The 1,098,774-nt window shown below is 55.9% G+C and overlaps 61 protein-coding genes, 2 long non-coding RNA genes, 1 other non-coding gene and 3 pseudogenes across 76 annotated transcripts; 32 read left to right on the plus strand and 35 right to left on the minus strand.

Moving 5' to 3' along the window:
• Positions 1–466: 466 nt before the first annotated feature.
• Positions 467–2,782, minus strand: PIM1 (Pim-1 proto-oncogene, serine/threonine kinase). Its single transcript, XM_088539772.1, has 6 exons — positions 2,608–2,782; positions 2,367–2,473; positions 2,226–2,276; positions 1,767–2,133; positions 887–1,063; positions 467–686 (listed from the first exon to the last, which is right to left on the minus strand). Exons 1-6 carry the CDS (start codon positions 2,690–2,692, stop codon positions 529–531), a joined length of 945 nt encoding a protein of 314 aa, XP_088395898.1. The 5' UTR covers positions 2,693–2,782; the 3' UTR covers positions 467–528.
• A 13,205-nt stretch (positions 2,783–15,987) lies between these two features.
• FGD2 (FYVE, RhoGEF and PH domain containing 2) lies at positions 15,988–22,730 on the minus strand. Its single transcript, XM_088539762.1, has 16 exons — positions 22,672–22,730; positions 21,208–21,538; positions 20,838–20,918; positions 20,231–20,379; positions 19,722–19,878; positions 19,459–19,597; positions 18,907–18,965; positions 18,394–18,537; positions 17,997–18,089; positions 17,621–17,700; positions 17,511–17,541; positions 17,254–17,346; positions 16,975–17,100; positions 16,667–16,810; positions 16,308–16,451; positions 15,988–16,218 (listed from the first exon to the last, which is right to left on the minus strand). Exons 1-16 carry the CDS (start codon positions 22,728–22,730, stop codon positions 15,988–15,990), a joined length of 2,061 nt encoding a protein of 686 aa, XP_088395888.1.
• Positions 22,731–23,374: 644 nt separating this feature from the next.
• Positions 23,375–31,098, plus strand: MTCH1 (mitochondrial carrier 1). The gene is made up of 12 exons (XM_088539773.1): positions 23,375–23,515; positions 24,311–24,395; positions 25,523–25,629; positions 25,945–26,022; positions 26,376–26,433; positions 26,869–26,920; positions 27,367–27,426; positions 29,469–29,562; positions 29,751–29,798; positions 29,998–30,065; positions 30,773–30,848; positions 30,948–31,098. Exons 1-12 carry the CDS (start codon positions 23,375–23,377, stop codon positions 31,014–31,016), a joined length of 936 nt encoding a protein of 311 aa, XP_088395899.1. The 3' UTR covers positions 31,017–31,098.
• A 23,802-nt stretch (positions 31,099–54,900) lies between these two features.
• Positions 54,901–410,737, plus strand: LOC148595876 (uncharacterized). The gene is made up of 3 exons (XR_015914398.1): positions 54,901–55,209; positions 56,529–56,634; positions 410,723–410,737. It is a non-coding gene; the product is annotated as an uncharacterized LOC148595876 (long non-coding RNA).
• PI16 (peptidase inhibitor 16) lies at positions 60,274–67,133 on the minus strand. Its single transcript, XM_088539763.1, has 6 exons — positions 66,971–67,133; positions 65,227–65,445; positions 64,434–64,543; positions 63,559–63,647; positions 60,973–63,144; positions 60,274–60,606 (listed from the first exon to the last, which is right to left on the minus strand). The coding sequence occupies exons 1-6, from the start codon at positions 67,121–67,123 to the stop codon at positions 60,464–60,466; spliced, it is 2,886 nt and encodes a 961-aa protein (XP_088395889.1). The 5' UTR covers positions 67,124–67,133; the 3' UTR covers positions 60,274–60,463.
• CUNH6orf89 (chromosome unknown C6orf89 homolog) lies at positions 73,445–90,832 on the minus strand. Its single transcript, XM_088539774.1, has 8 exons — positions 90,806–90,832; positions 87,705–87,912; positions 86,437–86,602; positions 76,689–76,843; positions 76,380–76,519; positions 74,549–74,675; positions 74,300–74,423; positions 73,445–73,885 (listed from the first exon to the last, which is right to left on the minus strand). Exons 2-8 carry the CDS (start codon positions 87,891–87,893, stop codon positions 73,800–73,802), a joined length of 987 nt encoding a protein of 328 aa, XP_088395900.1. The 5' UTR covers positions 87,894–87,912; positions 90,806–90,832; the 3' UTR covers positions 73,445–73,799.
• On the minus strand, positions 106,135–106,913 carry CDKN1A (cyclin dependent kinase inhibitor 1A). The gene is made up of 2 exons (XM_010210954.2): positions 106,511–106,913; positions 106,135–106,184 (listed from the first exon to the last, which is right to left on the minus strand). The coding sequence occupies exons 1-2, from the start codon at positions 106,908–106,910 to the stop codon at positions 106,135–106,137; spliced, it is 450 nt and encodes a 149-aa protein (XP_010209256.2). The 5' UTR covers positions 106,911–106,913.
• SRSF3 (serine and arginine rich splicing factor 3) lies at positions 113,728–119,767 on the minus strand. Its single transcript, XM_010210955.2, has 6 exons — positions 119,663–119,767; positions 118,613–118,820; positions 117,954–118,088; positions 115,737–115,775; positions 114,863–114,949; positions 113,728–114,602 (listed from the first exon to the last, which is right to left on the minus strand). Exons 2-6 carry the CDS (start codon positions 118,816–118,818, stop codon positions 114,575–114,577), a joined length of 495 nt encoding a protein of 164 aa, XP_010209257.1. The 5' UTR covers positions 118,819–118,820; positions 119,663–119,767; the 3' UTR covers positions 113,728–114,574.
• On the plus strand, positions 126,818–128,139 carry LOC148595877 (uncharacterized; annotated as a pseudogene). The gene is made up of 3 exons (XR_015914397.1): positions 126,818–126,904; positions 127,647–127,859; positions 127,896–128,139. The product of XR_015914397.1 is annotated as an uncharacterized LOC148595877 (transcript).
• STK38 (serine/threonine kinase 38) lies at positions 130,011–141,608 on the plus strand. Of its 2 annotated transcripts, none has more exons than XM_088539775.1 (14): positions 130,011–130,043; positions 131,373–131,505; positions 133,454–133,505; positions 133,652–133,774; positions 134,353–134,436; positions 135,238–135,361; positions 136,036–136,190; positions 137,189–137,291; positions 138,372–138,433; positions 138,787–138,904; positions 139,069–139,192; positions 139,981–140,076; positions 140,324–140,418; positions 141,196–141,608. In XM_088539775.1, the coding sequence occupies exons 2-14, from the start codon at positions 131,375–131,377 to the stop codon at positions 141,324–141,326; spliced, it is 1,398 nt and encodes a 465-aa protein (XP_088395901.1). In that variant the 5' UTR covers positions 130,011–130,043; positions 131,373–131,374; the 3' UTR covers positions 141,327–141,608. The 2 variants fall into 2 exon arrangements, with proteins under 2 accessions (XP_088395901.1, XP_088395902.1); XM_088539776.1 differs by lacking the exon at positions 130,011–130,043 and adding an exon at positions 130,871–130,969.
• Positions 147,375–167,384, minus strand: KCTD20 (potassium channel tetramerization domain containing 20). 4 transcript variants are annotated; one of them, XM_088539779.1, is made up of 9 exons: positions 157,549–157,574; positions 151,189–151,388; positions 150,783–150,817; positions 150,538–150,680; positions 149,593–149,695; positions 148,985–149,105; positions 148,654–148,851; positions 148,218–148,328; positions 147,375–147,673 (listed from the first exon to the last, which is right to left on the minus strand). In XM_088539779.1, exons 1-9 carry the CDS (start codon positions 157,557–157,559, stop codon positions 147,381–147,383), a joined length of 1,215 nt encoding a protein of 404 aa, XP_088395905.1. In that variant the 5' UTR covers positions 157,560–157,574; the 3' UTR covers positions 147,375–147,380. The 4 variants fall into 4 exon arrangements, with proteins under 4 accessions (XP_088395905.1, XP_088395904.1, XP_088395903.1 ...); XM_088539778.1 differs by lacking the exon at positions 157,549–157,574 and adding an exon at positions 167,308–167,384 and having other exon boundaries at positions 150,538–150,817; XM_088539777.1 differs by having other exon boundaries at positions 150,538–150,817.
• ETV7 (ETS variant transcription factor 7) lies at positions 169,285–173,129 on the plus strand. Its single transcript, XM_088539782.1, has 7 exons — positions 169,285–169,482; positions 169,765–169,929; positions 170,446–170,553; positions 171,390–171,602; positions 171,890–172,032; positions 172,238–172,338; positions 173,018–173,129. The coding sequence occupies exons 1-7, from the start codon at positions 169,341–169,343 to the stop codon at positions 173,127–173,129; spliced, it is 984 nt and encodes a 327-aa protein (XP_088395908.1). The 5' UTR covers positions 169,285–169,340.
• On the plus strand, positions 179,978–183,028 carry LOC104566831 (uncharacterized). The gene is made up of 6 exons (XM_088539781.1): positions 179,978–180,773; positions 181,495–181,629; positions 181,987–182,048; positions 182,336–182,599; positions 182,638–182,640; positions 182,984–183,028. Exons 1-6 carry the CDS (start codon positions 179,978–179,980, stop codon positions 183,026–183,028), a joined length of 1,305 nt encoding a protein of 434 aa, XP_088395907.1.
• Positions 189,359–197,097, plus strand: PNPLA1 (patatin like domain 1, omega-hydroxyceramide transacylase). The gene is made up of 8 exons (XM_088539764.1): positions 189,359–189,560; positions 192,706–192,938; positions 194,000–194,065; positions 195,376–195,588; positions 195,926–195,986; positions 196,103–196,243; positions 196,652–196,748; positions 196,983–197,097. The coding sequence occupies exons 1-8, from the start codon at positions 189,359–189,361 to the stop codon at positions 197,095–197,097; spliced, it is 1,128 nt and encodes a 375-aa protein (XP_088395890.1).
• LOC148595878 (omega-hydroxyceramide transacylase-like) lies at positions 199,439–203,976 on the minus strand. Its single transcript, XM_088539815.1, has 8 exons — positions 203,766–203,976; positions 202,892–203,115; positions 202,587–202,652; positions 201,900–202,109; positions 201,757–201,817; positions 201,108–201,308; positions 200,288–200,408; positions 199,439–199,493 (listed from the first exon to the last, which is right to left on the minus strand). Exons 1-8 carry the CDS (start codon positions 203,962–203,964, stop codon positions 199,439–199,441), a joined length of 1,137 nt encoding a protein of 378 aa, XP_088395941.1. The 5' UTR covers positions 203,965–203,976.
• Positions 224,322–226,159, plus strand: LOC104566833 (potassium voltage-gated channel subfamily A member 3). The gene has a single exon (XM_010213639.2). It carries the CDS (start codon positions 224,322–224,324, stop codon positions 225,981–225,983), a length of 1,662 nt encoding a protein of 553 aa, XP_010211941.2. The 3' UTR covers positions 225,984–226,159.
• On the plus strand, positions 237,396–238,975 carry LOC104566824 (potassium voltage-gated channel subfamily A member 2). The gene has a single exon (XM_010213630.2). It carries the CDS (start codon positions 237,459–237,461, stop codon positions 238,956–238,958), a length of 1,500 nt encoding a protein of 499 aa, XP_010211932.1. The 5' UTR covers positions 237,396–237,458; the 3' UTR covers positions 238,959–238,975.
• KCNA10 (potassium voltage-gated channel subfamily A member 10) lies at positions 260,350–261,900 on the plus strand. Its single transcript, XM_010213631.2, has one exon. The coding sequence runs from the start codon at positions 260,350–260,352 to the stop codon at positions 261,898–261,900; it is 1,551 nt and encodes a 516-aa protein (XP_010211933.2).
• On the minus strand, positions 264,777–266,745 carry PROK1 (prokineticin 1). The gene is made up of 3 exons (XM_010213632.1): positions 266,674–266,745; positions 265,699–265,824; positions 264,777–264,896 (listed from the first exon to the last, which is right to left on the minus strand). Exons 1-3 carry the CDS (start codon positions 266,743–266,745, stop codon positions 264,777–264,779), a joined length of 318 nt encoding a protein of 105 aa, XP_010211934.1.
• On the plus strand, positions 268,016–269,285 carry LAMTOR5 (late endosomal/lysosomal adaptor, MAPK and MTOR activator 5). The gene is made up of 4 exons (XM_088539766.1): positions 268,016–268,135; positions 268,230–268,291; positions 268,945–269,062; positions 269,198–269,285. The coding sequence occupies exons 1-4, from the start codon at positions 268,101–268,103 to the stop codon at positions 269,256–269,258; spliced, it is 276 nt and encodes a 91-aa protein (XP_088395892.1). The 5' UTR covers positions 268,016–268,100; the 3' UTR covers positions 269,259–269,285.
• SLC16A4 (solute carrier family 16 member 4) lies at positions 271,521–280,712 on the plus strand. The gene is made up of 8 exons (XM_010213641.2): positions 271,521–271,619; positions 272,369–272,501; positions 272,675–272,818; positions 273,094–273,255; positions 273,744–274,211; positions 275,397–275,608; positions 276,383–276,476; positions 280,509–280,712. The coding sequence occupies exons 2-8, from the start codon at positions 272,384–272,386 to the stop codon at positions 280,661–280,663; spliced, it is 1,353 nt and encodes a 450-aa protein (XP_010211943.2). The 5' UTR covers positions 271,521–271,619; positions 272,369–272,383; the 3' UTR covers positions 280,664–280,712.
• On the minus strand, positions 293,093–297,036 carry RBM15 (RNA binding motif protein 15). Its single transcript, XM_088539783.1, has one exon. It carries the CDS (start codon positions 297,020–297,022, stop codon positions 294,182–294,184), a length of 2,841 nt encoding a protein of 946 aa, XP_088395909.1. The 5' UTR covers positions 297,023–297,036; the 3' UTR covers positions 293,093–294,181.
• On the minus strand, positions 309,270–324,168 carry KCNC4 (potassium voltage-gated channel subfamily C member 4). Its single transcript, XM_088539785.1, has 4 exons — positions 323,397–324,168; positions 319,262–320,198; positions 317,523–317,708; positions 309,270–309,337 (listed from the first exon to the last, which is right to left on the minus strand). The coding sequence occupies exons 1-4, from the start codon at positions 324,048–324,050 to the stop codon at positions 309,276–309,278; spliced, it is 1,839 nt and encodes a 612-aa protein (XP_088395911.1). The 5' UTR covers positions 324,051–324,168; the 3' UTR covers positions 309,270–309,275.
• On the minus strand, positions 330,853–339,039 carry SLC6A17 (solute carrier family 6 member 17). Its single transcript, XM_010213633.2, has 11 exons — positions 338,697–339,039; positions 337,044–337,201; positions 336,773–336,899; positions 335,979–336,160; positions 335,572–335,682; positions 334,792–335,033; positions 334,332–334,524; positions 333,742–333,934; positions 333,385–333,544; positions 332,708–332,870; positions 330,853–331,784 (listed from the first exon to the last, which is right to left on the minus strand). Exons 1-11 carry the CDS (start codon positions 338,980–338,982, stop codon positions 331,416–331,418), a joined length of 2,184 nt encoding a protein of 727 aa, XP_010211935.2. The 5' UTR covers positions 338,983–339,039; the 3' UTR covers positions 330,853–331,415.
• ALX3 (ALX homeobox 3) lies at positions 358,654–361,961 on the plus strand. Its single transcript, XM_088539816.1, has 4 exons — positions 358,654–358,858; positions 360,542–360,786; positions 361,160–361,222; positions 361,680–361,961. The coding sequence occupies exons 1-4, from the start codon at positions 358,654–358,656 to the stop codon at positions 361,959–361,961; spliced, it is 795 nt and encodes a 264-aa protein (XP_088395942.1).
• STRIP1 (striatin interacting protein 1) lies at positions 363,540–372,484 on the minus strand. 2 transcript variants are annotated; one of them, XM_088539787.1, is made up of 21 exons: positions 372,427–372,484; positions 371,727–371,796; positions 371,148–371,222; positions 370,734–370,868; positions 370,213–370,333; positions 369,766–369,834; positions 369,379–369,485; positions 369,089–369,216; positions 368,505–368,687; positions 368,161–368,378; positions 367,877–367,942; positions 367,626–367,689; positions 367,084–367,155; positions 366,753–366,827; positions 366,427–366,524; positions 365,628–365,754; positions 365,442–365,542; positions 365,188–365,254; positions 364,847–364,951; positions 364,547–364,751; positions 363,540–363,791 (listed from the first exon to the last, which is right to left on the minus strand). In XM_088539787.1, the coding sequence occupies exons 1-21, from the start codon at positions 372,475–372,477 to the stop codon at positions 363,544–363,546; spliced, it is 2,385 nt and encodes a 794-aa protein (XP_088395913.1). In that variant the 5' UTR covers positions 372,478–372,484; the 3' UTR covers positions 363,540–363,543. The 2 variants fall into 2 exon arrangements, with proteins under 2 accessions (XP_088395913.1, XP_088395912.1); XM_088539786.1 differs by lacking the exon at positions 372,427–372,484 and adding an exon at positions 372,246–372,383.
• Positions 374,029–392,454, minus strand: AHCYL1 (adenosylhomocysteinase like 1). The gene is made up of 17 exons (XM_088539790.1): positions 392,284–392,454; positions 382,341–382,452; positions 381,648–381,791; positions 380,777–380,877; positions 380,476–380,578; positions 379,747–379,841; positions 379,371–379,477; positions 378,918–379,034; positions 378,704–378,767; positions 377,172–377,260; positions 376,863–376,933; positions 376,325–376,419; positions 376,097–376,195; positions 375,742–375,810; positions 374,878–374,956; positions 374,271–374,391; positions 374,029–374,164 (listed from the first exon to the last, which is right to left on the minus strand). The coding sequence occupies exons 1-17, from the start codon at positions 392,389–392,391 to the stop codon at positions 374,158–374,160; spliced, it is 1,581 nt and encodes a 526-aa protein (XP_088395916.1). The 5' UTR covers positions 392,392–392,454; the 3' UTR covers positions 374,029–374,157.
• On the minus strand, positions 395,329–401,120 carry CSF1 (colony stimulating factor 1). Its single transcript, XM_088539792.1, has 9 exons — positions 401,071–401,120; positions 399,803–399,919; positions 398,600–398,662; positions 398,305–398,484; positions 397,328–397,508; positions 395,974–396,659; positions 395,721–395,776; positions 395,582–395,628; positions 395,329–395,424 (listed from the first exon to the last, which is right to left on the minus strand). The coding sequence occupies exons 1-8, from the start codon at positions 401,089–401,091 to the stop codon at positions 395,583–395,585; spliced, it is 1,350 nt and encodes a 449-aa protein (XP_088395918.1). The 5' UTR covers positions 401,092–401,120; the 3' UTR covers positions 395,329–395,424; position 395,582.
• Positions 410,738–412,850: 2,113 nt separating the features above from the next.
• Positions 412,851–417,580, plus strand: EPS8L3 (EPS8 signaling adaptor L3). Its single transcript, XM_088539829.1, has 18 exons — positions 412,851–412,891; positions 413,006–413,079; positions 413,168–413,229; positions 413,310–413,465; positions 414,063–414,200; positions 414,297–414,373; positions 415,167–415,281; positions 415,353–415,464; positions 415,559–415,623; positions 415,940–416,014; positions 416,094–416,242; positions 416,329–416,408; positions 416,441–416,549; positions 416,658–416,754; positions 416,875–416,997; positions 417,102–417,181; positions 417,328–417,470; positions 417,552–417,580. Exons 1-18 carry the CDS (start codon positions 412,851–412,853, stop codon positions 417,578–417,580), a joined length of 1,725 nt encoding a protein of 574 aa, XP_088395955.1.
• An 861-nt stretch (positions 417,581–418,441) lies between these two features.
• On the minus strand, positions 418,442–420,438 carry LOC148595880 (glutathione S-transferase Mu 5-like). Its single transcript, XM_088539797.1, has 8 exons — positions 420,375–420,438; positions 419,946–420,021; positions 419,470–419,534; positions 419,306–419,387; positions 419,128–419,228; positions 418,901–418,996; positions 418,718–418,828; positions 418,442–418,596 (listed from the first exon to the last, which is right to left on the minus strand). The coding sequence occupies exons 1-8, from the start codon at positions 420,408–420,410 to the stop codon at positions 418,501–418,503; spliced, it is 663 nt and encodes a 220-aa protein (XP_088395923.1). The 5' UTR covers positions 420,411–420,438; the 3' UTR covers positions 418,442–418,500.
• Positions 420,439–421,361: 923 nt separating this feature from the next.
• On the minus strand, positions 421,362–428,053 carry AMPD2 (adenosine monophosphate deaminase 2). Its single transcript, XM_088539831.1, has 18 exons — positions 427,957–428,053; positions 426,073–426,203; positions 425,850–425,980; positions 425,546–425,614; positions 424,953–425,064; positions 424,574–424,760; positions 424,348–424,489; positions 424,056–424,145; positions 423,807–423,936; positions 423,511–423,705; positions 423,213–423,344; positions 422,886–423,049; positions 422,675–422,801; positions 422,400–422,563; positions 422,215–422,335; positions 421,958–422,131; positions 421,637–421,747; positions 421,362–421,562 (listed from the first exon to the last, which is right to left on the minus strand). Exons 1-18 carry the CDS (start codon positions 428,033–428,035, stop codon positions 421,362–421,364), a joined length of 2,460 nt encoding a protein of 819 aa, XP_088395957.1. The 5' UTR covers positions 428,036–428,053.
• Positions 428,054–429,902: 1,849 nt separating this feature from the next.
• GNAT2 (G protein subunit alpha transducin 2) lies at positions 429,903–432,953 on the plus strand. The gene is made up of 8 exons (XM_088539800.1): positions 429,903–430,096; positions 430,871–430,913; positions 431,042–431,183; positions 431,442–431,599; positions 431,683–431,811; positions 432,180–432,309; positions 432,379–432,532; positions 432,755–432,953. The coding sequence occupies exons 1-8, from the start codon at positions 429,979–429,981 to the stop codon at positions 432,943–432,945; spliced, it is 1,065 nt and encodes a 354-aa protein (XP_088395926.1). The 5' UTR covers positions 429,903–429,978; the 3' UTR covers positions 432,946–432,953.
• Positions 432,777–433,783, minus strand: LOC148595881 (uncharacterized). Its single transcript, XR_015914399.1, has 2 exons — positions 433,729–433,783; positions 432,777–432,964 (listed from the first exon to the last, which is right to left on the minus strand). It is a non-coding gene; the product is annotated as an uncharacterized LOC148595881 (long non-coding RNA).
• A 3,221-nt stretch (positions 433,784–437,004) lies between these two features.
• GNAI3 (G protein subunit alpha i3) lies at positions 437,005–459,481 on the minus strand. Its single transcript, XM_088539793.1, has 8 exons — positions 459,229–459,481; positions 446,830–446,872; positions 446,573–446,714; positions 445,524–445,681; positions 440,702–440,830; positions 438,271–438,400; positions 437,903–438,056; positions 437,005–437,207 (listed from the first exon to the last, which is right to left on the minus strand). Exons 1-8 carry the CDS (start codon positions 459,344–459,346, stop codon positions 437,017–437,019), a joined length of 1,065 nt encoding a protein of 354 aa, XP_088395919.1. The 5' UTR covers positions 459,347–459,481; the 3' UTR covers positions 437,005–437,016.
• Positions 459,482–460,163: 682 nt separating this feature from the next.
• On the minus strand, positions 460,164–461,537 carry GPR61 (G protein-coupled receptor 61). Its single transcript, XM_010228472.2, has one exon. It carries the CDS (start codon positions 461,520–461,522, stop codon positions 460,164–460,166), a length of 1,359 nt encoding a protein of 452 aa, XP_010226774.2. The 5' UTR covers positions 461,523–461,537.
• A 5,311-nt stretch (positions 461,538–466,848) lies between these two features.
• AMIGO1 (adhesion molecule with Ig like domain 1) lies at positions 466,849–468,469 on the plus strand. The gene has a single exon (XM_088539791.1). The coding sequence runs from the start codon at positions 466,849–466,851 to the stop codon at positions 468,322–468,324; it is 1,476 nt and encodes a 491-aa protein (XP_088395917.1). The 3' UTR covers positions 468,325–468,469.
• Positions 468,470–470,476: 2,007 nt separating this feature from the next.
• On the minus strand, positions 470,477–476,055 carry ATXN7L2 (ataxin 7 like 2). The gene is made up of 11 exons (XM_088539832.1): positions 475,935–476,055; positions 474,963–475,031; positions 474,766–474,870; positions 474,371–474,533; positions 474,004–474,296; positions 473,026–473,108; positions 472,718–472,931; positions 472,429–472,640; positions 472,188–472,309; positions 471,129–472,011; positions 470,477–470,491 (listed from the first exon to the last, which is right to left on the minus strand). Exons 1-11 carry the CDS (start codon positions 476,053–476,055, stop codon positions 470,477–470,479), a joined length of 2,280 nt encoding a protein of 759 aa, XP_088395958.1.
• Positions 476,056–476,985: 930 nt separating this feature from the next.
• SYPL2 (synaptophysin like 2) lies at positions 476,986–480,226 on the minus strand. The gene is made up of 6 exons (XM_088539796.1): positions 480,131–480,226; positions 479,697–479,768; positions 478,994–479,118; positions 478,217–478,418; positions 477,939–478,130; positions 476,986–477,136 (listed from the first exon to the last, which is right to left on the minus strand). The coding sequence occupies exons 1-6, from the start codon at positions 480,182–480,184 to the stop codon at positions 477,008–477,010; spliced, it is 774 nt and encodes a 257-aa protein (XP_088395922.1). The 5' UTR covers positions 480,185–480,226; the 3' UTR covers positions 476,986–477,007.
• Positions 480,227–481,315: 1,089 nt separating this feature from the next.
• On the plus strand, positions 481,316–491,218 carry PSMA5 (proteasome 20S subunit alpha 5). Its single transcript, XM_088539795.1, has 9 exons — positions 481,316–481,461; positions 481,961–482,027; positions 483,926–484,052; positions 485,209–485,276; positions 485,992–486,099; positions 486,197–486,255; positions 487,178–487,280; positions 488,436–488,522; positions 490,942–491,218. Exons 1-9 carry the CDS (start codon positions 481,433–481,435, stop codon positions 491,017–491,019), a joined length of 726 nt encoding a protein of 241 aa, XP_088395921.1. The 5' UTR covers positions 481,316–481,432; the 3' UTR covers positions 491,020–491,218.
• A 3,081-nt stretch (positions 491,219–494,299) lies between these two features.
• On the plus strand, positions 494,300–503,173 carry SORT1 (sortilin 1). 2 transcript variants are annotated; one of them, XM_088539788.1, is made up of 20 exons: positions 494,300–494,482; positions 496,314–496,373; positions 496,621–496,694; positions 496,876–496,978; positions 497,155–497,319; positions 497,522–497,595; positions 498,091–498,140; positions 498,758–498,888; positions 499,044–499,188; positions 499,751–499,906; positions 500,121–500,227; positions 500,743–500,845; positions 500,996–501,164; positions 501,243–501,433; positions 501,503–501,692; positions 501,811–501,927; positions 502,062–502,174; positions 502,413–502,515; positions 502,889–503,012; positions 503,097–503,173. In XM_088539788.1, the coding sequence occupies exons 1-20, from the start codon at positions 494,300–494,302 to the stop codon at positions 503,109–503,111; spliced, it is 2,373 nt and encodes a 790-aa protein (XP_088395914.1). In that variant the 3' UTR covers positions 503,112–503,173. The 2 variants fall into 2 exon arrangements, with proteins under 2 accessions (XP_088395914.1, XP_088395915.1); XM_088539789.1 differs by having other exon boundaries at positions 494,419–494,482; positions 498,761–498,888.
• Positions 503,174–504,711: 1,538 nt separating this feature from the next.
• CPNE5 (copine 5) lies at positions 504,712–513,640 on the minus strand. The gene is made up of 21 exons (XM_088539799.1): positions 513,526–513,640; positions 512,348–512,388; positions 512,228–512,274; positions 510,837–510,940; positions 510,327–510,366; positions 510,168–510,244; positions 509,757–509,816; positions 509,611–509,674; positions 509,381–509,484; positions 509,028–509,132; positions 508,081–508,122; positions 507,934–508,009; positions 507,502–507,555; positions 507,353–507,414; positions 507,221–507,267; positions 506,944–507,125; positions 506,739–506,866; positions 506,565–506,667; positions 505,558–505,615; positions 505,381–505,454; positions 504,712–504,893 (listed from the first exon to the last, which is right to left on the minus strand). Exons 1-21 carry the CDS (start codon positions 513,606–513,608, stop codon positions 504,714–504,716), a joined length of 1,731 nt encoding a protein of 576 aa, XP_088395925.1. The 5' UTR covers positions 513,609–513,640; the 3' UTR covers positions 504,712–504,713.
• Positions 513,641–515,428: 1,788 nt separating this feature from the next.
• Positions 515,429–516,812, minus strand: PPIL1 (peptidylprolyl isomerase like 1). The gene is made up of 4 exons (XM_088539798.1): positions 516,694–516,812; positions 516,032–516,186; positions 515,882–515,950; positions 515,429–515,666 (listed from the first exon to the last, which is right to left on the minus strand). Exons 1-4 carry the CDS (start codon positions 516,747–516,749, stop codon positions 515,446–515,448), a joined length of 501 nt encoding a protein of 166 aa, XP_088395924.1. The 5' UTR covers positions 516,750–516,812; the 3' UTR covers positions 515,429–515,445.
• Positions 516,813–517,846: 1,034 nt separating this feature from the next.
• PSRC1 (proline and serine rich coiled-coil 1) lies at positions 517,847–519,613 on the plus strand. Its single transcript, XM_088539833.1, is given in 5 exon segments — positions 517,847–517,995; positions 518,459–518,749; positions 518,751–518,781; positions 518,908–519,073; positions 519,495–519,613. Coding segments are annotated over 5 exon segments (756 nt in total).
• Positions 519,614–520,707: 1,094 nt separating this feature from the next.
• On the minus strand, positions 520,708–543,209 carry CELSR2 (cadherin EGF LAG seven-pass G-type receptor 2). Its single transcript, XM_088539835.1, is given in 34 exon segments — positions 520,708–520,751; positions 520,897–521,377; positions 521,983–522,071; positions 522,166–522,275; positions 522,356–522,478; positions 523,177–523,303; positions 523,748–523,824; positions 523,895–524,007; positions 524,713–524,887; positions 525,427–525,627; positions 526,131–526,257; positions 526,768–526,935; positions 527,017–527,242; positions 527,825–527,968; positions 528,044–528,227; positions 528,746–528,955; positions 529,034–529,128; positions 529,888–529,989; positions 530,073–530,256; positions 530,326–530,446; positions 530,526–530,667; positions 531,039–531,213; positions 532,304–532,417; positions 532,493–532,678; positions 533,711–533,877; positions 533,964–534,089; positions 534,566–534,729; positions 534,797–534,954; positions 535,721–535,735; positions 535,738–535,811; positions 535,886–536,001; positions 536,552–536,774; positions 537,809–538,453; positions 540,474–543,209. Coding segments are annotated over 34 exon segments (8,037 nt in total). The 5' UTR covers positions 543,121–543,209; the 3' UTR covers positions 520,708–520,723.
• Positions 543,210–545,944: 2,735 nt separating this feature from the next.
• On the minus strand, positions 545,945–551,524 carry SARS1 (seryl-tRNA synthetase 1). The gene is made up of 11 exons (XM_088539801.1): positions 551,375–551,524; positions 550,193–550,263; positions 549,755–549,835; positions 548,979–549,137; positions 548,419–548,562; positions 548,098–548,253; positions 547,373–547,594; positions 547,172–547,301; positions 546,560–546,717; positions 546,283–546,412; positions 545,945–546,108 (listed from the first exon to the last, which is right to left on the minus strand). The coding sequence occupies exons 1-11, from the start codon at positions 551,508–551,510 to the stop codon at positions 545,951–545,953; spliced, it is 1,545 nt and encodes a 514-aa protein (XP_088395927.1). The 5' UTR covers positions 551,511–551,524; the 3' UTR covers positions 545,945–545,950.
• Positions 551,525–553,322: 1,798 nt separating this feature from the next.
• Positions 553,323–561,299, minus strand: ELAPOR1 (endosome-lysosome associated apoptosis and autophagy regulator 1). Its single transcript, XM_088539802.1, has 22 exons — positions 561,201–561,299; positions 559,528–559,648; positions 559,223–559,415; positions 558,995–559,142; positions 558,283–558,363; positions 558,094–558,199; positions 557,874–558,023; positions 557,715–557,803; positions 557,467–557,644; positions 556,835–556,963; positions 556,657–556,747; positions 556,497–556,584; positions 556,278–556,415; positions 555,955–556,206; positions 555,038–555,211; positions 554,776–554,947; positions 554,580–554,679; positions 554,402–554,503; positions 554,057–554,183; positions 553,797–553,975; positions 553,536–553,701; positions 553,323–553,393 (listed from the first exon to the last, which is right to left on the minus strand). The coding sequence occupies exons 3-22, from the start codon at positions 559,381–559,383 to the stop codon at positions 553,325–553,327; spliced, it is 2,700 nt and encodes an 899-aa protein (XP_088395928.1). The 5' UTR covers positions 559,384–559,415; positions 559,528–559,648; positions 561,201–561,299; the 3' UTR covers positions 553,323–553,324.
• A 3,040-nt stretch (positions 561,300–564,339) lies between these two features.
• Positions 564,340–564,598, minus strand: LOC148595886 (small Cajal body-specific RNA 2). The gene has a single exon (XR_015914400.1).
• A 1,095-nt stretch (positions 564,599–565,693) lies between these two features.
• TMEM167B (transmembrane protein 167B) lies at positions 565,694–566,563 on the minus strand. Its single transcript, XM_088539767.1, has 3 exons — positions 566,390–566,563; positions 565,858–565,989; positions 565,694–565,789 (listed from the first exon to the last, which is right to left on the minus strand). Exons 1-3 carry the CDS (start codon positions 566,397–566,399, stop codon positions 565,707–565,709), a joined length of 225 nt encoding a protein of 74 aa, XP_088395893.1. The 5' UTR covers positions 566,400–566,563; the 3' UTR covers positions 565,694–565,706.
• A 4,935-nt stretch (positions 566,564–571,498) lies between these two features.
• On the plus strand, positions 571,499–574,670 carry INAVA (innate immunity activator). The gene is made up of 8 exons (XM_088539836.1): positions 571,499–571,569; positions 571,711–571,730; positions 571,860–571,984; positions 572,070–572,189; positions 572,278–572,482; positions 572,602–572,791; positions 572,844–573,438; positions 574,552–574,670. Exons 1-8 carry the CDS (start codon positions 571,499–571,501, stop codon positions 574,642–574,644), a joined length of 1,419 nt encoding a protein of 472 aa, XP_088395962.1. The 3' UTR covers positions 574,645–574,670.
• A 942-nt stretch (positions 574,671–575,612) lies between these two features.
• On the plus strand, positions 575,613–578,801 carry SHISA4 (shisa family member 4). The gene is made up of 5 exons (XM_088539837.1): positions 575,613–575,685; positions 576,855–577,026; positions 577,960–578,093; positions 578,497–578,673; positions 578,755–578,801. The coding sequence occupies exons 1-5, from the start codon at positions 575,613–575,615 to the stop codon at positions 578,799–578,801; spliced, it is 603 nt and encodes a 200-aa protein (XP_088395963.1).
• A 1,003-nt stretch (positions 578,802–579,804) lies between these two features.
• LOC148595890 (uncharacterized) lies at positions 579,805–581,654 on the minus strand. Its single transcript, XM_088539838.1, has 2 exons — positions 581,212–581,654; positions 579,805–580,328 (listed from the first exon to the last, which is right to left on the minus strand). The coding sequence occupies exons 1-2, from the start codon at positions 581,636–581,638 to the stop codon at positions 579,805–579,807; spliced, it is 951 nt and encodes a 316-aa protein (XP_088395964.1). The 5' UTR covers positions 581,639–581,654.
• A 2,573-nt stretch (positions 581,655–584,227) lies between these two features.
• On the minus strand, positions 584,228–602,295 carry LMOD1 (leiomodin 1). The gene is made up of 3 exons (XM_010224261.2): positions 601,910–602,295; positions 584,559–586,196; positions 584,228–584,254 (listed from the first exon to the last, which is right to left on the minus strand). Exons 1-3 carry the CDS (start codon positions 602,168–602,170, stop codon positions 584,228–584,230), a joined length of 1,926 nt encoding a protein of 641 aa, XP_010222563.2. The 5' UTR covers positions 602,171–602,295.
• Positions 602,296–606,131: 3,836 nt separating this feature from the next.
• On the plus strand, positions 606,132–612,883 carry TIMM17A (translocase of inner mitochondrial membrane 17A). The gene is made up of 6 exons (XM_088539803.1): positions 606,132–606,208; positions 608,394–608,493; positions 609,107–609,170; positions 610,225–610,353; positions 610,743–610,853; positions 612,572–612,883. Exons 1-6 carry the CDS (start codon positions 606,183–606,185, stop codon positions 612,640–612,642), a joined length of 501 nt encoding a protein of 166 aa, XP_088395929.1. The 5' UTR covers positions 606,132–606,182; the 3' UTR covers positions 612,643–612,883.
• Positions 612,884–614,996: 2,113 nt separating this feature from the next.
• On the minus strand, positions 614,997–619,472 carry ADIPOR1 (adiponectin receptor 1). Its single transcript, XM_088539804.1, has 7 exons — positions 619,328–619,472; positions 618,698–618,817; positions 618,003–618,174; positions 617,454–617,640; positions 616,125–616,312; positions 615,318–615,511; positions 614,997–615,219 (listed from the first exon to the last, which is right to left on the minus strand). Exons 1-7 carry the CDS (start codon positions 619,463–619,465, stop codon positions 615,091–615,093), a joined length of 1,128 nt encoding a protein of 375 aa, XP_088395930.1. The 5' UTR covers positions 619,466–619,472; the 3' UTR covers positions 614,997–615,090.
• A 1,266-nt stretch (positions 619,473–620,738) lies between these two features.
• LOC104576849 (tetraspanin-18-like) lies at positions 620,739–623,222 on the plus strand. The gene is made up of 7 exons (XM_088539805.1): positions 620,739–620,926; positions 621,124–621,318; positions 621,649–621,723; positions 622,029–622,127; positions 622,321–622,500; positions 622,671–622,754; positions 623,175–623,222. Exons 1-7 carry the CDS (start codon positions 620,870–620,872, stop codon positions 623,220–623,222), a joined length of 738 nt encoding a protein of 245 aa, XP_088395931.1. The 5' UTR covers positions 620,739–620,869.
• Positions 623,223–623,725: 503 nt separating this feature from the next.
• UBE2T (ubiquitin conjugating enzyme E2 T) lies at positions 623,726–627,663 on the minus strand. The gene is made up of 6 exons (XM_088539839.1): positions 627,520–627,663; positions 626,937–627,091; positions 626,337–626,442; positions 625,756–625,854; positions 625,259–625,342; positions 623,726–623,927 (listed from the first exon to the last, which is right to left on the minus strand). Exons 1-6 carry the CDS (start codon positions 627,661–627,663, stop codon positions 623,805–623,807), a joined length of 711 nt encoding a protein of 236 aa, XP_088395965.1. The 3' UTR covers positions 623,726–623,804.
• Positions 627,664–628,718: 1,055 nt separating this feature from the next.
• LOC104576850 (cryptochrome-1) lies at positions 628,719–639,511 on the plus strand. Its single transcript, XM_010224255.2, has 11 exons — positions 628,719–628,732; positions 630,677–631,097; positions 631,796–631,912; positions 633,569–633,716; positions 634,327–634,467; positions 635,252–635,422; positions 635,586–635,726; positions 636,271–636,422; positions 637,520–637,617; positions 638,223–638,333; positions 639,369–639,511. Exons 2-11 carry the CDS (start codon positions 630,685–630,687, stop codon positions 639,464–639,466), a joined length of 1,590 nt encoding a protein of 529 aa, XP_010222557.2. The 5' UTR covers positions 628,719–628,732; positions 630,677–630,684; the 3' UTR covers positions 639,467–639,511.
• An 11,200-nt stretch (positions 639,512–650,711) lies between these two features.
• Positions 650,712–661,471, plus strand: LRIF1 (ligand dependent nuclear receptor interacting factor 1). Of its 2 annotated transcripts, none has more exons than XM_088539806.1 (4): positions 650,712–650,805; positions 656,082–657,594; positions 659,013–659,288; positions 660,503–661,471. In XM_088539806.1, exons 1-4 carry the CDS (start codon positions 650,741–650,743, stop codon positions 660,968–660,970), a joined length of 2,322 nt encoding a protein of 773 aa, XP_088395932.1. In that variant the 5' UTR covers positions 650,712–650,740; the 3' UTR covers positions 660,971–661,471. The 2 variants fall into 2 exon arrangements, with proteins under 2 accessions (XP_088395932.1, XP_088395933.1); XM_088539807.1 differs by lacking the exon at positions 650,712–650,805 and adding an exon at positions 650,863–650,976.
• A 10,769-nt stretch (positions 661,472–672,240) lies between these two features.
• DRAM2 (DNA damage regulated autophagy modulator 2) lies at positions 672,241–685,161 on the minus strand. Of its 4 annotated transcripts, none has more exons than XM_088539810.1 (9): positions 685,146–685,161; positions 681,753–681,848; positions 680,343–680,500; positions 679,623–679,690; positions 678,958–679,097; positions 676,732–676,909; positions 673,715–673,797; positions 673,016–673,108; positions 672,241–672,589 (listed from the first exon to the last, which is right to left on the minus strand). In XM_088539810.1, the coding sequence occupies exons 3-9, from the start codon at positions 680,471–680,473 to the stop codon at positions 672,482–672,484; spliced, it is 801 nt and encodes a 266-aa protein (XP_088395936.1). In that variant the 5' UTR covers positions 680,474–680,500; positions 681,753–681,848; positions 685,146–685,161; the 3' UTR covers positions 672,241–672,481. The 4 variants fall into 4 exon arrangements, with proteins under 4 accessions (XP_088395936.1, XP_088395937.1, XP_088395938.1 ...); XM_088539811.1 differs by lacking the exon at positions 685,146–685,161 and adding an exon at positions 684,559–684,574; XM_088539812.1 differs by lacking the exon at positions 685,146–685,161 and having other exon boundaries at positions 681,785–681,848.
• On the plus strand, positions 684,653–711,663 carry CEPT1 (choline/ethanolamine phosphotransferase 1). Of its 2 annotated transcripts, none has more exons than XM_088539809.1 (9): positions 684,653–684,695; positions 686,219–686,620; positions 689,531–689,678; positions 690,705–690,846; positions 697,759–697,843; positions 708,489–708,620; positions 708,939–709,097; positions 709,999–710,124; positions 710,865–711,663. In XM_088539809.1, the coding sequence occupies exons 2-9, from the start codon at positions 686,225–686,227 to the stop codon at positions 710,982–710,984; spliced, it is 1,308 nt and encodes a 435-aa protein (XP_088395935.1). In that variant the 5' UTR covers positions 684,653–684,695; positions 686,219–686,224; the 3' UTR covers positions 710,985–711,663. The 2 variants fall into 2 exon arrangements, with proteins under 2 accessions (XP_088395935.1, XP_088395934.1); XM_088539808.1 differs by lacking the exon at positions 697,759–697,843 and adding an exon at positions 704,397–704,481 and having other exon boundaries at positions 684,659–684,695.
• A 4,571-nt stretch (positions 711,664–716,234) lies between these two features.
• On the minus strand, positions 716,235–723,853 carry DENND2D (DENN domain containing 2D). The gene is made up of 12 exons (XM_088539817.1): positions 723,796–723,853; positions 721,714–721,898; positions 721,055–721,167; positions 720,865–720,934; positions 720,049–720,126; positions 719,798–719,938; positions 717,975–718,123; positions 717,698–717,875; positions 717,479–717,520; positions 717,193–717,283; positions 716,862–717,101; positions 716,235–716,638 (listed from the first exon to the last, which is right to left on the minus strand). The coding sequence occupies exons 1-12, from the start codon at positions 723,851–723,853 to the stop codon at positions 716,577–716,579; spliced, it is 1,407 nt and encodes a 468-aa protein (XP_088395943.1). The 3' UTR covers positions 716,235–716,576.
• A 56,404-nt stretch (positions 723,854–780,257) lies between these two features.
• LOC148595891 (maestro heat-like repeat-containing protein family member 7) lies at positions 780,258–814,664 on the plus strand. Its single transcript, XM_088539818.1, is given in 21 exon segments — positions 780,258–780,406; positions 780,585–780,732; positions 781,057–781,244; positions 781,332–781,469; positions 781,924–782,041; positions 782,430–782,567; positions 782,943–783,119; positions 783,746–783,901; positions 784,206–784,298; positions 784,402–784,479; positions 784,481–784,508; positions 785,087–785,211; positions 805,514–805,682; positions 806,780–807,036; positions 807,787–807,872; positions 808,048–808,081; positions 808,763–808,880; positions 812,753–812,870; positions 813,418–813,517; positions 813,769–813,929; positions 814,589–814,664. Coding segments are annotated over 20 exon segments (2,493 nt in total). The 5' UTR covers positions 780,258–780,406; positions 780,585–780,597.
• Positions 814,665–832,983: 18,319 nt separating this feature from the next.
• On the plus strand, positions 832,984–837,369 carry LOC148595892 (maestro heat-like repeat-containing protein family member 6; annotated as a pseudogene).
• Positions 837,370–889,061: 51,692 nt separating this feature from the next.
• On the plus strand, positions 889,062–893,447 carry LOC148595893 (maestro heat-like repeat-containing protein family member 7). Its single transcript, XM_088539819.1, is given in 12 exon segments — positions 889,062–889,210; positions 889,389–889,536; positions 889,861–890,048; positions 890,136–890,273; positions 890,773–890,923; positions 891,143–891,319; positions 891,946–892,101; positions 892,396–892,497; positions 892,601–892,678; positions 892,680–892,707; positions 892,928–892,984; positions 893,287–893,447. Coding segments are annotated over 11 exon segments (1,371 nt in total). The 5' UTR covers positions 889,062–889,210; positions 889,389–889,401.
• A 46,252-nt stretch (positions 893,448–939,699) lies between these two features.
• Positions 939,700–944,114, plus strand: LOC148595894 (maestro heat-like repeat-containing protein family member 7). Its single transcript, XM_088539821.1, is given in 12 exon segments — positions 939,700–939,848; positions 940,027–940,174; positions 940,499–940,686; positions 940,774–940,911; positions 941,411–941,483; positions 941,781–941,957; positions 942,584–942,739; positions 943,034–943,135; positions 943,268–943,345; positions 943,347–943,374; positions 943,595–943,651; positions 943,954–944,114. Coding segments are annotated over 11 exon segments (1,293 nt in total). The 5' UTR covers positions 939,700–939,848; positions 940,027–940,039.
• A 61,346-nt stretch (positions 944,115–1,005,460) lies between these two features.
• On the plus strand, positions 1,005,461–1,010,472 carry LOC148595895 (maestro heat-like repeat-containing protein family member 7; annotated as a pseudogene).
• Positions 1,010,473–1,062,259: 51,787 nt separating this feature from the next.
• LOC148595896 (maestro heat-like repeat-containing protein family member 7) lies at positions 1,062,260–1,089,437 on the plus strand. The gene is given in 19 exon segments (XM_088539822.1): positions 1,062,260–1,062,408; positions 1,062,587–1,062,734; positions 1,063,059–1,063,246; positions 1,063,334–1,063,471; positions 1,063,926–1,064,043; positions 1,064,432–1,064,569; positions 1,064,945–1,065,121; positions 1,065,748–1,065,903; positions 1,066,208–1,066,300; positions 1,066,404–1,066,481; positions 1,066,483–1,066,510; positions 1,066,731–1,066,787; positions 1,067,090–1,067,214; positions 1,081,753–1,081,921; positions 1,083,019–1,083,275; positions 1,084,026–1,084,111; positions 1,084,288–1,084,321; positions 1,088,291–1,088,408; positions 1,089,424–1,089,437. Coding segments are annotated over 18 exon segments (2,109 nt in total). The 5' UTR covers positions 1,062,260–1,062,408; positions 1,062,587–1,062,599.
• Positions 1,089,438–1,098,774: the final 9,337 nt, after the last annotated feature.

Below are 1,098,774 nucleotides of genomic sequence, written 5' to 3' on the forward strand. Positions count from 1 at the left end.
AAGCAGCAGCGTAGGAAGATTCAAGTATTTCCTCCAGCACGGCCCGGATTGCAACTGAAGGCACTGGGTGACAGCGAAGAAGAGACGCTCGGCCGCGGCGCTCGCCCTCCCCACGTCCCTGGAGCAGTTTTCGCTGGTTGAAGCTTTCCTGGCTGTTAACGTCTCTGATCCTCCCGCAGTCCCGAATTCAGCAGGCCAGGGACACTCGCGCGAGCGCCCACAAAACGTCACCAGCAGTTGACCGGCAAGACATGAAGGGAGGCAGGACCATTCCGCTCGCGCCCGGGACGCCTGGGTTGGCTCGCGGCCACCGGCTCTTGAATGACTGACTCTCCAGTTTGGTCTAGCTCTGGAATGACATGTAGATGCTCCCATGTGACAATCCTCACTCAGTGCTACAGTCACGAAGAAGAAATCTCTTTTGTTTGTTTGTTTTAGTTTGATTGTTTTTCTTTTTTCCTTTTTTTCATTTTTTTTCTTTTTTTTGATTTTTTTTTTTGTTTGTTTTTTTGTTTTTACAGCCAGGAGTTATTTGCTGGACTCCTGGAGCAGACTGTGCAGGTGGATCTCCGCCGTCTGCTGCGGTAGGTGGACACCTTGCATCCAAGAGTGGTTTAAAATGTCTTCGAAAGACGGCCGGTCCGAGGGTCGCAAGGACAGGCACCACCTGATGAGATGCTGGCACTCTGGGAAACAGAAACCAGGGGTCATCCCAGGAGGGCCAACACTCCCGCCTGTCCCGTGTCACCGTCCCCATTATCCCCACGGTGCTCAGGGCTGCTCCCAACACCCAAATCATCCATTACCAGCCAGTGAGAGCTGGACACTTGCAGCGTCATCTACTAATGCATGATATTCCGTAAAACAATAAGTAACGTGTGCCCACCTGGAGAGACCCTGTGCCGGAAGAACACCTGGGCGCGCACGATCTCCTCGTCGTGCTCGAAGGGGATGTCGCCGCACACCATGTCGTAGAGCAGCACCCCCAGGGACCACACGGCCGCCGAGCGCCCGTGGTAGCGGTGGTAGCGGATCCACTCCGGAGGGCTGTACACCCTGGTGCCTGCGAGAAACCAGCGCGACGGGGCTTGTTTTTTGTCCCCGCCGTTAGGGTTGTTCCGACCGCGCTCACCCCATCGACGCCGCCGCGTTTCCTCCCGCGGCGACCCCAGCCCGGGCACGGGGACAGAGCGGGACACCGGGCCCGGTGCCACCCGCCGCCACCACGTGACTCTTGTTTACAAACTTTGGGTTGTAAAAAGGAGCCGCCGGTACCGGCAGGGGGCAGCACCGGCGCGGGGAAGGCCCGGGGGCCCCGACCGTTACATGCAAAACCCGAAAACACCCACGGGCGGGGGGAAAACCCCGCCCCTCCCACGGCAAAAATAATAAAATAAGAGAATCTCGGAACAATCTTTTGAAAAAAGCCCAGGCAAACGCGGGGCAGCCCAAGCCCTTCCGCTGCCTGACGCAAACCGGCCCCGCGCTCGGGTTTTGCAACAACACCCTGGGGGCTGCTTGTTTGTAGGGTTCTCTCTCCCCCCCAAAATAATAATAATAATAAAGCAGCAGCAGGTCGGGTGTCTGGGCTGAGCTGCCGAGCAGGGCCGGGCGCCGGCTCCTGTTTCACAACACGCAGTCCCGTGACAAAACAGAACCCGGGAATAATAATAATAAATAAAACTTTGCGACGCAGCAGGATTCTACCCCCCGCAAAACACCCGCCCAGGTTTGGGGGGTCCCTCCGAGCGTCGGGCCGTGCTCACCATCGAAATCCGTGTACACCGTGTCCTTGAGGAGGGCGCCGGAGCCGAAGTCAATGAGCTTGAGCTCGCCGGTGGCCAGGTCCACGAGGATGTTCTCGTCCTTGATGTCGCGGTGCAGGACGCCGCAGCTGTGGCAGTGCCGCACGGCCTCGAGCACCTGCGCGAAGAGGCCGCGCGCCAGCTCCTCGGGCAGCGCGCCGCGCTCCGTGATGAAGTCGAAGAGGTCCTGCCCGCGCTCGGGCCGCTCCAGCACCAGCACGAAGCTGTCGGGCCGCTCGAACCAGTCGAGGAGGCGGATGACGCCGCGGAAGCCCGAGCCCACCTTCTTCAGGAGCAGGATCTCCATGGGCACGCGGGTGCCGCCGGGCTGCGGGGTGGGGAAAGCGGGATCAGCACCCACGTCCCGGCGTGCCGTGTCCCCAACACAGTGACCCCGAGCCCGGCGGCCCCCAGACTCACCAGCTCGCCCCACTCGGAGATGCGGTCGCGTGCCACGTGCTTGATGGCCACCTGCAAGGCGGAGGGGTGGCGGGATGAGCGCCGCGCCTTCCCGGCCGCCCCGGCCCGGCTTCCCCCGCCCCGGCCCGCTCCCGCACTTACCGGGGCGCTGTCGGAGAGGCGGACGCCCGAGTAGACGGAGCCGAAGCCGCCGCTGCCCAGCAGCGGGCCCACCTGGTAGAGCTTCTCCAGCGGCTCCTTCTCCTTGCCTGCGGGCGAGGCAGCGCCGTGAGCCCGCGGAGCCCCTCCGCGCCGGCCCCGGCCAACCCCGCCGCGCCGCGGTGGCCCCGAACCGAGCGGAGCCGGGCCGAGCCGGGCCGAACCGGAGCGAGGCGGGCCTCACCTGGCTGCAGCTTGGCCGCGTGCAGCTCTCCGCCGGGCGCCGCCGGGCGCAGATGGGCCAGCGAGTTGATCTTGGAGAGCAGCATCCCGGCGCCCGGCTCCGGAGCCGGCACCGCCCGAAGCGGAGCGGGCGCCAGCGGAGCGGCCCCGGCGGGCGGGCGGCCACGCGGGGCCGGGGGAAGGGGCGGAGGAGAGGGGGGGCGCGGAGGCGGGCGGCGCGGCTGCTCGGCGCGCTGCCGGGCTCCCGTGTGGCGCGGCGGCCCCGCGCCGGCCGCGCCACCAGGGGCGGCGCCGGGGAGAGCCGCGGGGCGGCGCCGCGCCGGGCCCCGCCGCGCCGCGCGCCGCCCGCCCCGCCGCGCCGCAGCCAATGGGGAGCCGCGGCGGGCGCGGGCCGCGCGCCGCAGGGGCCGCGCGGGGCCACGACGTGGCGGGAAGGAAAAGGCGCCAAAGCGGGGGCGGGGAGCGCGCATCGCGGCGGGGCGCGGAGCGGGGCGGCCCGGGGACGCGGTGGCCGCCTGGGGACGCGGCTCGCGCGCGGGGACGCGGTCGCCGGGGTTCCCGCTGCGGGGGGGGCGGGGGGGGCATTGTGAGGGCGCGCGGCTTGACGTGACGTGCGGGGCATTGTGTGAGCGCGCGGGGCCCCGGGGGCCGCGGGGGTGACAGGGCGCGTGAGGGTGCTGTGTCCGTGACAGGGTGGGCGTGAGACACGGGGGTAACGTGGGGGTGACAGGTTGTGTGACATGGAGGTACCCTGAGGTGACAGGTTGGGCGGGAGGGGCAGGGGGACCATGTGTGTGAAGGCACCACAGTTGTGACAGGTTGTGTGTGAGATGGGGGTACAGCGTCCTCATCTCACCCCACGAGAGGGATGGGGGTACCCTGTGACAGGTTGTGTGTGAGACGCAGGGGTACCGTATGTGCGATGGGTTGTGCGACACACAGACGCTGAGCGTTTGACGGGCACGCGGTGCTGTGAACGCGTGTGTGATACCTCTGCGGGTTGTGTGTGACCAGCGCACCATCGTACGCCTGTGCGCACGCACTCGGGTGTACCCAGCATCCCTGCAGCTGTGTGCAAGCCATTGAGGGGAGTTCTTCAAAATAAAATAAATAAAAATATTTGCCGGGGAAAAAAAAGAGTTTTAAGGCTGTTTCCTTTAAAAACACCTTCTCCTGACACGGCCTTTGCCTGAAACCGGCCGGTCCGTGGGCGCTGCCGCTTCCCGCCCCACGGCCTCCGCATCCGCAGTGGGGCTGCTCCGCAGGGCGGTGTGAAAATCCCGCCGCCAGGATTTTTATGCGGAGCAGGTCGGGGCAGGAGCGGCAGCTTTCAAAACAAACAGCGCTTGGCAGGTTGCGTCAACCTGAAAGTGAAACCGGCTGCTGGCCACGGCGAGGGAAACAACCATGGCAGCAGCGCGAGGGAAACAACCATGGCACCAGCGCGAGGGAAACAACCATGGCACCAGCGACTGTGAGGGCTCCGGCTGTGCCGGGGACACCGCGTCCCACAATGGGGTGTTCTGCTTGGCCTGCGTGGGGCTCCTTCCCCACCGGCAGACTGTAGTTGGGGATGTTGGGCTTGGAGGTGCCCTACAAGCTGACGCGGAGTCACCGTTTTTATTGGCAGCGGGCGGCAGACGGCAGCGCGAGCGGTTCAGCCAGTTTGGGATCCTGTTCCGTGGCCAGGCGGCTGCTTCCTGCCCCGCTCCCGATCCCAGGGAAACGGCCCCGAGGGTGGCATCGGCACCGGGCACGTGTTCGGCAGCGCCAGCCCTGGCCCCTTTTCCATAACTTCATCTCTCCTTGCGCCGGCTCCGTGGTACCCACAGGCAAAGCAGAGCCTGAACTTTTCCCTTTTCTAGTAAAAGCGGAGATTCCAGCTGGGCGTTCTTGACTCACAGCCTTTCCTTTTAAATTTATTATTATTATTCTCCCCTTTTCCACAGAAGTCGCTGGCTAAAATGCCTTGCTGAGTTCCAGAGATAAGATAAATAATTTACGGGATGTCGGTTTCTGATTACTCACGCTATTAGCATCCAGAGCGAAGAGCTCCAGCCACTGGGAGGGAAACGATTACGGACGAAGCCCATCTGGGCTCCTGTGCCGGCGCGAGCCCGAGGACTTCCCAGCATCCCGCACATTCTTGTGGGATGAATGGCTCAAATTGGATGGGTTTTACTGGAAACGCTGGGGAACGCCAGGCCCTTTTAGTATTTTTTCAAAAAAAACAACCAAAAAAAGCAAGCCGACAACGCGGCTGCTCCGCGTTGAGCACAACTGGTGCTTTCCCGGGTGTTGCGGGAATGCGGATGCTCTGCAGGGGGCTCAAACCCCCTCTTTTTCCCCCAATCCCCACACTTGCTTTCCACATTTTCGTTTTGGGAAAAGACGCGGCAGCTTGTTTCCCTTTTCCTTCTTGTTTTTGTTATTATTATTTGGGGTGATGCAGGCCCGGGGCAGAGGAGGAGGAAGGCAGGCGGATGCCTTTCTCCGGAGTTATTCCCGGGCAGGTCGGAGGCCGCGGGTGTAGGTGAGACAACGCTCCGCGCTGGGGCGAGGTGACTCAGCACCTGGCCCCAAAACTCATTAGCGAATTCCTGGATGATGATGGTGGCGATGGTGGTGATGATGATGATGGTGATGATGATAGGTGCCCATCGGGGCTGCCCTGGAAACGGAGGCTCTTTATTTACAAACAAAACCTGCCTGGGAAGCGTCAGAGTTTTCCTAGGGGCTGCCTTCCACCCTCTCACCTTTTCCAAAGTGCCATCCAGAGCATCCCTCTTCCTCCTCCTCCTCCTCATGCCAACTGAGCTGCTATTCCGAGGCAGCAGCGGTGCCGTCTTGCAACCCGGGATGCTTTGGGGCTAAATCACGGATGTGCAGATGTGGATGTGGCCAAACCCCCTCCGTTCCCCGAACTGGGGGGCTCAAAGACACTTTTTCACCCCAAATCTCCGCCTGCACCTTGGCTTTGCCGGGCCTTAGTGTGCATCCCACATTGAAAATTACCTCAAACCAACCCTGTCTTTCTGCCGACTTGTCTGGAGGAACAACCTCCTTCCCAGCCCATTTCCACATGGATAAAGATTGTGGGTATTTTTGCAGTTTACTTTTTTATTATAATTTACTTTTTATTTCTTTTCCCGGAGGCCTGTGCCTGTGATGGGACGCAATTCCCTGTGCTGACAGGGAATGTATTTTGCGCGGCTGCCTTGGCAGCCCCCCTGATTCCCAGGAATTGAGAGTCACTTGGGAAGCCCCACGCGCCGCTGCCCAACCTCGTACCTGCCCCCGAGAATCCCCCTCTCCAAGGGGACACCCCGCCAAGAGCCTGGAGTGGCTCCCAATCCACCCACATCCCGAATTAGCAACAACGGGAGACGCGAGAAGGACCTTCCTGGGGCGGGGGGCACCCTGGACCCCCCCTTGGCTACATCAGCACCCACTTCCCACCTGCTCCCGCGGGATGCAGGGATTTTTTTAAAAAATATACGGCAGTGCTGAGGGTTTTGGAGGGATTTTGGCGGCGGCGGCGGCGTGCCTAATCCGCGTTGTGAATGGAAGCGCGCGGGGGGCGGCCGGCGGCGAGGGGGAGCCGCGTGCTTGGGATTCCTGCAGCCGGGTGGGCTCCGGCTCCCCAGACTCTCAGGATGTGGGAAATGGAAGATGAAAGGAGCTGCATTTCCAGCCTCTCGGGTTACAGCGGCGAAAGCGGAGCGGGGGAAAAAAAGGGAAAAAAGGAGAGAAAAAAAAGAAAAGGGGGGGGTTAGAGGCCGGGGAAAGGGAAGGGGGGAGATGCTCTGGGGAAACCTGGGTTGGGAAAAGGCCCGGAGCGAGCGGAGCAGGCGAGGGGGCCACGGCGCTCGCGTTTCACATCACGTCAGGGCCCAGGAATTTCCTCCGCTCCAGGGGGGGCCTCGCGCGGGAATGGAGGGAGAGGGGGGTCCAAGCTCGCCTGGAGGCCACGGAGGTGGCCGGGCCCCCCTGGGCTGGAAATCTGCTCTCCCCATCCCAGCACAGGGTCCCCGGGAAAAGCAGCTTCTCCATGGAGGCTGCGCTGAGATGGGGGCAGCAGGAGGGGTGATGCCGGGGCAGCCGCTTCCCTCCCAGGGAGGAAACGCACTTTGCCCCGGACTGGCCCCAGTTTGGCACTGGAAGGCTGGGAATGGCCTTATTCCACCTGGAAAGGCATCGCTCCGAGCTGCGCCCAGCATCCCGCGAGCAAGGAGCCCTTTGCCGGGTGGGATAAGGGAGAGGGCACCCAGCTTCCCGCTTCCCCCATCCCATCCCGGCCCGCAGAGCCCGGCCTCTTCCCAGGTGCATTCCTGGCATTGCTCCGGCTGGGAGCGCGGGAGGCCGCTGACCCCGCGAGCCTGGGAAAGAGCCCGGCAGCACGCGGGAACGCGGCTGCGGATAGTGGGGGCGAGGAGGGCACCCAGAAAATCCCTCCGGGCTTTTCCCGGGGCTTCAGCATCAACGAGGTATCCGGGGTGCCCCATTATCCGGAGCCGCGTGCCATGCGGATAATCGCCCTGCTCCAGCTTTTCCCCCAGATGCAGCTTTCTGGTGCCAAAACAAGCAGTTTTCCCTGTTCCCGAGGTACCGGGCACTCCGGCAGTGTGTGCCCTGGTGGGGTTCTGGATACCCGGCTGCTGGAGAGACCCAGGCCAGGGCTCTACCTGGAAAAACCCCATGGGAAATCCAGCTTTGCACTGATGGGGAGGGAAGGATGCGGCACAGCCTGGCATAGGTACTCGCTGCATCCCTGGAGAGTCACAGGGTTGTGGTTTGGATGCTCACTGCATCCCCAGGAGCCACAGGGATGCAATTCCGATGCTCGGGGCACCCTTGGGAGCCACAGGGATGCAGTTCTGATGCTCGGTGCATCCCCGGGGATCTACAGGGATGCAGTTTGGATGCTTGCTGCATTCCCAGGGAGCCACAGGGATGCAGTTTAGATGCTCACTGCATCCCCGGGAGCCACAGGGATGCAGTTCCGATGCTCGGTGCATCCCCAGGGATCTACAGGGATGCAGTTTGGACGCTTGCTGCATTCCCAGGGAGTCACAGGGATGCAGCCAGTGAAGCTGGGGTGGCTGCTGCTCCTTCACACCAAGACATCCAGGGAATTTCCCATGTTTGTCCCTGCTCTGCCACCACTATCCTGTGCATCCTCAGTCCCATCCCTGCACCTTGGCCCATCCGGAGCTACCCGCACGCTCCCGGCACAGCCGCTCGCCACCTCTGTTGGCCCAGGGAGGAGTCCGGGAGCAGCCGGAGGCAGAGACGGATCCAGCCAGGCTTCCAGGAACCGGGAGCGCCGCGGCCGGCCCGCAGCTGGTGCCCGGGCTGGCAGCGCAGCCCTTCGGCTGCCCCGGACACCTCCCGCCGGGACAGGAGGCACCCGGAGCGGGAGCGCGGAGGGGAGCGGCGCGCGGGGCCGCCGCGTTATCGGCTCCGCGGGCTGCTGCCGGGAAGGGCGGCAGCCGGCCCGGCCGCTCCGGCGCTTCCTTCCTTTCCTGGAAGCCGCGCGCTCCCCGCGCGCCGCTCGCGCCCCGATAACCGGCTGCTTTCGCAACGCGCGGGGCTGGGCCGGACCCGCTTCCGGGCCGGGACCCGCGGCTCCGGCTGCCTCCGGCCCGCTCCGGGCCTCCCTTTCCCTCTCCGCAGCGATGGGAACGCTGCTCCGTGTCGGAGGCGAGAAGAGGGAGCGGGCGGGGGATGCTCTATAGAGCAGTGTGATGAAGTGTGTCAGGTCTCAGCCTGCAATGCCCCCACTGGGGGATCCAGCACAAAGGAGAGACCAAGACCTGCCTAAACCCCTCCTTGAATGCGGGCCCGGGCACCCTGGATCCGAAGGCCCCACAGCCGGTGGGGGAGGGCAGGACGCCTGGGCCCCTCGGCAGGGCAGGGCCGAGGAGGAAGTTTGCGAGGGCAGGTAAACAGGGGCCAGACGGGACCCACCCGGCCGCCTGTTTGCTCGGGGCAGAGCCTTTTCCCGGCTCCGACGTCAGCGGTGACACCGGGACGTCACACCAGGAACGCCGCCGGCTGCTCCGTCACCCACCTGGCTCCGCTCCCGCATCCGGGGCGCACCAGGGCGCTGCTCCGGCTGAGCATCCCCGGGAATCTCAGCCCCAATCCCAGCCACTCGGGAGCCCCCGGCTTCGAGTGCGCGTTTCCCGCTCCGGCAGGGAGAAGCCGTAAATTCCCTGTCTCTAATTGAAAGCCGGTGCTGTGGGTTTGGCTTCGCCCGCCCTCCTCCTCCTCCATTAGATAACGTCTGGCTGGAAAACCACTTTGCAAACTCACGGCATTCCTGCGCGCTGAGCCCGGGGCCGCGCGCTCCCGCGCGCATCCCGGGAAGACAAGCGAGCCGCGCGGGATGCGGCAGCAGGGAAAGTGCTGGAAGCAGGAGCGGCTTCCACTTAGGGGGAATAAAACTAAGGAGACTTTGGCAGCAAGGAAGGGTGGAGAGGGATCCCGGGGCTGCTGAGTAATGGGAAAAGTGCAGGGAAAGGCTCCGGAGCGGCGCACTCCGAGCAGCCTCGGCTCGGCCCGGTGCAAGCGAGCGGCCGTCAGCCAGTTCCTCTTTGCTTTTCTTCGGAAGCGGCGCAAGGAGGAAATGGGTGGCGGGCCGTGTTTCTAGTGAAATCCCTGCGAAATCCGCACGGCTGCTCCGGGAGGTGGTGGGGAAGCCGAGTTCAGGGAGAGTGCAGGGCCGGCGAGGGCTGCCGGGGGATCCTGACCCGCCAGGAATGCCGTGACTCACGGCAAAAGCATCCCGGCCGCCGCCGGCCCCTGGCCCGGCCTCCCTGCTGGGCCGGAGCTTTTTTATCCTGCTTCGGAATCGCAAAGCTGGGTGGCTCTGCAAAAGCCCCCCCCCCAAATCCCGATGCTTCCCTTGCTCCAGGTGTTGCATCCTGGGACACCTTGCGGGAGAAGAGCCCTGGGGAAGACGCGGGGAGGAGGTGGCGACCATCCCCGCGGCATCTGGGCTGGGGGTTGCTGCAGCCGGGGGAGGCCAGACGTGAGCTCAGCCTCTCCGAGCGGGCTGGGACACTCTGACTCACGGGGGGTGACCCGGGTGTCTCCAGCAGGGCCGGGAAAGGATCCCGAGCCCTTCCCGCGCCGGCATCGCCAGGAGAGCCCCGCGCGTCTTTGCCAGTTTTCCGAGTTCCCGGCCGGATACGAGGCTGCTCCAGCTGGAGCAGGGAGAGGACCACGTGGCTGCTCCCTCACTTTGCCCAGGGAAAAGCAGCCCTTGGATAAGCCGGCCCCGTGCCATGTGGCCACTCAGCTTCCCAGCGGGAACAAAGACCCGATGCTCTTGTGACACCTAATGGCAGTCACTGCTGCCATCCTGGCCGCGTGCCCTAGGAAAGCTCAGCTTTCCCGGGATGCACCAGAGCTCCCACACACTGCCTGGGCTCGGATCAGGGCGCGGATGAGGGACAGCCTGGGCAAAGGGAGAGGATGGCCCCAAAAGCGAGGAGCCCAGGAGCAGTTTTCCCTCCCTGTTCCCTAAGGAAATGAAGCCCAGGATGGCGCCAGTGGCCTCCTCCTGGGGTGTCAGCAGTGCCGGCTCCAACCATGGAGAGACTTGGGCTCCATCCGTCCCCTGCCCGGAGCGGGAGCTCGGAGCGGGAGCACAGCCACCACATCGGACCCCAGAGCAGCCCCCGAGCACCTCAGTGTCGCTCTGGCTTCCAAAAAAATCCCACCATGCTGGGGCCCTCCACCTTTCCCAATGCTGCTTCTTGCCCGGCGGCAAAAATCACATCCCAGGACGGCAGCCGGGAAGCGGCTGCTCCTGCCGGTGCCGGGAGAGGCCACGGGCCGGTATCGGCTCCCGCCAGCCCGCGGCGCCGGCCCCGTTATCGGAGTCTCCCGCCGCTCCGGGCGTTATCAGCTCTGCCCAGCCCCTGGGCTGGTCCCGATGTGCCACCCCGGGGTCCCAGCCCATCCCACGGCATTCCTGATGCTCCCGGTGCTACTGCACGGCACAGAGCCGCTCAGCTCCAGCTGGGAAGCCAGGAGCTGCCGGGGGGACCTCAGGGCTCATGGAGCTCCGTGCAGGTGGGAAGAGGGAGCAGCCGGATGGGGATCAGCTAGGGAAGATGAGACCTGTGAGAGCCTTCACTCTGCAGCGGATCCTTCCCAGGAGACCTGCAGGATCCTTCCCTCTGCAGCGGATCCTCCCTGGGAGGAGACCCAGGCTGATACCTGCAGGATGCAGCTCCCTCAAGGATGCTGCCGGGGCTCCGAGATCCGCATTAGGGAGAATTCCTGCTGCTGCCGATGCCCCCGCTGCACCCCCTGCTGGGGCCGGTACCCGCCGGGCGCCGGGGATGCAGCTGCCGCCGGAGCATCCCGGGCGGCTGCGCTGCTCCGGTGCGGAGCGGCCCTGACCTGCTGCCGGCGGCAGAGCTATTTTTAAAAAGCGCCCAGTCAGCAAAACCCGCCTCCGCCACCCGTCCCGCTGCCGCCAGGGACAAATCCCTGGAACAGGGGGCAGGAGCCACGCGAAGCATCTGGAGCTGCAGGGAGGTGACCCCGGGGGTCCTTCCCGATGCCATTCCCGGTGCCTGGAGGCTGCTCGTGGCCCGGGAGCGCTGCTTCCCCCCATCGCCTTCGTGCAAATTAATCCCCATTTCCTGCAGCTTTTACGGTTTCCTCCCTGGCGGCTCCTGCAATGGGAAGGGGGGCGGATAGGGATTGGGTTACGGTGGAGAGCGGCTCCGCATCCCTCGTGGCGGCTCCGCATCCCTCCCCGCGCCCAGCGGGGCTGTCCCCTTCCCGCATGTGCTGGGGGGATCATGGGCACCGCGTGGGCACCGGCAAATCTTCCCAGTGGGAATTACCGAGTGCCTGATTTTGGGGGGATGTGGAGGGAGATTTGGCACCCACCTTGGGACTGGCTGCTGACTCACTAGAGAGGGGTGGACATGGGGTGGGAATGGGAGCATGGAATGGGAATGGGAGTGCGGGGTGGGGGGTGGGCAATGCAATCCCAGCTAATTAAGGTAATTGCAGCTCTGCACCAGCTGCTCCCCAGGAGCGGGAGCTCCAGAGGTTGCGGATGCGGCAGTGGGGCCGGGGGGAGCAGAGCCCCACACGCGGCCATAGGGCTTCCCTGGGCTGCCCCCGCTCCCTAGGATTCAGCTTCCCAGGAAAACGGGCGCGCGGGGCCGCGCGGCACCGGCTCCCGCCCGCCGTGTCCCCGTGTGCCCTGCGCCGCCGGCAGCTCCGGCGGGGAGCGCCGGGATGCGGAGCGGGAGCAGCCCCCCCGCCCAGCGAGCGCCGTCTCCCTCCTCTGCGGCTGCAGCCGGAGCCAAGGGACGGATCCAGCGCAGGGGGTGGATCCGATGCAGAGGGATAAATCTGTGGCAGAGGGACGGATGCGACACGGAGGCATGGATCCGATGCAAAAGGATGGATCTGATGCAAAGGGATGGATCCAATGCAGGGGGATATGTTTGCTGCAGAGCGCAGTACCCAATGTAAAGGGACAGAGCCAATGCAGAGAGAAGGATCCGATGCAGAGGGATGTGACTCAGGAGCATGGCACGTGCCCAGGCATTCGCCACCCGCCTTCCCATGCAGGCAGGGGCTGCTCTCTCCTGCTTCCTCCCATCCCAGGGGAAGGGCCGGGAAGGGCCGGAGTGTCGCAGGGACAGCACGACCTCCCCCCCCAGCTATTTATATCCCGGCCGCGCTCCCGCGCGCTGGCAGCTCCGGGGTTATTTTTATCCGGCTGCCGGGAGCGGTGGCGGGAGGCAGCGAGGGGCCGCGGTGCGAAGTGCCCGGGGGTGCCCGTGTCCCCACCAGTGTCACAGCCCACGGGGGGCCCCGCGGAGGCCGCCGCTGCGTGGGGACGCGGGTGGCACCGTCTGCATCTCGGGCGGCTCCACGCGCCGCTGCCCCCGCTGCGCCCGCGCGGGGTGCAGGGAGCCCGGGCGCTGGGCACCCCCGCGGCCCCACGGCAGCCCAGGGTGGCACCCAAGGGCCGGCTGAGCACCCCAAGGTGCCAATCCCGCAGCCGGGCCGGCCACCGGCTCCCCTGCACCGCCCGTGGGATGGATACATGGATGCAGGCGTGGAGGGACGCAAGGATGGATACATGGATGGGTGCACAGACGGACAGATGGGTGGATGCATGGATGGACGGACGGCTTTTCCCACCGTCGCTATTCCTGGAAAGCCGGTGCCGGCGGGGGGTTATTAGCAGCGCTATTTATAGCAGCCTCATGGCTCCTTCGCGCTCTCCGGTGCGGAAGCGCGATGGGAAATCGCCGCTGGGGCGGGCGGGAGCCTGATGCCGCCCGCGCCGGGTGCCCAGCTGGGGAGGGGGACCCCCCGGCACTGGGTGCTGCCTGCTGCAGAGCTGAGTCACAGCTGGGGCGCTGCTAATTAAATGCATTTCTTAATTAACAAGCTCGCCGGCGAGGCCCGCCAGCCGGGCCGGGCTCTCCATCACCGCCGACACCGGCAGCTGCAGCCGGGTAGGCGCGGGGGGGGGGGCAGCTGCCCGGCCCTGGGTGTGATGAGCTGCGCCGTGCTCGGCTCGGAGCCGCATCGCGCGCTGGTGACGCAGGTTTTCCCGGTGCTTCCTCCCCCTGCTGCTCCTCATCAGCATGCCGGGCGGGATGTGCCCGTGCGGCGCGGGCTCCGCGCGGGATGGACCCCCCAGCCCTTCCCCAGCCGGTTCTGGGGTGCCTGGAGCGCGCGGGGGCTCAGCGGGGGCTCAGCGCGGATGCTCCCGCTTTCCCCGCGTTGGGCAGTCTGGTCATGTCCCCGCCGGGGCCCGCGGTGTCACGTGCTGGCGGTGACTCAGGGCTGCCGCGCGCTGCGGAGATCCCTGCACGGAGGCAGGGAAATAAAATGGAATAACAACATCCTCCCTCCGCCCGAGCATCCAGCACCCCCCGCGCCTCCGGGAAAGCCCTCCGGCTCCGTGTGCACAGACCCTATAGGGCTGGAAACGCCATCCCCTATAGCAGCAGGCAGCGTCTATGACCAGGGAGCAAGGGAGAATGCAGGGAAACAGCCCCTATAGAGGCCAGCCCCCATATAGCTGAGCCCCTATAGAGCCGAGTCCCTATAGAACTGAACCCCTATGGAGCTGAACCCCTATAGAGCTACATGATGTGATGAGGGCCCCCCTATAGAGCCTGACCGTATAGAATAAGAGCCTTGACCCCATGGAGCACAGAGCAAAGACAGGGCGGTGCAGGAGGGGACGCAGAACTGAGCGGGGTCCATGGCTGGGTGCAGGGGGGGCCTTGCACTGCGCAGAGCCTGCAATGGGGGGGGGGCATTGCACCGTGCAGCCCTTGCAATGAGGGGGGGGCATTGCACCGAGCACAGCCTGCAATGAGGGGGGCATTGCACAGTGCAGCCCCTGCAATGGGGGGGGGGGGCATTGCACAGTGCAGCCCTTGCAATAGGATGGGGGGGGGGCATTGCACCGAGCACAGCCTGCAGTGGGGGGGGGGGCATTGCACCGTGCAGCCCTTGCAATAGGATGGGGGGGGGGCCTTGCACTGCGCAGAGCCTGCAATGGGGGGGGGGGGCATTGCACCATGCAGCCCCTGCAATGGGGGGGGGGCATTGCACAGTGCAGCCCCTGCAATGGGGGGGGGGTGCATTGCACAGTGCAGAACCTGCAATAGTATGGGGGGGCATTGCACCATGCAGCCCCTGCAATGGGGGGGGGGGGCATTGCACAGTGCAGCCCCTGCAATGGGGGGGGGGTGCACTGCACTGTGCAGAGCCTGCAATAGGATGGGGGGGCATTGCACCATGCAGCCCCTGCAACGGGGGGGCATTGCGCTGTGCAGAGCCTGCAGCCCCTGCAATGCGGGTGCAAGGGGGACACTGCCCAGACCCCCGGCAGGGTGCAGAGGGGGGCCCTGACCGGCGCCCCCGCACCGCGGTGCCGGGGGGGGGACCCCGCGGGCGCCGCTCCCCCCGCCCCGTCCCCTCCCGCGGCCCCCGGAGCTCCGGGTCCGTCGGGGCCGGCGCTGCCGCCCGCGGCTCCTCGTCCCGCGGGCCCCCCCCGCGCTGCGGTTCCGCCGCCGCCCGCGGGCAGCGCTTACAAGAAGCGGCCCCCGCGCGGGGGGAAAGGACGGCGGCGCGGGGGGATTCCAGTAAATGGCCGCAGGGCCTTCCTCATTCTCGAGAATAGGAAACGGCGCCGCTTCCCCGCGCGGGTTTCGCTTTCCGTGGGGGCGGCGCGGGGCCTGCTGGCCGCGCCGGGGCTGGCGGCGGCGAACGCGGGGAGAAGCTGCTGCCTTATTTCGGCCCCGAGCACGTGCATGTGCAAAAGTGCTGCATTTGCTGCAGTTCGGGTGCAAAACCCTCCTTTTCTTGGAAAAAAAAAAAAAGCCATGGGAGGGGGAGATGCACAAAACGCTGGGGGAGGGAGGTCTCGCAGCGAGTCATCCACAACCCGTCTCCGTCCGCTCCTGCCCCCCACATGCCCCTTCCCTCCAGCCCGGACGTGCCGCAGGACCAGCTGGAAGCAGCGGAGGGTGGAAAGTGCCAGCACTGGGGCAAAAGCTGCTAGAAAGAGCCCCCAGATGCCCCCTGCCCCCGTGCCCTGTCCTGGGGGGAGCAGAGCGAGTTGGGCCCTTCGTGACCGGCGGCTCCGCATCCCGGGGCTCCCGGGGGCCACGAGGGCAGTGGGGGCTGCTCCAGCGCCGGGGGCTGCCCCGGCTGGGCCCCTCGGTGACATCCCGCGTGTCCCCCCCGTGGTGGCTTTGCCAGCGCGCCGGGGCTTCCCCGCCGGTGCTGGTGGCAGGTGACGGTCCCGGGCGGAATGAAGGAGTCCCTGGAGGCACCCGCAGTGTTTGCAGCACCTCGGAGCCAAGGGGGCACAGGCGGGTGGAGGCTGGGGCCATCCCGCACCTGTAATCCTGGATCCCCGGAGCCGCGCGAGGCTGGGAGCAGGGAGCGGGGCTGGTGAAGGGGACCAGAAGGCTGCAGCAAAGCGCTCCCGCACGGAGCCTGGGCGCGGACACGGGGGTTGCAGGTGGGTTTATTGCGGCGGCCGCAGCGCCGTGTCGGGCGCGGCGGGAAGGCTGAGGAGCTGCTGCCCTCGGGCGGCGGAGCGCGGCGGCGCAGCGGGCCAGACCGGCCCCGCGCCCGGCGCTCCCGCACCTCCTCCCGCGGGGACCTCCACGTCTCCGTCCACCTCCCCTGGAGCGACGAACAAGGAGGGAGGACAAGGGGGATACGGGTGGTCCGCATGGCAGCAAATGCGCCTCCAACTCGCCATTTTGCAGCAGGGAAAAGCAAAGCGTGGAGACGGGGGGGATCTGTCCAAAGGCAGCGGGCACAGGAGGGAGGGGAGGTTCACCACGGAGGAGGCTCATTCTGCTTCGTCGAAGGAGTCCGCGTCCTCGTCCCCCTCGGGCTGGGTGATGCCCGCCGCGGAGCGCGCCATGGCCCTCATCCAGCGCCGCTTGAGCTCCTCCGTGTCGGCCGCGAAGGTGAGGAGCTGCTGCGACTGCGCCAGCTGGAACACGTGGCGCGAGGCGCCCTGGGGCACGTCCCGCACCTGGTAGCCCAGCAGCGGGATGGAGGTGTGAGCCCGCACGTCCTGCCGGGACAGCGGAGGCGGTGGGCGAGGGCCGGGCGCCGCGGAGGCCGCGCAGCCCCCGCGCACGGAGCCGCCGCCGCCGCTCGCACCTGCGGGGCCGCGTAGATGTAGAGCACGAGGGGGTCGTCCCGCGGGATCACGAACCAGCCCCGCGTGCCGCCCCTGCTGCTCTTGTCCAGCAGCTGCAGGGAGCTGCACAGCAAACTCCTGCCCGATATCTCTGCGGCTTCTTTCTGCCGAGACACCAGCAAAAAACTCCTCAAATAACCAGGCACAGGGCAAGGCAGAAAAGGCACTGCTCAAAGGGCCGTTTCCCAGGAAATTCCCTACTCCTGGAGTTCCCAGGATTTAGGTGGCAGTTGCAAAAGACTGAAGAGGGACAGAGTGGCTGGGGAGGGCAACTGCACTCAGAGAGAAAGGGCGCGAGGTGGAGAGAGGCAGAACTCACCTCCAGGATGCCCTTGTGCCTCCCCTCGCGGTCCTCGAGCACGTGGCCCGTCAGGAAGACGTAGCACTCCCGGCACACGCGGCTCGGGCGGCCCCGGTCGTACTGCAGCTCGGCCCTGTAGTCGGAGCAGCGCGCGCACACCACCTGCGGCCCCGCACGGACACTGCTGCCACCACGGCTGGGCCACCCCGGGGACAAATCCGTCCCCGCAGGGGCGGAACCCGCGGCCAGAGGTGGCCCTGAGCCCCGGGCAAGGACACAGGGCGCACGCGCCGCGGATGCCGCCGCAGGGGGACGGGGACACTCACGTATCCGCAAGCCCGGCAGTGGTGTCTGCGGCGCGTGAGGGCGGTGAAGGGCTCCTTGCAGCGCATGCACATGGTCACCAGGTTGTCCCGCACCCACTGCGGCGCCCGGCGGCCCAGCTCCTGCAGCTGCAGGCGGCAGCGCTGGTGCCGGGGCCATGCTCGTGCCCGCGCCGGCTCCTCCGCTCTCACCCTGCCTTTCCCCAAGCCTCTCCCATAGCTCCGCAGGGTTGTCTGGCTCGGTGCGGGGGGATGCTGCAGTGGAGCAAGCAGAAGGGCTACCTTCAACGCAAGAGGTTCCATCTCTGCTCCATGCGCAGCAGTCTTGAAGCTCTCGCTGCTGCTCTTCTTCCTGTTGATGGCATCCTGGAAGGCCTGGAGGAAAAAGCCAGGGTGGAGGGATGCAGCAGCACAGGCTGTGGCCATGACAATCCCTAAATGTGAGGACCAGGACGTGTCCTGTGACAGGGGATCAGCCTGGAGCAGGACCCAGGCGCCCAGCTGGGGCAGGCAAAATTCCTCCCAGAACTCAGCCGTACCTTGATCCAGGAGTTCATCTCCTCCCTGGACCTGGGTGCAGAAAAGGAGATAGATGACCTGGTGTCCCCTCCTCCCTCAGGAGCTGCAGGACTGTCACCCTTCCCCTCACCTGGCCTGCAGCTCCAGTGTCCGCTGCTTGCCGGAGACCAGGAAGGTGTGAGGAAACTCCGTGTCGTTCAGCTCCCGGACCTGGGAAAGGGACCAGGGAGAGGATGGGGGAGAGCGGAGCCCACGTCCAGCACACTGGGACCTTCCTCCGTAGCGGGGGACAGGGAGCTCACTTGGACACAGGCCCTGTGTCCCCTCGGACACTGTGTGCACCGGTTGGCACTGTGATCCCACCGGATCAACCGCATCCACGAGGCCACCCCTGGCTCCAGCTCCTCCCTCCCTCCCCAGCAGTCAGAGCCAGAGCTGCTGCCCTTGTGGGGAGCCTCTGGAACGGTGCCCCGGGACACGGGGGACAACGCGAAGGCCTCTCTGACCTTGAGGCCATCCACGTCGATGCGGAGGTGGACCTGGAACTCGGCGCCCACCTGGATCACCTTGGGCACGCAGTAGAGCAGCATGTTGTTGAACTGGGTGGCGGGAGAAGGAGAAGGTCAGGCTGGGCCTGGGGGCTTCCCTGGGATCTGGGGTCCTTCACCCTCTTGGGACTGAGCCAGTTCTTGGAAAGGATTTGACTCCAGAACTTCTGCCTCAGCCCTCTCCCACCCCGCGGAGGCAAAGCCCTCCAGGACAGTGACATCCCTGATGGGCTGCACTGTCCCAGCCACATCCTTCACAGGGTGCCAGCACCGGGGGCTAAACCCTCCCCGCTCCGAGTTCTCCCTCTCCCTATCCGTCCTCCCTGCCCCTTCCCCAGTTCATCCCGGCTCCCACCAGGAACAGGTACTTTTCCGACGTGCTGTTGCGGGAGGAGATTTTTAGGACCGGCCCTTCCTTGATCAGCTCGTTGGAGGGATCCACAATGTCGTCCTCCAGGCCCAGTCTCTGATAGACCTCCCAGAGGTTCTGCAGCCGCTCCTGGGGGGAGGCAAGGGGACACTGGAACGACCTGTTTCTGGGGGGATCTGAGCTCTTTTTGGTCCCCTCACCTCCCCGCAAGGCATTGGAAGACACCGATTGCTCACCAGCATCTTTGGCTGGAGGTGGCAGTGCAAGGATGGAGACGCAGGGGTCAAAGGGGGACAACAGTGGCAGGGGCAGAATGGAGACTCCCAGGAGCAGCTGGAAGCTGGGCTGGGAGGGCCAGTGCGGGGAACAAGAGGCACAAAAGGTGCCAGGGATGTGGCCGCTTCCCCATCACCCCAGACAGGGTGTCACAGCTCAGCCAGAGCCTTGGCCACCATGTCCCCCTCCTGCTGTCCTGGAGCAGCGGGAACGAGCACCCACCATCTCCGCGATAGCCGCGTTCGAGTGCTTGGCCACCATGAAGATCATTTCCAGGGCCTCTGCAACGAGAAGGAAGGATTGTTAAAGGGTGGGAGGAAACCCCAGGTCTCTCCCATCCCGGAGAGCCACATGTTGCTGCTGCTGCTGCCGCCCTCCCCTGGCCACGGCTTGAATGGCCTTGACGGCTGCACAGGCGCCTGCGTCCGGCTGCTCTGCGCGGCACAGAGCAGCGCTGGGGGGACAGACAGGCTGGGCATTTATCACCCCATCCTAACAGGATGGGGCACTGCATCCCCTGGTCGCTGCAGATCCGCCCAAGGATGCTCGGACCATCCTTGTCCCACCACCCTTCCTCACTGACCTCCACACAAAAGGGCGGAATATTCCCTCCCTGTTCGAAAGGACAAGGCTGAGAGGTTTTTTCCAACAGCGCAGGCTGACGGGGGAGAGAACGCGTGTCCTGATGCTCCTGTACAACCTCACGGGCTGTCGCTTCCCCGCTAAACCCACCCCGCTGCTCCCCGCCACGGCAGAGCCGGCTGGAGCCCTTACTCTCCGCGTCGGCCCTGTCCGGGGACGCGGGCGGCAGCTTTCGGACGTAGTCCTTGAGGAGCAGCTCGTAGCGCGGGATCCTCTGCACGGGCTCCAGCATGTGGTGCTGCAGCGTCAGGTTGGCGCAGACCTCCCTCTTCTGGGGACAGACCCCCGGGCAAAGGGAGAATCCCAGGGACCACGTTGGCTCCCGCCTCGCGGATTCCCCAGCGGGAGAAGCCGGGGAGAAGGACTGACGTCCCCGCCTCGCCAATGGGCATCACCTGGATGTCAGCAATGAGCTCCTGGAAGGGGGGCGATTTCTCCGACCAGAGGGTGATGAGCTCCACGGCCTTGTCAAAGTTCTTCACGTACTCGCCGTACATCTTGAGGAACGGCGCAAGCTTCTGGATCACATCCCCGATCCGCGGGTTGCTGCTCCTGCGGGAGGATATTCCTCAGGCAAGCGGGGAAGATGGATAGTGAAGGTTAAAGCAAAGGGGCTGCCTGGGCATGACGGAGGACACAGATTTATCACGGTGACCATGCACCATCCTGCTCTCCAAAAAAGACATGTGTCCAGCACCAAAAGCCTGGGAACTTGCCCGAGTCCCCTGAGGCATCACTCCCTTTTCCAGGAATATCCTCATCTGGGCTGGAGTGTTAAGAAAGCACTTTCCAGCACAAGGATATCTGGAACAAAACAGGCCGAGCTCCTGTCGCAAGACCAAATGCACCACTGCTTGCCCATCCTGGGAAGGAACCCAGTGTCCTGCCCTCGCCTCCAACTCACCAGTCCTCCATGCGCTTCTGCAGCTCGGGCAGGAAGAACTGCGCATGGAACTGGTAGATGGAAGAGATGTTGGAGAAGATCATTTTCACCACCTCCTCTGGGACCGTCTTCCCATTTCTGGCTTCGTTCATCAGCTCCGTATAGAACACCTGGAAGAAAGGAGGGGTGAGCAAGAGAGTCAGGAAGGGGCCCTGTCCCCTCTGGGACCGGCGCATTGCTCAGCGGAGGGGACCGACTCCAGCCAGGATGCAAATCCCAGGTCCCAGGGGAGAAGCAGGAGTAAAATGTAATATGGGTTTTGCTGGGAAGTGGAAAGAAGCGCTCCTTGGGAGCACGGGCCAGGCAAAGGGCAACCCTGGCCCTGAGGACCATGGGTCTAGCACAGCTTCCATCCCTACGGCTTCCCGCTCTCTGAAACCTCCAGGGAAGAGTCCCCGGGCCGCACGCACCCTGAGCTGCGCTCAGGGCTGCTGCAAGGTCCCAGCCTTGGACTAACAAATCCCGAGGCTTCGTGAGCGGGAACCTGCGCTTGGCCCTGCCTGGCTCAGGACAGGCCCAGCCCAAGGGGCGCCCGGGCGGCAGGACGGTCCCCTCCAGGGCCACTCACCTGGTCGAGGAGGTGCAGGCGGCCCACATAAGCCCGTTCCGTCTCCAGCAGCTCCAGAGCAATTTTCTTTTCCTCTGGCTCCTGTGCAGGGAGAAGAGCTCAGTCCTGCGGGCAGCAACAGGAAGAGTCCCCCCCCAGCCCGGGGATATTGTGCACAGCATCCGACCCCGACAGCAGAGTCACACAGGACCATCCCCATCCGCATCTATCTGCTCATGGGGAACCCATCCCGTGGCTCCCGGGAAGCTGCTGCTCCTCCATCTCTGCGCTCCAGCCCTGGCACGGGCACAGCCGCTTCCAGGAGCCAGCAGAGCCCTCAGCTCCGCTCCAGCCCACGCGACTCCCTGCCGGAGCGCGGGCACTGGCCAACCTGGCTCGTGCTGCTTCCACAGCTTAACTTGCCACCTGCATCGAGGCCCGGGTCCTGCTGCCTCCTCCAGCGGCTCTCGCCGATCTTGTGCCGGAGAGAGCGCAGGCATTTGAAGCTGAGCCCCCGCTGCCCCCACTCCGAGGAAGGCTGCGTCTCCTCCTCCTCCTCCTCGCTCTCTCGCTCCGCTTGGGAAGAGCCGCCCATCAGGCAGAGCCGCTGCTCCCGGCTGGCCGAGGGGCCGGGAAGCCCTTGGAGACGGCGGCTCGCGGGGCTGGCGCGGGCGTGCGGAGCAGGGCGATCCCTGTGCGGGCTCCAGGGAAACGTGCGGGCCCTGCCAAGGAAAGGGCTCCGTGTGGGTGGCTTTGCAGAGGGATGGGTTTTCGGTTGCTTTCTCACTTCCCTTTCCTGGCAACAAGAAGGATGACAGAGCGGCGACGGAGGAGAAACCACACAGGGCACAGGCTTGGAGATGCCCGTGGTGGGTCACCTGCCACCCGAGAGCTGGTTCCTGTGGTAAATAACTCCAGGCAGGGCCAGGCCGGGACTGCGGCCATGAGTGCAATGAGGAAAAGAGGAAAAGCAGGACGAAACCAGACCCGAACAGCAAAGCTGCAGCCAGGAGATGTCTCACGTTGCAGACAGCCATTTGAAGGTGGTGACAGGTCCATGCTCGTGTTTTTAAGCACCCACCTGTGAGCACGTGAGTGCTGCCCAGCCACACGCATATCCCCTGTGTGGGGATGCATAATCCTGCATGAGAGAGAGGCTTTATCCATCCCTCCCGGTGCCCCCAGAACCACATTGGTCAGAATCTACCACTGAAACCCAGAAGAGAACTTCTCCCTTTCCATTTGCAGCATGACTTGTGCAGACCTGGGCTCAAACTACTTTCTGTTCCAGAAAGAACTTGCTCCCAGGCTCCCAGCTTCTCCAAAAGCTCCAGCAGCTGCTTTTGTTTCCTCTAAGCAAGGCTCCCATTGCAACAGAGACGCAGCAGCAGCGGAGCACAGGCCCCAACCACCACAAACAACCCCAGCACAGCGATACCTAACACCAAATTTCCACATGGAGCCCAGAGCTGGGGATGAAGCATGGAAGGGAGGAGCAGGCAAAGCCCCCGGAGCAGGAGGAGGGAACTTCCAGAGGGAAGTCACGGGAGCCATCCTTGGAAGTGCTGCAAAGCCCATCCACGCGAGCCCATGCTCGTAGGGCTCCCCGGAGCCGCTCAGCGAGACGCAGCAGGGCAGGAGGCACCATCTCGGTGTCACGGTGACGCCGTGGCGCTGTCGGGGGCACCTGAGCCACGTTGGCACCGAACCCCCAAATCAGCCATGGCCCCTCGAGGTTTTCAGCCTCCACAGCTCCCAGCAGAGGCAGCGGCTGCTCGTGGCGCTCGGCCCTGCGAGGCGTCCGCGCTCCCTCCCCAGGGCCTCCATCTGGGCGGCGTGGGGCGGCCCCCCTCACCTTTGCTCCTCGAACGTGGCCACCAGCTCCGAGACGCTCCTGGGGATCTCTGCCCCCATGCCCTTGTCTCGGAGCAGGCCTGAGGCTGCGGTGATGGCCGCTGCCACCGCTCGCTCCTGCTGCGGGGACCCCACCGGGAGCCGCGATGCCCTCGTGGTGCGAGGACCAGGGCGGCCTGACCGCAACAGCAAAAGGGAAGAGGAAGCGCGGCGGGACGCGAGCGGGAGGGACGCCGAGAAAACAGCGGGAATTCGGGTCGGGGGACCTCGCCGTCGGCCCGGCCTGGCCGTGGGGATGGTGCAGTGGCACCGACCGGGCCGCAGAGCGCCGTGAACTGGTGCCCGTGTCCTGGGCTGGCGACAGGGCCGCGCGGCCCCGGACCCACTGCGCCCTGGGACCACTGCCCATCGCCTGGGGGCGACCCCGCCAGAACCACCCCCGCACCCCGCACAGTGGTACCGCCCGCCCCGCCTCCCCCGCTCCCATCCGGGAATGGTTCAGCCCTGCCCATCACAGAGTGGCCCCGCCCCTCCGTACCGAGGCCCCGCCTCCCTCCCGGCACTGGTCCCGCGCCCCGCCCGTCCCGCGCTGACCCCGCCCCTCTGTGCTAATGCCCCGCCCCCCGCCGCGCTGGCCCCGCCCCCGGCGGCGGCGCGCTGACGCGGGGGCGGTGCCGCGCAGGCGCGGCGCGGCGCGGCGGGCCATGGCGGGCGCGGCGGCGCGGGGCGCGGCGGCGCGCGCGCCCCCTGGCGGCGCCGAGGGCGGCGAGGGGCTGTTCGTGGCGCTGGGCGCGGGGCTCGCCGCCCTCAGCCACCCGCTGCTCTACGTGAAGCTGCTCGTGCAGGTGCCGGCGCGGAGCGGAGCGGGCGGGCCCTACGGGGCACCCTGTGGGGGGGGGGCGTATAGGCGCCCCTTATATAACGGGGTGAGGAGCCCCTACGGAGTAGGGAACCCCTATATAGCTGTGGGAGGGGGACTCTGTATCCGCTATAACCTTTATGGAGGAGATCCCCTATAGAAAGGCTGTATAGGGCCACCCCCTGTACAGCACCGTGGCCACGCTATACATTGAGTACCCCCCAATGCGGCATGGGGAGCCCCTCTATAAGGAGGGGTGAGGACCCCTCTGCAGTTTGGATCCCTATATAAAGTGCGGGGCAGGGGGGAAGCACCCTCCACAGCAAGGCCCTTTCAATAGCAGGGATGGAGACTCCTATGTAAGGGGGACGCTGTATAGAGCGGGTCAGTGGGGACGCCCTCATGTAACAGCAAACACGTCCTGAGTAATTGTCACCACTAACGGGACGAGACCCTCCAAAGGGCAATGTGATCTCCTATGCAATGGGGACCCCTATATAAACAGGACGACCCTTCCCCCCAGATCCAACGGGATGAGGCTGCCCCATGTAATGGTCCCACTTACAACGGGGACGGGGACCCGCTGCGTCCCAAGGACCCTATGAAAGAGAAGGGGAGGGAAGGGACGTCCTGCGCCGTGGGGACTCCCACCTGGTCTTGCGGAGGGTGTAGGAGGCCTCTTGGGGTTCGGGACGAGCCCGGCAGCACGGGGAGGGCACACGGGAGGGCTCGGCACCGCGGCGCTGGCGGCAGGGCCGGGGTGACCGGCTTCCTCCCGAAGGTCGGGCACGAGCCGCTGCCTCCAACGGTCGGAAGAAACGTGCTGGGGAGAAAAGTGCTGTACCTGCCCGGCTTCTTCACGTACGGTGAGCGCTGCCGCCCGCCCGCGCGACGCCGCGGCGCGGGAACGCGGGGACGCGGGGCCGGCAGCTGCGTGCCCGGAGGCCAGGGAGATCCAGGGCGGTTTGGACCCAGCACAGGCCGGTGTGAGCCAAATTTCAGCAGCTCTCCTGCATCTGCGTGCCAGCGACGTCGCTGAAGTCCAGAGGAGACATGAAATGCTACAGGGAATTGAAAAGCCATCATTAATGTGTCTCTTGGTGCAAAGAGGGGAAAAAGAAGGTGCTGGCCCGGGTGCTGGCCCTTCTCTCTGCAGAGCCCTCGAACCTCCACACATCTCCTGGCACCAAGGAGCTGCTGTCCAAGGGTCAGACGCTCCCTCGTGTTGCTGCCCCATGGGAAGCACATTCCTGCCTCGGGCTGAGGTCTGGGGAGCAGCCCGTTCCCGGGGGCAGAGACTGTAACGGGAGGGGGCTCGTGCCGAGGGTGAACCAGCTCTGGGCTCCGTTTGACAGTGCTCTGAGGACAGAGCAGGAGTTTGTGCCGTGTAGGTCTGTTGGTGGAGGGTTTTTACACGTATAAGAGATGATCACAATCCTTTTCTCGCTACAAAACAGTCCTGCAATAACTCGGCTGTCTGCCCTGCTCATTTGTATTGTAGATGGAGCCCTAAAGGGACAGAAATACCAAGAAAAAGGGAAGGTAATATATTTAGAAGGGGAAAAAAATGTATTTTCTCTCTCTGTGGGTGGGGCAGCATGGGAGAGGTGGGCGAACACTGTGTGGCCCTGGGGATCTTTCCCTCTTTCACAGAAGGTTTGGGGAAGGGGACTGTATAATCCTGATCCCAGAACGGGCAGCAACAAGCGGGACATTATCCCTCCCTGCCTTAGTGGAGGTCAAAGCACCTTGTAGCCCTTTCAGGTAGGCAGAACATAATCACAAGACTAGAATTAGCCCCCAGATCTGGAGTCACCCTCCCAGTTTAGACAGATATGATGGATTACTTACTGTATCTTACCTGAAATAGAGCTTCTCTAATAAACCAGTCATGGGGAGCCCGCGGGCAGCTACGGCACCGTGCCGAGCCCCGGTGCGGCTTCGGCCACGCGCCGATTCCGGCCTGACGACAGCCTGGTGTTTTCTTACCCAGCCAGACACATTGTGGAAGTGGATGGGAAAAAAGGCCTGTTCCGTGGTCTTACTCCTCGGCTCGTCTCCAGCACTTTATCCACCATCACCCGGGGGAGCGTGAAGAAGGTAAAGGTCGGCTTCTCTCTCCATAAATCAGCCTGCGGATCGGCCCCTGCTGCTGCAGCCCATCCAGGGAGCCTGCACGCGCTCGCTGCCAGCCACGGCTGCAGGGGAGAGGGGAAAGCTCCGCTTCTCTCCACCACTAACAGCTCTGAGTAGCTCCCCAGGACAGCAGAATGATGCCCGTGTCCCCCAGACTTGCCTTTTGTCCTTTGTAAGCAGTCTCAAGTCCCATCTCACCATTTCCTCCTGTTCTCAGATCCCAGGAGTTTGTGGTTCAGCACCTGTCAGTTTTGTTCTTATGGTTCTTTCCCTGCTCAGGCCTTTCCACTGGAGGACATGGAGCACGTTTCCAACAAGGATGACGTGAAGACTTCCCTTAGGAAAGTGGTGAAAGAGGTGAGCGGTGGCCCACAGCTAGGCACGGGTTGGAAAATGTCGTTTGTTAATATTGCTCGTTAACGAGCGGTGGGGAGAGTTCATGCTGAGGACCTAGAGATCAGGAGAAGATAAAACAGCAAGTTGTGGGTGTGAAATTATTGGAAAGAAACTCTGAGGGTTTCAGACCGTGGCACTTAGTAGCCACTTTGGGATCAGCTGTAAAATATTTCATAGAAATAGTAGTGGGAGGTTTACCCCTAGCAGCAGATTTCAAAAGAGGCCTGGGACAGGTTTCCCTGCATAAAGGGAATGGGATTGAGCTGTGCGGATGGAGCCGTTTCTTAGAGTGTGATTTTTCCTGCCCTTCACAGACCTCTCATGAGATGATGATGCAGTGCGCGTCCCGGGTCGTCTCGCATCCCCTGCACGGTGAGTCCTGCCCTGCTCCAGACCAAGGAGCCCTGGTGCAGGCAGCACACGGCCTCCAAACGCTCTTTACTTGATGCATTTTTTCTCCCTCCCTCTGGAAAATGGCTCCATTTGAACCTGCAGAATGGATGCAGATCCAGAGTGGTCACTTGGAGATCCTAATGGTCAGTGTGGCTGTTAGGAATAACCCAAACGAGCATCGCAGCAATCTCTGAGAGCTCATCCTAGAGATCCTGCTGGGGCTGGGGCCCGCAAATCCTCCCTCCACTTCCAGATCAGGGGAGAGAGACTCCATCTAACAATTTTTGAGATGTGTAGGAGAACTGAGAACAGCTGGAAGTGAGTTGAGGGAAGCTTGGATTTTCCTTCACATCCGTCAGACTAATGAACTTTGGTCACTTTTGGGTTGTTAATGCTGTGTTTCTTTCTTCCTAGTGATCTCTATGCGCTGCATGGTCCAGTTCGTAGGCCGGGAAGTCAAATACAGGTGAATAGGGGCAGCTCGAGGGTTTTGGGTGCACAAAAGCTGGAATGGGGCAGGCCGGAGGCTCCTGGGCGGTGGGGATACAGTGACCCAGGAAGTTTGGGAGACCAAGAAGCAGATCTGAGCCATGGCTAGAGAGTGGGTGACTGCACAGTGAAGGAGGTGGGAAGGCTGGGGTCTGTCTGCGCCCTGGCATGCTGGATCGGCCGTGGCGGAGCAGCCGACATGCCGCACTCGTGGCACCTTCCTCTGCAGCCTCTTCTACCCTCAGCTGCAGGTCGAGCAGCAGCGCAGGGGTTGCTGCAGGTCGGCAGCGTGGCCATCCTGAGGGGGCTGAGGACAGTGCTGCCGCCGCTCTGGGGGGACAGCGTGGGCTGGGGCTGCTGCTGGGGCTGCTTGTGCAGGGCCGGGCCACAACGCCGCTCACAGCGCTGCTGCTCTTTCCACAGCGGCGTGTTCAGCGCCATCGGCAGGATATTGAAGGAAGAAGGGATCCTGGGATTCTTCGTGTACGTGAGTTCTTGCTTAAATACCTGCTCCTGGGGTCAGCAGGTGCTGGTGGCTCTCCCAGTTGCTCTGCAAACACCAAGAGGTTACATTCGGTTCCCTTTTGTGTGCAGTCTTGTTCCTGGGACACTCACATTGCTCTGATAAGCAGAGATTAAATCTGTGCCTTTGGGAGAGCTCCAGCTCTATTGGGCTTGGCCCGAGGGAAGAACCAGATCATATCTTCAGTAGAGCCCGGGGAAACCCCTTTATTTTTTTCCTACTTTTTTTCCTTGGTGCTTCTCTGTGTTTCAGTGTAGGGCATTTCAAGCACTTGTTTGTACACTGGGCACTAAGAGCAAGTGCAATGAGGTCCCTTGTTGAAATTAAAGCCACAGCCCAGATAGGAAACACATTCCTCTTTAGAGCACCTTGTAATTAGCACCTGTAATTAGCAGGTGGTTCATGCTGGCAGCAGCTTTGTCCATGGGTCAGGAGCACCTAGTGTGTGTCTGAACCTGTGCAGAGCTCAAAGTGGCTTCTGCCCAGGTACAAAGCAAGGCAAATTAGTGGCATTGCTAAAGCTGGAGTCTGGCAGATACATTTTTACTTCAAGCCTTCATTAGCACTTCTTGCTTTTTTTTCAAGTTTTGTTAAAAAATGAAGGCACCTGCTGCCTCTGCTCCCAGCAGGTGGGTAACTCATTTTATTACACCAATAATACTAGAGCTAGCTCCCAAATTCCAGGAAGAGCATTTGGGCCAGATGCATTTTGCTCTGGAATCCAAAATGGGAAATCTGGGCCTTGACATGAAGTGTGACTACACTGGGAAGAGGAAAACAGTCACAGGGGGCCTTGCACCCTCTTTCTTTGGGGATAAAGTCCAGAGGTCATGGAGACCTCCTTGGCCAGGTGGCACCAGATCTTCCTTCCTTCCAGGGCTGAGCTCCAGGCCCTGCAGCCCACATCCCCTCCGTTAAACACAAATCCCTCCTCTCCCGTGTCCTGGGGTGGCTGTTCCCCTGGTTGCTGCCCATGGAGCACGTTGCCCCTCACACTCCCCTCTCCTCCATCTGGGCACTGTGCTGGGAAAACGCACGTGAAAAGCCAGCTGCGTTCCCTTCCCCCACATAAAATAAACACCCTTGGTAGCCTAATTAAACTTAATAGTTCACAGGAAAGGCTTTAACACAGCCCAAAATGTCTCAGGGGGCCTCTGAAGTTACACATGCTCTACGACTCCGCTAGGAAATCCCATGGCCGTGGAGGGACTGTGTCTGTAGGACCAAACTGCTCCCTTTCTGCTCTCAGCCCTTCCAGTGCAATCCAAACATATCCACTCCCTGAAAAATCACTGAGGGTCCCTTATTTCTCCTGTCCTTATGATCCATGCACAGCATTATCAGCAGCACACGCTCACGCTGGATGCACGCGTGGCTAGAGATAAATCCCTCCCCTGAAATGCTTTGGAGTTTTGTTCCCTGATGGGCTTATCTCAGTTCCCCTCATATCTACAGCAGCCTCCTGGCTGCCAGCAGGAGAGAAAGGTGATTGCAGGGCTCAGACAGACACTGAAACTGTCCCACACTGCTCAGAAAAGGCTTGTTCCAGTCCTCCAGCATTGGCATTTCTCTTGCTGGGTTGTAGAAGTAGTTGGGTTGGGTCACTGCATCCTGCAGGATTCCTCATCTGCTGCTCTGACTTTTGAGCTTTTAGTGATTTATCATTAAAATCTTCTGTTCTTAGCCCCAGAATTCTTGCCTGGGTCTCCAGACCTGCTCAGGCCTCAACAACAGGCAGTTTAGCCAAGACAGGTGAAACCATCAGGCTGGGTCAAAGCACACAGCAAATGCAGATGGGAACAAACATCTTGGACTTACTTGATGCCAGGGAAGCTCTTTGACATGTTTCATCCCAGATTAAGACCCCTGGAAGCAGCAGCGCAAGGAGATGGTGCTGCCCAGAGCGCTGACCCTCATCAGTAAGAGCTGAAAGCAGAGGCAGTGGGTTGGGACCTTTCTGAACCTCATGTCTTTTTTTATTCCTCCTCTTTTACCATTTTAGTGGCTTAGTCCCTCACATCCTGGGGGACGTCATCTTCCTGTGGTGCTGCAACCTCTTGGCTCACTTCATCAACACGTACGCGGTGGACGATAACGTGAGTTACTCCCTGCTGCAGGGCCCTGATGGGAAGCAGGGGCTGGGCTGACCCCCGGCCCTGGGGCCTCCACGTCGCTGCTCTGCCCCAGGCTGCTCATCCTGGGCTCGGAGGGGTGTCGCACGGTGGCCGTGGCGCTCTGCTCACGGCCACCTCCTCCACAAGCCCTTTGGTTTCTCTCTTTCCAGTTCAGCCAGGCGTCGGTGATCCGGAGCTACACCAAGTTCGTGATGGGGGTACGTAGGCAACGTCCTTTCCACCTCTTCCTGCCCAGCTGCGGTGACAGTCTGGGGAGGAGGCTGTAGCATTTGAAGCCTGGGCTTTTCATCCAAAGCTCGGGATAACTTTGCTAACGTGCAAAAGCTAGAACAGCAGTAACGAGCGCTTCGGCACGATGGACAGCGGAGAGACGCTACCGGGTTTCTTTGCCTGCAGATCGCGGTGAGCATGCTGACGTACCCCTTCCTTCTCGTGGGAGATCTCATGGCAGTGAACAACTGCGGGTACGTTGGTCACGGGGGGATCTAACGTTTTGTGCCTCTCTTCCACCCCCTTGTTGTCCAAATCCTTTGCTAATGATTGTAAAGCTTTCACACAAACGATAAACCATACAGTGCCTTGCAGAGCCAGCTCGCTTCCTGTCCCAGGTTGTTTATAATTTTAGATCAGAGAGTGCAGACAGGGGCAGGATAAAGGCCCAAGTGAAAAGGAATAGGCAGAGTTGTGGTGGCACCATCTGGGCTCAGCTAGACCAGAGGCAGAAGGGATCGGAAGGATTTAGTGACTTGGGAGCAGCACAAGGGAAAGCAGAGCTCCTACTGCACCTGCAAGAGAGCTGGGAGGGAGCTGAGCGAGGCAGGGACGCCTCCCTTGGCCCAGCTTGTTTTCCCAATCCCGCTCCTGTTGCTGCTCGTGTCCACGTTCACGGGCAGCCCCTCGGTGCTGTGTTGCCCTGATGCTCGTCCTCGAGGCGCAGACGCAGCGCGTAGCACTGAGCTCAGCGCGTCCAGGTAGCGCTACTTGTTTGTGCGCTCGGGGGCAATTCGGTTACAGGATCTGTTGCAGTTTACATAACAAAGCAGGCGTTTGGCCTCCGGCCCAGCACAGACACTGTTTCTATGTCCCCACTTACACTTCTCGTTGCTCTTGGGTTACCTCTTGGCCTGGATAAGACGCGGCCGCCGTCTCAGCTCTGTGTCTTTCCGTGCAGGTTGCGCGCCGGCCTCCCGCCCTACGCTCCCGCCTTCACATCCTGGATCCACTGCTGGAGGCACCTCAGGGACCAGGTGAGGGAGCGCAGGGCCACCCCCGGCAGCGCCGCCCTGGTGCAGGGGACAGGTGACCCTTGGGCTGCCTTAACTAACCCGCCCGCTCCTCTTCCTCAGGGCCAGCTGTTCCGCGGCTCCAGCCTGCTCTTCCGCAGGGCGCCCACATCCTGCTTCCCCATCGATTAACTCCCCGGCTCACGGGGAGGAGCAAGGAACTTGGGCTCCTCAAGAAACTCCAAGCTTGTTTTGATATCTACATATTGTTCCTTTCCAGTCCCAAGTCCACAGTGCCAGAACAAGCCGCCTCCTCTCCAGCCAGGCCAGGAGAAACCAGCCTGCAGCAAGCTGGTTTCAGACTCCAGCAGGGCCAAAACCCCTTTCTCGCAGCCAGCGTGGCCGTGATGCGTAGGAGAAGGTAGTTGGCCCTTTGGTTCAGGCTGCTGGAGATACCGGAGCAGCCTGTTCTTGAAGTGGAAAATGCCCAGGTACAAAACAAATCAGCCCCGAAGCATTTGCTGAGACCCAGTGCAGGGACAAAAAAGACTGCTTTGTTCTGCCCATTCTGCCCACGCTGAGAAGAGGCAAAAGATCCAATGTTGTTTTGCTGGGAAAGCCACACTAATACATCTCCCATCATATCCCTTATGGGTACACATTTGTGTGACTGGGAGCTCATTCCGGTGAGAGCAACCCTGGGATCCATATCTAAAGGTTTTGTGAGTACCTGAGGACTGGGGAAACACACCACCTCATCCAGGCACGGAAAGAAAGTGATAACGGAACAGGTAATGGAAATGGCATCCTAAAGAGGCAGATAGATTTTGTCTCCAGGATAGTGTTGGGACTTGGAAGGTGAAGGCAGCACTCGAAGGGATGTGCACTGCACACTGACTGCTCCGGGACAGCCTTTGGCCATAGCCTGGATCAGCAGGATCAGCTGTATTGGAGATGACCAGCAGTGCTCGGTCCTGCTAGGGGCAACCCAGGCGAGCAGGGCCCAAGGGGAGGCCGATGGACAAGGGGCTGTGCAATATTGTGCAGGGTCTCTCCCTGCGGAATGCTAGGAAGCAAGAGGACTCGCCTTGCAGTACGGACACGAGCTCTGTTACTGTCTGGAATGAAGGAATAAACCTGTAGCTGGCCACAGACTTGAGAGGCATCGGGATTAGGGGCTCTTCACACACCAAGGACTTGAAGATGCTCAGACGTGGTTGGGCCTTTGCAGAACAGAGCCCTCCCGCAGCAGCAGGGCAGGATTTATCCTCAGCTCCCCCAGACAACGCTATTTGCACCAGCCTGTGCTGTTACTGCAGCCAGGCAGACTTCCCCCGTTCCAGCTCCCCTCTTGCTCTACGAAGCAGTCTTTTGCATCCAGTTCTGCATGTGCTGCACTTCTGTCACAGGACTCAGGAGGATCTTTTGGGGACCGAGTTCCCGCGTGCTGCTAACACACACTGATGTCCTGGCTCTGGAGCCCCAGGGTATTGCCCAGATCTCTCTCTCCGGGTCCCTGGGTGGCTTCTTGATACCTGCAGGGATTTGAGAGGTAGCTGGGGTCACATCTCATGGCTTCGGGGACCTGCTGTTGCACAGGGGCTTTCCCATGGATGGGCTCGATCTGCCTCTCCAGGCCGAGGTCCGGGGACGCCGATGGGGCCGCGTGTGCTGGAGCAGCAGTCCCAAGCCCAGCTCCCCTCCGCACCGTGCGCTCAGTCCCCTCCTTCCTCCCCCCTCAGCCCCCGGTAGAGCTTACGTTTCAGTCCCATAAGTAAAATAATGCATGGTCCTATTCTGTAACACAAGAGATGATTTCTAAGAGGATTTAACTGTGCTCTGAAATACAGCTATAAAAACTTCTCTTAGGTGTTTCCTTTTTACAGATACTTATTTGTACTGGATAACGGTTTTCCTCGCTCAGGGATGATGTTGGATTAAGCAGCATCCCATTTCTTGCCCAAAGGGCGGGAGCTAAAATGCCTGTTGCAAACCAGGATGCCTGCAGCTCTTGTGCAGCCCAGCCTGGGATTTGCAGCATGGGTTTTGGCTGAGCAAGCGGCACGGGGTGCCCCTGGGCTGAGAGGGGATGTGGCTGCTTGAAACTCCACTAACACCAATTTCACCCTTAAAGGCAGCAAAAAAAACAGTGAAAAGTGGAAAAAAACATATAGGTATTTTATATGTTTGTGAAAACAGCACTCAACAGAGCTGTCCGGGGGGAAGCCATCTGGAAAAGGGGTCGCACGTGGTGGTGGTGGGGCAGGGGACACAGCTCCCAGGCACAGGCCCTGTCCTAGCCCAACACAGGGCACTTGCTTTTTCATGTCATGAGCCAGTTTCTTGCCTCTCAGTAGCCAACAGTGTCTCACAGCACCTGCTCCTGGAGAATCATACTTAAATCCTCAAAATTAGGAGGACTTTCTGCTGCTCACAAACTTCTTAGCCTCCTGGTGTGGCCTGGCAGCAGCCACTGTAGCAAAAGACACTGTTGCTTTTCCTTTAACCATTTCACCTAAATCTGCCCCAAATGCAACTTTTGGTCAATTTCAACATAACTAAACTGGGTTTCAAAGACAGATAAAAAGCACAGGGGAATGCACAACCTCAGTGTTAGCCCAAATCAGGTTGCTACCAGCAGGAGAGTGAAACATTTTCTTACCTTGCCCTGCTTTCTAGCCTAGGCTCTTCTCATTCCTCACCTCAAGGAGGACCTGCCCTGGGGACCACATCTACGTCAGGAACCAACCCAAGCTCTGCCTGGGCTTCTACCTGCTCTTAAATTGCAGCCAGCGGGTGCTGGGGCCTCGTTAGCGGGTGCCCTGCCCGGTGCTCACAGCTGATGGGGACAGGGCTCCGAGCCCGCAATAGGGGCATCCAGGCTGGAATCGAGTTGGTTCAGCTGGGAGAGCGGTGTGGGATGGAGCCAGGCAGCTCCGACCCCCGGCCAGGGCTCCGTCCCTTCACTATCTAGCAAGGAAACAAACCCGTGTTTAAATATTGACTCTCTCCTGTGGGAAAACAGGGCGCAGGTCGCTGCCTCTCCCTGTGTGCGGAGCTTATCGGCCCCGTGCAGCAAGCAGGGACTGCTGGGACTTCGGCTCCGACGGGAGAGGGAAGCTGAGGTGAAGGCAGCCCTTGCTTTCCATGGGAATCTTGGATGTGGCCGCCCGGCTCCCGCGAGGGCTCATGGTCCCGCTCCCGCAATTCCCGGGCGGCTCTTGGGGGGCGCTTTGAGCACCGCGCGGTGCCCGCAGCCCCCATGGCCGGTGGCCCCGTGCGCAGGGAAGGGGCCGCGTGCCATCGTCTCGCCCTCCTTTACCCCCTTCGCCGCCATCCCGCTGAATCCACCCCCGGCCCCGCAGCTCCCTTCTCCGCGGAGCCGGGAGGAGGCCGGCCGGGCAGGTGGCTCCGTGGTGCCGTCGCCCTGGGATCTGCTCGCCGGGAGGAGGGCCTCGCGCCGCCGCTCCCCCGCAGCCGCAGGGCCCCGTTCGGTGGCGGCGCACGAGGAAGCGTCACCGCGGCGCGGCCGCCCTCGATAAGGGTGTTTGCTCCGTTCTGTGCAGGGCCAGAATTGAAAAATAACCCCCATGGGCGTCCGTGCTGCCAGCGGGGAGGCGAAGCCGGACGGAGCTGCTCCCTCCTGCTGGGAATTGCTCGGGACCAGGGCTCAGAGCGGATCCCGGCTCCGCTCTGGTCCCCGCTTCATCGGGGCTCCGTAGTGCCGAGATGGAGGGGAGGGCGCCCAGAGCCGGGGGGAAGCCAGAGCCTCATCCGAGGTGTGAAAGGACGGAGGGGGAGCAACAGGCAGGAAATCCCTGTGGGAAATGAGGGGAAAAAAGCCCCAGACATTGGAGCTGGTTCCTCCCTGGGAGCGTAGCGCAGATGGGGACAGAGGAGGAGGGGGCAGCGCCGGCCACGGCCGCGCTCCAACGTGAGGCCGGCCCAGCCCGGCCTTCGTGCTCCCGCTTGGCTGCAGCCGGGCAGAAGGGCTGCGGCCTGCACCGACGGAGGTGTCGGGACCCGTTCGGAAACCCTTTGGAGCGGGCAGGCTCCCCAGCACGACCACAGGGAGGCTGGAGAGGGCCACGCGGCGCCGAGGGCTTGATGGCGACAGGGCCGTGCGGCCTCCGAGCCCCCCCGGCCGCCGCAGCCTGCAGGGGGAGGAGGGCGACACCGAGAGCTCCCGGGAGCCGCTAAATCATCCTCTCCCGCTCCCGATGCGATTCCTCTCCCTCCTCCACCACCACGGCCGCGGCCGGGCTGGGCACCGCTCGACGCTGCCTCTTGCCTCCGCGGGGGCCTTGATTAAAACCCACCCGTAATGCCGTAATCTCTCCAAATTGAGTTTCTTCCTTAAAAGCCGCCGGAGCGGCTCTTGTCACGCTGCCAAAGGAGGCTGGGAGCGGAGTCACATGCCTCAAAGTTTTACAAGCGGCGCGAGCCGTCTCGGCAGAGCCGCGCCAGCGAGACGGGCACGCCGGCCGCCACGGGGGCGCGCGCCGCCGCCGCCGCCCGTTTCCTTGGGCGTTCGGGCTTCCCGCTTTTCGGCAGGACAAAGACGTCGGGGTGGGTTCGGCGCGTTTTGTTTTCTCTCGAGGGCCGGCGTTGGGGAAGGGGGGCGAAGGAGGCCGGAGGCGGAGAAGGGGGGAAGCCGCCCGCGAGTTTCCCGAGCTGCTGAGACGTCGCCGAGAAACTTGGAGGAGGAAAAGCCGTGGCGGGAGGGAAGGGGTGGCGGGGGGGGCGGGAAAGGGAAAAAAGAGAGAGAGGAAGAAAAAAAATTAAAAAAAATAAAATATGATGACGTCACTCGGAGCAGGGGTGCCTTCCCTGCTGCCTGTCAGCTGCGACTGAAAAGAACCGGGCAATAAAACAACAGCCGCCTCTGTCTCCCTCGTTAAACACGGCACTAATTGGATGTTAATGTCGCCTTGCTCTTCTTGCCGGCCGCCCGCCCGGCCGCCCGCCCGGCCGCCGAGGCTCTCGGCAGCTCCGCGCCGCCCGGGGCCGCGCGCGGCTCCCTCCCTCCGCTCGCGGACCGGAATGATTCAGGCGCCGGGAGGCTCTTAAAAAAAAAAAGGGAGAAAGCCAAGGAGCCGAGGCGAGCGGGCGAGCGCGCCGGGGAGGGCGCGAGGGGCTTGGCGAGCGCCGCGGAGCTCGACGTTTTCCCGGGCATTGTCCTCGCCGCCGCGGGGTTGTTTTTCCATCCGTTCCTTTTTTCTTTTAATTATTATTTTTTTCACTTTCTTCTTTACCCTCCCCATTTCCCGTTGTGTTTGGGTCCAGTGTGCCGGGCCGAAAAAACCCCACACCATTTATTTTTAATTTTATTTTTTGAGAAAAAAAAAACCCAAAACAGAAAGAGCGGTTCAATGACGACAACCCCCCCCAACCTCCTCCCAGCTCCCCCCACAGCGGCCTCGCCGCCCAGCCTGACACCCCCCAGCACGTGGGAAGTGGCGGGTTTAGGGAGCCGGCGCGGGACGTTGCCGCTCGCCCGGGTCACCCGGAACGGGGGGCCGCGGCGGGTGCCACCCGCGCGTCTCCCTCGGCTGCCGTCCCCGCGGGCACTGGGCGCCACGGGGCGCTCCGGGGCGCCGGGGAGGTGAGTGGCGCCGGGGGCGATCGGAGCGGGTGGGCGACGCGGAGGGGAGGGCAGGGAGGCGGAGGTTGACCGGGGTGGTTGCCGGAGCCGGGGGGGGGGAAATCTGGGAGTAAAGTCCTACCTGGGATCGGTGCCAACTTCCTGCAAAGGGTTACAGCCCCGCGGCGCGGAGCCCACCAGAGGCGAGCCCGCTGCTGTCACGCGTCCAAGGGCGAGCGAGGAAGACAGCGGGAGCAGGTACCGCCGATGCCGAGCGGCCTCGTCCGCCCGCGGCCCCCGGGGTGGCTGCGCCGCTTGTTTTGATTTAAAAAAAAAAAAGAGAGAATGAGAGAGAAAACCCCCCTCCGAGGCCCAAGGGAGATTTCTGGCTTTCCCAGCGCCGCCTGGGCACGAGGGGCCCTTTTCCCCTGCGCGTGGGCGCCCCGGGGCGCGCGTGGAGGCTGGGGGGTGCCGGTGGCTGGGCCGGGGGTCCGCTCGGTGGCGGCGGGATTAGCATGCGGGAGACGCGGCTGTCGCTTCGCGTGCCGTCAGCGCCCGCTTTGTTCGGCGCGGCCGCCGCGGCGGTGCCCGCGCGCGCTGCCCGGCGAGGCGGCGCGCAGGCCGCGGGCTCCCGCGCGCGGCTCCCGCGCGCCCACCCTTTGGCTTCCCCCCTGCTCCTTCTCTTCTGGTTACAACAAAAATGCGTTTTTTTGTTGTTTTGCTTTTTTGGCATCTCCCCAGCGGCGTCGCCGTCACCCCCCCTTCCCTTCCCCAATCCGCCGCTACTCCTCTTTTTAACCATCCGCACGACCTGGCTACTCGAGGCCGGATAAAAAGGCCCGAAAAATCTCCACGCGAACCCAAACGAGCCCCCATCCGACCCCCAGGCCGACCTCCCCGCGCCGGCCGTTTCTCCCCACGGCTCCTGGGTTTCTATTTATCCAGTTTTCGTCCTTTATTATTTCCCCCTCGCCACGGCCGCGGGCGCCGGGTGTGTGTCCCCGCTCCCGGTGCGCTCCGGGCAGGACGGAGGGCGCCCGGGGCTTCGTGCGCGTGGCCGAGGGCGCCGGGAGCGCCGGTGCCAGGAGGGAGCCGGGCCGGGGGCAGGCGGGAAAAGCAGCATGAGGAAAAAATAACCCAAACCCTCGGCCTTTTGTTTCACCCGCGCCGATGGAGAGGAAGGTTTTGGCTTGAGGATTTTCTACCCCTTGATTTTTTCCCTTTTTTTTCCGGCGCGTCGCCAGGCTCACAGCAGAGCGGCTGTTGCGTATTTTTATTCCAGGGTTTGGTTTTTTTTTATTTTTATTTTTTTTTGCATTTTTTGTTTCGAAGGCGCCCGGGGCCCGAGGGCGGCGGGTGCCGCGCGGCGCCGAGCGCCGGAATCGCTGCCAAGCTGCCCTTTGTGCCAGCCTCCACGCCGGCCTTGGGTGTCTCGCTGGGATGAAGCCTGGCATCCAGGCACCGCCCATTCCTTGGCGCCGAGCGGAGAAGGAAAAGGGGAGAGCGCGAGCGAGCGAGACAAGGGGGGAGAGGGGGGAAAAAAAAAAAAAAAGCTGTCTCACTCAAACTGGCCTTTCTCGGGAAAAGGATCCTTCCCCGGCGATTGTCCGGATAAGCGGAGCTAAATCCAGCAACCACTCAACAACAAAACCACTCTCTTCCACGGTGCGTCTCTCTTGCTGCCTTGGTACGGAATCAAACCTCGCTCTTAATTTTGGGGGTTTATTTATTTATTTTTTCCGTTTGTTCGGTTGTTTTTTTTTGCCTTTGAATTCGAAATCCCGTTTCATTGCTCAGCTGCTCCGACGCTCCGTCGCGGCTCTCACCTCCCGTGTCCCCGAGTCCCTTTTCCCTCTGAGCCCTCCAGCCCTCAGTGCCAAAGCGGCTGAGCCTGAATCTCGCTCCGCTCCGGCGAGGGATGCGGAGCCGCCGGCCCGGTCCCTCCGCGCCGCCTTTGGAGCAGGAATCGAGGGCGATTCCTCTCCCTGCCCTCCTTGCCCCGAGAGCCGCTGGCACCCGCCGCCGCCGCCGCTTGCTTTCCGCACCGGGCACTGCCGAAGGGTGGGAAAAACAACACAAAAAATATGCCGAATCATGTCGGATTTGCAATTCAACATGGCAGCCGCAGCTAACGTGGTCGGGACGCGTCGTGCCGAGCAGCCCCGCGCCCTCCTTTCCTGCCGTGCCAGGGCAGGGCGGCGCCCGGGAAGGATGGAAAGGGCCGGATGAGCGGGAAGGTGCCCGGCGTGGGTCACGGCAGGAGGATAATTTTCCTGCTTTTTTTCTCGAGGCGGGGTGAGCTGTCCCGGGAGCAACCCGGGAAGCAGGGAGCTCCCGCGGGCCGGCCACGCGCGGCATTAACCGTTTGGACGCCGGCCGGTGGCGCCGCCGCGGGCACGGGGCGCTGCCGGGAAGGAGCCAGGAGGCCGCTCTGCGCGCGCCACAGCGGCCTCGGCCTTGGCAGACCGGCTTATCCGGGCGCTCCCGCACGGAAGCGCCTGGGAGGACCAACAGGGCCGCGGTGCCGTCCCAGGCCTCCCGCCTCATGGCTGGGAGCTCCCGGCCCGCGGGGCGACGGGCGGCCCCGACGCTCCCGGCCGCGGCCCCGGCGCGCGGCTCTGTCCTCCTTCTGTCAAAGCTCATTTAGGCCCTCTGGGGCCGCGACAAAAGCCGCTTGTTTGCAGGGCCGGGCGCTTCGCCCCGCTCGGGCGCCATGCGAGCCGCCCCTCCTCCCGCACCAAACTCTTCCTCCTCCTTCCTCCTCGCCGCTTCTCCCTCCTCCTCCCTGCGCCAAAAAAAAAGAACCCTCTTCCAGGGAGGGACACATGGCCGTAGAGCAAAGCCTTCGAAGGTGGCCGCACAGTGCCCAGGCCGGAATTCGCCGGTGGCGCTTTGGCTCCGCGTCCCGCCGGCTCCCGGAGCGGCTCGGCCGGCTCCTCGGCCCTGCGCGGCCGCCGGGGCCGCTCTCGGCGCCCTCCCCGCGCGCCCCTTCGCCGGGGCCCTGCCGCGCGGCCGCGGGGCAACGGCAGCGTCGCAACGGGCCGGATCAGCAGCGCTGAGCGGGGCGGCGAAGGCAGCCGGGTACCGAACTCCTCACGGGGCGGGTTTGTGCACGTGCAGTATTGGGTTTTGTAGAGCCTTGAGGCTGCTCGGCCTGTTTCGCACTCACCCGCCAGGCCGGGGACGTCGCAGTTCCCGCACGGCTCTGGGATCTGGCCTTTGCCTTGCGCAGGGCACTGCAGGTCGTTTGGAAATTGAAATTCCCATGTCGCCTTTAGCAGGAGCTGCGGCAACCTCAGGATCAAGTCCCAGAGATGCGTGGTGGTGCCAGAGCTGATTTCCACACCGGGTTACAGCCAGATGCTTAATGCTAATGGGAAGGGAGCGCTAATTTTTTTTTGCTAGTCAGTGGAGCTCTCTCCTTGCAGATTAACCACACAAACAGAGCCTAGCGTGGAACGATACGTTTCCCCCTTTGCCGCCAAACTCTGTTGCTCCCCTGGAAAAAGCCGTGGAGGTGGAGCAGGGATTCAAACCCCCACCGAACCCATCGCGTGACTCCCGCGGCCTCCGGATCGGGCCGCTCCTGAGAGGAGAGAGCGCCCGAACTGGAGCGAGACCCTTGTGACGTGTCCCAGGCAGAACATCTGGCAGCCGGGAGGAGCCCGGGCAGCCAAGGGCCGCAGCTGGTTTATTCCGCACAGCTCGCAGCGAGACGGGGCTTGCGCTCCCGGGATGCGGCTCAGCAAAAAGGATCAATTCTCAAAATTGGGAGTTGGATCTTTTTGCCATTTACTGCTCCTGAACATGGAGTTCGCTCTCAGGCTGCTCTGGTGCGAGCTCTGCTTCACCTTAGCATGGAAGAGCCCAAGTTTTTCTGCAAGGCTCGAGCCTTGCTTGGCCATTATAAACCTCTCCAGCAGGGAGAGAAGCCACTGTGTGTTTACAGCTACATTCCCGAGAGCAGGATCAGGCTCCTGGTTTGCCCAGGGTGGCTCTGGGAAATTTCCTTTCCTTAAAAGGGCCAGGTTTGGCCAAAGCAGAGTTTGGATTGTGTTTTCCTTTCCCCCCCACTTTTTTTTTTTTTTTTTTTTGCTTCTTTAACCCAGAGCAAAACTCGGCCTCCCGAAAATTCCCTGATTCACAGCCGCAGAGCGCGCCGGGCTCCCTTTCGGCAGGACCATCCCCGCACTCAGCTCGGCCCCCGCAGTGGCCGCTTGTGGTGGCGAAGGAGAAGGCGAGAGGGAGCCGAGACTGAACTCGGCCTCTGTGGGTCAGTCCTCGGCCCTTCCACTGACCACCAGCTCATTCCCGTGGATTTGGGCACACGTTTAGTGGGATCCACAGAGAAACGCATCCCAGGGAGAGCTGATGCTATCGGCTTCATGCACCAAGGGAAACACTGAGTACGCAGATGCACCCGGGTCTGAATTATCCCCCACACCACCCAAGAGCCGGTCCTTAGAAGAACTGATATTGATTTGCCTTGCTGCAGTTTCCTCGGTCTCACGTGCTTCACGGCTTTACTGCTGGGGAGCTGCTCATGGCTCCTGTTTCTCTTTGCTGTTCCTTGGCAAGGTGCGAGCGGACGGCAGGGTCACCCCGTTTGCACAGCGCACGGTGTTTGGGGGCTCCGTGCTCTGCCGCGATCGCTGCCGGCGCAGAGGGGACGTCTGCGCTCAGCAGGGCAGCCCCGGCCGCGGGCGCCGCGCGGGGGGCGTCTCCTCACCCGTAACACCGGGCCATGAGCCACCTGCTTCCTCGGGCCTCCTCCCCACGTGTGGGGACCTCCCACGGCTTCAGCTAGACTAGGAGATGCTGGGAATACCACCAAAAATCCAGGGAGGGGTTCTCCTTCCCCCGGCTTGGTGCTGTGCACTGGGTCTGCCAAGGGGAATGGCAATTTTAGGGGCTGCACATGGCATCCCAGGGCTGCCTCGGCATTCGGAGCCAGGGATGGCTTGGGAAGAGGCAGGGGATAAGAGCGGGCTAATATTCTTGTGCTGATTTTGGCTGCAGCTCCCTGAGATCAAGAGAAAGGGGCATCCCAGGCACACAGGAAAGAGGGTCCCGAGGAAGCCCTGCTTGGAGCAATGCGCTGGGGTTAGCGGAGCAGGTTGCACTTCTCATGTCGAAGCCCTATCCAAAGGGAGGGCTGGTGCTGCGAACAACGTGGTGAACAGCTGTAACTTCTACAGATTCGCTCCCAGAGGCCCCGTCCACGGGAGCGGAGCTGGTGCAGGGCCCGGGGAGCTGAGCAGGCCCTCGGTGAGCACAGCCGGGGCAGCCGCAGCCCCGTGGCTGGACGGAGCTGGGATGGACGCAGAGGGACACAGATGGAAAGGGCTGCACGGGTTTCTCCTTCCACCAACACCCCAGCCCACCTCCGAGCGGTCAGCCCTGACCCAGCGCGCTGGGGAACTCCCTCTGAGGAGTTAAATCTGCAAAAGCTGCTTCGCTCCCCGGCTAGGGCAGCCGTGCGCTGCTCCACGTGCCCTGGACCTGCCCCCAGACTGGCTGCACCTCTCAGCGGAGGATGCAGAGACCCCCATCACGGCATACGCTGATCCCCAACCCAGCCTTCGCTCCAGGGCTTGCACTGGTTAGACCTGAACACTGCTCCGGGGGCAGTGGCACAGGAGTCCCATAGCGAGCTCCCAAAGGAGGCAAAGCTGGGCCCCTGGAAGCTGGCTGTCCTGGAGCTGACACCAAGATAAGCCCCTGACCTCTTGTTGGACCTAGCCCTGCCTGAGCACTGTGGGAATTCCCATCTGGAGCTCAGCTTTGCAAGCTGGGACCTCCCCTCCTCAGGGGATTAGGCAAGATGCAGTTCCCAAGACAGTAGAAGGGGCTAATGAGCGGAGACAGGATAACGAAGCAGGTAAGGGCTTCCTGTCCTCCAGGGCTCAGGAGGAAATCCTGCAGCTGGTGGATGTGCATGTGATTAGTGTCCATTTCTCCCTGTGTAATCGACCCATCTGTTCATCCTTGCGCATCAGCGGCGCTACCCCAGCGCAGGCGGATGCCTCCCGGGCTCTGTTTCGATCCGCATCTGCAAAGGCCACTCCAAGCAGCTGGAAAACAAGGCTCCCTGGGAGCCGTGGCTGCAGCTTTGCAGCACGCTGATAAGCTCGGCTTTCCGGACACCGGCTGCTCAGCCGAGCGCAATCTCCCTCGGGCAGCTAAAGGTGGGTGACGTTCAACTGTCACCCCAGGCTGGCAAAGTCTTGCTGATCGCGTGGGATCCTGAGCACAGGCTGCACAGCCCTCACGTGGCTGCGGAAGGGCCCGGGCTTTCAGCCCTGCTGCACAGGAGCGCTGGTGATAACCAATAGGTGCCATGTGGAATCTGGAGGATTTGTTCCACCCTTTTCCTTGGTTATCTTGCCCAGCTATGCAAAATGCACCTGATGGTCTTGCGCTGGCTGGCAAACAGCAGGCAGCTTGTTGGCTTGAACTGAAGGCAAAGCAGGAGTTGGCCTGCAGAGGAATCTTTCTTCAGAAAGAGTGGCTCAAGTTTGCATGGTCCTTAAGGGTCTTCGGAAAGGTCAAACCTGGTGCCAGAATAAGGACAAAAATTTAAGTGTTACAATCCCCAATTCTGGTGTCCAGTGTATTCGAATGGTGTGACTTGAAATTATATTGTTGCATTTGGGCATTGGAGCTTCCCGAGCACAGAGCACATCACTACCATGCACAGAGTGCCAAAACATCACAGCTCATCAGAAACTTGAGGTAGGCATCACAAATTAAGCACTTCATTTGCTTTTAAGGGGCACTTGTTGCTTAACTTTATGTGCAACCTGCCTACAGCCCCTCTTATATTACTCCGGACTACTCTCTGGGTCTTAACTCTTGTGATTTTTGTTTGGTTTGGAACATACTGACTTACCACCAAGGAATAAATGAAAAGCAAAAGAAAACAGCAAAACTTGTTTGCATAGGCCCTGCATTGTTCTGTGTTCTGCTGCTACTGAAACAGGAGCAATAAATCCTGCTCGCTGGACAGAGAAGGGTTTTGGGTGGTAGCTATGTGCAAACAAGGTCAGGGAAGATAAACCACCAGAAAAATACTGTTTTTAGGAAATGACAGTTGAGGACAGCCAACCAAGTGATGAGTCAAGGCCAACATGACACCACCAATTAGCAAAATCATATTGATATCATTTCTCCAAGACAGTTTTGCATCAGCGAAGAGGAAAGACGGATGAATCTGTGTTCTGGTCTCTATGGCCAAACTCAGCTGCAACTAGGAGTCCATATGATTGGTGTGTTTGAAGCAGCATTTTGTAAAGGACTCTGACTGTAGAAAATACACCACAATTTCAGAAGGGCTCAGCCAACTGAGTGATGAGAATCAGCATCAGTCTGTTGGTGTCAGAGTGGGAACTGCTGGAGGTGGAAGCATTTGCAAGTCTTGCTTAATGGAGGGGTCCTGCTTTTGGTACAGTTCAATTGATGAAAACTCAGCCTAATCCAATGCACACAGACTCCTAATGTCTAGAAAAAAAAGGATACACGTTTCAGACTAAGTCCTTGTCTGACTAATTACAAGTTTTCAGCTTCTTAGGATCAGGCCTTGGCATTGTAAGAGTGTGATAAACATTGCATCTTCTAACAGCCGAATCTGCAGTTTCAGAGCTTGCAAGATTGGTATGGAGTGAGAATTGGTCTCACCTTAAAAGAGAAGAATCACAAACCCAAACTTGGTGCTCTGGGCAGGCAGGGAACCTCTTCCCTCCCACAACTTCTTTTCCAGCCAGCAGACACAGGATGGTCTGGGGAGAGATTTGCTCTTAAGGGGCAACTTTTGGCACCTTGATGAAGTGCAGGATTGCGATGTTTGCCGTAACCTCGCTCGAGGATGACAAACAGCCTCAACCAGCTCCAACAGTTTCATCTTTGTTAGGACCCTTCAGAACTAGGTAACAGGCCCTGCTGTGAGGTTTGACTTCACTGATAAGTTGCCTCTATAGGCAGAAACAGAAGGTGCTTGAAGCTGCACAAAGTGGCCTTTGGGTGAGCTCAGGACTGACTTTCTGCTTCCTCGGCCCGGAGTGCCCAAACCATATTGTCAAGAAGAAAGTCAACACCTTCAGCCTTCCTGAGAGAACCTGGCAGGGAAGAGTTAGAACAGACTCTGCCCTTTATTATTTTCATTCAAACATGCTGTGGAAATAGTGCAAATAACACAGATGAGTTGAGTTCTTCTCTCTCCTGCTGATGGCAGGGTGTCTTGACTGATGAAAATGGGGAGCCCATCCTTGTTAGAGCCGGTATTAGACTGCAGCCTTTGAGATCTACTGCCTCAAGCAATTCCATTGTTCAAAGCACATGCAGCTAATTAGTACATTAACTAATTAATCTTCTCAGCACTGCAGGTAGGGAGCATCTATCTCCCAAAGGAGGAAACAAAGGCAAAGTGACTTGCTAAGACTGGATGCTCAGCAGTGCCGAATGATTTCTTTCCCCCCCAAATGATTTTGTTCTTGTTGTGGTGACCTTATGTACATGGTCCCCCTGCAGCAGAAATGAAGGGATCCTAAAGTCTCCTGAGGGAGTGCTCAAGCCCACTGGACATGCATGGAGAAGAGAATCCATCCAGACATACTCAGAGAAGGCAGCTGGGCTTGCACCAACACTTGTATCAATGAAGGAGGAAAGCTGATGTCTTTTCTCCCCAGTTATGAGGCAAGTTTTCCTCATCAGTGAATGAACCCAATCCCTTTGCTTCTTCCTCACATTTTCAGCCACTCTCGGCTTCATGAACCTGAAGCAAAACAGCCAGCATGGGTAGAAGAGAACATGTGAGAGATGACAGTGGGACTCTGTACAGGCTCACTGGGACATGAGCAAACCAAAAGGATTAGTCCTGAAGACACTCTAGCAAACTGCCAGAGGCAAAGCTTTGATGCCAGGGGAGCCGGACACTCAAACACATGACAACAAGCAGCTGATTTCCTCTGCTTTCCAACATGGTTGGAAGAGAGAGCTGAAACACAAGGATCTGGCTCTTTCCAAACTCAAGACAGCATCGCAGCCCCTGTCTCAGGACCCCTGATCACAAACAGAAATGGGCAGTCTCGTTCTCCCACCCAGCTCTAATCCAGAGTCAGACAACATTGTTTGCTCTGCCTAACATGAGCCAACAGACAGACCGTTCCAACGCCTTAGCAGCGAGGAGAAGCGTGTGACAGCATGAGCACTCACCCTGGCACCGAACGGTTCTTTTCCTAAGGAAGAGAATCTCCTGGGATTGCATCAAGGATGCGCTTGACCAAGAGCTCTGGCAAGGTCAGAGCAGCAGCACCAGCTGGCCTGTCCTGCAGACCTTTCATGACCACATCTCAATCTGCCCCTAGCAAAACCCGTGGCAGCCTGGGGACAGGAGACCTGCACACTGGAGGCCCACATACCAGCTCCCCCTCTTTCTTTGTCACGCTCCAGCATTTCAATGGCATTCACCCTGCCCTCTCTTAATATAAACCAACATCACGGCTTGTGTCCACAAAACCTGCGTATTCATGACACCTTTCCCTTGTTTATGCAGTCACATACCTTCCCCTCCACGCTAAGAGGCCTCAAAAGTATACATGTGTCTCCTCACTTACTCTTAGATTCCCATCTTTCACCCCTCAAACACACACACACCACCACTACAACCAAGGTCTACTGAATAAGCAAATGGTACTGAGGGATTATCTGCAGTTTTAGCTGGGTTACTAATGTCCTCAGAGATCCCAGCCCATGGAGTGCTTGTCTATAACCCACTCTCTGTCCAGCTCAGGACTCACAAGGAAGATGCTTCCTAGTTGATCCAGAGGCTGTGTTACAGGGAAAGGTAAAACACTGTCCTGTAAACATATAATAGCCTATCTTTATTACTAAGAAGTTTTCACTTAGCTAAAGGATAAAAATAAAGGTTTGCAGTCTGTTAGAGTGCCCATGGGTTTTGCTCGTCTAGAAAAGCATCTGTGCTTGAGCAATTCAAATTGTTTCTCTTTCCTAGCATCATATTGACATGTTGCACATAGCCATTACCCAGTCTCTCTTGGTATAAATTTTCATCCTTATGCTGCAGACTGCTTTAATGTTCCTCCTGAAAGATTTTTGCACAATAAATGCAATATTCTTTCAGTGCAAAGGCTAGGGCTTCCAAGTAAAACTCAACTTGCTAAATACTATTGAACTAGCCAGGAATCGCTCCTTCAAATACTTTCAGAATTTCTACAGTACTCAGCTGACATGAAGAGCAGAAATCTGTCTTTGAAATAGGTGTTGCAGCTGCCCAGCACTTCTCTGAATGAGAAGTTAGGACAGGCAGGCATTGACAGAACTTGTTACAGGTGATGCTTATCTTCAAGGACATTTTAATAATCTGCAATAAGACACATGTGGTGATTTTAGATTACCAACTTTGTTCAAATTAGGCTCTTCATTATATTGTGAGCTCCTCTTCTGAATTGCTGTTCAAGGGGAGTCCTTTCCAGTGACTGGATAAAGCTTATCAGGTCTAACCCCCAAACTGTATCCCATACAAACATGTTATTAAGTAACTTTGAAAACACCCTTCCTTACAGATTCCACCCCCCACGCACAATCTTTAATTGCTTGAAAACTGCGCTAAGTTTTGGCATATGCATTTCCCTTCATCTTAGGCTTGTAACTGGGAACTTTTATCCATCCTAAATCCTGGGAATAGTCCTGATTCTTGCTAATCTATCTTGCCTACAGCAAAGTAGAAAGGCCAGGTAGCATTGTCTCCATATGCTCTTGAAGGTCATCCCACATCACAGTCTAACGCAACACTGTTAGGTGGTTGTCCTAGTCTAACTCATTCTCCTCTGGTTTTAGTCAAGACCTGAGGTAACTTACCTCTAAGGTGGAAAAAGAGTTTCAGTTCTGTAACTTGTTGACTTTTGCACCAACACCACTGACACCTCTGTGTTTTAAAGAGAACAAGGTCCCACCCTGAGCTGGTTTCAGGCCATGCCTCTCCTGTTCCTCAAACCATAGACACGCTGTCTAGACTGGAAGGCGCAATGCCCTACTGTAACAGCAGAAAGAACAGGAAAGCTGTAGGAGCTGGAGAAGTGCTTTGCAGACTGGAGGCAGTTAGCCAGTCAGGGAACCAGCAAGAGGGAACCCTACCACACTACTCCCTCCAGAGTGCCTCAGAACAACCCTTGCTGCTGCTTCCAGCCTTTTGTTCCTCCTGGCCATGCTCAGAAGGATGGGAGACACCTGCACCTGGGGATGTGTGGTAACACACAGCAGCTGCTTGCACTTCCCTGCTGTGCGTCACACTGAAGAGCTGGTAGCTCCAGGCCTATTGGCTATTGAGCAGTTGGACCATGGACAGATCTTAGCCATGCGGTTCTGTTTTTTAGGTAGACTTGTTCTGGGCAAACATACTGTTACCCTTCTCATCTGCAAAGTTTGCTTATGGGGACAGGAAGGCTGGGTTTACACTGCTGCTTTCTTGACAGAGAAGTCGTTCTAGCCTCCATCTGGAGCAGACACTTCGTCCTTTGTCACCATCCGTTCCTCTGTCAGTCCAGGCTTCTTCCAGAGTCCACAGCAGTCACAGGAAGCCTAGGGAAGGGCTCCCACTCAGCCTCAAGGGCCTTCTAAAGAGGTGTGGGGAGTTTTGCTAGGCAGACATGGCTGATGAACGTCAGTTCCTTCAGTGGGAAACCTCATGGTTCTCACGTCCCAGGGCCTTCCAGAGGCTTTGGGCTGAAGATGCCTCCACCAGCTGAGTCGCAGCTAACACGGGGCCTGAAAATGTTACTGGCCATGCAGAACCATGGCATTTTTTCAATGTGTTGCGTGTCGCTGCCGGATGAGGATTGAGGGGACTTGCATGGGAAGGGAGGGGGAGATCTGGGCCTAGCTAAGAAACATTACTAAAATCATTCCTCCCCGAGCTGCCTCACTGCGGGTGCGATTGTGGATCTGCTTTCCAGGCTTTACACTGTCCCTTCTGCCTATGAACCTCTATCCCGAAGGCCTTGTTGCCGGCTCCGGGTTCCTCTCCCCCCTCCCTACACCCTCCCGTGGGTGTTATTTACACCGTTTCCTGTCCAGGGAAGTTCAGGAGTTTGACATTAGCGGGTTGGTTTCCGTTCTCCTGCCCTGTTCTCATTGGGAGCTTTCATGCAGACGGAGCCACGCTTCTCATCGGGCTGCCGATGGCCAGAGCTACAGCCTGCCTTGTGCCAGTGGGCAGGATGGAGGCGCCTGGCCAGGCCCTGGGAAGGAAAAGTAACCCCTTTCAGGCCAGGATTTGCCAGCTCCACCAGCTCTGACAAGCTGGAAAACTCAACCTCGCATCAGTCCCTCTGTGTCCATCGATCCCTCTGGGTCCCGCTGCGGGTCCACACAGGCCGTTCAGCGTGAGGAAGGGAAGAGGTGGACGGGAATCTCCGCAAAGCTTTTTGGTTCCTGTCGAATTTACACCCTCCCCTTTCCCTCCCTCTTCCCCCCCTCCATCCTTCCCACGTGCTCCCTCCTGCTTTGCGTCTCCCCTCCCTTCCCGTCTCCCTCCCATCCCGAAGGGAACAAAATGGCTGCTGCGTGGCCATTTTGTTTTCCGGCAGGAAGGGAGAAGCAAGGACGCTGGGACTTGGCTCTTTTTTGTAGGCTGCAGCCATGTTCGAGCCCAACTCTCCCGTCTCTACGTGGCACCGGCTGTAGCGAAAAAAAAAAAAAAAGGACCTTTTGGACGGAGACCAAAGTCAGAGACAGAGAGTGGGTAGTTTTGGCGAATGTTGAGCACTGAAAATGCCTGGAATTGCCAAACCGAGCTTTTGTATTAGCAGAGTAAGGCTACTCGGTGCATACAGAGTCGTGAGGCTGCACGGTATAGCCGGACGGAAAGGTTTGTTCACTATATTCAATAAAACAGCCCTCCTTTCTTGTGTATTTATAAAGTACCAGAGAGCACTGTTGTCTAATTTGTTTTTGGACGGGCGGATGGTTTTACACATCGGCTTGGTATGATTAGAGCCGGTCATTGCCGGACGGTAGCATTTTAACCTGTTGTGTGTCCTCTTGTTTTTGGTGAATATAATATTTGACCTTTCCATTGATCTGGCAGTGCCTGGATTTCACTGGTGTGATCCGGAGGATTATTTTAAGATTTTTTGTTGTGTTTGTTACCTCTTGCCTTAAAAGTTTTAATGTCGGGAATACAAAATCTTGATTTAAATATTAAAAGAAGTAACTGTTCTGGTTTGCTAAGCACTTGTTTTTTCTTACGTGGATGGAGCTGCATCGTGATAAGTGGCTGTTTACTGCACCACTGTGCAAACCCTGCACATGTTAAGGTGCGATACACAACAGGGATGCCAGGCAAAGTAACGTGCCTTGAAAGTTTTAAGGAACTTGGTGGTGTTTCCATACAATTTTGCACAGAAGCATGGCAAAAATATCCGAACATGCGCCAAATAACAGAGGTTTTTTTTTTTTTTTTTTTTTTTTTTTTTTTTTTTTTTTTTTTTTTTTTAAGTGATTCTGCGTTTCCCTCAGTAACCCGGACGGCTTTTCAGTTAGTAGTCGCAGCTCTTCGTTCACGGACGTTCAGAGGGACAGAGCTCCATCCCAAGGCATGGGGGTACCAGGCTTGGATAAGACGTCAATATTGGGGTGATCACCTTGCCTTTCTTGAGGGATTTTGTCCGGACATGTGGAGAGAAGCTGATACTTCCAGAGAGAAGCTGGGAAGGAGAGCAGAGACAGGGATATTGGTTGCTTTTATAGAAAGGTATTTACCTCCATATCTGCTTGGCTTTCTTACAAAAAGAAAATGTAGGCAATTGCGGTGGGAATGGTGCTCTCAGAGCTGGGACTGCATGAGTGGGCGCTGGGTGGATGGCTCTCCTGGCAAATTAAATATTTAGGTCTGAATATACGTTGGGGCGTCCTGTAGACCTTTGGAGAGCAGTTTCTGAACTGAACAGCCTGAAGGAAAAAACATTAATGGAAATGTTGTATAGAATAATACAGGAAAGGATCTTCCTGTAGGTTTCTTGGTTATCCTATAGAATCGAATAGGAGGCAGTTAAAAATAAACAAAAAAGGCTTTTCTTTTTCTGTTATGGCTCTTGATTTTTAGTACTTTGAAGAAATTATTCTATGAAATGTCTCTTGTGCCTGTTTTAATTTTAAGAAAAAAAATCTTAATCCTAGATTTTTTTTTTCCTGCAGAAATTGCTAACTTTCAATTAGCAATTTTGTGCTAATTGAAAAGATGCATGATTTTTTTTTAAAAAAATTACTTTTGTGGCTATCTTTAATAAGAAATTTATGGAGGTTTAATAAAAGATAAGTAGTGCAATAAGCACGGTGCAAATGCATTCATTGCAATAGCAAAACATATCCATTAATTATGGTCTAGATGTTGATAAACGTATGATTGGACTTGAGGCATCTCTAATAAATTTATCCCTAAACAAAAAAGCTGTTTATTAAAATAGCTATTATTTTTAACTTACCCTTTATAAACCCTTTAAAAACTAAGTCTACTACTATGTTGATACCAAATACTATCTATGTCATGATAACAGTATGGAAGAAAAAAGATAGTGAGACATGGAACTGTCATAAGAATGAACTTTAAATATTTTTATTTCTATTTCCATTTGTATTTTTATGCATTGCAGCGGTACTGGGTGATATCGAGATGGTTTTGGGGCTGTTTGCTGCTTTTTCGGTACCTAGGCTCCGTGCTGCTGGCAGGTAGATTCGTGCTGCTCTGCAAGGTGCTGTATGCGGACACGGGCTCCGACACTGTTTCCACTGAGTTGGGAGCAAATCAAACTATTCGAGGCAGCACCATGACTCGAGGAAATAAATTTGGAAAGGGAACGGAGGGAGCAAAGGGAGTTGTGCAGGAACATGGCATCCCCGCGCCCCAGCAACATTGGGAAGCTATTGAAAACTTTGTCGATTTTGTGGGTTTTTTTGTTCTGTTTTATTTTGTTTTTGGTGTGTTTGCTTTTTATTTTCACACATTAGCAAGGCAGCGAGGTGGGGATGTTAAGTTGATATGGGCTTCCTTACAGGCAGAGCTATGGAAACAAAATGGCTGACGGGCAGCCATTTTGTGCCAGTGCAGGCAGCTGAATTCACGCAGATTTTTGTGTCTGTCGAGGCTGCCCCTGTCCCATTTGAGACGTTACTCCAAGAGGCTGAAAGGGCTTTAAGAGATGCAGGGCCCTGGTTTCCCACTGAGAAGCGCTGCCTGTCCCTGGTGCGTTTGGCACCGACACGCAGGACTGCGACGTTACAAAAGCTGAAAGCGGTGTCTGCTTTTAAAGGAGAGACTTTGTTGTTTTATGAATTCCTCCTCCCTCCTCCTCCTCCTCCTTTTTCTTCCCCCCTCCTCCATTTCATTCAATTCTCCTTATTAAACCAAAGGAGCACCTCAAAGCACCAGAGCTTTTCCAGCTCTTTTCCGAGCCAGGCTTCGTACCTCTCGGTGACATTTTAAAAGCAAAGACTTGACCGTGTTCAAGCATCTTTGTCCATAATGGCTTATAAACTTGGGGGCACCAGGATGGGTTGTGTTCTAGGGGAGTGAGCAGCTGGTCATCATGAGCTACATTGAGCCCTGTTAGCTGAAGAGCAGATAAATGGCACCTGGCCCTCCCCAAAATGAGTATGAGAGCTAGAGTGGAAATAACAAATTTTTGTCAAAGGAAGGATCTTATTGTGGAGATATATATTAGTCTTTTACCTACCTTCTTGCAGTGCCTCTCGGACATTAATGGAGCTTTTTCAGGAAATCATATTTGACTATTCAATATGGATCTGGAAGGGGAAATACTCATGTCACTAGCTTATTAATGTACAGAAAATAATATTTTTCAAAAAGGTCTGGTTCTTAGGAATGAAATATCTAAAAATCTTCAAAAAGTCTGGTCTTAAATGGCTTAGAGGTCAGGGAATGGCACTGGGATGCAGGCTGCTGCTTAACTGCGTCACATTGAGGTTCTTATAAATCTCACGCCTCAGCAGCAATATACTGGAAGAGAAAGCTGCATGTCGGGAAACCAGTGCAGGGCTGGAACACAATTTGTCTTGGTGATTGCCCTGGGTTTTTCCTGAGAATCTTGGCAGATAGAGAGCTTGCACAAATCCTACGGCTGCATCGATCTATGACTAATTCATATGTGTCTTTCTGAAACAACTCCAGCAGGGTTTATACCACTGAGCTGTTATCCAACATGTATGTGATCTTCTGTCTCCTAAGAGCTAAGCTTCTCCTGCAGATCTTAAAATGGAGCAACATTTGTTTTTCTTCTCTCTTGAAAGCAGTTAGGAGAGATGGATATCAGATGGAAACAGATCACTGTTCAACCCTGGTTAGACTGGCCTAGGAAAATCATCCCTGTGGCAATATGACCAGAGGTTGCAGCAGAACTTGCCACATCTGGTTCCTGTGCCACCTTTACCGTGGACATGCTATGGGATCTCTGCCAAATTTGGTTACCTCTCGTTCCTGGGCAAGATGTTTCTGAATCCACCTGTTTGACTTTTTGGATCCTTGCAAGATCTGGGTTGCAGGCCAGGTATTCCCAACACCTGTAACAAGACAAGTATAACTACATCTCCTGCTTTCAGAATAGTATAGAGGAGTAAAAAGAGATTTTTTTTTTCCCACCCCAAGTATAATTGAAGGAATGTTCTTTTATGTAATTTCGCATCCACTGTCTGAAATTGGCCCAAGCTCCTATTTTCTGCAGTGTTATTGAGAATGGTCTTTCAGATGCTGGACTCATACCTTTTACTTATATGCTTAAATTAATACAAACCAGCAGACTTGCAATCAGTAAAGTATCATTCCTCCAGGTCAGTTGTCAGTGGCCTCTTGGGAGAAGATTGCTGTCCTCTGCTATGTGTTTCGCATGTGAGAACAATCGGGCTACTCACCTCACCAGTCCTCTACAAGTGCAGGAAAAAATGGGAAAAATAATATTTCCCATCAGAAGGATGTTTGGATTCAAGGTACTTTAGCCCTATGAATAGGCTGGATACTTATAATGCTGAATGAATCAGGCCTACGAGCCTGACTTTTAAACTTTATTTACACCCTGTTGTGCTAGGAGGAGCCTAGGTCAAATGGCCTTGCACAGTAGGATGTCACTCGTGAAGGCTCCGTTTGTTAAAGGCAGTTAAGAGAATTACCTGAACTGTGTTGATTGCGAGTGAGGACATCCGGACTGCTCTGCAAAGATCTCCTTGAATCCTTGGCCATCCTAAAGCCTCACCTCAAAGATTCCAGCTAAAATAGGTACTCAGCAGTCTCACTCCTTTAAGGTGCTCCCTGATAGCCGTGGAAGCGCAGAGCAGCTTTTGTCCCTTTGGGGACATCTTACCTTGACTTCTGCATCTGCCACCACAAGGCTCAGCAGATGTTCAGAGAGCTGGGAGCCCTCCTGCCTCCAGGAGCTGAGCTCTCATGGAAAGTCCTCCTTTGGGATTCTGCTTTACGGCACATGCAGAGGGTTTAATGTGCCACTGGTGGCTCCTTTTTGGTTATGGCCTTTATTCTTCAAGAAGAATTCTTTCTTAACTGCAAGAAGACCTCACAGGCATCCTTTAAACTACCAAATTAATACCTTGCATCTGTATTTGGGTGTACAGAGAATGAGAAGGTCTCAGAAGGTGAGCCAGGGGCTGGGGGAAGGCAGCCTGGCTCATATCCACACTAGTGTTGCCTGGCTGTGCCATGGCATTAAAGGGACACAAGGCTGCATGTTGCACTCATTTGTTTAGGAAATTAGATCTGCCTTGATGTACTCGCTACCATTACATGTGCAGTCTAAAAGCTTCCTTGTACTCAGTTATTTCTAATCTGTTCAATTCCCTGGAGTGCATAACAGCTAAATTGATGGATTCTCTTATCTGGTCTGGCAGGTTTGTTCTAGATATGCTGTGTATTCAAAGGTGAGGTCAGCCTGGCTGTATGTTACTTGGTGTTACTGCAGTTCCAGCAGGTCCACACTATCTGCACGTATGGCTCAGGGTTTGCAGGGGAGGGCTGGTACTTCTGTAAGCCCTCGGCTACAGAATACATAAAGTTTGCAGCCAGTGTGATTGCTGAAGATAAACTATAGTCCAAGTGGACTCAAAGAAGCTGAAAGAAAGAGAGAGCACTAGGGCAGGGTTTGGTATGGGACTCGCTTTTCCTAACATGAAATCTGATGAATTCTTTGTGCATTTCTCTTCACAGGAGCCTCAGAGTAGCAGATTCCTGGATAAGGATCATCTCCTTGGCCTAGCCTGCCACAGTCCCAAGCTGTCCTTGAGGCTGAGGTAGTAGATTGAATAGTTGTGGAGTCCTATCCTCCCTTTGAGCTAACTATACAATCTACTGTCTTTCCTAAGGAGACAGTCAGGTCGTCGGTCATCATCATCTACTTCAACAAGCATGGAAGCAGGTGGTGAAAGTCATCCTGTCCTTGTTCAAGGTCGGCGATCACCTGAGACCTTTGTACTGCTCTGTGGAGGTGAGGTAGTAGGTTGTATAGTTTGGTGGGAGGGATTTTATCCCATTTCAGGTGATAACTATACAGTCTATTGCCTTCCTTAAAGAGCAGCAAAACCACCTGGGGACTGGCTCAGCCACAGAGCTCCTGAAACATCACTGCTTTGTGAAGAGAATCCCAAACTACAGCATGGAGCTGTTGAACTCAGTGGGTCTTCTCTTACACCATCCAGGATTATGTTCTTCCAGGGATTGCTCCATGCCTCAATCATATGAAAAGGAAACCATCTACTTAAAGAAAATCTGTATCTTCTCTTTAACAGTTGCAAGAAACAGTGAAATGAGCTGGTGCCTCAGCTCCTAGTGCATCAGCTCCTATTTTTCCAGAAGATATGATCAGCTTAGGAAAGGTTTAGATGTGCCATTCTTTTCTGGTCTCCCCGAGTCAGGAGGGTAGTAGAAACTTTGGTACAAAGGGGATAGATCTGAACTTGGGATTTAAGGTTTTTGTACCTAATTATGAAGTTTGGGTCAAGAATCAGATCCAAGAACAAGTCTAGCCTGTGAAATCAAAGCCCTGGAATTTTGCTAGCTCCTTGTTCAGTAAATACATTCCGGTTTTGGACTAGTTCCCAGCTCTCCAAGGGCATGGAATCAGAGGGTGGTTCTTTCTGATCTGATAACCCATGTCAGCCTAACACACAGGCAAACTGTAGCTTGCAGATTAGGGCTCCTAGGCATTTACATGCGACAGAGCCACCAGTTCAGACTGAAGCCCTGTCCTAGAGGACAGTTGAGAAAAAGGCAGGAGCCAAAGGGAATGAGTCCTAATCCTTCTGGGATCTGCCAGATCAGTAGCCCTGACATCTGACAATGGACATACGAAAAGGCAGCACATGTCAGAACTCTGCTACTTAACAAGGGACAAGGAATAGTCCTTTCTTCCCTTCCTTAGAAGCAGATGGGACCATCCGTCTGCCATATTGCAGCCATATTCCAGCAGAAATAGGATCAGAATCAAGAGTAGGTCTGTAATCTGATCAGGGCTGCACCAGCTCTTCAAGAGAGGACATCTTGGGCCATTATCTTTGCCATCTCACTGTCAGGAAAAGATGTGAGATCGGAGGCATCAAAGACAGGGGGCAGGCAGAGGATGCATGTACAGATGAAGTGGGGAGAAGAGCGCTGCAAAAAGAAATTGGAGCGCTCCAATTTCAGCCTAGGGAACACACGAGGAAACATAGAGCTGCCTGCTTGGGGCATGGGACTCCCAGAAGTGAAGCACTTTGAGGCTCCTCTGCTTCTGGAGCTGGGACTGCAGCTATGTGACTCGCATCGGCTGAGCAATAGCTGCGGGGTGGGGATGCTGCAGACTCCAGCAGCTCAGAAATGCACTTATCACCATCAGTCTGACTCTTCAGCACTCCTGGTGCCTTGCACAAAACTACAGCTTGGTCCTCACCTGCATGTTACTATCCTCTAGATTTTTGCTATGGGCTTCAGGACTCCTACCCCCAAATTACTCAGAGGTTACCAAACAGCAGCAAAAAACCTGTGAGCAGGGCGGTACGTACTCAATATTTGAGAAGCATCCCCTGGCGAAGGCTGTGTGTGGCAAATGAAGTCACTTCAGGCCGTGCTTTTCCCCCTTTCCATTGCATCGATGTCAGCGCAGGGACTTTTAAGTGGTGAAATGGGGTGAGCCAGGAGCTAAGAATAAAACATTGCTGGTGATGCTGTCCTGTGAAAACAAAGTTATTCTGACTTCTCTCAGTGCTTTTCCCTTACAAGCGTGGCCGGGGAGCAGGAACCATCCGAGGGGGTGGCTGGTGGTCCTGACGCTGCATGCCGCCTGGAGCATGGAGGGGAAGGAGGACTTCGGAGCAGGATGTGACAAGCGTGGGGAGGTGGGACAGACCGGGTTGGCCAAGCAGCTGAAGCCACCGCAGCAGCGAGGAGGGACAGGGACCTTCTTATCTAGGAGCGTGGCCACCACGGCGCCGCCGCCATCGCCCGGCGGGAGGGAAGATGGCGGCGCGGCGTTACCTCAGCGGCAGCACGGGGGAGCTGCCTCACCGCGTGCTCCCTGCCGGCCGCACAGGGCATGGCCTGAGCTGCCGTCCCCCCGCCAGGCCAAGGAGGGACCGTGGCGGCCGGCCCTGCTGCTCTGAGAAGGAGGGTGCCCTGGGGCCTGGCAACAGGCGGCCATTTCCCTGTTGGTCACCGTGGGGAGCACCGAGTGTCACCGAGTGCTGGGGAGAGGCCAGGAAGGGGGAGGACAGGGAGGGCAGGGGATGGCCCCTACTCACACTAACAAAAGGGGTTGTTTTCCCTATGGTGACCCAGCCTGGGAATGGGGGGTGTGGAATAAAGAAATAGAGCAGCCAAACTGCCCTGGTTGGCATCCCACATCCCCGCCACATTCCCCCGGGCCAGCCCAACTTCATCCCAGCTCCTTCAACCTCCCAGGGGCTGGGGCTGAGCTGGGATTAAGTCCAGGCATGGTTTAACCTCCCCGTGACGGAGCAGGCTGTGTGTCTCCAGACAGAGCCATCCTTCCCTCCGGCTCTTTCCCGGTATGGCTCCTCTTTGCCGTCAGCCAGGGTGCCTCTGTGACCCCGAGGCTCCAAATCAGCACCTCCGCCTGCATCTCATTTTGGTTTCCCCTCCTTTGACCTGCGGGTTCGCTGGATGGGGCGTCCTGATACCAGGACATCCTTCATACCCACCATGAGCCAGACCCAGAAATCACCAGCGGAAATCTGAGCTTGGAAATGCCACAGCCATCCCCCCTTGGGTGTCTTGTGGCCTTCCCTGAACGCCGCAACACCCCGTGACCCACCTTTGCTAAGCAATCCCCCTCTCTAAAAGCCCCAAATTTGGAAGTAAAGCGAACCAACCCAAACCCTCCATATCCAGGAGCATCTCAACTCCTCTTGTCCCAGGGATGCTGAGAGAGAACAGGAAAAGCTATTTGCCTTCTAGTTTCTAATTTTCTGTAATAAGGAACTTATATAAATAGGTCCTTGCACAACTGCCTGACTCCAGATGATGAAGCCCCAAGGAAAATGAAACCGAATGTTCTTATTAGGACCAGGAGCACCCAAACTATGATAAAACGTGCAATGATCACAGGCTTGAAACACCCAGCCTTACCCCTAGCAAGGGCTTGCTTCAGCAAGCAAAAGGTGACGTCTCTGGCTGCACTTTCAGCATCTGTCGTTAGCTCAAGGCTTCATTTTCTTTGTGTCTTTTTTAGCTGAACGCAGCTCAGCAACAGCTCCCCAGTGCTCAGCCTGCGAGTAGACCATGTAGCAACCACAGCACCTGGCCAGGAGGTTATTTTTAATCTGGTTCTTAAACACAGCTGATGCTGCTGATTAAATAACGCGTCGCGCTGCCTGCGAGGCCATGCAGTGAGTCCAGAGGGGCCCGGCGCTCTGCACTGTCCCTCCCACTGCCATCTGCCGGCCACCGCTTAGCAGGGCTTGCAGTGACCATGACCTAAGAAAACCCCGCAGGCAGCTGGCTTCCTGCAAGGGAGCTGGTGCCGCCGGGCTCCGCAGCAAGATTAAAGGGCGAGGGGAAATGCAAACCCTCAAGGCAGCCTTATCAGGCCACGCAGGGGCACAGGGAAGGGGAAAGGCAGAAGCAAAGATCTAATCTCGGTGCTGCTGGTGCTTCCTCACTCCCAGGTGCTCCGCGTTTGCTCCTTGGCAGGCCATTTCCTTGCGTGCAGCCCACCACCAAGGGCAGTTCTTCATCGAGAATGCTGCGTAAACACGATGCCTGGGGGAGGAAGGACACTTGCACTTCTGTTGTTTTTTTTTTTTTTTGGCTGCAAAGATGAAAATGTGCATGCGTGCTCGGGGGCAGGATGAGGCTGGCTGCTGAGCCTCTCTGAACAGGGAATGGGAAGTGCTCCAGCCCTAGTTTCAAGCTTTTTCACTCGGAGCTCTCTTCCTCTTGTTCTCCTTAATAAAATGCCTGGTGACATGTTTCACGCTGCCCTCAGCTGGGAGCTAGGGGAATTTACCCCATGGTGTGCGAAAATTTCCTCCTCCTGGTGCTTTTACACAGATTTTAAAACATACAGTGGCAACTTTACATAACCCCTGGGACTTTGAGACCCTGAGGCATTTGCAAACTTTCAGAAACGTTCAGAAAGGCCCCAGAAGCTGTGTCTTTTAGCAGGTCTACCTAAGCGCATGAGCAGGAGCATCTTACGGGTGCTGTACACAGGCCCCCAGGCCCTGGCTCCCACAGTGACACACTGCACGCCCCACAGCATGGCTTTGCAACAGGATTTATTCAGTGCGTGCCCTGCGGGGTGCACAGAAAACAGCATCCTGGAGGAGGACAGGGCTGCTGGACTTGGGGTCATTTTCCACTTCATCTTCAAGAACCCAAGGGATGCAAGAGTCAGAGGAAGAACCATTCCTCCTGGTCCCTTCCGCAAAACTTGTCACGTATTTAACACACCTTTCTGGATATCTTAAGATGAACAGAGCAGAGACATGGAGAAACAAGACACAAGTGTCCGAGATAACAAAAACTGTCCTGCAACAAGTCCTGGAACCACCATGAACCCCTAACATCATCCACCCGGACCTCTCCAGCTCCAGCTGTTCAAGGGCATGTGATCACATTTTTTTTTTTTTCCTAGACCAGATTCCACCCCATGCTAAATATATGTCAACCAGGATCCATATCGCGCTTCAAATACATTGTACACTTATGTTACACAAAGAGGGAAATCATGCAGAAAAACGCTTTATGAAGGAGCCGGTAGCTCCTTTCTAGTGCTGACAAGGTTTCTGCTATGCCTGCACAGAGATGCACGCACATGCGTAAAATAAAGTCACAACAGCGACTAACTGTGGAACGGCTACATACAGCAGACAAGCGAGGAAGGAACGAGGGTTGTAGAGGTTTGAGGAGGAGAAAGGGGTACATCTTTATAGGACTGGCCATATCAGAAACAGAAAGTAAATAGAAACCTTCTCCTGTGGGAAAATACCCTCCAAAACGTGCCGTCCTTTTGGACAAGAAGGGCAGGAGGGAAACTTCACCAAAATTGAGACAGACAGACACATCAGGAGAAAAAAAAAAAAAAAGCATTTATGTTGGAAGCTCATCCTGATAAAAAAAAAAACAAAAACAAACAACTCCGTCTCACTTGGGTTTCCAAGGTGTTCTGCTTTTCCCATGGAAGCAGTGCGGCAGGGCCCGCCAGCCACACGGGGAGATGGGCTTGTTTATCCCTGGAAACGGACTGGCAACCCAGGCTGGCTGGCCGGGAAGGTGGCAACGTGTCAGTGTCCGCAGTCACCAGCATGACGACAGTCACCCTCCTGCCCTCAATCTCAGGTGGGGAACCTGGTGCTTATAGGGCTGCTGGCCGCCCTTGGCACAACGGGGCTGGAGCGGGTGAGCCGGCGTAAGGAGACCTGGCAGAAAGTGCGGTCCGTGGTGCCTCCCAAGCCTACCAGGGTTGTGGGACAACCACTGCTGAAGAAAGCCTTGGCAAGTGGTGCAGGGACAGCTGAGAAAGACCGTTTAAAGCAGGAGGCCCACCAGGATGACACTGGGCAGGAGGAGGATAGAAAGGCCAAAGGAGGTGCTGGGGGATCCAGCTGAGGGCTGCTCCGTCCTTGTCCGGTCTGAGTTCGTCTCCATCTCTTCAGTGTCCAAGGCACCTGCTGGCAGAAGGGAAAAACATAAATGAAGTTAGGAGGAAAAGCCAGACAAAAGAGAAGCTCATGCAGGTCCATCAGTGACGTACACCAAGACGAACCCAGGTGCAAGGCAGTGGTGCACAGATCCGGAGAAGGCACAACACAGCTGGTGGGTTAGTGGGGCGCAGGCTGGAGACATACTCATGCTTCACAAACGAGACAGGTCCAAACAGCCCCTTTCAGTGTTAGGAGGAGTGAGGAAAAAGGTTGGTGCCACATACAAGAGGATCCAGAGGACCAGTCTGATGCTGGTTCCTCCCAAGCGTGGTCCATGCTGCTTGGGGATCGCTTAACGTGTCCGTGCCAGGACGGGTTCCACAATTACCTTACCTGAGAGGGAGGTCTGGAAAGCGGGGCTCTGCCCCTTTGTTTCTTTGGAAGATGATGTTAAACGCAAGAAGGTGGGTTCTTCGGGGCTGAAGACCACTGACTTTGAGGAAGTTATGAGCTCAGCTTTATTGGAACCTAACTCGATCTCTGAGATAATTTGGCTGTGGGATGGAGATTGACTGGAAAATGAGAAGTCTGGTTTTTCTCTGCCACTCTCTTTCATGCCCTTATTTGTTTCTGGGACTGCTTTGGGGCTGGAGGCTGTGCCCGTTTCTAAGAAGGCCGGATCCTCGGTTGTTACAGGGGTAACAAACTCTGCAGTGTCTGCCTCTGTGTCTGGAGATATTTTATAATCCAGGTCTAATGTGGGGTCAAAAGACAACGTTAGCCCAGCTGCTTCGGTAGGACTGGGTCCTTCTGTTCTGATGAGGGCTGGCCTTGTCGTTGTGGTGGGTTTCTGTTGCGGACTTGTTGTCACTGTCAGGGGTACTGGTGTAGTGCTAAGCTTTGCCCTTGCTGCAGTTGTAGCAGTGGGTTTTGGTTTGGCTGCAGAAGTTGTGGTGGGTGTTGATGTGGTGAGTGTTGGCATGGCCATAGTGATGGTTGCTGGCATGATGGGTTCTGAACTGGCCGTGGTTGTGGTGGGGAGGGACTTTGTGTCTTTTGGCTTGTCTGTAAGTGTGTCTGCTAGTGTGACTGCAGGCTGTGGCTTGGCTGAGGGTGGCGGCGTGGTTGAGGACTCTGGTTTGGCCGGGTTTGTGGGCGATAGCGTAGTTGTGGGTTTTGGCTTGGCTGGGGTTGGTAATGTTGTGGTTGTGGAGGGTGTTGGCGTTGTGGGTGCTGGCTTGGCTGTGGTTGTGCTGGGAAGTGTGGTTGTGGGTTTGGCCTTGGCCGTGGTGGGGAGCGTGGCTGTGGCCTTTGGCTTGGCCGTGGTGGGCACTGGGGTGGTGGTGGGCAGTGGGGTTGGCACTTTTGGTTTGGCCGTGGTTGGTAGCTTGGCTGTGGGCTTTGGCTTGGCTGTAGTGGGTAGGGTGGCTGGGAGTTTGGGCTTGGCCGTGGTTGATAATGTTGTGGTTGTGGGGGGTGCTGGTGTTGTGGGTGTCGGTTTGGCCGTGGTGGGCAGTGTGGTTGTGGGTTTTGGCTTGGCTGTAGTGGGCAGCAGGGTTGTGGTGGGGAGCGTGGTTGTGGGCTTTGGCTTGGCTGTAGTGGGCAGAGGGGTTGGCAGTTTTGGTTTGGCTGTGGTTGGCAGCATGGCTGTGGGTGTTGTCTTGGCCGTGGTTGGTAGTGTGGTTGTGGGTGGTGGCTTAGCTGTGGTAGGCAGAGTGGTTGTAGGTATTGACTTGGCTGTGGTAGGCAGGGTGGTTGTAGGTATTGACTTGGCTGTGGTAGGCAGAGTGGTTGTAGGTGTTGACTTGGCCGTGGTAGGCAGGGTGGTTGTAGGTATTGACTTGGCCGTGGTGGGCAGGGTGGTTGTAGGTATTGACTTGGCTGTGGTAGGCAGAGTGGTTGTAGGTGTTGACTTGGCCGTGGTAGGCAGGGTGTTTGTAGGTATTGACTTGGCCGTGGTGGGCAGGGTGGTTGTGGGTGTTGACTTGGCTGTGGTTGGTAGTGTGGTTGTAGGTGGTGGCTTGGTTGTGGTTGGTAGTGTGGTTGTAGGTATTGGCTTAGCTATGGTGGGCAGGGTGGTGGTGAGTGTTGGCTTGGCCGTGGTGGGTAGTGTGGTTGTAGGTGGTGGCTTGGCCGTGGTGGGTATCAGCTTGGCCGTGGTGGGCAGTGTGGTTGTAGGTGGTGGCTTGGTTGTGGTTGGTAGTGTGGTTGTAGGTATTGGCTTGGCCGTGGTGGGTAGGGTGGTGGTGGGTGTTGACTTGGCCGTGGTGGTGGGTATTGGCTTGGCCGTGGTGGGCAGGGTGGTGGTGGGTATCAGTTTGGCTGTTGTGGGCAGGGTAGTGGTAGGTGGTGGCTTGGCCGTGGTCGTGGGTATTGGCTTGGCCGTGGTGGGCAGGGTGGTGGTGGGTATCAGTTTGGCCGTGGTGGTGGGTATTGGCTTGGCCGTGGTGGGCAGGGTGGTTGTGTTTGGTAGGGTGGTTGTGGGCTGTGGCTTGGCCGTGGCTGTGGTGGATGGGCTTGCCTTTGTTGTCACAGAGGATGTAGTGGTTTCTTCTACAGTGGGTTCTGTAGGTAAGAGATGGAAAGTGCCACGGGTTAGCACTAGTCAGCTGAGCTCCGCTGAATCCCCCCACCACTGAGTGGGGTCCACAAAAATCCTCCACAAGGAGAAGCAGTAGCTGACCCCTCTCTCAGGTCTGTCTGGGATGACTCCCAAGCTAGAGATGTCTCATGGCTCTCACACAACATGCTGCAGAACTCCACAGACCTGTCCCTTAGGGATGGAGCAGTCTCCAGGGCCAACAGTATTTGGCTAGGGGGCTACAAGGTCTTTGTCCTGTGGCAGCTGACCTGTCTCAGGGCTGCCATTGCATGTCCCTGGATCCCAGGACTTTCTGGTGGCTCCTGGTTGGTTCAGATCTTGGACCCAGCCTGAGGGTATCAGTCCCAATAGCTTTTCTAGGGATTCACGCCACTTACCACACAAGGCGTCGACACACAAGGTCCCCTCTGGGCACTGGGAACACGAGGCTCCTTCCTTGTACGGCTTTCGGCCTTTCATGTTACCCCTGGAAGCAGAAAGAGCCAACACAGAGTTGTGAGAGGGAAAACACCCACCCACAGAGAGTGTTGGGTTGGACGGAAACATCCCCACCAGGATGAAACTCAAAGTTAATATAAAGATCAGGTTTTGGTCCCCTGCCGCCTTGACTTCCAACACCATTTGCTCAGTGGCCTGACTCCCCAAGCCCACCGAAATCAGCTCCATGAGCTTCAGCAGAAGGTGAACCAGGTCTTTAACCCAGAAAAGGGCAATCCATGGGCATTTGGGACAGTGATTTGTGTCTCCTTTCTACAGAACCCCCTCAGGAACATCTGCAACGGCAGACTCCTAGGATGGCTTTGGTGAAGTCATCCCTGGGGGATTGCCCTCCTGTAGCACGTGAGCACTCGTCCCTGCTTCAGCCTGTGTCCCTTGGGCATAGCCTGGCCCGCTGGGAACACTCGTCCCAGCCTGCTCCAAGGTGGCTCCTGGCAGGGCTGGAGATAAGCGCTGCCATTTTCTGCCCTCCGTCACTACGGCCCCAGCGTGGGCCGCTCTCTGGAGGGGAGTTCCCTCTCCAGGTCTGTGCCAGGAGTTGAACCGGGATTCAGGAACTGCGATCATGGGCAAGGATCACCAGACAACCCTTCCTTCCTTTGTGACCGGTCTAAAATAACAAAGGTCCCTCTGGGAGTGGGTTTGCTGCTATTTGTGAGCAAAGCCAAACGCTTTTCCTGTTGTGTTACAGGGACATTTTCAGCAAAGAAACCCAGTCAAGATGGCACCAAGCAACGTGAAACAAAGAACTTACGGCGGGTAATAGTTGCAAACAAGCAGGTACATGTCCTCCGTTTCAATCCCGTCGATCTTTGCACAAAACTTCACCCCGCAGCCAACGCGCTGTGTGCTTGCCCAGACCACCTAGGCAAGGGCCAAAGACCAGCGTTAGGTGATGAGCTGCAGGCAGGTGCCCTGTGGGCAAGCTGCTCCATGGCCTTCAAGGCCGCTCTGTCACCACACCAGCATCCCCCTCGTCTCTCTGTGAGCACCCCAGATCCCACATCCTTGTGTGACATTAGCATTCAGGATCCCATTCCTTGCCCTGAACCACATGGCCACCCTGACCTAGGCCTACGGCCTCACCTATCTGGTTGCCACAGCTTTCCTACCGTATCATCCATCCAAGCAAAGCACCATCAACTGCCCTGTGGCCCTGGGAATCTCCACAGGGCCATTCTCACATTTATCATCAACCCTTATGATCACATTAGCATCGTTGTGCTTCCCCACTCCCACCTATGCATCCCCCCCCAAAAAAAAAAACGGAGCTGGGAAGATGCACTCAGACCTTGTCTCTGCCCAAGGGAAGCAGACACCGAGCTCTGCCAAATAAACAAAAAGGGCTGCAAAGACTATTTAGAAAGCTCTGCTCTGAAAGGCTGGTCATAGTTAGAACCATGCTCAGGTTCCCTTGACTTCCTGTGATTCCTACACCAGTGCCCGGCCCTGCTCCCACATCCTTTTGCAAAAGCTCTGGGAAAAATCTGACTCTTCTAGAGCCCTCCTGTTATGACCTGGGCCTTCTGCCCCCAGTAGCCCCGTACCTGGGTGTAGTGGCCACACATCTGCCCGGGAGCACACATGGCAGTTGTCAAGTTGTAGAACTTCTCCTCCCCGTTCCAGTCTTCCACAGCGAATTCCAGGTCCAGAGTCGGGGTCATGGCAAAGAGGTTTTCTCCTCGCCGGCCCCTCTCCTTGTTGTGGTCCCAGATGCACTTCTCTGCATATGCCTGAGCAAAGGCCTCCAGCTCCACGTCCCAGCTCTGAAAGGGGCTGAGCGTCAACGAACCGACAAGGACCCTGCCGAGCTCCGTGGGTCTCTGACATCCCCAAGGACACGTCTGCTTTTCCCTCCCTGGGGTGACAGAAATGGGGACCAACCCCTGGGCCTTCTCACCACGATTCCCCCATTCAGGAGGGAAATTCAATCCCAGACCAATACGTGGGTGTCCCTGAGCACCCTCTGAACATCCCTTGGATGAAGGGAGCTCCTTGGCCAACTGCAGCACAAACCAAACCTCGACCTGCGGACCAGGGCAGGGTGAAGCAGCAGCACGAATCTGCCAGCCTTGTGTAAGGAGCACATATCCCGCTCCCTTTGGCACCAAAAACAGGGCACTCACGTTGCAGGATTTGCCTCATTAAATAAAAAAGTCGCTTTAGGCCGTGTATCCCCCACGGGCTGAGCGATTTCCACAGCAACCAGAGCCATGGCCCAAACAGAAGCCCAGGGTGACCTCAGCCGGGCACGGTGCCACGGCCGCAGGTGAGCGCGGAGGCAGAGGCGAAGCCGGAGCGAGCACACGGCCCCGGGAGGGCGGCAAGGACGGCGTTTTCATGGAAAACCTCTACCAAGAAACTGTCAGGGCTGTTGTACGCTGCACATCTGCCGTGCTGCAGAAAGGCACTTCCACCCTGGGCCGTCGGCGGGTCCGCTGGGCTTAATCAGATCCCACTAAACTCCGACACGGCTCCCGCGGAGCAGAGCATCTCCAAGGGCACCAAAGGTCTAGCCAGGGCAGCACTCACTTGTTCGGGGCTGCCCCCAGCGTAAGGAGCCTGACCCAGGTTTTTGACACATAAACGGTTGCTTTTGCCAAGACGTTGGCCCCAAGCCCTTGTCCTTCGAGCCTGGCATGCCTTGCCCTGGGGAGTTTCCATGGGAAACGCTGCGGAGGGTCCTCGCGGCATTCCCTTTGGCTTTGGAATAAATCACCTGCTAGACTCGCTCTGCCTGAACATTGTCTTTTTTAGTGTTTTTTGCTTTGTTTGTCAGGAAAGCTCCCACCAACCAACTCAGAAACTTGCAGCTCAGTCTCTGCAAGCCATGGGCCGGACAGGGAGGTCTCCTCCAAGGGCGCCGTGACTGAGAGGGCGACGTTCTCCAGCCAGCCCTGATCAACACGAGCTCTCCTCCAAGCACGTTGCAAAAAGGTAATCACGCGAGGGGCAAGAAGAACAGGGCAATGGCATTTTAATCAACTCAAGGGGCCAGGCAAGACAAAGACCAGCCCTGCCTTAGGGCTTCCTTTGGATCCCACTGCAGCGACAAGTGATGCTAGGCCCGTGCCTCAGTTTCCCCCAGCAAAACAGGACAGCCCTCATGGTCAAGGCAAATGCACCAGGGAGAACCAAAGTAACCTGCAAGTCAGGTTCTACTTTGGCATCATCTCCTATAGATAACCATTCACCTGCAAAGGCAAATAAAGTGCACCCCAATCCCTCCTACCACCAAGACAGAGCTTGGGCTAGACCCATGGACATTTCCCTGCAGAAAAAGCCACTCACCATCTTCAGCATATCCATAGCAGGGGGAGAGACCTGGGAGCGGAATTTATTGTGCCCGTCCACAATGATCTTCTTTTCTTCATCGCTGAGGGCCCAGCTGAGCTCCAGCGCCGCAAACAGCAGGAAAACGGGAGAGAGCCCTGAGCTCAGCATCGCGCAGCCACCGCTTCTGCTCTCAGCAGCCCACGGCTCTGGCAGCCGGATTTAAAGCACCTCCCAAAAGCAAGGAACACCCAACAGCTTGAAGACCGGGGAGGAAACGTAGCTCTTTAGGAGAGCGGTCCCGGAGCCACATGGAACACACCCATCGCGCAGAGCAGCCCTGCCGGAGCAGCGGCCGCAGCTCGTGCCAGCGAGGGTCCCCTCCCCGCCACGGAGCCCCCGTCACATCGTTATTCCTGCAGGGACGGCTCCATCCCAGCCCCGTCCGGGGTCTGCTGCTCCAGACCCAAAGGCATTGCTTTAGCCTTCAGTTTTGGGGGTCTCTTTACCTCCTGCCCCTCTTCTCTTAAAGTCATAATAATAATAATCCCTGTGCAACCGGCAAGTGAACGCAGAGCCCTGTTGTGCACAAGGGTCCTCCCTGCGCTGCAGCCTCCACGAGGAGGCAACGAGACGCAGTGGCCGAGCGGTTTGCGGTGCCGTAACTGCCCAGCCGGGAGTCAGAGCCCACCGTGGATCTGCCCCTCCATCCGCGCGTGGGTCACGGCGGGGGGAAAGGCTGCAGGATGCTGTGGCAGCATCCCTGGATCTCCTCCAACCCTGCCAGGACGCGGGGCATCCCCTTCCCTGTGCCCGGAGGAACAGGGAGAGCAGGAGAGGGAGAACAGGACACAGAGCCAGCATTGCCCCAGGAAGGGAGTCGAGGGACACAGGGACCCCGCTTTGGCTCTGGCTGGAATAACCAGCGATGCTGCAGGGCCTGGCCGTGCGCCAGCCCCTCCGGACGCACGGAGGGCTCCGCTTCGGCTCTCCTGAATCGCTCACGGCCCTGACTACCTCGGAGACCGCCCGGCAGAGACCTTCCCGCCCGCGGCTCGGCCTCCCCATCTGCGATTGTGCAACTGCGCCGGCCCCGCTCCAGGAGCTGCCTTTGGGGAGCGGGGCCGTTCCGGAGGATCAGCGGGTGGGCAGCTTCGTTAGCGGAGCCAAGTTAATCACACACTGCCTGCTCCGTCCCCTCCCTGCTCCCCAGGTCCTGCTCCGTGAGCGTTTTCCTTTTGCTTTGGACAAGTTGGTAGCCCTGCTTGCCCCCAAACCTCCTCCTCCGCTAAGCAGCGAGCTCCAGGGTCTGTCGCGCTCGCAGCAGTCCATGGATTTCTGCAAGCAGGGCCCAGTCGGGATGTCCCAAGGGGCCATCGTCGACTCACCTGCTCAAGCCAGCGGGTTCCCATTGATCGCTGAGGTCAGCTGCAGGCCTGGAGTCTGAGTCAGGGCAAACCTGCCTGCAGCACCAGACGTTTCGACAGCTCTGCTGCGTCTCTGGAGACCTGGAGAAACAACTGGCAAACACCAGCGCTGGCTCCAGCGCCTGCACTATGGCCTGGCTGACGCGAGGAGCAAGGCAGCGCTGAGAAACCCCCGGTTCATGCACTGGCGTCTGCAACGGGGCGCAGAGATGGAGCAGCCAGCTCCAAAAAAAAGGGGGGAGCCAGTTTGGCCCCAAGCATCAGAGCCTCCCACCCAGGCTCTGAGGAGCTCAGACAGCACCAAACACTGCAAACAGGGCACACGGGGCCTCTCCGGGAGGGAAACCGGGCCTGGAGGAGCCTCGACGAGGGCACGCGGCCTGCGGGGCGGCGACACGTCCACCCGGGCAGCGTCGGCCGCGGCCAAGGGCAGGAGCAGCCCGCGGGGGAGCAGCTCGGGGCGGCCTCTCAGCTCTCCCACCTGCCCCAACGGCTCCAGAAGAGCCAAGAGCCGAAGCGCCAGGACGAGGCGCAGGGCCCGGCTCCACCCTCGGCATTAGGTAAGTGCACGAGGAATGCGGCGGCCCCGGCGAGAACCAGCGTGGCCAGCGCAGGCCCGGGGAGCCGGGGCCGCTCCGGCGCTAGGGCCGGCCGCTCCGCACCGGGACCCGAGGGGGATCAGAGGGGCAGACGGGGGCTCCGTAACGCCCGAGCGTTGGAGCTGCAGGAGCAGCGGAGCCCCCTCTGCTCCCGACTTGAGGGTCTGCAACGGGGCTTTGCTGGTGTCCGTCAGGCCAACGCACAGCCCTGGTGGCAACACGACCTCTCCTTTCCCTGCCTTTTATGAACTCTGGAAGAACTCACCGTCTTCTACCCTGCGTCAGGGCTTGACTGAAATAAGCTAATTATGAAGGAAGAGACTTATTAGAAAGGAAGGAGGGACAAAAGCAGAGCTGTTGCATCAACTCTGCGCAGGGAAACAGGCTAGAACTGGCAAAACATTTGTTTCTTTTGACATATCCAAACAAAAGGATTCCAACTTTCTCTTAAAAGGATATTGTCACTTAGAAAAAGTGCCCAAGCAAGGGTAAAATAACCCCAATAACACTTTAACAATGAAAAATTAGAAGGAGGGGAAGGGGTGCATTAACACTTCTGTTGAATTGCAAAAAGTAAAAACTTTTTTATTCTTCTTACATACAAATCTCATTTATTTACACACTTTACAGGCTTTTTCAAGTATTTACAAAGTTTGCAATATATTAAATTATGACCATCCATAAAATTCTGCATTAATTGCATATTTACATTCTTTTTTTTTAATCCACCACTGAATTCATAGTGTACAGAACTGAAACGGTCTTTATGCATATATAGCTTTACTTCCCAGCACCCCTGAGCCTTTATAAGATGCCTCCCTTCCCCGTAGACAAAGAGATAACGTTAAAAATAAACCACCGGCCACGTGTTGGGATCTCCAAAGCAAAGACCAGCATCTCCCTTGTTTAACTCAGCAGGACACAATCTCCCCTTTGCAAGATGTAGTTGCCCGAAGAGGAGAATATAGAGGTTTAAATATAAAAAACTCGGCTTCCAGGGAGCGACTGCTCTCCCTGCGCCTGCCCAAACGGCCTCGGCGGGACCGCCCGAGCCCAGACCGGGCCTGGCTGGTTCCGGAGGGGCCGTGGAGCTCCAGGGGAGCCCGGGAGCGGAGCGTCCCGCAGGCCGGGCTCCCAGGAGCCGGGATTCTGCTGGGAGCAGGAGGGATTTAGGTGCTCGCTCACCAGAGATGCCGGCGGGAGCTCCCGGCCCCCAGCTCCTCTCTCGGCGCCTTCTCCCGCTCGGAGCGGGACTTGCTGCAGAAGGACGGCTGGGATTTGCGGCTCAGCAGCAAGAGAACGTAGGGCAAGAGGAGCTAAAGGCCCCAGGCTCCAGGGAAACCCCGTCCTGGAAAGCTCTCCTGGGTGCTGCAATGGGCCACGGGGATCCCAGCAGGGATTTCTGTGTGCAACAGCAGGGAAAAACCAAGAGGAACCGGGAGCTGGGCCCCCGCAGGGAGGCTGATTTCCCAGTACCCAAGTAAGCAATAAATACTCCTTCCTCTGCCTTTCCAGGTACCCTGAGTTCAGGAGTCACCAAGAGCAACAGTCGAGGACCCCCCGCTGTAGACCACGACGCTGCTACCCGAGACAGCCCGTGTTCCCACCCCGAGCGCTTCCGAAACGCTCCTTCCACCTTCTCTGCCCACGGGGCTCCGGGCAGCTCCGATTTCTGAGCTCCATGTGTGACTGCAGAGCAGCTCTGCAGCCCCTGGACGCCAGGGAGCAGGAGCTGCCGCCCAGCTCACCGGCCGGGAGCTCGGGAGCACCCAAGGGATCCCAACAGACAGGACACCTGGATCTGCTGGGCACCTCCTGGAGCTGCCTGGGGTGGGGGATTGTCTGAACAACACGTTTTGGATAAGCACAAGTGCCAGAGTGAAGCTAGAGGCGAGGGAGACAACGTGACGCACACGGTCTGTGACTCATCTGGTCACGTTTTGCCACCGTGATGCCTCGACAGCAGAGTCAACAGTCACATTCCCTCCACTCGGCTCAAACCTCAGCGGATCACCAGGAGCTGACTGGCTCCTGGAAAGAGCAACAGCCTCCTGTAGCCTTTGGAAAGGCTGAGCAAAGCCGAAGCCCCAGATAAAGACCTGCTGGGAGCAGGCGCGGTGGCCAAGGGCTCACTCGCAGCCGTTTGGCTGGGATGTCAAAGCTTCTTTTTGCATTGCAAAGTGCAAATGCAAAGCCCCGCTGCAGTGCAAAAGGCATCTGCACTACTTCTCTAGCAGCTGGAGACAGGAGCTGCTCTGCAGGCTGCAGGTCGGGCTCCGCGCGCGGGCCAAGACCGGCTCTATCGGCAGCAGAACTGCCCTCCTGGCTTAGGTTAGCAGCTAATTCCTTACAGCTTTTGGAAGAGGAAGGGAAAATATATTGGAAGTTTAAAAACAAATGATGTAAACTCCAAAGGGAGCGAGGTTGGGACATATGCAATGTATCGCCTAGACACAGAACTGGAAACTTATGCAGAGACCATAAAGTGCACTTGGAAAGCTGCTCCGCGCACCGGCCAGATTCCCATCGTCCGTGCAGGCGGCTGCAACGCGCCGAGCGCGGAGAAGCCCGAAGGGAGGGCACAGACCTGCCCTGGGCCCTCCCCAGCCCGAACCACCACTGCAAACAGCTCGAATCCTTCTGCTTCCCCCCACAGCAGCCAGGCAGCCCCAGTGACTTCCCTGCGACTCGGCCTGCAGCATTTCACACACGCTGGAGTTGTCTCTGCGGCTGTTTTACAAGTTACATTCAAGGACACTTAGCAGTAACAGCATCACCAACCACCCGCAATCTCCGTATTACCGGGTTCTCCGTGGGCTTCGCCGAGTGCTTTACAGAAACGGACCAGGTACGACCCAGCGAGAGGTGAAGTAACCCTGGCAGCCTTTGGATTCGACTCGAGCAGCCACCAAAGCGTAAACAGCAACAGTCACTAACAGGGGACCTAATCCCACCACCGCCGCGCTCCTGACTTTCCATTAACTAAGATCCCATCCGCACTTTAAGAGCGGGGAAGGGTGGCGTGTGGCTTTGGCATGTGCAGGATTGCATGTAGTGTAAAACATACCCCAAGCACTAACTACACTAACGCAAATCTTATTAATCCAATTCCCTTTAGTACTTTGCTACCAATTCTATGAGCCCTTTCTCTGTTCCGAGAGTGTGAAACTCTCCCCCTTTGGTTCTAGTGGATCTGCTGCGCGTTTGCCCAGTTTCCAGGGCCAAACACGCAGGCTGCCACGGTGCTGGGGTGCTCTCCTTCCTTACCAGGAGAAACACAAGGGTTATGCACAGACACATTTCCCGTGTCAAGGCCGCAGACCAAATTCTTTGGAGCAGGACCCGTCCCCTGTCTTATCTTTGCACAGGAGCCAGACGTGGTCATCCCATTTGGCGGCTTTTGCCAGACTGCACTAAGATTAATAAACACAAAGTTTGCTCCCATTCTTCTGGCCTAGCTCAAAAACACCTCCTCCCCTTCCCTCAAAAACTCCCTGGGCTGGGGAGACATTTTCCCAATCTGTCATTTTACACGGACGTAAAACATTTACAAAGGGAAAGGTTCTTGCTCCTGAGAACGGAATTAACTTGCTTTCAAACCAACCCCCTCCCAGTTCCATATTAACAAGTGTGAGAGTATGTCCTGAAGCCCAGCCCTGGCCTGCGAGCCCAGCCACATCTGTGAGGGATCTTCTGCAGCAGGAACAGACCCAAGGGATCGGACTTGGAAGGGCCGGCGGCGTCCGCAGGCTGCGGGCGCCGACGCGGAGCCTCTCGCAGGGCACGGGGCAGCGCTCGAGCAGCGGCCGCGCGCGAAGGCAGCCTGGAAGGGACTTGGGACAAACAGAGTTTGCTCCGAACACAGAGTTTTGGGGCTGGAAGGAGTCGATGCAAAAAAAAAAAAAAAAAAAAAAAAAAAAAAAAAAAAAAAAGCCAGGGATGGGGAAGCTTCTAGGTGCTGCCATGGGTATCCCATGCAGGGAATGTGGCCAGCACCTCTCACAGCAAGGAATATATGAAAATGGATACGCCGGTGCTTTGGGTGCACAAACAGATGGTGAAACTTGTGAAGAGCTTCTCTGTGCCTGGCTCTGTCTCCATCCAAAACGACTGCACCCTGAGCAGCACCACCAGCAGGACCCGCCTCGGTAGTTTGCACAAAAGGAGATGGGAGGGGGGGAAAAAAAGCAGAGTTTCCATCTGACTCACCTGCAACTGCTGATAGAGCAGCAGGGAAGGGTGAGCACGAGACACGGAGAGGCCTGATCGGCCCCGCGCTGAGAGGAGGCTGCGGGGGGATGTCCGCGGGGAGGCTCGCGCCGGCCGGGAGCGCGGAGCAGAGCCGGGCTCCGCCGGGCGCTCTGCTGAGCCCGCGGCTCCGGACGCAGCGGGGACACGGGGCAGAGCAGGGACACGGCACCTCCTGCCAGGAGCACGGGGGTGTCGCACGGCCCCTGTGCCCCCAGCCCTCCCCAAAGTTCCTGAAGAGCCACAATCCACCAAGGGCACAAGGTGAATCTCATCCTGAGAAATCCCTCTGCTGCTCCTGGAAATAAATCCTTAGCTGCAAACCCAGGGCTTACCTGAGGGGACAGGGAAGGAGACAAGCAGCTCGAACATCTCCCAAAATACATCTGAGGAAAGGCAAAGAATTACCTTAAAGGTCAGGAAAACAGTCGTTTTTGAACACTGTAAACATGCAGGGTGGCAAAGCTGCCTGCCCCGTCGCCCTGGCTCGAGCGCTTTCAAGACGGTGCTTTGGCTGCAAAGCTGAAAGTCTTCTTGTCCTGGAAGCAGCTCGGTTTTCCCTCCTCCTTGTCCTTAGCTAGCAGATCCGTCACAGACGACCGCGGGCTCTGTCCCTTTGGCAGTGAAGCTCATCGTCCAGTAATCCGCGCTGGCAAAACCTTTGGGAGATGCAAGGAGGAGCCCAGGTTAGATGAATCCATCCCCAGGGCCTGCCCACACTCCCCACGGGGTGATAGCTCCACAGGAATTCCTTGAAAAGACACAGCCCTCCATGAAATGCTGCTTTTATAACACCCAGCAGAGCGTTTGTTGTTCCTCACGTTGACGCTACTGCTCCATTTAGCCACTTTACACTCAGCATCTCACAGTAGCAGGTTGATTGTGTTCCAGAAACTCCCGATCCAGAAGGATTGCTCTTCTTTCCCACTGCCAAAGTGCTGAAAGCCACCCCAGCGCGGAGATGTGATGGTGCAGACCACCTTCCTGGCAGTGAGCTACAAGAGATGCAGCTGGAAGCAGCCTCCTTGCTCCAAACGCTCCCGCAGACCCTGCATGTTGCAACAGGTACTCACCGAAATCCCCAGCCTCCAGCTGCACCTCGAAGGTCCTGCAGTGTCCTCTACACTTGTCCAGAGGCACCACGGTCAGCGTGAGCTGTCCGCTCCCCACAGCGAAGAGGCTGTGCAAGCTGTAGCTCTAGGATGAGAGCAGAAGGGAGGATATCAGGCCAGAAACCCCCCTTCCCTGACGCTTCTCTGTGGCAGCTGCCTCAAAAGGGGGGAATCTCACTGCCAGGAGCAGCTGGGGGATGAATTTCTCACCTTATTCCCTAAATCTGGATGGCGGATGAGGAAGCAGCTCTCCAGGGACACCGACTTAGGGAAGGACAGTAGAGAGGAAGCGGGGAAGAATTCCTGCAGAATCCGAGTTTTATTTGGAGACTTGTTCCTTAAAAATGAACAGATTAAAAACAGATCACACTGTGGTTATACTGGTGTTTAAAAGGCAAGATCCTTTCGGAAGGGGGAAATCAGTCCTGTGAGCAAAAACTTCTTCCTTTCTTAACCATGGGCTCCCTCCTTCCTTCTCCTTAGCACCTGCAGCACGACCACATGCACAGGGCACAGGCAGGTCACTATGGATACCTAAACAATTTCTTTCCCTTAGAAACATTCTGAATCATTGATCACGTTCAACAGTCACAACAGTGTGGGGAGGTGGCACCGTGCACAGCAGTAACTGGAACCACATGGCAAGGCGGGGGGAATCCAAATCCCTTTTCTAGGCCAGGGAACAAGACGGGAACAGGCAGGGTGGGGCCTGTTATTTTTACGTTTCTGATGAGTGGCTCTGCATGATTAATCGTTGTGCACCACGATCGCCCAGCGCCGGGCCTGGAAGTCACCCCAAGAACCACCTGGAGCCTGAGCCCAATTCCTGACCCCTTCGCGCCTTTCTCCAGGTCCGGTGCCCCGCGTGACGGAGGTGGCAGCACGCAGGACGCTGCTCCCTCGCTCCTACCCTCCCAGCTCTGTGCCAAGGGTCCCCTTCCTGACTGCTTTACTCGAAAAGCCTTGGCCAACGTGCTGGGCTGCTCCACAGCCTTGGAGAGCTCTGAACTGCTGAAATGTTTGGGCCCCACAGGACAAGAGGGATGTGGAGCTGCTGGAGAGAGTCCAGCGCAGGGCTACGAGGATGATCAGGGGCCTGGAACATCTGCCCTATGAGGAGAGGCTGAGGGAGCTGGGCCTGTTCAGCTGGAGAAGAGAAGGCTGAGAGGGGACCTGAGCAGTGTCTAGAAGTACCTCAAGGGAGGCAGTGAGGAGGATGGGGCCGGCCTCTTTTCACTGGTGGCTACCGACAGAACTAGAGGAAACGGCCACAAACCGAAGCACCAAAAGTTCCACAGGAACTTAAGGAAAAATTCCTTCCCAGTGAGGGTGCCAGAGCACTGGAACAGGCTGCCCAGAGAGGTTGTGGAGTCTCCTTCTCTGGAGATCTTCAAACCCACTTGGACGCAGTCCTGTGCCACGTGCTCTAGGTGACCCTGCGTGTGCAGGGGGGTTGGACTAGATGATCTCTAGAGGTCCCTTCCAACCCTAAGCATTCTATGATTCTATGATTCTATGAAACGTTTTGGACCCTCAGGAAGTTTTAGTGTGTTCCAAGGGGGCCGGGATTACGGGGAACTGGTTTTCCACCATGAGACCAAACTGTGGGGGACTGCAGGAGCCTCCGACCTTCCAGGGATTTGCAGAAGTCAAGGTAAGGCTTCTTAGCCAAAGCTAATGGCAACTGATTGTCATCGAGCACAGGTGATGAACCACCTTGGAAAGGGAAATGATTTGCCACAGGCAATCAGACCACAACCCACACAATCAGCATATGGATTGAAGAGCAGGACCAACCAGTCACAGGGGTATTTTGGTCTTGTAAAGGGAGAAGTATATGAAAGCCCAGTACAAACAACATCATCTTCATGGAGAAGCCTTCCACTTGAACGCAGGCAGCGCCAGGAGGGGGACAGAAATCCGTTTCTTTTTCCTGTCCCTCTAGTTGAAGTGCAACTGCTAAGTTATTCACACAGGCAAATCCTGGGCATTCCTGCAAAAGGGAAGTGTCTGTCTGCTGCGTGCTTTGTCTTTGACTCACCAGGGAAAGAAAAATGGGAAGCTCTGTCTTGGAAGGCAGCTCCACAGCTCAGCTGAATATTCTTCTGTTATAACCTCTGCCAGTCCTGGATCCTGGGACTGAAAATGCTTCAGCTCTTCGTAAGAAAGATACTGTCCTGTCTTAAACAACAAAAGAGAGCAGGATGAAAACGCGGCACCCGGGGCTTTTCCCCTCTCCTATTTCCACCCCGCCACAGAGGATCCAAGAGGGGCAGCTTAGCACACTCCTAACCACAGTTAATTAATAATTAGCTACTGGACTAATCACACAGCCCTACGAATCCGTTACCTTCATTAGAAAAGGCTGAGCCCTCTGGAGCTTCTCTGCTATTTCGCCAAAGTCTGTCACCACGGGGAGGCTCCTCACAGCAGAGCAGCCCGTGCAGTTTGCAGCGGGCACGGAGCTGTTCCGCCCGCATCCCGCTGCCCACCAGTCCTGGCATCCTTGGAGCAAACGAGAGAATCACATTTAATGAGACAAAAACTGAAACGCAAAGGAGACGGACTCTATGATGAAATCGTTATCCCAAACACTAAACAGGAAGGTTTCTCGTAGCTTCCCAGCTATGTTCTTCAAAAATTCCTACGGAGCAAGTGAACCGGGGCAGGAAACTCATCAGAGAACATTTCCAGCACAGGCTGAAGATCTTGGAGATACCATTTCTGGGTGAGAAGTCTGTGCTTTGCGCTGGGCGAAGCCCCAAAGCCCTGTGCATGGTTTGCAACACAGAGGCTGATGGAGAACATGGAATTTCACCAAAACGTGCTGCTGGCAAATTCATTCACTGCGTGTATTTGCTTGGGAGCTAAAATGGGAAGAAACTGCTGTTATCCTGCAGTCAACAGACTGGCCGACACTGAACGCTGCACACGTGCACGTCGCCAAAAAGCAGATTTCCGTGTGAAATAATTCCTTGAGGCCGATATCCGCCCTCCTTTCCCCAAACTAGCAGCTCTCCCAGCACGAGGAGTTAGGTAAACATTAAGAGCATTGAATGAAGGGTCCCCGTGAGGGTGTTGCCGAGTGCCCCACGCACTTCCATGTTAACGGATCCTCAGGAACAACCATCACACCGAGGGGACCCGGCTCTTATTAAACAGCAGCGACAACCCTGGCTCCAAAGCCGTATTTCTGTGAGGGAATTAAACTGGGAAAGGGGCAGGAAAGCCTCCCAAATGCCTGATCTGCTGATCTGGGAGGTGGGTTAGAAAAACCCAGGGCCCAGACCCGGTCGGGACCAGCATGGGTCAGAGCAGCTCATGGCCCTGGGACGGGGCTGCAGTCCCGGGTTTTTCTAACCCACCTCCCGGATCAGCAGATCAGGCATTCCCCTTGGGAAGCGGAGGGGATGGGAAAGGGGAGAAAGAGCAGAAAGGGAAGCCGGGCTGAAAGACAGAGCTGGGAAACAACGGGGCACGGCAAGGAAAATCAACCCTTCGTGCAGCCCTCCCCAAGGGTCCCCATTTCCAGCCTCGCTAACGCTCAGTGCGAGGGTCACTATCCATAAGTGCTGCTTCCTAGGAGGGCACTGGTTTTATTTTTCCTTCTGACATCTGCAGCAGACAGCAGAGGATTAAGGTTCATTGGGAGATAACTGCAAAGCTGCAGTTTAGGATTTATTTTGCTTTCCTCTCTCTCAGTATCTCCAGTCAACTCCCAACTGCTGGATTTCCCACCCTGCTGCTGGGATTTGGACTGAAAAGGATCAGGATGGAACTCCTACTCTTGCTGGAAGATGCATCCACACTGTTTTCAAGGGGCAGAAAAGGCAAAAAACAAAGTGTAAAATTCTAACTGCGAGCACCAGTCCCACTCCCATGAGAAACTGCTCCAAGGAACTTTCCCTCCCTGCTCACAAGAGCAAAAAGAAAATCTTTGTTCTCCCGGCTGTAGAAGGCTTCAGTTTTACAACAACAACAAAAACCTCAACTCACAAAAACCAGCTGGTCAGGGACGGGGAACAAAAGGCTGAAAGATCTCACCAGGGGAAGGGCAGCCGCCGCGAGCGGAGAATAAGGAAACGTAACTCATGGTCTGCCGCGACACCGGCGCGAACACGACTAGGATTTGCTTCCAGAGGAAAACTTAAGCATCATCATCCATGAGGATTAAGCCCCTAAAAACTTCCCCCTCCCTGGGCTCAGGGCTGTAACCCCCCAAAGGGGGTGCTAATCAGCTTGGTACAGAGCTCGGTTCCTCTTTTGAGCTGCTCCGGGATATTTGCATTCTCGATTGCTCGATTCAGGCGGTCGTTTCTTCTCCCCATGAATAACCCAAGGGCGCACGGGCCGATTGCAAATGCTGCAAGAGGGGCTGTGGGGTTTTTTCTTCTTTTATTTTTTGCAATTAATCTTTTAGACTGATTGTTGAGGCTGTTACAGCCTGCGCAGCCGCTCGCGTGTGACTGGCATGACAAGTACGGGCAGGAGCTTCGCCGGGGATGCTCGGCCTTCCCCTTTGGCTCCCTCCGCTCCTTCGGGATTATTCCCTGCCCGGACACCCTGGGGGATTGCTCTGGTTGAGGCTGACACGTACAACTCGCCGGGCACAGCGCAACGACCGCCTCCCCTTTGTGTTTTACTTGCCCACCCTTCCATGAGAAGGTTTGTCCAGCAGAACGTGGGTCCCTGGCTGTCCCCGTAAGCAAGAGCCGTGTTTATCCTGTTATTCTCCAGGACAAGAGCTGTCCCTGTGTCTGGACACGTCCCAGCTACAGCCGAGGCCCTTCCAGCTGCTAACGCAGCGCAGATGAAGAGATAACAACTCGCTCAAAACGCGCCCATGATTAATGCGAGGGGTTTACGAGCCGACTTTCCACGAGGCAGAGAAAATAATTTTCAAGTTACAATCACTCTGCAATGAGCACTCCGCCCTTCTTGGATGTTTTTGCAAAGGATCTCCCAAGTTTTTTGGCCGTCCCTAGGACTAGGAGGGCTGCATGTGCGCGCAGCCCCAGAGATGCTGGGTGGGGATGAACCAAACTGGATGCTGAAGAGATCATTAAAAAGATATGGCCCTGCCTGTGCCAGCTGCAGAGCAGCAATTAAACCCATGGAAACCTGCCCATATATGTGTGTATATGACAGCTACATCACAGGAAAATCTGGTGCGGGGAAAGGGGGGACTCTCCCAGGCCTATTGCCACCGTTACCCACAAAAAATAGAAGCAAGCTGCCCAGAAAGCTGTCAAATGCACCAAACAGCTCCACGACGTGTAAAAGTTGGTTCAAAAGCCCCGATTCCTCTTTCTGAGGTTGCTGTTTCCCAGCCCCAGCACATTACTCGCTAGGGACCAGTCCTAGGAGCAGTGGAGCAGCTCCAGCAAGGCCGGGAGGAATTCAGGGCTCCCGAGAAGGCCTGCTCTGTGCAGTGGGTTCGCACGACTCCATCCCTAGGACACAATTCCCAGGTAACCTCCGGATGGGGAGATGCCACGTTGGCCCCAGAGCCTCCTGGCGCTGCAAAGCGGAGAAGATGCTGCTCCCCACACACAGGGTCTCCCCACGGCTGCACATCCAACGCAGGGAGCTTCCCGAGCGGATCTGAACGGACCTCTTAAAAGAAGGGATCAGTAAGACCTCGGCCTACCTGCCGCCTTGGGCTGTGCTTTCTCCTTGGCAAAAGGGTGGATGTGTGGGCAGGTTGGGATACTTGCTTCCTCCTTCCTTCATTCTTGCAGCAGAAGGTTATCCACGAGCTGTTTCTTATAGTCGACCAAGGGCAGAGCTTTTTAATGACAAGTGAAGCCACCTGTAGGACTCCAAGCAATGAGGAGCCCAGGAAATTCATCCAATTACTACCTGCAACAGTGATCTAGAGCAGGGCTGCGGCTTTTCCTGCATTTGGAAATACCCCAATTCCAGATGCTGGATTTTACAACATTGTTTTCCATTATTTTAAGGACAGGGATTTGCAAGGTCTGGTCCTTAACCCTGAAGTGAGGCTGCAGCTCGTAATGGACCGTTCTTGCTCTGACAGCCAAAGAAGGCCAAGTTTTTCTTGCTCCTGAGGCATCATTAACCACTGGGGCCACTGCAGACTCACAGATACTGGACACCTCAAGAAAATAACCTGCTCCCTGTACAGCTATGCCAATGCAGGGGCTCTGCTATACGCTTGTCAACACCTCCCTACCCCTTATAGAAAGAAAAACCAGTATTTTAATAACTCAAAGCAATCTGCAGATATCAACTGATGATTACAGCCCATGACATGAGTAAATCTCATCATCTCTGGGAAAAGCAACTTTTCCCAAAGCTCCATCTTACTGAAGTTTTTCCAGCGGGCTAAAAGAATTGATCATTTTCCTGTCAAGTCAAAGTCAGATGAAGCCAACGGGTTCCTGAGCATGTGAGAAGGCAATCACGAGATGTGCTTACTAATCACAGCGTGGCAGTCCTGATTAAGGGAGGCATCACAGTGGGATTAACATGCAGGCTACAGAAAGGGTCCTTATTCAGCCCACTGCCCCTCGCCACTTCCTCACGTTGGACATTTCTGCAGCTCGGAGCATCCTGGGCATATTTTGACAAGAAAGCACCTCCCAGTTTACTTGAGAGCATTTTTAGGAAAAGCCATCAAGAAAATAATAACCACCCCCTGCCCAAGAGATCCCAGGTTGTTCTAGGTAAAAGGCAACAGCTCGAAGAAGATCTCATTCATTTCAGTAACGGGTAACGGCTGCTCAGACAACCCAAGGACGATCAGCCAGTCTCTAGCAAAGGACAAAATGGATTTTTGATCCGCCGCGACGCTGCGAAACGAAGCTGCTCAGCCTGGAGGAGCTCACAGGCCACGTGCACAAGGGAGCAGGACACGGGGACAAACTTGCACGTACCAACCAAACCGAAGGTCTCCTCGGAGGTCCCCTGCAGCCCTCGCGGCCGGGGCAATGACACCGTTTCCAACCCTGGTTGTTTCCATGTGCCTGGCAGCAGCCTGAGGCCGCAGGTTCGCCGGGGCTGCGCAGAGGGCTCTGCTTGTCCACCAAACGCCCCCATCTCCACGGCACAAACGCTCTTTGCGAGGGAAAACCCACCGCTTGCTTGTCAAACAAGGAGACAAGAAACCCTGAGGGCTTCACAATATAAAAGCAAAAGGGAGAGCTTAAACATTCTGGATTCCCACAGTTATTTGGGTTAGTTTGCTGTCAGCAAAGCCAAGCAAACAACCCCCTGGCTGAATCAAGGCCAAAATAAAGCAGTATATGAAAACATCCGGCACCACCCTGCGGGGCAGAGTCAGCCCTTTCTTTCCTCCCCATGAATGGGCCGACACTGCCTAAGAGTCAGGTTGTATCACCAAAGGGTCATTCACAAAACGGAGAAACAGGGTCAGCCAAACTGCGGGGACGGGAGGAAACAGGCACCTCCGAACGCTCCGGTCCCACAAACGGCCGCGTGAGGAGGTGCCCGAGAGCACACGAGCCTGAACAGGGCAAGTAAATTGGGCTGAGGAACAGACTGAAGACCTCTGCGAGCGAGGAGGAGGCTGCCCTGAAGGCAGCGAAGGCTTCTGGCCATCAGACCATAGAGCTGGGCAAGAAGAGAGAGGTCAAGACTGGCCTTGCGAGCGCACGGGCCCTTTTTGCCCAGCCCAGGATAATGGGGCACATGTGAGAAGCCAAAGGAAGCTGCCTGCAAAGGGTTCGGAGCAGGAAGATGCCAGAATGTGGCCGGACGCCAACGCGAGCCTCAAGCTGAGCGTGGAGGGGCAGAGGCTGCTGTTTGCTCCAGTGGAGCTGCCACCCATCCCTGCAAACAGCTCTCGATGCACCCGACGGGCCTCGCCATGGGACAGGCCGTTTGCAAGCTCTTGCCTGAAGTCCTGCAGCAAGGGTCGTTTCTCTGCTTTTTAGCCCTTTTGGCCTATGCAAAAGGGAGTCCTTAACACAAGCAGTCTGCCCTAAGCCAGGGTGGCCTCTATGGAATGGCTTTTCCACTGCTGAGCTGTGCACATGCACCTGATTTTGGGGGTGCCAGCTATTGACCCACTTGATTTTAAACCATGCAGGATGTATTTGGTCAGGACAGGACACCCTTATTAGGACCCACACTGGATTTGCCTTTCGGTCATGCCAGGGGTAGCGCACGTTGCACCAAGGAGAACCTGAGCGATCGGGAAGGCAGGGACACAAACCCGCCGCGCTGTCCCGCTTCCGTGGGATCGGGGAGGAGGCAGAGCAGGCTCCACAGAGGACCTCGGGCTCAGGAGCCTGACGGGGGGGCACACATGGAGTTTTCCTCACTATCTCCCCAAATCAGAAATCCAGCCCGGAGAGCCACTCCTGCCAACACCCATCTCCAGCTGAGACACGTCTGGTGGCACCTGAACATGGCCTCGGGAGCCCCCAACGATCCGGACAGGGTGCAAAGGACCCTCCCTGCAGAGGCAGACACGGAGCCGGCCCTGGGCACACGCTGCTGGAAGAGGAACTTTCGCTCTGCTTAGCCAGGATTCTGCTCTGTCTGGGTGGTTGGCAAAGAGCAGTTATCAACCAGTTGCCAACGGGCATCTTGGTTCGTAGTTAGATGTGGGTAAGGCTATTGGGATGTCACAGCACCACGAAGGGAAGAATCACGGATAAATGTGTAGAGTATCCACCATTATAATGTTAAAACTTCCATTAGAAAAGCGAAAAATCTTTTTCACGTGGCCCCTGGTACCACAAGCGCCGGGAGCTCCACTATCCTCACGTTCCTCCCTCTTCAGGGGACACAGAAGCGCTCTTACCTCTACTTTGCAGGTAGAGAGTGACAAAGTAGCGACTTCCCTTTTTGACATGGGCTGATGTGGACAAGGAGATGAATCCAGGGCACGCTGGCTCTGCCTTCCCCTCGGAAGCACAGCGGGAAGTCTCGTGTTGACCCACGTGCCCATGCGGAATTCGCTGTGGTTCCGATAACGGGTCCAGGCCGGCTGAGCCGGCGCATCCCGGGCCGGGATCTCGCGCCGGCTCCGCGCGGTGCCCACGTGCGGAGACGCCGTCTCCCCCGCGCGGCGCTGGCCCTTCTCGAGCGCTGCATAAACACGAGCTCAGGAAGGGCAGATGCAAACCACATTTCCGCACAACTTTTCCCCAAACCGATGGGACCTCGGTTCCCAGTCCTGGGAAAACAGCTGAAGGAGAGGCAAAGGGGCCAAACCCAAGGATCTAAAGGACAGCTTTGAAGAAACAAGGGGTGGAAACACTAGTTTTAATATGGGAATTGATCCGGGGGGAAAAAGCAGGCAGGCAGCAGAAGAGAAAAAGAGGCAGAAAGGAAATTTACTTTGGACGTGATCCTACAAACCTAAGGCAAGAGACATCCCCTCTTTGCACAAACTGCTCTTCACCTCTGCTGGGCCATTAATGGCTCAAAGGTCCTCCCACAGCCCCGGCCACACAGACAACCCTTGTCATCCGCAGCAGGGCTCTTGGGGCAGGAGGAAGGTGAGGAAGAGCAGGACACACGGAGCTGGGAGGAACGGGAAGCGATATCCTGCCCGCGCGCTCCTCCGGGAGCCCGGACACCACCCGAACCCGCCAGCCTCTCCGAGGAGCCGGAGGGCCTCCTTGGTGGGGCAACAGGCTCCAGTCCTGGACACAAACCTGCTCCAAAAGCTCTACGGCCAAAACGGGCTTGGAAGAGGGAGCTCAGCCCCGGCGCCGGGTGCGGAGGACACGGAACGGAGCAGCCGGGGCCCCCGCTCCGCTCCCCGCTCCAGGACCCTCCGCGCGGCTCACGGGAGCCTTCCGGCACAGCAGGATTTGAACGGTGCCCAAGCACACGAAGCTCCGAGCTTCACCTCAGCCCCTCCAAAATTAACCTACCGTGGACTCACATGGAGAAAGGAAGAGGAGTCTGCAGCCCACACCCTGGGCTAGCGGTTCCTTCTGCTCCGTCTCCCTGCATGGGTTTTCTCCTAGACCTGCTCGCGCTCACAGCAAGCACCACGAGGGCAGATGTGACATTAGCCTTTCCCCTCAGGGCACCCCAAGGGGAAAGCAAAGGGCAGAGTGTTGCAGCACGCACGGGAAGCGCCTGGGAGCCCGCCCGGCCCCACACCACGCCGCTTACCTCCCCTCGGCCCTGCTGCAGCTTTTTTCCCCTTTTTTGTTTTTTTTTAGCAGGGTACGTTGGACAAAAAGCACCGAGATGTCACCAGCGCCGCCGGGACAGCCCCGGGGAGCTGCAGCTGCCCGCTGGGAAGGCCGGACACGCGGGATTCCCACAGGAATCCAGCCAAGGTTGAGCCTGGGTGCTGCGCTCTCCCAGGCGAATCCGCGCGGCCCGGCCCGGCTCGAGGCACGAGGGAAGGCAGCCGAGCCCTCCCCAGCACACTTGTTAATTGGGGCATGCTGTAATTTTCACCTAACAACCTAACACGTCGCAAAGGCGGAGGGGGAACAGCCTCAGCCCATCTGCACCACCCTCCCACCCCAGACCTGGCCTTCTGCCCATCCATACTGCTAACCCCTTCGGGAGCTCTCCGGGCACTATGGAGGCACAAGGGATTTTGTGTTTAACACCAACCACATCCTGCCTTGCCAAAAAACCTGGTTTTCCCTTGCTCTCCTCGGATATTTCCCTGTTTTCCCCCCATTGAGCTGTTTTCACATGAGTAGCCCAACGCCTGTTTATCTTCACAGCAAGATGCCCGTGACTTTCTGCCCTGCAACAAGGGCCACCCCTGTCCTAGAAACCTTTGGTGTCCCAAGGAACCTCACTGGACTCTCCCCACCCACAGGGTGGCCCTGTGCAAACACGGTGGCGTTTGAAGGACGCTTCTGCCAGCGCCTCCTGATCAAAATTACATGCACCCAGCACGAGCCTAGGAGCTTCTGTTGGTTTCCATCTCAGCGCAGGAGGAGAGGGCAGTGCCAACCGAAACGCTGCAGACCAGCAGGCTGCCGATGCCAAGTGGGTCTCTGCACCTTGTTTCTTCCTCCCCGTGGGAGATCCTGATTGATAAGGAAGGCGATGAACCACGCGGGGTACCCTGGCCCTTCCATAGGGACTCGGATCCACAAAGTCACACACGTTGGTGGCACAGGGGGACACACACAACCCAGAACCGGGCTGGCATTGCGGGGCGACCGTTTTAGCTCTGGCAGGAAGGTCAGAGCCCGAACACAGAACTGTGGCACAATGAGCCTAACATAAGCTAAACCTAAATATAAACCAGCCAAGGGCACAGACACAGGGGTTTGTTTTTACTGCGAGCCAAGAGACGACCGACACGGTGCCACTTCCCTGCTCCAAATAATTCAGGGCTTTATCGTTGCTGACAGTCTTTGTGTTTTATCACAGAGGCAGAGCCCGTCTTACGCCCATTTGCCAGCCTAAGTCGGTGGAAACGATTAACAAGGAATGGGAAACACTCAAACCTTCCCATTTCTATTATACCATGCTCAGAACATCTATTATCTTCATCTCCCATGACGGGGCCACGTAATTAGGGAACCAGTTATCTAGGTGCCTCACACACACATTACCCTTAACGTTAATTCAACTGCTACAAACACTGTTGCCAAATTTTCCAATATGCCACTTGGCAAAAATTGCTTTTTTTCTTAAACCCCGGTCATGTGTTGACAATTCTACACAAATACCAAGATGTGGTTGACAAACTGTTTCTGCTTGCTTACTCAGAAAAGAAATAAACACAATAAACCCAAAAGTAGCAGTATTTTACCTGCTACTATCTCTACAATAGGGCTCTACTTGAAGGTATCGAGACCTTCACTGAGATTTTTTAGAGAAAGGGCAACTTTGGGGGAAAGAAAAAACACTGAGAAGTTAAGAACAAAGAAAAGAGAACATGCAAGAAGAAAATGATGAAGTTAGAAAATAGACTACAGTCCCAAACAATAGCTGGGAAATTGCTCCTGCTAAAATACAGGATGTTATTTTTAACTATAGTGGTAAGAAAAAAGAAAAACATGGTGTGATGCCAGTAACACATTTGCTAGTTGGTGCCCGGGGAGATGTGCACGGCTGGTATTTAACTCGGTATTTCTAGCTATGTTAGAGCACAGAAATGATTTCCTTACTCTCGAGCATGTACTTCTTGGCAATCGGCAGGGAGAGCAGGCGGATGTGAGCGACGAGGGAGCCCCAGGCGTGGGCCCTGGAGAGCGGCGCGTCGGGCGGCCCCGGGCTGGCCGGCTGCAGCACGACGTACGCGGTGAGCAGGAGCAGCGCCAGCGTGAGCACGGCCTGCGAGGACAGAGGCACGCGGTGAGCGGCGCCGCGCGGCCCATATTCCTATTGGAGCCCTGCCAAAGAGCTGGACACGGGGCCACGAGGAACAGCCACAGCCCGGGCTGGTTCCTCCTGCCTCACCACATAAGAGCTTGGGCTCCCGCCAGACCTCTTGCATGGCGTTTTAGGGGCACCCTGCAGAAATTGCTTCAAAATGCTTTGGCAGAGTTGGCACCAATTCCCTCCTCCATACTAGGCTTTGAATAAGCTTTAAAGGGATGATATGACACATTTTTCCCCCGGTCAAAGTCAAAATGAATCAACGGCAAAAACAAGAAAAGAAGCTCCAAGAAACTGGAAGTTCCAATTTCCAGTTTCCTGATCTCCTTGCCTTGTTACACAGCATTTATAGGATGGGGAACAAGATATCTTGAATTCTTCTCCAAATAGAAACTTTTAATGATTAAGCTACAAAGAATATTACTAAATGATGATTACTAGAACATTACTAAATGATGATATATTATTCACTCTGATGATATATTATTCACTCTATATTTTCACTCTGTAGCAAATATCTCCAAATCACCTAGCAAAAAAGCATCCTTTCACCCATTTGGTAATACTGTGCATAGTATCTTGGGAGTTAATGTTCTCAAACATTTTTCCACCATCAAATTTCACGGCAATAGGTCCATTTTACAGAGTAGAGGCAGAATGAAGACAGGTAGAAGCCTGTGGCAGGATCAGAAGCAGAACTTCGACCTCTCAATTACCCAACCCTGAACTTTAAGACTCTCCTTCCTTCTTCACATTTCTGCTAAAGGTGCTGATGTTGGAAATCTTTCCCTGCAGAATCAATCCAAAGGCCTCATTGTTTAATAACTTAAGGAGTAGGAAGCGTTGACGTGTTGACTTTCAACACACGTATGAAATTCCAAGCCACATTCAGCCTTCCTTCTGTTTGCAAACCAACTCATGGAAGGAAGGAGGTAAGCTGCATTTAATGGCTTTTTGTAAGTACAGTTCAGGAGAATTCATCAAGAAAATGCAAAAGGAAATAAAAGGCTCAGGTGCAAAAGATCTTCAGCCTCTCCCACGGTCCCTGATGTCTTACCTTGTAGAGAAATGCTAAGATAGGGTACCGTGGAGGTCCTCTTTGGGGTTCATTCCTTTCCAAGAGCTGCTTGACGAACTTCTCAATGGCTCTTTCCGACATCCCGCACTGGTGGCCCGTCTGCCGCACCAGCTCGATCGTCTCGGAGAGCTTGTCATAGATGCTGAGTTCGCTGGTCGTAAGCTCCATGGCCGCCGATGAGAAAGCCCTGCAGAGAGACCCAACAACGTCAACAGAAAATCCCACCCGGCCACGCTGCTCCCGCGCGCCCGGCAAGGGGAGCGCAGGAAGGTCCTTCTGCCCGTGAGAGGCTTCTCTGGAGCAAACCTGTCTGCAGCCAAGACACGAGTTAGCCGAGCCCGAAACAGCCTCCGCTGCTTTAGCGTCTCCCAGGGACCAAAAGAAGCCAGAAAATTAACCGATTGAGAGGCTCAGCTCATGTAAACTTCCCCAAAATCACTGAATCTCCAGTTCTTCACTCATTCCTTACAAGCCTGAAGCACGACGTGGTTCCTCACCAAGCGGGAGAGCCAGCAGAGCACAACTGACCCACACGCCGCAGCAAAGCCGAGCGCTCCCGCACTGTAAATTCTAATCACTTCCCTTAACACAGTTTTCTTTTTTTTTTTTTTTTTCCCTGATTAAATCCCCTGTTAACGACAAGAACGGGAGAGAGAAACAAGCAGTATGTGTGGGGCAAAGTTTAAGATTTTACAATATATTTATGTTTACGCAACGAAACGTCCAGGTCAACTGATCATTGGGCAACAGCAACGCGATAGTGCCATGGCCTGGAGGCAAGCCAAGGTCTTAGGGTTGTGTTCCTCCCCAAATCTGCCATCAGGTCACTCACGAACGGGAACGCCATGTGACCACAAATTGCACGGCTAACCAGAGACCAAATGGCACGTGACACATTTCCCACCACGAAATTCCAACAGGGACTCTTGCAAGAACACACCGAGGAGCCAACAACTCAAGGTGCCATCGAAGAACCGCTGTTCCTCTGTCACCGAGGCAGAAGCTGCAATACCCAGAACTGCAGCTGGGCTGAAGAGAAGATAGAAGGAAGGATCCGGAGAAGCTAAAAGCTGGAAAGAAGAGAATGCCATTGCTAGAGGGATGTTTAGCCTTGGCAAAATGCTACCCAGGGCGAGAGAGCACCTGTGAGGTCTTATGTTGCTTCTTTTGTTCCGAGCTCGGAAAACTCTAACCTGGATCAAACTGGAAACATAAAATCCCAAGATGTGTGGCAATTTTCCACAGGACCACTGGCTGCAGCAATCACTCCCTTTTCCCCATCTGCGCTCCAGCGTCAACTCCCTGTTCTGCTCTTGCGCATTTGTCTTTATGGTCACATGGGGAATCAGATCAGGAAAATTATCTGGCTGGAAAATAACCCTTATTTGTTTAGGCAGCAACTGCCAAAGCGTCCGGCTCCAGCAGCTCATGTCAGACGTTACATTAACATTAGTGTCAAATATCTAACTGCAGCCGTAGAAACACCAAAACAGCAAATTGTCAAACTAAAACCCCAAGCCCCCAACGGGAACACGCTGCCCCACACTGCCTGGTTAATTCGTTTCTGGCCCTGCTCTGCCACCGTTCCTGCCACTCGCTGCAGATTTGTCCTGGATCTTGCTGCCTGGGCAGACTCAAGGGCTTGAGGTGCCCAAAAGCAGGTTTGCTCGATATCCCATTGTGGACTGCAGGTTCTCCAAGGCCGGGATCCTTCCTTCCGACCTACAAAGCACCTGGAAGGCCCTTGGCTCTATAAAGCCAGCACGCTGCTTTATTAACTCTTTCATTAAGAAACAGCCTAATTGATAAAACAGGCAACAGCTGGCACATCTGTAGGGTACTAAATGCCTTTTTCTTCTTTTTTTTCCCAGCTTTTATGATTACTCGTCCTGACGCTGCAAGACCACTACAGTAAATGGTCTAAAGGGCGACCTCGCTTCCTCCAGCTCCCAAGGGCCGAAGTTCAAGCCCACGAGCCTCTCCCATAGGGCAGCAGCTTCAGCAAACTCTCCCCGCTCGAGACGCTTTCGGGATCCCTGTGGAAATGCCGTCGGCCGAGGCAGCTTCCCCTTCTCCGAGCGGGAGCTCCAGGGATGCAGCTCCCTTCTCCCCTCCGCGCCGGCTCCTCCGGCGACGGCCCCCGCGAGTCCCGGGCAGGCACCGAAGGAAACGCGGCCGCCCCTCCGCAAACCCAGCAGCCAGCCGTGCCCTCGGCCAGGAAATAAAGCGTTTTCCTAATAAATTGCTTTGAGAACAGACGAGGCCTAAAAAAACCCCACGATCCATCAGTTCCCTCCCTAACAGCACAACACGAAACAACGTGAGGCTGCAGCGGGTGTCAGCAGCGACCGAGTGTCGCCGCTTTTAGGCGGCCCCACGTCAGGAACGGGCTGGTTAGGGCAAACGGCTGCGCTTAGCGCGAATTTAACAGCTCCCGCGGTCCAGGAGGAACCGGAGCACCCGCACGCCTCGGGATGGGCCCCGAGGCTTTGGAAAGGCTGGATATTTAGAGGGAAATGCCGAGAGAGGAGGCGTTTCGCGGAGGGGAGATGCTCCGTGTCCATGCCGGCCGGGCTGTCAGACCTGGGAAAGATCAGTAATAAGTAAAAGGCTCTTTTGGTGCCATCGGCTCGGTGACATGGGGACGGCGGAGGGGGTGGCAGGTCACAGCCGCCGCCCCGTGTCCCCGGCCGGGCCCAGGAACAGGCCCCGCTCGCTGCGAAGCCCCTGGGAAGGGGCCCAGCCCCCGGTCTCGCTCGGATGGTTCCCCGCTGGCCTCAGAGCAGCCCCCAAAAGGGGGTGCCCACCCCCCCAAAAAAAAAAATCGCTATCCCTGGAAAGGGGGGTACTGCCCCCAAACCTGGGCGCCACCGAACCGCGGGGCACCTCCCAAACCGGGTCCCCCCAAGACGGGGTGCGCCCCCCAAAGCTCGGTACCTCCCGAGCCTCGGTGTCCCCCAACAGAGCCCCCCGCCGCCCCCCAAGGCTGCGGGGCCCGCGAGGCGCCGCCGCCTCCGCCCGGGCCCGGCCGCCCCGCGGAGCTCGCGGCTCCCTCCTCCCGCCGCCGCCTCCCGCCTCACCCGGCACCGCCCGGCGGCCGCTCCGCTCCCCCCGCTCCGCTCCGCTCCGCCCGCCGGGGCCGCGGGCCGGGACGCGCCGCCGCTTCCTGCTTCCGGCCCGGCCCTCGGGGCCCGCCCCGGCCCGCGGCTCCCCCGGGCCCTGCGGCCGCCCCGGCGGGGGGAGCCCTGAGACCCCCCCGAGCCCCGAACCGGCCCGCGGCGCCCCGGGAGCCCCCGGCCCGCGCGGGGCTGCGACACCCCGGAGACCCCCGTCCGTCCCCTCCGAGACCCCCCAGGAGCCGCTCGGGGCCGGGACACCCTTGACACCCCCGTCCGTCCCCTCCGAGACCCCCCAGGAGCCGCTCGGGGCCGTGACACCCCTGACACCCCCGTCCGTCCCCTCCCAGACCCCCCCCAGACCGGTGACACCCCTGAGACTCCCCCCGTCCCCACCCAGGGCCACTCAGGGCTGTGACACCCCTGCGACCCCTGCCCATCTCCTCTGAACCCCCCCCAAAGGTTTGTGGCCCCCCTGAGACCCCCCCTCAGGACCCACTTGATCCCCTGACACCCCTAAGACCCCCCTGCCCAAACCTGCTGAGTCCCCCCAAGTCTCCCCCCGACCAGCACCTGCCCTGGCCCAAGACACCCCCGGGCCCCCCCAAGTCCCCTTTTGTCTTCCCCAGTGCCCACCTGAGCCCATGACACCCCCAAACCCCCCCAAAGCCCCCACCTGCCCCCCGAGCACCCGTGGGTGCCCCTCACAGACCCCTGCAAACCACAGGGACCCCCAGGGCCTCCCCCATTCCCACCGCACCCCCAGCACCCCCCTGAGCACCCCAAGACCCGCCAGGAGCAGCCAGGGCCCCCGGGCCCCTCCGCGTGGCCCCGCTCCCCTGCCCCATCGTGTGTTCGTTCTCAGCCCCAACAACTTCCCATGGCGCTGGATTCTGCCCCCTTTACCAAACACTGCGAGAAAAAGGACTTCCCCGGTCAGCCCCGCGTTTCCGGCCTTTTAAATCTCAGCTTGTGAAGTGGGAAAAGAAAATAAAAACAAGGAGGGCTGCAGCTCTTTGCTCACAGCCCGCGTGCCGAGGGAAGGAGGACGGTGCCAGGAGCAGGTGGTTTTCCCTTTGCTTGTCTCAGTTTCCCCACTATGAGCTGATCTCTTCTCCCTTTGCTCCTTATTTTTTCTTTATCCGCAGATAGGAATAAATGACTGTTGCATTGGATGGTGGCACAGAGCTGGGAACCAGCATATCCAGAACTGGTGGTTTGTTAAAATTCCTCGGGATCCCATCCAGCTCCTGTGCTTTAAAGGTGCAAAGGAGCCGAGGGATGGGAAATGCTCAATGGCTTCAGGCTGGGAATGTGGATTTTGCATCGACGTCACTTGGGAAGTTCCCGTGTTTCTCGTCGAGCACCTTTCATAATTAGGAATGGCTTGAAGGGAAGCAACCTGGCATTTATATTTATATATATATATATATAAACAAACACACTTGTGGTACAAATAAATATGCTTTTGCATGTTACTATTAATACCTTAGACCTTGATCTGTCTCCAACTACTCATGCATGTGTTTAAGAACTTGCAAATGAGGAGTCCCTTTGATTTGAAACTGCAAAGAACTGGGATTCCCGGTTATTAAAGGCAGAAAGTGCTTTGAAACTGAGGCAGCAGGTTTCTCAGCATGCTTTTTGGGGTTGTTTTTTTAATTTATTCTATGTTATTTTATTTTTTTGGCATTTCCCTCAGCTTGGCAAAAAATAATAATAATTTCCAAGTTGGCACGGGAGGTTTTTATAAAAGCAAAATTTGTTTTGGCTTTTGTACATGTAGCTTCTGGCGGAATGAAACAGCCGTTTCTTTCATCCTGACAGTCTTTGGAGCCATCTCCTCTCCAAGTCTCCACTTCAGAGCGTCCTTTTCTTTATTTGCAACAGCAATTTTACATAGATGGAAGGAATTGCTGCATTTGCTGCCATCTAATGGGAGAGTTTAGCCTGGGCCACCTCAACCCCATCTTCTCGTGCAGGCAAATGCTCTTGCCGAGCGCTGTAACAGAACCCCAAAATATCCAGAATAAGAGCCGTTTTTGTATACTGTTATTGCAAATGAAACTCTTATTGACTATATTTTTGTAAAACCATCAACAAGACAGGTTTTCCTTCAGCTACTTCACTCTGCTGAATATACATTTAAATAAGAGTGGCAACCAAAAACAATCTGAGCATGGTTATTTTCCAAAATCTGCACGTAGTCACTGTGTTTAGATATATCTGTTGAGCTGCTGGGGGAAGAAGCAATACACTTCCCTCTGTAATATTAAAAAAAGCATAATATATATATATATATTTTTTTTCTCCTTTGTCTGCATGGCTTTCTCTGCAAAGAGACATTTCTCTGCTCTGAGTTGTAAAGAAATAAAAAATAAACTGGGAGCTCAAGATGCAGCTGGGCTCCTTCTCCACCTCGTTCCTTAGCCAGGTTTCAGTGTCCAAATCCAAGTGGTCAAGTTTCCCGACAAGTTTTTCCAAGCGTTTGGGTGCTTTGGGGCTGGGTTTTACTCGAGGCCCATTACATGGGCAGGAGATGGATGACGGGCTGCACGTTCCCGATGGCTCTTGCTCCGAGCAGTGGGAAGCAGCCAAGCTGGACGCGCGGGGAGCAGAGCTGGCACCCGTGGGAAGCAGAGCTGGGGCCCGGGGGCTGTTTTGGCGCTTTTCCAGCTGTTTCAACTCAAAGCGGGCAACCAGCCCACATCAGCAGCAGCCCCATTTCTTCTGCACTGGCTTTGGTTCCTCTTCTACCTTGGTCTTCAGTTGCTCTTCACGGATTTTGAGTAGCCTGGGAGGAGGACAGGCACATCTTGCAGCACACCCTGGCCCTTCACGGCCCGTTAATTTGGAGCTGGGTGAAATTTTGGCTCACCTGATTAAGCTGACCATGGACTCGGAGACGTTGTGGCCCGAGGCAGCACTGCATTCATAAAAGGTGAGCTGGTGCTCCTGGAAGACAAGAAGTCCAACTAGAAACACACATCTCTTGCATTTGGTTAAAATAACTTCATAGACATGGAGGTAAATATCCAAGGAAAGGTCACTGTCAAGCAGAAACCCAAGGACCAGAGGGCCTCACAGATTCAAGGAAGCAAGTAACTGAATAATTACTATTTACAGGAATGTGAGGGATGAAATCCAGCTCTTCTCATAGCTACAACAGCAATATTTAATACTGAGCAAAAGATAGATGCTGCAGACAGCAGCAGATGTGAGACAGTCTGATTAGAGTACTGAATATGGAGATGGTAACGAGGTGTTCCCAGGTCTTTCAAGCTTTGCCGGTAACTAGTTTGCGGGGGGAAAAAAGCATCTAACCTCTCTGTGCTGGTGCCTCCATATGTAAAACAGCTCAGCTGATACCAGTCCAAATCCCAAACTGTTAATATGGATCAGCCCTTGGACAACAAGAGCGGGGGTCAGGATGGTAAGGCGGATTCTGCTGTCCCTTTCCTGGCCACTGATGAACAGGAGATGGGTTAAGGGCTTCTGGCTTTCCTCCAGGTCCTCGGGCGGGTGGGAGCTGGTGGCATCTCGGATCCTTCCAGCTCTCCTTGCTTCATCCGGGTCGTGTTCAGCTAGCAGCAAGGTTGCTTCATCAGGGAAGGCACCTACCTCAGCCAGGCGCTCCCCTTCCGTCGTCGGGACGCGTCTCTCCGCAGCGCAGTCCGTTTTGTTCCCCAGGAGCAGAACGGTGACTCCGTCTTCTGCTCCTTCCTGGGCAGTTAGAGGGGGAAGAAGCAGGGTTGCATCTACATCTTCTCTGCAGCATGGCCAGACACATCTAAACACACTTCGGAGTACCACCAGGAATACCCATGGGCTTGGGGTGATAATGAAACCTTAAATCCTATTAACCTAGCTCAAGAACTTAAGAAAAGTTGGAGTTTTCTTCTTAAATAACCTCTCCTACCTCTTAAATAATAGAGACCCAGCTGAGCTATGCCTGTAGCTGACTCGCTTTGTATTTGACTTTGTGAACATGATCCACCTCTGATTTAAGGGCCCTGAGCAAAGTGACCACCTATTTTGTTCCGGTATTTTTAGTCACTCGCTTGTGCTTTACAGTTTTCAGCTACAGATAGGTCAATAATCACCATAACAATATTAGCAACAGACAATATCTGGAAACATTGCAAAATGGGGAAAAGCATTGGCAGGACCGCAGATTTCCCAGTCCACCCACCTGGATACAGCTCAGCCAGTAGCGCACGTCCGCAAAGGAATATTCCGAGGTGATGTCGTACATCAGCACGATGCCGTCTGCCTTCCGGAAAAACTGCTTGGTGATGCTGTGGTACCTGTGACATTTTAAACCGTCACCAACAGGGAGTAAGAATGTTTCATTCTGCAGAAATGGTAAAATATTGCTTGGGGGAAGGCTCAAAATGGTATTTTCCAGAGTTTGGCAGATGTTTTACTTAGCCATACATTTATGTACTTGAATTCTGAGCTTGAAAATACATCTCTGCAAGCTACCAGAACGTCCCGGTTGCTTCGCCGCGGCGCAGGGCCTTACCTTTCCTGCCCAGCTGAGTCCCACAGGCGGAGAGTGAAGAGTTTGTTGTCCACAATAAGGTTTTTGATCTGGTAATCCAGCCCTAGGACATACGCAACGGGAACATTTGGAATATCCTATAGGGTTGGCCAACCTATAGAATGGCTGTAGCAATCACACAGGGCATGTGTGGCCTGCAGCTGATCCCTCAAGCTTTTAGATCTTCAATGGCCAGATTTTGGCAAGGTGTCAAATCTTAGGCTGAGGAAAAGCAGGTTGGTTAAGAGAAGAGTGGAAAAACAAAACAAAACAAACAAACAAAAAACAGGGCCTTTGGCTACACCGTGCTTAAATCACATCAGCACTAATTCTCTGGAGTGCATGACCTCCAACTCTGGAGGTCCTGGGTTCTCCTAGGTCCATCACGCGCTGGATGTGAGCGGTGCCTTGCATGTAATGGCCACTGGCAGCTTGTGTTGTGCCCCGACTGACAATGAGCAATGGATTTTGGAGAATTTAAATGGATTTGCATCTTGTTTCCAAGAGCGAAGGCTGAGGGAGGAGGCAAGGGAAGTGCCGTGGTTACCCAAGCAAGGACGGGGCGCGCTGGAAAAGAGCAGAAGGAAGCCTACCTATTGTAGCAGCGATGTGCGGGTTGAAGGAGTCGGCGCATAACCGGTACAGGAACGATGTCTTGCCCACGTGGGAGTCCCCGACGAACAGCACGTTGTAGAGGTGGTCTGGGTCGGGAGAGCCTCTTGGAGCCCGTCCTGCCCCATGGACCAACACGGCCCCTGAGTCTTCTGCTCTGGGCTTTGCTTCCTGACTTGCTTCCAGCACGACGTCTTGCTTCCCATCCCCATGACCATTGACCATCCCATGACCAACATCCAGACCATTTCTTTGTTCTTCCAAGAGCTGTGCTGGAGGCTGCACCCCACTGTTGGCTGTGTCCCTCAGCGGGCTGTCTCCAAGTGTCCCCATGGGATTGCTCCCCATGTTGTCCTTGCACTGGACACTTGGCCTAAGGGCAGACACTGGTGCCATCTCCTCTTTTGGAGGCTCAGCAGCTGCCTGCTCCGTTTCCATCACCCACAGCAGCTTCTCCCTTGGCAGCAGCTGCTCGGGAGCAACATCTGGCCTCACCTTATCTGCCCGCGTTGAGACCTGTTCCTGTCCCGAAACGCCTAGCGGTGGCACATCTGGAACGAGAACATCCTCTTGCATGAGTGTTGCCTGCCTTCTCCCCTTGGACACTAAGGGCACCTCTGGGACGGGTGAGGCTGCGCCAGCGCCACTGTCCTGCTCTAGGTGGAAACCCTCCATCCAGCCCCAAAACCGCTCGCCTGCTTCATGGTTCACTCCCTGCTCCATGTCTAGATCATGGGCTCCATCCCGAGGCCTCCCCTCTGCGTCGGTCCCGGTTCCCTGCAGCGTTTCCGCTCCGTGGATGTGGAGCAGGTGCGGAGCGGGGTCGGTGCTCTGCCCCAGCATCCCTTCCTTAGGCTCCTCCAGCTCATCTGCAGCAGCCCTGTCCCCCTGGGTGCCTTCGGCCTTAGCAGGCTCCAGTGGAGACACCTCTAGAACAGCACTTCGTCCCTGGGTTTCTAGCCCATCCAAAGCCCCCCAAGCTTGGGTCAAAAATTCTGGATGCTCCATTTTGGCCTGAAGGTCTTCTGGTTTCTGAGGCCCCTCCTCGTGCGGTGAACACACATCAGCCCCCTCTCCCTGGGTTGTCTCCAGCACCCGACTTTCCTCCGGGATCTGCCGGTCCCCTCCGGCAAACGCTCCCTGCGATGCTCCCAGGTCAAGGGTCTCAGCCCCAGGGGCGGCCTCATCATGGGGCTGAGTCCCTCGAGTTGGGACATCTCCTGTAGGAGCCACATGTGCCTCCAAAGCAACCCTGTGTCCTGGCATCCCTTCCCACGGCCGAGCTGCACGCAGAGCCCCCAGCCCTGCGTCCTCGCCCGGGCTGAGCGCGAGCTCCTCGGCCTCCGCGAGCCCTGTCCCTGCCTCCGGCTCCGGAGGCGCAGCCGGCCCCGCGTCCGCGCCCGAATCTCCCTCCTGGGGTAACGCTGCTTTCTCAGCCTCCCTTGGAGGCCAAGGGGCTTCCCAGGCTGGTTGGCCCTGGGTGAATCCTGCGGCCTCCGGCAAGGCCTGCGCTCCTGCCCCTGCACCCGGGCTTAGCGCGACCTCCTCGGCCTCCGCCAGCCCCTGCGCGCTCGCACCGCCGCTCCGTCCCTCCAAACCCTGCATGTCCCCAGCCTCCTGCACTGCCTGCACGTCTGTCCCCGCTCCCTCCTCCTGCATCCCGCACGGAGCAGTCTCTGGCTCACGCAGAAGCACCCGCTCGCTCTGTCCAAGCGCCCTGCACGTGGCCTCCCCCTGCGGCGCTTCAGCTCCGCAGCCCTCTGCTCCCTGCGGGCTCGCGGGGATGGGGACCCCCTGCGGCCACGGCTCAGCCTCCCCCTCCCCGGCCTTCCCCTCCTCGGCCTCCATTTCCAGGCCCGGAGCAGCCCCGGGGAGCAGCTCACCCGGAGCCGAGCTCCCCGCAGGGGCTGCAGCTGGGGAAGGGCTCGCAGAGCGCACGGCAGCAGCAGCGGCAGCAGTTCCCTCCTGCAGCCCTAATCCGGGTGCATCGACCTCACCTGGAGGTTGCTCACATGGAGCCGGGCTCCCTCCTTGCCGCGTATCCCGAGAGCCGGGCTTGCTTGGGATGGATCCCAGCTCCTCATCCTCCGCGATCCCCTGCACACTCGTGGTGCCGCTCTGTCCCTGCGGGTGCCCTGTGCCTTCGGCCTCCTGTGCTCGCCCGTCTGCCCCAGCTCCTTCCTCCTGCATCGCCACGAGCCGCGGAGCCGGATCCTCCATCCCTCCCTGCGCTGCCTCCTCCTGCTCGGCCTCGTCCCAAGGCTGCGGCGCCGCCCGCGCACTCGGGGCTCCCTCTCCTTGCGCAGCCCCGTCCGGAGGCCGCACGGCCGCCGTGTCGCTCTCCCCCCGCGCCCAAGATGGGGACAGTGCCTCCAGCTCATGGGGCCGCGCGGCCGGGCCAGCACCCTGGGCCTCGGCAGGGGCCGGACTCGGGCTCCCGGCTGCGTCCAGCCCGTGGGCATCCCCGCTCCCTGCCCGCTCTGCTGCCGCCTCCTGCCCTGTGCCCGCGCGGAGCAGCCCTGTCCCTGTCTCCGGCTCCGGAGGCGCAGCCGGCCCCGCGTCAGCGCCCGAATCTCCCTCCTGGGGTAACGCTGCTTTCTCAGCCTCCCCTGGGGGCCGCGGGGCTTCCCAGGCTGGTTGGCCCTGGGTGAATCCTGCGGCCTCCGGCAAGGCCTGCGCTCCTGCCCCTGCACCCGGGCTCAGCGCGACCTCCTCGGCCTCCGCCAGCCCCTGCGCGCTCGCACCGCCGCTCCGTCCCTCCAAACCCTGCATGTCCCCAGCCTCCTGCACTGCCTGCACGTCTGTCCCCGCTCCCTCCTCCTGCATCCCGCATGGATCAGTCTCTGGCTCACGCAGAAGCACCCGCTCGCTCTGTCCAAGCGCCCTGCACGTGGCCTCCCCCTGCGGCGCTTCAGCTCCGCAGCCCTCTGCTCCCTGCGGGCTCATGGGGATGGGGACCCCCTGCGGCCCCGGCTCAGCCTCCCCCTCCTCGGCCTCCCCCTCCTCGGCCTCCCCCTCCTCGGCCTCCCCCTCCTCGGCCTGCGTTTCCAGGCCCGGAGCAGCCCCGGGGAGCAGCTCACCCGGAGCCGAGCTCCCCGCAGGGGCTGCAGCTGGGGAAGGGCTCGCAGATCGCACGGCAGCAGCAGCAGTTCCCTCCTGCAGCCCTAATCCGGGTGCATCGACCTCACCTGGAGGTTGCTCACATGGAGCCGGGCTCCCTCCCTGCTGCATATCCCGAGAGCCGGGCTTGCTCGGGATGGATCCCAGCTCCTCATCCTCTGCGATCCCCTGCACACTCGTGGTGCCGCTCTGCCCCTGTGGGTGCCCTGCGCCTTCGGCCTCCTCTGCTCGCCCGTCTGCCCCGGCTCCTTCCTCCTGCATCGCCACGAGCCGCGGAGCCGGATCCTCCATCCCTCCCTGCGCTGCCTCCGCTTGCTCGGCCTCGTCCCAAGGCTGCGGCGCCGCCCGCGCACTCGGGGCTCCCTCCCCTTGCGCAGTCCCGTCCGGAGGCTGCGCGGCCGCCTCGCCGCTCTCCCCCCGCGCCCAGGATGGGGACAGTGCCTCCAGCTCATGGGGCCGCGCGGCCGGGCCAGCGCCCTGGGCCTCAGCAGGGGCCGGACTCGGGCTCCCGGCTGCGTCCAGCCCGTGGGCATCCCCGCTCCCTGCCCGCTCTGCTGCCGCCTCCTTCCCTGTGCCCGCGCGGAGCAGCCCTGGCGCAGCCGGCCCCGCGTCAGCGCCCGAATCTCCCTCCTGGGGTAACGCTGCTTTCTCAGCCTCCCTTGGAGGCCGCGGGGCTTCCCAGGCTGGTTGGCCCTGGGTGAATCCTGCGGCCTCCGGCAAGGCCTGCGCTCCTGCCCCTGCACCCGGGCTCAGCGCGACCTCCTCGGCCTCCGCCAGCCCCTGCGCGCTCGCACCGCCGCTCCGTCCCTCCAAACCCCGCTCGTCCCCAGCCTCCTGCACTGCCTGCACGTCTGTCCCCGCTCCCTCCTCCTGCATCCCGCATGGATCAGTCTCTGGCTCGCGCGGAAGCACCCGCTCGCCCTGCCCAAGCGCCCTGCACGTGGCCTCCCCCTGCGGCGCTTCAGCTCCGCAGCCCTCTGCTCCCTGAGGACTTGAGGGGATGGGGACCCCCTGTGGCCACAGCTCAGCCTCCCCCTCCTCGGCCTCCCCCTCCTCAGCCTTCCCTTCCCTGGCCTCCGTTTCCAGGCCCGGAGCAGCCCCGGGGAGCAGCTCACCCGGAGCCGAGCTCCCCGCAGGGGCTGCAGCTGGGGAAGGGCTCGCAGAGTGCACGGCAGCAGCAGCAGTTCCCTCCTGCAGCCCTAATCCGGGTGCATCGACCTCACCTGGAGGTTGCTCACATGGAGCCGGGCTCCCTCCCTGCTGCATATCCCGAGAGCCGGGCTCGCTCGGGATGGATCCCAGCTCCTCATCCTCCGCAAGCCCCTGCACACTCGTGGTGCCGCTCTGCCCCTGCGGGTGCCCTGCGCCTTCGGCCTCCTCTGCTGCCTCCACGCTCTCTCCCTGGGCTCCTCGTGAACCTTCCGTCCCCTCCCATCCTGTCTGCTCTGCCTGTCCCTGCCCGAGCGCCATCCTCGGAGCATCCTCCGGGCCCTGTCCCGCTGCCCCAGGGCTCTGGTCCCGCTCTGCACCCGGCTCCGGCGCCGGTCCGGCACACTCGGACGCACCGGCCGCTGCCTCGTCCTGGGCCCCACGTATGGCTGGGGCTGCTCCCGCGTGCGGGGGGTCTCCGTGCGGCGCCTCTCGGCCGTGGGGACGGCACAAGGTGACATCCTCCGGCAGGGCGCGGGGACAGGTCCCCGCTGGGCCGGGCGGCTCCGGCTCTTTGCTCAGCTCCGCTATTGCCTCGTTCATCTCTCGAAGCAAAGAGCTCTGCTCCGAGAACCTCTCTGCTTCCAGCATCTCCGGGAAGGGATCCTCTTCCATGGAGCTCGCTTGGCGCGGGTGGTCTGGAACTGTTATTTCAGCCGCAGTCTTTTCCCAAACCCTGGAAATGGCAGAGCAGCAGTTATAAGGACAACCGCCCGCTGTCCCCAGGTTTGGCACCACATCAGAGCCCCAGTGCGGCCGCTCGCCTCCCTTACACGTGGTGGCCGCTTTTTCGTGGCCGGTCGTCGCTCTGGGATCCGAGCCTGATCCTCATCTCGGAGCGGTGCTTCTCCTGCCCTGGACTCTGCACGAGGGAGAGGAGGGAAGCGTCCCACACGGCGCAGGGGTGATGCCAAAGCCCCGGCACCAGCTTTGGGGACAGCCAGCGCTGCCCCCAACCTCCCCAATCCCCCATGGCACAACGTGAACTGTGACCCTGCTCCCCCAGCACAGGCACCTTCCCCTCGCCGCGGTACCTGCGGTGATGGCAGCATCGCTCCGGGCTGCTCTGCTGCGGATCCGTCCCTGCAAAGATGCAACACGGGCATGAAAGAAAAAGCAAAGCAGGGGCTGGTACCTGACAAGGCCGCGGGCGCTGCCGCTCACCCGGCCGTGGGCGCCGCGCCGGCCCGGGCTGCCCGCAGGCGCCCCTGGGTGTCACGGAGCTGCAGGCGGATCCGCTGCAGCCGCTCCTGCAGCAGCCGGTTGCTCCGCTCCAGGCGCCGCTTCTCGGTGCCGGCGGCGTCGCGCGAGCGGCGCAGGCTGCGGCACCGCGTCTCCAGCTGCCGCGGGGACAGGGGCATCGCGTCAGCCCGAACCGCCCTCTGCGTGGGACGGAGCTCGCAGGACGGGGGGGGACGTTATCCCGGCTCCGGGCCTCACCTCCGCCTGCGCCGACAGCAGCCGCTGCACTTGGCTCTCCTGCGCGTCCAGCGCTCGCCACAGCTCCGTGCCCTGCTGGAGGCTCCGGGCCTCGCTCTGCGGGCACCACCGAGCCCTGAGCGCCGGCCCCGGGCCGAGGAAGGGGCTCATAGGTCTGGGCAGGGATAAGCAGGGGACATGGAGGAGCACGGGGATGAGGAGCATGGGGAGGATTCACGCAGCTTTGGCCCTCTTGGAGCAGGCGATGGATCTGGTGACCTCTTGGAGCCCCCCAGCTCAGCATTAGGGTGGCACCGAGGGTCTGCAGTGATGCTGAACGTATCTATGGGTCCCGGGGACGAGGGGGAAGCAGGAGGCCCCAGTGACGCTGGGGACCTGCGAGGGACCCATGGGGGACCCACCTCTTGCTGCAGCCGCTGCGTCTCCCGGCGCATCTGCTGCTCCAGGGCCTGGCAGAGCTGCTGCACGTCCCTGCTGTGCTCGGCCACGCGCCTGCGGGCGCAGCGGCATCAGCCCCGGCTCCTGCCGTGCCGGGCGCCGCCACAGAGGGAGCCCAGCCCCAAGCAGCGGCTCCGCACGGAGCCTCCCGCCGCGCGCGGAGGTGCTCGGGGCAGCCCGGCTGCTCCCTCGGCCGGTTCCTCTCCAGGACGAGGGCGAGCGGAGGGTCACGTCCCATCGTGCCCGGCCCCGGCCCTGCCCGCGGTCCCAGCTCACTGGTTCAGGAGCGCCTCCAAGGCCTCCCTCTCGCTCTTGGCCTCCTGGATGCGCCGCCTCATGTTGGCCAAGAAGTGCTCCAGGTTGCCCAGCAGCTGGGGCTTGTCCTGCCGCAGCTTCACCCAGAGCTCCCAGAGCTCCCAGCTGCCAGGGGAGAGGCGTTTTGCAGCCAGCAGCCCCCGGAGCATCCCCAAGAGCGGGATCCCAATGGGATGGGATCTTGGAGGACCCTGGGGCAGAAGTGGCTCCGAACCATTCCCATGTTTGCTGCACATACGGCAACCCGGTTCGGGGATCATCCCACCCTCCCGCTGTCCCACCGGATCTCAGCGGATGCTCCTTACTCCTCCAAGCCGTCGTCCGTGCCCAGCTGCTCCATGAAGGCGCTGAAGCGCTCCCGCTCCTCGGACGCGGTCCCGCCGGGGGCCGGGAGCTCTCCCAGGGAGGCCGTTCCCGGCGCGCGGCGCTCGTGGGCCGCCGGCTGCGAGCCCAGGACCTGCCCTGCTGCGGGATGGGATGATCCCGACCCGTGAGCACCAGCCGCCCGGAGCCCGGCGCATCCTGCCCGCTGCAGCACGGGACACTCACGGAGCCCATCCGGGAATTCCTGCTCCATCGAGTGCCCGGTGCCATCGGCACCCAGCCCACCAAGGACGACCTGCAGTTCCTTAACGCTGCCTGGGAAACCCTCCAGCTGCAATTCCTAAGGGCGAGGAAGGTCCTAAGTCCTCCAGTTGCAATTCCTAAGGGATGCCGCGCCCTGGGGACGTCCCTGTCCCTACCTGCAGGTCGGCATGGGGAACCAAGCCCCGGTGCTCCCGCTCGCCCGCCGGGATGAAGTCTGGCACCTTCTGCTCCGCGTCGGGCTCCGGCGGTGGCTCCCGCAGCTGCCGGCGCCGGCTGGATCCCAAGCGCCGGCCCTTGGCGCCCGCCCGCCGCTCGGCCATGGCTCGTCCTGCTGCAGGGGGTCTCCGGTCACGTCCCCTCCACTGCTTTGGTGGCCGTTTGTCACCTCCCACACGGGGAGGCTCTGGGTGCCGGCGCTGCCGCCTCCGTGCTCCCGGCACCCATCCCCTGGGCATCGCGGCGGCAGCCCCAAAAGCAGGGCCAGGAGGGAGCCGAGGGCCCGGAGCAGCAACGGGGGCTCCCTCCCCGTCCCCAGCCCCGCGGTGACAGCGAGGAAGTGGCACCGGCTTCAGGACTTTGGGGCTTTTACAGCGGCCACGTCCCGGGGTGCGCAGGAAACCCCTGAACGAGCCCCAAAACAGCCCCCCTTCCCCCTCGGAGCGCGGCCCCCAGGCTCACCCAAGCCCAAGGGCCAGCTGCACAACAAGGGAAAACTGGGTGCAGAGGGGAGCGTTTGGGGGCAAAACAGGGAAAAAAACAACTTTCCTCTGCCAGTCGCATGCAGCAGCACGGGGGCCGTGGTCAGACCGTGAATTTGCTGCTAACGGTGGAGGAACGGGAACCCAAACGGGGCAGCCCCCGGCCACAAGAGAGGCCCCACAGGGGAGCAAAACGCCTCATCCTCCCCCTTATTTCTCCTTGTTTAGGTGTTATCTGACCTAGTCCTGGATGCAGAAGCGCGAGCCTATCCGGATGGTGACACAGGGCATCACGGAGCCCCAAAGCCACCACTTACCTTCCCAGCTCCGGAGGGACCTGCGGAACGGCTCAGCGGCAGGCCGGGCACGCGCTGAGGAGGAGGAAGCAGAGGAGGGTGCTGAGCCCCGGCCTGCCCCGAGCCGACATCTCTCGCTCTTACTCAAGGCGCTTTCCGCTTGGGGGTTACGTGCAACCGCGTTTCCTGTTTGCTGCTCCGAGGCTCAGGATGGTTAACGCAAGCTCAGAGCATCCCAGCAGAGAGGGAGCAAAGCAGCAAAACCCCCCAGGCTCCAGGACTGGGAAAACCCCCCTCTGCCCTTTCCAAGACACCTGGACCCAACTGCTAAACCGGGCTCAGATGCTGCTTGGAGGGCCCTGCTCGTTAGCACTCCAACCTCCAGGAAGCAGCAGCCAGCCCAGGTGCTGCCACTCCGGGGGTGCAGTTTCAAGCTGGGTCCAGGTGTTTTGGGTTACAACCCCTCATCAAGCAAAGCTGGTGCCTGTTGCACTGCACTGAAACTCCCCTGGGATCTCCCACACCTGAGCCCAGAGCAGCCCTTCATCCAGCCCCTGGAATGGGACCTCAGGAGCCTGCAAAGAAAGTTCAGTGCCAAACTCCCCTTGTCAAGGGAGCTGCACAAGGAGACCCTGCCCTGGTGGCCACAGTAGCCATAGGGCAAACAGGGGCTGCTCAGTCACCCCAGCACCCAGTCACCCTGCACCCTCTGCATCCCTCTAGGGACCCCCATGCTCCGCAGCCCTGCAGGGACCCAGAGCAGGATCCCTTCCCTCCTCCCCACGCTGCCCTTAACCCAGTGACACACATTCCCAGACACAAGCGCAGTGTTTATTCAGAGCTACATTCGCAGACAACAAGATACATCCCCCAACCCCATTAGACTTAACGGCATCTTTATAAATAAACATTTAGTGCTGGGAACGTGCCAGCTTCCCTGGCAGCAAAGTGCATCTCGGTGCAAGGCGGGAACACAGCCCTGTCCCCCGGCCTGGGGGCATCTTGCACCACTTTCCAGAGTCCAAACACAGGAGATGAACCCCAAGCACCAGGATCCATCAGTATCGACCCATCCGCCGTGGCCGGAGCAGACGACCGGCTGAGCATCAGCATTGACCACGGCAGGAGCAGGAGACCACGAGCACCATCCAGCAAGCGGGCAGGAAGGCAAGAAGGGGCTTTACGGGCATCAGCGGGGACTTCAGGGGAGCACAAAGCTCCCTGGGCAGTGGTGGCCCTGACCATAGTGCTGCTTGGAGCTCAGCGCCAGCCGCACTCTGGAGCTCCAGGGTCCTTGCAAGGATGGGACAGGGCAAGGGGGACATGTCCTTGCTGGGGCAAGCCCATGTCTGGTCACCTCATCCCTGCCTTGGCAGGGGTGAGAGCCAGGAGAGCTCAGTGTGAGTCACAGGGGCCTCACTTGGTCACTGCCCTGCAGCCCACGATAGGATCAGTGAGTCACCTGGAGGAAGGGCTGGCCAGGGACCAGCATTTCCTTCCCTCAGAAGTACCGGGGAGAGGAACAACCCACCTTGCGTCACTCCCGAGCAGAGCCACAGCCCCATTCAACGCTCTGCACCAGGGGGTGCTCAAGCTGGGGCCACCAGGATCCAAACCGAGTGGCCAACCCAAAGGCTGGGGACCTTCTCCAGGGACAGAGCGTTCTCCATGCCAACCTCTAGGCAGGACCAGGACTAGAGCTGGGCAGGGAGGTGGCGCCAGGACAGTGCTTGGTCCTGCCAGCACTGGGCAGAGGATGCAGGTCCTCATCTTGGAACAGCCTCTCAGTCCTACTCCAAGGGGCTACAAGCTTCAACACCAGCTACTCCACACACATTGCACACAAGTGAGGGTCTCTGCAGACCCAGGACTACTCATAAATAGGGAACTACGGACTCTACATCGCTTCACATGCAGCTTAATGTTGTCCAAAGCTGAGGAAAGAGCCACAGGAACCATCAGGGCATCACGGCACCAGGAGCTGCAAAGGGTTCCTCATGGCAGCACCCTCAGCTCTCACCAACAGAGCCAAGGTCATGGTTTGGGCTTGTCAGGAATGATTCTCCTCTTGGAGTTGTAGAAATCTGGAGGGCAGAAAAAGCAGGTTGGAAATTGCCTCCAGCCAGTCTGAAGCAGCAGGGCAGGAAGGAGGGGACTCCTCAGGGCAGCCCAAATCCTGGCCAAGGTTTGGGGCAATTGGGCTTCCTGTGGGAGGCACCCACCAGCCATGGGACAGGTTCTTCTGCTAGGAAGACACTTCTCCCCACATCTCTCCATGCCCAGAAGGCATCCAGGGAACCTCCATCCCTCCCTGCCACAGGAGTCAGGGCCACCAGCCATGGTCATGGTGACCATCTCACCCTGGGAGAGGCAAGGGCCAGCACAGGGACACCAAGGCCCCAGCACTCACCCGTGACAGTCGTCTGCCTGCGTTTCAAGCGCTGTGGGGAGCCGGCAGCCCGAGGCTCCGAGTCCTGCAGAGGCGCCTCGGAGCAGATGCCACTGGGACAGTCCTTGGCGGGTACCTTGTGGACCAAGGAGCAGCTCCGGCTCTCGCCGCCGTTGGCCTTGGCCAGGCCGTGCAGCTGCTGTTCAGCAAGGAGGACCCTCTCCCACTTGAAGCGCCCTTCCAAGGGCGTATCCGTCTCAAAGTCGAAGTTCCAGCGGCGCTGGGCTTCTTCCAGCTGCTGCCTCAGCAGGTCCTGGAAGTCGCTTTGGAGCTGCTGGTGGTCCACGGGGCCAAAGAGGTTCCTGCACACCTTGCTGCTGCAGGGCAGCCGCTGGCCAGGCCTGCTCTGGGACAGGGGCATCGCGGTGGCTGTGGGGACAAAAGCAGGACTGGTTACGGGTGTCTCACAAACCTTGAGGGCCACCACAGTTGCCACCGAAGCAAAACAGAGCAGCTGTAGCTGGGCAAAGCTCAGTCCTGCAGCAAAGCAAGCTGAGGGGACAGTACGGCCCGAGACGGTGACATTCAGCATTCCAGGTGGGTCTTGAGCACAACCGAGGTCAGAGCCAGCCCAGGTGCAGCTCAAGAGGACAGGAAGGTGCAGACACCACCCACGCCTGCTCCTCCTGCAGGAGGGCTCTCCACCTCCGGTGTTCTCAGTGCGCTGCCCTCAAGGCAAAACGAGGGGCTTCGGCTTCCCACCTCGGCATGGGCAAGTGCAGCAACAGGGTGTTTTTCTGGCCATTTCTTAATGGCGAGGAGCCCGATGGGGTGACGCGGAAACGCTTTGAGCAAGCAGCAAGAAGGAGCCGCGAGCCCGGCTGCCCTCCCCAGCCGCCCCCCATCACCCTCAGGAAGCCCTTGGGTAACCAGGGACGAGCCCAGAGCCCCCATTCAGCTCTTGACCTTCTCAAATTAGGGATTCCGCCCCCCCATGCCCCTGCTCATACACACTGGGGCATTAATCCCTTAGCTCCAGGCAGCGTCAACCTACTGCACCCAGCCCAAATCCAGCACTGCAGCCCCCTTTGGAGCAGCCACCCCTGGGGAGACCCCAGTCCCACACAAGGCCACCCCTGAGCCCCCATCTGGCCTCAATCTGGGGCAGAACATCTTCAAGTATAAATAGAAACGCAGCCTCCAATCTCGCTCCCGGGTGACCTCAGCACCAGGCAAGTCCCGGCATGTCCGGACAAGCCCCGGCAGGTTGCAGCCGGGACGCGGCTCGACACCCAGCCCAGGCACCCACGGACCCGGCAGCGGCCACCGGACCCCCAGCTCCCACCAGGCCCCACATCCCACCCTGACTCACAGGGCTGGAATCAGTGATGGAGCTGCCAAGCCTGGAAGGACAGGACGGACACAACCCCCTCCCACAGCGTCAGCTCTGTCACCTTTCCCAACACAGGAGCTTCTGCCAGGAGAATCCCAGGCTCAGGGCAAGCAGGTGACACCAGTTGGTGCTTGCATTAAAGAGCTGCCCCCAGCCAGGCTGGAGATCAAGGTGCTGCTGGGGGAGCCAAAAGACACTCGCTAACCCCTCCGGCAGCACCTGCGGGACACCAGGACCTGCCTCTTTACCAGTTCCACCTGTTTGGGGGAGCAGCAGAGGCCAGAGCACCCATGGGAGCTCCCTACGGCACTGCCACCCCCACAGCTGCCTGCCCACAGTGCAGAGACCGCCCCACTCGTGACACTGGTGAGCCCAGGGGGTGCCCGGAAAAAGGGGCCGTTGGGGAGCGCGGATCAGGGCGAGGGGGAGAGCGCCCGTTTCCCCCAACGAGGCGGCCGCCGCCAGCGATGCGCGGAGCCGGGGCGGCCCCGCGGGCGGCGGCGACCTGAGCCCGGCCCCGCAGTGCGCCCCGCTGCCCGCGGGGAGGCGAGCGCAGCCCGGGGACGGCGACACCGACGGCGACAACGACGCGCCCGGGGGGCTCCGCGGCCCGGCCGCCCCCTCCGGCGCGAGCGGCCCCGAGCCCCGGCGCGGCCGCCCCGTCCAGCCCGGGGAGCGCCGGGGCCAGCGGAGCCGCCGCCGCCGCCCTCCCCTCCCCTCCCCGGCGCTGTCGCCGCTGTCCCCCCGCGCCGCCCCCCGGTGTCGCCGGCCCCCGCGGGACCCCCGCCCGGCGCAGGGCGAGGTGGCCGCGCCCGCCGCACTCACCGTCCCAGCTCAGCCCGTCCCGTCGCAGCTGCCGGCCCGGGCGCGTCCGCCCCGTTTTATACCGGCCGGGGCGGGGCCTCCCCGCGCGCTCACCCGGGATTTCCCTCCCGCCCCACCCGGCCCGGCCCCGGGAACCCGCTCGGTGCCGGGGGGGCGCAGGGACCCCCCAGGCCGGGGGTGCAAAGACCCCCCCATGGGGGGATGTTGAGACCCCCCATTAAGGATGTGGGGACCCGTCTTTAGGTGACCCCCTCCCCCGGGGGCGCAGGGATCCATCCTACCCCCCCCCTCAGATCCAGAGCGTCTTCTCTGGACCACGAACCTTTACCCGGAACGAGGGGGGACCCCACGTTCCTCCCGGGAACCCCCCCCTTTCACCCGCAGGGGGTCCCGGTGACAACGCGGAGGATTTCGGTGCAGTCGGGGGTCACCGAACTGACCCAAGGGGCGACTCTCTCTGCCCCTCCCCGGCTCCGAGCCCGGGGATGCTCCGCGCTCGCTCCCATCCCGCAGCCTCCGCTGTGTCCCGGCTGCTGCGACGCCCTCGGCTGCAAAACGACGTCGCTGCCTTTCCTGGCTGGACCAGCAGCTTCGACATCCGCCCGGACAAGTCGAGGATGTGTCTGGGCATGTCCAGACCGGGTTTGATGCTGCCGAGATTGGCTGAAGACACCAGCGGCACCGAAGGTGAAACGCGAACCCAGCAGCAGCAGCAGTTTTTCCCCTCCCATTTGCAGCATCTCTGTCTGCAGCCACTCCGGGACTGCAGATGAAGGAGCTAATCATCTAAATCCCTTAAATGAACCCTTTTTCTTTCTTTCTTTCCTTTTTTTTTTTTTTTTTTTTTTCAATAAAAAGCACCGCAGTGAAGCAAAAGGGAGCGGGAAGGTCAAAAGCAGCAGCTTTTTCCCCAAATGCCCGAGAGCAGCCAGGAGCGAGACCAGGAGCAAGCAAGGCCACATGGAAGAGCCAAGGGGGGAGAGCGGGCGCGACAGGAGGGCACAAACCGGGTGATTTAATGCGGAAGGCGGGTGGGAAATGGGGAAAGCCGAGGGTGACTCACGGCGCCGAGGGCGAGCGGCGCTTCCCGCTGCCCCGCGGCCTCGTCCTGCCGGGGTGTCCCCAAGCCCGGGACGTGGGGCGAGGGAGACGCTGGGGCCACGTACGCAGCGCTGTTAATCACGGCGGCGGCGGGTGAGTCAGTGCCGCACCGGGAAACGTGTCCGGACGCATCCGTGCGGATGCATCCATCCCCCTGATACCGAGCGGATCCCACACGGCACAGCCCAGAGCTGACAGCAGCAGGTTCAGGCCTCGGTGCCTGAGCACAGGGAAGCAAAGATGCAGGAAAGGGGATTTTCCTGTTATTCCACTTGTTTCACTGGTGGAAGCAGGAGTGGTTCAGCCTCCTCCGGGTTTTTCGGGGTGAAGGCAGCAAAAGCAGCCCTGGGATGAGCCGGTTGCACCGAGCTCTTTTGCAAGAGGGTGAACCCAGCTCATCCTACACAGGTTTGACAAGAAGCTCTGCCAGGGAGGAAGCCACCAACATCCAGGCGGCAGAAACCTCTTCAGCAAGATTGAAATCTTGATTTTTTTTTATTATTCTCTCTCCTAACAAGCTTTTTCCCCCTTTTCAGCGGGAACAGCGAGGGCTCCCAGCGCAGCGCGCTCCAGCAAAGGCTAAATGGGCGCAGTGTTCGGCCGAGCGGCGCTCGCAGCCCAGCGAGGGCCCTTTTCCCAGCAGCTCTTTGAAGTGCCCAATTAAGTGATTTTTATCCTAATAGGATTTTCCCAGGAAAGAAAGGCGAGCCTGACAAAACGCGGAATGCTTCATTAACTCTGCCCCTAAAAGCACTCGGATCGCGTTAATCAGCCGCTTCCCGGCCCCGTCCGCTCCAGTTATGCAGGTATTTTGATGAGCCCCCGGTGCAGCGGGATCCTGCCAGGCCCTCGGCTTCCTGGAAAGCTTCCCGGATGCAGGAGCGATGAATCGCCCGCTTCATTCAGCCCCTTGCTCGTTTGCGCTCAATATTGGGGCCGGGTTTTGTCTTTTTATTTATTTTTTAAGGCCCGTTCCCAGTCATTAACGTAATTGCTCCGCTGACTTTCCCGGAGCCATCCGGGCGCGTTTTCTTTTCTCCCTCTTTTCTGGCTGGCACCAAAGAGCCTCATTGTTCGCGGCCGCCGTCGGGGCTGCCGGGAGAACCAGGCGCTCGGTCGCCCACTTTGCGCTTTGCTGCTTCCCCCTGCCTGCCCCATTCCCATCCCAGGATCCCGAGGCGCTGCTGGGCCGGAGCCGAGGGCTGCGGGAAGGTGCTCCCGGCCGGAGCGCGTCGGGCCGCTCTGTGCGCTCGCTGGAAATCCGCTGGGAAGCAGCGCCAGTCGTTAGGAGCTGAGCGGGAGGAGGATGTGACTGATGTTCCCAACCCTGCGCGTTGACATCCCTGGTGACGGAGACCACCGGGATCCATCCCCGGCCACGGAGCTTTGGTCGCTCCAACCTGGAGATTCCCAAGTGCCGACATGGAGCCTTTTCCTTTTGTTTTTTCCTCCCTCGCTAGTTCCTCTGCCTTGCCCACGAGTGTCAGTGTTGCTCCATGGAGATGAAAGACAGGGGATCCAGAGAAACCTGGGATTTGTAGGAGAAGACCGAAGGCAGGGCAAGACCAACTGCAACATGTCCCAAGGGACGTGAGGAGGGAGGTCACCCAGAGCCGCGGGGATTACGGAGACACGCGGATACATCCCTGCTGCGGAGGAGGGCAAGCCGTGCTGGGAATGGGCTGGGAAGCGGCGCTGGGAAGCCCAGGTGTAACTGCACGTCCCCGAGCAGCACGAGCCGAGCACGGGGACCCCGGCGGGCCTGAGCCCTCCCGCCCCAGCCGGGCAACCTCCTCCCCAAAGCTCCTAGTGGCAGCGCAGGAGAAGCCCGTCAATCCGGAGGCACCGGCACCAGGAAACGCTGCGCGGAGCCCGGCAGGGAGAGCTGCGATGGGCAGCACCCTCCGAGCGCGGCCGCTTCCTCCGCGCGCGGCCGCGATAACGCTCCCCGCCACAGCTGGCAGCCGCGATGTCCCGGCGCCCCAAAGCGACACCCAGGGCGACGCGGGGTCCGCCCTGATACGGCCGCTCCACCCCGATACGGGCAGCGCCGGCAGCCCGTGCCGAGCGCCCGCCGGGCCCGGCGCCCCCGCTGCGCCGCCCGGCGCCTCGGCTGCCCACGCAAAGCGTCACCGACCGGTGGCGTCGCCACGGCCAGCGCGCGGCCAGGAGCACGCGAGCGAGCGGGAGGAGCAACGGTGCCAGAACCTGCGGAAAAACCACCCGAGTTGGGCTGCAGACGGCTGGGAGGCCCGAGCAGCAGCACCGCGACAGCCAGCGCGAGCGCTCGTCCCAGCAGCAGCTCTGTGAGCTGCTAGATCAGTAAATAAGAGACGACCGAATCACCTGGAACACGGTGTTCCTTCCCGCTGCGCCGCCCCCTTCGTGACTTGTCCACATCTGATGTTAGAAACAGTCCGGAACAGGGGTCGGCCGGAACGGCAAATCTGCAACCACGACAAGTGCCTAGAGCAGCCCAGGAGAGCAGCCTAGCCGAAACTTTGGAAATTAAACAGAAAACAGGGCAATTACATGTGTTTCTAGAAGTAGGGATGTGTCTTAGCTAGCTGAGGGTGCTGGGATGCTATGTTTAATGGATCTGCTTTACTGAATGATTTTAATAGTTTTCAAGGAAAATTGGCTATTCAAGGGAAAGATTCCTTACTTTTTTCTTTGGCCTTACTTTCTGCTTGACAACAAGCACAGCCAAGTAAGCACCCCATCGATTAAGGCCAACAGAAACATTTCCTCAATTTTAATTTTGAGGAAGCAACCTATAGAAGTCAGAAATCCAAAGCTGAGAAGCACCCCCCGTTCTGCAGCCTTCCTTGCGTGCGAGGATCCTGCCCTTCTTCCGAGCGAGGCGCTGCAGGTTTCTCTCCCTCCTCGGGTGCTTTGAGCTCTTGGAAAGCGGCTGCTCCCGCGAGCTGAATGAGCGAACACGGTGCCAGCGGGAGATGCTCTCACAGGCAAGGAGCTGCAGCCCCTCTGCAGTCAACCCAGGGCAGAACAACATATTAAAACACAGGAGTGCGGCTGTGCGTGGCTCAAAGTGTCATCACAGCCCCTGGCTGCCTGTCATCAGCTAGAAACGTCCCTGCAGGAGCCATGGATGGTTTGAGGGAGCCACGCGTGCCCACGGGGCAGCCCGACCTCTGCCGGGTAGCGAGGAGGGTGCAGAGCCGCTGCCCCGCACCGCTGCACGCTCTGAGGCTGCTTTGCTGCTTCCTGCACCCTCCCTTTAACCAGACACGCTTTTCTGGGAAACTGCTGCACTCAGTTTCTCCTCTCTGGATTATCACACACATGGAGGAAATTAGAAGAGGACTGGTAACAGATTAGGATTCAATCTAAACGCAGCTGATTAAAGCTGTGCTGTAGCTCATCCTTCATTGGATACAAGGGGGAAGAGCAGCAGTGAGGCAGGCAGAGAGCTCTAATTACGCTTAACCACAGCACAACTTTGCGCTGGGGGCTGAATCTTCATGCAAGGCTTCAGCTTACGGACTTAAATGTAACAACCCTACTAGGAAGAAAAGAGGTAGAGAAGCCTTCCAAACTCTTGTTCCTTCTCCAGCAAGCCCTGCTGGGGCTCACAAGCAGACAGGAGTTCAAGCTCCCCTCTCCCAACCTCATCTATGCTCTATTTCTAAAGCTGACAGTTTGTAGTAATAGAAAGAGGTTCTGCCTCTTGCCTAGGTGCCAAGTGGTATTTGACAATCAAATGCAGGTGGTGACCAGCATTTAACACCTGAAACACATGACAGAGTCTAGGTGTTGCAGATGTATGACAGTGAGGATGAGTGTAATTTTACTCCCTCTTGCAGAGGGCATTTAACTTGATGCAAGCTGGACCAGGCTATGCAAGCAAGTGTTCTGCTGTGTATGCTGGCTAGTCAAGTTAAATACTAAACAACAATTTGTAACCAAAACTTTAATCCCAAGGATCTCACAAAAGACATTTTACAAGTGACATGAAAATTCTTGTACAGTAAAGAAATGTTTAATTCATAACTTTTACAATGTACCATTATACATTCAACTCATCCACTCCAGTTGTCAGTTCTGTTGCATATTTGGTCTATTCAGAGGTTCTGGAATAGATGGTTAATCAAGCAATCATCTAGTTAAGACGTAGTCTAGTCACAATAAGTACAAAATTGACCGACTCCAGGGCTAAAAATTTACATTTCACATAATATAAGGTAGCTCTGTTCCAGGTAACGGGAAGTCAGAACTAGAGCTCTGGATAAAAGCACAGCTCAGTCATTCCCTTTACTTGCCGTTGGCTTGACATTCCCGACTCTCTTTCCGAGAACTGCACTATGAAACATCTACTTCTTGTTCTGCATAGACTGAACATTATTTATGGCCATATTCTTGCAATTAACTACTACCTTCATTGCAAACTTCCTTCCAAAAGCTGAACTCCAACAAAAGACACTCCAGAATAGGACCAGAAACATTCTTCTATCTATGCAAGACAAACTGATTACCATTCAACACACAAACAAAAACTATGTATAAGGGTACATTGAAAAGTAATTAATATTACAAATCATATGATCTGCTTAGAACCATATACAGATTCACATCTTTACATTTGTCACCTGTTACAAGATACAAGGAACAAAGCAAGTTCAACAGCTAAAACATTTTAAAAATGCGCCAAGCTTTATGAAGTTTCAAAACAAAACAATGTTCTGTACATACTCCTCCTGTCCTCAGATCTAATGACTTCCTGTACACAGCTCCTTCTGAAAGTCCTATTTCCTCTCATTTGACCTGGAGCGACTGAAGAAGAAAACATGGATTAGTTGCAGAGTGGCAAGAACTGCACATTTCATTTGAAACATCCCAGCCCAATTCAGCACACAACTTAGAAGCAGTTTAAATTACTGCTTTTTAAATGAAAATCGATCATCTACTGCCTCAAATAAAGAGCATCCTAAGACATACTCAAGAGATGCTTTTCCTATTGCAGTTTTCCCACAAGAAACTGAAATTTGTACAGATTTATTCAAAATACTTAATTAGCATGTAGCTAGTCCTACCTGCGAGACCTGGAGAAGGAGCGAGAAGGCTTGTGGTTCCTCTCCCGTGAGAGCGATCTCTCTCTTCTTCTGTCTCTGGAGAGGGACCTATTAAAAATTACAATAAAGATGAATGCAGCATCGGAGCAAAGTGAAGTCACGTAGCTTACAGAACTATCTGAAGAGGTTCCCTTTAGAGAGTTAAAGTTTTAACTATTCGGTCAGAGAAAAAAAAATGGTTTCAGATTATAGTATTAGCCTTTCCTTCAGGTAGGATTAATCAACTTGAGCCATTCAGTACTGCCTAAGTTACACTGTGAACAGTCACCCAGTCCTCTGCAGCAGTAGCTGTTCAGAGTCATAAAGTGGCACTTGTTGCCTCAGCTATGGAAGAAAGGAGCGCACAGAATCCCTTCACTTTTTGGTTTCCTTGCAGGGATGCAGCATCCTACACCATGTGAACGTAAGAATGGCATCTAAATGCCCAAGGCTTCAAAAATCCTCTAAGAACTGCAGTAGCACCTATCATTTCACACTACATGAAAAGATAACACGCTTACTAGCAACTCTGTTTCACATAATGTATACTTAAGGTGCACAGCACCTGCAGGAAAGTAGCTTTTCAGCATGAAAAATTCAGAGAAGCACTGGGGACCCTGGAAAGCTGTGGAACACAAAAGGTATTTGTTTCCATTTTTTGTATTTCCTCATTTGCTTCTGTATTTCAGACAATAACCCTTTAATCTCAAAAAGCTGTGCAAATATATTAAATTCTTGACAAGCGCCGCAACAGAAGCAAACCCGTTTTTCTCCTTTGTTGAGCTGCAACTCCTATCCTCACATCTTTACTACCCCAGAATCAACTTTTGAGAGTGTGGATGAATCTGCTACGTACCTGCTGCGGCTACGCGAAAAGCTTCTCCTTCGTGGTGATCTAGAACCAGAAAGAAAGAAGTGAGGCTTTTTACCAATTCTTGCTGCATTCATGGAGTGAGGCATTTCCCAACTGTCAAACTCACTGTTGGGCCCAGGGAACGTGCCAAGAATAACTGGCATCCATCATCCAGTAAAACGCATGGAAAGATTAGGCAGTAAAACAAAGCTCAGTGTGAACAGCACGTTTCCAACCACGAATCACTTTAACTACGAATGCTTCATAGCAGAGTTGTCCAATGCAACACTTCCATTTCAACTAAATACACTGCCCAGAACACCACACCAAAGTCCCACGAGTGGTTCCAAAAAAAAGGAAAAAGAAAAAAAAATAGCACAGATCAAATGTTTTGGAACCCATGCAAGCCAAAAAGGTCCACAACAAGACATCAGAGATACCAAGTGGAAAAAAGTGAAAATGCGCTCAGTGTAAATATTGATAATGCCATTAAGTGCTACATTAGAACTGCATATTTGTGATTGTCATTCTTAATGCCAAAAAGTGTGTTTAGACTTTCTTTAAGAAAAAAAAAAAAAAGAAAAAAGAAAAAAACAAAAACTTAGCTCGGCCCAGTTCATCCCAAAAAGTAATTGTTTTAAGTTTTGAAAACTGTTAGTAAAACCATTTAAAGGTGATAGGATTTTTTTGGCAAGGAAAAGCTAAGTTTGTTAGAGCTTTATTAAAAATTTAGCTTGGCATCTCACATGCAAATATACTGGTTTTCACGTTGTTTTATTTACAGTGTAAGAGCTTCCATATCACCCTTAAAAGTTTTCTCAAGCAACATATGTACGTTACCACTCAAATTATGCACAGCCAGCCTTTGATTGAGAAAAGTAATTACTTATAAGCCGCTTACTCCTTATTTTAACCAGCAGTAAACTGTATAAGCAGGAAAAACTTACTAGTTTTTGGTTTCAACAAGCTAGAAATGGTGAGGTGAGGCTGCCGGACTGACTGCCAAGAAGAATTTGCTGAAAAGGTTTTGCCAGATGTTGCGTTGTATTTAGTTGGTTGGCGAAGGGGGTGTTGTGGATTTTTCCTGCTTTTTTGTTAGCCGAAGGCTGCTGCTGTAGTTGTTGTGAAGACATTTGGTAAATAAACAGCTGAGCTGATTGGCCGGGAATGTGTGGGCGGTCGAGGTGGCTGCTGCCGATTTGGTTAAGGTTGGAGAGAAGGCTGAGAGAAAACAGCATGCTCGGGAACCAAAGGGCGGTGCAACCTGACGACTGGCCATGCCTGGGTCATGTGAAACGACACCAGCCAAGCTGCATGGGGCGCGCTGGTCACATGACGCTGAAAGGGCTAGTTGACTGGCTAATGCAGACTCAGAGGGTGGTGAGAAGAGACATGATGGTGACTCTGTAACGGGTTCATTTTTATTAATAGATGGACCAAAAAGCATAAAAAAAATGAAAAACAAGCCATCAGTACAACCATCTATTAGCTAACAATTACTCCTACTGTGTTATTTTTTCAACAGCAAAAGGGTAAGCTCGAGACCCTGACTTGTGAGGACTTCACTCACCTGCAACAGGTCAACTCAGTCCTGCAAGAGCCATGCTGCAGTTAACAGCCAGACAACCTAGTCTGGGTCCAAGAATGTGCCAGTTACCAAAAATCCTGCTCTATTTTAGACCTGGGTTTGCAAATCTCAAGCGACAGGATTGTCACGTGATGATTTCATTTAAAATTGATGCTAGAGTTCTTAGGTTTTGGATGGTTAGAGCAACTGTTACTTGATTTATTATTGCAACAGCTGCCTACTTGGAGTATTTAAATTGTGCAAATAAAGAGGAGAAATACTTCTGTATGAAAAAGCTAAGTTGCCGTATGTAATGTTTTGCCATTATGGAATAAAGGAAAGGAACAGCCTAAGTTGAAGTATGGGGAAGAACGGGAAAGTGTGGCTAGAAGATGAGCGGATTTGGGGAGGAAAGAGGATAAATCCAGGACAGAGGGCGCTGACTACCAACTTGCACAGTGACCTAAGGACAAAAGCCAACATTCAACACAACTTATGTTCACCTCCATTTTGGTTTTTTAGCATTTGGCATCTCCAAATTGTGATCAGATAGATGAATGTTATCCATCAACATGCTTTACAAAGCCTGCTTCTATGATGCTAAGTGGTAACAGTGCCAACTGCTCTATGAGGGTACTCTGACCCCAGGGTACCTGCGGCGAGGAGGAGGACTTCTCCTGCGATAGTCATCTCGAGGGCGCCTGCCCCAGGATGGAGGGGGACCACGGTTCCGACTCCGCTTTTCACCATTGGAGAGCTCCACTCTGACTCGACACCCACAGAGGGTTCTGAAAAAGGAAGCGCCCTTCATTAGCTTTCCTCTCAACAACCCTGTTTGCACAAAAGACAACGTTCATAGAGGAATGAACCCCCATGGTGGAGATGAGGGAAATGATCTCCATCATCTTTTTAGCCAAACACACCTTACCTTTCACAGAATTTTAAAAAACAGACCACAGCACGACCAATTAAAGGTCTGGCCAATTCTGAAAGCTCGAACTACTAAAGTGGGCAGGGAAGGAACCTGGAGGAGTTCCACTTATCAGTTCCTGCATCTTTATTGAAACACCATCTTGAGCTGAATTGATATAAATGACACAGCCAACTTCAGAGTTTAAGTCTAAAATGTTCAATTAGCTCTCCCAGTGTTATTCTTGCAGTATAAAGCTCTTAAATCACTGCACAAATAATTCTGCATTAACAGATGCATTATTAAATGTTTGCTTTTGAAGCTGCCCACCTTTAAACACTACCACTAGCTGCACTTTGTTATTTTCATTAAGTGAACCACATCATAAACAGCACATTTTACCTTCCATCTAGTTCTCTCACAGCATCAGCTGCATCGCGTGGATCTTCAAATTCCACAAAGGCAAAGCCAGGAGGATTTCTTGCCACCCAGACGCTGCGCAGTGGTCCATAGTAGCCAAAAGCTCGCTCTAACTCCGTTTTGTTGCCATTGTTGCCAAGGTTACCCACATAAACCTTGCAGTCCAGCGGACAAGAGTCACGATGCATTGCTAAGACAGAAGAAAAACAAAAAAAGAAAATTCCTATTTATTTAACAGACAACGATGGCTTATTCACCTAAGCAGAGAATAATTCAGCTGACTTGCTTTCTGCAAAGCTGCAATAGCAAAATGAACTGGTATTTGGAAAGAGATCCTTCCCTAGAAGTGTTCCTGTGTGCATGTGAGTACCTGAGGGGAGTGCAAGGGATGTTTAAAAATCAGTAAAATAGGATCCCCCCCAAAAAAATGCTGTCTTGTTTCCACTGTTTAATTAAAATTTAATTTAAATGTTACTTCTGAATCAGAACGTCTTGGGGAGATTGATTTCTATTGCCCCCAACTTTGGGGGAAGTTTCTCTGCAGCCCCGGGTTACTTAGGGAGGGGTGGGAGGGGGAAGCGCTGCGCGGGCAAAGGGCTCCATTGTTCCCCGGGCGGCCTTCGGGGGAAGCTGCTGAAAACGGCGCCATCCTCGGCGAGGAGCACGGCGGGAAGGCTCAGGAGGCGCCTCCAGGGCCTCTCCTCGGCGCTGCGTAGGGAACCGCCACCCGCCGGCGCGGGCGGGCGCCACGCCACCCCCGCGGCTCCTCCCGCCCGGCCGCGCCTCGCCTCTCTGGCCACCGCTGCGGGGAAGAGATGGACGACGCGCGGGCTCCTCGGGGCGATCCGCGGCCTGGCCGCCTCTTCTCCGCCCAGCGTAGCGGCGGCCGCCGCCCGCGGCCCGGCTTTACAAAATGGCGGCGGCTCTTTGTTCGCCGTTACCGGGCCGTGCCGCTTCCATTCGCCCTTCCGGGGACCGGGACCGCGGCTGCCGCCTCCCCCCCTCCCCGCTCTCCGAGGTGAAGCTCCTCACCGCTGCTAAGAGGGAGTGCGGGCGAAGGGAGCCCGCGCTAATTTCGCAGCCGGCCCGACCCGCAATGAGACTCCCGCTCCGCTTTTCCTCACTGGACAAAATGGCGGCAAGCGCTGGTCCCTCCCGCTCTTATATACGGGCCGCGCGCTCCCGCGCGAGGGCTCCGGGCAGCGAATGAGAAGGCTCCTTTGCGTCGATTGACAGGGCCTTGGTCCCGCCCCCTCCGCCGGACACGCCCACCCTGTGGCGCGGCCGCGCAGCCCCAAATGGCGCCCGGGCCGTTTGGTCCCCGCCTGCAGTCGCGGCCGTTACCGCTGGGTTGCAGCGGTCTCTGGACTCGCCCTCAGGGGAAAAAAAAGGAAGCGGAAACACCCTCGACAGGTTATTTTCTTAACTTAAAGGAAAAATAAACCTTTTTTCCCCCTTTATTTTTCTGCGTTCAGGTCATGTTATTCAGCTCCTTGCCCTAAGCTCATATGAAAACTCGAGTCACTGATAGTTACTTAACCCCAAGGACAAAACTCAGGGTTACCCAAAAGTTTAGGGTAGATTTCAAGTTTACAAAGGCAAGAAGGGGCGTTTCCACCATCCATGGAGTATTGTGCATATACATATACACACACACATTAATTTTCTCTAGGTTGTGTTTTCTCTAGGTATTAAATAGAGTAAGGTATTTTGGGCACAAATTAGTGTACACTCATTGTGTCTTCCACTCAGGAATTCTGCAAAGGTTCACTCAGCACATCCGAAATACTTGGATTAAGGATGACCAGCCAACATTATTCATTTGATTTTTTCCAAAATCCTTTCACAGCATCCCTCATTAGCTTTAGAAGCATCTTATGAGTAAAATGCTTTTAAGAATCAAAAATATCCACTTGGCAGAGAACCAACAAGAATTTTGAAGTAATCAGTGCTCTAAAACACCTCCAACGTACACAGTTATCTGACAATTATCAGTTTTCATTTAAGGAAATACAATTTTCTGTAGCCTAAAATATCTGGTAGTTAATTTCTGGACACCATAAAAGCAAAGGTGTTAATTGTAACTAACCATTTGACTTCAAATGGTTTCTTTGAGATGGTGATTTCCCATGTTTGCCTCCCTTCCTGACTTTAACCCAACTTTTTCCCAACTCTTCCCAATTATTTTTTTTTCTGCAATGTTTACTAGCATCTTCCTTTTATCACATACTGTACGTTTGAAATGTGTTTTAAATTTTGCAATACTCACCAAGACACTAGTGAGAAAGCAACGCTGACAAACTCATAATCTGTGTCTCATCTTTAGCTTCATGCCAAAGCTACTCGTGACATAGGAATAATTACAGATGACAGACTTGGCAAGAGAGGATTTATTCAAAGACAGGCTCACCTCCTGCAAAGGGAGCAAGGAATTCAGCACTCATTTAGGAGGTACCACCTGCTACAGTCAAGGCACTTCTATATGGCGTTAGGTGCACCATCACCATGCTTTAGAAATCACATGCCCTAAGCAGCACGTCATGCAAAATGCAAACATTTAGCTTTCCCATTTTCAGCTTGCTTTTGGCATTACACGGAGACCAAATGATCATGACAAAAGACAGGTCTGAATTGTGGCAATGACACTTTGGCAGGACAAAAATAAAATAATAACCCCCTCCCCCTGTTCTCACATTTTCAGTCAGTTTTATGATGCCCCTCTTGTCTCCCAAAAGATGATAGCCTGGATCAACTTTGAGTGTCACTATGTGTCACACCTGGACTCGCTTGCGCAATTCTTGCGGATTCAGCCCATTTTCACATCCTGTCAATACACTAATCTTGATGAAAGCTATTTTCTACAGAAGCAATGAAGCATCTGTCTGATCTTTAGATACACTAAAACCAGTCTGCGTGTGCTTATTCCTGCCACAACTGCTCTTCTGTTTACAAGCTACAAACAGCAACTCTGCAGGTCCCTCTGACCTGTCCCCTCAGTTTACAAACGTCTGTATTTCAGCAATACTCCTGTGAAGAGTTTTAGCTGCATCTCAGAGTCTAACGCCCGCTTTCTGCTTCTTTTATATTTGAGGACATTGTTTATAATCCCTGGACCCTGCTGCTGGGAGGCCCATAAACTGGGCGCTCCTCCAGCATAAAGCGTCTCACTGCTTCCTGAGGATCTGGGAAGGAGATCCTAAGTGCTCGGGAAGCCCAGGCAGGATTTCAGGCCACCCCTGAGTAAAAGATGAGCCTTGGACTCATCTGGGGCCAGTTCCTACCCATCCACCTCCTCACCTAGTCCAGCCAAAACCAAGATATGGGCACCAGATGGCGGCATTCCCCTCTTGCAGGGGCAGATCCCAAAGGGTTTTTCATGGAAAGCTGGCCTCACGGCACTGGAAGATATCCTTTTTGTTTTCGCTCAGCTGAGGTTATCAGGAGACTTTTCCAGGCGTTCTGCAACCAGAATCAAGCTGCAAGAGCACAGCGAGGTTCACAGAAACAGCGCAAGGGAGCAGAGACTTTGTTTCAACCTTGCCACAACTTGTTTTGTGAGCAGAAAATATTCCATATTGAGGACTGATTTAGGAAAAGAAAGCACCCTTTCAGATTCAAGGCTGAGCTCCATGGCAGGTGCAACACTTACCCTTGTTACTGTGTTCAGGTAGAGCTCTGAGAGACTTGAGCACGTCTGAAAAAAAGTAAAAGGAGAATTACAATGCCAGGGCTGGCTCGCTGCAGGAGCCCTCCTTAGGAAGGTGCACTAGCTACGGGCTTAAGGGCCAGCATTTAAACCTACCCACACAGGCCAGACGCTAGTTCTGAAGCCTGTACCCCCCTTCCACTCCCAAGGGGATTATTTATGCCTTTTAGGATTGCACAGGATTATACCCCCATACAAGAAAAAAGAAAAGGGCGGAGGGGTGGGGTGTAGAGAACAGCTACATGTCCTCAAATCAAGGGGAAACCTGGAGCCCTCTCTCAGGCAGCTGAGTTTCATCTCCATCTTCACCTCCATTAATGGGTTACCAAGGTGATGCTGCTGTCGTCTCCTCCCTCTGACAGGCACAGGGCTGGCGATGGCCCCAGGGGCACGGAGCCAGCAGGGTGCGGCGGTGCAGAGCCCCCGCGCCCCGGCTGCGCTGCGAGGTGTCACTTCCTTCCAGCCCCCGGGTAGGGAGGCCGGGCAGGGAGAGCAGCAGCCGCTCGGCGCGGGGGGAAGCTATATTTACCATCCGTGTGCGGTCAAACTGCTTCCTCTCCAGGGCGGTGCCCGTCTTTCCACACACCGCGCCGAACCGCTCCGATGCGGCGCAGTCTGTCAGGCGGGAAGCACTGAGGAAGGGGAGAAAAGAGGCAACAAAGTGGATTTTTTTGCATTACAGAAGCACCAAATCTGCCAGGGCACAAACTCCTGCTACTACTGGATGTACTGAAAGGTGCACGGGAAAGGATTCATGAGCTCTATCCATCTCCCTGCAGATACTGTTCTTTAGGCTTGTTTAATTAAGTTTTCAAGTCTCAGGCATGAGGATTCCCCCCACTATCTTCCTAACGAGGCTATTTGCAAATTCTCTTTGCTCTCCCTTGCCTCCTCTCGTTTCTTCTCCCCCCTCGACTAGGCCTCCAGGCTTTCTCTTTCCTTTTTTCTTTCATGCTCTGCAGCAAGGCCTATTCCCTTCCTCCCCCACCTGGCTCCCTGGGGAGAGGGCTGGAAAGCAAAACAAAGGAATCACTCACTGGGAAACCATAATTGGCACAGCCCTCCCCACTCGAAGGCTCCTGCTGGAAAAGGTGACAGCAGAGGCTCTGTGTTGTGTGAAGTCAGGCCCTCAGCCCAGGAAAAGCTGGAGGGTGGAAGTGAAGATCTTTGAAGCCAAGAAACAGAAACTTTGATGGATTGATTAGGCTTTGCAGGAGGCTCTGAAGTCCCCCAGGTCCAATCAGCTGGGTTTTCTGATTGCTTTGTAGGCAAAATGAGATCTTACTCTGCTCTAGCTTGTTAAGGGCTCCTGCGAGGATGTACCTAAGACAGGTGGGCAGCTCACCTGCTACTGTAGTTTGTATGATTTCTCCTTGTACAATTAGCACATTACCATGATCCCTGTCTCCTGCTACACTTGTGCCTCTGCCTCTTGCAAAACATAGTATTATTATTCCAATTGCATAGGAATCTAGAGGGTTACACTGAGTCCAAGCTCCCTTGTTGTCCTTTAGATTAGAGATGTGCAGGAAGAAGTCACATAGTCCAAGTGTCCAATGCCAGTGCTGAGGGATGGTGAAGCCAGGACTGAGCGCTCCTGCGTTCAATAGAGATGATTATTATTAACTGATACGTGTCTGGCTGTGATATAAACATATGAACACATTTGTTATTCTCTTTAAATATATTGCAAACCATGGATACCAGTCCCTGCAAACATTTCTATCCCAAGGCTGGTGTGTGAGCCAAGAATCTTTGGGCCTGATGCTTTTCTCAGAGATGTAACGTTACCTCGGGGTCCTCAGAGGCTTCTCGGAGACATTAGAAAGACACATCCAAGGTTAATTTGGACTTCTGAATCCTCAGTTGGAAAGAAATATCCACTGGAAAGGAGTAGCCAGGGTGATGCACCTTGGCCACTGCAGAATGCTTCAAGTGCCTATATAATGAAGACCTGCCTGTGTGACTAACCTGCCGTGGTATTAGCTCTGGTGGAGATGCTACTAACAGACTTGAAAAGTTCAGGACGAATTAGACCAGATGTTCTGAACATAATTTGTGGCAATACTTATTAGCCCTTGAAGACGCAACTAAGAAACTTTGGTTGCGCAGACACATAATTGAGTGTAACTGCAGACTACCCTGGAAACTAAGATGAGAAACAGTCTTCTATTTTACCACCGTTTAACAAATGTCACTTTTAATTGGTGATAGATTTTGTCCCCTTTAATGAGTGACACTCTCTAACAATTGGGATTCATGCAACAAAATCAAGAACACTTATTTAATTGCTGTGAAATAGCCAGGCTCAAAATATTCTGTTGTGTGAAATAAAATAAAAAGCAATTTGATGTCCATAGAAGCTGCGAGAACAGATGAGATGGCATGAGGACTGCTAACAGGGCCTGGCCCACTTGTCCCAATGTGTTTGCATTCAGGCAAGACTGAGTTTAATAGCATGATATAGCTGTGCCTATGTGAAATTAACTCATAATTTGTTTAAAATTGCTGTAAATTATAACTTCCCTTCAATCCTTCCAGGGATTTTTTTTTTCCTCAGAAATGACAAATACATCCACTTCCACATATGGGAAGTGGTCAGTTTAAACAGAGCAGTGGTTCAGCCTAATGGACCATCCACCTCATTCTACATTCCAGTGAAATTACCCTGGTTACAGATCATAAAGTGGGTATCAAACCTCACACCGCATTAACTCATATGGCTTCAGGTGCGAGTTCAAAGCCTATCAGAATTTGGCTTTTTGCCTGGGCTATTACTTAGCTTTTGATTGTTTAATGAGTTGATAAGTTTTCTCTATCTCTCTCTAGTTTCTAAGATCTGAAACACATATAATTTACTGAACAACCAATGCATTTAAATTTGTACTGAACATTAAAATCCAGTGGGATCTTATTAACAAATTCCTTAGTTTTTCTGCAAGTAACTGCCATGTTTTGCTAATTGAATAATTGGCATTATAGACATCAACAATATTGTTGATTTAGATTCCAGATGTGAACATTTTTGTCCTAAATTGTATGAATCTATGAGAACAGCAAAGGAGATGTGTTTTGCATGCCAGAAACCTTTTTCCTGCTCACCAGTAAAACAGAAGCTTAAAATATACACTTTCCAACATTGTGGGATTTGTGTTAGAATGAAATTTTATCACAAAATAGGAAAGACAGCAAAGGAGTAAGACACTTTCCACAAACTTATCATCTTTTTCATAGTCCCCCATGAATAGAGCATCTTAGAATCCAAGATTTATCGTCATTGGAAGTCAGGAGCTGTCTCATTTCACTGACAAGAGAGGAAAGGTCTTAGTCACAAAATGCTGTAGAGATCATTTCTATTGTTTCTGTGCTTTCTGGGCAGGTATAAAAGAAGGTGAAAGACACTCACTGTCACTGCCCTTGGAGCGTCACTGGAAAACTAGCAAGGAGACACATCCGTGCTCATCAGCACTCCACCGCAGGCTCTAGAAAAGAGTAAGTACATCCCATGTTACTTTTGAATATATCGTATAATTTACCTTTCCATCCAGTCATTATTATTTTAATATCCAAATTTGCATTAATAAATTAAGCTGAGGAGATGTTGAGTGGAGTTGCTTATTATCCCAACCTGCTTCTGCACCAAAATTTATTTCTTCAAGAAATCACTGTTTTTGACATGTGGTAACACATCTTGATTATACTTGATGAACAATTTAGCTGCTGCTATAAAACCATTTAGGTTTTGATATAACAATTAATCCAGATTTTGCTAGTAATTAGAGAGACAGCCTTAAGTCAATCCTAAAAGCAGGGTACAGTCATTAGTGTAAAAAAAAAGGCAGAAATTTCAATGATAGACACGGTCATAAAGAAACAGAAGGGTTGAAAGGATGAGTAGGTATAGGGATACCAATGCCAGGAACAGTTCAGGAACTGAATACAGGTATAACTTAGATGCAAATAATCGTTGCACAATTATATTTTTTAATTGTCACTTCGCTGAGTCACAGATTGCAGATAGTCCAGATTCCAGGGCTGTGTCCACTTTTTAACTTAATCTGCATAGGCCAGTTTTAGCTCTTCTTAACTTTTCTAACACATTTCTAAGGTCAAAATCTTGGTGTTTTTTGGCTATATTTCTGCTAAGTTTTTATCAGGAAGACATCTTAATACTTCCAAATAAAATAATCTCCTGTGCTGGCAAATGGATAATAGAAGGAAGTAAAATATTAACAGGTAATAGTAGAAAAGGAGATCCAGAACTCCCAGGAAAGAAATGTAGCAATTTACTATGAAATATATTCATATTTTACTGCTATATATTAGGAGCTGCAATTATGTTATGAGGTGATGTCTCACAATATGCTCTGCCATTACTAATGCCTATAGGTTGAAATTCATTTTGTCAGGGTAAAAAAAGGATTTTTGGTAATAACAATCACTTCTTGTCCTGTCAAACAGATTTAACAAAGAAGAGAGAAAATGTTCCTGCCCCAGAGACCTCTGCAGATGGTTACTGTTCTGGCAATTCTTCTTTCGTGTTTTGCAACATTACAAGGCACTGAAAAGTAAGCAATATCACTCTTAATCTTGGTTTAACGGACTCTGTTGTCCTTTACTGCCATGAACCCCAGGGCACAGGTGAAGGAAGATTCTGTACATCTGATGCAGCAATGTTTTACATCCTCCTTTATGCAGTGCAGAATCAGGCTGGTTGCATTTTAGATGCAAATATATATATATATATATACATATATATATACACCATGTTCAGTGCATTTCAGCTGATGCTTTTAAAAACACTAGCAAACCATGCAAAGATGCTCAATGCAAATCAAGGAGATGACAGAGATCCTGTGTTTAGGGTCCCATATAGATCCAAATCTGCAGTGTGAGCCTATAGCTGGAGTTAGCTCTATCTAAACTGCCTGAAATCCAGAAATATTTCTATCCTGGAATCAGTCTGCTTTCCCCACTTGATATTTGGCTCAAACGTTTTGACATGTCGTAAGAAAATAAAGATTTGTTTTAATTTCATGGCACCACTGATTTCAATTAAATATCTTTTGACTTACATCTCTGGAAGGAAAGAAGCAAACACAACAATCCCAGAACGTTAAGGTCATGAAAAAGAAAAAAAAAATCTTGCAGTATTTGCAGTTCTGAAAAAAAACACAAATTTGGGTGTAGCCAAACTGCAGTGCTCTAGGAATCTGTGAAAGTCACTATGCCACTCCGTGCTTATATTTGGCTTTATTATTATTATTAAAGGGAATTCAAGGTAATCAAAACTCTTTCTTCCCGTTGCAGTAGGAGAGCAGTGACGGAGCATCAGCTCATGCATGACAAAGGGAGGGAGTTTCAAGGGCTCAAGCGCCTGATGTGGCTCCACAACGCCCTGGGTCGCGTGCACACCGCCAGCAGCAGGGATGTTTCCCTTTCAAATGCCATGTGGGATTCCCAGAGGAGCGGAGATCCCGCACACACTGCCAGCAGCAGGGATGTTTCCCTTTCAAATGCCATGTGGGATTCCCAGAGGAGCGGACACATCGCCAGCAGCAGCAGAGAGGAGGCTCCAAGCCCCGTGAAGCAGCTGCTGGAACTGACGGAAAAAGAACAAGGCCTCCCCCTGTTAAAGAAGCCAGATTTACTGCAGTATATGTAGACCCCAAAGGGAAACTGGAACCCACCACATCTTTTGAGCCTCCTTCAAACTGGGCAGCAAGAGAAACCCTAGTGCCCAGCAACTGGACTTCTCCCCCTAGTTTGACTCTAGCTCAGTCGGTGCGTTGCTTTAGACATGTGACGTTGTGAGGAAAAGCGCTAATGCAAAAGTGAACCGCAAAAGAAAAGTCATGTCCATTTGTTGCATTAACTACCCCTGAAGAGCTGAAGAAAAAGCCCCAGAAGGACCCAAATTCTCTCCCTAGCAGGCAGTCTGAATAGTGTGATTGTGAGATGGGGTGATTTTTCACAGGCCAGAAATACCTCTTTCTATGCCAGGGTCCTCCCTGGCTGTTACTGCTATCTTAAGCCTGTGGCAGCTCTTGCAGTCCAGGCATAGCAGGAAGTTTGGTTCATTACTCTGCATATTCACAGCCTCATTCGCAACCTCATGTTTTGCCTCCTAAAGAAACAGCAGCTCCCAACACAGATGCTGTTTTAGGTCCCTCCTGCCTGACGTTTTCCCACTTCCTGCAGTAACAATAACTTTAATCAGTCTTTAGGCTCTCAGGTTTATTATTTTTCTGCTTTCTAAGCATTTCTGATGATTTAGGAAGTCTTTCATCTCTCAGACTTTCCTCTAGGATGGAGGCAAACATTTGCCAGGCCTGAGAGGTAGAAATTAGCAGCAGATACCCACTAATCCCAGTCACAGACATTCACTGATTCCCCTGATGGAAGAGTGATAAGAATCAGCTTCCAGCCTCAATATTTAAGGTTTTTGTTTTAAGATGTCCTACCTTTTCTTTCCCCTGTGAAACCCCCTTGAAGAGCTCTCACAGCTTACCACATTTTCTAGGTGCAAAACCAACTTCATGAGGCCACTTGGGTTTCCTGAAAGAGAAACAGATGGCGCAAACATTTTGGTTTGCTCTTCACCTTTAATGTCAAACTGACCAGCTCTGCCTTGCAAAGCAAGGACCCGTGTAATTGCAAAATCACCCTGTCAGAAATTAAGTGTCTCTTGTGTTACGGATATAGCAGCATTCCCATCATGTAGGGACTGTATGTGACACAGATTTCTCAATCTCCCCCGCCACTGCTGGACCTCCGTAGCACGTGCAGCGTGTATTTCGCAGCAGCATCTTTTGTACCCAAGATGTCTTGATGTTGTCAACATAATAACGTATAACAGACATATAAGTGGTATTAATAAAAATCTTCACACTGTATTGTAGGTGTGCTTTGTAGCAATAGAAATAACATTAAGATTCCCTTTGTTAACACACAAGCGGAAACCTTTGCAAATTGTAAATGGTATCTGCATTGACTCGTTATTTACTGACCATTGAGACTGGAAAGACTTGAAATTCTCAACCTTTACCTCAGTGCAGACCAGGAGGAGTTAAAAGCTCCACTGAGAGGCCCCTGGGTCATGGCTGTCCTTGTCCCAGGCCAGCTCTCTCCTCACAGTAAGGTGTCAATGCCCTTCCAGAGCCTTCCACGTGGTGCCCACTCAAACTGCAGTGACACTGAGGTGATTTCAGATATTTCTGGGACAGCAGAGCGGGGAAGCACCACAGGGCTGAGAACAAAGCTGTTTTAGATGACGACTTGGCTGAGCTGGGGCGCAAGGCTCAGGCCGAAACGCCCGGAGCCGGGACGGAGGCCGCGCACCCTCCCCTCAGGGGGCACCTGCGCACTGCGCATGCGCGGTAGAGCTTCCCCCCCCCCCCCCCCGCCCAAGCCGGCGGGAGGCGCCGCGCGCATGCGCCGCCCGTGCGGCTGCGCGGAGGGCGGGGTGGCGGCGTGGCCGGGAGGATGGGGGCGCATGCGCGCTGCCGCCGCGCTCCCGCGGGGCGCTTGTCCCGTCCGGGTCGCCGTCGGTGGCGGCGCGGGGGGCGGCGGTGCCGCGGCTCGGGCACCGCTTCGCCGCCCTCCCCCCAGCTCCGCCTCGCTCCGCCGGTACCGGAGTCGGGTTCGGTACCGGGACTTCGCCGGCTCCTCCTGCTCCTCACCCTCCCCCCGCTCCGGGGGGCTCCGGTAAGCCGCCCCCTCGCCCGTTGCCATGGGGACCGGGGGCCGCCCCCGCCTCAGGCCGCCGGTCGCGGGGGGCTGCGGGCCGGTTCCCCCGCCCGGGGCTCGTGTCACGGCCGTCCCCAGAGCGGAGGCACCTGAACGTGCAGGTGGTTCCGTCCCTTTGAGTTCGAGACTTTCTTTTTTTTTCCTCTCCTTTTTTTTTTCTTTTTGGAGGTTCTTTCCAAGCTGCTTCTACTAGACAATTTTCACGCTCTTCCAGGGAAACGAAAGCCAGGGCAGAGTGTTCCTGGGGATGCTGTCTGCTCTGTGTCGCGTGGGGGACAGCACCCTGCGTCTCCCTGTCGTGGCACATAAATAAGATTAAAAAGTACAGCGAGAGGCTGCTTCTCTCATTAAGCTTTTTCTATAAAGAAACCTGTGGGCATATCAAAACAGTTAAGGTTTGTAAAGAAGGGCCTTTTTATCTATAAGGCATCACTTTACAAAAGTAAACAAGGAAAAAATCAATTTTGGCAGAACCTAAATATCGTAGAAAGGGGAAGTTTGTCTAACCTACCTTTGTCTGCAATTTCTAGTAATAGTTACAGCTTTAGCTCTGTTGCTACAGTTACATGGTGACTGGCAAATGTAGGCTAAAATACAACTTTGCATATGATGTCTCTGGATTTGAATGTGTTTTGGAAAGCAGAATTAGGCTCTAAATGTGCCCCAGGGCTGTGCTGCAAGATGGAATTGGCATGCTCTGATATATTAAGAGAATTCAGTGTGTACAGAATGCTTAAAACTAGAGTGCGTTTATTATTTTAAACAATTAAATTTTTTCCTTTTTTTCTTTCTCAGTTACTCCATCATCAGGATAACTTTTAGAATTTTGATAAAATTCACTGTAGAGGAGGCAGCTTGCAACTGATGCTTTTATTTCTATAAAGGTCAAAGGAAGAGGAACTTTTGGATTAGACATTTGCACAATGTTTTTGGACTTAGTCTTTATGGGAGTCTTAGTCTTTCTCTTTAGGGAGAAAATATCGGGAGAAAGGCAAAACATCTGCAGCACTGCCTAAAATTGTGGGTTTTGAGGCATCGTGTTTCTCAAGTTTCCTTCCCTCTTATTTTCAGATCAAAAATATTCAAAACAGGAAGTTTGACTTGTACCTTTGTTTTGTAAGATTTTTTTCTCCGTACTTGCTCGTGGTTTAGACAACTGGACTGTTATCACTTTTCTGCTGATAATACTGAAATTCAGCTTTGGCCTCTGTGATTCAGTGTATCTTAAATGAAAGTTATTTGGCATTTCTAATGTGAGGTGTTGCCTCCCTTTCTCTTTCCTAACAGCCATGGCAATGACAGGCCCGACACCCTGCTCATCCATGAGTAATCACACCAAGGAGCGAGTTACGATGACAAAGGTGACATTAGAGAACTTCTATAGCAATCTCATTGCCCAGCATGAAGAACGGGAGATGAGGTAAAAGCCTTTCTTGCCTCCTTTCTAAATTGCTTAAGACCCCAAAAGAAATCTTCATCGTCTTGGTCCACGTTATTAAAAAAAAAAAAAAAAAAAAAAAGGCGTATTTTAGGCTGGAGCTTTTTGAGTCTTTGCTGAAATAATCTGAAATATTCTTGCAGATGCAAAAGGTGAGATGATGGTCATAAAGTTTTAAAAAGTGCATGTTTGATCATTTGAAACTAGCTTCTGTTGCTTCTTCCCTTTTCATGGCTCTTATGGCATCAGTTTCATTTTGGGTTGTGAACTGTGACAGAGGCAGCTGATAAGGGAAGATTAATCTTCTCAAAGGCAAAGAGCGATTGCTCTGCGGATGTCATTTAATGTCATTTCATGCAAACTTCTTGCCCATGAATTAGCTGAATTTTATCATATCCCTTGAAATATATCAGTCCAAATATAACAAGTGATTTAAGTGAGATGTATTATTTTTGTTTTCTTTGACTGGAACCTTCTAATCTGCTGAATACCCTCAAATTGTAGCACTGGGGCTTGTGATATATTCCCAACTTGCAATGTAGTCTATAATCAGAATTCCTCTGTGTGCAGACTTAGAGCTGGAAAAGCCAACTTGATCCAAGTGGAATGCCCGCTAACTTCAGGAATAGCAGAAATGAAGAGGCAATTTAGAAAAACAAAATCACTTTCTTCAAGTCCTTAAATTAATAATGAGAGAAAAGAGGGGGAAAAATCACTGAATTAATTGCTTTGTCTTTATATAGTTCTTGGTTTGTTACGAGTACTGCTCTCTGATTCTAAAACCTCAATGATAACTTTTGTTGTTGAAGACCAAGATTTTTTTTCTGAAGAACCATAACAGACTTTCATACGTTATATGCTTTTTAACATGTGCAAATTGGACTTTAATAGCAGGGATAAAAGATGCACTGAAATGCTGACAGGAAATACTAAGGGTATTGAGGAGAACTTGAGCATTGCTCAGTCACTCTGAGCTATGTAATGCTGGGGACTGCAGTGACACTCGTTTTCTGGTGCCTGAGCTGCTGTTTTGAGTGTGAAATGTGCTGACTGGGCACTTAAATAGGGCAAATTGATTAAAACACGCTGGATTCTGGAAGCAGTAGCCCACGATCCTGTCTCGTAGTGGCAGCTGCTTGGGAGCACAGGAGACTGGAAGGGGATCTTGCAAAGAATGACTTGCATAAAAAGGAATGATTTGGTATGCTTTTAATGTCCTACCCAAAAAAAAGACAAACACAAACAAAACACCCATTTCTGACAGTTGCCGATGTGGTCAGTGCAGGGTTCCCACAAGGTACTGACATCTTGTTTCCTTTGCTTTTTCTGCCCCTACGTCACCATTTTGTACTGAGGCTTGAAATACCCTTTTAGGGGCAGAAGTAGTCTTTAAGGGAGAGAATGTGTACTGACACGTTCCCTCTTTCCAAGTATTTTGAGCATCTCAAGTATTAGGAAGTAGATTTTTTTTTTTCATTTTGCATATAGTGAGTTCGACATGCAGAGATACTACAAAGAGATGCAGATCCACGAAGGTTTTATAGGGCTTAATTCTCCTGGGAATAAACGAGACTTCAGTGCTTAAATATTTATATGGCTCTGGCTGTAAGTGACTTGCTCGGTTGTCAAAGAGAAAGCCAAGAATTGAACCCAGATCTCCTCAATTTATGTTTCTGTACAACAAAAACATGTATTTTGAAGATACATGAAGATGCCTGAAATTGCAGGCAGGTTTACATTTTTGATATTAGAGAGGACAGAGCTAGAACAGTAAAATTGTAAAGTTAGATTCTTAAAAATCCTTTATTTAACTGATCTCTTACACTTGCTACTTGCAGGCATTACCTCATCTTTTCACAGCAACAAAGCCAGATATGTGCGTGCAAAATATTAAAGATTCAACCTCTTCTAATTTCTGTCTCTGCTTTAGACAAAAGAAGCTAGAACAAATGATGGAAGAAGAAGGCTTAAAAGATGAAGAGGTAATAAGCAAGAAAAATGATTTTAATGGTCAGATAACACAAGAGATATGCTTTAATAAATGGAGATGTAGCATCTTTACTTGGATTGGTGTCATCTGTACAGAACCTAACTGCAGAATTTCCACCTGTTTTTTTGTAAACTCCAGAAGAGAATCAGGAGGTCGGCACATGCACAGAAGGAGACAGAGTTTCTGCGTCTGAAGAGAACAAGGCTGGGTCTGGAAGACTTTGAATCCTTAAAAGTAATAGGCAGAGGAGCATTTGGAGAGGTAAATCCAGAAAAGAGGAGTGTTTCTGAAAGGCACTGATGCTTTTTAAAGACTTAATAGTCTTTACGTAAATCAATCGTATACATAAATCAAACATATGTTGTGCAATACTTGCAGATTGATTTTAATTTAATAGTTGCATCCGTTTTTATGCCTAATCAATGCTGGTTTAAAAACAATGTGCTTTAAATGAACATTAATACTGCTGAGAAGGGCTTAATAGGTAAGTTAAATGCAAGTTGGTCACTGTTTTGAATTCCGGCCTTTTGGGGCCGGAACCATGAGAACTGAAGGGTCACTTCTGTTGGGGTGGCCTTTTCCAGAGAAAGCAGCTTTGGACCATCTAATTTAGCTGAGTGGTTGCTGAATGTGTCATCTGTATTAAAATGAAGTGGTGTCCTAGAATTAACAGAACTTGCATGCTGTTACCATGCACTAAGTCATGCTTGCTTTTAGCAATCTGATAAGCCTGCAAAAAAGAGAAGCCAAGTATCTGTTTTAAGAGCTTAATATTCAAATTTATGAATAGTTGTGGTGCTTAATGGCCTATTTGACTCAATTTTTTGCATATTTTTCAGGTGCGACTTGTCCAGAAGAAAGATACAGGGCATGTTTATGCAATGAAAATATTGCGCAAAGCTGATATGCTTGAAAAGGAGCAGGTGAATAACCCTATTAAGTAGAAACATTACCATCTTTGTTTTAATGACTTTGGCAGGCAATTGTGGTGTGTGGATAGGAGGAACGGGTGCCCCTAGTCCATGTTATCTAGGGAAAAACTTGTGCTAATTTTTTTGTTGATTTTTTTTTCTTATTGAGAAAAGAAAACATAAAAAATCTCCTACAAATTCATAAAGACTGGTGGCTTCTCTTAAGCCTCCTTATATTTTATTTTTAGTTCTCTTTGTCACAAATATAGATGTTTTATGAATATTACTGCATTTTTCATTTATGGAATTGGTACTTGTTTGAAAAATAAGCCACTGTTTCCTCATGCAGGAGCTTTGTGCAAAATAAGTGCCCCGGTGTAAATCTATGCAAGTAGTGTGAAGCTATATTTGAAGGACATATTAACTGCTTAGAAAAGAGCTAGTTCTTTAAAGATCAGGGGAAAAAAACAGGGTATTTCTGTATATAGGATTAACCTGCTTATGTAATCAACCATATGTGTTTCAGAACTCTGTAACTTATATTTCCTATCTCCTGGTTTTTCACATGGTAATTAATCGTGTTTTGGACAAAAGCTGCTTTTCAAAGGTGTTATTGCTATTTTATCAAATATTGAAAATATTTGAGTGGTGTTTTGAACCTCTTGATGTTTTGAAGCTTTCTGCCCTCATGCAGAAATGTTGACTGTTGTATTTTCAATATTTGATGCTTTTCAGGATGAATTACCTAATGAAATGCATTTATCTAGTAAAACTTAGGCTTGTAATTAATGAAGTGCATATGTCTATCTCTAGGTTGGCCATATTCGTGCAGAGCGGGACATCCTAGTGGAAGCAGACAGCTTGTGGGTCGTGAAAATGTTCTATAGTTTCCAGGATAAGCTAAACCTCTATCTTATCATGGAGTTCCTGCCTGGAGGTAATTATCTGGAATCAAAAGGTTGTTTTTCCTTTTGTTCTGTGCAGGCCTAACCTCAGAATTACCAATCTTGTCTTTTGTTACTGGGACTAGAGCACTGCTTGTACTGGACGTTAATCTGTGAAGAAACAAGTGGCCCCTAAAGCTTCCTGCTTGTTGGAGTTGGGGTGCTGAGCTCTGTTTTGGGTTGGACCTGGGTTTCCTGTTTGTCTGCTAGCTGCAGATGGTGGATGCTTTACCTTGATATTCTGCTCGTTATCCTTGCTGTGTGATGGCAACCCACAGAACCATCACCAGCTTTAATTTTCTATCCTTTCACTCTTAGCTGGTTTTTTGGAGCAGCTGTGTAGCCAAAAGTACAGGTTTTAATCTGAGATCCAGTTATGCAGTCAAGAGTAGCTGTCCATAGCTAACTTTTTTGAGGGATGTTTCTGTACAGGTATTTATTTCATCTTTGTGCTATTTAGAACTTTAAGACTACTCAAACCCTTCCCACGTACACTGATTCAAAGCAAAATACTTTTGCTAAGTCACATAAGTGTTGAGCAACTGTATTTTAAAAAAAAGTTTCATGAAGTTCTTAATAGCTTAGTTATTTTCTTTGTAAAATGTCCTCCAAATGAGTGAGACTGGAGCTCGTGTATTAATCTGTATTTACGTTTGCTGGCTTCCAGGTGATATGATGACACTGTTGATGAAGAAGGACACCCTCACAGAGGAGGAGACACAGTTCTACATAGCTGAGACTGTGCTCGCCATCGACTCCATTCACCAGCTGGGTTTTATCCATCGCGACATCAAACCAGACAACCTCCTTTTGGACAGCAAGGTATGTGCTAACCCCTGGGGGTAGTAGTAAATAGGTCTTGTAATTTTTCATACTGACCTTAGCTAGTGCTCAGCACTATGAAATAAGCTAATGCTTCTTACTTAGTTTGCTTCCTCCTGACCCTTGAAGGCATCTCTGCCATATCCCTAGGGAAGAAAAACAAAGTCTGGCCTCTCCACCATCATTGTATTAGTCCCTCCCTCATGCTGAATTTTCTTGTGACAGTTGCTTCAGCTATTTTGGGTTATTTCAGCTGCAGTTAAAACATACAGTTAGTTTCAGTTCTCCCCTGTTGGTCAAGATGTTTCCTTTGGTCTGGCATCTGTCCTGCACATGCTTCCCAACTATGGATGATCCTGAGCAAATGCCAAGGATGTAGCCCACTACATCAATGGGCCTGAAAGTGAACCATTCTCCCCAGAAAAACGACATGTTTTTGAGGACTGATCAGGTTACTCGATTGCTTCTAGATGTTTACTGCAGGTAGTTGCATAAAACTTGACTATTTCATTATCTCCCAATTACTAACTGAGTTTGCTTAAAATTTAGCTTGTTGGAAAGAGCTTGCCAGCAGTAAATCTTTGCATTTTACTGTTAGCCAGCTAATAGTGCAGTTTTTGAATTACTGATTTAGTTCAGTATGTTTACATCTATCTGTAGATAAATTCAGAGTTTGAAAAATGATGTTAATTTTAAATATGGAAGAAAAAAATCCACGGAGTGAGTGTGGCTTTGCATTATGCACTAGGACAGATGCAGTGACTGACGTTAAGGTGATTTTCCTGCTCTCCAGGGATGTCAATACCCAACTCGGGACTACAGCTCCCTCTGGAGTCATTTACCCTCAGCCCTCGGGACAGAGCAGTCTGCAGCTCACGGGCAGAGGCTTCTTGGAAAAGGGCTGCTGGGCTTTTGTGTAGCAGGGAAGAAAGGATTAATAGCTTGATTCTGTGTTATGATAACACCTCACATTACTTTTGGGGCCTTTTTGTTTCTAGGGCCATGTGAAACTATCAGATTTCGGGCTGTGTACTGGACTGAAGAAAGCTCACAGGACAGAGTTCTACAGGAACCTGAACCACAGTCTTCCCAGTGACTTCAGTAAGTCACCTGCCTTCCGGAGCAGTAGCTGTGTGCTTGCTCTTGGGGCCTGAAAATGCTAAACATCGTTTTAGTGTGAGCTCGGAAGGCTGCAGATGGTGTCTAATTATCAGTGTTGTACCTTAAAGTGTAGTTTTTATCTTCTGTAAAATACTTCCTAGAAATAATTTGTTACTTTAATGCAAGCTGCAAATTTCTGAATTCTCAGTGAATTTCAGTTGTGAAGCAGTTATGAGGTAAGGTCATTTATATAAATATAGCTAGAATGAGATATTTGTCTAAATACATGGCTGAACAGGGCAAACTCAGATGGAACATTTCTAAATACAGTCACTTAACTGCTTGGAATCTGCATTTCCTGAAGTTTTTCTGTCAAATTGCTTTTTGCTATAGCTCTCCTTACCACATGTGATAAACTTCAAATAAAAACTGAAGTGTGACTTGGAAGATGCTAGCTGTATTTCATGCATTACTTAAATTAACAAGCGAGATCAGAGCCTCTTTGAACATTCAGATGTTTTCTGAAGGAGAGTAACTTTAATCCTGAAGTGGGTTTTGGCTCCCTAATGGAAGTCTTTATAGCACTTTACTAAAAGTACTCAAAATGTCTGTGTTGCAGTTGAGGGCTGGAAGTTGCTGGGGAGTTCAGGGTATTGACAGAGATGCTCTTTGCATCTCTGTGTCCCTTGCTTGCTCTGAACTGTCAGCTGCCACTTTCTGCTGGAGGGTGGTGATCACTTTGATCTCTGGAGGTGCCCTGTAGGTAAAATGAGCAAGGGCAGCTTTAGTGGCTCATCTCTGCTTAATGGTGCTTGTCTTCTGCGAGGTGAATTAAGGTGTGTTCCACAAATAGCTCCAGCATCTGCCTGATGGCAGCCTTGGCCACGAGGGCCAGTGATGAGCACCTGAGTAACCTCTTCCTGCCACAGCTGAACACAAAGCGGGTAGTTTTATCAAGGACCTGGCTACTCCTTTTTGATGTTGGCAAGGAGATTTTAGGCTGTGCGGTGGGCTGGGAATAAAACTGCCCATGGGGTGACCAGTAGGATGCAGTCACATATATGTTCCAATCTGCTTTAGCTTTCCAGAACATGAATTCCAAGAGAAAAGCAGAAACTTGGAAGAGAAATAGACGTCAGTTGGTAAGTACATCTCACCTGCTGTGAAATACTCTCTGCTCACCTTTTAGCTGAAAGTGCCCACTCTTAACATTTTCAATGTAAAAATGGGTTAGTGGCCCATTCTCACTGCATATAGACAATGATAACTTTGCCTGTTTCTCTGAAAAAACGCCTTCAGACTCCTCACATGAGCATGTTGACTTTGTTTGACAGATCTTGAAGGCTCTAAACAGCCTTGCTAAAGAAACAGAACAGAAAGAAAATGGAGCAGAAAATCTGGAGTCGTCTTCAAAATTACTATTTTTGCAGAAGCTCCCAGTTCATAGCGGTCAGATTTCTTGGAAAAATATATAATTGAAGGAATTTTGTTTCAGGCTTTCTCCACGGTGGGCACCCCGGATTACATTGCTCCTGAAGTCTTCATGCAGACCGGGTACAACAAGCTCTGTGACTGGTGGTCGCTCGGGGTCATCATGTATGAGATGCTAATTGGTAAGACACAGGCAGGAATCGCGTCTTTGCTGGGCTTGGTCTGAAAGCATCCACCCGGGCCTGTTTTCTCAGGTGTGTTCTAACTAATGCACTGTAGGTTTTAGTAATTACAGGAACTATTTTTGCTCTATGAAAGATGGTATCTTTCTCTTTTTTTTCCTCAGGTTACCCACCTTTCTGTTCTGAGACTCCTCAAGAAACATATAAGAAAGTAATGAATTGGAAAGAGACTCTCACATTTCCTCCAGAAGTTCCGATATCTGATAAAGCAAAGGATCTTATTTTAAGGTGCCAGTCATATGGTCTACCAGTTAATACATTACTAACTTCCTTTTCATGCAAACAGTACTAAATGCCTCTCATATCTAGTTTCACACTTAAAAAAGGAGAAAAAAAAAAAGAAAAGATGCTTAAGAGTGCTCCTTAGTTTGTTATTCACATGCATCAACTGCTGAGCTCCCAAATCAGATACCTTTGTGTCTTGGAGTTAATGTAGTGGAGCCCTGACTGAACTGTGCTAAAAGGAGCTCCCCTGTAAGTGCTGCTACTTCTGCAAAATCTGAGTGCTCCTGCTCTTTGGCTTCCCTGCGAGCTTCTCTTGGTGGTGGTGACATCTGTATGGCAGAGCTGGCTTCATAACATAGCACTGACTGTGACGTGGTGTCATTGTATGCACTGGAGCATACAAACACCCCAGTGCATGCTGATTCTTCCTCGCTCTTTTCGGTTTTCTCTTTTTTCCTTTTTTTTTTTTTTCTTTTTTTTTTTCTCCCTCCATGCACCTAGTATTTTTGATCACTAATCTGTTCTCAGGACAAAAATATACATGTCTAGCTTGTTAGGCTTTATGTTTTCCTGTTTTATACTGTTCCCTAAAAGACACATGACCCTGTTGTGAAAAAATATTGTGTCGTAATTGCAGCATGTTGTTGTTTTTGAAGTGGGAGTTCTTAACCTTCTCCACTTATAGGTTGTTAAGAAACTGTAGGCTCATCAGTTCAGAAAGCTGTTCCATTTCTAAATGGAATGCTTTTGTTTTCATTCTTCCTTCATGTTCATTCTTCCTTCCATCCCAGATTTTGCTGTGAATGGGAGCACAGAATTGGTGCATCTGGTGTGGAGGAAATAAAGAGTAACCCGTTCTTTGAAGGGGTTGATTGGGAGCACATCAGGTAAGATGCCTGGCAGAAAGGGCAGCTGCTCGTGGCTGCCGCCTCTTCCAAGGCGCTCGAGCGGCCGGAGCGACCCGGGAGGAGCCCTGGAAGCCGCGTGTGGGCGAGAGGAGCTTGGGCCTCCATCCAGGCTTGCTCAGGGCCAGGACTGTCACTCTCGGAGGCTATTAAGAAAATAAGAACGTGGTTGTATCCTGCTTTCCCCTGTCTTTAAAAATCTTAATGCTGCATCTGCTCTCTTTGGCAGAGAGAGACCTGCTGCAATTTCGATAGAAATTAAAAGCATTGATGACACCTCAAACTTCGATGAATTCCCAGAATCTGATATCCTTAAACCAACAGGTAACTGCTTGGGTTCTGCAGGTAAATGTTCTTTTTCTCCAGTAGAATAATGCATTTTTCCTGGTACCAGGGAATCCTGAGATCTTACTAGTAAGTAGGATCTCACTGTTAATCTTACCAGATCTTACTAAGAAGCAGTAGTAAGTTCAGAGTAAGAGTTAATTACGTTGTGTTTTGAGGTGATACAAAAGTGTAACTTGCTGGTAGGGCTAAACCCTGCACGGCTGCACTTAGAGCAAGTGGATGAGGGGTCGAGCTCGGGACGGTCTGCAGCAGGTAGATGCATAAATGGCCTTAGAAGACTGTTTTGTGCTTAAATCCATGGCACATCCTCTTCAGACTTTCACACGCCTCTTCTTTCCTCTGCTTTATTCAGTGATTGAGCTATTACATGGTCCATACTCTGGTTTAATAATAACTCAGGAGTGCAGCGTTAAGCGCCTGATAACGGCGCTGGCTTTCTTTAGATATATGTGGTAAGAGATAAGGAAACAGTTAGTACTGAGATACTTTCCACGCTGTTAACTGCCCATTTCCGCAGAGCCACTGGTATTTAATTTGTCTGTGTGCACGTGTGAGGCTTCAAATGACACCGGAAAGCTCAGCAGGAGCCATGGGCCTGACCCTGCCAGTGGCACCTCTTGGCACTGCCCGACTTCTTGCTGGCCTCTAACTCCCAGGGGGAGCAGAAGGGGATCACACGTAGTTTGGTGTAAGAATCCCTCGTATCTATATGTGAAAACCTCTTCAAGCCTTCTCTTTTCTTTGTCTTAACAGTTGCCACAAGCAACCACCCAGAGACTGACTATAAGAACAAAGACTGGGTTTTTATCAACTACACCTACAAGCGTTTTGAGGGGCTGACAGCCCGAGGAGCGATCCCATCCTACATGAAAGCAGGGAAGTAATAAGTCTTTACCTGGAACTTCTGCTGAGCCTTGGAATTTCACTTCTCCACTTCGGGTTTCAACCCATAAAATAACTTTTTTTTTTTTTTTTTTTTAAAGAAAACATGAGGGCTATGAACTCTTGGAGAACATTTCAGGAGCTGTTTTTGTTACACACTCTGGTTACTACCAAGAAATTTGTCTTTCTGCACCATTGAAAACTTCCACAAAATGCTTCTGTCCTCTCTGCTGCAAGCACGTTTTGCTGCTTCAGGAGCAGGAGTTTGTTTTCTTTGTAAATTCCTTGCCCGCTTGGCCAGCCCGTCAGGAGGGAGAGCTTTGCTTTGCCCGTGGTATCTGTGTGGACAGTGTTGTGAGTCCTGCATTAAGCGACGTCCTCAGTCTGCCAGTTCTGCCAGCACTGTTTTCCCGGTGACAAAGGACTTTAGTACAGAGGAAATGAAGCAATAATTGAAGTTTGAGGTAGACAACTCTCCAGTAAACTATCTAGCAGAAGGACACAACTTATATTGCCTTAACTTTAGTTTGTAGTACTGTTTTTTATAATGCTACTTGGAAGCCTCTTTTAATAGCGTTTCTCAGCTCTTATCACAATGGCCTCGAGTTGTGGTGCACTTTACTTTTGGTACTAAGACAGCAACCCTCAAGCCATTTAGTATTTTTCTAAATTAAAAAATTGTGTAGCTTTTTTTTTCCCCTCCCTAAGCAGTGATAAGAGGAGCAGGGCTCTCCTGCCACAGATTGCAACAGGTTTTGGTTCCTGCAAGGAAGGAGGTGTGTGCAGACAGTGCAGGTGATGGGCAGGGGCTGGTGGCAGCCCTGGGATTGGGGCAGAGGGAGGGCAGTTCCTTCACCCCGCTGCGGCGGGCGCCTTGGGGACCGCTGGCCTGGGTGGGTTTCGTGCTCCTGCTGCTGCCCTCTCTTGGCCGCAGGGCTCTGCTCATCCCCAGCGGTCGCGGCCGCCTTCGTTTCCACCCCAGCGCGATCCCCGCGTCCTTCCCGCGCGGTCCCGGTGCTGGGGCCGTGTCCGGAGCTCCCTGTGCTCCATGGCTGAAGCAGCCGCCCTGGAGGGCTCTAGGAGACGGTGCTGCCCGCGGTCCCTCTCCGATTAGTGCCCGCTGGCATCCCTAAGAGCCCATTCCCTGCGGAGCAGGGCGCTCTCCAGGAGCGCCCCAACGTGCCTGTCTTTCCCTATGCTCCTTGGCCACGACGGCATTTCGGGACGGAGCCTTTGGCCCCAGCTGAGCTTTGGGTAATTCCCTCCCGGGGCGCGGGCTCCGTTTCGATGCCGCCTTGGCGTTACTCCGAGCTCTTGCTGGCAGCGGCCATCAGCATTCGGGCCTAACGGGGACCAGTCTGGATCTTGCACATGTTGTTTTTTAATTTGCCGGGGTTTCCCAGAGCGCGTTTCAGTATGAACCATCTCCGCTTCCTGTGACCTTTCCATGGTGCTCAACACTAAGTGCAGAACCTTAAACCAGCGTTTCAAAGGGCTACAGTGGCTTTCAGTTATATTTAGTCCTAACTTTCTAAGCTAGCAAGCAAAAGAAAACGGGGGTGTAGTGAAAGTGTTGGGGTTTTTTTTGTTGTTGGTTTTTTTTTTTTTTTTTTTTTAATATAGGTGCTTTTAGGGAATTTCTACCTAGATGTCTTTGGACTTGAGTGCCATCATGAAGGACGGATGTTGGGGGGGTGACAGTTCTGTACGTAGCTGGGGCTGGTGACACATCCTCTCCCCGACCCTCCTTTGTGCTTCCCGCGCGCGGGGTTGGAATTACAGGAATTGCCATAAGCAGTTTAGCCACTAGCTGGATCCGACAAAGCCGGGATGCAGGAACAGCCCTAATCTAGGGACCAGGCACTAGGGGCTGCTCCTAGTAACAAGGGCTACCTGGAGCACTGATTTACAGGATCAGGCTTTTCACTGACTGGTCAATAATATCATCTTTTATTCCCCCTCCCCTTTTGATCCTTTTTTAATTAAGAGCTGATACCTGCTGCTCTATCTCCTCCTCCTGGGGTTTCTTTCAGCCTTTTGAGAGCGTTGCCTTAGAAAAATGGGAAAAAACAAGAGCTGTTAATACCTGAACAATTCTTTCACTTCCTACCAGCTGAGTTACCGCCTTAAAACTTCAACAGCAAAACCCTTGAAAGCTGCTGTGGAGACAGCAGTTCCATTATTAGCCCTTTACTAAAGGGACAGGTGGTTTTTATAAATACCAAAGATGAGAGAAGCTCCAGGATTATTAACTGTGAGAACTTGCTGTGGTTCCCCCTTTTTACTGCCTATTTTCCCCGCATTTTTACTGCCTCTTTTTTAACCTGTCTTCTGGAATCTCAGCTTGTTCCCATTTTCTTCCTATTACCACCTTGTGAGTGGAGGCGAAGCTTCAAAGGCACGAGGAGCAGCTGGGCACCTTCGCTGTGCGAGGCGGTGGCTCCCCTGGGAATGCCGGCTCTCCCCTGGGAATGCCGGCTCTCCCTTGGGAATGCCGGCTCTCCCCTGGGAATGCCGGCCGCCTGCCCTAGGGGCAGCTCTCCTCTCGCTGTTGCCATCCCAGCCCGTTTCCTCTGTCCCCGCGTTGGTCACTGCCAGGGGCCGTGTCCTGCTCCCAGGATCCCGGCTTCACTGCTAACAGAGTCAGGTTCCTCGAGGCCTCCACATTAGCCAAACACTTTCATTAGCTGCAGGGGTGTGTGTATAATTTTAATTATCATCTGCTAAACCAAGGTCAAAATATCTTTTAGCTCCTTTTGAGCTGCAAACACTTGTTTTCTTGCTTTCTCTTTTTTGGTTCCAACGGGGTTTTCCAGGAGCACTTCCAAGCTAAGCTTCCCGTGGATCTGACCCCTCGTTACGCTGCCCCTTCATCTCGACCTCTGTATCAGGCCCAGCACCAACCTGCACTTAAGTGTTTCTTATCACTGTGCTCCAACTCTGCCTTAACATGTGAGTTGGAAAAAAGTGTTCTATGACTATTCACAAGCTGTTACTACATTGCACTGTAAGATTTGGCAGATGTTTTGTGTGATACTGGGGGAGCCTCCTTTTTATGGAACAATCTTTGTATTGTGTTGTGTAAATAAAACTCTTCAGTAAACACAGTTTTGCTAACAGGTCTCAGACTCCATTTCCTAAAGCAGCCCCAGGAAGAGTCCAGCGTTTCTAGCACGACGTAAGTGTCACTCTTGATCCTTTCATGTTTACATTTTTGAAAGGGAGAGTAAGCAGGAAGACATTTCCCTTTCCAAGGCCACTTCATGGTTTTGGCAGCTCCTCTCCACCCTCAGGAATTCCACTTCACCCCCCCTGGGATCAGCACGTTGCTCCCAAACTCTCGCCGCTTTCCCAGGCTTTAGCAGAAGAGCCCTTGGAGCAGAAGAAGCTGGAAGGAAAAGCCCAAGTGGCCAAACCTGCTCCAAAGCTCTTCCTCCACCATCCTCCTAGCAATCCCCCTCCTCCTCCATTCTCCTCATCCCCACCTCAAATAATTTTAAGAGCCAACCAAGCCACAAATAATTTATACTTTAATACAGAAAAGAAACAACACAGCTGCAGGGCTTTGGAAATAACCATAGGTAACACGAGTATATCTAGAAGAACACAAGCTTTGACCCTGTACCTGAATAAGAGATGACCATGAAATAAAAGGGAGAAAAATAAATGCAGATCTATATATACTTAAATTAATTTAGCATTCCAAGGGAAGTTGCTCCCCTAAAAAATAAAATCCTCTTGAAGCAGACGAAGGAGAGAGGCTTTTTTGGAGTGTCAGCAAACCAGTCCCCACAGGGCATGGGGGGCTCTGGGCCCAGCCCAAGGCCCCGTCCCTATTCCCAAGCCCGATTTTCGGCAACGCGTGGGGCTCAGGGAGCTCCCCCTGCCCTTGCTTGGCCTGGGGGAGCAGCTCCTCGCCCAGGATTGGGCCCGGTCAATATTCCATATATCTACCTTCCACTACTATAAAATTAGAAGCTTTCAGCTAACTAAACAACAGAAAGGGGTTGCCCTCTCCATCAGTTCTGGACAGACACTTAAGGACACTTCTCCAGCCTGGAGATGCAACGGGAGAGTTTTCCAAAAGCTGCCGGGAGCACCTGGACTCCTTGGACACTCGGAGGGGCCTTAAGCACTTCTGGAAATCTTCCCGGAGGCACTTAGAAAAAGAAGGAATCTATTTGCTGCACTAGGAAAGAAGCGAGGAACAGGAACACTGCAAGCAGGAACCAAATATATCAGCACAAGTACGCGCCGGCAGAGAGGGCTCTGTTTGCTTTTAAACTGAAGTAGCATTCATGAATCTTTAAGGTAACTTGTGCTCGATATTGTCACATTATTAAATGGAGAAAAACAAATGCTCTTAGCACCAAAACAGTGACCACCTTTACGATTGTTGATCTTACACTTCACAGATGGATCTTTAAAGAACAATAAAATCTGCTTCATGAAGCAACCCTGACAAGAAAGGATTAAATAGTTAGGGGCAGCCCTAACCTGCCGCTATTTTGCTAAGTATGACCAGTAACTCAAAATCTAATTGCTGCAGCTATTAACAGCAGTCACCTGCAGGAGCAGAACTGACCTGAACGCTGGAACTTTGCAGGGGAATCTCTCTCTCTCTCTATCTCTCCCTCCTTTTATGTATTTGTTCTGAAGGCCTCCAAGTTCTCCTTGCAGCATCATGCCTAAGGTGGCACTAACTCTTACTTGGGTATGGAAAAATCTACAGTGCCCTCAGAAATGGCAGCTGGGCCAGGCAGGCCCATTCCAGTTAAGCTGGCAGCCCTGAACACTGTGTCCTATTGGGGCCTGAAGCAATCCATGGGAACGTCCCGCTGGAAGCAGGCCAAGCCGGGCTCCTCCAGAGCTGGGTGAGCTCAACCAGCCTGGGACACTGCACAACTGCGGTGCCAGCCCAAATCCAAGGAGAACAGAGCTCCAGCTCCCAGACTAGAGAATATTCAGAGCATCAATGCGGAGCTGGTCCCAGATACAAGCACTTGCCCTGCTGAAGGCTGCTTTATTACTGATGTTTCTTACCTGCCTGACAGCAAAATGGTCCCAGTCGGTTCCGAGGTGGGAAGACAGCAGCTGCCCTCGGCCCTGCGAGCGGCGCACGTCTGGGACAGGCAGGAGGACTCTGACCAAGGTCGATGGGATCGGGGCTTTACTTGGCTCCTACCCTGCCTATCCACAGAGCTCCTGCCCTGGCTTTTGTCTTAGGAGGAGGATGGAGGAGAAAACTGCAAGTCTTCACCATGCTTGGTCACCTCTACAGAACTTCTTACATCTATTTTCCTACTAAACAATTTCCTTAGTTTGTAAAATACCAACTACAGTCTTTTCTTTTTTTTTCTTTTTTGGCTTTTTCCTTCAGCACAATCGCTTATTTTACCAAACAGAACAGAAACAATATCCCTAAAAAGTGTGATTCCCTCTCAGCACAGAAGCATACACAGGGAAATTCCTGCGATGAGGAACACGCTTCCTCCTAAGCTAGTCCCATCTCTCCCGAGAACAGCAGGACACTTCTCTGGATGCAAAGCCAGGTGGTAGTGTAGGCAGACTCCCTCAGCCCCGATATTTTGCTGTCACAACAGTGCTACATTTCTGCTGGTTGATGAAAGGGTGAAATCTGTCTTGCTTTGACGCTTGCTCCTTTGTAACTGATTATCACAAAAGCAAACCTAAGTGCCTACTGGTAAAAGAAAGCTTTGTCTCGAGAGGCCTGGAATTTCCTCTCTCCTGTCAAAAACAAGGAGCTTCCAAGTATCTCTGCTCTTCTTTTAGAAGCTTAAGAGACTCAGCACCACCAATCTGGAAGCTTTCGCAGCGGAAGCAAACAGCAGCATTTCTTCCTGTTTGAGACGACGTTGCTTTTCATTGCACAGTTAGACTAGGGAGTGTGGCTCTTTATTAACATGCTTGAAATAAGACAACGAAGTAAGAGCACGGACAAGGATAAAGCACCTTGCGGAGTTCGTGTTCCATCACCGGGGACGAAACCACCGAGATGTCTCCGGGTCAAGCAGCCCGGTCTGCCTGAGCCGTCCCTAATCGGGCAGGTCGTTAACGGCCATCTGGGAGAAGGGGGCGTTGAGCCTGTCCAGTTCATCCACCTGGGGCGGGTGATGCATGAGCATCTCGTGCTCCTCGGAAACGTCATCGCCCACCGTGACTAGGTTTGTCAGGGACTTGCTCCTCACGCACTGGAAGTCGACGTGGCGGCTCTTGCCCTCTTCCTTTTCCCACGACATCTGGATGAAGGGCCGCTGCACGTAGTTGTAGATCACCTCCGAGCGCCCCCCCGGCCTCCTCTTCACCTTCTCCTTGCAGGTGGGATATCCTGGGAACACAGACAGGCAGGCAGTTACACTGTGCTCTTCCAGCTTGCACACAGATAACACTCTCAGAAACCTGTCCAGACAGGAGTCGCAGAGAAAGAGACAGGGGAATTTGGTTGACAAATGCTCCTGTTTCTTAATTACCACTGCTGGCTTGGGAAAAACTGTTTTTTTTTCCTTCAGGATGAGGATATAGCCGTCATGTGTGGCCATTATTATCAATGACTGCAAACTGTTGGCTGTTATGTGCGCAAACAATGGCTATAAAAATGAGATCATCTTCCCCAGGACAGAGCACAAGGTTCTCCACGCTCCCTGAGGAAATGCTTGGAGCAGCGGGAATGCGGGAAGCAGATTCCCTTTTTCTATTTCCTTGGTCATAAAGACAGGAGGCTGACAGAGACATCCAGCAGAGGATCAACCTTTACTAGAGATCAAAGAACCCACACTGGAGGCCTCCCTGCACACAAAGTCACAGAAAAGAAGGATTTATCAACTATGGAGTGACTCATTTCAGATTTTCCTTGGCTGAGGAAATGCTCTTACCTTCAATGCCGATGCGAATGTTTTTCAGACCTCGTTCCTTTAATACGGCCTTTGCAACATCGCGATTCTCAATGTACTTGAAGAATCTGTACAGCTTGGAACTGTAAAGGACTTGAGAAATAAAAAGGCTCATTAGAAACTATTAGGAGGGACCTTCTGCCCATTTCTGACATGCACAGCTGTGGGAGTGCCAAAAGAGCTCTCTTTTCCCAGAACTGCTTCAAGGATCCACTCTGAGCACTGATTAGCTCAGGTTCCTTGGCAGGAAGGCACTGATACCTGTTATAGTCTGGACAGAAGGAGACTTGGAAAAAGCTTTCCTGCTCCTTGTCCTTCCCTAATGCCCCTCTATGGGAACGTGCACGGAGGCAGGAGCTGCTGCCCTGGGGCACAGGCAGGGAAAGAGCTCCAGCACCAGCACCAAGAGAGCGCTCACTTTGCGAGTACTCCTCTCCCATGGGAGGTGGATGATCCTCATCCCAGTCCACAGTGTCCTCGTCCGTCAGCACCACGATGTGGCACTCGCGCTCCCCTTTCCTGGCGCTATCCACCATGATCGGCAGGATCAGCTCCTCCAGGTAGCTGTCGAACTGCTTGTGGGCACCGTCGTTGGACAGCTCGTGGAGCAGAGCACCTAGGGAGACAGAAATCACAGGGCAGCCCTTCAGTTCTTCACTTTTTCACATTAAAAACTGCCCTGAATCAGAATCAGAGCACTCGGCACCATCCAGACCTTCTCACCAGAGGTGGTTTCTCTCTGTACTTACTTAGATCTTGACATTTGATTGTGTTGAAGTCAAAGTTGATGCAGAGGTAATCGCACGTGTCTCGGAGGTCTGGGATTGAAATCCCATCAGGGCAATTAATGATCCCTGTTTTGTAATAATCCTGCAAATAGAAAGGACAAGTTTTGGAAATAATATTCAGGAAAGCTTGGACATCAGTCATTTTCAATTAGCTTTTTGTTCCGTTAACCAATATTTGTTAGTTATGATGGAAATAAAGAGCTCTATGAACAGCAGAAATAGCCCTGTTTGTCCAAGAATGGGCCCCTTGGCAGATTCTCTTGGCTCTGATAGAACGTCCAGTTAAAACCTCCCCCATGACGTGGGCTCTCAGAACATCCTATGTGCATTTATATGTAACCATGAGGGCAGGACAGAGCTCAGGAACTATATGATACATGAAAAGTAAAGGCAGCATGAGCAAATATGCAAAATGCTGATTCATACTGAAATCTACTAAAAATGTTGAGCTAAACATGGAACGGTAACAAAAGAGCATGTCCCAGGGGGTACACAGCTGCCTGGGACACAAGTCAGTTCTGCACATGGGACAAGAGGTCTTTTTTCCCCATCTGCAAACATCATCTTACCAGCACGGTCCGGAAGACAGCTGAGCTAATTCCTTCTGCGATTTCATATTCTCCCTTCTCATTTGGTCGGGTGAAATTATATTCCCTTCCTGGTCCAAACATTCTGAACAGATAAAAGTCCATATAAATGCACAGGTAAACATGAAGATACCCACATTAGAAATAGCTGCATGGAGGCTGAACAAACCCCACGATGCCACAGGTAGTAACCTGAAGCCAACACTCCAATCTCTTGGGTAATAAGCAAGCACAAAAGCTGTCTCAACTACAACAGTTGGACTCCAAGACTGTTGCTAAAGCTGCTTCATTCAGCTCAGAGGAGCAGAGCAGGTTCAGAAAACGCCCTGGCAAGAAAAGTGCTTCCCCGGAGGCATCACATGCCTTTTATCACTTGCTTTACACTCTTACTGGGCACAGGTCAGCAGCCCAGCAGAACGCGGCTGCCTTTGGCCAGAGACAGGGTGCTCCCGATGGCAACATGGAAAATTAACGTTTCCCGTTGGCATCAACAGGCTCCGAGGTCCAGCCCGTGGTAGAAGGAATTCAGCGCCTTTGCTCTTGGGATAATATCCACAGCTAACAGGAGGAGGGGAGTGCAGCACTATCATTTGCCCCATTCTAGAAGGGCAGTTATCAGCTGCAAACAGATGTGCTGCTCCCCAACACGGCAAACACTTGGACAGAAGGCAAAAGTAGTCCACATTTAGCTGAAAGTGCACATTGGTTGAAATCCTGGGACCAAAGGGAGAATGTTGCCTAGAAATCTACTGATTTCTCACTATACCCAATCTGATCTTCAAGGCCTTGCAGCCTAGTTCAGAACAAGCCCAGCTGTGCTTAGTTTATGAACATGGACAGGATCCCAATACGAACAATCTCCTCTTAATCCATTTGAATAAACATTCAACAGTCCTGAGCGTCCTGGAAATGGCAGAAATCACTCACCTCCCCAGCATGGTGTCAGGGTGAGCAGTGAAAATCTGTGGGTTCACTGCAAATCGAGTGCCATCTACCACAAGAGTCACTTTCTCCGGAGCCTGTGCTGGTGAACTGATGCCTGCAGGCAAAGTGCTGCCTCCGTGGCGTTCCTGGGTATTAAAATATTCCGGCTGTCTTTTGTTCCCGTCCTGGAAGTGACAGCTGTGTGCGTCTTCAGGAGTGGACAACATGCTCCCGATCTGGGGACTCACCAGGAAAGCAGCATGTCGGCATTCGGGATCCAAACCTAAGGGAAACAGAGCGTGTGGTGACAAAATGTCATTTAACACTAAAACCTTCTAGTGCAATGACAAAACCCAGTCCCACGTCGACAGAGGATGGGGAAATGCTCAACATTTAGGGTAATTTTCGGCTTGAGGCAGCAATGGAATTTTGGATAAAAATCTTCCCCACCTGAATACCTCTTGTTAAAGCAGGATGGAGAGGCCTTCATAGTTTCCACCAACCTGGCAAAGTAGGACATATATATCCTGCATTCCCCACTGCAAGTGTGCCTTTTCCCAGTGCGAGTTGCCTTGGGACACCAATTTTTGCGGAAATCTGGCAGAAAAACTCTGCCTTAATGACTGCGATGAAGTAAACACACATTTTCCTCACCCTCAGACCTCGGAGCCGCAGAGGGGCTGTGACCTCCGAGCGCCACGGTGTTCTCTCCCGCCTCCTGGGCCGCTCCAGTCGTGTTCCGCACGGAGCAGGCGGCGTCGCGGGCCCTCGACCAGCCGGGCCCAGCGGGGCAGTTCACGCTCATGCTGGGCCTCCGCGTCGCGAGGTGGTGGCTGCGCTTCCTAAGGGAAGAGCTGGGGGAGAGAGCACCAGCGCGTTAGTGTTGGCAGAGATTCCCAGCCCACAAAGCCCGAATCCGTGTATCCCCTCCTGCAAGCCAGTAGGAGAGTCAGGAGTATTTTATTCAGTCACTTAATTGCCCTTGAGAGGGGTTTATGATACCCCTACACTAACCTCGTCAAAGACAAAAAAAAAGTTTTTAAGGCAACAAAGGGTCTATTTTACTTATAAGCCTCTGGTTTTTCTTTAAAGTAAGTCTTTAGCTCACATATGTATTCCTTCAAATATCTCCCTGGCAAATGTCCAACATCCAGGTCACTAGAGCCCTTTAAAAATGTTCACGAGACTCTTGATTCCCAGCATTGGCAAAACGACCTTGCCTCAGCCTGAATGTTCATGTTTGCCCAGTTACCAGCTCTTCAGGACCAGGATTTTGGATTTTGGACCAGGAGGTGCTCTGCTTCCAGTAATTTGACTTCCTTTTTTTTATTATTTTTTTTTTATTTATCCCCTTGGTGTCACATAGCCACCAAGGCCAAGATTTCACCCGGACAGTCCTACAATAAATGTTGGTGTCACATCACACTCAGCTCCTGCAGCCGCCCCACGTCCAGCCCACCCTGGTGCAGCCCCACAGACACGCACGATGCTTTGACCAACTCTCTCCAACTCTTTACGCTCCTCTGGGGATGCAGCTGGAGACACCTTTGCTTGGAGACACCTGCAGCGTATTGGCCCCTTCACACCAAGCTCAATTCATCCTCCTTATTCCTATCTTAAGGCTCTTCCCTTTTGCTCTTCTCACCTCACTCAACTCTTTGGCATCTTCTAGCAGCTCTTCTACCCCTTTCCCCTCACAAGAGGCTAAAAAGTCGGATAAAACACGGCATTAAGGAAGCAACTAAAACACAGAGGAAGTGAATTCTCCGCTCCTGATCTTAATGAGCAGCTCTGCTCGGGCTCCATCATTACTGCAAATCAGCACAAGCATTTTGCTCCTAATTAGAGAGCAACAAAGGGGATAACAACCCCTTCATCTTCCCTAAATAAATGCCAGGTCACCAGCGTTATTGCTTGGATGGATTTTTAGAAAATCTGTTGCTTACGTTTCCTGCAATAGTCCCGAGAAGGAGCATTTTTGGCTGCAGCAAAACTACCTGAAAAGCCCCCATACTCTTTTCTATTAATTTTTAAAGGCTCTGGCTGATAAGTCGCTTTTATTCTGATGGGCCGATTTTATTTTATTCAAAATAAAATCCTTTTTTTCAACCAATTTCAAAATTGAGAATTTCAAACCGAGCATGAAAATCCTAGATCCTTGGTAAATCCCTTACCCTGGAGCCTATCCTAAGCACTGCAATCAAACTGCAGTTTTCCAGCCTGTGTCAAACTGTTCATACAACCGATGCCATGGTTTAGAACAGATTATTGCTTACACTGCAATTACGCTGTACTTTTAAAATCCGAAAGTTCCAAAATTTGGCAGTGCACAGAACGCAAAAAAGTTCAACTTTTCTACCTGGAAACAAGCTCCCTGCCAAGGACGAGCAGCAAACACCCAGCTTGGGCACCGACTTCGCTCTGTGAGCTCAGAAGGGCTCCATGGAGCCAGTTTGATAAGGAAACACAAGGATAAAGTTTATTTCCTCGGCGTCTCCGTTTCAAGGGCGCTCCATCACGGCTGGCCTGCCGATAAGTCTGAGTAATTCATCAGCTACAGCTGCACTACGGTATTTTATTTCCCCGACCATCTCTTCCTTTTTCTGCTTAATTTGCTAGATGCATTTTTTTTTTCCTTCTTACACTAAGATCATGGGTGGAAGGGGCCCAAACCCTCAGGGATGGGGCAAGATGCAGAAACCTGCTCCTTGCAACCGCGGCAGTTCTTGGAGGCACCGGGGGGATTCTCCCTCCCTTATTTTCTGGGAAGCCAAATGTTCAGCCTTTTCCTCCCTCTTGGCACATCCAAACCCCCGAGATGTTTTTTGCATTTGCCAAACAGGGGCAAACAAGTCGGCGCACTTTACCCACAGCTGGATGGTACCATAAATTCTGAAAGGAGCCATTTAAGGTGACAAATTGACTGCAACCCCACTGCAACCCCATTTAACGTGACAAATTCACTGCAACCCCATTTAACGTGACAAATTCACTGCAACCTCACGTACAACCCGGCAGGGAACCAGTTTGTCAGACTGCAGAGGGCTGCGCTCCAACCGGAGCAGCTTTCGTCCTGCTCTGCTTTCACGGCCGGGATCAAGGCGGCCACGGCGAGAACGAATCCCTATAAATAATAATTAGCACTATTCGTGCCCAAAGCTTTTTACACGTATGAGGCGCTCGCTGCTCCCGGCAGCGCTGCGGTGAGGGCTTTGATGCTGCAAAGAGGATGCAGGAGGAGGGCTGTAATTTGGGGAGCAGGGGGTGTCACTCCCGCGCGGTCACAGCACGTTCTGCTGTCACCACGATGCCCTTGTGGGCAGCAGGACGCACACGAGCTGGTCGCTGCCTCCTGCGAGGTCTAAGCTGCTGCCACCGATATGAGGAGCCGTGACCGTGAACAGCCTGACCCTTGTGCTACCCATTTCTTATGGAAGAAGGAAGGGTGCTGGAACGCAGAAGGGCTGGGATCATCCTTCCCCACCGCAGAAACCACAGGAGCATCCTGAGGAGACAAATGGCCTCACCCGCCATAAATAGCATGCAGGTGATGGGTGCAGGGAAAAGAAACTTAAATATACTTAGAATAACACTTGGAGCAGAGAGAAAACATCTAGATGAAGGGCAGTTTAAATAGTTAAAAAAAGGGCAGACTTGTTGGCTCCTAACTATTTTACTGCTTGCTCCTTATCCCTAACCCTTGTGATTGAGAGAGCTGTTGCAAAACAGCATCAGCACCCAGGTTTGAACAACTTCATAGGAAAGTGCCAAGGAAACCCCAGAAAGTGGAGCAGTCACGTCGTGTTCAGCACGGAGCCCGTCCCCGTCACATCCGACAGCCCGGGCGCTGCTTCCCTGTCACCCGGCATGACGAGGAGGAAGGCAGAAAGAGTCAAAATAGCAGAAACGAGCGACTGGAGCGCTCGATTTGTGAATGGCAAAGCACCGCGGGCGCGCGGAGCGATGAATCAGGCGCTTCGGAACCTCCCACTCTTACTAAGCCGCAGCGTAACCACGATGACTTAATATAAAACTCCAAACAACTTATTTTTAAGGTGGCAACCCTCCTTTACGTCGACAAAAACATTAGCACGTACAAGTGTTCTCAGAAATGTGAGCAAGCAGGAAACACGCGGCCGGGTGCAGGGTGTGCCTGACCTAATTCTACAGTCAGCACTAGCTCAGGACAAGATGTATTTCTAATAGAATTGCTTTCCAAAACAAGAGTTTAGCCGGGGTTTCACGTCTCCAAACGTATCCTTGGAAGACGCCGAGAGTTTCCTCAGGTCCGAGGGCAGGGGAGCAGCAGGGAGAGCTGCAGGAGACGCGAGAAAAACCCTCCTGTTAGGAACGGAGGCCACAAATACAAACCTTCTGCTTGGGGGGTCTCCTGCAAATACGAGGGGAATTTGCCCAAAACAGCAGGCTGGGATTTGCACCAACATCAGGCTCAGACCTGGGCTCCCTGGCTAGAAGCGAGGGAATTTTGGCCCCGGCTTCTAGCAATGTTTTTCCACTCACGAGCAAGCAGACGGACCCGTGCTCTGAGCATTGCAGCGGCTTCAGGAAAGAGGTTTTTCTCCCACGGCAAATACATTGATTTTCCGCCTACGGTAAGTGAAGTTAAACAGAGGAAAAGCTAAGGGTCTCTCAAAAATATACGGAAAACCCAAATTGGGACAGGTCTGAAGCTAATGTTATTGAAACATCTGCATTGGGGACCACGGCCGTTTTCCAGCCGAATCATCTTCGCTTGCCAACATCCCATTTAAGTGAAGCTTTGGAAAGAAGCGCCGGTATTTTCTCTTTCAAGAGCAAAGCCCTGTTCTGTGAACGCCTTCTCTCACGTGCCTGCACTGTCACCCTGTCTTTGCAATTTGGCCTGCCAATACGTGGCTCCAAGTCTGCAGTGTTTTTCTGCCTCTGGACCCCTAACATAAGGGTTTGCCATCAAACACCATGAAACACAAGCAGGAATTTTCTTTCATGCTCTGACACACAGGTTTTTGGCTCCTGTTTTTAATCTTTTCCCAGCAGCTCCTAGGCAAGTTCTACAGTTTTTAAACATTTTAAGAATCAGGTGGTCTCATTCATTAGCTACTTTTTAAGAAGATTTTTTCCAGTTATCAAGTACAAATCTGGTTCTTCACTCACTGCTTCCCTTAAGCACAAGACGTTTTTGGAGAGATCAGTTTGCTGCTCTTGCAGAAGGTGAGGTGGCATGTGGCAAATGTCACATGAGAGGAGACACCGGGGTCACAAGCCTGCCCTGAGCACCTTCGAGCACGGATTTGAGGAATGGATCCTCAAATTAGGAGACCAGTGGCCCGTGCCACCACCTCTTATAGCCTGTGACCCTGCCCTGCGACAGAGGCTAAATTTGTTAGCAAGTTGCACAGGGAAGGGGGTACGGAGTGGGGAAAACCTCAGCTTTATGGTAAGTGCAATAGGAGACTTGCTGGGTCTCATGTTGGCGCTCAGTGACACCTCTAGATGTGCCCGTCCTGAAAATGCAACAAAGAAATGCATTTATCCAACCTGCAACTGAAAGAAAAACTACCTGGGGCTTTAACACGCTTTTGTCATCCCTGCTAATGATGCTCTGGTTTCATTTGCTGCTACAGACACAAATATGACCAGAACAAAAAGAAAAAAGGGCAATTTAGAGGTTGAACTAGCACAGACACAAAATGGGTTTCCCTTGTTATGAAATGGCTCTATCAATATACAGTGGATTCATTTTCCAGCTGGCTCCAAATTATAGACGGAAAATGAGGGCCAGCAGGACTGATGCAATTGAGGACAGCTTAAAAACCCTGGCAGGAGAATGCAGGGAGGCTGCTGAAGCGCTCGATTGTCTGCTCCTATTCTGTGCATAGGGCTTCACTGTTAGCAAAGCTCCAGGCTCAGCCGTGGACTCGAGTCTTCACAAAAATCCCCTGTTTCCAGGAGCGTAACTCGGAGCTGCTCCGCAGGAGGGTCTGCACGGTTCAATGCTGCACATCTACACCTTGATTGTGGGAACATGGTTTGCCAGATTGAAGGGACAGCGCCTGGTTTACAGGCAGAAAGTTACCACCGTTGCAAACGGTGTCTTGTTTCCAACAGGATTCCTGTTGCCAACCTACAGTCGGCAGGATTCACACAGGCACAAAGCCAGCGGAGATGTATTGATTTTAAGCAGACATTTTCCAAAGTTGGAAGTTACAGCGTGACAGATTGGCGAGAACTGGAATAGATTAAGGATGTTGTTAATAGATTAACAACATCAGTTGTGTCCAACAAACAGCCGTCTCCGAAGGCAGCAAAATTACTGAAGGAGGCAACAGGTTAATGCTTTGCTGGGGCTATTTCCCCCTCTGGAAGGCTCGTAGCACTGATTGAGAGGATGGCCGAGCAACCTGCGAAGGCCCTATGCACTATTAGATAGTAAAGGCAGCTTCACCATGCAGTGTAAATGGAGCTAGCCATGCCAGGTCAGAATATACTCCTCCTTTCTAGCCAGGAGACTGGGACATATGGATCTGACCATGGCAAGGAAGAAGACAAATAGTAAATGGTGAATTGCTAATGTAAACAAGCCCTTTTATCTACTTCTACAGACAGGAAAACGAATGTTTCCCTTCTAATGTACATAACACTGAGCTAAATAAATACAGCTTTAGGGCAGGTGACTTAAAAGCTAGTAGGAAAAAAAATATTTCACCAATGTATAAACACCTTTAGATTTGAGAATGCTATTTCTCAGCTTTCCTTCTTTGGTAATTATCTCTCACTTGGTTTCCAATGCACACCGCTCCCTATGTCTAGGCGATGGAAAGTGAGTGGTTCCATTCTAAGCTATACAAAAGAGCCTCAGACCGACAGTATTCCCAAACAGCCTCAAAAACCCAATCTCAAGCACCTGCAGCAACCAGAATTGCTGAATAGAAAGAAAATGCCCACGTTTCCCACGGTAAATCTGGAGCCACCCCTCTGCCGAGCACCCACGCCGACACGCGGCTCCGTACTCACTGGCGGCTCATATGTTCCCAGCGCTACCAACACCCGTATCCCGAAATCCTGCTGCACCGGGGGGAAGCGCCAAGTCCCGGGAACGCCGCAGAGTTTAAACTGTTTGTGCAGCCCTGGTCACTCCTCCTAACCCCAGGGTCTGATTCACGTTAATATTTCAGTGTAAAAGTCCCGCCTGCTGCTGATTCATGAGAGGTTTGCGTAGAAAAATCTGCACGGGAAGAGCCAGCGTGACTTTCAGCCTCCTATTTTAAGCAAGCACAATCAAAGCGCTCTCCAGATTTCTGGTTCAGCTGCTTTTTCCAGAAGAGCCAATAGAAAAGGTCAAGTTTTATAAATTATTTGTGCTTCACAGCAAATATGCTGCTGCCATTCGTCTGACACCTATCCCATAGGCGGGCGCAAGGGAATTAGTAAATTAGTAAATTTAGAAAACTAAGTTTTCTAAAGCTCCTGCATATGTATTTAACAACATGCACACAAATTCCAGTGTCCTTAAGCCTGGAATCCAGAAGATTAGGGCACAAACATACATTTACAGTAAGTGGGGATAAAAAAGCAGCCCTTTTGATATGTCAGTGCTCCCATAGATCTATTGCTAATAAGCCCAATGGACAAAACCTGAGGCCCCCCGAGCTCTGAGGTCCATGCCCAGCATCGCAGAGGCAGCATCACATTCGGCCTGGGAATGTTACCCGTTAGAGTTCAAACCTTAATTGATTTAATGAATGATTTACATATTCTTTTGCTCTTGATGCTTCTAGGATACCCGCATTGCTCAGAGATGGCTCCACATGCAGTTTCACAGAATAACAGGATTAAATTCTTCCTGCTTAATCTAATGGTAAAAATAAATATATTTTTTAGTGTATATATAATCTGGGTATGCATTAAACTATTTTTCTCCTGATAAAGTGTCTGCGTATACCGGTACAATTTAATACCTGAGCATTATCTAATACCCGATTCCACTAATGAAAGATACATTCAGAGATTTCTTAAACAATCCTACATAAGCAAATCCAGGTGTCAGTAACTTGCTAAGCAACATCAGGGGCCTGGAACATCTGCCCTATGAGGAGAGGCTGAGGGAGCTGGGCCTGTTCAGCTGGAGAAGAGAAGGCTGAGAGGGGACCTGAGCAGTGTCTAGAAGTACCTCAAGGGAGGCAGTGAGGAGGATGGTGCTGGCCTCTTTTCACTGGTGGCCACCGACAGAACTAGAGGAAACGGCCAGAAACTGAAACACCAAAAGTTCCACAGGAACTTAAGGAAAAATTTCTTGACAGTGAGGGTGCCAGAGCACTGGAACAGGCTGCCCAGAGAGGTTGTGGAGTCTCCTTCTCTGGAGATCTTCTAACCCGCTTGGACGCAGCCCTGTGCCACATGCTCTAGGTGACCCTGCGTGTGCAGGGGTTGGACTAGATGACCTCTAGAGGTCCCTTCCAACCTTCAGCATTCTATGATTCTATGCTTGTTCTGTCCATGCACACAACGTCACACAAGCACTCCCTGCTACTCTGGGGAAAAGCTTTTAACAAACCACCCTGTCCACGTCTGCTACCAAGCGCCTGTAAAGCGATTCCTGACTGCACCGGTAGCCTGACGAAAGGGGGAATATAAGGAAAAAGCAGCAGCCTCTAATCCCTAGGTGCACGCTGTCCCACACGGGAGATAGCAGCAGCTGGTCCTTGCAATTCCAACACATTTCAGCACTGCCCTGTTGGCTTTTGGCATCGGGACTTCTCTTTGCAGCTCAGGAGCAGTATATTAAGAACGAGCCTAGGCTGAAACACACAACAGGTTTAGTGAGCGCAATAAGCTGAATAACACTGGAGTGAATATTGCAAATAAAACAATATTTCCTTTCCTCGCTTACTGAGCCTTTAGATCCCTGCTGGAAGTTGCTCAATGTTTCACCCCAACATGAGGCACCTTCTCACTTGGACTCTTATTTTAGAGAGGCTGCGAGCGGCTGCAAACTCCACCTTCCCTCTCTGGAAAGGATCCCAACAAGTAACTGCCAGCTCATTCCCAGCTCATGTGCTACAACTCCAGCTGCCAGTCATTCCTAACCGACTGCATGGCAGCAGCTGAGCAGCCCAGCAACAGAAGGCAGAGTTTTTGAAAGCTGGACGTTGTTGCAGTGTACCCGAGCAAGCTCTGCTCTGCCTGCCCCTCCGCACCACGAGGATGAGGAGGGAGAGCCCCGGCAGCAGCAGCACCAGGGAGCGAGGCAGAGCTCAAGCTTTGCAGCCCAGCAGGAGATGGGGCAGATCTGTAACCAACGTGGAGACGAGGCGGGTGGCAGGGGATACCTGCTGGGTAATGAGCCAACGTTGTCGTATCTCACCGTGAGAGCCAGCGGGATGAGGAGACTGGAGCCCAGTGGGATGAAGCCGGCGGGGCCCAACACGGCCAAGCAGAGACCGCCGGCGCTGGCAAGAAAACGACCGTCCGAGTTCTCTAAATCAAGCAAACAGGTTGTTTAATGCACATTAAGACACAGATGGCAGCAAAAAAAGCAAAATAAACCTAAGGCCTATGTTAAAGAGGGGCAGCAAACTCGTCAAGTAATAATACAGTAATCCCACACCGAAGTAAACACAAGAGTTTTATTTAGCACAATTGCAGCTCTTCAGGAAAGCAAATCTCCATTTATTTTTGGAGAGGCAGGAATTGGGGGCAAAAAATAAAGCCAATCATTAGCACTATGCTGGTGTCAGCAGAGGACTCGATATCTTGTTTTTAAGGGCTGAAAAACATCTTGCTCCACATTTCAAAATAGCTGAAGGCTTCCTATGGTACACTGGCAAGACACCCCTTGCTTTGTTTACACGGCTGGAGCAACATTCTGCACGTCAAGCGTATAAATAACCAGGACTTTCTAAGAATACTGCATTACATTATGGCACTAATATTCTTTCACAAAAATATTTGGCCAGGATCATATGTCGCAACAAAATATACCAGCAACCGTAGCCGTATTTCGTGGAAGTTATTTTCTGTTTTTTTAAAAAAAGGAAAAAATCTAAAAAAAAATATGGGATTGAAAAGGCAGAGGATAACTATTTTCACACCTATAATGGAGTGTTCGTGCAGAGGGAAGGTGCCCATTTGGCCTGCGAGCGGAGGATGTGGAAAGTTCTAAAATTGAAGTGTGTTTCAGAACAGGCCACTCCAGCTGATTTTTATTTTGACACGGGCCAGAATTACAGCCTATTTTGCGTTTATCTCCAAGACAACTGAAAGAAAGGCTAGGATTTGTATTACTGATTAAAGAAACCATCCTCAAAGTTGATCCTTGAGAGGAACATCTTGCTCTGCTGCTCAGTAACCAGGAGGATTCACACATAAATCAGGACATTTCAGTATCAGAGTTTATATTTGATCATAAGCTCCTTAATACGAACATAGATCTTACAGCAGAGGCTACTTATTAAGGGGGACTGTAATTTCTAAAGAAGCTCCAACACTTGTGTTTTGATTCCGTCCAGACGAGGCTGCCAGCCGGGAAGCCACCATCATTAAGTGCCTCTTGATGGGTAAATCCGGAGCGAGGGTCGAAACGCAGCGGGCAGGAAGGCTCCTGCCAGCCCCGGAGGCAGGACACGAGCAGGACCAGGGTGTTGGGATGCTCTTTACCATGGCTGCAGCTTGCAGGGATAAGGAAGGCGTTAAGGCCCAGGGCTGGCAGCGTGGCTGGCCGGAGCTCACAAGGGGTTGTGTTTCCAGTTGTGATTTTGAATTCAACCGTGACGGTCCCTTAATCCAAGACAGGACGGAGCATCTGCAACTTGCACGATGAAGGGCTGGAGGACAGCCCGTTTTCTGCACCGATAACGGTTTCATCGTTCAGAAACACAACAGGCACGCTCCACCGGTGTGAATGTCTCCCATGGTTGTCTGCAACACCTTTACAACAGCCTGAGGACACCTTAGAGCAAAGCGAGCAGACACACTGTAGTCCTGGTACATTCCTGATTGTTCTGGCTAACGACTGTGATGTTCAAAAAACAGCTCTGAGGAGCAGACACTCACCCCATGGTCCTGGTGAAGAATGTTTTGTACTAGCAATGTCAGTCAAGGGGGATACTACTAAAAAACAACACTGCTCAAGAACCCTAGGCTCTTGGCAGCTTTATAATTAATGGGGAAGAGAAATCCAGTTTCCCGACGGATACGTCACCTAGCGGGACTGGTTTCGCTTGAGGATCTCGCGCTGCACGCGGGAAGCCGAGCGCCCCAGCGGCGCCGTCGACTGCTGCTGCTTGAGGCCAACAGCGCGGCCGCGTGCCCGGCACCTCCTCACCGTCACCCACGGTCCCTCCGGGCCGCCCACCGCACCGCGTGGCCCGGTGGCACCGGCTGGGGCTGCTGGCTCCGGCGCGGCGTCCGTTCCGAAGGGCCCGGAGCGGCCGGAGGCGGCGGGGCAGACGTAGGACAGACGTGGCGAGGGCCTCGCCGCAGGCTCGGGAACTGCCCCGTGCTGCGAGGGGGCAATGAGGAGGCTCCTGCCCTACCTGCTGCTCACGAGCGCCCAAGGGATTGGCACAATCGGTGTTTTTGTCCTCTAGCGCAGCAGCAGCATCAGTGCCTTGAATAATACTTAAAAAGGAAGGTTTATGCTGCGGTGTGGCACTGCTTAACCCGGAGATAAGAAGGATTAAGGGTAAAATCTGAGACCTCTCTAGTCCCAAATTACTCCAACATTAGCTAATTCACACCCCAAGTTTCTATGGAGCCTACAGAAACTTTGGAGATTAACAAAAATAGCTGCTTTGCAAGGAAACAGCTCCCCGACATCCCCACATGCTTTCAGCTTTTGAATTGCTTTGTTTTAAGACTAAACCATTTAACAAATGTATTTGAATCACCTAATATGAAGACGACCGAATCATCTTACGATTCTGCACCCGTGCAACCTGGCCTACCTGAAAGGAACAGCATCCATTCATGCTCCTGTGTACTATGCTCTTCAGTCGGTCTCTTAAACAAGGTTACAGCAAATGAGGCAAACAACAGCCAGCAGGAAATTCCCCAAACCCTTGAAGACTCCAACACACACAATAAACCATTTTTATCTTATCTGTATGAAAGGTCTTTGCTATTGTAAACTTGGGCCTCCTGAGCCTGTATCAGTCACTAACACCCCAGGAAGGGCAGTCTTATAAAAAAGGCATTAGGCTACAAGAAGGCTTTCAAATGCCTGCCAAAACATTCCTGTCAATGGATTAGGGAGCTCATTCATAACTATGGACTGCTGCAGGAGATAATGTTCCAGGCTGTAGTAACCTTTGCGCTGGCTCGGGGTTATGTAATACCCCGATTTTTAATCCCCCCTCACGTAGAAGGAGAAGAAATTAGCCAGTTTGCAAAGGTTAAAGCTTCCTTGCGGTTCCCTCCTGCGGTTGTTCCAGTTGTGATGGTCTAGCAGATGACATCAGCTGCACAAACTGGGAGAGACTTGTAAAACTCATCGCTTACGTTTGCAGTCCTGCTGGAAACTGCTATAAAACTACTGCTCTTGCGGGAAGAGAGACTGCTGTGAGCTGCCTTATAGCCTTTCCCCCCGGTCCCCTTCCTTTGTGGACTTTTCATCTTGGTTATAAGAGAAAACTGAGAACTGCACTTGCTTAAAACTACCACTTCTAAAAAGCAACATCAGTGATTATTAAGCAGAGAAAATCTGCTGTAGTTGGGGCACGTCCTTAACCAAGATGGTTAATAGGACAATCTAAAGCGTAACAGGCACCCGCAGATTAACCTCAGGAAATGTGACCAGCTGTTGTCCCAGGAGAGCGGAGCCACTGGGCTGGGATCCAAGACATCCAGCGATGCTTTCTGACCTGGAATTACTTTTCCCATGGAAACCCTTCTTCTATCAGATACGGCCTCGCTGGTTTGCGTGCCTGAGCTGTCAGAGCTACAGAAGCCAAACTCTGCAGGCAAAGAACGTTATCAGACAGCAGCGCAAGCTGGTTTCTAGGTACCATTTCTTACTGCAGCCACGGGTCTGCATTTCCCTGCTCCGAGTATCCGGCACGTGCCTCTGTCCCGCTGCTTTTATGGCTGCCAAGCTGCACTTCCTCCTGAAAATCCTCTGCGCTGATTCCATGGAATAAGTGACGGCAGCTCCGCACGCGCCAAGGACACGGCGCTGCTCTCCGAGGGCTGCTCAGCAATTGCATTCATCTCGCAGTTCTTCCAATTTTGCCACGGAAATTGAATAACTAGTTTCAGCCCCTGTTATTTCAGCACATCAGTTTTGTTCCAATTTCACCTGCCCTTTTTTTGGCTCGTCTATTTTGCTCTCGTGCCCCACACAAGCTCTTATTCCTGGAATAACTTGCTCACTTGTTTTCCAGTCACTCCGACAGTGGGATATTTCTGACCTCTCCCAGTTCAGAGCTCACAACTGGGCCAGAGCTGCTAAGGATATTACTGTATTTGCTCTTTTTGTAGAAAAGAGAGAGAGAAAAAAAACACACACACACAATGGAATGACTGAGCATTCCCATAATCAGTAGGGATCAATGAATTAGTACCACTTTTAGCAGCTGCATGTATCACCCCAGAGGCTTTTTTTGAGGGCAAAAGCCAGAAGAAAGCCATCTCACAGGCATTACAGAAGTTGCTGAATGCTCAGTGACTACAGCCAGTGTCCACTGTCCCTTCTCAGACCTGCAGCCATTGATTTTGCTTCTGAATTTCAGGCCCACCCCGAAACTACAGGGTGAAACTACAGTCCTTTACTACAACCTCTGAAAAGGGAATATGTGGGCTAGAAACCCCCCTACGCAGGCCAGGATCCTGGTCCATCACGAGAGAACAGCTCCTGACCACGAAGGAGAATTTGAACAGGAGAAGGGAGGAGGAAACTGTCAGGAATGTGTCTGATGAAATCAGATACAGGGAAGACAATTCCTAGCATTACTGTTGCTCCCAGCATCTGTAGTTATTTCCTCCTAACAGACTCTCAAAACACACCTGGGTAAAAGCTCATTTCGCCCTGCCTTCGTGGTCCTGCTGCACGCACCCTGGCCCATTTCGGTCAAGAGCCCTGCAAATGACCTGCAGTTCACACAGATGCTGCAAATTCCCCTCATTAGGTGCCATGAGTCCCAAGCAAATTAGGTTGTAATTAAAGACATTTTTTCCCCATTAGCTTTAGGCCTGAGACTACAGAGCACATTTCTAAATTCAGGTGTCTCCTACATGGTGGAAAAAGCAGATGGCTCCGCAGTAGAGATTGGCCATGAGAGTTTGTCGTGTCAGAAAACAGCATTATGGATATTCCCACCGCTGCCCTGCATCCGTGTGCGCTGCAGGTGACCCTCCTATACATCCTCCTATACGTCCTCCTTACATGCAGCAGGGGTTGCCTTCCCTTCCCCCAGAATAAAGCAGCTTTAAATATGCCCTATTTATCCCACTGAGATTCCAATTCCTCTAATCTGAGCTGCCTAGATTATGAGTCTTAGCTTTTCCTGGTGCCTGCACAGGGGAAATAAGCATCCAAAAGCAATTCAGCTCATCAGATGCAAACGGGATCAATTCCAGCTATGGGAGCTGCAATTCAGGGATTTTGCAGAATCAGGAGGCTGCTGAATAGGTAACTCAGAGCAGCTCATCCAAGGCAACAACAGGGAGCTAGGAGACTCCACACAAAAACTCCTATTCCAGGAGCTTCCCAAACTGCTGTCATGAGTTAACTTCTTCATTAGTTAATTAACTGATTTTCCCAACAGCACTGCAACTTCCCAATGCAGTTATTAATACAGCTGCACCACTTGCAATCGCTTTGCCAACAAGGTCACAGCTGTTGTGCAGCACCAAAGTCTTGCATGATATTTACTGCACAGGGTGAAGTGTCACTTACCTCTCCCCATACCCAGATTTTCTACTGACAGGTTTTCAGGCATAGCAGGTGTAATTAGAAGCACTATTTTTAAATGACCTTATACTCTGCCTCCTTTGACTCTGCTGTTATACCCCAAGTTCTCTTGCACCGAGAGCATCAGCTAAAGCTGGAGACTGTTGCTCCTCAGGACCTGTAAGGCCAGGCTGGATTGCCAAGGAAAATGTTGCAGGATCTTGCACAGAAAGTAGGTGGCAAGAAACCTCTGAAGAGGCAAGACTGAACTTGCTAAAGATGTCACACAGGCACAGCCAGAAACTAAAGACAGACTAGATTTATTATAGAATTATAGAAACATTATGGTTGGAAAAGGCCTCTGAGATCATCAAGTCCAACCACAGGCCCTTCAATACCATGCCCTAAACCATGACCATAGGATCAACGCAAATAAGACGTTTTAAAAATAAGCGTAGGGCCACGAAAGGAAGACTATGGCTGGACAAGGATCAGGTAAGGCTAACATTAGTGCACGGAAAAAGCAAAGTGTTTTATATTCATTCATTTTATATGCCACATGTCCTAATTTAATTGCATAGTATGTTTCTTTTAGCAAAATTATGATCAAAGATCATCACTGATTATACTGCAGATGAGATTTTTTTTTGGAGGGCGAGGGCTCAGCATATCACCTTCCATTCAGAACTGTCATAAAACAATTCCAGAGCAAAACCTAACACTTTCCCTGCTCCGATACGTGCAGTCTACAGCAAACAGCCCAGACGTGTTTGCTGAAACTTGCTCCTCAGCACTGCTGAGTGGTGCCTAACCAACAATTTTGGTCCTTTTCTTCCAAGCAGACACTTGTGGCTCAAGCAGGACCATGGGAATCCATGCAACTTCATACACAACAACTACAAAAGAGAAAGTTTCAAAGAAAACGTATCCATGGAGCGACTTCCTACCCAGAAAGGTCATTCTTTTCGAGCTCCAAAGAGAAAACATCCAACGCTAGCAGCGGAACAGTACCGACAGAGATCCAGAACCACATGACACGCTGCAGATAAGGCTGTTTTAAAACACACACCAGTTCAGCGACCTCAGCACACACCTATTTCTTTAGGGCACGACCTACTTCAGCCCATTGATAAATGTTTTAAGATGAGCTGCAATAAGTCTGGGCGGTGCCTTCCACACAGGCCTCCCTGCTAACCAGCCCAGCTGTAATAAAACTGCTCCTTTCAACTTTAAGAGACCTTCAAATGCGGATGTTGTCATAGAAAATAGGTCTAGCCACGCTGGCAAAGGCACCCCAAGCATGAACCCCACAAGGCCGCGCAGGGACACGCGGTGCTGTCATCACCCCCTTCCCGAGCAGCAAAAGGTCCCCAAGGAGCATGGCCAGGGCCCAGCACCCCCGGGAGCTCCTGCCCCTCGCCAAGAGGTCCAGGGAGGAAGGGAAGGGAGGGAGGCCCCGGCCTTGAACCGCCCTCGGTGACAACCAGGAGGCCACAAGGCGGCGGGACGCGGCCGCCCCAAGAGCGGAGCCGCCACGGACACCCCTCAAGGCCGGTGAGGAACAGCGAACCCCCCTCCCCGGCTCCACGTGACCCCCGAGGAAGGAACGGGGCCTCCCGGAGGGCCGAACTCCCCTCAGAGCACTCGGGGCAGCGAGACCTGCCCTCAGCCCGCCCGCGCCCCCAAAATGGCCGCCCGCGCCCCCAAAATGGGGGACAGGGAAGGCCGCAGAGGGCAGGGAAGGCCCCAAGGCCCGCGGAAGGGCCCTGCCAGGCCCCAAACGGCCGCGGAAGGCAGGGAAGGACCCCGAGCCCCCCCCCACCCGGAGCCCGCACCCCGCTACGACCGCCGGGAGCAGCAAAACCAGCCCCGGACCCGCCGCCCACCTGGGAGGCCCCGCGCCGCGTCCCCGGCGACGCCGCCGCTTCCGGCGGGCGGAGGGCGGGGCCCTGACGCCAAGCCCCGCCCCCGCCGCGCCGCCACGCCATTGGCCGCCGCGGCGAGCCAATGAGGAACGGGCTGGGTGTGTGCGTGGGAGGGGGCGAGGCCACGGCGGGGCGGTGGGCGGGGCCACGGCGGGGTGGGCGGGGCAGGAGGCGGGGCGGCACCGCTGGGCACCGCTGGGCACATCTGGACGGGGCCGCGCGCTGCCCTCCGCCCCCGCCCCTCGGGGACACCCCCACGCGCTCCGGGCCCCAACGCGGTCCCCAACGCGGTCCCCAACGCGGTCCCGCTCGGCCACAAGCGCCACGTCCCGCCCCGGGCTGGGGGCACTGCGGCCTCGCAGCGATTTCGGGCGCTCTGCACGGCGGCCGTGGGCAGCGGGGGGACCCGCAGTCGGGGCAGTTACCGGGTCGTCGCCGGCCGTCGTGTCCATTCGGGACAGGCGCTGGAGCCGAGGGAAGGAGCACGGGATGCAGGAGCGGGCGAGGAAGAAGCGCGGGGTTGACAAGGGGACGCGCTGGGGCCGGAGGCTGCCCCGGCCCCGGCCACCTCCCTCCAGAGCCCCGCACGGCGCCCAGCGCTGCCCGGGGCGCTCGAGCCGCCTGTGCCGGCGCCACCGGCCCGTCCGGCCCCGCAGCGGGGCGGGCACGGGGAGCCCGGCCGGTGCCCGGGGCGGCGGCCGCCCCTGCGGAAGGGGGGGACACGGGGGCGGGACGCGATTCCGGCTCCTTTCGATTTCGTTTCCCGGGAGGACCGCGCCGGGGCGGCCGCACGGCCGGGAGCGGCGCCGGCACCGGGGACAGCGCCGAGCGGCGGGGCAGCATCGACCACGGGCTGCGCTGGGCCGGGCACAGTGCCGGGATTGGGATAGCGCCGGGATTGGGATAGTGCTGGGATTGGGATAGTGCCGACAACGGGCGGAGCACCGGGACAGCGCCGAGCACCCGGGATGCAGGTAAGAGCCCCCGACCCGGCTGGAGCGGCGATGCCAGCGCCGCCCCCCGCCCCACGCTTCTTTGGGCCGTTTTGGTCTCCAGCTTCCCCCCTAAACCCTCCAGGGACAACATTTCCTCTTGAGACCGGGGCGTATTTTGTCACAGAAACAAGCGTGGAAGTGGCTAAGCACAGCGGAAAAAATGGTGCAAAGTCGTAAGAGTGATGAGTTCTCCCTTAACCCCTAGAAATCTTTAAGAGCAGGAAAGCCAGCCAGCATCCTAGATTATTTTTACAATGAATCTATTGGTAGCAGAGTCGTGAAGATGGGGGAAAAACATAAAATATCTTTATGCAGAGGGTTAAAGACTAAATACACTACTAATTTCTTTCACTTTTATTTTTCCTGTACCTATTGCTTAGAATGAATCTGAAACGTGGGTAGCGCTGCTATAAAGTGTGCTCAGAGCTTGTGTTCCTCATACGTCGTTAAGCAGCAGATTGCTTCATTAGAGCTAACGAACAACCCAGATCCCGTACCGGCTAACAATGTTTATACCACAAGAAATTGTTCATGCTGGTTCTTCTGATGAAGAAAAACACCCTGAGATTTAGTCTGGGAAAGATTCAGCTTCTTATCTTTATCTTAAAAAAGACTTAGCTATTAGGATAATATCCTGGCTAATAGCTAAGTCGATGCCCTCTAACTTCCCCTGCGCCCTGTGGTTGTCGTTTCCACCCCATTCGGGAAGCTGAGGTGGCGCTTCCAGGAACTGTCACTGCCACTGTCCCCACTGCCATGCGAGGCAGCCGGGGTGGCACTGACTCAGTGCGAGGGGCACCCTGAGTCACCAGCTTCACCTCCAGACGTGGGTTTCCCCTCGTGATTTACTTGCAGTGACCAGCTGGCCTTGAGCTGCTTCAAAGCGCATCAAGGTGCTCCAGGGAACTGGCTAGAGGCCATTTGGACAATGTTGATGGTGGCCGAGGTGTCCCCAAAGCAACCTGAGGAGGAGACCGGAGGGGATGTTTTGCCCTGTTGATGGGTTTGGTCTCTTTTCCCCAGGGCAAAGTGACCGTCGCTTCTTGGAGCCCTGTTGTTGCAGCTTCGTTTGCTCCCCAGGCCCAGGCCAGATGCGCAGCCACCCGCGAGGGGGAAAGCTTCAAGCTGCCGGGAAGGCTGAGTGAGTAGACGAGGAGCAGGTCAGCGCGGCTTGCAGGTGTCCCCACAGGGTGGGACACGGTGGGTGCTGCAGTTGTCTCCTGCCTTGTGACCACTGCCTGCTCTCTAGGTTGGGGACGAGATGGGCCCGTCACCACATCCCGTTTTCTGTCTTTGGGCTAATTTGATCTGTGAAGGTTTAAGAGGGGGCGTTTGGGGATGGAGATGCCAAGTGTCCCGCCCGGCCCCTTGCTGGATTTGAAGATGGAGATCAAGGTGCTTCAGAGGCTGCCCATGGTTTCAGGAATCCCGCCCTCGCTGTGGAGCAAGGAGGATGTGATCCACTGGCTGAGATGGGCCGAGAAAGAATATTCCCTTCGGCGAACGGACGAGAGCAAGTTTGAGATGAACGGGAAAGCCCTGTGCATTCTCACCAAGGACGACTTCAGATACAGAGCTCCCAGCTCAGGTTGGCTGAGGGGAACGGTGTTCCTAAGGACACAGTGAGCCCAGCATGGGCTGTGGGACGCTGAGCGGGGCTGGGTAGGTCCATGCGCTGAGCCCGGCCTAACCAGCTGGATGAGGGAGGCTGGGACAACTCTCTTCTTTCCATAGACCATTGGCATTGTCCCTGCAGCAGCTGCAGTTAATAAACCTGAGTTTCCTTATCTGAAAGTCAGCTGTGGTATTGCCTCATATCAGCTTTTTCCTGGGGAAAAGCTCCAGAGAGTCAGAGCAAGCAAATCAATCCTTCACTGTGTGCTTAGGAGAGGTCTGACTTCCCTGGGGCACAAGATGTGATGGCAAAAGAGAGTTGTCAAGAAAGAAGCAGACGGTGATGGAGAGAACAGGGACTGAAGGGCTTGAATTGCCAGCACAATAATAAAACCCATCACCATTTTTTGTTATTCCAGACGATGTTTCTGCAGTGCCACAGGATGACATAAGCACCTGAACAGACTCCAACGCTTTCCTTCCCCCACAGGCGACGTCTTATACGAACTCCTCCAGTACATCAAAACCCAGAGGAGAGCCCTGGTGTGCAGCCCCCTGCTGAACTCACCCTTCAGGGAGGCCGGGAGCACGGCGGAAGGTAGGACGGAGAGGGCAGCTCTGCGCTCGGCCCCCGCACGCCGCGTAGGTCGGAGGTCTGATGTTCCCCCCTCTGAGCGAGAGGACGTGGAGATCTGGGCTGTTGGGACATGAGGAGCTGTGCTTGAGTGCTCCTCTTGGCTCGGTCATCCCTGCAGAGATGGAAGATGAGGAGGAGTGAGGCGTGAGGTTTGGGTAGGGGAATGAGCGCTAGGGAGGTGGCAGCACCAAGGGGTGGGTTCGGGCCCTTTCTAGATGCTGTTCCTGTCCCCGTAGCAAGGGCTGCGTGTTCGGAGACAGCCGCTCCGTTTGGGCACCTCGTTTAGGGGGTTTGAACCTCCTTCCTCCTGTGGCCCCCGTGCTGCTCGGAGGGCACCCACAGCCCCTGCTCCCGGGCACATCGAGCGGCCAAGGACCGGGGCGGCTGCAGCCCCCCGCGGCTCCCGGTGCCCCTCGGCTCTGCCCGTGCCTGGGCTCCCTTTGCCCTGAGGTGGATTCAGGAGCTCTCCTGGGCCTCTCCGCTGGCACCGGGCAGTGGATGTGGGGTGACAAACTTGTTAAAATTGCCATGGCGCTTTCCAAAGGGATCGATCGCGCGCACATGCTCTGCTCCCCTCCCATTCCCCCTTCCCCTCTCCTCCAGCAGCGCCGCTAACCCACCCCGGGTCTCCTGCAGCTTCCAGCGCTCTTTTCCTCCCGGGGAATCCCAGCGTCTCCCTCTTCCCCCGTCCCGGAGCGCAGCAGCTGTTGCCTGGTGCGAGGCCGGGGCTCGGGGCGACGGCCCAGGGCAGCCAGCGGCGCCGGGCTCTGCTCCTCTGCCCCGGGGTTTTCTTGCAGGGCTGGACTGCGGCGCAGAGGCTGCCCCAGCCGCTCTCTCTTCCCCCCTGCCCAGCTGCTCGAGCCGGGACGCGCCGGCGTCCCCGGGCGTCCCCCGCGGCGCCGAGGAGCCGCTCAACCTCTCGCACCCCGGCGCAGACGGCGGCTGCAGGACGGACGCCCTCTGCTCGCTTCCCACCTCCCCAGCAGCTCCGGCGGACGGGAAGATCGCAGGTGAACAGGAGGCTGCAGCCTGGCTCCTAGGGGCGTTGGGGTTGCATTGACTCTGCCCCCTTTCATTTATTCCCCACTTCAGTGAGTGCGTCTCTGCCTCAGTTTCCCCCCTGAGAAACGCTAGTTGTGCCAGGCAGTTTGAGCTCTGGCAATGAACGTGCTCCCTGGAGCTCCGGGCTCTTCTCCGTATTGCCAGGATGAGAGTCCTGTTGCTGCCCGGCCCTCACGGGGGGTTCGTGGTGGAGCGGGAGCTCCGTGCTGGTTCTCACGGCTCCTTCCGCGCTCAGACTGCAGGTTACTGTGGGACTACGTTTACCAGCTCCTCTCCGACAGCCGCTACGAGCCCTACATCAGGTGGGAAGACAAGGAAGCCAAAGTCTTCCGGATCCTCAATCCCAATGGACTTGCCCAGCTCTGGGGGAACCACAAGGTAAGTTCAGCTGAGACCGAGTTTGTCATTTCCAGGCTTTTGGAAGTCGCTTTTGTGTCCTCTGCTCACAACCTGCTCCGTTTGACACAGGGGCAGCTGCTGCGGAGAGGCCCAGCTGCTGCAGAGACCCAACCCAGGCGTTTATGCTTGGTTTACTGCCCCCAAAAGAAACCCCAACCAACCCTGCCTTTTTTTCTCCTTCCAGAATCGTGTAAACATGACATATGAAAAGATGTCACGAGCCCTCAGACATTACTACAAACTCAACATCATCAAAAAGGAGCCGGGGCAGAAGCTGTTGTTCAGGTAGGATGAAGCAGCGGTGGGCGACTGGCAGCCTCCAGATGTTGGCAGCTGCTTCATCTCGCTGGATCCCTGATGGTCCAGACCAGGGTCCCTGCTGTGTTTTGGGGGTGGAGAACGTGGCTGGTCCCGGTTGGATGGTGCTGTGAGGAACCTGGCACCACCAGCATGCGGGAATCCCACGGCACCTGAGCGCTGAAGTCGGCCCTCAGGTTAAAGCAAAGGGTCTGCGTCGGTTCTGGTTTTGCAAAACCTCCGTGTTTGCTTCTTTCCCTGGAAGTGCAACCCCCCAGCAGGTTTGTACCCGCTCTCTCTCCTCTGCTCTGCATGAGCCAGGCACGTGGGATGCCTGGATGGGCTGCCCCACGCTGCAGGTTGGACATCCACCCCACGCGGAGCTCTTGTGGAGCCGGGCAGGGAATTCCTGTTTGTTCATTGCTTCTCCCACCATTTTCCATGCCGGATTCTTGCCTGGGCGTAGCTAAAGCTTCAAATGCCAGTGCCGGGCTCTGGGCTGAGGTGCGATGCCCTTGACCTCCCTGGGCTCGGTGCCTTCGGGGTGTAGAGCAAGAGCTGGGGTGCTCAGTCCGCGGCCGCAGGCACAGAGCGGCTTGAGCAGTTACAGGCACTTGTGGGGCTGCGTTTGGCCAAGCAGCTCAAACCGTCCGAAAACACCCTGCAGATTTCTGAAGACTCCTGGGGAAATCATCCACGAGAAACCCAGCAAGCTGGAGCAGCTGGAGAATGAGGAGCAGGAGGATTTCCAGGAAGACCCACTGGAAGTCTCACCGTAGGAGCTCTCCGAGGAGGCCACCTGCAGCGCCCACAGATTTGGACTCCGCTGTGAAGGGCCGGAGCCTCCGGCTTTGCTGGCAGAAGGTCCCAGAGCGGCGGCCGCAGATTCCCAAGTCCCGAGCAAAGACTGGGGCAGCTCTGGGGCTTGGTCAGCAAAACTCGCACACCAAAATCACCCTTCAAGCCAGCGAGCGAAGCGAATGGGCGGGTTGGGTTCTGCTTGTTTCTTTTCCCCCCTGAGCAAGGGAATGTGGTTTTTATTTTGCTTTCTTCACCTCGATGCTTGTGTGCAAGGTCCAAACTTGCTGGTCAAGGTGGCTCCATCCTTAAAGCCAAGGTGCCGGGCGGGGGGCTCCGGACACACACGCGGTGCCGATCCGGAGCGGTTGTTCTGGGCTGGGCTGACTCGGGGCCTCGGGCCCGATCACGGCGCAGACTCACCAGGCAGATCCCTGTGGAGCTGCAGGATTGAGGGTGGGAACGAGCTGAAATATCCTCTGCATTGGGCCCGCTCGGAGACGCGCGGCCCTCGGCTGCGGGGAGACCCAGAGCTGCTTTTAACTCCTTTCCCCGACATGGTGCTTTGTGTAATTAGCTCCCTAGATAATAAGCACAAGGCAGTAATGAACATGCTCACGCTCCCCATCAGGGACACCATCATTTGCCCTGGGTGCCAACTTTGGCTCTCGGGCCGCGGGAAGGGGCACGTCTTGACTCGGATCCCCCGGGCGAGCCGGTGAAATCCATGGAGCCGGGCTGCATTTCACAGCACAGGATGATGCAGCACGTGTAATATTTGCCCTCAGCTTCCAAATACCCAAAGCAAAGCTCCCCAGTGAGGCAAAATATAGGGTATTTGGGCAACTCATGGCAACAGCTGGCTTTTAACCTCAGGTATTGTTAGGAAGTGCTGGAAGGAAGATTTTTTTTGTTTGTTTGTTTTTAAACCTGAAAATATCCGTTAATATTTTGGATTACTTTTTGCTGAGGAAATAAAATTCTGCGACTGCACAGCTGAAAATGCCGCTTCTTGCTGGTTGGAAATCTGAAACGGAGCAACCCAAGCCTTCCTCGTTTGCGCCGAGAACGAGCCCTGCACAGAAACTCTCGTGTAACCAGCTCCAAATGAGCAGCCGGGTTCTTGTCCCCGCGCTGGTGCGCCTGGAAACCCGAGCGGGAGGGCGCAGGCTGCTCGGCGGTGTCGGGTGAAGGTGCCCACGCACCTGGTGTTTTATTGCCACGGGGAAAACCGGGCCCACGCAGCCAAAGCGGCGCCGTGTTTCCAGCCTGCTGGGAAACGGGCAGTTGCTGCAGACCTTGGTTTGGCAGCAGCACAGAACTAATCCCGCTGGTTTCCATCCTGGCTCTTGGTGCTACCAAAATAGTTTATACCAATCACCTGGTTGTTCCAAAGAGGGTCATTCCTCCTCTCTTGTCTGTTGTCCTAAGTTCTCACCGTATTTCTTGGCTCAGAAATCGATCTGACTTTTCCAAAAGAGCAAAGTTCCCATTCGCATTGTAAAATCCCCTTTTGTGCTCCAGACGTGCTCCTTTGCCTGCCTTCCAGCACCTGAAGAGCTCAGTGGGTTCCCCGTGGTGGGAGGCGCAGGCCCTCGCTGCAGCTCCAACACCAGCGTGTCCTGGCACAACGCAGCACACGGAGGCTTCTCCAGAAACAGTTTCACTGGGAAGTTTCACTTCCAGAAAATCAGCAGCAAAACCCTTGTGTTTTGCTGATGGCTTTTTCTGGGTGGGAAATGTGTTTTTGGGGGATGGAAAACAGGTCCATATGCATCTATATGGTCCTATATAGGGTTTTTTTTAAGAGGAATATGGGGGTTTTTTTAGGAGCAAAATGTGTTTTTTCCTCCAAGTCAGAGGAAAATGAGGAGGCAGATGTGCTGAAAGGGGGTAAACGAACATAGTGCTCTGCCTTTGAGAGATGCTAGCAAGGAAGGGAGGCCAAAATCTCTGCTAGGAGAGGGGTGGTGGGTGCCAGGACCCACCAAAGCTGCAGCCGGTGCCAGGCCCAGCCTGGAGGTCACAGCAGGAGGGAGCCTGCGCTGCAGGATCCTTCCATGGAAGGTGCCTTTTGTCTTGGAAAAGATGAAAAGGAGATTTTTTGAACTGAGGGGCTGAAATCTAGTCCCATGTAGGCAAGTAGCATAAGGCCTGCCCAGCCACGAGGACCAGCTTTGGAAGGAAAGGAGCCTCATTCCTTGGAAGTTGTCCCCGCTTGGCCCCGTGTCGCTCTTGGGTTACGCACACGTGGCTGCGTTTCACTCGGTTCTCTCCTAACGAGACATCCCACCTGCCTTCTTGACGTGGAAACACGCTCCAAGGCTCCCGAGCGGCCCAAGGCCCAGGAACTGCTCAGGCTGGCAGGGCTTGGGCCATGGCGAAAGCGGCCGGGGGGATCCCGGTGTGTGCGGACGCCACGTGCCGATCCACGTGGGATGCTGTTAGTTCACCTGTTTTTCCAGCAGTGACTAAGGATCATGCTGGACTTAAAGAGCGGGGATTTCCTGTCCCGCTTGGGAAGCTGCCAAATACGTTCAATCCTCACTGCGGCCACGGCTGAGGAGGGAGCCAGGGCGGAGGTTTCTTGGGGCGCAAGAAGCAAAGTTCACTTGTGCAATGATGCTCTGGGCTCTCTCCAGGACCCAGAAAGGGCTCCCAGGACACGTCTCGGTGCCTCCCATCGGCAGTGGGAGCCAGCAAATGGACGCAGCAGCACGGTAAACACGTTGCCTTCCTGGAACCAGGACCCGTCTCTTTCGGTAAACACGAGTAAGCGCCACGGGCACCGGGGCTGGTCGGCGTGGGCGTGCGGCGAGGAAGGGCACAAACAAGTCGGGGACTGAAGTCCAGGGCGGTGGAGCAGGAGCTCCACGTGAGCCTTCTCTGAGATCCACACACTTCATTCCTGAAAGTCTCTCTAGTTGCTTCAGGGGTGCCTGAAGCGGCCTGGCGCTGTCTAGACCAGGGTGTTGCAAACACAGAGGCTCCCACAACACCCACTGGCGCCGCTACCTTGCATCACTCATCCCCTGAGGAAAGTGGGCTGAAATCAAACCTTGGGCTGCAGGAAAAGCGGGTTTGCTCTGGAGGCTGCTGCCCGCAACCCTCTCGGAGGAGACACACTGCAGAAGTGGACCGAGCAGCCCACGGAGGTTGCTGGGCCCCGCAGGTCCCACAACCTTCTGTGCTGTCTACCCAAAGCTTGGCCCGTGGGGGAAACATCAGAGAATCATGATGGTTGGAAAAGACCATCAAGTCCAATCGTAAGAAGTGGCTGCCCCTCAAAACCTGCATCTCGACTCCCATCTGACATTGCAGATCCTTCGGCTTTGGTGTTTCCCATTCACAGAATCACTTAAGTGTTGGCAGGAAGGAACCTTTCGTGCATCTACTTCACCTTCCCACTCAAAACAGGATTGTCACCAACACCACATCAGGCTGGCCAGGGCTCTGTCTTCAAAACCTCCAAGGACAGAGATCTCCACCTCTTTGGGGACTTTCTGAGGCCTGTTCCACCCTTCCACAGAGGAGGTTTTTCCTGATGTCCAACCTCAGCCTCCCACGCCGCAGCCTGTTGGCTGCCTTGTTTTCAAGAAATCTGGGGGATGGTTGACTTCAGGGTTCTGCTCATTTTAGCTCATAGTTCATGCAAGGCTCTTCCTTCCCCTTGTTTTTTCATTTTCTGGAACAAATTCCTGTAAACAAAGCGAGCTTCCCCCTATGCTGTGTCCTTGCATTTTCAGTTCTGCTTTTTCCTTCAAACAGCACTAAACTGAAGATATCAATCTCATATTTCTGTGCCCTCTCCACATGACTTTCTGCCTGCTAGTTTCCTCTTTCCCCCTGTGTTGATGAGAAAAGCAGACAGTTTTGGATTCAGATCTCAAAACCTTTCTCCCCAGCTCTTGCCCCGTGTGGGCATGGGATTTGGGGTTGGCTAAGGTCTTCTGCAAGCATTTTTTTTCTTATGTCTCTCATCCACTGAGCTTGAACATGCCAGAAGGGACCTGAATGAGTATGAAAGACGGGCTCCAGAATCACAGTTTAGGGCAAGATTTATCCAGCAACCCCCTGCTAAGAAGTGGATTTGCTTTGCTTAGCCTGTGGTCAGGCTGTGCCCAGAAAAACACTCTTACGAAGAGAAAAGGCCTGGAAAAGGCCCTAAGACAACAGTGATTCAAAGTGCAACCATGGGAAGCCTTCCGTAAACAGGGATGGGACTTGGGGTCATCCTCGGATCTCCAACACTGACATCTCCAAACTGGAGATGGCCGAGCTATGTCCCAGTGCCACAGTGGACATGCCCTGGTCAAAGCGGCCTTAAGCCAAAGTCCTCTTCGTTATACAGATTGGTGATGCAGAGAGAAAAACGAAATGGGCTGTGAGCCTCCTCACCCTCTGCATGCAGCCCTCTCATGAAGGGGCATTGTCAAATGCTACTTAGCAGCATGGAGCTCCCACCTGAGGGATGAAGTAAATATTTAGCAGCAGTGGATGAGGACACCCAAAAAAAAAAAAAAAACAGAGCTAGGCAGACCCTAATCAATACCAGACACTGATTCATTAATATAGGGTAAGGAGAAGGAGAGTTAATAGGAAATTATGGCCCCAAAGCTTGTACAAATAGACCTAAAGAAAATAAATATGGGCTCATTTGGAAAAGATCATTTTTATCCAGGAAAAGATAATTTTTATCATTTATTATGATCAGCACATCATCCTAGCTGAAAAACACAGGAAACGAAGGGTCGGTTGCGCTGGCGTCTTGCTGTGTTTTCCCAACCCGGGCTGCTGCGGATTGCCCGGCACAGGCCCCGCTGCGGCCTCCTCGTCCCCTCGCTGCCCTGGCAAGGTGCAGTGCCCGGTTTGGCCATGAGATGGCAAGATGGCCGGGAGGAGGGCAGAGAGCGGCCTGCGGCAGCGCCGCACCAGGGTGATGTCCAGCGCAAGAAGCACCACGGATTGACTGGACTCATCTTGAAATGTGCACGCGTTGCCTCTGTCCTCCCTGGCAGTGGTTGGGGTGGTGTTTGAAGCCAGCAATGGGTTTCACGGGTAACGTTCCTGTTAACACTGCGCCCTGGAGCGATTCGTAGAATCATAGAATAGAATCACAGAATGCCTAAGGTTGGAAGGGACCTCTAGAGATCATCTAGTCCAACCCCCCCTGCACACGCAGGGTCACCTAGAGCACGTGGCACAGGACTGCGTCCAAGCGGGTTTTGAAGATCTCCAGAGAAGGAGACTCCACAACCTCTCTGGGCAGCCTGTTCCAGTGCTCTGGCACCCTCACTGTCAAGAAATTGTTCCTTAAGTTCCTATGGAACTTTTGGTGCTTCAGTTTGGGGCCATTTCCTCTAGTTCTGTCAGTGGCCACCAGTGAAAAGAGGCCGGCCCCATCCTCCTCACTGCCTCCCTTGAGGTACTTCTAGACACTGCTCAGGTCCCCTCTCAGCCTTCTCTTCTCCAGCTGAACAGGCCCAGCTCCCTCAGGCCCTGCAGCAGCCTCAGGCCTGGGGTTTCTTGGCGGCTCCTGGGGCCTGTGTGAGGAGACCTGGCTGCAGGATCTCAAGCTCCTTTCCTCGAGGAAGACGTGACTGCTCTGGTTTTCTCCCAGAAACCACCTGACAAAGCCCAGCCATGACAACACACCTGCGGAAAACACGCCAGCTGGCTCAGATAGCTGGTTTCATGGCTTAGATAGCTGGTTTCAAAGGGCAGCCGTGGCACGAGGTGATATGGATGTCTTATGTTGTTTTGTTGCTATTTGTCATAAGGAAATTGTTTTCTCCTCCAGTGAAACTCACGCGCGCTTGACTTCCAGATATGGGTGATGTATCTTCCCGCCACGAGGGAGGAGATGGCGGAGACTCCACACGGAAGCGTCGCTCTCTCATGCCTGAATGGCTGCTAAAAATAGGAGTTACTCACCAAGCAACCGGTCTGGGATATAAAACAGCAGCTCCCAGGTGAGCCTGAGCACTCTCCATTCTTGTGGTTAAGGAGTCCACCTTGACTTATGTCCGGACAGGCAGGATTACAAACGGAAAGGTAAATACAAAAGAGTAGATAAGAATGATGTGTGATCGCTGTGCTGGAATCAATCAAAGCAGAGGGGATTGTTGCTTTGCTGTGATGAAATCTAGTGGAATGATTTATTAATGGCAGTGTCCTGGGTTGTTGGGTGGTTTTGTAGTTGCCTTGGATGGGTACAACGTGCCTTCTTGATCCCAAGAAATCTCTTTGCTGAGGGATCCCGAGGGATCTTCTTGATCCCAAGAAAGACGGCATCGCGGTGGGTTGGGTCCATGTGTGCGCGGCAGCGTCCTGGAGCGGCTGGCGTCGCTCCCGGCCTGCGGAGATTCCTCCCTTGCTCCCACGTCGCTTTCTCCAAGGAAGCTCCTGGTCCTGGCGAGCAGGGGTTGCTTGAACCCATTTCAGCAGCTGTGAGAAACCTGGAGTCCAGCCTTGGCTTGTCTAGAAAGGCTTTGATTTCAAAGCAGACCCTGCATTATCTGCACTAAACCCTTGCAAACCGGCTGGGTCCTGCACAGCCAGGAGGGACCAGCGTTGACCTTCTGGGACCCAATTTTGGGAGGCAACTTGGGGGGGTTTCCTTCTGAGACTTGTCCCCCTGCTCCGTAGTTTCACTCCCTCCATCAGGAGCGTCTATAGCCCAGTTTATAGCATCATAAAACCCTGTGCACATGGTTTAGATAAGGAGGGCTTAGATAACAATTGTAAAAGGGGTTGATCATTTACCAAGGACCGAAACAGTCGTGGACACCAGTGTTTGGGGTGAGTCTGAAACGCGGTTCTTTCCATCATGCCCAACCTGACCGAGCAGCGTGGCGAGGAAAGTGAAAACCCTAGTGAAAATGTTTTCCTCTGCAGGAAGGAACGGGCCATGGATGTGGATATGGCAGCGTGGGACCAGGGGAGGAGCCCATCAGGCAAAATCCTCTCACTGGACAGACAAGGGGCGAAAAAAGTGCTGGAAATCTATGTGAGGCGCTCGCTGAGCTGCTGCGAGAGCTCCCTGGCTGCCAAGAGGAGAGCTCAGGAGAGAGCCGGGGGGAAAAGGGCAGCCAAGCTGCAAAGGTCAAAAAGCGACTTCTGCAATTATGCATGCTCCAAAATCAGCCCGAGGAAAGACCAGGAGGAGGGACCCAACACATCAGATCTGGAAGAGGCTCTGGATAATACGAGCAAAGCGTCAGCTCCGGGGAGCTCCGCGAAAGAGGAGTCGGAGCCCAAGGGGAAGAGCGGCAAACATTCCTCCCAGGGGAAAACCCAGCGCGCCTGGTTCAAAAGTTTCTTGAACTTCCTCTTCAGGAAGAATCCTGATGATCAGAAGGAAAATGCAGGGCAAAAGGCAAAGGAAAAAGATATCAAAGCTCCTCACAGCACCAAATCAGATGTGCCTAGGCGGCCTGGGACAGACGTGAACACCGCCCCGCCGCCGGGCAAACACCCGAGGAAGAGACCCAGCCTCAAGAGGGTCTTCTCGTTCAAGAAGCACGTGGGTGCCGAGGAGGAGCGCGGGGAGACTGCAGCAGGAGCCAAGGCCAGGAGGCCCAACCGCCTCCTGCTGAGGCACATCCAGACACCGGCCTCGCCAGGTGGGAGCCGGCCCCGCGGCCTCGGGGCAACGCAGGCGGCAGCCGAACGTGGCACCACGTTTGGCCAAGATCCTTACCCCTTCCCTTCCCTTAGGAGCACAGCAACAACCAGCTCGTCTTTCCAGGGCTCTGGGGGGGGCTCCCGACTCAACTTGCTGTCCCAGGACAGGGTCACTTTTGCCTCTGTTTAAAGATGGCCCTGGATGAAGCCCAGTTCATTACTCAGACTTGGGAGTGCAGCAATTTACTGCCAGTCAGCTGCTCCCCGTGTGCAGGTTTTGCACCTGCAGCTAATGAGGGACATCACAGTTCAGTTCAAACCTGCATTTGGGATCTAAGGTTAAATCTTAAACTATTAAAGGTCTAAAATAAGTTGCTTTAAATTTGCTGCTGGCTAAGGGAGTGAATGGGGACAGCTGTTGTGACACGGCAGGTGACTTGTGCAACAGGTTACGGTGCAAGTTAATCCATCTGCACCCTTCCCCTGCTGAAAAATCGACGAGATGGCTTTTAGGAAGGTTTGGTCAATTCAGGGCAAGTTGCAGGAGCTCATAACAATTTCGGAAAGCACCTCGGATAGTTCATTAACGGTCTGCACTAATCCAGGGTGAGCAGGCGCAGGAATTTTGCTGGCTGGGCGTTTGCCATGCCCGCCTTTCCCTTTCAAGCAGCGAGGGACTCCCCCAAACCCAATTCTGACCGTGCGTTTGCCTTCCAACAGGTACAGACCAGCCCGACTGCTACTACGCGCAGGTGTCTGAAGAGATAGGGCTGATAGTTCACGGCAGCGAAAGCCACGCGAGCCGCCAGCAGCGTTTCCAGGAGCCGCAGGGCCCGGCCGGCGCCGATGGCGTTGGTGAGTGTTGTCCTCGACAGCTTCACGGCAGCTGCCGGCGCTGCGGGTTCGGCTCCAGGGACGGAGCTGGCACGAGACCCCCGACCCACGTCGGGTCTGTCACTGCGTGTGGCCTTTGGATTCGTTCACTCATTGGGGCTTGATTTTGAGAGGGAGAAACTCAAAGGCTCCTGGCTGAGGAAACCAGGCATTTTTAATAGGCTTAAGTGTATTTCCCAGGGATAGAGGTATATGCATTCCTCTGGGTTTTTAGGGGGCGAAGTTCCATAGGCAGCATTACCTCCTCACAGCATCTTGGTGTGGGGCTTGTGGAAAAGGCTGGAAATAACATCAGAAATGATTCTTCTCTCTGCACAGAGGAAGCCATCAGAAGGATCGTTGCCCTCCTTCAGAGCACAGGAGATGACCTGGATAGGAAGGTAAGAGAAAACTTACTGGCTGCAGAGGTAGAAGTAATTTGGGCCAAATTCTGTATTGCTGTAAAATGATGCAACATCACTGACCTGCACGGGGCAGCAGCAGGCCACGATGCTCCATCCAACCAAGCAAACGGCAGCTTTTAATTCCTTGACTGGGTGGGCTCAGGTCTGTCTGTCTGTCTGCCCTCCCTCAAAAGCAGCCTCAGCAAGGTGTGAAAGCCCTAACACAGCTACGACACAGCGAGTCCTTCACTCCTAACCTGTGTATCCATGTGCTGCTCAAACAGGTGAAGGAAGATGCACGGCTACGGATGTTTTTCAAAGAAATGTCCTACAGCTCCTTCAAGAACTTGGCTGATGCCTACGTCAGCACGGAAATGACAGCCAGCAGGCCCAACATTAACCCCCAGGAAATCCAGTTTGCCTTTGCTGTGCACCTCACTGCCAAGGTGGCCGGCATCTGCAACCAGGCGGTGAACCGGATCATGGGCTTCGGCACGCGCTACCTGGAGGACTCGTTTGCACCCCTGTCCTACGGCAAAATTCTCCAGGTATAGAGGAGCGAGGTGTTCGCAACAGCTGCCAGCAGCAAGTTGGGGCAAGTGGTGTCATTTAAGGATGATCCATGGGCGGGTGATGTCAGTCCAGCCAGGTTATGCTAGAGGGGTTACAAAGCACTGGATCTTAGGAGTGCGCTGGGGCTGGATCTTGTTTTCCTACCTGGAAAAAGGTAGGAAACCTGGTAGGATGGGTTGCCTTGGTCTGTACCCAACAGGCACATGGCCCATGTGTGAACAACAACCAGACTTAGGGAAAATTCCTACGGAACATGTACAGGAGACCATGCTGGGCCAATAGCACCAGTCCCAGTTCAGGCTCCCTGGTGTCACTCACCTGGGGAAGGGACTCATGGGTGTCTTGTTCTGTCTCAACAGGACAGGGACCAGTTCAACACAGAGAACTGCGAGAGCCCAGACTGAAATCGGCTGCTCCGGAACGAGTTTCCCAACCATGGCTGGGGCCCAACGTGGCTGCGAGCCGAAGGATGCAGATTTCCCAATGTGTGGAGCAATCCCTGCGGATTCTGGTCTGAATCCACTGTAATTTGCCACCTGTGGATTTAAAATCCTCTAAGGAAAACAACCGCAAAGACACAGCAGCATGAAATGTTTAAAAAGCTGGGGCAATGAAATAGTCTGCAATTCAAACATATTCTTATTTCTTGGGTCGTCCTATATTTTCATTTTAGCTCTTATCTAACATGTGTTACTTGACACTAGTTGTGTATTTTTTGTTTGTGTATGTCTATTTATATACCTGCTTTTCTATATCTATGTGCAATATAATTTATACAGCTTCTGCCATCAGGCAAAGATGCAGTTCAGGAAAGTCCATAAAAATCATGCCTAAGTGGTGCACAGATGTTCACGTGCTCCTTTCCTGGCTATAAATTCTGTATTAAAAGTGGCACCAATCCGGTTGTCACTGGATTGTCCAGGATGGAGCATCAGGAATTTGAGCTGGAACTACTCTGCCAAAGCAAGTTTTTGTGCCAAAAGATCTGTTGTTGTTTCACAGCTTCTTCTAGTGCATTTCTCAAATATGACAGCTCCTGAGTGCCAGCCAGTCTTGTGTAAAGGAAATGAGAGATGTGTAAAGACATTGTACTTGGAATAAAGTTTGCCTTGCTCCAGCTGTTGTGGGATGCTCCTTTCAAGCCAGATGTAAAGTGGAACAAAGTGAATTTTACAGCAGATACATGGTGTTTTCCTGCCATTTCTTGTCTATTTATGGCCATTTCCTTTCTAGCAGCAGGAGATTTATTGCAAAAGCAGATTGTGCTGACACCAAGCAATGAGTAAAGCTTGTTTCCGAGTAGCCCAGAAGCTGTGCTTGATATAACTCCTCGATGCACTGAGGAGATTTATAGCTGCTGGGGTCTCACCTACTATGTCTAAGAAGATGTGAAATGTCAAAGAGATTAAACCATAATCTCTGGGAACATTCCCAGCTAATCTTTGCCCAAACCCCTAAGCAGGGCCCTGGATTAAGGCTGTGGATCTTGGCTCAGGGCCGTGCTGGGTTGGCCATCGCTGGCTGCAGTGGGAGTCAACAGGAGATTCTCCCTTGGCAGGGTCAGACACAACAAGCGTGGGGGGAAGGAGATGGAATTTGGGGTCCTGCAGCAGGCGAGAGGCTGGTTCATTTAACGATGACTGTGGCCTTGAAACACTTTGCTATGAAAAAACCTGGTCATATCTCAGACAGCCCAGGGGAGCTGAGTGGGGCTGTCACAGGGCTCGATCCGGTCCAGGAGGGTGAAAACCCCCTCGTCCCCCTCCTCCATCCCGCTCGAGTGGTGCCAGCTGTAAGTGCAGCCCAAGAGCAGCGTTTCCTTTGGCCACGGACCAGCCTCATCAGACTTTTATTGCAGGAGAAACTGAAACGGGTCTCGACTGTTTGCAGACCTACGTGACGTTACCCTGTCCCTGTGAAGCTGCAAGAGCCCAGGGAATTTTAAAGAACTGATGCCCAGGGAGATGGTATCGGGCACGAGGCAGGGCCTGGCGGGAGGATCGTGCGATGGCCTTTGCTGCCCAGGTGATTTGCTTTGCATCTGAGATCCTGCGGTCCGGGCTGCGTGACTGCATTTGCATGGAGCAGAAGAGAGTTTTGTTTCCTCCTTGGCTTCCCAGGGGACACTGTCTTCCTGCTGTGCACGGGACACTCCTGACAGGCAAAACAACAGTGAGAAAACCATTAGTCTCTTCCATCCCCCTTCTCCTCCTGTTCCCAATGTCACAGCTCAATGAAATATCCTCCTTTTGTGGCCGCTGGGCCCTTTTCCTTCCCATTCATCATGGGAGCAGTGCCAGCTAAACATGAAGACAAGTGTTCACAGCTCCTTGCAAAACAGCCCTGTGTTCCCAAACCATCGGAGCAGAAATGAGGCCACGGCTGGTCCGTGTGGCCCGGTGCTGCGGGGCGAGGGCCAGAGCAGGGATCCCAGCTAAGAGCACGGGGAACCCCACGGAGCGGGATCCCGGCTCCGAGCACACGGAGCCCCATGGAGCAGGATCCCGGCTCCGAGCACACGGAGCCCCATGGAGCAGGGATCCCAGCTCCGAGCACGCAGAGCCCCATGGATCAGGGATCCCATCTCCGAGCACACGGAGCCCCAAGGAGCAGGGATCCCATCTCCGAGCACGCGGAGCCCCACAGAGTGGGATCCCAGCTCCAAGCATGTGGAACCACCATGGAGCAGGGATCCCAGCTCCCAGCACGTGGAACCCTACGGAGCGGGATCCCAGCTCCGAGCACGCGGAGCCTCACAGAGCGGGATCCCAGCTCTGAGCACGCGGAGCCCCACGGAGCGGGATCCCAGCTCCGAGCACACAGGGGCTCCTCGTGCTGCCTCCTCTCACCGTTCCCGTCTCTGCTCATTAGGGCCTTGGACATCTTGGCCTAATCGCTCAGTTACAAAACCCAGACCCCGGCTGCCTGGTACCACTGAAGAACTGCATGGAAGAAAGCCGAGTTATTAGCCCTGGAGTTTTGATCGGTTTCCAGCTCTCGGTATTACGCTCATCCTTCCCTAAACTCCTCGCCATAATTTCAGACCTCTAAGGCAATTACGTCTCCTTAAAATCCGTGGGATCACGAGCGCTGCCATCTGTGCTGCCGTCCCGCACGAGACGGGCTCTCCCCAGCCACCTGGCGGGTGCTTAACGGGAGCGAGGAGTTTTCTTGGGAGAGCGCCCGAGGGCGCCGCTGGATCCTGCGTCTCCGCAGTCCTTAGCCCTGAATAATCCTGCCCTGCGGAGCGCCGGCTGGGGGGGACAGCTCCAAAAATCCCCCAGGCACTTAACGGAGCGATGGGTTCGGAGCGCTGCGGCGGTAAGAGGATGACGCCAGGGTTTGTCTCACGGGCAGCGTGGCAGCCGGCGGCGAGGTGAGCACAGCACGGGGCATCCTGCCCCAGGCCCGGCTGGGGCGGCACCACAGGGATTTGCAGGATCTCCGGGGAGAAACCCTGCAAAGGGGGAAGGAAGACAGCAAAATCCCCCCGGCCGCAGGGGGAGAACGGCTGGGGCAGGTTGCGGAAAACGTGGGAATGTGGCGGATCTCAGCTGCTGCCTCAACATCGGCAGCCCCCCCGGGCCACTCGTCATTCCCCATCCATCCTCCCTCTGAGCTGCTCGTGTACCTTGCACAGGGATAACTGCTTTGTATGGGCAGGGTAAGGCTCTCCTCCTGCCTCTCCAGTTGGAAAAATCCCATTTAATATGTTGCCTTATAGCAGCGGCAAGGGAAGGAACTATCGGAACACGATGCCCGCAGGAGTGCCCAGGAGAGCATCTCCTGGCACCGCTTCCCCTCCACACAGCTCTGCAAAGTTGGTAGCAACAGGGGTCTCCTGCAGCACCAGCTCTGTTGGCAAACCCAGCTGCCAAGGGGAAAGTTGTCCTGGAGGGAGATGCGCCTTCCTGCAGATCCCATGGGATTCATCCACAGCCTTCCTGAAGCTTGACAGTGGCGCTGGGCTCTCAGTTGAGGCCTGACGAGCGTTGAGCAAAGCAGGAGCTCCCCATACCTTGTATTTGCAGTTCCTGTTTAATTCCCTGAGGGCCTGATGAGCGTAACTACGGCAAGAGTTAATTAACTGACAATGGTGCACATTCTCTTCTAGTGTTCAAAGGCACTTCCAGGGCACTTGGAATCGGTCAGTGAGACCCATGGCAGTTTGGGAGGCCTCATTTTGCTGGCAGGTGTTTGGCAGTGGTGGCCCAAAGTCCTCTGGATGAGCGAGTCTCCTTTCATAGAATCACAGAATGCTGAAGGTTGGAAGGGACCTCTAGAGGTCATCTAGTCCAACCCCCTGCACACACAGGGTCACCTAGAGCACGTGGCACAGGGCTGCGTCCAAGCGGGTTTGCAGATCTCCAGAGAAGGAGACTCCACAACCTCTCTGGGCAGCCTGTTCCAGTGCTCTGCCACCCTCACTGTTAAGAAATTTTTCCTTAAGTTCCTGTGGAACTTTTGGTGCTTCAGTTTGTGGCCATTACCTCTAGTTCTGTCGGTGGCCACCAGTGAAAAGAGGCCGGCCCCATCCTCCTCACTGCCTCCCTTGAGGTACTTCTAGACACTGCTCAGATCCCCTCTCAGCCTTCTCTTCTCCAGGCTGAACAGGTCCAGCTCCCTCAGCCTCTCCTCACAGGGCAGATGTTCCAGGCCCCTGATCATCCTCGTAGCCCTGCGCTGGACTCTCTCCAGCAGCTCCACATCCCTCTTGTCCTGTGGAGCCCAGAACTGGACACAATACTCCAGATGTGCCCTCACCAGGGCTGAGCAGAGGGGCAGAATCACCTTCCTCGACCTGCTGGAGGGAGCACTTCTTAACGCACCCCAGGATCCCATTGGCCTTCTTGGCCACGAGGGCACCCTGCTGCCTCATGGTCACCTTGTTGTCCACCGTGACACCCAGATCTTTCTCCGCAGAGCTGCTCTCCAGAAAGTCGGTCCCCAGCCTGTTCTGGTGACTCTTTCCTAAGAGCTGGAGCAGACGGGGGTGTGAATCACACCAGATCGGGGCTCAGATACCACCGCCCTATGACAACATCTGTAGAACACCCGGTCGGACGGACAGAACAGGGTGAGCAGCGAGAAACTCACCTGACAAGGGAATAATTACAAAAAATCAAGCACTGGAAAGAGGAGAATGAAAAGGGTCGAAGAAATCCGGGAATGCTGCAGGATCTGGTCACATGCAAATGTCCTAATGCCAGGATTTGGTCGTGTCTGTGATAGTCCAGATCATTGTAACCAATTTACGAACTCAACATTTTGCTGCTTTCTGTTCTGTCTTCACGGCAGCGCTCAGGCAAGGGCAGTTTGGGCTATGTGGGGTTACATGTATTTGGCAATATTCACCTGGTGATGCTGGAAGGCTACCAGGGAAGGCACCAGTGAAACTGCAACCAAGAAACACAGCAAGGATGGGGTCTCTGCTCCCACAAACTGCACCTGGGAGTCTCGTTGTGGATTAGCAAAAGCCCAGCAGCTGGTGCCCAGGAATGGCCATAGAGGCCAAGGAAGGTCCTCGTATCCTTACGGACATCTCCAACAAAAGAAGCATTGCAAAGGTTTCATCAGGATGCTGGGACAATCCCTTGCTTTTCTGTAATGGACAAACTGCCACAACAACACAGAGGGGGAATGTTCTCTGATTAAAAATGCCTGTTATTATCTACATGCCCATATTTTATATAAATATGTTATATATATATATATACACACAATCTTGAATGTAATATATATAATATTCACTTACAGTGTGCACACTGTATGTATATGGACATCATAGGAGGCAGAGTATTCCTTACATATTTAATGAATATATACATTTAAAATGGTAGTTTTCACTCTGCACATTGGCAGTGCCATAGAAGATGAAATGAAAGTACAAATCTGTGTTTGTACTCAATTTTTCACAGTTTTCAATGCTCATTCAAATAACGAAGATAGGCTGAAGGCGGTTTCCCTCTGGTTCAATCCAGGACTCGGGGCACACGGTGCTACCCCACGAACCCCCCTGGGGCTTTCGGAAGCATCGTGCTGGGTGGAACAGGAAGGCAAATCCAAGACCTCGGAGGTTTCTTCCAGAGAAGATCTAAAAAGCTGGCGGAGATGTCAAACCTTCCAGCAAGGAGCAAATGTTAAGAAATATTGCCCAGCCTGCAGGCACGCAGGGTGTTCTGTGTAACGCCCTGCGTACACCCCTTGTGTAACACCATCTGGATTTAAGTGTCTTACACAAGCCCTTACTCAGTGCTGAGCTGCTCCTGAGCTGGGATTAAAGGCGAATCCTGTTTAGAAAAACACCCTCATGAAGGAAGCACGAAGCAAAGAGGAAAGTTTGCGGGGATCTTCCAAAGTGTGACAGCACAGCAAGGCAGAAACCATCTCCTGGAGGGCTGCAGGACCTAGGATCGCTTGTTATAAAACGGAGCCTTGGTTTAGCCTGGAGTGAAGACCTGGGGGCAGTCAAGGATTGAGTGCTGTTCTGGTCAGGGGAACATGACTGCTTTTAGCACAGGAGGCAATTGAAATAGCTGGTGAATCTGAACACCGTGGGGATCTGTCACAAAAGGAGGCAGAAAATCCCTCCTCTGTATTCCTGTGTAACCAAATAGAATGAGCCTGGAGAGAAGAGCGGAGACGAGAACTTGAAGTTTGCCTAGAGAAGAAGGACAGAGTGAGACATCAAGCCAGACACAGAAATCTGATCTCTGCAAGCCCAGAGGCTAGAGATGGCTGAAGAGGAGATCAGGGCTTCGGGCACTCCGTTCTCCCTCTCTTTTTCGGGCAGTGGCTTTTTGGTCCTGTACCAGATGGGAGTGCTGCAGTCCCTCCTGGAGCTGGCTCCGGAGCTGCTCCGCTCGGCGTGCAAGGTCTACGGCTCCTCGGCAGGATCCCTCATCGCGGCGGCCGTTGTGTGCGGCATCAACCTCGGTAAGAGAATTATTGCCTTGATTTCTCATTTTTGACTTTCATTTCCAAGTACAAACGCCGGCACTAACGTCTTATAGGGCCAAAGGAGGGAATGGGATGACATGGCTCTAGCCCTCTGCTGAGGATGATCCAAGTTGGCTGATAGGATAAAATATAATAGTGGGATTCTTGGACAGAGAGTGCATTTCCACAAACTCGCTTCTCTCTGCAGTAAAGAACACTGCAAGAACATAGGTCATTTCTACGACCTAATAGGTCATACCTATGTCCTATTTCATCACTCACCTGGGCTTTGGGAGAAGAGATTTGTAACTCTTGAGGTTTTGATCTCTTGGCCTATAGGGCTACTGAATCCATGGCGTAGCCCCTTCCCTTTTGCAGGGCTGGGTTCCACATCTCTGTCCTTGCTGTGGCCCTTTTGTCTTTAATATTGAGTGCTAAAATTGGAATAAGTGTCCTTTACTTTTTTGGCAAGGCTGGAGCTCACCTGCTATAGAGGAGTGAGGTTTTCAAAGGAGCTTTTACAATATTTGAAGCCTCTGCTTCACATATGCTAGGACCATTCCACTGAAACTAAAACCGATTTAAAAATTAGGTAAATATATTTAGACAAAGGGGAGCCCAACTGTCAGAAATCTTTCTGCCCATGTGGGAAAGAACCTCCATGTACATCAGCAAAGATGCCAATACTTTCCTCTCAGATTTCTCATCCTGTTGCAATAGAACAGAAGAGCCAGGGCTGTCAAGCAGTCACCATCAGTGCTGTCACCATCAGTGCTGGAAGGTGAGTCTGCTTTGCTGGAGGAGATAGGGCACCAGAGTTAGTGGAGGCTCTAAGTTGCTCTTGTGCCCAAATCATCTTCCCTCAGCGGGAGAAAAGACCTTTTGGATAGTCATGACCATGAGTTTTTAATATAGAAAAGGCATGTGGCTCCTGCACACAAACTCATCCAACGCCAGTCTGGCAGAATTGGGGCAGGAGGAGGGTAAAAGGCAGGTTTAGCACCTCCAGCCCGTGCAGCAGTTGTCCCCGACGGGCACCCAGTGGGGTGGCTGCGCTCAGGCACTGCTGGCCCCGGCCTGGCACCAAGGAGCACTAAGCTCCCTGACCCAGCTGCCCCGGCAGCCTTGGGGCCCTGATGGCTCTCAGGGAGCCAGGTCACTCCTGAGCACGCAGAAACCCGGGGCAGGCAGGACTGTGACGGGCAGCACAGCCCGCCCAGCCCCAGCAGCACCCGCACGGCCACCAGCAGCTCCCGCTTCCTACCTGGCAGCTCGTCGGCCTCTTCCCAAGTTCCTGCCGTTTCCAGGGCTCAGGGCGAGCAGAAGGATGTGCTGGGCAGGTGTGTTCTTGTGCTGTTGCTAACACCCCTCCTGGGGCATCGCAGGCTCTTTCGGCTTCCCCGGAGACCCTGTGTGAACCTGCCAAGCGTTAATCGTCGTGCCACATGGCCCGAACATCCGCTCAAACACTTATAACCCCTCTTAATACCTGGGTTGCTGCAGTTGCCTTCAGGACACTCCATGTAATCCATCTGTCTGGCCATATTTTTAAAGCCATGTGATGGGACAGCCCGGGCGACCTCTGCTCCTGCAAGGGGACAAGTATCGCTGCTCAGGCGAGCGCCTGTTGAGCTCTGCGCCGCTCCGGCATCCTGCGGAGCCTGCCTGGGGCACACGGATAACTCCGGGCAGGATCAGGGAAACGGAAAACGTTTTTAATGTGCCCATTCAGCCAGCTGAGTCATGGGAATGTGCGACCTGAAGGAGAGAAAGGGCCTCCTCAACAGTGCCCTGCAGCTGCACTCCTGCTTCCACCATGGGGGAGAGCAGTTCTACCTTGAACATAATGAGCAAGGGAAAGGGAGGAGGGAACAGCCAAAACTCTGGCTGAGACTGTCAGACCTTCCCGAACCGCTCCCTGCTCCTGCAGGCAGTGAGCATGGAAAAGGCTGGTGATCAGCGGTGCAGTCTAGTTGGAGGCCTGTAGCTAGCGGGGTCCCCCAGGGGTCAGTCCTTGGTCCAGTCCTGTTCAATTTATCCATCAATGACCTGGATGAAGGCACAGAGTGCTCCCTCAGCAAGTTTGCTGATGATACCAAACTGGGAGGAGTAGCCGATACCCCAGGGGGCTGCGCTGCCATCCAGAGGGACCTGGACAGACTGGACAACTGGGCGGTGAAAAACCTCATGCAATTCAACAAGGCCAAGTGCAAGGTTCTGCACCTGGGGAGGGATAACCCCAGACACCAGTACAGGCTGGGGACCGACCTTCTGGAGAGCAGCTCTGCAGAGAGGGACCTCGTGATGGGGGGACAAGTTGACCGTCGTGATGGGGGCGTCGTGATGGCGGACAAGTTGACCATGAGGCAGCAGGGTGCCCTCGTGGCCAAGAAGGCCAATGGGATCCTGGGGTACATTAAGAAGAGCGTCTCCAGCAGGTCGAGGGAGGGGATCCTGCCCCTCTACTCAGCCCTGGTGAGGCCACATCTGGAGTATTGTGTCCAGTTCTGGGCTCCACAGGACAAGAGGGATGTGGAGCTGCTGGAGAGAGTCCAGCGCAGGGCCACAAGGATGATCAGGGGCCTGGAACATCTGCCCTATGAGGAGAGGCTGAGGGAGCTGGGCCTGTTCAGCTGGAGAAGAGAAGGCTGAGAGGGGACCTGAGCAGTGTCTAGAAGTACCTCAAGGGAGGCAGTGAGGAGGATGGTGCTGGCCTCTTTTCACTGGTGGCTACCGACAGAACTAGAGGAAATGGCCACAAACTGAAGCACCAAAAGTTCCACAGGAACTTAAGGAACAATTTCTTGACAGTGAGGGTGCCAGAGCACTGGAACAGGCTGCCCAGAGAGGTTGTGGAGTCTCCTTCTCTGGAGATCTTCAAAACCCACTTGGACGCAGCCCTGTGCCACGTGCTCTAGGTGACCCTGCGTGTGCAGGGGTTGGACTGGATGATCTCTAGAGGTCCCTTCCAACCTTAAGCATTCTGTGATCCTGTGATTCTATGAAAATGTTCAGCTGCTGTATCAGATCCTACTGCGTCCTGCTGCTGACAGCAAAGGGCTTTAATTTGGGGCAGGGTTAAAATATATCCATTAAGGTAGCATAAATGCTGACTTTTTCTCTCTTTTCTGTTTTACATCAGATGACCTAAAGGAATTTATCTTTGCAAGCAGAAGGAAAATCAGGAATACCATCCTGGGCCCTCTGTCTCCCAAGTGCAGCCTGGTGGAGAATCTCAAGAGCCTTTTGCAGAGGACGCTCCCCGAGAACTCCCACCAAGTGGCTTCGGGGAGGCTGCACATCTCCCTCACGCGGGTGGTGGATGGCCAGAACGTCATGGTCTCCGAGTTCAGCTCCAAGGAGGACCTCATTCAGGTAAAGGGACCTTCCTCGGGGGCCTGTGAGAAGATCTCCTGCTGCTCTTTTGGAGCTGATGACTTGAGCTCATAGTGAGCTCCGCAGGGCTGCAGGGGACGGGAACGCAGAGGGAGATGCTGTTGGGGCCAGAGCATGGCAGGATCCTGCTTTCAGCCTCAGAAATCCCAAGCTGACGTGTTATTGAGCTCTGGCAAGTGCTAGCGGCTCCTTGCAAAGAGCTGGGTTCATGTGAACGTGTCCTCCGAGCCTTCTGCGTGGGGCTCTCCTTGGCCAAGAGCTGGTTGTGCTGCCCATTCCCCCTCTCAGCAGGAATTTCCCTTGTTGCCTCTGCACTTTCCTGGGAGGTCAGTGCTGCATTAGAAGTCTGGGTTGCCAAACCACCAACAGCTGATTAACCTGTGAATTAGCTGCTGGAGGAAGAATCCCAGCGTAAAACCCCAAAGGAGCTCGCCAAGGGAACCAGGGATTTGTTGTCCTGGGGAGATGATAGAGGATGGCAAATCCACGGAGATGCTGAAACTCCACTAGCCGTGCCTGTCCTACGCTCACCCCAGCCATCCCTGTCGCTGGTTACAAAGAGCGACTCCCAGCTCAAGCAACCGGGGAGGAATTGTTGCAAACTGACAAGCAGGATGGTCTGGCCACATAAAAACTCCCAGCAGAGTCAAAGTGTTTTGAGACAGTGTCTTGGTTTTGTCAAAAGCCTTCAAGAATGAAAAATGACCTGAAAGTTTCACCTTCCCAAGGCCAAAGAGCAGCGTTTGGACAGGGAAATACAGATAGAGAACTGTGACATTGCTGGCAGTTATACAGTGAAAATGATGTGCTATGCCCTTACCAAGAGAAGCCTTTTGGCCTTATTAAAATGAGGTGCTTTGGCCTTCCTGAAACTTTTCCTCTTTACACAGCAGTGTGCAGAGCCCAGGCGGTACCTGCAACCAGGTGATTTGTCTCGCCTGAATTTGCATGTCCTGAATGAAACAGCCCTTTGTTCAGAAAAACCTCCCTGGAAACACACACATTTTCTGCAACCCTTCTGTAATCCCGCTCTCTCCCAGGCTATCGTGTGCAGCTGCTTCCTCCCCATCTATTGCGGATTCATCCCTCCGTCCTACCGAGGTGTGGTGAGTGCTCTTTCCAACGCTACCAATGCTCTCAGCGGTGTGTTCTTGGGAATAAACTTGACATTCCCTTGAGTAGAGAGGGAAGGAAATGTCCAGGCATCTTCTTAGGTACCTTGAGGCACATTCTTCATTGCAACCTAAGCTTGCAGTTTTGTCCAACGCCATCTGGAGAGTCGGCTCCTCCTGCTCCGTCCACTGCTGGGCCCGGGTGCCGGGACACGGCGCTCTCCACGCTCGGGACGTGCGATCCGGTTATCCCGGGCAGGGTTTGTCAGCAGTGCGGATGTCTCCATTAGCTCAGGCGCGGACAAATATGATGGGAATACCAAAAGTCTGTGAGAGGAATCCTCCCCCAGGCACATGCACATTCACACGCTGTGAAACACCACGATAAGACAACAAATTGCAGCGAGCTTGCAGCTACCCCTCAGTAGAATACAGGGCTGATGTGTTGCAACCTGCTTGCGTAACAAGGCCTACAAAGCCTTGAGAGCAGTTTTGCAGCTGGTATAAAACAGATATATCTCCCAGATATACCTGTATTGTATATGGCTGCCTGCCCAGATCTGCACCTTAACCCAGACTGCAGAAGATGTTCCCTGAGTCCTGGAACTCTATGACATTACTATGCAAGGCTCTTCTGCTCCTTCATCTCAAGGGCACTTAATGGGATCAGCTGCAGTCTTTGCAACTTCACATCCCATTGAGGTGGGTGGTAAATGGAGATTTCTGTCAGAATCGAACAATTGATATTTTTCTTGCCAAGCCAGTCCTCTATTTTGCAAGAGTTTGCAAGCGAGGTATTAAATGTGGGTCTCCTACTCCTTGAGCTCACAAGAAAAACAGAACGAGACCAAACCTGAGATGGAGGACTTGAAGTTTCTACAACACCATAAATTCAGTGATGTTTGACCAGCTAGCGACTCCTGGAACAATCTCATGAAGTTGTGTGAACAAAAGTTCTATTTTCATGTTAATAACTGCTGTGGATTACAGCACCTTGCTCAGTGTGACAGCTAACCCTTTCCAAGCTGCTGTGCCATCATAGCCTCAGGATATAAGGGCAGAGACTCGGTTCACGGCCCCTCTCTCACTGGGGCTGGGGTCTCTGCAGCTGCTCCTGGCTGAAGACCAGGCCTGGGGCCATGGGCAGGGTGCTGGGAGGAGCTGGGAGATGCAGGGATCAAGGGTGAGAGGTGGGAAGAGACGTTGTTGCAAGTGGGAAGACTGGACATACTGGAATTGGCTCTTGGTGACGCTGTAGCAACCCTCTTCTCCGCACGCCCCCTCCGTCTGCTCTTGTCCCGCAGCGCTACGTGGACGGAGGCTTCACCGGCCTGCAGCCCGTCTCCAGCCTGGAGGAGGCCGTGATCACGGTGTCCCCGTTCACAGGGGAGCTCGATATCTGCCCGCGCGACTGCCCTGCCATCTTCTACTGTTTCCAGATCTTCAACGGCAGCATTCAGATCTCCATAGAAAACCTGTGCCGCATTAGCTACGCGCTCTTTCCACCCAGCTCCGTGGTAAGCCCGTCCCGTCTCCTTCCCGGCTCTGTTTTGGGTAAAGCAAATCAGTGCTGAACCTGCCTACCCAAGGCGTAAGGTTCACAGCTATCCCCACTGCGGATCGACGGGGTTGCAAGGGGAGCAGCCCTGGGGCAGTGCCCACTCCTGTTGCACCTCAGGGCAGACACCGCAGACGGTCTCACAAGCTCCAGAGCTTTGGTAGCACCTTCCACCGCCTGCCCTGGAAGGACTCAGCCCCAGACCCTCCCCAGTGAACCCGCTGCCAGCGCTGCGCTGATCCCGCCAGCGCCCCGACGCAGCGCGCCTTTGCGAGCCCGGCTCTTTCTCCTCGCAGGTCCTGGATGACATGTATTTCCAGGGCTATCAGGACACTGCCCTTTTCCTCTGCAGGAACGGTAAGTTTTCCCCCGAGGCCGCAAAGGCGGCCGAAAGCGCGACCTGCTGCCGGCAGCATCGCCCGGGCGGCCGCGACACCTCCGGGGACGTCAGCGCCTTCCTTTGTGCCTCGCAGACGCCTTCGGCACGAACTATTTCGATGGCAACTTCCGCTTTGCCAGCATGTGCGGGAAGAGCGACGTGCCGCGAGGCGCCGGGACGCCGGGCAGCCCGGGCACGGCGGCAGCGCGGCCGCGGGCACCTCGCTTCCTCCCAGGTGCAGCACTTTGGGCACTGCTCTTGGGCGCCGGGGGTGGCAGGGGCCCCTGAGGGCTGCTCTCGCCTTGGAATGGAGCAGTGTTATATTTAAGATATTATATATTATTTCTAGATCTGCCTCGTGGCAGATCCCTGAGGGCACTGGCTGCTGCTCTCCCTCTCGGAGCCAAAAGGCCATAGGGATGATGAGGCTTTTTATTTCTTAGCAAGGCCACCAGTGCTCTTGGGCAACCACGGGCAGGTGCCGTCCCAGAGAGGCTTTGCAAGGGCGGGACAGGCTGGATCATGGCCTGGCCTCCAGTCTCCATGGGTTGAGTTGCAGTGAGAGCTCCTGGATGAGAGCAATTATTGCATTTCTTGGGCTGTTTCTCACGGCTGATCTTTGTGCCACCACTCACGAGCGCAGGTCTGGCTCAGTGGAGGAAGCAGCAGTTCAGACTGCAGGATCCGCTCTCCAAAATCCTCTTACAACCGTACAAGCTGCCAGCTTTGGTCTGGAAGGGGTAAGAGAGTCTTGGTAATGGGATGGGGCAGAGGAAACCACGGGCTGGGCATCAGCAGTGGAGATCTGGCCAAGTGTGGAGGCAGAGGGCGAGAGGAGCGGGGCTGTGGGGAGACGGCACGAGGTTGGTGAAAGAGAGGGAGGAAGAATATTGCAACGGGCGTTTGCTGTTGGCGCTTGGCTGCGTTTGTCTGCTGGCCATCATGCTCTGCCTGCTTTGACTTTGCTTTTCCAGGCTCCAGCATCTCTGGGGATTGCTGGAAGAGATCAGCTCCCTGGTAAAATGGTTCCAGAAGCTCCTCCGGGACATGGTGCCTGCGTTGCCTAGAAGAGCTGCAGCCAGGGGGTGAGGGCCCGGGCGATTCAAAACAGGGGAGGCTGCAAAGCAGGGGGACATCCAGGGAAACCCCAGGGGATGTCACCAATAAGTCACTGCTGCTGAATTTGGCCAAAAAATCCAAAAGCGGGTACTCCAGTTTAAAGTGTCTAACTTCTCCTGCACTCCCCCTGGATGTTTTGCCATTTAGTGGCAGCTACGAACCAGAACATTTGTTTGTTTGGCTCTATCCTAGCAGAACACATCAGGCACGTCCAAAATCCTAGGGGATTCAGCGCTAAACCTCATAGATTCAGAGCGTTTAACAAGCTGGATGTTCTCAGACCCTGACACCAGCCGGAGCGGCTGCAGCACATGGCTCAGAGCTGCAACGCGGCCGCACCGAGCCCTTATGCTCCAGATCAGCATGGAGTGTAATGTAAAGATACTATAACGCAAGCAGTTATTGCCACATCCGTCCCCAACCAGGACATCAAGCAGCCCTGGGGCTACCTGTCCCCCTTGGCCCAGTGACACCTGCTCCACTGAACTGCTTGTTCCCTTAGGTAACCCTCGCCGATGGGCTCTCCAACGGACGCCACGTGGTTCTGCCATCCCAGGAAGCAGGGGGTGACACCAGAGCTCATTTCACACCGCAGCACGACCACTGTTTTTAGGGAGTTCTTTTGTGGGTTGCTTTTTCACTCGGGGAAATGGGCTGAGGCTGTTGCAAATGCTGCTGCCGCCACCTCCCTGCCCAGGCCTGAGCTGCTTTAACGTGACGGCCGAGGAAGGGCGCGCGGAGCGGGCGCCTCGACCCGCGCACAGCCCAGCCGCCCGTTTCCTCAGCCCCTCCACTCGCCCGTCACCAGCAGCATCCCCCTGCCCTGCTTTAAGGGCAGATTACAGGGCATCCACCCGCCAGCAACTGTCACATTTTAAGTGTTTTCCTCTCCCTCAAAAGCTTCGAGACATTCAGTAAGCGGAGAAGATGAAGGTCTTACAGAGCCTCCTGGGCAGGAACTCATTTCATCATAACCTCAGGGGTCTGATTCTCCTGCCTGCTTGAGCTTGCACTCTTGGACCCCCTCTGACTTTGCAGCAGTGCAAAAGGATGGAGAAACTTTAAAATGAACAACCCCCTGCCCCTTCAAAGCATTAGCCTACACATCTCCCATTAGGAGAGCTGGCATTTCGAAATTATATTAGCTCTCCCCATCTGATTTTCCATAACTCGTTGCTATGAGCATTGTATTATCCAGGCAAACAACTTGTGTTGCTGGTCGGTACGTGAAACGGCCCGGAATCCCTCGTTCCAAACACACGGCGGATGCTGACAGGCTGGCAGTGCCGACTGTGCCCCGTCCATGGCTGCCCTGGGCAGCTGCGGGTCACCCAGCACAGCACTGACCTGGGCAAGCAGCTTGTTTATCAAATGGCACCAAGGGAAACGGCACAGAGGGAAGTTTCATCCAAAGCACCCCGGGGACCACAGGCATGAACGTCACATCACTGAAGGCTGCACTGATGTAAACAGATTCAGACCTATGAACGCTCAGTAAAAGATTGATATAATTATGTTCTGCTGTCTCTGCTTGAAGTCAATGGCCTTGCAATGTGCACCTTTGAGCATGCTGGGAGCAACCAGCGTGGTTATTTGTGTTGGTTCCAACAAAACCTCTTCCTGACTCCCCTTGTGACATCCCAGAGCAGCCCTACTCAAACAGAAACTTTCAATATCCTCGTAAAATAACTGTCTTTTAGGAGCTGGACATCCAAACCCACTAATTTATTTGCAAATCTCCGCCATAAACAGGAGTGAAGCTTGAACTACACAAGCAAGTCTAATCTCCCCCAGGTACAGGGCAGGGTATTTGGTCATGGACAGTTAAGGTAACTTTGAGAACATTTAGCAAAAAACATCCTACAAGGAATGTCTAAAACTGCGCATCCCTACAGAAATGTTGAAAGAGGGCTCCATGCCTTGCCCTTTCTCAGACAGAAATATTTAATAACTCCTAGTATCCAAAAATCAGCTGCTGTGTGCTCTGTTAACCCCCACCTTCTCAAGCAAGGACACCTCACCTTGCTGTTGCCTCTTGTGTGAGCTCAGGACTAGTAGCATAAAGGAGGCTGTGCCAGAGGCAATGGAGAGAGGCAGAGTTTGGCACCTCTTTTGAATCGCCTCATGCAGGAGTTTCACCCTGGAGAGGCCAGCTGGGAAACTCAGCAGCATCAGACTGTCTTCCCCTGAAATGCCTCAGTTAAAGGGTTGATAATCAGAATCACCTGGTGCCCACAGGGATCTGAAGGGGATTCGGAAGGGATTGCAGCCCTGCCTGCACCGGGCACTGGTTGCTGCCCCTGGGTGCTCCTCAGTGTGTCTGCAGGCTGGGCCTCCTGTTGCTCTGTGTCTCTTCAAACCATGAACTGGGGGCAAAAGCAGCAGCTGGGTCAAAACGCTCTTTTGGCCAAGATCAGCAAGTTCCTGAGGGGTATAAAAACATAGTCTGAAATGCTTCTGACAATTTCTGTGTGACAAACCAGACTCAAAAACCTGATCTGGGCTGCAACCCTCTGTCCTGCTGTCTACAGGCTAAGCAGGCTTTAAAATCCTTAAAAACACTGTCTCTAGTCTCCTTCCCTGCTCCAGTGCTACTTGGCCTAATCTGCACTCAGCACAGGGTGGTTGTGAGGAGGGTTTAGACATAACCTGAGCCAGAAGGAGCTTCTCCAAAGCTAGGCCAGACACCAGGCGCTGCAGGAAGGGAGAATCCTGATCCCCTAGGATCAGGGGCGCGCAGCTCATTCCGCATCTGTCCTGGGGGGCAGATGGATAAATAGGCAAATGAGCTCTGGGCCTTGCTCGTGTGCAGGTCCTCCTGCAGCAACAGAATTTTGAAGATAGTCTGAAATGCACAGGAAAATGGGGATGAATTGTGTGCCGGAATTATTTCCTTGCTTATCTGGGGCATTATTTTGCACAGAACTTTGAAAATTTGGAAGGTTTGAATTTAAGTTTGCCTTATTTTGTTTAAAATTGAGTTGGGAAGAGATTGATCTACAGTTCTAATAAGTTGCTCTTAGACTGAAGTATCTATGCAGGGTTGTGCACTGGGACAGCTAAATAGAAATTTTGGCAAAGACTGATCACCTTAAATGACAGACACTGTGCTCCTTCCCTCACCACAATGAAAAGATGCATTGGCAGAACCTGTTAATACCTTGCAAAGACAGTAAATGACTTCTTGATGAGAAATCCAAAATACCCAATGCTCTTTAACACACCCTTGGTGAACTTGCTCAGCTGTCCAGGCATGTCCTGCCTTTCTGGAGGTGCAGGAGCTGCAAAAGCAGAATCAGTGGATATAAGAAACAGAAGGGAACAAATGAATATAAATTTACAAAGGCAAGAGGTCGCAAGACAATGCAGGTTGGGGCTGCAAACATCTCCTGCCATGAAACATCTATTGATACCTTAAGCATAAACCTGCCCTCTACTGGTCTTGGGCCTTTGGTAACAAAAACCAGGAGCGGAGGTTTGCAAAGCAGCTGCGGTGTTTGGATCACCCCTTGCTCACCACCTTGAGCTCTGTGCTCCTCAAGCCCTTTGAGCATCTCTGCAGGGCTAGATGTCCTCCCAGGACCTCAAGGGAATAAGTTGTGTGAAAGATGTGATCTGCTGGGACTCGGTCCACAGCAGGCCTTGGAGGGAAGCAGTTTTAGCAAAGGGGAGCACAAACAGCTAATTTTCCAACAAGACCTTTCTGGCTGGGGCACATCCTAAAATCTGCCCTGCATTTGTGGGGGAGATGTGTAGCCAGCTAGAAGCTCAGGCAGCATTTGTCGTGAGTTTGCTTGTGAGAAGCAGGGGAAAAGAGCTACGTCACCCAAAACAACCATCACCCCAGGGAAGACGCCCTCCCACTCCTGATGTTCTCATCTACTGGGGCCTGCAAAACCAGACAGCCTTTTCTTGCAAAGGGAGCCCAAGGTAAATGCCACTTGAAAACCTCTGAGGTGAAGGAAGGGCTTGTCCTCTACCTCTGTGAGGATGCAGAAGCAGCTGCTGGGCTTCTTCTTTCATCCCATTTGCTGCCCAGACCGCTGGGTTTTCTTTTGCGATGTCCTTGGGGCCTGTGTCTCTGGAGTGCAGCGCCCTTGTTGCTGGCTTCTCTTTGCCTTTCTCCCCATTCTCCAGTAGGAACATAAAATCCTTGGCAAAATAGCTTATACCAAATTCACCTGGGGGAAGAAACTCCAGGTCACACTGGTGGGAATCAGCTACATCTCCAGGAACACGAGCAGAGACGAAGCTCAAGTGGAAAATAAGTGGACTGATACCCACAGTGTCTGGCTGATCTAAGCATCAGTGTGGTGTCTAACACCACACAGGGCACCTGAGCTTATAAAGCTGCTGTTTAGGTCCTGGGGCCTATATTCCCTAGAAAGCTTTACCATGCCCACGGCAGGGGATGAGAAGGGACCTCACATATTCCCCATAGGAATTCCCAGAGGGGAAGCAGTGCACAGGGGGCTTCAGGAGAGGCTATGGAGGATGGGACTTGAGTAATCCTGTCTGTTCCTGGAACACAGGGGGGCCTTTTGTCCAGTATGACCCTCTTAGCACCTCTTACCTTCCCTCAGCAGAGGATCATGCAGACCTACCTGCTCCTCACTTGCAACCACTTACTTAGTCTTTGTAAAAAGGAGTCTGTGTCCATGTAGCCACGGCAATAAAACCAGTCCAGAATCTGCAGGGGAAAGCTCAGGGTCAGGGCAGAGCAGCCTCCTGCAAGGGCCTTGGGACTCAGGGTACCTATAGAAGCAGCTCACTTGACGTGTGGGAGGCACAAAAACACACAAGGCGCGGTAGATGTTGGCTTTTGATATTTGCATGAGAAAACTGGAGACTTGGAGGAAAAGAAAGGCAGTTGGATTTTCTCTGGGACAGATATCGTACTCGCCCGTTAACGGGCACACCGTGATCGTGGCCTCGGTCACGAAGCTGGCCTGCCCCATGGCGAATTCCCCATCGATGTAGCGCTAGGAGAGAAAATGAGGAATGCTGAGTGTTCCCAGAGAGATGAGGGGGGGGTCACACAAGTGGGATGAAGACAGGGTTTCCTCCCCTCTAGCCCTAAATAGGAAGGGTCTGTGGAAATTCCTCCTCCAAAGAACAACCTTGTCCACTGCTCTATGTTCTCCAAAGTCTACACTCACCCGCTCCTCCCATCCAATTAAACAATTAGTATTTAATGAAATGAGAGACAGGTGCAGCAGGAAGTACTCAAGCTGACCCCATGGACAGGTAGATGCTCTTGGGGGTAGGTGAGTCCCATCTTCAGCACGGTCAGGCTGTGGGACACCTGAGTTCAGTTCATCCCCCTGCAGACACCACCAAGCAACTTCGGTGGCGAACACTGAGGTACAAATGTCCTTCTTGCCACCACTGGTGGAAGGACACACAGGGACCCCTTGACCTGACCTAGGACAGGGTCTTCAGACAGGAAGGGTACTCACCACCCCGTGGTACAAAGGAGGGATAAAGCCAAAATACACCGGGATGAAGCAGCTGCAGATCACAGCCTGTGGGTGAGACGGAAAGCAGGAGATGAGCAAAGCACCACGACAGTCTCCTGCCTTTGGAAACGGCAACTCGTTGTCAGAAGACATTGGAAACGGCAGCTCCCTGTTGCAGACTAGACCTCATAAAGCACAGCTAGGTTTTGGGAAGGAGGAATGTAACTTGGAGTCTGGGCAGGCTTCTCCCAGAGCCATGCAGTAAATCACCCCCCTTCCCGCACGGGCACCGAGGCTGCTCGCACCTGAATGATGTCCTCCTTGGAGGCAAACTCCGAAATCACCACGTTTTTCCAGTCAGGCACACGGGTGAGGACAATGTGCAGCCTCCCAGAAGCCAGCTGGTGGGCATTTGTGGGAAGATATTTATTTAAGCAGATCCTTAAGCCATGAAGGGCATTTATTCGAGATGAATAATACAGGCAGTTAGTGTCTTTCACAGTACTGAAGAACGATGGCAGCATCTCATCTAAAGACAAAGCAAAGACAAACGACCATGACAATGTATTATTACTATGTACTTTCCACCTGGCAAAGATGCATTTTACCGTGATGGTAAATATTCATGAAGATCCATTATATTCATTAGTGCTGGAACTCTTACAAGTGGACTTAGATTTTCTAAGGACGTTCAATATTGCATCAACTAGGTATTGGTTTATTTTTCATTTCTCTCCATTCCCCCTACAAAATTCTCTGTATAACATGTCTTCTCGTTTGTTCTGCATCTCAATGTACTTCTGAGCTCAGAGGATATAATTTTCCTTATAATTCATGGTCCTTTCCACATTCAGTATTTTCTTTCCTGTGTTTTAGGAATCTATCAAAACATGAAGTGCCCTGTTAAGCACTTCTGTTTTTGATATTAGGTATATTTTCCCTTGACTTGAATTAACAACATGCAATAATTTATTTTGTAATTGTATCTAGCAGATTTTCTCTGCAGAGTTAATCTATTCGTGTTTTCCAGTCTTGAAGTTAATGAAGTAAAATTCTGAGGAATTAACCACTGAATAAAGAAAAACATTCTAAGTAAAAAAATATCCTTTGCAAATCTGCTGCTTCCAGACATCTGACCTCTCTGGACACACAGAACAAATGGAAATGCAGAACACTTACCTATGTCACACTCACACACTGCCAATGCAGCTATAAATGACCCTGAAGAAACTCCATAGATCTTGGATGCAGATTTCAGTATTTCGGGTGACAGTTCCCCCAAAGCCTTCAGCACTCCAGCTTCATAGATTATCATGAAACCACAGCCCCTGAACAGAATAGAGAAAGGTCTTTTCTCATTTCTGTTTCTCTTCATCATCTCTGCTCACACCAAGCACTTGAGCTGCAGGAACAGGGCTGCCCAGGACAGATTTGGAGGTCTGTCCACAACACTAACACTCAGCAAGAGCTACACTGGGTTTGTTCCCCGCATGCTCCTGTTTCTGGCCTCTTCTATTGCTTCTTCCTCTTTCTGTTGCTGCTTTATACCTGTTTGAAATACATCTGTATGCGAAATATCCAGGAAAAAAAACAACAGGAGTAGGTGCGGTGAGCTGTCTTTTAATGCCTAAAACCGCTTATTAAAATAAACGGTCTACGTTGCAACGTTCCCAAGGTGTTTGCACCTTTGCAAGTTTGCAGCACAGGGAAAAAAAAAAAAACCTATCACCCTGTATACAAGTTTCTTACAAGGTGCTGTTCAAAATTTTATCAGGTCACATCTATCCCTGGGCTACCAAGCCCTATCCTGGGGAGTAAAGTTGCAAAAGGCGAGGGGATTATTAAAGAAACCCCAATCCAGGTTGTTCACTTAGTTTCACAAATTCAGGGTTCAAGTTTGCTTGCAAATGCTGCAAATCTAAAGTCCAGTTAACAATTCCTGGCTTAATTTGCTACCTAAATGGTTGAAGTTTATTGACCTGTTGGTCTGAAAACAGTCTAAAGGGGAAAGAAGCATCTCTGATGTACAGAGTCATCTGTTGATTATCTGTTACAAAAACGTACAGACTTCTTGGTGTTGCAGCCATGTGACACATTGGGAAATTGCTATGTGGAAAAGCAGCACTGAAACCCAGGCAGAAGCAGCTGTCCTGCACAAACAAGGATGCTAACTTCAACAGATGGGGAAAAATTCCCCAAAATGCACAAAAATCTCCCCAAACTCTGCAGGACAAAGGCTTCATAAACCTTCCAGGACGGGCGCTCTGCCTCTCCCTGCGTGTTGATGCAGAGCCAGGGGGGAGTTTTGTAGTCAGGTCTAGTGAGTAACCCTGATGTTCGCATGGCAGCGTGTGCTGGACACTCTAATGCCCAGGACCCCTAAAATCTTGTCCTTTAGCCCACTATTCATGTGGCCCCAATTTCATATGGGAGCAGAACCCATGGCCACCCAGCTCCACCCAAGAAACAGGCCGCTAAGCTCCTTACAAACACGTTGCATGAGCACTGCTGATCCCCCTGCAGAGCCAAAGGGGAAGGCAAGGATGGATGGAGGACTCGGGGAGGAACAAATACGTTAGATGCCAGTGAAGTAAACACAGTGGAAATGAGCTTTAGTCTAACCTTTAGCATAAATAACTCTTAAGGGTTGCACTGAGAAGAGTCAACTCTAGATGCTGCTCTGAGTTATTTATGGGGTGCTCATGGCACGTGGAGTTTGAAAGCCACAGGAGAGCATGCAGGAAGCTTGTGAGATAGAGCAAAACTGAGCCCCAACTCCAGGACAAGGGAGAAAACCCCAAAATATCCCCACTGCTCCTTCAAACTTGCCTTCAAGCCCTCTTCCCCCACATCAACAGCTAGAAATGTGAAATACTGCTGCACATATCAACGTGAAATGCTACTTTCCAAATGCAGCTGGACAATTAGGTTGCTCATACCACAAGCCAAACACCTTAGCCTGGCCTTTCTGGTAATGTGCTTTGCTCTCTGCAATCACATCTCTGCATTATTGAGAAAACCTGTAAACCCACTTGCTTTCACTCCTTACCCAACCCTCATCTCTTCAGCAGGGCTGGCAGTGCAAAAAAAAAAAAACCCCAGCTGACCTCCATGCAAGTGAGCCAGATGGCCCAAGTGGGAATGGAGAAATCCTGCTGGGGAAATGTAGGTTTTTATGGCCCCTCTTTGCCCATAGCAGGAGGGGATGCAGAACTCATGCATCCCTGTGCTTTGTCCTCTGCTTGAAACCTGCTTTTTAATTTTTAACTAAACCAAATGCCCGTGTGCTGCTTGGCACATTGTGTGTCCCTCACCTAGGCCTCCTTGGCCACCTCTTGGTTGGTCACCTCAGCTCTGGAGAGGAAGCCGAGCACAGGGGCAAATCTGCCATCCCGGGCGAGCAGCTGGAAGCAGCCCTTGAATCAAAGGGAAATCAACGCGCATTCAAATGAACTAAAGTGTAGGGCAACGACTGATGAAAGCAGGGTCTGCTATCAAGGGAATTAAAAGGAATCAGGAACCCACCCTACAGCCAACTGAGGTGAAATGTGCATCCCAAAAAGGGTGGAATGAAATGGTGCATCATAAAAATGGCATTTTTCACAATCTTAGGAATTACAGCTACCCCTTTTCAAACACTGCGCCAAGGAGGAGCCATGCTCTGCAGGAGGTATAATAAGGACAGAGCAGAGAACATCATGGGTGCCCAGAAGTTATTTTGGTCCCTCGAGGTGGCATGTTTTAGTGCTGAACTGATCTTAAACCAAAATGTTTCTTTCAAAGATCTTCCACGATGACCAAACTAGACCTCTAGCTGCAGCATTCTGGGAATCGAGCAGCGCTCCTAGCCCACATGTGGTTTCCGATACGCGTGTCATCTCGAGAAAGACACTTTGAGGAATTCATTTCTATTTCTTCGTGTTTCTGACAGACAATGAATCACTTTAGCACTCTGAATCACATGGGCCGGTTGACAGATCTCAAGCACTGCCACACACCTTGACAAACACAGCAGACGTGGCGCGGATGAGCTGGGCTTTACCTAGCCACGAGCTGCAGTTGCTCTTGCTTCCCACATGAACCACTGGATGTGCAAAAACACAGTCGTCTGTCACAGGGGAAAAACAAAAAGACAAATCACATCCTGGATGTTTGCACACTGAGCTATGCATAACAACACCCGCAGACAGCAGGGTCTGGATACTCTTAAGCGCCTGGAGGAAGTTTTTAGCTGATCAGGATGTTTGAGGCTTGAGGTAGAGTCCTAGGAAGGGCTGAGCTCAGCCAAGCTGCACAGACTCACCTCCTGAAACCCCTTTTCAGCAGGCTACACTTGTAGCAACACTAGTTGCTGACCAAAAAATACTACGATGGTTGGAGATCCTTGTCAGTGACTATTTGCAGGACTGGGAGTATTTTGAAGCTGCTGATGTAAAAGTACTTGAAAAATATGTTTCTGAGTGCAAGCTGTTGGGCTGCTGGGGTTTGCCAGAAAAGAAAAGCTCCTGCAAGACTTCCAAAACAGACTGTTTAGGGTCTGTTTTCTCTCTAGATATCATCAAAGATTAGCCCAGGCTGGATTCTCCACTCAGATTTGGGGGAGTTTTGCTCCCTCCAGCCACACGCCTGCCCCTCTTCTATGATACCTGCTTCAGCACATGGCCCAACACAGCCAGGAGATGCTACCTAGGAGCCACAGACGTCTTTAGGGCCACCTAAAAGCTGTGGGGGTTTCTGCTGGAGCAGCTGCAGCTCCTTGTACGAGGCATAAATAAGGCCCTTGGGTTTAGCTCCATTCAGAGGGAAGTTCACTTAAATTCCTGCAAGCTGAGAACAAGACACTCTCCCCAGCTAGTAATATTTTTCACGTTTTTTTCCAAGCCTGAGGCCCAAAGGCACAAGCTCTTGCTTTGGCTTTGCATTTACATCAGAAACACTCCTCCAGTGCCCCCAGGATTCAGCAGCCTGGCCTTTAACCTGTCTGTATCCTGCTCCTCAAGTACAAAGACTGAACTGCATCATCCTGCTGCTTCTGGGAAGAATCAGAAGCCATCTGCAACGCTGCAGGATCCAAAACATTTAGGCATTGTCTGAAGAATTAGGCATTGCCTTCAGCTACATTAAGAGACAAAAGCTAAGGACAGAGGGGAAATCACTGTGGAAATTCCAGCTAATGGGTTTATTTCAGGTTGAAATCTGCTCATGTAAAAGATTAATTTATCTTGGTGAAAATCTATTTACGGCACTTTTTTTTTTTTTGGCCTCCATAAAAGCTTTTTCTTTTTCCTCTTAGCACTCAGTGCCTAAGGTGATTAATCAAGGAGTTTCCCTGGCACCTCCCTGGCCACAGCACCAAGTGCATTGAAATAGAAGCACGAGACGAGGCGCGTCCCGAAGAGCAGTCTGGGCTCGCTCATGCAGGGGGAAACGCTGTCTCCCAGCGTGGCTACGTGTCACACGCAGCCCATGCGCCCTGTCCATGCCAGTGCCACATAACATACAGCTCCGACCTGGAAATGCCAAGTCTTCTCGCAGCAAAGGCTGACGCTGGGCTCGGAACACGCTCCCATCTGCCCGTCCTCCTCCCGCAGGGCCTCGCCGCAGGGCTGTGGCACTGAGCCGCCGGGGTGAGCAGCTTTCGGGGACACAGCACCAACGCTAAGAGCTGCCTGCCAATAACTGCTGACAGGGAGCACCCTCTTGTGGCTCCACAGGGCCTTGGAGCCATCGTGCCTCAACTTCCCTTCCAGGGCCAAGGATAATTCACTCCGCAGACTTCTCAAGCCAGCGCGGTTCCACCGCAGGGCAATTCACAGCCCCCAGGCTTTACCCTTTCCGCCTGTGTCCCCAGGCTGTGGTCTGGACTCCCTCATGTGACTGGATTTAACTCTTCCTACTTTGAACCGCCCCCATCATGGACTTTCTCTGGAGCTCCTAACTCCTACCAATAGCAACAGCAAACCCTGCTCCCCGTTCAGTCAGTGTTAGCCACCTAGTCCTCATCCAGTGAATTAAAAACGCAACCCTAGAGAGCAAGATGGGCGGTTTCCAAGAAAGCAAGTTAATCCCCAAAGATGTGTTTTGCTACTTTCATTGTTTTGATGAAATGTGTTAATCAGAGAAAGTAATCCAAACTGTTCTACTGCAATTAGAGTTTTTGCTTTTGAATAGCAATTACTTAAGTAGCCCAAGTCAATACCTTCAGGTCCATCCCTGACTTGAGGTCACCAGTACCTTGCACTGACAAGTTCCAGCCTTTTGTCACATCAGCCTCCAGAGCAGCCAAAGAGCCAGGTCTAACTTTGAACCAGGCACCTGGGAGCTGCTCCTAAAGCCCAGGCCAGGGCTACAGGGTAAGAAAACATATAGCACAGTCAGAAGAGTTTCGGTTATATCAGAGCTGCCTGTGCCCAGGTGTGAACTCCGTGACATAAAACCTGGCACGGCACCGGTGACAAGTGCCCCTCACTGACACAGGACACTGAGCCCTCCTTTGCCCTCTGTGCTTCAGTCATTAGAGCCACCCAGAGCTGCGAGAGCTACCGGGGAGCCCTCAGGGCCGTGCGGGCTGCCCAGTCTAGCAGGGGGACCGGAGTTTCCCCTCAACAACCTCCCCGGGGGGCCCGGTAGCCCCAGGACGAGCGACGCGGGCTCTGCCCTGCACCAGCCGCTCGCCCTCGCCTCACGCAGCGCGGCAAGCGGCGCTGACGTCACACCGCCAACACACCTCTGTACCTCGTTTTTTTTTTTTCCCCCTTTCCTTTTCCATCCTCAGGCCGTCTCAACCAGCGGAAAAAAATAAAAATATGCCATAGAGAAAATAAATAATAATTAAAAAAAAGAAGAGGAAAGCGCGTTTAACAATTCCTGCGTACGCATGCGCACAGCTGGGCTTGGCCGGGCCCGCCATGATGGAGAAGGGCAAGAGTGAGGGCAGCGAGGCCCCGCCCCCTGGTGCAGTTATAAAAGGCGGGCGGGCGGGCGCGCGCTGCAGTGAGCGTCGTGGGGGCGGTTGGGGAGTGTGGGTGTGAGACGTGGTTAATAACATCTTATTAAAGGGAGTTCCCTTAAACGCTAGGCAGTAATCACTGTGCAGTGAGGTGTAGCTGCTTCTCATGGGGAAACAGCAAAAGCTGTAAGGGAAGATACTTAAGCCAAAAAGGGGCTTTTGGAAGCTGAGTGTCAGCTAATGGTGTCTTCCCCATTCTGGGCATATGGTCACTTCTGCTTGTCTTGTGGTGTGATGCTCCAGGGTGAAAGCGCCAGTGAAGGGGGAAAACACCCTGCATGGGTGTTAGGAACTTCTCTTTCTCTGAGCTGTTCAGCCTGTTCAGTGCTCAGTGTTTGCAGCCTGTTAGGTAGGAGCAGCAGTGAAGATACTTAACAGGAAAGCCTAGAATCGGCTTTTAGAGTCTTTAAGTGCTTTAGGCTTAAATACAACGCTGAGACCTCGGCAAGCAGATGGTCCAACCGCCCTCCCGCCTGGCTTGTTGGAGCTGGTTGGGCTACAGGCGGCCGGGGGGCTGTCTGGGAGCGGCGGTGGCGCCGGCTGGCGCGCGGCTCCGGCTGTGCGGCTCCGGCTGTGCTCCGCCGCGCCGACTGTTGTCTGCAGGGACGCGGCCGGTGTCGCTGCAAGCAGCACCTGGCAAGGGCAGAGCTGAAGCAGTAAAAAGGGGCTCTTGGAAGGACATGGGCGCTGTGCAGTGTTGTTCTGCCGTTGGGGTCGGCGATAAAACGCTGTGTTTTAAGGAGCTGGCCTCTTAGACTGGGGAAAACTACCTGGAGGGGCTCGAATGGGAGCTCGTAGCAGATCTGGGCTGCTTAAAGCTTGGCACTGAACGTGCTCGGGAGCCCGGTGGCCACGAGGTGGCTGCGCTGCACGGGTTTGGTCCTGCGTCATCCTGCCAAGCCAAGTGATGGGGCTGGTAGCGGGCTGGGCAAAGCACCCAGTGTCTGGGAAGGGTAGAGGGGGCTCCAGGGAGTCTTTGGCATCTGCTCTCTGTTATTGTTGTGGCTTGGGTGGGTGACTGGCTCTTCTGGTCCCCAGGGTGGGACTTTCTGGGCCTAGATCTAACTGCCTGCCTCAGTTTCCCCCTTGTAAATGGGAGGAATGTGCAGCCTGTGGGCACAAGAAAGTGGGTTTACAGATTTACAGAGGGGCTAAAGGATCCCCGTGCTGTTCACATGGCAAAAAATGCTTCTTCTGGACAAGAAAACGAGTTGGTGATGAGAGGGCAGCACGGCCGGGTTTCTGGAGGGACACAGCGAGCCAGGAGACCTCCCTTTTTCTGCCTGGCTCTTGGTTTCTACATGAGTCACATCCCTTCTGTCCCTATGTACAGCCAGAGGGAAAGATGGGGAATTTAGGTGTAAATCTGCTCCGTGCAAGTATGGCCCTCCCTGGCGCACGGCTTGGATCGGAGCCCAAGCTCCCTGCTCCTTCTGGCCAGGGACCTCTCGCTCGCTGCAGCGTCGCGTGTTCCTAAACCACCGAATCCTGGGCTCCCACCGTGACAATGCTCGGAAGAGGGTCCTGAAGAGGGGAGGGAAGGTTGTACCCTGCACCGCGCTGGCCTGTGAGCGCAGGGAGTTGTGAGGAGAAAGAGCAGACGCGTGTGCGAGTCCTTGGTCATGGGTGGATGGATCTGCCCTTGGTTCCCCAGAGCCTTGGGGCAGCCCAGGGCTGGGGTGGATCAAAGGAGCTGGAGTTTGGTCACGACCAGCTGTGGAGGAGGGAGATCTTCTGCCTCGGGGCTTTTAAGTGATCAATTAGAGTAATAAACCAGGCTGAGCCCCATGCTGGCTGTCACCGAGCTGGTAGTAATGCTCTTTCTGTGGAGGAGGAGGGTGATGGTCCTTAATGCTTTTCATTCAAGCCCAGGAAATCTCTGCCAGGCTGAATTAGGGCCAGTCACAATCTGTTTGGGTCTCTGCCCTGAAAGCCAGCAGCATGAGCAGAGGGATTTGTAGGAGCTGCAGATGCCGCCGTAGCCCTGGATTTCTGCAGAGCTTCACAAGAGGGCAGAAATCGGCTACAGGAAGCGTGTGCGGCTCTCGGAGCCTGACAAGGACTTTCTGATGGAAAATTCTTGGGGCTGTTTTGCTTTCAAGCAGAAACACATTGCAGATTTGCCGGGAGAGCTGCCGCAAAGTCGCAGCAGGGACTGTGAGCAGCAGAACCATCCCTGCCACGAGCACCGTTGTCGCGGTGTTTGTGCATTTAGCATCAGGTCTTGTCACCTGATGTCACCTGCCCTCAGCCCTCTGGCTCCTGGGGGGTGTACAGGGGTCTGGGTCTGTTCACAAACGGTTATTTATTCCAGATAAAAGTGGGGAAGGGGGAGCGAAGCTGGGGAAGGAGGAGGGCATGAATTCCAGTGTGTGGGAGGCTTGCAGCCCTGGGCGCAAAGGGACAGGGAAGGACTTGGGGACACAGCGTGTCAGAGTGTCCCAAACGGAGGTCACCCAGAGCGGTGATAATCCTGCGTTTTTGCTCTCTGATAACCACCCTCGTAACGATTCCATGGGGAGAAGTGGGGAGAAGACGGCGCTTTGGGACATGCTGCTTTCGCTGGGTCCCGATGGGCCCAGGGCTTCTCGGGGGTTCCTGCCTGTGCGGTGACTTGGGGAAAACCGTGATGACTCAGAGCAGGAGAGCGATGCTTGCCCAAGAGGGTTCCCGAAAGCGAGGGAGCTGCGCGAGGAATTAGTGTTTGCAAAACTGAAACCTTTGCACGTACAGGAAAGCGCCTGTGCTGCCGTAACCTGTGCTCCTCTAGCTCCTGGCGGGGAATCCAGAGCGAATTGCACCCCCATCCAAGAAACCGTGTTGAGGAAACTGAGGCACGGAGCAAGGCAGGGACCTTGGTTCTGCACAACGCGAGAGAGCTGGGAGAGGAGCTCCAGCTCGTCCCTCCTTCCAGGCCTTGCTGCAGTTGTGGTTCCTTCTCCCAAAGCTGGGAGCTACATGAGCTCCTTCCAAAGGGAAGGAGCCCTGGAGAGCTGAAAGCTGCCCCTTTCCCAACAGCCTTGTTGTACCTTTGCCTCGAACTGTTAGACTACAAGTCTCCATAGGGCTGGGATGGGCGTTTGGGGGGGATCTTGCTGCTCTTTCTCCATTTCTGGGGCAGAAAGGAGGACGTAGAGCTGTGCATGTGTGATATTTAAACTCCAAAGTCTCCCTAAAAAACAATGCTGTTTTGATGGAACCTGGCCATTCTGTATGATGCAGGTGGCCCACAAGGAAAAGGCCGAGGAAACGCAGCAGGGAGTGAGCTGGGCTCATCCCGCAAAGCGGAGCCTCAGCTCTTAAGCCCTTGTCTATGAAGTGGGATTTGCCCGGGACGCTCATTCCCCAAGCCAGATCCAGGGCTGGTGACAGCGGGGCCACCAGTTTCCCGTTGTGGTGGCTGTAACCTGGAGCTGGGGCTGGCTCCCAGGTGATGACTTCAGGAAATCAATGCCGGAGTGTTTAGACGACATTAAAGAGCGCTTTCACTTCTGAAGGTTTGCTTTTTTAAAAAAGGTGCTAAAAATAAATCTTCAGTTGTAAAGCAAAATAAAAACACTGCCATCCTTCATTCCGTCTATTCCACAGTAGCTGGCATTCTTTCGACAAAGCTTAAAATAACCGTAAACAAACCCGTGCAAATAAACGGGTGAGTCATGTTTGTTAATGCGCGATTAGGAGTATTGCTCTTGGCTCCGCGCTGCGACGTCGCAGGCTCCCGCTCTCAAACGGAGCAGAGGTTGCTGGCAAGACCGGGGGAAGGAAATTTGGGACCTTTGAGCTCCGGGTTCTTCTGAACAAGGAGGTTTTAAAGCAGCGGCTGCTGTTTGTTTATTTGTTTTTGCAGTCCTTGGCATGGCTGTGGTTCGGGCTGTCAGTACTAATTAGGCTCGCGCCCTGCTTGTCCCATCTGTAAACCTGGGTCTGAGGGTTTAAGAGGGAGGTTCACTCGAGGACTCGTCTCCAGCGCCTGGATGAGCTGTTCCAGGTCCTGCACCGCTCCCTACAGCCGTCCTTATTCTCTCCTTACAGCCGTCCTCTGCGCGGGTTGAGAGAGGAAGAGGATGGTGCCAGCGTTGCTCTTCCAGAAGCTGCTCCCGGCTTCGTTGCATGGGGTCCATCCTCTGCCCCTTGGCCACGGCGGCTCAAGGAGTTTCCCCTCGGGAAGGGTGATTTTTGGGGGTAGCTTGAGCGGCTTTGGGAGCGGAGGGCCAATACGGCCACCCTGATGTGACGGTGGGGCACGGATTGCCCGCCTGGCACGTCCGTCAGCAGCAAAGGGATTCCCTGGGACTGAAGCCATAGGAATATATATTCCATATGGCCTTGGAGCTGGCAGGGATGCGGGTACATTGCGAACCCACTTCCTTGGGAGGAAAAGGAGGCAAAAAGAAGCCCCCCAAGCCCCGAGTGCTGTGGCTGGTGCTGACAGCGTTAGCGTGGGCTCCCCGGCACGGCTCGGCCCGGTGAAGTCGTTAACCGAGAAGAGCATCTCTTATTTCTAAGGAGAGCAGAGCGCTCTCGTGTGAACATCACGCGGGGCCTCCCCCCTTCGCCCTTCGTTTGGGCTCAGCTCAAGCACATTCCTGGGCGCACAGCAGAATGGAGCATCCGCAGCTCCCGCTCGTTATCTCCACTGTCTCCAGGGGCTTAAGGCTTCTCTTTGTGCCCCTGTCCTTGTGCTTTTTTATTGCCAGTGTGCGAAGGGTCAGAGCGCCGGGTTTCGTGCTCATCCCGGCGCCACGGACGGGGTCGGGCATGTGGTGCCGCCCGGAGTTTCTGCAGCAACTGGAAACTGCAGCTTGAAATCCCCTGCCCGGGCTGGCTGTGGGATGCAGTGGCACCAGAGCCAGCGTCAGGGAAGGTCCTGATGCTTTCCAGGACGAGAGAGCTCAGCAGGACCCGCATGTCCCGCATAGGAACGGGGCTGCCTGCCTTCCCCTGCCGCAGGAAACTGGAAAGCAGAACTTTGTTTTCAGCAGAAGCGCCCCAAGACACGGCGGTTCCTCTCTGCCTGGCGCCAGGTTCTGCTTCAGGCCTCAGCCCTTCGGCTGGTGGCGGCTGGCGGAGGCTGCCCGAGCCGTGGGGACTCCCTGCTCGGCTGGGGACTCGCCCGCTCGGGAGGCCGCAGTGGCCTCTCTTGTGCCGCCGCGCGGGGAAGTGGCAGAGGGGGCCGCGCTGCCACCTCCATCCGTGTAAACTCATCCCTGCGTTGCCTTGATGCCAGCAGGGCCGAGCGACTCCTTCCTCCCCTTCCTTCAGCTCCACGAGCAGATGGAGGAATCTGGACGCGGCTCTTCCCGAGGAAGCTTGACCCTCGTCACGGTCCTCTTGCTTCCTTGATGCTGTTTTAGCTGCTTGCCTGGCTCGTGGCTCTGCTGGGCTGCTTATTTTCTCCTTAAAAAGCAGAAATGACTGTTTGCAAGGAGCCCTGAGCCCTTTCCCGCCCGTCGCTCCGCGGACGCGGCGTTCGCTCGTCACCCTGGCTCCTGCCTTGGCTCCCTGGCAGCGCGCAAGGTTATCACATGTGACAACCTTGTCACCCCTCTCATAAATCACACGCCGGGGCGGTATCAGTTGTGCTTAAATTCACCGAAGACAGTAAATGACCCATCTCTCTATTTAAGGCTTTGTTTTTTGGAGACAGAGCAGTCTTGCTGTTAGAAATCCCTCTCTGGGCTGTTTCTGCTCACCTCGATGGGCAGCAGATTCCCCGCTGCCGCCGCGGCCCCGCGGGAGGCTGGCGGGGTGGCCGCGTGCGCGGAGGTGACGCGGCCCCGGGCGGCTCTGATGAGCTTTGGCAGCGCAGCAGAGCAGCTCCCAGCTCCTTCCCCAGCCTTCGCTTTCTGCTTCACGTGGCTTGGGTGGATTCTAACCCAGAAATGACGGTGGTTGGAAGCCTCGGTGACAGCAGGGGGGCGGGGTGGTTGGGGTGACTCTCCGTCCCCGCTCCGTGATGCTCCGGGCTCGGAGCGGCTCCGCTGCGGGGGCTCCTCTGGCTGTTGCAGCCTGGGGCACCGCAGCACCGGCTCTCATGAGGACCGTGATCTGGAGGGCTCAGCTCATTCCCACATCCCACTAATCCCGCTGCCAGTGCTACCCTACAAGAGAGGCAATAGGTGTCCGTCCCTGGGACAGCAGAGCCTGGACTCCAGCCCGATGGAGTCCAAATCCTGCTGCCCAGGATGGAGAAACTCCCTGGAAACCCTCACTGAGCAGCTCCCGCCTCAGACAGACAAAGCAATTACCTGGGTGGCTCTTTGCTGCAGAGACCACCTGGTCCTAGGTGTTTCCGTGGAGCACATTTTCTATAGCTGGGAATAGCGGGTGGCAATTTGGGAACATAAAGGGGCCAGAAGCCACCAGCTCCGACGAGCCTGGATGGGGAGGGTGAGCGATCCCGTGCACTTGTTGCATGGGATCCCATGGGATTATCCTGTCCCGGAGCTGGCTGCGGGGTGGTGAAGGGAACAGCAGAGACGGTGGCTCTGTCCTTGCTGGATCACGGTGACCCGAGAGCGGTGACAAAGTCCTCGGTGTGACAGAGTCACAGCTCCAGCGCCAACCTGCTCGGTGTTGCCCGCGCTCCCCCCGCTGCGCGCGGCCGTTGAGGTAGGAAATAGAGCAGAAGGAATCGCGGGCAGCATGTGGCCCTGCTAAAGATAGCGCTGCCGCCCCGGCCGAGGAGCGCCCGCATCCGCGGCGGCTCCGCGGCCTCCCTTGGGAACGGCCTTCCCGGCGCCCTGGGAAGGTGCCAGGCCCGGAGCTCCCGGCACTTGGCTTCCCTGGACTGGGAACCGTGTGCGCGGAGCACAGGAGCGCGGGCGCTGCGTGGCAGCCTGGCTGCCACCTGCGTCACCGCACTGACGCGCGGCCTGCGATGGGGCCACGTGGCACCGCGATCGGCTCCGAGGCTCCCGAGCGCAGCCCCAAAGTGCTTTGCCGGGGGGAAGAGCTGGGTTTCCCTGGCTCTGCTCGTAACGAGCTGGGGATTGGCACCGTGCGGGGATTCCCTTCCTGCGGGGAAGCCCACGGAGGCTGCCAGGCTTCCGGAGCAGATGTAGGAGCCGAACCCAGGATTCCCGTGGGGCTGTTGGGTGCGTCAACGCGGCGGAGTCCCCATATTGTCCTGGGCTGTTCCGCACCCTGTTTTGCGCTGATGTCTGCAGACTCTGGGCTTGGGGGGAGCCCAGCTGTGGTTTGGGGCTGTAGAAATACCCCACGAAGAGCCACATGGAAGATGCGGGTGACCCCTCCTGCCAGCACTGTCAGCCCCCCTGGCTTTGCTCTCCCTCCTTTGCAGATCCCCGATGCTGCCATCAAGACACTGGGGAGCGAGAGGAAAAGACAGGCGCTGTACCTGGGAAAAAACCTCCCGTCAGGTCACGTTAACGCGGGAGGAGACGTTGCCGCCGGCCTGGAAGGGAAGTGCAGGCTGGGGCTGCCTCTCCGGGACGTTGCGACCGCTCCAGCGGGATTTGCTCTCTTCGGAGAGCACCAGGAACAGGCCTGGCTGCCCCTTTTGCTGGCTGAGAGCTATGGAAAAGGGGCTGCTTAACTCAGACTGAGCCTTAAATTCGCATTTGTACGGAGGGATGGCGCCTGTAGCCTTCGTGCAGCTCCCTCCATCCTCCAGACGCTCCCTCCAGGCTCCCTTGTCCGTCTCCGGATCGTAGTGATTCCCCTCCCCTGCTCCCACCCAGCTCCCTGGAGCTGCTCCGCAGCTCCTTGCCCTGTTTTCCATCTCCATTGGCTCTGGAATACAAACACGCTGCAATAAAACTGCATTTACCAGGGATTAGCACAGCTAATCCCATAAATGTGGTTTTATTCAGTTATCGGAGGCCAGGTGGCATGTAGTGCTCTCCGCTCCGTCCCCTGAGCTGCACGGAAGGCTTTGCAGGTCCCCCCAACAATGAAAAGGCAGGGAGAAGAGCACCTTTTGCTCGTCCTTTTAACACTTTTTTTTTTTTAACCTTTTTGCAGGGTTATTTACAAGTCCTTATTTTGCTAAGCAAAAGAGCAGAAGTCCCAGTTTGGGATCCTAGATCAGCATCCCCCTTTGCTCCTTACTCTTCCCCCTTGAGCAGCAACTTGCAGCTTTTTATAGGAAATCCAAGAGCAAAAATAAACACGGCCACGCTGAGCATGAAGTCACCCTCGCCGGGGCTTTTAACAGCGTCCCGCAGCACCGCGTGCCCCCGCTGCAGCACTGGGCTTCATTGTCCGCTTGTTTTCGCTCCTCACCTAATATCCCGCCCCGAATTCCCGCGGAGGAACAGCGGGAGCGCCGCACAAGGAGCCTTCTCATGCCTGGCACATACCTTTCCCCATCCCGCTGTGGACATTGGCAACGTGGGGGGAAAAGCAAACAGAGCAGCCGAGGTCTGTGCGCCACCAGCCTCTGCTTTTGCCCCCCAGACATCATAAACTCCGTCTTTACAAGCTCTTTTCAGTACCCAGGACCAGCATGGAAGGTCTTTTTATTTATTTCCATGCACATGCAATAATTCGGGTTGCAGACATGTGCGCATTGCTCCTGGGGCTGCAGTTTAGCGGGACGGCCGCCTCCGCCGTCTCCTTCGCACCACGTTCACGCCTGGAAATAGGTCTGGAAATTGGGAAAAAACAACAACTCTCTGCTGGTTGCACCTTAAAATAGAGGCGTGCTGGTGCGTCACCCGCCTGCCATCACGGCCTTGGCCCCCGGGCCTGGCGGCTGCATCGGGAGAGGATCCTGGTGCAGCTCCAGCGGAGAAGCTCCGGAGGGTCCGACCATCCTTGTGCCGCCTCACGGCCACCCCTGTTAGGGGCTGCCTGGTCCTGGGTTTAACCGTGGGGCTCCACTTTTCGGAAGGATTGTCCCTGTATACAAGCCGAGCGTTTTGTCTCCGATGTCCCCACTAAGGACAGTGCTACGAGCGCTGAGGAGGTTGGTCGGATGCAGCTAGTCCTCGTGCAGTGGAAAAGCAGGGCTGGAAGGGGCCGCTGGTGAGGGATCATATCAGCATCCCGTGGCGCAGAGGTGCAAGAGTCATTGCTCTCGGGGAAGAGCATCCTTCAAATTGCAGCTGTGCTTGGGAAGAGGGAATTAAAGCCCCCATATTGTTCTGTTATTGCCACTGCAGCGAGGCTCGCACCCGGTTTTCCGTGCTTTCCTGCTCCCTGGGGAGCATTATTGTAGTAGCAGCACTACTTATAGAGAGGTTTTATTTCCTTTTATTTCCCTTTTCTCCCTGTGTCTTCATGGGCAGCTCAGGCCGAGCCAGGGAGCCTCAATCCCAGGGCTCAGACAAAATGGAAATGCCAGAAACGCCACCGAGAATCCTCAGCTCCTCATCCCAGGCTGTCCATGATGCTCCTGGGGCAGGACCTATCCCGATTTGGGGTTTTGAAAAGAAAAAAATATGGGGACAGGTGAAATTGTGAGCCCCAGGGCAGGTTTTTAAGGCACTGCCGATGCCAGGCGTGTGCCTGCGGGACTGGAGAAATCCCAGAAATCCCAGGCAAGCTGCCTGACTCCCAGATGGCGAGTGTGGGAGAGCTGTTGCAGCTGCGGGTCAGCAGGGCAGGATAAATAGAGCAAAACAGAGATTATTAGGCAAAAGGGAGACAGCAGGGATTAATGCAAGAAGCAGGAAGGGTTTGGGCACTGCCGAGCGTGCTGGGCTTGGGCGATGCACCGAGGCCGAGGGATGGGGGACGTTCCCAAGCTTCAGCATCCAACAAAACTGAGGGCAGCAAATAGACAGTTGAACTGATGGTGAACGGCGTTTGCGCTGGGCCTTGCGGGTGCTAAAGCGGGGTGAGAACCCGACTCCCACGGGTGACCTCAAATTTCCATGCGGGACTGTGGGGTTGGCTCCGAGAGGTGCTGCGTGCCCTGCTGCCATCTCTCCCTCGCTGCTTTGCAGAGATAAAGTTCCCTCCCCGAGCAAAATTGCATCTTTTGTTCATTGCAAATGAATTAATGAAAGAATTAATACAGAGCCGGGCTAAGCTGCCTTTCTGAAGCTCCATTCGTAGGCTCAAGGGCTAAAGGACTTGGCAGCAAAATGCTCCTCCCCATCTCGTGGCCTCTTCGTGCTCCATTTCTGGGTTATTTTGAGCCTGGATCCTAACATTCGTGGCTAGAAGAGCGTCTTTCCCAGTGGCTGGTAGGAAGATAGGGCTCTTTTGGGGAGCAGCTGTAGGATGTAGCTCGGCAAACTCGGCCATGGGATAAAGGCTGAGAAAAATGTAGAGGAAACATTGTGCTGAAGTCAGGTGTCATGTTAAAGATCTCTTTGGACCAGGACAGGAATTTCTGGCAGCTCTTTCCAGGGGCCTTAGCAGACATTTAGAAGAGCTCCTGGCAGCAAGAGGTGGCTGCTAGAAAACCCTCCGAGTTTCCTTCTCAACTCTATTCGAGATTGCCCATGAATTCATTTTAATTTTATAACCCTGTAAGGCCTTTGGAATCCACGTGTTTAATCCCAGTTTGGGCTCCCAGAAGGCATCTGGTGCCGCCTCTCCTCCCATCCATTCATGACAACCCACGGCGGAAAGGAGAATTAATGGCAGAAAAGAGAATTAATCAGGCGGCTGCTAGGGAGGAAAAAAAAAAAAAAAAGCTTTTTATCTCTCTAACAGATGCCGAATTTCTTGCCGCACCCAAGATAGGCTGGAAAACATGATTAGGCTGGAGGGGAGAGGCGTCACCCGTGTCCCCATCCCCTCTTGCCCACATCTCGGGCTGCTCTGCCCAGGAATGGTGACATCCGTGACCTGCTGTAGGGACAGGGAGCGTACGGGATGCGTAGGGTCTTCCATAGTCAGGATCACGATGTCCACGTATGCTGGGCTCTGTCACCTTCAGGGTCCTGCTCTGGGGGAGATGTGTCATCTTGCTGGGGTGGTCGTGGTGCGGAAGAGGTTGGACGGTGCAGCAGGACCTCACGGTTGAGATTAGAGCACAGCTGAGCAAGGCCAGGTCTTCTGGCTGATCCACCTCCAATGGGCTCTGCCATCCCGGTGCCCTCCAGAAACCCTCCGAAACCATCCGACACCCCAACTGCTCATGAGATTTTGGAGGAGAGATGCATCTCTTGCTGTCTCTGCTCAGCATGTGGGCTAAAACGTCGCTTTCAAGCAGAAGACCAAGGTCTCCTGTCCTCGCCAGCGACCCAGAGCTGGGGCTAGTGGGAGAGGGACCCCAACCCAAGACACTGGCAAGAGCATCCAGTCTGTTTTCTGGTGCCTCTCCTCCACCTCATCTTGTGCTTCCCAGGAGAAGAAGGGGGAGAAAGCAGCAACTGCAAAGCAGGATTTGGTTTCGGAGCAAGATTTGCATTCAAAAGCAAAGCGGGAGGGAGCGGCAGACAAAAGGAATAAGGTCAAAGCAAAGAGACTTTCAATCCTGTGCGGGGAGAACTCTGCTTTCTGGAAGGTTTTCTCAAGTTTCCCCGTCCCTTTCTCGCTATCTCCGGGCTGTTAATAATTCAGTGATTTATATTGCAGCCAAACCTGGCGTTTCGGGGGGGTTGAGGTTATTTCTGTTTGCAACGACTTTAGCGGATTAACGAGCACTGCCTTTTGAACCAAAACGAGCCCGTTTGCGGAATTAAAGTTTCATTAACAGTCGCCGCTCCCTGATTTTTTTTTTCATGCATTGGTTTCTAATCAAGTTGCTTAATTTATTTCTTGGGGGGAAGGGAGGGCAGAGGAAAAGGATGGCAAGGCTCTTCCGGCGGAGCGTTTTATTAAGGGTGAGCAGTGAAAGAGAAGCAGGCGGTGAGTCAGCATCCTCTGCCGCCCGCCGAGCTGTTGCTGGGGTGACTGGCGCAGGTGGCAGCGCGGGTGCGTCTCGCTGCTGTCCCCAAGCTGGACCAGGACCTGCTTGTCCTAACACATAAATCCCGGGCACCAACTGGTGTCCTGGAAAGGCAGGGAATGCCGAGGTGCTCCCGTGTGAGCAGCCATCGGTTCGGGTATCCCGGCTCAGCGAGCAGGCTGTGCGGGTGCTGAGCACCGGCTCCGCGCGCTCCCCGCGCAAAACACAACCGTGGATTTGCTGCGTGTCTGCAAGCCCTGGTCCCTCCGGAAAATAACGCCTGGCTCAGGCGAAGGGCAGCAATTTAGCCCTCAGCGCAGGTGCTTTGGTCTCAAAGAACTGCCAAAACCATCGGGGATTGATTTAACCCATGAGAACGGGAGGATGGGGATGCAGTCCTGCTGCTCCCGGGGGAACGGGGATGCTCCATGGCTCTCCAAGAAGCCCTTCCCAGCCCTAGGGGCTCCCCATCACATTAATTGCGTGGATGCTTTTGCCGCGGGTAATGAAAAGGCAGATGTGCGGTTAAAACTGCTCCGCCGATGCAATCTTATCCCTTAATGGCAAAATAACGGCGAGCTGCCGCCGCATGGATATCGCTTTGCCGTCCTTGCAGCGCCCCGGAACACGATCCCCATTAGGGCAAAATTTTCATTAACGATGTTTGGCCAGCTTAATCCCACCCGATAATCACATTTTTTTACGGCATTAAAATAGGTCTAACTCTATCCTGAGCTGTAACCCCTGGACTCCCACAGAGCTGGCCAGGATTTTAGGATGGAGTCGCTGAGCATGATGCATTTCCAGTGCATTAAGATATTCCTGCTGCTGCCTTAGTGCTGAGAGGTTTCCAAGCCCGGGAGATAAAGAACGGATGATTTGTCCCAGATTTATCAATGGAGGCGGCTGCTCATTCAAGGATGAGAGAGGAGAGATTCCCACCCCAGCATCTGCCGGGATGGCGCTCCCGGATGGAGACGGGGGGGTTCCTCACCCGGGGGTGCTGCGGGTCCGGGTGGGAGCTCAGCAAGCCCGGAGGGCTGCTCAGAAAGGGATGTTTTCCTGGGATTCATGTGTGTTCGGGATGTGGTCGGTGGGAGAAAGGATTTAATCCTGCTCCTGTGATTTCTCCCAGGAAAATATCTGGAATAAACCGCTGCGATTATGGAAGCACTGCTGTCTCCAGTGAATATTCCTGGTGTAAAAGCAGCCTTGTGCCCGATGACAGTGGTTTATTGGCAGAATTCCTGGCAGGCAGAAAGAGGAGAGCCGGGCGAGATGCAAGGGAAGCGCAAGAGTTAACAGTGAGCCCGGGCTGAGCTTCCTGCCCTGTCCCAGCCGGGAAGCTGGGAGATGCTCCGGGCTGGAAGGGAGCAGCTTGCTCTCCCTGGGAGCTTGTCCTGGAGATGAATTCCTACAGGAGGGACAGGGCGAGGAGATGAGGATGAGGGTTTGGATGAAACAGGACTCAGTGGATGGGGTTTAGAGCCAAGGATGGAGGTGACAACCAGGGACAGGTACCATGGCAGGGTGTCCCCAGCACCGTCACAGGAGACCATCTTCGAATGGCTGCAATTTTCCTGCTGCTGTGGGAAAAAGCAGGACATTTTCCTGCTGGTCCTGATGTCCAGAAAAAGCACAGGGAATGCTTTCCGAAGCTGGAATGCAACCGTGGGAGCAAGGGCTGTGCCCAGGCTCGATGCCACGGAGGATGCCCACCTTGCTGGCGGGCTCCCTCGTGCCGCCCCGGCATTCCCGCTGCGGAGCCGACTCTCTCGGCAACGTTTAGCGCTTGGCTCCTTTTCCAGCTTTGTGTGTTTTGTGCAGCTTGTTGCTAATTCCAAGGATAAATAAGTTTGATCTTTTCAGCTGTTTCCCTCTCTACCTTCTGGAGGCTGGGCCAGTTAAAAATATCCACCGTAAAAAGCCCAAGCGGGACTCGGATGCACCGGAGCGCTTCCAGCCTCCGGCACAGACAGCGGAAAGGAGCTCCACACTTCCCCAAGCCTCGTGGCTGGGCTTTGTTCCCGATCTGGGAATACCCTAAATTGCGGGAGCCCCACTTTGCCCATGGGATTAAAGGGTTTCGGGAGAGCTCAGGGTGGGTTTGGTGCAGATATCGCTGGGCCAAGCGGCGCCGCTTGCAGTGAGGGAGGCTTTTTCCATAAAAATAATCCTGTTGCATCCGAACGCGACTCTGCGCGAGACCGAATCGAGGGGTCTGTGCGTGCGAGGAGGGGATTAGAAGCCGCTGGCAGGAGCTGTGGAGGCGCCGAGTGCGGCTCAGCCCCCGACGCCTTCGCCCGGGGCCTGGGGCGACCTCGCGCCTCCGGGGCCAGCACCGTGGGGATGCACCCGCTCCGCCTCCATCCCTGTCCGATGCAGTAAAATAAAATAAAATAAAATAAAATAAAATAAAATAAAATAAAATAAAATAAAATAAAATAAAATAAAATAAAATAAAATAAAATAAAGTAAAATAAAGTAAAATAAAATAAAATAAAATAAAATAAAATAAAATAAAATAAAATAAAATAAAATAAAATAAAATAAAATAAAATAAAGATCCCTGAGCCTGCAGCTGAAATGGTGACTGGAAACCCCCCTAATGCGCTGCCCGCTGGATCCAGGGAGGGAGGGGACCCCGGGGGGGACAGGGCGGCTCCGGGCGGGCGGAGGGGCCCGCGGGGCCGGGGCGGCCCGTCCGGGGGCGGCTCCGCCGAGCGAGGCGGCGCTTGGGCTGGGGGCGGATTTTTTGAGCGGAGCCTCCGCTGCTCAGAGCGGCGGCGGGGGGAGCCCGGGCGGCGGCGGCGGCGGCTGCTGCTTCTTCTTCTCCGCGGGCGTCTGCGGGAGGAGGAGGAGGAGGAGGAAGAGCCGCCTCCTCTCCTGTCCTCCCTCCGCTTCTCCCTTCTTTATGGACGAGCGCTTGAGCCTGCTCCGCTCGCCGGGCGCCTCCGCCGCGGGCCGCCCGGCGCGAGGCAGCGGCGGCAGCGGCAGCCCCCGGGCCCGGCGCCGCGGCGAGGAAGCGGCGGCGGAGGAGGAGGAGGAGGAGGAAGGCAGCATGACGGCGGCGGCCGGCGGCGACGCGTCGCCCGACGAGCCGCGGCACCGAGCGCCGGCGCTGCCCGCTGAGCGCGGCGAGCGCGAGTGCTGCGAGCGGGTGGTCATCAACATCTCGGGCTTGCGCTTCGAGACGCAGCTGCAGACGCTGGCGCAGTTCCCCGAGACGCTGCTGGGCGACCCGCGCAAGCGCGGCCGCTACTTCGACCCGCTCCGCAACGAGTACTTCTTCGACCGCAACCGGCCCAGCTTCGACGCCATCCTCTACTACTACCAGTCGGGCGGGCGCATCCGGCGGCCCGTCAACGTCCCCATCGACATCTTCTCTGAGGAGATCCGCTTCTACCAGCTTGGGGAGGTGGCCATGGAGAAGTTTCGGGAGGACGAGGGCTTCATTCGGGAGGAGCAGAGGCCACTCCCCGACAAGGAGTTTCAGCGGCAAGTGTGGCTCCTCTTCGAGTACCCGGAGAGCTCTGGGCCGGCCCGAGGCATCGCCATCGTCTCCGTCCTGGTCATCCTCATCTCTATTGTCATCTTCTGTCTGGAGACCTTGCCTGAGTTCAGAGACGACCATGACTTTGAGGGAACCGGAGGGACCTTTGGGACAGATGGTGGCCCCTTTCCAACCAATGTCCTCACCAATTCCTCCTCCACATCTGCTTCCATGGTATCATCCTTCACCGACCCGTTCTTTGTGGTGGAGACTTTGTGCATCATCTGGTTTTCCTTTGAGCTGCTCGTCCGCTTCTTCACCTGCCCCAGCAAGGCCACCTTCTCCAAGAACATCATGAACATCATTGACATTGTGGCCATCATCCCCTACTTCATCACGCTGGGCACCGAGCTGGCTGAGAGGCAAGGGAATGGCCAGCAAGCCATGTCCTTAGCCATCCTCCGGGTGATCCGCCTGGTGCGGGTCTTCCGCATTTTCAAGCTCTCTCGGCACTCCAAGGGGCTGCAGATCCTGGGGCAGACCCTCAAGGCCAGCATGCGGGAGCTGGGCCTGCTCATCTTCTTCCTCTTCATCGGCGTCATCCTCTTCTCCAGCGCCGTCTACTTTGCCGAAGCCGACGACCCCAGCTCGGGCTTCAGTAGCATCCCCGATGCCTTCTGGTGGGCCGTGGTGACCATGACCACGGTGGGCTACGGGGACATGCACCCCATCACCATCGGCGGCAAGATCGTGGGCTCGCTCTGCGCCATCGCGGGCGTGCTCACCATCGCCCTGCCCGTGCCCGTCATCGTGTCCAACTTCAACTACTTCTACCACCGCGAGACCGAGGGCGAGGAGCAGGCCCAGTACATGCACGTCGGCAGCTGCCAGCACCTCTCGTCCAGCGAGGAGATGAGGAAGGCCCGGAGCAACTCCACCCTGAGCAAGTCGGAGTACCTGGCCATGGAGGAAGGGGGGGTCAACCACAGTGCATTCAAGCAGGCTGCCTTTAAGACGGGCAACTGCACGGCCACAAACAATCCCAACTGCGCGAACATCAAAAAGATCTTTACGGATGTTTAAGAGCAGAGTGAAGCCCCGGAGCAGACGCCCGAGGCTGCAAACCCACGACCATGACAACAACAACAACAAATACTGATGCAAAGTGACTGTGTTCTCGGTGTTGTGTGGACCATGCACCATCGTCGGTCTGTGTGTGCCCTTGGTTTTATACGTCAATTTTTATTTTTATTATTTTTTTAGATTGTTCCTTTCTTAAAAAAAAGAAAAAAGAAAAAAAAGGATTTAAAAAGCTCGTGAAGAAAAGAGGATACGTAAAGGGAACAGCGAGGGAGCTGGTGGCAAAAACCCGCCGCGCGTTGGAACCAGGTGTTTGCTCCGCAATGTGGGTTTTTGCTCGGGTGTCCTCGGAGTTGGGGACATCTTGCTTTGCTTCTGCTTCCCTTCCCCTCCCTCCCGCCCCGTCCCTTCCCTGCCGGCAGCGCGTGGCTCTTTTCCCTGAGCTCACTTGTTGGATTAGGGAGCGCGTGCTGGGTGGGGAGCCCAGCAAAACATGTCGCAGCGGCGCTGCCGGGGGGCGGGAGGAGGAAACCCCCGGGTGATTTTGCAAAGAGGCCGCGCGGCAGCAGCACCGCGTGGCGCCGCGCCGGCACAGGAGCGGCCCCGCGGCAGCATCCGCATCATGAAGGAAATGTCATCTGGCCGCAGACCGAGGGTAATGGGGTCTGGTTTAAAGAGCAAAAGGAAAAAAAACCAAATCCTCGTTTCCTATCCTTAATTCCCTCCCCCTGCAGCCCCGGGGAGTTGTTGAATCCGATGGGGAATTGCTGTCGGGCCGGGGGCCGCAGGAGGCGGTAGCCGGGGTTGCTGCGTGGTGGTGGCGAGTGCTCCGTGCGCACGGAGATCGGAGCATCCTTGCCCAAAGCGCAGAGCATCCGACGGCGCCTGGCAGCGGAAGAGGCCGATGAGGATCGGAGGGATGCAGTTGCCGTGGTGACGCCGGTTTCCTGGGAAACCCCCCCCCTCCATCCCCCAGGTTGTCATGGCATCCTGCTTCCCATCCCCGCTGCCGCTGGCCCTTTCAGACACTTCCCGCTCCCAGCGGACGGGCTCCACCACTCCGGCTGCCGGCACGAGGACGCTCCAGCCGCTGGCTCCCGCGGCACCAGATCCCTGGTCTCCATGTGCCAGGCATCCCAGCTCGCATCCACCAAAACCTCCCGCCGAGCCCACACATGTGCCAGCGCCGAGCCGGGAATTGCCCCCAGCGCCGCCAGCCTCTGGAAAGCAGCCGGAAAACTTCAAGTCTGTAAAGAGCAGGAGCGCAAAGTGTCCCAAATCCCACAGCGGGCAGGTGGGCGGATGGTGCCCGCTCCATCCTTCCTCGTGCGCTGGTGACCTCCGGACGTCTGCCAGGAGCAGGGAGCTTCCCACTGGGCACTTGCCACCTGCTAAGGTACCGCTGGGGGTTTTTGGGGGGGAACATGGTGCTTTGCGCAGTTTTGCACCTGGATGCGCTAAAGCTGCACGAGCCCCTGCAGCTCCTCTGCCCCCTTTGCCTTTCCCATTGTGAACCCAGGATTCCCGGGATGCTGACGGTATTCGACAGCTTTAGTGGCGCTGCCGCCGTTCACACCAGCAGCAGATCCGATCGGATCAGCTGGATCGGGTAGAGGCGCTGGTGCTTGGCCCTCGCCGGAGCTCCCGGGCAGCCTTTTCCAGCGATCTGGGAGGCTTTTTCCCACCAGGTTCCCGGCCTTTGCATCCCTGCTAAGGATCCTTCTCCAAGTCCTGTTGAGGTTTAGCAGCTGGGGAGACCCTCTCCCCCTCCAGAGGATTTACGGAGGTGCAGCCGTATGATTTTCCTGGTGATGGCTCCTGGGCCATGTGGCCACAGAGGCAACAGGTCCCATGGACGGACGGACAGGCAGCCGCCCTGAGGCAGGGTGAGGGGCTCAGCAGGGGCCAAAGCGCTGGGAACGGCAGCGGGAGCCAGAACCGGGGAGCGTGGACAGGGACGTCGGCTCAGCCGGGAACGTCGGCTCAGCCGGGAACGTCGGCTTAACCGCGTAGTTTGGAGCCCTCTTCCTGCCGAGCCATTAAAATCTGTCTCTGGGAGAGCACGCGGCGCCTCTGAGCCCGACCTGCTGCACACAAGGATTTTCTCCCTGTTTTTTCCCTTTTTTTTTTTTTTTTAGCAGAACATCTCTGAGTGTCTTGGGAAATGAAAACCCGGCACATGGGATTTCTCCGTGGGCTGCCCAATCCCATCGGACTGGGCGGTGCAGCCGGCTTAAAGAGAGGCTGCTGCTGCCTTTCCTAGTTTCCTGGTTTTCCAGGATTTAGGGCTTTAGTGACAAGGTCTGTGTGCCTCTTTTTTCCAAGAAGGAGGTTCCTCGGGAATGGCTGCCAGCTGGAATCATATTCTCAGCTTCTGTGGGAAGAAGTGGCAGTGCCCACAGGGCACCTTGTCCCAGAATTCCTGGCTCTGGAATCACTGCCCTGGTGGGATGGGGGACATTTTCCCATGGTTCACGCCAGGTGGGAGCTGATTTCCAGTCTCTGGGAATTCCGGCCGCTCTGGAGCTGTGGGGATGATGGAAGCGAGCGGCCGAGCGCGTGGCTCCACGCCAGCTCCTGAGCCGCTTTCAAGGCTTCTTGGCTGCTGGTTCTTGTCCTCGGCTGCTGCTGGAACGGAGGGAATTTCCTCCGGGAATACAGCTGGGGCCTTTCAGGAGCAGCAATATCTATCTGACTTCTGACTGTTTTCCACTCAATAACCAATGGATTTAGGGAGCTAATAGCATTGAGTGGGTTTGAGGATTTGGGTTTTATTTCCTTTTTTTTTTTTTTCCAGGGCAGCTTCCAGAGCTGACAACGTCCCCAGGCTCCCCCAGAACACTAGAGGCAGCTGGTAGGTTTGGAAACGCTGCTCCAGGCTGACGCTCCGGATGCTCCGGCTTGCGGATGCGTGTCTGTCCGCTCCGCTTGGGCTCTCCTGGTGCCGAACACGCGCGGCCCGGAGGATCCCGCTATGCACGTGGATCCTGGAGGGTATTTTCCCAGCGACTTGCAGAAAAGCGGAGCGCATTCCCGGCCGGGCGGCCGCGTAATCCCCGGCCGCAGCCCAGCCCGAGGAAGCCTAAGCCCTGGCGCGCTCGGAGCGCTCCGGCGGCATTCCCGGTGCTTACGGCTAAGCCAGGGCCGGATGAGCCGCCGGCGAGTGGAGCTAAGCCCAGGGCCAGCTCCTTTTTCCCCAGCTCCTCAGCCAGATCACTACAAGTCTTGGCTTTGATTTCACTGGAGCTTCCCGGCGCTTCCCGGCCTTTGGAGTGTGACTGGCCTCCATTTCCGCCTCCGCACTCCGTTAATTCCCTGCTGCTGCTTAATGCCATGCGGCGGGTCTTAACGAAACCGGCTTGATTGAGATAAAAAAGGGCGAAAAAACGCAACCCTTGGTGCTAATTATTCGGAATTGGATTTGGAACTTGCCATTAATGACAGATTGGCGTTAACGATTTGAGGGTATTTAAAGGACCTTTTTCTATCTTTATCTCTAAGTGGAGCTCATTAGGCGATTTTTAATTAGCAAATTTTCCTGACAGCTTTGGGGAGCATGGAGATTTTTGCGGTTTCAGATGGGGTGGGATCAGCACATGGGATATTCTCCATGGAGCCTGGGAAATCCAGGTGCATCGGCTGCTTCCTGCTCCAGCCGTGCTTTAGCTCTTGTTTCTCTGCCCTCAGGTAACCCAAGGTGCTGCAAACCCAGAGCATTGGCACCCGAAATGCTGCGGAAAAACTGGAGACGACAGCATGGAAATTGTCCTTGGAAATTGTCCTTGGAATTATCCCTGGTCAAGTGACAGAGCCGAGCCAGGAGCAGGGGATGTGGAAACCATTTGGACTCTGTTTCAGGCTCTTTTTTGGAGGGAAAAATGAGGAAAAATAATTGAGGGATGAAGCAAGCACAGAGGAAACGTTAAACAGAGCTGCTGCGAACGCTCCAGGAGTTTCGTTTGGGATTGGGAGGGAAAAGAGGGAAATCGGGTTGCTCTCGCTGCACCCTTGCAAATGCCCCAGGCTGCTCTCGGGACACTGAATCCGTCCCCTTTTCCTGCCTTTTCCCCCTGTGTGTCCTTCCTCAGGAGGGTTTTTTTCTGTACCAAAGGCTGTGATTTCTTTAACCTCAAGACGTGCGGGGAAGCCGGAGCGGGGCCGGAGGGGACAAACCGCTGCCTCCACTAGCAAAGTGCCAAGCGGTTCTGTGTCGAGCCAGCTTTTATTTTATTTTTATTTTTATTTTTATTTTTATTTTTATTTTTATTTTTATTTTTATTTTTATTTTTATTTTTGAAAACGTGGGTCATTGGCTTGCATGCTGAGCTTTCCAAAAGCTCTTGATTCGGGCTGGGGTCCCAAAACAGTGTGAGTGAGGGGGAGACGTTGCTACCTGACCACCTGCTGGTCAGTGCAGAAGTAAATCACTTTTTTTCCCCTTTTCCCAGATATTTCTCCCTTTCTCTTTCTCCTATCCAAGCTTTTTTCACAGCATCTTCCCAGGCCCAAGGCGAATGGATATAACTTGGGCTGGGAGTGGGCACGATGCTCCGATGGGGCTGTGGCATTCCTGTGTCCACCTCCCCCAACACGGATCGCTTTTAACGCCAGAATATGCCCGATTTTGTCTGATTGTGTGAAATTTCTCTCTCTCTTTTTTTTTTTTAACCTAATGCTGAATTTATTTTTTTAATGGTTTTCGTGAGACCTTACGGATGCTATTTCATAAGCCACGTTCAATAAAACGTCGAAACTATCCCTGTTTCCATCATCCCGACGGAGCTGGGGCTCGGGGGTGGGATGGGAGTCGTGAGGAGCCGCGAGCGGCTCCCGCATGGGGGAATTCGGGAGCCGCCGGGATGCTCAGCCGCTTGTTTAACAAATCGCCTGTGTGACCCCTTGGCCGGCGCGGGGCTCCCCACGCACGCGTCCTCTGCCCCTGGCTCTGCTGACTTCTCGTTGCTTTGATTTCTGCTTTTCTCAGTGCTTTGGAGTTCCTCCAAGTGGCGTCCGACAGTCCCCGTTTGTGCAATTTTGACTTTCCCTAAGGAGTCCGCTCGCCAATCCGCCCCGATGCTCCGCACGGTGCTTGCACCATTCCCAGTCCCTCGTGGGCACCCAGGGGTGCAGGTCACCCCGGTGGGTATCCCAGGCTGGATCCTCACCCCCCCAAGACCTCCTTGGCTGCTCTTCCTTCCCCCGTTTCTATCTCAGGGATCACTCAGGTTCCCCGCTTAATAGTGTCCGATTCTCCCTTGCTCATCCATGGCTGATGCCAATGCCAAGAGCTCGCCCGGCGTCCCTGCTGGGTCTCTGCTTTCTCCATGATCCAAGGGTGGAAAAAGGCTTCACCTACTGGTCTTCCAGGCAGGTTCACATGTGAGTCCCCCTCACCTCATTTATACCTCTGCATAAATGAGACCTGAACCCTCTGTCACCCACGGGTGAAGATGCCTAGAGCTGAGCTCATCTGGGGAAGAAAGGTCTTAAATGCTGCAGCAGCCCTCGATGGTTGAGTCCTCCTGAAGAAGAGGCGAGCGGGAGCTCCTGAGCTCCCTTTTAGATCTGCCCAGGACTCCTGCCCCCCTTGGAGGTCTTTCCCGAGGATCCTGAACAGGGGTGCTGAGAGCTGAGGCCATTTGGGATGCTCCTAGGACCACTCTGTGGAAAGGAAGCGCTTTTTTTTTTTTTTGATCTGTGGGGGAAATTAGACAAGGTTTTGGGGGCAAAACCGCTGAGATTGGAGCTTGAAGTGCTGCTCCAAGGCGGATGGGTTGCGTTTTGTGGCCTCGTGGGAAGCCCAGAGGCTCCGAACCGCGAGTGCCGGCTGGGGAGGGGGAGAAGGGGGAAGCCGGGGCTAAAAATAGCCATTTTTATGAAGCAGCGTCTAAAAACCTCCAAAAGAGACGGGGGAGAGGGGGAGGGCTCCCATGGCAACGGGGAAGTCTGGCTCTTCCCAAAAGAGGGGGTGGGAGATGAGGAAATAGTAAATAAGGCAGAGAAGAGCGGGGAGGAGGATGCCGCGGGGGATCGCGGGAGTGAGCAGCGCTCGGGAACCAGGCGGCCCCGCGGCATCGTCCTCCAGCCCTGCTGCCTTGGAAGCCCTTGGGAAGGGGCTCGGCTTGGCCCCATCCTCCCCCGAAAGGCAGCGGGTGAAGGGGGAGTCTCGAGGCTCTCTGTTTTCCGTGGGGCTGGTGATTCCCATGGGAAGCTGCTGCCTGTGTTTCTCCTAGCATCCATTCCTGGTGGTTTCCCACCTCCAGAGCCAGGGGAAAGGGCATCTAAGGTATTGAGAGAAGCCTGGATTTTCTCTACCACTCGGCATCGGTTGCAGGTTGTGCTGCTCCAACAGCCCCGGGTAGGGCAGAAATTGGAATGAGTGGGATAACGGAGTAAACCCTAAAAAAAAAAAAAAAAAAAAAAGAAAAGAAAGAAATTGGAGGGATATTAAAGGACACTGAGCTTCTTTTGGTCCAGGAAGTTGGTCCCAAGATGAAGGATACAGAGGATGGTGGTTTTATCTTGACCCTCAACTGGTCTTGAGCCCTGAGGCCTGATGTGGACCAGGATCGGAAGTTCTGGAGTGAAAAAGAAGAGAGAAGAGCGAAAAAGAGGCGGTTTTTGGGTGCAGGGCCGGGCTGGGATGCTCCAACAGAGGGCAGTGGAAATGCACTGGCTGGTGGATGCACCATCCAGCTCCGTGCGGAGCAGGACCTGACACTGCAGCTTGCACTGATGTGTTTGGCATGATTCAAACCAGCCACAATTCCCAAATGTGCTCTGCAAAGCTGGGCTGTCTCCGGTGTCTTTGCTTGGGTGAGCGCTCCAGAGCATCCCTGTTCCCACCCTGGCATCGGAGCGCTGTCCCAAGCCCTCTAAGGATGCCGGGATACAGCTGGATCCCCTTCATGGGACAGTAGTGAACATGTGGGCTCAGCCGAGACCCTAAATCAAGTCCCATCTCTGAGGCAGGATGGGGGAATTTCTGCATTGGAAAAAACCAGCAGCACGGGGCAGGTCAGCTTGTGGGGGGGATTTTCTTCCACAGCTGAGAGCTATTGATTTCTCAGCCCTCAGATAATTTGGCCTCTTCCTTCCTGCTTGTGCAGGTCAAATTAAGCCTCTCCAAGAGCCTTTTACCCGGCCAGGCTGGAGCGGGTGCTCGCCCCGTGCCCTGCGCTAAAAGGCACCGTGTCCATTAGCTCACCCGGAGCCAGCAGCTATCCAGCATGAAATATTCACAACCTTAGCAGGTTCCCAAGACCTGAAGTTTTGGGGGTTTTTTGCATTTTTGGCTGGGCAAAATGACCTTTATTTTCGATGAACGGCGCCTGGCTGGTGCAACCTCTGCCGCCTCCTCTCCAGGCAAGAAGCAGAGTGGAGGGGAGCATCTTTGGAGGCAAAACAGCACAACAGTCTGGGCCAAGGACAAATTCAGAGCCGAATCCATTTTCTAAATCTACAATAAACATCCATTTAATTATTAAAAGCAACCCAGAGAAACATAGGGAGAATGTATTTCATGTCAGCTTTGCGGATGGGCAATACTTGCTGAGTTTCCTGTTGGTCTTGATGGAGACTGTTGGCTTTGAGGTGACTCCCAAAATGAGGAGGGCAGTGACTCAGGGCTATCTTATCACTGGGAATCGGAAGAGGAGCAATACGGGCTGTTCATGGAATTTTAGGGGCAGTTTCTGGGACTGGGAGCTCTTTCCATGGCCCGAGACCTGGAGAGCCTGGCCACCACTGTTGGCTCTGCTCGTCCTTCCCCAGGCAATCCTGGGCAACCCCCTGGACCACCCTTCACCTCCATGTCTCCCTGTGGAGATGCGCCGACCTCCCTCACAGCAACATCCTGGGATTTTCCAGCAGCATCTGCTATGGACACAGTTCCATGTGTCCATGCCAGGATGTTCCTGGCTGCAGCATCAGCATCACCAACATCTCCGTGCATCTCCTCATCCTGCTCTCTGGAGCCATGAGGACCCGGAGGTCCCACTAGGGACCATGGGAGGACCACGATGCTCATCCCTGTATCCAAAACCACCACAGTGATACTAAAATACACGGAGCTAACAGGAGGGTGCTGTGTCGCAGCTCGCTGGATTCCCTGGAAAACCAGGTTGAATCCCGGCGTGGCAGCAGGCACGTGCCAGCACGCCAAGCACGGGAATAGCTCAGGATCGGGGTAGTAAATCAGCAGCGCGGCGCTCAATTCACAAAAACTCGTCTCGTTTGCGCTAGAGGGTGTTTGGCCCTTTAAAGGGAGATGGTTTCTCTGCATATATGAGAAAAACACGTTTTCTTTTTTCGTTTTTTTTTTTTTTTTTTTTTTTTTTTTTAATCAGAAAAGCAGGGATAACACGCTATAAACTCGGCTTTGCTCGGCCTCTCTCGCTCCCTGCTTCTTGCAGAATTGCAAGCTGTGACCAGCCACTTTCTGCTAAAAACCTTCCCGGGCTCCTTCTGCATTCCCAAATCTGCCGTTCCCCGATCCTGGTGCATCCGGGCTCTGGCCGGTCCTTGTGCGACCAGGAGCTGCACGACAGCATCACAGAGGTGGGGATGCGATTAATTCCCGGAGATTGGAATCTAGGTCTCGCCACGGCGGGGAGGAGGGAGAAGCTCCTATTAATCTTCTGAATATTCATGGCGAGGCCGCCGCGCTCCGTGGTTTTCCCCCTGCCTGGGGTGCCGGGAGCGGGCGCTGCTTGTGCATGCGCCGCATGCCCCGCTGCGGAGCCCGGGGCCGCTCGGTGCCTTCCTCTTCCTCGCCAGGAAGGTGCTTCATCCGTTTGGATGCAAAGGGGAAAAGCAAGCACAAGCGAGTGCAAGTTTGCACCCTGAATCCCGTGGGAAGCCTGCAGGGAGCTTGGGCAAAGCCGGTCTGCGCGCACAAGGAAAAGCCAAGGGTGGGGGGGACGCTCAGCAAACGCTCCTCTTTCCCTCCCGCCAAACCCCAAATTTGCATGATTTAGACCAAAAATACTCCAGCCTGGGGAGGGAAGTCGCTTGTGCTAAGGAGGAGAGGCTGGAGAAAACGCGAGGGGAGGATGTGGAAGGGATGGAGCGCCGGGATGAGCCGCATTGGTGCCAAAGCTGTGGAGCGCCGAGCGCTTGAGCCGGGGCCTCCAGCCGCAGAGGAATCGTCGCCTTCAAAACAAAGAGGGAAAACAGGCTGCTGTTAAACAAACCTCGGGTGTTTCAGCAAGGGAGAAAGAGGGGTTAGGGCAGAAGAAAAACAGTGCATTAAAAAAGTAATAAAACCATATCAAGGTTGGCTGATTTGGGGATGAAATGGGGGCCTTCTGCTCCAGCAGCAGGTAATTTTGATATTTTCATCTATTTTAGCCCACTGCTCACAAGAGGCCTTGTAGGTTGGATCCAGCAGAACTTCTGAGTGAGTCTCCAGGGGGTGGAAAATAGCAGGAAAAGGAGGAAAAACTGGGACAGCTGCTACCACGCTCTGCTGCGGAGCTGGTAGAAAAGGGTTAAGCGCTCGGCGCTTGGATGCTGCAAGCTTGTCAGGGTTGTACTATTTTTTCTAGCGCATAAGGAGAAGGGAGAGGAGGGTCGAGCCGAAAGGGGGAATTGCCGCAAGGAGGAGGATGGGGAGCAGCAGGTGCCTGGGAGCTGCCGACGGGAGCGACCGCGGGGCGTAAATGGCCCGGCCGCAGCCGAAATCTTGGCGGAGAAGCCGCGGCGCGGGGGGGAATTTTCCACCCGTCTCCCCTCCTCGGTTCCGTAATCCTGGCGCAAAGTAGCCAAGCGGAGTTGGAGCGCAAGGAGGGAGGTTAGAGGATTTTTCTCTTTGGAAATGGTGGGGAGGAGGGGGGAACGGGAAAAAAGCGGCTCGGCCGTCGAGCATCCCGGTGTCGTGGGAGGGTGGCGATGTCGCGGACCCCCCGTGCCGCCGTGAGCATCACCGTGACCCGGGGAGGACTTGCCCCCCATGTGCCCCCTGGGATGGGTTATTTTGAGGGAAGGGGGATGACGGAAGGAGGAAGAGGCCAGGGAGGCCGCAGGCGCCGCGATGCTCCGCATCCCTTTGGGGCTCCGGCGGACGGAGCATCCTTCCTCCGGGTACCGCGGAGCATCCCGCGCCCGCGGGGGTTGTGGCGCTTGCCCTGAGCTGCCACCCCCTGGCACCGGCTGCGCCGCCACACGGGCTCCAGACATTTATTTTTTTCCCCCTTTTTTCTTCCCCCCCGCCTGCCGCTAGCGCGCTCTCCCCCTCTTCCCGTGTTGCAGTGCAGGCTTAGCTGGGCATCAGGAAAACAGCTCCCGGGAGGAGGAGGAGGAGAAGGAGGAGAAGGAGAGGGGGGAGGAAGGAGGAAAAAAACCCCAAGGGGCTGCCCAGCAGACCTGGGGGCTCTGCGGATGCTGCCGGCGGCTCCCTACCTTCTCGCTGTTTTTTCCAGGCGATGCCACACCTCCCGAGGACACTGGGGACAGCGGCGTTTTGCTGAGCTTAGCATCTCGGAGGCAGCGGGCGGCCGCTCGCCTGCCCGGACGCGCGCTCCGCGCCAGGGACGCCGGCTCGCGTCTCCCTTCCCCGCGCTCCGTCCTTCTCCAGCCCCACGCAGCCCGAGCTCTGGCTCGCGCCATCCGGGAAGCCGCCCCCCTTCTTTATTTAATTCTTCCCCCCCCTTGTCCTTTGCTGCGATGACTCACCATTATTTTTAACTCGGAAGAGAGAGGAAATTATGGGTGACCAGGTCTCTCCCTAGGAATTTGTCCCCCCGCCCCGGGGTCACATAAGGTGCGGGTCCGAGTGCCACTAAGACTGGCCGGCTGCAGGTAAAGTGACTCGTGCGCCCGGTGCCACCGCGTGTCCCCTCGCCGGGTGGGCTCCGCGGAGCCGGGGCAGCATGTGGCCCCACGGCGCTCCGGCCCGGAGCCGCTTGCCTTTTCCCGAGGCCGGGTGGCCACGTCCTGCGCGCTCGTGCATTAACCCTTAGCTGCATGCGGCTCCCCGCACGCTCCCGGGGTCCAGTGCATTTTCCCTTCCTTTCTCCCTTCCTTCCTCTTCCCTTCCCCTTCCCATTTATTTTTACTGTAGCCAGCAAGAGGCCAGCTGTGCCCATTTGCCAGGTTCCCTGCATTGGTTCGCACTAGATGGAGGCTTCCCCAAGCATCTCCTCTTGCACCCGGCGGGTTTAGATGGGATTTCTGGAGCGCTGTCCTGCAGAAGGCGGATTAACCCCCCCAGAGGCTCATAGGCGTCTAGCGAAGGGGACTACTCTGCTTCCCCCCCAACTTTATTTCATCTTTCTCTTTCTCAGCAGGGGTGATTTTCTTTCCTTTTTTTTTTATTATTATTATTTCCTCTCTTTTTAACCATCCCTTCACCTTTTCATGAGACACCAACCCACCTACGCCGCCATCCTTCCACAGGGCAGCAGCTGTGCCCCGTGTCCCATCCCGCCACCGGGCGCTCGCAAGGGTTTAGCCTAAGGATTTCTCTTAGACCTAAATATGACAGTTGCTACCGGCGATCCTACGGACGAAGCTGCGGCTCTTCCCGGTCATCCGCAGGACACCTATAACCCCGAGACCGACCATGAGTGCTGCGAGCGGGTGGTCATCAACATCTCGGGGCTGCGCTTCGAGACGCAGCTCAAGACGCTGGCCCAGTTTCCAGAGACCTTGCTAGGGGATCCGAAAAAACGAATGAGATATTTCGACCCGCTACGGAATGAGTATTTCTTTGACCGGAACAGACCCAGCTTTGATGCTATTTTGTACTACTACCAGTCCGGTGGGAGGCTGAGGAGACCGGTCAACGTGCCCTTAGACATCTTCTCGGAGGAGATCCGGTTTTATGAACTGGGGGAAGAAGCGATGGAGATGTTCCGGGAGGATGAAGGCTACATCAAAGAAGAGGAGAGACCGTTGCCCGAGAACGAGTTTCAGAGACAAGTGTGGTTGCTCTTCGAGTACCCTGAAAGCTCGGGCCCTGCCAGGATTATAGCTATCGTCTCCGTCATGGTGATTTTAATCTCCATCGTGAGCTTCTGCCTGGAGACGTTGCCCATCTTTCGGGATGAGAATGAAGACATGCATGGCAGCGGGCTGAGCCACCAGCCCTACTCCAACAGCAGCATGGGCTACCAGCAGTCCACCTCTTTCACAGACCCCTTCTTCATCGTGGAGACCCTTTGCATCATTTGGTTCTCCTTCGAGTTCCTGGTGAGGTTTTTCGCCTGCCCCAGCAAGGCTGGGTTTTTCACCAATATCATGAACATTATCGACATTGTCGCCATCATCCCCTACTTCATCACCTTGGGGACGGAGTTGGCCGAGAAGCCGGAGGATGGCCAGCAAGGCCAGCAAGCCATGTCCTTAGCCATCCTCCGAGTGATCCGCTTGGTGCGGGTATTCCGCATCTTCAAGCTCTCGCGGCACTCCAAGGGGCTGCAGATCCTGGGGCAGACCCTCAAGGCCAGTATGCGGGAGCTGGGCCTGCTCATCTTCTTCCTCTTCATCGGCGTCATCCTCTTCTCCAGCGCCGTCTACTTTGCTGAGGCCGATGAGAGCGAGTCCCAGTTCCCCAGCATCCCCGATGCCTTCTGGTGGGCCGTGGTCTCCATGACCACTGTGGGCTACGGAGACATGGTCCCCACGACCATCGGGGGCAAAATAGTGGGATCCTTGTGTGCCATTGCTGGTGTCTTAACGATTGCCTTACCTGTGCCCGTCATCGTGTCCAACTTCAACTACTTCTACCACCGGGAGACAGAGGGAGAGGAGCAGGCTCAATATCTGCAAGTAACCAGCTGCCCAAAGATCCCTTCTTCCCCTGACCTGAAGAAAAGCAGAAGTGCCTCAACCATCAGCAAGTCCGACTACATGGAGATCCAGGAAGGGGTCAACAACAGCAATGAGGATTTCAGGGAGGAGAACCTGAAGACGGCCAACTGCACTCTCGCCAACACAAACTATGTGAACATCACCAAGATGCTAACCGATGTCTAGGTCGCTGGACCCTCGCCCCGTGCCGAGAGCCCAAGTGGACCGACCGCCCATAGCGAGTGCTGCTCCGCGCTGTGGTCGCCACTGTCTTTTCTACGGTGTATTTTTGGTTCTGCATGGGAAGCGATAGCCGTGTAAGTGACTCTTCACCTTTTGATTTCCACGCTGTCACGCACCCGCTTGCTCCGCTCCCCGCGCCAGCCCTGGGGTGGGTTGCAGCGACCCAGGGGCGGTCGGGGCGTTCTGGGACGCCGCGGTGCAGCCGGGGGACCCGCCAGCTCGGCTCGGGTGAGCGCCTGGGCCGGCGTTTCGTAATGGGAAATGCTGCATGCTGCAATAGTGCCCTCCACTGCAGCATGCCAGCGGGAGGCCCGGGGGAGGGCTGAGCCCGACGGCAGAGCATCATTTATTAAGTCTGCACATTCCTGAGGCTAGCGGAGCGAATAAACCCAGCTCTTGCCTTCGCTTCCTTTCCTTAGACACTTCCATCCCCGCTATTTCCAGGATCACCAAAGACATCTCCACTGGCACATTGAAAATGAGTTGGAAAAGAGAAAAAAACCCATCTTTTTATTTTCTATATCTCTATATAAACCTGGAGCAACTATGCTGTGGCCTATACTATATTTATACTGCAGTGAGATTTAACCAGTAATACAGTGCAGCTGCATGGGTAGTTGTTGCATGACTCTGAGTATTTAACAAACACACGAAAATATCTATTTTCTTAGTAGACTCGATGGTTATTCGTGTCTCTAGTGTTTCTAAGCTTCTCCAGCGACTCGAGGGAGATTGGCAGGAGTCACAAAAGTCTCTATTTGGAAAAAAAGCCACCAAACGACCCCAGGCTGGGGCTGACTGCAGTGGCAGAGGCGGCTGGCACAGGGACTTGAGGACAGTGGAAGTCCCCATTGGGGACAAGGGGCCAGATGTGAATTGGGGTGAATTTGGGGGCAGAAAGCCTGGCTAGGGGTGGTGGCAGGGAGGGAGGCGCTGCCGACGCATCAGTTCAGGGATTTGCAGGTGTTTTCCTGTTTAATTGCCGCATGTGTGGTGATATTGCCGATTCAGGACTCAAGGCAGGGTAGTTTGGGCTGGCAAACTCCCAAGCGAGCCTGACCGGTGCCCCAGGAGAGGGTCTGGGTGGTTTTGGGCTCGTCTCCCTGTTAAGAGGCTGCTCACGATGCAAGAAAGCGGCTCTGGGATGACGAGCGGATCGGGGCTTGCTCCTGTGCTCCGTCCTGGAGCAGCCTCATCCTGTCCCAAGGGTTTGGGATGCAAATACCTTGGGGTTGTCCCTATTCCTCGCTGTGTCCCATCGCGGAGAGCCCGGAGCAGATCCCATTTGCTTCCCTTATGCCACTCTGTCTCTCCTCGCATTTTTCCGCCCTGGGGAACAATCCCTTGAAGCAGAGGGATGCAAACTCCTTGGAGGGTCCCAGCCGGGAAGGCATCTCCGGTGAATGATGCCATTTAGCAGCCTGTGGAAACCCTCTGCTTTGGCTGAATTTGGGGCCAGCTGGTCCCATTCCATGCTAGCGGAGCGAGGGCACCGGGAGCGTCCCATCGCGGAGCAGCCGAGTGGGGTGAACCCGACCCTGCTGGCTCTCGAAGAGGAAAACTACTAATAATAACACAACGGTGCTAGCGTATTCAACAGCAATTTGGTTCCAAATGCTGCTTTGGGCCTGATTCATGGCTCGTGCTGATGCGGCTCGGCTCATCCGAGCGGAAGCGCTCCCGGATCCATAACGATGGATTGAGTCAGGGCTGGCTATAATTATGAACCCGGTGGCCACGGTTCGTGCACCGGAGCCCCGGCGTGTGCCCGGTGCTGGGTGCCCTCAGTCCCCGTGCAGTCCCTGGGGATGCAGCAGTGCTCAGCACCCTGCAGGACCCCCATCGTCCCCAGCTGCGTTTCGTTGCGTTAGGAAACCTCTTCTCCCTCTTCACCGCTGCAGCTCTGAAAGGGGGTATCCCCGAAGCCCAAATCACTCGTAATACCTTAAAAAAGTACTATAGAAAAAAATATATATAAAAAGAAAGGAAATCAAAAGAGCAATGCAATTGCAAGCAATAAATCTGTCCTGGAGAACGGTCCCAGGATGGAGCAAAGATTTTGGGTTGGGAAGGGCAAGGCGGCCATTCTGCAGGACAGGGGATGACCCTGTGTTGCATTCCAGGTTTTCCAGCAGGATGGAGGCTCCCATGGTGGCCCCAAGGACTTGCCAAGGTCAGGCAAGGGGACAGTGTGGTCGCGCAGATCGGCTCAGATGGAGCCAACCCACGTGCCGAGCCGGGACCAGTGACCCCAGCTGAAGAGCTGGGCCTGACGGGAGGGTCATGGGGGGCCAAGGCCACAACGGAGCTGTCAGGCCGCAAAAAGCGGAAGGGTCCGGCGCTCTCTCCCGCACGGAGGAACGATTCCCCTATAGCTTTTAATGGGATTTGTGCCTGCAGGTCGGAGCTCGAGTGCTATTTCTAGCTTTGCTTCTGACTCACTGATGTGATCTTGAACCAGTTTTCGGGAGGAGACTGTGATTTTTTTTGTTCTTTCCTCCTTCTGTTTTTTCTTTCCCTTGAGGAATTTGGTCTGAGAGGCTCTGGGCCTCCTTTGGTGGCCATACCCAGTGCCTCAAGCGGCCCTCAGCTTTGCAGGTGAAAAGACAAGATGCAAAGTGGCTCCGACTGGCCAAAATAAGGGATGGCTGGTGGAGACACCATTGGCGTTGGGTTCATCAGGTCTAGGGCCACCTAACCTAGGTATTGGGATTCTTTTTTCTCCTACCTTGGAGATACCCACCTATCTCCATGAATGGTATGGAAAAAATACCTTTCCGGTCCTCCCAGGCACCATGGGACCCATATTTTAAGAGTTTTATCCTTTGCTCCATGGTTTTGGAGAGCTGTGGTTGCAGCACGGGTCCTTTGCTAGCACCCAGCCACATAGCCAAGTGTGCAGGCAACCCATCAGCCCATGATTATCTTCTAAAATAGCTACTAAGGGTGCTCCAGCGAGGCCCAAGCACTGGCTGGACACTCTCAAGTGATCAGGAAAGAAATCATTGGGATGTGGGGTTGTGTTTTAGTGGGAAATTTGGTCTCTGCAACTTGGGTTTTGTGCCCAAGTCCATTGCACTTGAAGGCTGTATGCTCCCGAGACAAGGATCCTGAGACTGGTGCTATGCGCATGTAGCATGTGGGTGGATAAATATGGGCATATTTGTGCATAAATACACAGAAGGAGAGAAAAGACAGAGGAGGAGGAGGTATTTTTGGGAAGGGCCTCACTTAGTGATCAGATAATTCCTGGGTCGGCCGTGAGTCTTTGCTTCCCAATCCTGAGCAGTTGGGTTTTTCACCCCAAAAAAAGGACTTTTGGTCCTTCCTGCAGTGTTCGCCCCTCTCCAGGCCCAGTGAACCAGCCTGGCTGCTACCCACCTCCCTGGGCACAAGCTGCTGTGACATCTGCGGTGACAAATTCCTCCACTGCATTTCTCCCGTGGGCAATATTTGAGCTTCGAGCATTGCGCACCAATGGTCTCGTGCCAAGGTCCGCGCGGGATCCACAAGCTCTTCTGGATTTGTGTGGCTGCTCTGGGTTCGGGGTTAGGGACTTTCTTTTTGCTTTATTTCAATGGGTTTTTTAGTTATTTTCCGTTGCCTATGAGACTGTAATTACCCGTTTGCCCTCGCTCCCTTGTTGCTTGAGCCCACGTTGCCGTCCTCCAATGTCACGCGCTAATCACGGCCGGGCGCTCAAGGGGTACCGGCGGGCTCCAACCTCCTCCGAGCACATCGATGGGAAGAGGAAACCCAAGGATGCCTCCTGATAGCGATGCTGGAGCTGAACCTTTCGTTTCCATGGTTACGGGAGAAATGGGACCAGCGATGGAGAGAGGCCTCGGCACCGTTCGCGGAGGACTCATGGGAATTTAACGTCATTTAACCATGCGTTTGCTAGGCACAAGTTTAGACACCAGCTGTATCCGAATTGCACAGTGTGTATAGACGTTGCTGCTCTTATTGGCAACTCGCGGGGGTCCCCAGGGCTCGCGCGGGCCGGGAGCCCCCCAAGTCAATAAGGCCGAACATTGTATATAGGTATACATAGGTCTGTGTACATACATATTGCAAACAAGCATTTGCTGTCTGGTTTCTCATGAGTGTATATAATTTATTCTTCATAGAGTACCACAATTTTTGTAAATATCCGCACTAATTAAGAGAAAATAAATATGTATATTATTGAGGAGCTGTTCTGTTATCCCTTCTGTGGTGGGTGGGGAAGGGAAAGACAGGGATGCGTTTTTGAAATGTTCTGTGAGAAAAGAGCAGAAGAGATTAAAGGTTGGAAAAATCCCCACGTGCTCCTGTCACCCACTGCCCACCAGGAGCCAGGGATGCTGGATGGAAAAGCAGCCCTCGGGAGCATCGCAGGCACAGGGCACTGAGATGGGGTTTTTTAGGAGCCGGTGATGGCTCTTGGAGGAGGGAACCCAGGCAGGCAGGGACCTTGATCTTCCATGGGGTGCGAATCCCACTCGAGCATCTTGAGCGACGTCTCCCAGTAGGATGCTGAGGCTGAGAACAGTTTTCCATGTGGGTTGTGGGATGTGGGGGTGGATTCCCACAGGCCAAGGCTCCGTCTCCTCTTGCAAGGAGACAGTTGCCTTGCTCCATCCCTGGAGAGCAAATGTGGTTGTGTTTTCCCAGCTGTACTGCCTTCTCCTCTCCCCACAACTGCCACAAGGGACAGAAGAGGGGGCGGGCGGCACTTGCATTTTGGCTTTTTAGCTGATCTCCTGTAAAGGGAGACCAAGATGAGGACTCAAATGCAACCGTTTCATCTTAGATATGCCAGCGACGGGCTCTCCAGTGCCCTGGAAGCGTTGTTGAGCTCGCTGCTGGTTTGCAGAGCTCATATCCAGGTTCACTGAATCCTCAGGCTGGGTTCAAGATGCCAATTCATGCCCGGGTTGCCACAGTGTCTCTTGACATCACACCATGACTTCCCTGTGGCCAGGCCCTCAACGATTGCCAAAAAATTGCTTTCCAACTATTTTTGCCTAATGCAGCCAGCGGAGCAGCATGGAGCCAAACTGCAGCCTGTTCCTTCTGGCCCTCACAGAGCCCTGAGTGAGTCACTGAGATCTCCCAACTGGAGATGGGTTGAAGCCACTTGATGGTGGGAGCTGCTGGAGTTGAGATGACATCTCCAGACTGAAATGTAAAGGCGCCAGTTTGGCTGTATAGTTTAGTTGGGTTTGGGATTAGCTTTTCTCCTCCTATCTTGTCCCATTGGGTTAGTCCCATTGGAGCTGGACAGAGTTTGCAATGACTCGAGAGAGAAGGCTGGACCTGAGCTTTGGGGATATGGGGATTTGCTTTTGCTCCTGCTCCACTGAAGTGGGATTGTGTCACTGTTTTAAGTGGATCCTGTCCCTCAGCAGAGCCCTCCTTGGCTGATCTTCATCCACCCTAGACCCCCAGAGGATTCAGCAGCAAGGGAAGGAGCCCAGGTTAACTCAACCCTATGCTCTAACTGCTCTGCAGCTGTTGTGACCCTCAACAAGTCAGGGTGAAAGCTCTCTGAGATGATGCATTGCATTGGAGGAGGCTGCGACCCTGGCCAGGACTTCTGCAGTCAGCTCTATGTTGACTGTGTAGGGCAGACGCATGGCAAAGGAGGACCATCCCAGGGCTGTGCTGCTGCAGAACAGCACCAGGGTCTCTGGGGCTCTTGGGCTTCTGACGCATGTCAGAAACACTGTGACACCAGGCTGCGAGTCATCCTGGTCTTCCTGCAGGCCGTGCCACCAGGTTGGCTTTGAACGGAAGGGCACAGTGATGCCAAGCCACAACCATGGCCAGCTAACATGCATCCCTACACCATTTCTGCTTTCACAGGATGTTTTCCTACCTCTGAAGAACATTGGCAGTGCTGTGGGGATACCATCACCTCCAGGCAACTGCCCTGCCCAAGAGCAAGAACCCAAGGGTACAACTCAGAAGGTAACACGGAGCATTTGTGCTGGCATGTGTGCACCAGTGGTACCAGCAGTGCGTGCAAGCTGTACCAGATGCTTCTCGAGCATGATTCATCCAACCCATCTTACATCATGGGCAGGAACAACGCAGTTTCTCCACTCATTAGAGGGGGTGTTGAGAGGGATGAGTTCAGACTTTGGGATCCTGCTTGGAGATGTCTCCAGTTGGCAGGAGCCTCCATCCTGCAGCTTCAGGTCCTCAAGAGGAGGAAGATCTTCACCCAACCTGGAGCTGAGCAGTTGACCTCCGTATCAAGGGACACCGGGGATGCCAATATTTCCACGCCTTTCAAGAGAGAGCAAACGGGCCCATCTGCTTGGGTTCAGCTGGGATTTCTGCTAGCAATCTACTATGAGACCTCAGGCAAGTCCTGTCCTGCTCCGTGCCTCAGTTTACCTATCCATAACACAGCTCTAAGTTTAGTCTGGCAAAGCAGCAAACTCCAAACCTTAGATCAATGCTGTGGCAGAGAAAAGGCATGAGCAGGCGGCCGAACCCATGGGGAGATGCTGCGAGCAAGAAGGGGAGGATTCCTTTGGGCTCCGCGACCCGTGGCGGCGGCTCCGAGCCTCTGATCCCAGTCGCGGAGCGGCTGATCCCCGCTGCGCGCAGGCTGCGTGTGCGGAATGACCTACTTTCCTGCACTTTCCTTGCCGGCTGTTGCCTCATGAAGCCCTCCCGGATCTGCTTGGTCTCATAAATTATGGAGTTAAGCACGTCCGGAGGAGGCATGCTGATGCCGGGCTTGCAAAAAGCTCTCCCCAACGGCGTCCGAGCAGGGCTCGAGTCCTTGAAATCCTGCCTGTGCGTGGCAAGAAGGAAAGGATGGGGCTGCCAAGAAAGCACTACCTCTGCTGCGGGTCCTGGAAAGCTCCGGATGCTGAAACCCCATTACAGCCCATTGCCGGCCCCCCAGGGAGCAACGGGGAATTTTTAGCTCTCCTGGCTGCCTATTAGCAAGTGGGTGGCCGGATGCCGAGATCCAGCCTGCGGAAAGGCCATTAAGTGAAACACAAAGAGCTTGAGGGCCAAGGATGCGGAGGAGAAGGATGGATACCCATCAGCGAGTGCCCTGGGAGCCTCCTTCCACGGCAAGGATCCCTCAGCAGCTGCCGCAGGCAAAACAAAATCCAACAGGGTGAAAGTGACCCACGTTTTCAGTGTGGCATCAAAAATGTAGAGCCACCCGGGTATTTAGCCCCTTTGCTCCAGGGATGACACTGATCCAGCTGCCCTTCTCAGCTCAGCTCTGGAATTTGGGTGCCCTAGTGAATCTGGAGTGGTTTATTCTTAAATGCTGGCATGGGAGAAGCGGAGTCTGGGATTGCAGGGGGATTTAGCGAAGCCTCAGGGGCAAGTTTGTCCCCATCCTGCCCATCACAGCAGTGACACCGAGTGCCAGGCGATGGGGGCAGAGATCCAAGCACATCCCACGCCACGCTCCACCGAGAGCAGACAACCCATTTGGAGGCTGCTGCTTTGCAAGATGATTTACAGCGACGTGGGGACCCAGAGCGGCCACACGTCATCGCGTCGGGGTTAGCAGAGCAGCGCCGGGCGGCTCCAGGCATTTGATTTCACTGCTGCCAAGTATCACCTCCCTGGAAGATGGGATGCTCCAAGGTCACGCTGCTCCCTGACTCCGCACGGAGCGCAGCCAGGCGCGCTTCACCCGTGGCTTTCCGCCAGCTGCCGCCGGAGCCGGCAGCATCCTCCCAGCCCGGGAGGCTCCGGCATCGCCTCCGTGCACCTGGGTCCCCGGGCAGGATCGGCCCCCAAGGACATGGTTTCTCCTGGAGGAGGTCGGGGTGGGCAGGGGATGCAGAACAAAATAGGCTCTGCCGGGCACCTGCTCCCTTCCTTGCAAATAAAAATGCCAACAGCGCACGGCATGAAAGCGGAGCCTTCCCGATGCGGCTCAGCTCGTCTTCCCTGTCCTTTTATCCTTGGTTAATTAAAGGCAAATCTCAGCAGAAGGAGTGCGACTCTTCAGACTGGAGCATTAATACCTCGGAAGCGGCCCTGAGCACTCGGAGGCAGCTTTGGAAATCCCGAGCAGAAAGAGGGTTTCTGTCTTGTGGCTCACCCACTTTGGCTCCCAGGATAGCAAACCCGGAGGCGATGGTGGATCCGGCTCCGTGCTCTGACTTTACAAAGGGATCAGCCCAATGGAGCTGCTTGGTTCCCAAGTCATCCCCATGGAGAAGCTAGGAGCTGGACCCGGGCCAAGCGGGTGTCTATAACATCCCAAACATCCCTCCCATCCGGCCTGGGACAAACACTATGGAAAACCCAATGGATGAGCTGGCAGCCTGGCATCCAGAGGGGTCTGCTCCAGGCGTGTCAGCCATGGATGGGAAGCAAACGCACCCGTTAAATGAGCCCCAGTGGCTGGTCCCCAACCTACATGACGAGCAAGAACAGTGCCAGGATTAGCACTTGCATGCCATAAATAACATAAATTGTGGAAAACATGTTTTTGCATATTAAATATACACCACCAGGCTGCTGATGGGGCAGGAACACATGGTCCCCTGGTGAGCCGGGCAGAGACCACCCTTGCTGTTTCTTCTGCAAAGACCTTGCGCTGTCCTCACCCAAGCAAGGAGGGACAAGGAGGTTGTCACTGTGTTGGGGAGCAAAGAGCACCAGAAAGCCACAAGAGGCCTGGCTTAAAAGATCCCATTTCTTGGCATTTGTGGGGAAAAGCGACAGGCAAGGAGGCTCAGGCAGGCTGATGCCTGCTGGCTCCTCTTGTGCATCTTTGTGTGACCTCTCTAGGCATCTCCCATCCGTCTGAGCTCATTTCCCTGGTCCCTTCCAGCAAGGATCTGGGGGCTTTTCAGTCCCTCCTGGCACGTGGAGTCGCATGAGCCACATGGAGGATGTCCTCTGCCTCACCGAGGAGCTGCACAACAGCAGGTCCAACTGGAGGTGCCTCCAGCCGGGAGCCAGATCCTACCTTCACCGACCAGCCCCATGGGGATCCAGCTTCCCCTGCGTGTCTTCTCTCCCCATATCAGCCACAAATATCTCTGTAATTACCCCACTTTTCTGCCCGATGAGGATCATGGACCCCATCCCAGTACTACTCTGGCTTCACCAAGGGTGAGATCTTGGATTCAAGGAGGGTGATGGAAGGAGCTTGGGCTTCCAAACTTATTGGAGTGCGGGAGGCTGTGCTGGGAGACCCCAGCCTTGGTTTAGGCTGCAGATATTTAGTATTTGAGTCACGCAGACTCCTAAATAGGAGGCACAGGATGTTATTTCTAGGGAAATTCCATTTCCTCGCTCTCTTAATGGTGGGCAAAGGCTCAGTCCCAAGCAAGGCAGACATGTCCTCTCCACCTGTCCTGCCCACAAGAGGATTTCTATGGCATTGACAGGGACACGGGACCAACCTGGTGTCCCTGTGTGACAAGCATCCTTCTCAGCACAACCTAGTGATGTTTCCACTCTTCTTTAGCAACTTCCTTCCAAAGAGCATTGGAAGGGATGGCGAGATCGGGAGGGCTGAGAAGCCTCACGTGGTCCTTGTCCCCATCGATTGGGCGCTCCCGCTACGACCTTGCTCCGAAGCTTCTTGCCTTCGCTGTCCTCAGCGGTTCAGCTCATGCTCACGACCGCCCTAATTATCAATAATGGATGAAGAGATCGATTAGTCACTTCCCTCCGACTCCTGGCTCCCCACCGTTGGCTGGTTTAGATGGAAACCTCTCCAAATTCCAGACGGTGCGAGAGTGAACCCCCCTCTCTCGGGATGAGCCACGGTGCTTATGCAGCGGGAAAATAAATTTCTCCTTCGCCTTTCCAGCCCTCCTGGTTTCCAGCCTCCCCTCCCGCCCCCTCCAGATGGGGTAAAGTTTGGGATGATGAACCCCCCAGCACTCCTTTTGCCCATCAGGCCTGGATCTGGGGGCTGGAGGCCAGTCCAACGAGTGGTCGTGGACCCCAGGAGCCTGGTGACACCCAGTGTGGCAGAGGGGACGTGAGTGACCCCAGAGGCTGTGTCACCGAGCAGGTCCAGGCTGGAACAGACAAAGCAGGAATAGGACCATGTACCCCCACCCACGGCAGCCGCCCGCCTCCTATCCCGCTTCCCCAGCTCCGGCTGCCGGGGCGGCTGCTGCGTCTGGATGGGGTAGGTCCCCCCTACCAGACCCCAGAGATGGGCCCTGGCCTGGAATAAGGATTGAGGGCAATTAAACCTCCTCCTCTTCCTGCTCTTCTTCCTCTTCCTCCTTCTCTCCTCCTCTTCCTCCTTGGAACCGCGCAACCATCACCCTCTCCCTAAATTCCTGTTTACCAGGTCAGGGGGGTAATTTCAGCAGGGTTTGGAGGGACAGAGAAGCAAGGAGCAGAGCCCAGGCCCTGCCTTCCTCCTGGCCCCCTTCCCCTGCCCTCGCTCCTTGGGTTTTTCCGCTCTCTTCTCTCCTTTTGGCTGCTCCCACTTCCCGGTGGCTCTTCCCACCAGGAAAGAGCCCAAAGGAAATCCGGAGGGCGACACTGAGGGCTGGCCCTTCCTCTTAATTAAGGGCTATCCCTGCCTCGGGAAAAAACCTCTAATTATTCCCTTGCTCCCAGAGGAGAATTAGTCATTGTTGGCCCCAAAAGGCGATTGCTTGTTTCTTAATTATTATTTTTTATTAGATTTTTTTTCTTTCTCATTCAGAAGCAAGAGGTCGACTTGCATTTCCCTGTCCGCCCACCACCAGGAGGAATTCCTAGTGGGAAGTGCTTTTAATTCCTTTCTCCATGTCTTTCTCAATAAGTCACGGGCTCTGAGCACACCAGGATGCACCTCACAACTGCTATTAGGGATTAATAAAATAAAACCAGGGAAAAATAAGATAAGGAAATACAATATAAAGAAATATAATATGAGGAAATCATTATTTGTCCTTAAACCCAGCTAAAGCAGGCAGCTCCATCCTGCATGGAAGCAGCAGCACATTCTACAGAGCTGGAAATTGCTGCTGACCCTCAATCTCCAAGCCAGAGCCGGGAGAGCACAGGGATGGGGATGGGAACTCCAGGTCTATCCCATGTCCCATGAGCTGCCACTTTGTCCAGCCTGATTTGGGGACATGGAGCAGCCGGGACCACTTTCAGGTGGGTGGGTGCAGGCCAGAGCCCTCAAAATTCCCTGAAAAATCGCAATGCTGGAGCCTGGAGCAGCGCACGGCTCTATGTGTGTGCAGCACCGTCCTCTCCTGGCTGCAGCTGAGGTGTCGCTGCGCGGGGCCCAGGCGTCTGGGCTGCAGCTGCCGGCGAAGCCGAGAGCAGCCCCTGGGCAGCAGCACCGGGACCCCCGCACGGTCCTTCCCACGGCGCGGTGCAGCCGGGGGCTCGCAGGGCGCAGGGAAGCACTTGCAGGCTTAATATATAGAGATATTTAATGTGTTTTATTTGTCTTTAGTCATTTCATTCCCATGGGTTTGGGCTGTCGGGGCTCAGAGGGCCCCGGGGGACTCAGAGGGCAGCAGCCGGGGACTAGGGGCACTCGGGCAGGTTGTCCCCCAGTCTGGTGGGATCTACGGGAACGTCGTGGACAGTCTGGAAACGAGGCATCCTGGCCTCAGCTGCTATATTTCCATCCTCCAGGCAGGGGCACTGTTGGATTTAATTCTTGGAATAGGCAATTTTGAGCTTGGCATAGTCATGGTCCCCTAAATGTCCCCAGAGGGGGCCCAAATGCCCCAGCAAGGTGAATTTAAGACTATTTGTGAATCCCTTTTACTTTCCTGGTTGTTTTTCAGAGCCTCCCTTGGCCACCAAGACCCCAGTGACCACAGAGGGGATGGAGGCTGCTCTGGAGACACCGTCTCAAGATTCTGCAGGGACCCACCATGAACTGAGCCTCCTCATCCTCTTTGCTGATTTTGATTTTGTTTTAGGTATATTTTATATATATATATATATATATATATATATATATATATATATATATATATATATATATAAATTTCAGCTGTCCCTACTGCAGGCTGGACAAGCAACAGCCTCGGAGCGGGTGAAAGGCAACCCGGGGGTGGCTACATCAGTGTCACCGTCCGCCCGGGATGCGGAGCAGAAGCCGCGGCCGAGGTGCCCTGGGGTCCAGAGGGGAGGTTAAGGTTTCGTGTCACCGATACGGAGCGACTTGGTTTCGGTGGCAGCTCCGCAAGGGTCACATCCCCGCAAGAGGAGCCGAGGGCCGCGGTGCCACATGGGGCATCGCGGCCAGGTCAGTGTGGGGACTGGGGCGCTGGGTGACATTATTTCTATCTCCCCCAGGGGATGGAGAGGAGGGGACGGGGCTCAGGTTGCCACATGGAGGGACAGCAGAGCTGGGCCCCGGGAAATCAGAGCAGGGAGGGAAAGCGATCGGGAAAGATTAGAGAGGGGAAATGCAAGGGACACAAGGTCCTGGGGGACACTAGGGCTGTCACCCTGCCCTAAACTCCTTACCTGTTCTGTACAAGTTAGGGATGGGAATTTATGCAGAGGAGAAGCAGGAAACTTTGCAAGAGGGAGATATGCCTGGCAAATCCAGCTCCGGGGATGGCAGCGAGGTGGGGAAACTGCTGCCCCTGTGGGAATAGGAGCCCCGGCAGCTCCGGCGGGGGAAGCAGCGGAGCCCGCTCCGCTCTGTCCCTCGCCCGGCCGGGCAGCGCTCGCGCTCACTCCGATGCAGCTCACGCGTGTGATGAAGTTATTGGGCATCAGGCCACACGCTCAGGCAGAGACCGAGAGCATCGCGCCTTCTCCCCCCACCTCCCTGCACGGGCTTGGATGCAAAATCCAGCCCCTCTGACATGACAAAGCGCGGGAGCTTCCAGGCTCCAGGAGGCAGCATGGAGCATCCGTGGCATCATGGAGCGGGAGCAGCCTGGGGCTGCACTGCCTGGGGACACCCTCATGGTCCCAATGGGCATCTGGCTGCCCAAATCCTGGGAAGCTTCAACTCTGAACCAAAATGAGGGGAGCCAGCAGTGAGCCTGGTGTGGAATTCAGCAAGGTATCCCATAGGGATTCCCTAGGGAAAACCTCCCTTATGCTTGTCCTGCTCTTCCCACCTGCTTTGGGAGATGCTCTCGGGCACCATGAGCCCCTATGTGGGAGCAGGGGCAGGAGCTGGGACCCTATACCTGGAATTGTCCCTTCCTGCCTGTGCCACAGCCTCATCCAGCTTGAAAAGTTGCCCAGAATGGGCAAATCCCCTCAAGGTCCCCCCTAAAAAACTCTAAAATCGAGTAGCAGAAAGACCAGAGCAGGACAGAAAGTGGGGGGAAAAGAGGTGGCGGCAGGAAAGGAGGCAGAAACACGACTCAGCGGTGCGAGCGCATCATTAATTCATTTGCCCATTAGCTATTAATGAGGTGCCTTTTGTCCCGCGCCCGCCGCTGTGACAACTTCAGCCCTTTCTGGTGGCGGCTCCGTGGCCGCCCGTCCCCGCGCTGACACGACGCTCGCTGTGTCGCCTCCGCGGCGCCGCCTCCAGCGCGGAGATCCCCCCCCTTGCCGCAGGGCACCCGTAACCTCTGGGAGATGCCCACGAGGTGGGACCGTGTCTTAGGGCTGCTGGATGGGGCTTGAAGGAGCTGGGAGACCTTTGGGGCTTCCTTGGGTGATAGGGTGACGCAAAGTAGCTGAGATGATGGTTTCACGTAAACTATGGAGCTCTCCTTCCAGCTCCTGCTGGGGATGGTCACAGAGGGACTGAGCATGATGCCTCATGTTGGCCATCTGAAGGTAGTAAGAAGAGGTGGGGAAGACCTGCTCAGCTTGGGCATCACACTCAGGCCTGGGTCTTCCTGCCACCTTCTCGCCCAGATGAAGTGAGACGATGGGCTTGCCCCATCCCACGTGATCCTGGAGGAAGGAACTCGAACCTGATCCCCATATCACAGACTCAGAAGGTTCCATCCAAGGCCGTCCTGTGACTTTGGCTTTTCCACGCTGGTGTCTGTTGCCACCATCCAGCTCATGGAGGAGGCAGCGAGTGGGATGGGACCACAGCCCACACCCAAGCAGGTAAGAGCTGCTCAACTCTTCGGTGTCCTTGAGTCTTACAAGACCTGTCCACTTCTAGACGTTGCTGCTAGGTGGGAATCCCATAACCACATGCTATCATGAAGCCCATGGAGCACTGAGGGAGACAAATCTACTCCCAAGGGATGAAGCTGCCGCTTTAGGGTATCCACTCAGGAGCCACGTGTTGGGGATGGATCTCTCCTGGGGCTGCTTTTGGAGGAATTTGGGGTTATTTTCTGCATGTGTGGCCACCAAATTGGTTAAAGCAGCCCTGCTCGCGGCACGTCTTCCTCGTGTTCCCTTTAAAGCCAAGGACGGCGAGATAAGATAGGGTTTCGCGGGGGTGTAGGATTTCCGAATCTGAGTCTTATCGGAGACAAACCCTTTCTTAATCCGTACCCGCGTGGCAGAGCCGAGCGGACACCGGCCACCGCCGCGTCCACCCACGCCGGCATCTCCTATCGCTTGAGGAGGAGCCGTAATTTAGGCTGATCGCTCCGCGCCACAGGTGAGTGATGGGGATTACTCTAATATCCCAGGCTTATAAAAGCCTGAAAGATTTTAATGACACCACGGGAGTGCAGCTGAGCCAAGAAAACAGGGAAAGGTCCTGCTTTAACCCCTTCATCATCTATAGGACATGGAAGAACCACCTGGCTGAGGCTCTTCCCGTTTGCATCCAGAAATGATGCTCGGATCATGTCTTTATACTAAGGAAATGATGGGATGTTTGGGGGTGATCCCAGGGGAACTGGGCCAAATCCATCCTATTTCCAGGGGACTTGATGCACTTTGCGCTAAGGAGATGCTCCTTGCTCAGCATTGGGTTCGTAGGCGCTGCCCGGCTCATGCGTGTGACGAGTTGCATGGTCTCAGCGTGCCCGTCACCCGCAGCGATGCCTGGGGCACCTTGCGGTAGGCAGGAGCCGCCTGGCAGATGCTGATCCAGCCTTTCCTTGGCAGGGAAAGGTTCCTTCCGCGCCGGGCACAGTTACGGTTATGGTTATCATCCTATTTCAGCTGGAAAAGCCCTGGCTCGGGTAACCTCCGGCAGCATCCTGGACACGTTTGGATTTTTTTTGTCCCTCCCTGACAAAGGGCGCATGGACCGGGAGGGGATTCCCTGGGACATTTTGTTTGCACCGTTGTTGTCGATATGATTGCCAAAACCTGGCATTTTTCCCTCATTGCGGAGAATCTTAAAGCGCAGTTTCTAGTTGCTCACTTTGAAAAATGTTGCTTGGAACTATTTTTAATGCAGGTTTCTGTATGGGCAAAACCTCAGTGGAATATAGCCTGCTTTCTCTAGGGGAATAATTGGGAATAATAGGAATAATAACAATAATAGTATTGATGATTTGCAGATCGAGTGCACTTGCTGGGGGTCTGAGCCTTTCCCTGCATGCATTTAACAGCCTGAAATTATTGGAGACCTGTGGCTTTTGTAAGCAATCTCTGCTGTGAGATGAATCTTTCCGAGAGCAATTCCCAAGGTGGTCCTTAGGCACAGGGTTGAGGTTGATTCCCTAATTTACCCATTCAGACCTGCTCCCGTTGCATGTGCAGAAACCAGGATTTGGAGGCAGTGGGGGGAAAGCACAGCCCAGAGCATCCTTTGGGATGTGGAAAGGCCCCCTGACCCACAAAATGTGCAAATGGGACCGAAAACACATCCTGGGCTGCAGCTTCCCGACGCTCCAGCGGGTGGGAAATTGCCCCTCCACCTGCAGACCTCCAGGAAAGGCAGATTTTCCCATGTCTGAAGGCAAAGTGGGACTTTTCCATCCCGGGCACACAAGCAGCATTGGGCAGGCGGCCGCGGGGTCCCCGCCGGGGGCTCCTGCTTTTCCATCGCCGTCGGAGCAGCCGGCACATTAATCCTCTGAGCCTGTTTGCAGCAGCCAGGCTGCACTGGGCAGATTTCGAGCGGCTCTGCTTGGGGCATCCCCTCGTCCTCCTCATCCGGAGCCCGTTCCCAGGCTCGGGGAGGAGAATGAGGGCACGGAGTCCCACTGGGCTCACGTGGGTACCGGCATCGCCTTTCCGCCGGAGCAGAGCCACCGTCCTCCCTGCGCCGCTCCGGCACCGGGCGAGCCCAGGGCCCTGGCGAGCGGAGCCCAAGGGCACGGGGTACCCAGGGCTCCGGGGTCCCGCGCGCCGCGACGATGGAAGCGGGGGGACCCCGCTCGCCGCAGCGGGATGAGGAGCACGCGCCGGCCGGGTTCGTTGCAGCATCCTTGGGGTCATTTTTTTGCTTGGGAGAGGGGTGGTGGGGATGAAGGGGATGAGCGCAGCTTGTTCTTGGGAAAACAGCGGGATCGGAGCGGGACGGCCCGTGTTGTGTGTGACTCCCGCTGTGGAGGGTCCTGCCTGTGCCTGTCCCAGCTATAATTCCCGAGCTCGCCGGGACGGAGGGGTCGAGGGCACCGTTAAAACCTGCTAAAGAGCCGCTATGTCCATCAGAGGATGATCCTCAGCCCTGGGGGACGCACGAGTTTGGACCCCGGCGCCCCGACCCCAAACTTAGCCGCTTTGCGCTGCCGCGGCTGCGGAAACCGGGACGATGCAGATCGCGGCACGGCCTCATTTCTGCCTTTGCTCTCCGCGCGCCGGTGACCTCCCGCTCGCTTCCCGCGCTGGTTTTGGCTCTGGCCGCAATCTCCTGGGAGGCTCCTGCCCTTGGAGAGGCGCCAGCACAAGAGCAGCCAGATTTTGGGGGTGGACAAGGTCGCTCCTGGGCACTAGGAGTGGGTTGAGGACACGGACCTGGTTCTGCAGAGGGGACAGAGACAGGGACGGGGATGGGGACGAGGATGCTGCTGCTTCTTCCCTGATCCCAAAGCACTTTTGCAAAGAGCAGGAAAGTTGAATCCACGGATTCAGGCTCACGTCTTGTGAGCCAGCTAATCACGGCGCTTGCAAAGCGTCAGAGCTCACCCGAGCGCACGGAGCCCTTTGTGCCCGACGTGTTTTAGCGCCAGCTTAACCCCCTTTTCCTCCCTTTTTCCCCTTGGATCAGCAGCTCCCAACTACGGTGGGGGGGGTCCCACTCTCGGCCCTGCGTTGGCTCCTCCACAAATCTCGTTTGGCACCGTCTGCCTGCGGCTCCCGGCGCGGTGCCCGCCGAGCCCTCTCCTCTCCATTAAATTACTGCCTGCCCCGGTTAATCCCGAGCTGATTAATTTGGGCTCTGTGTCTGGGCCTCCGTCGGGTTTCATCCGCCTTGCGGTGTGTACAGCATGTATCGGGCTTGCCCTTAAGCTGATTTTATATATATATATTTATATATGCTTAAAAACAGGGGGAGGAAGGGTTGGAAATTGCCAGCTTTCACCAGGTCTTCCCTCTGAGCATCCCCGAGGGCTTTGGCACACGGACTGCCTGGTCCTTTTCCCTGGAGCCCAAATTCCTGTCCATCCATCGCTCTGGCGGACTCGGGATGCGGGGATTGGGGAAAAGGCATCATCCTCTGCCCCCTTGCTTGCAGCAGGAGGGATGCAAGTGCCCCCTCACCCAGCTCTCCCGCTTGCTGCCACACCTGCAGCTTGTCCCCCGTCCCCAGCCCTGGCCAGGCTGCAGGGGCCGTGGGTGTGATGAGTGGGTCAGTGCTCAGAACTGCCCTAGGGTAGTTGGGGACCTGCTGTGAAATGTTTCCAAGCCCTGTGTGGCTGTGGGGAGAATTGCACGGATGCAGGATGGAGGTTTAACCAAAGGCAGGAGGGGAAAAAAAATCCAAAAAACTCCACCAAAAAAAGAAAGGAAAAGGAAAAAGGAAAAAGGAAAAGGAAAAGGAAAAGGAAAAGGAAAAGGAAAAGGAAAAGGAAAAGGAAAAGGAAAAGAAAAAGAAAAAGGAAAAGGAAAAGGAAAAGGAAAAGGAAAAGGAAAAGAAAAAGAAAAAGAAAAAGGAAAAGGAAAAGGAAAAGGAAAAGGAAAAGGAAAAGGAAAAGGAAAAGAAAAAGAAAAAGAAAAAGAAAAAGAAAAAGAAAAAGAAAAAGAAAAAGAAAAAGAAAAAGAAAAAGAAAAAGAAAAAGAAAAAGAAAAAAAAGAGCCTGACTTCCCTACAGGATGGGACGGGTTTGAAGGAGCAATTTAGGTCCTGGCCGTCCCACGCACGGCCCCGGGGCTCCTCCGGGACATGGAGGGGGACTCGGTCCTCTCATTACCAACATGGAAAAGGGACGAAGGACAGAACCGAAGCTGGCGCAAGGGGGGGATTCAGGTGACGGATCCCGCCGGAGCAAAGGAGCGTCAGCGCGGAGAACTGTGCCAGCGCCGCCTCCTCCCCAGGGCAGCGCGAGGAGGATGAGGAGGAGGGGGGTGCTGGGATGAAGGCTGCAGCACGCCCTGATTCCCGCCTGCCCCAAAGCATCTGGATGCCTAAAAGCCAAAACGGGCAATGAGGGGACAAGAATAACCCCCATCAAGTGGTAACATTCGGCAGGGCAGCTCAGCCTTAACTTATTTATCTATTAACGGTGCCCATAAGCCCCACGGCACCGGGGCAGCAGCCAAAGGGCGGCCACGTCCCCGCCGCTCCGGCCGCCCTGGACTATGATGTCCCGCTTGGCGGAGCCACCGGGGCCACCAGCGCCGCGGAGCCACTGGCACAGATGGGCCACCTGGCCAGGAGCCCCTGGCTCCCGCGGCCGTGGGCTGCAGTTAGGTCGGTGTCAGCAGGGGATTCTCCTCATTTCCACCCTGTTAGCACCGTTATTAATTAAAAATCGTATTTTTTTAAGGGTTATAACATGCTGCAAATCTTTTAGGGACCCTGGGTTTTTTTCCCTGGGGTGATGCTGGGGCGGAGGCTTCCAACCTCATTAGGGGCTGCCAAATCCCCCTGCTCTCCAGTACAGTGAAGTCGACAGCAGTGACATTAAATGTCATTAAGTGACAGCGGTTGCTTTATTTTGAGTGGGCAAGACTGGATCCCCACTCCCCCCATACACCCCTATATGTGTTTAACATCACTCCTCCTAGCCACACGCTGGCTCCTGCTTGTCCCTTGTGGGAATGGGGGCAAATGTGGCCCCAATTTAAGGAATTTGCTGGCCAGGAAAAAAATGCACACGGGCTCTCGGAATGACCTTTCCTTCTTTCTGCCTCGCTTGAGGCTTTTTTACCCACCTCTCCCTGGCCAGGGATTTCAGCTAAAGGGTATTAGTTAATCAGATTCTGCCAAGCAGATGTTAGGTGATTTAGGAGAGGGGGACGGAAAAAAAATGAGCCGACTTTGTAGCTCAGACCTCGGAGGTGGGAGCAGCTCGGATTTGTCCCGGGCCACCGTTTTACAGCTTTGGGAAGTGCTGCTCCCTTTGCCCTCCATTTCAAACCAGGGGTCCACGGGGTTTTGGAAGGCTGGGATAGCCTAAAAGGGGGACCCTGGATGGTGAAGGTGTATTTTGGGGTGGGAATGTGCTCCTCTGGCTGTTCCTGGTGGCTCCCAAGCCCTCCCGCACCACCACAAGCCTCTTGGCATCGGCGGAGCGCGCGCTCGCGGTCCTCCCCGCGCGGTGCCAGCGCGCGGCATTAGGAGCCAAGCGCCGTTAATGCTGCAAAATGCCCAGCTCATCCCGCAGGGCTCAGCGAGGAGGCGGCTGCACGGGCCGCCTAAGCCGCTCCCGAGCGCGCGGGTCCCTCCACCGCGGGTCCCTCCGCCAGGGAGGGGACAAATGCGGGGGTTTTCTGCAGCTCTCGGATGCTGGCACTGGGTTTCCAAGCCTGGCTTGCCAAGAACACGGAGCAAGGGGGAAAAACAGGCACAAAAAACAGAGCAAGAAGCAACTGCACGGAGATGGAGCCTTAGGGACACCAAAGTTAAGGAATCCAGGGCTTTAAGGAGGGCTGCCTTGGTTTATGGCCCCCAAGGCAGCAAATCATGGGTTTGCTGAGTAAAGAGAAAGGTTGAGCCCTCAGCTGGGTGCCAGCAGCTCTGCAAGGATTTGCCTTCTTCAATGGCAATGAGATGGGGAGGAGAAGGATCTGCAGCCAGACCGGGTGTTCACATCTGCTTCTGCAACAGAGCTGGGCCAAGGGCTCTGCCATTTTGTCCCTACCCAACTACATCTACCTTGTCCCTACCCAGCTGTGTCTGGTTTGTCCCTACCCAACTTGAACAGCAGGACCTGGGCTGGAGGAACGGGAAAGGAAAATTAGAGAGATCCAATTTTGGTTAAACAAGGAGGTTCTGGAGGTCGGCAGGGATTTCAAGAGCCTCTGGAAACTCCGGAAAGTGGAAATGATGAGTGGATATGTCCAAGCAGCGTCACTGCAGCAGGACCAACCCTATCCTATCAGTGTCCGACAGTTCTGCAAAGGGGTTAAGGTGTCCGTGGAGAGCAGCCTCTGCTTTTCCACCCAGACGTGGCCTAAATTGCATCGCTATTCTGGGCAATTCAGGGCAATTTGGCTTTTTTTTTCAGTCCTTCTCTCTGAACTTTGCTGGTGAGGAAAGCAGCCTGTCCTTGACGATTGGTGCTCACATGTAGGAGTGAGCACCCCAGTGTGTCCTGTGTTTTTCGTTCATTTGTGGAAAAATACATCTGCAGGGGAAAGAGGGGGAGAACAGAGATCTTAGAGACCTCCCAAGAAATCAGAGGTCTGAGTTGGCTGGAAAGGTCCCGTTTGCTGGGTAATTCGCCCCAGGGCAGTTCCCCATTAATCACTGGTTTCTCTTTGCATTTCTCCCAAAGCAGAACAGGTCATTGCCCAGTGCCATAACTCGGTCTGGTGCCGAGGCTCTGCTGTGACGTTGCTGAGGTTGAGTAAAGCAGTTGCTGCAAGTTGGGGTGATGGGTGCCCAGCAGAATTTTGGGTGCCGGAGCCTTTTGCATCGGCAATGACACAGGGACCTTCACATCGCCATCCATGAGACACACTTGGAATGACCTGAGACCATTCTAGGAAGGAGACCTAAGAGAGCTCTGGAGGATGTTTAGCACCTCAGCCTTGGCCTACAGCCGTTTTGGTGGGGAAAGGACAGATGGGGCATCCGCATCCATCTCCACCTTCCCCCTTATCCTTGGGTTCTGTAACCACTTTTGGGAAGTTTACTGAAAATAAAGACCTGTGTAAAGCATCCTGAGCTGAAATACAGGCTGGAAGTCTACTGCACTGGCCAGCCAATTAAACCAGCTTTTTTTGTTTGTTTGTTTGTTTGTTTTGTTTTAGTGCTATCTTTTCTGACCTCAGCTCTGCCCTGTTCTTTTCAGCATGCACAATTCATCCCTGTCTCCTTGTCCCTTTGCTTGCAGATCCTCGTAGCGTGGGAAAGACACAAGCTGCTGGGATCCGGCCCGGGGATTTATGCCGCTAATCTGATTAGTGTATGATGGACGTGTCCAGTTGGAAGGAGATGGAGGTGGCACTAGTCAGTTTTGACAACGCGGATCAGATCGTGGAGGACCCCTGTTATTCAAACGACCTCAGTCCTGCCGGGCAGTCGCGGAAAGGCCACGCCAGCTGCGCCAACCTCCTCTCCAACTGGAGGATCCTCATCAACAGCGAGAACGCCAACAATGAGACCATCTTCTCCCGGTTCTCCGCGGAGTTCAGCGAGCACCTGGTGGGGGAGCGGGTGGGCATGGACGAGGGGGATCAGCGCGTCATCATCAACATCGCTGGGCTGAGGTTCGAGACGCGGCTCAAGACGCTCAACCAGTTTCCTGAGACCTTGCTTGGGGACCCCGAGAAGAGGATGCGGTACTTTGACTCCATGAGGAATGAGTATTTTTTTGATAGGAACAGGCCCAGTTTTGATGGGATCCTGTACTATTACCAGTCCGGTGGGAAAATCCGGCGCCCAGCCAATGTCCCTATCGATGTCTTTGCTGATGAAATCACCTTCTACGAGCTGGGTGATGAAGCCATGGACCAGTTCAGGGAGGATGAAGGGTTTATTAAGGACCCTGAGACTCTCCTACCGACCAATGAATTTCATAGGCAATTCTGGCTGCTCTTCGAGTACCCTGAAAGCTCCAGTGCAGCCAGGGGTGTAGCTTTGGTCTCCGTCTTGGTCATCGTCATCTCCATCATCATCTTCTGCATGGAGACCCTGCCAGAGTTCAGGGAAGAAAGAGAGTTTAGGTCCCCCAATGAGTTTGCTAAGAATGCAACAGACACCTTGCTGACCCACAGCACCTTCACGGACCCTTTCTTCGTCATAGAGACTGCCTGCATTATCTGGTTTTCCTTCGAGCTTTTCGTCCGGTTCATTGTGTGCCCCAGCAAGACCGAGTTCTTCAGGAACATCATGAACATCATCGACATTGTGTCCATCATCCCCTACTTTGTGACACTCACTACTGAGCTGATCCAGCAGAGTGAACTCAACGGGCAGCAGAACATGTCCTTAGCCATCCTGCGGATCATCCGCTTGGTGCGGGTCTTCCGCATCTTCAAGCTCTCGCGGCACTCCAAGGGGCTGCAGATCCTGGGGCAGACCCTCAAGGCCAGCATGCGGGAGCTGGGCCTGCTCATCTTCTTCCTCTTCATCGGCGTCATCCTCTTCTCCAGCGCCATCTACTTTGCGGAAGTGGACGAGCCGCAGTCCCATTTCTCCAGCATCCCCGATGGCTTCTGGTGGGCCGTGGTGACGATGACAACCGTGGGCTACGGAGACATGTGCCCGACCACCTTGGGCGGGAAGATCGTGGGGACTCTGTGCGCCATTGCCGGCGTCTTGACCATCGCCCTGCCCGTGCCCGTCATCGTCTCGAACTTCAACTACTTCTACCACCGGGAGACGGAGAACGAGGAGAAGCAGATCCTGCCCGGGGAGGTGGAGCGGATGCTGGCGAGCGTGGGGACGGGAGCCGGCAGCGTGGAGTCGCTCAACAAGACCAACGGCGCCTACCCTCGCGACAAGGCCAAAAAATGACGCTCGTGGCTGCGATGGGACTGGGGGCTTTCGCGTGGGATTTGCCACCTGAGGTATCAAACATCTGCACGCTGATTTTTTTTTTTTTAACCAAACGTGCTGCTTTTTTTTTGGCTTTTTTTTTTTTTTTAGACATTTTCAATCCCTGAATTCCTGTGGTTCTTCAAATAAACACCATCTTTCTTATCTCTCTTCCCTGCCCATCAGTCTGTTTTTTTATTATTTGATGCTCATCTGCTTGACATTTAGCTTCTCTGCTCGTGGCATCAGGGTGGATTTCCCCATGGAAGCAGAGATGCAGATTTCTCCTGCTTCCAGCTGGGGAAAAAAGGCTAAAATGATCTGCCCAGGGCCACTGACCTGCCCTGTGAGGTGAGGATGGGCCCAACTCCCCTCCTTCTGGAAGCCGAGGTTAGGATTTTGCTGGCAGATCTGATTAATCCATTAAATGTTTCCTCTCCACCTGCCCCTCCGGATCTGGAGCTCTGAGCAGTTCCCAGATACGGGACTTATCTGGCTAAATAAATAATAGTAATAAAAAAGACAGAAAATATATATATACCAAAGCGATTTGTGCAGCTGGGCGGGCAGTGCCTCGTGGGGCTAGGACGGGACGGATGAGGACCTGCCACGATGGTCACCATGGCCAGGACACGTGGTCTGATGCCCACAGGGATTTTCTGATGGAAGAGCTGAGCTTTGAATGGGGAAAAGTGATTTATTCCCATCTCTCCGTTCTCGCTCTGCTCCTCTCATGTCAGCACGTTTTGCTCCGAAGGAAACATCTTGTTCCAGCCTCGCTCTTTCCATTGGCTCCTTTTTTTTTTGATGTTTCTGCTTGCATTAAGATCACAGTTTCTCATGCCGCGTCCACACATCTGCCTTTATAGCCCACATCTGTTATGTGCGATGTCTCGTCTCCTCCAGGTTTGACATTCTCATTACTCGACGTGCCAGCACATCTTGTTCATGTTGCCTTGCAATTTCATTCAGGAAGGGGGCTGTGAAAGATGGCTCTTTAATTAATTAATTAATTAATTAATTTCTTCCTGGTCTGATGGAAGGGCTGAGTTGGGATGAGCTGGGATTTGTTTTTTTTTCCCAGCGGCAGAAATCCTGCTGCAAAGATCCCGCGGGAGAGGTTTAGGCTCCGGGATGAGCCCCCTCTCTCCTGCTCGCCTCCGGGTTCCACCATCCTCTTCCTCACGCCATTCCCAGCACCCTGCAGACCTCGTCCTGGGCATGAGGAGTCACAGGAGCCTTTAACCTCCTTCTCACCTTGCTCCAGTGTGGGAGAGATCCCTGCATCCCATCCCACTGAGGCACCCCCAACTCTGAGCCACTCACTGCCCACTACCTTCCTGCCACCTACACACTGATAATTTATTTATCTTTACCCTTTTCCTCCTGTTTCCAGCAACTCTTAAACTTTTTACGTTATTTTCATTTCATTTTTTTTTAATTTCCTTTTTATTCTTAGGACTCCCCGAGCTTCACTCCCCAGCTATCAGCGCTGAAGCACTTTTGGCTTTCGCCCCTTGGGAACTGGTCACGGGCCATGCAGGAGGGATGGGGTTGGGTTCAGCCTGCTTGGTATGGAAAAGCTCTGCAATTCCCCCTGCTCCCTTAGCAAAATAGGGCCTGGAATGAGGGGGACCGGGAGGGATGGAGGGATGGATGGATGGAGGGATGGATGGATAGATGGATGGAAGGATGGATGGATGGATGGATGGATGGATGGATGGATGGATGGATGGACGGATGGATGAAAGACCTGAATCTTATTAACTTGTAAGCTTTATTCTCAAATAAATGAAAATATGCTTCAATGCATGCAGAAAATTCTGTTTATTTGGGCCCAGCTTTTTGTGCTCGTGGCACAAGAGGGCACCAGGGAGGTGACACTCCGGTCTGGACACATCCCTGGCCATAACCCCAACCTGCACACATGTCCCCCCACTGGGATGAACCCTGTGTCCGATTTTATTCTCCTGTCACATGTCCGGTCTCAGAGTGCTAAAAAGGGGGAAAAGAGGAGCAAGAGCCCAAAACACCCCCGAAACAGGTGCTGAGCAAAGGAAGCTGCTGCTCGGTGGGGTTGGGGTTGGGTCGCAGCTTTTGGAGCATTTTCGGCTGGAAAACATCTGTGTGACATGAACTAAAGCAAAAAAAACCCAAACTGCCCCTTTTCCATTTTTTGCAAACCTGGAGGAAAGCCAGAAATAGTTAATAAAACTGAGCCAGCCCCGCTTTGTTCTTCCTCAGAGGAAGAAGGTGACTTAAAACAAACAGAAACCCATAAAGCTGCATTTTTTTCTACACTGTTATGAAAAGAAAGGTGTTTTTTCCTCTAATTGTTCTCCCCTCCGGTTTGGTAGGGGACTCCTTGCTGTTTGCTAGGGACTAAGTGGCAGGTCGGCCTCTATTATATTTTTAATAACCTTTCAAAGCAATCAAACGACTATGACAAAAAGCCCCACTTTTGCTGCATTAAAAATAAATACATAAATAAGCAAAACCAAGCCATGTGTGCAATTCTTTATTGTTTTCACCCAATTCACAACATCTGGCTGAGATAGGGAGAGGAGAAAGGAGGAAGGGGAAAGGTTCAGCCACATCAATGGCACCAATTAAGTGATAATAATTAATAATAATAATTTGTATTAATGCTATCTATTGGGCACTGCAAAACTCTTCCCAGAGGGAGATCTTGGAGGGTGCATTTGGCATGAGTTTGGGGGGGCATTTTGCAAAGATTTGGGGGACTTTTGCAGAGATTTGGAGGAGTTTTGCAAAGTTTGGGGATGTTTTGCGAAGGTTTGGGGTGTTTTGTAAAGGTTTGGGGTGTTTTGCGAAGCTTTTGGGGCCCCGCGTGCCTAGAAGTCGATGTTCTTGAAGTCGAGCGAGCAGCGGTAGCGGCCGTCGCCGAAGCGGGAGCAGGTGAGGTTGGGCGAGCAGGGGCAGCTGTGGTGCTGGCGCTTCCCGAAAAAAGGCACCTGTGGGAGGAGATGCGGAGAGACGGCAGCGTCAGGGCTCCGGTCCCGGAGCTGCAAAAACGAGATTTTTTTTAAAAAAAATTTCTTTTTACATTTTGCAAAGGGGAAAAATGAGCTTTTCCTGCTTGTACCTGCAGCCCTAGGGAGATGGGAGGGACCCAGCAGGGAAATTTTTCTTCTCTGTGCTCGGATGCAACCTAGGGAAATACCCTCACCATAGCACCATAAAACCTTGTGGGAAATCAACTTTTTCCATGAAGAACTTCCCATGGGATGCAGGTGGCCCTGGGCAGCAGGTGCTGCATGGCCAGGGCTGAGCTTAGGTCAGATTTATCCCGGGGAGTTGAAGAAGCAGCAGCTGGAAGGAATTTTCCGCACGTCCCTTTGGGCCAGCAAAGTGTCAGAAGCCACTTAAGCCTGGAAAATTTATCCCTGCTTCTGCACTGGGGAGAGATTTAAGGGAGATGGGGCTGGAATGAGCTCCTGATCCCTCCGAGCAGGATCGATGGCTGCGGCAGCACCGAATTCCTGGAGGAATTGGGAGAATAAATCACCAGTCGAGCTCTGTATCCTGGTGATGGATGGGCCAGCGGAGGGGTCTGGAGCAGGACTCCGGCAGGGAGGGTTTGGAGGCATCTGAAGCTGATGTGCTCCAGATGTCATTGCTATTTGGGAGCATTTGGCGCAATTTTGCCGGCACCGACAAGCACCTGCGCTGGCTCCGTTCGCATTTTCCTGCCGGCTTCAGCCATCCCATCCCAGCTCGCCCCAAGCCGGAGCATCCCGGCAGCTTTCCGGGTACCTTGTGGCTGGAGGGGTGGCACTCGTCGCCCGCGCGGCCCAGCGGGGTGCACATCCGCAGGCCCCGCAGCCAGAGGCTCACGGCGCAGCAGGTCCCGCTCCCGCACTGCGCGTCCCGCTCGCAGGCCTGCGGAGAGCCAGAGCAGCCGCAAAAACCCCTTTTCCAGCCCGTTTGCCTGATTCCACCCCCCCTGCACAACCTAGTGGCTGCGTTCGTTTCCCCCTTCCTTGCACAAAGTGCAGGTCCAGGGATCCCAAAATGCAAAATCCCACCCTGCCAGTTGCCTCCTCTCCAAGGATTTATCCCAATTCCAGAGGGATAAGGACAACACAGGGCTCCAGCTCTCCCATTCCATCTTCCTCCCCCCCCCCGCCTTCCACTCTCCCCCCCACCCAGGGGGTTTCCCTGCTGAATTTTTTCATTTCCCTGGATTTTTCCATTTCCCACTGTGCTGAGAAGCAAAACCTGCAGAAAAAAAAGCATACACTGGAGTAGTATTTGGGAACAACTGGGATTTGTTTAAGGAAGAAAAGTGAAGGAGCGAATAATGAAGTGCAAAAAAAAAAAGCCTCCAAAACCAAAGCCTATAGAAAGCCAGAGCAAACTTTTCCATCTCCTTTTTTCCTGGGATCTCACTGCAAATTTAAGTGGGGGAAGAAGCAGAGGGGTCATTTTCCTTCTTCTTTGCAGACCCTTTGGTTTTTGGCAGCGCTGCTGGGCTTTGCAGCAGGGTCAGCGACGCGGCGTCGGCTTTTCCTAGTGTCACCCCGGGAATTCGGGATGGAAAAGTCGGGAGCAGATAAAACCCCCATGCTCATTGCTAAAAATAGATACAGAAACTAAAAAAAAATATGCTAAAATGGCAGCTTTAAGGTAAAGCAAGAGAAACGAGCGGCGCTTGGAGGGTGGCGCAAGCCCCGGCGTGGCTTTGGGACACCCTGGGGACCGTGTCCCGCTGTCCCGCGCCCGACTTACCCCCGTGATGACGGCGCAGCGCTGCCAGGGCAGCAGCAGCAACAGGCAGACGCCCTGCAGGACCCTGCGCATGGTGCCGGGCCCAGCCGCGTCCCCGGCTCTGCCGAGGCCCATCCCGCCCGTCCTATATAACCCCCCGCGGCACTGCGGGATTTTTCCATGATTTTTCCCCCCCAATCAGCTCGGGGGAAACCGATGAGACCTGAATCTCTAATGGCTGAAAAGAAAAATTAATAAAACACCCCCAAAAACATATAAATAAGAGAGCATCGTCCCGCCCTCACCAATCACCCAGGGTTATTTAAGCGAGCGCAGCTGTGGGCTGCAAGCGCATCTATAGACACATCCATTTCTCCCCGACTGATGCACCTAAGAGGCAAAAAAAATCGTGGTTTTTTTTTGATTATTCAGCCAAAGTAAAATGCACAGGGGAAAAAAATGAGCCTGGAAACTCACGCTGGGAGAGCAAGGAGTGAGGCGGGATCAGTGATGGATACTCTGCCGAAATAGAGGCTGGGTGTTTATTTAGGAGACCAGGGAGGGAATAAAGTATTTTTCAGTGGCAGGAGAGTGTTTATATCCTCATATCATTTGTCGATAGGTCGATTTACGGTTTGAAATAAACTCCCCGCCAATGCTCATGCAGCCCCGGGGGCTTTTGGCCTAGGCGAGATGTCCGCAATGGCGAGGGCCTCTGTGTTTAATTAGTTGGAGGCTTAAAACCAGACAGGCCACCCTGGCCATCAATAAGGGATTAATCTGCCCCGGGGACAAGCTGAGAGGCAGCGAGCGGCACCACGGAGCTGCAGCTTTGGCGGCGCTAAATCCTCCTCCTCCTCTGAGGCTGGGGTCGCTTCTGCAGGGGGGCGGTTTCTGCCTCTGCTTCTGATTGTTGCACCCAAAAAATCAATATTTATTTGGGGAAAAAAAGCACCATTCTGCTGTCCTTCTCTCCATTTTGGTTAATTTTTTTACTTTTGGGGAGGAGGATTTTTTTAAAGAGAGCATTTTAGAAAAGGTGCTCTTTTGTACTTTCTCTTGTTGTACTTGTTCTTGAATTATTGGGTTTTTTTTTTTTTTTTGTATTTTGGGAGGAGCTGTTGTTTTGGGGAGTTCTTAGGGTTTTCCGTGTTTTTTTATTATTATTATTTTTATTTTTTCAGAGGAGGTGTTTGCTAGGCATCTCCTTTCCTCGTGCAAGTGCACGCACGCGCCGGTTTCGCACGGCCGCCCCTCCCGGTGCAGCCCGTGCCCTGCCCGGGGCGCCGCTCCGCGCTTCGGGGTTGACCTGCTCTCCACCGGAGCCCGCCTTCGCGCCGCGAGGCTTTTCGGCCCTGCCGAGCTGCCGTCCGCCTTCGTCACGTGGTCGACGCCGCTGCCAGGAGCGGCGGGGCCGGGCGGAAGCGGCGGGACGCAGGCCTGGCGCCATGGAGGGGAGCCTGGAGCAGCACCTGGAGGACACGTACGGGGGCCGGGAGGGGACACGGGGGCCGGGCGGGACACGGCGGGGACGCGGGGGGCTCCGGGCCGCTCACCCGCCGCCATGTCGCCCGCAGCATGAAGAGCCCGGCCGTCGTGGGCGTCCTGTGCACCGACTCGCAGGGCCTCAACCTGGGCTGTAAGTGGCGCCGCGGGGGGCGGGCGGCGGCGCCTGCGCCCCTGGGGACCCCCGAGCACCCCCCGCCCCTCGCTCTGAGGACGGCGGGCCCTGCGCGCCCTCGGGAGCCCCCGACCCCGCGCGTTTGGGACAGCAGGTCCTGCCCTCCTTAGGGACCCCCTAAGCACCTCCCCATTTGGGGACACTGGGCTCTGCCCTCCTTAGGGACCCCCCTCCCCCCATTTGGGGACACTGGGCCCTGCTCTGCTTAGGGACCCCCCAAGCACTCCCCCATTTGGGGACAGCAGGCCCTGCACCCCTCAGGGACCACCCGAGCACCCCCACTGTGGAGTAGGGGGCTTGGCTGCCCCTCTAGAGTCTCCTCCATGTCGCCCCTTTCCCAGGTTGGGCTCTTTTTTCTCCCTCCCACTTTGGGCGCACCAGGTCCTGCCCCTCCAGCTTGAGCATCCCTGATCTTGTGTCCCACCCCAAGGGGCACCAGTCCCTACTGAACCCCCCCAGTTTGGGGGTCCTGCTGCCCCAGAGCCCCCCAGGTTGGTGCTCCCGGTCCCTCCTGCTCCTCCCAGAGCCCCCTGAGGGGGCAAAGGGGCAGGCAGGAACCTCCGCGGGCCGGGAGGAGCAGGAATCCCGGCTTCCCGCCCGTCCCCCCGCAGGCCGCGGGACCCTCTCGGACGAGCACGCGGGCGTCATCTCCGTGCTGGCGCAGCAGGCGGCCAAGCTCACGACCGACCCCACCGAGACGCCCATCGTGTGCCTGGAGGCCGACAGCGGGTGAGCGACCCGGCCTCGGCGCCCGGGACAGCCGTAAATCCAGAGCGTCTCCCAAGCAGGAGCTGGAGAAGCAGCCGGAAGCCCCTTGGGGCTCTCCCTGCTGCTCCCCGTTGTCACTTTTCTGCTTTGTTCCAGGAACATCATGATCCAGAAGCACGACACCATCACGGTAGCAGTGCACAAGCTGGCATCCTGACGCGGGGGGACCGCCGCAGCGCCCGCCACTCCTACCAAGCTCTTCCTCACTCCGCAACCGCTCTCCTCTGCCGCTGCTCTGCAGAACCTGCTTGTAGCAACCCAATCCAGGCCGAAATCTCTCCCTCTTCCCTGCTCCCGAGCAGCTCGCGGGTTCTGCGGCTCGTGTCCTAGCGCTCGTGCTGCGGGGTGCAACGTGGGGCACTCGCTGAGCTTGAGCACTGCTCAGACAACACGAGGTGTGTGTGTGTGTTTGGCCTTAGTTGTTGGAGAAACCAATAAATGACCTGCAAAAAAACAGGCATTTGCTTCTCTTTGCCATAACAGAAGGGGATGGTTTCCAGGTGACTCTTCCTAGCCCTTCTGCCTTGCATTTCTCTAGACAAACAGATCAGTGAATAAAGAGCTGAATTGAAGAAGGCTACTCCCATGGAGAAGACACACAGACTTTCCTAGGAATTTTTCTCAGGAAATGTTTAGCCTCCTCTGGTTAAACTTCCTACCTGAGAGTTACTCACTTACCCTGTGTCCGACTGAAGTTCGAGCTTAAATTTTGCCCCGACTGCCCCTGCTCCGCATGAACGGGATGTTGCCGACACCTTCCCAAATCCAGGCTGTTTTCTCCTTGCACAACCAGTCCCATGGAAATCCCTTGTCCCTGGCAGTCCTGGTTAGTTAACTCTGCCTGTGTCTCTAAGAGTGAAGCAGAGGCGACCTGCAGCCCTGCTTAGGTCTGAAGCTGTAGGAGGGAAACTTCAGGCTTGAGCAGGAGTTTGAGCTCTAACGAACGGGGCTGGATGAGAGGATGGAACCGTGTTTACAGTGGGGTAAACAAACAGAGCCGTGAGATGTGCCATTAAATTTAACAGGGTTTGTAATACATTCATCTCTAGAAGAAGATCCTGCATCCCATGGGATAGCCCAGCATCACGAGCTGGCAGCTTTATCTGATTCCGTGCTGATCTGGTGACCGGTCAAACAAACAAAAGAGGGAAGAAGCGCAGGGATGGATTTTAGTTGGTGCCTATTTGGAATGGAGGCACCGAGCCAGCTTCCAGCCTTGCGGAAGAGCGGCTGTCCTGGCGCAGCTGGAGAATAAAACCTTTCCAAGGCAGGTCCTCCTGAGTGAGGGAAGGCTGCTTCCTGCTTCCCCAATTCCCTAAGAACCAAGGGGCTCCATAGCACAGCCCAAGCCATCCCGAAAGCTCCGCTCTCCTTCGGATCCGCCGGCAAGCGGAGCTTGGCTCCCGTCCACCGTTGCCACCTACTGCTCTGCTCAATGTCTAGCAGGCGGCCAAGGCTGGAGCCTTGTGGACTTTCCCTGTGGAGCTTCCCGTTTCATCCAGGCAGGACACAGGCTCCTCTGAAGCCTGGCTTTCCTGCCAGCAGACCCAGGGAAGGGGAGGGACTCCCTGGTCCGCAGGCAGGAAAGACGAGCGCTGCCTCCGAGGAGCAGGAAGAGCTTGTCCCCGGAGTCCCGGCATGTTGCGGATTCCGCTTTTTCCATTGGGATAACTCAGCGTTGCAGTTCGCCAGGAAGGAGGAGCCCTGTGTTCCCAGCGCAGCCGGACACAGACGCGGGAGCAGACCTAGGGGCACGGAGGCAGAAAGCCAATTTTGGGAGCAAATGACGAGAGGCCCCTTATTCCCCTTCCCAACCTCCTGCTTTTCGGGCGAGTTTGCACCATGCAGCAACAAGCCGGTAAGGAGAAGTTTCAGGTTCACCAGCCGTCGGGTTGAGGCGCTCGGGGACGTCACTGATAGACGTTTGGGACAGGAGAGAGGACAGAAAGGAGATAAGGAAATAGAGATAGGAAACAAGCCTAAGGGTTCGGAGATAGACACAGATAGATGGTGAAACCAGCCCCCTCCTTGCACAGCCAGCCCAGCTACACGCTCTAGAGAGGCATCAAGCTGCTTGGCCCCAAGAAGCCTTAAATACTCCTACACAGCCAGAATAACTTGGGAAGGATGTGCAAAATTAAATGTTTGTAGCTGGTAACATGCAACAGTACATCTATTTGGGGAAAAAGGTTGGTAGGGGCAACACCCGTCCTCAAAAAGCGTCTCAAGGTTTAATGAGCAATTGCAAAATACCGTTTTCTGCCTTATTAACAGAAAAACTGAGGACCACAAGGCAACATGAAAGCCCCAGCTTGCCTTGATTGCTCTGCAGGTTAATTGGAACAACTCCATCAATGACACAAGGTGCTAACGCGGCCCCGAATTCTCATTTCCAGGAGAAGGGAAAGAGGCAGAGAGCGCGAGGCAGCCGGGAGCGACGCAGGAGAAGGGAGCGGACGACGCGGCAGCGGCTCCGGCCGGCGCGTGGGCATGGGCCGTGGTGCTGCACTTCTTCCTGGTGAGGAGAAGAGCAGCTCCCGAGGCTGGAGAGAACCCCGGGGAGCGGCTCCTCCAGCAAGGGCCTTCCCTGCACACGTGGAGGGGACGATAGCACCTACAAAATTAAGCTATAGCTACAAGGTGGTGGGGGCTTTGCTATAAGGATGGGGTGGAATATCACAGGTTGACCTTGTCCTTGCTTCACTGCAGGCCAAGCAGAGACCAGTTGCTGCCTTCAAGCACAGTCTCAACTGTCCAGCCATACAGAGTTATTTGCTGCCAATTATTAACTCGGTTGCTGTAGGGGAGGCAGGAGATGTTTGGAAATTATTTGAGGACAAGCACTGGCCTTTGCGCTTGGGGCAGGATTAGCCTGGGAAAGCTGCCTTAGCCAAACCCACACACGTGCCCCTCGGTACCGCATCCATCAGAGCACAAAGACCAAACGAAAACAAATTTAGTTTTTACTATACAAAACACATAACGGAGCTAATATGATTCACTCTTTTCCACGGGAAGAGCAAGTGTCGCTTACGTCAGGTTTGTACAGATGGGTCTTCAAGGCTTTTAAGATGAAACTCCAAGTGTGGAGAGCAACTGGGCCACCACGAGCCCTCTGCTGACCTTCTCGTGCCTCATGTTACATGAGCTCACTTGTCCCAGTTTGTCCCTTCCCTAGTGCAAAGAACCGCACACGTCTAAGGGACACACGAGACACCAGCCCACGCGGATCCTGCCCCCCCTTACCTCGCTCCCCTCTGAATTCAGGTGAACGTGCTCCTGATGGGAATGCTCAAAACCTTTGGAATTTTCTTCGTGGTCTTCCAAGAGGAGGTGGGAGGCTCCTCCGAGCAGATCAGCTGGATTGGCTCCATCATGTCCTCTCTGCGCTTCCTGGGAGGTGAGCGGGAATTCGGGAGCCACCTGGATTACCCCAAAGCCCCTTTGCCCCCAGACCTCAATACCAGGTGCAACCCGGTAGCCGCTGGCCTCGAGCTAGCAAAGCATCCCTCATCCAACCGGAGCTGATCCAAACCTAGCTCTGTCCAAGGGCTCTCCTGCTTCCTCCCGCAGCACCCGTGGTCGCCGTCGTGTGCGGGAAGCTGGGCGAGCGGCTCACCTCGGTGGCGGGGGCCGGCCTGGTGGCCGGGGGGTGTCTCATCAGCACACGGGCCACCAGCGTCCCCTTCCTCTGCGTCTCCCTGGGACTCCTCGCCGGTGAGTTGGCTGCTGCTCCCGGGATGGCCAATCGTCCAGAGCACCCTCAGCTCCTTCAATGGAAACCTATGGTAGCACCTAGGGAAGTCCCCCTGCTTCCACCCATGTCCGAGTAGCTCCTCTACAAGGGAACACCATAAACCTCACCCTTGGAGAGGCTAAGAACGGATGTGCATCCGTTCCATCCATCAACCACTGACCATCCCAACTGCTCCACCACGCGGTCCCTTCCCGGGCATCTGGAAGGGATCTCCTCCTTCCCACCCTCGTTGCAGGTATGGGCTTCTCCTGCCTGTACCAGGCGGCTGCCGTGATGATGGCCAAACGCTGCAGGAAGCGCCTGGCTTTATCCAGCGCCATCGCCCGCTCGGGAATGGGGCTGACGTTCCTCCTCGCGCCCTTCACTCAGCTCCTCATCGACTTCTACGGGTGGCAAGGTGAGCCCAGCTCTCTCTTCTCCAAATTGGACAGCATTAAGAGGGCCTCCAAGAATGGATTTTACAAGAACACAGACAGCAGCTCTTTTCTAAAAACTTAGATTAGATGCACCAAGGAACAACTCGGCCTCTTTGGGGCAGTTTGGGGACATGACCTTCATTAATGATTAAATGCTCAACCAGTCATTAAGGTTAAATGGGGCATCAAACAAAAATTCAGAAAGCAAAACAGAAACCAAAAGTCACAACGCTCTTCCCTTTGCTGCACTTGGCTGCAGGCGAGGCGGAAGCCCATCACGTGTAACGGGCCCTTAATGGGTGAAAACAGCACAGAAATTCTCACAGCCCTCAATAAGTGCTGTTTTTGTGTATCCCTATTGCACCAAGGAACCTCCAGCTAGGGAAGGCTCCTGCAAGACCACTTCCACCTTGTTGCTTGCTCTGTGTTTGGTACAAATGCTCTGAAATTACCTTCTCTCTTCACCCAGGGACCCTGCTGATCTTTGGAGGCATCATGTTAAACCTGGTGCCTTCCAGCATGTTACTGCGGCCCGTGAGCTCCCAGCCGCCTCAGACCCTGCCTGCTAAAAACGAGGAGACGAGGAAGGATTCGGAGAGCCGCGTTGGACCCTTGGATGAAGCCACCACCAGGGAGACGCAGCTTCAAAGCACACTGGACGTCCCCGCCGCGGGAGGGCTCAAGGATGTCCCGTCGGGCAACCGCTCGCGGGAAGGAGCCGCCGATGCCCGACGGGGCCACGAGCCGCGGGCTGGCACGGGGAACGCGCCGCCTTGCCTCGACGTCTCCCCGCTGAAGGATCCCGTCTTCTTCATCTTCACGTGGTCCTTCCTGTTCAGCCAGCTCGCCTACTTCGTCCCGACCTTCCACCTGGTGGCCAGGGCCAGGACGCTGGGCATCAGCAGCATGGACGCCTCGTACCTGGTCTCGGTGGCTGGTAGGCAGCAGAGCCCTGGGGAGAGGCCTGTACTCGCGACGGTACCACAGGAGGAGAGCGGCATCCTGCCACCTCTGCCGAGAAACGGTCCTAAACGTGTCCTAGAATAAACCTGCAGAGAGGAGCGAGCTCCCAGCCCCTGCCCACCTTGTGTGTATAGAGCGTTGCCTTCTGTACCCAAAGCCCCTCTCACACGGGGTTGGTTTTTCTCGACCTCGGCTAGCTGATACCCCCTGCCCAGCAGCGCACGCGTCTTCCCACTGCTGTCCCTGCTTGGCCTAAGCCCACAAGCTCCCCAAGTTGCTCAGCATCCAAAACCCGACGGTTTTGGGCTGTAAGCAGAGAGAGAAACACAAGTAAATCATAACACAGAGCCCAAGCCCTTTGAACTGGGCATATTCCCCTCCAAGCAGGGAAGAGACGGAACGCCGGACTCTCCGTCGGCATCACCCCAAAGTCACACAATGCTAAGAAAGTGGCTCCAACCTCAGTCGTTGCAAAATACTTTATTGTACAAAAATAAACGTCACTGTATAATGTTTAGAAATGAGGTAGGTTGTCAAGGAATCTAGAGTGAAACATAGCGACTCGCCTGCAGGCAACACAGGGAATTAAGAGGTAGGAAGGTGGTCAGCAAGGCTCAGTTAATGCTCCTCTGACATTTAGTCTATAAATACATATCCAAAAATGTTAAAAAAAGTCTATCCTTTAAAAATGTTGGGACACTGTCCCTTTTTTGGCTCCTTCATTAAAAAAAAAATCAGAACAGCTGTAGAGCAGATTTCTTCTCAGTATTCTGCTTTCTATCTAGTCTGAAAAAAAGCAACAAACTGATCTTTCCTTTTTTTTTCATGAACAGCCTTTCCTTTCGGAAGTTTATGCTGACAGCACAGCCCTCAATTAAGTTTTTACAGACCACTTTTGTGCACCCACAGGCATTTGGCAATAGCAGGCACCAAGGCAAGAAGGAGAACTAAAAAAAAAAAAAAAAACCCAAGAATTTCACAATGATCTAAAAATGCCTTCCTGTAACTTCTCATCTTTTCAGTCCTTTGTGGTCACATCCTTTATATGCACAGGGCCCAGCACCAGGATGCATTTCCGAACAATGGAATGCAAAAAAAAAAAAACATAAATACATAAAATAGATCATCTGATGCTCCATGGCCCCTGCTTTCCCACCAGGCATCACGGAGATGGTGAGCCAGCTGCTCTCCGGCTGGATCGCCGATCAGAACTGGACCAAGAAGTACCACTACCACGTCACTTACCTCGTGCTCTGCGGCATCACCAACCTGCTCTGTCCCCTGGCCACGACGTTCCCCTTGCTCATGGCCTACGCTGTCACCTTCGCCATCTTCTGCGGTGGCTTCCTGGCTCTGGTGCTGCCTGTGCTGGTGAGTAGGAAATTTCATTACAAGGTTAATGCCCGGCGTGTCCAGCAATACCCCAGGCCCCTTTAATAACACTGTGGTACCCGGGGTGGTTGCTCTGCACTCCAGGCTTCCCAGCTCGAGACATGGCAGACCCCAAAGGTTCCCCCTCAACCCACCTACCGGTATTCCCAGCCCAGACAACGGAAATCCTGGGAGTTTACTGCAGACTTCCAGCAACTCGACTACTTGTTTTCCAAATCCTCCTTTTTGGGAGCCCCCAAATCCTCCTTTCCCCAGCTCACAGGCCAAGCCCAGTCATACAGGAGCCAGAAGGGACCCACTAACCCTGTTCCTTCACCCTCTCAAGCCCTGTTGCTCACAGGGAGGATGGCGACTATCAGGCCACATTGTAGAATAATCCATCACGCAGAATTATCCTGCAAAGCGGGTCAGGCAGACTGCCCTGGTGGGATTTGGATAGGAAAACATCTTCCTTGCAGCTCAGCACGCAGAGTTTAAAATGCCTCCCTCAAAGACTCCGGAGCTGCACCAGTTTCAGGAGGCCCGGGTAGCTGAAAGGCAGAAATCCTTGATTTCTCTCATCTGTGATCCTGAAATCAGCGATTTCAGTAGTGACCTCAAGGAGGCGAGCAGGAGCAAGGCTGCGCCACATCCACGCAGGCAAAGTCCTTTGAAACCCCGAGTTGCCAAAGAGGCAGCTCCTCAGAAACATCTTCTGCGCTTAAACATTAATGTACATTATCCCAGTAATTATCAATTTGCTTTTACAAACAGGTAGACCTAGTTGGTGTAGAAAAACTCCACAGTTACTTGGGATTTTCTGCCTTCTTTGCTGGGATAGCAGCCATCGGGGGACCTCCTCTAACAGGTAATTCTTTCATTACATATCACATTCCCATCACAAACATCATCTCTCCAGCCAGGGAGAACACGTTCTTCGGGTTCACTCTTCTACCCACGTGCATCCAAGGAAGGTTCTTCCATCTAAGTGGGAAAAAATATATATTATATATATATATATACATTTTGGAGAAAGGTATCTCTATAGACAGGAAATACTCATGAATTTGGAGAGCTCAGCTAGCAATATGGCTAGGAGGTGGAAACTCCACTTTTTAGCCACATTTTAACTGGGGTATTATTAATACTGAACTTGATGCAGAGGGGCTGTCAGGAAGGAAGAGAAATCGGGAGGGGAGAAAAGGAGAGGGAGGTAAAGCAAGGACAGTCCTAGCAAGGTTCCCCACCAGGGAAGGGCAGTGAAGCCCACTGAGAAGTCCTGGTAATCTCTTGCTTTGAAGGAGCTTCCTCCACTCAGCCATGAGAGCTCCTGGGTCCAAAGATAAGGAGTATGAAAAGCCTTTTTCAACTCTGCCAGAAAATCAGCTCAGCTTTAAAGTCTGGTGCATTTCAAATGCTCATGAGCAAGTCTCCAGGCTCTGCCTACGAGCAAGAACTTGTGCTGTGCTCCATCCACCTCTTATCCTCTCGCCGACCCTTCAGCCCTACCTCACACCTGGAAACAGTGTCGGCATCTTCAGCTTGCTCTGGGTTTGCACATTAGAAGCAAACAAAAAAAGCTGCAAGGTGAAATAGCGGCGCGAATGATGGCCTGTTGCTCACCTGGTGAATATGTCCCAAACCAAACCAGCAACCCGTTCCACATTTATTGCTTCCTGCCTCTCCCTGGAGCAGCTGCCTCCCACCTGCACGGGCACTCGCTCGAACGCTGCCAAGTGCTGAGCAAATCCCAGCTCCACGCTCGGAAAGCTCGAGCGCCGCTGCGATGCTGCAAGAAAAACTGATATCTCTAATCAATATTTCTCAGCTGGCCAAACTCTGCATGGGGATGCTATTTAGAGCAACAGAAGCATTTAATTGGGAGAGTGCTTTATACTGCCACGGAGATATATAGCCTGCATCAGCTAAGATCTCTTCTGCTGATGCAAGATGCACGTTCACCAGAATGCAATACCTGTACAACCATCTCAGGAAGTCCTCTCACAGAATAATGTACCATACAAAAAGAGCTGAATAATTTAGTTCTCTGTTATCTGTGCATTGCACCTGCTAATGTAGCTATCACTTTCAGCCGTTTCCAACATATTTTTGCTAATTAGAAAAGACTTTCTTTTGCTGAAGATGCCAACCCACAGGCTGGCTGAACATTGCTGGGTTTTGTCAAGTAAGCAGGTTTCCTGTTAAAAGCCTTAGATAGAAGGCACTTGTCTTAATACAGATGGGCTAAATAACTGCCAAATCAGGTCAAGCAGCAAACTCATTTTTCTGGCCTCCCTCACTGATGACAAAATGATTTGCTCTCCAAAAAGAGAGGGGAAAATAGTTTGAGGTGTCACAATCTAGGTCTGTGATGCAAAAGAAATCCTGAAATTTTCTCCTCAAATGCAGCCGTATTAAGTGTGAAAATGGAGTGCGAGTAGAAGCTACCTATATACTCCCCAAGCTTGTCAAAGCACCTGATCCTTGCAGAATACAACACGGGATTTAGTCACCATGTAAGAATTGGAGGGTTTAGTGTCTCTGGCTGCTGCTGGCCTCTCCAGGACTTACCCAAAGCCTTGAATTTAGAAATCCTAGAATTTATAACACCCAAGCACTAGAGTGCAATACATAATGCCAGTCAGAAAGGTTAAAAGCGCTTATTTTGCCTGTTAAAAAAAAAAAAAGTCTGATCAGAATACAGGGAAAAGGTGACTTACCTACAAATCTGCTTAACTAAAAGCCCTTAAGCCAGAAGCAGCTACCCTGGTTGAAGGCTCGAGGTGAAAAGTCTTACAATTCTCTGCTCCCTGCTCCTCTGCCACCGCTGTTGGATGCTTCTGTCCTCCTGGAAAACAAACCCAGAAGGGAATGAGACAGAACAAACATTGTCTGAGCAGGTCACGAAAGTAGATTTTACTTCCAGAAGCAACACAAATGGCAAAGAAAAAGCAATCGTGTAATCCAAGATTATCAAAAAGCTTCCAGCAACCCTAATGACTCCAAGTGGAGAAGTGGGAGAGGAAGAAGTCACTCCAAAGCTGTATTAAGATGAGTTCAAACGCCCTGGCTTAAATTCTGCATGTGTCTCCATGCTAATAGTTCCTATTTGGGACTTGTAGCGGAGAAAACAAACAAATTTTTTAAAAAATAACCCAAAATTGAGAGGTGCCTTGCCACTCCATGATTACAGAGGGCCAGGGCAATTTAAACACACTGACCACGAGCGAGCACAGCGACCGCTCAGACTGCAGCACTTCTGCACCCAGGATTTACCAGCATTGCCCAAGCTGCTGCTTTGCTGGAATTTGCTCACCATTAGCCTCAAATTGAGCTCTCTGCAGCAGGAAGATTTTTCTGCAGTGCCTTTTTTTAAAAATTCTTTTTTTTCCCTTCCTTTTTTTGGGAACAGGAGAGGGGACGACACGGCATGTGCTTTAAGAGGCTGCAGGGTCACACAATGGAAAGGCAATGGTTGTCTATTGATGTATGTTGTCAGCAAGGAAGCAATGCTGGGTTTTTTCAGCACTAAATACAGCTTATAGTGGAAAAAACACAAATCCCTGCAGTGCAGGCTTTTGGACAGCACAATCCCACCTTTGGGAGTGAATTGCTTAGTAAAGTGTAAGGATCCCAAGGCAGAAAAACACCCGTGTTGCCAACTCGCCAGTCCTGGGAGCCCCGGCACGAGATTCCCATTCCTGCAGGAAGCTCCACCTTTGGCAGCAACGTGGCTTTTGGCTCTGTCCCTCTGGCTGGAGGGCACCAGGAGCTCCCACGAGATCCCTGAGAAAAGAGCACACGATGAAGGCGCTGAAGCTGGTTAGCAGCAGGGAAGCAAAGGGGACAGCAAAGCAGCAAGGAAGCTGCTTTCCCTTGCCCACGGAAAGACTTTGCAAGAATCTACAGCAAGGGAACATTTTGGGACGTCTCACTGGGCACATAACCCCAATCCTCCACCGCACGCCGCTTCCTTTCCCGCTCGGAGCCTTGGCCACCGCAGATGACGGCAGGAACAAAGCTCCCACATGGCTAAAAACAGGATCTCCAGGGGCTGCCGCTTGCTTTCCTACCCAGGGCTGGTTCTAAGGCTGCCAAATTGGGGCCGGATCTGCTGCTGGTGCAAATCGTGGCAACCCCCTGGGCTTCCCTGGCTTGATTTCAGTTGATGATTTGAAAGGGTGTTACCTTTTTTACGTGCAACAGCGCTCACCCCTTTGTATATCTTTGTTTCAAACTAAGCAAATGCCCCTATTTAAAGCTGTCAAGATGAAATGTAGCTAAACAAAACACTTGGATATAGGGTCCTCTTAAAAGGTGACCTGTCCCCACGTAGACTCCCAAGTCTTTTACAGAGTTCAGGTTCTTGGTTTAATTAAGTGTTTGCAAGGCTGCCCTTGAGCAAGTTCGTTCCTAGAGCCACGTCTGGGGTCTCTCACGTGGGACAGGCTGCACCAAATGGGGTCAGCTCACAAGCAGGCAGACCAGAGGACCTGGAGGTGGATGCAGACACCAACATGTGCAAGAAATGTCATTAGTCTCATGGGAGCTCCTGCTTCCTGCACTACTCCTGACCCGCTCCTTTAAAGCGGGGAAAAAAAGATGAGTCGAGGATTAAGGGCAATCAGGTCTGTCCAGGAGCCGGCAGCTCCTTTTCCTCCTCTATCCGAGGAAGAGCATCCTTTAGGCTTGCCTGCTGTACCAACAGCAACAGCCTTAATTTTTCATGCACCAGCTGGAAATGCTCCCCAGCGACAGATGCAGCAAGAGGTAAGAGAACCTAAAGAAAACATCTGAGGGTGCTTTAATGAGCACACACATCCTTTCCTTGCCACCCACCTCCAAACTGATGTTCTGTGAGGAAGGCCAACAGCTCTAGTAACAATCTTTTCTTCTCCAGGGTGGCTGTATGACTACACTCAGACATACGTCTGCTCTTTCCTCTTCGCTGGAGCCTGTGCTCTCATCTCACCTATCTCCTTCTTCTTTGAGCCTCTGGCCCAGAAATGGAAGCTAAAAAAGGACAAGCTCAACAGAGCTCCTGTGCTCGGCTGAAGAGATCCTGCTGCAATGGAAATTTTGAAGGGTTCCTGCTGACTTGCAACCACCATCGGAGAGCAGTCACGAGCCCAGACCTTCTGCACCAGGAAATATAAAGCAGTGGCAAAAATTAAAATTTGTAGATTAAAAGTTAGTAGGTCTAGCCTAGTTTTTACCGCGTGTGTGATTAAAGCAGCCTGAGAAATTACGTAGTGTAAAAGTTTATCAAATAGGAATGGACAATGCCCATGACCTAGAAGGACATGGGCTCTGGCCAACTTTTCTCCTGTCCTTCATCCTGCTGTAGCTCAGATTTAAGCTCCACATTGGTCCTGCTCTGTGTTACAGCTCCCCCTTAGCAAGTCACCACCGTCCCCCTGGCTGTCCCAGATGACGAGGGCCACCAAGGCTGAGGGACCTTTCAGGAGGAGGTAGCCAAGATCCCTTACCCAAAACCAGCAAGAGGTTTGAACTTGATATATCCAGCTACAACATCATCCCCGTGGAGGGATGCAAAGAGAGCACAAAAAGGGAGAATTTTTAAGCTTCACAAAAGTCCAGCAAAACCACAAAAACCTGTTTTCAGCGAGGACTCTGCGCAGGGACTGCTCCTTCTCCTCACCATCCTGGGCATGGGATTGTTTGTCACAGCACAGGCCACCTGGAACCAAAAGCAAGCCTAATTAAAGCCAGTACATCAGCATGGCAAAAATAACAATAAAAATGAATTTTTAGTGCTACCCCTGTGTGCAGCCAAGATCCTTTATGGGCATGGGATGGGCAAGATGCAATAGAGCTGCTTCTGCTTGGGTTTTCTGCCCAGGATAGAGATTTTTGCACTATCATCAGCTATTTGAATTTATTATATAAACCTAGGGGCTTCTTCTAGGGGTTATATAAAACTATTGTAGAGTTTCTTTTTATTTTAACCTGGCAACCATTTCAGCCACAGGCCTGTTTTACTTTTTAATGCAAAGAATTGTTTCCCCTATAAAAGCGTTCATTTAAACTATGCAGTGGCTTATTGCAAACACAAAATTAAAACAGTTTATGTTCACTAAAACACTATGCAACATGACACCAGTATTGAGGAGCTAAGGCGTTGCTGCAGGCAGGAAAATGTGCTCTGAGATAACGGGCCAAATTCAGCAGCCCTGCAATGAATCGATTCCAGAGCTGTGCAGGCTTAAACCAGGAAAATAGTCTTGAATTTGCAGGGAATATAAATGCTTCAAAGTGCCTGATTTTTCAGAGCTCTGCTCACAGCTTCCTCCAACTCCTGCAGAAATCTGCAGGCAAAAATGCTTCAGAAATAGCCCTTTTGCTTCCTAACCATGGCATCAGACGCTGCATCGTGTTGTGCTTGTATCATTTAACATTTGCATCCCCAAGAACCTCTCCTGTGGGTTGTTTTCCAAGGAACTGGGGTTGAAGGATTTAAAAAGACTATTTATGAAGCCTTGAACATGGTTGGGAGAGGCACACAGAGCAAATTAAGGCCCGGCAGCAGCAGCTTCTGCTGGGCTAATAGGAGCAATTCTGGCTTTCACACCTTAAGTCTCCCTCGGGTTTTCCACCCTGGAAGCTTCAAATAGCCCCAGATTCTGCATCTCTGTGACGCACCCACGAGCTCAGCAGGGCTTTTAGCTGAGCAACGGTCCAGGGACCAACCTGGGTGGAGAAGAGCCAGCACCCCATGTCCTTAGTCTTGTCCTCACATGACTTATAGCACCTGCCTTCAAACTCCAACCTCTTCCTTCCTCTCCCCCTAAATAAGTCTGTTTTTCACCCAGCGCTGCCTCGATTCCTAAGGATGCATTTTCAGCTCGTGTGCCACCAGGACACAGCTCCCAAAGGGATGCAGCGTGACAGACCTTCTCCCCATCTGCTCCTGCAAACGGGTGCCCCCAAAAGGCTCGGGAGGGTTCAAGGAAGGGAGCGCTCGCTTGAGCTCTCCATCCGGGTACCACCTGCTGCTGCTTCCCTTCTTTTATTTAGGAAAAACGGGTCTCCAAAGCACTTGCATCCTCTGCAAAAGAGCAGCCAGCTCGGGAGCTCCTGTTCCCCACGGCATCTCACCCTGCAGGTGGGCACTGCCAGCTGCCTTCAGCATTTGCTGGTGAAAACATCCTGCAGGGGCCACGGATGTTCCTCGAGCCCTCGGCTGCGCGGCGCTTCCGACGGCCTCTTCTCTCTCCAAAGAACCCGAGGAAACCAATCCCATCATGGCTCTGGGAAAACCCCAGGAGTCCTGCGTGCAATCCTGCTGCGGCGGAGGGCAGCCGAGGCACTTCCAGCTTTTTGCTCCAGATGATCCCTCGGGCTCCAGATCATCTCCATCGGCTCGGAACTCTTTCTCTGTTCTCCCACTTTTGCCTGGGGAGGCAAGCACAGAAAGGACATTTTAGTTTTTCCTTCAACCCCGAAAACCTCAGGCCATCTATTTGCTTGCAAATCGCACCCACACCCCGCACACTGGAGTGGCCAAGGATGGGGAGAACATCCACCCGGAGAAAGGCTTCCCGGATCACGGAATTTGTCCGGCATGAAGTTTCCCAAGAGCCTTTCTGCACAGTAAAGGGCACCGCGTGCCGGCAGGATAAACCCAAGCAGGACACGAGCAGGTCGGCAAGAAATCCAGCTCTAATCTCCCAGCCCGGCTAGCAAATCCCCTTCACGCCTGCTCCCGTGCAGAAAGTGTCCCTGAAGAAAACAAGCAGTAATGGCTCCGTGCCATCTCCAGCACAGAAATAGCTGGAAAAAAAGGGTCACCCTAATTTGTAATAAATAAATATATAGCCTTCGTAAAGCTGACAACAAACTCTGCTCTCTATCTGGGCTCATTCAGTGTAAGGTCCTGCTGCCCCGAGCCCATCACCAGCAAGTTTTGCTATGAAAGTTTTTTATTATTATTATTATTTGCAAGAAGCCTAAAGAAACAGCATCTATCAGGCCTTGTATTCCCTAGCTAGCCTAACCCCTTGGTGCCTCCAGAACAAAAAGCAGCTCTACTTTACTTAGATAAAGAAGTTTTCCTAGTAACAATAGAAAGGGAACTGGCAGCCCGATTCCTGCTTAAATTTAGCACAGGACGAGGAAGAGGAGAACAAAACACGAACTCAGTTTTGTGCTGTGAGAAATTCTAGGAAATGATGCTGCAGTTCGGAACTAATGAGCTCCCGGTGGTTTGTTTTAGGCAGCTGAGGAATGCGTAATTCAAGGCCAATCAACCTGGCTGCACGACAGCTCTTCTTCATCCAAGTTACAGGAGAAAAAAATACATATATATACACATTTGCTTTCCCCCCCCCATAATCTAGTGATTTATTCTAGCGCAGGAAAAAGAATGAGTGCCCAAGACAGCCTAGGAGCTACAGGTCTCGGCCAAGGAGGAGAGGGAACGGATATAAGATGCCTCGCACTTCGCTGTCCCATTCCCAGTCGAAATGGCCTCCATGTGGGATGCCTCCCCACATCCCGTTTGAATCCCGCTCCGTTCCCGCTTCCCAAACCATGCCGGCCCCATGGAAGTTATTTCGAAGGGACCGATTTAGGACGTGGGCACCTGTTGGACCTTAATCCAGCTCGGCATGTTCTGCATCAGTCGGGATAACCACCCGCTAAGACTTTTTTGGCTCTTCCTATAAAAGCTCTGGAAGTCGGTGCAATCAGAGACCACACTAAAGACTCTGCTTCCTAAATCCATAGCTCACACCAGAATTATATGCTATAAAAGCCCAGTTGTCAATGGCTTTTTAGGGCTCTGGCATAGGCTGCGAGCTTCCCTTCCTGCTGCTTTGTCCGTGGAAATCTCGTGGAAACCGGGGAAGTCCCAGGTTAAGCCCATTTCTTGATGTCTTTGTTGCGTTATACACCAAAATCTACAATCACCAATTGCCTCGAGTGATACCAGGTGAATCGCTCCTCTCGCAGTGTGAAGTTCTGCAGGACACTGTGGGCTCTCAGGGGAGAAAGGAAAGTCTCCGTAATTCTGAGAATAGTTTCAAGGAGAATAACGATGCCTTCCCACAGCTCCACGGACACCAGGCTATTTACTTATTAAAGCGGGATGCACAGCACATCCCAGACTAGGTGCTGCATCTAACTACGCTTCAGAGATCCCTGTTTTTACCCTTTCTGGGAAGGGCAGGGCCCGATAAGGCTACGAACACGGTCTTCCAGCGACGGGGAGCAGGGCCGCCCTTCCAGACACCGCGTGCGGGTTTCACTGCTTGCTTGTCCTTATACACACTGATAACGAGAACGCTCTGTGGTTTCTCCTTTCTTTTTTGGTGTTTCTTTCCCACCCTGCCTGGAACACGTCCCATCATTTGGATACGGGTACGGCAAGTCATTACGCTGCAAAGCCCAAACCAAGACTCACTTCTAGGCAGGCAGCCTTCATAAAACGCGACTTTTTTTTGAAAAAAATAGCCTTTAAATCCACCTAACTCTTTTCACTAACATCCATAAGGATTTACCACTCATTCCAATGGGAATAATTAAGATGGGGATGTGTGAAAGTCCTCCCAGAAGATTTAGCTTTAAGACTCAGATTGACAGAGCCCGATCCTCACTCAAAAGGTCCTGATCTGTGGCGACCACAAAGATCAACAGCCCTTGGTCGAGCCCATGAGATGGTTTTCAAAAGAGATGTAATTCGGGGGTCAAGTTTCCATTTCCAAAGTGATTTGGAGATTTTGTGTCCTAAGCCATCGTCGAGCTTTTACAAGCCTTCCCCAACAGGTACAACCCATGTGGGGAGACAGGGCAAGGACCACTGGCTTGGAAGAGCCAAAGGGCGACTTTATGACACTCAAGCGACTAATGCAGCTCTAATAAATCCCTCTCTAATCCCTGGAGCTTTTAGCTGAGCAGTGAAAGGGAGCTAAGGACTAAACAGGCGGGGGAAGGCAAGGCCCACGGATGCGGCGCCTCCAGGCAGGCTCTCCGGAGCCCCATGGGCACCACCATCACCTCAGGCGCAGCTGGAGGCGCCTCCTCACGCGTCGCGGCTGCAGCGCAAGAGTTCGGCCTCCCCCGGTGCTCCGGGGTCGCCGAACTGAGACACCTGGCTCTGCTTCCGCACACCGACCTGCTGATATCGAAGCCAAAGCCCACCCTTGGTCCGGTGGGCAACGCGCAGCAGCAGCCATGGGGGCCTCCTCTTCCAGCAGCCGGCCCTCAGCCGCAACCTTCGCCACAGTTTGCTCAATGACAGGGGTTTTAATAACCAGGAACCCTTTTGTGCCCCAAACGGGGTTCTGAGGCAAACTGCATTCCTGACCCGATAGGCTGGAAGTGCTGGACTTCCATGTGAAAGGAGATACAGATTCACGTAGCTCCCTCGAATCGCAGAGATCACGGGGAAAATGGCCAACTCAGGCCACCCCACCAGGCCCTCTCTAGATTAATTAGTGCTGGCTGCTAAAAGCAGCCCTGAGCTGTCATTGTATCCGAGCACAGGAAATACTGAAGGTAGCTAAAACCACGTCAAAAATCTCTGGACTGATCTGAAGATCAGATTGCGGATCTAGGTATGAAGGTCAAGGCAGGGAAACGAGTGGATGAGACACCCGTCATCCGCAATTAACTCACGGCTCGTCAGCTCATCCGTGGAAGCCGCACATGCAACCCAGCCTAATCCCAGGACAAAACAGCCGAGCTTAAAACCAAAAGCCCAGGGAAAGGAGCAGAGCTCAGCCGGGAGGCAGCAGCCCATTAACCCATGGCAGCCCCATCCTGTCGGCACCCACCCCAGGCTTCTTCAGCCACATTCAGTTAATGCATCGCCGGAGCAAGACACAGAGGTTCGTCAGAGCAGAAGAAACATCTGCCACCTCATGCTTTCTTCCTCCTAAAGACCCCTCAGCTTCATCAGAGCACATGGGAACAGGACCAAACACCAGCAGGTTTCTGCACAGGGCTCCCACTCCAGCTCCTCAGCTCCAAGAACCCATCACACAGTTGATCATCAGCATGTTCAGGGAGAACATGTCCTCAAAGAGCGTTTGCCATGTTAAAGCAAGCTAGTAGCACCGTGAGAGCAAAATCTATTAGCCAATCTATTAATCAAGTGGAATCTGGGCCATCTAATGGATTAAACTCAGCTATAATTCAGCTGTAGCTGGTGAAATGCCCAGCTCCAGAAAATGTGTGAATTCAAAGGACCAGTTCCCCATCCAACCCACTTGCATCACTTTATACTGCCATGCAGTTAATTAAATGGTTCTCTTAATAAATCCATTTTCCCCAGATTGCCTGCCTGAAGTCTCATTAACCAAATTAATACGGTGCGTACAGAGGCAGAGAGCTGTTAACTCTTAAAAGCGACTACCTTTAACAAAACCAGAGCTACAACCAGCGGGTTGAGTGTCCCTCTAACCAGTCCAGAAGGCAGAGGAGAAGACAAAGTACCTTCAGAGAACTCAACATTGCAGAGCAGCCATAGCAGAACCATCCTACACCAAACACATCCCCAAATTACCCACAGGTCACCCCAAAACATCACACAGAGGAGAGTGGAAACAATCTCATTAAATACACAGCAAGTTGAGTCGGAGACGAGGACTTTGTCTAGAAGAGCCACCACTGGCCCATTTGCCATAACACAACAAGTTGAAGCATAACCAAGAGGTGGGAGAGTGTCCAACACGCAGCCAAGGAGCTAACTGGCTTTCTGAAAACAGAAAGTTTTCAGTTGGGTTATACTGACAGGTCGCTCATCTCCTGTTGGCATGGAACGCCCTACGAGCTAAAGAAGAGGTTCAAACACGTTTCTCACTATTGCTACAAGCTTCAAACTTTTGGTAAAACACTTCATGTGATCCCACATCTAGGGGTCATATCTCAATAGTGCATGAAACAGGACATTGCAAAAATACCAATGATTTTAACTAAGAAACACCAACTTCTGGAATTACAGTCTGTCTCAAGAGCTGCCTCAACCCCTTTCCCACCTTCACATAACCAGCAATATCTAACAACGCTCCCATTTGTAACAAACAGCTTCATTTATGCCAACATCTCACAAACATACACAGAGTAGCTTTTGCCTGATCATCCCCTTGGCTTCCTTAGCCACATATACACAAGGTTCAGGTGGTGTTTCAGGTTAAGTTAGTGTTAATTCAAGCAGTTCATGAACTTGGAAAACCCGCTCTTGAGTTTGCCAAGCCCAACGCCGGGAGCTCTCCTTGAGCAGCACCTTCCACAGTGGAAGATGCTCCAAGTGAGCTCCAGGCGTTGGGCTTGGCAAGCTCGTGTTCCCCAAGAGGAACGTGAGCAAACCCAGCAGCTGGTCCAGACACAGAGCCTGGTCCTTCACTCCCATCGCCGGAGAGGATGGAAGCAACACTTTGACCCCACTGAACACATTAGTAAAGCTTAGTAGACACAAGAATCAAAAAAAGAGACAGTTAACAGCAAATCCATCCCCGTCACATTACGATTGAGACCAACCTTTTCGATGCCCTTACCTGGCTGGGGGACGCGCACGGTCGCTCACCCTGGGGACCTTGCCGAGCACACCTGTGGCATCCCAGCAATCGCCAAGCACTTGGCAGGACTTCTTAATCCACAGCAGGACAAGGTACGTGAAGGCAACGAGGGCAAGCTTGCGAATTCGAGGTCAAGCTTGCAAATCCGAGGTAGTCTTCATCCGGGCGGCAGGCAAGCGACTAGTTAATTCTAACGGCCCGGCAAGCGTGACACGAGGGTGACACGAGGGGTGTCTGAAGGCAACGATGCAGCAGCGTCAGCTTCCTCCGAGGTCTCTGCTGTTGTCGGTGTCCCGCAGCCACCACAGAGTTGACTGGAACAGCCTCCAGGAGCCCCCATACGGGATAAGGCAGGAACTAGAGCGCACCATTTTTTCGGGATATCTCCGTTTTTTTTTTTTTTTTTCCTCCTCTTACAATCTGTACTACACCTTGAGGCGGCTGCAAGCAACCATGCAGCCGGACCCGGCACGCGAGCGGGGTGCATGCACATCCGAGGCGTGTGGACCATTCGCTTGACAACCGGTCAAAACAAGGCACGGACACCACAGCAAAGGTTTTAAAATTACCACCGTTAGCTCGCAGGAGCTCTTCTTCCAGGCAGCACTGAACCCAGCGCTGCACGACTGCGGCAAAGCCCCTGGAGATGGAGGAGCGCCTCGCGTACGTCAGGAAAGGCTTTATTAACAGCATTTTAACCACTTTTAAGGACTCATTTCTCTTTTTCTTTTGGCCATGTGGCGCCAAGGTTTACGTGCAAGATTCAAAGCAATCTCAAACGCTTTTTTTTTTTTTTCTTCACAAAATTAAAAACCAAAAAAATCAAAACTAAAGCCAAAGGAGTTGGGTGAACAAAACAAATCGGAAACTTAAAATTCAGGAACTCCAGCTCTTCGAACCAGCGAAGCCCCAGACTTGGCCGCCGTTCCGAGTCGCAGGGAGCCTCCCTGCTTCTTGCATGCCAGCAGCAGCACCGTTTTCCTCGTAAAAGATGAGGAGTAAAAGCAGCACGTGACCCCCTGGACTGCACCGCAACGAGCTAGATCCTCCTGCTTTGGTACAACTCGCTGGTCACCGCGAAAGCGCCGGTTCTCCCCGCTTCTTGCTCGAGACCCGCAACCATGAGAGCAAACACGGCAGCAGCGGGTCCCCCTCCGCGGCAAACACACAGGGGCTCAAACGGTTGTCGTCAATTCACTTCCAGGCAGAAAAACCATTTTCCTCAAAAGAAACAATTTATTTAGAATGAAACAAGATCAGCTCAACTGTGAGCGCATGTTTGAGTGACAGCTACTTTCAAGCTGTGTGAGCCATAAAAAGGGTATTCCTTTACTTTTCCAGCAATCTTGTGTACACAGCACAAAGCAAAGAGGTCATTTTTTTTTTCCACTTAAAACACGGGCATTGGCATCACAATAGCAGATACACAACTTTTTTTTTTTTTTTAAGCTGCCATTTTAGTAAAATGCACAAATACTAAACAGATAAGCTTTCTTCCATCGAGAGGCCCATGTAAAATTCCACACAAGCCACAGGCGCTCTTCCCAAAGGTCCATCAGAGCTTGCAATCCCACGCCGTTGTCCTCCGCAGTCCACCAGCTTTGCTTGCAGGAGGAAAGAAAACGTTATTTCAATACCAATGTCGACAACGGATTTTCCCCTCCCTACGTTACACAGATGAACAGAAAAGAACTACGAGGCCTTTCTGAATATTCTACCTTGGATTTCAAACAGCACCGATAACACCCACGGGCACAAAACCTTGAAATGAAGTCACCTTCTGTGTATAGATGCACAACAAGTAGCATAGGGGTTGCTTTTCGGACCAACGTTAGTCTAGGCTTACAGTACTGGTGATTATTCAACCTTCCTAACGGTTAACGGGACGCATCAAAATAATTAACCGCGAGAAAAGCCAACGGAATTATAAATAATGCGGCTGGCTTTCCTCAAAGAGCATTTCCTGAAGGCAACTTAACAACAGAAATGGGAAGCGTAGTGTCACAAGTTGCTCTTGTTCTGGTTTTGCCTTAACAGCAGACAACTCCGATATTAGAGTTCAAATCGGACACACCTAATGAAATTTATAACTGTTACCATTCAAGTAATATTTCTTCATCCATCATTTCCACATAAACAGAACTGCAATGAAGTTGAATAGTCAATTAACCATCCCCAGAACAACACGGTCTGTTTTAAGCCCAATACAAAAAAATTATTTCATCATCAAGTTGCTATTTCATTGGAACATCTGCCCTTTGCTGCTAACCAGAAGTCATTAGAAAACAGTAACAAAAAAAGGGAGACAAGGGGGAAAGAACCCCAAAAAGCAGACACACAGCAATGATTTCTTCCACTTTCTGTCCAATCCAGCAGACTCACTAGGAGCTCCGCTCTCAACACTGATATTCCGAGCAATTTTTCCCGGTCCTCAGATGATTCGAGCCCGTTTTCACAATTTTGATTCGCTCGGCCTCCCCATTAATACTTAAACACTTTCAGCTCAAGTCACCATCAACCAGATGGTTCCCAAAGCGATTTGGGACATCTGCTCTCTGCCCTCCTTGGAGCAGGGCTGTCCCCCAAGCGGTTTCAACTCTTAAGCACCTTTTTAGGAAAACAGGGAGGAGAGGACCGGTTTGGGAGCCCGACAGGTAACGCCGCTGGCCCTCTGAAAGGCTCGCAAGGATGCGCAGCTGCAACGGAGCAGCCTGAAATTTTGGTAATTTAAGGTAATCTCAGCGCTCGCGCCGCAGCGAGCGGCGCCCCGCACACGAGCCCGGAGCAAACAAAGCCCCTGGCTGGCGGCCAAGGAAGTTGCGCAAAGTTTCCAATTAAAAAACCCCAAACAACCCCCCTAAAAACGTAAACAAAAGCATGAGTCACTTGAGGTTCTTTCCCCCAAAGCATAAAGCACAACAGTGAAATGATTCCGGAAAAGGACATCCTTTTTCCACACTAATTCAGTAAACTTGAACTCATGAAATACAGGAACATCAGCTGCACACGACATTTGAAGAAATAGGGAGCTCTTCCCAGAGCGACATAATGCCAACTAGAACTCGAGAGCTACCGCCTGCTACGTTGGTCTTGCTCTATACACATTAAATAGGGACTTCCACTTGCATTCAGCCCTGGCCAAGATGATTTTGGGGGGACAGTTACTCCAAGGGTGCACATTTCATAGCCTAAGAGAACAAGCACAGCGCCTACACTGTGCTAGACCTGATGGCAGCGCGTGACCAAGTGCCGGCAACTCAAATGGCAAATTAAACCTCGCCTGCCAATTATGTCTGGACATTAAGGACCCTCAAAGGGTGGTAAAATCCCTGCTTACAAAACAGAGCAGCAACCACAAATAAACCAGATTTAAAGAAGCCGGTACTCCGTTGAATAACCAGAAAACCTGGAGTCAAAGGCAGCCTCGCCTGTTCCACACTGCCCTCCCATGCAGCACATTTTAATTCATAAAAGCCAGTGGCAACTGCAACCGCTGCTGCTTTGCAAGGAAGCAACAGCCACGCGCCCACAAGGCGCTTTCCAAAAGTCCCCCTTCCTCCCCAGTTAGTTGTTATAAAACAATTTGCTTTTCAATTTGGATGAGCTATTTTGACCCCAAGTTTTGCGGGTTTAAAAACAAACCAAAACAACAGGCGTCTACTGCGTATCAGCGTAACAAGCACTGCGCTTTGCAGGCCCAAGTGGGGAACACGAATGAAGTTCGTGCTTCTTTTCTGGCTTGGGATAAATTTGAACTCGTGGTGGTTCAGGTTAAAGGGCGCTTTCCTTTACACCTCCACCCTTGCAAGCGACTCTTGTGTCAAAAGCAATGAGAAAACTCACTGTAAATGCACGAAACACTTAAAGTGAGTTAGCAGCAGTGCTGGTTCCGTGCTGACACGCAACAGAGATGCCTGCTGGAATTAAAACAGACATTCTTTGCAATAAGTGGTAAATACACTGGATCTCCTACAGTTTTTTTGCATTATCGGTGCCTTTTCCAAACCTTCTCATTGTTAATAGGAAGACAAACAGCTGAATTCTGCCATGTAAATCTATTACATTCACTTGGAAGAAAAGCAATCCAGAAACCCTGGATTTCACCCCCAAACATTTCAGAGCATTAGATGAGGCTTGCGTGTGTTTGGTCAGAAAAAAAAGGAGCTTTAACACTATCAATGTTGGGAAACATTGACCTATTTTTGCCCCAAAATGGGGTCCGTTTGGACAGGGTCACTCTGAGGAGTGGCTGTGGAGAGGGATATTGCAGATACCTCGTTTCTGCGGCAGCAAATCTAACGCAAGCGCAGTCACACCTGAAAGGTGATCGCTCCGTCTATAAGATACATTCAAGGCATCTCCTCCTTCACACTCTGTTCTGCATTTTGCACTTGATTTTTTTTTTTGCCACGTGAGCTGAGACACAAATTAACCTGTCCCCAGCCCCGCAGCAGTTTTGCAGTGAGATACTGGGAGGTCTGCTGGGTAACACAGCATCTCTTTTACACGGCCCAAGTTTCCAAAAACGCGGCTAAGTGCAAGGTTACATTCTGGCTTTAAGTGCAAGGTTACATTTTAGGGCTTGCAGAGCCTAACTAGATTGAGCCCGGTTTACACTTCGCTTTGGAAGCCCCCGCTCAGGGGTAAAACGGAGCCTGTATCAGCCAAGTGTCCAAGTAATGGGAGAAGAGCACCCATTGAGCAGGGGGAAAAGCACAAGGAAAAACGAACTAAGTTCTTTGGAAAAGGTAAACGGTTTCCTCACGGAGTCATAAAAACAAAAGGTCAAATGGCAGCACTTTGGAGTATTTCTAATACTGCTCCAAGATGCTAAAAACACTTTAGTGCAGGTGGCTATAAAAACCTCATGTAATGCCCATGGTACTGTACCTGAAAAGTCCCTAGCAGACAGCAGTCTCTTGCTATTAACAAAGAGGTAAGACAATAATGAGAACTTTTATGTAATTAAATTATTACAGAATTAAAAGCCATCTCTGGAGAGAAGCACACTTGCTTAGAGTTTGCACCGTGGAAGCAGACCCCACTGTACCTGCAACTCTCTGAAAGAAAAAGGCAGTAAAACCAAAAAACCACAATATAACGAAAGTTATCCTTAAAGCACCTCCTTGTTTCTTGCATACGAGAGTAAGCACAAGACATTCATGGTTTGTAACAAAGTCCTCTGCTCGTTACCCAACACTGTCACGGCTACAAACCCAAAGTGCATATGGGGGATACAACAGAACCAAGAGGAAGAGGAGAAAAACAACTGTTTTTTTTAAAAAAAAACATACTTTCAGTGAGTGCATTTTGGTGGACTGGATGAAATTATGAAATACCCAATAAGAGAATTAACGCTCTCCGGTGGAGCCCAGAGCAGGCGCTGGCCACCCCAAAGAAACCAACCCTGAGCCGGGCAGCCCGGAGGGAAGCGGGGCAGGCGCCGCACGGAGAGGGACCAGGTCCCAGTTCAGCGACCTGAGGAGTGAGGAATTCACAGAATTTCAGCACTCAAAAATGAGTTGACACCAGCCCACTGTTAAGTGTGTGGTTTTCCATTTCAGCTACCAAGTGCTTTAAATCTGGTCTTTTAGGTTTGTAACTCTAGAGAGGACAAGCGATTGAACTTGCTTTTAAATATATATATATATATGAAATGAAAAGAGGACACGGATCAAAACTTAAAAAAAAAGGGGGAGTTTGCTCGTCCCCCTTCCCACCCCCCACCCCAGTTTTTGTTTTTCTTTTGTAACTCAAAGCAGGTCTAACCTCCCCGCTATCCCCACCGAGGAGGGATTCTCAACACATCCTATCCACGCTAATGGCTAATCAACCTTTCTGGCTTCTAATATAGAAAAAAAAGAAATGTAGTAACAGAAAAAAAAAAAAAAGGGCAGGGAAAGTTACCTACAAACAAAGATCTAATTTAAAATATCGACAGGGCTGGCTAAGGCTGTATCCCATAGCACCTGGCACACGCTGGAGGGGCTGCGTGGAGGAGGAAGCAGGGTCGGGTACAGAAAACACGGGGCCCTTAGGACGCCCCGCGCACAATGATCATGACCAGGTAGTCGTCCTCTGATTTGGCCAGCGCCTTGGCCGTGGAGTCCAGGAACTGCTGGGAGAAGTCACAGGGCGGGAAGGCGTGCAGGACCCCGCTGTTCTCCTTGTCTTTGTTGCCCCCCACGGGGAGGCTGATCACGCCGGCCGCCTGCTTTTGCTTTAGGTAGGACACGAGGTTCCTGAGCGGCCTCTGCGTGGAGGTGGTGGCGGCCTCGCTCGCTCCGCACGAGGAGGAGCGGCCGTCGGCCGCGCCGGGCACGGCCAAGAGGACGGCGTAGCCGCTGGGCCCCGCCACCTTGATGCGCCGAGTCACCTCGTCCAGCTTAGGCTGGTCCAGCCGCAGCCGCTGCGTGATCTTGAGCTGGGCGACCTTCCCCCCCGTGGCTCCCTCCACGAGGAGGCTGCTGGCGACGCCGAGGTCGCCCTGCAGCAGGTGCATGTTGGCCGGGAAGTTGCTGTTCTTGAGCAGGAGCATCCCCTGCCAGGCCAAGCAGAGCTTGGGGGCTCCCGCGGGCGCCGCCGCCCCGTCCTGCTGCTGCTGCTGCTGCCTGGGCGGCGGCGCTTTGAGGCGGGAGCCGCCGGCGCCTCCCTCCGCGCCGCGCTCGTCCTTTTTGGCCGGGCTCTTGCCCTCCTGCGCCGCGGCGGCCGCGCGGTGCTTCCGCTCCCTCTCGGCCGAGTTCTTGCGCTCGCGCTTTTCGTTCTGGCCTCGCTCGAGGCTGCCCCGCCGCGACTCCCGGATGGGCGAGGGCCGCTCCAAGAGCAGCAAGCGGGACGAGCGCTCGGGGTCGCTGCCGTAGCGCTCCCGGCCTCCGACCAGCTCCGGGCTGCGGTCCGGGGGGGACGCCGTGGCCAAACAGTGACGCTTGCGGGACGACGAAGAGCGCTCGCTGTCCGGGGAACGGTCCAAGTGGCGGCCGCCGTCCTCCGCCAGCCTCCGTTTCCGAGGCTGATCCCTACTGCTACTGCCCAACTCCCTCTCCCCTCGGTCCCGCTCCAAGGACCAACCATCCCGGCGCCGTTCCAGGCTTTCCAAAGGGTCATAGGCAGCTGCCCGGTTACTCCTATCCCGTACGGGGGGCGGCGGAGGCACCCACTCCGCCTCGGGATAAAGGTCTCTGTCGCGGTCTCTGTAGAGCAACGGTGGCGTCCGGTCCCGCGCGCCCCGCAGAGGATCCGGGGGGGCCCCCCGGTGCGCCCCGAACGCGGCGGCCTCGGCCACCAGCTCGTAATGAGCCGCAGGCGGCAAGGGCAGCGGCTGCAGGTAGGGCTGCTGGTACCGGTGCTCCGTGTCGGCAAAGTCGACGCGGAGGCGGCGGTCGGGGCCGCCCAAGGGAAAGCCCCTCATGTGGGTGCAGGCGGCCTGCGCCGCGTCCAGGCTCTCGTACTGGATGTAGGCCCACGAATCCCCTTTGCGATAATCAATAGTGCGAATGGTGCCAAAACGGTCAAATTCCCTGGCCAGGGCAGCAAGGGGCACCCACGGCCCCAGGCCACCCACCCAGAGGCGGGTGGTTGGAGTGGCTTTCCCGTACCCGATCTTGATGGGGTTGCGCAGAAGCACCTTCCCTGACATGGCCAGCTTGGCCCGGTGCGCCATGTCCAGATTTTCAAACTTAAGAAAACCGTAGGTGCTCGTCTGCCCGCGGCCCGGCCTCTTGATGTCCACCTCGGTGATGACACCAAAGCGGTCGAAAGCCCGCCGCAGATCCGACTCGCTCACGGTAATGTCCAGGTTGCCCAGGAACAGCGTGCGGTTGGCTCGCTGGTCGTCCTCGGGGCTGATCTCCTCCTCGCTGGCTGCTCCGGCGCCCGCTCCTCCTCCTCCGCCGCGGAAGCCCCCGGCGGCTGCCACGCCGGCCACGCGCTCCAGCCCGTAGGCCGGCCGCACTCGCGCTTCGTAGAAGCCCCCGTAGTCCCTGTCGCGCTCCAGCTCGCGGGGCAGAGGCGGCGGAGGCGGCAGGCGGCCCAGGGCGAGCTGCTGCAGCCGGTAATCGCGGTACCCGAGGGCTCCGCCGCCGGCGGGCGACAGCGCCCGCTGCGTGGCCCCGGCCGGCGGGTGCCGCGCGACGGCGGCCGCCGCCACCCCGACGGCGGCCGTGCCGTAGGGCGCCTCCTTGTCGAGCAGCGCCGGCGAACGGCTGCCGCGGCGGCGCCCGCCGCTCCCGCCGCCCACGTAGACGGCCTCGATCTTGAGCGGGCGGTCGTAGAGCACGAGGCGGCCGCGCGCGTGCTTGGCGGCGCGCGCGTCCTCGGCGCGGCGGAAGTTGACGAAGGCGACGCGCTCGTCGCCCGCGCCCGGCGGCAACCGGCTGATCTTGACGCTCACGTCGCCGAAGCGCTTGAACTCGTGGAAGAGCCCGTCCTCCACGGCCTCGTCGCTCAGCACCGAGCCCAGCTCGCTGATCTTCAGCGTCTTGTACTCGCCGCCCGGCTCCGCCGCCGCGGCCGCCGCCGCCCGGGACTCACCCCCGCGGCCGCCGCCGCTCCGCGCCGCCTCGGCCGCTTTGCCGCCGCCGTAGCCGTGGCGGCCGCCCCCGCCGCCCGCCGCCGCCGCCGCCCCGGCCTCGTACTCGCGGCTGCCGGCGCGGGCGGCCTTGTCGGCGTGGGCGGCGCGGCGGCTGCTGTTGCTCTCGCCCGAAGCCGCCGCCGCTGCCGCCTTCCCGCCGCTGCCGTTGGAGCCACCGGAGCCGCTCGCCTTCTTGCCGCTCCGCTCGCCCCGCGCCGCTGCCGCCGAGGAGGAGGCCGCCGCGTCCTCACCGCCGCCGCCGCGTGAGCGCTTCGCTTTCGCGGGCGAGCGCTCCTTGCCCTTCATGGCGGCGGCGCCGCCGGCCCCGCGCCCCGCCGGCCTCGCCGCCTCGCGCCCCCGCCGCGCTCACGCACCCGCCGCCATCTTGGACGCCGCCGCGGCAGCCGGCCCCGCCCCCGCGGCCCCCATTGGCCGGGATGCGCGGGCGCCGCGTCCTCGTTGGCCACCGCGCGGCTGGGCCCCGCCCTCGGCGCGCGCGCGCTCGGCGCGCTGGCGGAAGGCCCGCCCATTCCCCTCCCCGCTGCCCTCTCCCATTGGCCGGTCCCGCTGTCTTTCTCCCGACCGGCGCGGAAAGAAGCGCCCTGCTCGCGCTTGTCCCCGCCCCTTTTCCTTAGTGGATGCTTGAAAGGAGAGAGGCCTTCTGATTGGACAGGCTCGCTTGTCAATCATAGAGATTCGGCCACAGCGGACCGCCACTGCTCATTGGCCACTGGGAGGACTCGCCTCCCGTTTCTGATTGGCTCGCTCGCCTGCCACTCGGAACGGTCCGGGATGTGGCCCCGCCCCGCCGCCTCCCATTGGTCCGCTCGCTCCGACGCGGGTTCCCATCGTCCCCCTCAAATTCTCGCGAGCTGCTTTAACCCTCCCCCTGTCCTCATTGGCCACCGCTAACGTTCCCTCCGCTGCGCTGATTGGCTGAGGCCCACGCCTGTCCCGCAGCAGCGCGCGCTGCTCCCCGAGCCCCAGCCTTCGTGCATGATTGGGCGAGAAAATCCCCGCAGGCATCTGATTGGGTGCAGCCTCCGGCCTCGCCCGATAGGCTAAAGCGGCCGTCGTTCACGCTTGCGCTGAATCTGATTGGTGGCAGCGAGGGAGGGGGCGGTGTCCCGGCAGGGCGGGCCGCGGGGCTGCGGCGGCGCCCTCAGAGCGCGCCGGGCGGCGGCGCGCGGCGGGTGTTGGGTCCGCGCGCTCCGCTCGGGGCGGGACGGCGCCGAGGGCCGGGCCTGGGGTTCCCGGGGCGGAAAGGGCTGCGCAGAGCGGGAGCAGAGCCCGGCGGGCGGCTCCGGTGCTCCCTGCGGTAGCAGTTTCCTCACAGAAACCGTGAGAAAACCTCCCCCGGGAAGATCCCCAGGGCACGTTAATCGCCCCGACGGGCATCCCGGCACATTTTTTAATGGCAGCGCCTTGAAAAAAAAACGCGTTTGCATTCACATTTCACGTTTCACAGAAATTCAGTGTGTTGAACGCTTAGAGCTGCTCCCCATGGTCTGCCACGGCCCGAAGCGCTTCCCTGTTTGTAGGGAAGCAATTCCCTGCAATTCCCCAGCCGATGACTCGCAGTTTAAAGGACACCTTGGGTGAGCGCTGGGACGCAGCATGGACGGGACAGCGCCTTCTCGCTGCCACTTAATCCAATTTCAGCCCTTCTAGGCCTGTGTTGCCTTCCCCTTTAATGGCAGGGAATGATCTCGTGGATTTTTCCGCTGCTGCGGCGTCGTCCGCGGTCGGATGCGGGTCCCTGCTCCAGCAAACAGGTCGCTGGCAGCTTTTGGAGCGGGTTTTGGCAGCTCCGAAGAGCCGTGGCCAGCAGCGCGTTTTGTCAGGCCGCGAGCGATGACGCAGCGCGGGCAGGAATCTCCCCCCGGGCCCAGACTAGAAGGCCCTGTCTGCGTTTATATCTATATGTATAAATAATTAAGGTGCCAGATGGCCCTTGAGCCCACGGCCTAGATATAAGCATCTAATTACATTTGGTACCAAGGGGAGTTGGGCATCCAAGTGCCTTGGAGGGTTTGGGCGGCTCCTGGGCAGTGTTTAGATAGTGCAGAACCAAATAAACCCGCTGTTTATGACCAAAAAAGTAAATAAATAAAAAACCTTTCATGAGCAGTTAAAGGGTTTAAGAGGAACAACAGGTCAACCGGACTGAGGAGGCGAGATGGAGAGGACTCCTTGGCCCCATCGCAGACCTGCTCCGTGGATGGCTGAGCTGGGGCCGTGTCTGGTCTCTGCATTTGGGGGCTCAAAGGAGCCAGACTCCTTCCTGGAGCCACCCTCGTGCCCCAGCTGCCCCTTGGAGACGTCCAGCTCCATCAGCGCCACTTGGACAAGGCCCCAGGAGCCCTCGGGGGCTGCGAGCCGCCCGCGCCGCCGTCTTGCGCTCTGCACCCGTTAGTCACTGCAGGCCAGAGCCAGCATTTGTAAGCAGGAAAATAAATTTTTTTTAAAAAGCTGGAGAGCATCCACCCCGCAGGATGCTGGTGAGGTTTGGCAGCGATCGCCACGCAGCTCCCAGCACCTCGAGGAAAGCGGGAGAGGCGACGGAGCCGGCTGCTCCGCATGGGCGCTGGGGTTCAGCGCCCGCTTGTCCTGCAGGGCTGAGCCCTCCGTGCCCGTCTGGGCACCCGGGGCTCCGTGTGCTCCTGCCTCGCTCCATGCGGATCAGCTCTGCTGGGGCTGCCCGGGCTCCTTCCTCCCTGCTCGGGCTCCGCTCGGCACCGCTCCGATGGCTTTGGGGGATGGCTTGGAGCGGGCCCGCAGCGCGGCGGCGCCTCCACCCCTCGCTCCCGCGAGCCCTCTCCGCAAGCATCAGCGCCCGCATCCCGCGGCGTCGCCGCCTGCATCCTGCAGCATCGCCACCTGCATCCCGCAGCATCGCCACTTGCATCCCGCAGCACTGCCGCCTGCATCCCAAGGCATTGCCACCCGCATCCTGCAGCACTGCCGCCTGCATCCCAAGGCATCACCGCCTGCATCCCAAGGCATTGCCACCTGCATCCCAAGGCATTGCCACCTGCATCCCAAGGCATTGCCGCCCACATCCCGCAGCATCGCCGCCTGCATCCCAAGGCATCACCTCCTGCATCCCAAGGCATTGCCGCCCACATCCTGCAGCATCGCCGCCTGCATCCCAAGGCATCACCGCCTGCATCCCACTCTCCCGGCGGATCCCGAGCACCGCGGAGGGAGCGTCCAAGGCGGCTGGCTCGGCTGCCTCCCTTCACCCTGGGGCTCCCAGGACCTCACCCTTGGCCTGGCTGGGCCACCCCCGGGCCCGGTTCCGTTGCCAGCAGAGGGCAGCGGGAGCCCAGGCGCGGGCCTCATCCAGCCCTTCCACCTGCAGCGGGAGCCCAAGAGCTGGGACCTTCCACCCCGACACAGCCCCTCGTGTCGCCCACGAGCCCTTCTCTCCTTTTCAGCTCTCTTTTTTATTTCTTTTTTTTTTTTCCCCTCTCTCTCAGCTGACCGAGGAGTGCTCGACTTTAATAAGTAATGAAGGAATTTATGGAGCCATTAGCGCGGTAATTGTTCGCTTGCCACCTCGTATTCAGAGATTAATGGGAAGGGAAGAATAACCCCCCAAAGTATGGAGAGGATCAAGGCAGCCTCGGGGATGGAGGATCACGGGGCAGAGCCGCAGCCGGCGCTGGAGGGCAGCGCCCAAAGCAGGGCTGGGGTTTGGGCATTGCCCCTGGAAACCCTCCAGCTCTCCCCACTCTTTCAGCCTCCTGCCCTCCCCAGGGATGCTCCGAGGCCGGCTGCGTTCCCAGCCTCGCTCTGAACCCCCCGGAGAAGCAGCCGGGGCTCTTGGGTGCCTTGAGCGGAGTCCAGGAGATGGGGAGGAATGGGGAGAGCCCCTCAGGCCTGCCCTAACATCGCAGGGACCTTTTTGAGACGAGCAGCACTTGCTCTGCGGGGCAGAACCAGCCGGCAGCGCCAATTCCCAGCACCGAGCAGCAGACACGGGGCCCTTTCCCTGCTCATCCCGGAGGGAGGAAAGCCAGAACGCAGCCGGCACCTGGACACATTGCTCGAATGTTGGATTAGCAGCTGGGAAGGCACGCGGGGCACCTTGGAAAAGCAGCAAAGCGTCAGGAAAGGCCCCCAGGACGCAGAAGTCCCCAGCTGCCTTTCGCCTCCGGGGCGTCTCAGCCCTTCGCGGTGACGCAGTCTGGCCACGGTGGCAGCGAGGGACGTGGCGCCGGGCAGCACGTCCTCGGGGACGTGCATCGCGTCACGTCACGGCATCGTTTCTCCAGCCCTGGAGGTGAGAGCGCCACGTCTCGCACCGCCGCCGCCTGTCACCTTCACAAGGAGAAACGGCCTCGGGCTGCAACGCGTCGCCTCCGCGGCGGGCGAGGAGCCCAGAAGACGCCAGAGACCCCTCTGCTCCGGGGACACTGCTGTGCCCAGCCACCCAAATCTCGTTTCTCTTCCCTGTCACCCGTGCACGGATTCCCATCTCCTCTACACCAGCTCCTTGGTTTTCCCCCCGTGGTGGCTTCCCAGAGCAGGGGGATGTTCTGTGCAAGGCAAAGCGGGGTCCCCAACAAGCCCCACGGCCTCCCCCGAGCCCCGGCTTTGCCGCCGTGGTTCAGTCGCGTCGCTAGAGGGAGGGGAAGGTGGCGATGAAAATAAATCAGAGGAGCCGGGCGGCTGGCGGCTGCGTTCGTCATCTCGAGGAGAGCGGTTCCGAGGCCAGCGGGGCGGGAGGCGATCGATAAACCCCGCGGCTCTGAAACGAGACACTCGCCAACCTTCAGGCAGGGCCCCAAAGTCACGGCCAAGCCCCAGCTTCGCTCCGGGCACCGCTCGGAGCTGCCCCGGCCCTGCGGAAGGGACCTGTGCATCCAAGTCCTGGGCTTGCAGCTCCGGGCGAAGCTTTGCTGCCCAAGGAGACCCCTTGGCACAACGTAACGGGATCCTTGGTGACACGCAGGAGCCGTGAATAATCAGGGGCTTTGGCTGATCCCACAGCTCCCGGGCAGGCCTGGGAGTGGGATGACACGGGCTGCTCTCGGGAGGATCCTTCAGCCTTCCACTGCTCCCAAGAATAAGGGCCTCTTCTTACCCCCAGAGCATCAGGGAATGGGAAACACTGTGGGATCTCCAAGGGAACAGGCTGGATCAGCTGGGGTAGGGGCCGTGGTGCCTCCGGAGCATCCTCAGGGATGCACTGCCCATGGGGCTCCCGGTGTGCAGGAGTTTCACTGCCCTTTCCATCCCCACATAGCCACCCCTTTGTCCCATCCACCAACTTTTTGAGCGCGTTCTTTCCTTTCCATTCCTGGAAAGGGAGAATGGGACCTGTTCCCTTCTATGAGGGCTGCTTTTGGCCCTACCACCTCCTCATCCCACTCTCAACTTCCATGGGATCCCCAGGATTGTCATGGAGAGCAAACCCAGACCCTCCCAGCCCAAGCACAGCCTGGAGCCTCTCCCCCCTACAGAGCTCCTTTCCCCTGTGCTCTTTATCCAAAACCCTTCTGTACATTCAGTGCCTGGAGCTCCCTCAGCCATAGATTATGAATTCTGGCTATATATATATATTTTAAGGGAGGCATGGGGATATTTTTAAATGACCCCTGCAGCTATTTCTGCTTAATTTCCCTCACTTTCCCTCCGTCTCTGCCTGCTCTTCTCCTCCGCGGAGGATGAGAGCTCATTTTCATCACTCCTGTCTGGGAGACGGGGCGGCCGCTTGGATGAAGACAAAAAGCTGCTCCAGAAAGGAACAGCCGCGGCGGGTCGGGAAGAGCAGCAGGGCCCGGAATCCCGCGGCCTCCGGGGCCCAGAGCAGCCGGGGGGAAATTTTCCACTCCATGGCTGGAGCGGCTGCAGGAATTCAAGGTGGGAACCAGGATGGAGCAATTTGGCAGCTCTTAGCCCCTCTGCAAGGGGACCCCAAGCGTTCAGGACAGGTCCAGCTCAGGGCAGCCCCCGGCCCGTTACTTCTGCATCTATCCATCCTCTTCCGCACGTTGCGCGGCCCCGGCATCTCCCGCTTCCTTTTGGGCCAGGCTTTAGTCCTCGCTCTGAAGCCAAGCCCGGTATGTCACACAATCATGGAATCATTATGGTTGGAGAAGATCTTCAAGATGAGTCCAACCATCCCTGCTGCTCTTGCACATCCCTCCCTCTCTCCCTCTTTTAGGAAGCAGAAATCTGTTCCTGGCTTCCCACCTTTCAGGAGGCCTCACGGCCTGGCGTGAAGGAGCCGCAGGGCTATTCTTTACACTGACTTTCTTTACACCAAGGCATTTTGCTTCTTTACATCTCTTTTTCCTTTGCCCCCGTGCCGACACCTGTGGATAATCACACATCCCTGGAGCTAATCAGGCTCTGGGGCCTCCTGGATGCAAGCGGAGCCCGGAGCCTCACCTGGAAGAGGTTATTTCCAAGGCAGCCCTCAGGACATGCACATGTGGGTTTATTGCACCTAAACACTACCAGGAGAGACGCACAAATGAGTGAAAAAGGAAAAAAAAAAAAAAAGAGGAAAATTAAGTCTTTGCTGGAAAATTTACTGAGAACCTGGTTCCTCGAGGTTTAACCCTTTCATCTCCTAACAAGACGACACCCAGAGCTGCAGCAGGTGCCCTTGCAAAGGCTCCTTGGTTCCTCTTGGGAAAAGATCTCATCCGTCTTGGCTGCAATTTGCCCTTCAGGCTCTGCCCCTCGCCCTTTCCGTGTGTCCTTCTCACGGTCCGTTACCCCTCCGGAGCGCTCGGCTCCGTCCCTCCCTCATCCTTCCCCGCAGCGCCTCCCTCATCCCACTGCTCCGATTTGGGGGTTTCTAAGGTCAGGCCCAGGGATTTGGTCCAGGTCCTTTGGGTGCATTTAGCATCAGTGCCAATTTGCAGCAGGAGAGAGGGGGGGAAAAGCCCCTTGCTGCGCCGCGGTTCCTCTCCCACCGTCTTCCTTCCCCAGTTTCTGGGCCCACATGGAATCCATCTCCGTCGGGAGCTCGGTGGCGTCTCCAAAATGCCTCTGCGGGGATGAAGCTGCACCCTGGAGAGCACTGGAATGAGGAGGGGAAGCAGGACAGCGTGGGGAAGCATCGCCCATTGCTGGATGTGTTCAAGCAAAGACCCCCCGCTCCATCTCCATGGATCTCCTTGCGGCAACGACGGGAGCCGGGTCTCAGCTGGGAGCTGGCACCGAGTCCTGCCCGGCCGGCCCACGTCCTGCCCAGGCCCAGACAGCTGCAGGGCGAGGGCGGCTATTTCGGGGGGTTGTCACGGCTATTTCGGGGGGTTGTCACGGCACCGGGGCTGGCGAGGTGACAGACTCGCGCGTTGGTGACGTTGCCATGGGAGACCAGCTGGGGGACAGGAGCCGAGCACGGCCGAGTCCAGCGCGGAGGCTCCATCCAGGGCCCCGGGATGTCCCTGCGGGCGTGTGGAGCACCGGCGTTCCCGGCTGCCTGCAGCCTCCGGAGGAAGCATCCCTGTGCCCGCCTCGGTCCTCGTCAGCAAGGACAAGCAGGCAGGTTTGGGACTGGCTCCAGACCATCCCAGAGAAGAGGGCTCTTCCTTGGGAGACACCCAGCAAACGCAGCGGAAGCCCCAGGCCAAAACAGCTCCCGGCTGTGGGCCCGGATGGACCTTCCTCACCATGGCCACAGAGTTGGTGACACCGAAGTCCCTTCACTCCAGCGAGCCCAAGGTCGGCAGCTCGGGATCTTTGTGCTTGAGCAGGCGGCGGCTGCCCAGAATGGGGCACCAAAGGAAGGTCACGGAGTAGAGAGCAGCTTCCAGCCCTGCTCCGAGGCCGGAGGAGCCAGGAGATCTTCCCAGTGACCTGGACCAGCTCCAGGACGCAGAGGGGAAGCAGCACCTACCTCCCAGGAGCAGCGTTTGCCCCTGAGCGAGAGCCTCTTTGCAGCCCTGCTGCCTTCATCCTCCTTCCCACTCTTCCCTGGCCGCTTCCCCCGGGGAGCCAGGCAGCAGCTGAGATAATTCACCATTTAATGTGGGCAGATGGCTTAATTTAAACAAAATGGGAGAGGAGGGAAGCCAGCCCGGGAGCGTCTCGATGAGTTCAGCCTGTTCTCCTTTCCTTCCCTGCCATCTCTGCCCTGGATAGGGATCCCCACAGCCCCTGGGCATGGCTAGATGCCACCCCAGGGGCTCTATGGATCCTTCCTTCCCTTCCTGCTTCCCGGGGTTCGGAGCTAAGGGAAAAGGCTGGTGCCACGGGAGGAAGGTCCTCTCCAAAGGCTCCGGGAATCTTGTGCTGTGTGTGACTAAATCCCTCCCTCTCCATGTCGCTCTGTGGATGGGGCATCTTCTCACCCCACTAAACTCTTCCCAAAATCCCAGGCCCCATTCAAGGCCATCCCCATTGACTGCATTTCCAGGTTTTCTCCCTTGTCTCCTGGCTATTCCAAAGCCTGTTCAGGCTTCATCCACACAAGTCCCATTTCACGCTGCAATTTCCTACCTGGGAATTAGCCCCGCACAGGGCTAATTGGCCCACAAGGGGATCTCCGGCCTTCTCCGCTTTCTCCCGCTGCTGGATGAGATCCTGCGGCTGCTGCTTCTTTTCCCACTCCGGATGCAGTTGCAGGAAGAAGGGACACAGAGCATCGCAGCCGGAGCACCCGCTCCTTTAGGATCACCCATGGGAATGACAGGCAGAGCAGCAAGGGGCCCCTTGCCATCCATTCCCACCTCCCATCCCAGCATTTTCCGCAAGGAGGGAGCTCTTGTGTTGGGTTCCCCCATCCCGGCTGCCACCAAGAGCAAAGGGGAAACCTGCGTGTCCTCCATCCACTTGCTCATCCCAGGACTTGCCCCTTTTTTAAGCTATTAATGTCACATTGGAGGTGTCCTGTTGAGCCCCGCTTGGTTGGAGCCAGCCCATGGCAGAGGTACCACAGGAAGGAATTTGCTCCCATTATGGCAAGTTTTCCAAAACCCACTACTTGTGGCCCAAAATAGTTTCCTCCCATGAACAGCGAGATGGTGTCAGCTGCTTTTTTTCTTAAAAAAAAAAAGAAAGAAAAAAAAGAAAAGGCATCAAAAAATAGCGCTGGGCTCAAAGGCTCATGGGTCCCCTCAGGCGTCCGAGGGTGGCATCGGCCCCTGGCAAATTCGGGAATGTTCCCAAGATACTGGTGTCCGTATCCCAAAAACATAGGGCTAGGCTGAAGGGTGGCTTGTTTCTCCCTTTTCTTTCCCAGAACAAGGAAAATGGACCATTTTCGGAACGCTGCCTGCCTACAAACAAGCCGGTTCTCATGGAAGTGGTTCTCAACTAGAAAATCCAGCTATTTTGTGTTTTTAGAACAAAAGGGACCTTTTCTCGGGAAGCATTATGTTTGAGCAAAAATTAGACAAAAAAATAAAAAATATACTTCAATAAAAATCATTTTTGTTCAGTACAAGTTCTCGGCTTGGATTTTCCTCCAAGGATACAGGGCTTTAAGCATCCACTCTTATGGAGAAAGGCGTTGGGAGATGAAGAGGTTCAAGCTGAACTGCAGGATCACGTGGATGCTTCTCCCCTCCTTCCTTCCCAGAATGAGGAATGGAAAGGCCCAAAGTCCGCTTGGAAAACCGTTTTGCTCATCCATGGCTGGTTTGAGATTCAGGATAGCCAAGGAACGGGATCCCTATGGGATCCACATGAGGATTCCACAATGGAGCCGACCTGATGCATTTCATTGAGCTCAGCCAACACTGCAAAGGGGAGAAGGTCCCGGTCTATCCCACGGGAAGCAGAGCCAAAGCAGACGGATCCGCTCCCAGCACGGTGGCCTGGACACAGTCCCACCAGAGCCACCATGCTCCAAACCACGGGAATAGACACCAGGAAGGGGCGAACGTCCCTTTTCCCCCATCCGCGGCGGAGCCGGCGTCTCCGGCCGACCCCGGCGCCCTACCTGCGCGCCCGCGTTTTTTCGGAGCGCGCGGGTTGCCCGGGAGCCGCATCTCCATGGAAACGCGCCTTTTTCAGACACTCAATGGAAAACGCTGGCACGGCGAGGCTGGCGCTGGAATACTGATTCCCCCCCGGCGTCTCTAACACCGGCTGCATCTTAATCCCGCTCCGCTACCCGCGAGCTAAAAATACCCGGCGCGCGCTCGCCGCCGGCCGCGAGTAAACAGCTTAAAGCGCCCGGCGCCGCGAGGCCGTGAATCAGCTGGAAAAGGGAAAGGGGAGGGAGGTGACAGCAGGGTCCCCTCCGCTCGTGTCCTAGGATGGACCCGGGTAGGCCGGGCCCGGCTATGGGGATGGGAGCGGCGCCATCCGCGCGCTCCGTGGGTTTCGTGCCGCCTCTCCAACATGTCCTTCTGCCGAGGCCGCGGCGCGTCCGTCCGCCCGTCCCCAGCTGGTGGGGAGGAGCGAGGCGCTCGCTGGCACCCGCTGCCTGGCTTGGCTGGGAATTCTGCTGCGGGACGGAGCCACCTGCTCCGGAGGAGCCTTCGGACGAAGCGGGAGGCGACGGGGTGACCTTGGATGAGCGAGGGGACCTCGTGGCGCCGGTGGCTCCTGCGGCGCCTCGGTGCCATCGCAGCCACCACCGAGTCCTGGACCAGCCTGGACTGGAGCTCGGAGACCCTCCCGGCCACCTCTGGGGACAGGACAACCTGCTGCAGGGACATTTCGGTTCCTCCTTGGCTGCACTGGGAGGACAAGGGACACCATGTGGCATCCGGGACCCCTGGCAGCACCTCCCAGTGCCGAAGGGAGACGGAGATTTGGCTGCTTTCCCAACACATCCGAGAAATAACGCAAGCTCGAGAGAGGGAAAAAAAAGAATAAGGGACATTTGGGGTCACTTTTTGTGGGCTCCGAGAGCTCCCTTGGTGCTTTAATATGATTAAACCCGTTGGCTCTGAATAGTCAGAGAGGGGAAATAAATCCCCATGAGGCTCGCGCGACCCGGCCAAAAATGGGCTGCCAGCTCCAGGCTGGGCTGTCCCCAAGAGCCACCGCGGGCTCGGATCGTTGCGGAGCTTTCGTCACCTCAAACGAGTGGAAATTGGGCAAAACCTGCAGCACCGCCCTTGTCCTCCCTGCCAAAACCTCAGTGCCGCTCCCATAAAATAAGAGCCCAAAGTGTCACCAGAGACGAAGGGGGGGCAGCAGGGGACCCGCGTGCAGAGGGATGTCACTCACTTGCAACGGGGCAAAGCCAGGGGACATTGCCCATCTGTGCGGATGTCACCAGCCTCTGTTGAGCCCCTTGCTGGTGGCTTTGGGGCACATTTAGGAGCCTGGCGCCTCCCTCTGCTCCAGCCCCCTCCCCCGGGCAGTGGCAAAACCCAGGAATTTCCAATTAAAAGTAATAGCAAAGGAAAAGCGGGAAGGGTCTCACCCCTTCCCGGGTTTTTGGGAGGAGGAAGGAGCTGCTCCGCATCCCTTAAGGGAAAGCAGCCGCTGCCAACGGCTCTTTGCAAGGATGAGAACAAGGACCTGGCTAGCAGGTGCCCAGGGAAATGAGGGAGAGGGCCTGGAAACCGGGATGCGCCGGTGCCGCAGAGGGGACCCCTCCTTCCTGCCGCCTCCGTCCCTACACGGGATGATCCCCCCCGGGGACGCGCTCAGTCCTCTGGCCATCGCTTTCTTCCTCCGGCTGAGTTTTGGGACGTGCCACGGATCTCCAGCGGTGGCACGGGATGGAGGAGGCACCTCATTCTGCAGCTCGGGGACCCCGTCAGCTCCATCCCGTGCTGCTTCCTCTCGCCGAACCCTCGCAGGGTTTTGGCCTCTTTGGGAGGGAACGAGGGACATTCAAGAGCTGGTGACCAAACGGGAGGCCGGACAGGAGCTGGCTGGGAACCAGCTCACTGCTGTCATCTTGGCCAGAGCGCCAGCCTGGCCGCACAGCTCGGCAAGAACATCCCCACGGGCGTTCACTCTGAAACCTAATGACGGCACCGCAATAACACTGAGTACTTCATCTCCGAGGGTCGGATTCATTAAGTCTTCAGCAAACGAACATCACGTGGGTGTCAAAACGAATCCCCAGGCAAAGAGCTCGGCCACGGCACCTGGGACGTGGCAGGGGCAGGAGGGCGCAGAGAGCAGGGCCGGAGGCGCAGGCGGGAGCTGACTCCAGCTCGCGGGCGTCTTTATTCGGACTCGAGTACTGCTTGACAGGTCGCGGCATGCGGACAGGACGGGGGCGAGCGGGGGGCTATTGCCTCGATCACGGAGATAGGGAACAGCGCTGGAAAGACCGCGAGCCGGGCGGCTTCGCCCCGACGCCGCTATTGCTTCCCACAGCCCCAGCACAGACCCCCGCCTCCCTGCTCCCGTTCGGAGTCCGGACGGAGCCGCGGGGTCCGGGCGGCTGGTGGGTCTCCGCAGGGAAGGGGTGTCCCGAAGCGAGGGGGGGCAGAGGGGCGAAGCTGGGGGGAGGCAGACGAGGAGCATCCCGGGAGCATCCCCGGAGCATCCCGGCTGCCTGGCCCCGGCACAGAGCATCCCGCAGCCCTCGCCTGGGCATCCCGCCAGGCTCCGGAGAAGGCGGTCGCCGGGCTCCGGAGGCGACCGCCGAGCTCGGGCCAAGGTGAGCGCGGGCTCAGGAGAAGGTGACCACCTCGCCCTGGGGGTAAGCGGAGGACAGGGCGTCCTGGCGGCTCTCTGCGGGGAAAGACACAGGCAGGAAAGAGGCTGTTAGACACCGCTCGCGCCCGCCGGCATCGGGAAAAAGGAGGGAAAAGACAAGACAGGAGCAGGAGGATGGAGCAAGGAGGATGCAGCTGGCTTGGGAGGGGATTTCCATGGGGAAAGCGGCCACCATCACACTCGAGCATCCCGAGTGCCCCCGGCCCGGAGCAGCGGAGGGTCCGGTGCCGCTTCGCATCCCAAAACGTTGCTTGGCCCCTGGCACTTCCCAGACATACGTCCCAACGGCAAGGCCGGCGCGTTAATATCCCGCAGCACTCGCGCACTCCCCCTCCTTCGTTAGCATTGAATTAATTAGCATTGATTGGAGCTGTGAGTCACTGCGCCGCCTCCCCGGCTCTGCCAGGACCCGCTTTTCCCCGCGCCAGGAGGGAGCCGCTCCGCGATGCCCTGGATAAGATGCGGGGCCAACGCTCCCCATCCCCGGGTGCAAGACTTAGGGGGGGAAACCAAAGGGTCCTCAGTTTTCTGGGATGGGGGGACAGATGCTCCCCATGTTGCTTCACACAGCCCCCGGCTTTGCCCCCAGACGGTGATTCGGGCCCCAAAAGCAGCGGCTCGAGCTGCCTTCGATCGATCGCGGGGACGTGTCTCAGCTCTGAGCTCCTGGCGCCCCGCGGGACCCGCTCACAGCCCTGGCAAAATTAGCCCCGCTAAAAATAAATAACAGCAGCAGCTGCACTTCAATCGCTCCGGCTCGGCCGATCGGCTCCACGCGCTCCTTCCTCGGCCTTTTTTTGGGTGCAAAACTGCAGCTCAAGCCAGTAATGCCCTGAAACACAGATGCCCCCCTGAAAGTGCATGGGGCTTGTCCAGCCCCGCTTTCCCCTGGGCAGCACTTGTGCGAGCAGCCCTGCGCACGCCGTGTCCCGCGGTAACGCCGGGGTTTTTGGCTGCTCTGTCTAGTTATGTTTTCTCCTTTGCTCATCGAAGGTTCTTGTTGGAAGACAAGCGGCTCCGGAGGTGCCGACTGCGAAACCTCGGCAAGCCAAAACACTCCCCCGGCTCGGCACCGGCACGCTGGAGCGCGGCCCGCGCTGCGGAGGAGCCGCACGCTCCGCTCCGCTCCGGCGGCTCCCCCGGGATCCACATTTCACCTGGGAAAAACACCTAAAAACAGTGCCGGAGAGGCTGCCATGAAGCTGCAGGGCACCTGTTTTTAAGCTCAGCTCTGTCTCCTTTTGCTTCTGCTTGGTTTATTTATTTTTCTTTTTTTTTTTCTCTAGTCATTAAATGAGCACAGAGGATTTTTCCTGGCAGCGCCAGAAAGGGACTGCTTCTGGGTAGAGCAATTACTCTCTCGACATCTTCACCTCCCGCCTGGCGGCTCCACAGGCCGGGCTGTTCACTCGGCTCCTTCGGGCAGCTCCGGAGAGACGGAGCGGCTGCAGGGATCCCAGTTCCTACCCTGAGCCGGAGCCCACGGTGCTGGAGCGGCTGCAGCTCCGGGAATTGCCCCCGGGACCGAGCTCACTCACCCGCTTGCTTGCCCCGTGCAGCTGCTTTTCCAGGGGCTGAGACCCTACAAGGATCCAGCCGGCATCAAGGCAGCCAGGATGGATAAAAGCCCCTGTGACGCTGTTAGAGCTCCCTGGTCCCTATCAGCTTTCCAGCCTCCTGCAGAGAGAGGAAACATCCCAATCCCTGTGATGGAAAGTCCAGCACTCAGCAGAGACGCTTGTTCCCCAACACCGGAGCATCCCTAGCCCACTGGGAAGCCGGGAGCGAGCTGGCTGCAGTGGCAATCACTGCAGAGCAGGTTTTGTATATATGTATAAACACATACAAATATATATTTTTTCCCATGGTATTTCAGGCCGCAGGCAGAGGCAGCTGCACAGCTATTGATTTATTTGGTTCTTCAAGAATAAATCACCGCACCTTCCTCACTGGTACCTTGTGCCTTCGTTGGAACAGTAGCTCCTCTCCAGCTCCCTAAACATAGATCAGGGGCTGGGAGAAGATTCGGGGGAAGCATCGAATCCGCCTGCTCTATTCTTAGCCTCTTCTCCAGGAATCCAATTTTGGCCACTGCTGGAGATAAGAGACAGGGCTACGTAATCCAGGGAGCTGCAGCAGCTCAGAGCAGGAGACCCCCAGAGAGCCTTGTGCAGGGGCATGAGCCCCCCACCAAAACTACCACAACCCACACAAAATTTCCAAAAAACACCCACAGGTCACAGTTCAGATCCCAGGGAAATCATCCAGGGCGACTTTCCGCAGCGCCCAGAGTCAGGAAGTCTCAGCCGCTGCCTGGTGCTTCCAGTCCAGGAATGGGAAGATGCAGCCAGCCAGGATCCTCAGATACCCAAACACCACAGGAAAAGCAAGGATCCTGGTGGGATGCAACGGTTGGAGCAGAGAAGCATCCTGGTGCTTCCCAGCGCAACTCACAGCCCACCAGGAGAGCAGAAGCACACAGTGCACTAAAGCACTTCACTACAGGAGCGAGAAAAGCACAGCCCTGGGAAGGGATTTCCTTTAAGAACTTGATCTCTTTAGGACTTAGGGGGACTAGGGATGCTTCAGGCCTCCACCTGGAGGCCCAGGCTCCGGCCACTGCCTCAGAGCAAGGACAAACTCCAAGACCAGGACCAGGACCAGGGCAGCAGCCACCAACCAACCTGTTTTGCAGCAGTCAGGGGCTCGGACCCCTCTAAAGAGGCAGGTCTGGGGCACCCAAGCTAGAAACAAGCCTGAAATTGGGGTGAAAATCCAAGGTTTTGATCTTGCTCAGAGTGAGGACGTCCAAGACCTCTTAAGATCTTGATATCTTAAGATCTCACCTTTCTCCACCATCTAATAACAGCCACTCCACGGACCCCAGCGCTGCTTTCCCATCACATCCCTCATCCCAGCCGGGCTCCATTCCACAGGTGCTCCCCCCACCCAACCCAGGCCCCCATCCGACCCCCATGGACATCTCAGGACCTCATTTCAAGGCTGAAAGAGCCTCGACCAGCCCAGGGGCATCCCCAAGGTTGGCAGAGCTGCGGACGCACACAGGGATGGAGCCAGCACAACTTCAGGGCAAAGAAGCACAAAATAGAGGGGAGCTGCTGCGGGACGAGGAAGAGAGGTTTATTCATCTGCCGCCCCTGGAAATTTGAGGCTGTTAAAATAAAGAAAGGCCTAAAATGATGTGAACTGAACCATTTTGGACAAGGTATTGCATCATCAGCCAATGTAGCCTTCTTCACGCTTCCTTCCTTGCCCAAGCGCAAAGGGCCCCCGAGAAGGAGGATTCCCATCATGGAGAGTGGGAGGCACCTGCCATTGCCCCATTTTTGGGAAGATTAAGAAGGTTTCAAGGAAGAGGGCAAAACACCGAGAGGAGATGACTCCCAGGCACCATCCCAGATGCTGGGACAGGAGAAAACACAGATGGTTCGAAGAGACATCACTGGCAAACTGGATGGGGAGAGCGCGGCAGAGGTCAGAGCCGGCCCAGCTCAGGTCTCCTCTCCCGGTGAGGCCAAGGGGCATGGGGATATGGGCACAGGGAGCGGGGATATGGAGACAGGGAGCGAGCCGGGGGAGCGCACGGCGCTCAGAGGGTGCACGGGCGAGCAGGGCCGCTGCAGCGGGCAGGGCGAGCTGTAGCGCGACACGACGGGGGCCAAGGCCACCGTGGATCCGGCCACGCCGTCTATGCTGCTGAGGCTCCGGGATTTTCCATAGCCTTGGTGGAGAAGAGGGACAGAGGTGAGGTTAGAGCGCAGCCGTGTGCCTTCCCGAGGAGACCCTGCAAGCAAAGAAATCCCGGCCGGAGCATCGCGAGGAGCGGACCCCCCCACACACCTGCATTCATCCCCCTAAAAAAAGAATTCAGGAAACCTCTTGCTGGTTTTGCTTGAGGGCATCCGAGCTGCTCCAGGTGCAGCCAACCTCCAGCCATTCCCTGCTCGGGGATCAACTGGAGCCAGCCCAATCCAGGCCTTGGGAGACGGGGAAAATAAATCACTGCAGCCCTCTGGGCTTAGGGTCTCAGCCATCCTGGGGGAAGGCAGAGTTTTGCTCTACAATTCACTGTGCATGAGGAATGAGCCTGGGGAGTTCGTGGACTGAAGCAAACGAGAAGGAAGCAGGATTTGAGCAAATATGTGATTTGTAATGAGTTATTCCCTCAGTGCCGGGTTTCAAGCATGCTGAAGCAGTTAGCTGTTGGTGACACCTTTCTGCATGGAGAGGAGCGGGTCAACATGCTCATTTTTTCCCCACAAGAAATTAAACTAAAGCACAAATACTTGTGTTCCTTATGTGGGAAAGCCCACTTAGACATTGTTCAAGACTGAAATGAAAAGTGCCACCCGAAACAAGTGATCTCCTTGTCAAAATAGTTTTCTCTTTTGGAAAGGAATAGAGTATCTGCATTGAAAACTGGACTTTTTGGTCCAATATTAAAAAAGACAGTAGTCCCATTTAGAGATGCTTTGCGCATCCCACGAGATCTGCTCTCAGCTCCCTGCTCTGCTCCCAAACCCGAGGTGAAGGGCACGCAGCCCTCGCTGCTCTTGCAAGCGCGCCGCAAAGCCGGGAGCCAGCGGGAAGTCGTGGCAGCCTTTCCCACAGCACTGGGAAGGGCCAGCGCGGGCAGGCGAGGAGGGAGAAGGGGACGGGCTCCCCGAAGGCAGAAAAACAACGTGATGGATGTCCCTGAGACGGTGCCGAAACCACCACGGAGCTGGGATATGGGCGCACAGCAAAGGCCCATCTCACTGGATGGACAAGAAGGATACTGAGACATAAGCAAGCCCTGAAAATCTCTAGCGCACTGCCACTTTAAACTCCATTTAATCCATTTCTATACTTATTTCATAAACATTTCCTAAGCACAGCAGCCAACTGGGCAGGCACAGAGGGTTTTCCACCCTCTTTACCCCTCCATGGGGAATCATCTCCTCCAGGAAAGCTTTTCCCAGCCACAAAGCAGAGAAAGGGATGGAGAAGAGTGGGCAGGGCCGGATGCCTAAACCTGCGACCGACTCCAGCAAAGCTTTCTGGCTGCACGTGGCCGAAGCAGGAGCAGAATCAGGCCCCAAAGAGCAATTTCCTTATTCACTTCTTGGCATTAAGTCTTTGCCCTCTTGCAGAGTTCACTTGATAAAAAAAAATGGGGCAGAAAAAGGCAAAAAGCAGCTCACTGGTGCACACAGGAACAAGTTTGGGACAACACATGCCAAGGAGGAGTGAAGGGGCAGAGCTAATTGCCGCTGCTCATTAGCGAGGCTGCACGCTCGCATAGGATGTGGATCAGCACCTCAGCTAAGGTTGCCCAGCCAGGTTTAACCCTTGCCCACCAAGCCCTGGTGCCCGGGCAATGCCGGGTGCCCGTGTGCCCACACGCCAACACTTGTAGCACGTGGCCCCAGGCCCGCTTGCACGTGCTTGCATGCATCGAGTCAGTGGCAGATGGGCTAGTGCAGGCGGCAGATGGGCTAGTGCAGGTGGCAGACGGGCTCACGCGCAGCATCGGGTGCAGGTTGCACGCAGGGCCCTGCGGTCCCGGCCGACCCACGTGCAGCTTTTGTCCCATGCTACTAGCGAGCAGCAGAGGAAAACGAGGCGCACAAGGTGCTGGGCTTTGGAAAGCAAGCCAAAAAGTGCTGCTGAAGAGAGAAATCCTCTTCCCACTATTTAACCCAATTGCCTGTTACTCCCCTTGAAAGGTTGCTCCGCTTCCAGGCGCTCCCGCTCTTCCCAAGCCCTATCACCATCCTGGCGGGCCCCGGCAAGGTGATCCACACTTGCTCCCCATCACTGCAGCAATATCCAAGAACAGGACAGATGCTCAGGTGCCATGGCAGACCCATGCGCTGGGCACCAGCTGGACACATTTCAGGGAATTTTCGAGCAGGACTCCAGGTCTGGAGGGAGGTGACAGGTTGGAAGCGGCCCCCAATGGCAGAGGAGCAAGGCTGGACCACTGCAAGGCACTAGAAGCCACCGGACATGCCACAGGACAGGGTTCACCCTGCAGTCCAGCAAGATCCTCAGGACCATGAGAGCCCCCCTGTCCAGGTCCAAGGGGCTGCAGACAAGGGTAGCTCTTCTCTTGGAGCTGCCCCGAAGAAACTAACCTCTGGAATCGGGCTCAACCCATGGTTGATGCCAAGATCTGCATATTCCAAGCAGCCCCATCTCCCAATTTCCACAGCTTGTACAGACACCAGTACCTGTCCCAGGATCTGACAGATGGCCATCAGCAAATTGGGCTCAGAACCAAGCTCATCTCAATTTGCAGAGCTGCCAACATCCCAGTACCAGAACAAACAGCCTCAGCAGGAGATAAATCAGGAGCTTGGGGAGAGGCTCCTCTGCAGCTCCCCATGGCTTTTGACCAGAGCAGAAGATGCTGCCTTGCCGCTCTGATCAGAGCCTCCTTAACCCCACGGCAAACCTGGACCATGCAAGAGCATCTCAAGACACCAACCTCAACATCCCAAAGCAGGGTCCTGCCTGTCACCAACAGTCTGAGCAGGACACAGCAACAGGGACTTTCTCTTCCCAGTAGGTCTCACCCATCACTTGGGCCCTGTGAAGGCCAGATCTCCCTTCCCCAGGTATAGGAGCTTTTCAGCAAGGTGAGGACAAGCAACCCATACACTCGTCTGTTTTTAACTACATAAAACACCTTTGCAGGAAGTACACTGGTGTCAACCACAAGAGATCACTGAAATATCCTTTCAAATCTGTTGCTGTCACCACGAAAGGGGAGAAAGAAAATATTGGCCTCCTGCAACCAAGCGTTATCTTTAGGGAGCAGGGCTGGATCCTTGTTTGTTTCCGTCACTCTAGTTCCTCTGACTGCAGCTGGCCAAGCTCAAATGCAGCTAAAGAGATGCCCTCTCCTCCCTCCCTTTCATTTTAAGGGCAAAAGGGACAGAGCTGGGCAGGAGGACCAGAGGAAACCCTTCATTTCCCAGGATGATGCCACCAAATTGGTTCTAATAATGTCATAAATACAATTGCCTCCAAATGTCTCCCAGGGGCCATAAGAAAGCCAGGACAGCCTGGGACAAGCTGGGCTGTCTTGCAACCACAGCGGGCTCCTACCTGCAGTATAAAAACTTCCAGGAACAGGGGTTGAACCCAACACCAGGGCCAGATGCTGCAGACCCAAAGGCAAAGCCGTCCTGTTCCAGTCTTGATCATCCCAAGCAACTAAAAAGCCACAGACGCACAGGACCTCTAAAACACCAGTGTCATAAGCTAATGGGCTCTGATCTGTAGCTCAGATGCAATGTGTCATTTTCCTCCTGTCTGCTTCCAACAAGTAGCCAGGGATTACACAGAACCATGGAGGTAGAGACAGGTCAGCTCTTCAACTATATTAACCCCTATAACGCTAGACATACAGGTAGGAAAGAGCTAGAGAACCAAGCTAAGTCCTAAAGCTTAACCCAGCAATCAGATATGCAGCTGGCATATGCAGATGGCTCAAGGTAGACTCTGGATTCATCCTCCCAGGACCCAGCTAGGGGGTATTGGGGACAAACAAGCAGCATTTGGCACACTCATTTCCCAGTAAAGGGCTCAAAGACACCAAAAATGATCACAGGAGAAACAGAAAAGCTCCCCATCTTCTTTCCTCTATTGAAAACCTCTCAGACAACTTCAGTTGCAGCCTCTCCAGAAGAGCTCTGCCCTCCACACTGTCCTGAGATGGCTGCAGGAGGACCGCGGAGAAGAGCTGGAGGAACGCAAGGAGCCAGAGCTCTGGTGAGCAAGGGGACAGGCTTGTCCCCAGGGGCAGCAGCCTGGCCAGCGCAGTGTCACAGCTCCCAGATGGTGGCCACCAGGGGAGGAGAAAACAAGAGGGCGCAGAGCTAGCATGGAGAGACATGGTGGACAGAGATGAAGCCAATGGAGAGGCAGGAAGATATTTAGGAGACTGGAGGTGGGGGAAGCAGAAGACAGCCAGGCAGATGGAGATGAACCATGGCCTCAGATGCAATCAACCCATACCCAGACATTCCAGTCAGACCCTTCACTGAGGTTGACCCCAGCAGAGGGACATGAGAACTAGCAAGGCTTAGAGCATCCTCTCCCCTAGGGCATCAACCTCAGGGCTCCATCCTGATCTTCCCCAGCCCACAGGTTGTCCCTGGCCAGCAGACACTTCCAGCCTCCTTCTTACCTTTCTGGATGCCTCCATCAGCTGTGCAGGAGAAGTCACCCGTAGCCAGCAGGAAGCACGTGGAAGACTTCTTGTTCTTATCCCTGGTGCTGGAGCGCCGCATGGGCCGCTTCTCTTCATCACATGGTGACAGTGGCTGCTCCTCGTCTGACAGCACCACGTTGGCTTCACCATTCTGCTTAGAGTCTGCGAGGAGATGACAGAGACCCATGAGCAGGCAACAACCCACAGGACAAGCTGCTCCCAAGAGTCAGGGGGGCCCAGCAGTGTTTGTTGGGAGCATGGGAGGAAGCAGAGGACCAGGTTGCAGATGGGCCAAAAAACACCCAAAGATCCAGACACTGATCCCAGCCTGGCCACACTAACTTACAGAGCCTGGGGAAGCAGGACCACACCATATTTTAACCCTAGGCAGCAAACAGCAATTCTTCTGGCTAGTGAGGGTCATACACCCTGTGTGGAGCCAGGAGAACAAACAGTCCGTCTTTGAGACCCCCACCCAATGGGTGAGAATTAGCACTCCAAAATTCACACCAGCCGAGGAGATCTCAGCTGCTCACTGTGGTGCTGAAGTGCTAATTTGTGCCATCTGACTCTTGCGACTCATTAGCGGAGAGGACGTTCTGGCAGGTGGGGATGTGGTCCCCTGATCTGAGAGCTCCCGATGCTCCTCACTGAGCATCTGTGTTTATTTGCTGTGAGGCCGGTTTCCATCCTAGACGTGCCCAAAGCACAGTCCCAAGATGTCATCCCTCGTGTTGGCAGCAGGCTGAGCCCGCTCCATCTCCGTGCTGCCAAGTGTGATGGTGCCAACGGGCTTGGCAGCTCATCAACAGGTACCAGCCCACCAGGACCAGGATATTCACCCAGCCAACTCATTTCACCCTGGTCACCCTTAGCCCTTTGAAAGCCACTCAGAAAGCTGCTCAGATGGGTTTGAACCAGGGACCTGGAGGTGCCTTTGGCAGCAAACCCAGCCAAAGAGGGCAAGGCACCTCTGGGCCAAGCCATGATATCACGACAGGGCTCTGCGTTCCCCAGGGGCTCAACCCAAACAACGCTGCCCACCAAAGACCGCCCATGGCTGGATGCTGCAAAGCCAGGGACATGCCCTTTCCAACCACATAAACACCAACCTCATCCTGAGAAGAGAGAAAAAAAAAATAGTCTACCCAGAATTATCAGCTCATTGCAGTGAGGCCAATTAATGAACGCCCAGAGGCTGGTTTTGCTCCTGCCGAAGCACAGGCTTTGGACTAGTGTTGGCCTTGACATGCAGAGATGCTCAGTTTACTAGAAAGCAAAAGTGGAAGTCAGACCACAGAGAGTATCCATGGATTTTACCTATTTTGGTGAAGCCACCCCCGATTTATGGTGGGAGGAGCAAAAGAAAATCTACCCCAAGGGCATTGCCAGGCTCAGATGGGAATCAAACTAATGGTCTTACCTCTGCCAGGGTATGGAAGATGCAGGTTAGGTAGCGATGTCCTAAATTATACCAAGGTGACTTTATCTATGCCATTAAGAGAGCAGAATACGGCCCTCTCCAGGGGCTCTTGATCTGCAGCATCCTGGTCTACCCACACAGCACACAATATCCAGGCACCTGACGTCCCCCGCTCCCTCTGCGCCAAACTCTCAATGGCAGGAGACAGGGCTGAGGGGACACCAAACGCTCCCTTGGGGACTCCCTGAAGTCTTCCCTTCCCTTGGACAACCCCGGGGCGTTGGGGTCTCACCTGCCCGTTTCCGCTCAGCTGCCCCCTCCTCTACTGCCAGGGGACAAGTGTCGCTCTGAGTGCTGTTGCGGGGAGAGTTTTCCTCAGACTTGCAGTAGGTCGGGGAGTCCAGCGGGGCCGGACGGGGGATATGCTTCTTCTTCTTCTTTGGCAGCTTCTGCTTGGCCATGGCCAGCGAATAATACATCCCAAAGTTATTGACTATGACAGGCACGGGCATGGCAATGGTGAGCACCCCGGCCAAGGCGCAGAGAGCCCCCACCACCATGCCCGACCAGGTCTTGGGGTACATGTCGCCATAGCCCAGGGTTGTCATCGTGACCACGGCCCACCAGAACCCAATGGGGATGTTCTTAAAGTGAGTGTGGTCACTCCCGCGCGGGTCAGACGTCTTGGCTCCGATCCGCTCAGCATAGTAGATCATGGTGGCAAAAATCAAGACCCCCAAAGCCAGGAAGATGATGAGGAGCAGGAATTCATTGGTGCTGGCCCGAAGTGTGTGGCCCAGCACCCGGAGGCCCACAAAGTGCCGTGTCAGCTTGAAGATTCGGAGGATCCGGACGAAACGGACCACCCGCAGGAAGCCTAGCACGTCCCGGGCAGCTTTGGAGGATAGGCCGCTAAGACCTACCTCCAGGTAGAAGGGCAAGATGGCCACAAAGTCAATGATATTGAGGAGGTTTTTGATGAAGAGAAGCTTATCTGGACAGCAGATGATGCGAACCAGGAACTCGAGGGTGAACCACAGGACACAGACCCCTTCGATGTAGGTGAGGATGGGCTCCGTCTCCACTTTGTGCGTCAGCAGGATCGTCGTGGTGTTGCCAACCACAAGGGTCTCCGTCACGTTCACATCGATGTTGAAAGCCTCGTGCGTCTCCAGGCAGAAGGTTGTGATCGAGACCAGGATGAAAAATAGCGAGGCAAAAGCAACTACCTGCAAAGGAGAAATTACCTGGGCCATGAGCTGAACTTCCTGGTGGGCATGCAGAGAGATTGACAGAGTGGTCAAACTTTTTTGGGGGGATTGGTTCAATTTTGTGAATGGCCATGATGGCCTCAAGGCAGCCTGAGACATACATCTGGTGTCAATAACATTTGTCACCTCTCTTCTAATCCCCTTCTAGGGGTTGGAGAAATCCTCCTTGGACACAAGTGTGCACAACAAGCTCACAGCACCTGGTGAACTCCCACCCTTCTTCCCCAAGCCCGAGGGTCATGGACAGGGACCCTGGACCCATCCCAGGAGTTAATAGCAAATTTGAGAGTTGGGGATGTTGGCCAGGAGCTTTCTCCAAGCGCTATCATGGGTACTGGGAAGGAACGGGCTCGAGGTGTGATGGAGAGGACCGTGATGGTGAAGGGACACTCGTAACAGCCTCTGCGCAGAGCAAACTGTGGGAATGATACAGAAAAAGCAGCTTTGAGGGGACCTGCCCAAAGAGCTCATCCCTGCACTGACCCCTAAGCCCCCATAGCCGAGCTCTGCAGTGTCCAGGCTCCGGGTTTGCGTATGAGCAAACGAGGAAGGACCGGCAGGACAAGGTGGAAATCAAGGTCTGCATCAGAAGAACCAATTTGGTGCCACCCCCCATCAATCCTGCTCAGGCCTCCTTCCTGGCAGGATGAGCTCATGATGAGTCCATTATCCAGAGCATCTGCTTCCAAGAGCCTCGGAGCAGCAAAGCCCTCCGTGTACTGCCCTTCAGGACCAGGCTGGGCTTCCCGTGAGCAGAGGATGCTGCAGCACCCGCTGCTGCCCAGGGGCCCTGCCTGGTGCCACCGCGAAGCCCCCACGCGCGGCGGGACGTGACCTCTGGGCTCGCGTGGCCAGCGACGCTCCTCGCCCGCCCGGCTTTGCGCGGCAGACACGCACCGCAAGCTGCCTCCAAACTGCAGCCACGGTCCTTGTCTGGAGTGAATCAGCAGCAGAGACGGCCTGAGTCACGCCGGAGGAGAAGCTGGCCCTAGACACCGGCGCTAACGTGCTGGGGGGAGACCCGGGCATCCTGGGAGCATCCCCAAGGGCAAAGCTGCTCCGAGCGCAACACAGACCCGGCACGGAGAGCGTCAGCACCCCTGGGTGTGAAGTCAAGCCTGAATCTTCCTCTCAAAGGAGAAACCTCCACTGAGGAGGGGAAAAATACGTATATATATAGCAAGGAGGATACTGAGGCTGTGACGCTGCTCTCAAGAAGGACCGAAGCTCGCAGGCAACGGAGCAGCCCCGCTCCGTGAACCGCGGAGGCGAGAGCCGAGTCCGCCCCGGGAGCAGAACCAGCCTCTAAAAATAGGAGTCAAATTCACAGCTGGGGTGAAGCCGCCTCCGCCGCCAGCAGCGCTGCTCCCGCTCGGCCGCAGGTCTCACCGTGCAGCTCTGGCCTCTGTCTAGCTCCCAGATGGTTTTTTCCGAAGGTGCCTTCAAATATACACAGCCCTGTGTATACACACGGGGCCTGATGTTTAGAGGGAGCTGCCGTCGGGTGTTTTGCTCTGCGGAGGACGCGCAGGCAGCAAAATATTGCCCTGTAAGGTCAGAGTTTATAGAGGCGGCTGGGAACGCCGTGCCCGCTTCCCGCGCGTGGCACAGACATATTTGGTGATGGCACCGGCTCTGCCGCCAGCTCCACGGGCTGTGCTGACAGCAGGGACATCTGCCAGCGCAGCACCGGTACGGCCCCGAGCCCCAGCAAACAAGTGCTGCAGAACCGGCCCATGATCCGCATGGTCCCGACTTGCGCCCAGCAGCCCACGATGGCCCTTCCCCAAAATATCACGACCTGCCCCATGCCACTATCCTGGAAGTCCTGAAAGAAGTGAGGTCAGGGCCCCAAACATCAGATTGAAAAGGGGGAAACTGAGGAAGTCCAGCTGGGCAGAGCTTGGGACTGAATCCAGAATCCAGCCCGGCTGGGCTATGGATGGGGAACCCAAGTTCCGAGCGGATGCACAGCTCTCGGGACCAAAGCAGACCTTATGCAACATGCAACCTTGGGCCAACCTCAGCGCCCTGAGGAGCACCTTGAATTTGCTGCAGTTTCAGCCGCCTGCAGAGACGGTCATGGGGCCGTGGGTGTCCTGCCCCCGGGCAGTGACGCAGAACTGGTGAAACCAGTGACCGTTCCCGGTGCCACCGAGTGCTCCGGGCAGGCCGGTGTCTCTGCTGGCAGAGGTTGGGTCATCTCCGTGATTTCTAGCTAAGGCTTCCCAGCCTGGGCCTCGGTTTCCCCCCTGCATTGAGCTTAAGCGACTGCATGAACCCGTTGTGGTGCTTTCAAGAGAGCTGCCCAGCACACGGGTAAAGGGGGCTGCAAGTGGGGCTGGAATGGGCCCAGCGGGGGTCATGGCATTGGCCAGCGTGTGCCCACATTGGGCTGCGATACCAAATGCCAGACCCCCAAAAGATGTGCACAGAGGGAGAGCGGGGTGCGCTAGTCACCAACCTGCCCTTGCACACGCTCACGGAGACCGCATGTACCGACCTTGCACCCCCGCGCGCAGAACTTGCAGTGGGGGGACAAAAGCGCTGACACGGGGCACATGGGACAAGCTGCAGGGTCTCGATTGCTTCAGGGTCTGATTTATTTTCCCCTGGGTGCAGGTGCGGAGAGCGGGGGCTGTGATTTGCACCCAGCTCGGAGGGATGCTGCAAGCAAAGGTGCACGTGCCCGCGCTCTGGCCCTGGCCCTGCTGCTGTGAGCCTGTGACATTAAACATCACTCTGGGCACGTAGATCCACAAAAGCTTGCAAGAGGAAACTAAATAATCCAGCCTGTCCTAGAGCGTCCTGAAACACGGCCAGGGCTCAGCCCTGCCAACGCCGCTCCCTGGGGATCGTGTGTCTCCGGCAGCTCGGATGGGCTGGATGAGGCAGGGAGTGGGGTGTGAAGGGGGCGGGTGGTGGCCTTGGACACCAGGGTTGGCCCAGGTCCCTGTGGGGTGCCCGGGCTGGGAGGAGGACGTGAAGGATGAGATGCTTCCCGATAGGATGGGAGATGGCCGATGGGTCCCGCAGCAGGATGGATCTGGGCTGACCCAGCGGGAGAGCCTCCCGCAACCCACGGGGACAAGGAGATGAAGACGCAGCCCAAGAGCAGCCCCTGTCCCACCTCCCCATGAGAGGCCCCTCACTTACCCTCGCCGCCTTGGAGGAATAGGGATCCTCAAAGAGCGCCCACATCTTGGGCTGCCAATTCCGGCAGCAGCCCCCAGCTCCAGCGGCCCCAGCAGCGCCCGGCGGCCTCTCATCCATGCCCAGGCGTTGCAGGGCCGTCTCCCTACCCGCTCCTTCCTCTTCGGCCTCCTCTCCGCCAGCTCCTCCACCGGCCTCGGGGCTCTCAAAGATGTCCAGGGCCTCTTCGGCATCGCGGTGCTGCCGGTAGGTCATCCAGCAACACGGCTCCACGTCGGTCTCGTCGATGCCCCAGTACGTGAGCTCCTCCTCGAAGAGCGGCCCGCAGATGTCGGCCGGGCAGTGCAGCTTGCCCGTGCGGTAGTAGTTGAGCACATAAGAGAAGATGCCAGGGTGGCGGTCGAAGAAGAACTCGTTGCTCTTGCCATCAAAGTCAAAGTTGCTCTGGGCATCAGGGTCGGCGAGCCAGGCGAGGCGGGTGCCCGGCAAAGTCCGTAGGGTGCTTTTGTAGGTCTCATGCCGGGTGCCCCCAACATTGATGGTGATCTTGTCCGAGTCTTCCCCTTTGCCCATCTCTTCCTTCAGGCATGTTTTGGAGGGTGGTTTGTTCCCCGACTTGCGTCCGCGGTAGGAGGAGACGCACACGGAGCTGATCATAGATTTCGGTGGATGGGAGATGCAGGCTACGCGCACCCTTCCTCCGGGCGAGGAGTCGGTGGGAGAAGGGGGCACAGACGGGACTGGGAAGGGGAGACGGGGGGGGCTCAGACTCGGCTCGCGCGGCCTCAGCCAGCCCCGACGCCGGGTGAGGGCCAGCGGGCGGGAGCGGAGCCGGACACGGGTGGCAGCTCGGGGACGGGGACAGGAGGCTGCAACCTCCACCTCCTCCCAAACCTCCTCCCCACCAAAATAAAACCGCCCTAAACGAGGAGCCAGCCCAGCCCTGGCGGGAGCAACAAGTGCGGCCCGCGGGGAGGGGGTTCAGAGCCCCGGGGGATGCGGGCCCGGGCCGGGGGGGGGGTGCTGGTCCCACGGCGGCGGGGGGGGGGGCAGCCCCCCCAGGCCGGATCGTGCTCGTCCCCCCCGCCCGCCCCCCCCGCCCGGTACCTGCAGAGCCGCCGGGCCCGGGCCGGGGCGGGGGGGGGCTGGGGGCTGCCGGGCGCCGCCGCCCGCCCCTCCCGCTCCCGCCGCGCTTCCCGCGCCCGCCCCCCCGGGCCGAGCCCGGCGACGGGAGGGGGAGGAGGGGACGCTGCGACCCCCTCCGCCTCCCCCTCCCGGAGCCCCCCCGCCCCCCGGCAGGGCCCGGCCCTCCCCTCCCGAGCGGGGGGGGCTGCGGCGCCGGGTGCGGGGAGGGGGGGGGGAGCCGTTCGGGCGGCGCCGGGGGCGGGGGGGGGGGGCCTGTTGCGCGCCCCGGCGGCTCCCGGCGGGCTCGGGCGGCGGGGGAGGCAGCGCCGGGCTCGGCGGGGGAAGCGCCGCCGCCGCCCGGGGCTTTTATAGGGCTGCGAAGCGGGCGGCGGGGTTACGGGAGCCGGCGCCGCCCCGCCGGGGGGGGCCGCGGACCCCTCCATCATCATCATCATCATCATCATCATCATCACCCCAGCGCAAGCCCCTCCATCCCCGCATCCCCCCCGAGCATCCATCCCTTCCACCGCCGCCCCAACACCCCCGTGCGAGCCCCCCCCGCCGCCGCTCACCCTCCGGGCGCCCCGGTGCCACGGGAGCTCGCCGGGCTGCGAGCGAGCGAGCGAGCAGAGCGCGCCCCGGCCGCCCCAGCTCCGCTTCGCGCCGGAGGCAACTGCAGCCCGGAGCTGCCTGCGGATCTGAGCCAGCTCTTGGCAGCGGCTCGGGCAGCTCCCAGCCCTCCCTGGCTCGCGATCCCTCCGGCACCCGCAGGTCAGGAGGCACCGGCCCTGGGGGGGGGCACAGCCGCGGTGCGGCCCCCCCCCCCAAAATCACTTTGCCCCCCCCCAGCTCTGTCCCGCTTGGGCAGCCGCGTGTGGCGGGTGCCCCTTCCTCAAGATACCCCCAACCTTGGGGACCTTCCCGCCCCCCATGACCCCCCCCCCCAAACCTCGCTGTCCTCCGGGGGCCGTTACATCTCCCGAGGCTGCCGCAGATCAGACCCGTCCCCCGGGGTGGGGAGGAGGCGAGGAGCCCGGGTGCCCAGAGGGACGGGGCTGTCACCAAGGCGAAGCCCCGAGGGACGCGGTGCTGCCGGCGCTGTTTACTCCTGCCCTGGCCCTGGGCAGGGGGAGCGAGGGAGAAGAGGAGATGCCCGTGGGCATTTTGGGGTCCTAGGAGGGACCCAAGCCCCCCGCAGAGCTGCTTTTTGGGGTGGAGGGAGCTGAGCCGGACCCCAGTTGTATCAGCAGGTCCCTGGTCCAGAGTAAGGGATTGGGATGTCTGACCCCCACCTGCCCCCTTCTTCAGCCCCCTCTGCCTTCACAGAGGGTCCCTGACCCACTGAACCCAAATTTGTCCCCTTCCTGATGCTCCCCCCTCTCCCTCCCCCCCGCAGCCAACAGCTTTGGGGGTGGCCAGGGCAGGAGCCCTAGGAAAGTCATGCTGGAAAAAATCAAGCCTTGCATCAGCAGCTCATCACCAGTAATGCGTGTTTGGCTGGGATGAAGGAATGCCACGACCTGATGCTCGTATTTTATAGGGCGCTTTCCATCCCGAGAGAGCCCTCGCTGCAGCAGGGAGTGGGGAGGACGTGGCCGCCCAGATGACTGGGTTGCATCCAGGCAAGGAAGGGATCTTCTTCGCCACCATCACCCTCCCAAAGCTGCCTGCTCTCTAAATATGCCTTCAGATTTTTAATGTCCGTGCAATGAAAAAAAATAAAAAATAAAAGAGAGAGAGAGAGAAAATAGAAAGCTTGATGAATAAGGGCCTTTGTGGAGTGAGAGGGAGTCATTTCTGCAGAGACCTCCCTTGTCTCTGCTGCAAAGATGAAGGAGGGAGCTCAGGCACCATCCAGGTGAGTGATAAAGCAAGGAGCAGGGCCTGGAGACATCATGGAGGAGCCTTCCCATTTCCAGATGGGAAATCAGCAACTCTTGGATTTGCCACAAGGGCATGGCCCCCTCGGCTCACCTGGTGCCTCTGTCCCCCAGCCGTGACTGGAGGCATCAGTTGCATCCCCAGCCTGGTGCATCCAGACCTGGGAGGGAGCAGCAGAGCCCCAGGCCTGACCTCGAGGAGAGCACAGGGAGGCACCAGGATGGTCTCCATGCATGGAGGGAATGCAGGGGAAGGCGGCCTGTGTCGCAGGAGCCGTGTGGGGCCACACAGTCCTGCTTTGGGGCAGAGATGGCCGAGCCAAGGAGCTCCTCCACCAGGGTCCTGCTAACACCACCCTGTGCAGGATGGACCTCAGAGACCTGCAGCTCCCCATCTTCGCATCCTGCCCTGCTCCCTGCAGGACAGGCCTGTCCCCAGGGGCAGGTGGTGGCACTCAGGGTACTGCAGTGACATCCCCACGGTGCCTCACCGCTCTGTGAGCCGCAGGCAGCTTTCCTAAAGCTGGGGCGAGTTTGGGGGATAAAATGGTTCAGGTCAGCCCAGGATTTGGGTCAAAAGATCCGGGACACAAGGGGGTCGCAGCCCCCTCTCCTCGGTGCCTGGGAGGGGACGTGGCCCGTGTCCCCAGCAGGACCGCGTGTCTCCGGAGGACGCGGTGGCGCTGCCGCTGTGACACAGTGCCACCTTGTGGGACCTGCCACGCCGGCCGCGCGCGGGCCGGGCCACCATCCACCGCGTCGCTGTCGCGATGTCACCGTCGCGATGTCACCGTCGCCATGCGGTGGCGGGTGGAGGGCCAGGCAAGGCCCACCCGGCCCCTAAGTCCCTGTGAGCATCACAGGAGCTGCCACCGTTGCCCCCATCCCCACAGACAGGGATGGACGAGTCCAGGAGCCATGAGCTCTTAGCAGGAGACACCGCATGTCCATATCCAGAGGTGAGGAATGGATGGTCCACAGTTATTTTGGGAGGGGAAGGACATTTTCTTCCCAGCCCTCTCGCCTCCATGGAGCCTTCAGATTGGGTTACGGGCACCCACTTCTGTTCCAGCCGCTTGAATTTTGCATTCTGGCCCATTGCTTTTAGGTTATTTTCCTAGCACCGCCACAACCCCAACCATCTGCTGGGCCGTGCACGGATCCGGTGATGCTGGGAACTGGGGGGCTCTGGTTGTGGAGCTGCTCTCGGGCGTGGGGCCCCCGGAGCTGAAACCCACCCTGGTTTCTCCCTCCTGGTCTTGTGGCCACCATGGGCTTTTCCATGGAATAAGTCTTTGCAATAGCTGCTATCCCAAAGATGCTCCAAAGCCTGGTGCCATTGGGGTTCTTACCCTGGGATTTCCTCCATGCCTGGGAGAGGAGGTGGGAATGATGCAGAGTGCTGCATGGTGGTCAGGGACAAGCAGCATCCCTCCCAGCCACAATCCCATGGCCAGGACACATCTCCACTCCTGGGATCCAGGCCTCTTCCCAAGCCCAGCACTCACGGCCAGGCTGCATCTACCTCTTTCCTTCAGCAGGACAACACCCTTGGGAGATGCCGTACGGATTTGGGGCCCTCAGAAGAGCCACCATCCCCATGGCAGCATTTCAGGAACCTCCAGAAGCCACGCAGGAACTCTGAGCCTTTCGTGCTGGGGGCTGGACTAAGAGATGCCAAAGACCTGGTGCCCCTCTCTGGCAATTGGGTATGGGGGGGGTCTTTCTGGGAAAAAAAGAAGGGGGACGGATGGAGGGACAAGGGAGGGATTAGTGGGAATAGAAAGATAATGAGGGGAATGGACAGACAGATAAATATGCAGGGATAGGAAGAGCCAGGGTTGCTCAAGGGCTCTGGCATCAGATGCAGCCCTGCTGCTCTGAGATGCTCTGGCTTTGGCTTTCTGCACCACCCACACCCCCCCAAGTGAGGAAACAGAGGCAATTTGGTAAGAAGAGACTTTTAATCGGACTCTGTTACAGCTCTAAGGGGGGTCCTACGGAGCAGGATCCCCCTCAGCACGGCCCGCTTGGTAAATACACCGGCTACGAGGATACACGGGACGCGCGACTACGAGCTCTGTGCTTGTACTTGTACAGGAGGGACCAAGGGACATGGGGACGTGCCATAAATCTGGCACCGCCACAGCTCCTCAGTGCTGGCCACTTTTGACCTCTCCTAGTCCAGTCAAGGTGGATCCAGGGATGCCAGCGGCTCCCGGCAGGCAGTGGGATGCAGGCCGGGAATCGGAGAGGGCAGGAGCAGCAGCAGCAATTCCCCCTTCCTCCTGCAATGTCCCGGAGGAAAATCAAAAAGTGCCTGTGCTCAAAACTAGCAGCCTTTCCCTGCGCCTCCGTGAGGAAAAGTAAAATAAGGAATAAAGGGGGCGAGCCGCAGGGATGGTGCAAAGGTGCATCCGCATGGAGCCGACCCAGTGAGCGGGAGAAACAGCCCCAGCACCAGCTCCAAAAGTGACCAAATAGGGTGAAAAGTGAGTCCCAACCCCACACAAACATCCCCAATGCACACACACACGCACAGCCTACGGATGAACACGCTCACATGTTGACAACACACTACCCCCTAAAAACTTACCCCCCTGCACCCCCTGTGCTTAACACCAAGCGAATGCCACAAAGAACTACAGTATTTTCACGGTTAAGAGGGAAAAATGGGGTGTCCCCACCCCTCCTGTCTGCTGGGTGCCAGGACCCTTGGGAACTGGCGAGGGAACGTGGTCACTGCCTGCACCCAAGAAATGGGAAGGAAAAGTCGTGGTCCAAGGGGTGCGAATTGAGCTGTACAGCGTGGAGACAACCGGGAAGCCACGGTGCAGGGGGCTGTGCCATTTAACATCATTTACAGTGACATTTACAGGATAAATATACATCAGAAATAGAGAATCTCTAGGATATTGTCCCATCTCCTCTCTTTGTATACATATATTTTTAATATTATATAAATATAGCTTTTTGATACCTTCTTACTGACTTGGCCCTGCAAGAAGATGGAAGGGAAGCGAACGCCTCCCTAGCTGGTTTGGGAATTGTCACCAGAGAGCCACATCCTTTCCCCCAGGCTTCCAGGGAAGTTGCACCTCCAGAGTGGGCAGGACCGTGGGATTTGGCTACCGGAGGTATCCTCCTCTGTTAACTCCATGGGAGCCGAGGTGGGAATGCGGCCCCTGGGCTTGAGGGCACTGGTCTGACTTAGGGACGTGGGGACACGGGGAAGGTGACATGGGCATAAGGGTTTGGCTCATCCTCTGATTCACTGGCCAGAAGGAGAAGAGGAGGCAGCAAGATGGAGAAATAGGAGAAAAATGGCAAGGAAAGCGCTTGTGCTTCTCTCAAGATGAACCGGGGGGATAATCTTCATATCCCTCTGTAGGGACAGGGGAAGAGAGAAAAAGTATAAGGCTAAAAATAAAGGACCACAAAAAACTCTTTGTGAGGAACCTCCTGCCTCTGGGATGCCAAGAGAAGTCAAGGATATGGTGAGCAGACCAGGTACTTTCTTGGCTGGGAAGCTCCTTTCAGAGTGGGAGGGGTAGGAACACAGAAGAGGAGAGAAGAGACTGTGGGCAAGCACCTGTGACCATGGCCTTCAAATTGGGTGAAATACCATCGCACGCGCTCCAAGGACTGAGGGTAAGGAGCACCCTCGGCATTGGAGACCTTAGCGATGTGCCTAGAAGAAGAGAGGGCAACTCCTCCTCCAGATAACATGGATGGGCACGATGGAGCCCAGCTACTCAACAGAGACCCACCAGCCAGGACCAAGCACTAGCGAGGACATTAGGAGCTGGCGCCAGCCCCAGAGTCATTGGTGCCCAGAAGACATGTTCTACCACTGCTGCAGACCACAGGAGAATCCCTAGCAGAGGCGCAACAGGAGCCAGCGCAGACCTGGCTTGAAGCTGCGAGAGATGAAGATACCTGTCTAGAGACGACTGCTGCCCAGCCCAGCTCGGCTGGCGGCCGTGGAGGAGAGTCAGGGGATGGTTCCCTGAGAGCTAAACTAGGACTGTGGGGGGACCGTATGTCCCACAGCCTCTCTGCTTGTCCCTCCAGGACATCTGAGAGTAGCAAGAGGAAACAATTCACCATACCAGAGGTTTGGATGTAACAGGACATCCCACGTGCCATGAGTAATTCCAAGAGGTTGCTCCAGATCCATGTCACAGTAATTCTGCCTAGATCCTGCACACGCATCCAGAAAAATCACGCTGACTTCTGAGGTCCCTCTGCCACTAGCCAAGGAGGGTGCCAGCCACATCTTCACACAGAGGGGCCATCCTCACATCTCCAAACAACTCTCAGATGCTGCCTCTGTGCTAGTGGTAACGTAGCAGACACCGGGGAGCTACCATCAGCAATCCCACCCATCACAACAACTCAACCAACCCAGCACCGCTCCCTGCCAACTCTGGCCAAAATTTGGGGTTATTAGGGTGTGTCCACAGCTATAAAAAAACTACAGGAAATATAACAGCAACAACAACAACGGTGACAACAAGAGCACCTTTCTGTGCTATGAACTTCAATGGTTACTTGTGCTCGTCGGAGTAAGGCCATGACTTCTCCCAGGTAAAGGGCAACGGCGAGGGAAGAGCTCTGGGATACAGGAGGAAGCACGGTTGGCTTTCCACCTTACTCTGGGTCCTTCTTACAAACACCAGCTGCTCAAAAAGTGAGATTCTTTGCTCCAGCTCTAAGCTGCACGAGAATAACCCTCGGGAAGATACGGCAGCATCTCCTGCTCCTCCTCCTCTCCCTGTAGACAAGCCCCCGAGGGGTCCTGTCCTTCGGCCAGAGGTTGTAGGAAGAGAGTCCTGCCCCTCCTGCAATCCCTTCTTCCCCGTGTCGTCTTGGAAATGACTACTTTTGATTACGGTTCTAAGAGGGGGTTCTTCTTTGTCATTTTCTTTATTAATTAATTTTCCTGTTGCCTGGCCAGCTAGGATCCACTCCCCAGTAACCTTCTCTCCCGGTGGGGGTGGCAGGCAGACGACCGTCACAGTTCAGATTCAGGGGTGCTGGCCAGTAAATACCCGCTCCCGTATCGTCCATTTGGGGCACTGCTCATTTCCATGGGGGAGTTGCTGCCAGGACCCAGGTAGGAACGGTGTGTGGGCATGGGTGAGGGGGTCTCGCTGGGCACTTTGCTCAGGATGAAGCGGGTCTCATCATTATCTTCCAAGTTAGAGATGTCCTTCATCATCCGGCCCTTCTTGTAAGTGACAGAGAGCGCGTTGGAGCCATCCGACACGAGGTGGAACTGGCGGAGGATGAAGACCAGGGGCAGAGGTAGTGACGCCAGGATGATCAGAGAGATGAGAATAGCCATGGCCCAGGTTGGGTAGAAAAGGAACTTTTCTGCAGCCTGGAAGAGAGGGATATTAGTGTAATTAGAGGGGCATTAGTGGTGTTAGTTTCTCCTCTCCACCTCCTTTCATCCACTCTTCCACCCAGGTGGGCAGCAGAGCTTCAGGCCCCTTCTTGCATTTCAGAGCCACTAAAAATGACGACTAGAGCAAAGGTCAGAGCAATGTACACCAGGGACAAGGCCTCCCGAGTGCTACACAACGCCTCCTGCCTCCTTCCAGCCTTCATCTTCACATGAAGCTAACCACAAGTTCAGAACAAGGAAGGGACACGATCCTTCTCGCAGGTATAGTGAAGCTCTGGAGCTCCTCACTGCAGGACACCGACTCCTACATAGCTCTCACTGCTTTGCAGAAGTGCACGTGGGATTTGGTGTCCCAACAGCACATTTGCTTCTGCAAGTATTTCAGTCAGAAGAGGAGGAAGGGAGGGCTATGAAGTGTGGTGTAGTTTTTTTATCGCCTACACTTAGCAAGCTCTGGCTGTCCCTGAACTTCCTACTTTGTGCTAAGTGTGTTTGATATGAAGAAGAAATGGGTGAATCAGATCTTAAGAGATGCTTGGGAAGAAACACAGAAGGTCAGTTTCTGGTCTTCTGGAGAAGCTGGAGACTACTGGAGAAGCGGAGGTCTCTCCAGCAGAACACAGCTCCACTCTGGAGCCCAGCTGTGAGATCCTTCAGCCCCACTCCTCACCTCTCCATGCTCCATTCAGATGTTTCATCAGGTAAGGACTGACCATGTGCAAAACAAATCCCTAGTTAAAACCTTGGCTCATGGTCAGGCTTGGCTTAAGACCTGTGGGTAGTGCGGTCAAACCTGATCCTCGCCCACAGAGGATGAGCGGCCAGAATGTCTCAGAGGATGAGGAGAAGCAACCAGAGCTGGGACAGAGGAGGAAGCTCTTCAGCTCTCAGCTCACCTCCTCTCTGATCCACGCGCTGTAGCCGGGCGGGCTGACCCCCAGCTGGATGATGCTGGCCGTCATGAGCACGGCCATGCAGATGGGCGACACGTACTTCCAGGTGTAGTAGTAGTACTGGTAGGGACGGAAACCCAGCATTTCTGTCAGCTCCTGCATGAACCTGCCAAGAGAAGGAGACGGAGCCATGATGTTCCCCACTCTCAAATGGGAAGTGTCCTCCCAGCAGCCTCAGTTGAGAAAACTGCCTCACGTAGGAAGAAGAGCCCAGTGAGTCCAAGCAAGGATCTCAGTGTTCCTAGTGCCCATAGGACTGGCTGGGAACCACCTTAGAAAATGGCTACCTGAACACCTTGCTCTAGCCAAAGAGAATGGGCACAAGGTGCCCCTTCCAGAATCATCCTGAAAGCCTCAAGCAAAAGGGTCATGGCAAGTAACACAGCATCATAACCAACACGAGATGCCCTCTAGAAAGATTTGCTCCTGGGGCTGGGTAGAAGATCAAGGTGAACTGAGTTATTACGGCTTAATCAGCTACTGCCTCTATAAAGTAGCTGCATCTGGGACATTTACTCCCTCAGAGCTGGCTCCCAGCAGGGAACATACTATGGGAAAGAGCTGAAAGGACAGGTTTTAGTCAGGACAGCACAGATACTCTTGCTGGGCTAATATCTTACTTCTTGGTGCCATAAATCCAGGCTACAGCGATGTTCTCCAGGATCACCACAACAGTGAGCGGCAGGGTAGCCGAGTAATCATCGAACATGGTGACAAAGTAATTCCCAGAGCGCTGCACGAAGATCAGGCCCACCAAGAAGGCAAAGATGCAGCAGCCAACTGCAGAGAGCATAGGGACACGGTCAGCAGCGGATTCCAAGGGGGACCAAGGACTCCATCACACAGTCCATTAGCTGCTTGTTCATGCCTCCAGGGCCAAGTAGACATCCATCATGTCCACACTTTTCTGGAGAGATTTCCCAGGGCTATGGGGACCCTCCAACCTCTCCCCAGGACAAAGCAGGAGAAGACCTCACCTGTGAACACTTCCTTCCGCACCTTGAAGGTGTCTATGATGGGTGTAGTGATGCCTGACATGGTGCCAATCATGCTCCCCAGCCCCAGGTTTATCAGCATCAGGAAGAACATGACGGACCAAAACGGCGAAGCTGGGAAATGAGTCATGGCTTCTGTGAAGGCAATGAAGGCCAATCCAGTTCCTTGCACCGACTGTCCAGCCAGAGAGAGGGCCAAAAAGAGGGGAGAATCACATCAGGGACAGAGCTTGTTATACCATATTCTGTAATCTCATACCTTAGGTTTCTGCCATCATCCTGAATCGTCAGGGGAAGAAAAATACAGCCTGGTACCCTGTCCTGGACACAGACATGACCTCAGATTTCTGCTGGCCTTGCTGTGGGCAAAACTTTTCCCCTATCCCAGCAAGGATCACTGTCCACCAAGGAAGATCATGGCAGCAGGAAACCCTCTTCCCTGGAAGATCTCTAAAAGTATTTTTTTTTCCTGGTCCATGTGCCAGAAACAACTTGAGTTGTTGCTGGATCCTACCAGGAAGGGCCAATGGGTGAAGTGACCTCCTTATCCTACCAGGAAAGCCTCCGAGTACCTTATTGAGCTCATCCTCCAACAGGCAGGGATCCAGTCCCAGTTCTTTGAAGTGCCCCTCCTTCACCGTCATGATCACCCTGTACATCTCATTGTAGTCCTTGGCCGTGAGGTGGGAGAAGTTCACATGGGGTGGGATGAGGTCATGGCTCAGCACATTGGTGTTCAGGTACCCCAAGATCTTCTCAGCGTTCCTAAGGGAGAGCAGCACCTGGTCACCCCGAGAAGTCTCCTTCTCGGGGTGGAGGACATGGCCAGACCAAGAAAGCCCTTTGGACCAGGCAGGCAGGGCCTTTGCTGCACAAATACACCTCAGTCCAGCTGTTCTGGGGTACCGAACAGCATCACCCAGCCTGAGGACATTCCTCCATCACCTCCAGCACATGGACAAGAGCCTCGTGCACTCAGTACAACAGCAGCATCAGATTCCCCCATCCCAGACAGCCAGAAACTGCACCTACTCCACCACGCATTTCTCATTCATGATGTTGGCCTTGAAGCCCAGCACGGCAAATACAACCAGAGTGGCCAGAACAGACGTGAAGAAGTTGATGAAGGACACCAGCGTCGCGTCGAAGTGGCAGTTGTTATCCTGCTTGTTGTAACTGGAAAAGGCGATGACACCTCCAAAACCGAGGCCCAAGGCAAAGAAAACTTGCGTGGCCGCCTCGCGCCATACCTGGGGGTCGAGCATTTTATCCAGCTTGGAGAGAAGAGAGAAGAAGAAGATTAGGCAGCTTGGGAGCTACTGCAGTGTTTGACGTCAAATGTTTCAGCTCACAGGTTTGTCAAACCCCCTAAATCACCCTAAATCCCCAAAATCACATCCCCTAAATCACATCCCTTAAACTATATCCCCTCCCATGAGCCAGAGCCACAGACTGGAGGCCTCCAAGCATCGTTCATCAAGAGATCATAATTAATCCCGTAACAGCTTTGCCAGCTGAGCTGATTCATCTACATCTCTGCTTATTTCATTAATTAGCTGAATAATTAGTGGATGCACCACACCAATGGTGGGCTCTCTGCCACCTAGTGTCTTCCTATGGAGTTGGGGTTAATTCCCTGTTTTTTAGCCCCTGCAGGTAGTTGAGGGCATGCAAGTGGTAGCAGACCTGGTTTGCCTTGGAGCTCATGGCAGCTGCACCTTCTTCCCGGGAAGCAGCCGGCGCAACCAGCCAGAAGGGGAAACTCCTCGGAGCCTGCTGGGCTTGACGGGATAACTGTGGAGAATCCCTTACCTTGGGGGTGAACATGTGCATGATCCCATCCACTGCCCCTCGCAGCAGAAGGCCCCGGACCAGGAAGCAAACGAGCACCACGTAGGGGAAGAGCGAGCTGAAGTACATGACCTAGGGCAGAAAGGACGTTATGTGGCGTCCATCTCACCCATCTCCTCCATGCTCAGCTCCTAACCCTCAACCCAAGGACTACATGGCAGTGGGGACAAGGGGAATGTGGCCCAAAGCTGGTATCCTTCACCATTTGGAGCTGACTTGGCTCTTCCAAGGTGGTTGCTCCCAGGGCCATCGCTGTGAGTGGCAGCTGGGCAGGAGAACATGGACGGGGCAGGCAGCTTCTGTCTTGACTACATGGACAGAGCCCAATGTTGGGGACGGATCCAGACGGGCTTGGCAGCAACACCCACCTTCCCCGAGGATTGGATGCCTTTGATCATAGCCAAGCCAACGAGGCTCCAGGCCACCAGCAGGCACAGGGTCATCTTCCAATTGAGGCCGCCGCTCTCCGAAATGGAGTTAGAGATATCCAAGGTCTCCCGGTACCAGAAATAGGTGGTGGCTGAGCTCCTCTCACATTCGGTCTCCACAACTGCAACCAACCAGAGGCATAAGAGCACGAGGGGTCTTGGGGAGAGTCAAAGACCTGCTGCAGGACCACGAGTCATTTTTAGCAGGAAAAGCAGGAGTTAAGATGGAACGCTATCATCAAGTAATCAAATGAGATGTTAAATATGGATAGAGACATTTGCATTTGCTATAAAACCTCCCGGAGTGTCCCAAGGAGGTGCTCAGACACTGCTGAACACACCGTTAACTACACCAGGGCCTCAGTTGGGCACTAAGGAAGCAGCCAAGCAAGCCTGGTGCAGTCCTGCCCGGCTCTCGCTGCCTCCCTCCCATGGTCCTGCTTGGATCCTGGCATCCTGGAGACCCAAGACCTGGACCCCAAAACGAGCACAATCAGGGAGGCGGCGGTGCCCCAGAAACACTCTTCTTCAAGGGATGGTGTCTAAGGTCTATCAGAAAAAGTGACATTTTATAATACCCAGCTGGTGGAGAACCCCTGTATGATTCCACCCAATAGTCTTGATAGGAGCCACGTCTCCGTGATCCCAGCTACCAGCGTCCCCACAAGCGCCACCCGTGCCAAATTGGGTGGGAATGGCCCGGCCAGAGCCACTGTCCCCAGGGGACCCCTCACCGGCCAGCGTGCCGTTCTTCACGATGGGGCACTCGCTCCAGGGAAGCGGGTACTGGAAGGACTTAAAGAAGTAGAAGATGCTCCAGCCGATGATGACGTTGTAATAGAGCCCCACGAAAAAGCACACCTGGAGGAGAGGAAGGAGGAGGTGACAGGTAGTCACAAGGTAGCAGCACGGTCCCCAAAATACCTCCCACTGGGCAGGGACCGTGGGGGAACCCACGGTCCAAACCGGCCCCAGGCCCATGGAGGCCACCAGGGATGCGCTCACCAGACAGCTGGCGTATCCAATGCCCCCGAGGCGAGGACAGACGTAATTCCAGACACCGATGCTGCCCCGGCGGATCCGCTGCCCCACCGCCAGCTCCAGGAAGAAGAGGGGGAGCCCGATGAGGATGAGCAGCACCAGGTAGGGGACCAGGTAGGCACCTGCCCGGGGCGAGAGGACACGTCACGGAGCCACATCCAGCGCTGCCTGCGTTCACGAGCACGGACGGATGAACGGACAGGATGGACAGAGCCAGCCGGGCTGGTTCATCAGCTCCTGCTCACTCACACCACGAGGGATGGACCCCAAAAAGCACAAGCGTGCTGAGATACACACGGGTTGGTGGGCATGCAAGGAGACACTTCCCTAAGCGTGCATGGACACACGGATCTGGCTGTCTTGGATGCAAGGGCAAACACAAGCCCATCTGGTGACACCGGTACCCACATGCACCCATCTGTTCAAACACCAGGCACCGCCAAGCCACCCGCATGGGGAAACAGGTCCCTGTGGACACCTCAGAGCGAGGAGCTCCGGGAGGTCCAGAACAGGAATCTCACAGCAGGAAAAAATCACTGGAAATAAAAAGCTGCCTCACTACTGCTTAATTGAGGAGGCCGGAGAGAAATTAGCAGCTCGGGAAGCGTGACCAAGTGCCCGTGGAGGATGCGGTGACTCAGGCTGCAGCTGATGAATTACTCGGAGCGGCCACGAGACGGAATCTGGAGCACGCGGCTCCTTTCCAGCCACCTGCGAGGCAATGGGCGCTCCAAAGGGACACGTTGGAGCCCCTCGGCTGGAGCAAGGAGCTCCTTGGCCGGAGCAAGGAGCCCCTTGGCCAGGCAGACGGTTATTAAGTGTTGTGGGCACCTGCAGCTCACGAAGTGCCGCTGCCCAGGGCGCAGCGGGTCCCACGAGCACAGAGACAGGGCCACCGTGGTCCCAATAAGCACCCGCAAAGGGCAGCACCTTGGGGCAGAGCACCGAAGCCACGTGGCTGACGTGCCACCCACACACTCACTGGTGTCACGAGGGCTGTCAGGTCTCAGCCCACCTATAGCAGACCCAGGGCAGCTTCTGGGAGCCAACAGAGGTTGCAGAGGGGAGAAACTGGCCCAGATTGGGCAGCCCTGGAGGTGCCGGTAGCTCTGTGCTGATGCCAGCTCGGGGTGAGCAGTGCTGGGCACTTAGCAGCAGATCCCAACTTCTTGTTCCTCTTCCAGCCCCCCACAAAAATGCCCCATTTCTTCCTCCAGCTGCCCCATATTTCAAGATCCTTGGCTCTACTTGGGGACAGGTGAAAGCAGGAGGTGACAAACTGCTCCGCTGCTGATTCAGGAAAACCTGCTGCTGCTCAGGTGCAAAAGCATCTCCTAAATGCATGAACAGACCCCATGGGACAGATGGACACGAGCTGGCAGGACAGAGGGACTGACAGACCGACTGTGTCACTGGGCTGGTTCCTACCTTGCTCTCTATGCTGGGGGATGCAGCCTGGCAGGGTGACCCCGTTTAATAGGGACCCACATCCATTCCAGTGCCACCAAAACCCCCCCAGCCCCCTGGGTCCGGATCCGAATCACAGCTCCAAATGGCAGGATGGGGCCGTATCCCTCCGTGGCCGGGGCCATATCCATGCCCGGCCCCGTCTCTCACCTCCTCCGTTCTTCTGGCACAGGTAGGGGAAGCGCCACACGTTGCCCAGCCCCACGGAGTAGCCGATCTGTGCCAGGATGTACTGCAGCTTGCTGTTCCACGCCGGCCGGTTTTCCGCCTCCGCCTCGTCCTCCGCATCCTTCTGCTTGTCCCAGCTCTCGGCCGTCACGTTGAGGACGCTGCGCTTGTAGTCCACGGGCTCCTCGTGGGCCAGCAGGTCGGCCACCGACTCGGTGACATGCTCACTGCTGTGCTCCCGCTGCGTCACCTTGCTGTTCTTCGGCATGGGGATGGCTCCGTGCCGCCCCCGGGGACGGCAGGGACGAAGGAGGGTGTCCCGGAGGGAACGGCACCAGCGGCAGCTACGGCTTCACCTCCTCCTCATCAGCAGGACCTGCCCACGGAAGAAGCCAAGGGAGCCATTTTTACCCCAAGGTCCTGAACCCCAAAGCATCCCAGTGTGGCAGGAGCTGGCAAAGATGGAGGAAAAACGGTCACCGGCATTCCCATGTCTTTGGGGACCTTCCTCAGTTTAGGGGAGACACTCAGGGATGCGCCCCATGGGGACCCACTGACGGGACCTTCTCCCAGCCCTAGGAGAGCTCAAAAGCTAAAACCAGGCTCACATGCGCGTGGGTGACAGTGACAAACGCCAGCGCCCGCTCACCTTCCTCGGACATTACCAGCAACGCCTTAAAAGCCTGCAAGGCCGTAATTAAATCCTCCCGGGCACTTTTACAGCAGATAACGTCTGCAGATTGGCCAAGGGCGATGCAAAGCCATCGATTGTCCCTCCGCCCTGGCCGGGGGGAGCCGCGCGGGTCCTGCGGTGGCCCTGGAGACACAGCAGCTTGTCCCCACTGCGGGGCCACTTGTGTCGCTTGCAGTGCCCCAAAGGGACATTCCCAAAGGGCCGCGTTTCCTTCCGTTCTCCCAATTTGGGTGACAGCATCTTGCACCGGGGATGGGGTAGCAGAAGCCCCTGCTCAGCACCGCGTGGCACTCTGGGATTTGCCAGAGCTGTCCCCAGGGCTAATTGAGCCACCTAAACCTCCCAGCAAAGCCCCAGCCCCTGCAAGGACCATTTGCTCGGGCTGAGCGGCACGGAACATCCGCAGGCAGCGCGTCGAGGCCGCGGCTCCGCGTGGGAGCAAAGCGAAGCTGGCAGGAAGGAAATCTCACATTTCCTCATCCTCACCTCGCTGGGGTTTCTTTTTTTTCCTCTCCCACCCCTGAAGAAAGTCCCCCGCTCACCAGGCCCGGTTCCTGTTCCTATTAGAACAGCTATTTTAGGCTGTAGTCTGCATCCGTTGCCAGGCAACCGGGCCGGCTCCACGGACTTTGCTGGATCAGGCTCCTCTGGAGAAGCCATTGGAATCATCCTTCCCGGCCCCATCCAGAAACCTTTCGTTTCCCACCACCGGCCCAAACACATTGATTGCTCCCGGATCGGCAGTGGCTGGAGCATCCTCAGCGCTGGAGGATTGCGAAGGTCCCGATGCAGCAGCCGGGAAATCGCTGGGGTTTCCATCACATTCGGATCGAGCCCTACAGAGGACGAGCGCAGCCACCCAAGCTCCTTGCGAGGGTGACTCAGACCTTCGGGAGGACAAGCCTTCCTCCCTGCGGCAGAGTCCTCCTCGAGGGACATGGTTCTACAGGGAAGCGGAGTGGGGAAAAAGCCACAGAAGGCATTTCCAGCCTTTTTTGTTTGTTTGTTTGTTCGTTTTTATGACTGAAAGCCTATTCAATCAAAAATCCCTCTGCCAAAAATAATAATGACCCCAAGAGAAAGACTAGTCCGATCAGCTTTTCCGGGCTGCCCGGAGACAGCAAACTGTCCCCAACAGATGGGGATTCATCTTGTTTACGTAGCCCCCTATGACCTTAATTTTCTTAAATGCGCATTTTTGTCTCTTTTTCGGGGAAAGATTAGGGACATTTTAGAGCCCTGCAAGGGAGGTGTCCTAGGGCCAGGTAAATCCCCCGAGAGGGCCTCATGCCTGGAGATGCCTCCGGAGATGCCTCTCAACATCCCAACAGAGGTTTTTAGGGGAAATCACCACTGGATCGTCCTTGGGGATGTGTTATCTCCTTTGTCTCCCACTCCCTGGGCATCGCCTTGGGAAGACTCCCCCTCTAAGAGTCCCCAGGGCTGCCTTGGTCACGGGTGGCATTAAGGGAGCTCCAAGCAAGGTGACTGGGTGCCCCAAGCTCTGCCCTCCACAGGGCTTGCAGGCTGAGCCCTGGGCTCCCATTTGTACCAAGGGACAAGCACCCAGTGTCCCATCTTCCCAAGTGCATGGGGAATGGGAGAGGGCCTGGAGCCGCATCCCTGCCCCAGCCCATCCCTGCTTTCCGGGGATAGTGGCTCGGGAGCACTAAAACCAGCTGGAAACGAGTCAGGGCTGGGAGGAGACGCGGCTCTGCAGCCTCCTCTCCCGGACAGGGATCGGCTCCCGCCATCAGTCGCTGCCTTCAGCCCCCAGGTCGGGTCCTGCACGGAGCAGCTCATCCCTGCGCTGGGAGGCCGTGGAGCCAGCGCGGGTGCCCGGGGGAAACCTGAAACGCAGCGAGAAGGGCTGGATCCAAGGTCACCCGGATGCCACACGGGAACATTCCCGCTCTGATCCAGCTCCTGGCCTTCCCGCAGCCTCCTCTTGCTGGAGGAGAGGCCAGCCCGAGCCGCCTCCATTTTAAAGACACTCGGGACTCGGCGCTCCAGATCCCGTCTCCCTCCTCCCTGCTCTGTCCTATTGGGCTCCGCAGGGAAGGTTTTTGCCATCTGGGCTCATTAGGGCCGTTCCCTTTCTTTCCAAATGATCCCTGCTAATTAGCACTGGGCTCTCACCACCCCACAGAGCCAGCGCTTGCTGGTGACTCAGGCGAGCCAGCCGGGATGCTGGCGCACATCCCGGGATGCGTGCATGTCCCGCATCCCACCCCAGCGTGCAGAGGGACACGGACGTGGCCGGTGCAAGCGGGTAGCAGAGCACAGGGGTGCTGGTGGACAACGGGTTTACAAGGAGCCTCCGCACGGGCCTGGAAGCAGCACAGTTGTGTGCAACAGGCAATTCCAAGTGCCCGGAGCTGCATCCTTCCCATGTCAACCTCTAGGCTTGTTCTAGCACCGCCATGCAGGAGTGAGCCGCGCTCTCCGAGGAACCCAATTCGTGCTAATGACACCACCCTGCAATATTAAAACAGCCACTGTTTTCCTCAATGGATCCTGGTGGCGCCTCCAGGCAGGCGGAAAGGGCAATTTTGCAGGCAGGTGCTGCGTGAGCCAGACATAGCAGCTGGATGAGCCCACTGACTCACACAGTTGGGTCCCCTTTTATGTCTCATTTAGTATCACAAAAACACGCATCAGCTGCAGCAGTGTGACACCAGAGCAAACCCAGCCATCATCTGATCCCTCCAGGGCTCTGCGCTATCCGCAGGATCAACGGATCCTGCTCATCTCACCCGCACTGCTCCAGGACGGGCGGCTGAACCCAAACTGGGGACAGGTTTGGGCCAGGAGACAGTGAGTGGGCAGCACCCAACCCCCCCTGCAGACTCTGCCTCCCCCGTGGAGCTTCTCCGTTTGTAAACAAACAAATCCATGCACAACCCAAGGAAAATCCGAGCATCTTTTCCCAAGGCAGCGGTTCAGTGCGGGTTTGCAGAGGGCAGCTGATCTGGGGCTGATGGGGTCCTCGTGACTCCCATCTGACTTGGCCCTGGGGTGACTCTGGGTTCTCGGCACCACGTGAGCCCAAGGAGGCACCGAAGTCGCTCCAGATTTACACCAAGGGCTCTCCTGCCCAAGGATGGGCTCTTCTGCCCATCGATTCCAGCGGAGCTGCCCCAGGTTCTCCTGGAGGACAAACAGATCAGACCCAAATCCTATCTCCCTGCCAGCCAGCTGAATTGTGGACAAATCGCCATCCTGGCCTATTCAGAGCATCTCCAGAGAGACATTTCACAGGAAACTCTGGATCCTCCTGAGAATACCTCTGTTGTTGTGGCTTTTTTTTGCTGTTGTTGTTGTTCCCTACTACACCCAGAAATAGTTACACCAGCTCCTGACAAATTCAAACCTTGGGTACCTCAGACACAAAGCCGGATCCAAGCATCTGAGTGATTTTGCCCCTTAAGGTCCTTTACAAAGAGTTGGGACTGGCTTTCTCAGCTGATTTAAGCCCCAGCTCGCTGGAGCAGTGCAGATCTGCCCCTAAGTAAGATACCAACCCCAGAGTGGGTCCAGAGGAAACATACATCTCCGAGCACATGCAGCAAGGCAATAAAAGCACAGGAGAGAATAAGGAATCCCCACACCAAATACTATGAACAGCATGAAACCAGGAACTCAAAACCCGACCCTTGTTTTTTTTTTTTTTTTTTCCTCAAAAACCAGCCATCTGCATTTAGAAAGTGGCAGGGAAAAAAGATCAATAAAAATATAATAATAATAATAATAAAGCACATAAACCCCCAGCACCTTAGGGGCCAAAATTAAATATTCATTGCAGCCAAGTGCTCTCTTCTCTCCCAATGATATTGTCAAGGTCAACCTGAAAGCTGCATTTCCACCCTCCCCAGGCAGCAGCTTGGAGGGGACGAGCCCCCAGTCACCCTCCAGGGTCACCCTCAGCCTCTGCACAGTGGCCAGAGCCCTTTGCTGTCCCCAAAGCCCCCCCCGAATCCCTCAGTGTCCCCTCTTTGGGCCCACTGTCTCTAGGCTTCAGGTGCCCCGTGCCCAGCCCTGCTCCTCCCTGAGCATCCTCCCTGGAAAAGCAGCAGGATTAGGGGAACGGCGGGGAAGAAGGAGGGATGGAGGAGGCAGGACTTGGTGCCAGGAGCCCCCCAGGAGCACAGGGCTGGGCAGGGGGGAGCAGCCTTACCTCTGTGCTCCGGTTCCAGCGGCGCGAGGGGAGGAAGAACCTGCCGAGCTGCCCAAAAGCGGAGGGGAGAAACGAGCGAATTCGCGGCAGAAACTGACCGGGTTCCCGCCCTGAAACTGACGGGTGCGGGCGGGGGAAGCGGCCGCCGCCGCCGGGGCTCCCCCGGCCCGGTTCCCTCCGCGTTCCCGGCGCCCCCGCCCGCAGCACGGGCCGCTCGCGGCTCCTCCGCAGCCGGCGGCGGTGGCTGCGCCGGGCGGCCAGCTTTCCGCGCCCCCCGCCCCGCGGATGCGCGCTCGGCTCGGCTCGGCTCCGGCTCGGCTCGGCTCGGCTCGGCTCGGCTCGGCCCGGCCCCGCTCCGCTCCCCGCCGGGAGGCAACGCCGCTCGCTTCCCAAAAAAAGATTAAAAAGAAAGAAAAGAAAAGAGAGAGAGAGAGAGAAAAGGGACGCGCAGCCCCTGACGCAGGCTTGAGTCACCGGGGCTGCACGTCAAAGCCGGGGGGTGGCTGTTTCCCCCCGCCAGGTGAAGGGGGGGTTGCCACATCGTGTATTTTTGGCATTGAAAATATAGCGGTGAGTTCTGGCAGGGCAAGTTCAGCCTTGCCACCCTACCCTTGGTGTGGGGAAAGGCAGAGCTTCTTATATGTCCTCAGCCCCGGCACGAAAGTGCAGCCCCCAGAGATGTCCCCCTGGCCACCATGGCACCTCCCCCCCCGGGGAGGGCAGCACTGTGAGGTGGAGGGGCCACACGATGGGTTTTGGTCACCCCTTTCCTCCAAGGATAACTGGGTGCGTTGGAGGTGTCACTTAGTCTCAAATTGTGCCACGAGGAACAAGCTGGGTCAGGATCCGAATTCAGCCTCCCTGCAAACTGAGTGCGAACCTAGAGACATCCCGTTGAAGCCAGGGATGCTCTGGGACCCTAGACCCAAATCTGGACATGTAGGACACCATGTCCCCACATGTGCTGGTTCCCTTCGGTGCCAGAGCTCAGCACAGGCGCAAGCAGGGCTAAGCTCAGGGCACAAGCCAAATCTGGAAAACAAGGAGGAATGGATGGGCACCCATTTGCCCACCCTTAAAGCCAATGGTGAAATTCTGCGTGCAAAAGAGTCCCACTCAGGAGCTTGATTCCCCCCAGCAGGACACAGAGGGAGACAGGACATTCATTAGGATTTCAGGAATTCCATTAGGAGGAAGAAGGAAAATAAGCACACGACCTTCCAGCCAAGCAAACTCCAAATCCAGCTTCTTACCCGGGATTAATTTCTCACAAAGCCATTTAGGCTGCTTTGATGCAGTTACTGCTGTGTGCTCCACAGAAAACCTTGCACACCTGTAGGGACGAGCCCTCCCCTTCGACTCAGCACTGCCTCACCAGCCCTGCCCTCCAAAAGCAGCTAATTGAGTTAATCAAAAAAGCCAGGGGGATGTTATGATTTCCTGGGGCGAGAAGGAGTTTTCCAAGGAGCTAATTGCCGGCTTGATGCCTAGTGGAATTGGTTAAGGTCTCCCAGTCCTGAAGGTTTGAGCTGAGCCCACCCAAAGGTCTCTCCTCTGCTCCGGGTGCTGCTGCCGCCCGTGGTGCTGGTAGCTGTGGCCAGCGCTTGGCATCGTCCATGGCCACCTGAAGCCCCCAAGAAATCACAGCAGGAGCCAAGGTGCATCTGGAGGAGACAGGCCCATGGATGACTCAGACCTCCAGCCCATTTCTTCCTGTCCCCACAGGACAAATTACGCTGTATTTCAGTAGAGCTGCTCCTCTGCCCATCCCATCCCCAAGTCAGATAGGAACAAGGCTGCTCAACCCCCACTTTAAAGGGAAGATGGTGCAGACCCAGCTCCCATTTTCCTACCGCTCCTGGATCTCTGCAGCTGGATCAAAGCTCGGGCGCATCCTCTCTGTGCAGAGGCAGCAACGCTAAAATGGGATCTAGGCTCTACCAGGAACACATGCTCGGGGGCAAATGAAGAGAAAGTCCCATTTGCAGCCACAAAAGCATCACATGAGCCCAGCCAAGGGAAGAAGCTGGTGATGATGCTGGCTACAGCAGAAGATGCCAGAGGGGAAATTCAAGAAACTTGGAGAAATGCAGCTATATCCCAGGAGCTGCCCCAGAGACTCAGCCTCGGCTAGGGAGAAAACAGAGCGCCCTATAGAGCCCTGTACTTTTCCAATGGCGATCCAAGGAGGAGCAGTGTGGATATGAGTAATGTCTCTCGTGGAAGAACAAGGCCCCAGAGCTCAGCAAGGGGCTGGTGCCGGAGACGGACGCGTTTCCATAAGCGCTCGAGCAGCAGCCTATAAATAACCGCCCGCGTTCACCGCTGCTCTCATGTGACCCTGCTCTCCTGCATTTTCGGCTGCCATCTGTCACCATGGCGATGGCATCACGGGGCCACCAGCCCTTCATTCATAGCTACCCGCAGGCAGCCCGCGGGGGAGGCACCCGGAGCCCCGTTTTAAAAGACGGAAGCTGCGGATTCGGGACAGGAAAATTACCGAGGGCAGGTTTAGGCGGGTGCATGTGATGACGCTCCAGCGTCTGGAGAGTGGGATGAGCACGGGCAGACGGCTGCTGGGAGGAGCAAATCCCACCCGCTGCAATCGCCGCAATCGGGAGCACCACGAGGGTCCTGCAATACGTATTTTCCCCCCTTTCCCACCTCCAAATCCCTCCTGGCCTCAGGTTGCGCCTTCCTCCCCACCTGCCTTACTGATTTATTATCTTATTGCTGGTGCAAAGACTCCCCAGCCTCAGTTTCCCCCCAAATAGGGTGCAAAAAGGGCTAGGGGATAAACAGGGCAAGTGCTGGTGTGTTCAGAGGCGCATTTTCCACCTAGGCTGTCAAGCTGACCTATATTCAAGTGACAATAATCTACGGGGATAAGGCCCTCTGCTTTCTAAACGCATATTCGCCTGCAAAGCCCCTTTCTGCCAAGGTTTATTCCAGGCCCGGTACTGCTAACGTGGAGGGAAGGGAAGCCAGGAAAGTGGAGACCAGCTGCCTGTTTTACTCTGGGCTTTCCTGGGGGTCTCAAAAACCCCAGAGAGCAACACGGGGAGCCCATAGCAAGCAGAAGACCGCCCCATTTCACCCGGCGCCGGGTGAATAAAAGTGTCGTTCGCTGCACAATGGCCAGAAAAAAAAAAACTAATGAGTGCCAGGCCGGGAATGGGAATGAGAAGCACGCAGTGCCGCCGGCGGCCGGGCTCCCCGCCGCGGCGCGCGGCGCTTGGAAACCCGCCGGTTCCTGCGCTCTGCTCTTAATTTTCTCCACCAATTCCCGCGGGAATTAGCTGCCGTTGTAGCGTCTCTGGGCCTGCGGTTGTTCCCTTCCCAAACGGCAGAGGAGGAGACAGCCCGGGAGGGATGGCACTCACTTCGGCCACGCTCGATGCCGCACGGTTCCTCCTCCAATGCTCGTCCTAATGGGCCTCTTTTTTCCTGGGGGAGGTGGTTTTCATGACACTCTTTTCTAGAGCAAGGAGAGCCCAACAGGGAAAACCCAGGGGGTCCTGGGTTCTGGTGGGGGATCACCCGGTGCATAAAAATACCCAACAAATCCCCACCCCGAGCGGCTCAGCTGGGAACGATCTTTGGGCACAGAGACAAGTGGGTTTGGGTGGGTGGGTTTTTGTCTGTGTTTTAAGGACAGAGCTGGCCCCAAGGTATGGGAATCCTGCTGGGAAGAGGAGCCTGGCTCTTGTCCCGCTCCTGTCACCAGCCGACGTGCGTCCCCTCCGGAGCCCTGTGCAGCCAGGCACCTCGCTGCGGTTGATACACATGGAGGCATCTTCCCCCTTCCCATCGGCAGCAAGGCGGGATCGGGATGGCTTTTAGGAGTGAGTGGATTTTGGGAGCAGCTCCCAGGGCTGAGCAGGCCTTGCTGTCCCCATCCCTTGGGCTCTTGCCCACTGCATCTTTGCAGGATTTCCATGGAGCATCCCGGTGGGAGATGTTGCTGGCAGCCGTCCAGGGCTCATTTCATACCTGCTCAGTCCTCTGCGATGCCACTTCATCCTGCTCCTCAGCGCCAGGACTGATCCTGCTCTTGGGCCGTATCCCTTCCTCCAGGCTCTGGCACCACCCAATCCTGCTTGGAGGAGGAGGCAGCTCTGAGCTGGAGCAGCACAGGACCAGGGAGCAGGGCTGGATCTGGAGCAGGGATGGATATGCCGGGGTGCTGGACCTTCCTCCTGCTCCACGGAGCGTCAAGCAGGGACTGGCAAAGCAGGCGGCTCCCCTGGAGGGATCTGCCAAGGCCACAGTCTGCTGGAATTTCCCCCCGTCCCATCCCAGCTCATCCTTCCCATGGGATATCTTGCAGGCAGCAATTGTCTGCCTGGCAAACGGGCTCCATCCACGCCTGGAGGTGGCCGCATCCCTGATGCTGTCACCACACGGAGCTGCTGCCAGGACAAGCTGGGCCCAGAAGTCCCTTCGGAGGCACCACAAACCTGGCAGCAGCCCAGATAGTCCAGAGGGAGCCAGAGCCGGAGGTATCAATCCAGAGCAGTGAACGTGCCGGAGCAGAGTCAGGTCCTGTTGGGTGGCAATGGGATTGCAAACGCATCCGGGAACATTTTGGCTCCCTTTGGGTTGCATCACCTGCAAGTGTATCCCGCGGTCAGAGCTGATCTCCATGGTGGGGACCAAAGGGGAATGCCCGGGTGCAAAAGGAGCCTGGACAGTATAGGACTCATCTGAACAGGATGATCCAATGGGATATTTTCACCTCTTCTTGCCTTTCCTCCTTCGTTCCCTGCAATTTACAGCTCTGAAAGCCAGAGCACAAAGCACCTGGAAAGATGTTTCCACAGTGGGAATGGGGAAGATCAGCACAGCCCTGGGGAACAGGGAGCCCCTGGCACCCAGCCTGGCACCCAGCCTCCATCCCTGCCTCAGTGTCCCCGTTTCCCAAGATAAGAATCCTCCTCTCCCGAGCACACAAACCCAGTGGACGGAGCTGTGGGTTTGCTGGGCACCGGGAACATCCAGCGTATGGTCCCAGAGAACCACAGAGGGAGGAAAATGCCAGCAGGGGAATGATGGAGATGACGGGAACAAGGAGGATGCCAGAGTGGGGAGACAAAGACTAAGTGAAAGCAGAAATCGGAGGAGCCAGGAGAGAGGCTGGGAAAAGGGAAAGCTGGGGGTGGTGGCAGGGAGACAGGAGCACCATCTGCTCTGGGGACTTTTCATTCCTCAGGCTTGTTTCAGCGCGGCTCTGATTGCTCCCGCCACCAGCACCCGCTTGGCCCCGGTCCCTGCCAGGCGGGACCCGCAGGGGACATGACCAGCCCTGGCCCGGGCTCTCGCCAGCTCCCAGAGCCTCCTGGAAGGGCTGGGAACACGCACAGGAAAACTCAGCAGCCGTCAGGAGCAGCAGGGGATGCTGCCGAAATCCTGGCGGCCGTGCCAAGACGCTGCTGCGATTCCTCAGGAATGAAGCACGGAGCAGGACGGACAAATCCCAGGGGAAGAGCCAGCACGAGCCGGGCGCCGCAGTGCCGCGTGAGCCCAGCTTTCCTACCGGCAAGGGGAGACAGCACGGAGCATCCCAGAGCATCCAGGTGCCACCTCCCCTAGGAGCCGGGGATCACAGGGGTGTCCTCACTGCCATCCCTCTTGCTGCGGGGCCAATGGCAAAGACTAGGGCTTTTTCCCACCCTGTTCCCAGCAAGGAAGCAGTTTCCCAAAATAACCCACTGGGGAACCAATCCAAGGAACCAGGTACCCTCCCAGGGGCAGGATCCACACTGTGGTCCATGTCCACCACCGTGCTGGTGGTCAAGGCCACTGATCCCTGACTGTGGTGGCTTTTAGAGGTTCCCACTGTCACAGAGGCTTTGGAGAGGCCCTATCACAACACGCAGTCCCCACAGTCCCTTTCATCTGCCTTTTTGGGGGCCAAAAATGCAGGAGAGGAAACCCCAGTAGCTAATTAGTCCCTCATTATGCATGCAAAAAAGCCAGCAGCCCATTGGCCATGCCACCGGTGCACTGCAGCCCCTGCACTCCCATTGGCTCATTGGCCTGGCAGTGATTTACGGGGCTGGGTGGAAGCATCTCTTGGGATGTCCAACACCTCGGCTCTGCCCATGACAATCCGGGATTCATCCCAGAAAACCACCCAGAGCCACAGGGGAGAGCGTCGCCACAGAGCTCCCTTGCTCCCACCTCCCTTAAAACAGGAGTTTAGGGAAAGATGGGTGGGAAAAAGGAAAAAAAAAAGATTTGCCGCAGGGGCAGCCCAACCTCCGATGACAGAGATGGACCCAGGGACAGATCCAGGCCAGATCAGGGTGCGCAGATTGGATGTGCCAGTGGGTGGCTTGGACTTTTGAGACTTTTCTCCTCCAAATTGCACCCACCTTAGGCCAGAGCCACAGGCAGAATATTCCGGGTCCATCCATAGTGCCACGGTGACGGATTATAGGATACTCCCTAGCAGGAGAAGGCAGCTGGCTGGATTGAGGGGGAGCACACAGGGGCGGCGGCAGCTGCTCTTTCCTCGCCCCATCCTTGCAAACAGGATTACTGGGAATTACTTTTCCTTCCTTGGGAAAGGGGGGTGCTCCACAGCTCCGTGGGGCTCGCCGGCTACTCACCCCTGTGATGAGTTTGTGGCGCCTCTGCAGCCACTCGAGCTTCAAGGGGAGCGAGGGGAGGTAGGAGCCAAAGCAGGGCCTGGGGTTGAGAGGCGATCTCATGGATCTGGGAGATTCCTCATCCCGATTCCTGGGATCCTCCACCTAGCTCCATGCGGGCACCATTGATCCAGACAAGGAAGGGCTGGCCCGAATTGCCCACCCTCTCCGCCCCACCCTGTGGTATCCCAGCTGGATTTACCTGCAGGAACCAGGCAAGTCCAGGCATCCCTGGAGACCAGGAGCAAGCTGAGCTCATTGGTCCTGCCAAAACAGTGGAAAAGAGAGGCAAAAATTGCTGCTTTGGGATCCTGCCATGGGAAATGCTGCTGAGCAGCTGCCGGCAGTTTGGGATTGCAACGTGTTAATTGTGTTGAAGGCAATAAATAATTTTCCTGCCCTGACAAGGGAAGGAGGAAGTGCTGGAGAGACGCTCCAGGAGACCGTGGCAGACCCCAGGGGGACACAGGCAGCTTGTTGCTATCAGCTCCCTTGGGAAAGAATTGGGAATCCCTTGGGAATCAAAAGCCCTGGTGCAGAGGGGATGGGGGTGCTGGGGATCGGATCCAGCCCAGCTCAGGGGCACCGGCCTTTTGGGTGGAAACTGCACTTCCTCCATGGGAAAACCCCTAAAGCTCCCCAAATTGGAGGGTAAATGAGCAGAACGCAGCAGTTTTAGGGCTCTCCCTCGTGAGGAGACGTTGCTGCCAAACCAGCGCCCTGCAAAGCCCCGATGACACTAGGTGGGAGCGATGACATCCCCTGGGGACCCGTCGTGTCCCCTCTGGCTCCATCTCATGAGAGTCGCCAGCCCCGGCACTGATGCAACTGGGTTTTTGGCCAACTCCTGACAAAAATAAATAAATAAGTAAAAGCCCACAAAGCATCTGCCTTCCCCAAGTACAGCCCTTTGGCTGGATGCTAATATATTGGGGTGAAAAATGAGGATTTGGGCAGCTTCACAGGCACTGTCCCAGAGCATCCAGTTGGGAACGCCGCCCATCCAGGGCAAAAACGCATTGATTGGCCTGGCCATAATCCATTGGGAAGCAGCTGGTCTGGAGGAATTAACTCCCTCACTGACCAGGAGCCTCTTGACGAAATCAGGTTAGTTTGATCGCTGCGGCGCCTGGCGCGTCGCTCCGAGCTGGTCCAGGAACCGGCTCCATTAAATCAGGGCAATTCCAGGCAGGCATCGGTTGTCCAGCGCTTCCTACAGGGCACTGGAGCCAAGTCAGACACCAGGCCGGGTCAGCCGGCCCTGCAGCGATGCCTGGTTTTCCCTCTGCCCTCCAATGTGGGTGGCTGGGATGGGGCAGCCCTGGAGGTGAATGAATTCCAGCTTGGGAACGGGATGAGGAAGCCTGGAGATGGTTTCTCTCCGCTGTGGCTGGGTCTAGAAGATGCTGCTCGAAGGTGGAACCCATTTGGGTGACGCTGCGGCACTAGGACCGGGGGCATCTCCAAAGGCACACGGGGATGAGGGGAAGCAGCGGGATCTGCTCATTCTCCACCACAGTCCCCAGGGATCCCTGTTCCCAGCACCAGGGCCTCAGGTTTCCATGCCGGAGCATCGGCTTCTTGTCACCAATCCCGCAGGAAATTGGGCCTGATAGGAGCCTCCAGGAGCCAGCGCTGCCTCCGGAGGCTGATGCCTCCGTACCGAAGCCTCCTGCTGGGATAGGTGCAAAGAGAGCGACCGGGAGCACCGGAGCACACACGGATCCATCGTAATTGCTCCATCTCTCCAGCCCAGCTCCAAGCAGGGCTTGTCCCTAAGCCCCCCCAAAACCATTAAAATCCAGGCCAGGGAGGGAGACGAGAGCTTTTTAACTGGTGGAGCCTGCGCGGGGAGGGCTGCTACTGGGATCACCTGGCAATGGCACCGGGATCCTCCCAGCTCTGCCTCCTCCCGATCCACCCATCCATCCATCCCAGAGAGCCTCTCCCTGCTCCGAGCCGTCTGCTCCGCATTTATTAAAGCAATAAACATGGCCTTTGCCTTCAGGTGCTCTGGCACATTCCTGCGCAATCGGGAGAGGCTGGAGCTCCATGAACCTTCATCCAAATCCAGTCGCTCTGCTCCATGCCAGAAGGATGGGGCGGGCAGGTCCCACTGAGTGCCGCTGGCAGCGTTTTTCTTCCAAAAGTTGCTTTTTCCAGCATTTTCTTCTGGCAAATCCCCCCAAGCTGCAGCCCGGAATCTGCCTTCCCCGAAATATTCTCTCTTGTCCGGCAGGTCCCGGGCATCTCTCCAGGCGGATGCGTGGAGAGCGGAATCCTGCCTCCCGCGGCCCCGGCTAAGGAGCGTGACGGAACGGGGTTAATGCCGGGGAGAGCTGCAGCCGGGCGCGGGATATTAAATCTGCTCCCGCCGGAGATCTCGGAGCCCGGGGGGCTCCTTGGGCCACGTGGGACCCATTAGAGCCTGGCGGCATCGCGGGGGAAGCGGGTGCTCTGCTTCCTCCTGGAAACAGAAGAAAACCCAGAGCGGAGGGAAGGATGGCTGGAATACCGGGACAGACGGACGGATAGAGAGGCTATGAGGAAGGAGGGATGGGGAGCAATAGGGACCGGCAGGCACAGCCAAGCAGCCAGGTCAGATCCATCTCCTGGGGAAAAATCCCCATGGAAAGGCACGGAAGTAGCAGCACCCAAAGGATAATAAGGATTCTAGCCTGTTTCTCCTCAAAACGTGTTCTGCTGCTCTCATGGTGCTGCAAGGGAGGAGCATTGTGCTCAGCTCCCGCCATAAGATTCCCCGGATCTGAAACCTCCTAAAGACATTGGAATTGCTCTGATTCGGGGCATTTCCCGGTACTGTCACAAGCTGGGGAAGGGCAGTTCCTGGAGCAGGACAGGGTGATCCCGGCGGATCCTTCCTCACCAGCAGCTCCCAGGGGACTTAATGTGAAAACGCCGCAGGTTATTTGGGGAACGGGGAGGGTAACCCTAAAGCTGGATTTTGATGGGTGAAATCCTGGCATTAACTCACTGCTTTCCCAAAATCCATTCAAACAACCCTGTGAGTGACTGGCATCTCCCATCCAGCAGCCGGGCTATTGCTCCGACTGCTCCATCGACCCTGGGTTCCTCCTATCCACATTGCAGGCTCTGGACCTGCTCCTCAGCAGGGATAAAACTGCTCAATGCTCCTCGACTGAATGTTTTCCTGGGAATGTTTTTTTGACGGGGGAATTACTGAAAAGACACATTTATGTTTCTGCGTGATCAAGGGATCTCTGAGACATGGAGCAGCTCGCGGCTCCTCATAGGGAAATTGGCAGTTGAAAGGTCAAAGCTGTTTCTGCTTCTCCTTGTTGGAGCTGCCTGGGATTAGGAGGAAACCCCTGGGTCAGGAATAGGGGAGGTCACGGTGGGGACAGAGAGCCGGGATCCGGAGATGAGGCCCTGGTGGCAGAAGGTGGGAGGAAACCCCGGGGACAGGCTGGACCCAGGGCCGGACCTGCCCCATGTCCCTCCTCGGGTCACCCGGGATGGAGATGGGGATGTTGGTGCAACCTGGGGCAGCGGGAAGGGGGGCTGGTGGCCACAAAGCCCCTGAGCAACCGGACCCGGCCGGAGCCGGGTAGGGCTGAGGTCTGATGAGCTCGGGGAGCCCCGGGGCCAAGGCCAGGAGCTTCTCTGGGACAAGTGACGCCGCGGCCAAGTCTGGCTGGTGTTGCCTTGTCACCTCCAATGTCCTTATCTGGCCCTGTTGCCTTATCTAATCCTGGTCTCCACTTTCCATTCATCCGTGCACCCATCCATCTATCCTCCATCCCTCCATTCATCCCTGCATCCATGCATCCCTTCCTCCCTCCCTCCATCCCTGCATCCATCCATCCCTCCATCGCGGACCTGAGGAACACGGGGCCACCTCCGCCCGCGCGCTGGGCACCCGGACAGGGGCTGCCAGCGGCCGGTCCCCACGCGCTTGGAAGCAGCCAGAGGAGCAGGAGCGGAACCAGAACCACAGGCCAGGCAAACAAACCCGTGGCCACCAGCAGCCCTGATGGCCCCCATCTGGTTCTCGGGCAGCCCACGCTCCTGCCACGCTGTCGGGCTTCATTCGCTGACAGGTACCGAGACCACTTGCGCAGTCCACAGGCGGGAAACCATGCCGGTCCATCCCTCCATCCATCCCTCCATCCGTCCGTCCCTCCATCCATCCCTCCCTCCATCCATCCATCCGTCCATCCATCCATCCCTCCATCCATGCATCCATCCATCCCTCCCTCCATCCATCCATCCCTCCATCCATCCCTCCATCCGTCTGTCCCTCCATCCATCCATCCCTCCATCCATCCCTCCATCCGTCCATCCCTCCATCCCTCCCTCCATCCATCCATCCCTCCATCCATCCCTCCATCCGTCCATCCCTCCATCCCTCCATCCCTCCCTCCATCCATCCATCCCAGCGGATCCCCCCCAGCAGCAGGGCTCGCCGCCGTCTTTTTCCTTTTTTCCCGAGGGAAACAGGAGCCGCGAGCGCCAGGCTGGGGCCGTGGGGAGGGGGACGGAGCGGCGACAGCGGCGAGAAAAGAGGAGCCCGCGGCCTCCCCCGCGCCGCGCAGAGCCGATTGCTTTCAGGTGCCGGCCGGTTAATAAAATAAATCTGCCCCTGGAGCAAGGAGGAGGTTTTGGAAAAGGGGAATTTTTCCCCCCTTTTTTTCTTTTTTCTCTCATTTTCCTCCCCGAAAGCTAAACGCAAACCAGAAGGTAACGGACAGCAACTTGTTGGCTCCGTTTGGGCTTCACGGTCCTTTTGAGACACAATTGAAGACAGGCGGCTCCAGTTTGGGGTATTTTCCTCCTTTTCCTTTCCCCCATCCCAAATTTCTCCCCAGATTTCAGGATTTGCCCCGTGTGAGCACACGGGGGGAGTTTCTCTGCCTCCCCGGTTCCCGCTGCCTCTCGGGAGAAAACTGCTCCTCTCACGACTATAAATTTTCCACTTACGTTTTAAGGGAAGAAAATGTTTTCCGGTGCTTTTGCAGCACTCCGTCGGGAATGATTACTCCCAGATTTATTGGGATGTTTTTGCAGGGAGCCGGCAGTGCCGGGTGCTCCGGACGCTGCCCGCGGGCTGCACTTGTCGGCCTTGGTCCTGATTTACGGAGCCCCATTTCGTCGGTGCTGGTGGGTACAACTTTCAGCCTCCCCCTGCTTGGCATTTTCCCTTATTTAGCCCCAAATTTGCCCATTCGGCCCCGTTTTACCGACCCCTTCTGCTTTCTAAGCCCCAGACCCCCAGTGTCCATGTACTGCCTCCAGCTCTCCCCTTTCCCCTTCCCAATATATATAAAATTTATATATATTTATATATATATAAATATTATTTATTTACTCTTTGGGTTTTTTAGAGTTTTTTTATCATTATTTTCTTGTTTTATTTGTTTTTTTTTGTTCTTTTATTTTGTGCTTTTTATTTTGCTTTTCTGTTTTGTTATCTTCCTTCTATCTTTCTTCCATTCTCTTTAGTCTACTATCTTTATTTTGCTTTCTTATTTTGTTATTTTTTATTTTGCCTTTTTATCTTTATTTTACTCTTCTTTTTTTTTGCTTTTATTTGGTTATTTTCATTTTATTTGCTTTGTGTTGATTTTTGGAGAGGGTCCTTAATTGTGCAAGGGTTAATTTTTTTTTTAGTTGGTTTGCTTTAGGTCTTTTAGTTTTCAGAGGCTTTTACACTTACTGGAGTTTCTTTTTTTTTCATTGCATTTATCTTGCTTTTTTTTTTTTGTATTTTAGGAGTATTTTTAATTTGTTAAATTTAACTTTTTGGGTTTTTTTTTTTTTTTTTTTTAGATTTTTCCTTGTTTCCCTTTTCTTATTCTTTTTACTCTGGGACACTGGGCAGAGAGGGACCAGGCACCCCATGAATCCCAGCCGGACTCAGTGCCACCAACCCGCCGCAATCCCGGAGCCCGAAGGAAACACGGGAATCCGCGGGCCGATCCCGGGGTTTAAGGCAATTTGCTCCGAGAGCTCCCCCGGGGGCCATCACATCTCAGAAGCACTTCATAAACACTTGCTTTTTTGTTGTTGTTTCCCGCTTTTTTCCCTAAATTCAGCAGCTGCAGAAAACTGCTAGTTTTGACACTGCTCTGGATTGAGCCAAAATAGATTTTTTCCTTCTTTTTTCCACCCCCCAGCCAAGGGAAATGCCACCGCAAACAAAAGCGGCTCCGGGCGCTCGCCCCGCGCTCCGCGCTGCCGGAATGACGAACCGCGCGCTTGCTCCCGGGGCTGGGATTGCACCCGCGTCCCGCTCCGTGCTCCCTCCACGGGCCGTAGCACTTAGGATAAGTTATTCCAACATAAAATTCCTGCTCCAACTTATATATTAGTGCAAGGATGGGGGGGAACGCGCATCCGCGGCGCGATCGGACCGCGAGCTCCGTGAGTTCCCGTCCGCTTGCAGGTACAGAAATGCCCAGGGCTTTTGTGCGTAACCCGATTTACACATGGGAAGTTATCAGAGAATTGCACTGGGGGGCAATAAATGTGTGGGACACAGAAAGGAATTTTTGCACTATTAATTATTATTTATATTGTTAATATTATTATTATAATACGCGGGAGTTGGTTTGTGCTTGTGCTTCCTTAGCGAGCACTAAAAGTGGGATAATTTGGTACTTTCTCAGCTTCATTAAACACCAAATCCAGCTTTTGGCTCAGCAGAACTGATGGATTTTCTGTCTGCTCAGGACGAGTGGCTCTGGCTCCCGCTCTAACACAGAGCAGGGGTACGATCCGCATGGAAAATTCCCGCCTTGGGGAATTAAATAAAGTCATTTTTCCTCGGGGGAAAAAAAAAAATCCCAAGTCCAGGCACTGCCGTTTGATCTGAGTGAAGCAAAGTTGCCGCTCCGTAAAAAATAATCATTGGCAAAGAAGCTAAAACCAGAAAACTTGTCCAAAAACCCAGGGAGGAGCTTGGGGAACAGGCAGGGAGCTGGATGCGGAGGGGAGTCCCCGGGCTGGGAAGGAGCCTCCGGATCCAGCGCTCCTGCTCACTTGCCAGGGATTCTATGGGATGGAGGGTGTTTTGGTGACTTCTGCGCTGGTGACTTGTCCCCAGGCTTGTCCCTTCGGATTCGGGAGCGAGCCAAGCGTGTCCTTGGAGCAGGAGGATCCTGCTTTGTCCTTGGGAGCGTTTCCAAAGCTCGCGGTACCTTTGCAGGTCTCGGTGATGCAGGGAGCTTCCTTCAAGATGCAAATCCTCTTGAAATTAAATAAAATTGAGATGCAAAACCTTGCTCCAAGCCAGGAACAGAACCAGATGCATTCCGTCCTGCAATCGAATCGGACACAGGGAAAAGCTGCTCCTCAAAACCCCTCGGGTTTTTCCTCCACAAGTGGCTCTGGTTTGGGACAAGGGGCCACGAGCAAAAATGCCGGATAGCGACGGGCTCCTGCCTGGGAAGACAGCACATCCCAAAGCATCCTGCACATCCATCACTATGAAAAGCCTTGAAACGCCCATAGGAAAACCAATAAACCTTTATGCTAGTCATGCTGCGTTTAATAACACTTAACGGTTTGTTGTGGACCAGCCGGCATAGAGACCTGGGGTAGCCACAATTCGCACTGTAATTCCCCCCAAAGGTGGGGGAAAAAAGGGAATCCCGGCCCTGCCAGCCATGGGGAAGGGACAGCAAAGGGAAAGGGCTGCTGAGGGGACCTGGCCGGGATTTACGGCGTGCGGAGCCTGTCCGTAAAGGGGCTTTTCCGCAATGCTCCGGCGCGCGCCGCTGCCGTGAGCGCTGGCAGGACGTACGGATTCCATTACGGTTTTATCGCTGGCTCTTCCGAGCGGGATCCTTTTTATTTCCTCTTCGCGCGGTGCCGGGGGTAATAAAACATCTCTGCGTCACCCCGAGGCCAGGCACAAGGTGACATCGTGCTGCTGGGTGCAGATCGAGCTGCATCCCCGTCCTCAGGGTCCCACTCATCCCTGAAACAACCTGCCCAGGCCTCAGCCTTGGCAGGGAAAAAAAAACAAGGGTCTCTCAAAAGAGGATGGAAAAAGGGCAATATCTCCCCTGACTGCTTGCAGTAGTTGGGGATGAAGCTTTAAATCAAGGCAGGGCCCTGGGCACTCCCTGGAGCGCATGGACATGGGAGAGACGGGAGAGGAGGACTGGGATTCCCAGCCTTAAAGGTGGGGGGACTCGTCCTGCCATCCAGGAAAGGGACCCAGGCGTCCGGCCATGGGCCTGGGGGGGGGAAACCGGGATTAGAGGGTTAACAGAGGGGATGGGAGGACACACGTGAGGGGCGGTGAAGGGGGCTAGGGGTGTCGGGGGGGGGTCTTGGCGATCCCTCCCCATCAGCCCCATCCCCCTCCCGCCCGGCGCCGCACAAAATCCGCTCCCCGCCGCCGCCCCGGCCGCTCCGCCGCGCGGGATGGAGGTGCCCGGCCGCCCGGCCGTCCCCCCGCGGCCACCGCGAGCCCCCGGCGGCACCTTCGGGGCCACCCCGCCGGGCCCCCCCCAACACCCGCTGCCGCTCGGCGCCCACGGGCCCCCGCACAGGGCAGAGCCCCCGTACCCGGGACCCCCCCTCACCACCGCCATCAACGGGAAGCCCTTCTGCCCCATCGGGGCTGCAGGTACCGGCGCGAGTGGCCGGGTGGCCTTGGCGGGGGAGCTGCCACCCCCTCCCTGACCCCCTTCCTGCTTCTCTTCCCTCCTTTGGTCTCTCTCTGCCCCCAGTTTTGGGGGCTCTTCACAAAGCGACGTGGGGGCCAGGCCTGCACGGGGAGGGCCCGATCCTGCTTCCCGCAGGGTGACAAAGTCCCCTCGGTGCTCGCGACAGACACGGGACGGCCGGGAGGGACATGGGGGCGCCGGGGCCCCGGCTCCGCCGCCCGCCCCAGAGACACGATCTGTCCCCGATCTGTCCTCGCGGGTCGCAGCCCCAGAGCCTCCCTCTGCCCCCCCTCCCCTCCTCAAGCTGCTCTGTCGCCCTCCCGACACGGCCGCTGTCGCGACACGGCCCGAGCTCCCCGGGAGGCGCCGCTGCCCGAGGCGCTTTTCTTTTCTCCAAAAACAAAGCAAACAAACAAACAACAACAGCAACAAAACGTGGGCTCAGAGGGAAGGAAATGAGGGAAAAATGGGGGAAAAAGAAGAGGGAGAGAGATGGGGGCCGCCGTGCGCCTGCTGTCGCGACCGTTGGGACCGCAGCCGCCTCACCCGGCGATACAAACCTCCCTGTCCCCGTCCCGACAGAGTTCGCCGGTTCCCCCCGAGCCTTTAATCTCCCGCCTCCATTTTTTTTTTTTTTTTTTTTCCTCTCTCTTTTTCAATATTAAAGCTAAACCGGGCGGCGGGAGGCCGGGAGCGGCGGCGCCGGGGCCGCGCTTACCTGGTGCCCGCGCCCGGCGCCGCGGGTTCCGCTCCGCTCCGTTCCACTCCCCCACGGGCCCGGAGCCCCTCCGGGGTCTCCGCTCCCCTCCCGTTTCCCCCCGTGATTGTGCAGCTGCTCCCCAGCTGCTCCCGCCGTCCTCCCTGCAGAACCTTTGAGGGGGTGTCAATTTTGGGGGGTGGGTGGGAATCAGCTCCCTCTTCCCTTTTCCCGTCCGCTTTGTCCCCTTCCTGCCTTCTCCTTCGTTAGGGCCATTTATTTATTTGTCTCCAATGCCGAAAACCCCCGGGTCACTTGGAAATGCACTTGGAAATGCATTTGGTGCCTTAGAAAACAGGAAAGAAAAAAAAAATCTATGAGTTTAGGGGACAAATTTGTGCATCAGGATTTTTCTTTCTTTCTTTCTTTTTCTTTTTTTTTTCACTTTTTGGATTTTTTTCTGGGAGGGGGTGTTGTTTGGCTTTGGTCTTTGATCTGGAATCAGCTCTATTATTTTTGTTAAAGCCTCCCGCCGTCCGGCTGAGCCGTTCGGGAGACAAAGTGAAGAGGAAATAGCAAAGCTGCCGGGACACGGAGCGGGGTCGGTACCGGCAGGGAAAAGGGAGAAATCGCCCCTTGACTCACCCGGAGATACCGTTTTCCCATTAATTCAAAGCAGCTGCCCCTTGGTTGTGCAGAGTAACCCCAAATTGCCTTAATTAGGAAACAACCAAAAACGAAAGGGGGAAGTCTGGAAAAAAACAGGCTGCTTTGGAAGCTGGCGGCCGCCGCGGGGTGCAGAGCCCCGAGCGGGTGTGCGGGACAGCAGGGTCCCCTGGCCACACGGTGACAGGCTGGGAAGGGGGAATTGCCCAAGGAGGCGATTTCCTCCCTTTGCCAGAGCGGGATCGTCTCCGGATCCGAGGGGTTTCTCGCCTTCCTTCAGGCAGCACGAAGGGCTGCAGAGGCGGCTCCCAGGCGGAGCTGGGCTGCCCGCTGGCAGCACCCGCGGGTGCCCCCGGGCCCGCGGCGCTGGCCAAGGCCAAGGCCAAAAAGCGGAGGAACAGGACGACCTTCAGCACCTTCCAGCTCGAGGAGCTGGAGAAGGTTTTCCAGAAGACCCATTACCCGGACGTCTACGCGCGGGAGCAGCTGGCCCTGCGCACCGAGCTCACCGAAGCCAGGGTGCAGGTAGGCGCCGGGAATAGCTGGGATGGGGGATTGGATGGAATTCCCGGCAAATTGGATGTTGCTCGTGGTGGGGACCCCAGGGAGATGCTGCTGGTCCCGTTATCCCCCAGCAACCCCCGGAGGGCACGTGGGGCCGCTGGAGCGAGTGGAGCCTGGGGAGTCCCACGCTGTGTCAGGTTATGTTTCCCCCCCAAAAAAAGAGGGATTTTGCTCCTTTGCTGCTGCAAAAAGCCGGCCGGTCCTCGCGTGCAGGGAAGCCCCACGTTGGATGGGATGCGGAGCAGTGCATCCCGCGCCGCAGCGGGCAGGGATTGGCAGCAGGACCGGCACCGCGTCCCAGCTCACGGCAGTCCCGTCCCATCCCTCCTTCCAGGTCTGGTTCCAGAACCGCCGGGCCAAGTGGCGGAAACGGGAGCGCTACGGCAAAATCCCGGAGGTGAGAAACCCCCCTGCGCGGCTCCGTCACCACGGGACAAAAACCCAGTGGATCGTGGGGGGCGGATTCCAGCAGAACTCAGGGGATGGGAGATTTGGGATGCAGCCACCCATGCGCCACTGGGGAACATGCTGAAAACAGTCGGGGGGGACCTATTCCCCAAAACGGGTCCCCAGGGGTGGCAAGTGCCCCCTCCCAAGGGGGAATCGCAAAAATTATGTGCAAAATTAAGCATAATTTATGTGGAGGGAAAAAAAAATAAAAAGAGGCATTTAAAAGCATTTCCAATAGGATTGTCCTCTCCAGGGCATTAAAGCAAAGCCACAGCATCCTAGAGCTGTGCCCCAGGGATGCCCCCCAGGCATAAGGAATTGCCCCCATTCCCTCCTGCGCTAACCCGGCCTCCCCCCTTGGCTCTGCCGCTTGGTTTCCCCTTTTTCTTTCTTTTTCCCCCCAGCTGCAGCACAACCCGTGGCCCGGCCCCGGCATCCCGGCGGGCGCCGCGGTCCCGGAGAGCATCCCGGCCCCGCGCGCGGCTCCGTACCCCCCCGCGCCCGGCGGCTCCGGCGGCTTCGCGGGCCTCCCCGCCGGCTCTCCCGGTGCCTCCGGCGGCCTCTACCCCCTGCCGGGCCTCCCCCGCTTCCCCGCGGCGCCGGAGCCCGACGCGAAGGCGCCCGGGTTGGTGCCGCTGCGGGCGAGAAGCAGAGAGGCCGGCGGCCTCCTGGGCTGGGCCACGTGAGCCCCCCGCGCGGGGACGAGACCCCCAGGACTCCCCGGAGCCGCCCGTCACCTCCCCTGGATCCATCCCGCTGCGGTGCCTCTTGTCCCCCCTCCTGCTGGGGATGGCGCAGGGGGACCCGGCTGCAGCAGGGGCTGCCAGCGCTGGAGCTCGGGGCTTCAGGACTCCAAAACCAGCATCTTCACCCCAAAAAAAGGACATTGAGGGCCTGGCGGAGAGACGGGATGGAGGGAGCTCTGCGGCCTCGCACGGGGAAGGACTTGAGGCCCTGGGAGCTGTCGGCTTTGGAGATTCCCGGGTCTCACCGGAGCCCAGGAGCATCTCCCGGCCCCCGGGAAGCTCGTGGAGGAGCCGTGTCCTGGATAAAGACACCGAACCCAAAGCTGGTGCCTCTTGGGGTTGTTTTCAGCCGCCCTGTGCCTGGTTCATCCAACCTTCCCAGGCTTTCATCTGGTACAGGAAATCATCACTGGAGGCTGCTCGGAATGAGGAAAAAGCCGAAACAACCCCAAGGGGGGGTCACCCAAAAGGGTGGTTTCATGGAGGTTTGGTGGGGACAAAGGGGTTACGGCCACATCTGGGCTCCGGGGGGTACCGCACACCGCTGGAAAAGCACCCAGGAGGCAACCAGGTTCCCGGGTGGAAAAACCCCCAGCTGGATCCTGCCCCCGGCGCCTCCCAGGGGTGCTGAGCCCACCCCGGGCAGCCCCCCACCCCGCCAGCATTTGTGCTCCGTTTATAAACAATAAACCACGTTTTTAATAAGTTATTTACGGCCGCGCCGGCGCTATAAAAGCAGCGCTGGGCGGGGGTGATGAAGTGCTCGGCCCTCCTCGCACCTCATCTGCGCCCGCGGGGCACCGCAGCGACGGCCGCTTCCCTCTGCCTTCCCCCTCTTCTGCTTTTTTGGACCCATTTTTGGGTCCCCGCAAGCCCCTGTGCAGCTGGAGGCTGCGCCCAAGCTGCTGCTTGGCCTTCCTCCTCCTCCTCCTCCTCATGTGGCAGCCCCAGGACGAGCCGGGGACACGGAGCCCCACGGAGCAGCCCCATAGGAGCAGCCGGGGCGGGGGTCCCGCTTGGATCCAGCCACCCCCCCATCCCCTCGCTGCGCACTCATCCCTTGATTCCTCCCCTGGAAAAGCCACAGGGGAGGCCAGACGCGCTCAGCTCACAGATGGCACGTGGATGTGTGTATGTATATTATATATATATATAAAAATGTACAGCTCGTCCACCCCACGGGGTGGGGGTTGACTGCAGGCCCCGGCCCCCCTCGGCCCCTCACGCAAGGGGGGGCCAAGCCCAGGGGTCCCACCACGGCTCCGCGTTTCCCAGTTCCGCGGACTCCCTGTTCCCGCGTCCCACAGCAGCACCCAAGGGCCCCTCACCCCTGATCTGCCCCCCTCGCCCAGCGCGAGTGGAAAAGGTGGGTTGGAAGAGGCAGGAGGGAGCTGGGACGTGTCCAGCAGCTCCGGCCCCTCCGCTGCGCGGGCACCCTGGGATCGGGATCGAGTCCGGCGCAGCCCGGGAGGAGGCTGAGGGAGAGGAGGCATCGGAGCGGGGCCTCCCGCCGCCTCCGCCGTCACTGCAGCAGCTCCTCCCAGGAGATGGGCCGCGAGAAGACCTCCCTCTCCAGCCACAGGTCGTAGTTGACCTGGAAATCCTCGGGTAGCTCCACGCGCTGGCCCAGCACGCTCTGCAGGCAGTTGTCCACGGGCAGGAAGTCGGGGTTGCCGTGCGCGCGCTCGTAGCGGCGCGCGTTGAAGCGCTCGATGCTGGCGCGCAGGGCGCACTCCTCCGCCTGGAAGTCCCAGGGCCGGGCGTCCAGGTCTGGCCGGAGGGAAAGGGGGGTCACATCATCAAACAGGGTTGAGGGTGGCAAGGAGCTCTAGGGCCATCTAGGCCAACCCCCTTGCTCCAGGAGGGACACCCAGGGCACGGGGGACACCCAGGGCACGGGGTACACCCAGGAGCATCCAGGCTGGTTGAAGATCTCCAGAGAAGGAGCCTCCACAGCCTCCCTGGGCAGCCTGTGCGAGGGCTCTGGCACCCTCCCAGGAAAGAAGTTCTTCCTCACATGGAGAGGGAGCCTCCTGCGCTTCAACTGGTGCCCAGGACCCCCTGTTCTGTCACTGGCCACCATGGAGAAGAGTTTGGCCCCATCCTCCCTGCACTCTCCGCTCAGGTTATTTGTCCATATTGATCAAGTCTCCTCTCAATCTTCTCTTCTCCAGGCTAAACAGGCCCCGCTCGCTCAGTCTGTCCCCATTCGATAGATGCTCCAGTCCCTTCATCATCTTCGTGTCCCTGCGCTAGCCCCTCTCTAGAGGCCCCACGTCCCTCCTGTCCTGGGGAGCCCAGAACTGCCCCCAGTGCTCCAGTGCAGCCTCAGCAGAGCAGAGGGGGCCAGAGGGGAGCTCCTTGGTGGCCCATCAGCCAAATCCATCAGCCCCAACTCCTTTCCCCCTCCGCTGCCACCCCAAATCCACCCCCGGAGCCCAGCCCGGGGAAGCAGTGGCTCCAACGCGTCCCCACGCGGGGCAGGAAGGACAGGAGGACGCCTGGCAGCGGCGCAAAGGACGCACCGTTGCCGTAGGCCCAGTCGTCATTGAGGCGGTGCCGCACTTTCTGGTAGATGGCCGACATGGTCTTCATGTTGCTCTTCCTCCACTGGCGGCCCAGGTACTTGGTCTGCACCTTGAGCAGCTTCAGCACGTAGAGCTGCATCATGGCCTGCTTCACCTTCAGCGCCCGCTTCAGGATGGGCGCCGACTTGAACACGACCAGCATCTGCGGGCAAAGCCACCCCCGGGAGGGGAGCAGGGTGAGGAGGGCGGCACGGGGCCGTCCCGCGCGGCGCTGCCGAGCGAGCGGCGCCGCCTCACCATGGTGCGCGAGTGCTTCCACTTGGTCAGCTTGTTGAGGATGCGCAGGAGGTTTATGCAGGAGAACAGGTTCCTCCAGCAAAACTGGTTGTTATCTCCGGCTTCCTGCAGGGAAAGCAAAGGTTGAAGGAACAGGGAGGGATCGGAGCGGGGAGGCCGTTCCGCTCCGAGGATCCTCGCCCGGCCGAGCTGGTTGTCGGATCGGAGGCACCCGCGGTCCCCACCGAACGCCCAGGAGCTGCCAGGGTGCCAGGGCAGGGTGACGCGGTCCTGTCCCCTCCAAGAAGCCACCCGGCCTGCTGAGCGTGTCCACGGGCCTGGGGGATGAGGAAGCAGCTTACCAGGCTCTCAGCCGTCAGCTCCGGCAGCTCGTGCACCACGCAGTACGGGTAGTCCAGGACGGAAATGCTGCCGAAACGAGGGGGGAAACGTTGCTCCCACCTGGGGTAGGGGTGACGCAGCCCTATCCCGCAGGACAGGGACGCCTGCCTGCGTCCAAGCCATGGCCAGGGAGACCCCATGGAGCGGGGAGCAAAGCAAGCAGGGAGCCCCCACCCCGCACCCAGCTGGGCTCCCCGCGGCCTCCTTCCACTACCTGTTTTTGGCCGTGATGTAGGACATGATGTTCTGGTTGAAGAACTTGAGGATGAGCGGGATGCAGTTGGCGAAGACCAGGTGCTGGGCCATGTACTCGAACTGGGAGCAAAGGCAGGTGAGCGGGGAGCCACCCTGGGGGGTCCCCAGCCCCCTGGCAGGGTGCTGGGACCCCGGCCCTCCTCACCTGGTAAATGTGATTGAGCTTGAAGTGTTTGAGCAGGAGGAGCAGCACGGCGGAAATGGCTTTGACGATGATCTCCTTGTGCCGATTGACATCCACCCCCAGCTTCATGCTCTGCAGCACCGTGGTCCTGAGGGACAGGAAGGGACCCTCAGGCTGGGACACTGTCTGCACCCTGCCAGCCCCGAGGAACACCCCACACACCCTTCCCTTCCACGTCCCTCCTGTCCCTTAATCCCTGTCCCCTTATTTCTTAACAGTGAGGGTGACAGAGCACTGGAACAGGCTGCCCAGAGAGGTTGTGGAGTCTCCTTCTCTGGAGATCTTCAAAACCCGCTTGGATGCAGTCCTGTGCCACGTGCTCTAGGTGACCCTGCGTGTGCAGGGGGGTTGGACTAGATGACCTCTAGAGGTCCCTTCCAACCCTAAGCATTCTATGATTCTATGCATCCCAGGTTACCAACCCAACAGTGGCCACTGGCTGCACTTCACCCCCAAAACACAAGGTCGAGCCCCTCCGTGCAGCACTCAGAGCTGCTCTCCCTGCCCTCGGAAAGCAGCCACTACCAGGGAGCCGCACGGACACTGCTGAACGGTGCCATGAGGTCACCACGATCAGCAAAGGCAAATCCTGCATCCCGTGGAAACCGGGTCCACTGGGAAACAGGGAGGGCAGAGGAGCTTCCCAAGCTGAATGAGGCCAAGCCTGGCGCTGCCCCGTGAGCTTTGCTGCACCCTGCCAGGCTCCAACCCACGCTCTGCTGCGTTACTGCTGCCACCCAGCACCTCCAGGGTCACTCACGGCATCTCCTCCGGCAACACGTCTGCCAGGATGTTGATGGAGTCCGTCTTGGCTTTGGAAGTGGGGGCTGCAGCGAGGAGGATCTTCAACAGAGCAATCTGAGGAGAAGCAAGAGCTGGACCAGGGAATGGGAGAGACCAGGCATGGCCCACCCGGCCAGTCACAGGATAAAGTAACATGCACAAGAATGTACATGTTAGGAGAGAAGACCTGGAGGGCATCACTGGAAAGGGGCAGAGAACAGAGACCCCAGGAGCAGGCACCTCCAGGTGAGCCTGAGGGACAGAGGGAAGGGCCCGGGGGTCCCGCGGAGCTCCCCCGCTCACCATGTACTGCGGCAGGCTCGGCAGCAGGCCCTGGTACAGGATCTCGGCAGGAACTTGCTCCACTTCCTCTTCCCCCTGGCACCAAAGACACGAGACAACCTCACACCAAGAGCACCCCGCAGAGCAGGGCCGGGCCAGCCCCAGGCTCCCCCATCCCACGGCAAAGCCAGGACACTCCCCGTTCCCAGCACAACCCCACTCTGCCCCTGGAGAAACTCCTTTCCCAGGAGCCCAGGACAGCCTCCACCCGCTCCATGCCCAAAGACCTGGCAGATCCGAGCACCCGCAGCTCCCACGCAGGGATCTGTGTCCCCCTTCGCCCCACACTCACCCCCGAGAGCGGGGAGCGCAGATACTCGTCCTCCATGTGCACCTGCACCTCCGCGATCGACGTGTACTTGTGCTGCAGGGAGACAGAGCGGGGCCTCGTGCTCCAGAGCCCCAGCCACCAGCGGTGCCACCACCCCAGTGTCCCCCCGGTGCGTCCTGCAGTGCCCCAGCGTGACAGCAGCCTGCTCTGTCCCACCGGCTCTGCAGAAACCTCTGTCATTCCTGTGCTGCTCTGCCCCACCAGCTCTGCAGAAACCTCTGTCATTCCTGGCCGTTAGACACATCTAACGCTCATGGTCTGACCCCGGCAGACAAGGTGACAACTACTCTTCTCGCCTCTGGACAAGCCCAGGTAAGAAAGGAAAAGCGGACGAGGAAGGGACTCGGCCTGGGAGACCAGGAAAGGGAAGGAAACTCGAGGCCTCTCGCCTCGCGGGGCAGAGAGAAGCCAGGAAAATGAAGCCCTTGCCCTGCCCTGCAAACGGCGCCTCGGGCAGGGGAAGGGGCGCCCGCACGAAGTCCGAGATCAGAGGAATTCCTCACCTGCTTCAGGGTGCGGATGCTCTCATGGATCGGCCTGGGCAAGCCCACCACGGTGTTGGTGTCACTAGAGAGACAGGGAAGAGCCAGGATGGGTGAGGAGCCAACTCCAGCGGCAGATCCAAAACTGCCGCTGAGAGGAGCTGGCAAGTTCAGGGCTTCCGCGGTGGCAATGGGGGGGCCATGACACCTGGCACACGAGTGGCCTCTGCCACGGTCCCCCAAACTGGCAGCCCCTCAAGCTGGCTACCTACCTGCCCAGAGTGTAGCCGATGAACTTGCTGCGGCTGGACTCCAGGAACATCTCGATGTCTTTCTCCCTGCAGGAAAGGGATGCAAGCCGACAACGCTGCATCTTCGGCATGCAGTACCATGCCCATCCCAGCAGAAGAAAAGCCACCAAAGAGGCCACCAGATTGATCCCCCAGCCCCTTGCTGAGCTTCACAGTGATGGGCTATTCAACCTCCGCTGTCTTCCCTGGCCAGTGACTCCAGCTCTCCCCAGAGCCTGGCCCAGGATGCAGCCCCCCGGACTCACCGGACCTTAGGGGCCCAAGGAAGGCCCTTGGGGCAGGCGATGCGGTCGCTGGGGGGGTGCTGGGTGGGGGGTGGCATCACTTCATCACGTTCCAGGGGGAAGGTCTCTCCCTCCAGGCTGTTGTCGTCATCGTTTTCCTCCTCTTCCTCGCGGGAGTCATCGGCTTTGTAAGGGTCCCGCTCATTGAAGGCATCGAGGTTGTCCTGCTTGATCAGGGCCTGGAGAGAGGGAAGGAGCTGGGTAAATTCCCTGGGTAGGAGATGCTCCAAGGTGGCTTGTCCCGGGCCCAGCTGTCCCTTGATCACCGTCACTGTCACTGTCCCCAGCCCCTGCTCCGGCCTCACCTTGTGCTCCCGCCGGCCTCGCTTCTGCTGCTGCTCGATGAGGTCGGAGGCGGACGCCGGCGGGGACGCGGCTCTCATGTTCCGGATCACCTTGATGCTGTCCTCGGGCAGCGGCGGGAGGCCCAGGATCTCCCGCTTCTCCGCCTTCATGCTCTGCAGCTCCTCGAAGCCCCCGAGCGTGCACTGCAGGGGAGCCCACGGGGCCCTGAGGGCGGGAGCCTCCCCGACACGCAGCACCCAGGGCTTCTCCTCCTGCCCTTCCCAAATCCACCAAGAGGCCCAAATCCTCCACAGGGCAGAGCAAGACCTATCCGTCCCCACGCCGTTTTCCTCCCCAAGCAGGACCAAAGGGACAGGAAGGTGCTGGGTAATTGCAGCAGAGGCAGCTGGACCTTCTCCTTTGCACTGAACTGAGCTCAGGACCTCGTTTTGGCTGCACTTTGGAGTCCAGCTCTAGAGACCAACCACCCCTCCATGGGGCAACTACCCAGATTTAAGCCAGCTCGGGGGGACAGAATTTCCTTCCCTTGTCAAAGATAAAACTACCAGACATGTCTCAACACACCCCTCGGCCTCTCACTCACCAGCACAGTCTTCCAGAGCAAGAGCAGCACCTTTTTCATGGGGAAGTGCGGAGCATGGCCGCTGCAGAATTTGGTCACCATCCCAAAAAGCATGACAGAGAAGGGCTCGTTGTTGTACAGCGGCGCTCCTGGATTCGCACAACGACAGCAGGGCTGGTCTCCAGCCTGCACAAAGCCCCTGCCGACAGCCTGGCAGGAACCAACCCGATGCCACCCGCTCCCATTAACCGATGCCCAGATCCAGCCGCCACCGTCTGCTCCTGCCCCCGGGAGCCTCCATCCCGTTATACCCAGCTCCGCGCGGAACGTCTGCCTCGTGGCCTTCCACTCCGCCTTGTCCCCGTCGGCCTCCTGCCGGACCGTCTCCACGATCAGGTACATGATGTTCAGCAGCACTCTGCAAAGAGCGAAAAAACTGGATAATTCCCATGGGACACGAGGCCGTGCGGGCACCCTGTGCTCTGCGGGAAGCCGGGATTTGCCAAGGTCACCGCCTGCTTCCACTCGCCCGCTCACACCAAGGCACCCGGGCTCAGGCTTTGCCACGGGACAGCCTAGGAGGTACAAACTGACCCGCAAGTTAACGCACAGAAGCAGCCCCTGCCCTGCCCCGCTCCCCTGCCTTCGGCTCCATGCCGAGGAGCCGCTGCCGCCTCATCCCGACCCCGTCTCCGTACCTCAGGTCCGTGCTGTCGGCCAGCGAGATGGCAGGTTTCCTCACGGCGCTGCTGCAAGCTGCGCTGTTGCTGCGGAGGGAGAAGAGCCTCAGACATGGGGGCTTTCGAGAGATTTTAAGCCTGCCACGAGCAGCCCGCCCAGCAGCACCAGCCCTCGGGCCAGGCGCTGCTGCAACGAGTCCCAAATTCACAGGGAGGTCGAGGGAGGAGGACCAGACCCGCTAGTGCTTGCTGCCAAACAGCACAGCCAGAAAGAATTTCGGTACAACTTGCATATAACCCTGCATTACAGAGCACTCCCAAACAATGGGAGGCATTCCAGTACCGCAAGGATTAAATTAGAGATAGCCAGGGAGTGAGATCGGGGACAAAGCAGCTGCCACCAGCTGGAAAGTCCCATGCCAAGAGCTCCGGGACCACCTCGGAGTGTCTCTCCCCGGCACTCACTCGATCTCCATGTTGAGCAGCTCCACCAGCGCGTTGAACGTCCCCACTTCCAGCAGCAGGAAGATGTTGTACCTCATCCAGGCCTGCACGTCGGCCTCGGAGCTGCACTCCCCAAAAGTGCCTGTAACAACATCCTTGCTGCATCCCTGCAGGAATCCCCAGGCCCTCCCATGCTGCCAGCAAGAGAGAATGGAAACCACATCCATAAGTTTTAAAACAAGGAAGCAGATGCAGGGGGCAGAACTGCCCCCTTGTGGGTAACAGTCAGGATAGCACATCAAAACTGCCAAATTTAGCATCAGAACTGCCAAATTTAGGATCTCCTATAAAACTTTTGGCTCTCGGTGCTGTTAAAAGCCTCTAACCTGAAAGACCATGAGAGATTCCCTTAAGTCCCAATCACCCCAGGTGATACCAAGGACACACTAAGGAGTTTAGGCATTTTAAACCCATAGTTTCCAACAGGTCGCCAGGATGGAGCAGGGGGAAGGTCACGAAGCAGCGGTAGCGCCACGTGGTACCTTGGGCAACGTAGAGGATGGCGCGGGCCACGCGCAGCCGCTTCTCGCGCGCCGTCACCTCCAGCCCGTCCAGGAGCCGCATGGCGTGAGTGCGATGCTGGTTCTTGTCCAGCTCGGTCCACTTCTTGTCCCGCACTGAAAAGCCAAGGCCACCGGGATGAGGACACGGAGAGCCCCCCTCTGTCATTCAGAAACTCCAAGCATCCAGCGCGAGGGCAAGCAGGGCTGCCCCACGGAACCGGGCGCTCGTGGAGGCTGCGGATGTCACCGGACACGCGTGACGTGGGCACAGGGACAAGCCCTGCCTCGCTCGGGTGCCCGTCCAGCCGGTGAAGAGCTGCCGCTCTCGCACATCCATCCCGGCACATCCCGTCCCTGCCCGGAGCGCGCGGAGGCGCAGGAGGAGCCTCTCACCGTGGATCCTGAAGTCTTCCTCAAAGCACTTGCGGTTGAGCAGGAACTCGGGCCCTTCCGTGTAGCTGTAGAGCTCTGCCAAGGAAGCGCAGAGAAACCGGTTGGGTTTCTCCCGACGCGCTCGCGGATACTGGGACATGGCAGGAAAACCACCGGGAAGAGCCGACGCCGGCCCCCAGGCAGCGCCAGCTGCCATCAACCACCAAAACAGTTGCTTCCACCTTTTCTTTTTCTCCAATTTAGGTGCTTTCATGGCTAAACAATTTCAAGGTGCTGTTTCACACTGCAGCAACGCGCCTGCCGAGTTTGGGATTCACCTTTGCAAGGAAAAGCTGCTGCTTCAAGAACCTGAGGAGCAATGCGGCCAGGCTAACTGCTGCTGCAACCAGGACGAGGGAAACGCAAAATGCCACCCAGCACATGGCAAAAAAATAATTACGTGACATCGCACCCTTTTTAACAAAAATGAGGTGCTTAAAGACATCAGCAAAGCTGCACTGATGTCGATGAAGCCCGTTTAATCACTATCAAGAAAGAAACAGCGGCCGATCAGTTGATCCATTGGGCCAATTTCCTTACCAGAAAGCTCTGCTGCCCATTTATCGGTATCGGCATATTCAAACTCCAGGTCTGGGGACTCCGAATAGCCCTGAAAGCAAAACAAAACCTGGGTTAAATCCCGGATTTCTTGCCGGAATGCAGCAGCCCTCCCGACGGTCCCGATCACGGCAGCGAGGCCCGGGCTCCATCCGCAGTTTCAGGGATCGGCCGTTGCCAAGGCAACCCCTAAGCCACCTCCCGCATCCCGCTCGGGCCTCGCGGCCGCCGCGGCCGCCGCGTCCCCGGGCCGGGGCCCGTTGCGCGGGGTGGGAACGGGGCAGTTTTGTAGGGCCACGGGGCAGCGCGAGCCCCGCACCGGGGAAACGCCGGGAGGAGGCGACTACGGTGCGAGACGAGGGCCCGCGGCAACGGGGACAGCCCCCGGGGACGGGCGCGGGCAGGACCGAGGACCCCGGCCGGAGCGGGCACTGAGCCCTGAGGCCAGTCCCGAGCCGGTACCGGGCCGGGCCCGCGCGCCCCCCGCGCCGCGGCGCTGACCTCGGAGTCCTTGCGCGGCGGCCGGCCCAGGTCGCGGGCCTTGCCCGGCGGCGCCGCCCCGGCCCGCGCCTTGTTGTTGCCCGGGAGCGGCGCCGCGGCCGGGCCCGGTCCCCCCGCGCTGCCGCCGCCCGGCTCCATGTCGGCCGCCCCTGCGCCGCGCCGAGCTCTCGCGAGGACTCACCCCCCCTTCTCGCGGGAGCGGCAGGGAGAGCCGGGGCAGGGCTGCCGCCATGTTGGGAGTGACGGCAGGACCCACCCGCTGCGCCTGGGAGCTCCGCCCCACCGGCCATCTTAGGTGTGGCGCACAGCCCCGCCCCCCCGCCGGCGGCCATGCTGGGAGTGGCGCCGCCCCGCCTCCCGCCGCTGCGTCACGGTGCACGGGGGGCGCCATGTTGGGAGTGGCAGGAAGGGGCAGCATTGTCGCCTCAGGTGGGGGCACCAGACCCCGAAACTGGGGGGCTGGAGAGGCGAAACCCGCGGCCAGAAACCGAGGGGGGCCCCATAGAAGGGCTCAACAGAGGGATTCACCGCCCAAAGCAAGAGGGCGGGGGGCTCAGGGGCCCCAGCACAGGGCGCAAAGGGGCCACGGCAGGAGAGAAGCGGGTGGGGAGGAGGGGAGGCAAAGAAAGCACCTGCAGCACCAGCCAGCTCCGTTTTCCTACGAGTTTAATTAGACTTTACCGATTTATTGCTCATCTGCAAGGATTAATAATATTGCATTCATTAAAAATCATTCATATACAAAATAAACCTCTGCCACCCACGCGCCTCCCCCCCTCTTCACACCTCCCTCCATGGCTTGGTCAGAGGTGGGGGGTCCCGGACACCCCCAGACCCGGCACAGAGGGAGGAGAGCGCGGAGGAGAGCGGGGGCCGGTGGATAAGTGCTTGGGCACAAGGGAGCACGGGGAGGGGGAGCCGCTGGGACACGGCTGGGGACAGCAGTGGCACCTGGGGGACAGGGCTCTGCCTCCAGCTCCAAACCGCATGGAACGCCCCCAAAATAAACCCCGGGAACCCTTAAAAAAAAAAAAAAAAAAAAAGAGCTGGGCGCCTGCAGGGCGGCCCCTCCACTTCCCCTCTGTTCAAACATCTTTTTAAGAACCAAAAAGGAAAAGAGGGTGGGAAAGAAATAAAGAAAGAAAAAAAAATACACAAGAACATTTTTAACTCAATTAAGGTGCAGTTTGGTTAAAAAAAAAAAAGAGAGAGAGATGAGGATAATGCTGGGTAAGTGACCCCCGTCCGAATTAGCACCCTCAAACAGTGAACTACCCCCTCTGCAGCCGGGCCCCGCACGGGGCCACCAGCCGCCAGGCTGGGGACAGTCACCTATTCGCGAGGTGGCCAGCAGGCGCCACTCGGCTCCCAGGCAGCGCCGGGAGCCCTGATCTAGCAGCTAAAACTGGGCTCTTTAAGGCAATTTAGAAGTTGCAGAGAATCCACACAAAGAACGAAACGTAAGGGGAAGGGAGAAGGACATCGCCGTAGCTGCGGGTAGCCCAGCCCAGACGAAATCAGGCTGGAAAGGTCAAAAAAAAAACAATAACAGGAATAACAATAACAAAATAACCATCGTTGCAGGAATGAGTTGCCCTTCGCGAGTCAGGAAAGGGAACCCCCCCTTTGCTGGCAGCGAGGGCTGGGAGCCACCGGCGGCTTCAGCCACGTCCGAGCAGGAAGCGAATCCCAGGTTGTCTGCCAAGGTCAGTCTGGGATGCGATCACAGGGAAGGGGGAAACGGAGGGGGGGAAAAAAAGAAGTGGCCTTAAAATCACACTGATAAAAGAAACGTAAAAACTTTGTTGGTTAAAAACAAGAACAAATAAGAGAAAACAAAGTAAAAGGATCTTTAAAAATAATCTCTCTAAAATTTGCCTTGTGTGGTCTGGTCCTTCATGGACATGGTCCGTCAGTATCTGGAAGAGAAGGGAAGGGCCAGTGAGGCCGCGGGGGCCCAGGGATGGAGCCGGGGTGTCCGGGAACGGAGCTCCCTGCCCTGCGTCGCTGTCCCCGGGCACCGACCTGTAGTAGTTGGGTTTGAAAGGCCCGTTTTTGTTGAGTCCCAGGTATTTCGCTTGATCGTCCGTCAGCTCCGTGAGGTGGGCGTCGAAGGAAGGCAGGTGCAAGCTGGCCACGTACTCGTCTGCAAGGGGGAGAGGAGAGCGGGGCTCGGGGAGCTGCACGCTGCCCCGCGGCCTCTGGGGAGCCGGGGCATTGCATTTGCCCCGTGGCATGAGAAAGGGCCACTGCGACCGCGCATGGGGACAGGGGGCTAAAACAGGGTCTAGCTGCTGTTTAGCACCGTGTTTTCACCCTTGCGTAACCCTGACGCATTGCTCAGCCCACGCCACGGCGCTGAGCAGCGCTGGATACACGCCGAGAGGCACAGGGTTATGTAAGAACCGGGAAATTTCCATGAGAAGGAAAGCCAAGACGCATCAAGGACAACAGACTGAACCACCAGCAGGTGCTTGAAGGATGCTGGTTTCCCCGAACCATCCTCTCCCTGGATGTTTGGTCCAGCCCAGATTTGAATTTCTCCTTATGTCCAAAATTGCTGGCCCCAAGGAGGACGAATCAGTGGAAAAACCCGCTGCTGGGTGCGGAGCAGAGAGTTCCCCTCACTCACCCATCTTCTTGGGCAGCAAGTAGACGTCCTGTTTGTAGCGGCCCTCGGGAGCGTTGTAGAGCTCGATCAGAGCCAGAGCCTGCAGGGACCAAGGGGGACAGACAGCCCGGGGACAGTCAGGGACGGAGCCACAAGGGAAGAGAAGCAGCTCGGATTCTCCTGCTCCTTCAGCAGGAGTAAATCTGCATCTTCCCCCAAGTGCCAGGCACAGAACATCACCCGGTCCCCGTCACTTTGAATAGATTAAGCACAGGGAAAAGCAAATTCCTCCCCATCGGTGCCCCCCCGACTATCCAGAGGCAGCTCCGTGTTGGCAGCCCGGGGGTCTCCTCGGATGTCCGCAGGCCTCGGCTGCCCCGGCAAGGTGCTGTCCACACAGTGGGGACCAAGGGCAATTCGCAGGGTCGAGCTGCACTTACTCATGGTTTTCCTTGGAAAGGCAGAGCCCTGGCAAGCAGCGCAGTTCACAAGGCGGGTCCCACCCAGCCAGGAGGCCATGGACACTCACAAGCTTTTTAACCATTAACCCGCAGCCCCCCCGGTTTGCCCGTTTTGGGGATGGAGCAATTGAGAAAACACAGCCCTGCTCTACAGATGGCAGGAAGTCGACTCCAGGGCATCTCCCTGGCGGCGTACGGCACTGCGGAAACACTCCAAGCTCCCTTCCAGCCAGGACCTTCCAACCAAAGAACCGCATTCCAGACAAGAGGCAGTGGCAAGAGCGTCCCTTGCTCCAGCGGGATCCCCAGCACCCATCCCACAGCACATTCCAAGCTTTTTCCGAACTGTCCCTGCACCCAAGGCTCATGCAAGGCCCCAGAGCACCAGCCCGCCCTGTGCGCCCCGACCCTGCCGTGTCCCAACCTGAGTGGTGGCCGTGATGGAGAGGACAAAAGTGGGAACCGTGGAGCAGCTCAGGTTGAGAAGACGTCCCTAGGAAAAAGCAGGAGAGTTTGCCAAGAGCTCAGCTTGTCCTCGAGGCAGCGACAAACCGAACCAAGTCTCTGTTGGGGCAGCGAGTAACTAGAGCTCAGGGATTCAAGGACCACAAATGTCAAAGCCAGATGCAGACGGCGTTGTGTGGATGTGCACGGCTCCTGGCTCTGAAGGACAAGCCACATGGCACCTCCTTGACCACATGTGGTCACAGTGCTTGCTTTACCCCAGAAAGGAGAAAATCCCACCTTCCCAAAACACCCGGGCACAGGCCCCAACATACCTCAGCCAGCAGCACCACCCTCTTCCCGTCCGGCCAGATGACATGGTCCACTTGCGAGCGGACGCGCTCCCAGGTCAGCTCCGGGGTCCGGAGGCTGGTCTGCGAGAGCAAGGGGAAAAGGCCGAGTTATCCCGGGATGGGAGCCCGGGCGGGCGCCGGGAAGCGCTCGGTGACGTGTTTGAGAGCAGCAGGACGGAGCAGGCGGGCAGCGGCTGCGGGCAGACTCACCACATCGATTTCGGTGTTGGAGTGGCCCATGTTACACACGATACAGCTGTTTTTCATCCGATCCAGGTGTTCTCTGGTCACGACGTTCTTGTTTCCTGCAGGCAGGTTCGGGCACAAGGGAATCCAAGGCAAAGGAAATACAAACCCTTTAATTTCTGCTTCCCTGCTTTTGGTGTGGAGAAGCCCAGCCTGGAGCAACATTGGGTGAATCTCAGCCAGGACAAGAGCCCTCCTGGCTGTCACCACAGTGGGACATGTAAAAAGAGTTCATCTTTGGTTTCATGAATTCACCAGGCCCCAAGAGACCCCAAAACACATTTTCACAATACATATTTGGGAACACTTGGCTATGAAGTCCCCCATCAAGTGCTAGGGAGGGCTACGGTCCAAGAGCAGAGCGCTCGTGTCAAATCAGCAGCACGTGCCAGCAAACTGCCCTCTATTCCCAACGTCTCCCAACGATCCTGCCTCCAGGCACCCACTCGGGAACAACTGCTCCATCACACCCAGCAGGAATGGTCCCACCTCCATGCCATACCTGTGCAGGTGATGACCACGTCCACCTGGCGGATAACTTCGCTCAGCTTCACCACCCGGAATCCATCCATGCTGGTGGAAAAGGGGGACAGAGATGATGAGGAGAACCTATTCCCCAGGCCAGGAGGCACCCTGGTTGCTAAAGCAGCTCTGAACTGCCCACAACAGCAGCCAGACTATCCATGCACACCCCCAGGAACGCCAGATGCAGGTGGAAGGGCTGTGCAAAGGTTCAGGTGTCACACTTGCTCTTACAAATGTTGTAGGGTGCAAAGGAAGAGCTGCTCATGAGCAGGAGGTAACATCTCACCAGGCTTGGAGAGCGCAGATGGGGTCAATCTCCGTGACGTAGACTATCGCTCCCAGGGCTTTCAGAGCGGCACAGCAGCCCTTGCCAACCTGCCAAGACAACGTGACAGCATGAAGCAGCCTGCAGGACACAGCGGGCGTTACAGCAGCCCCACCGTCCTCAAAACACCCTGCGAGATGCTAATCCCAGCCCTCTGCCCCATGCCAGGGACCAGCCTGCAAATCTGGCTCTGGAGTGATTCCACCACCATTTCTGCCTCCAAGACCACCCACCTGGAGCAGTTGGGAAGCTCCCAAAACCCGACACGTTTGCAGCTTGAGCAGGCCCCAGCATCGTGGGAGCCCTTCGGATCTCTCCTTCAAATCTCTGAGACGGGGTTCGAGCCCATCTGGAGGAGCGTGGACTTTTCCCACTCACCTTCAAACCAAAGGGCTCCTTTGGCATTCAGAGCTCTCCTGTGCAGACTGGGGATGGATCGTCTGTCCCTCACTCCCCACATGGGCATGGGGAAGAACAGAGCCCACGTAAGAGCAGCTCTGACTCCAGCCCTCCCCTCTGCTATGAAATGACACTGAAGTATCCCAGCAGAGCCCAGTTCTCCGTGCTCCTAATCCACAGCAACACCTGCTAATCTGCACGCGCACAGGATCAGCCCCATTTTGGGGGCCGTCAAGAAAGCTGCAGAAGAAACATCCCCAGAGACATCCTCATCTATCACCCAGCTCCAAGTTCAGATCGGCTGAAAATAGCTATGCTGGGCAGCCCAGGCCTCCAATCCACATCCGAAAGGGAAATCCAGTGAGAGCGGAAGGGCTACCCCGGTTTGAAGAAATCGGGCAAAACTCAGGGCGAGTCCCCAGACTCCAAATCCCAGCACATCTCGCAGCTAGAGAGTCACACGCCAGCCCCAAAACGCTGGGCGGGAGCCAGCACAGCCTCTCGGTTGAGCAGAGCTGGGCTCCACTGGTGTCTAAATAAATTAGCAAGCACGTTCCCGCCGGGAAGAGCATTCGCAGCTACTGCCAGGGCCATCGCGGCGCGGGAAGATAAACACCCCTGCAGCCGGCACACAGATGGAGGAAGGTGCCAGCTCCCGGCTCCGTGCTCTTCCAGGACGGAATCATTTGCAAGTTCATGCCATTTCCCCCCCAACAGAGCGTTATCCACCAGCGAGCTCCAGCCTGTCCTGCCACCTCCTCTTTTACAAGCTCAGTGACGGCCAGGCTGGCTGCTGAATTCAGTCCAGGGACACCAGATGGGAGCACCCATGGGTACTGATAATTCAGGCCAATGTTCCCAGCAACTGGTGTATTTGCAACCCAGCAAATCCGCAGGCAGGCTGGGAAAGCAGGCGCTTGTTCTCCAGCTTCCCAGGAGGCTTTAGCAAGATTTCCTTGGCAACTGCTCACGAGGTCGGATCTCCTAAAGCAGGGGCGAGTGGCCTTCATGCAGGGACAGGGCAGAGCCCCAGGGGACGGATGGCTCAGGGGTGCTGACCCACAGCTCTGCCAGCTGGAGCTTATGCAACTCACCTCCCCATAACCACAAACCACCACTTGCTTCCCTCCAAACATCACATCCGTGGTCCTCTTCAGGCTGGGGGACAGAGAGACACCTGCGTTGGCATTAGTGAGGCGCACGCGGCTGCCGGCCCCGGGCAGCGAGAGGCCCCGGCACCAGCGCAAAGCAGAGGGGAGCCACATCCCCGCGTGAGTTAAAAGGGATGGGGAGAAGAACCGGACTCACCCGTCCAGGATGGACTCCCGGCAGCAATAGAGGTTGTCAAATTTCTGTTTGGTGACAGAGTCGTTCACGTTCATGGCTGGGACACACAGCTTGCCGGCCTTGGAGAGCTGGTACAGCCTGCGGGAGGACCGAGGCAGGTCACAGAGGTGAGATCAGGGTAACCCACATGCTCCCAGAGCCCTGCAGCCTGAGCAAGACCCAGTTCATCCTTCTGAGAACCTTAACTCAGTCCCATGCACAAACAAAGCCCTCAAAGCCACAAGCTGGCTGAGTTAGTCCTCCTTAATGCTGTCATTAGACACCAAGGCTCTCCAGGGGTGGCCACGCAGGGCACAGTCTCCCAAGCAGAGGGAGATCTGGAGCACAAAGCAGCAATGCAACAGGAGCAACAGCAAGAGGGCTGATTTGTCTCTGTGGAACAGACTCGAGACGCAGCCTTCCCAAACCTCCTACCTGTGCACACCGGTCACGCTTTCCTCCACGATTCCTCGGATCTTCTTGAATACGTTGGGGTATTTCTTATAAACCCAATGTGTCAGGTCCCCGCCGTCATCCAGAATCTAAGGGACAGGCAAGGAAGAGCAAAGGGCTCGCTGAGGATGGAAAGGGGGAAAGAGATGGAGAACATCTCTGGCAGGAGATGCTCCCATGCCATCGGGCCGTGTCGCCTTGGACCGCTGCCTTTAGTAGTGGCTCAGTGGCCTCTGCGATGCCAACAGGAGCCAGGGCAGCGTCCGAGGGCCCCAAGGAGCCAGGCAGTGCCAGCGAGAGGATGAGGAGCCCACGGGTGACTGCTCCATGGAGGAAGAGCTAAAAGAAGGCTCATTACCATGTTGGCCTGCCAGCCATCCACATTAACGCAGCGGTCGATGCACCACCAGAAGTCGTCTTCCGATTCCCCCTTCCAGGCAAACACGGCAACACCTAGAAGGAAAAGCAGGGCATCCTGAGCGTCTGCCAAGCCCGGAAGAGCCAGAGGAGCCCAGCAAAGCGCTGAGCAGAACCTGACGCCCAGCCTTGCACAACGGCTCCTCCTGGTCCTTCCATCACCATTACCAGCAGGAATGTTTCCACAGAAGTCCTGGAAAAGTGCACGGTACCGGGCCAGCCCAGGAAAGCTGCCAAGCAGGGGGCCAACAGGCCATCCAGAAATCCCAGCCCACAGCAGGACCAGGCCTGCTTACCCCTCCCTGAACGTTCAACCCATTCTTGGAAACCTCTGTGGCAGCAGCTCTGGATCTTGGTATCCAGCCTGCTCCTTGCAGCAAAAACAAACAAGAATTATTTCCTCTACCATCTAATTTGCATTTGCCATGACAAAAGTTAAACCTGCAACCAACCCAGACCCTTCTGGAGTTGCAGCACGCACACAAACCCTGCCCTGGGCTGAGCTACTAAGGCTCATTTCAGACCTCATTGCTTCCAGAGCAGCTGCAAAGCACTCCCAAAGGGATCTGCACCTTCTGGAGAGGATTAAAAAGCAGCAAGGACAAGCCTATGGAACCAGGGAAGGGACTTGGGAAGGAGCACCGCTTCCCCGAGGCTCCGTCAAACTCACCAGCCTCTGCCAAGGCAGCTGCCACTTCGTTTTGGGTGGAATAGATGTTGCAGGCAGACCAGCGGCACTGCGCCCCGAGCGCGCACAGCGTCTCGATCAGCACCTGCAACGCAGACGCCAGCGGTCAGCACGGGGCTCCAGGAGCCATCGGCCCCAGAACACGCGGGCGGCAGAGCCTCTCCGAGGGGCTGCTGCAAAACCAGGGAAGCTTCTCTTATTTCACAAGGTTAGGAGGGAGCTTAGAGACTCTGTTCCCTGGGGAAAAGCTGCCCGCTCCTGGCCCAGATGAGCAGCCACTCACCGCAGTCTGTGCTGTAATGTGTGTACAGCCCACGATTTTAGCTCCAGCCAAAGGCTTCTCCCCTTGAGCTCGTTTCCTGAGTGAAATCAGAGCAGACATGTCTGCAAAAGGAACAGAAGGGTTTTAAGGATGGGATTAAAACTGGAGGGACTCCTCTCTGCCAGACCCGCTCCCCTTTCCGGGGACTCACGGGGCACATCCAGCCCCAAGGTTTTTGGCCCACCCCTGGCCCAGCAGGTCTGTCCACTGCAGGATCAAAGTGTCAGCATCGTTCATCACTTTGACAAAGCTCCTGAGGACAAAGCACCCTCGTGACCACGTAAGGAGACAGGTCTGGGGCCCATTTTTGCCCAAAGAAGGCATTTGATGTGTCCCAGCTAACGAAGGTCACCAGCCCTGCAGCAGAATTGCATCAGTGAGAGGCACGCACCTAAAGACGACGGGAACGGTGCTGCCACGGATCGAAAGAGCTGCTCTAAACATGCCTGCAACATCTCCCCCTTCCACAGCTTTGGCACTACGCGGCTAAAAGGAGCCTGAAAGCAAAGTTACCCAACCAGCCTCACTAAAATTGCAACTCAGCTTCCCACAAGCCCCAAGGGAAGGGGTTGAGACCATCGGTTTTAGCGTCTCTGAAGGCGTTGCAAGATCTTTGCCCATTGAGGGTTTCCCCTCCAAACCCCGCAGAACATTAAGCCTTGCTGGCATTAGGAGAATGGATGCAACACATCATTAATGTCTGTTCCCCACAGAATCTGCCAATCCAGGGGTGGAGACGAGGCAGCCGAGGCCGGAGCCTCGCAGGAGTTTCGGGAAATGCCTTGGCTCGACTCCCGCTCTCCGGAGGTCCAGCCCCACACTCCACCCTCACCTTGCTCAGCGATCTCGATCTCCCGGCGCCCAAACTCTGCCTGCTTGATGTTCTTCACGCAGAAATTGCTGCTGCCCTTGGAGTTGGTTTGCTGCTTCTCACGGGGGGACACCTCGTCATCAGAGCTGTCCGTGTAGGAGGCAGCTAAGCCGGAAGAGAGACGCGTGTTATCCCAGGATTTCTGCTGCAAACTTCCTACCACACACGTGGATTTATATCCCGTCTCACTTCCAGGCTTTCATGCACGTACGTGATAATGTCTGAGACTACGGATTTCATAAGGAAAGGCAATGCCCAGAATGAATCTTGCACTCACGTTACCTCTAGAATTACCAAGCTAACTCATACATTGAAGTTTAATTATGAGAGCAAACAAGGCCGATTATCAAACCTTTCTGAAAGGAAGGCAGGTAAATTGAAACCCAACCCAGCCTTGCTTTGCTGGAGCCACTAGGCAGAACTGAAGCAATCCAGTACACTCCTCCTTCCCCCAAAAGTGCTGGAGCAAAGAGATTTTCTTGTGCTGAGGGCAAATTCACTGCTAGGCGAGATCTGCTCCAGGCACAGAGGACGCTGCACAGGGACAGCCCTGCACTAGCCCAAATTTCTGCCAAATCCAGTGCTCAGCACCTGGTGAAAGACGTTTTAGGAGAGGTTTTAGGATGCACAGAGGGAAAGTCGCCTGGCACCTACCAGAGCTGTAGCTGTCGGTGGAAGACTGTGAGATGGAGCGGGACAGGGAGCGACGGCCGGTCTTGGTCGGGAACTTGGTGAATTCCTGCATGTCATCTGCAAACTGGATTTGCTGCAAAGCGCAAATGGAAGCAAACGGTTAAATCAGCAGGTGCTCCTTATGGCACGGCGTCTTTCCAGGCTATTCCGGCCCACAGCTCCCTTCAGGCCACCACCAAACCCAGCAAGAAACAGGGCTGTGGCTACAGGAGCCCCAGAGCGGGTCCTCTCCTCTGCCCGATCATTTCAGAAGGTTACAGCAGATTTCAGAAGGTTACAGCAGATTTGAGATTCAGATTCCTCCCAACATCTGAGATCAAAAAAACAAAAGCACCAAGAAAGCCTTGAAACATCCTCTTTAGGCCACGCTGTCTCCTTGAGCTTCCTGCCAAGGAAATCGCCCCATTTACACAGCACAAAAGCCACGCGACCCTCCAGACAAGCCACGCACAGAGACACCCGAGTTATTCAGAGCACAGTCCAACACACCCAGCACCAACGGCTCCAAATTCATGTTTTTCCCCCCCAAAAAAGTGCAAGAGCAGGCAAGCTGGGGTGGGCCCAGCAGAAACTCTTGCTTCCCTCGTGCTTCTCCAAACACTTCCCCAGGAGCAGGGCATTCCGCAGGGTAAAAAACACAGCGCCTCCTTCCAAAACCAACACAAAAAGCAGAGGGGAAAAAGACCAGAGAGAAGGCAAGAGGGAACATTTCAACAAAAAGCGGTTGACATTGCATTGACTTTCAGTGTCCTCTGCGTTACAGATGTTTCCTTTGTAAGAGAAGCTCTAAATCAGCCGCCACTCCTGCCTCGCTCAGCCAGAGGCAACTCGAGGCTCCGGCACCTACCAGCATCTCTTCATATTCAAGTGCCCTGGGCTGAAAGAAGGAGAAAAAGAGCCCCAAATTCCTCCACTATTGCAGCCATCCCATGTGAAGTAGTCAACGGGAAAAGAGCCGGCCACCCGTGCCCATCATGCCACCATATGGAGACCCTCACCCTGGCAGCTGACCCCAGGGCCCCATGTGGGCCCTTCCCTCTGATCGTGGCCTCACGGGATTTAATTTTGCCATGTAAATGGGATAAAACATCGTTGCAGGGAGCGGAATTGCCAAAGCATCCCCATGGACCCAGGAGACCTCGGGAAGCCCTGGGGACGTGGAGATGATGGAAAGAGAGAAGCCTCGGTGGCCTCGAGGATGGGGTTGCCGCGTCAGGACAATCCCAAAAGCTCCTCGAAAGCTTTCATGTGGGATACAGCCTTCAAGGGGGAAAAGAATGGAATTATTTACTTGAGATGATCCATGAACTTCAAAGCTCGAGCTCAGGATGGCTACGGCACCATCGGGGTTACCTGGATCATAAAACGGAACCAGGACTCCTGGAGAAACCCAGCTGCTGGGTCAACAAACAGTGTTGGGATTCGGCCTCCACCCTCCGTCAACAGAAATGTTTTCCAGAACGGGAAACGGGGACGCGAAGCCCCAGGTTAATCCTAACTCTGAGGAGGACGCGCACGGGATGCTGAGCGCTGGACACGCGGCATCTCCTCCAGAGGCTGGACAGGAGGAAAAGAACCCAGCACCAAGCCCCTAACATCCAGAAAAGCCTAAAAAGCCCCAATCTGCACCCCAAAACAAGCAGCTCACACATCTCCAAGGGAGCGGGGAGCCCCGATCTGCTGGCACCAGCCCCAGCCCGTTACCCAACCCGGGGGAGAAGCCCGTGTTTCTTGGCGGGCGCTGCCTTAGGAAGGATTTCAGCAGCTCCTCCACATCAGATACGGTATCGCCCGGCATCTGCCCCCCGGCGCAGACTTCCCGGCAGATGCCACGTGATCCTGATCCAGATTCGTGCAATTCATCTCTGGGGAAGGAGGGGGACGTTCCCCGGCCCTCTTGGGTTGGTTTGTGCAGGAGGAAACCGCTGGGCGAGCCAGTACCGAGAGATAAGAGCAGCCGACGGGCAGGTCCACGATGACCCGACGCACCCGCTCCCCAAGCAAGGAACGGCCCGGCTGTTCAAGGTCCCCTGCTCGGATCGATCTCCTCCGGACATTCCGAGGAAGCCCTGCGTCACCTGGAATGCTGTCCATAGGTATTTCCAGAGGGGGAAAAAACCTATCAGCAAGAACAGCAATATTTCTAGCCCTGCACTCCAAACCTCTCCCTCTGGCAAGTCCTCAAAGCAGAGGGTGTAAACGCCCTGTAAAGCAGCTCTTGGCTTTAAAACAGCTTAAAGTGTTAGCTGAGGAATTTTCTCCATTTCAGGGAAAGGTTTCCAGGGAAGAGGTGAAGCTAGGAGGAAAGGCAGAGCACCAGGGCTTCGCTGCTCCGATTGCGGGCGCTTTTTCATCCCTGTTGCAGCCAGGACACTGGAGCCAGGGCTCTTTCCCACCGCTTGGATGGCTCCTTGGGGAAAAGCTTGTCCAGGATGCGATGAGGAGGAGCTGGTGGGGACGAAGGGCTGCCGTGGTCCCCCAGCATCCCGACACCTCCTGGGATGCTGGTCCCTCCTGGCAGCATCGGCTGTAGCACCCAGCTGGGCACAATCCCATTTTGGGGAGAAACCGGCAGTTCTGGAAAGGGGGGTCTGAATCCAGCAGGAAGGGAAAGAAAAAAATATTAAAAAAAAGCACTGCTAAAGACACCAAGTGCTCAATTAACCACAGTAATCCCCGCCGTGGCTTTACCAGAGCTCATCCGAACTGGGCAGCTTAGCGAAATCTGCCCTGGCTAAAATTATCCTCAAATGCTGCAAGCGGCTTCCCACGGGCCGGGACGGCCAGGGCCGCTCCGAACGCGGCGGATCAGCGCGGCGGCAGCACCGGGGACCAGGGAGGAGGCGCGAGCCCCGGCCAGCGCCACCTCTCCGCATCCCGGGGAGGGAAAATCCCGTAATCCCTCGGCACGCCACGGGAATTGGGGTCGGCAAAGCCCCAGGAGAAACCGGGCCTGGACGAGCGCGGCCGCCTTCCGGGACGGCCTCCGCGCCGGCTCCGGCGCAGTCGCTCATCAGATCCCAAACGTCGTCCTGCTGGAAACGGCTTTTCCGACCGGGTGGAGACCAATGGGGAAGAACAAGGAAAATATTTTTTCAGCCCAGCACTTGGTCGTCAAGGAGGAAACCCAGCACTGCAGATTTTTCACCCAGGGCTCTTCTTGCCATTGCCACCACGTCACCGGCTACGCTGCGGAGCCGGGTGGGATCCCGGGGCCGAGCAGGCAGCGCCGGGAAGAGGCCTCGGTCTTTCCAACAAGGCATTACACCCCAAAAGAGGTGCAAAACAGCGAGATGGGGACCCCCCTTTTCCGAGCCGTTCCACGGTGAAAACTGGCTGCATGCGGCTCCCAAAGGCTCCACGGAGCCAAGAGGCCACTTGGGCAACCGGCTTGTCCCCGCGTTGGAGGCCGCGGTCCCTGCGTGGGCAGACGGAGCTGGCTGTCCCCAAGGCAGCACCCACGGCAAATAGAGTTTGTTTAACTATTGCAACACAGCAAGGGCAAACAGATGGGTAAGGGCTGGGACTGCCGGCTCTGCCGTCCTGCGGACGCAGAGGGATGAGGAGGGAGCCGGGAAGCGTCGGAAAACCCTGCGGGGTCCGAAGCCGCTGCTGTCACCCAGGGGACACGGAGCAGCCGCCTGGGGAGAAACAACCAAACGAGAGCAGAGCGTGTTCTGGTGGCGACGCCGCAAGAGCTTCCGCGACGCCACATGAAAACCCAAGGACGGAGGGTCCTGGGAGCTTCCTGGTGACCGCAGAGGCCGCAGCAGAGCCCAGGGTTTCTCGGAGCAGCCAGTTCCCTTCGTTGAATCTCCTCTCGTCAAGGAAAACCTTCCAAAGCGCCGGGGCTCCCGGCTGCCCTGCCGCTGGAGCCGCCGTTCCTAGCGTGACCGGGCTCGCCGGAGAATCCCTTTGTGCGATTAACCCGGCGTTCATCCTCTTTACGAGCCTCGCAGAGCCGCTTCCATCGGCTGCTTCTTACCGGCAGCGATTCCTCCTTCGCGGAACGGCCGTTTTCCCAGCATGGCATCCACCTGGGATGACCTCCCAACGTCCCGGGACGTTTAGGTGTTCCTCAGGGACTATTTTGCCTTCACTTATTTCTTTCCCAAAGCAGCCTGTCGCATCCAACGGACGCGGCCGCCGGGCTGAGGTCTCTCCAGGGATAAATCAGCGGGAGGCTTCGCTGCTGCTCCAGGCCGGGAAGCGGAGCAGAGGGACAGGGCTGTTCCCCTGCAGCCACCCAGGGGGGACCCGGGTGTCCCGGGTGGGAGCAAAGAGCCATTCCCGGAGGAGGCTCGGGACAGCCTCCCCCGGCGAGGCCGGGGCTCCGCACCCGGGCACGCGGCTCCTTGGGACAGGGAACGGGGACAGGGTCCGGGCTGTGACATCGTGTACAGGGACAGCGCGGCCGGGAGCTGCCGCCGCGATGCCCAGCGGGCAACCCCAGTGCTGCTTCCATACAAACCTTCGGCTCCAAACCGGGCTTGCTTCCCCCCATCCGGAACGGCCTGCGAGGCCCGGGCTGGGAAACCGTCCTGCCATTCCCACAAGGAAATAAAGAGCGCCAAGGTCCTGGCAAAGCAAAGCAGCCAAGCCCTCATACCAGCCTCCGCTCACAAACGGCTGGTTGGCCAAAGCCATGGAAAAAAAAAACAAGTTTCCGTGCATACGAGACAGGAATTAGGGATTTTTCGGGTGAATCCCGACGCTCAGCCGGAACAAAACGGGCCCATTCCAAAGGTTGAAGGGCTGGAACCAGCCGCCCGGTTTTAGTCATCGTGGGAATCGCTGGAAATGCTGGCGAAGGGAAAAATAAACAGAAGGCCGCATTAAATAAAATAAATGTGATTTTAAGTGGCCGACTGTTAAAAAGTAACCGGGAATAATTACAGCCTTATAAACACCTGGAGGTCGAAGGTGCAGGGAAAGCGCTCCGGCAGGAGATAGCGCGTCTGGTCCTTGGACTCGGGAGACTTCGAGGCACAGGATCGTGCCGTGCTCTCTCCATAGGGATATCGCGTGCGTAAAGGGAGCGGCGAGGGTTGGACAGCCGGAATCCTCAAAAGCAGCGAGCGCCTGGCTCTATCCAGGGCTTGATCCCGACAGTGCCGACCGAGCCGGGCTCCGGCACGGGACCGCAGCGGCACACAATGCAAAAAACAATTAGCTCAGCTTGCTGGGTCAACTAATTAGCTCACGCACATGCCCTGGCCAGCCAGGCTGGGGATATTACGGATATTACGGAGGGTGGATAAGGGGGCTGGAAGCAGGCCAGGCGTTACCCACTTATGCACCAACAAGCACAACTTATTTCAGCTTTGGGAATGACTTTGGGAATGTCTTTGGGAATGCCCAAGGTCAGTGGGGATCAGGCAGATGTTCTTGCTCCAAAACATGCCCAGGTTGGACTTAAGCCTCTCCCCACGGTGCCATGAAAAAAGACGGTGCAATATCCAGGGCTGCGGATATCCTCTCCAATATCAGCCCAGGCTGCTTGGAAGAAGAAAACAGCAGATCTCAGCAAGGAGAAGCTCCAAGGAATCTCCTTTCCCGGCTCCTACCTCCCCTCAAACCACAAAGCCTGGGAGGAACCAGCTGGGATCCTGCAGCCCCCACCTGAATCGCTGCTTCCGAATCCAGTGGTTCCTTGGCCGGGAACGGGAGGCAGCCCAGGGGAAGCGGAGCGCGAGGCCCGAATGACAATGCGGCCTGTTTGAGCAGCGGGAACATCGCGTCCCGGCCACCTAAGTTCTTTGGCTGTCACCAACCTGGAGTAAACAGATTCTGCAGCAGCAACGAGCTCGTTACCAAGGCCACCGTATTGATCCTCGAGTGTAATTAAAATTCACAGCCGCAGGAGCCCAACGCGCCCGGGCAAGCGGGGCGGCCTCCCAAAGGGCCTCAGTAGCCCCTGGTTCCTTGGATCGCGTCCCCAAGGGCAGCCTCAGCCTCCAGGGCTGCTCTAAACCCCCCGAAGGCAGCTCCGGGCTCGGACCATCCACCGACGTCCTGGGGTTCTGCCCTGCCGAGGGGCAACGCGCCGGGGCTGGACGTGCAAACAGGGCCGAGAGCAGAGGGAGATGCTCAAGGTGACCCAAATTACGTGACCGCGACGTTCGGATGCTGCAGAGGGGCTTGGACGGAGGGGGCTCCGGAGCAGCTCACGGAGATGGTCCAAGCTGGCTCTCCTCACCAGGAGGACCCTCTGGCTGCACCCGGATCTCCACTGATCCGATTCCCTGATGAAGGGGGATCTGAGATGCAGAAGCTTCGGCACAAGGTCCTTGGCACACACTGGGCTCTGGCACCGCCACCTCAGACGTCACCCGAGCTGCCCCACGAGCGTGGGTCAGAGTCCCCGGGTAAGCGGGAAACGCCGGGAACGGCGCTCCCGGGGAGCTCCGGACGATGAGGACACGGCCGCGTGCCAGCAGGTCTCCTCAGCGAGTCCCACTCGCTCCAGCACTGGGACAATCCCCTCGCTGTCCCCTTGGAGGAACCTCAACGGGATCACCTGCAAAACTCCCCCATCCCGGCGGTTTTCCAGAGCCAAAAATAATCCCCAACCTCAAAGCACGGCCTTGAGCAGGGAGCAGAGGACTCCAACACCGGCGCAGGCTGGAAAACCAGCACGGTGAAAGCTGCCAGGGCCCCAAAGAAAGCGTTGCTGGAGGCCGGGCCCTGGCACAAGGCAACCCCACATTTTGGGAAAGGTTAAGGAAAACACTGCTCCTCAGCCACCGGCCTGGATCTGGCAGCTTCCATGGGAAGGAGGTTCCCACCAAGAGATCTCAAGGTCACAACTTGATCAGGGCAAGCGGGAGAAGCAGCTCCATTGAGGTGGCACCATCCCAACCAGGCAAGAGCCACTTCCGAAGGCTACAGGGAACAAACAGCCAACTCCTTTCCTAGCTCCAAAGACCAGATATCGGAGCGAAAACCGAGCCTGCCTCCCAGAACTGCAGGATGAGGAGGAGGAGGAGGAGATGTGAACCCCTTTGCTTGGTATTTGGAAGACTGCTCGTTTTCGGTCAGAACCCCTGAGCTCTGCTCTTCCTCCTGGTAAGGAGCAACTTAAAACAGAAATAATTCAGATTCATTTAGCAAAGCAGCTCTAATGAACGGCCTGTCCACCTCCAGCCTCCAGCAGCTACAGAGTAAGTCACCTTGGAATAAAACACCCTCGGGATTCGCATTCGCCACAGGTTAGGGGTACAGGCTTGAGCCGATGCTGTAGCCACAGCGATGCCTTCACCTACTACAGCCTTTCTGCACCCAAAAAGAGACAGATTGAGCCCAGGCTGGGCACAAAGAGCAGGATGATCCCTTAGCAACATCCCAGCAGCAAATTGTGCGGAGGAAAAACTGCAGGGAGATGAGAAGGAGAGGAACCCAAACTAACGTAGAGGATTTGGATAAGGAGGTGACAATCAGCTAAGGAACCCAGCGGGTTTACAAACCCGTTTGAGGGGTGAAATAAAAGAAAAATGGGGGCTCCAGCAGCTCGCACGGAACAAACGTGGACGACTGTGTCCTCCTGACGGAGCTATGGAGGAGACGGGTCTCCCGAGAAAGGGGGCAGGAAGGGACGTGGAAGGAGGCGGCTGCAGCAAGGTCAGAACCCGCAAGCTCCAACTGCAGCAGCGGAGACGATGCTTGGGAGAAAGGGAGCAGGAGCGGGATGCGGACCCCATTCCCAGGGAACGGGGGTCATCCCGGCGGCCGTTCCCTGCAAAGCCGCGGCGCATCCGGCGCTCCGAGCTCGCCGGCAAAGCTCGCGCGTCCTGAGGGCACCGCGAGCCCCTTCCGCGCCCCGGCTCCGCCGCGGGAATGAGCGGATCCGCCTGCGGAGCGGGAGCAGGTCCGGCTGCTGCAGCCAAGGGCAGGACGGGACCAGCACCAGGGCACGGCAGGGACATCACACGCTCACACTGACACGCGATCCCACGGGTGCCACGCGACAAGGGGACGGGCGGCTGGGGTGAAGTGACAGCCGGGGACGTGCAGAGCCCCGCTGGCCTCCAGGCGCAGCGTCACGTCACATCCCGCTCCGCGGGAGTCTAACGGCTCCGCTGACGCCACGGCAGTCGCTTTCCGAATCCAAGGGCACCTCCAGGACGGCCGCGAGACAGAGGAGCGGATGCCCAGACGTGCCGGCGATGGGACACGGGGATGCAGAAGAGCACGGCCTGCCCTTGAGCTCCTCCTCACTGAAACAAACCCGAATTCACCCCTACGAGGGCGAGACGGAAACCTCGGCGCTTCTGCAGCTCCATTCCCCTCGGCTGCTTTGGCTCCGACGTAACCCGGAGTTGAGCACGTTAATCTCTTAATCTCTTACCTCCTGCTGCTTCACTTCACCTTAACCAAGTCAGCGACACGAAGGGAAGCAAACACGTCGCGGATTCCCCCACCGCGGGCTGGTGACGTAGCTGCGGGATCGCTCCAGGCGCCCCCGGTGCGGCAAGGAGCCCCGGACCCTCTTCCAAGGATGCCACTGTGTCCGCCAGCTACATCCGAGGGCTTCTCCAGGGCCAGGCCGGGCTCCGACCCCCAGGGAAGCGCATCCCGCCGTGCCGGCCACGGGCTGCTCGCAGGCACCTCGCGCTGTTGCTGCTGCGTGAGCGGAGGCGCTTTGAAAAGCTCTTCCGCAGGGCACAAAAAGGAGCCCGGGGCTCCAATTCCTGACGCAGACCGCGTCGCCCGAACTCAAGGAGCCAAAAAAACCCCGCCGGGCTGTGCAGACAACAGAGAAAAAAGCGCTTGAATGGTTTCCCTGCGATCCCGCTTCCGAAGATGCACGAAACGCCTCGAGCCGGGGGCCCTGGCCAGCTTATCCCGAGAGAGTCGATCCTGCTCTATTCACCGCAGCCAGCCAGGCAAGGAGGAGAGCGGCCGCCGCGCTTTGTTCTCGCCCCGGGCCGCGTCGCGCGCTCCCTGCTGATGTTATCGGCCTCAAACGCCTCGCGTGGCTCCGGGCACCTTCGGCAGCATCGCGCAGCCAGGCAGGGCTGCGGCAGCCCCGCAGCGTCACGGAGCTGCAGGGACAGCCTCGCTGCAACCTCAGCCCTCACGTTCCCGCGTGCTGGGGAACACACGTCGGCATTCGGAGCTCTTCATCGCGCTCCGATCAGCCGGCAGCATCCGCACGGCTTCGCGCCGGTAGCTCTCCCTGGAAGCTGCTGGCAGCGAAAAGGAAAAGCAAAATAAACGCCCCGAGTCTGCGCCGGGGCTGGCTGGGAAGAGGCAGCTCCCGGCTCCGCATTCCTGCGCTCCTTTGCTCCGGGCTGCGTCCGCAGCGCGGATAAACGCACGCGAGGCGCAGCAAAGCCTGGACGCTGGGGACGGCCCCGCGGGGGCTGCCCGGTCCCTGGTCCGCACGCGCCGCCCGCAGCTCCGGGGGGATTCGGGCGCTCCGAGGTGACCGCGGGGCGGCCCCGGCCGGACGCGCTGCCCCTCGGGGTGACCCCGGGCGGCTCCCGCGCTGCCCCTCGGGGTGACGTCGCCCCGGGGGGTGCCCAGGAGCCCGGAGCCGGCGGCTCTGCCCCCTCCTCCCGGCCCGGTTCGGCCGAGCGGCACCACGGGGCCCACTGAGCCCCCCCCTCGAGCAGCTCCCGCTGCAGCCCCCGGCCCATCCGGGCTGGCTCTGCCCCCGGGGCGGCCCCGCTCCGGCCCCAGCCGGGCCCCACAAGGGACCGGATGGCCCCGCGGGCCCGGCCCAGCCCCGCTCCAGGGGGCCGGGAAGCCCCTTCCCGAACTGGACCGGGCCCCCCGACACACAATTCCCAGGGCAGCTCCTGCAAGAACTGGGGCAGACCCGGTGCTGCCTCCGCCCCCCGAACCAGGACGGAGCCCGGTCCCGATCCACCCCCCGCCCCCGAACCGGGCCGGGCGGTACCTTCTTGGGCGCCTTGGTGACGGTGGCCATGAAGGAGAACTTCTCGGCGTCCTCCATCTCCTTGGCCTGCTTCACCTCGTCGCCGCCGGCCGAGTCCGGTACTGACATGGTGCTGCGGCGGGACGAGGCGGGCCAGGCCCGCGAGTGGCACCGGGGCGCTCGGCTCCCCTCGGCTCCCCTCGGCTCCCCTCGGCTCCCCTCGGCTCCGCTCGGCTCCGCTCGGCCCGGCCCGCGCGGGCGCCGCCGGTTCCGACCCTCTGCGGCGCGGACTGCGGCCGCCGCGCTGGGCGCCAGGGGCGGAGCCACGCGCCGCCGCACGTCACGCGCTGACGTCAGCGCGCAGGGGCCTGGCAAGTGAAGCCGCGCTGCGGCGCCGGGCAGCGGCGCGGCGGCGCCCTCTGGCGGCGGCGCCGGGAGCTCGTTGGGCGGAGCGGGTGGAGGATGAACCCGGGGGAAAAACTGGAAATAAACCGGGAAAAGCGGACGGGAATCAAGGAATGGCGGCAGGCAGAGACCGCCTGCGAGCACGCACGTGCACACAGCGCCAGTGCGTGCAACATTGTGTGTACGAGTGTGCAAGCGCGCCTGGAGCGTGCAGCAGCAGCATGCCCCCGCCGCTTGCATGCGTGCACGGATGATGCATGTAGCAACATGCACACGCACACACCCCTGCGTTGTGGCAGGGGTGGCCTGCACCGCTGTCACCCCCCCAGCACCATGAATGTGCGACCTGCGCCCTTATCCCAGGGTGGGAGAGCACACAGCCTGCAAACACCTGGAGCGGGAATGTGCTCCGAGGGCTAGACTAAGTCCTGCACAGGATCCGGGGCTCAGTGCATCACTACTCTCTTTGCCTATATACATTTCCCCTTATCTATAGTTGCTCCATGTCCTCTGTGCCCTTGCATGTTGCTTTTGGGAGGCTAAGTCTCCCTCGCGGTTGCAAAATGGGGAAAACAGACGGGTTTTTGGTGAAAATGCCGCCGCGGGCGGGTGGTGGGGGAGGACTGCAGATAACATTTTTCAACCCAAATCGCTGTGGCCGCCAAGCAAAACACCCCCAGGCTGGGCCGGTGGCCGGAAACCGACCCCTTCGCGGTGGCACCAAGCGGCTCCCGGCAGCCCAGCCGGGTGGGGGGACAGCGAAGCTGCCAGGGGGGCCGGGACTGGTTGGGCCGCGTTGGCCCCAGGCCCCTTTCTGGGCCACTCTGCCCTGTCAGCGTCTCTGCTTGCAGCAGAGCCGGAGAAGCTTTTCCCAGAGTCGCTCCGGGAACTCGGAACTCTCGGAGCTTCCGAGGAGTTTTTTCCCCGCTGCTGCAGGCAGCCGGAGCAGCACTCGGGTGGCCTGGGGGGTCCACGGCACTGGGGAGGATGGGGCAGCCAGACCCCTGTGGTGCTGGCGAACACCCAGGGGTTTGGGCCCCAAGCTGCCCTCCTGGGCTGTAAAGCAATGCTAATTAGCAGCAGTGTTAACGACCTTCTCCTGCACCCCCCTCCACGGCACAGCTCCTGTGGGTCTGGGCTGCTCCGAGCATGGAGAGGTGTCAGGGGATAAGAAGAGTGTGTGGGGGGGGTTAATTTCAGGGAGGCGAGTGTGCCAGCTGCTGTCATCCCAAGGATGTCCTGCCATCTTTCCGCTCCAGGGTTAACACCTTCTCCAGGTAGCACAAAACGCCGCTCTGTCACCAGCTTCCATTCCTCTGCGCTCTACCAAGGAGCTCAGCAACGCTTGCAACCCACCATCATTCCTCTCCAGAGTTAACACCCACTCCTGATCGCCAGGAAAGCCCCTGTGCTGCCAGCGTTGTCCCCCCTGAGCGAGTGGTGCCAGCACCAGGACAGGCACTGGCCCCTAAGCACCCCCCAACCGCAACCATAAGGACCATGGCCCGGGGCCAGGGATATATATAGGTCCCATTTCCTTGGGAAGAGGAGCTGGGAAAGCCCCCGCTGGGGAGAGGAAGGGCCGGGCTGAGTCAGCGGGCGCCGGAGGCGGCGGGAAACGTTCCTCGAGGAATCCTAGTGTCAGCAACCGCGGCCCCGCACGGGCCGCATCCTGCCCGGAGCCCCCGGAGCCCCCGGGAGCCGCGGCCCGGCAGCGCGAGAGGAAGACGGCGCCGGAAAAAGGGATTTGGCCTCCACTTGCCCAGAGGAAATAGCTCTTCAGCCTCTGCCTTTCCAAGTCGGAGCGGCCCCAGGAAGCGCACGGAGCCACGAGCCACCAAGCACTTGGATCCGAGTGGCTCCTTCCCCCATGTCCCCAGGCCAGGGGACAGGGAGGACAGACCCCCCTGACACACACAAAAAACCAGCTTCCTCTGTTACAAAGTGCTACACATCCACGTTTATTATTAATATTAAATATACAAGCCGCTTTCTATTTATTTTTTTAAATAGACTTTTTTTTAATGACTTTATATAAAATAATTTGACCTCTCCATGTATAAAAGGAAAAAAAAAAAAAAAAAAAAAGAAACCCACAAGGCAGAAACATCCAACACAGGTTGCAGGCAAGGTTTAACCATCCCTAGGGATGCGGGAGGCTGCTGTGCTTGTGATCCTCCCCCACAATCCCCCTTTGGGCAGCCATAAATATGCGTATAAAAATTAATACTACTGCTTTCTTTAAAAAAAAAATGCAAAAAACAACATATTTGGTCCATCCACATAGTTTCCTGCTGTAGAAAAATAATACTTTCAACCCCCCTGAGCAGCAGGGGCCAAACTTCACATTCAGGGGCTGGGGAGGGGGCAATCATTCCCCCCAGAGCATCTCCAATGGGGGTCTTCCCGCACGGAGATCTGGGGAACGCCGGGAATAAGGAGCCAAGGCACCAAGGCGCAGCCTGAGACCAGCTCGGGCGCCCGGGGGATGGACGGACCTACGGACACCGCCGACACGGGGCTTTAAATATTCACAGTGTGCGTGTGCCCCCCTCCGGAATCATTGCGGATGGGGGGACGAGCCGGGCTGGGGGGAGCAGCGTCCGCGCGCGGCGCATCCGGAGCGGCCGCATCCGCCTGTCCTCGCCGCCGGCTCCGCTGTCTGTCCTCGCCCGCCGCGGTCACCGGCTCGGCGGCATCGGGGCCGGCACGGGGCGGCCGGGGGTCCCCGAGCAGCATCGCGGCCCCTCTCGGACCCTGGAGGGGTGGAAATGAGGCGGGGGGGAGGTTAGGATGCGGTTGGAGAAGGTGGCGGGATCTTCCCACAGGTTTTCCCATTGGGAAAATAAGTCTCGGTGATGGGATTCCTGCTACAGTGGGTGCAGGGATTTTGTCCCCGCGTTGGGGTGCTCACCTCATAGCTCCTGCATGTCCAGCTCGGCACAGCCCCCCTGCAGCACCCTGGATGCAAAGCCAGGATGGGGTTAGTAGGGAGAAGGGACGGCAGACAGTGGTGGCGGGGGGATCCCTAAAGCCCCTCCAAGCAAACCCACCTTCGCTCCGGCTCCTCCGGGTCCTGCTCACTCTGCTCCGGCCGCCGCTGCAGGATCTGGTGGGGGAAGAAAGAAGGAAAAGAGGGATGAGCCACAGGGACGGCTCTATCCCCCGTCCAGCCTCCTGCCCTGGGAAAAAACTAATCGAAACTAATCGAAAGCCCCAAGCACGGTGCCACCCCACAGCCCCGAGGGGAAACTGGGCCAGGGGAGCACCCGGGCCGAGGCCGTGGGTGAGGGTCTCGGTCCTCACCCTGCGCTTGTAGAAGAGCAGCCCGCCCACGGCGAGCAGCACGGCCACGGCGCTGGCCACGGCGGTGGCGAGCAGGGGCGCGCGGTGGCTCGCGGCGGCTCGCGGCTCCTTGCGGCGCTGCTCTGCGCTCGGGACAAAGCGGGAGTGAGCGCTGGGGCCGCCGCCGTCGCGCTCCCGCAGGCCGCTCGGGCCCCAGGCTCCGGCGTGACGCTCCGGAGCTCCGGGAGGCTGCGGGATGCGGAGCCGCGGGACGGGCTGCGGCGCCCGCCCCGGGGACAGCCCGGCTCCGCTGGCCTCGCCGGGAGCCTCCTCCGGCGGGAGGACGGAGGCTCCGAGGTGCTCTGGGCGCTCCGGCGCTGCTGTCCCTGCTTGGGGAGCGCTCTGTGCCATCCCCGCGTCCCCGGGCGGTGCGGAGATGTCCCCCGCCACCAGGCCGACCGTGCCGGGAGCATCTGGGAGCGCGTCCGGCACTTGAATGGCAGGACCCGGGGACGCTGGGACCTCGAGCCAGGCACCCAGCTCCTCCTCGGTGCCCGAACCCCCGTCGGTGGCGGTGGCGGGTGGCCAAGCTGGGGCACCGTGAGGGTGGCCAGAAGGCACCAGGGCGCTAGCGGCAGAGAGGGAGGGCTGGGTGGCAGGAGGGAGGGCAGGGGACAGGACATGGCCATCGGGATCTGTCCCCAAACCTGCAAGAAGAGGAGAGAAGAGGTCGCAGCGTGAGCGGCCGCCCAGGGCCACGGAGAGCTGCTGGAGGAGAAAGGGAGCAAGCGGAGAGCGGGGACGGATGCAGGACAAACGGTGCCCAAGCCACTGGCAAGGAGTTATCTGACTTCGGCATCACTGGCGGGAGCCGGGATGTCAAAGGGATGGTGCCTCCAACTCCCCATGGATCCGGCGTGTGGACAGAGCACACGGAAGCGCAGGCAGCGGCACGGGCTCCTCCATGCCCCGCAGTCCAGAGCTCTCCCCATGGAGACTCTCCAGCCTTTTGATCCATGCAGCCCGTTGGGGAACTGAGGTACGGAGAGGCTGGAACCTCGGCCCCAGACATGCAGAAACGGGTGGCAGAGCAAGTCCAGGTGCCTTGGAGAGCAAGCTAAGCCAGATGCCTTCAGATGGGTGCATGGAACGGCCTCCACATTCCCTTCCCAGGCTTATCGCAGCTGGGTTTCCTGCCCCAGCCAGCTGCAGCCCCAATCCGGATTTTCCAAAGGGGTTTTCCAGGATGTTCAGCCCCTTCTCCAGACTGCCAAACCCACATGGAGACACATGGGGACATGCACAGACACAGCCTAGGCGGCCAGCAGCCTCAGGACAGGCAGCCACGCGGACACGGGTCGTGCCAGCCCCTTACCCGGTGCCGAGGCGGTGGGACGCCGGGGTGACGGGCACTGCGTGCGGTACACGTGGCTGCAGTCCTTGGCGAAGGTCTCGCGGCGCTGCAGCAGCACGGCCAGGTCCTCGAAGAAGCGCTTCACCAGCACCAGCATCTCGTAGGGCGACGTGCTGAACTCGGCCAGGCACTTCTGCGAGAGCTGCCGCGGGAGGCAGGCGGCTGTCAGCGGCGCCCACCCCGGCCGCCTTCTGCATGCAACATCTGCACACATCTGCACGCGACCCCTTCTGCATGTAACACCTGCACACGACACCCTGTGCACGCGACCCCTTCTGCATGTAACACCTGCACACATCTGCACGACCCTGTCTGCACGCAGCATCTGCACACATCTGCACGCAACATCTGCACACAACCCTATCTGCACACAGCATCTGCACATGACCCCTTCTGCACACAATATCTGTGCATGCCGCCTTGTGCATGTGGCTCCTTCTGCATGCCATATCTGCACGTGACCCCTTCTGCACGCGGCATCTACACATGACACCTTGTGCATGCCACCTCTTCTGCATGCAACATCTGCACACATCTGAACGCAACACTGCCTACATGCAACATCTGCACAATACATCCATGACTCCTGCACGCCACATCTGCATGTGGCTCCTGCACGCAACTGCTTCTTCGTGCACCATCTGCACGACACCTGCATGCAACCCCTCCTGCATGCAACACCAGCACACATCTGCATGCAACTTGTTCTGCATGCAACACCTGCACATCACAGCTGCATGCAACCCCTGCTGTACACACAATTTGCATGTGACATCTGCATGTGACACCTGCCTGCAAAAGGCATTGCATGCAACATTTGCATGTACAACATCTGCATGCAAGATCCGATCTGCATGTGAAACTTTCTGCATGCAACATATGCCTGTAGCAGCAGTGTTTGTGGGTCCAGAGGGCCCCGGGAAGGCGGCCGCACTCACCTCTCTCTCCTCGTCGTCCTCCTCGCAGATGCAGGGGTCCACATTCTCGTCGATGCGGTCGTACATGCGCTGCACCATTTTCAGCCTCTGGGCATTGGACGAGTTCTCTTTGAACACCGTCCGGCCCAGTAGGTCCCCCAGCACGGGAAAGGCGGCTTTCACATAGCAGATGGAGTCATTCTGCAAAGGCAGAGACAGCAGTGACACCAAAAGGGACATGGGGAGCGATGCACCCCGATGGGGATGTCCCAAAGCCCCCAGAGAACCCCCCGGTGCATGGGAAGGAGCCACTCACCAGTTGCTCTTTATGGATGAAGCTGAAGGAGACCCTGCCTGGGTGCAGCATCTGGGTGTCAGCCTGCAAGGGCACAGCAGGATGTCACCAGCATGTCCCAAACGTGGCGGCTGCCGCTCCGCAGGCCGGTTATCGCCTTCCTCCCACCCCAATGGCCGAGCCCGGGCTTGTCGAGGGCAGAGCCGCTTTCCCAGCCACCGCGCAAGAGGCAAAAGGGTCATGCAAGCCCAGGCAGCGCCGCGGGGCTTTGTGCAACACCGGGCACTGCGGCTGCAACCGCTTCCGAAGGCAGAAGAGGGGGGAAACCCCCTGGAAACGCCTAATCTCCTCTCTTCCCCCCCCAAAAAAAAAACAATCCGCTGTCAGGCCCGGAGCGGCGCTCTGGGGTTGCATCCCAAGGCAGGAGCACTCCGGCTGCCAGGAGCGCAGCAGCTCGGAAACAATCGCTCCATTATCCGTCGAAGCCGCGGCGCGGGCTGGTTCCCCCGCGAACACCCCTGCGCCCGGCGCTGCAATCTCCGGAGGCAAAACCGCAGCTTCTGCGCGGACCTGCGGCGCTCCGATAACTCGCTCCGGTGCAACGGGCGCCCGCGCCGCAGCGCAAAGCGGGGCGCAAAGAGGCCGCGTTCGGGGGAAAACACCTCCAGCAGCGCCTGGCACCGCGGCAGCGAGGCCAGAGCGAGCGCAGCACCCACAGGCCCCGGTGCAAGCGAGCGGCGAGGATGCAAAGCAGCTGCGCTCGACCGGCGATACGTGGGTGGCCGCAAAAGCAAATAAATAATGATAAAATCCCTCTGCATCCTTTAGTTTCGCTTTCTCCTTGCAGCATCAGGACCACGAGCCGGGTTCGCACGCTCTGCAGGAGCCCAAGTGCCAAGTTGCTGGTGGCCCCAGCCCTGCTGGCTCCGGTGGCCCCTGCCTCAGTGGCTCCAGCCACCCCCACTCGCCGCCCGCCCTCCATCCCATTCCCGTTGCCAGCCCAGCTTCCAGGCAAGCAGCTGGACTCAGGAATGCAGCCGGATTCCTCGCCGTTAACCCCTGCGCTGCTGAAGCCGATCGGGTCCCCCCTCCACGCACCCATCCCTACTTGCTGGCGCCCATTGCCCCATTTCTCATGCTCTGGCCACGGTGCTTTCTCTCCCCACCAACATTCCCACGCGGCTCCGAAGGGCCCGGGTGGTCAGCGCACCCATGGGTGCTCACCAGTTCCTGCAGCTGGGCCAGGTGGTTGGGAGTGATGATCTGCTGGCAGTAGCTGTTCTGCTCCGTCTCCGGGATGCCGCAGGAGAGCAGGAGGAGAGCGGCCGAGAGCAGGGACACCTGCAGGGCAGAGCATCCGTGCGCTGCCTGTGATCATCCCATGCCGGAGCAGGGCTTCTCCGGAACGCCGGGACAGTGGGGAATTTTGCCAAGCACAAGCCTGGACATGACTTTTCCAGGGACCAGGGAAACCTTGGCTTTCCTCGTACCAGTCCTCACTTGGACTTCTCCTGTGCCAGTCCTGTCTCTCAGGCTATTTTTCCTTCTTCTCCCCAGTTCCTGGGAGCCATCAGACACATTGAACGCCCCCGGATACTCCCCCTCTCTGCCAGACCCCAGTCTCAGCACACTGTCCCTGTGGGGCTCTTTCCATGCAGCAGTGCTGGCATCGTCCCAAGGCCCTCTGGAGCGCTGAATCCCAGCAGCTTCCCAGCCAAAGGACACGGAGCCAGCGCGCGGGGCAGGGCCCTGGGGCAGGATAACCCCTGAGTCCGGCACCGAGAGAGTGTCTGCGGGCGCTGGGCGGGGGGAATTTCCCTTGGAGGGAGCCCAGGAATTCTCTCTTGTGAAAGAGCAGATGCCGGCCGGGCCCCACGGAGCCGCGGCCACGGCTCGCTGCAGCCTCTCCCGCTGCGCCGGGACCCGTGGACGGACACACGGACGGGGCGGGGGGAACAGGGCGCGGGGCTGACATCCCCCCCGCCCCATGCTGGGTGCCCCATAAGCTGGGTGCTGCACGCTGCATTGGGGGCAGCTCTGCGGGGTGTCCTCCCCATGCAGGGGGCCTGGGTGCACCCCAATACCGGGTGCATCCCTATGCCCACACTTAGGGACCGCCTCCAAATGGGGTGTCCCCCCAGTGCTAGAGGCCTGACCCCCCCCCCAAAACTAGGTGTCCCCATGCGCAATGACTCCTCATGCTCAGGCTTGACCCCCCCCCCAATGCAGGCTGCCCCCCATGGCGGGTGCAGCCTCCCGGGCACAGCACCCCCCGCACTGGGTGCGCCCCCCTCCATGCTCAGGGCTCCCTCCAGCCATGCGGGTGCCTGTCACCCCCCCAGTACCAGCTGCCCCCCCAAATGGGGACCTCCCCTCCCTAACACCAGCTGCCCTCCCCAAAACCGAGTGCCCCCCCGCGCTGGATGCTCGGTACCCCCTCAACAGCGGGGTGGCGGGGGCGGGCCCGGTGCTGTCCCCGGTGCCGGCGGTACCTGGGCTCCGAGGCGGTGCATGGGGGCGGCCGGGGCTGCCGGGGGAGCGGAGCGGGGAGTGGAGCGGGGAGCGGAGCGGGGCCGGGCCGGGCCGGGCTGGAGCCGCCGCCGCCGCCGCGCTGCTCTTTATAGCGGCTGCCGCCCATGTGGTTTATGAGAAAGCGCTGGCGGGCGGCCAGCCCCGCCGCCCGGCCCGGCCCGGCCCCGCTCGGCCCCGCTCGGCTCCCTTCGGCTCCCTTCGGCTCGGCTCCCAGCGGATCGGCACGGTTCGGCTCGGTTCGGTTCCCATAGGATCGGATTGGCTCGGCTCCGATCGGTTCGGCTCCAATCGGATCGGCTCTAACAGGATCGGCTCGGATTGGATCGGCTCCCCTCGGCTCCCATCAGATTAGATTGGCTCGGTTCGGCTCTGATCGAATCGAATCCAGTCGGCTCCAATCGAATCGGCTGAGATTGGGTCAACTCATCTCCAGTCGGCTCCAATCAGATCACATAGGTTGGCTTCAATTGGATCATATTGAGTCTGCTCAGCTCCACACAGATTGGATCCAATTGTCTCGGCTCCAATCAGATCGACTCCGATTGGGTCAGCTCCGATCTGCTCAGCTCCAACCGGACTGGATCCAATCGGCTCAACTCCAATGGGCTCCAGTCAGCTCAGCTCAGATTGGGTCAACTCCAATTGACTCTGATCAGTTTGGCTCGGTTCAGCTCCAATCCACTCATCTCGGATTGGATCAGCTTGGTTTGGCTTGGCTCCCATCGGCTCCATTCGGCTCATCTCAGCTCCAATCAGCTTGATTTGGCTCGGCTTCGGTCAGCTCAGATTGAGTCGGCTCTGACGGCATTGGATCGGCTCAGATCAGCTTGCTTAGACTCAGCTCCAATTGGCTCTGACTGGATGAGATTGGCTTGGATGACACCAGTTTGGCTTGGTTCTGATCAGCTCCGAACAGATTGGATTGGCTTGGATCAGTTTGGTTCGACTCAGCTGCAATCAGCTCTGACTGATGGATTGGGTCAGCACGGGTCAGCACAGCTCCGACTGCACTGGATCAACTCAGATCTGTTTGGTCTGGCTCAGATCCAACGGATCAGCTTGGCTCAGCTCCAGGCAGATCAGATCGGTTCTGCTCAGCTTGGCGCTGCACGGTCCGCTTGGCTCAGCTCGGTTCGGCTCGGATCAGCCTGACTCCGATCGGATTAGCTCGGTGTGGATTTGATTGGATCAGCTCAGCATGGCTCACATCGGAGTGACTTGGATGCACACGGCACAGCTTGGATTGCATTGGTTGGACTGAGTTCAGCTCGGATCGCATCATCTTGGACTGGATTGGACGGGTTCAGTTCAGATCACACTGGCACAGCTTACCTCAACCTGGCTCCACTGGCCTGGGTTTGACTCAACTCGGTTCATCCCGGTTCAATTTGGGATCGAGCAGCCCGGTTCGGATGGGGTTGGCTCAGTTTGGATCTATCAGCATAGCTCAGCGCACTCGAATGGACCGGCACCGCTCAGCTCGGTTGGACTCGGCTCAGCCGGGCTCTCTTTGCAGCTCGTGCACGGCGTGTGCGGAGGCAGCGGCGATGGTGCGAGCGCGCGCTGCCCTGCGCGACCTCGGCGCGTGCTCCATGCGCAGAGGGTTGCGCGTTTGTGCACAAATCAATAAGCGCACGAGCCTGCGCGCCCCGCGCTGCTCCACGATCCCTCCCCTCACCAGCACGTGCCCCGTTCCGCGCGGCCAAAGCGCTGCTCCTGCCAGGAATCAGCCTCCGCGAAGGCCCGCGCTTTGCAATCTGCCGCGGCACAAATGCCCTGGAGCAGCATTCCTGCGGCACGGAGCGTCGGAGCGGAGCCCGTGCACGGGGGCTCGCTTGCCCGGAGCTTGCAGCTCACCCACAAATGCAGGGTGCTCCTGCAGTGGCTGCTTCAGGCACTGGTGGTGCTGGGCAGGGACTCAGATCCCTGGGCCTGGGAGCACCTGAGTGCATCCAGGTGTTCCCAAGCAGATCCACGCGTCACCCACGGCTCTTTGTGCCCAGCTGTGCACGAGCAGATCCGTTCCCACACTCGTGCTCGATGCGCACGCCGGCTCCGAGCACACGGCTGTGCAGGAAGGGATGAATCCACGCACATGCCGGGGCCTGCAGCACTCGCCCCACGCGGGGATCCCCGCTCCAGCGGGTGGGACCAGAACCTCTCAGGGTAACCTGGGGACATGTTGTCACCCGAAGTGGGACAGAAAAGCTACTGGAGCTTGCAACAAGCCGCATTGCCTGCTGCAATGAGCCATGTTGCACGCTGCAATGAGCCATGTTACACCCTGCAACGAGCCATGTTGCACACTGCAACGAGCCATGTTTCACACTGCAATGAACCATGTTGCCTGCTGCAATGAACCATGTTGCCTGCTGGAACGAACCATGTTGCCTGCTGCAACGAGCCATGTTGCATGCTGCAACAAGCCATGATGTACCCTGCAATGAGCCACGTTGCACACTGCAACGAGCCATGTTACACCCTGCAGTGAGCCATGTTGCACACTGCAACGAGCCATGTTGCACACTGCAATGAGCCATGTTGCCTGCTGCAACGAACCATGTTGCCTGCTGCAATGACCCATGTTGCACACTGCAACGAGCCATGTTGCACATTGCAATGAGCCATGTTGCACACTGCAACAAGCCATGTTACACCCTGCAGTGAGCCATGTTGCGCGCTGCACCCAACCACGGCGCTGACTTTTGGGACTTTTCCCATTCGCTTCCCTTCGCTGGGAGGCAACGGGTGGTGAGCGAGGAGGTGCTGGGATGCAATCGGTTTCCTTGCAAAGTGCTTGTCACTCGGACAGGAAAGCGGCGCATGAGCCACCGGGATCCAGAGCAGTTTGCAACCCCCTTCCCGCACACGTGTGCGCTCCGCAGCGGGATGAGCTGGCTCTGAGGTGGCCGTGCTGAGTCACCGTCCCCACACCGGCCCCCGGCCCGCGCTCGCGCCCATCCCCGGCGCGCTCGGCCCCCGCCTGCCTCGAGGTGACCGGAAAAGGGTCAGGGCCGGGAGTCATGGGATGGAGCGTGCCGGGAGCGCGCCGGCTCCGCGCGTCCCTCCTCCAGCCACGAGCTGCCCCAGGCCCTGCATCACCGGGGCCGAAATAGCCGCGTCCTTGGGGGCGGCGCGACGGCGGCTTCCAGCGAGGGAGAATTTGGGAAGGGGAGACTTGCCAGCACGGAGAAAGTTATTCCCAGTGGGAAATTGCCGTAAGCTGCCACTGGCTCCTTCCTGGTGACGCATGGTTAGTGCCGGGGGGGGACAGGCCCTGGCGCTGCTCTCTGCTCCATTTCCAGCCTTTCTCCCCCCACAGCCGTGATTTCCACCGGAGAAAGTGCCGCATGCGGCGGCGGCAGCGCTCGGCCGTGCGCTTGGACGCGCTAAGTCTCCGCGCTCGCTTGGGCCCCGCCAGCCGGGGACGCGGCGGTGACACCGAACACAGAGGCCGTTTGTCCTCCCCGCGGGCGCCCTTGTTTATCCGCAGCCGTTCACGGCAGCGACTGGCCCCGCCGCGGGGACCCGTCCCCCCCTCCGGGCAGGTGTCCTCCCCAGGGACGGACGGACGGATGGACACACAGACGGACGGGCAGAGGCTCCCCCCGTCGCGTAGCGGTGCCACGGAGCCGGTGCCATGGAGCTGACGTTGCCACATTGGGAAAACGCGGCCCCCCAAAGCTCCCGCTGCCGCCACTTGTGTAGTGAGCGCGCCCGGTCTCAGCCCCGCCGCAGAGTTCTCCGGGGGCAGCGGCGGGTGCGGAGAGGCAGCTCGTCCTGCAAACCCTCCTCCTCGGACACTCCGGAGCCGCCCGTGCCGGGAGGCGGTGGGGAATGTGTACCTGTGCCAAGAGCGTTGTATCATCCCGGGAATGGGGAAAAAACAACGTCGGGCCGGGAGCAAACATGGGCTGATGCGTCTTGGCCTCGGCCGCGGGGCCTCCGCCCAGGGCCGGCTGCGGGGACGGGGGACGTGGCTGTCCCCCCAGAGCCGGGGACGGCGGTGCCGGGCCCTGGCACCAGCAGCCGGGTCACGAAGCAGCCACGGGTTCAGGACTGGGGGGTCTGAGATGCCCCCTCCATCCCACTTCCATCCCTCGGGAAGGGGCCGCTGCTCCTGGAGCTGCGGCCGGACACAATTTGCTGCCACAGCCTCCCCCACTCCTTCCCTGGGAGTGTTTGGAATTAAACCTAAACCAGGGGAATTTCGCCCTCTGGATGGCGTATCCGGCGGGTCACCAGGCTTTGTTTCCAAGAGGCTGCAGAGTTTTTCCATGTCTCGCAGCTCAGCTGCTGGGACCAAGCTTCCCGCTGGGATCCCAGATGTGCACCCTATTCCCAGGAACCAACCCTGGGGTTGGCAATCAGCTTCGGATCAGAAGGAAAAGGGCCCAAAGCCAGCAGTCATTCCTAGCACCCACAGCCCTTTTCCCACCCACGTGATGCCTGGGGGTGCTGGCACCCATGGGTGCTCCTTGGGGAGCAGCAGGGTTCCAAAACCTGCACCCAAGTCATTCCCGGCATCAGGATCCCGCCGCATCCGCTGCCGGCCGCGACCCCTTCCCGGGCCCCGGCTCGGCTGGGCTCGGCGCTCGCAGCGGCAGCTCAGCCACATCTGGGGCTGATTTTCCATCCAAAGCCGCACGCGGCTCCGGGCCGGGCGAGCTGCTCCGGGGAAAATCCCTGCGGGAGCGACGCAGGCGGCCGAGCCCAGAGCGCGGGACGCGGCCAGCATGGAGCCGGGCGCTCCGTGACCTCAGCACCACGTGCGCCCGGCAAGGAAGGAGAAACGGAAACGCGGCCGAGTTAAAAATAACCTTTGCCGGGCTTTTCCTCCCGGGGAAAACGGGCACGACCCGCGGATGCTTCACACTTTCCACCCCAGCACGTGGCACCCACTGGTGCCTGGCGTCACCCACTGTCATCACCAGGGCAGTTCCAGCCAAGGAAATAGAAAATAATCATTAAATAATAATATTAATTGTAATAAAACCATTCTCAGGAGTGGGACGCAGCCACGGGAGAGGGTGGTGAGGATGGTGGCAGAGCCACAAGGCCGGGTCTCATCCAGCCAAGCTCCCTGTGGGAACATGGGGTGTTCCATGGCTGCTCCATGGATGCTCCGTGGATGCAGGTGGATCCGCTGCAGCCAGCAGCAGGTTGAGGCAGCGGAGCCAAAACCGCACTCGGCACCTCTGCCCCGTGCCGGAGCCGCCGGCATCTCCCGGCATTGCTCCCGCCCGCTGGCTGTATCCATGGGGAACGGAGCCGTCGACCCGGCGCCGTGTTGGAAGAGGAGCCTGATGGCTGCAGGAAAATAAAAGTGGAAAAAAAAAAATGGGAAAGTCCCTGGAGCGGCCACGCGGAGCTGCTCCCGCTTCCCGCCTGGCCTCATCCCAAAGGGAAAAGGCAGCGGGAGCCACACGCAGGGTGGAAGCTCTTTTCCAGGCGAGCTCTGCGGAGCCCGTGTGCTGCTTGACCTAAATTCCGTCTTTCCATGGCGGGAAAAGCAGCATCTGAGCCCACCATCAGGAACCGGTGCCAACACCGAGCTCCGTCCCTGAAGGCAAATCCGGGCACGGGGGAGAACACGGGGACGGCGGCTGCTCATCCCAACACCCCCAAGTCGGAGAACTGTCCTTGGGGAAAGGGGCGGCGGATGGGAACCCAACACCCTCCTCTTCCTCAGCCCCTCCAGCGCCGGGCAAGCAAAGCGCTGAGCTGGCCGGTGGGGCGGGGGGATGAGCTCAGCCTCCGTGGGCGCCAGCCCGGACGCCTGGGCCCCTCCGCGCTCGGCTCCTGCCCCGGGGCCGGTGGCTGCAGCCCCGGGGTGGCCCCGTGTTCGGTTGGGGAGGGGGGGTCTGGGGAGCGGGAGGGGGGGGCTGCGGCTCTGCCCACCCCCCCGGCCGCCGCTTTGGGGCCGTTTGGCTCCGTTTTGGCGCATTCCAGCGAGGCTTCGCTGCTGAGTCACGCTTGGCCGCGAGGGGACGGAGCAGAAAGGGACCTGCCCACAGCCTCCGTCCCCCGCTGTCCCCCCCGCCGCTGGCTTCGGTGGCCGCCGGGGCCAGCTCCGTGATGGCTCCAGTGGCCAGCGGGGCGGAGGGAACGTCCCCAGGGGCTCCGGGGGGAAAAAGCCACCGCTCGGCATGTTGGAACCGCGGGGAGCGTGGCCACCGGCCACCCGCACGGCCTGGGCCACCCTCGTCCCCAGACCACCCTCGTCCCCAGGCCACCCTCGTCCCCAGGACATCCTTGCCCTGAGCATCCTCTGCTCCAGAGCACCCTCAGCCCAGAGCACCCCCTTCCAATCCCACGAAAAAGCACCCATTGGATACGGGTATTTTGGGGCAAATCCACCGTGTTTTGGGGCTGGCTACTCCCTCACATAGGAGCAGGCAAGCGGCCACCTCCAGGCCTGGTGCTGCCTTTTCCAAGATGGAAACCAACTGCAGTTGGGAAGGAAACAAGAAAGTTTTTGCTTTCCTTGGCTGGAGGGACGAGCGCCGCGGCCCTGGTGCCTTTCCATGCTTCCCGATGTATCCATGAGAGCTCGGAGGCCGCCCGCGCCAGGACTCATCCGCAGCCTGGGATGAGTCAGGAGCTGCAAGGGAAGTGGAAACCACCACTCGGCCACCTGTGCCGGCTCCATCCCAAGGAATCAAAGCTCTCAACAGCCCTCGGGGTAGGAGTGGGAAGAGCTGGGATGGGGAATCCTTCCCCTGCGCGCCAGAGCTGGAACCACTTTTACTTCTTTTCCGCTCTTTTCCATCCCAAAAGGAGGAAGCGGCGCAGGCGCCTCTGTCTCAGCGCCCAAAAAAAGAGGAAAAAAAAATTAAAAAAGAGAAAAGGGAGAAGGGAGTATCCAAGTCTTCAGGGGTTTGGAGACTCCTCTCCCAAGCTTACGCAGAGCGTTTTTGGGATGGCCTTCAGCCCCTCGGAGGTTGGCAGATGGTCCCGGCTGCTCCTGGCCTCCGAGCCTGCTCCTCTCCCAGCATCCGGCAGAAAGTGCAGGAGCTGGGGGGAAAAAAATGGGAGAGAGGCCTGATTTTACTCTGTGGCCAAATTCCCGGAAGTCAAACGATAGGAAAGGTCAAGTACTTTCCATGCAAAGTGTTTCTTGGTGGAATGCTCTTTTTTTTGGCAGAAAAAGATTTGCCTTTCAAGGAAAAACAGCCATTTGTGTCTGTTCAGCTGCTCCATGATCCCAGTGACCCCTGACCATTTCAGTCCAGAAGTGGCACTGGGCGATCCGCTCCCATGAGGTTCCGGCCCCGCTTCCCGCTGGCCTCCGTCTCCCATCCCAAGCTGGGATCTGTGGCCACCTCGATGCGGGAGGGTGTAGGGACATGCTGGAGATCCCATGGGATGGGCAGAAAGGCTGTCGTGAAACCCAGTGGGATCCAGGACTCCCAGGAAAGGCCATAGCAGAAGAATTGGGATTTGCTCCCAAGGGTCCCCATGCTCCCATGCCCCCCTGCCGCTTCCACACCTTGGCGCGGCAGGGGGACCTGCTGTCCCCAAACGGGGCCTTGTGGCATCCGCTGCCACGTGACGGTGACACCCAGCGAGCCACCTCGCGGGGGCCCTTTCACAATTTCCTCCGTCGCTTCTTGGACAAGTGTCACCGGGGGATGCGCCGGAAGCGGGTGACCTCCCCGGCCATCACGCACCGGGCACCGGACACGGTGGCTTTTGGTGGCCCGTGGCTAAGCCCACGTGGGCTTTGACTCAGAGGAGCAAGTCCCCATCGGGCAGGTCCCCCTGGCCCTTTTGGGGAAGCGCGACGTGACGGTGGCCCCAAACAGCTCATGACCACGTGCTGCCATCGGCAGGGACCAGATGCTCCGGGTTGTCCTTATTCATCGCCTTAATCACCGTCCTGGGAAGGGCTCAAGGGAGCAAATGGCCTTTCCTGGGAATGTGCAGGAGCTGCGGCCTCGCGGCGCGGGCGCCTCTGCCCCCACGTGCGTCAGCCACAGGCACCACGTCCCCCCGCGCCACCTCAGCCTGCGTCACCCGCCTGGCTTTCCCCTCGGTGGCTTTGCCGGGATCCTTCATGGAGCGTGAGGAGCTGCCCCGGTTTGCGGGATTTGCATCCTGGGAAGCCACCGGAGAGGCCTGTGCCGCAACCTGCTTGGTGCCATGTCCTCCTTGTCCCTAATTGAACCCATGTGTCCTTGGCGCGGCTGGAAATCCCCCGCCGCCGCTGCCAGGCGGTTTCGGAAGGTTTCCGCAATTTTTTGCCCAGGGATGAAATTCCTCAGCTGGATCCGTCTGCCGCGGTGGGCAAAGGGACGAGCCGGAGCAGCCGGGAGCCAAGCCGGGACAGCAGGACCGCAGTGATGGGGAAGATCCTGAACACCAGCCGCTCTCCTGCTCCGTGCCCAAATGGCCCCACGGATGCAGCGGGCTTGGATGCACCGATGCATCCAGAACACCCAAGTGATGTCACCCAAGGCTCCATGATGCCCTCATGTGGCAGCCGCGTCCCCGCTCCCAGGGCAGGAGGGGGATCAGGGATTGCTTGGGATGGGGACTGCAGGGATGTGGGAAATGGCCCGGGAGTGTCAGGGAGCTCCCCTGAACCCGCCTGGAGCAGCTCCCTGCTTGGGAACAGCGGACCCACTGTCCCCATTCCAGCCGGAGGTGCCAGCGCCCGCAGAGGGTGGCCAGGGGTTATTTCCAGGCATCGCCGCAAGGAACAACATGACCCGCGGGGAATGCGCTGGGCGGGGGGAAGAGGCGGCTCTGCAGTTTCCTGGCCCACAAGGGGTTAATGTGGCCCCGTGGAGGAGACGCGGTGCCACCGTCCCCCCCACAACATGGCAATTAGGCAGCCGGTGCGGGCGAACCACAGGCCACGGCGCTGACGTGGGGGACATGCGGATCCGGGGACATGCGGATCCAAGAACATGGGGATCCGGAGACATGTGGACCCAGGCAAACACCAGCGGTTGGTGCCACTGGCCAGAGCCCAGAGCCACCATGGGGCTGTCCCCGCCGTCCCCTCTGGGGGCACCTGGCCTGGTAAGATGTCACTGGTGCTTCCAGTAACTGCCTTCCCCATTGCACTGATCTCCCCCCCAAAAATAAGGGCCTGGTGCTGCCAGGGCTGAGCATCACCCCAGCTTTGCAAAGTGCACCCGGTGCCAAACCCTCACCCGGAGCACTGGGAAACGCGGCTGAGGATGGGCAAGTTTCCCCTGTCGACCAGCAGCTGCATTTGGGGGATGAATCCTCCTAGTTCGGCTCATTTGGGTGCTGCTGCTTCCTAGGAGCCTCCAGGTTTTGCTCCCGGTCTGTCTTGGAAGCACCTGGATCCTGCCTGCAAACACGGGGCTGTCGGGTCCTGCTTCCCGGGACTGCGGGTTCCAGTCCTGCTGCTGGCGACACTGTCTGTGTCTCCCGCCAAATCAACCGCTGCCTTGAAACAGGGTTCGGGGCTGGGGGAGGAAGAAAAAAAACCTCTAACGCCATTTCTGGCTTTTTGCAAGGCTCTTGGTGGCCCCGGGGACTTCTGCAGAGCTGGGGCAGGGACAGCTCGTTCTGGGCAGCCAGGGCCAGGGGAGGTCTCCTGGGCCAGGCTGCAGAAATGTGGGGTGGGGGGAGGCAAAAAAAAAAAAACATGTTTTTTAATGCCTTTTTCCAAGGTTTGGCAGCTGCAGCGATGCCCAGTGGGGCAACTGGAAGGACTGGGAAGAGGTTGGGAAAGACGAGGGGCAAAACCCGGTGCTGTTAAATGCAGCTGTGAAATGGGGTAAACAGGGCGGGCGGCAGATGGGTGCGAGCGCACCGCACCCTGCGCCGGCTCCGCGAGCGCCCTGGGGGGCGGAAAAACGAGGAAAAACGGCCCGAAAAACTGCAGCGACTTCCGAATTCCTGCGGCCTGACGTCGGCCACCCACCCGCAGCGGGGAAACCGGGGGCCGCCTCCGCCGCGGTGCCGGGGCCGGGGGCTGCTGTGGGTGCTGGGGCCCCACTGCTCGGCCCCATCGGTGGCTGTGGGGACAGGACGGGGGGGTTATTGCCAGGCGCTGGAAACTGCCCCCTCCGGGCCGGTGTCGCGGGGTGGGGAGGAGAAAAACACAGCTCAGCCCCCGAGGTGCCCTCGAAACCGACCCAAACAAACCGCGGCCATGGAATAGGCGCTGAATAAATAACCGGGGGTGGCGCCGGTTCCCCCCCCCGCCCGCCGCCGCGGCGCTGCCGTTAACCCGTTGCTGCCGGGTTAATGAGCGGTCGCCGCCGCGCGGGGTTTATCGCGGCCGCCGCGGGGACTTTGCTGCCGGCAAGGGCCCAGGCGTCCGGGAGCGGTTGGCGCTGGGGGAAATGGGGCGCCAGGGTGTCCCCTGCTGCGGCTCCTGCCATTAAATCCCCTCTAAAGCCACCCCAGCTCTGCAGAAAGCGGGAGGGGGAGGCAAATTTAGGGCTGGAAACAGCCCCCCCTGCACTGTGCAGGGACACTTACAGCCCCCATGTAGCCTCTCCCGAGGACCATAGCGGGCTGCTCCCCTCGCCCGGGTGCCACCCGGCTGTCCCCAGGGCGGTGCCAGCAAGACCCGGGCACGGCGGTGGCGCTGGGGCACAGCTGGGAGGCTGCACAGCTGGGGACGGGGGGGGGGACACAGCTGGGGATGGGGAGGGGGGGACAGGTGGGGACGGGGGACACATCTGGGGACGAAGCGGGGAGAGGTGTCAAGGGAAAGGGAGAGGGTCAGCGGGGGAGGAACGAGCACGGAGAGGAGAGAGGGGTAGAGCTAAAGGGAGAGGGGGAGCACCGCGGGGGGGGGGGCACATCTGGGGAGCCGCACAGCTGGCGGGGAGGGGGCTCCGCGGGGACCTGCTGCCCCCTGGTGGCCACAGACGGGGCTGCAGCGCGACCCCCCGCGTGGGGAAACTGAGGCCCGAAGTCAAACACCCGCCCCCGATTAACACCCTCATGGATCCCCGCTCGCCACGGGGCCATTCCCAGCCCTCCAGGCCGCGCCGGAGCCAGAGGGACGAGGAGGAGGAAGGATAATCCTGCTGGATGCAGCCAGCGCGGGGACAAGGACGGGGACGGGAGCCCACGCGGGGGGTGGGAGGACGCGCCAGGCGCCGCGCGGGGTGGGGACGGCGCCAGCGGGCAAAGAGCAGCCGGGTGCGGTGCCGACGTCAGGGCCCCGGCGTCCTGGGCACTCGCCCGCGGGGACAGCGCAGCAGCAGGGCCCGGCCCCCCGCATCCAGGTGAGCCCAAAAAGGGGCCAGATCTCAGTGGGGGGCAGCTCTTGGCTGGTGTCCCCAATGGGTGACTTGGCGCCAGACAACCCTGGCATGGGGAGGCAGGTGCGGGGGACGAGCTGGGTGGCCCTGGGGAGGTGGCGGGTGCTGACGGGAGACCTGCTGGTAGCAGGGGTGACACCAGGACGTGGGGACTGTCCAGGACCACGTAACCAGAGCGGGGGCTCAGCCCAGGGCCCACCCAGGGGGCCCTTCCGGGTGCCGAAGCGGGCGCAGGCAGCCCCAAAGCAGCCGCCTTCCCACCCAGGAAGCGGTGACGCTGTGTCCGTGTCACCCAGGCGCAAGCGCCAGGTCTAGGGGTGCCCCCCTCGCCCCATAGCCCCCGGGTGTGTGCCCAGCGCACGCCCTCCGCGCCCTGTGGATCCCTGTGCGAGCGGCGGGTGCTCACGTGGACCCCTCCCTGCACCCATGGGTGCAACGTGCCCCCTCCCTGCAGCCGCCCTCGCGCGCCCAGCAGGATGGCAGAGCCCTGGGGCCGCTGGAGCAGCCCCGCGCCCCGGTGAGTACCCGGCGTGGGGGTGAGGAGGCCTCATAGGAGCCCTCTGAGACTCCCCTGGGGCACGGGGAGGGGGGCGCTCACCTCCGCCCGTCCGTCCACCCGTCCATCCCGCAGCAATCCCGGCCGCGCCAGCCCTGAGCTTCCCCGCTCCCACGGCTCCGGCCGGCCCAGTGGGAAAGCCATTTACGGTGAGTCACGGCGGAGCCCCTCACCCTGGCATCCGGCCTGCACCCCCCTCCCCACCGCCAAGCCCTCATTCCTACCCACCCCCTGCAGCCCAGCGCAAGGAATATGCCCAGATCCTGCTGCAGCAGGAGACCTTCCAGCACCACGTGGAGGTAGGAGCCCCGCCGGCCGCCCCAGCGCTCGCGGGTGCCGCGTGCCCCCCAGCACCCATGGGTGCCGCTTGCCCCCCCAGCACCTGCTCACCGTGCGCCTGGAGGGCGACCTGCGCAGCACCCAGGACTGCGTCGCCCGCCTGAAGGCGCTTGAGGCCCAGGGCCGCCTCTGGGGCCAGGGCCTCGTCCTGCAAGTCCAGGAGCAGGCGCTGGTGCTGAGCGACGCCGAGAGCCAGGTGCCCCCCCAGCCCTGCGGAGCCCCCCGCTGATGATGATGATGATGATGATGATGATGATGATGATGATGATGATGCATCCCGGCGGGTGGGGGGGAACCGGGAGGCTGGCACCCCCTTGGAGATGCCACCCACGTTGGTGTTGGCAGCCCCCTACCCCTGGCACCCCCCAAGGCATGGCGACCCCTCAGACTCCCCTAACCCCAGTACCCCCCCACACTGTGGTACCCCCCCCATAGCACCCCCTAACCCCAGCACCCCCCCAGCCCTGCACCCATCCCAGTAACCCCCAAGCCCTTGTAGCCACCACCCCAGACCCCATCTATAGCCCTCATAACCCCCCCAGCACCCTCCATAGCCCCCTTTAACCCTATTCCCCCCCCACCCATGACACCCCTCGAGCACCCCCTTAGCCCCGACACCCTCATAGCACCCCCCATTGCACCCTGACCCCCTCCTTGACCCTGGCACCCCTCCCTTGACCTTATCACCGCCCCATAACCCTGCCGCCCCCCGAGCCGCCCCCCACGCCAGCCCCAGCCGCCCCCGGGCACCCAGGCGAGGCGGGTGGGGGGCTCAGCAGCCCTGCACCCCCAGGAGGAGCTGGAGCGCTTCCCGCTGGGCGCCGTGCGCGAGTGCTCGGCCCCGGCAGACGCGGAGGACGCGCTGCTGGCGCTGCGCGTGCAGGAGCGCGCGGGCCCCGCCGTGCTGCTCTTCCAGTGCCAGGAGCCGGGGGTGAGCGGGATGCGCCGGGAAGGGGGCGGCTTGGGAATGGGGGGAGTGGGGAACCCGCTGGCTGCTCACGGAGCTGCCCCCGCTGCTGCGCGACAGGCAGCGGCGCTCAAGGGCAGCCTGGAGCGGCTGCTGCGACGGAGCCGCGACGAGCAGAGGAGCCAGGACGGCTACAGGTGACGGGGCCGCACCGCGCCCCGGGGCGGGCAGGGACCCCCCAGCCACCGCCAGCCCATCCCGTGGCAGGGAGCCCCTGCCATTCCATGGAGCCCCTGCCACCCCACAGAGGCCCTGCCACCCCACAGAGGCCCTGCCACCCCTCGGAGCCCCTGTCATTCTATGGAGCCCCTGCCACCCCACGGAGCCCCTGCCGCCCCTCGGAGCCCTTGCCGCCCCTCGGAGCCCTGCACCCATAGGCACAGGCACCCTCCATGTCCCTGATCCCCCCATCCCACCCTCTACCTCCTCCTGTCCTTCCTCTATCCCCCCTCACGGGCACAGACCCCCCGCCCCCCCACCCCATCCAGCCTCTCCCTGCCCCCCTCCCGTGGGCGCAGACCCCCTCCCTCCCCGTGCCCGGGCTCAGACCCCCCCCGTCCCCCACCCGTGGGCATCAACCCCCTCCCACCACCTCTAATGCTGCACCCAGACCCCACCCCCGGCACCTCCTCTCCCCCATCCCTCCCAGCCCCCCTCCCTGGGCTGGGATGTGCCCCCCCCGCCCAGCCCCAGGGCACATCCCACCTTCCCGGCCTCAACTCTGGAATGGGCTCAGGAGCGACCTGGAGACGGTGCTGAGCCGCCCCCCGCCGCCCGCGCAGGGCCCCCCCAGCCTCCCCCAGCGCTGGGCAGAGCCCCGGAGCTCTGGGGGCTCCCGGAACAGCGGCCCCCCCGCGGACTACGGTGAGCAGGAGGGCGCTGCCGAGGGGGCGCCCGGACGCCTGGGCCCCGCGGCTCGAGGGGAGGCAGGAGGCTGCGGAGGTGGAGGCCACCACCCAGGGACCCTCTGTGCCCCCCAGGCTCCCCCCCGAGCGTGTGGCTCGACGAGCAGAACCAGCCCGTGTCCGACGGAGAGCGAGACGCCGTGAGTGTCACCACCCACCGTCCCCAGCGTGTCCCCGTGTCCCCCCCGCGCTCACGCTGCCCGTCCCCCAGGACGTCCTCAACCACGTGCTGGGCGACCTGGAGCTCTTCGTGCAGCGGGTGCAGGCGGCCGTGAGCTCGGCCAACACCAAGAGCCTCTGGAAGAAGAAAAAAAAAGGGAAAAGTAAGAGAAAAGGCTCTGCCAAGGAGGGGAGGGGACACAGCACGGCCAGCTGTGACTCCCCTGGTGCCACCTCTCTCTCTCTCCACCCTTCCAGTTTTCCCACCCGAGGCCGATTACAAGGACTTCTTCCAGAAGATTAAATATGCTCTCAACCTTCTGGTAGGTGCAAGGGGGTGTCGATGGGTCCTGGGGGGCTTTTGTCCCTTTGTGTCCCCCCATCCCCTTCTGGAGACCTCATCCTGCATCTCTGCATCCTGGTGGTATCAGCACCCCACCAGCAAGGGAGTGGTACCCAAACCCCTAGGAGCATCCCGGTGGTACCGGCTCCGCAAGGAGCATCCCAGTGGTTCCAGGCTGGCGGGATGGGGATAGCAGGAGGATGGGGCTCTGCAGAGGCCACGAGGCAACACCCTGGGGTGGGGGGTTGTCCTGGGGCACAATCACCCCCCGCCTGCTCCTCGGGCACTTCCCGCAGGGCAAACTCCGCTGGAGCCTGGAGCATCCGAGCAGCACCGAGCTGCTGCCCTCCATCTTCGAGGCCTTGACCTTTGTGAGTTCATTTTGGGAGGTCGCGAGGAGAACAGAGAGCCCTTGGGACCCCTCTTCTCACATCTCCACGTCCCAAGCAGGTTTTGGGCCACTGTCCCCACGGGAACCTGGCGGCCTCGGTACAGAGCCCGCTGCTCATCCCGGCGGCCGTGGAGCTGCTGGAGGAGACGCTGCACAGGCAGCACCACGACACCTGGCAGGGCCTGGGCCCGGCCTGGACCATGACCCGGTAGGCTGGTCGGTAGCTCCGGAAAGGGGAGATGTCTTCTCCCAACAAAAGCCGGGATAAGCGCCCTGCTTTCCCCTCGCCGGCAGGGCCGAGCACCCGGAGGGCCACAGCGTGCCCGCTTATATCCCAGTCTTCTCCGATGGGTGGCTGCCGCCACGGATGCTGCCGCTGGGGACACCCCTGCCTGATGAGCGGGTAAGTGCTGGTGGCATGGGGGGGACGCGCTGTCGCTGTCCCCAGAGCGCTCTGACCACAGGTCCCCCTTGCAGGCACCCGCCACCAGTCACAGGGACAGCCCCATGCAGGGGTAAGTGCCGGTGCCCATGGATGCCCAAGGAAGCTCCAGGAAAGGGCACGTAGGGAGGGACACGGGGACATTCTGGGGAGGGTCTCAGGGCTGTTTTGTGCCCTGCAGCCCCCCCTTCCCCACCCGGGAGCTGGTGCAGGCGCAGGACGAGTTCCAGGGCAGGAACGCGCAGGAGCTGACGGTGCGGAGAGGGGACGTGCTGCAGGTACCATTGCCGAGGGGACAGCGCGCCCGGGACCCCCCTCGCTATGGGAACCCCTGAAGGGAGGGGACAAACAAGGCACTGGGGACACACGGGCGTCCCGAGTGTCACCGCATGCCCTAGGTGCTGGACCAGAGGAAGAAGTGGTGGCTGGTGCAGAACAGCCATGGGGACAAGGGCTACGTCCCCAGCAGCATCCTGGAAGCCCCGGGGTTGGGGCCCAGGGCCCAGGACACCGTGAACCAGGTGGGTTCCCCTCCTTGTGCCACAGGAGGGGACTGGGGGGGTCCAGCAGAGCGGGACCCCCCCACACTGCCCCTGGGGCTCCCTGGACCTTCTCGCTCCCGCAGGGCAGCCCCCCCGTCCTGCACCCCGGCTCCTCGCCGGCGGAGGTGACAGCGTGGCTGCAGGACAAGGGCTTCTCGCGCCTGTACGTTGTCCCCGGCGCCTCCCCCGCGTCCCCTCTCCCCATCCCGCAGAGCTTCAGACACCAGCGGGGGCTGCCCCCGCGCCTGGCCAAGCTCAGGGTCTTACCGGGTGTCTGTCCGGGGGGCCACCCGCGTCCCCCCATCCCAGGACGGTGAAGTGCCTCGGGGTCCTCTCCGGCCACCAGCTGCTGCACATGAGACCCGAGGAGCTGCGGGCTGTGTGTCCCGAGGAGTGGCGCCGCGTCACCTTCAAGCTCGCGGCCGTGAGGACGTCCCTGGAGGTGACGCCAGGCGCCCGCGGCGGCCACCTCCTGGCTTGGGGGACGAGCCCCAGGGCTTCCTGCCCATCGCTTGTTTGTCCTCTCCTTGCAGATCGGTCCAAGGGACTGAAACCGCAGTGACACCTTCCCCCAGCGTCCCCCCGGAACGAGCATCCCAGGCCGCTATCCCGGGCAACACCGGGAACAGCACTGCAGGACTGCGGGGGATCCAAGGGGGAGCAGGGGTCCCTGGTCCTGCTTGACCCCCCCAGGATGGGGCTGAGGCCTCCGGCTCCCAAGGACGGGGTCCCTGGGGCTCCACCGGCCGCCCAGCCTCCCCTCGCAGGCGCCGGGGAGGAGGTGCCGGATGTTCCGGAGGAGATTTGGGATCGCCACGGGGGAGACTTGTTGCTTCATCCCATTTCCAGGCGCCCAGCCAAGCTGGGAATTTTTGTGCAAGTCGCAACGCGAAAATAAATGAAACGGGGAAAGTCTGTGCGTGCTTACGGCAGGGCCACCTCGCTGCCAGCCCCGGTGTCACCTCCAGGTCCCCATCCCCAGCAGCACCCCCAGGGCGCCCACGGCTGGTGGGACATCACGGTCTGTCCCTGGCCTCCCGCTCTGGGCTCTGGCCGGCCACCAAGCCCCCCCGTCCCCGGCTCCTTGGGCTGCTCTGCCTCGTTAGAGAGCAGGAATGCGCTAATGAGAGCGGCCAGAACGGGGAGGGGGCTACAGCCTCCCCCTGCCCTGGGTCACAAGTGCCTGAGTGGAGCTTGGTGCCATCTCCCTCCCCCCCCCCCCAACTAAGGGGGCAACAGGGCACCCTTGGGTGCCAGGGACCCCCCAACTCATCCCCACACTCCCCCCCGCCACGGCCCGAGGCTCTCGGTGAGGGACGGAGGCTGCTGCATCTAAGACACTTTATTACGTTTGGGGGATCTGCTACGAGCAGGAGAGGGTGGCACCTCGCTGCGTCACCCGGTCCCACTACAGCTGGCAGCAGGGGGGACATTGGGGCCAGGCTGAGGCCGTGCCAGCTCGTCTCACCCCACGCTGCGCCCCTACTCCTTCTTGCCGCCCCACTTGGCCATCTTGTTGTTGATGGGCATCTTGGCAAAGCGGCTGGATTTCAAGTAGGCAGCCACCTTCTCCAGGGCCTGGAGGGGGAGAAGGAGAGGACCTGGCACTTGCGGGGCCGGGCCCTTGTGCACGTCCTCGAGCAGGACCCTGCGGGTGTCACCTCGCCCCCGCAGGTGTCACCTCAGCCCCCGTGCTCACCCCGAAGCGCTCCATGAAGTCCTGCAGGTTCTTGAAGGGCTCCAGGCACTTGGGCTCGAAGATGCGGTTCTGGTCGAGCACGTCGAACATGAGGAAGTCCACGAAGGTGAGCTGGGGAGGAGCGAGCGGGTGAGCGGCACCGCGGGTGACCCCCCCTGCGCCACCCCCGGGGTCCGGACCTACCTTGTCCCCCACAAACCACTTGCGGTCCCCCAGGAAGCTGGAGAAGAGCTTCAGCTTCCCTGGCAGCTGCTCCAGGTACCCCGGCTTCAGCTTCTCCTGCAGAAGGAAGGGGGGAAAAGGGTGGATGCCCAACATCCACCCGCTCTCCAGGGGACACTGGCCTCTCTGGATGGGTCCCCAAGTGATCCCGGTGCTACCACCATGATGGGCACCCACAGAGCACTCACAAACTCGGGGTTGTAGCAGACCATGACGAGGCTCATGCGGAAATCCATGACCTGGTTCTCCAGCATGTCCACGCGGACCTTCTCCTCCTCCGTGTCACCACCTGCGGCCCGGGGACACATCAGCGCCCCGTGATGCCCCCGGGACCCCAGCGCCCTCCCGGCAGCCCCGGGCGCTCACACATCTTGTGCTTGCGGGCGATGTAGCGCAGGATGGCGTTGCTCTGCGTCAGCTTGGTCTTGCCGTCGATGAAGTAGGGGAGCTGCAGGGGACAGCGGGGGACACGTGAGGACACCCCCTCCAGGCAGCTCCCCTCCCCTCAAGCCACCCCAGTAGCCACCTACATTGGGGAAGTCCAATCCCAGCTTCTCCTTCTCCTTGATCCATTGGCTCTTGTCATAGTCGGGCGCTGCGAGGAGAGGGACAGAGTGGGGGTGTCACCCCCTGCATCCCCCGCCCAGCCCCACAGCAGGGAAAACTGCCGGGATGAATGGACGGGAGTCGGAGCGGGAGGCGCCACCGGGAAGGGGGCGGGTGTCCCGGTCCAGGGCGCGGGGCAGGTGTCCTGGTCCGGGAGCGGGTGGTCCTGGTCCGGGGGCGCCGGGGGGGGCTGTTCCCGGTCCGGGGGGGGGGGGGGGGGGGTGTTCCCGGTCCGGGGGGGGCTGTTCCCGGTCCGGGGGTGCCGGGGGGGGGGGTGTTCCCGGTCCGGGGGGGGGGGTGTCCCGGCCCGGGGGGGCTGTTCCCGGCCCGGGGGGGCTGTTCCCGGTCCGGGGGGGTGTTCCCGGTCCGGGGGGGTGTTCCCGGTCCGGGCGCCGCTCACCGTCCCCGCAGCTGTACAGCTTGTCCTCGTAGGGTGTCTCCGTGTACTCCAGCAGCAGGCGGATGGCGTGGGCCAGCTGGGGGGGCACGGGTGAGGGGGGGGCGGGTTCTGGACCCCCCCCCCAGCCCTGCGGGGGAAACTGAGGCCCGGGGGCTCAAGGGGGGAGGGGGGGCACCCTTGGGTGCTGGAGGAGCCGCTGGGGGGGGGGAGAGGGGGGTCTTGCACCCGAGGGGGGAGGGGCAGCCTCACAGCGCAGGAACGGGAGGGTCGGGGGCACCCACATCATGGGGGGGGGGGGGGGGGCCCTCCCCCCGGCCCCCCCGGTTCCCCCCCCCCCCGGCGCGCGCGGGGGCCCCAAGGCAGGAGGAGGGGCCGGGGGGGGGGTTCCCGTCCCGCCGCCCCGGCGGTGTCGCCCCCTCCCCCGCTCACGCCGCGGATGTCCCAGTATCCCAGCACGGCGGCCATGGCAGCGCCGCAGCCTCCCGTTCCGTTCCGCTCCGTTCCGTTCCGCTCCCTCCCGGTCCTGGCAGCTCCTCTCCCTCGCGCCTGGGCGGGGCGGCGGCGGGGGCCTCTTAAAGGGGCCGACACGCCGCGGAGAGGCGGGGGAGGGGCTGCGGTTCCCCCCCCCTCAATGCGAGGGGTGGGTCCGCCCTTAGCCCATCCCCCATTCCGCCTGGGGGGGCCGTGTGTCCCCCCAGCCCCCCCCATAGGGCTCCCCCGATCCTGGGGGGCCATGTGCCCCCCCCCCCATTCTGCACGTGCCCAGGGTCCGATGCCCCCAGCCGTATTGCCAGAATTTACTTAAATATCTTTATTTCTCATGCTTTTTTTTTCTTTCGCTTTTTTCCCTTTCTTTCTCATCTTCTTTCTTTTTTCCTTTTCTTTTTTTTTTCTTTTTTCTTTATTATTATTATTTTTGCGTGGGCGCCCTCCCCTTTTCCCCAGGCACCGACCGCGGAGCGGGTGAGGGGGGTTGAGGTGCCGGGGGACGATGCCGGCAGGACCCCAGGGTGCCCCCTCCCACCTTTGGCAGGACACCCGGACCCTCCTCTTCCTCCCTGCTGGCCCTGGTGCTGGTGAGGAGGAAGAGGAAGGGCAGGGGGGACGATGCTCCTCCTCCACCCAGCACCTAACGGCCCCGCCAGTGTCCCCAGGGCCACCAAGCGCCGGGCTCAGCCCCACGTCCCCGCTCGAGGCAGGTGACCGCTGGGCCCCCTGCAAGAAAACCGGCTAAAAAAGAAAAATAACAGGAAAAAAACAACGGAACACCCCGAAAAAAAGCAACAACAGCCCCCACCCACCCACCCACCAACACAACGAAGGCACCAGCACGAGGACACCGGGGACGGCAGCGGGGGGCCGGGGAAGGGAGCGCGACGGCGGTGGCGGCGGGGGGACGCGGGGCACTGCCGGGTGTCACGGGGTGGCCGTGGCCGCGTCCTCCTCCTGGATGGGCTCCAGCTCGGCGCTGCGCAGCGCCTGCGTGAGCAGCGTCAGCTCCTGGCACAGCGTCTCGAAGCGGTAGCTCACGCGGATGTCGGGCACGTTGGTGCGGCGGATGTCGTTGCCCTCCGGGCCCTCCTTGAGGTAGTGGGGACCCAGCCAGTAGCTCTTCACCTGGAGGACAAGCAGGGTTGGGGACACCTTGCCGCGAGGCGCCGGTGGCCCTGGGGACGGCGGCGGGTCGTCACCTTGTGGGAGAAGCCGCTCATGAGGACGCTGTTGCGGGCCAGCTCGCACATGTCGCAGGAGCTCAGCTTCCACACCTGCGTGGCGATGCTGTACTCCTCCATGAGCGGCTCCTGCAGGGACAGCGGTGGCCCTCGTGTCCCCCATCCCGCTCCAGCAGAGCGGCTGGGACCAGCAAGGACCAGCAGCCAACAAGGACCATGGTGAAGCCCTCCCTGGAGAAGCCTGGTGGCCTCCAGCATCTTCATCCCATCCCAGCTCCTTGATGGGACTTCAGAGCCTGCTGAGGGGACCACAGCCAAGCTGTCCCCAGCCACACTCACCTTGGTGAAGTGGAACTGCAGGGGGTCATCGGTGGACAGGGACACCATGAGCCCCCGTGACAGGTATTCGGGCAGCGGGTTGCGGTGGTAGCTGAGGAAGAGGCTGTTGTTGCTGAGCGGGGACATGGCGATGCCGATCTGCGCCAGGTAGTAGAGGTACTGCAGCACGGGGGCCTGGAGGGCACAGCGGGCTCAGCGCGACCCGCGGGGACACCTGGAGCCAAAGGGCCGCGCGGGGCGGCCCCGCGCCCGCTCACCTTGCGCAGCAGCAAGCCGTGCGAGATGTTCTCCGAGACCATGAAGCCCGAGACGAGGTGATGGATGGGCCCGGCCTCGCCGCAGTGCGGCCGCAGCACGAAGGTGTGGAAGCCTCGCTTGCTGCGGGGACGGCGTCAGCGGCGCCCGCGGGACCCCGGCCCCGCCAGCCCCCGGCCCCGCTTACCGGCGCAGGTGGTTGAGCACGGTCATGTTGGCGTACATGTAGTACAGGTAGTAGGAGTAGGGTGGGTTGTCCTCCTCCACCCAGTTGCCCGGCAAGGGGCTGTCCAGGTTGAAGATGTGATGCTCCGGCTTGGACTCGTCGTCTACGCTGTCGAAGCCGTCCACCTGCGGGCCAGGGCTTGGTGGTGGCCACCTCCATGGGGACACCTCCCATCCCCACGCATAGAGGAGCTAGACAAGGGGACCGGTCCCCAAGGCGCAGGACAGGGTGCTCACGTGCTCCAGGAAGAGGTGCAGCTCCGGGTGCTGGGCTGGGTGGATGGTGGCCTCGAAGAGGGGGAGGAAGATGTTCTCCAGCATCTCCTGGAAGTTGGCCAGCTGCCTCTTGGTCCGGTAGACGTCACTGCGAGGGTGACAGCGGTGCCTCAGCGCTGGGCGCCCCGTCACCGCTGCGTCCCCTGCGGGCGGTGGGCGCTGGGGTACTCACAAGAGCCGGGGCACCTGCACCAGCCAGCGCACGTTGTTGGAGTGAACGCGGTGGTTCACGGCCCAGCGGGCCAGCTTGTCCCACTCGTCGCGCGAGCGCCCGTAGATGGACAGCCGCAGCTCGGCATTCTGGTACTTGCTCTCCTCCAGGTCGGACATCACCTCCTGCCGCCCGGGGAAAGGGGTCACCCGTCACCACCGGCCAAGGGTGCCGCGGAGGGACGTCACCCCGCACTGGGTGCTGGCCAACGTGGGCAGTGGAGGGAGGAGAACCAGGAGGGTGTCCGAGCTGGGCAGTAGCGCCCCCAGCGCCTCCTGGGCCGCTCACCTTGATGATGTGGGCAAAGTACTTCCCCGCGACGCGGTTGTCCGTCTTGATGAAGATCTCCCGCAGGATGGACTCGCCAATGGGGTTGTACTTGGCGTTGAACTTGTCGAAGCGGTGGAAGGTGTTGCGGTCCTGGCACGGAGACACAGGCGTGAGCCCACGGCCCCCTGGGGCCACCCTGGGGCCACCCGCCACCCCCTGCCCTGGCACCGGGCCACCCCCGGAGGAGATGCCCCAGCCTGGCTGGGGATGGGCCGGTGTCGCCGTCACCTCCAGGGCTCGGGAGGGGCCCTCGTACCGCGTGGACGTCCAGCGTGTCCACGCTGAGGTCGTAGGCAGTGAGGTTCATGGTCTCGAAGACCTCCTTGAGCGTCTGCTCCTTGCCCTTCTCCACGTGGACGATTTCGTCCAGGTGCTTCTTCATGGCCCGCTTGATGAAGCGCAGGAGATGCTTCTGGTTCATGCAGGACGAGGCGTGGATGTGGGTGTCCACCTGCGCCGGCAAGGGAGACACTCAGCTCTGAACCCGTCCCCTCGTCCCCATCGGCCACCGGCCAGGCCAGGGACCCTCGGGTGCTGCCAGGGCCTGGGTACCTTGCGGATGTTGTAGAAGTCGCGGTGGGGCACCTTCTTCTGGGCCGCCAGCTCCTTCATCTCGTTGAGCAGCACGTGCATCTGGAACTTGGAGCTCAGGTACTGCAGGCGCCGGTAGCAGAAGGATTTGCTGGCGCAAGGCAAGGAGGTCGACGTCAAGTTTGGAGGAGGTTCCAGGGCCACCACATGCCCAACCGTGTGTCCCCGTGGTGGGGAGGTGGGGACACAGACCCCGGTGCTTCTCCTTACATGGGGCCATTAATGATCAAAGCCATGAGGAAGTTCATGTCAGCGATGAACTCCTGCAGGTCGGGGTAGGGCAGGTCCAGCTCTGTGCTCCTGGAGAGGAGGGGACAGGGGTCGGTCACACGTGACTATGGGGCCACCCCAACAAGTAGGGTCCATCCTACATCCTTCCATCCCCCTGGGTCAATGCAGCCCCCTCCGAACCTCCCCAGAGGCAGCTGCCCCCAGGTTTGCAGAAGGTTGGAAGAAGGTAGGAAGGTCGATGGGGGTGCTGAGCCCCGGCAGCTGGACTCACTTGTCGGTGACGTCCTGCTTGGTGTAGACGTGCACCACGCCGTCCACCATCCGGAGGCCGAAGCCCAGGTCGCCGGGCATGGCGCGGGGGTCCCAGGCCTCGTAGGGGTGCTGCTCCGTGAACGGCGGGTGCACGGGGGCATCTACCAGAGCGCCACATGCACCGAGCTGCTCCGGCGCCGCCGCGCGTCCCCCCCAGGGGCCTCCCCCGGGACGGCCCCGCTCACCGGCGGCCACGGGCGTCTCGGGCGGCTCCTCGTAGCCGCGGGGCTCGGGGGGCCTCTCGGAGAGCTCCTGCAGGTAGCGCGCCGTGGTCTGGCAGAAGCTCTGCAGCGAGAGCCCCATGTACTTCTCGCGCACGCACAGCGCCTTCACCACGCTCTTGGCCGCGTCCAGCAGGTCCGTGAAGGGCACCTGGGCAAGGGGAGGAAACGGTTGGGGGTCAGGAACCGCGGCGGGGTGAGGAACCCCAAGGAGGAGCTTCCCAGCGCCGCGTGGCCATGGGGTCCCACCAGGCTTCGTGTTGCGGCGGTCTGGACCCGTCCTTGGTGCCGCTGAGCTAAGGGAAGCTGCGGGGGGACACGGGGACGCACAGGGCGCACTCACCCCGCACTTCTCCTCCCCGGAGATGGAGACCCTCTGGAACTCGCGCTCCAGCAGCGCCTCGCGCTCCTTGGGGACATGGTCCACCAGGTCCTCGCTCTGCTCCTTGTACAGCCTGGGGGGGGACACAGGGGGGTGAGACCGCAGCCCCCGCAGCCCCTCCCACGCCGCCCCCCTGGGGTGTGGGACACCCGGGGGCCACCCCCCCCCCAGCACAACGAAGAGGCGGGAGGGGACAGAGGACAGAACAACTCGTGACACAGACAAGAGGCGGGGGGGGGGTTCAACACCCCCCCGTGCCCCAAGCGCAGACAGGAGGGAGAAGGAGACGCAGCCCTGGGTCCCCTGCCCGCACTGGGGGGGACATGGGACAGCAGGAGGGGGGGCAGTGTGGGGGGGTCCCATCCTCAGCACCCCAAAACCCCCCTGACCTGGGGGGGGGGGGGGTTAACCCCTTTGGTGCCAACGAGCTCGGGGTGGGGGGGGAGGGATGGGGGTGGCGCTTTCAGTGCTGGGTTTTGGGGAGCGGGTGGAGGGGGGCCCCTGCGCCCCCCGCCGGTGTCCCCAGCCGCGGTGGCACCGAGCCGGACACTCACTGTAAGTCGGCGGCACTGTCAATTTTCAGGAAGTCCTGTTTGGCTCTGAGCAAAATGTCGGGCTCGAGTCTGGGGGGGGGATGAGGACGGGGGGGGGGCCAGGGCCGGGGGTTTGGGGGGAGAGAAAACACCCCGTTAATGCCCGAACCAGCACAGAGGCACACAGGACCCCAAAAAACGAGAAAATCAGGCAAAAATAAAATAATAAAAAAAAAGGAGAGAAAACCAAAGGACACCAAGGTGCAACACCCACGAGAGAGGGGACACAGAGCGGGCAGCACCTCGCGCGGGCGCCGGGACTCACTTGACGTCCTGGCTGATCTGGCGCTCGAGGCGCTGCCGCCGCTCCTCGAGCTGCTCGATGGGGCTCTCCTCGGGGAAGGCGTAGGGCGCCGTGCGCATCTCGCTCTCGGCCAGCGAGCGGCAGAACAGCTCCTGCGCGACGAGTTGTGCCCGGCCTCAGCCCGCCGCGGCGCCGCCAGGACGGGCCGGGGCGGGGGCGGACGGCGGCCCGGGGGGTGCCCTACCTCGGCGATCTCCTTGTACTTGCCGTCCATGGAGGTGCGCAGGTCCACGGGGAAGTGCTTGAGGCAGTGGGGGGGCCCCGGCAGCGAACGGGCCGACTGCAGGGGCCGCGAGGCCGGGCCGGGCCGCGGCTCTGCGGGCGCCGCGTCAGCCACCCGGCCCGCGCGGAGCCCCTGGCCGGACACCGAGGGGCGTCCCGGGACACACAGCGGGGATCCGGATTAAGGACCCCCCCACCCGCTTCTCCCTCCCCACATCCTGGTGCATTGACTCATTAATGAGGGGGGTTAACGAGCCCCAGGGCTCAGTGGTGAAGTGGGGGCGGGTCAAGATGCTGGGTCCCCCCACCCAGGCCAAATCCTCTTCTCCAGCCAGGTGCCCCCTGTACATCCATCTTGCTCCCTCCATCTGCCCTGTCCCCCCTGTCCATGCAGCCGCCTGGTCCAATCATCCACCCTGCTCCTTCCCCCCACGTTCCAGCCAGCCAGGGGAGGGACCCCCGCAGTTTGGGCCGGGGCGGGGGCACCCCATAGCACCGGCACAACGCACCCCATAGCACCGGCAAGCCCATATTCCCCCTCCAACCTGCCCCTCCGCCCCCGGCATGTTGCCCCCATCCCAAAACACGGAGCTCAGGGGATGCCGGGAGAGGGGGACGAGCACCCCCAGCTCCTCCCTGCACATGGAGAAGGGAGAAGGGGCACTGGGGACACCTGGGCCTTGGGGGGAGACACCAGCCCCCGTCCCCTCCCCGGCAGGCGCCCGCCGTGGTGCCGGGCGCGGGGGGAGCCGAGCACCGCAGCCCCGGAGGTACCGGGGGGCATCGTCCTCCGTTGGGGTGATGGACACTTGGGGACGGGGCTGCTCCACACGTGCCATTGCCTCCTCCCCATGCCAAGAAGGCGGAACTGGCTCCCCTGGAGGGGGCCCAGGCATCCTGGCGCCTGTCCCCAGCCTCCCACGCGTGGCCAGGGGACACCCCGGGCCGGGTGCACTATGTGGCACCCCCAGCCCCCCCACCTCTGATTTCCTCCCCCGGCACAGACTGGCGGGGGGAATTCAGGGGCAACTGGTGAAACCGGGGCCACACGACTGCTCCCTGGGAGCAGGGGTGGCAGGAACAGGGGACACTCGAGGGGAAACTGACACATGAGGCCACCTTGTCACCCCCCCAGCTGCCACCAGCCCCTCGGTGACCCCCGTCACCTCCAGGGACAGGAACCGGCAGCCTTAATCCCACAGGGTGCTATGGGTGTTGGGTGCCCTGTGACACCCCTGGCCACACAGGCCGCGCATAGGGTGCCCCCTGTGATGTCCTGTCACACCGTGCCACCCACATAACACTGGCCCCCCTGTGCCACGCAGGGCCCGCGTGGCACCCAGTGCCACCACCTGTGACATGCTGTCACGCCGTGCCACCCACGGTGTGCTGGCATCCCCGGCACGCGGGGCACGCGCGGCGCCACCTGTGACACAGTGTCACCCCGTGCCACCCACAGCATGTCGGCACCCCTGGCACGCACGGGTGTCACCCACCATGCGCTGCCCCCCTGTGCCACGCAGGGCTCGCGCGGCACCCGGTGCCAGCGCTGACACGCTGTCACCCCGGCGTGATGGCACCTCGTGCCACCGACCCTGCCGCAGTCCCGGCGACACCCGATGGCCGCGGGGGGGGGGGGTCGGGGACAGAACGGGGTGTGGGGGGAGAGACTGCGGGTCCCGCGGCCGCCCTGCACCTTCCGCCAGCGAGGGAGGAAGCGGAGAGAAGGGCGGGGGGGGCGCCCTGACGCCGCGGGGACGGGCGCGCGCCGCCCGCGCCCGTTACAGCGCAGGGGCCCAGGCGTCCGGGCGGCGGGTCCGGGAAGGGGGCCACGGAGGGGTCTCACCTGCGGGGCCGGGGGCCTGGAGGCTGCCCCGCTTCTTGAAGGGCGCCTTGGAGCGCGGCGGCGGCGCGGCGGAGGCCATCGCGGCGCGGCGGGGCGCGGGGGGGCGGGCGGCGGCCGCCGCGCTCCCGCCCCCGGCCGCTGATTGCAGCGGCGGCCCCGGGGCTGGACCAAAGTCCCCGCGGGGGCCGGCCGGAAGCGGCGCCGAGGAAGAGGATGGGGCGGGAGGAGGATGTGGGTGACGGCGGCGAGGAGGAGGAGGAGGAGGAGGAGGAGGAGGAAGGTTGTCGGGGCAACCGGGCCCTGCTTCAGCGCCCGCCTCTGTTCCCCCCCACCCGCCGCAGCGGAACGGGCTCGGGGCCCCCCTCCCTCCGCACGGGGACCCTTGGGGACCGCAGTGTCCCCAAGATGGGGCCCCAAGAGGGGCGGCGCTGCCTCTTCGCTCTCCCCCCCAAAAATGCAGCATCCCCCCCCGAGACGGGTGTCGGGTCCCCCCGCAGCAGAGGGACCCTCATGTCCCGCCATCCCCCGCTCCCACCCCAGACGCGGCGAGAGGACGCGGGGACACGGGCACGTCCCCGCCGTCCTCCCTGAGGCGCCGGTGTCGCCGCCCTCCCCGTCCGCGCGGCCCCTGCGAACCTGGCCCGGTGGTGGCAGGAGGCGCCGGGGGGGACACGCTGATGTGGCCGCAGGGACCGCGATGCGTCCCCAGCCGCCGCCCGGCCGAGTGGCCCGATCGGGCGCTGCAGGAGGGAGTATTTTTAGGCGGCCTCGGCGCCAGGCGGGGGGGTCCGACACGCGCGGGGGACGCTGCCACTTCTGTGTCCCCCTCCCACTCGCCTGCGTCCCCTCCCCGCGCCTGGGGCCACGGAGCGCGGGAGAGAAGGGGACAAGGGGGGTGACACCTCCCGCGAGACCCGCCCCCAGGGGCCACGCAGGTGGGACCAAGGGCCACCAGACGTGGGGTCGGTGGGGACGAGGGACCCTGATCTGAGTGTCCCCCTTGTGCGCCCCGCCTGTGATGCCGGGGAGTTAATTAGACCCCTTTCGTTAGCGCCAAGTTCATTAGCGGCTCAGAAGGGGCTTTGTCTCTGCCGGGACAGCGGGGACGCAATGTCCCTGGGTGGCCGGTGACAGCGAGACGCCGGGGGGGACAACAGCAGGGGGAGGGGGGGAGGGTGGACAGGGACACGACCAGGTGGGAGATGGGGCAAATAACGGGGGAAATGGTCACAGGCCATAAAATAACCCATCCCGCAGTGGGGTGCAGCAATTTACGTGGCCCAGGGCTGGGACCCTGGGGACACGATGGCTCCTGTGCTGGGCGCAGCGGTGCGAGGTGGTACGGAGCGGAGGGGAGGAGGAGGAGGAGGAGGAGGAGGAGGAGGAGGGGGAGGAGGAAGGCTGAGCTGTCACATGGCCGCAGGAGGGCGAGAGGCGGCAGCCCCGGGGGTGGTCATTAGTCTGCAGCAATTAGGGGCCAGCAAGATGCGCCCTGGGAGGGAGGGAGGCAGCCACACGGGGCACAGCAAGGTCCCCCAATGATGTCCCTAATGTCAGATCCTCCCTGGGTGCCAGCCTGGGATGCGGAGGGGGATCCCAGGTGTGAGGGACCCTCCACGGTACCCCCTAAGGAGCCAATGGGCACCCATGGGTGCCACAGCCCCTTACGTAACCCCTCCGCCGGCCTCGCCCGTGGCTTTTCCGAGCCCTAATCGTTGCCATCTTGGGCTCAGCTAATTGGATTCGCCCCCGGCGTCACGTGGTGGCATAAAGAGCCCCCGAGCCCCCGGACGCCCCAGAAATTGGGTTAGTTGCCCCCAGGCAACGAAGGCAGAAGAGAGCGCGGGGGCAGGTGGCCGGCGCGCGCCCAGAGCAGCCCCTCGGGACCCCCCCCACGGTGTCCAGCACCCACCTCAGCTTTTTGGGGTCCCCTCTGCTGCCCCCCGCCCACCCCGTGAAGAGCTGGAAAAGCCTGGGGACCTAGAGGAGCTCCTCGAGGAGTTGGGCACCGACAGCGAGGCCATGGGCAGCGGGGCCAGTGCCGAGGACAAGGAGATGGCCAAGAGGTCCAAGGAGCTGGAGAAGAAGCTCCAGGAGGATGCGGACAAGGAGGCGAAGACGGTCAAGCTGCTGCTGCTGGGTAAGGGGGCAGCAAGGGGACGGCATGGGGACAGCGGGGGCCCTGCGGTTCCGCTCAGCACCAGGGACCGTCGGGGACACTGAGCGAATGGAGCTGTTGGAGAGAAGCAAGTTGAGTGGACCGGGAGAGGGGATGGGGACATGGGGACCCAGGCACATGGGCACCCAGGGATATGGTGACACAGGGACAGCTCCTCCTGCCCTGCCTGTGCCCTTCCCAAGCCCCTTGCCGGCGCGGCCAGTGGTCCCGCTGGCCACACGAGCTCCCACTAGCTGGTTGCCCAGGTCGTCCCGCTGGACAGACATCCCCAGCGCTCTGGGGACACCGGGCATTCAAGCAGCTGCAAGAGGGGGCACCTGGGGACCACCCGCGGGGATCGATCCCACCTCGAGGCGACCCTGTGGTCACCCTCTGGGGGCATCGGATGGGGACGGCGGTCCCCGTTCCCATCCCGGGGGGAGCGGCAGCGCGGGGGCTTATCCAGGTGACGGCAGGGCCGCGGGATCAAGGCGATTAGCCCCCTAATTCTAAGCGGCTTCCTGCTGCACCCTAAGCCGCTTACGGCGCCCGCGCGAGGGCCACCGGCGCCTGCGGCGGGCGGGAGCCCCCCGGGGATGGGGTCCCGCAGCCCCCCGGGTGCCCCACTGCGAAGCAGAGCCTCCTCTGTGGTGGTGAGCCCGGGGCAAGAGGGATGCAGGGCTTGGAGAGCAGCTCCGGTGACCGCGTGGTGCCCCTCACCGTGGCGTCGGGGCTGAGCTCCGCTCCCTTTCGCAGGAGCCGGAGAGTCGGGCAAGAGCACCATCGTGAAGCAGATGAAGTGAGTAGGAGGCCCCCATCCCGACGGGGGGCTCCCCGGGGGTGCTGGGCGCCCATTTCCCCCCTCCAAAGCCGGGTGCCGGGGGTGGGATGCGCCGCGGGGCTGAGCGCCGCGCTGCCGCCCGCCAGGATCATCCACCAGGACGGCTACACCAAGGAGGAGTGCATGGAGTTCAAGGCCGTCATCTACGGCAACATCCTGCAGTCCATCCTGGCCATCATCCGCGCCATGTCCACGCTGGGCATCGACTACGCCGAGTCGGGGCGAGCGGTCAGTAGTGCCACCCCGCCACAGCGTCCCCATCCCTCCTGTCCCTGAAAAAAACCATCCTGCCCAGGCCCGGGGGGACAAGGAGGCCACCCAGAGGCCATGGGCCACCCGGAGCAGGGCTGGGACCGTGGTGGCCTCGTCCTGCCCCATCTCTTCCGCGGAGAGGAAGCTCCATGGGGGTGGTGGTGGCTTTGGTCCCGAGCCCCGTGCGGGGAGCAGCCCGCGGGTCCCCGGCAGCGGCCGCGCTCTGCCCCGCAGGACGACGGGCGGCAGCTCTTCAACCTGGCCGACTCCATCGAGGAGGGCACGATGCCCCCCGAGCTCGTGGACTGCATCAAGAAGCTGTGGAAGGACGGCGGGGTGCAGGCCTGCTTCGACCGCGCCGCCGAGTACCAGCTCAACGACTCGGCCGCCTAGTGAGTGCGGGCGCCCGTGCGCGGCCGCGCCGACGGCGCCGCGGCCGCCCCATCACGTCTCGCTCCCCTGCTGTTGTCCCCAGCTACCTGAACCAGCTGGACAGGATCACGGCCCCCGACTACCTCCCCAATGAGCAGGACGTGCTGCGGTCCCGCGTGAAGACCACGGGCATCATCGAGACCAAGTTCTCCGTCAAGGACCTCAACTTCAGGTGGGCGCAGTGAGGGACGTGGGCGTCCCAGCTGGCGAGGAAGCCCTGTGTTCCCAGGCACGTGGTGCATGGAAAAGCCTGGCCCATCCTCGCCTCCCTCCTTTGGAGATGGAGGGGTCCAAACCCCAGAGGAGACCCTGTAGGAGCTCCAGGATGGGTCTCCTGCACCAAAAGACCCTCCAGCACGGGGTTAAGCATGAACGTAGCAAAGTCCCGGTGCTGTTCTGGGACCACCAGTCCCCACTGAGGTTGGGGATGATCCCCAACTCTGCCTGCGTGACCCAACCGCAGCCAGGGAGATGGTGGCCCCGTCCCACGTGCGCCGGGGTGGCGGCCGCAGCCACGTCACTGCCCCGTCCCCTCCGCAGGATGTTCGACGTGGGCGGGCAGCGCTCGGAGCGCAAGAAGTGGATCCACTGCTTCGAGGGGGTCACCTGCATCATCTTCTGCGGGGCGCTGAGCGCCTACGACATGGTGCTGGTGGAGGACGACGAAGTGGTAGGTGGCGGGGCCGGGCCCGCGGGGCCGAGGCGGGAGAGCCGCTCCGACGCGTGCGTTTGCTTGCAGAACCGCATGCACGAGTCCCTGCACCTCTTCAACAGCATATGCAACCACAAGTTCTTCGCCGCCACCTCCATCATCCTCTTCCTCAACAAGAAGGACCTTTTTGAGGAGAAGATCAAGAAAGTCCACCTTAGCATCTGCTTCCCCGATTACGACGGTGAGGAGCTTTCTTCCCCCCAATTTTCTCTGCTACGGAGCAGGGGGCTTCAGTAGCTGCCATCCTCAGCTCCCCTCTTCCTCCTAGGAGGAAGATTTCAGAGATTTAATGCGTAAAAGCAAGCGGGGAGAGGGGCTTGGGTCCCCGGGTGGGACAGGCGGCAGCAGGGTGGCCTTCCCAAGCGGAGCATCTTCCCAGCCTGCTCCTTTCTGCCCGCGCCAGGTCCCAACACGTTTGAAGACGCTGGAAACTACATCAAGACCCAGTTCCTGGACCTGAACATGCGGAAAGACGTCAAGGAAATCTACAGCCACATGACCTGTGCCACAGACACGCAGAACGTCAAGTTCGTCTTCGACGCCGTCACGGATGTCATCATCAAAGAGAACCTCAAGGACTGCGGTCTCTTCTGAGCCCCGCGCGGCAGGTACCCTCCGAGTTTTGATTAGAAACAGCTCTTTTAGCCCCAAAACGAACTGGGAGAAGGGGGTGAGGGGGGACAGAGCAGCAGAGCCAGCCCCAGCTCTGCAGTTGGGCTGCCAGGGGCCATCAGAGTCCCCTTGGTGTCACAGGGGGTCCCCGGGCCGTGGCCAGCGGGGCTGGCAGGGCGCTCGCGCGGCCGCTCGCTCCAGCTCCCGGTGGCCATTCCGAAGCAAGCCCAGAAGCCCTTCCCTGCTGGCACCCCTGTGATAACGAGAGGCCGGAGGCCAAACGCCGCAGCCCGCGGGGGCCGCGCGGTGCCAGGCGGGTTGCGGCCGCCGCCGTCCCGGGCTAGCGCAGGGCGCCGAGGCACAGCCACCCGCACGGGTGTACCCGAGGGAACCCATCGCCCCAAGCCCGCGGGGCTTTTACAGGTCTAAGTCTTAGCGGCGCGCGGTGAGGGGGCACCAGGGGATTTCTCTCCCCTCTTGCTTTCAAAGCAGCTCCTGGCTCCGCTGTTTTCCTTCCCAAGGAGCCAAGTGAGCGCCCGCAGGGAGCAGAGAGGAGAAAAACAAATTCCAGGGCAAGGCAGAGGGCGGGCAGCTTGGGAAGGGCAGGTTTCCTCGCGCTGCCGGCCCTCCCCGCAGGCTCCTGCCTGGCTCGGCCTATTCTCGGGCGATGCCGATTCGCAGCCGCGCTGCAATAGCCCTCGCCTCGGCCGCGGTGCCTGCGAGCGTTTAACCACCTCTTCCTTCTTCCTTCCTGCTAGAAGAGACAACCACTTCTATTCAGCATCACCATTCTGCTGAGCAGAACCAAAAGGATTAAGCAAAAAAGAAGAAAAAAAAGAAGTTACTTGGACCCCACTTTTTCTAAGAGCAGCCCCACCAAGCCACAGACTTGCAAGACCGCAATAGGAAGGGGCTGCAGCTGAACTTCCTGCTCTTTCATGGCCCTTTCCTTTTTTTAAAAGAAAAAAGTAGAAAGAAAGAAAACCTTCCGCTCCGCTCGACATCCCAGCGTTTCTAGGAGGGCTCGGGAGGGATTTGCCGCCCCGAGGAGAAGGCCGGCCCTGCTCCAGCAGCCGGGAGAGCGCCGGATCCGTCCCCCTTCCGCATGGAGCCGCTGCCTCTCCCTCCCCAGCTCTTCCCAACGGGGCAGAGCCGGTTCCTCCCGCCGCAGCCAAGCGCCGCCGGACTGAACGGGGAGGCTTTGGGGAGGGGGGATGCAGGCACGAAGCCCCCTTAGATAAGTCAACTCCTGCCAACCAAGCTCATTCCTTCCGGGGAAGATCCCCTCTGATGTAAATAAGTCCCAAAACGTCTCAGGAAAATAAAATCCCTTGGAAAAACAAAAGGTAACAACTGCAGCTCCCTGCAACTGTGCCCCCAAACAGCCTTAAGTAGCTGAGGGACGAGTTCTAGCAGCCACCGCTCTCCATAGGGAGCCCATCTCTCCCGGTGTCCGTGGAGCCGCGCTCGATCCCGTGCTCCGGAGCCCGCGGGGCTTCGGCACCGAGGCGCAGAGCCACCGCCGCAGGCAAAGAGCAGCACGTGCAGTAGGGGCTAGAGAATTTATCACTCCTAGAGAAGAGGAACAGGGTCAGACAAAGAGGAAACGGTTATTTGAAAGATTCTCGTTCTGCTATTTACAGCTGTATTTGCGCTCTACTGCTTGTAAATAAACCCGTACTGTTCCTGTAGACATGAAGTCCTCTATCTTCTCAGTGGTTACTGCAGAGAATCACATACAGCTTCATCTAACTGTAGGAGAAAAAAAGGAAATAAAGAAATATGCATGAGCTGGATGTCTATCATTACTGACCCTTCCATCTCTCTGCAACTGCTTCCAATTCCAGCCCCTTCCTTGTGTCCAAAACCCGGGATCAAGGAATATTTTACATTCTTTGCCCTGGGCTGCATTCCAGAGTCAGCGCCCGCGTGGATCCCCCACCGTGACCACGTGCAGCCGGAGCGGGGCTGCCGGGGGCTTCCGCGCTGCCGGATCCGGAGGGATGCACCGGGGCCAGGCGCTCCAGGCACGGCTTCGGATTCCGCGTCGGAGCCGAAAGCAGCCAAAGCATCATCCCAGCTCTGTGGGAATAACACTGCTGCCTGGAGCTCGGCTCCAACACGTGCTTGGGAAGCACCACATGGATACAGGGATCCATGGTCCGAGTTGTGCACAGGTTTGTTTTGGGGCCACATGGGCTCTTCCATACGTTACTGTGTGGCTGAAGAGCACCGAGGTTTGGCTAAAAGGGAACTGTCACTTAGAGCTTAAGGGAATCTCGGGAAAAGAAATCCAGACTAAATCCGCACTCTTTACCACTACTGAGCGCCGCTGCAACCAGAAATTCTGCAAAGGCGACGGGTGGGTGTTTACAAGACCTAGCAGCATCCCCGAGCTGCATCGTTTTTGCAGGGCTGCATTTCCTCAGCATCTTTGAGGACAGGTTACATTTGCACCCTGCACCAGCAGCCTCGAGCAGTCATTTTTCCATCAAGATGGAAAGATGAAATAAGACTCGAGCTATTAATAAGCAGCAAGCTAAAAAATCTGCCAATAATCCCGGCAATGACTGATGGCTGCTGTTCTCCATCTGTGCCAGCACCATCCGAATCCTTGGGAGCAGCAGAACTGGCTGCACATGCAGTGCCAGCATATGGTAAATTAGCACAAGGGACCTTCCCGAGCCTGTCCCCTTAATGACACCCACTCGCCACCGCGCTGCCTCCCTCCTTTCCTCCAGGCAGAGCCCCCCAAAGAGGGGAATATTTCTGGAAGAGTTAAGAATAAACTAGGGAAAAGGCTAAAAATTGTTTACTCACCATTTTAATACTGCCAACAACTACAACAGATTGAAACTGTACACGTGACAAAGTGGGAAAAGAGTCTCGATGCGATGGTTCAGCAAAGGAATGTACTGACTGGTTATGAACATTACTACAGTAAAAAACAAACAGGGATTTGGCACCACATATACAAAGTAAAGGCATGCTGTCAATACAGTTTAGAAGTCTCTGAACAGAAAAGGCCATGGTAAATGCAGAACGAGGTGCACCCTTTACAAAATTGCCCACTGGTTTAGACCAAAAAGCGCACAGGAATCCAAGTGGCTGAGTTAGTAGCTCTGTAGCAGCACTTATTTTCCATCCAGTTTGCAGCTCCGCGTTTCACCTCTCCAGCCCAGGTACACATTCCCCAAGCAGCTGGTTTTCCACTTACCACGCCAGTATAAATCCCAATTTTGATATCAGCATAAACCATGTTCGCCCCCAACTACAAGCTAGAAAGACCTTTTTTTTTTTTAATCCTTCTACAGAAGCTTCTTGCAGAAGCCCATGGTAGTTGTAGCAGGATGGTAACAAATTACACATCAGAAAAAGCCGAAGCTATCACCATAAGAGCTCTAAGGATCCGTTAAGTAGTTGCAGAAATATTAAATTCTGACCATACCAAGTGTTAAAAACAAAGAGTTCCTTCTAAGAGGAATACTTTCTGCATGATCTGGTCACATGTGCATAGTTAAGTGATTTTTATTTTTGGATTTTTTTGATTTTATTTTTAAAACAAGATTTGTTTGCAAAGAAATAAAATTTAGTAAAGTTATAGTTTTCTTGATGGGAAAAAAAACCCTTAAAAACAGACTAGTGGTGGGCTGTTAACCAAAGAAAGAGAGAAAGCTACATATTGAAGGCCTGGAATCCAGCACCTCAACTTCACAACAGCTGTACACATTCGAGAGCAACGTCATCCAAACGACGCCCGGATGATCTAGTCACACTAACAGTTGTTCCACTTTGATCTAACTTCATCCCATATCAATAAAAAAGGTCCCTAATACAGAAGATTGTGCTAAAGAATGCAACGATTCCGCATGCTGCTTGCGCTTCCCTGCTCCTGTTCATGCTTGCGGCTGTCCCCACGAGGCAGCAGAGTGGGGGTCTCCCAACGCCACGCGTCGAAGCTGGAACGAGAGCGGGGAGCGTTAGCGCGGGCGGGTGGCAGCGCGGCGCGCCGGCTCCGCGCGGCTCCGCTTTACCTCCTTCCCACGGCCCTCCTCAGTAGAGCCCGCATTCCTTCAGGTTGTTCTTGATGATCACGTCCGTGACGGCGTCGAACACGAACTGCACGTTCTTGGTGTCGGTGGCACAGGTGAAGTGTGTGTAGATCTCCTTGGTGTCTTTTCTTCGGTTCAGGTCTTCAAACTGACACTGGATGTATGCAGCCGCTTCCTCGTACGTGTTGGAGCCTGAAAAAGATTAGATCCCTTACTTGGGCCAGCGGCTCACAGCAGAGAGTTTTGACACAGATCTTTTAAGCACATATTAAGCTGCTTGCAACCATCTGCCTTATCCAGCTCCAAACCCAAATCCACCATTAACCCTTTCAGGTAAATCTCAAATCTATTCCCAGCTTCCGGCCTGAACAGTGACCTTGGACAAGTCATCTGCTACGGCAACGCGCCGACTTCTCCCCACTGCAGCCTCCCTGCCCAGAGATGGGAATTAGCATCTTGGAAAACATCTGGGAGATCTAAAAGGGAATGCTGTGTAGTGGGAACATCATATACCAGCAACACTTCAAGCTAGAAGCCTGCAGCTCACATTAGAAGAATTTAGAAAAGAATCTAAAATCAAGTTTAATTAAAGTATGGTCCTGATAAGATGTAGAAAGCAGAGTGATCGCAAATGAAATATCTGTGCTATCCACATTCCAGTCTACAAAGCACAGGAACAAATGCTGTTCTGAACAGCAGACATGCAAAAGCACATCCCTGCTGAGAAATGGCACTATCAGCTAACTGGAGAGCCCCAAAATAAACCAAACTAAAGGAAACGAGGAGGAAGACAAGCTTTTAAGTTATCTTAGATTGCGTAGGCTTTAACTGACTCATTTCTGGTCCTGGCAACACAAAAAAACGCAGTTCCCTCAGTCCAGCCTCACCTGTGTACTCTGGATAGCAGATTGTTAGTGGGCTTTTCTTGATCTTTTCTTCAAACAGGTCCTTCTTGTTCAAGAAGAGAATGATTGACGTGTCTGTAAACCATTTGTTGTTACAGATGCTGTCAAACAGTTTCATGCTCTCATGCATCCGGTTCTAAAAGGCGAAAGGAGAACAGAGATGCATCACTGAGGCTGCTAGGGGAGGGTGGCCTGGGGGGGAAGCACCGGTTTTGCTTTTTATTACAAAAGCCAACAGAGTCAAGTGTCAGTGCTGAGACACAGACCAAGCGGATGGGCTGAAGCGGCTCCCAAGCTCGCTCGTCCCGAGCGCGACGCGGCCGGGCTGCAGCGGCTCCTCGGGCACCTACCATCTCCTCGTCCTCGGCCAGGACGAGGTCGTAATCGCTGAGGGCCACGCAGAAGATGATGGCTGTCACCCCCTCGAAGCAGTGGATCCACTTCTTCCTCTCCGAGCGCTGGCCGCCCACATCGAACATCCTAGGAGAGGCAGAGGAAGCATCTCAGAGGCTTTGGGGACCCCCTCCCCGGCACCACCCTGTGCTCCAGGGCATGGAGAAGCCTCACTCATCAACACACATTTTCAAACAAGCAGGGGGTAGGGGGAGACAGATACACGACTTCCACCAGCAAGGCCAAATGCTCATATTCTCACATCTGACATGTCAGAAGGACTCAGAGTAGATCTTTATATTATTATTTATATATATATATATATATATATTTATTTTTAAGAACAATTCCAACAGGAAGAACTAGAGGTTCACGTGTGTCACTATCCCAAAGACTGCTGATTCCCTGGGGCATTTCTCCTTCGTTCCCAGGCTCCTATTTCCTTAGCAACAATCTATTTGCTTGCCTGGACTCCGAACACCTACTCATCAGCAGCTCTTCCAGGTAATTAAATCTGGGCCTGCCAAGGGATTATCCGGAACACGCTACCTGCACGCTACTGTTAGGATCCAGAGAAGAACTGATGAGGTTAAGCAACAGTTATGTACTAAAAAAGGAAAGCGTAGAGACTTCATAAAGAATTAGAAAACTTGCATTTCTGCCCCCTCTCCCCCAAATTAAAGCAAGTTTCTTGGAGAGTTACAGCTGAAGCATGTGGAGGATCAGCAGTATTCCTGACTACATTCTGATGGGCTGTGACTTGATTTAATTAAGTCGGATACAAGTCAACGTCCAGGAGCTGGGAAAATCATCAACATCAATTTGTTATCAAAGCAGATGGGCAAGAGAGAAACTTCCCAGCGTGGTCACAAGTAATTCAACTTAATATCCCAGGCAAGGGAGCCAGGAGGGCAGCTCAGCTAACTCCAATCTTCTGGTTAAGATAAACCATCCCAACGGACTGCAGCAGGAAAGAGGAAAATCCATGTGAAGTTACAGGCTAGCCACTTCCCTTGTATTATTTGCCATTATCCTCCGCTGTTCGTGCGGAGACATCTGGAAAGAAACAGCATCCTGCACAACTCTGCTCATCCAAATTGGAGTCACAGTGACATTAAGGCTACCTCAACCTGTTCTTAACACCCAAGATTTAACATCGAGGCTTCTGCTCCAGGTAAGACGGCAGCTTCAGGGCTTCGGATGCATCGGTGCTTCCCTGTGTGGGGAAGATCCCTCCTCAACTCCTCCCTCAGCCCCTCCGGGCAGCCTTGGGAAAGGGCAATTCTCTCCTTTGCTAGGAGGGATGTAATCATTTCGCTTGAAATGAAGGGTGAAGAGGGATGAAACAGAGGACACCCGTTACCTCCAGCTCACCCCTCCATTTGTCAGACACGATGCTTTTCAAGCAGCACTGCAGCTGGAAACACTAATCCCAGTACATGAGGATGGAAGAGAAGTTTCCCCCAGACTCACCAGCCACTACAAATAGCCCTTGATGCAAAGCACTTGAGCGTTTTCTGGTTAAGCAATTCACAATTTACACTTCAGAAGCCAAAACGCTACTGTTCTCCCCCAAAAAGCGTGCAAACAGATGAGGTTTGATGAGCAACACTCAGATTTCGCTGAAATGAAACAGAATTTTGCTATGGCAAAATCTGTTTCAAACTATTTTCAAACACAAGCTGGAAATAAGTAAACAAATACTTATTTAAAGGCCTTGAGCAATAAAGGCTTGAAAACATTGCTAGAGGGGAGGATAACTGGCCCGGGACAGGGACACTTTGGTTTCCTGTCTCCACGCCCAGCAAACAGGGCTCCAGGCTCTGCATGGGGAGCGCGCTCGGGATCCGCAGCGAGGGTTTTCCAAGGAGCAGCTCGAGGGGAGCAGAGCTAAACCGCGTGCTAGTAGCTGCTAGATAAGTTAGAGGGAACTCCACAAGTGACACTTAAGGACACTGCCAAGGCCAGGCTTAATCGCCAAACCCTTTAGGACTGGGCTTTGCATGCAGAGAGGGAGGACGGCCAAGTCCCAGGCTCAGCCCAGGGCCTGGGCCACTCCTGCACATCCCAGGGAGGACTTTGTCCTCCACGGCAAAGGAAGGGGTGAAATCCAAAACTCCAAAGCCAGCCAGTGTCCTTTTAGTAGGGTTTGGCTCCTGGAAACAAGCAGGCGAGTACCTGTGTGCGTGATCCCAACACAAAAGCGGCTGGAAAGAACAGAAGAAGGCAAATAAAAGTCAAAGTGGGAGCTGCAGCGAGCGCCGCCGCCACCGAGCGGGTTTAGGGACGGTTCAGACGGGGGGTTTCGCGGCGCAGGGGTGGAACCGGCTGCCCCCAGGCACTGAAGAAACCGCTGCAGCGCCCGGGACAGCGGTGCCCTTCACTCACTTGAAGTAGAGGTCCTTGAAGGTGAAGTGAGTCTCCACGATGCCCGTCGTCTTGACTCTGGTGCGCAGCACATCCTGCTGAGTCGGGATATAGGTCGGCTGGGATATTCTATCCAAGTCATTGAGGTAACTAAACCGAAAGAGACAACACAGGGAGCGCTTTTTTTAGTCCGTGTGCTCGCCATGAATCTTTTATAAACTGCAGAAGAAAGTCACCACGAAATTCATTCACCTTGGCCACGCGGTACGGATCTCAAACAGCCCACACCTGCCCCATTCCAGGGTTTTTTCCTGTCACCTTGTGGCTTTGCTGGGAAGAGCAAAGGGAGCGACGTCTAACAACGGGATAGCACAACAGGGAGGGACTGCGGATGCAGGAGCCCTGCCAAGCCCAGTACGTCTGGGGGCAATCTGAAGTCATCGAGGTCTCTTGCATCGAAGCACAAGGTAATAAACCCACCGTGTTGCTCATGGCGGCCACGGAGACCCCCCAGCTCAGCCCAATGTCCCCTCCGAGGTTGGGCTCACGGCACCAGAGCGCCACACGTCACCCATGAGCGAGCTGTAAATCCTACTCTAACTCCCTTCCGTTAAGGTCTTCTGCTTCCACGGAGCGAGAACGTTCCTTAATCCTAGTGCATTTGGAAGGGACTGCCAGCAAGCACCGGCTCCTCATGCCCAACAGGGTTATTCCCGACCGCTCTGGCCCTGTCGGCACCAGGAATGTTTTAACTCTCCATACTGCAGAGCTGTGAGATTCTGTTGACTCTTCAGGCCAAAGACACCAGCAGATGTTTGAAAAACACAGACCTATTTTCTGAATCCCAGGAGGATCCAAACCCTCCTTCCCATCTCCTGCCTTGCAGAGAGCAGCTTATCTCAAAGAGCCGGTGTTCGCAGGGGGTTTTAGCCTATAGCTCACACTTGGGATCGGTTTTAGTTTCAGTTTGGTAAAGCCTGCATCAGTTCAGAAATATTTCTGCTGAGGAAATAACACACCCAGTTTTTCTTCTCCTATCAGTATTAATTTAGCTAGAGCGACTGGCTGCAAATGTATTTCAGCCACGCACTGCAGCACAACCACCCTAGCAACAAAACACTCTGGAAAAACAAAACCAAGAACACTACAGCCCAGAAAGCAAAGAAATGAGCTCGACCACAGCATTAACGGTGAGCACCAAGGCCTGCTTGTTCAGAAGCTCATGGGGGAGACGGAAGCACTGCCCAAAAACCAAACCCGCGACTTTTAGCGGTTTGCCTTTGCGACAGCCCCGATCGCCTACGTGATGGATGTGGGAGCTGTGAATGATCTCTCTGCAGTTGTCAGCTCTCAGCATCAGGAGCCTGGACTGTGAAACTGTGTAAAACTGCTCAAGTCTTTTTAAGCAGCTACCAAGGAGTGACCAGACCCAGGCAAGCTCCATCAGGTGGATTTTTAAGCGCCCGGCGGACGCTTGCACAGCGAGCGGGGAACAAGGTGCATCAGATGAGGCCGAGCGCCACCCGCAAGGTCCCTTAGCAAGAAAAACACCCTCAGCCAAATTAATTCCAGGAAGATGAGGGATAAATAAATAAGAAATTCTATGAAAAGGACTAAGCAGTTGGTGTACAGGGGTTTTTTGGGTACCCAAAGAGCTACTCGATGCTTCCTCATGCTTTAATGCCACGGTGCAAGACAACCTTGCAAAATTGTTTTACGCCCTAGAAATTACAGTTTGAGCACACACACAAAAAAGTGCTGACAGAAAAGCCTAGCTCATGTTTGCCTTAGTGACCCTCCAAGGTTTTCCAGGACATCCTGAGCCAGGGCTGGCACTGCTTCAGTTCCTCCCTGGGCAAGGATTTGTGGTGCCAGGCGGCTCCGAAAACCATTGGCTTCCAAATACCCTGAGAGGGGACCGATTTCTCCCTGCTCCGCTGAGAAACCCCGACGGCAGCAGCAGGACATCCTGGAGCAGAGCAGGGAACGCAGCTCCCCTCCTCCACGGCCGGCCGCGGTATTTTCCTAACAATTCGCTCCCTTTCCTTTAAATGCTGGGGAAAAAAAAATGCTTTCAAGGCCAGAAACAGCCCAGAGCTCCAAGCGATTTGCACAAAACACTTATTATGAAAGTCCCTGCCAAAAGGGCTGGCACTACAGCCCGAGGGGACAGCAAACAAAAGCCAGGGAGCCAGGACAAGCAGCAGGTTTGGGCATCCAGGTGGGCTCTATTTTCTCCCCCCGAACACGATGCTTTCCAGGAAGATTATCCAAAGAGCACGGGCCAGGCCGGAGCCGCGAGCAGCCACGGGTGGTTCCCACGGAGGTTGATCCGAGTCTTCCTGCAGCAAGAAGCAGAGAGCTGCAGCCCGGGGGAAGCTCCTATCTAAATATTAAGAGATCCGCTTCCTTCCCGGGAGCCTGTGTTCCTCTTTCCCCTCAGGCCTAGCTGGATTTTGGCAGGTGACATTAAGCAAACCTGAAAAGGAGGTATTTGAGCAGCATCTCCAGGAAGAGGGAGCATAGAGCGTCACCTTTGGTCATTTGAATGCTCATTTGGTCCAGGAGAACCTAAAACCTCCAGCTGGGATCTCAAGCTGATGCTACTCAAAGGGGAAAACCCAAGGAAGCACCGGGATCCAAGCGAGAGGGCCAAGCCCTGCAAGCTTTTACTTGAAAGCAGAGAGCAGAAAAAAACCCAAACCTAGATTTCTGTGTGTTGTTTCACCCAGCATCACGAGTGTCAGGGAATCGGGCCAAATCTGCCACGTGGGAGCGAGACGAGACGCGCCAGGAGAGAGAACAGTTTGTCAGGAAGTGCCAGTGCCTGCGATCACCCACGGCACCCGCAGGCCTGCATTAACCCTGCATAAGTAGCAACACCAGCAAGTGAGATAACTTAAGAGCATTATCTACTTACCTACATTTCCAAACATCTTTTTATTTTTGTGCTTTGCAGCTAATAACGTGAGAACCGTGCTAGAGATGAGGGCAGAGGGCCCTTTTCTCAAAGGGCAGTTAAAGAGGGCGAAGCTGCAGCAGTGCAAGGAAAATACGGATGTTTGGGACGTGACACCGCCAGCCGGTGGCACAGCCGGGACGGCAGCGTGAAGCTGGCTGCTTCCTGCTCGCCCGCAAGCACCGGGAACCGGCCACGTTTCTCCACCGGGAAACTCGGTTCCTTGGGAAGCGGGAGGAAGCGCGCGGAGCTCGCAGGACTCGTCATCCCGACGGGCGTCACCACTCGGTCCCCTGAGCTCGGGCAGTGCCAAGGCAGGGCAGGAGGTGGCTCTCGGCCGCCGCGGGGCCGCGCGTGGGTCACAGCGTGGGTCACGGCACCTCCTTTCCGCGCGCCATCGCCCCGCGGTCCCACGCGGAGGGGGAGCAGCGCTCGCTGCCATGCTCGTTTCCCAGCTGAATTCCAGCTGAGAAAAGCAGCAGTTTGGAACGGGGCATAAACCTACGGGATGCCAAGACGGGGCTTTCAGGCCTGTTTGGGAGAGGAGTCGAAAGGAGGCAGGAAGGGGAACAGCCCTAGGAAAATCATGCAAAAAGCTGGCACCGGGAGGAGGCCTGTACAACCGCAGCCTTTCAGCACGGACACGGGAAGCGAGGGAGGAATGGGTGAAAATAAGGCAGGTCGTGGCCAAGAAGAGAGCTGTGCCGTGCCGGTCTGACACCAGCCTGCCACAACGGCTCTCTGCAGCACCTGGGTCTGCTCATATTGGTACCAGTGTTGGGACACAAGGAATAAAGTGTCTGGGATTCGGTATTTGAAAGGCAGCAGGATGGAGCGGGCACCCACTAAACTTATTTCCTCCCTCTCTCCACAGACTGACCCCTTTCTGCCCCATTTCTTCCAGACTGCCTTCCTCCTGGTCCTGACGCTCTCCAAGCTAACCAAGACCAACCCAAGGAGCTTCCTCCATCTCAGGGCTTCCTCCTCTGGCTCCCACCTATCTCATTCCTATATCTGCTTTCTGCCTTCAATCTTTTCCTTGAGGAGCCCTTAATCTTTGCTTCTCCACCACCACCTTTTCCTTAAGTCCATTCTCTCAGTCATTTCCCCTCCTCACACATCTTTTTTCCTTTAAAATCTGAAGTTTCTTCCTTGCACGGTGCAAAGACACCCAAGGGGCTGAGAAAGCCTCCTGCTGTCAACTCAGTTACCTTGATCTCGACTCACGATAGTCTGCCAATCTGCTACAATTTTAGAGAAATTCTTTCTTAATTTCTGGTTAAAAATACTCTCTGTACAGGGAGAACCTGCAGATAAGTGAGCCGTGACACATTTGTGGTTTCTTTATACAGCACTTCCCATAATTTTCCAATTGTTACAGCAGTTGTTACGGCAAAAACTGTGTGAATATTAGTTTGCCACTATTAGGAGATTCCCCCAGTAAAAATTGCAACTCCTGGCAAATTTGGTGTTTTAACTAGACACCGTTTCAGGAGTCCGACTTCCCTCTGTTCTACTCCTTCCTTCCTAGGGATAAACAGAGGCCACGCAGCTTGTCCTCTGCTGTAACGGTTTGTTTTACTGCAAGCAGAGAAACCGTTCTTCCACTAAAAACAGATCTGCCTAGTGACAAAATAAGGAATGTGCTCTTTCCAGGGTGCAGGCAGGAGAAACAGTAAGAGGGACCTTAGTCCGCTGAAGCACAAAGTGATTGAGAACCACATCCTGGTGAAAAAGCAGACTCGTTCTGGGCGAGCACCTTTGTCAGGGAAATACCCGGCTTGTTTCCTGGCGTACGGGGCCTTGGTGAACTCTGGCATGTTTTTATGGTTTCTTAATGTATTTGTTACTGGTTTCTTCCTGCGTTTGTTAACGGTTCCTTACTATGAGGCCGAGTCGTTGAGCTGATATTCCCTGGATCTGCTGAAGCAGGCCTGGACCCCTCCGTCTCTCCACAGGCGCTTAATGACGCCGGCCAGCTCGGCGGTCATGACGCCCTCCTCGGCGCTCCCGGCCAGCACGAAGAGCTGCCGGGCATCGTCCTGCGGGAGCAAGGGGAAAGTCAGGATCCACCGGCGCTTCCACCCCGGCACGGCGGGGCTGAGCCCCAGCACCCGTCCCAGCGGTGCCGGACACCGTTTCCCCAGCACGGCCCAGCGCAGCGGGCAGCGCCGGCACCAGAAATACAAGTTTCAGTAATGTGAAAACGCCCGTGTGACAATTGCTCTGGAACACAGGAGTTTGCACGAAAGCCTATGCTTTATTAGGGATTAATGAAATAACTATAGTGTAAAGAATAGTTTTAAATGGAAAAGCTTTATTACAGCACAGTGTTGTACACTGTGGGAGCAAGGAAAGTTTCCATTTGGAATCAAAATTGGGATTATCACAGGTTTAAAGCTTTGATAAATTGGGCTTTGTTTCAACAACTATCAGCACCAAAGGAGGCAGTGATTTCTTAATAAGGCATTTCCCTATGAGATGGGATAGACTCCGATCAGGCTTTGAGTATTTTAGCCCTAGAGCAGGAGAGATTCTTCCCAGAAATCTTAGTATAGGGCCATATCTTCCTGTAAATTCCCATTCAAGATTTAATTGGTTCAGCTTAAAGATCAGGGCTTTGAATCCCTCCAAGCACTGACGTCAGAGGCCAAGAAAATTACACAAAAACTGAATATTTTGTTAAAAACTCAAAGAGCTTGGACTTAAGTCGTTTTTATTTGGGGGAAAGCAAAGCTGCTAAATGTCTCATCTATAATCTCAGTAAAATAATCCACAGTGTCCTAGTAAAACATTACAGATTAAAGGTCTTCCACTACCACATCTTTCCAGAAAGGTATTTCCACTATGAGGATGACTAACTGAATTTCTAGGATATATTAACATAATTCACAGCACAGGCTTGGAGGAAGGGAAACAAGTGAAATACTTACAGCTCTGGCAACTTCCCCAAAGTCTATCTTTAGCCTTCCCATGGCCCGGATGATCGCAATAATGGACTGGATAGTATTGCTGTAGACAACCACTTTATACTGTTTGCATTCTTCCTCCGAATAGCCGTCCTCGTGAATAATCCTAGAAATAAAAAACCCCCAAGTAGTCATTTCCAAGGGAACGACGAAGGACCCCGCAGATTTCTTATTTTATGTTGCCCAAAAAGGGCAGTTGGGACAGCTGCACTTTCACTTACTTCATCTGCTTCACGATGGTGCTTTTACCAGACTCTCCAGCACCTGAAAAGCACAAAAAAGGCAGGTTAAAAAAAAATAAATGGGACAAGGACTTGTCTACTAGCCTGTATATCACCTCTCAATTCAGCTGCAGCCCAAGGGCCCCTAAAGCTAAGCACATAAACACCATCTGCTTCTAGGTACCATTCCCCAGCTGTGCAAGGTACAAACATTACTCTTAAATGACCAGGGGAAGGCAGGGCCAGCAGAGAGGAGCTCAGGAGCACAAGGACCCTGCTCTGCACCTCCAGGTAAAGCAGTTGAGGACGTTAAGTCTGGCATGGCGACAGCAAAGGGAGAGCCCCTTAACCCACCGTGGGCATTCCCTTAGCGCGGAGCACGATGATTCAAACCAACGTTTCTGATTCTCCGTGGAAAACCAGGCACATTCCCATGAGCTCCTACTCCGGCGTTGTGGTAACGGCACCGGTATCTCCCCGCCGGCAGGGCAGATCTTAAAGAACTGCAGCCAAATTCAACCAAGGTGCCTGTCTAGACTTGAAGCGGCAGCTAAGCAGCCTGTGAATCAGCACCGGGAACATCTGAGACTTGGTTTCCTTCTCCCACCAACACCGGTTCCCAGAGGCAAGTGCTACAACCTGACAACCCCGGGACCTTGGCACACCCGTACACACCCCCCCTGCAACACACAACGCATATTTTAATGGATTAACAGCTTCTGTTCTCTAGCATTTCCCACAACACAAGGGTTGCGTTTCTGGGAAACGGAGGAGACAGAGACGCACGGGTTGAGTTTGGAGATGAGTGCCCGGCCCGGTGAGCACAGGCTGCAGCGCGCGGACACCCCGGAGCCCCTCGGAATGGGGCCAGCCGAGCCCCTGCAGATCAACGGGGCAGCCCTGCCCGTGTGCAGGATGCGAAACTCCGGCCTGGATTTTGCTTCCGAAGCTCGGGGCGCTCACGGGTTTGCCGAGGGCAGCGGTGACGCGCGCGGGCCGCGGGTGGCTCCTTGGGGAGGAGGGACCGCCACGTTACTGGGGCCTCCGCCGAGCGCCCGCGCAGACGCAGGACGTCGATTCCTCGGCTTCACGGAACCGCCAAGAGCTCCCTGCAAACGGGCCTGACCAGGCATCAGCTTGAGGGCTCCGGGGCCCCAAAGGCTCCCTCGAAGCTGCGGGACGGGGTTTCCCAAGGCGCAGGAATGAAGGAAAGCCTGTCTGGATTCCGCAGGGGACACAGGATCCCATTCCCTTCCAACACGAAGGCACCGCACATTCCAGCTGGTAAATCCTGGGATACGCTTTAGTTTATCAAATCAGCAGGGGAAAAAGAGCAGCTTTCTGGAACACAAGCCCTTTCTTCAAGCTGTCACAAATTGCACTGTTGCATGCCAAGTCTTCCCAAATTAATACATTAAAACCATGGAAAAGCTTTCTTTGGGAAGCACAACCTCCCTGAAAGAGTTTCTCAAGCCGCTTGCAAAAGCCCAGGATGACAACACAGCATCCTGGGCACATTCCTGCATCCTTAAACCCGGGAGAGAGCCGACTCCTGGGAAAGAGGCAAACAAGGACTGAAAGCGAAACTACTTCATTAAAAGTATAAATATCAGAATTAATTACCTGTTCTTACTAACTTATGGCATCTGCTACAATATTTCTTAGTAGGACCAATGTTTGGATGACAGGGGCTCAAGCCATCAAAAAGGATGACATTAAAGGAGCCAGAATTGAGGGTTTGGGGGTGGGTTATTCGTTATTCCCACTCGCAGTTGTCAGAGCAGCCTCTCCCTCCTCTGATCGTGCTGGGACCGGATTCGGATTCCTCTTCCTTGGATCCATCTTGGGCAGCAGGACCAGCACGGGGGGTTCAGAGATGGAGCAGGGAGTGCCCTGTGCCTCGGGGTGGGCATCACCCTCGCGTTCTGCGCCAGGATATAAATCCACAAGCAGCGACGCCTTTAGATGCCCATCGTTCAGCTGATGCTTCCAGTTCATTTGTCTCGACAGCCCCCTAAATGACTGTAATTAGTCCAGGCTGCAGCTCAGCAGGTTCCCAGCTTGGCACTGCTCAGGCCAAACCCTTCCCTGCTGCCGAGCCGAACGCTTTGGTTTCTCGACATTTCAATTATTCTCAGGAGTAACTCTGGTCACTTTAATATTTTTCTTCCCTCAAGCCTTAAAATAAAGGCCTTAAAGATACTTCCAGCTCGGCCTCAAACAGAACAGGCCCATAAGCCAGAGCCCATCTTTAAGAGAAGCACCAACGAGGAAGGAGGAGGTAAATTCCAAGCAGGATCCTCCAAACTTCGCCTGGATCTCGGGGAGCACCCACTGGTGACAGTCGCATCCGAACAGCGCGATGCTCCCGGCGGAGGCGGCTCCTAAAGGAAGTTTTATCCAGGTTCCAGCCCCATCTCGGCCTCTGTCCCATGGAGCAGGCAGCTCCTTAAAGAGCCATTTAAACCCCTGACTCCAGCTCCTGCCAGGCTGGCAGCTTCTTAGCAGGGTCTTGGCCAACACCAGGTAACGTCTGGCCCAAATCGCTCAAAAATAAAAGCCTTAATCCCGCTCCGGTCCATCCCCTGAGACGGAGGCGACGTGCTCGTGTACAGCAAAAAGCTTTTGCAGGCTCCGCTCTCGCCGTGCATCTGTTTTGCTCCTCATCTCCCCCATTAGGCCCCAAACCAGGTGCAAAACCATTGCATTTTACTCTTCCTTTCCAAGCGCAGCGCTGACCTCTGCAGACTTCACTCCTGCTCTTTGGCACCTGAGATTTCTCTAAATATTTGCAGCTGCAAGCGCTGGGCAAGCCACTATTTCTCTTTTGCCCCTCCAGGTCACTTGAATAGCTTTAAAGGCTTTGTACAACGAGCCCCATTTCGGGGTCAAATCAACTTGGGAAATGGTGTTCAAACCGCACCCATTCTTCCCTGCCAGGGTCCAGCTCCGGTTATTCTTGATACATGTTTAGAGTTTAAACCTTCAGCCAAGCACCTCCAGTGGGGGGGGAAAAAAAAAAAAAAAAAAGGGAATGTAAATGCCACTGAAGTGCTTTTCCAGCCCACGGAAAGCTGATGCTCAGCATTGGAAATGAACAGGAGCTCGACTGGGTAGTGTTACACCTGACATTGTCAGGGACTCAGCAGGGAAAGCATCGATAAGGAATTAAGAACTGTCAGGAGCTCAAAAATAACAAATAAAATGAAGATAAAAAAACACAAAATAAGACCCTGTATGTTGCAGGGCTCAAAAATATCCAAGGCAGAGCATTATCAGGACATTTTTCCCTGGCAAAACACAGCAAGTCTTTCCTTTCTGCTTGGACTAGGCGGGTCGTGCACAGATCGCGTTTCGTCACGAGAAACCTGGGTTGCCCTAAACAGGGACGTTGTAACTCGGTGGAAAAACTGCTGCTGAAATGCAGCTTCTCCCAAATAAGCAGCAGGGAAGCTGCATTTGCTCAGTTGCTCCAAAGCACCTGCTGTTTCTTGCACCTTCTCTGCAGGGCTTCCCTGCAGCAAGAGCTGGAAACCCCAAGAACTCCCCAGGGCCCTGCAGCGAGCAGTCGCTGCATCTTGATGTGCTCTGCTTGGGAAAAGGGAGAAATAAATAGAGAGGTCAAAGATTGCCCAAATCTTCCCGGAACAGCACCGAAGCTGTTCATTGTTTCAAAGCAACAAGCAATCTTAACTGCTTTTGCTAAAACCAGCTCAAAACTGGATTAATCCGTACTTCAGGTGAGGGTTTTTTCTTCCCAATTAATGGGGAAAAGTCCTGCAGCACGTGAAAGTTTTTAAAGAGCAACCAGGATATTGCTGGAACAAATTCTGAACCAAAACTCAGGAGAGATGCTTGTCATCCTTTAATGCCTATTCCAGGTGCAAGGAAGAGGAAAGTTGAACTGACACGTTCCTCCTTCCCAGCCTCTCGAGGAGGCCGTGCACAGCTTGTAACTGCAGCAACAGCCCCTAGCAGCCTGTATCGGCCTGAGCAGCTCAGCAGGAGTTTGGCAGAAGCTTTGTCAGACCATTCCTGAGCCAGAGCGATGCTGCAGCCTTTGCTGAACTCCAAAACACGCTGGGAGTTGTCGGGGTTTGCAACATCCAACCTCAAGAGGCAGCTCAGGAATAAGGACGCGGGAGCCGGAGGGCCACCGGTGACAACGGCACCGTCCTGCCACACTCCGGTCACCAACACTGCTGAACGTCTGGGCTTCGGTGAGAGGCCGCCTGCAGAATCCAAAGGGATCCTCTCCTCTTTGGCCCCTGTGTTGGGGTGTAACAGCACAACAAAGTTGTCAGGAATCCAGCACTTCACAACACCACGGGGACCACTACGAGCAGCGAGCGTGAGCTATTCCGACACGCAGCAGCCCCAGAGGATGTTATCTCCCTGATAAAGCAGATGTTTCCTTTTGTCAACATTGACTCAGCCTCCCACCCTAGCCCACAAACATGACAACTTCCCTTTACGCACAAACAAGCTCCTAAGACACAATTTTCCAGAGCGCTGCTTGGCTGGCTTGTTTTTGAGTTGAAAAACAGCTCGGGAACACCAAGCACCCTAATGCAGCACTGGCTGCTCTTTTGGAGAGTAACGGAGCCCTCTTTGCTGGGATTGAGGAGATGGATGGTGATTTAATCTGCCTTAAAGAATTAAAGAGCAAGAGAGTTGCCAGAGCTGGCTAAGGATTAGGAAGAGGAGGAAACACTATTGAAATGAGCAACAATGTTATCCCGCGGCCCTCAAAAGTTACGGCTATTGATGGAAAAGTCAAGACGGAGGGGAACTCCTGGGGTCCATGGATTTGCTCTGCAGGACCAACACTGCCGCAGAGGCCAAACGAGAGCTCGAGGGAGACGGTACCTGGAGCCAGCGTCAGCGGAGACGTCACTTGAAGCCGTCGCTGCTCCTAAGGAGGATGAAATAGAAGGATTCGAGGAACACCGTGTTGAAAGGGCAGGTAGGAAAGGTCCCAAGATCCCTGCGACTCAGGCAGGCCAAGCTGGGCTCTTCCTGCTGCCCCACCTGTGGCTGCAACTCACCCAGTTCCTCCTCCTCCATTGCGTTTAGAGGAACGTCCCGCGCGGAAGCGAGGTCGGCCCAGATGCAACAGGGACACGGGGAAAACCTGAAAACGTTTCCAGGGGAAGAAACCAGCACTAACCCCCAGAGGGTAATAATTTACAGCCAGCACTTGGGACCAAAGCAGGAGCTGCACAAAGGGGCCGGGAAGCTGCTCCGGGAGAGCGGCTGCCCCAGGGGGTTTCTCGCCGCGGAGGGAAGCGCCGGGGCCGGCAGCTCTGCCGGGCCAGACAGGCCGAGAGGCTGGGAATTTCCACACGCAGCCTCCACACCCAGTCAGGAGCACTTCGATCTCTGCTCCACGGTGCTTTATCTTCCATAGGAGCCTAATAACAAACTCATATGCAAAGCTGGAGAAAGAGGTAGCTTTAAAGACACCATTCAGCCATCAATCCAGCCGAAAGGATTGTTTGTGCTAGCCAGAAAAATGAATACTTGAACCATAAAACTGCGCGTGACTCGAGCATTAACCTCTCAGTACTTGGACTATGTTTCACGCGTTCCTTTGGTTTGGAGAGGGCTGTTTCTTCCTCTCCAATGCATCTTCATTAGGTCTTTAGCCTCATTTTGCATGAAGGATTTGAACGTCTTAAAGCTGCTAACAAAGATTTTTGACCTGCTGCCTTTAGAATAAATAAATCTTCAAGTACTTGGCACAGAGCTGGCATCTGCACTGGGCAGTGCCAAAGTCAGAGCGCCACCCATCTAGTAAAGAAAAAGAGCCAAGGGGTTTGTGCCAACACCGGGAGCGACCAGGAACCGGTTCAGCATCCGCATTTGAAGGGGGTGTTTTATTGGCACGGAGCGGAATAGCAGCGACAGGCTGGGAAACGCCGAGTTTGAAGCTCCAACTCCAATTCGCACCGGAGTTGGTGGTTAAAACCATCTTGTGACCGTTCTGAACAGGATCTAGCTACACTCGGAAGCGTCACGTCAATCACGACCGAAAACCGGGAAGCACCAGCTCGAGGGAACTCACTGTCGCAAACGAGAACAGCCACGTGCAGATTCTGCTCCCTCCTCAAAAAAACACTAAGGCAAAGCTTGATCTCAACCACCACACACAATTACCCCTTTACAAGCTTGAGGACGACTGTTTGGCAATCCCCGACAGCAGCTGGCGGTGCTCCTCTGTGATCCCTCCTGCACATCATGCTCCATCTCTACATCTACACAACAGCAGTTAAAAAAGGCAATTCCTAAACTGGCTGTTTCAGGTGATGCCACGAGGGTGACAGCATTAAGGAACGCAACAGCCCCAGCTCTAAGGACGCCGCTTTTCACCACTGCTACAATATAATCCCTCAAACAAAGGGAAGTCAAAAGACTCCTTCGCTGCAGCTCAAGCTCCACAGGCAACAGCCGGCGCTCCTGGTGCGCGCCTGTTCTCACAGCTCCTGTACAGCGCGCTGGGGAGCTGTTTAAGCTAATTGCGCCTGTTGTTCAGCTCACAGCGCTCCTGGGCGATGCAGCTCCTGGCAGGTCAAACCAACATCCCTCCCGCTGGCCTCCTGAGAGCCCCTGTCTCACCTCCGGGTTTTTACAGTCGGGCCTGGATTCCACGGAAGCTGGAGGAGCAGCTTGGAGGGCAACACACGTGGCGAATGTGACAGCCACCTCCCCCAGCCTGTTGCGGGTGTCTTCCGAGCGCCACGCTCCGGAGCGGCTCCTGCATCCTCCAAATTCCATACAACAACGATGCTCCAAGTCCAGGCCTCCTCAGGCAGGGATTGTGCAGCTGGATTCTTTCCAAAGGAAGGATTTTTGAGAGAAAGACAAGGTCTGATCTACGCAAGCAAAGCAGCTTTGACATGGGATGGAGGGTGTTTAACCCACCCTCACATTTACTAGCACGGGTTAAAAACCAGACAAGCAAGGGCCAAATGGGAGATTATCAAAGGTCCAGACAAATGGTGAGGCCATGGCAGAAAGAGAAGGACTTGAAGAAGATTTATCAGTTTTCTCTCCTCACTATGAAGGTTTTTTTTTGTGCGACTTGTCTGTTTCTAAAAAACTTAGGTGTCCATTGAATTTGATGCAAGGAGAACAGCCTTGATCTCTTAAAAAAAAAAAAAGACTTATAAAAATAAGGGGCAGAGGAGAAAAGTTTCCCCCGAGGGAAAGCTTCATTCCTTCAAAATAAGGAGCCCTTGGTGGGTAAAACACAAAACTGCGGGAAACCGATTTTCAACGCTACCCAAATCCAAGGATTTGGATTCGGTTTCTCATTTGTTTTTAAAGATAACCTAGTCAGTGGCATGGAAGTAAGGAGAGAAGGTTAAATAAGTCGGACAAGTCACCAAACACCAACTGAGCAAACATGAAATGAGACACATGTATCTGATGTGGCCATTGGGGGTATCGGCGCTGGAACACAAGGTGACAAAAGGCCCCAGGAACAGGGCAGGGGACATCCCAGGAGTCCCCCCACCCGCTTTATAAGGCAGCACTAGCAGAGCAATCAGCACTCGCCACCACAAAGCCCATTCCAAGTCATTAAGAGAGTCATTAGATCAAACATACATGAGGAATAAGAGTTTTACATATTAAAAATAGGAGGAATAGAAAGTGCCTCCCCACCAGCAGCAGCGAGGCTCGTTAGGCAGCTGCTCAAAACTTAAATGAGCTGCAGGGTAATTAGAAAATTCCTCTTCGCAGCACATGCTCCTCTTCCAAGAAAAGTTATTTTGATGTTCTGCCTTTAATGAAACTTGAACGGTGTCCAGAGGGCTCTTGGAGGATAGAATGAAATACCAATTCTCCAGCCGTTCGCTCCATCTGCAGCTTCGTTATATTTCTTCGTTATAGATTGTCTGTCCACGGATGGAGGCAGGAAATCCCACCAAGACGGAGCTTCTTTGAGGCCCGGACGCCTCTGTCCCTCGCCGGGATGGAGGTAGAGATGAGAAGTGCAGGACAAGAAGCCTCCAGGGAGCAGATCCGACCCCTTCAAGCATTTTCCTCTAGAAATCGGGCAGGCTGTTGGGCCATTTTTTTTGCAAAATCCAGATGCCTTGGACATCAAGAGCATCTTTCACAAGCTGAGCTGGAATTCGAGCATTGATTTGATCTCATTAAAAGCATGGATTCGATGCATGCAGTAATTCCCACCGCTTGGCGGTTCCAATCAATTGGGGTATTTATTTTGTCTTAGGAAAGTGTAACTCGGGGCTGACCGCAACCGCTGCGTCCGTGAGAAACCCTTCGCGTGGGCAAGGGTCACGAGGAGACGTCGCCTTCCCCGGAGCTCCAGACACAGCCCGCGGATCGGGAGGGAGAGCAGCTCCCTGCAGGTCCCATGGGCAGATGGAGCACGCGGTGGATCCCGGAGCAAATCTGCTATTTCAGTCCCGGGTATTTTCCCGGTATATATTTTCAGTTTCCTCCAGCTGGGAAGGGGCTGTGGAGCAGCAGGCAGCACTGCAGGACGACGCTAGGACCAAACATGAAGCACGTTCCCTATTTCAGGGCTCTATTTCACCCGTTGAAGAGCATTAAGCAGCTCCACCACTAAAGAGCAGATGGGTCTGACACCCTGATGGTCCTGTGGAGATAACTGTCCAAAGTAAACAGTTGTGCTACCAAAAAACCTACTTCTGTTTGATTGGATAAGCAGAATTTTTACAGTTTCCCCTGATTTGCATCTGCAGGATGCATCTTTCCATGTTTTACCAAAACAGAACCCAGTCTTGCCAGGCAGTGGTACTTGGGAAGGCTTGAGGGATTTGGGGAAGAAAAGAGTGATTCGGAAAGATTCAGGAAAAGCAGAGTTCTCCAGGAGCAGCAGCCTGCAGTCTGCACGGCTGCCTAGGTAGATGCAAGCTCCATTAGAGCAAACTTAAGGTTTAACTTATTTTGCATGAATTAGCAGGAGTGCTTGAACATAATTACACAGAGGATCCAAATCCGGTAAAATTTTAACCGGACGGATAGCGGTGCCTTTTCTGCATGAACAGTTCAATGCTGGATGAGTCCAAACAGCTCCGGCCACGGAAATGCCATTCCGGCCAGGGAAGCGACGCTGCCTGGATTCACACGGGTACAGCCAGGGCTGTCACTCGATGTCACAGCAAGCCCCCCGAGAGGATGAACACGCCAGACAGACACCCTGCGCGCTGCTGGAGAGCAGGGCTGGGAGGAGAGGACACCTCCGCTCAGCAGGAAGAGGCTCTGCGCCCTCCTACGTTGTGCTGGGAAATCCCAGGGGTTTCCAGGCAGGTTGGTGCCTGCGGAGCGGCGTCTTCCCAGAGGCAAAAGCAGAGCAAAGAGGCTGCGTTTAGAGCGAGGACTGCAAAGGGCCTGGGCCACCACAGGGGACCAGGGACCGAGCAGGGCCATCAAACCCAGAGGGCCCCATGACAACAAGCACACGGTGAGTGACAATTATGTAACACAGAAGGGGTTGCTGCGGCCTTGGGCAAGTTGTTATTCAACGTTCAGGTTTCTTTTGTCAAGAAAGAAAAACAAAAAACACAGCAGTTACTTAACAGGCTGCATGGGGAGAGCGAAGCGCTAGGGGGTTATTTGAAACCCTGCAAATACAAACATGATTCCAGGACTGCGGCCCCAACACACGTAACAATCCCAGGGTTACAAGCAAGAGAGACCACCTGAGCACCCGGATAGCCTTCACCATAGAGGAAAAAAAAGGAAAAATTTGAGGAATTTTCCCCTTCCTGAGAAGGGCCTGCAGTGGGATGTATACCCGAAATCCCCTTTTCTTCCTCAGGAAAAAGGAGGATTCTGAATGAGGTGAGGACATACAGTGAAAAGCCTTCAATTCGTTGCTACCTCATCAGGAGCTCCTAACAGCCGGGTCTTAAAACCACCTTTTGTGCAAGCAAAAACTTCCTTAACCTACATAATTCCGTAGAGTGCAAACTAGGCCAGTTACTTCAACGGAGCCAGAGAAGAGCATATGGACTCCTGAAGTCCATACGGAACCAGCGACCCGGTTACACGAACCAGCACATGAACTCTTAACAAGTTGGTGACACGACACAACTTATCCTAGGCATTTTAATACCCTGCTTCAAAGAAAAAGGGCTGAAAACACGGGGGAAAAAAAAAAAAAAAAAAAAAAAAAGTGAACTTTCCCATCAGCTTCTCACTGAAAGGAGCCAAAATCCTACTGCAAATATTTCCTCCCGCAATCCCCTGCGTTGTTCCACCTCCAGATTAACAAGGCTGCGTACGCAGTGAGTACATTTCGGCATGACCCAGTATTCCTCTTAATCGCGGGCAATCATCCGGCTCAGTTTTGAAGCTAGAAAGTCTTGACATTTTAAGTTATTGCACATTATGGCCAAGAACAAACCAGATACGAGAGTCATTTTCCAAATGAGGCAAGATACAGATCGCTGCTTTACGCAGAGAGCAGCGATCCTGACTGCAGTTGTTGCTCATGCCTTTGAAAGCCTCCCTCATGTCTAGGTTAATATGCTTGAAAGTCATTATTGCTTTATCTTTTGCAAATTCCTTCAATTTTACCATTTGCTGATGAGGAGGCCAAGCAGTTTTAGACCCAAAATCTTTGTTGGCTTTTTATGGCCACAAGGAATATCACTCTGTACCTCTCACAAGCAAAAACAAGTTTAAAATTATATATATTCTCCAGATAAGGATCACTTGGAAAGCAGAACTGTTAGTCAACATGTCCCAGTCTGACAGGGAAATTAAATATCATTGTTCCAGTCTCCGTGAACTCAATCTGTCTCCACCTGAAATGGCAAATGTCAAAGTAACAACAACAACAACAAAGACATTAAAAGACAACGACCTACATGACCAGATGGTTCTCCTAAATTTGCACTGCCAGTTCCTTAGCTCACTTGAGGTCAGAGAAACGGAACAGGAATCTGCCCATATCCAGAGCAGTGTTTCCGTGTCCATACCCTGCTCACCACCCAACAAGGGCTTCTCAGCAGGGTGGCTTGTGCGTAGCCCAAATAGGGCAGCCTGTTTGCAATCCTTGCATATTTACCCACGCAGGGAAGCGCAATAAAAAGATAGTTGGCCACTAAAGACCTTATTCCATTCAGACGGCTCTTCCGCTCCTCTCAAAAATGCACAAATGCATTTTGGTTGGAAAAAAAAACCACCAGGGCGCAGAAGTGGCACTTCCTTTCGCAGCTGGTTTGCTGCGCACGCAGAGACCGCCCTGAGGCAGCGACAACGCGCTCAGGTTTTATCTTTCTGGGCTTCTGCAAGCTCGGCAGAACAAGCCCTGCTATGGAAAAGCCAAATTCCAACCTCACTTTTTGTGCTAAGCCAGATGCCCTCACGAGACCTTTATGGTGGCGGCACAAGGCGCAGAGAACCCAGTGCAATCATCACACCCCCCTGCAAAGGACGTTTACATGGGGCAGGTGCCCAGAGAGCCATTTCCAGCCCAAAAAGCCAACTTGCAGATAAAAGGCTTTAATTTTATTACCCCATTCCCAGCAAAGAGCCTGTGCGCCCATACACTGTGTATCCAACCAGCAGCGGGAGGTTTTATAGCCATCTTTGTCACACCAGCGCGGGATGCCCAAAGATGAAAGAAAAGGAGTAATTTCCGCAGGCAGAGCCCGTGGGAAGCGGCACCGTCTCAGCGCTCCCTGCCCTGAGCCCCGGGTCCCTCTCCGCGCTGCCGCACGGCGGAGCCGGCCTCTCCGAACAGCCTCTCCCACTCCGACCTGGCAGCTCCAGGGCCCTTCCCGCAGCTTCCCGAGGTCTCCTGCGGGAATCGCAGCCCAGTCTCTCAATCCTCTGCACTTCTGACATCTTTTGTCACCTCTCTTAACCCGACACCCTCCAAGGAAACCCCTCTGCACCCCCTACCCCCCAACACCCTCCTGCCCCCCCGGACCCCCTCTCCACCCCTTCAGACACTCCCCTCCCCACGACTCGCTCTCCAAAGACCTCTCAGCCTCCCCCGAACCCTCCTCAAGCTCCCCCCGGAGAGCCCTGCCCTCGTGCCACACTCCTCCCCTCTAAAACCCCCTAAACCCTGGGGCTCTGGGACCCCCTGAGCCCTAAGAAGCCCCCATTGCCCTTCCCAGGGGCTTCCTTGCCGGCCACAGGGCCTCCAAACCCCCCCAGCCGGCCCAGCTCCCTGCAAGGCTCCATTGAGCCGCTCAACTCCCCGCCCGCCGCTCGGGAACCCCCGGCCTCCTCTCCCGAGGGCCCTCAGCCCCTTCCAGAGCCCAAACCCTCCTCAGAGGGCGCTAGACTCCCTCGGGCCGCCCCGAACCTCGCCCTGGGAGGCCCCTTGGCGCCCCCAGGGCCCGGATCGCCCCGGCCGAGCCCCGCGGCCCTGGCCCTCCTCACCGAGCAGCAGCAGCTTCACCTCCTTGGCCGCCTTCTCGCCGTCCTCGCGCAGGTTGCGGTCGATCATCTTGCTCCGCTCCACGGCCGCCTTGTCCTCGGCGCTCAGCGTGCAGCCCATGGCGGCGGCGGGAGCGGCGGCCGCCGAGCGCGGCCCACGGGGCGGGAGCGGGGCCGGGGCCGCGCCTCGTCGCTCGCCTCTTCCCTCAGGCCGGGCGGCTCCGTGAGGCGGTTCCGGATATCCGGTGTGGCGACCGTTACCCGCCCGACAACCGCCCCGGGGCGGGGCCGCGCGCGCGGCACGACGGGAAATGTAGTCCGCCCGCCGCCGCGCGGGGCACGCCGGGACTCGTAGTCCGCGCGCGGCATGCGGGGAGTTGGAGGCTGCCCCCACCTCACTTCCGCCTCGGTGCAGCGGTGGGTGACGGGAGTTATAGGGGGGGTAGTCCCTTACTTCCGCCTCGGTGAAGAAGGGCATGACGGGACTTGTAGTCCAATGGACAGAGAAGCGACGCGGGCTGTAGGGCCCCATAGCTGCCCCAGCCCCACAAGCAGCCCCAGCCCCACAAGCAGCCCCAGTGCCAGCCCCATCACATCCCCCAGGCTGCCCCTCTCCATGTCCCCGACTGCCTCCACGAGGGATGTGTGGGCTGTGTGGGGCCACCCCGTCCTGTGTCACTCAGCACAGAGCCACTACTGACCCGCTAAAACCAGTCCCCTGGGTCCTCCAAGCTCCCATCCCCAGGCAGAGGCGGGAATCCCACCCCAAGGCCCAGCACAGCAGCCCGCACCCCCCACAGCTCGGGGGGCAGGTCCACGTGGCCACCACGTCCCCGTCCCCACGTCCCCGTCCCCACGTCCCCATCCCCATCCAGGCCACGCACAACCAGCTCTCCTCTCGCAGCCGTGTTTGCCCCGCGCCCGGCCCGCGCGGGCGCTTACAGCTCCGCTTTGGCCGAGGCGGCCGCGTAACCGCCGCCGCGCCGCGGCTCGGCCGGCTCGGCCGCCTCCTCGGCCACCTGCCCCGGGATGCGGAAGTCCACGGGCGGCTGCTCCCGCTTGGGGCTGCCGAGGCCGGGCCGGGGCTCCGCGGGGCAGCCGGTGCCCTGCAGGAACTGCAGGAAGTTCTCCTCGATGGAGCCCTCGCGGCTCGGCAGCCGCGGCTCGTCCCCCGGCGCCTGCTTGAAGAAGCACGTGAGGAGGCGGCCGAGCTCGCCGCGGATCTGCCGGTTGAGGCAGCCGTAGAAGAAGGGGTTGGAGGTGAAGCACAAGTAGCCCAGCCAAGTGACCACGGTCTCGGCCTGGCGCCCGGCGGGCGCCTGGGGGCTCAGCGCCGCGTACACGTGGAAGGAGAAGTAGGGCAGCCAGCAGAAGAGGAACTGGCCGCCCACGGCGAGCAGGATGGCGGCCGCCTTGCCGCCGGCGCGCTGCGGCGTGCCGCGCGGCGCCCCCGAGCCCGTCACCATGGTGGAGCGGCTGCTGAGCGACTCGGAGCGCCGGCGCGGCGTCTCGAGCCACGTGGGCGGCGGGCCGCGGTGCATGGCGGCCACGCGCGCCACCTTGAACATGCTGCAGTAGACCACGACGATGATGAGGAGGGGCAGGAGGAAGTAGAAGGCGGCGAAGAAGACCACGAAGAACTTGCAGTAGGGCCCGCGGCTCCATTGCAACGAGCAGCCCCGGCCCGCGGGCGCCAGCGGCCGCTCCGGCGAGAGCCAGCCCAGCACGGGCACCAGTGAGGTGGCCACCGCCTTGAGCCAGACGCCCACCAGCACGCAGGCCACCAGCCCCACCGTCATCTTCACCTCGTAGCGCATGGGGTGCACCACGTAGTAGTAGCGCTCCACGTTGATGGTGGAGATGGAGAGGATGCACATGCTGACGAAGCAGACGCTGAGGAACAGGTAGACGCGGCACATGGCCTCGCCGAGCACGGGGCTGTCGAAGACGGCCGAGCCCGAGAGCATCTCCAGCGGCATGAGGGTGAGGGCGGCCAGGAAGTCCACCAGGCACAGGTGGAAGACGAAGACGAACTTGCGCAGCGCCGGCGTCTTCACGATGACGGTCATGACGGCCGCGTTGCCCACGATGGCCGTCAGGTCGATGAGCAGCATGAAGAAGAGCCCCACCGCCCTGGAGGCCGCGTCCTTGGGCTTGCCGTCGCCCGTGCCGTTGGGGGGCATGGGCCCCGGCGAGGGCGGCAGCGCCCGCGTCGCCCTCGAGCCGTTCCAGGCCCAGGGGGCCGACACGGAGGGCTCCATGGTGGCCCCCGCGGCCCGCACCGGCCCGTCGCCCATCGCAGGGCCCGCGCGGCGGCGCCCGCTCGCTCACATCGTCGGCGGCCCCGCGGCACCCGGCCCGGCCCTACGGCCGCCGGCGGTGCCGGGCGCTGCCGCCCATGGCCCGGCTCCCGCAGAGGCCACCGCGCTCAGCGCCCGCCGGGGCTCCGGCCTCATCTGCCGGCTCCCGGGCGCCACGTCGGGCCCGGCACCTGCGGGCAAAGGGGGCGGCCGTCAGAGCCGGGGGGACAGCTCAGACCCGACCCGTGTCCCCCGCCCCTGCATCCCGGTGTCCCCTTCCACCCGCCCCTGAGCCCCCCGCTCATTCCTCACTCCCTTGGAGAACCAGCAGCCCGGACGGGTCAGCCCCCAAACTCTGGTGTTTCCACCCCAAACCCCCCCAGCGCGGGGACTGCCTGGGGCTCTGCTGCGCCCGGGGACATCAGGGTCCCTCCTGGCACCCGGGCGCCCCATCCCGAGCGGGTCCCAGCGCGGGGGCCGGGCACCCCCCGCCCCATCCCCCGGGGGGACCCGCCATGGGGAGGGGGGCGCAGCCCGGAGCGGCCCCCCGGGAGCTCCCCGGGCCGGGGGGGGGACCGGGTGCCCCGCGGCGCCGCCAGGGATCCCTGCCCCCCCCCCAGGCGCCGCCCGCAGGGGCCCGGGGACCCCCCCGGTTTTGGCGGAGCGGCGCGGGGGGGCGGGGGACACACCGGGACCCCCCCCGCCCCCCCCCCGCCTCCGTCTCCCGGGCCCGTTTCCCCGTGCCCCGCGGCAGGCCCGGCGCGGCGGTGAGGGGCGAGCGGCGCCGCCTGCGCCCCGGGGCCGGGGGCTCCGCCACCCCCCCCAACCCCCCCGCCAAAAGCGGCCGCGGGCACCTACCGGGGGCGGCTCCATGCGGGCGGCGGGGCCCGGCGGGCGGCGCGGGGCGCCGGGCGGGGATGCGCGGGGCTGGCGCCGGGGCCGCCGCCCGGAGCCGCCGCCGCAGCGCGGGCCGAGCGGAGCCGGCAGCTCCCGCGCCAGCCGCGCAGCCGGGTCCTAAACGGCTCCCGCCTGGCCCCGGGGGCGAGACCCCCCCCCCGCACCGGCGGCGGGGACGCGCGGTGCCACCGTCCGGACATGCCGGCGGCGGGGCCCAACGGGGAGCTGGGCACGGGGGTGGCACCGCCGCCCTGGGACACGTCTGGGGGTGGCCGGGACTCCCGGGCACCCTCTCTTGGTCACCGCCCTCACCCTGGCGTCAGGCCGCGGGTCCCCCCTTCCCCGGCTGCTCTTTTCTGCCGTGGGGGGTGACATCCCGTCAGCAGGTACCAGGATGGGGACAACACGGAGCGGCTCCCCTTGGGGACAGCAGGGGAGGGGGGGAAGCAGGGCGGGAGCAGGGGGACAACGAGGGAACATCCGGATGCTGTTGGGGACTGAGCCGGGCGCAGGAGGGTACAAGGAGTGGGGAACAGGACGGGACACCCGGTCCTGCACCCGTCCCAGCGCCCCTTGTGCAGCTGGGATGAGGGCCGAGCAGCCCGGGCCTCAGTTTCCCTGGAGCCCAAAGGGTTCCTCACCCCGGGGTGCCCCCCTCCCCGGGCGCGGGGGGCTGCGAGCTTCCCCCCCGCAGTGCCCCGGCGCCGGGCCCAGCTCCGCGCCCGCCGCGCGGCCCTGCCGCAGGCCCCGCGCGTCACGTGCCCCATTGCTAGGTTACCGGCACCCAAAAATAAATCCCTCCAAACGAGATTAGAAACGCGGGGACCTCGCGTGAACCGGAGCCGCCGCTCCGGAGCGGGGAGCAGCTCCCGGCACGGGCGGGCTCGGCTGCCCCGCAGGGACCTCCCACTGCCCCGTGTGGGGCCATCTCCTGCCCCACGCAGGGTCCGGGCACAGGGATGGAGCCGCTGCCGGTCGGGGGGAGCAGCCGGGACTTCCCCATCCCATTAACTGGGGTCTCCCTCACTCGAGCTGGCTGCATCCCCTGATCTGGACTGATCTCCTCTCCCAGGTGCAAATCCCGAGCCGGGTGCATGCCAGAGCCCAGATGCACCCATGAACTGGGTGCGAAACTCTGCCTGGGTGCAAGCTGTAGTGCTGATGCCCCCCCAGAACCCAAATGCCCGTCTGCTAACATGGGTGCAAACCCTGACCTGGGTTGCAAACCCTGACCTGGGTGCAAACCATAACCCCATGCTCCCGTAAACGAGGTGCAAACCTTTACCTGGGTGCAAGCCCCAATCCTGATGCACCCTCCAACCTGGGTGCCCCCCAGACATGGGTGCAGGCTCTGCCCTGGGTGCACATCACCCTGGCCCGTGTCTGTCTTGGTTGGGGAGGAAACGGAGGGAACGGAGCCTCTGGGCACTTTTCCTGCCCTGTCCTGGTGGCAGCACCGACAGCCTCATGGTTTTGCTGCTTCCTGCAACCGGATCATCCGCAACGCAGCAAAGGTGCCGGCAGCACCCATGGGTGCATCCCCAAGCTGGGTGCCGGCTGCTCCCTGTGCAGCTCCTGGCTCCAGCAGGGAAACCTCCCTGGGGCAGGGAAACTGAGGCAGCAGCTCCAGCGACGCAGCTGGGAATATGTGGGGAGGTGGGGACAGGGGTGGCAAGGATGGCAGAACCCAGAGTGCAGGAGCAAAGCTGGAGCAATACGGGGCCATACTGGGCTATATGCTGGGCTATACAGGGCTATACTGGGCTATAGGGGCTATATTGGGTGGGGGGTAGCTGGTGGCTGGCTGGGTGGGTAGGAGGGCTCTGGGGGACAGACAGGCAGACGGTGACAGACAGACGGCTGCGTGGCCAGAAGGGCACCCTGGCACCCATCACCCTGCACCCCAGAAATGTCCCCCCAGCCTCTGGGCACCCCAGCACCCAGCGCAGCCAGAGGGAACATGCAGGGCCAGCACAGCCTGGGGGGCATGGGGGTACCGCAGGGTTGGGGGGAGGCCTGTGGCCCCCTAGCAATAAAACCTGCTTCATCCTGGCGCCTCCGTCTCCTTTTCCTCTAATTTGGGACCCAAAACCCTCGCGCAGAAGCTGCAGCTAAAAATACCGACGCCGAGACCCAGCCAGTTACGTAAGAGCTGACGGGGTGGAGGGGCTGGCGGGCAGCGGCGGCAGCACCCAAGGGTGCCCGGGGCGGGGACCAGGCCACCGTGTCCCCCTGTCCGGCACCCTGGGGTCTACATGTGGCCACCCCCAAGAGCAGGGTGCTGGGGCTGGGCAGGCCCGTGTGTGTGCCCGGCGGGGAGCAGGGCTGCGGGATTTGGGAGCTGATGAGGGATTTGGGCCGGTGCCCTGGGATTTGGGCCGGTGCCATGGAGCTGGGGCTGCAGCTGGATGGGGGGATTAGATTGGGATGGAGCGGGGGCAGGGCATGGGGAAGGGGTAAACTGGAGGGGGGTAATGAGAGATTGGAAGGGGGGTAAATCCTGGGGGGGTAAAGATGGGGGGCGTGGAGCTGGGGGGTGCATGCAGGGGGATGCAGCAGGAGGGGATGCACATGTGGGGGATGCACATGGAGGGTGCACATGGAGGGGTGCACATGGGGGGTGCACATGGAGGTTAGTTGCACTGAGGAGGGGGTTAGTTGCACCCAGGGAGGATGCACGCTGGGGGGGTTGTCCCCATGGCGGTTGCATCCCGTGGGGGAAATGGTGGGGGGGGATGTACCCAGGTGAGGATGCATCGGGGTGTGGGGGGGTGCGCCTGTAGGGAAGGGGTGCACGGGGTGGAAGGAGATACATGGTGGGGGGAGAGGTGCACTGGGGAGAGGATGCACGAGGAGGGGGTTGCACCAGTGGGGATGCACCGGGTGGGGGGAGGATGCACACGAGGATAATTGCCCCAGGAGCAGTGGGGTACCCAGGGGGGAGGAGGATGAAACGAAGAGGGGGATGCACCGCGGAGGGGGGGATGGGGGATGCACCGCGGGGAGGATACAGGAGGGGAGGGGGATGGAACCTGGGGAGGGGGGGAAGGGAGGGGATGCACCGGGGGAGGCGGATGAAATGGGGAGGGGGGGGATGCACCGGGGGGAGGATACAGGAGGGGAGGGGGATGGAACCTGGGGGGGAGGAGGGAGGGGATGCACCGGGGGAGGCGGATGAAATGGGGAGGGGGGGGATGCACCCGGGGGGAGGATACAGGAGGGGAGGGGGATGCACCGGGGGCGGGATGCGGCCCAAGAGGGGTTAAGCGGACGCCTTTCCCATTGGTGGAGCGCGGCGCGGGCGCAGCCAATGAGCGCGCGCCGTGCGCGGGGCCGCGGCGCCGGGGGCCGCCCCGAGCCCGGGGCCCGGGGTCGTTCGGAGCCGTTCGGAGCCGCTCGGAACCTCTCGGAGCCGCTCGGAGCCGCTCGGAGCGGGGCCCGTTCTGGTTCCGCACCGCCTCCCTCCGCCTCGCCGGCACCGCCCGCTGCGCCGGCACCGGGCCCCGGTACCGCCAACGGGAGCGCGCGGCGGGGAGGGGTCGAGCATCCTTCCGCCGCCGCTGGCACCGGCCCCGCTTCCATCTTGCAGCCGGGCGGGGGCGGCGGGAGCCCGGGGAGCCGGAGCCGCCGCCCCCGCAGCGGCCGCGGGAGGGGGCGGGGGGGGGACCTGGCCGCCCGCCCCGGTGCGGAACCGGCAGCGGCCCGGAGGGGGCGGCGGGAAGGGCAGGGCCGCGCGGTGCCGGCCGCGGCAGCCGGGACCCACCGTGACACCGCGAGGGACTGCGGGGAGCAGCCTGCACCACACGGTGACACCGCGGGAGCGGGGCTGCACTGTGCGGTGACACCGCGGGAACCGCACCGTGACACTGCGGGGAGCAGCCTGCATCACACGGTGACACCACGGGAGCGGGCCAAGCTGCACGGTGACACCACGGGAACCTCACTGTGACACTGCGGGGAGCAGCCTGCATCACACGGTGACACCGCGGGAGCGGGGCTGCACTGTGCGGTGACACCGCGGGAACCGCACTGTGACACTGCGGGGAGCAGCCTGCATCACACGGTGACACCGCGGGAACCGCACCGTGACACTGCGAGGACTGGGCTCCGTGGCGACAACACAGGAACCAGGCTGAGCTGTGCGGTGACACTGCGGGAACTGCGCTGTGCACCGCTGTGACACCGCGGGGACCGGACTGCATCCCGCTTGGCAGCGTGGGGACCCCACTGTGACACCGCGGGGACCGGACTGCATCCCGCTTGGCAGCGTGGGGGCCAGGCCGTGCTGGGTGAGCGCCTCCACCCCGTGCGGTGCCACCGCTCCAGCCGGGTCCCCCGCACGGTGCCACCCCAGCACCCCCAGAGGGGCCGCATCCCCCGGCACCGCGGGCACCCGACATGCCGCTGCCAGCCACGTGAAGCCACCATGCGCGGGTGCCGGTGGCCGGCGGCCCTGCTGCCGCCGCTGCTGGTGGCGGTGACGTGGGGCGCGGCGGCGGCCGTGTGCCCGGCGCGCTGCGTGTGCGCCTCCAACATCCTGAGCTGCTCGCAGGCGGTGCTGAGCGGCGTGCCCGCGCCGCTGCCGCGCTTCACCGCCGTCCTCGACCTGAGCCACAACAACGTGAGCCGCCTGCGCGCCGACTGGGCGCCCGGCCGCCTGGCGCACCTGCACTCGCTGCTGCTCAGCCACAACGGCCTCACGTTCGTGTCCACCGAGGCCTTCGCGCACGTGCCCCACCTGCGCCACCTGGACCTGTCCTCGAACCGCCTGCGCGCGCTCGACGAGAACCTCTTCAGCGACCTGGCCGAGCTGGAGGTGCTGCTGCTCTACAACAACGAGATCGCCGCCGTGGACCGCACGGCCTTCGAGAACCTGGCGCGCTTGCGCAAGCTCTACCTGGGCCGCAACCACATCGCCCGCTTCCCGCTCGAGCTGCTGGCCGAGGGCAGCCGCCCGCCGCAGCTGGCGCTGCTCGACCTCTCCGCCAACCGCCTCAAGAGCCTGCCCGCGGGCGAGCTGCTGGCGCTGCCCGCCTGGCTGCGCGACGGCCTCTACGTGCACGGCAACCCGCTCGCCTGCGACTGCGGCCTCTACGAGCTGGTTGCGCGGGGGCACCGGCGGCGGCTCGGCGCCGTGCTCGACTTCCAGGACGAGCTGCGCTGCCTGCTGCCGCCCGCCAAGAGGTCGGTGGCCATCCTGGCGCTGGCGGCCGCCGAGCTGCTCAACTGCAGCGAGGCCAAGGAGGCCGTGCTGGAGGCGCACGTGGGCGACACGGTGACGCTGGCCTGCGACAGCCGCGTGCGGGCCCCGAGCGGCGCCCGCGAGTGGCTCACGCCGGCGGGACGGCGGCTGCCGGATGACGGCGGCGGCAACGGCAGCGCGGCGCTGCTGGCCAACGGGAGCCTGCGGCTGCGGGCGCTGCGCGCCGAGGACGGCGGCACGTACGCGTGCCGCGTGGCGGGCGGCGCGCTCAACGAGACGCTCTACGTGGAGCTGCTGGTGCACAACTCCACGGGCCACGGCGCGCCCGACACGCTCAACACGGCCTACACCACGCTCGTGGGCTGCGTGCTCAGCGTGGTGCTCGTGCTCATCTACCTGTACCTGACGCCGTGCCGCTGCTGCTGCCGCGCCGGCGACAAGGCGCCCGCGCCGCGCGACGACAGCATCAACTCCTCGGTGCTCAGCGCCACCCCCAACCACGACGCCGCGGCGCCCGGCGAGTCCTACCGGCCCCGCTCGGCCTCGTCCGCCGCCGCGCGCGGCCAGAACGGCAAGTTCAAGGGTGGCGGCGGTGGCACAGCCGAGCTGGCGGGCAAGGAGGTGGCCAGGGCGCAGAGGAAGATGTCCGACCCGGATTCGGTCAGCTCGGTGTTTTCCGATACCCCCATCGTGGTGTAGGCGCTGGCGGATGCTCGAGGGGACCGGCGTGTCCCTGCTTCTGGCTGGAGATGGCTGCAGCGAGGGATGTGTCCGGGATGGGGTGTCCGGCTGCGTCCCCGCCGGCTCCGGAGCGGCTCAGCTCGGCTGCTCTCCAGGACGGTCACCTCTGCTCCGCCGCCTGGGAATGGCTGTCAGGAAGCGGCTCCGGAGCCTCCATCCTGCGGGAATGCTGGCGATGCTGGACAGATATGAGTCCAGCAGCTGGGATGCAGCATCCTCGTGTCCGTACTTGGGGTGCTGGGACAGCGCAGAGACACTGCCACAAAGCTCGTGGTGACACCACGGTGGCCAAGCCCCATGGACCCCCCCCCCGGCACCATGGGGAAGGAGGATGGGCCAGACTCTGGAAAAGCCACCAAATTCCAGTGGAGACGGCGGGTACCTGGGCAGGATGGCACCCTGGGAGAGGGGACGCAGCAACCGGTGGCGCCCAGGGCTGGGAGCTGCCTGGTGACACTGGGGGACCGGGCGGCAGCGGGAGCGGGCGCCCTCCCTGCGCTTTTCCCCGGCATGTTTAATGGGCAGCATGAACTCGCCCGGAGCAGCATGCGCCCGGGCGGGAGCCGCGCGGTGCCAGCCGGCCCGGGGACCCGCGGCCACTGTCCCCGTCCCCTCTCGCCCCAGCCATCGGCTGCCTGCGCGTTCCCGAGCCCGGAGACCCGGGCGGGGGTGGCAGCCGGGCTTGGAGCTCCCGGAGCCAGGAGCAGGAGTTCTGGACGGGTCCCGCTGTCCCTGTTCCCCTCTCCCCAGGCCAAGCCGATGTCATCGTCCCCCCACCCCGCACGGGCCGCGTGTCCCCCCGCTTCATCGGTGCAAATAAACCCGGTTAAGGCTCAGTCTGCGCAGCCTGGTGCCGCTCGCGGGGACGGGGATGGCGGGACGGACCCCGCTGTCCCCCCGCGCCTTGTCGTGATGCTGCCGCCCGCATGGGGGCCTCGGCCCCAAGGTGTTCAGGGAGGGGGGTAGGATGGGGCTGGGGACAGAGCTGGGGACAGGGGATGGCTGCTGTCACCCCCCGGTCCTTCCCGGATCTCCCCGCCCCCCCGTAGCCCCTACCCCACTGTCTCCCCCCTCCCGTTCTGCCCCCAACCCGAGGACCTCTGGGGCGGGGCCAGTTGGGCTAGGGGCGGGGCCAGGCCGCGGTGGGCGGGGCCAGGCCGCGGTGGGCGGGGCTGCTCGGTTCCTCCCCGCAGGGGTGACAATGGCCCAGGGCACCCGGTCCTCGCCCGTCCCCGCGGGGCAGCTGGGGACATCCCCGTCCCCTCCTCGGGCCACCCCCTACCCCGCTTGTCACCGCAGGGCACCTGGGACATCCCTGTCCCCTCAAGGCTCCTGGGGACATCCCTGCTCCGTCCTCTGCACCAGCAGCGATCCAGGCCACCTCCCTCCCTGGGGGGCTCCTGGGGACCCGGTGTCCCCTCTTTGGGGACATCCACATCCATGTTCTACTCCACGGTGCCACCCCCTGTCCCATCCCTGCTCTCCCAGAGCCCCCTCATCCCCGCCCCTGTCCCTGCAGGGCACCTGGGGACACTGGGACCATCCGCACCCCCCTCAGGCACCCAAACACCGCAGGGAGGGAGGGGACCGTGACACCCATCCTGCCACCAGCAGGAAGAGTGACAGGGACCAGCCCAGCCGCATGTCCCATCCCACCGGATCCGGGCGCCACCCCGCAGCCCCCCTGCACCTACCTGCACCCAGTCCCCTTCCCCCCGGCAAGGTTCAAAGATTCTTTTTTTTTTTTTTTCATTGTTTTTCCTTTTTTTGTCGTTTATCCTCTTTTTTTTTCTTTTTCCTTTTTTTTATAAAAAGAACCAAACGCAGCACTAATAACTCTTATAAATATCGCGGCCCGGCCCCGCGCGGGCTCTGCCGGCTGCCAGGCCGGGGGCCAGCGGCGCCTCCTCTCCTCTCCCACGTTGAGTTTAGCAGCAACAGAACGGAAAAAAAAAAAAAAAAGGAAGGAAAAAAGAGTCTTGAGGTATTTTACGGAGTTTCGGTCTCGTCGTCCCTCGCTGGCGGCGGGCGGGCGGCTTTGGGTGGCGCTCACGTGTTGAAAAAATACACTAGAAAGGTATCAAAATAGGCAAAGTGGCGGGTCCCGACGTTAATGTGCTTTCGACTGCAAGAGAGGAGAGGGGGAGGTGTGAGGACAGCGCCTTGTTCTGTCCCTGTGTCCCCATGTCCCCTCCCTGGTTCCCTGCCAACCCCAGGGGAACTGGCCTGTAGAAATTCTCATGGTGGCACCTGGATGCCCTGAGTGTGGGTGGAGGTGGCACCCGTGTCCTTGTGGAGGTGGCATGTGTGTCCCTGTGGAGGTGGCACCTGTATCTCCATGGAGGTGTCCTCCATGTCCCTGCAGAAGTGGCACCACATCCCCAAGCAGCTGGCACCCATGTCACCATGGAGGTGACACCCCAGCTCCTGCAGAGCTGGCACCCGCATTTCCGCAGAGATGGCATCCCTGTCCCCATGAAGGTGGCACCCACATCCCTGTGGAGGTGGCAGCTGCATCTCCATGGAGGTGGCACCCATGTCCCCATGGAGGTGGCACCCATGTCACCATGGAGGTGGCAGCTGCATCTCCACAGAGGTGACACTCATGTCCCCATGGAGGTGGCACCGACATCCCTGTGGAGGTGGGAGCTGCATCTCCATGGAGGTGACACCCACATCCTCATGTCCCCATGAAGGTGGCACCCACGTCCCCGTGGAGGTGTCCCCTCCGTCCCCGCGTTGCTGTCCCCCGTGTCCCCTACCTTCAGGGCACTGCGCCTCTCCTCAAAGGCCGGGGGGGCCCCCGGCTTCTTCCTGCGCACGGAGCACCCCGAGGGGGTGGGCGCCGGGGGGGCCCTGCCCTTGGCCGCCCGGCAGTAGGTGGCCGCGTTCTTGCGCTTCTTGGCCTCGGTGGCCGCCATGCAGGTCACCGCCAGCACCTTGGGGCCCTGGAGCGGCGAGGCCGGCTGCGGGGCCTTCATCGGCGCCACGGGAGGAGGAGGAGGAGGGTGGCCAGCAGCTCTGCAGTCCAGCGGGCCGCCCTGTTTCACCTGGGAGCCCGGGGCCACCGAACCGTTGAGGGAGCAGGACGACGAGAATGACGATGAGGACGATGATGAGGACGACAACGAGGATGACGACGACGATGATGACGAGGATGGTGACGAGGAAGGGCATCCCAGCAAGAGCTTCGTCTTGCCGGGCGGGTGGGAGCCCTGGCAGCCGGCGCCTTTGCCCTTGGCCGAGTCCGCCAGGCAGGTCCGTTTGTAGGGGGGGCCGGTGCCCGGCGGCTGCTTCCGCTTGTGGGCGGCCGCGGCCTCCCCGGCGCCCGCCGGCTCCTTGGCTTTGGCCGACTTGCTGGCCTTGCCGGAGGGCAACTTGCTGAAGGAGGGCGAGGGGATGTTGGCCGGCAAGGGGGACGTGATGGCCTGGCTGCCGCCGCCGGGGCCCTCGGGCTGGCTGCAGGCGGCCGCCGCGGGCGGCGAGCCCACCGTGTAGTTGAGGCTGGCGGGAGGCCGGGCCTCGCGGGCGCCTCCTGAGGCCGGGCAGGCGGGCGAGGGCCGCGCGGGCAGCGCGGGGGCGGCCGCGGCGCCGGCGGGGACCGGGCTGGCAGGGAGCTGGGAGTCGGCGGCCGGCGGGATCTTCCTGCGGGATGGGGAGGCACACGGGGTGAGGCGGGACGCGGGGAGGCCGACGCTCGCGTCCCGCTCAGGCGATGCTGTCGCTCAGCTCTCGTCCCCGCGCACCGGGAGGTTTCCCAGCCCGGTCCCGCGGCTTTGCTGAGTGGCCGCTACCCGCCGGGCCGGGCGAAGCCGACTCACCTCCACATGTGAGAGCTGAGGTGCCTCTCGAGCATGGAGCCCAGCGCCGAGCAGAAGCGGTCAAGGCGCCGGTTGAAGACGTAGCAGCCCGGGCTCACCAAGCGGCTCCCAAACGTGCAGAACTGCCGAGCACGGAGGGCCACGGTCAGGGTGGCAGGGACTGGGCGATGCCGGTGCTGCGTCCCCTGCTCCCTGCCCGGCCGGACTGAGGGGACTCGGAGGCGCCGGGTGCCGCACTCACCGCTTGCGGCTGCGGCGGGCGCGAGCCGTACGGGCAGTCGGGCCGCTGCGTGTCCTCGTCCTCGTCGCTCTCGTCGCTCGACGCCCGGCTGCCTCCCTTGGCCGGTGGCAAGGGGTAGAGGCCCGTGGTGCCCTCACCAGAGGCCGCTGGTAGCGGCTCCTCGAAGTCGCTTTCGGAGGAGAGCCGGGACCTAGGCGCAATGGGGAGGGGACGGAGAGTGAAGGCTGCACCGGGGAGGGCGGGGGCCACGCCGGGGCACCCATGGGTGCTCACCTGGCGAGGGGCAGCGTCGCGGCGCGGCACGGGGAGGCGCCGGGCAGGGCGGCGGGCGGCAGCGAGCGGGCGGCCTCCGCGCCGGGGTGCTCGGGCAGGGGCCCCGTGCGCGGCGGGCTCTTCTCCTTGGCGCCCTCGCCCTTGCGCGAGCTCGCCTTGAGCTCGGCCACCAAGACGTCGAAGTCCTTGGCGCGGCCCCGCACCTCGCGCCGCTGGTGCACCGAGTGGATCTGCGGCGGGGCACAGCGGCGCGGCGGGGTCGGAGCGCGCCGGGCGGCAACGCTCCCCGTTTCGGAGCCCGCGCCCTCCTCCCCGCCGCGCTACCTTGCAGGTGAGCGAGCGCGTGCAGATCTTCTGCGTGTCGGGGTTGAGCACGCCGCACTGCCGGTTCAGGTCGCACTCCTTCCCTGCGGGGCAGAGCAAACGCAGCCGGGATGCGCAGGGTGGCCGGGCCCTGCGGCGCGGCGACGGGCGGGTGAACGGGGGCCCCGGGCTCGCCGGGCTCTGTGCCGCCTGCATCCATCCCTGGAAGGAGCTTCCGCGCTGCCGGAGGCTCCCGGCGCCCTCCGCTCGCTTCGGCGGCAGGAGGCTCGGCCTCACCGAGGCCACGGCGGGCCGGGGCCGCCCGGGGGAGGCCAGCGGAGGCCTCTGTCCCCAGGCAGGGACGGAGAGAGGCTTGACGGGATGGGGCTGCCAGGACGGCGTCAAACCAGCCCCAACCCACCCCGGCCAGGGTGCAGGGCAGCCGCAAACCCAGAACAGCCCTCGGAGCGCGAGGCCAAAGGGAAACGTCCACCCGGAGCCGCACGCTCGCCGCCGAATTCCCAGTGCTGCGGTGCCCCCGCTGCGCCTGTCCCTCCTCCTAGCGGGGTCGGGGGGCTGCAAACCCCCTTCACCCCCTCCCCGGGCAACCGCTCCGGCCGGGCGAGACCCCCCCGGTCCCAGCGTCTGCCTAAGTTCTGCTCTGGCGTCGCTCACGGTAGCCTGAGAGGGCCTGCAAGCACCGCCGCATCCGTCCGCATCCCCTTTCTGGGTGGCAACCCTGGCTCACGCTCTTGCTCATGGCGCGGGGGGCTCGCAGCTCCTGAGCCGCCTGCGGGTCTTCGGGCTCTGCAGCCCCGCGGGCGGAGGCCCTAGACCTGCTGGGTGAACGGAGCGGGCGTCAGCGCCGCGGGCCCGGCGCCCGGCGCGGCTGCTCCGCGCGCCGTGTCACACCTGGGAGCTGCCGAGGTGACCTAGCGCGCCGCCCCCCGCCGCCGCCTCCTCCTCCTGCGTCCTCCCCGCGCCCGGAACGGGACTCACGCGCCAGCTTCTTGTGGCACTTGGCGGGCGGCTTGGAGGCGCCCGGCTCCCTCTCGCCGGCGGCGGGAGCGCTCTCCGGCGGCACCGACGCGCCGGCCGCCTTGGCCGCCGCCGGGGGCTCTTTGGGGCCGGGGGTGGCCACGGAGGAGGATGAGGAGGGTTTCCCTGGGGAAAGCTCCTTGGAGCTGCAGGACGTCGGCGCCGGCGACGCTTTGGGGGGCACTTTGACGCCGTGCCCGTCCACCTTGGGAAGGCTGGGAATCTTCTCCAGGTTCACCACGGGCACGAAGAGGCTGCGGAGGGAAGGGGCGAAGCTGAGCGGGTGCCCGGGGGGGCCGGGACCCCCCGCGGCGGCCCCGGTGCTCACCAGAGGTTGTCCTTGTGGGCCTTGTCGGGCAGCGGCTGCGCGCGGCCGCCCGGCGCCTTCTCGCGCGCGGCCTTGCCGGGCGGCCGCCCGTTCACGGCGGGGCCCTTGGCGCTGCCCGGGCCGGCCCGCGCGGGCAGCTGGCTCAGGGGGCCGTGGCGCCGCTCTGCCGGGACAGCGGGAGAGGAGGGAGGGAGGGAGGGAGAGAAGCCCCGTCGGGATCAGCCGAGAACAAGTGCCCCCTGGTTTTCTCCGGGCCGGGAGCCCCCTCCCCGGGATGGCTCCTGCGATATCCGCAGGCTCGCTGGGCATCGCTGCAAACCGGGCTCCGAGCAGCCCCGTCCCCGCGCCGGGACGTCCCCGGTGCCCGCGGTGGTGGCGCGTCACCCCCCGCTCACCGCAGTGTTTCTGGAAGGCTTGAGGCTTCACCACTTGGCTGCAGTGGTTGCAAACCACAAGGTAAAAGTCGTCGTGGGCCGGGCAGTGCCCGAAGATGGACATGTCTGCGAGGGCGAGAAATGCCATTTTCGGCTGCGGTGCCCCGAAACACCAGGGTTTCTCCCCAAAGCAGGGAGCCGGCCTGGCTGGCACTTACCTTCCTTAATCAGGGTCATGGTGTCCAGTTTCTTGCTCCCGGTTTTGCCGCTCTCCTCCAGCTCCGACCCTGCTGGAGACAAAACAGGACGTCAGCGGCGCCTGTTTGCCGGGGTCTCCGGATGAGCCAGGATGAAGGGCAGGGGACCACAACGCCCTTGTGGCCAGGGCTGCTCTGACCCGGCCGGGATACCCTGGAGGTGCCCGTGGGTGGCAGCCCCCACCGCCTGCGGGCACCGCGTCAGGGGACACCGACACGGGGACACCCGTGTGCCCATTTGGCTGGAGCCCACGCCGGGCAGGGGTCCCGGCTGCTCCGAGCTGACCCGCGTCCCAGCCGGCCGTGCCAGCAGCACCCAGTGCCGTGTGTGTGCTGGGCACCCGGTCCCCTCTGGCGGGTCAGGGGTGCCCATAGCCCATCCGGTCGCGCTCTACCGGTTCCCCAGTCCCACCTGGCCAGGTCACACGGGCTGCCAAGCCAGGCGGGATGCCCAGCTCCGTCCGGCCATTCCGGGTGCCTGCACCGCGGCCACGGTGCCGCACGGGTCCCCAGCCCGCCTGGCCCCGCTGTCCCGGAGGGTGCCTGCACCCCCAGGGTGCCGTACTGGCCACCCAGCCCCATCCGGACGAGCCACGCTGGTCACCCAGCCCTATGTGGCTGTGCCCCACTCGTCCCTCGCGCCGCACTGGCTGCCCAGTCCCCGGTGTCCGTTCCGTTCCGGTGCCCGTGTCGCACTTGTCACCCAGCCCCACGTGCCCGGGTCGCCCGGAGCGGCTCCCGGTGCAGCGGCAGCAGCAGCCGCCCCCCCGCTCGGGGCCGCCCGGAGCGCGGACAGCAGCGGGGCGCCCGGTGGGAGCCGCTTCCCGGCGCGGGGCACCCGCTCCCCGGCCCGCCCGCGGTGCCCGCGGGGCGGCGCTAGGAGCGCGGCGGGCGCCGCTCCGCTCCGCGCCCCCGCCCGGCCCCGCCGCTCACCCGGCTCGGCCGGCGGCCCGGCCCGCTCCACCCAGGCGCTCCAGCTCTGCCCCGCGAAGTCGTCGGGGCTCGGCAGGCGCCGCTCCGCCATCGCCGCCGCCGCGCGCCCGCGCGCCGCCATCGCCGCCGCCGCCGCGGGAGCGCGCGCCCCCCGGCCCGCGCCGCCGCCCCCGCCCCCGCGCATGCGCCGCTCGCCGCGGGGCACCATGGGGGATGTAGTCCGTAACACCCCCCCCCGGCGACAGCGCCACTCGGGTCCCCGTCCCCGTCCCCGACCCCTCGGCGCGAAGGAAGCGGCCGCAGGCGCTGTCCGTGCAGCGAGCCCTGGCGCCCGTCTTTATTATCGCCCCCCGGGACCCTATAGCCCCGCCGCCCCTGTAGACCCGCCCCTATAGAGCGGGCGTCCCGGGACCGCCGCTCCCGACAGTCACAGAGAGCCCCGACACGGCGCCAGGCACCTAGGAGTTTTATATAAATATATACGTGTCATCGTCCCATCCCGTCCCCCACCTCCACAGGGCTGATATGCAGGGCTCATACAAGACCCCCTATGTATAGGTGGGCTTGTATCACACCCTATACAGAGATGGACACCGTGGGGTTATATATATCCCCCCCACATACAGACCTATATATAGCTCAGCCTATATAGAGCACGCCAGGTTGTAGCCATCCCTATATAGAGCTGCACAGGAGGGGTCATATATGGTCTTCTATAGAGCTGGCACTCAGGTGTCATATATCCCTATACAAGAACTGGACATGCTGGGGTTATATATATACATACCCGTATATAGAGCTGAGCACCCTGGTGTTATAACATCCCTATACCGAGTTAGAGGTAGGGGTTGTATATGCCCTTGTATAGAGCCGGGGTAACATATAGCCCCTATAGAGCTGCACTCCTGGCGGGTTTCACCCCCCCCCCCATATAAAAGTGGACACCCAGGGTCACATTCACGCCCTATACAGAGCCCCCTGCACCCCCCGGGCTATACGTCCCCCTGTACAGCAGCCATACCCCCCTCCTGCCCCCGATGCAGCTGGGCCGGGGGGGCCCGGCGCGGCGGCAGCTACTGCTTGTCGATGGCGCCCTGCTCGGCGGCGCTGTCGCGGGGCGGCGCGGGCGCGTGCCACGCCGTCTGCTTGAACACGAACCAGCAGTTCCCGGCCCACAGGAGGAAGTTGATGAAGCCGAAGAGCTGCAGGGGCGAGAGCGGAGGCCGACGCTCGAGGGGGGAGGCCCGGGAGGGCGGCAGAGGCAGCGCTGCGGCCGAGAGCCGGGGGAGCGCGCGGGCGCGCACTGCCCTCGTGCGGCTGCAGCCGCACGCTCGTGTGCACGGATGTGTGTGCAGGTCTGCACGCAGGTGTGCACGCGTGTCTGCGGGTGCATGCATGCAAGCGTGTGCATGCGTGGCCATGCATGGGTGTGTGCACGTGTGCACGCACACACGGGTATTTCTGCACTGTGCATGTGAGCGCACACGTATGCACGCACACGCACGTGTCCACATGTATGTACATGTATGCCTGCAAGCATGTGCAGATGTGTATGCCTGTGTATGCGTATGCATGCATAGCCGTGTTAATGCCAATGTGCATGTGTGTGCGTGTCTATGCACGTGTGTGCATGCATGTGACTATCAGCAGCCATGAACATGCATATGCGTGCACGCCTGTGTGCACGTGCATGTGTGTGCCCCCACATTCCTGCCTTTGTGTGGGTGAGCGTGCTTGCATGAACCTGTGTGTGTGCATGCATGTGCACACATGCCTGTGTACATGTACATGCAAATATGTATCTGTGTGCACACACATGCTCGTGTGCTGCATGCCTGTAGGGGCGCGCTCGCATGTATGCATGCATTTGTCTATACGCATACGCATGGTGCATGCACGCGCACGCTCCCCTCTGTGTGCACCCAGGCTTGCTTGTGCATCCATACACACGCATCCGCGCATGGGTCCCCCCGTCCCCAGGCGTCCCCGTGCGGTGTCCCTCACCACGGAGATGTTGGCCAGCCCCATGGCCGGCGTGGCGCCCGCATTGCACACAGCCTCCTGGCCCTGGCACACGCTCATGGCGCCGATGAGGCTGGAGGGCCGCGTGGCCGCCTTGACGTCGCTGAGCCCCTTGCCCCAGGCGGCCGCCGCCACCAGCCAGAAGAAGGCGAAGCAGACGGTCACGCAGAAATCCTGCCGCGGGGACACACGCAGCCGCCGTGAGTCCCCCCCTGTGCCCCGGGCTGGATGTGTCCCCCTGTCCCCGCGTGCCCCCTTACCGCGAAGGGCAGCTTCTTGTTGTCACTGTAGAGGGAATGGAAGCGCAGGTAGAGCACCAGGGCCGCCATGGCGTAGAGGAAGGAGAAGACCCCCAGGGTCACGAAAAACTCGGCGGGTGCCGAAAAGTCCCCGACGAGGTGCAGGGTGCGGCTCTCGGAGGCGCCCTCGCAGTCTGGCATCTCGTAGGGCACCTGGTACAACCTGGGCACGGGGCGGGCACCGGGAGAGCGCGGATCCCGCAGGTGTCCCGAAGGTGCCGGATCCCGCGGGTGTCCCACATGCCCCAGATCCCGTGGGTGTTCCAAACGCACCAGATCCCATGGGCGTCCCACTTGCACAAGATCCCACAGATGTCCCAAATATACCAAATCCTGCAGGTCCTGAATGCAATGGATCCCATTGCTGTCCCACATACTCCAGATCCCACGAGTGTCCTAAATGCTCTGGACCCATGGCAGCCCCGAATGCACCGAATCCCACAAGTGTCCCAAATGTTCTGGATCCCCCAGGTGCACCAAAAGCACCATGTCCCAGGGGTGTCCCGATTGCACGAGATCCCACACGTGCCCTGAATGCACCAGATCCCACATGTGCCCTGAATGCATCAGATCCTGCAGCTGCCCCAATTGCACCAGATGGCACAGGTGTCCCAAACCCAGCGGATCCCGTGGATGCCCCGAACAGCCCCTACCCCATTCCCCACTCCACGTGCTCCAATGCTCCCTCCGGCACCGGCAACACCAGTGTCACCACCGGGGGTCTCGCGGGGCACTCACCTGAAGGGGTAGCCGAACTGCACGGAGATGGCGCTCATGTCCCCACCGTCGCCCGTGCACTTCACCGTGGCGCCCGTCTCGCCGCTGAAGGAGCCGCAGGCCCCGAAGGCGAAGATGGCGAAGAGCTGGGAGGCAGCGGGGCCGCGGCAGGGGCCGGCGCCGCCGCTGAGTCACCTGGCAGCTGGTGGCGGCCGCCGCGCGCCAGCGCCCCGGGGTCCGCGCGGGGGACGCTCTGGGCGGGTGGCCGGGAGCACCCCTGGGCGCCGTTCATCCCGCCAAGCCGCTGACGTCTCCCTCCCGGCACCGCGCTTGGGTTCCCCCCTGCCCCCCGTACGCACCCTGACCCGTCCTGGGACCCCCAGCCGCCCCCCTGGCACCCGCCGGCGGCGCCCCGACGTCACCGTCCCCTCCAGCGCGGCCGCCTGGAGCCACCTGCTCAAGGTCACCAGGGAGGGGGGGAGCTGGGCCCAGGCGTCCGGGCGGCCCCGTGCCCAGTCTTGCCCAGCCCGGGCAGCAGGGGGGGATCATGTCCCCGGGGGCTCTTAGGAGAACCCCACAGGGGTCACAAAAGGGCAGGAGGCCAAAGGAGTCTGGTTTGGCAGAGGGACACACGGTGCCACCCCAGGGTGCTGACGGGGAGCTGCACCCGGGGGTCTGGGTGCCCCGGGGTGGGAGGTGGTAGCGGAGCGGGGGGGACACTTACCCACTCCAGCACCTTGATGAAGCCCAGGGGCTCCAGGAGGCAGCCCCAGCGCATCCCGGCCAGGACGCGCTCCTGCGGGGCACAGACGTGAGCCGGCACCGGAGGGGGGTAACCGGGGAGGGGTGCACACCGGGAGCGGGGGGGGGACACCATGCGGAGAACACCGGACAGGGGAGCACCTGGGGGTGCACCGGGAGGTGGCACCGGGGCTGGCACCAGGGGCTGGCACCACGGGGTGGCACCGTGGGGCGGCCCCGAGGGGTCGCACGGGGGCTGCCCCATGAGTTGCTCCAGCCGGTTGCACCGCGGGGGTCGCGCCGAGGGGAGTGGGGGGCAGCGGGGACTGCAGCGGGGGCTGCCCCGCGAGGAGCCCCGGGACTTGCGGCGGGTGTCCCCGGGGCGGCCCGGGGCGGGGGGGGCACACGGGGCCCTACCTGGAGCCGCGGCGCTTTGTCGCCGGGCGCGGCGGCGGCGCCGGGCTCCGCCATGGCCGCGCGCGGGGCCTCCCGCTGCCTCGCGCCGCTCTCCGAGGCGCCCCGGGCGCGCGGAGCCCCCGCGGCCCGGCCGGGGCCGCCCCCGCCGCCCCGCCCCGGCCCCCGCCCCCGCGCCCGCCCGTCAGCACCGACGGCCGCTCCCCCTGTCGGGGCGGCCCGGCCGGACGCCCGGGCCCCGCGGCCCCGTCTGTCTGTCTGTCCGCGCCGCGGCGCATCCGCGTTGTCCGTCTGCCCGTCCCGTCACGAGCCCAAGTGTCTGCGCATCCTCCTGTCTGTCCGTCCCGCTGTGCAGCCCTCGGCCCGTTCATTCACGGCTCCGTCCATCCGTCCTGCCGTCCAACCCTCCATTCATCCATCCCTCCATCCATCCCTCCATCCATCCCTCCATCCGCCCAATCCATCCATCCATCCACGCATTTCTCGCTCTCTCCACCCTGCTCACCCATCCGTCTGTCTGTCCACCCGCCACCCATGACCCGCCTGTCCCTTAGGCCGCCCGCCACCCCTGTCCTGTTCTCCTCCCCCGTGTCCCCAGGGGGCCCCTCCCCGCAGCGGGAAACAGTGACTCCCGGGGCACCCACCTGGGGGCAGGTGACACCGAGTGGGTGCCGCGAAACGGGTGACACCGAGTGGGGGGTGCTGGAGTGGGTGACACCAAGGGGGTGACACCGCCGTGGGTGACACCGGGACAGGTGGCACCGTCCGGACTGGGGCGGCCTCGTGCCCGGGGCAGGAAGGGGAAGCGGAAGAGCGGGGGTGGGGGGGGGGCAGCACCGCCCGGGGGCGGGGGGGGCACCCCTCCCCCATCGCCCCAGGCCCGCCCCTCCCCCACAGTACCGCGCCCCCCCCGCCCGCGATTGGCTCCGCCCCCACAGCGCACGCCCCGCCTCCCGGATCCCATAGCCCCGCCCCTTGTATTGGTCCCGCCCCCGAGTGCTGGAGGCCCCGCCCCCCCTCGGGGCGCCCCCTCGGGGCGCCTCGGCCAATCCCCGCTAAGCACCGCTCTGGCCCCGCCCCCTAGGCGAGCCGCCGAGCCCGCCCGCCCCTCCGCCCCATTGGCCGCGTCCGCGGGCGTTCCGCCCAATGGCGCGGCGGCGCGGGCGGAAGCGGCCCGGTGGGGCGGGACGGCGCCTGCGCGGCGCGGCGCGCTGGCAGGAAGTGGAGGGCAGCCCGGCGAGGGGACAGCGGCGCTCAGGCCTGCGCCCGCACCCGCCGCCCGCCCGTCCCGCCGCTGCCGCCATCATGTTCCTCACGCGCTCCGAGTACGACCGGTGAGTGCTCGGCGCGGCCCCCGCGCCGCCGCCCCCCCGCCCCGCGCCGCCGCAGCGCGAGGCTGAGTCACCGGCCTGCGCCGGCCGCCGTCTCCATGGCGACTCCCCCCCAACCGCCCCCCGTCGGTGCCCGGTGGGTCCCGGGGCCGCCCCGGGGCCGGGGAGGGGGCGGCGCGCGGGCGAGGCCCGGGCTGCTGGGTCATGGCTGGGCCGCGCGGCCGGGCCCCTCGCGCCCCTTCTCCCCCGTGGCGCGTTCCCTCCATTCCGGGCTCTTTCCGTTCCGCCTCCCCCCCTTTGTCGCTTTTTTTCCCTAAACTTTTCCCCGTTCCGGCCTGTTTTCGGCGGCTCTCCCGCCGCGGGAGGCCGCTTGTCCCGGGGCTGCACCGTGAAGCAGAGGCCGCTGCTTCCCGAGGCCCCTTCCCCCGGGCAGCCCCGGGAAAGCGAACGGCTCCTGGCTCCCCCCGGGCCCCCGCTGACGCCCTCTCCGTTCTCCTCACAGGGGTGTGAACACCTTTTCTCCCGAGGGGAGGCTCTTCCAGGTGGAATACGCCATCGAGGCCATCAAGGTACCGCGAGCGCCACGGGCTGTGCCGGGGGCCACGCTGCCCTCCCAGGGCCCCTCTCGTACAAGAAGCCTCCGCTTGGCCAGGAACACTGAAACAAGGAGCACAAAGCACCTTCCCGAACCAGAAACCCAACACACCAATCGGACGGGGCAGGTTTTGTTAATTTGGGCGCTGGTTTTTGCTCTCGCAGAGCAGGATTTGGCCCGCTCCCGAGGGTAATGCGCAGCGCCGGGCAGAGCTGCCCGCTGGGCCGGGGGCTGTTCTTGAACTTGCTTTTTGGCCGCTTGTGGCCCAGCTCTTGCCCAGCAACAGCTCTGCTTCTTGCAGCTCCATCCCCCTGTTTTATAGCTCCCGAGGAGTTAAACAGCACTACAGCTCAGCACGGGAAAGCAGGAAGAGGTTACCCGTGGCAGCCCACACCAAAACCAACATGATCCAAAAATGCTGCTCTCAGAGATGCTTCTCTTCACTTCCCGAGCTAACGCAGTGCTGCTTTCTGGTCCCTCTGCATTATGAATCTGGAGGCTCCTAGAAAACAGCAGCTTTTCCCTCATTAGTACCCATACGACTTTTTTTTTTTTTTTTTAGCTTGCTGTTATTGTAGCTCGGAGTTGATCACCTTTTGCTCAGGTGAATTTTAAAACCTGCTGCTAAAGGTGAGAGGGAGGGAGTCCTTGAGCAAAGTAACCTGCATCTGCAGAGCTGATGGGCCATTTTGGGGCATTAAGTGTTCAAATAAAATTGTTTTTTGTCCCTGAGGACTTGGGAGTTGATTGGGAGAAAGATCAAACCTGAGGAAAAGGGGTCTACAGGTTTTTAATGCGAGTGATGAGGCAAAAGAACTGGAAAGGGGCCTGTTTGGCCTGGGAGGAGGACTGCAAGCTCGATCTTCCCCGTAGTCATGATGTTCATTGGGGCACTGCTTAAACGCAGAGGCAAAAAACCCAGTGTTTATTATGAGGGTGTGGAGAGCTCCTGCACGGATGATGCCGCCATGCTATTTTTTTAGTCAAATGCTTCTGCAAAAGCAGAAATCTGGGCTCTTCTGGCTCTGCTCTTTTTCCAGATCAGGTGCTAAGGTCACCAGTGCAAACGCTGCAGCTTTTCCGACACTCCGGGTGCACTTCCTAGGGCCTTAGGAGGAGCTTTTATTGCTTTGTGATAGTTTTATTATAAACAGACATCTGAAAGGGCGCGAGGAGCCCTTCATTGCCTTTAGGTGTGTGCTCAGCTGGGTGCTTGAAGGGTGGCAGCCCTTGGGCAACATCTGGAAACCGCCTGTAGCTGCAACCGGCAGCTTCTCCCCTGCTTTTTGGTGCTTTTTCCTGCAGCCTCAGCTCCCTTCTGAAGTAGCGATCGCCACCTGGAAAGAGGCATGTGTGTGTGTGCAAAATACTTACTACACCTGTAAATTCTGCAAATCGGAAGAGCCTTGGAAGAAAAAGAGCTAGATGGAAGAAAAGGGCTAATGCACAAGCAGAGATACAGTCAGCACTGTCTGTTGTGCAACGTCTGACTTCAGAATTTAATTTCTGTCTTGCGAAATGATTATTTTAAATTCATAAAACTTTAATCTGTAAAAACTGGCATCTCTCGGCGGGGAGATTAATAATTAACATCAGCATTGCCGCGTCCTAATGAACTTGGGAAGGATGTGTGGTTTGACCTCTCCGGTTTCCTGCTCCCAGTTCTAACTTTTTTTTTTTTTTTTTAAGCTTGGTTTGCAAAACTCTCTAGCTTTATTACACTCAGCAGGTTTGTGCGGGTGATGTGATGTCGGGGCCTAAGACAACCCCCTACAAGTAACATGGGGTGGTGCCTGACACCTCTGTGCTCGGGGCCGGGGTTGCGGGGCGGTGGTTGTAACTGTGTGGTTGTAACTGTGCGGTTGTTCCTAGCTCGGTTCCACGGCCATCGGGATCCAGACCTCGGAGGGCGTTTGCCTGGCTGTGGAGAAGAGAATCACCTCCCCGCTCATGGAGCCCAGCAGCATCGAGAAAATCGTAGAAATAGATTCCCACATAGGTAAGAAGTGTGATTTTTTTCCAGTAAGTCCCACGAGTTTGGGATATATTTAATGAAATGTGGTGCCCTGAAAGGTTCAGAAACTGTATTTCGGGACAAGCCTTTCCTGTAGGCAGCCCTGCTGAAATAAGAGGGAGTGCTGGACCCTCCCTGTGAGCAGCAGCTTCTGTTCGCTGCTTTTCCAGGCTCCAGGCCAGCGGGACATAGTTCCAGGAGCAGGAAGCAGCAGCTGAACCCCTCCGCCCTCTTGTATGACCTCCCTCCTGAAAGCTTATCCCAAATTTAGATCTGGGAGGACAGGGAATTACTGCAATGTAAAGGCTTGACTCCAGGCCAGCTTCTGCTGCAGCACTAATGTTAGCCTGTACCCCTGTGCCAGGATGGGGCCTGGGAAGGGGCTCGTTACCAAATAGGTCAATTAAAAGAGCAGGAGACCTCCGAAGTCCTCGTGCTGATGGTGTGAGTCACGGAGGCTCGGGAGCTCCTGGAGAACCTGATGGCTCCTGTGGGGTTGGATGCAGCCCTGTCCTTCTCGTGGCAGCCCAAGGGGTCTGCTCGAGGGTACCCAGCTGGCAGCAATAATGCTCCTGCCCGTGTCCCACATCGCATCCAGGTGCAGGAACATCCCCTTGCAGCCCGTGCCCTTTGATTATCCCTGCTCCCTAAACTCGGGCCTAGCCACAAGCGGAGCGCCGCGCGGCTCCGGGCTGCCTCACTCTGTACCTCTGTGCTGGCCTTTCCCAGCCCTCCTCCCACCCCCAGGCTGGGGCAGTGCGTGGTCCTGCCCACAGGACGGGATGGGTAAGTTCCCCTTGGTTGTGATTCTGCCTGAAGCTCTTCCTGGAAGGCTTCAAATGTGTCTCCTTCAGCTGACTGAGATCTGGGACGGACGGGGAGAATTCAGGTCTCTCTGTCCTTCAGCTTTGTGCCCGCGCGAGCGGGTGCGATCGAGGTGCTGACGTGCAGCCTCCTGCTCCTCCGTAAATCCCTTTTGCTCCTGTGCTTCCTAGCAAGCTGCCATCCTTATGGCATTACCATGCACTCCCACTTCCCTTTAGAGCCTTCCTTATTTCCCCGTGGGTTTCGGGAAGTCCAGACAAGGGCAGTGCAAGTGAAGCCAATTAGATGACTGGTGATTTCCCTCTTGGTGTTCCAGGGTGTGCCATGAGTGGCTTAATAGCTGATGCAAAGACTTTAATTGATAAAGCAAGAGTGGAGACTCAGGTAAGACTTGGCATTTCTCTTCTCTAAGCAATAGCACTAAGTCCTAGGGACACCCCAAATATCTGACACAGGAAGAAAAGGAAGCAGTATGGAGTGGGAAGTGTCCTGGGAGCTTCCCTTATGGGGCTTTTACAGAACAAACACCTGGATTCTATTTTTTTTTTCTCTCTTTAGCAGGGAACATTTGGTGGAAGTCTTAGGTCAGGTTCCCCAGTGCTGGCATAGGCTCTTAAGGGTGGCAGTTGTGGCAAAGGGGAAGGATCATGTGTGTCCAACTTAGTTTTGGCAAAAGACTGGGTGATATTTTCATCCCGTTAAAATTATTCTGTTCCTCAGGTACTCAAAGGTCTCGGTACAAATACATGCCTTAAAGACTTTTCCTGTGGGATTTTCCTGCCTCCTGGCACCCTTCCTAGCTCTGGAGAATCGATTCCATCCCTTCAGAAATGGATACTAGGCCATTGGGACAAAGTGCTCTGGCCTTGTTGGTATCCCAAAGCCAGGAGGTCTCAGCTGTTTTTCCATGGCATCTCTGCCCACCTTTCTCATCGCGTTCTGCCCTTCTGCTCCTCTTTTAGTGCTTTTACCTGGTGGTTGAGCCCTGTCAGAAGAGGGGGCTGGAAGTTGTCTTGAAGCATCGTTCTAGGCTGACACTGCCCAGGCGGTGTCAGCCTTGGGGACAGGAGCGATCACTTTGCTGGTTCTTTTCCCACAGAATCACTGGTTCACCTACAACGAAACCATGACCGTGGAGAGCGTGACGCAGGCCGTGTCCAACCTGGCGCTGCAGTTTGGGGAGGAGGATGCGGACCCTGGCGCCATGGTGCGTACGGGGGGTGCCCGGCGCGGTGCCGCCGGCTCTGCCCTGCCCTGCCCTGGCCGCCGCTCCTGCCTGACGTGTTGCCCGGTTTCTGTTGCAGTCTCGTCCCTTTGGTGTCGCGCTGCTTTTTGGAGGCGTTGATGAGAAAGGACCCCAGCTGTAAGTAAGGGGCAAGAGCTTGAAGTGAAACTTCCCAGGAGGTTTTTAGTAACTTGATGGGGGATTTATTGATTTATTTACATAAAACAAGCACTTGGGGGTTATCCCACCATGTACCTGCCGTGGCTGTCAATGCTTTAAGCCCTTCGTGTCGCGTGCAGGTTGCTGCGGGTTGCAGCGGCGTGAGCCCCGACAGCCTGCTCAGGATCACACAGGCTGCCACGTGGCTGGTGAATCCTCCCTGCTTTTGCTTTATGTGGCCCCCTAGGCAGGAGAGAGGAGTCGGAGCTCTGGTTCTCCCTGGTTTATTCTTACCTTTCTGCAGAGGGCTAGCAGAGCCGCTGGTAACATAATATGTGGAGCCTGCTGTAACATTCCTCGGGGAGGCGGTGGAGCGCTTGTAACCTGAACTCGGGGGCTTCAAGCGCTCGGCCTCTCCTGCACATGGAAAGGCCCCGCAGCGCCAGCCCAATAAGGTCTCCCTAGTGCTCTCCCTCCCAAGAATAGCAGTGACAACTCGCTGGGTTTTTAAAAAGAGGGGAAAAGAAGGAAAATTTTCCTGTTAGGAGAATGGAGAGCAACGTCAGGAATATACAGCTCTCCTAGCTTATATGTTTGGGTCTGTAGGTGCCTTTTGATGTCTTGGCCCTTTTCAAATCTTGTTCTCCTCCTCTAAATGCCAGTGGGAGAGAGCTGCTGCGCTGGTCACAGCGGTCCCTTGAGGCCACTGTGTGTAATGAAGGTGGCTACAAGCAGCAAGCAGCTGCTCTGAGCTCTGCTCTGCGCTCACCAAGGAGCCCTTGTTCTTCCCCAGCTTCCAGCTGTGTAGGGAATTCTGTGGGGCCGCTGTGGGTCTTTTGGAAAAGCCCTTGCACGATGGGGATGCGCCTGCTGCTCGTTCACTTGCCCGTGTTCCCGGCAGGTTTCACATGGACCCGTCGGGGACCTTCGTTCAGTGCGATGCCAGGGCGATCGGCTCGGCCTCGGAAGGCGCGCAGAGCTCTCTGCAAGAGGTTTACCATAAGGTAAAAGTGGGAACGGGCTCGACATCCCACGAGGCACAGAGCCCTAGCGATGGGCATCCACTATTCCCTTACCCCAAAATGATCCCTAAGCCTTTTCTTGAGCTTGTTGGGATTGGGTTCGGCCCCTGGCACTTGATCCAGTGATTAGATGTCAGTGTTTAGTTGTTCGGTTGAGGATCTTTATGATAAGGAGGACTAGCAGCAGCTTCCCACTGGGCTGCAGCTGCGGGGACGGTTTCATGGAATATGAGACTGGCGTCTGTGATGCCAGCACCCCCCTCTGGTGGGTGATAATTAAGTCCATGTCAAGAAGTACTCTATAAATAAAAGATCACTATATGGACACGGTCACTTACCATCAGTGCTCAGTATGGATGAAGCCTGGAGCATATGGAGCTACAGCAAGGGGCTTTGGTTCACTGTGCTCAAAGCGAAGCACTTCTGTGCTGCAGGTCGCTGTCCTGTGTGAGAGTCAATAAAAGAACCTTCTTCCTACCACAAGGTGGGGAACTGTCAGTTCTGTGTCATCTGCAGCCAAATACTGCAAGGAAAATCATAATTAATGGTGTTGAGTCTCTAGAAGACTTCCAGCCTAAGACTCAATAACCTAATTTCCTAAGCAGCAGAACTGGCTGAATTCTGCACTCCGTGATTTAATACCTGTCTTCCAGGTGCAGCCTTACTGCCAGCACAGCACGTGCCCCTCTGAGCGCTGCACCACCTTCAGCTCCAGTTCCCCCTCGTGCAGGGGTTTGTGTTATTGCAGCCTGAAGTCTCCTGCCACAAGGAGTCCACCTTATTTGGGGGCTGCTTTATAAACAGTAACTGGTGAGGGGAAATAAACCCTTGCATCCTGGTGCTGGCAGTGGTGTTTGTGTGGTCAAGATTAACGGGTCTTAAGCTTTGTAAAAAGTTGCCCAGAAGCAGAAAGTCACCGTCTTTGCAATTGTCACTGTCTGGCCTGAACAGCGTGCTTTGATCTCTTGTTGATACTGTAGAGAACCTGATAAGCTTTTAAATTTGCTGCCAGCAACAGCTTAAAGGATTTCAGAAGCGTAGGAGAGAGAGCAGCAGCTTCTGGACTCATGGGGTAACACCACAACAAGTGTTTGTGTGAGCACCAACAATGCAGCTAATGAGCCCTTTGTTTCACAGTCAATGACACTGAAAGAAGCCATCAAATCTTCCCTTGTCATCCTGAAGCAAGTTATGGAGGAGAAACTGAACGCAACCAACATCGAGGTAACCGCTTTGTGGCAGCGCATCCGATAGATGGTGGCCCGTGGCATTTGGCTCACGGGTGTCCGCGGTGTGGCTGAGAGAAAAACGGAATTTTTGCTTTGGACCCGCTCCAGGGGCGCACACCTGGGCTAGCCCAGGACTGTCGGCACGAGCAGCTCCCGCTTGGCTCCCTGGATTGGGCCAGAGATCTGTGGGCCAGTGGTTCCTGCTGGCCTTACGTGGACCAGGGTGAACCTGTTTTGCCAGCAGGATTGCTTTTATTATTTCCCCCACTTCTGGCTTTGGCCATTCTTTTTTTCCCCTGGTATTTGTAATAGTAGAAGGAATGAAAATTATACAGCTTCGGGGCTTGCTATATTCAGGCTTGGATCAGCGCCAACAATCTGCTGGGCAGAAGGAGCAGAGAGGTGAAGCCTGGTGGTGCTTCCAGGAATGAACGTGTCCCGCTGAGCTCCTGCTCGCCTCGCCCGGTGTGCAGCTCTCTGGGAGATCCTGGGAATCTCCCGGAGTGCGTAGCTCTACCTGTCCCTTTCAACCTCCATCTGAAGAGTCTAACCCTCCTTTCGAGTGAGTAAAGGTCAGAAACCCTTGCAGATTGTTAGCAATAATGGATGGAAGATGAACAAGCTGGCATGTAGTGTTTGCTTCTATTTCTGGCAGGTTATGAGACGCTAGACCTTTTCAAATCCTGTTATTCTGACTCCCGAGCTGCTGTTCTTTGCCTCTTCTCCCACTCCTTTCCTCTGAGACCAGGCGACCCTTTTCTGGAAGAGTTTAAAAGTCCACACACCCACAAACATCCCTTTTTTAAAATTAAATACTGGGAATCCTCTCTGTGACAAACTGGTCCCATTTGTGGGGAAAGAGGAGCAGCCTGCCGAAAACTCGAGACGCTCTCTCCAAGCGATGCCATCCTGCTGAAATCTGCTGCTGCAGATGTACCCCTGGCACGCACAGCTCGGTTCCCTCTCGGTCAGCTTAAGGTCCCTTCTGGAAGATCTGTAGTACAGTGTGAAGAAATGGAGGCAGAGGAACATGTACAGTATCTTTATGTCATGTCCCTGTTTAAGTGGGCTTAAGTGTGCTTGGCAAAGCTCTTGAATGTATTGAGGAATCGTATCGGGGTTAAGCATGAGAAGAATGTGCTGAGGATTAAAAGGTCTCTATTGACTCAAGTCACCCTACTCGTTGAAAATGTTCTACCTGAAGGAGCTCCTCCTGCTTCCCAGGCTTTAAGAAGTACGTGGAGCTCCAGTTCACACCAGTTGCTTCCCTCTCCTGTGTGGGTCTTTCCGTTTAGCAGCAAAAAGAAGGTTCCTGGGAAAATCATATAACTTGGCAGCAAACTTCAGGAGCCTTAAACAACACTGCAGTCCTAATTAACTTAACAGCTTCTCCGTTAAGCCTGGCTTGTAGGTGAATGGTTGAGTAAAGCCTTGGTGCATGGGGAAAAGGGAAATTCACAGGAGCGAGCAGACCTGGAAGAGCATGTGGGTAACGTCTCCGATATTTGTTTTGGGTGGTTGATGCCACGTGTTAAAGGCCGTCGGGTCCATTTGGACCTGATATCTTGGGCTTAGACTCGTGTGCAGGTGTCGGCAATGGGGATGTGCAGCCTCCAGGCTGGTTCCTGCTGCTCTTGGGGGCTTTTGTGCTGAGAGAGGTGTGAGCTAAGGTCCCACTTACATTCTTGTCCTGCTCTTGTGATTCTTCAAGTACCTCTTGTTCTGGGGCTTGTCCTGTGACACTTTTTGGCCCTCTGTCCTCGCCAAGGGATACCGTGGCGTGCTCTGTCCCCCAGCTCTGCTCTTTTAAGACATCTTCTTTCCAGCCCCTGCCTGTTTGCACAGGGCACCAGGTAGCTGCAAGGTGGTCCACCGTAGGCACAGATTTGCTTATTTGTCAGCATTTGATGACCAAAATGGTCCCAGGCCTTTGTTTTCTACTTGCCTTTAATACCCCCCAGCTAATTCATAATCCCCTTTGGAGCATTTTGCTGCGTCCCTTAGAGCAGGGAGGTGCAACAGGGCTTGTGCCCCTCATTCCTGGGGAAGAAGAGGCCCTTCTGGCTCCTCAGGTGGCACCTCCTGAGAGGGGCAGCGCTCTCCTCCCAAGGACCAAGGGCTGCAGCGAGAGGAGCCCCCTTCCACGCGCCCGCCACGAGCGGCTCCTCGCAGGGTCTCTCTGCAGAAGCAGAGCCCGGTAGCTGTTCCCTGCTGCTATGAGGAGATGGAGTCAATTAAAAGCTATTTCAGTGGCAGCCAGCTATTTTGGGGAATCAAAGAGTGTGTTACAGGGTGGAATGATCTTGCTGGGCTGGCAGATCAGGCGGCCGAGAAGGAACAGCTGCTCCGTGGCCTTCCCCGCGCTGCCGCCTCGCGGACGGGCCGTGTTTAACCCCCGGCTCTTTCTCTTCCAGCTTGCCACGGTGGAGCCGGGGATGAACTTCCACATGTACACGAAAGAGGAGCTCGAAGAGGTCATCAAGGATATTTGAAAAAGGGAGAGACCCCCCACAAGGCTCATTCCGCAATCGAAGTGAACTGACACTCGGTTCCTTCCAGTACCTGTGATTTTATTTCCAGCAGCATCTGTACTTGCTCTTCTTAGAAGGCTCTTAAGGTTTTTTTACAGTTTCTGTACATAACTGATCTCTACAAGAAGAGGAAATGAGAATAAATCATTTTGTTACTCTATCTTGGGTTCCTCATAAAGGAGGTCTGAGCGGGGGAAGTGATCAACTGCGTAGAGCAGAAGCAGGTGAGGACAAACCTGCTCTGGAAATCACTGCAGGGCGAAGCCGCGCGCCGGGGCTCTGGGAATGGCCTGGCCGGCACCGCGGCGCTTGAGAAGCTCCCGCCGGCTGTGCCGGGCAGCGTCTCCCTCTCGTGGAGAACAGGGCTAATATCACATGAGGACGTAGAGCCTTGAGGGGGTGTCTTGAAATAAAGGAGATTTTGAGGTTCGCTCCTACCTGGAGCAAACATGGTGCTTGTGTGTCCTTCTGCATGGGAGCTTGGAACTAGATGCAATGACTATGGGATAGAGCAGTATTCTCTGAGTATGGAATAGCTCTGAGGTTGAGGACAACCCCTTACCTGGTGATAGGGGCAGGTGTCGCTCAATTCTGAGACTATTCTCATTCCAACCTGTGACCTTTTGCTCACATGCTTAACAGGGCTCGTTGCTTTTGTTTCTAGTTACCCCTGCAGGCAGCTTTGCCCTTGAAATAGCACCCGAGTAGTGAAGACTGGTCCTGAGAATAGAGACCTAAGCAGAGAGTGGCCAAGTCCCTTCCTGCAGCAGCCCCATGGGGTCGGTGCAGTTTCATCTTGAACAGAACAACACTTCCATGAAAGGAAGAGATCCTGCGGCGCTGCCGGCAGCGGGGATCGCCTCACAGGCAAGGGATGCTTCCAGCATTACATTTGCCTGAAAAGCCTGACTTTCTCCTCAATTCAGAGGTAGGAATCGACTGCCGGCCTCCAGCATGTGCTTTGCTGTGAAGCCAAACCATTGCAGACCGACACGACCCATCTCAGCCTCTTTGCAGCATGGAAAATTGCCAATCCTGTGCAATTTTTTCCCCCTTTTTTGCTGCTGCTGAACGCTTTCAGAGGCTGGAAGGCAGCTGCATTTTAGACACCACCTCTTTTCTATCCCTCTTCTCTGAGTTTCTGCTGTGAGGGGTTCCCCCTTGTTGGCTAAGACTTCAAACGAAGCAAGCAGGTGCTGCCCGGGGTTTAGCGATATTAGTCAAATGCAGCACCGGTATCTGCAGGTGAGAGAACACACTGAAGTCACTGGTGGACTTTGCCCTTGGGTGAGGCTTCCCAGAAGCCTTCAAACAAGTCCCTCGACTTTCCCTCCGCTTGGTGGCCTCGGAGCTGCCACCCTGGCTCGCTCTCTGCCACCGTCATCCCTCGCCGAGGTGGGAAGCGATGCGGTGAGTAAGCTCCAGGGTGGAGCTCGCCTGCCTGGCGTGTTCGACGTGCCAGAGATGGTATCTGCCCCAGTAAACCCAACCACTGAACGCAGCTTGCTCTGGTAGCAGCTGCTGCGTACGTGGAAGGAATAAGCCCCTTTAAGCACTTTAAACCTTTATGTTAATTCAAAGCTAGGTCACGTTCTCCTGCTTCTCCTTTGGAGACGAAGCTGTGGAGCACCCAGCTGCTCTGCAAGCACTGTCCCATGAAGAAACCTGCTGGGCCCGGAGGTAGGGCCCTTCCTGGGTTTGTTTATGCCCTAGAAAACACAAAAAGCTAATTCTTCCCCACGCGCCGCTCCAGCACAAAACGGGCCTTTCTGTCCTTCCCTAATCACATGGTTCGCTGGTGGCAGCATCACCCAGGGGCCGATTCCTCGGAAAATTGGGGCTTTGTGCTCCTTGTATCTGATCTGTCTTGGCTCTGCTGAGGGAGAGTAAAAAGCTGGAGGTTTTTTGCAGGCGGTCTGAGGGCCAGGGCGGTCCTGAGCGCACAGAGCCCTGTGCATGTGCGACCCGGCCGGGGGCTCGTCGGCCTCCGCTCTCTTTATCTGCTCTGCATCAGTCGAAGGCCACACAAGCAGCTTCTCACAGAGATCTATTTCCTTAAGATTCTCATATATCAAACTTGCAGATTTTCTGTTTTTTTTTTTTTTTTTTTCTGGGCAAAAGGGAAAAAAGAAAGGTAGAAGGCTGACCCAGCAGTCAGAAAAAGCCTCACAGGGTGAGTCCTGAAGAAGTCAGTGATGTCTCCACATGTGTTTTTGTCCATGGACGGGTCCCTTCTGCAGCGTCCTCCTTGCCCTCCACCTCCGGGAATGCAGCTTTCCATGCGGGATCCAAGTCCCCCTCTCCGTGCAAAAGCCACCACCTCGGTGCAGGGCCCCTGGCTGCAGCGGGGCGCTCGCAGCGTGCGGGTCCCCGGGGCGCTGCCGGCGTCACCGCAGCTGCCGCGCGATGCCACGGCCTCTGCGCTGTGGCCGGCCCCGGGAGCCTTATCAGGGCCTCCGGAGCAGCCGATCGGGGAGCGGGAGGAGAGGCTGGTTTTTCTTGTTCCTCCTGCTGCCTCGCTGCCCCAAGCCGCCGCCTCCGCGGCCTGTTTCCTGGAGATAGCCCGGTCCCCAGGGCCCTGCCGCGAGGCGGTTCGGAGCGGCCGGGGCCGCAGCCCCCGGAGGATCCCGGCCTGAAGCCGGGGTGAGGGGCACCCAGGCCCCCCCTGCTTCATTCCCCTCTGGAGCATCCCTGGGGACCTGCCCCTCCTTGCCGGGATATTCCAGAGGGCTGGCAGCGGTGGGGGCTGCTGTCCCCGCCGGGATGGGGCAATGTGGGGGGGCGGGGAGCCCCCCCCCGGACGCCTGGGCCCCTGCCCCCTAACGGCCCCCGCTTTGTAAATGGGAGAGGGGGCGGAGCTTCCCAGCGTGCCCGCCGTCTCGGCCAATCGGAAAATGGCCGCGGCGTCGCCACGCTGTTGCTAGGCAGATTAGGCTGCGGGGCGGGGAGGCGGAGGGAGGGGCGGTCGCGCAAGGGGCGTCGCAGCGAAGCAGCCACTCACGGGCGCCGGAGAGAGGTGGCCCGGTCGTGATGGACAAGCAGAGCAGCCAATCGGAAGGCAGGGGCGGAGGCGGGCGGCCCGCCCGGTTGCCATGGCAGAGAGCGACAGCTGCAGCCACCAACCGCAGCGGCGAGGCGGGGCTCGGGGGCGGGGCCGGGAGCGGCGCCAGCCAATGGCGTGGCGGGGGCGGGCGGCGGCGGCGGGCCCGGCGCGGGGCGGCGGGCGGCGGCCGGAGTCGCCATGGGGCCGCGCGGGGCAGCGCTGGGGCTGGCGCTGGCGCTGGGGCTCGGGCTTGGGCTGGGGCTGCGCCTGGCGCCGCCCCGGCGGCCCCCCCGCGCCCGCGCCCGCCCGGAGGCGGCGGCGGACGAGGCCTGCGGGGGCCTGCGCGGCGTCTCGGCCGCCCTCGGCAACAACACGCACCAGGTGAGCGCGCGGCGCGGGCGGGCGCGTTTCCCTGCGGACACCTCCTGGGACGGACCGGCGGACACCGCCCCCCCCCGGCAGCTTCCGGGACGGACGGACAGACAGACCCCCCCTCCCGACAGCCCCCGGGACGGACAGAGAGACCCCCCCCCTCTCCCGACAGCCCCTGGGCCGGACGGACAGACGGACACGGCCCCCCCCCCCCCTCCGGGTTCTTCTGGGCCAGCCCGAGCTCCCCGTGGCCGCGGGGCTCGGGACGGACGGACGGAGCCGCCGTGCGCAGCGGCGGGCAGGGACAGACGGACCCGCTGCCTCCCGGCCACGGGGCGGACGGACAAACGGCCCCCCTCGCCCCCCAGCAACCACGGAGGGGGCTGGCCGGACAGATCCCCCCCACCGGGATGAGCGGACAGACGGACGCCCCCATCCCGCCCAGTCCCCAGGCAGCCGAGGGACGGATGGACGGACGGACAGACGGACGGGTCGCCGTCCTGCTGCGCGTGCCAGGACGGACGCACCGTCCCCGCTGGGGCAGAGCGGGATGGACCGACGGACCCTCCCTGCTCCTGCCCCTGGACGGACACCCCTGAGGGCAGACGCGGGGGCAGCTGGACAGACAGACGGACGGGCAGAGGCACCCGCAGGAGCAGGGCAGGGACACGCGGACGGACGGGGACCCCGGCACGGCCAGGAGGACGGAGCGGGTTGAGCCCTAACGGAGCCGGCGGGGGCCGGTCCCGCGGCGCTGGCCGTGTCCGTGTGGGACGTGTCCGTCCGTCCGCCCGGCGCAGCCCCCCCGCTCCCGGCATCCCGCCGCTTTATCCGCTCCGCTCCCACAATCTGTCGAGGCGGCAGCTCCTGGCTCACGGATTGGGCTAAAGGAAAAGCTCCCGGCTCCCTCCTTCCCTGCGCAGCTCCGGCCCCGCTTCCCGTGGGATTCCCGCTATCCACCTTGCTCCATCCTGGAGCGTTTCGGTGCTTTGGGAACGGCAGGAGGGAGGAGCAGAGCGCGTTGGCGCGGGATACGCGCAGCCGGGCTGTCCTCCGGCCGGGCTCTCCCGGTTTTCCCCCTGGCCACGGGCAAGGAGGCGGCCAGGAAAACCCTCCCGGGGACGGTGGCTTCGCGGCCGCCCGGATTAAGCCGCTTCCCTGTCCCTAATCTCCGCCGCTCCCGCTCGGCAGGCGGCTCCCAGGAACGCGGCGCCTTTACGTTTCTGCCCTCTCTTTTTCTTTCTTTTCCCTCTTCCCCCCGTTCTCTCCTAATGAGATGCTAATCGGGGCTCTCCGGAGCGGAACGCGGCGCCCGGCCCCTCTCTTGGGCAAGAGCCGCGGCCGCGTTTCCTTCCCCGCCTGGGCCCGCTTCCCTTCCCAGCCCCTGGGCGCTCCGGGGCGCTCCGAGTCGCCCCGCGGCTCCGGGATGGATGCACGGACGGCCCGGACGGTGCCCGAGGCTGCCCGGTTCATCCCGGCTCTCACTCCTCCCCAGCTGCCTCGGAGGAGACGGGATGGGATGAGCGCCCTGAGCTTCCCCCGTGGGGAAATGCCAGCGGGGACGCGGGATTTGGGAGCTTTTTCCACCAGCCAACGAACGCCCAAGTGGGGAAGGGAGGCCGTGACGGGGGTGTCCCCGGGGCAGGAGCTGCTCGGTGGTGCTTTGCCCCGGAGCAGAGGGCGCTGAGTCACTCCAGGCGCTGGCTCCAGGGAATGGGCTGCCCGGATAGCTCGACCTCCCTGGACGCTGTCCCAGGCGGAGCGGAGCGGCGCGGAGCCGGCGTCCCAGGCGCTTCCCAGCGCGCTTCCCAACGCTCTCCCGCTCGCTCTCTCCCTGCAGTGCGTCTTCGACGACCTCAGCGGCTCCGTGTCGCTCTCCTGGGTGGGAGACAGCACCGGGGTGAGTCCCCGGCACGGCGGGAAGCGGCGGGAATGGCTGCGTGTCCCTGCCGGGAGGTGCGGGCTGGGCGGGAGATCCCGGTCGGACCGAGGCGGTGACTCAACGCGGAGCAGCGAGGGGAAGCGCCTTCCTCCTGGGAAAGGGCCAGGGAGATGGAGCGGGAAGGGGACGCAGGGGGATCCTCGCCTGTAAGAACCGAGCGTGTGTGCGGTGTCCCCATGTGTCACCCTCTGCTCTTCCCGCGCAGGTTATCCTGGTCCTGACCACCTTCCAGGTGCCCCTGGTGATCATGAGCTTCGGGCAGTCCAAGCTGTACCGCAGGTGAGCCCCGTGCCACCTCCGGGGTGTCCCCTCCGCTCTGCCAGCGCCACGGGGTTGGGTGACGCATCCGTCCCCATCTCCCCGCGGCGCTGGCAGGGCCTGGGCCGTCGGTGTCACCGCGAGGGGACTGGGAGCGCCGCGGAGCCGAGCCAGCGGTTCAGCAGCTTTTCCTCCCTTTCAGTGAGGACTATGGGAAGACGTTCAGGGACATCACCGAGCTCATCAACAACACGTTCATCCGGACCGAGTTCGGCATGGCCATCGGCCCAGAGAACTCAGGAAAGGTAGGAGCGCATCCATGGATTTGTTGTGCCAGGACCCCCGGTGCCACCACCCTGCGGTCCAGTGAAGCGAGGCTGCCCCCAGACTTGTCCTGTGTGTCCCTGCCGGTCCCCTGTGGGCTCTCCCCACACGAGGACACGGCCTTGCTGCGGGCTGAGCTCCTGCTTCCCCGCTCCAGGTCATCCTGACGGGCGACGTGTCCGGCGGCAGCCGCGGCGGCAGGATCTTCCGCTCGTCCGACTTCGCCAAGAACTTTGTGCAGACGGACCTGCCCTTCCACCCCTTGGTGCAGATCCTGTACCACCCCCGGGACTCGGACTGCCTGCTGGCCCTCAGCACCGACGTAAGAGAGGGGACAGGATCGGCTCCGGCCGAGCTGCCGTGGGGCCACCCGTGCTGGGGACGGGCTCTGTCCCCTGCTCGGCCCTCGCGGCAGGTTGGGGACCGGCTCTTTGCAGCCCTGGCGGGTGGGGGAAGCGCCGCTGAGAGGGGGCAGGCGGTGACGGGCGAGCGCGGTGACCGGCGAGCGCGTCCCCGTCTTGCAGAACGGCCTCTGGGTGTCCAGGGACTTCGGAGAGAAGTGGGTGGAGATCCACAAATCCGTCTGCCTGGCCAAGTGGTGAGTGGCTGCGTGGAGGCCCGGGATGGTTCGCGGAGGGGACGGCCCCTGTTGTCCTCCCAGCACCTCCCTTCACACCCCCTTTTCCCCACTGCACCTTGAGCTGGTAGGGGGACATGTCCCCATCCTGGCCAGACCCCTTGGATTTAGAGGGAAGCGCCTTGGAAACGCCAGGAGCAGCCGGAGGCCTCCCCGGCCTCCAGGAGCCATCGGCTGCCCCGCGAGCCCCCTTCCCTGGGGCTTCCCTGTGCTTTGAGCTTCCCCAATGGCACCGGGATCCGTCCTGGAGCGTCCTGTGATCCCGCAGTGGATCCATGGAGCTCTCCGGGGAGCAGGGAGAGCGCGGGAGGGATGCGACAGGGCAGGGCTGCCCATCCCAGCTCTCCGGGTTGAATCCGTGTGAGCTGTAGCTCCGCTGGTGCTGGAAAACAGGTCCCAGCATCAGCTGTGTGTGAGGGTCCCTCATACGATCCTGATCCCCCCTTCCCTTCGCAGGGGTGCAAACGACACCATCTTCTTCACCACCTACCTGAACGGCTCCTGCAGTAAGTCCCTCCCTGCCCCACAGTCGTCCTCCCCGTCCCCGCGAGTCGGGGACCCGCGAGCGCCGCTGTCCCCTCCACAGTCCCTTAGGCTGCAGAGCGTGAGGTCGAGGACGAAGTGCTCCGGACAGGAATGCCCTGGGCACGGCCGTGTGCCCAGCCCTGCCCGAGGGGACTGAGCCGAAGAGTGCCCGGGTAGACGGTGCCTCTTAAAAGGGAGAAATTCTGTAAGGGGGATGGACGGGGACAAGGACAGGACGGGGACAAGAACGGTGTTGGACAAGGCAGCTAATGAGACGGGACCTGGGAAGAGGACACCAGTGTTGGTCAGCAGCAGCCCCGGGTGTCCACGCAGGGCAGCGGAGACCCCACGATGGCAGCGCTGGCTCCTGCGGCTTTGGGGAAGATCCCAGGCCCAGCTGGGCCCAGCACAGGTTTTAGGTCGGGGTCGGTGGGCAGGAGGCCTTAGTGGCATCGCCCAAAGCTGAGGCACCATCAGGGGGTCACTGGGACATGGTCAATGGGTTATGAGGTCCCGAACTGGGCTGTGGAGATGAGCTAGAGGCAGCGCCCTGCGTGGCCACTCCAGCCGCCTTAATCCACCTTCCCTTCTCCTTAAGAAGCTGATCTCGGGTTACTGGAGCTAAAGAAAACCTCCGACTTCGGCAAAGCCTTCAAGGTCATCGGCACCAAGATCTACTCCTTCGGCCTGGGCGGGCGCTTCCTCTTCGCCTCCGTCATGACGGAGAAGGTATCTGTCCCCTCCTGCCCGGAGCACCGGTGGCGTGGGGACCTGGGCACATCGGTGTGTCCCTGGGCACGTCGGTTTGTCCCTGCGCTTCCCGTGTCCCCTCTGCCGCTCCGAGCGCGGAGGAGCTGGCGCTGAGGGGCGCTCCTGCTCTCCAGGGCAGCACGAGGCGCATTCACGTCTCGCTCGACCAAGGCGAGACCTGGAACATGGCCCAGCTGCCCTCCGTGGGCCACGAGCAGTTCTACTCCATCCTGGCCGCCAACGATGACCTGGTGTTCATGCACGTGGACGAGCCGGGAGGTGAGCGCGCCAGGCCCGGCACAGCAGGGACGGGGACACGTCCCCCCGTGGTCTCTGCATGGGGGACACGCACCGCAGCAGCTCTCCACACTCTGTCAGCACTCTGTTGACCTGCCCAGGCAGGGCTCTGCCTTTGGGGGAGGATTTCTCATTAACACATCGCTAATTAGCTGGCAGTAACTGCAGGAAAGCAGCTCGTTCCTCTTTGCGGTGTGTGGGGAGCGTGACCGTGCTGGACCCGTTGGAGGCAACAGGGTTTCTCCTCCGAGTTCCTCTTTCCGAGCTGTGCGCTCGGGTGCCCCTCCGTTCGAGCAGCCCGGGTCTTCTCACTCCCCCTTCCCTCTGCAGCCTCCTTGTCCTGGTCCCCAGGGCCGGGGGGTGACTCCTGGGAAGCGCCATGGGAATAAGAGCTGAGGTGGAATAAGTGGCTGAGGTGGGTGGGACGCAGCAGTCCCTGCGTGGGGTGTCCGTGATGGGATGTGGCTGGAGCAGCGATGGAGCCTGTGCGTGTTGCGGTGCTCCCTGACCCCCGGGTGTTTCTGTCCCGTTGCCCGTCCTGCAGATACGGGTTTTGGCACCATCTACACCTCGGATGACCGCGGCATCGTGTACTCCAAGTCCTTGGAGCGGCACCTCTACACCACCACCGGCGGCGAGACGGACTTCACCAACGTCACCTCGCTGCGGGGCATCTACATCACCAGCGTCCTCTCGGAAGGTGGGTGGGATGGCCCGTCCTGCTTCTGTCCCCGTCTGCGCAGCGGGATCGGGCTAACGCCGAGACCTGGCGCCCGCGGGGTGGCGAGGGGAGCGGGGCTCCCGCTGTGACCGTCTTGGGGCTGGAGATGTGGGGGTGACACGGAGTGTGAGGATGTGCTGAGCCCCCTCCCAAAGCCTGGGGCCTCCTGTCTGCTCTTCCCTCCTGCCACCAGACAACTCCATCCAGTCCGTGATCACCTTCGACCGTGGCGGCGAGTGGGTGCCGCTGAGGAAGCCGAAAAACACCACGTGTGACTCCACGGCGAAGAACAAGGAAGAGGTGGGTCTGTCTTGCGATGCCCTGGGCTCTTCTGCTTGGGGCTGGAGCCACCCCATGGGGACCTGCTGCCCAGGGTAACCCCCAGGGCCTGTGCTGGGGGCACTGTCTCACCTCTCTGTCCCCATCTGTCCCTGCAATGGGTGGGCTGGGGCTGCAGACCTTGGGCTCTGCTCTGGGCTAGAGGGGCACGAGGATGCAGGAGGGCAAGTGGCTTCATCCTGCAGCCCTGGCAAGGGGAGCTGCGGGGACAGGGCCTGCTGTGTGTGACACACGGAGGGGTTGTGGGTGGCACCGTGACGGGGGTGCAGGCAGCGCTGAGCTAGCTGGGGCGTCCCCAGCACCCGCCGGGTGCTAAGGACCAGGTTTGGGGACAGTGTCCAGCTCCTTGGCTTCGCGCTGGGGACGGTGCCACTGCTGGGGCCGGCCTCGGCGGTGCCCAGCAGGCGCTGGGGTTGTCCTCCGGCCCGCGCGTGTCTCCGCTCGCTCCCGGACGGGCTCTGCTCTCACCTTTGCAGTGCAGCCTCCACATCCACGCGTCCTACAGCATCTCCCAGAAGCTCAACGTGCCCATGGTGCCGCTGTCCGAGCCCAACGCCGTCGGCATCATCATCGCCCACGGTACCGAATGGCGCCGGCAGAGGGGAACAGGGGACCCATAGGGCTGGGGGGCCACCGCCAGGCCCAGCCAGGGGACACTGCTCGTTGCTGGCACCCCCGGGTGGGCCCCGGCTTCGTGTCCTTCCGGCTGACGCCGTCCCCGTGCCGCAGGGAGCGTCGGGGGGGCCATCTCGGTGATGAGCCCGGACGTCTACATCTCGGACGACGGGGGCTACACGTGGGCGCGGATGCTCGAGGGGCCGCACTACTACGCGATCCTGGACTCCGGCGGCCTCATCGTGGCCATCGAGCACACCAGCCAGCCCGTCAACGTCATCGAGTAGGTGCAAGCTCGCCCCGTGCCGGCTCCGCGCCCGGCTTGCTGGCTCCGTTCCCCACACGAACCCTTTTCTGGCAGGTTCTCCACGGACGAAGGGCAGTGCTGGTATAAATACACTTTCTCCAAGGATCCCATCTTCTTCACCGGCTTGGCCTCCGAGCCCGGAGCCAGGTCCATGAACGTCAGCATCTGGGGCTTTCGGGGCAACTTCCTATCCCGCAAGTGGGTCTCCTACACCATCGACTTCAGCGAGCTGCTCAGCAGGAGCTGTGAGTGCCTCCCGCGGCAGCGCGGGGCCGGGGGCGCCGGGGGCCGCGGCTGAGCCCTCTCCGTCGCAGGCGAGGACAAGGACTACACCATCTGGCTGGCTCACTCCAGCGACCCCAGCGATCCCAGCGACGGCTGCATCCTGGGCTACAAGGAGCAGTACCGGCGCCTCCGCAAGTCCTCGGTGTGCCAGAACGGCCGGGACTACATGGTGACCAAGCAGCCGTCCGTCTGTCCCTGCACCCTCGAGGACTTTCTCTGGTAGCCCTTGACTCTGCATCTCCTGCCAGTGACAACCCCCTTGGTGCGGCCGGGGCTTCCCTCGGCCTCTGGGGCTCCGAGCGGCCTCTGAGCTCCCGCTCTGCCCTTCTGCCCGCAGCGATTTCGGCTACTACCGCCCGGAGAACCAGTCTGTGTGCGTGGAGCAGCCGGAGCTGAAGGGGCATGACCTGGAGTTCTGCCTGTACGGCAGACAGGAGCTGCTCAAGACGAGCGGGTAAAGCGTTTTCACACCCCGTTCCCCTCCTGGGGCTGATGCTACCAGGAGGCAAACCTGGCTCGGCAGCGCTGGAGCTGGGAATGTCGGAGTCAAATCCCTGCGGAGAGCTTCAAGCCTCATCTCTGCTCCAGGTACCGGAAGATCCCAGGAGACAAATGTTCAGGAGGGGAAAGTCCAAGCCGGGAAGAGACCGACATGAAGAAGAAATGCACCAGCAACCTCCTGAGCCCCAGCCAGCTGGTGGGTGACAGCGGGATGGGAGCGGTGACAGCAGTGACCCGGGGGACGTCTTCTGCCCATGGCCCAGTGGTCACTGCTGAACTGCAGGACCGTCCTGCCTAAATCTGCCCACACAAATGACCTGCCCCTGGGCTCGGGGCTGCAAGCTGGGGGCTGGACAGGCACCTTTAGCTGGGGAGGGCATTTAAACCTCGCGGCCATCGAACCCCTCCGCGCTTCCCCGTCTCCCCCGCAGGCAGCAGCGTCCTCCAGTTCCACTCCCATCATCCTGGCCGTGCTGGGCCTGCTGCTCGTCACCGCCGTGGCCGGCGTGCTGCTCGTCAAGAAATACGTGTGCGGAGGCAGGTGAGGCTCCGTGCGCCGGCCCCGCAGGGCCCGGACACCCACCGGACACCCACCCGCCTGCGCTGGGGCTGCTGCAGCTCCTTGGCTCAGCCTCTGCTGCCCTTTGCAGTAATTAAGGCAGCTGCTAATTGCTCTGGTGCCTGGGGCTTTGCTGCTGAGCTCCCGTCAGGAGCTGGGCTGGGAACTGCTCTCCTTGCTGGACCTGGCGAGCGGGGTGGCCCCGGGCTGGTGCCCTTGAGCCTCCTCCATGGGGGGGAAATAGAGTCCAAGCGATCCCCCTTCCTGGAAGGGCGGGCGCCAGTGCCCGAATCCTCCCCGCTTCTCCTGCGCCGGGGCGGGCGCCGCGCGCTCCTCACCGCGGTGTCCCCGCCAGGTTCCTGGTCCACCGCTACTCGGTGCTGCGGCAGCACGCGGAGGCCAATGGCAGCGACGGCATCGACGCGCTGGACCCCGTGGCACTGGCCACCAAGGGCGGCTACCACGATGACTCGGACGAGGTGAGCACGGCCGCCGGCACCGGCGCGGGGCCATGTCCCCACGGGCCACCGGGCCCTCCGCGTGACGCTGCCCTCTCTCTGCAGGACCTGCTGGAGTAGCCGCACGGCCGGGGATCCCGCAGGGCTACCCGGCACCTCCGGCCTTGCCGGCCGCCCCCGGCCCGGGCCGCAGCCCCCCGGCTCTGCCGTCCCCACGGAGGCGTCGCTGCGGGGCTGGCAGAGGGGGGACACGCAGGATTTTAACGCCACCTGATTTTAATATTTCTTTCCAGCCGCTGGGGGGCAGGGGGTGTTTTTTTTTTTTTTTTTTTTTTTTTTTTTTTTGGTTGTTCTGTTGGGTTTTTTTTTTTCTTTGTTTTGGCAGTTTTTTTTTTAAGGACGACTGAAGTAGGAATGTGAAAGGACCTTCACTAAGTGCTGGCATCGCTGCATGCGGCTGCCCCGCGGGGAGCAGCCCCTAACCCTGCTCTAACCGGGGCTGCCGGCGGCGACGCTCCCCGGCTCCCTCCTCGCTGCTGCCCCTTCTCCCCTCCGAAGCAATAGGAGCCGGGACACGGACCCTGGAGCTGCCGCCTGCCTCTTGTCCCCTGTCCCCTGTCCCCGCCGCGCTCGCTTTGGCCGAGGGAAACGCAGCAATAACGACTTGAAGCTTGAAGATACTCTCACCGCGAGGCCGGGGGTGGCTCGAGCAGGAGCGGAGGCGGCGCCGAGAGCAGCCCCTGCCTCGTGGCGCTCGTCCCTGTCACCGCTGCTGGTGACACCCCCTTCTCGCCGTGCTTTGCCCCTGCCAGGTTTCGCTCCCAGCCCTGTCTCCTTACACTGGAAAGCGCCACCTGCGGTGCCCACAGCACCCCCAACCCGTCACGACGGCCTTTCGCTATCGCGACTGCCCGGCGCGGCTTTGGGGGGGCCGCGGGGCCCGTGCGTGGCAGGGGCGGCGCAGACCCCCTTGCTTGGGGCCCTGCCCCGTGCAGCACCCACGGGTGCCACGGTGGCACCGTCCCCCTCCCGGGGGCTGTGCAGCCCCGTCCCCAAAGCCATAGCCCCGGGAGGGGAAAACGGGGGGACAGCGGGAACAGTGGGGTGGGGGGTTGGACCGAGGCCTGTGTAGAGTCCTGTAAATAAACCTGGATGTGTAATAACTTTGTACTGGTATTTTTCTGTATATTTGCAATATTTGGGTTAGAAATAAAGCCAACCTGGACTTTGTGTGAGCTGATCTGTGTGGGCAGCAGGGGGGGGAAGGGGGGGGTGCTCACCTGAGCAGCAGCAGCAGGCAGGAAAACAGTAGTGAAAAAGACTGAATTTATTCGGGTTTAAGGCAATTGAACATCACAGGAGCCAGGCACGAGAAAGACCGGGGCAGGGGACGTGACCATGCAAGTAAAAAAGGGAAGGTGCCAAGGCCCTGGGGACGTCCGGGGTCAGCCCCGTGGTGGCTCCTCTGGCCCCCGTTGTGGAGCCAGGTTTGGGGGACACGGGGGGGGGGGGGGGGGATTGGGCACTGCAGGACAAGGGGAGGGGACACAGGGCTGGGCCCGGAGGCAGCTGGCAGGGACCCGCTGTGATTTATTCCTTATACTGGGGGGTGGAACTTGGCAAAACCTCCTGGCTCGTCCCCCGCGGTGGCGTTGGGGCCCGGGGGCACCCGGCGAGAGGAGGATGAGGAGGAGCAGCCCCATGCAGAGGTGACGGGGGGCGTCAGGGCTGCGGGGACGCGGGGGGGCCCGAGGCTTCGGGCGCCGCCTGCGGTTTGATGCCCCGGCCCTTCATGTAGGACACGAGCTGCTCGGGGATCTCGGCCAGCACGTCCTTGGCCAGGCGGGCCATGCTGAGCACCTGGTTGCCCGCGTGGTCCATGTAGTCGCGGAAGGGGACGAACTGGCAGGGGAGAGCAGGGGACACGGAGCGAATGGGTTCCCAAGCCCTGCTGTCCCCCCCAAGCCCTGGTGCAGCCCCATGTTCCTGTGTCCCAGCACATCCCGCCATGGCCGAGTGCATCCCCGGGACATCCCTGTCTCCCCCGTGGCTTCATCCCACCCCGGGTCCTGGTGCAACCCTCTGTCCCCATGTCCCAGCATGTCCTGGTGCATCCCTGTGGCCCAGTAGGTCCGCAGGTCCTGGTGCATCCCCATGTCCCAGTGTTTTCCCCCCTGCTCTGTCCCTGTGTCCTCCTGTCTTGATGCATCCCCCTGTCCTGGTACATCCCTGCATGTCCCCAAGCCTTCATCCCTCCTGGCTTGGCCCCGTGTCCCCCTGAGGTCCCGGTGCAGCCCTGGCAGAAAGGGGAGGGATGGGACAGACCCAGGGCCATCAGGGCTCCCCCACATGTCACCCACAGGGGGTGACACCCGCGGCTTGGCGTTACCTGCACGATGTCACGCTCGGCCACCTTCCCGCGGGAGGAGATGCGCACGTCGTCACCGTCCAGCTCCACCATGGCTGCGGGAGCCCCAGCGTCCTCCCCTGCTCCACCCTGCGCTGACGCCGCCGGCCCCTGCCCTCCTCCCAAGGGCCCCGATTTTGGGGCTGGCCCCGGTCTTACCGTCGAACTCGGCCTGTCCAACGCCCACGATGATGATGGACATGGGGAGCTTGGCAGCCTGTGGAGACAGGGGAGGAAGGCACCGAATCCAGCGCCTGCTGCCCCCCTGCTCAATCCCCCTGCGCAAAACCCATCCTGGGGGGGGCTCCAAATAGCCCTTGGGAAGCCTCCTTCTCCTGCCGGCTCCCCACGGTGCGATGAGTTTGCCTGTCCTTTGCCCATCCCTCATTCCAGGTGCCACGTCCCCATGCACCCTGTGAAAGCTCTCCCTGCCCTGGGGCGGGCATTTGGGGACCCTAAACAGGGACCAGGAGGTGCTCGGGACCTGGCACAGCCGCCTGCGCTGCCACTGAGTGCCCCCTCGTGCCTTCCTGCCCTCCCACGGGTGAAGCGAGCGCAAGCGAGCACCGAAGAGGCAGCAAAGCGAATATTCCCAAAGCTCCGTTCCCTCCTCCCCCGGCCGAGGCGGGAGGATGAATCTGAAATTTCCCTGAATCACGGGGAAAAGCAGCTCCCGCAGCCCTCTCCCTGCCTCCCGCTCTTGCGAGGCAGGGGCGAAGCGACGCTCGGGCACCTTTCTGGTGCAGTAAGAGGGCAAGTGCCGCGCGCCACTGTCAAAGAGACGGAGCGTTTCCCAATGCGCTTCCCCATGCGCTTCCCTGCACGCTTCCCCCCCTGCTTCCCTGTGCTTCCCTGCACGCTTCCCAATGCGCCTCCCTGCACGCTTCCCCCCCTGCTTCCCAACGTGCTCCCTCCCACGCTGTCCTGCACACAGAGATGTGGCAGGAGAGCAGGGCCCCGATGGACCCTCCACTCCCAGGACTCCCAGCTGGACAGGGCACCCTGGGGTGCTCAGGGCACCCACAGCCCCGTTGGTCATTGCACCCCGGATGGGTCGGGGCATCCTGTGTCCCCAAGCTGCTTATTGCATCTGGAGAGCTTGGGGTACCCCCTGTCCCCAGCTGGTCACTGTCCCTGGTGGCAGCGGCCCACGTCCCCCCACTCACGTTGACGATGGCCTCCTTGGTCTGCGCCATGTCGGAGATGACGCCGTCGGTGATGATGAGCAGCACGAAGTACTGGGAGCCGTCGGGCACCGCGGCGGCCGCGCTGCGTGCGCCACTGTCAGTCGGCAGGTCCCCATGGTTCCCGGCGCGGGGACAGGGACACGGCCACCTTACCGCGCTACATGGTTGACCACGGGGGCAAAGTTGGTGGGGCCGTAGAGCTGGACGCTCTTGAGGCTCTTGTGATAGGCCTCCAGGATGCCCTCGATGCCGCTGCACGAGGGGTTGGCCGCGTCGCCGTTCTGCGGGATGGGACGGGACGGGGCTGAGGTGACAAGCAGAGGTGGGGCCACCCCGGGCCACCCCGCCGCGGCCTCACCAGCGGGAACTCATGGGACACGTGTCCATCCGGGGGGATCTTGGCGCCGAAGCCGAGTGCCGGGAACATCTTGTCGCTGTCGTAGTCCTGGATGATCTCGCCCACGGCCCTGAGCGCCATGGTGTACGCGTTGAGCTGGTAGGGGCTCATGTAGTGCAGCGAGGTGGACTGCGATGGGTTACCTGGGTGGGCAGCCAGCGTCACCCGCGGTGTCATGTCACCCCCAGGCCACCAGAACGCGTCCATCCGGAAAGGGACGTCCCCCGGCCGCACTCACCATTGGACGCTGTGAAGTCAATGGCCACCGTGAAGTTGATCTGGGTGCTGCGACAGGACGAGTGTCTCATGAGCCTGGAGTCAGTGGTGACAAAGCCGAGCCGCGGTCGTGTCCCCTCCCCGTGTCACTCACCCGCCCTTGATGTAGTCCAGGAAGGTGCAGTCGGACTCCACAGCGAAGGAGAGCAGCGTCACCTGCGTGGGTGGACACTGGGTCAACACCACCATGGGGGACACCCTGGCCCTGGGCCAGCTCCCCCAGCACCCCCAGCCCTTCCTTACTGTCCCCGAGTGCAGGTACTTCTTCTTCTTCATCTTCTTCTTGGGGTTCACCACCTGCCACAAATGGAGGAGGGAAGGAAGGAAGGAGGAGGAGGAGGAAGGAAGGAAGAGGAGGAGGAGGAGGAAGGAAGGAAGAGGAGGAGGAGGAGGAAGGAAGGAAGAGGAGGAGGAGGAGGAAGGAAGGAAGAGGAGGAGGAGGAGGAAGGAAGGAAGAGGAGGAGGAGGAGGAAGGAAGGAAGAGGAGGAGGAAGGAAGGAAGAGGAGGAGGAGGAGGAAGGAAGGAAGAGGAGGAGGAGGAGGAAGGAAGGAAGAGGAGGAGGAGGAGGAGGAAGGAAGGAAGGAAGGAAGAGGAGGAGGAAGGAAGAGGCGAGTGGCTCCTGGGCCCTGGGGCTGTTCCCGGTGCCCGGGGGACACGGGCCGGCTCCCCCTCACCTCGTACACGTTGAACTGGCTCTGCCCCCGTGCCAGCTCCCGGTAGCTGGTGGTGAACTCGCCGATGAAGTCGTGGCTGGGGGCGAGGGGAGGCAACGTGAGCTGCGGGGACACGGGGATGTGGGGACACGGGGATGCGGGTCTCACCTGCCGTCGCGGTCCCAGTCGTAGACCTCTGCCTTGATGGGCCTGTGGGGCAAAGCGGAGCCGGGATGGTGGTGGTGGCTGGGGGGTGTCACCGTCACCTCCCAGCCCTTCTGTCTCCCCCACACAGAGACCCCGACCCCAGGGTGGCAGCACCTGCATGGGTCCCCCTGTCCCGTTACCGCATCCTGTCCCTGGTGCTGCTCCCCAGCGGGTTGTTTTGACACCTCTGTGGGCCTTTTCCCATCTTCCTCCTCCTCCTCCTCCTCCTCTCCCCTGCCCAGGTTTTTCGGTGGGATATTTTTATCCACTGTTGCCACAGCAACGTCCGACACCGGGCCAAGCCGGCGACGGCGGCGCCACGCGAGCCACCACAGCCTTTGTTCGCCACCACGGAGCCACCGCCGGCTTTAACCCCTTCCCGCGGCCGGGGGACGGCCGAGTCCCGGGACGGCCAACGGGGGCCCTTCCGGATGCTCCCTCACAGGAAATGGGCCCAGGGCTCAGCCGGGTAAACTGAGGCACCGAACGGGTCCCACATCCGAGCCTTGGTGCTGGGAGACCACAAAGACTAAAGGTAGAGGGTGCGGAGTGTCCCCCTTGGGGCAAGGAGGCCCATAGCACCATGGGGGCCTCACCAATTGTAAACCACAAAGACTAAAGGAGGGTGCAGAGCAGCCCCCATTGGGTGGGGAGGACCATGGAGAGGCCTCAGCGGTCACAGGCCCCAGAGACTAAAGGAAGAGGGTGCAGAGCGGCCCCGCTTAGGCAAGGAGGACCACGGCACCGTGGAGGCCTCCCCTGTTGTAGACCACAAAGACTAAAAGAAGAGGATGCAGAGTGTCCCCCTGGGCGAGGAGGACTTTGGGGAGGCCGCTGCAGGTGTCGCCACAGAGACCAAAGGCCGAGGGTGCCGAGCGGCGGCCTGCGCGGGGAGGCCGGGCCCTCACCGGTCGTAGTCGCCGTTGCAGAGGGCGCGCACGGGGATGGCGAACGCTTGCCACACCGGGTTCAGCGTGTTCCTCACCACCTCCGTCTTGTGGCAGATGGTGAAGCTGCCAGGACAGGGAGGGGAGCGGGGGTGTGTGCGGGGGTCACCTCCAATGGGAAAACAACCCCCATCCTCCCCCCTAGATGCTGGATCCCGGCAAGCAGGATGGAGATGCACCCAGCGGATGGACTTGCTATGGCAAGGTGTCACCACTAGGTTGGCAAGGGGACACTTTTGGGACCACAGCAGCTTGGTCCATCCGCAGAACATCCCCAGCCCCGCCGGGAGTCCCCACGGCAGCGGGTGGCTCACGTCCCGTCCTCGTTGCTCCGGTAGAAGACCATGAAGGGGTCGGACTTGCCGAAGAAGTCCTTCTTGTCCAGCTTGTTGGCGCAGAACTGCAGCGTGGCCACGTCCTGAGGCCGAGCGACAGCGTGAGGGGCCCCGACATTGGCTGACCCTCATCTCCCACACCCCGAGGAAGGCCCCTCAGGGTGGGGGAATGACAGCCAGCGTCCCCAAACTTGTCACCTGCCACTCACCCGGCAGTTGCCCAGCTCCTCGGCCAGGAGGATGATGGTGCCGCACTTCTTCCCGGGGACGCCCCTGCCAGAGGAGGCGGCAGGTCCGGGGTGGCCATGTGTCCCCCCCGGCCCCGCCGCCATCGCAGGGACCCTCCGGGACTCACCCGTTGGAGAGGGTGGGCACAGGCCTCCTGCCTCGCGCGTGCGCGGTGGCCATCCCCATCCTGCCGGGGCGCAGAGGGACACGTGGGGAAACTGAGGCAGAGCCGGAGCACCAAGCTTCCCACCCCCACACGCCCCCGGTTGCACCCTGCTGTTCCCAACCAGGACAAATAGCAAGGGACACCCCCCCACACACCAAGTGGCCCCGGCCCAGGAGGCGCCAGTGACGCCGGAGCCGGGATGCCGGCGCCGAGCTCTGCTCTCCATCCCGGACGCCCGAGATAAGGAGCGGGCGCCGCGGCAGAGGGCCAGGGCGCTGTCCCCAGGGCTGTCCCCGCCACGTGCCCGCGCTCTGGGGAGGGCAGGGGGGATCGAGCCGGGGCCCGGGCTGGTCCCCCCGGCCCCGCACTCACGTCAGCGGCTTCTCCAGGCGGCTGCCGGCCGAGCCCACGATCTCGCCCAGCGTGCAGAAGGCCTGGCCCAGGAAGTCCTGCGGGGACGCGGTGCCGGCAGGACCCCGTGTCCCCCCTGCCACAGCCTCATCCCCCCTTCCCCAGCCCTTGGCCACTCACGTGCTTGGAGAGGTCGGGGCTCTTGGAGTCCACATCGTACCTGCGGGGACACACGGACACGGTGATGCCTGGCACTGGGGACGGAGCTGCGATGGGGAAAGGCAAGAGGGGAGGGGACAGGCATGGGGACAAGGATGGGACACACAAGGGGATGGGGCTGGTACAAGGATGGGGACAGGGACAGAGATGAAATGGGACCAAGCTGTGATGGGGACATGGATGAGCCAGGGATGGGGCTGAGAATGGGACAGGGATGGAGACGGGACAACATTGGGGACTGGGGCAGGAACAGGCTAGGGACATGGATAATGGCAGGAGTGTAGCTGGAACAGGGACAGAGATGGGGCCTGAACAGGAGCGAGACAGGGAGGGGGATGGAGATGAGGACATGAATGGAACAGAGAAGGGACAGGGATGGGGACAAGAATGGAGCTGGGGACAGGGATGGGTCCAGGGACAAACAGAGCCAGGGCTGGGGACAGGTGCCCAGCGCAGCCCAGTGGCACTCACAGGTCGAAGCGCAGGTTCTGCTTCTCCTCAAAGAAGTAGTCGAGGATGAACTTGCGCACGAAGTCGGGGTTCAGGGTGTTGTCAATCACCTCGGTCCGGCCGAACTGTGGGGACGTGACCGTGAGCAGGACCCAGGGGGGAGAGTGGTGGTGGCACCGAGGATGGAGGGATGCGGAGGGACAGAGGGGATGCGAGGGGTGGCCAAAAGGGGAGCTGTGGCCAGAGGGACGCAGCTGGGGACAGGGAAACCAAAGGGACATCGGGGGGACATCTCTGGGGGCAGAGCGAAGGAGGGGGACGGGGACCATGAGCTATTTAGAGACAGAGGGAGGGAGAGGGAGACGGGGGAGGCAGGGAAGGATTCGCAGCTGGAGGAGGCAGTGGGAGGGATGGGGACACGAGGGGACACAAGGGGCGTGGGAGGGGACAGGAGCGCCTGAAGGGGACACAAGGGGACGCACGCAGAGGGGGTGGCTCTAGGAGCTGGCAGGGACACAGGGGCTGGAGGGGATGGGAGGAGCTGGAGGGGACACAGGTGGCAGGGGGGACACAAGGGGACATTGGGGAGGGCTGAGCGCGGGGGCCCAGGTGCCCCTTTGTCCCCTTGCTCCCCTCCTTCTCCCCCTGGCTTCCACCCACTGATTAGGCCCCAGAACCCGGTAATTAAGTGTCTGCTAATTAGCAGGCGGGTGGCCTCTGGGCCAGCCCCCTGCTCAGCCCAGGCGCCTGGCCGCCTGGCTGCTGATTGGCTGGCTGGGCAGCACCCCAAAGTGCTCATTGGCCAGCCTGCTGGCACCCCAACATCCTGATTGGCCAGCTGTCCTGCACCCTGCTGTGTCGCCCCATTGGCCAGCTGGCAATGCAGGGGGCTGATTGGCTGGCTGCCCAGCACCCCAACATGCTGATTGGCCAGGCCCCCAGCACACAAACATGCTGCCTGGCTGCCCCCTGGCACATTGGCTGCCCAGTTGGCCAGCCTGCTGATTGGTTGGCTGATCAGCACCCCAACATGCTGATTGGCTGGCCGGTACCCCAGCATGCTGATTGGCCAGCTAGTACCGCAATGTGCTCATTGGCTATCTAGCTGACATCCCAACATGCTGATTGGCTGGCTGGCCCCCCAACTTGCTGATTGGTGGATTGGCACCCCAACTTGCCCATTGGCTGGCCAGCACTCCAACATGCTTTTTGGCCATGCGATTAGCACCCTAACATGCTGATTGGCTGGCCAGCAACTCAGCATGCTAATTGGCCAGCCAGCCCCCCAACATGCTGATTGGCTGTCCAAATGGCACCCTAATGAGCTGATTGGCTGGTCAGTACCCCAACCTGCTGATTGGCCAGCTGGTCAGCACCCCAGTGTGCTGATTGGCTGTCGGCGGAGCGCTCACCTCCCGCCACTGCTTGCTCTCGGCGCCCTGGGTGTAGAGGACGCAGACTGGGGGCGAGAGGCGGGTGAGGGGGCCGGGGCCGCGGCGGGGCCCCTGCGCCCCCCTCCCGCTGCCACTCACGCGGGTCCGACTTGGAGAACGTGTCCTTGTCCAGGAGCTGCCTGCGGGACACGGTGGGGAAACTGAGGCACGGATACACCCCCCCTTCCCCTTTGCTTCCTGCCCCAACCGCGGTGCCACCGCGGGTGTCACCACGCGTGGCCCTGACTCGGGGACCGCGGTGAGTTTCCCAGGTCCCTGCTGGAGCGGGAGGAATCTAGGTCGGAGCGGCTGCGGACAGCATGACCGCGGCGGGGGGGGGAGCATCCGGGGGGGTCCCCGACTGACACCCGCCTCCTCCTGGCACCCGCAGGGAGATGGGGCTGCCCCAGGGCACCCCTGGGTGCAGGGGAGACCCGTGGGTGCCTGCTGAGGGGGGGGTGAGGCCTTTCCCAGACAGCTCCCGCATTTCAGAGGTGCTGGGATCGGGAAGGGGGGGGTGCAGGTATCACCCGGGCCCCATGAGGGGAAAACGGGTCAGGGAGGGAGCCGGAGCCGCCGTCCCGGGGGAGTCCCCACGGCAGCTGCTGCCGCGCGGGAAGGGACCCGGGAGTCCGGGATGCTGGCGGGGTGGGGAGGAAGCTGTGCGCGCTGGACGGGGTCCCCCCCACGGCCCCCAGGGTTATCCCTCGCATCTGGGTCGCCATCGCCTCCCCCTCCCCCGCGCTGCACCCCGGTTCTCAGCACCCCCCCCCAGTGCCACCCAGTGCCCCCAGGAGGCTCCCCCTCCCCCCAGGGCCGCCCCCTCCCGCTCTCCCAGTGCCCCCCAGGCTCCCCCCACCCTCGTGCCACCTTTACCCCTGCGCGTCCCCAGAGCCCCCAGCCCAGCTGCCCCCCGCCCAGTGCCCCCTCCCCGTCTCCCGGTGCCCCCCGCATCCCCAGCGTCCCCCTCCCGCTCCCCCAGCGCCGCCCCGAACCCCCAGTTCCCCCCCCGCTCTCCCGGTGGCCGCAGCGCCCGACACCCCCCGGTGCCTCCTGCGTCTCCCGGTGCCGCCGCCCCGCTCTCCCGGTGCCCTCCCGTAGAGCCCCAGCGCTCCCCAGAGCCCTCCCAGTCCCCGCAGCACCCGACAGCACCCGCTGCCACCCCGTGTCCCCCAGCACCCGGTGTCCCCGAAGCGCCCGGGGCATCCCCAGCCGGAGCCACTGCCCGGACCCCCGCCCGGCCGCCGGGTCCCCCTGCCCGGTCCCCCTGCGCCCACCTGCAGGACACCGTGAGCTCCACCTTGGTGGCCGGGACGGTGCCGGGGCCGCTGCCCGGCTCCAAGCCGCCCAGCGCCGCCATGAGCCGGGCCGGGGGCTCCGGGGGCTCCGCGCCGCCGCCGCCGCCGCCGCTCTGCCCCGCCGCGGCCCCGCTGCCCCGCGGCCGCCGGGCCGCAGGCTCCGCCCCGCGCTCCGGTACCTCCCGCGCCGGCCCGGGGGCGCGGGGCTCGGCACCGCCCCGGCACCGCCCCCGGCACCGCCTGGGGCTCCCGGGGCCGCCCCCGCTGTCGCCCCCGGGGCCGCCCGCGCTGTCACCCGGGGCTCGTAGCGGCGCCTCCGGTACCGCTCCCGGCTCCGGCAAGGAGCTCCCTCAGCGTCGCCCCCGAAGAGATCCCGTTATCACCCCCGGTAGCTCCCCAGGAGCTCCCACGACCACCCTGGTTCTTTCTCTGCTGTCACTCTTGGTACCATCCGGGGGCTGGGGGTACCTGGTACCGCTCTGGTACCATCCCCGGCACCGCTCCGACCGCCCGGCACCGTCCTGGTGCCATCCCCGATGCCACCCCAGCCCCACTAGGGCTCCTGGCACCTCCCCGTTGTCCCCGAGCCCCCTGACACTACCGCCCCCCTGGCCTGGCCCGCAGTACGAGCCCCACCGAGGCCTACCTTGGTCTCCGGAGAAGTTCATTAGCAGGATGAGCTCATTAGCGGGACAGGGTGGCCACCCCCATCCCGCGAGCCAGCGAGGTGGCCGCGTGTCCCCCAGCACAGTCACCCCAGTCACGCTGGCAGGGACTGGCAGCGGGTGCCACCGCGGGGACCCTGCTGGCATGGGGACACCTCGCACCAGCATGGCGGTGGGGGGAGGACACCGTGTGTGCCAGATCGGGGGACATCATGTGGCAGGGACACGCAGGGACACTGCGTGCTGGCATCTGGGACCCCATGTGCTGGCAGGGGGGACCGCAGGTGCTGGCCTGGGGACACGTGTGCTGGGACCCCCGCGCTCGGATGCCATTGGGATGCCCAGCACGGGCAATACCGCGGGCCAGCACGTGGGGGCAGCATGTGCCACCACGGGGACACCGGGTCCTCGCGTGGGGACACTGCCCCTTGGCACGGCCTCCACTTGCCCCCTGGGCAGCTGAAACCCAGGGTGACCCGGGGGCTTCCTGATGGGACTGGGAGCGTCTGTGTCCAGGGGACAGTGCCAGGGGTGGCAGGATGCTTGGGATGGGAGGGGACATGTGCGGGTGCAGAGTATGGGGCAGCTCCAGGGGACGAAGCCACATCCCGCAGGTGGCCGGAGCCCCCCCGGACACCCCCGCACATGGCTGTGCCAAGGGCAGGACGTGCCAACAGGGGCCAGCAGCCGGGGGACACCCAGCTGCAGCGTAGGGGCTGCCCCCCCAGCGCGGTGCCAGCGCTGGTGACACACACGCCACCCCCCCGCAAAGGCTGGGGACTGGGGACACAGCAAGAGCCCCGAGCGCCAGGCGAGGGGGTGTCACGAGCCCTGTGACACCCCCAAGGCGGCAGCAGGAGCTGCTCCCCACGGAGCAGGGCCGGCTCTCGGGAACCGCTGCCCTGCCCGGGGTCCAAGCCCTCCCCTGCCCAGAGCAGCCGCCCTTCGCCCCCGTCTCACTTGATTTTATTACAAAACTCCCGATGCTACAAAACGCGCCGAGGGGCGAAGCCTCCCGCCGGGCCCAGCTCTCACCAGACCCCTCCGATCCCGCTAGGAAAACATCCCCCTTCCACAGGGATTCTCCTGCTGGAGCCTAGTGGAACTGGGGACAACGCGGCAGGGACAACACGGGGGAACCTCTTGCAGGGAGATTCCCGGGGGGTTTGGATCAAGTCCTTAGACAGGAGCCGCAAGCCCCTGGAAAGCCGCAGCTCCAAGGGCTCCGTGACGCCTAGCCTGAGGGAAAAGCCTTCATGATCTTCACGTCGTCCACGGGCCGGTCCTGCGCGTTGGTCTCCACCATCCCCACGCGGTTCACGATGCCGATGCCCTGGCACACGCGCCCGAAGATGGTGTGTTTGCCGTCCAGCCACTGCGTCGGCGCCAGCGTGATGAAGAACTGGCTGCCGTTGGTGTCCGGGCCGGCGTTGGCCATGGCGAGGATCCCTGCGCCTGCAAGGGGAGCGGCGACGGGCCCAGAAAGAGCTGGGTTGTTTCCGGACTTCCCAAGGGAAAACTCGCTGGGGAGCAACCCCCAGAACCCAGCGGCGGGTGCCCAAGAGGGACGGACACGGCGGGGAGCTGCCGTTAATCCCGGTGCCTCCCGAGCCGCTCGCGCCCAGCTCCGAGCCCGTTCCCGCCGTGGGGAGCCCCTGCCCGGCGCCTACCTGTGAACTTGAGCTCGGGGTGCAGCTCGTCCTCAAACTGCTTCCCGTAGATGGAGGCTCCCCCTCGACCTGCGCGTGGAGGAGAAGGGACGGAGCTGAGGAGCGTCCCGGGAGCGCCGGGAGCGGGCGGCGGCGGCGGCCGGGCCTCACCGGTGCCCGTGGGGTCGCCGCCCTGCACCATGAAGTCCTTGATGACGCGGTGGAACTTGGTGCCGTTGTAGTAGCCGCGCCGTGCCAGCTCCGCGAAGTTGCGGCACGTCTTGGGCGCGTGTTTCCAGTAGAGCTCCAGCACCACGGCGCCCATCCTGCCGGGGACACCGGGCGCCTGCCGCCACCGCGGGGGACGCGGGGGCCTCCCGGGACCAGGGCGGGCACCGGGGATCTCCCGGGGCCGGGGGGGGACAAGGGGGTTTCCTGGGACCCGGAGTGCAGGCAAAATGGGCACCCGGGGGTCTCTGGTGCCGGGGTAGACACGGGGGTGCCCGGTGCCAGACAGGGGGAACGAGGCGGGTGCTGCCCAGCACCGGGGATGCTCCGGTACCGAGGAGTGCCCCGCACCGGGGGGAGGGGGGAGGCAACCGGGGAGCAGCTGGTAACGGGGGTGGGAGGGCAAAGAGGCCGGTGTCGGGGGAGCCGCAAGGAGGGGACCGAGGATCCGCCGGTACCGGGGTGGAAAGAGGGAGGGCTGGAGGGAACGGAAGGACCGCCCGGGCGGTGGACCCGGTACCAGGACCTGGTACCGGGGAAGGGGACGCAAGAGCCGCGCGGGACCGAGACCGGGAGCGGAACCAGAGCGGGGCCGCCCCCCTTACGTGGTCTCCAAGGAGACGGTGGGCGGCTGCCAGGAGTCGGGCGGCACGGCGGCCATGCTGCTACGGCGCCGGAAGCGGCTCCCGGGGGGACCCGCGGCGGCGGCGCACCCGCTTCCGCCGCGGCCGCTCTCAGCTCGCCCCGCCCTCCGTCGCGGGCCAATGGGAGCGCGTGGGCGTGGGGCGGGGCGAGGGAGACGACCAATGAGCGCGGCGGGCGGTGCCGCGGCCTTTGTGACGCACGGGAGGGAGAATTCGAATCGGGCCCCGCCCCCCGGCGGCGGCTGCGCCCCCTGGCGGAGCGGGAGCGCGAACCGGGAGCCGGGAACGGGAGCGAGCCGGGAACCGGGAACGGGATAACGGGATCGGGAAACACGAACGGCGAACAGGGAACGAGCTGGGAACAGGGAACGAGCCGGGAACCAGGTAACGGGGATCGGGAACGAGCCGGGAACAGGGAGCCGGGTAACGGGAACGAGTGGGAACCGGGAACGATCCGGGAACCGGGTAAAGGGAACGAGCAGGGAACTGGGAGCCGGGAACCGCGAACCGGGAACGGGGAACGAGCCGGGAACCGGGAGCCAGGTAACGGGAGGCGGGTAACGGGGATCGGGCAGCGGGAGCCGAGCACCGTGCACCGGGTAACGGGGATCGGGAGCCGCGCAGCGCTTAACGGGTACCGAGCACGGGGTAACGGGCACCGGGTACCGGCCGGGGGCGGAGCCCGGGGGAGGCAGCGGGCCCCGGGAGCGCGGGGGGAGGAGAGGGAGCGGCCCCGGGGGGCGGGGGGGGGGACACGGAGCCGCCGAGGGGGCGGGAGACCGGGGCAGGGGAGGGCCCCGGTGATGGGGGGGCCCCGGGGCGGGAACCGGGACCCCTGGATGCGGGAGAGGAACCGAGGGGGGGGCACCGGGGACGCGGGAGCCGGGGCTGGGGGGGGGGGCCGGGCCGGGAGCTGCTGCCCGGGAGCCGCGGGGGGGGCCGGGCCGGGCCTAGGCCCCCCCGCCGGTGCCCCGGCCTCGGCAGCGCCGGGGCGGCCGTGCCAGGCGCGGCGCCACAAAGGCCCCGTTGTGCCCGGCGCCCCCTGACCCCCCTGGCGTCACCCGCAGGGCACCCACGGGCCCGGCGGCCGCGATGGCTTCCTAGGAACGAGGCCATGAGCGAGGACGGAGGCGGCGACGGGCGAGGGGACCCTCCCGCGGTGCCACCGGCCCGGCCAGGCGCCGCTCCTGCCCGTCTGCCCCCGGATATCGAGTTCATCACGGAGGAGCGGCTCGACTTCACCCTCCTGTCCCCTTGCGACAGGTGAGGAGGTGGCCCGGGCACCCGCCACCCGCCGGGGCCCGTCGGGGATAGGCCACCCCATGGCCGGTGCCGTGGGGGGAGTTGGCAGCCCGATGCCAGCAGCCTGGGGGGCTTGGGGGAGGGCCACCTTGTAGCCACCACAGGGGACGTGTCACCCCATGCCTGGCACCCTGAGGAGATGTGTCACCCCATGGACCACATCCTGGGGGGTCTGAGGCACGTGCCACCCATTAGCCGCCACAGAGGGTGTGCCAGCCCATGCTTGGCACCCTGGGGGACCTGCCAGCCACCAGCGACCACAGGGCACATGCCACCCCACAGCTGGGACCTTGGGGACACGTGTCACCTCTGTGTGGGCACAGAGGCCCCATGGGGGCCGTGTGCCGATGCCGGTGGCATCAGCCTGGGCCACGCGCTGGGCACGGGGCGCCAGGGGGGTTGACACGTGCCTTGTCCCCCGCAGCCGGGACGAGGAGGGCTTGGCTGCCGAGGATGACGATGACGACGAGGAGGAGGGCGCCGGGCGGCGCAGCGGGCGCTGGAGCCCGCTCAGCGGCGCCCGCCTGGACGAGGTGCTGCAGGAGGCGACGCGGCTGGCGCTGCAGCTCGAGCGCTGCCGCCTGCCCCAGCGCCCGCCGCCCGCGCCCGCCGCCCGCAGCCCCCGCAGCCCCCGCCGCGACACCTTCGTGGTGAAGGACAGCCCCGTGCGGGCGCTGCTGCCCACCGTGGAGCCGGGCAGCCCCCCCACCGGCTCCCCCGCCAACGCAGCCGCGCGGCCTGGGGCTGGTAGCCGTGGTGCCAAGAGAGCCACTGGTGCCAGGAAGGTGGGTGGCCCCCGGGCACTGCTTGGGTACGCGGGGAGGGGGGCAGAAGGCAGTGACCCCCACCTGTCCCCTCCTTTCTTGCTTGCAGGACTCGCCTGGCATTCGCCCCGCGCCGAAGGGACCCCCCGTTGCCAGGGTGGCCCCCATTGCCAAGGTGCCCCCCAGCCGGGTGGCACCGGCGCGGCCGTGTCCCCCGCCGGGCTCGGTGCCCGCGTCCCGCCCCAAATCGGAGCCCGTCCGGGCAGGGGCTGCAGGTAACGGCCCTGGGGAGGGGCACAGGGGGGTGGCCACAGTGAGGGCCACCCGCATGGCACAGGGTGACCCCCGTGTGTCCCCACGCAGGGCAGGTGAAGGCGAGTGCAGGCGCTGCCCCTGTGGCCACCAAGCCCCGTGCCAGGGCCAGTGCTGTCCCCGCGGCCGCCGGGCGCCTCGCGGTGCCCAGCGCCATCCCCAAGCTGCCCAGCAGGAGCGCAGGGCCCAGTGCGGCGCCCAGCGCGGCGCCGGCTTCGGCGCCAGGCGGGAAGGGCCTGCCCAGGGCCAGCGCGGCTGCGCACAGGGGTGAGGACACGACGGGGACGAAGGGACGGTCCCCAGCCGGGCACGCCGCGGCCCCTGGCAGTGGCACCGCGGGGACCCCTGTTCTCCGCGTGCCTCAGTCTCCCCACGTCCCCGCAGGGCCCGCGGTGCCGCGGGCAGCGCCGGGCACCGCGCCGGGCACCGGGTACCGCCCGAGCGCCCCCGCCAGCCGCCTCCGCCTGCCCCGCAAGATGGCGCTCACCAACGGCTCCAGGTAAAAGGGGGACCCGCGACCCCCGTCTGCCACCGGGAACCCCCCAGAGCTGCCACCGGACCCGCGCGGGCACCCGATGTGCCCAGGGGGATGTTCGGACATGGATGAAGAGCCGTCCACCCCGCCGGGCACCCTGACCCGCTCGGGGTGACTGAGGCGCATGGTGGGGCCGGGCCCCCCGGCGCTGCCCAGGGACACGGCTGAGACTCATGTTGGATTTTGCTTTAATTACAAAATGGTCACGTCAGCAGTAGGAAACCCCCCTGTCCCCCCCAGCCTCGTCCCTGGGGGCACCCAGGGGTCCCCCAGCCCCCCCACACTCCCAAAACAGCCGGCACTGGGTGCTGCCCCCCGGGGGCCCCTGAGCCTTCCCCCCGCGGGGGGCACCCAAAATACTGTCCGGGGGCGAAGGGCTCTGGCATCCCTGACACCCCCCTTGCCACAAGTGTCCCAGCAGGGCCAAGGAAGGGTTATCACCCCCCCGCCACCATGTGCCCACCCCGTGCCCCCACCTGGGGGGGGGTCAGCACGCAGGGCCGTGGGGGAGATATTTTTTGTGTGTGTTTTTCACATATTTTTTAAATAAAAGCCTCCAGCAGCCCCCACGCAGCTGAAAACTCAGGGGCGTCTTTGCCCGCCCCGCTCCAAACCCGCTGCCTCTGGTGCAGGGTGGCACCAGGGCCAGCTCTGGTGACACCCCCATGGCGAGGGGGCCACCGCAGCCCAACCCGCGTCTCATGGATTGGGGGGGGGGCTTCACCCTGCACCGGGGCCACCCCTGACCCCCCCAAACCTCCCCCGAGCAGAAGGGGCTGCAAAGTGCAATGGGGAGGGGGTGGCTGGAACCCCGGCACGGTCCCAATCCCGGCGCGCTGGCGGGCGGCAGCGGCGGTGGGTGCCCCCCGGTGCCCGCTCCCCGTTAGATGGAGGTCTCGTCGCTCCTGTCGTTTTGGGCAGGAGGGGGGACGGGGACGGGGTCATGATGGCGGGGGAAACGAGACAGACGGATGCGTGTTCACGAGCGGGCCGGGGGCACCCGCACACACAGAGATGGAGCGGGTGGCCCGGGGGGGAGCAGGAGGACCCCCCCCCCCCCGCAATGTCCCCCCACGTGTTAATGGAGAAAATTAAAAAACAGAAACCTGAGCGGGGGTTGGGGACGAGGGCGGGGGACGGAGAGGAGAGAAGAGGAAGGGTTAGTGCCCCGGCGCCGCGGGCGCGATGGAGACCGTGTGCGTGTCCCCCCCCAGCCCCGTGGGTGCCCCTGCCACCCCCGGGGCCACTCACTCGGAGCCGGACGAGTCCTCGTCCACGGTGCCGGCCTTGATGCTCATGGCGACGGGCGCCGCGGCGCCCAGCTGCTGCTGCAGGCCCTGCCGCGGCACCGCCGCGTCGGGAGGCCCCTTCTTCTTCAAGATGCCGGCGGGGCGCGCGGGGACGGCCACCGAGGGCCACCCCCGGCCGTTATGCGGCCGCGGCGGCGGCGGCGGTGGCGGGTGCTGGCGGCCGCCCGCGGGCTGCACGCGCAGCGCCTCGGCGCCGCCGGGGCCCTCGCTCTCGCTGGCCGTGGTGGTGGTGGTGGTGACGAAGTCGCCGGGCCAGTAGGGCTGCGCGGGCGCGGGGGCGGCGCTGGCGGCGCCGCTGCCCAGCAGGGTCTCCCAGCAGCCCTCGGCGCCCTCGTCCTCGCTGTCCGAGGAGCGCGAGGAGGCGCCGGAGCCGCTGCCGTCCTCCTCCAGCGACAGCTCGCTCTCCGAGTCGCTGTCGCGCTCTGCGCGGGCCGGCGCGTGAGCACGGGGACACGCCGCGTGTCCCTGCCGTCACCGCGGCCGCTGTGCCCCCTGCCTGCCATCGCCATGCCTACCACCCGCCATCGTGCCCCGCCATCACCGTGCCTACGGCCCAACATCGCCATGCCCCCACACCCGCCATCACTGTGTCCCCAGCCCACCATCCCCATGCCTACCGCCCGCCATTGCCGTGCCCGCCGCCCGCCGTCACTGTGTCCCTGCCGTCACCGCGGCCGCTGTGCCCCCTGCCTGCCATCGCCATGCCTACCACCCGCCATCATCGTGCCCCCTGCCCGCCAGCGCCGTGTCCCCTGCCTGCCATCACTGTGTCCCCTGCCTGCCATCCCTATGCCTACGACCCGCCATCATCATGCCCGCCGTCACCATGTCCCCCACCCGCCATCACTGTGTCCCCAGCCCACCATCCACATGCCTACCGCCCGCCATTGCCGTGCCCACCGCCCGCCGTCACCGTGTCCCCCCTGCCCGCCAATGCCATGCCTACTACCCACCATCGCCATACCGACCGTCGCCGTGTCCCCCACCCGCCGTCGCCGTGTCCCCCGCCCGCCATTGCAGTGCCTACCGCCTGCCATCGCCGCCGCCTCCTCCTCTGTGAACAGCCCACCGGGCTCCGCCTGCCCCGGGTGACCGCCATCGAGCGCGGGGTCGTCCCTGCGGGTGACAGCGAGGCGGGACGTGCGGCGGGGGACATGGGACGGGCGACACGGGACACGTCCCCCCAGCGCCGCCCCGTGCGCACGCTCACCTGAGCACGAAGGGGATGTAGCTGTGCTGGGAGCGCGCCGTGCTGGGCAGCGAGGCCGCCGAGCCGCCCGCCGCCCGCCCCGCCACGTAGGTGCTGTCGCAGCGCGAGGCCTGGGGACGGGCGCGGGGGTGGGCGCAGGGACGCGCTGTGTCCCCGTGTCCCCCCCTCCCGCACGGCCGCGGGCACTCACGGCCGTCAGCGTGGCCTTGGTGGCCAGCGCGGGGTCGGCGGCGGCGCCGCGGGCGCAGCTGGCGCGCAGGCTCCTCCGCACCTCCTTGCTCAGCACCACGCAGAAGAGGAAGACGAGGGGGCCCTGGGGGGGCACCGCGATGGCACCGGACACCCCAGTGCCAGCACCCACTTGCACAATGTTGGGGGGGGGGCACAGCAGGTACCCGGGACCTCTGAGGGGGATGGAGGGGTGCAGGGGCTGGGGGGGCAGTACTGGTGTGGGGAGGAACCAAAGGGATGGGGGAATGGAGGGGCAGGGGTTATGGGGTGACCCCATGGGCACAGGGGGACATGGGGATATATAGGGGTCCTGGGGACACATGGGGTACAGGGGCACAAAGTGTAGGGGCACGGGATAAAGTGGGCACAGGGACGTACAGGGACATGGGCGTATAGGGAGCATGGGAGGTACAGGGCAAGTCTAGGGGACACAAACAGATATAGGGGACATGGCGGGGGTACAGAGACAGGGAGACAGGTGTAGGGTCAGGCAGGTGTAGGGGCACAGGGTTAGGGTGTAGGAGCATAAGGGTAGGGGGAACAGGAACACAGGGAGGTACAGGAGGCACTGCAGGGTATAGGGGCTATAGGAACGCAGAAGGATATGGGGACACCGGCAGTATAAGGGCATGTAGAGACCCAGTATGTATAGGGGGCTATAGGGACACAGGAGGTGGGGGTATAGGGAGGTGCAGGGGTCCGGGCAGCAGCAGGAGGGCTGGGGGCACAGCGGGGCGCGGGGGGCACCGCCAGGTGCGGGGCCATAGGGGCGGTTGGTACCTGGAGGCAGTTGGAGGCGGCGAAGAGGTAGTGGAAGAGGATGGCGTCGCTGTTGACCGAGAGCAGGGCCAGGAGCCAGGCCAGGCTGGGCAGCACCAGCAGCACCACCGCCGTCTGCAGCCCCGAGCTGCGCCGTGCGGCGCCGTCACCGTCACTGTCACCCCCACGCTGTCCCACGCCCCGCCTCGGGGTGACCCGTGCTGTCTGCGAGCACCCCAGGGCCCTCTGCCGCCCCACACGTCCGCGTGTGTCTGGGCCACCCATGGGCAGCCCACATTGCTCCTCACCCCAGGACCTCGTGTGTGTCTATGCCATGCACTGCTAACATGCACCGCCCGGTACCCTGGACCCCCGCATGTGCCTGTGCCGCCCATAGGCACCCCCCTGTCCCCAGCACCCTGCCATCCGCAGGGACCCCAGGGCCCCGTGACCCCAGCACCCTTCACCGCAGCACCCCATGCCCATGTGCATGTGCCCATGCCATCCATGGACGCCCCAGGACCTCCCACATGTGCCTGTGCCACCCAGGGGCCCCCAGCACCCCCTGTGTGCCCCCGCGGGGAGGACTCACGCTGTGCCCTTCTTCTCAAAGCCCTGGGCATTGGCACAGGTGGCCCTGGCCGCCAGCACGAGGAAGAAGATGCTGGCCTGTGGGGACAGCAGGGTGACGAGGGGGGGTTGCAGGGCCGTGGCCCCCCGCCGCCCCTGCCCTACACACCGCCACGGCGCAGGCGATGGGCCCCGCGAGGCTCCACACGAGGCTGTCGTGGATGGAGAGCCAGCAGAAGTCGGGGTTGCCGTAGCCCTCGGGGTCCAGCCCCACCGCCAGCCCTGCGGGCACAGGCACCGCTGGGGGCGGGGCCGAGCAGGGGCGGGGCCAGATGGAGGGGCGGGGCCAGGTGGGTATAGGGCACTGCATGACACGGGGATGGGGCTGAGGGAGGGGCTAGCTCGTGGGGGCGGGGCTATGACTGTGGAGGCGTGGCTATGAGCACAGGGGCGTGGCTAGACTGGGGGCGTGGTTAGATGTATGGGGGCGTGGCTAGACTGGGGGGCGTGGTTAGCTGTATGGAGGCGTGGCCATGCTATGCGGGCGTGGCCATGAACATGGGGCCAGGCTGTGTTTCGGGGGCGGGGCTATGAGCATGGGGGCGTGGCTCTGCCGTTGGAGGCGGTGCTGTACCCTTGGGGGTGGGACCATGCTCTTCGGGGCAGAGCTGTGCTATTGGGGCGGGACTACGAGCACGGGGGCGTGGCCATGCATTTGGAGGTGGGGCTATGCTCTTGGAGGCGGGGCTAAAGTAAAGGACATTGCTCAGGAAGAAGGATAGGGAGGGCAGGGAGAAGGGGGCGTGGCCACACCACATGGGCTGGGCCAATGCTGGGGACCAAGGGGGAGCGATCATGGGGAGGGGGCGGGGCCAAAGCCCTCCTGCTCTAGGGGAGGGCACAGGGTTATTGGAGCAGGGGGTGTGGTCACCACCCGGGGGGCGTGGCCACGGGCGGGGCGGGGCTAGCGCCGTGGGCGGGGCTCACCGGTGATGAAGGCGGGCAGCCCCCAGCCCAGCACGTGGTAGAAGCGCATGGGCCCGCGGTCGACATGGCGCGGCTCGCTGCGGCGCCGGTACAGGTGCAGCCCCTCGAGCAGCGCCCAGCCCACCGCGCTCATGTACAGGAACTGCAGCAGGATGGCCACCACGGTGCACGCCAGCTGCGCCCCGGCGCACGTCACCAGCGCGCCCCGCAACGGGGACAGCCCCCGCTGTGGCCACCCCGCACCCTGGGACAGGCGATGGGGACACCCTGCAGCAGGGACAACACCGCCCCCCGCCTCGCAAAGGGGCCAGTCCTAATGGGGCCACCCAGCACCTTGGGACACCTTGTGATGGGGACACCCTCTCAAAGGTGTCACTCCCAGTGGGGCCACCCAGGGACATCCAGAAGCAGGGCCACCCAGCATTGGGGACGCCCTGCATGACGGGCACCCAGCTCTGCAACCACCCTACACCGTGGCCACCCAACACCGTGGCCACAAACCCATGGGACCACCCAGCACTGGGTACAACCCACAGTGGAGACACCTTGCAATGGGACCACCCCACACCATGGCCACCCAGCACCAGTGCCACCCAGCAGTGGGGCCACCCAGCACCGGGGCCACCCTCTCGGGTAGCCCCGAACCCCCCCCACCCAGCTGCGCCCCCGCAGCACCCCCCGCGCCGGGGCCCCGTCCCGCGCGCGCGGGCGCACCGGCAGCTCGGCCTGGTTGATGCCGAGCAGGAAGACGAGCTGCGCCAGCAGCAGCGCGGTGGCGCCGTGCCGGCGGATGCTGTGGCGGTTGGAGCGCAGCCCGCGCAGGGCGCCCAGCACCAGCACGGCCAGCAGCAGCCCGGCCAGCGCCACCCCCAGCGACGCGTAGGTGAGCGCGGCCAGCGGCAGCACCTCCCCGTTCTGCGGGACCCGCCCCCTCGTCAGGACACGCCCCTACGTGGGGGGCCCCGCCCACCCCGACAAGCCCCGCCTCCCTGCTGGGTAAATCCCCGCCCATAAATGCCCCGCCCCGCCCACACGCTGCAAGGCCACGCCTACTCCATCAGGCCACACCCCCCTCCTTGGTAGCCCCTCCACAACACCCCACCCCATCAGGACCTGCCCCTCCACGGAGCCCCGCCCACAATGCACCGCCCACCCCCACGAGCCCCGCCTACCCTGATGTAAGCCCCGCCCATACATTTCTCGCCCCTCCCACAAACTATATGGCCCTGCCTACTCCCCCCCCGCGGGTAGCCACGCCCACACCATCCCCATAGGGAGCCCCCAGCCACAGCGCCCGGCCCCGCCCCCAGCACCCCCCCCGGCGGTAACCACGCCCACCGGCAGTGGCTCCACCCACCCACGCCGCTTGGGGCGGAGCCCCGCGGAGCCCCGCCCCGGGAGCCCCGCCCCACGGGCACCTCGCGCCGGGAGATGTCCATGAGGACGGCGAAGCTGGTCAGGTGGTTGCACTGGCAGCTCACGTGGCTCCGGTTGCGGAACACGACCTCGCAGCCCCGCGCCGACCAGCCGCCCGCGCCGCCCGCCCTGCGCGCCCCGTCAGCACCGCCGGGCCCGGGGCTGCCACCCCCGGACACCGCGCTGCGCGGGGACCCCAGCCCCGTGCCACCCACCCCGGGATACCGGCCTGCGCAGGGACCTTGTCCCCCTGCCACCACCCCTGGACACTGCGCGGTGCAGGGACCCCATCCCCCTGCCACCTGCCCTGGGACACTGGGGACCCCAACACCTGCAACCATCCTGGGACATGGGGTCAGGGCTGTGCCACCCACTCTGGGAAATGGGACAGGGCCATGCGATAACTCCATCCCCACCGATGGACATTGGGGACACCAGTCTGTTACGGAGCTGGGGACAGCTCCACACCATTATCCCACCCCCCATGCCACCCTCTGCCCACCCCGTCCCCACCCCATCTCCAAGCCACCCACTCCTGCCCCAGGGCACTGAGTCGCCCATTCCCATGAGCACCGCTCTATAGGGACACCCCGCACCGTCCCCCCTCCCCACCGGCGGTGTCCCCGTGTCCCCGCTCACAGCAGCGAGTGGTTCCAGAAGACGCAGATGGGCTTGGAGCGCTCCTGGGTCTCGAGCAGGCGGAACTGCAGGGTGATGGGCTTGTCGAGCGCGCGCGGCGCCCGCTCCGCCGCGTCGTGCACGCTGATGCTCACCACCGGCGTGTTGATGATGGGCCGCTTGGGCACCCTGGTGACCGCCGTGGCGTCAGCAGCGCCCACGGCGGCCCCGGCACCCTCCGTCCGCCCCCCCGTGCCCGCCGGCGGGTACCGGAGGCTGCGCTTGTCGCTGTCGTACTGCTCGGGCAGCAGCCCTGCCAGCGTGCGGTAGATGATGACGCTGGCGATGGCCTGGCCCTCGCTGAGCTCCGGGTGCCGCTTGTGCCGCGTCACCAGGGTCACCTCCTCGTCTTCCTCCTCCTCCTCATCCTCCTCCTCAGCCCCCTGCTCCTGCCCAGTGGGACTTGCCGGGGGCTTCCCGTGCCCGGCTGAGGGGGCTGCAGGGGACAGGGCACAGCGTGAACCGCCATCAGGCCAGTGTCCCCACTGCTGTCCCCTTGTGGCCATGCCAGAGCCCCCATAACTGTCCCCTTGCAGTTGTGCCAGTGTTTCCTTCACTGCACCACTGTCCCCATTGCTGTCACCTCCAAGGCCATTCCCGTGTCCCCACCCCTGTCCCTGCTGCAGCCTTGCCACTGGCCCCATGATCGTGGCCACACCACTGTCCCCACGATGCTCCCCTGAAGCTGTGCCAGTGTCCCCACTGTTGTCCCCCCATGGCCATGCCAGGCTCCCTCTCACTCTCCCCTTGGGTCCAGGCCTGCGTTCCCCCCATGGCTGTGCCCAGCGTCCCTATCGCTGCCGCCCCATGCCATGCCAATATCCTCACTGCTGTCCCCCACAGACCACAACATTGTCCCCACCACTATCCCGCCATGGTCATGCCGGTGTCCCCACCATGGTCCCCCTGCATGCACCCTGCTGCCCCCATGCAGTCGCGCCACTGTCCCCACCCCCGTGCCCCGCCATGGCCGTGCTAGGGGTCCCGCTGCCCCCGCCCGGGTTGGGGACACACTCACAGCCGCCCTGGGGGGCCTGGAAGACGCTCTCGGGCAGGATGACCGTGGTCTCCAGGTCGGGGGGCTTCTCGCCCCGCAGGGCCTCGTAGCGGGGCAGCCGGGCGCCCGCGAAGCTCCCCTTGTCCAGCCGCACCACCGAGACCACTGCGGGGCAGGGGGCTCAGCGCCGCGCGGCCGCCCCCCCGGCGCGGGACCCCCCGCTGCCCCCGCCGGCCTCACCGATGTTGGGGGTGACGATGGTGAAGGGGCTCAGGTAGGTCTGGCGCATGTTGCGCGCCAGGGCGCTCGCGTAGTCCTCGAAGTGCTTCAGCAGCCACGCGGTGCCGCCCTCCGTCTGCTGGATGAGCTCCCAGTGCCGCTTGTTGCTGGCGTCCAGCAGGGCACTGCCCACGCGCAGCAGGTTCTGGGGTGGGGGGGACACGCGGGTGGGCAGGGGCACCCGCAGGTGGCAAGTTCCACCACGCCCACCCCACCCTGCCCCAATCTGAACGTGGTGCCCAGCACCCTGGTGTCTGGGCGCCCCATTGCCAGGCGTGGGTTTGCCCTGCTCCTGCTTGCTGGCAACGCTCTGCAGATCGGGGGGCACCCAGTGCTGCCAGCTGAGAGGGGTTATGGTGTAAAAATGGCCCTTGCCAAGAGAGTGCCCATCACCGTGGTCTCTGGGCACCCCAATGCCGGGTGTGGGTTTGCCCCAGCCCTGCTTCCCATGGGGCTCTGCAGAGCAAGCAGATAGCGGACAGGGTCTAAGCGGGGTCCGCGGGGGGGTCTCGGGCACCCCTGCCAAGAGGCTGCCCCTCATCCCGGCATCAGGGCACCTCCAAGTGTGGGGAAGTGTCCCCCGCTGCGTCGCAGCCCGTGGAGCAGGGCAGGGCACGCGGGGGTGCCCTGCGCGGGGGTGCCCCGCGGCGCCGGCGCGCGCACCTCGGTGAAGTGCACGTCCTGCGTGGCGGCGAGGCGGAAGCCGCGCTGGGCGCTCTCGTGCTGCAGCAGCCGCGCCGAGAGCTGGTAGGCGAGTCGCACGTCGCTGCCGAAGTAGGCGGCCGTGTGGCGCGTGGCGTTGTGCAGCTGCAGGGCCACCCGCTGCGACTGCGCCGTGTCCAGCAGCGACGCGTTGCGCCCCAGCCGCTCCGCCTGGCGAGCCGAGAGCCCCCGGCGTCAGCGCCCGCGCTGGGGAGGCTGGTGCCCGCGGTGGGCGCGGGGGGCACTCACCAAGCCCTTGAGGGCGGCGAAGGCCAGCGAGGTGCAGTTGAAGAGGTTGGGGGGCAGCCAGCCCTTGTGCTCGTCGCAGTGCCGCACCGCTGTGCCTGGGTAGGGGGGGACAAGAGGTGGGCATCGGGGCGCCGCGGGCATCGACGGCGCAGCCATCGCCCTCGCAGGAATCGCATCCACACGCAGCAGCCTCATGGGCATCGCATCCACACGCGTCACCTCCCCACAGGCCCTGCATCTGCAGGCATCGTTCGGTGGGCATCATGTCCCCCCACGGGCACTGCGCCCCTGTGGGCACTGCCCCCGCCAGCGCTGCATCTGCACGAATCGCTCCCGCGGGCATCGCTCCTGCAGGCATCGTGCCCACGGGTACTGCACCCGTGTGCATTGCCCCTGCGGGCATCACCTCCATACGCATTCCCCTCCTGTAGGCATCACCCTTGGGGGCATCGCATCCAGCGGCATCACCCCCCCATGGGCATCACATCCCTAAGCAGTACCTCTACGGGCGTTACATCCATCTGTATCCCCCCCACCATGGACATTGCCCCGCGGGCGCTGTGCCCACATGCATTGCCCCTGTGGGCAATACCTCCATACACCCATCCCAGCCATGGGCACGACATCTGCCTGCATCGTCCCCACGGACATTGCATCTGTGGGCATTGCCCTTGTGGGCACCACCTCCATTCACATCCCGCCCCACGGGCATCGCATCTGCCTGCATCACCCTCGTGGGCATCGCGCCTGCATGCACCGCTCCCACGAGCATCGCCCTTGTTGGCATCGCATTCATACGCATTGCCCGGGGGCATCCCCCTGCGTCCAGCCCCCCGCGGGCACCGTCCCCTTACCGATGGAGCCCTTGGGGCATGGTGCGGCGGCGGGCAGCCCGAAGCGGGTCCGGGGCCACCAGATGTTGGCCTCGATGGCGCGGGGACAACTGTCGTAGTTGACTGCGAGGCAAAGCGGGCATCAGGCTGGGCACAGCCCGGGGCCATCCAGACCACGCGGTGTCCCCGGGCATGGCGGCACTCACCTTCGCAGCCGCTCGCCGTCACCTCGGCGAAGGGATTGTCGCAGCGGTCGCAGTGGCGCCCGATGACACCCGCCTTGCACTGGCACTGCCCGCTGGCGGCGTCGCACACGCGGGACAGCGAGCCCGTGGGGTAGCAGTCGCAGAGCAGGCAGGCATCGCTGCCCGCCGGCCGGTAGTGGTTCTCCTGCGGGCGGGAAGGTGCCCGTTGGGACAGGGCCGGGCACGGGGCCGGGCGGCCGGGCCGCGGGCTCACCTTGCAGCGACACTCGCCCGTCGTCTTGTTGCAGTCGGGGTCGAAGCCTTTGGCCACGTCGCAGCTGCAGGGGCCGCACGTGGGGTGGCCCCACCAGCCCCGCGGGCACGGCTGGTCGAACCTGGCCGCGGCGCAGCACCACACACGTCACATGGGGCCGCCGGCGCCCGGCCCCGCGCACCCCCCGCGCGGGCACTCACTTGTGCTCGCAGTAGGGCCCGAAGTAGCCAGGGGGGCAGTCGCAGGCGTAGCCGCGCCACGTGCCCGGCCGGCGGCTGCAGCTCCCCTGGTGCTCGCAGGGGTTGAGGGCGCACGCGCTGAGGCAGCTCTCGCCGTAGTAGCCTGCAGTGCCCCCGGGGAACGGGCAGCGCTCGGCACACGCACCACGGGGGGCACGTGTGCCAGGCCGCCCTGTGCCACTCAGCTGGGGGGCAGCATCGCCCGAGGGGTGGCAGTACCAAGGGGGGCGGTGGCAGCGCCCGGGTGACAGTGACGGAGAGGCTGGCAGTGGCTTGGGGGGTGGCAGTGCCCAGAAGGTGGCAGTGCCGGGTGCAGCTTTGCCCAAAGAGGGGCCGTTCCCAAGGCAGTGGCAGGTGACAGTGACAGGCAAATGGCAGCACCCAGGGGGCTGTGACCGGGAAATGGCAGCACCCAGGTGCAGGTGACGGGGGTGGCAGTGGCCGGGGGGCGGCAGCGCCTGGGGGGACCCTCACCCGGGTCGCAGCTGCAGGAGAAGCTGTCCCAGTCGTCGCTGCAGTAGCTGTTGCCCGGGCAGGGGCTGGAGTCGCAGGGGTCGGGCAGGGCGCAGCCCCGCTCCACGTTCACCCGCGCCGCCCGCTCCACGTCGAGCGCCACCGCGCCGGCCGCCGTCCCGCCCACGCGCACGCCCTGCGCGGGGCCAGCGTCACCCTCCGCCACGGCCCCAGCCCCCACGTCCCCCTGCCCGTATGTCCCCCCGGCCCTGGGCCTGAAGCCACATCCCCGCAGCACTGCGCCTGTGCCCGCATCACCTTGTGCCTGTGCAAAGCCCCATGCCCATGTCCCCACGGGCTCTTGCTCCTATGCTGGTCCCCATGCCCCGGTGCGCATGTCCCCTCACCCATATGCCCATGCCCCACATCCTGTGACCATGTCCCCATATCCCTGCAACCTTGCCCTGTGACTATGTCCCCGTGCTCTCAAAACCCTGTGACCCATGTCCCCTCACCTATATGACCATGTGCCTGTTCCCTGTGCTCATACCCGTGTCCCCACGCCCCATACCCTGTGACCACGTCCCCATATCCCTGAGCCCATCCATGACTTGTGCTCATGTCCCCATCTTGCTCATCTGCCCATGTCTCCCATTGCCATGTCCCCATATCCCCTGTCCCCTCACCCATATAACCTTGACCCCATGCACTATGCCCATATCCATGTCCCCATGTCCCCACATCCCCATGCTCATACCCATGGCCCTACACCCATATCCAACGCACTTGTCCCCATGCCCATGTCCCTTTGCCCATACGAATGTCCTCATGTCCCTGTATCCCACGTCCCCTCACCCATATGACCTTGTCCCCACACACTCTGCCTATATCCATGTCCCCCCATCCCTCTGTCCATGCCCATACCATGTCCTGCAACCATGCCCTATGCGGATGTCCCCACGTCCTGCAGCCATGTCCGCATGTCCTTGTGCCAATGCCATATCCGCTGGCCCGCACCCACGTCCCTGCGCCCATGTCCCTGTACCCACATCCCTGTGCCCACATCCCTGTGCCCACGTCCCTGCGCCCACGTCCCTGCGCCCACGTCTCTGTGCCCACGTCGCCATGCCCACATCCCTGTGTCCAGATCTCTGCACCCATGTCCCTGTGCCCACATCTCTGTGCCCATGTCCCTGTGCCCACGTCCCCATGCCCACATCCCTGTGCCCACGTCCCCACGCCACGTCCCCGCACCCACGTCCCCGTGCCCCGTCCCCGCGCGGTACCTGCAGGCAGCCGCGGAAGCCCTGCTGCACGTCGCCGCCGTCGCCCGCCAGCCCCCCCAGGCTCAGCGTGCGCAGCCGCAGCCCCTGCAGCTCCCCGGCCACCTCGGCCTCCACCTGCGGGGACAGTGAGCGCCCTGAGCCCCCGGCCCGGGCAAGGGGGACGGGGTCCCGCGTGTCCCCCCCGCCGACCTGGTGGCGGCCGTAGTCCAGGGCCAGCAGGAGGCGGGCGGCGGGCGGGGGGCGCGCGGGGGCCCCCCGCAGCTGCAGCTGCAGGTGGTGCCAGTCGCCGTCGTTGACCTTGGCGAGGGGCAGGCGCAGCAGGGCCAGCCGGGCGCCCCCCTGCCACACGCCGGCCTCCGCCTGCCCCTCGCTCAGCTGCGGGCACAGGCGTCAGGGACCCCCCTGCGCCGGGGGTGCCCCCAAAGGGAAGTACCGAAATGCCCTCCCTGCCGGCCTGCTGATACCCAACCCCGCTGGTAACGGAGTTACCCCTGCCATGGCGTTACCCCCCTCCCCAGGGCTGCCCCTAGCCCCCCACAAGGGAACATTCCCCTCCGGGAATCCCCCCAGGGAAATCCCCCCTGCCCAGGGGATACCCCTCTCCCTGGATCCCGTCCAGGACCAGCCCCAGCCCCCACCTTGCAGGGAATTTCCCCCCCCCCACACTCTGTCCCTGCCCCCCTTCCCAGGCAATACCCCCTGCCCCCTAGGAGAACCACCCCCCCGCAAAGGGCAATACCCCCACGCCAGGGAACATCCCCCCCCCCAGCAGTGCCCTCATGCTCCACCACGGGCAACCCCCCCCCAGCACCCCCACTACCCCGGGCAATGCCCCCACATTACTCCCCATCTACCCCAGGGACACCCCCCATGTCCCCAGCACCGCTTCTGCACCCACACGGGGGGCAATGTCCCCCACCGCGGGCAATAACCTCCCCCGCCAGCACCGGCCATGCCCCTGTGCCCCAGGCAATGCCCCCACCGTGTGCAATGCCCCCCACCCCAGGCAATGCCCCCCACCGTGGGCAGAATTCCCCCTCCGGCATTGCCCTTATCCCATGCCCCATCCCTCCCTGGCACTGGCCATGCACCCCCCACCCCAGGCAATGCCCCCCAACACGTGCAATGCCCCCCATCATGTGCAATGCACGCCCCCACTATGTGCAATGCCTCCCCAGAATGTGCAATGCGTGCCCCCCTATGTGCAGTGCCTCCCTATGTGCAGTGCCCCCCAACATTTGCAATGCCCCCCAACACGTGCAATGCCCCCCATCACGTGCAATGCACGCCCCGCTATGTGCAATGCCCCCCTAAGTGCAATGCCCCCCTAAGTGCAATGCCCTCCAACACGTGCAATGCCCTCCCCACCACCACGTGCAGTGCCCCCCGGCCGTGCCCCCGGCGCACCTGGAGGGTGACGGTGGCCAGGCCGCCGTCGGTGGCGCGCAGCAGGAGCCCGCGCGGCTGCCGCGTGCGGAACATGAGCTCCACGTGCCAGGGCAGCGCGAGCGGCAGCGCCAGCCCGCTCCAGGCCACCAGGCTGCTGCCCAGGAAGCGCTGGGGACTCGCCATCTCTGTGGGCGGCCGGAGCGTGGGGCGGGCGCCGGGACCCCCCGCGCGGGGTGTCCCCTGTCCCCAGACCGCCCCCCGCGCCGGGTACCTTCCTCGCAGGTCTGCCCGCCGAAGCCCAGCGGGCACTGGCAGCTGAACGTGTCCCACTCGTGCACGCAGGTGCCCCCGTTGCGGCACGTGCCGCCGTTGCAGACGTTCTTCTTGGCCGGGCACCCTGCGGGCGCAGCGCGGTGCCAAACGGCACCACCCTGACATAGGGCACCCCCCGCCACCACCACCGCTGCCCCACGTCCCCTGTGCCCACCTGCCCTAGCCTTGTGGCCCCTGGGTGCCCATGGAGCCCCACAAGCACTGCCCTGGCTGCAGAGCCCCCAGACCCATATCCTCAAGCCCAAGGGTACTGAGACCCCCCCGGGCACTGCCCTGGCCCCACAGCCAGCCCCATGCCCCCTCCCAGCCCCCTATCCACCCCCTCCAGCCCCATATACCCCCCCAACCTCACATATTCCCCACCCTCCCCATATCCCCCCAAGAACATACATGCCCAGGGGCAGAGACATTCCCCCAGGGCATTGCCCTGGCCCCAATTCCCAGACCCCTAGTTATCCCCCTATCCCCATACATGCCCCATCCCCACATATCCCCACGCCGGGGGCACAGAGACCACCCCTGCGCGGGCAGGGCCCCCACCTGGCACGGTGCCGTTGTTGGCGATGAAGGCGGCCAGGTCGATGGGGCGCTCGTCCACGTGCAGGTGCCGCATGCAGCCCACGAAGTGGCGGCTGCGGATGGGGAAGCTCTCGGGCAGGGTGGGCACGCCGCCCAGCAGCAGCGGCCCCGTGAGGTCCAGCGACCTGCGGGCAGGCGCTGTCACCGCGTGTCCCCGCTGCCGTCCCCCTCCCCGCGCGCCCCCGGCCTCACTTCTTGGTGCCCGACTGGGTGCCCTGCGCGGCGCACGAGTAGTTGCCCAGCGCGGCGCCGAACTTGAGGGCCATGCCCATGTCGCAGTCGTCCACCGTCACCACGGCCACCTTCTGCTCCGAGGGGCCCTGCGGCAGCCCCGACTTCCCCAGCACGGGCTGCAGGCCCCAGCAGGCAGGAGTGAGACCCCGTGGCCTCCGCCCGGGCCTCCGTCCCATCTCTGCCGCCCGCTGCTCCAGCGGCCACCCAAACCTCCACCCTGTCCCTGCAACCTGGCCCCGCTGCCTCCAACTCCCTGCTCCATCCCTCCATGCTTTCATCCACCCCATCCATCCCTCCTTCCAGCTCTCCCTCTATCCTCCATGGGGGCCTCCCTTCCCACCTCCCTCCCTCTCTCCATCTACTTCCATCCACCTATTCCCTCCCTCTCTCCATCTACTTCCATCCATCCCTCCTTCCAGTCCTCCCTCCAGCCCTGCTCCCTTCCACCTCCCCATTTCCCATCCTTCTATTCCTCCTTCCCTCCATCCCCTCCCACCCATCTGAACCTCCCTCCCTGCTCCCCTCCATCCTTCCCTCTCTCCACTCCTGCATCTGCCCCATTCCTCCCTCCACTTCCCATCCCTCTATCCACAAACTCCTCCATCTGCTCCCCCATCCAGCCTCCCTCTAACCCCATCCCTGCATCCCGACCCTCTCAGCCCATCCATCCATTCCTGCCTCCTTCTCTCTCTATCCACCTGCCCTTCCTCCGTCCTCCACCATCCAACTGCCCATCCCTGCTCTCCTCCCGCCTCCCTCTTCCCACCTCTCCTCCTTCCCATCCACCCCTCCGTCCCTCCCTCTCGCCACTCCTCTGTCCCCACCTCTGTCCCCCATTCCCTGCTCCGGGTGACTTCTCCCTCCATCCCACCTCCCACCCACCTTGTTGTAGTAGTGTGCAGCTGCACCCGGTGCCACTGGCCGTCGCTCACACCGCCGGGCACGTAGGGGGACACGGTGGTGGTGGACTCGCCTGCGGGCACCGTGCGCATGAGGAGGGAGCTGGGAGAGGGGACAACGGCGGGGACGGGGACGGGGGGACGGTACCTGCCGAGAAGGTGAACTGGACCTGCTCGCCCACGACCTCCAGTGCCACGAAGTCGTGCTTCTCGTTGAAGCGCCCGTTGTAGAGCAGCAGCCCGTCCCGCGCCCTGGTGGCGAACCTGCCGAGACCAGGACGGGGGCCCGTCCTCAGCCCTTGCCCACGCGCGCCGTGTCCCCAGTGTGTCCCGCCACCCTGGCCCCCCACATGTCCCTGGTTATCCCCAGGCCGGCCCTGTGCGTCCCCAGTGCCCCGCATCCCCAGGCCACCCCCTTGCCCCAAGGGCCATCTCCCCCTGTTCCTCAACACGCCCCGTGCCCCCCTGGGGTGCCCCACTCCCCACCCCATGTCCTGTCACACTGCGACCCCACGCATGTCCCCTGCCCCATTATCCTGTGCCCCACAAGACCCCCATTGCCCCATGCAGCCCCCTGAGACGCCCCATGACCCCCAAGATGCCCCGTACCCCCAGGACACCCAGTGCCCCATTACCTTGTGCCCCCCAAGATACCCTGACCCCAGTGCCCAGTGCTCCAAGGATGCCCCATGCCCCCCACTCCGGGATGCCCTGAGCATCACCACCCCATGCCCCCCAAGATGCTACTAGCCCCACGGCCCCATGCCCCCGCCATGATGCCCCGTGCCCCCCAGGCCGCCCCACGTGCGCTCACGTGAGGGCGAGGGTGAAGTGGAAGCGCTGGCGCAGGCCCCGGAAGGTGACGAAGGAGCCGGGGGGGAAGCTGCGGGTGCTCATGGCGCAGAAGGGCTTCTCGTAGTGCCCGGGGGGGCACTCGCAGCGGAACCCCCCCACCAGCAGGTTGACGCAGGTGCCCCCGTTGCGGCAGACGCCCGGCGCGCAGCGGCCCCGGCGGGCGCTGAGCTCGCAGTGCTCCCCTGCGCGAGGCACCGCCTGGCACCGCAGCCCGGGCCGGGCCCCGGTGGGCCCAGGCGTCCGGGCACCCCCACCCCCGGCAGCGTCTCCGAAGCCGCTTTATCCCCAGCTCCGACACCATGGCAGCCGCTTCCCATTGCCATGGCAACCAAGGGACACTCCCCTCGCCCTCCCCCCGCCCCCCCGAGGCATCTCAGCACCCAAGGGTGTCCCAGGCCCCGCCATGGGGTCCTCAACCCCCTCAGGATGTCCCCAGCCCACCCTAGAGCGTCCTTGGCACCCAAGGGTGTCCCCAAAGCTCTGCCCAAACTCAAGGTGCCCCAGTGATGCCCATCTTCCTGCCCCAATCACCAGGATGGAGGGATGGGAGGAGATGGGGATGGAAGGGTGACAGAGGGACAATGGAGGAACACATGGATGAAAAGCCAAAGGTGAGAGGGATGGATAGATGGAAGGGCAGGAAGAAAAAGGGGGTGGAGGACAAACAGTCAGGATAAGCAGAGGGATGGAGGGAGGCACAGATGGAGAATGAGGGATGGAGATGGGAATAGATGGAGAAATAGCAGAGAGGGAAAGAGGCGGAGAGCTGGATGAGGAGATGACAGAAGAAGGAACGGATGGGGGGAAGAATGAGCTGAAGAAGATAAAGATGATGGAGACAAAGAGGAAGGGAAAGATGATGGAGGGCTGAAGAGCCGGAGGAAGGGATGGATGGATGGATGGATGGATGGATGGATGGATGGATGGATGGATGGATGGGGAAGGAACTGATGTTGGAGGGCTGAAGAGGAGCTGAATGAAATGATGATGGGACAGAAGATGTTCTGAAAGATGGATGGATGGATGGATGGATGGATGGATGGATGGATGGAAGACATCTGAAGAGGAGTTGAATGAAGGGATGATGGGACAGATGATAGATTGATGGATAGACAGAGGATGGATGGGTGTGGATGCATGGATAGCGGATGGGCGGATGGAGGGCCAACTGCGAGCTGGAGAAGGGACAACGCGGCTGCCCACACAGGGCTCTCACCCGTGAAGTCCTCGTGGCACTCGCAGGTGTAGCCGCCCTCGCGGCTGCGGCAGCGCCCGTTGGCGCCGCAGGGGCTGGAGTAGCAGAGGTCGATCTCGGTCTCGCAGTAGTCGCCGGTGAAGCCGGGCGGGCAGCGGCAGCGCAGCCCGGTCACGGGGTGGATGGGCCGGAAGAGGATGGTGTCGGAGGCGAGGAAGGGCGCGGAGCTGTCGAACTGCAGCACGGAGACGCAGCGCAGGTAGTTCTCGCAGGGCTCGCGCAGGCACACGTTGTCGTCGAAGGGCAGCACGCGCTGCGCCGAGATGGCGGCCAGCAGCGAGCGGTTGAGGTAGAGGCGCTCCTGGAGCTCCTCGGAGGAGAAGAAGCGGGCGCCGCGCTCCGCCGCCGGCCGCAGCACCGACAGGCTCACGTTGAGGATGCGGGCGGCCCCCACGTCCGTGTCTGTCTGGATGTTGAAGAGGACGACGCGGTGGCGGGGGGCGGCCAGCACGGCCGCCACCCCCTCGAGGAAGAGGCTGAGCAGCGGCGAGAGGAAGCGCTCCTGGGACATGTCGGCCAGGCGCAGCGTGATGCTGTTGCTCAGCATCTCGTCCGTGATGACCGTCACCCGCAGCGTGCACTGCGCCGTCGCGGTGTGGACACCGTCTGTGGGGCACCGACGGGGACGTTAAGGGCAGTGGCGGCACCTGGCGCTGGGACTCTCGTTGGTTACCCCCCACCTTGGACATGGGGCCTGGGATGGGAGGGAGGACAGATGGAGAACGGGAGGAAGGAGGGACGGCAGCCGGACAGATGGATGGAGGGGGGGTGGATGGACAGATGGACAGAGGAGGGGAGGGAGAGGCTGAGAGGGACGGGATGTAGGGAGGAGTACGGGAAGGAGGGATGGGAGCGGGATGGGAACAGGATGGATGTAATGGGATGGAGGGAACAGGATGGATGGAATTGGAGTGGGATGGGAGCAAGGGATGGGAAGTGGGATGGGATGGAAGCGAGGGATGGGAAGTGGGATGGGAGAGGATGGGTGAGATGGAGGGAACAGGATGGGATGGGATGGAGGGCAGGGAGTAAAATGGGATGGGATGGGATGGATGAAATTGGAGCAGGATGGGACAGGAGTGGGATGGGACTGGACAGGATGGATGGGAGCAGGATGGGGTGGAGGGATGGGAGGGGGATGGGAGAGGATGGATTCCCAATGGGACAAGATAGGATGGATGGAATCGAGCAGGATGGGATGGGAGTGGGATGGGAGTGGACAGGATGAGTGGGAGTGGAATGGGACGGGATGGAGGGGTGGAGGAGGGATGGGAGCAGGATTGCACAGCAGGATGGCAGGATGGAGGAATGGGAGCGGGATGGGAGATGGGAGGGAGGGGAGCAGGATGGGATGGGATGGGATGGGATGGAGGGAGCGGGATGGGTCAGAATGGAGGGAACAGGATGAGAGAAGGGAGCGGGCTGGCACGGGCCAGCACAGAGGGCACCAACAGAGAGTGGCGCCATGGAGGAAGGGGCAGCGAAGGAGGGACTGACCCGGAGGCGACGGGGCCACCAGGCCGGCGGCCGCAGGGCTGGTGGCCGGCCGGGGCGGGGGGGTTGCCATGGCCGCGGCCGCGGGGGCCCAGCTATGGCCGAGCTTTTGTCCGCAGCGGCTCCCGGCGCCCCGCGCTGCTGCCGTGGGGGGGCCTTTGTGCCCGGACGCCTGGGCTCCCCCAGCCGCTGCGACAGGAGGGGGCGACCTCATCCCGCCCCACCACCTCCAGGGCCCCCAGAGCCCCCGGGACCCCCAACCTCGGGGGCACTGGCAGCCCCAGGGCTTGGGGACCAGCTTGTCCCCTCCCACCAACATAGGGCAACCATGGGAGCCCCCCCAGCCCTGGACATCCCAGTACCAAGAGGGGACCCAATGTGGGGGGGAGGTGGCCCCCAGGGAGGCCCCCAGGACTCAGTTTCCCTGGGTGCCCCCCCACACACCGAGGCTGATCCCTCCATCCCCCCTCCCCGGAGCACCCATGGGTGCAGCCCCAAAATGCCCCGCGCGCCACCCCCACACCCAGCGCCCCCACCACCCTCCTTCCTGTTTACCCCTACCCTGTTTAGCCCCCCCCAGAAAGAAACGCACAACAGGGACCCCCCCCCCATGAGCACATTGGGGTGCTGGGACCCTCCTAACCCAGCCCTGGGCTTTGCTCCCCTCCCAAAGGGCAGCACTGGGCCCTGGGCCCTCCTGAACTGGGGTGCTGCCCCCCCCCCCAATAGACACAGCATGATGTGCCCCCCCCCCCCCAAAGCAACTACTGGGTCCTGGCACCCCTGGTGCCATGGCAGTGCCTGGAGCCCCCAAATAGACACCCTGGGGTCTGGCCCCTGCCAACAAGCACCCCCCATCCCTCAGGACGGGGATGAGGAAGGAAAAGAGGGTGCCGGGGGGGTCCCCACGCAGGATCTCCAGGTTGCGGAGGGGTGGGTACAAATGGACCCCAAACCCTCAAAGGGCCGAGCCCCCCCCATACCAGCGCCACCCTATCGGGGTGGTGGAACCCCCAAATAACCCCAAATAACCCCCAAGCAGGAGGCAGCCCCCAAGGAGGGGAGCACCCAAACGCATCTCCCCAGCCCAACCCTTGGTGTCCCCAACCCCAACCCCCCGCCAGGGCCGTACCGGACACCGAGACCTTCATGACGGCCTCCAGCGGGCGGTTGTTGTCCAGGGCCGGGCTGAGGCGCAGCTCGCCCGTGCCCGCGTCCAGCAGCACCAGCTTGAGCTCGTTGCCCTGCTCGAACGCGTAGCTGAGGCGGTCGGAAACGTCAGGGTCGTGGGCCGGGACGCGGCCGATGACGCCGCCGGGGAAGCCGCCCGAGCCGTTGGTGATGTAGTTGTTGAAGAGGATCTCGAAGTTGCGCAGCTGGGGGCTGTTGTCGTTGGTGTCCCGCAGGCGGACGTGCACCGTGGCGCGGCTCACGAGCGGCGCCGACGTGGCCTGCACCACCATCACATACTCCGCCTTGGTCTCGTAGTCCAGGTCAGCCAGCGCCGTGAGCTCGCCGGAGAAGATGTCCAGCTGGAAGACCTCAGGGATGTTGCCCTCCACGATCTGGTACATGATCTGGGCGTTGGGGCCCTCGTCGGGGTCGCTGGCCACGATGCGGCCCACCACTAGCCCGATGGGGCTGTTCTCCTCCACAAAGATGTCAAACTCGTCCCGCTCAAAGACGGGCGGGTTGTCATTGACGTCCAGCACCGTAACCTGGATCTCCACCGGCGTCCGCTTGGCCGGGATGCCCTTGTCCATGGCGTAGGCCCGCAGGGCATAGAGCGGGACGTTCTCCCGGTCCAGGCGCCGCAGCGTACGGACGATGCCTGAGGTGGACTCGATGATGAAGTCGCCCTCACCGTCATCACCTCCCTGGAAGGTGTAGAAGACCCTGCCATTGAGCCCCGAGTCGCGGTCGGTGGCGGAGACCTGCAGGACGCTGGTGAAGGCCGGGACGTCCTCGTACACGGAGCCCTGGTAGCCATCACGGAGGAACTGTGGGGCGTTGTCGTTGACGTCGCTCACCAGGATCTCCAGGTAGGTGGTGTCAGACTTCTGCGGGATGCCGTTGTCCCGCGCCGTGATGGCCAGCGTGTAGGACACCTGGTCCTCGTAGTCCAGCTCCATCTGGGTGGTGACAGCCCCGGTGTCCGGGTCGATCCGGAACTGGGGGATGCTGTCCTCCATCAGGTAGGTGATGCGGGCGTTCTCGCCCGTGTCCTCATCCGTGGCGCTGATGACCACCACTGTGGTGCCCACAGGCCGGTCCTCATTGATATTGACGGTATAGTGGGAGCTCTGGAAGACGGGCCGGTGCGTGTTGGCGTCCGTGACGTTGACGATGACCTGGGCCGTGTCCTGGCGGGTGCCGTCGGAGGCGGTGATGCTGAGCAGGTACTGGCGCTCCAGCTTGTAGTCCAGGGGCAGGGCGAGCGAGATGAGGCCTCCGCCGCTCTGGCTGGTGATGGAGAAGCGGTTGCGGGTGTTGCCGCTGGAGATCTGGTAGGTAATGACGCTGTTGGCATCGCGGTCGATGGCGGAGACGGTGAGCACGCTGGTGCCCACGGCCGCGTCCTCGTTGAGGCGGGCGCCGTACTCCCGCTGCGTGAACTCAGGGCTGTTATCGTTGACGTCGAGGATGGTGATGCTGACGCTGGCCGAGGACGCCATGGGAGGGCTACCCTGGTCCTGCGCCTCCACACCAAAGCTGTAGAAATCCACTGCCTCCCGGTCCAGCTCAGAGGCCACCACAATCCAGCCGGTGCTGTTGTTGATGGCGAAGGGGAAGCCAGCCCTGGTCTCCAGGAGGCTGTAGCTCAGGCGGGCATTATCGCCCGAGTCGGCATCGATGGCTTGGATGTGGATGACGGAGTAGCCCAAGGGCACGTTCTCCAGCACGGTGGCCTGGAAGGGCGTGCTGACGAAGATGGGCGCGTTGTCATTGACGTCCAGCACCTGCACCGTCACTAGCCCGCTGATGTTGGAGAGGGGCGGGCGGCCACCGTCCTGTGCCCGGATGCGCAGCGTGTACTCCTTGCTGGCCTCGTAGTCCAGGGGGCTGACGACATCGAGGGCGCCTGTCTGCGCGTCGATGTAGAAGTGGCCGCGCGTGTTGCCGCTGACAATGCTGTAGTGCACCAGGGCATTGCTGCCCTTGTCGCGGTCAGTGGCCGTCACCCGCAGCACGGCCGAGTTGGGCGCCACGTCCTCGGGCACCTGGGCCACATAGCGCTTGCTGCTGAACTGCGGCGCGTTGTCGTTGTCGTCCTCCACAGTGATGCGCACTGTGGCCGTGGCGCTGCGAGGCCCCGGCTCCTGCCCCTGGTCAGCGGCCTCCACCAGCAGCTCATAGGCCTCCACGGCCTCACGGTCCACGGCGCCCCGCGTGCGGATGACGCCGGAGCGCGGGTCAATCTCGAAGACCTCGTTGGGGCCGCCGCCATTGAGGAGGCGGTAGAGGATGTTGGCGTTGGCCCCAGCGTCGCCGTCGGTGGCCCGCACCGTGAGCACCTCGTAGCCCACCTCCAGGTTCTCCCGCACGCTCTCCCGGTACTCGGCCTGCTCGAAGGCTGGGTCGTGGTCGTTGGCGTCGCTCACAGTCACGGTGAGCGTGGCCAGCGCCGTGCGCCGCGGCGAGCCGTGGTCCACGGCCGTCACACGGAACACGTGGCTGCTCTTGCTCTCGCGGTCCAGCGGGGCGGCGGTGGTGACGGCACCGCTCACCGGGTCCACAGCGAACAGGGCGTCCGAGCGGCTGTCGAAGAGCGCGGCCATCGCATAGCGCAGCCGCCCAGCCTCGCCGCCGTCGGGGTCCACGGCCGTGAGCTGTGCCACGGCCGTGCCTGCCGGCCGGTTCTCTGCCACCGTCGCCTGGTAGCTCGACGGCTGGAACTGCGGCGCCGTGTTGGTGCCGCGCCGCCGGCGCCGCCTCCCGCTGCCTCCGGGTGCTCCGGGACTTGGGCTCCCCGCTGTGCTCCTGGCGCTACCCCCGGTGCTGCTGCGGCCCCGGGAAGTGCTGGAGCCGGTGGAGGAGCCGGTGCTGCCCCTGCTCCCGGTGCTGCTGTTGTTCCCGGTGCCTGGAAAAGCGCTAACGCCGCCGCCGCTCCTGGTGCCGCCGCTGCTGTCCTGGGAAGCGCCGGGGGCTGTGGAGGAGCCGGTGCTGCCGCTGCTCCTGGTGCTGCTGTTGTTCCCGGTGCCTGGAAAAGCGCCGATACTGACGCTGTTCCCGGTGGCGCCGCTGCCCTGGGAAGCGCCGGAGCCGGTGCTGCCGCCGTTCCGGCTGCTGCTGTTGTTCCCAATGACTGGAAAAACGCCGCCGCCGCCGTTGTTCCCGGAGCCCGGGGAAGAGCCGCAGCCTGCGGAGGCGCCGGTGCCGCCGCCGATGTCGCCGATGCTGCCTGTGCCGCTGCCGATGCCCGTGGAAGCGCTGATGCCCGCGGAGGCCCCGGTGGCGGCGAGGCGCGGGGGCGGCTGCGCTCCCGGCGGGCAGGTGCCGGTGCCGGTGTCGGTGCCGGTACCGGGCAGCGCCAGCGCGGGCAGCAGCAGCAGCAGCAGCAGCGGCGCGAGCAGCAACGCGGGGCCGCGCGCGGGCGCAGCGCCCATGGCGGCCGGTGCGGCCCGGAGCCGCCGCTGCCCCCGGAGCGCCCGGTGCCCCCGCGCCGCCGCCGCCGCCGCCCGCGCGCGCCCGCCGGGGCGGGGCGCCTCGTTTGCATAGACCTGCCGCGCTCTTAAAGGGGCCGCGCCGCCTCCCGGCCCCCCGCGGAGCACCTGGCGCGGGCGCGCGCGTGGGGAGGGGGCGCGCGCGTGGGGAGGGGGCGCGCGAGCTCCACCCGCGTCCCCGCGGGGCCCCCTCGGCGGGTGGGCACGGGCACACGCACAAAGCACACGCCTGCACGCGCACAGGCGGCGCGCATGCATTGCACACGCATCGCACATGCACACACACATCGCACATGTATTGCACACACATTGCACATGCATCACACACGCATCATACACTCACATGCATCGTATGTGTTTTCTACACATATTGCACACGCATCGCACATGCACACGCACATTGAACACATTGCACATGCACCGCACAGGTATTGCACACGCCTGGCACATGCACGTGTGTCACACATGTATTGCACCTGCATTGCACGTGCAAAGACATTGCACACTCACTGCACATGTATTGCATGTGCATTGCCCACACCTGGCGCACACGCATCGCACATGCATCACCCACCCCCACACAGCACGTAGCGGGCACACACAACTGGCACACGCAGGGCACGTGCAAAACACGCCACGCACGTGCCACAGCTCGCAGCCCCCCGAACCCCCGTGATTTGGGGTGGGGGGTGGCAGCCTCGGTGCACCCCCCATGGCACCCAGTGCTGCCGCCAGGCCTCGCGCCCAACCTCGGCCCAGGGCGTGGGTGCGTGGCGGGAAGGCGCAGAGCCGGCCCCGGGGCAGCGGGAGCAGAACGGGTCGGACGGGTGTGCGGAGCGCGGCCTGGCAGGCGGGACGGGCGCTGGGGAGCCAGGCAGGAACCCCCCAGAACCAGGGAAAGGGCCCAGGAGCTGCAGGTGACTCAGCCAGGGCCTCTGCCCCGGCCCTCGCCCGCGGCCCCGGCGCCTTCGGAGCGCGGCCGGGTGGCAGTGCCAGGCGGGGCCGCGGAACCGGCTCGTCGGGCGCTGCCGCCGCGGGCGGCGACGGGGCGGGGGGGCCCGGACGCCTGGGCTCCCTCCCCGCAGGGCTTGGGTGCAGCTTTCCCACGTGCGGCAGCACCCGAGCGCCGGGTGCCAGGAGCACCTGGGCTTGGCGAGGGGGGTGCCCCAAATCAGGCCCCCCCGGTGCAAAGCGCTGCACGAAGCCCCCCTGCACCAGGGGAAACCGAGGCTGCCGCAGCCGCCCCCCAGGACCGGGAGGCGCCGGGGCCGCGGCAGGCGCTGGGCCCCCCTCCCCGTGCGCACAGGGCCCCCGGCCCCTCTTTGCATCACAAGCGGCGCCGCGCGGCCTTTGTCCCGGCCATTGTGCGGGGCACCAGGGCCCCCGGCCCAGCTGCTCCGGCAGCCACCGCGCGGGGAAAAGGCGGGGGGGAAGCTGCTAAAATCCCCCCGTGTAGAGGGATAAAACCCTCCGCCAGCCGCTCCTCCTGTCCTGGGGGGAGAGGAGCCAGAGCTTCAGCGGCTGCCAGCAGCCCCCGGGGCTCCCCTGTTGTCCCCCCCGCTGCTGCCCCACTGCCACCGCAGTGCCCAACCTGGTGCCGCCGCACAGCCGAGTGGCTCCTGGAGGTTTTTTTGCTTTATTGCATTGACCAGGACACAAGTTGGCGCCGCGGCAGAGCCGGGGCTGCAGGGAACCCGCGGGGACAGCGGAGCCTGGGCGCGCGGTCCCCTTCCACCCTCCCCGCGCTGGGGACGGACAGCGACGCCGGAGACCAAATATCCCCCGTTCTTCGCCCCAGGGAGCAGGATGGAGCAGAGTGGAGCAGCCCCGAGTCACTGGCTCAGCACCCGGCAGTGCCCCAAAGCAAGGGTGACGGGCACAGCCCGGGGACAAAGCTGAGCTGATGCAGGAGGCCCCAAGGGTCCCTGGTAGCACGGGCCGGGGTCTAGGCGCTGCTCACGCCCATGTTCTTCATCTGCTCCTCGAGCACCCGCTCTCCTCCCGGCGCCTTCTTCTTGCCACCCTCCTGCTGCTTTTTCTGCTTCTTGGAGAGCTCCTGCTCGATGGGGGCTGGCTTCACAAAGCGGATCAGCTCGCGGAGATCTGCGGGAAGAGAGGCAGGATGGATCATGCCTGACTGCCCAGGGCTCTGCCAGGCCCCACCTCTCATCCCTGAGCCCCCAGCTCCTTCCCCTGGCTGCACTGTAAGGGAACAAGCCCCGGGCAAATCCTCCGGGATCCAGGCTGCTCCGGGAGAGACCGGGAAGGGTGTCCTACCTGGGGGCATGAAGTCTCGGAGCTTCTCCGGGATGCGGATTCCCTCCTCCGTCTGGTAGTTCTCCAGGATGGCGCAGATGGTCCGGGTTGTGGCGCACATGGTGGCGTTGAGCATGTGCACGAACTCCACCTGCGGCAGGGGAGCAGGCGCCGTGAGGCATCGCAATGCGCCTCATGCCCCCGTGTAAAAATAGCCCTGGATTTGCCCAGAACTGAGAAATCTCCCCATGAAATGCTACAGACGCAAGAGAGGAAAATACAGGAGCTCGTCCCTCACCTTGTCCATCATCTTCTTGGTCTGTCCGTAGCGGATGCGCAGCCGGCGGGCCTGGTAGTCTGTGCAGTTGGAGCAGGACACGAGCTCACGGAAAGCGCCCGAGCCGGGGAACCAGGCCTCGAGGTCGAGCTTCTTGCTGGCCGCGTGGTTGAGGGAGCCTGTGGGCAGAGGGCAGCGCTGAGCGGGTCACCCCAAGCCACCCACTCGGTCCCATCTTCCATCACGGAAGTGCGAATCCTTCGGGTGGTGCCTGCTGGCCTTTTGCCTTTGTCCCCGCCTGGGAAATCTCCTTCCTGCTCTGCAGAGGGGACACTCGAAAGGGCTTTTAAAGAGACCAGTTTTCGTGGGCGAGCTCCCAGGCTCCGCTCGGAGCTGCTGCTCAAACTGTTCAAGCCGTTTCTTTCCTTCCCCCAAACCTGAGGCCGCGGTGCCTCCTCCCCCTTGGCCGCGCTGGGATGGACACCGTGGGAACGCGAGCCTGGGATGCTCCGGGACAAAGGAAGCCGAGGCGGGAAGTGGGTCACGGCCACGGGGCCACCCGAGGCGCCCGCGGCTGCGGCCGGGCCCGTCTGAGCCGAGCGGGAACAGGGGAGGCCTTCCCGCCGCCCCTACCCGAGACGATGTTGACGATGTGGTAGGGGATGCCCAGCGCCTGGTAGAACTCCTCCGCCGTGGCGATCATCTCGTCAAACATCTCCCAGGACTTGTTGTCGTGCGGCGAGGCGTAGACGAACTGCTCGATCTGCGCAGAGAGCCCCGTCGCGTCGGCCCGGGCCTCCCCGCCGCGCCGCCCCGCGCTCCTGCCCCCCGCACCTTTTCGAACTGGTGCACGCGGAAGATGCCGCGGGTGTCGCGGCCGTGCGAGCCGACCTCCTGGCGGAAGCAGGTCGAGAGCCCCGCGTACTTGAGGGGCAGGTCCTCGGGCTTGAGCCACTCGTCCCGGTGCAGCGCCGCGATGGGCTGCTCCGACGTCGCGATGAGGTACTTCTCGTCGATGGAGCTGTCGTCGGCCTTCTCGCTGCCCTTGCCGATCACCTGGGGGAGCGAGGGTGACTGTCCCCTGCCCCCAGCTGTTCCCACGTGTTTAGGGACAAACCCTCGGCCACGGGAGATGTCACCAAGGAGCCAGCATGGGACTTCTGGGGCCGGAGGGAGAGGACGGCTCAGAAACGGGTCGCAGAAAGGGGAGCAGCTGCTGCTTGTTTGGCCTCCTTGAGAGGCCCCGGTGGCTCCTGATGAGCAAGGCTGGGGACAGAGCTGTCTCCCGTCACAGCACTGCCATGACAACTGGCAGGGTGGCAACCTCCCAGCAGGGACCGCACGTCCTTCCGTGGCAAAACAACGGGAGCCCCGAGACAGGGAGCAGACGGGAGGCGACGCGGAGGCATCCGCGGGGCAGAGGGAATCTCGGCCGCCTCTTCCCTGCGGTGCTTCCACGCCGCGGGAGGCCAAGGCTCCGTCTGAAAGCCCGTTCCCGGAGGGATGGCCAGAGGCAGAAGCCCCCGGGCCGCTCCGCACACTCCCTCCTCGCCGCTCACCTTGTACAGCTCCTCGTCAAACTGGCTCAGCTGGGCCACCTCCTGCATCACCTCCTTGCGCATGAAGAAGGGGGTGTAGACGGGGGTGTAGCCCTTGGCGCGGAGGCTCTGCAGCGCGTACTGGATCAGGGCCTGCTCCAGGAACACCAGGGGACCCTGCGGGACAAGGGAAGCCATCTCTGCTCACAGGCACCTCCCGCCGCGGTCCCCGCTCGCCCAGCGCTCTGTCTCCTGGCTCACGCTCCTTTTCCACCTCGCGCTCGGCTCTGCCTCTTGCTCCAGTTGTTTCTTTCCCTCGCGCCCGGTGCTCGGGGCTCTCACCTTAAGGAAGTAGCCCCGGCTGCCAGCGACGACGGCTCCCTTCTCTCCCTCGTACCCATCCACCATCACCACCAGGTCCACGTGGGAATACTTCTTCCTGCACGTGCAGTCCCCCCAGATTCGCTCTACCTTGTTGTCTGCATCCTGCGGGAAGAGGAGGGGGAACCGATCATCTCTGCTATGTGGGAGCGTCCCGATCTGGACCCCAAGAGCCAGAGGCTTGAACCTCAACGTGGCTCCCTGCTGGTCACAAATTATGCGGCCCCTTGGCTGCCAGCCCATCCCGATTGTGTTTCCCCAGCAAAATATTCCCGCTGGATGAATAAAGGCAGCAGAGGGAGATCCCAGCCTTTGGCTTGGAGTGAGTTTCCCACGTATTCCCCGGACAAAGGCAGCGCCCCGCGTCGCCGGAGTGGCTCTTTGTGTGTTCCCGGCAGGAAGCGCCGTCTTGTCATGCAGATTCCATTCAGCGCCCACTGGAGCGCGGAGGGGACCCCCCTCCAAGGAGCCCCCGCCCGGGCGGGCGTCCCGCTTCGAGGAGCCCGGAGCTCCGTCCCCACCTCGTCATTGCTGATGGGCACCGAGGGGTGCAGGAGGTTCCCGATCTCGCGGAGGCTCTCGAAGCGCTCGGCCTCCAGCTGCACGCGCTCCGCGTCGCACTTGAGGATGGCCTCGTCGATGAGGACACGGACCTTCTTGATCTGGGACACCTGGAGAGCCTGGTGCAGGCGGACGGGTTAGGAGGGGAAGCAGAGAAAGCCCGAGCTGAGCGTAGTTGATCCCAGCCTCTCGCCCAAGTGCCACGGGCTCTGGAGCGAAACCGTGAGCTGAACGCACGGAACGGCAGGGAAAGAGGACAAAGCAGTGACACGTCGGGCACCAAGAGGCCCCGAGGCAGCTGAGGCCTCACACGGGGCCCGACGGCCGCCCGGGAGCAGTCAGCTCCCACGGCAGAAAAACCCGACGGGCTCCACGCTCATTAGGCATCTCAGCCGACGAAGCGGGAAGGGGAACAGACTTTTGGAGGATACACAATTACTAAGGCTGGTCAAATCCCCAGGGGAACCACAGCACAAACCCAGGGGCAGGGAACTCGCTGCCACACACCAAGGCTAAAGCAGTTTTCAGATGAGCAGCACTGAGCAAGGTCTGATTACGGCTGGCTGCGGACCAGGAGAAATAATCTCTCCCAGCGTGGGGTTTCAGGCTGTCATTTGTCACTTAGAGTCGGGGCTTTCAAATATCCCACGCTGCCAACTCGGGCAATTACAGCTGGAGCTCAGGGCAAGCTGGATGGGTCGGTGGCACCCCGAGGCTCAGACGGAGCCGGACTCACCCCTAGGACGTCGGCCGTGAGCTCGTCCAGGTTCTGCGCGCTCTCCGGTACAGACTCATCGGTTCCCACTGGCTCTTTTTTCTGCAGAGAAGGGAAAAAAACCCACAATCAGGGTCAAGAGGTAAAAACAGAGGATAAAAATGTTCCTGAACAGCAAGAAGAGGTGTGGAGAGTGAGGGGAGCCCACGTGATCCCCAGCAGAGGTTTTGGGGACACATCCCCAGTTCCTAATGCTGCGCCAGAGCTAAACCCTGCCAGGGCCGTCCTCCCGTGTGGAAGAGGCTCTGCTGCTCCTGGCGTTGCGGGAACCCCCTGCGAGCGATGTCCTCGTCCCCCAGGTCCCCTGCGCTGCAGGGGGGCAGCTCAGAGCCTCCCTAGGCTGGACACCGGCTCCTGGGACGGAGACCACTCACGGTTCTGAGCCTGGCTCTCCCTTACCTTCATTTTGTCTCCAATGGTTTTGCTGCAGAGGTTCTTCAGCTTGTTCAGGTTGTCAGCACGAAACCTGCCTAGAAGGAACAGCAGGGAGAGCCGTGAGCGGCAGCAGGAGCGGGAGGACACCGGGACTCCAGCGCGTTTGTGTGGGGCACATCTGGGGCCTGGCTGCAACTCAGGGCACCCGGGCACGGAGCGGGGGGGAGCTCCCACACGGAGCTTTCCTTAAAAACCCCTGGAGGGACCTTACACGGGGAGAAGGGGACAAGACCACGGGCCCACAGGGCCCCCTAGAGGGGAGCTGGGCTGTCAAACCAAGGGGCTGCGGGCGGGAGAGGGGACAGCAATGACGTCCCCGTGAGCCGCAGAGTCAGGCCCGAAGGGGTAAAAGCCCCAAAGGCTCTGGGGGGTTAAAGGCAGGGAGCGGGGACAGCAGCAGCGCCAAGGGCAGCGCGGTCGCGCGGGATTGCGTCAGCCGCCGCGGGGACGGCTGCTCTGCAGGATGGAGGGAGCCAGGGGAAACACCCGGCGTCGCAGAGCTGGGCCGGGCGCTTTCCCATGAAGGCAGCCGAGTTAAAAGCACCTTTAAAGGCCCCGCCGAGTTGAAAGCACCTTTAAAGGTCCCTTTCATCCCGCGGCCTCGGGGCGGGGGGACGGCAGCGCCCTGGGAGCTGGGCGGATGCAGGTGCCGGGTCCCCCCCTCTCCCTGTCCCGCTCCCGGGGACACGGGGCACTCGGCTCCACTCCCGCCCCTGCGGATCGCGCGGACACGGGGCTGCCCCCCCGGCAGGTCCTGCCCTGCTGGATCACCCGTGGGGAAGGGGGCGGCTCCCAGGCCGCCTGCGTGGGGGCAGCCCGAGCAGCAGGACAGGGTCCCCATCCCGGGGGGGAATAAGGGGGTCCCCGGCAGCCCCTCTACAAAGGGGGCTACCGAGGGCCCCCAGCACCCCCGGGCCGGGGGTGTCAAAGCGGGGGATATTGAGGGGGTCCCTGGTCCGGGGGGGCGCTGAGAGGCTCCCCAGGGCCCCCATCCCCAGGAGGCTCCTCAGGGCCGGGGGAGGGGGGCGGAACGAGGGGCTCCTGGGCCCAGGGAAGGGGCGCGGGGCTCCTCGCGGTCCCCGGGGGGGGCTGAAGGGGCTCCCGGGCGCCGCGGGGGCCCGCACGCCGCCGTCCCGCCTCACGTACACCTCCGCCAGGCGCCGTCCGCGCGCACCAGCGCGTCCACGAGCGCCGGGTCCTTGAAGCGCTTCCGCTGCGCCTCGCGCACCACGGCGGGGTCGCCGCCCTTGTCGGCGCGGAACAGGTCCAGGTCCAGCACCATGGCGGCGGCGGCGGCGGCGGCTCCCCCCGTCAACGCGCGGCGGGCGGCGGCGGCGGCTCCGCACTGCGCATGCGCGGGCGGGCGGCTCTGCGGCGCCTGCGCGGAGGCGGCGGGGGGGGGCGCGCCGAGGAAGCGCCGCCCTGAGCCGCGCGGGGGCGCTCTGGGCATGCGCGGGGCGCCGCTCCGCCAACGCCCCCGCGTGGCGCCGCGCCGCGCCGCAGGGCCCGGGCACCGCCGGGGGCTCCCGCGCCCCGGTGTTCCCGCGTCCTGGGATCCTCCGTGTCCCGGTTGCCCTGTGTCCTGGGATCCCCCATGTCCCTGTGCCCTCTGTGTCCCGCTGCCCCTCTGTCCCGGTGCCCCCAGCGTCCCGGTGCCCGACGTGTTCCGGTGCCCCCCACATCCCGGTGCCCCTGTGTCCCGGTGCGTCCTGCATCCCGGTGTCCCCCATGTCCTGGTGTCTCAGTGTCCCGTGTGTCCCAGTGTCCTGGGACCCCCTGCATCCCCGTGTCCTGGGGCACCCTGCATCCTTGTGTCCCCTGTATCCTGGTGTCCTGGGACTCCCTGTGTCCCAGTGTCCCCTGCATTCTGAGTATCCGGCATCCTCCATTACCCCAGCATCCCTGGACACCCCCATATCCCTGACCATCCCTGCATCTCCCAGCATTCCTGGGCAGCCCATATCCTTGAGTATCCTGGGCATTCGAGAGTCCCTGAGCATCCTTGTCCATTTCTAGACATGCTGGTATCTCTCCCCACATGCTCCTTTTCATCCCTGCACATCCCATCATCCCCAGGCATCCCAGTATTCCCAGACCATTCAGCATCCCTGAGTGCCCCAGTATCCCGGGGCATCCTGGAGCCCTGGGCATCCTGCCACCCCCTGCAACTCCTGTATCCTGTCCTCCCAGAGATCCCCGGGACAGAGGGGTTCTTGCCTCTGTGGGCATCCCTGCATGTCCCAGCCATCCCCACATCCCTGCAAAACCGCAAGCATCCCTGCATCTCTGGGCATCTCTGGGCATCCCTGCATCCCACTGCAACCCCGCATCTCCTGGGTATTGCTGCATCTGCGCTCCTGACTTGGTCCTCCCATGGTCCTTGGGCCAGTTCTTCTCATCCCCCCCGGACATGGAGCTGCTACCCGCGAGTCGGAAACGTTTGTCTTTATTGAGCTGCCGGGGACATGCGGCTCCTCCCTGGCCCGACCTAGAAAATGCTGAAAACTGTAAAAAGGAGCCTGGGGGTCCAGAACGGGGGCTGGGGCTCGGCACTAAACCAGATGGTGCGGAAGTGTCCCACAGAGCTGCCAAGGTCCGTACATGGTGTCCTGGGATCCTGGTGCCATGGGGAGATCCGGTGCGGATCGTGTGCCAGGGCAAGGTGGGTGGCAGTGGGGACCCTGCTCCGATGGCACCGCCTGTCCCACACGCAGAGCCGGGTCCCCGGGCACGTAGCCGGGCACCCCGCGTGTCCTCTGCACGCTCATGCACACGCGTGTGCATGTGCACACGTGTGCATGTCCAGGGTATCGGGACAGGGGGACAGCGATGCCGGGGCCGTCTCCGATGCCCTGGCCCCGCCGGCAGCACTGGGACACACAGACTGGCCAAGGTGGCATTTTAAGAAAACCACACCTGTATTTGGCAGTTCTCGTCTCTGCCCTCTCGCCGGGGCGGGAGGGACAGGGTTTTTTCTGGGGAGGGGGGTGTATAAAAGCGATACGAAGCTCCAGTTCGCCCTGTATCCGTAAGGCCACGTGGGAGGTTTGGGGCGGGAAGGCCAGGCCGGGGGCTCCCCCCGGTCCGTCTTCCCCCTCACATCTCCATGTCGGTGCTGCCGGACGATGTCTTGAGCGGGACCGAGTCGAAGCCATCTGCTGTCCTCTGTGGGAAAGCGAGGCAAGAGCCACCCGGCTGGGGCTTCTCCGGTGGCTACTCCAGGGCTGTGCTCAACCTCCGGCCCAAGCGGAGGGGAACGGGCGCCCATGGGACCAGGGAGCACGATCCGGCCATGGCCTGCACCTACCTTGGAGGTGAATGACTTGATCTTGCCGAAAAGAGACTTCTTGCTGGTGAAGATGAGGTCGTCCTCGGCGTCCTCCCCCTCCATGATGGCGCAGCTGTCCGGGGCTGGCAGCTCACTGTCCTTGGCCGTGGAGTTCATCACCAGCTTGGAGTATTTGTACTCCAGCCTGGGGGACGGGAAGCGGAGGGTGAACCCCGGCATGGGGACGTGGGCGAAACGAGGCGGCGGACGTGTCCCCGGTGTGCGCAGCCGCCTACTCGCCTCTGGTTCTTCTTCCAGAAGTAGCAGGTGAGGGCGGCGAGCAGCACAGCGGCGCCCGTGCCCGCCGAGATGCCCACCTTGAGCCAGAAGTCCATGCTCTTGCACACGCTGAGCTGCTGCCGGGGCAGGGCGCTGCCGCCGCGGCACAGCCGGGGCTCGCGCCACACGAACGTGGTCCTCTGCGGGCACCGCGCGGCTCAGCGGCGGGCGGACGCGGGCGCCGCCACCGGTGCCGCCGCCGGGGCCGCAGGGGGCCCTACCTGGACGCCGCCGAGGCAGGCGCCCACAATGGCGCGGTAGTCGGCGGCGGAGCAGAGCGGACAGGCCTCCGCCGTCTCCCAGAGGAAGTGGAAGGTGCAGCCGTCGCAGGTGCCGTCGGGGCATTTGCTGCGGGAAAAGGGCTTGGCCGGACCCCCCCATCCCCTCCATGGTTGCGGGGGGACGGATGGTGCCGTGGGGTGGGGGACGCAGACACTTTGGCCATGGAGAGCAGGGACAGGGGGTGCGTCCATCCCCGGAGCAGGATGGCGCCATATCCACCCCCAGGGCTTTGCCCCCGTTTCCAGCACCGCTTCCACCCCGTGCCTGCCGGTGCCGCTCCCTACCTGGGCACGGCCAGCGTCCCGGCGCCCGGGCGCAGCGGGTTGCAGCGCAGGCGGATGGCAGTGGCTCGGCCGGAGCTGCAGGACTGCGTCACCTCATTGGCCCTGCAAGAAGGGGACACCGGGAGGTGGCGGGGGGGGATCGACAGGCTGCTGTCCCCGCCGGGACACCTGCACCCACCTGTAGAAGAAGACGACGTCAGGCAGCTCGGCGGTGGCAGCGGGGGGAAAGTGCTCGGGGGGAGCCACGATGCCATCGAGCGCGGGGCCGGCAGTGACGCCTGCGGGCAGAGCCGTGCCGTGGGGTCCCCGCCGCGCACAGGGACGAGGACACAGGGCAAAGGCACGCGTGGGGCTGGGGCTGGGGGGACACTCACCCACGAGGCGGTCGGCCAGGCTGACGGGCTGCGAGGACACGGCGCCCTTGTGCCCCAGCACGTCGGAGGGCACCACGATGGCCTGGCACGCGTAGGCCGTGACGGCGCGTGAGGAGGGGCCGCCCGCCCGCGTCTCCGTCACGTTGTCAGTGCACGAGGCTGGCACCCGGCCCTGGCGTGGGGACGGCGACGAGATGGGGAGGTGACGCCAGGCCGGGCACCTACACGCGTGTCCCCCGCTCTGCCGTGTCCCCGCGCTCACGTGGTGACCGCAGAGGCTGATGTTGAAGAGGTGGAAGTACTTGAGACCCTTGGAGGTGAAGCTGGGCCCGCTGGCGAAGGCGCGGGGGGCGGCCAGGGCCGAGAGGTCGTAGCGCAGTGGGCGGCCGCGCGACGCCAGCGCCGGGCTGCAGTCGCTGTAGCACAGGGAGCGCGCCTGGGGACGGCCGCGCCGCGTCACCGCCACGGGGACAGCGCCACCGCTCCAGCCGCCCTCCCCACGTCGGGGACCGCGAGGGAGGGCTGGGGTCTCCCTGCTGGGGCTAGAAGGGGTCACCCGTGCAGGCGGGTTGGTGTCACCCTCATGGCGGGGGACCGGGAGGGGGCGGTGTTGCCCCTCTGCAGTTGGATGGTGGCACTCATGGGGGGGTGGTTGAGGAGGGCCTGTGTCACCAACCGTTGGGACCACCAAGAGGAGCTGGCATGACCCCTCTAGGGCTCAGTGGTGTCACCATTGGGGATGGCCAAGAGCACTAGTGTCACCCTCTTGGAGATGGCCAGGAAAGGCTGGCACCAGTGTTTGGGGTCTGGATGGTGTCACCCATTGGGGATGGCCAAGGGCACTGGTGTCACCGCTCTGGGATGGCTGGCAGGGGCTGGTGACACCCCCTTGCAGATGGGTGGTGTCACCCCTGTGGCATTGCCGGGACGATGGGTGTCACGTCTGGGAGGAACTGGTGTCATCCCCTTGGAGACCACGGTGGGGTCCTGGCATCACCCTCTGGAACCACATCGTGTCACCCACGGGGGATGAGCAGGTGCCACTGCCATCCCTCCGACTGTGTCACAGAGCCAGGACAGACAGCGAGGCCGCTGCTGCCACCTCCTCGGGGACAGAGCTGCGGTGCTGCCCCCCACCCGGGGCCCACGGGGTGTCACCCGCCGCGCCGGGGCCGCCACCTGGTTGCTCTGCGTGCCGGGCCCGCAGGGCGCGCAGGCGCGGGGGCCGTCGGGCGCGCGGCCCCGCAGGAAGGTGCCGGGCGGGCAGGGCCGGCAGGCGCCCGCGTCCACGTAGTGCCCAGCGGGGCAGGCGGCGCAGGCCGCGCCGGCCGCCCCCAGCCCGCAGCGGCGGCACCACGAGGCCACGCCGCCCAGCACGTTGGTCACGTTGACGGAGTAGAGCTTGGCCACGTCGCCCGCGCGCCGCCGGCCCTGGCGCGGGGAAGGAGGTGCGTGAGCGGCCGCCGCGGTGCCCACGGCGCGGCCCCCGGCGCGGCGCTCACCGCCTCGCGCGACGGCGTGCGCTGGAAGGCCCACGTGAAGCTGGTGCTGGCGTTCCTCTCCACCACGTAGCTGTAGGACTGCCTGCCCTGCGCGCCCGTCCACGTCTCCACCGGCGTGTTGGTGCGCGCGTTGACGCCCTGCGGGGAGGGCCGCGGGGACAACGTGGCGCCCCCGCCGCCTGCACGGCGCCCGCCGCCATCACCGCCATCTGCCCTCACCACCATGAAGTAGAGCTCGCAGCCGGCGCTGCAGACGGTCTCGAAGATGAAGGTGATCCGGGCCAGCTCCTCGCCGGCCGCCGGGGCGCTGCGGAGACGGGGCCGTGGCAGCGGGGACCGTGCGGGGGCAGCGCGGGCGCCACTGCCGCCACCATCTCACCTGAAGCCGTCCACGAGCAGTGTGAGGATCATGAAGTCGTTATCGGAGGCGCCCGCCGCCGTGTACACGTAGTCACCAGCCACCTCCCAGCCTGGGGGGCCAAACCATGGGCACCGGCTGAGGCTGTGTCCGCCGCCACGTCCACCCCCCGCAGCGGGTGCCCGCGGCAGCTGCCTACCCGCCATGCCCTTGTACTCGAAGCTGATGCCGCTGAGCACCGTGGTCTCCATGTTGGAGGGCAGCGCATTCCACCACTTGTACTCGAGCCCCAGCACCGGCTCCGTGCCCGGCGGGCAGCTGGTGCAGCCTACGGGGAGCGGGCACAGCCCTGCACCGCGGCACGCGCGACGGGGCGGCCAGCGGGGCACACAGCAGCCAACGGGGCCCCATGGTAGCTGATGGGGCTACACTGTGGCCAATGGGGCCCCCAGCGGCCGACAGGGTCCCATGGTGGCCAATGGGGCCCCATGGTGGCTGACGGGGCTCCACTGCAGCCAATAGGACTCCACTGTGGCCAACGGGGCTCCATGGCGGCCAACAGGACCCCACGGCGGCCAACAGGGCCCCACGGCAGCCAATGGATCCCCAGGGTGGCCAACAGGGCCCCACAGCGGCCAGTGAGACCCCACAGCGGCCAACAGGGCCCCACGGCAGCCAACGGGGCTCCACGGCAGCCAACGGGGCCCCATGGCGGCCAACGGGGCCCCATGGTGGCTAACAGGGCCCCATGGCGGCCAACGGGGCCCCATGGTGGCTAACGGGGCCCCACGGCGGCCAACGGGCCGCGTGCCGCCCACCCCGCCTCCTTACCGGAGCCGCTGGAGTAGGTGCCGTAGGGGCAGGGCTGGCAGGCGCTGCCGTTGCTCTTGAAGAAGCCGGGGTTGCAGGGGGGGCACTTGCTTTTCACCCCCGACGGCGGCAGCTTGGCCGCCCCCGGCAGCTCCTCGCTGCAGATCTTGGGCTCGGCCCACTTGAACATGAGCTGCGTCTGCAGCGACGGGCGGGCTGCGAGCTCGGCGGCGCCGGCCCCGCGGCCCGGCCCCGCAGCGCCCCCGTACCTCCTCGCTGCCGTCGCAGGCCGTGTGCGTGGAGAAGTAGTCCTGGGCCGTGCAGGGCGGGCGCTGCTTGCAGGCTGCCGAGCCGGGCTCTGCGGGCGGCCGGCGGCTGAGCGGGGCCGCTGTCCCCCGTCCCCCGCCACGGGGGAGCGTCCCCCTTACCCGCGTAGGCGTCGCGCGCGCAGGGCTGGCACGCCGTGGCGCCCTTGCCCGAGAAGGTGTCGGCGGGGCACAGGCGGCAGGACGAGGAGCCGGCGGCGGCGGCGAAGGAGCCCGGCTTGCAGGGGAAGCACTCGGAGGTGTAGGCGACGCCTGCGGGGCCCGGGGCGGGTGTGAGGGCACGTGCGGGTCCCTGGCGGGTCCCCTGGCCGTGCCGACCCACCGGTGATGGCCACGTTCCTCAGCAGCACGGGCTTGGGCACCCTGGCCCACACGGAGAAGGCGGTGGTGCGCCAGTAGAGCACGTTGTTGCCGCGGCTCAGCTCCACCTGGGCGCGGGGAGCAGGGCATGGGCCCGCGGGGCGGCGGGGACGGTCCCCGTGTCCCCCCCGCCCCTGCTCCCCGCGCTCACGCTGTGCATGGCCCAGCCCTGGTCGCTCGTGCGCATCCAGCGCGACTCCTCGGCCGCCGGCTGGCACTGGTCGTTCTGCACCTGTGGGGCCGGGCGGGCGGCGGGGGGGCACAGCCACGTCCCCCCCTGCCGCCCTCAGACCCCCCCACTGTCCCTCCCCGGGGTGGCCGTGTCCCCCTGGCACCCTCCTCCAGCCCCTAGGATGTCCCCCTTATTCCCCCCTACCCCGTCATCCCCTGTCACCTCCCAGGATGATCATGTCCCGCAGCACCTTCATCCCCTGCCAGCCCCTGGGGTGGCCGTGTCCCCCTGCCACCCTTCTCTCTCCATCATCCATGGTCACCTCCCCAGGATGGCCATGTCCCCCTGCCACCTTCAACCCCCAGGACAGTCATATCTCCGAGCTGCCCTTAGCCTCCTCCAGCCCCTGGCGTGGCCATGTGCCCCTGCCACCCTTGTCCCCCCATCATCCATGGTCACCTCCCCAGGATGCCCATGCCCTGCCACACACTTGTCCCCCATCACATCCTGTCACCCCGCAGGACATCCATATCCCTCTGTCCCCTCACCCTGCCACCAACCCTAGGGATGGCCATGTCCCCCTGCCACCTTCACCCATCACCCCCAGGGCAACCATGTCTCCCTTGGTCCCCCATCAGTCGCCAAGACGGCCACAACCCCCTGCCACCCTCTGTCACCCCCAGGCACCTACGAAGAACTCAAAGACGATGCTGCTGTCGGGGTAGATGTACTCGAAGGAGACGGTGCCCGATTGCTTGAGGTTCACGGCATACATGAGCGTGGCCGTGCACTCGTCCGTGTTGGACGCGATGTAGTCGCCCAGCGGCACCCACGTGGACCTGTGGCAGGCGGCACCGCGGCCATGGGCACCGGCACCAGCACCAGCGCCGTGCTGCCCGCCCCGCCACGCCGCACTCACGCTGTGCAGTTCTCCACGGAGTCGCCGAAGCCGTCGTCGAGCTCCAGGTTGGCGGCGACGTTGGCGAAGCCGCGGGGCACCTCGTCCCACTCATCGAAGCGCACGCCGGTGCCCAGCGAGTAGGTGCCTGCGGCGCAGGGCTGGCACGTCTGCGCCTTCATGTCCAGGAACTCGCCCGCCTTGCACGAGAAGGCTGCGGGCGGCCGAGCAGCCTCAGCGCCCTCTCCTTGGGGCCACACGTGCCGCCCAATGGGGGAGACGCGGCGACCGCGAGCCCCGGCAGCCCCCGATGCCCGTTGCCTTACAGCACTCGGTGCCCCTGACGGGGTCCGGCAGGCCGGTGCAGAGCCCCGGCGTGTGGGGCACGGCCACCCTCCAGCGCGACCCCGAGCTGTCGCACGCCGTGTACTCGTAGTGGTACTCGGACTGCAAGGGGAAAGGGGGGCAGCCAGTGGCACTGGGGCCACCTGAGTCGCCATCCCCGTCCCCTCTGACCTGCTGCTGGAATTGCTGCCTTCACGGTTCCCCAAACCTGGAGGCAAGGGAGGGGGAAGAGGCTCTGCCACCCCCGGAGCCACCCCAATGTGCCCTGCGGCCACAGTGCCATCGCCCAGGGGGACAGCCAGGACGCAGCAGTCACAGCAGGCAGGACCGGCGCGGGTGCCCCCGCTTGGGCGACGTGGCGCGTGCGCCGGCCTCGCCGCGGGCGGTGCCAACCCGACAGGTTTCCCGGCACTGCCGGATGCTCCGTCCGGCTCAGGGCGGCGGGCAGCGATGCCCGGGGGGCTGCACAGAGCCAAGGGGGGGCTGCATGGGGCAGCATGGGGGCAGCCCCCCCGGCACTGCCTGCAAACCCGGCGCTGCTCAAGGCCAGCCGAGGCCACGTGGTGACTAATCCCCGTCGAGGCCGCGGCGGCTTTACCGGGAGCGGAGGTCGCGCGCCCGTGGGGGCCCCGGGCACAGCAGCGCTGTCACTGTCCCTGTCCCCCCTCCCATTCTGCCACAGCTGCGTTTCTGGGGTGCTCGTGGCTCCGCTTCCCGGCGCATGGGAGCTTTGATGTCTCCAGCATCGTCGGCGCGGAGTCAGAGAGGGGGGACACAGGGGGGATGTGAAGCCTCTTCGGGGGCACGGCACCACAGGCCGGAGCCCCCCGCTTTGGCCCGGCTTTGGCCCCCAGCTTTGCGCCCGCGGGGGCTCCACGCGCCAGGGAACGGCGGCGCCGGGGAGTGCGGGCGGCCGCGCGTCACAGCCCGGTGCCCTGGCTGCGTGCGGGGCACAGTGACCCGGAGGCGCCCGGTGAGCGACGGAGCCCCATAGAGAAGGGGGTTGTTCCCCTGGCCGTCCCCGGGGCAGCAGCTGAGCCCGCAGGCGGCCCCAGGAACTCAGGAAAAACCAGCGAGGGATGGAGCGGGGCTAAGAGCTGCCCCCCATCGCGATGGGGACCCGACCTGCTCCCTATATTCCCCATAGGAGAGGGCACAGCCCCAGGCACCCAGCGGGATGGTCCCTATGCGGCTCCCCCACGTCGGGAGGACAGTGCGGCCCCCTCTCCTGCTGCCTCTATAGGGTCCCAGCCCAGCTCTATAGGCTCCCACCTCTCTAAATTCTCAGCCATTTAGGGTCCCAGCCCTATAGGCTCCCAGCTCTATAGGGTGCACAGCTGGTGCTGGCAGCTCCGGGGCGGCTATAGGTACCCCGGACAGAGCACCAGCCTCTCTTTCCCATCCATAGGAAGTTGCCCCACATTCCACAGGGGTGCCCAGCCCCCCATGCCATAGGGCCCGAGCATCCCCACGCCCCCTTCCCCCCCTCCCGCTATAGGGACCAGAGCCATCACCCCATCCCCGCCGGTGTGGCCGCCCCGCGGGGGGGCCCCTGCCGTCCCCGACACTATTGCCCCCCGCGCTCTATAGGCGCCCGCCGCCCCCCGCGGCGGGGCTGCAGGTGCCGCGGCCCCCCGGGCGCCGCCGCCGGTACCTCGGTGCAGACGTGCAGCAGCCGCTCCTCGGCGCGGCGCGGCGCCAGCGCGGCCGCCACGCACAGCGCGAGCAGCGCCCGCCGGGCCCGGCCACCGGCACCGGCGGCCCCGGCCATGGCGCAGCGGCGGCGGCGGCGGCAGCGCTCGGCCCCGCGCACCGGCGGCGGCCCCGCCCCGCCCCGCCCGCAACGGCCGCGGCCCCGCGCGCACCTGCCGCCACCTGCCCCCCCCCGCGCGGGGCGCCGCGCGCGGCAGCGCAGCGGGATGCGGGGCGGCGGTGCCGGGGGGCCCCCGCCATGGAACCGTGTCCCCCGCAATGGCACCGTGCCCCCCGGTGTAGTGACACCGCGCAATGACACCGTGCAATGACACCGTGCCCCCCTCCCCCCGGTGTAATGGCAATGTGCCCCCCGGTGTAGTGACACCGTGCCCCCCCCTGGTGCAATGACACCGTGCCCCCCCTCCGGTGCAATGACACTGTTCCCCGCCCCGTGCAACGACACTGTGCTCCCCCGTGTAATGACAGCGTGTCCCTCCTCAGCCCCTCGTGCAATGGCACCGTCTTCCACCCCCGCCACGCAATAACCCCGTGCCCCACCCCCCGGTGCGGTGACACTGCACACACCCCCGTGCGATGACACCCTGCCCCCCCGGAGCAGGGACACGCTGTCCCCGTGCGCGGCTCCGCACCGGGTACGACTCCCCCCGCGGTGCAACGACGTCGCGCAGGGCCCTCCCCGGTGTCCCGTGTGTGACCCCCGCTGTGCAATGACCCCCTGTGCACCCCCCCATGCGACAGCATCAGCCGCTTCCTCCCTCCCGGTGCAACCGCAATTGCTCCCCCCGCCCCGGCAATGCCACCATCCCCCCTAATAGCGCCTTGCTCTCCCCGTGCAATGGGACCCTGTCCTGTCCCCCCCCCGGCAGTGGCACCGTCCCGTGTCCCCCCGTGCAATGGGACCCTGTCCCCCCCCCGGCAGTGGCACCGTCCCGTGTCCTCCCTGCAATGGGACCCTGTCCTGTCCCCCCCCCGGCAGTGGCACCGTCCCGTGTCCCCCCGTGCAATGGGACCCTGTCCCCCCCCCGGCAGTGGCACCGTCCCGTGTCCTCCCTGCAATGGGACCCTGTCCCCCCCCCGGCAGTGGCACCGTCCCGTGTCCCCGCCGCGGCCCCGCCCGCGCCGTCCCCGGCAACAGCGGTGCGCGGCGGCAGCGCGGAGCAGGGAGCAGCCCATGGCCCCCCCCATGGCCCCCCCCGGCGACCCGGCCCCACCGAGCGCCCCCCCGGAGCCGCCCCCCCCGCCGGTAGGAGCCCGCGGGGGCGGGGGGGGCAGGTGACAGGAGCCGGGAGGCCACCGGGCCCCTCTGCCCCCCCCCGTCCCCAGGAGCCCCGGCTACAGCAGCAGCCGCGGCCGGGCCACACATGTGACGAGTTTGCCGTTCTCAGGCGCGGCCGGGGGGGCCCTGGAGCCGCCTGCACGCGGCCTCCACGCTGTGCAGCGCCGCCAAGGCCCGCGCCGCCCCCGCGCAGCCCCCGCCGTGAGTGCTGACCCCCGGTGTCCCCCCCGCGCCAGGGCCCTGTCCCCACCCCAGGCCTGGCTCAGCCCCGGTGCCACCGCAGGGCTTCGGTGCACGGGGCCGCCCCGGCCGCGCGGCCTCCCGGACGGCCCCCGGCGCGATGCTGGGTCAGCCCCACCAAGGCCTCCGTGCACAGCATCCAGGGAGCCATCGGTACGGGGGGAAAAGGGGGCGCAGGGGAACGGCTGGGACCTTGGGGACACGGCTGGGCCCATGGGGACATGGTTGGGACCGCAGGGATACAGCTGGGACCACAATGGCATCGGGACATGGCTGGGCCCACGGGGACATAGCTGGGAGCAGGGGACCTGCTTGGGACCACAGGGACATGGCTGGGCCCATGGGGACACAGCTGGGACTATAGTTGGGTGTAGGGGAACATGGGGACACATATGGGACCATGGGGATGGTTGGGACCCCAGAGATACAGCTGGGACCATGGGCATCTGTTTGGGTCTGCGGCTGGGACCACAGGGTCAAGGATGGGACCCTAAGGGCACGGAGACATAGTTGGGTCCATGGGGACACAGTTGGGAGCACAAGGGTCCATGGGGACATGGCTGGGACCATGGTGGCTTGGGGACACAGTTGGGATCATGTGGACTTGGGGACATGGCTCCATCCAGGGTGGTGTGGGGACACATCTGGCACCAGGGGACATAAAGACAATTAGGACATGACTGGGACTGGGGGAACAATCTGGCACCATGGTGGCTGGGGGACAAAGCCAAGGGCAGCGCTACAGGTGACAGGTCTGCACACGCAGAGGGTTGGGGACATGGCTGCCAGCCCAATGCTGCGTCCCCATCTCCGCAGAGTGTCCCCACAACGCGGCCACCAACAGCGGCTACTCCCGCAAGGAGAACGGCGGCTTCTTCTCCTACTAGGAGACGCAGGGGAAGGCCACACGCTGCCACCCAGCGTCCCTGCCGTCACAGGTGGGGGGGTGGGAACAGGGACAGGTCCTCTTTGTCCTGTGCATGTGGCACCAAGCTTTCATGCCACTTGCATAAAACTGACACGCTCATGTGGATCTCGCATGTTCCTTGCACAGCCCCCACGCCTTGCATGGCCACGTGCAGGACCCTCAAGTGCTGCATGGCCTGGGAAGGAGTCCCTGTTGCACGGCCCCGTGCGACGTTTCATGTTGTCCCGGGCAGGTGGCACCAAGCTTGCACAGGGCTTGCACAAACCTCACGTGCTCGTGTGGAGCTTGCACAGCCCTGTGCAAACCCCCCGCTGCACGGCTCCATGCAAAGTCCCTATGGATCGCACAGCCCCCTGCAAGATTCCTGCACATTGTGCAGCCCCTTGTAAAGCTCCTCAGTGTTGCACAGCTCTATGCAAAGCCCCTACGAACTGCAAGGCCCCGTGCAATCCCCTATGCATTGCAGGGCCGTGCAAAGCCCCTGCAGGTTGCGTGGCCCTGTGCAAAGCCCCACGTGCACTGCACAGCCCCGCGTGCATCGCACGGCCCCGTGCAAAGCCCCCGGGCATTGCACGGCCCCCCGCAACCCCCACTGCCGCCCCCGACCCGGCGGGCTCCCCGCGGCGGCGGCTGCGGATCAGAATCGCCTCGTAGTCAGCGGCCGCGGCCTCGTCTATCTGATCGACTCATCACGCCCGCCTCGCCGCACAGCGCCCGCGGGCTTCGCGGCCGGGGTCTTCTCACTTCGGAGGGACCAGGTCCCCCCGATCAAATAAGATCAACGTGTAGGGCCGGAGCGGCGCCTCTCACGCACCACTCGCACTCGCACTCGCACTCGCACTCGCACTCGCACTCGCACTCGCACTCGCACTCGCACTCGCACTCGCACTCCCCTCTCGCGCCGCCGCTCCGCGCGCGCCCGGCCCCGCCGCCCCCTTTATAGCGCCCCGGGGCGCGCGCCCCCGAGCGGCCGGAGGACCCCGCGCTGCGCACGCGCACGAAGGGGGAGGTGGCGGGTGGGGCGCAGATGCGCATGCGCGCCCAGCCCTGGCGCGAGGGACGCGAACACGCATGCGCGTGAGGAGCGGGCACGCGCATCCCCGGGACCGAGGGCCGGACCCGCCCCCCCAACCCGAACCCGAACCCGAACCCGAACCCGAACCCGAACCCGAACCCTGCAGCGGCCACGGGCAGGGCCCTGGCACGGTCGCCCCCCGCGGATGCGCGTGCGGGTGTAGCCTGGCTGTCGCACACCCATCCCCAGGGGTGCACATGTCCGGGTGTAGCCCCACTGTGGCACAGCCATCCCCAGGGGTGCACATGTGCGGGTGTAGCACGCCTGTCGCACACTCGTCCCTGGAGGTGCACACGTGCAGGTATAGCCCGGCTGTCGCACACCCATCCCCAGGGGTGCACACACATGTCTGGGTGTAGCCCGGCTGTGGTGCAGCCATCCCCAGGGGTGCACACGTGCAGGTGTAGCCCAGCTGTTGCACAAGCACCCCCAGATGTGCACACACATGTCCAGGTGTAGCCTGTCGCACAGCCATCCCCAGATGTGCACACACATCTGGGTGTAGCCTGGCTGTTGCACAAGCACCCCCAGATGTGCACACACATGTCCGGGTGTAGCCTGGCTGTCGCACACCCACCTCCAGCTGTGCACATGTCCAGGTGTAGCCCTGCTGCGGCACGGCCATCCCCGGGGGTACACACGTGCGGGTGTAGCTGCACGGTGCATACAGCCGCACACACCACGGGGCCCTGCGCCCACCCACCCCGTGAGCCCAAGCAGAGACAGCGGCACCGGCACCAGGACCCCCTGCTTTATTCGCACAGCCGCAGGCGTCACCGACCCGCAGCTACAGCAGGACCCGGGGGTGCCCCGCGCTCCCGCCTGGCCCTGGGGCGGCCCCCACGGCGCCGCCACCTCTTCTCTTCTCCGGGGGGGCCGGTGCCGCCATCCGCGGCGGTGGGTCCCGCTCAGGCGTGCGGCGGCCTCACTTGCCCACGAGCACGTAGAGGGCCATGAGGACACAGGCCGCGGCCACGGGCGCGTGCAGCCGGGTGCCGATGACGGCGGCTGCGGAGCCCACGGGTTGGCGGGGGCGGCGGGGGCTCCGCGGCCCCCGCGCCCCCCTCGGCGCTCACCCTTGTAGAAGACGCCCCAGACGCCGCGTTTCTCGCTCAGCAGCCAGGCCTTGAGCCGCGGCACCTTCCGCGCGTAGGCGCACGTGCACACGAGCAGCAGCCCGAACACCAGCAGCCCGTCCAGCGAGTACACTGCGGGCCCAGGCGGCCGGGCGCCCTCGCACCCCGAACGCACCCGGGGCCCAGGTGTCCGGACGCCCCCTGACACCCCCAAACACCCCGGGGCCCAGGCGTCCGGGCGGCCCCTCCCCCACAAACACACCCCGGGGCCCAGGTGTCCGGGCGGCCCCTCCCCCACAAACACACCCGGGGCCCAGGTGTCCGGGCGGCCCCTCCCCCACAAACACACCCCGGGGCCCAGGTGTCCGGGCGCCCCCTCCCACCTCCGCCCCGGTTGACCCGTTTTCTCCCCCCGAGGGCCCAAGTGTCCGGGCGCTCCCCCCGCCCCCCCGATCGCCCAGGGCTCCCGAATCTCCCCGCCCCCCCCGTCCCCCACAAGGGCCCCGGGATCCGAGCCCCTCCCCCCCCTCACCGTTGGTCATGGCGGCGGCCGGGGCCCCCCGCCCCCCCCGCGGCCGCACGCGCCGCCCCGGCCAACGCGACAGCGGAAGCCCCAGGCGTGGCCGGCGGAGCGCCGATGACGCCGGCCAGGGGCGGCCGGCCGAGCGCCGAGCCGCAAGGCGAGGGCAATCGAAGAGGCCTGCGGGGGCAGGCGGAATCAATCAAGCGCCTATGGCGGGATGCCCGAGCCCAGCAGCGTCCGGGGCTGCGGCCACCGTCCCCGTGCGACCGGCGACACCAGTGACAGCAGGGACACTAATGACAGCAGGGACACCAGGGGCACTAGGGGTACTAATGACACCAATGACAGCAGGGACACTAATGACAGAGGGACAGCAGGGACACCAATGAAACCAGCGACATGAGGGACACCAATGACACTAATGACACCAGAAATACGAAGGGCACCAGGGACACCCCCGACACCAGGGACACTAATGACACCAGCGACACTAATGACACCAATGACACCAGGGACACTGGGGACATCAGTGGCACTGGTGGGAGCCCAGGGGCACCAGTGGCACCAGCGCAGCTGTGACACAGTGAGAGACAGGAGGCCCTCTGGTACTAGTGACACCAGTGGGACCCTGTGGCACTAGTGATCCCAGTGCCTCTGTTGATCCCAGTGGCCCCAGTGACACAAACGGGGCCCAGTGATGCCAGTGACCCTGTCTGCCCCAGTGCTCTGACTGACACCAGTGGCCCTGGTGACAGCCGCGGTTCTGGTGACAGCCGCAGCCCCGGTGACAGCCGCGGCCCTCGTGACAGCCGCGGCCCTGGTGACAGCCGCGGCCCCGGTGCCCGCAGTGCTGCTGCGGGTCCCGGTGGCCGCGCTGGCCGCAGGACGCGGGTGCGGGTGACAGCAGGGCTGGTGGCAGCAGCGCGGCGCTGGCGCCCGCGCGGCCCCGCGGGACACGTGTCCCCTCAGCTAATCCCATGGCTTAATGGCCCTTCCGCCAGCAGCAGGGCCCGCGCGGGCGGCCCGCGCCCCCCCGGCTCCCCCGGCGCCCCGGGCCCTGGCCCCGCTGTGGCCTGGGGGCCCTGGTAGCGCCGGGCGCGCGGGGCTGCCACCAGGCAAGCGGGTGAGCGGTGGCACCGGGGTGGCCGGGCATGGGGACAGGCGGGGGGACACTCGGTGCTGGCGCGGGGTGGGGGGACAGCACGGAGAGTCCTGTCCAGCCATGGCAGGACATGAGGACATGTCCCCGGGTGCTGTCCCAAAGCCCAAATCCAGCTGTGCCTGTGCCATCCTTAGGTGCCAGAGTTAACGGAGGGGGCAGATGCTGCGGGTGAGGGGGGCAGGTGGCCCCGGGCGCTGGGGCGGGGGCTGGCGGGTGGCTCTGCCCCCCTGTCCCTCTCTGACCCACCTTGGCCTTTGCCAGGGCAGCTGCAAAGCCCCGAGGAGCAGCGCGGTGCCAGGTGGGTGCTGCTGGCACCAGGGGACACCGGGGACCGCGGGGACCCCAGGGTGACCGACACCCCCGGGCGCTGTGGGGACCTGAGGGCTCTGGTGACACAAGGGGCCGTAGGGGGCACGAGGGAGCCCAAGGGATCGTGGGGATCCTGAGGGAAATGGGGACCTGAGGGATCATGGGGACTTGAGGGACCATGGGGACATCAGGGGTGATGGAGACCTGTGGGTTTATGGGGATCCCGAGGGGAGCCCAAGGGGGAAGGGGACCCTGAGGAGCGATGGATACCCAAGGGGCAACAGGGACACAGGGTGGCCTGGGGACAGGGACAGCACAGCTGGAACCAGAGGAGGGGGACCCAGAGGGCACCGGAAGGTGTTTGGACAGGGCTGGGAAGGAGGTGGCACACAAGGACCTGCAGTGTGGCACCCAAGATGCCCAGGGACCCCATCCACAGGGACCCTATGCCCCGGTGACCCCATGCCCTGGTGTCCCCCTGTCCCAGGCACCTTGTCCCCCGGTGATCCCGCTTTCCCCCCCAGAAGGTGACAGTGGCCATGGCCTCCCGCTGGCCTCAGGCTCCGAGGGCCACGGGGGCCTCATCCAGCCGAGGAAGGTGCCAAACCCGGTGCGGGAGTCACGGCGCCACCGGGAGCTGCACCGGGAGCTGCTCTTCAGCCACGGCAGGTGAGTGCCACGACGCGGGACCGTCCCGGCGGGCGGGCGGCCCCGGTGACGCCGTCACGGCCGCGGCCGCAGGGGGATCCTGCCCCGGCACGCGGCCGAGCTGCCCCGCGCGCTGGAGAGCCGGCGGCTGCGGCAGCGGCGGCAGGAGGAGCCGCGGGGACCTGCCGGCGACCTGGAGCAGCAGCTGAGGAAGCGGCGGCAGAGGCTCGAGGAGGTCAGCAGCGCCACTCCGGCCTCCGCCGGCCGGGCCTCCCTTCTCCATCCACATCCACCCTCCTTCCTGTCTTCCTCCATGCCTCTGTCCATCCACATCCATTTCTCCATCCATCCATCCATCCATCCATCCATCCATCCATCCATCCATCCATCCATCCATCCCTCTCTCCATCCCTCCATCCTTCCTCCATCCATCTCTCTGTCCACATCCAGCCCTTCCTTGAACCCTCCCTGCCTCCCTCCATCCACATCCCTCCCTCCATCCATTCCTCTTTCCCCCAGGGAGGCTGGTGTGGGGGGAGGCCAGGCTGGACGACACTCAAGGGAGGCCAGTTTGGGCGATGGCCAAGGGAGGCTGAGCCAACAGACGGCCCAGGATCGAGGGGACAGCCTGGGGGGAGGCTGTTTTGAGAGGACAGGGGAGCGTGGCCAGGTCAGGGGGAGGCTGAGGGAGCCTGGGTCACTGCATGGAGACTGGATACGGCGATTGGCCAAGAGAGGCTGGGTTGGGGGAAGGCTGAGGGAGGCCAGGCTGGAGGACGCTCAAGGGAGGCCGTCACGGGGAAGGCCGAGAGAGGCTGGATTTGGGGCTTGGCCATGGGTGTCCGCTTTGATGCAAGGCTGAGGGAGGCTGGATCCAGAGGCCGGATTGGGAGAGTGGCCTCCGCGTCGGAGGCCAAGCTGCGGCGCCCGGTCCCGGCCTCCCCGCAGCGCGGCCTCCCTGTGCCAGCAGCACGAGCGCCAGGCGGCCGCGAGCCGCGAGCCCGAGCGGCGGCCCGAGTTCCTGCGCGTCCGCGAGAGCCTGCGCAGGATGGAGCTGGCGCCGACGCCGCGCGCGCGGCAGACGTGAGCGCGGCCGCCCCGGGCCTATAAATAACCCGGCTGCGCTCTTAAGGCTCTTAAGCCATGAGCGCTGGGGCCGCTTCCCACCGCGGGGCTGCCGGGACGGCTGCGAGCTTTGCTCTCTTCTTTAAAAAAATAGAATAAAATAACTTTATTATTATTATTTATATTATTATTCTCAGCCCTGGCTCACTTATCCCCCAGCACGGCCCCGCGCTGCCGCATCCCCATGCGTCTCCCAAGCTCTGCTGCTGCCGGAGCAGCAGTGGCACCCGGTTGCCGTGTCCCCACACCTGTCCCTGTCCCCGGGGAGCTGTCGCGCTGGCCTGGGGTCGAGGCGGCGGCGCGGAGCACCCGGGAGCCCCGTGCGCACTCGGGTGTCCCCTGCGCACGCCGCCCTGCAGCGCCCGGAGCTGCCCTCGGGGCGCTTGCGGCACCCGTCGCCCCCGGCATCGCGCCCGCAGGTGCCGGCACGTCGGAGCAGGCCCCGCTCCCATGGGATCGGCAGGAGGAACCGCCCCCCCCGCCTTCTCCTATTCCTTGTCCTCGTCCTCGTGCTGCTCCCCGCGCAGCAGCGATGCCTGCGGAGCCACCCGTGACGGTGGCAGCCAGCCGGGCTGAGCCGGGTTTTCCACCGCTTGCCCCAGCTCCGGGATGTGGCCGGCAGTGGCTGCCCCCGTCTCCTGGCTCCTTCCTCCCTTTTCTCAGCACTGTTCCCACAGGGCGGCTTGGCCGCGCTCAACCCGGCGCGGCACCGCGGGGCTGTATGGGGAGGGTGACGACCCTCGCCCAGCCCCCCGGCTGCTGGCCCCAAAAGGCAACGAGCGGGTGGCTGAGATGGGCAGCGAGTGCCCGGGTGTCCCCGGCGCGCGCCGCGTCCCCGGGGCGGCACGGCCCGGCTGTCCCGGTGCCGCGGGGCGGGCAGGGCGGCGCGGCCCGCGCACCCTCCGCCCGGGAAGGTTGTTGCTCACCTGCTCCTCCCCTCTGACTCAAGCCCCAACACGCCGGCCGCTCTCCGCGGCGCCGGCAGTGCCAGGGAGCGGCGGGCGCCCCGCCGGGTCGTGGCGCGCGGGCCGCGCTGCCTGCGCTCTCCCGGCGGAGACGCGGCCGGAGGAGGGATAGCGCCGTCCTCCGCTGCAGCCCCACAGGGAAAACCGCTCCAGAGGGAGGCCGGGAGTGGAGGTTCTGCCCGGCGGTGCCTCGGGAGCATCAGGTACTTCCTGCTCTGGGATTTCCACAGGTCCCGTGGGAGAAACGAGGCCTCTCAGGGCCTGGGATTTCCCAGCAGAGCCGCCGTCTCCCCAACACTGCCCTCCAGCTCGTGCAGGGCCCAGGAGCCCCACGAGGTCGAGCGCCACAGCGGCTCCTCCGCCCTTGCCCCGGGGGGACCCTGTGGGGACAGAGGGTGTCCCAGCGGCAGTGGCTTCCCCATGTCCCGCTCCCAGAAACCAGGATCTGGGCGCCCGTGCGAGTCCCCAGCCCCGCATGGAAGTAAAACCAGGAGAGGCCCCCAGGGAGCAGGACCAGGGCGGGCCGGGCCCCGCGGCTCCCCCGCCGGCCTTTGGCCGCCTTTGTTCACCGCCCGCAGAGCAAACACGGCTGCGCTGCCGCCCCCGCGCGGCACAGCCCGGGGACCCGAGCCCGGCTGGGACGGGACGACGGGAGGGACGCCGAGCCCCGCCGGGCGCCTCTGGGAGCAAATGTCCCCTCGGGGTGCACGGGGCTTGCACGTGCGTGTGCAAGAGCGTGTGCCGCACGTGGGGGTGCAGACGCATGTGCAAGGCTGGGCACACGGGATTGCACACGGGTGTGCAAGAGCGGGTGCCGCACGTGGGGGTGCAGACGCATGTGCAAGGCTGGGCACACGGGATTGCACACGGGTGTGCAAGAGCGTGTGCCGCACGTGGGGGTGCAGACGCATGTGCAAGGCTGGGCACACGGGATTGCACACGGGTGTGCAAGAGCGGGTGCCGCACGTGGGGGTGCACACGTGTGTGCAAGGCCGAGCACGCCGGGTGCACAGGGGGTTGCACATGCAGCACTTGCAGGATGGGCGCGAGGGCGCTCGCGCGTGCGAGGCTGCACACGCCGAGCGTGGGGGCTCCCGGCTGCGATCGTGATCGCCCCGCAGCGGCATCATGCTGCACTCGGGTGAGCCCGGCCCCGGTGCCCCCCGGCCCGGGGGAAGAGGCACTGACCGCGGGCCGGCAGCGAAGGGGCTGCACAGGGCGGCGGGATGGGGGGCGGCCCCGCGGCTGAGCGCGGCGCGCGTCCCCGCAGGCCCCGACAGCCCCGTGCCGCCGCTCAAGGAGCTCACGCAGGCCGTGCGGCAGCAGCAGCGCGAGCTGGAGGCCCGGCTGGACGCCTGCGTGCAGGAGCTGCGGCGCCTCTGCGTGCGCGAGGCGGTGAGCGGGGCGCGCGGCTCCCCCGGCCCGGCGCCGCCGGCGCGGCCGCTGAGCCCCCACCGCGTCCCCTGCTGTCCCCGCGCAGGAGCTGACGGGGACGCTGCCCCGCGAGTTCCCGCTCCAGGCCGGCGAGAAGCCGCCCACGGTGCGGCGCAGGATCGGCGCCGCCTTCAAGCTCGACGAGACCCTCGTGCTGCGCGGGGCGGTGAGGAGGGCGCCGGGGCGGCGGGCCGTGGGGATGCCCCTGCCAGGGGGGTGCTGAGCCCCGCGTGTCCCCGGCTCTCGGTCCCCAGGACCCGCTGAGCGCCCTGGAGCGGGAGCTGGCGCTGCAGCTGCAGATCGCGCGGGCCGCGCGGCGCCTCTCGCGCGAGGAGAACATCGGCAAGCAGCTGCGCAAGCGGCGGCAGAGCGCGGCGCTGCGCGAGGAGAGCAAGCTCCGCGAGCTCGAGAGCGCCCTGCGCCAGTGCCGCCTCCTGGCCGCCCTGCCCGGCGCCGAGGGTGAGCGCAACGGCCGCCGCCGCGCACGGGCGGCAGAGCCGGCCCGGCAGGTCTCGCCGATGGCGGCGGTGCCGCGTGTCGGGGCAGGCCTGGCCCATCCGTGCTCTCGCCCCCCGCAGCGCCGGGCGCCTCGGACGACAGCTCTGTGTCGGGGCCGGACGAGGAGGCCGCGGGGACGGGCTCCCCATCGCCACCGCCGCCCCGCTGTCCCACGGCGCCCACGGAGGAGACGCGGCCGCCGCCGCCCCCCGAGGGCCTCCCGCGCTCGCCCGCTGCCCTCGACCGTCCTGTCCCGCGCGGCATCACCAGGTAGGGGCCGGGTGGGCCGGGGGGGTGTCCCCCGTCACTGTCCTCTCACCAGCATCTCCCGCAGCGGCGCCCGGCCCCCGTACCGCCTGGTGGCCGTGGGCGGCCTCATGCTGTGCCACCGCCTGGGCTCGAGCGCACCGGGCACGCCGGAGCTGCCAGGACGCCGGGGGGCCGCCGCCATCCGGGCCTTCGCCGAGGGGACGCTGCCGGAGGCGGGAGGCGAGGCCATGTGCCGGGAGCCCGCGGAGCCCCGGGGCCGCGGCGCGCTGCCCCGCCGGCGCCCCACCTACTACACGGTGACCGTGCCGGCGTATTGCTTCCCGGCGCCCGGCGCCTCCAACGACAGCAACTCGGAGGGCTCAGGCTGTGGCGGCGAGCGGGCCGCGGCGCCCGCGCGCTACCAGCGCCTCGTGGCCTCGCGCAGCCGCATCGTGCGCACGCCCTCGCTCAAGGAGGCAGCGGCGGCGGCGGGGGCGGGCGCCCGCGCGCTGACCAGGGCCGCCGTGTGCGAGGAGCTGCAGTGGTGGCACGAGCGCGCCCGCCTGCGCGGCGCCCGGCCGCGCTCGCTCGACCGCCAGGGCCTCCCGCGCGGGCCTCCCCGGCCGCCCGGCCCCGCGGAGCCGCCCGGCGCACGCGGACGTGCTCAGGTAGGTGCCGCCCGCAGGGACCACGGGTGTCCCCCTTGGGACTGAGGGGGTGCCCCTGTGGGAGGGTTGTCCCCCCCCATCTGTAAAATTCACCCTGTTGGGGCCATGGAGGTGGCTGGAGAGGGCCAGAAATGTCACCTGCTGCTGCTGTCATCTGAGGTAGGGCCAGGGGCTCATGAAGGTCCCTAGAGCAAGACTGGGGTCCCATTAAGGTCCCTGGGACAGATCCAGGGTCCCATGTAGCTCCTTAGAGCAGAACCAGGGTCCTGATGGGCGTCCTTCAGTCAGGAGCAGGGGGGGTCCCATGAGGGTCCCTGGGACAGATCCACCGTCCCATGAGGGTCCCTGGGGCAGAACGGGCAGAATTAGGGCCCCAGGATGGTCCTAAAGGTGGGACCAGAGTCCCATGCTGATCTCCAGGGCAGGACTGGGGGTCCTGCACAGAGTCCTCCTGACAGGACCTGGCTCCCATGGTGACAGGTCTGAGGCTCCATGAGGGTCCTCAGGACAGGACCAATGTCCCATGAGGGTCCTTGGGGCAGGACCAGGGTCCCATGATGGTGCCCAAGGCAGGACTGGGGTCCCGTAAGGGTCATTGGGACAGCAGCAGGGTCCCATGGGGGGCAGCTCTGCGGTCCCATCAATGTCCCCAGGACAAGACCAGGGTCACTCAGAGGCTCCCAGGCAGGAACATGGTCTCCTGAGGGACAGCAGTGGTGCCCAGGGTGGGTGCTGGGGACAAGAGTGGGGGGTCCATAGTGCAGGAGGGCCCTGGTGCGGCATTTTGGACAAGGACACACTTGGTCCCCCCCGTCCCCTGCCGTGTTTGCACAAGCACCATCGCCACGTTGGCTGCAGCGAGCCGGGATGGCTGCAATGTGCCGGGGTGGGACGGCTGCAATGTGCCGGGGTGGGATGGCTCGGCGTGCCGGGACGGCTGCAATGTGCTGGGACGGGGCGGCTCGGCGCCCGCGGCGCAGCACCGGGGCCCACGCGCTGCAGGCTGGGACCTGCCGCTGACGCCTCTGCGCCACCCACGACACCACGCGGCCCGGGCCGGCCCCTGTGCCCAGCCCGCCCACAGGGCTCCCCTGTCGCCTCGTGTCCCCGCAGGTGCCCCACATCCACGTGCTCAAGCGCTCCCCGGACGGGCGGCCCGTGCAACTCTACATGCCTGAGAATGGCGAGATCGTCACACAAGTGTGAGCTCCGTCCCGGTGCGAAGGACGTCGGTGCCACCGTGGGGCCAGGTGGCTTCGTCCCGCTTGCGGCTCCGTCCTCCTGGCCGCAGGACATGGCCAGGGCTGGAGTGTCGCGCTGGGGGGGCCCCCGACGGCCGGACGCTGGAGCCCCCGTCCTGTCCCCGCAGTGCGCGCGGCCTGGCTGGCCCAGGGCGCAGGGACTGGAGGGACGCGGCGGCCCCAGGCTCCGGCACTGCAGAGCCCGGGTGGCCCTGGGGACACGAGGGCTGGGACGGGGCAGCAGGGCTGGCCCCAGGGCCCAGCAGGATCCGGCCCCTCGTGTCCCTCCGCGACGGGCCGAGGTGCCGTATAAAGATCCGGAGGGCTGGGATTCGGGGCCGGGCTTTTTCCTACCCCCTCCTAATAAACGTGGTCGTTTGGGTCCATCCCCGGTGCTCCCGGAGGCCAGTGGTGCCTCCCCGGCCTCGTCACCGCCGCTCGGTGCTCACGGGGCCGGGATGTGGGGGCAGCCCCGGGGGCGGCGGGGGGCGGGCAGGGAGGGCGCGCGGGGAGGAGAACCCGGTGCGGGGGGGGCAGGGAGGGGGCGCGGGGCCGGGATGGGGGCAGGGAGGGCGCGGGGGGAAGCCGGGGCCCGGGGGGCTGCAGCGAAGGGCGGCCCGGCCGGGGCCGGTGCCGGTGCCGGGGGCGGCGGGCGGGGCGGCTCCGCCCGGGGGGGCGGGCGGGGGCCGGGCCGGGGCCTGCGGCTGGAGGCGCCGCCGCGAAGGGGCGGGGGGGGCCCGGGCAACCGCCGAGCGCCGCGGGGCTGCGGCGTCACTGCGGGCCCGCACCGGCCCCGCCACCGGCCCTGCCACCGCCCCGCAGCGGGCGGCCCCGCCGCATCGGCCCCCGGACCCGCCGCATCGGCCCCCGGCCCGCGCCGGCCCCGCAGCCCCGGGCGGAGCGGAGCCCCCGGCCCGGCTCCCCGCGGGCAGGATGGGGCCCGGCGGCGGCGGCAGCGCTTGGCCTCTGGCCGGCACCGTCCTGGTGGCCGTGGCCACCTCGCTGGGTAAGAGATGCCCGGGGGGTGACGGGCACCGGCGCTCAGCGGGGCACCCGCTGCCAGCCCATGCGTCCGTGGGGCAGCCGGGTGCCACGGGATGGGGCCAGCGCGGTTGGTTGTGTCTGTGGGGTGCCCGGCGTGGGGGCCTAGTGCTGCTCATTGCGTCTGTGGGGCACCCTGGGCAGTTGAGACGGGGACCCAAGACCATTCGTTGCGTGTGTGAGTCACCCTGGGCAGTTGGGGGTTGAGGCCCGATGCTGTTTGTTGCATCTGTTGGTCCCTGTGGGCAGCCGGGGTTGAGGCCCGATGCTGCTCGTTGCATTGGTGGGGCACCCTGGCCGGGGGGTAGGGTGCCCAGTGCCACCCGCTGCCCCAGGCGGTGCCGGGACTGGGCCCTGGCCCTGGGCTCTGTGTCCTCCTCCCGGTCACCTCTCTGCGAGTGGGACCCACGGCTCCACTCAGGCCCCTTTCCCTCTGCCTGGGAATTGCCTTTGGCCGGAGTGGTTTTCCCGGTGCCCCTGGTGTATACGGAGCAGGGTGAGTGGTGATGCTGGGGCGATGCTTGGCATTCCCGACCCGCTTATATTGGGATCCTCTGGGACCTTCCTGGACGCATTTTCGGGTGCTGCAGCCCCCGCGCGTGGGCGCCGATCGCTCCCGTGGGAGCTCTGTGCCCTGGGAATTGCTCCCTGCCTCGGTTTCCCCACCCCGCGGCCTCCTGGGGGCTAAGGCAGCCAGCCAGCAGCGAAGCCCCTGGGGCTCAGCCCCATATTAGACACTGGAGAATCCACCCGGGTCCTGCCGGGCGCCTCGCCCTGCTCCGCGGGCGCCGCTTTTCCTCCGCTCGTCCCCACGTCCCCGAGGCTATTTCTGGGCTCGCAGGTGGCACCAGCCAGAAATAGAGCAGGGAGGCGTTGACGGTGCCACACGGCCGGACACGCAGCCGGGGCTGGTCTCCGCGGGGCCGCCTGGGGGCGGGATGCGGTGGGAATGGGGCGCGGGATGCGGTGGGAATGGGGGCTGTGGGGCGGGATGCAGTGGGAAGTGGGGGGTGGGATGAGGAATGGGGGGCACTGGCTGCTCGCTGTAGGGCAGCATCGCGGGAAGGGGAGTCCCGCGGGGGGCCCCGCGAGCGGCGGCGCCGCGAGGCCGCGGTGACGGGCGCGTGTCCGCAGCGGCGGGCGGCGAGGACTGCCTGTGGTACGTGGACAGGAACGGCTCGTGGCACCCGGGCTTCGACTGCGACTTCTTCACCTTCTGCTGCGGCAACTGCCACCAGCGCTACTGCTGCCGCGACCCCCTGCGCCTGCTCACCGAGCGCCAGCAGCGCCACTGCCTCGCGTTCAGGTGCCGGCCCGCGCTGGGTGGGGGGCCCGGGTTGGGTGCTGGGTGCACATTTTTGGGTGCTGGGTGATAGGGTTTGGGTGCCAGGCAGTGCGCTTTGGATGCCAGGGCCTGGTTTGGGTGTTGGGTGCCTGGTTTTGGGTGCCACGTGCCTGGTTTGGGGTGTCAGACACCTGTTTCTGGATGTCAGACACCCAGTTTTGGGTGTATGGCTCTGCCCCCCTCTTCTTGGCACTGGGTGCACTGTCATGGCGGTGCCTGGGTTTGGGTGTCAGGCAGTGGGTTTTGGGTGCTGGGTACCTGCTTTTGGGTGCATGGCTTTGCCCTGCCTCTTATTGGTGCTAGGAGCCACCCAAGGGCATCCAGGGTGCTGGTCGCTGGGTTTGAGTGATGGGCGCCAGGTTTTGGATGCCAGGCAATGGGATTTGGGTGCTGGGCGCCCAGTTCTGCGTGCTGGATGCCCAGTTTTGCATGCATAGCTCTACCCCTGCTCTTCTTGGCGCTGGGTGCACTGTGGCGGTAGGTGCCGGGGTTTGGATGTTGGGTGCCCAGTTTTGGGTGCCAGGTGCCTGTTTTGGGTGCATGGCTCTACCCCACCCCCCTCTTCTTGGTGCTAGGTGCACTGTGCTGCTGGGTGCCCAATTTTGGGTGCCAGGTGCCTGTTTTGGGGTATATTCCTCCCTCCCCTCTGGTGCTGAGTGCACTTGGTGGCGGGTGCTGGGGTTTGGGTGCCGGACATTGGGTTTTGGGTGTCAGGCACCCGTTTCTGGGTGCCCGGCAGCTGGTTTCGGGTGCCAGGCCTCCAGTTTTGGTGCGTTTCTCTGCCCCACCTGCCCTTGGCACTGGGTGCTCTGCAATGGTGGGTGCAGGGGTGACCGGGGTGGGGGGCTGCGCTGGGGGTACCCTGCCATGCCCCCCTTCCCCCGTGTCCTGCAGCCCCAAGACCATCGCGGGCATCGCCTCGGCCGTGGTGCTCTTCCTCGCCATCGTCACCACCATCGTCTGCTGCTTCATGTGCTCCTGCTGCTACCTGTACCAGCGCCGGCAGCAGCTGCGGACGCCCCTGCAAGGTGGGGGGCACGAGGAGGGGGGGCTTGTGGGGTGCAGGGGGGTCCTGCAGGGATTGGGGATGGGGAATGGGGGGGATATGGGGTGCAGGGGGGTCCTGCAGGGATTGGAGGGGACACTGGTGCAAGGGAGGGGCTGCGGTGGGGGGTGGTGGCTGCGGGATTTGGGATGGGGGATTGAGGGTGCAGGGGGGTCCTGCTAGATTTAGGGTGGGGGATACAGGGGGCAAAGGGGGATTTGCGTCCTGCAGGGATTAGGGTGGGGGATTTGGGGTGCAGGGGGTCATGCTGGATTTGGGCTGGGTGCAGGCGCTTTAGGGTGTATCCTACACCCACATCCCCTACCGCGGGCCCCATCCCGGGGTGCCGCAGCGCCCCGTTCCGCATGTCCCCCTGTCCCCCCCAGCAGGCCCGGAGATCCCGCTGTCCAGCTACCCCGTGGCCCCCGCCGCCCCCTACGCGGCCGAGCCCAAGGCGGGCCCGGCGCCGCCCCCGCCCGGCTTCGCCCCCGTGTACCCCCCGCCCGGCCCCGCCGCCCACTACCCGCTCTACCCGGCCGGACCCCCCGTCTACAACCCCACAGGTGAGACCCCTCCCAAAACCCACCCACCCTCCTCCCTGTCCCGGCGCCGCGGGTGACGCCGCGTCCCGGCTCTCCCCGCAGCTCCGCCGCCCTATGTCCCGGCACAGCCCGGCTACCCGGGCGCCTGAGCCACCCGCGCCCCCTTCCCGTGGGAAGGACGAGGCCACGGGGAGCCCCTGGCAGCGGGGGGGCCGCCGGATCGGGCCCTTGGCCGAGCCCCGCTTGGGCGATGCCGGGACGGCGCCGGCGGCACAAAGCGCCTCTTGTGCCGGCACCGGCCGCCCGGACACTGGCGCCTTTGTGGTTCGTGTGGGGGGCGCTGCCCTGGCCGGTGGCTGCCCCGGGCGCCCCTCGCGCTGCTGCTCCCACCGGCCCCGGCTGCAGGATTTGTCCCTTCTTCCGACACCCCCCTCCTGGATTGTTCCCAGCATTAAAACATCCATCTTTGCGTCCTCCCGACGGCGTCCTGTGTTTGTGTCACCTGCGGCATCGTCCCCTCAACCCTGGGTGTCCCCCCCCGCAGCCACATGCATCACACCAACTGGCTGCTCTTCCCAGTTTTCCAGTGTTTCTCAGTGCCATTCCCTGGATTGCCACTGGCTGCCCCCCATTGCAGGAGCTGGGGTAGAAATATCGGCCCCAGCAGCACATCCTGGCCCCAGCATCCCCATGCTGGGGAAGACGGAGCTGCCCAGGCTCCCGTGTGAGTGCCTGAATTTGGGTCCAGCTGCAGGGCCCGTTGCCTCCGGAAAGTGGCTCCGATGCCTCTAGAAAGTGGCCACCGCCCGCTGGAAACAACCCCAGGCGCTTCCCATTCCTCCAAAAAGCGGCGTGTTGGGGTCCCGCTGGCCTGGCCCCAGCAGCTCGTATCTCCAGGCAGCCCGTCTGCAACCCCGTGGCGTTTTCCTGCAGGAATCAGACGGGATAGGAGCGCTCCCGTCTGCGTGCTGGAGCAGAGATGGGGGAGCCCCGCATCCAGTTCTGGGTTTTATTATGGAGAGGGAAAGGGCAAAAACAAAATGTGCCACATGAAACCGCCGCCTCCAAGTCCCGTGCGCCAGCCGGCGTCTGCGCGTGCCGGGGGTGTCCGGATGGGCTTCGCCCCGTCCCCACAGCCAGCTGCGGGGCGGCTCAGGGCGCGGGGGCCGCGTGCTGGCGGCCGCAGAGCTCGCGGATGTGCGCGAGGCTGCTGCCGAGGCCGGCGAGCGCGTCGGCGATGGCGCGCAGCGCGGCGGCCGTCTCGCGGCGGCTCTCGGCGTACTCGCGCCGGAACGCGCGCACCTCCTGCGCCAGCTGCTCGTGCGCCCGCGCCAGCCGCTGCTCGGCCGCGCTCAGGCGGCCGCTCTCGCCGCTTCCCGCCTCGTCCCGCAGGCGCTCGGTGGCAGCGGCGGCGACGTCCTGCTCGAAGAGGATGCTGGCGAAGTCCGAACCCAGCGGCTCCTGCTGCCCACCCAGGTCACCGCCACCGGAGAGTTCGGCCTGCGCAGGGTGCGGGGGGCTGCGGCTCCAGCCGTGCCGGGGCTCGCCGGGCGCGGGGGCGCAGCCGCGCGGCAGCCGGCGCTCCGGGGCCGCCCGCGCTCGTCCGCTCTCTGGCGCCGGGAAGCCTTCGCTCTTCACCTCCACCGGCTCCTCCTTCACCGGCTCCTCCTTCACGCCTGCAGGGAAAGGGAGCCGCTCGCTGCGTGCTGGAAGGATCCCGGATCCCCTCGGAGTGCCGGGGGCCAATGCCGAGCGTGTCGTTTCGGACCGTCCTGCACTGTCCCCGAGCAGCCACTCTGTCCCCACTGCACCTATGGCCCCGGCTGGGGTCCCTGTGTCCACAGAGGTGCTTGTGCCTCTCCTGGACCAGTCCATGTCCCTGTGCTGCTCCCAAGTGCCTTGACCCAGGCCTGGTCATCCCCTCCACCCATGTCCTGCTTTTGTCCCCCTATAGACCCTCCATGTCTCTTCTCCTGCCAACCCCCCAACACGTCCCTTGTCCTGCTCTTGGTTCCCCTCCCTGTGCCCGTCCCTGTCCTAGCATGGCATTGTCCCTGGCCCGCTCCTGTTCCCCCTGCTGTGCCCTGTTGTCCCCCCATTCCTGTTCTTGTCCCTGCCCCAATTCCCCCTGTCCCTGCATGTTCCCATTTCCTCAATGTCCCCATCCCAATTCCCCACATGATAGTCCCTCTCCCTCAGGTCCCTGTCCCAGTTCTGTGTCCCTGTCCTGGTCTCTCATGTCTCCGTGCCCCATGTCCCTACCCCGTCCTTGTCCCAGTCTCCCCATGTCTCTGTTCCCTCAACATGCCCAATGCCAGCCAACCCCCAGGTCCCTGTGCCCCTTGTCCCCAGCCCTGTCCTTGTCATAGTTCTCCACGCCCATATCCTGGCCCCCATGTCCCACCGCGGCTCCCTAAGTCCCTCTCCCGGTCCCGGATGTCCCCCAATGTCCCCACGCCAGGCCCCCTCGCCCCAGTCCCTGTTTGTCCCCCACGTGTCTGTCCCATCCCAACCCCCCCTCCCCGCCCCCCTCCCGCTCCACGTCCCCGTCGCACCCACCGTGCGGCGCCGCCACCTCCACGGCGCGGAGCGGCGGCTCGAGGCCGGCGGCGGCGCGCAGGGCCCAGCCGGCACCGGCACCGGCACCGGCAGCGGCAGCGGGCGCGGCGCGGGCGGCGCGGGCGGGCGCCGCCTGCCGCTCCTGCCGGTGCCGGGTGATCTTGTCGTTCGCGCGGCGGCGCAGCCCCCGCCAGCGGTTCTTCACCTCGCCGATGTCGCGCTGGTTGCGGCCGGCCGCGTTGATCTTGTTCGTGATGCGCCACCAGATCTTCTGCTTCTCGTAGGCGTTCACGGTGCTGGCGGCGGCGCCGAAGAGCAGCTGCTCGTACTTGAGCACCTCGCTCATGAGGATGTCGATCTCCTGCAGCGTGAAGTTGGGCTTGCGCTTGAGCAGCCCCCGCCGCGCCGCGCCGCCCGCCGCGGCCATGGTGCCCGCGCGCGCCGCCGCCGCCGCCTCATGGCGCCGCCCGGCCGCCCATGGCCCCGCGCCTCGTGCGCGCCCCGGCGCCGCCGCCGAGGCCGCCGGAGCCCGAGCGGGCGCCGCGGAGGCCCCCGCGCCCCCTGACGGCGCCGCCGCCGCCGCCGCCTGCGGGGGAACCGGGACCGCCCCCGCGGCGGGAGCCCCGGCTCTGCCCCCTGCCGGGGGGTCTCGGTATCGCCCCCTCCTCGATAGGTCCCGGTGCCGCCTCCAGCCGCGGGGGGGGGGGGCGGTACCGCCCACTCGGCCGCCCCCTGATGGCGAGTCCGGCTGTTCCCCCCTCCCACGGTGGGTGCTGGTACCGGCCCACAGCTCCCGGGGCCGCCCACTGCAGAGCGGGTCCCGGTACCGCTCCGCCCCGGGGGTATCGTTACCGCCCCCCGCCCGCAGGTTCTGGTACCGCCCCCGCGGTGGGCCCCGGTACAGTCCGCCCCGGGAAGGCCGGTACCAGCCCCCCGCCGCGCCCATGGGCACTGGTACCGCCCCCGGCGGGAGCCCCGGTTCTGCCTCCTGCCCCTCCTCCGTAGATCCCGGTACCGCCCACTCGGCCGCCCCTTGACAGCGAGAGCCGGTACCACCTCCCCCCATGGCGGGTGCCGGTACCGCCCCCTGCCCGTAGGTGCCGCTCTCACTCCCGCGCCGCTGGGTCGCGGTGCCGCCCGCCCCGGCGGTGCCGGTACCGCCCGGCCCCGCTCCGCTGCGGGAGCCGCGTGGCCCCCCCGGTGCCGCCCGCCCGGGCCGCCCGCAACGCGCGGCGGCCGCGGGCCCCGCTCGCCCCCAGCCCGCGCCGTGGCCGCCCGCCCGGCCGCCCTCGCGCCGCAATGCCCAAATAAAGGAATTTCTGCGGCTCCGGGAGCAGCGTGGCCGGAGCGGTCCCGCTGCGCCCCCCGCTCAGGCGCTGGGTGAGCTTTATTGCGATGCAGTGGCCGTACAAGGCGCGAGCCGCTTCTGCAGGCGCCCAGAAGCCTCCCGAGATCTCGACGGTGCCTACGGAGCTGCAGGCACTTGGCGCTCCCGCGCTCCGACCTGTTGTCCCCTGTGTCCCTGCTCAATGACATCCTGGGTGTCTCCATGGCCAGACGCCCCCCACCTGCCCCTTGCAGCATTTCCCAAGGGAGATGGTAGCGTAGCCATCAGGTGGGTGACGTCCCCAAGTCACCTCCTTGCCCACCAGTGGGCAGGTGGGTAAGGCTGAGGCGACATTGGTGGCTGCAAAATGCCACCTTCTGCTCTGCCCGTGGGGTTGGTGTCTACCTGGATGGCTGCGTGGACTAGTTGAGTGACCAGATCTTGGATCTTCCAGCCTGTAGGTGGTGGGTCGGGATGGGGAGGTGGATGGAGCCCAAATTGGGAACAGGGGACGTGGCCTGGCTGACGTGGGGCTCTGCAGGGGATCCTGATGCTTGGACGTTCCCAGCGGTGTCCCAGAGGTGGGCGGTGAAGGGAGGTGAGGAGGCTGCTGCCAGCCCCGCGTGGCCGCAGCACCTCCAGCCGCACTGTCCGGAGATCCGGGCTCTCGCAGCTCTGCTCCGTCCTCTGCTCCGTCACCTCGGTCTCCCCTCTCTTCCTGGCTGCTCCTCCTCTTGGCCCCCCGCACCCAACCAACGCCTCCCACTGTCTGGCCTCACCTCTGGGACCTGGCAAGCTCCGTGCCTGGGCTAGAGCCCCGTGACCCTCCTGGCTGTGTGGAGGCCCTGTGCAAAGCCAAGGCGGCCCCAGCAGTGACACTGGTCTAGCTGTCCCCAGCCCCGCAGGGAAACAAGGCTGGCAGCTTGGAAGGTGAGTCTGCCCTTCCCAGCCCCGACTTGCTGCGGGTCACGGTGTGAGCGGAGTCCTGCCAGCAAACCAGGCTGGGAGTTGTCACCCCTCTTCGCACAGCTACCGGCATCACCGCTGGCCTCCAGCGCTGGCTCCCTCCACCACGTGCGTCCTGCTCCCTCCCCAGGGGCCCGCGGATGCTGATGCCGCCAAGGTGCCACCCTCCCGGGCCACTGTGTCCCCAGCGCTGCAGAGCTGAGGCGGGGACTCGGCGCAGACCCCTCTCGGCAGAGGCTCCCCCCATGCACGTGCTGCCAAGCCTGTGTAGAGCCACATGGGGCCGAGGGCCGCACGCGGACACGCATGTGACAAGGTGCCGCCAGCAAAGCTCAGCCGGTGTCTTCTGCCGGGTGCCCTGCAGCGCTGCCTGGAACCAGGAGCCACCCGCCACCCGCTGCATTCTGCAATCCCCTCCTCTACCCTCAGCATGTCCGGGTGGCCAGATGGATCGGGGCACGGTGCTGGCAAAAGAAAGAGCTTTAGGGCTTCACAAACCTAGAAATAATAAATACAAGATCTTCCTCACACACTGCGTCGAATGACCGTGCTGGCTCGGCCCTCCTCGGGCCCGCTCTCTTCCTCCATCGGTCCCAGAGAGATCACTGCTCCTCGGCATCGGTCACTGCAGGCTCCCAAAGGGCTTGTCATGGAAACAGTCACGAGAAAGGTGAGTGTCCTGGGGTCTGCTACAGCGGCTGCGCGTGGGAGAGCCCCCACTCCCTACTGCAGCAGCTTTGGTACCTCCACCTGCCGGAGAAGACACCGCGTTACTGGGCACAGCAGGGAGCAGCTGGGAGAGACGGAGCCCTGTGGCCACCCTCAAGTACCCCCCACCGACACGGCTGCCCCTTGCACCCCAAGGATCCATCTCGCTGCGCTGATGTGACAGCAGAACCAGAGGAACCTGCTGCCCTTGGGTTGGGAACACAGACCCTACGCCCCGTATCCCGCACTAGAGCACAGCCCTTGTTCCGGCAGTGCCGGAGGTGCCACCAGAGCTCAGTCCCCGGGCCAGCTCCAGGAGCACCGCCCACGCTCGCCCCGCACTTGCCTTCTTGAGCTGTTTGAGGTTGCTGGAGCGGATGGCCGCCAGGAGCTGGTCTCGTGAGTTCTTCTCCTGCACTGGCAGTGCCCGATCTGCCAACTTCCTCTGTGTGGCCGGTGACAGCGAGTTCCTCAGGTTCTCATTGATGAGTGGCGGGGCGAGCGGAGGAGGCGGCGGGGGCGGCGCAGCAGGTGCAGCCCCTTTCTTTGCAGGGATTTTCGGGGACGCCTTGGGGGATGGCTGTGGGGAAGCCTTGGGGGATCCCTTTGGCAGGGCTCCAGGCTTGGGCACCTCCAGGAGGTCTTTCTTCTCTGCACGTTCCTGGGCCAGTTTCTGCTCCTGGAGGCGTTTCTGCCTCTGTTTGTCCATATTTCGGCTTAGCAGGTTGGTGACCGTCATGCGAGGCCCAGCCAGCTCAAAATGATAGCCCAGCTTCAGGAGGGTAGTGTTCTCCTTCAGGAGCTTGGCGATCTCCATCTCCGTCTTCCCCCCACAGATGTGCCGCTGGTTGTGGAAACGCAGCTCGGTCAGGGTGTTGTTCTGCAGCAGGGCCCGGAAAATGGCCAGGATGCCCTTGCCGGTGATGTGGTTCGAGTCCAGGTTGATGCTCGTCAACACCTTGTTGGCCTTCAGCATGATGGCAATGGCAAAGGCCACGTGGTCGTCAGCGCGGGTGTTGGCCAGCGCGAACACTTTGACCACGGTGTTGAACTCCAGGGCCTCGGTGAAGCGCACCAGGGTCTCGTTGTTGATGCAGTCCGAGTTGTTCACATTCACTTCCGTGACCTCAGCGTCGTTGTTCTTCACTTTCTCGATGAGTTCATCAAAAATGCTGGAGGCCTCATCGTCCTTGGCTTGTTCTGGGGGGCTGACCGTGGGCTTGGAGGTGCTGTTTTCAGCTGCTGTGCTCTTCTCAGCTTCCTGTTCCTTCTCCTCTGCTGCCTTTTCTGGCTCTGGCTGGGACTTATCCTTTTCACCAGCCTTTGATTTATTCAAAGCCAAATTCTTTTCTTCTTCTTTTCTATCCTTTTCTTTCTTTTCTTCTCCTTTTGTATCTTTTCCTACCTCTTTCTTTGATCCCACGCCCTTCTCTTCTTCCTTTTTATCCTTCCTTGCATCCTTCTTTAACGCTGAAGCCTTGTCCTCTTCCTTTTTGTCCTTCCCTGTGTCCTTCTTCAAACCTGAAGCCTTCTCCTCCTCCTTTTTGTCCTTCCCTCCCTCTTTCTTTAATGCTGAGCTCTTTTCCTCTGCCTTTTTGTCTTTCCCTGTATCCTTCAATGCTGAAGACTTGTCTTCCTCCTTTTTGTCCTTTCCTAACCCTTTCTTTAATGCCGAATCTTTGCCTTCCTCCTTTTTATCCTTCCCTGCATCCTTCTTTAATGCTGAACCCTTTTCTTCCTCCTTTTTGTCCTTCCCCAGCAGTTTTTTCTCCATGGCCTTGACTTTGTCATTGATCGCTTTCTCATCTTTGGGTTTTCTCTCAGGCTCAGCTTTAACTTTGGGGTCTGTTTTCTTAACACTTTCTTCCTTTTTAGAGTCTTTCCCTTCTACATTTCGTTTATGGGCCAGGTCTTTGGAAGGAGCTTCCTTGCCCTTTTCTTCACTGTTCTTGGCTTCCTTATTCTTCTCTGTCGACCTGGTCTCCTAACAACACAAAAACATGAAGGTTACAGAGGCAAACTCCCTCAGACCTCCAGACTTGCTACCCGCATCCCATCACCATAAACTCAGCACCTCTCTCGTGCAAGGGGCGCATGAAGAACCACACGCAAGGGGAACTGCATCCACCGTGTCCATGTGGGCACCGTCGCGGCTGGGGAAGGCGCACAGACAATCATGGGAGGCTGCAGGTCTTAGGAAGGTCTTGGACTGCTCCTACAAGGGATGAGCTGCCCTGAAGCATGGTGGCCACTGTCCTCTTTGCTATGAGGCCGTTGAAGGGTTGGGTGGAGGGGAGATGAGCGGGGGAGATGGGGAAAGCAGAGAGATTTGAGTAGCGCTTTTTCAGCAGTCATGATGGCAAAGAGGGGAGATGAAGCACAAGTGATTTATGTGATAGAAACCTGGTGAGAAGAGGGTGTCCTGGGAGGCAACACCCGGAGAGAGCCTGCTCCAACCCTGGCTCTGGCAGCAGTGAGAGGCAGAGCGGTGGCTCTGTCCCTCCTTGCCCAGTGCCAGGTCTGTGCTGGGAAGGGAGAGACCTGCAGCCTCACGGTCAGGGGGAATAAACACCCCAACCTGAATTGCAGTGGTTTAGCCCTGAATATGGGCCAGGGTCTCATCTACCCCAGTGGAGGGGTTTCACATTGTGCTTTTACGTTGTGCCTGCTGCTTCGTGGCTGTGCTCTGGAAGAGGGAGGTTTAACTCAGCTGAAGTCCTCAGGTCCAGGGGAAGGCTCCAATGCCCTGAATGGAGACAGAGCCTGCAGGGCACAAGGGTGCTGAGGTCCCCTTGCAGCTCTCAGTGGCCCCTCTGCTCTTCTTCTGTCTCCAGGTCCTTCCCAACAGGCTCCAGCAGTCATGGTCATGGCCTCCTTTATCCTCTTTTTAGCCAGAGGTGGAAACAGGGGTGCTTCTAACACCCATAGTCCATGATCCCCAGATCCTTTCCTAGCATTTTCTAAATGACTTCCAGACAGATATCCCACAAATGCAGCCATTCCAGAGCCTGAAGCGCTCCTTATGGTGGCTTTGGCAGGTGTGTAAGCAGGAGAGCATCCACAGCCAGTGGCCCGGGTCACCCGTGTTGATCCCATAGGGTCTCCCAGGCTCTGTGACGTGAGTTTGCCCGCTGAGCCCCTAGTTCCCTGTAGAGAAGCAGGCAAAGTAGGACAGGGCGTTTATTGCTTTTCAACGTACGCTGTTTACCCAGCACACCTTCTCGCGTGCCGTTCTCAGTGGCAATATGGGAAGGAAGAGCTTGGCCAGGGGGTCGTGGAGAGGGATGCAAATCCCTTCCTTGCAGGGAGGGTGCGAAGCACCGTGTGTCGGAAAGGCAACGTGACCACAGCGGGCAGCCCCCTGCCCCACGGCTGGGATCTCCCCTCAGCCTGTGCCGAGGGGCTGATGTGAAGGCATCCACAGCGATGCCCTGGGCCTCCCGAAGTTCTTCTTTTAACTCCAGGCCAGCCCAGACGCCCACTCATTCCTTCGTGTGCTGGCAAAGAGCAGTGCTTTCATTTTGTCTGCGGCTTTCTCTATTTGCTCTTGAAATGCAAATTCTGCCTTTGCATTTTTCAGCTTGCTGTGATGCTGCTGTTGTGTTTGTTGGCCTTGGAAATGCAAGAGGAATTCAGTCTGTGTTTTCAGCTTTCTAACTCTGACCTTCAGACAGTGACACTGCTGTCCCTTCACGCAGAGGCTGAAAACCCTGGGGCTTCCTAAGTATTTCCTTCCAGACTGCCTCTTCCAGTTCAGTATTTCCCTCTTTCCCTTCATGCTTAAGGGCTATTTGATCATCATCCTGTCAGTTAAATCGCCTTTTCTTGAGCTGTCGTTAGATGTCGTTGTAACTTTGCCCACCGAGGCACTAAGAGCTGGCCGCAGGGACAGGATTCAGCTCCCTTGCTTAGATACGACACCTCCAGTCCCAGTCATGGAGTGGTAGCAATGGACAGATCCATCTCTTCCAGCGGGACTGAGCTTGCTGTGCAGGGTGAGGTCCAAACTTCTCGTCTGCACTTGGTCTTGCTCGTGGAAACCTCCTGCTTGCGGCTGGGTGGCCAGGGAGCCCGCAGCTCTTGGAGGACGGTGGTTTCTGTCCGGCGATAAGCAGGGACAACGTGTTGTGACACCGCTAGCTGGGAGCCTGGCCCGGATTTACTGCCCTGCGGGTTAATCTGGGTGTCTTCAGCTCGAGGGCAGAGCCGGCAGCGGGGAGAGGCAGCGCCAGGTCGGGGGATGGCGGAGCAGATGCCAGCTTTGACGGGGGGCGTTAGGACTGCAGGGAAAAGCAGCAGCAAACTGTGGCGTGAGCCTGGAGCGAGCTCCGGTGCCTCCCCGAGCTTCCCGAGCAACTTTGAGCTGCTGGAGAGAGGCCAGCGCAGGGCCACAAGGATGATCAGGGGCCTGGAACATCTGCCCTATGAGGAGAGGCTGAGGGAGCTGGGCCTGTTCAGCTGGAGAAGAGAAGGCTGAGAGGGGACCTGAGCAGTGTCTAGAAGTACCTCAAGGGAGGCAGTGAGGAGGATGGTGCTGGCCTCTTTTCACTGGTGGCCACCGACAGAACTAGAGGAAACGGCCACAAACTGAAACACCCAAAGTTCCACAGGAACTTATTAACAGTGAGGGTGCCAGAGCACTGGAACAGGCTGCCCAGAGAGGTTGTGGAGTCTCCTTCTCTGGAGATCTTCAAACCCGCTTGGACGCAGTCCTGTGCCACGTGCTCTAGGTGACCCTGCGTGTGCAGGGGTTGGACTACATGACCTCTAGAGGTCCCTTCCAACCTTCAGCGTTCTGTGATTCTATGGTTCCACAGCACCGTGGTGCCCGCCCGGCGCCGTGACACCAGCGATGGGCCCAAGGCAGTGGCGGGCCCTGTCCTGCCGCCAGGGCAGGCCCTCTCCTCCTCGTGGGCCTAGCCAGGACCCCGCAGCCCTGCCCGGCCCTGCCCGGCGGTGACCGTGCCGGGGCGACGTGCGCACCCGCGTTCCTGCCGTGAGGCACTGCTGCTCTGTGAGACTGTGGAAAGAACTGGCCGCTCTGAGCGTGGCAGCTGTGGAGACTGTTTGTACCTGGCATATAAACAGATGCCATCTGGGACCAGAGATCTGTTTATTTAGTTAAGAGATTTCTTGGCTCCCCACCGTGGCCCGAAACACGCGACAGAAGGGCATGTGCGAGACCCCTATGGAGCACTACCCGTCCTGTCCCCACAGCCCCAGCGTGGCACAAATGCTGGTGACTGTGGCTGGACTTCATGTGGCCTGACCCTGGCCTCCCCCTGCCTGGGATGTGCAGGGGAGCAGGCGATGCCACCAGCACGGAGCAAGGCGGCCCCATTCCCGGAGCTGAGCTGGGACCGGGCGAGGCTGCTCAGTCCCATCCTCAACCGCCTTGGCCACATCAGGAAGGAAGACCATGTGTTTTCCAACAGGAGCTTGAAAAGAAGGCAAGCCGGGGACAGGAGCCTTGCTCTGTGCCTACACTGATGTCCCCCAAGCCACTTAAGGGCATTTGGGGATGCCACGGCCAGGATATTTCTCTGTGTCCCTGCAAGAAAGGACAGCATCCCCCAGGCTCTCCAGCCCTCTCATGTCTAAAGGGAAGGCAAACACAGCTGAGCAGAGAGGCAGCAGTTTTGTCTCCATGCCGAGTGCTCCAAAAAGCCTTTTTCTTCCCGGATGAGCATGCGCAGTTTGGTGGTGGAGAGCCCTGGGTCTCTCTAAGCTCTTGAGGTTGTTCCTGCAGCATCTCCCAGCCTATTTCCCGGCACATCCAAAGCAAGCAGAACAAAGGTTTTGCCCAGGATGGTCTTGGGAAAAGGGAGGAAAAGCCTAGAAAGAAGGATGTTCAGAGAAGGCAGCAGCAGGTTTCTCCAACCCAGATGAAACCAGAGCAAAATAAGAAGTGCATCAAATCCCTGCTTGGCAAAGCTGCAGGAGACAGCAGTGGGAATACCCCGTTATCCCGCAGTTACTGCTGTTCTCCTTACAGCTGCCTTCAGCCAGGAGTCCCCATGGGCTTCCCCACGGTGTCTATGAGCACATCCCCATCCCTTCGTGGAGACCCGGGGCTCCTCTGAACCCAAGTCAGAGGCTCCCTCCCAGAAGCCACGTTCTGTTTTAGGGGCTCCTGGCTGGTTTGCAGAGGGGTTGTTGCTCCTGCCTTCATCCTGCCCTGTCTTTGCACCCATCCCCGGGTCCCCTGTGAGTTTCTTCACGCCAGCCCAGGGTGGTGACAGCAGCCTGAGCTTCGCTCCCGGGTGACGATGCTGCAGGGCTCAGTGACCTCCAGGCTGGGGCACAACGGAGAAGCTGCATGGCAGGATGAGGAGGAAGAGGAGAGGAGAGAAATGCATCCTTCCTCCCAGCCTCAAAATCCTGGACCTCCCTGCAGCCCCCAGGGCCACCGGCCAGGCTGTCTCCAGTGGACCCCCGGCCAGCTCCGCACGCTCCCCGTTGCCTGCTGATGTATTTACCTTGGGCACCTAGAAACGAGGGCCGCTGCACCCCCTCCTGCGCTCTTCCCTCTGCTGCGAGCGAGGTTATTAGCGGAATATTTTTACACAGCGTGTCAGACCTTTAAAAATAAGCCTAATGAAAACAGCCTGGTACTTGGCTGATTAATCACCAGTGTTTTGATGAACTGAAATGCCTTCCCCTTTCCTCCAAATAGACTAAAATGAGCATTGCCATCGCTTGTTAGCAAACGCAACCCTCAAACCCACTCAGATGTTGCCTTAAAAGGCAACGGAGACTGGGAACTTCTTGCCTGGAATCCGAACATTCGCGGCCCCGCTCCCGCCCCGGCGCAAACTGCCCCCGCGCTCGCCCTGCGCAGGGACCGCGAGTTTCGCTGCTCGCGCCGTGGGGACCGTCCCATGGAGCAGGGCTAGTGGGGACCATCCCATGGGGACCTCCTGCCCCGCAACGTTCCTGCGTGCACGGGAGGGCTCGGGCAGCACGGAGGCCCCGTCATATCTTAAGCAGCGGAGGTGCAGAAACGCGGAGCAGGGTCTCAGCTTGCGCGCTCGGGAGGGCGCCTGGAGTGGGACCCATGAGCTGGCAGGGACGAGGGTGCCCGCTGCGCCCACGAGTGGGTCACAAGTGAGATGGGAACATGCTGAGGAGGAAAGGGAAGACGTCCCCAGCGGCTCACAAACCGCCCCCAGCTGCAGAGCAGGGGTGACTTGGTCCAGCCCCCCTTATGTCGGTCCCTGGTGGAGGTGACATATGGAAATGCGCTCGTGAAAGGTGTGTTTTGGCTTTGGAAGGGGCCTGTTTTTACCAGAGCGCAGCTATTTTCAGTGGCACGTCCTGGGAAGAGGTGTTCATGGCCCTGTCGCTCCAGCCACGTGCACGGGTTCGCTGAAGAACAAGCTGTGAGCCTTGGAGGACAAGCGCTGCCAAGCAGCGGGTCCTTCGCTCTGCGGAGCCATCTCCCAGCTGCGTTTGAGGCTGGGGAGCTTCCGAGAAAGGGGGAGACATCAGAAGAGGCCAGGACCAGCCCCTCCGTGAGGTGTGTTGCTGGGGCACGTGGCCTGAGGAGAAAACAGGGCCATCCATCAGCATTGCATCGCTCAGCCCAAGTTCTCAGAGCCAAAACTGCCCCATGCCTAAAATCCAGAAATACTGAACTCGGCTTGGAAGGTTGATATTGATTCAGTCTCTTAACATCATCTACAGCTTCTGGGGGTCTCTCCAAGCAAGAGATGGACATGTCTCCCAAGCTCCTGGCTGCAATACGAGCACCAAGAGCACAAGAGGGGGAGCGGGAGCCAGGACAGGGCCCTTGGAGATGCTTGTGGTGTGGAGCAAGGACCCCACGAGGATCCTCAGCCCTCGGCACCGCTGGAAATGAGGGGTTAGCTTCAAAGGGGCCAATGGTCATTGCTGGTCATTGCTGATGACGATGGGGACATGAGCTCCACGAGCCCCTGAGCAGAGGTGGACAGTCCTCCCCTGTGGGAGCTATGGGGACATCCATTCTCAAGGAATAAGAGTGGGAAACATGGGCTGTCTATGGGGGCAAGGGGAGAAGTGAATAACCACACACTCACAAAATACTTCACTACTTTTGCCACCAACAGAAACCCCCTACCCAAGGTTGTGCTACTTGTAAACCAAGCAGAACCTCTCCTGCTTGGACACTGACAGGAGCCTGTCCCTTTCTCCCAGGCTCTGCTGTACTAACAAGTGCCTCCTGCGGGCACGGCCTGGGCATCAGGTACCCACCAGCGAAGCTCCATGAGTCCTGCACAAATCCTGAGCAATTGGGAAGATTTGGAAGACATGGGAGAGCAGGGAAGTGGGCAACCACCAAGGACTCCGAGACATAAATTGCTCTCTGGAGCTACTGGTCACTTGGGAGCTCCCAGATCAAACTGCCAAGGGGAGGAAGGTGCTGGTGGTTACCCTAAGCAAGGGGTTTAGGCACAGTTATGGCTCCATAACTAACCAGCCAGTGGGGCATCGCTGCTTGGAGAGTTTCAAAGTGTCTTATAGATGCTAATAAGCCCCTAAAAGGTCTCCAAAACCACTGCAAGACCCTGAGATCCACAGGTCTAACCAGGCATCTGCATCCTCCTCTGGAGACATCTACTTAACTGCATTGGCTCTAAAGGGAGCCCATGATAACGCCTCCTTCCTGCCCAGTTCACCCCGATCCCATCCCCAGAAGCTGTGAGCAAGGCACCAACATCCCACCATCCCTCAATGGGACTGGCAGAGCCACAGGAGAGCTCCCGGGGGACCGCGATGTCCCCCAAGACTGTTCCACCACACAGAGAAGTCCCTTGGGATGGCCCGAGTGGCAGATTGTGTTGATTTGTCATTCCCAGCTATTTGGGTGCCCTTTGCTGCTGCACTCAAGGCACGTGGAAGAGTTGTTGGAGCCAAGCTCCATAACAGGAGCTGGTCAAACTGCTCCTTTTCTGCAGTCTTTGGCCAATTTTGAGCAGCGCAGGGACAACTCAGAGCCAAGGACATTCCTGGGAAAATGCTGTGTCCTTGGCCCTAAAGGCTGCTAAACCCAGACTGCCAGAGACCATCGGAGGAAGTGGGAGCAGGAGGTTCCTGCAGGGCTGCTCCCTCGGGACAGCCTCTACCGAACACCCATCTCATCGTAAGGGCGTTGGGACTCCCCGCGCCGGGCCGGGCGCAGCCCTCCCGATGAGAGCGCCCGTCTGCCGGGACCGCGTTGAGCGACACCCTCCTGTACTGCCCAGAGGGCTCCTGTCCTGCCGGGCTCCCTGGCGGGACCATTCCCAGGAAGCTACCGGGCCCTCTCTTTGCATGTTTGGACATTTTTGGGAAGAAGCAGAGTGGTTCTTGCAAGGGCAAAAGGACTTCAGCTTCCAGCACTGAGGAACGTCGCTGTCATCCTCCAGACCTTGCAAGACCCCCTGGCCAAGCTCTGTGTGCCAAAGCCCAGCGCCATGTAAACAACTTCTTGCCCCATCCCACCTCAGTTATTACTCTTATTTTAACAAGGAGGTCAGTTATTCCCCTTCCCTTCGGCTCAGAACTTTTTGACCCCAAATATCGCTGTATCCTTGCACTTCCCAGACCGATGTTGCTTAAAACACGCTCCTCTGGAGACGCAACACTGTTCTCCAGAGACCGGACGACTTCCCGCCCTGACTCTCATCTTGCTTTGCCCTTATTGCAGAATTTAAGGCTGATAACAGATGTTTCCGATAGGTTCCTTCATGTCTTCTCCGGCAACATGAAGCAATTTTCCAGAGGGCCCTTAAAGCCACTGGATACTTTGCAAACGGAAACTTTTGTTTCTCTATTAAAATCTGTTTTTAGTTTTTTTTTTCCTTCTGCCCGTCATTTTCCCAGCCCCTCCTCCTGACACAGCTGTGGCTGAGCTGGACATTCCCAAGCTGAAGCTTTTTCTCTGGTTGCCTCCTCTTCGCCAGAGGTTGCAGAGGGCAGCAAACCTCAGTGATTCACATCACAGCCACCTCGTGGCTGCATTTCTGTCTGGCAAACTTTCTGTGGGCAAATGTTAAGAGCATTCCGCAGATTTTTGGGAAGAGAAGCCCTGCAAATCAGACCTAGTGAGTTCTAAATCCTCCCTCCTGTCCTCTGTAGCACTGGGTGCGGGATGCTTGAGAAGCACAGGTCTGGTTCCCCTTCTCCTGAGACTCTATGGAAAATGTTTTCTGGCCCCTTGATGGTGCAAGTTGCCCGCGGGTCGCGTGTGCCATCAGGCAGCCCATGGGGCCAGCACGGAGGGCCATGGGCACCCAATGTGGGGGGATGAACTGAGATGTTTAAAGCCCAGGAGATGAGATCCAGACCCAAGTGCCTACCTGCCAAAATCTGAGAGCTGATTTGTTGGCCAAACCTTGCAAATAGCTCGTGAAGAGCAGGAGCACGCGCTCCTGTGCCACTTGGGCTCCGGTGTCACGTGGAGCCCGAAGCAGAGAGCTCAGCACTAAATGAAATACGGCAGGGCCAGCCAGGAGTCACGCTCCCTCGATCTTGGAAGCTGAAGACGTTCCCTGAAAGGAAGCAGACTGCATCTCCCTCTGCTCTGCAGGCTGCTCCCAGCGCGCTGCCGGTTCCGAGCCCAGCTACGTCCCCTTCCTGATCTGTCCCCCGGGCCAGCAGACAAGACCCCTCAGGTCCTTGGCAGCAGCTGACACCCGGCCATGCGGATCCAGAGCCACTCAGCCCACATCTGTAGCCACAGGGCAGGAGCAAATATTGGGTCTCGGTTCTGCGCTTCTCAGCCCAGGCTCAGCAGTCCGCATGCACCGAGGTGCCTTCGCAGCCCTGCACTTCTGCAGCTCAGACGCCTGCTCCTTCTCACCCTCGCGTGTCACCACGCTTCAGCAGAGCGAAGGGAAGCCCTGAGAAGACCTGTCCATCCCCTGGGGCTGGTCCACCACAGGAGCTGCCTTCCGCGCGCGGCTGCGAAACACGCGCCCCGATGCTCCCCCCCGAGCATCGCGCACGAAACGGCCTGGCATCTCCTTCCTCCGCAGCACCGGGATTCCCACCGAGGCCGAGGGTGGGCTCGAGAGCTCCGGCTGCTTCATCCCAGTGTCCTGCTGGGAGCAGAGACCATTTTAGCACAGAAATGATGTCATCGCGCCGTGAAAGAAAGCGATATATACAGGAGTTTAGCTCTTTTCCTGCTTTGTAAGTCAAATTATCAGCTCACCATAAACAGATAATAAACTTTCCCATCTGTGGCAGCTCAGCCCATATAAACTAAACACTACAAGCATTTCCATGGATTTGTCTGTACCCTCATTGAGGCTTACGTAAATATAGAATTAAGCTTTTCCCTGTTGTTTTTTCAGACCGACTGGAAATGTAGTGTTTTTTTCCTGCTTGTGCCCTTAGATGGAACGTGCATCTTCCACACAGAAAGTTTGCTGCTGGCAGAACCGACGAGTCGCTGGGAACGTTTTGTGCTCTGATTTGGGCAGTCGCAGAGCAGATGTAGTCGTGCTAATCTTTCTTGCACTGCTCATTGACAATGCTGTACAGCCCTGAGCGCGGTGCTGCCTCACCTGCCTCGGCCGTTCCTCGCGCTGCGGATCTTTAGCTATCCGTCATCAGGGCTTTCCTGCTTTTCTTCTCGCCTTGGAGCCCTGTTTTCTCTTCTCTTGCTAGCTGGGAACTCGGTTCTGATGCTCGTCCAGCGCTTTATGGAGTTGGTATGTTTCCAGAAATGAAGACCCAAATATCCACTCAGGCAACAGCAGTTTCCATTTTTGAATGCTAAAAAATGACAAATAAAAAGTGCTCTCCTTGACAGGCCCTTCTGCCCCAGGTCGGAGGAGTCACACAGCAAAATTTCTCTGTGGCTGCCGTTAGAGGCTACACTAGCACATTCTTTCTGCGTCCAAATAGGAGCAACTCAGTATCTTTGAGCTCTTCTATGTGATATCTTTGGTATCTTCTAAAATACGTGAATATTTTGGATCTCCCTACCTATTGCCTGCTGGAGGAATGCAAAGATCAGGGATTCGCCCGCTGCAGCTCACGCTGTGAGTGTTGCTGGAGGGACATCCCAGATGTCCCCACTCACCTGCACCCTCAGTGTGAGCCACGTGTCACTGGGAAGGAGTGAAGGAAACCCAGTGTCACCCACTCCCACACCTTGTTCAGAGGCCAGGAGATGGGCAGAACAGCAACAGCATCTGATGAAGGGAGGGCAGCGAGATTGCGGAGCCCTGCCCAGGACACAGTTAAAAGAAAGGGAAGAACTGGGAATTGGCGATGGCTCCTTGAGGAGACAGAATGGGTTGATAAACAGAAGGACCGAGTTTAAATACACATGTATTAGTCACGGGCTACTAGGATGCTTAAAGGATGATACAACCATTTTTCCCCCTCTTTTACAATTTCCCTTGAGTCTGTCCCAGCTATTGGGACAGCTTGCTTTTTCCTCCAGATATTTTCATGCAAAGCTGACAAGCTTTGAGCATTCATAGGGAACTAAGGAATGGACTTAACCTTCCACAGTGTTGATGGAGGATTCACCAGGAAAGATCTCCGCGTTTTATGGTGCCTTCCTCCCCACACAGCTGGCAATAGTAGGGGATTAAATACCATCCAGGAGCAAGCGCCTTCCGGAGACCAAAACAGCGAGAATGTGCAGCAGGGCTGTACATATCTGCCTGAAACCCAATGTCCTCCTATCCAGAGCCTTCTCCTCCAAAAAGCAGGTCCCTGGGATCACACGGGCATCCACTATACCTGAAAACACTTTGGTAGGGCAAGCATTTCTGTGGCCCTGAAATGCATCCCCTCCAGCAACAGGGTAATGGGAAATCCCTGCCTCCCTTCTGGGAGGTGGGACTGGGAGCGCTGCGGGGACTGGAGCTCTGCATTCCCAGGGAGGGTGTTGGCAGCAGGGAAGGAGAGCACCAGGAGAAGCTGCTCTTGCTGCCAGGTGCTCAGAGCGTTGGGAGACACCTGGGTCCTGCAGTGAGGCCAGGCACGAGTCCAAGGAGAGCTGAGAACGGCGGCAGCTCGCTTTTGTGGCACTGAAAAGCAAACCCACTAACTCCTGCCAATGACATCCACGAGGCCAGCTGGTCCCGTTGGATGGGAGCTTCACGCTGGGCCTCGGTGCTTCCCACGAGTTGGCGCTTCTGAGCCAGGTTCCTCCAGGCAAATGTACTGTTGGGGATGGTTAAAACTTAAATTCACCAGTGGAAAAGGCAGGGATATCTCCAGGGCTTATATCAGAGCTCTGTGCATAAATCTACATCCTTTTAAAGTGGACGTTGCAAAGAGCAAAAAAAAGAACTAGGAAAAGCCAACTGCAACAGCTCTCACAAAACCTGCCTCCATGTAACTCAACTGACACCCACAGCAAACGGTTCAGAGATCCCTGTGCAGAGCCCCTATCCCGTGGCACAGCCGCCTTTCCTGCCTTTAAAGAGAAATCCCAGGTGGGATGCAAAGATTCCCGGTCACAGCAAGTCAGCAGTGCCCCCCAGCAAGTCTTGGCAGCAGTTAATGTCACCGCTGCAAACAGGCAGTGTTTCTCACCCGAATTTCTCTCTCATCATATTCTTGCCTGCCATATTTAGGAGCCATGAGCTACTAGAAACCGTCTCATCCTTTAGGTGCTTGTGGATATCAATTTCCCTTGGGTCCCCTGCTACAGACCCACAGGAAGATCTTGCTCAGCGCATCCCAAGACAGGCCCTGTCCCCAGCCCCACCGCTGACCCGGGACACCGGCCGGTGCCTCCAGCCCCTTTTCCCTGCGGAACAGGGTGTTCTTGGCAAGGCCTGCATGCACGTGCAACCAGACGCCAGGCAGACACGGCCCTTCTGCCCCAAAACGGGGACAGTCCAACTGCCTCCGTAGAGGGGAAACGGTTACCAGCAGGTATCTAATCACAAACACCACTCGTCGCACAGAAGATGAGCATGTTGCCCCCATCCCGCTCCAACTAAGAGCTGGAGTTCAGTTCCCCTTGGGAGCAGCGGGGCTGCGGTACAGAACCCTCCACTCAGGCTAGGAGGCTGCCGAGGAGACTCCTTGAGGTCGAGGGTCCTCTCCCAGCTTCTTGGGGAAGCGGTTGTCGTGCATTTGTACATTGGAGCTAGCTAAGAACCCGCGGAGTGGGAGAGAAATCCGAGTACCGACATCCCAAACCTGAGCTGCAGATGTCACGTTGAATAAATCATGCTAGTCGTGAACTCAACTAATTGCTCTGAACGCGCCTGGGCCGAGAGCCGACAGAGCGTTTGCGAATCCGCTGCGGCCAGAGTCGGGAATTTTGCATCCCTATTGAGAGGTAAGTCCAGATGCTCCCGATCCATCTAAGCTCCGAGGATCAGCTGGAGCACAAAGGGATTCACTTCTTACCAAATTTGCCCTCCTCAAACCGCAAGACGGACTTGTCTTCACTCACTAGCAAGGTTGATTAATTCACCAGTAAGATGTGAGTTTGGCTCCCCAGCGCGGAGAAGTCAGGGAGAAGCTCACGTCTATTTTGGGCTGTTTATAAACAGCTTCCTAGTTACCCAAGTTTGCCCTTTTCACTGCAGAGAAAGAATACGTGATATTATGTAGTTCCAATATTTCTAAATATACCTGCTCCTCGCAAGATTTAGGAGGGAATCGGGGTGCCTGGAGCTACTCTGCAAAAAGAGAATTTTTCTGGAAGAGAAACTCTAAGCTTCCCCATGCCCAGGCCTAGCAGGCGGGGCACGAGGGGCTTTGGGGGTGGTCGTTTTATTGTGGGGACTGCAAAGCGCTTTCTAGATTTGCAAAATAAGTTTTTTTTTTTTCTTTTTTAGGCATTACAGTTTTGCCTAGGTGCCAGCTCAGAGCTGGAGTGGGAAATCCCTAACATTTTCTCTCCTCAGGCCTTCTGTGCAAGGCAGGAACAGAGCCAGAGCTCAAAGTCCCAGTTCTTCAGAGTTCAAGGAGGGGAATCCAACCTGCTGTCACTCCCAAGCGAAGGGACGTTGCAGATGCAGGACAAAACCTCCCAGCTGCTCAGAGCAGCGGCCGCGCTGGGGGGTCCTCCTGCTCCGCGCTGGCGCCCTGCGCTCGCGTGGCCGTGTCTCGCGGGCTGCGTTTCTGCTCGTGAACCCACACGGGCTGCGTTTCTGCTCGTGAACCCCCGCGGGGCGGCCGGGGCCGTGCAGAGCCATGGGCCGGCGCCGCGCGCCCACAGGGCGATGTTGGCGCTCGGCCGGGCAAACACCCACGCCGGCCGCTCCAGCGAAGCGCCCGCGGGGGCGGCGAGCGGATCCCGACCGCAGCGGGGCCCGTTGGCAGCCAGAAGGGACAGGAGCACCTGCAGCCGCTGCCACACGAAACCTGCTGATGGGAAAAGGGGGGTTGTCATCATGGGCCTCAGCGTGGCGAGCAGCCACGCGAGAGCCGCGGGAGGCTGCTGGGATGCTCCAAACGGCTCCGTGTCCTCACTCCATCCCACACGGCGCCACACAGCACAGCGGCTTCCTCGCCTGGAGGGAGGGAAGGGGCTGACCTGCTTCTGGGCTAGTTTCTGTGGCTGCTGCTGCCATGAGATGATGCCCCTTCTATCCTTGGGATGGTGCAAAGGGCCCACTCCGGTATTAGCACGCACTGACCTGCCAGCACTGGGCATTTTCCAGGCGCCAATCCCAAGTCCTGACAATACCAGGGAGGAATGGGAGGAGGATCTGTTTTTTTTTTTCCTTTCCCTTCAGGGATTGAAATAGAAGGAGAAAGTCAGTTCTGCAAGATCCAGTTACTGCAATATAATCTAACTGGGCCAGTTCCGCTGCAGTGCTTGAGCGGCAGCCAGTTCGCTTTGTCTTTAGCAGCCTGAAGCTACTAAAGTTCAAACAGGAGCAAAAGAAGAAACTAAAGGAGCTCTTTGCTCCGGACGTGCATCGCTGCCCTGCCCGTCGGCCACCGCACGACGTCCTTTCGTGGGGGACGTGTCCTTGCGCTGCTCTCCCTGGCCACGGTCCTGAGCCCTCTCCCAGGGCGGGCAGACACCCGTGCACTCTTGGGCATCATTTTTCTCTTCTTTTTATAATTTTTCTCTTCTTTTCTTCTTTTCGTAAAAACCCACAGATTTCCTCAGTCCTCCTGATCCCAGACACTTTCACGGACCATTTGCAGTTGTTTTTCCTCTTCACATGGTCAAAAATGAAGCAGCAGCACTAGCGATGCCGACTTGAGAGCTCTCCCTGGCTGCAAACGTAGCTTTTCCGGTGGCAGCTCAGCACGGAGTGGGAATGCGCGCCAGGAATTGAGCCTATGTGCACACCAGGGCAAATCCCGCTCCGGTATCACCAGGATAACCGGGTTTCCCCTCTCGGGCAGGCTGGTCCTGCAGTTTTCCACTGTGTGACACCCAGCAGCTGGGAGGATAAAGGCCGGGCTCCGGCTGTGAGGACGCGCGTGGGAATCGCTCCCGCAGCCCACGCCGAGCGCTGCCTATAGCAAGGAAGGAGCCCCCGCCGCGGGCGACGGCTCGGGGACAGCAGGGAAGAAGCTCTTAACCCCTTGTTCGGCTCTCCAAGGAAACGTCATTTCTTTTTCTTCCAGAAACGCAATTTTTCCTCTTTTTCTCCCTGCTCAGACACTGGCTGCACCTCAGGGCCCAGCCAAGACAGGACCCTCCTATCACAAACTCTGCATCAGGAGCTACTTCCAAGCGCACACAGCCTGGTCAGGGCTCGGCTGCGCTGCCGGGAGCCGGCTGTCGTGCAGGGTATTGCTGGTGACCTGGAATGGATAAGGAATCAGAGCCAGGGGGATCTGTTAACAGGGGCATTCACACGTCCTCTTAGTGCCTCTGCGGCCCTATCCCTGAGCAGTCCATGTCGATCCGGTCTGGGATGCAAAATCCCACCATGACTACAGAGATAAACGGGTTAAGAGCCTCAATCTTTCTCTTTCTGGCTCAGCACGCATGGAAACGTAGGGAAAACAAACGCTTCCCGGCCTCCCACACACGGAGCACATACCAAGTATTCCTAGTGAGGAGGGTAATAAGTGTTAGTGGGAAGAGGGATCAGCTCCCACCACGGCGACGCACTAAAGGCCAGAGAGGGGCCGGCACGAAGCTTTCTAGACCCAAGGCTCCAAGGGAGCCATTAAAAGACTTGCCAGGTGCAAGTGCCCAAGTCCTAATAAAATTTGTGTGCAAATGTATAGGAATCCTAGTGAAAGAATGGATTTGAATGGAGTAATAAACCACACAAAGAGAGTGAGTTAGGGCAAAGCCTGCTTCTGAGGGCGATTTTCACAAAGCAGCCAACTTTTCTCTCTTTTTATGCCCCAAGAGTGAGAGATGCAGGAGGAACAGCAGGGACCGGGAGCCGGGGGATCTCCAAAGGTAACCAGGGAAAGAGAAACTGAGCCTGCAGGATTGCTGCCGGCACACCAGACCCTCCATCCTTCATCTCCAGCCCTGCAAAAGGAGGTCAGAGCAGAGGCAAGGCACAGCACAGATTTCCATTTTCTGAGTGATGCTGGGATCTCAGGAAATACCCTGCTCCGAAACACCCCGCTCCGAAACACCCGGGGCGCCTGGAGCAGCTCCCTGCCTTGCTCCCCTCGTGTCTACGTGACACAGAGCTTCTTAGCCCCACGTGTGTTTCTCAGGGTTTGTGTTTTCTGTGTAGTCCCTGAAAATGGTGGAGACCACAGATGTGTCCCTGCATCTCCCACAGAACCGCCAGCTCCGCTGTGACTTACGTCCATGGAGACTTCCCTCTGGATCGTCCTCTTGCTCTCCTTCCCGCAGTGGTTGAGCGTGGCGTCGCAGTTGGGGGCACTCGTTGGGTGCTTCTCTGCCTGGCTGCTCTGCTCGAGCTCCGGAGAGACGCCTCCGTCCGGATCCACCACATCCAGCTCCTTCTCCAGCTCCTCCATCTCCTCCGGAGACAGAGTAGACAACAAACTATCGATGTCTGGATCTTCACTAACTTGGCGCCGGTATTTGGCAACCTTGGACATCCTGGAGGCTCGTTGGCGAGACACGGTTGCGGTGGGGTGTGGTACCAAGGATGGGAGAAAAAAACGAAGCCTTGGCAGGGCTTCCCGGGCAGCAGCAGGTGCTGGAGCGCTAAATCGCAGCAGCTCTGAACCGCCGCAGCCCGGGCCGGGGGCTTTTAAAGAGGGGACACCCCTCGGCGCAAGGGGCGGCCAATAACAGGGCCCAGCGGCGCTCCGGGAGCTGCGAAGCCAATGGAGCCCGGCGGGAGGCGGGAACGGCGCTCCCGGAGCGGCCTGAAACCCGAGGACATTCCAGGGAACCATGCAGAGCTGCATGACCAAATTTAGTCCGGAGCATTTAGCCTTTTAAAGGCAATGGGCCAACGTAGTGAGAAAACACGCAAAAATGCACGAGCTGGCAGGCTGGGGCTGCGGGAGCGGAGGGGCAGCGCGGGGAGGCGCAGGCGTCCAGCGGGTCCCCTCTGCGCCGTGGGGCTCGCAGGGGCCAGCGTCACCCCGAACACGGCGCTCATCAGCCCTGTTGCACAAGGGGAGAGTTTCTGGAGCTCAGTTTCATGTTAGCAGCAGCTTTTTGGTGCAATTGGCAATAAAATCCCTATCCTGGAGGAAGTTTCCTCTTTATCCACCGTCCCCTGTGCTCTCTGGGGTTGGGGCAGCTGGGCAAAGCGTGCAGCCCTTGGAAGAAGAGCTGCGGAGCCGTTCTGCTTTTGGGGCACGCTGGTTTCTTCTCCCCACTTGTGAGGCTTCCAGCTTCTCCCTTCATCCTTTATCACTCTCCTCATACAAACAGCCCCCGCCAGGTCCTCCTCTGTGGAGCAGCACTTGGCTCTCTCCAATAAAACAAGCTCTTCCAAGGTCTTCCTGGACAGTCTCATCAGCTCCTCTGGCGCTCTCCAGGGCTCTGTTCCTGCCTTGAGCCAGGTAGGGGATGCTCCAGGTGCATCTTCCACTGCTTTATGTTACCAAATCAATGTTTTCCACCTCAGTGGGGCTCTTGTTGCATTTGAGGATTTCATTTATCTCCAGCATCACAGCACCTACCCTTCCTCTGATTTTCCACTGATAGGAAAGCTCTTATCTTTCCTATGATTCACCAGCACAAATGAGATTTTTTCCCAGATTGTAGAAGAAACTTGTGGGTTTTTTTTCTTTGGTTTCCAAGTGCGTAACCATAAATGCTGCAGGACTGAATTTCATCCCATTTCACTCCATCCCATCTGGAGTATTGTGTCCAGTTCTGGGCTCCACAGGACAAGGGGGATGTGGAGCTGCTGGAGAGAGTCCAGCGCAGGGCTACAAGGATGATCCAGGGGCCTGGAACATCTGCCCTGTGAGGAGAGGCTGAGGGAGCTGGGCCTGTTCAGCTGGAGAAGAGAAGGCTGAGAGGGGACCTGAGCAGTGTCTAGAAGTACCTCAAGGGAGGCAGTGAGGAGGATGGGGCTGGCCTCTTTTCAGTGGTGCCCACCAATAGAACTAGAGGAAACGGCCACAAACTGAAACACCCAAAGTTCCACAGGAACTTATTAACAGTGAGGGTGCCAGAGCACTGGAACAGGCTGCCCAGAGAGGTTGTGGAGTCACCTTCTCTGGAGATCTTCAAACCCGCTTGGACGCAGTCCTGTGCCACGTGCTCTAGGTGACCCTGCGTGTGCAGGGGGTTGGACTACATGAGCTCTAGAGGTCCCTTCCAACCTTAAGCATTCTATGATTCTATGATATCCTGATTTTCATCTCTATCAGTCACAGCAGCATCAGGAAACTGACATGAACAGGAAATGTCATCAGCATGCTCCTAAATTCTGTGCAGAGGTCCTGTGTGAAAATGTAAAGACTGTTCACAAGATTGAGCTGTGAGGGACCCTGATGGGGAGCCTTAGAATTGCAGAATCATTATTGTGGGGAAAGACCGAGTCCAACCTTCCTCCATCCCTATTGCTGGGCATGGGGGTTTGCAGCATCAGGTGCCCTGAAACTGCACGCTGGATCCCCCAAGAAGTTGCGAATGTCGTCTGGGTGACCTGGAGTTTCCCGTAAGTGTCCTGCACCCTTCCCTGATTTGGGGTCTCCTTTGCTGAGCTGGACAGTTGGCCATGCAGAGGTAATAGAGATTGCAGAGAAAGATTGCCTCAAGGGCCTTGGGCAGCAGCAGAAAAGCAAGGGGAGAAGCAGGGTCACCCCAGACTTGTCACGGCGGGTGTACGGTCCCAGCGCAGGGCCTTACTGCAGTTCAGCTTGGCTGCGCTGCACCTCGTCGTGAACGGAGGCAGCGCCACTCCGGACGCACCACGTCCCCGCGAGGCCCGTAAAGCACCGCAAGGCGCCCGCGTGCGGACTGGAAACGGGGCCCGCACCCGCGCGGGGGGCAGCCCCACGGACTGGAAACGGGGCCCGCACCCCCGCGGGGGGCAGCCCCACAGACTGGAAACGCGGCGTCGTGCCCGTGCCAGGGCAGCCCCGCGGGCGGCGGGGGCGGGCAGCGCGGAAGGGCCGCCAGTGGCCGCGTGTCGTCCCGGGGCCGCCGGCGCTTTTGCGCTGCTCCAGCTCCCGTCTCCATAGCGACCCAGCGCCTCGCGGGCCTGGACGGGCATCTCCGCACGAGCCCCCTCGGAAACGCGGACGAGCTGCGTCCGGCAGATGAGGAGCGAAGACAGAGGAGGGTTCAGGGCCTTCTCCAGGCACGGGCAGAGCGGCAGCGCCTTCGTGTCTGAGCCTCCACCTCCGGCCCTCCATCCTCCCTTACCTTTTCCGGAGAGAGGCGGGCTGAAAAAGGGACGAACCTCTCCAACCTTATTTTCCCTTCCTCCAGAGAGCGCAGGACTCGGGGCGGTTAAACACACCAGCCTTCTTGGCCGTTTTAGGCAGGGGACACCAGCAGTGCTCTCGCCCTCGCCGCACTCTCTCCTGAGCCCAGCTAAAGCTTCATGCAAAACCTTCCTCCGAAGGACACTACCCGCACGCGTAACGCAAACCACTTGGCTTGACTGTGTGTTTGATCCTTCTCTTTTCCCTCCTCGTCTACCCACTTTTTTGGTCCAAACTGAAAATTTCCCCATGCATTGAAATGCAAAGGTTTTGCTTTTTTAATGCTTTAAATTGGGAGAGTAACCAGCTCCTGGCTGCAGGGCAGTGTGGGAAACCTCTACCCACCTTCCTGCAAACTGTCCAGTTGGCTTGAAGCCGTTTTGGAGCCAACGGTCCCAGTCCCCACCAAAGCCACGAGCTGGACAGGGGATTTGAGGCCATCGCTCAGCCTCTGGGAGGCATAAAAGGACTTATAACTGGAATAGGTGCAGTTATAACCAGTATTTATAACCAGTCTGGTGCAATTCCCCCATCACTTATTGGGGGGAAGGACAAGGGCTCTTGAAAGAAATTGCAACCCTCAGGAACCCACAAGGAGGGCAGAGGGGGCTCTAGGCTCTACCAGGCAAACCACAACCCGGGCAGATGGTTATTTTCCAGTGCAGATCGTTATTTTCCAACTCTTCCCTCGGTCTCTTCCCTTCTCCAAACCAGGAGCCGCGATACCACCTCCTTGCACTCCCATTCCTGGAACTCTACGCTTCTCTCGGGCCTCAAACCCGGAGCGGTGCCCAAGGACCCACTTGGGGCACAGTGAGACCTTTGCGTTCACAAGCAATCCTTAAAAAAAAAAAAAATCCAGCAAATTAAAGGGGGAGGAGCGCCACAGCCTGAAGATGTAGCAAAGAGCCTGCTGGCGTTTTTCGAGCATTATTTATTAGCCTAAGTGCTATTTATTTATGCATTTGGTGATGCTAAAGGCTCAAGCTTTATTTCTTTATCTTTTTATTTACGTAGGCGATGACGTCAGCTGCCGCCGCTCCAGCCGCGGCGCCCTGAGGCGCGAGAGGGGCGCGGGACAGACCGCGCATGCGCAAGACCCGCCCGCGCCCCACGCTCTTCCCGCCCCCCGCTTCCCATTGGCCGGTCCCGGGGCGGGGCTTGGGCGGCGAGCCAATGGCGCGGCGGGAGGGCGGTGGAGAGGCCCAAGATGGAGGAGTACGCGCGGGAGCCCTGGTGAGCGGCGCCGCGCGGGCCGCGCCGGGCGGGGGACACAGCGAGGCCACCGGGGGCCTTGGGGACCGGGGAGGGGAACGGGGCAGCGCGCGGCCACCGCCGGCCTTGGGGACCGGGGGGGACAGCGCGCGGGGCGGGGCGGGCGGTGACCTTGGCGCTGCCGTGGCCGCCGCCGCGGGGCGGGTAGAAGCTTCCTCCTCCCTCCGCCGCGGCCGGGCTCGGTTGCGGCCGCGGAGCTGGAGCCCCGCGCGGGGCGGGCCCGGGCCCGTGTGAACACAGACAGCGCCGGCCGAGCCGCGGGACCCCGGCGCGGAGCCGGGCGGAAACGGCCCTGGGGGAGCTTCAACGCCGCGAGCTCCCCGGCCGAGCGCGCTGCCGCCTCAGCGTTCCGTTTGTGCTTATTAATGCCTATTTGTGGCTATAAATGTTTGTTTGTGCTTGTAAATGTTTTAGTCGTGGCAATAAGGTGTCTCCTCCAGAGCCTGGGCGTCTTGGCAGGTGTGCGGAGGTCTGGCTGCCCCTGCTCGTGTTTATTCACGAGGCTTTCCGCAAAACCGGGGGCAAATGGGCTAAATGCCCCGATTTGGGTTTCTTTTTCATCCTCAATCCTTTCCCATCCAATTTGATCCTTGTGTTTCTAGAGTCTACAGTGCTGGGCCGGGGATACTAATAAAACCCAGTGAATTTCTTCCCTTCCTTTTTCGTATTTTTCTCATTGGACCTCGAAGGTGACCTGGGGACTCCGCGTGCATTTGGTCCCAGTCCCTTGTTCCCCCCTGCCCCCAGCTCCTCCTTTGGGGACATCCTGCACTGGAATGGGACATCCATGGACCACGTTGCCTCCAAAAAGCAGAGCTGAAACTGGCTTTTCTCACCCGCTAGCTCTGCCCATCCCCTTCTCAGTCCCCATGCGCTCTCCTTTCAGACATATATGCATCGATTTATATATATTTTTAATTTTATTCCTATAGGCTTGCTGTAGGAACGTTGTTCAGCCTGCTGAGAGCGTATTATTTGTCTGCTGTGAGCGGTCCCATAAAATCAGAGAAGCAAGAGTGGCATTAAGCTTCTATAGAAGTGCCAAATAAAAAGTGGAGTCCTCTATTTTGTTCTTTTCTGATAGCTCACGTCAAGTGACATAAGGGTTTTTCTGTTTGTTTTTTGCATGGGGTTTCGGATGCATCTAGGATCTCCCCAGGAGCTCAGAGGAACTTGGGGATGAAATAGCTGTGGTGACATCAAAAAGATTTTCTTAAAAGCTTTTCCCAAAGAAGCTTGGGGGAGAGTCAGAAACAAAATAAGCCCCTTCACCCCCACCAATGTTTTGCATCTGAAGTCAACTTAAAACAGAGGAAAAAAATCTAGGAAGTCATTTAATGATGGACTCTCGTTAATGAACCCCCTGTGAGAGAGTCACGTTGGGCAAAACTGCCGTTCTTTGACCTTGTGGGTAGCTGGAAGGTGGCTGAGCATAATGTGTTTATATCTTCAGAAAGCTTTAACGAGAACTTTCCTAATAAGCTAACAGAGCAAGGCAGTTGTGAGGAGATGGTTTATTCATAACGGAGCCCGTCCAAAGCTGGATAGGGAATGTGGAGATCCGGCACCCCCCGCTCCTGTAGCTTTTCTTCTTGGCTTCGCTGACAACAGTGTCAAGTTCTGTGCTTGTCACCTTTTCCTAATCATTAACACACACAAAATAGGGGAAGTCGTGCAGAGACAATAAAACACAAACCAGAGCTTTTTAAAAGTTACTATTTTTCATAATTGAAGTCCCTGTAGTGTCTGCAAGACCAGAAACAGGTCATGAAAATAAGTGAAGAGCCTGGGGGAATAGGTGGAGAGACTGAAAATTTTGCAAGTTTTTTTCCTTATGGGAGGATTTCAAGTATTTTTCTTCTCTGGTTGATGCTCACCCTTCCGTGGAGACAGGTTAGACTCTTGGTGAAGTCTGCTCTGTTTTGCCCTGACATTTGTGTTCCGTTGGGTCTCTTCACCAAGCTGCATGCGAGACGCTGCAGCCGCCCGTTTGGCTTCGCTCTGCTTCTGGATGCTCCAGCATACATTTTGGTGCTGTATTTCCAGCTGGGATACGTCGCAGGCGAGAACGCTGGATCTGTTACAGTTACTTGCATGTTTTAACACGGATTTTAGCATTTTAAGATTTGCTTTTTCTTCTTTACAGTCCGTGGAGGATAGTCGATGACTGTGGAGGTGCTTTCACGATGGGAGCCATAGGAGGTGGCATCTTCCAAGCTATCAAGGGCTTCAGAAACTCCCCGGTGGTGAGTAGAACCACTTGGCTAGTGCTTTCAGAGTGCAGTTCTGCTGGTTTTTTACCCCCAATGGCAAAAATGGAAAGAAAAAATGGAGGAAGATGAAAAAGAAGAAATCCTTGCACATGGAGTGGGAATAATTAATGACCTGCATGCCGTTAATTGAAACCAGAAGCTGAAATCTGTGGAAAATACGTGGCAGTAATTCTGTGGGGTCTTGGATGGACTCTCGCTGACCGGCAGCAGTGGCCTAAATGGGACAAGCGGTGACGTTGGGTGTCTACAGCGCGAGGCAGCGATTGTAGCTTTCTGGTTTAGGTCTTGAAGACAAGTTTCCCCCTGCCTGCAGATTTATGGAAGTGACAGTTGCTAAAGAAAGTCATTTGATTTGCACAGTCTGCCTCCTGGCTGTTTCTAGCATAGAGAAGAAAAAATACTTCCCATTAATTTTCCCTGCTTACAGAAGGCACGCAGCAAAAATAGGACAAATCTGTTTCACAGGTATTTGAGGATGTTGAGGATGCTCAGAAACGTCTGCCCTGCGGCTGGTTTTGGCTCCATACAGATTGTGCCTGCAGAATTTCACTCTGTTTTATTTTAACTTGTTTCTGGTTTGTTGTAGGGTGTAAACCACCGGCTGCGGGGCAGTTTGACAGCTATTAGAACAAGAGCTCCCCAGCTAGGAGGTGGGTGTAACTTTGCATTTTTGTTACAGCTGCATTTGCACTGCTTGTTCTAGGTAACCCAGGGCAGGAATATAACAGGATGTGAGTGTGGAAGAGCCTGAGATTCTTTCCAACAGGCCAGCTGCGTTTCAGCAGGGTCTGTGGCAAGAATGAACATTCTCACATTAGAGAAAGGGAGAGGATTTGTTTTGAAATGAACATATTTGACTCATTAAAAGAAACGATCGAGCTTTGAGCTAAATGAAGTAGGTCGGTGGATATGCTGACCTGTGGCAAGCTGGGTAAAAAGTTCACTGATTTTTAAAGAAACACCAGACTCACAGAGCTGTGACTTGAGTCCCAAGGGTGTTCTGGCCTCTTGGAGGTGCCTCAGCATCAAAGTTTGCCCAGAGCTGTGTGCTTCCCGTTACGCTCCTGCAGGCAAGTTGAATTATGATACTAGAAAAGGAGCAAATGGGAGAGTAATTTGGAGTGGGGGATTGTGGTGGCCATAGCTTGTGGTGACTGTGCAAAGAGGAATCCGTCTGCCTGTTTCTCCTTGCTTCTTGTCTAGCACTGAGCTGTCACAGACATTAAGACCCTTTAAAAACTGTGTTCTGAAAACGGTTGCGTTCTCCTTGTGTCTGTCCTATAGCACAGACCAGTGCTGATCTCTCGAGGTGCCAGAATCAGCATTGGGGGAAGATGCTGAATTCTGGTACCTTCAAGCCATTACTTCAGCTTTTTCTATCTAGAACTTCTCTCAGTGAACGGACCTCCATTAGGGTGGCAGTTCCATTATAATTACAGACATTTGCTACATTTTCTGTGATTAATTTGAATCAGAGGCTTCTATAGGTGTGCATTTTGGGCAGATGCTATTTTTTTCTACATAGATTTTTTTTAAACCCATTTTTTCTTGAGGGCTCTGTTCCTTCAGAGTTTAAATAGGCTTTCATGCCTGAAGGCAAGTGTGCCAATATTGCACCATCCCTCTATGATAAGGCTCCAGTAAAGCACTGGCTGCCTCGCTGCTTGGCCTAAATTGCCTTTTTTCGCCCCAATCTTCTCTCAGGTAGCTTTGCTGTCTGGGGAGGACTCTTCTCCATGATTGACTGCAGCATGGTAAGGATGAGAGGGAAAGAAGATCCGTGGAACTCGATCACGAGCGGAGCCCTGACCGGAGCCATATTGGCCGCAAGAAGTAAGGAATGAAGCTCTGGAAAGATATGAATTAAAAAAAAAAAAGTTCCATGTTCTAAATGTGCAGTTTTTATCATTAGAATGAAGCAAAAGCAGATGATATCCAGCTTGGAATTTCCTTATAAGCACAGCAGAATGAAAGATAATCCTAAACCTTTGTCCTGTGCTTATGAAAGTGATAATTATCCTCTCAAATGTTACCCTGTTCTTTTGTTTCCTTGGGGAAGGGGGGCGGTTCTCTAGTAATTATCCTTTTGTTGGTGATGTTAATGAGGCTTAAGGATGCAAGATTGCTGCTTCTGAGTCTGCTCATAGGAGAGATTATAACTATACAATATGCCAAGTAATGCATGAAGAAAAAAGGATGTGTTTTGTACTTTTTATTTTTAGATGGACCTGTTGCCATGGTTGGATCTGCTGCCATGGGAGGGATTCTCCTAGCTTTAATCGAAGGAGCTGGTATTCTGCTAACAAGATTTGCATCCACACAGTTCCCAAACGGTAAGAAACCCTCTGGTGATGTTATTGCGAGGCTTTTATAATGCAGCTTGAACACTTGCACACTGAAAAATAGCCCTTTCTCAGGAAGCAAAGTAAGGAAACATCCTGGTTTTGAAACCTCCGCTCCTCTAAGATCATGTTCCATTATATCTTTAGAGTCCAGGTGAATGTACAGTTCAGTTATTAAAAGAAATAACTAGGGAAATGCTAGAGGTGTGGATTTGACTGTCGTGCACTTCCTTCTCTTTCTTTTCAATGTCTTTCCTACTCCCCCATTTAACAAGCATATTTTAAGCACTCAAGTCTCCCAGATAGATACGGTGATAGAAACCCCACCACAAAGCACATGTTTGTGGCCTGTAAGTAATTTTCTGTTCAGTGGAGCTCCCTGTTTCAGCTTTTCTCCTCAAATAAAAAAGATGCTGATGAACCAAGAGCTCAGACATCCCTGGTCTGTGGAATGAGCCCTTTTCCCTGTCCCCTCGTCCATCCACACAACCCTGGCCCCTGGGGTGGATGTGCTTTAGTTCAGCAGTTGGGTAGGGGGTAACGTAACAGGTTCAAAGGAGCAGCAGGTTGTGGGCAAGGGAGGTTGTTCGAGCTCTGTGCCAACGTGTGGATGGACCCTGGTTTCAGTGAGGGGTAAGGATCAGTGGGCAGAGACAACCCTTCAGAGAGGGATAGCTGTTATGGCGATGGTGTTTTTATTTTTTAAACCATTACAAAAACTGGAGCCACTTTTTTTAAGTAAAATTCAAGCTGAGATTTTGGTAGAGCCAGGTCTGTAACAACGTGCATAAATACTTGCCAAAGCCAAATACTGAACACTGGAAGGTGTCCCTCCAGCCCAAGAGCAAGGGCTCTAGTTACATCTCCAAAACCAATCATGTACTTCCAAAACAAATCATAAACGTTTTGCTGAGGCACTTTCCATCTGTATTAACTATTATTTGCATGGCAAGAGTGAGTGCAGGAGTGACTGGGAAGTCCTGCTCTGCGCTGAGCTCTGCCTCGAGGGTTGTTTTGTGCTGGGGCGGGTGCGTTTTGTGTGTTCCTCTAATGAGACGGCAACCCGTATTTTCCAGAGAGCAGAGAGGGAAGTAGGAAGTGTGACAGCTCAGGATATGCGTAGCACAGAGCAAAGTAACGTCCCGGCTTCGGTTGCCCCACCATAGGAGGAATAGAGACAAAAATAGTGTCCAAAGGAGCAGTACTAAGCCGCTAAATCCTCCTTTCAGGTTTGCTACCCATTTTGTGCAGTCTAATTTCTTCTAATCTCTTATCTTAATACAAAAGCATTTTAAATTGCCCGCTTTAGTGTAAGGTTGTCACCTGAGGGTTACAATTTAATCGCTTGCAAAGCGGCGTACCGTAAAACGCAGCCTGTTAGTAAGATGAGTCGGGAAGGCGACGCCGCGGTCGGTTCCGTTCCGCTGGCTGCTTCCTTGGCGGGCAGGTTATTCTGGGCCTGTTACAAGGTGCCCAAGTTCACCTGAAGGGCAGCAAGGCAGAGGATTCCAGCTCCTTCTGGTGACTGCAAATCCATACCTCTCCCTGCGCTCCGGGTGAAAACAGTCAAATGGAAAGTTTTGTTATTGGCTTCATCTATTTTAGAAGGGATTTTTTTATATATATAAAAAGAATCCTATGTATTCGTATTATGCTTTGTCTTTTTGTATTTATTTGTATTTATATATATTCTTTTGCTTTCCTCACAGGCCCACAGTTTTCAGAAGACCCTTCCCAGCTGCAGCCCTCTCCGTTCGGCGACTACAGGCAATACCAGTGATTAGGCTCCTTCCGATAGTTCCTCTTGTTACATGAGCTGTAATTTCAGTTGCTGGAGGACCAGGACGTGGTGGGTTGCAACGCCAGCGGCAGTCCCGTATACAAACGATGCCAAGAGGATCTTCGGAGCTTCCCTGTGTAACGGAGAACTTTCAGAAGAGGATTGAGATATTTATTCCTAATAGATTCCATTGCTGTAATGTTCATACGTGTCTGGTAGAATACAAGGCGATTTAAGACAAGGCCCAAGTGGAGTCCTGTAATCCTTGGGCCTGGACAGAAGTGAATTTTCTTTGGCTCTTCCCCGACACGCGGCGTTAATGAGCAGCACGGGAGGTGGCTGGTGCTGAGCCTTGGCCCTGGCAGGTTTAGGTGGCAGCACAGGCCTCAGCTTAAGGCAGTGAGTACCTCTCCACAGAGCCATGCTTTCCGCCCGAGGTGAATATTACCTGGAGAAAACGCAAGCCTGGAAAAATTACTTCCAGCAGTAGCTTTTTCACTGTGTTCTCTGCTTCCTAGTTGATTGCCCCGCAAAGGAAGTTGTGCAGTTAAAGCAGACTCTCTCTGCTGGGACTCCCCGGCTGCGGCGCAGCGGCCTTCCTGCAAACTGTCCCCAGGTCCCCTCTGCTGAGAGGCGCCCGCTGGGCCGTCCTGCTGGGGGCCGAGCGCGGAGCTTCGGCTCCACCGCTGCCTCCCTGGGCTCCCGCGCCGCTCCAAAGGGAGCGGTGCAGAGAGCTTCCCCTCCTAGAGGTGCTCGAGGAGGAGAGAGTTGGAGGAACCCAGAACAAAATGAGAAAATAAGCCAGGTCTTGTTGCCAGTTCTTGGTAGAAGGTTCATACTCACCTGTTGCTTTCAGAATATTCTCTGAGCCACTCCTGGACTTTTGCTCTGCCCGGGGAGGGGCTTAATCACATTCCCCTCTGTGAAGGAGCCCCCTGCGACCGGGGAGTAGGAGGAGAGGAGGGGTGGGCTGTGGAAGTGCCCAATGCGGGGGTTGGGAAGGGGGATGGAGGAACGTGTGGCACCCGCACACGCCAGCGAGAGCCCAAATGCAGCTCCTAAGTCCTGGCCCTCAGCCCGTTTCTATGGCCTGGGCCATCCCAAACCCCTCCAGGACTGCCCTGCCTGGACTCCCCAGAGTCTCGGGCCCTGCTGTTTAGCTTAGTTGCTGTGAGGTGGAATTTTCAAAACTAGAAAAAAAAAAAAAAAAAAACCCTCAGTGTATCTGGGTGTTTGTGCAGCTGGAAGTTGTGCCTTGCTACTCGATTCCTTGGGCAAAGAGGGAAGACAATTTGGGGACTTTATGTCCCTCCTGTTCTGGGGTGGGCTCCCGGCCCCAAGAAGGGGCCAGTCATGGGTATTTAAGAATGATTTACACTCAGTGGTGCCTCCCCTGCTTATTAAGCACATGATTTTTCTGTGCTCTCTCCCTGGGAATCAGAGCTTTCCAGCACTGCCCAAGCCCCTGGGCTGCAGGAACACAGGAACCGCTTGAGGGGTTTATTCACCCAGGTCTTTGGGGTCCCTGACGCCCAGTTTGAGGGTTTTATTTACCCGGCTGTTTCTTGCACCTCCAACCGATCCTCAGGGATGGTGCTGGGGAGGGGAACCGTGACTCAACGGGAGCCGCTTCCCGCTCAGCCTGTGCAGGACAGGGCATGAGCTGAGCTCTCCACACCCGCCCGGAGCCCCCAAGAAACGAGACGGACGCGGCCGGCACGACAATAACTATTGACCTTTTTATTTCAATCGGCTACAGCAGCTCTATGTTCTCCTAAAACACTGTCCTTCCTTCACTACCCACAGACCGCCAGGGAGCCGAGCGCGCTGTGGTGGCAGCAAGTCTTCTTAAAGCTCAGTATTAAATATTAAATATTCTCTCATTTAATGTTTACATTACTTTGTCAAGGAGGAAAAAAAAAAAAAAAAAAAAAAACGACAAAAAAGACAATTAAAACTTAAGTTACATGAATCTGTGCCCGTGCCCTGAGCAGCAGCGCCAGGGGCTGCGGGGCAGCCCCAGGAAGGCACCGCTGCTGCAGAGGGATATGCAAAAGCTCCGGCCTCTGCGCGCTGCGGTGCCCAGCAGGGCTGTGCCAGGAGCAGGGGGTTCCATTTCCTTTCGGGAATGGGATGCCCGGACCGAGTGGGTGACTCCGGCACAGCGAGAACCGGCGGGAGGCGGCGAGGCTGGAGCGCGCGGCCAGGCTGCCCCCGGCCCCTCCTCTCAGCCCCAGCAAAGTGCATGGGAAAGGGGGAGGATTTGGTCAACAGGAACTTCAATAAGAATTTTTCTGTTTCTTTTTCCTCTCTCTTTTTTTTTTTGGAAAAAAAGAAAAAAAAAATCTGAACAGTTTTGAGTCTTCCTTTGATTTTTTTTCTTTTTTTTAGCAAAGACAAGAATTTAAAAAGCACTTAGGAAGCTTGTACTAAAATCACCAGCTGTTCTCAGAGCAGAGAGTCATCTGTGCACCCGCCTTCGAGTCCGTAACGGAATTCCTGCAAGTTGGAGACACCATAGAAGTGGACAAAGGCCGCGGCCACCACGAGCACGTGGAAGATCTGATGAGACTGGAACTGAGAGGGAGGAAGCAAAAAGTAATTAAAAAACAGCCCTTGGAGCGGGTCTCCATGCCGGGGCAGAGCAAAGTGCGCGTTCCTGCTCCCACACTCACCCAGATGTCGAACTTGCCCGGGAAGAAGCGCTCGGGGATGCGGGCGGCGTAGAGCCCCGCGCCCGTGATGTACATGACGGCCATGAGGAAGAACCAGCCCATCTGGCCGACCGTGGTGGCCTTCACGAAGCCCTCGGCGATGGTGAAGTGCATGGTGGGCACGACGCCGCTCAGCCCCAGCCCCAGGAAGACGCCTGGGGGGCGACGAGAGATGAGCGCGGGCAGGGCCGGCCTCGCGCCCGCTCCCCCCGCACACCCTCACCCCGGGCCCCAACTCCTCGAGCCCCAGGCTCTTCATCCTTCACTAAACGTGGGATTCCCGCTGCACAGAGGGCTCTTGGCGCTCAGCGAAGCGGCTTTCACCTGCTGGGAGCCGTTTTGGAGGCCGCAGCCGCGACACCTCAACCCCAGGAGCTGCAGAGCAGCGCCCGGCCGCAGCCTCCGGGGAGGCAGGTCCCCGAGTGGGGCGGACGAGGCCTCTGCTCCTCTCTGGCTGAGTTGTAGCTTCGCGTTGCCAAAGCCCTTCTCAGAGAAAGCGGCTTCGTGCGGCGCAGGCTTCCCAACCACCACTTAACGGGGCTATTTTTAAACTCTGCCTGCTCCAAAACTCAGGAGCGCCGAGCGCCAGGGCCTGCCGTGCAGACAGCAGCAGCAGAAGACCCCTCGCTGCGGGGCAGTGCGGTGCTCAGCAGGGACCAATTCCACACGTGTTTTGGGGAGCCCCGTCGAGCATCACTGCGGGATCCCGGCTGGGCAGAGCCCCGGGGAGCAGCTCTCCGAGCGGAGCCACGCGCAGGACTCTCCTACCTGCTCTCGTCTGCCTGTGCTTGGGGGTCGCAAACCGGTCCCACTGGGCGACGATGATGGCCGAGATGCCCAGAACGCAGACGATGGAGAGGTAGATGAGTCTTGGCTGCGGGGAGCAGTAGAACGAGTAGTAGAGCCACGGGACGAAGCTCCCCATGATCAGCAGTGCAATTCCTGAATAATCCAACCTGGGTGCAAAGACAGAGAGTTACGGGGGAGCCTGGAAACTAGTCCCCAGCCCGTGTCCCCTTGGTCGGTATCCACTACCCTGTCTGCGCCCTAACGGAACTGCCAGACGAAGGCAAACAAGAGCCGGAGCAGCGGGAGAAGGGGCACGGGCAGCTCTTGCCCACAAAGAGAGGGGGAGAAGATCCCAGCTCCTCTGGCAGGTGTAAGTGGAGCTTGGCAGGAGCGCGAGGGGCAAACGGCACTTGCCGGATCCGCAGGAAGCGCCCGGAGGGGCCGTGTGCTTGAGCCGCCGCAGCAGGAGGCCCTGCCCCTATGGACTCGGCTGCTGCTCTTCTGAGCCAAGCGCTTCCCATCTATCGGCCCAGGGACTGTTTCACCCCAAGACGCAGCCACTTGCGCTACCCCCCGTCAGCGCCGCGGCGGCCGTGCCCTCCCCGTGGCTGCAAGGACGGCCCCGCTCAGGGCACCGCGACCCTCTCGGGTTGGAAGCCGTGAGCCCACAGGACACGGCGGGTTGTGCAGAGGAGACTGGCCGGGTTTTCCCGCACCTCTAAACACCCCGGGGGCATCCGCGTGTGCCGGGGCGCAGCCAGGGCCTTGCGACCGCTCCCCGCACCACGAAGCGGCTGCGGGTTCGTTCCGGGAGCAGCTTCCCCCATGCGCTCCCCGCGGAGAGCGGCTCCGGCCACGGCCCAACACGACCCCTTGGCTGGCAATCCCACTTCGTTGTTTTCCAGTTGGATTTTAAGCCAACCAAAGGGACCAAACCAAAGGTTTTGAAACCCCCTTGGAAACTGGGAGCTCCCTGGTCCCCTTTTTTGTCCCATAGATCTGAGACTCCCCCTGCCCTCTCGTTTCCCTGCCATGAGAGGCCTGAAGGCCCTGGGCCCCGTGGGGATCGCGGCGGTGCCCGTCCTCGCAGACCCGCAGCCTCGGGGGGCTTTAGGGTCAGCAGCCTTGAGGTGCCCCTGCACTGCCAGGGCCAGCTGAATTGCCCCCAAATCCCTGGATTCACTCAGCTCTCCCTCCTTCCGGCTCTTCGCCACGCGGGATCCGGCAGCGCAGCACTTCCCAAGAGGAAACGCCGGGGGAAGCACAGGCTGCCTCCGGGATCGCTCCACCGCCCTTTCGCCGACTCACTTGGAAAACGTCCGGGAGACCTTCTCCGAGTGACAGTAGACAGTGTGGAACAGCCAGGAGAAGCTGAGGCACAGCACAGCTCCGAGGAAGAACATCCCAAACACCACCTTCTCCTGGAGGGGAGCCATGAAGTACATGTTGGGCCGCAGCATGGTCAGGATCCCCAGGCAGAGGAACAGCACGAAACCTGCGGACAAGACACGGAACCCACAGACCATTAGGGGAGGCAGGACCAGGGCAGCCCAGCGGGCCCCGTCCGGCGTCGGCAGAGGAGGGATGTGGACGAGGCAAACATATTGCTCCTGCAAGGAAGTGCCCTCCTCCCTCCGCACTGTCCTGTCCTGTTCCCCAGAGCCCCAGGCTGCAGCTGCCCCAGGTCAAGCTGTGTTTGTGGTGGCGCAGGGAGAAGGTGAAAGGCTGGATCCAAGGTGAAAGGCTGGATCCAAGGTGAAAGGCTGGATCCAAGCACTCGCGGAACCGGCCCTGGAAGGATCTGCGGCCCCCTGGAAGCACCGCGCGGCCAGCCAGCCACGAGCCCCCTGCAGGCACCTAGCAAGTGTGTCCAGATGTTGCCCGTCTCTGTGTGTATTCGGAAGATGCTCTTGAAGCAGGCTCGGAAGGAGGGCATGGGAGGCCTGTGTCCGTGCAGGAGGTAATCGTTGTCCTTCAGCCAGTCGGGCAGCACGTCGTAGGGGATCACGCGCCAGCGCCCTTCCCACACCTGCAACACAGGGCTCCGAGCGCTCGCCAAGGGCTCGCGGAGCTTAGAGCTGCACGTGGGGCAGAACCGCAACCCTCCCCTGCACGAGGGGCTGAAAAGGGCCCCATAACTCTGCTCTGGAAGAGGAGGTTCCACTTTTGCAGCCTCAGACACCCCCAAAACCACCCCCATCCCGCAGGGGCCTCGCAGCAGCCTCCCCAGGGGCCATGATCCGCACGTTGTGCTTCCCACCCCAGCCCCTCTCTGCTCCCCGTGGCAGGGAGCTGCCCGCAGGGTCGGAGCCTGGTGCCAGAGCCGCCCTGCGCCCTCTGCCATCGCTCACCCGCACCGGGGCTGAGCGCTGGTGCTCGGGAGAGCCGGCAGCACCGCAGCCCTCCTGGCTGCTGCCACCCACTTCCCACGTTGCTCCTCAGGGACGCGGCCAGGAGGGAGCAGAGGGCGGGCAGAGCCGCTCCCCACCACCCCGGGGCCCGTGGGCTCCTCTCCTTCCCAGGACCAGGAGAACCACCGCGAGCTCCAGCACCTTGTACACGAACTCCTCCATCTTCTCCATGGCGTGGTGAGCCTGCAGGGGCAGCGTCAGCACCCGGACCACCTCCTCCTCCTCCTCCTCGCGGGCTGCCGGCCCCGGCTGCTCTTCGGCCTGCAGGGAGAAGCGCCGGGAGGAGCCCGTTCCGGCTGCGCGGAGAAACGGGAGCCCCGGAGAGCGGCCAGGCTTCCCTGGGAGCCCCCGGGGGGATGAGCAGGCCCCGCCGGTCACCGGCGCTTACACAACGCGCTCCTGTCTTACCCGTCTCGGCCGCTAATCCCAGATTTGCTCTTGTTCAGGGGTGGGATGGGAGCGGGGGAGGCTGCAGCCCCAGAACCCACTTGTTCCCGGGGAGGCCGCCCGCCCCTCGCCGGGATGCCCGGCCTTCCCAGCGCTCTCCCACAAGGACAAGCCCCGTTTTCCTCTCCTCTCCTGTAGCCGCTTCGGGAAGGTGTTTCCCATCCTGGGGGGCCGCAGAGCCCGGGCATCCCCCAACCCCCCCCAGCTCAGCCCGGGGCCGCGGGACAGGGGCAGGTTCGGGCAGCCCCGGGGGCTCCGAGCCGCTGACGGGCTCAGGCCGCGTTTCCAGGCTACTCCCCGGGCGCGGGCAGGGCTGGCCCTTACGGCGGCGGCGGCCCCGCGCTCGCGCTTCTCCACCAGCAGCGGCCCCAGCTCGGCGAGCTCCAGCTGCGCGCGCTCGCGCCCGCCCGCGCCGCCCAGCGCGCCGCCCTGCGCCGCGGCCGCGGCCTTGCGCGACGTCATGGCGGCGGCGGCGACGGCGGCGGCCGGGCCCTCGGCGTCCGTGAGGCGCCGCGCGGCGGGGCGGGGAGCAGAGGCGGTGCCGGTGGCGGTGCCGGTGGCGGTGCCGGCCCCGTCCCGCTCCCGCGCTCACCGGCCGCTACATCCCGCGCAGGGGCGGTGACAGCGGCCCCGGAAGCAGCCCGTTCCCCCAGCGCCGCTTCCGGCCCGCCGCGCCCCGCCCTGCCGGGGAGGACGCCAGTGAAGGGGGTGGGGCTAGGGTCTCTCCTATTCTGATTGGCCAGCGCTTCCGTCACTCGCTGTTTCTCTCCGCCCCGCCGGCCGCGCTGATTGGACGAGGGGCGGCGGGGGGGGGGGGCGCTCTAGCCCGGCGGCGCCGCTCTGTGGCCAAGCGAGCGGGCGCCCCCTGGGCTCCGGGGGAGCCGCCGCCGCCGCCGGGAGTCCCGTGATGGCGGCGACGGGGGCGGCGGGTCCCAACACCTCAGCGCGGGGGGGGGGGGGAGCGGAACCGACATCCGGGGCCCGAGGGCCTGCTGATGAACGGGGGGGAGGGGGGCGCGTTGCCATGGCAACGCGCCCCGTCACCATGACAACTTGCCCTGTTACCACGGCAACGCGAATCCGCCATGGCAGTGGCCAGGCCCGGGGCCTGCGCCAGGGTGGCCGCTCGGGCCGGGCACGACGCGACGGTTGGCGGGAGCAGCCCCGCGGCCGGCGCTTCCCCCGGGGCAGCCCCCGCTGCTGTGGCCGCCATCCCTGGGGCGCCGCCAGCTCCACTTTCGTTGCTGGCCACGGGCCAGCGTGGGTGACCTGAGCTCCTGGGAGCCTCCCTGGCCCTGTTGCCACCTCCCCGCCCAACGCGGATCCTGTTGCCCATCAATGATTCATGGCGCTGCCGGCCGGGGCTTCTCGGGGGGCTGCTCCCACGGGACGGGGGGGATTTGCCAACCTCTTCGTCACGGAGAGGCGCGCTCGGTCCCGGAGCTGCTTGGTGGTGCCTGGGTGCCCCGCTGTCGGGTGAGTGCCCGGGGGCTGCAGCGGTTTTGGGGAGCAGCCGGATGCGGGCAGAGCTGCAGGGCTGCGGGGTGCCCTGCGGACGCGGCTGGGGGGGCACAGGGCTCAGCTCCGCTGGGGGATGCTGCACCATTCCCAAATCCCTAGGGAGGATATGGGGACTTTGAGCCCCTTTCCACACGTGGGGCTGCCCGGGGAGCCATTTGCTGGGAGACGGGCTCCTTCCAGCCCTTTCCCAGCCTGTCCCCATGTGTCTCCCACCACGGCGAGGCAGGTGCAGCCTCCTGCCGCAGCCGGGCTGCAGGGTGGGTGCCGGGACCGGCCGTGGGCCCGGGCTCTGCTCTCCCCTCCACAGGGACGGACGGCGCCGCCGCGGGACTCCCCGGCGTCCCCATGGGCGTCTTGAGCTGCGTCAAGTACCTGATGTTCATCTTCAACGTGCTCGTGTTTGTGAGTCCCCCGGGGCCTGGGGGGGCAGGATAAGGGCAGCTGGTGCCAGGATGGCCGGTTCCATCCGAGTGGAGCCACTGCCTGGGACTTGGGGCTCTCCCAGGCTCAGGACATAGGTGGCCGCAGTGGGAGGTGACCCAGGAGACGTCCAAGTATCCCCAAGGTCTGGTCCCTGCTGCCTGTGACGTGTCCCGCAGGCCGGGGGGACGTGCCTGTCAGGTGTGGGCGTCTGGGTGGCCGTGGACCCGGCTGGTTTCCAGGACATCGTGGCTGCCAAGGCGGTGCTGAGGGCGGGCGCCTACCTGCTGCTGGCCGTGGGCATCGCCCTGGCGCTGCTCGGCTTCCTGGGCTGCTGCGGGGCCCTGCGCCGGAGCCGCCCGCTGCTGCTGGCGGTGAGCGAGCGGCGCCGCGGGGAGCGCGCGGGCCGGTGCCCCGGCCGTGGGGCGTCGTGGGGGAGTGGGGTGCTGCAGGATGCTGGGGGCCGCAGGATGGGGAGCAGCACCAGGTGAGCTTGGAAATGTCTTTTCCGAGACAGCTGCCATAATTTCTTGGCTGTTCCCTGCTGTTTTTAATGCTCCCCCAAGCTGCACGCTGGTCCCGCTCGCTGTGCGCCTCTGGTCACGGTCTCGGGGCAGAGGGGATATTCGCAGGCAGGAACAGCCGGAGCGAGGTGTGCTTGGGGCTGGGCCAGTTTCTCACCCGTCCATCTCTCTGCCTTCCAGTTCTTCATCCTCGTGAGCCTCGTCTTCGTCACGCAGCTTGTGGGCGCTGTCCTCTTCTTGGTGCACTGGAAAGAGGTACCGTCCCCTCGCCCGGCCGCGGTGCCCGGCACGGGCATCCCACGCGTGGTCCCAAGCCTGTTGGCAGCGAGGCAGGAGCAGCTCGGGGATGTCCTGCCTCACCCTCACCCTCACTGCGAGCACCTCGGGGCCACCCTGAGCCTGGCTGGCCCTGCCCTGTGGCGGAGAGGGATCCCCATGTCCCCTCGCAGGGGCGATGCCCGGGCTGGGGCAGTGCTGGGTGTGGGTGGGCACAGGGGTCCCTGTGGCCCCCACACCTGGGGCTGGTCCTGGGACACCTGCAGAGCACCTGGATCCTGCAGATCAGCCCAGAGCTCTTCCTGGCTGAGCTGCGGAGGAACTACTGCGGGGATGAGGATGCAGAAGTCTTCTCCACGGCCTGGAACACCGTCATGATCACGGTGGGTGGCCACCGGGCTGCCGAGGGCCGGGAAGCACCCACGGGCCCTGCCTCAGGGGCACCCTGTGCACGGGGAACCTGCTCACGGGCCCCACAGAGCAGCCGAGCGTGCCCGCTTGCACGGGGCGATGCCCTCCCCGAGCGAAGCCCGTGGCGTTTGGCAGCACCTTGACAGCCTTTCCCTTCCCTTTCAGTTCTCGTGCTGTGGCGTTTCAGGGCCTGAGGACTTTGGGAATGGGTCCCGCTTCCAGGAGCTGCAGCCAGGTTCGCCCTGGCCGCGGGCGTGCTGCACCCGCCATGGGCTCCTGCAGGCAGGCGAGCTGCTGGGCTGGGAGCGCTGCCGCCAGAGGAGCCCGGGCTACATCCACGAGCAGGTTTGGGCGGCATCCACAGCACCAAAGTTCCCAAATCTCCGGCTCATCCCATCCCACTGCAGCGCTCTCTGCGCCATCCTGCTCTCTCTCAGACCTTAGCGTCTCTCCAAAGCTCCCTGCGGGAGGCAAGAAGCCCAAGGGAGCCCCTGAGTCTTCTCCCTGCACCGTAGGGCTGTTTCTCCACCATCAGCGGGACCTTGCAGAAATACACGTCCATCCCCGGGGCCAGCAGCCTGGCCGTGCTGGCCATCGAGGTACTGAGGTGTAACCCGGGAGCGTGTGGGGAGCCGGTCACCCTGCTGGGGCTCTGCGCTCGGAGGTGCCGAATCTGGAGCCCCGGCGCCTCCTGCGGCCACCGCTCGGGTTGTCCCCAGGGCAAGATGTGAACATGTCCCCGGCCTGCGCGCAGCCGAGCAGAGGGTGCCGGAGGGAGGGCTCCTGGCTCGGGGGCGGCAGGAGGCGACTGCGGCGCGGGCCGGGGCAGGCGGTGCCTCTGCGCTCCCGGCCTTCGCCGCGCAGCGCCCGGCCCGCGGGCGCAGGCAGCCCCAGCCCTCGGCCCTGCAGCGATGCAGCCGGGAGCAGCTGCCCTGGGGTCCTGGAGCCCCCGCGCGCTCCCGTTCCAGCCGCGCCGAGGGCCCTGGCAGGGAGGTGACGGCTCCCCGCTCCTCCTGCAGATCTTCGCCATGTTCTTCGCCTTTTGCCTCTACTACAACTTTGACTGAGCAGGACGCTGCTCCCGGCCCCTGCGGGTGCAGCAGCAGCCCGGGGCTCTCCCTCCCTTTGTGCATCAGAGCCCAGCTCTTCCCTTCAACCCTGGAGTTGTTTCCCCCAGCAGGCAGGAGCCTGGAGTCCTGCAGCTGCTCCGTGGTCAGCTGAGGACTTGCTTTCCTTGGAGAGGACACAGGTTAAATGTTCCTCACGGACAACCCTGCAGTCTCACTAGAGAAGAGTTTCCGCAGTTTCACCAGCTCACACGCGTCTCCCGTTCAGCTTCTGCTTTCAGCTTGCTTTGACGCAGAGGGAGCACGCGGGGAGCCGCAGCGCTCGATCCCATCCTCCTCCCTCCAAGGGAGCGCTGGAGATCGAAAGCCGAATTGGCTTTTCCAGCTTTGCTTTCTGCAGCGTGACAAACCAGAAGAGAAATGCAAATAAATTAAAGCTGTGTTTTATTTATGAGAACTATTCACAAAAGGTAGGAAACAGAGAAAATTAAACTGGCTACTGCTACAGAGCCATTCAAAGATTTAATTATAGCTAAATAAAGCTCTAAAAAGAACAGAACAGTGCACAGCCACGAAAACCGCTTAAGGATCCAGGCGAGATTTCTTCTCCTTCTCAACAATATTACTCCCTTTTCTTTTTGGTCCGATAGGTTCTTGGGTCCTGGTTTCACTTTGGTTTGTCTTCTCTTCCAAAGCTTTGGATGCCTGAGATAAGAAGAAATACAAGCAGTGGGTTTGAATAATTCAGTTTTACAAGCTGTCAGCTCCGCTGCGTATTCCCAGCGCTGCGTGGGTGTGCGCACCTCAGAACATCCTGCGCTCCACAAAGACCAGAATGTTTTTGCTTCCAGCGTTTATGCAGAAGCCCTTAATTAGCCTGCTCCCACTGCTGGAAATTTAGGGAAGGGGAAATGAACAGTACATCCAGCCACAGTAGCGGCCACAGGAGATTTCACAAGTACAAGGAAAGCAGAGGGACATTTTTGACAAAAAAAGCAGTTTTGTCTGTGCTAGAAACATTTAGGAGCTAGGTCTCCATGGGGCTGTGTGTGCTACTGTAAAGGTCTCTTCATGTTTTGTCCTTCTGTCACCTCGCAGCAGTACTGGCCAATGTGCTTGGCAGGGTTGGAGTAGCGAGCACCAGCCTTGGAGCTTTCAGGTTTATAAGCAAAAACCAAACCAAGCCATTCCTTTCAGAGAAAGCACCTCATCCAAATGAGCTGCAGGGAGAGAAAACAGCCAGGCAAAGGAGAAGGCCTGAACAGGAGCTTCCAGAGACTTTTCAGAGCAGCTTTATTCCTGCTTAAATGCAATTTATTTTTACGAGTCTGTGAGACAGGTCATGGTACAGATGGAGACAAGAAAATAGGAAGGGTGACAGCAGGAAGGCTGCATTCCACTGGGAATTGGGGAGACTAGTCAGTGTTGGAGAAGACGTTTGCAGTAAGAAGGGGAGGAAAACAGCATTAGCTGAGCCCAAGGCACAACCGCAGTGGAAAATTGATGGAAATTTCACCTAGCTGGAGGGTCTGGGGAGCAGAAATGCCACTTAAGCTGCTCCATGGCCAAGGCAGCAGCTCCACCTGCTGTTACCAACTCACAGGTACTCAGCCCAGCTCTTCCCAGCGAGCTGAGTATTTGCCTGGCAACAGGAGAGGCTGGAACAGAGCCCTGCCTTGGATCAAACTTCCCAAAAGGCCAATGCCTTCCCCAGTCCCTTGGGAAGGGAAGACGTTGTATGACTGTCACCCTCCATGTGCTGTGAGAGCCCCAAGGATCTCCCCTAGAGGGGGGCGCAAAGGAGACACCTGCTTCCCCTCCTCTATCCACAGGCTTCAGTCACTACATGAGATACTGCAAAGTGAAGCTACTCATCTTTTAAAAAAAAATAATAAGGATAATAAAAACCACCATCCAAGAATAGGGAGGGCAGGAGGAAAGACAGCTGCTTAGGAGAGACTCACAAAATTATTTTGAGAGAGGCAAATTCAGGGAAGAAACTGCAAATGCAGCAGCGACAGCGTCATGTTTCTTACCCTGTTCTGCTGGCTCGCGTATTTCTTAGTCCACTCTCTGGCATTGATCAAGAACAGCTGCTTGTTGTACTTATACTCTGAGGACTACATGTTAGGGAGCAGGACAAAGACAAGAGACTTGAGTTAATACCAGCATCATGCAGTGCGAGATACGGAGAGGCTGATACTCAAGTCTGGCTTTAGAACCATCCCCAAAACACTACAACCATCCCCAAAACGCTACAGTCACCAATGCAAAGCACCAATCCACTTAAAAAAGAGGAATGTTGCCCATTTTGGTCTCTTTTTCCACTGTTGGCATGAGCTATCACATGTCCTGGCTGCTTGAGGAGAAAGGCAATCACGTGCACAGGCCTGACCCAGGTCGGAATGGTGCCAGTGTAATCCACCAGCGCGCAAATGCCGGGTGAGCAAAGGAAGGCCGGCCCGAGCCCGGCGTGCTGCTCCGCCAAATCCGTGTGCAGGGACCCGGGAGGGGAAGCGAGGGGCTCACGTACGATGTCTGCCATGAGCGGGTCGTCCGGGTTGGGCTCCGCCATCAGCAGCTGTATGGAGGTCAGCAGCGTGGAGATGTTCAGGGATGGCCTCCACGCACCCTTCGCAGAAACAGGGCGAGAAAAGCAGTTACACAGGAAGCAACCTGCGCACAGGCTTCCTAGGGAAACCTCGGCTTCCCCGGGAAACCTCGGCTTCCCCGGCATTCCCCCGCCTCCACGCGCCCAGCGGCGGTGGGAACAACCTGCGGGAAGTGGAACGGTTCAAAACACCTGGTCTATTCTCAACACACAGCTCCACCTTGCTGAGGAAGCCCAGCAGAGAACCACAGGTTGTGCCCTACATATCTGTGCCATGTCAGTGTTGGGACATCCAGTCTGGCTTTCCAGAGGGCTACCTAACACCCGCTGGCTACGTTCCAGCCTCGAAACAAAGGAGATGCCTCACGCGAGCTTCACCCGTGTGTCCCTATGTACGTAAGTCAGTGGCAGCAGACATTTAATAAGGCTTTTACAGGCAAAAGATAAGGAGCTCGGTGTCCTCTCTGGGCTCGCTTACCCTTGCACAGGTAGCACTATCTTACCTGTGGAGGTAACTTAAGAACATCCAGACAAATCCTTCCAGCGGAGTCTATGTTAGGATGATAGATAGGGGTCAGAAAGCGAATCTTTGGGGGCTCAAATGGGTATCTACAAAGGATAAGCATCAAAAAAAAATACATATATATATATATGTGTTTGTGTGCTGTACTCCATTTGCTACATCAGCCAAGCAGTGGCATCGCTTCCTTCTCCCACCATGCGCTAAGTGATGCCCTTTCCCACAGATTTTCGGAGGAAGCAGCGCTATGCCTGGCCACTCGGAGGCTTTCAGCTGTGCCCAGCCATCACTTCGTACATAGATGGTTTTTCAGGAAGAAGCAAGCAGCATAGGGAGGCCTGCTCGTGGCTGAACTACCTCTCCGGAAGCTTTGAAGCGATGCAGTTAAGTTAGAGCTAATCGGCACATTCTTTGCAAGGAGGCTCAAGGAAAGACCCAAGCAGGAGCACTCTGTGTCCAATAAGCTAATCCTGCTCTTTAGCATACTTATCCCAAACATCTTTCACGAGTTAATGTATATTTGAAGGAAAAAACGCTATGCTACCGACTTTGCTGGAGTAATTTCATGCCACTGCCCACTTACCTTTCAGGAACAACTATTTCCAGGTTGAATATTCCCTTCTCATATGGTGTGTCTGCACTTCCTAAAATCTCTTTAAAAAAAAAAAAGAAAAAGAAAAAGAAAATATAATTAGGTTGAGCTTTTCTCTTCACACTTTGGCCAACTCTAGATGCCTTCTGCCATTGCAAGTGCCAGTTTCAACTTTGGAAGGAGACAAAGAGCAGCTTCCAGTCTACGGGCTGTGATTTATCAGCAGCTGGAGGACACGAGAGGGCCCAGGACATGCTCGGGGCCAAGAGGTGCCCTTTTGCACAAAGGCAGAGAAGCGTTTAGGGCACGGTTAAACCGTCCAACGCTGCTGCTTTTAACGTTCCTTCTCGCTGGCAGAGCTGAGGATGAGCTTGTGCCAAAAGCCCTAGATGAAACGGTGCTAAGGGGAGAGCTGAACTGTGCTCTGCGCCCCAGAGGTGCCGAGACAGGAGCCCCGGGCGCCTCCCACGGCCACGGCGAGGGATAAACCTGCCCCTCGCCTGCGCGCTGCGGAGCAGAGGCCGAGGTTAGAGCTGGATGCTCTGCTGAGCTGAAGGGCAGGACTGAGCTGTACCGAGGGGAGCCCCCGCAGCCCCCGGCCCCACGTACGGGCGTGCAGCTGGCCCGGGCGCTGCTCGCTTGGCCAGCAGGTCACCCCGGGCGGCGGCTCGGCCGCCAGCAGCGCCAGCTCCCTCGCGAGCCGCGACGCTCTCTGCATCCCGGGCTCCGGCGGGACGGCAGCGGCGGCGGGGCCTGCGGGGACGTGTGGACATTGACCCCAGCACCCCCTCCAGCGCCAGGGGGGTGAATGCCCCCCCCCCCCCGCATTCACCTTCCCCCCCTCGCCGCGGGCTGGGGGCTCCCCTCAGCCTAAACACCCACCCCCCCATGGGCTGGACCCCAGTCCCCAGTCTGCCCCCCCCCCAGTGACTCCCTCCTCCCACAGCGAGGCCCCCCCTTCCTTGACTCGCCCCCCCCATGTATCTACCCCTTCCTGTGAGGCCCCCCTCCCCTGCCCCCCATACGTATCTAACCCTCCCGCTACGAATCAACGCACCCCTCCCCCCTCGTCCTGCTTCCCCCCACGTCGGAGCCCCCATTCCCCGCCTCCCCCGCCATGACCAGGACCCTCCTCCCCGTCCTCAGTAGCCCATGGCCAAGACCCGCCCCCCCCCGGAACCCCGCGACTGACCGGAGCCCGGAGCCCGGACCCCTCCCGGCCTCACCCCTCCCCACGGCGGCGGCTGGCGGAAAAGGGCGCCCTGGCCCCGCTGCCTAGCAACGCCGGAGCGGCCTCCGCCCCCGCCCAGCAAAAGCGGCGCTGAATGGGCAAAAATAAATCCCACCCCCCGCGGCGGGCGCCCGGTTTCGAAGTGGAAGAGCGCCGCCATTGGAGGAGCCCCGCGGGAGGCCGCGCCGCCATTGGAGGAGCCCCGCGGGAGGCGGTGCCAGCCACGCGCCCAGGGCAGGGCCGCGCCTCGGAGGGGGCGGGGTCTAATCTAGCCCCGCCCCCAGGGGCTGGGCGGGAGGCGGCCGCGGGGGCGGGGGCGGGGGCGGGGGCGCTGGCTCCGCGGCGCTGCCCCCTCCACGCTGACAGCGCGGCGGGAAAACACCCCAAAACCACCCAAAATAAAGCGGCGTTGGCCCTCCCCCGTCCCGGCCCCCCCCGGGCCGCCCGGCGCGTCAGGCCCCTCCTCTGCCCCCGTGAGCCGCCCTTACATAAGCTGCGGCCGAGGCGGCCACGGGCCGGGCCTGGTCCCCGCGGCACTCGGGGCCGGAGCGAGGAGGTAACGCGGGCAGCGGCCGCGGGGCCGGGGTCCCCGGGTCCCCGCGCGCGTCCCGCGCTGCTCCGGGGAGGTCGAGCAGAGCTGCCCTCGGCTCCATCCTGTCTGCACCGGGTTCCGCAGTGGGGCTGGTGCGGGAATAACGCGCGTTTTGGGTTCGCAGCGCCGCTCAGCCGCTCCGCAGTGACGGTGATTTCACCTCGGGGGCCCCCAAGCACCGTGTGCGGAGCCGGCGCACAACGTGCCTGGGTGACCTGCCAGTTGGGTGACACCCCTGCCAGGATGTCACCGCTGCTTCCTCAGCCAGCAGGCCATGCCTCGATGGGATAAACGGGAGCGCGGCTGCAGAGGGGACTGCGGCCCTTGGAGTTCTCCTTCCTGGGGCAGCCTGGGCTGTGCAGGCGGTTGGGAGCTCCTTGGGCTCCTCTTCATTCTCCTCCTCCTCCTGCAGCATGAAACCCTCGGTCGCCCCTGACACTGAGCCCCGCGTGTCGACGCGTGCCAATGTGCCGCTCTCCAGGCGTGTCCCAGCCTGTCCCCGCGTTCCCACCGCCGCCGGGAGCAGCGCGGGAGGCTGCTGCGCTCGGCGGGCGCTGCTCGCGGCCCCGGTGCCCAGCGGGAAGCGCTGCCCGGCGGGAGCCGTCGTGGGGGCTCCTTCCCCCCGCGGAGCCGTCACCAGGGCCCAGTGACCCCCACGGTGAGGCCGAGTCCTGCAGCTCGGAGAGGAGCGGGGCGCCGGGTGCATTTGTTGATTTCCCATTCCCAGAGGTAACGTGGGCAGGGGGAGCAGCCTCCATGTCAAGATAAAAGGGATAAATCCCAGCCTGGGGGTGGCTCCTTCAGGTCCCCCTCTGTCAACCCAGCCCAGGGGGTCTCCCGTTACCCTGTGCATGAGGAGCCCCCAGAACTGCCCCCGGGCCCTGGTTGCTCCTGCCCCATGCTGGTGGTGGCCCATGGGCTACACGGGGCCCTGGCACCCTGTGCGTGGGATGACCCTGCAGACCCACCCAGGGCCCTGTCCTGGCAGCGGGCCCATAGGCTGTGTGGAGCAACTCCGGAATCCACGCTGGGGCAATTTCATGGACGTGGGGACCATCTGGGGGCTCTCGCTGTGATCAGCAAGCCCAAAACGCCAGCAGGGCACCAGGCAGCGGGAGAAGCCGCCTCGTTTTTCCTGTCCTTCCACCAGGAGCTGGCAGGGAGGTGCCAGGGTCTCCTCCCTGTTGGCTTCAGTGCGGGAAACGAGACTCGACGCAGAGCCCAAACCACCTTCTGTGGGGCCGGTCAAGCTCCTGGCTGTGGGCTGAGCAAGCGCGTGGTCGCCTAGTTGGCGAGCAGAGCAGGTTGGCTGTGGAATACTGCGTGCTTCCGCGCTAATCTAATCTCTTCTCCTTGTATTGCTGGAAAGACCACCTTGTTGCTGGGCAAGGAGCTTCCCTCCTTGCGCGTGGCCGTGGGGAGGCGGTGGAAGGAGCAGGCCGGGAAGGTGTCGCAGGCACAAGGCCGAGGTGCTGGTCGTGGCTGCTCCTTGCGCTGACTCTGTCGCCCCATGGGCAGCGGTGGGGCAGCTCTGAGAGCTGAGCTGGGGCCTCCTGCAAGTTCCTTGAGCTCTGCTGAAGTAGTTCAAAGGGACATGAGTGGGGGCTAGGCCTCCCCTCAGCTTTGGTGTTAGAGTAGGGGGTGGTTTTGCGCAGTTATTGCCATGCAGCCCTGCTACAGGGTGAGGAGAGCTCCTGAATGACGGGAGCTGGTGGGTAGGTGTGTGCTGGAGAGGAGCAGCTTGGGCCCGTTTCTGCTTTCTTCTCTCATGAAAGTTTACTACAGAACAGACTTCCCATGGGAAGGTCTGAGTGTTGCTCAGAGCTCTGTTTCTAAAGATTAATTGCCTTGGTCTTTAATGGAGATTGGGAATCCCAAAAGACCACGGTTCCCCTTCTCTTTTGACAGATCCCGGGATGCCTCATCGCACCATCCACCTTTTCCGCAAGGGGCTTCGGCTTCACGACAACCCCACGCTGCTGGCTGCGCTGGAGTCCTCGGAGGCCGTGTACCCCATCTACATCCTGGACAGGCCCTTCATGATGTCCGTGATGAACATAGGGGCTCTGCGCTGGCATTTTCTGCTGCAATCCCTGGAGAATCTGCAAAAAAACTTGTTACACCTGGGCTCTTGCTTACTGGTTATTCAAGGAGAGTACGAGTCTGTCCTTCGAGATCATGTCAAGAAGTGGAACATCACGCAGGTGACTCTGGATGCGGAGGTGGAGCCGTTTTACAAAGAGATGGAGGCCAAAATACGAAGTCTAGGGGAAGAGTTGGGATTCAAAGTGCTTTCTTTGATCAGCCACAGTCTTTATGATGCCCAACGGTACGTGATTGCCCCGGCACCAAGGAGGTGTCTTGAAGGTTTATTGTAGATTTAACAACTATCAGGCAGAAAAAGGCAACTGTTTTGGTTCTTCTAGATACTCAGGTGTTGCTTTGGAGAAAACAGGGTACAGTTTTCAGATAAGCCTGGTACTGCTTGCAGGAGAACTTTTTTGTGTTGCTCTGCTGCAAGCAAATGTGAGTAGTTTTGGTGCATGTTAGGATGTTGGTTTGTGGTTTGAACATAAGGAGTTCATTGACTTTTTTTTTCCCCATTTTGACACTTTAAATCACATCAAATCCTTACATTAGCCACTCCTTTAAGCAGAGTGAAGGAAAGCAATTCTCCTACACATTTAACAGGATTTTATATGATTTTGTGTCTGTATGTGTTTGTATGTTCTTTGCTTTGATCTTTCTAAACAACTTCATTGTTTAGATGCTATTCAGACCCAAATGACTGAAGGCACAAATTAAGAATAATTGGAAGGTAAATCAGTAATAATTCAAGCAATCTGAACACTGCAGTCCTGGAAAGTTTCTAATTCTTGTAACTGAACAAATAAAAATCCATCACTTCTGTATTCACACCTACAAACTGGGGCTGTTCCAGCCTGTACTGCTGCCTTCCTATTCACTGACAGTTCCAGTCTCCCTCTTAGTCTATGTTATTGTGAAAAACGATGTTGTTTTATTCAGGATTTTGGACCTGAATGGTGGGACTGCCCCGTTAACGTACAAGCGGTTTCTCCACGTTCTCTCTCTGCTTGGGGACCCCGAGGTGCCGGCCCGAAACCTTGCAGCTGAAGACTTCCAGTGAGTAACACCGAGCCAGCAGGAATAGCAGGCCTTCTCCTTCCGCAAGAAGAGCTCTAGCTAAATGATAATTGTGTGCTTTCGATGTTACGCTGCATTATTTTTATGCATGGGGGGTTATAGATTTATACACACAGGGAATATGACGCTTATCCTTTAGGCTTCTGTTAGCGGGAGGGCAGAGCAGATGAGAGGTGACAATGTCCAAAAACTTCAGCTTTTGTGAGGCACATTTAGACAAACTTTTACAGCTACGTAGAAGTTTAACAGAGGGCTGGCTAAAGGATCATGGGTCCCTTTCTCTAGCCCTGCGACGAATCCCAGGTTCAAGGCAGGACTTGGGTGGTTTGCTCTATGTGGGAAGTTCGGTGGGATAATTATGCTGTTCCCTTCCAGTTTTGTCTTCTCTCCTCCCCTCTCCGGTGTGGGAAGGATGGACCAAGCTCGTGTCTCTCAGGACTCGAAGCTCTAAGTCGAGGATGGTCTATTTTAGCCCTGCATGAGGAGGGGTTAGTGATTCCACGGGAGGAAATATTGGGGCAGGACAGTTGAGCAATAAGATCCTGCAAGGATTGGGATAGATCAGTTTCTGGAATTTCTTGCACTGTTTTTTTTTTTCCCCCTAATTTGTTTATTCCCACACTTTAAAATTTAATTTTATTTTTTTTAACTGATGATGAGAGATAAGTGTGCTTCCTGGCAGGCCAGTGCTGCGAGAGCTGCACTGGTCCCTTCCTCTGTAGGTGTCTGCACCAGAGCTGAGCTCAGTTTTTCCAGGTGGGTAGAAAGATTTCTGTTTGTCCTGATCTCTTGCCGAGAAGTTGGGATGCTGCCAAAACTCTCCCAACCCTCTTTTTCTCTTCTGTCTTTTGCAGGGGGAAAATTGCACTTTGGTGCCCTGGTAGCCTCACAGGGGGCAGGGGCCTTGGAGAAGCCTCAGCAGCTGTGGCTGCAGAAGAGAAGTGAGGGGACTGCTCCAAGCCAGAGGCACAGGAGAGCAGGAAGCCACTGGCTGGGGCCAGGAGAGCAGCTGCCTCGGTTAGGAAGAAGCAGCTGGGATGGTGGCACGGGGAGCTGCTCTGCTGTGTGCGCTGTGAAGCCTCTGCCAGCGCCACCTCTCCCCACAGACACAGGGCTGGAGGGGGACAGGCCCTTGGGGGCAGCGCTCGTGCCCCGTGTTTATGTCACGAGTCGGAGGGGCCTCTCAGCTCTCACACACGAGGTGGCAGTTGTGGGAAGCTGGAAAGAAGGGGCCTCCCAGCTCCCGCCTGACGTGGCCGATGAGAAGCCAGAGGCAGGTTTGAGCTGTGGAGGCCCAGTCTGCACAGGCGCCTCCCTGGGTTGTTCCTCTTGCTCCAGTTTAGGCTAGGGCCCAATTCGGTGCTGCGGCCTTTCGTGCCACAACTTTTCTTGGCCCGCTTGGCCTGGACCCAGGTGTCTTGGAAGGTCTGTTTTGATTCCTGCTTGCCTGGAGTAGTCACAGAAAGAGCTCGCTCTTCCCCAAGGAAAGTTCCTGGGGTTTCTGGCTCTGCTTGTGCTCCGCTTTCCTCTGAGTGTGCTGTGACCGAGATCCCCTCGGCATGTGGAGTGGGCAGGGGTCTGTTCCCCCTTTTGGCTCTGGTTCCCTCTTTGAAAGAAGCTTCTCTTTCACATTAGGAGATGTAGGCCCCCTGACCTGTGCCTGGCTGAGCATTACAGAGTGCCTCTCCCTGTGGATTTGAAGATCCCCACGGAGAGCCTCTCCCCCTGGAAAGGAGGGGAGACTGAAGGGCTGCAGCGCCTGGAGCAGCACTTGATGAACCAGGTCAGTCCTGATGTTGTGTGTGAAGCTAGTGGCTCCGGGCTGATTCCAGTTAGTGTCAGACTCCCCCCTGCTTGTGGCTGCATTGACCGCAAGAAGCCACTTGGCCCCGCTGTCCTCTGCTCCATCTCTGGTTTTCCCTGCCAGGGCTCAGCTCCTGAAAGGCCAGACCCGCCTTGGCGATGGCAGTTTTGAAGCTGGCATTTTACCTGCTCCTAATTTAATAAAGTGTAAAATATCTTGAGGTGGTGCTCTTGTACCTGGAGAGCTATTTCCTGTCACACAAAATCACCCAGCTCGCTGGGGAACACAGAGCTTTCCAGCACACGCAGACCGTGGGACACAGCCTTGAAGCTGGGCTTGGAGGAGGCTGAGCTTGTTGGAGATCCTTTGGAATCCTTTGAAGAGCCTTTGGTGTATTTAGAAGAGGATGGCAACCTGGCCTCAAGATTTTGTTATCCTTGAGGACAATGTTTGTTGGTGGCCTAGGCGATAGGGCTGCTTTCCATATGTGGCATTGAAGAAGCCGATAGCTGGGAGCTTTTCCCTGTTTTATTGCTGGATGTGTATCACTTTGCACTGCTTAAACCCTGCATTTCTCTTTTTGTTTTAGGGCTGGGTGGCAAGTTTCACTAAGCCACGAACGATTCCAAATTCCCTTCTTCCAAGCACCACAGGCCTGAGCCCATATTTCAGTTTGGGCTGTCTGTCGGTTCGCACCTTTTTTTATAGGTTGTCAAACATTTATGCTCAGGTAAGCAAACATTTGACTAGAGTCAAGCAAACACAATGCTCCTACATGTCTGGCATGATGTGATGCTGGGATTTAACACTGAAATAATTTGAGTGCAGCAGGTGGATACCTACTGCAAACAAAAATGCTGCTCTACTAATGTTTTCTCACCGTGTCCTAAAAAAATCTGTGAAGTACCTTTATAGGTTTTGTGAAACACCTATAATTGTGTAAGGCTTTTCTTAATTAAGTTCTAGAAATATGAAAAATAGGCAACAATGACAGCTGGAAACAGCAGGGAATCTCAGGAAAGCTGAGCTAAAATAAAAGCATTTTAAAGTGTCAGCCTGGTGTTTAATGAGTTTTTAGACTGTGTGTTTTCATCTTAAATCTTTTAACTGTAGCACAAGCTGACATCATATTCTGAAATCTTGATTCTTAAGAAGAAAATATGTTTGGAACCAACCCAGGGGTATCTGAGATGGGGCTGAGACACCTGAATTCAGCTAGCCGAGCAGTTTGCATGTTGATAAATGTATGTTGGGTCTCAAAACACTGCAGTGTGATTCTGCACTGAAAGCTGGATTGAGAGCACTTGAGGAAATACTGAGTCTAGTGAGCTCAGATTCCCTTGTTTTTGGTGCAGAAAGTATTGCCTCACATCTTGAGTTCTTTGGCTTTCGTGCTGAAGTGCTGTAAAGCCTGTGGTGTCATTATTCATCTTTATTTTATGGGTTTGGTATGTACAAAATAAGTGGAAGTGCAATGATATGCCTGGACTGGTGCTCTGATGCATCTTTTGCAGTCCAAACATCATTCTCTGCCTCCGGTGTCACTCCAAGGACAGCTTCTGTGGAGGGAATTCTTCTACACGGTGGCATCAGCAACACCAAACTTCACCAAAATGGTTGGGAACCCCATTTGCCTTCAGATCAACTGGTATGAGGATGCAGAGAGGCTCCACAGATGGAAAACGGTAACAAACTGCATGGCCCCAGCTGCTATGGTTTGGTTTGGAGCTTTTCCATTATCCGGGATTCTTCCGTGCTGGCCTCTTGAGACGGGACTTAGAGCAGTGTGTGGGGAACTGGTGCAACAAAGCCCGGTGCTGGAAGGCTGATGTTTCTTTCCCATCTCAGGCTCAGACGGGGTTTCCATGGATTGACGCAATTATGACCCAGCTGCGCCAGGAAGGCTGGATTCACCACCTTGCTCGGCATGCTGCTGCCTGCTTCCTGACCCGAGGGGACCTGTGGATCAGCTGGGAAGAGGGCATGAAGGTTCCCATCTGCTCTCTCTTTTTTTTTTTTTTTTGTTTGCTTGCTTCCCCAATCACCCTTTTCATTATGTAATTCTCTATTCTGGCTGATTATGAGAAATCCCTGCAAAAATGTGAATTTGGCTGTAGGAAGAAGCACTGTAGAATAATGATATGTCACTGTTCCTCCCTAGAAATCTCATGGTTTATAAAACTGTTACTTCAAAGTCCTTCACTGAAATGGAAGCTCTGCAGTGCTGGACGCAGTGGTGAGAGGTCATTCCCATCCCTAAGGCCCAATGCTCTTGGATGACAGTGATGCACTGTCCATAGCAGGTGTCAGAGCCAGACCTTTGGAATATGGCTTCCTTGTGTCCTCCTTGACTTCCTCTTGGAAAACTGGAGAGATTTGGAGAGAGTTCCTTGTGTGACAGGGGTAGCTCAGCCCAGTGCCTGCTGTCCTTTTAGCAGCAGCCTCCATCCTTCATCTCCCAGCCTGTCTTTTGGCCACATAAGGAGCCATTTCATTTTTTTTTCTCTCTCCTCTTCCTGTCCCCAAAATGCAGGTGTTTGAAGAGATGCTTTTAGATGCTGACTACAGCATCAATGCGGGGAACTGGATGTGGCTGTCGGCCAGCGCGTTCTTCCACCAGTACAGGCGCATCTTCTGTCCCGTGCGGTTTGGGAAGCGCACGGACCCGCAGGGACACTACATCCGGTAGGGAGATCTGCGGCGCCGTCCGCTCCGGTAGCGCTTCCCTCCTGCAGCCCGAGCAGAGAAACTCGTCAACATGTAGCACAAGCCCTTGTGGAACACGGGTCGTAGCCACGGTCCGCTTAACGCGTAAGGAAACAGGCCAAGGAACAGGTGAACAGACAAAGGAACAGGTGAACAGACAAACCTGTGGTCCTGCAGGTGATAACTTAGAGGGGAATTGCGTCGGTTCGTGAGCGCCCATTGCCTCCTGCCCCATGTTCAGTCGCTGGCCGACCTCTTTTCCTAGACAACTTCTGCAAAGATTTTCACAGTTCCCCCTGCTCCAGTTGTTTCTCACTTAAGAGAAGCGTGGGTTTTATTTCCCACTCTGCTTTCAGTGAGTCACATTCACTTCTAAGCCTTGGTGTCCTTATTTTTAGAATGGAAATAACATTAGTCTCTTCGAGATGTAGCTGATGTCTATTGATCAAACGAGTTATCTATGGAATTACTGCCATTATCTCCTTGTTGCGGTAAAGGTACCGATTAGCCTTGCTCATAATTAGTGGGTGGTTTTACAGCCTAACTTCCACAGGAGTAGGATGTCTTGATGTCTGTCTGAGGAAATAACTCCTTTCCCCTGGTCTCCTCCCCCTCATGGTGCATCTAGCTGTTCCTCCTGTTCAGATGAAGCCCATGCTGACAGAGTTAGGTAGGAAATGACTCCCACTCTGTAAGAGTTTGGGTTTTGTTTTTGAAATTTAAGAAACTTTAGGACAAAATGACAGTGAAAATGTGGAAAACCAAGAAAAAAGGTACAGTCCAAGTTGAAACAATATTTAAATCAACTGCTTTATTCTTTGTTGTAAAGTTAACTTTTGGAAGGTATTACTATGAGATTTCAGAACAGAAAAATAGTTTATTTTTGCAAAATTAATTAAAACTTTACCATTAATTGTAGTATTGATATGACAATCAGGAGTAAACACGACTTTGGTTTATACTTCTCTTATACTTCTATACTTATACTTTGGTTTATACTTCTCTTCTCTTACTTCTCATTAATACTTGTCTACAGGGTTGTGGAAAGAAAACACTGTATTATTCCTATTTTGTAGGAAGTACCTGCCTATACTAAAGAACTTTCCTTCCAAATACATTTATGAACCCTGGACAGCCTCTGAAGAGGAGCAGAAGGAAGCAGGATGTATCATAGGTAACTTTGACAGCATGTAAATGCTTCAGCTCCTGACAGCTGTCCGAAATAAGTATATACATGAGATATAAGTATATACAAGTGGAAGCTACATGCTTCCAGTGAGTAATCCGTTTATCTTCTAAAGTGGATTTATCCAACAGTCTAGCTTCCATCAATTCTCCTCTAATGTTGTTTACTGGAGTCCTATCTCTCTTGCTTCTACTTCATGTTCTAAGCCTATTTTATCACCCCAAGTTGTTGGCTTTGCATTGTTCTGTCTTGGACACTGGCTGTCTGTAAATAGTGTCCGAGTACCTTGTGCTTTCAGGCTTATTCTAATGCATCTTTGAGGAGAGGGCAGGACCCTCATCCTTGTGAATGGATGGGAAACCAAGGCCTAGAGCATCTAATGTAGGGATTTGTCTTCATGTCTAAATGGGAGCTACTTGGACCTCCCGGCTCTTACAGCTCATGGAGAGAGACGGGCAGTGTGGCTCACCCTGCAGAAATGCCCATCTTGGATACCTCATATTTTAGAAAAAGCTGCTTTCTTGCTCTGGTGCAAGATCAGTGAAGTGGCACCGACTTGTGCTGCAATCACTGCTGCCTGTTTGTTGTATCAGGTCAAGATTACCCCTTCCCAATGGTGAACCACAAGGAAGTCAGCGATCACAACCTGCTGCTGATGAAACAGGTCAGAGAGGAGCAGTACAGAACAGCCCAACTCACGAGAGGTAAGAGGTGCTGCAGCACTGTGTGTCCAGTGTGCTGCAGTGCAGAGGCCTTCTTTGGAAAACTGATGGATTTGGGCTTGGTTTTGTCTTCTGGGACTTGGTTCCAAACAAGTTATTTCCTGTCACTCTAGTTATGAGTTGGAACATTTTTTCCTTCGGACACCCAGAGGGATCAGTGTCCCTTTTCTTTTAGCTCTTGTAGGATGGCAGCTGGCTTCTACCTGCTAGAGAAACACTTTGCCAGAAACAGACCTTCTCTACAACACAGAACTTCCCTTGGTCTGCATGCACGTGATTCCCAAGCCGCAGTTTTGCTAGGCATAGCTCCTTCATTCCTTCCCGTTTTATGACAGTCTTCTCGGCTCTGTGACAGGAGATATTTGAGATTCCTATTGTCCACAAATGAGCGAAAAGTCTTTGAGAGAAGGGAGTCAAGACCTTTACCTTTTGACCTTAATTTCTAAATGGTTTAAGCATCTGTAGAGCAAGCCAGTAGTTACCAGATAAGGCTGAAATGCTCAGGCTGACCAAAATTGATTAGATATTTCCAATTGCAGAAAATCCGAAAACCTAGACTCTTTGAGCTCTTTGCCTTGGAAGAGCCCCATGCGAGAAGTGGAAACAGTGTTTTTGTATTAAACAGTAAGGCCGTAGCAACCTCACATGCGTTACAGAAATCCATCGTGCAGCAGTTGATGGGAGTCCCAAGTACTCCTGCATTATTTTGCATGGCCAGATGGAGCTATTTGTTCCTAATTTTGTGCGTGTTATTATATCCTGCAGGTTGTAGAGTGCTACAGATAGAACTAGCTTATGCTGGCAGTTCTCTCTCAAACCCTGTGGTGAAGGGAAGTAAATGTTGCCCTGGTTGCTCTTGGAGATATGGAAATGATGACTCATTTCTCATTTTTTGGACTCAACTCCCACACACTTTTCCTTGTGTGCCTTGTCACTTTGCCTGCTTTGTTGTTGTTGGCTGTAGCACTGAACTCGGAGAAAGTGCAAATTTTAATTCTTGTTTCCTTTTTGTCATAGATGATGCAGACGATCCAATGGAAATGAAGATGAAGCGTGACCACTCTGAAGAAAATGTAAAGAAAGGAAAAGTGGCCAGGACCACAGAACAAACCTAGATCCTGTCGAGGGATTGTACTCTGGGAACAAAAAGTGGCAACTGGGGAGAGCTGGAGACCAGCTGAGGGAACTTAGGAGTTCTTGAATGTTTTTGTTAGTGCAGTTATTCTGAATGAAATTGTTTGTCCCTAAATGGCATTTGTTGCTTAGGCAAGATAAATTCAAGAAGCAACTGGTTTTGATAGGACATGTTGCTGGAGCATCATACAGAATTCAGTTGGTGTTCCTCCAGCTGTATAAATAGTTTTAATGATAAATACCAGTCTTTCCAAAGTGCTAGATGAATACCAGTTCACGAATATATGTACATTACTGTTTTCAGGCATTAGTGATAAAAGTAGGGTTTCACCTCTCTTGCATAGACAGAGATTTAGGGATTTTCAGCTGTGGGTCTGTAATTTCACTGTTTGTGCATACAGTCCCCAGACTTGCAAGATGTGCAAGAATGAAGCCTGTTTTAAGGTTCAGTGTAGTTCCCATGACTTAAATAGGATTCCTTGTGTACTTTAAGGGCAATGTTGCACAGTATTTTGCTGAGTCATGTCTGATGTACAACTTCTTTCATCATAACTGTCCTCTGGCATGAACTATAGGATAGATATCATTTTGATCACGTAGCACATGCAAACATCTACTATTCCATTAAAATGTCTCATAGTGAAGTTTCACAAGAGTGGATTAGTTGTTTATATGTGTTACAACTGGGATTTTGGTGGGAAGGGTGGGGTTTTAATCAATCTGAGGGTGCTATTTTTGCTTTTAAAATAAATAAAAATGGTTTCTGACATGAAAAAGTAGGGTCTCTAGAGCAATTCATTGTCACAACTAGTATCTACCTGTCCTCTTTGGAAAATGGGAAGCATGAAAACTCCAGTGGCAATCCAATGTGTCCAGAATCCCTTGCTTTGAAAGGGCCCATGGACCCAGCGTAGAAGGAGCACATGGCCCATGTGAACACAGAGGAAGTCAAGCGCTGCCCCTCGCAGCTTATTTTCCAGTGCTGCTGATCTGCGAGATCTGAGAAAAGTGCAACGGCAAAAGAGCAGCACTGCCTCCTGCTTTTGCAATAAATGCAGAAGACACAAGGACTGTCACTTGGATCTGAGAAGCTGGTTGTTTTCTTCCTGCTGTATTAAGTGCGGATGGAGCTCCTGGAGGTGCTGATGTTCTTGGCATTTGAACTTCTGAAACCTGATGATTACAAGATGACAGGAAAGAAGGGCAGATACCCAGGCCTCTGATGGGGGAAGAAGGCCAAAGCAGTGCTGGCTATTTGGGGAAGGCGATTGCTGCTCTACCTGCCGGCATTCCTGAGCGGAATGGAATTTGTTGCATCACTGTCTGCAGTGCTGTAGCCCAGCACAGGTGGCCACAGAAATGCAGAGCTGGTTCTTGCCTCACATTTTAAGGCATAGTCATTGCCTTTAAGCCCAAAATGGGTTGGGCTTCGGTTACCTAAAACATCACTAAGTTGGAGATCTTTTTGTTGCTTAAGGTTTCAGCAAGAGTCCTAAGAATTGACAGAGCTGTCAGCAGTAGTGAGATGTCTTTTGGTGTTCAGCCTGCCGCTAGCTGTGCAGCCAGGAGATGATTTTTGTGGATACTTAGTGGTTGTGGATCTGTGTGCAGCTACAGGCACATTCTCCATTGGGAAGAGACTCCTGAGTGTGCAGGTGGCACCAGTCGGCCATTAAGGGGGACAGGAGCTTCAAGCCTTCTTTGGGGCTCCTTGTGTTGCAAAGCAGCTGCACAGACAGCAGATGTCCAATCTCACTCAAACCTGGTTTTCATAGAATTGCAGAATGCTTAGGGTTGATCTAGAGATCATATAGTCCAAGCCCCTGCTCCAGCAGGGACACCCAGAGCACAGGGCACAGGGTGGCATCCAGGCTGGTTGAAGATCTCCAGAGAAGGAGCCTCCACAGCCTCTCTGGGCAGCCTGTTCCAGGCCTCTGGCACCCTCACAGTAAAGAAGTTCTTCCTCACATGGAGGTGGAACTTCTTGTGTTACCCATCGTTCTGTCACCAGCCACCATGGAGAAGAGCCTGGCTCCATCCTCCGTATGATCACCCCTCAGATACTTGAATGTGTTAATCAAAACTCCTCTCAGCCTTCTTTTCTCCAGCCTAAACAGGCCCAGCTCGCTTAGTCTTTCCTCATATGACAAATGCTCCAGTCCTTTAATCATTGTGGCTCTCCATTGGACACTTTCTTGAAGCTCAATGTCCTTCTTGTACTGGGGAGCTGCACCCAATACTCCAGGTTAGGCCTCACCAGAGCTGAGCAGAGGGGCAGGATCCCCTCCCTTGCCCTGCTGGCAACTCTCCTGGTGCAGCTGGGATCCCACTGCCCTTCTTGGCCACGAGGGCACGTTGCTGCCTTATGGTTAACCTGTTGTCAGCCAGGACTCTCAAATCCCTCTCTGCGGAGCTGCTTTCCAGCAGGTCAACCCCTAATCTGTACTGGTGTCTGGGGTTATTCCTTCCCAGGTGTAGGACCCTGCACTTGTCCTTGTTGTTTTGGTTGGAAAGAATAGGGTTCACGCGTGCTTGGAGACAGGGGTAGGAGCAAAGTTTTGAGCAAGAAGATGTAAGGGAAATTCAGCCCCCAAGACAGCTCTGCTGCTGGGTAACAAGGAAGAAGCTCCTGTGAGAGAGACCAATGTCCAGATTACGACTGCCTCTGCTCATGGCAAAAAGACTCTAAATAAAAGTGAACTGCCCAACAGAACTGTTTGTTGGTGCATCCTCCTTTTCTCTGCTTTTGGGATTCTGACATGACTTGCATTATTTGCATGTGGAACTGGTCAGATGTTAAACCAGCAAAACGCATCTGGGTTTTCTAGTGATGTAGATTTCAGATATCTAGTGCTTGGAGATGAGTGACTGCATCCTGGCCATGTCTGTCTAATGTGAGATGTAGCTACTCTAGTGTAGCAGTAGCTCATGTTGAGTGCATTTAATACTGTAGGGAGAGGCGTGTGAAACTCCTGCTGACTAATGTTGAGTTTTGTCATTCCTGCCCCTCCCTTGGCTCCCTCCTTTCCAATATGCAAACAAAAATGGCTCTGTGCTTCCAGGATATATTGTTTTGTGCTTCCCTCATTCTTTATGAGCTTACCCTTTAGACTGATTTGTCTCTGTGAGTCTGGCCAATAGGTGTCTTTGATCTAGTTGTCCTTGTTTTATGTCACGGTTGGTGGAAACAGGCACTTAGGATATTGTGAATTATGCTGTAGGTAGGTATCCAAACGAGGTCAGTTGAGTGCCTGTGTTGACTTCTTGCTTTGAGGAGTCTTTTCCTAACTAGATACAGAGTTTTTAGAGCTGCTTTAGCCTTCTGATCACAGGGGAGTTGGAAAAGATACCTTCCTTCCTTATGGTTGGAGAAACTCTGGTAATACCAGTTCAACCAGCTTCATTAGTTGATTTAAAGGTTTGAAATCACTACCTGAAAAGAGAGGAGACGCTAAGTTTGCCCTGGAAGACTCATTCTTGGGTGATGATGGAACTTCACCTCAATAAGGTCATCTCTGAGGCATGGGATCTACTAGAACAAAGCCTCACCTGGAAAGTACTGCTGTCATTGACCTACTGGTCTTGTGCTTCTGCTGCTGAAGTATTTGGGTCCTAACATCTGCACTGAAGCAAAGCAGTAAGCATAAATACTTATAGTTGGCTGAGGACTACAGGAGGTGACTATCATGGAGATTATTTCACACAAACCTGGAGCTGATCCTGAACCTGGAGCCAGTTGTCTACACTTGCTATGGACAAGGATTTTTGGAAGATACACATTCACTCCAAACCCAATGTACTTGAGTTTCACACTCTACACCGGGTCACAGCTTCAGCTAGTCCGGGTTGGAGCTAAGGGTTTGTTTTGTCTATGCAGGGTACGTTTGGATCTTCACAGGCTGTGGAGCATGAAGAACAAAGTGCTTGTTCCCATTTTGTTTCAGGTGGATGGCATTATTTGACTCATATCCTAAAATAGAGCTGTGCTGGACACGTCTCTGTTGGCAAAACATAGGCTGATGATGCAGCCAGACTGGATGGGGAGGCATTTTAGTGAGGAAAGAGATAATTTCTAGACTGTGCGCAGGTCTTCCAGAGAACAAAGCTAAATTTTCTCCAGCTTCTGCTGATTGGAGCAGTTTTCAGTACTAAAATCTAAATGTAAAAATATAGTCATGATCGTAGTTTTGGATTGTGGTGTCTGAGTTTGTTCTAAGATCTCTCCCAGTGACTCAAGGGATGCAGAAATCTGGATCCTAGTGACTTTTGTTAGATTAACATTCTACAACTCTAATTACTTTACTTGTTCTTGAATGTTTTACTGAGTTATCAGTAGGACCAACCAGTTCATTATCCCTGTGTGTGGTGTGGGAGGCAGCGGAGTCTGCACCTTATGGCAGAAGTGCTGCTTTCATGCAAGATTTGCTGCCTCCATGCTCTAAATTGGCCTGTTAAAGTTGTAATTCACTCCTCTTTTCTCTCTTACTCAAATAATTTTCTTTAATCTGGAAACTTTCTACATTTGGTTTCATCAGAAAACATTACTCTTTAATCTATTTTTTTCATGAATCAATTATATAAATATACAAATAAACATAATAAATACATAAAAACACTGTTTATAAACATGAGGCATGTAGATCCTCAACATTCCCATTAGAATATCAAACTTAAGATGAGTTTTGAATTCTTTGTGGTTTAATTTTGATTGTGCAAAAGAACAAAAATAAGCAATATTAGCTAAGATTTGGTGGCCCTCCAATAAAACTACCAGCATTATTTTATTTAATGTCTAGCAATCAGAACATCATAATGCAAAATTCTTACAAATCTCCAGGAAGCCTGTTCTATTTAAAACAATGTTTTGCTATGTCTACCACCAAGTTGACTGTTTCAAACTGCATAATTAGCAGAGAATTTGGAGTCTTAGTGCTTTATACTTGCAAATTTGCAATGTACAGTTGAAAACAGTAATTCCACATTCTACTGTGGAGGAGAAACCTATTTTTTGCAGGAGATGCACACGGCTAATGACTCCTCTCTCAAAATTGCGTTGAGAACTAGAAGGCAGTTTATAATTCATGTAGCATTGTTTGAATAAGAATTACCTGGATAAGCTTTTACACTGATTTTAAGACAGCCTCATGTAACTCTGTTACAAGTTTACAAGACTGAAGATGGACTAGCGCATCAGTTAGATTAGTCTGCCAAATTTGTCATCGTGGCATCGTCGCTGGTGTCAGGAACAGGGTAGCCAGCAGAACCAGAGAAGTGATTGTCCTCCTGCACTCAGCACTGGTGAGGCCCCCTCTCAAACACCGTGTTCAGTTTTGGGCCCCTCACCACAAGAAGGACATTGAGGTGCTGGAGCATGTCCAGAGAAGGGCAACGAAGCTGGTGAAAGGGCTGTAGCACAGATCTTATGAAGAGTGGCTGAGGGAGCTGGGGTCATTTAGCATGGAGAAAAGGAGGCTCTGGGGAGACTGTATCACTCTCTACAACTACCTGAAAGGAGGATGTAGTGAGGCGGGGGTTGGTCTCTTCTCCAGAATAACTACAGATATGACAAGAGGAGATGGCCCCAAGTTGCACCAGGGGAGGTTCAGGTTAGATATTAGGAAGATTTTCTACACAGAAAGAGTGGTGAAGCCTTGGAACAGGCTGCCCCGGGAGGTGCTGGAGTCGCCATCCCTGACAGTGTTCAAGAAACACGCAGATGGGGCGCTTAGGGACCTGGTTTAACCAGTATGGTGTTGAAGGACTTACAGTTGGACTCGATGATCTTGAAGGTCTTTTCCAACCATAATGCTTCTATGACTCTCTGATTTTGTAAAATCTCAATGAGATCAAATGCTTGCAATATCTGCAGTGACTGGCATCCATCTAACTTCATTTCTTTTCTGATTGAGTTGTGAGGCCAACAAGCCGAATAAGCTTTTGAAGAGAAGACTGGACTAATCGTTAACAAAGAAATGGCTTCTCAGTTCCTGCACAGGCATCTTTTCTTTGGGACATAGAGAACTCATGCCAAAAAAGAAGTGATGCTGTACAAAAAGTCTGGAAAAGGAGACACCATCGTATCCATCAGAGACCAAGACTGCATCTGAGACAATGCTTATGTGAAGTAAACAGGTCCATTTTCCAGTTTAGTTGAAGCTGAATTATGCCTGTCTTAATAGGCTTGAACCTAACGTGAGGAAAAAATATGACTATGAAAAAGCCTTTGAGAATTTTTTAGTCTAGTTTCTTATAAATGTAAAAAAACCCTGAAGATCACTTATGCTGTTAATAGACAGCAGAGTTTTTTGCAAATTCAAAGGGAATTTCAAAGATTTAACAAGAATGCCTATATCTGAAGGCCCCACGAATTTTCTGAAACCTAAGTAGCCTCAATAAAACCTCTATGGTAAATACTGATAGGATATGGAGAACCTGATGTGGCTAGAATTTTACTGTAGAGAAGACCTCTAGCCTCATAGCAGCTTGCATTTTAATTGTACGAAGTATCTGCAGAAAAAGTAGAGTCACTGGATTGATTGGTACATTTTGAGATCACTTTTTGGAGACTGGCTTACTTTCACGAAATTGAGTTAGTTCTGAAGAGTTCTGCCTCTGAGATGTTCTACATTAGAGGCCAGTCCCTGTCCAAAAGTGTAATTTCAAAATATTGGCTGGGACATCATGGCTGCTGTAGAAAAGTTAGAACTTATATGGAGGGATGGACATGTTGTCTCCAACGGAGGGATGGGCCGTTGTCTCTAAACATGGAGGATAAGAAGGTGCTCAGGAGTAGGCAGCATGGATTCACCAAGGGGAAATCATGCTTGACTAACCTGATAGCCTTCTATGATGAAATGACCAGCTGGATAGATGAGGGGAGAGCAGTGGATGTTGTCTATCTCGACTTCACCAAGGCTTTTGACACCGTCCCTCACAACATCCTCCTGGGCAAGCTCTGGAAGTGTGGGATAGATGAGTGCACAGGGAGGTGGATTAGGAACTGGCTGGATGGCAGGGCCCAGAGAGTGGTGATCAGCGGTGCAGAGTCTAGTTGGAGGCCTGTAGCTAGCGGGGTCCCCCAGGGGTCAGTCCTTGGTCCAGCCCTGTTCAATTTATTCATCAATGACCTGGATGAAGGCACAGAGTGCTCCCGCAGCAAGTTTGCTGATGATACCAAACTGTGAGGAGTAGCTGATACCCCAGGGGGCTGCACTGCCACCCAGAGGGACCTGGACTGGACAACTCGGCAGTGAAAAACCTCATGCAATTCTACAAGGCCAAGTGCAAGGTCCTGCACTTAGGGAACTTCTGGGCTCCACAGCACAAGAGGGATGTGGAGCTGCTGGAGAGAGTCCAGCGCAGGGCCACAAGGATGATCAGGGGCCTGGAACATCTGCCCTATGAGGAGAGGCTGAGGGAGCTGGGCCTGTTCAGCTGGAGAAGAGAAGGCTGAGAGGGGACCTGAGCAGTGTCTAGAAGTGCCTCAAGGGGGGCAGTGAGGAGGATGGGGCCGGCCTCTTTTCACTGGTGGCCACCAACAGAACTAGAGGAAATGGCCACACACTGAAACACCCGAAGTTCCACAGGAACTTATTAACAGTGAGGGTGCCAGAGCACTGGAACAGGCTGCCCAGAGAGGTTGTGGAGTCTCCTTCTCTGGAGATCTCCAAACCCACTTGGACGCAGCCCTGTGCCACGTACTCTAGGTGACCCTGCGTGTGCAGGAGGTTGGACTAGATGATCTCTAGAGGTCCCTTCCAACCTTAAGCATTCTATGATTCTATGAATAGTGCTTTGACCTGGCTCTCCTGGAAGAAACGTTGTCCAAACTGCATCAGGTGCAATACTTCCAGTTCAGTCAGACACCAAACCTCCCTCAGGAGGACAGCTAGATGTCAAAAGAGTGAGAGGGGGGGAGAATCTTAGACTGGGTAGAGTGGTGATTTGCGCTGAAACTGTTTGTGATCAAACGTTTGATAACTTCTTATTTGTTGACATAGAGTCACATACAAAGCACTGTGATCAGCTCCAGGTGAATTCCTGTTAATTGTATGGCATGGGAGGCCTGGAAGAGCCATAAGCTTTGCCCTTTCTTTGACTTAGAATATCTTATTCCTCTAAACACATGGAGTTTGTCTTTAAATGTTTACAAGCTGCCCCCTGGAAAGTAGATTCTAGGACAATGACTTGGCCTCCTTTTGTTTCTGACTTCCAGCTTTGCATCAGTAGAGCTGCCTCTGCTATGAACGTCCTGGTGTTACTATTTGTAAGCAGAGAGTTTATTCCATCTAGATTATTTCTTCAGTGTCCTGAAGTGGCCGTTACCTCTGAGCAATGAATGAAGTGCATTGCTAGTCATCAGTATTTAAGAAAGCAAATTCCCCAAGAGTATAAAAGCCATTCCCTCCATTTACCTTGCATAATTTTATTAATCACAGTTTATATTCTCAGAAAAGCTCATCATTAACTTTTACATGGAAAATTCAGATGTAATTTTATGTCTCTGAAGCTCTAAGAAAGACAAACTTGATAAAGACTATAGGACTCATAACACAATTGCAGGAGATTCAGAGGTATTAACCCTGGTATCAGGGGTTAATATATATATTAAGGGAACTCAACCTACTGGTCAAGAAGTAGACATACTGAACCTGAAATAATGAAGTTTTTTTCTACTAAAATGGTTCAGAGGTTAGACCAATTCCAGTCCTTCTCTGAGAAGTGGTATGGATGGATTGCAAAGGCCATGGTGCCTTTGGTATAATCTTCCAATGCTCTTCCAGAAGGTCTCTGTCCTCAGATGTTCCCATGCCATCTCCTTCAGTTTGAGCACACTGCTGGTTTTGTGCTATACAGGCACCAAGTTCCAAAGTCATCATCCTCACTGATTTGGATGTTACAAAGAAGCAATTTTTAAAGATTATCTTTTCTCGGGTATATCAAGAAATGCACAGGGTCAGGAGATGGCCTAAGCCTTGGTGGCAGTGTGCCTTCAGCTAACCCACACAAGGAGGCTCCAAGAGAGGAAAATTTATTAAGAATTTATTTTAAAATACTACTCCGAGTGCTGCTTCCTCCATTTGCTTCTACTGCTTTGTGAGTCAGTTGCAGAAGAAGCTTTTCATTCTGTGTGGAAGGTGGAGCTGTTTATGGTCATTCTAACACAATAATAAATGACAGTTTAAGCTGGAAGTCCAGCCCTTGCCTGCAGCAGAGCCAACTTCAATGGCAGGTCCAGTTGCTCACGGCTTTGTTCTTTGGCTATTACCAACAAAGATGCCACTGCATCCCCGAGCCTCTGTCGCAGTGCTTAGGCACACATACACGGGACATTTTTTCTTCTGTGCACCTTGCAGAAGAGCCTGGATCTGTCTTCCCTCTTGCCCCACAGTTATGGTCATGGAGCAAGAAGGAGAGGACAGAATACAAGATGGTCTCATAGTCTGTCCCCCTAATAAAGTTCAAAACCACTACAAATAAATTCACAGAATGGCTGAGGTTGGAAGGGACCTCTAGAGAACATCTAGTCCAACCCCGCTGCTCCAGCAGGGACACCCAGAGCACGTGGCACAGGGTGGCATCCAGGCGAGTTTGAAGAACTCCAGAGAAGGAGCCTCCACAGCCTCTCTGGGCAGCCTGTGCCAGGGCTCTGGCATCCTCACAGGAAAGAAGTTCTTCCTCACATGGAGAGGGAACTGCCTGAGTTTCAACTGGTGCCCATGACCCCCTGTTCTGTCACTGGCCACCATGGAGAAGAGTTTGGCCCCATCCTCCCCTCAACATCCTCCCCTCAGAACTTGTACATATTGATCAGATCCCCTTTCAATCTTCTCCAGGCTAAACAGGCCCCGCTCGCTCAGTCCGTCCCCATTCGATAGATGCTCCAGTCCCTTCATCATCTTCGTGTCCCTGCGCTGGCCCCTCTCTAGAAGCTCCACGTCCCTCCTGTCCTGGGGAGCCCAGAACTGCCCCTGATACTTCAGATGTGGCTTCACCAGAGCTGAGCAGAGGGGCAGGATCCCCTCCCTCGCTGGCTGGCAACGCTCCTCCTGATCAGCCAGGAGCCCATTGCCCTTCTTGGCCGCGAGGGCACATTGCTGCCTTATGGTTAACTTGCTGTCAACCAATTCCCAAAAAGATTTTTTTTTTAAATCTTCATTTCATAGTAGGAAGTCAACTACCCTATTTGCCAACATGGGTGATTTTGTCAGTTCTTTGGTTGGCAGCCAACGAGACAAACGCAACATCGGAAAGCTGGGATTAGTGTTGCCATGAAACAGGCGGGATTTCACATCATGGAGAGCTATGCTCCGTAGGTGGGGGTGTTGTTGTTTATTTTCCAACCCCGACTAAATCCCGAGACTGTAAATTAGCCGTTGGCCTCTGCCTCACCCGAGGTTCTTCTGATTTCACTACCTGTTCACTACAAAGCGAGTCCAAGCCCTGGGCATGCCTGAGCGTCTCGATTAACCCAGGACCGTACCTGAACACTGCGCGTTCACCCTGCCCGCAAAGGGCCCTGAGGATGACGAGCCTGGAAGGGGGCATCTGCACCGCCGGGATCGGGAGATGTTCCAGGCACTTGAGGGTCCCATCCAAGACGGAAGCGTCTGCCGGTACCGACGGAAGCGGCTTTGGCAGCTCCTCACCCGCATGCGCGGGGGAAGCCCACGGGCTGCTGGGATTTCCCTTTTTGACGCCCGATGGCCGGTAAAGGCAAAACTCCCCGGGGTGGCGGTTCGCAGGAGGCCGCGGGGGGGCGGCGGCGGCCGGGGGGGATGGGCGGCCGCGGCCCGGGGCTCCCGCCCGGGCGGGGCCTGCGATGGGGGCGGCCGCGCCCGCGGCCTCCGCTGGGGGGCAGCAGCGCCGCTTCCGGGGCCAGCGCGGCCGCGCAGGAAGCACTCCCGCCCCGCCCCGCAACCACTTCCGGGAGCGGCCGGAAGCGCCGCCACGGCGCGCCCCGCCACCTAGAGCCGCCGCCGGGCGGCGCCGCGTGCGCCTCCTCCTTCTCACCGGAAGTGCCGGGGCGGAAGTGGGCGCCGATTGGCGGCGCGCGCGGGGCGCTCCCCTGCGCGCAGCGGCGGCGCCAGGAAGCGGTGGCGCCCGCGGGGTGGAGGGGGAGGGGAGGCGGCGAGAGGGGCGAGGCGGAAGTGACGCGGCCGCCGCCCGGCCCCGCCCGCCCCGCTCGCCGTTCGCGCTCGCGCCCCTCGCGGCGGGGCCCCCCCAGCGCAGCGCCGGCGGCGGCGGCGCCCGCCATGTCCCGCGGCCCGCTGGGGGCCGCGCGGAGCCGAGAGGAGCGGCCGGGCGGCGCCGCGCAGTTGTGAGTACCGGGCCGCGGGCCCACGGCGCGGCGCGGGCCGGCCCGGTGCTGCCCCGCCCCGCCCGGGAGCGCGGCCGGCGGCGGCGGCGCAGGGCGGCGGGGAGGCCGCGCGCGCCCCGCTGGAGCGCGTGGGAGAGCCCAGCCCGGCTAAGCAGGGAGAGACGCCCCCAGGTACGGCCCCGCCGTCGCGCCCGCCGCCCGGCCCCGCCGCGCGCCGCCCCGCCCGGCCCCGGCGGAGCCTCGCGCCCGCGCGGCCCCACGCGGGGGCGCCCCGGAGGCGCCTCCCGCCTCGCTCTGTGGCGCGCGGGAAGGCCCTGGCCCCGCTGCCGCCGAGGACACGGAGCATTTCCCAAGCCGCCCAACGCTTGGGGCGTCGCTGCCTCTACACAGACGTTCCCGAACGGGCTTTAACCTGGCAGCGCCAGCCCGGGGAACCGCTTGGGTAGCGGCTTGGCCTCGTGTGGGTTGTGGAGCCTCCCGGGAGGTCTCCACAGCTGCCTCTGCTGCTGGAGAACTCGACAAGGGCCAAGTAGCTACGTGGTGGTTGTGGTCGGGAGGTGGCGACGTCGTCTAGTCCCACCCCTTGTGCCATCCTGGCCAAAATGTCATTGCGGAAAGAAGACCCGGTCTTTGAGAGCACACGGTCTCTCTCCTGGCAGCCGGATAATCCAGATAACACTGTGTGTAATATTATTTCCAGTTAATGCATGGATGCAGTACGGACGTGTAAAATGAATGAGGACTCCAAGGAATTTATTTTACTTTGTTCCTTGGTATATGCTTCCAGTGTCTAATTGCTGTTGGTTTGCCACTTCTGGGATTCAGCTTCCCTCATTAAAATAAATAAAATTGATTTTTTTTTTCCTGGAGTTTGCAGTGGCTTCATTGTCCCCATTTGCTTTGTTTGTGGGTAAATGTTGACCCAAAATGTTAGTTGGGAGTAAAGACAGACTGAAACACAGCTTGGGATTACTGAAGGGGAGCATTTCTTCTCTTGGATTTAATGTCTAATGGAAACTTAAACGAGTGTTTCTGTCTTTTTGGTTTGGATCTCCACTCACTGGTTTTGGATGGCTCTCCTTTAGCCAAGATCTTGATCTCTATTGCAGTAATATGCCTGGTTGCCTTGGTGGTTGTGATGCATTTGAGGAATTGCTTTGTTTTTTCCAAAGCTATTTTTGTTAATGATTATTTAATAGTCCCATATGGCAACAAATAGCAACGTAATGTTCATGTTATGATGATTTCTGCTCTTGAATTTTGTTTTGATAAGATCAGTAAACAACACAGAGTGGCACCTTCAGGCGACATTGAAATTGCTGAGTGTATGAATGAAGAAAATGGGAATTTTATTCCAGTTGGAGGAAACTCAGACTATTCTTTTTATTTATCCAGACTTGTTAAAAAATAATAAAGATCTGTTCTTAATTTCTGTAGCCTTCTGCTTTCTGCTTTTGTAGGTTGCTAAGTGCCACTACCATTTTTTTTTTTGAGCAGGCATCAATATTGTTGTGTCATCTGTTTAGCTAAAGTAACTTGGACCTTTGGTAGTCAAGAAAAAAGTCATCTAGTTGTTGGTCTCTCTGTGAATGCCACAAAATAACATATATGTGTGTACGTATATAAAATAACCAGCTAACTTTCTGTGATAGATAATACGATGGCATTAAAGCAGAATTTTGACTGCTCTATTTCCCATTCCCATCCAGGAGTTTATTGTCCTCAAGTTTTCTTCAGAGGTTTGTCCTGTACTTGAGCCTTGAGCAATGCTGATAAGTGTCACTTGGGGGAGCTTATTAGAAGGAAGGAAGTGGCATAAAACTGTCTTCCTTTGATTTTGGGAGTAGGGAAAGAGGATGAAGATGAGAAAGAAAACAGGTTTTTGGCAAGAGGTTTGCTAAATAATCTGAAATACTGGGACCTACGGTTAAAAGCTGTTTGCTCTTATGCCACCTTAACAGTATTGGTATTGCTAATCTCTGCACAATTTATAGGTTTCCTCTTTATATATTTAGGAAATTAGATCACTCTCATTTAAAATATCTCACACCCCTAAGGTGGAAGACTGATTAGAATATTTTTTTTTCCCTCTTCTTGAGGAATTCTTAAAACATCCTGCTTTAAAGAGCAGAAATGGCCTGCTGAGTGGGGATTTTTTTTTCTTTCTCTTCATTGCTCAGAAATGTACAAACAAGTCAAAATGTTTTATTTTATATTGATAATATATGAAATGTCATTCCTATTTATTTCTTTGCATCATTTATTTCTTTGCAAAGCAACCTCAACCTGTATCTGAAATAAGCATCTAAAGTCTTTGTCATTGATTCTTTCCTGCTTCATGGATGTTTGATATCGAGAAGTCTTTTTTATCCATATCTGTCTCACCTGAATATTTCCTTTCCTTCCTTATTCCCTATCTTAGCTTTTTGTGTTTCTACAATCCTGTAAGTACCTGCTAAAGAATTTATTGCAAATAAAAGAATGTTATTGTCTAGAAAACTGTAAGTGTTGGATTTCCCACTTTTTTTTTTCTTTTTTTAGTCTATGGAGTATAGAAGTAAAAATCTATGTTTGTGTTTTGCAGACATGAAAAGTAGAATGAGTTCAGGCAAACTGGATTTTTAGGGGAGGTTTCTTCCGAAGGCAGGTTGCTCAAAAGATCCTTGCACAGCTCTTTTTCTAGCACAGCTTTGAAAGTACCCCTGAAAGGGAAGTGTGGGCTGATGCAGGGCCAAAAGGACAAGAGTGGGAGTAAGCACCAGACACTGGCTTTCTGTTTAGAAAATGTTTCTATAAATGCCTCCTCTGTCTTTTTTTTTTTTTTTTTTCCCTCTTTGTGTGTCTGCTCTCTTTTTAAGAGCTGGGAAGCAAGGGGGGAAAAAAAACTCTGCCACTCTTCCTCCTCCTCCTCCCCCAGAAATTAGATATCCCATTGCTGTTACAGATGGAGTCTGTTGAAAGTTTTCTTTTGCCCTTTGATACCTTGTTGAACTGCTAGCTAAGTCGAGTGGTGTCTAAGTGCTTGTTTGTTGGGAAGTCAGAGAGACTGTCCATGTTCAGCCATTCACGTCTACAGACCTTGTTGAAAAGTTACATCTGAATTCTCCTTCAGAGAAGTGACTCTTATATCTACAAGAGAAGAAGGGTAGAGAATGTAGATGAAGAAGTTAATGGACGAAGCATTCAAAGATTCAATCATAAAAAGATACAGCAAAGTTCTGTCCAGTAGCTCAGTGTTGATCTTGCCAAGTCTCCATTATCAGTAGCACTAGGAGGTTGAAAGGAGCTCCAAAAATGAATCTTTTCTGCTTGACTATATTCAAACATTCAAATATTTTTAATTTCAGCTTTTGGTTTACATAGAAATATTCAGATGAAGTCATTGACTTTGGTACTAATTTTTCTCAAGTGTTTTTTTTTTTTTTTTCTTCTGAAAGAAATACTCCACAAAAACCTTCTGAGGCAGCTTCTACAAGGAACGATGTGGTGTATTGCCCGTGTCTTTCAGTTTTAGTACATTATTGTTTTTAAAAATAAAATACAGTAGCAGAATTTCCTGCCTACTACACAAATACATCACACAAATATCTGCTTTGTCGTGCTGTATGCCTAGAAATGAGGCTTTGTACCAAAGTATTGAACATAAAACCTAATTCTAAGGTTGCATCAAGGAAAACTCTGGGTGTCTAAAGCCTTTTCAAAAGAATAAACAGATCTCGAGAATAAACAGATCTCAGTATTTTTTTTTTTTTTCATCTGGGCTGAGATTTGGAAATAATCTTCGGTCCTGGTTCTTAATACATTTATTGATGTCGAAAGGCAATAGGACAGAGCTAAAATGTTTTTGGTGACTGAAAATTGAGCTGGCAGCTTGGCGTTTTAATCATTCTGGATCTGATATCAAACAGTGAAATCTACTTCCAGTTAATTGGGTCTCTCCTCGTGAGAAAAACCCATTTTGTTCTTGCAGCTCTCAAGCTGCCTTCTCACTGCTGCAGTGTTTTGGACCTTAGGTTGTTCTATTGAGGATCCAGGAGTTTTGGGGGAAGATGCCATCATTCAGGCATAGAATCATAGAATTGTTGTGGTTGGAGAAGACCTTCAAGATCGAGTCCAACCGTAAGCCCTTCAACACCATGAGTGTTAAATCATGTCCCTGAGCACCTTATCTACACATTTCTTGAGTACTGCCAGGGATGGCGATTCCACTGCTTCCCTGGGCAGCCTGTTCCAATGCTTGACTACTCTTTCTTTGTAGAATTTTTTTTCTAATATCTAACCTGAACCTCCCTTTCTTCAACTTGAGGCCGTTTCCTCTTGTCCTAACAAGGCAAACTCACGTGAAGCAGGAAAAATTCTATCCCACTGTGACCTTAAAAGGTCTTTTGCCATTCTTACCTTGGCATTTGGGATGGTCAGAATTAACTTTTGGATTGACAAAATTGTTCTGTCTCTTTATTGTTTTGAATTTTTAATATTCAGAAGCAAAAAAAACCTGTATTTACCGAGGCTGATTCCCAGTAATCCTGCTTTATGAAGCACTCTACTTGCTAGAGCTTGATTTATATCCCTCTAAGTTCTTTAGAGCTTCTGCCTGGACCTTGATGACACTTGCTCTTAATGTCATCTCTTTGAAGTTGGCAACCTCTGTAGTCTATAGGTGCCTAAAAATGAGTGAGTAGATGAGGTGCAGACATATGGGTTGGTCACCCTATACCTCATTCCACAAAGTAAATGTATTCTACATCTTAATTTTTTCCTCTTTATATGTCTGAAATAACATCAGCTTCCATCTTTGCTATGCAACTAATCTAATTGGGGTTTTCCTAAAGCTTTTCTAATATTCATACTTCCTAATGCTAAGTAGGAGCATGCAAAAGCAAAAAATACAACTTGTCTGTGAAATCTAGAGGTAAAGAACTATTTTCCATTTCAGAAAGTCCCTGTAAGTAGTAGGGGAGAATAATTCAGGGTGTTTTCTGGATCTTCTAAAGTGTTTTTATCTGAAAAGGATGTAATTCCTTGCTACTCTGCGATGTTGTAATTGGATATATTTTCACATAGTCTGATATTTTGAAATACTAGCTCCAAAATGGTACTAAGCAGATCAGTGTAATATTTTGCTAGTGAAGTTCCTGAAGGCTAGATACAGCATTTTTCACTAGTTAGTGTGCTTCTAAGACATAGCATTGGGAATACGCTTTAATTAAAATATTTGTGCTGGGTTCACTTACACTATCTTTCTTCTCCTTTCCTCTTTTCTTTGTTTTGTTAAGCATTGCAGGCTGTATGTACCGAGTAGTTCAGACGACGGGACCAGATGGAAAAAACCTTCTGAAATTACTTCCAATTTCTAAATCTTCAGCAAGCTTTGTGCCGATAGTTCAGTCTTCAGCCATGCCAAATAATTCTAAAGCGAATATTTCTAATCCGGTTCATCTTACTTTTAAGACCCAGCTTCCCAATACTACTACACCTTCATCTGTCAAGATACCTGTTTTTCAGTCTGCTAATCCGGGAAAGATTATTCTTACAAGGACAATAGACAAACAGGAAAGTGTTAGAGCATCTTCTGAAAAAGAAAGTTTGACTACAAAATCAGCTGCTAACGTCCAAAGCAGTTGTGTTTCAGTGGATAGACTGTCTTTACAGAACATTGCTGTAACAAGTTCTTCTAACCAGAGTAACACTGCATACATGTTGGTAAACACAAAAAGTCTGCCAGTGTCTGTGAAAACTCCAGTATTGCCCTCTGACCACCACCTCCAGATACCAGCTGATGCAGAAGTGAAATCTGTTCCAGCTTCTTTTTTGCCACCTGCGATACAGCAAAAAATTCTTGCAGCTGCAGCAACGAATGTATCTGGAGGAGCGGACAGTACGAACATGCCAACTGTTATTTACGTGTCGCCAGTGAACACAGTGAAAACAGTACTTCCCAAGCGTCTGCAAACCATTTGCCCCAAACCTGCCACAGAAGTTTCAAAACCATTAATAATGACAGCTGCACAAAAGGCGAGTAGTTCTCATCCAGAAACAGTGACATCTGATGGTCAGCAGTGCCAGCAAGCTCCAGTGAAATGGATTGTGCAGTCGCGTTCACAGTCGTCAGCGCCTTGCCTTATTCCGGTAAAGTCATCAAATAACGTGGCTTCCAAGATCCTGAAAACATTAGCAGATATGAAAAATGTAGAAGACAATTCCTCAAATATTTTACCGCTTTGTTCCAGTAGCTCTGCTGGAAGCCAAAGAAAAATCACCTCTGTTAAAGATAACGCTCTGGTCATGTATAATGGGAAAGTCTATTTGTTGACTAATAGAGGCTCTGACGTTTTGACAGCCCAAGCTGACAAACAAGCGATATCTTCTGATGCTTCACTTAGAAAGGAGGCGTCCAAACTAATGGATTCTAATGCAGTCACTAAAATAACCAGTAAAGTGGTGAATCTCGTCTTGTCAAAAAACAAAGGAGTGGTGCTGTCTCAGAAAGATCTGAAAATGTGTCTAAATTCGGAAGTTGCTTCAGCAGCTGATTTAAGAAAAGACTTGAAGTCTGCACCTGCAGTTCCGGTGACACCAAGTACTGATCAGCAGAATTCCACTGTAAACCAGGATAAGAGTTTGCCCATCACCCAGAGCATTTCAAGTGGAGTGACCCCTATTACCAAAGTAGGGACCCAGAAAAATGTATGCCAGAATGACAAAGAGAAGAGCCCTTCTCCCAAAGCAGCCACGTCTGCTTTACCTCACTCTAAACAAAAGAGTGCTTTCGGTGAAGAATGTCAAAAGGTAACTGTTTCCAATAAAATGTGTCAATTACCATACATTCCTGGTTGTATTCGAATCAAACAGATATTATGCTCTTCTAAACCAGGTGTCATGACACCAAAAATGATGGTCTAATGTGTGGTTCTTACTTGGAAAAAAAAATGAGAAGATTTTTATTCAATAAAATTGAATATTTGTTTTTCATCCCAGGAAAAAATGTGTAGCCAATGGAAATGTAAGGAATTTGAGTTCTGGTAGCTATTTAATTTGTTGATAACTAATGTGTTGTCACATTCTTGCAGCAGAGCAAGTGTTGACTGTGGTGTAGGTGTGATGAAATAATGTAAGACAGTTTGCAGCTAAATGAGCGAGAATGAGGTGGAAGAGCAGGATTTGTCATTCTGAGACAAACTGTAGTGTTACACTAAGCTTCTGTTTCTGGTAACTGAGTGAAACCAAGAAAAGATTTGCATTTCTTTCCTCTTGTGCTATGATGGGGAAAGATCCACCACCTTTTCCCATGGTTTGATGTCAGGCAGAAGAAACTCATGAGAGCTTTTAATGGCGACAGTTACTTCCCCTTTATTCTGCCTACATACTTTTTAAAAATCATAATCTAGAAAATAACTAGAAAATTCTTGACTTCACATCCCGCAAACTCTGTACCCATGAAGAATTGCAGAACAGGTTTTGTGTAGCTCAAAAGGCCAGGACGAGTTTGCTTTCAAATGAAGAATGGTTCTGAATGCAGTTTGTGCTTGCTTGTTTTTAACCAGGCAGAAATAACCCCTGCTAGCTAAGCATATGTATGACCATTTTAGACACTTCAGTGATTTCTGTTGTTCCTCACTTGAAACAAGGCTGAAATAGACTTTGTTTTTATTTTTGTGCTTTGTAGTGCCCAGTATTAGCATTCTCGTTTGCTTTAGCATCTGTGAAAATACTGTATCAGCTATATTCTGCTTATTTTTCCTTTTGGACCATAGATTGGAAGTGCATGGGTGCTGGGTATGCTGATGTGAGATGGACCTTGAAGAGTAATGATACTTTTTGTTACAGTGAAGTTAGATTACAAATTGTGCTGTGTTAATATTATCAACTGCAATGCGAATATTTTTTCACGAGTCTGAAGATGACACTCTAAAGAACACCATCTCTGATCTTTCATCATCTTTCTGTGTTATTTTGAAGCTTTAGGATAAGTGATTCCCTTTGTATTTTACTTTTGTGGTTTACTAGTTCATTGTGTGTTTTCTGATATACTTGGTGTTTAAATAACTAAGAACAGTGTTAAATCTATGCTAATATATAGGTAATTTCTCACAATTGGCTTATACCTAAAAGTTACTCTTGGAAAATGATAACTTTTCACTAATGTTTGGTGAGACACAGAGAAAGAGACAGAGATTGATGGCACTCTTACTGTTCATATATTTCAGATCCAGTTTGAGAAGATGGATTCACCAGGAAAGGTTATTCAAATCAAACACCAAGAGAAGCCACATTGGAAACAATACATGGAATTAAGGAAAAAATTTGGCCTCTCTAAAGAGGAGAGAGTATACCTTAGGAGAATACCCTTAAAGACCTCCTGTGAGATATCGGAAGGAGTGTGTTCCAGTAATAGCTCAAAAAGGAGAAATGATTCTAGCAGTTCATCGTCATTAGATTTGGAAATAATAAGTCAACCTCAAGAATGTGTTGAACAGCAAAAGGTATCTTGAAAATTCTCAGTAATAAAGTGTCCTACAAAACATGTAGAGAATAGCATCTGTATAGACAGAATAGAGCTGCACATTTATCCTGATCCCTCCCACCCCCTGGGTGCGTCCGGACAAGTCAGTAATTGTTATGGTGCCTGTGAGAATTGTCCTTAGAACTTGTGTGCTACAACAGAGCTCAGAGCTATGTGGTTTCAATGCTGTTTCAGTACCCTCAGTCAGAAGTGTGCAAGTCTCTGAGCACGAAGCCAGGGTAGTGCGGAAGGAAGAGCATCACTGAGAAATTGCTTCTCGCAACAACCTGTTTTCTCTAGTTGCTGCTCACTACTTCATTTTTAAGGCACACATTCTGTCACACACATTCTGTCACTAGGATCTCATCACATCTAGATTTGCCTCTGTCAGTGCAAGATGTTATTGAGCCCATAAGGGCTAGTTGAGAGTGTCTGAGGATGCTGCCTTTTGTTTATCGTCAGGCCTCTGGGGGCCTGAAGGCTGTGATTGCTCCCTTCTGATATCTCCTCACGTGCAGTAGAAGAGCATTGACTTAATCCTTTGTCATCGAGGTTTTCCTGGGTCTCAAGCTGGGAAGTTGCTTGAGTGCTTTCATCGATAGATGGAAGAACTTCAATTTTAGTACATTAAAATGATTTTATCCTGCCACAGTGGTTCTGCTCAGCTCCACAGTGCTCTAAATTTTCCTCTGAATGTCTTGACTTGTCAAAGGCTTTTTCAAGTTTTAATAATTGTATGTTGAGAGCCCTGCATTGAACAGATCTATTGCCTGTTTTTGAAGTAAATTGAATTTTAAACAACAAAATACAAGACAAGAATGAAGTCATATAGTGTGCAGTATCTCTAGTGCTAAAGTTCTTTTTAGAAATGTATGAAGAATTCTAGGTTTTGAATCTTCTCATCAACTTAGATATGTGCAAATACAATAGATAGTTGCACACAGAGAAGGCAGAAATGGACTATTGACTAGGGAAGGAGTTGAATGCTTTGAAATCGTAAAACTGGGATTTTTGCCAGTAGATGTTTCTGAGAGTAGAAGTGCGTTTGTTCAAACTGTTTCCAATGTGCCTCCACATAGTAACCCTAAAAGCCTGCAATAAGTAACTCTTGCGTTGTGTGTTGAATGTACTGTGATGTAACATAGAACGATGCTTACTTTAACAGCGGCTTGTGTATGTTTCTTGGCTGTACAGATAATTGTGGATCTGGAAGAGGATTTGTCTAAGAAAAGAAAACTGAAATCCTCACCACTGTCAGACACGGGAAAAAGAAGGAAAACATCAGTCAGATCAACCACGAGTACAAACCCAGACAAAAGTAGCCCCAGTTCTGTAGTACTTAATGAAAGTGTTTCACCTCCACCAGTCCTGGTGCAGCAGAGTATTTCCACAGGCTCTGTTTTATCTCCCCTGGGAAGGGAGTCTGAGCAAGACCCATGCTCTCAAAATAGTGACATTACAGACTCAAGTATTCCGATTTTAGTGTCTTGTGAAAATGATGTTTCAGCTATTGAAGGTTCCTTCAGAGATGACACTTTCCCTTTGACTCCCCCAGACTTGGATGAAACAATTAGGGATGAAAAAATAAAACGACTTAAGCAGCTCTTAAGAGAACGAGAAGCAGCACTAGAAGAAATGCGCAGAAAGATGCAGCAAACCTGAAATACTGAATCTGATCTGGAAGACATTCAGCTTCACTTCAGTGACTGCCACAAGGAATTCTATGCTTAAATATACTTAAGCTTTTTTTTTTTTTTTTTTTTTTTCTGGTAAATGTAGGGTCTTAATGAGATTTATAATGTGTGTGTATTTAGGAAAGCGTAAATTTCCTCCTAGATACCAGGAATATATGAACTGACTTGTCTAGAATGCTGCTTTTGGGATGTTATGTCTCAAAGAATGCAAAAGATAAGCGCTTTTATTAGTGTATTCTCTATATTTTGAATTGAGAGGTTTCTGTATTAGTCCTAGAAAATAAACTCTCCTGATGTGGAATTTCATGGCCTATCTCTTAGAAACTGAATGTAAATTGCAAATCCCAATTACAGATTTTTTTCCTTTGCTAATGTTTTGTAGTGCATGACAACTTTTGTGAATTACTGGAAACTATCAATTTGTCATAAAAAGTCATTTGTCAGTGTTCAATAAATACTATTTAAGCAATCTGGGGCTTAGATTTTAGGCAGTAATAATGCTGATATTTATAGGAAACCTCTTAGAGCTATGAAGATGGAATGGGAACTTGCACCTGCTGAAGTAAGACAGTGGAGCTGTTGGATATATCTCTCTTGCAGTTATTGTTTAAGCCTTTGACCACCTGGGTCATCTGGGCAATATGATTTTGTGTATGTGTGTTGTGGGTTTTTTTTAAATTTTTCTCCTTAAACAACATTATGTGGAGTCTATTATTCATCAAAGCAAAAAGGGCACCTGAAGTTGTATCTTTAATAGCCCTTGATGTACTTGTGCAGTTTATATCTGTCTCTTGCTACCTCCATTTCTCATTGTAGGAGAGAATAAGCACCCAAACTGTCTTTGCCATTGTGATTTTACATATCTCTGTAGTGCCTTCTTTTTCATGTGCGTTTTTTTTCAGGATGATCAGACCATGTATATTTTGTCATTTGTTGTGTGGAAGCCTTTCCTTAGCCTCTGTCATCCTTAACATTGAAACTTGTAAGACCCTCCTGCAGTTCTTCAGTCAGCCACTGTTGTTACTGCCCCAAATAACTTTGTACTTTTTGCAGATTTGTTGCCTTAAACTCCACTGTTTTTTCTTTCTCTCTTTCCCTCTCTCTGTCTCTCTGTTTTCCCTCTCTCTCTCTCTCTCCCTCTTCCCCCCCTTCTCTTGTCTGTTGCTGCCTCTCTTGGAATATCGCAGCTCCTTGTAGACCTTGATGACCTCTGTTTGCTCTTCTCTGTTATTGCTTTTTGTCTATAAGGATCTTATATCTTACAATGTGGAAGTATGTATAGAATTTCAGTGAAATACATTACTGAAAAAGGTCGGAAAGCTAAGTAGGCTCTATCAACCTTATCTCCCTTATTTATATGCGCATTGACTTTTTGGAGACCTCCTGTGGATTAGTAAGGCAAGACAGTCTTTTACAAGGGAAGAAAGAGATGGTCCCTGTTCTGAAAAGCAGAGGGGAGGCCAAAAATAGGAGATAATACTCCAAAAATGCACTGCAGTGGGTGAAGGAAGGTAGGTAATGGAGGTAAGCTCTCTAATGATTGAAATGACTGTAATTACTGTGTAAGAGGCAAGTGTCTATGATGAAGCAGGCAAATTTGGATGATAGTACCTTGGGCATCTCGGGGCTTATTGTACAAAGTGAAAGTTTTGTGGACAGAAATCCCAGAGTTTAGCATAGGGAAGCAAGCACCTCATGAAGAACCCGTGCAGAAGGGAGAGGATGATGTATTTGAATTTGCCATGCTGGCCTAGGCAGCTCATGGAATTCATGCCCCATTTCATGGGACTAGGAACACCTGTTAGGCAGTTGAGTGCCTGAGGAAACCACTTGTTGGCTGGACTAGTGAACTGCAGATTCCCTCAGTGAGGCTGAGAAGCTCATGGAGAAGGTGTGTACAGGTGCTCATGCCCTTTGATGTTAAATAAACAAAGAGGGTCCTTTGGGGGAAATGATATTTTTTTCCATCAGTGAGTGGCCTCAGACCCCTGCGGAAGGCGTTTGCCATTTCACATGTTCTGAAAGCAGGGAAGAAGCATTATTGCACTAAGCCTATCAAATAATGAAGATGCAATCATTTGCTGTGGAAAGTGGGAGAATTCCTTGTATGTGAAATAGCAATCCAAAGAAGGAGTGATACTGCCTTGTGTCTTGCTCTACAGTTGCCAGTTGTGATGTTCTTTCAGCAGATGTCATTCATCCAGCCTGGCTGCCTTCTGACAAAAGTCTTTCCTCTTTATTTTTTGCTGATCTCTGAAGAAATCAATGAAGCTGAGTTCATTTGTCCATTCTTTTGGCACAGAAGATGCCAAGCATAAAGTTCTATGATGCAACACCTTTTTACTTTTGAAATCACTTTTCTCCTACCAACATGGCCACTTAGGCCTGAGTTCTCTCTAGAGATGATAACATATTGAAAACTAGGAGAACAACCATCACTGCAAGATTTTTGAAGTGTGACCAGCAAGATTTAGAAGAAGAAAATGTACAGGCTGTTTCCTTGCAAGCAAAAAATAGAAAGCATTTAGAGCAATTCAGAAAGGCAAAGTGAAGTCCTCTGGGGAAGAGAAAGAACAAACTTAGATGTTTCAAGAAAGGCAGAAGGATCAATGAGTGCCAAGAGGAAACCTGCTATGTGCCCATATGAAAGATTGCATTAACGGCAACAGCAAAGGGATTCCTGACAGTCAAGGACTTTGGAGGTTGTGGGAACTACTCCTCTTCCAACAATACGAGCTGTAGCACAGATTGTCTTTTTCCCACACTGCTATTCTTTTAGCTCCTATGCTCTTCTTTGAGTTCAATTATGCCACAAAGGATGGAGTTCTTTTGGGGAGCTTGGCATGAATGAAAGTTGTTGGCACCCATCATTATACACAGCCTTGGATGGCAGAAGACTTGAAGCTTTACACCATGCTGGCTGCCTCAGATGAATAGCATCATGAAACCTGTGGATTTAGGCTATGAATTAAAGCTATCATTTTCAAACAAACAAGAGTCAGTGAAAGACCTTTAAGGAATTTCATGGTCCAAAGTGCAGAAGTTGCAATGAGTGTTGGACGAAACAGAGTAGGATAAAAAGAAAATACTAGGTGACTGGCCAGCATCATCTTGACCTTCTGCGGTCAGGATGTTTCCTGGGGTAGAAGAACTATTATAGTGCAAAGATGTGAGGTCAACTCATTGAAGCTCTGGCATCTCTCTACAACGGCACAAATTATGAAGCCATTTAGCTTGAGAGTTCACCTGGAAGCTGTCTACCCTAGAATGCATCAGAATCACAGAATAGTTGAGGTTGGAAGGGACCTCTGGAGATCATCTACTCCAGCCCCTCTGCTCAGGCAGGGACACCCAGAGCACGTGGCACAGGGTGGCATCCAGGCTGGTTGAAGATCTCCAGAGAAGGAGCCTCCACAGCCTCTCTGGGCAGCCTGTGCCAGGGCTCTGGCATCCTCACAGGAAAGAATTTCTTCCTCACATGGAGATGCAACTTCCTGTGTTTCAACTTGTACCTATTACCCCTGTTCTGTCACTGACCACCATGGAGAAGAGTTTGGCCCCATCCTCTTTACATCCTCCCCTCAAGAACTTATACATGTTGATCAGATCCCCTCTCAGTCTTCTCCAGGCTAAACAGGCACTACTCGCTTAGTTTTTCCCCATAAGATAGATGCCCCAGTCCCTTGATCATCTTTGTCATTCTACGCTGGACCCTCTCTAGAAGCTCCACATCCCTTTTGTCTTGGGGAGCCCAGAACTGCACCCAATACTTCCAGGTGCGGCCTCACCAGAGCTGAGTAGAGGGGCAGGTTCCCCTCCCTTGACCTCCTGGAAACTCTCCTCCTAGTTTAGGCCAAATCAGGTCCAATTTGGGCCTGATCAATCAAGTCAACATGATCAAATCAAATAATGTCCAATGTACTCTTGGCAAGCCAGCAGTCAGCTGTTGGGGTTGGAAATGTGCAGGATAAATGCAAAAGAACTTAATCTGCAGGTACTTATCATCAGAGATGTGCAGATTGGTTTTCAAACATTGCTGCTTACAAACTGGTTTGGACCATGTTGAAGTGGCCATAGCTTTCTTACAGCAAGTATGAGCGGACAAATTGTGACCAATTCGCAATTGCATGGTCAGAATTAGGAGCAGATAGCAAGGCCGAGTTTGGCGCAGCTCTACCTGTCTTCATCCTTCAATTTGGGAGGAACAGAGTAGTTACAGCATGGTCCAAAGAATGCTTCTGGGAGATGGAAAGGAAGATAGTGCTGCTTTCACTAACAAGACTCAAAAGCATAAGTAGATTATGCTGGATCAGATCAAAGATACATTTAGCCCTTGCCCTGTCTCCAACAGAGCGATGTGAGGCAGGAAATCAGTAAGAACGGAGACTGGTTGTGGATGCCTTGAAAAGGAGCAGCAATTGTGTGTGACAAAGACACAGTACATGAGATTTCATTTGGAATTTCACTGAGATTCTCATTTTCATTTGACAGTGACCAGACATGGTATCTTTATATTTAATAACTCTTTTTCCTGTGACATTTTCTAATAATGAGTATAATCAGTCCTCAAGTCCCCATCTCCAAGAAAGAACATATTTAGTAGGCCTTTGTCTTCCTGCTTTTCAGTTTTCTTTTTCAAAACCAAGAAATTCTGTATGTGTCCCCTGAGCAGAAACCATCCCAAAATTTTGATATTTTTGTTATCCAAACAACAACAACAAAATTGTTCTCCATAACTTTTCTACTTCTATCATGATCTTGCTCAGATGGATGGTGCAGACCTGCTATTCTCATCAAAGATCTCTCTGCGCTGTAGAGCTGCAGAGTAGCATCTTCTTGTTTTGTTCTCTGGGCTTCTCCTAACATTATGTGCCATTGCTCTTTACTACTGAGCTGGTATTTTCATGGCTGGTCTACTAAACTTGATGATCGCTTTGAATATAGTAGCTTATTCAGCGCTCATTACTGCATATGGAAAGACATTTTTTCCTCAAGAAAAAGAAAAAAAAAAGCTTGCAGGAGGAAGTTCAGGTATATTATTAATCAGAGATCTCTCTTTGTAGGGACACTGATCCCTCTTTGTACGGACACTGATTCCCTCCATAAAACTAATTTTGGGTCAGAGAGCACCTAGGGAAACTTGACATCCACAGATCCATGGGACCTGATGGGATGTACCCGAGAGTAGTGCGGGAGCTGGCAGATGTTACTGCTAAGCCGCTCTGCATCATCTTCAAAAGGTCCTGGAGAACAGGGGAGGTGCCGGAGGACTGGAAGAAAGCCAATGTCACACCGGTCTTCAAAAATGGCAAGAAGGAGGACCCAGGCAACTACAGACCAGTCAGCCTCATCTCCATCCCTGGAAAAGTCATGGAGCAGCTCATCCTAGCTGTTGTCTCCAAACGTGTGGAGGACAAGAAGGTGCTCAGGAGTAGGCAGCATGGATTCACCGAGGGGAAATCATACTTGACTAACCTGATAGCCTTCTATGATGGAATGACCAGCTGGGTAGATGAGGGGAGTTTTGCCAAAATTATGAGGCAGAAACACCCATTCTAAGATTGTTAATGGACATGCGTCCTGTGGTATCCATTGTGCTAATAGGCCATAAGGTTGGAAGCTAGAATAAAAAACAAGAAGACTGACAGGATAGTTCTGCTTTTGTCTGTGAACAGTCTGAGTGGTTAATTTGTCCACAACTTTACCAAGCGCAGCTCGCGCGGGAGGAGTAAGCTTTCTTGAGGATGTCAAACTCGTGTCTCCCTCTAAGAGCTTAAATAGAGGATGTAATTCTTCTGTGGAAATCCCTAAGGAGGGACGGATCCAATTAATAGTTCCCAAAAGCTTTTGAAGATCATTCAAAGTCCTTATGTCTGTCTTTAGGGTCAATGATTGTGGTTGAATCTGATGATCAGAAATTCTCCATCCTAAATACCGCCAAGGCGGACTTTCCTGTACTTTATCTTCTGCAATTTTTAATCCTGCAGCTGATGCTGCTCGCGTAATCTGATGCAGAGCCTCTTCTGCTGTTTCCTTTTGCTCTGCAGCAATCAATATATCGTCCATATCTTCCCATTGGCACAGTACAGGGTGGTATCGGAGTCCATACCATTATCTTAATTTCTCCTTTGAAATCTGCATTGATAACTGCAGGTAAGACAAACAGCCCTTGTCTTGTTGTTGAAAATCGCCCTATTAACAGTGCTGCCATTCCTCGCCCCAGGGGGCCGTGGACACCAGCTGGAATTAGCACAACTGATGTATCAGTAATTAGCACTTCTATTGTGGTGGGCGCACAGGGGGGGCTGCTTCCCAGTGGGGCCACTCCAAGGGGTGATTTGTTACGGCGCGACCCCTCACCGCGCTGCGCTTGAAGTTTCCCGAAGGGGCTAGCGGTCGACCTTCCTTATCAAATTTTGATCGACACTGATTAGCATAGTGTCGTCCTTTGTGGCAGCGCGGACATATTCCAGGCACTCCTTTGTTTGCTTGCGTTTTTGGACAGTATTTACGAATATGCCCAAATTGGCCACAAGCAAAACATGGCTTTTTCATAGACATTGTTGCAAATGTTTCGGCCATCAATGAATATTCATACTGTTTGGTACCGACATTAATACATGCTTTTAGCATGTCATCAATAGTAGGATCCTTTAGTGGCCACAAAACTCTCTTGACAATCAGGGTTAGCATTCTCAACTGCTAGTTGCTTAAAAATGTAGCTTTGTGCTTGTTCATTATCAATTTGTTTCTCCAGAGCCTCATTAAGCCGATCCAAAAACTTCATATATGGCTCATTCGCATCTTGTCTTATGCTAACAAAAGGTTGTCTTTGTTTACCACTCTCCGGAATGGCCTTAACGGCGCGGAGAGCAAGTGCCTTAACTTGTTGCAGGCCCTCAGGGGGGATTTCTGCTTGTGCTGTTGTAGCACTGTGATCGCCCTCCCCCATTAGCACGTCCACAGTAACAGCCCGTAAAGGACCCTTTTTTGACAGCCGTCCTTTTCGACAGCCGCTGGTTTTCCTCCCCCTGTGCTCAAGCAAGCTGTCTCATTTTCGATTCCCACATCGTATATTGCATATCAGTCATAATGAGGCGAAACAAAGTTTTAAAATCATGGGGAGTAAAAACCGAAGAATCACAAAGAGATTGTATAAGGTGGGTGGTATATGGTGCACCAAGGCCATGATCTGTCACCATGCGTCGCACGTCCTTAATAAGATTATATGACAAACCTTCCCAACGCGGATTTTGGTCTGATGCACAGATAACGGGAAAGGTTTTCAGCATGTCCACATCCCCTGCTTGTTTTGCTCCTCGTTTTACTGAGGCTCATTTATTGTGAGGATCCGGGGGGTATAGGTCTGGCTCCTTTCCAGGGTCAATAGGACCCGGGTCAAAAGGATCATCGTCCTGGTCATCAGGTGGCAGTACCGCAAAGGCTTTTGCAGCACATTTTCTTTTCTGATTCTCATCAGGACACGATTGAGGTAAAGGAGGCGCGGAGGGGATGGCAGGGGCCCCAATCCCGTCATTTATGTTCGACTGCTACCCACTATGAGATTTCAATATTTCGAATACAACTCGCCATTGTGGCAACAGGTTAGCAGCAGCCTTATCACCGCGCATGGCACTATCCCACAGTCGGACCCCAATTTGGTCCCACCTTTCCAGATTAAAAGCATTCTTACTATTCACCGAAGGATCGTCTTTAGAAGCCCACGCAAGAACCTTTTGCAGCTCTTCTTCACCTAAATTTTTTCTTTGCGGTTTCAAGTTTTTAGGAGAAGCTTCTAAATCGTCCTTCTGTTCCTTCATTAGGTAGGAACCCATAGTTCCCAGCCGCTTACCTCTTTCCTTTCAAGAGGCTTTTAGTGTGCACACAAAGTAAGCTTCCTTTCAGCTTGATCCTTACGCTTCCTTTCAGCGTGATTCCCGGGAGTTCAGCTGGGCGGTGCAACCGGAGAGACACCTAGTCTTCGAGCCCCACGTTGGGCGCCATTTGTTGCACCTTGTGAAGAAACGGACTCAGTCTGGGGTGCAGAGTGAGACAACTTTATTTTCAAACCAACTTCTTTTTATACTTTCTTAACACAAGGCTGAGAGGGGATCTAATCAGTGTCTATAAATACCTCAAGGGAGGGAGTGCAGAGGACGGTGATGGTCTCTTTTCAGTGGTGGCCGCAGATAGGACTAGAGGAAATGGCCGGAAACTGAAACACCAAAAATTCCATAGGAACTTAAGGAAAAATTTCTTAACAGTGAGGGTGCCAGAGCACTGGAACAGGCTGCCCAGAGAGGTTGTGGAGTCTCCTTCTCTGGAGATCTTCAAAACCCGCTTGGACGCAGTCCTGTGCCACGTGCTCTAGGTGACCCTGCGTGTGCAGGGGGTTGGACTAGATGAGCTCTAGAGGTCCCTTCCAACCCTAAGCATTCTATGATTCTATGATTCTAAGTGTTGCAAAGCTTACAACCAATCAGCATCTGGCCACCTGCGCGGTTGTCTGGCTTTGTTTCTCTTCTTCTGACAAGACACTCCTCACACGGGGCAGGGGGAGGTGTTCTGCAGTCCTCCTCTTTCTCGGCTCTGTCCCCCATCTGCTGCAGAGACTGACATCCTTGTGGTTAACTATCTGCTAACAAGGTACTATTGTCTTTGAATGAGCCTCTACAGGGGAAAGCAGTGGATGTCATCTTGACTTCGCCAAGGTTTTTGACACTGTCCCTCACAACATCCTCCTGGGCAAGCTCCGGAAGTGTGGGATAGATGAGTGCACAGGGAGGTGGATTAGGAACTGGCTGGATGGCAGAGCTCAGAGGGTGGTGATCAGCGGTGCAGAGTCTAGTCGGAGGCCTGTAGCTAGCGGTGTCCCCCAGGGGTCAGTCCTTGGTCCAGTCCTGTTCAATTTATTCATCAATGACCTGGATGAAGGCACAGAGTGCTCCCGCAGCAAGTTTGCTGATGATACCAAACTGGGAGGAGTAGCCGATACCCCAGGGGGCTGCGCTGCCATCCAGAGGGACCTGCACAGACTGGACAACTGGGCGGTGAAAAACCCCATGCAATTCAACAAGGCCAAGTGCAAGGTTCTGCACCTGGGGAGGAATAACCCCAGACACCAGTATAGGCTGGGGACTGACCTTCTGGAGAGCAGCTCTGCAGAGAGGGACCTGGGTGTCATGGTGTATGACAAGTTGACCATGAGGCAGCAGTGTGCACTCATGGCCAAGAAGGCCAATGGGATCCTGAGGTGCATTAAGAAGAGTGTCTCCAGCAGGTCGAGGGAGGGGATCCTGCCCCTCTACTCAGCCCTGGTGAGGCCACATCTGGAGTATTGTGTCCAGTTCTGGGCTCCACAGGACAAGAGGGATGTGGAGCTGCTGGAGAGAGTCCAGCGCAGGGCCACAAGGATGATCAGGGGCCTGGAACATCTGCCCTATGAGGAGAGGCTGAGGGAGCTGGGCCTGTTCAGCTGGAGAAGAGAAGGCTGAGAGGGGACCTGAGCAGTGTCTAGAAGTACCTCAAGGGAGGCTGTGAGGAGGATGGGGCCGGCCTCTTTTCAGTGTGACAGAGTTCTTTTGGGGAACTTGGCATGAATGAAAGTTGTTGGCATCCATCATTATACGCAACCGTGTCTGGCAGAAGACTTGAAACTTTACACCCTCTGTCACCCTCACAGGAAAGAAGTTCTTCCTCACATGGAGATGGAGCTTCCTGTGTTTCTATTTGTACCATTACCCCTTGTCCTATCAGTGGCCACTCCCAAGAACAGTTTGGCCCCATCCTCTCTACATTCTCCCCTCAGGTACTTATACATATTGATCAGATCTCCTCTCAGTCTTCTAATAAACTTCTAAGTATGAGAAACGTCGCTCTCTATCTGGTGCATTGGAAGAATGATGTGTCTTTCTAAAGTGGGATCTCAATAGGATGTTACCCCACGCTAGAGGCCTGGGGTTTGCTGAGCTTCCAGCCGTGTTGGTCTCTTGTGTCCAGCTAATCAGAGCAGCGTCACTGCAGGTAGGGCTGGGGCTTTGCAGAGCAAATACTGCTGCTCTGGTCTGGATGGCCATCACTCAGTGCTAGACAATGCTCAGAAACCTGGTGTCTGTGTTTACTAGTGCTCCGTGGAAGGGAAATACTATGCAGAGGAGAAAGGGAGAAGAGTCCATGATCTGGTAGGGTCCTACTAGAGTCTTCTTGAGAAGCTGAGCAAAATAACCGGGCTCTTATTTTTCCTTCTCTGCCACCAGGTAAAGTGGCATCTCCTTTCTTGCAGGGTCAGGTCTCTACAAAACCAGCAGTGAGACTTCCGTGATGAACTGCTGGTTAAATCTAACCCTACTGTAAGGGTTTACATACTGCATCGTTAGAGCACGTGTAGCTAAACAGACAATTGTCCCTTGATCCCTAGGGATTTATCAGTAACCAATACATGTTACTTGTGGAAACCTTCTCTAAGCTGTGGAGCCCTTAGTGCCTGAGGCTCAGTTAATGTCATAGAATCATAGAATGCTTAGGGTTGGAAGGGACCTCTAGAGATCATCTAGTCCAACCCCCAATGTCAATGATATCTGCTGCTCATCTTGCTTTAAGGCCTTCAGTAGCTCTTCCCTCCTTTCTAGAGCATGAGTCAGGTGAGCAGGATGAGTGCTGTGTGCTCTGAATCCTCCTGGACCTGAGCTGTAGGAATGCTCTGCCCACACACTCTTGGACAAACCTGTCTGTCAGCTCAAGCACCTTGAGGAGGAGTGAGGGAAGGAAGATTATAGCCACCTTATCCTGAAGCAGCCTGTTCTGGTCAATGTTTCCACTGACACTTCTAGTGACTCCTCTCCAGTAGGTAGGAAACACTAGAGCTGGAGCACGCCAAGGAGTTGCATCCTTTTGCTAAGGTCCCTTGTAAAAAGAAGGGAAGCTTCTCAAGCAAATACTACCTGTCATCTTCTGTCTTCTGGAGTAAATTGTTTTATAAAGAGACTTTCCTCATGTGTGGCCTCACCTTCAGTGTTGGCATAATGTGTGCGTCATGGGTCGATTCCAGCTACCCAAACAAGGGTGCCACAAGTGTGGAAAGGATGACGTTGGAGAGCAGCAGCACACTGAGCTGGCGGCTCTTGCCATGCAAAAGGCCTTGGTCCAAGGAACATCAGAGAGAACAGAACAAGGGGTTGAGTGAATGAAGTCTGTGCTGCTTTTCCATTGGGTGTGGGGGAAGTGATGAGGAGACACAACTTTTTAATAACCTTCATTTAATTCTTCCATGACATCTGCATGTGTAGAAATGTTATAGGCTTGTTTACAATACTGATAACATTTGCATTGCTGAGTGGCTAGTGAGTTAATAGCAAAGCCATTTTATGTCAAATTGAGTATAATCACTTCATATTTTTATGCAAAATAAATGCTTAGAAATATAACTATTATTGCTACTAAATTCCTGAGTTATGTTGAGAACAGGTTCTCTTCAACTTCATTAGATACTTCCTGCTACCAGCAGTGTCTGTTCGTCAGTCATAAAGCTCTGCGGTGTGTTATACAGGGTTTGTCCCTGAAGGCTAACGATCGCACGCAAGGAAATTTTCTGCATAGGAAAAAGAAGAGCAAATGCAACATAAAGGTTTGTTACGTTTGTTACTTCTTCAAAATGGACAGTTTCTACTGTTAAACCAACCACCCTGAAATTCAGACCAGCTCCAGCACTAGTAACCCGATTGACAAGCTGTTCTCTGAGAGTGACTCCATAACTTGCCATGCAATTTGGGGCAAATTTCACCCGTGACTGTGACAAAGCTTGAAGTTTGGGACAGAAGCGATTGTGTTATTTACTGCTGTTAACACACTAGGAGCAGATCCTACTGAGGGAGAAAGGGCTGTATTTTATGTTCATGCTACGAGTCTTGCAGTCTTGCTGATAAAGCTGCTCAGTTTAGAAGCTAACAAACACAGCCCATAATATCAGCCTATTTAGAGGTTGGAAATCTGCTGTTTAATATAACTTTGTTTCTACCTGAAAGTCACGGATGTAGGTGAGGAAGAAGCTGAGAAAGGAGAATGCTAATGACCATTCTGAGACGGTACTGATGAGGTGAGCTGTGTAGCCCTGTATAAAAGGAGGAAAAAAAATGATGTGAGAAGCTAATCTGGAGCCTACAGTGGCCTAAATAAGGTGCGCATTTTATCCTTTGCATCCTTTGACCCTCTTATCCTCCCAGCTCCACCAGATGCCCATCAGGAACTCCTGCAACCAACCAGCGCACACTATCCATGATTTACAGTTAGTCTAACACTGACCTTGGATGTCTGACTGGCAGACTAGACAGACCAGTACCTTGACAACAAGCTGAGGCAGTTTGGATACAGCCCAGGAGCTTAATTTAAAGCCATGCTAGAAGCTGCAGATGTGTTGCTGCAGCCTGTAGTTTTATACCGGCTCAACTAGTCAAGCTCACTGTTCCTGTCCCACACTGAGTGTGGAAGCACAGAGCTATCGGCAACAGCTCTAAGTTCCCAGATGCATTTGTCACTGACCTTGCAAACAATGTATGTCCCTCACCGGAAAACCCCCTAATGCAAATCTGCATGATGTGATTAGAAGCCTTAGCTTACTGAGGGTTAGGCTGGACTGTATTAAATGTCATCTAATTAATGTGTTTTACAGTGCTGCTCCCATGAATTTGCTTTATTTTCTCTGCTCCAAATCACTTACTTTCTCTTGTGGATCCCAGTGCAACTTTTGCACTAAATTCGTTCCATACAGGCCACTATATAAAACAACGGAGGAAATAAACACTGTAAATGAATATGTTAAGGAAGAGCCAAGACAAAATTGTGGCAATTTAGAAGTTTCAAATTTGGCTCTGGATTGTTTCAGCCTGAGGCTGCACGGAGATTTCTGGGTGTTTTTTTCCCCATGGCCTCCTGACCTTAATGAACAGCAATGGGGATGTGAAGCAGCCTGTTCACTGCCTTCACTCTGTATGTTGTTGCAATGGTCAATTGCTGCGATACTAAAATTAACTAAATTCTGGAATCAATCTTCGTATTTTGGGATACTACATCCTATTATACCTCCTTATCAAATATATTATCAAATATAAGGTCTTTATGAAAGCATTTGGACTGTGAACAAATGTGAAACACTACATACCTCGATTTTATATACATACATATATATATATATATATATGATATTTATTCCAGTTTAATAGTGTCTGCACCTCTTTGATTGCTTTTCAACTTCTCAACCACCTTGAATTCCTGATGTGTGGATTATGCTCTGGAATAGACTATCCTTTGAAATAGTGCCAAATATAGGGCTATTATTAACCTTCCTGCTTTCCTTTCAGTCCACTCAGGGTTTAATAGGTGGCCAAAAAGAAGAAGAAAGCGAGGGGAAGAAAAACAAACAAACAAAAAGCCCCCCCACAACAATGATTCCTTATTTGTTTGGAGGGATTTCTGCATGTAGAACACTTAAAAAATCAGCAGGCTACTCTGCACTAGTAAGAAGCTGTGTTTACAACACCTTACAGAGCTGAAGATATACTGCATCAAATGCCAGTGCCTGTATAAATGAAAGTTATATCTTAATTAGCTTTCTCAATCCTTAATGGGATTAAACATTAAGAGCCTCCTGATGTCCATGATTAATTTTGATGGTGAACAAGGCTGAACTTGCTGGCATGTTTTATGCCTTTGAGCACACACACTTACAAAGTTTATTAAAACCGTGATGTGAATGATCTAAGGAGCCCTTTGTATTTGTGTACTGAATACTGTAAGTTACCCAGTTTTGCTAATTAAAATATCCAGCTTTAGTGGTTGCATGTTACCTGCCTAAGGTAGTAGTGAAATGTAAAGAACATAATCATTCAGATACAAAAATGTCTGGCTCCCACCCTCCCCTTGCTTACAGGACAGGTAACAAACTGCTTTGCTCTTCTCTGCTGTTGCAGTCCAGCAGGGTGTCAGCAATTCTCAGGATTCCTCACGTCCTGCAGTACCAGATACAACCACTTCACCCATGGCCATGGATTTTTCCCTCTAATTTCCTTTCTTAATGTATCCAGAGCTGCTGATGTAGAAAGTACCCTGACAACTAGCCTCTTCTTCCCTCTAATTTTGGTTAGACTGCAGTGATTTGAAAACTCTATAGACCCTGCAGCTTTCTTTTCTGGCATCTATAAGTGGCTCTCAACTTCCATCTGGTTCCTATCTTCCCATTTTTAAAGTCCTCTCCCATCATTCGAAGTTGAAAAGCATGTTCTCTCCTTGGAAAAGTCCTGTACAACATCATAACTTCATTTCATGCTACCATGCAATTTTGCAGCTAACTCCCTGTTACCCATCATGATTGTCTCCAGTATTGAAATTTCTAACTAGATTAAAAAGTCCTTGAGTTAGGACTTATCAACTGGCTCTTTGATGTTTCAGGACTGGAGGTGATACTTCTCCTGTGATTAAAATTCTCTGAAGTCATCCAGATGACCTTCTTATTCTGTATCTGGACTCCTCAGTAGATAAGGATCCTTTTCTCCTATTTATGCCAAGCTGCTAGTGCCCAGGCTGTCACTTCCTATCTGAAACAGGTTATATAATCTTGTCGTAGCAGAAATGGGAGCTCAGTGATCAGCTGGACTCTGTTAATGGGAAACTGGGTGTGTGGTTTAGTGTTGGTTTTGGCTGTCAGCCTAGAAATGAGTTGAACTGGTGGGGATTAAATAGGTGGCCTTGATTCAGTTGCAGAAAGGCAGCATTTGTGATGATTTTTTTTGGACTCGTGCCTTTGGAATGTGAATTCCAATCCTGAAGTGTTACAGGTTCAACAAACCTGAGTCATAATTTTCAAAATGGTTTTAACAGAGGTACTGGCTGGGGTTCAGTTTCCTGATATTAAGTGACTCTGGACTGAAAAAGGCTCCTCCTTTTGCAGGTATTTGCCCACATTTCCTTAAAACCTGCAGCTGCTTCCAGCACTTGAGAAATGAAAATTCTTGGAGATGATGAATTCCAGGGTCAACAGAAAGTTGTAGGGAAAGCCTACGTGTCTGTCTAAATGTCTTGTCTGTTGAATTACAGACAGGCAGGAAGGAGATCAGAGGTCAAACTCCACTTCTGACACAACCTTGGCAGAACACTCCTGAGCCCTCTCCCAGGCATTACGGTTAAACGCTACCACTCCAAAGCTCCTCTGGAAGCCACCTGGCACCGTGCATCGCCAATGCGCACTGATGTTAGTGGTATTTTTCCTTCTTCTATGTTCTGTACTACTTTCGGTTTTCTATAAATAAATGCTGCAGCATTCCCACCAGTGGGAAATAAAGACACTTATTTCTCAGTTGTTTTTTTCTACCACTAACCCCACCTGACTCAAGTACATTTTTTCCTCCCCATCTTCAATACTCAGCAGTCAAAAGTCCTTGCAATAAATTCTTATTTTGTCATTTTTTGCTTCCTTGTGTGCAGGGAGAGAAGGGTTGAACTCTAATAGCCAGTGACTCACTAGTGGGCTTGATCTGATGATTACCTTTCTGCTCAAACTCCCAGGTTACAACACAGAATACGACAATGTTGCACTATGCAAACTGTCTATCTAAGGCGGGCAGGTCATCTCTGGCATATTTATTTCATCCTAGCAGGTTAAACTAACTTAGGTTAAACGATAAACAATAGTATTTGCAAATAAGTAAGAACTTTTCAGTGTCAGGTCAGAGCAAAGGATACTGCTTGCAATGCTTGAACTGCACCAGATCAGCACCGTCAGTCGGATCCAAAAGATGTCTTTACTGTGAACTTCTGGCTGCATCAGGTAGGACAGGATGGTCTGAACCAGCATATAAATCACCCCTACTCCAAAAGTCAGGCAGGCTCCCATCACATGTATGTAGTATAGAATACATTTCTAGGGAAAGAAAGTAACACTAATACATAACCTGTTTTTATTTTAAATTCAGACAACCCTTTTTTGGTTAGTAAGTCTTTGTTTCGGACTCTATCTGCCCAATTTTCTTCTTGCATCTGAGGCAAAGTAGTTCTGGAACATGTCAGCGCTTAAGATAGTTTCTTGGAAATCCCTCATAGAGTGAACTAAAAGACAGCACTTCTCAGCCCTCTATATTGCTATTTTTGCTAAGTCCTTGTAGCTAAGTCAAAGATCACAGCTGTATCTTAACCACAGGAATTTATAAAAGCTGCTCTCATTAGCTGCATTCTAAAGAAAAAAATGAATGGTGACACAGAAAATGGATGAAGGAATCCCTGCAAGGGGCAAGGCAAGGGCTCTCTATCACAGGATTTTAATGTTTATGAAGGTAACATAATTCAAGATAAACACAACATACAATCTAATCCCCCAAGTGATGTGAAAAATGAAACAGGTTTAGTCCTTTTCTGAATTATTTGGATTTTAATATGCTTTCTTTGTCAAACTAGTATCTTTGAATATTCAGAGAGACCAAAGTTGAATCGGAAAGCAATACTTTTCAACTTAAAATAAACAAACAAACACTTTAGGAGAATCAAGTGTCAAGTAGGAAAACTAGAAAGGATTGCAGCAAAAACACCCAAACTCACAATCTATGCTATCAAAAATTAGAGTGCATTGAGTCCTCTGTTCTTCTAATCACTGACTGGGCAGCCAAAAGCAGAAAATGAAGTGCATGGTGTGAACTGTGCAGTGCAAAGCCAGGCAGCCTCCCAATCCTGCAGACGATCCCTTTATGCCCTAAAGCAAGGATTTTATATATGAATTTTACTATGTAACTATTAACATCAGGAATCGGTCGAGCTTTTGTCACAATCTGAATATACATCTCATGGTGTGCAACTGCACCTTAAAGTATATCCTTATAGCAGCAGAAAACAAAGGTGGGAATTGTAAATCATAATAGCTGAAAGTGTGTGCTCTCAAAGCATGCAAAGCAATCGGGCTTCAACAGAGAGAAGTCTGGGTGAAAGGGAAATTAATAGCTATCGCTGGAGAATAAAGCAGTTGCACTGGTTCAGCAAATCAAAAACCTCTTAAGTATGAGCCCTGGGCTGCTGCGTTCCCAAGAAATCCAAAGCTCAATGTGCTGAGCTCCTGAAGACGGAGTGTTGAAGCAAGGGAGAGCTGTGCTATTGGGAAAGGGAAGCGAGGATGGGAGCACCTTCCTTGTTGCTCTGGGCTTCTAATCCTAGCACTGATCCAGCAGGAGACTAAGCAGGAACCACTGCAGCCTCTAGTGGCTGAGAGCACCACCACAGATGCCTGAAAAAACCCAGCAGATAATTCCTATGAAGAGGCTGGTACTGCACAGCTCTGTGGAACAGCTTGGGTGGCTAAATGTTGCCTTGCTGACGGTGTGGAAAAAGAAAAAACAACAACAAAACAAACCAAAAAAAGTATAGAGAGGGTAAAAAAAAAAAAAGACGGGGAGGCAGAATTGCAAAAGCTATCTGAGATTTTAGTATTTTCAAGAACTGGGTGTGTTTTGAAAGAAAATATAGTGAAGAGGCTATATTTTTCTGTGAGGCCAGCTGTTTTTTTTTTTTTTTTTTGGATGCTATTTCTCATTATTAAAGTTTTCCAGTATTTGACATTTGATTCTCCTGAATCGAAATACAATATACTTCATTTGTAGTCTTTTAATCTGGAACAAAGACTTTCAAATGGTCTACGAGATGGAGACTGAGGATGTTTGTTTTTTCTGGAAAACTTCTTAATAATGTTTTGGAACTTTATTAATGGCTCCCGACACGTCTCATTGGATAAAGCAAGTTAAGAAATGTGTAACAAATTCCATACTGAAACTTCAATTTTCTAACAGTTTTCTGTAGGGAATTTGACAAAACAAAAATAAAAGCAATAAATTTTATAAGTAGAGCTTCAAGCCAACTTCCCATACCAAATATTTCAGTATACAAACAGAATTCTGGACAGCTTTAGAAAACCGCAAGCAAAGCACAAACCTGGAAATTCGCAATAATGCAAAGTCCAAAACAGCTCATCAGTCCTAGTGTAAGGCCGATTTTATTAAGTTTGGTGATCTTGGATTTTTCTGGATTCAGAGCATGAACTTGTTTGTAACGAACATACATAGTAGCCATACCTATAAATGAAGAACCGAGTGCAGTAAGATCTTAGGCTGACAAGCAGAGAGTCCTTTTTAACTGAAAACATGCTGAATGAGAAAAGCAATTATTTAAAATACAAACGTTGAGAACTTGGAAGTCAGAACTGAAACACAGTGACTTATTAGATTTTCTGACCTCTTTCATTTGAAAGAAATATTAGTTTGTTCCCTCCCTATAATTACAGCACACTTAAAGTGGATTAATTGCATTAACTTGCATTTCCATTTCTTTTACCAGTCTAGGTTTCTTTTGAATGTATTTTTGGCCTTCTGGAATTGTCATGCTAGCTTGGAAGATAACATTGCTGAAATATGTTTTCCTCTCAATTAAGTATTAAGTATTAAGGGTATTAAGTATTAGGGTATTAAGATAGCTTACCTAGAACTTAGCTTTTGACTGAGAATCATGGGCTGCTTAATGATCTGAATATGGAAATTGTGTAAAATAGTGTGCATTCCAGAACTGCTTCCAGTTTGCCATGGACAACTGTCTGTACTCACCCATGAAAGCTGAAATATTTAGCATAATCCCAAACAAGCATCTTTCAGGAGGTACTGTCCCTGTATCACTGAAAGAAAAAAACAGTCACCTCCATTTATACTAAAAATATTTGCAACACACTTTTGTTTCAGGCTATAGAGAAACCATAGAAATTGGTTTGCAAAACCCTCACCGTTATTTTTCACTGATTTTTTCATGACTTAAACTAAACTGTGCTAGTTTCTAAAGCTGTAGAAATAAGCATGGTAAGGACATGATATTCTCAGAACAAGGAATGAACACACTTGATATAGCTATTGCTTTTATATTTATCTTAAATCCATTTTTAAAAAGTGAATAAATAAAGTGAATAAAATTCGAAAATGAAGAACTTGGAAAAGGCCAAAATTAAGATCAAATGGGCAACCCTACTTCTATCCAGTCAGGAATGTAGATTACAGTATAGATTTACTGAAGAAACCAAACTTGGTGACAGCAAGAAGCTTTATTCCAAAGAGAAGGCTGGAGATCCACCCCCAATTTTCTTCTTCACTATAATTTTATGGATGTGTTCAGAGTCACAACTTAAAGGTTAAACATTTGCACAAAAAATGAACCTTTAAACAGACTTACTAGTTGTTTATAATTATAGTTTGAAGTTAGAGAAGAACTAGCTGGAGCGAGAGGGCATCTTAATGCTTAGATACAGTTAACAGTGCAATTGTACGAACTTTACTGACCTGATGTAGGGGACCAAAGGGTCGACATGGTGTAGGGTAATTGCAGTAATGTAAGAAAATATGAAAGATGCAGCTGACCACACAACCAAAGCAACAGGCAAGAAAGAGAGGCCTTGCTGAAACCACCACATTTTAGTGTTGTCTTCTGACTCCAAACACTGAGGAATCAAATACAAAAGTTTACTAAGATTTATCTGAAAATCTTTGCTTTTCTTGAGGCAAGTTGTTCGTTCACCACATGCAGTTGTCAAGGATGACTCTTCACTACAAAGCCTATGCTGGGACGAAACGGATCTGATGGTGCTCACAGTCCGTTTGTTCAAACCTGAAGTGACTGCTTGAACTCCCAGCACAAAAGCAATCATAAATAAGCAGAAATCACACCTGGAAAAGTTTGTCCTGAAACTCTTAGAGCATTAGAAAAAAATCAATAGTGTCACTTTGCAGCATATCTCACCATTTACTGCTGACAGAAGAAGATCAAGTGGGTCACTGTGAATAACTGATTCCATTTTCTTCTAAACCTCGTGGTTAAGAAGAACACCAGCTTAAAATTAGTGAGGCTGACAGAAAAGGAAATGTTAATAGAGATTATGTCCCAACAGTGACAGTTCAATTGATGGTGGCTGTTGCATAGCCTCTAACTTCTATTAACGACCAGTTGGGAAGACAGGGAAGAAATTACCTACAATTACATTAATATTTGCACCCATCTAGTACCTGTCAAACTGTGCAACTAAACTTCTGTTATAAGTGCACCTCACATAAGATCACAAATCTATAAGCAAGAACTGCCTGGTACCACTTACCAGAAACTGGTCACTCACTTGAGTGCCTGTGGTCCTCCTAGTCTAGAATTATTATATTAGTTCTACCTAATAACAAATGAGCTCTGGAATGATCCTGCACTGTGATGAAAGTCAGGTCTGGTACTAAAAACTCTTGAAAAGAATATACAGAGTATATCTTTGCAAACATAAAGGTTGAGCTGCTTGTAAGAAAGATGTTAGGTAGCAGGTAATGTTATTTAACATGAGATAAAGTAAAGAAGAAAAACAAGATTGAATTAAAATTGCTTAATTTCTGACTTTTAAGATTCAATTTTTAAAGTATGCATAACATGACATTTGCCCTTTAATGTTGACTTTCATTTAAAAACTAATGCATTAAAAATAACAATGAACTTAACTTCACAAACACATCTCTTGTATGTGTAAACTGGGAATTGGTATGAAAGAAGTACAGATTTTGCTTAGCATTATTGCATATATATATGTTACTTAAAGCCTCTAGGGGTCAGTTTGATATTATATTTTATTTTTTTCTTTACCATTTAAAAGGTAGTGGTGTCTTAGCTTTTCTTAACTAATATATTTCTGCCTGGGAAAAAAAAGGAAAAGCATAACATACCCGAGAAGAACAATATTGAAGAGAAATATCACCTCAAGGAGAATCCAAAGTCATCTTTTTGCTGAAGTTCCCCACTTCCTTCTTTCTTTTCTACATCTTTGTGAGACATAAAAGAAAATTATCAAGCCATGCTGTACCTTTTACTCCCTACAATTTGTTCTTTATCTGCTATTAGCCATTATCACTGCCAGGACGCTGGACTATGGGGAGGCTACTAAAGCACAACAGCTCTTCCCAATTGCCCACTTGGAAATCACTCTCCTTACTGGATAAATAAATAACACAGGCAGATCAGCAGCGCCTATTCCCTGCTGCAGACAAACCCTCAGTCGCTTGAGCTTCAACATCTGTTACTCAGCCCAAAGCTATGATGTGGACACAAATTATGAGCATTTTCATGTGGTCAGGAGGAAATAGCAGTGCGGTAGGTTCAGCTGCAACGCGAGTGCTTTGGTGAGGCACGTTTACTGCGCGGCTAGCTGCAGGCTGGAGCAAGCATGGTGACCAGGGCTGGAAAACCACAGCTCCTCTTTCACTTTCAGATTCATATAACCCCAGACAAATTCTCCTTATGCTTGAAACTGTTTCCTAAATGTTTTGCAGCAAATGCTCTCCCCTAGATGTGTCAAGTTCCTCCATGAATTTGTTTAATCTTCTTGTATCTTCCTTGACTTTTAAAATTTCCATGCAAAATGTAGAGTCCTTTTTTATGCATTATATAGGCAGACTGTATGACACGGAGCTGGAATAAGCAAGAACAGTCTTTCTATGCAAAGTGCTGTGTATATTTATGGTGCAGCCTACCTGAGGCTGTCCCAAGAGTGCACTTCTGTGGGTAAATCATCTCACTGCCAGCTCATGGGGCTGTGCAGCATCTGGGCAAGCGTAAGCATGTAAAAAAAGCTCTGAAATCAAAGCAGGATGGATTTGTCTTGCACCTTGCCAACTGGACAATGCTCAGATATAATTATTATTAACACCTCATCCTGTCCTATAGTTTTCAACAGTAAAAAATAAAATAAACTTGTCCTCCTTGTTTTTTTTTTTTTTTTCCACAAAGGTCCTTTGCCAACTGATTATGTAATAGCAACCGCCGGCCTCTCTTTTCAATGTAAGTAAACATTTTCTTAAACATTTATCCAGATACGTAGTTATTTTTGTGTCCTAAGGGGCTTGGAAAACACAGATTAATTTTGACAGATCATTCTTGGGAGATAGACATTATCAAATCATTACCAAGAGCAAGTCAAGGAAGTGCTTTGAAAGCAAAGTTTAACCATCTTTGGGTTTTGGGTTTTTTGTTTTTCTTTTCCTTTAGATGCAGGAAGTGTGTACCACATGCTTGAGTATGAGGAACAGAAACTTTAGAAGATGTAATGAAAACATTCCAAAAATGTCAATGCCCAGATGAGCAACAGTAAAGGCTGCCACAACCTGCTACTTTCCGGCTTTCTCAGGAAGACAAGCAGGGATAAAACCACACTAAAAACGGAAAAAAAAAAGCTTTTTTTTTTTTTTTCTCCAGGAAAATAATCCAACATCAGTAAAATAATCCAGCGACGCTGCTGAAGGAATAATTTGGTGCTTGCATTCCTTAGCAAGCACAAAGGTTGGATGGGGACAGGTCACACAGAGCCTGAACATGCTCATTTGCGTAATTTATCCTCAGGGTCAAACTGATAACAACAGCTACAGGTTGCTAATCCTCAAAGGACCAAAAGAAAGAATGGAGGAAAAGTTGGCTTTACTGTTCCCACTGCAGAGTAGTCACAGGCCATTCCTTGCCAGTCTTTCATGGTATTGACTCCCCAAAAAGTTTAAGGCAGAATTTAATCATTTGAACATGGGCTTCAGCTTCCAGGTAGGTGAAAGGGGGGTTTTTTATCGCTGCGCTACCTGGAATGGCACCGTGCCAAATCAAACAGACAGGCACAGGACACTGTGATCCGAGGGTGTCCCCATGCCTGCTTCTAAAAACGTGACCCACAGCGATCCTGCCCTCTTGCTACAACCGAGGAGCTCAGTGCCCGGCATGAACCCCATGCTGCCGGCCAGCCCCTGTTGAAGAGCTGCTCAAAACTCGCATCTAGCAGAGCAAGGCCAGAGTCTCCCACACTACAGCAGGGATCACGGGCGCGGAGACCCTGCAGGTGCCTGCGGTGCCAGGGGCGGCTCAGAGCAGCGGGGAGAGGGAGGAAGAGGAGAGGAGAGGGCAGAGGAAGGCGAGAGAAGGGGCAGGCGGCTTGGCGGGGCAGGGGAGCCGTGGGGCGCCGGGGGCACCGCGGGGCAGGGGGGCACGGCACAGGGTGCCCAGTGCCGCTAGGGGCCGTGGGGTGTCATGAGGGAGTCCCGAGGAGGACGAGGGACACGGGGTATGCAAAACTGGATGCTCCCTAAAGGTCCCGTCTGAACCTCGGCAGCTCTGGGCCTCAGGGACCGAACGGGAGGTCCCCGGGGGTCGGCCGGGACCACAAGGGACACGGGCAGGGCGCCCCAGGTGTGACCAAAATGTCAGGATCCACTGGGAAGGTCCCTAAGTGGTGACTGAGAGTAGAGAGAGGAGTGACCGCGGAAACTCAACGGACACCGGGAAGGTCCCCAAGAGGTGACTAGGAGACAAGGGGACACCGGGAGGGTCCCTAAGGAATGACCAGGAACTGAGAGACACTGGGAAAGTCCGCGAAGGGTGACCGGGACCCCAGAGGACACCGGCAGCATCCCCCAAGGGTGACCGGGAGACCGAGGGACACCGGGAAGGTCCCCGGCAGCTGCGCGGGGACTCCCCCCCCCCCCGCCGCGCTTTTACCTCAGCGGCTCCCGCGCCGTCGCCATGGCGGCCCCGCCCCGCCCCGCCCCGCGCCGTCGCCATGGCGGCCCCGCCCGCCTCTTTTCCGGCAGTCGCAAAAGGGGCGTAAAGCGCCGCCCAGTGCGCGGAGGTTTGAGGTAAATGCCGGGTGTCCCGTGGCGCTCGGACGGGTGCGGGTTTCGCGGGTCCAGCCTGGTTCGGACCGGCCCTCGGTGCCGTTCGGGGTCTGCGAGGACGGGGAGGTGCCTGTACGCGGGGTGTCCCGGGAGCCAGGCCTGGGCCTGCGCGGCCGGGCCCTCGGGCGGACTGCGGCGCCGCGTCCCCCTCCTTGCCTGGGGCGGCCCCGGGAAAGGGGGAAGCGCGGAGCGTAGCGCGGGGCGCGTCCTGGTTCCCCTCCCGTCGCGGTGACTAGCTCGGGTCGCCGATGGTGGCGGTGCCACCGCTCCCAGGCTCTGCGCCCGACGGGGCTGTGGTTGCCCGCGGCCTCCGCTGCTGCCGCTCTCCGAGCCCGGTCCCGGTCGGCCAGGGGCTGCCCCGGTCAGGCCGCGGCGGGTGGTTGTGCTGGGGTTGACCTTAGTTTTACTTACCTTATCTTCTGTTCCTGGTGTCCTTCCTCTCTTGGGTTTTGCTCTGCTATGGTTAAGAACTCATTTTTCTTTTTCTGATTGACTCTTGAGTCTAAGTAGCAAGGCTTCCTTGTTAGCAGCCTTTTTCTGCTCCTGGTGTTTTGCTTCCCTGGAGTTCCGTGTGTTTCTCGGTCTCCAAGAGAGATGGAACCTCCCAGTTGTCCCTGTTTATGCTGGAAACTTTCTTCCTCACTCAGTTCTTCCTTCTTGCTGCTCTCCCGAGCCACTGTCATTGGGCTGTCTGGGAGCAGCTAAAGCCCATCATGATTTCATAGCTCCTACATATCTCTTGCACATCCTGAGTGATAATCTGCTTTCACCTGACTTGGGTTAAATCAAAAATAAACAAAAAACCATGCCAGCCTAAAAGCATAGCAAAGTGAAATAAGCATTTATTATTGTTGTTATTGTTATTAGATTGTGTTTCTTGTTTCTTACAACTGCCTTTAGGGGGTGGTTCAGCTTGACCAAAGAGGCAGAGCTGCTTCACACTTGTGGAACTTGGGACTTTTCCCGAATTTCCGTCTTTCTGAAAGATTCAAATGCCCTTTTTTTTTTTTTTTTTTATTTGCAGTATTTTTAGTATCCATATTTGGCAAGCAGAGAGGGTTTTTCTCTCTCAGGGCATATAGCATATATGCAACAGATGCATATAGATATGGCTCTCCTAGGGCAGAGAGGTCAGGGGTCTGAGTGTGCTTTAGTCAGCAGCATAAATCAGTGATGTGGGAGGGGTTTCATCTGCTGATGAAATGCAGGCTGGGGAACGCAGGATATTTGCTTCAGTGAGCACCAGGAAGGGTAAAAAAGGAAGAATAAAAGCAACTTATCTTTTTACAACTACATTGAGGATACTTCCTCCCTATTTTCTCTTCAACAAAGTCCTGAATATTTTTCTTTGCTAAGTGAAAACTGTTTAGGCTTTTCTCTTGTTTTTGTTTTCTGACGGCTAATGAAATGCTCTTTAGAGAAGCTTTTGGTCACTTTAAACTATCTCTGTATCCTTCAGTATGTCCAAATCTTTTATGTTACAGGATCTTATGATTTTTCGCAGCATCTGTTACCTGCCAAATAAAAATTTGGAGGCCATCCGATCCATGAGCGGGCATCGAAACGTGAAGAGACGATGTGGGGAGTCACACTTGGAATCCCCTGCGGGCTGCGGTCACGTCCCTGCTGCTGGATGTGTGTTAAGCAAGCTTGTTCAGTTGCCTACACCTCCCTTGTCAAAGCACCAGCTAAAACGGTTGGAAGAACACAAATATCAGAGTGCAGGACGATCCCTGCTTGAACCGCTAATGCAAGGTTACTGGGAATGGTTAGTTGGAAGAGTTCCAGCCTGGATTGCGCCAAATCTGATCACTGTCATCGGACTGTTAATAAATATATTTACAACTCTGATATTAGTGTATTACTGCCCGACAGCTACAGAACAGGTAAGTACCAGGCCCTCTGATGGGCTTAGTTCATGTTTAGTGTGATCTGGTAGCAGTTGGCACTGGTCTTGCATGAATTCCATTTGTGGAGAACTATTTCTCACTTAACAGCCCACAATTTTCAGGTTTATGCTGTTATTTGTAATGTACTTGCAGTGTGTGTGCGCATCCATGTGAGTACTCGCATGCGAAAAGAGCACGTGTGAATTTTGGGAGTAGGATGCTGCTCGCTGAGTGAATCAGCTGGGGGCTGCTCAAGGGGTGAAATGGGGTCTAGCTCCAAAATAACTTGTGGAAGCAGCTGGCAGGGACCGGCTGCAAGAAAGCTGCTGCCTCGCAGGGTATGTTCGAGTTCGTGTGCAGACTATGAAAAAACAGAGTTGCAACTGTCATAGCCCACATGACGTTGCCTGTTTGCTTTCTCGCTGCGTGACAAGGTTAGTCACCTTTGGCTCTGTGTGATCTAGAGTTACCACAAACAAGAAACGCTAGGTGGATCGATGGACAGTTAATTGAGTTGGCCTGCGAAGCCAGCTTGAGTTACAGCGAAGGGCTCGATCAGGCATGGGGCTGCACAGCAAAGCCCTGCAGCTTGGGACATCACAGCAATGTGACTTAGGTGACAAAGCCCAGCTTGTTAAAACAGACGTTTCTCTATCCCATCTGGAGCCCTGGCCTGTTGGCCTGTATGGGCATCTTAGATGCAACACGCTGTGAACTGTGGCTTTGTGAATGGAGAAGGGATTTATTTGACGCACAGAATATTCTACTTGTTTAATAGCTGGTTAACCTCTTGAGTCCTTGAAATATCTAAGCTCCTACATAACCAAGTCTAATAGCTGAGATTGAGGATTGAAATCAAGTGACGTAAGGCACATTTCTACCTGGGCTCTACAGAAACTCCTTATAAGTTGGGATGTTCAGCACTGTGCATCCCCACTTTCATCACTTTCCTGTATGACATAGTAAAGAGATGTTTACCTCTTCTTCTAGAAATCTGTTGAAATAGTTATGCAATAATTTCGCAAGTTTAAAATGAAAAGTAAGTTTGAGTGGTGAATGCTTCCAGCATCTCCTTCCAGGCTGTGGTGTCCTTTGTTTTAACCTTCACTCTTCTCGAATAGCAATATTCCCGGGGCCTGGGAGTTTGGGCTTCATTTCAGGAGATTTATTTCACCCTGTGTCTACTTCAGCAAAGCAGCAGGTAGCATAGGCTGCTGAACCAGAGGATAATTAACATCTAGAGTACAAATGTGATCTGGATGATAATTAAACTCCTGAAATACAGAACCAGCTACACTCAGTGTCAGAGTATCATATTGTTAGCTGCAATATGCTGCATTAAAGCACTGTTGTTCAATCCCATTTGCTAAACGCAAAGTAACTCCCGTTTTCTCACTTTGGCTGAAAAATAACTTTCTGTAGAGGGAGCTTTCAGCCCTATCCGATTTGCCGTGCGGTGCTGCAGCCCTGGGTGCTGGCAGGACAGGGAGGATGCCGTCTTGGTGGCAGAGCTGGAAGCTTGTGCTTTTAAGCATCAAATAGCTGAGAAGAAGATAGGGCTCCAGGGCTGCAGAAAACACAGTTTACTTCTGAAAGTGCTGTTGCTTTCAGCTATAAATAATCTCTTCTTCGTAGCTCATTCTTAGTTGTCCTTTTTTCAAAGGGCAGTTGGCACTTCCAGATGATTAAAGGGGTAGCTAGGGGAATGTAGCTGTCTTACAAACTCTCTGGTAGCCACAAAGAAAATAAAATATGGCTTGTTCTGCTGTCTGCTTAGTTTGGGATAGGGGAGACCCAGCTAGCAAAGCACAGTTAGCAATACAACTGCACTTTTCTTGTTTAAAAAGACCCAAAATACTTAGATAATATAGGCAGATGTGAAATCTTATGCAGATACAGACATTTAATACGCTGATGATGAAAGTAGTGTGCCAGAAGAGCCAACAGTCTGATTTTTTTTTTTCAAGTTTATAGAGATAGAATTACCTAACCCTGAAAGGTAACAGTGAGTGTCAAAATGATACGTGAGTGATAGAAATGGTATCATGGGATGGGATTCCATCAGATTGTCACCTCTCTTGAGCATGGTCATGTGGGGTGACATGTTCTTCCTTCTTCTTGGGGGGAAAACATTGCAAAAAGCAGAGCACGCTGCCAGCTCTCAAAGCAGGATGAAACCAAAATCTGTTTTTTATATTTATATAAAGCTGCCTTACAGGCTGTGAATATTAAGGCATGGGTTTTGGGGAAGCTCCTGTTGTCTACAAAAGGAAGAAAGAAAGTGGGATTGTCTCTGGAGCCCTGAAGTCTTAAAAATCTCAGCTGACACAATAGCTACACCTGAGCTCCAACAATCTGAGCGGTGACAGCTCTTCAAGCGAGCGCCCCACAGCCTGGTGATACCCTCTATTTGGTGATGTTTAAGTATGCGGCGTCTTGCTGAGCCTTGCCGAGATGAGCTCAGTGTTGCTAAGGCAGTTTTGAGTGTTGGGGGCTAAGAAAGTGTTCAAGGTGCTAATTGCTGGGGTGTTTTGCAAATTGCCCTGCAGAAAGCAGAAGCTACACAAGAGCTTAGCTGACTCCTGCTTTGCATATGTGGTGCTATATATTTTTCAGGTGTTCAGTGAAGCTTTCCTTCCTGCTTTAGAAGACTTGCTTTGCCTATTAATCAAAACTAATACTTTCTATGTCACAGTTTTTCTTGCATTTCATGTGTCATAACTTGCTCTGCCTGCACCGGTAACGACCAGCTATTGGGAAGCAGAGGGTCCATGCATGTAGTTTTGCAGCTATTTGGATGAGAAAATGTGTGCTAGTGAACTGTTAAAGGGAAGTGTAAGATAGCCTGAATAAAACAGGTCTGAAGGTTTAAAAATCTTTCACCATCATTGACAATTTCTTCCATAGGCACCTCCCTGGGCATATATTGCTTGTGCATGTGGCCTTTTCATTTACCAGTCTCTGGATGCTATAGATGGGAAGCAAGCAAGAAGGACAAATAGCAGTACTCCCTTAGGAGAACTTTTTGATCATGGCTGTGATTCACTTTCCACAGGTATTGTCATTTTTAGTTGAAGTATGAGGGTTAATTTGATCACCATTTAGGGATGAAATCTGGAATACACAGAAGTCTTGTGTTCCTTTTATTGAATAAATGGACAAGGGATATTGCTGACTGTGAAGCTGCCTGGTTTCTCTCCTGGTACTCTTTTGTCTGTATGCAGTTCTCTTAATTAACTGAACGCAACCCTTGTTTTACACTGACACTGAATGAATTAAGGATGAAACTAATTCAGCCTGAGCCCTCAGGTTTCTCTTAGCTTTCTCAGCCTTAATTTTGACAGTTTGCTATAAAAAGCCTGCTAAAATGCCTTTCCATTTTCATTTTTAGATCTAACTTATGTAAAACGATTGCAAAGTCAGATATAGAGCTTAAATGGTAGGACAGTAGCAGGCCAACTTTAAGACTAGTATAAATAAGATTGGTTCCCTTCACAGTATATAGAATTCATTCAGCTATCTGGAAGTTTAGCCTTGTTTCAAAAGAAGGGATGAAGTATTTTGATTACTTAAATTCCAAAGCTTTTACACTTTAAATTTTAATAAATGATTTCTTGTGTGTTTAAAATAAATGTGTAGATGCCTTAGGGATCTTGCATTGGGTTTTTCTCAGTGGCATGATGAAAATGAAAAAGGGAAAAAAATTATTCAGCAAACCATGCGAGAAAACTCAAATTATGGCCAAAGGCTCTAATTACATAAACTAGTGAAGTCTCTTGATTTCTAATGGCATTAATATTAGTGAAAATGGAGGGTGCTTTGAAATCTTCAATACTGAGGACATCTGGCAACTGATAATAATTTAAATATACTTTTACAGTTTCTGCTTCTTTTTGCCTTTTTTTCTTTTTGAATGGAAACATTAATTTCTTAGCATCTGTGAAATGTTAAGACACAACAGGTTAATTTCACACTGTTTCTCCTTTTCTGGGTCCTCAATTAGATTTGATTCTGGGAAGGGTCTTTGCACACATACATTTTATTTTTATTTTTTTACTATGTGACTGATTTTTTTCTGCAGTCTTTGTGGTTTTGGGAACTTGTGTTGCTGTGCAGCTTGGAACCAACCCTGACTGGATGTTCTTTTGTTGTTTTGCTGGAACGTTCATGTTTTACTGCGCACATTGGCAGACGTATGTCTCTGGAACGCTGCGCTTCGGGATGTAAGTAACCTGGCTGAAAGTAAGGCTGAAAGTTACGCTGCTTTCCTCTCTAGTTCATTTTTGTGTAATTATAGTGAAGATCCTTAGAGTAGCAATAAATTGTTTGTATTCCTATGTATGTGCATATGGCTTGGGGTAGCTCTTATGTTGGATCCACAGTTAATACCAAATGTTATTTAGTTTGTATTAAGAATAGAAAAGTAGTCTTTTGCCATCTTATTTAATCAGGAGCTTATGATATGAATTAAACTGAAATAAGGGAAAGCACACAATGTTTCTTCCTTCAGAACTGAGTGCTTGTATTGGATGGTGGCAGTCTGGTTTCAGTTATTCAGTTAAACACCAACTTATGCCCTCATGCATCAGGACAAGTCAAATAGTATTATTAATCTTTACTGTTAAATAAAACTCTTAATGTATTCTGTTATTTGACATTGTACCTGTAATTTAAGGATATGAATCTTTTTTTAGCTGATGGAGACTCTTGTTCAATAATGGGACCAAAATAGCAATCCCCCCAAAAAACTAAAGTCTTATTTACTAGTGGATGGAGAGATATGGGGAGAAGCAAAACACAAGAAGTCAATGAGCTTTGGGATTCATTAGCCCAAATGTGCAAATGTATCTAAAATACATCTATTAAACATAAATGTGCTGCAAAATGGTTTTTGCATCTAAAATCTTCCAAAAGTTGGCCTTAGTTTGTATAGGATGTAGAAGCAATTCTGCTTTTTTTCTAAGTTATAGGTCTGCCCTTATCTATCTGTAGGGATTCAGATACCGTTGAATCAGTACGGTCTTGGACCTCATATCTGTTATGGCTCTTGCAGGCCAAATATTAACAACAAATTCTCTTGAAACATTGATGTTTTATAAATACATTCTGGAGAGCTAACCCATAAAAGGTCTGCTCAAAGTAATAAGATGCTTAACAGTATTCAATGTTTACTGGGGTAAGGAAATCTAGAACCATATTCTAATCCTGATTATCATAAAATCATAGAATGCTTAAGGTTGGAAGGGACCTCTGGAGATCATCTAGTCCAACCCCCTGCACACGCAGGGTCACCTAGAGCACGTGGCACAGGACTGCGTCCAAGGGCGTTTGGAAGATCTCCAGAGAAGGAGACTTCTCTGGAAGGAGGAGACTGACAGATTATACCAAAGTAAAAGCAGTTTCTGACAATTCTTTGATATTTCAATGTTAAAAGTAAGAGATTACGTTCAATTTATGCACTGTTTTAGGTATATTACTTTCAAACCATATTAAAGGTCTCAGTGGTGAGGCCTTCTAGCTTCCGTTGAACTTCATGGGGCCCTAATAACAAAACTCTTCCACTTTTGGAAACCTTGGCATGTGCTTGACTTTACAGATGCAAGTATCAAAAGTGCCTGATCTGCTTTCTGCTCCAGACAGATATGTGCATCACTGCTGATACTCACTGTAACTTTTTCATTTTGTGAAAAGTCTTTTAAGCTTGGAGACCAGACTTTGCAGCAGACACAATGTTATGCACACTTTTATTTTAGGAGAGTTTGACCTATCAATGTATAGCTACTGTAGACAAGACAATAAGGACATAGAAGTCTGTATGTCATTATTTGAGTTACTGGACAGCATTGCATGGTAAACACATATGTTTAATTTGCTCCGTGTCATAAGGCTAATAGACTGCCACGAGCTGATGTTCATTCCCCTGGCAAAAACCCTGATTACTCATTATTCTGGTAAACGATTCTTGCTGTTTGATGTTAGGCTTTTTGAAACTTTGCTTTTGCAAAACTTAAAATACAGGCTTTTTGGTTTTATCTGCATTTTCAGAGCCAGGGGGACATACATGCAAGAAGCAGGAAAGGGCATTGCTTATGATGAGCTGGTGTTGGAGCAATTGTATTTCCTTGTGGAGATCAAGTGGAGTGAAAAGAGCTCAGAGAAGAGCAGCAGGCTGCTAAAGGGCTTGGAGAGATCAATGTTTTAGTCCTTAAACTTGGCTCAGACTTGGAGTTAAATATCTAGTCAACTTGGCTTGCTGAATTGCCAAACTCCTACAGAGTATTGCAGGTGGGGTGGGAAAACTGCACCCCGTTAGTGACATCAGCTCTTCTGGTCCTTCCCATTCGCAACTGCTGAGCTGTCCTGGGCAACTCTGAGGTTACAAAATCACTTGAGATGGTAAGGTCTTGGTGATGTCTCCATCTTTATGATCAAATAACCTTTTATGAGGTCTCGGCAGCTGATACAAACCTCTTGAAAGGCAACTTGAGTTGGTTAAATTGCTCAAAAGTTAGCTAGAGGGCAGTGTTGCTTAAAAATTCAGAACGAGGAAGCCGGAAGCATCAGGATGAATCCGGTAGGTTACCTGACTAAAAGTCACTATAAAGACATTGGCAGTGCAAAGACAACAGGAAGCATCATGGTTAGTGAGATATAGGAGCTTTTCTTTCCTTTTTAAAAAAAGGAAAAAGGAACAAGTGGCCTACCTGGGAGCAGGTTTATTTGATCTCTTATTTTAGGGAGACGATGCAGGATATGAGTCACAAACCCTGGAAGGAATTTGCATGCAGTCAGCTGAGTCCAATTACAATTCTTAGCTGTGGTATTATTAGTCCTTCTTGGGCCAAGATTACTCCACTTGGGTTCACTGCTTCCATGCTTCCTTGTTGGCCTGGCTTCAAGGAGGTTATTAGCAGCTGTCCATGTGTTCAGTAACGTATCTAATCTGAAGCTCAGTGCAGAAATAGTCTGACTTTATATTAAATTCAGCAGAGAAAATAGTGATGCTGGAGCTTGTGTAAGGTCTGAACAGGCTTCACTTTGCAAACACAGAATCACAGAATGGTGGAGGTTGGAAGGGACCTCTAGAGATCTAGTCCAACCCTTTCTGCTCCAGCAGGGACACCCAGAGCACAGGGTGGCATCCAGGCAGGTTGAAGATCTCCAGAGAAGGAGCTTCCACAACCTCCCTGGGCAGCCTGTTCCAGGGCTCTGGCACCCTCATGGTAAAGAAGTTCTTCCTCCCATGGAGAGGCAACCTCCTGTGTTTCAACTTGTGCCCATTACCACTGGTCCTGTCCTGACCACCATGGAGAAGAGTTTGGCCCCATCCTCCATACATCCTCCCCTAAGGTACTTGTACATGTTGATCAGTTCCCTCTCAGTCTTCTCTTCTCCAGGCTAAACAGGCCCTGCTTGCTTAGTCTTTTTTTCCATGATAGATGCTCCAGTCCCTTAATCATCTTTGTGGCTCTATGCTGGACCCTCTCTAGAAGCATCATGTCCCTCCTGTCCTGGAGAGCCCAGAACACAATTGCTGTCTTGAGAGGTGACCCCAGCACCCCCGTCCCTGGGTTGGAGCTGTGCAGACATCTATAGCACAGAAATTAAGACATTATAGATGTGACTGTGCTGAGTTGGGGAAGTGTAAAAACATTTTTTGAAAAAAGAGATCCATCAAGGATCCATGTGGAGCCATGGAGATGTGGCTGCAGCATGAACTCTGGCACTTAATGCTTTAACTCAGAAAGGAAATATCTTGTTTGTTCAAGCTTTCTTTAATTGAGGTAATGGAGAGTTGGCAATTGTCGCAATCAAAGATGTATAGAGATGAGCAGTGAGATAAATGAATTTCTAAGGGTGCTTCATAAAGTTTAGCCCTTGGGTTGCACAACCTGATCTTGAACCCCTTGTAATTAGAGGCTTGGATAAAGCCTATTGGCCAACTTTAAGAGGGAAGAGCACTTCTTAAGAGCATTCATACAACTGAGAAGTTACAGATGTTACTTTGCTCAGTAATAATCCCTAGTGAATAACGGTCCCTAGAGAAAGCAAGACAGTTCAGGCTATCTGATGAAACAGCTGCTCTTGAGGAATGTTGGAGAATCCTGGAACATTCCTGTGAAATGACATTGCAGCAGTTGGATGTGAGCAAGAGTCCCCTTGAAAATGGAGCCGGTTAGGAAGGGAAGAACATCAAGTTGTCTAATGTTTTGAACCCTCCAGCCAGTACTGCTACAGAGGTGAGTAAATGAGGGGCTATTTCAGAAAGCAGTTCAACTCGCACCTTTCTTTAAAGTACTTAACAGAAAAGAAGCACCAAATCTCAACACCCATAGCTGGAAGCTTTCCAAGCTGAGAAAGTTGAGCGCAGTGAGTGCTTGCTCTTGGGAGCAATTTCAGGATCTCAGGATTATAGGAGGAGATAAGACAGTAATTCCCATAGTTTCACTGTTTAACACTTTCCATCTTGGTTCTTCAGTATTTTCTGAAGGACTTTATCACCTCTGCTATTTGCAGAGGGAAGTTTGAAGTTCAGTGCAGAGCCTTTGGATGTAGGGGAGGACTTGGCTTCTCCATGCTCACAGAAAGGTGGAGCTGTGAAGTTTGCTTGTGGTCCATCTTTCTCCATGCGCTCTCTGTACCAGCCAGCGTTGCCAGTACGTTATTCATATTTATCCATAATACAAACACGCGTAAGTGTCTTGCTGCACTATAATACTTACAGCTGAAATTAATGAGGGCGGTAGCAAGCCGTAATGGGTTTCTCCATGACAATCCTCCTCCACTTCCTTTCTTGCTTAAAGTCTTTTGACAGTGTTTTGAACTGGGAGCTGAGATGATGCTGCTGATTTTTTTTTTTCTGCTTTTAACATTGAGTGAAGTTTTACTACTTTGCAAAACTGAGTTCCAATGCAAAACACACAAGCTTCACCTGTTTATCTCTCCTGCTGAACGTTTAACCTACCTTAATGAGCAACAAAAGGGAAAATTAGCATATCAGCTGAAGTGTATTGCAAAAGGGAAAGGAAAATAGATTTGGTTGATTTTTAACTTTTGTTTTTACCTAGAGATGAATTTCCTGTAACTGGAAATAGTTCTAATTCAGTGAGGCATTTCTTCCTTCTGTGCAGTTTGCTTTTTAATGCTACTTGTGTATATAAGTGAAAATGCTGCATTGGAAGGAGTTAAGAGTCAACTTCATAGCAACCTTTAAACATCTGGACTTCTCACTTGTGACTTCTTAGCCTTTCTCTTGTGTGCTGATGAATGTTTTCTCATGGGTGCAGTGGTTTCTTCAAGAGAATAATTTTTTGTCTCATGCTCAGATTTGTAGCCCATTGCCCAGCCCCCGAGTAATCCCACTTGCACACGTGGTAGATATGGGTAAGACTGATAGAAAAATCATCATGTTTTGGACCAAAGTACTGCTGCCCAGAGTACCAAATAATAACTCTTGTCCCTGGAGTTTCCCAGCCTTATAACTTCAGTTTTCCAGTGAGGCAAGAGTGTTTTTTCTCTGGATTTGTCATGCTAAACCAGAGCTGTCACAATGACTTTTGTGGGTTGGAGAGGAGGAGGATGCATGCAAACCCGTCTTAATACTTTTCCTTTAATATGTCTTATGGCACTAAGTCAGCTGTATCATTAACATTTGACTTGATTTCAGTGCAATCTCCAGTGTAAGTATCTGCTTCTTGATGCTTTTGCTTCCTTGACCGTCTCAAAAAGTCTCAAGTTTGAACTAAAGCCTTTGGTTCCCCATTTTGGGCAAGGGAAGAATTGACTGCAGCTGTCTTGAGGCTGTGAAACTTGATTCACTGGTTGCCGTTTTCAAGTCTTATGTCTTGGCTTGTTTAATTAAGCCAGGACATTTTAAAAATCACATGTTGACGATGCTCAATAAATTAGTGTTGACAAATGTATGCTCTTCATGCGTGACTAACCAGTTGTGTGTTGCCTCGCTCAAAATCCTTCCCAATTTAGCAAGTAAACCTAGCAGAGGAAAAAAAAAAAAAGTGTTGTCACTGGCAATATTTAAATAAAGTCAAGCACATGCCTAGGTTGGTGGTCTCCTTTTTAAGTTTTCTTAAATGATGTTTAAATGTAGCCACATCTGAATTGCAAATAGTGCTTTTTTGCTGAGTAAAGTCAAAAAGAAAACTCCAGTTTCCAAAAGCAACAGAATTACCTGTTGTAAGTATATGCATGCTGCTGTTATAAACATTTTGATGAGCACTTGCTTTAAATGGAATCTCTGCTGTGCTTGAATTCATTGCTGAATCTTTTTTAAACAAGGCAGTTTAATACAACTTTAATTAGATCAAATGTTAAATTAATTAGCTATTAAAATAATGTTGTAAACATGTACCAAAGTGCTAGATGTGTATTGTAGCTGTCTTTGCTATGGCTTATTTTTTACCCTTTACTGACAGGGGTGAAAAGCAAGTGTATGCAGGACATAGAGCTTGTTTACCCCTGAATGACTGTCTGTAGCTGCCTTGGCTTCCTCTTTAACATCATTTGTGGAGAGTCAAGGAAGTGAAGGAGCACGGAGCGTGAATCCGTGTCCGCTCTTGGAGGCGGCTGGCCGAAGGTGCAGCCGGCGAAGCCTGAAGATGACGGCTGCTTTGTCATCTGCATTTCCAGTCTACAAAAAATATAGAGAAGCATCATTATGCGAAAAACCCTATATACTGTGTGTCATTCGTGAGCATGGGGTAGAGGATGATATCCTGGGTTGTATGTTTAATTATGGCTTTTATTTGCTCTGAATTGGAGCAGGGGATTTCATGCCGCTTGCCTTCTCACACATGAAGCAGCAATTGCATTTGCCCCGCAGGTGATGTTATAACCTAATACAGTAAATTGGATAAGCTCTGTATGGAGTTCTGAACATGCAAAATACTGCACAGGTTGAAGTACCTCTGTCAATTCCTTGATGCCCTATTTTTTTTCCCCCGGTAATTAATTTAAAGGACGGAGTAAGGGAATTATCCCGGTGGTGAATTTGCAATGCTCTAAAGGAGCTGTCTGTATTTGTGTTTCATGCTGCAGCCGAAAATTGGTTCTAATGGGTGGAACTAGCAGAAGCGCTCGGTAAAACATCTTGCAATGTTTCTCTCCCTCGTGCATAGATTTGATGTTACAGAGTCTATGCTCTGTATGGTAGCAATCCAGCTGCTCGCAGGAATCCTGGGGCCCTGTTTCTGGAACTACACGGTAAAGAGAGAATTAATGCTGCTCAGCAAGCAACGGCATGGACTAAGAGACAGCACCTTTGTCATGCACATAATAACTGGTATATTGAGAAGTGTCTTGCTAAGGGTATTGCACAAGAGCTCCATTAAGAGGGGGGGAAAGCTGATTGTAAAGGATGAATGACCATCCAGTGCAATTGAAAATTGGTTTTGAAAGCATCGCATTGTACGTAAAAGCAGAGCAGAGGGCTGCCCATTAAACTGAGAGGTTGGCTTTGAACATCTGATTCTGCCCAGGTTATGGTGTCACCTATAAAATAACCAGGGCTGTGGAAGTGCCTCTGCCTGTGTGGGTCTAAAAGTGATTCAGTTGGAACTGCTTATTAAATTTGGAGAGACTTTATTTTTTAGGACAACTACCTTTCCACCAGAGGAAGAAAAAAAAAAAGTGCTTGGCTAGTTCATGGAATTGAATGCATTGCAATAGCTTAAAATTTGTGGTAATTGGCCAATAATAGCTATTTTGACCTGCACCCCTTTGTCCTTGTAGGCAACTCTTAACTGTGCTTATAGCTTCATTGTTAAGTAACTTCATTTCCTGTTTGTCTTTATTTTCCATATGCTTTTCCGTACATCTGTGCTAAAGATACCACTCTTTCCGCTCTGGTTTACCGCTCTTTAGAAGGGACTTTCTCTTCTTTATTTCAGCTTTATATTTGTGGTCTATATAAGTCTTTTTTTCCCAAGTAAAATTATGTTGTTAAAAGTTACTGGATTTAAACTTTCACTTTCACATTGATATAAATTTTGCTGTTTTCTCTTTCTTTTTTACTTCTCTCTCTCTTTTTTTCTTAAATTTAATATTTCAGCCTAATCTCTGCCTTCATGAGGCTGTTAAAAAGATTCTTTAGTTACCAGGCCTACTTGAGATCAAACAGCATCAGCAATCCGATAGATCCTGTAACAGCCACTGTTCGTATCTGGCACTGGGGGAAATGTCAGTGAAGGCAGCTCCTAAGGTAGTCAAATGACATGATTTTCAAATACTTTGGTGACAGTACATGAAAGGCTGGAAATACTTCGTGTCAGGAAATGGTAATGTATCGAGCAGTGACTCGGAGGAAGCGTTTAATCAAGATTTTAGCCTGTTGTGATAACAACCTTATGACTTTGCCTGAAAAGATGCTTAGTTTTAAAATGCTTTTCCTTAGCCACTAAAGCATTTTATGTCTTTTTAAGTTAGTGGGGTTTTTTCCCTTTACTTTTTTGATAATGGGAAGAAACTCAAGTTTTATGATGGCAATAAATTAGTTAAAAATTTATCCTCATGTATCTTAAGCAAGAGGGAGAGGAAAGTTCCACTTCTTTGCCAAGGTAACTTGGCAGTATAGAGTTTGATTTCAGTATTGCTTTGTTTTTGAGATGGATGTGCTACAGGAAATATATATTCACACTCTGTATCTGGTAAGTATTTCATATAGCAAATGCACCCTTAGTGTTTGTTTCACACACTAGAAACGGGGAGTTCTGACCATGTGTTAATACGGTTTAGCACAGCATATATTGCATAAAGATATGAGGGAGCTCATGTGTGAACTTGTGAAATGCCCAGACTTTCCTAGCAAATGAAATGGTAAAACAAATTTGCTGCCAGTATCTCCTTTTATTATAGGAAACGTAAGTGTAAAACCTGGCAAGTAATTTATACTCATATTTGGCATGATCAGAAAGGATGTGCGATAAAATAACGAAGGATAATAAAAATAGAGTAACACATGTTGCAGCGTGCGCGGTGCAAGCGGGTCTCTGCAAGAACGCAGAATGTCTTTGGAAGCTGGAGAGGAGCATCCTGCTGCCTTGTGAAGTCGAACAGTAAGGGCTGACAACACGGGCACTTGCCAACTTGCAGAGCTCTTGCTTCCTCAGCTGTATTGGAATGCAAATAGAGATGCCCTCATTTGCAATCTCTCGTTCAGTGATACAGTGTTAAGTCTTTGCCCGAGTTCTTGTTTTCCAGCTTTACCCGAGTTCTTGTTTTCCAGCTTTGGTTCTGCAGATTCTGCTTATGGTTATTTCTTACCACCAGTTTATCGCAAAATCAGTTTTTTCAAGGTCACTTTAAATGTTTCTCTCAGCCTTGCAATTAAATGTTCAGTCTACACCTTTCTAGCTCAGCTATTAAGTCTAGGGTCTTGCCAGCTTTGTCTTCAGTGTCTAATCTCTATTCCTTGATGCCTGTGTCTTCCTTGACCCCAGGTCTTCTGTTTATTTTCTGCAAGGATTTACGTGACTAGGAGCTCTCTGGGACGAAGCAGCTTTGTGTCCCTTGAGGAACTGCTGCGACAAGCTTAGGTCCCCCCCTTGCAGCACGGGCACGTCTCGGGAGAGCAGCTCATTCCCGAGGTAACGGAGAGCTCCGCGCGGGCGTGCTGGCTCTCGGCACCTTCCTGGCGACACAAACGCTTTGGGCGATGCTGACGTGACCCAGTTTGTCAGGAAACACTGGGCACACCCCTAGAACTGTCAGGTTAGGGGAAGTGTGGCCAAAGCGATTGCTGAAAATATCCCAGTTAAGAAGCTGTAAGGAACCTCCCTAATTTAGCTGCAAAACAGCAGCTGCAAACCTTGACTATTTGTTTTGCTTAGGATGTCCAGCAAGTAAATAAAAGTGCAAGGAGAAAATAGAACTGGATTTTGAACTGGCCCATTCTCTCATTGCTTTGAAATATTTCTGCTTTCCTGCAGGTCTGTGTATGGCACCAGGCTGCTTGGGTTTATCTGACATTCTGTAATAAGAAAATACTAAAGCCTTGAGGCCTGCAGCACCAAAGGCTTTTCCCCTCCTTCTGATACCTGTGTGTGTGTGTGTTTTTTTTTTTTTTTTTTTTTTTTTTTCCCCACCATCAAAGTAGTTTAATGCTCCTGTGTTGTGAATAATTTCCCTGATCTCTAAAGCAAGCTAGATGTTTAGTGGTGTCTTTCACCCCTCCCCAAGATTATGGACTATACATAAGAGCTTTATCAAGTCCAGGCTCAGACTCATCAAGCAGCTTTTTCCTGTTGTTCAGTTTTTTGCTTTGTTGGGGTTTTTTGGATACCTTTCTGTTTCCCAGAACTTAAAACCAGCAAGGTGACTGAAGCAATTTTTGGGTGTTTTCATTTTATCCTGCAGTAACTTGCACATACAAGTTAATGATTAAAGCTGAGGAATGAGTGTCCTCTAGATTGCCTTGATATATGTTAACATTTTCCGGGTAATGCTGCATATCACCTTCTCATCTTGCTTTATAAAACCACTGCTGAGTTGCTTTTTGGTTATTTTCTTTTTATTACCATGCTGCATTTTAAGGGCTGCCCAGCACTTTTCTGCAACTCTATAGCAGTTCACTTGCATCGCATTTGGAACCCTTGATTTTCTTCCTGTTTCTTCCTCCTTTTGCTCCCTCATTTTGCCAGTCTGCAGCTACGTGGTCCCTTCAGCTCAGCATGGGCTCGTTCCACTGCCAAAGAGGCAGCACAGACCTTTGGCTGCCTTTTCCATGGTGCTCACGTTGTTATTGAGGCTGCTCAAAGTAGAGGAAGAAAGTTGATCTGCTGAGAACTGGGACAGGAACCTTTTTATTTTTCTCTCTCCTTTCTCTCTCTCTCTCTCTTTTTTTTTTTTCTTTTTTCTTCCGCTGTGTTGTTCTTGCCCAGCCAGTTTCTTCATGCAGCCGGTGGCCTCAGGATGCCACAGAAAGGTGAAGTGATGAGCAGTTGGTTTGAGAGGAGACACAAATGGTTGGAGAAGGGTTTTCCCTGACAGTAAAAACTGCTGCTTAAACGAAGAGAGGAAGCATGAGCCATAGCTGCTCTTCACCCGGCTTTTCTTTCCAAGCCTTGTTCCCTTTTGTGGTTTGGCTTCGAGGACTTGCCCATCCGGATTCCCGTTATCACGGATTTCCAAGGACAAACGTGACCGTTTGGCAGCGGGTGCCCTGCTGGTGCAGAGCTGCTCTTACAAAGCCACCCAACAGTGACTTTGATGAGGACGGGGACAGAGTCCAGCGCGGTTAACGCGTTGCTGCTGTTAGGAACTTGCACCTTATTTATAGTAGAAGTTTTAGTGTTTTGTTTCTTGCTGACAGACTTTATATCTCTATCTTCCGGCTTAAGGAGCAGTTCCTTAATGGAGAAATTGAAGTTAAAGCTTCACTCTGTGCAATCCTTATAATAACCGAAGGAGGAGTTTTTGAGCAAACATCTCTCATAGGTCATTTCTGAACCCTTCCCTTGTACCCTGTTCTGTTTTCTTTCAAGGCGGAGGGCAGAGCTAAGGGCAGTGCAGTGCAGGTTGTGCCTGAAGCCGATAATCCCATTGTCCTGATCTGAATCCGGACACTGCACCCGTGGATTCGGTCATTGCCTTATGTGGGCTACTGATCTCTTCTGAGAGCCTCTGTTTTCCACAAACCTCATCCTTCACCCCTCATTTTGAATAATCTCATTTAAGTATATTTTCTTGTTTTATTTTTCTATTAAGATTACCAAAGAAACCCATTTTACTGTCCAAGTGAAGCTGTAAACTCAAATTGCCTTCACTAGTTACTAGCTGCTGTTCCTGTGAGCTTTTCCAGCTACTTCATGCTCTTACATAGCATTGACAGGGGTTGTGCAGGAGGCTAAAATATGTGTAAAAACCCGTGTAATCCTGTTGAGCTGCTTCAGCCCTTCAATTGAATATGCAGAAGACAGGTTTCTGTACCAAGTCTGAAAGCAAAGAGGAAGCAGTTTGCATTTACTCAGGTGTTTTGCAGTGCTTTCTTCTTGCAAGACGTTAGAATCCAGAGCTTTTCTTGCGAAGTGTTTTAAATATTCCATCTGTTTGGGTGAGATCACAAGAACAGATTTTTTAAAAAGATTTTTTTAAAGACTTTTTCTGGGAATTATTTTTCTGCCCCTCCTTTTTCCCCTTAGCCACCATAGCAGCCTTGACTGACTTACAAGATCACGCTGGTGCAGAAATCAGGATAGAGGAGGACCCCTGAGGGTTTCCTGCGTGTTTCATAGCCACGTGCTTGACGTGGCGAAGAGACAAACTGCAAAGCAGGAGCATGTAGAGGAAACGACCGTTTTTAGAATCTTCTTCAGCTTTACTCTGCCAGCCCCAGCCTCCCGGGCCAAACTCCTTTGCGTTATAGTCTTAGTGACTGGTTAGTGGGTGGCTATTGCTGCTCTTCCCTCTTCTTGCCTTCCTTTCTTTGTTCTTCTCTCCTTTTCTGCGTGTTGACTCTGGGAGGGAGCAGAGGGAGCTTCCAGCAGCTACAACCGTAGGGTTGGGAGCCTCTTACCTTGCTTGCCTGCATGGAGAGATGGCTTTTGCATCCCATGTACACGGGCCCTTTGCTTTCTCATGCTCTTGAGATGTCCTATCTGGGAGTGAGATGCAGCCCCATAATTATCACCTGTTCCAATTACTCCACTGCTCAAAGAGAATTACATTGTGCCTAGACTGGAGGATCTACCCCAAAGCTGGAGCTATAGAAAGCACTGGAGGTGATAGCACACTGATGGGTTATTAAAGTCACTTATATGGTTTTGTAGGTTATTTGGTGGAAAAAGGGTCATTATTGCTGATGCTTGCGCTTAATATCAAGAGGATCTTTACAGCATCGAGGAATGGAGCCAAATAACAGAGTTTGAGTATTTTAGGGAGAATGGCGATTAGAGCTAGTGCATATGGCAAACATTTTTGGAAGTGCCCCAAAGGATTATTTTTGGGACAGCATTGCCATGCAAGAAGCTATTATATTGCTTCCTATTAGACACCAAGAAATCCTTCTTTATTTTACTTTTTTTTTTTTTTTTTTTTCCTTTAATTATGTTTCTGGGGTCATTTTTTGTGGCCTTATTCTTTCTTCTTGATAGTGGGGGCTTTTGCATGATCTCTAAAATGACGCCTTAGCTCGAGTCTTTTTTTGTAAACTTTTCCTTCCTGCCGTTCTACAAAAGTATTGGCTCTGCTAGAACCAGAAGTGGTTTCTCTTGCTACTCGCTAGATACCGAGTTGTGCAATCTTTAGCAATGCAGTTGAGACTACAGTTTACGCTACACAAAAGCTCTTGAGGGATTCAAGTTTCTTTTGGGGCTTCTCAGAAAAAAGATTCATCTAAAAAGATAGTGAAAATAGTGAAATAGGGGGGAAAACTGGGAAGTTAAATAATTTGAAAATCAAATTTGATTTTTTTTTCCGCCCCTGGTGGATAAGGTTAAAACTGAATATTTATTTCTTCGACTGATATTGGTCATTTAAAAGAAAAGTTCCAACTGGTCCTTTTGACAACATGGATTTTTACCACATTCTGAGATTAGAGAAAACAAACAAAAATGACTATGGCATGGCTCTTTTAACAAAGAAACTAAAATATATTTTGCTTTCTAAATTATCAATGTCTCTATTTTCCCAAGTGTCATTGAATTATATAGTGTGCATGATAGAGGAATGCTGCTGAGCTTGCAAATACTTGACTTGAAATTGCTTTGAGTAATTCTGGCTTCTTTTGGCTTTTTTTTTTTTTTTTTTTTTACCTAATCAGAATTGATGTGACTGAAGTGCAAATCTTCATAATAATCATGCATTTACTGGCAGTGATTGGAGGACCACCTTTTTGGCAATCTCTGGTAATTTTGCTGTATATTCTAATTAATGTGCATTTCTGTTGAGCAGTATAAAATCAGAGTGATCTAGAAGAAAGCTGGAAGAAGCGCCTGTCTAGAAATACCTTAAGTTGGATTAAATGGCAATGAATCTGTGCTCTGGTTTTACCAGAAATATTTCAAGAAACCCTTGTTTTCCACTGTTTTGCAGGTAGAAAGATACCAGACCCAGAGTGGGCTTAAATTAGGGCAATGTATTATTTCATCCTTTGCTGAAGTCCAGCTACTTTAGAGTGATCTAACCAAAGCTTGAGCTAAGAGCAAGCTTGATCGCTTGTTTGAGTTGAGTTGAAGCTATGGGAGGAATATTTGGAGAGCAGTTGATAACTCTCAGCAACTAACTTGATCTAAATGTGGAAAAAATGCTATTTTATACATATTTTTATTTATTATGTAGATATTTTAAATTATGGTGAGCCTGATCAAAGGCATCGATTATGAGGTGATTATATATAGATCCTGCAGCCTTTGAGGCTCACTAGTCCCTGTAAGTTGACAGACATGAGATATTTTATATTTAATAAATTTAATTTTATATTAGTGTTATTGAAGCCCCCTGCGCCTATTGAAACAACATTGCCCAGGCAAGCATAGCTACAGTAAATTGAGCAAGCTGCAGAAATATTGATTTCATAGAAGGCTTTTCTTCCTGAATGCTGCTTGTGCATTTGATGAAAGCATTTTCAAGGTGGATAAGTAAATCTTGATCTATAATGAAACCAAGAGATAGTCAAAAATTACTGAAATGCTCTAACCTAGATCACTTGATTTCTAATCTGCGCCGTAAAAGTAGCTAAATTAACTGTACAACATTAGAGGATTTGTGTTGGTTACCCCAATTTTGCTAGATGTCCTTCCAGGCTTAAAAAAAAAGACAAGAGACCCCCTACTCATCCCAAACTATTATATTACTGGCAAAGTCGATACCACCTGCAATTTATGAGTGTGGCCAGAGTTATTTCTGAAAAATGACCCCACAAGGCAGCTTGCTGGCACCAGGCTTCCTCGAAGCCCTGAGGATGGCAGTGTGTTAGAAATAGGGATTCCCCAGTTCGTGTTTCGGTTCCCTTTATTTTTCTATTAAAAAGAGAAAATTGCGGCACCAGAAGCTACTGGCGTGGTTTGGTGCAAGATAATATTTGCATGAGAGAGCTTAAAAATCTTCCCTTTTGTTATTTAATAACTTCACCCTCTTTAGCCCAATGCAGCTCAGCAAAGAATATTTATTAAATCTCAAGACTTTGTGCAGACAACTCCTGTTAGACTAAAACACTTGGAAATCCAGCTGGATTGAGAGAGGTTTGCTCTCTGCATTTCTCCAGAGAGCAAACCTCCCTGTTTCTCATGAACGAAAAAGGGAAATTCCAAATTGTCAAGGGGTGAAATTTTGCTTAGTGTTAAACATTGTATGCTACTTGCAGAGCAGAGTCTGTCATGGAGGAAAAACTATTTAACATTTCATGTGACAGCAAAATTGGTTTTTATAAACAGCGAAATCGTGTTTATAAGGAAAAAGAAATGAAATACATGGTTGTGTGCTCAAACATTCCACTTTCTTATGCTAGCATGCAAAAAGCAGAATGATCTGAATTTAGTGATTGCAGAATTGTGTATTTTTGACAATTCTTGCTTTCATTAGCTTTATCCTTTTTCCCCACGAAATGATAGATCTGTCCCGACTTCCTCCTTTGTCAATGTAGGGTCTCTTAAAAGCTTTTTAAAATACCCTTCTGCAAGGCTCCGGGCATCCAGTGACTTCTGATGGATGGTGAGTACTCCAACCAAGATCCCATTTGGAAATGTGAGTCACGTGAGCAAACTTTAGGTGCAGCTTGATGCCTTTATTAATATGTTTGAAGTGAAAAGGGCTAGAAATACTTCTATTCCCTTTTTTCCCCCTGTTTTATTCCCCTCTTTTTCTTTTTTCTTTCTTTTTTTTTCTTCTATTAAGAATAAGGATTTCATGCCTATAAAGTGAGCTTGGTTTGACCTGTAGCAGTTGTTATCCTTGTTGGAGGTGGTGGTGGAAGTGCTGTACACTGCAGCTGGGGTCCAGCCTTGCCTGAATGGCCATGAGAATGCTGTTTCTTGTGCAAATGATTGAACTTTTTCTACCTGTGAATTAACCTGAAAGAGCTGCTGGAGGAAGAGCCTCCATATCCTCTTACAGAGGCTTAGGTGGTCTTCAGTATTGCTTTGTTGAGTCCTCAGTTGTGCTCTTTTCCTATCAGTTTCCCAGTCCATTACTACGTAGCAATATCCAGAATAGGTCTGGGGATCTCAAATTGTTTTTTCTGGTGAATGATTTGGGATTTGCTTTAATGTATTCCCTGACAAACACCATTTAATTTATTCTTTACCTGCTGCTCTTGTTACTCTTGTCCCTGCTGCAGTTCTTTCATAGGCGAAACAACTTAGTAGCTACTGCCTTTTTGTACTTCTCCGACTTCACCTCATCCTCTCCCTTTCCTCGGCATGACTCTTGGAGCCCATTTTGTGGGTTTTCCTTTTTTTTTTTTTTTTTTCTCCAACTTTACTTTTTTTTCCTCCCCAGCCTTTTCCCTTCCCTTCTTTGGGAAGCTTTGAATTTAATCTCTTCTGATTCCCATAGGTGCAAAGAGCTGCCCTTGTCTCCCTCTTCCTGCAGAAGAGCAAATTCACCCCATTCCTTAAATACCAAGATATTTTTTGTTGAATCAGGTGTCAGCACACACTGTGTTTGCTTACAAGACTGAGATGAGACCTTCATGAGTCCTGCTCCTAGCACTATTAATGTGTTTAGATCTCAGCAAAATGTATCAATCTCTGCATTTTGCTTCCTTGTCATAATTTTCTCTTCAGCGTCTTTCTGAAAACATTTTCTTCAGCTGAGTGCAGCCTGAGTAAGGGAGATGTGTTGTGGAGGGTCACCTGGTCTGTGCCACCTGGGGACCTGCAGGACAGCGATTTGGAGAGCTGGCCTGCTCCTCTGTAGGTTCTGTAAGAGCAAAGCATGAAGAGGTAGAGCTTGTTCTGCCTCGTAATTGTCAGGTACAGTCCTGAAAACACCCAGCGCTCCTTAAGCCATTAAACATAATAGCAGATACAGAATCTTGGCTTTCTAAAAGCTCTGCTGAAAGCGTAATTGAATATACTGAAACAACTTGGCCTCATCTGAGCTTCTCACTGTAGTTGGACTCTTTGCTCTTTGAGAGCCAAGCGTGTTTATCCAGTTGGGAGTGGTATGGCTGCAAATATTGAATTAAGGGACCAAGAAGACTTAGTTGTGTAAACAAAGCTGGAAGTTTTTTTTTTTTTTTTTCTCCTGGGAAGTTTTCTCCCAACACCTGCTTCTATAACATATTCACTGTGGTTTGTTGTGAGCTTTTTTTTCACTTCTCATTTCCTCTGTTCTGCTCAAAACATTGCCATTAAATGAGGATGATCACTACCTTTTTTAGCAACACCATCACTTGCTGTCTTAAGGTGAGTGACTCTGAGATGCCCTGTCTGATTTCTGTCTGCTTTCCCTGTACGGCCCATAGGGTAAAATCCAGTTTTAGAGGATGTTTGCGTGATTATCTCCAATAGCTCTTGCTTTGCCCAGGTTGGTTTTGAGCTGCAGCTGTAAATGTTTATGACAGGCTCAGGAAAAGGTCACTGATAAAATTCTCTTCTGCCTGGTTGGTAAAACACTTAGCTAGTGAAGGTTTCTGCTTGTTTCTCTGCTTTTGATAGTTCTTTTCAGGTAATCAAAGAAAAGTCCCACAGATCAGGGAAATGTGATGGAGGAATTATTGGGAAAAACACGTGCTCTGTTCTGATACACGTGTTCTCTGATACACTTGCTAGAAATTTAAATCTGTGTATACAAGAGAGAGAAAAGCAAATGTGTTTTTTGGAAAGTGGAATGTTTGAGTGCAGTAGCAGTGTGTAAACCCTATTTTGGTTTGCTTGTGTGTATTTTAACTTCTTGTCTCTCTACTATTAAGATTCCAGTGCTGAATATTCAGATGAAAATATTCCCAGCTCTCTGTACTGTTGCTGGAACCATATTCTCATGTACAAACTACTTTGGTGTAATCTTCACAGGCGGAGTTGGCAAAAATGGATCTACTATAGCAGTGAGTACTTGGACCTGCTGCCTTTACTTCCTCCCCAGCACTTCATGACTTTCCAGATGTGCCTTTTTGAACCTGTGGCTTAAGTCAGTTTATAACCTGCACACAAGGCGTAGAGCAGGATGCCAGGACCAGCAAGGCTCAGCCACATGATCAAACACTCATTCAGGTTTCACCACACTTTGTCCCTGCTGGTGACATGTTTTTAATGTGACGTTAATTAAAAACCACCTGTTGTCTCACCACACAAATACTTGGTTTACTGAGGTTGTTTTTGCAATGTGTGTGTCTTGTTAATTTAACACTTTTATCTTGCTGTAGGGAACAAGTGTCCTCTCACCTTTTCTTCATATTGGGTCTGTGATCGCATTAGCTGCAATGATCTACAAGAAATCCGCTGTGCAGCTCTTTGAAAAGCATCCCTGCTTGTATATACTTACTTTTGGTTGTGTATCTGCTAAGATAACAAATAAGCTAGTGGTAAGTGCCTCTGAATCACTGAGTCTCTTTTGTTTTTGCATTGGATTTTTTTTTTTTTTTTTTTTTTTTGTAGCTTCTAAAGCTCTCTGCATATTTCATCAACTTTATTCTGGCCTGTACTAAAATGATATGATACTTGCACTTTGCTTATTAAAGAAGTTGTTTGGGCTCTGTTCCCTGCACTTCACCTTTCTTTGTGTTTGAATCAGGAGCAGTCAACTTCACGCTCAGGCCTTGGTTGCACAGTGCTGGTATAGTTTACACTTCCCCAAGGTCTGTTCCTCTTCCCTGGCTGCTCATTCACATTTCTGCAATGTGTTTGGGCACGTGGATGACGAACTGGGAACAGAACTGACTGAAACTTGCCATGTGCAGGTGCGGGAGGGAGGAGAGTCTGCTGGGGGAAGGAGCGGAGGTAAAACAGCTGAAGCCGGCTGAAGGCTTCCCACAAAATTATTTGTCAAATCTGGGGTAGTTACTCAGGGTTTGCATTAACCTTAATTACCATTTTTTTTATCCAGGTGTTTAACTAATTTACACTGGGGAAACCCTGTTGCATGCAGAGCTGCTGCCCCACACCACCCCCTTAGCTCTGAGGGCATTCCTTGTGTTGCTGTGTGAGTTGGATCCGTGCTGGACTTAACTCGCATGGAGAGTAAAGGTTATTTTCAACCACAACTCACTGCCCATGCAGTTGCATAAATGTTTACTGTTAAAAGTGAGGATGTGGTGCATACAGCCTCTCTGCAGCGTGGGGCAAGGCAGGAAGACTGCACTCGGGCATGCAAAAACATGATCAGTGAATGTGGCTTGAATGAAAAGTTCTTTTGGCTGTGCTTTCTGAAACCACTCTATGTTTGCTAGCGTTGTGCTTATTACTTAAACTTTTTTCTTTCTGCAGGTTGCACACATGACCAAGAGTGAAATGCACCTGCACGACACAGCATTCATAGGCCCAGCGCTCTTGTTTCTGGACCAGTATTTCAACAGCTTTATCGATGAGTATATTGTGCTTTGGATTGCCCTGGTAAGTACAGGCTCCCTTCCTCTCTGCAAGCCATCACAACAAGCCTGTTGTGAACAGTGTTCATAAACACTGTTTGCCTTGGCTGAGGCCGGCTGACTTGCCTAGAGGGCAGTGGGCTGGGAACATGTTTTCTTGAGCCAATCTTAAATAGGGCTCGTGCAAAAGGAGGTAAACAGGGTTTGCTCAACGGCGCACATTCTGTGCATAGTATAAATGCACTTTTAAAGCCATGTAGTAAATCTTCAAAGCTTGGAGTACTGTGAAGATCTGTGCTGATGCCTTTTTTTAGCAAGCGAATACGGTACATGTGAAGTGTATAGCTATGCCTTAATGTCTTGAAGACATACACATCTGTCACTGCCAGCTGCAAACCTTAGGAAAAATCTTTTTTAAGGTAAACATATGTGCTTACAGAGCACTCAAGCTTATTCTGCTAAAACAGCTTAAAGCTTTTAATAGATAGAACTGATATGTTGCATATTTTTATCACTACCCAGTCTTAATGGGGCATTTCATTATACCTGTATAATAACAACTTTTTTTACTTCCCCCTCTGCCTCTAGAATTGAAATCTGTACAAAGCTGGAAGAAAATGTAGCTCAGACTTGAAGATTTAGTTCTAGAAAAGCAGATGCTGAGTGATTTTATTTTTATTTTATTTTGAAGAATACGGACCATGTGATACTATAGTGTCATGGAGACACAGATATCTAAATGCATGTAACTTTTTTCCTTGACAGATCTTTTCTCTTTTTGATTTGCTTCGATACTGTGTCAGCGTGTGCAATCAGATTGCTGCCCATCTGCACATCCACGTATTCCGAATCAAGTCTTCCTCCACACATTCGAATCACCATTAGTAAATGGGGGTCACCGTAAGGAGAAATAAGAAAGAGCTGATTTGCTACGTGCTGAAGATATATAGGAGACTAAGGCAAAAACAGATAAGAGCAAATTAATTTATGATAATCAATGTTGTATAACTCTTATTCTTTATTGGTAACACTCCTTAACTAGTCTCCTGCCTGAGAGAGTGAATTCCAAGTACACCCTAGTTAACTCTACATGTAGTCAACTCTATTGGTTCAATGCCCAGAAAAGCATGCAGGGAATAATGCTCTGTCTTTGTAACTACCTTGATTACAAAATAATCTCTATATGGTGAATGGATCCCCAAAAAACTCAAGTTTCTAATGTAGTATAATTACAAGCTGCAATACAACTTGCTTTTAATTTTAATATTTTATCATCTCTTAGTGAAATACTTGTTTAGTGTCCACTTGAAATTTATTTACTAAAGACCTGAGCTGGTAAAAACAGAGATATCGCACTAGCTTGTGTGGCTGAAGTAGTTGACAAGATTTGAGTCCAGATTTATGTGGTTCATTTGCTTGTGCGTTGCTGAGAAAAGCGCTTTGCTGCTAAAGAACAAAACATGGAGCAGGTTCTGCAAGTCAAAGGGATGACCAGCATGCAAAATAGTGTGGTATCTTTGTGAATTAATTTTATTTTTTTAAATAAACATTATCTAAAAGACAACTTATTTCTCATTTTTTTTTCCAGTGGAAAGACTTTAAAAAAATTTACTGTTTACTTTTTTATGTATAAAACTTAAGCAAAATTTCCTTTCTGCTCTTAATAAATAAGACTTCTGAGAGCAACAGTTGTTTTTATATGTGTCTGTTGCTCTATCCTGCTGGTCAAGTACCTAAATTTATGAAGTGCGATCCTGCCTGCTGTTTAGAAAGCAATTTTCTAACATTTGACTTGTGTATAGTACTGCCACTGCAGGGTTTCTAAGAGCTTTCTGTACTGTCCTTAATAGAGGCTTTAGCAAGTGAAGTGCTGCTGGCATTTGTTTCAAACCCTGAATAAGGTGCCTCAGTTTGCTGTGCAGTGCACAGAGAGCCCTTCCCAAAAATGTTTGCCTGTGGCCATCAGGGAGCTGCTTGGGGACAGTGGGAAATGCTATGACCCTAATGGCTGAAATCATAGCCCTGTAACCCCAGAGCATCTCAGGAGAGTAGGGAGATGGTCTGGTAGGACCAGCGGGCTAGGGAGAAGTCTACTGGGATTCCAGAGCTGCAACAGTCCTGAAGATACTTCCGTATGTGTCTATTTCCAGAGCACTGAGCACACTTCACTTTAAGAATGATAGAACTATAAGAACAATAAATCAAAACACCACTTGACTACAGGAAGTGGTGACATGTATTTCCTGTAGTGCCCTAGTGTTTAGAAAACATGCTTGGGAAGTGCAAGAGAAAATTCAGTTCCTTCCTGAGTCTTGAGAGCTTCTAAATGCCTTTTTCCGTCTCCGGGGGAGAGTGCCTGGTGCCATGGCTATCTTGGACAGGAGGGAGTCTTCTGTGCACTCTGTCCGGGGAGAGAGCACACAAGGAGCATGGCTTTGCTTTTGGTCTTGTAGATTCTGCAGCCCAAGGAGTCTTGGGTTCCTTCCTGCAGGATGATGCAGTTTCAACAGAAGTGAGTTGAAGAGCCCCTCTTGTGAGAGCCCACTTGGGAAATGGGATGCTAGGGCAGGAGGAAACTTCTGCAGGAGGAGGAGAAAAGCCTTAAGGAAGGTTTCTGTGCCTTCCTGGAGGCACATGGAGGAGTCCTAGAGCTAGTCCTAGAGATATCTTATGGTGAGGACTCTTCTGAAGATCTGGTGGATCTGTACTGGAGTTACCCAAAGGGGCTTCTGCCATATGGAAACCTTTGGGAGAGTTTGGTTTCTGTACCCTGGCTGTGACTGTGGCACTGCTGTTCAGTGTCCTGGAAATGTTAAGGTCCAAGTGCCTCTAAACTATGAACACCTCCAGCATGAGGTAGTAGCTGATTCTTCAACATCAACTTTTTTTATGTAAGTTTAGTTAACCATATTTAAACAGCTCTGTCCAGCTATGGGAAGGGTTGATTTGGATAGTCCAACTTGTATTGCTGCTTTTCAAGGGGGGAGCAAGGCGAAGTGCAAGACTGGAATAATTTTAAGGCTCTCGGGGCTTGTTTTTCATGATCCACTTGTTTCTATTCAAAACCCAGGAGCTGAGAAAGTCCATCCCTAGAGTGTAAATGGTCGTCCAAGATGCCATTTCTATCCCAGTTAAAGTATTGGTATTATCAGGACATAATCCTCTGATAAGTTACTGGCTGTCATCCAAGTTGTGGAAAGTGGCACTGTGGATATAGGTATTGTATAAATGCCTGTGACAAAATAATGGAATAAATTACTCCTGGTGCTTGCACATTACAATGCTGTTTTGTTTGTAGGTTATCTGAGATATGTATGTAGACCAAAGGCTGGGTGAGGGAACAGAATTAGTGAGTAAATCATGCTTTTTTTATGCTCAGCCTGATCTTGTGAGATGCTTTTTAAGCTTTCTGCTGCATTTGGCGGGCATAGCTTTAGCAGCAGTGATCTGTTGGAACTTTAAAAAAAAACAAACAAAAACGCCCCAAAACCCAGAAAACAATCAGCTCAATTTGAGCAAGTCTAGTAATACCCTAATACTACCCCAGCGAGGTGGGAGTTCCTGCATGGTGGCAGAATATTGCCTCTTTTTTAAATAGTAAAGATGTTCCCAATGTTTAGGCAAGGAACATACAGGAGAGAAGCGCAAGGCCTCCAAAGGGCCCTGTTTTCCTTTAATCTAAGTGTCTCAAACTTTATTTCCTACAACTGTTTTTCTCTTCATGCCCTCCTACCCTGCTTGTGCCAGGTATGTCCTGCTGTGCCCAGTGTTTGACTTGGGAACAGAGTTTAATCCAGAGAGCAGGAGATGAAGACTGCAGCAGTTTCCAGAGGTTACAGCCAGGTGGAGAAACCATCTGAAGTAGGAGCTGTGTCTGCCGTTGCACTGGAGCAATCTGAAAGCACTTAGCAGCAACGCCTGCGTTGACCTCGGTATGTTGAACGTACTGGGGAGAATTTGGTGGCGCCGAGGCCAGCTGGCGCACACCGTACCGTGAAACTTATCTCCTGAACGAGGCAGCTGCACAGCAGGGACCAGGCTGTGAATCAGAAGTGATTCCTGAGCTGACTCCCAAGCTCCGCCTGGGAATTGTTTGTACGAGCGTTAGTTGGCTAATACTAGGCCGGGAAGTATGCTAGCAATTTAGCAGAATAAATGAGCACTTTCCAGTTCCGGGAAACATTCCCCGGTGTTGTTTTATTTACTCTTCCAGACTTGGATCAAGTGTTAGGCAGATCCTGAGCAGGGGGAATTGGAAGAAGGATTTAAAGTGATGCTGTGAGATTTGCTGGTGCCCCACAATGTGACCTGAGTCTAGCTGGATGTGTCCCTGCTGCTAACGCACAGCACCTGAGTGTCTGCAACAGCAAACAACGTGCTCAGCCATAAGCAGCTGGTTTAAGAAAAGCAAACTGAGCTCCAAGAAGAAATAAATAGGGTAATTTTTCTTCAGCGTCTGCCCTGACTTTCAGAACAGTGTCCTTCCTTCGCCAGCCTGGATCAGTCGCTGGACTGTGCGTGCTTTTTTGCGATATCCAGGCTGTCTACCCGCAGTCAAGAAATGGAGAGTGTTAAAAGCTCTTGCCGGATGACACCAGCCTGCTGAGTAAACTAATGTGGCAATAGCAGGGTATTTTCCAATGTCAGGCCAGCCCAACTCCAGATGCCTTTAAAAAATGCTGCTCCGGAGCAGTATCAGTCACGCAGGGCTTAGGAAAGAAGGAGCAAAGCTCTTCATAAAGCTGTAAAGCTTTTCTCCTGGAAAGCTTGAGCAACCACAGATGATAAACTCCAGTCCTTTATGTGACTTGCAATTCGTCCTTACTAAGGAGCTACCTTTAAAGCCAGGACTTTTTTTAGATGAGATGGGTTGCACTTTGCAACCAGAAAGATCAGCATCTTCTCTGGAGAGCAGTGGGCAAACAGGGGAGAGGGGACAAGCAGTCTTTTCAAAAGGGAAGACCCTTGGCTCCCTTTACCGCTTTTTGCAGGTAGGTAGACTTTTCTTGAAATGAAAAAAAAAAAACACAGAAAGAAAAATCAAATAATCTTTAATTTCCTGTAAACTACCCGTAGCCTTCTCTCTACCCAGAAGGGGAAACTTGTGGAACCAGGGAAGATATTTACAGTGCCCAAACTCTATTTTTCACCCAGCAGTTCCCGTCCTCCCCCAACACACATAGGGTTTGAGCAGACTAAACAATTTTCTTTTGCTGTGGCTGGAAAGTTTCAGTTTTGTTCACAGTTTCTACACTCCGCACAGTTCTTTCTCCCCATCCCGTAATCCCCTGTGCATGGCTGCACACACGCAGTTATTTCTTAAATAAATGTTCTTTTCATCTGCCTTGCTTTCATGAGTCGGATACTCAGCAGCTCTGAAATCAAAAGCTGTCTGGTGCCAAGCCTGATAGTATTATTTTTTGACACAAATAACTCACTGTTGACACTTGGTGGCAACTCAACTCTATGGCAAAGCAGGCAGCAACCCTGCGAGCACGGGTCGGCACTGTAATCCGGGCTGGAGAATGAAGCTCTGTCTTCCATCCTGGCAATGCCGGGGAGAAGCATCCAGCTCATCCAGGAAGAACCAGGACTACAACCGGCACCAGATTTCCGTCCTATAATTCGGTACCCAGATGAAGGCGTTTGGAAAGGGAGAGGACCATCATCTTCCTTTGAAGCTGCTGTAGGCGTCACCTTTCAGGCAGTAGCAGGATGAAGTGGAAGGTTTTAAGGGTGGTTGGACCCCAAGCCAAGGAAAAAGGAAGGTACCAAAAAGGTTTGCTGTTGAATTTTAGCTGCTTCTTCCCTACCCAAGGCCATCACTGCTGTTGCCCCAATGCAGTCCCGTGGCCTTGGCGGTTTGATGACAGCCCAAATAAATATTTTGGGAATATTTTGTTTCCTTCAGAGAGCCGAACAGGGAGTGTTGCTCCCAGTGGCAACAGTGAAGCAGTACCAAAACCCACTGAGATATCTGAGTTCCTGCTGCTGCTAAGTGCATCTTGATAGAAAATAGGATGAAGTAAGTGCCAATAATAGCAGCCTTGAAAATGCACCCAAAGGACCATAACTTACTGCAAAAAATATAGCTTTGCTTTAATTAATTTCCTTTTCTTTAATAGTTATTCTCCAAACCTTGTTGACCAAGTCGCCTGCTCGCTGGCTTTTCTCCATCCCTGTGCGCAATGCCGGTGGCTCCGTGTGAGCTGCCGTTTCTCCCTGTTGCTAGCAAGACTTGGGGGGGAAAGAAAATCACAGCCTGCTCGCTAGCTCTGTGCAAAAGAGTTTTTCCAGTGCAATCGTGTCCTGAGGAAAAAGTGAAAAATAAGGAAAGGGTGGAAATGAGTCTGAGGCTGCAGGCATTGGCAGTTGGATGCATCAGAGTCCAGTGTGTTCTGCTCGTTTTTGGGATGTGGGTTCAGTCTGCTGGCAGAGACCTGCTTGGCCCCAGCCCTGCTTCTCACTCCCCAGCCTTCAGGATTCCCTTCGGTGCTTCTTCTGTTCGTGGTATTCTGTTATTTTCTGCTGGAAATAGGCTGTAAGAGGAGGGCATTGCGTGAACGTGGGTATCTGGCTCATTCGTTCCTGGTCAAGGTTTGCACCCAGCAAGATCCACCCGGGAAGGAGAAAGGACCCATGGAACCCGAATGGACCCTCACCACAGTCAGGAGCAGAGATGCTCCAGTGCCTGCTGACCTGAGCAGCCTCCAGGACTGAGGAGCTGCTGTTTCAAGATGAGAGAGAGACAGATCCACTTACCTTCCTGGGGGATCCTGCTCTTCTCTGCTTCCTCAATAAATAGGGAGAACATGTTGGTCTTGACAAACTTCTTCACAAACCTGCGGTTGGTCTTGGAGGCGAGGGCTTTGCAGAAGGCCCGTTCCTGGAAGGCACCCCGGCCGTTCCTGCCCCACTTGATGTGTGCGGCGTAGTGGCCAACGGTACGGACAAAGAACTGCACGAAGGCCTCGGAGACAAGTGCGTTCACCTGCTCGGATGCTGGAAGAGGACATTTTGTTACAAATTAGGACCAAACACAGGCATTTTTTAAGAAAGCCACTTTGCTGAGTGTTCTGGCTATTGTCCTTACTCTGCATGTTGTTGTTGCTGTGGTGCCGGCTGAGGGACATCAACACCTCATTCTGCAGCTTGATGGGCAAGATCTCCTCTTCATCACCCACCTGCAAGGCAAAACGGGTGTTGAAGCCCTGTGGGAACTTGGTGGAGAAATTCCTTGGTGGGAACTTCCCCCTGGATGGGTGACATCAAGATTGCCCTGATGCCACGGTGTGAAAACCACTAACAATGGAGAAGGATATAGGAAAGGGACCCTTCCTAGGGACATCTAGACTAGGCAAAGCCATGTGGGGACCTACCGCCTGGAGAATCTTCCCTTCACACAGGTCAACCAGTAGAGCCTAAAAGAAAACAGCCAGCATTAGCCCTGCTGAGGCTATTGGGTTGAGACATGCAAGGAGCGCCAAGCTGCATCATCAGGGTCCAGCCAGAGCCTTCAACCCTGGAGCCAGCAGGAATCTTATGGCAATGGATTCGCTAGTGGCTCTTTCCGCACCATCCCCACCATGGTGTGATACCTCTTCCATTGGCTGATCCAGGACCCGCTCCAGGTGACGCATCTGAATGCCCACCATGAAGGGCGTGGGGCAGCAGACAGTGTCGAGCAGGCAGTCGGGCACTACGGGGATGTAGGTGTGAGCCCAGGTGAAAGGGTAGAGGAGCGCGGCCACGGCGTGGATGCACTGGGACAGGACGCTGTGGGACAAGGCAGCATCGCGGGGAAGCCCTTAACTGAGGAGGCTTCTCTTTCCGTAATTTTTTGGTCCTTCTCCTCTAAGTCATGTCGCGACTCACCTGAGCTCCTCTGCCAGGAAAATGAGCCGCCGCTCCAGGACGGCAGAGGCGAAGATGTGCAGGATGAGCTGGGGACTGAGCCGCTGCAGCAGCGCCTGGAACTCCACGTGCTCCAGGTGGGCGTCCACGGGCCGCGTGAGCTCGATGAGCTGCGAGGGCAGAGTGGGACCCTCACGCACCCACTGGGGGCCAGTGAGGAGCCGCCCTGCGATATTGCCCGGACCAGCCGCCCGGCGTTGCCCAAAATCTACCCCGAGAGCTTGCAGCATGATTAGTGAGGCCCTGCTGCAAGAGATGAACCTGGTCTTGGCCTGCCTGGGCATTCTCCTGAAAAAAGGGATGTGCAGAGCAGAGGCTGTAGGAAAGAAAGCAGGGATCTGCACTGTGCGATTTATCGTGTGTGTTTTTTTAACCCAAAATGCCTCTTTTCTCCAATTGCTAGCGAGTTGCTGCTGAGAGATGAGCAGGTACGTGCCAGCATCCGAGCGGTGCCCGAGAGCAATGGTGGAAAAAGTCCCTCAGGAAAGAGCAGGAGGGATAAGGGCAAGACTGGGGCTAGGAAATTTCTTCCAGTTCTCCCCACTGCTGCTCCAAGATAGTGGCCAGCAAAGGGTTAAGAGTCCTGACCTCTCTCCTGGAACTTCTCCGGGTGGGAATTTCCCCTCCTCCCCACCCTGCCCTTGCAGTCAAGCAGCATCATCCCAGCTGCCCGGGGAGCGTATCCGGCCCCCATCTTGCAGGATGCTTCGCTCCCGCCGCTCGTGCTCCGCAGCGCTCGCCTTCCCCTCAGCTTCCCTGCATCTCCAGTGTCTCGCTGCTGCCCAGTGCTCCCGCACCCTGCTGTGCAGCTCTTTCAAAGAAAGGCCCCTTTACTCACCCTCCTTCTCCCGTGCTGCCGGGGCTTTGAGCAACAGGCAGAGCCCCTTGCGCAAGCCTTCCTGCATGGAGAAATCGTTTGCAGTTTGAGAGCCAGCTGGCAAGAACCGGCTCCAAAGAAGGGTCCACGGTCCTGGCCCTGAGCTTCATCTGCCCTCATGGGAGCCCGCTGCCAGAGCAGGTCCCCCCTCTACTTTTTCCCACCCTGGCTAGAGAAAGGAAAAGCAAGGAAAAGCAAAGGGAAAAGTGAGGAAAAGCAAAGGGAAACATCTGCAGCCTGGCGTGGCACCTGGCTAGGAGGGCAGTGTGTGGGCGTGATGAGTCCCACGGGCACTGTGCCTTCCTCAGAGCTGCTTTTCCCGGCAGCAGGCTCACTGGATGCTTGCAGGTGGCCACTGCAAATCCTGGGTGCTGAGCTGGAGCCAGCAGGTGCCCTGGCCACGCTCAGCACCCAGGTGCGAAGAAGAAGCTGAGTGGAGGCAAGAGCGGTGCCAGAGCCAGCAGCAGCGGGTGAAAGATGGGGCTGCTCGTAGTAGGGCTTTCTGCAGCATGGAGAGAGGTCTCAGGACCTTCTGGAACACAGCACAAGTGCTTGAGGCCAAAGCAGTGGCCACCCTGGGAAAGCGTGGCATGTCCCTCCCTGGTCTGGCTGGTAGCACTGCTGGGTCCCATCCTCATCCTCACTGCTTGCCAACCTCTTGCCATCCCAGGCAGGAGGTGGCACCTGTGTCCTCTGGGCCAAAAGGTCCAAGCTGCCCAACCCACCACCCAAAGCTACATAAACACCCAAGGATGAAAGCCAGGGTTGAAAACCAGGGTTGAAAGCTCTCTGTAAACACCAAGGGTGCTGCAGACACCAAAGATGCTTCTGGAGATGGCCCTGGCCATCCTTGCTGGAGCAGCCCAGGAGCCACTGCAACACACTGAGTCCCCAAACTCCCACCAACCTCTGTGCCAGACTCAGGAATGAAGCTTTTAATGGTGACGGTTTTCCCCGGGGCCGGGAAGGGCGATTCTCGGAGGCCCTGCATGAAGGGGTAGATGACGGCCATGGAGATCTGCCGCCTCTTCTCCACCTCATCTAAAATCTGCAGGAGGCAAAAAGGGCCTGTTAAACCCCAGCAAGCACCAGGCACGGTGGTCCTTGTGGCTCCTTGGACCACCAGTGTGATGGATGAAGGAGCCACCGTGTCCCTACCTTGGAGAAGAGCCCGAAGCAGCCCAGGCAGCTGATGATGCAGAAGACCTCGGGGAGGCGGGTGCCGCGGCCGGCTGGCTGGAGGAGGGAAGAAGGGAAAAGGGCTTTTAGCCTCTCCACAGCACATGTGACAGCCCTGCTGTGAGTTCCCAGCCACAGAGGCAGTCCCAAGTCCCCCAGCTTCTTCTGGGGGGGGTTCATGGGTCATGGGTCCCACCTGCAGTCTCAGGAAATTTATGGGAAAACAACTGGGGAGTAGAGCAAGCCCTGCTTCATGAGGACACAGACAGCTCTGACATCGCGATGGGGAAAAGAAAAGACACCCATCACATGCCAGGGAATTTTCAGAGCTAGGACTCAGGCCAAGGATGCCGTCAGTGCCGTGAAATCATTGGATGCCCAGGTCCCAGATAAAACAATTTAGATGCACAAGCTATTAGTCATTTTGATGCAAAGCCCATTGGCAGATCCCCATCTTTTCTCCCCCAGACACACGTCCTCCAAGGCCTCCTGCCCTGCTCGCCACCATCCCCTGGGCTGATCCTGCCTCCTACTGAAATGGGGACCAGTGGGATAAGCTCCTGGGAGATTGTTTTCCTTTCCAGCTGGATTCTCCTGCGATCCTTCCTCTAGTTTTCCTCCTGCACCCCCCTTACACTGTCTTGGCCCCATACTGCTAATTTTGGGTCACTCCTGGGCTATGCAAATACTGCAAATATTGCTTTCCTTCATCCAGCATCAGGCCATGCTTTTGACTTGGGAGAAGGGACCATGTCCCCTGCACGGGGACAGGGAACCCAAGGGCAGGACCCTCACCAGCAGCCGCCTGCAGTATCCGATCTTCCGGCTGCCATCCACATTGGTCAGGACGAAAGAGAAGGTTTCACTGCAAGGGGAGAAGGGGTCTGGTTTTAGGGTGCTGCTGGGAGAAGGGGAATCCCAGGGGCAGCCCCGTCCATCCTGGAAAGTGACAGCCGAGTTGAGGCGCCCGCAGCAAGGCCGGTACCTGGGGAACTCCGTGACGGGCGCCCAGTTGTTGCCGTCGGGGAAGCAGAAGAGGGGAATGGCTTTCAGGAGACGTTCCTCCTCCTCCTTCTGGCCTTTGAGCAAGTTCTCACGCTGGAATGGAGCGATGACCTGGGTCAGGGTGGCAGAAGGTCCCCTGCACCCCGGGGCACGTCTGGTGGCCCAAAGCCACCCCTGACTCAAACAGAAGCAGCGGGTGGCTGCACAGCCCTGGGCAAATACCCCCGAAAGTCCAAATTCCTGGTGGCTTCATCTCATGGATAACACAGCCAAGCAGAATTCCTGCAATGGACCTCTCCAGGAACGGGGTCGCTCTTTGGGGCATCATGAGACCACAGAAAACCAAGGGGAGGAGTTTTTCTCTTGGGGTTGGTGGCCCTGAGCTGGGACAGCAGGGAGGAACCATCAGAGTGATCCCAGCCCAGGGCTGAGTTTGGATGTCCAGCTCCAGGCCATAGGGGTAATTTTCTGTTCCCCTTCTCCCTGGCTCTAGGAATGGGGAAGAAGCAACCTCCCTGTTTCCTCTTAACCTCAGAAGACCCATGTCCCGATCTCCAGTAAGCCGAAAAGAGTCTTGCGGCTCCTGCAAACATCTCCATGGCTTGTGGACAACTCTGTACACCTCCCATGCCAAGATACCTTGGGGAACTGGTAGGAGATCTTGGGTTCGTAGCGGCCATCTGGCGTCTTCTTCAGCGACACCACCACAAGGTACTCAAAGAAGAACTGGCCGGCTGAGTAGAGAGCAGAGCTGCGATCCCCAGCCTTCTCTGGGGACCCCCGCGAGGGTTTGTTTTCGGCAGCTGGGGACTCTTCTTTTCCTTCTGTAGCCAAAAGAAAAGAGACCCATGGCCTGGGTGGCATCAGACACCTCTGAGCCTTTCGTTACCCCAACCGAGTGAAGGTGCATGGGATCCCTGAGAGCAGCTGCTCTCTGGAGAAGCCACTGGAGTTGTGGGAATGGCTTTTGAATTGCTAAATGCATTTTCTCAGGTCAAAACACTAGTGATCAAAGAGCCCAGGTCTTGCTCCGACGCCTCCAGAGGCTCCAGTGAAAGGAATCCAAACCCTGCCAAATGCCCTCAGCCCTGGGAACTGCTGCTTGCAAATCAGGGACTCAGAAGGCTTCCCAAAGCTGCAGCTCCCAAAGCAATGCTATTCCCTGAGACCACATGGTATTTCTTGTTCTGCCGGTTGGGGAGAGCAGCTGGGACACCTCAGCTGCCACAACCCGAGAAACGAGGAAGCCGAATACAAAGAGCAGCCATCGGGCATCTCTGAAGACCGCATGGAGACCGCAGCTAGGTGGGACCTGACCTGTGGCTGGGCCTCACTGCAGCCCTTTCCTCTCCCAGCAGCTGCCTGTGACTTTCTTCATCTGCAGTTCCCAGTCCTGAGCAGGTCCCAGGCTCAGGCTCTCATTATGGCTGGGAGCTGCAATGGGAAGGTTGGAGGTCCTAGGAATGGTGGCATTCTCTAGCTACAAGAGTGATATGCTCCCTACGGCATTCCATCCCAGGCGGGAGCTCCCTTCCCGAGGAACAGAGCCGCATTTCCCAGCTGCATTTCCCAGTGCTTTCCCAATCCAAGGGCCGTGCATGGAGCCGCCCACAACACTGTTTTGCTCCGAGGCCGCTCCACCTCAGTAGGCAAAGCCGATCCTCTCAGCAAGGCAAAACTCCTCCTGGAGAGCCGCCTTGGCTCCCCTCATTCGTGGATCTGCTTCGCGGGCACATCCTGGTTCCTGCATTCCTGGCATGACGGGGACATGTGGGGCCACGCAACACCCTGTGGCGTTGCACTGGGCGAAGTTGGCACCAGCACTCAGTGTTCTGTGCCCACAGGTTTCCCTGTCTTATCGCACCACGAGGCTGTGGCTGCTGTGGATTTTCACCTCTCTCTCCTGCCGCAGGCGGCTGACAAGGGCAAAGGTGCTGCAGCGTCCGCCTGTGCCATCAGCTTCTCAGGCGTGGGGACCTGTTTCATGGTGTGGGGCAGAGCCCCTGCCTAGAGGCTCCACGTGGCATCACGGTCTCCAGCCCCACACGGTTGTTTGCAGTGGGCAGGAAACGACTCGAAAACTGGGCCAGTTGTTGTGAGGTGTTTGGGTTAGAAAGTCCCAAAATGCCCTTTCACTGAAATGATCCATTTCCGCCCTGTCCTTGCCATGGCTATGCTCCCTGGGGACACAGCGCCCTCCTGGTTGCCAGCTCAGGCTGGATGATGGCAAGTCCTGCTGGGCACGTGGTGGCCCACGGGCTCTGCCGCCAATCTGGAGTGTCCTGCAGGGCCTTTAGGGATGTGCAGAGAAGGAGCTGCTGCCCCAGGGCATAGGGCAAATCCCCCCTGGGGGCTGGGATATGTTCCCAGGGATGGGGAGCATCCCCAGGAGATGGGATCCCACCCTAGGAGGGAGTGTGCTCATTTGGGACAGGGGAGGTTCCTAAGGAGTGGGTGCACCCGCAGGGGGCCAGGTGCTGCCCCAGGGCAGGGGGACCCCACTCATGCTCAGGAGTGGGGGTGAGGGGAACCAGCTGCTGGCTGGGGAACGCGGACCGCCCCGTCCGCACTCACCGCCGGTGCTACCGGTGCCGCTGCCGGCGACGTGCGCGGGTTGCGCTGCCCGGGGAAGTCCCCGCTCCGCCCGCAGGAGCCCGACGGCACCGGCACCTACAGCGGCGAATGGCACCGGTACCGGCGCCCGCCGCGCCCGGCACTCACCTCTGCGACCGGAGCGCCGCAGGCTCCGTCGGAAGAAGTCGCCGATGGAGGTGGCCATGGCGGCCCCGGTGCGGCCCCAGTGCGGCGGGGAGGGCTCGGCCCGGGCCGGCTTCCGCCCGCCGCGCTTTCGCTTTGCCGGGGGAGGCGGGACGGGACGGGACGGGACGGGGCGGAGAGGAGAGCGGAGGAGAGCGGCGGGGCCGGCCCGCACCTGCCCTGCGCTGCGCGCAGCGGCGGCACCGGCGGCACCGGCGACAGGGGGGAGCCGGGAACACCAGGCACGGGGCCCTCGGGAGCACCGGGTGGGTGAAGTCGGGAGCACATCTGGCTAGAGGGGTCCCGGGAGCACCGGGCATAGGGAAGCAGGGAACATCTAGGTATAGGAATACCGGGAGCACCAGGCACAGGGAAGGAGGGAACATCTGGGCACAGGGGGAGCTGGGAGCATCAGGCACAGAGGAGCAGGGAATGTCTGGGTGTTGGAGTCCTGGGATCATCTGGCACTGGGACACTGGGAACATCTGAGCATGCGGGTCCCGGGAGAACTGTCAATAGAGGAACAGGCAGCACTGGGCACAGGGGAGCAGGAAGCACATGTGGATAAGGGCATCCCAGGAGCATCGGTCACGGGGGAGAATGGAACATTTGGCTAGAGCCCAGGGACACTGTCAAAGGGCTAAGGGAACGACCAAGATGTCCTTCATTATAGTGCTGCGCTTCCATTTTCACTGATATTCCAGGCTCCTGGGCTGAAAACGCAGCCGTGAAAACTCCTCTGGGCAATGCCAACCTAGGCAGGACCTTCACCCATGCTGGTGTTGCTCTATGGAGTGCAGGTTTAGTCCTTGTTGGGTGACTCGGAAGTGCCTCAGCTGCTGCTGGGGCTCCTGCAGGTACCATTGCCCTCCTTGCTGGCTATGGGGAGAGAGGACAGGTGACTTTAAGAGCAGCGATGTCTTAAAAAAAAAAAAATCCTTCCTCTGACCCCTGATGTTTTCCCTGTTCCTTCTAGACTCTGCCTATGAGTGAGGAGGATTTTAAATGTGATGAGCTGTGTGCAGTCCTCAGCCTCAGTGCCAGCATGTGGCTGTTTCCTTCAAGTGGGACAGACGCGGATGAGATACCCTAGGTCAGGTGGCCTCGTGTTAAGCTTGCAGTGCCTCCTGTCAGCTCCTGCAAATGCAGCCAAACTGGAGGATCGCGGGGGCGTTCCTGGGCAGTTACTGTTTTGGAGGGCAGCAGGACCTGGGAGAAGAGCATTTGTACGGTCCGGGTAGTGTTGCACAGAGGAGAAAATTCACACTGGAACAAAGTGAAGACAAAAAATGAAAGTTTTCTCCCTTGATCTTGGAGAACCCCCCCTAAATTCCTGGAAACTGCAGACTCGAACCTGCTCCTGTGCCTTCTGCCTGCCGTGCCGGCCACAAATGCTCCTGGTTCCTGGTGAAACAATGTCACTTTGTGCCCAGGGAACCATCCAGCCAAACCTTGTGCGGCCACAGAAAGAAAAGAAAAAGAGTTTGAACTTCTGGCTGTTTCCACTGAAAGCTCCTTTCTGCGGGAACATAGACACCCACGGTGACAACAAATGGGCGCTTTGTGGCCTCTGTGGGGTTTCTGGTGGCTGCAGATGCAAAATCGGCTGCCCAGCTGCTTTGTCACTGTGGCAAAAGTCGTTCTGTTTCCCACAGCCTAGCCCAGAAAGTTTACTATCTATCTATCTATCTATCTATCTATCTATCTATCTATCTATCTATCTATCTATTTATTTATTCTGTTTGCCTTTCAGCCCCAGTGCTGATAAAGAGGCTGGAATGTGCCTTCCTCAAATGCTGGGTTTTCCCATGTATTCCTGCTATAAATATCGTACTGCTGGGAAGCACCATGACTGTCTGGACCCTGGTTGTGCCAGGGCTGCTCACCCAGCTCTTCCTCGCTGGAGAAGGCCGGAGTTCCACTGGGACCCCAAGGGCCTCCTTTTCCGCACCAGGATGTTTCTCCCACTGGATGGCAGCATTAGAGCAAATAAACCTCTCTGGAGAGGCTGGTGGGGATCTTGGAGCCCAGCTGGGTCCTGCTGGAGAGGGGACCTTCCTCTAGGGTGACTCCTCCTTGCCCAGTTATCCTGCTCTGAGGGAGCTGAGGCCATAGGGGTTCCATTCACTTGTGTTTATACTGGTTCTATCGCCAGCTTTTTGCTCTCTGTGTTCACTTTCCAACAATTGGATCAGGCTCCCAAGACCGAGGTGCCACATGACATCCTCCACCTGCCCCTCTCCTGCCTGACAGCCTTGGGTACTCTGGGACCAGTGAAATTGGGACTTCTTAGCAAGGGGCATCTCCAAACCCCAATAGCCCCCACTCCGACGCGCAGGATACAGACAGCTCAGTATCCAAGTCATAGATCCTGGGGACTGAAGGTTGTTGCTTAAAAAAGAGTCATTTTTTTAGTTTTAGGAACCATTTCCGGGGCTTGTTAGTGATTTCAGTATATTACTGCATTGTGCTGCTAAATTAAGAATACCAGGGTGATATCAAATATGGTAAAAGCCAAATTTTTGATTAAAACTTGCACTCTGCAAGCGCTGGAAGGACCTGCTTGGTGAATGCTGGCCCTGGACACCATCAGGAGGTGCAAAGAGGTCTCAGCTAACGTGGGCTGCGCTGGCACCGCTGCGCACGGAGGGGCACCATTAGATGGAAAGGGTCAAGCTTCACGGCCCAGGCTCAGGTGTAACATGGGATCTGCCCTGAGCCCTCCTGCCCTGTGCCAGTGACTTGTTTGGAGTTAAAAACTCTCTGAAGGTTAAATCCCATTCAGGCTGACCCTTGTGAACTTCAGGGGTCCTGTGCAAAGCGTGCGGCTATTTCCAGACTGGATGTACCCAGTCTTGCCCCGCCAGGTGTTTGCTGCTCCTTTGCTCAGTTCAAATTGCACTTCCCCCTTCTTTGCCCTTCAGTGAGGTCCGTGGTGGGAATTAACCCTCAGCTGAGCCCGGGGAACTTGTGACACACGTGGATGGAGGCAATTGGATCTGACCTCCTTGGTGCCCCTAGGTAAGGATCACATGAGTCCCTGCTCTGAAGCTTTGTGACTGAGCTGAGCTGTGCCCAGCACCGGGGATGCTGGGGAAGGTGGGGACTGGGGCTGAGCTCAGGGGTGACAGTGGGTCCTGCAGTGCCAGCGGTCAGTGCCACAGCCTAAGTGACTTGTCCCATCCCTGGGTGTAGGTCAGGATGAGCTGCAGGGTGATGCCAGAGCAGGCCAGAGTGGCTGGCAGGGATCTTCGCCTTCAAAAGTAAAAGGAGGAAACCAGGGATTTTCCAAGCGGGGCTGAACAATCCAGGAAGGGGAGGGCAGTGGCAGTGGAGGCAGCATCTGTGTCTGTGGGGAAGGGAAACCGGAGGGGAGTCCCAGCTCTTCCACCCTTCAAAGAGGGCACCACACAGGTGTCCCCCATCCCAGTGTGGGGCAGTGAGCCCATGGCCTGGCCATATCTCCCTCCAGGATGGAGAAGCGTTTGCAGCGCAGCGTCACCCCTGTGGGCATGGGGACAGCAAGAGCCTCCTTCCCCACCCCAGGTTTGCAGGGCTGCAAAGCCCGGACCTGAGCTTCCCTGCAGGGAGCCCTGTAAATTTTGCTAATCTCAAAATATTGTTGGGATCCGGAGCAGGGATTTACGGTGTGTTTTGCCACAGCAAGTACTTTCTGAAAGGCCATGCTAAGTTTACATTGGAGCTGCTGGGATCAGATGACAGTGCTGGTTGCTCCCTCCATCCCTGCTGTGCTGGGCTGAGAGAGGACATTGGCTTCCCTGCGAGGAAGATGTGACCACAGTTGCGAGCAGCAGAAAAAAAGGAGCCCTGAGGGTGTTTTGCATTTGTGACTGGGTAGGATGCAGGGCATGACCTGCCTTGCAGGAGGCTGTGACTTCGGATGGGGCCCTGGTATTTCCCTTTTCAAGACATGCCACAGGCCGGCCGTGTCCGCCTCCCTTGGGATTTGCAGGCTGTGACGTGAAGTTGGCTTCTCACCTCCCAGGCTGGGTGAGAGCCCAGCGTGTTGCTTTGCCTTCCTGGCAGGTTGTGGCCCTGCAGGATCGCTGGCGGAGTTTGGCAGGTGCCGGGGAGGAATGAACCCTCCATCAGGATCCTGGGGCATTTGCAGCCTGCGGAAAGGGTTGGATCCCTCCGTGCATTGGGTGTGTTGTGGAGAAGGCGGTGTGGATGGCCAGTCCGTCTTGGGGATGGCATCGTCACCAATCCTGGCCCTATATTTTGAAGGTTTCACATCAGCCTGAGGTGAGAAAAGCCTCTTTTTGGTGTCCCCATGATGCTCTCTTGTGGCAGCAGGGAAGCATGCATCTGTGACACGCTCTGGCACACCGTAACTGTGGGATTTCCTGGTTAACCAGGACATGGAGCAAGTCACAAGTATTTGGGATAAGGACCTGTCCCCCCACTTCTGACCTGGAATGCAAGGAAAGCCCTGGTTGATGAGGCTGAGCAGGAATTGCCTTCCCTCCTGCATCCAAAGGATAGTGATAGGGGTGAGATTGGGAGGCCAATCTGCTCCCAGCCACCACCAGTCACTGTCCCACTCCCAAAACACCTCAGATCCCCCTTGCGCAGGCTGGGCACTACCAAAGGCAGTGGAGTCAAGCTGATCCAGCATCTCTGGAGCAGGACACTTGTTTTTTGTGCATGCTTCTCACTGTGTGAACACCATCACAAGATTGCAGCATGGCCTCAGACCCCTTGATGGCCCAGACTTCCCTCCAGCCTTTCCAAATCCCACTCCATTCTGGCCAAAGAGGTCACTAGCTGCTCCAGCTGAGCTGCATCTGGGATGAAACATGGTGGGTGCTTAGCAGGTGCTTTGCATTGGGACATTAGGGGCAGACAGAGGAGGTTGGAAGGCAAAAAAGAAGGAAGAGATGGAAAGAGAGGAGGTTTGAATGAGCCAGGAGGCAGGTGAGGGAGAAAGTGAAATCCTTTCAGGAAAGGGAAGAAACTGGGGATGTGAGAAAACTGTGGAGGAGAGGTGGAGATGCCAGCGCATGGTGCTGCCTCTCCAAGAGGGCCTGGAGAACTCTGAATGTAGTTTGAGAAGGTTCTTGATGGATGTATTGCTGGGAAGATAAGGAGGCAGTAAAAGTCAGATGAGATTGGCAGCATGTGCCTGCCCGCTGGCCTGAGTAGAGGTGACCCCCAGCAGGCTGAGGACAGCACAGTTGGCAGGAGCTCAGCACTTGACAGCTGTCTGCTCATCCTAGGCAAACTCAAGTTGGCAGTTCCAGAGAGCAGGATTGGAAAAAATTCCAGAGGCAGAGCAGTGCCCAGAGTTTGACATTGCTTGTTGAGGCGTAGGAAGTGACTGACGTGGTGCCGAGGTGTGTGAGCGGTTCTACTGTCCCGTCACATCCTGTCCCAGCTGATCCCCGTCCCTGATTTAGGTGGGGTGCTGTTGACCTTGCTCTGCAGTGATGATGTGTGGTAGCCCTGTGGACAGTATTACAGGGCCTGTTCTGGTTGGGGACATGGGTGGTGCTGCTTGGGTGGCCCCCCTTAGAGCCATATCCTCTGGTGCTGAGCTCCCTGACTCTGCTTCTGATGATATGGTGGGCAAAACCAGGGCAACTGTGTAGGCTTCCCTAGTTGTCCCTCCCCACCAGCTCAGGGGAGAGTTTTCCCATTATAGTCCCAAAAATAACAGTCCAAAGAGGCTGATGTTCAGATAGGGCTTGGTATTTGCAACTGTGAGCCTGAAGGTAGCAACGTCTTTCCACCTTTGTTCCAGGGAGAGAATGTAAAGAGGATGGGGCCAAACTCTTCTTGGTGATGGCCAGTGACAGGACAAGGGGTAATGGGTACAAGTTGAAACACAGGAAGTTCTATCTCTATGTGAAGAAGAACTTCTTTACTGTGAGGGTAACAGAGCACTGGAACAGGCTGCCCAGAGAGGCTGTGGATCTTCAAAACCCTCTGGATGCCATCCCGTGTCACATGCTCTGGATGTCCCCGCTGGAGCAGTGTGGTTGGACTAGATGATCTGTAGAGGTCCCTTCCAGCCTCAACCATTCTGTGATTCAGCTCCAAGTTCCCATATGTTATGCCTCATGAGCTGGTCCTGGTCATCAACATGGGAACACCTGATGATGGGTGAGCCCAAGGCTTGCTCTGACTGCTGAATTATTGATGCCAAGCACACCCTGAACCAGTGTGTTTCCCCATGCAAGGAGGATGACTTGGAGCACCCACTGTCCTTTGCCTGCCTGTGCTGGTCGTGCTGCAGGAACAGTCTTGGGCACCTAGCACAGCTGCCCAGCGGTACCTTGGAGAGATCTTGAATTGCATCAAAGACTTCTCCTTGTTGCCTGGATGTGTTTCCTAGACCAGATAAGGAGAACTTAAGGAAATGCTAGTTTAAAGTTATTATCCCAGAGCAGCAGTGCTAATGCGTGCTGCTTCAGGGGAGGGACTGAGATGTGAAGAAGGGAGCCCCAAGACACCTTGCCTGCCATTGTTGCTTCCCAGTGAAGCAAACATCTGCTTACCGTGGGCAAGGAAGCTTCCCTACATCCCAGCCTGACTGCCCCAGCCACTGGACTCAGAGTTTTGTGAATATCATAGTGACATGGAGCCTGGAAAAACTTCTGCTTGTAGCAGAGGGCAGTATGGCAAAGCAGGTGGTGCTGAGCCTGCCCCAGCCTCGTGCCCGCAGCCCTGTTTAGCCACTCTGCGCTTTCCTCTTGAGATTGTAGAATGCAGAAGCCAACCCCATCACGTGGTTTTGAATATGTTCCTGTGGAGGGAAGGGGTGGTAGCAGGGAGCCCGAGTACTCCTGGGTGTCCCCCTCCTCCTGACAGTTTATGAGTGATTTCTGCTTGTCGACACCAGCAATTCAATCTCTTGAAGCTGGAGTCTGTCCTCAACCCCAGTAAAGCACCAAGCACATTACTTTGCCAGGGTCCTGGCAGTGGAACACTGGTGGTAGCCGTCCAAGTCATAGCATTGCCTTTTTTGTGTGAAATACTTCATTTTACAGCCTGTTCGTCCATTCATTCCTCTGCAAAACAGGAACCTCACAGGAACGAAGTGTTTCTTGTATATATCAAAACCATTTGGTATATACCACTGTTGGAAAAAAACCTAGAAGACCAGACATCTCAAGCAGTACTTTAATGTTCAGCCCCTCAGCTGCCCATGCAAATGACTAGTACAGCTCATGGGATGTATTCTTAGTCCTGTTTGCTCATCACTGTGTCAAGCGTCAGAGAAATCACACTGGGAGCACTTCTTCTTTCCTTCATCGGCTATTTCTAGCTCGCCCGATGGAAGGGTTTTAAGTGAGACTCACTGCTCTCATCTGTCATTGCTGAAGTGACTCTGCAGGAGTCCAGGTCTTTTGAAAGACTGCAATTTTGCCCTTCCTGTCTAGCTCATGTGTCGCATCCCATGAGCTCTTCCATCCATGGTGGCAAAACAAATCTCACACTTCCAAGGAGAAACAAACCTCACACCACCAATGACCCCAGTGAAATGCTTTGGCTTCAGACTCTGGTAGCTTGCTGTGGATGCCTGTTGGGATCTGTGATGGGGAGTGTAGTATTTCTGTGTCTGAGTTTATTCAACATTTGGTGGTTTCCCTGATGATGCGTGAATAAATAAGACGCCAGCATACTACAGTATACCTGGCCCAGATAAGTCTTGATGATAAACCATGTTGAGTCACTTGCTCTTATCCTATGAGTCCCTCTGTGAGTCAACAGAGAAAACAGCACCTAAACATCATCAATCAGGTTAAAAACCTGAGTTCTGTTCAAATCAAAAACTTCAAGTATAGTAATTGCCTTGTTCTCTTCCAGAGAAAGTGTTTAATTTTCAACTGTACTCACCTAAATCGAAATGTGAGAGAAATTTGAGTTTGTATTTCCTTATGAGCTGAAGTTTCAGTATTGATTTCTTTGTGAGGTCTTTAAATTACTTTTCTTGCATGAAATCAAGAGATCTGTTTTTAGCAAACACATCAGATTGGACTGCAAGATCACTCTTGAAACAAGTGCAGGGAAGACTTCTGAAAGAAGTTTATGGTGCGTGAGAGTCAAGGTGATCACCCAAGTGTTGATTGAAAAAAAACATTAAAACATGTTTCAAGGGAATGTTGAAGTCTCCCATGAAAAAGGTTGCATGTTTTTTATCCTAAAATCCCCATAGAGATGTCAGTTGTCTGACAACCATATGGCCAGTAATATGGTCAACACTTGCTCTTGATGGAGGTTTCAGTCTACCTCCCTCTAGACCAAGGAGATGCCAAGATCATCCAAGACAGGCTGAAATCTCTGTATGTCAAGACATGGTGAAGACAGAGTTTCCTCATCCTTCCCCTCCTGGTCGCAGACTCTCCATGGAGCCAACAGTGTCCTAGAGATGCATTTAGATGGAGGAGGACGGAGAGATGGTCTCTTTTGGCTGGAAGGAAGAGGGAAGGAGGGAACTCCCTCCTTTGCTGTTGTGCTGGGAAGCAAGACTGTCCTACCTCTTTGTTGGAGCAGCTGCAGAAAATTTTCTCAATTGTGACCCATTTGGCAATTTCGAGCTGCTTCTAGCTGCTCCAGGGACTGGGGAGGAACTTCTAGCACCTGTCCATGGCCATGTTTGCCTGACAAAAATCATGGGACCCCCCCGACTTCTCCCCTCCTTCAACAGGGAACATGACCTTTTGGTACCTCAAAAATATGTCGGGAAAGGGAAGTCTTTCGTGGTTATATTCCTCCTTGTGGACAGAAGTAATTAGGGAATATTTAGGTTATTACAAGGTTTTGAAGGGAAAACAAATGCCCTTTCCTGAGACACTGATACCTTCTCTTGGTATCTTGGCTCTGTCCTGCTGTCAACTGCCGTCACTAAAATAACGAAGGCAGGAAAAATCCATCCGTGGACCAGGAGGGTAGTGCTGTCAGGCTGTAGCCTCCTGGGTACTCTTGGACTCTGAGGGGCAAGTGGGGCAACAGGACACACGTAAGTTACTTGATCTGCCTGTGACACGAGGCTGGTGGCTACGATGAACTTAGCTTACAGGGGAGCAGGGCTAGCCAAAAACATCCATCTCCCTTGTGCTGCTCCTGAGGAATGGCAGTCACCTTCTTTACATGTCCCCTTCTGATGTCTGTGTAGAGCATCAGGTGCAGAGGTCTTCAAGGCTGTTCCTCCATGTTCAACTGCCAGTGATTGTCTATCCTCATCTTCACAACCAAGAGCTGAGATAGGAGTCCCAGGCCTGAGTTCAGCACCCAAGCAACAGACTTCTGAGCCAAATAATCTGCAGAGCTGCCCTAGTGTCCTCTCCTTATCCCTTCTTCTAACTAGGTCCATTCCCAGTGTAGGAGTCCTCCACTTGGGATGTGGCTGTTGGAGTATTGTGCCTCTTCTTGGGATGCTGACATCCCGTTTAATGCTAACCTTGCCATAAATGTTTCTTTTGTTTCTCTCCCCCGTCTTCTTGTGTTGCCACAGCTTCCCCACCCCAAAAACTCACTCCTTTGTTAGCAAAGCTCAATCCTTTGGACATGTTGGAGCACATAGCTTCTTTCGTACTCTGTCAGTGTCAGAGATACTGCTTGACATTGATGCAACTGTTTGGAGGTGTTTTCTGGGAAGCACTAAGCCCTTTGAGCAAAGCATAGGAGGATTGGTTTGCTCTACACTTCCATAGCAATGTCATGGGAAGCAGGCATGTAACTGGGGAATAGGAGAAAACACTCTGTGAACCTGAATTGGAAGGAAGGTTGAGGAATTGGACCACAGGCTACAGAGGCATTTTTAGTAGTACCCCAAGGACAGCATGGCAGATCAAGGAGCATGGACAGGTGCCATCTGAGGAGGGATGTATCCTCTAAGACTAAGGAGGCTTCCCTGAGCCAGGGTAGGATGTCGGGGTGCATCTGAGCTTGGGGGCTAGCAGAAGGGTCATGGGTCTATGGCTGAGATAGTAGTACAGGAGTGGGGTGTATTGAGCCTCCACACAGGAGGACCTGAGGGAGCTGGGGTTCAGGTAGAAGTTACAGAGGAAATGGAGAGAAGAGGACTGGAAAAGGTCCTGAGCAACCTGCTCCAGCTGACACTGCTTTGAGAAAGGGTGGAAGTAGGGGATGTGCAGGGGTCCCTTCCAGCTCCAGAGGTGCTGCAGATCTGTCAGTCATGGGTGGAGCTGGAGGCCAGAGGAAGACTTGAGGGGCAGAGGGGTCCATTAGGCCCTAGGGAATGACATGGGAGGTGGGGCAGGTAGGATTGCAGGTCAGTGTAGGATTCGTGGGGATGACCTGGACATAGGGGTGTGGTGCAGATCCCTGGAGACCGGGAGGGCCCTACAGGCATTTATTTGGCGCTTCAGGGCCTCCATGCACATGAAGAAGGGTGCTTGCTATAGCAATCCATATGTCACCCTGGGGCTTCTGTGTGCACAGAGCTGGGGGGAGGTTCTATGGGACTTTGTGAGGCCACTTGAGGCCTCTGTGCACATGGGGCCGGGGAGATCCTTTGGGCCTTTTTGTGACCCCTCTGGGGCCTCTGTATGCACGGGGTTGGGGGAGTCCCTGCAGGCTTTTGTGTGGCCTCCCAGGGCCTCCATGTGCATGGGGAGGAGGGGGCCCTAAGGGCCTTGAGGCAGCCCCCCTGGCCTTTGTGCGCACAGGGCTGGGGGGCCCTATGTGCCTTCCTGCAGCCACCATGGGGCTCTGTGAACACCAGGCCAGGTAGGCCCTACTGGCTTTCGTGCAGGTCCCCAGGACCTGCGTATGCACGGGACTGGAGATGCCATATTGATACTGAGAAGGGTCTTATTGAGAAAGAATGTGCATCAATATGGTTAAGGGCAACATCTAGAGGAATCTATGTAACAGAAGAGAGAGGAGAAAAAGGGAAGCAGGAATCTGAAGAAAGTCAAAAAAAAAAAAAAAAAAAACCAGATAGGGAGGTGTGGGATGTCCTCCAGTACCTTCCCCCATCTTATCACCAAAATCTATCAGGAACCACAGCTCCTGTCCCCTCTCTACCTCCTGCTTCTAGCAACAGTGAAGAAAAGGAGGAATGGGACATTTTGTCCCTTTCACCCAAACTGTGATTGCAATCTGCTGAGAGGTTGGAGTTGATGGCTGGATTGGGAATGTCAATTGATATTGTGGGGGATGATAAAGAAGTTAGCACTACTGTAACTTTGTGCAAAGTGCCTGATAAAGCTAGGCTGAAGTGAACTCAGAAGTGTGGGCAGTTCCAGGAAAAATGATAAAACAGCAATTGACTTGGACAGTCCTCCCGCAAGGATACACCAAGGCACCGGTCCTACTTGGACAAGCCTTGCAGAAAATATTGAAGGAATTTATCCCACCCCCAGGAGCCAGGTTATTGCAGTACATGGATGACTTGCCCCTATCAGGTGAACAAGAGAGGGTAGTGAAGGCAACTGCTGTGAAGTTACTCAATTTCTTGGCCCAAAAAGGGTTTAGGGTGTCGGAAATATATATATATATATATATATGTTTGTATGTATGTATATATATATATTTGGGGCATGTCTTGGCTGGAGGTTTAACCCAAAACAGCCCCAGTGTTGTGGTGGACATGAGAAGGAGAACAGAGGTTTAGAAAATTAGATGATAAATTGACCAAGTCTTCGGCTTTAGCTCTTCCGGACACAGAGAAAGAATTTGAATTATACGTGGATGTCAAAGAGAGCCATGGCAAGGGAATTTTAGTGCAAAAGCATGGAGGCATGCGAATACCAATAGCTTATTTTTCTAAAGTGTTAGACCCGGTGGCTAAGGGGTGGCCTTATTGTCTGCGGAATTGCGCAGCTACGGCCCTAATGGTAACTGAGGTCTGAAAACTGACCACAGGGGGATCCCATGTTGTCAAGGCCCCATACCTGGTTGGGGCGTTGCTACCTGAGGGGGCTTCTGAATGAATGACGAGATTTAAAATTAAGAAACGGGGAAGGGTTTAACACAGTTTCTTGACTGACTGGCCCCAAGGGAGAAGCATAGAGGGTGGTGGATATCCAGACTCAGGCTAGGGAAGATTCGAGAGATATTCCTTGGCCAGACGGGGACGATGTGTTTATTGATGGATCTTCAAGAGTAATAGAAGGGAAACAGGCCACAGGATATGCTACCTTTAAGGGAAGGGAGCTGCTGGAGGGAGGAAAGCTGCCGTCTGCCTGGTCAGCCCAAACCGCAGAATTGTATTCTCTAATAAGAGCCTGTGATTATATCAAGGCAAGATAGTGAATATCTTTACAGATTCTGAATATGCATATGGTGTGGCACATATGTTTGGAAAACTGTGGGAAGAAAGAGGTTTATTAACTTGCCAAGGAAAGGCATTGGTGCATAAGGATCTGATTGCCCGCCTGCTGGAGGTGGTGAACCTCCTCTAAAAGGTCTCAATAATTCATATCAGGGGACATCAGACGGGACACTCAGAGCAGGAGGTAGGCAATTGATTGGCTGATGAGGAAGCTCAAAAAGCAATACTCCTACCAGAAGTATCTAAGATCCTCCCTCTCCTAACGGTAGGCCAGCTGTTTTGGCAAAACGGGCTATTGAGGGCTGTCTGATTTGTGCTAAGGCCAACGGACGAGCCGCAAGAGAAGTTGCAAGGGGAGAAAGACCCGGGGCTATATGCCCATTCCAGTGATGCCAAGCAGACTTTACTGAGATGCCCCGTGTAGGGAGACTTAAGTTTCTTCTGGTAATAGTATGTCAGTTGACGGGATGGCCCGAGGCATTTCCAACTGCCTCAGCAACAACTGGATCTGTAATTAAGGTGTTAGAACAAATAATTCCAAGGTATGGGTTGGTAGAGGCAATAAATTCAGACAGAGGCACTCATTTTACAGGAAAGGTCCTTCAAGGTGTCATGACTGCCCTAGGGATTCGATGGGACTTGCATACCCCTTGGCATCCTCAGAGTTCTAGTAGAGTGGAAAGGATGAATGGGAACATTTAAAAGCATATTTTGAAATTGTGTTAGAAACTAAGATGCCATGGTCACGACTTCTACCATTAGCTTTAGCAAGAATAAGAGCAAAACCAAGGGGAGACATTCAGCTGTCCCTCTTTGAAATAATGTTTGGGATTCCCTATCCTGCTAACACCCAACCTGGCAAGGAGGTGGAGATAAGTGATATATATTTAAAGCAATATGTGGCCAGAATACATTCTCTTGTGAAGTCTCTCCGATAGGAAGCCCAGCTCGCACAGACCCTCCCCTTGGATTTTGCAGTCCATGATATCCAACCAGGGGATTGAGTCTTGGTCAGAGAATGGAAAGAAGCACCACTGCTAGCAAAGTGGCGTGGACCTTATCAGGTGTTACTAATCACAGAAACATCAATCAAGACAGCTGAGCATGGATGGACTCATCATACCAGAATTAAGATTTCCAAGACTCCAGAAATCTGGACCTCTCAGTTGAAGGAAGAGGATGGAAAGCCCCGGCTAACTCTCCATAGATCTGTACTGCTGGCTGGGAGTGGGTCCAGAAAACAAATGCTGGGTTGCTGGGTCTGTGGGAGTCCAGAAGGATATGAAGACTACCAATGGGTACTAGACCTACTGAACACAGGTTGTTAGTTAATAACTTATGCAGAGTCCATTATGCTTCTAGAGATGGGCACAGGGGTTTGTAAAAACAAATACTGTACAGAGGAGGGAAAGAAAAAAAAAAAAGAGGAGGGATTGAGCGGAATGCTCAAGTTTGTGTATTCACCAGTAAGGGGATTTCCCCACAGTTTGGCTGAAGAGCAGGACAAAGGGAGGAGAGACTGAGCAGAGCCATGAGCGAGTGGGACAAAAGAGCCACCTGCCAAGAGGAGGGGGACCTTTACAAAGGAGGGAAATAGGGGAATTCCCTCACATTCTTCAGCAAGGGGGACAAAGGAGTCAGGTGACCTTAGGTGAGAACAGATGGCAGGAGGCAGGAGTTTGGTATAGGTGGGCTGGGAAGGTGGTAACTTCTGAGTACCTTGGCCAATGGGGAAAAGGAGAGGGCGTCCCTTGGTTGGGAAATTAGGATAAAAGGGGGGCTGCATCCTTCTGCAATTGGAGAGACCCCACAGGGATATGCCCGGTGGACTCTCCCTTTATTCAAACAAAGTTTTAGGACTCCTCTGTCTCCTTTTTGGACATTCAGTTCTTGACAGCGAGATTTTCCACACAATATAGACTTTAATGCAGCCCTGTGGGGCCTTCGTGTGGAACCCGGGCTTCTGTGAACACCAGGCTGGGGAGTGCCCTACAGGTGGCCCCCCAGGGCCTCTGTGTGCACAGGGTCGGGAGGGTGCTATGGGCTTTCATGAGGCCTCCGTGCGCACAGGGCCAGGTGGACCCTACGGGTCTTTGTGCCTCTCCCCAGGCCTCTGTGAGCACAGGGCAGGGAGGGCACCTTGGGTCTTTGTGCGACCTCCTGGGACCTCAGTGTGCACGGGGATGGGGAGCCCCACAGGACTGGGCCTTCGTGTGGCCCACTGGGGCCTCTGTGCACATGGTGTGTGGGAGCCCTACGAGACTTCACGTGGGCCTCTGTGCCCACGGTGCATGGGGGCCCTATGTGCCTTCGTGCAGCCTCCTGGGTCCTCCATGTGCATTGGGCTGAGGGGGCCATAGGAGTCTTCATGTGGCCCCCTCCAAGGCCTCCATTCACAAGGGACGGGGGGGACCAACAGGCCTTTGGGTGACCACCTAGGTTTTCCATGCACACAGGGCCGGGGAGGTGCCCTTTGTGTGGCGCTCTGCAGATTTTGTGTGAATGGGGCCTGGTGGGGGCTATGGGCCTTCGTGCTGCCCCCCAAGGCCTCTGTGCGAAAGGGGCTGGGGGCCCTACACTCCTTCGTGCGTCCCCCCGCCCGGGGCCTCTATGTGCATGGGGCTGGAGGCTCCAATGCGGGCCCCTTGGGCATTTGTGCGAACTTCAGGGGCCTCTGTGAACACAAGGCCGGGGGGGGGCCCTACAGGCCTTCGGGCAGCTCTTCGGGGACTCTGTGTGCATGGGGTGGAGGGTCCCTACATTCCTTTGTTCGCCCCCCGGCCCCAGGACCTCCGTGTGCATGGACCAGGGGTGTCCTACAAGTCTTCGAGCGGCCTCCTGGGGCCTCTGTGCACATGGGGCCCGGTCATCCTTTGGGCCTTTGTGTGGCCCACCCCGAGTCCTCCACGTGCATGGGGCTGGGCGAGTCCTATGAGCCTTCATGTGGCCCCATGGGAACAGTGTGTGCATGGGGCCAGGGAGTCCTATGGGACTTTGGGCATCCCCTCGGGGCCTCTGTGTGCACCGGGCCACGGGAGTGCTACAGGCCTTTATGCGGACTCCTGGAGGTTTGTGACATCACTTGTTCCTCAGTGCCTGATGGGGCAGTGCTAGGCTCATGGCTGGTCAGGGAGGTTGTGATCTCTCTTGTGCCTCAGTGCGTAATAGGCCAATGGTGGACACCCTGATGGTGTCCACCTGGGGATATCACTTGTACCTGAGATGTGATAGACCAATGCTAGGTTCGTGGTTGCTGATTGGAATTGGGACATCCCTTGTGTCTCAATGACTTATAGTGTAGTGCTAGGCTCATAGTTGGTTATAGTTGTCACAGTTGTGACATCACTTGTGTCTCAGTGATTGATAGGCCAAAGCTGCACTGGAGATGCTGATGGCGATTGTGAGGTCATTTCTGCCTGAGAGGTTGATATGACCAAAACAGACATATAGGTTTTGTTTGTGGTTGTGACATCATTTGTGTCTCGGTGCATTATAAGCCACTGCTGGACATGCTGTTGATGTTTGGGATGGTGAGGGCCCTTGTTCTTGAGGCCCTGAAAGGCCAGTGATGGTCTCACAGCAACTCCAAGGTATTGCAACATCACTTGTGCCTCAGTGCCTGATAGGGCATGTTAGGCTCATGCTTGCTGTTGTTGGTTGTGATATCACTTGTGGCTGAATTTTTGACTGCACCTGGGTGGCCAGGTGATGGTGTTACTGATTCTGAGGTCACTTGTGCCTGAGAGGCTGCTAGGCTAGTAGTAGACTCCTTGCTGCTCTTGGTGGTTGTGACATCACTTGTGCCTCAGTGCATGATGGGCCACTGCTGGACAGGCTCTTGCTGTTTGCAGTGGTGAGGTCACTTTCGCCTGAGGCCCTTATAGGTCAATACAAGGCTCATGGTTGCTCCTGGGGGTCATTATACTTCTTGTTCCTCAGTACCTTATATGGCCTTGCTAGGCTTATGGTTAGTCTTTGTGGTTGTGACATCATTTGTGCCCCAGTGGCTGATAGGCACATGTTGAACAGGTGATGGTATTGGAGTTTGTGAGGTGACTTGTGCCTGAGAGGCTGCTAGGTCCGTACAAGTCTCTCAGCTGCTTTTGTTGGTTGTGACATCACTTTTGCCTCTTTGTGTGTTAGGCAAGGTGATGGACATGGATTCATATAGTTTATTGTGACATCACTTGTGCCTGAGAGGCTGATAGGGCAGTACTAGGCTCATGGCTGCTCTTGGGGGTTGTGCCCTCACTTAGGCCTCAGTGTCTGATAAGGCAGTGCTAGACTCATGATTGGTCTTGTTGGTTGTGATATGACTTGTGTTTGAGTTGCTGATAGGCAGGTGATGGTGTTGCTCACTGTGAGGCGACTTCTTCCTGAGAGTCTCCTCTCACACTGCAAGTCTCCCAGGTATCCTTGTGGTTGCGATATTGCTTTTACCTCAGTGCATTAAAGACTTATGGTGGACATGGGGTTGATAATGGTGACTGGAGGGTCACTTACGCCTGAGAGGTAGAGAGGCCAATAGTAGGTTCATGGCTGTTTTCGGTAGTTTTGATATCACTTCTGCCTCAGTGCATGATAAGCCACTGATAAGACAAGCTGTTGAAGTTTGGGATGGTGAGGTCCCTTGTTCTTGAGGCCCTGAAAGCCCAGTGATGGTCTCACAGCTACTCCAATGTATTGTGACATCGCTTGCACTTCATGGCCTGGAGTGTGTTCTGGAGAGCAATGGTATGTAGTGGTTTGTACGGGTATGTTGTGTTGACCTTAAGGTCAGGAGACAGAGGAAGCATAAAACCTCGCTTGGAGTGAGGGTGCCAAGGGCATGCAAAGTAAATGCCGGGCTCTGTCAAGATTCATCTTTGTGTGGCTTTCTGGGTCAGGCCTGGATTTTAGTGGGTGCTATGAGGCCTTGTCTAGAGCTACTGCTAGGGTTAGAGAGTGGTGTTCCCTTTTAATGGGTGTACTTGTGTTCACTGAGACAAAGTAATGTGTGTGTTTGTGTAGAAGTGCCTACTGTTTGGATCTATTGTGCAGTTATGTGTGCTGATGACTACGCGTGTGTGTGGAGGGGCACTTGCATGCTATGGCGTGCCATGGTGTGTACTGGGATGTGCACGTGTGTTGTGCTGTGCATGTGTGCAGGCTGGTGTGTTCTTTCCTGCAATGGTATACACTGGTGGGTAGGTTTATGCCCGAGTATGTTCTGCTGTGTAACGGTATGTAGTGTTTTGTATGTGTATGTAGTGTTGTTTGCACTTGTACTGGTCTGTTCTGGTGTACCAGGGTGCATGCTGGAGTGCACAAGGGTGTCTGGGTTTCTTCAGCGGTGTGATAGTGCGCAGTAGTGTACAATGGCGTGTACTTGTCAGTCCTGGTTTGCACAGTTGTGATTGTGTGCACTGGTGTGGCCTGCAGTGTAATGGTGTCCCTGAATCTGTTCATAGATGCCTGAGTATGTAATACTTTGTTCTAAGCTTACAGTGGGGAGAGGGAAGAAACTTAGAGCCCCATGTGGATTGCAGCTCCAAATGGCATGTAAAGAATGCAGGGCTATGTAAAGAAATGCAGGGCTGTGCCTAGACGGATGCCTGAACTGTTTTGTCCTTAGGGCCAGAAATGAGGTGGCGGGTGGTAGGAGACCTCAACCTGACCTAATACTAGGGTATGGTTAGAGCACAGTACTGATCCCTTAGGCCACTTTCTGTTTCTGGTGTGAGAAACAGAAGTTTCTACTCGAGATCTGATGATAGCGTTAGGGTTAGTGTTAGGAGAGGGAGGAAGTATAGAGCCTTGGAGTGCAGCTGCAAAGGGTATGCAAAAGGAAATGTGGGGCTATGCCAAGAATGATTCATGGGAAACCTTCTTGTTCAATCGAGAAAGGGAAGGCAGGGAGGCACTGGGAGGGCTCTTCCTGACCCAATGGTATACTTATGGATAGAGTAGGGCAATGCCTGTAAAGGGAATGCCACAGGAAATGTAATGATGTGCCAATGCTGCTCACAGGGCTGCTTTCTCCTTCTTTAGAGAAATGGGGTGAGTACTATGAGAACTTGTATAGAGCTGTTGCTAGGTTTAGCATTAAAGGTTAGGGTTAGTGTTAACATTAGGGATACTGTTAGAATTAGGCTTAAGTGAGGAGGAAGTGTTGTGCCCTTGCTGGAGTGTGGGTGTATAGGTCATACCACAGGAAATGTGCCACTATGCCAAGCCTGTTAGCTGGGTATGCCCTTTGCAGCCTCACTTTGAGTGGGATTCTACCCTTCTTCCCTCTCCTAACCCTAACCCTAACATCAGATCATGATTAGACCTCGTACCACATATCTCAATCAGGACAAGAAACAGAAAGTGGCCCTAGTGTCAGTGCTTGCACAGCCCTGCATTTTCCTTGGCATGCCCTTTAAAGCCACACTCTAAGTGGGGATCTATACTTCCTCCTACTCCTAACCCAAACCCCAGGAAAACGTCAGGAAAACACCTCCACACCACGAACCCTGCTTCTCACCCGAACCACAAAGTGAGTGAAGCATGAGTCTTGGCACAACTTCACACTTCCCTTGACATGCCCCTTGCAGCCTCACTCCAAATGGGACCCAGAAAGACCTGGGTGTCATAGTGGATGAGAAGTTGACCATGAGGCAGAAGTGTGCTCTCTTGGACAACAAGGCCAGTGGGATTTTGGGGGTGCATGAAGAAGAGTGTCTCCAGCAGGTCAAGGGAGGTGATCCTGCCCCTCAGCCCTGGTGTGGCCACATCTGGAGTATTGTGTGCAGTTCTGGGCTCCACAGGACAAGAGGGATGCGGAGCTGCTGGAGAGAGTCCAGCCAGGGCTGCAGGGATGATCAGGGACCTGGAACATCTGCCCTGTGAGGAAAGACTGAGAGAGCTGGGCCTGTTCAGCCTGGAGCAGAGAATCCTGAGAGGAAACCTGATCAGTGTATATAAGTACCTCAAGAGAGGCAGTGAGGAGGATGTTGCTGGCCTCTTCTCAGTAGTGGCCGCCGCCAGAACTAGAGGAAAGGGCCAGAAATTGAAGCATCAAATGTTCCACAGGAATTTAAGGAAAAGTTTCTTAACAGTGAGGGTGACAGAGGGGAGAATGGGAAGCATGATGAGAATCATCAAGGGAGGAGAATCAGCATGAGAAGGAGAATGGGAAGCATGATGAGAACCAGCATGAGGAGAAGACTTGGAAGCATGATGAGAATCAGCATGTGAGGAGAATTGATGAGAATAAAGAGAATAAGTGGGGAGGAGAATGGAAAGCGTGATGAGAATCAGCATCGGAGGAGAATGGGAAGCATGATGAGAATCAGTGGGGGAAGGAGAAACAGCATGAGAAGTGGATTGTGAAGCGTGGTGAGAATCAGCATGGGAGGAGAACGGGAAGCGTGATGAGAATCAGCGGCAGAGGAGGAGAATGGTAAGCATGATGGGAATCAGCAGTGGAGGAGAATGGGAAATGATGAGAATCAGCATCGGAGGAGAATGGGAAGCATGATGGGAATCAGCAGTGGAGGGGAATCAGCATGAGAAGGAGAATGGGAAGCAGGAGGAGAAGTAGCATGAGGAAGAGAAAGGGAAGCCTTATGAGAATCAGCATGGGAAGAGAATGGGAAGCATGATGAGAATCAGTGGGGCAGGAGAATCAGCATGAATAGGAGAATGGTAAGCGTGATGAGAATCAGCAGGGGAGTCAGTGCATGCTGACTCAAGGCAGTTTTCATATAGGGTCTCAGGAAATTTAGCTGAAAATTTCAGGGTTCTTCTCCAAGGGTCGTTGAGGAAAGCTCCAAAAACCTCCTCACCCCAAATAACAGAAGATTCTAAGCACAGAAATTGTCAGACATGAAAATGGATTCAGATTCATCAGATTCAAATCCATAAAGCCATAAAGCACTTGTCAGTTTCAATGCTGTGATAAAGACAATGAGACAAGCATGTTCACTGTTAGAAACCCTGCTTTGTCTGTGACAATCCTGTCTGATGATTCTAGGATGCATTCCTGTGAAAGCAAAAAAAATGTACTTCTTATTGGACAGCTGTATGTTTCTACAGATTTGTTCTTTGCTGAAGGAGTTCTTCATGAATGGGAATTATATCAAATCTCAAATAATATCACTAGAACTAGAGTGATAGTTCTACTGTCAATATTTTTTTCTTCTTGCCCATCAATAAAATTATATAGCCCCCATCCATATCTTCACTGACATATGCTGTTGACAAGGAGAATAATCTCCTCTCCTTTTCCCTTTATCTCATCTTTTTTTTTTCTTTTTTTTTTTTTTGATTTTTTTTTTTTTTTGAGCACAGGCTCAGTGTGCAGCCCGGCCGGACCCCGTCGGGGGGATATCCCTGCGACAGAGCCTGCGTGGGGCAGGGGCAGCCCCAGCGCCCCTCGCAGCCCCTGCCCGCTGCAGGGCCAGGCCTGGCCAGGCCCTGGGGGCGAGGGGCCCGGTCCCCTCTGTGACACGGGCTGCGGTCACAGGGGACGTCCCGTGTCACAGCCACAGCTGCCCTGTCCCGCGCGGCCCGGCCTCTCCCCACACGTCGCGGCGGAGCTGGGAGAGCGCAGGCGCTGGGGCTGCTCTTGGCTCTGCTCTGCTCTAAAGAGCTGCTGGTTCCGAGCGGGAGCCGGCGAGGGGCAGCGTGGGCAGCCTAGTGCTGTGCGACGTGTGCGGAGGAAGAGGAGGAGAGGAGCTCTGTCCTCATCACCTCCCTCTGCAGGGTGACCCTGAGCGAGGAGGAGAAGGATGGCGCTCAGGAAGGGTGGCCACGGGACACAACGTGGCAAGGCGGTGCCAAAAGTACCCCCGGAAGGTGAGGCCTTCAGGAGATCTTTTCCAGGAGCTGTCACAGAGATGATGAACTGTGAACTTGGCTGTGGAAACCCTGGGCCAGAGGGATTGGAGGGGCTGGGGGCAGCAGGCAGAGCCCCGGCTGATGGTCCCCTCTAGCTGTGGTGCCAGTGTGACCGCCAGGACTCCTGGGTCCAGCCCTGACGCTGTCCTTGCTATCCCGAGGCCCCTGAGAAGACGTCCCTGTCCTAAGGGTCCCTGCTGGCCTCTCAGTGGGGATCATCCACCCGAGCTCCTGGTGGGGGAAGGAGCTGGAGCAGCTCCGGTGGCCGTGTGTGTGCAGGGATGCCGTAGGGGAAACTCGCCATGCAGAGGAGGCCCTCAGGAATGCCCTGAGTTCCCAGACAGCCACGGCCACATCTCCATCCCCTCGCTGGGTGAAAATCCACCACCACCATCCCTAGGGAGAGGCTCACCCTGTGAGAGCTGCTTGTGCCAGGCAAGGAGAGCTGGGTGAGGAAGGCCGAGGGCTCCCGCAGCTCCTGCTGGGCTCTGCAGAGGCTGCCGGCCCCGCATGCGCTGCAGAAGAATCCTCGCGCTGCTCCGCAGCTCCGCAGGGATCTCTGTGCGGCACCCCGGGCGCTGCCTCTGCTCCTTCCCTCCGCGCTGCCCGTGCCTCCAGGCTGGCAGTGCAGGCTGTGAGCTGGACACAGCGTGGCTGTCCCGGCAGCATCGCTGCGTCCTCACGCCTGTGCCAGGTGCCGAGCGCTGCCGGGCTCAGGGCACAGGTTCCAGCCTGAAGGCAGTGCCCACCTCAGCGCTGCGGCCCCTCGCAGCAGGGGGGTCATTTTGGGGAGGGGGTGCTGTTTGTTGGTGCCTGCTCCTGACATCTCCTTGGTGAGGTGTGTGCTGGATGGCTGTGAGCTGCCCAACCTGGAGCATGACAGGCAGCATTTTCCCTTGCTTTTCCAGCGGCTGCGCTCATCTGGGACGGTGCTGCTGAATATGTCGTGGAGAAGCTGGTGCAGAACACGGTGGGTCTGCCCTGCTGTCCCTCCCCTCCAGCCCTGATGGTTTTATAACTCCTGGCATCTCTGTGCCATTGGATGCTATCATTCTGCCCCCCATCAAAACCAAAAGAAAATTTGGTGGAGAACGATGCTCTAAACAGCAACAGCGCCATGGATAACGTCTCCCTAAAGAGAGACGTCAAATCTCCAGTCCAGTTTTGTTCTGGGGAGTGGTTGGAGGCTTTACCTATACTTTTGAGAGTGGGAGGAGGATGGAGAGGAGACCTTCTGGAATGTTCTTCCAAAGGACATCTCCAAGGCTTTCCAGAGGGCTCCATCTTGTTCCTTTGTATCCCAGGAGTGAGCAGGGCCCATCACACCATGGACATGCTCTGACAAGACCTGAGTCTCTTTGTTCCCCTCACCTGTTAGAATTCTTCTCTTCTGTTGTGTTTGCAGGACGTGAAAATTTGTCCGCTTGGGGTCTTCAGGGTTGTTAGAGAAAAAGTCTCTGTCATTGGAAAACGTGGCAAGACTGCTCGTGTGACAGCCTACAGACCTGTGTTTTGCATTGCTGAGGAGCTTGCAGAGCGTCATGGTCTCGAGCAAGAGGAGGATGATGATGCTGGTAAGCAGACAGGTTGAAACTTTTGCTTTGCCTTGTAACATCATCAGGATGTGGGTAACTGCTGTTCTGTAGGGGCTGTTAGAAATCTGTAATTCCTTCATTGGGTGCTAAGAAGAGCTTCAGGTCTTATTCATTTATTTATTTGTTTATTTTAATTTGTATTGTTATGACATTATAATGCAGAACTGAAAGGCCCTCTCGCTCTCCCTCTTGGACTTGCTTTTACAGCTGTCTCCAATGAAGTGTTTTGGAGCTGCTGCTTCTAATCCAATGTAGTTAAAACTCCTGTTCCTTATTGCTGCCTCAGCAGGCCTTGCAAGGGCGAAGGTCAGCACTGTTGCTGGCTCTTCCACGCTGTTTCTACTTCAAAGTGGATTGAAGACACTCGTAGTGTTCTCTGGCAGAGTGAAACAGTGATGGGAACACTAGTGTGCAGGAAAACCCCTCCGAGGCCGGCTGTGCGGTGATTGCTGGGCAGTGCTGGCAGCAGTGCAGCTGCAGTGTGACTGGGGTGATGGCCGTGGGCAGCAGGTTTCCAGTGGGCCTTTCCTTTCCAGTGACTCTACCTTGTTGGGGCTGTAGTGCTATAAGATCAGTCTGGCATTCCTTGGGGATGGGCCTCGGGCACCCAAAGCAGGGCTGTGTATTCAGCAATTCTGAGGGCCTGGGGGTGGCCAGAAGGAGTGAAGTAAAAATGACGATTACTTAATATTCTTTACTAGGGAACATGAATGAAGATTCAGCAGTGCCTTCTCCTGGGCACTGGCTCCCCTTTTTCCCCTCCTTGTGCTGCCGTCCTGCCTCACGGTCATGCGAGTTAGCCAAAAGCCTTTCTTTAGTTTGTGCAGGAAGGAAGCATTGCTGAATTCTTGGCCCATGAGGCTGTGGATTACTAGGAATTTCTCCTGCAGGAGGGAGTCATCATCCTCCTTTATGGATTTCCAGAGGGTTAAAGATGACAGCTCTGTAGTACCGTCTTGCTGGAAGACCTTCCAGCTGCAGACACTCTCTGTCTCTCTCCTTTTTTTTTTTTCCTGCCTGCTATAGAGCTCCATTGGTGACTGTGTTACTCTTGCTCTTTTGTTGCTGCCTAGGTCGTACCGGATGTGTGCGCCTGCAGTACGATCGCATAGCGTATTACACCAGCTTTCCTCCCAACGTAGTGCTGAGTTGCATACGAGAGACCGTGAAGCAGCTCTCCTGTTGTCTTCAGGCTGGGACTAATGTTGCCCTTGTTCTGAGGGACATTGGCGTCCTAGTCATTGAAGACAAGGCTTTGAGAATGAAGTTTTACCGAAGCCTTCTTGAAAGGATGAATGAGTCAGACAAGGTGATAACAGCTCTTCTTGGGGTAAGTTCTGCATTTCTTCAGTGCTACCTCTTGCTTTTTTGCATCCCTTACCAAGCCCAAGTGAATGGATTTCTCCTGGGCTGCCACAGTGTGTCAGGTCATGGGGTCACTCCAGAACTAGAGGAATGGCAGGTTCCTGCACAGTGACCCCTCCTGCCCTTCCCTGCACTGCTGGGGGTATCAGACATCTCTGCCAGCTCTGGTGATCTCAGCCCTCTCTCTCTCTGAGGATAGAAGTCGTCAGTGTTTTTCATCCCTCCTGTGTGGCAGGGGGTCATGGTACCTTTGATTGCCCTTGGTGCTGTTGGAAGGAGTGGTTTGCTGTAATTCCCTGTCCTTCTGTTGTGACACCAGGCATCTGCAGCTTGTGGATGAGCTGCCAGCATTCCTGAGGTTGCCTGAGCACATCCTCTTCAGAGGTGTTAGGGCCAGAGCAGCTGGCAGGGCTGACAGGCACTGCAAGCAGCCTGTAGCTCAGACCAGCTCCTCATTTTGTCTTTTTTTTTCTGCCCTAGACTTTGGCGCCCTATCAGGCCATTCTCTAGGCCAGTGAGCTTTCTTCTGCCCTTTCTTTGTGTTTTGTTTGTTTGCTTGCTTGCTTGTTTATTTATTTTGCACTCCAGGGCCCTCAGCTACGATTCTGCTGCATGTAGGGTCTGCTGTCACCAGTGGAAGCACATTGGCTGCCCTCGTGAGCAACAAGACCATTTTCTTGGCAGCATCTCACATGCGCCCCTCTCCTTTGCAGATGCCGAAGATGAAGGGTACAGTCATCTCGGAGAATACAAGAGCTGTTTCACTGACCCATTCAGGATCAGTGATGGTCTTTCCAAAGTGAGTGATGGTCTGCAGAGAGTCCTGCAGGATTGGGCCTATTCTGCGTATTCTACTCTGGAAAAGGATGGTCTTGAGAATGGCTCTGATGTGTGTGTGTGCCCCCATGCCCCCATGTGCTGCAAAGGAAATGTGGAGTCCTTGCTTCAGAACACTGTCCTTTTGCTGTTTGCAGGCAGGAGCTGGAGACTTTTCCCAGCCAGCCACTGGTGAGACCTCCGCCTGGGAGACCTCCCACTGGGAGAGGTCCCGTCCTGAAACATCGGAGGGTGAGAGCTCTCATCATGGAGGAAGCAAAGCCTGATTTGCAAGAGGAAAGGGGAAAGACTGTTGAGAAAGGTAACGGAGCAGTTGAAACTTGGTGCTGAGTTGTGCCTTCTCCTCCTTGTTTTTGGGTGTTGGAGCCAAAGTTCCAATGGGATGTATGAGATGCCATGAGGCACTAGATGTGCTGCCTCTCAGCCCTGATGGGAAATGCCAAATGACTCTGGAGGGAGGAAGAGCTCAGGGCAGCCCAGCACTCCTGCATGCAGCTGGTCCCTCTGAGTTAAGCTTTCCCGCTGGACTCCATGCACCAGTGTACCAGCAGTCAAACTGCTCTTGCATTTGAGGTTCTCAGCAAGGAGAGAGGCAGAGTTGAGGACAATTATTGGGAATCATCCATTTTGCCTGAAGCAGAATTGTAATGGGAAGAGTGCCCTCTCTCCTGACCTATCTCATGGACCCAAAGTAACCTGCTCAGGATGGTCAGGAGGGTGGTGATGAGTGCCAAGACTTCATTGGATTTTCAGAGCAAGCAGGGATCAGATCTGCATGTCACTCCTGTCCCAGTGGTGACTGTGGTTCAGTTCTGAAGTGTTGTTTTTTTTTTTTTTTCCTCCTGCTTACAGAAAAGCTTCCTGCCGTGTGCTGCCTCTTACGAGAGCCCCAAGCACCCCTCAAAGTACCTCCTGGGAATGTGGGAGAAGGAAAGGAGGAGAAAGATGAGGGGACAAAGCATCCTGGATGGTGAGTGTCTGGGGTCAATGGAAGTGAGGGAGTGTCCATAGCGCTGATGCCTAAGACCCTTTTGTGAAGTCGAGGTAAAATCTGTGTTCTTGCAAGGCCTCTGAAGGAGGAGAGGTGTGTGTTGGGCTTGGCCCACCATGGGGGCTCTTCCCAGAGGCCAATGAGTGTGTAGTGAGGCAGGATTAAACACAGAGAAGCTCTTCCTTTGCCTTAGCAGTGGCTAAAGCACTCGTCAGGAGAGAGGCTAATAGTGTATATGGGAGCGTGTCCTTGTAAATGACCCTGCTGCTCTCCATGCTGCATGGAGAGGAAGCCTCAAAGTGGGCACCTGGAGCTTTCCTCTGGGCATGTGATGCATCCCTGGGTGTTTTGGTGCGGGGGGATTGCTCTCTCCATTAATTCTACCACATCCAGGCAAGCCTGGAGCCTCTCTTGCAGAGCTGCCTTCTGCTGCAGAAGCAGGTGCCCAGCATGTGAGAAAGCTCTGGAGATGAAGCTCCCCCTGTGCTCATGCAAATCCTCGTGTTGTATATTTGCAGTGTGCTCCCACATATCCCGAGGCCCTGCGCACAGGTGGCATCGCAAGGGGGAAAGAGACCAGCAGCTGAACCCCGACCACCAACTGCAGGGCCGGGGAAGGAAGGACCTCAGGAGGCAGAAGTGGTAGGTGCTCCTGATGTATGAGATGATTCTTGTGACAGCCTGAATCATGCAAAAGCATCAGAGAATGGGTAGCGGCTGTACAAGAGCCCTCCAATGTGTTCCTTCGAGCTCTCACTGCCCCTGCCATGAGCTTGCCTTCAAAGACACCCCTTGTGCTCTACTTCTGCAATGCGTCTGTTGCTGCCACATTCTCCATCTAAGCATCTGAAGTATCTCTTGGGGCCTGATTCTGGTGGAAATATCACTACTGCTTCTTCCTGTGCTGAAGACAGATATTTTCCATTCATCTCTGTGATCACTTAAATGACTGAACAGAACAGAAAAGAGAGGTTCAGTCTTGCTGGGATTCACTGAAGGGCACAGTGGTGCAGGCAGTGTCAAGAGTGCAGTCAGAGGAGAGTGTAAGGAATGATGTAACAGACCTGCTGTCCCTTCCTCCCTAGCAGGAGTGCTTTGTCCATTCCGTACGTTTTGGGGGATGCCTTCAGCTGTGCTCTCCTGCAGGGGTTTGCCTATTAGGCAAGAATTGCTCTCCTGCCCATGGAGGCTCTTGATCCTTGCCCTTGCCGAAAGCCCTGCAGTGTTACTACCCATTCTCCTGTGTTCCCCTGCAGCTCCTCTTCTGTGAAAAGGAGGAGCTGCTGTGCAGAGCAGCAAAGACTGTTCCAGAGCTCCTGAAAGGCAGTGGCTTGTATGAAGGGTGTAAGCCTTGGCTGCCTGTGAGCAACAAGACCATTTTCTTGGCAGCATCTCACATGTCCCTCTCCTTTTTCAGCTGTCAGCGAAGAAAGACTCAGTGCTGCCAGGCACTCAGAGAGCTGGCTCTGACATGCACTTTCCAAAGTGAGTATGTTTGCTTGCTGGTTGACCATGTGCACATCCTCTCAGCATGTGTTTGCATTGCCAGGGCTTGTGAAGGCACTCTGGAAGTGATTTGGGAGTAACTCCTTTCAGTGGTCGGAAACCAGTGAACTGCAGGCTTTTCTGGCTTTGTTCAGGCTCTGCTGTAGGGATGTGCAGGCCAAGACTGGGATTTGAAATGGTGGTGGCAAGCAGGAGGAAAGGAAAGGAGGCCAGTCTGTCCTGCCTGGACAGCAGCGTGGAGAGCAGCTGGGAGCTGATCTCCAGAGGCAGCCTGGGTCATATGGCTGGGAAAGCTTTGGAAAAGTTTTCTCCTAGGTTGGGGAGTGGCAGCCATGGAGCAGCCTAGGGAGGAAACTTCCATGCTGGAGTTCTGTGCTGTCTCACTCCACTTCCTAAGACAGTCCTGCAGGATCGGTCCTATTGTGCATATTCTTCTCTGGGAAAGGATGGCCCTTAGAGTGGCTGTAATGTGTGTCCTGGTCCCCATAGTTAGCATATGCTGCAAAGGAAATGTGGAGTCCTTCCATCAGAACACTGTCCTTTTGCTGCTTGTAGGCTGGGGCTGGAGGCTTCCAACAACCACCCACCAGTGAGACCTCCACCTGGGAGACCTCCCCCTGGGAGAGGTCCAATTCTTCGCCATCGAAGGGTGAGAGTTCTCACCGTGGATGAAGCAAAGCCTGCTTTGCAAGAGGGAAGGGGAAAGCCTGTTGAGAAAGGTAATGGAGCAGTTGAATTCTGGTTGGGAGTTGTACCTTATCCTTCTCTCCTGCTTGGTGTCAGGTGTTGGAGCCAAGGCTCCAGTGCGATATGTCAGATGCCTTGACACCTATGATGTGCTGCTTCTCATCCCTGATGGCAAATCAGGGGCGGCAAATCAGTGAGGGCCTGGGGGACAAAGAGCTCAGGCCAGACCAGCAATCCCGCATGCAGTTGGTCCCTCTGAGTTAAGTTTTCTCACTGGACTCCATGCACCAGTGTACCAGCAGTCAAACTGCTCTTCCATTTGAGGAGGTCGGGAGAGAGAGAGAGACAGAGTTCAGGATAATTTCTGGAAATCATTCCTTCTGCCTGGAGCACAGTGGTAATGGGAAGAGTGCCCTCTCTCCTGACCTATCTCATGGAACCAAAGTAAGCTGCTCAGGATGGTCAGGAGGGCGGTAGTGAGTGCCAGTCCTTCCATGGATTTCCAAAACAAGCAGCTCTGCCCTTTCCTTGTGAGTTTCTGCTGCACATTCCTAAGCGCTGCCTTTGGTTTCATTGTGTACCCAGACGCAACGCAGGCCTGTGAGACCTGTAGAGGGATCCCAACATGCATTTCCCTCTTGCGAAGAAGTTATTGCCCCAAAGAGGCTCTCTTGAGACACTTACACATCACTGCAAGCTCTGAAAAGTCTCCTTTTCATAGCGAGGACATGATAGAGCAGAAGCAAAGCCCCATGTCAAGAAATAATGTTGCAGAGAGAAAAAGCAAAGAATTGGACAGCAGCCAATGTGAAGGACAGGTCACAGACGGCCTAGGAGACCTGGCTTTAAAGGTCTCCCATTGAGGTCTTGCAATTCCATTCCAGACCAGAGCAGATCTGCACGTCGCTCCTGTCCCAGTGGAGACTGTGATTCTGCTCTGATGTGTTTTCCTGTCTCCTGCTTGCAGAAAAGCTTCCTGCCCTGTGCCACGTCTTACGGCAGCCCCAGCCACCCCTCCAAACAGTGCCTCAAAATGCGGGAGAAGGAAAGGAGGCGAAAGTGGAGGAGAAGCAGCGTCCTGTCAGGTGAGTGGTTTGGGTCAATGAATATGTACTGGGGGGTCTAAGGCCATGTAGTGAGGTTGAGGAATATTCTGTGTTCTTGCAAGGCCTCTGAAGGAGGAGAGGTCTATTGGGCTTGCCCCACCATGGGAGCTCTTCCCAGAGGCCAGAGAGTCTGTAGTGAGGCAGGATTAAACACTGAGGAGCTCTTTCTTTGCCTTAGCAGTGGCTAAAGCACTTGGCAGGACAGAGGCTAACAGTGTGTCTTGGAAGGTGTGCTTGTAAATGACCCTGCTGCTCTCCATGCGGCATGGAGAGGAAGCCTCAAAGTGGGCAGCTGGAGCTTTCCTCTGGGCATGTGATGGACCCACAGGTGTTTTGGTGCTGGGGGATTGCTCTCTCTATTGATTCCGCCTCATCCAGGCAAATCTTGAGCTTCTGCTGTAGAGCTGCCTTCTGCTGCAGAAGCATATGCCCAGTGTGTGAGCAAGGGCTGGTTTTCCAGCTCCTCCTGTGCTCATGAGACTCCTCATGTTGTGTATTTGCAGTGTGCTCCCGCGTATCCCCAGGGCCTGCACTCGGGTGGCAGCACGAGGTGGGAGAAGAACCATTGCCACTCGACCACCAGCTGCGAGGCCGGACAATGAAGGCCCTCAGGAGGCAGAAGAGGTAGGTGCTCCTGATGCATGAGGCACTTCTTGTGCCAGTCTGAATTACGCTAAAGGAATCAGCCGATGGGCAGTAGCTGTACAAGATCCCTCCAAGGTGTTCCTTTGAGCCCTCACTCTCTTTGCCAGCGGCTTGTTTTCAAAGACACCACTTGTCTTCTACTTTTTTAATGCATCTATTACTTCTGCATGCTGAGAGAAGTTGAGAGGACTTGGAAACAGAGCAGTAATCCTTTGGGAATTGTCTTGCAGATCGAGACAACAGTTGAGAAGCTGCCTGAAGAACCACCTGTTCTTCAGAAAGTGTTTGAATGTTACCTAGAAGATGGGGGTTTTTCGGTGACGTATTCCTTGTCCGGCATAATGCAGGAGGTGAAAACTGAGGCCCAGCAACAGGGGACTGAACCAAAAGGGTACGTATGTGCCAGCTCCAGGAAAAGCCTGGGACTGCTGAGTAGCAGAGGTCCTACAAGGGTCAGATTCCCAAGCCCAGAGGCACTGGGTTGCACAGAGCACCCTGAGAATTCTCAAAACATGGAATGGATCTGCGTTGCACCCGGACAGTAAGTGCCTCTTTCCAGCCCCAAGCAAATGCCAAGGGCTCTGCTGGAGAGTGCAAATGGGACCAGGGTGGAGGAGCTGGGGAAGGACAGAAGCAGGAGGGGTCTCAGAGTGAGAGTTGTCAGTGCTGCTGCATCCTCTTTTCACAATGAACAAGTCATGCTGGCCTAGGATGAGACTTCTCTTCCACAGCTCAGCACAGACTGCAGCTTTGGGACCTGCAAGTCCTGAAAAGCTGAGCGCAGAGGGGCCCCTCCAGGGTTTGCCTGCACCTTTTCCAACTGCTCCCCAAAGGTGAATCCCAGAGCCGGGATCACCCCCCATCAGGCTCAGCCACAGGCTGATGTGCTGCAAGGGGACCTTGTTTGGACACAGGGGCCTGAGGAGGGCCTGTGTCCCCGGGAGATGCCATCAGAAGTGCATCCAGGCACACATGTCCTGAGCTAGTGTGTGGTATTTCTCTGCCCTTGTCCCTGTGCATCACACAGCCTCTTCCTTTCTCCCACCTTAGCCCTGGCAAGGCAGTCAAGAAGAAGAAAAGGAAGATCATTCAAGATGACCTCCCACAGCCAGTTTTAATCTCTTGAATTAAACTATATCCTCCAACTAGTGTGGACCATTTTTTGGGGTGGAGTTGTATGGGAATAACCAGGATCCCAAGAGCAGAAGTGAAATCTGACAAGCTGGAGAGTTGGGGCCAGGAGAGTCCATGGCAACAAACCCTGGCTGAGTGCTGAGGTGTCACCTCTGTGGTGATAAAGGTGACCTGGCAGTGTGTCCTGGCCCTGCTGGCATTGGCTGGCCTTGGCGGCCCTGACCTGCCTCCCCTGAGGCCTGCGCTCATCCCTGCCCATGGGCCCAGATGCCCCTTGGGCTCAGCGTGGGTCCCTCACCAGTGTGGGAGGGGAGCCGGTCTCCAGCCCCAGCCTGGGTGCTTTGCCTCTCCCTGGGTCCGGCCGGGGCTGGGGCTCTCTCCAGGGCTCCATGGGGCCTGCGGGGCCTGTGGGAGCACAGGGATGGAGCTGCGGCCCCCACGGGTCACACAGCCACTGCTGGCAGCGCCTGCCCCGGGCTGGCACTCGGTGCGGCCAGGCCCAGGGCTGGAGGCAGCTGCAGCCGGGCGTCCTGGAGGGGAGGCAGGAGGAGCTGCCCCGGGACCTCAGGAACGGCAGCCTGGAGCCAGCGCCCAGGGCACTGAAGCCCCACGAGCTTCCAAATGTCACCACGAGCTCCCACATTGGAACCGTGCAGAGCCCCCAGGGCCACCAAGGCGGCTGCTCCCGGCGCTGCTGCCAGGCCAGTTGCTCCTGGGTGAGTCCAGTGGAGACCCCTGCAATGGCTTCAAGTTGGGGGAGAGGACACGGGATTCGAGGGCCAGGGTGCTGGGTCTGTTCAGCTGAGAGAAGAGGCAGGAGGATCTCAGTGCTGCCTGTAGCTGCCTAAGGAGCGTGGGGAGAAGATGGAGCCAGAGCCTTCCCAGTGGTGCCCAGGAACAGGATGAGGGGCCTAAGGTTGGCTGACACTGAAGGAAGGTCCCAGAGCCTTGGGGAATCCATCCCCAGAGAGCATGGGAGCTCAGTCTTGGGAAATCCCCTCTGTTGCCTCCACTTGCAGCAGGAGGTTGAGTGGAGACTCCCAGAAGCCCCTTCCCTCCACAGCAGCTCTGTGACTGTCTGGCGAATGAATGTCCCTCCAGGCCCCACTGGCTCCATTGGCATCGCCTGCTCTAGTCTAAATGTAGAGATTGGCCTGACAAAAAGTGACATGGGGAGAAAAACCTTTTGAGGGTTTTATTTGAAGGAAGCAATGTCTTTTGCCAACTAGGGCTTGTGTGGGCACATGGGTGCTCTGGGACACGATGCAGCAGCATCTCTGTGCCCGCCAGGACACAGTGTCTGTCGCTCTGCGCCAGCCCCGCTCTCGGGATCCTGCTGGGCTCTTTCACCTGCGCCCCTCCTCTCGCTGCCCCGTGATGCAGCGGCAGCAGAACGCTCTGCGCAGAGCCCGAAGCGCCGTCCTGAGCCGCGACGTGCGGGAGGGCGGTGATGCCTGCGGTGGGAAGGAGAGCTGTGGGCAATGGGCTGCGCGTGTGCATGGCGAGCACCCGCCTGTCCCCAGCACCAAGGGCTTCCCAAGGGGCTGTGGCCTTTGCACAGGAGCCCCCGAGCGCTTCCTGCTGCCGACCTCAGTGCCACTTGCTGTCCCAGACAGGCCCACTGTCCCCAGAAGGGCTCTCCACTTGGGTATGTACCTGGCTCAATGTCTGGCCTGGAGCTGCAGGAGGACGATGACTTCTCCTCCTCTTGGGACTCCGAGGCCTCCTGCATGGGCAGAACAAGAACACGCACCCGTCGGCCTGTGTCAGTTTAATGGTTGGGTGTTTCATTTTCATGCTGTTATCCTACATGCAGATCTTTGCTGCTGTGCAGAGAATCCCCTCCGAGCAGGGCTGGCCCAAATGCTTTTCCAAGCGCTGCCCACACCTGGCTGTGCTCTGCCTATTTTCTTAGCACTGGCCTGTTTGCCTGCATGAAGCTCCCCTGTCTCCTCCCCTGCTCTGGATCTGGTAGTGGCTCTTCTGTACCCGGTGGTGCCACCAACACTCAATCCTCCCATCTACTGTACAAGGAGCAAGGTGCTCTAGGAGGTAGAGGAAAATAATTTCACAGATATTTTTCAGCCTTGGTAAAATTGTCATTGCTCTCTACAAATTACTCCTGCAGCATTCCATGCCAACATTGAGCATTATTTTTTCACTTCACTTTATTTTATTTTATTTTATTTTATTTTTCACTTTATTTTTAGTAACAGTAGTAGTATTTTATATCCTGTTGCTACACAAATTGTTGGATATCTTCCACCTTAACTGAGACTTCTTTCTTGCACCTGGTAGCCACATTCCAGAAACCTCCTGGCCTGCTTACACCCAGTTGTTTGCCCTTACACTGAATGGCAGGGGGAATAAAGAGCCTTCCAACCTGTTCTGCCAGTAAGAACCAGGGCCTGTGGCACATTGCCTGTGGTCCACAGAATCATAGAATCATAGAATCATAGAATGCTTAGGGTTGGAAGGGACCTCTAGAGATCATCTAGTCCAACCCCCCTGCATACGCAGGGACACCTAAAGCACGTGGCACAGGACTGCATCCAAGCGGGTTTTGAAGATCTCCAGAGAAAGAGACTCCACAACCTCTCTGGGCAGCCTGTTCCAGTGCTCTGTCACCCTCACTGTTAAGAAATTTTTCCTTAAGTTCCTATGGAATTTTTGATGTTTCAGTTTCCGGCCATTTCCTCTAGTCCTATCAGTGGCCACCACTGAAAAGAGACCATCCCCGTCCTCTGCACTCCCTCCCTTGAGGTATTTATATACACTGATTAGATCCCCTCTCAGCCTTCTCTTCTCCAGGCTGAACAGGCCCAGCTCCCTCAGCCTCTCCTCACAGGGCAGATGTTCCAGGCCCCTGATCATCCTTGTAGCCCTGCGCTGGACTCTCTCCAGCAGCTCCACATCCCTCTTGTACTGTGGAGCCCAGAACTGGACACAGTACTCCAGATGCGGCCTCACCAGGGCTGAGTAGAGGGGCAGGATCACCTCCCTCGACCTGCTGGAGACGCTCTTCTTAATGCTTTCCTTGTCGCATCTCTGCACTCCCTGACTATGTTCCTGTATTTCTCCCAGGGGGCCTGTCCTTTTTTCCACATTCTGTATACCGCTGCCTTCTGCTTGAGCATTGCCACAAGCTCCCGGCTCATCCACGCAGGTCGCCTGCCCCCTCTGCCTCCCTTCCTACACACAGGGATGCACTGTTGCTGGACGTGGAGGAAGTGCCGCTTGAAAACTAACCAGCTCTCTTGGGCCCCCCTGCCTTCTAGAGCACTAGCCCATGGGATTCTATCGAGGAGGTCTCTGAAGAGGCTAAAGTTGGCCCTCCTGAAGTCCATCGTCGCAAGGCTACTTACAGCCCTGCCTCCTCCTCGTTGAATCCTGAACTCCACCAACTCATGGTCACTGCAGCCGAGGCTACCCCCCACCTTAACGTCTCCTACTAGGCCTTCCCTATTTGATAGCACGAGGTCCAGTAGCCCACCTCTCCTCGTCGGCTCCTCCACAACCTGCATCAAAAAGTTATCGTCGACGCTCTGCAGGAACCTCCAGGACTGCTTATGCCTGGCTGTGTTGTCCTCCCAGTTGATGTCGGGGTAGTTGAAGTCCCCCATGAGAACCAGGGCCTGTGACCGTGAGGCAACATCCAGCTGCCTATAGAAGGCCTCATCAACCTCCTCGTTTTGGCCAGGTGGCCGGTAGCAGACACCCACCACAGTGTCTCCCACATTAGCCTGCCCTCTAATCCTTACCCACAAGCTCTCAACTCGCTCATCCTCGACTCCCAGGTTGAGCTCCATGCATTCCAGTTGCTCTCTCACATAAAGAGCAACTCCACCACCTCGCCTTCCCAGCCTGTCCTTCCTAAAGAGCACATAGCCTTCCATGGCAGCGCTCCAGTCGTGCGAGCTATCCCACCACGTCTCTGTGATTCCGATGAGATCATGACGCTGGGACCGCACATAGATCTCCAGTTCATCCTGCTTATTCCCCATGCTTCGCGCATTGGTATACAGGCATTTCAGGGAAGCAACAGAGGCCACAGGTTTCCCAGGAGGGGTGAAAGAGGACCCTCTGTGATCATTTCCTATCCTCACTTCCCCACTACCATACTCCCGCTGGGCGCCATCTGACCTGGGCTGTGCGGTACTGCTTGCCGTGTCAGTGTGCCACTCCCCTTCCCCCTTCTTGCCTAGTTTAAAGCCCTCCTAACCAGGTTGGCCAGCCTTTTTGCAAAGAGACGTGTGCCCCTCTTGCTAAGATGAGTACCATCGTTCCCCACTAGCTGTTGGTCATCAAACAGAGACCCATGGTCGTAGAAGCCGAAACCCTGTTGCCAGGTCCAGTGGCGCAGCCAGTTGTTAAGCTGCCATATCCGCCTTCTCCTCCTTGAGTCCATTCCCCTCGTTGGCAGAATGGAGGAGAACACCACCTGGGCACCTGTACCTTTGATGGCCATCCCTAGGGCTCTGAAGTCTTGCTTGACGTCCCTCATTTTCCCCATGGCATCATTAGCACCCACATGAATCAATAGTAGAGGATAATAGTCTGACTCCTGAACAACTCTTGGGAGCCTTTCTGTGATATCCTTTATTTTGGCCCCAGGCAAGCAGCAGACCTCTCTGGATGAGGGGTCCGGTCTACATATCGGAGGCCCTGGCACGTTGCTTAAAGAAGATGTCATCCACCCCACCAGCCTGACTGCGTGGTCTGTAGCTCCCATCATGATGCCACACTTCATCTGATGCTTCACCCACAAGCACCTACCCAAGCCCTTGTCCATTCCATGGAAGCACTTCATATATCCAAGCTTCCCCTCCATACATAAGACACGAGTCCTCCTCCTCTTCCCTGACAGTCTCCCCTGAAGAGCTTTTACCCCCGCAATACAGGCCTCCAGTTGTGTGGGTGGTCCTAATGCATCTCAGTTACTCCAATGCTGTAGAGATCCTGTGACAGTTTATGTGGCTTATGTCAGTCTACAGGCAGTTGCATATATTTGGGCTGCAAAACATTAGGTGTGTCACAGAGAATGGATTTCTCACAGTGAAACCTGTTATCAAGAGCCAAAGACGCTGTATGCAATGGCCTCACTTGAGAGCAGATCTGTGCTGACATGGAGAGCCGGTGGCAATGTAAATGGTGAGAGGAGGTTCCCACTAAGAGAGCAAAGCCTGCAGTGCCCAAGACCAGGGACAGAGCTGGGCTGTGCGGGAATGGCAGGAGAGGGGTTTGTTGCCTGAGCTGATTTGTAGCATCCTGGGGCCTGTGACAGGGATGAGCCAAACCCCTGGCAGGACAAGGGGCCACTGAAGATGTCCTGGGGCTTGAGCCAGCTGTGATCCAGCCACCCTGAGGTCATCATCAGCCCAGTTCTGGTCCATATTATGTGTAGGAGTGGGAAGATGATCATGGACAGGAGAACAAGAAGGCTGGGAGAGTGCAGAGACTATTGTTGAGACCTTGGTATGATATCCCTCCTACTCATGTAGCACGCTTTAAGGCAGGCCCTATGGACTATCCCTACAGGCAGTGGTGGAATGCAGTTGTCTAGACACAAGTAAGAAAACCTGACATAACCTGGGTAGTAGTCAGCAACTACTGAAAAAGCCAGAATTTTCCTGTAGGTCCTGACCTTGCAGATATTCTAGAAAACCCAGGCATGTGACATGGCCGTACAGGCCTACTTCAGCGTCACTGAATCAAGTGCCTGAAATTAATTACAGTAGCGGTTTGCATTGTCAACATGTTAACATGTCAACATGTTACATGTCTTCTCAGTGGTGGCCAGTGATAGGAGAAGGGGTAATGGATACAAGTTGAAACACAGGAAGCTCCATCTCCATGTAAGGAAGAAAGTCTTTACAGTGAGGGTGACAGAGCACCGGAACAGGCTGCCCAGAGAGGCTGTGGAGTCTCCTTCTGTGAGATCTTTCAAACCTGCCTGGATGCCACCCTGTGCCCTGTGCTCGGGGAGTCCCTGCTCGAGCAGTGCGGTTGGACTAGATGATCTTTAGAGGTCCCTTCCAACCTTAACCATTCTGTGATTCTGTGAAAAAGCCACAGAATACAGCTTGAGGTACAGAACGGACTTTGAGAAAAGACAAGTCTCACGTGAATGTTGATGCTTCAGTGGTACAAGATACCCAGAGGGGACGTGAGATCAGCCCATTCCTTTGTGTTTCCAAGAAGAGTCAACAAGGAAAGAGAGACATAGTAAAGATGAAGAGATCCCAGGGTGAGAGCAAGGTGGGGAAGCTCAGCTATCTGCAAACTGCGGGGAAACAGGTGCTGGCATGGGAAGTGTTGGACAGTCCAAGGGTGAGATGGCCAAGGGCAATACCATGGCTGAAAGCTTCCGAAAGAACTGGCTGGCATGGGGAGCTGCAGGCAGCCTGGAGTAGGGAATCTCTGGGATACAGGACCAAGAGACACAGAGTGTCACTGTTACAGTCTGTGTCCTTGTACCACGGGGGTCAGCCCCAGCTTGGAGCCTGAAAGGGCAGCGGACACACACAGCCCTGCCCCCTGGAGCTGCTGTGCCCACAGTGGTGCCTGGGCTGTGGGGTGAGTGCCCTGAGCTCTGCAGCCCTCTGCGGTGGGCACTGCTGTGGGGCCACCCCCAGCCTGGGCTGCTCTGCTGGGTGGGCTGGGGAGAGGGCAGGGGAGGTGGGAGAGCTGGGGAGGGCTGGACTGGAGAGGGTCCGGAGAGGAAAACGGCGTTTGTTGAGCTGGGTGTCCTGGGTTGCATGGATCGACTGTGAAGGGGCCGCAGGGCATTTGTCACAGACTGGTCCCTCAGTTTGGCCATTTCCAGCACTAGTCCAACATGTGACATTTGCATTGCTGGGGGAGAATGCCAAAACAGGAGGGCTGTGGTGGGCTGAGACACCAAGGGTTGTTGTGGGGTCCGTACTGGGGAGACCATTCCCCATCCTGGAGTATCCTACTCCATGCAGTGCCTGCACAGCAGGGCCATGGGGCTGTGTGCAGGGCACCAGGGACGGGAGCCACAGGGCTCCTCACTGCTCCACTGCATAAGAGAAACTGCCAGGGCAGCTCTCCCACTGCTGCCCCACAAGCTCTTGTCCCTGCTCCAGACATGCCAGGCTAGATCATGAAGACCAGAAGGTCCCTCAGGCAAAGCTGTGCCAGCCTTGGGGAGCTGCCCTGACCACCGGGACATGCAGAGTGTTCCCCTTGTAGAGCCTTGTCCTGCTGGGAGGGTGGCACGGGCACCAGGGGAATGGCCTGTGTCTGCCTGAGGTCACTGTGGGGCTTCTGCATGGCAGGTGAACGCATCAGTCCCTGCACTGCAGCCTCACCAGCCATGACCCCTCACTGCAGCCTCCACTGCTGTTCACTCCTGCCCCTACTGACCTGCCACCACCCCCACATTGCCCTGGCTCCTGTCACGTGTCCCCACACCCTTAGGACCAACAGTGCGGCAGGAGCTGGCACAGCCCTATGGCCACTGCCTGACCCCCAGGCCTCCCCCCCAGGACATTACAACCATCTTCCAGTAGGATAGGAAAGACCATCTGGGGAGTGATGGGCTGATCAGGGCCACCTCAGGCTGTGGGAAGTAAATCATTCTATGAGCTAGTTCCAGCTACATGAAGGGACAGAGAACTGCCAAAGCACCAAGGGAATAATTCTACCTTGGCAGAACTGGAGAGCCCAAATTGGATCTGATATACAGACACGGCCTGTGCTCTCCCAAACACAAATCCATGAGGATGGCCAAACCATGGCACAGGGATTCAGAAAGGTTCTCAGATCTCCTCTTTTCTCCTCCTATCCTCAGAGATAATCTAAACTTCACTGGAAAAGGCCCAAAGATACCTCCTCTGCTGGGACCTGTCTTCAGGACCTGAACATTCTTTCCAAAGACACCTGGGAATTTGGAGCTGTTGCCTCCACTGCTCACCGAGGACAGATGTCTCAGAGCCACCCACAGTTCTGAGGGGCCTGACCTCTTGTGAGGGGCATCTCCCTGTCTGCAGGGGTCTGGGTGGTCACAAAGTGGAGAAATGTCTCTGACTGATTAACTACCCATCTCTGAGGGATCACAATGAATTAGGATGAGGGATGGGAAGAGGGTGGAGCTTCAATAGATACTTTAAATAGAAACTCCTTAAAGTGTAGAGCTTAAGTAGAAATTCCTGAAAGGAGTGAGAAGATAATGTACTCCATCAGAGGAACTAAAATCCCAAAGACTCAGGTAATCATCAAGACCTTCAGAAACCGGAAACCTGGACATTAGCTGACAGAAACCATTAAACTGTGAGGATCCCTGGCTTGCACCATGGTGCTCCAAGGAGGAAATATGGTCACCAACAGTCCTCACAGAGGTCTCCCAGAAGGACCTGGAGGTGGCAGGATGGGATCTGGGAGCAGAGCACTGCTCTCTCCAGCCACCTTCTCCCATGCTGATCAGCAAGACCCTGGGGCCATCACTCAGCTCCACCACAGGGCTCCCTGCACTCTAACGCATGGCTATGCCCGGGCCACCCCCAGCTCCAGAGCAGGCCACCTCACACTCTCAACACACCAGGGCCACCAAGCAGTTCCACCACCAGGCACCCTGCACTCTAACACACTGCTATACTGGGGCCACCACCCAGCTCCAGAACAGGACACTCTGCACCAGGAGTATTTCTGTCTGTGTTACACTGAAGCAAACAAAAGAGCAAAGAAGGATGGAGATACCCTCCCCTGAAGACACTGACATTCTCACACTTACTTCTTTATGTTGCTGTCTCAGCTGAAATCAATACTGAAACGGGGCATGGGACCAAGAAATGAAACTGTAGTTGCTGAGTTTCTCCTGGAGCGTTTCTCTGTTGCAGTCAGCCTGCGGCCAGTGCTGGGCAGTGTCTCCTGGGCAGATGGGGGAGCAGAACAGGAGGGGCGGGAGCTGCAGCCGCACGGCCAGCGCGTGACCAGGCAGCTCGTTGGGCGGCTTCGTGCGCGGTCAATGCGTGATCACCTGGCTGATTGGCTGGTTGGGTTGCTGGGCTCTGCGTGCTGCCGGGCCGGGCAGGGGCTGCTCTGGGGTCGGAAACTATCTAAGTTGTGTTTAACCCTAAATAAAGGTCTTTGGCTCACCAACACAGAGACCCTGCTCCTCAATACGCCCACAAATGGTGCCCAACACCCTCTCTTCAGGCACCCCAAGCACAAGAAAAGGCTCACATGCCTCCTGCTCAGCAAGCATTTGCACCTGGCTCCTCACACCACCTGCCCCAAGGGAAGGAGCCCATGCTGAGCCATTCCTCTGGCCATTCCTTTCAAGGGGGGCCGATGCTTTTGCAGCAACTGCCAGCTGCACCTGCACACCCCCAAAGCAACTGGAGCTCTCGGTCTCTCTTCACAAGACCAGCTGCTGCACACAGTGACCTCGCAACCACCAACAGCCTGAACAACCCCACAGACCTCCCATCTGCTCAACAGCAAGCTGCTCACACACAGCTCATGCAGACTGACCGCACATGACTCAGCAGCTCTGCTCAGAGGTAAAAGACTGTGCTGAGACCTTTGTCAGTAATGCCTGGGAGACCATGAAGGAGGCCTTGGATCAAAAACGCCATGCCAAGACAAGAGCCTTACAAAACAGCTCAGCAGGAAGCACTGTGGAGAGGGTGCAGCAGCCAGGAGAGCAGCGTGACCGGCCTCTGCCTGCAGCAGCTTCAGCAGAGAACTGTGCAAGGCGGGTGGCAAAAGAGCCCAGCCCCGAGATGGCAGCAATGCGAGGCAGGACCATGGAAGGCCCGAAGGAAGGCCAGAAGGAAGAACAACTCCTCTGGGAGAATCCAGGGGGCATCAGAAAAGAACACAGCTCCCATCTATCATCCTTCTGGGAATGGCCAGGATTTCAGAGAGTGAAGTAGACGTTGAAGAAGCTGCAGAAGAACATTCAGCACATCTGCTCCCATTCCTCTGAAAAAGCTGCATGTAAGATGCGGAGAGCACAAGGGAAGGCAGGCAGGAGCCCTTCGCTTCCTCCTTACCACACACATCAGTTCCTTGATCCCCAGAACTGGAAAGCCAACTTAAAGCAAGACCAGGAAGTACATGAGACCCCATCCCCTGCACGGGTCAGCAGGATTCCAGACAGTTGGTCTGTCCTTTAGCTCTGAAATTCCCTTCTCAGAGACAGACCATGAAGAGAGCCCTGCATGCAAAGCTGGGAACGGACAAGCCAGAGCAAGACGAGTGCTCAGAGAGGGCAGTACCTTGGGGGCAGCCAGAATGAAGACGTTGCTCACAAGGGCCCTTGTGCCCAAGTCACGAGGCAGACAAGCTGCAGCTTCTGTGCAAGCAGCCTGCGTGGGGCAAGGGCTTCCCAGCGCCTTTCCTGCCGCCAGGGGCACTGCACACGCCTGGGCTCTGCAGGTATCGTGCACGCAGGCAAGGGGGCTCCCAGCACTTGCCCTCACAGCCACGGGGCTGAGCTCGCTGCCCAGCCCTCTGCTCGCGCCTCCCTGCAGGGAACACTGCTCTGCTTCACACTTCCCCTCCAGCATTCCCAGGGCAGCAGACAAATGCCTGCCGCCAATTCCCCGTGCCACCAGCCCTGCGGCTGCTTGGGAGCCACCCAGAGCCCTCCACACACCTCTGGCACCAGCCCCTTCCCAGCAGCTGCACTCTGCCTCGCAGGCGCACTGCGGCATGCCAGCAAGCAAGCTTGGCCAGCAGCAAGATGCTCCTTTGGGCTGCAGCACTTTGGTGGCAGGGGTTGCACTGCTTGCTTTTGGAGGGTTTTCCTACGCGTGAGGGAAACACCCGATGGCACAGGGGCGATTTCCTGCTCCATCTGCCCTTGACTTTCCTGTCCTTACACAAGGGCTGAGAATTCGCCTCTGTTAGCAAGTGAGCATTGCAGCCCAGTGCTGGGCAGAGCTGCAGCAGCTGCAGGTCCCTGCTGCTGCTGAGGGCACATTTGTGCCTGCTCTGCCCTCTGCAGCCCTAGGAGGTCGTGGCAGGGCCAGCAGTGCAGGAGCCGCACCAAGGCTGCTCTCAGCCACAGCACACGGCCCCTGCAAGATGCGCGGCAGGACAAGAGAAGGAACCCAGCAGCACCAGGGGCTCCCAGGCCACCACCAACTCACAAGGGCTCTGCTGAGGACATGCACACCTGGCCCCGGGGCACAACTGCCCTTTGCGCTCATTGCGCTACTGAGGAACAGGTTGAAGCAGAGCCCCAAGTGCAGCCCGGCCTCTGGGCAGGCAGCCGCCAGCAGCGCCATGGGGCTGCGTGAGGAGCCCTCCTTGGCACCCAGCAAGCCCAAGGCCACGCACTGCTCTCTGCCACCAGGCTCAGCAGTGCCAAGGGGAGTCCAGCACACACAGACCCTTCCTCACAGCAGCCCCCCTGGCCCCTGCCGCTCTCCTCCTCCCCCCACGGAGCAGTGGAACATCCCAGAGGGGCAGTTATCGCCATGGGAACACGGATGCTTCCCAGGGCTCCGTGGACCAGTGGCCCCAGCGCTGGCCACGCAGCAGCAAGGCCAGGTGAGCAGCAGGGCCGCGCAGCACCAGGGGCCACCCGTGGTGCCCACAAGATGCAGGGGAGCTGCGGGGCTCCAGGGCAGCCTGCGCGATGCCTCCCAGGGGAGGCCCCAAAGCCGCCGCGCGCCCCTTGGCGCTCGCACCGCTGCCCTTGCCCTTTTCTCTGCTCCGCTTGGCCCTGCGCTCCCCCCTGCCTGGCTGCCAAAGGGGCTGCCGGGGGGAAGGAGGCTCCTGCGGGCAGGCCCGGCACTGCCTGCTCCGGGCCCCACCGCTCCTGCGCACGGAGACGCCAAGAGGCTCCTGGGACAGAGACCCCTGCTCTCAGGGCTGCAAATGACAACAAGTCCTCTTCTCTTGCAGACACAGGAGACTTAAAAAATGGATAATTCAGGAATTGAAGATATGGACTGGGAGAGCTCAGTGCAGGTACTGTGTGCGCAGGCAGAGGCTGCGCGGGGACGGCTGGCGCTTGGCTCTGCGAGAGCATCCGCAGGGCTGGTGGCAGAGGTGCCAGGGAGCTCTGGCAGGCCTGGGTGCTGGGGCAGAGCTGCGCCAGGGCCAGGAGCGGCCAAGGCCTCGGGGGCTGCTGCCTGAGCCTGGCGCCCTGGCTCTGTGCACCGCCTGCCCCGCGCACGCAGGGCACACGAGGGCCCACGCACAGAGCCAGCGCTGCCACCATGACCGTCCCCACAAGTTCTCCTGCTCTCTTCCAGACTTCCTGCACTCAAGGTTTGGTTGGCTGCACCAACGAAGAGCCAATGGAGTGGGAGAGCTCAAGTTGCAGCCTCCAGGTATTGCCGCGCAGCTGCACGGAAGAGCTGGGGCTGGTCCTGGCCCCTTCCCGCTTTCCTGCTTCCCGCTGCAGGGAGAGGGGCCCTGGGACCAGGGTCCTCCGGCTCTGGGACCTGTCCTGCATACACCTCCCTTTCTCTTGCAGGCTCCTGTCATGAATGGGGGGCTTGCAATCAATGAGCCTCAGCCCATGGAATGGCAAAGCTATGGCAGCAGCCAGGTACAACCCCCGCAGCCCTTGGACGCGCTTGTCCTTACTCTTCCCCAGGCACTGTCCCCACCAAGGTCTCCCGCTCTCTTCCAGACGGTGGGGAACAGCGGCCTGGTCGGCTGCAGCCAAGAGGAGCCCATGGACTGGGAGAGCTCCGGCTGCAGCCCCCAGGTATGGCCCCTGCTGCCGGCTGCACGGGCAGAGCTGGGGCTGTGCCCGGCCCCTTGGCGCTGCTCCACGCTGCCTTTGGGGAGCAGCCGCGCGGGAGCCTGGCCCAGGTGTGCGGGCGCTCTGGCGGGCCGCGGCGCCGGGGCAGAGCTGCACAGGGCGCAGGAGCGCCCAAGGCCTGGGCACCTGCTGCCTCAGCCCCTCTGCCGGCCTCTGGGCTGCGCTGGCCACGCCAAGCCTCTGCCAGGGCACCAATGACGGCAGCGCTGCTGCCAAAGAGCCCGCGCAGCCGCCAAAGAGCCTCTGCTCCACGGGAGCCCCCGAGCCGCTCCTCGGCCCTGCTCACGCCTCCTTTCCCTTGCAGGCCAACGTCCCCTTCACTCTGGCTGCTGCCAGCAAGCGCTGGGCCCAGGGATGCCAGCGATAACCTGCTTTTTTCTATAGACTCTTATAGTAGCATTTGTTGTTGTTAATGTTGTTGTTGATATTGTTGTTGTCATTGTTGATTATATTGTTGTAATTTTTCTTGTTGTTATTGCTTATTATATTGTTATTTTTGTTGTTGTTGTTTAAATATATATTCCTGTATCATGGCTTAAGTGTTGCGTCTTGTTTCCACTTGAGCTCAGGCACAAAAATCATCCCCATTGCAGATGTGTGTGTGCAGCCCCATGATTCCAGACCTTAGGGGCAAGTGAGGGCCAGCAAAACGTCCCTCTAGAACTTCCCTTCACACATGGCCCTGGGTTGCCACAGTCTCTTTGCCATCTTTTCTTTTTCTTATTCTTTTTCTTTTTTCTTCTTTTTCTTTTTTCCTTTTCCTTCTCCTTTTTATTCCTTTGTGTACTTTTTTCTTGTTCCTCTCCTTTGTTTTCTTTTTTTCTGTTCTTTTTCTCTTTTATCCTATTTCTTTTTCGTATCTCTCTCTTTTTCCTTTTTTTTCCATTTCTTTTTCTTTCTCTTGTTCTTTTCCCATGTCTCGTTCTGTTTCTCTTCTTATATCTTTGTATCTCTTCTTTCTTTTCCTTTTTCCTTTTTGATCTTATTTTCCTTTTCCTTTCTTTCTTTTTCCTTTCACTGTTTATTTTCCTTTTTATTTTTTCAATCTTTTTCTTTCCCTTTCCTTCTACTTCTATTTATCCTTACTCTTCTTTTTCCTTTATCTCCTTTTCTCTTTTTTTTTTTAACCCACCTCTTTCCCCTTTCTTCCTTCTTTGCTTTGCATTTATTTCTTCCAAAGTTGGTCTCCTGGGACATCACTGTAGGACATCACTGAGCCCAAGAGCATTCCCCACAGGCAGCAGGGACTGCAGCTCTGCTCAACACTCAGGCGCTTCCCTTCTAAATGCCTGCACTCAAGCAGTGCCAAGAGAGGACAAGCTCATCCTCAGGAGAGCAGGCATGGCTCTCTGGAAAGGAAGGGAGCCTCCAAGGCCAGGCCTGCAAAGGAACAATGGTCCTTTTCCAGCAATGTGTATCCATTCCAATGACAGGTGGTGGAATTTCTTGCTCCTTTAGGGAGTTCGGAGTGAGTGTATGGTGCCTGGCAAAATGGGACAAGCGAGGAAGAAGACAACGAGGTTGTTGGCAGATGAGCTGGCAGGCAGCACTGCCAGGACCAGCGGGAGTCACGTGGCACACGGGGAGCAGCTGAGTGCGCCCAACAGCCTGGCTCATTGCGGGCAATGACCACCTGCAGGGACCAGCCCTCACGCACACGCTCGCCCCAGTCCTGCTCCACTGCTTTAGCCCTCTCTTCAGCTTCCTTCAAAGAAGCTGCCCTGGTTCTGCCGCATCTCTGCATGGTTCTTGCTTCAGGAGACAGGCCAAGAGGGCAGCCTCAGATCCTGAAGCAACCACAAGTGTCATGAGCAGGGCATGATGCTCACTCCTTCCAGCAGTCTGGAACATAGGGATACACTGGGCCTTGGAAGCAAAGCACCAGCACCACATGCCCTGCAGAAGCACCAAGGCCACGGAAAAGGAGGAGAGCAACTTTGGCACAAACTGCCCTCTCTTTGGGCACCCCAGGCACAAGAAAAGGCACCCATCCATACCCTGATCTTCCACAGCTGCAAGGAGCAGGGGCCTCCTTTGGCCCCTTTGCCATATGCAGCAAACCAGCAGGGCTGCATCTTCCCAAGCAAGGCCACTGCAGCCCTGAACGGACCACAACGGGCACCGTGCTCGCACCCAGCAGCGAGCAGTCCTGACGCACAGTGCGAGCAGGCTCCTGCCGGCCTCTTGGTGCAGCTTGCTGAGCACACCTCTGTGCTCACACACCTCCTGCTCAGCAAGCATTTGCACCTGGCTCCTCGCACCACCTGCCCCAAGGGAAAGAGCCCATGCTGAGCCATTCCTCTGGCCATTCCTTCCAAAGGGGGCCCACTGCCAGCTGCACCTGCACACCCCCAAAGCAAGAGGAGCTCTTGGGCTCTCCACGCAAGACAAGCTGCTGCACACAGTGACCTTGCAACCATCAACAGCCTGAACAACCCCACAGACTGCCCATCTCCTCAGCAGCAAGCGCTCAGACACAGCTCATGCAGACTGACAGCACAAGATCAAACAAGATGCCCTCAGGGTGTCCATGTTAAAGAAACTAGGAGCAGCAGCAGGAGCCTCGCTCTTCTCTCCCTCACGCTGACTCACCCAAGCACAGCTCTCCTGCTGCTGTGAAAACCAATGTGTGCAAGCCCAGCCTGCGGCTGCTCTGCTTCAGAGCACAGTGTCTGTGTCCCCAGCAAGAGGCCTGTGCTTGGCCCTGCCATGCTCACCCCAGCCCTTCCACAGCCCACTCACGCCTGAGACCTGGCAGCTGCTGGGGCCAGCGCGGGGCCTCTGGCAGCAGGGCCTAAGCTGCGTCCACAGGGGCAACAAGGAGGAGGCGGCAGCGACAGCCCACTCAGCCTCACCTCCACCCCTGCAAAGGCCGCGGCACAACTCATTCATCCTGCATGGCAGCTCTGAGCACGTGCAGGACACCAAGGGCATCAAGAGGAGGCAGCAGGGATTCCCCAAGCGAAAATAATGCTTAAGCAACCTGTCATGGTGCCATGGGGAGGTGCAATGACTGGCTGGGGAGATGAGGGGAGAACAGTGGCTATTGTCTCCCTCGACTTCAGCAAGCCCTTTGATACTGTCTGCCATCACAGCCTCCTCAGTAAGCGCGGGCAGGGTGGCTTAGATGAGGCGGTGAGGTGCATTGAGAAGGGGCTGAATTGGGCAGAGCTCAGAGGCTTTTGAGCAGCCTGAGGATAGCGCCGTGCCCAGGGCTCGGGACTGGCTGCACTCTTGTTCAGCCTGCTCAGCACTGACAGGGATCAAGGCACACAGGGCTCCCTCCGCATGTTGGCTGGTGATGCACAAGTGGGAGGAATGGCTGCTACAGCAGAGCTCTGGGCTGCCCTTCTGAGAGCTCTGGACAGGCTGGAGAGATGGGCCCAGAGGAAGCTCCTGAAGGCAAGTGCCCGTCCAGGGTGGGATGGGAAGCTGGGATGACTGGCTGGGTACATGCGGGGAGGACTTCACCCACCCACGGCCCATCTGGAGTATTGGGAGATTGCTTGGTAGGGATAGGGATAGATGCTGGGCTCCTCCTCGGAGAGACATGGAACCAATGGAGAGAGTCTAGCATCGATGGCTTCAATAGAGACAGGGCTCTGTGGAGCGGAGGCCCTGGAGGCTGCAGCACTTGCACAAGAGGCCAGCACGGCGGCTCGCGGAGCGCACCACGAGCACACGGGCTGCTGGCAGGAGCGCGCGAGGCTGGGACTGAGGTGTGCGGGGAAGAGGGGCTACGTGTCCTGGTACCTGCTCGCGCTGCACTTGAACCCCTAACCTAGAGCTAGGCACTCGGCTCTTGGGAGTTTGTTCTCTTGCGGGGAAGTCCAACAAAACCCACATTGCATCCCTGTATTTGGCTGTTTCCCAAGCTGCTTTGGAAGGAGGAAAATGACCCCCCCGCTCTGCACAGGTGCCCGGGGTGCAGCGTCCCTGTCTCCCGCACCGTGGGGCTGCACTGCCCCAGGGAGCAGCTCCTGCCCCACGCACCGGCCTCCCAGATGCTGTCATGCGCAGCACAGGACCAGGCACATGGCTTAGCATTCTCTGCTGATAGGAACGTTGCCTCTACACACATGGCCAAAGTCTCATGCCGTAAATTAACTCTTCGGGTGCTGCTGAACTGCTGCTGGAAACAAAGCAACCAGGGTTTGACATGAGCCAAATTCCGTATTCTGAAACTGCATTGGAGGAAGGGGGAGGCAGAGGGAGGGGATGGGAAATCCCCACTAGTCTATAATCCCTGGCCCATCACCCCAAATAAGCCTGGAGCTGAGCACTCAACGTGCAATCGCCCTCCCTGCACCAAGAGAGTCAAGGAAGAGGGTGATGGCTTCAGCAAGCCCAGCACAGATTTTCCATACTTGGGAAAGTCAGTAACATAAAATATATTTACCAAGTTTGATCTTTAATTAGAAAAAGGTGATGCCGGATAAGCAGGGTTTTTGTTTCTGAGCTAGTGATGTCAGAGATGCCAAGAGCATTTCTGTTGGCATGAGAGATGCCAAGATCTGGGGACCAGGATGGAGGCTGCTCGGTACAGCAGGAGCCCCTTGCAGCATGGCAGCAAGCAAGCTTGGAGAGCAGCAAGATGCTCCTCTCGGCTCCAGCACTTTGGTGCTGGGGTTGCTCTGCTTGCTCTTGGAGGGTTTTCCCCAGCACGAGGGGGATGTCCTGCTCCATCTGCTCTTGGCTTTCCCGTTTTACCCAAAGGCGGGGAATTCATCTCTTTTAGCAAATGACCATTGTAGCCCATTGCTGGCCAGAGCTGCCAGGTCCCTGCTGCTGCTGAGGGCACATTTGTGCCTGCTCTGCCCTCTGCAGCCCTAGGAAGCTGTGGCAGGGCCAGCAGTGCAGGAGCCGCACCAAGGCTGCTCTCAGCCACAGCACATGGCGCCTGCAAGGTGCGCGGCAGGACAAGAGAAGGAGCCCGGCAATGCAACAGGGGCTCCCAGGACACCACCAACTCACAAGGGCTCTGCTGAGGACATGCACACCTGGCCCCGGGGCACAACTGCCCTTTGCGCTCATTGCGCTACAAAGGAACACGTCTCAGTCGTGGAAAACAAAACTTCCTCCAGTCAATTGGGCTGTAAGGGCAGGAGGGGAGCAGGGAAGAAAGAGCAACGCGTTCAAGGCTGCTTGCAGGGCTGGAAGCAGAGCCCCAAGGGCAGCCCGGCCTCTGGGCAGGCAGCCACCAGCAGCACCATGGGGCTGCGTGAGGAGCCCTCCTTGGCACCCAGCAAGTCCAAGGCCACGCACTGCTCTCTGCCACCAGGCTCAGCAGTGCCAAGGGGAGTCCAGCACACACAGACCCTTCCTCACGGTGCCCCCCTGGCCCCTGCCGCTGCCCTCCTCCCCGCACGGAGCAGTGGAACATCCCAGAGGGGCAGTTATCGCCACGGGAACACGGATGCTTCCCAGGGCTCCGTGGACCAGTAGCCCGAGCGCTGGCCATGCAGCAGCAAGGCCAGGTGAGCAGCAGGGCCGCGCAGCACCAGGGGCCACCCGTGGTGCCCACAAGATGCAGGGGAGCTGCGGGGCTCCAGGGCAGCCTGCGCGATGCCTCCCAGGGGAGGCCCCAAAGCCGCCGCGCTCCCCTTGGCGCTCGCACCGCTGCCCTTGCCCTTTTCTCTGCTCCGCTTGGCCCTGCGCTCCCCCCTGCCTGGCTGCCAAAGGGGCTGCCGGGGGGAAGGAGGCTCCTGCGGGCAGGCCCGGCACTGCCTGCTCCGGGCCCCACCGCTCCCGCGCATGGAGATGCCAAGAGGCTCCTGGGACAGAGACCCCTGCTCTCAGGGCTGCGAATGACAACAAGTCCTCTTCTCTTGCAGACACAGGAGACTTAAAAAATGGATAATTCAGGAATTGAAGATATGGACTGGGAGAGCTCAGTGCAGGTACTGTGTGCGCAGGCAGAGGCTGCGCGGGGACGGCTGGTGCTTGGCTCTGCGAGAGCAGCTGCAGGGCTGGTGGCAGAGGTGGCAGGGAGCTCTGGCAGGCCTGGGTGCTGGGGCAGAGCTGCGCCAGGGCCAGGAGCGGCCAAGGCCTCGGGGGCTGCTGCCTGAGCCTGGCGCCCTGGCTCTGTGCACCGCCTGCCCCGCGCACGCAGGGGACACGAGGGCCCATGCACAGAGCCAGCGCTGCCACCATGACCATCCCCACAAGTTCTCCTGCTCTCTTCCAGACCCCCGGCACTCAAGGTGAGGAGCCTATGGAGTGGGAATACTCCAGCTGTGCCCTACAGGTATTGCCCCTGCGTCCAGCTGCATGAGGGGAGCTGGGACTGGGCCTGGCCCCTTCCCACTTTCCTGTTTTCTAATGCAGGAAGAGGGGCCCTGCGACCAGGGTCCTTCAGATCTGAGACCTGTCCTGCATACACCTCCCTTTCTCTTGCAGGCTCCTGTCATGAATGGGGGGCTTGCAATCAATGAGCCTCAGCCCATGGAATGGCAAAGCTATGGCAGCAGCCAGGTACAACCCCCGCAGCCCTTGGACGCACTTGTCCTTCCTCTTCCCCAGGCACTGTCCCCACCAAGGTCTCCCGCTCTCTTCCAGACGGTGGGGAACAACGGCCTGGTCGGCTGCAGCCAAGAGGAGCCCATGGACTGGGAGAGCTCCGGCTGCAGCCCCCAGGTATGGCCCCTGCTGCCGGCTGCACGGGCAGAGCTGGGGCTGTGCCCGGCCCCTTGGCGCTGCTCCGCGCTGCCTTTGGGGAGCAGCCGCGCGGGAGCCTGGCCCAGGTGTGCGGGCGCTCTGGCGGGCTGCGGCGCCGGGGCAGAGCTGCACAGGGCGCAGGAGCGCCCAAGGCCTGGGCACCTGCTGCCTCAGCCCCTCTGCCGGCCTCTGGGCTGCGCTGGCCACGCCAAGCCTCTGCCAGGGCACCAATGACGGCAGCGCTGCTGCCAAAGAGCCCGCGCAGCCGCCAAAGAGCCTCTGCTCCACGGGAGCCCCCGAGCCGCTCCTCGGCCCTGCTCACGCCTCCTTTCCCTTGCAGGCCAACGTCCCCTTCACTCTGGCTGCTGCCAGCAAGCGCTGGGCCCAGGGATGCCAGCGATAACCTGCTTTTTTCTATAGACTCTTATAGTAGCATTTGTTGTTGTTAATGTTGTTGTTGATATTGTTGTTGTTATTGTTGATTATATTGTTGTAATTTTTCTTGTTGTTATTGCTTATTATATTGTTATTTTTGTTGTTGTTGTTTAAATATATATTCCTGTATCATGGCTTAAGTGTTGCGTCTTGTTTCCACTTGAGCTCAGGCACAAAATCATCCCCATTGCAGATGTGTGCGTGCAGCCCCATGATTCCGGACCTTAGGGGCAGGTGAGGGCCAGCAAAACGTCCCTCTAGAACTTCCCTTCACACATGGCCCTGGGTTGTCACAGTCTCTTTGCCATCTTTTCTTTTTCTTATTCTTTTTCTTTTTTCTTCTTTTTCTCTTTTCCTTTTCCTTCTCCTTTTTATTCCTTTGTGTACTTTTTTCTTGTTCCTCTCCTTTGTTTTCTTTTTTTCTGTTCTTTTTCTCTTTTTTTCCAATTTCTTTTTCAAATCTCTTTTTCTTTTTTTTTCCATTTCGTTTTCTTTCTCTTGTTCTTTTCCCATGTCTCTTTCTGTTTCTCTTCTTATATCTTTGTATCTCTTCTTTCTTTTCCTTTTTCCTTTTTGATCTTATTTTCCTTTTCCTTTCTTTCTTTTTCCTTTCACTGCTTATGTTCCATTTTATTTTTCCAATCTTTTCCTTTCCCTTTCCTGTTGTGCATTGGAGTGCATTTGGAGTGCGGCTGCAAAGGGCATGCCAAGGGAAGTGTTAAGCAGTGCCACGACTCATGCCTGGCTGCCGAGGTCCACCATCGCGAGACGGAATGAACAACACTTCAATGTGAAGCAGGTTGGATTCGCTTTACTATTGTCTCCTACGTAGCTTTATACAATTCCAACATCTGTACACGCGGACACGTGCTAAGCAACAGCACTCCCATTGGTTGGGCTATAGTGTCCATGCATAACTAGCTTGCAGCTGACTGGTGTTCTTCTCGATGCTCTGTTGCTGGGCCTCCCGGACGCTTATCTGGTTGTGGCTGGCTTAGTTCATTAAAAGTTGCTAAGAAGCGTTATCTTCTCCACCGGGTGACCTTGAATCCTATTACTTCAGTTCCTCATATTCTTGCAAAACCACCAAGGCCCCAACACCTGGCAGCTTTTGTGGCTGGGCTGAGAAACAGGGTCTGTGCTGTTTTCCTGCCGATAGAAATGCTGGAGTTGTGCATTAGTGGTAGCATGGAGTTAGGAGATGGAAGAAGCACAGAGCCCCATTTGGAGTGAGGCTGCAGAGGGCATGCCAAGGGAAGCGTGAAGCTGTGCCAGGAGTCATGCCTGGCAGCTTTTGTGGTTGGAGTGAGAAACAGGATTGTTCTTGTTTTCCTTACTAAAGAAGTTGTGGAGTTGCGCATTATTTATGCTGTGGAGTTAGGAGATGGAGGAAGCATAGATCCCCATTTGGAGTTAGGCTGCAAAGAGCATGGCAAGGGAAGTTTGAAGCATTCCCAAAACTCATGCTGGGCACACTTTGTGTTTCGAGTTAGAACTAAGGTTGGATTTGTTTTCCCGATGAAAGGAGTTCTGGGATTGTGCTTTAGTGATAGCATGGAGTTAGGATTTGGAAGAAGGGCAGAGCCCCATTTGGAGTGAGGCTGTAAAGAGCATGCCAAGGGAAGTGTGAAGCAGTGCCAAGACTAAATCTGGGCACAATCTGTGGTTTCGATGAGAACAAGGGTTGTTGGTGTTTTCCTGCCGAAAGGAATGCTGGAAGTGTGCTTTAGTGATAACCTCTCAATGGGCCTCTCGTGACCTCACAATGGATGCCCTCACAATGGACGACCTCAAAATGGGCCTCTCGTGACCTCACAATGAACGACCTCACAATGGAAGACCTCACAGTTGGCCTCTCATGACGTCACAATGCATGACCTCACAGTGGACAACCTCACAGTGGGCTTCTCGTGACCTGACTACGGACGACCTAACACTGGATGACCTCACAATGGGCCTCTCATGACCTCACAATGGACGACCTCACAATGGACGACATCACAATGGACGACCTCACAATGGGCCTCCCGTGACCTGACAATGGACTACCTCACAATGGACTACCTCACAATGGGACTCTTGTGACCTCACAATGGATGACCTCACAATGGACGAACTAACACTGGCCCTCTCGTGACCTCACAATGGACGACCTCATAATGGGCCCCTCATGACCTCACAATGGATGACCTCACAATGGATGACCTCACAACGGGCCACTCACAACCTCACAATGCATGATGTCACAATGGACAACGTCACAATGGGCCTTCCGTGACCTCACAATGCACGACCTCACAATGGGCGACCTCACAAAGGGCCTCTCATGACCTCACAATGCATGACATCACAATGGACGAGCTCAAAATGGACGACCTCACAATTGACGACCTCATAATGGGCATCTGATGACCTCACAATGGACGACCTCAACAATGGGCCTCACGACCTCACAATGGATGACGTCACAATGGACGACCTCACAATGGGCCTTTCGTGACCTCACAATGAATGACCTCACAATGGATGACCTCACAATGGGCCTCTCATGACCTCACAATAGACGACCTCACAGTGGACGACCTCACACTGGCCCTCTCGTGATCTCACAATGGATGACCTCACAATGGACGACCTCACAATGGATGACATCACAATAGACAACCTCACAATGGGCCTCTCGTGACCTCACAATGGGCCTCTCATGACCTCACAATGGACAACCTCAGAATGGATGACCTCACCATGAGCCTCTAATGACCTGACAACGGACAACATCAGAATGGACAACGTCACAATGTGCCTCTCACGACCTGACAATGGACAACCTCACAATGGATGACCTCACAATGGGCCTCTCATGACGTCAAAATGGATGACCTCACATAGGATGACCTCACAATGGCCCTCTCGTGCCCTCACTGTGCAGGACCTCACAATGGGCCTCTCATGACGTCAAAATGGATGACCTCACAATGGACGACCTCACAATTGGCCTCTCGTGACCTCTCATTTGACGACCTCACAATGGACGACATAACAATGCACGAACTCACAATGCGCCTTTGTGACCTCACAATGGACAACATCACAACAGACGACCTCACAATGGGCCTCCCGTGACCTCACTATGGACTACCTCACAATGGAGGACCTCACAATGGGACTCTTGTGACCTCACAATGGATGACCTCACAATGAACGAACTAACACTGGCCCTCTCGTGACCTCACAATGGACGACCTCACAATGGGCCCCTCACGACCTCACAATGGATGACCTCACAATGGCCAGCCTCACAATGGGCCTCTTGTGACCTCACAATGGATGACCTCACAATGGGACTCTTGTGACGTTACAATGGACGACCTCACAATGGACGACCTAACAGTGGCCCTCTTGTGACCTCACAATGGACGACCTCACAATGGGCCTCTCACGACCACACAATGAACGACCTCACAATGGACGACCTCACAATGGCATCTTGTGACATCACAACGGATTACCTCACAATGGACGACCTCACAATGGGACTGTTGTGTCCTCACAATGGATGACCTCACAATGGACAACCTCACAATGGGCCTCTCGTGACCTCACAATGAACGACCTCACAATGGACGACCTCACAATGGATGACCTCACAATGTGACTGTTGTGTCCTCACAATGGATGACCTCACAATGGAAGACCTCACAGTTGGCCTCTCATGACGTCACAATGCATGACCTCACAGTGGACGACCTCACAGTGGGCTTCTCGTGACCTGACTACGGACGACCTAACACTGGACGACCTCACAATAGGCCTCTCATGACCTCACAATGAACGACCTCACAATGGACAACCTCACAATGGACGACCTCACAATGGGCCTCTCATGACCTCACAATGAACGACCTCACAATGGACGACCTCACAATGGACGACATCAAAAGGGGGCCTCTCTTTAACTAAAACTACATGACCTCATAATGGACGACCTCACAATGGGCCTCTCGTGACCTCACAATGGATGACCTCACAATGAACGACCTCACAATGGACGACCTCACAACGGATGACCTCACAATGGACGACATCAAAAGGGGGCCTCTCTTTAACTAAAACTACATGACCTCATAATGGACGACCTCACAATGGGCCTCTCGTGACCTCACAATGGATGACCTCACAATGGACTACATCATAATGGATGACCTCACAATGGACGACCTCATAAGGGGCCGCTCGTGACCTCACAATCGATGACCTCACATTGGACAACTTCACAATGGGCCTCTGGTGACCTCACAATGGATGTCATCACAATGGGCCTCTTGTGACCTCACAACGGACGACCTCACAATGGACGACGTAACAATGGGCTTCTGGTAACCTCGCAATACACGACCTCACAATGGGCCTCTGGTGACCTCAAAATAGACGACCTCACAATGGGCCTTTCAGGACATCATGATGGATGACCTCACAATGGACGACCTCACAACGGGCCTCTCGTGACCTACCAATGGACAACCTCACAATGGACGACCTCACAAGGGCAGCGGTGCGAGCGCCAAGGGGCGCGTGGCGGCTTTGGGGCCTCCCCTGGGAGGCATCGCGCAGGCTGCCCTGGAGCCCTGCAGCTGAAGAAGAAAAAGAATAAAAAGAATAAAAATAATAACGAGGAGAAGGAGGAGGAGAATGACAACAACAACAATAATAGTAACAACAACAATAATAATAAGCAGTGTATCTTATTTCAATAGCAAGGGAAAAAGTTGTTTGTTAGTGACCTCTTTTATCATTGCATCTTCAATGTGTTGAGCAATACCTACAACATATGCAGGATCTGCGACAACATTGAGTGATCCAGGCGAAAGCAATTCAAAGGCGTGCAAGGCCGCTGATAGTTCAACAGTTTGTGTGGATCCTTCAACCATTAAAATAGATATAACGAATCTGTTTGTCTCCATACAACCAGAGCTCTATGTGTTTTCCCTGATCCGTCCAGAAACACTGTGCGTGCACCTTTAATGGGAACAGCAATACATCGGTTCCTTGGCTGCAACACAATCTGAGAGAGGGAATGTAACAGCTTATGTTATGGAAGGGTATAACGTATCTCATTTACGTAATCAGCCAGAGCGCCTTAGGAGATGGAGGAAGCGCAGAGCCCCATTTGGAGTGAGGCTGTAAAGAGCATGCCAAGGGAAGTGTGAAGCAGTGCCAAGACTCATGCTGGGCACCCTTTGTGGTTGGAGTGAGAAACAGGATTGTTCTTGTTTTCCTTACTAAAGAAGTTGTGGAGTTGCGCATTAGTTATGCTGTGGAGTTAGGAGATGGAGGAAGCATAGATCCCCATTTGGAGTTAGGCTGCAAAGAGCATGGCAAGGGAAGTTTGAAGCATTCCCAAAACTCATGCTGGGCACACTTTGTGGTCCGGGTGAGAACCGGGCTGCTTGGGCATCCGATGCCCTTGGAAGGCAGCAGGGAACGTTGGCAGTGCTGGAAGGGGGACGGGATGTGTGTGGGAGCTGGGGTAGTGGTTGCTCTCTGGTAGTGACCTCCCTCTCCCTGCCACAACTCCCTGCCACGGGTTGTATGGTGCCTGCACCAGAACACCAAGGACGTCAGGGAGTCGTCGGCGCGGGTCACCTTGAACAGGACCCTTTGCCTGCTGGCCCGCTCCTACCCTGACAAGGTGACCGTGAGCCTGCTGTGCTGCTCCCCACTCTGCAACAGGTACAGGGCTCGTCAGCCTCCAGAGCTCATGGCACATGGGCAGAAGGGCCCAAAGGTGCAGAGCCAGGACCTTGGGGGCTGCCAGCATGGAGCGGTGGCTGGGGGCAGCGCCTGCAGCGCCTACCCAGGCTGCAGCCGTGCCCGAGGAGGGCCCTGACCCAGCCCTCCGGGTCTGCAGCGCTGCCAGCACCATGTGGAAGGTGCTCATGGAGGAGCCCCGCGTTGCGGCAGACGTGCTGGAAAACCTGCTGAGCTGGATGGAGAAGTGGCCCCTGCAGGAGCTGTCCGGCTGGGAGGCGGACAACGCCGGCATCCTTCCCCTGGCTGTGAGTTGTGGGATGAAGCCTCACTCTGCCCCAGGCTGCCAGCTGCCCCCCTGGGCCCTCTGCTCTGCAGGGACCTCCCCGGGCCCATGGATGCAACATGCCCAGTGCCAGCCCTCCACGCACCAGCACAAAGCGCTGAAAAGAGCTGCTTGGGCCTCTCTGAGCACCAACACCCAGGCTGGCCATGCTCAGGAGATCACCGTCCTACCCTGTCCCCCGGTCCCATTTCCTGAGGCCCAAGGCTGTGCTGAGCCTCTCCCCTGGGTCTGCGGCACTGCGACAGGCCCTGCTCAGCGCTGAGGTGTCTCTGCTTGTTTTCCACAGGCAATGAGAGCCTTGCGTGCCATCGTGCAGGAGCCCGTCTGCCCGCAGGCGGTGGAGGCGGAATTCTGCCCGCTCTTCCTGGCGCTGCTCCTTCAGCTGTTCTCCGCAGCCGAGTTCACCCGCCAGGAAACCCATCACCTGCAGCGGGAAAGCCAGCGGGATGAGTCCCACGCCAGCACCCACGTCAGGTGCTCCATCCCGCTCGCCCCGTCTGTGCCTTGGGCCCGGAGCCAGGGCCAGGCTGCCGCTGTGACCTGGGCTTTGCTCGCATGCAGGTGCACCGTGGAGGCCATGCAAGGTCTCCTCCGCTGTGGTGGCTATCGGGACGTGGCACAGGCTGTCGAGCAAAGCGGCGGCTGGGAGCTCTTGCTGCAGGCAGAGTCATCTCAGAGGGGACTCGTTGTGCTGGCCAGGTACAGCCCTTTACGCCCTGCTCTCCCCCAGCACCTCGGCCTCGGTTTCGGGGTCACAAATGTCCTTCCTTGGGAGGGAGGGGAACTCCAGCTCTCCAAGAAAGGGACTGCAGCCACAGTGCTTGTGGCAGGGAGTAACACAGCAAAATGGCCATGGGAGCTCCCTGCCCCATTGCAGTGTTGAGAGCTGCTGGGGGAGCAGTTGGTGTTGGGAGTGCTGGGAGCGGATGCCTTGAAAGAGGGCTCCCCTCCCAAAGCCCTGGAGTGCCCTCCCCTGGGGCCTGGGCTCCCATCACAGAGAGCCCTGGGGACACGCTGGCTGCGGTCACGCTGTGCCGAGCACTGCCCATGCCTGCCTTGACCTGCACTGGGAAATAGCTGAGGGGGCTGAGCCATTTCAGAGCAGGTTTGCCTGCTCGGCTGAGGACCAACAGCACCTTCTTCCTCCTGCCAGAGTGATGAGGGGCACGTGCAGACCCCTGTGCTACTGCATCTCCAGACAGCTGCTCAGGCTGCTGAAGAGCCCAGAGGACCAGCTCCATCACCTGCCCACCATGGCTTTCCATGTTGAGGTGGGCCTCATGGCGAACGGTGCCTGTCCGGAGGGGACTCTAAAAGCTCTCTCCTCACACTGGGCACATGCCGGGGTGTAATGTTGGTCAATGGCTCTTTGCATAACGTTGGTCAACGGCTCTTTGGGTAATATTGGTCAATGGCTCCCTGGGTTATGTTGGTCCCTGGCTTTTTGGGTAATGTTCGTCAACGGCTCCTTAATGGCTCCTTAACATGGATCAACAGCTCTTTGGGTAATGTTGGTCAATGACCCTGGCCTTGACTCCTTTCCACTGATCTTTGTGAGGGCCAGGCGCCCTTGACCAGAAGGAGAGCTGGGATGCAGGGCTGCCCACTGCAGGTAGTCCTGCGAGCTCTGCCAGGCTCTCACTGTGCGCTGCCTTTCAGCTGCTGGAGTGCTATGAGGCGGCCAAGATGGACGGGGACGTTTTGACGCTCCTGTTGAGCTACGCGCAGGCTCTGAGCCTGGAGATGCGCAGCCTGGCGTTCCAGGGCCTCCGGAGGCTGTGCAAGAGACCGGAGATGGTGAGTAGGGCAGCAGCTGGGAGAAGCCACGCTGGCAGCCTGGGGCTTCCCGGGAGGCGCTGGCTCCCCCAGGCCCTTGGCCTTTGCTGCCACTGAGGAGGGGTGGGAGCTGCTCCCCGGTCTCCACTGCCCTTCCTCTGCCCCGAGTCTTTCATGGCAGCTCCTTGGCTGTGCTGCACAAGGACAACGGCTCCGGTGCCCTCGGGAAGGGCTCCTGGCCTGGAGGCAGCAGCCTTCCCCCATGGAGAGGCCCTGGCATGCCCAGGGGCCCTTGGACAGGGCTGCCCTGCCCTGCAGCCCTCATGGGGAATCAGCGCCCAGAGCCCTTGTGGGCCTGCCCTGGCTTCACATGAGGCACTTGTGTCTTCCACACAGAGGAGGAAAATGTGGGGCCTGACTAAAGACATCGTGGAGTGCCTGCAGGACCATCGAAGTGATGTGCGCGTGGAGAGCCTGGTGTTGCTGCAAAACTTCTTCAGCCACCTGGATCAGAAGATCTGCTATCCCTTTGTCCCATGGCTGGCAGAGAAGCTTCTCCCACACTTTGAGGATGTAAGGCTGGGGGGAGAGCTGGAGACTCTCCTGGCGGGTGTAGGGCCCTGTTCGCGTGGCTATGAGTGCTGTGTGTCCCTCTGCACGTGTGCCCATGGGCAGGTGGATTTGCAGCTCCCACCAAAGGCCCTGCTTCCTGTCAGGTCTTCTGCCCTCTGCTCGTCAGCCCATTCCCTGTGCTGCCCTTGGAGTCCTGGGCTGTGGACTAGATCCCTGGCCCCGCTTCTGCCTCAGCTGCTCTGTCTCCTGCTTGACTCCCTGCGCTGCTTGTCCTGGCCTGGGCAGAGATGAGCTACGAGGCAGGAGCAGGCTGGAGAGCAAGGCAGAGGCCGTGCCCCAGGGCTGTCCCTCCCTGTGGGCCTCTTCTGCACGGGGGCCCTGATGGAGCCCTAGAAATTCCTGGCAGAGGGAGAGGGAGCCAGAGCCCAGGGAACCTTGTCCCGCTGCGGCCGACGACCCTCCCTCTCCAGGCTGCATCCGCAGAGGTTGTCCCCAGCTCGTCCCTATGGAGGGCTGGGGAAAGTCGCACCTGGAGAGAAGGAGGTCTCACAAAGGCAAAGCCTCCTGTCATGACCAGTTCCTGGGATCCCTGCTGAGGCCTCCCCTCCTCTCCTCCCTCTCTGCAGGAGGACAGCACAGTTCAAGAGCTCTCTGTCCTCCTGTTCAAAGACCTGCTGGCCGCCACGACCGGCATCAGGAAAGAGGGCATGAAAGAGCTGGTGCACAGGAGCCTGGTCCCGCTCTTCCTCCACATGAGCGAGCAGATCCAGAGCGTGGCCCAGGTACGGGGAAGGCCCTTGGGGAAGCAGTGCTGACATCGCTTGGGCGGGCCTGAGCACTAAGGCACGGGCTGCGGACAAGTGTGCCCTGGAAGACATGTCAGCGTGAGGGCCGATGTCCCGTGTCCCCAGGAACGGGCAGGAGCTGCCCCTGCCTTCAGTGAGGGGCAGAGCTGGTCCCAAGCAGGATGTTCCTGTTACGGCCTGGGAAAGACTCCGAGGCCTGCCCACATGAGGGGGATACAGGGTGTCTTGTCCTGGCTGTGGTGGCATCTCGCACTCTCTGCGGCTCTGCAGGCCTCTCAAGGAAGCCCTCGCCGGTGCTGCTCACCTGCTGCAGTGGGAGAAGCTCAAGGAACTGGCCAGAAGTGGGGAGACCTGGAAGATCGGGGAGCACCTGGTGAGCACAAGGCCTGAGTCCCTGGGCCCAGGCTGGGGAGAGGGGGCAGAGCTGGCTCCCCAGGAGGGCTCCTCGCCAAGTAATGGCCTTGTGCTGTCTCCAGGTGCACAAGGACAAAAGCAGAGCGGAGCACTACCTTGAGCACAGCCTGCGCTACCTGCAGGACACGGAGGCGTGTGTGCGGGCGGGAGGCCGCCGTGAGGTTCCTTGGTGAGCCACGAGGCCAGGGCCACCCCTGGGCACACGGAGGGGCTGCGAGGAGGCTCTCGAGGCCCTCGCTGCCTGCCTGCATCCTCCACGCTGGGGCCGTGCTGGGGCAGCCTTGCCCAGGGGGAGGAGGACACGTGGCCAGGCTGCCAAGGCCAGCGGGAGCTGCGCTGCCAGGGCCGTGCCGGGGACTACGGGGGGTGACGGGCGGTGTTTGCCTGGGGCTCATCGGGCAGCAAGGGAGGCAGAAGGAGGAGAAGGTGCAGGAGATCTGCAAGGGTGAGTGCGAGCAGCGCAGCGCCAGCTGGCCCTGCCAGGGGGGAAGGAGGAGCCTGGAAGGGAGCCCCAATTCCCTGCCCTGCCACAGGCGACCAAGGCCCCGTCTGCTGTGTTGGGCCAGGAAGGGGCTTTGGGGGTCACCTGGGGCATTCCTGACCAGCAACCTGCAGCAGATCCCTGATCCCTCGTGCTCCCTCCTCACTGTGGGAAGAACTGGGTGGGACCAGCCCTGTTCTGGGGGGATTCCTGGGCTCTCTGCAAACACGGGAGTCTCTTATCTGCTCTGTTCCTTTCTACCTCAGCCCTCCAGCCTCTGCAAAATGACGCTGAACCCGCAGTCCGCAGCCTGGCAGCACAGACCATCCTGCTCCTGACAACACCAAGGCAAAGGTCCTGCTTCGGAGCGCTCGGTCGCTGGCTCTGGCGAGTGTGGGAGAGGTGTCACCCTCCTGCCAGGAGGTGACTCTGCTGGGCAGAGCTGGCCCCAAAGTGCCAACGCCACAGTGCTGCACACCCAAGGCCTGCAAGTGCTCTGCATCCCCGCTGGCAACTCCTGCAGCAAAAGGACAGCTCCACAACTCAAGTGCCTCCTGTTCCCTGATTGTGCCACCACTTCAGCCCTTTGTAGAGCCTTCTTCAGCAGTAAAGCCCTTCCTCTTCCTCCAGATTGAGTGCTGGGTTTATTTTATTGTTTTCTTTTTCTTTTCTTCTTTTTGGAGGACAGAAGGGTGGGAGGGGAAACTCCTTCCCTGCAGGAACCAGCATTTTCCTGTGTGCGGCCGAGTGCCCTCTTCCTCCAGTAACCCCAGACAGTGCAGAGCAGACTGGCACCCTCTGCGTTTGCTGTAGAGCACCACTTGCTCTGCTAGATCCAAAAACACAAGGGAAAGAGGGAGAAAAGCTGTAGACTCCCCTGCCCTCTCCAGTCAGCCCAGGGCCAGAGCAAGCACCTGCTGTCCTCAGGGTTTGCGTCTTCTCCTGGGGAAGGGCAGGGTGGGCAATGGCAGGCACCTCTATTTCTATCCCCAGCACCTACCCGGTGCTGTCCCTGGAGCCACACAGGTTTTGTGCGGAGCACTTGGCCCTCAGGGGAGGAACAGGGGCAGGGCAGAGCAGGAAGGTCCTGCAGGGAGGCTCGACCCTCCCTTAAATGTCCCACTACCCCCTGGGGCACAAGGGGACCTTTCACCATCTGACCTCCATCTCAATGCTGGTGAGGAGAAAAGAGGTCTTGTCAGACACTGCTGGGAAAATTAATTCTCTCTTCTGCCACCCACTGCACAAGGAAGGTCACAGGGCTTGCCTGGAGCCAAGACGCTCTGTTGAGGCCTGTTTGTTTGTTTCTTTGCTTCTTAATGAGTTTTTTTTTGTTGTTGTTGTTTTTTGGGGTTTTTTTTAGAATTTAACGACCCCTCTGGTGTAAGTGCTGTTCCTCAGTGTGTTCTGGTGTGTGTGAGCGCTGTTGCTCAAAGCTGAACACAGTATTCAAGGTGTGGCCTCATCAGCGCCTGCTTATGAGTAACACAGAAAAAGCAGAGTTGCTGAATGCCTTCTTTGCTTCCGAGTGTACCAAGGGCAGCCCTTTAGAGTCCCAGGCCCCGGGTAGGTGACGGGAGAGCGGTGGATGTCGTCTATCTCGACTTCACCAAGGTTTTTGACACCATCTCTCACAACATCCTCCTGGGCAAGCTCCGGAAGTGTGGGATAGATGAGTGCACAGGGAGGTGGATTAGGAACTGGCTGGATGGCAGAGCTCAGAGGGTGGTGATCAGCGGTGCCGAGTCTAGTTGGAGGCCTGTAGCTAGCGGTGTCCCCCAGGGGTCAGTCCTTGGTCCAGCCCTGTTCAATTTATTCATCAATGACCTGGATGAAGGCACAGAGTGCTCCCGCAGCAAGTTTGCTGATGATACCAAACTGGGAGGAGTAGCTGATACCCCAGGGGGCTGCACTGACATCCAGAGGGACCTGGACAGACTGGACAACTGGGTGGTGAAAAACCCCATGCAATTCAACAAGGCCAAGTGCAAGGTCCTGCACCTGGGGAGAAATAACCCCAGACACCAGTATAGGCTGGGGAACCGCCTGCCACCACCACGACTTTACTAGGTTGGGATGGTTCTTTTCCATCAAAATGCCGCGCCGGGGGTCCTCGTCCGCTGGCGGGGCCTCGTCCCCTTTCCTTATCCTCGTGCTTTTGGCTGTTTTTCGGCCGTTTTTCGCCGCCGCTTCTCGGCTCGCGGCTGCGCCGGGGGCGCCTCATGGCGGAAGGGCTCTGCGCGGGGGCGGGGATTGCGGCTCCTCCCCACTGTGCAAGCGTCCTCTCGGTAGCCGCGGGCGGGGCGGGGGAGGGAGTGAGTCCTCCCGGGGTGGGGGGGCGTGCGCGCATGCGCTTTGCGCCCCTCCCCTCCACGCCGGGGGCGGAACCACGAGGCACCGGGAGGCGGTGGCCCCGCCCCGCGGTCGCCACGGACACCCCGGAGGGGGTTGCGCAACGGCCTTTATTGTCGCCCTGGAAACACGGGCAGGGTGGAGGGGACAGGGGGACCGGGGCGGATTTGGGGCGGACAGAAAAAGAAGAAGGAAAATAATAAAAAGCATAAAAAGAGGAAGAATAATAATTATAAAAATAAATAATAAAAATAAAAATAATGAAGAAGAAATAAAATAATAATAATAATCCCCACCGGCCGTGGGGATGATTTTTGGGCCTGAGCTGACTGGGAAAGAACACACGACACTTAAGCTACGACACAGGAATGGAGATTGAAACCAAAAGTATACAAAGAAGACGAAAAAGAACAACAAGAATACAAATCAGAACAATCTCCTTAACGATAACAAGAACATAAGCAACAAAAACCACTACTCTAAAAATTGAGAAAGAAACATTTCCATACCAGGTTCATGACGGCGTCTCCGGGCCCAGCGCTTGCTGGCAGTGTTAGGTCCGGTTTTCGAATCGACAGAGAAAGAGGCAAACACCATTGATATTTTATGCTTTTTATAATAGGAGAAAGATAATAAGTATTACCAGCTAGCTGGGGTCCGGGCTTTCCCACGCAAGGGTCACACCACGGACCCCGACTACTTCGGTCGTCCCTCTTTTATACCGTTTTCACCCCAAAAATGTTCCCCCCTCCCGTTTCTCTGTTCTACTTTCATGTTAATGTTATCTATATTTTATTGCTAACTAGGACATCTGGACAGGCAACCCCTCCATGCGGAACCTCCTGACTTGCCATTTTTTAGGAGTCGTCCTTGTACATAGGCAACCCCTCCATGCAGAGCCATCTGCCATGCCATTTATCAAGAGTCCTTGCATTTTGAGACTAAGTATTGACTAGCTTATTAGTACATTCTACATTAACTATTTAATCCCCATTAGTACACTCTACATTAACTATTTAATCCCTACATTCCCCCCTTTTTCTTTTGCTAATATCAGAGAATCCTTTCTCGATCCTTCTGAGTTTGTCGCATGAACATTATATGTATAGAATTAACTCGGTTTGTAGCTTTTTCCATTAACCCCATTACACATTTCCACATTATACAGATACACAGTAACAGTAATAACAGAATTACAAATATGCGCAATCCTTCTTTTTTCAGTCCTGATATCCATCCAGGTAGTTCCCCAAACAACGACTTTAGCCATCCGCCCATCAGTCCTTCTTCCCGTGTTATCTTCTAAGTGTGTTCCTTGAGCCAGCGCAATTGTTGTTGAATGCATGTCGCAGGCTGTTCTGATCGAGCAGGAGTTGTTCCAGTACCTCCGTTGTCACATTTGCCTGCTTCTCACTCCAACAGGCTAACTTCGAAAGCTCCCTTAATGCATTTCCTGCTGCAGCTCCTGGTACAAAGATAGCTAAGGCGACCCGCGCAGTTACAGATATTAATTGTACATTATCATTACATTCCAGTGTTAAACCAAGGGAACGCTTTTGCCTTCTTTGTTCCTGCTTCATAGTTAACAACAGGGCTATCATTGCCAGTTGCCCTAAATAACACGGTCCCCCATAGGCATTCTTAGGTATTCCCTGCCACGCTCTATTCCCACAAATTAAAAACACTCCATCTGGCAAGGCCTTAACGGTATCATTATTCCATAGTAAATCTGTACTCTTATGTACCTGTCCTGGTAGATCCCCCCAATATGCTCCTAAGGGTAATCCCGCACGCAGGGAATCGTTGTTGTAACCCGTCGACTGTCCCATTTGTCCCACAGAATGTCCCGTTTGCATATATGGGACCGCTACCACCTGGGCAGTTTCTCGCTTAGTGGGGAAGGCCTCCACCCACCCCGAGAAAGTGTCTACTAATACCAATAAATATCTATACCCATATTTACCTGGTTTTATTTCCGTAAAACCTACTTCCCAATGCCTTCCAGGTTCACCACCCCTTTCCCTTATACCTTCATGCACCTTTCTGACCCTTGATGGTTTCATTTCCTGACACGCTTGACACCCTTCTATTATCTCTCTTAATATTTTCTTCTGATCTTGGAATCTCAACCCGAACTTTTCTATTAACAGTCCCATTTTTCTTTCCCCCAAGTGTGTGGTACTATGTAACTGCTGCGCCATCCTCTGTCCCATCCACTTGGGAATTAACATTCTTCCTCCTGTATCGTAATCTCCTTCTCCAGCACTTTGTTCTTCAGTTCCGCTCTTTGAGCCGAAGTGCCGTCTGGTAAACGCTGGCTCCAAACTATTTCTCCATTCCGATTTACCACTGCAGCTCCCGCCCTTCTTTTTCCTTGCTCGACCAAGCTACTTCCATCTGTAAACCACACTTTTCTTCCTTGCATCGGCTCATCCTTCAAATCTTCCCGCACTGTTGTAGTTTCAGCTAACACCTCCTGACCATTATGCATAGGTGTTTCATACTCTGGGTTAGGTAGGAGAGTGGCTGGATTCAAAGTCATTGGGGATGTATACATAATTCTTTCTGGGTTTAAAAGCAAGGCTTGATAATGAGTCAGCCTAGCATTTGTTATCCATCTTTCAGGCGGCTGTTTGAGTAATGCCTCTGCGTAATGAGGAGCCGTTACATACAGCTTTTGCCCAAACGTGAGTTTGTCTGTATCCTGAACCATTAACGGCACGGCCGCAATAATTCAAAGACATGAGGGCCACCCTGCGGCAACTGGACACCACTATCCTTTTCCAAGGGCCTTGATTCTGCGTTAACACTCCCTTGGCAACTCCCGCATTTTCGGTCACATATCTGGGTCCGGGAGTGCAAGTGCAGGGGCCTCTGGCAGGGTTAATCTCAGTTCCTCAAAAGATTTTCTCATAGCTTCTGTCCACTGCCAATCCGGTTTCTCTCGACTCGCCTCATACAGAGGTTTCGCTTTTTCTGCAAACCCAGATATCCACAAACGGCAGTATCCCACCGTCCCCAAAAATCCTCGAACCTCTCTTGGAGATTTGGGTTCCTGAATCCGAAGAACAGTCTCTTTCATGGCATCAGTTAGCCATCTCCTACCATCTCGTATCTTATATCCCAGGTATGTTACTTTTGGATTACATAGCTGAGCTTTCTTAGCACCTACTCGGTATCCTAGTTTATTTAATTCTTGCAACAACTTCCTCGTACCTTCCTCGCACTTCCTTTTTCGTTCTTGCCGCTAGCAGCAGATCATCCACATCTCCTGAATTCACTCAAATCTTCCTGCAGCGTTTAATTTTTGAACCCTTGTGATAATCGGGTCCAAGTTAACTGACCCTTGTATCCGCTCTCGGGATCTTCCCATTCAAAAGCAAACATTTCCTGGCTCTGTTCCATCAGGGGGATGGTAAAAAATGCATCCTTTAAGTCTAAAACCGTATACCATCCCATATCTGGTGGCATCATACTTTACAGAGTGTATGGATTCGGGACTGTAGGATGCACATCCTCCACTCTTTTGTTAACTTTTCTCAAATCTTGAACTGGCCTGCAATCTCCTCCAGGCTTCTTTACTGGAAACAGAGGAGTATTCCACGGAGATTTGCATTTACGCAGAATGCCAGCTTTCAGTAGCCTTTTAATATGCTTTGCTATTCCTTGTCGAGCTTCAGGGGTCATTGGGTACTGTTTAACCCTAATCGGGTGAGCTCCTGGTTTCAATTCCACGACCAGAGGAATTTTCCTTTTAGCTCTTCCTACTCCCGAATTCTCTGCCCATACTTCTGGGATTTCCCTCATCCATTTTTGAGTTTCTGGTCCAATTTCTTCCTTCCTCTCTTTATACAGTCTATATTCATCCTCTAATCTAACGGTCAGGACCTGTATCGGTCGTCCTTCCTGGTCATTGATTTTTATTCCATCATCCTCAAAATATAACCTTACCCCTAATTTAGTTAAGAGATCCCGGCCCATTAAGGGTACCGGACTCTCCGGTATATACCAGAAAGAGTGCGTGATCTGTCTATTAGCTACATCTACTTTCCTTTCTGATGTCCACCCCTTACTCCCATTTACCCCTTGTACTCGAGTTCTCCCTGTCGATAGTTTCCCCGCTGCTTCATTTACCACCGAATATTCAGCCCCTGTATCTACTAGAAATTTTACACGTTTCCCTTCCATTTCTAATTCTATCTAAGACTCGGGGAAGGGTTCCAAGTCCCGGCCCCTTCAGTCGCTATCTTCTTTCGCCACCAGTACTCTAGGTGACCCCCTTTCTCCTTTTTCCGAACACTCATTTTTCCAATGTCCTTTCTTTTTGCAAATTGCACATTGATCCCTTCCTAACCGTACCCCAACTCCTCTGGGGGGTGGTGGTCCCCTTCTTCGCCTCCCTGACTTTTCTCCTGCTTCAAAAAATCTCCTAGCCATTTCCCTTTGATTTCTCCGATTTTCTTTTGCCTGATATCCCCGATCTTCCCTTCTCACTCTTTCCTGTTTTTCTTCTGGAGTCTCCCTGTTGTTATACACCTTTTCTGCTACTTTTAAAAGATCCTGTAAAGTTTGCTCCCCCAACCTATCAATCTTTTGCAATTTCTTTCTTATATCTGGGGCAGCTTGATTTACAAATGCCAAGATGACAGCTGCCCGATTCTCATCCTTCATAGGATCTAAAGGAGTGAATTGTCTAAATGCCTCTAATATTCTCTCTAAGAAAGCGGCAGGGCTTTCTTCGGCTTCCTGCCTGACAGCAATTACTTTAGTTAAGTCACACGCCGCCGCCCGCAACCCTGCCATCAACGTTTGCCGGTATGTTCGGAGACGCTCCCTACCTTCAGGTTGTTCAAAATCCCACGGTGGTCTTACCAGTGGGAATCCTTCATCGATAAGGTTCTGCTGCCCGGTGGGTCTCCCGTCTTCTCCCGGCACCAACTTTCGTGCCTCGGTCAGGATCCTCTCACGCTCTTCGGTCGTAAACAGTACTTTTAAAAGCTGCTGACAGTCATCCCAGGTAGGGTTATATGTAAACAAGATGGATTCTAATAAATCAATCAATGCCCCCCGCTTCTCAGAAAAAGAGGGGTTTTGACTTTTCCAATTACACAAGTCACTAGAAGAGAATGGCCAGTATTGATACGTACGCTGTCCCTGAGGCCCTGTTGTTCCAATTGCTCTAATTGGGAAAGCTTGAGAGGTGCTTGACACACCTCCCTCGTCTCCCCTTTGGTGCGATCGAGTCCCAAATGCTGGGCCCCTGTCTTCCCCTCCCTCCCTCCTTTGATCACTACTACTCACCTCCCTTCGTGCCTCAGGCGGAGGTGCGTAAGGGGGGGGATTGTGCTCACTTTCTTCATCCAATATTTCTGGATATAAAGTCAAATCTGATAATACCGCCTTTTTCCCTTCCTTTTTCATTAATACCAACCTTTTCATCCTTTCCATTCACCCCCACAAAAGGTTTCAGCCATGGGGGTGGATGTAAAACCAAATCCTCCCAGGTGATTATATATGGGAATTGATCTGGGTGTCCTTCCGACCCAGGTCTCATTATTACCTCTTTTACTTTCCTTACCAATTTTAAATCTAAACTTCTCTCTCTCGGCCAGCCTACGTCAAAACTTGGCCATTCACTTTTACAAAATATCTCCCATCAGTTTTTATACACTTCTACAGATAAATCATGTGCCCGATGCTTAACATATCCAAAATGATTTAACATAAATGACAAAGGGGTGGATTTCTCTTGTCCCATTGTATCAAGCTCGTCGCTTAAAACCAAAATTAATACAATTGCCAGTAAACCAGTAAGGGCGATTATTAACAGAATTCGCCCTTCCCAGACCGGTCTCCCCTCGTCAAGGAGAAACGGTATTCCCGACCAACCACCCTTCCTTTTTCTGGGAGTCCGAGGGACGTCTCCCTTCGGGCTCCAGCCGACAATCCTTTGGTGCGTCCACCTGGATTACCGTCGGCTCACCACCACACCCTGAGGCCTCCCTTAACTTATTATCTTTCTCTATATTTTTCTTCTTTCTCGTATTCGAATCCCGGACGAGCCCCCAAATGTTAGGTCCGGTTTTCGAATCGACAGAGAAAGAGGCAAACACCATCGATATTTTGTGCTTTTAATAATAGGAGAAAGATAATAAGTATTACCAGCTAGCTGGGGTCCGGGCTTTCCCACGCAAGGGTCACACCACGGACCCCGACTACTTCGGTCGTCCCTCTTTTATACCGTTTTCACCCCAAAAATGTTCCCCCCTCCCGTTTCTCTGTTCTACTTTCATGTTAATGTTATCTATATTTTATTGCTAACTAGGACATCTGGACAGGCAACCCCTCCATGCGGAACCTCCTGACTTGCCATTTATCAAGAGTCCTTGCATTTTGAGACTAAGTATTGACTAGCTTATTAGTACATTCTACATTAACTATTTAATCCCCATTAGTACACTCTACATTAACTATTTAATCCCTACAGCAGCAGCCAGGGTGAAGGGGCCCGTGGCCTGCAAGGGCCAAGGAGCCGTTGGCATTCGCAGCCCCGAGAGCAGGGCTCTCTGCGCAAGGAGTCTCCGCGCGTCTCCGTGCGTGGGAGCGGTGGGGCCCGCAGCAGGCAGTGCCGGGCCTGCCCGCAGGAGCCTCCTTCCCCCCGGCAGCCCCTTTGGCAGCCAGGCAGGGGGGAGCCCAGGGCCAAGCGGAGCAGAGAAAAGGGCAAGGGCAGCGGTGCGAGCGCCAAGGGGCGCGCGGCGGCTTTGGGGCCTCCCCTGGGAGGCATCGCGCAGGCTGCCCTGGAGCCCCGCAGCTCCCCTGCATCTTGTGGGCACCACGGGTGGCCCCTGGTGCTGCACAGCCCTGCTGCTCACCTGGCCTTGCTGCTGCGTGGCCAGCGCTGGGACTACTGGTCCACGGAGCCCTGGGAAGCATCCGTGTTCCCGTGGCGATAACTGCCCCTCTGGGATGTTCCACTGCTCCGTGGGGGGAGGAGGGCAGCGGCAGGGGCCAGGGGGGCACCGTGAGGAAGGTTCTGCATGTGCTGGACTCCCCCTGGCACTGCTGAGCCTGGTGGCAGAGAGCAGTGCGTGGCCTTGGGCTTGCTGGGTGCCAAGGAGGGCTCCTCACGCAGCCCCATGGTGCTGCTGGTGGCTGCCTGCCCAGAGGCCGGGCTGCACTTGGGGCTCTGCTTCCAGCCCTGCAAGCAGCCTTGAACGCGTTGCTCTTTCTTCCCTGCTCCCCTCCTGCCCTTACAGCCCCATGGACTGGAGGAAGTTTTGTTTTCCACGGCTGAGACGTGTTCCTTTGTAGCGCAATGAGCGCGAAGGGCAGTTGTGCCCCGGGGCCAGGTGTGCATGTCCTCAGCAGAGCCCTTGTGAGTTGGTGGTGTCCTGGGAGCCCCAGGTGCGCTGCTGGGCTCCTTCTCTTGTCCTGCCGCGCACGTTGCAGGGGCCGTGTGCTGTGGCTGAGAGCAGCCTTGGTGCGGCTCCTGCACTGGTTGCCCTGCCACGGCTTCCTAGGACTGCAGAGGGCAGAGCAGGCACAAATGTGCCCTCAGCAGCAGCAGGGACCTGGCAGCTCTGGCCAGCACTGGGCTACAATGGTCATTTGCTAAAAGAGGTGAATTCCCAGCCTTAGGGTAAGACGGGAATGCCAAGGGGTAACGAAGCAGGAGATCTCCCTGATGCCGTCAGGTGTTTCCCTTGCACAGAGGAAATCCCTCCAAAAGCAAACAGCAGAACATCTGCCACCAAAGTGCTATAGCCCAGAGGAGCTCCTTGCTGCTGGCCAAGCTTGCTTGCTGGCATGCCGCAGTGCCCCTGCGAGGCAGAGCACAGCTGCTGGGAAGGGGCTGGCGCCAGAGGTGCGCGGAGGGCTCTGGGTGGCTCCCAAGCAGCCGCAGGGCTGGTGGCGCGGGGAATTGGTGGCAGGCATTTGTCTGCTGCCCTGGGAATGCTGGAGGGGAAGTGTGAAGCAGAGCAGTGTTCCCTGCAGGGAGGCACGAGCAGAGGGCTGGGCAGCGAGCTCAGCCCCGTGGCTGTGAGGGCAAGTGCTGGGAGCCCCCTTGCCTGCGTGCACGATGCCTGCAGAGCCCAGGCGTGCGCAGTGCCCCTGGCGGCAGGAAAGGCGCTGGGAAGCCCTTGCCCCTCGCAGGCTGCTTGCACAGAAGCTGCAGCTCGTCTGCCTCGCGACTGGGGCACAAGGGCCCTTGCCAGCAAGGCCTTTATTCTGTGCCCAGCTGACCGTTCCCACACCGTTGTGCCAGGTCCGACGAATACCCGCACCATTGTGCCAGGTCCCGGTTCAGGCGCCAGATGTTGGGAGCCAAGCCGGATTACAAGACGTGGACTCAATATGAGTTTAGATCTTGCTCCGTTTATTAGCTGAAGTGCGCGTATATTTATTCCTACAAGCATCTGAGGGATTTCTGGACTAGCTATGATTGGTTGCTAGGGGGGTTGCTAGGTCCCGGCCGCATAGGCTCTTCTCAGCTCTGCAAAGTTGTTTACCCGAAACGGCTCGCTACTCATTCCCAGATAGCTCCCCATTCCCAGCCGGCCAAGGACAATTCGCTAACACTCCCCAGTACATTATCAGCAAGGCGCAGGTGGTGCAGATCTTCAGCACAGTGGAGATTCTCAGCACAGCATTTCTCTACAGACATTCAGTTCTTGACAGTGAGATTTTCCACACCATATGGACTTTAATGCAGCCCTGTGGGGCCTTCGTGCGGAACCCGGGCTTCTGTGAACACCAGGCTGGGGAGTGCCCTACAGGTGGCCCCCCAGGGCCTCCGTGTGCACGGGGTCGGGAGGGTGCTACGGGCTTTCATGAGGCCTCCGTGCGCACAGGGCCAGGTGGACCCTACAGGTCTTTGTGCCTCTCCCCAGGCCTCTGTGAGCACAGGGCAGGGAGGGCACTGTGGGTCTTTGTGCGACCTCCTGGGACCTCAGTGTGCACGGGGATGGGGAGCCCCACAGGCCTGGGCCTTCGTGTGGCCCACTGGGGCCTCTGTGCACATGGTGTGTGGGAGCCCTACGAGACTTCACGTGGGCCTCTGTGCCCACGGTGCATGGGGGCCCTATGTGCCTTCGTGCAGCCTCCTGGGTCCTCCATGTGCATTGGGCTGGGGGGGCCATAGGAGTCTTCATGTGGCCCCCTCCAAGGCCTCCATGCACAAAGGACGGGGGGGACCAACAGGCCTTTGGGTGACCACCTAGGTTTTCCATGCACACAGGGCCGGGGAGGTGCCCTTTGTGTGGCGCTCCACAGATTTTGTGTGAATGGGGCCTGGTGGGGGCTATGGGCCTTCGTGCTGCCCCCCAAGGCCTCTGTGCGAAAGGGGCTGGGGGCCCTACACTCCTTCGTGCGTCCCCCCGACTGGGGCCTCTATGTGCATGGGGCTGGAGGCTCCAATGCGGCCCCCTTGGGCATTTGTGCGGACCTCAGGGGCCTCTGTGAACACAAGGCCGGGGGGGCCCTACAGGCCTTTGGGCAGCTCTTCGGGGACTCTGTGTGCATGGGGTGGAGGGTCCCTACATTCCTTTGTTCGCCCCCCGCCCCCAGGACCTCCGTGTGCACGGGCCAGGGGTGTCCTGCAAGTCTTCGAGCGGCCTCCTGGGGCCTCTGTGCACATGGGGCCCGGTCATCCTTTGGGCCTTTGTGTGGCCCACCCCGAGTCCTCCACGTGCATGGGGCTGGGCGAGTCCTATGAGCCTTCATGTGGCCCCATGCGAACAGTGTGTGCATGGGGCCAGGGAGTCCTATGGGACTTTGGGCATCCCCTCGGGGCCTCTGTGTTCACTGGGCCACTTGAGTGCTACAGGCCTTCATGCAGACTCCTGGAGGTTTGTGTCATCACTTGTTCCTCAGTGCCTGATGGGGCAGTGCTAGGCTCATGGCTGGTCAGGGAGGTTGTGATCTCTCTTGTGCCTCAGTGCGTAATAGGCCAATGGTGGACACCCTGATGGTGTCCACCTGGGGATATCACTTGTACCTGAGATATGATAGACCAATGCTAGGTTCATGGTTGCTGATTGGAATTGGGACATCCCTTGTGTCTCAATGACTTATAGTGTAGTGCTAGGCTCATAGTTGGTTAGAGTTGTCACAGTTGTGACATCACTTGTGTCTCCGTGATTGATAGGCCAAAGCTGCACTGGAGATGCTGATGGCGATTGTGAGGTCATTTCTGCCTGAGAGGTTGATATGACCAAAATAGACATATAGGTTTTGTTTGTGGTTGTGACATCATTTGTGTCTCGGTGCATTATAAGCCACTGCTGGACATGCTGTTGATGTTTGGGATGGTGAGGGCCCTTGTTCTTGAGGCCCTGAAAGGCCAGTGATGGTCTCACAGCAACTCCAAGGTATTGCAACATCACTTGTGCCTCAGTGCCTGATAGGGCATGTTAGACTCATGCTTGCTGTTGTTGGTTGTGATATCACTTGTGGCTGAATTTTTGACTGCACCTGGGTGGCCAGGTGATGGTGTTACTGATTCTGAGGTCACTTGTGCCTGAGAGGCTGCTAGGCTAGTAGTAGACTCCTGGCTGCTCTTGGTGGTTGTGACATCACTTGTGCCTCAGAGCATGATGGCCACTGCTGGACAGGCTCCTGCTGTTTGCAGTGGTGAGGTCACTTTCGCCTGAGGCCCTTATAGGTCAATACAAGGCTCATGGTTGCTCCTGGGGGTCGTTATACTTCTTGTTCCTCAGTACCTTATATGGCCTTGCTAGGCTTATGGTTAGTCTTTGTGGTTGTGACATCACTTGTGCCTCAGTGGCTGATAGGCACATGTTGGACAGGTGATGGTATTGGAGTTTGTGAGGTGACTTGTGCCTGAGAGGCTGCTAGGTCCATGCAAGTCTCTCAGCTGCTTTTGTTGGTTGTGACATCACTTTTGCCTCTTTGTGTGTTAGACAAGGTGATGGACATGGATTCATATAGTTTATTGTGACATCACTTGTGCCTGAGAGGCTGATAGGGCAGTACTAGGCTCATGGCTGCTCTTGGGGGTTGTGCCCTCACTTAGGCCTCAGTGTCTGATAAGGCAGTGCTAGACTCATGGCTGGTCTTGTTGGTTGTGATATGACTTGTGTTTGAGTTGCTGATAGGCAGGTGATGGTGTTGCTCACTGTGAGGCGACTTCTTCCTGAGAGTCTCCTCTGACACTGCAAGTCCCCTAGGTATCCTTGTGGTTGCGATATTGCTTTTACCTCAGTGCATTAAAGAATTATGGTGGACATGGGGTTGATAATGGTGACTGGAGGGTCACTTACGCCTGAGAGGTAGAGAGGCCAATAGTAGGTTCATGGCTGTTTTTGGTAGTTTTGATATCACTTGTGCCTTAGTGCATGATAAGGCACTGATAAGACAAGCTGTTGAAGTTTGGGATGGTGAGGTCCCTTGTTCTTGAGGCCCTGAAAGGCCAGTGATGGTCTCACGGCTACTCCAATGTTTTGTGACATCACTTGCACTTCATGGCCTGGAGTGTGTTCTGGAGAGCAATGGTATGTAGTGGTTTGAACGGGTATGTTGTGTTGACCTTAAGGTCAGGGGATGGAGGAAGCATAGAACCTCGCTTGGAGTGAGGGTGCCAAGGGCATGCAAGGTAAATGCGGGGCTCTGCCAAGATTCATCTTTGTGTGGCTTTCTGGGTCAGGCCTGGATTGTGGTGGGTGCTATGAGGCCTTGTCTAGAGCTACTGTTAGGGTTAGAGAGTGGTGTTCCCTTTTAATGGGTATACTTGTGTTCATTGAGTCGAAGTAGTGTGTGTGTTTGTGTAGAAGTGCCTACTGTTTGGATCTATTGTGCAGTTATGTGTGCTGATGACGACGCGTGTGTGTGGAGGGGCACTTGCATGCTATGGTGTGCCATGGTGTGTACTGGGGTGTGCACGTGTGTTGTGCTGTGCATGTGTGCAGGCTGGTGTGTTCTTTCCTGCAATGGTATACACTGGTGGGTAGGTTTATGCCCGAGTATGTTCTGCTGTGTAACGGTATGTAGTGTTTTGTATGTGTATGTAGTGTTGTTTGCACTTGTACTGGTCTGTTCTGGTGTACCAGGGTGCATGCTGGAGTGCACAAGGGTGTCTGGGTTTCTTCAGCGGTGTGATAGTGCGCAGTAGTGTACAATGGAGTGTACTTGTCAGTCCTGGTTTGCACAGTTGTGATTGTGTGCACTGGTGTGGCCTGCAGTGTAATGGTGTTTTCTGGTGTGCAGCGGTACTTAGTGGTATGTAGCGGTGCATATGGTTGTGTACGGGTGTGTAGTTTTTTGCGTGAGTACATACAGTTGTGCCCGAATCTGTTCATAGATGCCTTTGTTTCTTGGCATGCCAGTATGTGTGTCCAGAGCGTCCTAGCATATTCAGGTGTTTGCTAGCATGTACTGGTGTATGATGGTTTGGGCTAGTGTTGAAAGGTGAGTACTTCTCAGTACTGCTGTATGCTGGTGTGCACTGGTGTGTGATTGTGTTCGCCGGTGTGTAGTGATGTGCCCTGCTGTGTTCTGGTGTTTTATTGTAAGTAGTGGTGTGCATTGGCGTGTACTGGTATGTGTGAGTGTGTAGTTGTGTACACAAGTACACACGAGTGTGTGCTAGTGGCTAGTGGTGTGTAGTGATGAGCTCAAATGTGCCCTTGTGTGTGCTCATGTGTACGAGTATGTACCTCTTTCTATGTGTGTGCATGAGTGTGTTCTGAAGAGCAATGGTATGTAGTGGTTTGTACGGGTGTGTAGTGCTAAGCTTAGAGTGGGGAGAGGGAAGAAGCTTAGAGCCCCATGTGGAGTGCGGCTCCAAATGGCATGCAAAGAATGCAGGGCTATGTAAAGAAATGCAGGGCTGTGCCCAGACAGATGCCTGAACTATTTTGTCCTTAGGGCCAGAAATGGGGTGGCGGGTGGTAGGAGACCTCAACCTGACCTAATACTAAGGTATGGTTAGAGCACAGTACTGATCCCTTAGGCCACTTTCTGTTTCTGGTGTGAGAAACAGAGGTTTCTACCCGAGATCTGATGCTAGCGTTAGGGTTAGTGTTAGGAGAGGGAGGAAGAATAGAGCCTTGGAGTGCAACTGCAAAGGGTATGCAAAAGGAAATGTGGGGCTATGCCAAGAATGATTCATGGGAAACCTTCTTGTTCAATCGAGAAAGGGAAGGCAGGGGGGCACTGGGAGGGCTCTTCCTGACCCATTGGTATACTTATGGATAGAGTAGGGCAATGCCTGTAAAGGGAATGCCACAGGAAGTGTAATGATGTGCCAGTGCTGCTCACAGGGCTGCTTTCTCCTTCTTTAGAGAAATGGGGTGAGTACTATGAGAACTTGTATAGAGCTGTTGCTAGGTTTAGCATTGAAGGTTAGGGTTAGTGTTAACATTAGGGATTCTGTTAGAATTAGGCTTAAGTGAGGAGGAAGTGTTGTGCCCTTGCTGGAGTGTGGGTGTATAGGTCATACCACAGGAAATGTGCCACTATGCCAAGCCTGTTACCTGGGTATGCCCTTTGCAGCCTCACTTTGAGTGGGATTCTACCCTTCTTCCCTCTCCTAACCCCAACCCTAACATCAGATCATGATTAGACCTCGTACCACATATCTCAATCAGGACAAGAACCAGAAAGTGGCCCTAGTGTCAGTGCTTGCACAGCCCTGCATTTTCCTTGGCATGCCCTTTGCAGGCACACTCTAAGTGGGGATCTATACTTCCTCCTACTCCTAACCCAAACCCCAGGAAAACGTCAGGAAAACACCTCCACACCACGAACCCTGCTTCTCACCCGAACCACAAAGTGAGTGAAGCATGAGTCTTGGCACAGCTTCACACTTCCCTTGACATGCCCCTGGCAGCCTCACTCCAAATGGGGCCCAGAAAGACCTGGGTGTCATAGTGGATGAAAAGTTGACCATGAGGCAGAAGTGTGCCCTCTTGGACAACAAGGCCAATGGGATTTTGGGGGTGCATGAAGAAGAGTGTCTCCAGCAGGTCAAGGGAGGTGATCCTGCCCCTCAGCCCTGGTGTGGCCACATCTGGAGTATTGTGTGCAGTTCTGGGCTCCACAGGACAAGAGGGATGCGGAGCTGCTGGAGAGAGTCCAGCCAGGGCTGCAGGGATGATCAGGGACCTGGAACATCTGCCCTGTGAGGAAAGACTGAGAGAGCTGGGCCTGTTCAGCCTGGAGCAGAGAAGCCTGGGAGGAAACCTGATCAGTGTATATAAGTACCTCAAGAGAGGCAGTGAGGAGGATGTTGCTGGCCTCTTCTCAGTAGTGGCCGCCGCCAGAACTGGAGGAAAGGGCCAGAAATTGAAGCATCAAATGTTCCACAGGAATTTAAGGAAAAGTTTCTTAACAGTGAGGGTGACAGAGGGGAGAATGGGAAGCATGATGAGAATCATCAAGGGAGGAGAATCAGCATGAGAAGGAGAATGGGAAGCATGATGAGAACCAGCATGAGGAGAAGACTTGGAAGTATGATGAGAATCAGCATGTGAGCAGAATTGATGAGAATAAAGAGAATAAGTGGGGAGGAGAATGGAAAGCGTGATGAGAGTCAGCATGGGAGGAGAACGGGAAGCATGATGAGAGTCAGTGGGGGAAGGAGAAACAGCATGAGAAGGAGAATGGGAAGCCTTATGAGAATCGGCATAGGAGGAGAATGGGAAGCATGATGAGAATCAGTGGGGCAGGAGAGTCAGCATGAATAGGAGAATGGTAAGCATGATGAGAATCAGCAGGGGAGTCAGTGCATGCTGACTCAAGGCAGTTTTCATATAGGGTCTCAGGAAATTTAGCTGAAAATTTCAGGGTTCTTCTCCAAGGGTCGTTGAGGAACTCTCCAAACACCTCCTCACCCCAAATAACAGAAGATTCTAAGCACAGAAATTAAGGTCAGACATGAAAATGGATTCAGATTCATCAGATTCAAATCCATAAAGCACTTGTCAGTTTCACTGCTGTGATAAAGACAATGAGACAAGCATGTTCACTGTTAGAAACCCTGCTTTGTCTGTGACAATCCTGTTTGATGATTCTAGGATGCATTCCTGTGAAAGCAAAAAAAATGTACTTCTTGTTGGACAGCTGTATGTTTCTACAGATTTGTTCTTTGCTGAAGGAGTTCTTCACGAATGGGAATTATATCAAATCTCAAATAATATCACTAGAACTAGAGTGATAGTTCTACTATCAGTATTTTTTTTTCTTGCCCATCAATAAAATTATATAGCCCGCATCCATATCTTGACTGACATATGCTCTTGACAAGGAGAATAATCTCCTCTCCTTTTCCCTTTATCTCATCTTTTTTTTTTTTTGATTTTTTTTGATTGCTATGGGGATAGAAGGCAAATGCAGAGGAAGGGAAAGCACTCCTTACCAGTTTTTATTAACTGTGTGTGTGTATGGCATTTCTGGAGGAAATTCTACAAGTGTGAACTCTTTACAGCAAATGAATTTCTCCCCTGTGATTGAACTCTAGAAATACCCGCTCAGTGATCGTCACGGTGTAGGAACAGTCTGTGAGGAGTCATGGTGGGTCTCTATGGTCATGAGGAGGAATGACCATCTGGGAAACCTTCTCCTTATCTCTATGGCCAGTGGCTCCTCTGGGCCAGCCTCCAGGACTTCTGCCTGGCCTCTTGGCAGAGGGATGTATGGGGATCCTGACATTTTTAAAATCAGCACTGCCCTCATTTTTTTCCTGCTCAGATAGTCACATAGTGATGGTACCAACTGAGTTTTAGAGCTTCAGAGAGGAAAATTATTATTTTTTAAAGGTAAGAGGATCCTGTTCCTGAAGTTGATGTTTTCACAAGACTTCCTCTTTGCCTTAGCTGATCTAATACTTTGACCCTTGCCATCTATTTAGTGGGGAAGTGCACAGCTGGGAAGTTTTGAAAACCATGTTCTTGAGTCCTGCTTCAGCAGTAGGTTATTTACATGTGGGTATGAGCTGCTTTCCCCTCTTTCATTTTCTTGCCATTTTAGGCATCCCCACCTTAGATCTGAGTGTGTTCAAAGCAGAGATCTGCAGAGCACTTTTGAGTGTCTCTTGTTTCTTACAGGTGGGTCTTGCAGATCTTTTTAAAAACCTGATCCACTGCCAAGCTCTTGCAGATGCTCCCTAAGAGGCCCCAGTGCTCAGTGATCTGGGGCCTGCAGCTCTGCAGGAGCTGGCAGGGGAAGGACCCGCTGGTTGGAGCACCCAGGAGAACATTCGGGCGGCTGCAAGGAGCTGCTGGAGGTTTTGTGGTCTCAGTGGGCAGCGCTCCCTGCCCCGGCGGCAGCAGCCGCCCGCGCTGTGTGGCCATGGGGCGAGCGCGCTGCGGTGCCGCTGCCCTCCCTGGCAGGCAGGTTCCCCACGCGGGGCTGTGGCCGGATGAGCACGGGCTCAGTGTGCAGCCCGGCCGGACCCCGTCGGGGGGATATCCCTGCGACAGAGCCTGCGTGGGGCAGGGGCAGCCCCAGCGCCCCTCGCAGCCCCTGCCCGCTGCAGGGCCAGGCCTGGCCAGGCCCTGGGGGCGAGGGGCCCGGTCCCCTCTGTGACACGGGCTGCGGTCACAGGGGACGTCCCGTGTCACAGCCACAGCTGCCCTGTCCCGCGCGGCCCAGCCTCTCCCCACACGTCGCGGCGGAGCTGGGAGAGCGCAGGCGCTGGGGCTGCTCTTGGCTCTGCTCTGCTCTAAAGAGCTGCTGGTTCCGAGCGGGAGCCGGCGAGGGGCAGCGTGGGCAGCCTAGTGCTGTGCGACGTGTGCGGAGGAAGAGGAGGAGAGGCGCTCTGTCCTCATCACCTCCCTCTGCAGGGTGACCCTGAGCGAGGAGGAGAAGGATGGCGCTCAGGAAGGGTGGCCACGGGACACAACGTGGCAAGGCGGTGCCAAAAGTACCCCCGGAAGGTGAGGCCTTCAGGAGATCTTTTCCAGGAGCTGTCACAGAGATGATGAACTGTGAACTTGGCTGTGGAAACCCTGGGCCAGAGGGATTGGAGGGGCTGGGGGCAGCAGGCAGAGCCCTGGCTGATGGTCCCCTCTAGCTGTGGTGCCAGTGTGACCGCCAGGACTCCTGGGTCCAGCCCTGACGCTGCCCCTGCTGTCCTGGGGCCCCTGAGCAGACGTCCCTGTCCTAAGGGTCCCTGCTGGCCTCTCAGTGGGGATCATCCACCCGAGCTCCTGGTGGGGGAAGGAGCTGGAGCAGCTCCGGTGGCCGTGTGTGTTCAGGGATGCCGTAGGGGAAACTCGCCATGCAGAGGAGGCCCTCAGGAATGCCCTGAGTTCCCAGACAGCCACGGCCACATCTCCATCCCCTCGCTGGGTGAAAATCCACCACCACCATCCCTAGGGAGAGGCTCACCCTGTGAGAGCTGCTTGTGCCAGGCAAGGAGAGCTGGGTGAGGAAGGCCGAGGGCTCCCGCAGCTCCTGCTGGGCTCTGCAGAGGCTGCCGGCCCCGCATGCGCTGCAGAAGAATCCTCGCGCTGCTCCGCAGCTCCGCAGGGATCTCTGTGCGGCACCCCGGGCGCTGCCTCTGCTCCTTCCCTCCGCGCTGCCCGTGCCTCCAGGCTGGCAGTGCAGGCTGTGAGCTGGACACAGCGTGGCTGTCCCGGCAGCATCGCCGCGTCCTCACGCCTGTGCCAGGTGCCGAGCGCTGCCGGGCTCAGGGCACAGGTTCCAGCCTGAAGGCAGTGCCCACCTCAGCGCTGCGGCCCCTCGCAGCAGGGGGGTCATTTTGGGGAGGGGGTGCTGTTTGTTGGTGCCTGCTCCTGACATCTCCTTGGTGAGGTGTGTGCTGGATGGCTGTGAGCTGCCCAACCTGGAGCATGACAGGCAGCATTTTCCCTTGCTTTTCCAGCGGCTGCGCTCATCTGGGACGGTGCTGCTGAATATGTCGTGGAGAAACTGGTGCAGAACACGGTGGGTCTGCCCTGCTGTCCCTCCCCTCCAGCCCTGATGGTTTTATAAGTCCTGGCATCTCTGTGCCATTGGATGCTATCATTCTGCCCCCCATCAAAACCAAAAGAAAATTTGGTGGAGAACGATGCTCTAAACAGCAACAGCGCCATGGATAACGTCTCCCTAAAGAGAGACATCAAATCTCCAGTCCAGTTTTGTTCTGGGGAGTGGTTGGAGGCTTTACCTATACTTTTGAGAGTGGGAGGAGGATGGAGAGGAGACCTTCTGGAATGTTCTTCCAAAGGACATCTCCAAGGCTTTCCAGAAGGCTCCATCGTGTTCCTTGCACACGAGGAGTGAGCAGGGCCCATCACACCATGGACATGCTCTGACAAGACCTGAGTCTCTTTGTTCCCCTCACCTGTTAGAATTCTACTCTTCTGTTGTGTTTGCAGGACGTGAAAATCTGTCCACTTGGGGTCTTCAGGGTTGTAAGAGAAAAAGTCTCTGTCATTGGAAAACGTGGCAAGACTGCTCGTGTGACAGCCTACAGACCTGTGTTTTGCATTGCTGAGGAGCTTGCAGAGCGTCATGGTCTAGAGCAAGAGGAGGATGATGATGCTGGTAAGCAGACAGGTTGAAACTTTTGCTTTGCCTTGTAACATCATCAGGATGTGGGTAACTGCTGTTCTGTAGGGGCTGTTAGAAATCTGTAATTCCTTCATTGGGTGCTAAGAAGAGCTTCAGGTCTTATTCATTTATTTGTTTGTTTATTTTAATTTGTATTGTTATGACATTATAATGCAGAACTGAAAGGCCCTCTCGCTCTCCCTCTTGGACTTGCTTTTACAGCTGTCTCCAATGAAGCGTTTTGTAGCTGCTGCTTCTAATCCAATGTAGTTAAAACTCCTGTTCCTTATTGCTGCCTCAGCAGGCCTTGCAAGGGCGAAGGTCAGCACTGTTGCTGGCTCTTCCACGCTGTTTCTACTTCAAAGTGGATTGAAGACACTCGTAGTGTTCTCTGGCAGAGTGAAACAGTGATGGGAACACTAGTGTGCAGGAAAACCCCTCCGAGGCCAGCCGTGCGGTGATTGCTGGGCAGTGCTGGCAGCAGTGCAGCTGCAGTGTGACTGGGGTGATGGCCGTGGGCAGCAGGTTTCCAGTGGGCCTTTCCTTTCCAGTGACTCTACCTTGTTGGGGCTGTAGTGCTATAAGATCAGTCTGGCATTCCTTGGGGATGGGCCTCGGGCACCCAAAGCAGGGCTGTGTATTCAGCAATTCTGAGGGCCTGGGGGTGGCCAGAAGGAGTGAAATAAAAATGACGATTACTTAATACTCTTTACTAGGGAACATGAATGAAGATTCAGCAGTGCCTTCTCCTGGGCACTGGCTCCCCTTTTTCCCCTCCTTGTGCTGCCATCCTGCCTCACGGTCATGCGAGTTAGCCAGAAGCCTTTCTTTAGTTTGTGCAGGAAGGAAGCATTGCTGAATTCTTGGCCCATGAGGCTGTGGATTACTAGGAATTTCTCCCACAGGAGGGAGTCATCATCCTCCTTTATGGATTTCCAGAGGGTTAAAGATGACAGCTCTGTAGTACCGTCTTGCTGGAAGACCTTCCAGCTGCAGACACTCTCTGTCTCTCTCCTTTTTTTTTTTTTTTTCTGCCTGCTGAAGAGCTCCATTGGTGACTGTGTTACTCTTGCTCTTTTGTTGCTGCCTAGGTCGTACCGGATGTGTGCGCCTGCAGTACGATCGCATAGCGTATTACACCAGCTTTCCTTCCAACGTAGTGCTGAGTTGCATACGAGAGACCATGAAGCAGCTCTCCTGTTGTCTTCAGGCTGGGACTAATGTTGCCCTTGTTCTGAGGGACATTGGCGTCCTAGTCATTGAAGACAAGGCTTTGAGAATGAAGTTTTACCGAAGCCTTCTTGAAAGGATGAATGAGTCAGACAAGGTGATAACAGCTCTTCTTGGGGTAAGTTCTGCATTTCTGCAGTGCCACCTCTTGCTTTTTTGCATCCCTAACCAAGCCCAAGTGAATGGATTTCTCCTGGGCTGCCACAGTGTGTCAGGTCATGGGGTCACTCCAGAACTAGAGGAATGGCAGGTTCCTGCACAGTGACCCCTCCTGCCCTTCCCTGCACTTCTGGGGGTATCAGACACCTCTGCCAGCTCTCTGGTGATCTCAGCCCTCTCTCTCTCTGAGGATAGAAGTTGTCAGTGTTTTTCATCCCTCCTGTGTGGTAGGGGCTCATGGTACCTTTGACTGCCCTTGGTGCTGTTGGAAGGAGTGGTTTGCTGTAATTCCCTGTCCTTCTGCTGTGACACCAGGCATCTGCAGCTTGTGGATGAGCTGCCAGCATTCCTGAGGTTGCCTGAGCACATCCTCTTCAGAGGTGTTAGGGCCAGAGCAGCTGGCAGGGCTGACAGGCACTGCAAGCAGCCTGTAGCTCAGACCAGCTCCTCATTTTGTCTTTTTTTTTCTGCCCTAGACCTTGGCGCCCTATCAGGCCATTCTCTAGGCCAGTGAGCTTTCTTCTGCCCTTTCTTTGTGTTTTGTTTGTTTGCTTGCTTGCTTGTTTATTTATTTTGCACTCCAGGGCCCTCAGCTACGATTCTGCTGCATGTAGGGTCTGCTGTCACCAGTGGAAGCACATTGGCTGCCCTCGTGAGCAACAAGACCATTTTCTTGGCAGCATCTCACATGCGCCCCTCTCCTTTGCAGATGCCGAAGATGAAGGGTACAGTCATCTCGGAGAATACAAGAGCTGTTTCACTGACCCATTCAGGATCAGTGATGGTCTTTCCAAAGTGAGTGATGGTCTGCAGAGAGTCCTGCAGGATTGGGCCTATTCTGCGTATTCTACTCTGGAAAAGGATGGTCTTGAGAATGGCTCTGATGTGTGTGTGTGCCCCCATGCCCCCATGTGCTGCAAAGGAAATGTGGAGTCCTTGCTTCAGAACACTGTCCTTTTGCTGTTTGCAGGCAGGAGCTGGAGACTTTTCCCAGCCAGCCACTGGTGAGACCTCCGCCTGGGAGACCTCCCACTGGGAGAGGTCCCGTCCTGAAACATCGGAGGGTGAGAGCTCTCATCATGGAGGAAGCAAAGCCTGCTTTGCAAGAGGAAAGGGGAAAGACTGTTGAGAAAGGTAAAGGAGCAGTTGAAACTTGGCGCAGGGTTGTGCCTTCTCCTCCTTGTTTTTGGGTGTTGGAGCCAAAGTTCCAATGGGATGTATGAGATGCCATGAGGCACTAGATGTGCTGCCTCTCAGCCCTGATGGGAAATGTCAAATGACTCTGGAGGGAGGAAGAGCTCAGGGCAGCCCAGCACTCCTGCATGCAGCTGGTCCCTCTGAGTTAAGCTTTCCCACTGGACTCCATGCACCAGTGTACCAGCAGTCAAACTGCTCTTGCATTTGAGGTTATCAGCAAGGAGAGAGGCAGAGTTGAGGACAATTATTGGGAATCATCCATTTTGCCTGAAGCAGAATTGTAATGGGAAGAGTGCCCTCTCTCCTGACCTATCTCATGGAACCAAAGTAACCTGCTCAGGATGGTCAGGAGGGTGGTGATGAGTGCCAAGACTTCATTGGATTTTTAGAGCAAGCAGGGATCAGATCTGCATGTCACTCCTGTCCCAGTGGTGACTGTGGTTCAGTTCTGAAGTGTTGTTTTTTTTTTTTTTTCCTCCTGCTTACAGAAAAGCTTCCTGCCGTGTGCTGCCTCTTACGAGAGCCCCAAGCACCCCTCAAAGCAGCTCCTGGGAATGTGGGAGAAGGAAAGGAGGAGAAAGATGAGGGGACAAAGCATCCTGGATGGTGAGTGTCTGGGGTCAATGGAAGTGAGGGAGTGTCCATAGCGCTGACGCCTAAGACCCTTTTGTGATGTCGAGGTAAAATCTGTGTTCTCGCAAGGCCTCTGAAGGAGGAGAGGTGTGTGTTGGGCTTGCCCCACCATGGGAGCTCTTCCCAGAGGCCAATGAGTCTGTAGTGAGGCAGGATTAAACACAGAGAAGCTCTTCCTTTGCCTTAGCAGTGGCTAAAGCACTCGTCAGGAGAGAGGCTAATGGTGTATATGGGAGCGTGTCCTTGTAAATGACCCTGCTGCTCTCCATGCTGCATGGAGAGGAAGCCTCAAAGTGGGCACCTGGAGCTTTCCTCTGGGCATATGGTGCACCCCTGGGTGTTTTGGTGCTGGAGGATTGCTCTCTCCATTAATTCTACCACATCCAGGCAAGCCTGGAGCCTCTCTTGCAGAGCTGCCTTCTGCTGCAGAAGCAGGTGCCCATCATGTGAGAAAGCTCTGGAGATGAAGCTCACCTGTGCTCATGCAAATCCTCGTGTTGTGTATTTGCAGTGTGCTCCCACATATCCCGAGGCCCTGCGCACAGGTGGCATCGCAAGGGGGAAAGAGACCAGCAGCTGAACCCCGACCACCAACTGCAGGGCCAGGGAAGGAAGGACCTCAGGAGGCAGAAGTGGTAGGTGCTCCTGATGTATGAGATGATTCTTGTGACAGCCTGAATCATGCAAAAGCATCAGACAGTGGGTAGCGGCTGTACAAGAGCCCTCCAATGTGTTCCTTTGAGCTCTCACTGCCTCTGCCATGAGCTTGCCTTCAAAGACACTCCTTGTGCTGTACTTTTGCAATGCGTCTGTTGCTGCCACATTCTCCATCTAAGCATCTAAAGTATCTCTCGGGGCCTGATTCTGGTGGAAATATCACTACTGCTTCTTCCTGTGCTGAAGACAGAGATTTTCCATTCATCTCTGTGATCGTTTAAATGACTGAACAGAACAGAAAAAGGAGGTTCAGTCTTGCTGGGATTCACTGAAGGGGACAGTGGTGCAGGCAGTGTCAAGAGTGCAGTCAGAGGAGAGTGTAAGGAATGATGTAACAGACCTGCTGTCCCTTCCTCCCTAGCAGGAGTGCTTTGTCCATTCCATACGTTTTGGGGGATGCCTTCAGCTGTGCTCTCCTGCAGAGGCTTGTCCCTTAGGAAAGAATTGCTCTCCTGCCCATGGAGGCTCTTGATCCTTGCCCTTGCGGAAAGCCCTGCAGTGTTACTACCCATTCTCCTGTGTTCCCCTGCAGCTCCTCTTCTGTGAAAAGGAGGAGCTGCTGTGCAGAGCAGCAAAGACTGTTCCAGAGCTTCTGAAAGGCAGTGGCTTGTATGAAGGGTGTAAGCCTTGGCTGCCTGTGAGCAACAAGACCGTTTTCTTGGCAGCATCTCACGTGTCCCTCTCCTTTTCAGCTGTCAGCGAAGAAAGACTCAGTGCTGCCAGGCACTCAGAGAGCTGGCTCTGACATGCACTTTCCAAAGTGAGTATGTTTGCTTGCTGGTTGACCATGTGCACATCCTCTCAGCATGTGTTTGCATTGCCAGGGCTTGTGAAGGCACTCTGGAAGTGATTTGGGAGTAACTCCTTTCAGTGGTGGGAAACCAGTGAACTGCAGGCTTTTCTGGCTTTGTTCAGGCTCTGCTGTAGGGATGTGCAGGCCAAGACTGGGATTTGAAATGGTGGTGGCAAGCGGGAGGAAAGGAAAGGAGGCCAGTCTGTCCTGCCTGGACAGCAGCGTGGAGAGCAGCTGGGAGCTGATCTCCAGAGGCAGCCTGGGTCATATGGCTGGGAAAGCTTTGGAAAAGTTTTGTCCTAGGTTGGGGAGTGGCAGCCATGGAGCAGCCTAGGGAGGAAACTTCCATGCTGGAGTTCTGTGCTGTCTCACTCCACTTCCTAAGACAGTCCTGCAGGATCGGTCCTATTCTGTATATTCTTCTCTGGGAAAGGATGTCCCTTAGAGTGGCTGTAATGTGTGTCCTGGTCCCCATAGTTAGCATGTGCTGCAAAGGAAATGTGGAGTCCTTCCATCAGAACACTGTCCTTTTGCTGCTTGTAGGCTGGGGCTGGAGGCTTCCAACAACCACCCACCAGTGAGACCTCCACCTGGGAGACCTCCCCCTGGGAGAGGTCCAATTCTTCGCCATCGAAGGGTGAGAGTTCTCACCGTGGATGAAGCAAAGCCTGCTTTGCAAGAGGGAAGGGGAAAGCCTGTTGAGAAAGGTAATGGAGCAGTTGAATTCTGGTTGGGAGTTGTGCCTTATCCTTCTCTGCTGCTTGGTGTCGGGTGTTGGAGCCAAGGCTCCAGTGCGATATGTCAGATGCCTTGACACCTATGATGTGCTGCTTCTCATCCCTGATGGCAAATCAGAGGGGGCAAATCAGTGAGGGCACAAAGAGCTCAGGCCAGACCAGCAATCGCGCATGCTCTGCGGAGAAAGACCTGGGTGTCATGGTGGACGACAAGTTGACCATGAGGCAGCAGTGTGCCCTCGTGGCCAAAAAGGCCAATGGGATCCTGGGGTGCATTAAGAAGAGCGTCTCCAGCAGGTCGAGGGAGGTGATCCTGCCCCTCTACTCAGCCCTGGTGAGGCCGCATCTGGAGTACTGTGTCCAGTTCTGGGCTCCACAGTACAAGAGGGATGTGGAGCTGCTGGAGAGAGTCCAGCGCAGGGCTACGAGGATGATCAGGGGCCTGGAACATCTGCGCTATGAGGAGAGGCTGAGGGAGCTGGGCCTGTTCAGCCTGGAGAAGAGAAGGCTGAGAGGGGATCTAATCAGTGTATATAAATACCTCAAGGGAGGGAGTGCAGAGGACGGGGATGGTCTCTTTTCAGTGGTGGCCACTGATAGGACTAGAGGAAATGGCCGGAAACTGAAACATCAAAAATTCCATAGGAACTTAAGGAAAAATTTCTTAACAGTGAGGGTGACAGAGCACTGGAACAGGCTGCCCAGAGAGGTTGTGGAGTCTCCTTCTCTGGAGATCTTCAAAACCCGCTTGGATGCAGTCCTGCGCCACGTGCTTTAGGTGTCCCTGCGTATGCAGGGGGGTTGGACTAGATGATCTCTAGAGGTCCCTTCCAACCCTAAGCATTCTATGATTCTATGATTCTATGATTCTATGCAGTTGGTCCCTCTGAGTTAAGTTTTCTCACTGGACTCCATGCACCAGTGTACCAGCAGTCAAACTGCTCTTCCATTTGAGGAGGTCAGGAGAGAGAGAGAGACAGAGTTCAGGATAATTTCTGGAAATCATTCCTTCTGCCTGGAGCACAGTGGTAATGGGAAGAGTGCCCTCTCTCCTGACCTATCTCATGGAACCAAAGTAACCTGCTCAGAATGGTCAGGAGGGCGGTAGTGAGTGCCAGTCCTTCCATGGATTTCCAAAACAAGCAGCTCTGCCCTTTCCTTGTGAGTTTCTGCTGCACATTCCTAAGCGCTGCCTTTGGTTTCATTGTGTACCCAGAGGCAACGCAGGCCTGTGAGACCTGTAGAGGGATCCCAACATGCATTTCCCTCTTGCGAAGAAGTTATTGCCCCAAAGAGGCTCTCTTGAGACACTAACACATCACTGCGAGCTCTGAAAAGTCTCCTTTTCATAGCGGGGACATGATAGAGCAGAAGCAAAGCCCCATGTCAGGAAATGATGTTGCAGAGAGAAAAAGCAAAGAATTGGACAGCAGCCAGTGTGAAGGACAGGTCACAGATAGCCTAGGAGACCTGGCTTTAAAGGTCTCCCATTGAAGTCTTGCAATTCCGTTCCAGACCAGAGCAGATCTGCACGTCGCTCCTGTCCCAGTGGAGACTGTGATTCTGCTCTGATGTGTTTTCCTGTCTCCTGCTTGCAGAAAAGCTTCCTGCCCTGTGCCGCGTCTTACGGCAGCCCCAGCCACCCCTCCAAACAGTGCCTCAAAATGCAGGAGAAGGAAAGGAGGCGAAAGTGGAGGAGAAGGAGCGTCCTGTCAGGTGAGTGGTTTGGGTCAATGGATATGGGCTGGGGGGTCTAAGGCAATGTAGTGAGGCTGAGGAAAATTCTGTGTTCTTGCAAGGCCTCTGAAGGAGGAGAGGTGTGTATTGGTCTTGCCCCACCATGGGAGCTCTTCCCAGAGGCCAGAGAGTCTGTAGTGAGGCAGGATTAAACACTGAGGAGCTCTTTCTTTGCCTTAGCAGTGGCTAAAGCACTTGGCAGGACAGAGGCTAACAGTGTGTCTTGGAAGGTGTGCTTGTAAATGACCCTGCTGCTATCCATGCGGCATGGAGAGGAAGCCTCAAAGTGGGCACCTGGAGCTTTCTTCTGGGCATGTGATGGACCCACAGGTGTTTTGGTGCTGGGGGATTGCTCTCTCCATTGATTCCGCCTCATCCAGGCAAATCTCGAGCTTCTGCTGTAGAGCTGCCTTCTGCTGCAGAAGCTGATGCCCAGTGTGTGAGCAAGGGCTGGTTTTCCAGCTCCTCCTGTGCTCATGCAACTCCTCATGTTGTGTATTTGCAGTGTGCTCCCGCGTATCCCCAGGGCCTGCACTCGGGTGGCAGCACGAGGTGGGAGAAGAACCATTGCCACTCGACCACCAGCTGCGAGGCCGGACAATGAAGGCCCTCAGGAGGCAGAAGAGGTAGGTGCTCCTGATGCATGAGGCACTTCTTGTGCCAGTCTGAATTACGCTAAAGGAATCAGCCGATGGGCAGTAGCTGTACAAGATCCCTCCAAGGTGTTCCTTTGAGCCCTCACTCTCTTTGCCAGCGGCTTGTTTTCAAAGACACCACTTGTCTTCTACTTTTTTAATGCATCTGTTACTTCTGCATGCTGAGAGAAGCTGAGTGGACTTGGAAGCAGAGCAGTAATCCTTTGGGAATTGTCTTGCAGATCGAGACAACAGTTGAGAAGCTGCCTGAAGAACCACCTATTCTTCAGAAAGTGTTTGAATGTTACCTGGAAGATGGGGGTTTTTCCGTCACGTATTCCTTGTCCGGCATAATGCAGGAGGTGAAAACTGAGGCCCAGCAACAGGGGACTGAACCAAAAGGGTACGTATGTGCCAGCTCCAGGAAAAGCCTGGGACTGCTGAGTAGCAGAGGTCCTACAATGGTCAGACTCCCAAGCCCAGAGGCACTGGGTTGCACAGAGCACCCTGAGAATTCTCAAAACATGGGATGGATCTGCGTTGCACCCGGACACTAAGTGCCTCTTTCCAGCCCCAAGCAAATGCCAAGGGCTCTGCTGGAGAGTGCAAATGGGACCAGGGTGGAGGAGCTGGGGAAGGACAGAAGCAGGAGGGGTCTCAGAGTGAGAGTTGTCAGTGCTGCTGCATCCTCTTTTCACAATGAACAAGTCATGCTGGCCTAGGATGAGACTTCTCTTCCACAGCTCAGCACAGACTGCAGCTTTGGGACCTGCAAGTCCTGAAAAGCTGAGCGCAGAGGGGCCCCTCCAGGGTTTGCCTGCACCTTTTCCAACTGCTCCCCAAAGGTGAATCCCAGAGCCGGGATCACCCCCCATCAGGCTCAGCCACAGGCTGATGTGCTGCAAGGGGACCTTGTTTGGACACAGGGGCCTGAGGAGGGCCTGTGTCCCCGGGAGATGCCATCAGAAGTGCATCCAGGCACACATGTCCTGAGCTAGTGTGTGGTATTTCTCTGCCCTTGTCCCTGTGCATCACGCAGTCTCTTCCTTTCTCCCACCTTAGCCCTGGCAAGGCAGTCAAGAAGAAGAAAAGGAAGATCATTCATGATGACCTCTCACAGCCAGTTTTAATCTCTTGAATTAAACTATATCCTCCAACTAGTGTGGACCATTTTTTGGGGTGGAGTTGTATGGGAATAACCAGGATCCCAAGAGCAGAAGTGAAATCTGACAAGCTGGAGAGTTGGGGCCAGGAGAGTCCATGGCAACAAACCTTGGCTGAGTGCTGAGGTGTCACCTCTGTGGTGATAAAGGTGACCTGGCAGTGTGTCCTGGCCCTGCTGGCATTGGCTGGCCTTGGCGGCCCTGACCTGCCTCCCCTGAGGCCTGCGCTCATCCCTGCCCATGGGCCCAGATGCCCCTTGGGCTCAGCGTGGGTCCCTCACCAGTGTGGGAGGGGAGCCGGTCTCCAGCCCCAGCCTGGGTGCTTTGCCTCTCCCTGGGTCCGGCCGGGGCTGGGGCTCTCTCCAGGGCTCCATGGGGCCTGCGGGGCCTGTGGGAGTGCAGGGACGGAGCTGCGGCCCCCACGGGTCACACAGCCACTGCTGGCAGCGCCTGCACTGCTGGCACTCGGCGCGGCCAGGCCCAGGGCTGGAGGCAGCTGCAGCCGGGCGTCCTGGAGGGGAGGCAGGAGGAGCTGCCCCAGGGCCTCAGGAACGGCAGCCTGGAGCCAGCGCCCAGGGCACTGAAGCCCCACGAGCTTCCAAATGTCACCACGAGCTCCCACATTGGAACCGTGCAGAGCCCCCAGGGCCACCAAGGCGGCTGCTCCCGGCGCTGCTGCCAGGCCAGTTGCTCCTGGGTGAGCCCAGTGGAGACCCCTGCAATGGCTTCAAGTTGCAGGGAGAGGACACGGGATTCGAGGTCCAGGGTGCTGGGTCTGTTCAGCTGAGAGAAGAGGCAGGAGAATCTCAGTGCTGCCTGTAGCTGCCTAAGAGGAGCGTGGGGAGAAGTTGGAGCCAGAGCCTTCCCAGTGGTGCCCAGGAACAGGATGAGGGGCCTAAGGTTGGCTGACACTGAAGGAAGGTCCCAGAGCCTTGGGGAATCCATCCCCAGAGAGCATGAGAGCTCAGTCCTGGGAAATCCCCTCTGTTGCCTCCACTTGCAGGAGCCCCTTCCCTCCACAGCAGCTCTGTGACTGTCTGGCGAATGAATGTCCCTCCAGGCCCCACTGGCTCCATTGGCATCGCCTGCTCTAGTCTAAATGTAGAGATTGGCCTGACACAAAGTGACATGGGGAGAAAAACCTTTTGAGGGTTTTATTTGAAGGAAGCAATGTCTTTTGCCAACTAGGGCTTGTGTGGGCACATGGGTGCTCTGGGACACGATGCAGCAGCATCTCTGTGCCCGCCAGGACACAGTGTCTGTCGCTCTGTGCCAGTTCCGCTCTCGGGATCCTGCAGGGCTCTTTCACCTGCGCCCCTCCTCTCGATGCCCCGTGATGCAGCGGCAGCAGAACGCTCTGCGCAGAGCCCGAAGCGCCGTCCTGAGCTGCAAGCACCATCGCCTGGGAGCTGCGACATGCGGGAGGGCAGTGATGCCTGCAGTGGGAAGGAGAGCTGTGGGCAATGGGCTGCGCGTGTGCATGGCGAGCACCCGCCTGTCCCCAGCACCAAGGGCTTCCCAAGGGGCTGTGGCCTTTGCACAGGAGGCCCCGAGCACTTCCTGCTGCCGACCTCAGTGCCTCTTGCTGTCCCAGACAGGCCCACTGTCCCCAGAAGGGCTCTCCGCTTGGGTATGTACCTGGCTCAACGTCTCGCCTGGGGCTGCAGGAGGACGATGACTTCTCCTCCTCTTGGGACTCCGAGGCCTCCTGCATGGGCAGAACAAGAACACGCACCCGTCGGCCTGTGTCAGTTTAATGGTTGGGTGTTTCATTTTCATGCTGTTATCCTACATGCAGATCTTTGCTGCTGTGCAGAGAATCCCCCCCGAGCAGGGCTGGCCCAAATGCTTTTCCAAGCGCTGCCCGCACCTGGCTGTGCTCTGCCTATTTTCTTAGCACTGGCCTGTTTGCCTGCATGAAGCTCCCCTGTCTCCTCCCCTGCTCTGGATCTGGTAGTGGCTCTTCTGTACCCGGTGGTGCCACCAACACTCAATCCTCCCATCTACTGTACAAGGAGCAAGGTGCTCTAGGAGGTAGAGGAGAATAATTTCACAGGTATTTTTCAGCCTTGGTAAAATTGTCATTGCTCTCTACAAATTACTCCTGCAGCATTCCATGCCAACACTGAGCATTGTTTCTTCACTTTATTTTATTTTATTTATTTTATTTTATTTTTTCACTTTATTTTTAGTAACAGTAGTAGTATTTTATATCCTGTTGCTACACAAATTGTTGGATATCTTCCACCTTAACTGAGACTTCTTTCTTGCACCTGGTAGCCACATTCCAGAAACCTCCTGGCCTGCTTACACCCAGTTGTTTGCCCTTACACTGAATGGCAGGGGGAATAAAGAGCCTTCCAACCTGTTCTGCCAGTAAGAACCAGGGCCTGTGGCACGTTGCCTGTGGTCCACAGGCCCTGGCACGTTGCTTAAAGAAGATGTCATCCACCCCACCAGCCTGTCTGCGTGGTCTGTAGCTCCCATCATGATGCCACACTTCATCTGATGCTTCACCCACAAGCACCTACCCAAACCCTTGTCCATTCCGTGGAAGCACTTCATATATCCAAGCTTCCCCTCCACACATAAGACACGAGTCCTCCTCCTCTTCCCTGACAGTCTCCCCTGAAGAGCTTTTACCCCAGCAACACAAGCCTCCAGTTGTGTGGGTGGTCCTAATGCATCTCAGTTACTCCAACGCTGTAGAGATCCTGTGACAGTTTATGTGGCTTATGCCAGTCTACAGGCAGTTGCATATATTTGGGCTGCAAAACATTAGGTGTGTCACAGAGAATGGATTTCTCACAGTGAAACCTGTTATCAAGAGCCAAAGACGCTGTATGCAATGGCCCCACTTGAGAGCAGATCTGTGCTGACATGGAGAGCAGGTGGCAATGTAAATGGTGAGAGGAGGTTCCCACTAAGAGAGCAAAGCCTGCAGTGCCCAAGACCAGGGACAGAGCTGGGCTGTGCGGGAATGGCAGGAGAGGGGTTTGTTGCCTGAGCTGATTTGTAGCATCCTGGGGCCTGTGACAGGGATGAGCCAAACCCCTGGCAGGACAAGGGGCCACTGAAGATGTCCTTGGGCTTGAGCCAGCTGTGATCCAGCCACCCTGAGGTCATCATCAGCCCAGTTCTGGTCCATATTATGTGTAGGAGTGGGAAGATGATCATGGACAGGAGAACAAGAAGGCTGGGAGAGTGCAGAGACTATTGTTGAGACCTTGGTATGATATCCCTCCTACTCATGTAGCACGCTTTAAGGCAGGCCCTATGGACTATCCCTACAGGCAGTGGTGGAATGCAGTTGTCTAGACACCAGTAAGACAACCTGACATAATCTGAGGTCTTTGCCAGCAACTACTGAAAAAGGCAGAATTTTCCTGTAGGTCCTGACCTTGCAGATATTCTAGAAAACCCAGGCATGTGACATGGCCGTACAGGCCTACTTCAGTGTCACTGAATCAAGTGCCTGAAATTAATTACAGTAGCGGTTTGCATTGTCAACATGTTAACATGTCAACATGTTACATGTCTTCTCAGTGGTGGCCAGTGATAGGAGAAGGGGTAATGGATACAAGTTGAAACACAGGAAGCTCCATCTCCATGTAAGGAAGAAGGTCTTTACAGTGAGGGTGGCAGAGCACTGGAACAGGCTGCCCAGAGAGGCTGTGGAGTCTCCTTCTGTGAGATCTTTCAAACCTGCCTGGATGCCACCCTGTGCCCTGTGCTCGGGGAGTCCCTGCTCGAGCAGTGCGGTTGGACTAGATGATCTTTAGAGGTCCCTTCCAACCTTAACCATTCTGTGATTCTGTGGAAAAGCCACAGAATACAGCTTGAGGTACAGAACGGACTTTGAGAAAAGACAAGTCTCACGTGAATGTTGATGCTTCAGTGGTACAAGATACCCAGAGGGGACGTGAGATCAGCCCATTCCTTTGTGTTTCCAAGAAGAGTCAACAAGGAAAGAGAGACATAGTAAAGATGAAGAGATCCCAGGATGAGAGCAAGGTGGGGAAGCTCAGCTATCTGCAAACTGCAGAGAAACAGGTGCTGGCATGGGAAGAGTAGGACAGTCCAAGGGTGAGATGGGCAAGGGCAATACCATGGCTGAAAGCTTCCGAAAGAACTGGCTGGCATGGGGGGCTGCAGGCAGCCTGGAGTAGGGAATCTCTGGGATACAGGACCAAGAGACACAGAGTGTCACTGTTACAGTCTGTGTCCTTGTACCACGGGGGTCAGCCCCAGCTTGGAGCCTGAAAGGGCAGCGGACACACACAGCCCTGCCCCCTGGAGCTGCTGTGCCCACAGCGGTGCCTGGGCTGTGGGGTGAGTGCCCTGAGCTCTGCAGCCCCCTGCAGTGGGCACTGCTGTGGGGCCACCCCCAGCCTGGGCTGCTCTGCTGGGTGGGCTGGGGAGAGGGCAGGGGAGGTGGGAGAGCTGGGGAGGGCTGGGCTGGGCTGGAGAGGGTCCGGAGAGGAAAACGGCGTTTGTTGAGCTGGGTGTCCTGGGTTGCATGGATCGACTGTGAAGGGGCCGCAGGGCATTTGTCACAGACTGGTCCCTCAGTTTGGCCATTTCCAGCACTAGTCCAACATGTGACATTTGCATTGCTGGGGGAGAATGCCAAAACAGGAGGGCTGTGGTGGGCTGAGACACCAAGGGTTGTTGTGGGGAGACCATTCCCCATCCTGGAGTATCCTACTCCATGCAGTGCCTGCACAGCAGGACCATGGGGCTGTGTGCAGGGCACCAGGGACGGGAGCCACAGGGCTCCTCACTGCTCCACTGCATAAGAGAAACTGCCAGGGCAGCTCTCCCACTGCTGCCCCACAAGCTCTTGTCCCTGCTCCAGACATGCCAGGCTAGTGCACAACTCAACTCACTTGCTGTGCAAGGAGCAGATAATGCCACACAACTTGCCTGCAGCTTCTGGAAAGATCACCTTATGAGGATGACCATATCACAGTCATGCCTTCTTCCTCTTGAAGGTGTACATAACAGGGTCTAGCAGTGATAAGCTGAGCAGGGATCAGGAATGACATCTGACCAAATGCTAGGGCTGGCGGTGAGGATCCCTCACCTCCCCTTAACCTGGGACATTGCACTAAGGTATCCACGTGCAAGTATGAGAACCTGCTGCACATTCAGGAAGAAATGTGCTAGCATTTACCAGGTACAAGCAGTGTGTGCTGTCTGAGAGCTTCTGAGCCCTGAGTGCTGTTGAGGGCTTCTCCTGCCCCTCTACTCAGCCCTGGTGAGGCCGCATCTGGAGTACTGTGTCCAGTTCTGGGCTCCACAGTACAAGAGGGATGTGGAGCTGCTGGAGAGAGTCCAGCGCAGGGCTACGAGGATGATCAGGGGCCTGGAACATCTGCGCTATGAGGAGAGGCTGAGGGAGCTGGGCCTGTTCAGCCTGGAGAAGAGAAGGCTGAGAGGGGATCTAATCAGTGTATATAAATACCTCAAGGGAGGGAGTGCAGAGGACGGGGATGGTCTCTTTTCAGTGGTGGCCACTGATAGGACTAGAGGAAATGGCCGGAAACTGAAACATCAAAAATTCCATAGGAACTTAAGGAAAAATTTCTTAACAGTGAGGGTGACAGAGCACTGGAACAGGCTGCCCAGAGAGGTTGTGGAGTCTCCTTCTCTGGAGATCTTCAAAACCCGCTTGGATGCAGTCCTGTGCCACGTGCTTTAGGTGTCCCTGCGTATGCAGGGGGGTTGGACTAGATGATCTCTAGAGGTCCCTTCCAACCCTAAGCATTCTATGATTCTATGATTCTCACGTATAATGTCTGCACCTCTGTGCTGGAGACACAGAAAGGCCTCAGGGCATCCTGAAAAGGCATCAAGTTAACTACTTACATCCGTGACAAATAAAAATCAACCTGCCACTAATCCTCAGGTCTAGAAGCTCTCTTCACCTCCCGAGAAGGAACTTTCTTTTGAATATTGGGAGTCTTCTTGTTGCAGATTTCACAACATTGGGTAACCCTTCTGGTAATCATATGGATCCCCACTGTGCAACTCTGCCCCATTTCAGTCACAGCCTCAACTCGCATAGGTGTGCTTTTAGGGGGATGTGTCATCAACCCCCTCATGATTGGTGGAGTCATGACACCCGGTCTGACTGGGCATACCCACCATCCACCAGCAGTCTTTTTGCATCTCAGCAATTCAGACAACCTCGTCTCTTTTTCTGTGTACTTGGGGCTTCAATTTTTAAGGTTATTTCTGGAACCAGGGCGGCTCTGGGTAGTGACAATGGGACTCTTTCGGCTTTTTGCAGCTTCATCCGCTTTCTGATTTCCTCTGGCTACATTGCTTTGTCCAGGTTGCTGTGCCTTACAGTACATCACTGCTATCTCTCTAGGTTTGCTAACAGCCTCAAGCAGCACCATTAATCTCTCTACTGTATTTATGGGGTTCCCTTGCGAAAAGAACAACCTCCTTTCCTTCCAAATTGTCACAAGTGCATGTACTACCCCAAAGGTATATTTCAAGGCAGAATAGATATTGGCCCACTTTCCTCCAGGTAACTCCACAGTCTGTGTTAAAACAAACAATTCACCTTTCTGAGGTGATGTATTTATGGTCCATGCTCCTTGGTTCTTTGTTCACAACATGGAGCTTTTTGTACATTTTCTGTTCATTTTGGTGCATTTTGCGCCTTGTTGTGGGGCTTTCCCATTCCAAAGCGAGCAGCTTATGACTTTGTTCTTCCCGTAGGATACAAAAGAAAGTGTCTTTTAAATCCAAAACTGTAAGAAAGAGAGAGACTTAACACAATTTTTCTGTTAAGAGTAGACGGCTTAGGTACAACTGAATATATAAAAACCACTCTTTGAATGATAGCCCTTCCATCTCGTCCTCTGACTGCCTTTGTCTTGAAGACTTTGCCCCTGGCTTTAATTCCACCCTTCCTGGTGAAATAACACTGGCCACAGGCCTCCAACTAGATTCAGCACCGTTGATAACAACTCTTGAAGCTTGGCCATCCAGTCGCTTCTTGATCCACACACTCTCCACTTAACCAAACCAAACTGCCTGAGCTTCCCAGAATCCCTAGAACGATGTTACAGGACATGATGTGAATGAGAAGCTCATTTCGCAGCCCAGCTTTTACAAAGAAGCATTCCTGCCTGTTTTTAAGAATTTCACTCGATCAATGCAGTCAATAGCAATTCTCCGGCACAAGGGAGGTCACCTTCTCGGTATCTCCTTGACTTTAGCTAAGGTGAAAACAGGGAGCACACGAGACTCTGCCACTCCACGGGTCAGCATGATTCCAGGCAACACATCCCTCCTGCACCTCCAAACACCGCTTCGCAGATAGGACCCTGTGGAAACCCACATGTGTAAAGCTGCTGACGGACAGGCCAGAGCAACACGGGTGCTGAGCGAGGGCAGTAGCTGGGCACAGAATAAAGGCCTTGCTCACAAGGGCCCTTGTGCCCCAGTCGTGAGGCAGACGAGCTGCAGCTTCTATGCAAGCAGCCTGCGAGGGGCAAGGGCTTCCCAGCGCCTTTCCTGCCGCCAGGGGCACTGCGCACGCCTGGGCTCTGCAGGCATCGTGCACGCAGGCAAGGGGGCTCCCAGCGCTTGCCCTCACAGCCACGGGGCTGAGCTCGCTGCCCAGCCCTCTGCCCGCGCCTCCCTGCAGGGAACACTGCTCTGCTTCACACTTCCCCTCCAGCATTCCCAGGGCAGCAGACAAATGCCTGCCACCAATTCCCCGCGCCACCAGCCCTGCGGCTGCTTGGGAGCCACCCAGAGCCCTCCGCGCACCTCTGGCGCCAGCCCCTTCCCAGCAGCTGCGCTCTGCCTCGCAGAGGCACTGCGGCATGCCAGCAAGCAAGCTTGGCCAGCAGCAAGGAGCTCCTCTGGGCTATAGCACTTTGGTGGCAGATGTTCCGCTGTTTGCTTTTGGAGGGATTTCCTCTGTGCAAGGGAAACACCTGACGGCATCAGGGAGATCTCCTGCTTCATTACCCCTTGGCATTCCCGTCTTACCCTAAGGCTGGGAATTCACCTCTTTTAGCAAATGACCATTGTAGCTCAGTGCTGGCCAGAGCTGCCAGATCCCTGCTGCTGCTGAGGGCACATTTGTGCCTGCTCTGCCCTCTGCAGCCCTAGGAAGCCGTGGCAGGGCCAGCAGTGCAGGAGCCGCACCAAGGCTGCTCTCAGCCACAGCACACGGCCCCTGCAAGATGCGCGGCAGGACAAGAGAAGGAGCCCAGCAGCTCCAGGTGCTCCCAGGCCACCACCAACTCACAAAGGCTCTGCTGAGGACATGCACACCTGGCCCCGGGGCACAACTGCCCTTCGCGCTCATTGCGCTACAAAGGAACACGTCTCAGCCGTGGAAAACAAAACTTCCTCCAGTCCATGGGGCTGTAAGGGCAGGAGGGGAGCAGGGAAGAAAGATCAACGCGTTCAAGGCTGCTTGCAGGGCTGGAAGCAGAGCCCCAAGTGCAGCCCGGCCTCTGGGCAGGCAGCCGCCAGCAGCGCCATGGGGCTGCGTGAGGAGCCCTCCTTGGCACCCAGCAAGCCCAAGGCCACGCACTGCTCTCTGCCACCAGGCTCAGCAGGGCCAGCAAGAGTCCAGCACATGCAGACCCTTCCTCACAGCAGCCCCCCTGGCCCCTGCCGCTGCCCTCCTCCCCCCACAGAGCAGTGGAACATCCCAGAGGGGCAGTTATCGCCACGGGAACACGGATGCTTCCCAGGGCTCCGTGGACCAGTAGCCTGAGCGCTGGCCACCGAGTAGCAAGGCCAGGTGAGCAGCAGGGCCGCGCAGCACCAGGGGCCACCCGTGGTGCCCACAAGATGCAGGGGAGCTGCGGGGCTCCAGGGCAGCCTGCGCGATGCCTCCCAGGGGAGGCCCCAAAGCCGCCGCGCGCCCCTTGGCGCTCGCGCCGCTGCCCTTGCCCTTTTCTCTGCTCCGCTTGGCCCTGGGCTCCCCCCTGCCTGGCTGCCAAAGGGGCTGCCGGGGGGAAGGAGGCTCCTGCGGGCAGGCCCGGCACTGCCTGCTGCGGGCCCCACCGCTCCCGCGCACGGAGACGCCAAGAGGCTCCTGGGACAGGGACCCCTGCTCTCAGGGCTGCAAATGACAATGACTACTTTTCTCTTGCAGTTGCTCGACACTGAAAAATATGGATAATTCTCAAGTTGAAGAGATGGACTGGGAGAGCTCAGTGCAGGTACTGTGTGCGCAGGCAGAGGCTGCGCGGGGACGGCTGGCGCTTGGCTCTGCGAGAGCAGCTGCAGGGCTGGTGGCAGAGGTGGCAGGGAGCTCTGGCAGGCCTGGGTGCTGGGGCAGAGCTGTGCCAGGGCCAGGAGCGGCCAAGGCCTCGGGGGCTGCTGCCTGAGCCTGGCGCCCTGGCTCTGTGCACCGCCTGCCCCGCGCACGCAGGGGACACGAGGGCCCATGCACAGAGCCAGCGCTGCCACCATGACCATCCCCACAAGTTCTCCTGCTCTCTTCCAGACCCCCGACACTCAAGGTGAGGAGCCTATGGAGTGGGAATACTCCAGCTGTGCCCTACAGGTATTGCCCCTGCGTCCAGCTGCATGAGGGGAGCTGGGACTGGGCCTGGCCCCTTCCCACTTTCCTGTTTTCCAATGCAGGAAGGAGGGCCCTGGGACCAGGGTCCTTCAGATGTGAGACCTGTCCTGCATACACCTCCCTCTCTCTTGCAGGCTCCATGCATGAAGGGGGGGCCTTCAGGGGACCGTCCTGAGCCCATGGAATGGCAAAGCTATGGCAGCAGCCAGGTACAACCCCCGCAGCCCTTGGACGCGCTTGTCCTTTTTCTTCCCCACGCACCGTCCCCACCAAGGTCTCCCGCTCTCTTCCAGACGGTGGGGAACAACGGCCTGGTCGGCTGCAGCCAAGAGGAGCCCATGGACTGGGAGAGCTCTGGCTGCAGCCCCCAGGTATGGCCCCTGCTGCCGGCTGCACGGGCAGAGCTGGGGCTGTGCCCGGCCCCTTGGCGCTGCTCCGCGCTGCCTTTGGGGAGCAGCCGCGCGGGAGCCTGGCCCAGGTGTGCGGGCGCTCTGGCGGGCCGCGGCGCCGGGGCAGAGCTGCACAGGGCGCAGGAGCGCCCAAGGCCTGGGCACCTGCTGCCTCAGCCCCTCTGCCGGCCTCTGGGCTGCGCTGGCCACGCCAAGCCTCTGCCAGGGCACCAATGACGGCAGCGCTGCTGCCAAAGAGCCCGCGCAGCCGCCAAAGAGCCTCTGCTCCACGGGAGCCCCCGAGCCGCTCCTCGGCCCTGCTCACGCCTCCTTTCCCTTGCAGGCCAACGTCCCCTTCACTCTGGCTGCTGCCAGCAAGCGCTGGGCCCAGGGATGCCAGCGATAACCTGCTTTTTTCTATAGACTCTTATAGTAGCATTTGTTGTTGTTAATTTGTTGTTGATAGTGTTGTTGTTATTGTTGATTATATTGTTGTATTTTTTCTTGTTGTTATTGCTTATTATATTGTTATTTTTGTTGTTGTTGTTTAAATATATATTCCTGTATCATGGCTTAAGTGTTGCGTCTTGTTTCCACTTGAGCTCAGGCAAAAAATCATCCCCATTGCAGATGTGTGTGTGCAGCCCCATGATTCCAGACCCTAGGGGCCAGTGAGGGCCAGCAAAACGTCCCTCTAGAACTTCCCTTCACACATGGCCCTGGGTTGTCACAGTCTCTTTGCCATCTTTTCTTTTTCTTATTCTTTTTCTTTTTTCTTCTTTTTCTCTTTTCCTTTTCCTTCTCCTTATTATTCCTGTGTGTACTTTTTTCTTGTTCCTCTCCTTTGTTTTCTTTTTTTCTGTTCTTTTTCTCTTTTTTTCCAATTTCTTTTTCAAATCTCTTCTTCCTTTTTTTTCCATTTCTTTTTCTTTCTCTTGTTCTTTTCCCATGTCTCTTTCTGTTTCTCTTCTTATATCTTTGTATCTCTTCTTTCTTTTCCTTTTTCCTTTTTGATCTTATTTTCCTTTTCCTTTCTTTCTTTTTCCTTTCACTGTTTATTTTCCTTTTTATTTTTTCAATCTTTTTCTTTCCCTTTCCTTTTACGTCTATTTATCCTTACTCTTCTTTTTCCTTTATCTCCTTTTCTCTTTTTTTTAACCAACCTCTTTCCCCTTTCTTCCTTCTTTGCTTTGCATTTATTTCTTCCAAAGTTGGTCTCCTGGGAGAAAATTGTTGCAGAGGAAAGGAGTGTAGGACATCACTGAGCCCAAGAGCATTCCCCACAGGCAGCAGGGACTGCAGCTCTGCTCAACACTCAGGCGCTTCCCTTCTAAATGCCTGCACTCAAGCAGTGCCAAGAGAGGACAAGCTCATCCTCAGGAGAGCAGGCATGGCTCTCTGGAAAGGAAGGGAGCCTCCAAGGCCAGGCCTGCAAAGGAACAATGGTCCTTTTCCAGCAATGTGTATCCATTCCAATGACAGGTGGTGGAATTTCTTGCTCCCTTAGGGTGTTCGGAGTGAGTGTATGGTGCCTGGCAAAATGGGACAAGCGAGGAAGAAGACAAGGAGGTTGTTGGCAGATGAGCTGGCAGGCAGCAGTGCCAGCCCCAGCGGGAGTCACGCGGCACACGGGGAGCAGCTGAGTGCGCCCAACAGCCTGGCTCATTGCGGGCAATGACCACCTGCAGGGACCAGCCCTCACGCACACGCTCGCCCCAGTCCTGCTCCACTGCTTTAGCCCTCTCTTCAGCTTCCTTCAAAGAAGCTGCTCTGGTTCTGCCGCATCTCTGCATGGCTCTGCATGGCTCTGCATGGCATGTATCTCTTCTTTCTTTTCCTTTTTCCTTTTTGATCTTATTTTCCTTTTCCTTTCTTTCTTTTTCCTTTCACTGCTTATGTTCCATTTTATTTTTCCAATCTTTTCCTTTCCCTTTCCTGTTGTGCATTGGAGTGCATTTGGAGTGCGGCTGCAAAGGGCATGCCAAGGGAAGTGTTAAGCAGTGCCACGACTCATGCCTGGCTGCCGAGGTCCACCATCGCGAGACGGAATGAACAACACTTCAATGTGAAGCAGGTTCGAATCGTTTTACTACTGTCTGCTATGTAGCTTTATACAATTCCAACATCTGTACACGCGGACACGCACTAAGCAACAGCACTCCCATTGGTTGGGCTATAGTGTCCATGCATAACTAGCTTGCAGCTGACTGGTGTTCTTCTCGATGCTCTGTTGCTGGGCCTCCCGGACGCTTATCTGGTTGTGGCTGGCTTAGTTCATTAAAAGTTGCTAACAAGCGTTATCTTCTCCTCCGGGTGACCTTGAATCCTATTACTTCAGTTCCTCATATTCTTGCAAAACAACCAAGGCCCCAACACTTCCCCCTCTTTTTTCAAAAACAGAATTAGTGATATCATGCATCAAGCGTTGCAAGCATTGGCAGCAGCAAGGCAACATAGTTACAAGCACGAGTATAACCATCCCGATCACGCACAAGTGGTACAAAATTCCTGTAATCCATGGTCCTAAGCCTAGCGATCTGAGCCTATCTTCTAATCCCCAACTTTCTTCTTTTAACCTATGCAGTCCTTCCCTCAAGTTCACAATCTTTTTATGGACGGACTCTGAATGATCGGACAAGTTTAAACAACACATACCCTCAAAATCCTCACACCCATGCCCATGTGCTAATAGCAGAAAATCTATTGCGGCTCTATTCTACAGAACAGCATGATTAACACTAGCTACAACCTGCGATAGCTGGTGTAAAATGTCTGACGTTAAATTTAACTCATTCCTTGTCCAGCATGCTAGCTGCTTTAAGGAAGTCATTGTTCGGGCGGCAGTGCCCCCTGCGAGATGTAGGGACACAAAGATAGTTATTCCCCATTGCTGGAAAAAGGTTTTACAGGTGTTACTCTTATATGTGGGTGCGTTGTCTGTCTTTATGATGTCAGGCTTCCCTAGGATGGCAATTGCCTGAGCCCAATGTTCGCAGGCCAACTTGGCGTTTGTGGAAGTGGCTGGGGTCGCCCAAAGAGCCTTCGAGCAGGTATCTACAGTAACATGTAAATACTTCAGTCGCCCAAAGGACGCAAATTCTGTAACATCCGATTGCCATATCTGCCTTGCTTGTAGCCCTCTCGGGTTGGTACCCATTTCTTGTAAAGGGGTCAATCTTGCACAATCAGGGCAGGCAGCAATAATAGCGCGAGCTGCTGCTCCTGCTACAAAAGGAGACGTAAAGAAAGCCTCCCACCAACTCCATAGTTTTACTGTGTCGTACTATTCTGTCAATACTGCACTACCTGCTTCTCGTCGGGTCCTCACCCGCTGTGTTGCATTTGGGTGAACCCAAGGCATAGCCATACTGACCTGTCCAACCGTACATGGCCCTCCAATTGTTTTGGTGGGGACCCCATTCCAAGTTCGGTTACCACAGAAGGGGAAATAGCCCAGACATTCTGTTGTTGCACATAGTGACGGTTGCACAGTCTTGGATCTTTTCAGGACCCTCCGTCAGTCATCTTGATCATTATTAGAAGGAAGGTTATCATCACTCCAGCGCGCACCCGCACCTTTGGCAGTGGTCTTTTTTCTCCTTGTCCGAAATGAGCGCTTATAGGTGTTACTGATTCTTCCCCACGGCAATGGTGATTTAACACATAAAGGGCTCGACTTAAAAGTTTTTGCTGTTCTTTCTAAGGTATGCCACCTGTATATCCTTCCCCCTCCCCAAGCCGAGTTAACTGCTGTTTAAGAGTGCGATGCGCGCGTTCAACAATAGCCTGTCCCTGACTATTGTAAGGGATTCCGTGTTTCAATCAGATCCCCCATTTTTCCGCCCATGCTTGTGTTGGTCTAGATCGAAAGCAAGGGCCATTATCTGTTTTAATGTGCTCGGGCGAGCCCATGACCACAAAACATGTGGTTAGATGCCTGCAGACAGGTAGGGCCCTTTCGCCGGTCTGCACCATGGTCCACACAAATTTAGAGTAGGTGTCTATGGACACGTGGACATACTTGAGGTGCCCAAATTCAGGTACATGTGTGATGTTCATTTGCCACATATCTAATGCCTTTTTGATTGCTTCACCGAGCACTTCCATTTGAGTTTGAACACTCTTTTGTGGCTGCATTGCTAAAAATACCCATTCCAGAAGGATAAAGCGATGAGTGTAATGATAATTGTCTTCTCCCCCTTTTTTCTTTTGCCACTGCATGATGAGGGCAAACACCGAGATTGGGTTGGAGACGACCATGAGGCATATTGGAAGCTCAGGGCATTGCCGTCCTGCCCACTGGGTGGAGATGAGCTGTCCTACGCGATGGATGCATTGTTCCTGGATATCGGGGCACACGTTTACATGATTGGCCCGCACACAGTCTCTATCCTGCACTGATTAGCTTGTTCACAGATTCTTCCTCTCCTACTTTTGAGTTCTTGCAGCTGGTGACTTTCCCACAATCTTTTTGCCTTGGTCTTAGTCCAGCTCATTGTATCCGTCTTCTATCGGGAACTCTCCGTTACTTAGATATGCTCCCACAATTTCCCCTTTTTTCACTGATATGATGTATTCAGTAGGCTATATGGATTCAGGTCTGTCCAGTTGCTTAGAGGAATGCCTAACACCAGTGCATCAAATTAATCTGCTGTCCCACAAAGCCAACAACTCTTAATTTGGGTATAATTAACAATATGCCTAAGAAGCACGACATATCCATTAAAAGAAGCATCAGCTCCTATAATAGCATTAAAAGCAACATTACCTCCTAAAAGCCACAATATACAGCTAATAATAACAGTAACGTTTCTTCCTCCCATGTTGTTCTTCTGCAGGCTCACACTTTCCACAGTTAGGGTACCGGCTGCTTGCCTGCTACGTCTGATGTCTGCGAGTTTGCTTCCAGCCAAGGTCTCACCCATTTTGCTGGCACCCATCTGGTTCCAGGATCTGTAATGACACAAGCATACCCTTTTCCATTTTCCCGTGTTCCTGTCTCTCAGCATCACCTTACACGGACCCGACTTTACTTCTGTCAGGGCTCCCTTTAGCCCAGCCCTGTGTTTGACCATCAGAGGGACTAGGCTATCCTGGGGTAATCTCAACAATTTAAAACATATACTGCTCTTGCCAATTTCTTATTTTTTGTAGCTGGCATTTCAGTGTTTGGTTCATATGTTCCACTATGTCACGGTCCTCAGGATGCAATGGTTTGGTGAAAAAACAATCTTTTAAATCACTTATTAAGATGTCCCAATCATTTGGAAGGTCCTCTATTTCCATTTCTATTTATGTTTGCATAGCTTCAATTTGGTTTCCTCTCTTGCCAAGGATACAAGTCAGAGTGCGGCTCCCAGTCCTCCACTGGCCGATGGCAGGCGGGTGGACGGGGGAGGTAGTCTGAGTTATTCCTGGCTTTCCCGCTTTCAAATTCTGCACTTTCTTTTGTGCTTATTCAGCCCTCTCTGCTGATATATACTACACAATAAAGATCTAAACACCACACACACAAACAGCGCAAACACAATTTCCATCCAGTGGCACGACCTCACGTAGCTGTGCACTCCGCTAGTGAGTTCCACTGGTTGTCGGCAGGACACTGAGACTGAACATTCCCTCGAGTTGGCGGATTAGAGGGTTGCTGACAGGCTCCTAACTCGGCGGGCGTCCCCGCAGAGACAACGTGGGTCTCAGTGTTAGGTGCCTCACCCCCCTCTCTCTCCGCACTGTCTGTTTATGCCTGGTGCATCCTGCCACATAGGGCCAGTACGTGCCAGCAGGCAGACTGGGGAGCGGACAAACTCTGCCTTCAGTCACATAACCTTCCCTCCTGGTCGCGCAGGTGTGCATACCAGTAAGTGGTCCCAGCTGTCAGTCTGAGGGTCCTGCTTTCTCATCCCCCTCCCTCTCAGGTGTTTGACCTTCAAATTAGTTTAGAGGATGTTTGCAGTTAAGCTGGCTACAAGTCCGGTCGAGCAGCCGCCTTCAACTGCTTTCGGAGGAGGTCGGCTGTGAGCCTGGCTGAGCAGCCGCCTCCGCGCTCCTTATCGCTCAGCCTGGGCAGGCAAACATCTTCTTTCTCAAGATCTTGGATTCTATTTCGCACAACAGTTTTATGACTCTACGGATCATACAAATTTCCAGCTTTCAACCATACCTCGTGTCAGCATCAATATACAAAGGGTACAACACATAATAGAGATCAACATAGCAAATAGAAATAATAGCCCTAATAACGGTTTCTGTCCTCACTCAAAGCATTACAATTCTTCAACCCCCACTTTAAAGGACAGATCAAATTCCTCTGCACCTCCCCCCTGGCTGTCGTCAAGCCCTCAGCAACATCAGTCTCCTTGATCTCATTCACCTTCTCTTCCCCGGCCCCCCTTTCTCTTTTTTAAAGGTGATCTAACAAGACCCGGACCCAGCCGGGCCGTTCTTCAGGCGCGATGGGGGCGGTCCGGAATCGGGGGCACGGACGGTGTAGGCGCCGCAGGTGCAGGCACAGAAGCAGGCACAGGCGGGGGGGTTGGCGATGGATCTCCAAACACCAGCGGTTTTCGGTGGCGTGGCGGTCCCGGTCCTGAAGTGCTCACAAAGGTGGACGTGGCTCCGACGGCCACTTTGCTTTTGGCTTTCACATCGGATTCGAATGCTAGGTGGGGCTCGGCTTTGAACCCATTCTCTCTGCACCAGATCGAAAGCTTGCAGAGGGTCTGTTCATCAGTAGCTTGCTCCAGGGACTGCACGAGCCTATTCACCAAATTTCCATAGGACTCCTGCAATCCCTGCTTCACCATCGTAAATGATGGGGCCTTTCGTTCTGACAGCACTAAAAACAGTGCCTGCTTCACAGCATCCACGGCTGCATTACACTCACTGCCACTATTCTCCAACTTCCCCGAACTTTTTGCTGACTTTCTCGCCACTCCGGCCCTTTCCTCAGCCCCCGCCGGTGGTCCTGTCTCCTCCCCTTTCCCTCCGTGGATTGCTTCCCGCAGAGCGGCAGCGACTTGGGCCTCCCCGTGCAATTGTTCAACCATTAGCTGCATGGGACGATATATTTTCGCAAGTCGCCGAGCTTCCTTTGAACCTACTTGCACACCATCCCACAGTTCCTTTCCTAATCGCTCCCAGGACTCGAGCTTATATACCTGAGGAGCTTCCTCCATGAGCCCTCTCCGTCTACAGAACAGCAGTAAGTCAGTTAAATCGGCCTTTGAGATCACCGTCTCAGTCTTTCGAGCGAGTTTAACAAACTTTCTATAGTTGCGCGCTCCATTGCTGATGCAGCAATACCCATCCTGCTTCCTGACTCACCGGTCAGCCGTGGCCACGATCCGCCTTTCTTCGGGTGCCCAGCTACTTCTCCGCTGGCTGCAGGATCCTCGTGTTTCCAACTCCACTCTACCCAGTATCACGTCGGGGTCACCAGATGCCGAGACCCACCATTGTGAGACGGAATGAACGACACTTCAATGTGAAGCAGGTTCGATTCGCTTTACTATTGTCTCCTACGTAGCTTTATACAATTCCAACATCTGTACACGCGGACACGCGCTAAACAACAGCACTCCCATTGGTTGGGCCATAGTGTCCATGCATAACTAGCTTGCAGCTCACTGGTGTTCTTCTCGATGCTCTGTTGCTGGGCCTCCCGGACGCTTATCTGGTTGTGGCTGGCTTAGTTCATTAAAAGTTCCTAACAAGCGTTATCTTCTCCTCCGGGTGACCTTGAATCCTATCACTTCAGTTTCTCATATTCTTGCAAAACGACCAAGGCCCCAACACCTGGCAGCTTTTGTGGCTGGGCTGAGAAACAGGGTCTGTGCTGTTTTCCTGCCAATAGAAATGCTGGAGTTGTGCATTAGTGGCAGCATGGAGTTAGGAGATGGAAGAAGCACAGAGCCCCATTTGGAGTGAGGCTGCAGAGGGCATGCCAAGGGAAGTGTGAAGCTGTGCCAGGAGTCATGCCTGGCAGCTTTTGTGGTTGGAGTGAGAAACAGGATTGTTCTTGTTTTCCTTACTAAAGAAGTTGCGGAGTTGCGCATTAGTTATGCTGTGGAGTTAGGAGATGGAGGAAGCATAGATCCCCATTTGGAGTTAGGCTGCAAAGAGCATGCCAAGGGAAGTTTGAAGCATTCCCAAAACTCATGCTGGGCACACTTTGTGGTCCGGGTGAGAACCGGGCTGCTTGGGCATCCGATGCCCTTGGAAGGCAGCAGGGAACGTTGGCAGTGCTGGAAGGGGGACGGGATGTGTGTGGGAGCTGGGGTAGTGGTTGCTCTCTGGTAGTGACCTCCCTCTCCCTGCCACAACTCCCTGCCGCGGGTTGTACGGTGCCTGCACCAGAACACCAAGGACGTCAGGGAGTCGTCGGCGTGGGTCACCTTGAACAGGACCCTTTGCCTGCTGGCCCGCTCCTACCCTGACAAGGTGACCGTGAGCCTGCTGTGCTGCTCCCCGCTCTGCAACAGGTACAGGGCTCGTCAGCCTCCAGAGCTCATGGCACATGGGCAGAAGGGCCCAAAGGTGCAGAGCCAGGACCTTGGGGGCTGCCAGCATGGAGGGGTGGCTGGGGGCAGCGCCTGCAGGGCCTACCCAGGCTGCAGCCGTGCCCGAGGAGGGCCCTGACCCAGCCCTCCGGGTCTGCAGCGCTGCCAGCACCATGTGGAAGGTGCTCATGGAGGAGCCCCGCGTTGCGGCAGACGTGCTGGAAAACCTGCTGAGCTGGATGGAGAAGTGGCCCCTGCAGGAGCTGTCCGGCTGGGAGGCGGAAAACGCCGACAGCCTTCCCCTGGCTGTGAGTTGTGGGATGAGGCCTCACTCTGCCCCAGGCTGCCAGTTGCCCCCCTGGGCCCTCTGCTCTGCAGGGACCTCCCCGGGCCCATGGACGCAACATGCCCAGTGCCAGCCCTCCACGCACCAGCACAAAGCGCTGAAAAGAGCTGCTTGGGCCTCTCTGAGCACCAACACCCAGGCTGGCCATGCTCAGGAGATCACCGTCCTACCCTGTCCCCCAGTCCCATTTCCTGAGGCCCAAGGCTGTGCTGAGCCTCTCCCCTGGGTCTGCGGCACTGCGACAGGCCCTGCTCAGCGCTGAGGTGTCTCTGCTTGTTTTCCGCAGGCAATGAGAGCCCTGTGTGCCATCGTGCAGGAGCCCGTCTGCCCGCAGGCGGTGGAGGCGGAATTCTGCCCGCTCTTCTTGGCGCTGCTCCTTCAGCTGTTCTCCGCAGCCGAGTTCACCCGCCAGGAAACCCATCACCTGCAGCGGGAAAGCCAGCGGGATGAGTCCCACGCCAGCAGCCACGTCAGGTGCTCCATCCCGCTCGCCCCGTCTGTGCCTTGGGCCCGGAGACAGGGCCAGGCTGCCGCTGTGACCTGGGCTTTGCTCGCATGCAGGTGCGCCGTGGAGGCCATGCAAGGTCTCCTCCGCTGTGGTGGCTATCGGGACGTGGCACAGGCTGTCGAGCAAAGCGGCGGCTGGGAGCTCTTGCTGCAGGCAGAGTCATCTCAGAGGGGACTCGTTGTGCTGGCCAGGTACAGCCCTTTACGCCCAGCTCTCCCCCAGTACCTCGGCCTCGGTTTCGGGGTCACAAATGTCCTTCCTTGGGATGGAGGGGAACTCCAGCTCTCCAAGAAGGGCACTGCAGTCACAGTGCTTGTGGCAGGGAGTAACACAGCCAAATGGCCATGGGAGCTCCCTGCCCCATTGCAGCGTTGAGAGCTGCTGGGGGAGCAGTTGGTGTTGGGAGTGCTGGGAGCGGATGCCTTGAAAGAGGGCTCCCCTCCCAAAGCCCTGGAGTGCCCTCCCCTGGGGCCTGGGCTCCTATCACAGAGAGCCCTGGGGACACGCTGGCTGTGGTCACGCTGTGCCGAGCACTGCCCATGCCTGCCTTGTCCTGCACTGGGAAATAGCTGAGGGGGCTGAGCCATTTCAGAGCACGTTTGCCTGCTCGGCTGAGGACCAACAGCACCTTCTTCCTCCTGCCAGAGTGATGAGGGGCACGTGCAGACCCCTGTGCTGCTGGATCTCCAGACAGCTACTCAGGCTGCTGAAGAGCCCAGAGGACCAGCTCCATCACCTGCCCACCATGGCTTTCCATGTTGAGGTGGGCCTCATGGCGAACGGAGGGATGGGAGCTGCTCCCCAGTCTCCGCTGCCCTTCCTCTGCCCCGAGTCTTTCAAGGCAGCCCCTTGGCTGTGCTGCACAAGGACAACGGCTCCGGTGCCCTCGGGAAGGGCTCCTGGCCTGGAGGCAGCAGCCTTCCCCCATGGAGAGGCCCTGGCATGCCCAGGAGCCCTTGGACAGGGCTGCCCTGCCCTGCAGCCCTCATGGGGAATCAGCGCCCAGAGCCCTTGTGGGCCTGCCCTGGCTTCACATGAGGCACTTGTGTCTTCCACACAGAGGAGGAAAATGTGGGGCCTGACTAAAGACATCGTGGAGTGCCTGCAGGACCATCGAAGTGATGTGCGCGTGGAGAGCCTGGTGTTGCTGCAAAACTTCTTCAGCCACCCGGGTCAGAAGATCTCCTATCCCTTTGTCCCATGGCTGGCAGAGAAGCTTCTCCCACACTTTGAGGATGTAAGGCTGGAGGGAGAGCTGGAGACTCTCCTGGCGGGTGTGGGGCCCTGTTCGCGTGGCTATGAGTGCTGTGTGTCCCTCTGCACGTGTGCCCATGGGCAGGTGGATTTGCAGCTCCCACCAAAGGCCCTGCTGCCTGTCAGGTCTTCTGCCCTCTGCTCGTCAGCCCATTCCCTGTGCTGCCCTTGGAGTCCTGGGCTGTGGACTAGATCCCTGGCCCCACTTCTGCCTCAGCTGCTCTGTCTCCTGCTTGACTCCCTGCGCTGCTTGTCCTGGCCTGGGCAGAGATGAGCTACGAGGCAGGAGCAGGCTGGAGAGCAAGGCAGAGGCCGTGCCCCAGGGCTGTCCCTCCCTGTGGGCCTCTTCTGCACGGGGGCCCTGACAGAGCCCTAGAAATTCCTGGCAGAGGGAGAGGGAGCCGGAGCCCAGGGAACCTTGTCCCGCTGCTGCCGACGACCCTCCCTCTCCAGGCTGCATCCGCAGAGGTTGTCCCCAGCTCGTCCCTATGGAGGGCTGGGGAAAGTCGCACCTGGAGAGAAGGAGGCCTCACAAAGGCAAAGCCTCCTGTCATGACCAGTTCCTGGGATCCCTGCTGAGGCCTCCCCTCCTCTCCTCCCTCTCTGCAGGAGGACAGCACAGTTCAAGAGCTCTCTGTCCTCCTGTTCAAAGACCTGCTGGCCGCCACGACCGGCATCAGGAAAGAGGGCATGAAAGAGCTGGTGCACAGGAGCCTGGTCCCGCTCTTCCTCCACATGAGCGAGCAGATCCAGAGCGTGGCCCAGGTACGGGGAAGGCCCTTGGGGAAGCAGTGCTGACATCGCTTGGGCGGGCCTGAGCACTAAGGCACGGGCTGCGGACAAGTGTGCCCTGGAAGACATGTCAGCGTGAGGGCCGATGTCCCGTGTCCCCAGGAACGGGCAGGAGCTGCCCTTGCCTTCAGTGAGGGGCAGAGCTGGTCCCAAGCAGCATGTTCCTGTTACGGCCTGGGAAAGACTCCGAGGCCTGCCCACATGAGGGGGATACAGGGTGTCTTGTCCTGGCCGTGGTGGCATCTCGCCCTCTCTGCAGCTCTGCAGGCCTCTCAGGAAGCCCTCGCCGGTGCTGCTCACCTGCTGCAGTGGGAGAAGCTCAAGGAACTGGCCAGAAGTGGGGAGACCTGGAAGATCGGGGAGCACCTGGTGAGCACAAGGCCTGAGTCCCTGGGCCCAGGCTGGGGAGAGGGGGCAGAGCTGGCTCCCCAGGAGGGCTTCTTGCCAAGCCATGGCCTTGTGCTGTCTCCAGGTGCGCAAGGACAAAAGCAGAGTGGAGCACTACCTTGAGCACAGCCTGCGCTACCTGCAGGACACGGAGGCGTGTGTGCGGGCGGGAGGCCGCCGTGAGGTTCCTTGGTGAGCCACGAGGCCAGGGCCACCCCTGGGCACACGGAGGGGCTGCGAGGAGGCTCTCGAGGCCCTCGCTGCCTGCCTGCATCCTCCACGCTGGGGCCGTGCTGGGGCCAGCCTTGCCCAGGGGGAGGAGGACACGTGGCCAGGCTGCCAAGGCCAGCGGGAGCTGCGCTGCCAGGGCCGTGCCGGGGACTACGGGGGGTGACGGGCGGTGTTTGCCTAGGGCTCATCGGGCAGCAAGGGAGGCAGAAGGAGGAGAAGGTGCAGGAGATCTGCAAGGGTGAGTGCGAGCAGCGCAGCGCCAGCTGGCCCTGCCAGGGGGGAAGGAGGAGCCTGGAAGGGAGCCCCAATTCCCTGCCCTGCCACAGGCGACCAAGGCCCCGTCTGCTGTGTTGGGCCAGGAAGGGGCTTTGGGGGTCACCTGGGGCATTCCTGACCAGCAACCTGCAGCAGATCCCTGATCCCTCGTGCTCCCTCCTCACTGTGGGAAGAACTGGGTGGGACCAGCCCTGTTCTGGGGGGATTCCTGGGTTCTCTGCAAATACGGGAGTCTCTTATCTGCTCTGTTCCTTTCTACCTCAGCCCTCCAGCCTCTGCAAAATGACGCTGAACCCGCAGTCCGCAGCCTGGCAGCACAGACCATCCTGCTCCTGACAACACCAAGGCAAAGGTCCTGCTTCGGAGCGCTCGGTCGCTGGCTCTGGCGAGTGTGGGAGAGGTGTCACCCTCCTGCCAGGAGGTGACTCTGCTGGGCAGAGCTGGCCCCAAAGTGCCAACGCCACAGTGCTGCACACCCAAGGCCTGCAAGTGCTCTGCATCCCCGCTGGCAACTCCTGCAGCAAAAGGACAGCTCCACAACTCAAGTGCCTCCTGTTCCCTGATTGTGCCACCACTTCAGCCCTTTGTAGAGCCTTCTTCAGCAGTAAAGCCCTTCCTCTTCCTCCAGATTGAGTGCTGGGTTTATTTTATTGTTTTCTTTTTCTTTTCTTCTTTTTGGAGGACAGAAGGGTGGGAGGGGAAACTCCTTCCCTGCAGGAACCAGCATTTTCCTGTGTGCGGCCGAGTGCCCTCTTCCTCCAGTAACCCCAGACAGTGCAGAGCAGACTGGCACACTCTGCGTTTGCTGTAGAGCACCACTTGCTCTGCTAGATCCAAAAACACAAGGGAAAGAGGGAAAAAAGCTGTAGACTCCCCTGCCCTCTCCAGTCAGCCCAGGGCCAGAGCAAGCACCTGCTGTCCTCAGGGTTTGCGTCTTCTCCTGGGGAAGGGCAGGGTGGGCAATGGCAGGCACCTCTATTTCTATCCCCAGCACCTACCCGGTGCTGTCCCTGGAGCCACACAGGTTTTGTGCGGAGCACTTGGCCCTCAGGGGAGGAACAGGGGCAGGGCAGAGCAGGAAGGTCCTGCAGGGAGGCTCGACCCTCTCTTAAATGTCCCACTATCCCCTGGGGCACAAGGGGACCTTTCACCATCTGACCTCCATCTCAATGCTGGTGAGGAGAAAAGAGGTCTTGTCAGACACTGCTGGGAAAATTAATTCTCTCTTCTGCCACCCACTGCACAAGGAAGGTCACAGGGCTTGCCTGGAGCCAAGACGCTCTGTTGAGGCCTGTTTGTTTGTTTCTTTGCTTCTTAATGAGTTTTTTTTGTTGTTGTTGTTTGGGTTTTTTTTTAGAATTTAACGACCCCTCTGGTGTAAGTGCTGTTCCTCAGTGTGTTCTGGTGTGTGTGAGCGCTGTTGCTCAAAGCTGAACACAGTATTCAAGGTGTGGCCTCATCAGCGCCTGCTTATGAGTAACACAGAAAAAGCAGAGTTGCTGAATGCCTTCTTTGCTTCCGAGTGTACCAAGGGCAGCCCTTTAGAGTCCCAGGCCCCAGGTAGGTGAGGGGAGAGCGGTGGATGTCGTCTATCTCGACTTCACCAAGGTTTTTGACACCATCTCTCACAACATCCTCCTGGGCAAGCTCCAGAAGTGTGGGATAGATGAGTGCACAGGGAGGTGGATTAGGAACTGGCTGGATGGCAGAGCTCAGAGAGTGGTGATCAGCGGTGCAGAGTCTAGTCGGAGGCCTGTAGCTAGCGGGGTCCCCCAGGGGTCAGTCCTTGGTCCAGTCCTGTTCAATTTATTCATCAATGACCTGGATGAAGGCACAGAGTGCTCCCGCAGCAAGTTTGCTGATGATACCAAACTGGGAGGAGTAGCTGATACCCCAGGGGGCTGCACTGCCATCCAGAGGGACCTGGACAGACTGGACAACTGGGTGGTGAAAAACCCCATGCAATTCAACAAGGCCAAGTGCAAGGTCCTGCACCTGGGGAGAAATAACCCCAGACACCAGTATAGGCTGGGGAACCGCCTGCCACCACCACAACTTTACTAGGTTGGGATGGTTCTTTTCCATCAAAATGCCGCGCCGGGGGTCCTCGTCCGCTGGCGGGGCCTCGTCCCCTTTCCTTATCCTCGTGCTTTTGGCTGTTTTTCGGCCGTTTTTCGCCGCCGCTTCTCGGCTCGCGGCTGCGCCGGGGGCGCCTCATGGCGGAAGGGCTCTGCGCGGGGGCGGGGATTGCGGCTCCTCCCCACTGTGCAAGCGTCCTCTCGGTAGCCGCGGGCGGGACGGGGGAGGGAGTGAGTCCTCCCGGGGTGGGGGGGCGTGCGCGCATGCGCTTTGCGCCCCTCCCCTCCACGCCGGGGGCGGAACCGCGAGGCACCGGGAGGCGGTGGCCCCGCCCCGCGGTCGCCACGGACACCCCGGAGGGGGTCGCGCAACGGCCTTTATTGTCGCCCTGGAAACACGGGCAGGGTGGAGGGGACAGGGGGACCGGGGCGGATTTGGGGCGGACAGAAAAAGAAGAAGGAAAATAATAAAAAGCATAAAAAGAGGAAGAATAATAATTATAAAAATAAATATAAAAATAAAAATAATGAAGAAGAAGAAGAAATAAAATAATAATAATAATAATCCCCACCGGCCGTGGGGATGATTTTTGGGCCTGAGCTGACTGGGAAAGAACACACGACACTTAAGCTACGACACAGGAATGGAGATTGAAACCAAAAGTATACAAAGAAGACGAAAAAGAACAACAAGAATACAAATCAGAACAATCTCCTTAACGATAACAAGAACATAAGCAACAAAAACCACTACTCTAAAAATTGAGAAAGAAACATTTCCATACCAGGTTCATGACGGCGTCTCCTGGCCCAGCGCTTGCTGGCAGCAGCCAGGGTGAAGGGGCCCGTGGCCTGCAAGGGCCAAGGAGCCGTTGGCATTCGCAGCCCCGAGAGCAGGGCTCTCTGCGCAAGGAGTCTCCGCGCGTCTCCGTGCGCGGGAGCGGTGGGGCCCGCAGCAGGCAGTGCCGGGCCTGCCCGCAGGAGCCTCCTTCCCCCCGGCAGCCCCTTTGGCAGCCAGGCAGGGGGGAGCCCAGGGCCAAGCGGAGCAGAGAAAAGGGCAAGGGCAGCGGTGCGAGCGCCAAGGGGCGCACGGCGGCTTTGGGGCCTCCCCTGGGAGGCGTCGCGCAGGCTGCCCTGCAGCCCCGCAGCTCCCCTGCATCTTGTGGGCACCACGGGTGGCCCCTGGTGCTGCGCGGCCCTGCTGCTCACCTGGCCTTGCTGCTGCGTGGCCAGCGCTGGGGCTACTGGTCCACGGAGCCCTGGGAAGCATCCGTGTTCCCGTGGCGATAACTGCCCCTCTGGGATGTTCCACTGCTCCGTGGGGGGAGGAGGGCAGCGGCAGGGGCCAGGGGGGCACCGGGAGGAAGGTTCTGCATGTGCTGGACTCCCCTTGGCACTGCTGAGCCTGGTGGCAGAGAGCAGTGCGTGGCCTTGGGCTTGCTGGGTGTCAAGGAGGGCTCCTCACGCAGCCCCATGGCGCTGCTGGTGGCTGCCTGCCCAGAGGCCGGGCTGCACTTGGGGCTCTGCTTCCAGCCCTACAAGCAGCCTTGAACGCGTTGATCTTTCTTCCCTGCTCCCCTCCTGCCCTTACAGCCCCATGGACTGGAGGAAGTTTTGTTTTCCACGGCTGAGACGTGTTCCTTTGTAGCGCAATGAGCGCGAAGGGCAGTTGTGCCCCGGGGCCAGGTGTGCATGTCCTCAGCAGAGCCCTTGTGAGTTGGCGGTGGCCTGGGAGCCCCTGGTGCTGCTGGGCTCCTTCCCTTGTCCTGCCGCGCACCTTGCAGGGGCCGTGTGCTGTGGCTGAGAGCAGCCTTGGTGCGGCTCCTGCACTGCTGGCCCTGCCACGGCTTCCTAGGGCTGCAGAGGGCAGAGCAGGCACAAATGTGCCCTCAGCAGCAGCAGGGACCTGGCAGCTCTGGCCAGCACTGGGCCACAATGGTCATTTGCTAAAAGAGGTGAATTCCCAGCCTTAGGGTAAGACGGGAATGCCAAGGGCTGACGAAGCAGGAGATCTCCCTGGTGCCGTCAGGTGTTTCCCTTGCGCAGAGGAAATCCCTCCAAAAGCAAACAGCGGAACATCTGCCACCAAAGTGCTGTAGCCCAGAGGAGCATCTTGGTGCTGGCCAAGCTTGCTTGCTGGCATGCCGCAGTGCCCCTGCGAGGCAGAGCACAGCTGCTGGGAAGGGGCTGGCGCCAGAGGTGCGCGGAGGGCTCTGGGTGGCTCCCAAGCAGCCGCAGGGCTGGTGGCGCGGGGAATTGGTGGTAGGCATTTGTCTGCTGCCCTGGGAATGCTGGAGGGGAAGTGTGAAGCAGAGCAGTGTTCCCTGCAGGGAGGCACGAGCAGAGGTCTGGGCAGCGAGCTCAGCCCCGTGGCTGTGAGGGCAAGTGCTGGGAGCCCCCTTGCCTGCGTGCACGATGCCTGCAGAGCCCAGGCGTGCGCAGTGCCCCTGGCGGCAGGAAAGGCGCTGGGAAGCCCTTGCCCCTCGCAGGCTGCTTGCACAGAAGCTGCAGCTCGTCTGCCTTGCAACTGGGGCACCAGGGCCCTTGCCAGCAAGGCCTTTATTCTGTGCCCAGCTGACCGTTCCCACACCGTTGTGCCAGGTCCGACGAATACCCGCACCATTGTTCCAGGTCCCTGTTCAGGCGCCAGATGTTGGGAGCCAAGCCGGATTACAAGACGTGGACTCAATATGAGTTTAGATCTTGCTCCGTTTATTAGCTGAAGTGCGCGTATATTTATTCCTACAAGCATCTGAGGGATTTCTGGACTAGCTATGATTGGTTGCTAGGGGGGTTGCTAGGTCCCGGCCGCATAGGCTCTTCTCAGCTCTGCAAAGTTGTTTACCCAAAACGGCTCGCTACTCATTCCCAGATAGCTCCCCATTCCCAGCCGGCCAAGGACAATTCGCTAACACTCCCCAGTACATTATCAGCAAGGCGCAGGTGGTGCAGATCCTCAGCACAGTGCAGATTCTCAGCACAGCATTTCTCTACAGACATTCAGTTCTTGACAGTGAGATTTTCCACACCATATGGACTTTAATGCAGCCCTGTGGGGCCTTCGTGCGGAACCCGGGCTTCTGTGAACACCAGGCTGGGGAGTGCCCTACAGGTGGCCCCCCAGGGCCTCCGTGTGCACGGGGTCGGGAGGGTGCTACGGGCTTTCATGAGGCCTCTGTGCGCACAGGGCCAGGTGGACCCTACGGGTCTTTGTGCCTCTCCCCAGGCCTCTGTGAGCACAGGGAAGGGAGGGCACCTTGGGTCTTTGTGCGACCTCCTGGGACCTCAGTGTGCACGGGGATGGGGAGCCCCACAGGCCTGGGCCTTCGTGTGGCCCACTGGGGCCTCTGTGCACATGGTGTGTGGGAGCCCTACGAGACTTCACGTGGGCCTCTGTGCCCACGGTGCATGGGGGCTCTATGTGCCTTCGTGCAGCCTCCTGGGTCCTCCATGTGCATTGGGCTGGGGGGGCCATAGGAGTCTTCATGTGGCCCCCTCCAAGGCCTCCATGCACAAAGGACGGGGGGGACCAACAGGCCTTTGGGTGACCACCTAGGTTTTCCATGCACACAGGGCCGGGGAGGTGCCCTTTGTGTGGCGCTCTGCAGATTTTGTGTTAATGGGGCCTGGTGGGGGCTATGGGCCTTCGTGCTGCCCCCCAAGGCCTCTGTGCGAAAGGGGCTGGGGGCCCTACACTCCTTTGTGCGTCCCCCCGCCCGGGGCCTCTATGTGCATGGGGCTGGAGGCTCCAATGCGGCCCCCTTGGGCATTTGTGCGGACCTCAGGGGCCTCTGTGAACACAAGGCCGGGGGGGCCCTACAGGCCTTCGGGCAGCTCTTCGGGGACTCTGTGTGCATGGGGTGGAGGGTCCCTACATTCCTTTGTTCGCCCCCCGCCCCCAGGACCTCCGTGTGCACGGACCAGGGGTGTCCTACAAGTCTTCGGGCGCTCTCCTGGGGCCTCTGTGCACATGGGGCCCGGTCATCCTTTGGGCCTTTGTGTGGCCCACCCCGAGTCCTCCACGTGCATGGGGCTGGGCGAGTCATATGAGCCTTCATGTGGCCCCATGCGAACAGTGTGTGCATGGGGCCAGGGAGTCCTATGGGACTTTGGGCATCCCCTCGGGGCCTCTGTGTGCACCGGGCCACGGGAGTGCTACAGGCCTTCATGGAGACTCCTGGAGGTTTGTGTCATCTCTTGTTCCTCAGTGCCTGATGGGGCAGTGCTAGGCTCATGGCTGGTCAGGGAGGTTGTGATCTCTCTTGTGCCTCAGTGCGTAATAGGCCAATGGTGGACACCCTGATGGTGTCCACCTGGGGATATCACTTGTACCTGAGATGTGATAGACCAATGCTAGGTTCATGGTTGCTGATTGGAATTGGGACATCCCTTGTGTCTCAATGACTTATAGTGTAGTGCTAGGCTCATAGTTGGTTAGAGTTGTCACAGTTGTGACATCACTTGTGTCTCCGTGATTGATAGGCCAAAGCTGCACTGGAGATGCTGATGGCGATTTTGAGGTCATTTCTGCCTGAGAGGTTGATATGACCAAAATAGACATATAGGTTTTGTTTGTGGTTGTGACATCATTTGTGTCTCAGTGCATTATAAGCCACTGCTGGACATGCTGTTGATGTTTGGGATGGTGAGGGCCCTTGTTCTTGAGGCCCTGAAAGGCCAGTGATGGTCTCACAGCAACTCCAAGGTATTGCAACATCACTTGTGCCTCAGTGCCTGATAGGGCATGTTAGATTCATGCTAGCTCTTGTTGGTTGTGATATCACTTGTGGCTGAATTTTTGACTGCACCTGGGTGGCCAGGTGATGGTGTTACTGATTCTGAGGTCACTTGTGCCTGAGAGGCTGCTAGGCTAGTAGTAGACTCCTGGCTGCTCTTGGCGGTTGTGACATTACTTGTGCCTCAGAGCATGATGGCCACTGCTGGACAGGCTCCTGCTGTTTGCAGTGGTGAGGTCACTTTCGCCTGAGGCCCTTATAGGTCAATACAAGGCTCATGGTTGCTCCTGGGGGTCGTTATACTTCTTGTTCCTCAGTACCTTATATGGCCTTGCTAGGCTTATGGTTAGTCTTTGTGGTTGTGACATCACTTGTGCCTCAGTGGCTGATAGGCACATGTTGGACAGGTGATGGTATTGGAGTTTGTGAGGTGACTTGTGCCTGAGAGGCTGCTAGGTCCATACAAGTCTCTCAGCTGCTTTTGTTGGTTGTGACATCACTTTTGCCTCTTTGTGTGTTAGGCAAGGTGATGGACATGGATTCATATAGTTTATTGTGACATCACTTGTGCCTGAGAGGCTGATAGGGCAGTACTAGGCTCATGGCTGCTCTTGGGGGTTGTGCCCTCACTTAGGCCTCAGTGTCTGATAAGGCAGTGCTAGACTCATGGCTGGTCTTGTTGGTTGTGATATGACTTGTGTCTGAGTTGCTGACAGGCAGGTGATGGTGTTGCTCACTGCGAGGCGACTTCTTCCTGAGAGTCTCCTCTGACACTGCAAGTCCCCTAGGTATCCTTGTGGTTGCGATATTGCTTTTACCTCAGTGCATTAAAGACTTATGGTGGACATGGGGTTGATAATGGTGACTGGAGGGTCACTTACGCCTGAGAGGTAGAGAGGCCAATAGTAGGTTCATGGCTGTTTTTGGTAGTTTTGATATCACTTGTGCCTTAGTGCATGATAAGCCACTGATAAGACAAGCTGTTGAAGTTTGGGATGGTGAGGTCCCTTGTTCTTGAGGCCCTGAAAGGCCAGTGATGGTCTCACGGCTACTCCAATGTATTGTGACATCACTTGCACTTCATGGCCTGGAGTGTGTTCTGGAGAGCAATGGTATGTAGTGGTTTGAACAGGTATGTTGTGTTGACCTTAAGGTCAGGGGATGGAGGAAGCATAGAACCTCGCTTGGCGTGAGGGTGCCAAGGGCATGCAAGGTAAATGCGGGGCTCTGCCAAGATTCATCTTTGTGTGGCTTTCTGGGTCAGGCCTGGATTTTAGTGGGTGCTATGAGGCCTTGTCTAGAGCTGCTGTTAGGGTTAGAGAGTGGTGTTCCCTTTTAATGGGTATTGATGAGCTCAAATGTGCCCTTGTGTGTGCTCATGTGTACGAGTACGTACCTCTTTCTATGTGTGTGCATGAGTGTGTTCTGCAGAGCAATGGTATGTATTGGTTTGTATGGGTGTGTAGTGCTAAGCTTAGAGTGGGGAGAGGGAAGAAGCTTAGAGCCCCATGTGGAGTGCGGCTCCAAATGGCATGCAAAGAATGCAGGGCTATGTAAAGAAATGCAGGGCTGTGCCCAGACAGATGCCTGAACTATTTTGTCCTTAGGGCCAGAAATGGGGTGGCGGGTGGTAGGAGACCTCCCTCCTCCCTTAGACCTAATACTAAGGTATGGTTAGAGCACAGTACTGATCCCTTAGGCCACTTTCTGTTTCTGGTGTGAGAAACAGAGGTTTCTACCCGAGATCTGATGCTAGCATTAGGGTTAGTGTTAGGAGAGGGAGGAAGTATAGAGCCTTGGAGTGCAGCTGCAAAGGGTATGCAAAAGGAAATGTGGGGCTATGCCAAGAATGATTCATGGGAAACCTTCTTGTTCAATCGAGAAAGGGAAGGCAGGGGGGCACTGGGAGGGCTCTTCCTGACCCATTGGTATACTTACGGATAGAGTAGGGCAATGCCTGTAAAGGGAATGCCACAGGAAGTGTAATGATGTGCCAGTGCTGCTCACAGGGCTGCTTTCTCCTTCTTTAGAGAAATGGGGTGAGTACTATGAGAACTTGTATAGACCTGTTGCTAGGTTTAGCATTAAAGGTTAGGGTTAGTGTTAACATTAGGGATTCTGTTAGAATTAGGCTTAAGTGAGAAGGAAGTGTTGTGCCCTTGCTGGAGTGTGGGTGAATAGGTCATACCACGGGAAATGTGCCACTATGCCAAGCCTGTTACCTGGGCATGCCCTTTGCAGCCTCACTTGAAGTGGGATTCTACCCTTCTTCCCTCTCCTAACCCTAACCCTAACATCAGATCATGATTAGACCTCGTACCACATATCTCAATCAGGACAAGAACCAGAAAGTGGCCCTAGTGTCAGTGCTTGCACAGCCCTGCATTTTCCTTGGCATGCCCTTTGCAGGCACACTCTAAGTGGGGATCTATACTTCCTCCTACTCCTAACCCAAACCCCAGGAAAACGTCAGGAAAACACCTCCACACCACGAACCCTGCTTCTCACCCGAACCACAAAGTGAGTGAAGCATGAGTCTTGGCACAGCTTCACACTTCCCTTGACATGCCCCTGGCAGCCTCACTCCAAATGGGGCCCAGAAAGACCTGGGTGTCATAGTGGATGACAAGTTGACTATGAGGCAGAAGTGTGCCCTCTTGGACAACAAGGCCAATGGGATTTTGGGGGTGCATGAAGAGTGTCTCCAGCAGGTCAAGGGAGGTGATCCTGCCCCTCAGCCCTGGTGTGGCCACATCTGGAGTATTGTGTGCAGTTTTGGGCTCCACAGGACAAGAGGGATGCGGAGCTGCCGGAGAGAGTCCAGCCAGGGCTGCAGGGATGATCAGGGACCTGGAACATCTGCCCTATGAGGAAAGACTGAGAGAGCTGGGCCTGTTCAGCCTGGAGCAGAGAAGCCTGGGAGGAAACCTGATCAGTGTATATAAGTACCTCAAGAGAGGCAGTGAGGAGGATGTTGCTGGCCTCTTCTCAGTAGTGGCCGCCGCCAGAACTGGAGGAAAGGGCCAGAAATTGAAGCATCAAATGTTCCACAGGAATTTAAGGAAAAGTTTCTTAACAGTGAGGGTGACAGAGGGGAGAATGGGAAGCATGATGAGAATCATCAAGGGAGGAGAATCAGCATGAGAAGGAGAATGGGAAGCATGATGAGAACCAGCATGAGGAGAAGACTTGGAAGTATGATGAGAATCAGCATGTGAGCAGAATTGATGAGAATAAAGAGAATAAGTGGGGAGGAGAATGAAAAGCGTGATGAGAGTCAGCATGGGAGGAGAACGGGAAGCATGATGAGAGGCAGTGTGGGAAGGAGAAACAGCATGAGAAGGAGAATGGGAAGCCTTATGAGAATCAGCATGGGAGGAAAATGGGAAGCATGATGAGAATCAGTGGGGCAGGAGAGTCAGCATGAATAGGAGAATGGTAAGCATGATGAGAATCAGCAGGGGAGTCAGTGCATGCTGACTCAAGGCAGTTTTCATATAGGGTCTCAGGAAATTTAGCTGAAAATTTCAGGATTCTTCTCCAAGGGTCGTTGAGGAACGCTCCAAACACCTCCTCGCCCCAAATAACAGAAGATTCTAAGCACAGAAATTAAGGTCAGACATGAAAATGGATTCAGATTCATCAGATTCAAATCCATAAAGCACTTGTCAGTTTCACTGCTGTGATAAAGACAATGAGACAAGCATGTTCACCGTTAGAAACCCTGCTTTGTCTGTGACAATCCTGTTTGATGATTCTAGGATGCATTCCTGTGAAAGCAAAAAAAATGTACTTCTTGTTGGACAGCTGTATGTTTCTACAGATTTGTTCTTTGCTGAAGGAGTTCTTCATGAATGGGAATTATATCAAATCTCAAATAATATCACTAGAACTAGAGTGATAGTTCTACTATCAGTTTTTTTTTTCTTGCCCATCAATAAAATTATATAGCCCGCATCCCTATCTTGACTGACATATGCTCTTGACAAGGAGAATAATCTCCTCTCCTTTTCCCTTTATCCCATCTTTTTTTTTTTTGATTTTTTTTTGATTGCTATGGGGATAGAAGGCAAATGCAGAGGAAGGGAAAGCACTCCTTACCAGCTTTTATAAATTGTGTGTGTGTATGGCATTTCTGGAGGAAATTCTACAAGTGTGAACTCTTTACAGCAAATGAATTTCTCCCCTGTGATTGAACTCTAGAAATACCCGCTCAGTGATCGTTATGGTGTAGGAACAGTCTGTGAGGAGTCATGCTGGGTCTCTATGGTCATCAGGAGGAATGACCATCTGGGAAACCTTCTCCTTGTCTCTGTGGCCAGTGGCTCCTCTGGGCCAGCCTCCAGGTCTTCTGCCTGGCCTCTTGGCAGAGGGATGTATGGGGATCCTGACATTTTTAAAATCAGCACTGCCCTCATTTTTTTCCTGCTCAGATAGTCACATAGTGATGGTACCAACTGAGTTTTAGAGCTTCAGAGAGGAAAATTATTATTTTTTAAAGGTAAGAGGATCCTGTTCCTGAAGTTGATGTTTTCACAAGACTTCGTCTTTGCCTTAGCTGATCTAATACTTTGACCCTTGCCATCTATTTAGTGGGGAAGTGCACAGCTGGGAAGTTTTGAAAACCATGTTCTTGAGTCCTGCTTCAGCAGTAGGTTATTTACATGTGGGTATGAGCTGCTTTCCTCTCTTTCATTTTCTTGCCATTTTAGGCATCCCCACCTTAGATCTGAGTGTGTTCAAAGCAGAGATCTGCAGAGCACTTTTGAGTGTCTCTTGTTTCTTACAGGTGGGTCTTGCAGATCTTTTTAAAAACCTGATCCACTGCCAAGCTCTTGCAGATGCTCCCTAAGAGGCCCCAGTGCTCAGTGATCTGGGGCCTGCAGCTCTGCAGGAGCTGGCAGGGGAAGGACCCGCTGGTTGGAGCACCCAGGAGAACATTCGGGCGGCTGCAAGGAGCTGCTGGAGGTTTTGGTGGTCTCAGTGGGCAGCACTCCCTGCCCCGGGGCAGCAGCCGCCCGCGCTGTGTGGCCATGGGGCGAGCGCGCTGCGGTGCCGCTGCCCTCCCTGGCAGGCAGGTTCCCCACGCGGGGCCGTGGCCAGATGAGCACGGGCTCAGTGTGCAGCCCGGCCGGACCCCGTCGGGGGGATATCCCTGCGACAGAGCCTGCGTGGGGCAGGGGCAGCCCCAGCGCCCCTCGCAGCCCCTGCCCGCTGCAGGGCCAGGCCTGGCCAGGCCCTGGGGGCGAGGGGCCCGGTCCCCTCTGTGACACGGGCTGCGGTCACAGGGGACGTCCCGTGTCACAGCCACAGCTGCCCTGTCCCGCGCGGCCCGGCCTCTCCCCACACGTCGCGGCGGAGCTGGGAGAGCGCAGGCGCTGGGGCTGCTCTTGGCTCTGCTCTGCTCCAAAGAGCTGCTGGTTCCGAGTGGGAGCCGGCGAGGGGCAGCGTGGGCAGCCTAGTGCTGTGCGACGTGTGCGGAGGAAGAGGAGGAGAGGAGCTCTGTCCTCATCACCTCCCTCTGCAGGGTGACCCTGAGCGAGGAGGAGAAGGATGGTGCTCAGGAAGGGTGGCCACGGGACACAACGTGGCAAGGCGGTGCCAAAAGTACCCCCGGAAGGTGAGGCCTTCAGGAGATCTTTTCCAGGAGCTGTCACAGAGATGATGAACTGTGAACTTGGCTGTGGAAACCCTGGGCCAGAGGGATTGGAGGGGCTGGGGGCAGCAGGCAGAGCCCCGGCTGATGGTCCCCTCTAGCTGTGGTGCCAGTGTGACCGCCAGGACTCCTGGGTCCAGCCCTGACGCTGCCCCTGCTGTCCCGGGGCCCCTGAGCAGACGTCCCTGCCCTAAGGGTCCCTGCTGGCCTCTCAGTGGGGATCATCCACCCGAGCTCCTGGTGGGGGAAGGAGCTGGAGCAGCTCCGGTGGCCGTGTGTGTGCAGGGATGCCGTAGGGGAAACTCACCATGCAGAGGAGGCCCTCAGGAATGCCCTGAGTTCCCAGACAGCCACGGCCACATCTCCATCCCCTCGCTGGGTGAAAATCCACCACCACCATCCCTAGGGAGAGGCTCACCCTGTGAGAGCTGCTTGTGCCAGGCAAGGAGAGCTGGGTGAGGAAGGCCGAGGGCTCCCGCAGCTCCTGCTGGGCTCTGCAGAGGCTGCCGGCCCCGCATGCGCTGCAGAAGAATCCTCGCGCTGCTCCGCAGCTCCGCAGGGATCTCTGTGCGGCACCCCGGGCGCTGCCTCTGCTCCTTCCCTCCGCGCTGCCCGTGCCTCCAGGCTGGCAGTGCAGGCTGTGAGCTGGACGCAGCGTGGCTGTCCCGGCAGCATCGCCGCGTCCTCACGCCTGTGCCAGCTGCCGAGCGCTGCCGGGCTCAGGGCACAGGTTCCAGCCTGAAGGCAGTGCCCACCTCAGCGCTGCGGCCCCTCGCAGCAGGGGGGTCATTTTGGGGAGGGGGTGCTGTTTGTTGGTGCCTGCTCCTGACATCTCCTTGGTGAGGTGTGTGCTGGATGGCTGTGAGCTGCCCAACCTGGAGCCTGACAGGCAGCATTTTCCCTTGCTTTTCCAGCGGCTGCGCTCATCTGGGACGGTGCTGCTGAATATGTCGTGGAGAAACTGGTGCAGAACACGGTGGGTCTGCCCTGCTGTCCCTCCCCTCCAGCCCTGATGGTTTTATAAGTCCTGGCATCTCTGTGCCATTGGATGCTATCATTCTGCCCCCCATCAAAACCAAAAGAAAATTTGGTGGAGAACGATGCTCTAAACAGCAACAGCGCCATGGATAACGTCTCCCTAAAGAGAGACATCAAATCTCCAGTCCAGTTTTGTTCTGGGGAGTGGTTGGAGGCTTTACCTATACTTTTGAGAGTGGGAGGAGGATGGAGAGGAGACCTTCTGGAATGTTCTTCCAAAGGACATCTCCAAGGCTTTCCAGAAGGCTCCATCGTGTTCCTTGCACACGAGGAGTGAGCAGGGCCCATCACACCATGGACATGCTCTGACAAGACCTGAGTCTCTTTGTTCCCCTCACCTGTTAGAATTCTACTCTTCTGTTGTGTTTGCAGGACGTGAAAATCTGTCCACTTGGGGTCTTCAGGGTTGTTAGAGAAAAAGTCTCTGTCACTGGAAAACGTGGCAAGACTGCTCGTGTGACAGCCTACAGACCTGTGTTTTGCATTGCTGAGGAGCTTGCAGAGCGTCATGGTCTCGAGCAAGAGGAGGATGATGATGCTGGTAAGCAGACAGGTTGAAACTTTTGCTTTGCCTTGTAACATCATCAGGATGTGGGTAACTACTGTTCTGTAGGGGCTGTTAGAAATCTGTAATTCCTTCATTGGGTGTTAAGAAGAGCTTCAGGTCTTATTTATTTATTTATTTGTTTATTTTAATTTGTATTGTTATGACATTATAATGCAGAACTGAAAGGCCCTCTCGCTCTCCCTCTTGGACTTGCTTTTACAGCTGTCTCCAATGAAGCGTTTTGGAGCTGCTGCTTCTAATCCAATGTAGTTAAAACTCCTGTTCCTTATTGCTGCCTCAGCAGGCCTTGCAAGGGCGAAGGTCAGCACTGTTGCTGGCTCTTCCACGCTGTTTCTACTTCAAAGTGGATTGAAGACACTCGTAGTGTTCTCTGGCAGAGTGAAACAGTGATGGGAACACTAGTGTGCAGGAAAACCCCTCCGAGGCCAGCCGTGCGGTGATTGCTGGGCAGTGCTGGCAGCAGTGCAGCTGCAGTGTGACTGGGGTGATGGCCGTGGGCAGCAGGTTTCCAGTGGGCCTTTCCTTTCCAGTGACTCTACCTTGTTGGGGCTATAGTGCTATAAGATCAGTCTGGCATTCCTTGGGGATGGGCCTCGGGCACCCAAAGCAGGGCTGTGTATTCAGCAATTCTGAGGGCCTGGGGGTGGCCAGAAGGAGTGAAATAAAAATGACGATTACTTAATACTCTTTACTAGGGAACATGAATGAAGATTCAGCAGTGCCTTCTCCTGGGCACTGGCTCCCCTTTTTCCTCTCCTTGTGCTGCCGTCCTGCCTCACGGTCATGCGAGTTAGCCAGAAGCCTTTCTTTAGTTTGTGCAGGAAGGAAGCATTGCTGAATTCTTGGCCCATGAGGCTGTGGATTACTAGGAATTTCTCCCACAGGAGGGAGTCATCATCCTCCTTTATGGATTTCCAGAGGGTTAAAGATGACAGCTCTGTAGTACCGTCTTGCTGGAAGACCTTCCAGCTGCAGACACTCTCTGTCTCTCTCCTTTTTTTTTTTTTTTTTCTGCCTGCTGAAGAGCTCCATTGGTGACTGTGTTACTCTTGCTCTTTTGTTGCTGCCTAGGTCGTACCGGATGTGTGCGCCTGCAGTACGATCGCATAGCGTATTACACCAGCTTTCCTTCCAACGTAGTGCTGAGTTGCATACGAGAGACCATGAAGCAGCTCTCCTGTTGTCTTCAGGCTGGGACTAATGTTGCCCTTGTTCTGAGGGACATTGGCGTCCTAGTCATTGAAGACAAGGCTTTGAGAATGAAGTTTTACCGAAGCCTTCTTGAAAGGATGAATGAGTCAGACAAGGTGATAACAGCTCTTCTTGGGGTAAGTTCTGCATTTCTGCAGTGCCACCTCTTGCTTTTTTGCATCCCTAACCAAGCCCAAGTGAATGGATTTCTCCTGGGCTGCCACAGTGTGTCAGGTCATGGGGTCACTCCAGAACTAGAGGAATGGCAGGTTCCTGCACAGTGACCCCTCCTGCCCTTCCCTGCACTTCTGGGGGTATCAGATACCTCTGCCAGCTCTCTGGTGATCTCAGCCCTCTCTCTCTCTGAGGATAGAAGTTGTCAGTGTTTTTCATCCCTCCTGTGTGGTAGGGGCTCATGGTACCTTTGACTGCCCTTGGTGCTGTTGGAAGGAGTGGTTTGCTGTAATTCTCTATCCTTCTGCTGTGACACCAGGCAACTGCAGCTTGTGGATGAGCTGCCAGCATTCCTGAGGTTGCCTGAGCACATCCTCTTCAGAGGTGTTAGGGCCAGAGCAGCTGGCAGGGCTGACAGGCACTGCAAGCAGCCTGTAGCTCAGACCAGCTCCTCATTTTGTCTTTTTTTTTCTGCCCTAGACCTTGGCGCCCTATCAGGCCATTCTCTAGGCCAGTGAGCTTTCTTCTGCCCTTTCTTTGTGTTTTGTTTGTTTGCTTGCTTGCTTGTTTATTTATTTTGCACTCCAGGGCCCTCAGCTACGATTCTGCTGCATGTAGGGTCTGCTGTCACCAGTGGAAGCACATTGGCTGCCCTCGTGAGCAACAAGACCATTTTCTTGGCAGCATCTCACATGCGCCCCTCTCCTTTGCAGATGCCGAAGATGAAGGGTACAGTCATCTCGGAGAATACAAGAGCTGTTTCACTGACCCATTCAGGATCAGTGATGGTCTTTCCAAAGTGAGTGATGGTCTGCAGAGAGTCCTGCAGGATTGGGCCTATTCTGCGTATTCTACTCTGGAAAAGGATGGTCTTGAGAATGGCTCTGGTGTGTGTGTGTGTGCCCCCATAGTTAGCATGTGCTGCAAAGGAAATGTGGAGTCCTTGCTTCAGAACACTGTCCTTTTGCTGTTTGCAGGCAGGAGCTGGAGACTTTTCCCAGCCAGCCACTGGTGAGACCTCCGCCTGGGAGACCTCCCACTGGGAGAGGTCCCGTCCTGAAACATCGGAGGGTGAGAGCTCTCATCATGGAGGAAGCAAAGCCTGCTTTGCAAGAGGAAAGGGGAAAGACTGTTGAGAAAGGTAAAGGAGCAGTTGAAACTTGGCGCAGGGTTGTGCCTTCTCCTCCTTGTTTTTGGGTGTTGGAGCCAAAGTTCCAATGGGATGTATGAGATGCCATGAGGCACTAGATGTGCTGCCTCTCAGCCCTGATGGGAAATGTCAAATGACTCTGGAGGGAGGAAGAGCTCAGGGCAGCCCAGCACTCCTGCATGCAGCTGGTCCCTCTGAGTTAAGCTTTCCCACTGGACTCCATGCACCAGTGTACCAGCAGTCAAACTGCTCTTGCATTTGAGGTTATCAGCAAGGAGAGAGGCAGAGTTGAGGACAATTATTGGGAATCATCCATTTTGCCTGAAGCAGAATTGTAATGGGAAGAGTGCCCTCTCTCCTGACCTATCTCATGGAACCAAAGTAACCTGCTCAGGATGGTCAGGAGGGTGGTGATGAGTGCCAAGACTTCATTGGATTTTTAGAGCAAGCAGGGATCAGATCTGCATGTCACTCCTGTCCCAGTGGTGACTGTGGTTCAGTTCTGAAGTGTTGTTTTTTTTTTTTTTCCTCCTGCTTACAGAAAAGCTTCCTGCCGTGTGCTGCCTCTTACGAGAGCCCCAAGCACCCCTCAAAGCAGCTCCTGGGAATGTGGGAGAAGGAAAGGAGGAGAAAGATGAGGGGACGAAGCATCCTGGATGGTGAGTGTCTGGGGTCAATGGAAGTGAGGGAGTGTCCATAGAGCTGACGCCTAAGACCCTTTTGTGATGTCGAGGTAAAATCTGTGTTCTTGCAAGGCTTCTGAAGGAGGAGAGGTGTGTGTTGGGCTTGCCCCACCATGGGAGCTCTTCCCAGAGGCCAATGAGTGTGTAGTGAGGCAGGATTAAACACAGAGAAGCTCTTCCTTTGCCTTAGCAGTGGCTAAAGCACTCGTCAGGAGAGAGGCTAATGGTGTATATGGGAGCGTGTCCTTGTAAATGACCCTGCTGCTCTCCATGCTGCATGGAGAGGAAGCCTCAAAGTGGGCACCTGGAGCTTTCCTCTGGGCATATGGTGCACCCCTGGGTGTTTTGGTGCTGGAGGATTGCTCTCTCCATTAATTCTACTACATCCAGGCAAGCCTGGAGCCTCTCTTGCAGAGCTGCCTCCTGCTGCAGAAGCAGGTGCCCAGCATGTGAGAAAGCTCTGGAGATGAAGCTCACCTGTGCTCATGCAAATCCTTGTGTTGTGTATTTGCAGTGTGCTCCCACATATCCCGAGGCCCTGCGCACAGGTGGCATCGCAAGGGGGAAAGAGACCAGCAGCTGAACCCCGACCACCAACTGCAGGGCCAGGGAAGGAAGGACCTCAGGAGGCAGAAGTGGTAGGTGCTCCTGATGTATGAGATGATTCTTGTGACAGCCTGAATCATGCAAAAGCATCAGACAGTGGGTAGCGGCTGTACAAGAGCCCTCCAATGTGTTCCTTTGAGCTCTCACTGCCTCTGCCATGAGCTTGCCTTCAAAGACACTCCTTGTGCTGTACTTTTGCAATGCGTCTGTTGCTGCCACATTCTCCATCTAAGCATCTAAAGTATCTCTCGGGGCCTGATTCTGGTGGAAATATCACTACTGCTTCTTCCTGTGCTGAAGACAGAGATTTTCCATTCATCTCTGTGATCGTTTAAATGACTGAACAGAACAGAAAAAGGAGGTTCAGTCTTGCTGGGATTCACTGAAGGGGACAGTGGTGCAGGCAGTGTCAAGAGTGCAGTCAGAGGAGAGTGTAAGGAATGATGTAACAGACCTGCTGTCCCTTCCTCCCTAGCAGGAGTGCTTTGTCCATTCCATACGTTTTGGGGGATGCCTTCAGCTGTGCTCTCCTGCAGAGGCTTGTCCCTTAGGAAAGAATTGCTCTCCTGCCCATGGAGGCTCTTGATCCTTGCCCTTGCGGAAAGCCCTGCAGTGTTACTACCCATTCTCCTGTGTTCCCCTGCAGCTCCTCTTCTGTGAAAAGGAGGAGCTGCTGTGCAGAGCAGCAAAGACTGTTCCAGAGCTTCTGAAAGGCAGTGGCTTGTATGAAGGGTGTAAGCCTTGGCTGCCTGTGAGCAACAAGACCGTTTTCTTGGCAGCATCTCACGTGTCCCTCTCCTTTTCAGCTGTCAGCGAAGAAAGACTCAGTGCTGCCAGGCACTCAGAGAGCTGGCTCTGACATGCACTTTCCAAAGTGAGTATGTTTGCTTGCTGGTTGACCATGTGCACATCCTCTCAGCATGTGTTTGCATTGCCAGGGCTTGTGAAGGCACTCTGGAAGTGATTTGGGAGTAACTCCTTTCAGTGGTGGGAAACCAGTGAACTGCAGGCTTTTCTGGCTTTGTTCAGGCTCTGCTGTAGGGATGTGCAGGCCAAGACTGGGATTTGAAATGGTGGTGGCAAGCGGGAGGAAAGGAAAGGAGGCCAGTCTGTCCTGCCTGGACAGCAGCGTGGAGAGCAGCTGGGAGCTGATCTCCAGAGGCAGCCTGGGTCATATGGCTGGGAAAGCTTTGGAAAAGTTTTCTCCTAGGTTGGGGAGTGGCAGCCGTGGAGCAGCCTAGGGAGGAAACTTCCATGCTGGAGTTCTGTGCTGTCTCACTCCACTTCCTAAGACAGTCCTGCAGGATCGGTCCTATTCTGTATATTCTTCTCTGGGAAAGGATGTCCCTTAGAGTGGCTGTAATGTGTGTCCTGGTCCCCATAGTTAGCATGTGCTGCAAAGGAAATGTGGAGTCCTTCCATCAGAACACTGTCCTTTTGCTGCTTGTAGGCTGGGGCTGGAGGCTTCCAACAACCACCCACCAGTGAGACCTCCACCTGGGAGACCTCCCCCTGGGAGAGGTCCAATTCTTCGCCATCGAAGGGTGAGAGTTCTCACCGTGGATGAAGCAAAGCCTGCTTTGCAAGAGGGAAGGGGAAAGCCTGTTGAGAAAGGTAATGGAGCAGTTGAATTCTGGTTGGGAGTTGTACCTTATCCTTCTCTGCTGCTTGGTGTCAGGTGTTGGAGCCAAGGCTCCAGTGCGATATGTCAGATGCCTTGACACCTATGATGTGCTGCTTCTCATCCCTGATGGCAAATCAGGGGGGGCAAATCAGTGAGGGCACAAAGAGCTCAGGCCAGACCAGCAATCGCGCATGCAGTTGGTCCCTCTGAGTTAAGTTTTCTCACTGGACTCCATGCACCAGTGTACCAGCAGTCAAACTGCTCTTCCATTTGAGGAGGTCGGGAGAGAGAGAGAGATAGAGTTCAGGATAATTTCTGGAAATCATTCCTTCTGCCTGGAGCACAGTGGTAATGGGAAGAGTGCCCTCTCTCCTGACCTATCTCATGGAACCAAAGTAACCTGCTCAGAATGGTCAGGAGGGCGGTAGTGAGTGCCAGTCCTTCCATGGATTTCCAAAACAAGCAGCTCTGCCCTTTCCTTGTGAGTTTCTGCTGCACATTCCTAAGCGCTGCCTTTGGTTTCATTGTGTACCCAGAGGCAACGCAGGCCTGTGAGACCTGTAGAGGGATCCCAACATGCATTTCCCTCTTGCGAAGAAGTTATTGCCCCAAAGAGGCTCTCTTGAGACACTAACACATCACTGCGAGCTCTGAAAAGTCTCCTTTTCATAGCGGGGACATGATAGAGCAGAAGCAAAGCCCCATGTCAGGAAATGATGTTGCAGAGAGAAAAAGCAAAGAATTGGACAGCAGCCAATGTGAAGGACAGGTCACAGATAGCCTAGGAGACCTGGCTTTAAAGGTCTCCCATTGACGTCTTGCAATTCCGTTCCAGACCAGAGCAGATCTGCACGTCGCTCCTGTCCCAGTGGAGACTGTGATTCTGCTCTGATGTGTTTTCCTGTCTCCTGCTTGCAGAAAAGCTTCCTGCCCTGTGCCGCGTCTTACTGCAGCCCCAGCCACCCCTCCAAACAGTGCCTCAAAATGCAGGAGAAGGAAAGGAGGCGAAAGTGGAGGAGAAGCAGCGTCCTGTCAGGTGAGTGGTTTGGGTCAATGGATATGGGCTGGGGGGTCTAAGGCAATGTAGTGAGGCTGAGGAAAATTCTGTGTTCTTGCAAGGCCTCTGAAGGAGGAGAGGTGTGTATTGGTCTTGCCCCACCATGGGAGCTCTACCCAGAGGCCAGAGAGTCTGTAGTGAGGCAGGATTAAACACTGAGGAGCTCTTTCTTTGCCTTAGCAGTGGCTAAAGCACTTGGCAGGACAGAGGCTAACAGTGTGTCTTGGAAGGTGTGCTTGTAAATGACCCTGCTGCTATCCATGCGGCATGGAGAGGAAGCCTCAAAGTGGGCACCTGGAGCTTTCTTCTGGGCATGTGATGGACTCACAGGTGTTTTGGTGCTGGGGGATTGCTCTCTCCATTGATTCCGCCTCATCCAGGCAAATCTCGAGCTTCTGCTGTAGAGCTGCCTTCTGCTGCAGAAGCTGATGCCCAGTGTGTGAGCAAGGGCTGGTTTTCCAGCTCCTCCTGTGCTCATGCAACTCCTCATGTTGTGTATTTGCAGTGTGCTCCCGCGTATCCCCAGGGCCTGCACTCGGGTGGCAGCACGAGGTGGGAGAAGAACCATTGCCACCCGACCACCAGCTGCGAGGCCGGACAATGAAGGCCCTCAGGAGGCAGAAGAGGTAGGTGCTCCTGATGCATGAGGCACTTCTTGTGCCAGTCTGAATTACGCTAAAGGAATCAGCCGATGGGCAGTAGCTGTACAAGATCCCTCCAAGGTGTTCCTTTGAGCCCTCACTCTCTTTGCCAGCGGCTTGTTTTCAAAGACACCACTTGTCTTCTACTTTTTTAATGCATCTGTTACTTCTGCATGCTGAGAGAAGCTGAGTGGACTTGAAAGCAGAGCAGTAATCCTTTGGGAATTATCTTGCAGATCCAGACAACAGTTGAGAAGCTGCCTGAAGAACCACCTGTTCTTCAGAAAGTATTTGAATGTTACCTGGAAGATGGGGGTTTTTCCGTCACGTATTCCTTGTCCGGCATAATGCAGGAGGTGAAAACTGAGGCCCAGCAACAGGGGACTGAACCAAAAGGGTACGTATGTGCCAGCTCCAGGAAAAGCCTGGGACTGCTGAGTAGCAGAGGTCCTACAATGGTCAGACTCCCAAGCCCAGAGGCACTGGGTTGGACAGAGCACCCTGAGAAATCTCAAAACATGGGATGGATCTGCGTTGCACCCGGACACTAAGTGCCTCTTTCCAGCCCCAAGCAAATGCCAAGGGCTCTGCTGGAGAGTGCAAATGGGACCAGGGTGGAGGAGCTGGGGAAGGACAGAAGCAGGAGGGGTCTCAGAGTGAGAGTTGTCAGTGCTGCTGCATCCTCTTTTCATAATGAACAAGTCATGCTGGCCTAGGATGAGACTTCTCTTCCACAGCTCAGCACAGACTGCAGCTTTGGGACCTGCAAGTCCTGAAAAGCTGAGCGCAGAGGGGCCCCTCCAGGGTTTGCCTGCACCTTTTCCAACTGCTCCCCAAAGGTGAATCCCAGAGCCGGGATCACCCCCCATCATGCTCAGCCACAGGCTGATGTGCTGCAAGGGGACCTTGTTTGGACACAGGGGCCTGAGGAGGGCCTGTGTCCCCGAGGGATGCCATCAGAAGCGCATCCAGGCACACATGTCCTGACCTAGTGTGTGGTATTTCTCTGCCCTTGTCTCTGTGCATCACGCAGCCTCTTCCTTTCTCCCTCCTTAGCCCTGGCAAGGCAGTCAAGAAGAAAAGGAAGATCATTCATGATGACCTCTCACAGCCAGTTTTAATCTCTTGAATTAAACTATATCCTCCAACTAGTGTGGACCATTTTTTGGGGTGGAGTTGTATGGGAATAACCAGGATCCCAAGAGCAGAAGTGAAATCTGACAAGCTGGAGAGTTGGGGCCAGGAGAGTCCATGGCAACAAACCCTGGCTGAGTGCTGAGGTGTCACCTCTGTGGTGATAAAGGTGACCTGGCAGTGTGTCCTGGCCCTGCTGGCATTGGCTGGCCTTGGCGGCCCTGACCTGCCTCCCCTGAGGCCTGCGCTCATCCCTGCCCATGGGCCCAGATGCCCCTTGGGCTCAGCGTGGGTCCCTCACCAGTGTGGGAGGGGGGCCGGTCTCCAGCCCCAGCCTGGGTGCTTTGCCTCTCCCTGGGTCCGGCCGGGGCTGGGGCTCTCTCCAGGGCTCCATGGGGCCTGCGGGGCCTGTGGGAGCACAGGGACGGAGCTGCGGCCCCCACGGGTCACACAGCCACTGCTGGCAGCGCCTGCCCCGGGCTGGCACTCGGCGCGGCCAGGCCCAGGGCTGGAGGCAGCTGCAGCCGGGCGTCCTGGAGGGGAGGCAGGAGGAGCTGCCCCAGGGCCTCAGGAACGGCAGCCTGGAGCCAGCGCCCAGGGCACTGAAGCCCCACGAGCTTCCAAATGGCACCACGAGCTCCCACACTGGGACCGTGCAGAGCCCCCAGGGCCACCAAGGCGGCTGCTCCCGGCGCCGCTGCCAGGCCAGTTGCTCCTGGGTGAGCCCAGTGGAGACCCCTGCAATGGCTTCAAGTTGGGGGAGAGGACACGGGATTCGAGGGCCAGGGTGCTGGGTCTGTTCAGCTGAGAGAAGAGGCAGGAGGATCTCAGTGCTGCCTGTAGCTGCCTAAGAGGAGCGTGGGGAGAAGATGGAGCCAGAGCCTTCCCAGTGGTGCCCAGGAACAGGATGAGGGGCCTAAGGTTGGCTGGCACTGAAGGAAGGTCCCAGAGCCTTGGGGAATCCATCCCCAGAGAGCATGGGAGCTCAGCCCTGCCCAGCCCTGGGAAATCCCCTCTGTTGCCTCCACTTGCAGCAGGAGCTTGAGTGGAGACTCCCAGGAGCCCCTTCCCTCCACAGCAGCTCTGTGACTGTCTGGCGAATGAATGTCCCTCCAGGCCCCACTGGCTCCATTGGCATCGCCTGCTCTAGTCTAAATGTAGAGATTGGCCTGACACAAAGTGACATGGGGAGAAAAACCTTTTGAGGGTTTTATTTGAAGGAAGCAATGTCTTTTGCCAACTAGGGCTTGTGTGGGCACATGGGTGCTCTGGGACACGATGCAGCAGCATCTCTGTGCCCGCCAGGACACAGTGTCTGTCGCTCTGCGCCAGCCCCGCTCTCGAGGTCCTGCAGGGCTCTTTCACCTGCGCCCCTCCTCTCGCTGCCCCGTGATGCAGCGGCAGCAGAACGCTCTGCGCAGAGCCCGAAGCGCCGTCCTGAGCTGCAAGCACCATCGCCTGGGAGCTGCGACATGCGGGAGGGCAGTGATGCCTGCAGTGGGAAGGAGAGCTGTGGGCAATGGGCTGCGCGTGTGCATGGCGAGCACCCGCCTGTCCCCAGCACCAAGGGCTTCCCAAGGGGCTGTGGCCTGTGCACAGGAGCCCCCGAGCGCTTCCTGCTGCCGACCTCAGTGCCTCTTGTTGTCCCAGACAGGCCCACTGTCCCCAGAAGGGCTCTCCACTTGGGTATGTACCTGGCTCAACGTCTGGCCTGGGGCTGCAGGAGGACGATGACTTCTCCTCCTCTTGGGACTCCGAGGCCTCCTGCATGGGCAGAACAAGAACACGCACCCGTCGGCCTGTGTCAGTTTAATGGTTGGGTGTTTCATTTTCATGCTGTTATCCTACATGCAGATCTTTGCTGCTGTGCAGAGAATCCCCCCCGAGCAGGGCTGGCCCAAATCCTTTTCCAAGCGCTGCCCGCACCTGGCCGTGCTCTGCCTATTTTCTTAGCACTGGCCTGTTTGCCTGCATGAAGCTCCCCTGTCTCCTCCCCTGCTCTGGATCTGGTAGTGGCTCTTCTGTACCCGGTGGTGCCACCAACACTCAATCCTCCCATCTACTGTACAAGGAGCAAGGTGCTCTAGGAGGTAGAGGAGAATAATTTCACAGGTATTTTTCAGCCTTGGTAAAATTGTCATTGCTCTCTACAAATTACTCCTGCAGCATTCCATGCCAACACTGAGCATTGTTTCTTCACTTTATTTTATTTTATTTATTTTATTTTATTTTTTCACTTTATTTTTAGTAACAGTAGTAGTATTTTATATCCTGTTGCTACACAAATTGTTGGATATCTTCCACCTTAACTGAGACTTCTTTCTTGCACCTGGTAGCCACATTCCAGAAACCTCCTGGCCTGCTTACACCCAGTTGTTTGCCCTTACACTGAATGGCAGGGGGAATAAAGAGCCTTCCAACCTGTTCTGCCAGTAAGAACCAGGGCCTGTGGCACGTTGCCTGTGGTCCACAGGCCCTGGCACGTTGCTTAAAGAAGATGTCATCCACCCCACCAGCCTGACTGCGTGGTCTGTAGCTCCCATCATGATGCCACACTTCATCTGATGCTTCACCCACAAGCACCTACCCAAACCCTTGTCCATTCCATGGAAGCACTTCATATATCCAAGCTTCCCCTCCACACATAAGACACGAGTCCTCCTCCTCTTCCCTGACAGTCTCCCCTGAAGAGCTTTTACCCCAGCAACACAAGCCTCCAGTTGTGTGGGTGGTCCTAATGCATCTCAGTTACTCCAATGCTGTAGAGATCTTGTGACAGTTTATGTGGCTTATGCCAGTCTACAGGCAGTTGCATATATTTGGGCTGCAAAACATTAGGTGTGTCACAGAGAATGGATTTCTCACAGTGAAACCTGTTATCAAGAGCCAAAGACGCTGTATGCAATGGCCCCACTTGAGAGCAGATCTGTGCTGACATGGAGAGCAGGTGGCAATGTAAATGGTGAGAGGAGGTTCCCACTAAGAGAGCAAAGCCTGCAGTGCCCAAGACCAGGGACAGAGCTGGGCTGTGCGGGAATGGCAGGAGAGGGGTTTGTTGCCTGAGCTGATTTGTAGCATCCTGGGGCCTGTGACAGGGATGAGCCAAACCCCTGGCAGGACAAGGGGCCACTGAAGATGTCCTGGGGCTTGAGCCAGCTGTGATCCAGCCACCCTGAGGTCATCATCAGCCCAGTTCTGGTCCATATTATGTGTAGGAGTGGGAAGATGATCATGGACAGGAGAACAAGAAGGCTGGGAGAGTGCAGAGACTATTGTTGAGACCTTGGTATGATATCCCTCCTACTCATGTAGCACGCTTTAAGGCAGGCCCTATGGACTATCCCTACAGGCAGTGGTGGAATGCAGTTGTCTAGACACAAGTAAGAAAACCTGACATAACCTGGGGTCTTTGCCAGCAACTACTGAAAAAGGCAGAATTTTCCTGTAGGTCCTGACCTTGCAGATATTCTAGAAAACCCAGGCATGTGACATGGCCGTACAGGCCTACTTCAGCATCACTGAATCAAGTGCCTGAAATTAATTACAGTAGCGGTTTGCATTGTCAACATGTTAACATGTCAACATGTTACATGTCTTCTCAGTGGTGGCCAGTGATAGGAGAAGGGGTAATGGGTACAAGTTGAAACACAGGAAGCTCCATCTCCATGTAAGGAAGAAAGTCTTTACAGTGAGGGTGACAGAGCACTGGAACAGGCTGCCCAGAGAGGCTGTGGAGTCTCCTTCTGTGAGATCTTTCAAACCTGCCTGGATGCCACCCTGTGCCCTGTGCTCGGGGAGTCCCTGCTCGAGCAGTGCGGTTGGACTAGATGATCTTTAGAGGTCCCTTCCAACCTTAACCATTCTGTGATTCTGTGAAAAAGCCACAGAATACAGCTTGAGGTACAGAACGGACTTTGAGAAAAGACAAGTCTCACGTGAATGTTGATGCTTCAGTGGTACAAGATACCCAGAGGGGACGTGAGATCAGCCCATTCCTTTGTGTTTCCAAGAAGAGTCAACAAGGAAAGAGGGACATAGTAAAGATGAAGAGATCCCAGGATGAGAGCAAGGTGGGGAAGCTCAGCTATCTGCAAACTGCAGAGAAACAGGTGCTGGCATGGGAAGCGTTGGACAGTCCAAGGGTGAGATGGCCAAGGGCAATACCATGGCTGAAAGCTTCCGAAAGAACTGGATGGCATGGGGGGCTGCAGGCAGCCTGGAGTAGGGAATCTCTGGGATAGAGGACCAAGAGACACAGAGTGTCACTGTTACAGTCTGTGTCCTTGTACCACGGGGATCAGCCCCAGCTTGGAGTCTGAAAGGGCAGCGGACACACACAGCCCTGCCCCCTGGAGCTGCTGTGCCCACAGTGGTGCCTGGGCTGTGGGGTGAGTGCCCTGAGCTCTGCAGCCCCCTGCGGTGGGCACTGCTGTGGGGCCACCCCCAGCCTGGGCTGCTCTGCTGGGTGGGCTGGGGAGAGGGCAGGGGAGGTGGGAGAGCTGGGGAGGGCTGGGCTGGGCTGGAGAGGGTCCGGAGAGGAAAACGGCGTTTGTTGAGCTGGGTGTCCTGGGTTGCATGGATCGACTGTGAAGGGGCCGCAGGGCATTTGTCACAGACTGGTCCCTCAGTTTGGCCATTTCCAGCACTAGTCCAACATGTGACATTTGCAGGACTCAACAGGGGCAGGTGCTGGGGGAGAATGCCAAAACAGGAGGGCTGTGGTGGGCTGAGACACCAAGGGTTGTTGTGGGGTCCGTACTGGGGAGACCATTCCCCATCCTGGAGTATCCTACTCCATGCAGTGCCTGCACAGCAGGGCCATGGGGCTGTGTGCAGGGCACCAGGGACGGGAGCCACAGGGCTCCTCACTGCTCCACTGCATAAGAGAAACTGCCAGGGCAGCTCTCCCACTGCTGCCCCACAAGCTCTTGTCCCTGCTCCAGACATGCCAGGCTAGATCATGAGGACCAGAAGGTCCCTCAGGCAAAGCTGTGCCAGCCTCGGGGAGCTGCCCTGACCACCGGGACATGCAGAGTGTTCCCCTTGTAGAGCCTTGTCCTGCTGGGAGGGTGGCACGGGCACCAGGGGAATGGCCTGTGTCTGCCTGAGGTCACTGTGGGGCTTCTGCATGGCAGGTGAATGCATCAGTCCCTGCACTGCAGCCTCACCAGCCATGACCCCTCACTGCAGCCTCCACTGCTGTTCACTCCTGCCCCTACTGACCTGCCACCACCCCCACATTGCCCTGGCTCCTGTCACGTGTCCCCACACCCTTAGGACCAACACTGCAGCAGGAGCTGGCACAGCCCTATGGCCACTGCCTGACCCCCAGGCCTCCCCCCCAAGAAATTACAACCATCTTCCAGTAGGATAGGAAAGACCATCTGAGGAGTGATGGGTTACCTCAGGCTGTGGGAAGTAAATCATTCTATGAGCTAGTTCCAGCTACATGAAGGGACAGAGAACTGCCAAAGCACCAAGGGAATAATTCTACCTTGGCAGAACTGGAGAGCCCAAATTGGATCTGATATACAGACACGGCCTGTGCTCTCCCAAACACAAATCCATGAGGATGGCCAAACCATGGCACAGGGATTCAGAAAGGTTCTCAGATCTCCTCTTTTCTCCTCCTATCCTCAGAGATAATCTAAACTTCACTGGAAAAGGCCCAAAGATACCTCCTCTGCTGGGACCTGTCTTCAGGACCTGAACATTCTTTCCAAAGACACCTGGGAATTTGGAGCTGTTGCCTCCACTGCTCACCGAGGACAGATGTCTCAGAGCCACCCACAGTTCTGAGGGGCCTGACCTCTTGTGAGGGGCATCTCCCTGTCTGCAGGGGTCTGGGTGGTCACAAAGTGGAGAAATGTCTCTGACTGATTAACTACCCATCTCTGAGGGATCACAATGAATTAGGATGAGGGATGGGAAGAGGGTGGAGCTTCAATAGATACTTTAAATAGAAACTCCTTAAAGTGTAGAGCTTAAGTAGAAATTCCTGAAAGGAGTGAGAAGATAATGTACTCCATCAGAGGAACTAAAATCCCAAAGACTCAGGTAATCATCAAGACCTTCAGAAACCGGAAACCTGGACATTAGCTGACAGAAACCATTAAAGTGTGAGGATCCCTGGCTTGCACCAGGGTGCTCCAAGGAGGAAATATGGTCACCAACAGTCCTCACAGAGGTCTCCCAGAAGGACCTGGAGGTGGCAGGATGGGCTCTGGGAGCAGAGCACTGCTCTCTCCAGCCACCTTCTCCCATGCTGATCAGCAAGACCCTGGGGCCATCACTCAGCTCCACCACAGGGCTCCCTGCACTCTAATGCATGGCTATGCCTGGGCCACCCCCAGCTCCAGAGCAGGCCACCTCACACTCTCAACACACCAGGGCCACCACGCAGTTCCACCACCAGGCACCCTGCACTCTAACACACTGCTATACTGGGGCCACCACCCAGCTCCAGAACAGGACACTCTGCACCAGGAGTATTTCTGTCTGTGTTACACTGAAGCAAACAAAAGAGCAAAGAAGGATGGAGATACCCTCCCCTGAAGACACTGACATTCTCACACTTACTTCTTTATGTTGCTGTCTCAGCTGCAATCAATACTGAAACGGGGATGGGACCAAGAAATGAAGCTGTAGTTGCTGAGTTTCTCCTGGAGCGTTTCTCTGTTGCAGTCAGCCTGCGGCCAGTGCCGGGCAGCGTCTCCTGGGCAGATCGGGGAGCAGAACAGGAGGGGCGGGAGCTGCAGCCGCACGGCCAGCGCGTGACCAGGCAGCTCGTTGGGCGGCTTCGTGCGCGGTCAACGCGTGATCACCTGGCTGATTGGCTGGTTGGGTTGCTGGGCTCTGCGTGCTGCCGGGCAGGGCAGGGGCTGCTCTGGGGTCGGAAACTATCTAAGTTGTGTTTAACCCTAAATAAAGGTCTTTGGCTCACCAACACAGAGACCCTGCTCCTCAATACGCCCACAAATGGTGCCCAACACCCTCTCTTCAGGCACCCCAAGCACAAGAAAAGGCTCACATGCCTCCTGCTCAGCAAGCATTTGCACCTGGCTCCTCACACCACCTGCCCCAAGGGAAGGAGCCCATGCTGAGCCATTCCTCTGACCATTCCTTTCAAGGGGGGCCGATGCTTTTGCAGCAACTGCCAGCTGTACCTGCGCACCCCCAAAGCAACTGGAGCTCTCGGGCTCTCTGCACAAGACCAGCTGCTGCACACAGTGACCTCGCAACCACCAACAGCCTGAACAACCCCACAGACCTCCCATCTGCTCAACAGCAAGCTGCTCACACACAGCTCATGCAGACTGACCGCACATGACTCAGCAGCTCTGCTCAGAGGTAAAAGACTGTGCTGAGACCTTTGTCAGTAATGCCTGGGAGACCATGAAGGAGGCCTTGGATCAAAAACGCCATGCCAAGACAAGAGCCTTACAAAACAGCTCAGCAGGAAGCACTGTGGAGAGGGTGCAGCAGCCAGGAGAGCAGCGTGACCGGCCTCTGCCTGCAGCAGCTTCAGCAGAGAACTGTGCAAGGCGGGTGGCAAAAGAGCCCAGCCCCGAGATGGCAGCAATGCGAGGCAGGACCATGGAAGGCCAGAAGGAAGGCCAGAAGGAAGAACAACTCCTCTGGGAGAATCCAGGGGGCATCAGAAAAGAACACAGCTCCCATCTATCATCCTTCTGGGAATGGCCAGGATTTCAGAGAGTGAAGTAGAAGTTGAAGAAGCTGCAGAAGAACATTCAGCACATCTGCTCCCATTCCTCTGACAAAGCTGCACGTAAGATGCGGAGAGCACACGGGAAGGCAGGCAGGAGCCCCTCGCTTCCCCCTTACCACACACATCAGTTCCTTGATCCCCAGAGCTGGAAAGCCAACTTAAAGCAAGACCAGGAAGTACATGAGACCCCATCCCCTCCACGGGTCAGCAGGATTCCAGACAGTTGGTCTGTCCTTTAGCTCTGAAATTCCCTTCTCAGAGACAGACCATGAAGAGAGCCCTGCATGCAAAGCTGGGAACGGACAAGCCAGAGCAAGACGAGTGCTCAGAGAGGGCAGTACCTTGGGGGCAGCCAGAATGAAGACGTTGCTCACAAGGGCCCTTGTGCCCAAGTCACGAGGCAGACAAGCAGCAGCTTCTCTGCAAGCAGCCTGCGAGGGGCAAGGGCTTCCCAGCGCCTTTCCTGCCGACGGGGGCACTGCGCACGCCTGGGCTCTGCAGGCATCGTGCACGCAGGCAAGGGGGCTCCCAGCACTTGCCCTCACAGCCACGGGGCTGAGCTCGCTGCCCAGCCCTCTGCTCGTGCCTCCCTGCAGGGAACACTGCTCTGCTTCACACTTCCCCTCCAGCATTCCCAGGGCAGCAGACAAATGCCTGCCGCCAATTCCCTGCGCCACCAGCCCTGCGGCTGCTTGGGAGCCACCCAGAGCCCTCCGCGCACCTCTGGCGCCAGCCCCTTCCCAGCAGCTGCGCTCTGCCTCGCAGGGGCACTGCGGCATGCCAGCAAGCAAGCTTGGCCAGCACCAAGGAGCTCCTCTGGGCTCCAGCACTTTGGTGGCAGATGTTCCGCTGTTTGCTTTTGGAGGGATTTCCTCTGCGCAAGGGAAACACCTGACGGCACCAGGGAGATCTCCTGCTTCGTCAGCCCTTGGCATTCCCGTCTTACCCTAAGGCTGGGAATTCACCTCTTTTAGCAAATGACCATTGTGGCCCAGTGCTGGCCAGAGCTGCCAGGTCCCTGCTGCTGCTGAGGGCACATTTGTGCTTGCTCTGCCCTCTGCAACCCTAGGAGGCCGTGGCAGGGCCAGCAGTGCAGGAGCCGCACCAAGGCTGCTCTCAGCCACAGCACACGGCCCCTGCAAGATGCGCGGCAGGACCAGAGAAGGAGCCCAGCAACACCAGGGGCTCCGAGGCCACCACCAACTCACAAGGGCTCTGCTGAGGACATGCACACCTGGCCCCGGGGCACAACTGCCCTTTGCGCTCATTGCGCTACTGAGGAACAGGTTGAAGCAGAGCCCCAAGTGCAGCCCGGCCTCTGGGCAGGCAGCCGCCAGCAGCACCATGGGGCTGCGTGAGGAGCCCTCCTTGGCACCCAGCAAGCCCAAGGCCACGCACTGCTCTCTGCCACCAGGCTCAGCAGTGCCAAGGGGAGTCCAGCACACACAGACCCTTCCTCACGGCAGCCCTCCTGGCCCCTGCCGCTCTCCTCCTCCCCCCACGGAGCAGTGGAACATCCCAGAGGGGCAGTTATCGCCACGGGAACACGGATGCTTCCCAGGGCTCCGTGGACCAGTAGCCCCAGCGCTGGCCACGCAGCAGCAAGGCCAGGTGAGCAGCAGGGCCGCGCAGCACCAGGGGCCACCCGTGGTGCCCACAAGATGCAGGGGAGCTGCGGGGCTCCAGGGCAGCCTGCGCGATGCCTCCCAGGGGAGGCCCCAAAGCCACCGCGCGCCCCTTGGCGCTCGCACCGCTGCCCTTGCCCTTTTCTCTGCTCCGCTTGGCCCTGGGCTCCCCCCTGCCTGGCTGCCAAAGGGGCTGCCGGGGGGAAGGAGGCTCCTGCGGGCAGGCCCGGCACTGCCTGCTGCGGGCCCCACCGCTCCCACGCACGGAGACGCCAAGAGACTCCTGGGACAGGGACCCCTGCTCCCAGGGCTGCAAATGACAACAACTCCTTTTCTCTTGCAGGCACAGGAGAAATGGATAATTCAGGAATTGAAGATATGGACTGGGAGAGCTCAGTACAGGTACTGTGTGCGCAGGCAGAGGCTGCGCGGGGACGGCTGGCGCTTGGCTCTGCGAGAGCAGCCGCAGGCCTGGTGGCAGAGGTGCCAGGGAGCTCTGGCAGGCCTGGGTGCTGGGGCAGAGCTGCGCCAGGGCCAGGAGCGGCCAAGGCCTCGGGGGCTGCTGCCTGAGCCTGGCGCCCTGGCTCTGTGCACCGCCTGCCCCGCGCACGCAGGGGACACGAGGGCCCTGCGCACAGAGCCAGCGCTGCCACCATGACCGTCCCCACAAGTTCTCCTGCTCTCTTCCAGACTTCCTGCACTCAAGGTTTGGTTGGCTGCACCAACGAAGAGCCAATGGAGTGGGAGAGCTCAAGTTGCAGCCTCCAGGTATTGCCACGCAGCTGCATGGGAAGAGCTGGTTCCGGTCCCAGCCCCTTCCCACTTTCCTGCTTCCCGCTGCAGGGAGAGGGGCCCTGGGACCAGGGTCCTCCAGCTCTGGGACCTGCCCTGCAAACGCCTCCCTCTCTCTTACAGGCTGCATGCACGAATGGAAGGCCTTCAGGAGACTGTCCTGAGCCCATGGAATGGCAAAGCTATGGCAGCAGCAATGTACAGCCCTTGCAGACCCCGGACGCGCTTGTCCTTTTTCTTCCCCACGCACCGTCCCCACCAAGGTCTCCCGCTCTCTTCCAGACGGTGGGGAACAACGGCCTGGTCGGCTGCAGCCAAGAGGAGCCCATGGACTGGGAGAGCTCCGGCTGCAGCCCCCAGGTATGGCCCCTGCTGCCGGCTGCACGGGCAGAGCTGGGGCTGTGCCCGGCCCCTTGGCGCTGCTCCGCGCTGCCTTTGGGGAGCAGCCGCGCGGGAGCCTGGCCCAGGTGTGCGGGCGCTCTGGCGGGCCGCGGCGCCGGGGCAGAGCTGCACAGGGCGCAGGAGCGCCCAAGGCCTGGGCACCTGCTGCCTCAGCCCCTCTGCCGGCCTCTGGGCTGCGCTGGCCACGCCAAGCCTCTGCCAGGGCACCAATGACGGCAGCGCTGCTGCCAAAGAGCCCGCGCAGCCGCCAAGGAGCCTCTGCTCCACGGGAGCCCCCGAGCCGCTCCTCGGCCCTGCTCACGCCTCCTTTTCCCTTGCAGGCCAACGTCCCCTTCACTCTGGCTGCTGCCAGCAAGCGCTGGGCCCAGGGATGCCAGCGATAACCTGCTTTTTTCTATAGACTCTTATAGTAGCATTTGTTGTTGTTAATGTTGTTGTTGATATTGTTTATATTGTTTTTGATATTGTTGTTGTTACTATTATTGATATTATTGTCCTTATTGTTGTTATTGTTATTCTTTTTTGTTCTTGTTTATATATATATTCCTGTATCATTGTTCATATGTTGCGTGTTTTTTCCAAGCGAGCTCAGGCACAAAAGTCATCCCCACCACAGGTCTGTGTGGAGCCCTGTGTGCACCAGGGGCAGGGGAGCGACAGCAAAAAATTCCTTCTGGGACTTCCCTTCACACGTGGCCCTGGGGATGCCCAAAGGGGAAGAAGCCCCAGCCCCACCGCGGGGCAGCTCTCAACTCTCCAGGTGCCGCACACAACGTGTCCCCGCAGGGCCCAAGCCACAGACAAAGGGAAGCTGTTGCGCCCCAGGGACAGGGGGCCTGAAGATGCAGGGCTGAACTTCCCGAGCCCCTGCGGGACACAGGGCCCCGCAGGGCTGGACACGCTCAGGGACCGCGTCACGGGGGGCAGTGTCCCTGGAGGCAGCTGGTGCAGAAATGGGCTGCTGCCAGGAAGGGCCCCGTGCTGGGGACCACGATGGAGGCGATGGAGGCTGCTCTACTCCTTGGCAGCCCTGGGAAAAGGGACCAGGTCACCAAGGAAGGTCCTCCAGCTCCATAGTGACCCTGGCATTTTCTGTGCAAGGCCAATTTACTCCGCTCAAATTGTGTGAAACTCGTGTCCTCTGCTGCGAACAGCCTTTTCTGTCCCTTACAGCACCCGGCCTCATGCTCCTCCTGCCTCTCAGCTGCTGCTGCCCCTCTGCCTCTCCAGCCCACCCCTCTGCACAGAGCCGCCTGCCATTTCCAGCACAAAGAGCTCCAGGAAGGCCCGTGCTGAGCACTGCATGTGAGCGCTGGGCCGGAGGAGCTGCCCTTGCCAAGGGGCCGTCCCTGTGCGCAGGGCTCAGAGCGCAGCAAAGCAAGCTGCAAGCTCCCTGCTGTGCAGAGGAGGCAGGAGCTGCCAAGAGCAGGGCCCCGCGCTGCAGGGCCGCACGAGGGCAGAGCATCTCCCACAGCTGCTCTCTGCCCTGCACCAGCTTCCAGAGGCACCTTTGCCCCCAGGGTGCAGCTGGGCCCTGGGTGCAGCAGCCGCCCAGGTGTCCACGTGCAGGGGGAAGGTGTCCTTCCCTCAGCACCACAGAGAACACGTTGGCCCCATCCTCTTTACATTCTCCCCTCACCTAGCTGTCCATGTGGAGAAGATCCCCTCTCAATCTTCTCGCTTAGTGTTTCCTCATAAGAGAGATGCTCGAGGCCCTCAATCACACGGTCACCTTCCAGATGGAACTGGTCGGCTCTGGGCTCCTGGCTCTGGAGATACCAGGAGAGGTGAAGCAGCCTCTCCTCGAGGAGCATGAGGAACCCAGGCCCTTGGGGCCCTTCTGATGTTGACCAGCTGAGTGGACACAAGAGTCTGGGTCACTGTGACCATCTGCTGCTGTTCGCCCGTCACTTTGGATGCCAGAAGGAAATTGATGCAGGATGATTTTGAGCACATATTAGGTCATAGATTATTACAAAAACTCTCAGATTGAGCTATGGTTGCTGATTTTTTTTCTCTATTCCTTTTTCTATTCCTTTTCCTCTTTCTTTTCCTTTTCCTTTTTCTTTTTTTTAATTTCTTTTTCCTTTTCATTTTCTTTTTCTTTCTCTTTTTCTTTTTCTTTCTCTTTCTCTGTTCCTTTCTCTTTTCCTTTCTCTTTCTCTTTTCCTTTCTCTTTCTCTTTTTCCTATCCTTTTCTTTATTCATTCGTACCCTTTTTGTTATTATTCTTTTTTTCTTCCTTTTTTTCCATTACTTCCATTACTCTTCCTTCCATTCCTTCCATCGCTCTTGGGAAACGAAGGGAGCTTCCGAAGCCACACCCAGAAAGGAACAACGTTTCTTTTGTAGAAATGTGTATCCATTCCAGTGCCAAGCAGTGCAGCTTCTTGCTCCCTTACGGAGTTGGGATTGAGAGCATGGTGTCTGGCAAAATGAGACAAGTAAGGAGGAAGAGAAGGAGGTTGTTGGCAGATTGCAGCATATGATGCACATGGACTCCAGTGTAATGTACCAAAGACCTTCTCTTGAGCATCAAATACAACTTATATACTGTGCTGTCCTGGATATAATTTCTTATTTGCAAAAAGCACGTGAAGATGATTCCTAAATGAGCCAATAGTCTAACTAATTACGCGGAAGATTATCCCATCAGCTATGGATTCAGGACCTTGCAGATGCCCATAATCAGCTGGCTCTGTGCCATCTCCAATCACTCCCTGAAGTAAGTTTCACATGGAAACGGCGAAGGGAGGTCCAGTATTCACTGGTCCTTCAAGGCCATGGGAGAGCGCTGTTCCATCTCAAGCTGCACCGTCTGCCACATCCCTCCTGTTTTGTTTAGCCAGGCCGCTGACAAAAGGAGCTGCCCTGATGTGGGCTTCAGCCTTTTGCAGTCTTCGCATCTAGGCCTGCATATTTCATTTATATGAGTAATTAAATTTATTCATATATATTCACATATATATTTGTATCTATTCATATATGAATATTTTTAAATGTATGAATATATATATATTCATATGTATATTTTCTCATATATATATTTACATATATGAATTACATATTTTTTCATATCTCCATATACATACCCAAATATATACCTTATTTATATATGTACACTTTTATTTATTTATATATATTCATATCATGAACTACATATATTCATAGTATATATGTTTTATATTAAGTTATATTTATCCATATATCCATATATTCATAAAAATATATATTCATAATATATGTTTCATGTTAATAATAACATTTATTCATAATATATGTTTATATTAATAATTATATTTGTCCATATATTAAAAGTATATATTCATAATATATATGCTTCGTATTAATAATAATATTTATTCATATACACATTCTTCGCTTTTTGTATGATTAGTACTTACTTGTTACACAAAACAAAACATCACCATTTGGGATACTCAGATTAGATACTAATAAAAACACACATGGATGTGAAATGCATATGATAACCTTCTGAGTGTGAAGAATGGTCAAATTATCCTCAGGATGGTTGCTATTAGTCAATAATTGAGAAACTTTTTGTTTGTTTGTTTTAAATCCATATGCCATTATTGTCAATTGGAGAGGATGGATCCCACTACGAATCCAGTAAATTTGTGTGAAGGTATAGGTATACTCATCACACATACAAACATCCATAATATTCTATATTGGATATCCATATTAATCATACAGGTTAAAAGCATAAACTACTAATTATATAGGTTGGGATCAACGCCCATAAAAGCATAAACTATTAATTATATAATTTAAGATCAATGTGCATAGCAGAATAAAATTGCAAACATCACCACATCTATTCCCTACTGCACCAAATGTTGAAAAATGATTCATGACTCATTCCAATGGCTCATTGGTTTTCGACTCCTGTGCTTGGCTGCAGTTCTCCTGTGGCTCTGACTCCTCTGTCGTCAAGTACGGCTTCCGCGCGTATCCCCTTCCCCACGTTATTAGTTCTACGGGGCCTGTCCATTGCGACTCCCCACATTCTTTATACCATACCTTTGGTCGAGCCATAAATGGAGGGACCCTCCTGAATTGTTGGGCAGCTGCTGTTGTAAATAACTGATGATTAGAAATATTCAAAAAATTAAGTACATATAATGCTTTGTCTAACTGTTCCTGTGGAGTAACACTGTCCATAGGATTCCCTCTTTTTTGTCTATTTATCATAGCCTTGAGAGTCCCATGGACACATTCAATAATGGCTTGTCCAGTGAGAGAATGCAGTATACCAGTAACATGTTGTATACCCCAGTGTTGTAGGAAAATAGAAATTGTTTGTGAAACATAAGCAGGGCCATTATCATTTTTAATTCTTTTCAGAAGGCCCGTAGCAGCAAAACATCTTAACCAGTGGCATTTCACATCACGTGCCTTTTCTCCCATATGTGCAGAGCCTACCAGACACCCTGAAAAGGTTTCCACACTAACACGCACATAACGCAGTCGGCCTAATGTCCATATATGTGTGACATCGCTCTGCCGCAACTCATTAGCTTGTAAACCTCAAGGGTTCACTCCTGTATATGATAATACTGGTGTAATACGTTGACAGTCGGGGCATGCACAGACAACTTCCATGGCTTCCTTTTGGGACAGAGCAAATTGTTTACGCCAGGAAGAGGCATTTTGATGAAGAAGTCGTGAGATACTCGGGCTTGCTCAAAACTGCACGGCAGTACTGCTGCCATTGTCAGTTTGCCTACCATAGCTTTTCCTTCAGTTATTGGTCCTGCTCTAGAGTAGTATGCACGCACATGCTTGCCCCGGTCCTGCTTCACTGCTTTAGCCCTCTCTTCCGCTTCCCCCAAAGACGATGCCCTGGTTCTGCTGCATTTCTGCATGGCTCTTGCTTCGGGAGACAGGCCAAGAGGGCAGCCTCAGATCCTGAAGGAACCACAAGTGTCCTGAGCAGGGCATGATGTCCACTGCTTCCAGCAGCCTTACAAGAAATTCACCAGCAGCACCTGCCCCACAGCACCAAAAAGGCCAGGGGAAAGGAGGAGAGCAGCTTTGGCACAAACTGCCCTCTCTTTGGGCACCCCAAGCACAGGAAAAGGCACCCATCTATATCCTGATCTTCCACAGCTGCAAGGAGCAGGGGCCTCCTTTGGCCCCTTTGCCATGTGCAGCAAGCCAGCAGGGCCGCAGCTTCCCAAGCAAGGCCACTGCAGCCCTGAACGGACCACAACGGGCACCGCGCTCGCACCCGGCACCAAGCAGTCCTGACGCACAGTGCGAGCAGGCTCCTGCCGGCCTCTTGGTGCAGCTTGCTGAGCACACCTCTGTGCTCACACACCTCCTGCTCAGCAAGCATTTGCACCTGGATCCTCGCACCACCTGCCCCAAGGGAAAGAGCCCATGCTGAGGGGGTTCACCTCCCACTAAATACAAACCTCACGGCTGAAATCACTAGCCACTGCATGCCTAGCGAAGCCCCCAAATATTGCCCCTACTTCCTTTCATCCCTCCCCAGCACAGGCACCACGGCTACATTTCCCCCAGCAGCATTTCCCTGCTAAAAAGCTGTCCCCAACACCCACGCATTCCACACAAAGTCTCTGTCAAAAACATACTTTTCTGCTCAGGCCTAGGGTAATCCACCCGCCCTACTCAGCTTCCTCCCTCCACCAATACATGTGGAATGGGCAAGTAAAAAGGCACATACAGACACTGATGCAGCAAGAACATATGGAATTTGCATGCACTTTTCAAGGACTGCTCAAACAGGGAACTGGAAAGTCTTGCAGAGGCACCCGCTGACAGTGCACAATTCAACTCACTTGCTGTGCAAGGAGCAGATAATGCCACACAACTTGCCTGCAGCTTCTGGAAAGATCACCTTATGAGGATGACCATATCACAGTCATGCCTTCTTCCTCTTGAAGGTGTACATAACAGGGTCTAGCAGTGATAAGCTGAGCAGGGATCAGGAATGACATCTGACCAAATGCTAGGGCTGGCGGTGAGGATCCCTCACCTCCCCTTAACCTGGGACATTGCACTAAGGTATCCACGTGCAAGTATGAGAACCTGCTGCACATTCAGGAAGAAATGTGCTAGCATTTACCAGGTACAAGCAGTGTGTGCTGTCTGAGAGCTTCTGAGCCCTGAGTGCTGTTCAGGGCTTCTCCTGCCCCTCTACTCAGCCCTGGTGAGGCCGCATCTGGAGTACTGTGTCCAGTTCTGGGCTCCACAGTACAAGAGGGATGTGGAGCTGCTGGAGAGAGTCCAGCGCAGGGCTACGAGGATGATCAGGGGCCTGGAACATCTGCGCTATGAGGAGAGGCTGAGGGAGCTGGGCCTGTTCAGCCTGGAGAAGAGAAGGCTGAGAGGGGATCTAATCAGTGTATATAAATACCTCAAGGGAGGGAGTGCAGAGGACGGGGATGGTCTCTTTTCAGTGGTGGCCACTGATAGGACTAGAGGAAATGGCCGGAAACTGAAACATCAAAAATTCCATAGGAACTTAAGGAAAAATTTCTTAACAGTGAGGGTGACAGAGCACTGGAACAGGCTGCCCAGAGAGGTTGTGGAGTCTCCTTCTCTGGAGATCTTCAAAACCCGCTTGGATGCAGTCCTGTGCCACGTGCTTTAGGTGTCCCTGCGTATGCAGGGGGGTTGGACTAGATGATCTCTAGAGGTCCCTTCCAACCCTAAGCATTCTATGATTCTATGATTCTCACGTATAATGTCTGCACCTCTGTGCTGGAGACACAGAAAGGCCTCAGGGCATCCTGAAAAGGCATCAAGTTAACTACTTACATCCGTGACAAATAAAAATCAACCTGCCACTAATCCTCAGGTCTAGAAGCTCTCTTCACCTCCCGAGAAGGAACTTTCTTTTGAATATTGGGAGTCTTCTTGTTGCAGATTTCACAACATTGGGTAACCCTTCTGGTAATCATATGGATCCCCACTGTGCAACTCTGCCCCATTTCAGTCACAGCCTCAACTCGCATAGGTGTGCTTTTAGGGGGATGTGTCATCAACCCCCTCATGATTGGTGGAGTCATGACACCCGGTCTGACTGGGCATACCCACCATCCACCAGCAGTCTTTTTGCATCTCAGCAATTCAGACAACCTCGTCTCTTTTTCTGTGTACTTGGGGCTTCAATTTTTAAGGTTATTTCTGGAACCAGGGCGGCTCTGGGTAGTGACAATGGGACTCTTTCGGCTTTTTGCAGCTTCATCCGCTTTCTGATTTCCTCTGGCTACATTGCTTTGTCCAGGTTGCTGTGCCTTACAGTACATCACTGCTATCTCTCTAGGTTTGCTAACAGCCTCAAGCAGCACCATTAATCTCTCTACTGTATTTATGGGGTTCCCTTGCGAAAAGAACAACCTCCTTTCCTTCCAAATTGTCACAAGTGCATGTACTACCCCAAAGGTATATTTCAAGGCAGAATAGATATTGGCCCACTTTCCTCCAGGTAACTCCACAGTCTGTGTTAAAACAAACAATTCACCTTTCTGAGGTGATGTATTTATGGTCCATGCTCCTTGGTTCTTTGTTCACAACATGGAGCTTTTTGTACATTTTCTGTTCATTTTGGTGCATTTTGCGCCTTGTTGTGGGGCTTTCCCATTCCAAAGCGAGCAGCTTATGACTTTGTTCTTCCCGTAGGATACAAAAGAAAGTGTCTTTTAAATCCAAAACTGTAAGAAAGAGAGAGACTTAACACAATTTTTCTGTTAAGAGTAGACGGCTTAGGTACAACTGAATATATAAAAACCACTCTTTGAATGATAGCCCTTCCATCTCGTCCTCTGACTGCCTTTGTCTTGAAGACTTTGCCCCTGGCTTTAATTCCACCCTTCCTGGTGAAATAACACTGGCCACAGGCCTCCAACTAGATTCAGCACCGTTGATAACAACTCTTGAAGCTTGGCCATCCAGTCGCTTCTTGATCCACACACTCTCCACTTAACCAAACCAAACTGCCTGAGCTTCCCAGAATCCCTAGAACGATGTTACAGGACATGATGTGAATGAGAAGCTCATTTCGCAGCCCAGCTTTTACAAAGAAGCATTCCTGCCTGTTTTTAAGAATTTCACTCGATCAATGCAGTCAATAGCAATTCTCCGGCACAAGGGAGGTCACCTTCTCGGTATCTCCTTGACTTTAGCTAAGGTGAAAACAGGGAGCACACGAGACTCTGCCACTCCACGGGTCAGCATGATTCCAGGCAACACATCCCTCCTGCACCTCCAAACACCGCTTCGCAGATAGGACCCTGTGGAAACCCACATGTGTAAAGCTGCTGACGGACACGCCAGAGCAACACGGGTGCTGAGCGAGGGCAGTAGCTGGGCACAGAATAAAGGCCTTGCTCACAAGGGCCCTTGTGCCCCAGTCGTGAGGCAGACGAGCTGCAGCTTCTATGCAAGCAGCCTGCGAGGGGCAAGGGCTTCCCAGCGCCTTTCCTGCCGCCAGGGGCACTGCGCACGCCTGGGCTCTGCAGGCATCGTGCACGCAGGCAAGGGGGCTCCCAGCGCTTGCCCTCACAGCCACGGGGCTGAGCTCGCTGCCCAGCCCTCTGCCCGCGCCTCCCTGCAGGGAACACTGCTCTGCTTCACACTTCCCCTCCAGCATTCCCAGGGCAGCAGACAAATGCCTGCCACCAATTCCCCGCGCCACCAGCCCTGCGGCTGCTTGGGAGCCACCCAGAGCCCTCCGCGCACCTCTGGCGCCAGCCCCTTCCCAGCAGCTGCGCTCTGCCTCGCAGGGGCACTGCGGCATGCCAGCAAGCAAGCTTGGCCAGCACCAAGGAGCTCCTCTGGGCTATAGCACTTTGGTGGCAGATGTTCCGCTGTTTGCTTTTGGAGGGATTTCCTCTGTGCAAGGGAAACACCTGACGGCATCAGGGAGATCTCCTGCTTCATTACCCCTTGGCATTCCCGTCTTACCCTAAGGCTGGGAATTCACCTCTTTTAGCAAATGACCATTGTAGCCCAGTGCTGGCCAGAGCTGCCAGATCCCTGCTGCTGCTGAGGGCACATTTGTGCCTGCTCTGCCCTCTGCAGCCCTAGGAAGCCGTGGCAGGGCCAGCAGTGCAGGAGCCGCACCAAGGCTGCTCTCAGCCACAGCACACGGCCCCTGCAAGATGCGCGGCAGGACAAGAGAAGGAGCCCAGCAGCTCCAGGTGCTCCCAGGCCACCACCAACTCACAAAGGCTCTGCTGAGGACATGCACACCTGGCCCCGGGGCACAACTGCCCTTCGCGCTCATTGCGCTACAAAGGAACACGTCTCAGCCGTGGAAAACAAAACTTCCTCCAGTCCATGGGGCTGTAAGGGCAGGAGGGGAGCAGGGAAGAAAGATCAACGCGTTCAAGGCTGCTTGCAGGGCTGGAAGCAGAGCCCCAAGTGCAGCCCGGCCTCTGGGCAGGCAGCCGCCAGCAGCGCCATGGGGCTGCGTGAGGAGCCCTCCTTGGCACCCAGCAAGCCCAAGGCCACGCACTGCTCTCTGCCACCAGGCTCAGCAGGGCCAGCAAGAGTCCAGCACATGCAGACCCTTCCTCACAGCAGCCCCCCTGGCCCCTGCCGCTGCCCTCCTCCCCGCACGGAGCAGTGGAACATCCCAGAGGGGCAGTTATCGCCACGGGAACACGGATGCTTCCCAGGGCTCCGTGGACCAGTAGCCTGAGCGCTGGCCACCGAGTAGCAAGGCCAGGTGAGCAGCAGGGCCGCGCAGCACCAGGGGCCACCCGTGGTGCCCACAAGATGCAGGGGAGCTGCGGGGCTCCAGGGCAGCCTGCGCGATGCCTCCCAGGGGAGGCCCCAAAGCCGCCGCGTGCCCCTTGGCGCTCGCACCGCTGCCCTTGCCCTTTTCTCTGCTCCGCTTGGCCCTGGGCTCCCCCCTGCCTGGCTGCCAAAGGGGCTGCCGGGGGGAAGGAGGCTCCTGCGGGCAGGCCCGGCACTGCCTGCTGCGGGCCCCACCGCTCCCGCGCACGGAGACGCCAAGAGGCTCCTGGGACAGGGACCCCTGCTCCCAGGGCTGCAAATGACAATGACTACTTTTCTCTTGCAGTTGCTCGACACTGAAAAATATGGATAATTCTCAAGTTGAAGAGATGGACTGGGAGAGCTCAGTGCAGGTACTGTGTGCGCAGGCAGAGGCTGCGCGGGGACGGCTGGCGCTTGGCTCTGCGAGAGCAGCCGCAGGGCTGGTGGCAGAGGTGGCAGGGAGCTCTGGCAGGCCTGGGTGCTGGGGCAGAGCTGCGCCAGGGCCAGGAGCGGCCAAGGCCTCGGGGGCTGCTGCCTGAGCCTGGCGCCCTGGCTCTGTGCACCGCCTGCCCCGCGCACACAGGGGACACGAGGGCCCATGCACAGAGCCAGCGCTGCCACCATGACCATCCCCACAAGTTCTCCTGCTCTCTTCCAGACCCCCGGCACTCAAGGTGAGGAGCCTATGGAGTGGGAATACTCCAGCTGTGCCCTACAGGTATTGCCCCTGCGTCCAGCTGCATGAGGGGAGCTGGGACTGGGCCTGGCCCCTTCCCACTTTCCTGTTTTCCAATGCAGGAAGGAGGGCCCTGGGACCAGGGTCCTTCAGATGTGAGACCTGTCCTGCATACACCTCCCTCTCTCTTGCAGGCTCCATGCATGAAGGGGGGGCCTTCAGGGGACCGTCCTGAGCCCATGGAATGGCAAAGCTATGGCAGCAGCCAGGTACAACCCCCGCAGCCCTTGGACGCGCTTGTCCTTTTTCTTCCCCACGCACCGTCCCCACCAAGGTCTCCCGCTCTCTTCCAGACGGTGGGGAACAACGGCCTGGTCGGCTGCAGCCAAGAGGAGCCCATGGACTGGGAGAGCTCTGGCTGCAGCCCCCAGGTATGGCCCCTGCTGCCGGCTGCACGGGCAGAGCTGGGGCTGTGCCTGGCCCCTTGGCGCTGCTCCGCGCTGCCTTTGGGGAGCAGCCGCGCGGGAGCCTGGCCCAGGTGTGCGGGCGCTCTGGCGGGCCGCGGCGCCGGGGCAGAGCTGCACAGGGCGCAGGAGCGCCCAAGGCCTGGGCACCTGCTGCCTCAGCCCCTCTGCCGGCCTCTGGGCTGCGCTGGCCACGCCAAGCCTCTGCCAGGGCACCAATGACGGCAGCGCTGCTGCCAAAGAGCCCGCGCAGCCGCCAAAGAGCCTCTGCTCCACGGGAGCCCCCGAGCCGCTCCTCGGCCCTGCTCACGCCTCCTTTTCCCTTGCAGGCCAACGTCCCCTTCACTCTGGCTGCTGCCAGCAAGCGCTGGGCCCAGGGATGCCAGCGATAACCTGCTTTTTTCTATAGACTCTTATAGTAGCATTTGTTGTTGTTAATTTGTTGTTGATAGTGTTGTTGTTATTGTTGATTATATTGTTGTATTTTTTCTTGTTGTTATTGCTTATTATATTGTTATTTTTGTTCTTGTTGTTTAAATATATATTCCTGTATCATGGCTTAAGTGTTGCGTCTTGTTTCCACTTGAGCTCAGGCAAAAAATCATCCCCATTGCAGATGTGTGTGTGCAGCCCCATGATTCCAGACCCTAGGGGCCAGTGAGGGCCAGCAAAACGTCCCTCTAGAACTTCCCTTCACACATGGCCCTGGGTTGTCACAGTCTCTTTGCCATCTTTTCTTTTTCTTATTCTTTTTCTTTTTTCTTCTTTTTCTCTTTTCCTTTTCCTTCTCCTTATTATTCCTGTGTGTACTTTTTTCTTGTTCCTCTCCTTTGTTTTCTTTTTTCTGTTCTTTTTCTCTTTTTTTCCAATTTCTTTTTCAAATCTCTTCTTCCTTTTTTTTCCATTTCTTTTTCTTTCTCTTGTTCTTTTCCCATGTCTCTTTCTGTTTCTCTTCTTATATCTTTGTATCTCTTCTTTCTTTTCCTTTTTCCTTTTTGATCTTATTTTCCTTTTCCTTTCTTTCTTTTTCCTTTCACTGTTTATTTTCCTTTTTATTTTTTCAATCTTTTTCTTTCCCTTTCCTTTTACGTCTATTTATCCTTACTCTTCTTTTTCCTTTATCTCCTTTTCTCTTTTTTTTAACCAACCTCTTTCCCCTTTCTTCCTTCTTTGCTTTGCATTTATTTCTTCCAAAGTTGGTCTCCTGGGAGAAAATTGTTGCAGAGGAAAGGAGTGTAGGACATCACTGAGCCCAAGAGCATTCCCCACAGGCAGCAGGGACTGCAGCTCTGCTCAACACTCAGGCGCTTCCCTTCTAAATGCCTGCACTCAAGCAGTGCCAAGAGAGGACAAGCTCATCCTCAGGAGAGCAGGCATGGCTCTCTGGAAAGGAAGGGAGCCTCCAAGGCCAGGCCTGCAAAGGAACAATGGTCCTTTTCCAGCAATGTGTATCCATTCCAATGACAGGTGGTGGAATTTCTTGCTCCCTTAGGGTGTTCGGAGTGAGTGTATGGTGCCTGGCAAAATGGGACAAGCGAGGAAGAAGACAAGGAGGTTGTTGGCAGATGAGCTGGCAGGCAGCAGTGCCAGCCCCAGCGGGAGTCACGCGGCACACGGGGAGCAGCTGAGTGCGCCCAACAGCCTGGCTCACTGCGGGCAATGACCACCTGCAGGGACCAGCCCTCACGCACACGCTCGCCCCAGTCCTGCTCCACTGCTTTAGCCCTCTCTTCAGCTTCCTTCAAAGAAGCTGCTCTGGTTCTGCCGCATCTCTGCATGGCTCTGCATGGCTCTGCATGGCATGTATCTCTTCTTTCTTTTCCTTTTTCCTTTTTGATCTTATTTTCCTTTTCCTTTCTTTCTTTTTCCTTTCACTGCTTATGTTCCATTTTATTTTTCCAATCTTTTCCTTTCCCTTTCCTGTTGTGCATTGGAGTGCATTTGGAGTGCGGCTGCAAAGGGCATGCCAAGGGAAGTGTTAAGCAGTGCCACGACTCATGCCTGGCTGCCGAGGTCCACCATCGCGAGACGGAATGAACAACACTTCAATGTGAAGCAGGTTCGAATCGTTTTACTACTGTCTGCTATGTAGCTTTATACAATTCCAACATCTGTACACGCGGACACGCACTAAGCAACAGCACTCCCATTGGTTGGGCTATAGTGTCCACGCATAACTAGCTTGCAGCTGGCTGGTGTTCTTCTCGATGCTCTGTTGCTGGGCCTCCCGGACGCTTATCTGGTTGTGGCTGGCTTAGTTCATTAAAAGTTGCTAACAAGCGTTATCTTCTCCTCCGGGTGACCTTGAATCCTATTACTTCAGTTCCTCATATTCTTGCAAAACAACCAAGGCCCCAACACTTCCCCCTCTTTTTTCAAAAACAGAATTAGTGATATCATGCATCAAGCGTTGCAAGCATTGGCAGCAGCAAGGCAACATAGTTACAAGCACGAGTATAACCATCCCGATCACGCACAAGTGGTACAAAATTCCTGTAATCCATGGTCCTAAGCCTAGCGATCTGAGCCTATCTTCTAATCCCCAACTTTCTTCTTTTAACCTATGCAGTCCTTCCCTCAAGTTCACAATCTTTTTATGGACGGACTCTGAATGATCGGACAAGTTTAAACAACACATACCCTCAAAATCCTCACACCCATGCCCATGTGCTAATAGCAGAAAATCTATTGCGGCTCTATTCTACAGAACAGCATGATTAACACTAGCTACAACCTGCGATAGCTGGTGTAAAATGTCTGACGTTAAATTTAACTCATTCCTTGTCCAGCATGCTAGCTGCTTTAAGGAAGTCATTGTTCGGGCGGCAGTGCCCCCTGCGAGATGTAGGGACACAAAGATAGTTATTCCCCATTGCTGGAAAAAGGTTTTACAGGTGTTACTCTTATATGTGGGTGCGTTGTCTGTCTTTATGATGTCAGGCTTCCCTAGGATGGCAATTGCCTGAGCCCAATGTTCGCAGGCCAACTTGGCGTTTGTGGAAGTGGCTGGGGTCGCCCAAAGAGCCTTCGAGCAGGTATCTACAGTAACATGTAAATACTTCAGTCGCCCAAAGGACGCAAATTCTGTAACATCCGATTGCCATATCTGCCTTGCTTGTAGCCCTCTCGGGTTGGTACCCATTTCTTGTAAAGGGGTCAATCTTGCACAATCAGGGCAGGCAGCAATAATAGCGCGAGCTGCTGCTCCTGCTACAAAAGGAGACGTAAAGAAAGCCTCCCACCAACTCCATAGTTTTACTGTGTCGTACTATTCTGTCAATACTGCACTACCTGCTTCTCGTCGGGTCCTCACCCGCTGTGTTGCATTTGGGTGAACCCAAGGCATAGCCATACTGACCTGTCCAACCGTACATGGCCCTCCAATTGTTTTGGTGGGGACCCCATTCCAAGCTCGGTTACCACAGAAGGGGAAATAGCCCAGACATTCTGTTGTTGCACATAGTGACGGTTGCACAGTCTTGGATCTTTTCAGGACCCTCCGTCAGTCATCTTGATCATTATTAGAAGGAAGGTTATCATCACTCCAGCGCGCACCCGCACCTTTGGCAGTGGTCTTTTTTCTCCTTGTCCGAAATGAGCGCTTATAGGTGTTACTGATTCTTCCCCACGGCAATGGTGATTTAACACATAAAGGGCTCGACTTAAAAGTTTTTGCTGTTCTTTCTAAGGTATGCCACCTGTATATCCTTCCCCCTCCCCAAGCCGAGTTAACTGCTGTTTAAGAGTGCGATGCGCGCGTTCAACAATAGCCTGTCCCTGACTATTGTAAGGGATTCCGTGTTTCAATCAGATCCCCCATTTTTCCGCCCATGCTTGTGTTGGTCTAGATCGAAAGCAAGGGCCATTATCTGTTTTAATGTGCTCGGGCGAGCCCATGACCACAAAACATGTGGTTAGATGCCTGCAGACAGGTAGGGCCCTTTCGCCGGTCTGCACCATGGTCCACACAAATTTAGAGTAGGTGTCTATGGACACGTGGACATACTTGAGGTGCCCAAATTCAGGTACATGTGTGATGTTCATTTGCCACATATCTAATGCCTTTTTGATTGCTTCACCGAGCACTTCCATTCGAGTTTGAACACTCTTTTGTGGCTGCATTGCTAAAAATACCCATTCCAGAAGGATAAAGCGATGAGTGTAATGATAATTGTCTTCTCCCCCTTTTTTCTTTTGCCACTGCATGATGAGGGCAAACACCGAGATTGGGTTGGAGACGACCATGAGGCATATTGGAAGCTCAGGGCATTGCCGTCCTGCCCACTGGGTGGAGATGAGCTGTCCTACGCGATGGATGCATTGTTCCTGGATATCGGGGCACACGTTTACATGATTGGCCCGCACACAGTCTCTATCCTGCACTGATTAGCTTGTTCACAGATTCTTCCTCTCCTACTTTTGAGTTCTTGCAGCTGGTGACTTTCCCACAATCTTTTTGCCTTGGTCTTAGTCCAGCTCATTGTATCCGTCTTCTATCGGGAACTCTCCGTTACTTAGATATGCTCCCACAATTTCCCCTTTTTTCACTGATATGATGTATTCAGTAGGCTATATGGATTCAGGTCTGTCCAGTTGCTTAGAGGAATGCCTAACACCAGTGCATCAAATTAATCTGCTGTCCCACAAAGCCAACAACTCTTAATTTGGGTATAATTAACAATATGCCTAAGAAGCACGACATATCCATTAAAAGAAGCATCAGCTCCTATAATAGCATTAAAAGCAACATTACCTCCTAAAAGCCACAATATACAGCTAATAATAACAGTAACGTTTCTTCCTCCCATGTTGTTCTTCTGCAGGCTCACACTTTCCACAGTTAGGGTACCGGCTGCTTGCCTGCTACGTCTGATGTCTGCGAGTTTGCTTCCAGCCAAGGTCTCACCCATTTTGCTGGCACCCATCTGGTTCCAGGATCTGTAATGACACAAGCATACCCTTTTCCATTTTCCCGTGTTCCAGTCTCTCAGCATCACCTTACACGGACCCGACTTTACTTCTGTCAGGGCTCCCTTTAGCCCAGCCCTGTGTTTGACCATCAGAGGGACTAGGCTATCCTGGGGTAATCTCAACAATTTAAAACATATATTGCTCTTGCCAATTTCTTATTTTTTGTAGCTGGCATTTCAGTGTTTGGTTCATATGTTCCACTATGTCACGGTCCTCAGGATGCAATGGTTTGGTGAAAAAACAATCTTTTAAATCACTTATTAAGATGTCCCAATCATTTGGAAGGTCCTCTATTTCCATTTCTATTTATGTTTGCATAGCTTCAATTTGGTTTCCTCTCTTGCCAAGGATACAAGTCAGAGTGCGGCTCCCAGTCCTCCACTGGTGGATGGCAGGCGGGTGGACGGGGGAGGTAGTCTGAGTTATTCCTGGCTTTCCCGCTTTCAAATTCTGCACTTTCTTTTGTGCTTATTCAGCCCTCTCTGCTGATATATACTACACAATAAAGATCTAAACACCACACACACAAACAGCGCAAACACAATTTCCATCCAGTGGCATGACCTCACGTAGCTGTGCACTCCGCTAGTGAGTTCCACTGGTTGTCGGCAGGACACTGAGACTGAACATTCCCTCGAGTTGGCGGATTAGAGGGTTGCTGACAGGCTCCTAACTCGGCGGGCGTCCCCGCAGAGACAACGTGGGTCTCAGTGTTAGGTGCCTCACCCCCCTCTCTCTCCGCACTGTCTGTTTATGCCTGGTGCATCCTGCCACATAGGGCCAGTACGTGCCAGCAGGCAGACTGGGGAGCGGACAAACTCCGCCTTCAGTCACATAACCTTCCCTCCTGGTCGCGCAGGTGTGCATACCAGTAAGTGGTCCCAGCTGTCAGTCTGAGGGTCCTGCTTTCTCATCCCCCTCCCTCTCAGGTGTTTGACCTTCAAATTAGTTTAGAGGATGTTTGCAGTTAAGCTGGCTACAAGTCCGGTCGAGCAGCCGCCTTCAACTGCTTTCGGAGGAGGTCGGCTGTGAGCCTGGCTGAGCAGCCGCCTCCGCGCTCCTTATCGCTCAGCCTGGGCAGGCAAACATCTTCTTTCTCAAGATCTTGGATTCTATTTCGCACAACAGTTTTATGACTCTACGGATCATACAAATTTCCAGCTTTCAACCATACCTCGTGTCAGCATCAATATACAAAGGGTACAACACATAATAGAGATCAACATAGCAAATAGAAATAATAGCCCTAATAACGGTTTCTGTCCTCACTCAAAGCATTACAATTCTTCAACCCCCACTTTAAAGGACAGATCAAATTCCTCTGCACCTCCCCCCTGGCTGTCGTCAAGCCCTCAGCAACATCAGTCTCCTTGATCTCATTCACCTTCTCTTCCCCGGCCCCCCTTTCTCTTTTTTAAAGGTGATCTAACAAGACCCGGACCCAGCCGGGCCGTTCTTCAGGCGCGATGGGGGCGGTCCGGAATCGGGGGCACGGACGGTGTAGGCGCCGCAGGTGCAGGCACAGAAGCAGGCACAGGCGGGGGGGTTGGCGATGGATCTCCAAACACCAGCGGTTTTCGGTGGTGTGGCGGTCCCGGTCCTGAAGTGCTCACAAAGGTGGACGTGGCTCCGACGGCCACTTTGCTTTTGGCTTTCACATCGGATTCGAATGCTAGGTGGGGCTCGGCTTTGAACCCATTCTCTCTGCACCAGATCGAAAGCTTGCAGAGGGTCTGTTCATCAGTAGCTTGCTCCAGGGACTGCACGAGCCTATTCACCAAATTTCCATAGGACTCCTGCAATCCCTGCTTCACCATCGTAAATGATGGGGCCTTTCGTTCTGACAGCACTAAAAACAGTGCCTGCTTCACAGCATCCACGGCTGCATTACACTCACTGCCACTATTCTCCAACTTCCCCGAACTTTTTGCTGACTTTCTCGCCACTCCGGCCCTTTCCTCAGCCCCCGCCGGTGGTCCTGTCTCCTCCCCTTTCCCTCCGTGGATTGCTTCCCGCAGAGCGGCAGCGACTTGGGCCTCCCCGTGCAATTGTTCAACCATTAGCTGCATGGGACGATATATTTTCGCAAGTCGCCGAGCTTCCTTTGAACCTACTTGCACACCATCCCACAGTTCCTTTCCTAATCGCTCCCAGGACTCGAGCTTATATACCTGAGGAGCTTCCTCCATGAGCCCTCTCCGTCTACAGAACAGCAGTAAGTCAGTTAAATCGGCCTTTGAGATCACCGTCTCAGTCTTTCGAGCGAGTTTAACAAACTTTCTATAGTTGCGCGCTCCATTGCTGATGCAGCAATACCCATCCTGCTTCCTGACTCACCGGTCAGCCGTGGCCACGATCCGCCTTTCTTCGGGTGCCCAGCTACTTCTCCGCTGGCTGCAGGATCCTCGTGTTTCCAGCTCCACTCTACCCAGTATCACGTCGGGGTCACCAGATGCCGAGACACACCATTGTGAGACGGAATGAACGACACTTCAATGTGAAGCAGGTTCGATTCGCTTTACTATTGTCTCCTACGTAGCTTTATACAATTCCAACATCTGTACACGCGGACACGCGCTAAACAACAGCACTCCCATTGGTTGGGCCATAGTGTCCATGCATAACTAGCTTGCAGCTCACTGGTGTTCTTCTCGATGCTCTGTTGCTGGGCCTCCCGGACGCTTATCTGGTTGTGGCTGGCTTAGTTCATTAAAAGTTCCTAACAAGCGTTATCTTCTCCTCCGGGTGACCTTGAATCCTATCACTTCAGTTTCTCATATTCTTGCAAAACGACCAAGGCCCCAACACCTGGCAGCTTTTGTGGCTGGGCTGAGAAACAGGGTCTGTGCTGTTTTCCTGCCAATAGAAATGCTGGAGTTGTGCATTAGTGGCAGCATGGAGTTAGGAGATGGAAGAAGCACAGAGCCCCATTTGGAGTGAGGCTGCAGAGGGCATGCCAAGGGAAGTGTGAAGCTGTGCCAGGAGTCATGCCTGGCAGCTTTTGTGGTTGGAGTGAGAAACAGGATTGTTCTTGTTTTCCTTACTAAAGAAGTTGCGGAGTTGCGCATTAGTTATGCTGTGGAGTTAGGAGATGGAGGAAGCATAGATCCCCATTTGGAGTTAGGCTGCAAAGAGCATGGCAAGGGAAGTTTGAAGCATTCCCAAAACTCATGCTGGGCACACTTTGTGGTCCGGGTGAGAACCGGGCTGCTTGGGCATCCGATGCCCTTGGAAGGCAGCAGGGAACGTTGGCAGTGCTGGAAGGGGGACGGGATGTGTGTGGGAGCTGGGGTAGTGGTTGCTCTCTGGTAGTGACCTCCCTCTCCCTGCCACAACTCCCTGCCGCGGGTTGTACGGTGCCTGCACCAGAACACCAAGGACGTCAGGGAGTCGTCGGCGTGGGTCACCTTGAACAGGACCCTTTGCCTGCTGGCCCGCTCCTACCCTGACAAGGTGACCGTGAGCCTGCTGTGCTGCTCCCCGCTCTGCAACAGGTACAGGGCTCGTCAGCCTCCAGAGCTCATGGCACATGGGCAGAAGGGCCCAAAGGTGCAGAGCCAGGACCTTGGGGGCTGCCAGCATGGAGGGGTGGCTGGGGGCAGCGCCTGCAGGGCCTACCCAGGCTGCAGCCGTGCCCGAGGAGGGCCCTGACCCAGCCCTCCGGGTCTGCAGCGCTGCCAGCACCATGTGGAAGGTGCTCATGGAGGAGCCCCGCGTTGCGGCAGACGTGCTGGAAAACCTGCTGAGCTGGATGGAGAAGTGGCCCCTGCAGGAGCTGTCCGGCTGGGAGGCGGAAAACGCCGGCAGCCTTCCCCTGGCTGTGAGTTGTGGGATGAGGCCTCACTCTGCCCCAGGCTGCCAGTTGCCCCCCTGGGCCCTCTGCTCTGCAGGGACCTCCCCGGGCCCATGGACGCAACATGCCCAGTGCCAGCCCTCCACGCACCAGCACAAAGCGCTGAAAAGAGCTGCTTGGGCCTCTCTGAGCACCAACACCCAGGCTGGCCATGTTCAGGAGATCACCGTCCTACCCTGTCCCCCAGTCCCATTTCCTGAGGCCCAAGGCTGTGCTGAGCCTCTCCCCTGGGTCTGCGGCACTGCGACAGGCCCTGCTCAGCGCTGAGGTGTCTCTGCTTGTTTTCCGCAGGCAATGAGAGCCCTGTGTGCCATCGTGCAGGAGCCCGTCTGCCCGCAGGCGGTGGAGGCGGAATTCTGCCCGCTCTTCTTGGCGCTGCTCCTTCAGCTGTTCTCCGCAGCCGAGTTCACCCGCCAGGAAACCCATCCCCTGCAGCGCGAAAGCCAGCGGGATGAGTCCCACGCCAGCAGCCACGTCAGGTGCTCCATCCCGCTCGCCCCGTCTGTGCCTTGGGCCCGGAGACAGGGCCAGGCTGCCGCTGTGACCTGGGCTTTGCTCGCATGCAGGTGCGCCGTGGAGGCCATGCAAGGTCTCCTCCGCTGTGGTGGCTATCGGGACGTGGCACAGGCTGTCGAGCAAAGCGGCGGCTGGGAGCTCTTGCTGCAGGCAGAGTCATCTCAGAGGGGACTCGTTGTGCTGGCCAGGTACAGCCCTTTACGCCCAGCTCTCCCCCAGTACCTCGGCCTCGGTTTCGGGGTCACAAATGTCCTTCCTTGGGATGGAGGGGAACTCCAGCTCTCCAAGAAGGGCACTGCAGTCACAGTGCTTGTGGCAGGGAGTAACACAGCCAAATGGCCATGGGAGCTCCCTGCCCCATTGCAGCGTTGAGAGCTGCTGGGGGAGCAGTTGGTGTTGGGAGTGCTGGGAGCGGATGCCTTGAAAGAGGGCTCCCCTCCCAAAGCCCTGGAGTGCCCTCCCCTGGGGCCTGGGCTCCTATCACAGAGAGCCCTGGGGACACGCTGGCTGTGGTCACGCTGTGCCGAGCACTGCCCATGCCTGCCTTGTCCTGCACTGGGAAATAGCTGAGGGGGCTGAGCCATTTCAGAGCAGGTTTGCCTGCTCGGCTGAGGACCAACAGCACCTTCTTCCTCCTGCCAGAGTGATGAGGGGCACGTGCAGACCCCTGTGCTGCTGGATCTCCAGACAGCTACTCAGGCTGCTGAAGAGCCCAGAGGACCAGCTCCATCACCTGCCCACCATGGCTTTCCATGTTGAGGTGGACCTCATGGCGAACGGAGGGATGGGAGCTGCTCCCCAGTCTCCGCTGCCCTTCCTCTGCCCCGAGTCTTTCAAGGCAGCCCCTTGGCTGTGCTGCACAAGGACAACGGCTCCGGTGCCCTCGGGAAGGGCTCCTGGCCTGGAGGCAGCAGCCTTCCCCCACGGAGAGGCCCTGGCATGCCCAGGAGCCCTTGGACAGGGCTGCCCTGCCCTGCAGCCCTCATGGGGAATCAGCGCCCAGAGCCCTTGTGGGCCTGCCCTGGCTTCACATGAGGCACTTGTGTCTTCCACACAGAGGAGGAAAATGTGGGGCCTGACTAAAGACATCGTGGAGTGCCTGCAGGACCATCGAAGTGATGTGCGCGTGGAGAGCCTGGTGTTGCTGCAAAACTTCTTCAGCCACCCGGGTCAGAAGATCTCCTATCCCTTTGTCCCATGGCTGGCAGAGAAGCTTCTCCCACACTTTGAGGATGTAAGGCTGGAGGGAGAGCTGGAGACTCTCCTGGCGGGTGTGGGGCCCTGTTCGCGTGGCTATGAGTGCTGTGTGTCCCTCTGCACGTGTGCCCATGGGCAGGTGGATTTGCAGCTCCCACCAAAGGCCCTGCTGCCTGTCAGGTCTTCTGCCCTCTGCTCGTCAGCCCATTCCCTGTGCTGCCCTTGGAGTCCTGGGCTGTGGACTAGATCCCTGGCCCCACTTCTGCCTCAGCTGCTCTGTCTCCTGCTTGACTCCCTGCGCTGCTTGTCCTGGCCTGGGCAGAGATGAGCTACGAGGCAGGAGCAGGCTGGAGAGCAAGGCAGAGGCCGTGCCCCAGGGCTGTCCCTCCCTGTGGGCCTCTTCTGCACGGGGGCCCTGATGGAGCCCTAGAAATTCCTGGCAGAGGGAGAGGGAGCCAGAGCCCAGGGAACCTTGTCCCGCTGCTGCCGACGACCCTCCCTCTCCAGGCTGCATCCGCAGAGGTTGTCCCCAGCTCGTCCCTATGGAGGGCTGGGGAAAGTCGCACCTGGAGAGAAGGAGGCCTCACAAAGGCAAAGCCTCCTGTCATGACCAGTTCCTGGGATCCCTGCTGAGGCCTCCCCTCCTCTCCTCCCTCTCTGCAGGAGGACAGCACAGTTCAAGAGCTCTCTGTCCTCCTGTTCAAAGACCTGCTGGCCGCCACGACCGGCATCAGGAAAGAGGGCATGAAAGAGCTGGTGCACAGGAGCCTGGTCCCGCTCTTCCTCCACATGAGCGAGCAGATCCAGAGCGTGGCCCAGGTACGGGGAAGGCCCTTGGGGAAGCAGTGCTGACATCGCTTGGGCGGGCCTGAGCACTAAGGCACGGGCTGCGGACAAGTGTGCCCTGGAAGACATGTCAGCGTGAGGGCCGATGTCCCGTGTCCCCAGGAACGGGCAGGAGCTGCCCTTGCCTTCAGTGAGGGGCAGAGCTGGTCCCAAGCAGCATGTTCCTGTTACGGCCTGGGAAAGACTCCGAGGCCTGCCCACATGAGGGGGATACAGGGTGTCTTGTCCTGGCCGTGGTGGCATCTCGCCCTCTCTGCAGCTCTGCAGGCCTCTCAGGAAGCCCTCGCCGGTGCTGCTCACCTGCTGCAGTGGGAGAAGCTCAAGGAACTGGCCAGAAGTGGGGAGACCTGGAAGATCGGGGAGCACCTGGTGAGCACAAGGCCCGAGTCCCTGGGCCCAGGCTGGGGAGAGGGGGCAGAGCTGGCTCCCCAGGAGGGCTTCTTGCCAAGCCATGGCCTTGTGCTGTCTCCAGGTGCGCAAGGACAAAAGCAGAGTGGAGCACTACCTTGAGCACAGCCTGCGCTACCTGCAGGACACGGAGGCGTGTGTGCGGGCGGGAGGCCGCCGTGAGGTTCCTTGGTGAGCCACGAGGCCAGGGCCACCCCTGGGCACACGGAGGGGCTGCGAGGAGGCTCTCGAGGCCCTCGCTGCCTGCCTGCATCCTCCACGCTGGGGCCGTGCTGGGGCCAGCCTTGCCCAGGGGGAGGAGGACACGTGGCCAGGCTGCCAAGGCCAGCGGGAGCTGCGCTGCCAGGGCCGTGCCGGGGACTACGGGGGGTGACGGGCGGTGTTTGCCTAGGGCTCATCGGGCAGCAAGGGAGGCAGAAGGAGGAGAAGGTGCAGGAGATCTGCAAGGGTGAGTGCGAGCAGCGCAGCGCCAGCTGGCCCTGCCAGGGGGGAAGGAGGAGTCTGGAAGGGAGCCCCAATTCCCTGCCCTGCCACAGGCGACCAAGGCCCCGTCTGCTGTGTTGGGCCAGGAAGGGGCTTTGGGGGTCACCTGGGGCATTCCTGACCAGCAACCTGCAGCAGATCCCTGATCCCTCGTGCTCCCTCCTCACTGTGGGAAGAACTGGGTGGGACCAGCCCTGTTCTGGGGGGATTCCTGGGTTCTCTGCAAATACGGGAGTCTCTTATCTGCTCTGTTCCTTTCTACCTCAGCCCTCCAGCCTCTGCAAAATGACGCTGAACCCGCAGTCCGCAGCCTGGCAGCACAGACCATCCTGCTCCTGACAACACCAAGGCAAAGGTCCTGCTTCGGAGCGCTCGGTCGCTGGCTCTGGCGAGTGTGGGAGAGGTGTCACCCTCCTGCCAGGAGGTGACTCTGCTGGGCAGAGCTGGCCCCAAAGTGCCAACGCCACAGTGCTGCACACCCAAGGCCTGCAAGTGCTCTGCATCCCCGCTGGCAACTCCTGCAGCAAAAGGACAGCTCCACAACTCAAGTGCCTCCTGTTCCCTGATTGTGCCACCACTTCAGCCCTTTGTAGAGCCTTCTTCAGCAGTAAAGCCCTTCCTCTTCCTCCAGATTGAGTGCTGGGTTTATTTTATTGTTTTCTTTTTCTTTTCTTCTTTTTGGAGGACAGAAGGGTGGGAGGGGAAACTCCTTCCCTGCAGGAACCAGCATTTTCCTGTGTGCGGCCGAGTGCCCTCTTCCTCCAGTAACCCCAGACAGTGCAGAGCAGACTGGCACCCTCTGCGTTTGCTGTAGAGCACCACTTGCTCTGCTAGATCCAAAAACACAAGGGAAAGAGGGAAAAAAGCTGTAGACTCCCCTGCCCTCTCCAGTCAGCCCAGGGCCAGAGCAAGCACCTGCTGTCCTCAGGGTTTGCGTCTTCTCCTGGGGAAGGGCAGGGTGGGCAATGGCAGGCACCTCTATTTCTATCCCCAGCACCTACCCGGTGCTGTCCCTGGAGCCACACAGGTTTTGTGCGGAGCACTTGGCCCTCAGGGGAGGAACAGGGGCAGGGCAGAGCAGGAAGGTCCTGCAGGGAGGCTCGACCCTCCCTTAAATGTCCCACTACCCCCTGGGGCACAAGGGGACCTTTCACCATCTGACCTCCATCTCAATGCTGGTGAGGAGAAAAGAGGTCTTGTCAGACACTGCTGGGAAAACTAATTCTCTCTTCTGCCACCCACTGCACAAGGAAGGTCACAGGGCTTGCCTGGAGCCAAGACGCTCTGTTGAGGCCTGTTTGTTTGTTTCTTTGCTTCTTAATGAGTTTTTTTTGTTGTTGTTGTTTGGGCTTTTTTTTAGAATTTAACGACCCCTCTGGTGTAAGTGCTGTTCCTCAGTGTGTTCTGGTGTGTGTGAGCGCTGTTGCTCAAAGCTGAACACAGTATTCAAGGTGTGGCCTCATCAGCGCCTGCTTATGAGTAACACAGAAAAAGCAGAGTTGCTGAATGCCTTCTTTGCTTCCGAGTGTACCAAGGGCAGCCCTTTAGAGTCCCAGGCCCCAGGTAGGTGAGGGGAGAGCGGTGGATGTCGTCTATCTCGACTTCACCAAGGTTTTTGACACCATCTCTCACAACATCCTCCTGGGCAAGCTCCAGAAGTGTGGGATAGATGAGTGCACAGGGAGGTGGATTAGGAACTGGCTGGATGGCAGAGCTCAGAGAGTGGTGATCAGCGGTGCCGAGTCTAGTTGGAGGCCTGTAGCTAGCGGGGTCCCCCAGGGGTCAGTCCTTGGTCCAGTCCTGTTCAATTTATTCATCAATGACCTGGATGAAGGCACAGAGTGCTCCCGCAGCAAGTTTGCTGATGATACCAAACTGGGAGGAGTAGCTGATACCCCAGGGGGCTGCACTGCCATCCAGAGGGACCTGGACAGACTGGACAACTGGGTGGTGAAAAACCCCATGCAATTCAACAAGGCCAAGTGCAAGGTCCTGCACCTGGGGAGAAATAACCCCAGACACCAGTATAGGCTGGGGAACCGCCTGCCACCACCACAACTTTACTAGGTTGGGATGGTTCTTTTCCATCAAAATGCCGCGCCGGGGGTCCTCGTCCGCTGGCGGGGCCTCGTCCCCTTTCCTTATCCTCGTGCTTTTGGCTGTTTTTCGGCCGTTTTTCGCCGCCGCTTCTCCGCTCGCGGCTGCGCCGGGGGCGCCTCATGGCGGAAGGGCTCTGCGCGGGGGCGGGGATTGCGGCTCCTCCCCACTGTGCAAGCGTCCTCTCGGTAGCCGCGGGCGGGGCGGGGGAGGGAGTGAGTCCTCCCGGGGTGGGGGGGCGTGCGCGCATGCGCTTTGCGCCCCTCCCCTCCACGCCGGGGGCGGAACCGCGAGGCACCGGGAGGCGGTGGCCCCGCCCCGCGGTCGCCACGGACACCCCGGAGGGGGTCGCGCAACGGCCTTTATTGTCGCCCTGGAAACACGGGCAGGGTGGAGGGGACAGGGGGACCGGGGCGGATTTGGGGCGGACAGAAAAAGAAGAAGGAAAATAATAAAAAGCATAAAAAGAGGAAGAATAATAATTATAAAAATAAATATAAAAATAAAAATAATGAAGAAGAAGAAGAAATAAAATAATAATAATAATAATCCCCACCGGCCGTGGGGATGATTTTTGGGCCTGAGCTGACTGGGAAAGAACACACGACACTTAAGCTACGACACAGGAATGGAGATTGAAACCAAAAGTATACAAAGAAGACGAAAAAGAACAACAAGAATACAAATCAGAACAATCTCCTTAACGATAACAAGAACATAAGCAACAAAAACCACTACTCTAAAAATTGAGAAAGAAACATTTCCATACCAGGTTCATGACGGCGTCTCCTGGCCCAGCGCTTGCTGGCAGCAGCCAGGGTGAAGGGGCCCGTGGCCTGCAAGGGCCAAGGAGCCGTTGGCATTCGCAGCCCCGAGAGCAGGGCTCTCTGCGCAAGGAGTCTCCGCGCGTCTCCGTGCGCGGGAGCGGTGGGGCCCGCAGCAGGCAGTGCCGGGCCTGCCCGCAGGAGCCTCCTTCCCCCCGGCAGCCCCTTTGGCAGCCAGGCAGGGGGGAGCCCAGGGCCAAGCGGAGCAGAGAAAAGGGCAAGGGCAGCGGTGCGAGCGCCAAGGGGCGCGCAGCGGCTTTGGGGCCTCCCCTGGGAGGCGTCGCGCAGGCTGCCCTGCAGCCCCGCAGCTCCCCTGCATCTTGTGGGCACCACGGGTGGCCCCTGGTGCTGCGCGGCCCTGCTGCTCACCTGGCCTTGCTACTCGGTGGCCAGCGCTGGGACTACTGGTCCACGGAGCCCTGGGAAGCATCCGTGTTCCCGTGGCGATAACTGCCCCTCTGGGATGTTCCACTGCTCCGTGGGGGGAGGAGGGCAGCGGCAGGGGCCAGGGGGGCACCGGGAGGAAGGTTCTGCATGTGCTGGACTCCCCTTGGCACTGCTGAGCCTGGTGGCAGAGAGCAGTGCGTGGCCTTGGGCTTGCTGGGTGTCAAGGAGGGCTCCTCACGCAGCCCCATGGCGCTGCTGGTGGCTGCCTGCCCAGAGGCCGGGCTGCACTTGGGGCTCTGCTTCCAGCCCTGCAAGCAGCCTTGAACGCGTTGATCTTTCTTCCCTGCTCCCCTCCTGCCCTTACAGCCCCATGGACTGGAGGAAGTTTTGTTTTCCACGGCTGAGACGTGTTCCTTTGTAGCGCAGTTGTGCCCCGGGGCCAGGTGTGCATGTCCTCAGCAGAGCCCTTGTGAGTTGGCGGTGGCCTGGGAGCCCCTGGTGCTGCTGGGCTCCTTCTCTTGTCCTGCCGCGCACCTTGCAGGGGCCGTGTGCTGTGGCTGAGAGCAGCCTTGGTGCGGCTCCTGCACTGCTGGCCCTGCCACGGCTTCCTAGGGCTGCAGAGGGCAGAGCAGGCACAAATGTGCCCTCAGCAGCAGCAGGGACCTGGCAGCTCTGGCCAGCACTGGGCCACAATGGTCATTTGCTAAAAGAGGTGAATTCCCAGCCTTAGGGTAAGACGGGAATGCCAAGGGCTGACGAAGCAGGAGATCTCCCTGGTGCCGTCAGGTGTTTCCCTTGCGCAGAGGAAATCCCTCCAAAAGCAAACAGCGGAACATCTGCCACCAAAGTGCTGTAGCCCAGAGGAGCATCTTGGTGCTGGCCAAGCTTGCTTGCTGGCATGCCGCAGTGCCCCTGCGAGGCAGAGCACAGCTGCTGGGAAGGGGCTGGCGCCAGAGGTGCGCGGAGGGCTCTGGGTGGCTCCCAAGCAGCCGCAGGGCTGGTGGCGCGGGGAATTGGTGGCAGGCATTTGTCTGCTGCCCTGGGAATGCTGGAGGGGAAGTGCGAAGCAGAGCAGTGTTCCCTGCAGGGAGGCACGAGCAGAGGTCTGGGCAGCGAGCTCAGCCCCGTGGCTGTGAGGGCAAGTGCTGGGAGCCCCCTTGCCTGCGTGCACGATGCCTGCAGAGCCCAGGCGTGCGCAGTGCCCCTGGCGGCAGGAAAGGCGCTGGGAAGCCCTTGCCCCTCGCAGGCTGCTTGCAGAGAAGCTGCAGCTCGTCTGCCTCGCGACTGGGGCACAAGGGCCCTTGCCAGCAAGGCCTTTATTCTGTGCCCAGCTGGCCGTTCCCACACCGTTGTGCCAGGTCCGACGAATACCCGCACCATTGTTCCAGGTCCCTGTTCAGGCGCCAGATGTTGGGAGCCAAGCCGGATTACAAGACGTGGACTCAATATGAGTTTAGATCTTGCTCCGTTTATTAGCTGAAGTGCGCGTATATTTATTCCTACAAGCATCTGAGGGATTTCTGGACTAGCTATGATTGGTTGCTAGGGGGGTTGCTAGGTCCCGGCCGCATAGGCTCTTCTCAGCTCTGCAAAGTTGTTTACCCAAAACGGCTCGCTACTCATTCCCAGATAGCTCCCCATTCCCAGCCGGCCAAGGACAATTCGCTAACACTCCCCAGTACATTATCAGCAAGGCGCAGGTGGTGCAGATCCTCAGCACAGTGCAGATTCTCAGCACAGCATTTCTCTACAGACATTCAGTTCTTGACAGTGAGATTTTCCACACCATATGGACTTTAATGCAGCCCTGTGGGGCCTTCGTGCGGAACCCGGGCTTCTGTGAACACCAGGCTGGGGAGTGCCCTACAGGTGGCCCCCCAGGGCCTCCGTGTGCACGGGGTCGGGAGGGTGCTACGGGCTTTCATGAGGCCTCTGTGCGCACAGGGCCAGGTGGACCCTAGGGGTCTTTGTGCCTCTCCCCAGGCCTCTGTGAGCACAGGGAAGGGAGGGCACCTTGGGTCTTTGTGCGACCTCCTGGGACCTCAGTGTGCACGGGGATGGGGAGCCCCACAGACCTGGGCCTTCGTGTGGCCCACTGGGGCCTCTGTGCACATGGTGTGTGGGAGCCCTACGAGACTTCACGTGGGCCTCTGTGCCCACGGTGCATGGGGGCTCTATGTGCCTTCGTGCAGCCTCCTGGGTCCTCCATGTGCATTGGGCTGGGGGGGCCATAGGAGTCTTCATGTGGCCCCCTCCAAGGCCTCCATGCACAAAGGACGGGGGGGACCAACAGGCCTTTGGGTGACCACCTAGGTTTTCCATGCACACAGGGCCGGGGAGGTGCCCTTTGTGTGGCGCTCTGCAGATTTTGTGTTAATGGGGCCTGGTGGGGGCTATGGGCCTTCGTGCTGCCCCCCAAGGCCTCTGTGCGAAAGGGGCTGGGGGCCCTACACTCCTTTGTGCGTCCCCCCGCCCGGGGCCTCTATGTGCATGGGGCTGGAGGCTCCAATGCGGCCCCCTTGGGCATTTGTGCGGACCTCAGGGGCCTCTGTGAACACAAGGCCGGGGGGGCCCTACAGGCCTTCGGGCAGCTCTTCGGGGACTCTGTGTGCATGGGGTGGAGGGTCCCTACATTCCTTTGTTCGCCCCCCGCCCCCAGGACCTCCGTGTGCACGGGCCAGGGGTGTCCTGCAAGTCTTCGGGCGGTCTCCTGGGGCCTCTGTGCACATGGGGCCCGGTCATCCTTTGGGCCTTTGTGTGGCCCACCCCGAGTCCTCCACGTGCATGGGGCTGGGCGAGTCATATGAGCCTTCATGTGGCCCCATGCGAACAGTGTGTGCATGGGGCCAGGGAGTCCTATGGGACTTTGGGCATCCCCTCGGGGCCTCTGTGTGCACCGGGCCACGGGAGTGCTACAGGCCTTCATGGAGACTCCTGGAGGTTTGTGTCATCTCTTGTTCCTCAGTGCCTGATGGGGCAGTGCTAGGCTCATGGCTGGTCAGGGAGGTTGTGATCTCTCTTGTGCCTCAGTGCGTAATAGGCCAATGGTGGACACCCTGATGGTGTCCACCTGGGGATATCACTTGTACCTGAGATGTGATAGACCAATGCTAGGTTCATGGTTGCTGATTGGAATTGGGACATCCCTTGTGTCTCAATGACTTATAGTGTAGTGCTAGGCTCATAGTTGGTTAGAGTTGTCACAGTTGTGACATCACTTGTGTCTCCGTGATTGATAGGCCAAAGCTGCACTGGAGATGCTGATGGCGATTTTGAGGTCATTTCTGCCTGAGAGGTTGATATGACCAAAATAGACATATAGGTTTTGTTTGTGGTTGTGACATCATTTGTGTCTCAGTGCATTATAAGCCACTGCTGGACATGCTGTTGATGTTTGGGATGGTGAGGGCCCTTGTTCTTGAGGCCCTGAAAGGCCAGTGATGGTCTCACAGCAACTCCAAGGTATTGCAACATCACTTGTGCCTCAGTGCCTGATAGGGCATGTTAGATTCATGCTAGCTCTTGTTGGTTGTGATATCACTTGTGGCTGAATTTTTGACTGCACCTGGGTGGCCAGGTGATGGTGTTACTGATTCTGAGGTCACTTGTGCCTGAGAGGCTGCTAGGCTAGTAGTAGACTCCTGGCTGCTCTTGGCGGTTGTGACATTACTTGTGCCTCAGAGCATGATGGCCACTGCTGGACAGGCTCCTGCTGTTTGCAGTGGTGAGGTCACTTTCGCCTGAGGCCCTTATAGGTCAATACAAGGCTCATGGTTGCTCCTGGGGGTCGTTATACTTCTTGTTCCTCAGTACCTTATATGGCCTTGCTAGGCTTATGGTTAGTCTTTGTGGTTGTGACATCACTTGTGCCTCAGTGGCTGATAGGCACATGTTGGACAGGTGATGGTATTGGAGTTTGTGAGGTGACTTGTGCCTGAGAGGCTGCTAGGTCCATACAAGTCTCTCAGCTGCTTTTGTTGGTTGTGACATCACTTTTGCCTCTTTGTGTGTTAGGCAAGGTGATGGACATGGATTCATATAGTTTATTGTGACATCACTTGTGCCTGAGAGGCTGATAGGGCAGTACTAGGCTCATGGCTGCTCTTGGGGGTTGTGCCCTCACTTAGGCCTCAGTGTCTGATAAGGCAGTGCTAGACTCATGGCTGGGCTTGTTGGTTGTGATATGACTTGTGTTTGAGTTGCTGATAGGCAGGTGATGGTGTTGCTCACTGTGAGGCGACTTCTTCCTGAGAGTCTCCTCTGACACTGCAAGTCCCCTAGGTATCCTTGTGGTTGCGATATTGCTTTTACCTCAGTGCATTAAAGACTTATGGTGGACATGGGGTTGATAATGGTGACTGGAGGGTCACTTACGCCTGAGAGGTAGAGAGGCCAATAGTAGGTTCATGGCTGTTTTTGGTAGTTTTGATATCACTTGTGCCTTAGTGCATGATAAGCCACTGATAAGACAAGCTGTTGAAGTTTGGGATGGTGAGGTCCCTTGTTCTTGAGGCCCTGAAAGGCCAGTGATGGTCTCACGGCTACTCCAATGTATTGTGACATCACTTGCACTTCATGGCCTGGAGTGTGTTCTGGAGAGCAATGGTATGTAGTGGTTTGAACAGGTATGTTGTGTTGACCTTAAGGTCAGGGGATGGAGGAAGCATAGAACCTCGCTTGGAGTGAGGGTGCCAAGGGCATGCAAGGTAAATGCGGGGCTCTGCCAAGATTCATCTTTGTGTGGCTTTCTGGGTCAGGCCTGGATTTTAGTGGGTGCTATGAGGCCTTGTCTAGAGCTGCTGTTAGGGTTAGAGAGTGGTGTTCCCTTTTAATGGGTATTGATGAGCTCAAATGTGCCCTTGTGTGTGCTCATGTGTACGAGTATGTACCTCTTTCTATGTGTGTGCATGAGTGTGTTCTGCAGAGCAATGGTATGTATTGGTTTGTATGGGTGTGTAGTGCTAAGCTTAGAGTGGGGAGAGGGAAGAAGCTTAGAGCCCCATGTGGAGTGCGGCTCCAAATGGCATGCAAAGAATGCAGGGCTATGTAAAGAAATGCAGGGCTGTGCCCAGACAGATGCCTGAACTATTTTGTCCTTAGGGCCAGAAATGGGGTGGCGGGTGGTAGGAGACCTCCCTCCTCCCTTAGACCTAATACTAAGGTATGGTTAGAGCACAGTACTGATCCCTTAGGCCACTTTCTGTTTCTGGTGTGAGAAACAGAGGTTTCTACCCGAGATCTGATGCTAGCATTAGGGTTAGTGTTAGGAGAGGGAGGAAGTATAGAGCCTTGGAGTGCAGCTGCAAAGGGTATGCAAAAGGAAATGTGGGGCTATGCCAAGAATGATTCATGGGAAACCTTCTTGTTCAATCGAGAAAGGGAAGGCAGGGGGGCACTGGGAGGGCTCTTCCTGACCCATTGGTATACTTACGGATAGAGTAGGGCAATGCCTGTAAAGGGAATGCCACAGGAAGTGTAATGATGTGCCAGTGCTGCTCACAGGGCTGCTTTCTCCTTCTTTAGAGAAATGGGGTGAGTACTATGAGAACTTGTATAGACCTGTTGCTAGGTTTAGCATTAAAGGTTAGGGTTAGTGTTAACATTAGGGATTCTGTTAGAATTAGGCTTAAGTGAGAAGGAAGTGTTGTGCCCTTGCTGGAGTGTGGGTGAATAGGTCATACCACGGGAAATGTGCCACTATGCCAAGCCTGTTACCTGGGCATGCCCTTTGCAGCCTCACTTGAAGTGGGATTCTACCCTTCTTCCCTCTCCTAACCCTAACCCTAACATCAGATCATGATTAGACCTCGTACCACATATCTCAATCAGGACAAGAACCAGAAAGTGGCCCTAGTGTCAGTGCTTGCACAGCCCTGCATTTTCCTTGGCATGCCCTTTGCAGGCACACTCTAAGTGGGGATCTATACTTCCTCCTACTCCTAACCCAAACCCCAGGAAAACGTCAGGAAAACACCTCCACACCACGAACCCTGCTTCTCACCCGAACCACAAAGTGAGTGAAGCATGAGTCTTGGCACAGCTTCACACTTCCCTTGACATGCCCCTGGCAGCCTCACTCCAAATGGGGCCCAGAAAGACCTGGGTGTCATAGTGGATGACAAGTTGACTATGAGGCAGAAGTGTGCCCTCTTGGACAACAAGGCCAATGGGATTTTGGGGGTGCATGAAGAGTGTCTCCAGCAGGTCAAGGGAGGTGATCCTGCCCCTCAGCCCTGGTGTGGCCACATCTGGAGTATTGTGTGCAGTTCTGGGCTCCACAGGACAAGAGGGATGCGGAGCTGCCGGAGAGAGTCCAGCCAGGGCTGCAGGGATGATCAGGGACCTGGAACATCTGCCCTATGAGGAAAGACTGAGAGAGCTGGGCCTGTTCAGCCTGGAGCAGAGAAGCCTGGGAGGAAACCTGATCAGTGTATATAAGTACCTCAAGAGAGGCAGTGAGGAGGATGTTGCTGGCCTCTTCTCAGTAGTGGCCGCCGCCAGAACTGGAGGAAAGGGCCAGAAATTGAAGCATCAAATGTTCCACAGGAATTTAAGGAAAAGTTTCTTAACAGTGAGGGTGACAGAGGGGAGAATGGGAAGCATGATGAGAATCATCAAGGGAGGAGAATCAGCATGAGAAGGAGAATGGGAAGCATGATGAGAACCAGCATGAGGAGAAGACTTGGAAGTATGATGAGAATCAGCATGTGAGCAGAATTGATGAGAATAAAGAGAATAAGTGGGGAGGAGAATGAAAAGCGTGATGAGAGTCAGCATGGGAGGAGAACGGGAAGCATGATGAGAGTCAGTGTGGGAAGGAGAAACAGCATGAGAAGGAGAATGGGAAGCCTTATGAGAATCAGCATGGGAGGAAAATGGGAAGCATGATGAGAATCAGTGGGGCAGGAGAGTCAGCATGAATAGGAGAATGGTAAGCATGATGAGAATCAGCAGGGGAGTCAGTGCATGCTGACTCAAGGCAGTTTTCATATAGGGTCTCAGGAAATTTAGCTGAAAATTTCAGGATTCTTCTCCAAGGGTCGTTGAGGAACGCTCCAAACACCTCCTCGCCCCAAATAACAGAAGATTCTAAGCACAGAAATTAAGGTCAGACATGAAAATGGATTCAGATTCATCAGATTCAAATCCATAAAGCACTTGTCAGTTTCACTGCTGTGATAAAGACAATGAGACAAGCATGTTCACCGTTAGAAACCCTGCTTTGTCTGTGACAATCCTGTTTGATGATTCTAGGATGCATTCCTGTGAAAGCAAAAAAAATGTACTTCTTGTTGGACAGCTGTATGTTTCTACAGATTTGTTCTTTGCTGAAGGAGTTCTTCATGAATGGGAATTATATCAAATCTCAAATAATATCACTAGAACTAGAGTGATAGTTCTACTATCAGTTTTTTTTTTCTTGCCCATCAATAAAATTATATAGCCCGCATCCCTATCTTGACTGACATATGCTCTTGACAAGGAGAATAGTCTCCTCTCCTTTTCCCTTTATCCCATCTTTTTTTTTTTTGATTTTTTTTTGATTGCTATGGGGATAGAAGGCAAATGCAGAGGAAGGGAAAGCACTCCTTACCAGCTTTTATAAATTGTGTGTGTGTATGGCATTTCTGGAGGAAATTCTACAAGTGTGAACTCTTTACAGCAAATGAATTTCTCCCCTGTGATTGAACTCTAGAAATACCCGCTCAGTGATCGTCATGGTGTAGGAACAGTCTGTGAGGAGTCATGCTGGGTCTCTATGGTCATCAGGAGGAATGACCATCTGGGAAACCTTCTCCTTGTCTCTGTGGCCAGTGGCTCCTCTGGGCCAGCCTCCAGGTCTTCTGCCTGGCCTCTTGGCAGAGGGATGTATGGGGATCCTGACATTTTTAAAATCAGCACTGCCCTCATTTTTTTCCTGCTCAGATAGTCACATAGTGATGGTACCAACTGAGTTTTAGAGCTTCAGAGAGGAAAATTATTATTTTTTAAAGGTAAGAGGATCCTGTTCCTGAAGTTGATGTTTTCACAAGACTTCCTCTTTGCCTTAGCTGATCTAATACTTTGACCCTTGCCATCTATTTAGTGGGGAAGTGCACAGCTGGGAAGTTTTGAAAACCATATTCTTGAGTCCTGCTTCAGCAGTAGGTTATTTACATGTGGGTATGAGCTGCTTTCCTCTCTTTCATTTTCTTGCCATTTTAGGCATCCCCACCTTAGATCTGAGTGTGTTCAAAGCAGAGATCTGCAGAGCACTTTTGAGTGTCTCTTGTTTCTTACAGGTGGGTCTTGCAGATCTTTTTAAAAACCTGATCCACTGCCAAGCTCTTGCAGATGCTCCCTAAGAGGCCCCAGTGCTCAGTGATCTGGGGCCTGCAGCTCTGCAGGAGCTGGCAGGGGAAGGACCCGCTGGTTGGAGCACCCAGGAGAACATTCGGGCGGCTGCAAGGAGCTGCTGGAGGTTTTGGTGGTCTCAGTGGGCAGCACTCCCTGCCCCGGGGCAGCAGCTGCCCGCGCTGTGTGGCCATGGGGCGAGCGCGCTGCGGTGCCGCTGCCCTCCCTGGCAGGCAGGTTCCCCACGCGGGGCCGTGGCCAGATGAGCACGGGCTCAGTGTGCAGCCCGGCCGGACCCCGTCGGGGGGATATCCCTGCGACAGAGCCTGCGTGGGGCAGGGGCAGCCCCAGCGCCCCTCGCAGCCCCTGCCCGCTGCAGGGCCAGGCCTGGCCAGGCCCTGGGGGCGAGGGGCCCGGTCCCCTCTGTGACACAGGCTGCGGTCACAGGGGACGTCCCGTGTCACAGCCACAGCTGCCCTGTCCCGCGCGGCCCGGCCTCTCCCCACACGTCGCGGCGGAGCTGGGAGAGCGCAGGCGCTGGGGCTGCTCTTGGCTCTGCTCTGCTCCAAAGAGCTGCTGGTTCCGAGCGGGAGCCGGCGAGGGGCAGCGTGGGCAGCCTAGTGCTGTGCGACGTGTGCGGAGGAAGAGGAGGAGAGGAGCTCTGTCCTCATCACCTCCCTCTGCAGGGTGACCCTGAGCGAGGAGGAGAAGGATGGTGCTCAGGAAGGGTGGCCACAGGACACAACGTGGCAAGGCGGTGCCAAAAGTACCCCCGGAAGGTGAGGCCTTCAGGAGATCTTTTCCAGGAGCTGTCACAGAGATGATGAACTGTGAACTTGGCTGTGGAAACCCTGGGCCAGAGGGATTGGAGGGGCTGGGGGCAGCAGGCAGAGCCCCGGCTGATGGTCCCCTCTAGCTGTGGTGCCAGTGTGACCGCCAGGACTCCTGGGTCCAGCCCTGACGCTGCCCCTGCTGTCCCGGGGCCCCTGAGCAGACGTCCCTGCCCTAAGGGTCCCTGCTGGCCTCTCAGTGGGGATCATCCACCCGAGCTCCTGGTGGGGGAAGGAGCTGGAGCAGCTCCGGTGGCCGTGTGTGTGCAGGGATGCCGTAGGGGAAACTCGCCATGCAGAGGAGGCCCTCAGGAATGCCCTGAGTTCCCAGACAGCCACGGCCACATCTCCATCCCCTCGCTGGGTGAAAATCCACCACCACCATCCCTAGGGAGAGGCTCACCCTGTGAGAGCTGCTTGTGCCAGGCAAGGAGAGCTGGGTGAGGAAGGCCGAGGGCTCCCGCAGCTCCTGCTGGGCTCTGCAGAGGCTGCCGGCCCCGCATGCGCTGCAGAAGAATCCTCGCGCTGCTCCGCAGCTCCGCAGGGATCTCTGTGCGGCACCCCGGGCGCTGCCTCTGCTCCTTCCCTCCGCGCTGCCCGTGCCTCCAGGCTGGCAGTGCAGGCTGTGAGCTGGACGCAGCGTGGCTGTCCCGGCAGCATCGCCGCGTCCTCACGCCTGTGCCAGCTGCCGAGCGCTGCCGGGCTCAGGGCACAGGTTCCAGCCTGAAGGCAGTGCCCACCTCAGCGCTGCGGCCCCTCGCAGCAGGGGGGTCATTTTGGGGAGGGGGTGCTGTTTGTTGGTGCCTGCTCCTGACATCTCCTTGGTGAGGTGTGTGCTGGATGGCTGTGAGCTGCCCAACCTGGAGCCTGACAGGCAGCATTTTCCCTTGCTTTTCCAGCGGCTGCGCTCATCTGGGACGGTGCTGCTGAATATGTCGTGGAGAAACTGGTGCAGAACACGGTGGGTCTGCCCTGCTGTCCCTCCCCTCCAGCCCTGATGGTTTTATAAGTCCTGGCATCTCTGTGCCATTGGATGCTATCATTCTGCCCACCATCAAAACCAAAAGAAAATTTGGTGGAGAACGATGCTCTAAACAGCAACAGCGCCATGGATAACGTCTCCCTAAAGAGAGACATCAAATCTCCAGTCCAGTTTTGTTCTGGGGAGTGGTTGGAGGCTTTACCTATACTTTTGAGAGTGGGAGGAGGATGGAGAGGAGACCTTCTGGAATGTTCTTCCAAAGGACATCTCCAAGGCTTTCCAGAAGGCTCCATCGTGTTCCTTGCACACGAGGAGTGAGCAGGGCCCATCACACCATGGACATGCTCTGGCAAGACCTGAGTCTCTTTGTTCCCCTCACCTGTTAGAATTCTACTCTTCTGTTGTGTTTGCAGGACGTGAAAATCTGTCCACTTGGGGTCTTCAGGGTTGTTAGAGAAAAAGTCTCTGTCATTGGAAAACGTGGCAAGACTGCTCGTGTGACAGCCTACAGACCTGTGTTTTGCATTGCTGAGGAGCTTGCAGAGTGTCATGGTCTCGAGCAAGAGGAGGATGATGATGCTGGTAAGCAGACAGGTTGAAACTTTTGCTTTGCCTTGTAACATCATCAGGATGTGGGTAACTGCTGTTCTGTAGGGGCTGTTAGAAATCTGTAATTCCTTCATTGGGTGTTAAGAAGAGCTTCAGGTCTTATTTATTTATTTATTTGTTTATTTTAATTTGTATTGTTATGACATTATAATGCAGAACTGAAAGGCCCTCTCGCTCTCCCTCTTGGACTTGCTTTTACAGCTGTCTCCAATGAAGTGTTTTGGAGCTGCTGCTTCTAATCCAATGTAGTTAAAACTCCTGTTCCTTATTGCTGCCTCAGCAGGCCTTGCAAGGGCGAAGGTCAGCACTGTTGCTGGCTCTTCCACGCTGTTTCTACTTCAAAGTGGATTGAAGACACTCGTAGTGTTCTCTGGCAGAGTGAAACAGTGATGGGAACACTAGTGTGCAGGAAAACCCCTCCGAGGCCGGCTGTGCGGTGATTGCTGGGCAGTGCTGGCAGCAGTGCAGCTGCAGTGTGACTGGCTGATGGCCGTGGGCAGCAGGTTTCCAGTGGGCCTTTCCTTTCCAGTGACTCTACCTTGTTGGGGCTATAGTGCTATAAGATCAGTCTGGCATTCCTTGGGGATGGGCCTCGGGCACCCAAAGCAGGGCTGTGTATTCAGCAATTCTGAGGGCCTGGGGGTGGCCAGAAGGAGTGAAATAAAAATGACGATTACTTAATACTCTTTACTAGGGAACATGAATGAAGATTCAGCAGTGCCTTCTCCTGGGCACTGGCTCCCCTTTTTCCTCTCCTTGTGCTGCCGTCCTGCCTCACGGTCATGCGAGTTAGCCAGAAGCCTTTCTTTAGTTTGTGCAGGAAGGAAGCATTGCTGAATTCTTGGCCCATGAGGCTGTGGATTACTAGGAATTTCTCCCACAGGAGGGAGTCATCATCCTCCTTTATGGATTTCCAGAGGGTTAAAGATGACAGCTCTGTAGTACCGTCTTGCTGGAAGACCTTCCAGCTGCAGACACTCTCTGTCTCTCTCCTTTTTTTTTTTTTTTTTCTGCCTGCTGAAGAGCTCCATTGGTGACTGTGTTACTCTTGCTCTTTTGTTGCTGCCTAGGTCGTACCGGATGTGTGCGCCTGCAGTACGATCGCATAGCGTATTACACCAGCTTTCCTCCCAACGTAGTGCTGAGTTGCATACGAGAGACCATGAAGCAGCTCTCCTGTTGTCTTCAGGATGGGACTAATGTTGCCCTTGTTCTGAGGGACATTGGCGTCCTAGTCATTGAAGACAAGGCTTTGAGAATGAAGTTTTACCAAAGCCTTCTTGAAAGGATGAATGAGTCAGACAAGGTGATAACAGCTCTTCTTGGGGTAAGTTCTGCATTTCTGCAGTGCCACCTCTTGCTTTTTTGCATCCCTAACCAAGCCCAAGTGAATGGATTTCTCCTGGGCTGCCACAGTGTGTCAGGTCATGGGGTCACTCCAGAACTAGAGGAATGGCAGGTTCCTGCACAGTGACCCCTCCTGCCCTTCCCTGCACTTCTGGGGGTATCAGACACCTCTGCCAGCTCTCTGGTGATCTCAGCCCTCTCTCTCTCTGAGGATAGAAGTTGTCAGTGTTTTTCATCCCTCCTGTGTGGTAGGGGCTCATGGTACCTTTGACTGCCCTTGGTGCTGTTGGAAGGAGTGGTTTGCTGTAATTCTCTATCCTTCTGCTGTGACACCAGGCAACTGCAGCTTGTGGATGAGCTGCCAGCATTCCTGAGGTTGCCTGAGCACATCCTCTTCAGAGGTGTTAGGGCCAGAGCAGCTGGCAGGGCTGACAGGCACTGCAAGCAGCCTGTAGCTCAGACCAGCTCCTCATTTTGTCTTTTTTTTTCTGCCCTAGACCTTGGCGCCCTATCAGGCCATTCTCTAGGCCAGTGAGCTTTCTTCTGCCCTTTCTTTGTGTTTTGTTTGTTTGCTTGCTTGCTTGTTTATTTATTTTGCACTCCAGGGCCCTCAGCTACGATTCTGCTGCATGTAGGGTCTGCTGTCACCAGTGGAAGCACATTGGCTGCCCTCGTGAGCAACAAGACCATTTTCTTGGCAGCATCTCACATGCGCCCCTCTCCTTTGCAGATGCCGAAGATGAAGGGTACAGTCATCTCGGAGAATACAAGAGCTGTTTCACTGACCCATTCAGGATCAGTGATGGTCTTTCCAAAGTGAGTGATGGTCTGCAGAGAGTCCTGCAGGATTGGGCCTATTCTGCGTATTCTACTCTGGAAAAGGATGGTCTTGAGAATGGCTCTGGTGTGTGTGTGTGTGCCCCCATAGTTAGCATGTGCTGCAAAGGAAATGTGGAGTCCTTGCTTCAGAACACTGTCCTTTTGCTGTTTGCAGGCAGGAGCTGGAGACTTTTCCCAGCCAGCCACTGGTGAGACCTCCGCCTGGGAGACCTCCCACTGGGAGAGGTCCCGTCCTGAAACATCGGAGGGTGAGAGCTCTCATCATGGAGGAAGCAAAGCCTGCTTTGCAAGAGGAAAGGGGAAAGACTGTTGAGAAAGGTAAAGGAGCAGTTGAAACTTGGCGCAGGGTTGTGCCTTCTCCTCCTTGTTTTTGGGTGTTGGAGCCAAAGTTCCAATGGGATGTATGAGATGCCATGAGGCACTAGATGTGCTGCCTCTCAGCCCTGATGGGAAATGTCAAATGACTCCCAAGGGAGGAAGAGCTCAGGGCAGCCCAGCACTCCTGCATGCAGCTGGTCCCTCTGAGTTAAGCTTTCCCACTGGACTCCATGCACCGGTGTACCAGCAGTCAAACTGCTCTTGCATTTGAGGTTATCAGCAAGGAGAGAGGCAGAGTTGAGGACAATTATTGGGAATCATCCATTTTGCCTGAAGCAGAATTGTAATGGGAAGAGTGCCCTCTCTCCTGACCTATCTCATGGAACCAAAGTAACCTGCTCAGGATGGTCAGGAGGGTGGTGATGAGTGCCAAGACTTCATTGGATTTTTAGAGCAAGCAGGGATCAGATCTGCATGTCACTCCTGTCCCAGTGGTGACTGTGGTTCAGTTCTGAAGTGTTGTTTTTTTTTTTTTTCCTCCTGCTTACAGAAAAGCTTCCTGCCGTGTGCTGCCTCTTACGAGAGCCCCAAGCACCCCTCAAAGCAGCTCCTGGGAATGTGGGAGAAGGAAAGGAGGAGAAAGATGAGGGGACGAAGCATCCTGGATGGTGAGTGTCTGGGGTCAATGGAAGTGAGGGAGTGTCCATAGAGCTGACGCCTAAGACCCTTTTGTGATGTCGAGGTAAAATCTGTGTTCTTGCAAGGCCTCTGAAGGAGGAGAGGTGTGTGTTGGGCTTGCCCCACCATGGGAGCTCTTCCCAGAGGCCAATGAGTGTGTAGTGAGGCAGGATTAAACACAGAGAAGCTCTTCCTTTGCCTTAGCAGTGGCTAAAGCACTCGTCAGGAGAGAGGCTAATGGTGTATATGGGAGCGTGTCCTTGTAAATGACCCTGCTGCTCTCCATGCTGCATGGAGAGGAAGCCTCAAAGTGGGCACCTGGAGCTTTCCTCTGGGCATATGGTGCACCCCTGGGTGTTTTGGTGCTGGAGGATTGCTCTCTCCATTAATTCTACTACATCCAGGCAAGCCTGGAGCCTCTCTTGCAGAGCTGCCTCCTGCTGCAGAAGCAGGTGCCCAGCATGTGAGAAAGCTCTGGAGATGAAGCTCACCTGTGCTCATGCAAATCCTTGTGTTGTGTATTTGCAGTGTGCTCCCACATATCCCGAGGCCCTGCGCACAGGTGGCATCGCAAGGGGGAAAGAGACCAGCAGCTGAACCCCGACCACCAACTGCAGGGCCAGGGAAGGAAGGACCTCAGGAGGCAGAAGTGGTAGGTGCTCCTGATGTATGAGATGATTCTTGTGACAGCCTGAATCATGCAAAAGCATCAGACAGTGGGTAGCGGCTGTACAAGAGCCCTCCAATGTGTTCCTTTGAGCTCTCACTGCCTCTGCCATGAGCTTGCCTTCAAAGACACCCCTTGTGCTGTACTTTTGCAATGCGTCTGTTGCTGCCACATTCTCCATCTAAGCATCTAAAGTATCTCTCGGGGCCTGATTCTGGTGGAAATATCACTACTACTTCTTCCTGTGCCGAAGACAGAGATTTTCCATTCATCTCTGTGATCGTTTAAATGACTGAACAGAACAGAAAAAGGAGGTTCAGTCTTGCTGGGATTCACTGAAGGGGACAGTGGTGCAGGCAGTGTCAAGAGTGCAGTCAGAGGAGAGTGTAAGGAATGATGTAACAGACCTGCTGTCCCTTCCTCCCTAGCAGGAGTGCTTTGTCCATTCCATACGTTTTGGGGGATGCCTTCAGCTGTGCTCTCCTGCAGAGGCTTGTCCCTTAGGAAAGAATTGCTCTCCTGCCCATGGAGGCTCTTGATCCTTGCCCTTGCGGAAAGCCCTGCAGTGTTACTACCCATTCTCCTGTGTTCCCCTGCAGCTCCTCTTCTGTGAAAAGGAGGAGCTGCTGTGCAGAGCAGCAAAGACTGTTCCAGAGCTTCTGAAAGGCAGTGGCTTGTATGAAGGGTGTAAGCCTTGGCTGCCTGTGAGCAACAAGACCGTTTTCTTGGCAGCATCTCACGTGTCCCTCTCCTTTTCAGCTGTCAGCGAAGAAAGACTCAGTGCTGCCAGGCACTCAGAGAGCTGGCTCTGACATGCACTTTCCAAAGTGAGTATGTTTGCTTGCTGGTTGACCATGTGCACATCCTCTCAGCATGTGTTTGCATTGCCAGGGCTTGTGAAGGCACTCTGGAAGTGATTTGGGAGTAACTCCTTTCAGTGGTGGGAAACCAGTGAACTGCAGGCTTTTCTGGCTTTGTTCAGGCTCTGCTGTAGGGATGTGCAGGCCAAGACTGGGATTTGAAATGGTGGTGGCAAGCGGGAGGAAAGGAAAGGAGGCCAGTCTGTCCTGCCTGGACAGCAGCGTGGAGAGCAGCTGGGAGCTGATCTCCAGAGGCAGCCTGGGTCATATGGCTGGGAAAGCTTTGGAAAAGTTTTCTCCTAGGTTGGGGAGTGGCAGCCGTGGAGCAGCCTAGGGAGGAAACTTCCATGCTGGAGTTCTGTGCTGTCTCACTCCACTTCCTAAGACAGTCCTGCAGGATCGGTCCTATTCTGTATATTCTTCTCTGGGAAAGGATGTCCCTTAGAGTGGCTGTAATGTGTGTCCTGGTCCCCATAGTTAGCATGTGCTGCAAAGGAAATGTGGAGTCCTTCCATCAGAACACTGTCCTTTTGCTGCTTGTAGGCTGGGGCTGGAGGCTTCCAACAACCACCCACCAGTGAGACCTCCACCTGGGAGACCTCCCCCTGGGAGAGGTCCAATTCTTCGCCATCGAAGGGTGAGAGTTCTCACCGTGGATGAAGCAAAGCCTGCTTTGCAAGAGGGAAGGGGAAAGCCTGTTGAGAAAGGTAATGGAGCAGTTGAATTCTGGTTGGGAGTTGTACCTTATCCTTCTCTCCTGCTTGGTGTCAGGTGTTGGAGCCAAGGCTCCAGTGCGATATGGCAGATGCCTTGACACCTATGATGTGCTGCTTCTCATCCCTGATGGCAAATCAGGGGGGGCAAATCAGTGAGGGCACAAAGAGCTCAGGCCAGACCAGCAATCGCGCATGCAGTTGGTCCCTCTGAGTTAAGTTTTCTCACTGGACTCCATGCACCAGTGTACCAGCAGTCAAACTGCTCTTCCATTTGAGGAGGTCGGGAGAGAGAGAGAGATAGAGTTCAGGATAATTTCTGGAAATCATTCCTTCTGCCTGGAGCACAGTGGTAATGGGAAGAGTGCCCTCTCTCCTGACCTATCTCATGGAACCAAAGTAACCTGCTCAGAATGGTCAGGAGGGCGGTAGTGAGTGCCAGTCCTTCCATGGATTTCCAAAACAAGCAGCTCTGCCCTTTCCTTGTGAGTTTCTGCTGCACATTCCTAAGCGCTGCCTTTGGTTTCATTGTGTACCCAGAGGCAACGCAGGCCTGTGAGACCTGTAGAGGGATCCCAACATGCATTTCCCTCTTGCGAAGAAGTTATTGCCCCAAAGAGGCTCTCTTGAGACACTAACACATCACTGCGAGCTCTGAAAAGTCTCCTTTTCATAGCGGGGACATGATAGAGCAGAAGCAAAGCCCCATGTCAGGAAATGATGTTGCAGAGAGAAAAAGCAAAGAATTGGACAGCAGCCAATGTGAAGGACAGGTCACAGATAGCCTAGGAGACCTGGCTTTAAAGGTCTCCCATTGACGTCTTGCAATTCCGTTCCAGACCAGAGCAGATCTGCACGTCGCTCCTGTCCCAGTGGAGACTGTGATTCTGCTCTGATGTGTTTTCCTGTCTCCTGCTTGCAGAAAAGCTTCCTGCCCTGTGCCGCGTCTTACTGCAGCCCCAGCCACCCCTCCAAACAGTGCCTCAAAATGCAGGAGAAGGAAAGGAGGCGAAAGTGGAGGAGAAGCAGCGTCCTGTCAGGTGAGTGGTTTGGGTCAATGGATATGGGCTGGGGGGTCTAAGGCAATGTAGTGAGGCTGAGGAAAATTCTGTGTTCTTGCAAGGCCTCTGAAGGAGGAGAGGTGTGTATTGGTCTTGCCCCACCATGGGAGCTCTACCCAGAGGCCAGAGAGTCTGTAGTGAGGCAGGATTAAACACTGAGGAGCTCTTTCTTTGCCTTAGCAGTGGCTAAAGCACTTGGCAGGACAGAGGCTAACAGTGTGTCTTGGAAGGTGTGCTTGTAAATGACCCTGATGCTATCCATGCGGCATGGAGAGGAAGCCTCAAAGTGGGCACCTGGAGCTTTCTTCTGGGCATGTGATGGACCCACAGGTGTTTTGGTGCTGGGGGATTGCTCTCTCCATTGATTCCGCCTCATCCAGGCAAATCTCGAGCTTCTGCTGTAGATCGACCTTCTGCTGCAGAAGCTGATGCCCAGTGTGTGAGCAAGGGCTGGTTTTCCAGCTCCTCCTGTGCTCATGCAAATCCTCATGTTGTGTATTTGCAGTGTGCTCCCGCGTATCCCCAGGGCCTGCACTCGGGTGGCAGCACGAGGTGGGAGAAGAACCATTGCCACCCGACCACCAGCTGCGAGGCCGGACAATGAAGGCCCTCAGGAGGCAGAAGAGGTAGGTGCTCCTGATGCATGAGGCACTTCTTGTGCCAGTCTGAATTACGCTAAAGGAATCAGCCGATGGGCAGTAGCTGTACAAGATCCCTCCAAGGTGTTCCTTTGAGCCCTCACTCTCTTTGCCAGCGGCTTGTTTTCAAAGACACCACTTGTCTTCTACTTTTTTAATGCATCTGTTACTTCTGCATGCTGAGAGAAGCTGAGTGGACTTGAAAGCAGAGCAGTAATCCTTTGGGAATTATCTTGCAGATCCAGACAACAGTTGAGAAGCTGCCTGAAGAACCACCTGTTCTTCAGAAAGTATTTGAATGTTACCTGGAAGATGGGGGTTTTTCCGTCACGTATTCCTTGTCCGGCATAATGCAGGAGGTGAAAACTGAGGCCCAGCAACAGGGGACTGAACCAAAAGGGTACGTATGTGCCAGCTCCAGGAAAAGCCTGGGACTGCTGAGTAGCAGAGGTCCTACAATGGTCAGACTCCCAAGCCCAGAGGCACTGGGTTGGACAGAGCACCCTGAGAAATCTCAAAACATGGGATGGATCTGCGTTGCACCCGGACACTAAGTGCCTCTTTCCAGCCCCAAGCAAATGCCAAGGGCTCTGCTGGAGAGTGCAAATGGGACCAGGGTGGAGGAGCTGGGGAAGGACAGAAGCAGGAGGGGTCTCAGAGTGAGAGTTGTCAGTGCTGCTGCATCCTCTTTTCATAATGAACAAGTCATGCTGGCCTAGGATGAGACTTCTCTTCCACAGCTCAGCACAGACTGCAGCTTTGGGACCTGCAAGTCCTGAAAAGCTGAGCGCAGAGGGGCCCCTCCAGGGTTTGCCTGCACCTTTTCCAACTGCTCCCCAAAGGTGAATCCCAGAGCCGGGATCACCCCCCATCAGGCTCAGCCACAGGCTGATGTGCTGCAAGGGGACCTTGTTTGGACACAGGGGCCTGAGGAGGGCCTGTGTCCCCGAGGGATGCCATCAGAAGCGCATCCAGGCACACATGTCCTGACCTAGTGTGTGGTATTTCTCTGCCCTTGTCTCTGTGCATCACGCAGCCTCTTCCTTTCTCCCTCCTTAGCCCTGGCAAGGCAGTCAAGAAGAAAAGGAAGATCATTCATGATGACCTCTCACAGCCAGTTTTAATCTCTTGAATTAAACTATATCCTCCAACTAGTGTGGACCATTTTTTGGGGTGGAGTTGTATGGGAATAACCAGGATCCCAAGAGCAGAAGTGAAATCTGACAAGCTGGAGAGTTGGGGCCAGGAGAGTCCATGGCAACAAACCCTGGCTGAGTGCTGAGGTGTCACCTCTGTGGTGATAAAGGTGACCTGGCAGTGTGTCCTGGCCCTGCTGGCATTGGCTGGCCTTGGCGGCCCTGACCTGCCTCCCCTGAGGCCTGCGCTCATCCCTGCCCATGGGCCCAGATGTCCCTTGGGCTCAGCGTGGGTCCCTCACCAGTGTGGGAGGGGGGCCAGTCTCCAGCCCCAGCCTGGGTGCTTTGCCTCTCCCTGGGTCCGGCCGGGGCTGGGGCTCTCTCCAGGGCTCCATGGGGCCTGCGGGGCCTGTGGGAGCACAGGGACGGAGCTGCGGCCCCCACGGGTCACACAGCCACTGCTGGCAGCGCCTGCCCCGGGCTGGCACTCGGCGCGGCCAGGCCCAGGGCTGGAGGCAGCTGCAGCCGGGCGTCCTGGAGGGGAGGCAGGAGGAGCTGCCCCAGGGCCTCAGGAACGGCAGCCTGGAGCCAGCGCCCAGGGCACTGAAACCCCACGAGCTTCCAAATGGCACCACGAGCTCCCACACTGGGACCGTGCAGAGCCCCCAGGGCCACCAAGGCGGCTGCTCCCGGCGCCGCTGCCAGGCCAGTTGCTCCTGGGTGAGCCCAGTGGAGACCCCTGCAATGGCTTCAAGTTGGGGGAGAGGACACGGGATTCGAGGGCCAGGGTGCTGGGTCTGTTCAGCTGAGAGAAGAGGCAGGAGGATCTCAGTGCTGCCTGTAGCTGCCTAAGAGGAGCGTGGGGAGAAGATGGAGCCAGAGCCTTCCCAGTGGTGCCCAGGAACAGGATGAGGGGCCTAAGGTTGGCTGGAACTGAAGGAAGGTCCCAGAGCCTTGGGGAATCCATCCCCAGAGAGCATGGGAGCTCAGCCCTGCCCAGCCCTGGGAAATCCCCTCTGTTGCCTCCACTTGCAGCAGGAGCTTGAGTGGAGACTCCCAGGAGCCCCTTCCCTCCACAGCAGCTCTGTGACTGTCTGGCGAATGAATGTCCCTCCAGGCCCCACTGGCTCCATTGGCATCGCCTGCTCTAGTCTAAATGTAGAGATTGGCCTGACACAAAGTGACATGGGGAGAAAAACCTTTTGAGGGTTTTATTTGAAGGAAGCAATGTCTTTTGCCAACTAGGGCTTGTGTGGGCACATGGGTGCTCTGGGACATGATGCAGCAGCATCTCTGTGCCCGCCAGGACACAGTGTCTGTCGCTCTGTGCCAGTTCCGCTCTCGAGGTCCTGCTGGGCTCTTTCACCTGCGCCCCTCCTCTCGCTGCCCCGTGATGCAGTGGCAGCAGAACGCTCTGCGCAGAGCCCGAAGCGCCGTCCTGAGCTGCAAGCACCATCGCCTGGGAGCTGCGACGTGCGGGAGGGCGGTGATGCCTGCAGTGGGAAGGAGAGCTGTGGGCAATGGGCTGCGCGTGTGCATGGCGAGCACCCGCCTGTCCCCAGCACCAAGGGCTTCCCAAGGGGCTGTGGCCTTTGCACAGGAGCCCCCGAGCGCTTCCTGCTGCCGACCTCAGTGCCTCTTGTTGTCCCAGACAGGCCCACTGTCCCCAGAAGGGCTCTCCGCTTGGGTATGTACCTGGCTCAACGTCTGGCCTGGGGCTGCAGGAGGACGATGACTTCTCCTCCTCTTGGGACTCCGAGGCCTCCTGCATGGGCAGAACAAGAACACGCACCCGTCGGCCTGTGTCAGTTTAATGGTTGGGTGTTTCATTTTCATGCTGTTATCCTACATGCAGATCTTTGCTGCTGTGCAGAGAATCCCCCCCGAGCAGGGCTGGCCCAAATCCTTTTCCAAGCGCTGCCCGCACCTGGCCGTGCTCTGCCTATTTTCTTAGCACTGGCCTGTTTGCCTGCATGAAGCTCCCCTGTCTCCTCCCCTGCTCTGGATCTGGTAGTGGCTCTTCTGTACCCGGTGGTGCCACCAACACTCAATCCTCCCATCTACTGTACAAGGAGCAAGGTGCTCTAGGAGGTAGAGGAGAATAATTTCACAGGTATTTTTCAGCCTTGGTAAAATTGTCATTGCTCTCTACAAATTACTCCTGCAGCATTCCATGCCAACACTGAGCATTGTTTCTTCACTTTATTTTATTTTATTTATTTTATTTTATTTTTTCACTTTATTTTTAGTAACAGTAGTAGTATTTTATATCCTGTTGCTACACAAATTGTTGGATATCTTCCACCTTAACTGAGACTTCTTTCTTGCACCTGGTAGCCACATTCCAGAAACCTCCTGGCCTGCTTACACCCAGTTGTTTGCCCTTACACTGAATGGCAGGGGGAATAAAGAGCCTTCCAACCTGTTCTGCCAGTAAGAACCAGGGCCTGTGGCACGTTGCCTGTGGTCCACAGGCCCTGGCACGTTGCTTAAAGAAGATGTCATCCACCCCACCAGCCTGACTGCGTGGTCTGTAGCTCCCATCATGATGCCACACTTCATCTGATGCTTCACCCACAAGCACCTACCCAAACCCTTGTCCATTCCATGGAAGCACTTCATATATCCAAGCTTCCCCTCCACACATAAGACACGAGTCCTCCTCCTCTTCCCTGACAGTCTCCCCTGAAGAGCTTTTACCCCAGCAACACAAGCCTCCAGTTGTGTGGGTGGTCCTAATGCATCTCAGTTACTCCAATGCTGTAGAGATCTTGTGACAGTTTATGTGGCTTATGCCAGTCTACAGGCAGTTGCATATATTTGGGCTGCAAAACATTAGGTGTGTCACAGAGAATGGATTTCTCACAGTGAAACCTGTTATCAAGAGCCAAAGACGCTGTATGCAATGGCCCCACTTGAGAGCAGATCTGTGCTGACATGGAGAGCAGGTGGCAATGTAAATGGTGAGAGGAGGTTCCCACTAAGAGAGCAAAGCCTGCAGTGCCCAAGACCAGGGACAGAGCTGGGCTGTGCGGGAATGGCAGGAGAGGGGTTTGTTGCCTGAGCTGATTTGTAGCATCCTGGGGCCTGTGACAGGGATGAGCCAAACCCCTGGCAGGACAAGGGGCCACTGAAGATGTCCTGGGGCTTGAGCCAGCTGTGATCCAGCCACCCTGAGGTCATCATCAGCCCAGTTCTGGTCCATATTATGTGTAGGAGTGGGAAGATGATCATGGACAGGAGAACAAGAAGGCTGGGAGAGTGCAGAGACTATTGTTGAGACCTTGGTATGATATCCCTCCTACTCATGTAGCACGCTTTAAGGCAGGCCCTATGGACTATCCCTACAGGCAGTGGTGGAATGCAGTTGTCTAGACACAAGTAAGAAAACCTGACATAACCTGGGGTCTTTGCCAGCAACTACTGAAAAAGGCAGAATTTTCCTGTAGGTCCTGACCTTGCAGATATTCTAGAAAACCCAGGCATGTGACATGGCCGTACAGGCCTACTTCAGTGTCACTGAATCAAGTGCCTGAAATTAATTACAGTAGCGGTTTGCATTGTCAACATGTTAACATGTCAACATGTTACATGTCTTCTCAGTGGTGGCCAGTGATAGGAGAAGGGGTAATGGGTACAAGTTGAAACACAGGAAGCTCCATCTCCATGTAAGGAAGAAAGTCTTTACAGTGAGGGTGACAGAGCACTGGAACAGGCTGCCCAGAGAGGCTGTGGAGTCTCCTTCTGTGAGATCTTTCAAACCTGCCTGGATGCCACCCTGTGCCCTGTGCTCGGGGAGTCCCTGCTCGAGCAGTGCGGTTGGACTAGATGATCTTTAGAGGTCCCTTCCAACCTTAACCATTCTGTGATTCTGTGAAAAAGCCACAGAATACAGCTTGAGGTACAGAACGGACTTTGAGAAAAGACAAGTCTCACGTGAATGTTGATGCTTCAGTGGTACAAGATACCCAGAGGGGACGTGAGATCAGCCCATTCCTTTGTGTTTCCAAGAAGAGTCAACAAGGAAAGAGGGACATAGTAAAGATGAAGAGATCCCAGGATGAGAGCAAGGTGGGGAAGCTCAGCTATCTGCAAACTGCGGGGAAACAGGTGCTGGCATGGGAAGAGTAGGACAGTCCAAGGGTGAGATGGGCAAGGGCAATACCATGGCTGAAAGCTTCCGAAAGAACTGGATGGCATGGGGGGCTGCAGGCAGCCTGGAGTAGGGAATCTCTGGGATACAGGACCAAGAGACACAGAGTGTCACTGTTACAGTCTGTGTCCTTGTACCACGGGGATCAGCCCCAGCTTGGAGTCTGAAAGGGCAGCGGACACACACAGCCCTGCCCCCTGGAGCTGCTGTGCCCACAGTGGTGCCTGGGCTGTGGGGTGAGTGCCCTGAGCTCTGCAGCCCCCTGCGGTGGGCACTGCTGTGGGGCCACCCCCAGCCTGGGCTGCTCTGCTGGGTGGGCTGGGGAGAGGGCAGGGGAGGTGGGAGAGCTGGGGAGGGCTGGGCTGGGCTGGAGAGGGTCCGGAGAGGAAAACGGCGTTTGTTGAGCTGGGTGTCCTGGGTTGCATGGATCGACTGTGAAGGGGCCGCAGGGCATTTGTCACAGACTGGTCCCTCAGTTTGGCCATTTCCAGCACTAGTCCAACATGTGACATTTGCAGGACTCAACAGGGGCAGGTGCTGGGGGAGAATGCCAAAACAGGAGGGCTGTGGTGGGCTGAGACACCAAGGGTTGTTGTGGGGTCCGTACTGGGGAGACCATTCCCCATCCTGGAGTATCCTACTCCATGCAGTGCCTGCACAGCAGGGCCATGGGGCTGTGTGCAGGGCACCAGGGACGGGAGCCACAGGGCTCCTCACTGCTCCACTGCATAAGAGAAACTGCCAGGACAGCTCTCCCACTGCTGCCCCACAAGCTCTTGTCCCTGCTCCAGACATGCCAGGCTAGATCATGAGGACCAGAAGGTCCCTCAGGCAAAGCTGTGCCAGCCTCGGGGAGCTGCCCTGACCACCGGGACATGCAGAGTGTTCCCCTTGTAGAGCCTTGTCCTGCTGGGAGGGTGGCACGGGCACCAGGGGAATGGCCTGTGTCTGCCTGAGGTCACTGTGGGGCTTCTGCATGGCAGGTGAATGCATCAGTCCCTGCACTGCAGCCTCACCAGCCATCACCCCTCACTGCAGCCTCCACTGCTGTTCACTCCTGCCCCTACTGACCTGCCACCACCCCCACATTGCCCTGGCTCCTGTCACGTGTCCCCACACCCTTAGGACCAACACTGCAGCAGGAGCTGGCACAGCCCTATGGCCACTGCCTGACCCCCAGGCCTCCCCCCCAAGACATTAAAACCATCTTCCAGTAGGATAGGAAAGACCATCTGAGGAGTGATGGGTTACCTCAGGCTGTGGGAAGTAAATCATTCTATGAGCTAGTTCCAGCTACATGAAGGGACAGAGAACTGCCAAAGCACCAAGGGAATAATTCTACCTTGGCAGAACTGGAGAGCCCAAATTGGATCTGATATACAGACACGGCCTGTGCTCTCCCAAACACAAATCCATGAGGATGGCCAAACCATGGCACAGGGATTCAGAAAGGTTCTCAGATCTCCTCTTTTCTCCTCCTATCCTCAGAGATAATCTAAACTTCACTGGAAAAGGCCCAAAGATACCTCCTCTGCTGGGACCTGTCTTCAGGACCTGAACATTCTTTCCAAAGACACCTGGGAATTTGGAGCTGTTGCCTCCACTGATCACCGAGGACAGATGTCTCAGAGCCACCCACAGTTCTGAGGGGCCTGACCTCTTGTGAGGGGCATCTCCCTGTCTGCAGGGGTCTGGGTGGTCACAAAGTGGAGAAATGTCTCTGACTGATTAACTACCCATCTCTGAGGGATCACAATGAATTAGGATGAGGGATGGGAAGAGGGTGGAGCTTCAATAGATACTTTAAATAGAAACTCCTTAAAGTGTAGAGCTTAAGTAGAAATTCCTGAAAGGAGTGAGAAGATAATGTACTCCATCAGAGGAACTAAAATCCCAAAGACTCAGGTAATCATCAAGACCTTCAGAAACCGGAAACCTGGACATTAGCTGACAGAAACCATTAAACTGTGAGGATCCCTGGCTTGCACCAGGGTGCTCCAAGGAGGAAATATGGTCACCAACAGTCCTCACAGAGGTCTCCCAGAAGGACCTGGAGGTGGCAGGATGGGCTCTGGGAGCAGAGCACTGCTCTCTCCAGCCACCTTCTCCCATGCTGATCAGCAAGACCCTGGGGCCATCACTCAGCTCCACCACAGGGCTCCCTGCACTCTAATGCATGGCTATGCCTGGGCCACCCCCAGCTCCAGAGCAGGCCACCTCACACTCTCAACACACCAGGGCCACCACGCAGTTCCACCACCAGGCACCCTGCACTCTAACACACTGCTATACTGGGGCCACCACCCAGCTCCAGAACAGGACACTCTGCACCAGGAGTATTTCTGTCTGTGTTACACTGAAGCAAACAAAAGAGCAAAGAAGGATGGAGATACCCTCCCCTGAAGACACTGACATTCTCACACTTACTTCTTTATGTTGCTGTCTCAGCTGCAATCAATACTGAAACGGGGATGGGACCAAGAAATGAAGCTGTAGTTGCTGAGTTTCTCCTAGAGCGTTTCTCTGTTGCAGTCAGCCTGCGGCCAGTGCCGGGCAGCGTCTCCTGGGCAGATCGGGGAGCAGAACAGGAGGGGCGGGAGCTGCAGCCGCACGGCCAGCGCGTGACCAGGCAGCTCGTTGGGCGGCTTCGTGCGCGGTCAACGCGTGATCACCTGGCTGATTGGCTGGTTGGGTTGCTGGGCTCTGCGTGCTGCCGGGCAGGGCAGGGGCTGCTCTGGGGTCGGAAACTATCTAAGTTGTGTTTAACCCTAAATAAAGGTCTTTGGCTCACCAACACAGAGACCCTGCTCCTCAATACGCCCACAAATGGTGCCCAACACCCTCTCTTCAGGCACCCCAAGCACAAGAAAAGGCTCACATGCCTCCTGCTCAGCAAGCATTTGCACCTGGCTCCTCACACCACCTGCCCCAAGGGAAGGAGCCCATGCTGAGCCATTCCTCTGACCATTCCTTTCAAGGGGGGCCGATGCCTTTGCACCAACTGCCAGCTGTACCTGCGCACCCCCAAAGCAACTGGAGCTCTCGGGCTCTCTGCACAAGACCAGCTGCTGCACACAGTGACCTCGCAACCACCAACAGCCTGAACAACCCCACAGACCTCCCATCTGCTCAACAGCAAGCTGCTCACACACAGCTCATGCAGACTGACCGCACATGACTCAGCAGCTCTGCTCAGAGGTAAAAGACTGTGCTGAGACCGTTGTCAGTAATGCCTGGGAGACCATGAAGGAGGCCTTGGATCAAAAACGCCATGCCAAGACAAGAGCCTTACAAAACAGCTCAGCAGGAAGCACTGTGGAGAGGGTGCAGCAGCCAGGAGAGCAGCCTGACCGGCCTCTGCCTGCAGCAGCTTCAGCAGAGAACTGTGCAAGGCGGGTGGCAAAAGAGCCCAGCCCCGAGATGGCAGCAATGCGAGGCAGGACCATGGAAGGCCAGAAGGAAGGCCAGAAGGAAGAACAACTCCTCTGGGAGAATCCAGGGGGCATCAGAAAAGAACACAGCTCCCATCTATCATCCTTCTGGGAATGGCCAGGATTTCAGAGAGTGAAGTAGAAGTTGAAGAAGCTGCAGAAGAACATTCAGCACATCTGCTCCCATTCCTCTGACAAAGCTGCACGTAAGATGCGGAGAGCACACGGGAAGGCAGGCAGGAGCCCCTCGCTTCCCCCTTACCACACACATCAGTTCCTTGATCCCCAGAGCTGGAAAGCCAACTTAAAGCAAGACCAGGAAGTACATGAGACCCCATCCCCTCCACGGGTCAGCAGGATTCCAGACAGTTGGTCTGTCCTTTAGCTCTGAAATTCCCTTCTCAGAGACAGACCATGAAGAGAGCCCTGCATGCAAAGCTGGGAACGGACAAGCCAGAGCAAGACGAGTGCTCAGAGAGGGCAGTACCTTGGGGGCAGCCAGAATGAAGACATTGCTCACAAGGGCCCTTGTGCCCAAGTCACGAGGCAGACAAGCAGCAGCTTCTCTGCAAGCAGCCTGCGAGGGGCAAGGGCTTCCCAGCGCCTTTCCTGCCGACGGGGGCACTGCGCACGCCTGGGCTCTGCAGGCATCGTGCACGCAGGCAAGGGGGCTCCCAGCACTTGCCCTCACAGCCACGGGGCTGAGCTCGCTGCCCAGCCCTCTGCTCGTGCCTCCCTGCAGGGAACACTGCTCTGCTTCACACTTCCCCTCCAGCATTCCCAGGGCAGCAGACAAATGCCTGCCACCAATTCCCCGCGCCACCAGCCCTGCGGCTGCTTGGGAGCCACCCAGAGCCCTCCGCGCACCTCTGGCGCCAGCCCCTTCCCAGCAGCTGCGCTCTGCCTCGCAGGGGCACTGCGGCATGCCAGCAAGCAAGCTTGGCCAGCACCAAGGAGCTCCTCTGGGCTCCAGCACTTTGGTGGCAGATGTTCCGCTGTTTGCTTTTGGAGGGATTTCCTCTGCGCAAGGGAAACACCTGATGGCACCAGGGAGATCTCCTGCTTCGTCAGCCCTTGGCATTCCCGTCTTACCCTAAGGCTGGGAATTCACCTCTTTTAGCAAATGACCATTGTGGCCCAGTGCTGGCCAGAGCTGCCAGGTCCCTGCTGCTGCTGAGGGCACATTTGTGCTTGCTCTGCCCTCTGCAACCCTAGGAGGCCGTGGCAGGGCCAGCAGTGCAGGAGCCGCACCAAGGCTGCTCTCAGCCACAGCACACGGCCCCTGCAAGATGCGCGGCAGGACCAGAGAAGGAGCCCAGCAACACCAGGGGCTCCCAGGCCACCACCAACTCACAAGGGCTCTGCTGAGGACATGCACACCTGGCCCCGGGGCACAACTGCCCTTTGCGCTCATTGCGCTACTGAGGAACAGGTTGAAGCAGAGCCCCAAGTGCAGCCCGGCCTCTGGGCAGGCAGCCGCCAGCAGCACCATGGGGCTGCGTGAGGAGCCCTCCTTGGCACCCAGCAAGCCCAAGGCCACGCACTGCTCTCTGCCACCAGGCTCAGCAGTGCCAAGGGGAGTCCAGCACACACAGACCCTTCCTCACGGCAGCCCTCCTGGCCCCTGCCGCTCTCCTCCTCCCCCCACGGAGCAGTGGAACATCCCAGAGGGGCAGTTATCGCCACAGGAACACGGATGCTTCCCAGGGCTCCGTGGACCAATAGCCCCAGCGCTGGCCACGCAGCAGCAAGGCCAGGTGAGCAGCAGGGCCGCGCAGCACCAGGGGCCACCCGTGGTGCCCACAAGATGCAGGGGAGCTGCGGGGCTCCAGGGCAGCCTGCGCGATGCCTCCCAGGGGAGGCCCCAAAGCCACCGCGCGCCCCTTGGCGCTCGCACCGCTGCCCTTGCCCTTTTCTCTGCTCCGCTTGGCCCTGGGCTCCCCCCTGCCTGGCTGCCAAAGGGGCTGCCGGGGGGAAGGAGGCTCCTGCGGGCAGGCCCGGCACTGCCTGCTGCGGGCCCCACCGCTCCCACGCACGGAGACGCCAAGAGACTCCTGGGACAGGGACCCCTGCTCCCAGGGCTGCAAATGACAACAACTCCTTTTCTCTTGCAGGCACAGGAGAAATGGATAATTCAGGAATTGAAGATATGGACTGGGAGAGCTCAGTACAGGTACTGTGTGCGCAGGCAGAGGCTGCGCGGGGACGGCTGGCGCTTGGCTCTGCGAGAGCAGCCGCAGGGCTGGTGGCAGAGGTGCCAGGGAGCTCTGGCAGGCCTGGGTGCTGGGGCAGAGCTGCGCCAGGGCCAGGAGCGGCCAAGGCCTCGGGGGCTGCTGCCTGAGCCTGGCGCCCTGGCTCTGTGCACCGCCTGCCCCGCGCACGCAGGGGACACGAGGGCCCTGCGCACAGAGCCAGCGCTGCCACCATGACCGTCCCCACAAGTTCTCCTGCTCTCTTCCAGACTTCCTCAAGGTTTGGTTGGCTGCACCAACGAAGAGCCAATGGAGTGGGAGAGCTCAAGTTGCAGCCTCCAGGTATTGCCACGCAGCTGCATGGGAAGAGCTGGTTCCGGTCCCAGCCCCTTCCCACTTTCCTGCTTCCCGCTGCAGGGAGAGGGGCCCTGGGACCAGGGTCCTCCAGCTCTGGGACCTGCCCTGCAAACGCCTCCCTCTCTCTTACAGGCTGCATGCACGAATGGAAGGCCTTCAGGAGACTGTCCTGAGCCCATGGAATGGCAAAGCTATGGCAGCAGCAATGTACAGCCCTTGCAGACCCCGGACGCGCTTGTCCTTTTTCTTCCCCACGCACCGTCCCCACCAAGGTCTCCCGCTCTCTTCCAGACGGTGGGGAACAACGGCCTGGTCGGCTGCAGCCAAGAGGAGCCCATGGACTGGGAGAGCTCTGGCTGCAGCCCCCAGGTATGGCCCCTGCTGCCGGCTGCACGGGCAGAGCTGGGGCTGTGCCCGGCCCCTTGGCGCTGCTCCGCGCTGCCTTTGGGGAGCAGCCGCGCGGGAGCCTGGCCCAGGTGTGCGGGCGCTCTGGCGGGCTGTGGCGCCGGGGCAGAGCTGCACAGGGCGCAGGAGCGCCCAAGGCCTGGGCACCTGCTGCCTCAGCCCCTCTGCCGGCCTCTGGGCTGCGCTGGCCACGCCAAGCCTCTGCCAGGGCACCAATGACGGCAGCGCTGCTGCCAAAGAGCCCGCGCAGCCGCCAAAGAGCCTCTGCTCCATGGGAGCCCCCGAGATGCTCCTCGGCCCTGCTCACGCCTCCTTTTCCCTTGCAGGCCAACGTCCCCTTCACTCTGGCTGCTGCCAGCAAGCGCTGGGCCCAGGGATGCCAGCGATAACCTGCTTTTTTCTATAGACTCTTATAGTAGCATTTGTTGTTGTTAATGTTGTTGTTGATATTGTTTATATTGTTTTTGATATTGTTGTTGTTACTATTATTGATATTATTGTCCTTATTGTTGTTATTGTTATTCTTTTTTGTTCTTGTTTATATATATATTCCTGTATCATTGTTCATATGTTGCGTGTTTTTTCCAAGCGAGCTCAGGCACAAAAGTCATCCCCACCACAGGTCTGTGTGGAGCCCTGTGTGCACCAGGGGCAGGGGAGCGACAGCAAAAAATTCCTTCTGGGACTTCCCTTCACACGTGGCCCTGGGGATGCCCAAAGGGGAAGAAGCCCCAGCCCCACCGCGGGGCAGCTCTCATCTCTCCAGGTGCCGCACACAACGTGTCCCCGCAGGGCCCAAGCCACAGGCAAAGGGAAGCTGTTGCGCCCCAGGGACAGGGGGCCTGAAGATGCAGGGCTGAACTTCCCGAGCCCCTGCGGGACACAGGGCCCCGCAGGGCTGGACACGCTCAGGGACCGCGTCACGGGGGGCAGTGTCCCTGGAGGCAGCTGGTGCAGAAATGGGCTGCTGCCAGGAAGGGCCCCGTGCTGGGGACCACGATGGAGGCGATGGAGGCTGCTCTACTCCTTGGCAGCCCTGGGAAAAGGGACCAGGTCACCAAGGAAGGTCCTCCAGCTCCATAGTGACCCTGGCATTTTCTGTGCAAGGCCAATTTACTCCGCTCAAATTGTGTGAAACTCGTGTCCTCTGCTGCGAACAGCCTTTTCTGTCCCTTACAGCACCCGGCCTCATGCTCCTCCTGCCTCTCAGCTGCTGCTGCCCCTCTGCCTCTCCAGCCCACCCCTCTGCACAGAGCCGCCTGCCATTTCCAGCACAAAGAGCTCCAGGAAGGCCCGTGCTGAGCACTGCATGTGAGCGCTGGGCCGGAGGAGCTGCCCTTGCCAAGGGGCCGTCCCTGTGCGCAGGGCTCAGAGCGCAGCAAAGCAAGCTGCAAGCTCCCTGCTGTGCAGAGGAGGCAGGAGCTGCCAAGAGCAGGGCCCCGCGCTGCAGGGCCGCACGAGGGCAGAGCATCTCCCACAGCTGCCCTCTGCCCTGCACCAGCTTCCAGAGGCACCTTTGCCCCCAGGGTGCAGCTGGGCCCTGCGTGCAGCAGCCGCCCAGGTGTCCACGTGCAGGGGGAAGGTGTCCTTCCCTCAGCACCACAGAGAACACGTTGGCCCCATCCTCTTTACATTCTCCCCTCACCTAGCTGTCCATGTGGAGAAGATCCCCTCTCAATCTTCTCGCTTAGTGTTTCCTCATAAGAGAGATGCTCGAGGCCCTCAATCACACGGTCACCTTCCAGATGGAACTGGTCGGCTCTGGGCTCCTGGCTCTGGAGATACCAGGAGAGGTGAAGCAGCCTCTCCTCGAGGAGCATGAGGAACCCAGGCCCTTGGGGCCCTTCTGATGTTGACCAGCTGAGTGGACACAAGAGTCTGGGTCACTGTGACCATCTGCTGCTGTTCGCCCGTCAGTTTGGATGCCAGAAGGAAATTGATGCAGGATGATTTTGAGCACATATTAGGTCATAGATTATTACAAAAACTCTCAGATTGAGCTATGGTTGCTGATTTTTTTTCTCTATTCCTTTTTCTATTCCTTTTCCTCTTTCTTTTCCTTTTCCTTTTTCTTTTTTTTAATTTCTTTTTCCTTTTCATTTTCTTTTTCTTTCTCTTTTTCTTTTTCTTTCTCTTTCTCTGTTCCTTTCTCTTTTCCTTTCTCTTTCTCTTTTCCTTTCTCTTTCTCTTTTTCCTATCCTTTTCTTTATTCATTCGTACCCTTTTTGTTATTATTCTTTTTTTCTTCCTTTTTTTCCATTACTTCCATTACTCTTCCTTCCATTCCTTCCATCGCTCTTGGGAAACGAAGGGAGCTTCCGAAGCCACACCCAGAAAGGAACAACGTTTCTTTTGTAGAAATGTGTATCCATTCCAGTGCCAAGCAGTGCAGCTTCTTGCTCCCTTACGGAGTTGGGATTGAGAGCATGGTGTCTGGCAAAATGAGACAAGTAAGGAGGAAGAGAAGGAGGTTGTTGGCAGATTGCAGCATATGATGCACATGGACTCCAGTGTAATGTACCAAAGACCTTCTCTTGAGCATCAAATACAACTTATATACTGTGCTGTCCTGGATATAATTTCTTATTTGCAAAAAGCACGTGAAGATGATTCCTAAATGAGCCAATAGTCTAACTAATTACGCGGAAGATTATCCCATCAGCTATGGATTCAGGACCTTGCAGATGCCCATAATCAGCTGGCTCTGTGCCATCTCCAATCACTCCCTGAAGTAAGTTTCACATGGAAACGGCGAAGGGAGGTCCAGTATTCACTGGTCCTTCAAGGCCATGGGAGAGCGCTGTTCCATCTCAAGCTGCACCGTCTGCCACATCCCTCCTGTTTTGTTTAGCCAGGCCGCTGACAAAAGGAGCTGCCCTGATGTGGGCTTCAGCCTTTTGCAGTCTTCGCATCTAGGCCTGCATATTTCATTTATATGAGTAATTAAATTTATTCATATATATTCACATATATATTTGTATCTATTCATATATGAATATTTTTAAATGTATGAATATATATATATTCATATGTATATTTTCTCATATATATATTTACATATATGAATTACATATTTTTTCATATCTCCATATACATACCCAAATATATACCTTATTTATATATGTACACTTTTATTTATTTATATATATTCATATCATGAACTACATATATTCATAGTATATATGTTTTATATTAAGTTATATTTATCCATATATCCATATATTCATAAAAATATATATTCATAATATATGTTTCATGTTAATAATAACATTTATTCATAATATATGTTTATATTAATAATTATATTTGTCCATATATAAAAAGTATATATTCATAATATATATGCTTCGTATTAATAATAATATTTATTCATATACACATTCTTCGCTTTTTGTATGATTAGTACTTACTTGTTACACAAAACAAAACATCACCATTTGGGATACTCAGATTAGATACTAATAAAAACACACATGGATGTGAAATGCATATGATAACCTTCTGAGTGTGAAGAATGGTCAAATTATCCTCAGGATGGTTGCTATTAGTCAATAATTGAGAAACTTTTTGTTTGTTTGTTTTAAATCCATATGCCATTATTGTCAATTGGAGAGGATGGATCCCACTACGAATCCAGTAAATTTGTGTGAAGGTATAGGTATACTCATCACACATACAAACATCCATAATATTCTATATTGGATATCCATATTAATCATACAGGTTAAAAGCATAAACTACTAATTATATAGGTTGGGATCAACGCCCATAAAAGCATAAACTATTAATTATATAATTTAAGATCAATGTGCATAGCAGAATAAAATTGCAAACATCACCACATCTATTCCCTACTGCACCAAATGTTGAAAAATGATTCATGACTCATTCCAATGGCTCATTGGTTTTCGACTCCTGTGCTTGGCTGCAGTTCTCCTGTGGCTCTGACTCCTCTGTCGTCAAGTAAGGCTTCCGCGCGTATCCCCTTCCCCACGTTATTAGTTCTACGGGGCCTGTCCATTGCGACTCCCCACATTCTTTATACCATACCTTTGATCGAGCCATAAATGGAGGGACCCTTCTGAATTGTTGGGCAGCTGCTGTTGTAAATAACTGATGATTAGAAATATTCAAAAAATTAAGTACATATAATGCTTTGTCTAACTGTTCCTGTGGAGTAACACTGTCCATAGGATTCCCTCTTTTTTGTCTATTTATCATAGCCTTGAGAGTCCCATGGACACATTCAATAATGGCTTGTCCAGTGAGAGAATGCAGTATACCAGTAACATGTTGTATACCCCAGTGTTGTAGGAAAATAGAAATTGTTTGTGAAACATAAGCAGGGCCATTATCATTTTTAATTCTTTTCAGAAGGCCCGTAGCAGCAAAACATCTTAACCAGTGGCATTTCACATCACGTGCCTTTTCTCCCATATGTGCAGAGCCTACCAGACACCCTGAAAAGGTTTCCACACTAACACGCACATAACGCAGTCGGCCTAATGTCCATATATGTGTGACATCGCTCTGCCGCAACTCATTAGCTTGTAAACCTCAAGGGTTCACTCCTGTATATGATAATACTGGTGTAATACGTTGACAGTCGGGGCATGCACAGACAACTTCCATGGCTTGCTTTTGGGACAAAGCAAATTGTTTACGCCAGGAAGAGGCATTTTGATGAAGAAGTCGTGAGATACTCGGGATTGCTCAAAACTGCACGGCAGTACTGCTGCCATTGTCAGTTTGCCTACCATAGCTTTTCCTTCAGTTATTGGTCCTGCTCTAGAGTAGTATGCATGCACATGCTTGCCCCGGTCCTGCTTCACTGCTTTAGCCCTCTCTTCCGCTTCCCCCAAAGACGATGCCCTGGTTCTGCTGCATTTCTGCATGGCTCTTGCTTCGGGAGACAGGCCAAGAGGGCAGCCTCAGATCCTGAAGGAACCACAAGTGTCCTGAGCAGGGCATGATGTCCACTGCTTCCAGCAGCCTTGCAAGAAATTCACCAGCAGCACCTGCCCCACAGCACCAAAAAGGCCAGGGGAAAGGAGGAGAGCAGCTTTGGCACAAACTGCCCTCTCTTTGGGCACCCCAAGCACAGGAAAAGGCACCCATCCATACCCTGATCTTCAACAGCTGCAAGGAGCAGGGGCCTCCTTTGGCCCCTTTGCCATGTGCAGCAAGCCAGCAGGGCTGCAGCTTCCCAAGCAAGGCCACTGCAGCCCTGAACGGACCACAACGGCACCGCGCTCGCACCCGGCACCAAGCAATCCTGACGCACAGTGCGAGCAGGCTCCTGCCGGCCTCTTGGTGCAGCTTGCTGAGCACACCTCTGTGCTCACACACCTCCTGCTCAGCAAGCATTTGCACCTGGATCCTCGCACCACCTGCCCCAAGGGAAAGAGCCCATGCTGAGGGGGTTCACCTCCCACTAAATACAAACCTCACGGCTGAAATCACTAGCCACTGCATGCCTAGCGAAGCCCCCAAATATTGCCCCTACTTCCTTTCATCCCTCCCCAGCACAGGCACCACGGCTACATTTCCCCTAGCAGCATTTCCCTGCTAAAAAGCTGTCCCCAAAACCCACGCATTCCACACAAAGTCTCTGTCAAAAACATACTTTTCTCCTCAGGCCTAGGGTAATCCACCCGCCCTACTCAACTTCCTCCCTCCACCAATACATGTGGAATGGGCAAGTAAAAAGGCACATACAGACACTGATGCAGCAAGAACATATGGAATTTGCATGCACTTTTCAAGGACTGCTCAAACAGGGAACTGGAAAGTCTTGCAGAGGCACCCGCTGACAGTGCACAATTCAACTCACTTGCTGTGCAAGGAGCAGATAATGCCACACAACTTGCCTGCAGCTTCTGGAAAGATCACCTTATGAGGATGACCATATCACAGTCATGCCTTCTTCCTCTTGAAGGTGTACATAACAGGGTCTAGCAGTGATAAGCTGAGCAGGGATCAGGAATGACATCTGACCAAATGCTAGGGCTGGCGGTGAGGATCCCTCACCTCCCCTTAACCTGGGACATTGCACTAAGGTATCCACGTGCAAGTATGAGAACCTGCTGCACATTCAGGAAGAAATGTGCTAGCATTTACCAGGTACAAGCAGTGTGTGCTGTCTGAGGGCTTCTGAGCCCTGAGCGCTGTTGAGGGCTTCTCCTGCCCCTCTACTCAGCCCTGGTGAGGCCGCATCTGGAGTACTGTGTCCAGTTCTGGGCTCCACAGTACAAGAGGGATGTGGAGCTGCTGGAGAGAGTCCAGCGCAGGGCTACGAGGATGATCAGGGGCCTGGAACATCTGCGCTATGAGGAGAGGCTGAGGGAGCTGGGCCTGTTCAGCCTGGAGAAGAGAAGGCTGAGAGGGGATCTAATCAGTGTATATAAATACCTCAAGGGAGGGAGTGCAGAGGACGGGGATGGTCTCTTTTCAGTGGTGGCCACTGATAGGACTAGAGGAAATGGCCGGAAACTGAAACATCAAAAATTCCATAGGAACTTAAGGAAAAATTTCTTAACAGTGAGGGTGACAGAGCACTGGAACAGGCTGCCCAGAGAGGTTGTGGAGTCTCCTTCTCTGGAGATCTTCAAAACCCGCTTGGATGCAGTCCTGTGCCACGTGCTTTAGGTGTCCCTGCGTATGCAGGGGGGTTGGACTAGATGATCTCTAGAGGTCCCTTCCAACCCTAAGCATTCTATGATTCTATGATTCTCACGTATAATGTCTGCACCTCTGTGCTGGAGACACAGAAAGGCCTCAGGGCATCCTGAAAAGGCATCAAGTTAACTACTTACATCCGTGACAAATAAAAATCAACCTGCCACTAATCCTCAGGTCTAGAAACTCTCTTCACCTCCCGAGAAGGAACTTTCTTTTGAATATTGGGAGTCTTCTTGGTGCAGATTTCACAACATTGGGTAACCCTTCTGGTAATCATATGGATCCCCACTGTGCAACTCTGCCCCATTTCAGTCACAGCCTCAACTCGCATAGGTGTGCTTTTAGGGGGATGTGTCATCAACCCCCTCATGATTGGTGGAGTCATGACACCCGGTCTGACTGGGCATACCCACCATCCACCAGCAGTCTTTTTGCATCTCAGCAATTCAGACAACCTCGTCTCTTTTTCTGTGTACTTGGGGCTTCAATTTTTAAGGTTATTTCTGGAACCAGGGCGGCTCTGGGTAGTGACAATGGGACTCTTTCGGCTTTTAGCAGCTTCATCCGCTTTCTGATTTCCTCTGGCTACATTGCTTTGTCCAGGTTGCTGTGCCTTACAGTACATCACTGCTATCTCTCTAGGTTTGCTAACAGCCTCAAGCAGCACCATTAATCTCTCTACTGTATTTATGGGGTTCCCTTGCGAAAAGAACAACCTCCTTTCCTTCCAAATTGTCACAAGTGCATGTACTACCCCAAAGGTATATTTCAAGGCAGAATAGATATTGGCCCACTTTCCTCCAGGTAACTCCACAGTCTGTGTTAAAACAAACAATTCACCTTTCTGAGGTGATGTATTTATGGTCCATGCTCCTTGGTTCTTTGTTCACAACATGGAGCTTTTTGTACATTTTCTGTTCATTTTGGTGCATTTTGCGCCTTGTTGTGGGGCTTTCCCATTCCAAAGCGAGCAGCTTATGACTTTGTTCTTCCCGTAGGATACAAAAGAAAGTGTCTTTTAAATCCAAAACTGTAAGAAAGAGAGAGACTTAACACAATTTTGCTGTTAAGAGTAGACGACTTAGGTGCAACTGAATATATAAAAACCACTCTTTGAATGATAGCCCTTCCATCTCGTCCTCTGACTGCCTTTGTCTTGAAGACTTTGCCCCTGGCTTTAATTCCACCCTTCCAGGTGAAATAGCACTGGCCACAGGCCTCCAACTAGATTCAGCACCGTTGATAACAACTCTTGAAGCTTGGCCATCCAGTCGCTTCTTGATCCACACACTCTCCACTTAACCAAACCAAACTGCCTGAGCTTCCCAGAATCCCTAGAACGATGTTACAGGTCATGATGTGAATGAGAAGCTCATTTCGCAGCCCAGCTTTTACAAAGAAGCATTCCTGCCTGTTTTTAAGAATTTCAGTCGATCAATGCAGTCAATAGAAATTCTCCGGCACAAGGGAGGTCACCTTCTCGGTATCTCCTTGACTTTAGCTAAGGTGAAAACAGGGAGCACACGAGACTCTGCCACTCCACGGGTCAGCATGATTCCAGGCAACACATCCCTCCTGCACCTCCAAACACCGCTTCGCAGATAGGACCCTGTGGAAACCCACATGTGTAAAGCTGCTGACGGACAGGCCAGAGCAACACGGGTGCTGAGCGAGGGCAGTAGCTGGGCACAGAATAAAGGCCTTGCTCGCAAGGGCCCTTGTGCCCCAGTCGTGAGGCAGACAAGCTGCAGCTTCTGTGCAAGCAGCCTGCGTGGGGCAAGGGCTTCCCAGCGCCTTTCCTGCCGCCAGGGGCACTGCGCACGCCTGGGCTCTGCAGGCATCGTGCACGCAGGCAAGGGGGCTCCCAGCACTTGCCCTCACAGCCACGGGGCTGAGCTCGCTGCCCAGCCCTCTGCTCGTGCCTCCCTGCAGGGAACACTGCTCTGCTTCACACTTCCCCTCCAGCATTCCCAGGGCAGCAGACAAATGCCTGCCACCAATTCCCCGCGCCACCAGCCCTGCGGCTGCTTGGGAGCCACCCAGAGCCCTCCGCGCACCTGTGGCGCCAGCCCCTTCCCAGCAGCTGCGCTCTGCCTCGCAGGGGCACTGCGGCATGCCAGCAAGCAAGCTTGGCCAGCACCAAGGAGCTCCTCTGGGCTATAGCACTTTGGTGGCAGATGTTCCGCTGTTTGCTTTTGGAGGGATTTCCTCTGTGCAAGGGAAACACCTGATGGCATCAGGGAGATCTCCTGCTTCATTACCCCTTGGCATTCCCGTCTTACCCTAAGGCTGGGAATTCACCTCTTTTAGCAAATGACCATTGTAGCCCAGTGCTGGCCAGAGCTGCCAGGTCCCTGCTGCTGCTGAGGGCACATTTGTGCCTGCTCTGCCCTCTGCAGCCCTAGGAAGCCGTGGCAGGGCAAGCAGTGCAGGAGCCGCACCAAGGCTGCTCTCAGCCACAGCACACGGCGCCTGCAACGTGCGCGGCAGGACAAGAGAAGGAGCCCAGCAGCTCCAGGTGCTCCCAGGCCACCGCCAACTCACAAGGGCTCTGCTGAGGACATGCACACCTGGCCCCGGGGCACAACTGCCCTTCGTGCTCATTGCGCTACAAAGGAACACGTCTCAGCCGTGGAAAACAAAACTTCCTCCAGTCCATGGGGCTGTAAGGGCAGGAGGGGAGCAGGGAAGAAAGATCAACGCATTCAAGGCTGCTTGCAGGGCTGGAAGCAGAGCCCCAAGTGCAGCCCGGCCTCTGGGCAGGCAGCCGCCAGCAGCGCCATGGGGCTGCGTGAGGAGCCCTCCTTGGCACCCAGCAAGTCCAAGGCCACGCACTGCTCTCTGCCACCAGGCTCAGCAGGGCCAGGGAGAGTCCAGCACATGCAGACCCTTCCTCACAGCAGCCCCCCTGGCCCCTGCCGCTGCCCTCCTCCCCCCACAGAGCAGTGGAACATCCCAGAGGGGCAGTTATCGCCACGGGAACACGGATGCTTCCCAGGGCTCCGTGGACCAGTAGCCCCAGCGCTGGCCACCGAGTAGCAAGGCCAGGTGAGCAGCAGGGCTGTGCAGCACCAGGGGCCACCCGTGGTGCCCACAAGATGCAGGGGAGCTGCAGGGCTCCAGGGCAGCCTGCGCGACGCCTCCCAGGGGAGGCCCCAAAGCCGCCGCGCGCCCCTTGGCGCTCGCACCGCTGCCCTTGCCCTTTTCTCTGCTCCGCTTGGCCCTGGGCTCCCCCCTGCCTGGCTGCCAAAGGGGCTGCTGGGGGGAAGGAGGCTCCTGCGGGCAGGCCCGGCACTGCCTGCTGCGGGCCCCACCGCTCCCACGCACGGAGACGCCAAGAGACTCCTGGGACAGGGACCCCTGCTCCTGCAGGGGGCTGCAAATGACAATGACTACTTTTCTCTTGCAGTTGCTCGACACTGAAAAATATGGATAATTCTCAAGTTGAAGAGATGGACTGGGAGAGCTCAGTGCAGGTACTGTGTGCGCAGGCAGAGGCTGCGCGGGGACGGCTGGCGCTTGGCTCTGCGAGAGCAGCCGCAGGGCTGGTGGCAGAGGTGGCAGGGAGCTCTGGCAGGCCTGGGTGCTGGGGCAGAGCTGCGCCAGGGCCAGGAGCGGCCAAGGCCTCGGGGGCTGCTGCCTGAGCCTGGTGCCCTGGCTCTGTGCACCGCCTGCCCCGCGCACGCAGGGGACACGAGGGCCCACGCACAGAGCCAGCGCTGCCACCATGACCGTCCCCACAAGTTCTCCTGCTCTCTTCCAGACTCCCGGCACTCAAGGTGAGGAGCCTATGGAGTGGGAGAGCTCCAGCTGTGCCCTACAGGTATTGCCCCTGCGTCCAGCTGCATGAGGGGAGCTGGGACTGGGCCTGGCCCCTTCCCACTTTCCTGTTTTCCAATGCAGGAAGGAGGGCCCTGGGACCAGGGTCCTTCAGATGTGAGTCCTGTCCTGCATACACCTCCCTCTCTCTTGCAGGCTCCATGCACGAATGGAAGGCCTTCAGGAGACTGTCCTGAGCCCATGGAATGGCAAAGCTATGGCAGCAGCCAGGTACAACCCCCGCAGCCCTTGGACGCGCTTGTCCTTCCTCTTCCCCACGCACCATCCCCACCAAGGCCTCCCGCTCTCTTCCAGACGGTGGGGAACAACGGCCTGGTCGGCTGCAGCCAAGAGGAGCCCATGGACTGGGAGAGCTCCGGCTGCAGCCCCCAGGTATGGCCCCTGCTGCCGGCTGCACGGGCAGAGCTGGGGCTGTGCCCGGCCCCTTGGCGCTGCTCCGCGCTGCCTTTGGGGAGCAGCCGCGCGGGAGCCTGGCCCAGGTGTGCGGGCGCTCTGGCGGGCCGCGGCGCCGGGGCAGAGCTGCACAGGGCGCAGGAGCGCCCAAGGCCTGGGCACCTGCTGCCTCAGCCCCTCTGCCGGCCTCTGGGCTGCGCTGGCCACGCCAAGCCTCTGCCAGGGCACCAATGACGGCAGCGCTGCTGCCAAAGAGCCCGCGCAGCCGCCAAAGAGCCTCTGCTCCACGGGAGCCCCCGAGCCGCTCCTCGGCCCTGCTCACGCCTCCTTTTCCCTTGCAGGCCAACGTCCCCTTCACTCTGGCTGCTGCCAGCAAGCGCTGGGCCCAGGGATGCCAGCGATAACCTGCTTTTTTCTATAGACTCTTATAGTAGCATTTGTTGTTGTTAATTTGTTGTTGATAGTGTTGTTGTTATTGTTGATTATATTGTTGTATTTTTTCTTGTTGTTATTGCTTATTATATTGTTATTTTTGTTCTTGTTGTTTAAATATATATTCCTGTATCATGGCTTAAGTGTTGCGTCTTGTTTCCACTTGAGCTCAGGCAAAAAATCATCCCCATTGCAGATGTGTGTGTGCAGCCCCATGATTCCAGACCCTAGGGGCCAGTGAGGGCCAGCAAAACGTCCCTCTAGAACTTCCCTTCACACATGGCCCTGGGTTGTCACAGTCTCTTTGCCATCTTTTCTTTTTCTTATTCTTTTTCTTTTTTCTTCTTTTTCTCTTTTCCTTTTCCTTCTCCTTATTATTCCTGTGTGTACTTTTTTCTTGTTCCTCTCCTTTGTTTTCTTTTTTTCTGTTCTTTTTCTCTTTTTTTCCAATTTCTTTTTCAAATCTCTTCTTCCTTTTTTTTCCATTTCTTTTTCTTTCTCTTGTTCTTTTCCCATGTCTCTTTCTGTTTCTCTTCTTATATCTTTGTATCTCTTCTTTCTTTTCCTTTTTCCTTTTTGATCTTATTTTCCTTTTCCTTTCTTTCTTTTTCCTTTCACTGTTTATTTTCCTTTTTATTTTTTCAATCTTTTTCTTTCCCTTTCCTTTTACGTCTATTTATCCTTACTCTTCTTTTTCCTTTATCTCCTTTTCTCTTTTTTTTAACCAACCTCTTTCCCCTTTCTTCCTTCTTTGCTTTGCATTTATTTCTTCCAAAGTTGGTCTCCTGGGAGAAAATTGTTGCAGAGGAAAGGAGTGTAGGACATCACTGAGCCCAAGAGCATTCCCCACAGGCAGCAGGGACTGCAGCTCTGCTCAACACTCAGGCGCTTCCCTTCTAAATGCCTGCACTCAAGCAGTGCCAAGAGAGGACAAGCTCATCCTCAGGAGAGCAGGCATGGCTCTCTGGAAAGGAAGGGAGCCTCCAAGGCCAGGCCTGCAAAGGAACAATGGTCCTTTTCCAGCAATGTGTATCCATTCCAATGACAGGTGGTGGAATTTCTTGCTCCCTTAGGGTGTTCGGAGTGAGTGTATGGTGCCTGGCAAAATGGGACAAGCGAGGAAGAAGACAAGGAGGTTGTTGGCAGATGAGCTGGCAGGCAGCAGTGCCAGCCCCAGCGGGAGTCACGCGGCACACGGGGAGCAGCTGAGTGCGCCCAACAGCCTGGCTCATTGCGGGCAATGACCACCTGCAGGGACCAGCCCTCACGCACACGCTCGCCCCAGTCCTGCTCCACTGCTTTAGCCCTCTCTTCAGCTTCCTTCAAAGAAGCTGCTCTGGTTCTGCCGCATCTCTGCATGGCTCTGCATGGCTCTGCATGGCATGTATCTCTTCTTTCTTTTCCTTTTTCCTTTTTGATCTTATTTTCCTTTTCCTTTCTTTTTCCTTTCACTGCTTATGTTCCATTTTATTTTTCCAATCTTTTCCTTTCCCTTTCCTGTTGTGTATTGGAGTGCATTTGGAGTGCGGCTGCAAAGGGCATGCCAAGGGAAGTGTTAAGCAGTGCCACGACTCATGCCTGGCTGCCGAGGTCCACCATCGCGAGACGGAATGAACAACACTTCAATGTGAAGCAGGTTCGATTCGCTTTACTATTGTCTCCTACGTAGCTTTATACAATTCCAACATCTGTACACGCGGACACGCGCTAAACAACAGCACTCCCATTGGTTGGGCTATAGTGTCCATGCATAACTAGCTTGCAGCTGGCTGGTGTTCTTCTCGATGCTCTGTTGCTGGGCCTCCCGGACGCTTATCTGGTTGTGGCTGGCTTAGTTCATTAAAAGTTGCTAACAAGCGTTATGTTCTCCTCCGGGTGACCTTGAATCCTATCACTTCAGTTCCTCATATTCTTGCAAAACGACCAAGGCCCCAACACCTGGCAGCTTTTGTGGCTGGGCTGAGAAACAGGGTCTGTGCTGTTTTCCTGCCAATAGAAATGCTGGAGTTGTGCATTAGTGGCAGCATGGAGTTAGGAGATGGAAGAAGCACAGAGCCCCATTTGGAGTGAGGCTGCAGAGGGCATGCCAAGGGAAGTGTGAAGCTGTGCCAGGAGTCATGCCTGGCAGCTTTTGTGGTTGGAGTGAGAAACAGGATTGTTCTTGTTTTCCTTACTAAAGAAGTTGTGGAGTTGCGCATTAGTTATGCTGTGGAGTTAGGAGATGGAGGAAGCATAGATCCCCATTTGGAGTTAGGCTGCAAAGAGCATGGCAAGGGAAGTTTGAAGCATTCCCAAAACTCATGCTGGGCACACTTTGTGGTCCGGGTGAGAACCGGGCTGCTTGGGCATCCGATGCCCTTGGAAGGCAGCAGGGAACGTTGGCAGTGCTGGAAGGGGGACGGGATGTGTGTGGGAGCTGGGGTAGTGGTTGCTCTCTGGTAGTGACCTCCCTCTCCCTGCCACAACTCCCTGCCGCGGGTTGTACGGTGCCTGCACCAGAACACCAAGGACGTCAGGGAGTCGTCGGCGTGGGTCACCTTGAACAGGACCCTTTGCCTGCTGGCCCGCTCCTACCCTGACAAGGTGACCGTGAGCCTGCTGTGCTGCTCCCCGCTCTGCAACAGGTACAGGGCTCGTCAGCCTCCAGAGCTCATGGCACATGGGCAGAAGGGCCCAAAGGTGCAGAGCCAGGACCTTGGGGGCTGCCAGCATGGAGGGGTGGCTGGGGGCAGCGCCTGCAGGGCCTACCCAGGCTGCAGCCGTGCCCGAGGAGGGCCCCGACCCAGCCCTCCGGGTCTGCAGCGCTGCCAGCACCATGTGGAAGGTGCTCATGGAGGAGCCCCGCGTTGCGGCAGACGTGCTGGAAAACCTGCTGAGCTGGATGGAGAAGTGGCCCCTGCAGGAGCTGTCCGGCTGGGAGGCGGAAAACGCCGACAGCCTTCCCCTGGCTGTGAGTTGTGGGATGAGGCCTCACTCTGCCCCAGGCTGCCAGTTGCCCCCCTGGGCCCTCTGCTCTGCAGGGACCTTCCCGGGCCCATGGATGCAACATGCCCAGTGCCAGCCCTCCACGCACCAGCACAAAGCGCTGAAAAGAGCTGCTTGGGCCTCTCTGAGCACCAACACCCAGGCTGGCCATGCTCAGGCGATCACCGTCCTACCCTGTCCCCCAGTCCCATTTCCTGAGGCCCAAGGCTGTGCTGAGCCTCTCCCCTGGGTCTGCGGCACTGCGACAGGGCCTGCTCAGCGCTGAGGTGTCTCTGCTTGTTTTCCGCAGGCAATGAGAGCCCTGTGTGCCATCGTGCAGGAGCCCGTCTGCCCGCAGGCGGTGGAGGCGGAATTCTGCCCGCTCTTCCTGGCGCTGCTCCTTCAGCTGTTCTCCGCAGCCGAGTTCACCCGCCAGGAAACCCATCCCCTGCAGCGGGAAAGCCAGCGGGATGAGTCCTATGCCAGCAGCCACGTCAGGTGCTCCATCCCGCTCACCCCGTCTGTGCCTTGGGCCCGGAGCCAGGGCCAGGCTGCCGCTGTGACCTGGGCTTTGCTCGCATGCAGGTGCGCCGTGGAGGCCATGCAAGGTCTCCTCCGCTGTGGTGGCTATCGGGACGTGGCACAGGCTGTCGAGCAAAGCGGCGGCTGGGAGCTCTTGCTGCAGGCAGAGTCATCTCAGAGGGGACTCGTTGTGCTGGCCAGGTACAGCCCTTTACGCCCTGCTCTCCCCCAGCACCTCGACCTCGGTTTCGGGGTCACAAATGTCCTTCCTTGGGATGGAGGGGAACTCCAGCTCTCCAAGAAAGGCACTGCAGTCACAGTGCTTGTGGCAGAGAGTAACACAGCAAAATGGCCATGGGAGCTCCCTGCCCCATCGCAGCGTTGAGAGCTGCTGGGGGAGCAGTTGGTGTTGGGAGTGCTGGGAGCGGATGCCTTGAAAGAGGGCTCCCCTCCCAAAGCCCTGGAGTGCCCTCCCCTGGGGCCTGGGCTCCTATCACAGAGAGCCCTGGGGACACGCTGGCTGTGGTCACGCTGTGCCGAGCACTGCCCATGCCTGCCTTGTCCTGCACTGGGAAATAGCTGAGGGGGCTGAGCCATTTCAGAGCAGGTTTGCCTGCTCGGCTGAGGACCAACAGCACCTTCTTCCTCCTGCCAGAGTGATGAGGGGCACGTGCAGACCCCTGTGCTGCTGGATTTCCAGACAGCTACTCAGGCTGCTGAAGAGCCCAGAGGACCAGCTCCATCACCTGCCCACCATGGCTTTCCATGTTGAGGTGGGCCTCATGGCGAACGGAGGGATGGGAGCTGCTCCCCAGTCTCCGCTGCCCTTCCTCTGCCCCGAGTCTTTCATGGCAGCCCCTTGGCTGTGCTGCACAAGGACAACGGCTCCGGTGCCCTCGGGAAGGGCTCCTGGCCTGGAGACAGCAGCCTTCCCCCATGGAGAGGCCTTGGCATGCCCAGGAGCCCTTGGACAGGGCTGCCCTGCCCTGCAGCCCTCATGGGGAATCAGCGCCCAGAGCCCTTGTGGGCCTGCCCTGGCTTCACATGAGGCACTTGTGTCTTCCACACAGAGGAGGAAAATGTGGGGCCTGACTAAAGACATCGTGGAGTGCCTGCAGGACCATCGTAGTGATGTGCGCGTGGAGAGCCTGGTGTTGCTGCAAAACTTCTTCAGCCACCTGGATCAGAAGATCTCCTATCCCTTTGTCCCATGGCTGGTAGAGAAGCTTCTCCCACACTTTGAGGATGTAAGGCTGGAGGGAGAGCTGGAGACTCTCCTGGCGGGTGTAGGGCCCTGTTCGCGTGGCTATGAGTGCTGTGTGTCCCTCTGCACGTGTGCCCATGGGCAGGTGGATTTGCAGCTCCCACCAAAGGCCCTGCTGCCTGTCAGGTCTTCTGCCCTCTGCTCGTCAGCCCATTCCCTGTGCTGCCCTTGGAGTCCTGGGCTGTGGACTAGATCCCTGGCCCCACTTCTGCCTCAGCTGCTCTGTCTCCTGCTTGACTCCCTGCGCTGCTTGTCCTGGCCTGGGCAGAGATGAGCTACGAGGCAGGAGCAGGCTGGAGAGCAAGGCAGAGGCCGTGCCCCAGGGCTGTCCCTCCCTGTGGGCCTCTTCTGCACGGGGGCCCTGACGGAGCCCTAGAAATTCCTGGCAGAGGGAGAGGGAGCCAGAGCCCAGGGAACCTTGTCCCGCTGCTGCCGACGACCCTCCCTCTCCAGGCTGCATCCGCAGAGGTTGTCCCCAGCTCGTCCCTATGGAGGGCTGGGGAAAGTCGCACCTGGAGAAAAGGAGGCCTCACAAAGGCAAAGCTTCCCGCCATGACCAGTTCCTGGGGTCACTGCTGAGGCCTCCCCTCCTCTCCTCCCTCTCTGCAGGAGGACAGCACAGTTCAAGAGCTCTCTGTCCTCCTGTTCAAAGACCTGCTGGCCGCCACGACCGGCATCAGGAAAGAGGGCATGAAAGAGCTGGTGCACAGGAGCCTGGTCCCGCTCTTCCTCCACATGAGCGAGCAGATCCAGAGCGTGGCCCAGGTACGGGGAAGGCCCTTGGGGAAGCAGTGCTGACATCGCTTGGGCGGGCCTGAGCACTAAGGCACGGGCTGCGGACAAGTGTGCCCTGGAAGACATGTCAGCGTGAGGGCCGATGTCCCGTGTCCCCAGGAACGGGCAGGAGCTGCCCCTGCCTTCAGTGAGGGGCAGAGCTGGTCCCAAGCAGCATGTTCCTGTTACGGCCTGGGAAAGACTCCGAGGCCTGCCCACATGAGGGGGATACAGGGTGTCTTGTCCTGGCCGTGGTGGCATCTCGCCCTCTCTGCAGCTCTGCAGGCCTCTCAGGAAGCCCTCGCCGGTGCTGCTCACCTGCTGCAGTGGGAGAAGCTCAAGGAACTGGCCAGAAGTGGGGAGACCTGGAAGATCGGGGAGCAGCTGGTGAGCACAAGGCCTGAGTCCCTGGGCCCAGGCTGGGGAGAGGGGGCAGAGCTGGCCCAGGCTGGGGAGAGGGGGCAGAGCTGGCTCCCCAGGAGGGCTCCTTGCCAAGCCATGGCCTTGTGCTGTCTCCAGGTGCGCAAGGACAAAAGCAGAGCGGAGCACTACCTTGAGCACAGCCTGCGCTACCTGCAGGACACGGAGGCGTGTGTGCGGGCGGGAGGCCGCCGTGAGGTTCCTTGGTGAGCCACGAGGCCAGGGCCTTCCCTGGGCACACGGAGGGGCTGCGAGGAGGCTCTCGAGGCCCTCGCTGCCTGCCTGCATCCTCCACGCTGGGGCCGTGCTGGGGCCAGCCTTGCCCAGGGGGAGGAGGACACGTGGCCAGGCTGCCAAGGCCAGCGGGAGCTGCGCTGCCAGGGCCGTGCCGGGGACTACGGGGGGTGACGGGCGGTGTTTGCCTAGGGCTCATCGGGCAGCAAGGGAGGCAGAAGGAGGAGAAGGTGCAGGAGATCTGCAAGGGTGAGTGCGAGCAGCGCAGCGCCAGCTGGCCCTGCCAGGGGGGAAGGAGGAGCCTGGAAGGGAGCCCCAATTCCCTGCCCTGCCACAGGCGACCAAGGCCCCGTCTGCTGTGTTGGGCCAGGAAGGGGCTTTGGGGGTCACCTGGGGCATTCCTGACCAGCAACCTGCAGCAGATCCCTGATCCCTCGTGCTCCCTCCTCACTGTGGGAAGAACTGGGTGGGACCAGCCCTGTTCTGGGGGGATTCCTGGGTTCTCTGCAAATACGGGAGTCTCTTATCTGCTCTGTTCCTTTCTACCTCAGCCCTCCAGCCTCTGCAAAATGACGCTGAACCCGCAGTCCGCAGCCTGGCAGCACAGACCATCCTGCTCCTGACAACACCAAGGCAAAGGTCCTGCTTCGGAGCGCTCGGTCGCTGGCTCTGGCGAGTGTGGGAGAGGTGTCACCCTCCTGCCAGGAGGTGACTCTGCTGGGCAGAGATGGCCCCAAAGTGCCAACGCCACAGTGCTGCACACCCAAGGCCTGCAAGTGCTCTGCATCCCCGCTGGCAACTCCTGCAGCAAAAGGACAGCTCCACAACTCAAGTGCCTCCTGTTCCCTGATTGTGCCACCACTTCAGCCCTTTGTAGAGCCTTCTTCAGCAGTAAAGCCCTTCCTCTTCCTCCAGATTGATTTTATTCTTTTCTTTTGTTTTCTGTCTGTCTGTCTGTCTTTCTTGTTTTCTTTTTCTTTTCTTCTTTTTGGAGGACAGAAGGGTGGGAGGGGAAACTCCTTCCCTGCAGGAACCAGCATTTTCCTGTGTGCGGCCGAGTGCCCTCTTCCTCCAGTAACCCCAGACAGTGCAGAGCAGACTGGTACCCTCTGCGTTTGCTGTAGAGCACCACTTGCTCTGCTAGATCCAAAAACACAAGGGAAAGAGGGAGAAAAGCTGTAGACTCCCCTGCCCTCTCCAGTCAGCCCAGGGCAAGAGCAAGCACCTGCTGTCCTCAGGGTTTGCGTCTTCTCCTGGGGAAGGGCAGGGTGGGCAATGGCAGGCACCTCTATTTCTATCCCCAGCACCTACCCGGTGCTGTCCCTGGAGCCACACAGGTTTTGTGCGGAGCACTTGGCCCTCAGGGGAGGAACAGGGGCAGGGCAGAGCAGGAAGGTCCTGCAGGGAGACTCGACCCTCTCTTAAATGTCCCACTACCCCCTGGGGCACAAGGGGACCTTTCACCATCTGACCTCCATCTCAATGCTGGTGAGGAGAAAAGAGGTCTTGTCAGACACTGCTGGGAAAATTAATTCTCTCTTCTGCCACCCACTGCACAAGGAAGGTCTTGTCTTGGCCTGGAGCCAAGACGCTCTGTTGAGGCCTGTTTGTTTGTTTCTTTGCTTCTTAATGAGTTTTTTTTGTTGTTGTTGTTTGGGTTTTTTTTTAGAATTTAATGACCCCTCTGGTGTAAGTGCTGTTCCTCAGTGTGTTCTGGTGTGTGTGAGCGCTGTTGCTCAAAGCTGAACACAGTATTCAAGGTGTGGCCTCATCAGCGCCTGCTTATGAGTAACACAGAAAAAGCAGAGTTGCTGAATGCCTTCTTTGCTTCCGAGTGTACCAAGGGCAGCCCTTTAGAGTCCCAGGCCCCGGGTAGGTGACGGGAGAGCGGTGGATGTCATCTATCTCGACTTCACCGAGGTTTTTGACACCATCTCTCACAACATCCTCCTGGGCAAGCTCCAGAAGTGTGGGATAGATGAGTGCACAGGGAGGTGGATTAGGAACTGGCTGGATGGCAGAGCTCAGAGGTGATCAGCGGTGCCGAGTCTAGTCGGAGGCCTGTAGCTAGCGGTGTCCCCCAGGGGTCAGTGCTTGGTCCAGTCCTGTTCAATTTATTCATCAATGACCTGGATGAAGGCACAGAGTGCTCCCGCAGCAAGTTTGCTGATGATACCAAACTGGGAGGAGTAGCTGATACCCCAGGGGGCTGCACTGCCATCCAGAGGGACCTGGACAGACTGGACAACTGGGTGGTGAAAAACCCCATGCAATTCAACAAGGCCAAGTGCAAGGTCCTGCACCTGGGGAGAAATAACCCCAGACACCAGTATAGGCTGGGGAACCGCCTGCCACCACCACGACTTTACTAGGTTGGGATGGTTCTTTTCCATCAAAATGCCGCGCCGGGGGTCCTCGTCCGCTGGCGGGGCCTCGTCCCCTTTCCTTATCCTCGTGCTTTTGGCTGTTTTTCGGCCGTTTTTCGCCGCCGCTTCTCGGCTCGCGGCTGCGCCGGGGGCGCCTCATGGCGGAAGGGCTCTGCGCGGGGGCGGGGATTGCGGCTCCTCCCCACTGTGCAAGCGTCCTCTCGGTAGCCGCGGGCGGGGCGGGGGAGGGAGTGAGTCCTCCCGGGGTGGGGGGGCGTGCGCGCATGCGCTTTGCGCCCCTCCCCTCCACGCCGGGGGCGGAACCGCGAGGCACCGGGAGGCGGTGGCCCCGCCCCGCGGTCGCCACGGACACCCCGGAGGGGGTCGCGCAACGGCCTTTATTGTCGCCCTGGAAACACGGGCAGGGTGGAGGGGACAGGGGGACCGGGGCGGATTTGGGGCGGACAGAAAAAGAAGAAGGAAAATAATAAAAAGCATAAAAAGAGGAAGAATAATAATTATAAAAATAAATAATAAAAATAAAAATAATGAAGAAGAAATAAAATAATAATAATCCCCACCGGCCGTGGGGATGATTTTTGGGCCTGAGCTGACTGGGAAAGAACACACGACACTTAAGCTACGACACAGGAATGGAGATTGAAACCAAAAGTATACAAAGAAGACGAAAAAGAACAACAAGAATACAAATCAGAACAATCTCCTTAACGATAACAAGAACATAAGCAACAAAAACCACTACTCTAAAAATTGAGAAAGAAACATTTCCATACCAGGTTCATGACGGCGTCTCCGGGCCCAGCGCTTGCTGGCAGTGTTAGGTCCGGTTTTCGAATCGACAGAGAAAGAGGCAAACACCATCGATATTTTGTGCTTTTTATAATAGGAGAAAGATAATAAGTATTACCAGCTAGCTGGGGTCCGGGCTTTCCCACGCAAGGGTCACACCACGGACCCCGACTACTTCGGTCGTCCCTCTTTTATACCGTTTTCACCCCAAAAATGTTCCCCCCTCCCGTTTCTCTGTTCTACTTTCATGTTAATGTTATCTATATTTTATTGCTAACTAGGACATCTGGACAGGCAACCCCTCCATGCGGAACCTCCTGACTTGCCATTTTTTAGGAGTCGTCCTTGTAGATAGGCAACCCCTCCATGCAGAGCCATCTGCCATGCCATTTATCAAGAGTCCTTGCATTTTGAGACTAAGTATTGACTAGCTTATTAGTACATTCTACATTAACTATTTAATCCCCATTAGTACACTCTACATTAACTATTTAATCCCTACATTCCCCCCTTTTTCTTTTGCTAATATCAGAGAATCCTTTCTCGATCCTTCTGAGTTTGTCGCATGAACATTATATGTATAGAATTAACTCGGTTTGTAGCTTTTTCCATTAACCCCATTACACATTTCCACATTATACAGATACACAGTAACAGTAATAACAGAATTACAAATATGCGCAATCCTTCTTTTTTCAGTCCTGATATCCATCCAGGTAGTTCCCCAAACAACGACTTTAGCCATCCGCCCATCAGTCCTTCTTCCCGTGTTATCTTCTAAGTGTGTTCCTTGAGCCAGCGCAATTGTTGTTGAATGCATGTCGCAGGCTGTTCTGATCGAGCAGGAGTTGTTCCAGTACCTCCGTTGTCACATTTGCCTGCTTCTCACTCCAACAGGCTAACTTCGAAAGCTCCCTTAATGCATTTCCTGCTGCAGCTCCTGGTACAAAGATAGCTAAGGCGACCCGCGCAGTTACAGATATTAATTGTACATTATCATTACATTCCAGTGTTAAACCAAGGGAACGCTTTTGCCTTCTTTGTTCCTGCTTCATAGTTAACAACAGGGCTATCATTGCCAGTTGCCCTAAATAACACGGTCCCCCATAGGCATTCTTAGGTATTCCCTGCCACGCTCTATTCCCACAAATTAAAAACACTCCATCTGGCAAGGCCTTAACGGTATCATTATTCCATAGTAAATCTGTACTCTTATGTACCTGTCCTGGTAGATCCCCCCAATATGCTCCTAAGGGTAATCCCGCACGCAGGGAATCGTTGTTGTAACCCGTCGCCTGTCCCATTTGTCCCACAGAATGTCCCGTTTGCATATATGGGACCGCTACCACCTGGGCAGTTTCTCGCTTAGTGGGGAAGGCCTCCACCCACCCCGAGAAAGTGTCTACTAATACCAATAAATATCTATACCCATATTTACCTGGTTTTATTTCCGTAAAACCTACTTCCCAATGCCTTCCAGGTTCACCACCCCTTTCCCTTATACCTTCATGCACCTTTCTGACCCTTGATGGTTTCATTTCCTGACACGCTTGACACCCTTCTATTATCTCTCTTAATATTTTCTTCTGATCTTGGAATCTCAACCCGAACTTTTCTGTTAACAGTCCCATTTTTCTTTCCCCCAAGTGTGTGGTACTATGTAACTGCTGCGCCATCCTCTGTCCCATCCACTTGGGAATTAACATTCTTCCTCCTGTATCGTAATCTCCTTCTCCAGCACTTTGTTCTTCAGTTCCGCTCTTTGAGCCGAAGTGCTGTCTGGTAAACGCTGGCTCCAAACTATTTCTCCGTTCTGATTTACCACTGCAGCTCCCGCCCTTCTTTTTCCTTGCTCGACCAAGCTACTTCCATCTGTAAACCACACTTTTCTTCCTTGCATCGGCTCATCCTTCAAATCTTCCCGCACTGTTGTAGTTTCAGCTAACACCTCCTGACAATTATGCATAGGTGTTTCATACTCTGGGTTAGGTAGGAGAGTGGCTGGATTCAAAGTCATTGGGGATGTATACATAATTCTTTCTGGGTTTAAAAGCAAGGCTCGATAATGAGTCAGCCTAGCATTTGTTATCCATCTTTCAGGCGGCTGTTTGAGTAATGCCTCTGCGTAATGAGGAGCCGTTACATACAGCTTTTGCCCAAACGTGAGTTTGTCTGTATCCTGAACCATTAACGGCACGGCCGCAATAATTCAAAGACATGAGGGCCACCCTGCGGCAACTGGACACCACTATCCTTTTCCAAGGGCCTTGATTCTGCGTTAACACTCCCTTGGCAACTCCCGCATTTTCGGTCACATATCTGGGTCCGGGAGTGCAAGTGCAGGGGCCTCTGGCAGGGTTAATCTCAGTTCCTCAAAAGATTTTCTCATAGCTTCTGTCCACTGCCAATCCGGTTTCTCTCGACTCGCCTCATACAGAGGTTTCGCTTTTTCTGCAAACCCAGGTATCCACAAACGGCAGTATCCCACCGTCCCCAAAAATCCTCGAACCTCTCTTGGAGATTTGGGTTCCTGAATCCGAAGAACAGTCTCTTTCATGGCATCAGTTAGCCATCTCCTACCATCTCGTATCTTATATCCCAGGTATGTTACTTTTGGATTACATAGCTGAGCTTTCTTAGCACCTACTCGGTATCCTAGTTTATTTAATTCTTGCAACAACTTCCTCGTACCTTCCTCGCACTTCCTTTTTCGTTCTTGCCGCTAGCAGCAGATCATCCACATCTCCTGAATTCACTCAAATCTTCCTGCAGCGTTTAATTTTTGAACCCTTGTGATAATCGGGTCCAAGTTAACTGACCCTTGTATCCGCTCTCGGGATCTTCCCATTCAAAAGCAAACATTTCCTGGCTCTGTTCCGTCAGGGGGATGGTAAAAAATGCATCCTTTAAGTCTAAAACCGTATACCATCCCATATCTGGTGGCATCATACTTAACAGAGTGTATGGATTCGGGACTGTAGGATGCACATCCTCCACTCTTTTGTTAACTTTTCTCAAATCTTGAACTGGCCTGCAATCTCCTCCAGGCTTCTTTACTGGAAACAGAGGAGTATTCCACGGAGATTTGCATTTACGCAGAATGCCAGCTTTCAGTAGCCTTTTAATATGCTTTGCTATTCCTTGTCGAGCTTCAGGGGTCATTGGGTACTGTTTAACCCTAATCGGGTGAGCTCCTGGTTTCAATTCCACGACCAGAGGAATTTTCCTTTTAGCTCTTCCTACTCCCGAATTCTCTGCCCATACTTCTGGGATTTCCCTCATCCATTTTTGAGTTTCTGGTCCAATTTCTTCCTTCCTCTCTTTATACAGTCTATATTCATCCTCTAATCTAACGGTCAGGACCTGTATCGGTCGTCCTTCCTGGTCATTGATTTTTATTCCATCATCCTCAAAATATAACCTTACCCCTAATTTAGTTAAGAGATCCCGGCCCATTAAGGGTACCGGACTCTCCGGTATATACCAGAAAGAGTGCGTGATCTGTCTATTAGCTACATCTACTTTCCTTTCTGATGTCCACCCCTTACTCCCATTTACCCCTTGTACTCGAGTTCTCCCTGTCGATAGTTTCCCCGCTGCTTCATTTACCACCGAATATTCAGCCCCTGTATCTACTAGAAATTTTACACGTTTCCCTTCCATTTCTAATTCTATCTAAGACTCGGGGAAGGGTTCCAAGTCCCGGCCCCTTCAGTCGCTATCTTCTTTCGCCACCAGTACTCTAGGTGACCCCCTTTCTCCTTTTTCTGAACACTCATTTTTCCAATGTCCTTTCTTTTTGCAAATTGCACATTGATCCCTTCCTAACCGTACCCCAACTCCTCTGGGGGGTGGTGGTCCCCTTCTTCGCCTCCCTGACTTTTCTCCTGCTTCAAAAAATCTCCTAGCCATTTCCCTTTGATTTCTCCGATTTTCTTTTGCCTGATATCCCCGATCTTCCCTTCTCACTCTTTCCTGTTTTTCTTCTGGAGTCTCCCTGTTGTTATACACCTTTTCTGCTACTTTTAAAAGATCCTGTAAAGTTTGCTCCCCCAACCTATCAATCTTTTGCAATTTCTTTCTTATATCTGGGGCAGCTTGATTTACAAATGCCAAGATGACAGCTGCCCGATTCTCATCCTTCATAGGATCTAAAGGAGTGAATTGTCTAAATGCCTCTAATATTCTCTCTAAGAAAGCGGCAGGGCTTTCTTCGGCTTCCTGCCTGACAGCAATTACTTTAGTTAAGTCACACGCCGCCGCCCGCAACCCTGCCATCAACGTTTGCCGGTATGTTCGGAGACGCTCCCTACCTTCAGGTTGTTCAAAATCCCACGGTGGTCTTACCAGTGGGAATCCTTCATCGATAAGGTTCTGCTGCCCGGTGGGTCTCCCGTTTTCTCCCGGCACCAACTTTCGTGCCTCGGTCAGGATCCTCTCACGCTCTTTGGTCGTAAACAGTACTTTTAAAAGCTGCTGACAGTCATCCCAGGTAGGGTTATATGTAAACAAGATGGATTCTAATAAATCAATCAATGCCCCCCGCTTCTCGGAAAAAGAGGGGTTTTGACTTTTCCAATTACACAAGTCACTAGAAGAGAATGGCCAGTATTGATACGTACGCTGTCCCTGAGGCCCTGTTGTTCCAATTGCTCTAATTGGGAAAGCTTGAGAGGTGCTTGACACACCTCCCTCGTCTCCCCTTTGGTGCGATCGAGTCCCAAATGCTGGGCCCCTGTCTTTCCCTCCCTCCCTCCTTTGATCACTACTACTCACCTCCCTTCGTGCCTCAGGCGGAGGTGCGTAAGGGGGGGGATTGTGCTCACTTTCTTCATCCAATATTTCTGGATATAAAGTCAAATCTGATAATACCGCCTTTTTCCCTTCCTTTTTCATTAAGTAAATATCAACCTTTTCATCCTTTCCATTCACCCCCACAAAAGGTTTCAGCCATGGGGGTGGATGTAAAACCAAATCCTCCCAGGTGATTATATATGGGAATTGATCTGGGTGTCCTTCCGACCCAGGTCTCATTATTACCTCTTTTACTTTCCTTACCAATTTTAAATCTAAACTTCTCTCTCTCGGCCAGCCTACGTCAAAACTTGGCCATTCACTTTTACAAAATATCTCCCATCAGTTTTTATACACTTCTACAGATAAATCATGTGCCCGATGCTTAACATATCCAAAATGATTTAACATAAATGACAAAGGGGTGGATTTCTCTTGTCCCATTGTATCAAGCTCGTCGCTTAAAACCAAAATTAATACAATTGCCAGTAAACCAGTAAGGGCGATTATTAACAGAGTTCGCCCTTCCCAGACCGGTCTCCCCTCGTCAAGGAGAAACGGTATTCCCGACCAACCACCCTTCCTTTTTCTGCGAGTCCGAGGGACGTCTCCCTTCGGGCTCCAGCCGACAATCCTTTGGTGCGTCCACCTGGATTACCGTCGGCTCACCACCACACCCTGAGGCCTCCCTTAACTTATTATCTTTCTCTATATTTTTCTTCTTTCTCGTATTCGAATCCCGGACGAGCCCCCAAATGTTAGGTCCGGTTTTCGAATCGACAGAGAAAGAGGCAAACACCATCGATATTTTGTGCTTTTAATAATAGGAGAAAGATAATAAGTATTACCAGCTAGCTGGGGTCCAGGCTTTCCCACGCAAGGGTCACACCACGGACCCCGACTACTTCGGTCGTCCCTCTTTTATACCGTTTTCACCCCAAAAATGTTCCCCCCTCCCGTTTCTCTGTTCTACTTTCATGTTAATGTTATCTATATTTTATTGCTAACTAGGACATCTGGACAGGCAACCCCTCCATGCGGAACCTCCTGACTTGCCATTTATCAAGAGTCCTTGCATTTTGAGACTAAGTATTGACTAGCTTATTAGTACATTCTACATTAACTATTTAATCCCCATTAGTACACTCTACATTAACTATTTAATCCCTACAGCAGCAGCCAGGGTGAAGGGGCCCGTGGCCTGCAAGGGCCAAGGAGCCGTTGGCATTCGCAGCCCCGAGAGCAGGGCTCTCTGCGCAAGGAGTCTCCGCGCGTCTCCGTGCGTGGGAGCGGTGGGGCCCGCAGCAGGCAGTGCCGGGCCTGCCCGCAGGAGCCTCCTTCCCCCCGGCAGCCCCTTTGGCAGCCAGGCAGGGGGGAGCCCAGGGCCAAGCGGAGCAGAGAAAAGGGCAAGGGCAGCGGTGCGAGCGCCAAGGGGCACGCGGCGGCTTTGGGAACTCCCCTGGGAGGCGTCGCGCAGGCTGCCCTGGAGCCCCGCAGCTCCCCTGCATCTTGTGGGCACCACGGGTGGCCCCTGGTGCTGCGCGGCCCTGCTGCTCACCTGGCCTTGCTGCTGCGTGGCCAGCGCTGGGGCTACTGGTCCACGGAGCCCTGGGAAGCATCCGTGTTCCCGTGGCGATAACTGCCCCTCTGGGATGTTCCACTGCTCCGTGGGGGGAGGAGGAGAGCGGCAGGGGCCAGGGGGGCACCGGGAGGAAGGGTCTGTGTGTGCTGGACTCCCCCTGGCACTGCTGAGCCTGGTGGCAGAGAGCAGTGCGTGGCCTTGGGCTTGCTGGGTGCCAAGGAGGGCTCCTCACGCAGCCCCATGGTGCTGCTGGTGGCTGCCTGCCCAGAGGCCGGGCTGCACTTGGGGCTCTGCTTCCAGCCCTGCAAGCAGCCTTGAACGCGTTGCTCTTTCTTCCCTGCTCCCCTCCTGCCCTTACAGCCCCATGGACTGGAGGAAGTTTTGTTTTCCACGGCTGAGACGTGTTCCTTGGTAGCGCAATGAGCGCGAAGGGCAGTTGTGCCCCGGGGCCAGGTGTGCATGTCCTCAGCAGAGCCCTTGTGAGTTGGTGGTGGCCTGGGAGCCCCAGGTGTGCTGCTGGGCTCCTTCTCTTGTCCTGCCGCGCACGTTGCAGGGGCCGTGTGCTGTGGCTGAGAGCAGCCTTGGTGCGGCATCTGCACTGGTTGCCCTGCCACGGCTTCCTAGGGCTGCAGAGGGCAGAGCAGGCACAAATGTGCCCTCAGCAGCAGCAGGGACCTGGCAGCTCTGGCCAGCACTGGGCTACAATGGTCATTTGCTAAAAGAGGTGAATTCCCAGCCTTAGGGTAAGACGGGAATGCCAAGGGGTAACGAAGCAGGAGATCTCCCTGATGCCGTCAGGTGTTTCCCTTGCACAGAGGAAATCCCTCCAAAAGCAAACAGCGGAACATCTGCCACCAAAGTGCTATAGCCCAGAGGAGCTCCTTGGTGCTGGCCAAGCTTGCTTGCTGGCATGCCGCAGTGCCCCTGCGAGGCAGAGCGCAGCTGCTGGGAAGGGGCTGGCGCCAGAGGTGCGCGGAGGGCTCTGGGTGGCTCCCAAGCAGCCGCAGGGCTGGTGGCGCGGGGAATTGGTGGCAGGCATTTGTCTGCTGCCCTGGGAATGCTGGAGGGGAAGTGTGAAGCAGAGCAGTGTTCCCTGCAGGGAGGCACGAGCAGAGGGCTGGGCAGCGAGCTCAGCCCCGTGGCTGTGAGGGCAAGTGCTGGGAGCCCCCTTGCCTGCGTGCACGATGCCTGCAGAGCCCAGGCGTGCGCAGTGCCCCTGGCGGCAGGAAAGGCGCTGGGAAGCCCTTGCCCCTCGCAGGCTGCTTGCACAGAAGCTGCAGCTCGTCTGCCTCGCGACTGGGGCACAAGGGCCCTTGCCAGCAAGGCCTTTATTCTGTGCCCAGCTGACCGTTCCCACACCGTTGTGCCAGGTCCGACGAATACCCGCACCATTGTGCCAGGTCCCGGTTCAGGCGCCAGATGTTGGGAGCCAAGCCGGATTACAAGACGTGGACTCAATATGAGTTTAGATCTTGCTCCGTTTATTAGCTGAAGTGCGCGTATATTTATTCCTACAAGCATCTGAGGGATTTCTGGACTAGCTATGATTGGTTGCTAGGGGGGTTGCTAGGTCCCGGCCGCATAGGCTCTTCTCAGCTCTGCAAAGTTGTTTACCCGAAACGGCTCGCTACTCATTCCCAGATAGCTCCCCATTCCCAGCCGGCCAAGGACAATTCGCTAACACTCCCCAGTACATTATCAGCAAGGCGCAGGTGGTGCAGATCTTCAGCACAGTGCAGATTCTCAGCACAGCATTTCTCTACAGACATTCAGTTCTTGACAGTGAGATTTTCCACACCATATGGACTTTAATGCAGCCCTGTGGGGCCTTCGTGCGGAACCCGGGCTTCTGTGAACACCAGGCTGGGGAGTGCCCTACAGGTGGCCCCCCAGGGCCTCCGTGTGCACGGGGTCGGGAGGGTGCTACGGGCTTTCATGAGGCCTCTGTGCGCACAGGGCCAGGTGGACCCTACGGGTCTTTGTGCCTCTCCCCAGGCCTCTGTGAGCACAGGGCAGGGAGGGCACTGTGGGTCTTTGTGCGACCTCCTGGGACCTCAGTGTGCACGGGGATGGGGAGCCCCACAGGCCTGGGCCTTCGTGTGGCCCACTGGGGCCTCTGTGCACATGGTGTGTGGGAGCCCTACGAGACTTCACGTGGGCCTCTGTGCCCACGGTGCATGGGGGCTCTATGTGCCTTCGTGCAGCCTCCTGGGTCCTCCATGTGCATTGGGCTGGGGGGGCCTTAGGAGTCTTCATGTGGCCCCCTCCAAGGCCTCCATGCACAAAGGACGGGGGGGCCCTACAGGCCTTCGGGCAGCTCTTCGGGGACTCTGTGTGCATGGGGTGGAGGGTCCCTACATTCCTTTGTTCGCCCCCCGCCCCCAGGACCTCCGTGTGCACGGACCAGGGGTGTCCTGCAAGTCTTCGAGCGGCCTCCTGGGGCCTCTGTGCACATGGGGCCCGGTCATCCTTTGGGCCTTTGTGTGGCCCACCCCGAGTCCTCCACGTGCATGGGGCTGGGCGAGTCCTATGAGCCTTCATGTGGCCCCATGGGAACAGTGTGTGCATGGGGCCAGGGAGTCCTATGGGACTTTGGGCATCCCCTCGGGGCCTCTGTGTTCACTGGGCCACTTGAGTGCTACAGGCCTTCATGCAGACTCCTGGAGGTTTGTGTCATCACTTGTTCCTCAGTGCCTGATGGGGCAGTGCTAGGCTCATGGCTGGTCAGGGAGGTTGTGATCTCTCTTGTGCCTCAGTGCGTAATAGGCCAATGGTGGACACCCTGATGGTGTCCACCTGGGGATATCACTTGTACCTGAGATATGATAGACCAATGCTAGGTTCATGGTTGCTGATTGGAATTGGGACATCCCTTGTGTCTCAATGACTTATAGTGTAGTGCTAGGCTCATAGTTGGTTAGAGTTGTCACAGTTGTGACATCACTTGTGTCTCCGTGATTGATAGGCCAAAGCTGCACTGGAGATGCTGATGGCGATTGTGAGGTCATTTCTGCCTGAGAGGTTGATATGACCAAAATAGACATATAGGTTTTGTTTGTGGTTGTGACATCATTTGTGTCTCGGTGCATTATAAGCCACTGCTGGACATGCTGTTGATGTTTGGGATGGTGAGGGCCCTTGTTCTTGAGGCCCTGAAAGGCCAGTGATGGTCTCACAGCAACTCCAAGGTATTGCAACATCACTTGTGCCTCAGTGCCTGATAGGGCATGTTAGATTCATGCTAGCTCTTGTTGGTTGTGATATCACTTGTGGCTGAATTTTTGACTGCACCTGGGTGGCCAGGTGATGGTGTTACTGATTCTGAGGTCACTTGTGCCTGAGAGGCTGCTAGGCTAGTAGTAGACTCCTTGCTGCTCTTGGCGGTTGTGACATTACTTGTGCCTCAGAGCATGATGGCCACTGCTGGACAGGCTCCTGCTGTTTGCAGTGGTGAGGTCACTTTCGCCTGAGGCCCTTATAGGTCAATACAAGGCTCATGGTTGCTCCTGGGGGTCGTTATACTTCTTGTTCCTCAGTACCTTATATGGCCTTGCTAGGCTTATGGTTAGTCTTTGTGGTTGTGACATCACTTGTGCCTCAGTGGCTGATAGGCACATGTTGGACAGGTGATGGTATTGGAGTTTGTGAGGTGACTTGTGCCTGAGAGGCTGCTAGGTCCATGCAAGTCTCTCAGCTGCTTTTGTTGGTTGTGACATCACTTTTGCCTCTTTGTGTGTTAGGCAAGGTGATGGACATGGATTCATATAGTTTATTGTGACATCACTTGTGCCTGAGAGGCTGATAGGGCAGTACTAGGCTCATGGCTGCTCTTGGGGGTTGTGCCCTCACTTAGGCCTCAGTGTCTGATAAGGCAGTGCTAGACTCATGGCTGGGCTTGTTGGTTATGATGTGACTTGTGTTTGAGTTGCTGATAGGCAGGTGATGGTGTTGCTCACTGTGAGGCGACTTCTTCCTGAGAGTCTCCTCTGACACTGCAAGTCCCCTAGGTATCCTTGTGGTTGCGATATTGCTTTTACCTCAGTGCATTAAAGACTTATGGTGGACATGGGGTTGATAATGGTGACTGGAGGGTCACTTACGCCTGAGAGGTAGAGAGGCCAATAGTAGGTTCATGGCTGTTTTTGGTAGTTTTGATATCACTTGTGCCTTAGTGCATGATAAGCCACTGATAAGACAAGCTGTTGAAGTTTGGGATGGTGAGGTCCCTTGTTCTTGAGGCCCTGAAAGGCCAGTGATGGTCTCACGGCTACTCCAATGTATTGTGATATCACTTGCACTTCATGGCCTGGAGTGTGTTCTGGAGAGCAATGGTATGTAGTGGTTTGAACGGGTATGTTGTGTTGACCTTAAGGTCAGGAGATGGAGGAAGCACAGAACCTCGCTTGGAGTGAGGGTGCCAAGGGCATGCAAGGTAAATGCGGGGCTCTGCCAAGATTCATCTTTGTGTGGCTTTCTGGGTCAGGCCTGGATTGTGGTGGGTGCTATGAGGCCTTGTCTAGAGCTACTGTTAGGGTTAGAGAGTGGTGTTCCCTTTTAATGGGTATACTTGTGTTCATTGAGTCAAAGTAGTGTGTGTGTTTGTGTAGAAGTGCCTACTGTTTGGATCTATTGTGCAGTTATGTGTGCTGATGACGACGCGTGTGTGTGGAGGGGCACTTGCATGTTATGGTGTGCCATGGTGTGTACTGGGGTGTGCACGTGTGTTGTGCTGTGCATGTGTGCAGGCTGGTGTGTTCTTTCCTGCAATGGTATACACTGGTGGGTAGGTTTATGCCCGAGTATGTTCTGCTGTGTAACGGTATGTAGTGTTTTGTATGTGTATGTAGTGTTGTTTGCACTTGTACTGGTCTGTTCTGGTGTACCAGGGTGCATGCTGGAGTGCACAAGGGTGTCTGGGTTTCTTCAGCTGTGTGATAGTGCACAGTAGGGTACAATGGAGTGTACTTGTCAGTCCTGGTTTGCACAGTTGTGATTGTGTGCACTGGTGTGGCCTGCAGTGTAATGGTGTTTTCTGGTGTGCAGCGGTACATAGTGGTATGTAGCGGTGCATATGGTTGTGTACAGGTGTGTAGTTTTTTGCGTGAGTACATACAGTTGTGCCCGAATCTGTTCATAGATGCCTTTGTTTCTTGGCATGCCAGTATGCGTGTCCAGAGCGTCCTAGCATATTCAGGTGTTTGCTAGCATGTACTGGTGTATGATGGTTTGGGCTAGTGTTGAAAGGTGAGTACTTCTCAGTACTGCTGTATGCTGGTGTGCACTGGTGTGTGATTGTGTTCGCCGGTGTGTAGTGATGTGCCCTGCTGTGTTCTGGTGTTTCATTGTAAGTAGTGGTGTTCATTGGCATGTACTGGTATGTGTGAGTGTGTAGTTGTGTACACAAGTACACACGAGTGTGTGCTAGTGGCTAGTGGTGTGTAGTGATGAGCTCAAATGTGCCCTTGTGTGTGCTCATGTGTACGAGTATGTACCTCTTTCTATGTGTGTGCATGAGTGTGTTCTGAAGAGCAATGGTATGTAGTGGTTTGTATGGGTGTGTAGTGCTAAGCTTAGAGTGGGGAGAGGGAAGAAGCTTAGAGCCCCATGTGGAGTGCGGCTCCAAATGGCATGCAAAGAATGCAGGGCTATGTAAAGAAATGCAGGGCTGTGCCCAGACAGATGCCTGAACTATTTTGTCCTTAGGGCCAGAAATGGGGTGGCGGGTGGTAGGAGACCTCAACCTGACCTAATACTAAGGTATGGTTAGAGCACAGTACTGATCCCTTAGGCCACTTTCTGTTTCTGGTGTGAGAAACAGAGGTTTCTACCCGAGATCTGATGCTAGCGTTAGGGTTAGTGTTAGGAGAGGGAGGAAGTATAGAGCCTTGGAGTGCAACTGCAAAGGGTATGCAAAAGGAAATGTGGGGCTATGCCAAGAATGATTCATGGGAAACCTTCTTGTTCAATTGAGAAAGGGAAGACAGGGGGGCACTGGGAGGGCTCTTCCTGACCCAATGGTATACTTATGGATAGAGTAGGGCAATGCCTGTAAAGGGAATGCCACAGGAAGTGTAATGATGTGCCAATGCTGCTCACAGGGCTGCTTTCTCCTTCTTTAGAGAAATGGGGTGAGTACTATGAGAACTTGTATAGAGCTGTTGCTAGGTTTAGCATTGAAGGTTAGGGTTAGTGTTAACATTAGGGATTCTGTTAGAATTAGGCTTAAGTGAGGAGGAAGTGTTGTGCCCTTGCTGGAGTGTGGGTGTATAGGTCATACCACAGGAAATGTGCCACTATGCCAAGCCTGTTACCTGGGCATGCCCTTTGCAGCCTCACTTGAAGTGGGATTCTACCCTTCTTCCCTCTCCTAACCCTAACCCTAACATCAGATCATGATTATACCTCGTACCACATATCTCAATCAGGACAAGAAACAGAAAGTGGCCCTAGTGTCAGTGCTTGCACAGCCCTGCATTTTCCTTGGCATGCCCTTTGCAGGCACACTCTAAGTGGGGATCTATACTTCCTCCTACTCCTAACCCAAACCCCAGGAAAACGTCAGGAAAACACCTCCACACCACGAACCCTGCTTCTCACCCGAACCACAAAGTGAGTGAAGCATGAGTCTTGGCACAGCTTCACACTTCCCTTGACATGCCCCTGGCAGCCTCACTCGAAATGGGGCCCAGAAAGACCTGGGTGTCATAGTGGATGAAAAGTTGACCATGAGGCAGAAGTGTGCCCTCTTGGACAACAAGGCCAATGGGATTTTGGGGGTGCATGAAGAAGAGTGTCTCCAGCAGGTCAAGGGAGGTGATCCTGCCCCTCAGCCCTGGTGTGGCCACATCTGGAGTATTGTGTGCAGTTCTGGGCTCCACAGGACAAGAGGGATGCGGAGCTGCTGGAGAGAGTCCAGCCAGGGCTGCAGGGATGATCAGGGACCTGGAACATCTGCCCTGTGAGGAAAGACTGAGAGAGCTGGGCCTGTTCAGCCTGGAGCAGAGAAGCCTGGGAGGAAACCTGATCAGTGTATATAAGTACCTCAAGAGAGGCAGTGAGGAGGATGTTGCTGGCCTCTTCTCAGTAGTGGCCGCCGCCAGAACTGGAGGAAAGGGCCAGAAATTGAAGCATCAAATGTTCCACAGGAATTTAAGGAAAAGTTTCTTAACAGTGAGGGTGACAGAGGGGAGAATGGGAAGCATGATGAGAATCATCAAGGGAGGAGAATCAGCATGAGAAGGAGAATGGGAAGCATGATGAGAACCAGCATGAGGAGAAGACTTGGAAGTATGATGAGAATCAGCATGTGAGCAGAATTGATGAGAATAAAGAGAATAAGTGGGGAGGAGAATGGAAAGCGTGATGAGAGTCAGCATGGGAGGAGAACGGGAAGCATGATGAGAGTCAGTGGGGGAAGGAGAAACAGCATGAGAAGGAGAATGGGAAGCCTTATGAGAATCAGCATGGGAGGAGAATGGGAAGCATGATGAGAATCAGTGGGGCAGGAGAGTCAGCATGAATAGGAGAATGGTAAGCATGATGAGAATCAGCAGGGGAGTCAGTGCATGCTGACTCAAGGCAGTTTTCATATAGGGTCTCAGGAAATTTAGCTGAAAATTTCAGGGTTCTTCTCCAAGGGTCGTTGAGGAACTCTCCAAACACCTCCTCACCCCAAATAACAGAAGATTCTAAGCACAGAAATTAAGGTCAGACATGAAAATGGATTCAGATTCATCAGATTCAAATCCATAAAGCACTTGTCAGTTTCACTGCTGTGATAAAGACAATGAGACAAGCATGTTCACTGTTAGAAACCCTGCTTTGTCTGTGACAATCCTGTTTGATGATTCTAGGATGCATTCCTGTGAAAGCAAAAAAAATGTACTTCTTGTTGGACAGCTGTATGTTTCTACAGATTTGTTCTTTGCTGAAGGAGTTCTTCACGAATGGGAATTATATCAAATCTCAAATAATATCACTAGAACTAGAGTGATAGTTCTACTATCAGTATTTTTTTCTTCTTGCCCATCAATAAAATTATATAGCCCGCATCCATATCTTGACTGACATATGCTCTTGACAAGGAGAATAATCTCCTCTCCTTTTCCCTTTATCTCATCTTTTTTTTTTTTGATTTTTTTTTTGATTGCTATGGGGATAGAAGGCAAATGCAGAGGAAGGGAAAGCACTCCTTACCAGTTTTTATTAACTGTGTGTGTGTATGGCATTTCTGGAGGAAATTCTACAAGTGTGAACTCTTTACAGCAAATGAATTTCTCCCCTGTGATTGAACTCTAGAAATACCCGCTCAGTGATCGTCACGGTGTAGGAACAGTCTGTGAGGAGTCATGGTGGGTCTCTATGGTCATGAGGAGGAATGACCATCTGGGAAACCTTCTCCTTATCTCTATGGCCAGTGGCTCCTCTGGGCCAGCCTCCAGGACTTCTGCCTGGCCTCTTGGCAGAGGGATGTATGGGGATCCTGACATTTTTAAAATCAGCACTGCCCTCATTTTTTTCCTGCTCAGATAGTCACATAGTGATGGTACCAACTGAGTTTTAGAGCTTCAGAGAGGAAAATTATTATTTTTTAAAGGTAAGAGGATCCTGTTCCTGAAGTTGATGTTTTCACAAGACTTCCTCTTTGCCTTAGCTGATCTAATACTTTGACCCTTGCCATCTATTTAGTGGGGAAGTGCACAGCTGGGAAGTTTTGAAAACCATGTTCTTGAGTCCTGCTTCAGCAGTAGGTTATTTACATGTGGGTATGAGCTGCTTTCCCCTCTTTCATTTTCTTGCCATTTTAGGCATCCCCACCTTAGATCTGAGTGTGTTCAAAGCAGAGATCTGCAGAGCACTTTTGAGTATCTCTTGTTTCTTACAGGTGGGTCTTGCAGATCTTTTTAAAAACCTGATCCACTGCCAAGCTCTTGCAGATGCTCCCTAAGAGGCCCCAGTGCTCAGTGATCTGGGGCCTGCAGCTCTGCAGGAGCTGGCAGGGGAAGGACCCGCTGGTTGGAGCACCCAGGAGAACATTCGGGCGGCTGCAAGGAGCTGCTGGAGGTTTTGTGGTCTCAGTGGGCAGCGCTCCCTGCCCCGGCGGCAGCAGCCGCCCGCGCTGTGTGGCCATGGGGCGAGCGCGCTGCGGTGCCGCTGCCCTCCCTGGCAGGCAGGTTCCCCACGCGGGGCCGTGGCCGGATGAGCACGGGCTCAGTGTGCAGCCCGGCCGGACCCCGTCGGGGGGATATCTATGCGACAGAGCCTGCGTGGGGCAGGGGCAGCCCCAGCGCCCCTCGCAGCCCCTGCCCGCTGCAGGGCCAGGCCTGGCCAGGCCCTGGGGGCGAGGGGCCCGGTCCCCTCTGTGACATGGGCTGAGGTCACAGGGGACGTCCCGTGTCACAGCCACAGCTGCCCTGTCCCGCGCGGCCCAGCCTCTCCCCACACGTCGCGGCGGAGCTGGGAGAGCGGAGGCGCTGGGGCTGCTCTTGGCTCTGCTCTGCTCTAAAGAGCTGCTGGTTCCGAGCGGGAGCCGGCGAGGGGCAGCGTGGGCAGCCTAGTGCTGTGCGACGTGTGCGGAGGAAGAGGAGGAGAGGAGCTCTGTCCTCATCACCTCCCTCTGCAGGGTGACCCTGAGCGAGGAGGAGAAGGATGGCGCTCAGGAAGGGTGGCCACGGGACACAACGTGGCAAGGCGGTGCCAAAAGTACCCCCGGAAGGTGAGGCCTTCAGGAGATCTTTTCCAGGAGCTGTCACAGAGATGATGAACTGTGAACTTGGCTGTGGAAACCCTGGGCCAGAGGGATTGGAGGGGCTGGGGGCAGCAGGCAGAGCCCCGGCTGATGGTCCCCTCTAGCTGTGGTGCCAGTGTGACCGCCAGGACTCCTGGGTCCAGCCCTGACGCTGCCCCTGCTGTCCCGGGGCCCCTGAGCAGACGTCCCTGTCCTAAGGGTCCCTGCTGGCCTCTCAGTGGGGATCATCCACCCGAGCTCCTGGTGGGGGAAGGAGCTGGAGCAGCTCCGGTGGCCGTGTGTGTGCAGGGATGCCGTAGGGGAAACTCGCCATGCAGAGGAGGCCCTCAGGAATGCCCTGAGTTCCCAGACAGCCACGGCCACATCTCCATCCCCTCACTGGGTGAAAATCCACCACCACCATCCCTAGGGAGAGGCTCACCCTGTGAGAGCTGCTTGTGCCAGGCAAGGAGAGCTGGGTGAGGAAGGCCGAGGGCTCCCGCAGCTCCTGCTGGGCTCTGCAGAGGCTGCCGGCCCCGCATGCGCTGCAGAAGAATCCTCGCGCTGCTCCGCAGCTCCGCAGGGATCTCTGTGCGGCACCCCGGGCGCTGCCTCTGCTCCTTCCCTCCGCGCTGCCCGTGCCTCCAGGCTGGCAGTGCAGGCTGTGAGCTGGACACAGCGTGGCTGTCCCGGCAGCATCGCCGCGTCCTCACGCCTGTGCCAGTGCCGAGCGCTGCCGGGCTCAGGGCACAGGTTCCAGCCTGAAGGCAGTGCCCACCTCAGCGCTGCGGCCCCTCGCAGCAGGGGGGTCATTTTGGGGAGGGGGTGCTGTTTGTTGGTGCCTGCTCCTGACATCTCCTTGGTGAGGTGTGTGCTGGATGGCTGTGAGCTGCCCAACCTGGAGCATGACAGGCAGCATTTTCCCTTGCTTTTCCAGCGGCTGCACTCATCTGGGACGGTGCTGCTGAATATGTCGTGGAGAAACTGGTGCAGAACACGGTGGGTCTGCCCTGCTGTCCCTCCCCTCCAGCCCTGGTGGTTTTATAAGTCCTGGCATCTCTGTGCCATTGGATGCTATCATTCTGCCCCCCATCAAAACCAAAAGAAAATTTGGTGGAGAACGATGCTCTAAACAGCAACAGCGCCATGGATAACGTCTCCCTAAAGAGAGACATCAAATCTCCAGTCCAGTTTTGTTCTGGGGAGTGGTTGGAGGCTTTACCTATACTTTTGAGAGTGGGAGGAGGATGGAGAGGAGACCTTCTGGAATGTTCTTCCAAAGGACATCTCCAAGGCTTTCCAGAAGGCTCCATCGTGTTCCTTGCACACGAGGAGTGAGCAGGGCCCATCACACCATGGACATGCTCTGACAAGACCTGAGTCTCTTTGTTCCCCTCACCTGTTAGAATTCTACTCTTCTGTTGTGTTTGCAGGACGTGAAAATCTGTCCACTTGGGGTCTTCAGGGTTGTTAGAGAAAAAGTCTCTGTCATTGGAAAACGTGGCAAGACTGCTCGTGTGACAGCCTACAGACCTGTGTTTTGCATTGCTGAGGAGCTTGCAGAGCGTCATGGTCTCGAGCAAGAGGAGGATGATGATGCTGGTAAGCAGACAGGTTGAAACTTTTGCTTTGCCTTGTAACATCATCAGGATGTGGGTAACTGCTGTTCTGTAGGGGCTGTTAGAAATCTGTAATTCCTTCATTGGGTGTTAAGAAGAGCTTCAGGTCTTATTTATTTATTTGTTTGTTTATTTTAATTTGTATTGTTATGACATTATAATGCAGAACTGAAAGGCCCTCTCGCTCTCCCTCTTGGACTTGCTTTTACAGCTGTCTCCAATGAAGCATTTTGGAGCTGCTGCTTCTAATCCAATGTAGTTAAAACTCCTGTTCCTTATTGCTGCCTCAGCAGGCCTTGCAAGGGCGAAGGTCAGCACTGTTGCTGGCTCTTCCACGCTGTTTCTACTTCAAAGTGGATTGAAGACACTCGTAGTGTTCTCTGGCAGAGTGAAACAGTGATGGGAACACTAGTGTGCAGGAAAACCCCTCCGAGGCCGGCTGTGCGGTGATTGCTGGGCAGTGCTGGCAGCAGTGCAGCTGCAGTGTGACTGGGGTGATGGCCGTGGGCAGCAGGTTTCCAGTGGGCCTTTCCTTTCCAGTGACTCTACCTTGTTGGGGCTGTAGTGCTATAAGATCAGTCTGGCATTCCTTGGGGATGGGCCTTGGGCACCCAAAGCAGGGCTGTGTATTCAGCAATTCAGAGGGCCTGGGGGTGGCCAGAAGGAGTGAAATAAAAATGACGATTACTTAATACTCTTTACTAGGGAACATGAATGAAGATTCAGCAGTGCCTTCTCCTGGGCACTGGCTCCCCTTTTTCCCCTCCTTGTGCTGCCATCCTGCCTCACGGTCATGCGAGTTAGCCAGAAGCCTTTCTTTAGTTTGTGCAGGAAGGAAGCATTGCTGAATTCTTGGCCCATGAGGCTGTGGATTACTAGGAATTTCTCCCACAGGAGGGAGTCATCATCCTCCTTTATGGATTTCCAGAGGGTTAAAGATGACAGCTCTGTAGTACCGTCTTGCTGGAAGACCTTCCAGCTGCAGACACTCTCTGTCTCTCTCCTTTTTTTTTTTTTTTTCTGCCTGCTGAAGAGCTCCATTGGTGACTGTGTTACTCTTGCTCTTTTGTTGCTGCCTAGGTCGTGCCGGATGTGTGCGCCTGCAGTACGATCGCATAGCGTATTACACCAGCTTTCCTTCCAACGTAGTGCTGAGTTGCATACGAGAGACCATGAAGCAGCTCTCCTGTTGTCTTCAGGCTGGGACTAATGTTGCCCTTGTTCTGAGGGACATTGGCGTCCTAGTCATTGAAGACAAGGCTTTGAGAATGAAGTTTTACCGAAGCCTTCTTGAAAGGATGAATGAGTCAGACAAGGTGATAACAGCTCTTCTTGGGGTAAGTTCTGCATTTCTGCAGTGCCACCTCTTGCTTTTTTGCATCCCTAACCAAGCCCAAGTGAATGGATTTCTCCTGGGCTGCCACAGTGTGTCAGGTCATGGGGTCACTCCAGAACTAGAGGAATGGCAGGTTCCTGCACAGTGACCCCTCCTGCCCTTCCCTGCACTTCTGGGGGTATCAGACACCTCTGCCAGCTCTCTGGTGATCTCAGCCCTCTCTCTCTCTGAGGATAGAAGTTGTCAGTGTTTTTCATCCCTCCTGTGTGGTAGGGGCTCATGGTACCTTTGACTGCCCTTGGTGCTGTTGGAAGGAGTGGTTTGCTGTAATTCCCTGTCCTTCTGCTGTGACACCAGGCATCTGCAGCTTGTGGATGAGCTGCCAGCATTCCTGAGGTTGCCTGAGCACATCCTCTTCAGAGGTGTTAGGGCCAGAGCAGCTGGCAGGGCTGACAGGCACTGCAAGCAGCCTGTAGCTCAGACCAGCTCCTCATTTTGTCTTTTTTTTTCTGCCCTAGACCTTGGCGCCCTATCAGGCCATTCTCTAGGCCAGTAAGCTTTCTTCTGCCCTTTCTTTGTGTTTTGTTTGTTTGCTTGCTTGCTTGTTTATTTATTTTGCACTCCAGGGCCCTCAGCTACGATTCTGCTGCATGTAGGGTCTGCTGTCACCAGTGGAAGCACATTGGCTGCCCTCGTGAGCAACAAGACCATTTTCTTGGCAGCATCTCACATGCGCCCCTCTCCTTTGCAGATGCCGAAGATGAAGGGTACAGTCATCTCGGAGAATACAAGAGCTGTTTCACTGACCCATTCAGGATCAGTGATGGTCTTTCCAAAGTGAGTGATGGTCTGCAGAGAGTCCTGCAGGATTGGGCCTATTCTGCGTATTCTACTCTGGAAAAGGATGGTCTTGAGAATGGCTCTGGTGTGTGTGTGTGCCCCCATAGTTAGCATGTGCTGCAAAGGAAATGTGGAGTCCTTGCTTCAGAACACTGTCCTTTTGCTGTTTGCAGGCAGGAGCTGGAGACTTTTCCCAGCCAGCCACTGGTGAGACCTCCGCCTGGGAGACCTCCCACTGGGAGAGGTCCCGTCCTGAAACATCGGAGGGTGAGAGCTCTCATCATGGAGGAAGCAAAGCCTGCTTTGCAAGAGGAAAGGGGAAAGACTGTTGAGAAAGGTAAAGGAGCGGTTGAAACTTGGCGCAGGGTTGTGCCTTCTCCTCCTTGTTTTTGGGTGTTGGAGCCAAAGTTCCAATGGGATGTATGAGATGCCATGAGGCACTAGATGTGCTGCCTCTCAGCCCTGATGGGAAATGTCAAATGACTCCCAAGGGAGGAAGAGCTCAGGGCAGCCCAGCACTCCTGCATGCAGCTGGTCCCTCTGAGTTAAGCTTTCCCACTGGACTCCATGCACCACTGTACCAGCAGTCAAACTGCTCTTGCATTTGAGGTTATCAGCAAGGAGAGAGGCAGAGTTGAGGACAATTATTGGGAATCATCCATTTTGCCTGAAGCAGAATTGTAATGGGAAGAGTGCCCTCTCTCCTGACCTATCTCATGGAACCAAAGTAACCTGCTCAGGATGGTCAGGAGGGTGGTGATGAGTGCCAAGACTTCATTGGATTTTTAGAGCAAGCAGGGATCAGATCTGCATGTCACTCCTGTCCCAGTGGTGACTGTGGTTCAGTTCTGAAGTGTTGTTTTTTTTTTTTTTTCCTCCTGCTTACAGAAAAGCTTCCTGCCGTGTGCTGCCTCTTACGAGAGCCCCAAGCACCCCTCAAAGCAGCTCCTGGGAATGTGGGAGAAGGAAAGGAGGAGAAAGATGAGGGGACAAAGCATCCTGGATGGTGAGTGTCTGGGGTCAATGGAAGTGAGGGAGTGTCCATAGCGCTGACGCCTAAGACCCTTTTGTGAAGTCGAGGTAAAATCTGTGTTCTCGCAAGGCCTCTGAAGGAGGAGAGGTGTGTGTTGGGCTTGCCCCACCATGGGAGCTCTTCCCAGAGGCCAATGAGTCTGTAGTGAGGCAGGATTAAACACAGAGAAGCTCTTCCTTTGCCTTAGCAGTGGCTAAAGCACTCATCAGGAGAGAGGCTAATGGTGTATATGGGAGCGTGTCCTTGTAAATGACCCTGCTGCTCTCCATGCTGCATGGAGAGGAAGCCTCAAAGTGGGCACCTGGAGCTTTCCTCTGGGCATATGGTGCACCCCTGGGTGTTTTGGTGCTGGAGGATTGCTCTCTCCATTAATTCTACTACATCCAGGCAAGCCTGGAGCCTCTCTTGCAGAGCTGCCTTCTGCTGCAGAAGCAGGTGCCCAGCATGTGAGAAAGCTCTGGAGATGAAGCTCCCCCTGTGCTCATGCAAATCCTTGTGTTGTGTATTTGCAGTGTGCTCCCACATATCCCGAGGCCCTGCGCACAGGTGGCATCGCAAGGGGGAAAGAGACCAGCAGCTGAACCCCGACCACCAACTGCAGGGCCAGGGAAGGAAGGACCTCAGGAGGCAGAAGTGGTAGGTGCTCCTGATGTATGAGATGATTCTTGTGACAGCCTGAATCATGCAAAAGCATCAGACAGTGGGTAGCGGCTGTACAAGAGCCCTCCAATGTGTTCCTTTGAGCTCTCACTGCCTCTGCCATGAGCTTGCCTTCAAAGACACTCCTTGTGCTGTACTTTTGCAATGCGTCTGTTGCTGCCACATTCTCCATCTAAGCATCTAAAGTATCTCTCGGGGCCTGATTCTGGTGGAAATATCACTACTGCTTCTTCCTGTGCTGAAGACAGAGATTTTCCATTCATCTCTGTGATCGTTTAAATGACTGAACAGAACAGAAAAAGGAGGTTCAGTCTTGCTGGGATTCACTGAAGGGGACAGTGGTGCAGGCAGTGTCAAGAGTGCAGAGGAGAGTGTAAGGAATGATGTAACAGACCTGCTGTCCCTCCCTCCCTAGCAGGAGTGCTTTGTCCATTCCATATGTTTTGGGGGATGCCTTCAGCTGTGCTCTCCTGCAGGGGCTTGTCCCTTAGGAAAGAATTGCTCTCCTGCCCATGGAGGCTCTTGATCCTTGCCCTTGCGGAAAGCCCTGCAGTGTTACTACCCATTCTCCTGTGTTCCCCTGCAGCTCCTCTTCTGTGAAAAGGAGGAGCTGCTGTGCAGAGCAGCAAAGACTGTTCCAGAGCTTCCGAAAGGCAGTGGCTTGTATGAAGGGTGTAAGCCTTGGCTGCCTGTGAGCAACAAGACCGTTTTCTTGGCAGCATCTCACGTGTCCCTCTCCTTTTCAGCTGTCAGCGAAGAAAGACTTAGTGCTGCCAGGCACTCAGAGAGCTGGCTCTGACATGCACTTTCCAAAGTGAGTATGTTTGCTTGCTGGTTGACCATGTGCACATCCTCTCAGCATGTGTTTGCATTGCCAGGGCTTGTGAAGGCACTCTGGAAGTGATTTGGGAGTAACTCCTTTCAGTGGTCGGAAACCAGTGAACTGCAGGCTTTTCTGGCTTTGTTCAGGCTCTGCTGTAGGGATGTGCAGGCCAAGACTGGGATTTGAAATGGTGGTGGCAAGCGGGAGGAAAGGAAAGGAGGCCAGTCTGTCCTGCCTGGACAGCAGCGTGGAGAGCAGCTGGGAGCTGATCTCCAGAGGCAGCCTGGGTCATATGGCTGAGAAAGCTTTGGAAAAGTTTTCTCCTAGGTTGGGGAGTGGCAGCCATGGAGCAGCCTAGGGAGGAAACTTCCATGCTGGAGTTCTGTGCTGTCTCACTCCACTTCCTAAGACAGTCCTGCAGGATCGGTCCTATTCTGTATATTCTTCTCTGGGAAAGGATGTCCCTTAGAGTGGCTGTAATGTGTGTCCTGGTCCCCATAGTTAGCATGTGCTGCAAAGGAAATGTGGAGTCCTTCCATCAGAACACTGTCCTTTTGCTGCTTGTAGGCTGGGGCTGGAGGCTTCCAACAACCACCCACCAGTGAGACCTCCACCTGGGAGACCTCCCCCTGGGAGAGGTCCAATTCTTCGCCATCGAAGGGTGAGAGTTCTCACCGTGGATGAAGCAAAGCCTGCTTTGCAAGAGGGAAGGGGAAAGCCTGTTGAGAAAGGTAATGGAGCAGTTGAATTCTGGTTGGGAGTTGTGCCTTATCCTTCTCTGCTGCTTGGTGTCAGGTGTTGGAGCCAAGGCTCCAGTGCGATATGTCAGATGCCTTGACACCTATGATGTGCTGCTTCTCATCCCTGATGGCAAATCAGGGGGGGCAAATCAGTGAGGACACAAAGAGCTCAGGCCAGACCAGCAATCGCGCATGCAGTTGGTCCCTCTGAGTTAAGTTTTCTCACTGGACTCCATGCACCAGTGTACCAGCAGTCAAACTGCTCTTCCGTTTGAGGAGGTCAGGAGAGAGAGAGAGATAGAGTTCAGGATAATTTCTGGAAATCATTCCTTCTGCCTGGAGCACAGTGGTAATGGGAAGAGTGCCCTCTCTCCTGACCTATCTCATGGAACCAAAGTAACCTGCTCAGAATGGTCAGGAGGGCGGTAGTGAGTGCCAGTCCTTCCATGGATTTCCAAAACAAGCAGCTCTGCCCTTTCCTTGTGAGTTTCTGCTGCACATTCCTAAGCGCTGCCTTTGGTTTCATTGTGTACCCAGAGGCAACGCAGGCCTGTGAGACCTGTAGAGGGATCCCAACATGCATTTCCCTCTTGCGAAGAAGTTATTGCCCCAAAGAGGCTCTCTTGAGACACTAACACATCACTGCGAGCTCTGAAAAGTCTCCTTTTCATAGCGGGGACATGATAGAGCAGAAGCAAAGCCCCATGTCAGGAAATGATGTTGCGGAGAGAAAAAGCAAAGAATTGGACAGCAGCCAATGTGAAGGACAGGTCACAGACAGCCTAGGAGACCTGGCTTTAAAGGTCTCCCATTGACGTCTTGCAATTCCGTTCCAGACCAGAGCAGATCTGCACGTCGCTCCTGTCCCAGTGGAGGCTGTGATTCTGCTCTGATGTGTTTTCCTGTCTCCTGCTTGCAGAAAAGCTTCCTGCCCTGTGCCGCGTCTTACGGCAGCCCCAGCCACCCCTCCAAACAGTGCCTCAAAATGCAGGAGAAGGAAAGGAGGCGAAAGTGGAGGAGAAGCAGCGTCCTGTCAGGTGAGTGGTTTGGGTCAATGGATATGGGCTGGGGGGTCTAAGGCAATGTAGTGAGGTTGAGGAAAATTCTGTGTTCTTGCAAGGCCTCTGAAGGAGGAGAGGTGTGTATTGGTCTTGCCCCACCATGGGAGCTCTTCCCAGAGGCCAGAGAGTCTGTAGTGAGGCAGGATTAAACACTGAGGAGCTCTTTCTTTGCCTTAGCAGTGGCTAAAGCACTTGGCAGGACAGAGGCTAACAGTGTGTCTTGGAAGGTGTGCTTGTAAATGACCCTGCTGCTATCCATGCGGCATGGAGAGGAAGCCTCAAAGTGGGCACCTGGAGCTTTCTTCTGGGCATGTGATGGACTCACAGGTGTTTTGGTGCTGGGGGATTGCTCTCTCCATTGATTCCGCCTCATCCAGGCAAATCTCGAGCTTCTGCTGTAGAGCTGCCTTCTGCTGCAGAAGCTGATGCCCAGTGTGTGAGCAAGGGCTGGTTTTCCAGCTCCTCCTGTGCTCATACAACTCCTCATGTTGTGTATTTGCAGTGTGCTCCCGCGTATCCCCAGGGCCTGCACTCGGGTGGCAGCACGAGGTGGGAGAAGAACCATTGCCACTCGACCACCAGCTGTGAGGCCGGACAATGAAGGCCCTCAGGAGGCAGAAGAGGTAGGTGCTCCTGATGCATGAGGCACTTCTTGTGCCAGTCTGAATTACGCTAAAGGAATCAGCCGATGGGCAGTAGCTGTACAAGATCCCTCCAAGGTGTTCCTTTGAGCCCTCACTCTCTTTGCCAGCGGCTTGTTTTCAAAGACACCACTTGTCTTCTACTTTTTTAATGCATCTGTTACTTCTGCATGCTGAGGGAAGCTGAGTGGACTTGGAAGCAGAGCAGTAATCCTTTGGGAATTGTCTTGCAGATCGAGACAACAGTTGAGAAGCTGCCTGAAGAACCACCTATTCTTCAGAAAGTGTTTGAATGTTACCTGGAAGATGGGGGTTTTTCCGTCACGTATTCCTTGTCCGGCATAATGCAGGAGGTGAAAACTGAGGCCCAGCAACAGGGGACTGAACCAAAAGGGTATGTATGTGCCAGCTCCAGGAAAAGCCTGGGACTGCTGAGTAGCAGAGGTCCTACAATGGTCAGACTCCCAAGCGCAGAGGCACTGGGTTGCACAGAGCACCCTGAGAATTCTCAAAACATGGGATGGATCTGCGTTGCACCCGGACACTAAGTGCCTCTTTCCAGCCCCAAGCAAATGCCAAGGGCTCTGCTGGAGAGTGCAAATGGGACCAGGGTGGAGGAGCTGGGGAAGGACAGAAGCAGGAGGGGTCTCAGAGTGAGAGTTGTCAGTGCTGCTGCATCCTCTTTTCACAATGAACAAGTCATGCTGGCCTAGGATGAGACTTCTCTTCCACAGCTCAGCACAGACTGCAGCTTTGGGACCTGCAAGTCCTGAAAAGCTGAGCGCAGAGGGGCCCCTCCAGGGTTTGCCTGCACCTTTTCCAACTGCTCCCCAAAGGTGAATCCCAGAGCCGGGATCACCCCCCATCAGGCTCAGCCACAGGCTGATGTGCTGCAAGGGGACCTTGTTTGGACACAGGGGCCTGAGGAGGGCCTGTGTCCCCGGGAGATGCCATCAGAAGTGCATCCAGGCACACATGTCCTGACCTAGTGTGTGGAATTTCTCTGCCCTTGTCCCTGTGCATCACGCAGCCTCTTCCTTTCTCCCACCTTAGCCCTGGCAAGGCAGTCAAGAAGAAGAAAAGGAAGATCATTCATGATGACCTCTCACAGCCAGTTTTAATCTCTTGAATTAAACTATATCCTCCAACTAGTGTGGACCATTTTTTGGGGTGGAGTTGTATGGGAATAACCAGAATCCCAAGAGCAGAAGTGAAATCTGACAAGCTGGAGAGTTGGGGCCAGGAGAGTCCATGGCAACAAAGCCTGGCTGAGTGCTGAGGTGTCACCTCTGTGGTGATAAAGGTGACCTGGCAGTGTGTCCTGGCCCTGCTGGCATTGGCTGGCCTTGGCGGCCCTGACCTGCCTCCCCTGAGGCCTGCGCTCATCCCTGCCCATGGGCCCAGATGCCCCTTGGGCTCAGCGTGGGTCCCTCACCAGTGTGGGAGGGGGGCCAGTCTCCAGCCCCAGCCTGGGTGCTTTGCCTCTCCCTGGGTCCGGCCGGGGCTGGGGCGCTCTCCAGGGCTCCATGGGGCCTGCGGGGCCTGTGGGAGCGCAGGGACGGAGCTGCGGCCCCCACGGGTCACACAGCCACTGCTGGCAGCGCCTGCCCCGGGCTGGCACTCGGCGCGGCCAGGCCCAGGGCTGGAGGCAGCTGCAGCCGGGCGTCCTGGAGGGGAGGCAGGAGGAGCTGCCCCAGGGCCTCAGGAACAGCAGCCTGGAGCCAGCGCCCAGGGCACTGAAGCCCCACGAGCTTCCAAATGTCACCACGAGCTCCCACATTGGAACCGTGCAGAGCCCCCAGGGCCACCAAGGCGGCTGCTCCCGGCACTGCTGCCAGGCCAGGAGCTCCTGGGTGAGCCCAGTGGAGACCCCTGAATGGCTTCAAGTTGCAGGGAGAGGACACGGGATTCGAGGTCCAGGGTGCTGGGTCTGTTCAGCTGAGAGAAGAGGCAGGAGGATCTCAGTGCTGCCTGTAGCTGCCTAAGAGGAGCATGGGGAGAAGATGGAGCCAGAGCCTTCCCAGTGGTGCCCAGGAACAGGATGAGGGGCCTAAGGTTGGCTGACACTGAAGGAAGGTCCCAGAGCCTTGGGGAATCCATCCCCAGAGAGCATGAGAGCTCAGTCTTGGGAAATCCCCTCTGTTGCCTCCACTTGCAGGAGCCCCTTCCCTCCATAGCAGCTCTGTGACTATCTGGCAAATGAATGTCCCTCCAGGCCCCACTGGCTCCATTGGCATCGCCTGCTCTAGTCTAAATGTAGAGATTGGCCTGACAAAAAGTGACATGGGGAGAAAAACCTTTTGAGGGTTTTATTTGAAGGAAGCAATGTCTTTTGCCAACTAGGGCTTGTGTGGCACATGGGTGCTCTGGGACACGATGCAGCAGCATCTCTGTGCCTGCCAGGACACAGTGTCTGTCGCTCTGCACCAGCCCCGCTCTCGGGATCCTGCTGGGCTCTTTCACCTGCGCCCCTCCTCTTGCTGCCCCGTGATGCAGCGGCAGCAGAACGCTCTGCGCAGAGCCCGAAGCGCCGTCCTGAGCCGCGACGTGCGGGAGGGTGGTGATGCCTGCGGCGGGAAGGAGAGCTGTGGGCAATGGGCTGCGCGTGTGCATGGCGAGCACCCGCCTGTCCCCAGCACCAAGGGCTTCCCAAGGGGCTGTGGCCTGTGCACAGGAGCCCCCGAGCGCTTCCTGCTGCCGACCTCAGTGCCACTTGCTGTCCCAGACAGGCCCACTGTCCCCAGAAGGGCTCTCCGCTTGGGTATGTACCTGGCTCAACGTCTGGCCTGGGGCTGCAGGAGGACGATGACTTCTCCTCCTCTTGGGACTCCGAGGCCTCCTGCATGGGCAGAACAAGAACACGCACCCGTCGGCCTGTGTCAGTTTAATGGTTGGGTGTTTCATTTTCATGCTGTTATCCTACATGCAGATCTTTGCTGCTGTGCAGAGAATCCCCTCCGAGCAGGGCTGGCCCAAATCCTTTTCCAAGCGCTGCCCGCACCTGGCCGTGCTCTGCCTATTTTCTTAGCACTGGCCTGTTTGCCTGCATGAAGCTCCCCTGTCTCCTCCCCTGCTCTGGATCTGGTAGTGGCTCTTCTGTACCCGGTGGTGCCACCAACACTCAATCCTCCCATCTACTGTACAAGGAGCAAGGTGCTCTAGGAGGTAGAGGAGAATAATTTCACAGGTATTTTTCAGCCTTGGTAAAATTGTCATTGCTCTCTACAAATTACTCCTGCAGCATTCCATGCCAACACTGAGCATTGTTTCTTCACTTTATTTTATTTTATTTATTTTATTTTATTTTTTCACTTTATTTTTAGTAACAGTAGTAGTATTTTATATCCTGTTGCTACACAAATTGTTGGATATCTTCCACCTTAACTGAGACTTCTTTCTTGCACCTGGTAGCCACATTCCAGAAACCTCCTGGCCTGCTTACACCCAGTTGTTTGCCCTTACACTGAATGGCAGGGGGAATAAAGAGCCTTCCAAACTGTTCTGCCAGTAAGAACCAGGGCCTGTGGCACGTTGCCTGTGGTCCACAGGCCCTGGCACGTTGCTTAAAGAAGATGTCATCCACCCCACCAGCCTGACTGCGTGGTCTGTAGCTCCCATCATGATGCCACACTTCATCTGATGCTTCACCCACAAGCACCTACCCAAACCTTTGTCCATTCCATGGAAGCACTTCATATATCCAAGCTTCCCCTCCACACATAAGACACGAGTCCTCCTCCTCTTCCCTGACAGTCTCCCCTGAAGAGCTTTTACCCCCACAATACAGGCCTCCAGTTGTGTGGGTGGTCCTAATGCATCTCAGTTACTCCAACGCTGTAGAGATCCTGTGACAGTTTATGTGGCTTATGCCAGTCTACAGGCAGTTGCATATATTTGGGCTGCAAAACATTAGGTGTGTCACAGAGAATGGGTTTCTCACAGTGAAACCTGTTATCAAGAGCCAAAGACGCTGTATGCAATGGCCCCACTTGAGAGCAGATCTGTGCTGACATGGAGAGCAGGTGGCAATGTAAATGGTGAGAGGAGGTTCCCACTAAGAGAGCAAAGCCTGCAGTGCCCAAGACCAGGGACAGAGCTGGGCTGTGCGGGAATGGCAGGAGAGGGGTTTGTTGCCTGAGCTGATTTGTAGCATCCTGGGGCCTGTGACAGGGATGAGCCAAACCCCTGGCAGGACAAGGGGCCACTGAAGATGTCCTTGGGCTTGAGCCAGCTGTGATCCAGCCACCCTGAGGTCATCATCAGCCCAGTTCTGGTCCATATTATGTGTAGGAGTGGGAAGATGATCATGGACAGGAGAACAAGAAGGCTGGGAGAGTGCAGAGACTATTGTTGAGACCTTGGTATGATATCCCTCCTACTCATGTAGCACGCTTTAAGGCAGGCCCTATGGACTATCCCTACAGGCAGTGGTGGAATGCAGTTGTCTAGACACCAGTAAGAAAACCTGACATAATCTGAGGTCTTTGCCAGCAACTACTGAAAAAGGCAGAATTTTCCTGTAGGTCCTGACCTTGCAGATATTCTAGAAAACCCAGGCATGTGACATGGCCGTACAGGCCTACTTCAGTGTCACTGAATCAAGTGCCTGAAATTAATTACAGTTGCGGTTTGCATTGTCAACATGTTAACATGTCAACATGTTACATGTCTTCTCAGTGGTGGCCAGTGATAGGAGAAGGGGTAATGGATACAAGTTGAAACACAGGAAGCTCCATCTCCATGTAAGGAAGAAGGTCTTTACAGTGAGGGTGACAGAGCACTGGAACAGGCTGCCCAGAGAGGCTGTGGAGTCTCCTTCTGTGAGATCTTTCAAACCTGCCTGGATGCCACCCTGTGCCCTGTGCTCGGGGAGTCCCTGCTCGAGCAGTGCGGTTGGACTAGATGATCTTTAGAGGTCCCTTCCAACCTTAACCATTCTGTGATTCTGTGGAAAAGCCACAGAATACAGCTTGAGGTACAGAACGGACTTTGAGAAAAGACAAGTCTCACGTGAATGTTGATGCTTCAGTGGTACAAGATACCCAGAGGGGACGTGAGATCAGCCCATTCCTTTGTGTTTCCAAGAAGAGTCAACAAGGAAAGAGAAACATAGTAAAGATGAAGAGATCCCAGGATGAGAGCAAGGTGGGGAAGCTCAGCTATCTGCAAACTGCAGAGAAACAGGTGCTGGCATGGGAAGCGTTGGACAGTCCAAGGGTGAGATGGCCAAGGGCAATACCATGGCTGAAAGCTTCCGAAAGAACTGGCTGGCATGGGGGGCTGCAGGCAGCCTGGAGTAGGGAATCTCTGGGATACTGGACCAAGAGACACAGAGTGTCACTGTTACAGTCTGTGTCCTTGTACCACGGGGGTCAGCCCCAGCTTGGAGCCTGAAAGGGCAGCGGACACACACAGCCCTGCCCCCTGGAGCTGCTGTGCCCACAGCGGTGCCTGGGCTGTGGGGTGAGTGCCCTGAGCTCTGCAGCCCCCTGCGGTGGGCACTGCTGTGGGGCCACCCCCAGCCTGGGCTGCTCTGCTGGGTGGGCTGGGGAGAGGGCAGGGGAGGTGGGAGAGCTGGGGAGGGCTGGGCTGGGCTGGAGAGGGTCCGGAGAGGAAAACGGCGTTTGTTGAGCTGGGTGTCCTGGGTTGCATGGATCGACTGTGAAGGGGCCGCAGGGCATTTGTCACAGACTGGTCCCTCAGTTTGGCCATTTCCAGCACTAGTCCAACATGTGACATTTGCATTGCTGGGGGAGAATGCCAAAACAGGAGGGCTGTGGTGGGCTGAGACACCAAGGGTTGTTGTGGGGTCCGTACTGGGGAGACCATTCCCCATCCTGGAGTATCCTACTCCATGCAGTGCCTGCACAGCAGGGCCATGGGGCTGTGTGCAGGGCACCAGGGACGGGAGCCACAGGGCTCCTCACTGCTCCACTGCATAAGAGAAACTGCCAGGGCAGCTCTCCCACTGCTGCCCCACAAGCTCTTGTCCCTGCTCCAGACATGCCAGGCTAGATCATGAGGACCAGAAGGTCCCTCAGGCAAAGCTGTGCCAGCCTCGGGGAGCTGCCCTGACCACCGGGACATGCAGAGTGTTCCCCTTGTAGAGCCTTGTCCTGCTGGGAGGGTGGCACGGGCACCAGGGGAATGGCCTGTGTCTGCCTGAGGTCACTGTGGGGCTTCTGCATGGCAGGTGAACGCATCAGTCCCTGCACTGCAGCCTCACCAGCCATGACCCCTCACTGCAGCCTCCACTGCTGTTCACTCCTGCCCCTACTGACCTGCCACCACCCCCACATTGCCCTGGCTCCTGTCACGTGTCCCCACACCCTTAGGACCAACACTGCAGCAGGAGCTGGCACAGCCCTATGGCCACTGCCTGACCCCCAGGCCTCCCCCCCAGGACATTACAACCATCTTCCAGTAGGATAGGAAAGACCATCTGAGGAGTGATGGGTTACCTCAGGCTGTGGGAAGTAAATCATTCTATGAGCTAGTTCCAGCTACATGAAGGGACAGAGAACTGCCAAAGCACCAAGGGAATAATTCTACCTTGGCAGAACTGGAGAGCCCAAATTGGATCTGATATACAGACACGGCCTGTGCTCTCCCAAACACAAATCCATGAGGATGGCCAAACCATGGCACAGGGATTCAGAAAGTTCTCAGATCTCCTCTTTTCTCCTCCTATCCTCAGAGATAATCTAAACTTCACTGGAAAAGGCCCAAAGATACCTCCTCTGCTGGGACCTGTCTTCAGGACCTGAACATTCTTTCCAAAGACACCTGGGAATTTGGAGCTGTTGCCTCCACTGCTCACCGAGGACAGATGTCTCAGAGCCACCCACAGTTCTGAGGGGCCTGACCTCTTGTGAGGGGCATCTCCCTGTCTGCAGGGGTCTGGGTGGTCACAAAGTGGAGAAATGTCTCTGACTGATTAACTACCCATCTCTGAGGGATCACAATGAATTAGGATGAGGGATGGGAAGAGGGTGGAGCTTCAATAGATACTTTAAATAGAAACTCCTTAAAGTGTAGAAATTCCTGAAAGGAGTGAGAAGATAATGTACTCCATCAGAGGAACTAAAATCCCAAAGACTCAGGTAATCATCAAGACCTTCAGAAACCGGAAACCTGGACATTAGCTGACAGAAACCATTAAACTGTGAGGATCCCTGGCTTGCACCAGGGTGCTCCAAGGAGGAAATATGGTCACCAACGGTCCTCACAGAGGTCTCCCAGAAGGACCTGGAGGTGGCAGGATGGGCTCTGGGAGCAGAGCACTGCTCTCTCCAGCCACCTTCTCCCATGCTGATCAGCAAGACCCTGGGGCCATCACTCAGCTCCACCACAGGGCTCCCTGCACTCTAACGCATGGCTATGCCTGGGCCACCCCCAGCTCCAGAGCAGGCCACCTCACACTCTCAACACACCAGGGCCACCACGCAGTTCCACCACCAGGCACCCTGCACTCTAACACACTGCTATACTGGGGCCACCACCCAGCTCCAGAACAGGACACTCTGCACCAGGAGTATTTCTGTCTGTGTTACACTGAAGCAAACAAAAGAGCAAAGAAGGATGGAGATACCCTCCCCTGAAGACACTGACATTCTCACACCTACTTCTTTATGTTGCTGTCTCAGCTGCAATCAATACTGAAACGGGGATGGGACCAAGAAATGAAGCTGTAGTTGCTGAGTTTCTCCTGGAGCGTTTCTCTGTTGCAGTCAGCCTGCGGCCAGTGCTGGGCAGTGTCTCCTGGGCAGATGGGGGAGCAGAACAGGAGGGGCGGGAGCTGCAGCCGCACGGCCAGCGCGTGACCAGGCAGCTCGTTGGGCGGCTTCGTGCGCGGTCAACGCGTGATCACCTGGCTGATTGGCTGGTTGGGTTGCTGGGCTCTGCGTGCTGCCGGGCAGGGCAGGGGCTGCTCTGGGGTCGGAAACTATCTAAGTTGTGTTTAACCCTAAATAAAGGTCTTTGGCTCACCAACACAGAGACCCTGCTCCTCAATACGCCCACAAATGGTGCCCAACACCCTCTCTTCAGGCACCCCAAGCACAAGAAAAGGCTCACATGCCTCCTGCTCAGCAAGCATTTGCACCTGGCTCCTCACACCACCTGCCCCAAGGGAAAGAGCCCATGCTGAGCCATTCCTCTGACCATTCCTTTCAAGGGGGGCCGATGCCTTTGCACCAACTGCCAGCTGTACCTGCGCACCCCCAAAGCAACTGGAGCTCTCGGGCTCTCTGCACAAGACCAGCTGCTGCACACAGTGACCTCGCAACCACCAACAGCCTGAACAACCCCACAGACCTCCCATCTGCTCAACAGCAAGCTGCTCACACACAGCTCATGCAGACTGACCGCACATGACTCAGCAGCTCTGCTCAGAGGTAAAAGACTGTGCTGAGACCGTTGTCAGTAATGCCTGGGAGACCATGAAGGAGGCCTTGGATCAAAAACGCCATGCCAAGACAAGAGCCTTACAAAACAGCTCAGCAGGAAGCACTGTGGAGAGGGTGCAGCAGCCAGGAGAGCAGCCTGACCGGCCTCTGCCTGCAGCAGCTTCAGCAGAGAACTGTGCAAGGCGGGTGGCAAAAGAGCCCAGCCCCGAGAAGGCAGCAATGCGAGGCAGGACCATGGAAGGCCAGAAGGAAGGCCAGAAGGAAGAACAACTCCTCTGGGAGAATCCAGGGGGCATCAGAAAAGAACACAGCTCCCGTCTATCATCCTTCTGGGAATGGCCAGGATTTCAGAGAGTGAAGTAGAAGTTGAAGAAGCTGCAGAAGAACATTCAGCACATCTGCTCCCATTCCTCTGACAAAGCTGCATGTAAGATGCGGAGAGCACACGGGAAGGCAGGCAGGAGCCTCTCGCTTCCCCCTTACCACACACATCAGTTCCTTGATCCCCAGAGCTGGAAAGCCAACTTAAAGCAAGACCAGGAAGTACATGAGACCCCGTCCCCTCCACGGGTCATCAGGATTCCAGACAGTTGGTCTGTCCTTTAGCTCTGAAATTCCCTTCTCAGAGACAGACCATGAAGAGAGCCCTGCATGCAAAGCTGGGAACGGACAAGCCAGAGCAAGACGAGTGCTCAGAGAGGGCAGTACCTTGGGGGCAGCCAGAATGAAGACATTGCTCACAACGGCCCTTGTGCCCCAGTCACGAGGCAGACGAGCTGCAGCTTCTCTGCAAGCAGCCTGCGAGGGGCAAGGGCTTCCCAGCGCCTTTCCTGCCGACGGGGGCACTGCGCACGCCTGGGCTCTGCAGGCATCGTGCACGCAGGCAAGGGGGCTCCCAGCACTTGCCCTCACAGACACGGGGCTGAGCTCGCTGCCCAGCCCTCTGCTCGTGCCTCCCTGCAGGGAACACTGCTCTGCTTCACACTTCCCCTCCAGCATTCCCAGGGCAGCAGACAAATGCCTGCCGCCAATTCCCCGTGCCACCAGCCCTGCGGCTGCTCGGGAGCCACCCAGAGCCCTCCGCGCACCTCTGGCGCCAGCCCCTTCCCAGCAGCTGCGCTCTGCCTCGCAGGGGCACTGCGGCATGCCAGCAAGCAAGCTTGGCCAGCAGCAAGATGCTCCTTTGTGCTGCAGCCCTTTGGTGACAGGGGTTGCACTGCTTGCTTTTGGAGGGTTTTCCTACGCGTGAGGGAAACACCCGATGGCACAGGGGCGATCTCCTGCTCCATCTGCCCTTGACTTTCCTGTCCTTACACAAGGGCTGAGAATTCGCCTCTGTTAGCAAGTGAGCATTGCAGCCCAGTGCTGGGCAGAACTGCAGCAGCTGCCAGGTCCCTGCTGCTGCTGAGGGCACATTTGTGCCTGCTCTGCCCTCTGCAAACCTAGGAGGCCGTGGCAGGGCCAGCAGTGCAGGAGCCGCACCAAGGCTGCTCTCAGCCACAGCACATGGCCCCTGCAAGGTGCGCGGCAGGACAAGAGAAGGAGCCCAGCAGCTCCAGGGGCTCCCAGGCCACCACCAACTCACAAGGGCTCTGCTGAGGACATGCACACCTGGCCCCGGGGCACAACTGCCCTTTGCGCTCATTGCGCTACTGAGGAACAGGTTGAAGCAGAGCCCCAAGTGGAGCCCGGCCTCTGGACAGGCAGCCGCCAGCAGCACCATGGGGCTGCGTGAGGAGCCCTCCTTGGCACCCAGCAAGCCCAAGGCCACGCACTGCTCTCTGCCACCAGGCTCAGCAGTGCCAGGGGGAGTCCAGCACATGCAGACCCTTCCTCACGGTGCCCCCCTGGCCCCTGCCGCTGCCCTCCTCCCCCCACGGAGCAGTGGAACATCCCAGAGGGGCAGTTATCGCCACGGGAACACGGATGCTTCCCAGGGCTGCGCCTCACAGTAGCCCCAGCGCTGGCCACCGAGTAGCAAGGCCAGGTGAGCAGCAGGGCTGCGCAGCACCAGGGGCCACCCGTGGTGCCCACAAGATGCAGGGGAGCTGCGGGGCTGCAGGGCAGCCTGCGCGACGCCTCCCAGGGGAGGCCCCAAAGCCGCCGCGCGCCCCTTGGCGCTCGCACCGCTGCCCTTGCCCTTTTCTCTGCTCCGCTTGGCCCTGGGCTCCCCCCTGCCTGGCTGCCAAAGGGGCTGCCGGGGGGAAGGAGGCTCCTGTGGGCAGGCCCGGCACTGCCTGCTGCGGGCCCCACCGCTCCCGCGCACGGAGACTCCTGGGACAGGGACCCCTGCTCTCAGGGCTGCAAATGACAACAACTCCTTTTGTCTTGCAGGCACAGGAGAAATGGATAATTCAGGAATTGAAGATATGGACTGGGAGAGCTCAGTACAGGTACTGTGTGCGCAGGCAGAGGCTGCGCGGGGACGGCTGGCGCTTGGCTCTGCGAGAGCAGCCGCAGGGCTGGTGGCAGAGGTGGCAGGGAGCTCTGGCAGGCCTGGGTGCTGGGGCAGAGCTGTGCCAGGGCCAGGAGCAGCCAAGGCCTCGGGGGCTGCTGCCTGAGCCTGGCGCCCTGGCTCTGTGCACCGCCTGCCCCGCGCACGCAGGGGACACGAGGGCCCACGCACAGAGCCAGCGCTGCCACCATGACCGTCCCCACAAGTTCTCCTGCTCTCTTCCAGACTTCCTGCACTCAAGGTTTGGTTGGCTGCACCAACGAAGAGCCAATGGAGTGGGAGAGCTCAAGTTGCAGCCTCCAGGTATTGCCGCGGCTGCATGGGAAGAGCTGGTTCCGGTCCCAGCCCCTTCCCACTTTCCTGCTTCCCGCTGCAGGGAGAGGGGCCCTGGGACCAGGGTCCTCCGGCTCTGGGACTTGCCCTGCAAACGCCTCCCTCTCTCTTGCAGGCTCCATGCACGAATGGGAGGCCTTCAGGAGACTGTCCTGAGCCCATGGAATGGCAAAGCTATGGCAGCAGCAATGTACAGCCCTTGCAGACCCTGGACGCACTTGTCCTTCCTCTTCCCCACGCACCGTCCCCACCAAGGTCTCCCGCTCTCTTCCAGACGGTGGGGAACAGCGGCCTGGTCGGCTGCAGCCAAGAGGAGCCCATGGACTGGGAGAGCTCCGGCTGCAGCCCCCAGGTATGGCCCCTGCTGCCGGCTGCACGGGCAGAGCTGGGGCTGTGCCCGGCCCCTTGGCGCTGCTCCGCGCTGCCTTTGGGGAGCAGCCGCGCGGGAGCCTGGCCCAGGTGTGTGGGCGCTCTGGCGGGCTGCGGCGCCGGGGCAGAGCTGCACAGGGCGCTGGAGCGCCCAAGGCCTGGGCACCTGCTGCCTCAGCCCCTCTGCCGGCCTCTGGGCTGCGCTGGCCACGCCAAGCCTCTGCCAGGCACCAATGACTGCAGCGCTGCTGCCAAAGAGCCCGCGCAGCCGCCAAAGAGCCTCTGCTCCACGGGAGCCCCCGAGCCGCTCCTCGGCCCTGCTCACGCCTCCTTTTCCCTTGCAGGCCAACGTCCCCTTCACTCTGGCTGCTGCCAGCAAGCGCTGGGCACGAGGACTCCGGCCCTAGACTATTTTGTGGATTTTTATTTATATAGTGTCACAGTAGTTCTTGGTTGTTGTTGATATTGTTTATATTGTTTTTAATATTGTTGTTGTTACTATTATTGATATTATTGTCATTATTGTTGTTATTGTTATTCTTTTTTGTTTTTGTTTATATATATATTCCTGTATCATTGTTCATATGTTGCGTGTTTTTTCCAAGCGAGCTCAGGCACAAAAGTCATCCCCACCACAGGTCTGTGTGGAGCCCTGTGTGCACCAGGGGCAGGGGAGCGACAGCAAAAAATTCCTTCTGGGACTTCCCTTCACACGTGGCCCTGGGGATGCCCAAAGGGGAAGAAGCCCCAGCCCCACCGCGGGGCAGCTCTCAACTCTCCAGGTGCCGCACACAACGTGTCCCCGCAGTGCCCAAGCCACAGGCAAAGGGAAGCTGTTGCGCCCCAGGGACAGGGGGCCTGAAGATGCAGGGCCGAACTTCCCGAGCCCCTGGGGGACACAGGGCCCCGCAGGGCTGGACACGCTCAGGGACCGCGTCACAGGGGGCAGTGTCCCTGGAGGCAGCTGGTGCAGAAATGGGCTGCTGCCAGGAAGGGCCCCGTGCTGGGGACCACGATGGAGGCGATGGAGGCTGCTCTACTCCTTGGCAGCCCTGGGAAAAGGGACCAGGTCACCAAGGAAGGTCCTCCAGCTCTATAGTGACCCTGACATTTTCTGTGCAAGGCCAATTTACTCCGCTCAAATTGTGTGAAACTCGTGTCCTCTGCTGCGAACAGCCTTTTCTGCCCCTTACAGCACCCGGCCTCATGCTCCTCCTGCCTCTCAGCTGCTGCTGCCCCTCTGCCTCTCCAGCCCACCCCTCTGCACAGAGCCGCCTGCCATTTCCAGCACAAAGAGCTCCAGGAAGGCCCGTGCTGAGCACTGCATGTGAGCGCTGGGCCGGAGGAGCTGCCCTTGCCAAGGGGCCGTCCCTGTGCGCAGGGCTCAGAGCGCAGCAAAGCAAGCTGCAAGCTCCCTGCTGTGCAGAGGAGGCAGGAGCTGCCAAGAGCAGGGCCCCGCGCTGCAGGGCCGCACGAGGGCAGAGCATCTCCCACAGCTGCTCTCTGCCCTGCACCAGCTTCCAGAGGCACCTTTGCCCCCAGGGTGCAGCTGGGCCCTGCGTGCAGCAGCCGCCCAGGTGTCCACGTGCAGGGGGAAGGTGTCCTTCCCTCAGCACCACAGAGAACACGTTGGCCCCATCCTCTTTACATTCTCCCCTCACCTAGCTGTCCATGTGGAGAAGATCCCCTCTCAATCTTCTCGCTTAGTGTTTCCTCATAAGAGAGATGCTCGAGGCCCTCAATCACACGGTCACCTTCCAGATGGAACTGGTCGGCTCTGGGCTCCTGGCTCTGGAGATGCCAGGAGAGGTGAAGCAGCCTCTCCTCGAGGAGCATGAGGAACCCAGGCCCTTGGGGCCCTTCTGATGTTGACCAGCTGAGTGGACACAAGAGTCTGGGTCACTGTGACCATCTGCTGCTGTTCGCCCGTCACTTTGGATGCCAGAAGGAAATTGATGCAGGATGATTTTGAGCACATATTAGGTCATAGATTATTATAAAAACTCTCAGATTGAGCTATGGTTGCTGATTTTTTTTCTCTATTCCTTTTTCTATTCCTTTTCCTCTTTCTTTTCCTTTTCCTTTTTCTTTTTTTTATTTCTTTTTCTTTCTCCTTTTCATTTTCTTTTTCTTTCTCTTTCTCTGTTCCTTTCTCTTTTCCTTTCTCTTTCTCTTTTCCTTTCTCTTTCTCTTTTTCCTATCCTTTTCTTTATTCATTCGTACCCTTTTTATTATTATTCTTTTTTTCTTCCTTTTTTTCCATTACTTCCATTACTCTTCCTTCCATTCCTTCCATCGCTCTTGGGAAATGAAGGGAGCTTCCGAAGCCACACCCAGAAAGGAACAGCGTTTCTTTTGTAGAAATGTGTATCCATTCCAGTGCCAAGCAGTGCAGCTTCTTGCTCCCTTACGGAGTTGGGATTGAGAGTATGGTGTCTGGCAAAATGAGACAAGTAAGGAGGAAGAGAAGGAGGTTGTTGGCAGATTGCAGCATATGATGCACATGGACTCCAGTGTAATGTACCAAAGACCTTCTCTTGAGCACCAAATACAACTTATATACCGTGCTGTCCTGGATATAATTTCTTATTTGCAAAAACCACGTGAAGATGATTCCTAAATGAGCCAACAGTCTAACTAATTACGCGGAAGATTATCCCATCAGCTATGGATTCAGGACCTTGCAGATGCCCATAATCAGCTGGCTCTGTGCCATCTCCAATCACTCCCTGAAGTAAGTTTCACATGGAAACAGCGAAGGGAGGTCCAGTATTCACTGGTCCTTCAAGGTCATGGGAGAGCGCTGTTCCATCTCAAGCTGCACCGTCTGCCACATCCCCCCTGTTTTGTTTAGCCAGGCCGCTGACAAAAGGAGTTGCCCTGATGTGGGCTTCAGCCTTTTGCAGTCTTTGCATCTAGGCCTGCATATTTCATTTATATGAGTAATTAAATTTATTCATATATATTCACATATATATTTGTATCTATTCATATATGAATATTTTTAAATGTATGAATATATATATATTCATATGTATATTTTCTCATATATATATTTACATATATGAATTACATATTTTTTCATATCTCCATATACATACCCAGATATATACCTTATTTATATATGTACACTTTTATTTATTTATATATATTCATATCATGAACTACATATATTCATAGTATATATGTTTTATATTAAGTTATATTTATCCATATATTCATATATTCATAAAAATATATATTCATAATATATGTTTCATGTTAATAATAACATTTATTCATAATATATGTTTATATTAATAATTATATTTGTCCATATATAAAAAGTATATATTCATAATATATATGCTTCGTATTAATAATAATATTTATTCATATACACATTCTTCGCTTTTTGTATGATTAGTACTTACTTGTTACACAAAACAAAACATCACCATTTGGGATACTCAGATTAGATACTAATAAAAACACACATGGATGTAAAATGCATATGATAACCTTCTGAGTGTGAAGAATGGTCAAATTATCCTCAGGATGGTTGCTATTAGTCAATAATTGAGAAACTTTTTGTTTGTTTGTTTTAAATCTATATGCCATTATTGTCAATTGGAGAGGATGGATCCCACTATGAATCCAGTAAATTTGTGTGAAGGTATAGGTATACTCATCACACATACAAACATCCATAATATTCTATATTGGATATCCATATTAATCATACAGGTTAAAAGCATAAACTACTAATTATATAGGTTGGGATCAACGCCCATAAAAGCATAAACTATTAATTATATAATTTAAGATCAATGTGCATAGCAGAATAAAATTGCAAACATCACCACATCTATTCCCTACTGCACCAAATGTTGAAAAATGATTCATGGCTCATTCCAATGGCTCATTGGTTTTCGACTCCTGTGCTTGGCTGCAGTTCTCCTGTGGCTCTGACTCCTCTGTCGTCAAGTACGGCTTCCGCGCGTATCCCCTTCCCCACGTTATTAGTTCTACGGGGCCTGTCCATTGCGACTCCCCACATTCTTTATACCATACCTTTGGTCGAGCCATAAATGGAGGGACCCTCCTGAATTGTTGGGCAGCTGCTGTTGTAAATAACTGATGATTAGAAATATTCAAAAAATTAAGTACATATAATGCTTTGTCTAACTGTTCCTGTGGAGTAACACTGTCCATAGGATTCCCTCTTTTTTGTCTATTTATCATAGCCTTGAGAGTCCCATGGACACATTCAATAATGGCTTGTCCAGTGAGAGAATGCAGTATACCAGTAACATGTTGTATACCCCAGTGTTGTAGGAAAATAGAAATTGTTTGTGAAACATAAGCAGGGCCATTATCATTTTTAATTCTTTTCAGAAGGCCCGTAGCAGCAAAACATCTTAACCAGTGGCATTTCACATCACGTGCCTTTTCTCCCATATGTGCAGAGCCTACCAGACACCCTGAAAAGGTTTCCACACTAACACGCACATAACGCAGTCGGCCTAATGTCCATATATGTGTGACATCGCTCTGCCGCAACTCATTAGCTTGTAAACCTCAAGGGTTCACTCCTGTATATGATAATACTGGTGTAATACGTTGACAGTCGGGGCATGCACAGACGACTTCCATGGCTTGCTTTTGGGACAGAGCAAATTGTTTACAGCAGGAAGAGGCATTTTGATGAAGAAGTCGTGAGATACTCGGGCTTGCTCAAAACTGCACGGCAGTACTGCTGCCATTGTCAGTTTGCCTACCATAGCTTTTCCTTCAGTTATTGATCCTGCTCTAGAGTAGTATGCACGCACATGCTTGCCCCGGTCCTGCTTCACTGCTTTAGCCCTCTCTTCCGCTTCCCCCAAAGACGATGCCCTGGTTCTGCTGCATTTCTGCATGGCTCTTGCTTCGGGAGACAGGCCAAGAGGGCAGCCTCAGATCCTGAAGGAACCACAAGTGTCCTGAGCAGGGCATGATGTCCACTGCTTCCAGCAGCCTTACAAGAAATTCACCAGCAGCACCTGCCCCACAGCACCAAAAAGGCCAGGGGAAAGGAGGAGAGCAGCTTTGGCACAAACTGCCCTCTCTTTGGGCACCCCAAGCACAGGAAAAGGCACCCATCCATACCCTGATCTTCCACAGCTGCAAGGAGCAGGGGCCTCCTTTGGCCCCCTTGCCATATGCAGCAAGCCAGCAGGGCCGCAGCTTCCCAAGCAAGGCCACTGCAGCCCTGCGCACACCACAACGGGCACTGCGCTCGCACCCAGCAGCGAGCAGTCCTGACGCACAGTGCGAGCAGGCTCCTGCCGGCCTCTTGGTGCAGCTTGCTGAGCACACCTCTGTGCTCACACACCTCCTGCTCAGCAAGCATTTGCACCTGGATCCTCGCACCACCTGCCCCAAGGGAAAGAGCCCATGCTGAGGGGGTTCACCTCCCACTAAATACAAACCTCACGGCTGAAATCACTAGCCACTGCATGCCTAGCGAAGCCCCCAAATATTGCCCCTACTTCCTTTCATCCCTCCCCAGCACAGGCACCACGGCTACATTTCCCCCAGCAGCATTTCCCTGCTAAAAAGCTGTCCCCAACACCCACGCATTCCACACAAAGTCTCTGTCAATAACATACTTTTCTCCTCAGGCCTAGGGTAATCCACCCGCCCTACTCAACTTCCTACCTCCACCAATACATGTGGAATGGGCAAGTAAAAAGGCACATACAGACACTGATGCAGCAAGAACATATGGAATTTGCATGCACTTTTCAAGGACTGCTCAAACAGGGAACTGGAAAGTCTTGCAGAGGCACCCGCTGACAGTGCACAACTCAACTCACTTGCTGTGCAAGGAGCAGATAATGCCACACAACTTGCCTGCAGCTTCTGGAAAGATCACCTTATGAGGATGACCATATCACAGTCATGCCTTCTTCCTCTTGAAGGTGTACATAACAGGGTCTAGCAGTGATAAGCTGAACAGGGATCAGGAATGACATCTGACCAAATGCTAGGGCTGGCGGTGAGGATCCCTCACCTCCCCTTAACCTGGGACATTGCACTAAGGTATCCACGTGCAAGTATGAGAACCTGCTGCACATTCAGGAAGAAATGTGCTAGCATTTACCAGGTACAAGCAGTGTGTGCTGTCTGAGGGCTTCTCTGAGCCCTGAGCGCTGTTGAGGGCTTCTCCTGCCCCTCTACTCAGCCCTGGTGAGGCCGCATCTGGAGTACTGTGTCCAGTTCTGGGTTCCACAGTACAAGAGGGATGTGGAGCTGCTGGAGAGAGTCCAGCGCAGGGCTACGAGGATGATCAGGGGCCTGGAACATCTGCCCTATGAGGAGAGGCTGAGGGAGCTGGGCCTGTTCAGCCTGGAGAAGAGAAGGCTGAGAGGGGATCTAATCAGTGTATATAAATACCTCAAGGGAGGGAGTGCAGAGGACGGGGATGGTCTCTTTTCAGTGGTGGCCACTGATAGGACTAGAGGAAATGGCCGGAAACTGAAACATCAAAAATTCCATAGGAACTTAAGGAAAAATTTCTTAACAGTGAGGGTGACAGAGCACTGGAACAGGCTGCCCAGAGAGGTTGTGGAGTCTCCTTCTCTGGAGATCTTCAAAACCCGCTTGGATGCAGTCCTGTGCCACGTGCTTTAGGTGTCCCTGCGTATGCAGGGGGGTTGGACTAGATGATCTCTAGAGGTCCCTTCCAACCCTAAGCATTCTATGATTCTATGATTCTATGATTCTCACGTATAATGTCTGCACCTCTGTGCTGGAGACACAGAAAGGCCTCAGGGCATCCTGAAAAGGCATCAAGTTAACTACTTACATCCGTGACAAATAAAAATCAACCTGCCACTAATCCTCAGGTCTAGAAGCTCTCTTCACCTCCCGAGAAGGAACTTTCTTTTGAATATTGGGAGTCTTCTTGGTGCAGATTTCACAACATTGGGTAACCCTTCTGGTAATCATATGGATCCCCACTGTGCAACTCTGCCCCATTTCAGTCACAGCCTCAACTCGCATAGGTGTGCTTTTAGGGGGATGTGTCATCAACCCCCTCATGATTGGTGGAGTCATGACACCCGGTCTGACTGGGCATACCCACCATCCACCAGCAGTCTTTTTGCATCTCAGCAATTCAGACAACCTCGTCTCTTTTTCTGTGTACTTGGGGCTTCAATTTTTAAGGTTATTTCTGGAACCAGGGCGGCTCTGGGTAGTGACAATGGGACTCTTTCGGCTTTTTGCAGCTTCATCCGCTTTCTGATTTCCTCTGGCTACATTGCTTTGTCCAGGTTGCTGTGCCTTACAGTACATCACTGCTATCTCTCTAGGTTTGCTAACAGCCTCAAGCAGCACCATTAATCTCTCTACTGTATTTATGGGGTTCCCTTGCGAAAAGAACAACCTCCTTTCCTTCCAAATTGTCACAAGTGCATGTACTACCCCAAAGGTATATTTCAAGGCAGAATAGATATTGGCCCACTTTCCTCCAGGTAACTCCACAGCCTGTGTTAAAACAAACAATTCACCTTTCTGAGGTGATGTATTTATGGTCCATGCTCCTTGGTTCTTTGTTCACAACATGGAGCTTTTTGTACATTTTCTGTTCATTTTGGTGCATTTTGCGCCTTGTTGTGGGGCTTTCCCATTCCAAAGCGAGCAGCTTATGACTTTGTTCTTCCCGTAGGATACAAAAGAAAGTGTCTTTTAAATCCAAAACTGTAAGAAAGAGAGAGACTTAACACAATTTTGCTGTTAAGAGTAGACGGCTTAGGTGCAACTGAATATATAAAAACCACTCTTTGAATGATAGCCCTTCCATCTCGTCCTCTGACTGCCTTTGTCTTGAAGACTTTGCCCCTGGCTTTAATTCCACCCTTCCAGGTGAAATAGCACTGGCCACAGGCCTCCAACTAGATTCAGCACCGTTGATAACAACTCTTGAAGCTTGGCCATCCAGTCGCTTCTTGATCCACACACTCTCCACTTAACCAAACCAAACTGCCTGAGCTTCCCAGAATCCCTAGAACGATGTTACAGGTCATGATGTGAATGAGAAGCTCATTTCGCAGCCCAGCTTTTACAAAGAAGCATTCCTGCCTGTTTTTAAGAATTTCAGTCGATCAATGCAGTCAATAGCAATTCTCCGGCACAAGGGAGGTCACCTTCTCGGTAAATCCTTGACTTCAGCTAAGGTGAAAACAGGGAGCACACGAGACTCTGCCACTCCACGGGTCAGCATGATTCCAGGCAACACATCCCTCCTGCACCTCCAAACACTGCTTCCCAGATAGGACCCTGTGGAAACCCACATGTGTAAAGCTGCTGATGGACACGCCAGAGCAACACGGGTGCTGAGCGAGGGCAGTAGCTGGGCACAGAATAAAGGCCTTGCTCACAAGGGCCCTTGTGCCCCAGTCGTGAGGCAGACGAGCCGCAGCTTCTGTGCAAGCAGCCTGCGAGGGGCAAGGGCTTCCCAGCGCCTTTCCTGCCGCCAGGGGCACTGCGCACGCCTGGGCTCTGCAGGCATCGTGCACGCAGGCAAGGGGGCTCCCAGCACTTGCCCTCAGAGACACGGGGCTGAGCTCGCTGCCCAGCCCTCTGCTCGCGCCTCCCTGCAGGGAACACTGCTCTGCTTCACACTTCCCCTCCAGCATTCCCAGGGCAGCAGACAAATGCCTGCCGCCAATTCCCCGCGCCACCAGCCCTGCGGCTGCTTGGGAGCCACCCAGAGCCCTCCGCGCACCTCTGGCGCCAGCCCCTTCCCAGCAGCTGCGCTCTGCCTCGCAGGGGCACTGCGGCATGCCAGCAAGCAAGCTTGGCCAGCAGCAAGGAGCTCCTCTGGGCTATAGCACTTTGGTGGCAGATGTTCCGCTGTTTGCTTTTGGAGGGATTTCCTCTGTGCAAGGGAAACACCTGACGGCATCAGGGAGATCTCCTGCTTCGTTACCCCTTGGCATTCCCGTCTTACCCTAAGGCTGGGAATTCACCTCTTTTAGCAAATGACCATTGTAGCCCAGTGCTGGCCAGAGCTGCCAGGTCCATGCTGCTGCTGAGGGCACATTTGTGCCTGCTCTGCCCTCTGCAGCCCTAGGAAGCCGTGGCAGGGCCAGCAGTGCAGGAGCCGCACCAAGGCTGCTCTCAGCCACAGCACACGGCCCCTGCAAGGTGCGCGGCAGGACAAGAGAAGGAGCCCAGCAGCTCCAGGTGCTCCCAGGCCATCACCAACTCACAAAGGCTCTGCTGAGGACATGCACACCTGGCCCCGGGGCACAACTGCCCTTCGCGCTCATTGCGCTACCAAGGAACACGTCTCAGCCGTGGAAAACAAAACTTCCTCCAGTCCATGGGGCTGTAAGGGCAGGAGGGGAGCAGGGAAGAAAGATCAACGCGTTCAAGGCTGCTTGCAGGGTTGGAAGCAGAGCCCCAAGTGCAGCCCGGCCTCTGGGCAGGCAGCCGCCAGCAGCGCCATGGGGCTGCGTGAGGAGCCCTCCTTGGCACCCAGCAAGCCCAAGGCCATGCACTGCTCTCTGCCACCAGGCTCAGCAGGGCCAGGGGGAGTCCAGCACATGCAGACCCTTCCTCAAAGCAGCCCCCCTGGCCCCTGCCGCTGCCCTCCTCCCCGCACGGAGCAGTGGAACATCCCAGAGGGGCAGTTATCGCCACGGGAACACGGATGCTTCCCAGGGCTCCGTGGACCAGTAGCCCCAGCGCTGGCCACCGAGTAGCAAGGCCAGGTGAGCAGCAGGGCTGCACAGCACCAGGGGCCACCCGTGGTGCCCACAAGATGCAGGGGAGCTGCAGGGCTCCAGGGCAGCCTGCGCGATGCCTCCCAGGGGAGGCCCCAAAGCCGCCGCGCGCCCCTTGGCGCTCGCACCGCTGCCCTTGCCCTTTTCTCTGCTCCGCTTGGCCCTGGGCTCCCCCCTGCCTGGCTGCCAAAGGGGCTGCCGGGGGGAAGGAGGCTCCTGCGGGCAGGCCCGGCACTGCCTGCTGCGGGCCCCACCGCTCCCACGCACGGAGACGCCAAGAGACTCCTGGGACAGGGACCCCTGCTCTCAGGGCTGCAAATGACAATGACTACTTTTCTCTTGCAGTTGCTCGACACTGAAAAATATGGATAATTCTCAAGTTGAAGAGATGGACTGGGAGAGCTCAGTGCAGGTACTGTGTGCGCAGGCAGAGGCTGCGCGGGGACGGCTGGCGCTTGGCTCTGCGAGAGCAGCCGCAGGGCTGGTGGCAGAGGTGCCAGGGAGCTCTGGCAGGCCTGGGTGCTGGGGCAGAGCTGCGCCAGGGCCAGGAGCGGCCAAGGCCTCGGGGGCTGCTGCCTGAGCCTGGCGCCCTGGCTCTGTGCACCGCCTGCCCCGCGCACGCAGGGGACACGAGGGCCCATGCACAGAGCCAGCGCTGCCACCATGACCATCCCCACAAGTTCTCCTGCTCTCTTCCAGACCCCCGGCACTCAAGGTGAGGAGCCTATGGAGTGGGAATACTCCAGCTGTGCCCTACAGGTATTGCCCCTGCGTCCAGCTGCATGAGGGGAGCTGGGACTGGGCCTGGCCCCTTCCCACTTTCCTGTTTTCCAATGCAGGAAGGAGGGCCCTGGGACCAGGGTCCTTCAGATGTGAGACCTGTCCTGCATACACCTCCCTCTCTCTTGCAGGCTCCATGCACGAATGGAAGGCCTTCAGGGGACCGTCCTGAGCCCATGGAATGGCAAAGCTATGGCAGCAGCCAGGTACCCCGCAGCCCTTCGACGCGCTTGTCCTTCCTCTTCCCCAGGCACTGTCCCCACCAAGGTCTCCCACTCTCTTCCAGATTGTGGGGAACAGCGGCCTGGTCGGCTGCAGCCAAGAGGAGCCCATGGACTGGGAGAGCTCCGGCTGCAGCCCCCAGGTATGGCCCCTGCTGCCGGCTGCACGGGCAGAGCTGGGGCTGTGCCCGGCCCCTTGGCGCTGCTCCGCGCTGCCTTTGGGGAGCAGCCGCGCGGGAGCCTGGCCCAGGTGTGCGGGCGCTCTGGCGGGCCGCGGCGCCGGGGCAGAGCTGCACAGGGCGCAGGAGCGCCCAAGGCCTGGGCACCTGCTGCCTCAGCCCCTCTGCCGGCCTCTGGGCTGCGCTGGCCACGCCAAGCCTCTGCCAGGGCACCAATGACGGCAGCGCTGCTGCCAAAGAGCCCGCGCAGCCGCCAAAGAGCCTCTGCTCCATGGGAGCCCCCGAGCCGCTCCTCGGCCCTGCTCACGCCTCCTTTTCCCTTGCAGGCCAACGTCCCCTTCACTCTGGCTGCTGCCAGCAAGCGCTGGGCCCAGGGATGCCAGCGATAACCTGCTTTTTTCTATAGACTCTTATAGTAGCATTTGTTGTTGTTAATGTTGTTGTTGATAGTGTTGTTGTTATTGTTGATTATATTGTTGTATTTTTTCTTGTTGTTATTGCTTATTATATTGTTATTTTTGTTGTTGTTGTTTAAATATATATTCCTGTATCATGGCTTAAGTGTTGCGTCTTGTTTCCACTTGAGCTCAGGCAAAAAATCATCCCCATTGCAGATGTGTGTGTGCAGCCCCATGATTCCGGACCTTAGGGGCAGGTGAGGGCCAGCAAAACGTCCCTCTAGAACTTCCCTTCACACATGGCCCTGGGTTGCCACAGTCTCTTTGCCATCTTTTCTTTTTCTTATTCTTTTTCTTTTTTCTTCTTTTTCTCTTTTCCTTTTCCTTCTCCTTATTATTCCTGTGTGTACTTTTTTCTTGTTCCTCTCCTTTGTTTTCTTTTTTTCTGTTCTTTTTCTCTTTTTTTCCAATTTCTTTTTCAAATCTCTTCTTCCTTTTTTTTCCATTTCTTTTTCTTTCTCTTGTTCTTTTCCCATGTCTCTTTCTGTTTCTCTTCTTATATCTTTGTATCTCTTCTTTCTTTTCCTTTTTCCTTTTTGATCTTATTTTCCTTTTCCTTTCTTTCTTTTTCCTTTCACTGTTTATTTTCCTTTTTATTTTTTCAATCTTTTTCTTTCCCTTTCCTTTTACGTCTATTTATCCTTACTCTTCTTTTTCCTTTATCTCCTTTTCTCTTTTTTTTTAACCAACCTCTTTCCCCTTTCTTCCTTCTTTGCTTTGCATTTATTTCTTCCAAAGTTGGTCTCCTGGGAGAAAATTGTTGCAGAGGAAAGGAGTGTAGGACATCACTGAGCCCAAGAGCATTCCCCACAGGCAGCAGGGACTGCAGCTCTGCTCAACACTCAGGCGCTTCCCTTCTAAATGCCTGCACTCAAGCAGTGCCAAGAGAGGACAAGCTCATCCTCAGGAGAGCAGGCATGGCTCTCTGGAAAGGAAGGGAGCCTCCAAGGCCAGGCCTGCAAAGGAACAATGGTCCTTTTCCAGCAATGTGTATCCATTCCAATGACAGGTGGTGGAATTTCTTGCTCCCTTAGGGTGTTCGGAGTGAGTGTATGGTGCCTGGCAAAATGGGACAAGCGAGGAAGAAGACAAGGAGGTTGTTGGCAGATGAGCTGGCAGGCAGCAGTGCCAGCCCCAGCGGGAGTCACGCGGCACACGGGGAGCAGCTGAGTGCGCCCAACAGCCTGGCTCATTGCGGGCAATGACCACCTGCAGGGACCAGCCCTCACGCACACGCTCGCCCCAGTCCTGCTCCACTGCTTTAGCCCTCTCTTCAGCTTCCTTCAAAGAAGCTGCTCTGGTTCTGCCGCATCTCTGCATGGCTCTGCATGGCATGTATCTCTTCTTTCTTTTCCTTTTTCCTTTTTGATCTTATTTTCCTTTTCCTTTCTTTCTTTTTCCTTTCACTGCTTATGTTCCATTTTATTTTTCCAATCTTTTCCTTTCCCTTTCCTGTTGTGTATTGGAGTGCATTTGGAGTGCGGCTGCAAAGGGCATGCCAAGGGAAGTGTTAAGCAGTGCCACGACTCATGCCTGGCTGCCAAGGTCCACCATCGCGAGACGGAATGAACGACACTTCAATGTGAAGCAGGTTCGAATCATTTTACTACTGTCTGCTACGTAGCTTTATACAATTCCAACATCTGTACACGCGGACACGCACTAAGCAACAGCACTCCCATTGGTTGGGCTATAGTGTCCATGCATAACTAGCTTGCAGCTGGCTGGTGTTCTTCTCTGTGCTCTGTTGCTGGGCCTCCCGGACGCTTATCTGGTTGTGGCTGGCTTAGTTCATTAAAAGTTGCTAACAAGCGTTATGTTCTCCTCCGGGTGACCTTGAATCCTATCACTTCAGTTCCTCATATTCTTGCAAAACAACCAAGGCCCCAACACTTCCCCCTCTTTTTTCAAAAACAGAATTAGCGATATCATGCATCAAGCGTTGCAAGCATTGGCAGCAGCAAGGCAACATAGTTAGAAGCACGAGTATAACCATCCCGATCACGCACAAGTGGTACAAAATTCCTGTAATCCATGGTCCTAAGCCTAGCGATCTGAGCCTATCTTCTAATCCCCAACTTTCTTCTTTTAACCTATGCAGTCCTTCCCTCAAGTTCACAATCTTTTTATGGACGGACTCTGAATGATCGGACAAGTTTAAACAACACATACCCTCAAAATCCTCACACCCATGCCCATGTGCTAATAGCAGAAAATCTATTGCGGCTCTATTCTACAGAACAGCATGATTAACACTAGCTACATCCTGCGATAGCTGGTGTAAAATGTCTGACGTTAAATTTAACTCATTCCTTGTCCAGCATGCTAGCTGCTTTAAGGAAGTCATTGTTCGGGCGGCAGTGCCCCCTGCGAGATGTAGGGACACAAAGATAGTTATTCCCCATTGCTGGAAAAAGGTTTTACAGGTGTTACTCTTATATGTGGGTGCGTTGTCTGTCTTTATGATGTCAGGCTTCCCTAGGATGGCAATTGCCTGAGCCCAATGTTCGCAGGCCAACTTGGCGTTTGTGGAAGTGGCTGGGGTCGCCCAAAGAGCCTTCGAGCAGGTATCTACAGTAACATGTAAATACTTCAGTCGCCCAAAGGACGCAAATTCTGTAACATCTGATTGCCATATCTGCCTTGCTTGTAGCCCTCTCAGGTTGGTACCCATTTCTTGTAAAGGGGTCAATCTTGCACAATCAGGGCAGGCAGCAATAATAGCGCGAGCTGCTGCTCCTGCTACAAAAGGAGACGTAAAGAAAGCCTCCCACCAACTCCATAGTTTTACTGTGTCGTACTATTCTGTCAATACTGCACTACCTGCTTCTCGTCGGGTCCTCACCCGCTGTGTTGCATTTGGGTGAACCCAAGGCATAGCCATACTGACCTGTCCAACTGTACATGGCCCTCCAATTGTTTTGGTGGGGACCCCATTCCAAGCTCGGTTACCACAGAAGGGGAAACAGCCCAGACATTCTGTTGTTGCACATAGTGACGGTTGCACAGTCTTGGATCTTTTCAGGACCCTCCGTCAGTCATCTTGATCATTATTAGAAGGAAGGTTATCATCACTCCAGCGCACACCCACACCTTTGGCAGTGGTCTTTTTTCTCCTTGTCCGAAATGAGCGCTTATAGGTGTTACTGATTCTTCCCCACGGCAATGGTGATTTAACACATAAAGGGCTCAACTTAAAAGTTTTTGCTGTTTTTTCTGAGGTATGCCACCTGTATATCCTTCCCCCTCCCCAAGCCGAGTTAACTGCTGTTTAAGAGTGCGATGCGCGGGTTCAATAATAGCCTGTCCCTGACTATTGTAAGGGATTCCGTGTTTCAATCAGATCCCCCATTTTTCCGCCCATGCTTGTGTTGGTCTAGATCGAAAGCAAGGGCCATTATCTGTTTTAATGTGCTCGGGCGAGCCCATGACCACAAAACATGTGGTTAGATGCCTGCAGACAGGTAGGGCCCTTTCGCCGGTCTGCACCATGGCCCACACAAATTTAGAGTAGGTGTCTATGGACACGTGGACATACTTGAGGTGCCCAAATTCAGGTACATGTGTGATGTCCATTTGCCACATATCTAATGCCTTTTTGATTGCTTCACCGAGCACTTCCATTCGAGTTTGAACACTCTTTTGTGGCTGCATTGCTAAAAATACCCATTCCAGAAGGATAAAGCGATGAGTGTAATGATAATTGTCTTCTCCCCCTTTTTTCTTTTGCCACTGCATGATGAGGGCAAACACCGAGATTGGGTTGGAGACGACCATGAGGCGTATCGGAAGCTCAGGGCATTGCCGTCCTGCCCATTGGGTGGAGATGAGGTGTCCTAGGCGATGGATGCATTGTTCCTGGATATCGGGGCACACGTTTACATGATTGGCCCGCACACAGTCTCTATCCTGCACTGATTAGCTTGTTCACAGATTCTTCCTCTCCTACTTTTGAGTTCTTGCAGCTGGTGACTTTCCCACAATCTTTTTGCCTTGGTCTTAGTCCAGCTCATTGTATCCGTCTTCTATCGGGAACTCTCCGTTACTTAGATATGCTCCCACAATTTCCCCTTTTTTCACTGATATGATGTATTCAGTAGGCTATATGGATTCAGGTCTGTCCAGTTGCTTAGAGGAATACCTAACACCAGTGCATCAAATTAATCTGCTGTCCCACAAAGCCAACAACTCTTAATTTGGGTATAATTAACAATATGCCTAAGAAGCACGACATATCCATTAAAAGAAGCATCAGCTCCTATAATAGCATTAAAAGCAACATTACCCCCTAAAAGCCACAATATACAGCTAATAATAACAGTAACGTTTCTTCCTCCCATGTTGTTCTTCTGCAGGCTCACACTTTCCACAGTTAGGGTACCAGCTGCTTGCCTGCTACGTCTGATGTCTGCGAGTTTGCTTCCAGCCAAGGTCTCACCCATTTTGCTGGCACCCATCTGGTTCCAGGATCTGTAATGACACAAGCATACCCTTTTCCCCAGGTTATCAAGTCCAAGAGTCCCGTCCATTTTCCCGTGTTCCAGTCTCTCAGCATCACCTTACACGGACCCGACTTTACTTCTGTCAGGGCTCCCTTTAGCCCAGCCCTGTGTTTGACCATCAGAGGGACTAGGCTATCCTGGGGTAATCTCAACAATTTAAAACATATACTGCTCTCGCCAATTTCTTATTTTTTGTAGCTGGCATTTCAGTGTTTGGTTCATATGTTCCACTATGTCATGGTCCTCAGGATGCAATGGTTTGGTGAAAAAACAATCTTTTAAATCACTTATTAAGATGTCCCAATCATTTTGGAAGGACCTCTATTTCCATTTCTATTTATATTTGCATAGCTTCAGTTTGGTTTCCTCTCTTGCCAAGGATACAAGTCAGAGTGCGGCTCCCAGTCCTCCACTGGTGGATGGCGGGCGGGTGGACGGGGGAGGTAGTCTGAGTTATTCCTGGCTTTCCCGCTTTCAAATTCTGCACTTTCTTTTGTGCTTATTCAGCCCTCTCTGCTGATATATACTACACAATAAAGATCTAAACACCACACACACAAACAGCGCAAACACAATTTCCATCCAGTGGCACGACCTCACGTAGCTGTGCACTCCGCTAGTGAGTTCCACTGGTTGTCGGCAGGACACTGAGACTGAACATTCTGTCGAGTTGGCGGATTAGAGGGTTGCTGACAGGCTCCTAACTTGGTGGGCGTCCCCGCAGAGACAACGTGGGTCTCAGTGTTAGGTGCCTCACCCCCCTCTCTCTCCGCACTGTCTGTTTATGCCTGGTGCATCCTGCCACATAGGGCCAGTACGTGCCAGCAGGCAGACCGGGGGGCGGACAAACTCCGCCTTCAGTCACATAACCTTCCCTCCTGGTCGCGCAGGTGTGCATACCAGTAAGTGGTCCCAGCTGTCAGTCTGAGGGTCCTGCTTTCTCATCCCCCTCCCTCTCAGGTGTTTGACCTTCAAATTAGTTTAGAGGATGTTTGCAGTTAAGCTGGCTACAAGTCCGGTCGAGCAGCCGCCTTCAACTGCTTTCGGAGGAGGTCGGCTGTGAGCCTGGCTGAGCAGCCGCCTCCGCGCTCCTTATCGCTCAGCCTGGGCAGGCAAACATCTTCTTTCTCAAGATCTTGGATTCTATTTCGCACAACAGTTTTATGACTCTACGGATCATACAAATTTCCAGCTTTCAACCATACCTCGTGTCAGCATCAATATACAAAGGGTACAACACATAATAGAGATCAACATAGCAAATAGAAATAATAGCCCTAATAACGGTTTCTGTCCTCACTCAAAGCATTACAATTCTTCAACCCCCACTTTAAAGGACAGATCAAATTCCTCTGCACCTCCCCCCTGGCTGTCGTCAAGCCCTCAGCAACATCAGTCTCCTTGATCTCATTCACCTTCTCTTCCCCGGCCCCCCTTTCTCTTTTTTAAAGGTGATCTAACAAGACCCGGACCCAGCCGGGCCGTTCTTCAGGCGCGATGGGGGCGGTCTGGAATCGGGGGCACGGACGGTGTAGGCGCCGCAGGTGCAGGCACAGAAGCAGGCACAGGCGGGGGGGTTGGCGATGGATCTCCAAACACCAGCGGTTTTCGGTGGTGTGGCGGTCCCGGTCCTGAAGTGCTCGCAAAGGCGGACGTGGCTCCGACGGCCACTTTGCTTTTGGCTTTCACATCGGATTCGAATGCTAGGTGGGGCTCGGCTTTGAACCCATTCTCTCTGCACCAGATCGAAAGCTTGCAGAGGGTCTGTTCATCAGTAGCTTGCTCCAGGGACTGCACGAGCCTATTCACCAAATTTCCATAGGACTCCTGCAATCCCTGCTTCACCATCGTAAATGATGGGGCCTTTCGTTCTGACAGCACTAAAAACAGTGCCTGCTTCGCAGCATCCACGGCTGCATTACACTCACTGCCACTATTCTCCAACTTCCCCGAACTTTTTGCTGACTTTCTCGCCACTCTGGCCCTTTCCTCAGCCCCCGCCGGTGGTCCTGTCTCCTCCCCGTTCCCTCCGTGGATTGCTTCCCGCAGAGCGGCAGCAACTTGGGCCTCCCCGTGCAATTGTTCAACCATTAGCTGCATGGGATGATATATTTTCGCAAGTCGCCGAGCTTCCTTTGAACCTACTTGCACACCATCCCACAGTTCCTTTCCTAATCGCTCCCAGGACTCAGGCTTATATAACTGAGGAGCTTCCTCCATGAGCCCTCTCCGTTTACAGAACAGCAGTAAGTCAGTTAAATCGGTCTTTGAGATCACCGTCTCAGTCTTTCGAGCGAGTTTAACAAACTTTCTATAGTTGCGCGCTCCATTGCTGATGCAGCAATACCCATCCTGCTTCCTGACTCACCAGTCAGCCGTGGCCACGATCCGCCTTTCTTCGGGCGCCCAGCTACTTCTCCGCTGGCTGCAGGATCCTCGTGTTTCCGGCTCCACTCTACCCAGTATCACGTCGGGGTCACCAGATGCCGAGACCCACCATTGTGAGACGGAATGAACGACACTTCAATGTGAAGCAGGTTCGATTCGCTTTACTATTGTCTCCTACGTAGCTTTATACAATTCCAACATCTGTACACGCGGACACGCGCTAAACAACAGCACTCCCATTGGTTGGGCCATAGTGTCCATGCATAACTAGCTTGCAGCTCACTGGTGTTCTTCTCGATGCTCTGTTGCTGGGCCTCCCGGACGCTAATCTGGTTGTGGCTGGCTTAGTTCATTAAAAGTTCCTAACAAGCGTTATCTTCTCCTCCGGGTGACCTTGAATCCTATTACTTCAGTTTCTCATATTCTTGCAAAACAACCAAGGCCCCAACACCTGGCAGCTTTTGTGGCTGGGCTGAGAAACAGGGTCTGTGCTGTTTTCCTGCCAATAGAAATGCTGGAGTTGTGCATTAGTGGTAGCATGGAGTTAGGAGATGGAAGAAGCACAGAGCCCCATTTGGAGTGAGGCTGCAGAGGGCATGCCAAGGGAAGTGTGAAGCTGTGCCAGGAGTCATGCCTGGCAGCTTTTGTGGTTGGAGTGAGAAACAGGATTGTTCTTGTTTTCCTTACTAAAGAAGTTGTGGAGTTGCGCATTAGTTATGCTGTGGAGTTAGGAGATGGAGGAAGCATAGATCCCCATTTGGAGTTAGGCTGCAAAGAGCATGGCAAGGGAAGTTTGAAGCATTCCCAAAACTCATGCTAGGCACACTTTGTGTTTCGAGTTAGAACTAAGGTTGGATTTGTTTTCCCGACGAAAGGAGTTCTGGGATTGTGCTTTAGCGATAGCATGGAGTTAGGATTTGGAAGAAGGGCAGAGCCCCATTTGGAGTGAGGCTGTAAAGAGCATGCCAAGGGAAGTGTGAAGCAGTGCCAAGACTAAATCTGGGCACAATCTGTGGTTTCGATGAGAACAAGGGTTGTTGGTGTTTTCCTGCCGAAAGGAATGCTGGAAGTGTGCTTTAGTGATAACCTCACAATGGGCCTCTTGTGACCTCACAATGGATGCCCTCACAATGGACAACCTCACAATGGGCCTCTCGGGACCTCACAATGAACGACCTCACAATGGACGACCTCACAGTTGGTCTCTCATGACGTCACAATGCATGACCTCACACTGGACGACCTCACAGTGGGCTTCTCGTGACCTGACAATGGACAACCTCACACTGGACGATCTCACAATGAGCCTCTCATGACCTCACAATGGACGACCTCACAATGGACGACCTCACAATGGGACTCTTGTGACCTCACAATGGATGACCTCATAATGGACGAACTAACACTGGCCCTCTCGTGACCTCACAATGGACGACCTCACAATGGCCAACCTCACAATGGGCCTCTCGTGACCTCACAATGGATGACCTCACAATGGATGACCTCACAGTGGACGACCTCACAGTGGCCCTCTTATGACCTCACAATGGACGACCTCACAATGGGCCTCTCACGATCACACAATGAACGACCTAACAATGGACGACCTCACAATGGGCATCTTGTGACATCACAACGGATTACCTCACAATGGATGACCTCACAATGGGACTGTTGTGTCCTCACAATGGATGACCTCACAATGGACGACCTCACAATGGACGACCTCGCTATGGACGACCTCACAATGGGCCTCTCGTGACCTCACAATGAACGACCTCACAATGGACGACCTCACAATGGACGACCTCACAATGGGACTGTTGTGTCCTCACAATGGATGACCTCACAATGGATGACCTCACAATTGGCCTCTCATGACATCACAATGGATGACGTCACAATGGACGACCTCAAAATGGACGACCTCACAATGGGCCACTGACGACCTCACAATGGATGACGTCACAATGGGCCTCTCGTGACCTCACAATGGAAGACCTCACAATTGACGACCTCATAATGGGCATCTGATGACCTCACAATGGACGACCTCAACAATGGGCCTCACGATCTCACAATGGATGACGTCACAATGGACGACCTCACAATGGGCCTTTCGTGACCTCACAATGAATGACCTCACAATGGATGACCTCACAATGGGCCTCTCACGACCTCACAATAGACGACCTCACAGTGGACGACCTCACGCTGGCCCTCTCGTGATCTCACAATGGATGACCTCACAATGGACGACCTCACAATGGGCCTCTCGTGACCTCACAATGGGCCTCTCACGACCTTACAATGGACGAACTCACAATGGGCTACCTCACAATGGGCCTCTCATGACGTCACAGTGGATGACCTCACAAAGGACAACCTCACAATAGGCCTCTCATGACCTCAAAATGCTCAACCTCACACTGGACGACCTCACAATGGATGACCTCACAATCGGCCTCTCATGACCTCTCCATGGATGACCTCACATTGGTCCTCTCGTGACCTCACAATGACCCTCTTGTGACCTCACAATGGACGACCTCACAATGGACCACCTCACAATAGGCCTCTCGTGACCTCGGATGGACGACCTCAGAATGGGCCTCTCGTTACCACACAAGGGGCCTCCCGTGACCTCACAATGGACGACCTCACAATGGAGGACCTGACAATGGGCCCCTCATCACTTCACAGTATAGATTGAAACCAAAAGCATAAAAAGAAGATGAAAGAGAACAACAAGAATATAAATAAGAACAATCTCCTTAACGATGACGAGAACATCAACAAGAACACAACCAACAAAAAATGCTACTCTAAAAATCGAGAAAGGAACATTTCCGTACCAGGTTCATGACGGCGTCTCCGGGCCCAGCGCTTGCTGGTAGCAGCCAGGGTGAAGGGGCCCGTGGCCTGCAAGGGCCAAGGAGCCGTTGGCATTCGCAGCCCCGAGAGCAGGGCTCTCTGCGCAAGGAGTCTCCGCGCGTCCCCGTGCGCGGGAGCGGTGGCGCCCGCAGCAGGCAGTGCCGGGCCTGCCCGCAGGAGCCTCCTTCCCCCCGGCAGCCCCTTTGGCAGCCAGGCAGGGGGGAGCCCAGGGCCAAGCGGAGCAGAGAAAAGGGCAAGGGCAGCGGTGCGAGCGCTAAGGGGCGCGCGGCGGCTTTGGGGCCTCCCCTGGGAGGCATCGCGCAGGCTGCCCTGGAGTCCTGCAGCTGAAGAAGAAAAAGAATAAAAAGAATAAAAATAATAAGGAGGAGAAGGAGGAGGAGAATGACAACAACAACAATAATAGTAACAACAACAATAATAATAAGTAGTGTATCTTATTTCAATAGCAAGGGAAAAAGTTGTTTGTTAGTGACCTCTTTTATCATTGCATCTTCAATGTGTTGAGCAATACCTACAACATATGCAGGATCTGCGACAACATTGAGTGATCCAGGCGAAAGCAATTCAAAGGCATGCAAGGCCGCTGATAGTTCAACAGTTTGTGTGGATCCTTCAACCATTAAAATAGATGATTGCCAGTATAACGAATATGTTTGTCTCCATACAACCAGAGCTCTATGTGTTTTCCCTGATCCGTCCAGAAACACTGTGCGTGCACCTTTAATGGGAACAACAATACATCGGTTCCTTGGCTGCAACACAATCTGAGAGAGGGAATGTAACAGCTTATGTTATGGAAGGGTATAACGTATCTCATTTTCGTAATCAGCCAGAGCGCCTTAGGAGATGGAGGAAGCGCAGGGCCCCATTTGGAGTGAGGCTGTAAAGAGCATGCCAAGGGAAGTGTGAAGCAGTGCCAAGACTCATGCTGGGCACCCTTTGTGGTTGGAGTGAGAAACAGGATTGTTCTTGTTTTCCTTACTAAAGAAGTTGTGGAGTTGCGCATTAGTTATGCTGTGGAGTTAGGAGATGGAGGAAGCATAGATCCCCATTTGGAGTTAGACTGCAAAGAGCATGGCAAGGGAAGTTTGAAGCATTCCCAAAACTCATGCTGGGCACACTTTGTGGTCCGGGTGAGAACCGGGCTGCTTGGGCATCCGATGCCCTTGGAAGGCAGCAGGGAACGTTGGCAGTGCTGGAAGGGGGACGGGATGTGTGTGGGAGCTGGGGTAGTGGTTGCTCTCTGGTAGTGACCTCCCTCTCCCTGCCACAACTCCCTGCCGCGGGTTGTACGGTGCCTGCACCAGAACACCAAGAACGTCAGGGAGTCGTCGGCGTGGGTCACCTTGAACAGGACCCTTTGCCTGCTGGCCCGCTCCTACCCTGACAAGGTGACCGTGAGCCTGCTGTGCTGCTCCCCGCTCTGCAACAGGTACAGGGCTCGTCAGCCTCCAGAGCTCATGGCACATGGGCAAAAGGGCCCAAAGGTGCAGAGCCAGGACCTTGGGGGCTGCCAGCATGGAGGGGTGGCTGGGGGCAGCGCCTGCAGGGCCTACCCAGGCTGCAGCCGTGCCCGAGGAGGGCCCTGACCCAGCCCTCCGGGTCTGCAGCGCTGCCAGCACCATGTGGAAGGTGCTCATGGAGGAGCCCCGCGTTGCGGCAGACGTGCTGGAAAACCTGCTGAGCTGGATGGAGAAGTGGCCCCTGCAGGAGCTGTCCGGCTGGGAGGCGGAAAACGCCGGCAGCCTTCCCCTGGCTGTGAGTTGTGGGATGAGGCCTCACTCTGCCCCAGGCTGCCAGCTGCCCCCCTGGGCCCTCTGCTCTGCAGGGACCTCCCCGGGCCCATGGATGCAACATGCCCAGTGCCAGCCCTCCACGCACCAGCACAAAGCGCTGAAAAGAGCTGCTTGGGCCTCTCTGAGCACCAACACCCAGGCTGGCCATGCTCAGGCGATCACCGTCCTACCCTGTCCCCCAGTCCCATTTCCTGAGGCCCAAGGCTGTGCTGAGCCTCTCCCCTGGGTCTGCGGCACTGCGACAGGCCCTGCTCAGTGCTGAGGTGTCTCTGCTTGTTTTCCACAGGCAATGAGAGCCCTGTGTGCCATCGTGCAGGAGCCCGTCTGCCCGCAGGCGGTGGAGGCGGAATTCTGCCCGCTCTTCCTGGCGCTGCTCCTTCAGCTGTTCTCCGCAGCCGAGTTCACCCGCCAGGAAACCCATCACCTGCAGCGCGAAAGCCAGCGGGATGAGTCCCACGCCAGCAGCCACGTCAGGTGCTCCATCCCGCTCGCCCCGTCTGTGCCTTGGGCCCGGAGCCAGGGCCAGGCTGCCGCTGTGACCTGGGCTTTGCTCGCATGCAGGTGCGCCGTGGAGGCCATGCAAGGTCTCCTCCGCTGTGGTGGCTATCGGGACGTGGCAAAAGGCTGTTGAGCAAAGCGGCGGCTGGGAGCTCTTGCTGCAGGCAGAGTCATCTCAGAGGGGACTCGTTGTGCTGGCCAGGTACAGCCCTTTACGCCCTGCTCTCCCCCAGCACCTCGGCCTCGGTTTCGGGGTCACAAATGTCCTTCCTTGGGAGGGAGGAGAGCTCCAGCTCTCCAAGAAAGGGACTGCAGCCACAGTGCTTGTGGCAGGGAGTAACACAGCAAAATGGCCATGGGAGCTCCCTGCCCCATCGCAGTGTTGAGAGCTGCTGGGGGAGCAGTTGGTGTTGGGAGTGCTGGGAGCGGATGCCTTGAAAGAGGGCTCCCCTCCCAAAGCCCTGGAGTGCCCTCCCCTGGGGCCTGGGCTCCCATCACAGAGAGCCCTGGGGACACGCTGGCTGCGGTCACGCTGTGCCGAGCACTGCCCATGCCTGCCTTGTCCTGCACTGGGAAATAGCTGAGGGGGCTGAGCCATTTCAGAGCAGGTTTGCCTGCTCGGCTGAGGACCAACAGCACCTTCTTCCTCCTGCCAGAGTGATGAGGGGCACGTGCAGACCCCTGTGCTGCTGGATCTCCAGACAGCTACTCAGGCTGCTGAAGAGCCCAGAGGACCAGCTCCATCACCTGCCCACCATGGCTTTCCATGTTGAGGTGGGCCTCATGGCGAACGGTGCCTGTCCGGAGGGGCCTCTAAAAGCTCTCTGCTCACACTGGGCACATGCCGGGGTGTAATGTTGGTCAATGGCTCTTTGCATAACGTTGGTCAACGGCTCTTTGGGTAATATTGGTCAATGGCTCCCTGGGTTATGTTGGTCCCTGGCTTTTTGGGTAATGTTCGTCAACGGCTCCTTAATGGCTCCTTAACATGGATCAACAGCTCTTTGGGTAATGTTGGTCAATGACCCTGGCCTTGACTCCTTTCCGCTGATCTTTGTGAGGGCCTGGCGCCCTTGGCCAGAAGGAGAGCTGGGATGCAGGGCTGCCCACTGCAGATAGTCCTGCGAGCTCTGCCAGGCTCTCACTGTGCGCTGCCTTTCAGCTGCTGGAGCGCTATGAGGCGGCCAAGATGGACGGGGACGTTTTGACGCTCCTGTTGAGCTACGCGCAGGCTCCGAGCCTGGAGATGCGCAGCCTGGCGTTCCAGGGCCTCCGGAGGCTGTGCAAGAGACCGGAGATGGTGAGTAGGGCAGCAGCCGGGAGAAGCCACGCTGGCAGCCTGGGGCTTCCCGGGAGGCGCTGGCTCCCCCAGGGCCTTGGCCTTTGCTGCCAATGAGGAGGGATGGGAGCTGCTCCCCAGTCTCCGCTGCCCTTCCTCTGCCCCGAGTCTTTCATGGCAGCCCCTTGGCTGTGCTGCACAAGGACAACGGCTGCGGTGCCCTCGGGAAGGGCTCCTGGCTTGGAGGCAGCAGCCTTCCCCCATGGAGAGGCCCTGGCATGCCCAGGGGCCCTTGGACAGGGCTGCCCTGCCCTGCAGCCCTCATGGGGAATCAGCGCCCAGAGCCCTTGTGGGCCTGCCCTGGCTTCACATGAGGCACTTGTGTCTTCCACACAGAGGAGGAAAATGTGGGGCCTGACTAAAGACATCGTGGAGTGCCTGCAGGACCATCGAAGTGATGTGCGCGTGGAGAGCCTGGTGTTGCTGCAAAACTTCTTCAGCCACCCGGATCAGAAGATCTCCTATCCCTTTGTCCCATGGCTGGCAGAGAAGCTTCTGCCACACTTTGAGGATGTAAGGCTGGAGGGAGAGCTGGAGACTCTCCTGGCGGGTGTGGGGCTCTGTTTGCGTGGCTATGAGTGCTGTGTGTCCCTCTGCATGTGTGCCCATGGGCAGGTGGATTTGCAGCTCCCACCAAAGGCCCTGCTGCCTGTCAGGTCTTCTGCCCTCTGCTCGTCAGCCCATTCCCTGTGCTGCCCTTGGGGTCCTGGGCTGTGGACTAGATCCCTGGCCCCACTTCTGCCTCAGCTGCTCTGTCTCCTGCTTGACTCCCTGCGCTGCTTGTCCTGGCCTGGGCAGAGATGAGCTACGAGGCAGGAGCAGGCTGGAGAGCAAGGCAGAGGCCGTGCCCCAGGGCTGTCCCTCCCTGTGGGCCTCTTCTGCACGGGGGCCCTGATGGAGCCCTAGAAATTCCTGGCAGAGGGAGAGGGAGCCAGAGCCCAGGGAACCTTGTCCCGCTGCTGTCGATGACCCTCCCTCTCCAGGCTGCATCCGCAGAGGTTGTCCCCAGCTCGTCCCTATGGAGGGCTGGGGAAAGTCGCACCTGGAGAGAAGGAGGTCTCACAAAGGCAAAGCCTCCTGTCATGACCAGTTCCTGGGATCCCTGCTGAGGCCTCCCCTCCTCTCCTCCCTCTCTGCAGGAGGACAGCACAGTTCAAGAGCTCTCTGTCCTCCTGTTCAAAGACCTGCTGGCCGCCACGACCGGCATCAGGAAAGAGGGCATGAAAGAGCTGGTGCACAGGAGCCTGGTCCCGCTCTTCCTCCACATGAGCGAGCAGATCCAGAGCGTGGCCCAGGTACGGGGAAGGCCCTTGGGGAAGCAGTGCTGACATCGCTTGGGCGGGCCTGAGCACTAAGGCACGGGCTGCGGACAAGTGTGCCCTGGAAGACATGTCAGCGTGAGGGCCGATGTCCCGTGTCCCCAGGAACGGGCAGGAGCTGCCCCTGCCTTCAGTGAGGGGCAGAGCTGGTCCCAAGCAGCATGTTCCTGTTACGGCCTGGGAAAGACTCCGAGGCCTGCCCACATGAGGGGGATACAGGGTGTCTTGTCCTGGCCGTGGTGGCATCTCGCCCTCTCTGCAGGCCTCTCAGGAAGCCCTCGCCGGTGCTGCTCACCTGCTGCAGTGGGAGAAGCTCAAGGAACTGGCGAGAAGTGGGGAGACCTGGAAGATCGGGGAGCAGCTGGTGAGCACAAGGCCTGAGTCCCTGGGCCCAGGCTGGGGAGAGGGGGCAGAGCTGGCCCAGGCTGGGGAGAGGGGGCAGAGCTGGCTCCCCAGGAGGGCTCCTTGCCAAGCCATGGCCTTGTGCTGTCTCCAGGTGCGCAAGGACAAAAGCAGAGCGGAGCACTACCTTGAGCACAGCCTGCGCTACCTGCAGGACACGGAGGCGTGTGTGCGGGCGGGAGGCCGCCGTGAGGTTCCTTGGTGAGCCACGAGGCCAGGGTCACCCCTGGGCACACGGAGGGGCTGCGAGGAGGCTCTCGAGGCCCTCGCTGCCTGCCTGCATCCTCCACGCTGGGGCCGTGCTGGGGCCAGCCTTGCCCAGGGGGAGGAGGACACGTGGCCAGGCTGCCAAGGCCAGCGGGAGCTGCGCTGCCAGGGCCGTGCCGGGGACTACGGGGGGTGACGGGCGGTGTTTGCCTAGGGCTCATCGGGCAGCAAGGGAGGCAGAAGGAGGAGAAGGTGCAGGAGATCTGCAAGGGTGAGTGCGAGCAGCGCAGCGCCAGCTGGCCCTGCCAGGGGGGAAGGAGGAGCCTGGAAGGGAGCCCCAATTCCCTGCCCTGCCACAGGCGACCAAGGCCCCGTCTGCTGTGTTGGGCCAGGAAGGGGCTTTGGGGGTCACCTGGGGCATTCCTGACCAGCAACCTGCAGCAGATCCCTGATCCCTCGTGCTCCCTCCTCACTGTGGGAAGAACTGGGTGGGACCAGCCCTGTTCTGGGGGGATTCCTGGGTTCTCTGCAAATACGGGAGTCTCTTATCTGCTCTGTTCCTTTCTACCTCAGCCCTCCAGCCTCTGCAAAATGACGCTGAACCCGCAGTCCGCAGCCTGGCAGCACAGACCATCCTGCTCCTGACAACACCAAGGCAAAGGTCCTGCTTCGGAGCGCTCGGTCGCTGGCTCTGGCGAGTGTGGGAGAGGTGTCACCCTCCTGCCAGGAGGTGACTCTGCTGGGCAGAGCTGGCCCCAAAGTGCCAACGCCACAGTGCTGCACACCCAAGGCCTGCAAGTGCTCTGCATCCCCGCTGGCAACTCCTGCAGCAAAAGGACAGCTCCACAACTCAAGTGCCTCCTGTTCCCTGATTGTGCCACCACTTCAGCCCTTTGTAGAGCCTTCTTCAGCAGTAAAGCCCTTCCTCTTCCTCCAGATTGAGTGCTGGGTTTATTTTATTGTTTTCTTTTTCTTTTCTTCTTTTTGGAGGACAGAAGGGTGGGAGGGGAAACTCCTTCCCTGCAGGAACCAGCATTTTCCTGTGTGCGGCCGAGTGCCCTCTTCCTCCAGTAACCCCAGACAGTGCAGAGCAGACTGGCACCCTCTGCGTTTGCTGTAGAGCACCACTTGCTCTGCTAGATCCAAAAACACAAGGGAAAGAGGGAGAAAAGCTGTAGACTCCCCTGCCCTCTCCAGTCAGCCCAGGGCCAGAGCAAGCACCTGCTGTCCTCAGGGTTTGCGTCTTCTCCTGGGGAAGGGCAGGGTGGGCAATGGCAGGCACCTCTATTTCTATCCCCAGCACCTACCCGGTGCTGTTCCTGGAGCCACACAGGTTTTGTGTGGAGCACTTGGCCCTCAGGGGAGGAACAGGGGCAGGGCAGAGCAGGAAGGTCCTGCAGGGAGGCTCGACCCTCCCTTAAATGTCCCACTACCCCCTGGGGCACAAGGGGACCTTTCACCATCTGACCTCCATCTCAATGCTGGTGAGGAGAAAAGAGGTCTTGTCAGACACTGCTGGGAAAATTAATTCTCTCTTCTGCCACCCACTGCACAAGGAAGGTCACAGGGCTTGCCTAGAGCCAAGACGCTCTGTTGAGGCCTGTTTGTTTGTTTCTTTGCTTCTTAATGAGTTTTTTTTTGTTGTTGTTGTTTGGGTTTTTTTTTAGAATTTAATGACCCCTCTGGTGTAAGTGCTGTTCCTCAGTGTGTTCTGGTGTGTGTGAGCGCTGTTGCTCAAAGCTGAACACAGTATTCAAGGTGTGGCCTCATCAGCGCCTGCTTATGAGTAACACAGAAAAAGCAGAGTTGCTGAATGCCTTCTTTGCTTCCGAGTGTACCAAGGGCAGCCCTTTAGAGTCCCAGGCCCCGTGTAGGTGACGGGAGAGCGGTGGGTGTCGTCTATCTCGACTTCACCAAGGTTTTTGACACCATCTCTCACAACATCCTCCTGGGCAAGCTCCGGGAAGTGTGGGATAGATGAGTGCACAGGGAGGTGGATTAGGAACTGGCTGGATGGCAGAGCTCAGAGGTGATCAGCGGTGCCGAGTCTAGTTGGAGGCCTGTAGCTAGCGGGGTCCCCCAGGGGTCAGTCCTTGGTCCAGTCCTGTTCAATTTATTCATCAATGACCTGGATGAAGGCACAGAGTGCTCCCGCAGCAAGTTTGCTGATGATACCAAACTGCGAGGAGTAGCTGATACCCCAGGGGGCTGCACTGACATCCAGAGGGACCTGGACAGACTGGACAACTGGGTGGTGAAAAACCCCATGCAATTCAACAAGGCCAAGTGCAAGGTCCTGCACCTGGGGAGAAATAACCCCAGACACCAGTATAGGCTGGGGAACCGCCTGCCACCACCACAACTTTACTAGGTTGGGATGGTTCTTTTCCATCAAAATGCCGCGCCGGGGGTCCTCGTCCGCTGGCGGGGCCTTGTCCCCTTTCCTTATCCTCGTGCTTTTGGCTGTTTTTCGGCCGTTTTTCGCCGCCGCTTCTCCGCTCGCGGCTGTGCCGGGGGCGCCTCATGGCGGAAGGGCTCTGCGCGTGCGCGGGGGCGGGGATTGCGGCTCCTCCCCACTGTGCAAGCGTCCTCTCGGTAGCCGCGGGCGGGGCGGGGGAGGGAGTGAGTCCTCCCGGGGTGGGGGGGCGTGCGCGCATGCGCTTTGCGCCCCTCCCCTCCACGCCGGGGGCGGAACCGCGAGGCACCGGGAGGCGGTGGCCCCGCCCCGCGGTCGCCACGGACACCCCGGAGGGGGTCGCGCAACGGCCTTTACTGTCGCCCTGGAAACACGGGCAGGGTGGAGGGGACAGGGGGACCAGGACGGATTTGGGGCGGACAGAAAAAGAAGAAGGAAAATAATAAAAAGCATAAAAAGAGGAAGAATAATAATTATAAAAATAAATAATAAAAATAAAAATAATGAAGAAGAAATAAAATAATAATAATAATCCCCACCGGCCGTGGGGATGATTTTTGGGCCTGAGCTGACTGGGAAAGAACACACGACACTTAAGCTACGACACAGGAATGGAGATTGAAACCAAAAGTATACAAAGAAGACGAAAAAGAACAACAAGAATACAAATCAGAACAATCTCCTTAACGATAACAAGAACATAAGCAACAAAAACCACTACTCTAAAAATTGAGAAAGAAACATTTCCATACCAGGTTCATGACGGCGTCTCCGGGCCCAGCGCTTGCTGGCAGTGTTAGGTCCGGTTTTCGAATCGACAGAGAAAGAGGCAAACACCATCGATATTTTGTGCTTTTTATAATAGGAGAAAGATAATAAGTATTACCAGCTAGCTGGGGTCCGGGCTTTCCCACGCAAGGGTCACACCACGGACCCCGACTACTTCGGTCGTCCCTCTTTTATACCGTTTTCACCCCAAAAATGTTCCCCCCTCCCGTTTCTCTGTTCTACTTTCATGTTAATGTTATCTATATTTTATTGCTAACTAGGACATCTGGACAGGCAACCCCTCCATGCGGAACCTCCTGACTTGCCATTTTTTAGGAGTCGTCCTTGTAGATAGGCAACCCCTCCATGCAGAGCCATCTGCCATGCCATTTATCAAGAGTCCTTGCATTTTGAGACTAAGTATTGACTAGCTTATTAGTACATGCATTAGTACAACAACGACTTTAGCCATCCGCCCATCAGTCCTTCTTCCCGTGTTATCTTCTAAGTGTGTTCCTTGAGCCAGCGCAATTGTTGTTGAATGCATGTCGCAGGCTGTTCTGATCGAGCAGGAGTTGTTCCAGTACCTCCGTTGTCACATTTGCCTGCTTCTCACTCCAACAGGCTAACTTCGAAAGCTCCCTTAATGCATTTCCTGCTGCAGCTCCTGGTACAAAGATAGCTAAGGCGACCCGCGCAGTTACAGATATTAATTGTACATTATCATTACATTCCAGTGTTAAACCAAGGGAACGCTTTTGCCTTCTTTGTTCCTGCTTCATAGTTAACAACAGGGCTATCATTGCCAGTTGCCCTAAATAACACGGTCCCCCATAGGCATTCTTAGGTATTCCCTGCCACGCTCTATTCCCACAAATTAAAAACACTCCATCTGGCAAGGCCTTAACGGTATCATTATTCCATAGTAAATCTGTACTCTTATGTACCTGTCCTGGTAGATCCCCCCAATATGCTCCTAAGGGTAATCCCGCACGCAGGGAATCGTTGTTGTAACCCGTCGACTGTCCCATTTGTCCCACAGAATGTCCCGTTTGCATATATGGGACCGCTACCACCTGGGCAGTTTCTTGCTTAGTGGGGAAGGCCTCCACCCACCCCGAGAAAGTGTCTACTAATACCAATAAATATCTATACCCATATTTACCTGGTTTTATTTCCGTAAAACCTACTTCCCAATGCCTTCCAGGTTCACCACCCCTTTCCCTTATACCTTCATGCACCTTTCTGACCCTTGATGGTTTCATTTCCTGACACGCTTGACACCCTTCTATTATCTCTCTTAATATTTTCTTCTGATCTTGGAATCTCAACCCGAACTTTTCTATTAACAGTCCCATTTTTCTTTCCCCCAAGTGTGTGGTACTATGTAACTGCTGCGCCATCCTCTGTCCCATCCACTTGGGAATTAACATTCTTCCTCCTGTATCGTAATCTCCTTCTCCAGCACTTTGTTCTTCAGTTCCGCTCTTTGAGCCGAAGTGCCGTCTGGTAAACGCTGGCTCCAAACTATTTCTCCATTCCGATTTACCACTGCAGCTCCCGCCCTTCTTTTTCCTTGCTCGACCAAGCTACTTCCATCTGTAAACCACACTTTTCTTCCTTGCATCGGCTCATCCTTCAAATCTTCCCGCACTGTTGTAGTTTCAGCTAACACCTCCTGACAATTATGCATAGGTGTTTCATACTCTGGGTTAGGTAGGAGAGTGGCTGGATTCAAAGTCATTGGGGATGTATACATAATTCTTTCTGGGTTTAAAAGCAAGGCTTGATAATGAGTCAGCCTAGCATTTGTTATCCATCTTTCAGGCGGCTGTTTGAGTAATGCCTCTGCGTAATGAGGAGCCGTTACATACAGCTTTTGCCCAAACGTGAGTTTGTCTGTATCCTGAACCATTAACGGCACGGCCGCAATAATTCAAAGACATGAGGGCCACCCTGCGGCAACTGGACACCACTATCCTTTTCCAAGGGCCTTGATTCTGCGTTAACACTCCCTTGGCAACTCCCGCATTTTCGGTCACATATCTGGGTCCGGGAGTGCAAGTGCAGGGGCCTCTGGCAGGGTTAATCTCAGTTCCTCAAAAGATTTTCTCATAGCTTCTGTCCACTGCCAATCCGGTTTCTCTCGACTCGCCTCATACAGAGGTTTCGCTTTTTCTGCAAACCCAGGTATCCACAAACGGCAGTATCCCACCGTCCCCAAAAATCCTCGAACCTCTCTTGGAGATTTGGGTTCCTGAATCCGAAGAACAGTCTCTTTCATGGCATCAGTTAGCCATCTCCTACCATCTCGTATCTTATATCCCAGGTATGTTACTTTTGGATTACATAGCTGAGCTTTCTTAGCACCTACTCGGTATCCTAGTTTATTTAATTCTTGCAACAACTTCCTCGTACCTTCCTCGCACTTCCTTTTTCGTTCTTGCCGCTAGCAGCAGATCATCCACATCTCCTGAATTCACTCAAATCTTCCTGCAGCGTTTAATTTTTGAACCCTTGTGATAATCGGGTCCAAGTTAACTGACCCTTGTATCCGCTCTCGGGATCTTCCCATTCAAAAGCAAACATTTCCTGGCTCTGTTCCGTCAGGGGGATGGTAAAAAATGCATCCTTTAAGTCTAAAACCGTATACCATCCCATATCTGGTGGCATCATACTTAACAGAGTGTATGGATTCGGGACTGTAGGATGCACATCCTCCACTCTTTTGTTAACTTTTCTCAAATCTTGAACTGGCCTGCAATCTCCTCCAGGCTTCTTTACTGGAAACAGAGGAGTATTCCACGGAGATTTGCATTTACGCAGAATGCCAGCTTTCAGTAGCCTTTTAATATGCTTTGCTATTCCTTGTCGAGCTTCAGGGGTCATTGGGTACTGTTTAACCCTAATCGGGTGAGCTCCTGGTTTCAATTCCACGACCAGAGGAATTTTCCTTTTAGCTCTTCCTACTCCCGAATTCTCTGCCCATACTTCTGGGATTTCCCTCATCCATTTTTGAGTTTCTGGTCCAATTTCTTCCTTCCTCTCTTTATACAGTCTATATTCATCCTCTAATCTAACGGTCAGGACCTGTATCGGTCGTCCTTCCTGGTCATTGATTTTTATTCCATCATCCTCAAAATATAACCTTACCCCTAATTTAGTTAAGAGATCCCGGCCCATTAAGGGTACCGGACTCTCCGGTATATACCAGAAAGAGTGCGTGATCTGTCTATTAGCTACATCTACTTTCCTTTCTGATGTCCACCCCTTACTCCCATTTACCCCTTGTACTCGAGTTCTCCCTGTCGATAGTTTCCCCGCTGCTTCATTTACCACCGAATATTCAGCCCCTGTATCTACTAGAAATTTTACACGTTTCCCTTCCATTTCTAATTCTATCTAAGACTCGGGGAAGGGTTCCAAGTCCCGGCCCCTTCAGTCGCTATCTTCTTTCGCCACCAGTACTCTAGGTGACCCCCTTTCTCCTTTTTCTGAACACTCATTTTTCCAATGTCCTTTCTTTTTGCAAATTGCACATTGATCCCTTCCTAACCGTACCCCAACTCCTCTGGGGGGTGGTGGTCCCCTTCTTCGCCTCCCTGACTTTTCTCCTGCTTCAAAAAATCTCCTAGCCATTTCCCTTTGATTTCTCCGATTTTCTTTTGCCTGATATCCCCGATCTTCCCTTCTCACTCTTTCCTGTTTTTCTTCTGGAGTCTCCCTGTTGTTATACACCTTTTCTGCTACTTTTAAAAGATCCTGTAAAGTTTGCTCCCCCAACCTATCAATCTTTTGCAATTTCTTTCTTATATCTGGGGCAGCTTGATTTACAAATGCCAAGATGACAGCTGCCCGATTCTCATCCTTCATAGGATCTAAAGGAGTGAATTGTCTAAATGCCTCTAATATTCTCTCTAAGAAAGCGGCAGGGCTTTCTTCGGCTTCCTGCCTGACAGCAATTACTTTAGTTAAGTCACACGCCGCCGCCCGCAACCCTGCCATTAACGTTTGCCGGTATGTTCGGAGACGCTCCCTACCTTCAGGTTGTTCAAAATCCCACGGTGGTCTTACCAGTGGGAATCCTTCATCGATAAGGTTCTGCTGCCCGGTGGGTCTCCCGTCTTCTCCCGGCACCAACTTTCGTGCCTCGGTCAGGATCCTCTCACGCTCTTCGGTCGTAAACAGTACTTTTAAAAGCTGCTGACAGTCATCCCAGGTAGGGTTATATGTAAACAAGATGGATTCTAATAAATCAATCAATGCCCCCCGCTTCTCGGAAAAAGAGGGGTTTTGACTTTTCCAATTACACAAGTCACTAGAAGAGAATGGCCAGTATTGATACGTACGCTGTCCCTGAGGCCCTGTTGTTCCAATTGCTCTAATTGGGAAAGCTTGAGAGGTGCTTGACACATCTCCCTCGCCTCCCCTTCGGTGCGATCGAGTCCCAAATGCTGGGCCCCTGTCTTCCCCTCCCTCCCTCCTTTGATCACTACTACTCACCTCCCTTCGTGCCTCAGGCGGAGGTGCGTAAGGGGGGGGATTGTGCTCACTTTCTTCATCCAGTATTTCTGGATATAAAGTCAAATCTGATAATACCGCCTTTTTCCCTTCCTTTTTCATTAAGTAAATATCAACCTTTTCATCCTTTCCATTCACCCCCACAAAAGGTTTCAGCCATGGGGGTGGATGTAAAACCAAATCCTCCCAGGTGATTATATATGGGAATTGATCTGGGTGTCCTTCCGACCCAGGTCTCATTATTACCTCTTTTACTTTCCTTACCAATTTTAAATCTAAACTTCTCTCTCTCGGCCAGCCTACGTCAAAACTTGGCCATTCACTTTTACAAAATATCTCCCATCAGTTTTTATACACTTCTACAGATAAATCATGTGCCCGATGCTTAACATATCCAAAATGATTTAACATAAATGACAAAGGGGTGGATTTCTCTTGTCCCATTGTATCAAGCTCGTCGCTTAAAACCAAAATTAATACAATTGCCAGTAAACCAGTAAGGGCGATTATTAACAGAATTCGCCCTTCCCAGACCGGTCTCCCCTCATCAAGGAGAAACGGTATTCCCGACCAACCACCCTTCCTTTTTCTGGGAGTCCGAGGGACGTCTCCCTTCGGGCTCCAGCCGACAATCCTTTGGTGCGTCCACCTGGATTACCGTCAGCTCACCACCACACCCTGAGGCCTCCCTTAACTTATTATCTTTCTCTATATTTTTCTTCTTTCTCGTATTCGAATCCCGGACGAGCCCCCAAATGTTAGGTCCGGTTTTCGAATCGACAGAGAAAGAGGCAAACACCATCGATATTTTGTGCTTTTAATAATAGGAGAAAGATAATAAGTATTACCAGCTAGCTGGGGTCCGGGCTTTCCCACGCAAGGGTCACACCACGGACCCCGACTACTTCGGTCGTCCCTCTTTTATACCGTTTTCACCCCAAAAATGTTCCCCCCTCCCGTTTCTCTGTTCTACTTTCATGTTAATGTTATCTATATTTTATTGCTAACTAGGACATCTGGACAGGCAACCCCTCCATGCGGAACCTCCTGACTTGCCATTTATCAAGAGTCCTTGCATTTTGAGACTAAGTATTGACTAGCTTATTAGTACATTCTACATTAACTATTTAATCCCCATTAGTACACTCTACATTAACTATTTAATCCCTACAGCAGCAGCCAGGGTGAAGGGGCCCGTGGCCTGCAAGGGCCAAGGAGCCGTTGGCATTCGCAGCCCCGAGAGCAGGGCTCTCTGCGCAAGGAGTCTCCGCGCGTCTCCGTGCGTGGGAGCGGTGGGGCCCGCAGCAGGCAGTGCCGGGCCTGCCCGCAGGAGCCTCCTTCCCCCCGGCAGCCCCTTTGGCAGCCAGGCAGGGGGGAGCCCAGGGCCAAGCGGAGCAGAGAAAAGGGCAAGGGCAGCGGTGCGAGCGCCAAGGGGCGCGCGGCGGCTTTGGGGCCTCCCCTGGGAGGCATCGCGCAGGCTGCCCTGGAGCCCCGCAGCTCCCCTGCATCTTGTGGGCACCACGGGTGGCCCCTGGTGTTGCACAGCCCAGCTGCTCACCTGGCCTTGCTACTCGGTGGCCAGCGCTGGGGCTACTGGTCCACGGAGCCCTGGGAAGCATCCGTGTTCCCGTGGCGATAACTGCCCCTCTGGGATGTTCCACTGCTCCGTGGGGGGAGGAGGGCAGCGGCAGGGGCCAGGGGGGCACCGTGAGGAAGGTTCTGCATGTGCTGGACTCCCCCTGGCACTGCTGAGCCTGGTGGCAGAGAGCAGTGCGTGGCCTTGGGCTTGCTGGGTGCCAAGGAGGGCTCCTCACGCAGCCCCATGGTGCTGCTGGTGGCTGCCTGCCCAGAGGCCGGGCTGCACTTGGGGCTCTGCTTCCAGACCTGCAAGCAGCCTTGAACGCCTTGCTCTTTCTTCCCTGCTCCCCTCCTGCCCTTACAGCCCCATGGACTGGAGGGAGTTTTGTTTTCCACGGCTGAGACGTGTTCCTTGGTAGCGCAATGAGCGCGAAGGGCAGTTGTGCCCCGGGGCCAGGTGTGCATGTCCTCAGCAGAGCCCTTGTGAGTTGGTGGTGGCCTGGGAGCCCCTGGTGCTGCTGGGCTCCTTCTCTTGTCCTGCCGCGCACGTTGCAGGGGCCATGTGCTGTGGCTGAGAGCAGCCTTGGTGCGGCTCCTGCACTGGTTGCCCTGCCACGGCTTCCTAGGACTGCAGAGGGCAGAGCAGGCACAAATGTGCCCTCAGCAGCAGCAGGGACCTGGCAGCTCTGGCCAGCACTGGGCTACAATGGTCATTTGCTAAAAGAGGTGAATTCCCAGCCTTAGGGTAAGACGGGAATGCCAAGGGGTAACGAAGCAGGAGATCTCCCTGATGCCGTCAGGTGTTTCCCTTGCACAGAGGAAATCCCTCCAAAAGCAAACAGCGGAACATCTGCCACCAAAGTGCTATAGCCCAGAGGAGCTCCTTGCTGCTGGCCAAGCTTGCTTGCTGGCATGCCGCAGTGCCCCTGCGAGGCAGAGCACAGCTGCTGGGAAGGGGCTGGCGCCAGAGGTGCGCGGAGGGCTCTGGGTGGCTCCCAAGCAGCCGCAGGGCTGGTGGCACGGGGAATTGGCGGCAGGCATTTGTCTGTTTCCCTGGGAATGCTGGAGGGGAAGTGTGAAGCAGAGCAGTGTTCCCTGCAGGGAGGCACGAGCAGAGGGCTGGGCAGCGAGCTCAGCCCCGTGGCTGTGAGGGCAAGTGCTGGGAGCCCCCTTGCCTGCGTGCACGATGCCTGCAGAGCCCAGGCGTGCGCAGTGCCCCTGGCGGCAGGAAAGGCACTGGGAAGCCCTTGCCCCTCGCAGGCTGCTTGCACAGAAGCTGCAGCTCGTCTGCCTCGCGACTGGGGCACAAGGGCCCTTGCCAGCAAGGCCTTTATTCTGTGCCCAGCTGACCGTTCCCACACCATTGTGCCAGGTCCGACGAATACCCGCACCATTGTGCCAGGTCCCGGTTCAGGCGCCAGATGTTGGGAGCCAAGCCGGATTACAAGACGTGGACTCAATATGAGTTTAGATCTTGCTCCGTTTATTAGCTGAAGTGCGCGTATATTTATTCCTACAAGCATCTGAGGGATTTCTGGACTAGCTATGATTGGTTGCTAGGGGGGTTGCTAGGTCCCGGCCGCATAGGCTCTTCTCAGCTCTGCAAAGTTGTTTACCCGAAACGGCTCGCTACTCATTCCCAGATAGCTCCCCATTCCCAGCCGGCCAAGGACAATTCGCTAACACTCCCCAGTACATTATCAGCAAGGCGCATGTGGTGCAGATCTTCAGCACAGTGCAGATTCTCAGCACAGCATTTCTCTACAGACATTCAGTTCTTGACAGTGAGATTTTCCACACCATATGGACTTTAATGCAGCCCTGTGGGGCCTTCGTGCGGAACCCGGGCTTCTGTGAACATCAGGCTGGGGAGTGCCCTAGAGGTGGCCCCCCAGGGCCTCCGTGTGCACGAGGTCGGGAGGGTGCTACGGGCTTTCATGAGGCCTCCGTGCGCACAGGGCCAGGTGGACCCTAGGGGTCTTTGTGCCTCTCCCCAGGCCTCTGTGAGCACAGGGCAGGGAGGGCACTGTGGGTCTTTGTGCGACCTCCTGGGACCTCAGTGTGCACGGGGATGGGGAGCCCCACAGGCCTGGGCCTTCGTGTGGCCCACTGGGGCCTCTGTGCACATGGTGTGTGGGAGCCCTACGAGACTTCACGTGGGCCTCTGTGCCCACGGTGCATGGGGGCCCTATGTGCCTTTGTGCAGCCTCCTGGGTCCTCCATGTGCATTGGGCTGGGGGGGCCATAGGAGTCTTCATGTGGCCCCCTCCAAGGCCTCCATGCACAAAGGACGGGGGGGACCAACAGGCCTTTGGGTGACCACCTAGGTTTTCCATGCACACAGGGCCGGGGAGGTGCCCTTTGTGTGGCGCTCCACAGATTTTGTGTGAATGGGGCCTGGTGGGGGCTATGGGCCTTCGTGCTGCCCCCCAAGGCCTCTGTGCGAAAGGGGCTGGGGGCCCTACACTCCTTTGTGCGGCCCCCCGCCCGGGGCCTCTATGTGCATGGGGCTGGAGGCTCCAATGCGGCCCCCTTGGGCATTTGTGCGGACCTCAGGGGCCTCTGTGAACACAAGGCCGGGGGGGCCCTACAGGCCTTTGGGCAGCTCTTCGGGGACTCTGTGTGCATGGGGTGGAGGGTCCCTACATTCCTTTGTTCGCCCCCCGCCCCCAGGACCTCCGTGTGCACGGGCCAGGGGTGTCCTGCAAGTCTTCGAGCGGCCTCCTGGGGCCTCTGTGCACATGGGGCCCGGTCATCCTTTGGGCCTTTGTGTGGCCCACCCCGAGTCCTCCATGTGCATGGGGCTGGGCGAGTCCTATGAGCCTTCATGTGGCCCCATGGGAACAGTGTGTGCATGGGGCCAGGGAGTCCTATGGGACTTTGGGCATCCCCTCGGGGCCTCTGTGTTCACTGGGCCACTTGAGTGCTACAGGCCTTCATGCAGACTCCTGGAGGTTTGTGTCATCACTTGTTCCTCAGTGCCTGATGGGGCAGTGCTAGGCTCATGGCTGGTCAGGGAGGTTGTGATCTCTCTTGTGCCTCAGTGCGTAATAGGCCAATGGTGGACACCCTGATGGTGTCCACCTGGGGATATCACTTGTACCTGAGATATGATAGACCAATGCTAGGTTCATGGTTGCTGATTGGAATTGGGACATCCCTTGTGTCTCAATGACTTATAGTGTAGTGCTAGGCTCATAGTTGGTTAGAGTTGTCACAGTTGTGACATCACTTGTGTCTCCGTGATTGATAGGCCAAAGCTGCACTGGAGATGCTGATGGCGATTGTGAGGTCATTTCTGCCTGAGAGGTTGATATGACCAAAATAGACATATAGGTTTTGTTTGTGGTTGTGACATCATTTGTGTCTCGGTGCATTATAAGCCACTGCTGGACATGCTGTTGATGTTTGGGATGGTGAGGGCCCTTGTTCTTGAGGCCCTGAAAGGCCAGTGATGGTCTCACAGCAACTCCAAGGTATTGCAACATCACTTGTGCCTCAGTGCCTGATAGGGCATGTTACACTCATGCTTGCTGTTGTTGGTTGTGATATCACTTGTGGCTGAATTTTTGACTGCACCTGGGTGGCCAGGTGATGGTGTTACTGATTCTGAGGTCACTTGTGCCTGAGAGGCTGCTAGGCTAGTAGTAGACTCCTGGCTGCTCTTGGTGGTTGTGACATCACTTGTGCCTCAGAGCATGATGGCCACTGCTGGACAGGCTCTTGCTGTTTGCAGTGGTGAGGTCACTTTCGCCTGAGGCCCTTATAGGTCAATACAAGGCTCATGGTTGCTCCTGGGGGTCGTTATACTTCTTGTTCCTCAGTACCTTATATGGCCTTGCTAGGCTTATGGTTAGTCTTTGTGGTTGTGACATCACTTGTGCCTCAGTGGCTGATAGGCACATGTTGGACAGGTGATGGTATTGGAGTTGGTGAGGTGACTTGTGCCTGAGAGGCTGCTAGGTCCATACAAGTCTCTCAGCTGCTTTTGTTGGTTGTGACATCACTTTTGCCTCTTTGTGTGTTAGGCAAGGTGATGGACATGGATTCATATAGTTTATTGTGACATCACTTGTGCCTGAGAGGCTGATAGGGCAGTACTAGGCTCATGGCTGCTCTTGGGGGTTGTGCCCTCACTTAGGCCTCAGTGTCTGATAAGGCAGTGCTAGACTCATGGCTGGTCTTGTTGGTTGTGATATGACTTGTGTTTGAGTTGCTGATAGGCAGGTGATGGTGTTGCTCACTGTGAGGCGACTTCTTCCTGAGAGTCTCCTCTGACACTGCAAGTCCCCTAGGTATCCTTGTGGTTGCGATATTGCTTTTACCTCAGTGCATTAAAGAATTATGGTGGACATGGGGTTGATAATGGTGACTGGAGGGTCACTTACGCCTGAGAGGTAGAGAGGCCAATAGTAGGTTCATGGCTGTTTTTGGTAGTTTTGATATCACTTGTGCCTTAGTGCATGATAAGCCACTGATAAGACAAGCTGTTGAAGTTTGGGATGGTGAGGTCCCTTGTTCTTGAGGCCCTGAAAGGCCAGTGATGGTCTCACGGCTACTCCAATGTATTGTGACATCACTTGCACTTCATGGCCTGGAGTGTGTTCTGGAGAGCAATGGTATGTAGTGGTTTGAACGGGTATGTTGTGTTGACCTTAAGGTCAGGGGATGGAGGAAGCATAGAACCTCGCTTGGAGTGAGGGTGCCAAGGGCATGCAAGGTAAATGCAGGGCTCTGCCAAGATTCATCTTTGTGTGGCTTTCTGGGTCAGGCCTGGATTGTGGTGGGTGCTATGAGGCCTTGTCTAGAGCTGCTGTTAGGGTTAGAGAGTGGTGTTCCCTTTTAATGGGTATACTTGTGTTCATTGAGTCGAAGTAGTGTGTGTGTTTGTGTAGAAGTGCCTACTGTTTGGATCTATTGTGCAGTTATGTGTGCTGATGACGACGCGTGTGTGTGGAGGGGCACTTGCATGCTATGGTGTGCCATGGTGTGTACTGGGGTGTGCACGTGTGTTGTGCTGTGCATGTGTGCAGGCTGGTGTGTTCTTTCCTGCAATGGTATACACTGGTGGGTAGGTTTATGCCCGAGTATGTTCTGCTGTGTAACGGTATATAGTGTTTTGTATGTGTATGTAGTGTTGTTTGCACTTGTACTGGTCTGTTCTGGTGTACCAGGGTGCATGCTGGAGTGCACAAGGGTGTCTGGGTTTCTTCAGCTGTGTGATAGTGCACAGTAGGGTACAACGGAGTGTACTTGTCAGTCCTGGTTTGCACAGTTGTGATTGTGTGCACTGGTGTGGCCTGCAGTGTAATGGTGTTTTCTGGTGTGCAGTGGTACATAGTGGTATGTAGCGGTGCATATGGTTGTGTACAGGTGTGTAGTTTTTTGCGTGAGTACATACAGTTGTGCCCGAATCTGTTCATAGATGCCTTTGTTTCTTGGCATGCCAGTATGCGTGTCCAGAGCGTCCTAGCATATTCAGGTGTTTGCTAGCATGTACTGGTGTATGATGGTTTGGGCTAGTGTTGAAAGGTGAGTACTTCTCAGTACTGCTGTATGCTGGTGTGCACTGGTGTGTGATTGTGTTCGCCGGTGTGTAGTGATGTGCCCTGCTGTGTTCTGGTGTTTTATTGTAAGTAGTGGTGTGCATTGGCATGTACTGGTATGTGTGAGTGTGTAGTTGTGTACACAAGTACACACGAGTGTGTGCTAGTGGCTAGTGGTGTGTAGTGATGAGCTCAAATGTGCCCTTGTGTGTGCTCATGTGTACGAGTATGTACCTCTTTCTATGTGTGTGCATGAGTGTGTTCTGAAGAGCAATGGTATGTAGTGGTTTGTACGGGTGTGTAGTGCTAAGCTTAGAGTGGGGAGAGGGAAGAAGCTTAGAGCCCCATGTGGAGTGCGGCTCCAAATGGCATGCAAAGAATGCAGGGCTATGTAAAGAAATGCAGGGCTGTGCCCAGACAGATGCCTGAACTATTTTGTCCTTAGGGCCAGAAATGGGGTGGCGGGTGGTAGGAGACCTCAACCTGACCTAATACTAAGGTATGGTTAGAGCACAGTACTGATCCCTTAGGCCACTTTCTGTTTCTGGTGTGAGAAACAGAGGTTTCTACCCGAGATCTGATGCTAGCGTTAGGGTTAGTGTTAGGAGAGGGAGGAAGTATAGAGCCTTGGAGTGCAACTGCAAAGGGTATGCAAAAGGAAATGTGGGGCTATGCCAAGAATGATTCATGGGAAACCTTCTTGTTCAATCGAGAAAGGGAAGGCAGGGGGGCACTGGGAGGGCTCTTCCTGACCCATTGGTATACTTATGGATAGAGTAGGGCAATGCCTGTAAAGGGAATGCCACAGGAAGTGTAATGATGTGCCAATGCTGCTCACAGGGCTGCTTTCTCCTTCTTTAGAGAAATGGGGTGAGTACTATGAGAACTTGTATAGAGCTGTTGCTAGGTTTAGCATTAAAGGTTAGGGTTAGTGTTAACATTAGGGATTCTGTTAGAATTAGGCTTAAGTGAGGAGGAAGTGTTGTGCCCTTGCTGGAGTGTGGGTGTATAGGTCATACCACAGGAAATGTGCCACTATGCCAAGCCTGTTACCTGGGTATGCCCTTTGCAGCCTCACTTTGAGTGGGATTCTACCCTTCTTCCCTCTCCTAACCCTAACCCTAACATCAGATCATGATTAGACCTCGTACCACATATCTCAATCAGGACAAGAAACAGAAAGTGGCCCTAGTGTCAGTGCTTGCACAGCCCTGCATTTTCCTTGGCATGCCCTTTGCAGGCACACTCTAAGTGGGGATCTATACTTCCTCCTACTCCTAACCCAAACCCCAGGAAAACGTCAGGAAAACACCTCCACACCACGAACCCTGCTTCTCACCCGAACCACAAAGTGAGTGAAGCATGAGTCTTGGCACAGCTTCACGCTTCCCTTGACATGCCCCTGGCAGCCTCACTCCAAATGGGGCCCAGAAAGACCTGGGTGTCATAGTGGATGAAAAGTTGACCATGAGGCAGAAGTGTGCCCTCTTGGACAACAAGGCCAATGGGATTTTGGGGGTGCATGAAGAAGAGTGTCTCCAGCAGGTCAAGGGAGGTGATCCTGCCCCTCAGCCCTGGTGTGGCCACATCTGGAGTATTGTGTGCAGTTCTGGGCTCCACAGGACAAGAGGGATGCGGAGCTGCTGGAGAGAGTCCAGCCAGGGCTGCAGGGATGATCAGGGACCTGGAACATCTGCCCTGTGAGGAAAGACTGAGAGAGCTGGGCCTGTTCAGCCTGGAGCAGAGAAGCCTGGGAGGAAACCTGATCAGTGTATATAAGTACCTCAAGAGAGGCAGTGAGGAGGAAGTTGCTGGCCTCTTCTCAGTAGTGGCCGCCGCCAGAACTGGAGGAAAGGGCCAGAAATTGAAGCATCAAATGTTCCACAGGAATTTAAGGAAAAGTTTCTTAACAGTGAGGGTGACAGAGGGGAGAATGGGAAGCATGATGAGAATCATCAAGGGAGGAGAATCAGCATGAGAAGGAGAATGGGAAGCATGATGAGAACCAGCATGAGGAGAAGACTTGGAAGTATGATGAGAATCAGCATGTGAGCAGAATTGATGAGAATAAAGAGAATAAGTGGGGAGGAGAATGGAAAGCGTGATGAGAGTCAGCATGGGAGGAGAACGGGAAGCATGATGAGAGTCAGTGGGGGAAGGAGAAACAGCATGAGAAGGAGAATGGGAAGCCTTATGAGAATCAGCATAGGAGGAGAATGGGAAGCATGATGAGAATCAGTGGGGCAGGAGAGTCAGCATGAATAGGAGAATGGTAAGCATGATGAGAATCAGCAGGGGAGTCAGTGCATGCTGACTCAAGGCAGTTTTCATATAGGGTCTCAGGAAATTTAGCTGAAAATTTCAGGGTTCTTCTCCAAGGGTCGTTGAGGAACTCTCCAAACACCTCCTCACCCCAAATAACAGAAGATTCTAAGCACAGAAATTAAGGTCAGACATGAAAATGGATTCAGATTCATCAGATTCAAATCCATAAAGCACTTGTCAGTTTCACTGCTGTGATAAAGACAATGAGACAAGCATGTTCACTGTTAGAAACCCTGCTTTGTCTGTGACAATCCTGTTTGATGATTCTAGGATGCATTCCTGTGAAAGCAAAAAAAATGTACTTCTTGTTGGACAGCTGTATGTTTCTATAGATTTGTTCTTTGCTGAAGGAGTTCTTCACGAATGGGAATTATATCAAATCTCAAATAATATCACTAGAACTAGAGTGATAGTTCTACTATCAGTATTTTTTTCTTCTTGCCCATCAATAAAATTATATAGCCCGCATCCATATCTTGACTGACATATGCTCTTGACAAGGAGAATAATCTCCTCTCCTTTTCCCTTTATCTCATCTTTTTTTTTTTTTTTTGATTTTTTTTGATTGCTATGGGGATAGAAGGCAAATGCAGAGGAAGGGAAAGCACTCCTTACCAGTTTTTATTAACTGTGTGTGTGTATGGCATTTCTGGAGGAAATTCTACAAGTGTGAACTCTTTACAGCAAATGAATTTCTCCCCTGTGATTGAACTCTAGAAATACCCGCTCAGTGATCGTCACGGTGTAGGAACAGTCTGTGAGGAGTCATGCTGGGTCTCTATGGTCATCAGGAGGAATGACCATCTGGGAAACCTTCTCCTTATCTCTATGGCCAGTGGCTCCTCTGGGTCAGCCTCCAGGACTTCTGCCTGGCCTCTTGGCAGAGGGATGTATGGGGATCCTGACATTTTTAAAATCAGCACTGCCCTCATTTTTTTCCTGCTCAGATAGTCACATAGTGATGGTACCAACTGAGTTTTAGAGCTTCAGAGAGGAAAATTATTATTTTTTAAAGGTAAGAGGATCCTGTTCCTGAAGTTGATGTTTTCACAAGACTTCGTCTTTGCCTTAGCTGATCTAATACTTTGACCCTTGCCATCTATTTAGTGGGGAAGTGCACAGCTGGGAAGTTTTGAAAACCATATTCTTGAGTCCTGCTTCAGCAGTAGGTTATTTACATGTGGGTATGAGCTGCTTTCCCCTCTTTCATTTTCTTGCCATTTTAGGCATCCCCACCTTAGATCTGAGTGTGTTCAAAGCAGAGATCTGCAGAGCACTTTTGAGTGTCTCTTGTTTCTTACAGGTGGGTCTTGCAGATCTTTTTAAAAACCTGATCCACTGCCAAGCTCTTGCAGATGCTCCCTAAGAGGCCCCAGTGCTCAGTGATCTGGGGCCTGCAGCTCTGCAGGAGCTGGCAGGGGAAGGACACGCTGGTTGGAGCACCCAGGAGAACATTTGGGTGGCTGCAAGGAGCTGCTGGAGGTTTTGGTGGTCTCAGTGGGCAGCGCTCCCTGCCCCGGCGGCAGCAGCCGCCCGCGCTGTGTGGCCATGGGGCGAGCGCGCTGCGGTGCCGCTGCCCTCCCTGGCAGGCAGGTTCCCCACGCGGGACCGTGGCTGGATGAGCACGGGCTCAGTGTGCAGCCCGGCCGGACCCCGTCGGGGGGATATCCCTGCGACAGAGCCTGCGTGGGGCAGGGGCAGCCCCAGCGCCCCTCGCAGCCCCTGCCCGCTGCAGGGCCAGGCCTGGCCAGGCCCTGGGGGCGAGGGGCCCGGTCCCCTCTGTGACACGGGCTGCGGTCACAGGGGACGTCCCGTGTCACAGCCACAGCTGCCCTGTCCCGCGCGGCCCGGCCTCTCCCCACACGTCGCGGCGGAGCTGGGAGAGCGCAGGCGCTGGGGCTGCTCTTGGCTCTGCTCTGCTCCAAAGAGCTGCTGGTTCCGAGCGGGAGCCGGCGAGGGGCAGCGTGGGCAGCCTAGTGCTGTGCGACGTGTGCGGAGGAAGAGGAGGAGAGGAGCTCTGTCCTCATCACCTCCCTCTGCAGGGTGACCCTGAGCGAGGAGGAGAAGGATGGTGCTCAGGAAGGGTGGCCACGGGACACAACGTGGCAAGGCGGTGCCAAAAGTACCCCCGGAAGGTGAGGCCTTCAGGAGATCTTTTCCAGGAGCTGTCACAGAGATGATGAACTGTGAACTTGGCTGTGGAAACCCTGGGCCAGAGGGATTGGAGGGGCTGGGGGCAGCAGGCAGAGCCCCGGCTGATGGTCCCCTCTAGCTGTGGTGCCAGTGTGACCGCCAGGACTCCTGGGTCCAGCCCTGACGCTGCCCCTGCTGTCCCGGGGCCCCTGAGCAGACGTCCCTGTCCTAAGGGTCCCTGCTGGCCTCTCAGTGGGGATCATCCACCCGAGCTCCTGGTGGGGGAAGGAGCTGGAGCAGCTCCGGTGGCCGTGTGTGTGCAGGGATGCCATAGGGGAAACTCGCCATGCAGAGGAGGCCCTCAGGAATGCCCTGAGTTCCCAGACAGCCACGGCCACATCTCCATCCCCTCGCTGGGTGAAAATCCACCACCACCATCCCTAGGGAGAGGCTCACCCTGTGAGAGCTGCTTGTGCCAGGCAAGGAGAGCTGGGTGAGGAAGGCCGAGGGCTCCCGCAGCTCCTGCTGGGCTCTGCAGAGGCTGCCGGCCCCGCATGCGCTGCAGAAGAATCCTCGCGCTGCTCCGCAGCTCCGCAGGGATCTCTGTGCGGCACCCCGGGCGCTGCCTCTGCTCCTTCCCTCCGCGCTGCCCGTGCCTCCAGGCTGGCAGTGCAGGCTGTGAGCTGGACACAGCGTGGCTGTCCCGGCAGCATCGCCGCGTCCTCACGCCTGTGCCAGGTGCCGAGCGCTGCCGGGCTCAGGGCACAGGTTCCAGCCTGAAGGCAGTGCCCACCTCAGCGCTGCGGCCCCTCGCAGCAGGGGGGTCATTTTGGGGAGGGGGTGCTGTTTGTTGGTGCCTGCTCCTGACATCTCCTTGGTGAGGTGTGTGCTGGATGGCTGTGAGCTGCCCAACCTGGAGCATGACAGGCAGCATTTTCCCTTGCTTTTCCAGCGGCTGCGCTCATCTGGGACGGTGCTGCTGAATATGTCGTGGAGAAGCTGGTGCAGAACACGGTGGGTCTGCCCTGCTGTCCCTCCCCTCCAGCCCTGATGGTTTTATAAGTCCTGGCATCTCTGGGCTATCATTCTGCCCCCCATCAAAACCAAAAGAAAATTTGGTGGAGAACGATGCTCTAAACAGCAACAGTGCCATGGATAACGTCTCCCTAAAGAGAGACGTCAAATCTCCAGTCCAGTTTTGTTCTGGGGAGTGGTTGGAGGCTTTACCTATACTTTTGAGAGTGGGAGGAGGATGGAGAGGAGACCTTCTGGAATGTTCTTCCAAAGGACATCTCCAAGGCTTTCCAGAGGGCTCCATCTTGTTCCTTTGTATCCCAGGAGTGAGCAGGGCCCATCACACCATGGACATGCTCTGACAAGACCTGAGTCTCTTTGTTCCCCTCACCTGTTAGAATTCTACTCTTCTGTTGTGTTTGCAGGACGTGAAAATCTGTCCACTTGGGGTCTTCAGGGTTGTTAGAGAAAAAGTCTCTGTCATTGGAAAACGTGGCAAGACTGCTCGTGTGACAGCCTACAGACCTGTGTTTTGCATTGCTGAGGAGCTGGCAGAGCATCATGGTCTCGAGCAAGAGGAGGATGATGATGCTGGTAAGCAAACAGGTTGAAACTTTTGCTTTGCCTTGCAACATCATCAGGATGTGGGTAACTGCTGTTCTGTAGGGGCTGTTAGAAATCTGTAATTCCTTCATTGGGTGCTAAGAAGAGCTTCAGGTCTTATTCATTTATTTATTTGTTTATTTTAATTTGTATTGTTATGACATTATAATGCAGAACTGAAAGGCCCTCTCGCTCTCCCTCTTGGACTTGCTTTTACAGCTGTCTCCAATGAAGTGTTTTGGAGCTGCTGCTTCTAATCCAATGTAGTTAAAACTCCTGTTCCTTATTGCTGCCTCAGCAGGCCTTGCAAGGGCGAAGGTCAGCACTGTTGCTGGCTCTTCCACGCTGTTTCTACTTCAAAGTGGATTGAAGACACTCGTAGTGTTCTCTCGCAGAGTGAAACAGTGATGGGAACACTAGTGTGCAGGAAAACCCCTCCGAGGCCGGCTGTGCGGTGATTGCTGGGCAGTGCCGGCAGCAGTGCAGCTGCAGTGTGACTGGGGTGATGGCCGTGGGCAGCAGGTTTCCAGTGGGCCTTTCCTTTCCAGTGACTCTACCTTGTTGGGGCTGTAGTGCTATAAGATCAGTCTGGCATTCCTTGGGGATGGGCCTCGGGCACCCAAAGCAGGGCTGTGTATTCAGCAATTCTGAGGGCCTGGGGGTGGCCAGAAGGAGTGAAATAAAAATGACGATTACTTAATACTCTTTACTAGGGAACATGAATGAAGATTCATCAGTGCCTTCTCCTGGGCACTGGCTCCCCTTTTTCCCCTCCTTGTGCTGCCGTCCTGCCTCACGGTCATGCGAGTTAGCCAGAAGCCTTTCTTTAGTTTGTGCAGGAAGGAAGCATTGCTGAATTCTTGGCCCATGAGGCTGTGGATTACTAGGAATTTCTCCTGCAGGAGGGAGTCATCATCCTCCTTTATGGATTTCCAGAGGGTTAAAGATGACAGCTCTGTAGTACTGTCTTGCTGGAAGACCTTCCAGCTGCAGACACTCTCTGTCTCTCTCTTTTTTTTTTTTCTGCCCGCTATAGAGCTCCATTGGTGACTGTGTTACTCTTGCTCTTTTGTTGCTGCCTAGGTCGTACCGGATGTGTGCGCCTGCAGTACGATCGCATAGCGTATTACACCAGCTTTCCTCCCAACGTAGTGCTGAGTTGCATACGAGAGACCGTGAACCAGCTCTCTTCCTGTCTTCAGACTGGGACTAATGTTGCCCTTGTTCTGAGGGACATTGGCGTCCTAGTCATTGAAGACAAGGCTTTGAGAATGAAGTTTTACCGAAGCCTTCTTGAAAGGATGAATGAGTCAGACAAGGTGATAACAGCTCTTCTTGGGGTAAGTTCTGCATTTCTTCAGTGCTACCTCTTGCTTTTTTGCATCCCTTACCAAGCCCAAGTGAATGGATTTCTCCTGGGCTGCCACAGTGTGTCAGGTCATGGGGTCACTCCAGAACTAGAGGAATGGCAGGTTCCTGCACAGTGACCCCTCCTGCCCTTCCCTGCACTTCTGGGGGTATCAGACACCTCTGCCAGCTCTGGTGATCTCAGCCCTCTCTCTCTCTGAGGATAGAAGTCGTCAGTGTTTTTCATCCCTCCTGTGTGGTAGGGGCTCATGGTACCTTTGACTGCCCTTGGTGCTGTTGGAAGGAGTGGTTTGCTGTAATTCCCTGTCCTTCTGCTGTGACACCAGGCATCTGCAGCTTGTGGATGAGCTGCCAGCATTCCTGAGGTTGCCTGAGCACATCCTCTTCAGAGGTGTTAGGGCCAGAGCAGCTGGCAGGGCTGACAGGCACTGCAAGCAGCCTGTAGCTCAGACTAGCTCCTCATTTTGTCTTTTTTTTCTGCCCTAGACCTTGGCGCCCTATCAGGCCATTCTCTAGGCCAGTGAGCTTTCTTCTGCCCTTTCTTTGTGTTTTGTTTGTTTGCTTGCTTGCTTGTTTATTTATTTTGCACTCCAGGGCCCTCAGCTACGGTTCTGCTGCATGTAGGGTCTGCTGTCACCAGTGGAAGCACATTGGCTGCCCTCGTGAGCAACAAGACCATTTTCTTGGCAGCATCTCACATGCGCCCCTCTCCTTTGCAGATGCCGAAGATGAAGGGTACAGTCATCTCGGAGAATACAAGAGCTGTTTCACTGACCCATTCAGGATCAGTGATGGTCTTTCCAAAGTGAGTGATGGTCTGCAGAGAGTCCTGCAGGATTGGGCCTATTCTGCGTATTCTACTCTGGAAAAGGATGGTCTTGAGAATGGCTCTGGTGTGTGTGTGTGCCCCCATAGTTAGCATGTGCTGCAAAGGAAATGTGGAGTCCTTGCTTCAGAACACTGTCCTTTTGCTGTTTGCAGGCAAGAGCTGGAGACTTTTCCCAGCCAGCCTCTGGTGAGACCTCCACCTGGAAGACCTCCAACTGGGAGAGGTCCTGTCCTGAAACATCGGAGGGTGAGAGCTCTCATCATGGAGGAAGCAAAGCCTGCTTTGCAAGAGGAAAGGGGAAAGACTGTTGAGAAAGGTAACGGAGCAGTTGAAACTTGGTGCCGAGTTGTGCCTTCTCCTCCTTGTTTTTGGGTGTTGGAGCCAAAGTTCCAATGGGATGTATGAGATGCCATGAGGCACTAGATGTGCTGCCTCTCAGCCCCGATGGGAAATGTCAAATGACTCCCAAGGGAGGAAGAGCTCAGGGCAGCCCAGCACATCCAGATGCAGCTGGTCCCTCTGAGTTAAGCTTTCCCGCTGGACTCCATGCACCAGTGTACCAGCAGTCAAACTGCTCTTGCATTTGAGGTTCTCAGCAAGGAGAGAGACAGAGTTGAGGACAATTATTGGGAATCATCCATTTTGCCTGAAGAAGAATTGTAATGGGAAGAGTGCCCTCTCTCCTGACCTATCTCATGGAACCAAAGTAACCTGCTCAGGGTGGTCAGGAGGGTGGTGATGAGTGCCAAGACTTCATTGGATTTTCAGAGCAAGCAGGGATCAGATCTGCATGTCACTCCTGTCCCAGTGGTGACTGTGGTTCAGTTCTGAAGTTTTTTTTTTTTTTTTTTTTTTTTTTTCCTCCTGCTTACAGAAAAGCTTCCTGCCGTGTGCTGCCTCTTACGAGAGCCCCAAGCACCCCTCAAAGCAGCTCCTGGGAATGTGGGAGAAGGAAAGGAGGAGAAAGATGAGGGGACGAAGCATCCTGGATGGTGAGTGTCTGGGGTCAATGGAAGTGAGGGAGTGTCCATAGCGCTGACGCCTAGGACCCTTTTGTGATGTCGAGGTAAAATCTGTGTTCTTGCAAGGCCTCTGAAGGAGGAGAGGTGTGTGTTGGGCTTGGCCCACCATGGGGGCTCTTCCCAGAGGCCAATGAGTCTGTAGTGAGGCAGGATTAAACACAGAGAAGCTCTTCCTTTGCCTTAGCAGTGGCTAAAGCACTCAGCAGGAGAGAGGCTAATGGTGTATATGGGAGCGTGTCCTTGTAAATGACCCTGCTGCTCTCCATGCTGCATGGAGAGGAAGCCTCAAAGTGGGCACCTGGAGCTTTCCTCTGGGCATGTGATGCATCCCTGGGTGTTTTGGTGCTGGAGGATTGCTCTCTCCATTAATTCTACCACATCCAGGCAAGCCTGGAGCCTCTCTTGCAGAGCTGCCTTCTGCTGCAGAAGCAGGTGCCCAGCATGTGAGAAAGCTCTGGAGATGAAGCTCCCCCTGTGCTCATGCAAATCCTCGTGTTGTGTATTTGCAGTGTGCTCCCACATATCCCGAGGCCCTGCGCACAGGTGGCATCGCAAGGGGGAAAGGGACCAGCAGCTGAACCCCGACCACCAACTGCAGGGCCAGGGAAGGAAGGACCTCAGGAGGCAGAAGTGGTAGGTGCTCCTGATGTATGAGATGATTCTTGTGACAGCCTGAATCATGCAAAAGCATCAGAGAATGGGTAGCGGCTGTACAAGAGCCCTCCAATGTGTTCCTTCGAGCTCTCACTGCCCCTGCCATGAGCTTGCCTTCAAAGACACCCCTTGTGCTCTACTTCTGCAATGCGTCTGTTGCTGCCACATTCTCCATCTAAGCATCTGAAGTATCTCTCGGGGCCTGATTCTGGTGGAAATATCACTGCTGCTTCTTCCTGTGCTGCAGACAGAGATTTTTCCATTCATCTCTGTGATCACTTAAATGACTGAACAGAACAGAAAAGAGAGGTTCAGTCTTGCTGGGATTCACTGAAGGGCACAGTGGTGCAGGCAGTGTCAAGAGTGCAGTCAGAGGAGAGTGTAAGGAATGATGTAACAGACCTGCTGTCCCTCCCTCCCTAGCAGGAGTGCTTTGTCCATTCCATACGTTTTGGGGGATGCCTTCAGCTGTGCTCTCCTGCAGGGGCTTGCCTATTAGGCAAGAATTGCTCTCTTGCCCATGGAGGCTCTTGATCCTTGCCCTTGCCGAAAGCCCTGCAGTGTTACTACCCATTCTCCTGTGTTCCCCTGCAGCTCCTCTTCTGTGAAAAGGAGGAGCTGCTGTGCAGAGCAGCAAAGACTGTTCCAGAGCTTCTGAAAGGCAGTGGCTTGTATGAAGGGTGTAAGCCTTGGCTGCCTGTGAGCAACAAGACCGTTTTCTTGGCAGCATCTCACGTGTCCCTCTCCTTTTCAGCTGTCAGCGAAGAAAGACTCAGTGCTGCCAGGCACTCAGAGAGCTGGCTCTGACATGCACTTTCCAAAGTGAGTATGTTTGCTTGCTGGTTGACAATGTGCACATCCTCTCAGCATGTGTTTGCATTGCCAGGGCTTGTGAAGGCACTCTGGAAGTGATTTGGGAGTAACTCCTTTCAGTGGTGGGAAACCAGTGAACTGCAGGCTTTTCTGGCTTTGTTCAGGCTCTGCTGTAGGGATGTGCAGGCCAAGACTGGGATTTGAAATGGTGGTGGCAAGCGGGAGGAAAGGAAAGGAGGCCAGTCTGTCCTGCCTGGACAGCAGCGTGGAGAGCAGCTGGGAGCTGATCTCCAGAGGCAGCCTGGGTCATATGGCTGGGAAAGCTTTGGAAAAGTTTTCTCCTAGGTTGGGGAGTGGCAGCCGTGGAGCAGCCTAGGGAGGAAACTTCCATGCTGGAGTTCTGTGCTGTCTCACTCCACTTCCTAAGACAGTCCTGCAGGATCGGTCCTATTGTGCATATTCTTCTCTGGGAAAGGATGGCCCTTAGAGTGGCTGTAATGTGTGTCCTGGTCCCCATAGTTAGCATGTGCTGCAAAGGAAATGTGGAGTCCTTCCATCAGAACACTGTCCTTTTGCTGCTTGTAGGCTGGGGCTGGAGGCTTCCAACAACCACCCACCAGTGAGACCTCCACCTGGGAGACCTCCCCCTGGGAGAGGTCCAATTCTTCGCCATCGAAGGGTGAGAGTTCTCACCGTGGATGAAGCAAAGCCTGCTTTGCAAGAGGGAAGGGGAAAGCCTGTTGAGAAAGGTAATGGAGCAGTTGAATTCTGGTTGGGAGTTGTACCTTATCCTTCTCTCCTGCTTGGTGTCAGGTGTTGGAGCCAAGGCTCCAGTGCGATATGGCAGATGCCTTGACACCTATGATGTGCTGCTTCTCATCCCTGATGGCAAATCAGGGGGGGCAAATCAGTGAGGGCCTGGGGGACAAAGAGCTCAGGCCAGACCAGCAATCCCGCATGCAGTTGGTCCCTCTGAGTTAAGTTTTCTCACTGGACTCCATGCACCAGTGTACCAGCAGTCAAACTGCTCTTCCATTTGAGGAGGTCGGGAGAGAGAGAGAGACAGAGTTCAGGATAATTTCTGGAAATCATTCCTTCTGCCTGGAGCACAGTGGTAATGGGAAGAGTGCCCTCTCTCCTGACCTATCTCATGGAACCAAAGTAACCTGCTCAGAATGGTCAGGAGGGCGGTAGTGAGTGCCAGTCCTTCACTGGATTTCCAAAAAAAGCAACTCTGCCCTTTCCTTGTGAGTTTCTGCTGCACGTTCCTAAGCGCTGCCTTTGGGTTCATTATGTGCCCAGAGGCAACGCAGGCCTGTGAGACCTGTAGAGGGATCCCAACATGCATTTCCCTCTTGCGAAGAAGTTATTGCCCCAAAGAGGCTCTCTTAAGACACTTACACATCACTGCAAGCTCTGAAAAGTCTCCTTTTCATAGCGAGGACATGATAGAGCAGAAGCAAAGCCCCATGTCAAGAAATAATGTTGCAGAGAGAAAAAGCAAAGAATTGGACAGCAGCCAATGTGAAGGACAGGTCACAGACAGCCTAAGAGACCTGGCTTTAAAGGTCTCCCATTGAGGTCTTGCAATTCCGTTCCAGACCAGAGCAGATCTGCACGTCGCTCCTGTCCCAGTGGAGACTGTGATTCTGCTCTGATGTGTTTTCCTGTCTCCTGCTTGCAGAAAAGCTTCCTGCCCTGTGCCGCGTCTTACGGCAGCCCCAGCCACCCCTCCAAACAGTGCCTCGAAATGCGGGAGAAGGAAAGGAGGCGAAAGTGGAGAAGCAGCGTCCTGTCAGGTGAGTGGTTTGGGTCAATGAATATGGGCTGGGGGGTCTAAGGCCATGTAGTGAGGTTGAGGAATATTCTGTGTTCTTGCAAGGCCTCTGAAGGAGGAGAGGTCTATTGGGCTTGCCCCACCATGGGAGCTCTTCCCAGAGGCCAGAGAGTCTGTAGTGAGGCAGGATTAAACACTGAGGAGCTCTTTCTTTGCCTTAGGAGTGGCTAAAGCACTTGGCAGGACAGAGGCTAACAGTGTGTCTTGGAAAGTGTGCTTGTAAATGACCCTGCTGCTCTCCATGCTGCATGGAGAGGAAGCCTCAAAGTGGGCAGCTGGAGCTTTCCTCTGGGCATGTGATGGACCCACAGGTGTTTTGGTGCTGGGGGATTGCTCTCTCCATTGATTCCGCCTCATCCAGGCAAATCTCGAGCTTCTGCTGTAGAGCTGCCTTCTGCTGCAGAAGCTGATGCCCAGTGTGTGAGCAAGGGCTGGTTTTCCAGCTCCTCCTGTGCTCATGAGACTACTCATGTTGTGTATTTGCAGTGTGCTCCCGCGTATCCCCAGGGCCTGCACTCGGGTGGCATCACAAGGTGGGAGAAGAACCATTGCCACCCGACCACCAGCTGCGAGGCCGGACAATGAAGGCCCTCAGGAGGCAGAAGAGGTAGGTGCTCCTGATGCATGAGGCACTTCTTGTGCCAGTCTGAATTACGCAAAAGCATCAGCCGATGGGCAGTAGCTGTACAAGATCCCTCCAAGGTGTTCCTTTGAGCCCTCACTCTCTTTGCCAGTGGCTTGTTTTCAAAGACACCACTTGTCTTCTACTTTTTTAATGCATCTGTTACTTCTGCATGCTGACAGAAGTTGAGAGGACTTGGAAACAGAGCAGTAATCCTTTGGGAATTGTCTTGCAGATCGAGACAACAGTTGAGAAGCTGCCTGAAGAACCACCTGTTCTTCAGAAAGTGTTTGAATGTTACCTAGAAGATGGGGGTTTTTCGGTGACGTATTCCTTGTCCGGCATAATGCAGGAGGTGAAAACTGAGGCCCAGCAACAGGGGACTGAACCAAAAGGGTATGTATGTGCCAGCTCCAGGAAAAGCCTGGGACTGCTGAGTAGCAGAGGTCCTACAATGGTCAGACTCCCAAGCCCAGAGGCACTGGGTTGGACAGAGCACCCTGAGAATTCTCACAACATGGGATGGATCTGCGTTGCACCCGGACACTAAGTGCCTCTTTCCAGCCCCAAGCAAATGCCAAGGGCTCTGCTGGAGAGTGCAAATGGGACCAGGGTGGAGGAGCTGGGGAAGGACAGAAGCAGGAGGGGTCTCATAGTGAGAGTTGTCAGTGCTGCTGCATCCTCTTTTCACAATGAACAAGTCACGCTGGCCTAGGATGAGACTTCTCTTCCACAGCTCAGCACAGACTGCAGCTTTGGGACCTGCAAGTCCTGAAAAGCTGAGTGCAGAGGGGCCCCTCCAGGATTTGCCTGCACCTTTTCCAACTGCTCCCCAAAGGTGAATCCCAGAGCCAGGATCACCCCCCATCAGGCTCAGCCACAGGCTGATGTGCTGCAAGGGGACCTTGTTTGGACACAGGGGCCCGAGGAGGGCCTGTGTCCCCGGGAGATGCCATCAGAAGCGCATCCAGGCACACATGTCCTGAGCTAGTGTGTGGTATTTCTCTGCCCTTGTCCCTGTGCATCACACAGCCTCTTCCTTTCTCCCTCCTCAGCCCTGGCAAGGCAGTCAAGAAGAAGAAAAGGAAGATCATTCATGATGACCTCTCACAGCCAGTTTTAATCTCTTGAATTAAACTATATCCTCCAACTAGTGTGGACCATTTTTTTGGGGTGGAGTTGTATGGGAATAACCAGGATCCAAAGAGCAGAAGTGAAATCTGACAAGCTGGAGAGTTGGGGCCAGGAGAGTCCATGGCAACAAACCCTGGCTGAGTGCTGAGGTGTCACCTCTGTGGTGATAAAGGTGACCTGGCAGTGTGTCCTGGCCCTGCTGGCATTGGCTGGCCTTGGCGGCCCTGACCTGCCTCCCCTGAGGCCTGCGCTCATCCCTGCCCATGGGCCCAGATGCCCCTTGGGCTCAGCGTGGGTCCCTCACCAGTGTGGGAGGGGGGCCAGTCTCCAGCCCCAGCCTGGGTGCTTTGCCTCTCCCTGGGTCCGGCCGGGGCTGGGGCGCTCTCCAGGGCTCCATGGGGCCTGCGGGGCCTGTGGGAGTGCAGGGACGGAGCTGCGGCCCCCACGGGTCACACAGCCACTGCTGGCAGCGCCTGCCCCGGGCTGGCACTCGGCGCGGCCAGGCCCAGGGCTGGAGGCAGCTGCAGCCGGGCGTCCTGGAGGGGAGGCAGGAGGAGCTGCCCCAGGGCCTCAGGAACAGCAGCCTGGAGCCAGCGCCCAGGGCACTGAAGCCCCACGAGCTTCCAAATGGCACCACAAGCTCCCACATTGGGACCGTGCAGAGCCCCCAGGGCCACCAAGGCGGCTGCTCCCGGCGCTGCTGCCAGGCCAGTTGCTCCTGGGTGAGTCCAGTGGAGACCCCTGCAATGGCTTCAAGTTGGGGGAGAGGACACGGGATTCGAGGGTCAGGGTGCTGGGTCTGTTCAGCTGAGAGAAGAGGCAGGAGGATCTCAGTGCTGCCTGTAGCTGCCTAAGAGGAGCGTGGGGAGAAGATGGAGCCAGAGCCTTCCCAGTGGTGCCCAGGAACAGGATGAGGGGCCTAAGGTTGGCTGGCACTGAAGGAAGGTCCCAGAGCCTTGGGGAATCCATCCCCAGAGAGCATGGGAGCTCAGCCCTGGCCAGCCCTGAGAAATCCCCTCTGTTGCCTCCACTTGCAGCAGGAGGTTGAGTGGAGACTCCCAGGAGTCCCTTCCCTCCACAGCAGCTCTGTGACTGTCTGGCGAATGAATGTCCCTCCAGGCCCCACTGGCTCCATTGGCATCGCCTGCTCTAGTCTAAATGTAGAGATTGGCCTGACAAAAAGTGACATGGGGAGAAAAACCTTTTGAGGGTTTTATTTGAAGGAAGCAATGTCTTTTGCCAACTAGGGCTTGTGTGGCACATGGGTGCTCTGGGACACGATGCAGCAGCATCTCTGTGCCCGCCAGGACACAGTGTCTGTCGCTCTGTGCCAGTTCTGCTCTCGAGGTCCTGCAGGGCTCTTTCACCTGCGCCCCTCCTCTCGCTGCCCCGTGATGCAGCGGCAGCAGAACGCTCTGCGCAGAGCCCGAAGCGCCGTCCTGAGCCGCGACGTGCGGGAGGGCGGTGATGCCTGCGGCGGGAAGGAGAGCTGTGGGCAATGGGCTGCGCGTGTGCATGGCGAGCACCCGCCTGTCCCCAGCACCAAGGGCTTCCCAAGGGGCTGTGGCCTTTGCACAGGAGCCCCCGAGCACTTCCTGCTGCCGACCTCAGTGCCACTTGCTGTCCCAGACAGGCCCACTGTCCCCAGAAGGGCTCTCCACTTGGGTATGTACCTGGCTCAACGTCTCGCCTGGGGCTGCAGGAGGACGATGACTTCTCCTCCTCTTGGGACTCCGAGGCCTCCTGCATGGGCAGAACAAGAACACGCACCCGTCGGCCTGTGTCAGTTTAATGGTTGGGTGTTTCATTTTCATGCTGTTATCCTACATGCAGATCTTTGCTGCTGTGCAGAGAATCCCCTCTGAGCAGGGCTGGCCCAAATCCTTTTCCAAGCGCTGCCCGCACCTGGCCGTGCTCTGCCTATTTTCTTAGCACTGGCCTGTTTGCCTGCATGAAGCTCCCCTGTCTCCTCCCCTGCTCTGGATCTGGTAGTGGCTCTTCTGTACCCGGTGGTGCCACCAACACTCAATCCTCCCATCTACTGTACAAGGAGCAAGGTGCTCTAGGAGGTAGAGGAGAATAATTTCACAGGTATTTTTCAGCCTTGGTAAAATTGTCATTGCTCTCTACAAATTACTCCTGCAGCATTCCATGCCAACACTGAGCATTGTTTCTTCACTTTATTTTATTTTATTTATTTTATTTTATTTTTTCACTTTATTTTTAGTAACAGTAGTAGTATTTTATATCCTGTTGCTACACAAATTGTTGGATATCTTCCACCTTAACTGAGACTTCTTTCTTGCACCTGGTAGCCACATTCCAGAAACCTCCTGGCCTGCTTACACCCAGTTGTTTGCCCTTACACTGAATGGCAGGGGGAATAAAGAGCCTTCCAACCTGTTCTGCCAGTAAGAACCAGGGCCTGTGGCACGTTGCCTGTGGTCCACAGGCCCTGGCACGTTGCTTAAAGAAGATGTCATCCACCCCACCAGCCTGACTGCGTGGTCTGTAGCTCCCATCATGATGCCACACTTCATCTGATGCTTCACCCACAAGCACCTACCCAAACCCTTGTCCATTCCGTGGAAGCACTTCATATATCCAAGCTTCCCCTCCACACATAAGACACGAGTCCTCCTCCTCTTCCCTGACAGTCTCCCCTGAAGAGCTTTTACCCCAGCAACACAAGCCTCCAGTTGTGTGGGTGGTCCTAATGCATCTCAGTTACTCCAATGCTGTAGAGATCCTGTGACAGTTTATGTGGCTTATGCCAGTCTACAGGCAGTTGCATATATTTGGGCTGCAAAACATTAGGTGTGTCACAGAGAATGGATTTCTCACAGTGAAACCTGTTATCAAGAGCCAAAGACGCTGTATGCAATGGCCCCACTTGAGAGCAGATCTGTGCTGACATGGAGAGCAGGTGGCAATGTAAATGGTGAGAGGAGGTTCCCACTAAGAGAGCAAAGCCTGCAGTGCCCAAGACCAGGGACAGAGCTGGGCTGTGCGGGAATGGCAGGAGAGGGGTTTGTTGCCTGAGCTGATTTGTAGCATCCTGGGGCCTGTGACAGGGATGAGCCAAAGCCCTGGCAGGACAAGGGGCCACTGAAGATGTCCTTGGGCTTGAGCCAGCTGTGATCCAGCCACCCTGAGGTCATCATCAGCCCAGTTCTGGTCCATATTATGTGTAGGAGTGGGAAGATGATCATGGACAGGAGAACAAGAAGGCTGGGAGAGTGCAGAGACTATTGTTGAGACCTTGGTATGATATCCCTCCTACTCATGTAGCACGCTTTAAGGCAGACCCTATGGACTATCCCTACAGGCAGTGGTGGAATGCAGTTGTCTAGACACAAGTAAGAAAACCTGACATAACCTGGGTAGTAGTCAGCAACTACTGAAAAAGGCAGAATTTTCCTGTAGGTCCTGACCTTGCAGATATTCTAGAAAACCCAGGCATGTGACATGGCCGTACAGGCCTACTTCAGCGTCACTGAATCAAGTGCCTGAAATTAATTACAGTAGCGGTTTGCATTGTCAACATGTTAACATGTCAACATGTCAACATGTCTTCTCAGTGGTAGCCAGTGATAGGAGAAGGGGTAATGGATACAAGTTGAAACACAGGAAGCTCCATCTCCATGTAAGGAAGAAGGTCTTTACAGTGAGGGTGGCAGAGCACTGGAACAGGCTGCCCAGAGAGGCTGTGGAGTCTCCTTCTGTGAGATCTTTCAAACCTGCCTGGATGCCACCCTGTGCCCTGTGCTCGGGGAGTCCCTGCTCGAGCAGTGCGGTTGGACTAGATGATCTTTAGAGGTCCCTTCCAACCTTAACCATTCTGTGATTCTGTGGAAAAGCCACAGAATACAGCTTGAGGTACAGAACGGACTTTGAGAAAAGACAAGTCTCACGTGAATGTTGATGCTTCAGTGGTACAAGATACCCAGAGGGGACGTGAGATCAGCCCATTCCTTTGTGTTTCCAAGAAGAGTCAACAAGGAAAGAGAGACATAGTAAAGATGAAGAGATCTCAGGATGAGAGCAAGGTGGGGAAGCTCAGCTATCTGCAAACTGCAGAGAAACAGGTGCTGGCATGGGAAGCGTTGGACAGTCCAAGGGTGAGATGGCCAAGGGCAATACCATGGCTGAAAGCTTCCGAAAGAACTGGCTGGCATGGGGGGCTGCAGGCAGCCTGGAGTAGGGAATCTCTGGGATACAGGACCAAGCGACACAGAGTGTCACTGTTACAGTCTGTGTCCTTGTACCACGGGGGTCAGCCCCAGCTTGGAGCCTGAAAGGGCAGCGGACACACACAGCCTTGCCCCCTGGAGCTGCTGTGCCCACAGCGGTGCCTGGGCTGTGGGGTGAGTGCCCTGAGCTCTGCAGCCCCCTGCGGTGGGCACTGCTGTGGGGCCACCCCCAGCCTGGGCTGCTCTGCTGGGTGGGCTGGGGAGAGGGCAGGGGAGGTGGGAGAGCTGGGGAGGGCTGGGCTGGGCTGGAGAGGGTCCGGAGAGGAAAACGGCGTTTGTTGAGCTGGGTGTCCTGGGTTGCATGGATCGACTGTGAAGGGGCCGCAGGGCATTTGTCACAGACTGGTCCCTCAGTTTGGCCATTTCCAGCACTAGTCCAACATGTGACATTTGCAGGACTCTACAGGGGCAGGTGCTGGGGGAGAATGCCAAAACAGGAGGGCTGTGGTGGGCTGAGACACCAAGGGTTGTTGTGGGGTCCGTACTGGGGAGACCATTCCCCATCCTGGAGTATCCTACTCCATGCAGTGCCTGCACAGCAGGGCCATGGGGCTGTGTGCAGGGCACCAGGGACGGGAGCCACTGGGCTCCTCACTGCTCCACTGCATAAGAGAAACTGCCAGGGCAGCTCTCCCACTGCTGCCCCACAAGCTCTTGTCCCTGCTCCAGACATGCCAGGCTAGATCATGAAGACCAGAAGGTCCCTCAGGCAAAGCTGTGCCAGCCTCGGGGAGCTGCCCTGACCACCGGGACATGCAGAGTGTTCCCCTTGTAGAGCCTTGTCCTGCTGGGAGGGTGGCACGGGCACCAGGGGAATGGCCTGTGTCTGCCTGAGGTCACTGTAGGGCTTCTGCATGGCAGGTGAACGCATCAGTCCCTGCACTGCAGCCTCACCAGCCATGACCCCTCACTGCAGCCTCCACTGCTGTTCACTCCTGCCCCTACTGACCTGCCACCACCCCCACATTGCCCTGGCTCCTGTCACGTGTCCCCACACCCTTAGGACCAACACTGCAGCAGGAGCTGGCACAGCCCTATGGCCACTGCCTGACCCCCAGGCCTCCCCCCCAGGACATTACAACCATCTTCCAGTAGGATAGGAAAGACCATCTGGGGAGTGGTGGGCTGATCAGGGCCACCTCAGGCTGTGGGAAGTAAATCATTCTATGAGCTAGTTCCACCTACATGAAGGGACAGAGAACTGCCAAAGCACCAAGGGAATAATTCTACCTTGGCAGAACTGGAGAGCCCAAATTGGATCTGATATACAGACACGGCCTGTGCTCTCCCAAACACAAATCCATGAGGATGGCCAAACCATGGCACAGGGATTCAGAAAGGTTCTCAGATCTCCTCTTTTCTCCTCCTATCCTCAGAGATAATCTAAACTTCACTGGAAAAGGCCCAAAGATACCTCCTCTGCTGGGACCTGTCTTCAGGACCTGAACATTCTTTCCAAAGACACCTGGGAATTTGGAGCTGTTGCCTCCACTGCTCACCGAGGACAGATGTCTCAGAGCCACCCACAGTTCTGAGGGGCCTGACCTCTTGTGAGGGGCATCTCCCTGTCTGCAGGGGTCTGGGTGGTCACAAAGTGGAGAAATGTCTCTGACTGATTAACTACCCATCTCTGAGGGATCACAATGAATTAGGATGAGGGATGGGAAGAGGGTGGAGCTTCAATAGATACTTTAAATAGAAACTCCTTAAAGTGTAAAGCTTAAGTAGAAATTCCTGAAAGGAGTGAGAAGATAATGTACTCCATCAGAGGGACTAAAATTCCAAAGACTCGGGTAATCATCAAGACCTTCAGAAACCGGAAACCTGGACATTAGCTGACAGAAACCATTAAAGTGTGAGGATCCCTGGCTTGCACCATGGTGCTCCAAGGAGGAAATATGGTCACCAACAGTCCTCACAGAGGTCTCCCAGAAGGACCTGGAGGTGGCAGGATGGGCTCTGGGAGCAGAGCACTGCTCTCTCCAGCCACCTTCTCCCATGCTGATCAGCAAGACCCTGGGGCCATCACTCAGCTCCACCACAGGGCTCCCTGCACTCTAACGCATGGCTATGCCCGGGCCACCCCCAGCTCCAGAGCAGGCCACCTCACACTCTCAACACACCAGGGCCACCACGCAGTTCCACCACCAGGCACCCTGCACTCTAACACACTGCTATACTGGGGCCACCACCCAGCTCCAGAACAGGACACTCTGCACCAGGAGTATTTCTGTCTGTGTTACACTGAAGCAAACAAAAGAGCAAAGAAGGATGGAGATACCCTCCCCTGAAGACAGTGACATTCTCACACTTACTTCTTTATGTTGCTGTCTCAGCTGAAATCAATACTGAAACGGGGCATGGGACCAAGAAATGAAACTGTAATTGCTGAGTTTCTCCTGGAGCGTTTCTCTGTTGCAGTCAGCCTGCGGCCAGTGCCGGCCAGTGTCTCCTGGGCAGATCGGGGAGCAGAACAGGAGGGGCGGGAGCTGCAGCCGCACGGCCAGCGCGTGACCAGGCAGCTCGTTGGGCGGCTTCGTGCGCGGTCAACGCGTGATCACCTGGCTGATTGGCTGGTTGGGTTGCTGGGCTCTGCGTGCTGCCGGGCATGGCAGGGGCTGCTCTGGGGTCGGAAACTATCTAAGTTGTGTTTAACCCTAAATAAAGGTCTTTGGCTCACCAACACAGAGACCCTGCTCCTCAATACGCCCACAAATGGTGCCCAACACCCTCTCTTCAGGCACCCCAAGCACAAGAAAAGGCTCACATGCCTCCTGCTCAGCAAGCATTTGCACCTGGCTCCTCACACCACCTGCCCCAAGGGAAGGAGCCCATGCTGAACCATTCCTCTGACCATTCCTTCCAAGGGGGGCCGATGCTTTTGCAGCAACTGCCAGCTGTACCTGCGCACCCCCAAAGCAACTGGAGCTCTCGGGCTCTCTGCACAAGACCAGCTGCTGCACACAGTGACCTCGCAACCACCAACAGCCTGAACAACCCCACAGACCTCCCATCTGCTGAACAGCAAGCTGCTCACACACAGCTCATGCAGACTGACCACACATGACTCAGCAGCTCTGCTCAGAGGTAAAAGACTGTGCTGAGACCTTTGTCAGTAATGCCTGGGAGACCATGAAGGAGGCCTTGGATCAAAAACGCCATGCCAAGACAAGAGCCTTACAAAACAGCTCAGCAGGAAGCACTGTGGAGAGGGTGCAGCAGCCAGGAGAGCAGCGTGACCGGCCTCTGCCTGCAGCAGCTTCAGCAGAGAACTGTGCAAGGCGGATGGCAAAAGAGCCCAGCCCCGAGATGGCAGCAATGCGAGGCAGGACCATGGAAGGCCCGAAGGAAGAACAACTCCTCTGGGAGAATCCAGGGGGCATCAGAAAAGAACACAGCTCCCATCTATCATCCTTCTGGGAATGGCCAGGATTTCAGAGAGTGAAGTAGAAGTTGAAGAAGCTGCAGAAGAACATTCAGCACATCTGCTCCCATTCCTCTGAAAAAGCTGCATGTAAGATGCGGAGAGCACAAGGGAAGGCAGGCAGGAGCCCTTCGCTTCCTCCTTACTACACACATCAGTTCCTTGATCCCCAGAACTGGAAAGCCAACTTAAAGCACGACCAGCAAGTACATGAGACCCCGTCCCCTCCACGGGTCAGCAGGATTCCAGACAGTTGGTCTGTCCTTTAGCTCTGAAATTCCCTTCTCACAGACAGACCATGAAGAGAGCCCTGCATGCAAAGCTGGGAACGGACAAGCCAGAGCAAGACGAGTGCTCAGAGAGGGCAGTACCTTGGGGACAGCCAGAATGAAGATGTTGCTCACAAGGGCCCTTGTGCCCAAGTCACGAGGCAGACAAGCTGCAGCTTCTGTGCAAGCAGCCTGCGAGGGGCAAGGGCTTCCCAGTGCCTTTCCTGCCGACGGGGGCACTGCGCACGCCTGGGCTCTGCAGGCATCGTGCACGCAGGCAAGGGGGCTCCCAGCACTTGCCCTCACAGCCACGGGGCTGAGCTCGCTGCCCAGCCCTCTGCTCGTGCCTCCCTGCAGGGAACACTGCTCTGCTTCACACTTCCATCCAGCATTCTCAGGGCAGCAGCCAAATGCCTGCTGGCAATTCCCCGTGCCACCAGCCCTGCTTGGGAGCCACCCAGAGCCCTCCACGCACCTCTGGCGCCAGCCCCTTCCCAGCAGCTGCGCTCTGCCTCGCAGGGGCACTGCGGCATGCCAGCAAGCAAGCTTGGCCAGCAGCAAGATGCTCCTTTGTGCTGCAGCCCTTTGGTGACAGGGGTTGCACTGCTTGCTTTTGGAGGGTTTTCCTACGCGTGAGGGAAACACCCGATGGCACAGGGGCGATTTCCTGCTCCATCTGCCCTTGACTTTCCTGTCCTTACACAAGGGCTGAGAATTCGCCTCTGTTAGCAAGTGAGCATTGCAGCCCAGTGCTGGGCAGAGCTGCAGCAGCTGCAGTTCCCTGCTGCTGCTGAGGGCACATTTGTGCTTGCTCTGCCCTCTGCAACCCTAGGAGGCCGTGGCAAGGCCAGCAGTGCAGGAGCCGCACCAAGGCTGCTCTCAGCCACAGCACACGGCCCCTGCAAGGTGTGCGGCAGGACCAGAGAAGGAGCCCAGCAGCACCAGGGGCTCCCAGGCCACCGCCAACTCACAAGGGCTCTGCTGAGGACATGCACACCTGGCCCCGGGGCACAACTGCCCTTCGCGCTCATTGCGCTACAAAGGAACACGTCTCAGCCGTGGAAAACAAAACTTCCTCCAGTCCATGGGGCTGTAAGGGCAGGAGGGGAGCAGGGAAGAAAGATCAACGCGTTCAAGGCTACTTGCAGGGCTGGAAGCAGAGCCCCAAGTGCAGCCCGGCCTCTGGGCAGGCAGCCGCCAGCAGCACCATAGGGCTGCATGAGGAGCCCTCCTTGGCACCCAGCAAGCCCAAGGCCACGCACTGCTCTCTGCCACCAGGCTCAGCAGTGCCAGGGGGAGTCCAGCACACACAGACCCTTCCTCACAGCAGCCCCCCTGGCCCCTGCCGCTCTCCTCCTCCCCCCACGGAGCAGTGGAACATCCCAGAGGGGCAGTTATCGCCACGGGAACACGGATGCTTCCCAGGGCTCCGTGGACCAGTAGCCCCAGTGCTGGCCACGCAGCAGCAAGGCCAGGTGAGCAGCAGGGCCGCGCAGCACCAGGGGCCACCCGTGGTGCCCACAAGATGCAGGGGAGCTGCGGGGCTCCAGGGCAGCCTGCATGACGCCTCCCAGGGGAGGCCCCAAAGCCGCCGCGTGCCCCTTGGCGCTCGCACCGCTGCCCTTGCCCTTTTCTCTGCTCCGCTTGGCCCTGGGCTCCCCCCTGCCTGGCTGCCAAAGGGGCTGCCGGGGGGAAGGAGGCTCCTGCGGGCAGGCCCGGCACTGCCTGCTGCGGGCCCCACCGCTCCTGCGCACGGAGACGCCAAGAGGCTCCTGGGACAGAGACCCCTGCTCCCAGGGCTGCGAATGACAACAAGTCCTCTTCTCTTGCAGACACAGGAGACTTAAAAAAATGGATAATTCAGGAATTGAAGATATGGACTGGGAGAGCTCGGTGCAGGTGCTGTGTGCGCAGGCAGAGGCTGCGCGGGGACGGCTGGCGCTTGGCTCTGCGAGAGCAGCCGCAGGGCTGGTGGCAGAGGTGGCAGGGAGCTCTGGCAGGCCTGGGTGCTGGGGCAGAGCTGCGCCAGGGCCAGGAGCGGCCAAGGCCTCGGGGGCTGCTGCCTGAGCCTGGCGCCCTGGCTCTGTGCACCGCCTGCCCCGCGCACGCAGGGGACACGAGGGCCCACGCACAGAGCCAGCGCTGCCACCATGACCATCCCCACAAGCTCTCCTGCTCTCTTCCAGACTTCCTGCAGTCAAGGTTTGGTTGGCTGCACCAACGAAGAGCCAATTGAGTGGGAGAGCTCAAGTTGCAGCCTCCAGGTATTGCCGCGCAGCTGCACGGAAGAGCTGGGGCTGGTCCCGGCCCCTTCCCGCTTTCCTGCTTCCCGCTGCAGGGAGAGGGGCCCTGGGACCAGGGTCCTTCAGATGTGAGACCTGTCCTGCATACACCTCCCTTTCTCTTGCAGGCTCCTGTCATGAATGGGGGCCTTGCAATCAATGAGCCTGAGCCCATGGAATGGCAAAGCTATGGCAGCAGCCAGGTACAACCCCCGCAGCCCTTGGACGCGCTTGTCCTTCCTCTTCCCCAGGCACCATCCCCACCAAGGCCTCCCGCTCTCTTCCAGACGGTGGGGAACAACGGCCTGGTCGGCTGCAGCCAAGAGGAGCCCATGGACTGGGAGAGCTCCGGCTGCAGCCCCCAGGTATGGCCCCTGCTGCCGGCTGCACGGGCAGAGCTGGGGCTGTGCCCGGCCCCTTGGCGCTGCTCCGCGCTGCCTTTGGGGAGCAGCCGCGCGGGAGCCTGGCCCAGGTGTGCGAGCGCTCTGGCGGGCTGCGGCGCCGGGGCAGAGCTGCACAGGGCGCAGGAGCGCCCAAGGCCTGGGCACCTGCTGCCTCAGCCCCTCTGCCGGCCTCTGGGCTGCGCTGGCCACGCCAAGCCTCTGCCAGGGCACCAATGACGGCAGCGCTGCTGCCAAAGAGCCCGCGCAGCCGCCAAGGAGCCTCTGCTCCACGGGAGCCCCCGAGCCGCTCCTCGGCCCTGCTCACGCCTCCTTTTCCCTTGCAGGCCAACGTCCCCTTCACTCTGGCTGCTGCCAGCAAGCGCTGGGCCCAGGGATGCCAGCGATAACCTGCTTTTTTCTATAGACTCTTATAGTAGCATTTGTTGTTGTTAATGTTGTTGTTGATATTGTTGTTGTCATTGTTGATTATATTGTTGTAATTTTTCTTGTTGTTATTGCTTATTATATTGTTATTTTTGTTGTTGTTGTTTAAATATATATTCCTGTATCATGGCTTAAGTGTTGCGTCTTGTTTCCACTTGAGCTCAGGCACAAAAATCATCCCCATTGCAGATGTGTGTGTGCAGCCCCATGATTCCGGCCCTTAGGGGCAGGTGAGGGCCAGCAAAACGTCCCTCTAGAACTTCCCTTCACACATGGCCCTGGGTTGTCACAGTCTCTTTGCCATCTTTTCTTTTTCTTATTCTTATTCTTTTTCTTTTTTCTTCTTTTTCTTTTTTCCTTTTCCTTCTCCTTTTTATTCCTTTGTGTACTTTTTTCTTGTTCCTCTCCTTTGTTTTCTTTTTTTCTGTTCTTTTTCTCTTTTATCCTATTTCTTTTTCCTATCTCTCTCTTTTTCCCTTTTTTCCATTTCTTTTTCTTTCTCTTGTTCTTTTCCCATGTCTCTCTGTTTCTCTTCTTATATCTTTGTATCTCTTCTTTCTTTTCCTTTTTCCTTTTTGATCTTATTTTCCTTTTCCTTTCTTTCTTTTTCCTTTCACTGTTTATTTTCCTTTCTATTTTTTCAATCTTTTTCTTTCCCTTTCCTTCTACTTCTATTTATCCTTACTCTTCTTTTTCCTTTATCTCCTTTTCTCTTTTTTTTTTTAACCCACCTCTTTCCCCTTTCTTCCTTCTTTGCTTTGCATTTATTTCTTCCAAAGTTGGTCTCCTGGGACATCACTGTAGGACATCACTGAGCCAAAGAGCATTCCCCACAGGCAGCAGGGACTGCAGCTCTGCTCAACACTCAGGCGCTTCCCTTCTAAATGCCTGCACTCAAGCAGTGCCAAGAGAGGACAAGCTCATCCTCAGGAGAGCAGGCATGGCTCTCTGGAAAGGAAGGGAGCCTCCAAGGCCAGGCCTGCAAAGGAACAATGGTCCTTTTCCAGCAATGTGTATCCATTCCAATGACAGGTGGTGGAATTTCTTGCTCCCTTAGGGAGTTCGGAGTGAGTGTATGGTGCCTGGCAAAATGGGACAAGCGAGGAAGAAGACAAGGAGGTTGTTGGCAGATGAGCTGGCAGGCAGCAGTGCCAGCCCCAGCGGGAGTCACGCGGCACACGGGGAGCAGCTGAGTGCGCCCAACAGCCTGGCTCATTGTGGGCAATGACCACCTGCAGGGACCAGCCCTCACGCACACGCTCGCCCCAGTCCTGCTCCACTGCTTTAGCCCTCTCTTCAGCTTCCTTCAAAGAAGCTGCCCTGGTTCTGCCGCATCTCTGCATGGTTCTTGCTTCAGGAGACAGGCCAAGAGGGCAGCCTCAGATCCTGAAGCAACCACAAGTGTCATGAGCAGGGCATGATGCTCACTCCTTCCAGCAGTCTGGAACATAGGGATACACTGGGCCTTGGAAGCAAAGCACCAGCACCACATGCCCTGCAGAAGCACCAAGGCCACGGAAAAGGAGGAGAGCAACTTTGGCACAAACTGCTCTCTTTGGGCACCCCAAGCACAGGAAAGGGCACCCATCTATATCCTGATCTTCCACAGCTGCAAGGAGCAGGGGCCTCCTTTGGCCCCTTTGCCATGCGCAGCAAGCCAGCAGGGCTGCATCTTCCCAAGCAAGGCCACTGCAGCCCTGAACGGACCACAACGGGCACCGCGCTCGCACCCGGCACCAAGCAGTCCTGACGCACAGTGCGAGCAGGCTCCTGCCGGCCTCTTGGTGCAGCTTGCTGAGCACACCTCTGTGCTCACACACCTCCTGCTCAGCAAGCATTTGCACCTGGCTCCTCGCACCACCTGCCCCAAGGGAAAGAGCCCATGCTGAGCCATTCCTCTGGCCATTCCTTCCAAAGGGGGCCCACTGCCAGCTGCACCTGCACACCCCCAAAGCAAGAGGAGCTCTTGGGCTCTCCACGCAAGACAAGCTGCTGCACACAGTGACCTTGCAACCATCAACAGCCTGAACAACCCCACAGACTGCCCATCTCCTCAGCAGCAAGCGCTCAGACACAGCTCATGCAGACTGACAGCACAAGATCAAACAAGATGCCCTCAGGGTGTCCATGTTAAAGAAACTAGGAGCAGCAGCAGGAGCCTCGCTCTTCTCTTCCTCACGCTGACTCAAGCACAGCTCTCCTGCTGCTGTGAAAACCAATGTGTGCAAGCCCAGCCTGCGGCTGCTCTGCTTCAGAGCACAGTGTCTGTGTCCCCAGCAAGAGGCCTGTGCTTGGCCCTGCCATGCTCACCCCAGCCCTTCCACAGCCCACTCACGCCTGAGACCTGGCAGCTGCTGGGGCCAGCGCGGGGCCTCTGGCAGCAGGGCCTAAGCTGCGTCCACAGGGGCAACAAGGAGGAGGTGGCAGCGACAGCCCACTCAGCCTCACCTCCACCCCTGCAAAGGCCGCGGCACAACTCATTCATCCTGCATGGCAGCTCTGAGCACGTGCAGGACACCAAGGGCATCAAGAGGAGGCAGCAGGGATTCCCCAAGCGAAAATAATGCTTAAGAAACCTGTCATGGTGCCATGGGGAGGTGCAATGACTGGCTGGGGAGATGAGGGGAGAACAGTGGCTATTGTCTCCCTCGACTTCAGCAAGCCCTTTGATACTGTCTGCCATCACAGCCTCCTCAGTAAGCGCGGGCAGGGTGGCTTAGATGAGGCGGTGAGGTGCATTGAGAAGGGGCTGAATTGGGCAGAGCTCAGAGGCTTTTGAGCAGCCTGAGGATAGCGCCGTGCCCAGGGCTCGGGACTGGCTGCACTCTTGTTCAGCCTGCTCAGCACTGACAGGGATCAAGGCACACAGGGCTCCCTCCGCATGTTGGCTGGTGATGCACAAGTGGGAGGAATGGCTGCTACAGCAGAGCTCTGGGCTGCCCTTCTGAGAGCTCTGGACAGGCTGGAGAGATGGGCCCAGAGGAAGCTCCTGAAGGCAAGTGCCCGTCCAGGGTGGGATGGGAAGCTGGGATGACTGGTTGGGTACATGCGGGGAGGACTTCACCCACCCACGGCCCATCTGGAGTATTGGGAGATTGCTTGGTAGGGATAGGGATAGATGCTGGGCTCCTCCTCGGAGAGACATGGAACCAATGGAGAGAGTCTAGCATCGATGGCTTCAATAGAGACAGGGCTCTGTGGAGCGGAGGCCCTGGAGGCTGCAGCACTTGCACAAGAGGCCAGCACGGCGGCTCGCGGAGCGCACCACGAGCACACGGGCTGCTGGCAGGAGCGCGCGAGGCTGGGACTGAGGTGTGCGGGGAAGAGGGGCTACGTGTCCTGGTACCTGCTCGCGCTGCACTTGAACCCCTAACCTAGAGCTAGGCACTCGGCTCTTGGGAGTTTGTTCTCTTGCGGGGAAGTCCAACAAAACCCACATTGCATCCCTGTATTTGGCTGTTTCCCAAGCTGCTTTGGAAGGAGGAAAATGACCCCCCCGCTCTGCACAGGTGCCCGGGGTGCAGCGTCCCTGTCTCCCGCACCGTGGGGCTGCACTGCCCCAGGGAGCAGCTCCTGCCCCACGCACCGGCCTCCCAGATGCTGTCATGCACAGCACAGGACCAGGCACATGGCTTAGCATTCTCTGCTGATAGGAACGTTGCCTCTACACACATGGCCAAAGTCTCATGCCGTAAATTAACTCTTCGGGTGCTGCTGAACTGCTGCTGGAAACAAAGCAACCAGGGTTTGACATGAGCCAAATTCCGTATTCTGAAACTGCATTGGAGGAAGGGGGAGGCAGAGGGAGGGGATGGGAAATCCCCACTAGTCTATAATCCCTGGCCCATCACCCCAAATAAGCCTGGAGCTGAGCACTCAACGTGCAATCGCCCTCCCTGCACCAAGAGAGTCAAGGAAGAGGGTGATGGCTTCAGCAAGCCCAGCACAGATTTTCCATACTTGGGAAAGTCAGTAACATAAAATATATTTACCAAGTTTGATCTTTAATTAGAAAAAGGTGATGCCGGATAAGCAGGGTTTTTGTTTCTGAGCTAGTGATGTCAGAGATGCCAAGAGCATTTCTGTTGGCATGAGAGATGCCAAGATCTGGGGAGCAGGATGGAGGCTGCTCGGTCCAGCAGGAGCCCCTTGCAACATGGCAGCAAGCAAGCTTGGAGAGCAGCAAGATGCTCCTCTCGGCTCCAGCACTTTGGTGCTGGGGTTGCTCTGCTTGCTCTTGGAGGGTTTTCCCCAGCACGAGGGGGATGTCCTGCTCCATCTGCTCTTGGCTTTCCCGTTTTACCCAAAGGCGGGGAATTCATCTCTTTTAGCAAATGACCATTGTAGCCCATTGCTGGCCAGAGCTGCCAGGTCCCTGCTGCTGCTGAGGGCACATTTGTGCCTGCTCTGCCCTCTGCAGCCCTAGGAAGCTGTGGCAGGGCCAGCAGTGCAGGAGCCGCACCAAGGCTGCTCTCAGCCACAGCACATGGCGCCTGCAAGGTGCGCGGCAGGACAAGAGAAGGAGCCCGGCAATGCAACAGGGGCTCCCAGGACACCACCAACTCACAAGGGCTCTGCTGAGGACATGCACACCTGGCCCCGGGGCACAACTGCCCTTCGCGCTCATTGCGCTACAAAGGAACACGTCTCAGCCGTGGAAAACAAAACTTCCTCCAGTCAATTGGGCTGTAAGGGCAGGAGGGGAGCAGGGAAGAAAGAGCAAGGCGTTCAAGGCTGCTTGCAGGGCTGGAAGCAGAGCCCCAAGGGCAGCCCGGCCTCTGGGCAGGCAGCCACCAGCAGCACCATGGGGCTGCGTGAGGAGCCCTCCTTGGCACCCAGCAAGCCCAAGGCCACGCACTGCTCTCTGCCACCAGGCTCAGCAGTGCCAGGGGGAGTCCAGCACACGCAGAACCTTCCTCATGGTGCCCCCCTGACCCCTGCCGCTCTCCTCCTCCCCCCACGGAGCAGTGGAACATCCCAGAGGGGCAGTTATCGCCACGGGAACACGGATGCTTCCCAGGGCTCCGTGGACCAGTAGCCCGAGCGCTGGCCATGCAGCAGCAAGGCCAGGTGAGCAGCAGGGCCGCGCAGCACCAGGGGCCACCCGTGGTGCCCACAAGATGCAGGGGAGCTGCAGGGCTCCAGGGCAGCCTGCGCGACGCCTCCCAGGGGAGGCCCCAAAGCCGCCGCGCGCCCCTTGGCGCTCGCACCGCTGCCCTTGCCCTTTTCTCTGCTCCGCTTGGCCCTGGGCTCCCCCCTGCCTGGCTGCCAAAGGGGCTGCCGGGGGGAAGGAGGCTCCTGCGGGCAGGCCCGGCACTGCCTGCTGCGGGCCCCACCGCTCCCGCGCACGGAGATGCCAAGAGGCTCCTGGGACAGAGACTCCTGCTCTCAGGGCTGCGAATGACAACAAGTCCTCTTCTCTTGCAGACACAGGAGACTTAAAAAATGGATAATTCAGGAATTGAAGATATGGACTGGGAGAGCTCAGTGCAGGTACTGTGTGCGCAGGCAGAGGCTGCGCGGGGACGGCTGGCGCTTGGCTCTGCGAGAGCAGCCGCAGGGCTGGTGGCAGAGGTGGCAGGGAGCTCTGGCAGGCCTGGGTGCTGGGGCAGAGCTGTGCCAGGGCCAGGAGCGGCCAAGGCCTCGGGGGCTGCTGCCTGAGCCTGGCGCCCTGGCTCTGTGCACCGCCTGCCCCGCGCACGCAGGGGACACGAGGGCCCATGCACAGAGCCAGCGCTGCCACCATGACCATCCCCACAAGTTCTCCTGCTCTCTTCCAGACCCCCGGCACTCAAGGTGAGGAGCCTATGGAGTGGGAATACTCCAGCTGTGCCCTACAGGTATTGCCCCTGCGTCCAGCTGCATGAGGGGAGCTGGGACTGGGCCTGGCCCCTTCCCACTTTCCTGTTTTCTAATGCAGGAAGAGGGGCCCTGCGACCAGGGTCCTTCAGATCTGAGACCTGTCCTGCATACACCTCCCTTTCTCTTGCAGGCTCCTGTCATGAATGGGGGGCTTGCAATCAATGAACCAGAGCCCATGGAGTGGTTGAGCTATGGCAGCAGCCAGGTACAACCCCCGCAGCCCTTGGACGCGCTTGTCCTTCCTCTTCCCCACGCACCGTCCCCACCAAGGTCTCCCGCTCTCTTCCAGACGGTGGGGAACAACGGCCTGGTCGGCTGCAGCCAAGAGGAGCCCATGGACTGGGAGAGCTCCGGCTGCAGCCCCCAGGTATGGCCCCTGCTGCCGGCTGCACGGGCAGAGCTGGGGCTGTGCCCGGCCCCTTGGCGCTGCTCCGCGCTGCCTTTGGGGAGCAGCCGCGCGGGAGCCTGGCCCAGGTGTGCGGGCGCTCTGGCGGGCCGCGGCGCCGGGGCAGAGCTGCACAGGGCGCAGGAGCGCCCAAGGCCTGGGCACCTGCTGCCTCAGCCCCTCTGCCGGCCTCTGGGCTGCGCTGGCCACGCCAAGCCTCTGCCAGGGCACCAATGACGGCAGCGCTGCTGCCAAAGAGCCCGCGCAGCCGCCAAGGAGCCTCTGCTCCACGGGAGCCCCCGAGCCGCTCCTCGGCCCTGCTCACGCCTCCTTTTCCCTTGCACGCCAACGTCCCCTTCACTCTGGCTGCTGCCAGCAAGCGCTGGGCCCAGGGATGCCAGTGATAACCTGCTTTTTTCTATAGACTCTTATAGTAGCATTTGTTGTTGTTAATGTTGTTGTTGATATTGTTGTTGTTATTGTTGATTATATTGTTGTAATTTTTCTTGTTGTTATTGCTTATTATATTGTTATTTTTGTTGTTGTTGTTTAAATATATATTCCTGTATCATGGCTTAAGTGTTGCGTCTTGTTTCCACTTGAGCTCAGGCACAAAAATCATCCCCATTGCAGATGTGTGTGTGCAGCCCCATGATTCCGGACCCGAGGGGCAAGTGAGGGCCAGCAAAACGTCCCTCTAGAACTTCCCTTCGCACATGGCCCTGGGTTGCCACAGTCTCTTTGCCATCTTTTCTTTTTCTTATTCTTTTTCTTTTTTCTTCTTTTTCTCTTTTCCTTTTCCTTCTCCTTTTTATTCCTTTGTGTACTTTTTTCTTGTTCCTCTCCTTTGTTTTCTTTTTTTCTGTTCTTTTTCTCTTTTTTTCCAATTTCTTTTTCAAATCTCTTTTTCTTTTTTTTTCCATTTCGTTTTCTTTCTCTTGTTCTTTTCCCATGTCTCTTTCTGTTTCTCTTCTTATATCTTTGTATCTCTTCTTTCTTTTCCTTTTTCCTTTTTGATCTTATTTTCCTTTTCCTTTCTTTCTTTTTCCTTTCACTGCTTATGTTCCATTTTATTTTTCCAATCTTTTCCTTTCCCTTTCCTGTTGTGCATTGGAGTGCATTTGGAGTGCGGCTGCAAAGGGCATGCCAAGGGAAGTGTTAAGCAGTGCCACGACTCATGCCTGGCTGCCGAGGTCCACCATCGCGAGACGGAATGAACAACACTTCAATGTGAAGCAGGTTGGATTCGCTTTACTATTGTCTCCTACGTAGCTTTATACAATTCCAACATCTGTACACGCGGACACGTGCTAAGCAACAGCACTCCCATTGGTTGGGCTATAGTGTCCATGCATAACTAGCTTGCAGCTGACTGGTGTTCTTCTCGATGCTCTGTTGCTGGGCCTCCCGGACGCTTATCTGGTTGTGGCTGGCTTAGTTCATTAAAAGTTGCTAAGAAGCGTTATCTTCTCCTCCGGGTGACCTTGAATCCTATTACTTCAGTTCCTCATATTCTTGCAAAACCACCAAGGCCCCAACACCTGGCAGCTTTTGTGGCTGGGCTGAGAAACAGGGTCTGTGCTGATTTCCTGCCAATAGAAATGCTGGAGTTGTGCATTAGTGGTAGCATGGAGTTAGGAGATGGAAGAAGCACAGAGCCCCATTTGGAGTGAGGCTGCAGAGGGCATGCCAAGGGAAGTGTGAAGCTGTGCCAGGAGTCATGCCTGGCAGCTTTTGTGGTTGGAGTGAGAAACAGGATTGTTCTTGTTTTCCTTACTAAAGAAGTTGTGGAGTTGCGCATTATTTATGCTGTGGAGTTAGGAGATGGAGGAAGCATAGATCCCCATTTGGAGTTAGGCTGCAAAGAGCATGGCAAGGGAAGTTTGAAGCATTCCCAAAACTCATGCTGGGCACACTTTGTGTTTCGAGTTAGAACTAAGGTTGGATTTGTTTTCCCGACGAAAGGAGTTCTGGGATTGTGCTTTAGTGATAGCATGGAGTTAGGATTTGGAAGAAGGGCAGAGCCCCATTTGGAGTGAGGCTGTAAAGAGCATGCCAAGGGAAGTGTGAAGCAGTGCCAAGACTAAATCTAGGCACAATCTGTGGTTTCGATGAGAACAAGGGTTGTTGGTGTTTTCCTGCCGAAAGGAATGCTGGAAGTGTGCTTTAGTGATAACCTCACAATGGGCCTCTCGTGACCTCACAATGGATGCCCTCACAATGGACGACCTCACAATGGGCCTCTCGTGACCTCACAATGAACGACCTCACAATGGAAGACCTCACAGTTGGCCTCTCATGACGTCACAATGCATGACCTCACAGTGGACGACCTCACAGTGGGCTTCTCGTGACCTGACTACGGACGACCTAACACTGGACGACCTCACAATGGGCCTCTCATGACCTCACAATGGACGACCTCACAATGGACGACATCACAATGGACGACCTCACAATGGGCCTCCCGTGACCTGACAATGGACTACCTCACAATGGACTACCTCACAATGGCCCTCTCGTGACCTCACAATGGACGACCTCACAATGGGCCCCTCATGACCTCACAATGGATGACCTCACAATGGATGACCTCACAACGGGCCACTCACAACCTCACAATGCATGATGTCACAATGGACAACGTCACAATGGGCCTTCCGTGACCTCACAATGCACGACCTCACAATGGGCGACCTCACAAAGGGCCTCTCATGACCTCACAATGCATGACATCACAATGGACGACCTCAAAATGGACGACCTCACAATTGACGACCTCATAATGGGCATCTGATGACCTCACAATGGACGACCTCAACAATGGGCCTCACGACCTCACAATGGATGACGTCACAATGGACGACCTCACAATGGGCCTTTCGTGACCTCACAATGAATGACCTCACAATGGATGACCTCACAATGGGCCTCTCATGACCTCACAATAGACGACCTCACAGTGGACGACCTCACACTGGCCCTCTCGTGATCTCACAATGGATGACCTCACAATGGACGACCTCACAATGGGCCTCTCATGACCTCAAAATGCTCAACCTCACACTGGACGACCTCACAATGGATGACATCACAATAGACAACCTCACAATGGGCCTCTAGTGAACTCACAATGGGCCTCTCATGACCTCACAATGGACAACCTCAGAATGGATGACCTCACCATGAGCCTCTAATGACCTGACAACGGACAACATCAGAATGGACAACGTCACAATGTGCCTCTCACGACCTGACAATGGACAACCTCACAATGGATGACCTCACAATGGGCCTCTCATGACGTCAAAATGGATGACCTCACATAGGATGACCTCACAATGGCCCTCTCGTGCCCTCACTGTGCAGGACCTCACAATGGGCCTCTCATGACGTCAAAATGGATGACCTCACAATGGACGACCTCACAATTGGCCTCTCGTGACCTCTCATTTGACGACCTCACAATGGACGACATAACAATGCACGAACTCACAATGCGCCTTTGTGACCTCACAATGGACAACATCACAACAGACGACCTCACAATGGGCCTCCCGTGACCTCACTATGGACTACCTCACAATGGAGGACCTCACAATGGGACTCTTGTGACCTCACAATGGATGACCTCACAATGAACGAACTAACACTGGCCCTCTCGTGACCTCACAATGGACGACCTCACAATGGGCCCCTCACGACCTCACAATGGATGACCTCACAATGGCCAGCCTCACAATGGGCCTCTCGTGACCTCACAATGGATGACCTCACAATGGGACTCTTGTGACGTTACAATGGACGACCTCACAATGGACGACCTAACAGTGGCCCTCTTGTGACCTCACAATGGACGACCTCACAATGGGCCTCTCACGACCACACAATGAACGACCTCACAATGGACGACCTCACAATGGCATCTTGTGACATCACAACGGATTACCTCACAATGGACGACCTCACAATGGGACTGTTGTGTCCTCACAATGGATGACCTCACAATGGACAACCTCACAATGGGCCTCTCGTGACCTCACAATGAACGACCTCACAATGGACGACCTCACAATGGATGACCTCACAATGTGACTGTTGTGTCCTCATAATGGATGACCTCACAATGGAAGACCTCACAGTTGGCCTCTCATGACGTCACAATGCATGACCTCACAGTGGACGACCTCACAGTGGGCTTCTCGTGACCTGACTACGGACGACCTAACACTGGACGACCTCACAATAGGCCTCTCATGACCTCACAATGAACGACCTCACAATGGACAACCTCACAATGGACGACCTCACAATGGGCCTCTCATGACCTCACAATGAATGACCTCACAATGGACGACCTCACAATGGACGACATCAAAAGGGGGCCTCTCTTTAACTAAAACTACATGACCTCATAATGGACGACCTCACAATGGGCCTCTCGTGACCTCACAATGGATGACCTCACAATGAACGACCTCACAATGGACGACCTCACAACGGATGACCTCACAATGGACGACATCAAAAGGGGGCCTCTCTTTAACTAAAACTACATGACCTCATAATGGACGACCTCACAATGGGCCTCTCGTGACCTCACAATGGATGACCTCACAATGGACTACATCATAATGGATGACCTCACAATGGACGACCTCATAAGGGGCCGCTCGTGACCTCACAATCGATGACCTCACATTGGACAACTTCACAATGGGCCTCTGGTGACCTCACAATGGATGTCCTCACAATGGGCCTCTTGTGACCTCACAACGGACGACCTCACAATGGACGACGTAACAATGGGCTTCTGGTAACCTCGCAATACACGACCTCACAATGGGCCTCTGGTGACCTCAAAATAGACGACCTCACAATGGGCCTTTCAGGACATCATGATGGATGACCTCACAATGGACGACCTCACAACGGGCCTCTCGTGACCTAACAATGGACAACCTCACAATGGACGACCTCACAAGGGCAGCAGTGCGAGCGCCAAGGGGCGCGTGGCGGCTTTGGGGCCTCCCCTGGGAGGCATCGCGCAGGCTGCCCTGGAGCCCTGCAGCTGAAGAAGAAGAAAAAGAATAAAAAGAATAAAAATAATAAGGAGGAGAAGGAGGAGGAGAATGACAACAACAACAATAATAGTAACAACAACAATAATAATAAGCAGTGTATCTTATTTCAATAGCAAGGGAAAAAGTTGTTTGTTAGTGACCTCTTTTATCATTGCATCTTCAATGTGTTGAGCAATACCTACAACATATGCAGGATCTGCGACAACATTGAGTGATCCAGGCGAAAGCAATTCAAAGGCGTGCAAGGCCGCTGATAGTTCAACAGTTTGTGTGGATCCTTCAACCATTAAAATAGATGATTGCCAGTATAACGAATCTGTTTGTCTCCATACATCCATAGAGCTCTATGTGTTTTCCCTGATCCGTCCAGAAACACTGTGCGTGCACCTTTAATGGGAACAGCAATACATCGGTTCCTTGGCTGCAACACAATCTGAGAGAGGGAATGTAACAGCTTATGTTATGGAAGGGTATAACGTATCTCATTTACGTAATCAGCCAGAGCACCTTAGGAGATGGAGGAAGCACAGGGCCCCATTTGGAGTGAGGCTGTAAAGAGCATGCCAAGGGAAGTGTGAAGCAGTGCCAAGACTCATGCTGGGCACCTTTTGTGGTTGGAGTGAGAAACAGGATTGTTCTTGTTTTCCTTACTAAAGAAGTTGTGGAGTTGCGCATTAGTTATGCTGTGGAGTTAGGAGATGGAGGAAGCATAGATCCCCATTTGGAGTTAGGCTGCAAAGAGCATGGCAAGGGAAGTTTGAAGCATTCCCAAAACTCATGCTGGGCACACTTTGTGGTCCAGGTGAGTACCGGGCTGCTTGGGCATCCGATGCCCTTGGAAGGCAGCAGGGAACGTTGGCAGTGCTGGAAGGGGGACGGGATGTGTGTGGGAGCTGGGGTAGTGGTTGCTCTCTGGTAGTGACCTCCCTCTCCCTGCCACAACTCCCTGCCGCGGGTTGTATGGTGCCTGCACCAGAACACCAAGGACGTCAGGGAGTCGTCGGCGCGGGTCACCTTGAACAGGACCCTTTGCCTGCTGGCCCGCTCCTACCCTGACAAGGTGACCGTGAGCCTGCTGTGCTGCTCCCCACTCTGCAACAGGTACAGGGCTCGTCAGCCTCCAGAGCTCATGGCACATGGGCAGAAGGGCCCAAAGGTGCAGAGCCAGGACCTTGGGGGCTGCCAGCATGGAGCGGTGGCTGGGGGCAGCGCCTGCAGGGCCTACCCAGGCTGCAGCCGTGCCCGAGGAGGGCCCTGACCCAGCCCTCCGGGTCTGCAGCGCTGCCAGCACCATGTGGAAGGTGCTCATGGAGGAGCCCCGCGTTGCGGCAGACGTGTTGGAAAACCTGCTGAGCTGGATGGAGAAGTGGCCCCTGCAGGAGCTGTCCGGCTGGGAGGCGGAAAACGCCGGCAGCCTTCCCCTGGCTGTGAGTTGTGGGATGAGGCCTCACTCTGCCCCAGGCTGCCAGCTGCCCCCCTGGGCCCTCTGCTCTGCAGGGACCTCCCCGGGCCCATGGATGCAACATGCCCAGTGCCAGCCCTCCACGCACCAGCACAAAGCGCTGAAAAGAGCTGCTTGGGCCTCTCTGAGCACCAACACCCAGGCTGGCCATGTTCAGGAGATCACCGTCCTACCCTGTCCCCCAGTCCCATTTCCTGAGGCCCAAGGCTGTGCTGAGCCTCTCCCCTGGGTCTGCGGCACTGCGACAGGGCCTGCTCAGCGCTGAGGTGTCTCTGCTTGTTTTCCACAGGCAATGAGAGCCCTGCGTGCCATTGTGCAGGAGCCCGTCTGCCCGCAGGCAGTGGAGGCGGAATTCTGCCCGCTCTTCCTGGCGCTGCTCCTTCAGCTGTTCTCCGCAGCCGAGTTCACCTGCCAGGAAACCCATCCCCTGCAGCGCGAAAGCCAGCGGGATGAGTCCCATGCCAGCAGCCACGTCAGGTGCTCCATCCCGCTCGCCCTATCTGTGCCTTGGGCCCGGAGGCAGGGCCAGGCTGCCGCTGTGACCTGGGCTTTGCTCGCATGCAGGTGCACCGTGGAGGCCATGCAAGGTCTCCTCTGCTGTGGTGGCTATCGGGACGTGGCACAGGCTGTCGAGCAAAGCGGCGGCTGGGAGCTCTTGCTGCAGGCAGAGTCATCTCAGAGGGGACTCGTTGTGCTGGCCAGGTACAGCCCTTTACGCCCTGCTCTCCCCCAGCACCTCGGCCTCGGTTTCGGGGTCACAAATGTCCTTCCTTGGGAGGGAGGGGAACTCCAGCTCTCCAAGAAAGGGACTGCAACCACAGTGCTTGTGGCAGGGAGTAACACAGCAAAATGGCCATGGGAGCTCCCTGCCCCATTGCAGCGTTGAGAGCTGCTGGGGGAGCAGTTGGTGTTGGGAGTGCTGGGAGCGGATGCCTTGAAAGAGGGCTCCCCTCCCAAAGCCCTGGAGTGCCCTCCCCTGGGGCCTGGGCTCCCATCACAGAGAACCCTGGGGACACGCTGGCTGCGGTCACGCTGTGCCGAGCACTGCCCATGCCTGCCTTGACCTGCACTGGGAAATAGCTGAGGGGGCTGAGCCATTTCAGAGCAGGTTTGCCTGCTCGGCTGAGGACCAACAGCACCTTCTTCCTCCTGCCAGAGTGATGAGGGGCACGTGCAGACCCCTGTGCAACTGCATCTCCAGACAGCTGCTCAGGCTGCTGAAGAGCCCAGAGGACCAGCTCCATCACCTGCCCACCATGGCTTTCCATGTTGAGGTGGGCCTCATGGCGAACGGTGCCTGTCCGGAGGGGACTCTAAAAGCTCTCTCCTCACACTGGGCACATGCCGGGGTGTAATGTTGGTCAATGGCTCTTTGCATAACGTTGGTCAACGGCTCTTTGGGTAATATTGGTCAATGGCTCCCTGGGTTATGTTGGTCCCTGGCTTTTTGGGTAATGTTCGTCAACGGCTCCTTAATAGCTCCTTAACATGGATCAACAGCTCTTTGGGTAATGTTGGTCAATGACCCTGGCCTTGACTCCTTTCCACTGATCTTTGTGAGGGCCAGGCGCCCTTGACCAGAAGGAGAGCTGGGATGCAGGGCTGCCCACTGCAGGTAGTCCTGCGAGCTCTGCCAGGCTCTCACTGTGCGCTGCCTTTCAGCTGCTGGAGCGCTATGAGGCGGCCAAGATGGACGGGGACGTTTTGACGCTCCTGTTGAGCTACGCGCAGGCTCTGAGCCTGGAGATGCGCAGCCTGGCGTTCCAGGGCCTCCGGAGGCTGTGCAAGAGACCGGAGATGGTGAGTAGGGCAGCAGCCGGGAGAAGCCACGCTGGCAGCCTGGGGCTTCCCGGGAGGCGCTGGCTCCCCCAGGCCCTTGGCCTTTGCTGCCACTGAGGAGGGATGGGAGCTGCTCCCCAGTGTCCACTGCCCTTCCTCTGCCCCGAGTCTTTCATGGCAGCTCCTTGGCTGTGCTGCACAAGGACAACGGCTCTGGTGCCCTCGGGAAGGGCTCCTGGCCTGGAGGCAGCAGCCTTCCCCCATGGAGAGGCCCTGGCATGCCCAGGGGCCCTTGGACAGGGCTGCCCTGCCCTGCAGCCCTCATGGGGAATCAGCGCCCAGAGCCCTTGTGGGCCTGCCCTGGCTTCACATGAGGCACTTGTGTCTTCCACACAGAGGAGGAAAATGTGGGGCCTGACTAAAGACATCGTGGAGTGCCTGCAGGACCATCGAAGTGATGTGCGCGTGGAGAGCCTGGTGTTGCTGCAAAACTTCTTCAGCCACCTGGATCAGAAGATCTGCTATCCCTTTGTCCCATGGCTGGCAGAGAAGCTTCTCCCACACTTTGAGGATGTAAGGCTGGGGGGAGAGCTGGAGACTCTCCTGGCGGGTGTGGGGCTCTGTTCGCGTGGCTATGAGTGCTGTGTGTCCCTCTGCACGTGTGCCCATGGGCAGGTGGATTTGCAGCTCCCACCAAAGGCCCTGCTGCCTGTCAGGTCTTCTGCCCTCTGCTCGTCAGCCCATTCCCTGTGCTGCCCTTGGAGTCCTGGGCTGTGGACTAGATCCCTGGCCCCGCTTCTGCCTCAGCTGCTCTGTCTCCTGCTTGACTCCCTGCGCTGCTTGTCCTGGCCTGGGCAGAGATGAGCTACGAGGCAGGAGCAGGCTGGAGAGCAAGGCAGAGGCTGTGCCCCAGGGCTGTCCCTCCCTGTGGGCCTCTTCTGCACGGGGGCCCTGATGGAGCCCTAGAAATTCCTGGCAGAGGGAGAGGGAGCCAGAGCCCAGGGAGCCTTGTCCCCCTGCTGCCGACGACCCTCCCTCTCCAGGCTGCATCCGCAGAGGTTGTCCCCAGCTCGTCCCTATGGAGGGCTGGGGAAAGTCGCACCTGGAGAGAAGGAGGTCTCACAAAGGCAAAGCCTCCTGTCATGACCAGTTCCTGGGATCCCTGCTGAGGCCTCCCCTCCTCTCCTCCCTCTCTGCAGGAGGACAGCACAGTTCAAGAGCTCTCTGTCCTCCTGTTCAAAGACCTGCTGGCCGCCACGACCGGCATCAGGAAAGAGGGCATGAAAGAGCTGGTGCACAGGAGCCTGGTCCCGCTCTTCCTCCACATGAGCGAGCAGATCCAGAGCGTGGCCCAGGTACGGGGAAGGCCCTTGGGGAAGCAGTGCTGACATCGCTTGGGCGGGCCTGAGCACTAAGGCACGGGCTGCGGACAAGTGTGCCCTGGAAGACATGTCAGCGTGAGGGCCGATGTCCCGTGTCCCCAGGAACGGGCAGGAGCTGCCCCTGCCTTCAGTGAGGGGCAGAGCTGGTCCCAAGCAGCATGTTCCTGTTACGGCCTGGGAAAGACTTCGAGGCCTGCCCACATGAGGGGGATACAGGGTGTCTTGTCCTGGCCGTGGTGGCATCTCGCACTCTCTGCGGCTCTGCAGGCCTCTCAAGGAAGCCCTCGCCGGTGCTGCTCACCTGCTGCAGTGGGAGAAGCTCAAGGAACTGGCCAGAAGTGGGGAGACCTGGAAGATCGGGGAGCACCTGGTGAGCACAAGGCCTGAGTCCCTGGGCCCAGTCTGGGGAGAGGGGGCAGAGCTGGCTCCCCAGGAGGGCTCCTCGCCAAGTAATGGCCTTGTGCTGTCTCCAGGTGCGCAAGGACAAAAGCAGAGCGGAGCACTACCTTGAGCACAGCCTGCGCTACCTGCAGGACACGGAGGCGTGCGTGCGGGCGGGAGGCCGCCGTGAGGTTCCTTGGTGAGCCACGAGGCCAGGGCCACCCCTGGGCACACGGAGGGGCTGCGAGGAGGCTCTCGAGGCCCTCGCTGCCTGCCTGCATCCTCCACGCTGGGGCCATGCTGGGGCCAGCCTTGCCCAGGGGGAGGAGGACACGTGGCCAGGCTGCCAAGGCCAGCGGGAGCTGCGCTGCCAGGGCCGTGCCGGGGACTACGGGGGGTGACGGGCGGTGTTTGCCTAGGGCTCATCGGGCAGCAAGGGAGGCAGAAGGAGGAGAAGGTGCAGGAGATCTGCAAGGGTGAGTGCGAGCAGCGCAGCGCCAGCTGGCCCTGCCAGGGGGGAAGGAGGAGTCTGGAAGGGAGCCCCAATTCCCTGCCCTGCCACAGGCGACCAAGGCCCTGTCTGCTGTGTTGGGCCAGGAAGGGGCTTTGGGGGTCACCTGGGGCATTCCTGACCAGCAACCTGCAGCAGATCCCTGATCCCTCGTGCTCCCTCCTCACTGTGGGAAGAACTGGGTGGGACCAGCCCTGTTCTGGGGGGATTCCTGGGTTCTCTGCAAATACGGGAGTCTCTTATCTGCTCTGTTCCTTTCTACCTCAGCCCTCCAGCCTCTGCAAAATGACGCTGAACCCGCAGTGCGCAGCCTGGCAGCACAGACCATCCTGCTCCTGACAACACCAAGGCAAAGGTCCTGCTTCGGAGCGCTCGGTCGCTGGCTCTGGCGAGTGTGGGAGAGGTGTCACCCTCCTGCCAGGAGGTGACTCTGCTGGGCAGAGCTGGCCCCAAAGTGCCAACGCCACAGTGCTGCACACCCAAGGCCTGCAAGTGCTCTGCATCCCTGCTGGCATCTCCTGCAGCAAAAGGACAGCTCCACAACTCAAGTGCCTCCTGTTCCCTGATTGTGCCACCACTTCAGCCCTTTGTAGAGCCTTCTTCAGCAGTAAAGCCCTTCCTCTTCCTCCAGATTGAGTGCTGGGTTTATTTTGTTGTTTTCTTTTTCTTTTCTTCTTTTTGGAGGACAGAAGGGTGGGAGGGGAAACTCCTTCCCTGCAGGAACCAGCATTTTCCTGTGTGCGGCCGAGTGCCCTCTTCCTCCAGTAACCCCAGACAGTGCAGAGCAGACTGGCACCCTCTGCGTTTGCTGTAGAGCACCACTTGCTCTGCTAGATCCAAAAACACAAGGGAAAGAGGGAGAAAAGCTGTAGACTCCCCTGCCCTCTCCAGTCAGCCCAGGGCCAGAGCAAGCACCTGCTGTCCTCAGGGTTTGCGTCTTCTCCTGGGGAAGGGCAGGGTGGGCAATGGCAGGCACCTCTATTTCTATCCCCAGCACCTACCCGGTGCTGTCCCTGGAGCCACACAGGTTTTGTGCGGAGCACTTGGCCCTCAGGGGAGGAACAGGGGCAGGGCAGAGCAGGAAGGTCCTGCAGGGAGGCTCGACCCTCCCTTAAATGTCCCACTACCCCCTGGGGCACAAGGGGACCTTTCACCATCTGACCTCCATCTCAATGCTGGTGAGGAGAAAAGAGGTCTTGTCAGACACTGCTGGGAAAATTAATTCTCTCTTCTGCCACCCACTGCACAAGGAAGGTCACAGGGCTTGCCTGGAGCCAAGACGCTCTGTTGAGGCCTGTTTGTTTGTTTCTTTGCTTCTTAATGAGTTTTTTTTGTTGTTGTTGTTTTTTGGGGTTTTTTTTAGAATTTAACGACCCCTCTGGTGTAAGTGCTGTTCCTCAGTGTGTTCTGGTGTGTGTGAGCGCTGTTGCTCAAAGCTGAACACAGTATTCAAGGTGTGGCCTCATCAGCGCCTGCTTATGAGTAACACAGAAAAAGCAGAGTTGCTGAATGCCTTCTTTGCTTCCGAGTGTACCAAGGGCAGCCCTTTAGAGTCCCAGGCCCCGGGTAGGTGACGGGAGAGCGGTGGATGTCGTCTATCTCGACTTCACCAAGGTTTTTGACACCATCTCTCACAACATCCTCCTGGGCAAGCTCCAGAAGTGTGGGATAGATGAGTGCACAGGGAGGTGGATTAGGAACTGGCTGGATGGCAGAGCTCAGAGGGTGGTGATCAGCGGTGCCGAGTCTAGTTGGAGGCCTGTAGCTAGCGGTGTCCCCCAGGGGTCAGTCCTTGGTCCAGCCCTGTTCAATTTATTCATCAATGACCTGGATGAAGGCACAGAGTGCTCCCGCAGCAAGTTTGCTGATGATACCAAACTGGGAGGAGTAGCTGATACCCCAGGGGGCTGCACTGCCATCCAGAGGGTCCTGGACAGACTGGACAACTGGGTGGTGAAAAACCCCATGCAATTCAACAAGGCCAAGTGCAAGGTCCTGCACCTGGGGAGAAATAACCCCAGACACCAGTATAGGCTGGGGAACCGCCTGCCACCACCACAACTTTACTAGGTTGGGATGGTTCTTTTCCATCAAAATGCCGCGCCGGGGGTCCTCGTCCGCTGGCGGGGCCTCGTCCCCTTTCCTTATCCTCGTGCTTTTGGCTGTTTTTCGGCCGTTTTTCGCCGCCGCTTCTCGGCTCGCGGCTGCGCCGGGGGCGCCTCATGGCGGAAGGGCTCTGCGCGTGCGCGGGGGCGGGGATTGCGGCTCCTCCCCACTGTGCAAGCGTCCTCTCGGTAGCCGCGGGCGGGGCGGGGGAGGGAGTGAGTCCTCCCGGGGTGGGGGGGCGTGCGCGCATGCGCTTTGCGCCCCTCCCCTCCACGCCGGGGGCGGAACCGCGAGGCACCGGGAGGCGGTGGCCCCGCCCCGCGGTCGCCACGGACACCCCGGAGGGGGTCGCGCAACGGCCTTTATTGTCGCCCTAGAAACACGGGCAGGGTGGAGGGGACAGGGGGACCGGGGCGGATTTGGGGCGGACAGAAAAAGAAGAAGGAAAATAATAAAAAGCATAAAAAGAGGAAGAATAATAATTATAAAAATAAATATAAAAATAAAAATAATGAAGAAGAAATAAAATAATAATAATAATCCCCACCGGCCGTGGGGATGATTTTTGGGCCTGAGCTGACTGGGAAAGAACACACGACACTTAAGCTACGACACAGGAATGGAGATTGAAACCAAAAGTATACAAAGAAGACGAAAAAGAACAACAAGAATACAAATCAGAACAATCTCCTTAACGATAACAAGAACATAAGCAACAAAAACCACTACTCTAAAAATTGAGAAAGAAACATTTCCATACCAGGTTCATGACGGCGTCTCCGGGCCCAGCGCTTGCTGGCAGTGTTAGGTCCGGTTTTCGAATCGACAGAGAAAGAGGCAAACACCATCGATATTTTGTGCTTTTTATAATAGGAGAAAGATAATAAGTATTACCAGCTAGCTGGGGTCCGGGCTTTCCCACGCAAGGGTCACACCACGGACCCCGACTACTTCGGTCGTCCCTCTTTTATACCGTTTTCACCCCAAAAATGTTCCCCCCTCCCGTTTCTCTGTTCTACTTTCATGTTAATGTTATCTATATTTTATTGCTAACTAGGACATCTGGACAGGCAACCCCTCCATGCGGAACCTCCTGACTTGCCATTTATCAAGAGTCCTTGCATTTTGAGACTAAGTATTGACTAGCTTATTAGTACATTCTACATTAACTATTTAATCCCCATTAGTACACTCTACATTAACTATTTAATCCCTACAGCAGCAGCCAGGGTGAAGGGGCCCGTGGCCTGCAAGGGCCAAGGAGCCGTTGGCATTCGCAGCCCCGAGAGCAGGGCTCTCTGCGCAAGGAGTCTCCGCGCGTCTCCGTGCGCGGGAGCGGTGGGGCCCGCAGCAGGCAGTGCCGGGCCTGCCCGCAGGAGCCTCCTTCCCCCCGGTAGCCCCTTTGGCAGCCAGGCAGGGGGGAGCCCAGGGCCAAGCGGAGCAGAGAAAAGGGCAAGGGCAGCGGTGCGAGCGCCAAGGGGCGCGCGGCGGCTTTGGGAACTCCCCTGGGAGGCATCGCGCAGGCTGCCCTGGAGCCCCGCAGCTCCCCTGCATCTTGTGGGCACCACGGGTGGCCCTGGTGCTGCGCGGCCCTGCTGCTCACCTGGCCTTGCTGCTGCGTGGCCAGCGCTGGGGCTACTGGTCCACGGAGCCCTGGGAAGCATCCGTGTTCCCGTGGCGATAACTGCCCCTCTGGGATGTTCCACTGCTCCGTGGGGGGAGGAGGAGAGCGGCAGGGGCCAGGGGGGCACCGGGAGGAAGGGTCTGCATGTGCTGGACTCCCCCTGGCACTGCTGAGCCTGGTGGCAGAGAGCAGTGCGTGGCCTTGGGCTTGCTGGGTGCTAAGGAGGGCTCCTCACGCAGCCCCATGGTGCTGCTGGCGGCTGCCTGCCCAGAGGCCGGGCTGCACTTGGGGCTCTGCTTCCAGCCCTGCAAGCAGCCTTGAACGCCTTGCTCTTTCTTCCCTGCTCCCCTCCTGCCCTTACAGCCCCATGGACTGGAGGAAGTTTTGTTTTCCACGGCTGAGACGTGTTCCTTGGTAGCGCAATGAGCGCGAAGGGCAGTTGTGCCCCGGGGCCAGGTGTGCATGTCCTCAGCAGAGCCCTTGTGAGTTGGTGATGGCCTGGGAGCACCTGGAGCTGCTGGGCTCCTTCTCTTGTCCTGCCGCGCACGTTGCAGGGGCCGTGTGCTGTGGATGAGAGCAGCCTTGGTGCGGCTCCTGCACTGCTGGCCCTGCCACGGCTTCCTAGGGCTGCAGAGGGCAGAGCAGGCACAAATGTGCCCTCAGCCGCAGCAGGGACCTGGCAGCTCTGGCCAGCACTGGGCTACAATGGTCATTTGCTAAAAGAGGTGAATTCGCAGCCTTAGGGTAAGACGGGAATGCCAAGGGGTAACGAAGCAGGAGATCTCCCTGGTGCCGTCAGGTGTTTCCCTTGCACAGAGGAAATCCCTCCAAAAGCAAACAGCGGAACATCTGCCACCAAAGTGCTATAGCCCAGAGGAGCTCCTTGCTGCTGGCCAAGCTTGCTTGCTGGCATGCCGCAGTGCCCCTGCGAGGCAGAGCGCAACTGCTGGGAAGGGGCTGGCGCCAGAGGTGCGCGGAGGGCTCTGGGTGGCTCCCAAGCAGCCGCAGGGCTGGTGGCGCAGGGAATTGGCGGCAGGCATTTGTCTGCTGCCCTGGGAATGCTGGAGGGGAAGTGTGAAGCAGAGCAGTGTTCCCTGCAGGGAGGCACGAGCAGAGGGCTGGGCAGCGAGCTCAGCCCCGTGGCTGTGAGGGCAAGTGCTGGGAGCCCCCTTGCCTGCGTGCACGATGCCTGCAGAGCCCAGGCGTGCGCAGTGCCCCTGGCGGCAGGAAAGGCGCTGGGAAGCCCTTGCCCCTCGCAGGCTGCTTGCACAGAAGCTGCAGCTCGTCTGCCTCGCGACTGGGGCACAAGGGCCCTTGCCAGCAAGGCCTTTATTCTGTGCCCAGCTGACCGTTCCCACACCGTTGTGCCAGGTCCGACGAATACCCGCACCATTGTGCCAGGTCCCGGTTCAGGCGTCAGATGTTGGGAGCCAAGCCGGATTACAAGACGTGGACTCAATATGAGTTTAGATCTTGCTCCGTTTATTAGCTGAAGTGCGCGTATATTTATTCCTACAAGCATCTGAGGGATTTCTGGACTAGCTATGATTGGTTGCTAGGGGGGTTGCTAGGTCCCGGCCGCATAGGCTCTTCTCAGCTCTGCAAAGTTGTTTACCCGAAACGGCTCGCTACTCATTCCCAGATAGCTCCCCATTCCCAGCCGGCCAAGGACAATTCGCTAACACTCCCCAGTACATTATCAGCAAGGCGCAGGTGGTGCAGATCCTCAGCACAGTGCAGATTCTCAGCACAGCATTTCTCTACAGACATTCAGTTCTTGACAGTGAGATTTTCCACACCATATGGACTTTAATGCAGCCCTGTGGGGCCTTCGTGCGGAACCCGGGCTTCTGTGAACACCAGGCTGGGGAGTGCCCTACAGGTGGCCCCCCAGGGCCTCCGTGTGCACGAGGTCGGGAGGGTGCTACGGGCTTTCATGAGGCCTCCGTGCACACAGGGCCAGGTGGACCCTAGGGGTCTTTGTGCCTCTCCCCAGGCCTCTGTGAGCACAGGGCAGGGAGGGCACTGTGGGTCTTTGTGCGACCTCCTGGGACCTCAGTGTGCACGGGGATGGGGAGCCCCACAGGCCTGGGCCTTCGTGTGGCCCACTGGGGCCTCTGTGCACATGGTGTGTGGGAGCCCTACGAGACTTCACGTGGGCCTCTGTGCCCACGGTGCATGGGGGCCCTATGTGCCTTCGTGCAGCCTCCTGGGTCCTCCATGTGCATTGGACTGGGGGGGCCATAGGAGTCTTCATGTGGCCCCCTCCAAGGCCTCCATGCACAAAGGACGGGGGGGACCAACAGGCCTTTGGGTGACCACCTAGGTTTTCCATGCACACAGGGCCGGGGAGGTGCCCTTTGTGTGGCGCTCCACAGATTTTGTGTGAATGGGGCCTGGTGGGGACTATGGGCCTTCGTGCTGCCCCCCAAGGCCTCCGTGCGAAAGGGGCTGGGGGCCCTACACTCCTTCGTGCGTCCCCCCGCCCGGGGCCTCTATGTGCATGGGGCTGGAGGCTCCAATGCGGCCCCCTTGGGCATTTGTGCGGACCTCAGGGGCCTCTGTGAACACAAGGCCGGGGGGGCCCTACAGGCCTTTGGGCAGCTCTTCGGGGACTCTGTGTGCATGGGGTGGAGGGTCCCTACATTCCTTTGTTCGCCCCCCGCCCCCAGGACCTCCGTGTGCATGGACCAGGGGTGTCCTGCAAATCTTCGAGCGGCCTCCTGGGGCCTCTGTGCACATGGGGCCCGGTCATCCTTTGGGCCTTTGTGTGGCCCACCCCGAGTCCTCCACGTGCATGGGGCTGGGCGAGTCCTATGAGCCTTCATGTGGCCCCATGGGAACAGTGTGTGCATGGGGCCAGGGAGTCCTATGGGACTTTGGGCATCCCCTCGGGGCCTCTGTGTTCACTGGGCCACTTGAGTGCTACAGGCCTTCATGCAGACTCCTGGAGGTTTGTGTCATCACTTGTTCCTCAGTGCCTGATGGGGCAGTGCTAGGCTCATGGCTGGTCAGGGAGGTTGTGATCTCTCTTGTGCCTCAGTGCGTAATAGGCCAATGGTGGACACCCTGATGGTGTCCACCTGGGGATATCACTTGTACCTGAGATATGATAGACCAGTGCTAGGTTCATGGTTGCTGATTGGAATTGGGACATCCCTTGTGTCTCAATGACTTATAGTGTAGTGCTAGGCTCATAGTTGGTTAGAGTTGTCACAGTTGTGACATCACTTGTGTCTCCGTGATTGATAGGCCAAAGCTGCACTGGAGATGCTGATGGCGATTGTGAGGTCATTTCTGCCTGAGAGGTTGATATGACCAAAATAGACATATAGGTTTTGTTTGTGGTTGTGACATCATTTGTGTCTCGGTGCATTATAAGCCACTGCTGGACATGCTGTTGATGTTTGGGATGGTGAGGGCCCTTGTTCTTGAGGCCCTGAAAGGCCAGTGATGGTCTCACAGCAACTCCAAGGTATTGCAACATCACTTGTGCCTCAGTGCCTGATAGGGCATGTTAGACTCATGCTTGCTGTTGTTGGTTGTGATATCACTTGTGGCTGAATTTTTGACTGCACCTGGGTGGCCAGGTGATGGTGTTACTGATTCTGAGGTCACTTGTGCCTGAGAGGCTGCTAGGCTAGTAGTAGACTCCTGGCTGCTCTTGGTGGTTGTGACATCACTTGTGCCTCAGAGCATGATGGCCACTGCTGGACAGGCTCTTGCTGTTTGCAGTGGTGAGGTCACTTTCGCCTGAGGCCCTTATAGGTCAATACAAGGCTCATGGTTGCTCCTGGGGGTCGTTATACTTCTTGTTCCTCGGTACCTTATATGGCCTTGCTAGGCTTATGGTTAGTCTTTGTGGTTGTGACATCACTTGTGCCTCAGTGGCTGATAGGCACATGTTGGACAGGTGATGGTATTGGAGTTTGTGAGGTGACTTGTGCCTGAGAGGCTGCTAGGTCCATACAAGTCTCTCAGCTGCTTTTGTTGGTTGTGACATCACTTTTGCCTCTTTGTGTGTTAGGCAAGGTGATGGACATGGATTCATATAGTTTATTGTGACATCACTTGTGCCTGAGAGGCTGATAGGGCAGTACTAGGTTCATGGCTGCTCTTGGGGGTTGTGCCCTCACTTAGGCCTCAGTGTCTGATAAGGCAGTGCTAGACTCATGGCTGGTCTTGTTGGTTGTGATATGACTTGTGTTTGAGTTGCTGATAGGCAGGTGATGGTGTTGCTCACTGTGAGGCGACTTCTTCCTGAGAGTCTCCTCTGACACTGCAAGTCCCCTAGGTATCCTTGTGGTTGCGATATTGCTTTTACCTCAGTGCATTAAAGAATTATGGTGGACATGGGGTTGATAATGGTGACTGGAGGGTCACTTACGCCTGAGAGGTAGAGAGGCCAATAGTAGGTTCATGGCTGTTTTTGGTAGTTTTGATATCACTTGTGCCTTAGTGCATGATAAGCCACTGATAAGACAAGCTGTTGAAGTTTGGGATGGTGAGGTCCCTTGTTCTTGAGGCCCTGAAAGGCCAGTGATGGTCTCACGGCTACTCCAATGTATTGTGACATCACTTGCACTTCATGGCCTGGAGTGTGTTCTGGAGAGCAATGGTATATAGTGGTTTGAACGGGTATGTTGTGTTGACCTTAAGGTCAGGGGATGGAGGAAGCATAGAACCTCGCTTGGAGTGAGGGTGCCAAGGGCATGCAAGGTAAATGCGGGGCTCTGCCAAGATTCATCTTTGTGTGGCTTTCTGGGTCAGGCCTGGATTGTGGTGGGTGCTATGAGGCCTTGTCTAGAGCTACTGTTAGGGTTAGAGAGTGGTGTTCCCTTTTAATGGGTATACTTGTGTTCATTGAGTCGAAGTAGTGTGTGTGTTTGTGTAGAAGTGCCTACTGTTTGGATCTATTGTGCAGTTATGTGTGCTGATGACGACGCGTGTGTGTGGAGGGGCACTTGCATGCTATGGTGTGCCATGGTGTGTACTGGGGTGTGCACGTGTGTTGTGCTGTGCATGTGTGCAGGCTGGTGTGTTCTTTCCTGCAATGGTATACACTGGTGGGTAGGTTTATGCCCGAGTATGTTCTGCTGTGTAACGGTATATAGTGTTTTGTATGTGTATGTAGTGTTGTTTGCACTTGTACTGGTCTGTTCTGGTGTACCAGGGTGCATGCTGGAGTGCACAAGGGTGTCTGGGTTTCTTCAGCGGTGTGATAGTGCACAGTAGGGTACAATGGAGTGTACTTGTCAGTCCTGGTTTGCACAGTTGTGATTGTGTGCACTGGTGTGGCCTGCAGTGTAATGGTGTTTTCTGGTGTGCAGCGGTACATAGTGGTATGTAGCGGTGCATATGGTTGTGTACAGGTGTGTAGTTTTTTGCGTGAGTACATACAGTTGTGCCCGAATCTGTTCATAGATGCCTTTGTTTCTTGGCATGCCAGTATGTGTGTCCAGAGCGTCCTAGCATATTCAGGTGTTTGCTAGCATGTACTGGTGTATGATGGTTTGGGCTAGTGTTGAAAGGTGAGTACTTCTCAGTACTGCTGTATGCTGGTGTGCACTGGTGTGTGATTGTGTTCGCCGGTGTGTAGTGATGTGCCCTGCTGTGTTCTGGTGTTTTATTGTAAGTAGTGGTGTTCATTGGCGTGTACTGGTATGTGTGAGTGTGTAGTTGTGTACACAAGTACACACGACTGTGTGCTAGTGGCTAGTGGTGTGTAGTGATGAGCTCAAATGTGCCCTTGTGTGTGCTCGTGTGTACGAGTATGTACCTCTTTCTATGTGTGTGCATGAGTGTGTTCTGAAGAGCAATGGTATGTAGTGGTTTGTACGGGTGTGTAGTGCTAAGCTTAGAGTGGGGAGAGGGAAGAAGCTTAGAGCCCCATGTGGAGTGCGGCTCCAAATGGCATGCAAAGAATGCAGGGCTATGTAAAGAAATGCAGGGCTGTGCCCAGACAGATGCCTGAACTATTTTGTCCTTAGGGCCAGAAATGGGGTGGCGGGTGGTAGGAGACCTCAACCTGACCTAATACTAAGGTATGGTTAGAGCACAGTACTGATCCCTTAGGCCACTTTCTGTTTCTGGTGTGAGAAACAGAGGTTTCTACCCGAGATCTGATGCTAGCGTTAGGGTTAGTGTTAGGAGAGGGAGGAAGTATAGAGCCTTGGAGTGCAACTGCAAAGGGTATGCAAAAGGAAATGTGGGACTATGCCAAGAATGATTCATGGGAAACCTTCTTGTTCAATCGAGAAAGGGAAGGCAGGGGGGCACTGGGAGGGCTCTTCCTGACCCATTGGTATACTTATGGATAGAGTAGGGCAATGCCTGTAAAGGGAATGCCACAGGAAGTGTAATGATGTGCCAATGCTGCTCACAGGGCTGCTTTCTCCTTCTTTAGAGAAATGGGGTGAGTACTATGAGAACTTGTATAGAGCTGTTGCTAGGTTTAGCATTGAAGGTTAGGGTTAGTGTTAACATTAGGGATTCTGTTAGAATTAGGCTTAAGTGAGGAGGAAGTGTTGTGCCCTTGCTGGAGTGTGGGTGTATAGGTCATACCACAGGAAATGTGCCACTATGCCAAGCCTGTTAGCTGGGTATGCCCTTTGCAGCCTCACTTTGAATGGGATTCTACCCTTCTTCCCTCTCCTAACCCCAACCCTAACATCAGATCATGATTAGACCTCGTACCACATATCTCAATCGGGACAAGAACCAGAAAGTGGCCCTAGTGTCAGTGCTTGCACAGCCCTGCATTTTCCTTGGCATGCCCTTTGCAGGCACACTCTAAGTGGGGATCTATACTTCCTCCTACTCCTAACCCAAACCCCAGGAAAACGTCAGGAAAACACCTCCACACCACGAACCCTGCTTCTCACCCGAACCACAAAGTGAGTGAAGCATGAGTCTTGGCACAGCTTCACACTTCCCTTGACATGCCCCTGGCAGCCTCACTCGAAATGGGGCCCAGAAAGACCTGGGTGTCATAGTGGATGAAAAGTTGACCATGAGGCAGAAGTGTGCCCTCTTGGACAACAAGGCCAATGGGATTTTGGGGGTGCATGAAGAAGAGTGTCTCCAGCAGGTCAAGGGAGGTGATCCTGCCCCTCAGCCCTGGTGTGGCCACATCTGGAGTATTGTGTGCAGTTCTGGGCTCCACAGGACAAGAGGGATGCGGAGCTGCTGGAGAGAGTCCAGCCAGGGCTGCAGGGATGATCAGGGACCTGGAACATCTGCCCTGTGAGGAAAGACTGAGAGAGCTGGGCCTGTTCAGCCTGGAGCAGAGAAGCCTGGGAGGAAACCTGATCAGTGTATATAAGTACCTCAAGAGAGGCAGTGAGGAGGATGTTGCTGGCCTCTTCTCAGTAGTGGCCGCCGCCAGAACTGGAGGAAAGGGCCAGAAATTGAAGCATCAAATGTTCCACAGGAATTTAAGGAAAAGTTTCTTAACAGTGAGGGTGACAGAGGGGAGAATGGGAAGCATGATGAGAATCATCAAGGGAGGAGAATCAGCATGAGAAGGAGAATGGGAAGCATGATGAGAACCAGCATGAGGAGAAGACTTGGAAGTATGATGAGAATCAGCATGTGAGCAGAATTGATGAGAATAAAGAGAATAAGTGGGGAGGAGAATGGAAAGCGTGATGAGAGTCAGCATGGGAGGAGAACGGGAAGCATGATGAGAGTCAGTGGGGGAAGGAGAAACAGCATGAGAAGGAGAATGGGAAGCCTTATGAGAATCAGCACAGGAGGAGAATGGGAAGCATGATGAGAATCAGTGGGGCAGGAGAGTCAGCATGAATAGGAGAATGGTAAGCATGATGAGAATCAGCAGGGGAGTCAGTGCATGCTGACTCAAGGCAGTTTTCATATAGGGTCTCAGGAAATTTAGCTGAAAATTTCAGGGTTCTTCTCCAAGGGTCGTTGAGGAACTCTCCAAACACCTCCTCACCCCAAATAACAGAAGATTCTAAGCACAGAAATTAAGGTCAGACATGAAAATGGATTCAGATTCATCAGATTCAAATCCATAAAGCACTTGTCAGTTTCACTGCTGTGATAAAGACAATGAGACAAGCATGTTCACTGTTAGAAACCCTGCTTTGTCTGTGACAATCCTGTTTGATGATTCTAGGATGCATTCCTGTGAAAGCAAAAAAAATGTACTTCTTGTTGGACAGCTGTATGTTTCTACAGATTTGTTCTTTGCTGAAGGAGTTCTTCACGAATGGGAATTATATCAAATCTCAAATAATATCACTAGAACTAGAGTGATAGTTCTACTATCAGTATTTTTTTCTTCTTGCCCATCAATAAAATTATATAGCCCGCATCCATATCTTGACTGACATATGCTCTTGACAAGGAGAATAATCTCCTCTCCTTTTCCCTTTATCTCATCTTTTTTTTTTTTTGATTTTTTTTGATTGCTATGGGGATAGAAGGCAAATGCAGAGGAAGGGAAAGCACTCCTTACCAGTTTTTATTAACTGTGTGTGTGTATGGCATTTCTGGAGGAAATTCTACAAGTGTGAACTCTTTACAGCAAATGAATTTCTCCCCTGTGATTGAACTCTAGAAATACCCGCTCAGTGATCGTCACGGTGTAGGAACAGTCTGTGAGGAGTCATGGTGGGTCTCTATGGTCATGAGGAGGAATGACCATCTGGGAAACCTTCTCCTTATCTCTATGGCCAGTGGCTCCTCTGGGCCAGCCTCCAGGACTTCTGCCTGGCCTCTTGGCAGAGGGATGTATGGGGATCCTGACATTTTTAAAATCAGCACTGCCCTCATTTTTTTCCTGCTCAGATAGTCACATAGTGATGGTACCAACTGAGTTTTAGAGCTTCAGAGAGGAAAATTATTATTTTTTAAAGGTAAGAGGATCCTGTTCCTGAAGTTGATGTTTTCACAAGACTTCCTCTTTGCCTTAGCTGATCTAATACTTTGACCCTTGCCATCTATTTAGTGGGGAAGTGCACAGCTGGGAAGTTTTGAAAACCATGTTCTTGAGTCCTGCTTCAGCAGTAGGTTATTTACATGTGGGTATGAGCTGCTTTCCCCTCTTTCATTTTCTTGCCATTTTAGGCATCCCCACCTTAGATCTGAGTGTGTTCAAAGCAGAGATCTGCAGAGCACTTTTGAGTGTCTCTTGTTTCTTACAGGTGGGTCTTGCAGATCTTTTTAAAAACCTGATCCACTGCCAAGCTCTTGCAAATGCTCCCTATGAGGCTCCAGTGCTCAGTGATCTGGGGCCTGCAGCTCTGCAGGAGCTGGCAGGGGAAGGACCCGCTGGTTGGAGCACCCAGGAGAACATTTGGGTGGCTGCAAGGAGCTGCTGGAGGTTTTGGTGGTCTCAGTGGGCAGCGCTCCCTGCCCCGGCGGCCCGGTCCCCTCTGTGACACGGGCTGCGGTCACAGGGGACGTCCCGTGTCACAGCCACAGCTGCCCTGTCCCGCGCGGCCCGGCCTCTCCCCACACGTCGCGGCGGAGCTGGGAGAGCGCAGGCGCTGGGGCTGCTCTTGGCTCTGCTCTGCTCCAAAGAGCTGCTGGTTCCGAGCGGGAGCCGGCGAGGGGCAGCGTGGGCAGCCTAGTGCTGTGCGACGTGTGCGGAGGAAGAGGAGAGGAGCTCTGTCCTCATCACCTCCCTCTGCAGGGTGACCCTGAGCGAGGAGGAGAAGGATGGCGCTCAGGAAGGGTGGCCACGGGACACAACGTGGCAAGGCGGTGCCAAAAGTACCCCCGGAAGGTGAGGCCTTCAGGAGATCTTTTCCAGGAGCTGTCACAGAGATGATGAACTGTGAACTTGGCTGTGGAAACCCTGGGCCAGAGGGATTGGAGGGGCTGGGGGCAGCAGGCAGAGCCCCGGCTGATGGTCCCCTCTAGCTGTGGTGCCAGTGTGACCGCCAGGACTCCTGGGTCCAGCCCTGACGCTGCCCCTGCTGTCCCGGGGCCCCTGAGCAGACGTCCCTGCCCTAAGGGTCCCTGCTGGCCTCTCAGTGGGGATCATCCACCCGAGCTCCTGGTGGGGGAAGGAGCTGGAGCAGCTCCGGTGGCCGTGTGTGTTCAGGGATGCCGTAGGGGAAACTCGCCATGCAGAGGAGGCCCTCAGGAATGCCCTGAGTTCCCAGACAGCCACGGCCACATCTCCATCCCCTCACTGGGTGAAAATCCACCACCACCATCCCTAGGGAGAGGCTCACCCTGTGAGAGCTGCTTGTGCCAGGCAAGGAGAGCTGGGTGAGGAAGGCCGAGGGCTCCCGCAGCTTCTGCTGGGCTCTGCAGAGGCTGCCGGCCCCGCATGCGCTGCAGAAGAATCCTTGCGCTGCTCCGCAGCTCCGCAGGGATCTCTGTGCGGCACCCCGGGCGCTGCCTCTGCTCCTTCCCTCCGCGCTGCCCGGGCCTCCAGGCTGGCAGTGCAGGCTGTGAGCTGGACACAGCGTGGCTGTCCCGGCAGCATCGCTGCGTCCTCACGCCTGTGCCAGGTGCCGAGCGCTGCCGGGCTCAGGGCACAGGTTCCAGCCTGAAGGCAGTGCCCACCTCAGCGCTGCGGCCCCTCGCAGCAGGGGGGTCATTTTGGGGAGGGGGTGCTGTTTGTTGGTGCCTGCTCCTGACATCTCCTTGGTGAGGTGTGTGCTGGATGGCTGTGAGCTGCCCAACCTGGAGCCTGACAGGCAGCATTTTCCCTTGCTTTTCCAGCGGCTGCGCTCATCTGGGACGGTGCTGCTGAATATGTCGTGGAGAAACTGGTGCAGAACACGGTGGGTCTGCCCTGCTGTCCCTCCCCTCCAGCCCTGATGGTTTTATAAGTCCTGGCATCTCTGTGCCATTGGATGCTATCATTCTGCCCCCCATCAAAACCAAAAGAAAATTTGGTGGAGAACGATGCTCTAAACAGCAACAGCGCCATGGATAACGTCTCCCTAAAGAGAGACATCAAATCTCCAGTCCAGTTTTGTTCTGGGGAGTGGTTGGAGGCTTTACCTATACTTTTGAGAGTGGGAGGAGGATGGAGAGGAGACCTTCTGGAATGTTCTTCCAAAGGACATCTCCAAGGCTTTCCAGAAGGCTCCATCGTGTTCCTTGCACACGAGGAGTGAGCAGGGCCCATCACACCATGGACATGCTCTGACAAGACCTGAGTCTCTTTGTTCCCCTCACCTGTTAGAATTCTACTCTTCTGTTGTGTTTGCAGGACGTGAAAATCTGTCCACTTGGGGTCTTCAGGGTTGTTAGAGAAAAAGTCTCTGTCACTGGAAAACGTGGCAAGACTGCTCGTGTGACAGCCTACAGACCTGTGTTTTGCATTGCTGAGGAGCTTGCAGAGCGTCATGGTCTCGAGCAAGAGGAGGATGATGATGCTGGTAAGCAGACAGGTTGAAACTTTTGCTTTGCCTTGTAACATCATCAGGATGTGGGTAACTACTGTTCTGTAGGGGCTGTTAGAAATCTGTAATTCCTTCATTGGGTGTTAAGAAGAGCTTCAGGTCTTATTTATTTATTTATTTGTTTATTTTAATTTGTATTGTTATGACATTATAATGCAGAACTGAAAGGCCCTCTCGCTCTCCCTCTTGGACTTGCTTTTACAGCTGTCTCCAATGAAGTGTTTTGGAGCTGCTGCTTCTAATCCAATGTAGTTAAAACTCCTGTTCCTTATTGCTGCCTCAGCAGGCCTTGCAAGGGCGAAGGTCAGCACTGTTGCTGGCTCTTCCACGCTGTTTCTACTTCAAAGTGGATTGAAGACACTCGTAGTGTTCTCTGGCAGAGTGAAACAGTGATGGGAACACTAGTGTGCAGGAAAACCCCTCCGAGGCCGGCTGTGCGGTGATTGCTGGGCAGTGCTGGCAGCAGTGCAGCTGCAGTGTGACTGGGGTGATGGCCGTGGGCAGCAGGTTTCCAGTGGGCCTTTCCTTTCCAGTGACTCTACCTTGTTGGGGCTATAGTGCTATAAGATCAGTCTGGCATTCCTTGGGGATGGGCCTTGGGCACCCAAAGCAGGGCTGTGTATTCAGCAATTCTGAGGGCCTGGGGGTGGCCAGAAGGAGTGAAATAAAAATGACGATTACTTAATACTCTTTACTAGGGAACATGAATGAAGATTCATCAGTGCCTTCTCCTGGGCACTGGCTCCCCTTTTTCCTCTCCTTGTGCTGCCGTCCTGCCTCACGGTCATGCGAGTTAGCCAGAAGCCTTTCTTTAGTTTGTGCAGGAAGGAAGCATTGCTGAATTCTTGGCCCATGAGGCTGTGGATTACTAGGAATTTCTCCCACAGGAGGGAGTCATCATCCTCCTTTATGGATTTCCAGAGGGTTAAAGATGACAGCTCTGTAGTACCGTCTTGCTGGAAGAACTTCCAGCTGCAGAAACTCTCTGTCTCTCTCCTTTTTTTTTTTTTTTTCTGCCTGCTATAGAGCTCCATTGGTGACTGTGTTACTCTTGCTCTTTTGTTGCTGCCTAGGTCGTACCGGATGTGTGCGCCTGCAGTACGATCGCATAGCGTATTACACCAGCTTTCCTCCCAACGTAGTGCTGAGTTGCATACGAGAGACCATGAAGCAGCTCTCCTGTTGTCTTCAGGATGGGACTAATGTTGCCCTTGTTCTGAGGGACATTGGCGTCCTAGTCATTGAAGACAAGGCTTTGAGAATGAAGTTTTACCGAAGCCTTCTTGAAAGGATGAATGAGTCAGACAAGGTGATAACAGCTCTTCTTGGGGTAAGTTCTGCATTTCTGCAGTGCCACCTCTTGCTTTTTTGCATCCCTAACCAAGCCCAAGTGAATGGATTTCTCCTGGGCTGCCACAGTGTGTCAGGTCATGGGGTCACTCCAGAACTAGAGGAATGGCAGGTTCCTGCACAGTGACCCCTCCTGCCCTTCCTTGCACTTCTGGGGGTATCAGACACCTCTGCCAGCTCTCTGGTGATCTCAGCCCTCTCTCTCTCTGAGGATAGAAGTTGTCAGTGTTTTTCATCCCTCCTGTGTGGTAGGGGCTCATGGTACCTTTGACTGCCCTTGGTGCTGTTGGAAGGAGTGGTTTGCTGTAATTCTCTATCCTTCTGCTGTGACACCAGGCAACTGCAGCTTGTGGATGAGCTGCCAGCATTCCTGAGGTTGCCTGAGCACATCCTCTTCAGAGGTGTTAGGGCCAGAGCAGCTGGCAGGGCTGACAGGCACTGCAAGCAGCCTGTAGCTCAGACCAGCTCCTCATTTTGTCTTTTTTTTTCTGCCCTAGACCTTGGGGCCCTATCAGGCCATTCTCTAGGCCAGTGAGCTTTCTTCTGCCCTTTCTTTGTGTTTTGTTTGTTTGCTTGCTTGCTTGTTTATTTATTTTGCACTCCAGGGCCCTCAGCTACGATTCTGCTGCATGTAGGGTCTGCTGTCACCAGTGGAAGCACATTGGCTGCCCTCGTGAGCAACAAGACCATTTTCTTGGCAGCATCTCACATGCGCCCCTCTCCTTTGCAGATGCCGAAGATGAAGGGTACAGTCATCTCGGAGAATACAAGAGCTGTTTCACTGACCCATTCAGGATCAGTGATGGTCTTTCCAAAGTGAGTGATGGTCTGCAGAGAGTCCTGCAGGATTGGGCCTATTCTGCGTATTCTACTCTGGAAAAGGATGGTCTTGAGAATGGCTCTGGTGTGTGTGTGTGCCCCCATAGTTCGCATGTGCTGCAAAGGAAATGTGGAGTCCTTGCTTCAGAACACTGTCCTTTTGCTGTTTGCAGGCAGGAGCTGGAGACTTTTCCCAGCCAGCCACTGGTGAGACCTCCGCCTGGGAGACCTCCCACTGGGAGAGGTCCCGTCCTGAAACATCGGAGGGTGAGAGCTCTCATCATGGAGGAAGCAAAGCCTGCTTTGCAAGAGGAAAGGGGAAAGACTGTTGAGAAAGGTAAAGGAGCAGTTGAAACTTGGCGCAGGGTTGTGCCTTCTCCTCCTTGTTTTTGGGTGTTGGAGCCAAAGTTCCAATGGGATGTATGAGATGCCATGAGGCACTAGATGTGCTGCCTCTCAGCCCTGATGGGAAATGTCAAATGACTCTGGAGGGAGGAAGAGCTCAGGGCAGCCCAGCACTCCTGCATGCAGCTGGTCCCTCTGAGTTAAGCTTTCCCACTGGACTCCATGCACCAGTGTACCAGCAGTCAAACTGCTCTTGCATTTGAGGTTATCAGCAAGGAGAGAGGCAGAGTTGAGGACAATTATTGGGAATCATCCATTTTGCCTGAAGCAGAATTGTAATGGGAAGAGTGCCCTCTCTCCTGACCTATCTCATGGAACCAAAGTAACCTGCTCAGGATGGTCAGGAGGGTGGTGATGAGTGCCAAGACTTCATTGGATTTTTAGAGCAAGCAGGGATCAGATCTGCATGTCACTCCTGTCCCAGTGGTGACTGTGGTTCAGTTCTGAAGTGTTGTTTTTTTTTTTTTTCCTCCTGCTTACAGAAAAGCTTCCTGCCGTGTGCTGCCTCTTACGAGAGCCCCAAGCACCCCTCAAAGCAGCTCCTGGGAATGTGGGAGAAGGAAAGGAGGAGAAAGATGAGGGGACGAAGCATCCTGGATGGTGAGTGTCTGGGGTCAATGGAAGTGAGGGAGTGTCCATAGCGCTGACGCCTAAGACCCTTTTGTGATGTCGAGGTAAAATCTGTGTTCTTGCAAGGCCTCTGAAGGAGGAGAGGTGTGTGTTGGGCTTGCCCCACCATGGGAGCTCTTCCCAGAGGCCAATGAGTCTGTAGTGAGGCAGGATTAAACACAGAGAAGCTCTTCCTTTGCCTTAGCAGTGGCTAAAGCACTCGTCAGGAGAGAGGCTAATGGTGTATATGGGAGCGTGTCCTTGTAAATGACCCTGCTGCTCTCCATGCTGCATGGAGAGGAAGCCTCAAAGTGGGCACCTGGAGCTTTCCTCTGGGCATATGGTGCACCCCTGGGTGTTTTGGTGCTGGAGGATTGCTCTCTCCATTAATTCTACTACATCCAGGCAAGCCTGGAGCCTCTCTTGCAGAGCTGCCTCCTGCTGCAGAAGCAGGTGCCCAGCATGTGAGAAAGCTCTGGAGATGAAGCTCACCTGTGCTCATGCAAATCCTCGTGTTGTGTATTTGCAGTGTGCTCCCACATATCCCGAGGCCCTGCGCACGGGTGGCATCGCAAGGGGGAAAGAGACCAGCAGCTGAACCCCGACCACCAACTGCAGGGCCAGGGAAGGAAGGACCTCAGGAGGCAGAAGTGGTAGGTGCTCCTGATGTATGAGATGATTCTTGTGACAGCCTGAATCATGCAAAAGCATCAGACAGTGGGTAGCGGCTGTACAAGAGCCCTCCAATGTGTTCCTTTGAGCTCTCACTGCCTCTGCCATGAGCTTGCCTTCAAAGACACCCCTTGTGCTGTACTTTTGCAATGCGTCTGTTGCTGCCACATTCTCCATCTAAGCATCTAAAGTATCTCTCGGGGCCTGATTCTGGTGGAAATATCACTACTGCTTCTTCCTGTGCCGAAGACAGAGATTTTCCATTCATCTCTGTGATCGTTTAAATGACTGAACAGAACAGAAAAAGGAGGTTCAGTCTTGCTGGGATTCACTGAAGGGGACAGTGGTGCAGGCAGTGTCAAGAGTGCAGTCAGAGGAGAGTGTAAGGAATGATGTAACAGACCTGCTGTCCCTTCCTCCCTAGCAGGAGTGCTTTGTCCATTCCATACGTTTTGGGGGATGCCTTCAGCTGTGCTCTCCTGCAGAGGCTTGTCCCTTAGGAAAGAATTGCTCTCCTGCCCATGGAGGCTCTTGATCCTTGCCCTTGCCGAAAGCCCTGCAGTGTTACTACCCATTCTCCTGTGTTCCCCTGCAGCTCCTCTTCTGTGAAAAGGAGGAGCTGCTGTGCAGAGCAGCAAAGACTGTTCCAGAGCTTCTGAAAGGCAGTGGCTTGTATGAAGGGTGTAAGCCTTGGCTGCCTGTGAGCAACAAGACCGTTTTCTTGGCAGCATCTCACGTGTCCCTCTCCTTTTCAGCTGTCAGCGAAGAAAGACTCAGTGCTGCCAGGCACTCAGAGAGCTGGCTCTGACATGCACTTTCCAAAGTGAGTATGTTTGCTTGCTGGTTGACCATGTGCACATCCTCTCAGCATGTGTTTGCATTGCCAGGGCTTGTGAAGGCACTCTGGAAGTGATTTGGGAGTAACTCCTTTCAGTGGTCGGAAACCAGTGAACTGCAGGCTTTTCTGGCTTTGTTCAGGCTCTGCTGTAGGGATGTGCAGGCCAAGACTAGGATTTGAAATGGTGGTGGCAAGCGGGAGGAAAGGAAAGGAGGCCAGTCTGTCCTGCCTGGACAGCAGCGTGGAGAGCAGCTGGGAGCCGATCTCCAGAGGCAGCCTGGGTCATATGGCTGGGAAAGCTTTGGAAAAGTTTTGTCCTAGGTTGGGGAGTGGCAGCCGTGGAGCAGCCTAGGGAGGAAACTTCCATGCTGGAGTTCTGTGCTGTGTCACTCCACTTCCTAAGACAGTCCTGCAGGATCGGTCCTATTCTGTATATTCTTCTCTGGGAAAGGATGGCCCTTAGAGTGGCTGTAATGTGTGTCCTGGTCCCCATAGTTAGCATGTGCTGCAAAGGAAATGTGGAGTCCTTCCATCAGAACACTGTCCTTTTGCTGCTTGTAGGCTGGGGCTGGAGGCTTCCAACAACCACCCACCAGTGAGACCTCCACCTGGGAGACCTCCCCCTGGGAGAGGTCCAATTCTTCGCCATCGAAGGGTGAGAGTTCTCACCGTGGATGAAGCAAAGCCTGCTTTGCAAGAGGGAAGGGGAAAGCCTGTTGAGAAAGGTAATGGAGCAGTTGAATTCTGGTTGGGAGTTGTACCTTATCCTTCTCTCCTGCTTGGTGTCAGGTGTTGGAGCCAAGGCTCCAGTGCGATATGGCAGATGCCTTGACACCTATGATGTGCTGCTTCTCATCCCTGATGGCAAATCGGGGGGGCAAATCAGTGAGGGCACAAAGAGCTCAGGCCAGACCAGCAATTCCGCATGCAGTTGGTCCCTCTGAGTTAAGTTTTCTCACTGGACTCCATGCACCAGTGTACCAGCAGTCAAACTGCTCTTCCATTTGAGGAGGTCGGGAGAGAGAGATAGACAGAGTTCAGGATAATTTCTGGAAATCATTCCTTCTGCCTGGAGCACAGTGGTAATGGGAAGAGTGCGCTCTCTCCTGACCTATCTCATGGAACCAAGGTAACCTGCTCAGAATGGTCAGGAGGGCGGTAGTGAGTGCCAGTCCTTCCATGGATTTCCAAAACAAGCAGCTCTGCCCTTTCCTTGTGAGTTTCTGCTGCACATTCCTAAGCGCTGCCTTTGGTTTCATTGTGTACCCAGAGGCAACGCAGGCCTGTGAGACCTGTAGAGGGATCCCAACATGCATTTCCCTCTTGCGAAGAAGTTATTGCCCCAAAGAGGCTCTCTTGAGACACTAACACATCACTGCGAGCTCTGAAAAGTCTCCTTTTCATAGCGGGGACATGATAGAGCAGAAGCAAAGCCCCATGTCAGGAAATGATGTTGCGGAGAGAAAAAGCAAAGAATTGGACAGCAGCCAATGTGAAGGACAGGTCACAGACAGCCTAGGAGACCTGGCTTTAAAGGTCTCCCATTGACGTCTTGCAATTCCGTTCCAGACCAGAGCAGATCTGCACGTCGCTCCTGTCCCAGTGGAGACTGTGATTCTGCTCTGATGTGTTTTCCTGTCTCCTGCTTGCAGAAAAGCTTCCTGCCCTGTGCCGCGTCTTACGGCAGCCCCAGCCACCCCTCCAAACAGTGCCTCAAAATGCAGGAGAAGGAAAGGAGGCGAAAGTGGAGGAGAAGCAGCGTCCTGTCAGGTGAGTGGTTTGGGTCAATGGATATGGGCTGGGGGGTCTAAGGCAATGTAGTGAGGCTGAGGAAAATTCTGTGTTCTTGCAAGGCCTCTGAAGGAGGAGAGGTGTGTATTGGTCTTGCCCCACCATGGGAGCTCTACCCAGAGGCCAGAGAGTCTGTAGTGAGGCAGGATTAAACACTGAGGCGCTCTTTCTTTGCCTTAGCAGTGGCTAAAGCACTTGGCAGGACAGAGGCTAACAGTGTGTCTTGGAAGGTGTGCTTGTAAATGACCCTGATGCTATCCATGCGGCATGGAGAGGAAGCCTCAAAGTGGGCACCTGGAGCTTTCCTCTGGGCATGTGATGGACTCACAGGTGTTTTGGTGCTGGGGGATTGCTCTCTCCATTAATTCCGCCTCATCCAGGCAAATCTCGAGCTTCTGCTGTAGATCGACCTTCTGCTGCAGAAGCTGATGCCCAGTGTGTGAGCAAGGGCTGGTTTTCCAGCTCCTCCTGTGCTCATGCAACTCCTCATGTTGTGTATTTGCAGTGTGCTCCCGCGTATCCCCAGGGCCTGCACTCGGGTGGCAGCACGAGGTGGGAGAAGAACCATTGCCACTCGACCACCAGCTGCGAGGCCGGACAATGAAGGCCCTCAGGAGGCAGAAGAGGTAGGTGCTCCTGATGCATGAGGCACTTCTTGTGCCAGTCTGAATTACGCTAAAGGAATCAGCCGATGGGCAGTAGCTGTACAAGATCCCTCCAAGGTGTTCCTTTGAGCCCTCACTCTCTTTGCCAGCGGCTTGTTTTCAAAGACACCACTTGTCTTCTACTTTTTTAATGCATCTGTTACTTCTGCATGCTGAGAGAAGCTGAGTGGACTTGGAAGCAGAGCAGTAATCCTTTGGGAATTATCTTGCAGATCCAGACAACAGTTGAGAAGCTGCCTGAAGAACCACCTGTTCTTCAGAAAGTATTTGAATGTTACCTGGAAGATGGGGGTTTTTCCGTCACGTATTCCTTGTCCGGCATAATGCAGGAGGTGAAAACTGAGGCCCAGCAACAGGGGACTGAACCAAAAGGGTACGTATGTGCCAGCTCCAGGAAAAGCCTGGGACTGCTGAGTAGCAGAGGTCCTACAATGGTCAGACTCCCAAGCCCAGAGGCACTGGGTTGGACAGAGCACCCTGAGAAATCTCAAAACATAGGATGGATCTGCGTTGCACCCGGACACTAAGTGCCTCTTTCCAGCCCCAAGCAAATGCCAAGGGCTCTGCTGGAGAGTGCAAATGGGACCAGGGTGGAGGAGCTGGGGAAGGACAGAAGCAGGAGGGGTCTCATAGTGAGAGTTGTCAGTGCTGCTGCATCCTCTTTTCATAATGAACAAGTCATGCTGGCCTAGGATGAGACTTCTCTTCCACAGCTCAGCACAGACTGCAGCTTTGGGACCTGCAAGTCCTGAAAAGCTGAGCGCAGAGGGGCCCCTCCAGGGTTTGCCTGCACCTTTTCCAACTGCTCCCCAAAGGTGAATCCCAGAGCCGGGATCACCCCCCATCAGGCTCAGCCACAGGCTGATGTGCTGCAAGGGGACCTTGTTTGGACACAGGGGCCTGAGGAGGGCCTGTGTCCCCGAGGGATGCCATCAGAAGCGCATCCAGGCACACATGTCCTGACCTAGTGTGTGGTATTTCTCTGCCCTTGTCTCTGTGCATCACGCAGCCTCTTCCTTTCTCCCTCCTTAGCCCTGGCAAGGCAGTCAAGAAGAAAAGGAAGATCATTCATGATGACCTCTCACAGCCAGTTTTAATCTCTTGAATTAAACTATATCCTCCAACTAGTGTGGACCATTTTTTGGGGTGGAGTTGTATGGGAATAACCAGGATCCTAAGAGCAGAAGTGAAATCTGACAAGCTGGAGAGTTGGGGCCAGGAGAGTCCATGGCAACAAAGCCTGGCTGAGTGCTGAGGTGTCACCTCTGTGGTGATAAAGGTGACCTGGCAGTGTGTCCTGGCCCTGCTGGCATTGGCTGGCCTTGGCGGCCCTGACCTGCCTCCCCTGAGGCCTGCGCTCATCCCTGCCCATGGGCCCAGATGCCCCTTGGGCTCAGCGTGGATCCCTCACCAGTGTGGGAGGGGGGCCAGTCTCCAGCCCCAGCCTGGGTGCTTTGCCTCTCCCTGGGTCCGGCCGGGGCTGGGGCGCTCTCCAGGGCTCCATGGGGCCTGCGGGGCCTGTGGGAGTGCAGGGACGGAGCTGTGGCCCCCACGGGTCACACAGCCACTGCTGGCAGCGCCTGCCCCGGGCTGGCACTCGGCGCGGCCAGGCCCAGGGCTGGAGGCAGCTGCAGCCGGGCGTCCTGGAGGGGAGGCAGGAGGAGCTGCCCCGGGACCTCAGGAACGGCAGCCTGGAGCCAGCGCCCAGGGCACTGAAACCCCACGAGCTTCCAAATGGCACCACGAGCTCCCACACTGGGACCGTGCAGAGCCCCCAGGGCCACCAAGGCGGCTGCTCCCGGCGCCGCTGCCAGGCCAGTTGCTCCTGGGTGAGCCCAGTGGAGACCCCTGCAATGGCTTCAAGTTGGGGGAGAGGACACGGGATTCGAGGGCCAGGGTGCTGGGTCTGTTCAGCTGAGAGAAGAGGCAGGAGGATCTCAGTGCTGCCTGTAGCTGCCTAAGAGGAGCGTGGGGAGAAGATGGAGCCAGAGCCTTCCCAGTGGTGCCCAGGAACAGGATGAGGGGCCTAAGGTTGGCTGACACTGAAGGAAGGTCCCAGAGCCTTGGGGAATCCATCCCCAGAGAGCATGGGAGCTCAGCCCTGCCCAGCCCTGGGAAATGCCCTCTGTTGCCTCCACTTGCAGCAGGAGGTTGAGTGGAGACTCCCAGGAGCCCCTTCCCTCCACAGCAGCTCTGTGACTGTCTGGCGAATGAATGTCCCTCCAGGCCCCACTGGCTCCATTGGCATCGCCTGCTCTAGTCTAAATGTAGAGATTGGCCTGACACAAAGTGACATGGGGAGAAAAACCTTTTGAGGGTTTTATTTGAAGGAAGCAATGTCTTTTGCCAACTAGGGCTTGTGTGGGCACATGGGTGCTCTGGGACACGATGCAGCAGCATCTCTGTGCCCGCCAGGACACAGTGTCTGTCGCTCTGCGCCAGCCCCGCTCTCGAGGTCCTGCAGGGCTCTTTCACCTGCGCCCCTCCTCTCGCTGCCCCGTGATGCAGCGGCAGCAGAACGCTCTGCGCAGAGCCCGAAGCGCCGTCCTGAGCTGCGACGTGCGGGAGGGCGGTGATGCCTGCAGTGGGAAGGAGAGCTGTGGGCAATGGGCTGCGCGTGTGCATGGCGAGCACCCGCCTGTCCCCAGCACCAAGGGCTTCCCCGGGGGCTGTGGCCTGTGCACAGGAGCCCCCGAGCGCTTCCTGCTGCTGACCTCAGTGCCACTTGCTGTCCCAGACAGGCCCACTGTCCCCAGAAGGGCTCTCCGCTTGGGTATGTACCTGGCTCAACGTCTGGCCTGGGGCTGCAGGAGGACGATGACTTCTCCTCCTCTTGGGACTCCGAGGCCTCCTGCATGGGCAGAACAAGAACACGCACCCGTCGGCCTGTGTCAGTTTAATGGTTGGGTGTTTCATTTTCATGCTGTTATCCTACATGCAGATCTTTGCTGCTGTGCAGAGAATCCCCTCCGAGCAGGGCTGGCCCAAATGCTTTTCCAAGCGCTGCCCGCACCTGGCTGTGCTCTGCCTATTTTCTTAGCACTGGCCTGTTTGCCTGCATGAAGCTCCCCTGTCTCCTCCCCTGCTCTGGATCTGGTAGTGGCTCTTCTGTACCCGGTGGTGCCATCAACACTCAATCCTCCCATCTACTGTACAAGGAGCAAGGTGCTCTAGGAGGTAGAGGAGAATAATTTCACAGATATTTTTCAGCCTTGGTAAAATTGTCATTGCTCTCTACAAATTACTCCTGCAGCATTCCATGCCAACACTGAGCATTGTTTCTTCACTTTATTTTATTTTATTTATTTTATTTTATTTTTTCACTTTATTTTTAGTAACAGTAGTAGTATTTTATATCCTGTTGCTACACAAATTGTTGGATATCTTCCACCTTAACTGAGACTTCTTTCTTGCACCTGGTAGCCACATTCCAGAAACCTCCTGGCCTGCTTACACCCAGTTGTTTGCCCTTACACTGAATGGCAGGGGGAATAAAGAGCCTTCCAACCTGTTCTGCCAGTAAGAACCAGGGCCTGTGGCACGTTGCCTGTGGTCCACAGGCCCTGGCACGTTGCTTAAAGAAGACGTCATCCACCCCACCAGCCTGACTGCGTGGTCTGTAGCTCCCATCATGATGCCACACTTCATCTGATGCTTCACCCACAAGCACCTACCCAAACCCTTGTCCATTCCGTGGAAGCACTTCATATATCCAAGCTTCCCCTCCATACATAAGACACGAGTCCTCCTCCTCTTCCCTGACAGTCTCCCCTGAAGAGCTTTTACCCCAGCAACACAAGCCTCCAGTTGTGTGGGTGGTCCTAATGCATCTCAGTTACTCCAATGCTGTAGAGATCTTGTGACAGTTTATGTGGCTTATGCCAGTCTACAGGCAGTTGCATATATTTGGGCTGCAAAACATTAGGTGTGTCACAGAGAATGGATTTCTCACAGTGAAACCTGTTATCAAGAGCCAAAGACGCTGTATGCAATGGCCCCACTTGAGAGCAGATCTGTGCTGACATGGAGAGCAGGTGGCAATGTAAATGGTGAGAGGAGGTTCCCACTAAGAGAGCAAAGCCTGCAGTGCCCAAGACCAGGGACAGAGCTGGGCTGTGCGGGAATGGCAGGAGAGGGGTTTGTTGCCTGAGCTGATTTGTAGCATCTTGGGGCCTGTGACAGGGATGAGCCAAACCCCTGGCAGGACAAGGGGCCACTGAAGATGTCCTTGGGCTTGAGCCAGCTGTGATCCAGCCACCCTGAGGTCATCATCAGCCCAGTTCTGGTCCATATTATGTGTAGGAGTGGGAAGATGATCATGGACAGGAGAACAAGAAGGCTGGGAGAGTGCAGAGACTATTGTTGAGACCTTGGTATGATATCCCTCCTACTCATGTAGCATGCTTTAAGGCAGGCCCTATGGACTATCCCTACAGGCAGTGGTGGAATGCAGTTGTCTAGACACAAGTAAGAAAACCTGACATAACCTGGGGTCTTTGCCAGCAACTACTGAAAAAGGCAGAATTTTCCTGTAGGTCCTGACCTTGCAGATATTCTAGAAAACCCAGGCATGTGACATGGCCGTACAGGCCTACTTCAGCATCACTGAATCAAGTGCCTGAAATTAATTACAGTAGCGGTTTGCATTGTCAACATGTTAACATGTCAACATGTTACATGTCTTCTCAGTGGTGGCCAGTGATAGGAGAAGGGGTAATGGGTACAAGTTGAAACACAGGAAGCTCCATCTCCATGTAAGGAAGAAAGTCTTTACAGTGAGGGTGACAGAGCACTGGAACAGGCTGCCCAGAGAGGCTGTGGAGTCTCCTTCTGTGAGATCTTTCAAACCTGCCTGGATGCCACCCTGTGCCCTGTGCTCGGGGAGTCCCTGCTCGAGCAGTGCGGTTGGACTAGATGATCTTTAGAGGTCCCTTCCAACCTTAACCATTCTGTGATTCTGTGAAAAAGCCACAGAATACAGCTTGAGGTACAGAACGGACTTTGAGAAAAGACAAGTCTCACGTGAATGTTGATGCTTCAGTGGTACAAGATACCCAGAGGGGACGTGAGATCAGCCCATTCCTTTGTGTTTCCAAGAAGAGTCAACAAGGAAAGAGGGACATAGTAAAGATGAAGAGATCCCAGGATGAGAGCAAGGTGGGGAAGCTCAGCTATCTGCAAACTGCGGGGAAACAGGTGCTGGCATGGGAAGAGTAGGACAGTCCAAGGGTGAGATGGCCAAGGGCAATACCATGGCTGAAAGCTTCCGAAAGAACTGGCTGGCATGGGGGGCTGCAGGCAGCCTGGAGTAGGGAATCTCTGGGATACAGGACCAAGAGACACAGAGTGTCACTGTTACAGTCTGTGTCCTTGTACCACGGGGGTCAGCCCCAGCTTGGAGCCTGAAAGGGCAGCGGACACACACAGCCCTGCCCCCTGGAGCTGCTGTGCCCACAGTGGTGCCTGGGCTGTGGGGTGAGTGCCCTGAGCTCTGCAGCCCCCTGCGGTGGGCACTGCTGTGGGGCCACCCCCAGCCTGGGCTGCTCTGCTGGGTGGGCTGGGGAGAGGGCAGGGGAGGTGGGAGAGCTGGGGAGGGCTGGGCTGGGCTGGAGAGGGGCCGGAGAGGAAAACGGCGTTTGTTGAGCTGGGTGTCCTGGGTTGCATGGATCGACTGTGAAGGGGCCGCAGGGCATTTGTCACAGACTGGTCCCTCAGTTTGGCCATTTCCAGCACTAGTCCAACATGTGACATTTGCATTGCTGGGGGAGAATGCCAAAACAGGAGGGCTGTGGTGGGCTGAGACACCAAGGGTTGTTGTGGGGTCCGTACTGGGGAGACCATTCCCCATCCTGGAGTATCCTACTCCATGCAGTGCCTGCACAGCAGGGCCATGGGGCTGTGTGCAGGGCACCAGGGACGGGAGCCACAGGGCTCCTCACTGCTCCACTGCATAAGAGAAACTGCCAGGACAGCTCTCCCACTGCTGCCCCACAAGCTCTTGTCCCTGCTCCAGACATGCCAGGCTAGATCATGAGGACCAGAAGGTCCCTCAGGCAAAGCTGTGCCAGCCTCGGGGAGCTGCCCTGACCACCGGGACATGCAGAGTGTTCCCCTTGTAGAGCCTTGTCCTGCTGGGAGGGTGGCACGGGCACCAGGGGAATGGCCTGTGTCTGCCTGAGGTCACTGTGGGGCTTCTGCATGGCAGGTGAACGCATCAGTCCCTGCACTGCAGCCTCACCAGCCATGACCCCTCACTGCAGCCTCCACTGCTGTTCACTCCTGCCCCTACTGACCTGCCACCACCCCCACATTGCCCTGGCTCCTGTCACGTGTCCCCACACCCTTAGGACCAACACTGCAGCAGGAGCTGGCACAGCCCTATGGCCACTGCCTGACCCCCAGGCCTCCCCCCCAGGACATTACAACCATCTTCCAGTAGGATAGGAAAGACCATCTGAGGAGTGATGGGCTGATCAGGGCCACCTCAGGCTGTGGGAAGTAAATCATTCTATGAGCTAGTTCCAGCTACATGAAGGGACAGAGAACTGCCAAAGCACCAAGGGAATAATTCTACCTTGGCAGAACTGGAGAGCCCAAATTGGATCTGATATACAGACACGGCCTGTGCTCTCCCAAACACAAATCCATGAGGATGGCCAAACCATGGCACAGGGATTCAGAAAGGTTCTCAGATCTCCTCTTTTCTCCTCCTATCCTCAGAGATAATCTAAACTTCACTGGAAAAGGCCCAAAGATACCTCCTCTGCTGGGACCTGTCTTCAGGACCTGAACATTCTTTCCAAAGACACCTGGGAATTTGGAGCTGTTGCCTCCACTGATCACCGAGGACAGATGTCTCAGAGCCACCCACAGTTCTGAGGGGCCTGACCTCTTGTGAGGGGCATCTCCCTGTCTGCAGGGGTCTGGGTGGTCACAAAGTGGAGAAATGTCTCTGACTGATTAACTACCCATCTCTGAGGGATCACAATGAATTAGGATGAGGGATGGGAAGAGGGTGGAGCTTCAATAGATACTTTAAATAGAAACTCCTTAAAGTGTAGAGCTTAAGTAGAAATTCCTGAAAGGAGTGAGAAGATAATGTACTCCATCAGAGGAACTAAAATCCCAAAGACTCAGGTAATCATCAAGACCTTCAGAAACCGGAAACCTGGACATTAGCTGACAGAAACCATTAAACTGTGAGGATCCCTGGCTTGCACCAGGGTGCTCCAAGGAGGAAATATGGTCACCAACAGTCCTCACAGAGGTCTCCCAGAAGGACCTGGAGGTGGCAGGATGGGCTCTGGGAGCAGAGCACTGCTCTCTCCAGCCACCTTCTCCCATGCTGATCAGCAAGACCCTGGGGCCATCACTCAGCTCCACCACAGGGCTCCCTGCACTCTAATGCATGGCTATGCCCGGGCCACCCCCAGCTCCAGAGCAGGCCACCTCACACTCTCAACACACCAGGGCCACCACGCAGTTCCACCACCAGGCACCCTGCACTCTAACACACTGCTATACTGGGGCCACCACCCAGCTCCAGAACAGGACACTCTGCACCAGGAGTATTTCTGTCTGTGTTACACTGAAGCAAACAAAAGAGCAAAGAAGGATGGAGATACCCTCCCCTGAAGACACTGACATTCTCACACTTACTTCTTTATGTTGCTGTCTCAGCTGAAATCAATACTGAAACAGGGCATGGGACCAAGAAATGAAACTGTAATTGCTGAGTTTCTCCTGGAGCGTTTCTCTGTTGCAGTCAGCCTGCGGCCAGTGCCGGGCAGTGTCTCCTGGGCAGATCGGGGAGCAGAACAGGAGGGGCGGGAGCTGCAGCCGCACGGCCAGCGCGTGACCAGGCAGCTCGTTGGGCGGCTTCGTGCGCGGTCAACGTGTGATCACCTGGCTGATTGGCTGGTTGGGTTGCTGGGCTCTGCGTGCTGCCGGGCAGGGCAGGGGCTGCTCTGGGGTCGGAAACTATCTAAGTTGTGTTTAACCCTAAATAAAGGTCTTTGGCTCACCAACACAGAGACCCTGCTCCTCAATACGCCCACAAATGGTGCCCAACACCCTCTCTTCAGGCACCCCAAGCACAAGAAAAGGCTCACATGCCTCCTGCTCAGCAAGCATTTGCACCTGGCTCCTCACACCACCTGCCCCAAGGGAAAGAGCCCATGCTGAGCCATTCCTCTGACCATTCCTTTCAAGGGGGGCCGATGCCTTTGCTCCAACTGCCAGCTGCACCTGCGCACCCCCAAAGCAACTGGAGCTCTCGGGCTCTCTGCACAAGACCAGCTGCTGCACACAGTGACCTCGCAACCACCAACAGCCTGAACAACCCCACAGACCTCCCATCTGCTCAACAGCAAGCTGCTCACACACAGCTCATGCAGACTGACCGCACATGACTCAGCAGCTCTGCTCAGAGGTAAAAGACTGTGCTGAGACCGTTGTCAGTAATGCCTGGGAGACCATGAAGGAGGCCTTGGATCAAAAACGCCATGCCAAGACAAGAGCCTTACAAAACAGCTCAGCAGAAAGCACTGTGGAGAGGGTGCAGCAGCCAGGAGAGCAGCGTGACCGGCCTCTGCCTGCAGCAGCTTCAGCAGAGAACTGTGCAAGGCGGGTGGCAAAAAAGCCCAGCCCCGAGATGGCAGCAATGCGAGGCAGGACCATGGAAGGCCCGAAGGAAGGCCAGAAGGAAGAACAACTCCTCTGGGAGAATCCAGGGGGCATCAGAAAAGAACACAGCTCCCATCTATCATCCTTCTGGGAATGGCCAGGATTTCAGAGAGTGAAGTAGAAGTTGAAGAAGCTGCAGAAGAACATTCAGCACATCTGCTCCCATTCCTCTGACAAAGCTGCACGTAAGATGCGGAGAGCACACGGGAAGGCAGGCAGGAGCCCCTCGCTTCCCCCTTACCACACACATCAGTTCCTTGATCCCCAGAGCTGGAAAGCCAACTTAAAGCAAGACCAGGAAGTACATGAGACCCCATCCCCTGCACGGGTCATCAGGATTCCAGACAGTTGGTCTGTCCTTTAGCTCTGAAATTCCCTTCTCAGAGACAGACCATGAAGAGAGCCCTGCATGCAAAGCTGGGAACAGACAAGCCAGAGCAAGACGAGTGCTCAGAGAGGGCAGTACCTTGGGGGCAGCCAGAATGAAGACCTTGCTCACAAGGGCCCTTGTGCCCAAGTCACGAGGCAGACAAGCAGCAGCTTCTCTGCAAGCAGCCTGCGAGGGGCAAGGGCTTCCCAGCGCCTTTCCTGCCGACGGGGGCACTGCGCACGCCTGGGCTCTGCAGGCATCGTGCACGCAGGCAAGGGGGCTCCCAGCACTTGCCCTCACAGCCACGGGGCTGAGCTCGCTGCCCAGCCCTCTGCTCGTGCCTCCCTGCAGGGAACACTGCTCTGCTTCACACTTCCCCTCCAGCATTCCCAGGGCAGCAGACAAATGCCTGCCACCAATTCCCCGCGCCACCAGCCCTGCGGCTGCTTGGGAGCCACCCAGAGCCCTCCGCGCACCTCTGGCGCCAGCCCCTTCCCAGCAGCTGCGCTCTGCCTCGCAGGGGCACTGCGGCATGCCAGCAAGCAAGCTTGGCCAGCACCAAGGAGCTCCTCTGGGCTCCAGCACTTTGGTGGCAGATGTTCCGCTGTTTGCTTTTGGAGGGATT

This window comes from Tinamus guttatus, unplaced genomic scaffold (assembly GCF_059628265.1).
Source record: "Tinamus guttatus ecotype Peru unplaced genomic scaffold, ASM5962826v1 Tinamus_guttatus_pri_ptg000049l, whole genome shotgun sequence".
Taxonomy (NCBI): Eukaryota; Metazoa; Chordata; class Aves; order Tinamiformes; family Tinamidae; genus Tinamus; species Tinamus guttatus.

Bases quoted from the DNA above. Each gene is read 5' to 3' on its own strand.
- PIM1 (XM_088539772.1), bottom strand. From the start codon at position 2,692: ATGCTGCTCTCCAAGATCAACTCGCTGGCCCATCTGCGCCCGGCGGCG. The intron at 2,134-2,225 runs GTGAGTCTGGGG...CCCACCCCGCAG, and splicing joins TCTCCGAGTGGGGCGAGCTG to CCCGGCGGCACCCGCGTGCC. The intron at 1,064-1,766 runs GTGAGCACGGCC...GGTTTCTCGCAG, and splicing joins GGTGTACACGGATTTCGATG to GCACCAGGGTGTACAGCCCT.
- FGD2 (XM_088539762.1), bottom strand. From the start codon at position 22,730: ATGGGGGCAGAGATCCCCAGGAGCGTCTCGGAGCTGGTGGCCACGTTC. The intron at 21,539-22,671 runs GTGAGGGGGGCC...TTTCCTTGGCAG, and splicing joins GCCACGTTCGAGGAGCAAAG to GGCCCGCACGTTTCCCTGGA. The intron at 17,701-17,996 runs GTCAGAGAGGCC...TCCCTTTCCCAG, and splicing joins TCGACGTGGATGGCCTCAAG to GTCCGGGAGCTGAACGACAC.
- MTCH1 (XM_088539773.1), top strand. From the start codon at position 23,375: ATGGCGGGCGCGGCGGCGCGGGGCGCGGCGGCGCGCGCGCCCCCTGGC. The intron at 23,516-24,310 runs GTGCCGGCGCGG...TTCCTCCCGAAG, and splicing joins ACGTGAAGCTGCTCGTGCAG to GTCGGGCACGAGCCGCTGCC. The intron at 30,849-30,947 runs GTGAGGGAGCGC...CCTCTTCCTCAG, and splicing joins GGAGGCACCTCAGGGACCAG to GGCCAGCTGTTCCGCGGCTC.
- PI16 (XM_088539763.1), bottom strand. From the start codon at position 67,123: ATGCTGAGCTCAGGGCTCTCTCCCGTTTTCCTGCTGTTTGCGGCGCTG. The intron at 63,145-63,558 runs GTAAGTGGCGTG...TCTTACCTACAG, and splicing joins GTGTGTCGACGCCTTGTGTG to AACCCACTGTAGAAGAAACC. The intron at 60,607-60,972 runs GTAAGGTAATTG...CCCTTCTGCCAG, and splicing joins TTTCCAGACCTCCCTCTCAG to CAGGTGCCTTGGACACTGAA.
- CUNH6orf89 (XM_088539774.1), bottom strand. From the start codon at position 87,893: ATGGAGCTTACGACCAGCGAACTCAGCATCTATGACAAGCTCTCCGAG. The intron at 76,844-86,436 runs GTAAGGAAATCA...GTTTGCTCCAAG, and splicing joins CAAGAAGTACATGCTCGAGA to GATGCCAGGACTGGTGGGCA. The intron at 76,520-76,688 runs GTAACGGATTCG...TTGTTGTTTAAG, and splicing joins CTCAGCCTTTTCTAATGAAG to ACAGGACAGTATCTTTCTTA.
- CDKN1A (XM_010210954.2), bottom strand. From the start codon at position 106,910: ATGCCCCTGTCCCAGAGCAGGCCTGGCCAGCGGCTGCCCTGCAGCAGC. The intron at 106,185-106,510 runs GTGAGTGCTGGG...TCTGCCCTCCAG, and splicing joins CAGGCAGACGACTGTCACGG to ATTTCTACAACTCCAAGAGG.
- SRSF3 (XM_010210955.2), bottom strand. From the start codon at position 118,818: ATGCATCGTGACTCTTGTCCGCTGGACTGCAAGGTTTATGTGGGTAAC. The intron at 118,089-118,612 runs GTAAAATGTGCT...TTCCTTTTTCAG, and splicing joins GTGAGAGAACTAGATGGAAG to AACCCTCTGTGGGTGTCGAG. The intron at 114,950-115,736 runs GTACGTAGCAGA...AATTTTTAATAG, and splicing joins TTTTCGCGTAGCCGCAGCAG to GTCCCTCTCCAGAGACAGAA.
- STK38 (XM_088539775.1), top strand. From the start codon at position 131,375: ATGGCAATGACAGGCCCGACACCCTGCTCATCCATGAGTAATCACACC. The intron at 133,506-133,651 runs GTAATAAGCAAG...TGTAAACTCCAG, and splicing joins AAGGCTTAAAAGATGAAGAG to AAGAGAATCAGGAGGTCGGC. The intron at 139,193-139,980 runs GTGCCAGTCATA...CTTCCATCCCAG, and splicing joins GCAAAGGATCTTATTTTAAG to ATTTTGCTGTGAATGGGAGC.
- KCTD20 (XM_088539777.1), bottom strand. The intron at 149,106-149,592 runs GTAAGATGATGT...TTCTATTTGCAG, and splicing joins CTGTCTTCCGGACCGTGCTG to GATTATTACAAAACAGGGAT. The intron at 148,329-148,653 runs GTGAGCGCTCTC...TTATTTCTCAAG, and splicing joins GGGAGAGGAGTACTCGCAAA to TCCTTTACAGTTCCAAGCTG.
- ETV7 (XM_088539782.1), top strand. From the start codon at position 169,341: ATGGGTTTGGTCTCTTTTCCCCAGGGCAAAGTGACCGTCGCTTCTTGG. The intron at 170,554-171,389 runs GTAGGACGGAGA...GTTTTCTTGCAG, and splicing joins GGCCGGGAGCACGGCGGAAG to GGCTGGACTGCGGCGCAGAG. The intron at 172,033-172,237 runs GTAAGTTCAGCT...TTCTCCTTCCAG, and splicing joins AGCTCTGGGGGAACCACAAG to AATCGTGTAAACATGACATA.
- LOC104566831 (XM_088539781.1), top strand. From the start codon at position 179,978: ATGCCCAACCTGACCGAGCAGCGTGGCGAGGAAAGTGAAAACCCTAGT. The intron at 180,774-181,494 runs GTGGGAGCCGGC...GCCTTCCAACAG, and splicing joins CCAGACACCGGCCTCGCCAG to GTACAGACCAGCCCGACTGC. The intron at 181,630-181,986 runs GTGAGTGTTGTC...CTCTCTGCACAG, and splicing joins GGCCGGCGCCGATGGCGTTG to AGGAAGCCATCAGAAGGATC.
- PNPLA1 (XM_088539764.1), top strand. From the start codon at position 189,359: ATGGCTGAAGAGGAGATCAGGGCTTCGGGCACTCCGTTCTCCCTCTCT. The intron at 189,561-192,705 runs GTAAGAGAATTA...GTTTTACATCAG, and splicing joins TGTGTGCGGCATCAACCTCG to ATGACCTAAAGGAATTTATC. The intron at 192,939-193,999 runs GTAAAGGGACCT...GCTCTCTCCCAG, and splicing joins CCAAGGAGGACCTCATTCAG to GCTATCGTGTGCAGCTGCTT.
- LOC148595878 (XM_088539815.1), bottom strand. From the start codon at position 203,964: ATGATGAAGAGAAACAGAAATGAGAAAAGACCTTTCTCTATTCTGTTC. The intron at 202,653-202,891 runs GTGCGAGCAGCC...TCTCACCCACAG, and splicing joins CCAAGGAGGACATCATTCAG to GCTGTGATCTGCAGCTGCTT. The intron at 200,409-201,107 runs GTAGAGGACAAG...CTGCTTTTGCAG, and splicing joins GCTTCTGCATCCTCACAGAG to CTCCTGCACCTCCAGAAAGG.
- LOC104566833 (XM_010213639.2), top strand. From the start codon at position 224,322: ATGGACGAGCGCTTGAGCCTGCTCCGCTCGCCGGGCGCCTCCGCCGCG.
- LOC104566824 (XM_010213630.2), top strand. From the start codon at position 237,459: ATGACAGTTGCTACCGGCGATCCTACGGACGAAGCTGCGGCTCTTCCC.
- KCNA10 (XM_010213631.2), top strand. From the start codon at position 260,350: ATGATGGACGTGTCCAGTTGGAAGGAGATGGAGGTGGCACTAGTCAGT.
- PROK1 (XM_010213632.1), bottom strand. From the start codon at position 266,745: ATGCGCAGGGTCCTGCAGGGCGTCTGCCTGTTGCTGCTGCTGCCCTGG. The intron at 265,825-266,673 runs GTAAGTCGGGCG...GGCTCTCCGCAG, and splicing joins GCTGCGCCGTCATCACGGGG to GCCTGCGAGCGGGACGCGCA. The intron at 264,897-265,698 runs GTACCCGGAAAG...CTCCTCCCACAG, and splicing joins GCCACCCCTCCAGCCACAAG to GTGCCTTTTTTCGGGAAGCG.
- LAMTOR5 (XM_088539766.1), top strand. From the start codon at position 268,101: ATGGAGGGGAGCCTGGAGCAGCACCTGGAGGACAC. The intron at 268,136-268,229 runs GTACGGGGGCCG...TGTCGCCCGCAG, and splicing joins GAGCAGCACCTGGAGGACAC to CATGAAGAGCCCGGCCGTCG. The intron at 269,063-269,197 runs GTGAGCGACCCG...GCTTTGTTCCAG, and splicing joins TGCCTGGAGGCCGACAGCGG to GAACATCATGATCCAGAAGC.
- SLC16A4 (XM_010213641.2), top strand. From the start codon at position 272,384: ATGGGAATGCTCAAAACCTTTGGAATTTTCTTCGTGGTCTTCCAAGAG. The intron at 272,502-272,674 runs GTGAGCGGGAAT...TTCCTCCCGCAG, and splicing joins CTCTCTGCGCTTCCTGGGAG to CACCCGTGGTCGCCGTCGTG. The intron at 272,819-273,093 runs GTGAGTTGGCTG...CCCTCGTTGCAG, and splicing joins CTCCCTGGGACTCCTCGCCG to GTATGGGCTTCTCCTGCCTG.
- RBM15 (XM_088539783.1), bottom strand. From the start codon at position 297,022: ATGAAGGGCAAGGAGCGCTCGCCCGCGAAAGCGAAGCGCTCACGCGGC.
- KCNC4 (XM_088539785.1), bottom strand. From the start codon at position 324,050: ATGATCAGCTCCGTGTGCGTCTCCTCCTACCGCGGACGCAAGTCGGGG. The intron at 317,709-319,261 runs GTGAGACCCCAA...ATCTCCTCGCAG, and splicing joins AGCTGAGCGGAAACGGGCAG to ACTCTAAGCAGAATGGTGAA. The intron at 309,338-317,522 runs GTAAGAAGGAGG...CTTTCCCCGCAG, and splicing joins TGATGGAGGCATCCAGAAAG to AGAGCCGCCAGGACGCCCTG.
- SLC6A17 (XM_010213633.2), bottom strand. From the start codon at position 338,982: ATGCCGAAGAACAGCAAGGTGACGCAGCGGGAGCACAGCAGTGAGCAT. The intron at 337,202-338,696 runs GTGAGAGACGGG...CGCCCCGGGCAG, and splicing joins GTGCCAGAAGAACGGAGGAG to GTGCCTACCTGGTCCCCTAC. The intron at 331,785-332,707 runs GTGAGCTGAGAG...CCTCTCTTCCAG, and splicing joins GCGCGTGGATCAGAGAGGAG to GCTGCAGAAAAGTTCCTTTT.
- ALX3 (XM_088539816.1), top strand. From the start codon at position 358,654: ATGGAGGTGCCCGGCCGCCCGGCCGTCCCCCCGCGGCCACCGCGAGCC. The intron at 360,787-361,159 runs GTAGGCGCCGGG...CCCTCCTTCCAG, and splicing joins TCACCGAAGCCAGGGTGCAG to GTCTGGTTCCAGAACCGCCG. The intron at 361,223-361,679 runs GTGAGAAACCCC...TTTTCCCCCCAG, and splicing joins GCTACGGCAAAATCCCGGAG to CTGCAGCACAACCCGTGGCC.
- STRIP1 (XM_088539786.1), bottom strand. From the start codon at position 372,383: ATGGAGCCGGGCGGCGGCAGCGCGGGGGGACCGGGCCCGGCCGCGGCG. The intron at 370,869-371,147 runs GTGAGAGGCTCC...TTGGCTTTTCAG, and splicing joins GGAAGACTTCAGGATCCACG to TGCGGGACAAGAAGTGGACC. The intron at 368,688-369,088 runs GTGAGTGAGAGG...GCTCCCCTGCAG, and splicing joins TGCTCTGGAAGACTGTGCTG to TGCACGCTCGGGGGCTTCGA.
- AHCYL1 (XM_088539790.1), bottom strand. From the start codon at position 392,391: ATGTCAGTACCGGACTCGGCCGGCGGCGACGAGGTGAAGCAGGCCAAG. The intron at 380,878-381,647 runs GTGAGGGTGGAG...TTCCTTTTGCAG, and splicing joins GATCGAGATCGCTGAGCAAG to ACATGTCTGCTCTGATTTCA. The intron at 374,392-374,877 runs GTGAGTGAGGGG...TCCCCCTTGCAG, and splicing joins CTTGCTGCCCAAGAAGATGG to ACGAGTACGTGGCCAGCTTG.
- CSF1 (XM_088539792.1), bottom strand. From the start codon at position 401,091: ATGCACCGCCTCGGAGCCCAG. The intron at 398,485-398,599 runs GTGAGTGGCTCC...CTGCCTTTGCAG, and splicing joins TCATCCATAAAGAGCAACTG to AATGACTCCATCTGCTATGT. The intron at 395,777-395,973 runs GTGAGGACCGAG...TTCCCCCACCAG, and splicing joins TGCTCTTCTACAAGCGCAGG to ATCCTGCAGCGGCGGCCGGA.
- EPS8L3 (XM_088539829.1), top strand. From the start codon at position 412,851: ATGGCAGAGCCCTGGGGCCGCTGGAGCAGCCCCGCGCCCCG. The intron at 414,374-415,166 runs GTGACGGGGCCG...GAGGGGAGGCAG, and splicing joins AGGAGCCAGGACGGCTACAG to GAGGCTGCGGAGGTGGAGGC. The intron at 415,282-415,352 runs GTGAGTGTCACC...CCCGTCCCCCAG, and splicing joins CCGACGGAGAGCGAGACGCC to GACGTCCTCAACCACGTGCT.
- LOC148595880 (XM_088539797.1), bottom strand. From the start codon at position 420,410: ATGGCCGCCGTGCTGGGATACTGGGACATCCGCGGC. The intron at 420,022-420,374 runs GTGAGCGGGGGA...GTGCCCCCCCAG, and splicing joins GATACTGGGACATCCGCGGC to CTGGCCCACGCCATCCGCCT. The intron at 418,597-418,717 runs GTGAGCACGGGG...CTCCCCCTCCAG, and splicing joins ACTTCATGGAGCGCTTCGGG to GCCCTGGAGAAGGTGGCTGC.
- AMPD2 (XM_088539831.1), bottom strand. From the start codon at position 428,035: ATGGCCTCCGCCGCGCCGCCGCCGCGCTCCAAGGCGCCCTTCAAGAAG. The intron at 425,065-425,545 runs GTGAGTGTCCGG...GTCCCCCCCCAG, and splicing joins GACAGTGCCGCCGACTTACA to GCTGTACAAGGAGCAGAGCG. The intron at 424,490-424,573 runs GTGAGCGGGGCC...GCGCTCTGGTAG, and splicing joins CGAGACGCCCGTGGCCGCCG to ATGCCCCCGTGCACCCGCCG.
- GNAT2 (XM_088539800.1), top strand. From the start codon at position 429,979: ATGGGCAGCGGGGCCAGTGCCGAGGACAAGGAGATGGCCAAGAGGTCC. The intron at 430,097-430,870 runs GTAAGGGGGCAG...TCCCTTTCGCAG, and splicing joins GGTCAAGCTGCTGCTGCTGG to GAGCCGGAGAGTCGGGCAAG. The intron at 431,812-432,179 runs GTGGGCGCAGTG...TCCCCTCCGCAG, and splicing joins GTCAAGGACCTCAACTTCAG to GATGTTCGACGTGGGCGGGC.
- GNAI3 (XM_088539793.1), bottom strand. From the start codon at position 459,346: ATGGGCTGCACGCTGAGCGCCGAGGACAAGGCGGCCGTGGAGCGGAGC. The intron at 446,715-446,829 runs GTAAGTGAAAGT...TTTTATTTCTAG, and splicing joins ACCATCGTGAAGCAGATGAA to GATTATTCACGAGGACGGCT. The intron at 445,682-446,572 runs GTAAGTATTTCA...TTGCTCCCGCAG, and splicing joins TTGGGGAAGTTGCCAGAGCT to GACGATGCCCGGCAGCTCTT.
- GPR61 (XM_010228472.2), bottom strand. From the start codon at position 461,522: ATGGGCGACGGGCCGGTGCGGGCCGCGGGGGCCACCATGGAGCCCTCC.
- AMIGO1 (XM_088539791.1), top strand. From the start codon at position 466,849: ATGCGCGGGTGCCGGTGGCCGGCGGCCCTGCTGCCGCCGCTGCTGGTG.
- ATXN7L2 (XM_088539832.1), bottom strand. From the start codon at position 476,055: ATGGCGGCGCGCGGGCGCGCGGCGGCGGCGATGGCGGAGCGGCGCCTG. The intron at 474,297-474,370 runs GTGAGCACCGGG...TTCCCTCCGCAG, and splicing joins GCCCACAAGGACAACCTCTG to CCTCTTCGTGCCCGTGGTGA. The intron at 472,932-473,025 runs GTAGCGCGGCGG...GCCCCGCCGCAG, and splicing joins CGCGCTCGCTCACCTGCAAG to ATCCACTCGGTGCACCAGCG.
- SYPL2 (XM_088539796.1), bottom strand. From the start codon at position 480,184: ATGGCGGAGCCCGGCGCCGCCGCCGCGCCCGGCGACAAAGCGCCGCGG. The intron at 478,419-478,993 runs GTGAGTGCCCCG...CCCCGTGCCCAG, and splicing joins CAGTTCGGCTACCCCTTCAG to GTTGTACCAGGTGCCCTACG. The intron at 478,131-478,216 runs GTAAGGGGGCAC...TCCCCGCGGCAG, and splicing joins ACAAGAAGCTGCCCTTCGCG to GATTTCTGCGTGACCGTCTG.
- PSMA5 (XM_088539795.1), top strand. From the start codon at position 481,433: ATGTTCCTCACGCGCTCCGAGTACGACCG. The intron at 485,277-485,991 runs GTAAGACTTGGC...CTTTTCCCACAG, and splicing joins AAGCAAGAGTGGAGACTCAG to AATCACTGGTTCACCTACAA. The intron at 486,256-487,177 runs GTAAGTAAGGGG...TGTTCCCGGCAG, and splicing joins GATGAGAAAGGACCCCAGCT to GTTTCACATGGACCCGTCGG.
- SORT1 (XM_088539788.1), top strand. From the start codon at position 494,300: ATGGGGCCGCGCGGGGCAGCGCTGGGGCTGGCGCTGGCGCTGGGGCTC. The intron at 501,693-501,810 runs GTAGCCCTTGAC...TTCTGCCCGCAG, and splicing joins ACCCTCGAGGACTTTCTCTG to CGATTTCGGCTACTACCGCC. The intron at 502,516-502,888 runs GTGAGGCTCCGT...TGTCCCCGCCAG, and splicing joins AAATACGTGTGCGGAGGCAG to GTTCCTGGTCCACCGCTACT.
- CPNE5 (XM_088539799.1), bottom strand. From the start codon at position 513,608: ATGGCGGCGCTGGGCGGCTTGGAGCCGGGCAGCGGCCCCGGCACCGTC. The intron at 512,389-513,525 runs GTGGGCGCAGGG...CGTGTCCCGCAG, and splicing joins GAGCTCACGGTGTCCTGCAG to GCAGCTCCTGGACAAGGACA. The intron at 507,415-507,501 runs GTAAGGAAGGGC...CCACCCACGCAG, and splicing joins AGTACCTGCACTCGGGGACA to GTGACGCTGCTCTCCTTCGC.
- PPIL1 (XM_088539798.1), bottom strand. From the start codon at position 516,749: ATGGCCGCCGTGCCGCCCGACTCCTGGCAGCCGCCCACCGTCTCCTTG. The intron at 516,187-516,693 runs GTAAGGGGGGCG...TGTCCCCGGCAG, and splicing joins ACCGTCTCCTTGGAGACCAC to GATGGGCGCCGTGGTGCTGG. The intron at 515,667-515,881 runs GTAGGCGCCGGG...CTCCCCTTGCAG, and splicing joins CCCCGAGCTCAAGTTCACAG to GCGCAGGGATCCTCGCCATG.
- SARS1 (XM_088539801.1), bottom strand. From the start codon at position 551,510: ATGGTGCTGGACCTGGACCTGTTCCGCGCCGACAAGGGCGGCGACCCC. The intron at 550,264-551,374 runs GTACGTGAGGCG...TGTTCCTTCTAG, and splicing joins GGACGGCGCCTGGCGGAGGT to GCAGGTTTCGTGCTGACAAC. The intron at 548,254-548,418 runs GTGAGAGCCCCG...CTTGTCCCGCAG, and splicing joins GCCGGGGCTACTTCCTTAAG to GGTCCCCTGGTGTTCCTGGA.
- ELAPOR1 (XM_088539802.1), bottom strand. From the start codon at position 559,383: ATGAAGGCGCAGACGTGCCAGCCCTGCGCCGCAGGCACCTACTCGCTG. The intron at 556,748-556,834 runs GTAGGCAGCTGC...TTGGCCCCCCAG, and splicing joins CGAGTACAAGGGCATGGCGG to GCTGGGAGGTGGCTGGTGAC. The intron at 553,702-553,796 runs GCGAGTAGGCGG...CCCGTCCCCCAG, and splicing joins TTCTGGAAGAAGAACCAGAG to GCTGGAGTACAAATACTCCA.
- TMEM167B (XM_088539767.1), bottom strand. The intron at 565,790-565,857 runs GTGAGCGCCGAG...TGGGCTCCGCAG, and splicing joins CTGGGGCGTCTTCTACAAGG to CCGCCGTCATCGGCACCCGG.
- INAVA (XM_088539836.1), top strand. From the start codon at position 571,499: ATGTGCAAGGCTGGGCACACGGGATTGCACACGGGTGTGCAAGAGCGG. The intron at 572,190-572,277 runs GTGAGGAGGGCG...CTCGGTCCCCAG, and splicing joins CCCTCGTGCTGCGCGGGGCG to GACCCGCTGAGCGCCCTGGA. The intron at 572,483-572,601 runs GTGAGCGCAACG...CGCCCCCCGCAG, and splicing joins CGCCCTGCCCGGCGCCGAGG to CGCCGGGCGCCTCGGACGAC.
- SHISA4 (XM_088539837.1), top strand. From the start codon at position 575,613: ATGGGGCCCGGCGGCGGCGGCAGCGCTTGGCCTCTGGCCGGCACCGTC. The intron at 577,027-577,959 runs GTGCCGGCCCGC...CGTGTCCTGCAG, and splicing joins CGCCACTGCCTCGCGTTCAG to CCCCAAGACCATCGCGGGCA. The intron at 578,094-578,496 runs GTGGGGGGCACG...TGTCCCCCCCAG, and splicing joins GCTGCGGACGCCCCTGCAAG to CAGGCCCGGAGATCCCGCTG.
- LOC148595890 (XM_088539838.1), bottom strand. From the start codon at position 581,638: ATGGCCGCGGCGGGCGGCGCGGCGCGGCGGGGGCTGCTCAAGCGCAAG. The intron at 580,329-581,211 runs GTGGGTGCGACG...CTTTCCCTGCAG, and splicing joins GGAGGTGGCGGCGCCGCACG to GCGTGAAGGAGGAGCCGGTG.
- LMOD1 (XM_010224261.2), bottom strand. From the start codon at position 602,170: ATGTCCAAGGTTGCCAAATACCGGCGCCAAGTTAGTGAAGATCCAGAC. The intron at 586,197-601,909 runs GTAAGTCACAGC...TTGTGTTGTTAG, and splicing joins AGAGGGAAGTCTCCATGGAC to GAGACCAGGTCGACAGAGAA. The intron at 584,255-584,558 runs GCAAGTGCGGGG...CTTCTCCGGCAG, and splicing joins ACCTCAAACAGCTCAAGAAG to GTGGAGGTACCAAAGCTGCT.
- TIMM17A (XM_088539803.1), top strand. From the start codon at position 606,183: ATGGAGGAGTACGCGCGGGAGCCCTG. The intron at 606,209-608,393 runs GTGAGCGGCGCC...TCTTCTTTACAG, and splicing joins GAGTACGCGCGGGAGCCCTG to TCCGTGGAGGATAGTCGATG. The intron at 608,494-609,106 runs GTGAGTAGAACC...GGTTTGTTGTAG, and splicing joins GCTTCAGAAACTCCCCGGTG to GGTGTAAACCACCGGCTGCG.
- ADIPOR1 (XM_088539804.1), bottom strand. From the start codon at position 619,465: ATGACGTCGCGCAAGGCCGCGGCCGCGGCGCAGGGCGGCGCGCTGGGC. The intron at 617,641-618,002 runs GTGCCTGCAGGG...TCTTGTCCGCAG, and splicing joins CATCTGGACACACTTGCTAG to GTTTCGTGCTGTTCCTCTGC. The intron at 615,220-615,317 runs GTGAGTGTGGGA...CCTCCCTCTCAG, and splicing joins CGGGCAAGTTCGACATCTGG to TTCCAGTCTCATCAGATCTT.
- LOC104576849 (XM_088539805.1), top strand. From the start codon at position 620,870: ATGGGCGTCTTGAGCTGCGTCAAGTACCTGATGTTCATCTTCAACGTG. The intron at 620,927-621,123 runs GTGAGTCCCCCG...CGTGTCCCGCAG, and splicing joins TCTTCAACGTGCTCGTGTTT to GCCGGGGGGACGTGCCTGTC. The intron at 621,319-621,648 runs GTGAGCGAGCGG...TCTGCCTTCCAG, and splicing joins GCCGCCCGCTGCTGCTGGCG to TTCTTCATCCTCGTGAGCCT.
- UBE2T (XM_088539839.1), bottom strand. From the start codon at position 627,663: ATGCAGAGAGCGTCGCGGCTCGCGAGGGAGCTGGCGCTGCTGGCGGCC. The intron at 626,443-626,936 runs GTAAGTGGGCAG...TATCCTTTGTAG, and splicing joins GAAATAGTTGTTCCTGAAAG to ATACCCATTTGAGCCCCCAA. The intron at 625,343-625,755 runs GTACGTGAGCCC...CCTAACATGTAG, and splicing joins ACCCGCTCATGGCAGACATC to TCCTCAGAGTATAAGTACAA.
- LOC104576850 (XM_010224255.2), top strand. From the start codon at position 630,685: ATGCCTCATCGCACCATCCACCTTTTCCGCAAGGGGCTTCGGCTTCAC. The intron at 631,098-631,795 runs GTACGTGATTGC...TGTTTTATTCAG, and splicing joins AGTCTTTATGATGCCCAACG to GATTTTGGACCTGAATGGTG. The intron at 635,423-635,585 runs GTAACAAACTGC...TTCCCATCTCAG, and splicing joins GGCTCCACAGATGGAAAACG to GCTCAGACGGGGTTTCCATG.
- LRIF1 (XM_088539806.1), top strand. From the start codon at position 650,741: ATGTCCCGCGGCCCGCTGGGGGCCGCGCGGAGCCGAGAGGAGCGGCCG. The intron at 650,806-656,081 runs GTGAGTACCGGG...TGTTTTGTTAAG, and splicing joins CCGGGCGGCGCCGCGCAGTT to CATTGCAGGCTGTATGTACC. The intron at 659,289-660,502 runs GTATCTTGAAAA...TTGGCTGTACAG, and splicing joins AATGTGTTGAACAGCAAAAG to ATAATTGTGGATCTGGAAGA.
- DRAM2 (XM_088539810.1), bottom strand. From the start codon at position 680,473: ATGTGGTGGTTTCAGCAAGGCCTCTCTTTCTTGCCTGTTGCTTTGGTT. The intron at 679,691-680,342 runs GTCAGTAAAGTT...TTTTTCTTTCAG, and splicing joins CCTTTGGTCCCCTACATCAG to TGATACAGGGACAGTACCTC. The intron at 673,798-676,731 runs GTATCCTTTGCT...ATTCATTTACAG, and splicing joins CAGTTCAAGCATTGCAAGCA to TGTTTATTTCCTCCGTTGTT.
- CEPT1 (XM_088539809.1), top strand. From the start codon at position 686,225: ATGATTTTTCGCAGCATCTGTTACCTGCCAAATAAAAATTTGGAGGCC. The intron at 686,621-689,530 runs GTAAGTACCAGG...TTTCTTCCATAG, and splicing joins GCCCGACAGCTACAGAACAG to GCACCTCCCTGGGCATATAT. The intron at 709,098-709,998 runs GTAAGTGCCTCT...TTCTTTCTGCAG, and splicing joins AGATAACAAATAAGCTAGTG to GTTGCACACATGACCAAGAG.
- DENND2D (XM_088539817.1), bottom strand. From the start codon at position 723,853: ATGGCCACCTCCATCGGCGACTTCTTCCGACGGAGCCTGCGGCGCTCC. The intron at 717,521-717,697 runs GTATCACACCAT...GTTTTCTTTTAG, and splicing joins TGGATCAGCCAATGGAAGAG to GCTCTACTGGTTGACCTGTG. The intron at 717,102-717,192 runs GTAAGGACAATA...GTCCTCTTCCAG, and splicing joins CAGCAACAACAACATGCAGA to CATCCGAGCAGGTGAACGCA.